The sequence below is a fragment of the Aythya ferina genome (genome assembly GCF_964211825.1).
Source record: "Aythya ferina genome assembly, chromosome: 3".
Taxonomy (NCBI): domain Eukaryota; kingdom Metazoa; phylum Chordata; class Aves; order Anseriformes; family Anatidae; genus Aythya; species Aythya ferina.
In genome coordinates this window covers 61914689-63068121 of record NC_140298.1, presented here as the reverse complement: position 1 = coordinate 63068121, position 1153433 = coordinate 61914689, and the positions used below count along the sequence as shown (strand labels likewise).

General features: G+C 40.9%; 13 protein-coding genes and 8 long non-coding RNA genes across 50 annotated transcripts; 10 read left to right on the top strand and 11 right to left on the bottom strand.

Moving 5' to 3' along the window:
- Nucleotides 1–235832: 235832 nt before the first annotated feature.
- Nucleotides 235833–253678, bottom strand: LOC311435060. Its single transcript, XR_014691893.1, has 5 exons — nucleotides 253605–253678; nucleotides 249904–250189; nucleotides 239939–240082; nucleotides 239078–239126; nucleotides 235833–236315 (listed from the first exon to the last, which is right to left on the bottom strand). It is a non-coding gene; the product is annotated as an uncharacterized lncRNA (long non-coding RNA).
- A 21222-nt stretch (nucleotides 253679–274900) lies between these two features.
- On the bottom strand, nucleotides 274901–276046 carry LOC311434281. Its single transcript, XR_014691356.1, has 3 exons — nucleotides 275910–276046; nucleotides 275722–275801; nucleotides 274901–275058 (listed from the first exon to the last, which is right to left on the bottom strand). It is a non-coding gene; the product is annotated as an uncharacterized lncRNA (long non-coding RNA).
- Nucleotides 276047–429926: 153880 nt separating this feature from the next.
- MAP3K7 (mitogen-activated protein kinase kinase kinase 7) lies at nucleotides 429927–478714 on the top strand. Of its 4 annotated transcripts, none has more exons than XM_084513320.1 (17): nucleotides 429927–430524; nucleotides 441824–441934; nucleotides 443546–443611; nucleotides 444568–444613; nucleotides 445468–445606; nucleotides 446724–446848; nucleotides 450609–450737; nucleotides 452896–453026; nucleotides 453440–453521; nucleotides 454702–454853; nucleotides 455473–455632; nucleotides 458211–458291; nucleotides 465431–465495; nucleotides 471796–471904; nucleotides 474695–474756; nucleotides 475286–475401; nucleotides 477875–478714. In XM_084513320.1, exons 1-17 carry the CDS (start codon nucleotides 430432–430434, stop codon nucleotides 478053–478055), a joined length of 1848 nt encoding a protein of 615 aa, XP_084369446.1. In that variant the 5' UTR covers nucleotides 429927–430431; the 3' UTR covers nucleotides 478056–478714. The 4 variants fall into 4 exon arrangements, with proteins under 4 accessions (XP_084369446.1, XP_084369445.1, XP_084369447.1 ...); XM_084513319.1 differs by having other exon boundaries at nucleotides 465428–465495; XM_084513321.1 differs by lacking the exon at nucleotides 458211–458291 and having other exon boundaries at nucleotides 465428–465495.
- A 355-nt stretch (nucleotides 478715–479069) lies between these two features.
- On the bottom strand, nucleotides 479070–491408 carry LOC311433771. Its single transcript, XR_014690947.1, has 2 exons — nucleotides 490899–491408; nucleotides 479070–484798 (listed from the first exon to the last, which is right to left on the bottom strand). It is a non-coding gene; the product is annotated as an uncharacterized lncRNA (long non-coding RNA).
- A 27-nt stretch (nucleotides 491409–491435) lies between these two features.
- LOC311433770 (uncharacterized protein) lies at nucleotides 491436–497977 on the bottom strand. Of its 2 annotated transcripts, XM_084513323.1 has the most exons (4): nucleotides 497448–497977; nucleotides 496023–496109; nucleotides 494247–494388; nucleotides 491436–492120 (listed from the first exon to the last, which is right to left on the bottom strand). In XM_084513323.1, exons 1-3 carry the CDS (start codon nucleotides 497679–497681, stop codon nucleotides 494248–494250), a joined length of 462 nt encoding a protein of 153 aa, XP_084369449.1. In that variant the 5' UTR covers nucleotides 497682–497977; the 3' UTR covers nucleotides 491436–492120; nucleotide 494247. The 2 variants fall into 2 exon arrangements, 1 of the variants encoding a protein (XP_084369449.1); XR_014690946.1 differs by lacking the exons at nucleotides 496023–496109; nucleotides 497448–497977 and adding an exon at nucleotides 494988–495151.
- A 3523-nt stretch (nucleotides 497978–501500) lies between these two features.
- LOC311435261 lies at nucleotides 501501–504231 on the bottom strand. The gene is made up of 5 exons (XR_014692007.1): nucleotides 504132–504231; nucleotides 503774–504027; nucleotides 502938–503120; nucleotides 502757–502825; nucleotides 501501–502003 (listed from the first exon to the last, which is right to left on the bottom strand). It is a non-coding gene; the product is annotated as an uncharacterized lncRNA (long non-coding RNA).
- A 42590-nt stretch (nucleotides 504232–546821) lies between these two features.
- LOC311434507 lies at nucleotides 546822–552720 on the top strand. 2 transcript variants are annotated; one of them, XR_014691543.1, is made up of 3 exons: nucleotides 546822–547237; nucleotides 548106–548378; nucleotides 551229–552720. It is a non-coding gene; the product is annotated as an uncharacterized lncRNA (long non-coding RNA). The 2 variants fall into 2 exon arrangements; XR_014691544.1 differs by having other exon boundaries at nucleotides 546826–547237; nucleotides 552103–552720.
- A 17935-nt stretch (nucleotides 552721–570655) lies between these two features.
- Nucleotides 570656–760694, top strand: BACH2 (BTB domain and CNC homolog 2). Of its 4 annotated transcripts, none has more exons than XM_084514370.1 (8): nucleotides 570656–570925; nucleotides 611754–611840; nucleotides 655516–655620; nucleotides 674267–674418; nucleotides 711012–711266; nucleotides 739061–740605; nucleotides 748340–748546; nucleotides 753772–760694. In XM_084514370.1, exons 5-8 carry the CDS (start codon nucleotides 711024–711026, stop codon nucleotides 754252–754254), a joined length of 2478 nt encoding a protein of 825 aa, XP_084370496.1. In that variant the 5' UTR covers nucleotides 570656–570925; nucleotides 611754–611840; nucleotides 655516–655620; nucleotides 674267–674418; nucleotides 711012–711023; the 3' UTR covers nucleotides 754255–760694. The 4 variants fall into 4 exon arrangements, with proteins under 4 accessions (XP_084370496.1, XP_084370494.1, XP_084370495.1 ...); XM_084514368.1 differs by having other exon boundaries at nucleotides 655516–655624; XM_084514369.1 differs by lacking the exons at nucleotides 570656–570925; nucleotides 611754–611840 and adding an exon at nucleotides 653389–653489 and having other exon boundaries at nucleotides 655516–655624.
- Nucleotides 664711–671098, bottom strand: LOC311434280. Its single transcript, XR_014691355.1, has 3 exons — nucleotides 670504–671098; nucleotides 666047–666174; nucleotides 664711–665553 (listed from the first exon to the last, which is right to left on the bottom strand). It is a non-coding gene; the product is annotated as an uncharacterized lncRNA (long non-coding RNA).
- A 2007-nt stretch (nucleotides 760695–762701) lies between the features above and the next one.
- Nucleotides 762702–768495, bottom strand: GJA10 (gap junction protein alpha 10; the record flags this gene model as incomplete). Its single annotated transcript, XM_084512163.1, has 2 exons — nucleotides 762702–762926; nucleotides 767226–768495. The coding sequence occupies 2 exons, from the start codon at nucleotides 768493–768495 to the stop codon at nucleotides 762877–762879; spliced, it is 1320 nt and encodes a 439-aa protein (XP_084368289.1). The 3' UTR covers nucleotides 762702–762876.
- A 7122-nt stretch (nucleotides 768496–775617) lies between these two features.
- CASP8AP2 (caspase 8 associated protein 2) lies at nucleotides 775618–796672 on the bottom strand. Its single transcript, XM_084514366.1, has 9 exons — nucleotides 796465–796672; nucleotides 796125–796205; nucleotides 794189–794289; nucleotides 792947–793021; nucleotides 791655–791770; nucleotides 786724–789233; nucleotides 781316–784277; nucleotides 779609–779708; nucleotides 775618–778623 (listed from the first exon to the last, which is right to left on the bottom strand). Exons 1-9 carry the CDS (start codon nucleotides 796502–796504, stop codon nucleotides 778567–778569), a joined length of 6042 nt encoding a protein of 2013 aa, XP_084370492.1. The 5' UTR covers nucleotides 796505–796672; the 3' UTR covers nucleotides 775618–778566.
- Nucleotides 796673–797097: 425 nt separating this feature from the next.
- Nucleotides 797098–891070, top strand: MDN1 (midasin AAA ATPase 1). Of its 4 annotated transcripts, none has more exons than XM_084514365.1 (102): nucleotides 797098–797255; nucleotides 800855–801081; nucleotides 801704–801928; nucleotides 803033–803140; nucleotides 803226–803421; nucleotides 805105–805314; nucleotides 806601–806732; nucleotides 808232–808335; nucleotides 808922–809036; nucleotides 809753–809946; nucleotides 811064–811145; nucleotides 813025–813120; nucleotides 813869–813981; nucleotides 814537–814685; nucleotides 814800–814860; nucleotides 815384–815592; nucleotides 817035–817138; nucleotides 818129–818273; nucleotides 819009–819105; nucleotides 819996–820109; nucleotides 820760–820907; nucleotides 821092–821202; nucleotides 822044–822195; nucleotides 822858–823036; nucleotides 823387–823595; nucleotides 823914–824060; nucleotides 824878–825019; nucleotides 825160–825294; nucleotides 825378–825516; nucleotides 826461–826599; nucleotides 826693–826823; nucleotides 828344–828488; nucleotides 829520–829649; nucleotides 830219–830449; nucleotides 831168–831365; nucleotides 832750–832958; nucleotides 833472–833594; nucleotides 834107–834304; nucleotides 834396–834503; nucleotides 835692–835880; nucleotides 836696–836785; nucleotides 836895–837155; nucleotides 837301–837571; nucleotides 837930–838089; nucleotides 838357–838473; nucleotides 839590–839798; nucleotides 840428–840573; nucleotides 842325–842527; nucleotides 843591–843811; nucleotides 844816–844929; nucleotides 847049–847181; nucleotides 848169–848278; nucleotides 848826–848959; nucleotides 849676–849836; nucleotides 850204–850324; nucleotides 851430–851640; nucleotides 851782–852013; nucleotides 852691–852817; nucleotides 853783–853953; nucleotides 854086–854300; nucleotides 854399–854780; nucleotides 854921–855030; nucleotides 855241–855937; nucleotides 856430–856591; nucleotides 857433–857706; nucleotides 858689–858924; nucleotides 859326–859421; nucleotides 859666–859760; nucleotides 860381–860505; nucleotides 861608–861754; nucleotides 862044–862153; nucleotides 862579–862652; nucleotides 862885–863080; nucleotides 864356–864512; nucleotides 864677–864823; nucleotides 866734–866860; nucleotides 867799–867904; nucleotides 869020–869135; nucleotides 870399–870884; nucleotides 871337–871563; nucleotides 871931–872077; nucleotides 872295–872467; nucleotides 872843–873004; nucleotides 873145–873282; nucleotides 874246–874387; nucleotides 875259–875434; nucleotides 875665–875808; nucleotides 876500–876632; nucleotides 877200–877525; nucleotides 877756–877917; nucleotides 878252–878353; nucleotides 878576–878777; nucleotides 879395–879565; nucleotides 880796–880953; nucleotides 882766–882855; nucleotides 883831–883946; nucleotides 884547–884721; nucleotides 885388–885461; nucleotides 885554–885668; nucleotides 886619–886682; nucleotides 888470–888612; nucleotides 890060–891070. In XM_084514365.1, exons 1-102 carry the CDS (start codon nucleotides 797157–797159, stop codon nucleotides 890246–890248), a joined length of 16722 nt encoding a protein of 5573 aa, XP_084370491.1. In that variant the 5' UTR covers nucleotides 797098–797156; the 3' UTR covers nucleotides 890249–891070. The 4 variants fall into 4 exon arrangements, with proteins under 4 accessions (XP_084370491.1, XP_084370489.1, XP_084370490.1 ...); XM_084514363.1 differs by having other exon boundaries at nucleotides 876500–876638; XM_084514364.1 differs by having other exon boundaries at nucleotides 864353–864512.
- A 1147-nt stretch (nucleotides 891071–892217) lies between these two features.
- LYRM2 (LYR motif containing 2) lies at nucleotides 892218–894200 on the top strand. Its single transcript, XM_084514361.1, has 3 exons — nucleotides 892218–892293; nucleotides 892496–892636; nucleotides 893587–894200. The coding sequence occupies exons 1-3, from the start codon at nucleotides 892249–892251 to the stop codon at nucleotides 893665–893667; spliced, it is 267 nt and encodes an 88-aa protein (XP_084370487.1). The 5' UTR covers nucleotides 892218–892248; the 3' UTR covers nucleotides 893668–894200.
- Nucleotides 894201–895812: 1612 nt separating this feature from the next.
- Nucleotides 895813–996206, bottom strand: ANKRD6 (ankyrin repeat domain 6). 7 transcript variants are annotated; one of them, XM_084514354.1, is made up of 17 exons: nucleotides 996122–996206; nucleotides 937868–938023; nucleotides 926803–927075; nucleotides 919347–919445; nucleotides 911362–911460; nucleotides 910754–910852; nucleotides 908301–908399; nucleotides 907266–907364; nucleotides 905013–905111; nucleotides 904723–904827; nucleotides 904320–904424; nucleotides 903921–904058; nucleotides 903374–903550; nucleotides 901687–901839; nucleotides 900993–901106; nucleotides 898959–899298; nucleotides 895813–898107 (listed from the first exon to the last, which is right to left on the bottom strand). In XM_084514354.1, exons 3-17 carry the CDS (start codon nucleotides 926920–926922, stop codon nucleotides 897548–897550), a joined length of 2406 nt encoding a protein of 801 aa, XP_084370480.1. In that variant the 5' UTR covers nucleotides 926923–927075; nucleotides 937868–938023; nucleotides 996122–996206; the 3' UTR covers nucleotides 895813–897547. The 7 variants fall into 7 exon arrangements, with proteins under 7 accessions (XP_084370480.1, XP_084370482.1, XP_084370483.1 ...); XM_084514356.1 differs by having other exon boundaries at nucleotides 898974–899298; XM_084514357.1 differs by having other exon boundaries at nucleotides 904723–904800.
- Nucleotides 996207–998720: 2514 nt separating this feature from the next.
- On the top strand, nucleotides 998721–1015546 carry RRAGD (Ras related GTP binding D). Its single transcript, XM_084514353.1, has 7 exons — nucleotides 998721–998948; nucleotides 1003886–1004181; nucleotides 1004603–1004802; nucleotides 1005810–1005924; nucleotides 1010861–1011003; nucleotides 1012641–1012789; nucleotides 1014638–1015546. The coding sequence occupies exons 1-7, from the start codon at nucleotides 998771–998773 to the stop codon at nucleotides 1014787–1014789; spliced, it is 1233 nt and encodes a 410-aa protein (XP_084370479.1). The 5' UTR covers nucleotides 998721–998770; the 3' UTR covers nucleotides 1014790–1015546.
- Nucleotides 1015547–1016731: 1185 nt separating this feature from the next.
- UBE2J1 (ubiquitin conjugating enzyme E2 J1) lies at nucleotides 1016732–1052320 on the top strand. 7 transcript variants are annotated; one of them, XM_084514348.1, is made up of 9 exons: nucleotides 1016732–1016814; nucleotides 1020106–1020371; nucleotides 1035663–1035736; nucleotides 1036848–1036979; nucleotides 1037676–1037760; nucleotides 1038580–1038685; nucleotides 1040968–1041097; nucleotides 1045113–1045244; nucleotides 1050324–1051699. In XM_084514348.1, the coding sequence occupies exons 3-9, from the start codon at nucleotides 1035677–1035679 to the stop codon at nucleotides 1050591–1050593; spliced, it is 915 nt and encodes a 304-aa protein (XP_084370474.1). In that variant the 5' UTR covers nucleotides 1016732–1016814; nucleotides 1020106–1020371; nucleotides 1035663–1035676; the 3' UTR covers nucleotides 1050594–1051699. The 7 variants fall into 7 exon arrangements, 6 of the variants coding, with proteins under 6 accessions (XP_084370474.1, XP_084370476.1, XP_084370475.1 ...); XM_084514349.1 differs by having other exon boundaries at nucleotides 1016734–1016814; nucleotides 1020208–1020371; XM_084514350.1 differs by lacking the exon at nucleotides 1020106–1020371.
- Nucleotides 1017498–1019430, bottom strand: LOC311434274. The gene is made up of 2 exons (XR_014691354.1): nucleotides 1018951–1019430; nucleotides 1017498–1018871 (listed from the first exon to the last, which is right to left on the bottom strand). It is a non-coding gene; the product is annotated as an uncharacterized lncRNA (long non-coding RNA).
- On the top strand, nucleotides 1027727–1029671 carry LOC311434273. The gene is made up of 2 exons (XR_014691353.1): nucleotides 1027727–1029372; nucleotides 1029478–1029671. It is a non-coding gene; the product is annotated as an uncharacterized lncRNA (long non-coding RNA).
- A 1065-nt stretch (nucleotides 1052321–1053385) lies between the features above and the next one.
- On the top strand, nucleotides 1053386–1080963 carry LOC311433566 (gamma-aminobutyric acid receptor subunit rho-2). The gene is made up of 9 exons (XM_084512810.1): nucleotides 1053386–1053549; nucleotides 1057530–1057636; nucleotides 1066329–1066396; nucleotides 1069223–1069446; nucleotides 1071582–1071664; nucleotides 1073175–1073315; nucleotides 1073597–1073749; nucleotides 1075279–1075475; nucleotides 1077286–1080963. Exons 1-9 carry the CDS (start codon nucleotides 1053437–1053439, stop codon nucleotides 1077592–1077594), a joined length of 1395 nt encoding a protein of 464 aa, XP_084368936.1. The 5' UTR covers nucleotides 1053386–1053436; the 3' UTR covers nucleotides 1077595–1080963.
- An 18235-nt stretch (nucleotides 1080964–1099198) lies between these two features.
- GABRR1 (gamma-aminobutyric acid type A receptor subunit rho1) lies at nucleotides 1099199–1138506 on the top strand. 5 transcript variants are annotated; one of them, XM_084514342.1, is made up of 11 exons: nucleotides 1099199–1099644; nucleotides 1111082–1111135; nucleotides 1114605–1114711; nucleotides 1123326–1123393; nucleotides 1124751–1124974; nucleotides 1127714–1127796; nucleotides 1128484–1128624; nucleotides 1129090–1129242; nucleotides 1130180–1130376; nucleotides 1131232–1136435; nucleotides 1136468–1138506. In XM_084514342.1, exons 1-10 carry the CDS (start codon nucleotides 1099523–1099525, stop codon nucleotides 1131517–1131519), a joined length of 1437 nt encoding a protein of 478 aa, XP_084370468.1. In that variant the 5' UTR covers nucleotides 1099199–1099522; the 3' UTR covers nucleotides 1131520–1136435; nucleotides 1136468–1138506. The 5 variants fall into 5 exon arrangements, with proteins under 5 accessions (XP_084370468.1, XP_084370467.1, XP_084370470.1 ...); XM_084514341.1 differs by having other exon boundaries at nucleotides 1114602–1114711; XM_084514344.1 differs by lacking the exons at nucleotides 1099199–1099644; nucleotides 1111082–1111135 and adding an exon at nucleotides 1113405–1114332 and having other exon boundaries at nucleotides 1114602–1114711.
- PM20D2 (peptidase M20 domain containing 2) lies at nucleotides 1137651–1153187 on the bottom strand. 3 transcript variants are annotated; one of them, XR_014691350.1, is made up of 8 exons: nucleotides 1152680–1153187; nucleotides 1152446–1152594; nucleotides 1148770–1148912; nucleotides 1145632–1145786; nucleotides 1144276–1144411; nucleotides 1142467–1142602; nucleotides 1140342–1140449; nucleotides 1137651–1139568 (listed from the first exon to the last, which is right to left on the bottom strand). XR_014691350.1 is itself a non-coding variant. In XM_084514346.1 (7 exons), the coding sequence occupies exons 1-7, from the start codon at nucleotides 1153103–1153105 to the stop codon at nucleotides 1139366–1139368; spliced, it is 1320 nt and encodes a 439-aa protein (XP_084370472.1). In that variant the 5' UTR covers nucleotides 1153106–1153184; the 3' UTR covers nucleotides 1137651–1139365. The 3 variants fall into 3 exon arrangements, 1 of the variants encoding a protein (XP_084370472.1); XM_084514346.1 differs by lacking the exon at nucleotides 1142467–1142602 and having other exon boundaries at nucleotides 1152680–1153184; XR_014691351.1 differs by having other exon boundaries at nucleotides 1139528–1139568; nucleotides 1140342–1142602.
- Nucleotides 1153188–1153433: the final 246 nt, after the last annotated feature.

Sequence of the window (1153433 nt, the reverse complement as noted above, 5' to 3'; positions counted from 1 at the left end):
CAGTGATAGGAAATAAACAAATGTTAATTAAAGTTGCTGATTCAAAAATATTTCATTAATGTTGAAGGGTTTACTTTTGCAAACTTAGTAGTACTGTAGCCATAAGGTTTTAAAAACCTATTCTAGGATGATAAGGTGATATATTATTACTGAACTGTTTTTCATACAAAGCTTGAATTTGCAATTTGTGTAAAAAACATCTCAGCATTGGTTCACAAATACTTTTTTTTTTCTCTCTCAGCTAAAAAGAGCCCCCATTTGATTGATTAGTATTCTGGTCTTATATTCTCATTGAGGTTTTATAATAAAGCAAAATCAAATTGGATGTTCCATGAGTTTGAGAGCTCTTATCCATGTGCATACTAGGTCTGTTTATCTCAACTAGGGGAGTAGAGGAAAACGAAGAAGGGTAAATGTAGAAAGTTATGGACTTGATATATGTCAAGTTATTTGACTTTCCTCCCATCTTCAGTGTGCTCCAGGGATTCTCAAAGAAATAATACATGGTACCCACTTACTTTTCATCTCTCTTTGCAGAGTGGCTTCTAATGATAGTGATAAGAGGAAGGAATTATAATCAGAAAGCTGCAGGTTTAAGAAACAACCTTCAGGAAAAGCTTGCCTCTTCAGCTTTAGCACTATTCAAATAAACTCTAAGTAACCCAGGTTAGTTTCTAGTCTTCATACTAAATTCCCTTAAAACAGGGAAGAGGGAGGTAGAGGGAATTAGAAGAATATAAAAGAAAGCACTCTATACACGAAGGCTTCTTTAGACAGATGCAGATATTTGGTATGGCCTCCCTCTCAGTAGTGTTTCTGAGGGATGACTAAAGAACCAGTTTCTATAGAACAGTCTTGTGCAGCCTTTTGCATTCAAAAGTTTGACCATTCTAAAATCTCTTCATTTATATAGTTCAAAAAGCTTATTCACTAAACAGTACCATGACTAACATACACCTAATTAAGTATATACATAATTAAATTATTTAATAACTGCTATTTCAGATAAGATCACAGAATCACAGAATTTTCTAGGTTGGAAGACACTTCAAGATCGTCGAGTCCAACCTCTGACCTAACACTAACAGTCCCCACTAAACCATATCCCTAAGCTCTACATCTAAACGTCTTTTAAAGACTTCCAGGGATGGTGACTCCACCACTTCCCCTGGGCAGCCCGTTCCAATGTCTAACAACCCTTTCGGTAAAAAAGTTCTTCCTAAGATCAAACCTAAAACACCCCTGGCGCAACTTAAGCCCATTCCCCCTCGTCCTGTCACCAGGCACGTGGGAGAACAGACCAACCCCCACCTCGCTGCAGCCTCCCTTGAGGTACCTGTAGAGAGTGATAAGGTCGCCCCTGAGCCTCCTTTTCTCCAGGCTGACAAGCCCAGCTCCCTCAGCCACTCCTCGTAGGACTTGTTCTCCAGGCCCCTCACCAGCTTCGTCGCCCTTCTCTGCACCTGCTCAAGCACCTCGATGTCCTTCTTGTAGTGAGGGGCCCAAAACTGAACACAGTACTCGAGGTGCGGCCTCACCAGAGCTGAGTACAGGGGGACGATCACCTCCCTAGCCCTGCTGGCCACACTGTTTCTTATGCAAGCCAGGATGCCGTTGGCCTTCTTGGCCACCTGAGCACACTGCTGGCTCATATTCAGCCGACTATCCACCATCACTCCCAGGTCCTTCTCTGCCTGGCAGCTCTCCAACCACTCATCTCTCCACCTGTAGCTCTGCTTGGGGTTATTGCGCCCCAGGTGCAGGACCCAGCACTTGGCCTTGCTGAACTTCATGCAGTTGACCTCAGCCCATCGGTGCAGCCTATCCAGATCCTCCTGCAGAGCTTTCCTACCCTCAAGCAGATTGATACACGCACCTAACTTGGTGTCATCTGCAAACTTACTGAGGGTGCACTCAATGCCCTCGTCCAGATCATCGATTAAGATATTAAAGAGGACCGGCCCCAGTACCGAGCCCTGGGGGACGCCACTAGTGACTGGCCTCCAACTGGACTTGACTCCATTTACCACGACTCTTTGGGCCCGGCTATCCAGCCAGATTCTAACCCAGTGAAGCGTGCGCCAGTCCAAGCCAAGAGCAGCCAGTTTCTTGAGGAGAATGCTGTGGGAGACGGTGCCAAAAGCCTTGCTGAAGTCAAGGTAGACCACATCCACAGCCTTTCCCTCATCCACCCAGCGCATCACTTTGTCATAGAAGGAGATCAGGTTCATCAAGCAGGACCTGCCTTTCATAAACCCATGCTGACTGGGCCTGATCGCCTGCTTGCCCTGCAAGTGCTGCGTGATGACTCTCAAGAGGTTCTGCTCCATGAGCTTCCCTGGCACTGAGGTCAAACTGACAGGCCTGTAGTTTCCCGGGTCAGTCCTCCGGCCCTTCTTGTAGATGGGTGTCACATTTGCTAGCCACCAGTCAACTGGGACCTCCCCTGATAGCCAGGACTGTTGATAAAGGATGGTAAGCGGCTTGGCCAGCTCCTCTGCCAGTTCTCTCAGTACCCTTGGGTGGATCCTATCCAGCCCCATCGACTTGTGCACATCCAAGTGCCATAGCAGGTCACCAACCATTTCTTCGTGGATAGTGAGGGCCACATCCTGCTCCCCATCCCCTTCCACCAGCTCAGGGTACTGGGTATCCAGAGAACAACCGGTATTGCCGCTAAAGACTGAGGCGAAGAAGGCATTAAGCACCTCCACCTTTTCCTCATCTCTTGTAACTAAAGGTTTCTTGTTTCCTTACAGAAAGCACCAATTTCCCTAGTTTTCCTTCTATGATTGACATACCTATAGCAGCCTTTCTAGTTCCCCTTGACCTTGATTCCTCACCAATTTTAATTTTAATAGGTCTTTAGCTTTCCTAAGCTGATCCCCATCTGCACAGACAATTTCTCTTTATTCTTCCTGGGTTATCTGCTATTGTTGCCATTCCCTGTAAGCCTCCTTTTTCTGCTTAAGTTTGGCCAGGAGCTCCTTGTTCATCCAAGCAGGCCTCCTGGTGTTTTTGCCCAACTTACTCTTCCTTGGGATATCTTGCGCCTGAGCTTGGAGTAGGTGCTCCTTGAATATTAACCAGGTTTCTCAGACCTCTCTTCCCTCCAGGGCTTTGTCCCATGTTATTCTACCAAGCAGATCTCTGAAGAAGCCAAAGTCTGCTCTCACAAATCCAGGGTAGCATACATCCTGTGCTCCTTCTTCACTCCCGTCAGGATCCAAAACTGCACCATTTCATGGTCACTACAGCCAAGGCTGCTCTTTAGTTTCACATTCCTCACCAGCCCTTCCTTGTTGGTGAGAATGCAGCATAGAGCCTCTCCTCATAGGCTCCTCTATCATTTGAAAAAGGAAGTTACCATCAGTGCATTCCAGGAACCTTCTGGATTGCCTATGCCCTGCTATGTCCCTCCAACAGATGCCAGAGTGGTTGAAGTCTCCACATGAAGGCCAGTGCTTTGGAAGGTGACTTTGGAAGGACTGCTTTTATCTGTCTGTAGAAGGCCTTATCTGCTTGATATTTATGGTCAGGTTACCTGTATTGCTTAGTTTTTAATATGCCAACACCTCTCAGATCTGGTCAAAGAAATGTTTAAGAAGTTAATAAAAATTTACATTAAATTTCTTAAAGCTTTAAGAATTAAAGAAACTATTTCTTCCAGAGGTATGTTATTGTGTCTGTTTTTGATGATTGATATGAAAGGACTTAAAAAAAAAACACAACAAACAAAGTATAATGTCCTCAAAATAATTAACTTATCATCCCTGTACCTCCCATGACTATTTCCTATTCTAGCATTATTCTTTGGCTTATGTTATTTTAAATTGAATACAAATAATATACTTTCAACTTGAGTTTAGATTTCCTTGCCTTGCATTAATTTAAGTAATTATATATATATATTATTTAAACATAATTTCTGGTATTATTTATTGGTATAAGATGAGGAATATATTATTATTTATTACTGAAAGGTTAAATAATCAATATTTCAATAAAGTGTTACTTAAAACAATTCTGTTTTCTTAATATGGATGGAAGGAAATGTTAATTACTTAAACTGGAGCTTTTGGCAGAAAGACTGTCAGATTGCAGATCCGCACATTGTTTACAAATCAGAAAGAACTTGAATCCTTCTGTTTCTTTTTTACACAACTTAGATGCTTCTTTTTTCAGATATGTCAAAATATAATTACACTAAGCACGTAGATGAACAAATTAATTTAATTTTGCAGTTTAAACTCTGATTTGCTAGATTAATTGAAATCAAAAAGACATTTCTGAGGAAAACATATTTCTTATAGCCATATCATAGGAGAGGAGCTCTTCATAAGAGAGGAACTGATGAGAAATTTTGAAAAAAAAAAATGTGCAAAAATTCACCTGTTTTTCAGCAACAGAGAAAATTCAGGGATGCAATGAAGAGTTAGGCCCTTTCTAACAGCATGATTCTCTGCTGAAAGGGAATTGCCTCAAGATGTGATCATATCTGCAAAAAGAACAGAAGCCTGTATACGGATGAAGAGTTCCAAGGAGTGGGAAGGAAAGTAGTTGTTGTGAGTAGTATTTTTGCTACTGTTTTCTCCTGAACTACACAAAAGCAGTGAGTTATCATTACAAAGCAGTGTTTTCTATGATAAAAAGGTGCAGAGATGCCTGACAGGGTGCTACGACATTCCCCACTGAGTTCTTCTTTCAAGGTTGAAACTATTACACTATACAAGAAAGACTTCTTAAAGTGACTAGCAATAACACCTCAGTGAAATACTGATGGGTCATGAATCTTTTCAGAAAATATCTCAAAAATTTCATTTCAGTAGAGAGAAATAAGGAACAAGTAGTGTTGAATTTTAATCTGATATCTTCCCATACTCCCCAGTGTCAGTGTTCAGCAGCAGAAAGAGGAAATTATTTATAATTGCAACCAAACTGTAAGAGTTTGGGATTTACCAGCCATCTGAAAACTCTGTCAGAGGGCAGAACTATTAGCCTTCATAACTAATCCAAGCTCATTCCAGTAACTGCTAGCACCTATAGTCTCTGTGTATGGTGCCAAAAGGTCAGCCTAATGCTATTAATTGTAGCATTACAATAACCTTACAGCCTGGCACCCCTTTGATTTAATTCCATGTCTATTGCCCACGGAAAACATGACTCCATGATATGCCTGTTTGTGAGTGTGTACGTTGATAAAAATTATAAATACTGTGCATTTACTCTTGTGCAGATTTAAAGATGCCAAATGGAGTTGACAGGCTTTAAAGTAAGATAACAGAGTGCAACTGGAAGTAAATGACTTGTACAGAGTCTTCACATATAAGATTTCACCACATGACAATTACTTCAGGTTGTATAAAAGGAGATATAAGCATTGTTATAAGAATAATCATGCACTATTATTCTCTGACATATAGATGCTGTTCTTTGAAAATAAAAAATAAAAAAAGGAAAAAAAAGAAAGATAAGATGACAGAGCTATAATGAGGAGACACCAAAAGCTGAAGTGCAATTTAGAAAATCAATCAAAAGCAAAGAGACTGAAGGGAAAACAAGGAGAAGGAATGGAAAAACAAACAAACAAACAAACAAACAAACAAACAAAAAACACTTTAGTGCAAAACAAAAAAGGGAGCAAAATAATAGGAAGAGTGTGGTCATTTGAAGGCCAGCAAAAATTGGACTTCAGCTTTTGGTGTCTCCTCATTATAACTCTCAGAATATATAAATGCTATGTATAGAAACAGGAAAAAAATCAGGACCTTCAGGCAAATAAATTTGTTTATCTATTTGTTTATCATTTATCTAAATGATTTTGTATATCAAAACCATTGGTAGATGTGGAGGGTTTACCAGCTAGGATTCCATTTTATAATCTTGACACAAATGATGTCTCTAGTTAATACAGTATGTTGATAATCACTCTGGATTATGAAGTAATAAAAGGATAAAAAATAGACCAATGTTTCAAGAAATTTTGAAGATGCTTCTAGCTAGATTAATTGGGAGGTAGAGCTGTTCATATTTCATCTTACGTTTTAATTTTTTTTTTTTTTTTTGCTTTTCTCCAGTAAGTATTTTGCACATGGTCATCTATCTTGTTCATATTGTTTCTTATGCCTGATGGAATGGCCAAACTTTTTAAACACGTTAAGTAAACTGTATAAACATATAAAATAATACTAGCACCAACATATAAAAGAGAAACTAAGCAATTTCATAATTAGGACAACATTATCTGTATCATGACAAAGTGGTTCCTGTATGAATGTACTGTATGTATGTACTTAGACCTGTTTTAGAGAAACCACATTGTCAGAAAAACAGAACAAATGTAAAGGAAATGATATAGCTGTGTAATGGAGTATTTCTTTACTGCTGTGTTTTTAACCAACCAATATAACAAAGTAACCAATGTAACAAAGGAGAGTACTTTGATCTGCTCAGATTATTGTTCCTCTTGTAAGGAACAGTTTCTATCATGACCAACATCTTTAGAGGATTCTGATGTGATTTTAACCTCCACATAGTTTTCTTTTTCCCATCTGTTAAAAAATAAATAAATAAATAAATAATAAAAATAAAATAAAACACATCAGTTCTGAAGCTGCACACTAAATAACAGACTAAATGAATTTAATTTAGGTAAAAAATTGGTATAAAAATGTATTGTCACCCTCAGAGACTGCCTCAATGAACAACTGACCCTTTGGAAAAGAGAAGTTATAATCACTTTTTCTCTTTTGAAATCTCTCAAAACTTACATTGAACTTTATTCCTTTTTCTTCTTTGTTTTTAACATCTAAGTAGAATGACAATGAGCTCAATATTATATTTCTATCTACTAAGAGAGCTTTAACAATTATTGGAAAAAAGGCTTAATCTGTGAATCTGTGGATTTTTCTGAACTTCAAATGTTGTGTAACATGGAGATTGCAGTCAGAGGCAAATGGTTTCAGGTGTCCCCCATTCCAACAACTGGATTTACCTCTGATACATGTTTTGATCTCAACACTACTTTTTTTTTTTCTTTTTTTCTTTTCTTTTTTTTTTTTTTTTGTAATCAGTGAATGAGATGTACGTGAAATAAAAAATGATGCAATGCCTGACCACAGATGAACCTGCCTTAAGCCTGAACACTTTTCCAAGGTGACTGATTCAACCACCTCTTCTGTGGCATCTTCAATAAACTGTTCTTATTCCTGGCTGAAGTGGGCAAGGATGAAGAATATCCTGTAAAAAATGGAATCAAGATCCTAAATGAATTGCAAGCTACTATGTCAAATACTAATATTAGGGGCTACTACTTTTCTTTTAGAGAAGTGAAATTTAGGCATTAGCGCTGAATAAAGGCATTCATATTACTATCTGAATTGGGTATGATTTAATTACATTCTATCCCATTTTCAGTTCTCTATCTAGGTTTAGGTAAAAGGCTTTGAATTTCTGTTCTTACACAGCAGCTCCCTGCCACCTAAATGGTCATGGTTTCAAGTATGGATGAACAGAAAAAGGGGAAAAAGTAAAAATAATTTACCTATCACCTCAGTACCCTCTGACATACCTATGAAGAATTTATCTTCAGCTGAACACTGATGATGTCAGTATTCATTTTAAAAGGAATTCTGGCACATAGTTGATGCATCTCAATGCTTTGTCATATCATGTCTTTATAGACAATGTTTTTGTGATGGTGTTGTGGAAGCTGTGGGCCCAGGAGGGAGAAGTTTTACCACCAGAGTCGACAGAGCAATCAAGAAACCCTGAGCCCCATTGCAGATGCCTCTGTCAGTCCCAACAATCCACAGGGGCTCTTAGATGCCTTATGTTCCCCTGCTTGTTTAGAAATTGTTCTTAGGCAGGGAATTTTCAGAGATCTGCTTCATTCAGAATCTATATCTCTAGCAAAGAGCTACATGCCATACTCTTCTGATTAACTCTGGGCATCACATTGCTGTTTTTTTGCACAGCATTATGTGATCTGGCCCATGAAATTTAACAGAGGCTGCAAGAATAAATACCTTCCTCTGTTATAAAATCTTCCCAAACCAGTAGAAGCAAGTCCTCCATGTTTTTATTTTCCCACTGACTATTTTAATCAAAAGTTCTTTCCAGAAATGTAAAGGAGAAATTACATTGCCACAAAGTCTCAACAAGTTTTGCAAAAAGCAAAAACAAGCACAAAAAGGAAAAGTTTTGCAAAAAGCAAAAACAAGCACAAAAAGGAAAAGTTTTGCAAAAAGCAAAAACAAGCACAAACACAAAGTGTGCTAGAGTATTTTTTTGTTTTGTTTTGGTTTTCATTTTCACTTACGACTTAGAACTAAAAAAGAAAAATCTCCCAAACAAAAGATAACAAAAAAAAATGCATAAGGCAACTTGTTTTTTTGACATAAATATATATATGTATATATATATATTTTTTTTTTCCTTACATCTTTGTTAGGTGTCCTCCTTCTGAATAGTGTAGAAGTCTGCTTTCATAATGTATTGTCTTTACTTTGTCTAAATCTCTGGTTTTCAAGAAAAAAAAAATAGTTTACCTTTAATGTCGGCACTGGGAAAAGAAATTAAGTGGTGGGTAGAGATTACTGTATTTAATATGTTTTCCCTTTGGTGTCAATTATTTCAAATCCAGGTTTTGGTTATTTCTATAAAAGTGTGGTAATCATTTAGACCATGAATACCCTTAAAGAGATCAAAGCCTACCTGAAGATTGATACATGTTGCAAAAAGATATTCTTTTGCTTTCATTTTTCATTTATTTTTCACAGACTCTTAGAGCAAATGTCAGCAGAGCTCACTTCTGGGGAAAAAATTTTAAAAAAATAAAATAAATAAATAAATAAATAAAAAGAAAGCTTTCACCTCGTTAACACCTTTGACCTTAGACTGGAGCAAAAGCACTGTTACATGAGATAGATTACCTACATGTAGGTAACCTAAGAACATAGATATCAGTGCTGTTTCTAGACAAGAAATGTAAACCTAGTAGTATGCTGAAGCAATATTTGGATCACCAATTTGGATAATAGAGGTTGTCTAAGTTCTGGGTTCTGCTGAGGTCTCAAAAGGAGTTATGAGTCTTTCAAGAAGTCCAAGTTATTGTAAATACATCACCTCATGTCTCAGAGAAGAAAAAGCAGAGCAGTGGTCAGAACTCCAGCTAGTTACTGTCATCAGCATTACCTACACCAGTAATTTTAAGGCTGATACTATTTAATGATGATGCTCAGCATCTCCTGATTTGCATGTCCATTAATTGTGTATTAAATTGGATGCTTAAAAATTAACAGTTTTTTTTAAAGACCTAATTTCATTGTGTATACATCAGCTGGGTGCTGGGTGCTGGACAAACCAGTAAGTAAACACTGTCTCTGAATCAAGGACTTTACAAATCAATACAATAATAAAATAAATAATAAAACAATGTAGGTACATAATATACCAAATGTTAATACGTCTATAGGGCACAGATATCTGTGTGAGAGAGAAGCAAAAGAGAAAGCTACCGTGGAATAAATTTGCTTATACAGGACTAAACATCCAAGAAGACCGTTCTTGACAGAGGTGAAAAGAGAGCAAATCTAGTAAGTATCAATACATACTGCAAAGGAAAATGACACTAAATGCTGCAAAAGTAATAATGTGCAGATCTTAGGAGACCTTTGCATCCTTCTTAGTCCTGTTTTCTGAGAAATATTAAATAGGTGTTATAAATGGCAAAAAAAATGCAAAAAATGTTTCATTTGTAGCTGAAATATATATTTTATAGATCAGTGATGGGCTTAAGGTTTTCTTTTTGTTTGAATCTATCACTACTTTTGTCAAATGGAAAAGATGACATTTAATATTATCCTGGTCTGGCATATTGCTTCAAAGGATATAATGTAATATATCTAATTTATTTCTTTCCCAAGCATCTTTAATATATGTAATTTTTATTGCAGTTACTGTAGTTCCAAGAATCTCTGTACTAGACCAGCTGCTGTGTATTGCTGCACCCAGTCTTGCAAAATCCTCTTAACACAGAATTTCTAGGAGCCTGCTCATCTACAGAATTGCTGTTCCACAAGAAATCCTAGCATTTAAAAAACATTATTATCTGATTTAGGAGAGGAAATTGACCTGTGAAATTTTCCAGGATCTTCAGTTATCAAAGAAAAGAGGAGAAATAAGTTTCTTATACTCCTTAGTCACTAGTGTGATAATTCAGGCAGGCTCCAAGGTGATCTTCCTAAAGAACCATCTTTAACATGATGGTTCTGTTGTGGAATAAACTTTTTTTTTTTTTTTTTTTTTCCTTCAAGGTAAAAATAGATGTGTCAGCAAATTTGTTGTCAGACAGACACAATTTTCTTTCTAGATTCAGAAAAACAAGGGTGTTTCTGCACACAGCTGGCTGGATGGGGAACTTTGCTAAGCTAACAGAAGATTAGTTTCAAACCCTTATTTAATCAGTCTAGACCAGCACAGCAACAAGCAGAACCTTAATAATCTATATCCCCAAATAGAGCTCAGCCTGCAGGGCGTCTTACTCTGCCAAATGATACATCTTTATGTGCTGCTCTGGCTCTGAAATAATTTGCATTTGCCTTTTGACCATCTTTGTCTAATCTTACTAGGATTTTTTATAAATATATATATATATATATGCACATACAAACAAACAAACAAACAAAAAACCCATTTAGAAGGTTTAGTTGTTTATGAAGAAAAAAAATTGGGGGGGAGGGGGAAAGCAGCTTTTTCTTGCACACAGCCTTCAAATTCAGCGTATAGGCATATTATAAGAGCACATGAGAAACTCTTGCCCTTTGAACATACCCATATTCAAAAGCAAGGGCTTTCTACAAAATCTGCCATCCAGAGAGCAAAAAGATTAAGACAGTATAAGAAAGATCTCAGTCAAACTATACCAGAAGACATTAGAGATTGGATTCATGTTGTCTACTGTAATAAATGGCTAAGTCCCAAATGGTATTACAATCAAAGTTTACAATTTATTAAATGAATAGAGGTAAGCAAACAGCGCTGGGTGCACCAGCAATCTCTGCTCCACCAAGACGCACACAAGTTACATCAGGCGGATGATTTTTATGCTCCTAGGCTAATACATATTCATTACTACTTCTAGAAAAGGCAGGGTTATTATAATTAGTTCCCGGAATCTGAACCCTCCCACTGGCACATGTGTATCAGTCTCTGGGGGTCTCTCGTGCTGAAGGCTCGTAGTCTTCCTCCCAGGCTTTTTCCTTGTCCTTCTTCTTTGTCCATCTTGGCAGAGACTTGCGCAGCATCCCATGCAAGCTTTGTCTTTTAGTCGTCCTTCAGCTTTTTCCCTTCTCCTTAATCTCTTGGCCATATATCAGAGACTTGCATAGTGTCCCATGCAATAGTCATAATAGTTAGCAGTTATTCTGAAACCCCTTTGTTCTCTTATCCCCTAATGACACGAATTGTTGGACCATTCCTTTGCAAGATACAAGAACTATATATATTAACCACTCTGTTTTTCTTAGACTTTTGGTTATACAAGGATATGTAAGACAGAAGGTCACATTTCATCGTATCATGCAGCCCTAGCATTGTTCCATAGTGACACAAGTCAGATGAAGACATTTCACATCTATCTTTGTTCATCTGGGAAAATAAACATCTAAACAAAGGCACTCTCTGGGCTCCCTCTGTAATCAAGAGAGAAAACTTCAACAAAGCAATTCATCCTATGTTTCAAAGACACCTTGATTTGAAAATATTTAAGTTTTGGTGAGATGTATGCAGTCTTGTAGTAAGAACATGCTTTCTGCATGAAACAAAAAAACTTTGGGGAGACTGACTGCTAAGGCATAATTGTCTCTTCACCTTCCCAAAGTAACAAAGCTCAGCACCACTCCTGAAATGACTATCACATAATGCTATTAGTTTATTTTTATATACTATCCGAACTCTAAGATATGATTCTCCAGTGACACACAGACATTGTAAGGGACATACATTTGTAGATGCATTTGACATTTCTTTTAAAATTGCTTCCCAGGTTGTCCATGTTCATGATCAAGCATAAAGGTGCATCCTGCAGAAAATAAATTAGTAAGAACATCAACTCAACATAAACATATTTCCACAGTATAGTGGCGCACATTGCTGACTCTAACGGACACCTAGAAATCTTATGACAGCTCAGGAGAACTCTACTTTTTCTCTCCTGAACCGCAATATACATGCGGGAGAGAAAATTCAGATATTCAGATTACTGGGGGAAGTGACTTTTAGAAAGACCACATCACTCTGTTTGTTTTTTTTTTTTTTTTTTTTTTTTTTTTTTTTTTTTTGCAATTCAATGTGTCATTGAGTGCAATTCATTTCATAATCATGCTGAATATCTTCTTTAAGTTACAAGCATTAAGACCCATTCCTTTCCTCCAGGGAACTGTGGCAAGTACTTCCACATTGCTTTCACCACGCTTTTGAAAATCTCATTAAATTAGAGAAGAGGACATTCAATACCCATGAGGAGACAGTGTGCCTTGAAGCACTCATTAAGTAATCTTTATGTGTAAATGTCATTAGTTTTCATCTCTTCCAGATGCTCCACTTAGCCAACAGAATAGTACAGTTATCAATTTCCTTACATCATTCAGAAACATTAATTCATCCTCTTTCCCCACTATGCACATATAATTATAACACACATATAGTTATATGAGGGTTGAATTCAAACACTTAGGGTTGTGGTAAAAGCTCTAAATAGGTGTTTTCAGCAATTGCACAGTTTATGGAGAAGTAAATAATATGTGACAAATTGACCTAATATTACCTCCACCTTCAGCATTTCCCATCAGTGGCTTTCAATAAGCATACCAGTGTCCAGTAAACTCCATTTGAACTATTATTTAAAAATAAAACTCAATGAAATATGGAAACCTTGGAGTATGCTTATAATTTGGCTACTTATTTTCAAAGACTTCAGTAAGAAAGATGGGTTTACTTTCTTTTGTTGTGTGCTTTTAAGATCCAAATTAATTGGGTTGCACACCATAAATAAATGGTGCTACAATAAATAAATAGTCCAGACAAAATTACTAATTTTGCTGTTTTTAGCACATGTCTACCTGTCAGTCTCAATCCTTACTGCTGCATTATCTATCCTGTTTTGAATGGTTCATTGTCTTTGTCATTGTCAGTGCCTGTGGTGCCTCTGCTAGGGAAGAAAATGTACTGGGTCTTCCCAGGATGGAGTTAAGTTTCTTCATGGATACCCATATGGTTCTGTGTTTTGGATTTGTGGCTAAAACAGTGCTGATAATATGTCAGTGTTTTAACTACTGCTGAACAGTACTTTCACAGCATCAATGCTTTTTTCCCCCCAAAGAGTAGTCAGGGGTGAGGCAATAACCTGTGAGAGGACCCTACCAAGACAGCTGACCTGAATTGTTCAAGTGATATTCCATGCTATATAGCATCATGTTCAGCAATAAAAACTCAGGGACAGGCAGGGCAGTAGTACTAAGAGGAGATTATCTTGCAAGGTATTGGTTTCTTGGAGACCGGCTGGGCATCAGTCTGCCTGTGGTAGCCTTTCCACCACATCACCACATGGTTGGTTGGTGGCTTTTTGTTTGTTTTCCTTCACTTACTACTCTCACCTGTCACACTGCAGAGAGGAGGAGTAAGAGAGGGATTGTGTGGTGTTTAGCTGCTGACCAGGGTCAACCCACTACAGTAAATCAATCAAAGTAAACATGATACAGCTGTTCATAGAACTAGTAAATTTTTTTTGTTATGATCAAGAACAAAACAAAACAAAACAAATTGTATGTATCTTGCTATGTGAGAAACAAACAAACAAACAAACAAAAAATGTACCCATATCTGCAAGGCACCCACTATTCAATCTGAAGCAATTATGGTGCCTTTCTGGCTGTGTGAAAATCCTTCTGTACTGAATGCTGACATCAATCAAGTATTAAAAACAAACAAACAAACAAAATTTCTAGTGTCCCAGTGTCTGAGATTTAAGTATAGGTATGCCCCAAAGTAATTTTTATATTGCCACTTGGTTCTTTATGAAACTACAAAGAGGCGCTAAGTGCCTTCTTCATCAAAATCAATGGGAAACATCTCAAAGTTTGCTTCTGTAGCACTGCAGTCATTCAGCACCTGATTTATTTCTCATCTGAAAGCTTTTTGCTGTCAGCTTGTGAAAAGATTTTCACTAAAAGGTGAGAGTCTGTAAGCTTTTCAGAGACTACAATGGCAACAGGATTTAGCTCATGCTTAACTTCTGTAAAATATGGTTTGGTTCTTGGATAAAGACTAAGAAATGGATCTGTGTTTTATTCTGTACATTTAGTATACAACATTTAAGATTTCTTATTGTCATGGACAGACTACTGATTCATATGTTTAGTCCCAGTCTGTTAAAAAACATCTGAATTACCTGTGAGTGTGAGCACTGAAATAGATTAAAATAGATAAGAAAACTACAGGTGCAAGCAGCTACATTATCATGTACCTATCGTATACTTAGCACTTTGGGATATTTCATTAGTTACATATTTTAATATTTTGTCCTTGTACTAGACTTTCAAGGGTATTTATATAAATCTGCACTTGAAAAATTAGTTTAAAATTATCATTTGGAAAATTTACCACCATAGCTTTTTATGTCTTATCCAAATGTACAGACTTAGGTAAATGCCTCCTTTGATCTGTTACTGTGTGTGCTAGCCTTGTCATACATCCAGTTATGAGTACACATTGATTTTAATGTTGAATAAACTATATAAATGCTAAGATAAGCATGGAAAACTTATTGTCTCAACATTTTTCCTTGTAGTAGATTGAGTATACACATCATAAAAATGAACAGAAGTTACTTACTGCAGCTTAAATTCTAATGACTAGGTTAATAATGAAAAACAGCCTAGGCATCATGTCTTTGTTCTGAGTACTGGCAAATATGAGATCTGGTAAAGCAGCATGTAATGGAAGGCAGAGGAAGTGTTTGTATGAATCTTTGCTGTTAGAGGTCAGGTAGTCTTCACCTTTTCCTAAAATGAACATGTCAATTTCTTAACAGATACTGAGAATGTAGCTGTCAAATACACTGTCCAGCATGGTTTCTAGGGATAGCTTCTTGCCACTACAACAGAATATACGTTAAAAAAAAATAAAAAATGCACCATCTAGATGCATTAGATCATGACTTTATTTTCTTCCCTTAAAATTTCTGAATTTTACATACATTTTTGATGTAATAGAATAAATTAAAGATAAGAAAATTTACATTTTCTTGAGTCTGCAAATGTTCTTCAGAACTGTCATGTCACTCTTGTTATTATTCTCCAAAATGCTTGAGCAGAGGTTATCAGTTATGAGAGAGCTTGATCAAACTGAATATAATGAGCTTCCATCTGGCTCTCAGATACTCATGAAATCTCACTTGAGGCACTGGTTTTATAACATGCAACATAGCAAAAAAAAAAAAAAAAATCTAAAACCATCAAATTAATCTTTACTGTTGACCTTTGCCTTGAATAACTGATTTAAAAACTGTATTTAATACTAGTAACAGATTAGTAGTCTGGAAGACTGTGATCTTATATAGAACTATATAAGTGTTTGCCATTTAAGACAGCTATGTCAACCACATTGCTGGTCTGGCAGCTTGTGGTAGTGCATACCATTGCAGTAGACAGGCATAATGATATTATACATTATTCATTCTTTCCAGGGATGAAGACCATGAACCTCATCTCTCATTTTCCAAAACACAGGGGACTTTAAAAAGAGCTTGCTTAGCAAATCATACAATATTAGCATTTTCTGTCTTCCAGTCTTTTGAAATGAATATTGCCCAGTCACTTGTCCCACAAACCAAATACTAAAAAAACATTAAGCAATCACTTCAGATAACATACTCAGTCGGTCTTTGATGTTTATAATAAGACTGTCAACGAAGGTGTCGTGGTGGTATTGTTTATTTTTGTCATTGTTGTTTGGTTTTGTTTTTTGTTTTCCCTTTGAACAAGCTGAAATCCAAGATTTTATTTCATGTACTCACCAAGCCACTGTGAGGTAGCAATAGCATCTGCCTTCTGAGCAGACAGTACACCATCCTTGTCAGAGTTTCCTATTGTACTTCTTCCAAACACACCTATTGCTTTAGTTAGATCTAGAAAAAATAAATAAATAAATAATAATTTCAGATTTACTCTTGTTGCAACTGAAAATAATATGGACTACACTGGGAGAATGACCTTATACATCTTCAGTATCTAACTGTAATCTTTCTTCCTCTAGATGTAGCAGTAGTAAACTTTGCTTCTGAATCAGAAACCTATAAAGAAACAGCAGTCATGAAAATTCTTTCTTGCGTCCCCAGGCTATACTATCTGATACGTAAAGCTGCTTGAAATTGTTTGCCAGAGATGAGAGCCATGGTGGTGTTGATGATCCCCGCCTTCGAAAGCTTTTCAAGATAACAGTCAAGTTCAACTTTTGCTAAGTCTGCCTGTGAACTTTGGATATAATCTCTTTAAAGCTCCTGCTAAGCTCACCAGGCTTTGCTAGGTTTTCCTTCCCACAACATTTTTTTACATTTGAAAAGCTTCTACAGCCTATCAAGGAGGATGTGAAGAGACCTTTTTCTTCAAATTCTCCTCTGACAGCGGAGAGAACCAGAGAGCTCCACAAACCTTAAAAAAAAAAAAAAAAAAAAAAAAAAAAAAAAAAGTTTTGAATGTTTCCCACTGCAAGTTTCAGTCATGCCACCTTGGCAGATTGTGCTCAGCTTTGCCAGGCACAGGTTCTCATAAAGATCTCTGAGTTGGCCCATGTCATACAGGCATTACTCCACTTAAACAGGTATATTCAAACATAGATCAGTGTTTTGAATTCTCTCTGACATCTAAGTCCACCAATGCAGATTTATATCACCTTCATGTCATAGAATCACAAAATCATGGAATATCCCGACTTGGAAGGGGTCAACACTTCCTCAACAAGTCCAGCTCCTGTCTCTACACAGGACTACCCCAAAATCAGACCATGTGTCTGAGAGCACGGTCCTAATGCTTCTTGAACTCTGGCAGCCTTGGTGCCATGACCACTTCCCTAGCAAGCCTGTTCCATTTGGTGAAGAAACTTTTCCTGATATACAGCCTGAACCTCCCCTCTCACAGCTCCATGCCATTTCCTAAGGTCCTGTTGCTGTCACCAAAGAGAAAAGATCAACACCTCCCCCTCCACTCCTATCATGAGGAAGCTGTAGGGTGCCATGAGGTCTCCCGTCAGTTTTCTCTTCTCTAGGCTGAACACACCAAGTGGCCATTTCAACCACTCCTCGTATATCCTGCCCTCAACATCTTTCTTGCCCTCCTTTGGATGCTCTCTAGTAGTTTTATGTCCTCATGTTGTGGCACCCAAAACTGTACACAGTACTAGAGCTGAATCCATGCCATCACAGGTGCGGTCTCACCTCAAGTCCACAGGACAATCACAGGACAAATGAGCAGAACATTCACTTCCCTTGACTGGCTATCAATGCTGTGCCTGATGCACAATAGAATACTGTTGACCCTTTTGGCTACCAGGGCACACTGTTGACTCATACTCAACCTGCTGTTAACCAGAACCCCTAGATCTCTTTCTGTGGGACTGCTCTGCAGCCTGTCATCTCCCAGTCTGTATATATGCCCATGATTACCCCATTCCAGGTATAGAATCCAGCACTTGCTCTCATTAAATATCCAGTAGTTGGTGTTTGCTTAATCCTCTAATTTGTTGAGATTCTTTACCCATTAGGGAGTCAACAGCTTCCCTTAATTTAGTGTAGTCAGCAAACTTATTTAATATGTATTTGAGTACTGCATCCAGATCATTTAAGAAAATATTAAAAACAATTGGCCCTAAAATATATTCAGAAAGCTGAGATGAACAAAAGATTCATCAGAGAACAAAATGTCTTCTCTGTACCAGTGTTTTTTTAATGTATGTTTCTAGCCAGATAAAAACTCTTATGGTGCTAAACAGTGACAGATAAGCTAGTCCCATTTAGGACATTAGTCCAAAATTCCAGCTGGTCCTGAAGACTGCACTTCATACCTAGCACAGATGCCCCAAGAGAGACAAATCTGTGAAGTCCAATTTGAATGCATTCCAATGCCATCAATATTATTTCTCTTATATGAACAAGGACAAAGGCATTAATTAAATTTAAAAAGTGGCAAGGGTCTTAGTGACAACAGAGGTTTGGGAGAAAGGTCCTGCAACTCTTATTAACTGCCATGTAAGTAACTGGCCATGCAAATTTGAAAATTTGCCCTTTCTGTTCTTCTGTCCAAGCCATAATGACAATAAAAGTCTGATTTGGCCCTAAGGTGAATTAATGTTTGAAAACAGAAAGACGGGTGGTGTGTGACACAGGTGAATTCAGAATATGGCATTCTGTGTAACTGGAATAAAACAAACAGGTCTACTGGGAAAAGTGGTTAGGTGTAGAATATCCCATGTTATAGAATAAACAATTTTTGTATGTGTTTGCAATAAGGGGAATGTAGTGGGCTTTTAAAAGCATTTTTCTTTTATATTTTTCAGTGTTCCTGACCTATTGATAGAAAACATATGAATGCAATTGGGCTTTCTCTGCTGAAGTCCAATTTTTGCTCAGTACAATAGAACTTTCCAGGACCATGTCACAAGTTCCATTTGAAAAACAGATTATGAAATATCTTCCATATTTGCTGTGGATAAACATTGCTTCTGCTTTTTTAGAATTCACTAGGAGAAAGTCTGAATCCTCTTTCCATCCAATTTCCATCCTGTTAATTTCCCCTAATTTTATATCTGGTGTCATGTTGATGAAACAGACACAATAATGCCAAAGAAAATAAGAAGAAACATGTCTTTGTAATCATAAACAATTCTTGACCAAGGTATGAGATATGAACATATTGCTTGTAGTGGCCAATGATGCAATAAACCATTCTTAATACATCCAAACCTAACCGATTCAAAACTATTTAATAGAACTATTCCATGGTGAATAATATTCATTTCATTGGGCCCAAGTGATCTATGGAGGAATGGCACTTGTCTTATTCATGACACTTTATTATTTCTGTAGGTGCTACTAATTGCTTACAAATCTTATAAATATATCCTCAGAGAGCATTCAAACATTTACAGCCTTTTTAATTCATAAAGAAATCATGCTTTAAATATATATATATTTCAGAGTCTATCACTAGCATGGCTTAAATTCACTCATTCCCAGGAGGTGCAAAACAAACAAACAAACAAACAAAAAACTATTGTGTTGGGTCTGTCTGGGATGGAGTCACCTTTCCCTGCAGCAGCCCATTCCTAGAAAATGTAGAAAATGTATAGAATATTGTAATCCATGCTTAAATCTCAAGGCCTAAGAAAAAATGAACAAACATTAAAGCTTTTCTAAACTTGAACATACGTAAGAGAATGCTAATAGCACTCAGATTTTTTCTTAGACAACATGACTCATATCAATGCACAGGCCTTACAGACGTTGTGTTTTTTTTTTCATACTGACCTTATACATTTTTCAAAAGAGAATGAAAGTTTACCGTATCCACCAGTGTTTCAGAGGAAAAACATAAAAGAAATTTTATATGACTTCAGAAAAGATGACAAAATAAAAAATAAAAATAGCCCTACTTTCCTAAGAACCTTAGAAAGATCAGAGCTGAGCCATGTAAATAGATACATTTATTTTTCCTAAGTGGTATTTTTACATGGTAGTGTCAAGAAAATGGTTCATACTCAACAAGGACTTCAAGGGCTGTAATCAAGAAGAACAGAGAAGGGGAAAATATTTCTGAGGATTTTAGTCTACAGTAGACTAACATTTTGGCTTTTCTTCTATTTTTCTTTTCAGCTATCAACTGTTCATTACAACTTGAAATCATTTGAGGTAAAATGCTAGTTAATTGCTAGTTCAAGTTGAGAGGTTGTTCACTGGTTTATTGATATAAGCTATGAAATTTGAATGTGAGAGGAAGACAACAGATACCAATTTTCTTCTGAGCTCCTATGTATAATCAAAAGGAATTGTAGAAGTAGTCATACCAATAGAACTATAGCAACAAACCAGTATGTTTAGATACATCTTGGAAACAGTTCTTTTGTGGATTTAGCTAACATCAAATAGTCAAAAATTAATAAATAAGATAGATTCATGCTCAAGAATAAAGTTTGCTAATACAATATCTATTCAAGTGCTTTTGCCAATATGACTTTACCAGCAAACAGAAAAATGAAAAAAACACTCAAGTGACATAGGCTGCAAAAACTCAATGGACAAAGCTTGATATCACATGATACAGGTAGTCAAAAAAAACTCACACAGCAGTGCAACAGACATCTCACACTTTGTCATGGTTTTGCTGGGGTAAAATTAATTTTCTTTGTAGAGGCTTGTATGATGGATTTTTGATAAAAGTAGTGGTGATAACAGGATTTTCTATAAAACAATGTTTATAGTTGTTGCAGAGCGAGGCTTACATTGAGCCAAGGAGTTTTCAGCTTCTCATGCTGCCCTGCCAGCTAGGATGTTGGGGGTCACAAGAAGCTGGGAGGGGACACAGCCAGGACAGCTGGCTGAACTGATCAAAGGGATGTCCCATACCATCATGCTGGGATAAAGAAAGAAGTGAGGGGACATTTGGAATAATGGTATTTGTCTTCCCAAGAAATGTGTGATGAACCCTGCTTTCCTGGAAGTGGCTGAACCTCATCTGTCTGCTGATGGGAAGTAGCAAATGTTTTTGTTCTGTTTGCTTGTGCATGCAGCTTTTGCTTTACCTAATAAACTGTCTTTATCTCAACCCATGAGTTCTTGCACTTTTACCTTTCTCTACCTCATTCCACCTGGGGAGAGTGAATGAACAGCTGTGTGGTACTTGGCAGGGCTAAAGTACAACACACCTACAGAAACATGGATTCATATCAGTTTCCTAATTGTTTACAGGTCTACTGGCAAAAAGTTTTATTCTACTTTTATTTTGTTTGCTTACTTTAATCTACCTTAAGATATTGCTTTAGTTATAAGAAAGGAAAGCATGATAAATGTTTCTAGAACAAAATAAGACCTTAATTTTTTTTTCATTTAGTATTTGAGTAGATCCTCTAGAAATATTAGTAAGTACTGTTTACAGCTACATTTTTCTTTCTTTTCCTCATAAGGTAATATATTTTTTTCTTTATTGATGTGTTTTTTTGTTTGCTGTTTTTTCAAAATAAGACTGGTGTTTATGCTAGAAATAAACACAGAAACAGTGAAGGGAAAGTATCTGCATTATGTTTTATAGTTAATATCTTACAAAATAAGTGGTTTAATTAAAACAAACAAACAAACAAAAAAAATAAACAGAAGTTACAATTGAGATTATAAATATATTATGTGATTTGAGCTGAGGGAGATTTTACTGTCGCCCAAAAAAAACAGTATGTCAGACTCATTTGTTCATGCTGGAAGCCTGAAACACAATAAATCTGACTGAAACATATGTACATGCATATGAAAATATTGCTTTCCCTTGCTGAAATGTTATTTCACAGATACTTACAGGTATGAGATTTTCTATGAAAGTTAAAGAGGAACAAAATTTAATTGTGGAAACTTAAATCTGATTAGCAGAATTATCTTCTTGTATGACACATTTATATTTGGAAACAACTTCCTACAAAACCAGTAATCTAGCAAAATTCAGGAAGAATTGTAATCTCATATAATCTCATATCTTCCCTTTAAAACATGCTAACAGAAAATTCAAAAGAGACAAGCCTGAATCAGATGGATAATTCAATTTGTCTTCGATCTTTAACCTTAAAATGGAATGAAATCTTCATACTGTAAGGAATCTTCCATATTTAACAGCATACAAAATTTAATTAGCAAGAGTAAAACATTTTGAAGAGAAAACATTAAAGAGAACAAGTTTCTACTGTATAAGTTTTAGCTGCAGTACATCTCTGAAACATCACAAAATTCAGCCAGAGACCGTGGTTAAGAGCTGATAAGTGCTAGGTAACTGAGGTGATGATGTGAATATTCATAAAAGGGATTTTAATGTGAGAATAACCCTAGAAATAATGTTGCATAAGTGTTCAAATTCTCATGTCTACCCCATTCTCCTTTGAAAAATCATTTCCGAGCTCACAATACTGTTTGAACAGTCTCCATTCCAGGCTTTAAATTCTTATATAGGGGTAAATGCTACATTCTCAATACTGAGACAGATCTAGATTTATTTATTTTTTTCACTTTGTGGTATATCCAGAAGCATCTGATATTATATTTCTGGTGGAAAACACTTCAATGAAAGAAAAATGAACTACACGTCAAAATAGATTACTGTATATTGGAAACCAAAGAAAAGCTACAGGTTTTGACTGGGCTATATCTAGTGGTGCCTAACCACAGAATCAACAGAGAAGAATCAGAACCAAATACACGCGAAAAAATAAATATCTGACCTTGTTCCAAGATGCATGACAAACGCAAGGGTAAGCTAAATCCAATAACAACCAATTGAATGATCAAAAAATATAAAATAAAATAAAATAAAATAAAATAAAATAAAATAAAATAAAATAAAATAAAATAAAATAAAATAAAATAAAATAGCAATGTTGGACTTCTCTCTGGCCTATTTTATAAAGCTGCCTAAACACATTCATTTCCAATGCTGCAGGAAGGGCTAATCTGTAATTAAAGCTTTGCAAAAATTATCCTTGCCTGTGCAGAAGGCTGTGGAGCCTGAGAGCCTTGACAAAATAATACAAGGTCAGAGTAAGAGAGACTAGTTGTTCTATTAACACAACAAAAGAGCGAATATCGAAACAATCTCCAAAACAATTACAGCAACTAAGGTGCTACATGTCAAAAATGAACAGCCAGGCAAAGCAGAGAAAAAGAGATGAGGTTTATGCAGAAGAGAAATCCTAAAATTTCCCTACCACACTGCTGATCAGCAGTATAGCTGATGCATGTTCAGCAACTAAATGAAATTCATTCCTAAACAGAAATCTTGTATTACTGCCGAATACATGAAGTATAGAGGAATAAATAATAATAATAATAATAATTATTATTATTATTATTAAAAAAAAAAAAAAAAAGACTTCAAAAGCAAATAGTACTCCATGGACAGAATCCATATCTGCCTGTGTATGATACCAATGAATGCTAAATGGAAATGGGGTGATTTGATATGCCACTGCCGGGATTAATTTTGCTGGCAACACTGTGCTGTCCAGTAACATTAACTGTACTGCAGCATGATCCAGTTTCTATGTAATCAGCAGAGCTCTCTCCCCTCACTAAAATGAGAAATGCATCTCCCTTTTAATAAGAAAGGAAGGGTGGGTGCAAGTGACAAACTTGCATTCATTACAACTGCTACAGCTGCTGGAGGGCATTCATTACAACTGCTTCCAGGTTAGCCCAGTGTATGGAGCAGTGGTGTTGCCCCAACAACCCAAGATGGTAACTTAGGGGGTCACTCTTAGCCTCTCTCTAAGTCTCCCAGCTTCCCAAAAGAGAATAATGACCTCAATCTACATCCAAAATATTATATTCTTTCTGCTACATTTTATGTCAGAAAGTACACTATAGGTGGAGAAAAACTTAGGACTTTAGGGAGACCTGCTCCTGGTCTTCCTGGTCACCAGCATGACGGAATACATCTCTGAAAATGCTCCTGTCCACTAAACACTGTTGGCTGTGGCATACCATGCCAAAAGAGGATCAATACACTTCCCTGTGGGCTGAATAAACCATTGTCTAGCCCTGAGGCTTTTACTTTTTTTCTCTGTATGCATATGATTTTCAGCAATAGCTCTAAGAAATATATGATGGCAGGAAGTCTATAGTAATAAAGACAACAGATACCTTGTTAACCAACATTTGGCCCAAGTTCATTTAAGCAAGTAATGTCTCACAGTAGCTATACTTTTAACTCTTTTTATGTAATTTTCTTGTTGGCTTACCCAAAAAACTACATTAGCTTAGCAAACAATGCCTACTGACATTTCCATTTCGAAAGACTTTTGAGAGGGGTTCATCTCACCAAAGCTTGGTCCCATACAGATTAGATCTCTAGCTCAACATAAATAATGTAGGTGCCCTTCTCAGAGAACATTGGACACATTTCCACATGTGCTAAATCACCTTCCTTGGCATAAATTCCCCTCACTAAGATTTTTTGTGCCCTTCATGAGAATCCAACTTAGAAGATGCTGTGTTGATTTTTTTTTTTCCTTAGGCTTAGCATCTTTTGATTATGATGAAATCCATGTTAATCGACTATTCAATGACGGGGTCTATACTTCAGTCACAAACTTACACAGCTAAGCTATTTTTAAAATAACTGGTCTAGTATGATAGCAGTTTAATCGAAGCAGTATGGACTTAATGCAGGCTAAGCATTTCTCCACTGTACAGACAGTACTGTTGTCATTCTCACAGCAAACTGGCATTTAGAAACAGTCCATTAAGGTATGTTATTGGTATTGGGGCTAGGACCTTTGTGACAACTTACTAAGAAGGATACAAATCTAAAATTGTAACAAACAAATAAACAAAAACCTTTTAACATGAGGCATAAGCTTAAGCTTATAATGTCACTAAACCTCAGAAGAGAAAAATGACTAGACACCTTGCTTGGAAAGCTGCTAGGGATTCCCATTTATATTTTGTACTGGCAACCTTAATGGTTGCAGGAATAATGTACACAGTTGTAGAGCATAGGAAGAAAAAGAACATCTAGAGGTTTTCTAGTCCCTTTCTGAGAGTTTTAGCACCTCTCAGAATTTTAGAATGGCAATGTTAAAGGGCTCAGGGACTTTCCTAGTGGTTCTCTCCTTCCTTTGTAGACAATGATGTTCAGCACAAGATTTGATTCCTTAGTCTATAAGAAAAGGAAAAATAATATTTATTAGAGTCCATAAAAGCCGTGTTTTTTAAAACATCTGTTCAGTGAAAACATAACTGAAATTACATTTAAATGCTTTTAAAATACTTGAGACACAAACGTGTCAACACATTGAAGTTTTATAAAATACCAAAAATACTAATTCATATGCAAAACAGTTTTAAGCATCCTGAAGGTCAAGCTTTACCTAGCTTTGCTTAGCCAAGCCATTGAATTATCTTTCTAATTATTAAATAAAAAAAAAAATATTCACATTCATTGTGTTTTAGTGGATTCTCATATTCGTTTACTCAGAATAAAACTATTTCCATGGCTGTGCAAAGTGAAGAGCCCACAAGTATATATTAATTAGTACTGAAATTGAAAGCATTTTAACAAACTTTCTAAAGACAGGTATTACTATCTGGGGCTGATCTAAAGATTTAATGCAGGCAACATGCTTTTGCTTTGAAGAGGCTTCTGATGTCCTTCTGGAGCAAATGGTCATTTCTTGAGTAGTCTTCAAAGTCTTCTTCATAGTTTTCACAACTTACTTCTCTATAATTATGTTTTCCCTATAATTTAAAAAAAAATAAGTTTATTGGAAAAAAATGGATTGGTATGAATGATCACACATTTGATGGCCATTCATTTGCCTTCAGCACCACTTTTTAGAGAATTCATAATGCAGAAAATGCAATTAAAATAATTTACTGTTCTTCATGAATAATAAATTTTGGAATAGCTTCTTATTCACCTATCTCTTACAGCAGAAGCTTGTCTGGATATATTGCTTGTTATGAAGCTACTGTTAATTGCATGGGTTAAAATTGATGATTACCTAGGTTTGTTTCAATATGTTTTGTCATATTTAGTACACGTTTAGTCTAGCATGTAGTTTAATGCGTATATAGTTTAGTACCTGCTTAGTTTGTTTGGATCCTGCTGGATTCTAGCTCCCTTGTCTTCTTGAAGAATCTGATATATATCTTATCTGAAGTCATATAGTTGTCTTTATTAATTTTCTTCATTTACAAATATTTAGTCCTGTGTAAAATCCCTTATAATAAAGGGATATTTTCTTCCCTTCTGACACTTTACCTTATGTCCAAGTTGAAGCACTCAGGTTACTAAAGTCCACTAAGAATTCATGTGCTGTCAAAGTTACCTCTTCTTTCAGAAAAATCATTCTGTAATGGTCATGAGTGAACATACCTTGTGAAATTATTTTTCATTCTACTCCAGCAGGGGGGTACGTTCATTCTGTCTCCTTATACTTTTTTGTTCCTTTCCTGCAGCCAGATGTATACTGTGTCCAGCTCCCTTTAAAAGTCTTATTATTGGCACAACAATTTCTGAAATAAAATGAGATTCCTGTAGTGTGAAAGTATAAGAATTGATACCGAACAAGAATCATCACTCCTTGTCATCTCTCTCACGATTTCTTAGAGGAAGACTTATAGTCTTCAATCTATTTTTCTACCTATTCAGAGTAGGACAATGGACATGTTAAATATTTTTATCTGCAAAAAATCCCATGTGTTTTATTATGTTGAGTGGTTCCCAAGTTCTTTCTATGATACTCTATTCAATGTATAGTTATCTCTTTATTGATGTTGTTTGGCAGCGGGCAAAAGGATAGAAGGATTCCATGAAAAGGAGCATAAAAAGAGTATAAGTGTAAGTAATGTTTACGTTAATGATCAGTGCAATACAACCCAGTGAATCTCTAGAGCTAATGAGTTGGTGCTGAAGATCCATAATTTTTGTTATCATTCTATTTAGTTTGAAGAGAACAAGACTTTTTGTGTTTAGTAACTCCTGAGTGATTGTGGTCAGCATCAAGGGGGTACAACATAATGGATATCTGCAAGAGCACAATGGATATCTGCAAGGACTCTGTGAGTAAATCTGTACTGTCCTTAGGTTCTGTGCTCTGCCATCAATTGAAGTAAATAGTTGAGCCAGGTGAGTTGACAGGCCTGCAGTAAGAAGGCTCTATCAAAAAATATTCATTGTTATCTAAACTGTGTCTATTTTAGAGCAAAGCATATCATGCTTTTGTGTTGATTACGCATTAATAATCATCTGCTTTTATGTCTTTGCTGGCAGAAAGTAAAATCTCCAGAAATTGCTTAAGGAAGAATGAGATTTCTTGCTAGTTCGTTTTTTTTTTCTAATGGCCTTTCTTTAGCCTTGGCATCTCACCATGCCTTATGTCATGTGATACATTATTCTTGCAGGTTTTTTTGTTTGTTTGTTTGATTGTTTGTTTGTTTTGTATGCAAGCTTCAGATAGAACATAATTTGAGCGATGCAAATAATTTATCTGAGCAGGACAATTGAGTCAACCAATCATCTTTATAACAAGAAAAGTTATACAAAGCATGTTTCCCTTTTCGCTTTCACCATCTGCTGGCCAGAGTCATTACAGTCATTCTTTTGGGCTGGAAATATCCAATTAATACGAAAAAAAATCTCTCTCACATCAGTTCAGAAACAATTATATTGTAATTCCCTAATACTTTTTTGTACTGACTCACTTGGCCATCTTGTAGAATCCTCCATTGCCAAATGTGTACTCTGTTGAAAAATAGCTATATAAGTCTTTGAAAAGTGATTCTTCTAGACTGGAAGGAAGAAAAAGAATGAAGGAAGAAATATGTCCTGGACAAAGTGAGAGAGTGAAAAGAATCAGATGATCAACATGATCGACAGGCTGAGGGGGTGGTGTCTGGACCAGGGATTTGGGTATTTTGATCTTGGGCCGTCCTTTGAGAGGCCGGGTATGTGGGCTACGGACAGACACCAACTAAGCAAGTAAGGTGCAAGTGTGTTGGGGAGCAAGCTCTCTGGGCTGATTACCAGGGCTTTAAACTAGGTTTGATGGGGGAAGGGAGGGGAGCTAAAGGTGACAGAGAAGGTCTGGGGGAAGTTGTCACTGCTGTCACTGTTGAAGACAGGGAAAAACTGAGCTCTACCATAGGATTGTCTGAGGGCTCCTCAAAGAAGGTAGTGTTCCTGATCCACCAGCCAGAATCTTCTTGCATCCCCCTAGGGGTAACTGCACCTGCTACTTCCCTAAAGTGCCTGTACACCAATGCATGGAGCATGGGAAACAAACAGGATGAGCTTGAGATCTGTGTTCAGTCGCAGGGCCACGATCTCGTTGCAATCACTGAGACGTGGTGGGACAGCTCCCATGACTGGAACGCAGTCATGGAGGGCTATGTCCTCTTTAGGAAAGACAGGCTAGGGAAGCAAGGAGGTGGGGTGCCATTTATGTGAGGGAGCAATTAGAGTGTACCCAGCTCCAGCTGGGGGAGGATGAAGGACAAGTGGAGAGCTTGTGGGTAAGAATTAAGGGTGGGCTGGTATGGGAGACATGGTGGTGGGGGTCTACTACAGGTCTCCAGATCAGGAGGAGGAAGTCGATGAGGCCTTCTTCGAGCAGCTGCTAGTAGCCTCACAATCACGAGCACTGGTCTTCATGGGGGACTTCAATTACCCAGACATCTGCTGGGTAGGCAACTCGGCCAGGCACAAGCAGTCCAAACAGTTCCTACAATGCGTTGAGGACAATTTTCTGACACAGGTGGTGGAGGAGCCAACGAGGCGGGGGGTGCTCCTGGACCTCATTCTTACCAACAGGGATGGCCTTGTTAGGGATGTGAAGGTTGGGGCAGCTTGGGATGCAGTGACCATGAGATGGTGGAGTTCCAGATGGAACTAGGCAAAGGAAGTAAGGCTAAAAGCAGGATTGCTACCCTGGACTTCCGAAGAGCCAACTTCAACCTCTTACGGGACCTGCTTGGGAATATCTCATGGGATAGGTTACTAGAAAGCAAGGGTGCTTGTGAGAGCTGGCTACATTTAAGCAGCACTTCTTCCATGCTCAGGATTGGTGCATCCCGAGGAATAGGAAATCGGGGAAGGAGGGCAGAAAAACCGCATGGATGAGCAAGGAGCTCATCAAGAAGATCAAAAGAAAGAGGATGGTCTATGAAATGTGGAAAAAGGGCCTGTCCTCTTGGGAGGAGTATAGATGTGTTGTCAGGGCCTGCAGGGACGTGACAAGGAAGGCTAAAGCCCACCTAGAAATGAGGCTTGCAAAAGAGGTAAAGGATAATAAGAAGGGTTTTTTCAAGTATGTAAACAGCAAGAGGAAGACTAGGGATAATGTGGGTCCCTTGCTGAATGAGGAGGGTGTCCTGGTCACGGGAGACGCTGAGAAGGCAGAGATACTGAATGCTTTCTTTGCTTCAGTCTTTGCTTCAAGGACACTCTCCCGGGACTCCTCACCCTTGGCAATAGGACAAAGGGTCTGGGAAATGGAGGGCTCCTCCCTGGTGGACGTGGGAGTGGTTTGGGAGCGTCTGAGTTGGCTCAACACACACAAATCCATGGGTCCCAATGGGATGTATCCGTGTGTGCTAAGGGAGCTGGCAGATGTGATCACTGAACCGCTATCATCTTTGAAAGGTCCTGGAGAATAGGTGAGGTGCCTGAAGACTGGAGGATAGCCAATGTCACTCCAGTCTTCAAGAAGGGCAGGAAGGAGGATCCGGGAAACTATAGGCCAGTCAGTGTCACCTCTGTCCCTGGAAAGGTATTGGAGCAGCTTGTTCTGGATGCCATCTCCAAGCAATTGGAAGAGAAGAAGGTTATGAGGAGTAGTTAGCATGGATTCACCAAGGAGAAGTTGTGCTCAACCAACCTCGTTGCCTTCTATGATGGCATCACCAACTGGGTAGATGGGGGAAGAGAGGTGGATGTCATCTACCTTGACTTTAGCAAGGCTTTCGATACTGTCTCCTATGACATCCTACTAGCAAAGCTGAGAAAGTGTGGGATAGATGAGTGGATGGCAAGGTGGGTTGAGAACTGGCTGACTGGCTGAGCTCAGAGGGTGGTGATCGGCGGAGCAGAGTCTGGCTGGAGGCCTGTGACTAGCGGTGCTCCCCAGGGGTCGGTGCTGGGTCCAGTCTTGTTCAACATCTTCATCGACGACCTTGATGAGGGAATAGTGTCTGCCCTCAGCAACTACGCCGATGACACAAAGCTGGGAGGAGGAGTGGCTGACACGCCAGAAGGCTGTGCTGCCATTCAGCGAGACCTGGACTGGCTGGAGAGATCGGCAGGAAGAAATCAAATGAGATTTAATAAGAGCAAGTGTAGAGTCCTGCACCTGGGAAGGAACAACCTGAAGTATCAGTACAGGCTGGGGGACGACCTGCTGGAGACGAGCTCTGAGGATAAGGACCTGTGGGGTCCTGGTGGATGACAGGTTGACCATGAGCCAGCATTGTGCCCTCGTGGCCAAGAGGGCTAATGGGATCCTGGCATGCATTAAAAGGAGCAAGGCCAGAAGGTCAAGGGAGGTGATCCTCCCCCTCTACTCTGCCCTGGTCAGGCCTCACCTGGAGTACTGTGTCCAGTTCTGGGCTCCCCGGTACAAGAAAGACAGGGATCTCCTGGAAAGAGTCCAGCGGAGGGCCACAAAGATGATACGGGGCCTGGAGCATCTTCCTTATGAGGAAGGGCTGAGAGACCTGGGTCTGTTCAGCCTGGAGAAGAGAAGACTGAGAGGGGATCTCCTCAGTGTATATAAATATCTGAGGGGTGGGGGACAGAAGGATGTAGACAACCTCTTCTCAGTGGTTTGTGGGGATAGGGCAAGGGGCAATGGCTGCAAGTTAGAGCACAGGAAGTTCCGCACTGACATGCGAAAGAACTTCTTCACAGTGAGGGTGATGGAGCATTGGAACAGGCTGCCTAGGGAGGTTGTGCAGTCTCCTTCTCTGGAGATATTCAAGGCCTGTCTGGATGCCTACCTGGGCAGCCTGCTCTGAGGAACCTGCTTTGGCAGGGGGGTTGGACCCAACCTGATCTTTCGAGGTGCCTTCCAACCCCTACAGTTCAGTGATTCTGTGATTCTATGAAAAGATCAGAACATCATGTTCCATCAGACAATTTCAAAATGTTTATATCTCCACACGAGTGTTAAGATTATTAAATATAAATACAGAGTTTTCTTTGACAGGGCAAGCTGTTAGGAAATCACTCAACATTAGATGTAAAGTCTTTGGCCATGTACCTCTGTTAGTATGAAAGAGTTGTGTGACTATATCCCTCTACATTAAACTAGGAAATCTGCATAGTATACCATATGGATGAAATAATTATAATACTTATCACAGATGCAGGTATAGACACAGATATAGTAGGAACTATATAGACAACAGAACAGAAGTATTCATGACAAACAGTACATTCAGATATAATCAAGTCTTTGCAGTGATAAAGTGAGCTTTTTGAATTACCTCCCCTAAAACACATTCTTCTTTTGCATAAGTCTGGTTACAACATGATGAAGCCTTTGCCACACTAAAACTCACCTAAAATTCTTGCAACACCATAAAATACGGTTCCCAGTGCATCTGTTTTGTGGCATCACATATGACTCTCGGGAACACTTAGCCATCACAGCTGTAGCTGCTTGCAGAGCTTGTCTTACATGTCAGGCAGAATATCTTCACAAATCCATGCAGCAGCACTGAGCACTCTGCCATCACATTTTGGAGCTCACCTGCTCTGTGACAGACAGCTCTGTGTGGTTCAGGAAGGACACTGTATCTCTAGCAAGCAAACCCTGGGAAGATTAACCCTCCCTGATAGAAAATTCTCTAACTAACTAACTACATATAAATTTCCAATGCCTATATTATACATTGGTTGATCTCAAGAGCAGAACTCCATGACAGAATAAAAAAGCAGTTCATGAGTCTAACAGGCAGACCATGGGCAGATTTGACATTAACAGTTCAGTATACTCATCCAGGGTGAAACAGAGAATATACTTATCAATAATGATTTGTTCCTCCCCTGTTTTCTTTGTTCATTTGGAAGCTAATCACTGAAATGTTTAACAAGGATTTAAGTTTGTAAGAATATTTGAGATTAAATGATCACAAGCAGAATACCAATATAGTTGAATTCTGTGGCATAAGCATACACGTCTTGTACACTCCTTGTTTGAATTTCTTCTGCCTTTTATCTTCAGAGACAAATGAGCTTAATTTCTCCTGGAAACAGAAGACTTTCCCTATGTTCACCACATTTTCAATTCAGTTTTTCTTCTCGCTGTTGCTGCTCACTAACAGAGAGCAGGTCATTGGCCCCTCAATGCAAAACCTACATGATGTGCTTTGATTAAGGAGCTTGGACTGAAGATTAGATTGACGAAAACCCAACTAGAGAATGGGTAATCTGGTGATATACCTTTAGTATCTCTCAGAGGATATTTTCAAATTAATTTAAATTTTTAAAGTAAAAATGACATATAAGTCAAAAATATAATTTATTCTAATAACAGTTTTAAATATAATAATACTTTTTCATACATTTCAAATGTTGTACTTATCAGTTTTATTTTATTTTTTTCCTTCCTTCCTTTCTTCCTTCCTTCCTTTCTTTTTTAATCTCTTTATTGGATTTGCATGATCAGCTATATTTATTTTTAGTGTGCAGTCTTGATGACATTCAAAATTCTACTTTCAATCTCTTTCCACAAATGTTGCAAACCATCTGGCTCCAGCCATGTCTTATTCAGTTAGAATCAGGGTTGACATTTCCACATCTCCATGACTTGATCACACAGCTGATAGAAAGACACAGAGAGAATGGGGAAGGAGGGAAATGAATGGTTGCCCACTTTACAGTAATTCTGACTGCACAGCACTTTGACTTGCTTTTATTTTAGTCACTAGGAGTTCTGACCCTCATCCACCCAGGAGTGATGAGGAAGTTAGATGTGATTGTGGATCTGCTTTCCATCATCTATCAGCATTTGTGGTCATCCGGAGAGGTCACAGATGACTGGAGACTTGCTAATGTGACACCCATCTATAAGAATGGTCATAAATAGGACCTGGGAAACTACAGGCCTGTCAGCCTGACCTCAGTGCCTGGAAAGGTGATGGAATCTTGAATGCAAGCATGCAGCAGATGTGGGACAGGGGATCAGGCCCGGTCAGCATGGGTTCATGAAAGGCAAGTCCTGCCTGACCAGTCTCCTCCTTCTATGACTGGGTGAGCTGCTAGTGAATGAAGGAAAGGCTGTTGATGTAGTCTACCTAGACTTCAGCAAAGCCTTTTGCATGGTCTCCCATAGTATTCTTCTGGAGAAGCTGGAAGCCCACAGCTTGGATAGGTATGCTCTTTGCTGGATTAAAAATGGGCTAGACAGCCAGGCCCAGAGAGCAATGGTGAATGGAGTGAAATCCAGCTGTGACCACCAGCCAGGAGTGGTGCTCCCCAGGGGTCAGTGTTGGGGCTCATCCTCTTTAATATCTTTATTGATGATTTGGATGAGGGAATTGAGTGCAGCCTCAGCAAGTTTGCAGATGACACCAAGTTGGGGGGAAGTGTCAATCTGCTGGAGTGTAGGAAGGCATTGCAGAGGGGCCTGGAAAGGATGGGTCAATGGGCAGACCCCAATGAGATGAGGTTGTACATGACTAAGTGCTGAGTCCTGCACTTTAGCCACAACAACCCATGAAACGTTTAGGGCAGAGTGGCTGGAAAGCTGTGCAGAGGAAAAGGATCTGGGGGTGTTGGTTGAACTTGGTGCTTAGGGACATGTTTTAGTGGCTGATAATGGTGGTATGGAGATGATTAGACCAGATGATCTTGGAGGTCTTTTCCAACCTTAATGATTCTACGATTCTATGATATTAATTTCAGTGCCTATTGATCTAAACTTTATTAAAGAGGTTTTTGTTTGTTTGTTTGTTTTTTGAAACTCCACATTTTATTATTTATATAGGAAATCAATCTAACAAGAGCAGTCACTTTTAGTAAATACAGTAGTGAGATGTGGAAATGCTCAAATTTCAAATGATTTCATCTTTGAAATCTCTTTGAAAAATATTATGCTATTCTTCTCAGTACGACCATTAAAGACTTCACTGTAATATCAGTGCTCTCCATTCACTTTGGTTTCAGTGGGAAATGGAGAAATTACTGCCAATAAAAGGAGGCTTGAGTTTCCGTACTGAAGGAACTATTGGACTTCTGACAGGTTGATAAGGGGTTAAATACAAAATGTACACAAGCCTCAGATCAGCAGTAGACAATCATTTCCACATGCAATGTGGGAATCTTTTGAGTACTTTTATCCAGTCTTTTAGATGCATTTTGTGATGAGTTCACATAAGAAAATTTGTTTCTCACTGTATTCATCAATACTGAAATCAAAGGCACTCTGTCATTAACGTCACTGCTTAAAAAAATAAACATTTACTAAGTATATAACATAACAGCATATGTGACTAAACTGTATATGATCTGATTATTGTCTCCACTAGACATTAAACTACAAATATACAGCATGTGTAAAATACATATGTGAACATGTTTATGCATGCATATACATGTGCAATTTGTTTATGCTATAGTGGTATCCACAGCTGCTTGCACTTAGAGATTCACCACCCAGTCCTCAGAAAGGATGAAGCACAACTGAAATATCTAGTGTAAGCCCAAGAGCCCCAGAAACATCCTGCACTGCTCAGTGGAGCAGGTGTGAAGTCTCACCTTCTGACAGGAAATATGGCAATTATCCTCCCTGGAAGGATTTTTCATTTTTTCCTCAAATACTGATACACTTCAGGGTTTTTGCAAATGATTAGTCAATTTTGAAGTGTAACCAAAATGAAATTTCTACACCAATAAGACTGCACAGTTGCTGTGAAACAACCTAATCTCTTGCTACTGTGTAGACCATTTAACTCTGCAATTATCTCAAGGGAGGATATAGGAAAGGTACAGCCAAACTCTTTCCAGCTGTGCACAGTAAAAGGACAAGAAGCAATGGACATGGGAAATGCCAATTCAATTTAAGGAATATACATCACAACAAGGGTGGTTACAGTGAGGGAGCAGGCTGCAGAGAGAAGTCTAGGATTTGCAACATATTCATAAGAAACAATAGGAACGTTGTTTGATAGAAATCTGATGTAATTGATAAAGCAGTTCTGAACATCCTTACCATGATGTATAAGAACTGCTACAAAATATGATCTGGGACTTCCCTGCAGATCCTTCATATCTTCTAAAATATTTATGTCATTAAATTCCCCAGGTATTAAATTCTATCTTCACTTTATTTCCAGGAGTAGCTTTTATTTTCAAGATTGGTCTAGCAAATTCAGGATTATGTGGCAAGATTAAAGTACATAGCAAACAGTTTGGATTGCACAAGCATTGCCTCCATTGCTCTCCAAGGCTCTCACAAGAGCACATCTCAAGGAAATGAGCCATTTAAACTGAAAGACATTTAAACTGAAAGACACTACATGTATGCTGAACTGCACAGTAAATCTTCTAGTACGTGTGTAATACATTCAAATGAATTAACCACACACATCTAGATAGACCTAGATTTAGGGCTCAGTTCTGTAAAGTACTGAGTAACCTCACCTACCTCTAACTTCAAAGGGATTCAAGGGCACTCAATGCCTCTCAGAATAGAGCTTTAGCTTGTCAACATGTTTAAGCTCCAGACATTTATTTATAATGAATAAAATAACACTCCCTTCTATGCTTTCCCCTTTCAATAGTGTATTTCTCCTTTCAGGCCTGATTTAAAGAAGGGTTAAGTACAGTGAACACTTACTACTTTCTTTTTTCTGCACCAATTAATGCTGACAGGTTCAGGAACAAATGGTTCAGAGGATTTCTTTATTACTTGGGTGGTCTTTGGAATAGAGTGATAAAACTTAGTACTAAACTTATTACTAAATCTGGAACTGTGGAACACCAGGCATAGAAGCTTTTTATTTTATTTTATTTTATTTTATTTTATTTTATTTTATTTTATTTTATTTTATTTTATTTTATTTTATTTTATTTTATTTTATTTTATTTTATTTTATTTTATTTTATTTTTATCTTTGCATATTGTTCTAAAAGTTCTAGAAGTATGTTGCTGCCCTGGAACCCAAGCAGGATAGTGCTTTATACTGGTCACTGAACTCTAACTTAACCTTTAGTATGGTATGATTAAAGTGATACCAAAACTGACTCACTCAAACTCCCTCCCCAGCCATCCAATATTGCCATTCAGCAATACTGAATCCAAGAAAAAAAGAAGTTGGTGAAATTTCAAACACAAGTCTCCTGACCAAGGAATAGCTTCCTATCCATGGAACAGTATAGAGACTCATCCAGACAGTATAAAGACTGTCTTCATGTTCCACTCTATTTTGTTTGAAACATTATTGTAGGACAAAACAGAACAAAAATCACACATTGCTACTTCCATGAAACACAGCACACTACATGTCACTTTGCTATTAATGTGCAAAGTTGGATGCGTGAGCCAAAAGGAAGCACCTAAATGGGGGCACTGAAAGTGTACTTCATCTCAGCTCAGGTGAACTGTTTGAAGCTAGCTCTATTAATTCCCTGTACAGTCATGGGACAAAATAGGAACTTTTATGAGGTGTTTTCCACTGTACTATATTATGAAGGTTTTTTTAGGACGTAAGTATTACATTTCCATTGACTGTAAAAGTAACTTCAATAAATAACTTCATTTTTTTGGAAGTAATCACGGAATCAAAGAATTGTAGGGGTTGGAAGGGACCTCAAGAGATCATCGGGTCCAACCCCCCTGCCGAAGCAGGTTCCTTAGAGCAGGTTCTCTTAGAATAAGCTTCTATATGTAAGATATCTGATGCTGGGTAAAAGGAATTTCATCCATGCTTAACAGGACTAACGTGCAGGGAATTATTTTATTTGTCTTAAACAAGTCAGTCAAAAGTTGTGGTGTCTTTTACTGAATTTGCAGCTAACTTGTGGTGAAATCATTTTGACTTTGACTAACCAAGAAGAAAGAATTCTAATTTTGAGCTTCCGAAAAAATCTGAGAACTGTGGTCAAGCCTAGGTCTCTCATGTCTTGCAATTATACATTAAGCACCTCGTCACAAAGTCATACCCTATCTCCAGATATCTTCAAGAGATCGAAAGGAATGGCAAACATAATGTTCTTTCAAGCACAACAACAGATTTTTCCAACTGTGATGACAGATAGATCAGGTCTACTACTGAATAGACCAAGTCACTTGCCCTCCTGAGATTTTGCTCCTTCTGGAAGAAACCTTTATCCAGTTTGTATTATTGTGCCTTGTTTGGAGTGAATTTTCTATTTCTATGAGTCTCTTGTATTACTGTCATATTATAGCCCTGTGTTTTTTGTATTTTGTTTTGTTTTGTTTTGTTTTTATTATTATTATTGTTTTTGGACATTGTGGTCATTCAAATGCTTGCACTGTCAAAAGGAAAGAGAAAAAGAGCAAATAGAAGGTAGCATTTTCAACAGCAGAACGCCTTATGCTGATTTAAGTCATATACAAAATTATGGCCTTAGATGGGTTATGAGATTTTACTTTGAACAGAAGGTGGATAAAACACCAACTAAAGAGAAACGCATACACAATTATTAAGCACGCCGTAGGTTAAATACTTGATCTTGGATTAGTCATTAGAGTTATATTCTATAAAAGACTTCAGTACTTTAAGTATTTAATTTCCTTTGACTGTTCTACTGGCTAGTGACAAATGCACTCCAGCTCAAAGATGATGTGGTAATGTGATCAGCACCAGGAGGAGCAGAAGTAGAAAACAGAGACACAAGTGAGGTCCTTGCAGTTCAACAATGCTACACAAAAATTTGGCATGAGCCACTTCTGCTGCCTTCTCTGAGGAGATAACTTTGAGCTTATCTAAAGCTGTGAGCCAAGTCATGACAGGCAACATGCAGTCGTGTGTGTTGTATACACTTGTGCTTAGTGTTTTGTGTTGACTAGCACTAGTTCTGTTCAGCAAGCACTGGTGTCATGTTTTTGCTTTTTTTTTTTGGTTTTGGTTTTGTTTGTTTGTTTTTGTTTATTTGTTTGTTGTTTTGGTGGGATTTGGAGGTTTGTTACCTTGAAGAGTTTAATTCTTCATGTGATACGTACAGTATAAAGAAATTCTACAGTATTTTCACTACAAGGTGACAGGAAAATGTAGATACAGGAAAAATAATTTATAGGTCCAGAAGTCCTTTGTTTGTTGCAGCTCCATGACTTCTGTACCTCTGCACACTGTATGGTGGAAATAATAGTATTCTCAATTATCTCTGCTCCTGTTAGCTAGAGAGCTTTTTCTGGGGACAGGAATTGGCTTCTATTGTGAGTCTGTGCAGAAAGAATCACAGTGAAGCACATATGAGAATTTTATATGTAACAAAAAAAAAAGAAAAATATAAATGCTGAGTATCTAGGAAAGAGTAGGGGGGAGGGAGAAGAAAAAAGGAAAAATGACAAAAACAAACAAACAAACAAACAAAATCTAAATAAAACAGATTTCAGTTTCTGAAATGTTCTTTATTTAAGGAAGAAAAGATTTATTGCAATAAAAATGTCATATACTTTTATGGCATTACTTTGTATTAACAAAATGTCACAGCATATGGTATTGTATTAAAAAAGCCCTAATCGTATAAGAATTAGGTAATTGCATGGGCTGAGAGGATGGAGAAGTGAGTGTTCTTTTACTGAAAAAGTTCCCCACCACATCACTTGTGCATTAGCAGCAGGGGTGGGGTGGGAGCAGCTCTTTTTTTGCAAATGGCTGGGAACAACTACAACATTCACACTGCCAGAATACTTTATTAGTATTCCTTGTCTTACAGCCTGGCAAGTGGAAAACTAGAGATCTGTCATCAATTATAATGGTGATGATGAACCAGCCTAAAATAGGCCAGTGAACAGGGTAAGTGCCCCTGTGGTTTGCCAATTACCTAAATTATTTGCAGTAGTTTTAGTGTACATCTGCAATGAATACAAATAGAAAGCACATGATGTCTGGAATGCAGTATGTTTAAGATCAGCTTTGGTGTTAACAGAGGAGGGGAAACAACTGACATGGTTTAACTGAAATATTTCAGAAGAGGAGCTCTCACTCACATCTCTCTCCCCAGCTTCTCACATGTGAAATAGACTCCATTCTGTTTGGCAGCCCTGTGTTTTCTGTCTAGGGTGAACCTGACAGGGAAGCATGGAACTGCCAAGTCTGCAGCAAGTATCACTGGCCAATTTCACCAGTCCTTGGCAATGACTCATCCAGAATGACCACGGAAATGGACTGGTAGGACCAACAGTGGAGGAACTCAGCTCACCAAGGTATTTATCTTCCAGCAGAATTCTGTTGTAGACAGGAGGTGACAATGAGCAGAAGAAAAGGAGACATTTAGGCAGGCCACTCTTAAATACACCCAAATTATAAAGAATACTCAAAAAAGCAAACAAACAAACAAATAAAAAAAAAAGAAAAACAAACAAACAAAAAAAAAACACCTTTTATTGTATGTGTATGTTCCTTCAAAACTTTTTTAGACGGCTTTGTGGTATGATTCAGAGAGAAATCTTTTACAGTGACTCAGAAAAGCTTACACTTTTATTCTTTATAGGGAAAATTTTATTCTTTATAGGGAAAACAGCTGGACTGCCACTGGTTTGGTGAATGTGTAGATTGATTGCTCTTTCTTCTTGGTCTTCTTTTTTTCACTTCTTTTCTTTATATGATTCCTTCCCACTTCTCCTTTAAGTGCTTCAGAAATCTTTGGGTAATTGCAGTGACTTGTTCACAATTCTTGTATCCAACCCCAGTGACTCTTTGTTATTTAAAATACTGCATGAATAACTATTGGAATCTCTTAGAGGTGTCTGCTATTCATAGAAGATTTTGAAACATATTTTGTGGCCTGATAAGCCTCTGCATTTTAAGTAAAAAGCACAGAATGCAATAGAAGATTTGGTATACTACAATTGGACTACTTACAACTTTACAACCTCTTGGTTTTCATATAAACTTGGAGTCTAAATCCACTACAAACATCATTTGGTTAAGAAATCAAAAAGTAGATGCTTAGAATCTTGACACTTACTATGGCTGATCTCAGCATTGTCTAAGCAGACAGACCACAACAGAAGAAATAGGTTGCTTTCTAATTTTCCTCCTTGTTCTCAGGGCATGCATAATAAGCACCAGTAGAATTGGCATCCCTTCCAAAACCAGATAATTTAGGAGAATAAACACAAAAGCTTAACTCAACTACAGGAAAAGCACAAAGGTTATTACTCTCTCCAGGGTATCAGAAAGGAATAAGCTATTAAGTATTGCCCACTAAAATAAAGCAAATACTATGACCCAATGTTAGTTCAGAGATCATTATTTTAAAAGGTGCTCTCTAAGTTAGTGCTACAATATCAACTGACTTTATTCAGCCTGCTATTAACAGTGACTACACCTTCTAACAGTAAGAAAATATATAAAGAATTAAGATCTACTTAATTTTTTACAACTTCTGAGTGGATAAAACTTTCAAAAGAAGACCATTGACAATAAATAAATAAATAAATAAATAAATAAATAAATAAATCCTTTAATTCATCTACAGAAATATTGTGGAAACAGTGAGTAAGATTTTAGATGCTTTCTTGCCTATTGGACATACTGTTGTCATACTACTAACATAAAATGTGTTGATTCACTTCACAGAATATCCAGGATTGTTACTAAATTCCACAGTGACCAGTTTCATATGCTAATTGATAATCTGGTGTCTTCCAAAGATTAAAGAAAAATTAAATTAAAGCTATAAAATCAAACGATAACAACTTTATAATGTCTCTTTAATTTAGTAAAATACAATTAAAGTCGCACAGAGATAGAACTGACTATGAATATTAAGATGAAAGTAATTGACAGAGTAAATGTTACAGAGCATGGCTGCATAAGAGCAAAAAGAAATGTCAATAAATTTCAGTGTTGCTGAGCTATCTAAGCAGGCACATTGAGTGGCAGAAGACTTGAGGACAGCCAACAATAAAGAAAACTATGATGAATGTTTATGAAATTACTAGTAGATAGTATTGAAAGGCTCTGATTTTATAGGCATGCAAAAAACACTAGAAATGCAATGTGGACTGTAATTACAGTAGAAGCCTGACAGTGTACAAGAAAAATGCTTCATTGATTGGAATAATTTGAGCTGAATATGCTGCAATTTGTAAAACCCTCAGTTTCTGGTAACGTGTTTTAAAAATGGTTTCTTATAGGTTGCAATCTGTGGAGAAATTGCCTTGGTATTAACATTAAGCTTTTTGAAGCTGGTAGAGACATTGTAGTATAACCTATATGGTGATAAATGAGTCAGTCATGGTCTATGTCCGATGTGATATTCATATTTATCACAAAACTTATTAGCATAACTGTAAATGTTGACCATTTAATGTAAGAAACTTTGTAGAAACTATACTTTTAAATTTCTGTTTTGTTATCCCTACAAATAGAATGTTTGGGTCCAGGAAAAAATCCTTTTGAGGGTACCTTCACTAAATGTATTCTGTGAAGACGAAGTAGAAATCCAGTTCATATAGCTTTCAATATAGCATATTCATAACCTGAATATTTTAAAATTGCGTTGTAAAAACAGGATAAACCTGTGCTGGTTGGTGTGGTTCTGCTTGATTGGGCAGCCGAGCTCCACCACAACCGCCCTCTTACTCCCCCTCCTCAAAGAGGAACGGGGAGAAAATACAATGAAAAGGGCTCAAAGGTTGAGATAAGGACAAGGAGATCATGCAATAATCATTGTAAAGGGCAAAACAGACTCAGCATAGGGAGACATTTATTGCTTATTACTAACAAGCTAGAAAAGTGAGAAACAAAGGAAAGAAACCAAAAGCGCCTTCCCCCCCATCCACCCTCTTCTACCTCTTCTCCCCGAGTGGTGCAGGAGAATGGGGGAATGGGGGTTATGATGAGTCTATAGCGCTTCTTCTCTGCCGCTCCTTCTCGGTCACTCTCGTCCCCTGTGCTGTGGGGTCCCTCCCAAGTGATGCAGTCCTTGATGAACTGATCCAGCGTGGGCTTCCCACAGGCAGCAGCTCTTCCAGAACTGCTCCAGATATGGGTCTGTACCATGGGGTCCATCCCTCAGGAGCAAACTGCTCCAACCTGGCTCCCCCACGGGCAGCAGCTCCTGCCAGGTCACCTGCTTCTGCGTGGTCTCCTCTCCACAGGCTACAGGTCTGGCCTGGAATCTGCTCCGGCAGGGGTCTTCCACAGGCCTCAGCCTCCGTCGGTGCAGGTCCACCTGCTCCACTGTGGTCTCCTCCATGGGCTACAGCATGGAACCCTGCTCCACCATGGTACTCCATGGGCTGCAGGGGGACAGCCTGCTTCACCATGGTCCTCACCACAGGCCGCAGGGGACTTCTGCTCCGATGCCTGGGGATGAATCAGCGTTTTGGCTGACAAAAAAAAAAAAAACAACAACATTTTTTTGAGGAGGGGCACCTCTCCCCCTCCTTCTTCACTGACCTTGGCGCCTGCAAGGCTGTTCCTCACTCCTCTCACTCTCCCAGCTGCTGTATGGCGCAGCGTTTTTTTTTCCCCCTCTCTTAAATATGCTCTCACAGGGGTGCAAAACAATATCACTTATTGGCTCAGCTCTGGCCAGCAGTGGAGCCCTTACCAAACATGGGGCAGCTTCTAGATCCTTCTCACAGAAGCCACCCCAATGGCCCCCTACTCCCAAAACGTTGCCACGTAAACCCACTACACTGGTAGATTCCTCCTACTTGTTCTAGACACCTAGAACTTCTGACCTGTGAAAATCTTGCCAAAAAAATCCAGATTATTGGGGAAAAGAATGTTTATCTAGTTCATGAAAATCAAACATCTCTTCCAACCCGAGCCAGCCATTCTGTGATTCTGTGATTCTGTGATTCTATAATTTTTTGATTCTATGATCTAGCTAGGATTAAAAGAAGTGTCTTAATTATTTATTTATCTATCTATCTATCTATCTATCTATCTATTTATTTAATTATTTATTTATTTTTAATTCCTGGTACTCTTCCTTCTGAGTTGTTTATAAAATATATTACCTTGTTTTCACCTTCGTAAAAGTGTTAAACTAAACATGTCTTTTATATATATGGGTTACATTTTAACAGAATATTTTCTAGATTAAGTCTCCCATATCTACAATTTCCTTTATGGTAATTTTTAACAGAAGTACAAGTATTGGTTTACCTGTCCATAAAAAGAGAACATTTATTCAGAGCATCTAGATTTTAGCTATATTCAAAGAAAAAAAAAAAAAGAAATTGATCAAAACAGCATTGGTTCATCTGGACCATCCCCCTGACTGTGTTACTGCAGTTCATGTAGCACCATTTAATTGAAAACTAAGCAGCCAAATGAATATTGTTGTGCAGCATCCAGAATTCCTCCCAAAAGAACAATGATAAAAAATATGGTAAAAACTAGTACCCAGATGATAATAGATGTTTGCGAGGTGGTTTTACGCGGCAGGGCAGCTGAACTCCACCACAGCTGCTTTCTCACTCCCCTCCTCAAAGGGGAAGAAGGAGAAAATACGATGAAAAGGGCTCAATGGTTGAGATAAGGACAGAGAGATCACTCAACAATTGTTGTCACAAGCAAAAAAGACTCAGCATAGGAAGATTAATATTTATTGCCTATCATTAGCATACTGGAGCAGTGAGAAGTGAAAAGACAATTAAAAACACCTTCCCCACATCTACTTCCTTCTATCTCCCTCCTCCTCCTCAGCAGCGCAAGGGAACAGGGACTGGGGGCTGTAGTCAGTCCTTAAACACTTGTTTCTGCAGCTCCCTCATGGTTACTCTCTGCCCCTGCTCCACATGGGGTCCCTCCCAAACTGATCCTGCAGGGGCTTCAAGAACTGCTCCCACGTGGTTCCATACCACCAGGTTCAGCCCCCAGGAGCAAACTGCTCCAGCACAGGTCCCCCACAGCCAGCAGCTCCCCCCAGCCCCCCTGCTCCTGCATGGGCTCCTCTCCACGGGCTGCAGCTCCAGCCCAGGGCCTGCTCCCGTGGGGGCTCTCCATGGGCCTCAGCCTCCTCCAGGCCACATCCACCTGCTCCACCAGGGGCTCCTCCACGGGCTGCAGCATGGAGATCTGTTCCATGTGGTATCCATGGGCTGCAGGGGAACAGCCTGCTCCACCAGGGGCCTCTTCACAGGCTGCAGGGGAACTGCTGATGTGTTCCTGGAGCACCTCCTGCCCTCCTTCTGCACTGACCGGGGGGGGTCTGCAGGGCTGGTTCTCTCCCATTTTCTCACTCCTCTCTCCCAGATGCTGTCACACAGCAGTTTTTTTTTTTTTTTTTTTTCCCCCTTCATTCAATCTGCTCTGCCAGAGGCCCACCCAGCATTTTCTCACTGGATTGACTATGGCCAGCAGCAGGTCCCTTTTGGAGCCATCTGGAGCTGGCTCTTATCTGGTATGGGGCAGCTTCTGGGATTTTCTCACAGAGGCCACCCCTGCAGCCTCCCTGTTACCAAAACCTTCCCCCATAAACCCAATAGGGTTGACAAATCACATTTCAAAGAAGATAAAAGGAAAAAAAATGTGGTGGGTGAGGGGTGGGGTGGGGATTCTACAGGTTTGAAAAGTACAGAACTCATGTTTGCTGCATATTCTGAGGCTGAGTTGTCTTTCTTTCCCTTCATCTCTTTTTATCTCTTCCTGTGTCACACAGCATCTATTTCTTCACAGTTTTAACATCAGTCAATTTTAGTACTTTATGTTCCAGGGGAGATAACTTCATTGGTAGAACTTGTAGTATAGACATCATTACATTCGCATCTTAGTGTTTTTACAAGCCCAATTTTCATGTTGGTGTATTCCCTCCTTTTTTTTTTTTTTTTTTTTTTTTTTTTTTTTAATTGGTGTAGTTAACATAAAAAGAATTCAAATATATAAATACTATCTCATATATTTCTATAAATGTATTTTCTGATTTGTTGTTCATTCAGACATATCATAATCTGGGCATAGCATGATGGATGCTTCATAATGTTTTAAATATAAGAAAAGATGTAAAATAGTAAAGAAAACAAACTATTGCTTGTCTTTATTACAATCATTTGTTTTTTTGCAAACTATCTTTGGAGCCTACTGCACATTCCTCTCTCCAGCAAGACAAACAGTTTAATTTTCAGTTCATGATTAGGAGTTAAAAACTAATGCAGATAGTTTAATTATTTATACATTTTCTCTTTCCATTTAAATATTTCACATCAAAGAGTATCTGTCTGCATCCTTGCATACCACTGACCTAAACTTTAAAGCACAGTAAAGCAAGGCTATATAATACTTTCAAGTAGCAGTGGTACCCTTTTTCCAACTGTGATCACATCTCAGGCAAATCAGAAACTGGCAGACCCAAAGTCTGGGTTATAATGGATTATAATTCTATTCCTCGCTATAGTTTCCTCTAAACAACAGGTCAATTCCCAAAATAAAAAAATAAATAAAAAAAAATAAAAAATAAAAAAATGCAGTGAGCTCTGTAATGAATCACTTGATACAAAAGAAAAGGAAAAATGGTTTCTAATGAAAGTGGCTTTAAATTCATCCAGTCCATTTTTAAGTCAGAAAATAGTGCATTCAAGTGTCACCTTTTGTCCCCCACCTTGGGCTGAGCATCACAATTCTGGTGCAACTAAAAGTATTAATGTAGAAGAGGAAACTAATGTGATCTTCAACAAATCGTTAAACTGTAAAATTCCTACTTTTCTCAAAGATGTGAGCAAATAGCTTGATCCTAGAGTAATCATTTAATAATTTCAGATCAGAAAGAGAAGATATGCTGTTAATATACATATATATGAATCTAAGAATATAAACTGAGGAAAATGTGGGTATTTGAAAGGAAGTATCTCAATGGAACATAATCTCATGGCCAAACAAATGTGCTAATTATTCAAGTACAATAGGAATTGGCAATATCCATTAGAGGTGGTTCCTCATTACAGGCAAGTTATGAATAGTGAAATGAAAACTTTGGAAAGAGTCACAGTAAAACTGAATACATCAAGGATCCATATTTTCAAATGAAGTTTCACGACATGGTAATTGAATTAGGAAGGCTGAAGCCACAATACCATAGTGACTCCAAGTCCATGCCTGTTGCTGTTAATGGCTGTTTTCAACTCCCTATCATTTCAGAAGGGCTATCTTTGAGTTACTGTTCTAGACTGTGGAAGAACTGGAATGAAACTACTGCACATAACGTTTATTAACTACTCTACCTATTAAAATATTCATTAAGAACATAGCTGGTAAAATGTTAGAGGAATCTGCAACAATACAGTGGAAAAACAAAACAAAACAAAACAAAACAAAACATTGAATTAAACAGGAAATATGTTGATGAAACATGGTTTATAATAAAAACCCTATTATTTTTATTGTCTCATGCTTATGAGAAAAAGACTTTGTTCATTCTTGATAGAACTTGGAGCATTTGGAGATTTATAATGTCTCATATCAGATCTGATTAATGTTACTCAGTTTTCTTAAATGATCCTTCCCTCATTTATGCTTTAAAAAATAAAAGTCCCATTGACGTCTATTCAAACAAGATAGACAGTTCAGAGTCTGAGACCAAAAGCCCTACAAGGCAATGGGAAACAAAAATCCTAAGCTTTAGGTCTAGAAAAAAGTATTTCATTTAGGAATGGAATTCATTAATGCCTTCAATTTGATTATACACAGCTTTTTACTGACTGTGCATGTTTTGTTTAAGTAGAAAAGAAAAATTTCAGTCATAAATATGCACACTGCCAACTTTACAAATATCATGTCTACCAGCAAATTCACCACAGAACAAATGGACATGTTTAATATATACCAAGAATGTTAAATTATTTTTGAACTATTTATTGTTCTATAGATAGATAAGCACCCACATAAACTCTCACAGTGTTTACACACATACACAAAAAAAAAAGTACCAAGTTGCTACTACTGTATTTTGAGTTCACATAATCACTGGTTTCTTCCTACAGAAATATTAAGAAACATTTGAAAGCATTTTCCTCTGAGTTCTGTGATGACAGTTGTTATTTATCATTGTGTGCTAAAATGGTCACTTGTAAAAACAGGTAAAGTATAACTTGAAGCTTACATTTGCAGTTCTGGACCTTTGGTGAATATGATGGATATGAAACAACATGAGGTAAATAATCTGCACATGCAGCTTTGGGAAACAAAATTCATGATCTCAATAACTGCCCAAGACAGGGCTTAGAAAAAATATTTTGTGCTGTAAAACTAACCACATTCTGAAACTGTAAAGAGGAATGTTTGTTCTTGTATTTATTCAGATAGAACTATAAACAATGCATATTTCTACAGAACTTTAAGTGATAGCATATATTTTAGCGGACATGAAGCTCATTGCATACTTCACAGTCAGTATCACAGCAAATGTTGCCACCATATGTCTTCAGTGGGAAGGAATGTTGAAGATCACCTTCAGTTACCCAAACCTCAGGGACAAACTCATCACTTTATTGTCTTCCTTTATAATGCTTCTGTCTCATCCATCCTCTCTAATTCAGTTAACTTGGTCTTTGAACATTGTTCTCTCTGTATTGTATTATGCCTCATTTTTCAAACTGCACTGTATATTAAAAGAAAAAAGAAGAAGAAGAAGAAGAAGAAGGAGGAGGAGGAGAAGGAGAAGGAGAAGGAGAAGGAGAAGGAGAAGGAGAAGGAGAAGGAGAAGGAGAAGGAGAAGGAGAAGGAGAAGGAGAAGGAGAAGGAGAAGGAGAAGGAGAAGGAGAAGGAGAAGGAGAAGGAGAAGGAGAAGGAGAAGGAGAAGGAGAAGGAGAAGGCAAGCAAGCAGATGACTGATACTCTTCCCAAGCCACTGGATAATGAGTAGGTCTCTGCTGTTTTTTCTTATTACTGGAGTTGAAACTGGCTTCATTTTCTGTTCCCAGTTTACTCACCTCTCCACCCTTTCTGTTTTCTTTCAGGACCCCATTAATTCTGTCAACTCTAGGTACAGATACCTGCATGTTGAAAACTTTAGGTTAGAAAACTAAAGCCTCATCTCTACACACACAAAAGAGCTCAAAGGCACAACAGAAAGTGGTAGAACCACAATAACACAATGAGAGGAATGAGCCCCTGATGCATCCTCTAACTGAGCATTCCAGGAGAGTGTCAGCCCCATGGCCCAGGAACAAGGCCCATCACCATCTGACAGTGGGGTAGGCTCCCCAGGCCAGAGAGGTTGTGGATGCCCCGTCTCTGGAAGGGCTTAAGGCCAGGTTGGATGGGGCTTTGTGCAACCTGATCTAGTGGGAGGTGTTGCTGCTCATGTCAGGGGTGTTTGGAACTAGATAATTCTTAAGGTCCCTTCCAACACAAGCCATGATTCTAAGATTCTATGATTCTAAGATACTTCCCAATAAAAGGCATGGCTTACTGCCTGCTCAGAGGGTCATAACCCTTAAAACTGCAGGTAGAAAATCACTAAATAGTGAATGGTACCAAATAAATACAATTTCATATAGGGTAGCAGAAAAGATTATATTTTCTCCCCGTAGAAATACACCATCCTCTACCTTCCACAGGAAGTTTCCTTACTGGAGGATTTAAGTTGAATGATCATTCTTTCTGAAAATCTGGGGCAATTCTTGAAAATAGAAGCCTGAAGTCAGACTCCTAAATCCATATTTAATTCACTGCCCAATTAAAATCTGAGCTCCTATTAGTTTCTTTGAGATTGTTTAAGAATCAAGGAATGCATCAGCAGAAGAGCCAGAGAACACTCCATGCTACTGAAAACCAAGTAGGTCTTTGAATAAGACCTTATTTTTATCTACTCCTGAACTCTCATTTTTTGAAGGGTTTGGCCCAGTATTCATGTCATTTCTTTGTGAGGGAAAAAGTAGGGGGATATAACAAGATCTGTATTATCTCTAACAAAAACAAACAGAAGAATGTCTCTTCAGCTCTAAAAGACTCTAACTATACTTTCTGATGAGTATTTCAGAAAGCTGCCTGGGAAGGGAACGAACTTGCATAATGAATAATAAGCTCTGTTGAAGCTCAGAGCTATAATGCAAATAAACATATTAAGTGAATGCATTTTCCATGCAGCATAGCTTCTGCCAGGAAATTTGTTGAAAACATTGTTTTGCCATTGACAAAGGCAATGTGCCAAATTCAAACCTGGTGTGAGTGGGCGCAGCTTGTCCGGTTTCGGTGGCATTGTGCCCATTCACACCAGGTCTGTAATTGGCCTATTGTGTTTAAAGGCTTTCATTATCCAAGATGTGTCAAAGTGGAGATAAACAAATTCTACAACTACAGAGGAGCTTTTTTTCAGGGTCAATACTAACTTTCAGTTCACTTAGCAGGCATAAACTCCCTCTGGCTGAGTTTGGTCTGTGACTCTACCAACTTTTTAACCTACAGAATGAAAATCTTTGGTGCTCTGTCAGCTCCCTCTCATCTGCTAACTGCTAAAATGACCCAGCCTAGAAGGCAGCAGCTTCAGAAATTGTATCTCAGTAAAGGGTGGAAAGCTGGACTGATTCAATAAAAATTGACCTGACCTTCCCGTTCTGACTTCATCCCAGGCAAAATCTCTTTCAAGTTTCAGAAATGTTTTATTTACTCTTTCTCCCACATGTTATGTCAAAAGTCAAACCAGAAGGGTAAGCATAGGAAAAAAAAAAAAAAAAAAGTATAAGATGTATTTTTTTATGTGAGATCTTTAATCATGTTTTATGGCTCCAAATTATGCAAATAAATATCTGAAATGTGTGTGTTGTGCACACAAATTAAATCATACCCCAGAACCCTTTGAAGTATACCCATCCAATGTCAGAGAGAAGATGTAATGTTTCTGAACTCAGCATTTTCTCCATTTTTGATACAATAAACACTGAGGACCCTCTCCTCTCCTCTCCTCTCCTCTCCTCTCCTCTCCTCTCCTCTCCTCTCCTCTCCTCTCCTCTCCTCTCCTCTCCTCTCCTCTCCTCTCCTCTCCTCTCCTCTCCTCTCCTCTCCTCTCCTCTCCTCTCCTCTCCTCTCCTCTCCTCTCCTCTCCTCTCCTCTCCTCTCCTCTCCTCTCCTCTCCTCTCCTCTCCTCTCCTCTCCTCTCCTCTCCTCTCCTCTCCTCTCCTCTCCTCTCCTCTCCTCTCCACCTCCCCTCCCTTTCCCTCCCATCCCCTGCCCTCTCCTCTCCTTCCTTCTCCTCTCCACCTCCCCTCCCCTCCCCCCCCCCCATTCCCCTCCCTTATATGCGCTCCCCTCCCCTTCCTTGTATGCAGTATAAGAATTGTAAATCTGATGTGATACAATTTCTTATGCAAGCTGATTTCTTTTACCTTTTTCTGGAATGTAAACATGGAGCTGGCTGCATAAGATCAGGTCACCTATTGCCTGGGGAAAACTGACTGAATTATATAGTCCCTGACTGGATGCACCCATAAGTGCTGAGGGAGATAGCAGATGTGATTCTGAGGTCACGCTCTGTAATCTTCACTTAATTGTGACGACTGGAAGAAGTGCCTAAAGACTAGAAGAAAGCAAATGTCACTCCTATCTTCAATCAGGGCAAGAAGGAGGACCCAGGGAACTTCAGAGTGGTTAGATTCACCCTGATACCTGGGAAGGTTATGGAACAGCTATTTTGGAAACTATTTCCAGGCACATGAAGGAGAAAGAAATCACTGAGTAGTCAGCATGGATTCACCAAGGTAAAGTCATAATAGACCAACCTGATGAAATGACCAGCCTGATGGATGAGGTCAGAGCAGTGGATATTGTCTTTACTGAATTCTGTAAGGCCTTCGACACTGTTTGCCATAAGATCCTGATAGAGAAGCTTTTGAAGTATGGGCTGGATGAGCAGACAGTGAGATGGATCAAAAACTGGCTGAAGAGCTGGGCCCAGAGGACAAGGGTCAGTAGTGCAAAGTCTAGTTGGAAGCCAGTAATGAGCAGAGTACCCCAGGGGTCAATACTGTGTCCAGTCCTGTTTAACATATTCAATAGCAATCTGTATGTAATAATATAATATGTAATCTGTATGTAATAATGGGGTTAAATGTACCCTCAGTAAATTCACAGGTGACACAAAAGTGGGTAGAGTAGCAAACTCACCAGAGGACTGCACAGCCATGCAGAGAGACCTTGACAGGCTGGAGAGGTGGGCTGACAAGAATCCCAGTATGTGCTGGGGCCACCCAGCTGGAACGCAGCTCTGCAGAAAAGGACCTGTGAGTCCATTGGACACCAAGTTGAACATGAGGGAGCAATATGGCTTTGCTGCTAAGAAAGCTAATAGAATTCTTTGATGCATTAGGCAAAGTATCACCAGCAGGTGGTCCTTCACATCTACTCAGAACTGGTGAGGCCACATCTCTGTGGATGTACTGTGGTCATTTCTGGGGCACCCAGTACAAGAGAGACATGGTCATGTTGGAAAGAGTCCAACAAAAGGCCACAGAGTTTGTGAAGGGACTGAAGAACCTCTCCTGTGAAGAAAGGCTGAGAGAGCTGGGACTGTTCAACCTAAAGAAGAGGAGGTTCAGGGGGAATCTTATCAATGCATATACATACCTGAAAGGAAGATGTAAAGAGGACAGAGCCAAGCTCTTTTCAGTGGTACCCAGTGCCAGCACAAGAAGCAATGGGCACAACCTTGGAGCATTTCTTTGTTGTGTGGATAATGGAACACTGGCACAGGTTGCCCAGAAAAGTTGTGGGGTCTCCCTAATTGAAGATCTTCAAAAGCCACCCAGATATGGACCTGGGCAACCTTCTTTAGGTAACCCTGCTTGAGCAAGTGGGTTGGACCAGATAACCTCCAGAGATCCCTTCCAGCCTCAACCATTCTGTGATTCTGTGATACTGTCTTGTTGAACTAAGGAGCTTTGCATTCCATTAGGAGCATTAGGAGCTTTTGTCTTCCTCTAGAGGCGAGAAATTCTGGTGCAATTTGTCTCACATAAATTAGTGATTTTCATCATATTTACATCATAATTTGAGTTTGTCTTTCTATCTCACCTACCCTTTTTACACTGGAAGTGTACCTCTTATTAAATCAGCTTCTGTGGCACAATGTTTAAAAAAAAAAAAAAAAAAAAAAAAAAGACATAACAGGAAATAGTGCAATTAAATCAAAGCTGAGATAATCTGCAGTTCCACTGACAGATATCTGCATATAACTTCAATGTGACTTACGTGCAAAGATAATGAATTCTCTAACGCAAATTTACACATGGGGGTCAAATAAGGAAGTTCTTTGTATTTGACAGTACATTGGGTATTAGGTATTTGTCACAAAATAAATAATTCATCACACATATCCACTTGCTATGTAAATGATAGTCTATGTATATTAAAGCATTTAGCACTTTGAATAAAATGGACAGCTGAGGCCAAATGAATATCTCTCAGAACACATTACCATTACAGTTCTCTGTGAGTTTTTAACTCTTTGACTTCTAAGGACTGTCATGAGGACATTAATTGAATAAGGCACAGAATTCATTGTAATGCAGACAGAGCCACAAAAAAAAAAAAAAAAAAAAAAAAAAAAAAAGGAAAAATAATTTGAAACAGTACATTAATTTTAGATTCTACTTTCCCCATTTTTAATGTTTCTCATATCCCTGGCTTAATTTGGATCCAATTCAATTTAGGGAAAAAAAAAAAAAAAAAAAAAAAAAAAGTTGAATATTTTCAAAATATCGAGTAGATGACAATCAAAACATAATTAAAAAAATTAACATAAACCTGGATTTGGGCAGAATTTGAGTCTCAGTTCTAGCACTAAATTCCATATAAATTTAGGACTATCATTGAACATATTTTTCTCATTTCAGCTGTCTAATAGATTCCTCTTGTATTCACTCAGACCAGTGGTGAACTTTAAAAAAGAATGAACATTCACACAGCAAACAGTAGCCAAACAAGTTGATGAGTTAAAGGACTAAAGGATGTCTCCAGCCAATATAGAGAGGGTGAATTGGAGACCATTCTCTTAGTCTTTCCTACTGAGCCCTGCAGAAATTTCATGTAAAGATATAACAGACAGAAGCTGTTTTAACTGTCTGTGTACATCTTCTGCAGTTAGAAATCCTATTAGAATCAAACCTCATATTTGTAGCTGTGAATCCAAGGAAACTCCACCAAACTCAGCAGAGTTGCCTGAGACCTATGGCCAGGTTTAAACTCAGTGCCTTCTTTCCAGTAGAACTGCATTGATATAGATGCAACTTATTATAGTATGGCTATTCAATGGCTATTACTGAGCATGGAATAAATGATACTGGACCTGATTTACTGATCTAGCTGCTCCATATATTGCAATTATATTTTACTCAGTGGTTTCAAGATATGATACCCCTGCCAACAACCTAGGCTTCTCTAGGGCTAATTTAACAACCATAGATCAGATTATACAGAAATGTGATATAATATACAGAGAAGTCATTTAAAAATAAAGTCTTAGCATCTTTGGTCATCACTGTTGTATCAGCACAAAATCTGAGTTAGAGTAAAATAGATTATACAGCTGAATAGCAAAGAAAGATGGATAAAAGTCTAACATTTTAATAATTTGCAAAATGTGTCTGTTCCCATGTTAACCTCCTAAATCCCAAGCCAGCATGAAATGTTATTTTTAGTACTACATACCAACATTTATTCTGACTTCAATTTATGTTATAATGATACTAGTTATCATAAAATGAGATCCCTGCTGAATTCAGCTTTGACTTAAGGCAATGGAATTGTAAGAGATATACCTATTTGTGTCCTGGATTTCCAATATCTTAGTTCAGCAGAAAAATTGTTAGCATAACCAGCATTTGACCTCAACACATTTTCATCCAATTCTGCAAAACAAAGAAAGTGGAGGATAGTTAGTGTTAGATTAGCAAAAATATCTAAATCTTTTTTCTTTGTTTGTTTATCAAAATTAGAAGTTTAGTGGTTGAGAAACTAGACGTTCATTTATAAATAAAAAGGAAGACCTTTGTCCTTCTAACTCCTCGTCATTTGAGCTTTCTAGCATATATCACAGACACCTGAGGAAGCTTTACTGTGGATGGCAAATCTGTCTAGCACAGTGCGAACTCCTAGAAACTGAAGTTTGAACCTCAGGTAACAACACTGGGATACAGTGTTGTATGGTTGTACAATAATGTACTACAACACCAGTCTCTAACCAGGAATCTGGGCTTTGCTATTCAGGTCAGGCAGAAACCAAGTGAAAAGTTGCTTTATTCTGAAGCTAATGCAGATAGATGTGGTGTTCCATTTCACTGTCAATATATCCTTAGCTACCTGGCTTATTTGCCTTATTCAGAGCTGTAAGCAGTTTGCCACATTTGAAGTCAGAAAGGAAACCTGTCAGAGGCTGTAAGGGTGGAGAGGAAGAAGAAAGGCGGTTCTCTTTGGGTCCAGTTAGGGTCATTTAAACATAATTCACTTGATCATTACAATATTATTTTCTTCCTCACTGACTCAAAAATGTCTGTCTGCAATCCAATAAGGTCTGCACAGTCAACAGTATAGGAAGAGGACCTTAGACCTCTTTCACAATAATTCTAGTCCTAGTGGATTCTAGTTCTCATCTGTTTTACTCTGAAACTCACATTTGTAATATAGTGACAGCTGGCTCAGTGCTTTTTTATGTCATTAAAATCCAATGTTTTAAAATAGTAAGTTGTGAGAAGACAAGACAGTGTTTTAAACAAGGAAGATAGAAAGTGTACCAAAATCTCAGTTGGAAAGCTTTTCTCCATGAGATAATCTGTCCTTCAAAGCAATAAGTAAAGGACACTAATAGGAGGCATACTGTTTCCATGTGCAAGATGGTTTGGAGAGCTATCAAAATAAGGAAGGCCAGTAGTTTTTCAGTGTCGCCAGTCCCACCTGAAAATGATGGTTTGCTGAAATCAGTGTCTGCAGCATACAAACACATGAATCACATGATGCCTCTACCTGTAGAAAAGAGCTGTTTCTAGCTCTCATGGTGACATGGGAAGGCACAAGAAACAGATCAAAATTATGAATTAAGGAAGGGACAGTTCAGTCAAGAGTGACCTTACCACTGGGTTAGTGGGAGACTGGTCAAATATTGATTTTTTTTTTCTCTCTCACTCCCTGTCTCTCTCTTTTCTGTACTCCTGTAGAATGTGCAGCTTCTCTGCAGATGGAGAGCTCATCACCTTGCTCATGATCTGCTCTCTCCCCTGCCTTTCTTCCACTGAGATTGCCCATTTCTCTATATGTTGTTGTCAAGGTCAAAAAGAACATGAGAGAAACATAATGTTTTTCCAAGTGTTTTTCCTAAAATGTTTATTCACTGAAGGTGCTATTGTTAAAGATTGTACAGCTGTAGAAGTAGGTACATGAAGAGAATGAATAGTACAGGCAGTATACTGAGTTTTCAAATCTATCTTTATTTCAGCTCGAATGGGATGTTGCTCAATGAAAGAAAATTCTGAAATGAATAACTGGAAATTGATTTTGATCAGTCAAAACATTCAATTTTGATTAAATTAGTCTTGCAATATGATTTTGACTTATTTCAAAATAGAGTAGAGTAATATGTGTAATAGAATAAAGTTTAGTCATTTCAAATAAGAAATTAAACCATCTTGTCTTAAGAATATTAAAAAGCAGCATTCATTTTTGAAAAAAATAAAGAGTTAACTGCATGTACATACCTTTTCAAAGCATTTCATTTTCGGTGAAAATGTATGTGCAAGTTCTGATCAATGCTAAACAGATAATGCTGTTATAGAAGAAAATAAATAAATAAATAAAAAGTGAAGGAAATGAACATGCATTAAAAGCAAATACATGGTTTCCATTCTTTCACTCATGTCTTCATTTTATTTTTTGTCTGATCCAAAGACCTTGGAAATTAATGGAGAGATTCCTCAAAACACTTACCAGGACAGCAAATGTTGGGCCAAGCACAAGGCAGCTTACGTGCTTCCCCATATGACAGTCCTTCCATGAACCTACATGTTAATTCATATGTTAGCAATTGTGAGGTCTGTGTTGACAAACAATCAGTGCTGCAAACTGTGAGGTGTTTATTGTGATGTGCAAAACTTCGACAAAAATATTCCCTAACCTATTTTACTTATGAAAGGTATTGGAGTTCTTGATCCCAAGAGCCTGCAGCACTAATCATCTTCTCCTATAATAATCATCATATAATCTCCTATAATCATCTTCTCTCCACTCTTTCCCTTTCTTTCTCCCTTTGATTACCTCTGAAGTCTGGTTTGCTGTTGTTCATTATTCATTATTATTTTATTATTTGTTATTCATTTTTTAGTTTGCTCTTTCTATTTGTTTTCCTTCTTTCCTAATTCTTTATTTGTTTTCATTCTCTTTCAACAATATTTTTCCTTTTGCTATTGTTTTTCTTCATTAGTAGCAGTGAAATTTTATCTCTGCATATCATGTAGTTTATTTTTTTTCATTATTTCTTGTGTTTGTGTTACATAGTCACCACTGCTAAGCCTCAAAAAGTCTCCTAATGGCAACTCTTATCAATACAGCACCACTGAATTCCACAGATAATGCTTTATTAAATGTTACACTGAAGCTGAAATCTTACACAGTAGGCAGCATAAAATCATTTCCAGCTTGAATATTTTTGAGAATTGTTGTGATTTAACCCTGGCAGGCAGCAAAGTACCACACAGACATTTGCTCAGTCTTCCCAAGTGAGAAGCAAAATTGTGAGAGCTCATGGGCTGAGATAAAAACAGTTTACTCGGTAAAGGAAAGCTGCATGCTCAAGGAAAGCAAAACAAAACAAGGAATTCATTTACTACTTCCCATCAGCAGGTACATATTCAGCCATTTCCAGGAAAGCAGAGCTCATCACACAGCAGTTTCTTGTGAAGACAAATACAATCAGTCTGAATGTACCCCCTTCCTCCTTCTTTACCCCGCTTTTATTTTTCAGCTTTACACTATATGATATGGGACATCCCTTTGGCCAAATTGGGTCAGCTGTCATAGCTGTGTCTCCTCCCAGCTTCTGGTGCATCCCCAACCTCCTTGCTGGAAGGGCAGCACAAGAAGCTGAAAAGTTCTTGACTCTGTGTAAGCCCTGTTCTGCAACAACTGAAAACATCCATGTGTTACCACCATTGTTTTAATCACAGGTCCAAAACACAATGTCCTGTGATCCTCTATGAAGAAAGTTAACACTTTCCAAGACAAAACCATGACAGGAATCAAGATGATAAGTGGAATGTTCCAACAGAGTACTCACCATTTAGGATTTAATCCACAAGCAACCGACAGGTGTGCTTTGCTGTCATTGAATGTTTGCCCAAGGGTTATATGAAAGCCTGAAGCTAAGACACATAAATGGGTCAGAAAGAACATAACACATAAAGGTCTTATAACACAGCCTAAACTGTCTGTTTTGTAGGGACTTTATGTTATTAATAGAAGTTAAAGGGAAGTAAAAATAATGTATGGAAAATGTGTACATAAAAGCCTTACTTCCTTTGTGGGTCTCTCCTATAAATCCATTCAGGAAATATTACTACATGCTGTCTTTTCTTTTTAAAAAGTATATGTGAGTGATCTCTCATCTCTTCTTTTATCTGTGTAATATTTGGATATGTAATATAAAAAGGATTTGTAAAACAAATAATGGCTCCCTGCACTCTGGATTTCTCCAATCAGAACAAACACAATGTTATTCATTTCATAATCTGGTCTATATTTCAGATATGAAAGTCCAAAGTGAGTTAATATTTCCTTGAGCAAAGCTATAAAGCAGACAAACGCTATAAAAATGTTATATGGTCTTTCCTTCATATTGTAGTAGAGTAGATCTTTGATCCTCATATCCACAATTTCAGAAACTTAAAGGATAGAAAAGACCTATCATTTCTTTAATTGCAATGGGCAGTTTTGTGAACTGTATAATGTTCTTCACATGAATAGTCAAGATTTTCAAACCAAAATAATAATAATATTTATGCCTCTCTTTTGTGTTACTAATAATTTTTTGGAAGGTCTGTGCTCCACAGAAAGTCTGCTTTTCACTCTAAACCTCTTAAAAAATCTGTTCAGGAATTATCTCCTGGAACAGTTTCCATTTTCTCCCTTCCTCCATTCCCCTTTGGAGCCTTGCATAAGCAGGTCAAGCCCAACACTCTCAAGTTGGATCAGTGTTGTTACAGGAGTGTGGACTTAGCATGTTATATTTGACATTCAGGGTATGAATCCCCATGGTACATCTAACTTGTATTATAAATAAATAAATAAATAAATAAATAAATAAATAAATAAATAAATAAAACAAGGTTCTTCATTATCTGTCACTGTTAACATTGGCATGCAAAAGACAAAGCCCTCAAGTCCAGAATATTCTATGCCACATACAGAAGCAGTGGTTGAATCCTATCCCTAACTGAATTCCCCTAGATCACAATGGGACTATGTTTTTAGCCAACACTGTGGAGAAGGTGTTATGTACCAAGGCCTGAAATTGCTCACAAGATGTACTTTTGCACCAGATGCATGCATTGTACCATTCTGTAAACCTTATTTAACATAAAGGCCTCATTTCATATATTTTGGACACTTCTAAACTTCTACAACTTGTTTTTATTGGTCCCACAGCAAAAATACATCAAATACATGTTATGAAAGAACAACTCTTAATAGACTTTACTGAGATTGAAGCCTAGAGAACTATATTGATGCCTAACCGATTCTTACAGTGAGAGCCCGCCAGTTTCAGATTACATGTCTGTGACTACTATTCTATGAAATTGCTTTTGTTTTTCATTCTCTTTAATGTTAAATTCTGCAGTTATTCCACGTGGCCAGATCTTACCTATTCACTTGGTGTAACACAAATGCAAAAAAGGATTCTATTACTTTCAACTAAATAATTTTCCTTTAAAATAATAATAAAAAAAATCACATACACTGGAGAGGGGGAGTAGTATATATATAAACCCTTCTATTTTCTTCCAGTAGCATGAGGTAAATTGCACAATAAATCAATTTTTATGGATGCTGTTGACTTGCAACATTTGCCGCTTTTAAAAATTAATAGCTGAAATAATGAACATTCTCAAAAACACTCTGAACAACCAGCTTGCTTAATTCCTTGAAATGAAAAGCAGATGACAGGTGCAATATTCTTAGCTGAAATTTTCTGCATCCTGATCAAACTAAAATCTAAACTTATTCCAGCAACAAAAGTTTGCTTGCTTTGGTTTTAATTTGTGGGAAAATAAACAAACTGATATTGTGCTTTGCCTAGACATGCATACACACACGTCTGTAAAACATTCCCTCCTGTGAAATTAAATAAAGTTGAATTTTTCTGTAAATATTATTTTAAAGGGATAATATCACTGCACAACACAAGTGTCATCATTTCATATTAATATTGCATTATTGTCAAACTGATAAGACATTCCTGAGCATAAGTAATGTGCACTGCATTTTCAGCATTTTCTAAATTGTGGTCCACATCCCAAAGTGATGTAACCAAAAGTAGCTGTTCTTTATGAAAAGCAGTTACACAGCTTCGCATCAGGATTTCTATTCACCCCTTCCTCTGGCTCCCATTATTTATTGTCTCTTAATTAATTAATTCATGGGCAGGAATTAAAGAAGAAAAACTGTTAACTGTTTCTCATTCTGATTTTTTTTTTTCCTAGAGCTGGAATTAAATGTCAGATGTCTACAGTCAGAAATATTTGTGACATATTTCAATTTACATTTTAAAATATATATATATATTTTGTCAGGTAAACATTAACATTTTTTTTTATATTTTTTTTTTAGATTTACATAAAATTTAAAATATCTGAAATGTAATGCCATTCTATATTCCTTATGTCCCTACTTTTTGTTGCTGAGATATGGGTCTGAATTGAGACAGATGCCTGAAATCATGGTTAATGAGGCTTCATGAGATATCTAGATAATCCAGGTGACCTAAACCTGGATGAACAAATGTCATCAGTCACTCAGCTGTATGCATTGTCTGTTACCCACATCTGTGAAAAAAAAAAAAAAAAAAAAAAAAAAAAAAAAAAAAGCTTGAAAAATAAATAATTGTGTTTTCAGTCTGAATGTAATGTCAATACTCTTCTTTAACGAGTTTAGGTTCAACTGTTTCTCTTTTTTGCATATGGAAGGTTTTCCTTCATCATTCACAAGTCTTCTCAGCTGACCAACAATTTTAAATGTTACTGTGTGAGGGAAGTGTGGAAACAATTGTTGTTCTATGTCCTGGTCAGACATTAAAGTAAATAATGCTATAAAAAAATATGTGAGTTAGACTGTCTAAAGGAAACATTGGTGAAAATTTCAGCAGGAGGATGGGAACATTGCTTATGTTGTCATTGAAGTCTTCCAAGATAATAAATATTACTGTCTTGATAATCATATTAGATAACTTCTCTATCAGCAGCTCTCGGAACTTTTAGGTGTCTGGGGGGTTTATAGCTTAACAAGATGTGAAGGCTGGTCTTTCCTGTAGTCTTACTAAATAAAAGGAAACACTCGAGGGACTGCTTCAACAGAATTCATTACATTTCTTAAATATGCAGTGGATTTACAGAGAGTTAGCTAATAAAACCATGCAATCTGTTTGTCAGATATGTCAAAGAGAAATTAATCTAAAAAAGATAAGTATTTCTACTGCAACATGTAGATAAATTTTCAGATAAGACTTTTAAATGTATACACAATCTATGAAAACAAGGTTTCAAAGGACAGAGGAACATGTAGCAGAACACAATGGGCTTAGAAATATGACTCTGGAGACAAATCCTAAGCTTATCAGGCATAAAGAAGCAAGAAAACAAACATCTATATAACAGTTAGACAAAGTGAGAAATATGGTTTGCTCTTAGCTCAGCTCTAATCAAGACATGCCTTTTTGTTCAACTAAAATTACATTATGTCCCTGGAGGACTAGCTCATCTTTCTGAAAACAAAGGAGCATCAAGGTCTTTAGCATCTGTCAATATATTCTTGCTAAGGGCTAAATTATGGCTCTGTTTAGGCAAAGATGAAGACTGAGGGATTATCAAGTTCTTAGAGCCATCTTACAAGCAGCATCAGGCTTAATGGAGTAAGATGCTTTTCAATGCTTCTTGGTTTCACTGGAGAAAGTAATAGGGCAAAAATGCAATAATGCAATACTATGTATGGTATCTTCCTCTCAGATGCAGACTAATTAAGTAGACACAAAACTAGTCCAGAAATCTGGCCTCATCCACATCTCTGGAACATCTGCAGTCATGATTGTTCACTTTTACATCACTATTGCGCATGAGTAGCACAGATGAATTTTAGCTTGATGCTGTATATACACATATAAAGCCTGTGTTTTCACTTCATCTTAAATTCACAGAAACTGTACTAATTATATGAATTTACTACCCAAAGTTAACCTGTATTTCTTAGGTTATGACATTCGTTTTCATGGTTGTAGGACGAAACAAACAGATCACAAAATCAGACCACAAGGCAAATCCCTGAAAGTAGTACATATAAATTAAAGCAAATTGGCAGCAGTGCTAGTAAAATGTCTCTGAACACAATAATAGTGTATTAAAAGTTCAATAGCAATGTCAGTAGGAAGATAGGATGCTGAAGTCTAATTAAATTACGTAAATAATAATTAAAAAAAATACTTATTCATAATTCAATCTTTACATTCTGCTCCTTGATTTAGAATAAGCCCATTTGCATCTATAAAATGTTGTCTCCAGATTTATTAAAAACTCAAGATGGATAGTATTTCTTCATTTCATGATTAATTATGGATAGATCTGAGCACCAGGAATCTATTCTTAATAAGTCGCTTGGGCCATGAGAAAAGAGAACCTACCCCAGAATAACCAGCTGTCAACTTCACTGGAATCATTTACTTCACAGAACCAACTTAAGGCAAAACACCATGAGGATGGAAGAAACATTAAGGAGACTACAACACTGTCTGTTTTACATCTTAATTGCTTGAGCTATTAAACAAACACATCTGGTGTTGATATCTCTTGAATACTGTACTTGCTATGTACCACATATGCCTCCATATTAATGCTTTTATGAGCTGCTCATTTGGGGCTTGCTGTTGGATTTTTTTTTCTGTTTTTGTTGTTGTTTAATCTATTAATGTAAAACTTATTTATCTGTTTGGTAATGTTCATTTTATTTTGTTTTTACCCTCAGCCTTCTGGGCTTTACATTGTCTCTCCATTCCACTTCCACCATATCTCCTTACTTCATTTGTCCAAGAGAAATTAGCAAAATAAAATAAAGAAAATTCCACTTCTGGCAGGCATGAATTTGTTAGAGTGAGTTAAAGAAGACAAGTTTGCAAAATTTCATTACAGAACCAAGTAATTATTAAAAAAAAAGATGCTGCTTCCTATTTGTTCAATAATGCTTTTATATATTTCAAGCTTTATGAAAGATTGATTTGATAAAAATATCCTTTGAGGACTGTGACCTTGAATTGCCTTTTGTGGAGGAATTTGATGGGTCTAACCTAAAAAGAAATCGAAACAGAGACTATGGAGGATTTGTATTTGAAAGGGGATAAAATTGTGCAGACATGCAGAATAAGCACTATTGATAAATTTGTTTCTCAGTGTTACAGGCTGCAAAAGGCACTTCCACTTGGTTTCTTGAAAATATCCAAACTCCCTCTTCTTTAAAACATGTAAAATAGGTAGGAAAACTACAAGTACCATACAAGGGCTGAGACTTAGAGGTCAAGGATATCATAAATGCACGGTCCTATGTTGTTATCTGAAAACATAAATGTGCCAAATTGCAAAAGATACTTTGGATAACAGAGCTAAATATTCTTCTTTATCACTCTGTGTGAAAGAAGTCATGAGGAATTGCAGTTCCCTTAAGAATGGGATGGCCATTTATTCCATATGAATGGGGAAAGTTTCTTATTTTCCCATAAAAATATGGTACATTATCATCACTCCATTCAAAGTACATAGGATAAAATGAGCAGGCAGTAGTCTGTATTTCCTTCTTCCTCATACACACCAACGATCTTCTGTTAACAATATAGTCTGTCATGTTTGCTCTGAAATACAGAATATTCACCTATGTAACTGTATTCATAGATGGGGCAGAAGGCTGGCTTGTCTGTCCAGGGATCTTCTTCTGGACCTTAGGCGCAAAAAGAAAGTGTATGGCTGATGGAAGCAGGGTCAGGCAGCATGGAAAGGTTACAAGGATGCTGTTATATAATATATACAAATCTGTTAAACAATGAATTAGTTACTTGAGATTTTTGAAAATCAATGTTATTTCTTCCTTCAATCCAAATATACTTCTTGTAAATATTTTAGTATGTTTATTTATTTTTCCTTCTGTAAAGTAGCTATAAAAGCAAGATACATATGAAGGCTATTGTAACTTTAAGTTTTATTTTGTTTTCTAAAACACGCTTTCTAATATAGTTGAACTATGGATTATTCATTATGAGATTAATCATTGTATTCAGCCTATTAATCTAAACTTCAATGTAATGAGTTTTCAGGTTGAAATTATTTACTTCAACTACCATATGACCTTTCCCGTCCTTTATTATACACTGACAATGTTTGCATCATTCAAGGTTTGATTGTATCTGTATCAAAGTACATTTTACAATAGTACATTTAGTTCAGGAGTGTAACTTACATTGCTATGTTCATTCTACTATATTTGTTTATTCAGTGGTATTTGCTAACCTTTGTGTCATTCAGAATGGGATTATATTGGTGCCAACTAAAAGCAATATAAAATATTTAGTCCTTTATTAGTTCAAAAGCTAACAAGCATCTTATAAATCTAAATCTAAATTTCCTGAATTAATCTATAGTAATGTATTTTTTCAGTTACCCCTGAAACCAAGGCTTCAAAAGAGAGGCCTAAGTATGACTGTACTTCCTGGTTACAGAAAGAAGCTAGAAAACAAACAAGATGTAATAGTTTTCATAGTAATAATGAATGGTTATTGCATCACTACAGTTTTACCTGTACAAAGTCTAACAGAGTCTGTAATGTTAGTTACCTGTATAAACTCTTTTCAATATCTAGAGATATGAAAATGCATAGGATTGGCAGTTACTCTTTATTTCTCCTATAAGCATCTGCTTTCATGAACTGTTTATCTGTTACCTAGTTGTGAGAATTATCTAAAAGAAGTACACTAATTGAATTTGAGCACTCACTCCTTCATCTTTGTATCATTTTCTAAGACATTTGTTCAACAAGACTTGCTGTAAACTCTATTTGTCTTCTCCAAATCAGTGGACTTTGTTATGGTTTTCCTCCTAAAATCTATATGGCTGATGAAAACAAAATCCTCAGTGTTTCTAAAATGAATGTCGTCCAACCATTTATAAATTTCTTTGCAACAGGTATTCTGAAGGTTAACAAAAAATACTTGTACATTGTGCTAATTATCATTTATTGAAAGAATTAAGAAAATGTTGGAGAGGAAGTCAGGAAAGAAATTAGCAATAAAAATAACGCTGGCCATTATCCTGCCTAATTAAGGACTGATAGGTAAGACTGCTCCGGAAAGGGGATTGGACTAGATGATCTTTCAAGGTCTCCTCCAATCCCTAATATTATATGATTCTGTGATTCTGTGACTCATCCAGTTAATTCCATTAGCATCAAGGGTAGACTTTCTGAATGAAAAACTATTTAGTTCAGATTAATTATATACCATACACAACAAAATTCATGGAAAGTATTGTTGATAGTATTTTGAGATAATTAGGTATATATTTGTGAGGAGTCTAAAATTTATGTGATATAGCGTGATGAGTGTAAATACTAACAATAAGTGAATCAAAAGAGAAATGGTGTAAGAATAATATATTCCAAGAACATGTTGTATCAGTTCACTGCAGTACATATAGTACATATAAAACACAAAGAAACCACAATAGATGGACAAACTCAGGAAGCCAAGTAGTTCATCAACCTAGACTGTGGTAGGATCAAAATCAAGTCTAGACTGTTTTTAGAAAACACCTGTGAGAAGGATTTCTACTTTCTGCACAAACCACAGTACTTTGGAGATTAAACACTTACAGCAAAAAGACCATTGTTGTGTTTATAATCACTTTCAGTATATTTGAAGACATTCTTCTCCTCTTCTCATCTCTATAGATGACATTACCTTCCTTCAACAGTTTCTCAGAGGCAATATTTTCTAAGTCTCTACGTATTTCTGATACCTTTTTTTTCAAGATCATCTCCTAAATCATGGTGGCAAAAATGAAACACAAAATAGAATACACTGAATAAACACAGAGGTAAATTTAAAAATTACTTCCCATGTATTATATACTACACAATGGTTAACAAAAGACAACATGATACTTACTTATCTTTACAATAAGATCATAATATCAATTATAATGTACTGCATATTTGAAGCAGAATAATTTTGTAATTTTACAATAGAGGTATGTCTCCCAACTACTCTACATCAAACTGGTCTTCAATTAATTTATTTTCAAATGTTTTGGATAGTTGTCTTTTCATTACTACCCTCTCCAATTCCAATTCCAATTCCAATTCCAATTCCACCTTCAATAGTCCCTAGTTTTGATAATGTTCATCGAACTGCTGTTATTTGTAATCCACAAAGAAAGTATAGTCAGTTCTGCTAGCCTAGCTGTTAAACTAAAATACTGAATAACATCACTTTCAAATATAAACCTATAAACAAGATTCTGTCCTACTTTTTTTTTTTTTTTTTTTTTTCTTTTTAAGTGCTGTTTTTGTCCTTCTCCAGTCTTACAGGTCTCTGCTTGTCCTCCTAGAGTTCTTGAACATAATTACTAATGGTTCAAAGACAGTTCTGGCTTAGTCAATTTCATCAGATCCTGACAACTTGGCTACATCTAAGTTATTTAATATTCTTTGACCTGTCCTTTCCGTGTTCTGACCTCTCTCCCTACCTTTTGTTAAAATTAATTGTGTTAAAAATTAGCTGTTAAAATGTAATATGCAAAAACCATCTCTGTGTTCATACATATACTGCATGAAGAAAAGCAAGACTTTGAAACAGGGGTTTTAAGCTAATTTAATTCAAAAAAAGGTCATACTGACAGCTGCAGCAACCAAAAACCAGTCCCAGTAGGGATACAGATAATGTAAGCTTCCTCACACTTCCCAATCCACCTATTAGTTCAATATACAGTAAGAGGATGAGGTTAAAAGGGCCACTCAGTCTTATGGGCTTGTTTTCTTGATTTCTCTAGAACATTGTCAATGTGTACTAGAAGATTAATTGCTTTTTGAATCACGGACATTCAGTCCTGAAAAATTGGTTTTAAACCATCAATTAATTTCCTATATGCTTCCCAAAGAAGTGACTAATACTAAACTGCCACCAAGGGCTGTGTTTAAAATGGTATTTTGTATATAAGCATTTTAGAACAATGAGGAACTTGACAAGAATATATCAATCATTTTTATCATATTCATAAAGAAAAACTTCAATATAAAATTAGTCAGGTTAATTCTTTGCCTGTCTTCTTTCTGTTGATTGTGTAGCCTCTGGTTTATGGCTGTATGGTGTCATCCAGCTGGGGAGAACCAAAATGATTCTCCCTTTTAGTACTGTACTCTATATAGAAGTTATTATCTTTTAGAGCAGGACCATCATTGGTCTAATGGTCCTAGCTGTACACTGCAACTTCACCCCAAACCTATGTCAGTATAAATATTCAGAAGATTTTCCTTGATTTCTGATGTTAAAAGTTAATCTTCACTGTTAGAGACTTATTCACTATATAATAGATACCTAATTTTTTGTCCTTGCAGCTTACCCTGATGGGCAACTAACTAACTGCATCAGAAGTGGATACCACTGGATAGTACACAAAATATTGTTATTTTGTGGCTAAGAAAGCAGCTAATACACTACATAGAACCTCTGATCTAGTTCTTCTACAGGGGTGGCAACTCTGTTAAAGTTAATGGGATCTGTACTTATCTTTGCAGGTCATCTTCAATTTATCACTACCAAAGCAAATCTTTTAGGAGCACCATCATTAACCTCCGCTAGGTTAAGTACATCCATCAAGTCCTCAATCCATTTATCATTATTATCAGGGAAGTCATCACTCTTCAGACCACTGTGAGTATTAATTTCCTACACATTAGGACATAAAACCTATATTATCCATAAAACTCAGAAGTGCTGCAACATTGACGGGTCTACATGCAGTAAATAAATGAACCGCATGTGACTATGCGTTGTTTTGAAAAATCATTTCTGGTAAGGTACTTAGTACAGTCAGATAGGGAGTCTGTGCTAGATGCCAAAATTCCCTTGAATAAAAATGATATCTTCTCTTTTGTGGTCTTAATTCTTCCCTTTAAAGAATCTTTTAATGAAACTTCATGCATTTGAAAGACATGAGTAGCTTATTCAGAAATGGTATCATCTATTCTCAACTGAGTGCCAGTAACTCCTATTAAAGTCAGTAAAAGTTATGTGCATGCATTTATAATACAATATACGCCCACAATGCAGGTTAAAAGATTTCATAGAAACTGCAGGTTGATATACTCATTTTCAGTAATTAATATTACTTGAGATAGGAAAAAGGAACTTAAACAGTCTGGTTGTCAACAAATACTGGTAACAAAATAGACTCAGCCAAACAAACAAACAAACAAAAAAAAAAAAAAAAAAAAAAAAAAAACAGAAAAGGAAAAAGACTATACTCTTTCAATTAAGTTGTTTAATCTAATTTCTTTTTATAAATTTCAATGTTCATATTCATTTATTTTCAAACAATGAACTCTTAAGGTGGTTACCATTTAAAGTTCAATGCTATGTCATACAATCTGTTGCTCTACTGTGATTTGCTAGCTTAAACATTGCAGCTATAATGGGGTGGTAGTTTAGTATTAGATGTAAACAATTACTATAAAATATAGATGAGAACAAAGCACTCAAAAACTAAATAAAGCAGAGTCTAGGAGTCTATTCATAATTAGAACCACATGAATTCAGTCAATTAATTTCTTTCCCTGTGATGAATTGAGCCTATCCCTATGCTCCTTTCCTTGGGGATACTCTATACTCTCTGCCCCCATTCCAAAGTTTGAGGATAGCTTAGGAAAGCTTCATACACAGGAAGGGAAGGAGGATGGTTCCTCCTGTGCAATATTTATTGGAAGACAAGGCTACTGTGACCCACATCAAGACAGCTGAGAGTAGGGACGTGAGAAAATATCCCAGGCAGACATATAGGAAGACTAAAAGGTCAAAGATGGGCAGCACCATATCCAAGGTGAGAGTGTCAATAAACCGAGGGATTTATTCTCAGAAGACCAGTAAGAGTTCCTCCTGTAGAGAGGATGTTGTGATCGATCTGTGCACCTAACTAGGCTACCGTTGTCTTCATTATAGCTGTCAGTGTGAGGTGTGTAAAAAGAAAGTGATAAAAACCTTTTGTAGTGGAAGAGTAGGTATGCTCTCAACTCTTTCTATTACACTGGATTTGTGGTGGGAGAGGGAGGCGATTATATATATGTAAATATTAATAATAATAAAAAAATTACCATATTCATTCAAGGGTTCATTCAGGGCTTCAGTCAGCTAGCACCAAGTGGTCTTGAGAGAAGACAAGTGTCTAACCTGACTGGCACCATCTTTTTGTGACTCATCCATGCACTTATTTGACAGGAAACAAACAACTAGGTGTACTTCTGCAGAGATATTAAACAGAGATTGAAAAGCAAACACATCCTGTATCCCTCAGGCAAACACTAAGTGCTAAGAGAAGCCAACTTCAGTAGGTTTGAAGACCTTGAGGATTTCTCCTTCCCAGACTGCTGCTCTTCCACATTCCCAAAACTGATCAGAAGTAGAGCTGAGTGCATATTCCAGCCATGCAAAGACACATGCACAAAATAAAAAATGTGGCTGGCCAGACAATAACACAAATAGGAGATCAGGGCCTTTGCTGGCACCCACATTAACACCAACAGCACTCACATCATGGAGAACACAGACAGCCCCTCCTTTCCAGCTGATGTACATTAAACAATTATAGTGATGATTAGGGCAATACCTTTACTTTTTCAATTCACTAGCTTGCTGTCATATGTGGATGCCTCAAATAATAGCATGGACTTTACATCTATCCAGCATCCATTCCAGGATCACAGAACAGTTTGGGTTGGAAGGTTTCCACTCTCAGGTTAGTCCAGCTTTTTGAAGTTTACTAGGAAATATATCCGGACACTCTTCTACAGGTACAAGGTTGCATATCATATACTTAGGAATAGATAAATGAGAATGCTGTGAGGAAGTGCAGGGTTCAGCCAGACAAACAAAATGAACAGACAACTGCTTTCAAGCAACAGGTCCATTCTATCCCTTCTCTCTCTTTCCCATACTTGCATTTCCCCATTCCACCTCAATTCCCTTTTTCATCATTATGTCCTTCATGCTATAACATGCATGCTATATGCTATATATATATAACATATATATATAACATGCTATAACAAATTTTGCATGCCCTCACAGTCCCATTTTAATATCCCATAACAAATTTCACACTGTTCTTCAAATGTCATGTTTGCACTTTTCAGTAAAATTCTGCAATATCTTGCTTTCTTGTTTCCTTATCAAAGTACTCACTAAGTATCTGCAGGTCATATTGGAGTGACTCTTTCAACAGCTTACCAACACATGATCTTAAAGCCTTGTTATTGTTTCCACTCTCTGCCTTTATTTTTGTTTGTTTTGGAGTGTTTATTTTACATGTTTTCCCCTCTCTTCAGTCTCTGAAAGCCAAATATCCATTAACCAGATGTCTTTAACAGACTTGATATTGTTGAATTCCAGTTACTAAGGTCTTCAATCTGTAGAGCAGGCCAGGGTATGGTCTGTAGAAGATTGTAGTAATACTTGGCTATCCAGGTGGCTCTAGTTCATTAGAGCAATCCGTAGAGAAAGACTCATTTATTTCCATGCAAGAGACTTCATACTTGGACAGACTGAATATGATTCTAGGCTAAGAATAGAAAAGGAGATTTCCCTTGTCCTGGTAAGGTTTAAGGATATTTTAATTTTATTGAAATTAATTAACAGTAAATTAAAAATAAAGAAAACTACTATGTTCAGGAAAATTTATCAGAAAAAAAATCTCTCTTGTGTCCTTTTCCATTGCCTTAACGTGTACTTTTCAGTAGTCATAAACTTCAATTGAAATATTTTTTATTTCTTAAAAAAATCCATAATTGTTTACTTGCAATTTATTTTAAATTGAAAAACATTTTAAAATAACTGTCTCCTCTCTTTAAAAAACAAAACAACACACACACACAAAAAAAAAAAAAAAAAAAAAAAACCACAAAACAACAATTAAACAAACAAAAAAAAAATCGCCCATCTATGGCAAGAAAAGTACTGTTTTCATTGTTATATTTAATGTAGGTATTCTTTTAAAAAGCCCATTAGTTTTAAGAAATTGGAATAACTCAAACTTGAAGGTAGATCTTGAAGTTATTTCCTAATAGGAAATTCTTGGAAAACACAAATTGTAGTATGGCTGTCACCATGTAATATTTTCTAAGAAACCATTCCTAACTCATCTTTTAAAAAATTCAACCCTTTACAATACTAGATAAGTCAATATCTTTTTTCCTGGTAAGTGACTGAACTGAGATGTTTTTGATTACTGAAACCTGCTGGATAATTGAGAACCAAACCATAATACTGAATAAAATCTTTGTCTATTTTTTCAGTTCTGCCATGATATACTTTTAGTTGATTTACACAAGGCCCAATAATTTGTCGTTAATTCCTTGTTTTCACTTATATTTCTGTTAATGAATTATGCGATTAAATTCTGTTTATATGAAAAGGAGCTGCTCTAATATTAAATGTATCATAATTCTTACAATGATGTAAAAATTGAAGTAGCATTTAACCAATGAAGTGACTCTACATTTGAAGAAAAAAAAAATCTGAGAACAAAAACAAAACAAACAAAAAAAAAAAAGGATTGCAATTACAAAATTGAACAACCTATTTTTAAGACACAGAAAACATCAGCAGAACCTTCAACTTCTGTAGAAAAAATGACTATTTTGTAGGTCTGTACATCAGTTTGTCCATTTATTCAAAAATGATAAAATACGTCTTATAATTCTGTCGTGTTTTTTGTTTGTTTGTTTTGTTTTGTTTTCATATGGATAAGGAAAAGTAATAGAATCACAGAATCACAGAATTTCTAGGTTGGAAGAGACCTCAAGATCATCGAGTCCAACCTCTGACCTAACGCTAACAGACCCCACTAAACCATTTCCCTAAGCTCTACATCTAAACGTCTTTTGAAGACTTTCAAGGAATGGTGACTCCACCACTTCCCTGGGCAGCCTGTTCCAATGCCTCACAACCCTTTCAGTGAAGAAGTTCTTCCTAACATCTAACCTAAAACTCCCCTGGCTCAACTTAAGCCCATTCCCCCTCGTCCTGTCACCAGGCACGTGGGAGAACAGACCAACCCCCACCTCGCTACAGCCTCCCTTGAGGTACCTATAGAGAGCGATAAGGTCGCCCCTGAGCCTCCTCTTCTCCAGGCTGAACAAGCCCAGCTCCCTCAGCCGCTCCTCGTAGGACTTGTTCTCCAGGCCCCTCACCAGCTTCGTTGCCCTTCTCTGAACCTGCTCAAGCACCTCGATGTCCTTCTTGTAGCGAGGGGCCCAAAACTGAACACAGTACTCGAGGTGCGGCCTCACCAGAGCTGAGTACAGAGGGACGATCACCTCCCTAGCCCTGCTGGCCACACTGTTTCTGATACAAGCCAGGATGCCGTTGGCCTTCTTGGCCACCTGAGCACACTGCTGGCTCATATTCATCCGACTATCCACCATCACTCCCAGGTCCTTCTCTGCCTGGCAGCTCTCCAACCATTCCTCTCCCAGCCTGAAGCTCTGCTTGGGGTTATTGCACCCCAGGTGGAGGAAAATAACTAATATTTGTTTTCTAGTACACAAGAAAAAAAAACTACAAATTAGATACAACTATCTTTGTGACGAAGTGCCACCTAAAGTATGCATTAATATATTATGAGATATCTATCAAAATTCACATTACTTGATAGTGTTGGGCACATTTTTTTCAGACATTGGTAATGTTCAAAACAAGAATTGATAACATTCATTGGTAATAATCAAAACAAGAATGTCAAAGGCTCAATGTTCAGATGGAGACCAGTGATGAGGGGACTGTATTGAAACTGGTATTGTTTAACATCTTTGTCAGTGACATAGTGGGATTGAATGTATCCTCAACCAGTTTGTGAGTGATACCAATCTGAGTGATATCCTTGAACAATGGAGAGAAGGAATGCCATCAAGGCTTGGCAACCTTGATAGGTTTGAGAGGTGGGCTCATGAAGTTTAACAAGGACAAGTGTAAGGTCCTGCACCTGGGTTGGGACAATCTGAAACAAGAACACAGACTGGGGCACTGAGATTGAGTGGATTGAGAGCAGTCCTTTTCCTGAGGAATGCTCAGGTCTTGGTTGGTGGATGAAAAGCTGAACATGAGCCAAAAGTGTACACCTGCAGCCCAGCAAGCCAGAAACCCAGCTGTATCCTTGGCTTCATCGAAAGAAGTGTCACTAGCACATCAAGAGAAGCGATTCTCCCCTTCTGCTCTGCACTTGTGAGACACCTCCTGGAATACTGTGTTCAGCTCTGGGGACCCCAGCACAAGGAAGTCATGGACCTGTTCAAGTATGTGTAGAGGAAGTCCATGAAGGGCCTCTCCATTCATTCCTCTCAACAAGCTGAGGGAATTGAGGTTGTTCAGCCTAGAGAAACGAGGGAGACCTCCAGGGAGATCGTACAGTGGCTTTCCAGTACTTAAAGGAGGCCTGTAGGAAATCTGGGGAGGGACACTTTGCCAGGGAGTTTAGGGGTAGGACAAAGGATTATGTTTTTAAACTAAATGAGAGTAGATCTTGATTTGGTATTAGGAGGAAATTCTTTGCTATGAAGATGAGGTACTGGCATAGGTTGCCCAGAGAGATTGTGGATTCCCCATCCCTGGAAGCGTGTAAGGCCAGGTCGGATGGGGTTTGAGCTACCTGATCTAGTGGAAAATGTCCCTGGCCATAGAATAGGGTTTGCAAGTGGATGATCTTTAAGATACCATTCAACTCATCCAATCGTTCTATGATTATGTGATTCTAATCTACAATTATTTCAATGGTATAGCAATGAAAAACAAGCAGACATCCCTGCATTTCTATTTTTGTAGCACCATTGGACACAGAGAAAAATATATCTTTCAATCAGTAAGGAAACACTCAGCTCTAGCAGCTTTATAACTGATTAGTAATTGCCACACTAATTTTTTTTTTTCTTTTTTTCTGTCATCAGCTCTCTTTCTGGTATTAATTTACCCTTTGCTTCTCACCTTCCCCTGGCCTTATCTCATCTTCCTTACTACAGCAGACCAAGGAATGCAGGAAAATGTGTACTGCTAGAGGGGAGGAGACTTTCTTCTACTGTGGGAACAGAAATAGATATTTCTCGTAGATGAGGTAAGACTTTGTAGAGGGTGGACCAGAAACTAGAGAAATCACAACTCAGAGAATAGGGGCTATGAAGAAAGGAAAGATTGTATGAGAGAGCCCTGGAGAACCCTGTACAAAATTTTGGTGCCCTGATTCAGCTAACATCTCTTGCTTCTCCTGAAATGAGCTGCTCCCCTCTGTTTTCTCTTTCCTTGGTCTAGGAAACAGAATCTATTCTGCCACTGAGGAAAAATTAAATATTGTCATCCTTACCACATAGCAATGAAGGCTTGAGACAGCTCTGATTCCTTTAACAGACACCTAGACAGCCTTTTATTAACTTAGATTACCAGTAAAAAAAAAAAAATAAAATAAGAATGTTTGTTCTTGTAGCTATTGATTATGATGAATGCCTCTTGTATGATGTTTTTCACTGAATAGTCCACCATCAATCAAAGTATTTTCTGCATTGATTGTGGAATGGCTTATGACAATTATGGCTGATTACTAGTCCTTAAACCAAATCTTTATTCATTAGCTTAACCTAATAATTATAGTAAGTGTCTACAATGACCTACTGTCTATTTTGTCTTTTCTGGAAAATGCTGAGGCATACTATTATCTTAGGGAGGCTTATCTAGACTTGCTGATGAGATGTTACCACCCTAATAACTATCACAACCTACTCAAAGATCAAGTAATTCACCAAGTAAAGCTACATAAATACCATTTTCACTCAAGTCTGTGATCAAACTGTTTGCTTATGGCTTAATCAATGAATTCTGTATGGTCAGTGTATCCATGTGCACCGTACAGTGTGTTTGTTGTTGTTGCTGTTTTTGTTTCATTATAAATACATGACAAGAAACAATACCAAGATTCTAAAAGACTGAGTATATTAGAATGACTATAGTTCTTTATGGTGGGCTGCAAACAAATATGGAACTTATTTTTTATTTTTCCCATAGTGTGTCAGTCTTTCCTCCCCTTCTAGTATTATAGGTAAAAGCCATAAATGCAACAAGGTTTTATTAGTAAACAGAGGGATGTAAAAACTTTAGAGAAAAGCATATGAGGGAAAACAAGAGTCTCTGTCCAGATCAGACTGTTATCATTACTTCAATCAAAGTAGCATTAAAATGTTTTATTTTAGCCAAACTTAAACCTTAACAGTTCATCCAGTTATTTTCAGAATACTGGAAGTGAGCTGGTTTAGCGTCAAGGACTGCAGCAAAATATACATCATTGCTGAAAAAGCCAATTCATGAATCAGCCAGTGCTTCGAATTTGTGTAAAAGACATTGAAACTATGGTCCAATTGTTCAGATGCAAAGGTAGAAAAATATATTTTTTTTAATGTCATATAAAAGAAAAGAATACCCTGCCAGTAGTTCATATAATGCTTGATAGGGTCCATCCAAATGAAAATGAATGGTGGAATGGGCATAAAGCCACAAGAATTTGATTTATTGCCTTAGAAATGTTTTTGTATATCTATTAAGACTAACCAGTTGAAATAACCCAATTGACAAGATGAGGTTAAAGAACTGGCCTTTTTCTCAAAGGCTTTTTTAAAAATGATCAGATTGCAAGGTCAACACTTAGACATCATAATAATGGATATTGCAGAAAAACTGAAACCAGAAAAGTTTCTGAAATGATAAAAGGAATATAGGGAGAGATGGGGAAGAGAGAAGAGTGAGCCAGAAGTGACCCAAAGCTGTTCTTATCACACTAATGTTGATGGAAAAAACACATGCAGGTAGTGTTTTCAATTTCCTTAGCATGCAATGTTATGCTGTATTAAGTGACATGGTATTATTTTATTTTATTTTATTTTATTTTATTTTATTTTATTTTATTTTATTTTATTTTATTTTATTCTGTTAAATAAAGATTTATGCTTTCAAATTTGGTCTGTGATCCTAAGAACTCAGAGGACATTTTACTGGTGTAAGTTTCCAAAGTCACAAATGTAAATTTCTAGCGTCAAACAGCAACTTTCATGACATTTTGTATTGAAATGGAAACTTGTATTGAAAGTTGAAATTCAATTGAAATTGAATTTGTATTGAAACCTTTCCCTCTACCTAAAATAAATTCTTTATAAAAAATTGAAAACATAGTACTTTCATTCTTAAATTTCCACACATAGGTACAAAATTGCTAAACTAAACCTGTAAACATGAAAACAATACAAATGAAAAGGTTTATTCATTGATTGTTGACATTATTGATGTTGTTTGCTGTACAAGGAAAAGATTCTCTGTTGCATTGAGTTTTCCAGGTAAAGTTAATCAGAATAATAGTATTCTATTTACAGATATGTTTTTTTCTGGATGCCAGCCAAATTCCAACACCATGGTAGATATTTTTGAGTTGAACAATTTACTTGTAGATTCCAAGACCTCTAAGGCCTCCAGCCAAACTGCTACTCATCAGAACCAAAATCTGCAGTTTATGTGAGACTTTCCATTGCTGAAGAACCCTAGCTAACACAGTCCAGCTGGTTTTCATCCCTTTTGTCTCACAAAAAAAAAAAAAAAAAAAAAAAAAAAAAAAAAAAAAAGAAAGGATACTAGAACACTTGGAAATGTGATTTCGCATGTCAAATCTTGGTTCAGTTGCTGCTGAAAATCTTGGTTTCCCTATTACATTCTGACAATATAGTCTATTAGCTGCATATTATGAACCTATGTGTTTCAATTCTCTTGTTCTTTCTGAAGTTTGGGTTCTGTTGACTTCTTCGGGTTATTTGTGAGTTTTATGTTAAAATAAACAAACAAATAAATAAATAGACCACACCTTCCCTCCTTCCAAAATACAGACAACAAAACAACCAAAAAAAAGCAACTGCAACATTAACAACAAAAACACTGTCCCTCCCCTCTTCTCAAACTGTGTACTTTCATTTTGTGCCTGCAGGTCTTTTGCTTCAGGTCTCAGTTTGCAGTAAGGTTTTGGCAATTGTTTCACAGTATGTTGCTGGAGAGTGGCATGTAGTATACATGTCCCATCAACACCTATAAATTTATTATTCTGGTGCTTAAGAAAAATGAAACACACTTGAAGAGTTATTTGTATTTTCAGTATTCAGTCTTTCTGAGCTGAGCAAAAAGAAGAGAGCTTCTAAGTCAGATAACATAGCTAAATGTCCTTCTTCCACTGAAATTATACAAATAATTTATTTGATTATTGGGAATCTACCAAAGTAAATGCTACCAAAGGGAATGGGTATTACTGTCTTTTGATCACAACTGATGCAGAGTGGATTCAGACCTGCAAGTCACTGTCAACAAATTCTCCATCATAACATTGTCACTGACGTAAGTATTCAAGTCTCCCATAACATGTTTGAACACCTCAGCTTAATAATAATAAAAAAAAGTTTTCAATAAAACCTGATATAATGTCGTGCAGCAGATTCCACAGTCCTTAAGCAGTCCTGTTGATGAAGTCCAATATGAAGTTTACACATGACTGCATACTCATAATCAAAAAACAGGCTTGCCTGGTAAAGACTGGGGGATGGCATTTTGATTGTATGAGGGCTCTAATTTTTCATAAACTTGACAGATAGGAGAAGGGAGATATGAGAAATGCAACTTAGGCTGATATGGCAACATCTGGAATACAGAGAGAGTCAGCAGCCTTTGGATGAGATTTACACCTCAAATAAAAGTAAAAGGGCTGAATAAATCAAATATGCAGTGTTTAGAACTGGCAGGGGCATTGTAATCTTTTCCTTCCATAGCTTACTTGTCCTTTATGGATGTGAATTAAACAACCTAAGGCGATATGAAGAAGCTGTGTGAGATAACCCTCCAAAAATCCCCTAACCTTTTCAGATTTAGTAAAGTAAGTTTTGATAAAGGCTCTCCAGCTAGATATATACAAACAAGAAGCAAATATTGCCTCCAGTGCTACATAATTTTTCTGACTAGCAGTACACTTACTTATTCCTCACAACTGCAGGGCTTTCTTTTATATGTGAAATTTAATACAATAAACATTAGTGCTGTTCAGCACTTCAGAAGTCAAGGAGCAAACTTTTCTAATCAAGGAATATGCTTCCAAACTGAAGACAAGAGTCTATGGTAGGAATACAAATGAACAAAATCTTACTGATGCCATAGAGAATGTGAACTTATCTGGTTGTGCCTGGGCATGGAAGCAAGAAATCAAGGATCAGTTTTTTACATGAACCCCACCCTCACTCTGATCCCACATCACAGCAGAATATAGTTAAGATAAAATACCTCATAATAACATTAGTCTCAAAACCATTTCACCATATCTGTATAGTTCTCTCAGTCATGTATTTTTTATCTTTTTTTTTTTTTTTTTCCTTTAAAATGCCTGAATCGAGTATTACTCTTTCAGGCATTTTCTCAAAGGAAAATTCCCATTCTCCCTAACCTTTTCACATTCAGTATTAGCTACATCCCACACTAATTATAGATGGGAGAAGAGGTTCAGGATATATTTTCTTAGATGTTTATCTATACCATAGTCCCGAATAAGGTGTTGAGATCTAAGTGACAGAGAGCAAACATACAGTCTGCACTGTATGGACTGGCTGGCTTGTACATACAGCACTATAGCTGCCTCTTTGCAACACATACTCACTCAAGTACAACACCACTATCATTTTTAGTTGCTGTGTGTGGCACTCCTGAATATTTCTGTTAGCACAGTGAAAATAGTTCACATCTGTTTGCAGCTGAAAGTTGTATCTAAATGTAAATGTGGACTTAACCTAGCTGGGATCCATAGACATTAAATGCATAAGGAAATGTTTAGTCAGCTAGTCTCATAAACCCTTATATTTCATCCAGTTACTTTTTGTTTATCCGAGGGATAGTAGCTAACACACTGTCAGGAAAGTCAGTACAACTGATCTGATTATATGTATATGTGCCTGCATTCATACATATACTGTACAGTGGAATCAGATAGGAACAGAAGGATTACAAATTCTTTTCTCCTGAACACTCACATGGGTTCAAATAAAATTTCCATATCACAGAATCACAGAATCACAGAATTTCTAGGTTGGAAGAGACCTCAAGATCATCGAGTCCAACCTCTGACCTAACACTAGCAGTCCCCACTAAACCATATCCCTAAGCTCTACATCTAAACGTCTATGAACCTATCACTTCTCAAATACTGGAAATGTGGTGGATCATACTTTCTCATGGTTACAATCAACAACAAAAAGGCTGGTACATTTTGTTCTAACCCACAAAAAATTGCCCAATGTCTGAAGGAAGGAGAATAGAGCAGGACATGCTAATGTACCTTTAGACATGTTCTTTGCTGTATTCCTTTCCTGCAAAGGAGGAAAGCCACATTTTAAACTAGTATGAACATTTGAATTAGCAGTGGGGTTAACTGCTAACTTTTCATATTAACAATATAGTATTATTTTAATGGTACTATCCTGTATCTTATCATGAGTATTGTTTTGCACTTTCTCTTTAGATTCATATAATTCTGGAACTGTTCTTTTCACTTGGCAGAAAAACTCCAGATACACTCTCATCTGTCAATAAGAGCTTAAAAATCTGGAGGGCTAAAAATATCTTTCTTATTTCTAATTTACAGAGCAGGAGAGCGGGAATCAATCAAAATAAAGGCCAGGTGCTTCTTGTGTTCCTGATTAATAATAATAATAATAATAATAATAATAATAATAATAATAATAATATCTTTTTTTCTCTGTGTGTGGGATTAAGGATCTAGGGGAGAGCCTAACTGAAATGCTTCACATCATTAGTCAATAATGTGCACTTTTGCCTTTAGGCTTTTGAGGAAAAAATTAAATCAACAGAATTATTTCATTTAGAAAAACACCCACTGTGGAAAAATAATTTTCATCAAAAAATTAATAATGCAGTACCTAAGCATTGCAGTCCTATTGGCATGATACATTATCATGGCTATCATAGCTCCAGAGACTCATGCACTGGCTACAGCTTATCATGTCAGAATTGTTCATGCTAGGAAACACCTATAGAGACCTCAAGATGAAAGCGAGGGGATTAACAGGAGGTAGTTAATGGACCATAATACTTGTGACATCCACACTGTGATTATAAACCAACTCAAGGTGATAGCCATGGAAAGGTGTTGCCACCTACTGTCTGCTCAATGGGATGCATGAGTTTGGTCTTCCCAGAGAAGTACCAGCTTTGTCAGTGCCTCTGTAGCAACAAGGAACTAAGGCATCCATTGTTGCCATCAGCCACGTTGGAAAGGTCAAGTTCTGCATGTCACTCTGTATTCACCTCAGAATTGGCACTTGCAGAAGAAGGCTATTAGGAAGGTCGTACTAATACCGTTGCTTGGACTGACCACTCCACTGAGTCCTAGTCCAAAATTTCCCAACCTATCTTTCTAACTGTTGATTAGCACCCACATCATGAAAGAAGGAAAGAAAGACATAGTAAATGACTATCTGTGTAACAGAAATAAAGATGTCATATATCTGAAGTTTGTCTAGAACAACAAATCAAGAAATGCCAGGATACATTCCCAGACACTGTAACTTAAGTTTCCCTACAGTTAAATTGCTAGAACAGAGCCTGGTATACTTTTGGCCTGTCCTAAGGAGCTTTCTTTCATCAGGCACTGGTCTAGAGTTAGCATATTCCAGAACCTATGGTAGTTTGGCTATGGACACCTGATTTTAGATTCTGAAAAAGTATTGTTGGTATAGCTGAACAGTTCCTTCTAGTGTAAGAGCATGAATATGCCACAGTAGTATCTATCCTTATAGAACACATATCCTTAACCCTCCTCTCCCCCCTCAAAAAAAAAAAAAAATTAAAAAAAAAAAAATGCAAAGATATAATCTTAATAAATAAAAATCTTAATAATAAACTTACAACAAATCAGCATAAACCTCTGTACATTCTGTTATGCCCATCATACATAATGTTGTACAGACTAAAGGTTTCAAATGAGTTTACATGATAACAAGAACTCTGAAAGAGTCTGGGTAGTCTTCTGGATGAGAAGTAAGTGCTGCAAAACCTTTCAAAATACCACTTCAAGCTAAGCTTTGTTTAAAATAAATAAATAAATCCCAGAAAGTGTTGCTCACATTTTGCGTGCTGTTATACAGCTTTTTCTCAATTATTATTTGATAGGCATGCGCAAATAAAATACATTTCAGAAACATATTTATTATGAAACTGAAAGGTTAATTATTCATGAATTTCCACAGTAGTATGCCTTCATATTTATTCCACAAAAGAAAGCTGGAAGGACCCAATTATTAAGTGATATGGTGAGTTAAAACAGAATGGAAAACCAAAACCAAATCAAACCAAACCAATCAATGAAACAACTCAGAAAACAACTATATGTTTATTGATGTTCAAAGTGTTACAATGTGAGCAAAAAAATAAAAATAAAATAAAACCATGGATATCCAAACTGAGTTGAACTTTAATATTATTTGCATATGCACTAGGCTAGCTAAAATAGTGAGAGCATGGTGAAATTACTAGGCATGCCCTTGTGGTCACTTCAGGAGCTTAATCAGTGTGACTAATTAAGACCTCAGTGCTTTGCATATACTGCATAATGGAATTTTCCTTCCAACTGCAATTTGAAAATAAACATTACCTCTGTGATAGTGATCTCACCTGTACTTTGGAAAGAAGCATAGGAGCACTGGCTTGTAGTGTTAGACATTGTAGTCTGGAGAAGTAGACATAACCAAAGAAAAATTTGCCTTAAGATCTTATGAACCTTAATTCATGTTGCACTGTCTTCTGGAGGTACACATCTGCCCCTATTCTATCACAGAAACAAAGACATCTAGGACTATATTCACTTACATGAATGTAATTATCTACAGCCCCAATCAACTGTTCACTGTCAGCTGGTATCTAGTACAATTGCACTAAAAGTGACCTGTTTGCTCCAGTCTCTCACTGTTTCTCAAAAAGGACACATGTGCTGTGCATCTTATGGCTGGTTTCTTTCAGATGAGCTGGAGAGCTTTCTGCATCTACTGACTCAGTTGAGTTTGGCCTTGATTCAGTATCCTACCATAGATGTATATCTCTTCAAGTTGAGAAAGGATTTGAACTCTTTCTTCCTTTGTGTTCATTCCAACCCCTTGCATAAAGCAACCACCCCTCCTTCCACTGCCTCTGTATCCCATGTTTATACAAAAACACTGAGTGCTTTGGAAGAGCAGCTATAAGTGCCTGTGCTCTTGAAAGGACTCCAGCTCCTCGGCACTGCTTGAGCTGAAGGACATCTTAAGTTTTGTTATAGTCAGGGAATCAGTGGTTTCCAGTTGGAACCATCTCAATACTTAAGGTCTCTTGGGCCAGCTCCCCTAACCTGTATGCATATCTGTGAACCACCATTCTGAAACACCTAATTCTTCTCCCAAACTGCACAGCAAACCTCAAAGCCCAGCTCTATGCTTTGGATTCTTTTTAAGAACACTGACAAATGGAATACTTTGTAGGTATCTGACTTCCAGATTAAAACAAGAAGTGGCTTCTTGAATTATTTATTTTTAACTGAAGAAGAATGTAGAAAATAAGTATTATCTCTTCTTGCTAAACTGATTCAACCACCGTTGCAAGACTAGTTTTTTTTTATTTGTTTGTTTAACAATTTACAGTCAGTAGAATGAAGAATCAATTTCTGAAAAGAAAAAAAAAAAAAGTTAAAAAAAAAGTAAAAAAAAAAAAAAGTGGGCAAACTCTGATTTCTAAATAAGAAACATTTCTAAGTGCATGACAGATTATGTCTGTCAGTAGCCACAATATTTTTGCCATGCCTTCACCAATGTGGAATGCTTTTTATCTCAAGTGCTGAGAAGACATTTAAGAAATTGTGTGAAAAAGTCAGGTTTCCAGAACAAGACATTTTGCAATGGATGACAATAATTTTGTGTTCTTTTGTTTTGAAAGTGGCTGCAAGTGTATTGCTTGCCTCATTATGCACAGAGAACAGTTTTGTTTTGTTTTGTTTTGTTTTTTAAATTAGCATTATATTTCCCAATTACTCCCTCATTTAGTGAATAAATGGAAAAGTGAACAAAAGTTACTAGAACCAGAATATTAGTGAAGTATCCCATGATTTTCTATATTTCATCACAAAGTAATTATTGTTTTTTCCACTACTCTTTTTTTTTTTTTTTTTTTTTTAATAATTCAAGCTCTGATAACTTTTTATAATTTTGTTTGTTAAATACATGTCGGAACATAGGCAAATGTGAATACTCTCTGATATGTATATTGTTGGATCCATTCTGATATATATGCAGCAGCTCAATCATGTTCCTCCTGATATGATTAGACGCTTTTGTAATATAGTCTGTGTATCTGTGTCTATGATAGCACACAAAAAGGGGGGAGAGTAGAGGGAGACTGATCCAGCTGACATGGCAAAGGTCACATCTATACATCTGAATGTTTCCAAATTCGCAAGAGAAGCTGGCAAATTTGCTTGCCTGTTGATAGTCTGCTTACTGACAACAGCCCTGGAACATGGTTATCACCTCTGTATGTAGAAGAGAGAGCTATCTGGTCCCAGTCCAAGAGTAACAATATGGATATTTTAGTTGCAGGACCCAGGTACCACTGGTACCTTTTAATTTACTAGAATAGCCATACCCAGAGGACCAGTGGCAGCTGGCATCTTGTTGCATCAAACTGTGATTCATGAGCCCAGTATTCTTTCTCCACCAGTGACAGCAGGAGATGTTACTGCAGCAACGCACAAAACCTTGTCTACTTTCTATATCTTGAACTCCCAATGTCCACTGTTGTTTTATTAGCTTTTATTAATATTTTTGAACATCTTCTAAACTATATGTAGGCATCTTCCTTTTCAGAACACTGCCTTCATTTATTACATTTTTTTGTTTTTTACTATTAACACCACTTGAATAGTTCCCTGTCTTGAATATTCATGAATAATGAAAATATTTGTATGCAAGATTTATTTGGCCCAATCTCTCCTATGACAACTTTTGCTTTGTGACTGCTGCTATAGAGTAGCAATCTTTTTTCTTTTTTTGATTGTTATTTTTTGAAACAGGTCCTGTGCCTCGAGGTACTGCACAAAGGATTGCTTCCAGGAAGCAATAACTTATTGCATCTAGTAACTTAATCTCTGCATTTTGTCCTGATGAGGCATTGATACAGTTAATATGCATATAGTTTAAATCTTTATCACCAGCTATATTACAGCTGTGACTTCCCTAATCTGATTTATCATCCTGATTGCTATCACTCAACACTACAAGAATAGTGCTACATTTTTATTGTTGGAGCATGGGATTTCCACCCACAAATATTTTTCTATTTTCCTACAATATTTCATGCTATAATACTCTGTTATCCTTCATATATGATTCTTCTGCAGTTCACTCTGTCATCCCTGGACAGTAGGTAAAATAATCTCCTACAAATTTCCACAGGGTTTCTGAGATGTTTAAATCAGTATTGACATTTGAAGACAAAATTTTGGCTACTGATCTCTAATAAGTGATGTGATGGAAGCTGAAACTGGACACATTCAAAGACCTGAGAGAATTAACATGAAAGGACATTAACTCCTGTGCTCACACATATAGTTACTATTTTGTTGTTTTCACTTTTTTTTTTTTTTCCATATGGATAGAAAGTTTGCCCTTGGGGTCCACTGTTGTGTGCAGAATGACCAGTTAGTCTTTGTCTCCATTACTAAGAAAATAACAGAGTGACACCATGCAGAAAAGCAAGGCAACATCAAAGTAGATATTCAGAACAAATCCTGTTTCAAAGGCCTATGCCGCTCAGATGGTAAAGGCAGTATGCGTGCCTGCAAATGCATGTTTAATTGCAATATGAGGTAAAAGGCATTTTGAGTGCTCCCTGAATGACAACAGAGTATTGGAAAGCAATGACATTCTAATCATTGCTGCAAATGTCAGCACAAGGAGCCTGTGGGTTGTGGATCCCCAGTGAACAAGTTAACAGCTTTACAGGAAAATCACCGGGGAGCAATTAAAGGGAAACTGTTACTAACCTTCATGAATCCTATTGCTGAAATGTCTAGAGAAAAAGGACTAATTATAGTCCTAGCCTTTCCCAATGGGCCATGAATGAGCTTCCAAATATGGCATGAAAAAAAAAAAAAAAAAAAAAAAAAAAAAGATATGTTATTTTCACATTTAGGCTCTCTTCTACAAAGCACTCAGTAACACTGCATGTGTTGATGTATACCAAGCTTTCCTCTGAAAATCAATACACTAGTGCTAACTACTGAATTAGGAAGAGCTTCAAAAGAAAATTAAAATGAAAAATGTAGTCAGATAGGAATTCGAGTTTCTTAATAGGCAGAGACAGAAACTAAAGTCAGTCTAAAAAGTAAGAACAGGGATCAGATGTAAAAGTGTGAATATTGGGAACTTTCTGCATATGAAATTTACTCGGTTTCCAGAATTTTCCAGCAAGTGAGAATATTACCAGATTTGTACAAAATGAACTGTTTGAAGAAGCAGGAAAAAAAATAAAAATAAAATAAAATAAAAAGATTGCCTTAATTTCCTTTCAGTTGCTCGAAAACTCAGAAAACTTCACAGTCATGAGAGGTCACAGAAAAGAAAGGACATAGTGAATACTCTCTTTTTATATTTGGCCATATGTAGCATTATCTTGACACTACTCTTTCTGTAGCTTAAGCTTTTCCCATTCCAGAGGGATGCACGTGGCTGGATCTATCAACCTTACAACACCAAGTGCAAACAGAGTAATGTAAAGCAGATACAGTAATGAAACACAAAATGACAATAAACCATTACATGTTGGTAACTTATACAATGTAATTTAACTGTCCTTCATATATGCCTCTTCCTCTGCCTTGGGCAGCCTCTGGGGTGTCTTCGTTCCAGCTGGTCAGCAAGTAGAGCTAATGCAGGGTTACAAGAGGAACAACTTACTAATTCAAGGAAGGTTGAGAGTTGAGAAGAGCAACTTCCATATGTGGGGAAAATTTCACAGCAAGGTTTAAACTCCAGTCCTTCTCTATTATCATCATGAGACAATGTGCAGTTATGAGAGGGGAGGGAAAAAATATGACTAAATCCTCTTGAGATCTCAAAGACTTTTACTGCAGGTGCTGGCACACTGGCTTTTGTGTGTGTGTGTGTGTGTGTGTGTGTGTGTGTGTGTGTGTGTGTGTGTGTGTGTGTGCGTGCGTGAAGCTATGAGCTTGTTCTTAAACAATATCGACAGGAAACGGCAGATGGCCAAATTGCTTGCAAATGCTTTTATATTACAGTTTATATTCACCAAGACACTTCCACACTGACATGAGCAATGTCATTTTCTAGTAATGTTTGGAATTAGTCCCTTGGGTCAGCAATTCCCAGGCATTATCAGATGATAACTCTGAAACTGTGATTACTTAAATATTTTTCAAATTGTGAAGTACACTTAAAAGGATACAATTTGCAGCCATGGGAGACTTGTTACAGTGTTGCTATCCATAAAAATACAACTGTCATTGTGTTTGGAGTCTCCATCATACACCCCTTGGTAAAAAGAGTTGTTGGCTGGAGAGTAAAAATTTCCTTTAGACTGAAGCCCATTTTATAACATCATCATCAAATGTGGTTTATTTTCCTTTACAATAAAATAAAATAAAATAAAATAAAATAAAATAAAATAAAATAAAATAAAATAAAATAAAATAAAGTTATATTTAAACTCAAATAGAACAAAATGTGAATTTCTTATTTATTATTGCAGAATATTTTTGTCTTTGTTAAATAAAAGAATACATAATTTGACAGTACATAAGTATTGAAATAGACATAAGGTAATTATATTTTCAAAACTTTTTAACATTCAATTATCTCCAGCTCCTTCATAAAACTTACTTGTAGTTAATTCCAGATTGTATGGATTCATGTTGTGCATTTTATTTACAAATCATGAACACTTTTCACTCATCTTCCCACATAACTCTTAAATAAATCTAAATATTTTCCTATTCATTCTTGTCTGAAAATGAATAACTTCAGTAAGGCCTAACTATGTAAGGCAACGTTCAAGTAAGGCAACACAAGCTAATAACTATTTGTAAGGTCTTGACTTAAACATTTTAATTAATGATAGTATTCTCCCATATTAATTCTCCAGCTTTACTGCACTAAGTAGTTCAGATTATTTTTATATTATTGTAGCATGAAATTCCAGAACTATTAAAAGAAAATAAATATTAGATAGAAAATGTTTGATCCTTTTTAAAATATGAATATTTTATTTAAAAGGCAAACAAACATACAAAAAATCAAACCAGAGGCATTTTCAAAGGGTTTTATATTTACTGGTGATCTTAAAAAAATATTCAGCAAAATTCTAATGGTTTGAATGCTTTATACACATATGTACAGAGTGAAAAATTTGCTGAATCAAGGCCCAGATCATAATTTTTTTGAGTAAGGCAGAAGAAAGAAGTATATAATGACCAAAAAAAAAAAAAAGTGATATATTAAATAAGATGTCTGTAACAGTAAAAAATATGAATAGTGATAGTAGAATATGCATAAGGCACAAAAGGGGTTGATCATGGACTATATCTATAAACAAACAAAAAAATAAAAACATTAAGAAACTTTACAATGCACATTTATTAAATAAATAAATAAATAAATAAATAAAAGAAAAAAGAAAAGTGAGAGAGAATGGTATCACTGAAAAGGGTATTTAAAATTGTTCTTAAATTCCTGCTATAAAAATATGACGTATTGCCAACAGCTATATCAAGTAAACTGGTTGTGATAAATTAAGTAATATTTGGATATTAACTTGGAGCAGCTATCCATATCCATTACATCTGTAAAAAGACCACTGCTGATACATGTGAAAGGGTTCTAGATTTCAAACTTTTATAATGTTCCTATGAAAATTTATAGATCAATTACAGCTAAATGAAATTTTGTCATAACTAATTTTACCAAAGCCAAACACTGTAGAAACATAACCTTTTTAACAATCATTTCATTAATAGATTTTATTTAGGTTTTGGGCATGTTTTATTTGGTTTGGTAGTATTTTTTGTTGTTGTTGTTTGTTTGTTTTTATGCCTAGATCTGTCTTGTCATTTCTTTCCAATTCCAGAAAACAGCAGAAATACAGACTTATCATCTCCTAGACAGATCTGGTTCCCATTTTCAACCTTTTTTTCTCTCTCTCTCTGTCTCTCTCGGGTTATCCACATTGAGAACACATACACATTTGGGAGATTGACTTCAGCAGGCTTTTTCTCAAGCTCTACCTGAATTTTAAAATTAAAGGCATTTAGATTTCACACAATTAAAGTTGTTTCTATGAACTACAAGCACGAACTACTTCAACCTTACATTTCGGACTTTGATGTGCTCTCCTTTGACTGATGACCACATAAGGCAAGGTGCTCTGCTGTATATCTCTCTTCAGCCCCGTCAGGGAACTGAAGCCCTTTGTATACACTTTTATTGATTATGCATCATCTATGCTTAATACCAAGTCTTCAAGTACCAAACTCTGGTTTTGTACAACAGAAACAGACCACAATCTATGGGGAAGAATCCAACTAAATATTATTAAACTTACAAAAAAAAAATCAGCAAAACTTGCTCCTCCAGGATGTCCTTGACTGCATTTATCTGTTCTGGAAATGAGCAGTACAGAATATAATTCATTAAAAAGTGATAAACTGCATTACCCTTCAGCAGTTGATAAATGTCATGACTCCCAGCTGATTGTAGCATATCTATAATGGAGTGTGGGGGCGTGGGCTGTGAATATCCTTGTTATTCATTCTGAGGTTTATAAAATGCCTACAGACACAATAGTGAGGCTTTATATACAAAAATTACAGGCATAAATTTCATACACAAGCCGCAGTGGGATGTGCTACGTAAAATGACTTCTGCTGCTGCTGTTGCTAGAAATTCATTGACAATCCAAGCAGGGGTGTAATGTAAACTGGGAAGCTTGGAAAGAGACCAATCAACTGAAAAATAGAATCAAGTGTCTAAATTTCCTCTCAAAGGGAATTACCTACAGTACCATAGCGTTGATTCTGAACTAGGCTCAGTGACTGGATGAACTGAAGCCCTTGTTTATGATGACAGTAGTAGACTGGGGTGACAAATGGGGCTCCAGCTCCTTCTTTACATAGCATCATTTTCACAGCACCCTTTTGAAACTAGCTGATTAATGGTTGTATCACCTGAAACACAACCCCATTTATTCCAGTTTCTACTGTCTGAGAACAGAGAACACATGTGGAGGCTTCAGACAGTGGTGAGTTGGGAGGAAAATGGGGCAGCAGGAATACAAACTGTTGCAGGCTACAAAGAAGAACATCCATAAAAAGAGAATTGTGTAAAGTGTGTTGGGAGAAGTGAGTCAGGAAATGATGAGAAACTGAGCATCAGATAAAATACAGAAGAGATAAATGGGAAATGGTAGATAGTTACAGTCAATTGATTCTTTAAGGTCTTTCTTCAAACAACATGGAGGCACAAATTATTGCTCTTACCCATGCCCTGTAAGCTACTCCTTTGGTTTGGGTTTTCCCCAGAATATCCTCAGCACACTCAAGAAGCCTGTGTTGAATTGTGTCTTCCCTGGCAGCTGGCATCATGGCATCTACTGCTAATGAGAGAGTTGTCAGTATACAGACCAGCTAAGCTGGAGTCCAAACTGAGAGTAGGAGATTACTTATTTTATACTTTTTCTTATGTCCCATGCTCAGTCCTTTCAAACCAGTTAAATGTGAATGTGGTGTTTGTGATGAGCTCACTCATCTCATGCTTCAGCTCATGTCTAGCATCTCATTGTCCTTAGGTTTACTCAGCACTTGCATTCCTTTGTTCCTTTATCTCATTATCTCCTGTAATGAAGGAGATCACCAGACCTCAGGCTGTCAAGGTGGGACTTTAGTCAGCCTTCATAGTGCAGTGACTCAAGAGGCCTAACATCCCATATATTCCTTATGAACAGCATTTGGGGCATTTATTTGCGTGTATTCTATTTTTGTCTGTTTTACTGATATTTTAAAAACTCTGCTATCTAATAACTTCATCCATGTAAGAACTTCACTTGATAAACTAGAGTCTGCTTATGGACAACGGACAAGTACAAAGACACCAACCAAATCCAGTGAAGTGCTGTAACTAACTAATTTTGACTTAGAAAAAAAATTGTAAGTTTTTATTAAAGTATAATGACTCTTAAAAGCTATTTATCTGGGAGATTCACGTTATAGGAAGCCTTTACAAGATAACATCTATCCAAAGCCTCCTGGATTTAAACTAAGCTATGTGGTCTTAAAGCTAATAAGTAAAAGGAGACAGAAGATGTTGACTTGGACATGAACTCAAAACACAAGCTCATCACTTGATAGGAGTAATGTATCTAGTATATTTCTACTTATCTATTATTCAAGTCACTGACTGAGAAAATACTGGTAATACCAATATAAAACAAAGCAACACGTAAAATGAAAGAAATCATGTTCTTCTGTATAGAAAATAAACCACTTAGCAACTATGCAAATTTAAATATGCTATAAAATGTATTGTCTATGAACAAAGGAACCAGTGAAAGTATATTTCCATGACTAGCCATACATTTCATGTTTCACTTATTCCACATTGCAATACCATACTGTATGTAATGTCATGATTGTGCTATTTCTAGATCCTTCTCATATTACCAGACAATATTCTCTGTTGTCTCCCTTGTCCCCCAGAGCTCCTTTTCATGTTTCCTCCCATCTTCAATGATGAGGTTTTTATTTTGTATCTAGACAAGAGATAACATGGACCACAGCTCATCAGAAGCTACAGAAGTCCTGTGTGATCACTTAATATATTTGTGATAATTGGAAAGGGATTGCTGATGTATAACTGATAGATGTTGAGGTTACTCTGCCTTTCCCACAAAAAAGTATATTAAGAGAACATAGGTTTTTATTTTCAGGTATTTGACACAGAATTCAATTTCACACAGATACCTAAATTTATTTAGGTATTTAAGGTTCTCATTTTAGGTCCAATTTTAGTCAATAAAGATCTTGTCAATTCAGTCAGCTGAGCCTAGAGAATGATTCAGGTGATCAAGTTACATCAGATGACACTAACCCACTCCCTAGGTTTCATCAGCTGAACAGTCTTCGAGTATGATTCTGTGGTCAGGTGTCCACAATTACTTGAGATGTATTTGGTCACCTTCACTATTTGAAACATACTCATTGTGTGGGTTAGGTGATTTGTACATAGGATACTTCTCACTCTCCTGCAGTAGCAGCAGAAAACCAGACAGGATATATAAATTTATTTAAAATAGCACTGAACATTTGTGAAGGCAACTGAATTAAGTCTAAGTCTTTACTGACTGTAACAGTTTAGTCACCCACTCTCTGCAGGTACCTACTATCTGAAGACACCTACCTTTACAAACTTAATCTCAAACTGAAGGGACCCTTACGGCCCTTGAAAAATTGCTGAATTTTTCTGAAATTGGTGAAAGATAAGAGTTCCTGTGGAGAATATATGACCATATAAGGCAACCTAAAGTTTTAGTTTCCATGGTTCGCAAAATAATCTGTTTTGTAAGCCCTCAAAATTAGAAAATGTCAGAATTCAGATTGTTCTAATCTGGCTCCCTCATGTGAATACATAATGATATATTTTTTAATTACATAGTCATATACATTTTTTTCCCTGTTTCATTCAGTGCACAGAAGAGACAGTACTCATTTAATGAGTAGCAATTCAGTATTTTGTTTTCTCCTTGTCCTTCACTGTGTAGCTCTGGGTCTTATTTATAGAATACAATTACAACATTGCTTGGAAGATAGAATTATTAATTTCCTCATGGGCTTTTCTGTGTAACTCATCTCTATCACGCATTCATTTTTACAGCACCCTTTTGAAACATTTTCTCTATTCTCAGCTGAGATACTAAGGTTTAGAAAAATAGAAGTCCACAGTATCAATAAATTTGAAGTGACCAATTTGAATCTGAAGAAATTATTTTTGTAAAGATTTAACTATAAAAGTCTTGAACTATATAAACTCTGCACATAACCCCTTTGGTATCATTCTTGCATGGACTGCTCAACATTTGTGCAAATCAGATGTTAGCTACATGCTTACAAAAAATAATTAGCAAACCATCATCAAAGATTTGGCTTTTGTGCTTTGATTAGCATTATAGACTTCTTGACAAACCTCTCTCAATTTTCCATTGATTTTCCACTTATTTATTCTCTATCCCAGCTCCCTTATTGAGTTCATCCCAGTTTCACTCCTGACTTCAAATTCGAATTGTCTTCTATTTGGTATTTAGTCTCTTAAAGGAAACACACAGCATCAGAAGCGGATAAAGACTTCTCAAATTTTACTGTGCTTAATGCCTAGAAAAGGCTGAATGAGTTGTTCTTGCCCTGATAATTGGCAGAACTGGGACACAGAGCCAGGAAAAAACCTTGGAAAGACAGGATTGCTAGTACTATTTCTGGGATGTTGAAGGAGGTGTGGGGGGTGGAAGAATGTACAGAGCTGAAAGACTGCTAATTCTCCCAACTCTTCAGCACTTCACATCAGCTCAAGTAGCTGCCATATGAATTTGGCAAATCAAAGAAAGCAGCAACGAATCCTCTGCTGTCTCCTGCTGCCTGTTTCCCTAAACAAATATGTATTTTGACTATGTACATGTCAGATGGCCTTGAGTAGCCTTATCCAACCTTTTTTTGCTTCAGGTCTCCCACTTCTTTTTGTCTTTACCACTCTCTTTGCCTGCAGACAGATAGCTCTATTGCTGTCACCATGGTAACCAAACACAAGCTCTGCCTCTGTGCACTATAGTCTGTATCTATCATGTGCCTCCCATGGCATTTCAGCTCAGTGATATTTAAACGATGCTAAGAAATCAAGCACCACTTGGTGTCATTCCCAAGAAGCTGGTGTAAGAGGATATTGATTTTGCAATTTGATACTGATAACCCTCAGCACTTACCATCTATACTAGCCATGGTTATCTGCCCCGCATCTTGAGCAGCTGTCTCTCATTTCAAACTCTTCCACAAAGAATTGTCCATTTCCCTTGGTACCATTCTTTCTACAGATTTGACAACATTCTTTAAATATGGACTTTAGTAATATAAACATAGAGATGATTTGTATCAATAGTAATTCACTTAGAGTCCTTCGAAAGACTAAAAATATCCTCAAAACATACAAATCCTACCAGTCATCTATAGAGTTTCTCTCTCTGTGACACCTGCAGTTGGTTGAGCAAGAGTCAAACTTTCTTCATGCAAAAAAAAAATATTTTTTTTTCTTTTGAAGAGACATTGCTAACAGGATTACAAACATAGCACTTTAGCATAATAGGCAGTGCCGAAGTGTAGAAAATGTTGTAAATGTATAATATGAAATGAGATTACATGACAAGTGAAAGTGAGTAAAAGTTTCCATGCCTCTATGCTATCTAAAGCCTGGTAGATAAAGTCTCAAAAATAGGAAGTCTCATATCAAGAAGATGTCTTGTTGAAACAAAACTATAAACAGCACCTTCACCCCAAGTATAAATAAAAAATGCTAGTTAATAAGCATACTAAAGAGAGAGAGAGGAAAAAAAAAAAAAAAAAAAAGTAAAAGAATACATCAATTGTTTCAAAGAGCATGAGAAACATTTAATTTAGATATTAAAAGTCTTATGTATTCAATACAAAAGGATGAGCTCAAGCAGGAAAAGATCAAGCATGAGAGTTAAACAAAAGCTCTGGAAGAATAAGTATGTATTGACACAGGTGTTATTGAGTTAATTTCATTCCACTAGTGATGAACTATGTTTATTCCTTCTGAGAACAGATTTCTTTAAAACTTTTGCTGGAAAATTGAGAAAAGCCTGACTGAGTTAATAACTGGAAGATGATGTCTATGGTTTTAAAATAAAGGGGGAAGTGGAGGGAGGGGAGAGGGGGGGAGAGGAGAAAGGCAATGACAAACAAAGGAAAACAAAAATGAAAGAAAAAAAAAAAAAAAAAAAGGAAAAAAAATAAAACCTCAAAATGTATATTACAAATTAAAAAACACTAGCAAGATTTAAAAATAGTAATAAAAAAAAAAAAAAAAAAAAAAAAAAAAAAAAAAGAATCCAGTTCAATAGTTATTCAAATAAGTGGAAAGACTTCCATTGATTGCCACGGGCTTTGGATATGAGGCCTGAGGAGAACAGTTTAAAGAGTTACAACACTCCAAATGTGAAGTTTCCATGGAATGTAACTGGAAGGTGACTGAATTGTGCTTATTGAAGAAAAGAACCTCTAAAAGGAGTTCACAGACGAGTGTCTATTACCTGCCTAAAGGACAGAGATTCCAAAAAGAAAATACTTGGAAAATAAGAATTAAATCCCCAGGGCTCTGTTACCAAAGCAACTGTCTCACAAATCTGAACCACAAAAGTTTTCTCAATCTGCTGTGGAAAGATACAGACTTCCAGTTTTGATTACATTACCTCAGCTTTTGTTGCAATGCAGGAATTAGTTTCTGATTGTTTTACAACAACTTTTTAGAAAGACCAGCAGCTAATGATTCACACATTACAATTGAATAAATGAAGCCTAATGCCTTTAAAAACTTGCTGTATACATTCTGAAAAACACCAACACTGAAATTGAATTGTTTGTCTGTCTATCAAGTATCCTCACCATTGATAAAAAGATGCAGTCGTCTTCCCTATGCTTTTTTTTTCCTGCTTTTTTAAAATATTTTGCCTTCATTTGTTCTTCCCCTGCTATTGGAAAAATATACTGTAGTTTCATCATGAATTTCATAATATAAGTTGTCAAGCAGCACTGAAGTTATTTAGTAATTTGCATGTTTTTACTGTTCTGCTGAAAGATAACTTAAGGGGGTATGTCTGAATATGCCACCCCTCCACCCAGCTGCCCAGAATGCATTAGCTTAGCACTGAAAGGAGGGAGCAATTGGTCTTTCTGCTTGTTATTGAACCTAATTATTTAGTTCACCACTGATAACACGGTAATACAAAATTATTCAGGAGAGTCAGAGGCATAAGTTGAAAGCTTTTCTGCTACTTGCGCCTTTAAATTTTTCAGGTGTCAAATCAAATTTTATTTCACTATAAATACTGTGTTTGGTGCAAAGTCCAGAGGAACACAGAATGGATTTAATGATGTATAATAATAATGATATCCCATACCTCATATTACTTCTGTAGTGACTGAAGGTGTTCAACACCTCTAGGGTTTTCACACTCCTTAATGTGTCTGGACCAAAATATCATAATCTCATATCTCTCCTTAAAACATTGGTCATTTATCAGTATGTTTCATGCCCTCTAATAATACAAAGAAGGATCTCAAGCAGTTCTACAGTGCAGGAATTAGAAAATCTCTACTTCGCCTAGAGTGGCTTGAGCTATGGCCTTGGTGGTGAAGATGTCCTGAGTTCTGACCCTGACTCTAACACTGATTCTTGGTGTGGCATTGGATATTTCATTTTCTTTTACTTCCTCAAGTTCACAGTTTATGATGTAAGGAAAAGGGAGCTAGGTTTGTTCAGCCTAGAGAAAAGGAGGCTCAGGGGTGACCTTATCACTCTTTATAAGTACATTAAAGGAGGCTGTAGAGAGGTGGGGGTTGGTCCCACATGCCTGGTGACAGGATGAGGGGAAAAAGCTAAAGTTGCACCAGGGGTGTTTTAGGTTGCATATTAGGAAGAACTTCTTTACTGAGAGGGTTGTGAGGCATTGGAATGGGCTACCCAGGGAAGTGGTGGAGTCACCATCCCTAGAGGTCTTTAAAAGACATTTAGATGTTGAACTTAGTGATATGGTTTAGTGGAGGACTTGTTAGTGTTAGGTCAGAGGTTGGACTCGATGATCTTGAGGTCTCGTCCAACCTAGACAATTCTGTGATTCTGTGATTCTGTGAAAATAACATATAATCAACTATCTTTCCATGTTACGTTAATGCTTAACCTATCTACTATGAAGCATGATATTTTTCAGGGTTCTTGCAAGAACTCTATTCTGCAGCTGGAGACTTTGTTGTCATGATACCATAACCCTGCCTTTTACAGAACTGATTTTAAAAGAAAAAAACATAGGACTCTAGGAGATTTAGTCATATAATCTGAATGTACCTGATCCTGTTTTGAAGTTAAGTACTCCAGGGCCTGCTTAGCACTTGGATGAGAGACCATGTGGAAATCCCATAGGCACAAGTCAATGAGGCATGTTAAATTACAGAAACTGAATTAATTCAAAGACTCGATTAGATTTTGCTGTTACGACAGAGCTGTTGAAAAAGAAAAGGAGGAGGGCAGTTGCATAGCTAACTATCCTTTATGCCTCTGAGAAAATTGTAATAATTTAACTCCCTCTCTGCCCCTTTCTCTTTTCCTTTCCTTTTCTTTCCTCTCCACCCTTCTTTTGCCAATTCCTTCCAAAGAGTGAGAATCCTGTCCTTGCTCTAAGAAGGAGCAGGAGGGAATCAAAAAACAGCAATCTCTCTGTTCCATAGGTCAGGGAAGAGTGTGGAAAGGAGCTCCTACTAACCTATTCTTCAGCTGAGTGAAATGGTTACAAGTCTGCAATTTTATCAAGCAAGTTGGAAATTTTAAAAGTCAAGCAGGCTAATGAAAGGAGCCCCTGTGGGCAAAAAGAAGATAAATGATGCCTCCATGTCTACATTTCCTTGCTTCACAGCAACTAACAAAGTAAGCACTGGTTTTCTTTAGGGGCATTGCTCCAAACCTCATTTCAATATCATGCTTAAAAGTTCCACTATTTTTTTTTCCTTAGTCTTTCAGCATTTCCCTCTCATGGTACCATATGCCTTCTCAATGCCTTCTTTGCCTCAGTCTTTAGCGGCAATACCAGTTGTTCTCTGGATACCCAGTACCCTGAGCTGGTGGAAGGGGATGGGGAGCAGGATGTGGCCCTCACTATCCACGAAGAAATGGTTGGTGACCTGCTACGGCACTTGGATGTGCACAAGTCGATGGGGCCGGATGGGATCCACCCAAGGGTACTGAGAGAACTGGCAGAGGAGCTGGCCAAGCCACTGTCCATCATTTATCAGCAGTCCTGGCGATCGGGGGAGGTCCCAGTTGACTGGCGGCTAGCAAATGTGACGCCCATCTACAAGAAGGGCTGGAGGGCAGACCCGGGAAACTACAGGCCTGTCAGTTTGACCTCAGTGCCAGGGAAGCTCATGGAGCAGATCCTCCTGAGAGTCATCACACAGCACTTGCAGGGCAAGCAGGCGATCAGGCCCAGTCAGCATGGGTTTATGAAAGGCAGGTCCTGCTTGACGAACCTGATCTCCTTCTATGACAAAGTGACGCGCTGGGTGGACGAGGGAAAGGCTGTGGATGTGGTCTACCTTGACTTCAGCAAGGCTTTTGGCACCATCTCCCACAGCATTCTCCTCAAGAAACTGGCTGCTCTTGGCTTGGACTGGCGCACGCTTCGTTGGGTTAGAAACTGGCTGGATAGCCGGGCCCAAAGAGTCGTGGTGAATGGAGTCAAGTCCAGTTGGAGGCCAGTCACTAGTGGCGTCCCCCAGGGCTCGGTGCTGGGGCCGGTCCTCTTTAATATCTTCATCGATGATCTGGACGAGGACATCAAGTGCACCCTCAGTAAGTTTGCAGATGACACCAAGCTATGCGCATGTGTCAATCTGCTTGAGGGTAGGAAAGCTCTGCAGGAGGATCTGGATAGGCTGCACCAATGGGCTGAGGTCAACTGCATGAAGTTCAACAAGGCCAAGTGCCGGGTCCTGCACCTGGGGCGCAATAACCCCAAGCAGAGCTTCAGGCTGGGAGAGGAATGGTTGGAGAGCTGCCAGGCAGAGAAGGACCTGGGAGTGATGGTGGATAGTCAGCTGAATATGAGCCAGCAGTGTGCTCAGGTGGCCAAGAAGGCCAACGGCATCCTGGCTTGTATCAGAAACAGTGTGGCCAGCAGGGCTAGGGAGGTGATCGTCCCTCTGTACTCAGCTCTGGTGAGGCCGCACCTCGAGTACTGTGTTCAGTTTTGGGCCCCTCGCTACAAGAAGAACATCGAGGTGCTTGAGCGGGTTCAGAGAAGGGCAACGAAGCTGGTGAGGGGCCTGGAGAACAAGTCCTACGAGGAGCGGCTGAGGGAGCTGGGCTTGTTCAGCCTGGAGAAGAGGAGGCTCAGGGGCGACCTTATCGCTCTCTATAGGTACCTCAAGGGAGACTGTAGCTAGGTGGGGGTTGGTTTGTTCTCCCACGTGCCTGGTGACAGGATGAGGGGGAATGGGCTTAAATTGAGCCAGGGGAGTTTTAGGTTAGATGTTAGGAAGAACTTCTTTACTGAAAGGGTTGTGAGGCATTGGAACAGGCTGCCCAGGGAAGTGGTGGAGTCACCATCCCTGGAAGTCTTCAAAAGACGTTTAGATGTAGAGCTTAGGGATATGGTTTAGTGGGGACTGTTAGCGTTAGGTCAAAGGTTGGACTCGATGATCTTGAGGTCTCTTCCAACCTAGAAATTCTGTGATTCTGTGATTCATATTACTGATGAATTTTGGCAGTGACAAATGACAAAGGAAGGCTTCCTCTGAAGCCATCCTCATTTGAATACTTTCCAGGTCCTTGCCATTGGAAAAAATAATAATAATAAAAAAAATAAAATAAAATAAAATAAAGTAAAATAAAATAAAATAAAATAAAATAAAATAAAATAAAATAAAATAAAATAAAATAAAATATAATAAAATAAAATATAATAAAATATAATAAAATAAAAGATAACATTTCTGAGAAAAATACTTAAGTAACATAAACTCTAACAGTGTTAACATGGCATGAAGTGCAGTACAACGTTTCTTCTAATTCCTCTGGATAGGCAGGTATCTGGCTCAGGTATGGCTGAAAGTGTTGTTAATTAAAACTGTGCATATTTCTCTGAAGAAAAATATTTTTGTGGCAAATATTGTTACCTAGAAAACAAGAACAAACAATGCTTTCCTTTCGTTTTTGGTTTTGTTTGACTTTTAGTGTTTTGAGAAAAGTTAAATATATATGTATATTTTATCAAAACAAGCTCTTAAGCATCTTTAATTCAAACTCTTTTCACCTGAGCATATGAAAGTTCTGAATGGTTAGATTGATTTACTAAGTTGCAGCCTACTTTTGTTTTTGATATACCTGTAAAGCAGATGGGAATCATCCATTTTATGGCTTTAAACTATAATCAGGTGTCAAAAGACCATCATTTTTCTATTGTAAACATAAGTACATGCAAAATGAAGCATTTCGTTTTTTCACTTCCTGAAAACATCCTATTAAATTCAGAAGACTTTTCTGAATAGTTTCCACTACTTGTTTTCCTCAATAAATTCTCTTCAGCTTCTTCTATTCACTTTTTGTTGTGTTGGTGCCCTACTAATGCATGTATAAACACTTCAGTGCCTGTGTACATTAAATGCATCAAGTTGTAAGTATGAAACTGTGCAATGCAAGCAAACCTACAGAGAAAAAATAAGTAAAAACCTGTTTAAGCAAGGAGAACTAGATGTTTTAAAATTATTTTCTTTTTTCCATGTGTGCACAGTGACAAAGAAAGAAAGTGAAAGAGTAAGAGTATTGGAAGAGACTCTTCCAGTAAGGGAATTCAAATAAAATCTGGAAGAACATTATGGGCTTTGGGCAGGATTTCATTGACCAGGTCTGGAAGCAGCACAACAAGTAGTTTAAATTAGTACATGTCAATAAGAATACCAGAAAAGGGTAAAAACATTCTCAAACTTACAGGTTGTCAAAAGAAACATAAGCAGTGACTTTGGACAGATTGGGGACACTGCAACCAATAAGTGGCTAGAAAAATAGACAAAGAAATAATTGGATATAGTGAGCTTCTTTTCTCTAGGAAAGATCATTTTACCCATAAATATTATACTTAGATGTGGATTCAAGATTCCATGCTTTTTTATTATTATTATTTTTTCCAAAGGGTTGTTTAAGTAGGAAATTGTTTTTAAGGAATTTTTCATATTTTATCAATAGGTACATGTTTGAAAGAACAAAAGAACAGAAAAAGACTGAATGCTTTATGTGTTCCATAGTGGACATCTATTATTTATGCTGAACATCAAACCCCATATAATGTTCATCAAGGAAAAATATTTGATTTCAAATATTTTCAAAAGTATGTAACTTAAGGGTCATGGAAATGCATTATGCAGAAGAATATGTAGATGAAAAAGAAAACAATAAATCATCCTATTGACAGTAAGCTATATTAAACTGTTGAAAAATTTGCTAGAGAAAGTGCAGAAACCCTATCCCTTAAGGCTTTTAAAATCAGACTGAACAAAACAGTAGAAAACTACAGTGTGGGATATAATCTTGCAATACTAGCAGGATAACCTAATTGATCTCTTCCAGCTATAATTTTTACAATTCAAAATCCATGGCTTAGGTGTTTTGCTTTGGGAATACAATGATCTCACAGTGGGAATACAATGATTGTGGGTTTTAAAGAGTGGTCAACAGGAAAACAGAAAAAGAGTTAATGAAAGCAAAAAAAAGTGACTCCCACCAGAGAGGTAACTGGCAGTGCTAAGAAATATCTCAGCAAGTCTGATTTCCCATGAGGCTACGTCTGATAGCTAGACCCAGGCAGCCAAACCTAAAAGGATGGCAATAATAATTAGATTCTGATGAGTGAAGGGCTCACAGGAGGACCAACTTTTCAGAAGGAGTTAATGAAAGGAGAAGGAAATACCCAAATTTTCCAAAAGATTTCGGAGATTTTTACTATGGAACAGTCTTTTAAGTAGTTAGACCTTCCTTATTAAGGGATGGATATCCTTATCCATCCTTATTAGGGATGGATATTCATATAAGGAAAGAGGGAAAAAGAGACAGAAAGTGCCTTGCACCTTAACAAAACTGATCGCAGCTGGGGAGTGTTAATATGTGTGCAGTAAGATGCACATATCTTACTAGCGCAGTAAGATTCAGGGTGATCTATAGCCATTATTCAAAGTCAGTATCAGACCGTTTAATTTTCTGCTTCAGTTCTTTTCCTGTTCCCCTCTCCAGCCTGAGTGTTTAGGCCATTCACTATCTTCTCTTCTGCTGTTCTTCGTCTTCCTTTGCTGGTCCTCCTGTGTTCAATGCTCTTTTATTAGACCGAAGTCCCCCAGTTCACTACCATCTTGAACCAATATGAGCTTGGAGCAAGTCCTAATAGCTCAATAAGCATATTGTGATCTATCTCCACAAACAAAATTTGCACAACTGATGTGAACATATTCACTCTCAGAATCACTAAACATTTAACTGGATTAATCGTTCTGCTGTCAGTGTGATTCTGGTTTGCTTTGGGACTGAGTCTGCAAAAGAAACTAGAGAAACGGCCAACACCTATTTCAGGAGAGGAAAAATATCTAGTCACTAACAAGTTATCTTCCAAAGATTGTATTTGTGCTAACAAGATGACCATCCACTAAAACATAAGATTTCTTATTTAGAAATACACATTTTCAGCCTGTGTAGCTTCTTCCTCTTCTTTGTATCGCTAAGTTTAACAATCACAAAGGGGGCTATTTATTCATATGTAACTTGCAAACTACTCTCTCCCATATTCCAGTTATTCCAGTTACTGAATGTGAACTTGCCTCCAGGCTCTGCATCCATAGGTATGGGTGTCATGCTTATCAGTATAATGGCAGTAACACACTACTTGAAAAGAAAAGAAAAGAAAAGAAAAGAAAAGAAAAGAAAAGAAAAGAAAAGAAAAGAAAAGAAAAGAAAAGAAAAGAAAAGAAAAGAAAAGAAAAGAAAAGAAAAGAAAAGAAAAGAAAAGAAAAGAAAAGAAAAGAAAAAGAAAAGAAAAGAAAAGAAAAGAAAAGAAAAGAAAAGAAAAGAAAAGAAAAGAAAAGAAAAGAAAAGAAAAGAAAAGAAAAGAAAAGAAAAGAAAAGAAAAGAAAAGAAAAGAAAAGAAAAGAAAAGAAAAGAAAAGAAAAGAAAAGAAAAGAAAAGAAAAGAAAAGAAAAGAAAAGAAAAGAAAAGAAAAGAAAAGAAAAGAAAAGAAAAGAAAAGAAAAGAAAAGAAAAGAAAAGAAAAGAAAAGAAAAGAAAAGAAAAGAAAAGAAAAGAAAAGAAAAGAAAAAAGAAAAGAAAAGAAAAGAAAAGAAAAAAAGAAAAGAAAAGAAAAGAAAAGAAAAGAAAAGAAAAGAAAAGAAAAGAAAAGAAAAGAAAAGAAAAGAAAAGAAAAGAAAAGAAAAGAAAAGAAAAGAAAAGAAAAGAAAAGAAAAGAAAAGAAAAGAAAAGAAAAGAAAAGAAAAGAAAAGAAAAGAAAAGAAAGGAAAAGAAAGGAAAAGAAAGAAAAGAAAGAAAAGAAAAGAAAAGAAAAGAAAAGAAAAGAAAAGAAAAGAAAAGAAAAGAAAAGAAAAGAAAAGAAAAGAAAAGAAAAGAAAAGAAAAGAAAAGAAAAGAAAAGAAAAGAAAAGAAAAGAAAAGAAAAGAAAAGAAAAGAAAAGAAAAGAAAAGAAAAGAAGAGAAGAGAAGAGAAGAGAAGAGAAGAGAAGAGAAGAGAAGAGAAGAGAAGAGAAGAGAAGAGAAGAGAAGAGAAGAGAAGAGAAGAGAAGAGAAGAGAAGAGAAGAGAAGAGAAGAGAAGAGAAGAGAAGAGAAGAGAAGAGAAGAGAAGAGAAGAGAAGAGAAGAGAAGAGAAGAGAAGAGAAGAGAAGAGGGAAAACTCACAAAACTGTAATGTGATGAAGGAATGAAAATATTGCCTTTATCAACTGAATACCCATGAATTTATAAGAAAAACTTAAATATATAGATTCTTAGCACTGTACTATAAGAAGTCACTGTACCAAGCCTCTTGGAGTTTAAGAAGCATTTGGACTGTGCACTTAGTCACATGGTCTGAATTTTTGGGTAGATCTGTGTGGTGCCAGAAGGTGGACTTGATGATCCTTATGGGTCCCTTCCAACTTGGGATATTCTATGATTCTATGATTCTGTCAGTACCTAGCCAGTTGATAAATTAGTTGCATGCATAGTAGTTACAGTAACACCTTTTGTAATTTGAGGGGGATGGGAGGATGAAGGATCTACACAAATATTTAACGTGGCCTTTCTGTTTGTTGATGATGGAATATTGTTCATATAACAGAAGCTAAGTGTTGCAGTGCGTCAGCACTAAAACTGTGATATTTGTCATAAGTTCGCACAATCAGGACTTGAATAATCTTTTCTGGCCACTGAAAACTCTTTCTTTCTTCACTTTTTCTTATATTGTTCCCTTCTTCCACAATTTCCTTTGGCAGAGGTACTAACTACTATTCAAGTCCAGAGAATCACATAATCATACAATGGCTTGGGTTGGAAGAGACTGTAAAGACCATCTCATTCCAAACCCCCCGCCATGGGCAGGGATGCCACCCACTAGGTCAGGTTGCCCAGGGCCTTATCCAACCTGGTCTTGAACACCTCCAGGGATGGTGCATTCACAGTCTCTCTGGGCAACCTGTTCCAATGCCTCACCACCCTCTGAGTGTAGAATTTCCTCCTAACATCTAATTTAAATCTCTCCTGTTTTAGTTTAAAACCATTCCCCTTTTTCCTATCACTATCTGTCCAAGCAAAAAGTTGTTCCCCATTTTTATAAGCCTCTTTTAAGTACTGAAAGGTTGGAATGAGGTCTCCCTTGTGCCTTCCCTCCTTTATGCTTAACAGCCCCAGGTCTCTTAGTCTTCTTTCTTCATAGGAGAGGTGCTCCAGCCCTCTGTTCATCTTTGTGGCCTTCTTCTGGACCTACTCTAAGAGGACGACATCCTCCTGGAGCTGAGGGCTCCAGAACTGGATGCAGTTTATCCCCTGAAAACTGAATTAATCTGAGACCATGAATATTTTCCTGGATTGATTCTGAACTCTCTTCTTCAGTTCCCCAAAATAGCTCTTCTTATGTTTCAAAGCTAGAAGTTTCTCCCCCTTCCTTCCATGAACTGTAAGACCTCTCTTATCCAAATGTGTGATTTGATGCACCCTTCCAACTCATATGTTAACTCATACACTAATTAAATCCCTGCACTGATCAGGCCATGAATAAGATGGGTTGGTTTGTGCATGTTTCTTTATTTTTAAATTGAATTCATTGCAAGTGCTCTTGTGCTGTTTAGAATCCAGCAACACAGATTGAAAATCTGATTTTGCAAATAACTTTTTTTATTTACACACAGATAGTGAAGTAACAAAATGCCAGGCATCACTCATACCTGTAGGATAAAGTACTGTTTATAGCCTTATACAACTTCTTACTAAAAGCCATATAATTTATGGTGCATTTACTACTCTGTAAAGGCCATATTTGTTCTTCATATGTCATAATTCTCATTTCTTGGCTCCCAGGGCTGAGAGAAGATTTATTGTGTCATCTCAAGTGTAGTTTCATAAGAAGAATGATCAGTTCAGGCACCTAGATTTACCATTCAACGCATCTGTCCTGCACGGGGCTGCTATATAAACAATAATATTACATTAGGATCTATTGGACAATAAAATTGGATGCTATTTCCATATTTTCATATGCTAGAAGTGGCACCAGTGCCTTTTACTACAGCTTTACACTTAGAAATGTAAAACTTGAGAAAGATCATGGAATGGCTACACCTAGACAAACAGAGGGGAAAAAAAAAAATAATAATAATAAAAAGAAAGCACAGGAAAGCCACATTAATTTTAATTAAGTCCTTTTTCCTGGTAGTGCAGAACAATTCAAAAGGCTATATTTTGACCCAGACTGTTCAGAATCATAGAATGGCTTGGGTTAGAAGGGACCTTAAAGATCATTTAGTTCTAATCCCCCTGCCATAAACAGGGATGCCACCCATTAGATCAGGTTGGCTAAGTCCCCATCCATCCTGGCACTGAACATCTCCAGGGATGGTGCATTCACATTACTCTGGGCAACCTGTTCTTGTGTCTCACCACCCTCTGAGTGAAGAAAGGCCATTTTCATATGGTTAGGTATTCATATTCATGTTATCCCATTCAGACTTAAGAATTTTATCCCTTGAAGATCTTTGTGTTCATTTTTAATACCAAGCTTTTTTTTTTTTTTTTTTTTTTTTTTTTTTTTTTTTTTTAATGGAATAGCACTATTTCAAAGTCTTAACAAGGTTGCTCATGAATAAACACAGGACTTGGGAAATATTCTTGAGCTGAATTAGTCATTGAAGCAATTCTTGAAGTAGGACATAAACAAAGGTTTGCAATGAGAGAACTGTTTAAAAGTTCTTCTAGTGATAATATATATATATATCATACAGTTTATATTATGACAGGGCAGGATTCATGCCATCACAGTGTAGGTGTCTAAAATTTAAAGTGGTAAAGAATGGACAGCTAAATGTCTTAGAAAATCCTGTGTGATCTCCAGCTGCGCATGTCGTATATCCTAGTGCTTCTGAAGTGTCCAGAATTACCTATTCTTAGGTAGCTGAATTCCACCTCTAAGTCTGTAACTTAAGAAAGTTTTCTAGATTCTCTCTCTCTTCAGTGACAACAGAGAAAAGTGTCTAAGCAATTATTAATTCCATTGAAGTTAACACCTGTAACATTTACTGTTCTCTGCAGGTACTTATTTGTTCAAGTGTCAGAGAGATTCATATTTAAAAAAAAAAAAAAAAAAAAAAAAGGACAGAGAGAGAGAGACTAGATAGCAAAACAATCTTGGACGAGACTCAGAGATTTAGGCATTTGGTACTCATTTATGTGTGACTATACAAAACAGAGAAAGATGAAGGAATCATTTTTACCTGGATTGTCCTGGTTAAAAATAAATAAATAAATAAATAAATAAATAAAATAATTAAAAAAAAAAAAAGATAAAGATAAAGATAAAGATAAAGATAAATAAAAATAAAAATAAAAATAAAAATAAAAATAAAAATAAAAATAAAAATAAAAATAAAAATAAAAATAAAAATAAAAATAAAATAAAAATAAAAATAATAAAAATAAAAATAAAATAAAAATAAAAAATAAAATTAAAATAAATCCTTTGCAGCCATGTTACATTCACAATTGTACAAAAGGAACTGGTAGAATAAGACAGTACTTTTCCAAAGAGGAATCCTTCCAAATCACGTAGGAATGATTTAAAACTACAGCTTAATTCCCTGTTCCTCATTCATAGATAACAATGAGTACATTTTTCTGTTTAAAATAAATAAATAAATTATACATTTCTTCTCAGAATTTTGTCTCTCTTGTTTAGGCACTTTTCAAACAGTTGCCTATCCCATAAGGAAATAACTTTGAATGCTTGCCAAAATAATGGTTGTGGCTACCTGTAAACCTCAGCCATTTTTTTCAGTGAGTTTCATAATTCAGTAGCCCTTATCTCACAGCTGTAATGTCAAAACCAGGCAATATTAAGAGTGATTTGGTTCTTGGATATTTTATCCCCATTTATAAGAGGCTAACTGGAAGGAAGGCACAAATCAAATGGCAGTAACTTTACTCTTCACATGTCTGCAGAGTGTTACATGACAAGACCAGAGCATTAAAACTACTGGAATTTTCTCTTTAATGATACATAAAATGTTCCAGTTTTGCCTGTACAAGGCAACTGGGAGAAGAGTTTACAGCTGGTGACGATCTTATAATGCATGGTGTGTTAGAAATATCACAATTAATTCAATAAATGTTTTTAATGAAGTGCTTTCTGAGGCAACTGCTAAATTAAATGGGCCCCAGAAGTGCAGTAGAGTTAGCAATGTCATTTATAACAGAAAGGAAAAATGTAAATGTAGCAGTTTACAGATGTTTTTATTTAATATCTCTAATCCAAAAGATCTGACAAGATGAGACCACCCCAGTGTTCTTGGATGACAGCGCCCCTAGGGCTTCAACACTTTGCAACAAGTAGCAAATCCCTATTAATCCCTTGAGCACTTGTTGTAATGACATTAATCATGATGAACTCTTCCAGTATTAATACGGATGTCATCTATAATTCCAAAAGAATCCCACTGAAATTTGAATTGAGCAAACCTCATATAACTGGAGTAGGGATCATAAAATAACTCAGTGTTTCAATTTTACTGAAAAAAAAAATCAAAGATCCTACTTTTTAAAGCCTAGCCAATTTAAATGAATTTCTTAGCCCTTGGAAAAGCATTGATTATATTCAGTTTATTTGTAAAAGTCACATTTATGTTGGCCATATTTTGCCATGCAGTTCAGCATCTGTTAACAGATTTAAAGAAATAAAGTGTCTGAGCAGTTTATAACAGACTTGAACTTGTTATTTTACATACAAGACTTTATGTCATTATACATTATGTTTACTGCACATGTAAAGTGCCAAATGAATTCTTGAAAACACTGCCATAAAGCCTGTTTAAACTATTGCATCCCTGCATGAGAGTATTTTAAGTCTGGTTTTGAGAACTCTGAAAACCTCCAAGTTCCCATTTCTGCAGTGCCTTTTCTGTAAAACATGCTAAAGAATTTTTTTCATGTATTCCTTATACACAAATACTGCATATCTCTAGCATACTCATAGCAAAGAGTCCAAAAATTCAGTTCAGATGCTTTAAATTAAATAAACAGCAGATCCAAACCCTAGTACAGTACAGTACAGTACAGTAATGAGTGATCACACGATACATGCTCCCATCAGAGCACCACCTATTAGTAAGAGTTTCAGTCAATACCTGAGTGGGTAGCATCTGACCTATCAATGGCCAAGAGGTAGGAAAAATAAGTAGTTCATCCCTCTGTTTCTGCTTTATAAACAACCATCAGCTTTGCTGAGGAAAGAGCACCATGGCAGCCAATCAAGAGGAATGATTCTTCATAGAATCACAGAATCATAGAATATCCTGAGTTGGAAGGAAACCACAAGGGTCCAATTCCTAGCTCCACACAGGGCCATTCAAAAATCAAACCACATGTCTGAGAGCATTGTCCAAATGCTTCTTGAACTCCAGAAGGCTTAGTGCCATGACCACTGCCCTGGGAAGCCTATTCCAGTGCCAAACCGCCCTCTCAGTGAAGAACCTTTCCCTAACACCCAGCCTGACCCTTCCCTGTCCCAGCTCCATACTGTTCCTTCGGGTCCTGTCACTATCCCCAGAGACAGAGCTCAGCACCTGCCCCTCCATGCCTCTTGTGAAGAAGCTGCAGGCTGCCATGAAGCCTCCCCTCAAGTCTCCTTTTCTCTGGGCTGAACTCTTCACCAATTTTGTAGTCATCCTTTGGACATTCTCATAGTTTAATGTTCCTCTTATATTGTGGCACCCAAAACTGCACACAGCACTTGAGGTGAGGCACACCAACACAGAGCAGAGCAGGACAATCCCTTCCCTCAACTGGCTAGCAATGCTGTGCCTGATGCACCTCAGGGTACAGTTGGCCCTTTTGGCTGCCAGGGCACACTTCTGACTCATATTCAACTTGCCATCGACCAAAACCCCCATGATCCTTTTATGCAGGGCTGCTCTCCAGACTCTCATCCCCCAGTCTGTATTTATAGCTAAGGTTGTCCTTTCCCAGGTCCAGAATCTGATGCGTGTTCTTGTTCAGTTTCACATGGTTGGTGATTGCCTAGCCCTCTAATTTGTCAAGATCTCTCTGCAAGGCCTCTCTACCCTAAATGGAGTCAGTTGCTTCTCCCAATTTAACACCATCCACAATCTTGCTCAGTATACCTTCAACTCCCAAACTAAAAGAAGGGAGATTTAGATTAGATATTAGGAAGAAATTCTTCACTCAGAAGGTGGTAAGGCATTGGAACAGGTTGCCCAGAGAAGCTGTGGATGCCCCATCCTTGGAGGTGTTCAAGACCAGGTTGGACGAGGCCCTGGGCGACCTCATCTAGTGAAAGACATCCATGCCCATGGCAGGGGGATTGGAACTAGATGCCCTTTAATGTCTCTTCCAACACAAGCCATTCTATGATTCTATGAAGTTTTGCATCCAAGTTATTTATGAAAGCATTAAAGAGAACTGGCCCTAAAATGAAGCCCTGGGGAACCCCAATAGTCACTGGCTGCCAACCTAATGTAACCCCATTTACTAGAATACTCTGAGCAAAACCCGTCAGACAATCGTTCACCTATTGTATTATTTCTTTAGGTAGCTGTGTGCTGGACATTCTGTTGAAAAAGATTCTGTGAGAAACAGTATTGAAAGTTTTACTGATATCCAAAATGTTTACATCAACTGTCTTCCTTTGGTCAACTAGATGGGTGACCTTGTCATAAAAGTAAATTTTGTTAAGCAGGATCTTCCTCTCATGAGCCTGTGTTGGCTATGACCAATGACCATATTGTCCTTCAGGTGTTTTTCAATAACTCCCAGAATAATTTTCTCCATAATTTTACCAGTCACTGAAGTGAGACTGACAGGCCTGTAATTACCAGGGTCTTCTTGTTTGCCCTTCTTGAAAATTGGAACAACATTTGCTAGCTTCCAGTCAACTGGGACCTCTCTAGATTCTGAAGACTGTTGAAAAGTAATTGAGAGAAGTCTTGTGATGACATCAGCCTGCTGAGTACCCTGGGGTGAATTATCAGGCCCACAGACTTACACACATAGAGTCTTGCTCTGGAGAAATGGATTTCTTCAGTGAGGAAGAAACAAAGGGAGATTTGTTATTCCTCAGCCTAACACTCAAGGCAGAATATAGCTTTTGTGGAACAGTCTTGAACTGCTGACCTCAAATCAAAGCATTGTCATTTGTTCCGGTAGATGCAGATCAGGTTACTGATTGGGAACAGACTGGAACAGACAGAACTCTTTCTTGCAAGAAAAAATTACTGATATGTATTTGCTTTCTGTAACAAAAGAGTATGTATTTTGCTACTTGAAAATAAAATGTAATGTGTACTGAATATTTTAGAAAGGAGTCTAACAATAAAATTATTTTAATGATGTAACAAGAAAAGAATATTAAGCTAATGATTAGGTTTAAAGGGGTTTCCACACTACTGTAAACTTTGTAATCTTGAACCAGCAGTTTATGACTATATGCTTTGAGGTGTTTCATGCATTACAGTGCAAAGCATAACAAGGGCTTATCAGTGGGGGATGTGGCTGTTGCAGACAAGAGGGTCCCCACACATAACCACTATGAAATGGCTCTTTAGAAGATTCTCTAAATGCTGTTGCGAAGGAAACCAGGAAAGAAATGCATGAAAAAGAAGTTGGAAGTATGTACATAAATAATGACCTGATCATGTATGGGTTCTCTGGCAAGACAGTATTCTCTGAACTTTAGTAACTGTTTCAGTCCTTATACTGACATTAGATGAATAAGCCTTCTCTTCATTTCTTAAAAAGAAAAGTAAAAAGGAGAGATAAACATACACCATAATACTCTGGAAAATGAAATGTTCTCACTTAAGAGAAGAGAATTAGAGAACAGAGAGCTTGTATTTATATTGCTGCTCTGCTTGGTTCAGCACAAGAAAGGGCTGGTCTTCCTCAGGCAAGGAAAGTGGACTACACACCAACGTAGTACACTATTTCAGGCGGGCAGTGACGACATTGAAGAGAGAAGCCTGAAGGCTATCAAATGAGACTTTAGGGGGCTGGGTCAGTTAGTGGATGGAGCGGGAGTGCAGGTGGTGTTTTCATCCATCCCTACGGTGGCAAGGAGGGGTACAGAGAGGACACGGAAAGGCCACCTGTTAAACACATTGCTCCGGGGCTGGTGCCATTGCAGAAATCTTGGGTTTTTCGATCATGGGGCACTTTACTCAGCACCTGGCCTGATGACCACAGACGGGTCCCTATCTTTTAGGGGAAAAAGGATCCTGGGCCAGGAGCTGGCAGGGCTCATTGAGAGGGCTTTAAACTAGGTAGGAAGGGGGATGGGGCTGAAGCTAGGATTGTTGGGGCTGTGCCAGGGGAAACAATGGAAAGGCCGGAGGATGAGGCAATGGCCCAGCTGAAGTGCATCTACACCAATGCACACAGCATGGGTAACAAACAGGAGGAGCTGGAAGCCATCGTGCGGCAGGCAGGCTATGACTTGGTTGCCATCACGGAGACGTGGTGGGACCAGTCTCATGACTGGAGTGCTGCAATGCCTGGCTATAAGCTCTTTAGAAGGGACAGGCAGCACAGAAGGGGTGGTGGTGTGGCTCTCTATATTAGAGAGTCTTTCGAGGTTGTAGAACTCGAGGCTGGGAACGACAAGGTCAAGTCCCTTTGGGTTAGGATCGGCAGGGACAACAAGGCTAGTGTCCTGGTCGGGGTCTGCTATAGACCGCCGAACCAGGATGAGGAGACGGATGAGGAATTCTACAGGCAGCTGACAGAAGTTGCAAAATCTTCAGCGCTTGTTCTCGTGGGGGACTTCAGCTTCCCTGACATATCCTGGAAGCACAACACAGCCCATAGAAAGCAGTCTAGGAGGTTTCTGGAGAGCGTGGAAGATAGCCTCCTGACGCAGCTGGTTAGTGAACGTACCAGGGGTGGTGCTCCGCTAGACCTTCTCTTCACAAACAGAGAAGGACTGGTGGAGGATGTGATTGTCGGGAGCTGTCTTGGGCAGAGTGACCACGAAATGGTAGAGTTCACTATTCTTGGCGAGGCCAGGAAGGGGACGAGTAAAACCGCTGTATTGGACTTCCAGAGGGCTGACTTTGAGCTGCTCAGGACACTAGTTGGTGGAGTCCCTTGGGAGGCGGTTCTGAAGGGCAGAGGGGTCCAGGAAGGCTGGGCACTCTTCAAGAGGGAAATCTTAATGGCGCAGGAACGGTCGGTCTGTCCCCACATGCCCAAAGACAAGCTGGTGGGGAAGAAGATCAGCCTGGCTCAACAGAGAATTGTGGCTTGATCTTAGGAGAAAAAAGAGGGTTTATAATCTTTGGAAAAGTGGGCAGGCCACTAGGGAGGACTTTAAGGATGTAGCGAGGCTGTGCAGGGACAAAATTAGGAAGGCCAAAGCTCATCTGGAGCTCAATCCGGCTACTGCCATTAAAGATAACAAAAAACGTTTTTATAAATACATCAACACAAAAAGGAGGACTAAGGAGAATCTCCATCCTTTACTGGATGCGGGGGGAAACTTAGTTACAAGAGATGAGGAAAAGGCGGAGGTGCTCAATGCCTTCTTTGCCTCAGTCTTTAGCGGCAATACCAGTTGTTCTCTGGATACCCAGTACCCTGAGCTGGTGGAAGGGGATGGGGAGCAGGATGTGGCCCTCACTATCCACGAAGAAATGGTTGGTGACCTGCTACGGCACTTGGATGTGCACAAGTCGATGGGGCCGGATAGGATCCACCCAAGGGTACTGAGAGAACTGGCAGAGGAGCTGGCCAAGCCACTGTCCATCATTTATCAGCAGTCCTGGCCATCGGGGGAGGTCCCAGTTGACTGGCGGCTAGCAAATGTGACGCCCATCTACAAGAAGGGCTGGAGGGCAGACCCGGGAAACTACAGGCCTATCAGTTTGACCTCAGTGCCAGGGAAGCTCATGGAGCAGATCCTCCTGAGAGTCATCACGCAGCACTTGCAGGGCAAGCAGGCGATCAGGCCCAGTCAGCATGGGTTTATGAAAGGCAGGTCCTGCTTGACGAACCTGATCTCCTTCTATGACAAAGTGACGCGCTGGGTGGACGAGGGAAAGGCTGTGGATGTGGTCTACCTTGACTTCAGCAAGGCTTTTGACACCATCTCCCACAGCATTCTCCTCAAGAAACTGGCTGCTCTTGGCTTGGACTGGCGCACACTTCGTTGGGTTAGAAACTGGCTGGATAGCCGGGCCCAAAGAGTTGTGGTGAATGGAGTCAAGTCCAGTTGGAGGCCAGTCACTAGTGGCGTCCCCCAGGGCTCGGTGCTGGGGCCGGTCCTCTTTAATATCTTCATCGATGATCTGGACGAGGGCATCGAGTGCACCCTCAGTAAGTTCGCAGATGACACCAGGTTAGGTGCGTGTGTCGATCTGCTTGAGGATACGAAGGCTCTGCAGGAGGATCTGGATAGGCTGGACCGATGGGCTGAGGTCAACTGCATGAAGTTCAACAAGGCCAAGTGCCGGGTCCTGGACCTCACAGAATCACAGAATCACAGAATTTTCTAGGTTGGAAGAGACCTCAAGATCATCGAGTCCAACCTCTGACCTAACGCTAACAGTCCCCACTAAACCATTTCCCTAAGCTCTACATCTAAATGTCTTTTGAAGACTTCCAGGGATGGTGACTCCACCACTTCCCTGGGCAGCCTGTTCCAGTGCCTCACAACCCTTTCAGTGAAGAAGTTCTTCCTAACATCTAACCTAAAACTCCCCTGGCACAACTTAAGCCCATTCCCCCTCGTCCTGTCACCAGGCACGTGGGAGAACAGGCCAACCCCCACCTCGCTACAGCCTCCCTTGAGGTACCTATAGAGAGCGATAAGGTCGCCCCTGAGCCTCCTCTTCTCCAGGCTGAACAAGCCCAGCTCCCTCAGCCGCTCCTCGTAGGACTTGTTCTCCAGGCCCCTCACCAGCTTCGTCGCCCTTCTCTGAACCCGCTCGAGCATCTCCATGTCCTTCTTGTAGCGAGGGGCCCAAATAACCCCAAGCAGAGCTACAGGCTGGGAGATGAGTGGTTGGAGAGCTGCCAGGCAGAGAAGGACCTGGGAGTGATGGTGGATAGTCGGCTGAATATGAGCCAGCAGTGTGCTCAGGTGGCCAAGAAGGCCAACGGCATCCTGGCTTGTATCAGAAACAGTGTGGCCAGCAGGGCTAGGGAGGTGATTGTCCCCCTGTACTCAGCTCTGGTGAGGCCGCACCTCAAGTACTGTGTTCAGTTTTGGGCCCCTCGCTACAAGAAGAACATCGAGGTGCTTGAGCGGGTTCAGAGAAGGGCGACGAAGCTGGTGAGGGGCCTGGAGAACAAGTCCTACGAGGAGCGGCTGAGGGAGCTGGGCTTGTTCAGCCTGGAGAAGAGGAGGCTCAGGGGCGACCTTATCGCTCTCTATAGGTACCTCAAGGGAGGCTGTAGCGAGGTGGGGGTTGGCCTGTTCTCCCACGTGCCTGGTGACAGGACGAGGGGGAATGGGCTTAAGTTGTGCCAGGGGAGTTTTAGGTTAGATGTTAGGAAGAACTTCTTTACTGAAAGGGTTGTGAGGCATTGGAACAGGCTGCCCAGGGAAGTGGTGGAGTCACCATCCCTGGAAGTCTTCAAAAGACATTTAGATGTAGAGCTTAGGGATAGGGTTTAGTGGGGACTGTTAGCGTTAGGTCAGAGGTTGGACTCGATGATCTTGAGGTTTCTTCCAACCTAGAAATTCTGTGATTCTGTGATTCTGTGATTTTCCATGAATTACTTCCAAGCTTCCCAGCTGGGAAGGATTTTTCCTTCAAAATTAAGTATCCATTATGTCAGTGGAAAAGAGTGATTGTATAGGCCTCTGGTTAACATACCACATGGGATGAGGGAAACTGAAGTCCATGTCTTTGCTGCTTGGTTATCCATACAATGTATACCACCTTCTACAGAAGAAGGGAGAGAGAAAAAGAAACACAAGTGCATTCCTGATTTACCCAATGTTTGTTTTCTGAGAGACTCACTTTCTTCTTTTAAACCAAGATAAGAAAATCAGCCCAGTTCCTTAATGTCATGTGAGTAGTAACCTCACATTTGGATAAGGTGTGCAGATATACATTTAAGTTCACTAGTTTTGGATTTGATGAATTTTCTAATCTGAAAGTGCATAAAGTCATACTTTTGATAAGCCACAGAATACTTCTGCCTCTGCTTTACTAAAGATATGTGATTGTCAAATTTCCTTGGCTTTTTAAATTTTTAACAAATTACGGAATAATTATGTATGACTTCCAATAACTCCATCTCTCTCCTAACTGCTTTGCTGGAGGTAGAGTTCTGTGTTCAAATTCATGAAATGTACAATTTCTAGAAAGCCTGGAGGAAAAAAACAAAACAAAACAAAACAAAAAAAAAGCAAACAAACAAACAAACAAACCATATATCCCCAGATCATGATAATTTAACTGCAGGATGGCTACTGTAATTATAACAACATGAGAGAAAATTGATGCATCTCTCTTACTCCACCTTCCAACCCCTAAAACTTCCACCTTCCAACCTTTCCCCACTGTCATTTATGCCTCATTTTACCCTTACTATTTAAGCCAATTAAAATTATTTTTGAAGATTTTTATATGTGAAAGTTGCCTCTTATTGCTTGGCACCCTCCAGTGCTTACTTATTTGTGTTCACACACAAATACCCAAAGATATCCCTCAACCACATGAATTTTTCACGATTAACTTGCTCTAGGGAACCTGCTTTGACAGGGGGGTTAGACCCAATGATCTCTTGAGGTCCCTTGCAACCCCTACAATTTTGTGATTCCTTCCCTCCTCTCAGCCACAGAGCCCACCTCATCCACTTCTTCCATTGTTCCTAAGGAGTCCATATAACTGTAATCTTTATTTTGAAGAGCCCTGTAGCCTTCTCAGAAGAGAAGAAGAAAAGGAAAAAAATAAATAAAAAAAAAAAAAAAAGAGAAAGTGAACAAAGAAAAAATGTGTTCAGTAAGGCTGCCTTCCCTCTTTTGCATCACAAAATAGGTTGGTAAAATTAATAATCTTTTATTGTTGGTACAATAAACAATAACACAGTATTTCAGCCCTAAGAGAACTCCATTTCTTCAGGGCTAGGTATGTCATGCAACTATGTTTGAAATTAACTTCAGTTTGAATTACCAGTCCTACTTTGCACTTGTACACCTAATAGTATGGTTTCTCAAGCAAACTTGTGCATTTTAGAACATCAGGAAAAAATATAAGTGTAAGCGCATAGGTTATAGGACATGTACAAGTTGAATTTGCAGTTCTCCCTATACAGGCACTCAGTTCTAGATCAGACAGCTAATGGTAGAGGAGTGAAAAGCATGCTGCGAACAACTTACTTAGCGTCACCCAAAGAGTATAATGGCACACTTTCCAGGCTCTGGGCACTCTGTTGAAATCCCTTCTATACCTCCATGAAAACTTCTTGCCTAGATGGGCTTTGCCTTATGCCTTTGTCTTTATCTCATTCTCTTTCCTTACCTAGCCCACATTTTACCTCTCTTTTCTCCTTTTGCCTAACACCAAGGTTTCCTCTTCAGGTTCACTATCAAAACACATAATTCTGAATATCACATTTCCTCCTAAGTAATACCTTACAATACCTTATTAGGAGAAAAATGATATGTTTTACCCATATCATGGGAAATGTTAGACAGTTTCAATCTAAATATTTAAAAATAATAATAAAAAATACATGTATGATGAAGCAAATACCTGGTATGGAATGTTCCATATCAAATACTTAGAACACAAGCTTTAGGTAACTAAACATAGTCATAGAAAATATCGGGCATAGAAATACTGGACAGTGATGTTTCAAATCCCATGTATAAAATGTAACTTGTCAAGTATTTAAACATTTTAAGAAAAAATACAGAAAGGCAGGAAAACATTTACAGTCTGTTTGTGATATATTAGCAAGGAATTTTCCAGTGCCATTTTCCACTAGTTGGGTACTGTGGTACAAAGGTGATCAGGAGTTCTTTGTCCTTTGTATAACTGCATGATTCCTATTTAGTAACCTGTCTCAGTTTATTTCTTGCTCTTGGAAAGAGCATGTGATAATCATGGATTAATGACACCTTCAGTGGAATTATGAAAAAGGCCAAATTCCTCAGGATGATTTTCTTCTTTCCTCTCTCACCATGAAACAGAATGTTGTGCCTTGTGAATGAGAAGAAGCTTCCATATGCCACTTTTGGATTCTTGCTGATAATATGTCTCACCTACTTGTATGCTTTTCTAAATGGGAGTAGAAAGGTGATCTGACAAAGAAATAGAAGGAAAGGATACATCTAACTTTTTGCATAAATGTTTATGTTTTATAAAAGAGGGGAAAATCATGATAACCAATTCTGTTTCTTCCATGCAAAGGGAAGGATTCTAAGCTGTTCCTGTCAAGATACAAATAGAAGGGATTTTAGTATTCCAAAACACAGTGGAAATGAGCAATATATAGGATGGATTCAGAACTGAATCCTCACTGATGTACTTCTAGCTTTGCTAAAGATACTAATGGATCTGGTCTGTGAATACGATGAGCCAGTCCCCAAAGATTTATACAGAAGTAAAGTCTGCAGTCCTCTGAAGTTATGCTAGTTCTCTATAGCAGATGCAGTATATCATCCCTACTAAGACAAACCAATAAAGGTTTGTTAAAAAAGCAGAAAGGTAAGGTTAAAACTGGCGTGGATATTGTAGCCACTTAGAGTACAAAAGGGATTCTTCTTGCTATAAGCCTGCCTTGCATCAGAATGGACTGTTCTGCCATGCACACTCATGCACTTCACTGGTGTGTCCAGAATAATTTTCTCCCTGATGCAACAAACATTGAAGTCATGCCATCTGAAGATCAATCCATCACTTGCAATGAGGACACATGGGTCTCCAGAAGATAGCTCTGTACTGCATGAATGGTGTGCATTTGGGATCAGACTGGTGTGAATTTCACTGCCGACAAAAATACAGCTTGTGCACAGTAACAGATTGCTATAAACTGACTACTAGTCCTTTCCACTTTGTACTATAGCAATTGGTAACATGTACTCAAAGGGGAAAAAAAATATGTTACTTGCTTTGAATAGAGGTGATTTTGAACAGAGGTAACTTTGGTTATAGGTTGTGTTTAAAGTTAAGTAGATGATAATTGAGATTAGCAAGGAATATAAAAGACTTTAATATGAGACTAAAGAGATAGTCACTTACTTCTTAACAAGCTAATGATATTCATAGACTTTACCTTCTGGTATAGCTATTTTAACCACACAAGATGTAACAAGAAAAAGAGGCCTTTGTTCCATACCTAAAGTAATAGCCCTATTGTTTCCAAGGTCTAGAAGGACTCCTATCACAGTACTTGTCAGCCAACACACTCACACAGGAAGTATAGCTGCTGATCAGACTTCCACTGGAAGTGCTGATCAGACTTCCAACCGCTAAATCATAAAACTGATTTTTATAATGAAAAATAGATTATTTGCTTTCATGAGTATAGCTACCTTATTTAAACTCAAAGGGTAGGAGTTATTTCTACTTAGTTTTTGCAATTGGAAAACTAAGAAAATGGGTTAGCCTTTCTTTCCTCCTTACAAGAGCACAGAAAGGACAGGGGTACTTCTAGAAGGTGATTCATCTGACTGTGATGGGATAGTTGTGATAAACTGCTTCCTAGAAATTTCCAGAGTAGAAAACTAGGTAAAACAGTTTGTATGTATGTAATTGATCTGCAATTCATACAGTATGGACAAAAATGTATGATTGGAGGCAGACACTAAAAAAGTTCTTTTCTATACATGTGCAGATTTAATTAACTAACTTCAGAATATTTGGGCTTGTTTTTTCTTTTAAAAATAAATAAATAAATAAATAATCATAAATACTCTTCTTTGCTTTATACATAAACTTAGCCATTTCCAGATCCAGCTAGAGTTCAATATCAGTAACTGACAGGAAAGACAAGCAACTGTGAGCAAAATTAATTGTAACATTTACCAAAAAAATGCTTCAGTTTGAACACTGTGAGACTGCAAGTTTACAAATCCTTTGATCAGAAGTAAAGAAATGAGAATAAAAGAATTACCTGCCTCCTCAATCTATGAAAGAGAAGAGATGGAAAAGATTAAAACTGACATGTATAAAATCTTTAAATGCAACAGAATTCTACCAGAGAATTTTCTTACATATATTACAGAATGACAGATATAAATGGAAATTGAAGAACAACTGATCAGAACAAACCATTTTTCATGCAGGAAATATATGAAGGAAGATTGCTGCTGCAAGCATACTGACGACTGAAGAAATAGATTCCATTCTAACTCAGCAACAGTGATATGTTTGTATAATTTTCATATGCTGCATACTTAGAGAACAGGCTGAGAATCTAAATGAAAAGGTATTCTCACAGAAAGGTTAGTATCTGGCAAACAAATCTAGGAATTTCATCATCCTCCAGGAGTCTAGAACATTTTTTGAAGCAATGCTGTTTGCAAGTTCTTATACTTTATAAAAGCCTACACATTCTTTTCCTGAATCAAAGCTTTCAGAGAGTTATTTTCTACTCTGTTGGTTACAGAGAGTTCAACAGGCAAAGATAGAAAAATATATATATAAATACATCAAAAAGAACTTTTATAAAACAGCAGCTGCTCATAAATGCTTTGCCAGTGTTATTCATTATAAATATGGCTGCACTCTATTTTGTTATTTCATATATAACGGTGCCACAAAAGCAATCACAGGAACTTAGAAATGTAATGCATCAGAGCTAGAGCTCCTAGGCAGTTGGAATTCCTTGCAATAAGAGTTTCTAAGATTCTGCTAGGACTTGAGAAAATCTGTTTACAATCATTTCTATCATTTCCTGCAAAGCAAGATTGAAGAACAGACATTGCATTTCTCACTGACTCAGTATATTATTCGTTACTCTGCTGATAAGCAACAGCCTAAATCAAAATAGTTTCAAAGTACCGGACCATGTCCTACATGGACATGCAATGCTGTAGTACCCGAAGTCTGTCACCTTACTAATTTCAACATGAAGGAACAGAATCAGTAACTAATATTTATGAAATACACTAGATGGATGCAATAGTATATTGGAAAGTGTATGTATTTTCTATTCCCCACAGTAGTTACACATCTTACAGGGTAAATCTTTTAAAATGAGATTCTGTATATTCTGTCCTGTGCAATATACACTTCTAACCTAAATGATTCTATGATTCTATGAAAATAGAAGTGTATAATAGTATATGTTACAATCACAAAGCAATTTATTTTTCATACCAAATCGCCATGTTTAATGATCCAAAGTTTGTGCTCCTAATTAATTCATCTTTTAACACAGTGATAGAAAAATCAGGTGAAGAGTAAAGGAAGGAGAAGATATTCACATTGTCAATTTTAGACAATTAGAACCACAGGAATTTAGGAGCCTGCATTCTGCAAACAGGCAGTGGGGAGTCAGGCATTGTTTTACAATTAGACTGACTATTCACACCCCGTAGAATCATAATGTCCTTTGCAATCCTTTGAAGAACTGCTATTCACAAATTTATGAAATATTAAATGGAAGTTCTTACACATCCTCGTGTTGAATATGCACTTTGGTGAAACCTAAAGAGTATGTTTCAACTGTGCAGTGCTTCAACAAACAATGGAAACAACACACAGACAAAAAAAAAAAAAAAAAAAAAAAAAAACAGGTAAATTAGTAATTTTATTTTAGAATCTCGAGACCTTTCTGATCGAGATAAACAGCATAATGGCTAAGTGGGCTTTAATTTGTACTCTACTAGCACCCAAAGTGCTTGAGTCACACTGTCATATAGAATTATTTGATATTCTGCATGAAACATAATTTCATGCTTCTGTTGCTTGTTTTGCTTTGATTTTGATTTTTTGTTTTTGTTTGTTGTTTTTTTTGTTTGTTTTTTTTTTACATACAGTCAGACAGTGGGAAATGATTATGAGTCTTAAAATAATTTCTTAATGACTGCTTGTTAGGAAAATAAAATCTTTTTCTTGGTCTGTACGTTATCTCTCTCTTTTGGAGATGGATACATCTTATAACATCAACTGTGCATATAATAATATGGTGAACCTATATTGTATAGAGGAATTTCTTCTTAGGAATAGTAGTGACATTATCTAGTAGGGAGTGGAAGAGTTTATTTCAGGAATGGTATGGGGTAGAATAAGAGCTTCATAAGTAAAATAGGCCCTTGGGGAAACAAGTGTATGACAACAAGTGGAAGAAAGATGTGGCTACATGAATGAGCAGTGGAGAAGGGATTTAAGTAAAATGAAGTGAATAGAAAGAGAAAAGAGAAAAAGGGGAATAGAAATAAAGCAAAATCAGTACAGAAAATGAAGACCACAAAGATTGTTGAGGAAAAGAACTTCAGGAAATAATTTTATGAAAACACCAAGGTTTGATTTCCCACACTATTAATTTATTTATTTACTCTAGTATCAAGAGACACAAATTCTCCTATTTAATGATTGTTTCCAACATTCCCCCTTCACTGGGGATGAGATAGAAGCAAGATACTACATTCAAACATAAGCTCAGGTTGCAAAAATATTCAGTGTTATTCAGCTTATTTACCCAGACAGATCAGTAGACTGGATACTGTACTTTCATAACCTAATGGGATTTTCAGATTTGCATCAGAAATCCTTTCAAGCTTTCATTATAACTTTAAGAACTTTAAGTCACTTCTGTTCCTTTTGGCAGCTATACACTACCAATTTTCTTCTATTGTGTAAGTGCTGACCAATCAATACTCCTTTTCAAACAAATGTGAGACTACCAGTGATCCTCACAGACAACAAGCCACTTTACAGCCTCTTGAGAGTATCCTGTTCCCTTTACCACTGATTGACACAATAGCTTAACAAATAAGGCAGTTCCATTAAATTCCATAAGTTCCATTATGATATTCCATTTTTCAAGACATAAACAATTGTCTTAATTCTACATCCCTTACACCAGAACTTTGGCTGACAGAATCAGGCTGGGGACTCCAGTAGAGGGACACTGGTTTCCACTATCTGAGAACCTCACACAGACAGTTTTTGGATGTTTAAATCCATGCAATTCCATTACTGTAATAGAACCTTACTTTTACTTGTCAGTAAAGTTCAGTGAATTGTTTTATGCAAAAATGGCTCAATTTCAGAAGCTATTAAAGCATATATGGAAAATCAATTTATAATAAACTAATATATCTGATTTATCTATATTCCAATACAAGTGCATGCTAGACAAGCATGCACACACACACACACACACACATAAAAGTCACAAAAATCTTTTCTGAAAATTATACTCATATAGTTAACATTTAATCCTTGTTTGAATAAATTATTATTTAGAATGCTAATCTGTTGCACAAAATTGCTCTCATTCCTGATGACGTGGTCTGAAACTGCTTCTAGATGATCAAAAAAGAGACTTCTTGAAAAGAAGTGCTTGTGATCCATTTCTCTTACTCAGGAGTTGCCAGATTCACACCAGGAAAAGAGTATTTTAAATAGTTTGCCTTAAGCACTGGCATATAAGATAGCACAAAAGATTACTGTCCAAAAGGCCATTCATTTATAACTAGCTCTGGTAATATTTGTCAGTTTATTCACCTGGGTAGCAAATATGTCACCCAGATTTTCTTAGGGAATTAAGCCATTGTGCAAACTGAAAATAACATGAATATTTTTAGCAACTCTGACGGGTATTGGGTATTTCTGTATCTATTCAGCCTTAGTCACAGTTCCCTTAACAGGTATTTTAGAAATCCCTCGGTAACACTTCTATCAGATCTTGTTTTTTGATGGACAGAGTTCTATACAGTAAGAGTTATGCACTTCTCTACTGTCCCTGTTATGTGACAATAACATTACAGCAAATTGTTACAGAGAGTTGTTATAATAATTTGCCATAAACCAGAGCACTCTACAGTAATGTACTTGTAGTGGCAAATTCACATGTAGTTCATTCCATATCTTAAGAAAATGTTGCAACCTCTCAGTCAAATCAAGTGATGGGAAAGGGTTCTCTGTCATCATGATGACAGAGGAGCTATAGATTCAATAACTGCCTAAATTTCAGATTCAAGTGGTAGAAGAGAAGAAAAGATTGGCAAATGATATTCTTTACAGTGTGTCTTTTTTTCCCACTGTAAAGCTTTGATTTTCTCGGGGTTAATAGTGCAAATAAATGAATCTTTATATTTTTTGAAATAACAATAACATAAAATCTCCTAATATTTTAAAAATTGAACTCAGGAAAGCTGAAACCATTATTAAAGTTTAATATATATATATTATTAATAGTAATATTTTGATTTATTTTTTTCATGGAAAATATTTGAAAAATTAATATACACTTAAAACTTTTACAGACTTACTTTTCAGCAGGGAAAATTCTCATCTGATTGTTTTTTGTTTGTTTGCTTTTTTAAAATATATATCTGGTGAGATTTCCATAATTCATCACTTCCTTTCAGTATTGATTTTACTGGTTGTTGCATAAACCATTACCTTCAGGCAAGAAGAGATGAATTTTTTCTTTTGCTTTTCCTTTCCACCTGCTGGATTATCATCAACTTCCAAACAGGTATCTTATAAAAAATACCCTTAGTTCACTTTGTGCTTTGGAACACATGTGCATACCACAGGGACGGCACATATAGCAACCTCCACCTATTTCTTTGGCAATGTCACCTGAAAAGTGTTGAGCAGGCAGAACATCCCAAGTTACTTCTTAAAACTGTTTCTACATGTAATAAATTTAGGGTAAAAAGACTGGAGTTCAATGTGCCTACAAAGCAAGTGTAGTTCTGGATCTTGAGAGAACTGAGTGTTTCAGGACACTCTTGGGATTCCAGAATCACAATAAGCAATTTATTTTATAGCTAAGAAGCCTGAAACAATCCCAAGTAAATGTGTAACTATTAGTGAAGACCCAAAATAAGAGAGGCAAAAAAGCATGCACTGATCACAAAATGCATTCAGAGTTGCCGTTGTAGAGAATAAGGCAGCAAAGATCATAGGAACCTCCCAGCAGACAGTTATTGAGTGAGAACCTTAGTGTCTTCAGGAGAAAAAAAGAACTGCGCTAGTGTTAAAGGACTCTAATTTTATCGTAAGGCTAGATGTCAGCTAGGTGTCAGCTAATGATCCAGGTACATTGACATTAGTATTTCAGTATTAACTTTCACAGAGGATCAGAGCAATTAGTACAGCACCCACATGAAATTCACAATGGTAGAAAATCAAAGATGCCTCTGGTGGACCTCAGGAAACTTCAAAACTGCATTAAAGACCTCTTCTCTGTGAGCTACTATCAGAAGGAATACTACAGTGCTTGGGACTGTAGGTGTCAATTAAGGCACAGATTCTTATTTCCTCCTACAAAGCTAACACTTAGGTGGAAAATAAATAAATAAATAAATAGATAGATAAATAAAATTGGTTCTCTTCCCATGTATGTTCTATAGCACTTTACATAAGCTGATAAAAAATATTACTAAGCTCATACAAAATAGGGACTCATTATCTCTTGTCCATCTTCACAGGATTAGAAAGTTTGTTGTTCTTGGAAGCATGTCATAGAATCATTAAATATCCTGAGTTGGAAGAGACCTATAAGGATCATCAAGTCCAACTCCTGGCACCGCACAGGTCTACCCAAAATTTTAGACCATGTGACTAAGTGCACAGTCCAATCACTTCTTAAATTCAGACAGGCTTGGTGCAGTGAGAATCATAGAATCATAGAATATTTTGGGTTGGAAAGGACCTTAAAGATAATCTAGTTCCAATCCACCTGCCATGGGCAGGACACCTCTCACTAGACCAGATTGCTCAGCGCCCCATCCAACCTGGCGTTAAACACTCCCAGGGATGAGACATCCACAGCTTCTTTGGGCAACCTGTGCCAGTGCCTCACCACCCACATAGGAAAGAATTTCTTCCTTATATCTAATCTAAACCTCACCTCTTTTAGCTTAAAGCCATTTCTCCTTGTCTTATCCCCACAGTCCCTGACACAGTCCCTTCCAAGCTTTCCAGTAGGCCTACTTTAGGTACTAGAAGGCTGCTATAAAGTCTCCTCAGAGCCTTCTCTTCTCCAGGCCGGACAACCCCAACTCCTTCAGTCTGTCTTCATAGGAGAGGTGCTCCAGTCCCTTTGCGTCACCCTCCTCTGAACTCACTCTAATACTTCCATGTCCTTCTTGTGCTGGGGGCCCCTGTACTGAATGTAGTGCTCCAGGTGGCATCTCACAAGAACAGAGAGGAAAAATCACCTCCCTTGAACTGCTGGTAATGCTGCTTTTGATGCAGCCCAGAATACAGTTGGCTTTCTGTGTTTCAAGTGCCCATTGAAGGCTCATGCCAAGCTTCTCATCAATTAACACCCCCAGATGTCTCCTCTGGGCTGCTCTCAGTCCATTCCCCAGTCAGCCTGTATTTGTGCTTGGGATTGCTCCGGCCTAGATGTAGGACCTTGCATTCGGCCTTATTGAATCTCATGAGGTTCGCACAGGCCCACCTCTACAGACTGTCCAGGTCCCATTGGACAGCATCCCTTCCCTCCAGTGTGTTGACCACACCATACAGGTTGGTGTCATCAGTAAACTTGCTGAGGGTGCACAAAACATCACTGTCCATGTCACCAACAAAGATGTTAAATGGTGCTTGTCCCAATACTGACCACTGAGGAACAGCACTCATTACTAATCTCCAGCTGGACACTGAGCCACCAACTCTTTGAGTGCATTGAGCCAACCCTTTGAGTGCAACCATTCAGGCAATTCCTTACCTACCAAGTGGTCCATCCATCATATTTATGTCTCCCCAGTTTAGAGACAAGGATATCATGTGGAAAGGGCATTGCTGTCTATTTGTTTCCTTGAAATAAGAAGCAGTGCTAAAGCAGTACAGAGTTCAGGGCAGGCTATCATCTAATATTTACTTCAGCTTTGTAGCAGGATTTTTCACCCCACACTAAGTTCCAGGCTGCTGCCAACACACTGCTTCTGTGACATGAAAGTTATGCTTACATGAGCCGTACCTGAACCTTTGTCTGTGCTGCAGACATATGGTTGGGCTCTTAGACTGAAATCCTGTCCTCAGTAATGTCAATAGGCTTTTTCCCCTCAGACTTCAATTTTGATTTGGATTGAGATTTCATCATCAGAATCCAAATCCCATTGACTTCAAGGAGTCTTATGCTCCTACAGGTGTTTCTTAGCTTTTGATGTATATAAGAAGCTCATCATCTGAAGTTCAGCCAGTCACTTCACAGTCATTATAGAGAAATAGGAATCTCCAGAGAGGTGCTTGTCCTATCTCTCTTGTAGAATGAGATGAATTGCCCTCTGGATATGCCCGTTTATAGGCCAAAAAAGGTACCCTGCAGTTAACAGTTTAAACTTACACTATTAACTATTTAAACACAAAAGATAAGGTTGTGTAAAATGAATTTCCACCTTACAAGTATAGGTGCAAAAGAAAGATTTAAGGCATGTATGTCTGCCACAGACACGAGTGGATTGCTTAAAACCACTGCTGGACCAGTACCAAGCATACCAAGTGACTTACATGTTCATGACATTGTTTTTGTTCATGACATTGTTTCTGTCCTCAAGCATACTTCTGTTATTGGCAATGTCTGCAGCTCTGCTCATCTCACATATGAGCATATTTAGGAAAATAATGAGACATCTGAACAGAAAGCAATACCTGGGGGAAGCCACACTATTCAACCTGCACTAATAAAGAGGCAAAGTGTTGATGGTGTCACATTACCTGGAAGCCCCTCCTTAACCTCAGCAGGTTTGATAGACTCTTCTGGTCAGGGCAATTGTCTCTGGTAGCTGTCTTTTCAGTGCACAGAAAGTTGTGAAGACAAGCTTTAGGCACTTTGCTCTTTCTGCACTGTGGTTTGAATGGAACTGCTCTCTCCCCCCCCTCCCCCCCCCCCCCCCTCCCCCCCCCCCCCCCAATAAATAAACAAATAAATAAAAATATAATAAAATAATCATATTTTCAGTTTATTCCATTTCTGTTGTATGTTTAGCTTCTGGCACCTAAAACACTTTTGAACATAGGCATTAACTCATGACTAATATTGTTGCTTTGGAAATCCAGATATTTTTAAAGGACTGTACTTAGTACAAGAAGGAAAGTGGTGAAGAAACTGGTTGAAGGCCTGTAGTGGTGAAGAGACTGTAGAAGGCCAGTGTCCCCCAGGGGTCAGTACTGGGTTCAGTCTTGTTTAACTTAAATCACCAAGGACCTGGATGATGGAACAGAGTGCACCCTCAGCAAGTTTGTTGATGTCACAAAGCTGGGAGGAGTGGCTGATACCTCAGAGGGCTGTGTTGCCATTCAGAGGGACCTCGACAGGCTGGAGAGATGGGCCGAGAGGAACCTTATGAAGTTCAACAACAGCAAGTGTAGGGTCCTGCACCTTGGGAGGAATAACCCCCCCAAGCACCACTACAGGCTGGGGACTAACCTGCTCTGCAGAGAGGGACCTGGGGATCCTGGTGGACAGCAGGCTGACCATGAGTCAGCAATGTGCCCTTGTGGCCAAGAAGGCCAATGGTATCCTGTACTGCATTTGGAAGAGTGTTGCCAACAGGTCAAGGGAGGTGATCCTACCCCTCTGCTCAGCCCTGGTGAGGCCATACCTGGAGTGCTGTGACCAGTTCTGGGCTCCCCAGTACCAGAGGGACACAGAGCTACTGGAGCGAGTCCAGAGGAGGGCTATGACGATGAGCAGAGGACTGGAACACCTGTCCTACAAGGACAGGCTGAGAGAACTGGTTCTGTTTAGCCTGGGAAAGAGAAGAGTGAGGGGACACCTCATTAATGTGTATAAATATTTGAGGGGAGAGTATTGAGAGGATAGAGCTGGTCTCTTTTTTGTTGTGCCCAGCAAAAGGACAAGAGACAATGGGTACAAACTGAAGCACAGGACGTTCTGGCTGAATATGTAGGGACACTTCTTTACTGTGAGGGTGACAGAGCACTGGAACAGGTTGCTCAGAGAGGCTGTGGAGTCTCCTTCTCTGGAAACAGTCAAAACCTGCCTGGATGCCATCCTGAGCAACATGCTCTAGGTGATCCTGCTTGGCAAAGGTGTTGGACTAGATGATCTTCAGAGGTCCCGTCCAATCTCAGCCATTCTGTGAATCTGTGAAATGCAAATACTGTAGCCACAAATACTGTGAGGCCTTCTTATTTTCTGTACTAATGAGTATCATAAACTATCCTATCCAATATGAGCTCATGAAGCATATCCAGAAGGTGTAACTGTGCTTGCAATAGGAAGATAACTGCTGATGAGCTTCTATTTATTTATTTTTTAACATTTTATAAACTAATCTATTGTAATAAACTATTGCTTCCAGAATTTATAAAATGACTTAGAAATTGAGAAAGTGGGCTTATCCTCTCAAGGCACTGGCCTTATTAAAAGATACAGTAGGTTTATGCACTGAGCTTGTGATTCCACCGTGGTACGCAGGTGTAATGCTGTAGGAAAACCAGATTTTGATTGTTTTCTGTGATGGATTCATAGCTAAAAGCTCTGTACATTGCTGAACTGTGCCCAGCTTGGGCTTTCATTTTGAGTGAGGCCATGAATAAGTTTTATTAATTCCCTCCTGACATGTATAGTATCCCACTGGTCTTTGGACAAAAAGTTTTTCTGACAAAGCCTGCCCAACAATCAAGTCACTTTTTCGTGTATGCCCATATTTCTGCATTTTGTCTTACTTCTATTTGGTAGAGGTCAGAGGTGACCACATTAAAATGCTGTTCTATCTACAACCATTGTTAAACTGTAAGCACAAACTTGATTTAATTTGCTGCTAGTGGTGCATGGTAGCTCCTTAAATGTTGAAATCTTACTGTGTTTTCCATTGTAAATACAGGTAGTGTATTGAAAGACAAATACACAGCTTTGAATGAACAGTTCACAATTATTTTTTGCCTTTTAAAACTCTTAAGATATATTATTGTGTTGGGAAATATCAGAAGATTAACAGTATTGGACATAGCATAGAAAGAAAACCAAACAAGTAACAACCACAAAATAGAATTGGAAAACAACTAATTTCTAATGAATTTTAACTATTCAAGAGTATTTAGATTATTTCTTAAAAAAAAAAAAAAAAAAAAAAAAAAAAAAGAGAGCCAACTGCAGAATGGCTACACAAATCAACTACCCTTTGGGCAATGAAGTTAAGGATATCATTATCTGAGGACACCAGGACACTATTAAAGTACTGAATAGCATTTGCTTTTCTAAAATTTGGATCTTGTCATTGTTTGGTGATATTTACTCATTCTTGAAGTGTCCACATAAATACCCATTGTGCCTCTGAATTTCAAAAATGTACACACACATGTGGGCTACTCTAAGAATCATATCCTCAGAGCAATATACATATACATGCTCACGCATAATTTACTTTAGTCATACCACTAATTTTTTCAGTGGACCAAGCTTTTATTTCCACAAATTACACACCAAGCAATCAGTCAATAAAAGCCTACATATCTAAAAGTGTTTAGTATGGTATTTGGAAAGTACAGGAGACATCTTAAAGTAATATGCCCTGTAATGAAATTATCAACCTTAAAATTTGATTTTGTTTTCATGCTTGTGAATATCATGCCCAAATATCCAACAGATCTTTCTGGAACTGATAAAAATATTCCAAGTCATTCGTCATTCTCACCATTTACAGAGACAACTTTCCTTGTGATTTGACAGGGAACAGAAATGTAGCATAAGGGGGTGGGAGGGAGAAGGGATAAATAAATTAATATTAATATTAATATTAATATTAATATTAATATTAATATTAATATTAATATTAATATTAATATTAATATTAATATTAATAAATAATAATAATAATAATAATAATAATAATAATAATAATAATAATAATAATAATAATAATAATAAACCTCTAACGACAAAATTCAGAGTATTTTACTGAGAAAGCATTGCCAAAAAGCAATGGTATCCCTTTCCATGGTTTCTCTGTACGTAATCACATGGCATACACTGACAATTGTAGCAGTAAATGAAAGATTCTCTCACCGGTAAAGAAGACAGAGCTGCAATACAAAAACATAAAAACACAGTGTTCACTAACATCATGCAAAGAACAGACAAAGAAATTGAAGAAGGAAACAGTGACACAAGCAGCAGCAGCCAAATAAACTACTAATGACAGCTCTATCACGTACAGTCCAGTGCAATGATTTCACTTTGCAAGCGTTAAAAAAACACAATCTACATTTTTCCCTAAGTGATTCAAGAGAAGCAAAACACATTTTTTCCTTTCACTCATCATCCTTTGAAATGTTGAACCTTGACCTAAAACACAGAAAAAATGTTTTTAGACCAAATCACTATTTCAACTAAGCATGTTTCATGACTCCTTAACTTGCTAATACATTTCTGGAATGATTTAGAACATCCTTTCTTATATCAATCTCCTTAAACTAGTCCTTAGGGCTTAAAATTGGCACCTAGGGCCAGCTACAATGTGTTCAAGCAAGATTTGTTTAAAAGTGTATTCAGAAAGTAAAAGGAAGCAGCAACTGAATTGAAACGTACAGAATAGTTGGCAGATTGCCAAATACCAGGTTATACTGACGTCCTCCCCTCTTTCCCAACTAAGCAGAGACAAACTGAGTTGGAAGGGCCATTGTGATTGATAAAAAAAGAGACAAAAACATATTAGTGTGCTGTTTTTACCACTGGCAATATGTCTGCCCAAAAGGAGGGACAAGGAAGAAAGGGGTTGTTTTGTTCCAAGGCTGAACAGTTTAATTCAACCCTAGCTGAGAGAGAAGGCAATTTTCACCTCTCAAAGAAAGTCAATTGCATTCACCAAGGCACAACAGACCACAGAGAGGACTTTAATTATCATGCAGTATGACCCTCCCCTGGAACACAAGAAAATTATGCAGTTTAAGGAAATCTGCAAAGACCAGAGACCAAAAATGTCAGCTTTCAAACAGTCTTCTTTGGCTGACAAAACAGCATTTGCAAGATTAATATTGTGCTAAATTATGTAACATTGAATCACACTAGAAACTAGTCTAAAAAATCCTAGTCTTGTGCAGCCTAGGGACTGTGGGAGATACCTAGCACATCTTGTAGTCCAAAGCAGCATCTCCCAGGGGTTTTTAGTTCCACAGACTTTTTCTATACTCCAGATAGCAAAAAAGGGGAATAAATCAGATAGAAATTACCTAGGAGAATCACCTCTGCTTGAAAAGAAAAAAAAAAAAAATCCACACAGTTGCTGGATCAGATATACATTACCCTTCATAGTGTGAAGAAAATAAATTTGCTGGAGGAAAAAAAAAAAAAAAAAAAAAAAAAAAAAAAAAAAAAAAGTTTGCCCATAAGCCTCTGAACTATTCAGAGGCTCTAGCTATTCTTAGCTGTGTAATGGACCCCCAGCAGGGCTGCTGCAACTGACTTAAAAGAAAGAAATTGATGGATGGTAGACTTATCAGAGTTGAAAATGTGCAAAGTGAAGAAATAACTTTAAGGGATACTCTTTTTTTTTTTTTTTTCCCCTATAAATATTCCCATTTTCTATACTAAAAGAATGCATTTAACATGGAAAGTTGTCCTACATTTAAACACATTTTAATTGCTTGCACACAATTTTATCAGTGTATTTCTACTCATTTATCTGAAATCCCATAATCAAGAAGATTTCTTTTTCCTGAAGAAACACAGCTTATAAATTAAATAGTTAATAAAACTTTCTCTTCTTCTTTGATAAAACTGGCTTGCTGTAGAAGTGCACATTCCCCACTGTACACAAGGAAAGATATAGCTGACTTAATACATTGAGCTCAGTATTTCCTTAGTGCTATTCGTATAACTATGTCATCATTACATATCAAATTCTTCATTAAATGGAGCCACCACTTTATTATTAATCATATTTAAAAGTGAGTTTGGGCTTCTATGATGTTTTCCCTGAATTGTTGAAAACTCCTAGGTTTGTGATATTAATCCAATATCTATTCGCTTCAATCTAATGTTTTGTTCAATAGAAACAGATTGAAATGTTAGAGATGGGGATACTTCAGCTCAGAAATTGCAAAGCTGTGACCTCAAAAATCTTCAGCACTGAGGGATAGCCTAGAGAATCAACGGTAAACTTACTTGTATATTGATAGCTGGGAACTGAAGGTCACTTAAGGACAGAGAAAACTAACTAAAAATTTAAACCCTCAGTACAATGTATTCACCAAAGTGCATACCAAATGTATGCACTGATTCTGGAAATAGAATCAGTAATTTGTTACTGCATTACTAATATACTAATCAACTATACTATACTAATTTACTACTATACTAATATACTGCTATACCAATATACTAATCAACTATACTATACTAATCAACTATTAAAAGAGTAGATTGTATCAAAAAACTTGATATGTTTTAAACTTTTTTCCCTCCAGTACTGCTCAGCATTTGGCACAGCTCTTACATAACTGAGAGGCTAGGCAATGCACAATATAGGAGAAACTTCATCAGAACAAGGAGATACAGTGGAGTGAGTAAATAAAAAAAAATGAACAAAAATAAAACTGCAGATGACTGTGGAAAACTGTTGATTGTACTGTTGAGTAGGAAGCAGTAAAGGACAAGATAGTGGGTGGTGAAAAGTGGGGAGAGAAAATCTAGGAACACAATAGGGAGGTTTCCTGGCTTAAACACTGAGAAATGTTTTAGAGTTAGAAATTGGATGCTTTGTCTCAAAGCAGGAATATCACTCACAAATGTGGAGTATGAAATATAAACTATGCCTTGCATGGTAATCATAATTAATGAACTGCTCTTGTTTGTTAGGTCAATAAGCATCATGAAAATGTGCTGCAGCAAAAGTTTTAATGGGACCTTTTAACATTAAACTTTATCCACATACCACAGTTATATTTGCATGGCTAGACATTACATTTCTCCTCTTCTGGGCCGCCTCCCAGCTGCATTTTTTCTTACACACAACTCACAATCCATTTATGCAATAAGGCTTGTGGAGCCTGATATTTATATTAAGACATTAGTACGGTCATATAAAATGGAGTTCAGCAGTTTCTTCAACTTATGCCTATTCCTCATCTTGTTCCTTCTGTTGCACCTCTGCCACCTTCTATGTCAATCACTCAGTCAGTTCTTCAAAACAAGTAATTCACCTACAGGGGCAAAAAAGTGCAAAAGTTTTATATGGAAAAGGAGAGTTTCAACCCAAGAGCCATTACAGACAAACAAGAAACAGTACAGAAGAGGTAGTTTAAGTCAAAAAAGTGCCTTTGGCCTTCAAGCTCTTTGCGCTAGAGTACTTACTGGAAGTCAGATATTGCTACAGAGGAAAGTGGTCGGCTGTAGCTGCTGTTCATGGACAGAAAGGTACAGGGTCAGCAGATGGCATACAGAAACTATAGGTGATATCCATTTACTTGGTCTGCAAGCCAAAGAGTAACAGCTTAAGGAACTCACTCATGCTGATTTAAGTTTTTGGATTTGTTCTAGTTTAATGACAATCTACAGCACTAGTTTTGCATGGAATTATCTATATTATGGATTTAACTATGTGTCTGTGGCAGTTGTGGTGTCATTTTTCTCCCTATCAGATTACAACTTCCATTTCTCCAAGCTCACCCAAACCTACAATTAAGTCAGCATATTGAATTTTACTTGTATCTATAGCACACCTGAACTCAAAAAGAGGATACATGGGTCAGTTTAGCTTTAGAATTAAATATATGCTGATTGATACAAATTTAAGAATGATGACACTTTTCTCAAAATTTACTTTTGGCCTTCTTTTCAATTTGGAGCCACAGCCCAAGAGACACCCTTTAAACCAGGAGTGAATATTATGTAACATGCAACACAGTCATTGTGATGTTCATGCAATTAGTAACAGTATGAGGTGACAGAAGGAGGTATGAGGAGACATGAAGAGAGAGGAAAAAAACAACAGCTCACTTTGTTTGCACTTATCATCACTCTATATACCAGAAATCTTTGGTTTTCTGCTGTTGAGATTTCTCCCAAGGTAAATATATACTATTGAACAAGAAAGCTATTAATACTATTAAATATTAATACACAATAGCAGATTATGAAAAGTAGTGATGCTTTAGTTCTCTAGAACCTCAAGAAATACAAACAGGGTATGTCCATCACTTGTTTCCAGGCTGGCTGCTTTCCAGCCATCATGTCCATGACTAAAACTTATCTTATTTAGTGCACCATAATGTTAGTGTAATGCTTTGCCAGAGAGGCAGAAAACTATATCTATGTTTGATTTATTGAATTAATGTCTATTGTCTAAATGGCTATAGTCAGTGCACCTCTCCCTCTATTGACAATTTCCTCTGTCTAGAATAGAAACCTTTGTTTTATTATCTTCTATTATTGTTACGATAAGCATCAGAAAGTCTACTGACTAAAACTAACCAAGTGTAGTCTCACTCCCTCTCTATCCCAATTAATTTTGCAGCCTTTAAATGTACTTGAATCCTTCTATTTCCCCATCCAGTAGTTCCTCATTTTTTCTTTACATCTACTGCTGTTACTTCTCTAGTTCTTCTTTCATGGGTAGCAAATAAAAAATCATTGATTTTTGAAGGAAAGAACACCATAACTTTTGTACATGTAATCAGACACATATAACTCCTCCTGTTGTAATACCAAGTCACCTCTTTTTAAAAACTTGAGTAGCAGAAAAATGCATGAGATGTTATTTTTATTTCTAAATATTTAGGAGGCACTCATGCACAACAGTGCTGAGAACTACTTAAATACTTAGGTGTAGAGATAATCCCATCAGCCTCTTCAATAATTCAAGCCTCTCCCACAACAGCAAATAATACTACCAGTTAAGTACAGTAGATGAAAATGAGATTTATTCCTTCCTCTATGTTCATGATTAAAGTAGTAGGATTATTTTTTTTTTCCTAAGACCATTGGTTGTATCTTTTTGCCTGCAAGTTACATCTCTATGGCAATTACATATTGACTAAGCCTAAATCCTAAATTTATCTTCTATTCATAGCCTCTCTGACTGTCCACATAACACTCACACTGCTGCTGTGTATTAAGAAACTTAAATTCTAAACAGAGGAAATAAGTTCTCTAGCCTCTGTTCCCTGTACAGCTCTGTTTTTCCTTCTGTTTAAATGCCTCTGGCACATTGCAAAGCTGCAGGCCTCAACTATCTTAACAGGATTCCTTTGTATGAATATTATTTCATACAAAGGTATGATTAAATATGTAGTCATCTTCAACAAAACAAAACAAAACAAAAATCATGTACAGGTTGTGTTTGTTTGTTTGCTTGTTTCCTGGGGAAAAAAAAAAAAAAAAAAAAGCATATACATAAAAGGTTTCAATAAAGTGGCCGAACATCCCATTTAACTGAAAAAGGTCCTAAAGGAACTGCTGATGTTCTCACAAGATAAAAATGAGGATGTTTAAGGAAGAAGAAAAGTTCCAAAATGCTGCATAAAGTATTCATCTTCTCTAGAACATGTCTTGATCTGGTGTACAATAACTGCTGATATTTTCTTACAGTCTGGGACAAGATCCAAAGGCTGGCATTCATTTGAGAAAGAGATTGTATAGCAAAACGTCTACAGAAATGCTGGAATTATTGGCTTTAAAAATGCTAACACCCACGTGAGCTTCTTAAAAAAAAAAAAATGCTCCCAATAGCATTTTAGACAAAATATTCAGAAGAAAAATGAATATGCACAACATTTTGGAGGAAAAGGCTGAGCTAGCAAACACTAGTGTACAGCGCTTCACAATAAATGGATTCCAGAGACTGCCGTGCTTTTTGCATTCATTCAGTGACAGATCAGCCTAGGAGAATGGTAGCATCTGGATGAGGGCAGATGGCTGAACTGTCAAATAATGACATTTTACAAAGTTTCAGCAGTCTAAGCGCAATATGGTTCCAATCCCAAAGGCAGACAGGTAAAAAATGGCACAGAAGTTATATCACTAGCATATAAGATTATTGATTATAATTATTCTAGGGAAAAGGATTCTTCTCAGAAGATTAGGCTGACAGGAAGATTGAGAGCTCTCTTAAAAGAGAACCAGGTAACTATCCCCTGGTTTTGTTCAGGAATCTACATTTTCACTACAGATGAACCTGTTGAGATGAGCTAAGATGAAAAGAAACTTCTCAGAGTGAAGATATTCAAATCCACCATTTCTCTGCAATTTATCTTTCATTCCAAAAACTTGCATTGGGTTTCAGAGATTCACCACCAAGTCAGAGATGGCTGCTGAAAGAAACCTTTGTCCTTAGAACATGAACACACTTTAGTCCAAATAAATCTTATCATCTGTCTAGTTCAGAGAAGGAAATACATTTGTGAAGATACCAGAAATTGGTAGCTGATTCTATGGAGAGAAATTAAAACATTGTTCCACTTAGGTGATCTCATTCAGAGACAAAATTTACAGCACTGCATAGTCACTCATAAATCGTAGAATCATAGAATATCCTGAGTTAGAAGGGACCCACAAGGATCATGAAGTCCAAAACCTGGCTCCACATAGGCCCACCCAAAAATCAGACCATATGTCTGAGAGCATTTTCCAAACACTTCTTGAACTCTAGAAGGCTCAGTGCCATGACCACTGCCCTGGGTGAAGAACCTTTTCCTAATACTCAATGCCTGTCCCAATGCCCGAGTGCCCTCTGGGTGAAGAACCTTTTCCTAATATTCACCCTGACCCTCCCCTGCCACAGGTCCATGCTATTCCCTCAGGTCTTGTCCTTGTCCCCAGAGAGAAGAGCTCAGTGCCTGCCCCTCCACTCCCCTCGTTAGGGAGCTGCAGGCCACCATGAGGCCTCCCCTCAGCCTCCTCTGCTCTAGGCTGAACAAAACAAGTAACTCAGCCACTTCTCGTACATCTTGCCCTCTAGACCCTTCACCATCTTCGTAGCCCTCCTTTGGACACTCTAATACTTTTATGTAAAATCAAGATTCTGTAAAGTACAAAGAGACGGCTTTTTTGTTGTTGTTGTAGTAAATGACATGCATTTTGGAAGAATAATTCACAAACTGACAAGTTAAGAAAGAATACCTCGTTTCCCTGAGAAGTTCTATTGCTTATGTACAGCAGGCACAGTAAGGTACCATAGCAATGAAAAGTAAACCATAAGCTAAAGTTCATAGTGTCATTCTTGAAGAGGAAGTGAGGAGTCCTAGTTGAAGTCTTTACATCTGTCAGAAACCACTGCTATCATCAACTATGCAGTAACTTGAGTTACCATGGAATCTTACAGAAGTGACGGAGAAATTCTGTGTCCTTGGCCTCTGCTTCTGGTCTTAATATGCAGTTGTTCTCCAGACCTGTATATACTTGTACACGGAGTTTTGCAGGTTGCCAGTTTGTCACCTATGCTGTTAAATTTATCACTTTCATGGTCATACATGCACTTTCCCAGAGAATGGGTAGATAGACCTCTAAAAAACAGATAGACATACGCACAGATCAATCAAAATACAAAGAAGACTAAAAAAAGAAGAGAGTTATTCTGCTGGAAATATTAATGACATCAAAATATCACAAAGATTCCATCTGCTTTTCGTTAAACTCTTTTTTTTTTTTTTTTTTTGTGTCAGTGTTTGACAGACGTGATAAAATTATGTGGAGGGTGTGAATTTGCTGAAGTTCACTACATACAACCAAAATAATGATTAGCTAGGGACAAACTAAAAAAATGGGGAAAGAAAAACAAATTAAAAAAAAAGGAAAGTAAAAGAGTAAAAGAAGAAAATCATCTTTTTGTGTGTATGTTTGTGTTTTGTTTTTGCTGTACTTGTCATTCATTTATTTTTTTGGTGTTTTTTTTTAAGTTATGTTATTGCTGATAACTTGCATTTCATATTACATTTGCATTTTTTTCTTTTCTGCATTTTTTTCTTACTACATACTTGGCAACAGTCACTTAGAATTTCTAACCAACCCTCTCAGATACTCCTTTCACCATTTCAATTAACACAGTGATTATACTGAGCATATCTTTAAAATAAATCATTCTGCTTTGATATATCACAGAAACACCAGTAACTTTACCAACTGCAGAACAGAACAACCTAACCTTGGTAATTTTGACATTATATATAAGTAATATCAATGCATATATCAACACATACATTATTAGTTACATCACAATTTAGAACCAGAATGCTATTTGTGAGTTAAATGACATGAAACAGCACAGAATCTTGATTCTTCCCAAAATTACATTCTCACTCTTGATACATAGAATAAAACTTTCACTGTTAGAGCCAGAATGTTTTCAAGACAAACTTACTTCTTCAGAATTATGCTTTCCCAGTTGGATCATTATTATATAAAATGGGACTTGAACTTTCAGGTTTGCTATGATAGGAGTGATTAATGGAGATCAGACTCTAAAGTGGTATAACTCTACCTCAGCCTAGTATAATGGACTGAATTCACAGATTCTTTCTTTCTTGCAAAGGAGAACTACTGCTAACTTTCCAGTACACAAATTCAGATCTACCTATCTTTAAATGATTGTTTTAATAAGAGTTAACTGTTCATCAAAAGAACCAAAGTCCTAAAGGATATATCCAGCTGGTTTTGCTCATATTAACAAGTCATTTGGCCTGCATAGTATTTTTGGCATATAGCACATATGGTGCTTAACAGCAGAATCTGCCTTACACAGTATCACAGGTTTTCAGAATTACATGAGATACCCATGGCAAAGCCATTGGAACACTATTGTCAGACATGTTCGTAGTGTGCTTGTTCTCATAAAGAATTTTATTATTGATCACAGTCTAGTCTGCTCTCCTGTGGTCAGTGATAAAATTTTAAAACCATCATCCCAAGCCTATGGTGAGAAATAACACTGATCTTTGTATAAATTCTCCATATTTTCAGATAACCACCAAAAGCAATTCATTTAATTCATTAAACAAAATAAAAACTTGCTTACGGATATGCTTATTTTTCTCCAATAGCAATAAAGTGAATGAAATTTGTCTCATTTAGACTATGGAAAATTAATTTTTAGACACAAATTATAACCTGAAGAGGCTTCACTAAAAACCATGTTCTCAGTTCCATTTTTCAGTGGGATTCAGTTACTTTTGTGTGGGATCCCAGATTCATGTTAGAGAACATAGTGTATCATACCTGGTTTCCAGGACACAAGTCTCCTGTCTCACAAACCTCCCATAATGTTTCAGGTATTGCCCGAAATAGAATCATAGAATCATGTAATCATTATGGTTGGAAAAGACCTCCAAGATCATCTGGTCCAACCATCACCCTACTACCAATGTCACCCACTGAAACCTAAACACCATGTCCAACATTTCCTTACACTCCCCCAGGGACGGTGACTCTACCACCTGCCTGGGGAACCAGTTCCAATGCCTGACCACTCAATTTTTGAGAATAAATGTCTCCTAATTTCTAACCTAAACCTCAATAGCACAAGACACCCATGTTTAGCACCCAGATTCAGCTTTGTGGGTTTATGGATTTAGATGTGAAGGGAGAGAGGGATGTGTGAATAGAGGTGGCAATAATTTGTCTTGTTGCTTTGGGCACCAAGAGGTTCTAATTGTCATGACCAATCTCTAACCATTTTTCTCTTTAAGTATGCTCTGGTCCAGATTTGTCGTACTTCAGCTTGCTGATACACATCTGCTGAAAGGTGGCCAAGGAAGCCAGGGTAGCTCCTGCAGTCCCAATAGAGTGTTGGTATTCATGTCAGTGATGATCCTGATTTTTGTTGCGCTTGGTGCCAGGAACATGATCTCCTCCTGCACCCTGTCAGCAGTGCTCTGGTTCTTTGTGGTGCCAACAGACTGCACCATGTTGGTGTGCAGGTCCTTACAGATATCTACATTATGCTTCAGAATAGAGATGAATGTACTGTTGTGAATAAAACATGGAGAAGGAGAAGGGAAGAGGTTGTAAAGAAAGATTACAAGAAAGATGTTTATAAGATGGTCAGGGCAATTAGAATCTGGCTGTGTATTCAGGGCCTTTTGACAGTCAGCATACTTTAGCCTATTAAGGACCATTAAAGAGAGAGAGCTAAGCAAGATATGCAGGAAGATTATAGGTACAGTTCATCCTTACCTATTTTGTTACCCTGCAGCATATCAAGAAAAGGCTGTCAATCAATTAAACTAATGCCCAGTAAATGTGGAAGCTGTCAAAAAATATAGAAAAAAAAAAAAAATCCTGTTACATCTTTTTCAGTATCAGCCACTGAAATTTACTGACAAAAAGTCATCACCTAATACTGTGGCTAGAGTCTCAAAAGGAATGGGTAACAATATGAGCAGTTCTACCATTTGTCATTATAAAAAGCTATACCAAAAGCGTATCTGGATCTTAGTGGATCATCCTCCCATCAGGATGGGTTTTTCCCACAATGTATATTACTGTGAGGTCAGCAGAGTGGTAAATTTTACTTTCTCCTTGTGCATCACTTGATGGAGATTTACCAGAGGTATGAGGCAGGTTTGGAAGGAACAACAGTCCATTTCAAAACAACATGAATGAATATACCAGGGAAAAATGTCCATTAAAAAATCAAGTAAAGAATGATTTGTTTATCAATTATATTGTATAAAATTAAACTAATAGAAATAATGTTCATGAGTACACACACATACACAAAAAAACTAACTGTAAGTATAATTATTTCATTAACCTATTAAATGAGTAGTGCAAAAGCAGGCAGTGCTTAAAGCCACTAGATTTGATGCTTCGTAAGTGTAAGTGTATATTGCTTATAAAACATATACGTATATATTTAAAAGAGGATAAAAAATATGACATAAAAAAAATGCAAAGGAAACAGTAGAAAAAAATGGAGCAACAAATTTGGCAAGTTAAATATAAAACCATCACACAACAGTCAAGAAAAAAATCATGGGAAACTTCTGCTAGAGGCATAAAACTAGAAATAAATATTTTCTTTAAATACATTTAAAACAGAAAGCCTGTCAGCAAAACAACAAGGTGCAAAAAAAAGTCCCCAGGGAATATAAAGCCATAGCAGAAATACTAAATAAATTCTTAGTACTAATCTTCATACTGGGCAAGTAACCTATATTTTGGGGGGATACTATATTAAACTGAAATGTCAATGGAAGTAGATTTTAGAAATAAGTAAGTAACAAATATTTAGTCAAGTTCTGAACGAATACTGTATTGGGGAACTGTAAACTGCTTGCAATTTCAAATTAAAACTGACTTGCTGCCAAAGGAATAAAAAGTACTCTAAGGGTGAATATGGGAATCTTCCAACCAGGCTGATTTGTTTAAATAGCAGATTTTTTGAAATTAATTTTCACAGTAAAATGAGTAGACAAGTAGATTAATGTGATATCATGGGGAAGTGGGAACACAGTTCCACTAGCAGGAAGCTATCTCTCACAAATGCACTGGAGTTGTTTGACAATGTGATCTATTGCATAGAGAAGGATGTCCTGGTAGCTCAGAGCAGCATTGCCAAAGATATCCAACCCTAAATTAGCTAAACTGGAGTAAATGGATCAACTCAGCAGGGGGCAGAGATAGTAAGTTGCCTTTCAGAAGTATTACTTAGCCCATGAACATGTATATGGAAAGTGTCATAAGCTGGTATAGCTGAGTGGCTATTCAGCAAAAGCATGAGATGCTCAGCACCATAATATATTGCCCATTGTAAATAAAACATCTATGAAATGGAGACAACTATGAAAAAATATAGCAAAACACAAGGAATACCTCTTGTTCAGGGACCTATGCACAGACAAACTGGTTCCCATACTTACTGTGGTGGTTTTACTGTGCTACGCAACTAAACACCACAACCACTCTCTCACTCCCCGTCCTTAGATGAGGAGGGGAAGAAGTAAAGAACAACTGACGGGTTGAGATAAGGATAATTTAATTAAAGGGAAATAATAATAATAATAATAATAATAATAATAATAATAATAATAATAATAAAGGAAATATTATTAATAACTAAACAGTATAACTAAAGGGAAAAAAAAAAAAGGAAAGGGGAAAAGGGAGGGGGAAAGGGAAAAAAGGGAAAACAAACAAACAAACAAGAAAATAAAGGCTATCTGGAAGTGCAGAGGAAAGAAATTACTCTCTACTTCCCACAAATGAGTGATGATTGACCATGTCCTTGAAGCAGGGCCTCAAGGCACATAGCCAATGTTCAAAAGGAGGACCGATGTTTTCACAACGAGAGCCCAGCCCTCCCCTCTTCTTCCTGTTTCCATCTTTGATTGCTGAGTATGACATCACATGGTATGGAATATCCCCTTGGTTGGTTTAGGTCAGCTGCCCTGGTGATGTTTCTCTTCTCACTTTTTTGCCCACCCCCTAGGAGGGTTAGAGAGAGTCCTGATGCTGTGCCAGCACTGCTCAGCAGTAGACACAACACTGGTGTGATAACACTGCTGTTCCAGCTACAGGTGCAGAGCACAGCACTGTATGGGCTGCTGCAGGGGAAGTTAACATCCCAGCCAGACCCAGTACACTTACAAGTACCAAGCTGTGTATAGTTCATGTAAATCACATGAGCAACCTTAACCACTTCACTAAATCACAGTGGCAGAACACGGCCTCCAGGCAAACTTTTCAGCAGATTCTTCAAGAAGCACGCTAGCATTATACATAAGTGTGTTACAAGCTGCATCTGTCCTACCTGACTGAACTGATATAAGAAAGTAGGAGGTCAGAAGATTATCATAATGTGATGGTTTTAGAATAACAGCAGACAGCACGGAGAAGGCCAGTCACTCAGTTCCCACCAGTAATAAAGCATACAATTTTTCCAGCAGTTCAACTAATTTTCTGACTCTGTCATGAATAAAGGCAGGGAATGCAAAGACCCAGCACACAGCCCCATGATCTCCATGGATCACACTCTCATCAGGTTTAAAAAGATTTCATAAACTTGATTTGTTTGGTAAATAAACAGCTCAGAGCAAATAGAAAGGTATCTGCTTTATCCAAAGAGAGCTACTAGGTTTCAGTTATGTTTGTTTGCTGTCTTTCTTCCATCCTTCTCCCCTGCAGTGTTTGGTAAACTTGTCTGTTAAATTGGCATAGCAGAGAAAAATTGTGATAATACACCAGTGGTCAACAAGACAGTCTTTAAAGAAAAACACTGCTGATAAGATAAACAGCTTGTGATGTACTTAATTACAATATTTCATACTCATTTAGCCATCTCCACATCACAGCACTAACAAAGTGGATTTCAAACAGGAAATAAGACTCCTTCCCACAAGCCCAGAGGGCTAATTATAAAATAGCAACCTACAATTTTTTTTGGTAGCAAGCGTATTTTTTTTTCCATCAGAATTTATTGAGCTCATTACCAAGCTGCTTATGAAGTGATTTGAAATGAGGCAACATTAAAGCATTCTGAAAATCCCTTGTACTTAGTCATCTTGACACTTTGAACTTGAAGCATTAATATGAAATAACTGCAGCAGCCCCATATTGCTGATTCTATTGTTTGACAGCACATTTAAAAGCTAAAAGATGATATGATCAAGGATTTTTAATCAGCACAGTAATTTGTAGGAGTGTCTCAAGTATTCATAACTTGAAAAGACCAAAGGGACATGCCTGTAAGAAACAAGACAGGTACAGTGCATGTCAGCTTAGAATAACATGGCAATGTGAACAGGGAGTACGAGCACCGCTGGAACAGAGCAGGGTTTTATTGCTTTTTACAGGCAAGACAGAAAATTGAAAGATACACATCAAAGCTACTAAAGAACTCCACACACTGTACCTTATTAGCCTGGTTTTACCTTCTATAATCACATTATATAATATGCATCACCAGATTAACCTGCTTGGGGTCAGCAGAGGGGCCACCATAAATATATTTGAAGTGAAGCCTGTGAAGGCTTTCAAGGTGGAAAAAAAAAAATCTATACAGAGAAGTAGTAAAATCCATGGAAATCTATAGCATATTAAGGTGAAATCTGTGAATAGGTTTGCTTTTCATCCTGTCGTGTCCCCCCTCACGTCCCCTGTGTTAGTGTTTGAATTAATAATTAGAGCCAATGGAAATGCTTCTGTTGAAAGAAAGGGTTTGACATAATTCTTCACTCTAACTACATTCTAATGTTCTGCCTACCTTATTACAAAGCCTTTAGAGGAATGGCGAAATCATTCGTAAGAGAACAAATGGGCACTGGTAGTACAAACACTGAATATATCATGGTGTGATCTCTCCCACAAAAAGGGCAAGCATCCCCAAACGTGATTTATAACAAACAGGGGGCAGATCCCAACCAACGTGCACATGAGGTGTACAAGAATATCCCTCCTCCTTCCAGCATTTCTTGTGTTGTGGAAAGAGAGATTCAAACCCTCTGTGGGGTGAGCACAGTACCTACTCCAAAAAGACCTCTGACAGTACTGCTAGGGACCTGCAGTCCTCTGTAGTGCTCTTAGTATGCTTGAAAGCCTCTTATGCACAACCCTAAACTAATAAGGAAATGAGGAGATAGATCTGTTGGACTGTAATCTGGAAAGAATGCATGAGCAAAGCAGTATCTAGCCAAGTCATTACTTAAATAAGAGACACCCAAGGAATTCCCATATAGTCTAGAGAAAGGGTACTAGGCCCCAGTTTTCCAAACCTGCACAGTTGTTAAGAAAAGCTGTTGGCAGGCCTAAGAAAGCACACTCTCTATAAAGCCAATATATTGCAACAGAACAAGATGAACAAAGCAAAGGGGAAAGGAATAGGAAGCAAATAAATCCAATGAATGGCTAGCAATAGCCATTGCAGCTCTTCCCCTGTTTAGCTGCTACATGGCTAGAGAATTAAGCATTTAGAACCACAGAATCCTAGAACTACAGAATATCCTGAGTTGGAAGGGAAACACAAGGATCATTACGTCCAACTCCTGGCTCCACACATGTGGTGGTTTTACTCAGGTAGGCAGCTGAACACCACAACCACTTTCTCACTACACCTCCTCAAAGGGAAAGGGGGAGAAAATATGATGAAAAGAGCTCAAGGGTTCAGATAAGGACAGGGAGATCACCCAACGATTATCATCACAGGCAAAACAGACTCAGCATAGGGAGACTAATAAAGTTTATTGCCTATTGCTAACAAGACAGAGAAGTGGGAAACAAAGAAAACAAACTAAAAACACCTTCCCTTCATCCACTTCTTTCTACCTCCTCCCCCTGAGTGGTGCAGGGGAGCAGGGAATGGGGGCTGCAGTCAGTCTCTAATGCTTCATCTCCACCGCTCCTCCATGGTGACTCTCTTCCCCTGCTCCATGTGGGGTCCCTCCTACGGGATGCCGTCCTTCCTGAACTGATATTGCATGTACTTCCCACAGGCAGCAGCTCTTCAAGAACAGCTCCCACATGGCTCTGTACCACAGGGTCCATCCCCCAGGAGCAAACTGCTCCATCACGGGTCCCCCATGGGTGGGCGGCAGCTCCCCCCCGCCCCCGTGCTCCTGCGTGGGCTCCTCTCCACGGGCTGCAGCTCTGGCCCGGGGTCTGCTCCTGTGGGTGCTCTCCATGGGCCGCAGCCTCCTCCAGGCCACATCCACCTGCTCCACTGGTGGCTCCTTCACGGGCTGCAGCATGGAGATCTGCTCCATGTGGGACCCATGGGCTGCAGGGGGACAGCCTGCTCCACCAGGGGCCTCTCCACAGGCTGCAAGGGAACTGCTGCTGCTTGCCTGGAGCACCTCTGGCTTTCCTTCTGCACTGATCTTGGGGTCTGCAGGCATGGGTCTCACTGCTCACTCTCGAGCTACTGTTGTGCAGCAGTTTTGTTGTTTGTTTGTTTGTTTGTTTTCCCCTTTCTCTAAACCTGCTCTTCCAGAGGCACAACCAGCATTGCTTGTTGGCTCACCTCTGGGCAGCAGTGGGTCCCTTTGGAGACAGCTGAAACTGGTTCCTATATAACGTGGATAACATAGCTGCTAGATTCTTCTAACAGAGGCTACCCACCCCTTCAGCCCCCCACTATCAAAATGTTGCCACGTAAACCCCCCCTACAACACACTGTGACTATTGTCCAAATGCTTCTCAAACTCCAAAAGGCTCGGTGCCATAACCACTGCCCTGGGAAGCCTGTCCCACTGCTTGACCACCCTCTCAATGAAGAACCTTTTCTTAATACCCTGTCTGACCCTCCCCTGTCCCAGCTCCATGCCATTCCCTCAAGTCCTGTCACTATCCCCAGGGAGCAGAGCTCAGTGCCTGTCCCTCCGCCCCCCTCGTGAGAAAGCTGGAGGCCACCATGAGGCCTCCCCTCAGCCTCCTCTGCTCTGGGATGAACAAAACAAGTAACTTTAGCCAATTCTCATACCTCTTGCATTCTAGACCCTTCACCAACTTTGTAGCCCTCCTTTGGACACTCTCTAATAGTTTTATGTCCTTCTTATACTGTGGTGCCAAAAACTGCACACAGGCGATGTTGTACCAGCGCAGAACAGAGCAGGACAATCTCCTCCTTCGACAGGCTAGCAGTGCTGTGCTTAATGCACCCAGGATATGGTTGGCCCTTTTGGCTGCCAGGGCACACTGTTGACTAGTATGCAACCTGCTGTTAGCCAAATACCTGTGATTCCTTTCTGCAGGGCTGCTCTCTAGACTCTGATCCCCCAGTCTGTATGAATATATCTAGGGTTGCCCCTTACGAAGTGCAGAATCTGGCACTTGCTCTTGTTCAACTTCATATTGTTGGTGATTGCTCTAATTTGTCAAGTTCTGGCTGCAAGGCCTCTCTACCTTCAACAGAGTCAACAGCTCCTCCCAAATTAGTGTCATACTTGATCTGGATCTGGAAGGTGACTTGAGAAAGGATTTCAAAAATGGGTGTTACCTTTTCCTGCATAATTCAGAGTTTTGAAGATATTTCAGACCCACCAACTAGAAGAGGAGTTTTCCTCTCAAAGTTACTTACAGTAATGGCAAACTGTCGTGTAGATCAATTTACAATGACGTGCTGTCTTAATTGGGAATTCAATGAAAATCCAAAATATTGAAGAGACGTCAGAGCACGGTCTGCATTTTCAAAGTTGTATCCTGCTTCTTTAAGTGAAAAGATCTTTGTGCTGCATTAAAGAAACAGACATGGAGAAAACAAACAACCCTAGAAATTTCATGAAAATTAATTAAAAAAAAAAAATCATAGAAATTTTATATTGCACATAACTCATTATGAGAGTGGATATTCATGAAAAATCACTATCTTTTCACTCTCTCTCCTTTAATTTGTATCCAAGTGAACTGATCATGATTAAATATGTGACCAGTTTCAGTTCAGTGACTGTAATATGAAGACATTTGCCAGGCTGCTTTTCATTTCCACAAAATGATGGGGCTATATCAGAAGACCTACACTGCTACCAAATATACCTTCCCCTATCATGGAGAAAAATAAATAAAATAAATAAAATAAATAAATAAATTGTTCAGAAATCTTGTTGGCAGTTCAACTTCATGCTTTCTTCTAAATAGATATAGATTTTTATTTCATCACTGAGGACTAGTAGTTCATTTTACTCATTTTTATATTTGCTTTCTGCCTTTAAATGGCAGAAAATATAAAAATGAATAAAATGAACTTTTATACTCAAGTGCATGACAAAAGCAATACAATGTCAATCAAAATAAAAACAGTTCAAGCTCAGTTGTGTCATACTCACCAAGTTGACCAGGCCCTCATTCTATGGCTTAATACTGTCTCTTTTAATTAAGAAAAATGAAAAAAATTTTACTGTACACATTGATGTGAAGAGGAAGATGGTACTTTATTTGAGTCCAAAATGGAAAAGACTGGAGAAAACACCTAACATTGAAGAAAAATTATCTTCAAAAATTTTGTCTAGCATGGAAATCCTCAAAAAGAAAATCTACACATATAAGTAGAGGAAAAATTAAATTGGACCAGACCACTGTGGCTTATTTATTCCAAAACTCTCCTCAAAGAAGGGTTAATTTTAAACCTGACTTAAGCTGATTACACCATTGTTTACCTAAATGAAAATAATCAGGACTGAATTCACACTGATGCAGCATTCTGCAAATTCTTGTAGAGAAAGGAAATTTGGGTGTTGAAAGTATACCCATTAAGACAAATAAGTCATTTAGAATGTGTTTCTCCATTCTCTTGTCACTGTGAGGACAGTGAAGGCTAGAGAACAAAACACCACAAAATAAGAAGCGTCTCCCCAGATCCTAGTAAATAGGGCAATGTTATCCATCATAGTAAGGACAATATGTGCTAAAATGAACATGATTGTTTTGCACTGCTCAGAAAGTCACAAAAAGAAACACAAAATAAATGTTCAAGAAAATTTTAGGTCAGGATTTAAGTATGGAAATATCTCAATTTCTTTGACAAACTATTGATTGGCAGCCATGCAACTGGATGTGACACTTACTTTGATCCCCAGATTTGAATAATCTCATCCACTTTGTCACAAAAGCTACAATCACTCTAAAGATTTAATTTAATTTTTCTGTCTGCTGTGTAATGACTCAGAACTTCTCAATTTTTTAGTCACTGTAATGAGTATGGCTATACTTGTAGGTCACATAACACCTGTCCATTATAAAGGGAAATATACCAAAGGATTGAGTCTTAACTACCCAGCTTTTCACAGATACTTTGCAACTCACCTATTAAATTTTCCATCTCCATTTTTGAACTAGCTTCACTTTCAAAAGCATTTCTCCAACTGTTTAATTAGCAACCAGGTAGAGCTAATTAATTAGATAGTTTGATAGTTAAATAGGAACCTGCAGCGAATGCTGGAATTTAAAAAAAAAAAAAAAAAAAAAAAAAAAAAAAAAAAAAAAAAATTACTATTATTCTATTACTTCACTTTCAAAAGAACAAAACCTGCTTCCCAAAAAATCTTTCAAATGCTATTCTCCTTCCTTTAGAAGTATCTATGTATTTGCACTGCTGAATTTAAGGACCTGCTAACGTTTCCATTATAATACCATTTGGGGGTTCCTTTACCTTCTGAGCGTCTGAACCAATTCACCTTCAAGTTGAAACAGCCTACAAGGTTTCAGCTCAAAGGAATTTTATTTCCCCAGAGAACATAGAGAAGGTTAAAAAAAATTACTTTTGTAGATGTGGTATTTTTCTTCTTTGTTTTTCTTTCTATTCTATAATTCAAAACCACTCTTACATTGTTTCTTGTCAAAGAAACATCTTACTACCCCATAACATAAAGGGACTTAATGTTTTATTCCCTATTTGCAAAAAGAAAAGGGGCTGTGCAGCTAGAGATACACCTTGAAATTCAATAGTTTCTTATGAGCAGTGACTATTCCTTTGTACATTTGATTGTACTGAAGGGCAATGGGGAACTATGGACAGTACGCTGCATGTAGCACAGGAATGGGTGACACTGAAGCAGTTATCGTGAGGTAATGTTTCTCAAGCAGAGACGAAGATGAATAGGTACTGTAGGTGCATTAACTGTCCATCATGTAGTAGCTTCTACAACAAATGCTGGTTGTTGGGTTGTTTTTTTGTTCTGTTTGTTTGTTTTTCAAAACTAGTAAAAAACAAGAAAATATTTTGGGGAGAAAACAGATCTATAGTGAAACAGTGATCCACAGAGTGTGATTCTGCTTGTCAGTCTGAATTTCTTTCTACCAATTTACTGTTCCAGTTCAGACAATTTTGGAATCCAAAGTATGTTTGTTTTTCTTTAGAGTTTCTTACACTATAAATACTGTTTTATATCCCAGTGAGTCTACTTCTGGTTCAACAAAATTCTGTTGATTTCCAGTCTTCACCACTTTTGATTTTCCTCTCTGTATTCATGACCTTCTTCATATCTGGCTAGTACCATTTAATTCACCAACAGAGGAAGAACAGGTCCCACAGAGTCCTGACTCCTGAAATGGCTATGTTGGGTTTTCTAAGACTGTTCCCTCTTGTGTCAATGCAAAATTTAGGCTTAAAAAAAATAAATAAATTACAGTTTTCTCTTATGAAGATACATCTTATGCCTTCTTTCCTCCTTCTTCTGCAAAGCAATCACAAATTTTATTTACATCTCAGAAGAGAAGGAAGAGCAGGTTTCATCAGCATATTCCAAGAAGCAGTTTTTAATAGTATTTTTGTATTACTATTTTCTCTCATGTGCTCCAGGGCACATGATCTTCTGTTCACTCAACATTATGGGTTGTTCTCTGTAGCAAAAGGCTTGTATTCTCAGGCTGATAAATGACTCCAAGAGCTCTAAGGCGAGATGCTAACCTGCTTCACTACAACTAGCAATATCAAGGTTTTTCCAACCCTATCTGCTACAAGCTGTTTTGGATATGGTAAGGTGGCAGATAGTAGAGTATCCTTATTTTAGAACAGTTTGAAATAGCTGAAACGGACATACATGCCATTCTTCATTCTTCACTGTTTCTACAATGTAACCTCAAGCAGAAGGAAAATGTGGATAAATAGAATGTATGTTATGGACTGACGACATTACAGCCTTTCTAGGCCACACAAAACAAAACAAAACAAAAAACTTATGTTTAAGCACAAGCTCATTTACACCATGTTCTAAGAAAGGAAGAAACAGAAAGACAACAAGACAACATCATCATGGCCACTTATTTGCCCACTCATAATGATTCGTAGAGCAAGAATGGAGGATAATGGAAAACTTTGTGAGAGATTAATTGAATTGAGAATATTTTTAAGAGAATTGTTCTAAACAAGGAGACCACAATAATTATCAAGTAGTTTAGCCCGAAGTGGATGATTCTCAGATACATCCTTTATTGTAAATCAAAGTCCTTTATTGTTATCTGTCAAGCACAAGTACTTTGTATTACAATACAAATCCATAGTTTAACCTCACTGAAGACTCACTGGCCCAGAGCCTTTATTATTATGTGCATGCTGTGATACAGTTGTGTGGCTGTTCATCCTTCATTTGAATCATAGCTCTGTCTTTGTCAGGTAATACTAAAGAAAAGTATTAAAAAATAAATGCTATTCAATGTTATTTTTTTTTCTTCTGGAAAAGGCTACTTTTTTTCCTCTGGAAATTGCAGTTTTCCTATGAGTCTTTTAGATTACATACAGTTCAGAATTTTAGTGGGTCTTTAAGGAGGGAATAATCTTGAAGGTTACTCTAGCTAGGTTTCTACACTAGTTCTTAAAGTCATTTGGGAGCACACAATACTTTAATGAGCTGACATTCCTAGCTTTTGAGGACTGTGGGGAATGAAAGATTTACATGTTACCTGCAGCTTAATAAATCATATCAAAGCAATTTAATACTGGTAAATGCATACACTTGCAGCCTGCTGCAAATGTGAGATACTTTGGCTCACTCTAAACAACCATGAAAGGCACAGTAGTTTGATTGCAGCCTCTGTCCAATGTACAAAAAGACATGACCCACTCAAGGAACAGATTGAATCTTCTGGTTTTTGTGCTTCAATCTTTTTTCCCCAAGAACATGCTTTGGAAAAAAAAAAAAAAAATGATTCTTTCCTTCTTTCTTCCCACCAAGCTATCTGCAAGGAAAAATACTTTCAGACAAAACCATATTTATTCTATAATTCTGTGTTCAAAGTAACACAGGCAGAGAAGAAGAGGTTCTCAGCTCTTTACCCCAGGTGCCAATGAGACCACTCCTAGACTAAAGTGATGTATGGTACCCTTCCTACAAACATGAGTCCTGGGAACTTTCTGTTCATTGAAAAACAGAACAGAACTGAAAATAGATATAACTGATTGAATTTGTGCCATTGGAAGTGAAGAGCTGATGCTGGGTGCAAAAGAGGGTTGGAATTGGAAACTCATGACAGATAAAAAAGTAAGATATGGTAATTTCCATAGTTTGTCTCTTGAGAGCTTGTCAAAATAAATATATTCAGAGACCGCATGCAGATGTTCTCATCATTTAAGGCACTGTACACAACCGTATGAAATAGGGATTAGCATAACAGAAATAAACTGGCCTTTTCTTAGTTCTTTCAAAGACTAAGTGGAAGGAAAGAGAAGAATCTCTCTCCTAATTAGAAGAAAAAAACAAATTGAAAAAAAAATACTGGATTGAAAAAAAAAAAAAAGGAGTAAAAAGTAGAGAACAAAGACCTTCTATTGGTCTCTCGAATCAGAAAGAAGAGATGTACATAATAGATATTCTCATATGAGAAGAACCCCATTTTTCTTCACTCAAGGGAGAAAACTTTTTTTTTTCTGTCTAGGAGTGACATTTATGCCAACATCAATGTTAAGATACATGTTGCATGTTTAAAAAGTCATTTATTCTTTTTTAGATTAAAAAAAAAAAAAAAAAACAAAAAAAAAAAACAAAAAACACTTTCTTCTATGTTTGACTGATGCTTGTGTGTTATTTTAATGAAAGATTACCATTTCTGAGTATATATGGATCTCCTCCATAGTACAACCTGTTCTGAACACAACAGCCAAGTTTCTGTTGTTTCTATTATCTTAATACTTTCTGATACATATCTATACTGCGTCCCAGATTAGCTTTCACTACTAAAAAACATGTTTATACTTCCAGAAACAATTCCATGTGTTCTTTGTTCCTTTGCTTGGCTGAGAGAATTTGGGACCAATTAAAACCAAGGTAGACAAATACTGCTTCCTGACTTTCATGTTATTTGTAAGCAGAGAATATCCGACTGTGAAAGAATGGGTGCCAGCACAGTGTAACTTCATCATCTCTGTGTTATTTTGGATATAGCTGTACATCCAGAGCCATCCTGCCTCTCCTCCAAAAGTATGAGAGTATTCCATGAATTGCTGGATCTCCTGCTTACAAGCTATGGTGGACCTGCTGAACTCCTTGCAGTTCTAAGTTATGCTGCACACATATATTTTTTACAGTGGTATGAGGCTCTTGGCCTTGGCTCATGGCCTAAGAAGAAGGTACTCCACCACAAGATTGCTGATATGCATTCCTTTAAAGTAGTCTATACAGGATAATAGTTCTGTAATGTAATATTTTTCCAAGAAGCATAGGTGCTTTCCTTCCCTGGTCTACTTTCACAGAGCTTTTGGAAGCTTGCACATTTCTGAGAGTAGCAGAAGGAGGATTACCTAACACCTTTGAAAACTCAGGCCCTACCTCACATCAAATTTTAATTAACTGTAGGATCCTGCCATTCCTAATGACTTTTAAAAGTCCTTGCTTTTTTTTTTTTTTTTTCATAGTAAAAATGAAAATCATAAATCAATGACCTGTTATTACAGTATAAAGCTTTTTTGACTAACCTTCATTAAGGCCATTGAAATCAGTGGAGTATCTCTGAAATCATGCTTCAATATTTTTTATAGATTTGTGTATACATAAAAGTTTTAAAACAACTGGATATCTTGTAGAACCTCAGTCATTAAATTTCACCCAGTTACATTTGGTTTTGCCTTTACTGAGTTCCTCTTGTCTGAAGCACTCTTTCTGTAAAGACTTCCATCTTTGAGACAAGGCAATGGAAAATCAAATATTTCCTGCAGTAGTGTGTTCCACTGTTTAATTGATACCAAAGTTATAAATATTTTTAGGGATTTTTTTTCTTGTGTTTGGCTTCAGCTTTTAGATACTGATTATGATTTTTCCCAGATTTTTTTTTTTCCCAGATACTGCTTTTGTCTCAGGTTTTGTTGGTTTTCTGTTTTTGTTTTTGTTGGTGGTTATTTTTTTTGTGTGTTTGTTTTTGGTTTTTTTTTTTTCATATGTCTCTAAAAGTCATTAAACATTTTAAACAAGTTTACTTTTCGACATACCTTATTAAATCAAACTGATTGAATTCTTCAGATTTTTCCTTGCAAACCATTTCTCATTTCTTTCCATTGACCATTCTTGTGTTGTCTAACTTCCCTTCCTTCCCCCCCCCCACCCCCCGAAAAAAAAAATAAAATACAACACCACACTCTTCATTTTCTAACTTCACCTGGAAGATTTGGGACCAGAGCACTTTGAAATACACAGACATTAATCCATGCACAGGAATGTAGCCAATTGTTTTAATTCTACTTATTGATTAACCTGTTTTCAGATGCACGATCTGTTAAGGTCTTTTCTGTCCCCCCCAAGAAAAGATCTTTCAGAAATGTATTCCTCAAAATAGATACTTAAATCCATACCTACTGGTTTATTCTGGTTTTAACTGAGACCATTTCAGTGTGATATGTGTTCAGGAATTCTGTATTTTATATATACTTATGAATATCTTGGCTTACATGATTGCTTGTTTTTCAGTCTCCTCTTCGACAGATAAACTACTGCATGGTGTAACAGTTTCCTTCAGAGTAGTAATTTCAGAGAAGCTGTCACTTCATGTAAAATGAAATTTAAGTACTCCAAAACATTACTGAACATATGTTAATGATGCTTGGTTTATTATTAATGCAGACTCCAATGAGATAAAGCAGAATTCAATGCATTACTCCTATTCTATTGACTAAAATGGGGCAGAGTTAGACAATCTCACTGCAGCAGTGTGGCCCTTTAAGCTTCCTAGGGCCTGGGATAAGAGGCAAACTCAGGGTTAAGCAGAGATATATGTAGGGAGATAGCAAGTAGTCCTAGCATCTGCATAGTCCTTATTTTTCATGTCTCTACAGAACTTTCCAGATTTTGCAGAGTTAGAAAGTATCCGTTTCTTAAGGAAACCTAAATAAACTCTGAGCAAGTTCTCTTCCTTCATCGCAAGGAAACACCAGTTGACCCCAGATGCAGAAAACCAGCTCACAAAAGCTGGTTAAAGCATCAGTCTCCCTGGCTTTCAGGACAGAGAGCTGAGGCTGCTTTTGTTGAGACGCAGACATGCAAAATCAGTGTATAGGCTCAAAAGGGAAGCTGTGCCATGCAAGTCATAGCTGAATGCCCTATCTCCCCCCCAAAAAAGGACCACAAAACCAAATCCCCACAGACACAGGAGCTTGTTGAACTACCATGTCATCCAAGTAACTCATTGTAAAATTACAGCACAAAACTGGTGGTACTGTTATCCAGGGATAACACCTTCAGGGGTTGAGGTCATAAAGCATCACTCCCCAGTGAGAACAGAGACAATTTTTAACAAGCAGTGGGGATGGAGGGGAGAAAATATGCTGAAAATCCCCTGCTATTCACCTCTTACATGCACAAAAAGTTTAGTGGCTGAACTTTGTCAGAACTAAGCCACTCTTTTGGAAGGCTATTTTATGGACATAGTCTGACTATTCAGTCTTCATAAAACTGAGCAGCAATGCCATGAAACACTGCCCATTTGCACTTCTGCTCCCTCAGCCTGTGTTTTTCCAGTTTCCAGGGTCAGCATGTCATGAAATCCCTTGCCATACCAGGGGCCACAGAGGGGTCAAAATGCTCCCTCACATAGAGTTAAACATTCTAGCTTTAAGAGTATTCATCTTTTGGTTTGACCAGACCTTGCTAGATCAATAAGACTGAGCTTTTCCTCACAGGGAAGTATGTATGCCTTTATCTATAGCTGAACTTTCTTTCCATATTTCTAGGCCTATTTAGCTCTTCAGCTGGACACAAAGTACCATGTCAAAAAGATGACAAACATTTGAAAGCAAACTTTTTACTTTCATCACAGACTTTCTGCTCTAAGCTTCAATTTTGGTGAGAGACTTGTGGCTCTGTAGCTGTATACACATAAGGAAAAACTTTTGACCTCTGTCATTCCTCATAACTATATTAAAAGGCAAAAAACTTTCACTTTTTTCCCATGAGGAAGATTTCCTTCCCTTTGAAGGTACTCCATCAAGATAAAATTGCCTTACATCAATGGTTGAAATAGTCAGAAGATTATTTTAATAAAATAATAATATTGATTTTATCTTGTTTAAGCCTACCTGCGCTACTTGGTATAGAATAACCACAGGCTAAGAGAGTCCTCAATGAAACCCTTCAAAAAGGAACATGGATTTGAATTTTACAATGACAAACTTTATTTTTATACCATAGCAGATAAAAGAGATGCTAGCTGGAATGTGAAACCTTTACAAAAAGAGCCTAAAGTAAACAGAGAGCAGTACAGGTAAGTATATAACAGCTACACTGGAATTTGTACCAAAATCAGCAATCAAAGAAAAATTCTTTCAGATTTATTGAGGACTGCAGCCTTGGTCATTCCATCCAAGCTTAAGAATTGTTTTGGCCCTGAAATCCCAGTTACTGTCGTAGTGAATTTCTCCTATGTGAAAACTAAGCACAGACATTTTTAATTTTTTTTTCAAGTAAGATAAGAATACATTTGATATATTAAATTCTACTTTCTTCCATTATCTATCTGCTTCTGTGCAGAAAATAGTCTAAGATGAGAACATGAGGGGAAAAAAAATCTTGTTGGACCTAAAGACTGGCACAATGATTAATACATGAGAAGTTTCCTTATGATGAAAAATTAGAATGGATAAAAAAAAAAAAAAAATAGAATGGATATCTCAAAATGTATAATGAAAGGGTAGTATTTGATGAGACTCAAGAGATAGAAAGGAAATCTTTCCATAAGACTCAATGGTGGCAACGCTACACCAAAATGACAGATGTTCAGGACCTAACCCACAGCCTGGCCAAGGTTTCTAGCACTACTGAGGTTGTATCGCAGTCTCTGTCTCCTTGAGTCCTTCTTCAGACACTCTCTTTCCTAAAAAGAGACGATCTCAGAGCTCTTAGAAGGTCAGATCTATGTGGATGTTTGTCTCAATAGCAATATCTCCATCTGTACTACATTCACTAGCTTCACTTTGACCCTTTTAAGTGACATTAATTTTGAAATTAGAACAAAGTAATAACCAAGAGGGTTTTTTACCTCTTGACCACTATAACAGGGATAACTTGTTTATTGTGTTCTATGGGTGTTTTCAGCAGTAATCAGAGTTATTTCACTCAAAATAGACAGTTGAGTTGGAAACCATTTTCTGTAGCTATGAGGAAAAAGATTAAAAAAAAAAAAAAAAAAGGTAAAATTAAAACCTCACAAGGACAGATCACTCAAGGAAGTCTTTGACTACTCAACAGTGACACCTTTTGATATTCAGCAGAATAATGCTGATAACCTTCAAAAATAATCTAATGCAGTGTTAGAACAGTGTCTCCCAAAGGAAATGGTTTTTTTTTTTTTGTTCTTGGTTTGTTCAGGAAAGGCAGCTCAGCATTAAACGTATTGTGCCAATATGAGAGACTCAGGAAATGAAAAAGTTTATAGGAGAACAGCTCTGAACATTGAATCTATATCTTCAGAAAATGCTAGTATTTTGATAAAGGCTTTTGTCACGAAATTGGAAAGTTTTAAAATTGTCACAAAAGAAAAAGTACTAAAAAAGACATTTTATCATCTTTGAACTTTTCTTCTGAAATGTTAATATTTTGAACATAAATGTTGAAATTGATATCTCCCCTGAAAATTTTGTATTCATTGAAACCTTAGTGTTGTCAGAATTTTTTATTGTCAAACTTTTCATATGCATAGCTTCTACAAAGAACTATACCTAAATGTCAGCAAAGTGTCTGACTACTTGCATATTCAGTTAAACAGAATTTGTAGCAGACGCAGTTCCATTTATTAACTCTTCAAAGTGCTACTATACTGCAAATGAGAATTCAGGTTTATAAAAGGCAAAAGAACAGAAAGAACTAAAAGGAAAAAAGGCCTTTCATGAGTATCCTTCTTCTTCTAGCAGGATATGGAATATGGCCTAGCTTTCTGGTAGCTGGGTTAGCTAGCTATGAAACTGTCTTTGGAACCCAGCCATGAAGAGTTTAAATAATCATGCTTTCTGGGCCAAATACTGAGTGTTAGAACAAGAATTTTTGGCTCACATCTATCTCTATAACAGATGTTGATTGGCCAGCCGAAATTTGTTCATGCATTTTATGAGTAAGTACACCCTTTTGCCAATTCAACAGAAGCATTTGTGAGAAATCCAAATACATACATTTCTGCTGGAGCTGTAGCTATATTCTGCTTATGGTACAAGTTCATTAGTGAAATAGCTGTAGATCAACTGAAAATAGCTTGGCATTTAAGTACCATCCACTGGCAGCAATTAGCATTATAGAATACTGCGTTCAATGAAGAAAATCTCTGGAGACTGTAGAGTAAATAGCAGATAAGTGAACGAAGAGTTAAATCCTAGCTAATTCATTCTCAAGACACTGAAATGACTTGATTGTGAAGGGGTTTAATAAATGAATGCCAATAATAGATTGTAAATTGGGAGGTTTATTTCAAAAACAGCACAGAGAGAGCGTAACACAGTAGGAAAAAAAAAAAAAAAAAAAAAAAAAAAAAAAAAAAGCTAAACGACAGGGAAGAAAATGTGGAAGCCTGTAGGGAAGATTTAGGATCAACAGTTTCGTTAAGGGCACAATTCTGTGTGTGCCATTGTGTTTTAAGTGGAGCCTTAAACAATGTCTACCTGTAAAATGTTGATGCTCTATTGTTTGTAAGAAATTGGCTGTTGCTTTTGTTTAGTAGTAATGCTTGATGCTAAAAGTCTGGGATGCATACTATGCCTGCAAACCATAATGAAACCCTGCTGACCAGGCTTTGCAATATGTCTTAGAAGTAAGAAAATGTGGGGGAAAAAGCATGGAGACATGGAGAAAACAAAACCCCAGAGCTGAGACACGTAAGTGAAAATGCTTCTTGTTTCTGGGCAGTGAAACTCAGCAGTTTAATGGTGATGGGGTTATTCACTGAAATATTTAGAGAAAAACATTTTTGAAAAATCTTTTGGCCTCAGCCTCTGAGTATATACACATGGGGACATCTGAGTAGAGCCAGGAATATTTTAATGCTGATTTCTGGAAAGAGATCTTTGCACCCTATCAGTTTTCAGAGGTCTTTATAAAGAATTAAGAGTGTAACAGTTTTTAATTTTGTGAGTTAGGTGCCTTATCTGAAAGTGGATAAATTCTATTCCTCTGCAGCTGAAATGGGAATTCTTTCATATAGCAGGCAGTTTGTGAGTAAAAACACAGAGATGGTCTTTTTGTTGTCTTTTAAGAAGAGAGATATTAAATTTGTTCTTATCTGTTTTCTGCCCGTGTAGATAGATTTAGTTTTTTGAGCAGTTTTCATGAAGTGAACATACACATGTGAAAACTCACATGCACAGAGGAGAGACTCAGAGGGGTGAAAGATAAATTTATGTAGCAAATAGAACACAACATGATACCTGGAATCAAATAGACTCAAAAGCAGAGCCTAAATAATTCAATACTACTGGAAAGCCAAGGCTGTGTCCTCAGTAATAAGTATTATCCTTCCTTCTTTGCCATCTGTTGACCTACATGTCTGAAAACAAGAGATTAGGGAAATGCTTTTTGAGGAGAAAAAAAAAAAAAAAAAAAGAAAGAAAGAAAAAAGTCTTAAAACACAGATTCATGTCTATAAAAAAATTTACCAAGACCTCAAAATATCTCTTTATACTTGTATGCAAATGCAGTGGTATATCAGCCTAGTCTTCCACAGTGGATTTTGTCCTCCCTAACTTTAGACAACTAAAAATTAAGCATCTAATCTAAGCTAGCCATCTGGGTTACATTTATAATTGTCAGAGAGACAAGCAGCCAGGCAGAGAAAAGGACACTTCTAGAGAGTCTTTCCTTGACATCTTTTTTTTTTTTTTGACTACTAGTCCTTTTCTGACTCACAGAAACCTAAATAACTAAAACGCATCTCTCCTTTAGATGGTTACATCTAGATAAGAGGAATTCCCAGACTAAAGAATATATTTCCCCCATTACTTGTTGTCACTTTGTATAATCAAATGCCCATCCTTCATTAAAGGCACAATAGTTAGTGTTTATTTAAATTGCATAGATGGAGAAGACAAATTTGTGCCATATCACAATGCTTTTTTAACCCAGGAAGCACATCTCTCTCTCTTGCTCCTTCTAAATGAAATCTGTGCAAAGGGGCAAGATAAAATGAAACATGGTATTTCCTGCTTTTTGTGGTTTCCATTTCTCTGGATTTACAAAAATAAAATAAAATAAAATAAAATAAAATAAAATAAAATAAAATAAAATAAAATAAAATAAAATAAAATAAAATAAAATAAAATAAAATAAATCAATGATATACTTTTAAATAAAATACAGTAAAGTCAACCCATCATTTTCAAACTTGAAACGTGCATTTCTATCTTAGAAATCTATAATTATCAAAAGAGCAGTTTAAAAAAAAAAAAAAAAAAAAAAAGGAAATTCAGCTTTTTCTTGATTCTAGAGAGGTCTTGGAGTTATGGAAGAACAATCACCCTGTTACTGATGAACAAGAGATAAAATAATAATATTAATACATTTTCTTGAATCCTTTAAAGTTTTATAAATTGCCCATGGAGATTTGTGAACCAAGGTCACTGTGTTTCTTTTCATTCTTTTAATTATCTAGTTCCAGCCTGATACACTAGCCTTACTAATTGGACACAGAGAAATCCCTTATCAGAGAAGTTAGAAAAGGACCTATGTAAAGGGTGTGGAAGACTGCTGTAAATCAAAGAAGAGGAACTGAACAGAAGGAAAGCCAATCAACTGTACCCCTCTGAGCTGTGAGCATAGAGGAAAAGCAGAGTCTCGTTGGATGGAGGTATAAGTGGCCAGCAGGTAGTTACACATGTCATTGACCTCTCCCTGATAGATACTGCTGTGAGGGGAGCCAAATACAGACTCACACCTGCCCTTAATTTCTCAGGGAAGGGAAGATTTTAAGCACTAACTTGAACTTTGGGGACTGTGGGTGTTAAGTATAGTGCTATTCACTTCCATTCCCATATTCCCAAGAAGCTCGTATATACTTTCTGAAATCCCACTAAGGGAATTAATTGTCCTGTCTGAGGCTTGGCATTTTCATGCACATTTGACAGGTGTAATGCACAGAGTGAATTCTAAATCTCTGTCAATCTCTATTTAGTATCATAAGAAATGTGCATGTTTGTACTAACTTTGACTTTGATTTTTCACCCTTCTCCTTTCTCCACACCTTTGAATGTTCTCCACGGTTGTCGGTGATGCTTCTCCTCTAAATTATGTCTTGTCATTCAAATAATCTTCATTCTTCAACCTCAAACCTTCCATTTTAACTTTGGATGGTCAAGTTAAGCCACTCATCTTCTCCTCTCCTTATCTATTTTCTATAAGAAACCTGTTTGTTCATCACTTCTTCCATTTCCCTGTGTTTTGATAAGTCTCTACAATTTATATGGCAATATATATTTCCTGTTCTTCTGCCCCCAAATTATTTTTCCCAGTGCTCAAATGCCATGCATCCACAGAGATATCCAGAAATAAGCTCTGTTTTTCCTATGCTATGGTGGTAAGAAGATGTTTCCACCTAAAAATATCAGCAACCTAATATTGTCCTTAAAGTAGTAGGAACTTAAACAAAAACTATTACAGAAATTACTTGACTTTTGTTCACAAAGATATTACAAAAGTGAAGAAAATCCATAACAACATCATCCAGAATTCAAAAAATACATGGGGAAAGAAATCATTCAGGCTTCCAGAGAAAACGTAGGGGTGTTATAGGAGAAAAGTTATATATTGCAGCCCTCCTTCTATAATAAAATAAAATAAAAAATGAATAAAATAAAATAAAATAAAATAAAATAAAATAAAATAAAATAAAATAAAATAAAATAAAATAAAATAAAATAAAAACAGAAATTGTGCATATTTGGGACAATGAGGACAATGTGTATATTATCCATATAAGTATTTGGTTGTCCAAAACTATTACAATTACTGTGTATACAGGTAGGAAAGAGTTAATACTATTGCTGTTCACAAGATCTTCAACTCCAGATACACGTGTGGAATCTTTATCATGGTAGTATAATATATTTGAAAAGTGTTAGGTAAAAAGTAATGAGCTCCATGATGGATACTGGTACCCAAATGCTAAATGACTATACCATTTAAATACGTTCTCTAACATAGTGTTGGCTCAAGTCAACAAGCACTGTACAAACAGCTAAACGCACAAGTTGGCACTTCAGTTAGTCATTTTTCATGCAGCCATTTGATTTGGAGATTAAGAGAGTTTAAAGATGTGAACATGATGCCATACCAAGGAACTGGTCTCAGTGTTAGAGAGTCCCAGCACATTTAACATCTTATAGTAATAGTGAATACCTACTGGAAAAGATCAGAGCTGTCATTACACCTTCTGAAGGATTTGGTGGGTTTCTAAATTTAAAAACTTTTAAATCCTGCCACCCAGAAATTCAATCCTATTATAATGAAATTTTAGTAGCATTTAAAAACATGTCTAACTCAGTATTAGGAGAGAAAATCAGAAAGCTCTCTGATTTTATTTTTTTTTCTAGAAGCATAGGGCTGTTTTGCTTTTTTTCTTGAGTCTTACCTGCTTTCTTTCAAGAGGTAGTTAATAAATTGAATATTTTTCTACAAAAGTCTTCTAGAAGTACACTGCTCCCTGAGTGACTACTTCATTCATGCTGCTTCCTAGGCCTGTCAGTGTCTCCTTTTGTTTTATCTTCTTGCCACGAAGAAGTAAACATCATTAAACAAAATACTTTAAGATGGTCAAATCCAGGACAAAATAATCATAACAAACCACATTTTGGAGAAAGCATTATCATCTCTCTTTTAGTGCTTGTCTCCATTAGAAGGGGCTTCTCAATGAAATGGAAATTCCTATTAGTAGAGGTGTGTCCTATACTAGAAAAAGTGATATTATGTAAATGCATTTTATCCTGACTATGCACGTAAAAGTTGAAGTTGTGAATATAATTACTTACATTGCCAGTTTTATCAGTATAAAAATGTCACTAAAAATCTTACCCCCTAACTGCTATAATATTAACACAGATGTGGCTTTAGTCTCTACTATGCTGACAATAAAATGGCTTCCTTTTCAGCTGCTGACAGAACACAGAGAGATTTGGAGTTTGTGTACATCATGTCAATTGCAAATAGGTATCATTACAAAGATTCATTTCATCAAACATATATGTTTATAATGGGTTCTATGTCTCAGCTAGCCATTGTAAGTTCATTTTCTCGTATAAAGCCTTGTTTACAGTTTAAAACAAATAACTAATATACTAGTAATCTACTATATAGTAGACTACCTTATATGCACCAGATGAAGAGTGCCAGCCTCAAATTCAACTATCCACATCGTACGTGCAAGGTAAGAAAATGGAGTCCTGTCCTCTGTGGCTAAATCAGATTAAAGATTTCAATTTAAGTTTTATTCAAAAGAAAACAAGAAAATGTTGTCTCCATTTATCAGATAGTGTAGTGGTTATGTAGATAATTTACTGTTTTTTGTTTGTTTGTTTGTTTTTTCAAATTCCTTTACCATCACCTTCAATAAAAAAGTTTTTAAAGCTGAAATATAATATTTTATGCCTCTATTCACCCGGTTTTGTCTTGTGAAAAAATTTCGGTGAAACCATGAGAATGAAAGAAAAATGTATCAAATATTATTAGACCACGATTGAGATGACTCGTAAGTTGTTTGATGTGATTAGTAATGAGTGAATCTTAAAAAGCATGTTCTGTTTAAAATGAAAAAAAAAAAAAAAAAAAAGATATGTGGCTGCTTATCTGAATGACTCCACTCTTTTGGTGGTGGTGGTTGTTGTTCCAAAAATGAAGTTTAGACACTGCTTGATCTCCCTTAACACCATTTGGCCCGAACATCAGAATGTTGAAGACTTCCTCTTTTACAATATTTTGGTGCTTCTAATCCCTGCAAAGGGAGGTAAGAGAGTTAGCAGGTTTAATTTTAGTTTTGGACAAAGGTTGAGAACACTTTTCCCGTTCTTTCTTAAAAACAGAAAACCAGACTTAATAGCAGAACAGCGACAATATCTTCCAAGTTGAGCCTCTCAGTCTCCAAGATCCCCCCTCTATTACAGTGGCCAGGAAGAATGAACAAAGGTTCCAGTAGTAAATATAGATACGGAGACATCTGGTTCTTTTTCTGCCTCAAAAGCTATCAGGAAATTTTAATCAGGCTTTTCTTTTCCAGTCAATCCACAGATTATTTTAATACTTTCACATTCTGTATTGAAATTCTGTCATCCCCATCAGTTTTGTTTGTTTGTTTGTTTGTTTTGTTTTTTGTTTGTTTGTTGGTTTTATTTTGTTTTGTTTTGTTTTTTTTCTTGATGGCTGCATGCAGACATTGATAAACAATTTGTTAAAGATTTTTAAAAACAATTTGTAATATTTTTAGAGAGGTCTGTTCACTTACCATCTAATAGTAATGCTGTTTTGCAGGGGTCACAAGGAAAGAACTTATTCATGATGAGAAAAAAAATCAAACAAATGGTGAGATATAATCACATTTCTATTTCATCCCCTCTGCTTCCCCTATCCTTGTCTAGGCAGAGAAAAAATAACATACACCAACAAGAATTTTACCATATGTAGAGCTAGTCTGGTGTTTTCTTCCCTACACTAAATTATGTAGTGCTTCTGCAGAAAGTGTGTACAAGAGCTGAATGTAAATCAGGAAAAAATACAAAGATTGTGGAACTAAAAGGCAACCACTCCTCTCTAAAACCATGCTTGCACTGGGCATGCTGGTGTGCCCACCTCATAAGTTCATGGGACTACTGTCTCAGATATGTGCCTTATAATAAGGAATTTAAAATGGCTCCTAACTTTATATGAAATAGCTGACACATATCTGAGTGAATGTGGCAAAAAAAAAAAAAAAGGGTAACTTTGTCCTGTTAGGGAGAGAAAAATGATTTCTGTATTAAAATTAAAGAAATAAATATATTGTAAAAGTCAACCCTCTAGTTTTCTGTGTAGCTTTTAAATACAGAGCAATATAGCAATCTGTATTGTCAGGTGTAGCCTGGGAGGGAGAGAAAGATAATTCTTTCTGAATTGCAAAATAAATAGATGCAGCAACAGAGAAGCATGCTGCATAAAGTTTTGACAGATTTAACTGATCCTCAATTTCAGCTCATATCTTCTATGCCATGAACCTTTTTCACTGCTCCAGTGTTTATTACATGGTCATTAAAACACAACAAAAATACCCTGTTTAACTAATTGCCAGTTTTAACATACAGTAATGGCTTTTATTTCCAGTCATTACTATCATTTGGATGATACACAATGCTTATGTTACAATGTTTTATACAAAACAAAACAAACTACAAATCAAAACTCAGAAAATCCTCTAGAATCATAGGATGGTTTGAGTTGGAAGAGACCTTAAAGCTCACCTATTTCTACCTCTGCCCATGCCATGGGCAGGGATGCCACCCTCTAGGTTGCCCAGGGCCTCATCCAATCAGGCCTTGAACACTTCCAGGAATGGGACATCCACAGCCTCTCTGAACACCCTTTTCCAGTGTCTCACCACCCTCTAAAAGAAGAATTTTCTCCTAACATCTAATCTAAACCTACCCTCTCTTAGTTTAAAACCATTCCTGCTTGACCTCTCATTATCTGCCTGTCACTCTGTCTTTTTTATAAGCCCTATTTAAATACTGAAAGGCAAGTGACATCTACCTGAAGCCTTCTCTTCTTCAGGCTCAACATCCCCAGCTCTCTCAGCCTGTCTTCATAAGTGAAGTGCTCATAGCCCTCTTCTGGACCTCTAACAGGACCACATCCTTCCTGAGCTGTGGTCCCTATACCTGGATGCTGTACTCCAAGTGGGGCCTCACAAGAGGGGGACAATTACCTCCCTCATCCTGCTGACTACACCTCTGTTGATGCAGCCCAGGATACAGTTGGCCTTCTGGGCTGCAAGCATGCACAGCTGGCTCATGTCAAGCTTTTGTCCACCAGAATCCCCAAGTCCTTCCCTGCAGGGCTGCTCCCTGTAAGTTTTTCACCCAGTCTGTACTCATGTCTGGGATTGTCCCAACCCAGGTTCAGCACCTTGCATTTGGCCTTGCTGAACCTCATTTTGTTCACGTGTCCATTTCTCAAACTTGTCCTGCAGGTCTTTGCTTAATTATGCCAGTTTCCTGCCTTCCCTGCTTGATTTCTTGCACATGGGAATGGAGAGCTCTTGTGCTCTAAGGAAAGTGTCTGTAAAGAGTTTCCAGCTCTGATCAGTTCCTCTGTCCCTAAGGACAGCTTCCCAATGGATCTCATTTATTAATTATTTAAACAGATGGAAGTTTGCTCTTCTAAAGTTTAGACTTTGCTCTTTGTCATGCCCATAGTCTTTTAGGCTTCTCTTTACCTTTCATGACAAGCCTATTACTACTATTTTTAAAACTACGCTAAAATAACTAGTGGATATGTAATTTACATTCTGAACAACCCTTCCATGACCTTTTGAATCTGTAGTTCTTTAATGAGCTTGGAAGTAACAGAGTTAAAATTAAATTGTGTTCGGCTGATTGATCTTCTTTATATTACACAATCACTACAGTGGGGTTCCTTCTGGGACATAGATAAAGAAAAACTAAATAACAGTGTAAACACAGCCCTGGCTAATATGTGTAAGGCTGTTTTACACTTTTGGTAAATAAACTATAGCACAAGCTCACACAAGTGCTATATAACTTGCTGATGAATCAATCACTGATCTTTCAATAAATCGTAAGTCTCAATGCTTTTACTGCCTTCTGCTACTTTGATTAAATGGCTATTGTAAAAAAGCACTCGGCCTACTTTCTCACATTACCTATAAACAAAAACTGTTTCTTCCAGTTCATGGGAGAGTTGTGAAATAGAGTGCACACTTTTCTGACTTTTAGTGAAAACTGACCCTTCTGCTTCTTCTGAGATATTTTCTACTTGTAGGCATGTGGAACCATCTTTTTAACTCTAGTTTCTAACAGACCCAATGTTTGTAAGAGCAAATTTTATGGTTAAGCATTATCAATGCAAATCTTGTAACCGTTTAAAACCAAAGAGATCGCCATCAGCTTTGTAAGGTACAAGGTAATGGTCCTGGTAAGTGTAGGCATATAAGTCTATACCATGCACTGGAAATGAACACCACTTAAAAGTGTCCTTCTCAGCTCATTTTCTGTACAAGGTAGAGCAGCATATTCACACATACAAATTCAAACACATTCTACCCTCAGTTGGGATGTCAGCTTATATTTACAACATTTACATTTAGCATCTCAGTTAAGGCCAAGTCCAGACTTACCCATATAACCTCAGTACTTAACCTGGCACCTGGAATGCCTAAATCAGGAGGTTACTGGCAGCAATGAAATTAAAAGAAAAAGTGGATACATCTCCAAGGTCAGTCCCAATCACTTAAAATGTTTTTCACCCTCTTTGCATTTTTTAGTACCCACTGTAACTATGGCCTCCCTTGCTAAAGTTAACAGAATTAAAGACATTTGATACAGTAACAGAGGTAGCTGAATGCAGTCTAAAATAATTTTTTTTAATCCAGGTGTTTTTAAGACGACATTATTTATGAAACTGCCAGTGGATGGAGACAAAAGTTCTCAGGGTTTTGCAGAAAAGCAATTGTTCTCCTAGTCACGCTCACTCCAGGGATATGTGTGCATGAGATTGATCCAGTGATTTCTGATACATCACAGCAGGAGCAGTGATCCATATAACCAATTATTCCCGTACTTTTACTGACATGGTGAATCATGTAAGCTTTTTTCTTCAGGTGATAATTTCATTGCTTCTTTAGTTTGTGCATTTATTTCTTTATTGTTTCCCTTAGCTGAACCTTGTGTGGCGTGAATTCATTAATGTTAGGTAATGAGGTGGAGATTCAGGCTTATAAAGAGGAATTAACACAGACAAAATTGCAACTGTATTATAGTACTTCCATCTGTTTTACTCTAACAGAAAATTTGCACATTCTCATTTCAATTAAGTGTGATGGTCAAAATAATTGTAAAATCTTTCATTCTCACACAGACATTGCAATAAATAAAGATACCATTACTTCTTTCAGACTCAATAACACTTAGTGTAAAACATTTACTTCTGTTCAACTTTTATAACCTTGCCTTTATCACCTTATTTGATGAATATTACAGTCTAAATAAAACAAATGGAACAGTTTCATTTTGTCCGCTAGGATTAAAGTAATATATATATTAGCAAACAAACAGCCCACATAGTGTTGATTTAAACAGGGCTGAAAATATTGTTTCCACTGCTGAGACTCTGCAAGGTACACAATTTTTTTAGTAAAACGGTCTAAAAACTCAAAAAAAAATCTATGGTTATCAGTCAAAAATGGGTTTGGGGAGCCAACATGAGTTTTCAGTAATTTCAAAATGGTACACTTTGAGTTCCTGTTCAATCACATCTTGAATGATAAACAAGTTAGGAAGATCAATGACTTGTAAAACTGCATAAAGGAAATGTGGGGATATTTTGATTTTTTAATTGCATTTCTATTGTTATAACTTTTGAATATGATAGTTCCCATCTTTAAAAAATAAACATTTAACAAAATATCATCTTTCTTTAAAACAGTTTCAGAAAGCAATTCATTTCCAGACCTACTTTACAGATCAAAACTGCAACATACAGTCTGAATGGCTGTTTCCCACCTTACTTTTAGAAATAAAAACAATGAGTTTTCACCATTCCTAGCTTCAATCTTAATATGTTATATTTTATGTTTCTTGCTTGTTTCTTGCTCAGAAGCATTTATGAACTTTTTCTTATTTGAGTTTATATTTTATTTAGGAAGATCTTTCTAATGAAAAGCATGTTGCCAGTAAGCCCATTGTTTTCTGCAGCCACTGGATTAGGCCCATGCATTAGCAGTGTGTCTGATTTAGGACAAGAGGGAATGTTCTCAAGTTGCACCAGGGGCAGTTCAAGTTGGAAATGAGGAGACATTTCTTCTCAGAAAGAGTGGTCGGGCATTGGAATGGATTGCCCAGGGAGGTGGTGGTATCACCATCCCCAGGGGTGTTTAAGGACATGGTGATTAGGGACATGGTTTACTGGGTAATATTGGTGGTTGGGTGGATGGTTAGACTACATGATCTTGGAGGTCTTTTCCAACCTTAATCCAAACTGTGATTCTATGATTTTCTCTGACAATTCTAAAAGACTATCAATATTTAAAACATGTAAAACATTTAATTATGATGAGCTATTCCTGTACCATATAGTCCTTTCATTTTACTTGACATGAGGGCGAATATCAGTAACTTTAAGCTATTTTTTCTGTTTTAATCTTTTAAACATGATTGTATTTGTAAAAGCGTGCACTTTGGATTCCATGAAAAAGGAAGAAGGTAATCCACATCACAAAAGCCTTGGTGTTTTAATTAAGCCATAATTGGGAATGAGAGCAACCTTTTCTTTCTGACTGCTTATGTGCAGATGCAGTGATATCAGTGTCTCAAACTGAATCCTACACAGTCATACCCCCAAACATGAGTGGCTTCCCTGAGGAACTGCCCTGAGGAATACCTTTTTCCTGCCTCACAAAAACATCACAGCATCACTAACACTGAGAATTCTAAGACTTCTAAATGGAAAAGCTAAACAACTGATAACCATGACAGTCTTGCAAACCCTTATCAACTACATTTTGGACATATGAGGCAAAAATAAAACTTAATTCTACCTCAAATTAATACAGATTTTAAGCACCTCCATGCTTCCCTCTAGCTATCAGGAAAACATTAACTGTAACAGGATTGAAATCACGTGATTCTCCCTATAATGTTATATTTAGGGTTAGTGCAGCCTCACCTTGAACATTGGTGCAGATCTGGGCTCCACAATATAGAAAAGATGCTTGAATGCATTCAGAGGAGGACAACAAAGCTGATAAAAGGGCTTGAAGGCATGTCATGTGAGAAGAGGCTGAAGATACTTTGTTTACCTAATCTGGAGATAACGAGGCTGAGAGATGACTTCATTGCTGCCTACAACTTCCTGAGGGGGAGAAATTGTGAGAAAGCCACCAATCTCTTCTCCCTGATAACCAATGATAGGATGCAAGGGAATGGCACAAAGCTGCACCTGAGGAGGTTCAGACTGGATGTTAGGAAAAGATACTAGAATTGTCAAGCACTGGAACAGGCTTCCTAGAGAGGTGATTGATATTCCATGGCAGTGTTCCATGTCAGTGTTCAAGAGGCATTTCAATAATGCCCTCAATATTATGCTTTAAATTTCAGTTAATGGTGAAGTGGTCAAGCAGTCGGACTCAATGATCATTGTAGTTCCCTTCCTACGGGACCATACTGTTCTATTCTATTCTAGAATATATTCGATGAGTTTGAGTTTAGATGAATGGTAGACAGTATACAACTGTCATGGTTTTATCTGGGATAGAGTTAATTTTCTTTGTAGAGGCTCGTATGATTTTTGTGTTTTTGATTTTTGATGAAAATAGTGGTGGTAACACACTGATGCTTTTCATTGTTGCAGAGCGGTGCTTACACAGAGCCAAGGACTTTTCTGCTTCTTCTGCTGCTCTGCCAGCAAGGAGGCTGGGGAAGCACCAGGAGCTGGGAGGGGACACAGGCCAGGGCAGTTGATCCAAAATGACCAAAGAGATAGTCCATACTATATGGCCTCATGCTGAGCAATACACTTGCTCCAGAGTACTTTTCCAAAGCACTTCCAACTCTTGTGATGAGACATAATACACAGAGCACTTTCACTTTTCCAGATTATTCTGCATTTCTTCATGAAATATAAAATCAATAATCAATTAATAAGGCCAGCAATGAAAACATTAGCTGACTGCAACTTTGCTGATTCTTGCACTCTAGCAGATGATCCCTCTAGAGCTAATGGGCAAATTTAGTTTCTGTTGAATAAAAGATGCAATGAGGCTGCAACTTTAGAAGACTTCAACTAGAAATTCAGGATCTATGTAATAAGAGATCCATCTCCCCCTCTTGAAGACACTGTTTATAAATAAATAAATGAACAAACAACTCTTAATCTTACTTTGAAGACTTTACATCAGGCTCTAGAGAGAAACCAGGCAGCTTTCCAAAAGATTTTTTACAGTCAGCACATAGAAAGCAGCCTATGGGGGAAAAGCAAATTCAGCTAAATCTAAATTAAAATAACCCTAAGGGGAAAAAAAAAAAAAAAAAAAAAAAAAAAAAAAACCACGATGATGATTAAGAAGAAAAGTGAGCATATGGTCACTTTATTCTATTCCTAAAAAGCATTAATCAAACACAAGGAATTAACCTGGTTAAAAACAAAAGGAAACATTATTGTAAATAAATATTTTAAACTATCTGCACCTAGGATGTTGAGAGCACGGTCAATGAGTTATTTTTTTCCTCGCGGTCCATGTTTTGTCACATCAGCACCTTTTCAAATAAGGCATTGCTGCAGACTGTAAAAGAGAAAGAAACAGCAGGGGATAGTCAATATAAAAAAAACCTGTCATTTTCAAAATGTCTAAGGCTACCAAGTTTTCCAGGGGGAAAACTGACTTACCTGGGATCAGTGAAAGCTTTAAGAGGCACAAGGAAGGTACGGATGTGTCCTGTTAGATGATGCTACTCTAAAATGCTAGAGGATGCCTTTTTAGAGAACAATCCCCGTTCAAAAGCTATACCTTTTTTCTTTCTTTTTTTTTTTTTTTTTTTTTTTTGATAAACCACAGATCACTTAGATGAAGTTTCTCAAGAGTTGTCCTCATGATGAGAAAAGGCTACAGGCTTCGTATCATAAATGTAAGAAACCAGAATTTCTACAAGTACATAATTTTTTAACAAGGAAGACTGCATCTGAATCTTCATTCTTCTGGTTATACATTCTTACTCTTTTCTCTTCAGCCCCAGTGCTGTCACATGCAATCACATGTAAATTAAGGCTAGCAGATGAAACAATAAAGGAAATCAAATGCAGAATCTGGTTTCCAGAAGGACAGTTTCTATTCTTATTGAATCCAGGTAGAAATTCATCTTATTTAACTAAAAATAACTCAGAAACATCCTAAAAAGCTCTACACATTTATATGCCCAGTATTTCTGCCATCTCTGTCATCCAGATAGGGGAATATGTTGGCAATCAACACTGCTCTCCTTTAGCTTGTCAGTTGGGTTTGGAAACCAAGCAATGATGTATATCTTATCTGTTCTTAGATACCATTGAGTAAACATGGCCAAAGATGACTTTGCATCTGTAGTGAAATAGACTAAATAATCTAACCAGATATTTCGCATGCAGCTTCTGTGCCTGAGTTCATGGTAGAAATCTCTCCTACCTAAACACAAATGTTCCCCATTCCTCAGGAAACGCTCAATGAACATTTAACAGGACTCTGTGGAAGGAAGGATGATCTCATACTTCAACCACCACATGTGAAAAAAGTCTGTGAGAAATTGTGCTGCTGATCTTTGAGAACCTAGTCACTAATATCTGTTTTCCCTTTGTTTGGGGATTTTGATCTTAATTTAATTGATTTTATATAAATTAGTTAATAAGTTAAATTTTATTTTCTGGTCCTTTGTTTTTTTTTGAGGATGCAGGAAATGTAGAAGAAGTATCCATACATTTAATTCATACATTTGCTACACACAGAAAAGGTATGGAATGAGAATATCTAAAACACTCAGCATTCACCTAACTTTGGTTTTAGTTGACAACATCAATAATTATCATTGTTTTCAGTGAGACTGGGGCAGTGCTGAGTGCTTTGAAAGTCTTGTTTTCCTTTTTAACAAATGCAAAAAATTAAGCATTTCTAAAACCTACTGTTAATGTGAGCTGTGTGGATAACTTTACATTTCAAAGTAGTAAGACTTGATCTTCAGCTGCTATAACCCAATATAGCTTTGTTGAGTGCACCTAAGCTGGGTTAATATACAACTATACATGATTGCTTAACCATGGGAAATAGTTGAATGCATTTTTCACAGTATTTGATGAAGACAGTCTTAAGTACCTAGCTTATAGGTAAGTGATGCAGAAAGAATACAAACAGGTCCTATTTTCACTGTAAGCATGTTAATTTAAATGTTATATTGGAAACATGATGATCTTTATCTTTCACAGAGGAGAGATACTAGTCTTTATCATTTCTTTATATGTTACATGGAAATATTTTTAAGAAGTCTAGCACAGTTTCTGCTAGAAATCTGTATTAGCAGACAGAGGCAATTTTCATTTTTACATCTATATATTCTAAAAAGCAAAAATAAAAGCAAATATTCAGCCACACATAACCACATGGCTTTAACCATCTACACACATCACAAATTCAGTGTCATAGAAATCTCTAATAGGAAAATAGTCCTATTATACATGGATGTTAATCTGCTTCTTTGTTGTTTCTGATATCATGGAAATGCAAAGAAGAATGCTATGTTCTGTACTTTAAATAAATGAAGCAATGGGAATGTACAGTAATTTAATATTGTCCTGCCTTATGTTACCTGAAAAATTATTGTCTGCTGTTTTTCTTTATTCAAACATCTCTGATCTAAACTAACATATATGTAAGAGGATCATATTGTTTCTGAATCTAAAGTTTACATGACTTCATGTTAAGTCTAATCTTAGTTAACAGCTCTATTAAGGTCATTAAGATGGCAACTACAGAGTACAATTCAGAGCTGATATTATTTTGGAAGGGCTGGCAGATTTCAAATAAGACACATAATATCCACATTTATTTGAAGTAGTTTTCAAAGAAAAATAATAATAATAATAATAAAGCCCCTAACACTACTGGGGAAAAAAAAAAAAAAAAAGAAAAAAAAAAAAAAAGTTTATAAAAACAGTAAAAGGACTGACCTATGCCTGACAGAGAAAAATAACATTTGCTGATGCTTGCTAGAATAGATGTCTGTGTTCTACTGAGTGCCTGTGAAAGTGGAAAGAATCTTATGTGGGTTCTTACAATAGGTTCTTGTTTGGTGGACCCCAAACAAGGGCGGAGGGAGGACCAAACTGCCTGTGTACCCTATAATCCTTTCTTTTTTATGTGTCAAAGGAACATATGATGGAAACAGAGGCTTTTTTTTTTTTTTTTCCAAAATGTTTAAAGAATATCGTTAATGGTATAAAACAACTTTGAAGCGATCAGACTCTTATGGATGCATTATTTTGTTACAGAGAATAGAAGAGGATCCCCTCAGGTCATTTTTAATGTATTTGCCTCAAAGGGCACAACGAAAACTTGCTATAATGTGGGGATTTAATTGGCAGAACTACCTTGGATTATACAAAAGCATGTCCCCTTTAACTCCATCCCAGCCACTATTACAGCACCTTTCTCTAAAACAGAGAATTTTTCTCTTTATCAATCTGCTTTATTCATCTCCCAGGTAAAAATAAATAAATAAACAAACAAATAATTATGTGTTTCTATCTTGTCCCATATGATTAAGCTAAAATGGCATCCTGAATCAGCCAGTGATCCATCTGATGTTTTGCCTCATTGCAGTTCCCTTCCTCAGCACCCACCACGAAGCAGTCCTCACTCTCTCAGTGTCTTTCACAGGCAGAAGCAGGAAATAAATGCTTATACATCTCTGTACTTTCCAGAAATGTCTTATGCCAGACTTTCATTAAGAATCCTAGCTGCATTACTGCAAGCTACTTAAACTTTAGGCAGCTTGTATGTCCATGTGCATACAAGTGTGTATGTGTGTCAAAATATAACCTGCTTCCTGAGCCACTGTTACAGAGACAAAATAAAATGTTAGATTTAGGAGAATCAGGAACTGACCCAGAGAGCCAGCATGCTAAGGCCCATTCACTACATGATCAGCCTGAAACAAAGCACATAGTCTTCCACTCCAGACCTCAAACTTTCAGGAGAAAATTTCTGAGATTCATGATGTGAACTCTTTCCCAAAGGGAGTTGCCCATATTCCTTTTTTTTTTTTTTTTTTTTTAGTGTCCTTTTTGAAAGAGAAATCAATGCAAATGGTGGCAGGAGATGGCCCTGCTTTCTGAAACAGCCTGGACCAATCCAAGACCTGGGCAGTCAGCTCTTTTCTTGTTTTCAGAGGGGTCCAGCTACCACATCTAGCACGGTGTATAATTTATCCAAGAATTTTACAGATAGTGCTTATTACAAGAAACAAATTCCAGGTCTTGCTTATTCTAGGTGAGTGCCCTAACGCATACTCTTCCTCTAAATTGAGCCTTCAACTCTTTTCTGCCTCATTTCAACAGGAGAGATACTGAGTGCCAACACAATTACTTTGTTCAGGCTTTTTGTACTGACAGATATTTTGAGATGTGGGCTTGTATGTTTAAGTAACAGAAGGGAATAAAATCTGAACTCACATTTCTAGCAACAGTCATTTAGCTATCTGTTCATTACAAAAAGAGACACAATTCCATTACTCTTTCAAAATATAGTCATGTTATCTGCTTTTTTTGGAGCTTCTTGTCCTGTAAACATCATCTTAAGATGCTGAAGAATCTCTTGTAAGCAGAGTCTCCCTGGATGTGAACACTAATATGGACGTGGAATGACTTAGATCAGTAAAGGCAAGGCTTCTTCTGGATATCTTCAGAGGCACATGTCTATTCTTATTTCAGGATAAATGTATCTATATAGAAAAAGTCTGAATGGATAGTTGCTACATAGACATGTACATTCCACCTAAGGTTTTTTTCATCTTAAATGTTTTTCATCTTAAGGTTTTTGTCTTCGTCATCTGTTATGTTTGCCTGCCAGAGTCTTTAAGGTCACACTGAATATTTTCTAAGGATGTGATATCCATGTGAGAAGAGAGGCAGAGTGCTTAAACCTCCACATGATAAAATGGAGAATTTTGTAGGACTGGTGAAGACTTATGGATTGTATGAAATTAGACAAAAAGTATATTAAGCCAAGTAAATGTGCTGTGCTGCTGTTGTGACATCTACAGTGTTATTACACAAGAAATGGCTTGCATACAGAGCACAGACTCTGCTTCATTCACCTCAGCAGAGACCTGAGTGTGTCCCACAAATCAGAATTTTAAAAGGTAAATATCCAGTGTGCTCAGTAATACACAGAGGTTCCCCATCACTATATCCTCATGAATCATGTATGTATGTTACCTATCCAGGTCTTGTAGGGCACCAGGAGCCCTAGAATTCTGATGTGGGCAATTTTCAACTAAACTTGTCAAAAAACAAATGACTATTTTCCTTGTCAACATACCAAGAGTATTTTAAGGCCTATCCCTATTACCTTAGCAAGAGGATCAGATGACTGGATATAATTTTTATAGGAAGCCATGAATAATTGACTGCACAGTGCAGTGCAGGACTTGGCCTTAAGCATCTTTGGATCATTTTGGTGGTTTTAGCTACTCTGCATTACTTCACTTCATAAGCACTACCAATAAAAGGAAAAAGAATTTCTCAAATAGCAGAACATACTTGCATATTAAAACAGAAAACGGGTGACAGAGTCTGGACTGCATTCCTGCAGAAAAAAAAAAAAAAACAAAAAAAACAAACCACAGTTTCTTTGTCCACTTTCTGCTGTATACATTTATAGATCTTTCACATCTCTGTTTGTATACAAGCAGTGTGGTCTTTCTCACTTGGTACTGCATAATCAAAAGCAAGGAAAGAATGAACATTTCAGTAATACTGAGGTCTGTGTCCACAAGGTGCCTCTTTAACTTTTCTGCTACTAGCACTGACTTTAAAACAACAAAAGGAAGGAAAAAAAAAAAAAAAAAAAAAAAAAAAGGAAAGCAGGAATTCAAAAATTTTTTTAAAATAAAGTTAATTAATCAATACCATCTATAAAGAGGGAATAAATTAACCAATTGAAAACAATACTTTTCCTCTAAAGGAATTGTGCAACTAAGTAATGGAGAATAACTTGGACTAATGTATATTGAATTGCAAGTCAGTATCGTAGCAGCAAATATATATCAGGGTTGGGAAAAAATTCAATTCCATTAACTTTCTACCAGAAACACCCAAAGGAAATTTCTTTGCAAAAATACCTCAAAACAGTGTTTCCAGTTTTCAATCAACAGCAAATATATGATCAGCAGCAAATGTGGGAAAAAAAAAAAAAAAAAAAAAAAAAAAAAAAAAAAAACATGAAAAACAACCATATGGAATTTTTCTAAAAGTAAAATTTACCTTATAAATACCCATGCTTCTCAGTATTTATATTTAAGTAGTCTCCCAAGGCTTTTTGTATTAATTTTAATGGCATAAACAGGCTTAAAAACAGAAATGGGTTTGTGTGATCTTGTCATAGTTCTAAGCAATTGAAGAAGGTCAGGGATTTCTAGCACATCTAGCAGGGATTTCTAAACAGTTAAGTCATGTGTCTGTCATCACCATGAAAAATCTTTTGACTTCAAAATAAAAACATTAAAGAGAATAAAAGAAAAGAAATTCTGCTTAAAATTATGGAAGGAGAAAGTGTTATTAGCAAGCCATATCACTCATTGCAGAGGCAGCATACTATGTACAGGAAACACATTTCCTGCCACAGAGCCAGGAGCAATGGACATGAGCAGAGGCATCACCTGCATATGTGTGATAGCTCTGGCACTTCCCTGGAGCAGTGAGCTCATTTCATCTGTGCCAGCCAGGAGATATTCACAGGCACATTGCTTTCTCCTGCATGGGAAAGAGTGGTTGCATCTGCAATTAAAACTGGTCACATCCACTACTGTAGTCATAAGAATGACTGGCATGGTACAGCTCATATTCATTGCCCTCAGAAACGTTCTGGGCTCATTCTAACCACACACTGGGAATGCCAGTATGTAGCTGGTGTGTTCCATGTGCTGACTAAGAACAGCAACCGTGCAGTTTCTGGGACAGGGCTAGTTGGCCCAGAATTAAACTGTGCCAAGAACATGCAATAATTTAATAGTAAGGAAAACTGCATCATGTTCCTGTTTATTTTTTCCCAGATGCCACTCAGGAGTTACCAGCATGTATGGGTTGATAAGAATTAGCTGAGCTGGTGCTGAGCACCACTGTTGTCATTCCTTGGTGGGACAGGGAATTACATGACTTTCTTGACTAAACTGTGCATGAACCACAAACCTTAGTGCATGGCAAAGGGACAGGAGAGTCTCCCGGGAAACCTGGTAGCTGTGGGAGGTCTGTCTGTCCCAAATGTGGCTGGCACCACAGTCACAAGTATCCCACAGGAAAGAGATCAACAATAAATTATAATAAACCAGTTTTGCCATTTTGCTTCTTCTGCCACATGTTCCTGCCCAGTTCCTTGAAAGCCTTCTCAGACTTTCACTGTCACACCCTGAGCCCTAAACACACGGGCCCTAAACACATGAAAGCTTACCCACCAAGACTGCGAACACTTCTATGCCCATTTTAATGTTTCTATCTACACTAGTATACTAGAAATACAGAGGAAAACCTTCAGAAGGGGTTAACATTGTCACTGAAAGTACACCTACAATACAAACCTGGATAAATTAGTGAGGACAATAGATTCCTCTGAGTTTGATAAACTGATAACAGGAGACATCTGAGCTCTCATGTTTCAGGGGATGCTCAATCCCTAGCTGAATTACTGTTATTTTTCCAGAGCACCCAGGGATCTGTAAGTTTGACTTCATGTGACAGCACAAGCACATGCTCTTAACAAAGGACAGCCTGATGTTTGAGGTAGAAACAACAAAAAAAGACACAGTCTTGAAAATACTCTAACAAATGTTTTCTGGGTTTTGTTGTTTAAGAAACAGAAAAATAATTACTGTATAATTTCAATTCTAAAAACAGTTACAGTCCCATAGGTGCAAATCAAACATAGCCTAGGAGGTCAAGCCCTATATTTGTGACAATACAGTAATTTCATCTGTGAACACAAGCCAAAAAGACCAGGTTCAGGATATTTAGGATCATTTAAGAGTAACAAAAGTAGCTCAAGTTTTCACCTAGAAACATCTGAAAACTGAATGAAAACTGAAGAGAAAACTGTCTTACTCTTAGGCACCCTAAGATTATGATCACACAAGGAAATCATATGCAGAAAGGCAGAGTAGTAATAAACATGGACAAACATAACAGCAAAGTGATCACATATCACTCAGAGTCAGGAAGTTGGGCAACAGTATTCTTCATTGATGCCATACCATTAGCTGCATGTAGGTAAATATTTGAGTTTAATTTGGGAATACTTTCACTTAATACTTTACAGATGACTTTTTTCACTACCGTGTTTTACATATAACTGAAAAGTGGTTATGTAAATGCATATTAAACTGTTATTCATTGTCAGACATTAAAATGTTAAGTTCAAAAATATTCTTATTTTTAATATATTTGCCCTTTGGGATAATTCTGTCTTCTAGCAAAAGTGTCTTAAAGAAGTAAGAATGAGTATCCAGGATAATACTTTTCTTAATGGATCTTTTTCTCTTAGTAGTGCAGCAGATGAAGCAACAAGGAATCTCCCTGGCAGGTGAATTTCTAGGTTTTGTGTGTCTTAGCATTGGCTCATGGCATTGATATTCTTCCACAGAATGCTTTCTGTCAAGAAATAAACATTTTTTTCTAATGATGAGTAATTAAAATCAAAATTCCTGACAAGGAATAAAATGACTACACAGGGAAGGTGCAGCTTGGCTGGTTTCAGATGTGTGCCAGAGTGGATGTTTATTGCTGTCTGTAGAAAAATCTGTAGCACCCATGAAAGATGGTGGCTCATAGGAGAAAGCAAAAAGTTATTGTCTTTACAGCCTCCTGATTTAATTCTCCCATTGCAACTCCAACATGGAGGGGAACATTTTCTGCACATTCCAGAATCGCTCTTCTGAAATGAGAACCTCATGGCTTTTCCAAAGCTAAACAGCTACAGCCCTCCAATGCCCAGTTTACCAAGCCATTATTCAGCTCACTATCAGAACTGCCCTGTAAAAGCACAGTTGCATCAAACCACAGATTCACACCTGTGGACACATCCAATATGCAAACATGAAGAATGCCTTTGTTTCCTATCTACCCCAGCTTGCTCTTATATTCTGCAGTGCTTAGTAAATAAAGCCCCATGCAACCCAGAATACACTGTAGGCTGATGCTCAACACATTGCCCTCTGTGGTGAAAAGACTTCTCAGAATGTCAAATAAATTCTTCTTAGGACACCATCCTAAGTTTCCATTAAACTACAGGAAATAAAATATTTTATAATGTATTTCCAAACATATAGTCATTTGTCCTCTGAGTGCCCCAGGAATGTTTACAAACTGGATTTGATGAGAATGCTGTACAGGCTGGATAGTAAAGCAACTCCGGTTAAAAGGACAGTTTAAGGATTTAGGGCAATAATGGTCCAGTTTATAGAACTGAGGAAGCAGAGGCCACAGAAAGGTAAGGGCTGAAAATGAAGTGTAATAAAAACTATGATTTCACTCATTTTTTTCTACAGAAATGAACCTTCCCTCATCCACTAGAAGGCCTTTGTTATAGCTGCAGTTTATAATGTGGGTCACTTGAAGGTAGAAAATTTTCCTGGGAAATGGGCAAGTATTCAAACTACCAGGGTAAATTGGGACCATAAATAAACTGTCCCAAATGCTTCAGGAAAATAAAATAAAATAAAATAAAATAAAATAAAATAAAATAAAATAAAATAAAATAAAATAAAATAAAATAAAATAAATAAATAAAAAAAAAAAAAAGTGTTGGAATGGGAGGAGCTTCAGTTCATAAAGGGAAGAAAGATGGATTTTTTTATTATGGTAATAACAGAAGTCAGAGAGTTTCTGTTCCAGCTCTGTCACAGGCCTTTTTGTGACCCTGACCTGTGGTCTGAATCTGTTTCTCATGAAGTTAATAGGAGTTTTGTCACTGTCTTTCCAGGAATCAGTATGATTTAAGAATTTTAACCAGTGCTTGACCTCATATTCATCATGCAACAGCATCTTGCAGAGCCCCCTGATGCAGTGTTCAAGGCATTCAGCTGGCTCTGCTTCTCAGCTCTCCCATGCAGAGATCCTAGCTGGGGCTGAACTCAGTCATAACCCAGTGCAGTGCTGTGTCCTTGCTAGTAAATTCTCCCTCCCAGCATATCTCCACAAAAGGCAATTTGACAGTAAAACAAAGAGCCCAAATGAAAGACGGACACTTGTCTGCCAAACATGGGAACCAGTCCCTTCACAAGGTTCATCAAGCTGAGCAAACTGCAGTGTTAGCTCCCACATAATCTAAGACATCATTGCAGAACTTTGTTTCAGTTTTCTTTTCTTCTGCAGAAATTGCTAACCATTTACTACTTTTCTTTTTTACCGATATTTATTACCAACATTTATTACCAATATTCTATTGCACCTACTGAATCTATATCCTTAAACACTTGACCTGGTTCATCTTATTGCTGAACAGCTCTGCTGCCTCAGCACTACCTCTCTTTACCTTAGAAAGGATATTTTCCAAGCTGAAAAATTCTCTTTGTTGAATGAAAACATTTCAGATTTAGGTCTGGTACAATCTAGTGCACAAGTTTGACTCCTCCCTCCATCATTTTCACAATTCACCTTCCCATCAGAATTTACCAAGTAAGATGAGGGAAACTGGAAACCTACAGCACATGTGGCATGGAAGAAATGTGAATTAGTATAATAAGCAGATAAATCTGAGTAAAATCTCCATTCTCATGCAATGAGTCATCCAGCTGAGTTAATATATATAATCCTTCTTAATTTCAATCAATCATTCTTGTATCTTAAGAAAACCACACAGTAGAAAAACATTCTCATCTCAGTAGCCAAGTGCTAAATCATATCACTTTTCTGGTCAACTAGTATCTCAGGCAGTGTTAACACAAGGGGAAGAATAAAACTAAGGGGCTTGTGGTATTATTCAGGTTGCTGTCCCCAACTTTCCAAATTATCTAGCACAAGTTTCTTCTTCAGCTTGTGTCAGTTTCCCCAACTGCAGAATGGGCACAATGACATTTTTTCTGTTTTCAGAAATGCTTTGACTTTTGCAGACAGAAAGTTCATGGTTGCAGCTAGGAACTTTGCAGTAACTTTGCCCCAGCAGGCATGATGTGCAGCATAGTGACCTCTGGTTTTGAGTGAGATGTACAGCAAGTCTGAAGAATATATTGCACATTATATGAAATACAGTTGATGATTCATTGGGGAGTATTAAAGGTGATTTATCTGCTCTACCTGTTTTATTCTTTTCAAATGATACTTCTGGCTTCAACAGCATTTACACTGTCATATAATGACAGAGACTTGAGTCAAGAAAGATTTACTGGAAAATCAAAACTTTAATAAAAATGTGTCGTGCTTATGAGTGTATTCTAGGATTTTACACTTCCTCCTGCTCCAGCAATAATGTTATTTTCTGTTCTGTAGGCCAAATGCTAAATGCTTTTTCACAGATTGCTTTTTTTTCTGCAGAAGTCATGCCAGGTTCATGACCCTTTGGGCTCCTAAAGTGGGACCAGACTGAGCAATCCTTCACCCACCCCTCTGCAAGACAGAGTGTGGTTTGCACTGTTCCTGCCTGGGAACCAGAGCATAGAGCACTAGCCACCCCTTTTGACTTGGCAGGGAGATACTAATTCTCTTTCTGCTCCTGCCCCTGCCCCTCCTTCTCAAGACACTGCCAGAGACACTGCCCTGCATTTCAGCAGAGAGGCAGGGAAGCATGGATCTTCAGCACAAAATAAAGATCCATGATAATTACGTGAGAGAGGTCAGGGCTTTCTCCTTGCCTGCATTCTCGTGGTGGAAATCTCCTTTCTTCACCCCTTCTGCAAACTCACTCAGAAACACTACCAGAGCAGTGATGCTTGGATCCTGGGAATTATTAAGTTCCACCCCAAGAAAGACTGCCAGAAAATATAATGAGAAATGCCTTTTTGAATTTGGAGTCCTTCCCATTCTCCCCTATATAGCAGCAAGTGCCATGGTTAGGGAGTCATTTGAAGTTTTCACAGTGAACCCCAGAATTATTGCAGCTTTAAGCTTGAATTACAGTGTTGGTAAATTTTAGAAAGCAGGAAGATAATCTTAGACAGTCATACATTTACCTTCTTCCCATGACTTTAGGTAAACTGTGAAATATAGCATATGAGGTAGTGCATCACCCTAACAGAATGTTTAGGTAGGGAAGTGTAAATTTCTCCCCTTTTAACACAAGAAACAAGAGCTTTCTCATCCTGCTGAACAACAGTTTTTGTTGTTCCACAACTGCTATCCTGAAGTTCTTTGTGCCAAGTAGAAAAGATACTTGGAGATCTATGGTAAATTTTCAAAAGCTTTTTAGAAGAACTCTCAGCACTTCAGAGTTTTAGAAGGGATATCAATAAAAACAGCAAGAGTATCTGCAAAATGAAGACTTGAGATAAATCTGCAGCCATTAAGGAAGTTTAATAGGAAAAAAAATATATATCTATATATATATATACATGTATTTCCCAGAGAAAACAGTCTTCTTTTTTTTTTTTTTTTTCCTAGTTTTCTCATGATTCTCCTTTGGGAAATCTGGTAATCTTGTTTTCAGCAAAAAATCATTTTACCTTCAAGCCTTAATACTGCAATTTAGGGCATCTTATATTTCATTACAATACTGAACTTTCATAAGAAGGATATATTTTTTTTTATTATTAAAAACCACTAAGCAATCGATTAAAAAATAATTTTAAGGATAAATTTGGATCTGACTCTTTCAATGTTTAAATTCAATTCTGTAATTCTGGCTGCTATTTGAGTTTCTGACTACCGTACTGAGTTTCTGTACTTAGAACTTATATACCCATATGCTTACATAGAGATACAAACATTTCTAATAGAATAATTCAGTAAAAAATGACTCTGCAGATGGAAAACCTATCACAATTTATATTAAGTGTTTATGGTCCAACTCAGCAATTTATACATTCTTTACTAGAGAAACTCACAGATACCTAATCCATCATTCATAGAATTAAAGTGATTTGGTTAGTGCATCAATGATAACAGATAATTGATCTGGTTAAACAACACATAATAGATAATGTAAATGACTATCTTCAAAAATCTGCAACAAAATATAACAATAAGGATTTAATGATGGGTACTTAACACAAAGATCAAAGCTAATCAAATTAATTTTCACAAATTACTTATCTGAAAAATTTAGCAGTAAATTTTCTGTAGATATGCTGGGATGTTTTTTTGTATTGTTTAATGAATGTAAGACTATGTTTTGGCCTGAGGTCTATTCACAAACTAGTAAATGAGCACTCAGTTTTATTACTTGTAATGTAAATCATACAGGACTTCTGTTCCAGAACTAGGTGACCTGCACTCCATTAACAAGGAGAATCCCTTTCTCCTGCTCTAAAATGGTTTACAAAAATTCAACCCATCTTCAGTGAACATTTTACCAACAAAACAGAAAAAGCTTTTAAAAGATTATCCTAAGAGAACAAACATTTCCATAACAAGTTGCTTGGTTTTCCTGATACTTCCGCTTTCAGATATACTCATGAATAAAATCTCACTCCCCAAAGTTGTGCAGACGCATAATAAAATGCCAAAGGGCAGTAAGCTTTATTGACAGGAATATTTATAAACATTATTTGGCTACAGTTACCCACAGCTGAGCCATGCACACACTGCAACTGCAGTGCACACAACATGGAAGTGCATCAGAAACTTTTTAGAGGTAGTTGTGGCAGGGATGACAAGGGAGGAGAAAGGTGCATATTATATTACACATAGAGATTAAAAAAAATAAATAAAAATAAAAATAAAAATAAAAATAAAAATAAAAATAAAAATAAAAATAAACATAAAAATAAAAATAAAAATAAAAACACCTTCAAGATGACTTTCATATTTTCTGGAAAGAAACTTCTCTCTACAGACTGCAAGTTCAGCATTTTGATGTTCCAAGGCAGTGGAAAGTTAGGCCTGCAGGGAAATTCCTGCCGTATGCTTCCAGTGGAGGAGAATTGTTTTTCTGACAAGAAGAAAGAAGTGATGAAGGATGTTCTTAGGCCATGAATTAGTTTCAGTTTCATTACTACTATCAGATGCTTAAATTAAAATAAAATACTCTCAAGATTTAAAAAAATGGAAGAGGCAAAGATTTCTTATAATAAAACTAGATATAAGAATTGTGTTTGCATTTAACACTTTCCTTTCATATGATTTCATCAGCTTAAACCAGCATGTACTCATGTAAGCCTGTAGCCTCACATCAACCTAGTACTAACATGAAAGACAATTTCTCCACACAGACGAAGAGAAGTGCTGCTCTGTGTCTCAAGGACTTCTTTGCAGAAGCTGCAGCTCCATTTCCAAAAATCCTCAGTCAAATCCTTTCTCTAAACTATTCAAATTCCATCTGAACCTCCAGGAAGAGATAATAAGAGATTAAGTAGATTTCCACAGTATATGGACAACTCCAGTCACCTTTACCCACATCACCTTTGCATCACCTTTACCCACATCACCTTTGCATCACCTTTACCCACAGCATGACCTGCACTCCCCAAGCCTGCACAAAGCAAACAACTCTCTGAGCCCTGGAAAAGAAGGAAAAGGATGGAAGACCTCAAAGGATTTTCTTCCTTTATGACCCTAGGATCACTGTATCATCACTGGGTTATAGGAAAACTCAGGCTGGAAGAGACGTCAGAAGGTCTCTAGTCAGCTCAAGGCTGGGTACACTGATCTCCATAGACCATAAACCAGCTCCCAGCTGGGCCTAATTTTGGACCATTCAATAATGCCCCTTAAATCATAGCCTAGCAGACTGTATTACATCCTATCAGGCTTAGATATGACCATGGTAATCCACAGATTTTTGGACAACAGAATAAGTAAAACCCAATCAGGTGGATCTGAGGATTTCAGTGAGTACTGGAGGCAACACGTCCTACAAAACCCACCACAGGTATACCACTCCATTGTTCTTGCCTCTGTTTCTTCTCTTTGTTTAATGTGAAGTACAGGTAATAACTACCTGAGAGTCTTCCTTCTCCTCTCTATCTATGACTTTGTACAAAGGCAGTTCTGAACTGCAATGCTGAGACTATTTACAATTATATGGTGATAGCACAATTAGTTGTCAATAGATTGTAAGAATCATTCTCTTCTGAGAATAAACTATCCCTTGGCAAAATTTTCATGCAAACAGATAATTTGCAGTTGTGTATACTCAGTCATAAGATAGGATAGAGAAAGCAAATGTAAACCACAGAACTGTATACTGATCATTCTGTGTCACCTGCAGACAGTAGAATAAATAAGAAAATGGAAGATGTTAATTCAACTAACAAAACTACAGAGGAATTCATATAAATAAAGGACATGGGAACATACATAATATCACACAATTGTTGTTACAGATATTTTCAAGAACAAAATCATACCTGAAGATTCATACATGGCCTATTGCGATTCTTTTCCTGCATTGTCAATATCTTCTGAATTATGAGCTGTGTTTCTCACTATAAAATTGTATTTACCTTTCTTCCTTTGAAATTCTGTCACTGTTTTTAGGCTGAAGACTAGTAAAAAATATTAGCACCCTCATGTATAGAAGGCTGCTGTCTCAGGAAGAAGTACCAAATTAGGCATTCATGGAGTTCAAACAACATAAGCAAATATGATCTTATTTTCTAGTAATGTACATGTATAGTTATAGATTCTGCTGGTTCCTCTGCTTCCTGAAAGAGACTGTAATGTTTTACACTAGTCAACCAAATAATGTCTGGCTGTCTCTTTTTCTCTTTCATTTTTAACCTTTTTAAAGAGACTTTCCCACATGCTAAAAGCTTCACAGGAAATTGAAGTGGGAGTTTACAGACAGCATCTGCAGCATATGAGTCCAAAATATACAGGGTGAAAGTAGGGAGCAGGAAGATCGAAACATAAGGATAAAAGATTTTCTTTATAACTTTTTCTGTAAATAAGCATAAACTCTTTCTGGGCAGCCCAGCAACTAATAGAATACCCAGTAGAGCTCCCCTACAAATGGTCTCTCTACTACAATTCTTGCATATAGGACAAAAGGACTGTCAGATTATGCCTACCTAAAGCATTGGACAGAGGAGATCAGGGTCATACCAGAGAATAATAGCATTAGGTACTCCAACTTGTGACACCAGCTTATGATTTTGGACAAGGGGAATGATCTTTTTTCTCCATTGCAAACTTGACTGTACGATCTTCAGTAAGTTGCCTCACCTTCCTGTACTTCCATTTCTCATCTGTAAAGTAGGGACAATAGCTTTTTCCAGGTATACTGTGAGGAAAAATACATTAAAGACTGGGAGATTGCCCAGGTAGTACAGTGGTAGGAACATAAAGGAGCGAAAATAGAGTTTTGCTATTGAAGATTGTCATTAAAATACTTAGTAGTGCTCCTTATTAGAGCTGGCTGGAGCACTTCCCATCAAATGCACACCGATTTCATCATTCAGCTTTCATCAGAGCCAAAAGCTTTTAAAAAAATCTCAGTTTTGACAATGTTTTTGAAGGAAAGGATTCTTTGATCCAGGCTGGACACTTCAGTTATATCCAGAGACAGAGGTCAGACTTTTCAAAGCATCTAAGAGGTTTATCTTTGACCCAATGAAGAAGAAAAGGTTGAAACCTAAAAGGCTACTATGCTACACAATCACCATTGTCCAGCCAGTCCTGCCACTCCTGACTCAGAACACACTAGGTAGAAGAACTCTTGTGCTAAGTAAAGAAAGTGCCTCTTCCAGAAAGGCCATGGAAATGAAACTGTTGGGCAGGGTTTTCAGCAACTGCCAGCTAATCCATTCAGAGTCAGCCAAAGTGCTTGGTCTGACCTACCAACTTCAGAATAAGAGTGAGAAGCAGCCTTATTTTTTTAAACCTGCAGTCCCATGCAATTGCCTTTTATCTTTTTTTTTTTTTTTTTCAATCCCACATCAAGGAAATACAATAGCACTTATGCAACATAGGGGTGGCTTAACCAAAGGATCTGCAATGTTTTGTTTCAGTTCCTGTGTGCACACTTTGAATCAGTTTCCTTCATTCCCTTGTCTATTGCCATTACTTCTGCATTTTCTAGTTTTTTGTTGTTGGCTTTTTTTAGGAGCAAGCAGTAATTTAAGCATAAACTGGTTATAAAAAAGCAATATACTGGTATCAGCTTCATTAGGGAGCATGCTGATGGATGTGATGGTCTCATCGTCTAGTTTAATGCATAATAAACAAGGATCAATGTAAAACGAACAACAAAAAAAATAAAAATAAGCATCTCATGACACATCTCGTGACCTTCCTACACCACATATTTCAAACGCTTTCAAATGCTGCCTAACTGACTTTTGCTTGGACTAAAAAAAAAAAAAATAAAAAAAAATAAAAAGACACTTTAATACACACAGGAATCGAGTGCAAGAGCGGGACTGAAGAATTGAGGCTCCCCCTAGTGGAAAAAATATTCCCATTACTTTTGAAAACCAGTTCCTAGGGTAAAAGGCTGCATTTCCATCAGCTGCCGAGACCTCACAACCGCCCTGAAAAAGGACAAAGGACAGCTAGAAGCACGCGTCTGTTTTTGGAAGCCTGCTTGCCGTATTCCTCGTAGGCAGACATAATCGCACACCCTGAGCACGCTGCTATTCGCGATTTCCCTAGATCCCACCACTTAAAAGACTATTTTACACACCACTACCTTGCAATCTCAGGTCCGTGAGTTTAAGGGACACGATTTGATGTGTGAGTGTTTGCTGGGATCTGCACACCCCCAGGAAGACTGAGATTACTCTCTGCTTCCAGAGTATTTCAGGGCAGAGTGATGTCTTGCAAGCAAATGTGGACTTTCCGTCTGGTGTTTAATCTCTGCCTCCTATCTCCCTGAGGCAGCAACTCAAAGAAAATGACCCTCAAAGGGTATGATTTTCTGCTTCACACAAAGCTTGTTATCCTGGGGCTGCTTTTTCTGTTTCCTCTTTTCTATTCTCTCTATACCCTCCCCTCTCCAGCACACACACATACACACACACACACAAAAGATCATAGATCTCATCAGGATCTGTCTTCATGGGAGATTCTTTTCTTTTCTTTTTTTTTTTTTTTTTTTTTTTTTTGGCAACTTTCTTTTCATAAGGAGAAAAAGTATTTTTCCTTTTCAATATTATTGTATTCTGCATAGAGTACTTTGATGTAGTAATGACTGCCATGAAGTAGATATGCTGCTTGCTGTTTTATGAAAAAGACATTTAATGTGAAGCACCAATCATTTAGTCTTGTGATTTTTTCCATCTGTTACAAGCTTCCTATTTTTGGTGGGAGGGGGGTTAATTCTGGACATTTATTTTGGGGGGAATTTTACAGATTAATTATCTCAAGTGGAAAAAATCCATGCCCAGTATGTTAAAAATAGCCTTTTCTGAAATCATTTTTCTTTTTTAAGGCAATTTGAAGTCCTTCATTTCCCCTCTGTGGAAAGTAATTTTTTGTAATTATGATCTAAGGATAGAAGAGAGTCAAAGATTTGAGGAGATGTAAAGTTTTTATTAGACTGAGATAGAAAAAAAGAGCCAAGCTTTCAGGCACACACACTTAACACCTGAAGGAAGTCTTGCAGGTCCTAAAGCAAGTCTTTATTATTTTTTACTAGTATTTCTCCCTGAAAATGATATAGATATTTTTTAATTCCTTTTGCAACCTCTGCAAACAACTGCTGACATTGTAAGGAGTGCCACCATACATCTTATGTATTTCCAGTTAAACAGGAAAAAGAAATCCAAATCTGAACATTGCAGATCTACTTTTCACACATGAAGAGATTAGAAACCATTTTACAAATTTAAGTTCTTCAGTGAAATTAATATAAAGTGGGTTTCATATCCACATCCTGAAAAAAAAAAAAAAAAAAAAAAAAAAAAAAAAGGAAGTGTCTGACATTGCAAAGGTTTTATACTTGAGCTGAGTTCGTCAATGGCGTCTCTGTTGTCTCCCTGCAGTGGCCACACTGATTGTCTATGGGAATGCATTTGAGTGCAGCTCTGGCTCTCTTGCAACCGGGAATAAATGTCCTCAGAACTCCGCTGAATCTAGGTTTATGCACAAGTCCAGCAAAAGGGATCTGAAAAGTCAGGCCACTCTGGGAGGTGTTAGGGCCAGGGCACAAGGCTCTGATATTGCTGCTGTACAGCTACTATTGTGCGCCATCTCAGCTGGTTCCTGCTGGAGAGAGGCATATTCTCCATGATAAGTAGTGGGTCTATGATAAGCAGTGGGAAAATAATACTGCTGATAAAAGATGTATGTCTTCAGGGTGAAAATGGCTAGAAAAAGGGACTTTGCAAGAGAGAGAAAACCAGCACAAAACCAGCACTGTGCCCACAAAAGGGAAACTTTCCTTGAGGGGTTCGTAGTTTTTCTAACACATAGCTTACCCAGGACTTGGAAATTAAAGCTTTTCTTCTGTGCTAGATCACAGATTTTGCAGACGGCAAAGAGAAAGTGGGGACAGCCACGAGAGGATAGATCACTACCCTAAAGAGAGAAAATGAGTCAGTTTCATGGATAAAATCTATGCTTGCTGCACTCATGGAAGGCAAAATTGTTTGTGGCCATGAAGCAGAGACACTAGCACAGAGAGTGTGTGTTCATCTGACATCCCAAGTTTTTTTCACTCAGAAACCAGAGCTTCCTAGTTCTGAAAAATAGACCAGACCTGTCAGTTCCACATAGTTGTATAAGATTTTTTTAGGCTTCACAAAGGCTGGAGAGGGTAGAGAAGTCCATAATGCTGTGTGCACCCAGACTGTTTGGGTTTGCTGTCTGCAGTCAAATGTACCCTCAGTCACTGCAGAGGGGGCTTTAGCACCCAATGAAAAGTCACTTGATTCCAGCAGGAATGCATTGTGAAAGCACCAGCTGTCTGGTGGCATCAGATAGGAGTCTCCCAAGGTTACCATATTTCTTGGTCCCTAGCTCCAATCATATCCTGGTGTGATTAGTGATGGTGCTTACCAACATCTTCAGTCCCTGCCAGCTTGCACAGTCAGGACTTCTCACTGCTCATATCATCCTCCAGCTTTTGGAAGAAGCATTACACAGAGGCATGAATACTATTCAGGTTTCCTGTGTATCTGGGGAAGTCAAATCATGATCACCCTCTGAGTACATCAGGAAATTGCTGATGCTTTGGGAAGCCTCCAACCCTGTTGTCACAGTCACCCTAAGATGGCCCAATCTTGTAGATGTGTTTGGAGACTCTGAGACAACAGGGTTGTTGCAAATGGGGCAACAGATTGCTCATGCAAAGCTCAATGTCCCTTCTTATCCTGAACCTGAACTCCAGGTCAATTATGCTAGGGTGAAGGGTGCCACTGTCCCACTATGGTATTTCAACATCTCTCCTCTAAAACCACCGGTCAGTGAAGAGTAAAACCACAGCTCTTACCTGGTCTGGAATAGTAAAATGAGAGGTGAAAAGAAAGCAGAAAAAAAAAAAAAAAAGGTGGAAGTAAATATAATAATGTTCTTTTTCAGTCATGTATTTATTTAGATTTTTAAACCACTGCAGATTTCTGTGCTCAATTTATTTATTTTTTAAAGGGCATTTCTCATTAAAGAATAGGTGGGAAAAATGTCAACAACTCTTTCAAATATATAAAGTTCAACACCTGTATAAATGTCTGGAAGACCTGTGGGTGGCTTTATTCTATGTGTTGGGTTTGAATCTCCTAATAAAATACATTTACAATATATATAAAGGTAGATGCAGAACATTATTACTGAACCTGTGCATACAAAAGTTAAAGCTGAGGTACATTAATAGGCAATACCACCTGATGAATGACTTGTGCATGTACAGGCAGGAATCAGGTGAGTTAATGAAAAACTGCTATAATTAGGTGACCTTTTTCATGATGCATTACATACTGATATTTTTTTTTAATAAGTGAAGTCAAAAAAGGCATTTCCATCAATTTCTAAAATATAAATTCTCTTAATATATGGCACTCCATATTGAAAGAAACATAAAATAGTTCACCAAATATTGTCAGTGGGCACTGCTGAATTTCAAGACCTCTGCCACTTCTAAAATAAAATGTAAACATTTTTATTATGACTAAGTGAGAACCTTAAGATGTTAGCATTTGCCATATGTATCCAATAGCCAGTGGTCTTCATGCAGATAATAAACAAGTCAACAGCATGTGGGAAGTGCAGGAGAACTGCTCTCACTCACGCTGCCTGCTTCCAGTCCCCCAAGCTGTTGTCCCACTCCTCCTTACACTAACTCTTTTTCTGATTTTCTGTTAACACACACCAAATTATCTGAAGACTTATTCCCAAGGCACTAATCTTTTAAACGGTATGGGCTCATGAACTGTCTGTGCGAGCATATAGGCAGTTTCCCTTAATTTTCCAGTACCGCATGCTGCAGGCTTTCCTTTGTAACATTCTGCAACATAACAGACGTTTCCATTACATCATGCACAGAGTGACTTTAATATTGATCTAACATTTTATACAAGGAAATAATGTAATGCTGCCTTATGAAAATGACTTTCAAATGCTAAATGTCAGCATTTTTAAGGAATGTGAGAACAGCTGTACCTGGTCAGAGACAAGGTCAGGCTAACTTAGCATTCTGTCTACAAGAGTACCCAGCTACCTAAGTGTTTAGTAAAAAGTGTAAGATGAGGGCAAGCACATAGAGATGAATGCCTAGATTATTCTCCCAGCTTCCAGCAATCTGCAACTCAGGATTTTTTGGCAACCAGCTTAATGAAAAATACCAGGAAAGCAATAATATACCAAAGTAAGGAATGCACAAACCCAGTTGTACGGATTCACATATATAAATTAAAGGAATATGTCTCTCAAAGTCTGAGCCTAAGAGCCTTTAAGTACAACTGTCTTTCAAACTTTTTAAATTATTACCCTTATTAACAGGCAAGTATCTTATTAGCCAGCCCAAAGACAATCCCCTTCTTCATTTTCATCCTCCTCATCAATCCTTATAACAAACAACATGAAACTTTGGGCTGACTAGCATAAATGGTTACATAGTAGAAACAATATAAAATGAGGCTTTGATGGTAGTATTCTGGGAATTTAGACCTAAAGTACCTGTGTATCAGAAAGGACCAGTACATCCTTCAGATCTTGAGCCAAAACTGTCAAAAATTACTACTTAACATTAGGCACCTAGGGCAAGATGCATGAAAGAACTGGTGTATTACAACAGTCATTGGTACTTTACCATCAGAAGCCACAGCCCCAAGGCTGTGCAGTTTTATACAATTCAGGGAAGGGGAGACAAGTGGTCAGGAGTCAGGTTTATAAGACAAAGAAGTAATTTAGTCCTTTATGTTCCAAACTGTCATCTTTAAAACCCTCACTAAGCTACCACCTAAATCTGGATATACCTGAAATCTATTACTGACTCCATTTTTTTACCTTAATGGACTCCAGGTCTCTGGAATATTTCTATTTTCATGTATTGTACATTGCCAAGCATGCCTGGTTTTGATACTGGTAGTTATCTGGGGACTTATGACTAAGTCCCTATAAAATGTAGAATAAAGGCATGCCCCTGTGAGAGTTCTTATAAAGGCGAGCTGGGATGTGATCTTACTGTACCTCTGGAAACCACAGCTTCCTACTGATCAGGATCCCTGAATACAACATTCATTTGGGCAGGACCTCTCTCCCATACACCACCCAAAACACAAATTACATGTTTTTAGGCATTTCATACAAATCTCATATGGAGAATATTATTTCTTTTCATCCAAAATCCGGACAGTATTTCCTTGAGGAAAGGTGGTATAGTTCAGTTTTTTGTCACACAGGGAGATTTGAATTGGTATATAGCATTCCCACTATAGTGACCCAGGTGCAGAGTACAAAAGATATTTTATGAAAGAATGTCCCTCCTTTGAAGTGTTCAGCTTTCTGTAAAGCACTGCAATGTTCATTGAAGCCCAGTTTTTGACCTCCCTTGGCACAACAGTTATTTATCATAGAATCATTTAATGACTTGGGTTGGGAGGGACCTTAAAGATCATCCAATTCCACCACACCCCTGTCACGGGCAGGGACATCTCCCACTAGACCAGGTTGCTCAAAGCCATGTTCCACTTGTACACCTCCAGGGATGGGGCATCTACAACCACTCTGGGCAACCTGTGCCTGTGCCTCACCACCCTCAGAGTAAAGAATTTCTTCCTTATATCAAATCTGCAATATTCCAAATATCAAATCTAAACCTCTTTTAGTTTAGAGCCATTAAAATCTGATAAAAAGTCCCTCCTCAGCTTTCCTGTATGTCCCCTTTTGGTATCTGAAAGTTGTTTCAAGGTCTCCCCAGATCCTTCTCTTTATCAGGCTTAACAACCCTAACTGTCTCAGACTGTCTTTGTAAGAGAGGAGAATTTCATGATTTCAGAGATGTCCTTTGGTAACAATGGTAGACTTTGCAGGCAGAAGTCTGTTTTTACTGGTGACCATTTACAGGTAAATAAGTCCATCTTCCTTCTATGTGTGTTTTCCATTTATTCATATGTTTTTGTTAGTATACCTATCCCCAAAAGTATGCTGGGAAAAGCATGAATAAGGTCTAAGAGACTGGATTGTTTCTTCTATTCTGCAATCATAGCTTTGATAAAAAAAAATATTTTCACCATAAGATTTGCAGTGAACAATACCAACAACAGCCGAGAAGATATAGCTCTTGAATACAACTCTAGCTTGTTCTTTTACTAATTTGTTTCTTGACACACAGAAATCCCTGAAAGGGATTTTTTATTTTTTTCATTCAATGGCTTATGATTTATAAGAGATTGAGCAATGCATCTGCTTCATAGTTTGTAAGGTCTTTTGAAATCCATAGATAGGTATTGCTCTAGGAGCATGACATATTATTAATATGCCACAGTTCAGGGTGAAGTGTATTAACATACTTTTAATGTAAAATGCGGAGCTGGAGGAAAATTAGACAATAAGCTTGAACTGGGATGGCAACATTAGTATTAAGTACTATTATAAATAACATTATTTGCATATAAATGTAAACAAAAGCACTAGCTGCATTGTCATGAACCACAGGTATTTATTGCCTATAGGGGAAATATAAATAGTTCTTGAGATTGTAAAATAATTCTCTATTACCTTTGAAAACACATTTTCCTCGAAGAGTGAGTTTTACAGATGTTAACCCCAAAGCCAGACTATGTTGGTATTATTATTCTAATGTGCCTTTTTCTCTTTCTTTCTTTCTTTTTTTTTTTTTTTTTTTTTTAACAATTCCCCTCTTGGCACTCTTCTTCCTTCTTATTTCTCTCCATGAACCCTTGTATCTCTTGTGCTCTGTCATCATAGTCTTTTCTTCTCCCTCTACTTCTCCATAAGATTTCCTTGTCCCCTTGCACCTTCTTCAGTTTCATCTTTTTTGTTGTTCCATAGTGTCACTTTCAGACATGGAAGATTCAGCTCTTCAATATCTCCTCAGACATTACAGTAGAGGGAACTTAAAAACATTTTCTCTAAGCTAACACCAACTTTGTTCTGCCATGTGATAAAATGCAGGGCTGATTTGGAGGTAAGGTTGGGGTGCCAGGGATTTTCTTTGGACCTACTGATTCAGGTATGACACAAGGAGTGGGACAGATCACTCCCCACTGGGAACACTTGCTCCCACAATTTCCATGTGCACACACACTCAGAGAGACACACACACAAGTTTTATCATCATTATCTGGAGCTTCACAGATTTCATTCTCTTAACCTACCAATAGTGCAGTGCCACACACCACAATGCTCATAAATCCCTTTACGGGTCCACTCTTACTCTCTAGATCTGTACTTTACATGGAAAGCAAAGACTCCAGATGAAATCTTTCTTCCATTTTACGTCTCTGTCTCCAGTTTAATACTCCTTAAATTGGCTTTGTTTCCTTCTGCTTACTAATTAAGGGGAAATGTTATAATTACTTGGTCATGAGACCTGATATTAACTAGTCACATTTGTTATGACAATACAAGAGACAGTTTTACCATATTATATAAGAGACTTGCCCAAAAGTGGAGTTGATATTTATGTGGTAAAGTGCTGATCCATGTGATAAATTACATTTATCATGCACCTTTGACTGCCTCACCTGCATTTTGCCTACTAATCTATCTCTGTCAGAATTCATTCTAGCATTCTTAACCTCTGAGCAGCTCTCAAGCATCTGCTATCTTTTAACATTCTTTATTAAATAAATAAATAAATTTATTGCTCACCACAACATGTGCAATTCCCTCCCCCCAACACACACATACAAATTACACTGTGTGAAGAAAGAATACAGGCAATACTCATTTCTGAAACAGGGAGATGTTTGATGTTCTCCTTATTCATAGGAAAGCAGAAGCATGTTTTCCTTCAGGAAAAAAGAGCTGATAAGCAGCTCTTTCCAGCAGAACCAGTACATGCTTCTAGCTTGGGTATGTTGGCATACATTAGACCTCAAGAGTGGGACACAGAGATTTATAGACAAGTTGCTTAAGATCATTTAGAGGTTCAGAACAGTATCAGTAATCATTCTGAGGCCTATGTAGTTGTCTCATAATAGCAAGTTAATTTGGCTTTAATGGAGAAGGAAGTGCAATAACAATATCAATATAAAATCATAAAAGTTCCTGAACCATTTCTAAAACACTTTTTATGTTAAATTTGTTACACTGCATATGTGATATAAAGGTTTTATTGGTACTCATTGGGGATGATCTGTGTAATAAACTCTGGGATTCACCACAGCTAATATATTCTGTACTCAAATCTAGACTTATGCTGCTTGGTTAAAACACCTTACTTTCACTTAGAGATTAGGGAACTGTAACTATTTTCTATAGATAAGAATTTGTTTCCAAAATATTTATACTTATCTATTTTTTTACTTCATTAATTTAATTTAATTTAATTTAATTCAATATAAATATTTTTATAGATGCATTTGCTTGCAAAAGAGATGTATGGGACAAGTGTTAATGAAAGCATTGAGAGTCTGTACATCTATCCAGCTAAGTGCACACCTCTAAAAGGGACTCTGATAAATGGGCTGCCAACCATTTTTATTCTTATAACTTTTAGTAAAATTCCAGTTTGACAGCGTTTATATACCCTATTAAATTATACTGATAAAGAATCTCTGATTTCATGATCATTTACAAATGTTCATATATTCGCTTACTTATTCAGAGACAGACACACACACTTCTTCATATCACTCAAATATAGGCATTCAGTATACAAAATTTCATATTTAATGGCTTAATTTTGGCACTGTTGCAAGGAATTGTACATAGTTTTGCAATTGGGACAATTTCAACTATAAATCTCTGACACCTGTGTTATCTCTATTACAGAAAATATCTTTCAGAGAGTTAAATTATCTAGTTCTGTAGAGCAGAGTTTAAATTGAAGGGAAAATTAATTAATATTAAAGCATTTTTTTTAAAAGAAAACTTTCAGGTGGACGATTTTAGCAAGGGTAATCGTACAACAAAATTATTCCTTAGAAATATTTCACTTCACTGAATGCTCAGTTCACTATGAATGTTCAGATGTTATTGTGTTGGCTGTTGAAGTGTATCAAGTAATATGTTGGGTTTTGTATGATTTTTTTTTAGCAGAGTACTTAAAGGAACTCCAAAATGTAGAATCGAGCACAAAATCTAATAACCAGCTTCAAGAAGATATTTGAGTATTTAACAGTAAATTTGTTTACCTCAAGTTTTTCACACTAGTTCTACTCATTGATGAATATCCGTAGAAAGCAAACTCAAGCATTATATCAACACACCTGAAGTAAATCTGTTTAAAAATCAAAATGAAGATATGTAGTGTTTGCCTAGATCTTGAAGTAATACGGTTATGAACACATCATAAATACTGTGTACGCTTTGAATTCCATTGCCAACACCCATTATCAAAGGTCATATTATCAAGCAAGGCATAAATCTCAACTGTAGGATCATCTCTTACCGAAAAGTTCAGAACACTGCAATAACTGTTAGAAATTACAAATTCTGAAGTGATTCCAAGACAAGTATAACTGTGCTTTGGAGATTGATTGTTATCAAATGCAATACTGTAGAAAAAATATTTTTATATTTCTTATATACTTGCAAAGTTCACACACTTCTGATAAAAGTCATGTATCAAAATATGTAATGTGAATTTACACATATATTTCTAAAGATGGGTATATACATTTATACATATGCGGGTGTGTTTTCTTCAAACCATTCTCAGTTAAGTATTTTGTTGCACACAGACTGTACACACATAAAACAGTATACTTATGGCCTCATGAAAAAAGCAAATATTTATTTGTTTTCTTTTTAAGGAGCTTTCACATTTTGCTCTTTTATGGACCCTGATAGCCCAAAGAAATAAAAGTAAACAGGAAAATACTGTGGAAATCAATAATCATCTGCTTAAGCTTTTTTAAGGATCAACCAGAATATAACAATAAAGAGCAAAGGGAAAAATAGCAAGTCTCTTGCAAATTTTGTCTAAATATGTGATCGTTGTGGAACTTAAGATTCTGCCATATATGTTGCAAGTGCCAGTAAAATATATCTTAGTAAAAATTCTCAAGATTAGAGTGACAAGACTAGCGTCTATCAGGGTGTTTTGTGTCAAGAAACACAAAAAGATGGTCTTTTTTTTTTTTTTTGAAAAAGAAGCTTTCAACCTTAGCAAGTGGCAGACCTGCAAGAACGGAAACCGCTAGATTGTTCTCTAACTGAAGTGAAGGTTCAATTTAACTGTTTTCTTATTGCCATGAGAGAGACCAAAGCTTATCAGCTTTCATGTTTTGTAGGAAATGAAAAAGAATAGAACTGGATTACTTTCTTTTTTGTGGGTCTAAGGTCAACCACAAACAGCTTTTGGGTCAATCTCCCTGCCTTACACTCTCAGAGCATCCAGAGTATTCTGGTTAGCTGTGTAAGGCTGGCTGCTGATGGAGCTGCTTTGCACTGCCTTCTTGAAGGCTGACAAGGCGATGTATCAAATTGGCAGGCTTTTGTAGTGCTGGCAAACGGCAGCCTTAAGATAGGCAAAAAATCTCCACTCCAACTGTGCATCATGCGCAGTGTTAACACTAGGAGTAACTTGTTTTCAGCATTTTTGCATTGATAAGAGCCAAGAGAGAAAGAGGTATGTTTAGTTGAGTGGAAGATAACAAACACGTAGTGCCACATTCCCTCTGTGTGCTCTTTGTTATCAGCAGGGCTAGCAGCATTATGTACTGTACAATGAAAGATAACCATAGAGTGAGAGATAGCTGGCTTTGTAGCTCTATTGATTAAACAGGACAGCAGGCTAATCAGAAAAAATGAAATAGGCATGGGAGTCAAGCTGCATGGAAAATGGCAGTACTTGAAATGTTAATTTTTGAATAAGGTTGTAGGACAGAAAATTGTTTCCTTGTAAAAAATAATAAAAACTAAATAAATCAATGTACAGAGAGGTATCACTTCCTTACCAGTTTATAAAGATAATAGCACTACTTTTATCTGAGACAGTTATAAGACAAAACATTGTAATACAGGTTTGAAGCCTTCCAAAATAAAATTCACAGATCTAGAATTCTGCTGTGGACCATTGTTGATATGAGGACAATAATGAAAGTGAATAGGTATATAAATTATCTCAAGAATTTGAAATTTGTTTTTCTGGTTTTTTGTTTGTTTGTTTGGGTTTTGTTTTGTTTTATTGTGTTTTATTACATATATTAATAGTTAATAATGAAGTTATATATATGTATATATATATACATAAAAATCACATTAAGATATCATAAAGGCTTTTGTGAATCCTGTTTTTAGACTCTTCAGATGTTTATTGCTTTGCCAAACTATAAACATTTAGACTAAGGTTTTTCATGGCATATGTCTGTGTCAAGATGAATTTGCTTGCAGATAACACATTTGTGTAATCTGTCTTCCAAGCTCTGGCTCAATCTGGAGCAAGGAAGGGACAGAGCCAGGCTGGAATAGAATAGATGTGTTGGATGCATGGCCGCAACACATAACAGCAGAATTTCAGGCCAGCTGTGCAGGAGCAGCCCAGAATTATGAGGATACAGAGGAAATGTAAAGTCATTATTTTCCCTCTTGACTCTTGGCTTAGAGGTCTGTGCTGTATCTCCTAGAGGCACAACATAGACTTTCACCTGACGTGTTTAGCATTGGAGCAGAGGATTTCAAAGAAAAAGCCTGTCTGTGCTACTAAAATCTCTGTCCAAGTTTTATCAAATTGTTCATATTCCTTTGGGGTTTCATTGGTAATCCTTTCCAGTGGGGTGTAAGCTACTGAATCTCTGATCCATCTCTACCTGCTAGGAGCTTCCTCTGCTACCTGCTGTCTTGCAACATAGCAATTTAATATTGACAGTGTTACTCCCAGTAGTTTGATATGATGACTTGGTATAGCAATTTCAGCTCTTTCTTGCCCATATATGTTGCCAAGGATTCATAGTCTGGCTAGACTTCATATTTTCCCTGGAAATGTGGGGAGAGGGAGGAAAAGCAACAAGGTCACAGTGCTTGCTTTTCTTTTTCAGTGAATGTGTCACTCCCAGCTTTCTAGGATGACATATTTTAGATGTTTATTGAAAGTTAAATACATTGCTTTACCCTTTCTTTACCCTTTCTGATACTGAATGATGTCATTTACAAAGAACTGATAGAGCAATTTATACTACACCTTTGACAAATTGAATTTAATAAACAGTAACAGCTTAGTACAGCTTTAACAAATCTGCTCATTCCTCCACAAGTTCACTCCTCCACTCCTGTCTTTGCCAGGCTCCTGAAGCCTACAGGAACCCCCTGGCAATATTCAGCATTTAGGCTGCAAGTTGTCCTTTGTCTTAGAGGAATAAAAATACTTTCAGATAGATCCTGGGTTTGCCCTGCACTGAGAAGTGAGTTGTGACAAAGTGAAGGTCACACAGATGATTAACAGCTTGATCCTGTACCTGTTTAAGTCAGCTGCATAACCCTTGTTCTTTCAGGTTGCAGCAGTCTTGATCCCACAGCTTTATTTTGTAGCTGTGAGTATAGTGTTGTGTGTCTTTTCTGTTTCTTTTCATCTCCAAGATCTTTGTCCAAAACTCCTCTAATTTGTGAGAGTCAGTGATTCAGAAAAAAAAAAATTGAGTGGAATCCTGGATCCTTCTCTAATTTATTTTGTTGCAGGTTAATAGTACCGTATCATTCGACATTCAATTTCCATATGTTTTAAAGTGAAAATATCACAATTTTTAATCCCAAGTTTTAGTTTCCTATCAATTCAGTATGACTTACGGTTAGTAGGTTAGCCACTTCATTTGATTTATGGGAACTCACTGACTCAAAAGTAATTTTTCATTAATGTATTTATTTATTAAATAAGCCAATTACATGGGTTGATTCATTAAGATATGAGCAACACTTTATTTTTTTTATTGGGTGTTCAGATAGAACCGGTTCCTTGAGAAGCAAATATATGACATAACATGCCATACTCGGTTCACTTAGCCTATCAGTGCCCACTGAATTTTTTCCCAATAAATGTAGTGGATGTGATGAAATAGACCACATTTGTTTAAGTATTCAAAAGTTCTAATCATTTTATTGTAATGGAGTACATACAGCACAAAGCATCTCAAGAATCTGAGGTTATCTCTACCACGCACCAGTCTGTATTTTGCTTTTCTCATCATTCATAACATACCAATATACCAGCAATGACAGACAGTATCATGGAATTTTCTTTCTCACTTGACCAATATTACTACCTCAAAGTTTGCTATATATATGCATTTTTATAGCTATTCAAAGCCATGGATACATGAGTACAAAATGAATAAAAACAACCTTACAAAAGGTTGGAGAAGGACCTGGGAGTATTGGTTGATAGTCGGATGAATATGAGCCAGCAGTGTGCTCAGGTGGCCAAGAAGGCCAACAGCATCCTGGCTTGTATAAGAAGCAGTGTGGCCAGCAGGGCTAGGGAGGTGATCGTCCCCCTGTACACAGCTCTGGTGAGGCCGCACCTCGAGTACTGTGTTCAGTTTTGGGCCCCTCACTATAAGAAGGACACCGAGGTGCTTGAGCGAGTCCAGAGAAGGGCAACGAAGCTGGTGAGGGGCCTGGAGAACAAGTCCTACGAGGAGCGGCTGAGGGAGCTGGGCTTGTTCAACCTGGAGAAAAGGAGGCTCAGGGGAGACCTTATTGCTCTCTACAGGTACCTTAAAGGAGGCTGTAGTGAGGTGGGGGTTGGTCTGTTCTCCCACGTGCCTGGTGACAGGACGAGGGGGAATGGGCTAAAGTTGCACCAGGGGAGTTTTAGGTTGGATGTTAGGAGGAACTTCTTTACCGAAAGGGTTGTTAGACATTGGAACGGGCTGCCCAGGGTGGAGTCACCATCCTTGGAAGTCTTTAAAAGATGTTTAGATGTAGAGCATAGAGATATGGTTTAGTGGAGGACTATTAGTGTTAGGTCAGAGGTTGGACTCGATGATCTTGAGGTCTCTTCCAACCTAGAAATTCTGTGATTCTGTGAAAAAAAAAAAAAGTCTTCTGCACTATTAATCTCAAAATACTTCTGTTGCGTCTCTGTTCTTAAGCCCCAGAGACTTGCTTCAGCCATGGGTATTTTCACTCTTGGATTTACATTATTTTGCATCTGTTTTTGAAACCTAAGGTCCCACTGTCAGCCAGAAAGCAAGTGACCAACCTGAAATCAATTGAAATCATACCCAAATTTAATTAAACTTCTCTCTGAATGTCTGGAGGAAACTGATTTCCCTCATTATTGCTTATGTGGATAATATGTGGAATTAATTCTCCTTCACTAAGTTATCACCGCATTGAGCAGACAAACAGTTATAATGTTATTAAAAGTAATGAAATAGGTTCATCAGCAGTTAACGTTAATGTTTTGTGTCATTGCGATCTTGTGTGCAATTTAGGACAAAATTATTCAGCTTTGCAAGACTCTGCAAGATGAAGAAGGTCAATAGCTCAAGGGTTTTGCAAAGGTTTCATGCAAGGTACTATTTGTGCATAGTTCATATATAGGTGAAAAAGGGAGGGAAAGATTAATTCACCTTTCTTTCTTCCTCATCTACCCTGCATCGATGGAGAGAGGGATAGAAGCAGAGAAGGAAGTGCAGACTGCATTCCTGAGGAAAGAAATCCTCCTACGATAGCCTTGCAGGTTAGTAATACAGTGCTGACATTGACATAGCTAGTAATGAGCTACAGGTTTTCATTGAGTTTGTAAGGACTCAGGACTGAGGTTTGTCAGGAGTGATTTGTCTGAACTTCTCTTGAGCTACCTAGAGCTCTATTTTTACAAAACATGTGTTAATTGTAAAAATATTTCTTCTCATGACCATTACTAACAAGTAATATCAAGTAGGTATGCTGTGTTAAATTAGGTATTTATGTCTTTAACGTAACTGTGCACTTCAGAGGAGTAGGACAGCAGATGCCTTGAGAACTGGGCATACATGATGCAGCACAGAGACACACAAGCAAAATATAGGAGATACTTAAGTCTAAGTAGCTGTTAAGATACTGAGACCAAAGATAAGGGGTACTGCTAAGCACTGGAGACCTCAAGACTGTAAACAGCTCATCACAGAACAGTCAAAGAAATGCAGAACCTGGAGCTGGACAAAACCAGTTTTAGGAACATCAGAGAAAGAATAAGGAATTACAGACATAAAACGCAATATGAATTCAGATGAAATGTCAAGCTGTAGACCAAGAAAAAAAAAAATGTTAAAATATATAGAAACAGCTCCAAGTGAATATAAATAAATAAACAAAAGAGAAAGAAGAAACCAACAATATCAACATCATGGTCAACCCAGTAAAGGATTCATGGTGCTGGTCATTTGTCATACCCTGACATGCACATTCTAGGCAGACGGAAGAGAGGTGGTGAAAGGGTAAGAAATAGTACTGGGAAATAGGGAAGCATTTGCTGTCCTAGGACAGACTGCCTGAAAGCTCTTGATAAAATGTCTGAATGCTATCTGCATAGATCTATCTCATTCAGCCGAAGAACAGAGAAGCACAGATAACTGTCACAACAGTCAAATTTAGGAGTTTGGAAAATGAGCACAGAAGCATATATTTAGTTCCTCAGACTTCTTCTTTTGATATGTTAACCTGAATAGTGAAGAGCCATATAACAATCTAGCTTCAGTCAACAAGGCTTGGAGTTGTGAATCCACTTTGATCACCCTGAGAAAGAAAGAAAAGAGCTCAATAAACCGATCAGCTGAAAATAAAAGAAGGAATCTCTCCTTGGCAGGATCAAGTACCTTTTTTGATATCTGATGGTCTTCTTTCTAGAAGAAGACCTTTAATCCCTTCTTCTGCAGGATGTCTTGGACAACCAAGAACAGATGCTCCCAATCACAGCAAAAACATTCACAACATGCTTCCAGAGTATAGCCCCGCACACAATTCAAAGCATTTAAATAATCATGGTGTTTCCTGCTGATTTGCAAAGCTGTATCCCAGTCCTGAAATGTAAAATCTTTGTCTACATATTAGCGGCAGTCTGCAAATATAGTTTTTAGTTCTGGAACATGAAACATGGCAGCTACCTCCTAAATGATTAAACTGAGAAAATTAAAGTAAATGTTAAACCCATGACAAAATAGATATGTTTATGGCTGGACTGAGTCAGAAAGAGCTGTAGAATTACTCAGGAAAGTTAATCTGGCCAAACTCCAGCAGGTATTTATGTTCTACCTGCCTAAATTTCTGCTGTTGTTTCAATTTATCTTAATTTCATCTTGTTAAAACACTACTGTGTAATATCGCTGTCCCAGAAAGGGTTGCTGTTATCCCAAGGGAAACTGCTTTTCAACAGCAAGCCCAGAAATCTCTGTAGTGTCACTGGAAAGTTCTCTAGTATCCTTCTGGGTATGTGTTTCTATAAAAATGTGAAGTATAACAGTATGTAACACTGCCACTCTGCTATTCATAAAAAGAAAAGTAGGCTAGTATGTGAAGGACACAGGTTGTTGGGAAGGCTCCCAAATGCAGCTGGCATTTAACCCACATGAGGCCATGCTGAGTGTGCCTCATATGCTCCTTGAAGTGCTCCTTCTTGCCTTTCTAGATGGCAGACAGTAGCAACTGGGAAGTGCAGTGAACAAAAAACTTTGATTTTGATTCATGTGCTGAGTTGAAAGGGAAGTAGATTTCTCAATAATCTTACTGGCTAGAAAACATTGCAGTTGCTCTGGAGAAAATCCATGTATATATGAATGCATAAATCTCTCCCTAAAATATATATACACACTACATGCATCTACATACCATAATACAGCTAATTGTATCCTGGGTTGCATCAAACAAGAAGTAGCCAGCAGGGAAGGGAGGTGATTGTCCCCCTCTGCTCTGCCTTTGTGAGACCCCACTTGGAGTGTTGCATCCAGGTCTGGGGCCCCCAGCACAAGCAGGATGTGGAGCGGTTACAGAGGACGGCCACAAAGGTGACTGGAGGGCTGGAGTGCCTCTTCTATGAAGACAGGCTGAGAGAGCTGGCGATGTTCAGCCTCAAGGAGAGAAGACAAAGGCAAGACCTCAATGTAACCTTTCAGTACTTAAAGAGGTCTTATAAAAAAGATGGAGAACTCTATATAAAAGACTATTTACTCAGGTGGATAATGAAAGGACAAGGGGAAATGGTTTTCAACTAAAAGACAGTAGATTTGGATTAGATTTTAGGAGGAAATTATGACATAAAGTGCCCAGAGAGACTGTGCATGCCCCATCCCTGGAGGTGTTCAAGGCCAGGCTGGATGGGGCTTTGGACAACCTGATCTAGTGGGAGGTGTCCCTGCCCATGGTTGGAACCAGATGTTCTTTAAGGGCCCTTCCAACCCAATATAGTCTATGATAATACATATAGAGCTGCTGAGGAATTCTTTGTTACGTTTGGCTGTTTGTTGTGTGTGTTATTTTTTCCTTTTTTCCTTTTTTTTTTTTTTTTTTACCTGCTTCAAGCAGTAATAATGACTTCGGTGCTGGGCATTTTCTGGGGACGAATGACCAGCTGGGGTTAATGACCTGAAGTGTAGCTACAGGCCATCAAGTCATACCAACCAGCCATTAATTATATGGAACTACCCAGTGTCTCTACTGTTATTACATAATTCTGTCTCTCTAATTTTAGTGTAACTTTAAAAACCTTGTTGCAGCCATTGAGCAGCTCTGTATTTTATTAGCCTTGCATTCTACTGCTGAGTATGGGCTGTTTTCCTAGCTGCTGATCAACTCTAAACACTGAATAGACTTTATTAAAGGTTGGTTATCAAGCTGCTGAACATCTCCAGACATTTAAATATTTTATATCTGTTTGCTTTGAGTGGCCCTGAGCAATTAATACATTGTTTCATTAGGAGGGCTTTTTTACTAACCACTAAGTCACTCTAAACACCTAATATATTTCACATGAAGTTTCTATCCCAGCCATTGAGCAGCTTTAAACACTAAACTGGCATCATACATTTAAAAGAGAAATCACTCAGTGTTACATGTTTCTCACAAGTAACTTCCTGTCCCTACCCTTTAAACATTGTTCTTTTATTTTAAGGTGCGTTTTTTGTTTGTTTGTTTGTTTGTTTGTTTTGTTTTGTTTTGTTTTGGTGGGGGGTTGCTTTGTGGTTTTTGTTGTTGTTGTTGTTTGTTTTGCGGTAGTGGTTGTGGGTTTTTTTATTATTTTTTTTTCTTCAGCTTATGCCTTCCTATTTACATTGCCGGACTTCCAGAACTTTTCATTCAAGAGCTCAGAGCTTCACTGGAATTGTCTTTGTTTCATTTCCCTCACGTAATTCAAAGAAAAGAATAGCCACAGGGGGCAACATGAACCCCGGTCTCCTTCCAGAACCAAATTAAAGGATTAGAAAATCATCATGTTGTTCTGACCAAGATAATAATTCAGGCTTTAGACTTAAAAATAATCCATGGTGTACTTACAACCACCAATAGCATAACAATCAAAATGACAGTGATTCAGTAGGCATTCTTAATCATCATTACAGATCTCTAGCCCAGTGCTGTCAATAGGAAATTCACACTACTGCAGCAAATGTTTGAGATTAGCTAACATCTGCTCACTCAGACTGTGGACATGATCTGCTAGCATTTCAGCAAACAGGCTTTCACCCTGCCATTTGCTTACTTCTCCAAGGTTCCTGTGTGGCATCTCAGGCAGCAAGAGTTGTTACTGCTTCTCTGAAGTCAGGGAAGCTATGAGCCCCTGGGACATTACTCCTAGATCTCACTGCTCAAGCTCCATGACTTCATTGCAGCAAGCAGGGAGAGGACTTCCCCAGTTCCCATACCAGGCAAAGTTCCTACTGAATCAGAACTGAGCCTTTTAGAGAGCAATAAAATCCCTGTGACAGGTTAGGCTTGCATAGCAAGGGCCAGCATGGTCTGGTACCCTAGCCATCTCATAACCTTTATGGGAATTCACATAAATGGCATCTTACTGTACATAGACCTATATATGACACCAAGCCCAGCTCTCCCAGCCTGTATCTACCAGCTCTTGGGGTGGGTGGCTTACTCATCTGCTGCCTCCACAGATCAGGCAGCTTTTGCATCTGTGTTCCTCTCCTGGCTTGAATAATATACAAGGGGAAAGGACTTTGTCGCAGCTTGTATCACCTGAAGCTTTTACTGGACATGTGGGACCAAGCATTTTCACCCTATTTAGAAATCTGTTATGGATGTCAACCTTTTAAGTAGCATTGGTGAGGAGAGCATTACTGATTGTTATTAAAGTGATTATACTTGCGAAAGAAGGAAATGTAGCAAAAGAAGGAAATGTAGCAAGTCCTGTTTTAAATCAACTAATTGAGTAAATTATACTAGTGTCAGCAAGTTAAAGTTTTTTTGCCAGGAAAAACAAAGGAAAATTTTAGGAAATATATGAAAAAGGGATAGATTATATTACGAAAAGCACATTGTCTTGTTCCTGAGATGATATGAAAAAACTTTGCCCAGAAAACATAATCTTGTCAGAACACTTGAATATAGAGCAGTGAAATAATAATGTAAACATCTTTTTTCTTAATTATTATTTCATAGGTAGTGTTGTTTTTTTTCAACTCAGTTTGATTGCATATACCATCTGTCTTCTAAAACAATATAGTAATCTTTTCTCTAACTGTATCAGTTGGATCAACTGAAGCCAAGAAAACAAAGGTTAAGTTTAAAAAGAAAAAATTGAACCAGAAAAGATTGGTTCAAGTTAATTGTCATGGTATAGAAGCGTACCAATAACAATTTATATATCCTTTACCAGGATGGAACCTACCTTGCAGGACAGTTTTGATTTAAGTATTCTCAGGCATTGCTGATATTCAGTAATTTTGTATTAGCTCTACAGTGACAGTAGCAAGGCAATTCTTATATTCAGATGACACCCAGTGTGCTATATTTCAAATCTAAGCAATAATATTGTGCCTTATAATATTGGGATTGCTAGTTATGTACCAGCTTCAACTGCAACATCCATCTTGGTACTTATACACCTGGGCTTCAGTTAAGGAATGAGGTGGTATGCGGGGAATGAAAGAAGATTATGGTGAATAAGTGGTCTTTTTTTTTATGATTATTTTTTATTATTATTTTTATTTTTATTTTACTCAGACAACTCCAGTGCTTTCAATGTTGTGTGCAAAAAACTCTGGCTGCTCTGGCTTTGGCATAATAGTAACCTAGACTGATATCATCTGTGTATCTGAATTTGTGGGTGTGTCATGCATACAAGCATAGACATTTATATTTTACTTTTATAACCCCAGTCACTATTACCTTCCTAAAGTTCTGACAAAATTACCTGTTTCCCTGGAATCTGTGAACCACAGACTGTTGTCTTTGGACAAAGTCTATTTTGGCCTGTTTCTCATGGGAGGAGGTTTTGGCTTTAGAGGCACTGGAAAACCGTATATTTTAAAGTTGTATAAAGATTTTTCTTTGGCATACATATTTTATTTTGCATACACATGCGGTTTTCATCCAGTTAATATATTTAGTATAGAAAGCTTAAAATAAACACAATGAAAAGCAAAATCCAAGTTAAGACCTTTAAAAATAAAGGATATAACGGAAATATCAACTGACCCTCAACTCTGTAAATACAGAAGCATAACTGTGTTGACTTTGGGTTAGGTTCAGTTCAGAGAGGATGAATGTAATATTTATTTCAGCATGAATTGCAAGCATTGGAGTCACCGCCACTTATGAGAGAAGTCAGTTCTGTGATAATCAAAATGATAATGAAAGAATATACTGTCATGAGAGTAATACATTATTTTTGTATTAAAAAGGAAGTCTGCCTCTTTTCTGTTACTGTGATTAATGCTCCTTATTTTCATGCATTTACTTCTTCCACTATTGTAATTCTTGGACTTTCACAACAAAGACATGAATGCTATAACAAAACAAACAAACAAACAAAAAAAAAAAGTTACATTTGAGCTATTTTAAGACATGTTTTTATCAGTTTCTATATATACAGTTTTGAAGTAAGTTAAAATTCCCTTTGGATGTGTGCATCCTAACAAATAAACAACAAAAAAGCCCACTGTTGCAAATTTCTGGTGAAAGCTATATATTTCATAAGTTCTTTGTGCATGATGGCATTAAGTGAATTTAGTACAACAGTTATACAGGTTGAATATATAAATAGCTCAATTTTGCCTGTCTGCTCTAGTAACTAAATTTCACAAGACTGAACCAAACGAAGAACATAAACCTCACCTGGTGCAATCAAAGACTGGCTTCTCATCAAAACTATTTGTTCTAAGAGCAGTTGTGTGAGCTACACAAACGGAAAACCATTTGCCATTAGTATATCTGCACATCTCTATTTGGTATCTTAGACCACTTTTTTTCCTTTGTAAAATCTTAAGGAAAAGTTCAAAATTAGAAAGTTCAGTTGTGAGCTCTATTTGCCATCTTAGCAAAAAACAATGATTTTCCCATTGATCTTCAGCAAGTCTTTCTAGTGCAAACAGTTCTGTTACATCTAATTTACACAGACTTAAAAGATATGAAATGAACTGTTCACTAAGAGCACCTGAGATTAAAGATTTCAAACAAACTTTTTTTTTCCTATAATATTGGCCTTTCTACAAAGAGATACAGGACAGACAAGATCTTAGTCTATTCACATTATCCACTCATCGGTATATTTCTCAAAGTTTTTGTCAGAGAAGTATCTTCCATTCCTCTCTTTTCCATTATAATTTCTAGTTCTCATTTACTTCAGTTCTTTTCTCATACTATCTTAAAAATTTCAATCTAAAAATTGAATTACAAACCTTTGGTTTCTTAAGACTCTGAGATAACAGAGATCTGTAATCACCCAGTCATTCACTTCTTAAAATCCTAGATATACCTTTTGTAAAGCTATTACCTCAGGAACATACCTTCCCACTGGGTTCTGTGAAGGCTGTTCTTTGTTTGAACTGTACACATGTAAATCTAATCTGAGGTCACAAATGGAAATTATTCTTTATGATTTCTCAATACTAAATATCACAGTATCAATCCACAGTTTAACATAATTGTTGACATTTCTGCTGGAAATGCTACAAACTAGAAGAGAATTGGAAAGAACACAAGCTTGAAACCAGGCAAGGAAGTTATTCTGTTTCACAGCTCTCAGTTTTTCCTGTCTGGTTTGCACTAGTCAAGGGTATGAATCAGCACAAGATCAATTAGATATAGCCATTCTCTTAGGACTATTCCTCCTAGGCATATTGGATGTTTTTGCAACACCCCTCTGCCAGATTCACCCCATAGTACTCTCAAGGCAACAAGGTATCCCCTGTGCGCTAGTTAGCCATGTACCTTTTCACTTCCTTCTCTGGAAAATTTTCTGGTGCCCAAAAATACCAGTTTGCCATGCTGTGATCAGTGTATAAGCTAAAATGCTCAGTTCTGTAAAGGAGGGTCTTACAGGTGGTAATGAGTACCTAGAACATGGAAGCAGTAAAAAGCAACCTGTACTGAGCCAGACTGTTCCTTTGAAAACTGTTTAAGCAGCATTATTAATTCCTGAGCCCAGGAAACTCTCATAAATGTGCAAGAAATTGGAGTACATCTTGGAAAACCGTTAGGTGTTAGCAACTGTGCTGGTATTTGTAACTTAATCATTGTTTGAAATCCACTCTGCCACAGTAAAATTTACTGATCCAAACATAAAAGCAAGGAAGACACTGAGTTTGCTTCCTGTATGGAAAAAGTGAGTGAAAATTGCATTCCTTTTAATTCAGTGAACCTAAGGTCATCTGTTCATGTACAAACAAGAAACACTGTCTGATGGCCTAATTTAAGTTTACCTATGAGACCATTGGTCTCTTAAATAGCTGGACATCATATTTAAGTCACCTTTCTTTTACCACTCCCAAGGCTTTCGAATACATTGCAAACTGATCTTGGTACATTTGTAAACAGTTCTTTACTTATTTTTTATCATGCAATTTTTAATTGGTTTGTTAAATCTCAAAGCACTGAACAACTAGCTATCATCAAATATTTTTAAATTGATGAATAAATATTTTTGCCTTACTGAAATATTGGGATAATAAAAAAGCTTGAGAGTAGAATCCATGGATTTTTCCCTATAAATATACTGTGATGAGCCCTGTGATTTCCAGTACTCTGCAGTTTCTGCACAACCTGTTCTCTCCCACATCCTCATTTAACAAGTCCTCTATCTGTACAGACATTTAGATGTATCCCTTGTAACCAAGTCCATAAAACTTCATGTGAGGAAGATGAACTAGAGAAGGAATTTGGAGAAAGTGTCAGGAATACAGTCAGCATGCAGAGGATTGGAATTTTTATATCTGTTCTTTAAAATAGTTCTTATAATTTACAACTTAGTTTTCCAGTCATGATGCTTACTTGGTAACTAGGCAGCATTACAGTCCATGAAAGACAAAGTAACAAGGTCTGGAGTAATACAATGCCATCAACATGTGCAAGACATTCAGTATGTTTTAATGAATTCCATTTCATAATTAACATCCCAAACTACCGGAATGACCACTATAGAGTAGCACTTTGACATCAGGAGTTAACAGATGGTAATTTCTGAGCGACGTTTATAAGCTGTTTTTTTTTTGTTGTTTTTTTGTTTGTTTGTTTGTTTGTTTTTTTCTATGAATGAGGTTTCATTCTCCTCTGTTGTTTTCTCTGGGAAACAGAGGAGAAAACTATTTTTAATATGGCAAAGGCCAGGCTGAAACTGATTTAATGAAAAAAAAAAAAAAAAGTAAATGAGTGGCCAATGACCACAGGATTTTCTTTTCTTTATTCCTCTCTCTGTTGAAGCAGTTCCTTGTGGTCCCTTGCCATTAACCAATATTCAGAGGGCACTATGTCTAGCAGACACCCCAAATTTCTGCACTCAGCCTTTACCTGATACTAATTTTTAGCAGAAAGGAGAACTGCCTTAATTTTGAACTGAGCTCTAAGTAGCACACATAGTTTGATTTGCAGCTTGAAGGAAAAACAGTTCAGCAACAGAAGTTAAAGCTGTAGTGATATAATTAAATCTAACATATCTGTGAGAGGAGATGTATCAAGTAATAGGAAAGTGGTGATAGTATTTTTCTAGGGGAACTTCTAGGAAACAAAGAAGCTAGTCAAGGGGGCCTCAAAATCCAAAGAATAAACATTGCATAACTGGGACAAAAAGAGCATAACAATTATGTAACAAGATCTTGTGTTTATCCAGTATGTAGTGTTTTTGTGTAAGAACTTACATTAGCTTTTTTGCAATGTAAACGAGCAGTAGTCAGTATTAAAGTGTCTATCATGTCTTTTCTATCTTCACCCTAAATCCTTTTACTAGTTAATAAATTTAGGTTCCGCTATAAAGTAAGATTCTCACAAACAGAGGTGCCAAAATTCTGTTATGATGCCAACATCTTTTATGATGATAGGATATGGATAAAGGGAAGCATATTAAAATGCACTAACAGAAATCACTCCCCTTATAGCTGAAAACTGAATGTTCAGAAACTGAAGATGGAAGTAATTAAAGGCAAACTTCCTATGAAGAGGTACTGAAAAGGTTATGGTCTTTATATCATCACAAACATGTTCTGGCACAGATCCTTTCAAAATATGTCTAATGCATAACAGTGAGAGAGCATCTGAAAAAAAAAAAGATGAAAAAAACTAGAGTGAGCAAACCTGCAAAGGGTTTTTATCATTTTAATGCCCTGATATTAAGTATGTTAAAGTTCCTTCAACACAGTTTGCAGAACTGTATGTTTGTTCTTTCTGTCCCAGTCTAACAAAAGGAAACTTATTCTTTCTGAAGATTCTAACATTTAGACCTATGCAAACAATTCAATATAATTGACTGAACCATGCTTCTTACAATGTCTTGTAATTATGCTTTATGCACAACTCTTTGGTAGAATCTCATGTAACTTTGTTTTGTTCTAATAGCATGATCTTGGATTAAGTACATCAACATGGTGATAGAATGATCCAAAAGAGAGTATCCAGGAAAGTCTTCAAAGTCACAGTTGCAGGGCTGTAACCAGATTATGTTTATGTTAGTAGCTTCTACTTTGTCTCTTATTGGAATCACATTTGGCTCTCACTACACTCTTTCTCGTGAGAATTTAGACATCACAATTTGATTTGTTCACTATCAGAGCAAAGAAAGGCAAAGTACGGCTGGAAATGATACTGCTGCATCACTGACTAGGATTTCTCAAACCTTTAATGTGATGCCCAGAAGAACTTGCTTCTGGGAATGTCAGGCAAAGAAACAAAAAACATGAGTGATTAAAGCACGTTTCCTCTTTGGAAAGTTATTATATAAACATGGAAGTGCTTTATTCAACAGATGTGTAAACTTTGTGTCTTTTGAGTCACCATATCTGCTTATCTGAAGAATATGATTTATTATCTTTTATTCCCATGAAACTTCAATCTGGGGTATATATACAAAGTTAGAAAGAAGTTGCATATGATTAAAATAGTTGTTAACTGAGGGACAAATCTGAAATACGCAATGCATATGCATATCTTATCCTAAGCATGTAAGCAGTCCTGGAGAAATCATTGCATTAGTATATACTAAGCAGAGACCTTCAAATATCATAAAAGATGTTACTTGTCTCAGTAGCAGTAGATAAAGCTATAACTTCTGAATATACTTTTATTCTTTATAATATCAGTAGTTAAAATAATTGTAGCATGATAAATGCTTATGCTGTAATTAGAAGGGAAAAAAATAAAAAGACAACTTCTTAACAAAATAAATTAATAAATTTTATTAGAAAGAAACAGAAAGACAATAAATGTAAAGTCACAATGCCACTTCTCAAATTACAAGCCCACTTGGAGGTGACCAAGTGTCAAGCTGAGGCAAGGGAGGTTTAGACTAGACATCAGGAAGAGGTTCTTCACTGAGAGGGTGGTTGCACACTGGAACAGGTTCCCCAGGGACATAGTCATTGCACCAAGCCTGTCTGAATTTAAGTGTTTGGACTGTACACTTAGGCACATGGTCTAAAATTTTGGGTAGACCTGTGAGGTGCGAGGAGTTGGATGGGTCCCTTCCAACTTGGGACATTCTTTGATTCTATGATTCTAGGTTTCCAACAAGGTTCACTATCATCCGGTTTCCTGTTCACTAGTATCAGCATTTCTTACCTTTCATTATTTACCTTTCATTATTACATGTGTTGATGGAATAACTGTTTCACACCTTTCTCACAAACTACCAAGATTACAAATGGAGAAGACTGGAAATGGTTAACAAAACAAATTGAAAACATCGAATAGGTCAAAACCATAGACTTTACTACAGTCTCCTCTGGAATATATGCAGAGGTAGTGTAATCCATGTTTCTTAATTTTTGTGCTAATCATTTTAAAAATTCTATGAAATGACATTCTGTGAACACATTTCCATGTCCCATGGTAAAATCATTTTGTGGGGAAAAAAAAAAAAAAAGTAAAAATGCAATCCATACTTACAGAATTTATGGTACACTTAAAATTCAGTAACTTTTAGCCTGTCTATACACAAAATGACAGGAAAGAGCTATTAGAAAAAAAAAAAAAAAAAAAGTAGACTGAAATCAGTAATTTTCTTGTGTGATGCCTTCCAATGAGCCTTCAGTTCCTTCGGACAGGAGCCTCCACTTATTGGGAATACTGAACCCTTGGCTACTCATCCTAATTAAAGTGTAATTAGGTAAGTGTAATTAGATGATAATAATACTCAAAACACTTAGCCTGTATTCTACAAATGAATCCACAGTTCAGCTCACTATGGCATAAAATTCTGAACTCAGATCTCATGGCACTAATTGCCTCTTCACCCCAATTTAATCTGACATGTAGGCAAAAGCCAAAGAGCTTTGAGGGATATTTATGGCATGAACTATGGAATAGATCTGGGAAATATCACCCAGATATGTGACAAAGACAATGAAAATATTCGTAGCATCTACGTCGTGGAAATGAATCTACTAATATCAAGGAGATGGGTAATAATAGGCTTAATCCTGGAGGTAGGCATCATGTCACATAATTTTTACTATATGAAAGAAATAAATGTTTTAAGGAAGTCTTTTTCGCTGTCTCTGTTTTCAGTGGAAAGAGGGAGGGAACCAAAGGATGATTCATCTCACACCAGAGTAGAGGCAGGTGTGAACAGCTTCTTGCTCCTCCCTCAATCTGGAGCTACCAAAAGTATTTGCACAGAGGAGATGTTGGAGCCCCATCATCATGGCATATTGTCTTTTTTGGAACCCCCCTGCCTTTCTTAATTTCTTAGTCTGTACAACCATCAGTGTTTTAAATGCCTGAAGGAGAGCAATACATTAGTGAAAAACAGCCTTTAAAAGTTTAAAACATAAAATTGGGGTGCCAGTGTCATTCAGACAAACTATTGGGTCATTGAACTCATTTAGCTAGAACAAATGCAATCTCTTTAGTTTTGTGTCATCAGGCTTCTGTGAATCCTTCAGAGCCTGCTGAATTTATTAGTAATTGCCAGTTGCTAACCCATGGCTGGCAATGTAGAATCAAACCTCCCTTTTCCTGACTGCAAGCATTTCTTGCTCTCCCTTTGTCGTTTCACACACTCAGCTTGCTTCCAGGGACCACTCAGACATTTTGGTCTTATTACCAACATTTAAAAGGGATCAGCACCTCATACCAAAACTACATCATGATTTTCAATGATGAATTGGATCCCAGCAGGAAAAAAAAAATCAAGACAATGCATGCTTGTCTTGGAAAAAACATCTTTCTCAGGATGTGGTAAAATCTCAGTGAATTACATAATGGACTATAAGAACAGGAGATAAAAATAAAATCTGTTGTTGCTTGTGTTCAGCCTGATTTCATATGAAAAATGCATAACAGTCAAGAGCTAGAACTGAAAATGGTTGCATACAAAGATCTGGGTTCATGATAGTTTTTGAGGAATGAAGTGATAAGTGCACATATTTATGTGCTTTACCTCTCCCAAGAAGTTAAACAGTATATGCAGTGACAATTTTCTGATTGCATGCCAATACACATCTTAGCTGGCCTTTATTTTTATTGTCCTTTGTGAAAGTGATCATATTCAGAAATATGTTAACAAGAATGGTGCTCACTAATTAAATTTAGAAATGATTAGCAGTGCTTGACATTAAAAGATTTAAATTCATTTTTTGAATCCTAATGAGTGCATTTTTTTAATCCAGTATTGTGTGTACTTCTCTTGAAGTACCACTGAGAACAGAATGCATTAAAAATATAATTACCTTTAAACCCTGGTAGATTAATGTTTTGTCATGATTTATGTTGTCTGTTTTGTATACAGTTCTTGAAGTTGCTTTCCCCACTCAGAATCATATATTGTTGATTTAAAAGTAAGATTCTGTTATAATTATGAGAACAATACAAGCAAATCATTAGATGTTAATGGTTTCTTTTACTTAAAAAAAAAAAAAAAAAAAAAAAAAAAGAGGAATACCAGTTTAGCTAAAGTGACATTTTCAAGAATGACAGTATCTTAAAATATGTCTTGGAAGAACAGACAGACATATTCTTCTACAGCCAATGGAAAAGTAGATAAAATTGTAAAAATTTATTATACCTTGTAGTATGTGTTTTCATAACACTTCTTCTGAATCCCTATCTGTTCCCTACAGAACAAATTTTAAGTTGCTATCAGTTTACCTTTCATTTAAGGTAAAAATAAATCATGATAAGTAATATTAATAATCTTTTATTAGTTAAAAAAAAAAAAAAAAAAAGACATGCCAATTTTCTATCAGTCATACCTAAGAGCCTCTTAGGCCTCCCTCTTCGAAGAAGCACATTAAAAGGGGTCAGAGGTTTCTCAAATAAATTGGTTGGCAAGCAATATCAATAGTGCCCTAGACTGACCTAGTATATAACTGTTTGCATATCATTGCAGTAAAAGCAACAACATGTTTAATCTCTGTGTGTTTATTTTGATCTATATATGAACCTTAAGGGTCAATGTGATTTACTCACATTTACTGTTGATTATTAAAAATGCTGAATAAAGTGATGGGAAGGTGTTAGAAGGCATTTGCAATTAGGAAAGAAAATGACAGTCCACATGGAACTGCTTACTCAGAATTGTATCACAAGAGTGTTGTTTTTTTTCCTGCTCTATTTTCATAAAGCTTTATAACTCACAGCTTGAGAGAAATATATCAAAGCATTATTTGTCTTCAGTAGTTGGATGCCAGAACTAATCTCTCCTCCCTGGATCTTACACGATCATGGTTATTGCAAAATTATGGGTTTAGAAAACACAAGGGATGTGGTATTTTGCACTGTCCTGTTTTGTGTGTGTGTGTTTTGTTTTCTTCTTCCCCCCAGGCAGACAAATAGCATTGTTAAGATTGCTAGACTCTTACCAAAACTGAGAAGGAATATCAGAGTACTCTCTACACAAGAGCCCCCTGAATTTGGTCAAAAGTTTTCCATTGAGTTCAAGGGATTTTGGTTTACTCAGCAAAGGAAATAAAAATCCAAAACTCATGAAACTTAATATTCAATCAGGATCTGAGACAAATCACTCAGCCTTCAATTTTAAAGTTGATTTTACTGTACTATTTTATCTTACTCGGTTATCTTATTCCATTAGGAATCTCTAAACAAAATTAAAGAGGAGAAATGAGGAAGTGAAGAGACCTGCTGGAACAAAACAAAGCAAGAACAAAACAAGAACAAAAAGATTGAAAAAAAAAATGAAAAATAGAAAAGAAGCAAAGGTAAAAATTGAAAAGAGCAAATGAATGTAGGAGGAAGAAAACATCTTCAATTTAATAATATGTAAGAGAGTCTGAAGCTTTGAACAAGAGTGATGCAACTGAAATCAAAGGTGCATTTTAATGTTAGTTACACCCCAGCTGATGCACCTTGCTGAATCAGTTCCTCTGAGAGCAAAGGACAGAGGTGGGGATCAGTATGGGAAAACATTTCCACAGCTCATTAGCCTGAATGGAGTCCAACTGCAGCACCCTTTTTGGAGACAAAAATGTCAAATTGAATATTTGTGGCTTTTAAAAATAGATTAATGCCTGCTTAAAGCAACTCTATGCTTAAAGAAACTGGCCAACATTTATTGTTCTGTACTCACTTCAGCTGATGTTACTTTTGTCCTTCATATATATAAACCCAGAATTTTCTGAAGAGCAGTGGCAATAGCCACTATTGATAGAGACAAGGCTGGTTCAGCCATATTTTACATTTATAAATAACACAGAAGTAGTCATAAATTTTCCAACAAATTGTGACTGAACTGAGGTTTCTATAAAAATTCACTATTTCACTTGAGGCTGAGCTATTTCTGCATAAATATCAGTTGATTTACTGAATCCAGTCAAAAGGCTTCCTGACAGAGAAACTAGACATGAAGTCTACACTTCACAGCTGCTCCATAAAAAAACATTTAGCACACAGAGGCTTGGGTGTTGCACCCAGAAGACTAGCAGAGAGACCTGGAGCAGTACCCTCATCCCCAGGCATGCGTATACTCATAACTAAGTATAATCAAGGTAGGAGATATTCTTTATCATTTCCTTGCTATATTCCTGTTTATAAGTGCAGGTGATCTCAGAAAGTTCTTGCTGCCTAGTTATTCAGCATAGCTTCAGGATAATTTATATACATTTAAGCTCTCCTTAAGGTTAACTTTAAGCAGTACTAAGAGGATACTGTTCTCCATCCACTTTGTTGAATGCTCAGCACTGAGCTAAGTAGTTTCAGCATATACTCAAGTAGTAAGTAATTTTTCTGTTTGTTACCTTACAGGGTCTTGTCTAGTAGGGGACTTGTACTCGATCATCTCTCTTGATATATCTCTCATTTTGCTAAATACCATGAACTACAAGGCAACCATGCTGAGAAGTTGTATCTCCACAGGGTATAACAGCATCATAAAATCCTAGTTACCAATTCTTTTTTGCTACTCTAAGGGACAAGCCCCTTTGGCCACAGGTAAAGCTTTTGAAGTTTCTTGTTTTTAAACAGCCCATTTAAATTACACATGCTGCAGTTGGATGCTGACTTCCCATCTGGGTCACAGTCTCACAGACAGCTGAACATTTCCTTGCTACCATCAAAGCAAGCAAATCCCACCCATTATTGTCATTTCCCCATGGGGAGAAACAGCCCAGAAAATCTAGTGGATGATTGGGTACCTCAGGTCTACTACCCAAGAGCATGCAGAGGAGTTGTTTAGCCACAGACCAGGCCCTGGAGACCATTGGAGGAATGGAGCAAAAGCACTGCCCTTTGCAGTTCACATTTCTTTACTCTGATGATTCATTCAGGCCACATTATCAAATATGCTTAAATGCTTGCAAGTGGATCTTTATATACAAGAGAGAAGATTGTTGATTTTTATATGAGCCACTTGAACAGTTTTACATACTAGCAGGGTAATTACACACCTGGACACCGATTATTCAAGAAAATGCATATTTGATTTTGACTGAAAAATGTGTTAGTTACATCTGGTTTATTTTCTTATTTATCATGTCATCCAGCAAATCAATGGAATCAATTAATAAAACAGAACTTCAAGTTACACCAAGACAACTTCAACCAATTAACATTCATCTTTTTCTCCATGCCCTTTCTAACAGTTTGAACCCACATTTTTCTCCTGATTTTGAAAACAAGGAGGAAAATATTTAAAAGCAAGCAATTTTCTTTTACTAAGACATTCCTCATGCTAAGAAAATATACTTAATATGCTTTTAAAAATATACTTTATTTGCTTTAAGGAAAACATTTAATCCAATTTATGTTCTCTTTAACAGAGTTTAATTTGATTGCTCAGACATATGTCTGTGTAACTAAGTTTGCTTTACTTTGATTTCAGAGTTCTCTCTTTCTGAGACTTTAAGTGTATAATCACTAATTGAACTTTCCTGTTTATGGAAAAAGTTCTGCTAAACTTCCAGTGTCCATCTATAAGCTTTTGGCAAGGGTTGATATAACCATGGTATAAGGTGATTAATGGAAGTCAAATAAAGGAGTAATTAATCAAACCATATAAAAAAGTAATCATAAAAAAAAAAAAAAAAAAAAAAAAAGATGCTGAAACTGACAAGAAAATTCTAAGACAATTCTAATTCCTCATGTTTTAACACCAATGAAAGCAGACCACAGAAAAAGCTGAAAAGTTCATAAATGTGCTCCAATTAATCTGTATGCGCACTGCAATGTTCTTTAGTTTGGTTCATTTAAATCTGAAACTCCCTTCCCCATTGATGTCAGCTAGTTAGCCAAGATGGCGCATTACTGTTATGATCACTGCAGCGCGTATAATTTAGATTTATCTCTTTAGGGACTCAGCTCCACCCCCTGCTAGCTAATATGCTCACCATGTTTAATGATGCAAAAAATTTCCCTGAGTACAGGTTATTTATCTTTATCAGGGGCTGCTTTTGGCTGGCTGTCAGTTATCAGACAGAATATTTGTTCCTAAATGGTTTGTACTCATCCATATTCCAGGGCAATTCAAAGGCCCATATTATCACTGATGTTTGCAATAAAAGTGTTTCAGTTCTTCAGATACACCTTAGTAATACTGATTTATGAGTCTGGATTGGCTATATTTCTGATGCAGTGATATGAACCCTGAAATATCTGTCATGGAAGTGAAATATCTATCCAAAATCTTAGAAACAAAACCCACTTGTATGGGTCTTGAAGAAATATGAGGAATGAAGATATTTCTTTGAATACATTTTGAGAGGAATGAGTCAGAGTTGACTTTTTTTAAACAGAAAATTCATAGAAAATAAAACAAAATTAGGAACAGACCAGTGGAAAGAAGACAGATGAAAGTCTGAAGAGAAGGAACGGTAAGGAGACAAGTCTGGACAGAGAGGTCGGGAGACAAAAAAGAAATGAGAACCTTTGCTGCACAAGATGAGTGAACACTTTCAGCCCATAAGATTGCAAAAGACTGTTGGAAAAGCAGAAAACTAAAGTTTATGACATGAAAGTACTTTCCTGCTCAGCAACATGAACACAGCCTAAAAGCAAAAGGCAGATACTCTGTGTGGAGAAAAAGTTCAAAATGTTGAATGCATTTTTGCAGCACAGACATGAGAGTTATGCTACAGGTCAAAGAGGAGACTAGAAAGTCTGGCAAGTGAGAAAGCCTGAAGATATGAAATAAGTAAGCAAATTTCAATTTTTTTTTATAGTTTTGACTAGGATGGTAATAGGAGCAGAAACTGTGTATCGGAGTCAATGTATGCAGTATAATGGTTCTGGATTTGCTTTTCAGGGCATGTGAACATCTGTGGCACAGAGATTCCCAAGCTAACAGCAACCAAGCCTTTTCCAAAACTGGAAGCAACAAAGCCAGACATGCTCTCCCCAGGGTGGCGTGCTGAGATAACATGGCTTTGCTGCTTCCCAGACCTGAGCTAATGCCTGAGCTATGCTGGAGAGCTGCACCAGTTTGTTCAGAGAAAGTTCAGGTATCTTTAACAAAAGATACACTTCAGAGAGTAAGAAAAACTAAATCTCCAGTTTTAGATCCCTCATCTCCTTCTATCAGAATACAATAACATTCAACATTTTTATTCTCTCCTTACATATACGCACCCGCTTGGTAGCTAGAGTGACATAATTAGAGGAAGACAGTAACCTACCTCACTATAACCCAAAGAAAATCTGTCACACATAACAGCTACCTTCAATCCAGGACATGAACAAGATGCACCTGAACCATTTTTATTCTGAAGTGTCCATTTAGCACTCCGGTCTTTTCTATACCTATTTTTCTATACCAACATATACCTACTACATCCTGCACTCAGCAGAGTTTGTAACTACCCAATTTGTAGGGTCATCCTTTGATATTAAGGATATCCTATATGTGGGCTTAGGCACATGCTGTACACTTCAGGATGCAGTTTCACCAGCAAAGAAAGCTACTGCTTAGGAACCCATTAATACAACCCTACCAGAGGTTACAGCTGCTTCACAACTGCTGCTCACATTGCGTGTTCTCTTGTCTCTATTCCCCCTTGTCCTTCACATGTCTGCAATCTAGTGGCTCAGGCCTTTTATGTACAGGTAAAAATATGTGTTTCAAAACTTTTCTTTAACAAGTGTGGTAGGAGGTGTCTGCTTTTTGGGGAAGGCTATTAACAATATCTCATCCTCATTAAATATCACACAGAGTGAAATGGGAGGAAGAATGGGAGACTGGAAATACAGTGGGTAACCAGAGAGGTGCAACAGAAAAGTAAACCCCTTTATTATTTCTGAAGAGGTAAAGCATCTGGCCTATTTTTAAGAATATATCAGATTTGGATAAAATTCCCAAATCTTACAGTGAAAAGGTGAATGCACTTTGTATTTGTGAAAAAGCATTGCAACTGACATTCTCTTTTTTAACCTACTTGCAACACTGAAACCGTTATGGGTCCAGATTACTAGTATAAGGTTTTTAACCTCAAGAAAAAAATGTACCCAAAAACTGCAAAATATGATAAATTTTCTTCAAAAGCAAATTAAATATTTCCATCCTGCATCACATACAAATGTTAGTATCACAACCAGCACACAGAGTGTAGACAGGAAATACAGCATACACATTTGAAATCCAATTTTTTTTGGTTTTAGATGATATATTTGTTTGATTTCCACCATGACATGAGCTTCCTGTTCTGAAGTTTTCCAGAAGCCTAGATTAATGACAAAATGATCTCCAGTATAAACTTCCACAATGATAATAGCATTACTACTGTAAATATGTAGGAACTTAACTGACCATTTGATATTAATAACATAATATTCATTATTACAATCTTCATGTGCTATGATAAGTATTTGAAATACTCATTCTGTGTTGTTAGATAAATTCTTTATTACACTTAACTTTGATAATGTGCATATTGTTTCTGAAAGCAATTTTTGAATCATTTAAAAAAAAATAAAAATTCCACTGAGACATAAAATGAAAATGAACTGCAGATTTTCTGCAAGTTCTTATTACCATTTGATCTAGACCACATTATGACCAAATTATGGTGAAAATCCTTGAATAAAGTAATTTCACAGGAAGCTGTTAACCTGCTAAAGCACCAAGAAATACAGATCAGACTGAAATGAGCTTTAGTTGTATGCTCCTTGATTCAACTATTTAGATAATGTACTTTCATTTAGATCAGCAGCTAAACGTGTGAAGGATAATAGCCTTTCTTGTACAGGTATAATGGGACATCAGTGCACTGGTACAGAATAGCAGTGAAGAAGGCAAAAAAAAAATGGTTCTGATGCCTGAAGTTCTCTTGTGACAGACACTTTTAAAAAAAGAATATGCCTGTGGAAGCAACAACTGTTTTTGCAAGACACTTTCATACAACTGGAGAACATGAATCTGTCACCTGATGAAAACTGATTAAATGCCATCAAGCCCAGAAGTTCTATTTAGAGAAAAAAATGCACAACATAAAGAGGGGGATATATTTATACACATTCCATCTCTTTTTAAAGCAGAAAATAAGCAACTTTCAGTCAAGTTTCTTTCCTCCTACTCTACATAAAATTAGTTCAGAAAGTTTAGGATGATGAGAAAATGTAAGTTTACTCTTCACTCCAAGATTCTTCTAACATACCTCCAATACAGTCATGAGCAATTGGTTCCAAAAAAAAAAAAAAAAAAAGTTCAAACTGGTGATCTTATTTTCAGGTGACAAATTATTTTCTTTAAATATATCAAAGAAAAAAACGGTACTGATAATCTGGTTTTACTTTATTTGTGTATTTGCTTTACAACTTAAACATATATTTTTCTACTCCCTTAACCACTGTACTTAAGTTGCAGTTGACCTCAAAGCAAAATATAAAGACTTCTGGATTGCTTGAGGTTTATATTGTTATTGGTATTTGTGCACATGGCATACGACTCCAAAATATAACAAAATCTAGGCCTGAGGTCTTAGAAAAAAATAATTACAGGAAATTTAAGCCTGTACCTAAAATAATTCCATACAGAGGACTTAGTTGAATGGAGGTCTTTTTCCTGTGATGATGATATCAACATTGGTACTATATGACTCTAATAATTTAGTAGAGCCAGTAAAAATGCACTTTAATGCATTTAAAAATGCATTTTAAAAGCTACCTTCATTGAAAGTGAAATTAAAATGGCTATTTTTACAATTAAATACCAAGTGGACCTCAAATATTTCTTTCAATTTATTTACGTTCACAGGATTTATTATTTTGTTTGGTTACTCAGGTTTTTTTCACCCTATACCAGTAGCAGTAAATCATTTTATATCATACAAGACAGACACAGTGTTGTGACACACACTATTTTACACTGCATATCCCTCCTGATTTGCCAAGTTACATGAGATATGTGTGTAAATTAATACTACACCAGTATCCACGTGCACTATTTCACTTATATATTCACTTAGATAATCTCATTTCTGTGAAGAGATATAGCAGCTAAGATGCACAATTCATTTGACCTAATTTAGATGTTTACAATGTCATAAAGCAAACCCTAAGAATGACTGTTTCTCTCCATTACTCAGCATGTGCAATTTTACACTGTTCTTGTGTGTGTGTACACTGGACACTTCAAATAATCTCCCACTTGGCATCTCTTTTTGTTCTGTATTATTGCTGCATTTGTAAGATCATTATAAGAACAGTTATGTTGTTATTTCAGACATTTTATCTTTTATTTAGTTATTTTCTGCATCCCATTTGTGTTTTAATAGAAGAGTCTCATATTTATCATCTTGAGAAAAAAAAAAAAAAAGACTAACTTCTGGATTCTAATTAAATGTATTCTATTCCCAGTAGCCAGATAAAATTATTCTGGGGTACTGAAAACACTAATCTTTTCCCCATTATTATTATTTGTTGCTGTTGTCATCATTATGACAGGAAACTAAGGTGAGAACCGAACTCTGCTTGGGCCCAGCACCACAGAATGAGAGACCAAAAGGCAGAAGGCAGAGATGGTAGAATAGAGCTGAATAGAGCATGTGGGAAAAGGGAAAAAGAAAAACAGAAAAATGAAAAGAAAAAAAAAAAAAAAAAAAAGAGGATAAAAAATAAAGATTAAAAAAAAAAAAAAAAAAGAGGAAGCCACAGTAAATCTCTGAAAATTGGAAGGATATATTGCAAGCTACTATTAGCAGTATGCCTTTTCTTTTAGGAAGAAAATATTAGGTGGAAATGTTTATGAGTTATTCAGCAAAATACTCTTACTATGAGAGATAAAATATATTAAAGGGGACTACATGATACAAGAGATTGTCTTCACAGCTTACATAAAATTGAAAGGCTTCTAGTCTTAGGGTAGAAAACTGATGGAAGAATTACTGCTGTGTTGTAATAAATAGAAATGTAAGTAAGTCTATCTGGCTGACTATTCAAGGCTGAGAACAGGAAATAAAGTTGGACTTTCACTTACTACACCTGCAACTCTGAAACCACAGAGACCAACTATATGTAATGTTGCATTGAAGTGCATCTAAGGCGGCAAAACAGGGTTTTTGAAGGTGGGGTTTTTCTTTTGTTTTGCCATGACTGTTGGTATTAAGGCAATGTACTAACATTTGCAAAACTATTACATACAAACATAAAACATTTTATTTCACAAAATATACTATTTCAGGGATAGAAAAGTATGCATTTTTATAAATGGCCCAGGAGAATACAATACTTGTTTCTAGGACTGATTGTGTGTATTTTCATATGTGAAATACCTACTTTATCTTACGTACTTTACTTTGTTGGTCTGATTATTTTACAGGAATCTTTTGTGTTAATTTGTTGTTTTGTTTTGTTTTGTTTTGTTTTGTTTTGCCTATTCTTACAAAATGTTTATCATTTATAGTTTCCACTAACTCGAAAAACACCAAGAAATTCCCTGTCTCATAAGGGAATTGTTTTATTTTCTGTCTTCTATTTTGAAAGAACAACATGATTTCAATGCTTTGCAGGACCAGGGATCAAAGCGCAACATATCCCAGTTTCCTCACCCACTCTATACAAGGACTTATCCATCAAAAAGTGGGCTTCATATCCCACGGAAAATTTCTTTCTTTTTTTTTTTTTTAATTTTTAAATTAAATCAGGAGTGAAAATTTGTTCACATCTCAAGAGCATGCTAGGAAGCAATGAGGGGTCTCAAGCCTCAGCTTACATCCAAAGCCAGTGTCTGATACACCTGAACTTCAAATTCCCTAGAGACACTATAGCAGCTCTGCTAAGGAAAAAAAAAAAAGACCTTTTAATTTTCTTTAGGGAAGAATTACTGTGTTAAAAGTTTTGAAGATATTATATTCTTCTATGATTTTTTAGAAGAAAATTCTACTTTCAAATATCATTGATGTTTTAAGAATGGAGTATTCAAGAGTTTCTCCATAAAAGTAATAATCCCCACTGCACAGATTACAATAATGAAACTGGAAATAGAAAAACATATGAAGGAAATAATTGCTTCAGAGTTTTCAATATATAACATGATCCTATTCAAAGTCTGTCAAGGTAAATTAGAATCTGTCCCATACTTTCAGTGAGCTTTGGTTCAGACTATATTGAAGTTCACTGTATCATAGTAATCTCTTTTGTTTCCTATTCATTTAGAAGACTTTGTACTGCATTAATCCTTCACATAGTGAAGCTTCTGGGATCTTCTCTAACTCTAAAATACAGCTTAAAGTATGAGATTGGATGGTAATAAGGCACAGAAGAAGTATGTCTTCTGGATATAAGTAGGAATCTAAACTCTGCTTTAGATTTTGTCAATCGTAACACTAGCCCTGATAACCCTTACACTATTAAAATACTTCTACATACACATACATAAAAGCTGTACCAACAAATGCAAGTTTCAGAGACTTATTCACATTTTTTTGCATCTCCAAAATAATATAGACTACACAAACACTTACCTAAATGAATTATGGGTCCTGGCTACAAGCAAAATAGGAATCTGCCAGCAGAGAAGGACAGCAATGACTGATTTCAGGTAAGTGTTTCTCTGAAATGAAACAAGAACTATTTGATGCAAATCTTTCTGTTTTCACATTGTGCTACTTTCTCTAGCTGAACTACATGGTCATTTGAAAGAAAAACAGATGAGAAAATTTGCTTTTCCTCCTGAGGCTCTGGTACGATAGTGTCACTCAGACATAAACACAGGACCTGCACGTAACCCATGAACTGCATTCTGCGCATAACCCATGGCCCACTTGTCCATGAAAGTCAGCATTTCATCCCTGCATGGATACCAGCAATACCCACACATGAGGAAGAGAGCAATCCAGTGCATCCCACCATCACATCCAGTACCCCTGGTTACAGTCATAGTTTTCAGATGGCAGGAAAACGGTACTGCTGCTTATTTTGACCATATCAGAGTTCCAGGAAGGGAAGGGTTATAGGGTGTCAGCAGCAGCCAACCCTGCCCTCTGAGAATTGCTTTTGGGATACTGCCATGGAAACCTAGATCTGTTCCTGCTTTCTAAAAGGCAAAGAGCTTAGGTGTATTATCCCAGGTCTCCAAGCTAACAACACCCTTCTTCTCTTCCTCTACTTCCCACAGTGGGAAAATTGCCACTCCAACAAGGACTAGTCTGCAGTGGTAAAATTTAGCTTTTATTTGCACCACTAGGAAGCTTTGACAGAGCTCTGCTGAAGCATGTGTTTTGATCTTCCCTCTTTATTTGTAAGCATTGCCTGGAAATATCCCTCTAGTTGCATGTTAAATTCCTCGTTCTGGGGATCTCTTGGGACTATGAGGTTCCCAGTTATATAACACTGTTTGAAGCATTTAATATATTTTAAAGATGCTTCTTCACTAAATTTAACTCTCATTGTTCACACAAGTTAATTCTGATCAGTCAAGTGTTTTGAGCAACAGGAAGCAACAGCCATTTTTTTTAACTGTACATGTCTTTTTCATATATCACAGAAAACTGACATTAACTGTAACATGAAGCTTACTCCTGCTTAGCCATTACTCCTAGTGAAACCAGTTGGGAATTTTGACTGTTTAAGAAGAAAGGAAGAAATTATGTTCAGAAGGAAATGTATGCGTAATATGCGTAATTGGGCCCACTTTCTGAAATAATGTTTCCCAGTGCCTATTACTTTCCCTCAAGGGTGTCTCACTAAGTGGTACTGTAACTTACTTCGGTGTTTCTTTCAGTAGAATTTTAAAACATTCATCATGCTGAAATACTTAGAGCAGTGCACACTGTTTGGTATCATTAGATCTCATTAGCAATCAGCATTCAAAATATATTTTCTCAGGGTTTTTTCTTTAACACATACACATAGTTTTCCCATAATTAAGCAGATCCATTAGTTTCACATGGTGGGTGGGATGAAATTTTAAATAACATTCATCCCTTTCATAGAGAAATAAGAGTCTGAAATGAAGAAGTGCTCGATTAGCATGCCGTTGTTACAAGGGTGGGGAAAAGGATGGGATGACAACAATGTGGTCTAAATACACAGTGCTGTGGGACTGAGAAAGGGATGGAAGGTCTTCAATCATTTCAAACCTCAAGAAAAGACTAATCACTTTTGTGACAAGCTGTGAAGCTGTGAAGCCCTGGCTCTGCCTAACACAGGTCTCAAGGAAGTTTTGCAGAAGGTTAATCTCAGTTAAATGCTGAACTCAAAGCTGGAAGTGCCCTGTTGAAACTGGAACATGAAGATGTTTGAGATGCTTGTGAGTGCTAGATTGTGCCTGAAGAGGGGGGAAATGGGAGATGAGGTATTTTGCTTAGCACAGGTGGTGTCACTTCTCAGCACACGTGACGTTCAGTGCAAAGGGAAACATGAAGGTTTTCAAAATAAAATATCATGGTCCTGTTAGATCACGTGGTTGTGTTGGTGGAGATGGGCAGTGTTGTGATTTTCCCAAATTTTTCCACTTGGTAGAAGAATCGGTAGCACAAATCAGCCCTGCTCCTGGATTTGTTCTGTGCACTTACAGAGAGGAAACAAGCTTAGCTCAAAAAAAGCCATTAGCAGCAGACATTTCCCTTCTTCAGGAATTCCCAGTTGCACAGGCCCAGAAACCTCTGTGTTCAGGAAGTCCTGCTCTCACTGTCTCAGTCATATTTCACCTCTTTCTGTAACTTTTTAACAGAGAGAGACGGGCTTGAAGCCAATAAACAAACCCCACCTTTTGTAAACAGGGAAACCCATCAGTTTACAGTATCTAAGTCCTTAGACAATAAATTGCACAAAGTAATAAGAAGAACAATAACAGCAATTATAATGGCAAAAAGAAAAGTTCCCATATGATTATCTAATGATACCATGAAGCTTGAGGAGACTGTAGATATTATAATTTTTAACACACAAGAAAATTAAAACATAAACACATACTTGGGCTCAGTGCATAAAACACTCAAAATCTGTAAGTCATTTAAGTTCTTTGATTGAGTACAGTCTGATTTATACCAGATTTAAGCTTTACTCACCCCTGGGAACATCCTACGAAGAAATAGAGAGAGGTTACCCTTCTGTCACTTCAGCATTCCCCTTTTGATAAGCCCTCTTATCTGCCATCAGCATCAGATCTGCATTCATCACTGTCTCTGTGCTGAATTGTGGAAAGGGAACATCTGAATGCAGATGAATCAAAGCAGCAAGTTTTTTCTATAGTGTAAATAGCAACAGTAAGAAAGTAGTTTCTAGAAATACAGAGCTGTGTGATGTGCCTGGATGGAAGGAACATGGAGATATGCTGATCACATTAGAGAATAAAAACACTTGTTCAAGCGCTGTCTAAAATGTTGCTTTTCAAGTTAGAATGGCAGTATTTACTTCCTTCCTTAACAGGCCCCTCTTCCCAGTCAGCACCTGCCACAGAATGACTGGACCATGCTATTATCTCTTTATTTTTAACTGTTGCCATCAACCAATCAGCTTCCATTTCTCTCCTGAATCTCACCGTCTTTTCCTGGCATTTTCTCTCCCTTATTGGCACCTTGAACCTGATACTACTGCAAATCTCCCTGAAAACATCTAGTCACAGGAGCACCCATGCTGGCACTGCATGGGAAAGTGGAATATCTGATGGGAGCATCAGAACAACCAAGTATCTTTCAGATACTTGGAGTGTAAGGCTTCCCTCTATTGGTGCCTCTTCTACTGGCCTCCCTTAAGTTACGGAGAGCTTTGGTCTTGCTCCAGGCAGCAAAGATAATATGTGACAGGGGAGCCAGATGGGAGGCAGGCATTTTCATTTCTAGCCAGTCTACCGTGAGAATCCTGGCTTTACTCTTCTGAAAAGTCTTGTCATCTCTCAAAATACAGCTGGAATTCCTCATATCAAAAACAAGCCTGGGCTGCTGATAGATGAAAACTGTGAAGCAGTGGAATGATTTTGTGTATGGTATGCCTACAGGTTCACTCTGCCAACTGCCCCTCTGCCCAGCATTAACTCCAGGTCCGATAAGACATGTAAAGGAGTGTTGTGCATCAGTCAACCTGCATCAAGCTCAGCATGTGCTAAAGAAGGGGCTGCAATGGGAACTCTGACAAGTTTAATCAATCTGCTGCTTCTCCAGACTTGCTCCTACACATGCCTCCAGCCCTCCTGCTTCCTCTGTGGCTGTGCCAAGCCTCAGATTTTATAGCGCCAGTCTGTAGAGACCATGCTGTTCATCATCTATCATGAACTCATGAACATGGTGCCCCTAACTTCTTTACTGCAAAACTTTGAAACGGATCCTGTAACAAATGACGACACCATCTATTTCTGATCTGATCTAAAACATATTTCCTCCTTTGCTGTACTTCTACTTTCTATCTCTGCTTTTCTTCTTATTTTTAAGCTTTTCCACGGAGATCCATATGGTGTATTAGATTAAAGCCATTACATAAAGAAGGCGATACATTTTGTTATACTGTTCCCATCCCACCACATGAACTGCTCTGAGAAAAGGGGAGAGTATTCAAGAAAAGGAAAAGCAAGGCAAAATCTTCTGCCAACCACAACTCCCATTCTCTGCAAATCTGGAAGGCAGGAAGTCAGAGTCAACAGCCATATTTTTTAAAAAGACTTGTAGAACAGAAGTTCTCCAAACCAATTTAAGTTGCATACTGTATATGAAGTTAGTCCATACTGTAGCTTCTCATATTTCAGTTCAAAAAAAAAAAAAATTGATTCAATGTTAGTTAAACTTAAGGATGTTTCTACAAGGATGAATTACAACTCTGTGGCATTTATTATGGAGCTCCAGAGAGAGACTAAGAACAAAGGATGCTCTCAATTTTCCAAATATAGATCACAGAAGCAATTGTATCACCAGCAATACAGGTAGGAGGAATAAGGTTACAAAATTAAATAAATAGGAAATCTTTCAACTTAAGACTAAAGTTTAAGAGAGCAATGTCCTAAACAATTGTCAAGAACTGGAATAGTTTTAAGATGATCATGATCAATTTTTGCGGTACAATAATAATAGGTATAATAGAAATATCACACAAAACAGAAAGGTATGAGGACAAAAAGTCACAAATTGCAATAGAAACCCCTAGGGAATCTGAAAATGTATAAGGGTTGGGGGTTTTAAAAATTGTCTAGCTATTGAAGAAAAATATTGTATTAACAAATGAACAAATGAGAGTAGAGCTATCCCTCAGAGTCGCTTCATCAACCACAATCATATGAAGAATCCAATGTATCTTTTTGAAAAGTAGTTGAAATACTGAATCTCCTAAAGCAGAGAACAAGCCTTTGTTAGGTACTTTTGAAGGTCATCAGTAGCTTTTAGTGTATAGGACGTTTTTACAACAATTAGATCAAAACTCAGATTGAAAATGTTGGTGGATTTCATAAGTTAGAATGAGATCAATAGTTGACTCCCCCAGGGCACTGCCTGGGAATAGGGGTTTTATTCTAAAAAAATCTCTCTTCCACTTGGAGCACCACTGGAGCCATACATTAATTTTATATGATAACAAATTTGTTCATCTTAATTTTAAAAGATAGTTGAAGAAAGGTAACCTTAGATGTTGAATCTCTGAAACCCCCATTGCTTGTGTAACTCCTGAACACTCATGCGGATCCCAATAATCAAAACAGACACACATACGGTGTCTCTGGCATGACTATATTTATACCATCTGTTAAGCTATACTTGAACACTAAGGAGATACAAACCCAGCATTAAGAGGTCATAACTGCAAAACTGAGATGGACTTTGACAAGAAAGCCTTCAAATCAATGCTAGCACATCCCATGTCTGAAAAATCTTTCAGCTCATAAGGATCTCAAGCTATATAAAATAGCATGTCAAATATAAATTTTGTGGGTATCAAAAACGTCATCTCTTTCTGCAGACCATGGCAGTATGCAGAAGGTAAACATTAAAGATTTTAGGAACAAGAAAAATTCAAATTGCCCAACAGGCCTGCCAAATTTTATTCTTCTTAATATCATGTGAGCAGGGAGGAATGTAATTATTATTTTTCCCCATGACACTAATTCCTTTTGTAACTGACAAGCTGAACAAAGGGTGCACATGCTCCATTTAGCCCAAAGGCTACTTTTTGTTTAAGAATATAATGGATGATTCATTAATTTAAAAAACAAGCCTGCAACAAAGCAAAGAAAAATATCATATTGGAGGGATGCTAATGGAAATATTGTATCATGCACAAACAGTACCTCAGACATTGTTTTTTGTCATGTTAGCAGGCAAGATTTTTAATAAGACTATTCCAGGTGAGGAAATGTCCTACATTTACTTGTGATTATATATCCCCACTGAAAATATTCATGTTACCATCTTGATATTTCCTGCATCCCCTATCAAAACATGCATAAATTTTAATCAGTTAGAAAATAAAGCACATGCTACAGATACTGGATAACAAGGTAAAAACAGATAAAGCAGGCTGCTCACAGCCAATAGTCTGGTTTTGTTTAAAGTCAGGTAGATCAAAACAAATTTCAGATGCAAAAATTATAAAAATTGGAAGCTGAGTGTGCCTCTGAAGAAATAAAAAAGGGCAGAATTTGCATCACTGAGAACCTATGAGTCTATGAGGCCTTTCTCTGTTTTCTAACAATGCTTCAGAAACAGGATTCAATCTGAACCATTATCATCACATTAAAATGAACAAGAGAAAGGTACTTGGGAAGGGAATTTGATGATAGAAGATTTGAATGGAGGAGGAAAAATGAAAGCTGTGATAAAAAAAAAAAAAAGTAATGATAACCTATAGGCAGGAGTAAAAACCTTAAGTGGAGAAACAAATTGCTTAGTTATTTAAGGGATTAAAGCAAGGAGAAATGGGGCAAGATTAAGAAAATAAATATACACAACAGGCTTCCAATGGGGTGACAGCAAAAGATGAATTCAACTGCAAAATTATTTTCCAAATGAAGTGATAAAAGGTCCATTACTTCCAACGTTTAACCATGGCACAGGAAAAGCACTAGCAAATGCACAAAGGAGAATTACTCTTCATTGTTAAAGAGAAGGGTGTGATTCCCTAACTGGGGTGTTAGGGAACATTTGTATATTTCTTTATATTTCTACTTTTAAATATTTAGTTACTCCATTTCATAAGGATGAATTCAGCATTCTTAACCTTGCTGAAAAACATTTGTATTGCACAGTCTTAGCATAATTTTTATTAGTCATTGTTTTATTTTTAACCAAAAGTGTTGCACACATGCAGTGATATTGCATTTATTATTACATGCTGTAATATAAGGTAAAAAGAAATTATTTTTGTGATGCATTGGTCTTTTCCTATATACATAGTATTGCCCTGGAGATAGTAGAAAGGTTTTTCTACTTCTTGTTATATCTCATTAACAGTGAAAACACAGTCAAGCATATTTGAGTAAATTCCCATACACTTGTCAGGCAAATTTTCTGAATTGCTTTTGTCATTGTGTTTTGATAACAAAGATAGTTTTCCTATTCTTAGTTCTGCCCTTAAGAACCAAAGTCTCTTTCTGCCTGAGGACATATCCGACAGTTTCTTTGGATTATAGTATCTTTTACCTGACGAATGCAATTACTCATGGTGATAAGCAACACAGGCTACACTCTAATTTTACCATCTGCCTTGCATTTGGCAGTGCGATTCAGAAGAAAATAGAACATCTCACTTTCAGTGCTGTTCTTCTTTCTTATATTTTTTTCTAGGATTGTTACTGATACTGACAAACCCAGAACACACTTTCAGAAAATCTTGCATCTAACCTTAGCAAATGCGTAAGCATGTACTTGTGATGAAATATGCTCGGATTTGTATCTTATATTGTCCACCTGATTAAGGCATTTTTGTTATTGACTTGAGGACCCTGTTCTGGTCTTTATTCTAGTTGGCAACATTCTTTCAATTTTATTCTGCCTAAAATTCATTGCAAATTTTTCAGGAAAAAAAAAAAATAGAAATCATAAGCAAAAATAGCCCCAGCCTGTCCTGACATAATTCCTCAGAAAGAACCCTCAGAAAGAACCCATTTTTAAAAGGTTTGAAATTTTCACTAAATTATACTGTGACATTTTCCAAATTATGAAGATCTTTTTGGGGGGATCAAAACGTCTTTTGAAAACTGATTAAATTTACAGCTAAACATGTCTCCAAATGATAAGAATTACATAAAAGGTCTTGAATTTAACTAAATGAAACATTTTGACAGACCCAATATGATATTTCTATCCTCTGGATTTTCAGATCACTTTTACAAAAATAACAGTTATTCATATCTAAATGAGACAGTGGCAATATTCAAAATCCTGACAATTCCTAGCTCTCCTCTAACTCAAGCTGTCAAAATGGTATTTTTGAATAAACCACTAGGTCTCTTGGAATTTATTTCAAGAATATTGCCTGAAATATTCTTTTAACAGCCATGAAATTCTTTTGCATTGACAAGTTGAGAACAGTTCAGGAACTTGTTGCATCAGTCATATCTCCAAGAGTAAGCACCAATGGTCCAGAAACACTAAGACCAAGCTAGCACAGTGCTACATCTGAGAAGGTAATCCCTGACTCTCTGCTGTGTTTATTCAGTGAAACACAGTGCCACATATACCTTGCTTCTTATTTCAGAGCAGATATGGCCAGAGATGATGTGATTCTGTCTGCATGTTCTCACACCATAGCTACCCTTCAGTTGCTCCACAAAATACTAGCTGACCAACTCATATCCTGCTTGTTGCTTCCTTCCACAAGCCTGCTCTAATCAAGCCTCTTGCCTCAGGTGTGGTTCTGAAAAAAGTCCTTTTTCCCTACAAAGCTGCTCAGTTGCCCTGATATACAGCTGGGGCCTTTTGAGCTAACAACACCCTTCCCATCATGAGGAATTGAATAGCAAGACAAAAATTGTGGTACAATGATGTGCAAATTACAATCTGTTTTAATAGTGCATTTCTTCTCATGGTTTTCCCCAAAAAATGTATAGTCACTTTGATTCCTATCCAGGGTATTTTAAAACAGTGGAAATAAGATCTTTAGAAAATCCAGTCTCTTTCTTCTTTACCCCCTAAAAAGGGTACTTGCAGTTCCAACCTCATCAGGTCACACTTTGTCTGTTACCTAAGAAGGCTTTCAAACAACCATGGCTTAGGCTGAAACTTCTTTTGAAGGGAAAATCAATGGGTTGTTTTATTTTTTTAAAAGTGTTCTAATTCTGCTATTCATAGTTTAAAGAGTGGTTGTAGGTAAAGAAAAAACCCTTCCTCTCTTCCTTACCTCCCCCGACCTGCTACTTTCTCCGTTTTGAATGACTTCAGCCTGAGCTGCGGAGACTTCAAAAGACTTCAAAGACAGCAGATACTGCTGTTGGGGCTGGTGCAGAAAATGCTGGATTCAGCAAAGAATGCAAATATTATGGATTGTGGAGTGTCTTCATTTATTTCAAATGAATAGTGGCTTCCTTTATTTCAAATGAAATAAAATGAATATCCAAAACAAGCAAGAGAGAAAGAGAGAGAGAAAGAGAGAAAGAGAGAAAGAGAGAAAGAGAGAAAGAGAGAAAGAGAGAAAGAGAGAAAGAGAGAAGAGAGGAAGGAAGGAAGGAAGGAAGGAAGGAAGGAAGGAAGGAAGGAAGGAAGGAAGGAAGGAAGGAAGGAAGGAAGGAAGGGAGGGAGGGAGGGAGGGAGGGAGGGAGGGAGGAAAACATGCAAGCAGAGGAAGTGAATATCACATAAGAAAGGAGTAATTAGTGTGCAGCAACCAAGTCAAATTTTCTACTGTATTCAGCATGTGCTGAGGAGACAGGACAATAGTTACAGCTCTCTCTATGTCCACCTCTGCCAAAGTGCATTATATTCCAGTCAGTTCCTTGTTGCCTTGCTCTTCCAGCCTTGCTCTTGTTGCTGCCATAAGCTGTGGAGTGAAGACAGAAAAGCCAGCACAGTATCCTAGAGGTGACCAGAGGGTTCCCAACAAGGGGAAATCAGAAGCAAAGCCATCACGTGCACAAGGAGCTCTTCTGTGCCATTGGTGAGGGGCTAGAAGTGCTTGGGAGTTGAGTCACTGGTAAGGAAACTGTAGGTTCACTAAAAGATTTTCACTCAAAAATGGGGAGGGAACACATTTTATTTCTCAGCTGAATTCATGCCAGACCTTAGGAAAAATATCATGTGAAAGAAGCTAGTAAGCTCTTTGCTTCTTGTTTACCAGTTTAACTGTCCCTTTCTGACTTGCTTCTTATTGTCTGCATTGATCTCAACATCAAGCCCACTACTGTCTGATCATACATCTGCTGTAAAGGTCAGGAACCTGGTTAACAAAACACGTGATTTCTATTATTCATTAGGATTTAATTATGGGATTATAAAAATAATCCTAAAATACTAATGTTTTATTTACATGGATATCTGAAAGTCTAGCAGAACCTCTTGAAAAATTCATCAGGGTTGGATACCATGTGAATTTGATTTCAGACATTATGGTTTTATGCAGAGTATCATAGCTTTTTAACTAGTGCATATCAGCTGTAATGGACAGGAAACACAATTAGTGCATAGGGGCTCCACATCTTTTATTACAGAGGATTCTGGGTTTTCAATTTTGGAATAAAATAATTTTTTAAAAAACACCTTGAAAGGGTTTGAGTAAGAGCCCTCTGAAATGAAAAATGATTTTCTTAGCTAGTTCTGGATGAACTGCTCTGGTAAAAAGAATATTGTTTAATTTTCATTTGAATTAAAGACTTGGAAAGCTGAGTAATACACAGGCTAATGCTGAGCTGAGCTGTGCTTCTGCTCCTCTGAGGACCATAAAATGTATTAAAACAGGAATTATTTTGTACACTGTGCTGTACTTCAACGTTTAATTCTCAGCAGGCTATAAAATCATTTCCAAGCTAATGAAATTACAAAAGAATTTTAATTTCATTTTCAATCCCTTATCATTGTAAATTACTAAAAGAAGATGTTTGGAAGATGACTAGCAATGTTTCTACTCTCTGTCTTCTGACTGGCCAGGGCTTTTTGACTGAATTACCTGAAAAACACTTTTACAGGTAATTCATATGAGACATAGTGCAGAGATCCTGAAATATGCAGCTGACTACATCAGTTTATGCATTAAAAAAAAACAGCATTGTTAGGATTCCAACTAGAAAAAAACATTAATAGGTAAAATAATAATAAAAAATATACAAAATAATAATAAATACTGATACAATAAAAGTTTAAGGTAAAACCTTGTTGTAACAAAAAGACAAAACAAATCATATACTTTGAGTGTCAGAAATAAAATAAAATAAAATAAAATAAAATAAAATAAAATAAAATAAAATAAAATAAAATAAAATAAAATAAAACAAAATAAATAAAAATGTAAAAAAGAATGTCTCTGTCAGTGATATATCAATGCTATTTCAAAGAAAAGCCAGGAAAAATAAATGTTTCCAACAACAAAGCTTTTCCTTGATTTATGATTTGCAAAATATTCAAGGATGTTACTTTTCTCCTGGGACAAAGTCCAGAGCTGTTGTTCAAGCCAAACACTTATTAGAACTGTCAGAGACATTTCTTCCTGAAAGTTATGCTCTGACAAAAGCAGGACTTGTAGAGCTGCAGCAAAAATCACTGTCCCATTGAAAAGTAGATCTAAATATATTTCTTCTTTCATGAAGAAAAGTTGAAGGACTTGATCTGAAAAACATTTTGAATTCCCACACTTTTAAAATGCTTGTTTGTGTGAAAGTTAAAGGCTAAAATATCTGACCTCATGTGAAGCTCCAGTAAATGAAGGGAATCTCCTGAAAGGTGAGGGAATGGAAATTCCAAGAAATATTCTCTACAAAAGTCAATTTCTGTTGGAGAATCAATGAGAGGGCATAATTCGTGTTCCAGTAATATTTTTTAGGAAAAAAAAAAAAAATCTCAAAGTTTCCTGGACAACTGCCTAAACAAAGTGTCCATTATATGATTAAGCACACACTGTTGAAGCTCACCTACTGCACCCAGCATTGAAATCAATACAAAGCACAACAAAACTGTCAGTTCAACTCACAGGGAGCAAAGAAGCAGTAGAAGAAATCAGGCTACATGCAAGGTGGGGTAAAAACCATACATTCACTGAGGGCACAGGGACCCTGAATTTTAGACTAGTTCTGCCTATGTGGGCTAATGCTTCTGTTTCCCCCAAGTTCAGGCAAGCAAGAGACAGGAACAGACCTCTCTCTTGGGAGGGTGGGTTCTTTCACAGCCAGCAAAGTGCACGATAAAGCAGGTGGGAGCAGAACAGCTTGCTCTCCCTCCTCCAGCAAACCTCAGTCAATGGTTGACCTTCTGTGAATAAGCTTCTGAGCCCACCACAGATGGATGGCCACCATAGTGAGCTAAGTTTTTCACGTCCCTTTCACTGTGATCATGTCTGTGATTTAAAGCAATTCATGAGATGCTTCATAAACTGTGGCATAACAACTGAGAAGGAGCACAGTCAGAGGTCAACCACTTCTCTTCACTTGACCAGGCCAGCATAAATTAGACATATTCAACTCTCACAGGTCTCCCATAGCCCAGTAATGATGGTGTGAGATTCCTAAGTTTTAATCCCTACTCCAAATGCAGTTTGTGCGTCTTACCCAATGGGACGTAGGAAGAAAATGTATAGAGATGAGGGCTACGTGAGAACAGAAGCAAAGAGAAACAAAACAATGTGCTCGAGTCTGTAGAGCTGGACACTGTCTGAGCTTGCAGCTGAACTTTCCCACAACCTTGGTCAATGCTTCAAGCCCTGCCTTCTTTAGAAAATGAAGAAACGAAAACAGAGACACAGAAAGGAGGAAGACAAGGGGAAATATAATGGGAATGTGTCTTGTTTGTTCACTTTGGAAATACAGCTGCATTACTCAGTTTTACAGTGATTTATACCTGTTTAGCAGATGCTTCTTCTAAGTTCTCATGGGCTATGTGTGCCAACCTGTTCACCAAAAAAAATTAAAAAAATGAGATAAGCCACGAGTGCTCCTCCAGCTGGGGACATGAGCTGTATTTCATTTCTAGTGTACTACTACAGTAGCCTGTGTTTAACAGATTTCTTTTCTTATTTTATTTAGTTTAGTGCAACTTGTTAGCCTAACATAGTTAAATTTATGAGTCACATTTATTTATGCCTCTGAAACAGCTCCATTGTATATCCGCAATGAACACTAAAAGAGAAGTGATTCCAGAAGGCATCCGTGTCTTTGTGCCAAGTTCCACGTTATATTTATCTCTCAGCTATCACCCAAACACAGGCTCAGTTCATACTAAACACCCTTCCTGCTTCCACAATATTTTCTTTTAATTTCAACCATAAAATACAAATTATAAATTTCCTTTACCTTTCTGTCACCTCCTTACCAATACCTCTTTTCTGCCATTTTCTTCCTTCCTTTATTCATGCCAATACTTATGAAGTTTAAACTGAAGTATCATACCTTCAGGAGTAACTCCCTTTCTTCCCCACCTCTTGCTGAGATCAAATAAGCCAAGTAAGCATAGCACTGACTAAATTAAATGTTAAGTGATACCACTATCTATCATGCAAGAGAGTCCTACTAGTAGCTGTAGGAGGCAACGTCAAGGTGGAAGTGATTCTCAATAACAAAATATATCAATGATGAATAAAATCTTGTTAACATTTACAATTAACTTGCGCGGTTTGACTCTTCCACTTCTATTTAAAGCTCTAACCACTAGGAATATCTCTGATTGGCTCTTCAAGCTATACCAACAGTGTAGTTTTCTTACCCCAAAAAAAGTCTGGTCCTCCACAGAGACATTCAGTGGCTAGTTTGGTTTCATTTGAAATCCACCAGACACCTCAAGGCTCTTTAAAATACAGAGAAATGTATGTTCCCTCAGGAAGATCAATCACATGGGGGGATCTAAAACCTGCCAAAGAAAAATGAAGGGTCTTCACAGGTTCACAATTAATTTGCATTAGCCCAGAAAAGTTGGGGTCTATGCAGCTTTTTGAATGTGTTGCAACTCAGGCATGGGATGCATATGATGACTAAATAGGTAAAGCTTTGTTATTGATCCTTTGGTGATGTGAAAGCTTTGGTGCACACTTTATCCTCTTATCAGTTCCAACGTAAATGAGCATTTGACCTGATTGTCAAAGGTACAGGGCTGCAATAAGAAATACATTAAGAGTGAGAGTCCATGTGTCTGGAAAAGCAGGTGCGATCTAAGTATTAGAATTAGGATTTCAGAAAATGTTTTCTGTACATGCCAAAAGCTAAGTGTCCAGCAATGTGCTGTAGTACAAGTATTTTTATCATCATTTGCATAGGGGTGGCACATATAATCTTATGGTGTTACTTTCTGCAAACCATTCAAAATTCACAAAAATTAAAAAATAAAATAAATAAAATAAAATAAAATAAAATAAAATAAAATAAAATAAAATAAAATAAAATAAAATAAAATAAAATAAATGAAATGAAATGAAAATAAGAAAAATCATCATCATATATATATATCAGAAGTTGAACAAAGAAGGCAGTGACAAACCTCCAAACTATTGCTAACAAACCCTGCCCCACCAGAGTTAGCAGAAATAGTTTTCAGCAAATCACCCTTATAGACAGCATGAGACCTGAATATAAAGTAACCTTTGTGGGGTTTTATAGCCACATGGCTACACCTTCCTTCCATAACTCGGGGTTCATGGAAAACCATACTGTTGTGGGACTGAAGGAAGGAAGCAAGGATGTCTCTTTCCCCTCAATAAATCCATGCCTAGTCACCCTGTAGACACACCTGTTTTATGGGGATATATCCAGGTCCTCAAGCACAACCCTCCCTGAGTTTTGTTTGTCTCCAGATATTCATCTGGGCTCTCACAGCTGGATCTTCTATCTGAAGGCAACAACCACTGAATTTTCCAGTCTACATTTACACATGACTTTAATGACCCTCTGCTCAGGACAGAATTTAGAGATTTATAATATGAATTTTCTTATTTTTTCTTGCTTTCATAGGGAGAGAAAGAGCTGACATTTCTACAGTTATAAACATGAGAATCATCACTCTTTTTAAAATATGCTGTTTGCATCTCAGATCTGAAGTTTCAAGTTTTCTGTGCTCTCAGGTAGACATTAGGAATGGTTAATATTCAGTTCATATTTTTACGCTCTTGGTAAAACTCATAAATTTTAAGTTGGAAAGAAGCCATCAAGATTATCTTCTTTCTCTTTCAACAGAACATAGCCACATAAACCTCTCAGTTATTTCTGTGGAAAAAAAAAAAAAAAAAAGTTTCTGTTTGAACTATGTCATATGTTTCAGAGGGACAGTTAATCCTAAAACAGAGTCCACATAATGGAGGACAACCACGTTCTTAGATAAGCTATTCCAATGTTTAAATACCTTCCATGTTAAAAATGTGTTCTGTGCTTCAAATCTAAATTTGTCTTGCCTCAGCTTCCAACTGCTGAATCTCATTATGCTTTTTTTTTTTTTTTTTTTTTTTTTGCTTTTTTTTTTTTTTCCTGTTAGATTAAAGAGCTGGCTACGAGAAATCTGTTTCTCACATAGGTACACACAGGCTATGATCAAACTATCCCTTAGCGTTCTCTTCAACAAACTAAGTAGATGAAGCTTCTTAAGTTTCGCAGTATGAAATATGTTTTCCAAACCACAGACCTTTCATTTATCTTTTTTTGAACATTGCTCACTTTTACAGAATGCTTTTTGAACTGCAACACCAGAAATAGTCATGTGTTTTTTTTTTTTTTTCAGTTATGGTCTCATTAGCAGTATACAAAAGAAAAAAGAACCTTCATATTCTTAACTGATACTCCTGTGCTTGTAGAGCCAAGGCACAAGCACACTGAGAGCAAAGGTGCAAAAGCTTATATTCATGGTCTCAAGACACTTGCCAGTGTCTCTGTATTCCTGGATACAGTCTCATTTTGGAATACCGACCTAAATTGTTTTTAAGTGTATGACCATGAACAATTAGAGTTATAGTTCATTAAGAGTTTTCATTTCAGGTGACTATTAGCCAAAAATACATCTTCCATAAAATCTACTTTTTTTTTTTCCTATAATATATACATACATATATTGTTGTTGTTGTTAGGAAATTTAAATGAGTACTTGCTTCAGTATAATTTACAAGGTTTTATTTCATGTCAAAATCATGAAGTCATATCATCTTTAGAATGCACTCCCCTCTAGGAATGCCCCAATTCTATGCCCCAATTGTATGAGGCAGGCTTATGAGGGATTGCACCCTGCCATAATGAAGTATCTACCATACTGTCCAATTGCAGCTGAATGCCTCATTACTAGAATTCCTTGTTTTCTGATGGGGTTTTTGGTGTTTTATTTTGGTTTGGTTTGGTGTTTTTTTTGGGGGGGGCAGGGGGAGGTCAACTCTCAGCTAACATCTTTTTAATCCTCATTATTTTTATTGTGGATTGGGACTAGCTGGTCTTGTTCATGGAAACGTTGTACTAAGGTACCTTTCAGAAGTCAAATATTACACGTTTGTTTGACAGGATCTGTTTTCTACAAAACTTATCCTGATTGGCACTTATTATATGACTATTCTTTAACTCATGACAGAACACATGCCATACTTGCTTTACAAAGAATTTGTCAGTATTACAGATGAAAAATTTACAAATTACAGAGGAACAATACACTATTTCTCTGTTCATCCTATCAAAATCTCTACACACCTTCTAAGACTTCCACAGTATTACAGGATATGCTAAGAAACAAAATCAGTGGTTATGGAAGCTCCATGACCAATTTTGTCACAGAAGAGAGGTTCTCCTATTTGAAATTATTGGTCATGTTGATTAAAATTATTTTAAATTTAGTAATTATTTGGTCCTTACAACCTTTCACTTAAGCATCTCGTTTAGCAAGAGCTGAAATTCAGAAGAAAAAGACAGAGGCTAGAATGCTTAGATGCTAGTATGAACCTAAACACAGACTATTAATCTCAGCAAGAGGCCTATCCTTTTATGAAACATTTCTAAAGTTGCTTGTGGATAGCTGAGTAAATGGGACAGAACTGTATCAGAAGGTGGTGAATAATTGTGCTGTTAGATGATCTTCCTAGTGCTGAACTGCTTCTGATGATCCACATTTAGGCATAGACAACTCTTCTGAATATGTACGAGAAGTAGGGACAGGAGACCACCTGCTTTGTGTATAAAATACAAAGATGAGCTGCTAGAATAGTGTACCATCCCAAAAGATAATGTTTGTGTTTTATCCATGCAGCCTTCTCCTCTTATTGCTTCTGCTCCTGCTGAGGAAAGGGTCAGCTACTACAGTGAGGCAGAAAGAGCTTTTAGCCTCTCTCTCTTCACCCACCTAATAGTCTACTCCCAGTGGACTAATTTTACAATATATATCCAGTCCTCACAGTCCTCCTTTTGCTCTCTTGTCTGGGAAGCTTTGAACATCTAATGAAACAAAATTTCTGATAAATCTGCTAAACATCTTTACTTTTTTGCTTATTTTTTATTTTCTCCAAAAGAGTTTGCAAAGAAAGATTAAAAAAAAATAATAAAAAAAAATCACTCATTCTTCAAATTAAAATTAAAAAAGAGGTTTAGACATGTTTTTTTCTTTGGCTCCTTTAACATTTCAGACAGAAATTCTGTTCTATCTTTACAATGGCAAAAGGAAAATGTAGGTCATACTAACTAGGTCCTTATCTAAAAAGAAGGGACAAAGTCTCTTTGCAAGCCAAAGATGAAAGAAAAAAAAAAAAAAAAAAAGGCAAAAAGTACCATCTCCCCAAGCAAAACTGCAACTGTCGGGATGTTAAGACCACACACAAGCTTGAGAGTTGACTGCTGGCATGGTAATGATCTTTCCAAAAGTTTATGTTTTTGCCAATTATACCCTTCACTGATAAACTTAGTTTTACCCTCTTGAATTTGCTCAGCCGCACCTTCATTTGCACTTGTCAATGAGGGAAACAGCAGCAAGCAGAAGGGAAACATTTGTGTCACCCACTTCAGAGTTGAGCTCAGGCTCATTTTTATTCTCTCTTACATACTTACACGCACTTGACTTGGAGAGGTCCCACAATAAACTCAGTGAGAATCCTCATGTGAGAGTCTTCTAGAGGTACCCTCTTTCCAAATCACAGATCATCTGCTTGTTTGTGGGTGTATCTGAAGCAGCATTAAAAAATAAAATTAAATTAAATTAAAAAAAAAAAAAGCTCAAAGACTATTACTGAAGTCATGGAATACCAAGAGAGGCATTTCAATTTTGTCAGAATATACAACAACAAATACCCATCAATATGAGAAGGATTTTTAGTGACCCATATCCAGTTCTGATAGCCAGATCAGTACTCTCATTTCAGAAAAGCTAGAAAATATCTTAAACAGAAAGCAAAGGGCAAGGTACTTAGTAAATGTTCAGCACAGTGCGTGGTAATTGACTCAGTCATGCAGTTCCCATTACTGTTAATAGGAATCAGATGGCTAAATCCCTGGGCTAAAAATGTACTTTTAAATAGATATCTGCATGAGTGCCAAGCACAAAGCATCAAGGTAGTGTAAACTACCAGTGAGGAAGATATGAACACTGAAGACATTTAGTGAAGACGTCAAGAGAATTTATGGAAGGACTTACAAAACTGGGGCAAAATTGTACTGTGAGATCATTTATTTGAAGCAGTTTTCATACAAATTGGACAAGATTTTAAAGGACAATGTATGTACTGGCTGAGAACACAAGTCCTCAAAGGCATGGGAACAGCTATGTGTCTCCTGAAGACATGAAGAGAACAGGAACAAGCTATAACATGGCCACACAGAAGTACATGACCTTGAATTCATGCCTCCACAAACTCCACAAACACGATAGCAGGACTAAAAATTGCATGGCTCTAGCAAGAGTTTATAACTGATTTTCTTGCCTGGCTTACTGGATAAAACTCCTTTAGAAGACAGGTATCAGTATGAGAACTACTCCCTGCCCAGGCATATTGCAAATATACATGTATATTGCAACATAAGCATTTTTCAATTCTTCAGAATGAAAAAATGACATTCAAAGCAAACAGCTGAAATCAGTAGAATTTTTGAAACTCAAGCTAATATTTTAATAACATTATTTCTTTTAGATAAAGATAGATAAAGAAAAATAAAGATAAAAATTATAAAGATAGAAACAGGGAGAGACAGACAGAGATGGAGGAAAGAGAGATGGAGACAGAGGTATAGATCAAGACAGAGATGATACAGATGAGAGAGAGAGAAAGAATGAGAGAGAGATGACAGAGGGAGATGATAGAGATAGCATTCATGAACTGGGAGTAAGCCCTGTTGGAACTAGTGACAGTAAATCTACAGCCTGGAGTTGTATTAATGTAGCTGATTAGTTGTTACAAACAATTGTTGATAAGACTATGTTGTATTAATATTGATAGAATAATTAAGCTCAGGATGACAAAGGTATTTACATTACCGAACAACATCAAACAGTGAAACGAGGCTCAGGGTTTGAAGAATAAGGACCTCAGTCTATTCAGTTGCAACAATGAAGTGAGAAATCAGTGCCAGTCTGGACATTTATTGACCACGATACACAAAGGGCAAAGAATCAAAACAAAATAAAGAGTCCTCTGAACCTAAAATAGAATTTCTACACGAAGCAAAAAAAAAAAAAAAAAAAAAATCAAACTGTATCAAAGCCCTTCTTTCAGAGACAGGATTTTGGATACACTCTCTGATTCTCTCAAGTAATCTTTCTTCGTCAGGATGAAAGAGTTAGTTCTGTTGTTCAGGTATGATCTATAAATGATGGTTTCTTTCCATGCTTTGACAAAACAGGCAGAAACAGCTACAAAGGAAATATATATATATATATATATATATATATAAGGTGGGGGAAATACAGCTTTTATTGATGTTCTAAGGTTCCATGGCAGTTGTCTAGTTACAAACAGACCATTCTGGTCTGATGAAAGATTATCATGATACTCTCACCCTGAACTTTGTCTTGTTGATATCATCCAAGTAGGCTGATCAGGTGTCATGGTTTTGGCTGAGATAGAGTTAATCTTATTTTTAGAGGCTCACACAATGCCACGTTTTGGATTTTTGATTGAAATAGTGGCAATAACACAGGGATGTTTTAGTTGTTGCAGAACAGTGCTTAAATAGAGACAAGGACATTTCTGCTTCTCGTGCTGCTCTGCCAGCAAGGAGGCTGGGGGTGCACCAAGAGTTGGGAGGGGACACAGGCCAGGGCTGCTGACCCACACTGACCAAAGAGATAGTCATCTATCTCATCACCATCTGGTGTCATACTCAGCAATAAACCTGGGGTAAAAGAAGGAGGGAGGGGGGAACATTTGGAGTGATGGTATTTGTCTTCCAAAGGAACACCTGCCCACCAGTGGGAAGTAGCAGATGAATTCTTTGTTTTGCTTTGCTTTTGCATGGGGCTTTTGGTTTATCTAGAAAACTGTCTTTATCTCAACCCATGAGCTCTCACACTTTCACCTCTTCAATTCTCACCCCCATCCCATCTGGGGAGAGTGAGCAAGCTGCCTGCTGGGGTTAAACCACAACAGTCCTTTTGAAATGGGGTCCATGGGGCCCAAAAGGTTTGGGATGATGACAGATATGATTGCAGTGTGGAGTGTGCTAGACCAAGTTTATAAATGTTATAGCTGTTTAGCTGCTAATTGGCAGGTTCATGGGCTTGCCATGGGGCATGCTTGCCTTACTGTATGATAGAGTCCAGTTCTTGTTATCAGCTCTTTTTACTTCTGCTGTTTGCTCTACTGTTTATCATCTTGCTTTGCTGTGTCTGGGGACACTTTGATAACAGCTATGGCCATCTGCCTGGGCTGGCCGATGACAAGGGCATTGCTGCTTTTCCTGTGCTGTTCTAGAGGGCAGGCTGGAACCCCAGACTGAACTCAAATCTTAGGATGTCCTGTGGATGAGTCCAGCTGGGAGCATGTAACACCCCAATGTGCTTCTGGCCACTGAGAAGTCCACTTCAGAACAAGTGTATTTCAAAGTATCTGTGGCCATGGAGAATTCCATGCCACTGCAGGTGTCTGAAGGGACCTCTAACAGTGCTGTGGCCAATGGAAAAGGCCACTCCACATCAGCTACACCTCAAAGCGACTGTGGTCAATGGAACAGCCCATAATGGAGCAGAGGTGAGGGGAATTCATTGCAATGTTAAACCCTATGGCCTGGTCCAAAAGGACCAGGTGTGGTGATTGTTCTGGACATATCTTTAAACTGTTGTTTCTCCTTATTTGGTTGCATGTTAGAGGAAATAGTACGACAGGAACCCCTCACTGCTAGCCAGGCCAGGGACAAGGGGAGGAATTTATTTCAGTGTTAAACCTTGTAACCTGGTCTGAAGGGACAAAGGGTGGAGATTGTGATGGATATACCTTTACATTGTTGTAACCCATGATATGAGTTTCTTGTTACAGGAATTTCTCTTTTTTTCACTTTTACCTTTCTGGTTCTCTTTCCCATCCCACCTGGGGAGAGTGAGCGAATGGTTGTATGGGGCTGAGCTACCTACTAGGGCTAAATCACAACAGGTTACTCACTTCATTTAGCCAAACTCATCCAGGCCATTTTGTCTTCCTTTGGGTTGCCATGAAAATGCATGGAGGAAGGGATATTTGTCCTACTTAGGCCAATCAGTGTTAGCATTGGACAGAGCCTGTTCTGGTGCTGTAGCACTTTCAGCTCCCACTCTGAACCTCCTCTTCAAATCCCCCTATGCGCGTGGGCTCATGCTCAGTCAGAAAAGGATGCCACAGCTCTGGTGACGAGAACAAACACTTATGCATGTGTGAACACTAATGCTGCTTTCACAGTAGTAAATGGGCTGACGATAAATGGTGTGACATGATGCAAGCCTCTATTTCTTTCCCCTCAAATAAGGTGACCCCCTCTGTACTGCCTGTTAGGGACAGTCCCAGGCCTGTTTTATCCCTCCAACTATGTCCAGAAATTATCTGGGAGAGCGCTAACCAACTCTGGCCAGAAACACTAGCAATAAAACTGTTGACGATGTGCAAACAACACCTGATGCTGTCCTTGCCCTCATTCAGTTTATTAGCATAGGCAAAACTAAAGATATCAATTCAGGGATCTGATCTGGGGAGCTGTAGACTAGGTGCCATGTGTTGGCTGCAAACCAGAGACTGAGAGCTGTGAGACTGTGAGGCAGTCCTCCAGACACTTTCTGTTACCTGCCCTTAAGATACTTTCATCACCCCTGACAGAGACTGTAAACAAAGGTTTTGAAATTACATTGAACTCACTACTACTGCACTAAGCTGTCTGTATAGTTCAGCTGTACCTACCTCTGAGATCAGATATTCGAATATCTGCATGATCAATATCCATAAAGAACTTCAATGTGGTGAAACTAAGCAATTCTTTTCAGTGCAGATGTTTGGCTTATCCTTTTCAAGGTGACATCAGCTCAGCACTGAGTGAGAGAGAATATTTCTACATTTACTCCCTTTTCTGGCTCTACTAACCTTGCATTAATTTCAGCATTGTGGTCCAGAATCTAGTTGAATCAGCCCAATACACCAGCCCAGACCCTACTCTGGAGGTCAGAGCACTCTAAAGTGTAGGATGTGCAGTTTTAAAGCCCCAGGCCCTCAAACCCTGTTGTTGCAGTTGCTAGACAGGTGCTATAACCACTGGGCACTGTACAGGAGGCAAACAGCTCTAGTTGCTTTTCCAAGGACAGAAAAGGAGCTAGAAAACCAACTACACAAGAATGTGTTAGTACCACAACACAGGAGGATGCTTTTGTCTGCTAATCCCAGTTTTACAGAAATGCCTAATTCTGGGCTATGAGTACATTTATGAGAAAGGTAGGATTTAAGACACATTCCTAAATATTTGCTTATGGGTAGCTTTGGTTTTCTCCCAGTCACTCTTTCTCCCTTCTTTGCAAAGGGCCATGGATGCTTACTTGGGCTTCATGTACTCCACTCCTAAAATTGCAAGATTTACTAACCCTGCAAGGCCCATGCCCATCTGTGCATCTGGGTCTGAGTGTCCTTGCTTCCAGTTCCCTCTCTACTGAACAGCAAAAGCCATTTAACAGGCCAGTGAGCTTGGTCCTTTCAAGTCAGTCGGAAATGAGTTGCCCTCAGAAACCGTTCTTCCCTTTTGTCCTCTCATCAGGATTTTGCAGTTATCCTTTTTCATTCCTAACTGTGGCTATTTAGAACTTGAGTCTTTTGTACTGATATGTCACTGCCACAGAAGTGGGCAGATTTGATTATCTTTCTGATCCTTGTGAGTAATCTCATTTCAAACTTTGACCTCCCACAGGCACCTGCTCCTTTTGACATCAAAGCCAGCTCTTTATCATGGAAGTAGCTTAGCCTTATGGCAAAATTATCGATTGCAGATGACTTATATGCTTTTCCTGCTGTGCTCTATCAAAAGCTGATCCTCTCTTTTGTTGCTTCTTTTGAAAATTAGGTTGAATTTGTTACTGTCTCAAGTAGCTGACTCTATGCTGGCTCATAACTTCTCAGGAATTGTCTCCATCTCTCTTTCTGCATCCATACTTCCCTTCTTTACCCTCTGCACCTTTATTATTTCACAGTGCCTCAAAGGCAGGCTGACATATCACCCAGAGTCCCTGGTTTTTCAAGCAAACTTGGTGGTAGAATGTAATTTCTCCCAGTTGTAAATCTCTGTGCTTACCTTGCAGGTTCCTGGGCTCAGCAGAACTGCTTTCCACAGTGAGTTCTAGAAAACAACCCTCCTGTTGGAGAAGAGGCAAGCTCTCCCTCTAAACATGGACATGCCAGTGACTTTACATTCTTCCTCAGTCTTTTCTATTTCCATCGTAGGCATTTCAGAGCAGGGAGTGTCCCACAGCCGGTGTGAGCAGTTATCCAGTTCTGGCAATACTTGCAGTGGGCAGTTTATGTTTGATTATATTTGGATTGCCCTATATGTAAATATCTTCTAAGAGTTTCACGAATATCTGAAATGAGAATTTATCATGATTGACATATTACCATTTTTTTTTAATAATAGGTCTAATTCATCTGGCTGTGATCAGTTCTCTTTCCCAGTAGAATTTTCTTCTACTTTGGCAAGAATCCAATTTTTTCTGGGACTAATGATGCATTGAATGAATGTATCTGTTTACCAGCACCAACCTCTTCTATCAAATAAAATTACTTTTGCTACTTTCGTGTACTCAACAATTTTCTTAGACCTTTCCTAAAAGAGTAATGACAAGTTTGATACTGTAAGCCAAAAAAATTAAATAACTACCTTATGTTCTAGCTTCAAGATCATATTTTAAGTAGTCTATCCTTCTAGTTTTAAGCAATTGCTCTTGACAGCCTTTCGCCTTCGGTGCTTTATTCCATTCAATTTCACTTACAGCGTTCTGCTTTCTCCCAAGGTATTAGGGAGTAAGTGACCATTGAGCATAAGACTCTTCAAAACAACGTTGAATGGTTGAATTGCAGAAAGAAAAGGAAAAAAAAAGGAAAAAAAAAAAAAAAAAAAAAAAAAAAAAAAACAGAGAAAAGAAGCTTGGGAACATTTTCTACCCCCATTAAATAAAAGGGCACAAAAGTGGGGTTTCCCCAGAATAGGGGAAATAGTTACTCAAACCTATGTCTAGATTAGAATTTGCCTATAGCTGAAAGATTGGCATGGCTTTGTAGTGCCTGGCTGATGGCATCACACAGTGCCTGGCAATGATGTCACTGACATGAGATATTGGCACATGATATTTCAGTCTATACATCTGGAAACTCAGATGTATAAGTACTGCCTGTTGAGCAGATGTCACCTGTTGAGAGCGATACTGCACACCATGGCACTAGACCCTATCTATGTCCAGGAATGGATGCTTAATTTAGTGTCTCTACATTCATCTGCATTATCAGAATGTGGAATTTTCTATTACTGCTTTGACTCATATTTTGGTAAAAACACTGATGATGTAACATCAATACAGTTCTGAAGCCAGATGTTCTATGGCTAAACAAGAATAGATCCTAGCTGAAAATTTGTCCTAAAGGGCTTTACTGTAGTAACACAGAAAATCTTATTCTTAAAGCCTATACCCAAAATAAAATAGCATTATAACTGTGAATGGAATCCTTCTTACAATTTCAAATACTATAAACTGCAAGTAGATATCCCTTCAGAAAGTTAATAAGAATCTCATTCTTTGGAGAAATAATAGATATATTGAAGGATCTTTTGGCTAACAGTGGTATCTATGAGAAATAAAGACATATAAAATTAAAAATTATGTGTATTTATAGAAGGAAGATGAAAAGGACAAACACACATGAGCACATTACAGTGAATCTTTCCTCCCTGCTCTTAATGTGTCAGCTGTCTTCACTGTACAAAAGTTCCTTCAGAGCAGAGGCTGTATCTACATACATTATCTACATACATTATAGCACTTTGCACAATCTGTCCCCAATTTGATGAATAGGTCTTTAGGTCTTTACTACACTACAAATGTATTAAGCTGAATAGTACTGATAAAAAACAGTGCTTTCTTATTAGTTACACCAATCCCAAAACATGGAAATTTTGCGAGACTTCTGATTTCAAGCTGGATATTGAGACTAGATTCGGCGTGTAGATTATATATTAAATTTCGTGATTCAATTTTAATCTTGTTTTTTCAGCTCAGGTTGTTTGATTTTTCTTCTCTATTATTACTAGCATAAATAATCCAGGCACTATACACAACCATCCCATTTGTATCAGTTTGCAAGGGTTTTACTATAACCAAGTTCAGATATTTAACATGACATACCTAATTTGAGACCATTAAAATTCTGGGTTAAATCCAAAAATGATTTGTTGGAGGTAAAAATTAGGCTCTTTATACATAATTGCACCCTCAGGAATAAAACAAAGTATAATAAGGTGATAATGTGTAAGTTAGACTACAATACGTACTCACCTTTCAGCTTCAAATCAAAGCTCACTGAAATTAAAGGAAATTTTCTTAAATCCACTGGCATTTGTATTCAGCATCAACATAAAATAGTTTCTACATTATTTTGATGAAATTAATTGTATCTCTGGAAAATAAATGTTCATAAATCATTAAAAATTGGCCTACAAAGGGACACATTGTTAAACCTGACAGCTGATGTGACATGCTTTTTCACTTACTCCCTCCAAATTAGGAGTTTGGTGTAACAATGAGATTGCTAAAGCTGCTGTTTTATGATGGGGATCAGTCAGGTGCTTGATGATTTTGGGTGCAGATATCAGAGAATCACAGAATGGTTGAGGTTGGAAGGGACCTCCAGAGACCATCTAGTCCAGATAAATCCATTTAATATGTGTCCCATCTTCCTCCAGAATTCTTTCCTCTGGCCAATTGTACCTTAAGATATCAGCTCACACTCCAGTCCTCCCCATGACATAAAAATCCAGGCATAAACTGATGAAGTCTAAAATTCCCATCTTTGAAAGTACCTGTTGACAGATCCCTAGCACTCTCGATATTAGCATGCATTATTAGCAGTCATTAGCAGCACCATCATGTCACCACTTCCAGAAGAGTGGCCTGTTCAGTATATGCTGAGATCACACCAGTATCTGTACTTTGTTGGTAACCATGCTTTTTCACAAAATCCACAAGATACGGATAGTTTTAGCAAAAAGCTGAATGTTTCCAGGCTAAAAGACACTTTTAATGGAACCTGAGCTGTGGAGTCTGGTCTCCCTTCTCCAGAACTGTGATTTGGAGAAAGGAAAATTGAAGTGTCCTGACTATACTGTCCCACTTACCTCCCAGGTTCACAGAATAATCTCAAACTGCCAAGATCTGCCAAGAGCACCAGTGGCAGCAGCAGGAGGAAATTATTTTGCAATTCTCTGAATGCAAAGAGGTTGAATGGCAATGTAGAGTAAGACCTCTGATACAAAATGTGCTCTCGTGACATACACCTCTCATGAGGCAGATCAAGCTGTTTGCTATAGGCACAGAGGATTATCAGAGAGCTCTGATGTGACGCTATGTTTCTATCATTAAAGCCCTCACCACTTGATCCAAGAACTACTAGGTGCTCTGTGGTACAACTGAAAGAGAAACAGTAGGTACAAAAGAAATTCCTGTGTCTGAGTGCAAAACCAAGTGGGAGCCAAGAGCCAGATTATGTTCACAGATGTTTCCCTCAAGACAAAGCAGTTCTCAGTTCCCAGTCTTGCAGAATGCCATTTGACATCTCCTCTCACCAAGCCCTTTGTCCCTGAGCAACAGATTGCTGATCCCGGCCTTTGTATTTTCTTCACTGCACAGTGGGTCACAATTCATGCTGCAGGGACATTAAAGCTAAGAGTGATCAGAAAGCCAGAAGTAGGACAGTCCATGTCATATGGATCTCAGTGATTTGGCCTACCTGGTTGCTGGAGCCAGTATCTCTGTTGTGGGCTGTATGGCCAATGCTGACTCTATTGCATAAGGGTAGCCATGTTGTACTCATTTGCTCTTTTCCAACAATGTGTGAACACAGCTGACAATAAAGCAAAAAAAAATACTTTCTTAGATTTTATATAGTTCAGTCAAATAGCAACTAATCAAATCCATTCTGCTCAATAGAAAAAAAGGTTTCAAAGTAATGTTACAGAAGAATTAAGGAATTTAAGTAATGTATGTTTGTATCTGTTCTCTATGTTTGTCATGTAGATATTAAAAATAAATAAATAAATAAAAATGAATTAAACCAGGTCTAATTCTTTTATCCTATTCCTTCTGGCTTGATTTTTCTCATGAGAGCTTCCCCTTTTGGAAATGTAACAATGACTGTCCCTAGGAAATCCACTCTTTTTTGAACTTAAGTTCAAAAACTCTGTGGTTTAAACATTCTCTTGAAGACAAATAGCTGTATCATTATGGCATTTCCTACATATCTTTGAAAACTCTAATGAATGTTTAAATAAAATAAAAGAGTTATTTTAGCATTTATTTCATCTAAGTGCCTTGGGAGTGGAAATTTGTGACTTCCATTTTATCATTCAACCTTCTCCTTAATTCTGTTCACATGTTTGTCAGAAGCATTGAGCCTCCTGTTATTTGCATAAAAAGCTGTCTTTTTACAAAATTATGCCCTAATAGAATAGAATTGCCAATCCTTTTGTGCCCATATAAAATTAAATCTGACCCTTTCTCTCACTCCTCACACTGAAAACACATGTTTATCCCAATCTAACCACTTTGTCTGAAGGACAGTATAGCCCTCTGAGATTCAGTCTCCTACAGATGTTTTCCTTCTTTCCAAGTCAGTGTATCACAGGCTGCAGAACTTGCACTTCTACCAGAGAATGACCAGGAAGATTATGTTGAAAAACATGATTTTAATTTCTGCTTTCATAATACTAGATATACTTTGGACAATTATTTTTGGAAGAGTGCATGCGTGTGTATATACAAGTGTAAGGGTTTTTGTTTGTTTGTTTGTTTGTATCCTTTGACATATTTATTTTATAAGACAAATGATTTTAAACTAGTCATTAGACCCCCTGCCTGATTTTCAGGCTGAATTCTTTGTAGATGAAACCAAAACAGATCTTTCATGGACACCAAATGCCCACAGATTTGACAAAGACACATTTAAGAATGCTTTTTAGGGGCGTTACCAGCTAGCCTTCCTTAGCTGGCCTCCTTAGGAACCCTCGGGCCCATGATGGGGAACTGCAGCCTACATGAATTGATGGAAGTAAAACTCTCTAATTATCCAGGGTTTCCAGGATCACTGGAATTCCAGATTTTCCTTTTTCCTTTATTTTGACCTTTTTTTTTTATTTATTTATTTTTTTTTTTTAAGGAACTTTAACTTTCAAAGCACAATCAGCAATCAGACCAGACTGTTCTTTTAGCTATTGGTTGGGAAATTGCATGTGTTTTCTTTCAAACATACACACATAAGCACATCTGTTACAACACTTGAAATGTGTGGCTTTTTTTTCTTTTTTCCAGTTTTACCTCATAATTTTCAGTCTACAGTGATTAGGATAAGAGTTGAAGAGAAGCATCAGTGTGATATACATGGTAATCTGTTTCCACATTCCTAATAAAATCAGTCTTTTTAGGAAAAAGCTTACTGAGTTTCTTTTTCCAGCAATATTTTTGCTTAGTATTCTTATTAAATGGTGAGTTTCCTAAAGGAGCTTAAAAGACACAGGTGCCCAAATCTCAATGAAATTAAGTAAAATGTGTTCACCTAATGTTTGTGCATTATTAACTATTGCTGCCTAACATTGTTAATGCTTGTGTTCCTCAAGAAGCATGATGACAGAGATAAGCATAATCTTAGGGTGACTTTCACAAAGTCACCCAAAGATGAGGTTAGTGACCTTACCTGAATGTCTAACTTTGGATACTTAACAGGCAAGGTAGATAAAAGTTTGTTAAATGAAAAATAGATAGTCTTCTTACTCTCAAACTGGAGTGCATTCCCCTTGATGGGAAAGGAGATTGTGACGGAAATCTGGGGCATCCTGAAATCTTAATGCAGGAATAGGTTTTCTAAAGAGTATCTCATACCAGTCCATATGTGACTAGCCCCCCGCTGTTTATCACAGCATTAACTGCTGAATTACAGAGACAGAACTGCCTTATCTTTTAGACATAATTTATTTCTTTTGGGGCAGCCACTGACCATGAATTTCCACTTGTATGTATTTTGGATTTGCCCACTGTGTGGGATAGCACTGAAGTCTTCTATTTGCTTAATTTGTAGATTTTTGTTCAGTGGTTTCAATTGTGTGTCACTTTGCTTATTTGCTTAGATTTGCTTCAAAGCATGATTCCCTTGGGGGTCTCTTGACTCCTTTCAACTGAACAAACTGTAGTTACAGCCTCCTGCTACAAACTAAGTACAAATACAGTGGAACCTGCCAAAGCAAGCACTCCTACCACATTTATTTCTTCCAAATACCCATTACCCAGAGTGACATTGCAAAACAGTAAAAATTATACTTGATTTACATTTCAGGATATTCATTCTTACAGAGTAATGCCGTTTTGATTTCAGAGCTGTTTTGTTTGTTTGTTTGTTTTGCATTGTTTTATCCCTTCTGTTCTTTAGCTATTCAGAAATGGGGAATTTGGGGGCAGTTCTGCTTTTCTTTGCAGCCTCTGCTATGGAAGCATCACCTCCTCATTGTCTCCATTTCAATAACCTATTTTTACAGGTATGTAATCTTTTAAAAGTTTCTGTACATAGAAAGACTCGTTAGTTAACTGAATAAAAAAATAAATAATAATAATAATTAAAAAAAAAAAAAAAAGAGGAAAATTAAAGTAGGTTTCCATCAACCAAGCACATTTTGACAGTTAAAGAGGATATTCAAATGATTTCATCTTAACTCTGGTAATAAAATCAATATAAAAAAATTGTATTTGCTGATTTAATTTAGAAAAGACAAATCTGGAGATCTGTGGAGTAAATAAATAGAAAATAGAATCCAGCATCTGCATTCTACACATCTGTTGACCTGTCTCCAGCTGCAGCTACTTCTGATGTTTCTGAATGAGGTGAAAAAGAAAAAAAGACAAATTAAGACATCAGACCTGAGAATACATCTGCCCAGTGTACAATGGAAATCTTTTCACTGATACCCAGAAGCCTTGATAAGCTTTGGTTACAGTGGAGGTCTTAGCACAGAGCTCCAGGTGTTACGGGCACTCTAAAGGTAATGCATGACTTATTATACTTTCCCTGGTCCATGAAAGGATGACATAAATAATTAATTCATACATTTGCAAGCATTAAGGTCAGGAAGCACCTCCACAACTACGCCACCCGAGTCCCCAGACCTATGAGCCACAGAATTTCCCTCTGAGGGGGGATTAAATTATATCTCCTAGAAGGACTTTAAGATTTATTTTAAAGACCTAAACCCATGCTGAGTCTCAACCCCACACCCACACTCATTTTAGAAGACTGTTAATTAGTTCAATTATCCTCTCTGCTAAAAAGCTATAACTTCTTTCAAGGCTGAATTCTCTGCCATGGACCTTGTTCAGTCTTTGTCAACAAGCTGAGAAAGTCCCTGAAACTGAATGTCTTTTCCATATGTAAGTACCTAGACATACATAACATGCAAGCCACCTCCCATTCTTCTCTAGAGAAGACAGATAGATCTAAGTCTGCAAACCTCACACAGTACAACTTGTTTTCCAGCTGCCAGATTAAACCTTTCATCTCTGGCACTGTTATTAGGCTGCACCACTCCCCTGGAATGTGGGAAGGGTCTTCAAAGGATTTTAAAGTGACCACCTGATATCCACACTGAAGTACGGTCTGAGGGGATTTTGATATTTCTTTTGATTCGGATCTTGGCTTTAAGAACCTGATGGCTATGGCTGTTTTAGGGCTCAGTAATGGCTTTGCCACAAGTGAACAGGAGAGCAATTCATTGTTACGTAAGGCAGATGTTCCTCCAGGTTTTTCTCTTCTATGCAGAACTTACGTCTGGCATCTTTATTTTATTTTATTTTATTTTATTTTGTTTTGTTTTATTTTATTTTAATTTTATTTTTTCCTCTCTGATCTAGCAAATGAATTTGTGGACACATGTATGTAAGGAAAATCATCAAAGTTCTGATTATACCTCACACAGTCCATAGGTATGAAGAAGGTACGAAGAAGGAAATGCTACTGGCCCAGAGAAGTTGCTGTCTTCTATAGGTTACAAACTCTAATCTAAAAACTACCACAAGGGACAAGAACACAAATGCATACACACATATACACACTTCTTTGCTCATCATTTAACTTTTCTAATTATTATAAATGTATTCTAATTTTCTAAGCAATTCTATACTAAATGAGGGTCTAATGCATTTTCAGTGAGATTTCAAATCACCCCCCTTTGGAGGTGAAGTGGCCCCAAAGTCCACAGGTGTTCATGTATGTCCGTTGAGTTCAATGAGCTCTAACCAGCTCTCTATACTATGAGGATTTAACCTTTTAAATTTTTATGATTAAAATGACTAATTTTCTTATCCTATCCTCTGCTGTCACTTCTATATTAGATGGGTCGTTTATTAGTCATATTTTACAGGACTTGCTAATCAACTATATCTTTCTTACAAATAAGTAATGCTCTAATTTAGGAAAGAGTTGACCATTCTGCCCTCAAGCTTTTATGTACTTTTTAAACAAGTAAACTTGAGGCAAAACAAAACGTGCTTGGAAACAATGACATTCATTATATATGCATTTCCATATATTTATAAGTTTGTTAATTAATAACATTATAAATATAAAAATAATTAATAAAAAATAAAGTCCTGTATCTTATCCATGCTTTCTAATTATAGACATCAAATATTGCCACATGAATTGGAGTTTCTCAGGAAAGGGCTACATATATAAACATTTTTGGTAAGGAAACAAAAAGGAGCATCTTTACACAGACTGTATACTTTCCTTGGCAGGGTTTTAATGTACTTCTCACACAAACAGACACACAGTAGCAGCTCAGTGCCATGTTTATTTCCTAACCTCATAGATGGAATATGTTTTGTTCATCTTTTCACATGATGCAGCACATCCCAAGAGAGATTTAAACCTCTTTTCCCTTGCTCCCATGTTCAGTTATCTGCACTTGGCTCCTTTGCTGTCTAAAGTCACCCCTGAGAAGGCAGACTGAAAATCAATTGGCAATAAGCAGCAAGAATTTGTTACTGTCAAGGTGTCACAATGCAAAATAAGTAGCTGGTTTTCCCAGATACCTCTGCAGTTTAAGTAACCTACCCAAATATTCTCAGACACAAAGAAAGAATAGTATATCACCAGCTCTGCTGTCTGTGTTTGGTACTTCTCCCTTCAGCTGTCTCAATACAATCCTTTGAAGGTGCTTATTCTGCTTTGTGAAGCACATTGCTGAATCTGTAGTATCCAAACAGTATAATGAGACTGTCAAAACGAAGTACTGATAAGATAAACACTTCTTCTAAATGAAGTGCTGCTGACACCAAAGTCCATTTTGGCACAGAAGAATATGTAAACAGAGCAAAGGAAATCAGCTGTCCATTAGAGTCCAACAAGAACTCACAATGCGCAAAGTTCTGTTCACTGCAGTCTTGTGAGTAAAGGTCAATTCACCTTCCCCACACCTGAGCAGTATGGGGATGGGGAAGGGCAAGGCTGGGCATGCATGAGGGCTTGTTCCAGGGCTGGGCACAAGATGAGCATATGCCACCAAACCAAGCTGAGAGCTGGAGAATTCACACACACTGGATCTTGCAGTATTTGGCCACGAATCTTGGACTTCCTTCATCACTGACCATAGCTTTTAGAAATGGAGTAGCTGTGCAGCTTGCAGTAAATGGCTGTAGATCTGTCTTCCTACTCTCACCTTCTGAGGAACAAAGGCAAATTTGGATCCCAAATCCACAGCTGATCTCTGTAATCTCTAGTGTAGGAGTTCAGATTCATCATCTTCCAAAGTTTCCACATGCAGTCCTACCTATAGCTCCAAGTACCTTATCTTAATTCGTGTTCCGTCAATTCTTAATACTATAGATATATATATATCTATATATATATATCTATAGTATTAGATTATATTAGATTAGTATTAGATTATATTAGATTAGATTATATCTATTATATAGATATATATATATCTATATATAGATATAGATATATCTATATATAGATATATCTATATCTATATCTATATCTATATATATTCTTAATACTATTGGGTGAGCAATTGGCTAACGGGCAGGGCCCAAAGGGTTATGGTAAATGGAGCTGCGTCAGGCTGGCGGGCGGTCACCAGTGGGGTCCCTCAAGGCTCCATTTTAGGGCCGGTACTTTTCAATATTTTTATAAATGATCTGGATGTAGGAATAGAGGGTATTTTGAGCAAGTTTGCTGATGACACCAAACTTGGAGGAGTTGTGGACTCAAATGAGGGCGTAAAGGCCTTGCAGAGGGATCTGGATAGGTTGGAGAGCTGGGCGATCACCAACCGCATGAAGTTCAATAAGAGCAAGTGCCGGGTCCTGCACCTGGGACGGGGAAACCCTGGCTGCATGTACAGACTGGGCGATGAGACGCTGGAGAGCAGCCTAGAAGAGAGGGATCTGGGGGTCGTGGTAGACAGCAAGTTGAATATGAGCCAGCAGTGTGCCCTGGCAGCCAGGAGGGCCAATCGTATCCTGGGGTGCATCAAGCACGGCATCGCTAGTAGGTCAAGGGAGGTGATTGTCCCGCTCTACTCTGCGCTGGTGCGGCCTCACCTCGAGTACTGTGTGCAGTTCTGGGCACCACAGTATAAAAAGGACATGAAACTGTTGGAAAGTGTCCAGAGGAGGGCTACGAAGATGGTGAAAGGCCTGGAGGGGAAGACGTACGAGGAACGGCTGAGGTCACTGGGCCTGTTCAGCCTGGAGAAGAGGAGGCTGAGGGGAGACCTCATCGCAGTCTACAACTTCCTCGTAAGGGGGTGTCAAGAGGCAGGAGACCTTTTCTCCATTAACACTAGTGACAGGACCCGCGGGAACGGGGTTAAGCTCAGGCAGGGGAAATTTAGGCTGGACGTCAGGAGGGGGTTCTTCACAGAGAGGGTGGTTGCACACTGGAACAGGCTCCCCAGGGAAGTGGTCACTGCACCGAGCCTGTCTGAATTTAAGAAGAGATTGGACTGTGAACTTAGGCACATGGTCTGAACTTTTGGGTAGACCTGTGCGGTGTCGAGAGTTGGACTTGATGATCCTTAAGGGTCCCTTCCAACTCAGGATATTCTATGATTCTATGATTCTATGATTCTATAAATACAGCAATAATATGACTTGGGTACATTAGTTGGCTCTATAAAGATTGCACAGTTACCTGGCAAACATAATAATAAAGTTTGCCTATTACAGCAGCAGCTACTAACAGCCGCATAACAATTTGCATTCTAGATCCCTGTTCTCATTTCTTATAACCTTCAGGTGTTCAAAAGAGGTGCCTCATACTGAGCTATTAATTCCATATTTAGGCACCTTGACTTTAAATGTACTGAGTGCCTCTTGGCTTTGATGAATGTCAAACAGCTTTCAGATTCAGAAGATTGCATGAATTTCTAATTTTTTTCAAGTCTCTGGTTCTGTCCTTGAAAGTAAGGCAACCTCTGTAAATGTTTTTATTCCGTTCAACAAAAATAACACTAATCTTTCCTATATAATAATAACAATAACAACATTAAAAAGAGCAGAGAGAGAAAGAAAGAAAAAGAAGGAGAGAAGGAGAGAAAGAAAGAGAGAAAGAGAGGGAGAGGAAGAAAAAGAAAGAAAGAAAGAAAGAAAGAAAGAAAGAAAGAAAGAAAGAAAGAAAGAAAGAAAGAAAGAAAGAAAGAAAGAAAGAAAGAAAGAAAGAAAGAAAGAAAGAAAGAAAGAAAGAAAGAAAGAAAGAAAAGAAAGAAAAAGAAAGAAAGAAAGAAAGAAAGAAAGAAAGAAAGAAAGAAAGAAAGAAAGAAAGAAAGAAAGAAAGAAAGAAAGAAAGAAAGAAAGGAAGGAAGGAAGGAAGGAAGGAAGGAAGGAAGGAAGGAAGGAAGGAAGGAAGGAAGGAAGGAAGGAAGGAAGGAAGGAAGGAAGGAAGGAAGGAAGGAAGGAAGGAAGGAAGGAAGGAAGAAAGAAAGAAAGAAAGAAAGAAAGGTTCAATTAACTAAATTAACTATTAAAAAGGTATCAGGAGAAAAATAAATACATACATACATACATTACAACAACTGAGCTGAAATGTGAAAATGCAGGCAGACAGAAGTATATTTATGTACCTTAACTTTTACATTTAGAGATTTGTCAGAGATTAATCACACTAACATTTACATATTTCACAGTTGCTTCACTCTTAATGCTTTCAGATTGCCCTGAAATTTCAGACCACAATTTATATATTCTGTAATGTTCTTATGTCTTCATTACACACAAGAAAACTGAGTCTTCTCAATAAACTATGGAGTAAAGATTTAGTGGCTTTACTATAACCACTGAAGAAGAACAGTAGCACTTCCAGGTACTGGACACAGAATTGGAATCATACCATGTGGCTGATGAGTGCTTGGATAGAAGGTTAAAAAAAAATAATAAAATAAAAAAAAAAAAAAATCAAGAACATCTGGAGTTAACGAAACTCTTATTTAGCTAGTAAGAGAAAATTTCCAACAGAAAATTCCAAATTTCCAACACTGGGAAAGAAAACAAACTGCTTACAGCCACATAGAGAGTTTTTCGTAGGAACAACAGATGAAAAGCAAATGTTGAGTAGGTAACAGACAAGTTCTAACAAGAAAATATTTTTCACTGGAAATGAGTTTTAATTACTCTGTTACTTGAACTCTGAGAAAGTTTGGAATTAAGACATTCAGGAGAAAGAAAAGAGAGAACAGGAAGCACAGAAGAAGTTTCAGTAGCACAAATCTCCCAGAGTTCAGTGTGTTCCAGATGGAAAATACACCAAGAGATCTGAGCGTTGGTCTCTAAGCATTGTTTTTCCTTTTAAGTTTTCAGAAAACATTCATGTATTGCTCACTTTTCTTTTATGATAAGGGATTTATGGGCTGACAAGAATTTCATGAAGTTCGTCAAGCAGAAGTGCAAAGTCCTGCACCTAAGGAGGAACAATCCCAGGCACCAGTACGTGCTGGATGCCACCCAACTGGAAAGCAACTCTGCAGGAAAAGACCTGGGACTCCTGGTGGACATCAAGTTGAGTAAACAATGTGCCTTTGCTGCTAAGAAGGCTACTGGCATTCTTGGTGGCATTAGGCAACGTATCATCAGCAGGTCAAGAGAAGTGTTCCTTCTCCTCCACTGAGCACTGGTGATGCGGTACCTGGAGTACTGTGTCCAGTTCAGGGCACCCAGTACAAGAGAGATGTGGATATACTGGAGAGAGACCAAGGTAGGGCCACAGAGACAATTAAGGGACTGAAGCACCTCTCCGTTGAGAAGAGGATAAGAGAGACTATTCAGCCTAGAGAAGAGGAGGTTTAGGGGTGAAATCTCATCAATGTCTATAAATATCTGAAGGGAGGGTGCAAAGGGGACAGAGACAGGTTCTTTTCAGTGGTGCTCAGTGCTGGGACAAGAGGCAATGGGTACAAACTGAAATACAGGAGGCTCCAACTGAACATCAGGAAGCACTTTTTTACCACGTGGTTGATAGAGCACTGGCACATATTGCCCAGAGAGGTTGTGGAGTTTCCCACCTTGGAGAACTTCAAAAGCCACCTGGACATAGTCCTGGGCAGCCTGCTCTGGGTGGCCATGCTTGAGCACCGGGTTGGACCGGATGACCTCCAGAGGGCCCTGACAACCTTGGCCATTCAGGGATTCTATGACTGTAGATTTTTTACCCTATGGTTTTTGTCTTCTTTAAAATAAATGCCACTAGGATAAAATAACAGACTTCATTTTAGGTCCTACTAGTTTAAAAGCCACAGTCTTTATTGAGTGAAGAACAAAAGCCAACATGTCCAATTAATATCAGGCTCAAATTCTGATTAAGTGACCTGCAATTCACCTTTCTACCCTCATATTCATTTTCCATGGATAATTATTAAATAAACATCACATTTAAGCTGATCATCTTTTGACCCAAATATAATGCAGGGCTTTGGTAACTTTATACTTAAAAGGAAATAAAAAGGAAAACAAAATAAGGAACAGTTATTTTAATAACATACATTATAGCAACAATATTTGATAGAATTAAAAAATGTAATTTTTGGAAAAGGGTTAGTTTGAAATATATATCTTAAGTAACTCAGAGGCCTCAGTCTTTCAGAAGTAGTCCACTAGGAACTCAGTGCAAAATGGGACTCTGCTGAACATAAGTATATGGCCAAGTCCCAGATATTTAGGATTAGCTCTTCAGCTGTGTCACAGTAAGTTCAAAATCTTCACAGAGCATGAAGACCCACTCGGAGCAATGATAAACTTAAATTCAATAGAATAGAAAACCAAGACTAAAAAGACATTGCTCAGATGGGAAACTCATTTCTTGTATCATGTATGCTTTTTTTTTTATATCAAAAAGAAAAGCCGAAGGCTTTCTGCACAACAGAAAATGTGCAATTTCTTTCACAAACACACATCTATGCTTTGTTTTCTTATTGTTGTTGTCAGAGCCCTTCATTATGCCCTTAAAGAATCATTTTATGTTTATTTGTACTGTCTATACAGATTTGGGGACTTGTTTTATGAATTGCCAGAGGGCAATGTCTTTTTTTTAATAAAAGTTTATTACATTTTGATTGATTTCCCCGATATTCATTGTGCGTGCCTGTGTTACAGTTACTCATTTTTGTTCTAAAGCCTAAATTACTCTAACTAAAATACCAGAGGAGCACTGTAACTGTTAGCAATTGACAATGCAAAATATCTCTCAGCTTTATTTTTCAATGCAGATGTTTCCATGGAAAATCATTGAGGGCTAGTTTGCCAGGGCTCTTATTTATTAATTCATGGAAGTTTGCAAGAGTAAGTCATGAGTGAGAAGCACAAATGTGAGATAGAGCTTAGCCACCTGATCACATTACCACAAATTAACAAATTACTATGTCATCTGAACTGTGGTGGGGATGTTACATGTATCCATATGCAAGAAATTAACAGCAACAAATATATATATATATTAAAAAATAAAAATAAAAAATGATGGCTTATCTTAGCACATAGTGAAAGAAGCTTACACTAAACCCAATATATTTGTATAAGCTAAAATCATACATAGATACAGTCCCTATGACTTAACTGATGCTTGGTAACTTGCTGAACACCAATAATTTTAATATGATTCTGAAATACTTGCCAGAATGTCTTTTTTGCTCTTTCTCACTAGATAACTACATTATTTGCCATTATTCACAATTGTTCAGGGTAAGATTAAAATTGTATCAACACTTGGTGAGTCAATTTTTATCTCCCAACAGAGTTTCTGTCTTTAACTCATGTAACACTCTTAAAAAGTGGTAATGGCTTTTTAGAGGTTCAGAAAGGAATGAAATGAAACCTGAGGTGTGTGTTATTCCCTCGGTGCTAGACTGCTTCACATATTGCCTACGGGGCAGTTAGATCAGATAGACACACTGAATATAGTCTATAGATGAGTCTAGGGGAGAATCATTAAAACAGCATAGGCTTGCCTTCCATCACCACTACACTATTTGCAACCTGTTGTGTCTCAATGAACTCTACAACAACTGATTATTTTAGAGCTAGAGGTTGATGCTTGCTGAAGGACATAACTGAGCTGGCAGACTTCATCTTGAAGGGAAAGAAATTGGCAACACTTGCTCAGCAACCTTTGGTGAGCAGCAGTTAGGCGGTTTGACTTGAGCTGCTGAAGGGACAAAGCTGCCTGGCCCTGCTAACAAGAGATAGGAATTAAGCCATGAAACTAATGAACAGTAGAGGAGCCGGATAGCAAGGTTATGTTGTCCTTTGACAATTGAGATAGTCCTGGATTTTAATTCTCTGTCCTGCCTCCTGCACAGACAATAATGTCCATCAGAAAAGATTAAAACAGATTTCTCTATAGATGTACTGTCCTGAAAAAGCCCCAGTGCACACACATACCCCATGCCTTCCAATAATGAGTATTCAGTGTCTTGGGCAACCTAGATTTGACTTGAAGAATACTTTGCTTTGAGCAGAGATCAGAGAAGGTGACTTCCAGAAGTCTTTTCCAACATAAACTACTCCATGATTCTATGAATCTGTCCCTGTCAGCCTCCTCCAGCACTTGGCACCATGAAATAGAAGTGGCACCCCTGGGCCTTGTGCTGGACATGTTACCATACAAGTATTCTGGCAGCAGAGGTGTGGATTGAGAAGTGGGAGTCCTTTGGCCTTCCTAAAAGTGAAGAAATCAGGAAGAAGTGCTCCATTAGCAGGGAGAAGACTCCTGAAATCACCATGCTACAGAAAACAGCCAGTTCAACGTGTTTTTGAGTAGCTTGTTTCTCACTCTTTCTTTTGTGAAGGGATTTATATACATTGCTCTTATACCTCATTCCCCCTTCATAAGGGAGATAATATTCAATTATATAACATGCTGTAGGTAACAAATGCTTATGCTATCAGGTGCAGGCACTCTTGTACTCTTTTGCTTTGCTTTCTGCATTTTCCAGAGCTTTTCTGCCTTTTTTTTTTTTTTTTTTTTTTTTTTTTTTTTTTTTTTTAAATCGACAGGCCTGTGTTTGATACAGAATCTGGAAATTATTTTGCTGCCAAAAGTGTACAAGTGAGGTAGGAGACAATCTGTGGGCTTCTGCTAGAGCAAACACAAAGAACCATTCTCTCATCTAGTAAAACAATAAGATTAGTCCTTTTATCATTAATTTTTTTGCTCTCCTTCACTGCTTTGTAAACACTGCTTGTATGACTTTGCCTCTTATCATCTACAAACTGAATCTGCTTTTGTTGAAGCAGTGTCAATCACAAGGGTTTTTCTACTCATATACTTAGTGATATGACTGATTGAAAAAGAAGACAGGCTTTCATTTGGGTCTGCAATATGTGACATACTCACTGCTGGAAACATAAGGGAGGAAGAAAACAAAGGGAACAATTCGGTAAAGCATAACCCAAAGTTCACTTGCTCTGTCAAGGAGATTAAGATTAAACTGAAGGAGGTCAAAGCTATTAACATTTAGACTACAGGGTATATAACAAGTTAGCATCTAGTTAGATATTGGCTTTCTAATTGGAGGGAAGCTTTCTTCTAACTTTTTTATGTAAACACCAGCATTAGCAAAAGCCTGGGTGGTCTCAGCACTGTAACCCAGTGGATGTATTTGATCCACATCTGCCTGCAAAAAAATGTCCTCTATGACCAAGCTTACATTTAAATTGTAAATAAGTCTCTTGATTCCCTTCTACCAACTGTGACAGCATTTGCAAAGGGAAAACTTCACAGGGATATTTCTGGGCTTGCTTTAAATTTGTTTTCCCAAATACCAAATTCTCCTTCACACCATACACTTTGTGACAATCTTATTTATGTTCAGCTCTTTCGACCAAGCAAGAAGATTACTGCAACCACCAGTAAGGAGCACAGTTATGACTTGTTTGTTAATTAACTCCCATAGCAAAATCATTAGCAAAACCATCTTATATACAAGTCAGATACTTACTTTTGGAGTATGGTTCCTATTTTTAAGTCACGCTATTCTCTGGTTTTACGGTGCTCTCTTTATAGTTTCTTGTTTTAAAACCAATGACAAGTGAAGCAGGATGGGTTACCAAGGAAAAATAAATTAAAGAACCATTAGAGACCTACCAGCAGGAAGGCTTTGGAAAGTGGTCTGGTTAAGCCTTTAACAGCACTGACCCAAACAAGCAGAACAATGACCATGTTTTAGCAGACTGAAGCCAGACCAGGTTAATTTCTCCTTAAACTACACCACCATATTTTCTGCGGATTAATATGCGTTTGCTTGGAATGTGACCAGCATAACAGCCATATTCTACAGGGGGGAAGAGTGCAGGCAGAATGAGTTTATGGCCTCCCCTCAGTATACTTTTGTTATTTCTAGTGTAGTCCACCTTCAATCTAGAGCTTCACTTCTGCAATCCTCCTGTCTTCCACAGGTTGCATTGGTACAGGAGATAGGCAAACATTCACAGGAAAAGGATTATGCAAATTTTGAGTGGGCAATAATCCTCAGAAATTCGTTTCAGCTTCTCTGTTAAAATTTGTACCATAAGTTTCTCTCCCGCAAGACTCTGAAAGCTGCAGAGGGCTGTGTTCAGTGAGCTGTCCCATGAAAACACTGATACTATGAACTTCCCTGATCCTCTGGCAGTCTCTGTCATTTCTACTTAAAATGGTGGCATTTTGCAGCATTGGAGGAAGTCCTACCATTAAAATGTTGGTTTATACAAGTATCATTTTGCAACGAATAAACACAGTTCCTTAGTGAAGCAGTTACAGCTTAGGACTTTCTACAGACCTCTTAAGCCCAGAGGGGGAGCCTCACAAAGTGAAGAATTCAATATCATCTTAGCTTTTAAAACCTATTGCAGTCCTTTGATATCAGGAATCCACTATGTGTTAAACTCAGTGACAGCACCACTGAGCACAGAGAGGGTCATCAAAGCTTTTCATGATGAATTGTTTAGAAGTTACATGTGACTGTTTCACACAAACCAAGCTTGGACTCTCCCAGTCTAATCTTTCTATCACCTGTCCATCACTCCATTCCTACTAACACCGCAACATTTCCACCATGAGAAGCATAAGCAGTCTGCCCAGTTCTCATTTTGCTAATGTTTTTGAAATGAGAATTTTTTAATGCACCACATTAACACCTCATTAGTTAATCAAGTTTGCATTGCTAAGCACACCAGTCTTTTGAGAGAAGAGATGATACAAAAGAAAATCAGAGAGAGAGTTTGCTTAAATAAAAACCTGTTTTTTTGGGGGAGGATCAGAACAGTTTCTATTCAGCTTTTTGCAAGCAGCAAAAATAAAATGTGGCAAAGACTGACATGTATTCATGAAACATTTAGCACTAGTGATTTTACATTTTTCATCAAAAAAGTAATTTTACAAATCTCTGTATTCTAAGAGATGCATTTGTTTGAACATTTATAGGCCACAGAAAAATAAATATTTTATTATTATTAATTATAGTGATAGTCCTAAGTAAAAAAGGTTATTTTATGAAAAGCAGAAGATTTCGATGAGAAATGTAATTTTTGACAATAAAAAATAACTAATTCTGTTGAACATTGATCTAATTTGAAAGATGGAATCATAGCTGCACAGAAAAATAGGGTTTCAAATTAAAAAATACACAAGTGTATTGTAAGTGTCTATCATCAACACACCAACAATGAACAGAATCGTAAATGAAGTAGCTGCAAAGTGCTCTAAAAAATTCCTAGCAGGAAACAAACATAAAGAAGAACATGCTCAAAATGAGATCATCTTCTTTAACTCAGGGCATGGAGTTGTCTGTCATTTCTAACTTTGTCTCTTCACAACTACAATACAGAGCCAGATCCCAGATCCACTGAAATTAGCAGTAACTCCCACTCAAGAGCCAGTTTCCTGCTTCTGGGGTACATGATGTACTGAAGCCTGACACTCTGATCCACTTTACCATCTGGCAATCTATTGAGGAAGGCATCAAGTATAAAAAGCTGAGACAAGCACCATGTCCCTCTTAAAATGTCAGTTGGAGAGGAGCTGTTAAACATATTCCTCTTCTAATCAATCCGTCTTACTTGGGAAGCATTCTGTGGGAAGCCAGCTCTGAACTTTGAAAATTCTGTTATGCCATCAAAATTAGGTAAAAGAAGTACTAGATAACTAGGAAATAGGTTCAAAGACATAAGTAATTGTTACCATGGATATTGCTGTATTACAAAAGAGGTACAAGAAGGTATATGTTTGTGGTGGTGGTTTGTTTGGTTGGTTGGTTGTTTTGTTTTTTAGTTAGTGTTGCTTTCTGTAAGTATTTACCAAACAAACAAGAAAACTATCTCATTAGGAAAGCATCCGTAAAATAAGAAGAAAAATAAACCATGCAGCATCAGCACTTCAGTCTAAATAGCATGGCTTGGAGTTTTCTTGCCACTAAATTAACATATCCTTGGAATGTGCCATAAATGATGAACTTCTTAAAAAGTGCTGCCTCCAGCACTTCTGGAATGCTATATTGTATTATTTTACCCTATAGAAAATATCATAGAAGTAGACTAAAAAAAAAACATTGGTAGCAACTTAGATAAAAGTGATTGTGATTTGTCTCTGTTTGTTATATATAATCAGAATTAAGTCCAGACCAGTAATATGTATTCTTGATGGATTGGAGGAGCTAATTTTGCAAAGCTGAAAACAATTACGAGCTAAATCAGTTGAGAGAAAGAAGCTAAACAGGAAATGTGGAAAATAACTGGAAAGTGTTTAAAAACATTTTACCAGTTTGGGATAAAATACATAAAAATAAATTTAAAAAAAAAAAAAATGAAGAAGGAAAAGAAGGAAAAGAAGAAAAGATGTAGCTGGACTAACCTAAATGCTGACTTGGATAGAAATGAAAACAGCTATGCAAGTCATAATAACTGTAAAAAAGGCATTTATTCAGTCATGAGTATTAGACCAAAGATAATAACTACAGAAAAATTGATGAGGATGGAATCAAGAAATTATTTTTGTTCATCAGAGTTAAGGATAACAAGAAAGATTTGGGGTTTTGACAACATGGAAGTGTAGCCATATCAAGAACACATGCAAAAATCTGTATGTTCTGTAAACAAATCCGACGTCTGGAAAAAAAAAAAAAAAAAAAAAGGCAGATAAAATCTGTTCATAAGAAGTCAATGCACTGTTGTACATTCTAGAAGTAAATAAGGAGAATGTTAAATAGCAAATCAAGTCCACAGATCTAGATAATTTGCAACAAAAAGCTGTAAAAAAGTTGGCTGAAGAAATTACAAAACCATGAATAGTACTTTTTGCTAATTATGGGGACACTGGAGAAATTCCAACAGACTGGGGAAAAAAAAAAAAAAAAAAAAAAAAAGCCAACTTTGCTCCAATATGTTTTTTAAAGTTTATTTGCAACCCAGGCAATTACAGCCCTTTCAGCCTGAGCTGAAAGGATAAAATAATATAAAATAATATAAAAGGAGGATTCATTTAACAAAGAACTAGAGGCATGTAATGTAATTAATGCCAAGCAAAATGGTTTAACTGAAAATGAAATTTCCTGTGAGTATGCCTTTAAATAATAATAATAATAATAATAATAATAATAATAATAATAATTTTTTAAAAAGTGTTTTGTCCTTAGGAGGTAAAGAAAGGCAAACATAGCCAGGAATGTATAAGACAAGATAGGACAGCAAAATACTTTCCTCCTGAGTCTCCAGAGAGAGAGAGTTTTTTTTATAAGAGACCATACAGATGTGAATAATCCTCCACGCAGAATAAAGCACTTTTGAAAAGTGGATCCTACATCTTTTGCAGCAGCACTTCAACCCCTGAAGTTGTCAGAGTGTCTTTTTTTATCCCTGGTTCTTAATTTCAACTCTCTCTTTTCCACACCGCTATTCAAGCAAGGTTTACCTGGCACTGAAGCAGGGAACAGAGGCTTTACTGAGCTTAGTATTCAGTTCACTGAGGAACTGTCAGCACAGAAAGGTCTTCTGTATTAATACACCTTTGAAAGGGTAAAATCCTAACCAGGTTACACAGCTAATAATTGGGACAACTTGCTAACTGGTTAGGGTTAACTATGTGTAACATTGGCATTGATTTATGACTGTCAGGTTCATAGGTTATTTAGATTGTTCAATTTAGAACTTTTACCCAGCTTTCAATTGAACATTTTGAATCAGGTGTTCAATGGATTGATCGATACAAAGTATCGGTCTCTGTACTGCTCCATAAACAAAGTTGATTTTTATAGCTTTTGTGTGATTTAAACCTTTAACACTTTAAACCATTCTGCAGCACTCTTGCCATGTAACCATATGCTTCTCTTCACTTTCCTTAATTCACATCAGATTGTGATTTAGCAACATGTAGGCCAACAAAATCCTCTGTGTGCCTTGAGGGCCTGAGCCTGCAAATGTGTATGCATGACTGCATGCAGGTAGATAACTCTTTTGATCCCAGTGAGACAACTCATATATAAATCCCTGTTAAAGTGAATTAGTAGTAAGGGAAGGACTGACATTTGAATATTGAGCTTTGTGGTTAATAAGAGCCTTCGTAGGAGCCAGAGGCCAAAGGGAAAGTCAGGTCTCATATGTTAAATGTGGCTTGTTTGATTTGCACATTTTTTTTCCCCAAATCAAATTCCATCCCCCAGAAATCAAGCTCACATCTCCACCTCTGAAGCCTGCCCCCCACTTCATGACTGTACATATCAGTACTGTACAGTTGGTAGAGGACAGCTGATGCCCACCTTCCAGCTGAATGTGATGCCTTGTTCAGGGAAGAGAAAACAAATCTTATGAGAGTGAAATTTGGATGCAGTCCTGAGGGATACACAGCCTGTAGAGAACTGCTGAATAGCAAACTATTGTTCTGTGTCACAGTGCTTGAATGAACCCACTAAACACTTCATCCTCTATTGCATAAACTAGTCTACTGTTTCCTTACAAATATGCAAAGATAATGCTTTAAAGGTCTGGAGAAGGAAAATTTCAATTCATGTTTTGGGAAGGACCTCATTTTTGCTGCTGCTTGGAGTACAGATGGCAGAGCAAGCAAATCCCAGTTCTTCTGTTTTGAAACTAGGGCTGCTCTCACGCAGGAGCTGAAAAGGAAAGATATACCCTCACTTTCTTTCCTCAGCACCATGTCACTGACCTCCCATTCACACATGCACACCCATCACCCTGTTCTTGAGTAAGTGTTGCTGGTCTGGCTGACCTTCACTGGAGATTTCTCTTGAATGAAGAGAATCCATCTGACTAAATACCCCTCAGGCATGTGAAAAGCTTGTAGGGATAACTGATGCAGTCAACACATGGAAGATTTTACTGTGTTACCCTTAAGGTAAGAAGCAGATCTTCCTTAAGCACTTAAATAGCTACAAATGCTTTCAACTCAGGACTGGTATAAGATAATAATAAAAATAACCAGTCCTTCTTCAAAAATAGCAGGAGGAAAGGGAAGGGGTAGCCCTCTGAGCTGTCACCACAATCCTCCTTTTATCTCACATACTAAAAAGGAATAGAAAATGTGAAGCAGTTGCAAATGTCTTAAAGAGCAAGTTAAATGATTACCACAGGCTGGGATCTTTTAGTATCTGTTGAGCTGAGTGTCACAGACTACACACATTTATGCATTTAACACAGCTTTAAATAGTATACATAAATGCATGTCACTGATCGGTGACATTAGAATGAGGCAAGTACTCTTACTTATAAAAATATCCTCCTTCTGTGTTGTTGTTCCACCATGAAAAAAAAAAAAAAAAAAAGCCACATTCTACATCCTAGGCCCTAGGACCCAAGCACCTTCCTTTAGCATCAGCCCCTGAGCATCAGCCTCTCTGAGAGGAAGAGCAGATTCTGGAACAAATTCATTTGTCTCTGGCCTCAGAAGCTGCATTTTGAATGAGCAGCTTTCTTATTTTCTTACACCATCAAAACCTGCAAAAAGGAAATGAATCATGTTTTGATTTCTGCAAGAAGCTGGGGATTGTGCAGATTATTTCCTGCTACATTACAAGGAGAAATGCTTACTTTCATAAATAATGCAGTTATCTAGAACTGTAGACAAATAAAAGACTTCTATCTACTAACTATCAAATGCAGAAACTGATATTTTTCGGTATTTTGATATGTTGGTATTTTGATATTTTTGATATTTTGATAATTTTTGGTCTGTTCTCCCATGTGCCTGGTGACAGGACGAGGGGGAATGGGCTTAAGTTGCGCCAGGGGAGTTTTAGGTTGGATCTTAGGAAGAACTTCTTTACCAAAAGGGTTGTTAGACATTGGAATGGGCTGCCCAGGGAAGTGGTGGAGTCACCATCCCTGGAAGTCTTTAAAAGACGTTTAGATGTAGAGCTTAGGGATACATTTAGATGTAGAGCTTAGGGATATGGTTTAGTGGGGACTGTTAGTGTTAGGTCAGAGGTTGGACTCGATGATCTTGAGGTCTCTTCCAACCTAGAAATTCTGCGATTCTGTGATTCTGTGATATAATTTAACCAACTGAAAACCAAAAAAAAAAATAAAATAAAATAAAAAATCTTCTGTTATGAAGCTACCTTCATAAAATAATAACTTGTTATGAGAAGTTGCTTTAACACAGCAGTGACATTAACAGAAGAACTGTATGTGTCTGGAATGAGATTTTACCTGAAATAATATTCAGCAAATGAAAAGAATCATTAAAATATATTTCAAGCTATTACTAGAACAATCCTTCCAAATAATTTTTATCTTGCCATATTCTTTCAAAAATTCGGTGCAAATTTTGAGGGAAAGAGGACAGACAATCAAGAAACAGGTTAGCATCAAAAGAAAATAGTCTTGCTGCTGACTTGAAGATCCATAACAGGTTGTGGTGAATCTTCTCACGGTAACTGACAGTCACATCATTCTGTCAGAAAATGACATTAGCTGATGACAGCAGAGCTATTATATCATTTCAAATGTCCCTATCCTAGCTTGACTGCAGCATGTCAGGATGCTCCTTCTAGAGCTACACTTACATGCTACATTTGTATAGTGTTTAGCACAGTGGGCTCCTCTTCAACTCTTAGGGATCAAAAACACTACAATTCTGATGATGATGATCGTGCATATGTTGCTTTTCATTCTGGAAAAGGTTGCTAGATTGTCACTAAAAAACAAAGAGAAGTAACAGATGGAAAGAAGAAACAGAAATTTCCACAATCATTTGTTTCAAAACCCCTACAGAAAGTTCTCTCTAAGCTTCCCAGCCATGCTTCTGCCAACAAGCTCATAGACACAAGTGATGCGTTATAAGCATCACTGCCATTTTAGTTAAATTTTAGCTGAAAACAGGATTTAGCTGAAAACAGGATTTAGCTGAAAACAATCTTACCTATTTTTCTTTGCTTAGAATACTGCAATGTTTGATTTGAACTTTTAAAATCAAAACTGCTATAAGAAAATATATTAGACAATTTTTTTAATATATATTGATTTACAGACATGCAGATGAAAACTATAATCAATTTGTCCCATTTGGAAATCCTGTTCTTGATCAAAGTTAGAATAAATAATAACATTTACTAATTTAAAAATTCACACACTGATTCCTTCAAAAGTCTTTGTACAAAACAACTTCAAATGCTCATATCCCAAAGATCTTGAAGTTCACTTTTCATAGCTCCGTCATGTCCCTAAAAAAAAAAAAAAAAAGTTAATTAAGCAAACATGAGGCCAGCCAGTGTCCAGACATTGATTCTGAAATTCTGGCACAGTGCTCTTTTAGAAACTCTTCATTATTAAGACACCATTGATTAAAAGTAACTGTCCTGCAATATTTCAAATCTACTGACGTCTGTTATAAATTTCCCCTTTCTGCACTGGAACGAAAGATGCAGCCCTACACTTAAAGGAACTGAATTTTGTAGCCAGGCAGTGTAACTTGCCAATTCACTTGATCCGTAAAACATAATCTGCACACATGGACCATATTACAGACATTTCAAAGGTGAATGAAAAAGAGTAGTCTAGTGAATAAGGAACGTAGGATACAGACATATCTTGCAAATCTTTTCCTAAACAAGTATCAAATCTTAAAATTAACCCATCATTGTACCAAATGGTCTCAGCCAGCTACAAAATGATCCTACAATGACTTAAGCAAGGCCAACTCTCTTGAAATTCAGTCTCACAGAAGGATCTCTGCTATAGCAAAAATGATAGCCTATGAAGTGAAATGAAACATTAGCATGTAGACATAGACAAAACTGCCTGGGATGAAAACCTACATTAAGTTCATGGCAGCTTCAAACAGAAAACATAGAGAAAACTGAAAAGTCTCACTTCTAGTTACTCACCAGTAAGATGAAAGATCAGAGAAACTCATTTTCAAATGGCATTTTCTGGATAACAAAGAATATTCCAATGAGAAAAACAGCTGAGGGGAAAAAAAAAAAAAAAAAAAAAAAAAAAAAAAAAAAAAAGGAAAATTTCAGTGAGAAAATAACAGCTCGGAACTAAGATTAAGAAATATAAAAATATGTACCATTGCTTTATAAACAGCACTGAAATAGTTCAAGAAAGGAAGGTATTGCTGAGAAGAATGCATCTGCTGGATAAAATTCTGGATCATCTGACGATACACAAGAGCCACAAATTCGCTGAACCCAGGTCAGTCCTTTATTACGAGAGAGACTGTTCTGAGAACTGTAAAGCTGAATTGGTTTAGTATCTGGTAAGAATATCTCAATCCTTTTTTCCCACATGGTTTGCCCTTCACAGTGGAAGTGTTACCTTTTCACATACAGTGCAGAGAGCTTGAGAATGGCAATGAGCATCAAGCTGACATTTCTGTCAGTGGCTGGGTTTCCAAATGTGGACATGCAACCATATGTACATACACTAATCAAGGCTCCCTCTTTCCACAGAAGCCTGCTTAGAGAAATAAATGATAGTAGGTTTCATGCTATGTTGCTTAGGGAATAGAGAACAGATGGAGACAATTGAATTCCCAGGGCCTATGGCTGCTAGGGGATTTCCCCATGCCACTTAAGTCTTTGAAATAAGACAAGAAAGTTTTCTAAACCACAGAAAGAAAACTTTTACTCCCTAGTAGCTTTTTCATTTATTTAGAAGACTCTTCCAGCAGAGAAAATACTTCTCTGCAGCAGAGATAATAACTGCCCCAGATCTGTGGAGAGATCCCATGGTGTACTCCGTGGTTGTCCTGCCAGTTTCCTTTTTAGCTAAACCACAAAAGATACCAGCCATGAGAAAGCATATTATTCTGATGTTTGGAACATATGTGTGGAGAATATTAACTTGTCCCTTTATTGACTAATTACACCTTTTAATGCCAGTAAGAAAATAGCTAGGTTATGCATTTCTTCTGAATGGGATGGACTAGTAGAACACAGGACTTGTAAATCATCCAGTTTGGAGGAGCTTCAGCAGCTGTATGACTGCACAGATCTGCATCACAGTAGAAGTTAATTGCATTGTGGTTAGTCGTGTGAACAGAAACACATAGACAGTGCTTCTTTAGAGAAAACACGTGTATTTTGACCATAGTAAATCTATTATTGATGACAGTTGACCACTGGATTGAAATATCTCACTTGATGAATCCCTGAAAGCCAACAGGACATGGCAAGGTAGCTTAGTGATTAGCACACAGACCTCAGAGAGGCGTGGCTGTCCTGAGGCCGATGAGGTGATGTCTAGGGACACGGCCATCCACACTGACTAGCTTCCTGCCAGGCAGGACTGCTGCACATTTCACTGTGAACAACTGCAAATCAAAGGGTGTAACGAGGAGGGGAATGAACACAAGTCAACAGGTACCAAAGCCTTATGTTTAGAGCCATGGGTCTTGCTTTCCTGCTCTGTTCTGCCTTATAAGAATGCACTAAGAGAACAAAGGAAGACAATGTTTAAATGATTATTTAAGCCATGGCAGAAGAAAAAGCAACAAAAGTAGTGCTGGGGGCCTTTTGGCTAACAAAGCAGTTAGCTGCTCTTTTGTTGACTCAGCTTAAAAGAGTGAGAAATGTTTGTATTTATTTTAGGAAAACATCAAAGCAGCATCCTTCCAATTCTGATCGTAGCCTTTGGGTACGACAGTGATTACTGCAAAAACAGATCTCTTTTGATCCAGCTGAGCCAATAATGTTGAATTTACTTCCTGAAATACTCCCAGTTTCTCTGGTCTTTCTTATTCTACTCTGTCCAGTCAAAGGGCAGAAGGCAGTTGCAGCCCTGAAACTAAAGTTTGCAGTTTAAAAGTATTGGCAGATTTTTATTTTTACATTTATTTTTATTTAATTTCTTTTCATTTTTTCTAGGGACCAGGTTTCTGGTCCCAGTGCAGATCTGAAAGGGGGTGGGATTTAATTGTATTATAAACACCTCTGCAGGAGGAGGAGTGTGAAGAATATTCCAACATTAAAATACAATGTCTTCTCTATCTTTTCACTAGCACCTTCTCATTTTGCTTGCTCTGGCTCCTCAGAATTTCTCTGGTCCTGCTGAATATGAGTGGATGCAGGCTGTGTCAAACCAAAGCTTTGAAATGGAGTCACAGCCCCTTCCTGAGAAGGCTCATCCAAGTGCTGTCTTCCATACCAGCCAGCAAAATCTCACTTTATACTTTGAGATTGTCTCAACTCCAGCCAGGAGCCCCAAGAAGAAGACAGGTCCCTAACACAAGTGATTGTTTTCACCAAAATCAGTGCAAATCCCAGCTTATGGCACAAAGTCCTCTTTTTTTGCAGGTGAGGATAAAGATAGCACATATTCCAGGGGCACAAGATAGTGCACACATACCTACCACCCACTACTGTGTCCATAGCCCTCCCTCCCAGGACCAAGCAGCAGTAGTCAGGGTCTGAACACTGGCTCTCTTGGTGTGAAATTAAGCCAACACAGACAGGCAAACTTTTTGTGAAAGAAGACACAGAGCATTTAGTCTCATGGCTTTCTCCACTCACAGGTAGTATTTATAGGATCGTCCCTCCTCCAGCACAGCCTGCCACACAGGTGTCCCCAGGGGCTGCCCAGCAGGATGGGAGAGGAGGCCTGCAAGGACTAGGGAGATGGCAAGAGGTGGGAGCTGTTCATCTCCTTCTTTTACACTCTGGCCCACTGCACAGGAAAATTAAGCTGCACCAGAAGGCAGCGCATGAAAATGGAGAAGTATAAATTACCTCTTCCTTGCACAAATGAGGAGGGAGAGGCAAGACAAACTATGCTGCTCACACGTCCAATTCCTTCCTTGTGTACTTCCTGGAGCAATGCAGTTATGTGCCTGCCTAATAGCTCAGCCTAGCTCCAGGTAAGCTGTCATTAGTTTTCTTAGAAAATGTTCTAGCAGTAAGATACAAAAAGTGGGTAAAATTATTCAGTCATTAGTAGTGAAGAATGTATTAGTACCAAAGGGAGAGAAGTAGAGAGAGAGGTGTGTATATATATGTATATATACACACATACACATATAAATATATGTACGGGGTATGCACATTCACACATACACACAGATTCATAAAAATTCATAAATGTCATTTTCTGTAGGGGTTGGAACAGAAAGAAAAAAGAAGGGGGGGAGTGTACAAATTTAATAAGTGCAGACATAATTGCCATGAGTAAATGTTAATGCATAGGGATGAACTTTTTTTTTTTTTACCTTATACATATTAATAGGCTTTCTCTTTCAGAAAGAATGACATCAGACATTGATAAATTTGACAGAAGTGAAAGGAAAAAATGGTCCCACTATTAGGAACACTCCTGCGGTGATGTTGAACGGTGTCTTTGATACATCAGCCTTCAGTCTCCGAGCACATTCGTATTAACTCACGTGTACACCCAGAATTCAAATGAGATGCTTCTTTAGATGCTGACTTTTAGCAGCAGTCCCACCAGACATGTTGGAATCAAACTCACAGTTTCAGAGTGTGGTATAGTATAATTTTCTCAGTACAGTTTGTGCCTACTGACTCTCTCAGAAGATTAGAGAAAGAGGCAGTGTATAGCAGATCGTTAAAGAGCCACACAAGGCTGAAGGGTGAAAAAAATCTTCAATGAAAAACCTGCTCAGTGCAGACATTCTCCTACACTAAGAGATCAGTGCAGAGCTGTATATTTAATATTGCTGGAAACAGGATGGCAAATTGCCTGAAATGGATTCACTTAAAGGCAAACAAGGGCTAACCATTGATGTCTGAATGCTGGTACATTGCCACAACATGGATGCTCTTTATAACCCTTCAAGAAGCCACTGTAAAAACAGGGTTACACACCTGCAATGTATGTGTATGTTTGGAAACATCATACCACTACTAAAACTGTCCATTGTGAATCTCCCAGTACAGCCAGCATAGCCAGAAGTGTCACATGACCTAAGATTCACAGCAAGCCTGGAAACAAATAAAAAGCTGAAGTCATGCATCTTTTTCTCATTAGCCCATTACTTTTTAAGAAGTAGACATTGGGAGGCTGAGTTTCTAAGATGCAAGTTAATACTACTGACACACATTTCTGAGCAGCTTCAAACCAAAATAAATAAATAAATAAATAAATAAAAAGAGAAGGAGGAAAAAAAAAAAAAAAAAAAAAAAAAAAGGAAAGTGGAAAAGGAAAGTGGAAAATTGCATACAGAGAAGAAGCAGAGATGAGTAAATATATGTGAGAGAATATGGATGCATAAGGGAAGTAAAGAAAATACAGAATGGTAAAATGGAAGACAATAAAAAAATTGTAAATAATTAGAGGCCACAGAGGAATATATCCTGGAAAATTTGGTCTATTACAAAAAAAAAAAAAAAATCTTTTGAGATCTTGTTTTTACAGAAATTTTAATTACTCCAATTTTTATAAAATATTTTCCCTTCTACAGACAATAGGAAAAGCAAGATAATTTAACAAATCAAATTAAATCAAATTTTCAATAACCTTCTTCCCCTCTTTTTATCTACCAGCTTGCAAGCTCTGCAGACACACAGACACAGAAACAGGATATAAATGTCTACCTTTCCATTCATCACAGAAAAAAATAAAAGAAAAACTGGTCTCTTTTTTATTTTATTGTTTTGTTTCCTAGCAAAAGTTAAAAATATTTGTAGGTTCCTTTCTTTTTATTTAAAAGAAATAAACAAAAAAAAGTCAAAATCTCGTCTGGTAAGCAAATGCTGGAAGGATAGGATTTATATTTTTATGTATTCTTTTTTCAGATGTTTATCATAAGACAGCTGGCAAATTAATTTTCATGTGTAGCCAAGGTGATGACTGCTAGTAAGAAACATCAGATCTTATGTGCAAAAACAAGCATTTCAGCCCACTAAAGACAAACAGTTTTTATCAAATCTATCATATATATAAATCTCTCAATGCCTGCTATTGCAGCATGCCCTGTAGTTAGACAATCAATGTGATAATATTCCTGTTAGCTGTGGGGACATTGCACCTACCAACATCCTACTTAGAATAATTAAAAAAAAAAACTGGCTGAAGGGTTGAGCAGGCTACTTCCTTCTCCTAGTTAAGTCTCACAACCTTATACTAACATAAGTGAAACAAAGCAAGAGTTCTGTTTCTTAGCAGAGGCCACAGAAGAATAGAGCAACATTTTAAGAGCTCCTGTTTCTACACAACAGTTTGCTTCCTGTAATGGACAGAGGTGCTATATTTAACTGGTAACAACCACTTTTACTCTGAGCGAGAAATAATCTGCAACAACTAATGCGTACAACTGTTTTACTCATCCATGGATACTCATTCTGCTTTTCCTGTAGATATCCATTTACTCTATGTTTTCAGTGGCTAAATGCCAAGAAACTCATTTTATGCTCAATAATTTGTTGCTAATCAGTTCTAATCTGTTTGGGAAAGTGCCTATAGTTCCAGCACAAAGACAGTTGAGCCAGTTCAGATTCGCTGGTAGTGACCACCCATCGCTGCATGCAGCTCAGAGGCCTGCTAGTGAAAATGAGTTCCTCCATGGGACCCACCCAGGGGTTCCCTCATTGGCTTTGTTGCCAACAACTGATACAGCATGGGTGCTTTTTGAGATTTGGGCATTTAAAATAAGAGTAATAAATTAATTATGGTGATACTTGTATCTTTCTCACTACTCGTATCTGTCAGAACACCAGTCATTACAGGCTTACCACTTCAAAGTTTGCAGTATGCCTCTTTTGGGCCTCCTGTGGCCTACTGAACTGAAAAAAAAAAAAAAAAAAAAAATGTGAAAGCGTTATAAGGGAGGCACACATCATGCCAGGTTTGCTTCATATTTATGGCAGTTGAATTTCCATTGGGCAGGTATCTCTCACTGCAGTTTTATACAGGCAATGATTAGGAGCAAAATTCAGATACTGTAGTCTACAAACATGACAACACTTGGAAAATTGATGGGATTGAGTACATCCTTAGCAAGTTTGCAGATGACACCAAGCTTAGTGATGTGGTTGATACAACAGAAGGAAGAGCTGACATTCAAAGGGACCAGGATAGGCTGGATAAGTGGGCCCATGTGAACCTAATGAGGTTCAACAAGTCCAAGTGCAAAGTGCTACACCTGGGTCAGGGAAATCCCAGACATGAGGACAGACTGGGAGAAGAACTCATTGAGACCAAATCTGCAGAGAAGGACTTGGCAGTTCTGGTGGACAAAAAGCTTGACATGAGCCAGCTGTGCATGCTTGTAGCCCAGAAGGCCAACTGCATCCTGGGCTGCATCAACAGAGGAGTGACCAGCAGATCAAGGGAGGTGATTATCTCCCTCTGCTCCGCCCTTGTGAGGCCCCACTTGGAGTGCTGCATGCAGTTTGGGGACCCCAGCACAAGAAAGATGTAGAGCTGCTAGAGCAAGTCTAGAGGAGGGCTACAAAGATGATCAGAGGGCTGGAGCACCTCTCCTAAAGGCTTAGAGGGCTGGAGAAGAGAAGGCTCCAGGGAGAGCTCATTGTGGCCTTGCAATGAGGTTGGTCTTATAGAAAAGATGGAGAAGGACTCTTTACTCATGTAAATAATGATGGGACAAGGGGGAATGGTCTTAAACTAACAGAAGATAGATTTAGACTAGACATTAAGAGGAAATTCTTCACGGTAAGGGTAGAGAGATACTGGAAGAGGCTGACAAGAAATTTTGGATGCCCCATCCCTGGTGGTGCTCAAAGCCAGGCTTGATGGGGCATTGGCCAGCCTGATCTAGTGGGTGATATCCCTGCCTATTGCAGGGGGATTGGAACTAGATGATCTTTAAGGTCCCTTACAACCTGAGCCATTCTATGATTCCATAATTGCATTAAAATGCAGTTTCTTTCTAAAGAACAACTGTGTACCAGTGAGGGAATGGAGGCAAAGACCCCGAACTTGGTGAAATCAAACAATATATGGTTTCCAGAGCCTGGAAAGTTGCTTTAAGAATGAATATTGATTTTACTTCATGCAGAATAAGGTTTATGTTATCGCTGCAAAATCCCTCCTCCACTATTTTCCTGTAGGCTTCCAGCCATATGTTTCTGTGTAATACAGTGAATTAAATTCCTCTGCAAGGCTGCACTCAGCTCTCTCCCGAGCAGCCGCATTTCAGCAAGCGGATCCAAAGCACGCGCGGGCTGCAGGCACTCCTTCGTCCCGTTCCTCATCCGAGGGCTTGATTTTGAGCCTGCTGGAGGTTGCTGAGGCATGTCTCCAGCTCAGCGTGACAGATCCGTAGGGTGGTTATTCAAATGAGCTCTTGTTCCATTCTCGTCTGGAACGGCTGTGTGTCAGTATTTTCCTCCCTTTTATTTTTTAGCCATTAAAAATAAGACAGCATGAGCCTTGAGAAACCTGCCTGTAAAATAAGGGTCTGCATTAAAGGCAGGCAGGAAAAAAAATATCTTCCTGACAAGCAGTCATTATTTGGAGGTGTATCTCTCGGGGAACCGGTTATATGCCAGAAAACAAGGAACAATCCCATACAAACAGCAGCATTAGGAGAAACTTAAGGTTGAAATTTAAGCACTAAAAAGACAGAGTGCACCTCAGGAATGCTAGATTAGCTACCTTATCTCTGCCTGCAAGCATACATGCAATATTACAGCCTTTAATTAAACAGACCTGTTTTGTCTCTGACAGAATGTATCAGATGGTCTTTTAGATTTTGTGTGTTTAGCATATATTAACAATTTGTCTCTTTGCTGTATGTCCGTCAATTAATTGGCATAAAAGCCCCCTAGACCTCTGTTCATTTGGTCTTCTTTATAGTTCATCCTCTTATCTCAAAGGTACTTATTTTAATAATTTCATCAGTACAGATGCATGATGCATTCAGCAAGACATTTTTCCCTTTAGAGACAGATGTACTTCTTAACAATAATTCATTATTTATTACCTCACAATCTGTTTTTCAGACAAATAAACTCACACTTCCATTACCCGTATCTTTTAATGATGTTTCTGTTTCAGATTGCTTTATCATCAGAGTCTAATCCAAATTTCACTGAACTTTCCCATTAATTTCAGAGATCTGAAGGCTCTGTTAATTTTCCAAGCAGCTTACCTCAAAACACATCTCAGAAAAATGTGTATACTATTTATCCAATAAGACATTTTAAAATAAAAAGGAAACTATTTCTTTAACATCAAAATGCCTCTCTAATGAGCAAAACATCCTGCAGAGGTTTTCACTAGTTAGCTGAGAGCATGTCCCAGAACACAGCAAGTGAAAGAAACCTGCATGCCAAATAATAAATGGGGGCAGGGCATTTTCTGAAATTATCTTAGAGCACAGCACGAGTGAGTGTCATATGCAGACTTCAAAAATCATCATACTGGGCAAATTTGAAATCTCTTTCAAAATGATAATGTTAAGACTGAAAAGAGGGCATTAGAAGAAAGTGTTAGAAAAATAATCTGGACTCTCTGGGCTGTGCACCACCTATTCCACTCTTCTAAATGTGGATCTTTGAGGATTTCTAGCTGTCTGGAAAGAAGAGACAGCACTGAAAAGTGGACGCTGTGTGGAGTAACCATTCTTCTGGGAGTCAGAACATTTCTCTGTGAGGGTACCCAGGACTTCACACAGCAAACAACTTAAGTCCTTGAGGATCATCTGAACATCCTATCCTATTTTATTAAAACCTTGATCTTGTAAATTTTTTTCAACAACAAATCTTTCCAATCACATCTAGCTCTGTTTAATTGATCACTGAGCATGTGTAAAGGTTAGTCATATGAAAGTGGGATGTAACTGTGGTAAAAATGAAGTTCAGATAACACCAAAGTGGAGTATACAAATTTAGGTGTGAAGCAGGAACCCCAAAATCCCTGTGCTCCCCACTCGTCCTTAATTGTCACAACATGAACTGGAAAATTTCAATAACAAAACAAAAAATTAAATAAATCTAAAAATAAAAAAGGATACCTCAGAGTGTTGCTCTTTTAAAAATGAACCTGCATGTCACCTATTGATTTTCTCTTGTCATTTTTCTCCAAACTTCTAATTTCTATTGTTCTGACGTTGAGTAAGGACATTGCCTGATTTCAGTGATACGTAGGAAAGAGTAAAAGGGAGATTAAAAAATTAAGTACCTTAAACATTCATTTGAGTTAGTATGCTGTATTAAGTTAGGAATACTAAGTACCAGGCCCTCGTTTTACCAAAATTCATACTAGGAGAGAAAAAGAGTTATCCTGAGGGCACAAGACGAGAAGAGATGTCCATGCTTATTAAAGTATTAAAAATAGAAAAATATTAATTTTCTATAAACATCTTTTTTTTTTTTTTTTTTTTTTTTTTTTTTACAGGAGGGACTGATAATTGACCCTGTAGAAATTAGAAATAAAAAAAAAAAAAAAAAAAAAAAAACTTATTACACAACAGATTTTATTTCCTTGTCGCTACTAACTTGTTCCCTATAGCTTCTTCTCTAATGATTTATCCAGCAGTGTATTTTTAAAAACTGACTTGTCATTCTTTCCTACCCATTCACAAAAGAATGAAGAGATTTAAGCAAGATAAAATAAAATTGAGATACTGTATTTCTGTCTTATCAATATCAGAAACTTGTCCTAATAAGGATTACTTCTATTCTGACTCCACAGTTCTTCCTGTTTCCAAGAAACTATTCTCAAGTTGTGTATATTTCCATATTTGATCCTCATTAATATTAAAATCTTCCTGAAGTTTCTGGAAAGATTTACATGTTTTATCACCAGATAAATCTTTTATCATCTTTTACTGAAAGTTCATTCTTCTTTAAAAAGAAAAAAAAAATATTTAATTTGAACAAACAAAGCACAAGCAATGAAAAAAAAAAAAAAAAAAAAGAGGTGCCCCATGAAAAGAGAAATACAGAGACTGAATTTACAACTGTATTTGCTATCAACGTACAAAAATTCAGTGCCAATACCAAATAGAAAAAAGTAGCAAATACCGAATCTCACATATAGAAGTCAATAAAAGGATACACGTGCACACCTATGTTGTATGGATGAGTAGCAGAAGAGATAGGATATTGCTGTGGCTGCTTAAGACAGAATAGAAGAGGCAAGTGGACAGCAAGATTCACTGGTAGCACTGACAGTAACAAGTGGTTAGTGAATTTTGGAATGTTTTAGATTTTTTTTTTTCCCAGGAGCTGTAAGATGTTGAAAGGTTTTGTTTACTTATATTAAACCCTTTGGAGTTTTAAATCTCATAAGATATTGCTCGACAGATCAGAGATTCTTCAAGAACATCTTATCTCATAGTGCTTCAGCACTTCTCATCACATCTGCTTCCCAAGAAGTGTGCGTGGGTGGGTGCTCCATGGAGGGAGGTGTTAATAAGAGAAAAAGGGGGAAATAGAGAAATAAGAAGCTTTTCTCCCAGATATTGTGCAAACATACTACAAGAAAAGCGTGGAAAATAAATTTCAAGTGATTTAAATGGAGGTAAATTTAAAAGTGGTTGGTTTGTGTCAGAGGCAAATTTCACTGTGTTTAAATGTAGCCTAGATTTAAACTAGTATATCACCCAGCACATATACTGCAAATGCTGCTGGTCTCATTCCTGATTCTCCCTAGCAGTTTACTCAAACCATAAAAAAAAGAAATTTCATCTTTATGTTATTTGGCTATCTCCCTTTTCATCTCTGCTGTATCTTGTGATCCCCATCTCTGTACCATCCATCAGTGAGACAAGTCAGGGAAATACAGAACCACTGGTACTTACAACATTTGAAACTCCCAGATAAATCATTAGAGAACATGCTATAGGGAACAACCTTCCAATGACAAGGAAATAAAATCAATTTTATAATGGGTCTTCTCCAGTTCTAATTTCCATAGGGTAAATCCTCAGTCATTCCCTTAGAAAACTTTACCCAAGAGGGAGGAAAAGAGAAAAATTGGCTAAGCTCCCCCTTGGAGAGCATTTGACTTCTTCCTCTGAGGTAAGGAAATTTGCTCCCTGTACTCCACAGAGCATTGGTAGGGGGATTAGTCTCCAACTCCATTAAATTTTCCCAGAGCCACAGGGGACTGCGCAATCTCTAGCTCTTCTCGAAGTGATAGTTTGCTCAAAAGGCCTCCTGCTACACTTGAAATATAGGACAGGTGTTGCAACATTAGCTACAGACCCACGCAGAGAACCTAGAGACAGAACTGACGGTTCTCTAGTGCCACAGAGCCCACAAATTTTCTTACCTCATAACCAATGCAGAAAAAGGTTTTTTCTCAGACCAAGATAATATGACAAAAATTATATTTCTAACTATTAGCATTAAAATTTTAGATGAGTGCTGAAACCATCCTGTTTGTCAAGATTAAAAGCTTGCACTCTGAAAAAATCCATGCAGTACACAGTAAAACACCAAAGTAGTATGTATCTTTTTCTCATATAACACCCCAGCAAACAACTGTGTCTTTAGGGATGCTAGCTACAGAACAAATAATCTTTATCCTGTCACAAGTCTTGCCTGTTCCGGGAGTTTGCTTCATGTGATATCCTCCTACTGCTATTTCTATTTCAGAGTAAGCCCTTTTACCTTCTCCCACTCAATTGAAGTGTGTGTGTTGATGCAGCTAAAAGTAAGGGGTAGTAGCTGCTGTTGTCATATTTATAGAAACACTGAGCAGATGACTCACCATGCCAACAACCTGAAAATTCTCTTTTGCCACAGGCTGTTTTTCAGATTTGATACTTGCATTTCCTCCTCCTTTTGCCACTTCCCTATAGCCAAACTGGACATGCCTGCATGTCATTTCATTTGTGTGACTATCACAAATTCCATAGTGGCCATCAGATTTTTTTCCTGCACAAACATTTGCATGTACTGCCTTTAGTGTTGTAGTCCCCAGGATGAATTTGCTCCTTTTTAAGGAAATGTTCCATATCAGTATCATTCTTCTAAGTAGTGATTTCACATCATGGATAAAATGGGGAGCCTGTGGGCCATTACCACAGTGTCTCCTTTAAGCCTCTGTGGCAAAATAAAAGGGCATTAAACCATGTATGAATAATCACCATGGTCATTCATGTCCCTCTGTTCTGCTCTTATAAATGAAGCATCAGCAAAAATGACTATCAGGTCAGATAGCTCTAAGGGTCAAATCCTCAGCAGATGTGGATTGGTATCACCCTACCAAAAAGAAAAAATAAATAAATAAAAAATAAATCACTACATCACTACTTATGCCCACTGTGAGGTCTGGCTTTAGGCAGCATTTATCTTACCATTCTCACCTGAATTTATGAGGAATTTGCACTTTAAAAAAATTAAATGAATCTCAGAGTCAGGTACAAGGATTGGTTTTGCATTAAGAGTTAGATACAACAAAATGATACGAAACAAAATTCCAGGCCTAGGAATTCCCAAGTAGTTTGTCTTAAAGAACAAGTAAAAATTCATACCACTGGAGTAGGAAGTAGGAGATAATATCAATGCTACCACAATATAAGTGCTGTTAAAAAAAAAAAAAAAAAAAAAAAAAAAAAAAAAAGCTGTCCGAAAAAGAATGGTAATTCACAATCTAAAATGTAATAGTTTGCAGTCTCAAGTTAAATTAAATAAGTAGCAGTACAATCTGTGAGAAAATAGAGCATTCATTTCATGCCTATTATATAGTCATCTATTGGTGTTTGTTATGATTAAAAAATCACATTTCAGATGCTCAAATCTCTCCAGTTTTTGACTTGGAAAAGAGTGGCTTTGATATCCCTCTACAGTACAAAACCACAGCACAGCTTCTTGCAATTTCCTGAGATACTGCACCTGCACTATATTCATGCTAATTGCTCCAAACTCACACATACAGATGACAAAGGAAGCTAAATGGTAATTTGCCTTTTCATGCCAAGGAAATGTAATTGTTTTATAATATACTGTAAGTTCTAAACCTAAAAGTTAAGTATTTATTTAATTATTTAGGGCGAGGCTGCAGTTCCATTTTTCTGTACTGTAAGAGATGTAGTCTGTCACAAAGCCTTGCCAGGAGAAGTGTGAGGGAAGATCTCAGACTTGGGAATTCTCCTTCCCCTCTTCACAGCTCTCCCTTTCCCCTTATTACAAATGCAATATTGCTTATAATGCCTCCACTCCCCCACATACCAAAGAGATATTTTCAGAAATGGATTATTTGAACCAAATATATTGCAGAGCAAATACAGGAAGAGGAAGGGAAATAATGATTCCCGTGTTTGCTCCACAGGCAATTGAATTCTACACAACTATTACAAACCTTGTAAATCAGATCTCTTTCTAGTTAAGAAATTTTATTTCAGATCCTCTCAGCAGAATGGCAGGAAAAGGAATGATTCTGCAATAAAATCAAAGTTATTTTGAGTTTCTGATGAGAGAAATGCCTGTCTCTGCAACAGTAAGATGCACCAGTTCTACCTACTGAAAATCTCCCTTAGCTCAAGACATTGATGACTGTGTGTCTTCAATAAAATTGAAGAAATAAAACAAACAAACAAATAAATAAATAGAAAAAGTCTTTGCTCTGGAAGTGTGTGGATGCTTGATCCAGTAGTTGTAATTTTTGTCTACAGCACACAGATTCATTGAAGTTGTCTAAAGGAGCTACTTATTAAAAAAATCATCAAATGTTATGAATCATGCCTAAAATTTTCAAAAGACATCAAGTAATTCAAGGGTACAATTTCCTTTTGCATTTCCTAGAGAGCAACGAGGCTTTACAGAATGTGTCCAGGGAGGCCCAGTACTCATCCTCTCAGAGCCATTAAGCACTTAAATAAAATCACTCACTTGCATGATGCAGGAGATCCATTTTTAAAGAGTAACAGTGGTAGGCCAGGAGAAGCGAGAGCCTTGGAGTTATCCCTGATAGCATGGGAGATGGGGTCAAACTGCTCCTTCTGCCTGACCCACAGCTGGACCCTGAGCTCAAACCAGTCCCTGTGTGAGCATCCCAGCTCCCAACTCCTTGTGCAGTGGGAAAAGTCTCTCACTCACCAACATGAGAGCTGCTTCCCTTTGTAGAAATAATTTGATATGCAGAGGACTGAGGCCAGAGAGACTGGCTTTAATCATAGCTATTAGGAAATGTATCTAAATAAGGGCTCATGTTCATGTCTGATAGGTATCGATGCTCCAGAGCAAGGATCCGAACCTGCACCTACTACCTTTCTCCCAGCTACCAAGCACTTTAAGCATGTTTTGACCATGTGAGTAACTTCAGACCCATAGCAAAGAGGGTTTCATTTTGAAGCCTTCAAGGCTTTAGAAATAGGTTACGGCAGTCCTTGAGGTGGATCTCAACATTTAGGTGAGTTTGGACAGCAAAATCTTGAGCATATGCAGAACTTAACATGCTAAACTAATAGTCAGGAGGTAAGTGACAGCTGAGGAGTAATTATGCCAATGGTACCTGAATGCTGGGACAAGGTGATAGCTGCATTGTGCAGTGGATTATGGTGAAAAAAGCTCCAAGCTGACTTTCAGAGTACATCCACAGAGTTCAGCACAGCACCATGCAGAGACACTCACATGGGTCTCAAAGGCAGTCTAGCCTTTTTGGTATGGCAGAACATGCATTATTAAATTCAATCCCTGTTTCTCAGCAGAGCTAATTAGTTCAGGTGCAGCTCGACACTGCTATAATTATACTCCATCTGCTTCCAGAGCTAGCTAGTTTGGGTGCTGAGAGCTTGGAAATTTCTCTACAGTACCCTCTCTTGGGGAGGGGCATGATACTATTATGTCCTTAGGCGTGAAAAGAGATGGATTGACACTTTGGTCCCTTTGATGATGTGAGCCTTCACAGCCTAAATCCTGCTGAGTTAAATCATCTCAAGGGACAGATTTTTAAAGACGTTTAAATAGCTAAAGCCACAGGTATAGCCCCAGTGTGGCTTTTTGACAAATGCCTCACAAGCACTAAATGTTTGTTGGGAGCTAAATGGCTCCATGAGGCAACACCGTAGTTAACACCCTGTGTCAGACACCCGACCGAGGTGGTCTGTGGCAGACAGCAGCCAACAGAGCCCCAGCTCCAGCTGAAACTTTGATGTGCTCGTGTTGGCTTTGCTGGCCTGCAATCCAACATGTGAGTGCTGCAACTCATGTGGCTATGCACAAAATAAAATCAAGCCTGTCTGTTTCTCAAGAAACAGATAGTGAAGGCTCAGATGAACACTAATTTAGCATGCTGTGTTTATTCCCTTTCAAATGAAGCCTTGATCCGTAGACTATCACAGCAAATGGAGTATCTTTCCTTGGTGTCAATTCATATTGGATCAGGCCCTGAATTTGTGGCATGGAGCAATTAGTATGAAATTGATTAGGCAACAACTTCCTTTATTCACTAGTACAAGTTATTTCAAGATGAACTGATTAGCCACATTTGTTTTGTACAGGCAGCTAAACCATCAATATCAGCAACACTGGCATTAATCAGCACAGACTGATTTCCTTGCTCTCTCAGGTATTTTGCTTCATATCACTTTACAAAGGCTGTCAGGGTCCGTCTGTGGCTCAGGAATCACCTCCAGCACAATACAGCAGTTTCACAGCACATTTTTCCAGGCAGCAGGGTCATCCATATGCAGTTGCCCTATGAGCTTTCCAGCAGCAGCACTCTGAAACGAGAGCATTTGCAGTAACCACATAAAGCCCATGTGCTCTTATTCTGTCCACTGTGTGTACCCACACTTCAGTAGCACATACATATATCTGTGGGGGCATATGTGCACATAGAGGCAGCACGTGTGTGAGCCCAAATATCCACCCTCTGTTTCCCCACGAGGTTGCAGCAATCTGACTGGACACAGCAGGTTTCTGTGTACAGTATGTGGCAAAAGGTCTGTAGTTTCAATAGCCACAGCTTACTTCAGCACTCTGTGAATATGAGGACCTCCACGTCTTAGAGACTGTGTTTTCTACTCACACATGTTGTGCAAGTATGAGTCACACCTGCATCCAACAGCACGGTTTCTATTTGAGCATCCATGTCACAGCCATTAATATTTTGACTCACCACACTGCTTCTAGTGCTAGCTCTCTCACTGCTGCTATGCCTCTGCTTGCTTTCTGCTTTTCAGGGAAACTGGCCAAAATTTCTGAGACAGATTTTGACTGAAACCCAGTCAGCTGTTACTTATTTAACCAACACGTGGACATCAGTTTGTACAATGACTCCGGAAAGTGACAAAAGGAGCTGCCCTGAGTCACCCGCTCTTTGAAGAGCTCTGCAGTTCTGCTCATGCTGTCACACTGCCAAGGTACTCTCTCAGACAGTCCCTAATGCCTCCTTGAACACGAAATAATTACTTACTGTATAACGGCTGCTGCCTAGTACTTGTGTAAGTTTGGTATGCCCAAGTTTTGTCCCAGATGTATCTCTCACACTGCACTGCAGATCTGCCTGGGCTATGTGAATTAAGTGATTCACATCAGTTTTGGTACAGCATGACAGAAAGTACCTAAAATGTCCTTTAAGTCCAGTTTGAGCCCAGATTTGTGACCCAGCTCACCAGCCATCCCTACTGCTACTCTTCAACCCTGGCTTCACTGCCCTGCAGCCCCCAGCTGGCATCTCCCAGGGAGCCCACTCTTTGCTATGTATGCAGCATGAGCAGCAGCAGCCTGCCGTGAGGAAAATCAGACTGAGAGGCAGTAATTAACGATTCAGAGGTGGTAAGGAGCAGGTATAAGTGAGGATTTTTTGCCCGTTTCAGTGTAAGGCTAGCAGTTTAACTCAAAGCATCTCCTGCAGTGGTTTAGGCTGTTAGTGCTTGACTTTGTACTGAAAAGAAGAGGGAGGACTCGCAGGCAGTCACAGCAGAGAGGCATTTTGAGGAGCTGTCTCCACTCAGTTGCCTGATCTAGGCTGAGAAGTATGTGCGAGTGACTCAAGCCTGTGCAGCGTACATTCGAGCAGGTAAGTTAAAACCACTGGCAATTAAAAATAACCCCCTGGCTTTGCAGTGGGATGGCAAAAGAGACATCACACAAGTGCTGCGGCTGAGCTGAGAGGCAGCAGCTAGCAGCTGAAAGACAAGGCGTGACTGTGGATTAATCTGGACACAATAACAGAGTCAGGGAGCTCTCAGGGCTTGAAGCCCAAAGCTCAGGTGTGGACTAAAAAAGTCTCTTAGGTATGACCATAGACCATTCAGGAAGTCTTGTTGAGTCTCACAGACTGGTCCCATAAGTGACAGAAGGGCCAAAGACAAATGCAGCCAGTACATAAAGAAAATTTCCAGAACTCTTTTTTTTGTTTGTTTGTTCCTCTCTTGGTTCTTTTTTTCTTCATCATTTTGTAACCTCCTGTCTGTGCAAAGAGACAGATTGAAATTCCGGGGTTTGTTATAGCTCTAAATTTCTATTTTTCACTTAATTCCTGTTTTCCAGTTCTTATTAATAGATTACAGATGACATTTTCAATATTAATTGTCATCTGTTTTACTTCCTAGTTTATTTTTTCTGGGAAATAAATACTTTCCTGACCTGTTCCAGTCTTGTTTTAATGCTTAGCCAAATATCTTAAGGCAATGAGGAAAAACAAACAGCTGAACATCTGCTGAAAAGGTTGCAAGGGTGAATAAGCTCTAATAGCTTCTAATGAGCTTCTAGAAATATATTGCATAAGGAGCAATGAATAGATCCCAGTTCTTAAGTCTTACTTATAAGACTAACCTGGCTGGTCACTTAATTTAGTTACAGATAGAAATAAATTCAGATGGAGAATACATTATCAGCTACTTTTAAAATGCTTCCTATGGTGGTATATAGGAAGCATTCCTATATACCTCCTCTCTCTTCAACGAACCATTAATTGAGCTGAACACAAAGATTGCTTTTATGCGTTATTGGTGCAATTCACATTGAGCATACGACTGGAAAAAAATCCTAAACCATAGCTGAAATTCCACGTTGTTTTGGTACACTGCATGGCTGTTATGTAGCTCCAAAGGGGTGAACTGAGCAGGCATGAGTAGGACCTCCTTTGCAACCTGCAACCAAAGGCTCCTGAGGACACAGCTCAGCCCTGCCCCTGGAACTGCCTATTACAAGAAAAGTCTCAGAAGTGAGTCAAGGAGAGCATCTGGTAAATGTGCAAGAAGAAGTGTCACTACTATTCTTCAGGTCATTGGCCAAAGCAGTAGCACAGAAATTGCTGCAGAAAAATCCTTTCTCTTTGCCTTGGATTTCAGTTTCTCCTTCTTGGGTTGCCTTCAGTTCAGCCACATATAACTACCTGCCATGCTCAGGCCTGCTATAAGTAAATAACAACACCAGCAAAGTCAACAGAGTTTCATTCACTCACAATAGAAGTAAATTTAGCCATAAATCGATAAGGAAAAGAGAATTGTTCCCTACGTGCCTGTTCTTGTAGCTGTCCTTCATCTGAAGAGTTCAACCCCACTTAGAGAATCAATGTATTGATAGAAAGTAAACTGTTTTCAATAAAACTGAAGATGTGAGCAGATTCAGCATTGTATGATTATTAATTTTCAAAGTTAGCCACAAGCTTTTAACAGTCTCCATTAAATCTCCAAAGGAAATTGAAGAACTTGGATAATTATCAAAAATGCTGTTTTAAAAAAATTCCCCTCCATCCCTCTACATGTGCAGAAGCATCTTGGCATATTCGTAGGGCAAGGAAGGATATGCCATTGACTGAAAATGATGATGCTTCACTGCTTCTTACTTCTCAGAGAGCCCTAAGCTCATTCTGCCACCTTGTGTGATCAACATATATTACAGCAGAATCTCATTTTCAGGTCCTTATTTCATATTCTACTCCAATATGTCTCACCTCTTATGTAGTACTACTCAAAGAATAGAGTCAGTTAAACTATGAGGAGGCAACAACCCATCTCTGATATTCTAGTATAGACTGTCAGGAGATACCGAATTTAGTATTTCATTCCTACCCTCTGAAAAAGCCAGATCATTTTAATAATTAGAGCAGTGAATAAATCTTATCAATTATGTGAAAGAATGCACATTTCTATTAGCTTATTTTTATACTGTGATTCTCTTGAGCATATAATTTATTTGAAATGACTTGCTAAATAAACCTGGGAACAGTTTTTGCCCATATCATCCACTTAAAGCAATTTGTTGGGGGAAAAAATCTAAACTCGAGCTGTGTAACTACTCATTCTTTGCCTATTTCTGCTTTATATAAATAGTTTCTTCATGCTTACCCTGACTGGAAAACTGTGACTGCTACAAGAGTAGTTAGGTTTTAATGTAAAATGCCTGCAGAAAGCAAATGCAAAGGAAATTTTTCAGAAAATTTCTCCACTGCTTTTTCAATATTACTCATTTCTGCTGCTATGTTCAGTCATGACAATATGAAAAAAAAAAAAAAAAAAAAAAAAAAAAAAAAGTGAAAATGAAGCAAAAGCTTTTAACAAAAACCCCAGTTAAATCCTGCTGGATAAAACTGTCTGATGTTTTGATTAGCTGAATGAACTTGACCATGTTGTTCTGGAAACAGGGTAAGCACTCCTGAAGTTCATCTACTAAAATCTTCTGAAGCTTTAGGTCAGACTATCATCAGAGGCTCAGCAAGGGATTCACATACCCAGAAATCAGTGCTGGTACAATGCAAAAATCAATAACGCTACATGAAGTTGTTACCTCCGGATGTCATGTCCATTCGGAGTACCAGCAAATGCCCCCACACCCTGTAGGTATTCAAAACACATAAATGAGACACCAGCTGTGTACAGAAAGGCTCCCAATATAGAGGCACATCTCCCTCTGTTCACAGAGAGGAGCTCAGCACATCCAGCTTTTAAACGCCTGTAAGCTTGTGTGCACTGATCCGCTGGTAAGTGAAGGTGACAGAATGCAGGATGAAGAGAAAACAATTATCAAAAGCTCCTTCTAAATCCTGCAAACACAGACACTGACATCTATTACTGCCTTATGTTCTACAGATACAGAACTACATTTCTTATCTAAGAAGTGAACTATGGCTCAGACTTAATTAACCAGAACTGCAGTGCCCATAAGATCTATGCTAAAAACATACTATAAGCAGTCAAAGCAAAACCGATTCCTGTAGTCTAGTTTTAATGTCTTTCACACAGGGAAATAATTATAACTAAAAGCCGAGGTTTTCTCTTTATCGTTATGGAACACAATTCATCTTGCAATATCTCATCACCACCTTAAATTGTGGTTGTGGCCAGAAAACTGTTTATGTTATCACTGCACCATTTGACTCAACATAGCACTGCAAGTAATCAAATCACAGGGTTGATCCCCAGTCCTTCCATAAGGAGAAACGACTGAGGCAGAAAGATTCACATTGATTTTAATAAGGACAAGGAAAAGTATATCTACTAGATAGTAATTCAAAAAATAAAATAAAATAAAATAAAAATACATGCAGTTTGCATGTCAGAGAAAGCATTAATAAACTTGGAATTTGGTAAATAATTTCATCAAAACCCTCCACCCCCTGCATCCCTGAATTAATAGCAAAATAAATTTGGGGAAAATCTCTTTTGTTTTCTGACTTACTCTATACAAAATTTTGGCTTTTCTTTTATAAGTTGGTCTGTATACTAAGGTAAAGAAATAAATATTTTAAAACAAAATTGAACTTTTTGTTTCAGGCTGACCCAGAGAGGAAAGTCATATTAAAGTATTTTTTCCAATCACATACTGATTGAAAAAGAAAACCTTTAAAACACTACACACACAGTTTTAATTTCAAAGGACTTGAGCTCAACTTCCAAAAGCACAAAGCAGCCCTAAAGTGTGCATAATTAGCCTGGTATAGCGAAGCAAATGGTAAAGGGACCTGGAAAGTTTGAATCCCTCTACAGCCTCTTGCAGAGCCTTTGGCAAGTCATTTCATTTCCTTATATCTCAATTTCCCTATCTATTAAGCCAGGGCAATAATACCTACCTTCCCTGAAGAGGTGACAGTAATTAAGTCAATGTTTTGCATAGCACTTTCAAGATGCAAATCTCTACATTAATGTTCTAAGTACTATTATTATTATCATCATTATCACTGATTACCATTAAGCTAAAGCTACTGTTTAATTCTGTATGTTCTTTTCTTGTTCTGAGAAATATATTCAACTGCCATTGTAAGCTAATTATACCATCTACTCTTAAGTATAGGAGTACAAAAGCATACCTTCTGCTGCCTTTGCAGTCTGTTCCCTCTTTCAAATACTCTTTGTGTAAAGGAAAGTATATTCTTAACTAATGCCTTAAGGAAGTTTTGCATGGTATTGCCAAATTAGCTCATTGCAATTAGTATCTCAAGTTTCTTTGCAATCCCAGGAAAACAGCAGTAGCCATGAACGCAGTTAATAATGATGACTTTGTAAAGTAAAACTGCAGGCTAATATTGAAAGGGCTGTCAAAGAGCAAAAGGCTGCTTTTCAAATGACCTTTAAATCCTCTGTGACTCCTCTGGAGGAAAAGAGGTAACATGAGTGACAAAAAGGCTTTCCCAGCTCACCACATTTTGCCAGGTCAAAGAAATATTTGTAATGAATAAATAAATAGATAATTCATCCCACAGCTGTTTCAGCATCTTTTCTGATAGGAACACAGGTACGAAGCAGTGAAACTGGATAAATTTCAGGGACCTGTAAAACAGAAGGAGAAGTGAACTCTGAGAGCTGGAGTTGATCATTATGCAGAGCAGAAAGGATCAGGAACTTGCCCACGGGGCTTCAGATGTAGTGTGTGTCCATGAGCATTAAAGTGACAATGTCAAAACTAGTGTTTCCTAATACATACTAGCCTGACTTTGCTTCTTCTGGTTTTGCTTGCAAGAACATGCATCCAAGTGATCCTGCTCTGCCATCCTGTCTGCCCACTGATGCAGTCAGCTGCAAAGCCTGATATGTCTGAACTTCCAGCTGTCTGGGCAAAAAATGACCAGCACTCAGTGTACTTCAAAGCCTACTTGCAATAAAACATAGACATGCACACATAGAGGCAGAGGGAAAAGCTGGTGTGTCCATCTTGGCATGCAGCCATGAGGAAAGACAGTGCTTTGCTTGTGATTGTTTGTTTGTTATGGCAATGCATTAGCCTAAACAAAAATGTAATTTTTAATGGACATTGAAATTCGACAGCTGCCAGCCTTGAAAGAAACTCTTCAAGATTAAACATTTTGTCACATGGTATTTTACATTTATATAATCTTTCTCTCTAACGATATAAATACAAAAAAAAAAAAAAAAAAAAAAATTAATAATTAAAAGTACATGGAAATCCTGAAAGGGAAAACAAAAAACAACTGTTACTTTTTATGGAGAATTAAACTGAAACCCAGAGGGTAAAATCTGATCTCATCTGGTAGATTAGGACACATAACGGCCCGTGGTCTTGGTTGTGACATAGTATTGGGGAATTTCTGTGCATGCTGCACAAAAGGCTTTTTGTTGTGACCCTGTTACCATCCATAACTGAGGGCAGTCATGCTGCCGCAATGCTCCTCAGGATCCAGGAACCCAGGCAGGCACTTCCAAGACGGCAATCACAACACAACCTGAGTGACAGTCACCCATAACACAGGGACTGGAGGGAAGGATTCATCTCCCAAAAAACAGCTTTCTTTCAATTAATGACCCTCTGCTTCTCCCAGTGGGAGGACATTCAACTGATATTTGCTCAATCATCACGAGCAAAAGAGGTTAATGATGCTTTTCCAAAGGAGAAGCAGGAGTAAATTACTTCCCCAGTGTAAAGAAGCAGTTGAAAAATGAGTGAACAGGATTAAATTACATTAATACCTGAGATAATGGAAGTCATAAAATATATACATACATACTCATTTGTCCATCATCTCTTTGGCTTTCTTTAGGTCTTGTAGGAGAAAGTTTGCTATCCTTAGTTAGGTTGAAACAGACTGTTGGCATAAACAACTTGATATAATAGAAAAAAAGAAAAAGCCAGAAAAAGAAAACAATCATGGTATCATAGATTCATAGATTCATAAAATGGAGGATCTTGGACTTCTTCTCTGATTTTTCTAAAATAATAGACTGCAAGAGAGGTATACTTCATAGAGATTACACTATACAGGCCGTCCACTGCTATCAGTCACTATGCCTCAAATGGACAAGGTTTATTTTAAGTCAGGGTGGCCTTGTATTGAACTTCTATGCAAGGCATTTATTTTTCTTACTATACCATAGCTTTCCATGAGCAGCCTAATTCTCCTTACATAAGAATTCCAAGGAACTAATTAAAAATGTTATTTTTGTCAGGTGACTTTGTGCTGTCTATGCTCCTTTGCCCGGTATTTTTAAAGTATGTTTAAGCATATTACACAATTTTAAAAGATAATAAAATGGGTATGGCTTAGTCTGTTCAATAACATCTCAGATGATAACCTTTCTTAAAACTGAGAACAGTGGATTTTGCCATCTAGAAAATTATGTATTTGTGGGCAGCAATTCAATCAACCTACTTACAAGCTGAAAAATATAATTTATTGCACAATCTCACATAACTTATCATATAATAATATGAAAAAATATATATTTATCAATGTACTTAAAATGATGTAGTTCCAATTTCAGCTTTCAGATTAAACATGATTGCTATTTCTTACCTTATTCCTTCATTGTTTTTCTTTTAAGTAACATTTGAATAAACTAAAAAATGGCTGGAATATCAAGTTTAACCTCTGCCAAATTTGCAAAACCCCTGGACATTCATATCTCATTCATTCTGCTCCTTACAGCTTCAGACTGATAGTTCTGGAAATTAAATTGATCCATTTATTCATTGCTGTAGTAGGGCTTAAACCTCAGCAGCATGATTGCCATCATGTCAGTGCTGCCATTGACCTAAGTCTTGAGTTTCAGAGATTGCCCCTGCAACACTCGATAATAAGTGGCAAAACATTATTGCTTCCTTTGGTACTCATTATAAAAACATTAATTGGGGTGAAAGGTAATCCACTTCATATGCTAAGTCATGGTTCTTCTCTAAGGATGGACAAGGGGGATTGCAAGAATAAGTATGTCATAGTGATTTGTTGCCACAAAATTTCCTGAAAGTTTGAATGAAAGGACTACTAGGGGGTGACACAACAAGGAAAAGCATTCATTTGATTTAAGCTATCCAGATTTGGTCTAGAAGGTCATCATCAAAATGAGAACACAGCACAGAAAAAGGATGAGCTCTGGAAGAATAATCTATGCAAATCACTTTCCTATTGTCTTGTTTCTGCTGGTTTTATTGTGTTTATTTTAATATTATTTTTATTTTATTTTAATCACTCCATGCATCCCACACAAAGATAGTTACAACTCACAGTTCTTTTCCACTGTGCCACTCTATTTCTATGATTCCTCTCTTTCAAGAACTGTTTTCATTATATATATATAATATTATCTATATGTGTGTGTATATATGTATATATTATTATATATTATTATATCTTTCAGTTTCACTCCAGTGGCAGGAAAGCATTAAACTCACAGCCAGACAATTCAACCTCTCCCCCCAAGTGTTGTCACCCTGCCTCTTTAAGCTCTGTTTTATCAGTTGAATAGAAATGTTTTTCTCCAATTCAAAGAACACATTAAACTCTCATTAACAATAAAGGGGATTAGGCATGCACAGTAAGGAGAGAAATAAAAAGAGATCCTGCACTATCTAAGTAAAGAAACAGGATTCCCCTGACAAATGTGTATTCACAAAGAAATATCACAGCAGGTAACAAATAAGTTCCCTTGGCTAAGTCAGATACCATTTCCAAACCATTTCCAAAGTTTTCTCAAAGCGGGTGCTGCCTTGGAGACCTTTCAGTAATAAAAAAGGATTCTGCCCAGGCTGGGTTTATCCTGAAATTTTGGACTTTCATGTTTATGGAACAATAGTGTTTGAAAAAGAAAAAATAAATAAATAAATTAATTAAATCCCAAACCTCACATGGAGGCATCTTGGGGGCCAGCTACTGGCAGGGCTGGAGAGAGTTCTACTGCCAAATGTAAAATGTGAGCTGGCAAGTGGACCTGAAATCTTAGATTTTGAACTTGGCAGATCTGAAAAGTCTTGGCATTTGGTTACAGAACTTGGAATGCAAAGCTTGCAAACAAGTTTTTCCCCATAAGAGTATAAAAAGCACCTTTAATATGTATAAAGCAAGCTTTCGTCTGCCCTTCTTCTAAACAGGCTGGTGTGCTATGCACAGGATGAAGTAGCCTTTAGAAATGTGTTGAATTTGCTAAGAAACCCTATCTTCATTTGTCTTGTTTTATGTGGGCCCCTGTGACTTTCTGACCCCCCAGTAAATTATAGGATCATTCAAGAAGGTCAAACAGCCAAGGAAACCAAAAATGGATTAAAAAAATAAATAAATAAATAAATAAAAGAGCAAGGGCAGAGGGAGAATTATCATCTAAAACTTTATTAGATATTTCAAATGCTACAGACTTTAATGGCAGCAAACTTGTAAAAGTTCAGCCTCTGCTTTTACTGGTGTAAGGGGATACTGTTAATTTTCCATCTGATCTTTAATATCAGTAATCAGAGCTGTTACCAAAGTCTTTTTGCAAAGGTTCATGAACTAATTAAATTAAATTATATATTCTAAAAATATAATAATAATAACAATAATAACAACTCCTTAGTGTTTCCCTATACCCCTGACAGCACGAAGACATGCAACATTGCTTCCATCCTTTTTGTTGTTGTTGTTTTTCTGTTGGGAAAGAGAAAAGAAGGGGATACAGTACTGGCAAATCACAGCTTTGAAAGTAAATAAAGGAGTGGTTGTTTAATAGTAATGCATTCTCCTTATTAATATTGTTATTGTCATCGTCTCAGTTATTGAGGAGTTGGAGTCTGAAACCACCGAAAAGAAGCCTGAGACATAAGGTGCAAAGGAATGTGAAAAATTGTTCAGCAGCCAAGCCAATCCCCCTTGGACCCCACATGTGAGTTGCAGGCTGACCGCTATACGCAGAAAGTCTCTAGCCCATGAATCATCTACATGCTATGTTGTGGTCCAGTGTGTGAGCTGTAGAGAAACACATGCCAAACACTCAACCCCAAAGCCTCAGACAGCTTAGTTGGTATAAATTATCTTTTAGGATGAATTAGTCTGTCTTGATTTGAGAATTTGACACTCTACACATTTGTAACTTGTTTCCTTCATCTTTTGCATGCATTAGCACAGAACTGGGATATATTTAAAATCACAAGAGATCCATTTCCATTAGTTTGGAAGGTTATTTCATGCAACCCTTTCTTTGTTTCTTAACGTTCCTTTATACTGACTTTTTTTTTTCTCATATAGTTTTGTTTTGTTTTTGTTTTTTTTTCCCCTGAAAAGGAAAAGAAAATGGTATAAGCACCATATAGTGTTTCAGCTCTTCTTTTTCTGCCTTACCTGTATAAGACAATAAAACTAGCACGCATTCTTCTCATTCATTTTAAGCTATTTTTAAAAAATACTTTTTTGGGTTTCCTACATAAAACATATGTGCCTTCCAGTCCTAACTGCTTATCATTGGTTCAGTTTTGATGTGAACCTGAGATATATTTTTTTATATATTAAAAATATATTTTTTTTAATTAAAAAAAAAAATAAATTACATTGAAATTAAATTTGATGTCACACCCTCAGTTCAGCAAATCAGAGAAGCCCTGTTCTGACTTCTGGTCAACATTTGCTGCCGAAACCAAACAGAGTGCTGGCTCTGCTTGCTCCTGTGAGGCTGCCTCAGTGGTGCAGAGCAGGACACAGCAAGCCTTCTCACTGGGGTCTCCCAAGGATTCACGGGTGATTTAGGATTCAAAACCACCTCTCCATCTCTCTCCTGAGGATTTGCTTTCATGAGAGATGTCTCCTGCTGGCGCAGAACTACTGTACTGGAACTCAGCCCGTCTGCCTCTGGCACCTGGGCAGAGGGGGTGCTCTCCAAGATGATAAACGGGTGTCTCCAAGGAGACTCTTTCACTCACTGGCTCACAGGCACTAATTTAAAGAATTGCCCAGCTACAGCATGATTTATCAGCAAAGACTACCAAGATAATAATGGGCTTTTAAAAGATGATGCACTCTAGAAATTATCTGTATAGCAACCTGCTCTGAAGTCCTGTTGGATTTGGCAGACATTCAGCCAGGCTGCCAATAATGGCAGACTCCACCAGAGCCATTAGTCTTTCTGGTCTGTTAAAGTTCAGAGTGCACTTCCAAAATCAATTAATTAATTAATTAAACCCTCCACTGTTTCATTTCCATTTATTTATCAAGTAATTCTTTGTCACCACAAAACCAAGAGGAAGGACACTTTCCCAACTGTCAAATGTCAGAGATAAATGGTGTCTCTCTTTAAAATGATAGTCTCTGGTGCTCTTTGGCTAACCAAGTCCCCTATTAATAAAAGCTACACCCACCTGAGCTTCCCTGAAAGACAATCATGGTAAAAGGGACAGCAAAACAAGAATAAAAAATAACTGCAAAGGTCAGTGCTAAGTTACACAGTTAGTCAGAAAAGTTGGAGACAATCTAACTCATTGAAGAAAAAAGTATATTTATATGCCATAAAACAACTACTGATTAAAAAAAATAATAATAATGTTTGCAGGATGATAATCCTTAAACCACCATTTACAGGTGGAAGATCTTGACAATTTAGCCACTCTCTGCTTCAAAATATACAGGGTCTTGTACATGGCCAACATGAAAGTCAATGGCTACAGCAGTCATTTTATGCAGTGTTCCCTCCAGAACAGACACATCTGTAATCAAAGGCGGTTGTACTTAACAGACAGTCCTTTTCTGGACTTGCATGCATAAGTTCAGATGCAGAAGCCATAAAACATTGTAAACCACACTTTACAAATTCACACAGCAGAAGCTATTTGGTGGGTTTGGACATCATTTAAGGCTCTCTGAAAACAGATGGAAACATGATGTCTTCTCACAAGTTTCATTCCCACATAACTGCCACAGATGGTGCTCTCACCTCTTTGAAGAATAGATCTTTTTTCTTCCAGAAGCAATAACAGGATACAAAATATTTCACATTATTGCTGACATAACTGATCTCAAGCAATTACAGCTAAGACATTGCAACAGTCTACCATTTTTTGCTGTCCTCTCCTCCCAGAACAAACTGTGCTTCTCCATCTAAACCTCCTCCATTGAAAAACATCAACTACAGGCAGGGACCAAAACATGGACAGATTAAATTTTGTCCCTTAAGTGCACAGAACACGTTGAAATACCAGATCAGCTATTTACCTATATATTCTTCCTAAAATATTCCACGTTCCCCTAATGCAGTGACATTTGCAGAATCACTCAGTAATGTAGCTCATTTGAAAGGAAGGAGAAAACTTTTTTTCAGATGGTTTCGTAACACATTGCAGTGTTGCATGTGGGAGTATTTTGTCCTCTGTTGTTTTTTTTTCTTTTTTCCCAACTAAAAATAAATAACTGAATAATTATATTTCAACCTCCTGAGGGCTCATTTCCCAAATGGATGTGAATAATAAATCAAGCACCAACAGGAGACAACTTGCTTCTCAAAACAGGCATTTCAGCATCTATAATGTTATATAGTGTTTGTGCTGTTGTTATTGTACCTTTTCACCTCTTAAACAATGACTTCACTGTTATTTTCAGCTCATAAATATTATAAGAAAAATCAGCTCCTGTTTACAGAAACAATGAATTTGAAAAACATCAAGAAGAAAAAAAAATGCTTCCTACTCAACATTCACACCCACCATCTATTAATTTACTAATGAAACATATGCTTACACAAGCTCTAAAAAAAATAAATAAATAAATAAAAAATAAACTGCCTTATTTTTACAATACATAAGAAAAGAATAAAAACTTGTGCAATCACACAGTTATTGATCACCATCCAGAAAGCCTGAAGTCCAGACCAGGGAAAGATCTCTGGCCCCTAAGTGAAGTGTAGCCTATTAGCTATCACCCATGCTTTCCACACCCAATTGCTTCTGGAGCAGATTGACTGCCTTTTTAGCAGGTAAAACTTTTCCTTCATCTATACAGAGCCCTCCTATGAACGCTGGGTAGTGCTCACATTGCACTAGTATGTCATTGTTTTGGTGATTACTACTTAATATCAAAATATCTGAAATGACAGGAAGGTTGCATTATGGTTTGGCAAAAGAGAGGTTTGGGAGTGTGTTGTATATGCTATGTGTGCCAAAGCATGTCATAGGGGTGATCAGAGAAGTCCTGTTGGAATAGTGCTGGAAGTCTATGCAGAGTTCAGGAAGCTCATGATTTTTCAGTCTTACACGATGCTCACAGGGCTAAATATTCTTAAACCCACATCTGAATATCTCCATAAACACAAGTAATTGATTTACTACAGAAAATGAGTTGGGTGCAAATGCCTGTGCATGATGAAGTAACCTGGGCCCTGGAACAACTTGGAGAATTAAGTTACTTTTTAGGTTTCTGGTAGCTTAGGTATTAAATGGGAAAGAAGAAATTTCAAAAGATTCTACTTATTCTGGCCTTGTAACACATGAATTTTTCATTACTGGCAACACTGATGTTATATCCACAATAAATGTGCTATTCACTTGGAATTACATGACTGTTTCACCTTTTCTAAATTCTATTCACAGTTGGACTTGATGACCTTAGAGGTCTTTTCCAACCTAAATGATTCTATGATTCTATTGTTCAGAGAATAAATTAGAGATAATCTGGAATTTTACAAACTCCTATTGCATGAGATGTTAGATATTCAACTACATAATTTTAGCTGTTTTCTTGAAAGTCTTTCTACGGTACCGTTTCTAATTCTTGAAGGGGGATATTTTGATTTAATTTCTCTGTAGAAATGGTCCTTTGTTGGTTTTTGTAGCTGATGCCAACTTTCATTAGGGCCTGATCAAACCCCTACTGAAGTTGGACTTTCAGTAACATCAGTAGGATGTATTGAAAGCATGTAAGTGTTGAGGATAAAATTTAACTCTTGACTTAAAAAGTAACTCCACTGTGAATATACCTGTGAAGACGGAAGTTTCTCCAAATTTCTGAAAACCAAAGATGTATGTCAGATACTAGAATAATATAATTAAAATGATACAGTAAGTGAATATATATTTCTAAAAATTGACTCTACTGTTGCTAGATAGACAGAAAATTCAATAGATACATTGAATTCCCGTGGCTTAAGGGACATTTTGTACTTCAGATCAAAGATCAATAGAAAAATCTGATTGTATTGTAGTCAAGATTAAAAGAAGCATATCCATTTCAACAGGTCCCCCTTCTACCCACATCTGCACAGAAATCTTGATGGGTTTTGTGTAGGAAGTTTGTCTGGAAAGTCTGAAAATATCTTCAATTCCAACCTGTGCTAGTGTGGGGGTCTGAGGTGACAGGATGAACAGATAGATCTTTTGGAGAAAAAAAAAAAAAAACAAGAAGACAAGGACTGTCTCAATCTAAAGGGCAGTCTTGAGAAAGACTCGTTACAGAATGATGTCTTTCACACTGACAGAGACTAGAGATAAGTTCATGGAGCTGGAAAAGAATGGATTTCTAGTCAAATTAAAGATGCTACTCCATGTTTTAACTGTTTGACCATTAAAAAAAAAAAAAAAAAAAAAAAAAAAAAAAAAAACAGGACTTGTCTAGATCTTGGCAATCTTTACACATGGAATGGAATCAGAGAAAGAATTCTTCATTCCTAGAACTTCAGACATTTGTTGGTAACTAATTGCCAAAAGTATATTTACCCTTCTGGATGGAAAAGAAGACAGATTTTAGAAAATTGTGTTAGACAGTGAGCCATTTGTATTGTTCACTTTTAATATACCTTGATACAGATAGAATTTTCTTCTGTTACATTCTCATAAATAGGTCACTTAGTAAAATGTAAAATGATGTGAAACCAAAGGAAAAAAAAAAAAAAAAAGTGCTACAAAGTCACCAGAGAAACTATTCACGTAAAGCAAGACAAGGAGACCTCTTCTCCCATGACAAGGAATGAAGTCAAAGGATGCCAGAGGTATATTTGAGAACTTCCCAAATGAGGGCTCTTTACTTATTCTACTGCTACAGGAGACCATAATTTGGCTGGCATCAGGAGAACGTTACAGGGCATTGAAGTAATTGAAAACAGTATTGTGTAATAATCTCTTCATATTTAGCACATATATTCCCATCAACTCAGTCATCATACTAGCATATGCAGTATATCATGATGCAGAATTTCATCTAGAATAAGACAGAGGCCCTTTCTTCAAATGCATTATCACCTCTTAGAGAAATGCAGCAAATTCATGCTTAAATGAAGGTGGCACCTGCAAGTTTATATTGCTTGTCAGAAGAATTTTATCAGTGCATACATCAACACACTAGCACATATTTGAGAATGTTCTGCCTTTTTGCTTATCTTACTTGAGAAGAGCTTACCACTTGAGAAGACAAGCAGGAGAGAAAGAACCCCAGGACTGATGAAAAGCAGTATGTTATAACCAAGGGAGGGGAAGCTTCAGCAGCACTACTAAGTACTGGGCAGAATATCAGTGTGGGCAGAGAAACTCATCCAAATGAATACTTGTTTTGTATCTCATTACAAAAATAATAGGTGTCTAGCACCTTTCATTACTGTAAATTTAGATGATATCAGTCTTTATTTGGGAAAGGTTTTTAAGTGTGCTTAACAGTAGAGAAAAGTGTAAGCACTATCCTGAATCAGGGTGGAAAATATATCCTCTTTTCTGAATATTTAATTAAGTTATTCACTACTCTTTACTGTGATTTTCATTATCATTATTATGGTGCAAGACTCTATTACCTAGTCAATGACAGCTGGCTCCAAATTTTCCAGTAACACAAAATTTATTTTGAACATGCCATATGTCTGCCTTCTTCCAAACATTTCAGGCACAAAACATATTCTGACAAACTGAAAGCAGAGGTTCAGCTCTTTCTGGTACACTGGTGGGCTGAATTCACAGAAGACAAAAATAACCTAGCCACATTCCAGGTCTCCAGAGGCCTTGGTGCTGGAGCTAAACTGTTTGGATTAGAGAAACAAACAGCAGGGATGGGTTGAGGGTGATGGGAGGGGGAGAGAAAACAAGAAAGCAAGAAAGAGAGGGAGGGAGAGTAAGAGAACGCAAGAAAAAGAGAGGGGGAGAAGGCAAGCAATAAAACAAGAAAGCAAGAAAGAGAGGGAGGGAGAGGAAGAGCTCACGAGAAAAAGGGGATGGGGGAAGAAAGCAAGTAATAAAACAAGAAAGCAATCGAGCAAGAAAGCAAGCAAGCAAGAAAAAAAAAAAAAAAAGTGAGAAACCAAGGAGGAAAAAAAGCAAGAGAGCTGAGGAAGCAAGCTAGAGAGAATACAAGCAAGAGAGAATACAGGCTAGACAGAAAGAGAGTGTGAGAGAGAGAGAAAGGAAAGAAAGAAAGGCAGAAAGGCAGGAAAGAAAGAAAGAAAGAAAGAAAGAAAGAAAGAAAGAAAGAAAGAAAGAAAGAAAGAAAGAAAGAAAGAAAGAAAGGAAGGAAGGAAGGAAGGAAGGAAGGAAGGAAGGAAGGAAGGAAGGAAGGAAGGAAGGAAGGAAGGAAGGAAGGAAGGAAGGAAGGAAGGAAGGAAGGAAGGAAGGAAGGAAGGAAGGAAGGAAGGAAGGAAGGAAGGAAGGAAGGAAGGACGGAAGGAAGGAAGGAAGGAAGGAAGGAAGGAAGGAAGGAAGGAAGGAAGGAAGGAAAGGAGAGAAAGAAAACTCTCAGTCAGACAAATTTTGCAGTTTTCTACCCACTTCTAGGAAGAGATATTTGCTGTATTAAAGAGGTTACAATCCCTTTATCACATCTTTCTGCATGTTATCTCCACAGTGCTTGAAGTAAGGAAGTTCTGTTATCCCCATTTTATAAGTCAAAAAAGAAGCACAGGAACCAAATGACCTCAAGTTACACTGAAAATCTGGGCAGTATCTAGGAATTGACTCTCTCCAGTCCCAGATGAATGCTTTAGCCACAAGATGCTCTTTCTGCTGCTGATAGCAAGATTATCAAATATATCTAACACCCATTGACTTCATCTACATTAGCAAATGAAATGAGAGATAGACTGCTCTTTGGCCTCAAGGCCAGCTGACACAGCATGGTTTCAATCTGCACAGCCAAATTCTCTTACCCAAAATAGGGATTTCATGTTCAAGCTGTTTGCCGAGAGCGTTAACTCCCAATCTACGTATACTCCAGCACTGCTTGGGAGCGTGTTACTTAGCACCAGCCAAAATTCTGACAAAACCTGTGCTAACAATGTAACAGCATGTGTGATTGCAAACCAGACTCTGAGGCTATTCCCCAGTCCTCTCCAGCTCTGCTAGTACAGATGTAGCCTTGTTTTCCAAACATGAATTGTTTGAAACCTTTGTCTTCTGAGAACACACAGTATTTGAAAAGGCCCTGCCAAAAATGCTTGAATTGCAAGCACTTTTTCTGTTCTCCAAATATTCACATAACTGTGACTTCTCAGCATTACCTTCGTCTGCACCAAGCCTTTATCCAGCAGCAATGCTGGAAAAGGGGAGCTGTTTGGAAGTTTCATGCCCAAGTGCAACTTCAGGAGTAAGATAATGCACTACAGCTCTATTCTGGTCTTTTCCGCCTGCAGCTGGAAAGTTTGGAGCCACAAAAATCAATGTCCTATTGTTCAGTGATTTCTTTTTGCATGTCTCTTTGTGCGCTGGAGGGAGAATATTCATTTGCTCTCTTGTTTGAAATGCATTATTTAGTTATTATTCACTTACTAGCCCAAGACAAAGATATTGTATGACATTAGTGTTCTGACGTGCTATCGATTACTAGTACAAAATGAAAATATATAATTGATGAAAACATCAGGATTCTATGGGGATTTACAGTTCAAAAGGTTAAAAAGGAAATGTTGATCTCTTGAAACAAATTGATCTACATGCAGCCAAGCTGAGCTGAGTCTCTAAGCAAGCTGGGAGAGACAAGACAGAGCAGCTTGTTTGTTTTTCATCTGTAGTAAAAATACAACTGCTGTAATTTGAAAAGAGCAAGTGTCACATTTGTGTAAAGTCTTCTGTTTGTTCTTCAGTTCATTGCTGGTGATACAGCTTTCTGTTTTGCAAATAAACTGTCTCATCTCGGTTCCTCACTCTCAGGGCTGCTGGGGCTACGGCAAGCCTGGAAGCTGTATTCCAGTCCTGCTGGGAGGAAAGTGCTGTGTTTTGCTGCTGGGTATGCCCTATTACCACATGGTAACAATGTTAATAAAACTCACAGAGAGAGCTGCATGCCTTTTGGTTCACCTAGAAGAATGCCTTATGACAAATAGGATATCTTCAGGGAAGATTTCTGGGAGAAAATCAGAAGATACCTTCCTCTCTTTTAAGGAGATTTTTAAGGACAATTGGTATCTAATAGGTGGCATTGCTCATTGCCACGGTGAGATTCACAACCAAACTGTGACCAACCTTTTCCCAAAAGTCTCCAGTTTGGCTCAGGAGCAAAAAACTCAAAACACCCAAGGCTAGACTGAACCATCCACACTTTTTCTACTGTCTCCAAAAGGAGTAACTTCACCCTTTATTCTGCTGAGGCTGTGATGCCAACTAGCTTGTGTAGGAAAAATAGGGATAATTTTCTGACCTCTCAGGCTTTTACCCACAACAGAGAACCACAGATGAACATGCTCTACTTTCTTTCATTAACCAGAAGTAACTGGGCAATGGTAGGGGAAGGATGAAGTCTGTCTTGTGAAAAGAATAGTTTTCTCCTCATCCAGAGCAAAGATAGCATGTGGCAGAAGGCTGTCACAGCCAATTCCCAAGTCCACTGCTAGTATAGTTGTCCTTGTGTTTAACATTCACTAATCCCGAAGTCCAAAGGTACAGCTAGGACAAATCCACCCATCGACAGAGAACAAGCTCTTAAAGGGGAATCCCTTCTCTCTCATTCAGGAGAAAAGAGGATAAAACATGAATGCAAAAACATCATTTAATTTTCCCCTCAGCTTTTTTAGCAAAGGCCACACCTATCACCTGACATTAAATTGATGAAATACGATATTTTGCACAGAATTGTTTGTATTTTTCTGTATGTGTTTCCCTTTACAAATGAAGAACATAAGAAATGCTGTGTCAGGTGAGGCAAAATATCTGTCTGTCTTAGAATGTTCTCTGATATGGCCAATAGCAAACATGTATAAAATATATAAGGATAAACAGGAGGCAGCAGTTTCCCACAGCCTCTTGTAGTTTGAGGCTGCAGGACATCCTGAACTCAAGGTCATTTCTTTGTGTTCCATAATCCAGAATGGATTTTTCATCCAGAAATTTTTCTGCTATATATTTTAAACCCATCTAACACCCTCGGTCCCCTTGGAAAAGAGTCCTGCAGTTTAATTGTATGTTGGGTAAAAAAAGTAATTCCTCTGTTAGATTTAAGTCTACTGCCAATAATTTGAGATGATGGTCTCCAGCACTTATATGGTGAGAAACTGTCAGTAATTGTTCCCTATTCACAACTGCATTGATTGCTATCATATCCCCATTCAGTCATCTCTCATTCAGGCTGAAGAATGCCAGCCTATTCAACCTCTCTGTGCACAGAAACTATTAAATATCTTTGATCATTTCCATTGCCCTTCTTTGGTTTTGGTTTTGCTATAGGTTTTTTCAGATGTCTTGATCTGAACTGAACACGGTATCAGAAAGGGGCTCAACGTGAATTCTTACAGGGGCATAATCATATGAGATATACTGATGCTTCCTGCAGAGGGACTACCAGCATCCCAAGAGCTCCATAAGCCATTTATGCTCCCAGAAGTTCAAAGCTAATGGAGCAACATCATCCCCATTTGGCAGAGCAAAAGTGGACACCTAGGAACCAAATGCACCAATCAATAACTCACCGTTAGTTTCACTGGCAATGCTTTTGCTTAAACAGCAGCAGTTATGTGTCTAAACACATTTGTAAATTTAAGCCTGAGAGACAAATTTGCTCCAGGTCAGAGAGGCAGCCTGTGGTGGATGAGGGAATTGAAAGCAGTCTCACAAATCCCACATTAGCTCCATAATCATGCTTTTTCTCTCATTCTTTGTTTCACTACTGGAGTTTAACATGCTTCATCCACTTTAGTTATCCATCAGGTCTGGAATCTTAATGTGTTTCTAGGTGGAATATAACAAAATCTTCACTTTTGAAAAGGGATGGTTATGTGATGAAGAGTACTTCAACATTCCTAAACTGAGATTTGGTTTTAGGTAATATAAAAACTATGAGCTGCCTGCATATTCTTTTCAATGCATTCCTCACTCATATGGAAAAAGGGAGTAAAAAAAGACATCATGTTTATTAGCTTTAACAGGGGCTACTCTTGCCAACCAAAAGCACTTAAATTCCCCCTTCTTACAGCTGCCTCTGCTGCAGAATTCTGAAACAAAACTGAAATAAGATAAAAGAGCAAAGAGCACAAGGGCTACTGAGTTGCTGCTTTAAAGTTTAACTCTGTATTTAAAAGTTGTGAGGTTTGAAAACGTGCTATTAAATTATACCACTGGCATCTACTTGAGCAAAGTTCAGCTTGCACAAAGTCTTCTTTCTATTGACAACAACGATCCAGAGTCAGGTTTTTTCAATCAGGTTAGGAATTCACTGTTCAATTTATCAGGTTTGCTTTTGGACTGAAAGATGGCATATAAATTAAAAGCATACCCCAATAAGACACAGACTTTGATGTCTAATAGGGGTTCTGTGGATTCATTATTTTAATATTTTAGATTTATAATCAGAAGGCTAGCCACTTTACTCCAGTTTATGTAATACTTTTTTCATGGTCCCTTTCCCAGCTCTCTCTGACAAATGTTTTCCTCAGATTACATTCATTAATATTGGGGATCCAATGCAAGCCCCAGGGCACTGAGATCAGGGATGATTTGAAACGTTAACTTTCCTAGATATTAAAAATATAGTTCAAAAGAAGTTGAGGAACCTCTGTATCACTTGAAATATTTATCTTTAATAATGTATCAACATAAATCAGCTTAAAAATTACTTTGATGGGTGGTACAGTATATACCAATGCACATATGAACTGGGGGGAGGAGGGGGAGTGGAGGAGTGGAGGACAGAACTAGTTTAGAAGAAACTGCACAACATGAGCCTTTACACAAGACACTCAATTGTTCACTTCTGAAGGAAGTTGATGTCACCATTTACAAATAGTTCATCTTCAATTATCTACTAGTACACCAGAGCACTGAAACATCACACCTTGTTGTCCTGGAAAAAATAATGAAGAAAAAAAAAAAAAAAAAAAAGAGTTGCTCTAATCTTAAAATGCTTGTCCTTCTTCTGATTAGCCAGCCTACAAAGGAGTGCATATAAACCAGGAAGGTCTGTCTGCTTTTTTCAGTCCCTTGATGTAAAGCAGTCAGAAAGCTAGTTTAGTTGGGTAGTTAAGCTGAGTTTATGCTTGCTTTGCATTGCTAGAGCAATCCAAATAAGTGGACAGTTCCTGCAATTCAAAGTAAGTCATCAGATACCAGAGACTCCAACAGTCATCAGTAAAGTATCAAAATTCCACGTTAGCATTTTGATGTTAAATCCATCACACTCTCAACTGTACCTAGGCCAGCAGATGTAGGACGGTGGTCTTTTCAGTTGCTGTGTAGCATTTAGGAAGGATGTTATTCCTTAGAGGCAGAGTCATAGAATCAATCCTCAGTTCTGTATTTGTTTCATGAATAATTTTTTACTTTACTTTTTCTTTTAGAGAACATCTAAGATGCATAATTTTTGCTTCTGGTATTTACACTTCATGGTTGCTGTTCAGCAAAAAAAAGTATATCTAATTGTAGAACATGATAACTACCCTTTGCATATATTACTATGGACAGAGGTAACTCCCTTCTCTTCAAAACATGGAGATATTTAGATTTGCACTGTACCATTTAGAATCAACTTCATTAGATAAGTGGAGTTTTTAGAGAGGAAGTTATTACTATTTAATTTTCTCTTGCAGCATCTGTAATATAAAGGAACAGAAATGTTAGATCAGGTCATCATTCACTGATGAATTTAGGAAGTTGAGCTCTTCCATCAAGATCATTGGCTGAAGGACCCATTATATTATACATGTAGAGCCAGTTTCCAAGGGACCCTGTGTCTTTGTGATACTCTGATCCAGAGATCAGAACACCTTGCATTCAATTGATCTTTAGAATTGTGTGTGCCCCAGTTCTCCCAGGTTCTGCCTTATGTACTCATATTTGGTCATTTTGTGTATTTTACACTTTCATGTGGACAATGCTTATCAGGTGAAAGAATCCATACTGAATTCATTTTTTATTTTTAATAAAATTACTTGTTTTCAGAGGGACTGTAATTCCTTCTCTCTCTTCCTGGAGTTATTGAAAGCAGTAATAGTAAAAGTGTTCCTATGACTAAGAGCCTTACCAGTTACCTAGGTCCCTATTGTGGTGCAGTACTATACAGAAAAATGCTGTTCCAAGAAGTGCTAGTACACTACCTGGTTCTCATTAACTAATGCCAATTGATTTTGAATTTTTAGCAAAGAATATAGTTACGGAGAACATAGTTAATACTATAGGTACTTAGAGGAGGCAAAGCCATTAAAAACATCCATATTCTCTTCTCTAGGCTGCTTATTTGTACTTTGGGGAAATTACTACCTGAAAACTGGCAGCACAGGCTGATCAGGAAAGATATACTTAAACTTTTCATATACTTATATACTTATACTTTTCATATACTTAAAATATATGAAATTAATTATTTTCATAATTATTAAATTATTTTCATCAACAGAAGTTGAAACCCGAGTGGTATTTTGGATCCGCCCCCCTTTCCCCCCATTTTTTTAAATGGAGAACTTGATTAAGGTCAAGATTAAGTAGAAATGGAAGTTTTAAAGCATATAAAAAAAATGTACAATACAGCACCAGGGTCAGGACATACTCACAGAGTTCTAAAGAAACTCATTGTGAAACCAGTGAATAACCAACAGCAGCAGTTATGCTACTACTGCTTGTCCTTCTGCTTGTTGCAAGCTTTATTATTTTCCAGCAGAATTAGAAAAGACAAATATCAAACCAAGTTTTTTAAGGGTTACAGAGATAATTCTATAGCCCCTTGCCTGCTAATTAGCATAAAATATAATAGAAACTAGAACAGGTGGGCACATGAAAAACTGTAACATACTGGGGCAGAAACAATTTTTATAATTTCATGAAGCAGATATTTAAAGGATGCAATGAGGAAAGTGTTGCAGTAAGTATGACGCTGCATGTGTTCCAAAATAAAACCTTTATATAAGATCCTTCAGAAACAGTTCTGAAGAGCTGGCACAATTAAGGTGACACAAGATAAGAGGGAAGACTTCAGGAATTAAATAATGGTTTAGAAGACAGGAAACAATAGGTTATAACAAACAGTACATTCACAAAAGGCAGGGAATTTGTCAGGAGAAGAGCCTCAAAATCACTGGTACCAATGTCGTTCAATACCCTAGTGAATGATCTGGAAATGTAAAAGAACACTTGGGGTTGGACCAAGTATGGCATTGGCTTCTCTTTTAGCTTTCCATGGTAAATTAGAGAAATGAAAATTTGGGACAGGAAGTATAAGGCCTTGAAGTGGATGACAAGCATCTCATAAGTGATGAAAATAGATGAGCTAGAGGAAAGAGATGCACAAGATGAAACAGTGAACAAAGCCGGAAATGTTCTTACGAGGTCATCCAGCCCATCCCCTCTCTCAAAGCTAGGTGAGCTGTAGGATCTTACATTATCTTTGACAGCCCACCCCATCCTTTTTCAGTCATCTCATTTTTATGGAAAGCTTTTTTACCCCTCTCAACCTTAGTGTCAATTTGTTTCTTTGGAAGAGCCTCTTCTATCATTTACCTTTATCGTGAAATGAGATATTCTAGGCCAGTCATAACTCTCCAGTATGTCCTTACCGAGGCTGAGCAGAGCAAAAAGATTGTCACATGATTTGCAAACTTCCTTTTGCTTATACATCCTACTACTAAGTTTGTCCTTGTGTAAGAGCAAGACATTGTTGACTCATGTTCAGGTTGTTATCACTATACTCACAGACACTTTCCTGAAGGACTGTGGCTTAATCAGTTACTCCCAATCTCATATTTCTGCAGGTGATTATCACAAACTAACTGAATATTACTATTGATTTTCATTTTTTTTAATTAGAAAACATCTAATTAAGATCATTTTGAATTCCAACTTTGTCCTCCAGAGGATTTGCACTGCCTCCCAGCTTCATGTCAACACCAAGTTGAAAATATTAGTAAAAGCTTGAATAAAATCTGACCTGAAAGACCCCATCAAACCTAGCTAGGTCTATGTTTCTATTTAGACAATAACCACAGAGAGTTACTCCCTGAATTTTTCTATCAACCAATTTCACCTCCTCCCTTCTGAGTTTTCATGAAGACCAGGTTTATCTAAAGGAGAGATGTGTTTCCTGCTTCACTCCTACCCATGCAGTTTGTTATCATACAAAGACATGGGATTTCTTTGATTTATTTATTTATTTTTAACTGCTAAGCCCATTTGGTTGTTAAACATCTCCTTTTTATCTTCAAGGTGAATGTAGCACAGCTTGTTTCATAAGCTGTTCCAGAATTTTACTGAAATTTAAATAAAGTCCCATTTTCTCCTTTTATAAATATAAATCCTATATAAGCCCTTTTATAGTTTTTCATTGCTTCCTTGCTGTGATAACCAGTGCTATGCTTATCCTCCATATCTCAAGCATAACTACTAGCATTTTCAAACTCTTTAAAATGCCAGGATGATGTTTCTCACCTCCATCCCATCTGAATACACCTAACCTTTCTAAAACTGTCTAATCTTTTCTTTTCCATTTTAGTCTTGAATCTCACCTCCTTTTACACTTGGCATTAATTATGCTATAAGTTCCCTCAAAGAGGCCTTTTCGACAAAGATTGATATGAAAAGGACATCACATTCTGCTTTCTCACCCTTGTCTCGTAGTTTTACTGCACGGAAGAGAAAGAAACATATTTCTTTGGTATTACTCTTACCAATTGCATATATTTAGAATGATTTCTTATTACTCTTGATGTCTTTTGTCAGGTGACTCCCATCTCAGACTTGGTCTTTTTGAATTTGTCCCTACATTTCCATTGTGCTCTGTTACAGTTATCCTTCAAAATCTGATCTAATTCACAGATTTGGTATATGAACATGTTTAAGGTCAACAGTGACCTTACCACTTAACAAAGATAGATTTTGATACACTTGCTACTGTTCTTTGTCATTGCTGTTTTGTTTTGTTTTGTTTTGTTTTTTTCCTGTGTCATTATTACCACCTATTTGAATATACTTCCCTGTATTTAAATTAATTTTTCAAAAATATGTCTTCTTGCTATTCTCCTTTCTTCCCTTCATAAGTAGATGTTACTGCTTTTGTGCTGGCGCTCATTCAAGTCAAAGTCCACCTTCACATGTTCAAATAAAATAGCTCCAATAGCTGTTCATGACTTCCACAGTTGTTTTCCCCATTTTCTGAACTGAAAATTTGTCATGAGCGAAAGAACTGATGGGACAAAAAGCATCTAAATTTAGATGTAATTAATTGAAATTACAGTATAGTCAAATCTGCTGATACATGGGCAAAGCTAACAGAGTATCCAGCATGGCTTCTATGGAAATCACCCCATACAAAGTGGATTTCTCTTAAAGATTCTATGTGTATATATATAATTTATATAAATATATTTTATTATATTACATAGAATCTTTTATATATATATAAATGTGTAATCCAAAGGATAGTGAGTTTTTCTTTGTATTTTGTTGTTGTTGTTGTTTTTGAGGGTGTGTGTACATTTTAATTATTTTATTTTTTATTATTTATAATGTTCACCACCTTAAACTCTTAAACAAAGCTGTTGTGGAATAAAAAAGGCTCTCTCAAGGATCTTAAGACTTAATTACTAGTTAAAGGATAAGTTAAAGGATATAAAATTAACAAGAATAAATGTTTAGCTTTCAGATTTCAGGAAGGTTATCAATGAAGCTCTTCTACGTTAAAGCTTAAATGAGATAAGTTTCCTGATCATTGAAAATTACTTCACTTGCAAACTGACTGTGAGGAGATATCATGCTACTAAGTGAACAGGTAATGACATGCCAAATGAAATCTACTGTCAATAAATATAAAGAAAAGAACAGGAGAGGAAAACAATCACGTCATGTAGACACATTAATGTGTTCTAAATTAGCTATTACCCCTTTAAAAGATCTTGCAGTCATCACCCAAGAAAACATCATCTTCATGCTCAGCAGCAGATTAAAAAAAACGAATGGAACACTGGGGACTAATAGGAAAGGAAAAATGAACAAAACAAAAAGTATCATTGCACAATTCTGTTATATGGTATACAGTTCACTTTATTTCATCTCAAAATAAAATAAAATTAAAAAAAAAAAAAAAATTCTCATAACCCAGTAGCTAGGGATACCATATTTAATTATCAGGAATCAAATTTAAATCATCTGAAAAGTAAGACCTGCTTATTTATTACATTATTACATTTTAGAACAAACTCCACAATTTGTAAAAGAAATCTCTATCAAACAGGAACTACAATACTTAAAAAACTTTAGGTTTAAGAGGTCTTTAAAATGTTGAGGGCCACCTGAAGGGAATTTATAAGTCATTTTTTCTAATATTCCTTCCCTTAGCATCCATCATTGGCCACTCTTAGAGACAAAGCAGAAGAATAGGTGAATGTGAGTCTGACGTAGTGAAGTTAAATTTAAGTAACTGAAAATATATGCTATTAGACTATTCCTAATTTCAGTAGCATAGGTTGGCAGTACAGAACATTTTACTTCACAGGCAAAATAGAAGAGTTTACTCATGATTTTCTCCATTATCAGTGCACCATGACTGAGCTTTCCATAAAAATTAAATTCTTGCTCCAGAAAAAGAAAAAGACTCAGAAAGGGGATGAGTATAAAATCATTAATTTGGGCATGAAGGAACAGGTGGAAACATACAGGGGTATGAAAGATTTGGGCTAGTGTCACAAAATGGGTGAAGAAGACAGAAGTAAAGGCTGTTGCATACACAGTTGGCCTAATCTGATGCTGGCAAAACATTAAGCTAGCAGAATAAAAGTGGCAAGAACAAGAGACGAAGCCTGTGAGATGGGGACAGAAGGAAGACAAAGGAGAGTAGATGTGTGTGATGGAGTAAGAGTCCCAGCTGAGTGGCAAGGAAGACATTAAAGCTAGTACTGTATACACATAATAAGATAAATCTATTGATAGCTTACCAGGTTAATAGAAATTTTACAGAAACGAGGCTCCCAGTGGATGAAAAAGTGTTACATTGCCATCTAGAGCAGAAAAGAGGAAAATATAGGAACATGTCAGGTGAAAAAAAGCTGCTTTGGAAGTAATAAATAAATAAATAAATAAAACATTAAATAAAATTAAAAGAGAGAAGCATTCAGAACCTCATAAACCAGGAAATCCTCAGGAGCAGTAAGGATGTTTTTTTCAGTCTCACATAGAGGGAGTGCAATGTAGGACCAGAGCTTTGGCACCATGTGGTCTTTGGATGAGACTCAAACTTGTAGGCTAGAGAGAAAAATAACTATAGGAAGAAAGCACTTGATCTGACAAGGCAAGCCTGACCATTGGCTTTGCCTGGTATCCAATTTCTAAAAAGACCGGATTCTTCAAAGAAGGGCCCAAGAAATTCTGCATAGAAAATCTGTCCATTGAAGGGGTTTTGTGTTTGTCTGTTTTGTTTTTTAAACTAGAGCACATAAATCAATGTTTTATTCTTATACAATAGGATAAAATTTTATTTTATTTCGAAATTTGTTTTCATGCTCTGACATAATCACATCTTTTCCCTGCAGTAATATAAGTCCGTAAGTGTTCGTTATGAATAAAAGCAAAGAAAAGTACACTTTCTCTCTGAAACAGTTTTATGACAAGATCTTAAAGAAATGGATAAAGAAAACATTTCAAGGTATACTTCACAGATATGACAGTTTTACAAATTAAATGAATTCCCAACTCATAAAAGTATGTATAAAACCAATCTAGAACAGTGTGCTGAAGACTCAAAGAGCCAAATTTTCCCCCAAATTGCACTGCTACTGGCCAATACCTTAATACTGTGGAAGAAATGCAACTGTTTTAATAAAGATTTTTCCTCAACTTACCTACTGAATAGATCTCAAATAAGCACAGCACATGTTTACCATTAATCTCAAAAGCAGTGCAGTGGTAGGGAAGTGCTGCTGCTCCTTTAGATACAGAATCAGAATTACAGAATCATCTAGGTTGGAAGAGACCTCTGAGATCACTTAGTCCAACCTCTGACCTAACACTAACAAGTCCTATGCTAAATCATATCTTTACCAAATCACTACCTTTTCCTTGCATCCACCCCACCATGCACAGCAGGAGGAGGAGTGCCAGCACATCCACCTCTGCCCCCACTTCCAGAATCAAAAACACCCTGCCACCACTGCAAATATTGACACTACCCAGCCCCATGGATGGGGATCACCATCTCCCACAGCAGAAACCAGGGCTCCTTGGGTCCCAGGCATGCTTACAGCACACTTATAAATGAAAGCACATTGTGTCAGGGACTGTTTTCCTCCATGCCATGCAACAAAAAATACCTTCAGGTTTTCAAAATGATTATATCCATAAGATTTCAAGCACTAGTCAATTTACAGTCTAACAGAGCACCCAGTAGCATCTAACTGTTACGCTATCTTCCCTGCACAGCTTCCACAAATGTGGTAAGTCACAACAGCCAGAACTGTTTGCTTAGGACTGAGCAAGAGCAAAATTGAATTACCTCTTGTTATTAGAGAAATTTGTCCCAGAGGAAGGTGTTGAAACCGCTGAAGCAAGAAAGTGAGAGAGCATTTTATGGCTCACTGCATTATGAATGGTCTATGAATGCACAGACAAAGTAGTCTCCAAAGCTACCAGACTCCAGCTATGGGCTCCATGTTTGATTAAAAGATTATAAATGGTCAGACACATACTCCTGTTCTGTTCTCCAGCAGTTTATGACTCCTTTCCATTTTACAGTACTCAGTGGCAAAACTTGCCTAGTCCAGGCATGCATTGAGACTCCAATTGTTTACCTTAGTTGATTCAAGCTGACATGTTTGAAAATGATTATATCCATTTGTTCTGCTAGATATTTTGTCTCTCTTGCTTATATTTCTTAATTTCTCTCTTCTCCTATTATTGGTCTTATGACTAAAGGTTTTATTCACCATACAATGCTTTTACACGCGCTTTCTGTCATTCATTACACATTGTCTCCATTGTCTCCCACTATCTCTAGGGTGTAGTAAGAAGAATTGAGAATATAAAAAGTTACACTATATATTACCTCATATGTCTGCCTTAGACTTTAGCTATAGACTTCTATACACTTTAGTGGAGCAGACTTTTCCCTACTGAAATTATTTAATCATGAAAGTTTAATAGTAGGTGTGCGCCCACATAGTATCAAAGTGCAAAATCAGGAATGTTGGCAGACACAGGAAAATTCAATCAAGACACATCTTAGTATCTCAATAAATTTGAGGAGAAAATGATCAGTGGTGCAAGAATAAGTGAGATAATCCCTGCTTTATTTTTATATCCTTCTGTCTTCATGTTCTATCCTTCATCTTCCTGCTTCAAGTTTGATTTTTGCTCACACTTTCTTATGTGGATTTTTCTTAGCTCTTCCCTCACACAGGTATACCTCAATTTTGAGAGAGAAATCATGCTCAAATCAATACATCACTTAATAATTAAAAGTTCATGCTGACGCTTCCTTACTTGTGGACATGCAGGAAAAAGAACACCTATTACACATATGAAAAAAGACAGTGAAACCCTTTCTGACTGAAAAGTTTCAGGTTTCTTGTCAGGATCCCAGGGGATTTTTACCCCTTTTTAATCCATTTCAATTACTCCTAAGCAACATTCCCTGCAGTTGCTTAAGCTACTAAATATTCAGGTGCCTTTTTAACTCTCTCTGGTGGATTTTGCTACCAGGCTTAGCAGATAAAAAGCATGGCCTTCCCCACCAAAGCCAATGCCTCTGCATACTTGCCTTTGAAAAGAAAGCCCAGAGGGAGATTCTGCTATCCCAATTTTATATCTCCAGATTACCCTACAGCAGTAGAGGGATAGCCAGCAGGTATCCTCTATAGACATCTCCTAATAGAACGCCTTAAAGGAAACTCACCTTGTTGAGATTCAATATTTAATGATCTGAAATACAAAGAACACAAAAATCTTACAAAACCTAAAGGAATTGCTATGCTGCTACAGGCGCAACAGGTAAAAGCTGACTGAGGCACACTCCGAAAGTGGACTCCACAATTTTTCTGCAACAAGTGCTGATAAAAATACTTCTTCAGATCAATTTTACATTAATAGACATCTCCTGGTCTGTGAGGAACACCTGCAGCTCTTCTTCCTCAGCCACCTCTTACAATTTGACAATAATATCAGAGACCAAATGATTTGAGAAGGATTTGGAAAGCAGTGGAAGGTTAATTAAACCAACTAACTCTCTGAAGCTCTGATTAAAATACAAGCTTTCAAGCGTTCATTACATTTAAGGACAAGTTAGGAACAAGGGCATCAAGGAAGAATTTACACAGACACATATTACAGACAGAAAACATTGCAAGCAGTATATTAAAAAAAAAAAAAAAAAAAAACAACAGGGGTCTGCTGATGCTGGGAAAATGCACACAACAGACTTACTGCCTTGCTGACCCTTTCCCAGGTAACACTGTTATGAGCTACCAAGACTTTTTGGGAGCAGCTGAAAATCTGACATCTGAGATTAGATCCTTATGATTTCCTACCCAGGCTCTGGTACTGGAGAGAGAACTACATTATAAAATAAGTTTACCTCCTCCAAAATGTAAATGTGTTTTTCTGCCTAAGAAATTGCCTAGCTATTGTGATGATTACTTCTTGCTTACCTGCAAGTTTTAAGCTTCTGAAGGCTAATTAGAAAGCATTCTGTAACCACAACTGTCATGAAGTGGCACACCCACTACCATTGTCTTATTATCTCAGCCAGAGCTCAGCTTCAGAAATCATGCTTTCAGGAAAAAAAAATAATAATAATAATAATAACTCAGTCTATAACCATATCACTAAATCTATATGAATGCACTCTAAAACCTTAGTAGTGCTCATTACAATCATTTTATCAGCCTGAGCATTTATTATGTAGAGCTCTGAATCATATCTTCTCTCTGCAATAGTTCTTCTGCACATTCTGTCACTGTCTTCTGCAGAATTTGTTTAGACCCTCTCTTATTTTTCAAACATGGAAGGGAATATGGCTCACTGGAAACTCAAATTGCCAACTTAAGCACCACCTTGCATTTTTATGGTTTGTATTCATGAAATGGGAATGAGATTTATGTTCCTGACCTTGAAATATTCTGAACCAATTATTTACTTAATATTTATGTTAAATTATCTATGATTGCAGCACTGACTATGAAAGCAACCAGAAAAAAAATTCTGCAGGTGGCCTGTAAAGCTAATTTTGAAGTTAGCTGTACTAAGCTCATGCAGTGGTCTTACAGAATATTAATATAGTGTTATAAACTACAGTACCCTCAGGGTGTTCACCTGCCATGGAATTTAATTTACTTCACATCTCATCTAATAGACTGAATCTCATCTATTAGGTAAATATAATGTGAATACGTTTCCTTGTTTCTCTAAGGAGTTTATTGGTAAAACCTGGTGAGGCATTCCCACAGAATCTTCTACTGCTATAATTAGCTTGAAATTGAGCTAATGTGCCCTTTTCTGTATAAAGCAATACAGAATATATGGTCTAGGTACAAAATAGCACTGTGCTCAGAGTCAATGCAGCAGCTGCACTGCTCACACAACATATTTGTGTTTATTCTTTGTATCAAAAGGAGGAAAACATTCCTAAGCAGGCGGGAAGACAGCACCGAGCAAAGGCATTCTCCATGGAAAGAGGCAGAGGATACATGCAGGTGGGAGAAACACTCTTTCCAATTAGCTCTACTCATACTAAAAAGTTTCCTGGTAAAAGGGAGGCCATACCAACTTTTGCTTTCTGATTTTTTTTTTACCTGGACTGTTCAGCATGTGCCCTACTACTTCTTAGGATTGTACATGTTTGGTTTATTCTTCTTAGTCTGTGTTCACTGAGTTAAGCAGTTATGTCTGCTTATCATTAAAGCCACTCCTACAATCTAGCTCTTTTGTGCTGCTCTGTCAATTGGGATGGACAGATTCATATACATACATACTTTTTCAAAACTCACAGTAGAATAAAGCTTTACAGACATGCCAGAACAAGCCCTTTTATCCGTAGCCTACACTTCTGTACATGAAGTGTAATCAACATAATTCCCAAGGGTAGGTCCTCCAGAAAAGTTACTAAGAACAGGGAATTTAGACACCTGATGTGGTAAGTGTTCTCATTCCGTGTATACCATTTGTGATTCAACTTAGTCATTATGTCAGACAAAGGAAAAAGACATGCAGGATGCATAAAAACAGGAAAATGCATCACAGAAATGGCTTTAGAAAGAGAATGAGAAAAAGACAGAACCCATGGGCAACTTAAAAAATAAAAAGTAGATGTTATAGTTCACTGAATCAAATATGACATTATAGTGCAGAGGAAATTGAATTCATCTGTACTCGATAAGGGTGGCTTCATTACTCACTTGTGTCTTTGCTTAGTTGTGACACTCATGACTGATGAGACCATCCCCATCTCATGAAGATAAATTCAATATCCGTAGTATCATTCTAATATATTCTCTATAAATAGAGAATGCATTTAATGGATGGTGTTGGGATAGTATTTTTATCTTCACTGGCTCATGAAAGGAAGGAGTACAATTTACCAGTGCTGACATTCTGAGTGAGTTTATGTAGACCCCTTTTCACAACTGATATGGTGAGGTTGAAAGTGTCAGTATGGGGACATGGGTGAGGGCAGCACAGAGGTTGAATCACTGACTTATCACCCAAGATATGAAACCTGAATAGGATAAGAAAGGAAAAGAGATTTGGTCATTGTACCTAATCATGATTAGATATTTGTTGAGAAAGGGCAAAGCACCAACATAATATAGTCAATAAGAGGAAGTGCAAATGAAATGTGCTGATATTAATCTAGCCGTGCTCCCAGCTGTAACTTTCCTCCTCTTCTTCCATTCTCTTTCAGTTTTCCAAATCAGTGAAACATTTCTCCTTGATGAGGTCTCAGACTCACCTTTCTTCCCTCTTTCAGTATGCATAACATATTCATGCACACATCTAGCAGACTGGTTTAAAAATATTGGAAAACTTGGAAGCTGTTCAACAGAAGTGATCCCAGTAGAGATGAGATTAATAAGTAAAGCATATAGGAGGAGGTCAAAGGTAACTATCATAAATTTAATTTACTATGCACCTGTAATTTATCACAACTCCATACAGAGTACTCACATGCCTCTTCAAGAGAAATGTTTTTCCTGATATTTCTGAGGGGGAGAGGGATAGCACAGTCCAGCACAGCTTCCTAAACTGCCATCTGTTTGTGCGCTACGGTTGAACACAGCTACACATCCACAGCTACATACATACCAGGTTAAAGCATTGGTACAGCTGACCATATTGAATTTCCACTGGGAAACTTCCATCCAGATCAGGACAGTGGTCCATTTATTCAATATTCACACTGTCACTACAAGAAAATTAAGGGATTTTACAGACAGATAAAAGAAACATTGGAGAAGAAAACTCTGGAATAAGCTGCTCGCATAGTATTTTCTCTTTAATCCCATAATTTGGCACCTGATATAAGTTCACTGTGTAATGATCTATATAACTTCCTGAGTATAACTTTCAGTGTCACTGGGCAACACCAATATTGCTTGTTTTGTCAGTGTCTTCACTACAGCCACTTTGAGAGTTTCATAACGCAACCATTAAAAGTTGCTTCAGGCTGAAGCATGGCACAAAATGCATGAGGAAGCCAAAGTGAGAATAGTTACTTTAATTTCTAGAAAATTATTACATCCTGTCTCTGTTCTGGAGTAGTGAATATGATAACTTGCTTTGATTATCATATGTATAAATTATTAATGGAATTTTTTTCTTGTTTTGTCTAAAACTTTAATTATATAAAGCAGACATTTTCTGTTACATCTACATAATAGAGGATTATTTTATTAAGTGTAAACCAACACCCCTCCATGAGATGATCAGTAACAAATAGGTTCTGTGCAGATAAATACCAGATGTATATCCAAATGAAACGCAAATTTTAAACTATGTCTAAGGTGCTCAAAAGACAACAAGGAAACTGAATGGGGAAAAAGTCACAAAACAAAACAAAAACAAATCCAAACTAATTCCTTGCTTTTTTGTTTGTGTGTGTATGTGTGTGTGTGTTTCAGTTTTGATAGAAATGTACTCAGAGCCTAGTCAGTTGTTTTTAAGTACAAAGAGCACTTTATATGATCTTCCCAACTACCTGCCATTGCTGTATGTCCAAATTCACTGACATAAGTATGTATAATATTCTTAGTTTCCTGGAGGAATGTAGAAAAGCCATTTTTATAACTAATCCTTGAATAGCGTACAAGAAAATTTATATGTACATATATGTATTTATGAGTCACACTTAGATTCACTGGAAGGCTGAACTTAAAGACCTAGGTCCTTTCTTAATTCTGTGGATTCAGGCCAACTTACATTAGTTAAAGAACTGCCCCAGTAATTCACTGTGGCATTTCTTCTTGGCTTTAATAGGATCTTACATATATATTTTTTCCTCCTATTTTCAATATAGAATTTAATTGATATGAGGTATGAAATATTATAAGGCAAACTCATTTTGAATGGAAGTATCACTTTCCAAGTGAACAAACTACCCATCTAGTTCTTTCCCCATAAAGCCTCTATTCAGACACTTAATATACTTTTTATTAAAGATTTTCAAGATACCATGGAATTCTGAAACCTTAGACACCCAAAAAAAAATTGTTTAACAGTATATTATAACAAATAGTAAGAAGTAAAATGAAGGGGTTTTTCTTTCTACACGTTCACTGAGTTAGAGACTTTTCCTACCTCATAGAATGGACTTGAGATACAATAAATGCTTGAATTAAAACCCAAGTAAATTCTGATTATAAAAGAGATGGTTATGGTTAATATGGATGTGTATGATTAACACACAGTTAAATCAAGAAAAAAATGTTGTCTCACTATTGGCATTTTGATCAGATTCTTTTGTATCTTCTCATAAAAAAAAAAAAAAAAGTCCACTCAATAGCACAAGAAACATTACCCTCGCCTCCCCATAGACTGCGATTGAACCTCAGTAGCACTCCACACACGTTCATTCCCTGAGTGCTCCACTGGTAACACAATTGCGATAATTATGGCATGGGCATGTTCTATGAAATGGATACTAGTTCATTAATTAGAAGATGAACGTAATTGATTATTTCAACAGCAAGGCTAAACACAAGGGTAATCCCACAGAGAGCTCTATAGGGGGAGATCTGTGCAAGATGTGCCCTTGACTTAGTTGCTTCTCCCAGGGGGTCTCTTTAAAGGAGCATGGCCTAACAAGATAATAATTACAGGCTACTGTTAGTGATAGTTAAGTCATTCGTGACCTGTTCCCCTTCACAAATTGTTCCAGAACTGGTGTGTGTTTCAGGGAATATATTTGCCATTTACAATTGTCAGCCAGACACTTAGATGGACAATTGTGAAGGCCTGTGGCCATCTCTTCTGATGATGTTCTGTTCAGATAACATTCAGATTCAATCTCATCTTTGTTTTTGATATGTCACAGAGGCTCAATAAGCATGCGGTATCATTTCTGCCCTGCTTTGACAACAGAAATATTTTGAACAAGGGTAGACTGAGCAGCAAGAGTGAAATATTGTTGTTTGTGTCACCCTCATTAGTTTTCTGACTAAGCACGTAGCATACCAAGAAAACATTTTGTAGATGTAAATCTCCTCACAGAGCCTGTTAAAGTAGAAACACAAATCAAGACCTCACATTTTGGCATTCGGACCCTAAGAACACGTTCTCAAACACCATTCTGTGTCAGCTGACGAACCCCTAATTATTATCACCAAAGGCCTAATTACAGCAATGACTTAAATCAGTCCATTCATGTTTTTAAAAAATGCAGTACTTTTAGTGGAACTATCAAGCCAATGCTGCCAAACCTGAATAACCATGTTCTTCTTTCTCTCTCACCTTGTCATAGGCTGATTTAAGGGTTATTGCATCTGGCTTGATTCAAACATTGTATTCAGTCCAGCTCGTGGTTGACCACATATGGGTGTACTAGAGGAGGGGGAAAACCAAGAAGCTTTTCCTTACCTCATTGCATTCCTAGTAATCATTTACCCTTGGCAGTCATCAGCACTTGGCAGCCCTCTCTGTTCCCTGAGCACAGAAACAGGTCCAGTCTTGTGCTGACTGTATAGTTGCCACCACCATCACAGAGGGCAAGGGCAGTGACAGTCTCTTGCCACCTCTCACCTGGTAAAATGCAGCCAGCTTTCACATGGGAAATAGTATATACCACATCTTTTAAAGCAACGATTCTCCCTTTCATGCTTCTTGAATAGTGAAACAGTCAGAGGTCATCCAGAAACTCCCTGAAACTCCTGGGGTCTGAAGTTACCTGGTAAGCCCTGGACTGATGTAAATCAGTATGAGGGCACTGATCTTCATAAAGATATACTGATGGATGCATACCGAGTATACTCTCTGTAACCTTGCCTGAAATGATTAAATCAATCCAGATTGTCTGATATGGACACTGCAGACAATAACAATATTAGTCTCAATAAAATGATACCGGGGGTAGAAGTCCTTTTCAGTTTCTTTATTCGATTAAAGCAATTCTGGCTCAATGTCTCCTGCATATTATCTCATGATGTAACTGAATAAGGAGATTGAAAGAGAAAGCTGCTTCTAAGTAAGGGAATACTTCACTAGGGCTTTTGTTCTTATTTAGCACGGTTTAACAATTCATTCCATTCACAGATCATGAATGCCTGAGAAACCTGAACGCACCCGCCTCGCCTGGATGTGGCTGTACTCCATAGACCATCATATTTGGAAGCACTCACATTTGTAATGGATAATAAACCAAAATGGTAGAAGTAACCATTTAGGTCAAATTCTTCTCTTCCTCAGACACATACATTAACTCCAAGATATTTTTAAGTGCCAGTGAAAAAATATTTAAGTTTCTTTTTTCTGTTACATCAAGAAGTCAAAAAAGTGTTTGACAGCTCTTTACTAATCTCTGAATGCCACTTTTGTGTTTTTTTCTAATTCATCTGTTTTTTTCGTATAAATTTATGATAGCAGTAGGAAAAAAAAAAAAAGAACTTTAAAAAGAACTTTACTCATACTAAATATCATCTTGTTGAATTAGATTAATATTAAATGTTTATTAAATAAGTTGACAGCACAGATGAGTATTAAGAATAGAAAAGTAAACAGTATAAATCCCTCCTGCATGTGAAGCCAGTGAGAAGAGGGTCAGATCACATACACCTAAGGGAAGCAGTGATTTGGTCTGCTGATCAAATGGATGCAGATGTTTAAAGATATGGTCTTCATTAAGTTGCTCTTTTAGTCTACTGTGAAATCTAACTTAAACAGTAAACGAAGCTGAAGATATAAAGCTTTTTTAAAAGGAAAATAATTTAGTTATATATATTACAAAGATAAAGAACAACTTGTAATTATTATTTCTTTCTTTAACTAGTACTTCTAAATTTCTAGTTTTCCAAACAGTCTTGCAAATCCACTCAGCAAAGCTGGCTCTAACATTTATCATATGCTATGGGTGATAGATATAATCCTATAATTTCCAATGCAATAATGAGAGGTTTAATTTTCCATTTCTTCCCTCTGTGAGATGGTGCCTGGCTTTGAATTCTCATTTGTGTCTGCATGAGTACACAAACCTAATCTGCATCATTGTGAAGTCAATACCTGCTCCTACATCTCTTTCATTGTTAAAAAGCAAAGCCTGACCTGTAATTCAAAGACATCTTTTAAAAAAGTTTATCCCATCAGGAGTCTCTCTGTTCTTTAAATCTGCTCTGATATGAGAACTCATGGAAGGAGCTGTTAAGATCTTTATGGGTTTGTAAAGTTACCTTCATTTCTCCTTCAGGACTTCCCATGAAAGGTTAACAATCATTTCAAACTCTGTAAGCCAGCGCATTTGCAAACTCGCTCCAATACCATGCATTTTTTCTGAGGAACAGAGAATCCCTATCGAATCTGAGACTAATTCCCAAGAGACTTAACACAGAAAGAAGTCAGAGTGTTTTCTCCCCACAACCAGGGACTGCTGTGAGCTGGATGATTTCCACCACCCAGGGAGAAAAGGGGGGAGACACGGCAAAAGGCCAGGAAAACAGTCTTTGTTCTCCTTACACAGAGAAGATAGTATAGAGGGTTACTATTCTCTTGTCTCACTATGAAGCCTTTGCGTCTTCAAGTTACCCAGAAGGAAGAGCTTTCTTTTTTCCTTCACTTCTTTCTCAGTGAGAGTGTGGAGGTAGGTTTGGGAAACAGTGAGAACACACAGCAACAGCTTATTGTTCTCTATTTCCTGTCCAGAACAAGCTGGAAACCTCAAATATTAAATACAAACCACATTTACTCATCTCTCTTTTTATTGTGCTGAGAAATGTTTGTCAGTGTTTTATAGCAGAGTAAAATGCAACAGCTTATCTTTAATGCTTGGAGCCTCCTTGAGCATATCAGCGAACTAGGGCTCTTCATATCTGTATATGCTTGTGCATTAACACAGCTGCAAAATTGTGTATTAGGCTGATGGAAAGAACAGACCAAAATTTTTCTTCTCCCCCATCAAAAATGGTGGTACATGTGGGAATGAGGGTTATCTCCAGTTTTTCTTATTTCCAATTTTGATGTCTTTGGAGGGGAAAAAAAGTAAATAAAAATAAAGATATCAATCACATAAAAGCAAATCAGAAAAAGAAAATGTTTAGTTAAAGACTGAATGTTGAACTGAAGTAAAACACTTGCTTCTAGGACTGCTGAGATATTTTCCCTGAAAAAAAGCTTCAATCAGATCCTTGTAAGTTGTCACAGCACTTCATAAGAGCTGTATTTTAAAAAGCCAAACACCCCCATTTTCCCAAAGCTTCTTCTGAACTGCTTTCCAGTAATAGTTTCCCTTTTTGTGCCATGACAAGTCCCTGAAGTGAACCGTGCTTCAGTACAGGCAGCATTGAGGACGTTGAGAAGAACAAGGTGTGAATTATTTGAGCTTCAACTGATGAGAAACCTACAGTAGCACTAGCATAAAAATAGTAAAAAATAAATAAATAGTAAATTAAATAAATAAATAAATGCAATATACACTTTTTAAAATATAAAAATACACTTTTAAAATTTTAAAAATACACTTTTTAACATTAAGTTCTCCCAGGTTGAAATCTCTTGATTTGGTTAGATAAACTGAGACATTGTGAGTCACATCGGAGTAACCTGAAATAAGTATTAACATGTTTTTAAAGGAAAAAAACAGAATTTTCCAAGAAAAGTACACATATATTGTTTATACCATGATCTTCAATCTGTACCCGTTTACTTCAGTACAAATCAGGATCAATCCCAACATACAATTGGGAAATCAAGCTCTGGGCTGTTCAAGTTACACTTTAAATTCAGGCTATAAAATGTCCATCCCCTGAGCTCTTTAATATGGCCTAAAATGTTATTCCTGGATGCCATAGGATGGCACTTCACAGAAGGTCCCTGCGTCTACTGGCTTCAGATGCTCAGTCCTCCTCCAGCACAATGCAGGACAATGTAGAAGAGACCTTTCACTTCAATTTCTTTACTACGCCATTGTTCCTACAAAATCTCCAATGTCTGCAATAACTGGCTTACCCAAGAGGATTTTCAAGGAAAATTTTGATCTGTAGTTGAAAATAAAATAAAATAAAAACTAAAACATAAAACGTCCTTGATGTATGCATGTATGCCATTTGCAATAATAATACATACATATATATATTCTACTTCTCAATTTTGTAGATGTATAAGCTTTGAGTAGATTTCAGTGTCCATTACTCCAAGGTAGAATAGCAAATATATTTATGCCATTTTCTATATGAAATTTATTTTGATTTGTTAGAACCACAGAAGCCACAATGCATATTTTTGAATTCTTGTTTTCCTTTTCATAAAAGATCAAATGGCTCTTCCAATCCTGTAGCTCTCCTTGAGGTAGTTTTGATATGCTTGGGTAAAACCAAGCATGAATAAAATAAAATACAGTTTTCCTGAGCAGTAATAGATACTTATTTATTCTGGAACAACCCCATGCATTATTAAAACTGTGCTACTACCATAAATAGGTTTAAAAAAAAAAAAGGCGCAGACCCATGATTGTAATTATGTTTATCTTTATGTAATATCTTGTTATCAGTATAACCTGCTGCCCTGCCATAAAGTTACAATTGTGCCTGGCCCCTGAAAATTTAACAAGCACTAGTGAGGATGATATGTACTGACAAAGTTTTCATTCACACTCCAGTCCCCACCCCCCTTGGAGTTTTTCATTATTTCTGTAACACTTTGTTTGCTATTAGGATTACTGAATTTATTTGTTCAGATTGGGAAGTCTCTTCTTGATGGGCTGCTGTGCTCGGTAAACAGCTTCCAACAACAAGCAAGGATTTAGATAATCACTGTGTAATCAGTAGGCACCAGCACGTTGGTTCTCATCTCCTCGAATCCAGGTGGCTGTCTGACAAATCACAACATTTATCACACTAAAAGTTGTGTGATCGGCTGTACCAGAACCATCTTTCAAGGAGTACTTTGTAAGGAGTTTTGGCAAACTCACCAGAAAATAACATAGGACTTGCTGGTTTTTTCACAGGTTCTGCTTTAACGTGTCAGCTGTGTCTTGAACATATGAAAGTACTAAAACAGCTCTAGGAGTAACTAGGTCAGAGTACAGAGCAGCACTGGCTGGCTGTCCCCCTGCCTGCTTTGTGCCTTGAAGGGAATGCTAGACTAAACAAGCAATAACCCAGCGACATTCAGCCCTAGTTAAACACCTTTCTGACAGCTGCAGTTAGTATCATTTGGATTTGGCAGGTACATGCTTTTGTGATACAAATACTTTTGTGTGTAAAATAGCTGGTCCTAATTAAATTTTAACAAGAGGCAATAACTGCTTCAAAACTAGGCAAAATAGTCATATTAGGAAGATAATACAGAAATCTAAAATAATCTCATTTTATAGTATTAAACCAGCTTCCAATTTTTTTATGAGTTCACTTATTTTCCACCACTTAATATATGATCTTAAACATTTGTATTTTGAACCTCTAGAGTACAACTAAGATTTTGCTTTTGAGTTTAGACAAATACTGATTGACTTAATTAAATGACAAGAGTATTAACATGGGTCTAGACTTTAAATTATAACTCTGCTGCCACTGCGTCTACTGGCTTCAGATGCTCAGAGGTTCTCAAGGAGCTCAAATGATAACAAAATTGACCTCTCAGAGAATTTGAGTGAAACACCCATTTACTGAACTACAAGGTTTGCATGCACATGTCAGCAAGCAAATCCAAACAGTAGTGGTGATGCAGACCCCTTACATGCTATTTGCCAGATTCTGTAATGTGAAAAGATTCTTGGTATTAAATCAATAAAGGGGAGGTGAAGAGTAGGTAGAAGGAAAACATGTTACATGAGATAAAGAAAAACTGGATTATCAATAAAGAAAAAAATGGGTACTTAGAGTGAACACTGGAGTATAGAAAGTGATTTTTAAATTACTTATCTGATTAGTGGTAGCTAATCTGTCAAGCACAAACAAATTCACATAAATATTCTCTAAATTAAATATCCTTTTGTCACTGAAGCTGCTTTCAATTGTTGGTGTTTTCGTGTTTTGTTTTTATCCCTGGGAAGGAGATAGCATATTACATTGATCTCAGTTTCCAGAATGCATTCAGTAATTATGTAGTTTTAATTGCCTGGCATTTTTATTTTCATGAATTTCAAAGCCAGCTATTGACATGAGTTAGAAAGAAAAACTGACCTTAAATCTGGAAAAGAATCAGATATCAAATACAGTCCTGTTCAGCAAGGTACTCAAGCACAAGCTTAAGCATGTGCTTAAGTCCATCCACACGCAGAAAGGCCTGTAACCTATGTTTAATCTCACGTCCAGTGGAACTTAAACAAGCACACTGCAACATGAGGACCTACACCTTAATTCCTGTAGTTTTTGAAGGTGTGCATTGTGCCTTACAGACACAGGCAAGAAGAAAGAGCCAGGGATCTGGCTTATTAACATTTCAAGAATTTATTGCTCAGCTGCTGTTTGTTTTCTCTGACAACCAAATGTTATGCAGGGCACTTTTGCCAGCTGCAATCTGATTAGGTATCACCTTTTCCATAACACTGCCAGGCCAGTCGAACTGTGGCATACAGAGAGTTTAACCTTTTGTAGATCTCATAATAAACAAATCCAAGTTTCAGGAGAAAATCCGCGATAGAGAAAGCCTGACTACAGCTTGTAAATCAAAGCACTCAGATAAAATGTGAGAGCCAAAGCTCTCAGAGTTGATCATGCTGACAGTTGAGCTTTAAATTCATGCTTTATAAATCACTTCCTTACCAACCAGCTGCAAAATCAGGATTTGAAAGCCAAAGGAGAAAAAGAAAAAAAAAAAAAGAAAGAAAAAAGTGAGGTTTTATTTTGGATTTATTGGTATGATTTGTAAATCTGTTGTAGGACTTATAGATCTGATTTAAGATTTGCTAATCCCATGTAGGATATGGAAATTTTTTCCCTGACTTACCACGTACTGAAATACTTTAATAAAAAAACAAACTAAAAATCACTGTTTAAAAGGACGGTGCATAAATCAAGAGTTTGCCATTAAGATTCGCTGGCAGGCTCTATAAATTGCATGGCATGTTTATAACTCAGCCTCTTACAAGGGCAGATTTATAAATCCAACTTGCAAATTGTCAGACCACTATTCAACTATTAGGGGCTCAATTCTAATCTGAGAAACAACAGATGTGCTGTGCTCTGCTCTTCAAAACCCCATCCTGGTTCTTGCAACACCCACAGACCTTGCAGCCTCCCCGTTACCCAAGGGGAGCAGAGCTTCAGTGCTGAGGAATTAGGGGGGAAAACCCCCAGCTTGTTTGTGCACCACCTTGCAAACAAACAGCTGAGTGGGGCCGAAAGGCTTTGGGGAAGGAAAAACACGAGTGGAAGTGTGGGTTACAGTCAGCATTGGAAAGCAGCCTGAGTTAAAGGCTCCCTCAGCAATTTCAGCTGGTGCCTGGAGGGGATGAAGAGTAAATCCTAATTTCCAGGTTGCCAAGCTTTGGGCACAGTAAAAAATAAAACCCCATATTCAAAACAACGGAAAACTGGGCCCAGCAGGAACAAACTGGTGCAAGTTGAGGGATTTTTTTCCACATTCCCAGTGATGCCTGCCTGCCCATCTCAGATTACAATGAAGAACTGCTGGGAGTAAACCCTGGCCCCGTCAGTGTCGATGGCAAATATCCCATTGATTTCATAAGGATAGGATTTCACCCTATAAAAAGGGTGTTGTCCAGATTCACAGGAATGCCCGTGCCGCCCTGTCTGCAGCAAGCAGCTGTAAAACCCCATCTCTCCAAGGCGCTGTGGCAGCCACATTGCCCTGATGAGGAGAGTGGGGAGCCAGTGTCAAGGGCTATGGCAGCATCCCGTGGCTCCCAGATGATGCCTGGAGCTGCGGCTGCTCCCCCCAGCCCTTTTTGTGAAGCAAGCGCAGAAAGCAGCATCCTCAGCAATTATAAGAAAATTCATACATGCACTAGGAGATAATAATATACTTCCTCGTAGGCAGTTTTACAGTAACCATCAAGGCTTATCCAGAAGCTGAGGGTCATAACAGTGAAATAGTACTATTTAAGAGTACTATTTTTCTACTAGAATTATTGGGTTTTGTACAAAGTGAAAACTGTGTATGATAAGAAATGTCTACTCCTAGATCCTATACAGGAAATAGTTGCATGCATTAGTGCCTTTTGAATTTTTCTGAGTGTCAGGCGTCTGACTTTATAGTGTTTGAAGGAATAGGAAAAAGTGATTTAAAATGTTTTATTTTCTACCATTTGAAATTTGGTTCTAAACTTTGATCAGTGACTTCTTGTTCTCTATTACTGCAATGGTCTTTTCCCTTGAACTGTTTGTTGCCTTGGATTTCTTATGAAATAAAATAATTACAAAGATTCTAGCAAACCTAAATTATATAATTATTTCTTTTATCCCTGCTGACATTTTAGAGTCAAGAATCTGATCATTGTAAAACCCAGCAAATATATGTATATATATATGAGCTAAATTTTCAGGGCATTTATGTTAAACATGCAGGATAAACTGCATGTTCAGCTGAATCAAAATACTATTACAAGAGCAACTGAAGCAAACAGTGCAATTAGAAATAGGAAAATTTGCTTCCATAGCTTTGCACCCAGCTGAATACTCAGTTCTACATGCAAAATATAATCATAACTGGAGGATAAGGTTGATGGAAAATGGTTAATATTCTATAACATGGTAAATCAGCCCTTTATAGACTGTACATTTAAATGCATGAAAATCAATTATCCTGAAAACAGAAGATTTTGTTGTTGTTGTTTTTCATTACTTTTTCCAGAGGATATAGCCTCACTGTCCTCTTGTGAACATGTGTCTGACAAAGACAGAGACCTGCAATTGTTTGGCCTTTTTCCTTGTATGTACCTAAACTGAAGAGGGATAAGAAGCATATGCTCGCAAGGAGAAAGAGTCTCTTGGAGGACACTGAAAGTCAGTCCTCACAACAGTAATGAGGAATTGTAGATGTAATATGCTATAAATAATTGCTTTAACAAAGAGACACTACAATATAGTAGGAATAGTGTCTTTTCACATCATTATCTGCCTGTGATGACTGAAAAAGACCTCCCCTGAGGCAGCCCAACTGATCTGTTGCAATGCTGGAACTCACTGCTACTTCCCCCATTCCTTCTCCAGTCTTTTTGGGGGAACACGAGAACATTTCAACTATTTCAACAACATGCAAATTTGTTTTAAAGCCAACAAGACTGTTGCTACTTTGGAACAAAAGTAACTCACGATGTACCCAGCAGTCCCTATCTTCTGATCATCCACACCAGGAAACTTTATATTTACCTTCTTGGGTTTTCTTTGAATGGAGAGGCACAGAATGAATGGGGATGTTCCATGGAGCAGAAAGAGCATGTGGGACACAACTGGACCTGGGAACTAAACTATGAAACCATCTGGGACTCCAGGCAATCTAATGATAAGACTATCAGACAAACCGCTGAAACTTTTTTTTTTTTTTTTGAGGGGGGGAAATAATGATTGAGAAAGAATTGATTGTAAAGATGTTTTCACAAAATCAAGGTAATAAAAGGTGTTTTCTACAGCTGCAGTACAAATTGTGGATTGCAAAATCATAAAATCTGTACCATGAAGAGAGGAGTAAGAAGCACCTTATGGTGGCCGCAATTGTACAGATTTATGGAGCAATGAATTTCAGCTGTCCAGAGAACCAAAATGTAAGAGTGAAGATCTTTTATTTAAAATGTAAGAGAAAAGATTTAATTTTAAACTTAAATTGAACATCTTATAAAAAATGTACGTTATCAAGATCACTGTCAGATCCAGTTGGCAACAGCAGAGGAAAAGGTCAAGGGAGTAGAAAGGACAGAGAAGGAAAGAAAAGGCAAAACCAAGAAACTTCCTAACTTGCCTATAGAGAAAGGACATATACCTACCAGACAACAGCAGAGAAACAGACTACAAGACTATTGCTTTCCTTTTTTTCTGCTCTAACAATACTAAACATAGCAAGGAATACAACTGTGTAATGAGTTGAGCAATTTCTACAAGTGTCCTCCCTAAGCTTTTACATCTTATCAGCCCATTCATTTGTCATTTCAGAACAATGAAACTACAAATTTTGACAAAAATCTCCAGTCATTCAGAAAGAGTAGCTACAAAAAATAATAACATCCTTTTGGTTTGGACTTGTCTGTACATTCATCCTTGTTTGAATTCAATAAAATTCAAAATAAAAAGGAGAAATACTGAGAAAAACACTGTAAAACTCTTTTTTATATGCCTTCATCAGCAGTGGCAGCAGTAAACATTTTTATTGAAGATTTCAAAGGCTATGAAAAGAGGTATAAAGTGTTCTAGTGAAATTTTGATCAGAAATTTTCCTTTTACTGCAAAATTTCAAGCTGGCAGGCAGTTTGTCATTTACCCTGTTACATTTTTCCAAAGGTCAGTTCAATAGAAATGATCGGATGCTACAGCTCCACAGAAGAAAAGGAAAGTACTAGAACTGGCTTCATTATTTGTCTCTGGTAAAGTTCTGAATCTCCTAGTGGGGTTGCAAGAAGCACATTTCATGTGTCACATTTGCCATTTTGAGAGCAAACACTTCATGCTAATCATCTGATCTACTTGCTTACAATCTTCTTCCTCTGTAACTGCCTGGATAAACAAAAATCATCTGTTGAAAGAGTTTCAGCCTTAGCTTGCAGGTGTCTGGGGACAAAAGCAGTCTGATGTTTGCCTGTACTTTGGGGCCAAACAGCACCATTCAGACAAGGTGCAAACCAGACAAGAAATGAGGCATCTTATAGTAAGAAAGTATAGGGATCGTCTGTGTATTCTCAACCCTGGGGCCCAGTCTTGCTGCTCAAGACACAGTTTTTCAGGGTTCATTGTACTGGATTTGTTCATCTATTTGTTTTCCTTAGGATGTCCTGTTGCAGTTCTCTCCAGTGGAATTTTACTAGCCAAGAAAGACCACAGACTTTTTTTTTTTTGCTTCAGACATTTTGAATGTTCTGTGCAATCCGTTCCCCCTCAGCTGCATGAGGCCTGTCACAGCATTGCAAAGCAGAACTCAAGAGCCAAGTTTATCGTCATCCAAGTATGGGAAAGTTGTGTCTGAAGCAAAAATGATAGTAGCATGAGACAGTCGGCCCAAGAAAATAAAAATTGGAATTTGACATGGCTATCAAAGGTCTTACTATCTATTCCGTATCCTATTTTAAAAAGAAATGTCCTGTCTTGAACAAAAGTGAGAGTGTATTATCTAATTCAACTGCTACCCACATGATAATGCTATTGCTATCCTATGGCTGATGCCTAAAATGAAATTCAAAGCAAGAAGAGGAATGCAGATTTATCTCCACATTTAAACCATTGGGCATGGGACATCCTTTGAGTTAAATGCAATTTTCCCCTGCTCTTCGCAGGATACCAGAGAAGAATGATGAAACTCCAGCATTTGATGAAGCATGACCAAATTTCAGTGGCTTCATGAGTTACTCTGTCAACTGAGCCAATCTAGTCAATGAAGTGAATGCTTTCACTGTTTTAAAGTCATAACTGTTGGCTTACTTCTCAGTGAAGAAGATTGAATTTTGATGTGTTTAAGGTTTAGCATTAAACTTTTAGCATGTTACTTTGCACTGACACAAGTTAAAAGCACTAAGGTAGTTGTGGCAGAATTACTTCTCAGGTCATCACAGTTTGAGACTTCTTGAGCCCCAATAAGTGATGTGGCCTTTATCTTAAACTTAAAATATTGAAAAGATCTTAAGAGTTCCACTTTGTTAAAAACTGGGGGGTTGGGGGGGAAGCTTTTACCATTACAGAAAGTGAAATGATAAATGGATCGATCTTTACTAGCAAACAGTAGTAATTAGTTCATACTTCATTTCTCTGTTAGAGAAAGGCTTTGGTGTTTAATCATCATTACATAATCATTTAGTCTTCTTGAATTTCTGTTTTTATAGATAATGAAGAACTGGATAGTATACCCTCAAATGATTCTATACAGGAGGAATGATCAGTTATCTGAATCAATGAAAGGATTCTGGCTTTATACCATATTTCATGGTTCAGACTGCGTTCATATAACATAGAGAAATGCAGGTAAAACTTTCTGAGCAATGCTAAGGTGAAAGTTTGAAAAATAAACATCTCTAAATGAAGACATTGCTATAAAAATGAGAGTCTGAAATCTCTACTAAGATACAATTCAAATCATAGTATGTGGTATAATACCATTTTGGAGAATGCCCTGTTGCCCAATTTGTGTGAGGAGAGATGTACGATCCACCAGATGTACAGTGTGCATGCTTTAGCACAGCTCAGCATTCAAATGTCTTGTTTGTTTAGTTGGTTTTTGTTTGTTTGTTTGTTTTTAAATAAGCCTCTGAAATCCAAAAAGAATGGGAAAGACAATGAATAAATTCTAAGAGGAATAAACAACAGCAGGTTCTCTGAGCCTACTATTTCACTTCATGACAGACATTTCCTTATACCCCTTTTGCTCTTAAAGGAACTAGAAATGTTCCTATTGGCTGGTAAAAAATAAAACAGCAGCCACATATAAAGCCAGCAATGATAAAATCAGTAACACTTACCCTAACATATTTTTTTCTTTCTCAAATCCTCAAAAATCATTCTGTGTCCTAATGACCACTACAGGGAGATGGTGACTCTGTCAAAGTTTCCTTAGTGAGGCAAGATGAGTTCACACTTCACCACACAACAGCTAAGAGATCGCTATCAACCACAGGTTCACCTCCTCTTCAGGGGTGCTGGACCCTGCTACTTTTCTTAATGGAAAAGAAAAGCAAGTAAAAAGTGTTAAATGCTTCCAGAAATCTAAAGACATTTTACTGAGAAAAAAAGTAGCTTCATTGTGGGGAAGTGGAACAACTTCTTAGGCATTTTAGTGCACGTAAAACACTTTTTCTTACTAAACACAGGGAGTAATAGCTAAGGGTAACTCAAAGGCCTAGTGCCAGTACAAAGCTATATTTTAGAAGTGAAAATGCTTTACCTGGGCTTTTTCCTAACCTCTGAGGGTCCCCACTGAGAAATCAGAAAAATAGCCGAAGGAAACTCAGTGGAATTGGTTTCATCAGAATGTGAATGCAAACTCCAAAACACCTCTGCACTTCTTTCTTTCACACATTTACCTTATGTTATAAACCTGATGCAAAACATTAAGTTCAGCCTTTAGGCCTCCTCCTGTTCACACAGCTAAAACTGCAAAGTGCCTTAGCTGCCTTGCCTCAACTCCTGTAAGTCCCCAGTGTCCCCAGCATCAGCATCGTGGGACAAGTCCTACCTCAGGACTCTGTGCAATGAAACTCACCTCCTTGGGCTAGATTCTGAGTAAACTTTATCATTCCTAGCTCACTGCAGCTTTTTTTGCATTTCTTCAGATGCCTGGGTATATTCATCACATAAGAGAAGACCTCATCACCCTCAGGTAAGACAGAAAGCAGTATATGGCTGACAAAGGGAACTGTTCACCCTCCTCCTTCCTGCACACAGAGTCCTGACTCCTCAATTTCAGTAGCCTTGGTGCTCTATGACTTCTTTTTTTCTTCTTCTACTTTTTTTTTTTTCCTTTGTGTGTTTGTGCTTTTGCTAAGTCAGATTTGGCTATATAATATTCAGAATGAAGTGACAAGATGGGATGGAGTGTGGGAATGCTAGGTAAGAATTGGCCCTTTTGGCAGCTGCAAGCTGCTGGAGCAGCACAGTTGTCTTGTCAAAAAGCACCTTTGGATGACACACTCTTTCAACTTCATTAGTACTCAGGTCCCATTTCACAAGGTGTCAGATGACTATTCAGTAGTTAAAAAAAATAAAATAAAAAGAAGGTCCCACAAATTATGTAGAAAAGAAACACTAGAAAAGATTGGAAATACTAAATAGGATGTTGTCAGCAGTCACTGAAAAGAATAACATAATATAATGGTATGAAACTTCAAAAATCCGCATTCTGCAGGATGATTTTTCACAAAGTTCCTGGGTTTCTGTTCCCTTCACCACTAGCTACATAAACACAAGCCTTTTGAACTCATTCTGCTGGCTGAACAATCAAGAGAAGGGAGAAGGCAAACAGCCTTCACAAAAGAGCACTGACAGCATTTATCATACACAACCATATCATTAGCCATGGAAGGATTGCTCTATGCCTACACTATTTGGATAAGGAGGATGTGCCTTGTAATATGTTTTCTGACAGAAAATGTCCATACTAGCAGAATCTATTTCTCATATATTAATGAAAATAAAAACTAAACCAAAAATACACAGAACTCAATGGAGAGAAGCAGGTACTTGCATGGCCTAATACATCTCATCCTAAAGTAAACATTAGAAACCAGTCTTGTTTTAAAACTGCCTATTTCTCTCCATTAGGATAAAGTGAGATTAGACTGACTAACTCAGTTCTAGTGGTTTACATCACAGACATCCAAAGTAAAAGAAACTTCACCACACAGGTCAGGTAAGGTGCAATGATTGTCCAGACTTGTGACATTACCCTGTGGCAAACGTGATTTAGTCAAGGTTGGATGCCCATGAGCATTCCCACACACCTTCCCTCTCCATTTCTTATCTCCAGATTTCCCAGTATTTCTCACCTGAATCCCTCAAATATTTCCTTCATCACAGCCCATTTCAGTTCATACACTCTTTTTTCTCATTTTTCTTTTAGGGATACCTCCTTTAGTACCTTCCTCCACCACCCTTTTACTATTGCCTTTCAGTGTATTAAGGGATATTGGGAAAATTTTTGTGGGTCAGAGTGCAAAGATGGATATGAGACAGATGTGCTGCACAGCCTTCTGAACTACAAATCAGTAACCTATGATTTCAGGAGACTGGACCCAATGACAAAGGCAGAGCCTTCTGTATAAAATTTTTCATTTCAGGCAAATACTAGATTTTTTTGCATGCTAGTTTACACCTTTCCTTAGTGAAGGGCAGATATATACTATTAGAGCATTGCAGTGATATTAAAATCAACAAAAACATATTTATAGCTAATGTCTTCTGACATTCTGACTCGAAAGTAACACATGGCATTTAACTGAATACAATGGCTGCATTTTGAAGACCAAAGACAGAGATGTAAATAGAGTTTTCTTCTGGCAACTTATTCATCTGTTGCTGTCTTTGTCTCAGTGCTATTACCCCAATAATAATATTCCCTATCATAAATTAAGTAGACCTTCTTCATATAGGCATTAGCCTGTAGTCTTTAAATGCAGTATATATAAAACTAGTCAAAGAAAGAGGGAAAAAAATAAGTTTGTTTTTTTTATTTAATAGAGTAATTTTCTCTGTAACTGCTCTCTGGAGCCCATTCATTTTATCTTTGCTTTAATTTATGGCAGGAGATGGTCAGAAACCATGCTGTTCCTGAAGGAGACCTACGCTAGAGCCTTCCACCTTAGCAACGTAATGACATCCAATCTGTCTTAAAGGGCATCACGGGAGCGCGGACACACTTCTCTGCTTCCATGGGAGCATGTTCTAATGACCAAACTTCAGAAACATTTGACATATAACTCTGTGCCTAAGAGTACGTGAATATATTAAATGTTGTTTATAAAAAACAAAGCTGTGCTAAAATGCCTATTTGCCCCCTGCTGCTTAGCAATATTAAAGATTAGAGCCAATTGTTTTGTATACTGAAGAGCCTATAATGGCTTCTAGAGAAGAACATGTCAGCAAACTAGATAAGGTTCCTATTAAATTTTTGTTGCTGTGGATTGCTGACTTGGGTCATTATACACTTAAATTGAGTTATTGTCATTGTTATATAATGAAATATAGAGCTTTTTGCCTCCAGTAATGTAGCATACCTTTTAAAAAATGGGCTCTCCCGACTGATTTATAAAATAGTTCTGTTTGCACTACAGTACCAGGCTGTTGGGTGTTTTGAAGTGATTTAGATGAACTGTCCTAAGAGTTCGTGTGCATTTCGAAAGACAAATAACAGTCTTCTGTGAACCTGCTTCCAATAATCTTTGAAATTTATTGAGTGACAATGAAAGATATAGCAACATTACAGCCCTCTTCTTTCCCATAGTCTAAGAATGTTTCATTCCATAGGAAGTGTGTTTAAGAACCTGTGCTTTTCTAATTCCTGTTAATTATTTGTTCAGATCGAGGAAGAAAAAAAAAAAGAAAGAAAACTTGGCCTGATTTCCTCACTCCAACAATATTAGTCTTTTATAATCTCAGCTTTCTTCTTTAAAAACCAGTTATGTTAACACTTCTAAATTTGAACAAAGCATGTGAACAATGGAGAGATCAGATGACAGTAAAAATGAACTGCTTCTCCCCAAGCTACTTTTTTCAAACAAGGTATACTGCTGGGGGAAAGCCATAACCATTCAATTTCACCATTGTCTTCACTGGAGCCAGAATATCACCCCACACACTTTCCACAGCTTTTCCCCCTTAAATGCATCTAATGGCAGTTCAAGACAGGATGAAAGTGTCTAGGCATATGCTATTTTACTTAAATTCTTTTAATTCCCCATGCCTAGTCTCTGAATAGCTGCTGCAATTTCAGATAAATTCCATGGTGAGTAGTAAAGAAACTGAAATCAGCAGCTGTAGGAATATCTGACAGGAAGAATCGCATTCCCAGCAGTCTCAAACAACTATGTATAAGCTGTACAGGACTATTCTAAAAATATTTCCTCAGCCTTCAGTTTGCTGGGCTTACAGAGGTAAACTTTTTTGTTTACCCTCAGCCATCTTCTTAACCTTTCTCTGCACCTTTTCTGGTTTCAGTTTTCTTCCTCAAACACAGGTTGCCAGAGCTGATGTGAAGATGTTCCTCATACAGTCACCTTCCCTCTTCCTTCTCTCTGCTAGCAGTTCCTCAGCTGACACCTAGATTTGAATTTTCTTTCTTTAGAGCTGCATCATTTTGGTTACCGGTATCATTCTTTGATCAAGCAAAGAGCTCTTTTCTTTTGTCTGTTATAGAGTTGAGATCTGATATCATGGTAGAAAATCTTTAGGAAACCCTTGTACTTCATACTTTAAACTCCATCCAATTTCTGTTATCACAGTTCTCAAAGTCATCCAGTTTGGCCAGTGTCATATTATGATCCTCTTCTGTGTTAATGATGCTTACCCAATTCATACCATCATCAAAATTCATTTATGTTCTAACCATTGAACACATAGATCATTAACAAAAGGACAGCATTCAACTACCTTCTCCAGAGGAAGTCTGACAATAACATCCCTCTGTTATATGTCACAAATACAGCTATCTCACTTTTTTAACCAGTTCCTTTCCTGACATTTTTTTTTATTATTTTTACTATCCCCATTCTTAAATTTAACTAATAGGAACGTCATATAGTGTTTTACTGTAATTCGTAGGTGTCCTAAATCTCCTTTGTCTAGGAAATAATTCACAATACTAAAGAAGAAGGTGTTAGGGTAGGCTTACAAATTTCTATTTTGATAAAATGTTGTCACTTTTTATCTAGTTTTTATGACCTTTGATGTCCTTAATTATTGCTTCTTTTAAAACATGCTCTTCACTTTATATAGTGTTCATCTAACAGACATGTTGCTCAAGTTACTTTTCCCCATAAACAGACACTACACCCACTATAGAATGACTTTAAAATGAAGAAAAACATTCAAAATTTGATATTGGCTCTGTGATTCCATGGGCAGGTCTTTTCACAATTCAGCAATAACAATGATCTGTTGCCTTGACAGTATCCATTTCTTTCACTTTGGAAAGAAGTGGAAAGCTCAGTTCTATATCCAACTCCTCTTAGTTATCCAGCTCTATAGTCATACTAGGTTATCATTAAAAAATGGGGGAGGGGGAGGGAGAAGGGACATTGAATTAGATTTTTGTCATCTTAATGCCCTCATTATGTCTGGTGAGTCTTGATCCTATTTTTCTTGCTCATCCTCATACATAGTTTAATTAATAGCTTCCAACTATTTTTTCTAATATACTTTGAAAGGCTCACTCCAGCTGGGCTTTTGGAAAATGCTGAGCTCCACGTATACTGGGTCTGGCTGGGATGGAGTTTACCTTCCCTGCAGCAGTCCATACAGTGCTGTGCCCTGCACTTGTAGCTAGAACAGCATTGGTACCACACCAGTGTTTTGTCTACTGCTGAGTAATATTGGCACAACACCAGGACTCACTCCCTCTAACCCCCCAAGAGCCAGCAAGCTAGGGGTAGGCCAGAGGTGGGGAGGGGGCATCACCAGAGCAGCTGACCTAAACCGACCAAAGGGATATTCCATGCCATATGATGTCATACTCAGCAATGACAGGTGGAAAAAAGGAAGAAGAGGGGAGGCATGGGCTCTCATTGTGAAAACATCTGTCCTCCCAAACAATGGATACATGTATTGAGGCCCTGCTTCAAGGATGTGGTCAAGCATCACTTGTTGGTAGGAAGTAGAGAGTAACCGCTTTTCTCTGTGCTTCCATATGGCCTTTGCTTTTGTATGTGTGTGTGTGTTTTTTTCCCTTTTCTCCTTTTCCTTTTCCGTTTAATTAAATTATTTGATTAACAATCATTTTCCCTTAAATATTATTTTTTCTTTTATTAAATTATCCTTATCTCAACCAAATATTATTTTTTCTTTTATTAAATTATCCTTATCTCAACCTGAGTTGTTTGTTTTTTTTTTTCTTTTCTTTTCTTCTTCCCTGTCTCTTCTGAGAAAGGGGAGTGAGAGAGCGGTTGTGGTGGAGTTCAGCTACCTAGCGAGGTTAAACCACCACACCAAGTTCTCTTTCTTTGCACATTATTTCTTTTTGGTCATCTGGAGCAGATGTTTTATGAGAAGAGACAGAGAACTGTTTTTGTTTAGTCTTAAGAACAGAGGCCAAAGGGAAGGAAACTTATTGCTGTCTTCAACTACTTAGTGGGAGAGACGCCCAGTGAGGGATCTCCTTGTGCTGTGGGATCTCCTTCCTTGGAGGCACAAAAAAACTTGATTGCACAAGGTCCTGAGCAACCTTTTCCAGATGATCACGATTTGAGCACAGGATTGGACGTGCTGACCTCTAGAGATTCCTTTCAATTTACACGGTACTATAAATCCATTTTTCCTTATGAGCCATTTGACATTCCTAGGGTACCCATTACCTTGAGCATTAACACAGCTGTGTTTCCAACATTCCCCCCTACTCCCTCCTTTTCTTGGGATTGAAATTCTAAACTCAGTTTCCTTGTTTGACTTAATTCTGAATTTCCTCCACAGACAAGTCTCATTCTGCTGTTCTCCCCAGCCAACTCTCCTGCAGGCTTTCCTTTGTCTGTCCTTTCATTCAGTCCATTCAGATTGAAAGGCAGCAGGACCCCTCAATTCAAAGTCATTTTGTATTATACTCTTTTCTTGACATCTTCCCTTCATGCAAAATCAAGCTTAAAACAGTATCAGCATTCATTGGTTCAGTGGCTATTCAGGACAAAATTATGCAGGCCACTCTTATCAAAAGTAAGTTGGTGCTGGACTTCAGTTTTTGTTCTCTAGTTTATTCTGGAGAAGTTAAGATGTAGTTAAATAAATATATATCCAGTGGTACTTATCTTTCTAAAATCACTACTGAATCCATAGCTATCACCAGATCCACCATTCCTGGTGGTGGTCCATATTGCCAAAATTATGCTTTATATCATCTTTCTCCAAAACAATTTTAAGAGATTCCTTTATCCACTGTCTTCAGAGTTTCATTTTCATTTGTTCTGTTTTTTTTTGTTTTTTTTTTTGTTTTTTTTTGTCATTGTTGTTTGTTTGTTTGCTTGCTTTTTTTCCATTTAGAGTTTTTCACATGGATAAATACCAAATGGAAGTAATTAATTTCGTTTTTGTCCAACCATTTAGACCTTTCATATCTTCCACTGTTCTAGCCTTGGCCACTGTGATATGCAATTTCATTCTGTGCAGATCTAATACCTCAATTTGGGGGCATTTTTGGCATTTTTTCCACATTCCTTGTGCAATTTTTTCAGTTATTCCCTTGTGATTATTCCCTTGTGGCCAAGCTCAATGCCTAAAATACTAACACCTCCTTTTCCTTTTATTTTCCTACTTCCTAATATTTATTTATCCATATAATAAAATTGTAATAAATTTTTGCAGTAACAATAATCTTGTGTAAAGCTATGCAAGTTTCTCAGAGTCAAGTTCTTCTACCATTGTATAATTTCAAAAATGTTTCTATAATTTTTGCAAATCAGAAGATAAGTACCCCAGTTGCTCAGGTGAAATCCATCTACAAAGAAAAGTATTTTCCTGTGAATGTCTTCTGGGGACCGAACATAAAAAAAAAAAAACTTAGAACACCTGTCTTTGATCCATGATTTAATCTTTATTACTTTGTCATTCTTTGAGCTCCTTCCTGGGAAATGAAACATCTCACTAAATGTCACCTGAGCCTCCTCCTTTTTTATTGTTTTGATCCATTCCAACCTGAATCTGGATATAACATCTGATCAAAAATAGTAAGAAGGCAGTTGATTCTGTCCTGGTGCTGCATGAAGCCTGTTGAGCATGGTATGGAGACCTTAAGCCAAATTTTCTGAAGAACTTGAAGAACTTGAAATGAGCGTTGACCACATTTGAAAATTACCCAGAAGGAGCTTAAGTGAGGATACTGAATATAGCTTGAAAAATTTGTCTTTTATTGTACTGTCTAAACAGGAGCTGCTTTTTTACTGTGACTGTTGAACACTTTAAAACTTGAAAATCCTGACTCAATCACTAGTATTCGCCTATAGTGACAGAAATAAACCTCTCCAATATGCTCACTTCTCTATGGCTTTATATCTTTCCAGCAAGCATATTCTTCAGCAAGTCTTGCATTATTTAGCAGTGCGGATTCAGAGGCATTCCTCTTCTGTTCATGTGACTAACAGATACAGTAAGTAGATACATATGTAACTTTAGCAAAAACTTCTGGACTTCCATGAATGTTTTTGAAGTGGAAATGGCAAAATCATTTGCAAGAGTCAGCAAATCACAGCCAGTTTCACATTTATAAAAACACATATAAGAACTAAAAGGTTATGCTCTCAGACTTATTAATTAGCTCCAATCCATCCATATTCATTGCCAATGACATCTCCACCAAGGGACCCACTTAAATCAAACAATCTTTATTCTGGCAAACACTTCTGCAGAACCAATATATTGGCTTCTACAGCCAATATATTGAGGTTTCATGAGACCAGAGGCAGAGTGAATATGACATGGGAGTTCTTCACCAAGAATGAGTTTCAAAAGAGTGCTGAGCTGGTCTAACTTCCTACCACTAAAAATATGGATCGGTTTTCTCCTTTTTCCCTTTCCCAGCTGTGTGTATTTGCCACTTCCTTTGTGCTTGCTCCAACAGTTTGATGAGTCATTTCAGCTCATTCAGCAAGCAAAAAAGGGAGTTAATTTTCTGCCCACTGAATAAGCCGTAATGTTTCAGACCAACTTCAGAGACAGCGAAAGAAAATAGGCAAGATCACAGTGCAATAGGAAACAGAAGCACAGGATCTACTTGTACTGACAAATAAGCACAACTATCTTCTGAAACCCACACTTATTGTCACCCACATTCCAATATTAAAAATGTGAATAAAAATACAGGCATCTTCAGAAATGGTTCACTTTACTCTCAAGACACCACCTTGCTGAGCTCAGACAAACTCCACAAGAGTTTGATTATCTGACCTCAACCAAAACTCTTTTGTCTAATGAGTAACTGAGGTACTCATAATACTCGCTTTCAGACAGGATAGTCAGATATAATTACTAACTTAATAATTTTCTATGAGCTGAAAGTTCATATTGTCTGATGGTCTGTGAAGAATTTGACAAATTCCAGCACAGAAAACAGGAAAGCTGATCCCTATTTTATCTGTTTTTATTTTTTATTTTATCTGTTTGTCCAAAGCTTAGTAGTTGCTGCCTTTTATGTCTAGTTCATTTGGAAGCTAGAGGGGAAGGCTGTCTGTTGGATTTGTGTGAGGTGGTGCTCACTGGGTCAAACAAAACTCTTATGGGAGCGGGGGACTGCCCCGAACTCATTAAGCTGGGAAAACCCAGATCCAAGGGTGGCAAAAATGGAGATCCTGAGGAGCAGAGGGCAGGCACACAACTGAGGGACAGACCAAAGGCCAGACTTTTCATGTAGTGCTTGCAATAACAAGGGAAGTCACAAGTGAGAGCACATTTGGAGAAAAGAACCTGTCCTTCGAGGAGAAATGGTTAAGAGGAAAAATTATTTTCAAGGCTTTTCATTTTTGTTCTTCTGTAACAAATAAAATCATTTTTATTTAAAAACTGTTGCATTTGAAGCTGTATTCCAGTAAAATGAAATACTGAGATCAGTAGACCATGCCCACTACTAACCACACATATTATCCCCAAGCTAAATCATGATATCCTGTCCTTCTCTGTGCATATTAGCTTTTCCTGCATCTTATCATCACTGCGTGTGGCCAGCTTTCTCCAGAACAGGACCAACCAGGAAAAGCCTTGCCCTCATTCCCTGGAAGCAGCTCTAGCCTCCCCCTGCTTTCTGCAGGTAAAATGCCAGCCCCTCTGCACCAGATAATCAGATATTTCACTCCAATCTGAGAGCTAGATATAATGTTTATCTCTGCATTAAACATGATGCCTTTGCTTTTAATAAAGAATGCTAAAATATTGATATGCCTCAAACAAGACTGAAACAGGCAGATTCTTAAGCTAATTAAAAATGTTATTAGAAGAGTAAAAACTTTTTCAAGAATAAGTTTTCTGTGCACTTGAGAACAAAATATGACATACTGAAGAAGAAAGTAGTATTAATCTTTGAGAAAGACAAATTTCCTAGTCGGCAAAAATCTGCTGTGGTTGTATGCTTTTTACAAAGAAAATAATTCATTGAGCTACTCTGGAATCCTTTATAGCTAATAATTAAAAATCTAAAATCTTATTTTCATTCTGTAATAAATACAACCAACAATCAAGATAGATGAGACAAAACTATACAGGTTTGTTAGATGACTTAAGTTGGAGAAGTTGCTACATCAATATATTGCACTCTAAAAAGGGCATGCATCATTAAAAAGAAGGCTCTGTAATTAATATGTTTTCATACAACCTACCTTATTTCCCCTGAGATCACTAACCAAACCCCTTTAAAAATCGATTAGTTCAAGCACTTAGCCTAGTATAACTTTAGACAGAAGCAATGCAGATATTAGCTGTATTTAAAATTACAGCAACTTTATTTTTAATTTCTGCCCAAAATGCCAGATTTACATATTATTAAATACATCTCAGTGGCAGAACTGACCACTAAGCATTTTTGGACAGGGCCAGAAAAATTAATTATGTTCTTTATAAAAAAAATCACTCAGCACTCAAAGCATCTGTATTGTTGTCAGGGATAATAAATGTGATTAAGTTTGTATAAATTTCACTGAATTAACCAGTACAATAACTCAATAGGTTTGCAGAACTGAGCTGACGCTACACATTGCAACACAGAAATACCTAAGTACAATGTAGGATATTTCTAGAAAAAATGTATGAAGTCTGGAGGCAGGAACTGTGTCTTCTCAAGGACAAACTCACCTTCTTAAAGTGTTAGTACGAAGGAGAATTCTGGAACTGAGGAATTTTAACAGAAAAGGTTTAATCACAGGTCATGCACTGTTAAGGATTAGCAATAGTATTATCCCACTAATGTTACAATGCAGTTCCTGAGCTTGAGCTGTGTTTATTAAGGAGACCACAATTACTTGTCACAGAATATGGGTCATGTCTTGAGTCATTATGGTTGACTGAACTTAAGGGAATTGTGTTTTATCCCTGTGCCATCCTGCAGGAGGCTGATGAAATAAAAATGGTACTTGACCTATGACCTAGTACTCAACCCCTGCATCCTGAACACAGAACAAAACACAAGTAGCAGTATTTCCAGGTAAAAAGATATTTTCCTAATAAAAAGGTAAAGCTCAAGTCTCCAGAGCACCATCTAGTTCTGGCAGTGGACACCACCATAACACAGTTTTAGGTGACAATAAATCACCTTAAACTTCTCTCAGAAACCAGATACTTGTAGGCAAACACCAGCAAAACAAGAAGAACTAGACCCAGAGTAGAGATCTCAGTCTTGCTCCTCCATTACACTTAGTAATGATTTCCTTAGTGTAGAAAAGGGGGATAGTGAAGGCATAGGCCTGACACATCTTCAAAATTAGGTTGTGCAAACTACATATTGCAGGCCCCCTAGATGCAAGAGAAGGTTGATGGGCACCTGCAGAGGACAATTTCTCCTACTTATCTTAGGTTCCCCTTCTAGGACAGAATAAGGCACTTACTTTGATTACTGTTTTTCTCTCTATTGACTACACATGAAGCTTAAATGACAATAAAATTTTACTTGTCTGTATTTTAGATAACATTAAAGGAGGCCCATCATGTTATTAGTGTTGCATCGTTCCAAAAGACTTCACAAAAACAGCAAGAGTTTCACAGAACCACATTCAAACTCTCCAGATTAGAAATATAGCCCTAAAAAATTACAGGAGGCTACCTGAGAACCTCACTGCCCAAATGCAATGTAGATGATGTACAAACAGTTGGTAATAATGGGAATACATGGTCATGGTGGTTGGCCCAGTCAACAAGTATGGACAATATGCAACCAGCACTCAACCAATAGTGAGAAAAGGAGTCAAAACTGAGGAGAAAAAATAATAATAATAATGACCAACAGATGTACATAATAGAAAAGTAAATATCTTGTTAAACTCAGCATCTCACATTAGTTACTAGTAGACAACATATATTTGAAAATCACCAGCATTACGAAGGTATGAAAGTGTCCAGGGACCCGCAGTCAGCTGGTACAGAGGGATAAATCATTGAAGAAAGATTGTAAGTAGAAAAGCATATGCAGTGATGCAACACAATTCAGAGGACGAGGCAAAGGCTGAGGTATGAGAGAACATTTATAGGGATCTAAAAGAATACTTTGAAAGCTTCTTATCCTTTTAGAAAAAAAAAAAAAAATCCATCTCAATTAGCACAATACCACTTTGAAGAGTCAGAGCAAAGAACATTTGTGGTGAGCAGCTCTCTTCTGCTCTGTGGGGGTAGTGCTGGACAATGTCTTTGCCTTTACCGTGACCATGAGGATGAAAATCAAAACTGTTTCCATCCACAGGCAGCAGCTCCAACATGAAGTTGTAACGCAGCTTTTTCTAAGGCAAAGCTTTCAAATTGTCTTGCAAGATATGGCAGTGCTCAATGGTAATTCACTAATTGAAATTCCAGGGATAACATCAGTTAAGCTATAGCAAAATACAAGAAAAGCAGAGCTTAACTCTTATACCAGTCTATCCAAGCGCAGGATCCTCCATTCTGATTTGTCTGAAAGACTCAGACACATATTGCATCCACCGGTACAGAAGATGAGAATCTTTTTACATCCAGAACTTGAATACAATTTTGACTGAAAGAAAACATTGCATCATAAATACTGTTTCATGCAGAACATGGGCTCAAACCATTATCACCAGACCTTAGCTTTGTCGTGTAGCCAAGACAAGAAAGGGACTGGCTTAATTAATCTCCAGTCAAATCCAGACTGCAGTCCTAGTTCAGAACTTGTTGCACTTACTTTCCTACCTCTGGGAGAAGGAAAGCAAAGGCAATAAACTTCTCACCTGAGTGGCAAAAAGAAGAAAAAGGAGACCGAAAGTTCAAGATACTGTGCTTTCTCTTCCTCTCATGTGTTAACACTCCCTCTGTTCCTTTTTCTCTTCTCTTTCCCTTGCAGGCCTTGGAAGAAGAATACAAAACACTGCAGTTTGTCCCCTTCTCAAGAAGATAATAACATGAGTTACTACAGGAGTATCAGAGAAGTATGAATTCTTGCAGGGACTTAAATGTAAGGGGGTAGATAGTAATAAGAATAGGGGCCAGCACTAGTTTATGCTAAACATGCAGGGAAGAGGTGGCATTATTGGTAGAATGACAGCAGTGTTCATATGTGCACACACACACACACACATACACACACAAATTGTGTGTGGTGCTTTTACTCAGGTGGGCAGCCAAACTACACCACAGCCACTCTCTCACTCTCCCTCCACAAAGGGGAAAGGGGAGAAAATACAATGCAAAGGGCTCAAGGGCTGAGATAAGGATAGGAAGATCACTCAACAATTATCATGATAGGCAAAACAGACTCAGAGCAGGGAGACAGTAAGATTTATTGCTTATCACTAACAAGCTAGAGAAGTGAGAAACAAATGAAAGAAACCAAAAACGCCTTCTCCCCATCTACTCTCTTCCACCTCCTCCACCCAAGCAGCACAGGGGAACGGGGAATGGGTGCTGCAGTCAGTCCCTAAAGTTTCGTCTCCACCACTCCCTCACAGTCCCTCTCTGCCCCTGCTCCACATGGGGTCCCTCCCATGGGATGCCATCCTTCCCGAACTGAGCCTGTGGGGGCTTCCCACTGGCAGCAGCTCTTCAAGAACTGCTCCAGATCTGGGTCCATACCACGGGGTCCATCCGCCAGGAACAAACTGCTCCAGCATGGTTCCCCCACGAGTGGCAGCTCCCCCCATACCCTGTGGGCTCCTCTCCACAGGCTGCAGCTCCAGCGTGGGGCCTGCTCCTGCATGGGCTCTCCATGGGCTGCAGCGTGAAGATCTGCTCCATGTGGGACACATGGGCTGCAGGGGGACAGCCTGCTCCACCAGGGGCCTCTCCACAGGCCAAAGGGGAGTGTCTGCTCTGGTGCCTGGAGCACCTCTCCCCCTCTTTCTTCACTGGCTTTGGCATCTGCAAGGCTGTTTCTCACTCCTCTCTCTCTCCCAGCTGCTGTTCCACAGCAGTTTTTTTTTCCCCTTTATTAAATATGCTCTCACAGAGGTGCAAACAACATCGCTTATTGGCTCAGTGCTGGCCAGCAGTGGGGCGCTTATCTAACATGGGGCAGCTTCTGGGTTCTTCTTGCAGAAGCCACCCCTATGCCCCACCTGCTACCAAAACCTTGCCATGTAAATCCACTACACTGTGGAAAGGGGAAAAAAATAAAAACAAGCCTACAACATAATCACAGAATGGCTTGGGTTGCAAGGGACCTTAAAGATCATGTAATTCCAACTCCCCTGCCATAGGCAGGGATGCCACCCACTAGATCAGGTTACTCAGGGCTTTGTCCAGCCTGGCCTTGAACACCTGCAGGGATGGGGCACCCACAACTTCACTGGGCAACCTGGTCCACTGCTTCACCACCTAATGAGAATTTCCTCCTAGCATCTAATCTAAATCTCCCCTCTTTTAGTTTAAAACTATGCCCCCTTGTCCTATCATTTGCCTGAGCAAAAAGATGTTCTTCATCTTTTTAATATGCCCCCTTTAAGTATTTAAAAGATGCAATGAGATCTCACCAGAGTCTTTTCTTCTCCACTCTGAACATCCCCAGCTCTCGCAGCCTTTCTTCATATGAGAGGTGCTCCAGCCCTCTGATCAACTTCATGGCCCTCTTCTGGACTCTCTAACAGATCCACATCCTTCTTGTGCTGAGGGCCCCAGACCAGGACGCAGTACTCCAAGTGAGGCCTCACATGGGCAGAGTAGAGGGGCACAATCACCTCCCTCTACTTGCTGGCCACCCCTCTGTTGCTGCAGCCCAGGATTCAGTTGGCCTTCTGGGCTGCAAGCACGCACTGCTGGCTCATGTCAATATTTTTGTCCACCAGAATCCCCAAGTCCTTCTCTGCAGTGTTGCTCTCAATGAATTCTCTTCCCAGTCTGTCCTCATGTCTGGGATTGTCTCAACCCAGGTGCAGCACCTTGCACTTGGACTTGTGTGTTGGGTCTGTCTGGGATGGAGTCATCTTTCCCTGCAGCAGCCCACTCAGTGCTGTGCTCTGCACTTGTAGCTGGAACAGCACTGGTATGGTGTTGTGTTTACTGCTGCATAGTGCTGGCACAGCATCAGGACTCCTTCCAAGCCCCCGAGAGCCAGCAGGCTGGGGGTGGACAAGTGATGGGGAGGGGACATCACCAGGGCAGCTGACCTAAACCAACCAAAGGGATACTCCATAACACCTGATGTCACATTCGGCAATAAACAGAGGGGCTCTCGTGGGGGAGGGGGCTGTTCCTCCTGAGCAACCACTACACGTTTTGAGGCCCTGCTTCCCAGGACATGGCCGAACATCGCTCATTGATGGGAAGTAGAGAATAATTATTTTTCCTTCTCTCTGTGCTTCCACTCAGACTTACTGTTTCTTTTGTTTCTTTTTCTCCCCATTCCCTTTCCCTTTAATTAAATCTTTCTCATCTCAAACCTTGAGTTCTCTGTGTTGTATTTTCTCCCCCTTCCTCTTTGAGGAGAGGGGGAATGAGAGAGTGGTTGTGGTGGAGCTTGGCTGCCCACCTGAGTAAAACCACCACAACCTGATGAACATCATTAGGCTCATGTGGGCCCGCTTATCTAGCTTGTCCAGGTCCCTTTGGATGGCATACCTTCCTTCTGTTGTATTGACTGCACCACTCAGCTTGGTGTCATCTGCAAACTTGCTGAGGGTGCACTTGATCCCATTGTCTATGTTAAATCATAATCAATGTTATCATTGCCTATTGATAAAGATATTAAACAGTACCCATCCCAAGACAGACAGACTCCTGAGGGACACCACTCATCACCAGCCTTAATATATGTAAGTATATATTATATACTTTTAAAAGTATAATATATATACTTTTTAAAACAAATGTTTACATTTGGTCTAGTCTCAAATTATGGGGGCCTGACTCATGATTTTTGAACCTTTAGTTCTGGCAACACAGCTCCTTTTGCTGTGATTGTAGCACTCTTAATTAGATTGGGAGATTGCTCCAAGATTCTTGAGAAACGGTCGGTAACAAATATAGACACCCTCAGGGCAGTCATAGACATTTATGGAAACAGCAATTTAAATAACAGCTAGAAAGAGTTCAAGAGGGTCTCATGACACCACCGACACAAAAAATGATTTTTGACAGCACCAGACAAAAGAAAATATTTTAAAAGGGAATCATTCTCTCTCTCTCTTTCTTTCTTTTTTTTTTTTAACTACATCAGAATACACTGATGCAATTTAAAATTGCAATTGAGAAAAAAAATAATTTTCTCTCACTCATGAGTTATGGCATACTTTCTGAATAAAAGGTTATAATGATGTTGTTTTACACTAGGAATAGTTCTGCAGACCTTTCTTGCACCAGTAGGAAGTTTTTTATTGCAAGCCCTATATTGCAGTTTTTCCTGCATGCATCAAGTTATCAGTTCTTATGGGGACATTTTAAGCAGATTCCTGTTTGCTGTTGATGTATCCCACTTCTTTGCTAGTGTTTTCTTTGCTAGCCAAATTTGATTTGGTTTTAACTGGTATGAGACAAAGATTGCCTTGCTTTGCCAAATTCCCTCCTACCAAATTACAAAATTACAGAAGGCAATCCCTATTTCAGTAGACCTTGGTTGTTTTGCTTGACCTCCAGCAGGTGTCCAATTAAGTCTGAACAATTTATACGATATTCCTTTTCCATTGATAGTTCTAGAATTAAACTGATGAGATCTCTAGAGTAGGATCATCAGTGTTGCACCTTTCGTCTTTAATTACACTGGTTGAAGATGAATGAATGCACCAGGAGGATCCCAGCTGGGAAGTAGCACACTTATTAGATAGTTGATAATTTAATATACACTCTGAATTCTGATTATTTCCTTTAAACATCTGAAGAGCTTTCAACGTATCTTATGAAAAAATCTTAGTAATTATTCATCTGGACACTGACTGTATTATTTTCCTTTAAAAAAAAATCTGCACAGATGCAGCCAAAGAACTGTGACAGACATTAGAGAACAAAGACTTTTCAACTACATGAGTAAAGAGGTTCTGGTTAATGCATTCAATCTGTTGTTTCTAAGAAATACACATAAATCATCTAAGAAAATACGTACAGGAGCAGAGAAGAAGACCCACAGCAGAACCCACAGAAACCCACCATAGAAGACCCTTATTCCCTCTGCTCCAGCACTGTAGGTGCAGCTATTCCTCATCTATTTTACTTCTAAGAATGTTTTGTTGGAAACTAAACTCTGAAGGAGTTCAAATTCAGAATAAGTCATAGCAAAATCGAGTTGCTAGGTAGAGCCTGAATTGACACCTAGCATTAGGTCTTTGTAACTAGAGGTTTCCATCAGAGCTACTTGTCTGGACTCTTTATAGTCAGTTAATAGAAACAGTCATGGGTGTAGCTCCTTGAATCTTCCAAATGAGGCTTAAAATAGTAGATAACACTGCAGAAGAACTATCCTTCTGATTCAGCACAGATGCTGCTGCATTATTTCAGTTTCACACACAAAATATGGAGGCCTTGCCCAAAGCCAATGGACATTACGTAACAGAACTAGATTTTCTTCAGATATTTTAAGCTAGATAGGAATATACTGACCTGTTTTATTCAAGTAAACTCACTGATATATGAAGGTTGCCTTTTTTCAGTCTTCCAGGGCTTTCCCTAGAAGAGAGAACCTACTTAGCATAGCTTAGTGCCTGTGCTCCTTCCTTCTAGACTCCAGTAAAAATCAGATTGAACCACTGAAGGAATTATATCCTCTGTGCAAGCAATTAAAACTCAATGATGACACCAAACTTGGAGGAGTTGTGGACTTGGATGAGGGTGGAAAGGCCTTGCAGAGAGACCTGGACAGACTGGAGAGCTGGGCAGTCACCAACTGCATGAAGTTTAACAAGAGCAAGTGCCAGGTCCTGCACCTGGGACAGGGCAACCCTGGCAATATGTACAGACTGGGTGATGAGACACTGGAGAGCAGCCCCGCAGAGAGGGATCTGGGGATTGTGGTTGACAGCAAGTTGAATATGAGCCAGCAGTGTGCCCTGGCAGCCAGGAGGTACAACCGTATCCTGGGGTGCATCAAGCACGGCATCGCTAGTCAGTCAAGGGAGGTGATTATCCCGCTCTACTCTGCACTGGTGAGGCCTCACCTCGAGTGCTGTGTGCAGTTCTGGGCACCACAGTACAAAAAGGACATAAAACTGTTAGAGCATCCAGAGGAGGGTGACAAAGATGGTGAAGGGTGTAGAGGGGAAGATGTGTGAGGAGTGGCTGAGGGCACTGGGCCTGTTCAGCCTGGAAAAGAGGAGGCTAAGGGGGGACCTCGTCATGGTCTACAACTTCCTCACAAGGGGGAGTGGAGAGACAGGTGACCTATTCTCTGTAAACACCAGTGATGGGACCCGCGGGAATGGTGTTAAGTTGAGGCAGGAGAAGTTTATGCTTGAGATCAGGAAGAGGTTCTTCACCAAGAGGGTAGCTGCACACTGGAACAGGCTCCCCAGGGACGTAGTCACTGCACCAAGCCTGTCTGAATTTAAAAAGCAATTGGACTGTGCACTTAGTCACATGGTCTGAATTTTTGGTTAGAGCTGTGCGGTGCCAGGAGTTGGACTTGATGATCCATATGGGACCCTTCCAACTCGGGATATTCTATGATTCTATGATTCTATGATTCTAAACTTTTCTGTTCACACACTTATTTCATAAGTAGATGCAGCTCTGAGCAGAGATCCTTTGGTACGCTTGTGAGGGATGCTTGACTAATCCTTCAACTGGCCATATTTTTATTCTTTAATTTCATGTTCTTACTGATTTGCTGTTTCTCAGTTGTCTAAAAATGAGCTCAGAGACTCATACAAACAAAGACTGCTCAAAGATCACATACATTGAATTGTCATGGCAGAAGAGAAGGACTCAAAGACACCCATTGAAAACTGAACAGAGCGTAATGGGCAACATTACTACAGTCTTACAAGTTTTTCATTGGTTGTGTAGTCCTATAAGCACCAAATCCATCCACAATATTCTTTTATTTCTGTTGTACAGAGTTGATCGTCTTTTGTACCAAATGGGAGCATTGTCTAGTAGTAAAAAAATGGACTCTGTTCAAAAAACAATTCTTCTTTCTGCACCTGGACATCAGAGAGTGTTACAACATTTCAGAGAAATGTTGTGATGCTCAACTCATTTAAGTTGTAAAGAACCTATAGAGCCTCTGCTTCAAACCAGATATTGTCCATTGTCATGTCCAATGTAATCAGGGATAACACTGATAGTTACTTTAAGAAGCATGAAATAAGACCCTGTACAGATGCACAGCAAGTCTTATAGAAGCATGCACACATAGGCACAATTGCCTTACATCCTTTTTTGATTTTTCTATACAGAAAAGAACCCATTCTGCTATTTCAGCTTCACTCTGTTATCAATTATAAATGTTTTACAGCTCAAGCACAAGATCAGTCAACCAAGGGAGTTGGTAAATATGTTATTTATACAGTTATTTGTTAAAATGAGCTTCATTGCATTACAGAATGTTAAGACAAATTGTTGTGCCCTTTAGATTCATTATAGATGACAAAATACTAAATAAATCTTAAATAGGTATTCACCTTTCATCATACAGGAACATAAATGGTTAGATCTTATCAACAGGGGAGTCTTTTTAATCTTCTTCCTTTATTAACCATGGGGAAAAGAAAAAGAAGAAAAAAAAAAAAAGGAAAGAAAAATAAGAAAAAAAAAAAGAGAGAAAGAAAAAAAAAAAAAAAAAAGGTTGTATTTTATTTCCTGCCTTCTCTTCAAAAAGTCTTACAATCATGGGGGGGGTTAGGGCGGGTATGTTATTATTAAAGCAGATCCCCTTTCAAATAAGGAAGAAATCAATCTCTGGTGAAGGAAAGCCTAACTAGCTTTTCTGACTCTAGCCTGCCAGGTACTATCTTACAATAAGACATTAGTTAAGTGTCAAAGGCAAGCCAACATTTTATAAGAGTACTTTATTGTACAAAAGCAAGAAACACATTAGCTTATCATCTGGTATCGTAACTTCCTGTTTCGCTGTGCCACTGCAGACAAAAAAAAAAAAAAGACTGAGGACATAAATGTCACCTCCTGTGTCATTAACCCAAAATCTATTAGAATTGTATTAGAAAATAATACTAAGACAGTACAGACACATTTCCTCTCTTACGCTGTGCTAAATTGCTTGTGAAAGTGATATATTATGATTCTTATACTGCAGCCATTGCAAAATATGGAAGACAAGCCCACATACTGTGTACATTAAATGATAATGTTAAATTAGGAAAGAAGCAATGAACATCTCCTTAAATCTCCAAGCAGGTTCCTCAGATTTCCCTTTTGTAAGATACTGGTAAATAAACAGTTTCCATCTAGGACTAAACAAATGGTTCTAGTGAGCTTCCTTGTTGATATACCCAGGTCACAAGCTCTTAAACTTTCTTTTTAGACACCATTTTTTAATGAAAAAAAAAAAAAAAACACCATAAAAGAAAGTGCTGTTGTATTTCTCTGCTTGGGGCAGGCAGTTCTTTCATTATTAAAAGTCAGAAAAATCTTCAGAAAGAAAATACATTCGTGAGCCAAGAATTTAGAGGCTATGAAATATTATTAAGGTTTCTGCAAAAGAGGAAAGGTCTCCGTTCATTTGGGTTTTTAAGACTCATACTGGAAAGGAGAAGTCAGGAGGGATTCAATTTATCCCTATGTAACTGGTCGGCACAACGTTAAATAAAGGGGTAAGTTAAGCATGGACTTTCAGACTACCTCCTTAGGGTCAGTTTTACCCTAACTGCAGCACATGCAAAATCTGCAAAAGTTAGACCCAAAAAAGTGCATTGGCAAGTAGGAGGCTGAAGGCTCTCTAGGGAGTTCTTTGCTCACAGGTAAATATGGCAATGTTGAATTTTATGAATTAAAGAGAACGCCTCTAATTCTTGTAAAATGAGATCAAAACACAGTCCTGCCCTTCAGGATGACTTCCGCAAACCTCAGGCTTCATTTCTGCAGATACCTTGAGTGGATGTGCAAGGACAAGGATGGGAGCAGTTCACAGGCACAGCTAGCAGGACTCTCTCCTTCTCCTTGAAATTATTCTGTCCTCCCAGCAGGACCCAGGTAGCCTCTGTAAAGAGCCCGCTTCTAATTCCCCCTCTCCCATGGCTGCTGGTGGTGATGATAGTCCATGAAGCTTTCAATCTGCACAAAAGAGCACCGGGAGAAATTAAAGCTCTTCAGGCTGGAACTGCTGCTGCAGAATGTAATCGAACAATCCAATGCTGGCAGCTGCTTTCCAGCCTTCAGAGAGTTGAGTGTGTGTAGCGGGACACAGGTTTCAGAAATGAAAATAGCCTGCGGGTGGGAGCTGAAACAGCACATTTTCATTCCAGTCTTGGTTCGGTTTAAGCTGGGACTAAAGTCCTTCTAGCTTGGGTCCCAGTTCAGGCCAATAACAGATCATGATCAGGTCCAGCAATCCTGTGAAACATTTAACACTAAAAAATAGTGCATTTAAAAATAGGAATGGGCATGTGACAAAGGCAAAACTGCGGAGTGCAGTTCAGCTGGAGGGACAGTTTCTGCTCCCCCAGCAACACAGGCATCCTTCCTATTTGCAGCACAGTACCACAAGAACAGTCCTCATATTCCTCACATCTGGCTCGAGAAGATGGGAAGAAACTGCAGTAGTGGGCAGATATTGCTATGTTGTGGAAGCTGAGCAGAAGAGAGAGGAGAATAATAACCCCCTTACTGTTTGCTCACATCCCAACTGGACAGAAACTCAAACACATTTATAAAATGATCTACCTCACAGGCTGCAAGGGCCCAGGGTCAGGGAGGGTCAGAGAAAGGGGAGGGTCAGGAAACGCTCTGTGACATGTAGCCTTGTATTTATGCCCTAAGAGACAGACAGTCCCCATGCTCGATAGCTCCTTAGCAGAGATGACACTTTATGGTCCACTCAGTATTCTGAAGCAGTAAATATTTTCTGGTTCGGTCCCAAAATGGATATGCCATTGATTTCAAAGTGATGGCTTGGTGTCTGTTCCAATTCCAGAAAAAAAAAAAAAAAAAAAAAAAAAAAAAAAAAAAAAAAGCAAGGCTTTGAACTAGTTATCTGCTCAATTAGTGCCAGGTTGAGCGGTTGAGCTATCCAATTTTGAAGAAATGAGGGGATAAAATGCATGGAAAATGCTCCATACTTATAAACCATTACTGATTTTCTTTCTCCAGAGCCAAAAAAATAATAATAACTGGAGCTGTAAAAGTTCTTGTGTTCCTGTCATTGTCAGAAAGGCTGTTTGTGAGCACCCTTCATTGGAGAGTAGCTCTTCAAAGGACATTTCATCTCTGCATACACACTGTTCATATTCTGCTGCCAAAGCAATGTCAGGTTGGGTCATATGCCTTCAAGGCAACTTTAACTTGGGCAGCTTTCTTCAAAAGACGTTAAAAATGATTTACATTTTTCCTCCCTAAATCAGCATTTTTGGTATCATTTGTGTAAGTGCCAAGTTCCCCTCATTCTTCACCTTTATCCCATCCTGCCTTTCCCCTTCCCTGTGCACTGCTGAATATTACTTGTGTGCCAAGAAGCCTGTATTGATGAATGCAAAGTTTGTTCAGTTCAGGAGAGGAAACTATATTGTACAGCCTTCTATGTAACCTACACTAAAAATCTATCTAGCAGCGGCTTAAATCTTTCATGAATGGGAGTCATTTTTCTGAATAAGGTACTTTCTTTACCAATGGCACATACCCCAAGCTTGGACTTCAGCCACTTTTCTCTCATTACATTTCTTAACTCATATTGTGCAGTTTATGCCAGGATGACACAAAACGGCACTCTGTGACCTCTACCCTGCCAAGAGGCAGCTAGGACTCAATACAAACTTTCAGATTTCAAACAAACACTCAGGTACCATGCTACCATTATTTCAGGTACCATTATTTCATATTGATTATTCCTCTTTATTTCTGATAATATTTTCCCTTTTTAATTAAGGTAAAATATTAAACAATTAAGTCACCTTAATTGCAAGCTGTTTGTTTTGTTTTGGATTGTTTTCTTTTTTTTCAGAAATATATTTAATTTCCCATGCATGAAAGTGTGCAGCAGAAAAAAAAAAAAAAAAAAAAAAAAAAAAGTACAATTTCAGAAGAAATTATGCAGGGAACAGGCAAGAACTGCACATTATTCATATCTCACAGAATGTGATAGTATGTTATTATTCCATACCCTCAGAGGGGCCAACTGAGCCATGAGAAGTGATTGCTGAGATATTCCAATGCATCTGCAGGCACAATGGTGTGAGTGTTTCCAGTATGGCTCAGCAAACTATCTTCACTTAATTTAATGCCAGTGTCAGCACACGACATGAGGGCACTAAAGTCCTTTCAGATGTTAATGACTCACACTCTCTAAATATGTCACATGCCTGGGCAAATCCGCCTTCCCATAGAAGGCACCAAATGCCAATAGATGAGGCAGATGTTCCTAGTCAACCTAACCACGACTGCAAAGTGACCCTCATCTATTTTGGATTTATCAAATCATCAAAGGCTCCTGCTCCTGCCAATGAGACTTGGGGTAGGTGATTCAAAGAGGTAGTTGCATAATGGCCAGCTGCCTGAGCCAACTGAGGCAGAAAATACTGCCTCTGGGGCAGCAGCAGGATCTGGGGTGATCCTGAGGTAAGATGAGCCCGTGGGAGCTGAGGGAACAACAGCATGGGCCCTCTCCCACCAGGGCACTGCCCCACCACACATGAGTGGAGAGGGTCTGGTGACAGCCATCAACCAGCTGCAGCTGGCCAGTAGACAAGGGAAATGAGGGTACCAAGGGTACCTCCAGGAAGGACTTTTAGGAGCAATTGGAAACAGGGATGGGGACCAGACTTGAGCATGGGTCTGGGGTTCCTCCATCAGTCACAGAAAGAGACAGAGCTACCCCCAAGACGTCACAGATAGGACTGGGGTCTGTAATAGGGCTCCTCATCCATGAGCGGGAGAGGTGCGTGAGTGGTAACAGAAGAGAGGACTTTTGGTGCACTTGTACCCTTTTCCCCTTTCAAAGGGCAGTAAATACCAAGGTTAGTTGTTCAGCCTCACTGATATTTTCTCACTGTATATAGACCAGAACACAGGTAGTCACAAATATCTAGAACACTTTCAGTCAGTCAATACCTATCAGCCAGACAATCAAGAACAGAAAGAGATTAAAGCAAAGAATAAGTTCACTTGTTCGCAATTTTATGGCAACAGAATCTTAGAATCTCAAAGCTCAGCAGCACAATATTTTACTAAAGACAACTCATAGTTCACTTACGAAGAAACGATGCCAGTGCCTCAATCCCCTAAATGCTAATAATGTCAAAGTGACAATGCAGAATATAGAGGAGGTTGTAATCCCAGATATTTACTCGGTAACATATCAGTAACTTTACATATGAATTATGTTGTGAAAAAAGATTAGTAATGAATAAAACTAGCTGATCAAAAGTTTCAGTATATTAGAAATGTGGAATGTGTCAAGCTCCTTACTGTAATCACAGATGAAGTAACTTCTGTAGCAATAGGACCAGATCACTGCACAGAAAAGACCCTCTTTATGGAATGCTTAAGCACAAAGAACCACTCAGTCAACAGCCCCCTTTCTGCTTGGGTGCCATCTCTGAGTGTTTTATATCATCATAAAAATAAGGTGACGGTGTCTGTTCCACAGCTGGAAAGTGCCTAAATGTAGCTTTCAATCCCTATATTTAGATACATTGTTTTTCAAAATTAATTCCTCATTTAGCTTACCAAATATTCGTCACAAACAGGCCTGTGTTTGTGGAGGGAAGGAAATGCTTCGAAACGTCACATTTCCTGTTGTCTTTGAAAGCTTTATAGTACTGTGGTACCTCATTAATTGTGATGAAAATGGAGACAACTTCAGCAAAATGAGCAATTGCTTTGTGCAACAGACCTTAGAAAAGTGCACATTTCTTATGAGTTCCCTGCTGACTTTGCCTACACAAGGGCTGATGCTCTTGCCAAGACGGGGTGGCCTGGGCTAGGCAACTCCATAGCAGCAATTGTTATCCCATCCCTGTCTCAGGTCTGCATCTCCACCTGCTTCCTCACCCTGCCATCCCCTTCCTCTCTGCAGAAGCAGCCCTTCCTCCCAGGGGGCAACGCTGCCCAGAAGACCTGAGCTTGCTCTTGGAGCAACAGGAAAGAACCACTGCACTGAACTTGGTAGAAATTTGCTGATGTGAAAATGCTCTTCAGCAATACCATGTTGTATGCGGCTGTGACCCCAGCAATAACTGACTTGGCAAATTTCTTTTCCAGACGGTCTAGCTCAAAAATGGCAAACATGCTTTCTTTCTGCATTGTTTACCTGTTAGAGAGTGGGGAATAAATGAAGCATGCACATGCATGTGCACAACTTTTGTATATTGGGAAAGTTACCTGTCCTTCACTTTCTCATTTATAAAACTCTTATTTTGACAGGTTCTTGCACACATGCTTGGACAATTTTTAGAAGTGTCATCAATCTAACTGCAGCTGAGCTGCTCTCTCACCCCCCTGTTCAGACTGTGACTGAACAGTTTCTTTTAATAAATGAGTGATATGGTTGGGTGTTATCAACCTACTGTAACATTTAATAGATATTCATATCATATATTAATCATGAGAAAGTTTACAAAGGATTTAATCCAGCAAGGTGTGGAGAACACGTAGCTCTCCTTGAAGTCAGTGAATGCAAAAAGTTTGAGAATTTTGTCCTCCTGGGTACTGTGTTACAAATGCCAGATCTTCCTTCTGGACATTAAAAAATTGAGCACGGTTTTCCAAAGAAATACATGTGCTGTATTGTCGGTTTTTTTTACCAGTTCCCTGTTCCTAGTGGACTGCAAGATTTACTTTAGTTTTAAAAGCTGAACTACAAAACAAAGCCTTCCATCAAATTTATCTCAGGTACCAAAATCAGCCTTTAAACAGAACTTTCTGTATTCTCTCTGGCTGCTTTGAATAAGAGTGATGCTGCTTGGCATATAAACATCCAGATGGAAAATAAAAATGTTGGCATTCCTTTCCAGGTGCAGAGTCAGAACAACTTTGTGAGTTAAAAATTAAACAAGTTTATAAGAACAATAGAACAGCTTCCTAAAATTTACTAGCCTATTAAAGTGAAATATGGAATTACAATTAAGATTAATGGGAACCAACTAGAATGAATTTCAATCAGTTTTATTTTGAAAGTATGTGGGCTCCTTTTCATCATTTATGTGAAATAATCAAATCTAATCTCATTATTATTGTTTCTTCCATATCACATCAAATATAAAGCATGCACAAAGAAAAGAACATTGTGTTCACAAGCACAGCAAACCCTTTTTGACTTCTCACAAAAGCAAACACTGGCGAAAATACTTCACTATGCAAATATTTGACTACAGAGTACCACAGAACATATCACACAAATTAGTCTCTATTATGTTATTAAAATTATTAGGCTATTTCTTTAATATGGGCTTTTAAGAATAATGTTCAGATTCCTAACGTATAACAAAAGGGAATACAAAAAAAAAAGAATGTAAGAAAGTATTGTATTAATTTCTGTTTACACAACAGGAATGTGACATAGCTGAAACACACATAATTGTGTTCACTAAATATACCCCAATTTGTCAGGTTTGTTTATATACATAGGAACCTAGGTCAGGGCAATCCCAAACATTAATACAGGTTGGACAATGGATGGATAGAGAGCCGCCCTGCCGAGAAGGACTTGGGGGTACTGGTGGATAAAAAGATCGACATGAGCCAGCAATGTCCACTTTGCGGCACAGGAGGCCAACCAAATCCTGGGCTGCATCAAAAGCAGCGTGGGCAGCAGGTCAAGGGAGGTGATCCTCCCCCCTCTGCTCTGGGGTCCCCAGCACAAGAAGGACATAGACCTATTAGAGCAGGTCCAGAGGAGGGCCACAAAGATGATCAAGGTGCTGGAAGACCTCTCTTCCTAGGAAGAGAGGCTGAGAGCTGGGGATGTTCAGCTTGGAGGAGAGAAGGCTCCAGGGAGACCTTATAGTAGCTTTCCATTAACTAATGGGGACCCACAGAAAAGCTGGGGAGGGACTCTTTGTCAGGGGGTGTTAGGATAGGACAAGAAGTAATGACTTTAAACTAAAAGAGGGTAGATTGAGATTAGATGTTCGGCAGAAAAATACTCAGAGGGTGATTGGGCACTGGACCAGATTGCCCAGAGAAGCAGGGATGCCCCATCCCTGGAGGTGTTCAAGGCCAGGCTGGATGGAGCTTTGGGCAACTTGGTCTAGTGGATGGTGCCCCTGCCCAAGGCAGGGGGTTGGAACTAGATAATCTGTAAGGTCCCTTCCAACTCAAACTATTCTGTGATTCTGTATTCATGCTCTGCGTGGCGTTTGGTCACTTGATATCTGGTAGTATTGTTAGATATTTCATGAAAGATTATGAAAAATGCCACCTAAATTCTATACACCACAAGAGTTAGTGTTCCATTTACCCCATAAGTGTCTTGGTTCTGTAGTTAATTTCCATCTTAAGAAAATGATTTCCAGTGCAACCTGGAGCCTTGCAGCTTGGGTCGGGTAATCTTCAGGAAGTCACATCTTCACTTTCAAACTAAAAGATGTTACAGGTAAGGTCTTCTCTCTCTGTAGATCATATTGAACAACAAGCCTTTTATTTACCTTTTTCCTGAGAGGGAAGTCTTGACTAGTGAGAAGCTTCTTTATAAATAGTGCCGAAATTAATGAGGCTGAAATGTCAGAAAATCTAAGAGTTTTCCCAATCACCTCATTCTCCTGAACATTTCTGCAGGAATTTAAACAAAATAGAAAGTACATATTTCTTCTCTCATCACTGGAGTTAAGAAAAATCTCTGGTAAACCGTGCGTTTTTTTTTCCCCAGAAGGCAGAAAACTGAACCTGAAATTATGTCCAGGTCTAGAAATAGGATACTGGGGTAGCTGAAGGTGGTTCACTATGGTCTCTGACCAGTGTGAATAATAATATTTGAAACTGTCTTCTGTTTTGCTTCTTCTCATTTATACTTTGAGCTCATTTATTTGTAATGTCCTATGCGATAATTGTTTTGCCTTTGTAGCCTGTGATGAAATGTCATATTAGATGATACTGTAAACTTAAGGAATATTTAACAGCTTGAAAAAGCTATTCTTCACGCTCTTGTGGCTTCTATGTTAATGTCTCCTTGTCTCCTTCAACATAATCTAGGTTATTTTAGGGGTTCTTTACCTCTGGACATGCTTTCAAATCTCATTATGCAAATCCAGGATATGACACATAGGCAAAAAGAATATATTTAAGTTATTAAATGAGAAATCTGAATTCTTTTCAAAGAGTTAGATACACAGTCATAGAAATTAGAACTGTTAACTGAGAATCAATTTTCCAGCTGTCAGTTCAACAAACAATAATAAAAGTTTTTAATCAATTCAGTTGGCTACTTGATGTTTCCTTCAACAAGAAGCATTCTTCACATGACAGGTTCTTGGGAGAAGAGATGACAAAGCCCCTACATGGGAAAAAAATGTCCGTAATAGGAGACACTGTCCTAACAGCAGCCCTGCCCTTGACCCTGCCAGGGGGTCCAGCAGCAAATGGAAGGTGGCCAGTGCTGAGTGAGAAGATGAAATAGGGGAGATATAGCTGCAGTGAGCAGGGGAAAAAAAGAAAAACAGATGGAGCCAGTAGGCTGTAGGATTGTTGATTTTGGTTTGTAATTATAACTGGCAATTATTTTGAACCACTGCTGTTTTTTTTTAATTATTCAGTTTTGATTGCAACAACAAGCCAAAATCAACAATCCTAATAGAGGAGCTCAGAGTCTTCTGATGAAACAGAAAAACTCCCAAGTGTTTGGAACCTGACCTTACAACCCTGAAATTTAACAAGAAAACTTATTAACGAGAAAACCTTTGGGATCATAGATTGGGTGTCAATGTATTCATAGCCTACAACTTTAAGAATAAGAAGGTTACAGTGAGGACAGCTGAGGTTTTGTTGTGGAAACTGTGCTACAGTGAGCAAAGCCAGCAGTTACCAAAGTGGCGAGCAATTCCATGCACCATTCTGCTCTAGAGCCCAGCTTAAGACAACTGGGTGTCTCAAGATGAGACAAACCCTGAGGCTTTCTAAAATGGTGAACAAAATGTAAGGCTAACTTCTAACTCACTGAGAACTGTCTTACATATACAGTAATATTCGTCACTTATTATGCATTTACAAGTACACCAGGAGTATTTTGAAATCTACCTCCTAGGTTTGTCCAGTATCACAGCTCACACAGAGTGCAAAAAGCCCATTTTAAGCTTGCAAGTGGTCACAAACACATATATGAGCACTCAGGTGGATACCAAGTCAATTTAGGTGTTAGGCTTTTTTTTTTTTTTTTTTCCTGCTGAATAATGTGTTTCATTTCAAAGTCACTCTTGAGGACGTACTTCATCTTGAAAAGAAAATAAAAATATACTCACCAAAAATTATAGAAAATAGGACTGAAAGTGACTTCCATAGTATATCTAATCCTTCTCCCCACTGAACTGTTCCCAAGTTATGCCAGACAGAGGATTTCCTTAGGTAGAGATCCCACAACTGTTTGTGTTTTGTCTCTCACAATTTGTGCTATGGTTTTCCTGTCCTTGCTCTCATAACATTATTTCCAATTTCCAACATGAGTCTTCTTTGTTCCAGTTTAAGCCTCTTGTCTCTTGTTCTATCAACAGAACATAAAGGGAACAGTTCCCTCCTTACTTTAAGTTGTGCAAAACTTATGTTTCCCTTCAATATTCTCCTTTACTTAACAGTTCTAATTTCTTAAGCCTTTCTTCCTAAGTAATGTTTTCTACTGCCACAAGTTCTGTTTGCAGAAATGCCTCCAGCTGAGCCACATCTTTCTCAAAATTAGTACTCAAACCTGGACATAATTTCCCTAGTGAGACTTTAACAAAACTGAAAAGAGGAGGAAATTATTACGTATATCCTACAAGTAATACACCTGTGCAACTATCCTATCAATTCACAACAAAATTTTATTTTTAATGTTGTCCTATTTGTGATTCACAGTTACCCAAGATCCAGCCTAGCCTCTTACTCCCCAGTCTGTGTTGATGTAATATTATTTCTGTCTGAGCCTGAGAATATCTTATTGTTGAACTACATTGTGCTGTCTTGGACTCCATCTTTAATTGTTCAAACTCCCTCTAAAATCCATTCAGTATGCTCCTTACATATTGCCATCATCCAAAAAATCATGAAAATATTGAAAAGTGTAACACCTGACAGACTGATACTGAGGTTTTGATATCTATTTTCTAAATATGTGTTTCCAGTTTCACTCTATTCTTATGTTAATTAAATCTATAGAGTGCTTCCTTAGCTAGTTCATAAAGTGTCATGAGAGATAATATCAGCTGTTATCAGGAGAAAACAGCATGTCATTGACAGTTTCTTCCCTATCCATAAGGGCAGGTATTATTTAGTTACAGAAGGAAATTAGATGATTGACTTAATTTGTTCTTGGCAAATCTATGATGATTGCTAACTTCTTTCCTCATTACCTTTCATGTGTTTACAAATACTTTGAATATTTGTTGCAACTTTATTCCAGAAATCAAAGCTAAAAAAAAAACACTCTAGGACTTTTAATTCCTCCTGTCACCCCCTTTTCAAAAGTAGACACAATGCTTTCTCCCTTCCAATCTTCTGGAAGCCTATCCGTTCTCCTAGAATTATCAAAGATGACGACAAATAGCTCTAAGATTACATTTTCCAGGTTTCATATTACAGTGAATTTACTGAGACATGAAACCTGTTTTCTTCCTGAAAACATCCAAGATCTAAATACTCCCTGTTTGTCCTATCTCCTTCCTTATTACTTGCTTTTGAGATTAACTTTGTTAAATTTATGAGCACAGGTGACCATTTTAGTGAAGACTGAGACACAAAAAAGTCACTAAACATGTCAACCGTCTCAACCTCATCTTTTGGTAGCTTATTTATTATTTGTTTAATAGTGAATCCATTTTTCTCCTTGGTCTTTCTCTTCTACCATACTTATGGGATGTTTTCTTGCTAGCCTTTATGTCCCTTGTTACTTTAACATGGTGATTATTGAGAATGTGATTACTAAAAGCATTAGGTCTAATAGATGGTATAAAATATACAAGGTATATTGTGGCATCTTCAAGTAATATTCTGGTCAGCTGGAGTGATTAGATGCATGGCAGTGCCTTGCAACAACCACTGACACTTAATGGTGCATCATGGATGGCAGTAAGCTGGTGGCAATAAATGTTCACAAGATGAATGAGAGCTGGCATCATGTCATATGCCAAGAGGCATTGTTAGACAGATCAGAAGAACAGATAACATTAACATATGCTGCAACATTGTCTCTTAGCCCTTTTGTCAGACATTCAAGAGGTCAAATGTAAAGCTGAAAAGCATGATAATTATGCATTCAGTGAGCTAACCGCACCTTGTGAGATGTGCCACCCTGATGTACCTACCTACAGCTGCCCTTGCTGTGTCTGGTGGCGGAATGCAGGCACTGTTAGCCTGCTTCTGCCCTAGGCCCCAGGCAGACTGAGATGAGCCAACTGGCTCCATTTCTCTCAGTTTTCTTGTCAATTCCTCTGTCTGTAAGTAATGGAAAATCTCTCTCCACCAGGCTTCCCTCTTTCTCCAAGCAATGCAATTGGAGCTGTGTCAGAGCAGCTAGCTCTTTCTTTGCTCTGATTGCATAATAATGAAAGGATGGGAAACAAAGACTAGCAACTTTTGAGATTAATCCCCCTTCTGTTCTCAGCTGTCAGACTTGCTTATTCTTTCCCTTTTTCAGCTAAATCAGGTCATTATACTACAAATCTTTACTCTGAATGAAAGATTAAACTCAGGTATTTTATTTTCATCAGGGCATAATATTCAGCACAGAATAATTGGCTATAGTTTCATGTGGATATTTGTATGGGGCCTCCTATCAAATTCCACTAAACCCTTACTGACCCCTTCCTTTTTGTTGAATTCCTTAGGATCTTACTGTAGTAGAGTCCTGGCAAACAGACTTTTGCACTCAATTATACCTATCTCCACATCTGAGATGTCGTGTTTTCACGAAGCCTCTTTAAACAATCAAGAGAATTAAAAGGTCTTTAGGGCTGCTTGTAATAAAAAATAGTAATAGAAAAGAAAAAGATCCATAACCTAAGTGTCCGCCCTTGACATAGTCGGTATTTTTTCTACAATGAGAAAAGAAAAGAAAAAAAAAAAAAAAAAGAAGAAGAAACAGGAAATAAGAAAAGGCTTTCAGGCTACATTTAATTGCTTTAAAGCCAGCAATAAAAGTAACACAGTTAAACCAGAAGACCAAAAAGGCATAAGGTCATCAAAACCAAGGTTCATTGAGCCAGTGTATTTGGATAAATGTCATTTCCACTTTGTCTGTACAAAGAGACAAAAAATACATTGTCTGTATTGTATATGGGGAGCAGAGGGACCAGAGATCACACTGCTATAAAATTAAAACAAAAATTATTCACAGTATATTGTAGTGTTGTTATGAGAACCAGCCTTGTTTCTTAAACATGCATAGGCTCTCTGATGTGACAATTGAATCTACCATCATATTTCTTACTTTACAAATATAGATCACTGTTTAATAAAAATAAAAATAAATAAGAATAAAAATAAGAATAAAAATAAGAAGAAAGAAAAAGAGAAGAAGAAAAAGAATGAGAAAGAGAAGAATAAAAATAAGAAGAAAGAGAAAAAGAAAGAGAAAGAGAAGAAAAAGAAAAAGAAAGAGAAAGAGAAGAAAAAGAACGAGAAAGAGAAGAAGAAGAAGAAGAAGAAGAAGAAGAAGAAGAAGAAGAAGAAAAAGAAAAAGAAAAAGAAGAAGAAGAAGAAGAAGAAGAAGAAAAAGAAAAAGAAAAAGAAGAAAGAAGAAGAAGAAGAAAAAGAAAAAGAAAAAGAAAAAGAAAAAGAAAAAGAAAAAGAAAAAGAAAAAAAAGAAAAAGAAAAAGAAAAAGAAAAAGAAAAAGAAAAGAAAAAGAAAAAGAAAAAGAAAAAGAAAGAGAAAGAGAAAAAGAAAGAAAAAGAAAAAGAGAAAAAGAAAAAGAAAGGAAAAAAGAAAAAGAAAAAGAAAAAGGAAAAAGAAAAAGAAAAAGAAAAAGAAAAAGAAAAAGAAAAAGAAAAAGAAAGAAAAAGAGAAAAAGAAAAAGAAAAAGAAAAGAAAAGAAAAAGAAAAAAGAAAAAGAAAAAGAAAAAGCGCCATTGCAGAGGGAACATATTTTATCAACCAAGAAAAATTAGCTTTATACCACTGTTGATCTACCAGAAATCAATCCAATAGTAGTTTGGGGATTTAATTTAAACAGAGTGAGAAAAAGTGTGACAAAAGCATGGAGCACATTAGCTCCAAAAGCATGGGCCTTTGCTAAAGCATATGAGATCCTTGCTGTTGCAACAAATCAGAATATTTCCAGGCCCAGTGTTGCTTTCTTGTTATGTTTTGATTTCTTTTGAAAAATATTATCTAGTCATATGTAAAAGCCTACCACAAAATTCTCTTTAAGAGGTAATAAAAGTCAATGAGACTGGCTGATGTTTAGAACCACTGAAAAGCTATGCCTCATACTAATTATTAAAAATGTTTATGAAATGTTTTGGATTGTTCCTCTCACAAGTACCAGATTTTCATAACGAAAAGGTCATGGAAGGAGTTCATTATCAGGCTGTGTCCTCCACAGGCTATTTTGCTGATCAAGCTATTTAGAGCTCTCTAATAGCAGTTTACACTGCAGTCTATTTTCTCGTTGCTTCTTTCCAGAAGAGGCAGGAACTTGTCAAAGTACCTGGTTGCAATACTGCTTCCTAAAGGGGATATTTACACCATCTCATACAACCAGTCATCCATCATAATATGTCATATGCCCTTCCATTTTCCAGAAAGAACGTTTCTAGGGAAACCTTGCAGGCAGGCCAGCAATAAGTATGAGCCCAAAGGAGTAGGATTAGCTATCATTGATTTTTCTATTAGAAACGGACTATCTTCACCTCCTTCCCACCATTGCCTACAAAATGACATTCCCTTCTTATGGATATTTCCCACTCAACTCCTTTAAGGATTTTGTATCTTGTATCGTCTTCTACTGTTTAGCTTTTTCATCATCCAATTACAATTACATCCTATGAATATTGATAATATCAAGTCCCAACACCAAGCTTACTTTTCACTCTCTTTTTCTCTTTAGATTAACCCTCGGAATGTTGTAAGATTAAGATCTGAGCTGAGTCTTTGCTTGCCACACTGCATTTGATTCCAGCCCTCACACTCACAAATCCCTTTTTGTCCCTGCTCACCCTGAGGGCCTCAGCACCTTTTTCTGTTAGAGGGAACTCAGCAGCTCTGAGTTACCAACAGCTCAACCCAGTGATTATGCACTATGTCTGGATACATGATGATAGCTGATAGTTCAACTGTCTCTGTAATAAGGAATGCAAAATGCATGTAAAAATGTAACTGAAAATATACACAGTTCTCAATGTTTTTTCAGTAACTTATTTCAACAGACATGTAAATGAAAATAGAGGTGATTTCCAGGGACACGCCAGTCTGGTTTGAAAATTGGAATAGTTTCATTATGTTATACTGAAAGGGGAAAATCATCTCAAAAAGAGGGAGAAAAAAAAAAATTTTTTTTTGCTTATCTTTTCAGGTGTAATTTGTACAAACGCAAGCATCTAGTATCCTGAAACCAGCATCAAACTTTCCACAGTGCAGGATTTCAGATTGTGATGACCATCCCAGTACATACTGTTTAATATTGTATAGAGAAGAAACAGTGCAAATGATAATGATAATAATAGTAAAAATAGCAAGTGTATAAGAGGTATAAAAGTAGCCAATTCTCTATCAAACCCATGACCAAGTAGATGTAAGGACCTGGGTGGACAGTGTGGTTTGCTCCATGATATAGGCAGGTCATTGACTTTGGGCAGGGGAGCCCTAATGAGAATTGCCAGAAATACTGCTTGGATCAGCAACTGCACTAACAAGTTTGAAAGGTACAAGGCAAGAAATGTCCTCTGAAAGTGGAAATCTACAGCTTCTCTCTTCTTCAGGCAACTCATGTCTTCTCTGATTGATATCAGTTAGTGTTTTTTCAATTTTCTCCTTTGGTTGGGCTTTGAGCATTTCTTCCTTGTGCCTCAGATGAGAAACAAAATACTCCATAACAAGGAACATAAAAAGAAAAAGGAAACAAAGTACGTACTGTGCCCCAGTGACAGGAATGGCATAGCATGGCTCAAAGCATTCTGCCTGGCCCAAGTAAGAGATCCAACCATGGCACCTCAAAGTCACTGGGCAGGTTAGGACTACAGAATGCCTTTTATATAAACCACCAGTAGGAATGATCCTAAAAAGCCAAACTGCAATTTAAGATAACTGTAATAACTTGCTTCCTCACAAATCACTAAGTGAGCCACAGGAATATTTATTCTTAACAATCACTACCTCAGCCACATCTGGAGTTGGGACTTAGAGAAACTTCACAACCCATTTTCCTGGAGAAATCAGCATTTTCATTACTTTCCAAAGCTAAATTGTGTTTACTCAGAAATCTGACAGAAACAAATCCCTTGGTAAGGAAATCAGGACAGGTGAAAAATATTTGCAACTATGACTCGGAAATTACTCAATCTTCTAGAAACTTTGAATTTCAGCCCTTTGCATTTACTCACTAAGGAGGCATAAAAGGCACACCTTTTGTCATCTGTAGCACCAGGGATAAGGAATACTCTCTTTTCCTGGGTGGGGAGGAAAGAAAAGGAAAAAGTGTGGGGAGCTCTTGTTGACTGGGTGCAGCTCAGCTAGAGTGCCCAAAACAAAATGTACCTTTGGTCCAAATTAACCTGATTTGGTCACATTATGTGCTGCACATAAACTGGTGATCCCAAAACCTCTTTAGCTCATGCCAAACTAATTTCATAGATTTGGTCAACTCTGACTAGACTTTTGTCCTGATAGCATGAATCTCTGCACCATGCACCTCTTGGTGGGTGGATCAAGCACTAAGCACTTCTTATCCTCCTGTACACTCTTAGTTGTCAAATTTTGACATTTTTCAGAAATACACGAGGCTTAGACTCAGAAGGATCGATCGCCAAAGTAACTGGAAGGTGGTTTAGAGTCAGTGGTGCTATTCACAGAGGTAGATTATAACCTTTATTGCTATGGATGTTATGTTCATTGCCGGGATTGCTGCTGAAAAGCTCCTGTGGATTGTCAAAACAAATGACTAATTTTAGCTCATTTATGTATGTGTCTGGAAGCTAAGGCAGGTTTGAGTTGATTAGCATGCAATTGACCTATCAGTGTCACAGAAGTGGTAAACTCAAAAAGGCCTGAAAAAAGCAACAAGTGGCCCATTGCATTTGATATCTGTACCCCAAGTCTCATTTCCAAAGTGAATTAGGCACCTGGAAGGCCCATGTGATGTCAGCCCAGAGTTCCTGATTCATTCCTGAAAATTGCTTTCATATCCCATACCACCACAATGCTGAAGTCCAAAGTTGTTCACAGAAGGCAATCGGTTCTCAGCTCTTTCACTGGTAAGTCTGCAAATAAAATAAAAAGGTAAGCTGAGAAGAATAGTAACAGATTTATAATTAATATTTATTTTTTTACTAAAGTAGTTTCTCTCCCTTCTTTCCACTTGATTTAATCTGAAAGCAAAAAAAAATAATGGATAATAAATTTGATCTCAGATACCTAGTAAGGAGGGATCAATCCCTGACATTGCTGAATAGGCCCCTTCAAGTGAAATTAAGTACACCTTTTAGCATAAGAGTTCCATTAGTATTGAGAGACCCCTCTTCTATGGAAGTCAAAACACTATAAAGGTGTCTTTAACAATCTTGCCACTAAGCCTCAGTTTCTCACCTGTAAAATTAGGATGACAGCAGTTTTTTACCTCATGGGGACCTTGCAGTGAACAACAGCTTAACATTTGGAGTTGCACATATAACACATTGATGAGAGCTTGTATATTTGTCTAGAGACACTGGGTGTCTAAGTAGGTCAGAGTAACCAGATGCAAATTTATGCTGCCTAATACCCTGAGCTTGGCTATAAGACATACAAGCTGCCCTGAACATGAAGTAACAAACTTTGGTTGGAGTAAGAGCAGGTTTGCCTTTTCTCATCCTATAGGCATACCTAGGGACAGTCCTGACACAGGTTTCAACACAAGTCAAGTTTCACATGCACCCTGGTGAGCAGTGGATTGAAGTGAGATTTCCCAGCAAGATCCTGAAGTCCTTCAGCGACTTGAGGGATTTATGAACCTAACAATCTTGCTTGCCTTTGAACATTTCAAGCAGGCAAACACTAAGCTGCTATCAAAAATGCTGAATCAAATCAAAACACTACTGAAAACTTCATAAATGTCATTGGGGAAATCCTTCTTCTGCTTGTTGTTGATGGCTGCAAGATAACCTTTATTTATAGTTCCCTGGGGATTTATTCAATAGGATATAGTGACACTGATGAGGAGGATTATTTATTGTTTATACAGTTGCTTAAAGATGTAAGACACTGCATAAATACTCTGGAAAATATCATTCCATGAAAAAAAAGCTCTCAATTATGCATCAAAATCCATCCTGCATCAAAGTTCTTCTGGACTTATTCTTCTTATTACTATCTTTGCAATGCTCAGAATGTCTGACAGTATCCTTTATTTCAGAGTAGCTGATATGTGGTGAACGTAAGAACATTATAGTTTCTACATGGTGTTCATGTAGTTCCAATAATCTTCAAGGCATATTGATAATGGTCTTCACACTTCTGGAAGATAAAAACACTAAGGAAGGCATGGGCTTATTTAAGGGGATCTCAAACAAAAAATATGTTATGGTTCATGGAACTTGAATTCAGATAAACTGGTGATAAAATGGCACGGGCATTTTGTGTACGCACATTAAAACACAGCATACAATTACTAGGCTGTTTATAGACTCAGAAATTTCTTAAGTATTAAAAGACACAGTTGTGTCCATAATCTCAGAAACAAATGAAAAGAAACTTTTTGTACCCTAGAGGCAGGACAGAGAGCAGAAAACTGAGTGCAAAACATCTAGTTACCATCATCAGCTCTTTTGCTTCACCATTATTGTCACTGGCACACCAAGTAAGCGTATTGATTATGGGATAGTTTGTGCCACTTCCTGCTCTTGGAAGGTAGCTCTACATTAGGATCAGCAACCATATTGATTTAGTGATAAGTTAAGGATATTAATTAATTGTATGGCATATAACAGAACAATTCACAGCAGTAACCATTCACACCAGAAGGACCTGCAGTCTACCCCACTAGTCCTTTTCACCCATGTTCTCTACATTATGCTCCTATGAAACATATTTTTTCCATTATTTATGTCTACTGTATATTAATTTGTATATATTTGAAGCCTGTTATATCAAATACAACTGTAATCATACTCTGTCATGCTGCTTTTTCTCAAAGTGTAATTACCACCTCCATCTTCCAGGCCTTAACTTTTCCCAAAGGAAGTGTATAGTCTGAGCCAGACCACAATGAGTCAATAGCCTCTAATCAATAAAGAGTAACATCTCTAGAGGGTGATCTTAAAAACCATTGACAAATAAGTCTTTCTCAGGAGGCATCCATACCTCTGCGTCAACTGCAGAGTTGGCCACTCAGAACAGGCACTTAACTTCTTGCAGCTAACATTAGGGAAACCAAAAGACCACCACCACTGGGCTTAAACTAAGTTACAGCAGAGTTGTAGCTAGCCTATAATCTATTAATAGGACCCTGTTTTAAGGGGGGGGGGTGGGGGGGGGAGGAATAAAGAAAGAAAGGAAGGAAGGAAGGAAGGAAGGAAGGAAGGAAGGAAGGAAAGGAAGGAAGGAGAAGGAAGGAAGGAGAGGAAGAAAAAGAAAAAGAAAAAGGAAATAAGAAAAAGAAAAAGAAAAAGAAAAAGAAAAAGAAAAAGAAAAAGAAAAAGAAAAAGAAAAAGGAAAAAGAAAAAAGAAAAAGAAAAAAGAAAAAGAAAAAGAAAAAGAAAAAGAAGAAAAGAAAAAGAAAAAAGAAAAAAGAAAAAGAGAAAAGAAAAAAGAAAAAGAAAAAGAAAAAAGAAAAGAAAGAAAAAGAAAAAGAGAAAAAGAAAAAGAAAAAAGAACAAGAACAAGAACAAGAAAAAGAACAAAGAAAAAGAAAAGAAAAAAGAAAAAGAAAAAGAAAAAGAAAAAGAGAAAAAGAAAAAGAAAAAGAAAAAGAAAAAGAAAAAGAAAAAGAAAAAGAAAAAGAAAAAGAAAAAGAAAAAGAAAAAGAAAAAGAAAAAGAAAAAGAAAAAGAAAAAGAAAAAGAAAAAGAAAAAGAAAAAGAAAAAGAAAAAGAAAAAGAAAAAGAAAAAAAATGTTTATGAGGCTGAAGTGTTGTCTTTCTGAAGCCATAATCTGATTTTCTGATTTTCTTTTTAAATTGGGGGGCAGGGGGGAGGAGGAGGAGGGAGGAAACAAAATAATATCTTTTTCTTGTGGGACACATGGGAGAATAAAAGAAAAAAAGACCTGTTTTTTTTTTTTTTTTACTTCAGTTGAAGAAAACAATCCTTTGTGATTTAACTCCTCAAAAAAGATTTTCTGTGCCCAAGAAGATTTTCCATGAATCTCTTTTGGGCAATTTCATCTGGGGTGTATTAAGACAAATCCAGTTATGTTGATCTATTACTTCTGTCTGAATGCTTAGTTTTCTTCAATTTAATAACAACATAAGGGAGTAGGAAAATGTCTAAGCAATGAGACATGACATACTATAGCATACTGTAGTGTTGATTAATGTGTATCCAGGGTGGATGGGGAGTAAGACAAGTGCCTACACCATATGTGGTGAGTGCATTAATCAATATTACCGTGTATTAACAGGTACAGAGAGAAGGTACTGAAGAAGATCTTTTTTGAAGCCCAATGCTGCTGTGATGGCAATGGGGGAATGAATCCTGTTGACATGAGGAGTCAGCCTGACCTCTGAGTCTCTGAGTATATGGCCTTAGAAAAGCACATACTGATGAACTGCACGCTACAGGATGCTGCAGAAGCTAAAAGCTTACATGGATTCAAGGAGAGGCTGGGCAACATCACAGACCAGAAATACTTTCAGAGTATACATTCAAAGGAAATATCTCCAGGTCAGGAAGTCTCTAATCTGCAAATGTTTGGAAGCAGGGAGAGCATCCAGAGAAGTATCATGTGTTATGCACTCTGTTCTTATACTCTTTCCTAGACATCCCCTTTTGACAATCATCAAGGACAGGAAAAGGCACTAGAGAGCCATGTGGTACAAGTATTTTCATTGCTCTTATTGTTTGTGTTTTTATATACTAACTTTACAACGTATGACTTGTCTCCATTAAATCCAGGCAAGATGTTCACAATTGATTCGACACTGCATAAGTTAGCAGTCCTAATACTGCAGTGAGCAGTGTCTTATAAGAGTGGAATAGCATATGCTGACACATGCATACCTCCTTTGGTAAACTGTACGGTACTAATATTTAATTATAGGTAACTGTCCCATTGTGAATACCAGCAGGCATCTGCTCCTGGTGACGCAGCAGCTCTCATTTCAAAGCTCTGGTGAGGCAAAGGTGGCTTGAGAGCTACTGTCTGCCTGAAGGCAAGAAGCCAGCCTGGAGAGGTAAATCAATGCAGTGCAAGGCACTTCAGGTTCCTGGGTGTGAAGGCAGCTGCTGCTCTCTGCTTAGTTCAGAAACATCCATTTTCTACTCTGCAGGGCAGAGAACTTATAAAGAAACTGCCATGTTAAGGAAACCAAAGAAACAACAATCACACATTGCCTATTGGAGCATAGTAACATGCCCCACAGCAGTCTCATTATGCCTGTTAAACATTTACCCAAGATACAGAAATAAATGTATTTTTCATTCATGGCCTCCCCTCCAGGCTCTCTGTTACTTCCAGTTCCAGCACAGGAACCAGAGCAGTTCAATAGTCCAACATCCAAACAATACTTTCAGCTGCCTACTTTCAAATCATGTCAAGCTTCCCTAATTCTTCTAATTTAATGTATTAATATGAACAACAAAATCAAGGCTTTTGTTTTTCTAATTCATGTGATCCTGCACTTCAAAATATTTTTTGAGGGTCTGAAGTGTCTTTTAAATTATCACGTCAACTGATAAGAAAATATACAGGTTTGAATACTGATTATTTGTCAGTATCTCTTTTTTCTCTTTTGCATTTAAAGAAGTGACTATTTTAAAGGTGACTGGCTAGAGGAGAAAAACTCTAAAAACTGGACATGTCAGTTAAGCATCTCACATATATCGCATCCTTTGTCTCCATTTTAGGCAAGTGAACATCTATCTGCAACTTACATACTCTATTAGCACCCAGCCCTGTGCAAATCAATAAAGCCCCCATGACTTTACTCCACACTCCAGTCCAAAGCCTTAACTACTCACAAGACAGCCTGTAATTTGAGCAAGGAATGAGAGCGCCTGCAGGTGTTGAATTAATGCACCATAAAAGCATAACTCTGCTGTGTTGTGATGGAGCTAAAATCAGGTTTCTCTAGTATTGTTGACAGTATTCTGCTCCTAGTGTATTTCTGACTTCGGGTACATAAGCTACCTAGTAATTTTGTCACATCTTGAAAATAGAGCAGCGGAAAAATCCATTTAGACTCTTACAGCCATAGGTCATATTTACCATTCTCTAACAGACTGTCATGTCATGAGTGGAGCCTGCTTCTTCAGTTCCACAACACAGAAAGTTTCCTTCGCATCACTAAAACTATCAGAAAGGAACTGAAAAACAGAATGAAGGCACTGATTTCTAAGAAAAAAATAATCTAAAGTGTGATGTTAACCAAAAATATCATCAATAAAAGTCAAACTGGAAAGAAAAGCTGTATTTTGAAAGAAAAGTAATTTTAAAATCAGAGCTGAAATGATGTACTCAGTAATTTCAATGCCACTGATCCCATTGACTTTGGATGAGAAAATTGACATAGACAATGAAGAGAAGCCATCACACAGGCAGCTGCTTTTTAAGCAGACACCTGCTCAGATATGCCTCTGTGGGTAACATCCAGTTGCCATTCCATACGTGTGACATTTCTGAGGCCAGCCTGTGTTTTATCTCCCTCTATCTCAGTAAAGTTATGAAAATTGAGATTTCTGACTAAGGCTATGCTGACACCTGGCTCTGCTCCCAACCTGTTCCTCTGAGCCACCCCATGGGGAGGAACAGGCAAGCCTCAGTACTGAGGTGGACGTGAAGATATCTGCTCGATATTTTGAGTACAGCTGCTCTGTTCCCTGGAGCAAATTTGTAAGATCTGATCAGAGCTAAGCATCAAGGCAAGGTGATGTAGGCAGCTGCCTCAGGCAGCAGGTTGCTGGGGTGGAAATCAGCCATTGCTCTCACTGCAGCTGAAAACGTGCAGAGCAGCTGTTACTTCTGGGTGGGAGAATGAAGGCCCTCATACATGAAGCAGCTGCTGTTCCTCTCCCTCCCCCTCTCCATCTGAGCAATAGTAAGTCATGCTCTTCAGTGCTCTACAAAGCTCTTCCTCTATTTTCTCTGTCTTGTTTTTACATCTCCTTAGTACAAAATCTTAGAAGAAAACAGATATACTCTTCCCAGTTAACCACTAGTGACTGTTGGTGTCCCAGTGAGTGGTATAGCTTAAGCTATCTATGATTATCTGCAAAGCCAGACCAGGCCAAGTATTCTCATTAACAAAACTACTCATCTTGTTGTTCCCCTAATATTCAGTCAAGATTGGATCAGAGACATGCACTGTCATGAGTGTTGGTTGAAAGGGACCTCTAGACATCCCACTTAAAACAGGTCCACCACAAGCACTAGATCAGCTGTGCCCAGCCATGTCTTTAAAATATCCAATATTAGATGCTAGGAACTTTCCTAATGACCAACATGAACACAGTTTCTGACCATTGCCCTTGTTGTATCACCTGCCACTAGTGTGGAGATCCACAGTTTTGTCATCTGTGTGACAGACCTTCAAGCTATTCTAGGTACAACCTCACCAAAACAGACTGGGGAAGAGTAACTTCCCTCAGTCCACTGGACATGCTCTTCCTTATACACATGTACCTCACTTGCAATAAGAGTAAGTACACTGTTGGCTCATGGTCAGTTTGGTATCCACCTCGTCCTTTTTTCAGCAGAGTTGCTTCTCAGGCCATCAGTTTCCAGGATTAGTGTTGTGTGAGTTTATTTGAAGCACTGGGCTAGAGCAAGGTGGAAAAAACAAAGCACTGTGCATCCACAGGAATTTGGAAATAACCCGTTCAGTTCCTGTTGTCCCTTTAGCTTCCCTTTCTGTCCTCACACTGCTCGCACTAGGCTTTGCTCCATGTTATTATTAAATTTGGCTGTTGGAATTGCCAACAAAAGAGGATCCACAGATGCTTTTAAGAACAAGCTTAAAATTATGACTTTTCTAAATGTAATTAGGAAAATTGCTCTTGGATTGGTCAAAATTTATACATATAATTATAGTGTGTTTGTGTGAAAGCATATGTTTTGGGCAGGGGAAGGAGTCCCCAGTATATTTCAGTTATTATGGCCACACAAGCGAGCAGATCAGCCCAATAGAAGTGGATTTATTGAGTGAAATAGTCAGTATGGATGTTTTAACCTACACCTTAGATGAATTTCAGGGCATTTTATTTCTGACTTGCCCTAGTCTGTTTCTGTGGACTTGAGTGGTCCTTTGGAGATCCAGGATTTGGAATCAATGACCCTTGTGGGTCCCTTCCAACTCGGATATTCTATGATTCTATGAAATAGAGCAAATTAGGTGAAAGCTCAGATCACATCTTTCAGTTTACTTTCATGCATTCCAAGACTTTAACAGTGTGAGCTGAAGTACTGTAAACTGGGAAGATTAGTATTTGAATGAAAATGCTAATGCATAGTTTCTTTGCTCACTTCCTAATGCTATTTCTTGCCTCTCTTTAACATGTAACCTGTTGTGAGACCCTGAGAACCCACATATTTCTATGATTACAGGTGATTTTCAGGTGTTTGGTACCATTTTTCTTTATCACATAACTTCAGTTCAAGAATTGTTATTGTTTCTTTGTGTTCCTCCTTTCTCTTGTTGTGACATTTTTATGGCATGTACAAGTGCAAGCCTACATCCTTCCTGAACCATTTGAAGGTTGCTCAGTTTATTTACATCTAGTAGCACATTAATACTTTCCATTATGGCACATTAATACTTTCCACTATGCAAAATGAGCTCTTAGCTATTCCTTGGACATTAATTTAGTTGAATTTGATAGCCAGAACTCTCTGACATTGTTAAAGTTAATGATCTGATACTTTACAAGACAAGAGATATTTCAAATCAAATTGATCGTATTAATAGTTTTATTGAGCAATGTTAACAGAAGTGTGTTGTTCCACAATGTCCTCAAGCAAAGCCTTTATTAGCACATTAATGGTGACAGAATGTCCAAATCCATTCAGTAAGAGACACTTTTTATTTCTACAATTTACAGTTACAGATAGCCTAAAATTCTAGATTGGAAACCGATAACCATATGGCTCTGCTTGAAAGCCCTATCCTCTGTTGAAATGAATGGATAACTGCTGCACACAAATCACCCCACTTTATTGACAGACTCTTTGTTTCCAGCTGCCTGTGCCAGGGAAGAGGAATACCTGGTGGAAATGGGATATATTTGCTCCTGAAGTATGGAAGTACCTGGGAGTTCATTTGCTGTTAGGAAGGGGAGATGGTACTCCACATCTTGATAAATGAAACTTCTTCTAAGCAAGAAGATATTACAGCACTTCAGATCCATATGACAAATGCTAAAGAGAACCTGGTGAGGAAGGCAAAAGCTGGGAAGAGTGCAGCAGGCTTTTCTCATATATATTATATATCAGATTATTGTTATATATATGGTATATAATATAATATGTATTGTATATATCAAAATATTATATTATATATATATTGATGCAATACAATATATATCAAAATAGGTATATTATGCCTCAAGAGTCAAATTACACCAGATTCAGGGATTTAAAGCTGCTGAGAAGCCATTCACACTGTACTGACTATCCCAGCCTACAGGCCTTAAGGACTTATTCAAACCAAGGTTTCTCTCGGCCATAGGAATGCCATCCTGACCCTCACACGTATACTCAAAGAAGCAGTTTCCTACACAGATCACAGACCCAATTCAACAAACCTTTTTTCAAGCAATGGCCATGTCATTTAGGTCAAGCTAAATGCCAAGCATCATTAAAGTAATGTGGAAATTTCACTTTTTTACCCTTCCTCTCTGTCAAATTGCCAAGGGATCTTTCTAACACATAAATACAGTTGCTCTCTCTAAGGCAGCATTTCTATATGAACAAACATGGTCAATCAAATAGTGCCACATACCTTCAGGCAGTGGTGATAAGATTGTCTGACAAAGTTTAAGGTGCTATGATGAAAAGAAAGTATCTTCTGCCACATTACTTTGAGCATCCAAAGAACTACAACCAGGAAAAAGCACAGTTCAGTAAAATCTTCCATCTCCATCTTTCCTCCCCATCTGCCTAACATTTCACATTCAGAGAAGAAAGAGGTTACCCTAAATAACAGGGGCATATATGATGTAATGTATCACTGATTTGGGCCTGCAAAGCACAGCGTTCAGGTCACCACTGAGAGGGACCTACCTTGGGTGCTCTGGCTGTTTCTCTCTACTGATAGCACGAGGCAGTAAGCAACCTAATTGTATATCACTCCTTCAGTGTTAGACATCAGAGCAATCACAAGGCATACATTAGGCAAATACACAAAGTAGTCAGAGTAACATGCCAAAGGGATATTTTGGATAAGTTTTGAACCTTGCAGCATTGGTGAAAACTGTGGCTTGCAAGGGTTTGCTGTTGGCAGCCTGCCTTCTTTCACGGTGTTTCAACTAAAAGCGTAAGGCAGCCTGTGAGAAGTGAAGCATCACCATAATCCCTGAAGAAAAAGGCTTGGGAACCATCGCCTTAGAAGAGTAAGATCCTGTCAAATTGTCTATTCAGTCCTTAGTCTCATGAAGTTTTGGCACCCTGCTAGATCAACAAATAGAAAAGACAATAAATAGCTATCCCAACAAATAGGGTACAGAAGTCTATATGGTAAACTCCTCTGCCACTTCTTCTATCCTTTGCTGCCTTCTCCCCAGGTACAAATTATTTTCTTTACCTACAATTTTCAAGAGATAGCCTTTGAAACTTTATATGATGCAACAAAGTTCAACAACAATACAGCAAGGTCTGCAGCTGAAAAAAGAGGCAGTGGCAATCAGGGGAGAACTGCAGACAATTGTTCCAAAGCCTCAGTTGCTGAATTGTAAGCCTGTGCTTGTGAACTAAAAATCTATCTCAGATAATTGACATTTATTTGATTGAAACAGCAGGGTGCCCTCCATCAGAATGGGAGGAGACCATATGGAATAACAGTATGAGTGGAGATAATGTTTGTCTGCTGAGTGTGTCAATGTGTTTAGAGATTATTCATAGGGCTCTAGGGATTCCAGTATAGTAATGTTTCAGCTAAATTAGAATCAGATTAATTGCTCTAATCTAATGGAAAGACAATGTTTATCAAATTATTGTTCCTTCACCACATGATATTGCAGTGTCATTACTCTTTGAGTTTAAAAAAATCAAAAGGCTCTCTTGTATCACATCTGCTCAAGAGCTTGGTAACAGTGCTGATTTCTGCACAGGAGAGTTAATGCAGTTTATAATTCTATGAAGTAACTAATGAATTGGAGTGAAAGCTTTGTAGAAGATAAACCCTCCATGTTGTGGGTAGGACTTAAACTATATTAATTAAAATGACTTTCCCATGGCTTGGATTTGTGGTTTGGCTTTGGTTTTTGGTGTCCTTTTGCTTATTTGTGTGTTTGTTTTGTTTTTGGAGGAAACACTTCACTTTTGTTCAAATTTTCATACTCTTATTTGTTTTAGATCTCATGGAATTAAGGTGTTTTTTTTTTTTTTCATGGTCACGTTAAAACTGAATAATATAGTAACTAATGTTTCCCTCATGTGCTTTCATCTTCTTTACTTCTCTTTCCATCTGAAAATTGCAACAAAATTATCAGAAGCTGAACACACATACAAGGAAGGAAGGAAGGAAGGAATGAAGGAAGGAATGAAGGAAGGAAGAAGAGAAAGAAGAGAAAGAAAGAAGAGAAAGAAGAGAAAGAAGAGAAAGAAGAGAAAGAAGAGAAGAGAAGAGAAGAGAAGAGAAGAGAAGAGAAGAGAAGAGAAGAGAAGAGAAGAGAAGAGAAGAGAAGAGAAGAGAAGAGAAGAGAAGAGAAGAGAAGAGAAGAGAAGAGAAGAGAAGAGAAGAGAAGAGAAGAGAAGAGAAGAGAAGAGAAGAGAAGAGAAAGAAGAGAAGAGAAAAAAAGAAAAAAGTCCTCCTAAAACCCTTCAAATATTCTTTGCATTATTTAAATATTAGGGTCATTTTAGATCACCTGTCAAATGACAATGCTGAGACACTGAGCTATTAAGCTCCTTTAAAATTCAGTGGACACTGCAGCTCCTCTAGCACTGCACCACAAGTGTTGAGACCTCACAGAATGAGACACTCTTTGAATACTTCTGGGGCATGAATGGTGCAGAATGGGCTCCAAGGATCTCTGACCCAAGGTTTTATCCCCTCATATTTTAGAGTATTGTCTCTCTATGCTGTATATACTAAGGCAAAACAATAAAATTTTAGCAGTGCGTAGTAAGCACAATCTTCATAAGGATGACCTTTCCTCAAAAGTGCTAAGAAACTAACCAGAAATACTCCTTCAGTCTGATATGCCACTGAGTTACACTGACGTGATACTACTGACGAGTCCTGGACTTCTCAGGACTTTGTGTATCAAACTGGAACAACAGAAGACAGTCAGGCTCTTTGTCTCTGCTTTTGTGAGGCATTCAGGCTGCATGCTTAAGAGAGCACTGAACAAATATTTTCTGGGCTTCTATAGTAACTAATAGTTGCTCCTGCCTTAAAAGGGTCATATATTCTTCCAAGACATATTTCAGTGAAATTCTATTTAAGTAAAGCAAATACCTTTGTTAGTGGAATGTCCATAATGCATATTAAAACATGTAGTTTACAAAAGCGGGCCAAACATAACCATGAGAGGGATTCAAAGCTTTGTAGAAAGCAGTGATTACACTGTCTGTTCCCGGTTAGCTTTCTCTTCCAGGTACAGACAGGCACAAAGATGTCAGTTTTTAAGGCACAGCCCTGCAGTGGCAGGAAAATTGTTGTACCAGTATTTTAAGATTGGCTGTTTCTTTGACCCACTCTCCATGCTTTTTCCTTATCCTCATAAAATTGGGCTTTCTGGCACTTACAGAGAGACCCTCACTCAAGCTGTTTTACTTGTGAGATGTTAAAAGTCCGTGGTGATTCTTCCACCTAAGGTTTTTAGTTATAAGCTTTATTTTATAAAACATAAATCAAACTTAGAATGCAATAAGCAATTCAAATTGAGTTCTATGTTTATGCACTCTGAAGCCATGATGACAAAGCCCTAGCCACTTTATCTTTTCTGAGTTTCGTCACAAAGCTGCTGTTAAACCCTTTTGGCACCCAGCTTTTTATATATCTGTTTGAAACTAACGGGAAGATCTGCCCTCTTTCCTGGAGTTTTCCCACTACTTTTGAAGTGAGTAAGCCTCCAGCAACAGCCACGGTCGATGGTGGAGAGACACTTACTCTGTCATCAGTCAGTGCTTGGATCTAACTTCATACCTTTTGTTCTGAGAGCTTCAGCAATAGCTTCCCCGTTGTTTTCTGTGCTGTAGGAGCTGTGAACCACCAGCCCAGTCACTCCCTGCTGGGCTCCTGAGGTCTACATAGCACAAAGATCCACATCCACATCATGTCAGGGATAGGAAGAAATGTCTCACAGATATATAACTAAAAGATGATGCAACTTTTTGAGACTTATTGAATAACCCATATAAAGAAAACACTCTTCAGGAAAAATATACTGGTTTATAGCTGATCCATAAGATTTTAAATATAGATAGATAGTCTAAATGCTTAATTTAAATAAATGACTTATTCATGATCTTTAAACTATCCACTCCCATCATTTGGAAATGATTTAAAGTAGCTGCAGTCCCACATGGGAGAGATGGTAACATGCTGCTGGGAACCTTTGTTGATAGAATTTACAGTTTTATCTGTTTTGAAGTTAAAAAAAAAAAAAATGTTGCACATATAGGACACTCCATGTGGCAATAAATTAGAAGATTTGCAAACTAGCAGCAGGGGACAGTGTTTCTGAAGGAAAGTCCTTTACTAGAATCTGCAGGATACTCCAAAATTGCTATTATTACTATCTATTAAAAATCACAGTGTTAAAAATGCATGGAACGCTCTACAGAAAGATTAATGTTATGGTTTATTCCTTGCTCCAAAGAATTTAAAACACATCTCTGCCTCCAGAGACGTTGTTGCCATGCTCATGTAAGCCTGAAGGACCCAACAAAGTCAACAAAAGTTGCACAATATGATAAAGAGCACAGCTGGGCACTGATTAGGCAGAGCAAGCAAAGAAATGCAAGAAAAACAAGATAGCCAGGTCTGAGAATTTTGACCCTGGTTCCTCTCACAGTTTGGTTTCACTGCACTGCATGAAACACTGTTTTCATTGGGAGTCAATATAAGTTGTATTGTCTATTTAAATGCAACTTCAACCGACTTGAAAGAAGTGTCCCTAGTTCAGTTGTAAATGAGACTGGAACATAGTTATGCTTCAAATCATCATAACCTGGGATTCTACCTGGGTAGCACTGCAAAATATATCTCAGCTGTTCTTCAGACTGTTTACCAGGGAAGTATAGCTTTCTTTACTTATGTGTGTGCAAACGAGTGTAGATATGTACGTGTGTGTTTATACATTTATTTGAAAGAAAGTACATGAGTAAATTTTGGAGAATAAAGTTCTTTGTTTCTTTTAATTTTGGCAGAACACCTTTCTGGCACCAAATCATTATCCAAACTGGTATGAACAAATAAATGAAATAAAAGTCCTTCTAACTCTTTGGTTTATATACCCAAGTAATGGGATAAAAGGAAGATTCCCAGATAATTAATTTTGATTACAGTTTTGTTCCAAGTTCTTATTCATGCATATATACAAAATTCATAAAGATATGTGGTCTCCTTTATGGCAAAAGCTTATTTTATCTTAAAGAGTAACTACCTTTACTTCAGGCTGTTCAGTGTCCCTCTATGGCTTTTGCTGCGCTAGTAATAATACACTGCCAGGACCATTCTTGGTCAATTGAGTCAGTTGTTTAAAGGCACTATGGAGAAGAGACAAACTTGGTTAAATCATGTCGTTGGTGATAAAAGATGTAAAAGATGAACAGGAACAAAATATTATTACTTGTAGATGGCATACATGGGAGTCCATATCTCATGCCATGAGACGGACATCTGTCCAGTATGAGTCTGCATAATACATTTTTGAGTTCCAAGGGACACACCAAACCAGGTTCCCACTGTGAGCTGCCCTTTCTCTAGCCATAGTGAAACCATACTTTGAAGGACTCTCTCAGGCAAGGAATGGAAGTGCCCGCAGCAGCTTTAAACCCAGGAACAGCATAAGTGGAAGGAAAACAAGGAGTGGAAGTGACTATGCCCCACAGCATCCTTTTGCCTTATCCCTCCAAAGTCTCCTGGTTTCACATATTTCTGCCTGCTGGAGAGGGAAAAAGGCAAAAAGTGTCTGATAACTGACTGCTGCACTGTGATATTTCCCTCTGCAAGGAAAAGGTTCTCTCTCAGCACCCTGCCAGAGCCACAACTGGACCAGGGAACTATTACACTCCTTATTTACAGTCATAGGTATTATGTCACTTGTCATGTAGCTTGTTTTACTGTAGTATTATTTTGTACTATTAATTTATTATGACTATTTCAGAGCTATACCAGCAGAGCACAAGTCTGTGCTGGTATGACTTGGTAAATATATCACAGCTTCAGTGCTCAGTCATGACATCTTCAGGGCCATCACAAACTGTTGCATCAACAGGTACGTATACAGTTTAGTTATATTTTTAACTGCAAATAACCTTTCCAATCTCCAACATAAATGCACTGCATGTATAAATGACACAAGTTATATCCATGATACAGGTAGCAGAGTAATGTTGCTGCACAATGGCAACTTTCCACTGTTCAATAACTCAATTTTTATCTAATTATCACAAATTATAACATAATTTCTGAGCCAACAACATTGTTGTAACTGATTTTCTGCTTGAGCTGTACAAACACTAAAAACCACCTGAAACTGGCAAGCTTGTGTGTGTAATTGAAAAAAACAGTTTGTGGTAAACAAAATGTGCCAAGGTTCTTCACCTGGAGCAAATTATTACAGCTGTTAATAAACCCATTTAAATAGATTTCATAACATGAGCTCAAATAGCTCTGGATTTGGGTCTTTAGCTTTATCTCATGGGAGTAATCTAGTGATTGCAGTAGAACTAAACTGATCACATAATTATTTCAGGAATGGCTACTGTAAGGGGATAAACATATTTCTGTTTTCACTGTTGCAGGCTTTGAAAGACACACAGGTACTTTGCATGTATGTCAAAAAAAAAAAAAAAAAAAAAAAAAAAAAGAGTCCAGAACACTTCTTCAATTGATTTGCTCTTTGTCACTGTCACAGATATGTTTTCCCTATTTTGACAGGTAGTTGTAATTCTATTAGCAACCCATCGACTTCCCTGTGAAATCAATCTCTGTTGGGCTAGCTGGGTCTTCTTAAACTAGCTGATTTATTGCTTCTGCCTAGTTTAAAAAAAAAAAAAAAAAAAAAAAAAGAGAGAGAGAGAAAGTGAGAGAGAAGAAGAAAAAGAAGATCTTCTGCTTCCACAGTGAACAAAGTACCTAAACAATGTCTGAAAATGAATAATTTTTAGCCTCGCTGCTGGTTGTCTCAGTGGCAGATGAGCTGTGACCTCTCGCCAGCAGTTTTGCTGAGATGCCTGCTGATTCTGGCATGTATAAATGATTGTCAATTTCCTGTATTAATTTACCTGGCGGTCTCATGTATAAACTAGAAGATCTCATTCACCCTAAATGTCTTCAGCATCAATCTATCATGTTTACCTAATTTTGTGATTTCGCACTGGGCTGCACAACCGCCTGAAACTGGAGAAATGCTTGAAGCACATTCAACACCTATTCGCCCACGCAGACAGAAAATGGGGGCACACAGGTGAATTTGCAGTTGTTTACATCCTAGTTTAGGTCAGAGGAAAAGGTTATCACCATACTCTTCTTATTCAGTGGCATCCAAAGAAGTTTAATGATTTGACAGGCTTTAAAATTATGTCCTGGAATTTTAACTGGTATCTGCCTTGGTTGCATTAATTCTTTCTTCTTTACTTTGGGTCATGAAAACAGATTACTTTTCTACTGGCCAGAAAGCAAGTTTATGTTTTTGCAGGTGGTTATACGAAGCTTTCTTATTATCTTTAAATATGTATTTGTGACTGTGGGTACAAAGAGATAAGGAATATTTTTGTACACTCTGTTATCTTGTTCAAAAGTCAGTTACCAACTACCTTTTCTAATAGGTTGTAGAGTCAAAGTAGACATTTAAAACTACTCTTTGAAAAATGTAGTTATCTCTCCTCCTTTTTATATAAGGGTGGAGGTCTTTTTTTTTTTTTTTTAAGTGGATGCAATCAGCTAGCCAATCTTGCTGTTCTAGAAAATCTTATGAGATTAAGGACAGAGAGGCTGTATTGTAGATGGTCTTCATGAGGGAAACTCACCTACTCAAAATGTTGCAGTAGCGAGTATTTCCCTTCCAGTCTCCCTTCCTTCTTACTTAATTCAAATATAGAACTTAAAAGAGTACCTCAATGCTGAGTCAAAAGATCCAAGGAGGAAAAGAAAAATAACCCAGCAATTATGTGACTTTCAAAATGGAATGAGACGCTCAGAAGAAAGAATGTAAGTATGTGGAAAAGTGGAAAGGGGGGGGGGGGAGGTTGAAATCAATAATATCCACTTCAAAATAGAATTAAATAGTACTAACGAAGGTAAATATTAAGGTTGATACATTCTCCTAGGTGAAGACATAATATCAAACCAAAGCGAGACTGAGACTGCTGGGTAAAGAATATCTTGCAATAGCTCCAACAGAAAACGTATCCAGAAAATCAAAGCTCCACTTAGTCCTTTCAATATGAAAGCATAAAGAAAAATACATCAGGCCACAGCAAAAGTCAACACCTTTTAGGAAGAGACATGTAGCACGAGTCAGGATAAAACTGGAAGAAATTCCTCAGATCAGACACATCACATCAGACCACAGTGATAGAGGTACATGTAAATAAAAGAAAGCAAGACCAATTGCCTACATTATCAGTGAAAATGTATAGCCTGAAAAAGTGTGTTAGGCAAAAAAAAAGGGGGGGGGGGGTTACTTCAGTGCAGCTTTTTGACAGGACCACACCACCAGCCACAGCTCCACAAACAGCCTGTCCTTTGTGTTCCCCCAAAGACCTTGAACCAGCCAACAAAACAATATCCTACACAGACACAATAGGATGTAGACCAAATGGTCTCCCTCTTTTCTATCTACTATTTTCTATCTATCCACAAGTTTTTCCCTGTGGCAGTGAAACTGGCTAAAATTTTGTCAAAACACAAAAAGATGTTTACAGAGGCAGCAGTTCCTGCAAACAAGAAACCACTTCTCCTTCAGCATATGTAGTGAAGTAGCGTTTTGGGGCCCAATATGGAGAAATGGAGGAAGATCTTGGATCATTCAATGTCACAGCACATGAACAACTTCTAGCCCCACAGTAATGATAATTGAGGTCTACTAAATTGTAATCACAGATATCTCCAAACTGAGGAAGCATTTTAGAGCCTTTGTGTTAAGCAGTGAAAAGGATGAATGTTTTCCAGGACTCTGGGGAGGAAAGAAAGAAAAAAAAAAAAGCTTCAAACCCCTACTTATTTTAAAACTAACTGTTCATCTCCTTTGATTTTGTGTTTGTTTTTGTTAGATGTAAGGGCAGTTTTGTTACACAACATGATGGATGTCAGAGAACAGCCAGTTAGATATTCTTGATAAAAAACAAATTGGATTACTCATTACTATATGAGAAGCCACCATTTTAAGAATTTAAGAAATCCAACGCTACTTGCAGAAGAAGCTCTTTGTCATTCTGATAAATGACAACCATACATGGGACTCTCCACAGAAAAGAAGGACTTGCCAACCCTGGCAGTTGCCCAGATACAGCATTTGACACCGACTTCAGCTGAGTATAAATATAGAATAGTGCCTAATGGACATTGGCTTCTAGCAGCATGGAGACCTTGAGTTGAATTCAATTATAGAAAAAACAGGTTCTAGGGGAGATTGTGTTACTGCTGGAAGGCCTCCATTAGGTACAGTGGAGCTCTCTGCAAAAGGAAATGACTAAATATGGCAGAATCCTGTCTCTGAAGAAACACTATGAGCAGTGCTTCAGCAGCCTCATACCATAAGGGGTCTGGTTCTGTATGTTTAGGGCCAGGACAACAGCAGAGCAGAAAATACAGCTATACCATGGGTCACAAAAAACTCTTCTCCTTTACCTCTCTTTTCCCAAAGGCAGGGACCATAGAGCAAACCTTGGTATTTCTTGTCTTGGAGATGCATATCAGGATATGTGACTGGAGAAATATAATGAAGAAAACATGAATGTCATGATAGCATCAGGGCTTGTCAGTCTTAGGGATGGAAAGAAACCATAATGCATCAACTTTACAGAATTTTTAAAGGGTTCAAAATGAGTAGAAGAGCATGTGACAACACCAGAAAACTCCCCCAATACCTGAGATGCTTCTCTGTCACATGAGGTATTCACAATATATATTCCTGAACAACAGGCTACCTCTTATAATGCTAAAGTGAAAAGATCAAGTTTACCTAACTTGGGTATCTGCCTTCCACCTACATTTAAGGCAATAGGAGTGGCATTTACCTCATATTTAGCCTCTACAGCATAGATGTGCACGTCTAAATTTACCAGTGGAGTCCAGAAAGCAACTTGTTTGGTCATATAAATAAAATCCATTGACAGTAAAGGCTAGATCTGCAGTGGCCACAGCAGAAAGCTAGACATCTACCCAGTGGTGAACATCCCCATCTAAAGTCAGCCAAAACGAGTGAAACAGTTCTCTTGAAAAAAGTAGAAAGTGCCCTAGTTAGCTGTGTAGTGGAGACATGTCCTCTTGAGGGATTTTAGGTTTTATAAGTCCTAGAGAAAAAAAAAGCCCATTAAGACTGGTAAGGAAACAATGTGGAAAGTGATTAATGGGGAGCTATAATCACAATGTGCTTGATTTGTTTTGCAACACAGAACAAATCCTTAAACTACAGCTGCAGTAAACCTCATCCATTGAAGGGAATACAGTCTGTTTGTCTTCACTGAACTGAATCTTCAACATGCAATAGCTAATTAAGGACTCCAAAAGTCTGTAAATATTTTGATGAATATTGATATATCAGCCTGGGATCCTCACTTGGCTAGTTGGCTAAGTCTTGTTTCATTTATTTCAGTGACGCTAAGAATGACTGGTGACTTCATCATCTTCAGCTCCTAATAAAACAGCTAGTCCAGGAGAAGAGATGTATAAAGAAGATCTTTCCATTATATAAGCCAAAGAAATTACTTCTGATAAAAGCAGGAAAATGAAATCTCTTGTACATGTCTACAGTATTAAGATATCTGGGAAGAATATTTCCCAAAGTGCTTTTCATTAGAATGAACAATAAAACAAAGGATGAAATTCAGAGCTGACTTACAGCAGAGAAATAATATGAAGAATTTGACCCTTCTAGAGTCAAACCACTTACTCTACTTCTGCACAGTTAAAAATAGACTAGTCTGGCCAAAAACACTTAAAAAATGGGCAGTTGTATACTTAGGGGCTGATTCCTCATACATCAGATTTACATGCTGAGGAATATTTTTTCTACCTGGTTTCCTAATTCACAGTGCCATGGGCAGCAAATATATAGATACCAATTATTTTTGAAATTACAACTCAGGTCTGACAATGGTATCAGCTTTTATTATTTTCATATCTGCCTAATGCTAAATCAACTCAAAGGTTATAAACATAAGGTAGCAAGCAAAGGCACATAATTAAGATGCATACAAAATACCCTGTGCAGCAAGTAAATATTTTCTTTTTAATTATATTATTACCTGGCTTTATGTTACTAAATTGCTACTCAATTTCATATATAATTGATTTTCCAAGAAAAATATTACCAAAGTGATTCTGCAGTTCAAAACAGCGTGAATTTAATAACATACAAACAATTTTTATCTCATAACCTATAGTGCTGCATGGGATTTAGTATGCTGAAAAAAAAAGATTCCTTCATATTCACAGTAATTTTGAATGTAACACAAAAACTCAATGACTTTTTTTTCTCTATACTTGTTAAGAAGAATGCTAACAGTCCCTCCTGTGAGGATATATTTTGTAGGTGCTTTTGCAGATTATGAAAATAGTTGTGAGGAAATATTTGGATAAAGGAAGACAAAGCTCCAGGTAGCAATAGGTTTCATACTGAGTTGATAAATGCAATTAGGGATCAGAAGGATGAACAATTACTTCAGGGGAGTTTTGATACCAGAATGCAATATCAGATGATTAGAAAACTGGAAAAATATAATCTTTTTCCTATTGCAGAAGCACCCAGCAGCCTCAGCACAGGTGAGAAAACTATTGTGCTAGGGCAATGGATATTGCATGCCCTGAAGTGTTCACAGGCTCAGTAATCAAATTTGAGATATACCTTTGTGATCATGATAAACTACAAAGCTACATTACCACAGCACAACGGGAGGAGGTACTGTGAAGAGTTAAAATGAAGGAGAACTCAGAGTGATCTTTCTTGGCCCGGAGGGCATGAGATAGGTGGAAAACTTTCCCCCTCAGGAGAAGAGTGGACCAACACAGAGCCTATGCTAGAGTTCTGATCAAGAGGTGGAAGCATTTCACAGCCACTCTTAAGGGACTTTGAGTTTACCAATGTTAATATCTCGCCAAACCAATTATGACATTAACACAGGGTCTGTGTTACTAACTGCCAGGATTTCTCATGTAATTGATTCTGAAAGAACAATACTGCCAGGAGAGGTCCACTGCTGTTAGGCACTGAGCACCTCAGTGAGCTGCTGACCACATTGAGCTCCTATTGATTACAGGGAATGTGCAGCCCTGCCCAGACTGAAAGGCATAGAATGGTTCTCAATCCTTCAGAGATGAAGCTTTTGTTGAGGAAAAATTAAACTGAACTTGGTAACTTAACCTCTGATTTGGTCTCTTTGAACTTGGAGGAAAAAGTAATGGGATAATAAAACATGTGCTGATTAGCTGAGCAATTCTAACTCAGTTATTGTTTCCATTATGCGGCTAATAGCCTCTCCTGAACAGACTTGATTTTTTTATCTGTTTGCATTAGAGTCAATTTGTGGTATGAGATTGGTATTATTTATTGAATGCTACACCCAGCCACAAAGTTAAAAGTATGACAAGCCTCTTTGAATTTAATCACAATACTGTGAGACACAGGCTTGTATAGATGTTATAAATTAAGTTTAGCAAATATCACTGGTGTGGGGAATGGTCAAATGGAGGTTACCAGCTCCGTGAAGTTGCTTTAGTCATTTCAAAAGGTTTAGACTGCTGTTTTGACCTGAGTTGACCAGGCATTTAGGACTCACTTATTTTGTACAGATAAACATTCACAATAAAGTCAACTTTACCTAAATATGTAAGGCTAACCTGAGAATGAATATGTCCAAACTCAGAGGCAAGCTAGGATTCAGCATCACTGACCAATTTGACTGTGCACTGATGATTCTTTAGTACATTCAAAGCTGCAGATTTTTTTTAATTACTACAAATACTTAGTATTCTGACAGGCAGAATAAATTTGATATAAATAAACAATAGCTTTTTTTTTTCTATTTTGTCTAAAACCTTCTGCTTTAAGCACTACAGACAGTTTCTCGCTTTTCTTGTTCCAATATGCAATTGACCGCTCTGCCCAATGTCCTTTTTCTACCTTTTGATTTTTCCCCTAGCTGCTAATAGCATACACCATTTTATACAGCTTCAGTCTATTAACCAAGTGCCTGACCTTGTGGGATGCTGAACACCTGCTGGAATACATTCAGTGCCCATAATTCTCATTGATTTCATTACAGGAGAAAGAACTTGCTCTCTCCCAGGTCATTTGGGCTGACGAACAAAACCTCACTAGAAAAAACACGGCCCCTGGTGGACCCTTGCGGTTCCAGAAAGTCAGACCAACACCAGAAATGGCTGCTTCCAGAGCACCTAGCCTTGAACTGATGCCAGACAATATTACCTGCATACACCAAATTAAATGAGGAGCACAGCTACTCTTTATTTCTTACACAGCCAGTGGAGGGGTATGTTAGACATTCACCTCTGGGTCTCACCAGTGATCCATCTATCCCAATACCATATTTCTGACTTGCACAATAAGAGAGACACTACTAAGGGAGAACACACAAGCCAAGCTGCCTTCTACAATTTATTCTTCTCATATGACCCAGCACCCATAGCTGTTGCTCTAGGCATGTTAGAAGATGCATTCCTGCCTCTAACACTGTGCTCTACTTCCAGCAGTGCAGGATTTGGTGAGCAGCAGTTCTGCCATTACCTTATCCAGCAGCTTAGTGACTATGGAAGCCTCAGTCATGTCCTGCCTCACCCTTCTCTTCTCCAGCTGAAGTGTTATACATCTGTTAATGCCTCCTCATCAGGCTGCCCCACACTATTAAATATATTACTGACCCTTCCCTGCGCCTCCTCTAGCTCCCCTATATCCTTCTTGAAACACAAGGCCAGAACCGTCTAGTGGTCAAAAATGAGGCACACCAAATTATAATGGTAAAGCAGTGCCTTCTGCCTTGCTCTGGATAAGGGAGGATCTGAGCCACAGTGCTTTGTATTTACACACCAGCGGCCCTGTGCCTTGTCACTCCTACAGCAGCTGTGTGCATACAAGCCAGTCACCCCAGCCTCCCTTCAGGGAGCAACACCCTTCAGACATGAGCCATCTGGTTTATTTTTTCATGTTCTAATATGAAATGAATATTAACTTCTATGTGCCTGCTTCTTCCCATTGACTAGAAAGCTAAGCTACACAGCTAATGCAGACATAGACACCTGAGCTGCAGCTATGTAGAGCTGCCCAGAAGCCCACCTACTGCATGTCTTCTATTTCCAGACAGGTCCCTGCCTCCTTTCAGTGGGATTTTCGGGAGAATTGACCTAAGGAAGGAAAGTTGCATCATCCTGTGAATCAAAACTTGCTTTGACCAAGGGAGTGGTTAGAGAAGAAAAGGAAGTGCTCTCAGCACAGGTTCACCTGGGCTGCATGTTTTCTGTGCAGGTGTGACCTGTGTTGGGCTTGGTCAAGATGGAGTTCTTTGGCAGAAAGGCATATTTGGAGCATTAGATTTGCACAGCAATGTGAACGAGAACATAATGATAAACTATAATGATAAGGGAGTATCAGGATATGATCTACTGATGACTGCAACTAAGAAAGAAAAATGAAAGGATGATTGGCAGATAAATACTGCTTTCTTTTGCTTTGCCCTTTCCTGGAAAGTACGTTTTTCATTTCAGGAATATGACTTGTTTATAACGAAGTGTGAGAAGTGACAAATAGGGAAAAGAAAAAATTGAGTGCTAACTGCTCTCCCACCAATTGTTCATGGCCCAGTCACTACCGCAAGAGTGACTCATTCAGCTTCAGTTTATGTGCATAAATTTAGCACTACTCAAGACAAACATTTTAAGGGTTCAATTAAAAAAAAAAAAAAAAAAAAAAAAAAAAAAAATGGAGAGATGAAATACTACTGCTGGACTCCAGTTAAGCATTGTTTTGAGTATCCTCAAAGCTTTCCTAGTGAGTTGACCTCCAAGAAAACATTTCATGTCTGATTTACTAGGCGTCTTGCTTTGGCTTTAGTGAACTTTCCTGTGAGGGAACACATTATAATCAACTTTGAAACACAGAGCTAGTCACAACCTCTAACTATGGAGAGACAAACATCTCACCATAATATTTACTTACTGGTTTATTTATTTGCAATTCTTAGGGTAGCAAACCAATAATAAGCCTCCTCTAATTCACTGAAAGTGATAATATACTTTCACTGACATCACTAAAATATATAATCATGAACTATAAAAGTTTAAAAACCTGGAAACTGCAAAGATCAAAGGTGAAAGCTAAGAAGTTTATATTAGAAATAACAACAGATGGCCCCAGAATGAAAACAAATGAACTAATTCCTAGAACTTTGCTGCCATTCGTGAACCACTTGCACTGGGAGTTTGGAGTTTATGACTTAAGTGGGCCTTTCCAAAGAAATAAAATTTCATTTTCACTACAGAGCCACCATTTGTCCTTTACATAGATTGTATTAAACTCTAAGTGTAATAAACAATTGCAAATTTATTTATTACAATTTAAGATGTATTTACCAGCAACCACTTACTTTCATGGAGTTTAACTACAAATCTGCAGAACAGCATTCACTTCATAATATGATAGTGTATGTATTAACATCAAATCACAAACTGCTGAAAATTAGCACAGGCTTCTTTGCTGTATAGTACTCCTACTTATCAGAACCCATCAAGCCTGCTGCATCCTTCCCAGGAGATAGGAAATATGCAATGGAGAATGGAGAACAGTATGCTTTATGCCAACTGCCGTCCCTTATGTTCTTTTCTCTTTCTCTGTTTGTAACTAAATAAGTAAAACCAAAGGACAACATAAGCAGTACAGCTGTCCACATGCACTGCTTACTTTGCTGTTTCGTTTTTTTTATATTTTCTTTTGCCTTAACTCTAGAGAGGGTTAATTTGGACCATTATAAGACTTGAGAGTTGAAATGTAAAGAATTGTATGAAAACATATGCCAGTGTAAAAGCCTATAGTATTCAAAATGGACATTTTCCATTTCCTTTCAATTCCCTATATTCTCTTTCAAACTGTATAGCAAGAGCTGTGGTCCTTCACATTTTGTCCACCTTCTCACCAGAAGAACCCCAGTCTCCAAGTGAATGAGAACCAGCAGCATAAATAATCCTCAATGTAAAACTCAGACCTGAAATATTTCAACTGCTGAAGCATATTAGCTGGGTCCTACCAGTCCGGAGCTGTTGTTAGGTATGATGTTTCCTAATTTCCACTCCTATTACTATCATTCTAGCTGGAGCATCACTCCCTTTGTGGCTCCTTAGGCCAAGCCCCCAGTACACATACCCTCTCCTTTTCCTACCTTCATAAGGAGGTCCTGTATTCTCACTTCCCAGCTGTCTTTATTCAATGCCTTTCTGAAAACTCCTGCCATGCCACCATCACTAGTTTTTCCTGTCTTTTTGATTGAAGAATAAATATTTCAGGGAGTCAGCTCTTCAAACTGTTTTGGAATGGTAAGCAAAGCTGACATAGAGAGTATAATTATTTTGGAAGAAGTAAGTGATTGCTATCAACCTGTCCTTTGGTCTATAAAGAGAAAAGTGACTGAAGGTGCTGAATCTGCTAATCCTATACCAGGTATTCACATTTTCTCTTCTCTTTTTTTCTTTCTTTTTTGTCCCTCTAATTTTTACCTAGAAACAACGGGGTTTTTCCACTGATAATCGAGCATATTCCCTGAAATGCTCTGAGCTGCTACGCAGAAGTTTCTTGTTACAGAGAAAGGAAAGAAATGTCAAGCTGAGTAAAGAAGCTTATTTTGTTCAGACAAGAAAAAAAAGTGTACCTTTACCTCCCCTAACCAAAGCATTTTTAGGAGCAGGATAGAGGATGTTTAAATCAATAACCATTAAGAAGCACAAAGCTGCTAAAAGCATATGTCTTCAGAGAAAGAAATTACCAGGCTTGATGTAGAAATTACTGGGTGAAATTCTGTTTATGCAGAAGGGGTCCAGATTAGATGATCCTAATAGACCTTCTTGACATTGCAGTTTGAGAAACTATGAAACATGAGAACAAATAAAACAAATATTGCTCATCCTTGCAACAGCTTTTAAAGAATGCTTCCCCAGTGACATAAGTTTTCACTCATTCATTTACTGCACTGAATTTATTTTTGTTCTATATATAGTTTATCAGCTGAAGGTTTTCACATTGTCAAAACCACATTTTTGAGGACTTAAATTCCAAGCCCTTCCCTTCTTTCCAACGGGAGGTATAGAAGACAGTAAACACAACAGCTGCAGTAAGCGACAGCATTGTCAAGAGCTTGCAACAAGGGGAACATAAGGCAGGAAGGGTAAGCGGTGCTCCTGGGGTAGGGGAGGCTCAATAGCCATTTGAGCAGCCATCAGAGCCTGAAAGCTGCCTCACAGGCAAATAAAAGCCATGTACAGCTTAGAAAACCTGAAGAATAGAAGGCAATAACCTGATCCTACAGACACTCGTGAGAGTTTGGCCATTCACTGAGGTGAGCTTTATACACTCAAATACCGAATTACTACTTTAATTCCCACAAGAGAAGTTACAAATATGAGACTGGGTCCTGCCTTAGGTTAAAGCTAAAGGATATTTATATAGACCAGGAAATACATTATCTCAAACAACTGGAAATCTCACTCTCCATTCACTAATGACTGGATTCCCATGATCCTTGGAAAAATCATATTTCTCCACAAAAGGTGGATGAACTAATCACTGTTATCCCTTTGTGATTATGTAATGATCCCTTTCCTGCTTGGCTGATGTGCTCCAAAGCTGCTCCAAGAAAAACAGCTATGACATCCTACAGCTTGGCCTATAGGAGAAGGTAACACATAAATGGCCAGCATGATGGCTGTACCATTCCTTCCATCTCCTTTCCGCCCTGAGAGCTTACTGTGCACCTGATCCCAGAGCTAGGCAAATACTTGCAATGTAGCACTAGAAAGGCCATTTTCCTTCCTGAAGACAATCCTCAAAGGTTTTACAAACATTCTGCTGCTACTGTAACATTTCAGTTGATTAATGTTTTCCAGGAAACTCACTCTGTGCTGTGCTTTTGCATAGCCGACCAAATATCAGAAGGCTTACATAAATGTACACAGCCACAGGTCTGGCTTTTGTAGGTGCCTCCACATCTTAGGGTTAAGATCAGTATGACATATGCCTTGCTTTTCTTCTTAAATTCCATAAATGATATCTAAATACATGTAATCCCTCTGTAACATGATGACACAGGAGATATCACTGTGCTCAGGGTGTAACACTATATTGCTTCTCTTCACTGGTAATATTACAAAGCCCTTAGAATTAGAAATACTCCCACTTCTTTTCAGATTTTCCTTTTTATTTTAAGCAACAGGTTATTTGCAAGTCCAAAATCATGTATCAGCTATTTGGAAAGGCGGGGTGCGAAGTTCTGCACTGTAACATTTTCATGCCACAAATTGCAGCCCACAGCAAAATTAAGTTAAGATTTCCTCACAAATAAGAGCGTTCTGATATGAATGCATTCATCACAGATGGGGGCTGTTTCAAGATCTTACAGACATAATTTTTTAGTGTAAAATTGACTATTGGAATTTCATTAAGCTTAAAATTAACACAACTTATTTCCAAACAGTATTAATCATAATTACTAGAGTTCAGCTTTTGATTACTCTGTGAATATACATTCATTCCACTTTTGCAGCCTAAATAGAAACTTATCATACTCATCACAGCTTGTTGTCAAATGACAAAGATATTACTGAAATAAAATAAAAATTAAGTTGCAGCCTGCTGTGATAAAAACAATATTATAGTCAATATTTCACCCATGGTTGAAAACCTGACTGATTATATAAGTGTATCTTATCAGAGTAGAAAGTAGAGGCATCAGGAGACAAACGGCATCTAATCCCTCTGTGGAGTAACTTCAATAAACTTCTCTAGAGTTATACCACTGCCAGGATTAGCCAACAAACTTTGAATTAAAGTATGAACCATGCTCTGACAACATGATTGTAATTTTTTTCATTATTTTAATCCTTGATGAGAGAAAGAAATTGTTCAGACTCCAAGAGCAGAATAATAGTTGTTACATTTATGTTTCTCCAATTATGGCTTATGAGGACTGCTTCTCAGCCATCTCTTCACTCTCATGAAGGTTTTATAACAAGGCTTTTGAATGAAACAAGTGTTTTCAATAGTGTAAGCAATGTAATGACATACTTGTGCAAAGGACTTGCTTTCATTTTGCTTTTATTCATGTCTGAAGTTACAGAGTATCAGCCTTCTGTTTGTTCAGACTCTTTTATCCTCCTCACTTACATTCTTGGTTTAAGTGGATCTGAAGAAAACACTTCTTAAGATTGGTCTTTTCTATTTCCACTTATAATATTGTTTGAAGGGGGACATAATTTTTAAAAAAATGTAGTGTTAAATAGAGAAGAAAAGCAAATGCTCTTATATATTCTGCTCAGGCTCATAGGGATCAAGGTTGAGCTAAAATGTCTTCTTTGCACCACTACGTAGGTTGCGACAGTGGATCCTAATCCCAGATATCACATGCCAGCTGACCACTTGGTCAGGCCACTAGGAAGGGTTTCAAAGTATATTTGCTTTACAGTTGATGATTTTTGATATGGAAATGCAGAAATATTAGCAGTTAAATTTTCTCAAGAAATGTTGCTGTTACTCCCCTGATTTTACAAACCATTGTACATGAAACTTCTATACCCAAACATAGGTCAGCTAAAATTGGGAATCAAAACATACAGCTGGCCAAGGTGACATAACTGATTCAAAAACTGCAAGGTATGATATGATATGATATGATGACATTATGATATGATATGATCTTTTAGCTTGACCTTTACTTTCCCCACAGACCTTTAAGTGACTCCTGCATCAAGACTATAACATCTAAATGAGCTTGAGCCCATCTCTGAAAAAAATATCCACTATTGATTTGAAGACATCAGGTAATTGGAAAGCCATCATATTCCAAGGTAAATTGTTTTGTGGATTAATCACCCTCAATACTAAAAACACATCTTATTTGTCCAGCTTATTTTCTGACTGTTGGATCACATTATGGCTTTTCCACTACATTAAAGACCTGTCTCCACAAATATCTTCTTTATTTAATTCATAATCAGTTCACTTCTTAATCTCTGCTTGGAGAATCAAAAATGCATCAAGCTTCTTACACCTCTAAATTTATGGTATATTTATAGACTTGAAACTAGCTCTGATAAATCTTTGTGAAAGATTTGTGACAGTGATAGTAACATTTCCCTGCTTTTCAGTGCCCTTGAAGGTGTTCATGCTTGATATATTATTATTCCAGTAAATATCTCCCTGCCACAGAACAATGTGGAATACTGGTTTCCTGTTCATAGTTGATATTCATTGCAAACACCTGAAAGTGGTGTTCGTCCTCTGTCCTTAGCACTTCCTAGTGGGTTCTTCCTTTACTGGTTAGCATATCATGAACCCTAGCTTTTTTCAGTCACAATATATTTTAGGATACAATACATGATTTTTCTTACCACAGTTGTCCCTGTTTTGCTAACTTTACTCCCAGAAAGCTGTGCAGAGCTACACAAGTTCCTCTGATTAAATCAATTAAAGTCTGTTACCTAAAGAGGCTCACCTCAAAAAGTCAGGTCCTACCTGGCATCAGAGAACACAGTTCCCCTTGCCAACCTTGCATTACATGAGCTGACGCTGGCTCACAATTTGGTCATAAGCACAGCAAGGTATTTTAATGCCACTCATATAGCCATTCCTTGCTGAACTTACCATATCCTCTTCCACCAGATAGGGAAGAACAGGAGCAAGGGTTCAAAAGTTTCCTGCAAATGCATCTGGAAAGTAGGCAGATGACCTGCTTGTCACCACCTACAAGACTTGACCTGCCAACTTGAAGGCAAGTAAGCAAGATAAAGGAGATGCCCTTTAGTGGAGTAAAATGAAAATGCTTCTGCCTAATGCTTCATCCCACCATAGCAGAAAAAAATGCTAACAAAAAATTAGCTAACTTATGGCATACTTATCTTTAATTTTATTTAGCCCAGTACAATACAATAGGCTTTTCTTTCTTTATCCCAATGGTTACTTTAAGTTCTGACAAAACCCCATTTTTGTAACATGCACCTTTCTAACCTGATAAGCTTTTCAGCTCTAGAAATCCTTCTGGTTAATAAGGGTCATCAGCGGGGACTACGGAGGGACAAAGAGGGATTTTAATGTGAAATCAGAAACACCAGTGAGAAGCAAGACACTTGAGAAGTCTGCCAATGTTCAGGCCATAGAAAATAATGGACCCACATTTAAAAATTATAGCCCTGTTAAAGCATGGAGATATTGCACTAAAGGTGTTAAAATAACCAATTAAACATGCAGTTTTACTCCTGCAAAAATACAGAGCATTTCTGTGGAAAAAAAATACCACTGACAAGAACGCACCACAACTGCTAGAAATCAAAATAAATAAATAGCTTTAATTGGAAAAGGAATACTTCAGACCACAGTGCACAGTTTTGTGGGCAAAGTGAATCTGTTAGCCAGTCTTTTAATAAGCCCACGTTGTTCTGGATTCAATTTAGCTTTCTGTGAACATGGACACAACCTGTTAATAATTTAACACACCTCTTGGCAAAGTAGGAATGCTGTAAATAAAATGTAAACAAACAAAATAAAAACAGTGCTTTGTATTTGCAACTAGACTGTTGTTACAGCACAAAGTCTGAAAATGCTAAACACACACAAAAAAAAAAAAAAAAAAAAAAAAAAAAAACAGACCCAGAAAAATAATATATTTCCTATATTCCATGTTCCATAAAACATATATCATCTTTGGGTTTGGGTGGGTGATTGTTTTTTCATTTGTTTGTTTTAGGGTGTTGTTTTTTTAATGTTTATATATATATATATATATTAAATATGTGTTTTAAGTCCTGCTCAGCAACACTGCTGTAGGAATTTCACTTTATGAAATTCTTCATTGCATTTCAGTACAGTCCTCTATCTACATTTTTTTTTCTATAAACAGACAGAGGTGATTCACATCATCCAAGAACAAGAATGCATTTTCAAATTAGAGCATTTATACATGTATTTGTTTGTACAGTGTGTTTATGGAAAAAAAAATGTATTTATTTAAATGAACAACTAGAAATGGCTCATAATCGCTATGTGAGGTGGAAAAGCACTTTGCATTAGTTAATCTATTGCAGGGTTTTACAAGTTTTACTTGCTTATTATTCAAGCTTTCAATAAGTGAAGGTAAGGGAGGCCACAGTACATCAGTCCACACAAGCAGAGCAGCCAGCAGCCTCAACCACTTGCCGTTCTCCTAAATTTCACCTTCTGAGCTCCTGAACCACAACACAGACAAACTCAGTGTGGCTCAAAGCAGCTAAGAGGTCTGAGCTTTGGAAATTAAGGGCTTGAGTAACTCCAGATAACTCAGCTAACCCTCCCCTTGAAGTTTCCACCCAGGCTGGCTGTGGGCAGGTCCGTTCACCTCCTTTATAGTGGCTGCTGGGGCTTCACCTGGACACTCTGAGCTGGCCTCTCCCGACAGTGTGAGGGGAGCCAGCCCTCATGCAAGACCTGACCTGGCCCACCAAGCCTGGCTGCAGGATGAGGCCTAGCCTTGCAGCTTGATGGCCGCCCCAGGCTCTTCCTCAACACCAAGCCAGCAGTCAGCACACAGCCAGCTCAGACACCTTCACCTGGAGTTCCCCTAAAATTGCCCTTCCATCCCACTCAGCTGATAGACCCAGGGAAACCTCAGCTGCACATCCAGTGCCAGTTGTCCCATTTCTGCAGCTCTGTGCATTTGCAGGTCCCCTTTGGACAGCCTCAGATGCAAGTGCAGGTCCAGCCCTGATGAAGGCTCTCTGACAAACACAGAGATTCTCTATGGGGCAATTCCCCTGTTTGTCAAGCTCTCATTACTTTCCTTCCATAAATCCTTTTGGTTTCCTTTCTACACAGATCTGGCAAATGCCTAATGCTAGATGTGAGGAGCACTGCCCTCTGCCTTAGCCATTAAAACTCCAGGGAAAGCAAAACTTCAAGTTTACTTATATTCTTCCCTGTTACATTTGGAGAGAAACAAAAGCTTTGATTACTATATGGAGCCCCACAATCTGCAACCATGTAATTGCATGTTATGCCAGTGACTTCTGCAAGAACTGAACTCTTTGTGTCTGCTCGCACAGCAGATAAACCCTAAGTTAAAGAACCAGTGTTGATGCAGAAAGAAGCCAGAGAGATGCTGCATCCTCACTTGCCCAGTCCTGGAGAACTACACAGAGCTGTGAGCAGTTCATTTATGTCAGGATGGACGTGCCATGGGAAGATGGATGGGACAGATCTGAAGACCATGCAGGAATGGCAGGATTTGCCCTTGGTGTTGTGAGCTTTGCCACAAATTTGGGCTGAGGTTTGTTAAGGGGTTGAAGATTTGGTGCTCCCTGCATAGTGATAAGCTCACACAAGCTGCAGTGAAGGCACTGGAATATGTCTGTTCTTGTTATGTCCTTTACATTATACATCCCTTCCCATTAGACATGAGAGGATGCCATTTCCAGCTTAGGATGCATGAGTGAGAACAAGGACGGAAAGATAAGAGTTGTGCAAAACAACATCCCTCTGTTTTTTAATACCCTTGTCATCTATCAAGAGACTGACTGCTTCTCTTGCCTTTTTTTTTTTTTTTTTTCTTCCTCCAGCATATTTGTAAATGTTATTTACTTATTGTCACCAGTTCCTTTGGGCTGTCTACTTTAATTTTATACCACAAATTGTGACCGGCAGCATTTTGTTGCTGCTGCTTTCTTTATTAATTTGTATCTTACTGCTTCAGCAACAATAAACAGTCTTCAGCCCTCCCATAATTTGTGCTCCATTTTGGATCAAAATTTCATGGGAACATATACAGCATTTCAACTGCAGCAGAGGTGGAAAGGAACTGTGGACATTGCTAAGGCATGTCTGCACTTCTGACAGTCCCTTCTACACAGAGGGAAAAAATATATATATGCCTGAATATCATATCAGTACTTCCACGTTCCTCTTGTATCACTAAGCATCGCCACTAGCACGTTACTAAAAATACTTAGTTTTACTAGTATTTAGAGTCTCCATAGTTCAGCATGTTATATGCACCTAAAAATAATGTTTCACCCTTAAAGCACTTCAGACCCATTTTTTTTCTGTCTTGAGCAGTTCAGAAGCACTTTCATGAGCCAATTTTGCATACAGAATTTTTGCCATCAAAATTAATATTCTAGTCATGCAAACGGCCTCGACAAGTTCCTCCAGAGTCAACATGTCAATGTTTTATGTGCCATTGAATTTGCTATTTTCTATCTGTGAATATTGCAATGGCATTAGAGGCTTGACTCTTTCCCTATTTAACACTCCCTTTCTGACAGTCATCATTCTCAATTCTCTTAATTTGGACCATTACACTATCTCCAACCAGACTGCAAACCTGAATTTGATTGTCTGATTATTAAAAATTATTGAAATCATCTTCTCTTTCCACACTTCATCTTCTTTAAATACCCATGTCTTGCCATAAATAAGATTTATAAAAACAATTCTTACTGCAGTCCTCATACAATAATGCTAATAAAAGCAATAAAAAGTATTTTTCTTCCATGCCAAACATGTTTGTATATGCAGAGTAGTTACTTAACTGCATTAAGGGACATTTAATCATGTCTCTTACTAGGGATGATGCAGAAACTACATCCTATGAAGGGAAGTTCTCCAGACACATTTGGCTATGGGTATCCCCAGAAGGCACATGGCTTTGCAGCACTTTTTGGTTTCTATTCTTTTTCACTACCATGAATTTAAACTACTGTCTCTACAGTACAATATATTACATTAAAATGTAAAACAGATATAACTGAGGGGAATAGGAGGAAGGAAGAAAGGCCAGAAATCTGTGATATTAACCAGAATGAATTAACTTGTTTTCAAGTGTGTTTAATTCCTGTAGGCTTAAGTTACTATGTTTTAAAGCACCACTCATTTTCTTAAAGGTATTAGTTGAGGTACAGGAGCTGAGAGATAGAAATAAGATTGGATAAATATGTCTGTGATTCAGATCAACACCCCTTAAGTAAGAGTCTGCCTGTCATTGTGTCTGCTTTGTATGCCATCACTGCTGATCCCTGAGTGCAAGGATTCATGGCATTATCACAGCTTCCTTCTCTAGACCTAAATGCTAGCTTCAACACCATTTGTTTTTTTATTATTATATAGTAGGAAAATTGAATGACTCACACTGCCCACACACACTGGCTTATGCATTTGCACACAGCGGTCAGAGCCAAGGGTTTTCTAAATGATACATATAGTGGTACTTTGAAAATCCATGTTCCAATGAAATCCCCCTCTCATTTCTAAATTACTGCTCTTGCTACTTACAAATGCATATGAGGCATCCACACTAGGAAATAAGCTTTCTTGTTATACCAGGGCTGATTGTTCAAGTGAGGATTTTTTTCCCCCATCACATCATCAATTTAAAGAGAAATATATCCCTCTCTGTAGGATTTGTTGCTTCAGAAATATATAGTGAAAACATCATAAAAAGGCTATTAATGGCTATTGTTTAATTCTTAGGGGGTTTAGAGTAATTTCTGGAAAATGCTATTACATTTTTATTGAACTTGTTCAGGTTTTTTAATAGATTTTGAGGCTAGTAGGGACTACTGAATCATCTGATATGACCTCCTATATTGCTCATAAGAAAACATGCAGTTAGTTCTGTATTAAGTCCATTGTATTGTTTAAGTAACAATATCTCTCTGTTTCAGCTCATTCACTGTAATGGATCCCTGCATAGAGTTGCCTTTTAAAAGATATGGATGGAAGACACACTTGAATTGGAAAGAAGGGAATCCTGTCTCACCTCTCCCAAAAAGAAAAAAGAAAAAAAGACAGATGATGACAAATAAAATTCCCATTAAGTACTTCAGAAAACTGGAATACTGATTACAGAGATTCCTCTTCATAATAAAAAATAAATATGCAAATAGTCATCTGTTGTCCCCTAAGCTGCAGCCTGTCCCCTGGCCTGAACAGATCACTATTTTTGAGACTCTCAGGACACAATACCTCTTGTATGTTTGAGGTATTAATTTTGGTATAAGACAAACTGCACTCTAGAATTGCTTAGTTTTCTTCCCTGATTTATAAGGGAAGGTGATCAGGTCAGCTACAGAGAGAAGTATTTGAGCAGATGAGTCTCATTCACATTGACTTGACATACTGCTGTCAAAAGAAACAAAAACTAGAAGATGCTACATAGCATTTGTCTGCCTCACAGAAAGTTTATAGGATCTTCAGTACAGTGAGCATATGATCTCCATCATGCCCAGAGATAAACTGCAAATGTAATCTGTGAATGGGTCTGACAGGTTATGCTGTCCCGTTTGGAGTCATCATGAAGAACAGGCTAAAATACATGTAGTTGTCTCTCTTATGGTTAGAAGCACCTAACACATAGTAATGAGAAAAACACTTGTCCATCAACAGACTCCTTAAAAACAGAGTCCTGCAAGGAACAGTTCTCTCCTACAGCCTTGCCAGCATCTACATGCAGCCATGAAATGGAGAGCTAATATACGGACTCAGATGCCAACCATCCAGAGACAGCATGCAGCGCTGCACAGCCTTCATTACTGTAAAGCCCACATTACTGTAAAGTATAAAAGATGCAGTCAGTGGCCACACCTTTACTACTGTTTAGGGAAAAGCTGTGGAGAGAGTGAGGGCAAATATACCAGCATCACCAAATGAGCCAAGAGTGGTTCATATTTGAAAAATCGCTGGACAATCTAGAACTTGAGAAACACAGAGGTTATGTTGGAGGCTGCGGAGCACGCTTCAGAAAGTTTAGAGCCACTCTGTAATAACCTTTTTTTGACACTGCAAGCCCACAGTATTTAATTAAGGTTTGGATTTCTCATTCAAACTGAGCTCTCAAGGAGCTGTAGCCATCAATAAATGCTTTCTTTTATCTCTGATTGGTTATAAGACACCATCCTAAGCAAGTCCATCTTAGTTATATATGCTTTCATTAACTCCCATCTGGATTGTAACAGTGCATTTTATTTGAACGCGAAACAATCAGACCTTCAGAGACACCTACTAGCTGATTACAGAGAACAAATCATATTACTTTCTCCACTGATTCTGCAAAGTATTGAATCAGCTCAAGATTGCAGTGTTTATACTCAAAATACTCCATGGACCCCAGAAAGCTCTGTCACAATGAATCTTCACACGTAAGAGGAGAAGTTAGCTGCCTGAGAAAGAACTGCCTTGTGATCCACTCTGTCATGCCCGGATCCCACAGGTCATCCCACCTCCTCCTCCAAGGGACATTTTATGCCTATGTAAAATTAAAAGGATTCTACAAACACTAAAGCACGTGACCACTCACTCCTGTTCCCCAGGAGTGAAATGGGAGAATAAACCCCAAATGACAAACACTACTCATGGCAGTAGCCATTTGGCCACAACACCCCAATATTCTGGTTTTGATGGCAGTATATGGAATAAAACAGCTACCATAGTGGACACATTATAAATGTTGCCATCTCTGATAAAAATTGTTATGTTCAGATGGATGAATAATCATGTAAACCACAATAACTCTTCTGATTTTGCTGCTTGTTATTCAGCTCTTCATTTCCTGACTTTGATTGCAGTTCCAGCTATTGGAGGGACCACAGAGAGTATATGTAGAGTAATCCCTTCCTCCCTTAATGAAATACAAAGGCAAACTACTCTGTGACTAACTTGCCTCTATCAGAAGTCATAATTCTTCAGGCAGACATATGAAGGACAGCTTTTGCCCGGTTTACCTCTGCTCGGGAAGGACTCAGTTCTCCATTTTCTAAGCAAGACCACTCCTGAGATTTTATTACTAACTGAAAGATTATATCTGTAATAATATTATTTTTCTACAAGGTAGTGCCCACCAGGAATAACAGATTAAATAGTGTTCTAGCTTAGACAACTGATAACACACACTGCATGAATTCTTTCCTGCCAGCTTCAACGATTCTGCCTGAGCGTCTACATAGCCTGTTTCAAGAAAGCGCTTACTTTCTTTGCAAGCCTTTTAAATACAGAGAACTGAAGCAAAAAGAGAAAACAAGTAATTAAAAAAAAAATAGGTTGTCCCACATGACACAGAAGGATGTGATTGAATAAAGATGTAAAAATCTAATTGCCTGTAAGGGACTAGTACTAGTTGTGAATAGCGATTCAGGGGAGATGTCAGAGATTTGCAGGATCCTGTCCCCCAGAACAGACTGTATGCCCTCCTCTTGTTTTTTGGCCACCTTGAAGAGTGTGCTAGCTCAGAGGGTTGGATTTCAAACTGTTCAGGGACAAGAGGCAAGGCAGAGGTGGTGGAACAGCCTTATGACGGGGAGGACTGCAAGAGGGGGCCTGACACTACTCAGAGTGCAGCAGCCATTAACTCAAGGAGCTGTGGCAGGGGAACAGCAAGCGCTGCTGCTGAAATGGAGTACATCAATGTCAGCGCTGTCCTTGCTAGCTCAGATGCATTGCTTTCAGCTGGAGTATTTATTATTAATTATTATTAAATTTATTTATTTAAGTGTGCTTTGCATAGATAGACACATTGTCAGTCACCAAGGACTTAATATCTAAATTAGCTAGGACAAACAAACACAAGATGAAACAACACTGTAGCAAAGAGAGTGTGAGGGGATTATTAATGAAGACAGAAAGAGAGAAGTAATTGTTTGAAGTGTTGGGTTATTTAAATGAGCCTCTAAAGATGAATCCAAGGATTTTAAAACTAGCCAATATGATCATTACAACAGTATAGACTATCAATTTTAGACGATGCAAAAAAACAGGCTGTAACATCAAAATGGACATTCACTCATATCTCAGTGTAGATATTGAACCCTTCTTGCAGTCAGGAGTAAGTTCTAAATCTAACCTCCTATTTCCCTGATTTTTTGCAAAACATCCATAAAATGAGAACAGACATTTTCCAGATGCAGGAAAAGAAGTGATGAAGACAGTAGAACACAACAAGGAGAAGGTAGAAGACAAGGGAACAAACAGAACAAGAAGATGGCCCAAATGGGCCATTCAGAGAGAATCAGAGTATGTGTACTCAGATAAGAAACATGTAGGTTGTTCCTGGGGTGTATAGCCTTACAGGATTTTAGTGAGTTTACTACTAAAAGGGCTAGAGGTAGAAAGCCAGCTGCAGAATTAATAATATGTTTAGAGTAGCTGAAAAGGATAATAACTGTACTAGCAAAGCACCACTAGATAAAGAGAGGAGGAATGAGTAGGGCATGGAGGCCAAATGAGATCTAAAATGTCTTTGGCTCTTTAATAAAGAAAGGCCTTTATCTGAGGTCTTTTTCATTTCTTTTGTCCAGATATAAATTGCTGGTCTGTTCTATCATTTATTAGATAAACCAGCATCCATTCTTCAGTTGGTGACTAGAATGTATGTTTGAATTCTTCCAAAAAAAAAAAAAAATAAATAAAGCAATAGAAGTTGAAAGTATATGGACTCCCAAGCTCTGAGGGTCAGCTATTTCACCCACAAGCATCTTGTAGACATACCTGGCAAAAACAGCTGACAAAGAAATTACAGAATAAGACTTTCAAAAGGTCATTTTCTCAGCTCTATTAGCTCTTAAGCGCATTCCTAAAAGATTTCTTGTAATCTTGATCCTGCGGTCCCCTTTGGTGGTCATCTCAAATAGGCGACCTTTAATTTTCTTTTCATAATACTAAAGCTGTGCTTTAGCAAAGGTTCCCTAAAGCCCAAAATGGCTCATAAAACAACGGGGTTTCTGGTTGCTTTACGTCAGAGTCTGCAGATGTTTCAGAGTGCATGTGAGCTCTGGGCCATGAAGGGGTGAGTCCAGCTTAATACTTTTCTTAGGCTTCAGAGAAGGAGCATTTAGGAACAGGAACCAAAGCTGGAAGCCACAGGGAAAATATTTTCAGTATCTGTTGCTCTTCTTTGTGTGATATTCCCCTGCTTTCAGAAGTAAGATCCTGAAAGTTGTCTTGCATGGCTTCAGTTCAATCTCTGAAGTGCATTCTTATAACAAAGCAATATTGTTACCAGGATCCAGTGTCATGGGAAACAAGATTCCCACTTTATAGGGCATACATGCACCTCCTTTTCCTGCTTGTAGCTATATAGCTCACTTTTCCCCCTGCAAAGATAACTTGTGGCACCTACAGCAAATTCTGACATGGAAAAAAATGATGTTAGAAAAGTATTTAATCACTTTTCACCTTCTTTTTATGAGCTCTAAGTCCTGGAAACAAGAACTATACCCATGTTACTAAACATCCCTACGAGCAATGCTATCTATGTACCACTGGCAAACCACTTCAGTGTGATTCCTTCCAGCCTGCTTCTAATATCCAGGAGTCTCAAGAGCCTGCCTAAGACACATGCTTTTTTTTTTTTTTTTTTTTTTTTTTGTAGGTAGACCTAATTCAAACACATTTGAGATACTGCTTCATGGTCCAGAACACCTTTCAAGGGCATTGCATATGCTTTTTTCCCCCCACATAGAATTAATACTCTGAATCAAGGAAAAAAAAAAAATCTAAAAGAACCCACAGAAAGTGTTATTTTAAGCATCTACATTTGCAGGAAAGCCCCAAGATTCAGAAGACTTCTTTGGAATGAAGAAAAGTAGTAGGAAGAAAGAAGAGTAATAGATGGAGATTTGCCAATAGCTGAGTCAAAAGCTGAAGATGCATGGTTCTGTTAGGTTGTTAGCCAGATAGGGTGTACAGGCATTTAATAGACCTTAGCTTTATGCTTTGAGAAGGCATAACCATAGGGAAATCCTCTGCCTGGGATCTGATGCACAAAAAAGCGACCCCTTTTGTAGAGCATGCAGAATGTTTGAGTAGAAATACCTCCTATCCCACTCCCATGTTAGCATAATAATACAAGCACAATATTGACAAAAGACACCCCACTGATATCAGAGACTTGCATCCCACAGCTGTATATCTGCTTTGCAATCATGAACTTGCCAGGGGACTTTAGATCTTTAGCTCTTCCTTTAGCTCTTATTTTAGCATCTATCTGCTGTTCCCATGCCTCCCACTTACTCACCTCAGTTTTGCAGAGTCACATATTCTGCAAACAAGGAGCATCTGGTGTCCCATTTTCACCTCAGCAGGACCAGCTCTATCCTCTGACCTAGAGGCCACAAAGGGGATGCTGTGCACCTTGGCAAACAATGCCTGCTAGATTGCTTGTGGACTTGAAACATTCCCTCTGCCTTGATAAAGGATTATGTGGTGCCACATGGATGCACCTTCTTAATTCATGACTTGCCTGGGGTCTCAACCACTTGCCTGAAGTATGTCATAGTCCCTGGCCTGCCATGAAGCACAAGAATCTGAAGTGGGACACTACTTGCACGGATGGTCTGAAAGATAATAGCCATATACAGCTCTCAAATGTGTTTCTTCAATTCAGGAGGAATATACCAAAACTCTACAGAAAAATAGGTAAGTTTTCTAAAACTTGGTTAAATATCACTAAACAAGGCATCACTAAACAAGATCACTGTTTTCTAATATATATTTAAAAAAAAAAAAAAGTTAAATGTGAGCCTGCAAATGCCCCCCCCCCACCCCCAGATATAGATATATAACTAGAGCTCATATGTTTCATATCTGGTAAGGCCAGAATATGCGGAGTATTTGCTTTTTCAGGCTATCTATAGCATACCCATGTACATGGGGTGAAAAAAACAGACCACACAGAAAAATGATGGATGTAAAAGCTATATCACTGAAAATAAGTTTGCTTTTCTAAAACTGAGCAGTCCCAAACCTACCCAAGTGCATACTTAGCTTGGAGCAACAGCATTACTCAGGTGGTCCTCATGGCTGCATTGATCCTGGTTAATAAAAGGGACCAGGGCCCATTCTCTGATCTCGGGACCAAGAGGCACTGCATGGCCCATGTCAATATAAAGCTCATCTCTCCTCACAGTAAAGCACAAACTACAGCCAAACCCAAGCAATTTCTGTCTGGGGGAGTATTTGGTGTGCAGGCCTTGGCCTTGGTCAAGGGCTGTGATGACCATTTAACAGCATGCATGCCTGCACACTAGTGCTCGGGCCTCTACCCTAGTCTTACGTGATTTTCTAATATAAACTGTGGTGGTGTACCTATATAGACACAACCACGGAAATTATGCAGCTTATCAAATGTGATGGTGGGTGTGCTAATGTTCATGACAGAAGCTACAGGCCTCCGCAAGCAGCTGGAAGAACCCCATACTGACGCAGAGTTCAATTTAAACAATTAATTATGTTTCGTTTCTCTGTTTGATAGTGGTTAGGTCTGTTTCCAGGGGGGAGAAATGCATTCTCCTGAATATTTAATGTTTTTAATTTATTCTTTCGTTTCTGTAATTAATTGTAGGTGCCTGTTTTTACTTACATGTAACTGAAGAAGGAAAAAAAAAAAAAAAAAAAAAAAAAAGATGAATTTCTGAATAACCATACAGGAGCTGTTTTAGTTTGAAAAATAAGGGAGTCTGAAATGGCCTGATTAGATTTAAAAAATGTAATAAAAGGTGAAAAAGTCCAAACAGCTATAATGGAGTTTTTCTGGTAATCTTAACTTGCAAAAAAATCTATTTTTAATGAGACCAAAAAAAAAAAAAAAAAAAAAAAAGTTAGGAAAAGAAAGCACACCAAAAAAAGAGCCTTAAGACCATTCTGCTAATAAATTTGATTGTAACACCAGAACTGTCTCCTTCACAGACAAAAATCTGCCTTTAACACATTTGCAGAAGGGTTGCAGAAATAAATCAACTGTAGCCAGAACAAGACTTCTATAGTCAGTACCACAGTACCACCTTGTGGGGAAATAAAAACAGCCTCAGCATTGATGTCTTCCACTGAGCAGTCAGTTTCAGGAAATACCTATAATATAAACATAAAATTCTAAGATGAATGAAATAGATCCAGGCACCAGCAACATATGTGATGCATGATTTCTCCCAGCGTCAAATTACTTGTTTTGAAGAAGTCATGTTCCAGTCAAAATCTTTCATAAGTCAAATGTGAAAACTTCCTTGGAAGAAAAATGCCTCCTTTTACATTTGCTCAGATTCTTTTCTTGACTTCCATTTGCTGCAAATTTATTTCTCTGGTTACGCTGAATGAAGAGAACAATTGTCTCAGGTATGTCGAATTCTGCCCCTGCAAACACTTCATAAAATTAAAGGCTATGACATAAACAAACTAATGTCAGGACCTTTGAGATGACTTTTCTTATTGCTTTTCAGTAAATGATGCAGAGATTAGGGACAGTAAGATTCCTGAGTACATTTGAAGAAACAAGGTTATCAAATCCTTAGATGCCCAAAGGGAACTATCACCTGCTTTTCTCCATTTCTTTTATACAGTGAAAGAAATCTGTATGATTAAGTAATTGCTGGCTGTCAGAAGAAACAGTCACCCAGTCGTCATATTTTAAGAGCTCTATTAAATGTAATTTTCGCACTTTTAAATATAACTTCTTATAGGCATCTCTGAATTTAATGCCCCTAATAAAGAAGAGTAACTAGTTTTTTTCTTTCCTAAGTGGCTTGTGTCTTGGCCAAACCAAAAGGCAGGCTTCCCTCATGCATTTTACCAACAGGCAGCACTTTTTTACCATTAGCTCTTACTGACATTTAATTATGGGGCACTCTTTACTGGATTCTGCCAGTTGAGCCAGACTTAGATACAGTGCCAAAGCACGTAGAATAGTCTTTAATTTTACGCTGTCTTGGGGGTGGAGGGAATTTTTGTTTTAATTTTTTGCTGTATAAAAAGAAAGCTTAAATCTATTTGCATTTGTGCTGTGGAATCACAGAATTGTAGGGGTTGGAAGGGATCTCAGGAGATCATTGGGTCCAACCCTCCTGCCAAAGCAGGTTCCCGAGAACAGGCTGCCCAGGTAGGCATCCAGACTGGCCTTGAATATCTCCAGAGAAGGAGACTCCACAACCTCCCTGGGCAGCCTGTCCCAGTGCTCCGTCACCCTCACCGTAAAGAACTTCTTTCACATGTTGGTGCAGAACTTCTGGGCTCCATTTTGTGGCCCCTTGTCCTGTCTCCACAAACCACTGAAAGGAGGTTGGCCATATCCCTCTATCTCCCACACTTAAGGTATTTATAAACATTAATAAGATCCCCTCTCAGTCTTTTCTTCTCAAGGCTAAACAGACCCAAGTCTCTCAGCCTTTCCTCATAGGGAAGATGCTCCAGGCCCCGTATCATCTTTGTGGCCCTCTGCTGGACTCTTACCAGGAGATCTCTGTCTTTTTTGCACCACGGAGACGAGAACTGGACACAGTATATTACTGGATACAGGTCAAAAGACTTTCTCAGAGAAATATGTAAGTCTCATCGTCAACATTTCAGGTCATCTGTGAATTTAGATATCAGTTATATTTGGTGGTTTTGTCCACAGTCATGAGATACACATATTTAAATCCTCTTCACAAGTAGGGTCCAAGTGATACAGATTTAGATTCCCTAGAGGGTGTTGGCCTACGGTTCTCATCAATGTAAATGAATAGGTAATGAAATGGCTTTGAGAATTTGAACTACCCGACCCCAGAAGGAAGTGATTCAGGCAATGGTATTTCTTTGCTTTTCAGTGCATCTACTTCCTAGATGCAAGAGGAGAGCTGTAGCATGCCATGTTGCCACCGTACTGGTGAATCATAGAATCATGGAATGGCTTGGTTTGGAAGAGACCTTAAAGATCATAGATTTCCATGCTTCCACCATGGGCAGGGACACCTCCCACCAGACCAGGTCGCCCAAAGCCCCATCCAGCCTGGCCCTGAGCACCTCCAGGGATGGGGCATCCACAGCTTCTCTGGGCAGCCTGTGCCAGGGCCTCACCACCCTCATAGGAAAGAATTTCTTCCTTTTATCTAACCTAAACCTACCCTCTTTTAGTTTAAAGCCATTACCCTTTGTCCTGTCACTACACTCCTTGACAAAGAGTCCTCCAGCTTTCCTATAGACCCCCTTTAGGTATTGGAAGGCCCCTATGAGGTCTCCCCAGAGCCTTCTTTTCTCCAGGCTGAACAACCTCAACTTGCCTTTGTAGGAGAAGTGCTCCAGACCTTTGATCATCCTTGTGGCCCTCCTCTGGACTCACTCCAGCAGGTCCATGTCCTTCCTGTGCTGGGGGCCCCAGAGCTGAACGCAGTGCTCCAGGTGGGGTCTCATGAGAGCAGAGCAGAGGGGGAGAATCACCTCCCTTGACCTGCTGGCCACTTCACCTGCTAGTGCAGGTGCTTTGCAGCTGCAAGTCCACTCCTCAATCACACAACATGAAATAGTTTCTCAACCATTCAGCCACTAAATGGAAACATCTGCATGCTGTGCTATTTTCAGCTCTTTCATTGCTCATCTTTAATGTTTTGGTTTAAGGTTTTTGCAAGAAAAAAAAAATCTGTGCTAGACTGGCCAACAGGAGATTAAAAAAAAAAAAAGTATCACTGTATGAGCCCTTCTTGTTGAATTGTTCAGTATGTGCAACGGACCACCGTCCAAAACCTCTTTGCCCAAGAGGATTCAAACACTCCTAAAACATTCATCTCCCAAAGATGTCATTAAATACAATTTTGGGGTAATTTGCACTGAGTGTTCTTCAGCTTCTTGTTCCACTTCATGTAAAATACTTAAAAATTAATTGAGCTAGGGAGTAACAACACATAGCTTGGATCCCTTCCCTTGCACCAATAAACTGGATCACATAGGGTGGAAGAGCAATGACTAACAGCACCACCCATGTAAAACACTCAGTGTCTCTAGGGCTGGATTCTCCACTAGAATGTGACACCTGTATTTCACAATTCTTTCAAATTTTAAAGAAACTAAACCTTTTTACAAGGAGCAAATTTATGACTAGTAAAACTAGTAGGTGTAGCAGCCTCTGAAGTGTCATTAACATCTAACCTACTGGTCTGATATGAAGAGAAAGATGGATTTGTGCTCACTGAAGATTTACATGCTTAGATACTAGAAAATGTTGAGGAGATGCCAAAAATTAGGCCTTCATAAGTTAATTGGCTCAGCACTTTATTCCATTGATTTGGCTGTTGAAGTAAAGGCTACAGTACTGCAAACTCCATAAGAATCAGGCTGCCCTTCCCTAGCCTTCTGTGGAGGTGTTTCTAACCTGCTGGCTTACTTGACCGAATTACCTACAGCTCTCCATGTTCTTGCTGCTGTCAGTTCTAGCTGGCATGAAAACAGAAACTAGGTACACAGAGCACCTATCCCTGTTTCTCATTTAAATAGCAGAATAGATCTTCTAGGAAAATGGAAACATTTTGAAGATGAGTTCTTGACTTTCAAAAGCCTTTCTGGAAAAGTGCTCAGGTGACATTAGTCTTTATTCTTATTACAGGATTAAAACCATGAGTGGTTTCCCCTCTTACTTCCAGTCCACTATTATAGCACTTCGTGGCATTCCACACTCGTGTGTCCTGCCTAAAACACAGAAGGCTGTCATCTCCCTTTTCTTGTATGACTTAAAAATCCTACATGCAAGAATTCCCTCCTCTTCTTTTGACTCATAAGTCTGAAGTTTATAGAGATGGTAAAGAAAAAAAAAAAAATCAATAATCCTTTTCCAGGATTGAAAAAAATATTAAAATTGTCCCTCCACACTTCGTCTTGTATTTCAAAACAAAGCCTTACTCACATAAATCTATCAAAAATATTTTTTTTCAAGTAATAAACATATGAGTTCATTTCAATGTATACTCAGCCAAAAAAAAAGACTATGATTAGAATTCATTATAGTATTTACACTTTTAATAGCACTCATTTGGCCAACATAAGATCAGAAAAGATCTCCCTAGACAATGAATACAGTACTCTGCTCTCACAGGTAGTTATGTCAAATAAATGATTTCACTGATCAGGCACCACACAGCTAAGCAACTTCGGCCCTGGTGGCTAGAAAGCTTTTTCAGGTTTCCAATTTGCATGTATTAACAGCATTGTTGTGCCAAAAGAAGTTTCTTTTTGCCTGAACATCACTTTTTCATCAGCACTGCTTACCTTTCCAATATCTTTATCTTTCCAATCTCTGTAAAACAAGGCAACACATATCCTCTCTGTTTTGCAGGGTTAAGCATGCCAAGTTGTTTTATTTTCCCTTCTGTGGTAAGCCCTCTCTTATCTTGGCCATCTTAGTAGGTTTTCTCTGCATCTAGGTTGGCCTCAATTTATTTTTCTTGGAACACCGATAACCAGCACTGTAGGGGCTTTTAGATGAGGTCTCGCATAACCCTGTATAGCTTTATCACGTATATCATACAGGATATATACAAGCTTGGACTTTTTTCTAGGCACGTTACCTACAAGACTCATAGTCCTCCTGAAACAAGTTAAAACATGCAAGCTGTATTCTTCATCTGTTCCCAATAAGTCTCTTAAAGGACAAGAAGATGCCAGGAGTCCTCAAGTTAATTCACAAACTTGCACTTTAATATTTTAAATATTAGCCACTTCTATTTCTCTTGTCCCTAGAGTCATCTAATTTTTCCCATTTGATATTCTTATCCTCCTCTCCATTAACGATGCTGTCTAAACTTGTGTCACCAGAAAGTATCAGCCACTCTCCTGATTCTTTTGTCAACACCATTAATGGAATTATTAAGATTAACAAAGCTGATCTCAAAACTCAATCTCAAAAAAAAATCTATTAGTAACTTCTTTCCATTCCAGTACTTCCCTTTTGATGGTCCCCACTGTCTTCTGACTGCTCTCATGCTCTCCTTACCCACTTTCAGTTCTTTTAATGATTCTTATCATATCCAGCTTAATTAATAATTTCCCACAAGGCAATAAATCAAATACAATCAAGATAGAATAGTTCTATTCCATTCCTTGTGCCTAAAAATATCACAGAATTTATCAAAAATGATCCTTTGTTAATCTGAGATAATTTACCCTTGATTAAAAAAGAGATGTGACATTTTATTCTACTTACCTCCATGCTCTCTATTATTCCTTAAAAAAAAAAAAAAAAAAAGCTTTAAAGCTTTCTGAGAGCAGACTGTATTTAGATGCCTAGATCACTTTTGTTATTTCACAGTTGCCTGAAAACACTTCTGCCTTTCCCTAAGATATCCTCTATCGGAACCTTCACATACCATATCTTTTAGACCCCTCAACTGAAGATCAGCTAGTCTATTACCATGGGTTTCTTCTTCTCCCTGTGCTAATTCTTTAGTATCTTTTCCCATTAGCCACTTAGCCAGTCCCAGTTGCTGCCAGCTGCAACAGGGGTGAAGTGTTAATTTAGTTTTGGGACTGCATCTAGATCATCTCTCACCTTTACTTTGCCCTTTGTGCACAGTGGCTGCACTACATCTATTTCCTTGCTCTCTGGGTAGCTTGGGCTGCTGGAAACATTTGAGATCTCATATGCCGCAGATTAAGAGGCAGAGCACTCTTCAGGAACAATTCTGACCACCTGAGTTACTGCAAGATTCATATGAGAGAACTTCCTTTTCCTTTATCAAAGTGAACACAGTTCCTTGCATATAGCTGTGTTTGGTATTTCACAAAGCAACTCACGTACTTGTTTTGCAAGGCTTGTATTTTTTTAAAAATGTATGCTTTTCATTGCAAGTAATAAGGCATACCTCAACTGAAGGTATTTGAGTGAATTCACAGCCCTTCAGAAGTTTTTTACATAGTGTGGAGAAGTCTGTGCAGAAAGGAAAATAAGGAAAAAAAAAAAAAAAAAAAAAAAAAAAAACATGAAGCACGTTGGGGCTGCTATCACAAAGTATTCTGCAGAAAAAAAAAGAAAAAGAAAAAAAAAAAACTTTATGCTGCTTTGCAAGAGTTTTTAAAACGCAAAAAGAACTGTAGTTTTTTTCCAGTGGTGTCTAGTGACAGGACAAGAGGCAATGGGCACAAACTGAAACATGGGAGGAGTCGGGAGTCGGGTTCAGGTCCCATCTGAACATCAAGAAACACTTTTTCACAGTGAGGGTGACCAAGCAATGTAATAGGTTGCCCAGAGATGTTGAGATGTTGTGGAGACTTCTTGGAGGAGCAAGAATCAACAGGAATTCAGTGTGTTCAGGACACAAATCTGCTCCCAAGGCATACAGAGAACACTTGCACAACGTAACCACACTGATCCAATACTCCCTGGAGATACTCAAAAAAGCCTGGACAGGTCCTGGGCAGCCTCCTCTGGGTGGCCCAGCTTGAGCAGGGAGTCAGACCAGATGGCCTCCAGAGGGCCCTGCCGGCCTCAACCATTCTGTGATTGCAACTGAGATTCACAGTCAAATTAGACATACCTAAATGCTGCAACCCATGCAGGAAATCTTACTACAAGAGCCGAAGAAGCTACATGAGAAGAGCGGATTAGGCAAGAACTGCACCATACTGAACAAGACACCATTCAACACCTTCCACCACTGCTCTCTAGCATCATTCTTCCCTTGCTTAAACTTAGGTATTTTAACCAGCTGAAACGAAAATGCATATACTGAAAGTATTACACAAGGTGAAGTCTTCTTAAAGAAATTACTTAGTTGTTGTTTTTTTTTCCTCCTTTACCTTAAAATAATGATGGTTTGTTCTTCTTAAAAAAACTCCTACAGCTGTTACATGGGATAATTTTAAGGGAGCTGGAACCTGAAATTTGACATGTTATCTTGAGATTTCAAACAATCTTTAAGTGCTGACCTTCCCTGAAATGTAATTTCTCTCCAACGTGAGAGATAAACTATTGAGGGAAAGAACACTGCCTTCCCAAGTTCTAGGCTTTTCTTCTAAACAAAGCTTTTCTCCCAGATAAACAAAGCCCATGATGGATGCAGCTGGAGTGCTTTTCTTTTCCTTCACCTTTCAAATGTGTTTGTTGAATAAATATTTAAAGTGTTCTATTTTGGGAGCGTACAAGTTATCCTCAGTCCTCAAACCCAACACATAGCTAATTAAGACTGTCAGTCAGAAAACAAAAAGAAGTAACAGCAAAATTACCACTTCCTTAAAACCCTATCTGATCTTCACAACAGTGACATTTTGATAATGATGATGACTCCACTTTCACAAAAGAGAGAACTCATTATTTTTGAGATACATATTTCTACATCAATTTCAGAAAGGAAATGAACCTTACAAACAACTATAATTGGAATGCTGTCCTCTGTGCTCTTAATTCTCATCAACAAAAAAATAAAGGTAACGGAGGAATCACACTGCTAAAATATAAAAGACAGCAACTGTCACTTGCCTGATGTGTATCCTCAAGAGAGTTCTGTGAAACATAACAGAAAGCCAAACATTCAATTATATTTACCAGAGATCACCAACTGCCATCTAAAGTACAACCACCCAAGCAGCCATCTTTCCAAAACAACCCCAACTCCCTCAGCCTGTCTTTGTAGGAGAGGTACTCCAGCCCTTTGATCATCCTTATGACCCTCCTCTGGACTAATAGGTCCATGTCCATCTTGTGCTGGGGGTCCCAGAGCTGAACACAGTACTCCATGTGGGGCCACACGAGAGCAGAGCAGAGGGACAGAATCACCTCCCTCGACCTGCTGGCCACGCTTCCTTTGATTCAGCCCAGGATATGGTTGGCTGTCTGGGCTGCAAGCACACATTGACGGCTCATATCAATCTTCTCATCAATCAACACCCCCAGGTCCTGCTCCTCAGGGCTGCTTTTAATCCGTTCTCCACCCAGTCTGTATTTGTGTTTGGGATTGCTCCAGCTCAGGTGCAGGACCTTATGCTTGGCCTTGTTGAACCTGATAAGGTTCGCACAGGCCCACCTCTCAAGCCCGTCCAGGTCCCTCTGGATGGCAACCCTTCCCTCCTGCGAGTTGACCACACCACACAGCTTGGTGTCATCGACAAACTTGCTGAGGGCGCACTCAGTTTCACTGTCCATGTCACTAACAAAGATGTTAAGTAGTGCCAGTCCCAATACCAATCCCTGAGGAACACCACTCCCTACTGATCTCCACCTGGACATCAAGCCATCAACCACAACTCTTCGAGTGTGACCATCCATCCAATTCCTTACTCACCAAGCGGTCCATCCATCGAACTCATGTCTCTCCAATTCAGAGAAAAGGATATCATGGGGGATAGCAACAAATGCTTTGCACAAGTCCAGGCAGATGATGTCAGTTGTTCTTCCCCTATCCAGCAATGCTGTCACCTCATCTAGAAGGCCACCAGGTTTGTCAGGCATGATCTGCCCTTAGTGAAACCATGCTGGCTGTCACCAATCTCCTCCTTACTTTCCATGTGCAAAATCTTAAAAGTGTTTACAGGACTGAAGCAATCCATTCATCACTACAAATTTATCTGAGAAGTGTCTAAATGTTAGCAGTCTGTTTTTTATCTAACCTAATTTCTCAATACCTCAGAAATCTATATTCTTCATCTTCCAAGAGCCAACATATTGCACACTCAGCACCTGACATAGTAGCAGCAGCTGCTACTCGTACACCAGTGATAAGTTTTTCCTTAAGTCATCAGGTCCAGGTACAAAAGTGCCTATTTTGTGACTCCATGTCACACTATGATAAAGGTGTGCACTAATGGCAGCTTTCATGAAGGCAAAACTGCAACGTACACCTGAGTATATCGGGTGCTAGATCTGCATCATCCAGAGACTATGCATCTTGAGAGCACCAGAGTCAGTATCTAAATCTAAATACAACCTTTCAGAAACTAGGGGCTCCTAATTATTCCACTTCAGGATCAAGCAGATATTAACCAGATTTTGTGGTAAGGGAAGCCTTGCCATTTCTAACACCAGCCTCTTTAGATCTTTCTAGACCAAAATGTATTGTAAAATCAGTAAGCAACAGGAATTTGAGGTATTCAGGACATGAGCCTGCTCCCCATGCACACAAAGGTCACTTGCACAATGTAACCACACTGATCCAACCTGTTCTGGAAATGAGTTTAATCTTGCTTGCAATGCAGTCAATTGGTACCTGCACCACCTGCACCACAACAGTTTGCCTGGGGGTTTCTGGACATTTGGAATTCCCAGCAGGACTGACAGGAAAAGGCAAAAAGGGAGCAAACAACCCAAAATGACAATCTATTGCAAAAAGCCATAGCTGTGACAGGACTGGTTTTACTTCGCTTTTTCTAGCAACATTTGGAGCCATCATGTTGGTAGGTTACTGCCCATATTCCTCCTTATCTTGATCTTCTCTTTCCCAGTTAATTGCTTAAGCAGCTTTTTCAGGCTAGCTGTGTAAATCAGCTCTCTTTCCCATTTACTAGACTTCACTGTGAGGTACAAACATTTGCTAGCACTTTAGTGAGGAAGATCTATGAAAGCTCACTGGAGCTGCTGAAATTACGTGCCATTAATAGTATTTTACAATAACATAACTTTTTATATATAGCACTGAGGCTAAACATATGGAAATGAAGCACAGCTGTTTCAGTGAGAGACAGCAACTACATCCACTCCATCTCAGCACCGTGGGTAGCCCTACATACTAAACCTAGGAGATCTAGCACCAAAACAGGGATCACAGATTCACAGAATGGCTGAGATTGGACAGGACCTCTGAAGATCATCTAGTCCAATCCCCTTGCCTAGCAGGATCACCTAGATCATGTTGTGCCAGATGGCATCCACGTAGGTTTTGAATATCTCCAGAGAAGGAGACCCCACAACCTCTCTGGGCAACCTGTCCCAGTGCCCTGTCATCCTCACAGCACAGAAGTGCCCCCTCATATTCAGCCAGAACCTCCTGTGCTTCAGTTTGTGCCCGTTGCCTCTCGTCCTGTCACTGGGCACTACTAAAAAGAGACCAGCTCAATCCTCTTGACATCTTCCCCTCAGATATGTATACACATTAATGAGGTGTCCCCTCACTCTTCTCTTTCCCAGGCTAAACAGAACCAGTTCTCTCAGCCTGTCCTTGTATGACAGGTGCTCCGGTCCCCTAATTGTCTTCGTAGCCCTCCTGACTCACTCCCCTAGTTCTATGTCCCTCTGGTACTGGGGAGCCCAGCACTGGACACAGTACTCTAAGGTGTGGCCTCACCAGGGCTGAGCAGAGGGGCAGGATCACCTCCCTTGACCTGCTGGCAACACTCTTCCGACTGCAGCCCGGGATAGCATTGGGCACCTCGGCCACAGGGGCACATTGCTGTCTTGTGGTCACCCCGCTGCCCACCAGGACCCCCAGGCCCCTCTTTGCAGAGCTGCTCTCCAGCAGGTCACCCCCAAACGCGCTGCTCAAGCACAAGCAGACACGCCAGCTGTTAAGAGCGGGCTGTTGCCATAACTCGTGGACAGGAAAGGGCGTGGTGAAGGTGTGCTGGCTCACGAGTCCTACCCCTTTTAGTGCTGCGTGTGTGCATCACTCCCTTAATTACCCCCTGCCCAGCCACCCTCCCACACACACTTCCTCTTGAGAAACCACCGCTGCGTCTCTGAAGGCAGAACTGAGACAACATGCACACACTTGTGCACGCGTGTACAAACACACACGCGTGTGTCAGCCACATTCAACACCCAGCCCTCTGCCCCTCGCCTCACGGAGGCGAGCAGTAAGGCTCGGCTGTGTGTGGGGAACGAGCCCGGGGCACGTCCCCGCTACCACGAGATGGCGGCGGCGCCACCACAGCCGCGGGGCTCGGAGCGGGCAGGAAGAGGAAGCGGGGCCGGGGCCGGGGCTGGGGCCGGGGCCGGGGCTCCCCCTGCCGGCAGCGTGCGGCGGGGCCGGGGGGCGGAGCGGCGCGGCGGGGGCGGGGGCGGGGGCGCCGCCGCCAGGCCGTGGCCCCGCCGCGGCCGGCCGAGGAGCAGCGGCCGCTGCCGGCGCCGTTCCCCATCCCGCCCCCTTCCCCTGCGCTCCCTCCCCCGCGGCGCGGCCCGGCCCGGCCCGGGGCGGCAGGAAGCGGCTCCCATGTCCGCGGTGGCGGCGGCGCGGCGGCTCTGAGCGCCCCCCCCTTCCCTCCCCCCACCGCCACCGCCGGCAGCACCCCGGGGGCGTCCCCTTCCCTCCGCCGCGGACGCGCGGCCGTAGGCGGCTGCCGGGCTCCGGGGAGGCCGCGGCCTAAGGGGGGGGTGCGGGAGGGCGCGGGATGCGCCGCGGCGCCGCCGCCGCCGCCGCCGGGGCCTGCGGGGCCTCCGCCCGCCGCCACTGAGGCCCGCGGCCGCCGCGGATGCGGCCTCGTCCCGGCCAGGCCCTCGGCGCCCGGCGCCCCCGCGGAGGGCAGGAGCCGGCGGCGGCCAGGAGCCCCGCGTAGCCCCGGGCCCTGCGCCCCCCTCGGCCTGCCCTGGGCTCTCGTCCCCCCAGGTGCCAGAGGAGGGATGTCCGCTGCCGCCTCCTCCGCTGAGATGATTGAAACCCCCCCGGTGCTCAACTTCGAGGAGATCGACTACAAGGAGATCGAGGTGGAAGAGGTGAGCGAGTGGCGGGCAGCGCGGCCTCGCCCCCCGCCGCGGCCTCGGGCAGGGTCCGGCCCCGAGCGGAGCCGGGCGCTCACGGCCGCCCTCCCGCCGCCCTCCCTGCCCCGCTGGGAATCGGGGGGCTCCCCCGGGCCCCCAGCGGAGAACAAAGCGGGCGGGGAGCCGCCTGCCGCCAGCCCCCACGCGGGAGCGGGGACGGGAGCGTCTCCCAAGCGCCGTCTGCTCCCCGAAAGTTTCGCCTCCCGTCGTGGGATGGGTGGTGAGAGCAGTTGTCAAAGGCTTGCACGGGAGGGAACTGCGAGCTCTGGTGTGCCCCGGGAATCCCTGTTTCAGTGCGTCTCTGCTTTCGCCTCCTCCTGCCACCGGCCTGAATCGTTGTGTATTTAGTCATCGTACCAGTGTTAACTATCGCACAAGTTTACAGCTCTGATGGCAGTCAGGACACACATCTGTCCTTCTTTATTATTATTATTTTATTTTTTTTTGACACACGCTAATGATGTTGCACTTGTGGATCTGTAACACTTCATCTGTGACTGGTGCCTGTTACCCAGGAAGTGGCATTCAGTGTAACATAGTTGGAAGCGAGCATTTCTTCCTCACCGGTAGGGAGTTTCACAGTGAGATTACTGCCTTGAATTCTTTAGGTAAAGTACAGAATTTCTTACGGTCTTTTTTGTCTTCCTGGATTTCCCATGAAGCTTGCATACTTTACTGAAAAGTTTAGTATGCGTTTACCGCAGCAGTGTTTAAATCACAGACACACACACAAAATATTTCTGCTGGATTTTTCTCCTCTGATGAGGTCTCTACTGGCATGAAGTTGCTTCATGCAGATCCATACTGAATTTGATCGCACAAGTTCATAGAGGCTGGTCCCAAACAGACACTGAAGACTGCTTTGTGTGTTTATTTGCCAATTACCGTCTATCTCTTTCAGTAATAATTCCCCTTTTGTTCTCAAAGTCCTTATGTGGGAGTAAATTTAGCTTCTTGTAGTAGCTTTTATGGGTATAACAACCATTAAAGTGCTTTGGTCATAATTATCGGACTGGGCTTGCATAGCTTGGGAGGGTTCATAGAACATAAAATCTGTGGTATTTAATAGTACATCAGAATGCTTTTTGCTGTATTCAGGTAGCATCATGGTGCCTTCAGCTTCCACCAAAGCAGGCACTGGAAGCTTTCAGAAGATATTTTCTTCCAAAATGTTGCCGTTTCTTCTTTGTACGATATGGTAACGTTGGTGATTTTTTGACTCCGTCTAATCTTTCCTCTTCCCTTTATGCATTTAACTGTTGTAAAATGAGAGAATTTTATGGTGTTTGGGAATTTAAAATATTTTTGCGTTTGATAATGTACTGACATTTTTGCAACACTTGCTAATGGACAGGGATCAAATCGCATTCTTCAGGAGAAGTGGCTTTCCTCACCCACAGAAGAAAATAAAGTTCGTAGGAATTTAATCATCATAAAAAGGTGCCCAGTGATGGCTCATAAAAGTGAGTAGCACATACACTCCGCACACAGCACTTTGAACGAAAAAAACACTATACAAATTTTTTATCCTCACAGCACCCTTGGGAAGACTGTCAGCAAGGACCGTATTGCCTTTTTGCACGTAGAAAATGTGGACTTGCAAAGCAAGTAATTGGTGTACCTAGAATTTGTCATTCTAAAGCTTAATGTCCAGAGCATGGCTGTGTCGTACATGCCTGCCTAGCACCTGCAGATACGGGAATGTATGCACAAAAATGTATGTAGAGATAATGCCTAAGCACTAATTTGGGCCTTATTTAGTGTGATGGCTGTGTTGTCCCCAAAGTAGTATCTGTGTTGGAGATGACAAATCTCATGTAATATGAGCAAGGAAGCTTTGATGAATTGTCCTCTTCATGAGGAAAGCTGATGACAGCTGTTGTAGCATTTTGAGTTATGCTTTATGTACCTGTTCTACCCGATATTATTATTAGGCAATGGGGCTACCATAGTGCTGAACAGTCTAAATGTCATTGTGCAGTAAGAGAATTAAGATCTACCTTACGATAAAACAGGTGAATTAGGAACCATGCTTAGACCTAGCTTTCCTCAACTGTGGTTGTTAACCTCTTATTCGTGGTACAGTTTCAGAGCAGATAGACAACTTTGCAATCATAAAACATACCCTATTGCTGAAAGTTGTCTGTGCTCACTGCAGATCCAGAAGTTTTCAAGCATTTTGAATTGGCTGTAAGGTTTCAAAATGGTCAAGTTTTAATGGTAAACTTCAGATGTTTCAAAATGGAGTGTCAACAGATCTGCAGTGGAAACTCAAATGAATGCTTGTATAATCATAGCTTTGCTGTTGTATTATCAAGGCTGTCTTGTCAGCAGATAGCAGTTCCACGCTGCCACTGGTTTATTAATAGATATTGAAGTTCTGGAATACTTGCAGGCACTGAGTCCTTGCTAATAAATGTGAGATCTATAAGTGCACTTTCATTTAGGTTTAGCCGAACTCTGCTGGAGGATATCAAGAATATACCATATTTTGTTTTAGTTACTGTGTATGTGGCTGTATTGTGCAGCTATCCGGCACTGTTACTTCCTGTAAGTCAAGCATATCTCCAACTTCAGGCTGCCTTTTCATTTTTTAAAGTGCGTGGACTGAAGTAAAATGTGGAGATAATTATGAATGAGTTGGAGTCAAGTCAAGATTGATGTGACAAGGGGAGTGTGTTCAAAACTAGGAAGGGGAAAAACAACTTAAAATTTGGGTTCAACAGAAACGTTCTCTACTTTACCATGCCTAATTTTGACCGTGTGACTGCCTTTTCAAGTTTTCATGTACTGGACCAACAAATCACTAGAAACCAGATAAGTAAAACTAAGAAACCAGATAAGTAATACTTAAGAATTTATCTGAAAACTTAATGTAATTGAAATCAGCCCTTCTCCATCATGTAACTTGAGAACAGTCCCATACATGACCAAAGCGCAGACCTCTTCATCACATGATGTGTGTGTGCGCCTTAGATTGCACAGCCAAGAGATGCACGTCTGGTCTTGTATGCTGGGGCCCTGCCCAGTCGCTGCTTGATGTAGGCAGGTTGAAAACCACTGCCTCATTTGCCAAGTTGCAAGTTCCAAGTGTCAGAGTGTGTAATTTACTTGAAAACTTGTTTAACACTCTCCTTATGTACTGTGATACACGTTGAAGTTTGTATTCAGCAATCTGTTTGAACAGCAGTGAATTCTAAGGGGATTTCGGGGAATGTTTTCTTTAAGATGAATAAGTAAGCTTTCTAAATATTTATTTCAGGAAACCTACTTAAGGTGCCAGCAACTAAGGAGATGCAATTTTTAGTCGGTTCACCTACGTTAGATGTTTTTGAAGCAGTTGAATAATTTCATCAACTGTGTGAGAAGTGTGCTGAAATTTATGTATGTGTTCCTTGAAGTTATGGAGCAGAGAAGTTCAGAGGCAAATATATGAGGAATTCAGTGAGATAAATGTGTTTTGCTCTTTGCTTTTCTTTAGAGTAAACTTTAAATGAAATGCGGTGACCACTTATGTCCCTTGCACTACAAGACAACACTGGATTGTGTAAACATCTGCTGAACATGGAATTGTTGCTACCTCTGTGTAAGACTTCATCTTTTTTAGATGCAGTCCTCCATGGATTGTGTCTATAATTGTAGAATACCTGTTCTGAAAATCTGTGCAGGTAGAAGGAGTGTTGACAAGAACTGCACTGAGATCTGAATTATACATTTGGTGTATATCTGAATAATATTCTGACCTGGGTACAAAAGGCTTGGTTCTAAGGAGCTAGGGGTGGTAATTGGGAATCCATCTGAAGTTAGGCACATCTGCAACTTCTCAGCTTTTTTCAGAAAGCAAGCCTCTAAGGTACAGTCCTGGGCATCCAGAAGCAAAGACAAAAACTGAGTAGATGGTGAAAGCATAAGTATGAATTTCTATGATTTAGTCTAGGTACATTTATGATTTAATTGAAATCATCGTTTAAATTTTGTTTAGTTATAGTGGTGGAAGATTCTCTTAATTCATCTACATGAAAAACTAGCTGAAGTGTAGAGTGTGAATTTATAGCAGTAGTTACACAACATCAATTTCATGTGGATGAAATTTAGCTTGCAGTAAAACGTTTGCAAATCAGTAACAGTCTAGTTAAACCATTAATGTAAGACTTTACATCTATTTCAACATGTAGAAATATGTTCGATCAATCAATTTGCGTCCCCTAAAATATACTGATATTTCCCTCTCATAAGAACGCCTGGGAAAGAAACCTCGCAGGCTCTTGGATGCCAGTGGTGAAAACAAGACACGTATTTATGAGATAATAACCAAGTTCCATGTCTGATGTGGCAGCTAAGGTCACAAGTGATTGACAGTGTAACTGCTACCAGAAATAGGGGAGGGGGAAGGCCTTTCCCAGCAGAATAAAAACTGAAATAATAAAACAAACTTAGTGTGACCTTTATGTATCCCAGCTGGTGGATTCCAGTAGTGCTTTACCAACTGTAGGATGATTATTTGTTTTTCAAAGATCAATAGTTTTAGACTGTGCCAGGCCAGCAAGCCAAACTCATATTGGAGCCCCTTACCTTGAGTGCCTCGTTATCCAGCAATTTGTGTCTAAACCTAGAAAGAACCTCCTGTCTGGGTTGCTGTAATGGAACAAACTGATACATACAAGAACATCAGACAAATCTTTTGTTAATATGGTTAAATTACTGTTAATTAAAATGAGTTCAGTTCTTGAGACAGCCTTGTAAAAGGCTATCAGTATGTAAAAAGTTGGAATGAAAATATAACCTGAGAAACTGTTATCTCTGCTTGAGATGCACACATTTCTTAGAATGAGTGAGCTATCTGCACGCAGAGAGTTTCATGTTTGGAGAGAAAAAAAAAAAAAAAGTCTGGAAACACCCTGATCTAGTGGGTGGCATCCCTGCTATGGCAGGGGGCTTGGAGTTAGATCATCTTTAAGGTCCCTTCTAACCCAAGCCATTCTGTGATTTTGTGATAATATTCAGAACAGGTGTGACAGTACTTTGGTACTCCATAAGCATGTTCTGCACAAGTTGAAAAGAAATTGAAAGATTTCTTTTAACAGAACTAAGTAATAGTGCAGTGTTGTCCAACTCAAGAAGGTAATGCCTGGAACAAGGACTGCCTGTATCACTTTGTAGCAAAGAGAAGTTAGGTGTGTTTATTAAGAATAAAATTATTTTTTAATCAATGATTTTTCATTAATAAATCTTTTATTTTTCTTACAACATTTCGTATAAATTAAAGTGAAGTTAAAACTAGATAAGAAATCTAGGTGCTAGTGGGATTGCTTATGTTCTTTTTAGGGTTTGGATGGAGTTTTTTTCACTGCAGTATAAATCCTGGAAAGGGCAAGCAACATTTAGAATTGGGTTGAGCACTAGTACAGATAAACTTAACCAGTCAAAGACTTCTACTGTAAGAATTGGCAGATCTGAACTCCTTCCTAAAAGTTCTGCCAGCACATTGGCCACAGTCATTTGTGGCATGGGGCCGATTTGCTTCAACCTACTTAATAAAGCATAGCAAATGCAGGGGAACTAAAGCTGGAATTTGAGGCTGGAATGATAGAAAATTTAGGGATATATTTAAGGGGCTCTAAACTGTTGTTCATGGCTTCTGTTGGCACTTTTTTTTTTAATGCGTGTCTTTCCCATATGTTTTATGGGCAGATGGGTGAAAAACTAAAAATATTAGTGTGCTTTATTGGTACGGCTGCAACTCTGGTAGATAAAGAGAAGTTAACATATTAAAAATGTTTCTGTTTTCACAAAACACTGTCAAACTTGGTTTTGCCCTCCATCGTGCATTGTGTCTGAAGCTAAAAAGATCCATAAGTTTCACTGGACCTTTCATTTCTGGATACGCCAGCAACAAAAGGGACAAACGTACTAAAGATAATTTAGAGACTGCTGTCTGTTTGGAAGCACAGGTTTGGTTTTGTTAATTTTGAAGTGCTTGTCTTTCTTCCTATAATCATAAACAAAAATGTCATGTAGATACTGCAAATTGTGAAGACAATTCTCATACTACATATGCTACCCAGGGAGCTATTGTGTTTTATTGCTGCCTTGAATATCCAGCAAAGCCTTTTTAGAAAGAAAAGCACTACGTTTACAACATGCAGAGCTAAATGGCATGAAGTTTTCATGGATAGGGATAAAAACTATTTCTGTATCTTTATATTTTTGAGTAAACAGAGGACCTCTGCAGCTGATACAAAATCGAAACTTTGGAAGGATTAATTTCAACATTTGATAGGGGAATAGTATGCCCCTATAGTATAAAGGATATATATATAGGATGCTTTTTTCCTGTTTTACTGGGAAGGGGTAGGGGGACCACTGTTCACGTCCCTTAGGACAAAATACATCCTTAACAGCTTAACATATCTGCAGTCTCTTATTTCCTGCATGATTTCTAGTCTACATACTTATCAGTCAGTATAGTCTACATACTTACCAGTCAGTGTCATGTATCTTTGTTTATGTACAGCATTTGATACTATTTGTACACAGGGGCAGAGGTAATGTTTGTTCCACGGATCTTGTATGGTTCATATTCTTTAAATAAGATTCTAAATACATTATCTGGAAAACATGCAAGTGGCGCTCTCTTTCGCAATGTTGTTTTATCACACAGTAAAATGTAACTTTACTGGTATGGCTTTTGTAGGGAGAGGAATACATTCATACATAGTTTTAACCTATAAAGCTCTTCAAGCATTTCTGCCAGTTTAAAACATGTTAGTGTCACGTTTTGTCAAGAATCACATACTCAGTGATTCTTGACAAATTCTTTCTATTATGTGGGATAGCAGAAGCAGCAGCGTTCTACACTTCTAAACCTCTCATCTGCCCTGTATTTCCCTTTTCTTCTTACAAGATATTTAAAGGGCCAAGGCCTTTTACCAAAAGAATGTGTTTATTTTTAGATCATTTTCCAAACATACACAGTGCTACAGATCAACTGCTGTTTATTGATTTGTTGTGTCAATAATTCCATTAACTGTGCTTCATATAATTCAGAATATGCACTACTGCCCAAACATATGGTGTGGCACCAATAGCAGGGGACAAGAAGGAATGAGCATGAAGAAACTAAAGTTCAGGCAGCGCTTCCCTTCCGTGCTATTAAGTTACTTAGTTCCAGTACACGGTGTTGAAGGAAACTTTACTTAGTGCATTTGTTACGCTGTTCTGACAAATTCCAAGACTTGCTCCTAGAATGAATAAGTTTGGCAAAAACTGAGAAGGAAGAAAATGAAATGGAAGTGGGTTCCACCACTAGGTCTGTTGTGTTGATTATAAAGAATGTTTTTTGCAATGAACAGGATACTTCTTCCAGATTAAGTAGGAAATACATAGGGGGATACCATATGCACTTGGTATACGACTTTAAGGTTGTATCCAATCCATCACTGCTCCTGACGGTTGCTCCTTCATATGTTGTCCTGGAGGCTGAGCTGCTTTAATGTAGAATTGAATCTTCTCTGTTTTCCCTGTCTCCCAGGTAAATATTTGTTTTGTTCATGTTCTCCCCTCGAGTTCAAGCCTCTGCACAAGTAAGCAGAAAGCCACTGATAAATTGTTATGGAACCTTGGCTGCATAGTCATTTATCAAACTCTTTTCACCAGCCATAAAATGTATGTATCTGATGATCTCTCACAGCCTTCGATTATGTAATTAAGATTTAGATTGCTTGGTAAATTTTTTATTTTTTTTTTTTTTAACAGTCTTTGGCAATACTTCCTGAAGTGCATCTAATTCTTAGTATTTACTAATGGATTCTTGGTGTTAAACCAAAAAGTCATGGATTTATCTTCGGGGCACAGCATGGAGTTGTATTGGCTTACGTGCTGATTTTGACTGAAATCAAATGCAAGGGACACTTGTGCTTTTTTTCTTTGTTACATATATAATTTTATCTTTATATGCTTAATGAAAAAATGTTTTTAAAACACATATAGTTTATATTACACAAATGCAGTAGCAAAATTGAAACTGTAATATATACATAATATATTTGTACCTGATTTATGAGAAACTGTTTGTTTTGTCTCACATTACTGGATTAACTGGAACGGAGCCATAGTCAAAAAGCATGAAGGGTATGAGTACATTTAGCAAAGGAGCCTCACTCTGCCTTCTACCATAAGGTCAATTGTCTCCTGCTAGGACAAATCATTCTATGCACAATTCCCTTCCCCTAGGCCAGGAGGAGAGTTCTTCCCAGTTACTTGATCAATTTAGGTTTATTTGTGTTGTAGAGGAGCAGCAGACCTGGAACTGAATCACTGCAGCCAGTGCAGCTCATCCTGCATGAGTTGCTCTGTGGCATCCTTCTCTATTTAATGGTGTCTCCTTAGCATTTCTGGGATGTAAGGAGGCTGCTAAGTTGAACATGCTTAATAGTGTGTGCACGGTAGATCCTTTCTACGTGCATAGTAAGTAAATCAGCACTTCTGCAAAGTGCAGGCTTACAGTGCACCCACAGATTGAGACTTTCTGTAAGCTGTAAGTCTGGTTGTGCAGTGTGAGGGGTGGGTAGAGGCATGGCAATGGACAGCTCTCTTGTGCTGGTAGAAGGTGGGGGCCTGCCGACATCAAGAATTTGGGCATTGCTATTCAAAATGTGGTCGAAGTGAGAAGAGGAGATACCAGGAAAGACTTTGGACCTCTAGGTCTTCAGGTGGCTCAGTTTCCCGTTTGTACATTTGTAGCTCGATTATCATTCATATGGCTCTGAGTTTTCAAATTTGCCTGTGGACTGCAAGAAAAGAGTCGATGTCTGTTAGATCAAGAGAAGAGCCGTGGCCCTACACTAGCTGGAGAAAGGGGGTACAAGCAACAGGTCCCCTTTGTGTGGAGCAGAACGTGGCACCTTGTGGAGCTGCTGTGGCAGTCTTGTGGTAGGCTCGGTCTATGAGCCACCATTGTGGCGGGTGAGGGTGAGAAGCCAGGGCATCCTGGAAGGCAAAGTGTGTGCTGTAAAGTGGAACAGAAAATATTTCTTAGTGTGTATTAAGGAAAGCAGAAAGTGAAAATGTCATTGATCACCATTCCTGGGCAGCTGGCTCTTATAGATGTACATGACCTTTCAAAAAGATCTTGGGTACTTCCCCTTTCCTCATCTTTCTTAATGCGGAAATCTTGCTTGGTTTTTGTTGTTGTTTTTTTTGTTTGTTTTGTTTTTTTGTTGTTGTTGTTTTTTTCTTCCTCAGGTTGGGCCTTTGCTTGCAGACTTTCTGATTTAAGCATGAAAATGTAGCAGGTCTTGATCTACGTACCTGCAGCTTTATCCACCCCTGCTCTCAGGGGAAATCAGCCTCTGTTTATTTGTGTTATGAAAGCGTGTAGCGCACACCTCACCAGAGCATGGTTTATGTGCATGACAGTCAGGTCGCTGTGACACAGAGCCTGGCAGGTACCATCTTTGCATTGTTTCAGCACTGGGGATGTGCAGTTACTCACTGAACTCCTTCAAACTCCTTTTTTTTTTTTTTTTTTTTTTTTTTTGTAAGAAACCATCTAGTTAAGGAGTGAATTCACTACCAAGCCTATAAGAATCAGTGTGATGTTAATAACGTGAATGCAATACCATGTTTGAACATTTTTTGGGTCCTTTAATTATGTGGCATCTCTATATTTTAATTTTGAATATTCCTTTAGTTGTTGTTTCCAAAGGCTCTCTTCCCTCTTTGGTTGGGTAATGTCATAAATAAAAAAAGAATCTCTAGCGAAGAGTGAAGGTAATTTTGGGAAGTGTGTTTTTTTCGATCCAAAAGAGTAACTGTGTGTATGCGTTACCCATTTCAGGAAGACTAAAATTAAACTGCAATAATAAACTGTTGTTACAAGCTCATTTGTAAATGCTTCCACTCCACCCTCTGGTTCCTCTGCCCACTCCCGTTCACTTCTGTTCTCCTTCACCCCTCAAAAAATCATTCATTGGATTAGAAGCGTCTGCCTTGTTTCTCTAGATGCGTACAGAACTTGCGAATTAAGGGCTAGTAACGTGAGCAGAGAATACTGTTAAAACCATCAGCAAAGGAAGGCTGCTACAGCCAAATACAAAATTAGAGACCGACATACTAAGCCCACTGTCCCTTTCTTCTTTCCTTATGCTTCCCATCTGCTCCACCTTGCCTTCTTTTGGATTTGGAGGAGCTCCTGTCCCTTAGCTTCTTTTATGCTGTTCTGTGCCTTCCGTTTTCTCCTCTTGTCTGAAAGAGAAAGGAAGGGAAGCGAAATGTAACTCTTAGCTTGTCCGTGCTTTACTGTAGCAGCTTGAGTTACTGTTGGTGGTGGTCTGGTTACAACTTCAAATTTGCATGTGAATGTTTTGTTGTTTCTGTATATTTCTGGTTTGCTGGAAGTGAAATTTCAATTTACAGTACTTTAGATCTTGCCCATAACTGAAAGTAACCTCACAGAAAAAAAAGACATTTCTCTGCACCCTGCTTACGTTCTCATGCTGAGTTTCAAATAACTATTCTAAATGATAACCTTCTTTACAACAGATGTTTCTGGTTTTAAAGGATTCTTGAATAATATAGTACAGAGAAGCTGCTACTACTGCTCTGTGAAGTTACAGTGAAGACTTAGGGATCCTGTCTTGCTTTGTATATCTTTAGGTTATGCAAGCTCCAAACACAGTAGAAAGCAGGCATCAACAAAAATGGAGAAAGCATAGTTACTCAGATACTGTGCTTGCTTTCAAGACTCTCAGGAAAAAGTTCCTGTTCTCACACTATTCAGGCACCTGTGCGAAAGTGGGAAGGTAACTGTGAACACCTCACCCAGGCTTCAGCACAGTTCATACAGTTGTCTGGCAATGCACTTCCATTTTGGAAGTTTGAGTTCTGATATTACTCACAAGCATAAAAATAATTCAGCAGGTAAAAATACAATTTCACTGGTCATATCTGTAAAAACAAATTTGCCATAATTCCCCTAATTTTCTTCTGAGCGGATCTTGTTTGAAATAATTATTAAGATCATGTTTTTTTCCAGAATACTGTTATTGAATTTCTTCTGTAAAAGATCTCTGGAGGAAGCTTAGGTATGCACGAGTTATGTTTTAACTGCATAATATTAAATTGCATCTGTAAAACTCAATTTTGCCTGTCTTTAGTTTTCTAAGGTAAATGTATTTTCTATTCTTGACGTCATGGTCAGAAAATTAAACTATACTGAGTTTTAACTGAAGTATTTCATATTATGTTATTTCAGGTTGTTGGAAGAGGAGCCTTTGGTGTGGTCTGCAAGGCAAAATGGCGAGCTAAAGATGTAGCCATTAAACAAATAGAAAGTGAATCTGAAAGAAAGGCCTTCATTGTAGAGGTACAGTAAGTTTGGTAAACACGGGTTTTTGCAAAGCTTTTTTTCTTTTCATGTTAAATTTCTAGGGATATTTAGAGTATTTAAAACAATGTCTGTATTACATAGCAGATGTGGTCAGTGGTACCCAGTACAGTCCTGGACTCCAGGTCATACAGAACAGGACTCCTATCACAGCACGCTGCTGCTCCTTTAGTTCACTCCCACAAAAACTGGAAGGAAAGGGGGAAAGGGAGTGGGTGAAACAGCAGTTTCTGGTTTCTGTCCCGCTGTGGAGTCAGGACACAGACAAAATACCCACCAGAGTCATGGAGCTGATTAATGCTTCCAGGTGCTAAAGCTTTTAGGTTCTTCACACAGTCAGGTCCATGCTCTAAAAATGTTTAATTCAGTGGTTTAAATAATTCTGTTATATTTATGTGTAAGGTTATTAATGAGTGTCACTCATTAATAGGGCAAATTAATAAGGGCAAATCACTCTTCTATTCAATGTCTGCTTCTTTAGAAAGATCTTGAGCACTTCAGATCCACTGACAAAATTCCACACATAGTATGTTCTAGAATTAAATGCTATCTAATTTAAATGAGGTGTATTGTGTTATGCTGCTTAGTAAGAATCTAGGATGTTCAAGATATACAAAATGCATTAAAAAATGTAACTTTTAAGGGGTAAAGGAAGCATATTTGTAATAGGCCTCTCTATGTAAAAATGTTCTTCGTTGCCATTGTAGATTATTAATGTTACTAATCTGACTGATTTAATAGTGAGTAGATCAGATCCCTTTCTTAGCATTTTTGTGTTGGGAAGAGATCTGAGAATCACGGAAATATTTTAATAATTATTAGGATTTAGGAAGCCCTACATAGTGCAAGCATAAGATGTAATGCTCCATTCGGTTTTTTTAGAACTTCTGAAGTGCACAGAAAAAGTAACATTAGCTCCCTAGAGTGGACTACAAACAACATAAGCTGCCTCAGAGGTCTGTGTAAAGGGAAAAAAATTCCTTCTGATTCTTCTTCTATCTAGGGGCAAAGAAGAATTCAGTGCAAAATAGTCTTGTCTCTCTGTAGCAGGCATGCTTTTTAATACCATCAATTAGTACAAGCCGCAGTAGGCTCTTGGAAACTGTCACATTAATATTAAACCCAATGGCATGTTTTATAGGCTTGTGTCTTTTTTCACTTTTTTTTTTTTTTTTCCAGAACAGTAGCTTTCTTTATAATGAATAAAGCCATTATGGTTCAGATTGTTTATGAGGTCAGACAGTCTGGATTCCAACACTGGGGGCTCCAGGAAAAGCACAAAACCTTAAAAAGCCAGAGTTACAAAGTGCTTATGATTTGAGTGATCTTAGTACGCCATGGAAAAAAAAAATCATTAAATTTAATTTCTCTAACATTTCTTTTGAATTCAGTTCCAGTTAGACACAAATCTAATTATATAAATTAAAATGCAAACAGAAACATTAGTCTTGTAATTTCTCAAATTGCTATCAAGGGTTATGCAGACAAATAAAACTATAATTGCTGTTGCTGTGTATGAATTATAGATGTGAATATAATATTAGCATTTTTTCTCCCATGGTTTGAAATGACGTGTGATTTGTATTGCAGCTTCGACAACTATCACGAGTAAACCATCCCAATATTGTCAAGTTATATGGAGCCTGTCTAAACCCAGTAAGTTACAGCTTTGTCAGTAAGACAAAAGGTGACTAGCTTACCATATGCAAGCAGCAATGCAGAAAATGTGAAATTTATATACAAAGAGGGTGTTTTATATACATCTGATACGTTTAAGCCATGATAATGCTTATTGATACAGATACAGATCTGTAGGTTGGTTGATATTTTCAGGTTCATGTCCCCTCCCCGTCCTCTTAGGAGAAATAAATTATGTCAAGAAAACCCCAGAAACTTTCTAAACAGTGGTTATATTTCAATTTGTAAAAATGGCATCTGGTATCTCACATACATAGTGTCATTCAGAACTACAGTTCTGTTAATTGCAAATCAGCAATGCAAAACTAAAATTTATTAGCAACACATGAATCATAGCATGTAAATCAGTTCCTGCTCTCATATATGCAGTTTTCAGGATTTGCTCTCTTTATGCCACAGCTGCAAACAGTTCCTCAAATTACGAAAGCAGAAGAGCAAGTACTGTGACAGGACAGATACATGCATAATTAATTCTAGTGCAGAATATATAATTGACTAAAATAATGATAGATTAATTTTTTTCTTAGAACTAGATAAATTATTTTGACATGATATTTAAAATTTTTGAAAGCCACTCTAAAACATATAGTAAAGGCAAATGAATTACACTTTGAAGACAGCATTTGATTTTCAGGATGGGATCAGGAGGGAGAAAGTGCATTCTCTTGTTTCCTAACTTACAGTGGGAACTAAGTATAAAGGTAATTTCTTTTTCTTTTACGTAAATGTCTACCATTAACCCTGACTCTATGTCATAGATAAATTTTCCATTACCTTAGGTGTGGACACATTGCATTTTTTTTTTTATTTTTTATTTTTTTTTTCAAAAAAAAAACCCTTTCCTTTCAGTTTACAAAATCTGTTCTCTGCCTCTACATTTAAACATCCCTATTTTTTGTTCCCTCTCCACAAAGGTGTGTCTTGTTATGGAGTATGCTGAAGGAGGTTCTCTGTACAATGGTGAGTACCATTTCAATATGATGTCTTACTGGAGCTGAAGTACTGGTACTAGTGAAAATATTACCTAGAATATAAAGTTGTTTCATACATATGTCTTAAAAGATTTTTAAAGAGAAAGGAGTGTACTTCTAAAAACCACTTTTCAGACTGTTAGTGTGTTTTTTGATATCAGTTTGTTATTGTTTGTACAAGTCATTGAAGGTTTTCCAGTGGAAGACTTCATCTGAAAAGGACTCTCCCTTGTAAATTCCCTATGTAGTTGTTCAACATGGATTTTAGCAGGGATAGCCCAGAACAAGCAACATCTTTCATGTTCATAGAATCATTGAATGGCTTGGGTTGGAAGCGACCTTGAAGATACTAATCTAGTTCCTACCCCCCTGCTGTGGGCCGTGTCACCTCCCACCAGATCAGGTTGTCCATGGCCAGGTTGGATGGGGCATTGAACACCTCCAGAGCTGGGGCATCCACAGCTTCTCTGGGCAACCTGTGTCAGTGCCTTACCACCTTCTGAGTGAAGAATTTCCTCCCAACATCTAACCTAAATCTCCCCTCTCTTAGTTTAAAACCACTCCCCTTGTGCTAGCATTAACTGCCGGAGTAAAAAGTAAAATATTGTTACTGGGTGTTAGAATTCTAGCATAAAATATTATGAAAGACATACTAAAACTTAGACATTATTTTGATGTTTTCATTAATTAAAATATCCTTTTGCAAGCTGTTAAAGCTTTGCTGATGAAATATTGTTAATTACTTAGATGCCATACAGCTTTCTGCTTGGTATGTTGTTAACCCTATTGTATCTGTTGTAATATGCAATAAAGTTCTTTTTAGTTTGTGCCTTTGTTTTGCAGTGCTACATGGTGCTGAGCCTCTGCCTCATTATACTGCTGCACATGCAATGAGTTGGTGTTTACAGTGTTCCCAGGGAGTGGCGTATCTCCACAGTATGAAACCAAAGGCTCTAATTCATAGAGACCTGAAACCACCAAAGTAGGTTTATGGCTTATATTTCTTTTTTTTCTTAAAATTTGACTAGAAGATCATTTCTGATAATCTCATTGTATTTGACACAAATGCCTTTAATTGATACTAAATGTATTGGATGTACTGTATTCTAAATGAAAGCTGTGCCTTTGAAACTACAGTCACAGAGGGATGGTGCATGGTTCAGGAAACAAACTAATCACTTTAAACCGAAAGTGGAAAAATGTCCTGCTCCTGCCTTCCCTCAAAGAAGAGGATTTTGATAGGGACAGGTCTCCTAATCAAAGTCATTTAAATTGTCCCAGTTTTATGTGGGGTTGTGCTGTTCATTAAGAGAACATTAGGTGGGGGATGGCTTGGTTGGTTTTAATATTGTATTTAATCTGATATCATTGTATATAATCTGTCATGCTTCTCTATTGCCTTCCTCCAGCTCATTTCACTGCCCCTAGCCAGAATCTCTCAACACTTTTCACCAAAACAAAAACAAATATATTTCTATCCAGTCAGTCTGTTGATTGGATTCATCTGACAGCTTCAGATCTGGTACTACAGGTTCAGTGTAGACAGAGATTTGCAGAATCACTTTTGGTAGTAGCCAGCAGCTTTACCAGATAAAACTAATGTGAAGTGACACTTTGAATCTTGAATTCTGCCTTGTATCCCCACTTTTGATTTAGAGAGCTGTTAAAATGTAGCTTCAAGTTCTTTCATTTAAATAGCTACATTGACTGATATTAATGGGAGTCTTGGTCATCATTCTTATGCCAAAATTGTTAAAGTACTTGTTTTTCACTCTGTGGCATCTGAAAGACTAATTTTGTCAATATATGCTTAATGGATTGCTATGCCTAAAGATATATATTTAAAATCTTTTAAAATCTGACATACAGAAATAAGAATACATTACAATATGTATTAGATTTTTTTTAACTATTTTGTACACTTAGATTAGGCATAAGTGACCTTACCTATTTCTCAAATTATAAAACAAAAGCATTGAGAAGCACAGCCTTTTAGATATTCAACTAGATTAGAATGATAGTTGTTGGGATAAAAATTCAGTGTTTTATTACCAGACTATTTCATCCTGCAATTACTTTTTTTTTTTTTCCCTTGACAGTTTGCTCTTGGTAGCTGGGGGGACAGTTCTAAAAATCTGTGATTTTGGTACAGCCTGTGATATTCAAACACACATGACCAACAATAAGGGAAGTGCTGCATGGATGGCACCTGAAGTTTTTGAAGGTAACAATAATTATGGTGTTGTTATGCATTCTTTCTAGGGACGCAATTTTGAATTTATTTGTGTAGGAAATAAGAACACCATTTAGTTTATACTTCTATTTCAATCAGCATATTAAAGTTTGAAACAGCTGAAAAACTCTTGGTAGAAGTCTAACTTTTATTTTAAAATCTGTATACTGCCAAATAATTATGCAGAGTTTCAAAGAGCAGCACCAAACAGACTATCATGGTACCATTAAATAGTTAATTATGTGAATACATGGGGCTTTTATTTGTGTCATTTCCAAGGCTTATATAAGGGATACCTTCAGATAGCTGCTGTTTCTTATTTTATAACTACATAAAACATACCCAGAGGGCTGTTTCGCTGGGATTGTGCTGTTTCTGAGATTTGTAAGTAATTTCAAACTCTTCTGACATTTAAATATGCTGTCATTACTTTCATTCCCTATTCTGATCAGCTTTTATCTTTAGAATTTGCCTGTTAGTGTCTCTAAATTGAACATAATTGCCTTCATTTTCAACCCTCCACTTTATTGTAACTCCATCTTTGTCTGGTTTTCTTCATGTTTCTTTCCTAGTTTTGCTCGTCTCTAGAGGTTTGATGTACTTCCTCTTGCCTGCATACTTGTTATTAACAGTTAATTTAGTTAAGTAAGAAAGTAAGCTATTTCTTAAGCTGGAGAAGACAGATGACAGATGATAATTAGATAGGTATAATTGTTTTATGATTATTAGAGAAATAATACAATCATTGTTAGATTGCAAATTAAACACATTTTACCCAGACAATACCTTAAATTATTGTGATTAGCGCAGAGGGGTCTGGAGGCATCATCTTCCTATTTTAGGAAGCAGGTGTCCTGCTTTGCTAGATTTTGCAAGTGCCTCTGGTGCAGTGGTTTCCAAATTTGTGGATCCAAGTGGCTGTTTTTCTTTTACTGTCCTTATACTAGAGAGAAGCGGCAAATTATATATATAATACATAGTTAACAATTCTTGAAGGTGCTTCCTTCTGAGCACCACCTTTGAAGCTTTTGTTTTGAAGGTACCTTATATTTCTTAATGTTACTCAGAGGACCCACCTAAAGATGATTTCACTTTGGTGCCTAAAAATTTTCCACTATATCACTTTATATCAGGGAACCTACAGTATTTCTTTAGCTAGGAATGTTTCATTTCTTAACACTTGTTTATTATTAAATAAAATTGTATACATTACAGATGTTTTATTCTTTTATAAGTAATCAACTACATAATCAGTGTTTAAGCTAGATTTTTTTTTGAGTGAAAAAAAATAATCTAAAACAGATTTTGAAATAAACGCATTGTAGTAGGGATTTACAGTGCTTATCCTAATTCCTGTTATATGAATGCAACAAGGCAGAACAAAGAAATCTTATATTGCAGATTTATTGCTGGATGGCAGCAAAAGCCTTCGGTTTACATTTGGCTTTATGTACTTTTTTTTTTTTTTCTGAAAGCTTTTACTGATAATGCCACAACCCTTCATACAAGAATATGTAAAAAGGGAAGACAAAGGAATCTAGTAACTTTTGTGTTGCAGCATATCAAATTACTCTTGAGGCAGCGATTAAGAACTACTAAAATTATGTCCAAATCATTAAACTTGTTTGCTTATACTACTGCATCAGAAATCAACAAAATAAACACTGATATTATTTTAGTGTTTTTTAGAACTGTGTTTTAGATGAGAACTGTAAAGGCACAAGACGTATCTCTTGTAGATGTCAGTGATCATTGAAGTAATGCTCTAATATTATGAGTTTTCCCCAGTTTTAAATATTAGGCCACCTAGACCTTGTAACAGATCAAACAGTCTAAATGAAAATAATGTCATTTAGATCAGGATAACGTGAAAGAGAGCAAGTACTCTAATCTCTGCACTCCCTTCACTCCCTTTACAAGAAACTGTTTTAAAATGCTTTGGGATAATTGGATACATTGAAGACTGATAGTATATATCTGTTATCCCGCCTCTGTTACATAATGAAACACTATAAAATGATCTCTCTGTAAGATACTGGTTTTAGACTATCGCTTCAGAATTACTTCTCAGCCACAGAATAAAATTTCTGTGCTTAAACAGGAGAATAGCATTACTTCCCTGTCATGGGCTGTCTGTCTCCCACTGCATACCACATGGGATCTTTGCTTGGTCTTAATGAAGGAGCAACTTTTTTCTGCTTTAGAAAGCTGTCTCCACTGAAATGTGACTTCATCTGATCTTCAGATCTGGCAGAGACAAGGAGCCTGAAAGTTGTCCCTTTCTTCTTGCCACGCAGAGGTTTTGACATAGGAGAGGGGAGCTAAGCTCCTTACTGCATTGCTCCACACAGCAGTATTAAGGCTCCTCTTTCTGGGATCCAATCTTGCGATGGCTAGGGAGAATGACCAGCAAAAGTGGAGTGGCTAAGACAGGGTTGATTGTGTAGATGAAAGTGCTGTGGCTGCACAGGTACAAAGACTGCCATTGTTAACAGCTACCCAGCTACCTTTTGGGGAAAAAAAAAAAAAAAAAAAAAAAAAAAGCTGACTGATGAAGCTAATGTTGTTATTATTGCTACTGTCCCCTTCGGTAACTTTTAAATTCATTTGCCACATTTGAAGATGTCAAGTTCTTGTGAGTTTTGTAAAATCAGTAACCATGAGAAGTTCAAATTAGTTGTGCTGCTTAGAGAGGACTTCTGGTTGCATGGCTGCAGCCTGTTTGTTCTGTTTGGCTCCCAGATCAGTTCTTACACACCGACCAGTCTGAGAGCATGCTGCTTTCCTTGCACAGTTTGTCAGAAGTCTGCAGACCAGAAGAGGATGGCTCATAGGTAGTGTAGAGCCTGTTGCAACTGGGTGTTATAAAATAGGTATCCACAGGAGACTGGAATTCATCAATTCTACTGTTTATGAAATGATTTGTTTCAATGATGCTCTCTGATTATGTATTAGCAACAAAACCAAAAATCTTGGCCATTCAATGCCAGTTTTGATCCTTGCTCAAAGACATGTGAGAAAATCCCTATCACTTATATTTATTCACATACTATTACATCCTTCACGTTTCTTTTGTTATTTGTATGAGGTAGGGTTACAGAGCATACAGCCTTCCTTTGTAGCCTATGAACATTCTTATTTGTTATTCTATATCAACTATATGTCTTCTGCACCTGTAACAGGAAGCTTAGAAATATTCAAGTTGTGATCAAAACTTAATTTAAATAACGACATGACAAAAAGAGTAAAAATGATAAACAGGGAAAATAAGATGGTGAAAAATTGGGGAATCCGCTGATTTGTTCATATGGTAACATTGGTTCTGCCAAAGACCTTTAATTAAGAGCAATGGATATGGCAGAGATTTTTATTGGCTGACATGTGACTAATGTGGAAGAAGCAAGTTCAACAGCCATATTTACATGAAGCAAAAATAATCAGTTAAGTTCTAAATTCAAGAGATCTTTGAAACTTAACAAATAGCGTATGATATTATATAACAAAACTGACATTTTATAATTTCGGGGTGAAAAGGACTGATTTCAAGAGAGGCGTTCTTAATGATCAGTCATGATATCAGTCTTAAGTTAGCAGCTAAAGCAGTTCTAAACAGCTTTAGATTTATTTTTATTTTCTTCGGGAAAAATATGAGGTAAAAAAAAGCATATAGAGCTGTTTTTCATCTCAAATTTTACTTACTTTTAGTGTGTTATATATAAAACAGACAGATTATATTGCTGATTTCTTTCAGGTAGCAATTACAGTGAAAAATGTGACGTTTTCAGTTGGGGTATTATTCTCTGGGAGGTAATCACCCGTAGGAAACCTTTTGATGAGATTGGTGGTCCAGCTTTCCGCATAATGTGGGCAGTTCACAATGGTGAGTTGAAAACGTTTAACTGCGTTTCAAGTTGTATATTTGACCTATAAATTTGCTAAACATTCTTCAGTGTGCAGCTTTAAATTATTAGTTTTTCAGTTTTATGTTTCATTAAGTAAGCACTTTTTGTCATAAAGATTTAATATTAAGACACTGGCACTTTTGTATCAGTTCTGGTTTTTGTGTTATTTGGCTGCTGCAAAGTTTGCATTAAAGAGTGGTGTCCCTCAGGGGTTTGTCTTGGGACAGGTACTGTTAATATCTTTATATATAGACAATGGGATCAAGTGCACCTTCAGCAAGTTTGCAGATGACACCAAGCTGAGTGTTGCAGTCAATACAACAGAAGGAAGGGATGCCATCCAAAGGGACCTGGACAAGCTAGACAAGTGGGCCCACATGAACCTAATGAGGTTCAACAAGTCCAAGTGCAAGTTGCTGTACCTGGGTCGAGACAATCCCAGACATGAGGACAGACGGGGAAGAGAACTCACTGAGAACAACACTGCAGAGAAGGACTTGGTGTTTCTGGTGGACAAGAAGCTTGACATGAGCCAGCAGTGCGTGCTTGAAGCCCAGAAGGCCAACTTCATCCTGGGCTGCAGCAACAGAGGGGTGGCCAGCAGGTGGAGGGAGGTGATTGTGCCCCTCTGCTCTGCCCTTGTGAGGACCCAATTGGAGTGCTGCATCCAGGTCTGGGGCCCCCAGCACAAGAAGGATGTGGATCTGTTAGGGAGGGTCCAGAAGAAGGTCATGAAGATGATCAGAGGGCTGGGGTACCTCTCGTATGAAGAAAGGCTGAGAGAGCTGGGAATGTTCGTAGAATATCCTGAGTTAGAAGGGATCCACAAAGATCATTGGATCTAACTGGCTCTGCACAGGACCACCCAAAAATCAGACCATGTGTCTGAGAGCATTGTCCAAATGTTCCTTGAACTCCAACAGGCAGAGTGCCGTGACCTGGGCAGCCTGTTCTAGTGCCTATCCACCCTCTCAGTGAAGAACCTTTTCCTAATGTTGAGACAATAATGTTCCTAATAATGTTCAGCCTGAAGAAGAGAAGGCTCCTCAATATAGCCTTTCACTACTAAAAAGGGACTTACAATAAAGATAGTGATAGTACAAAAAAGATAGTGATAGTACAAGGGAGAACAGTTTTAAACTAAAAGAGGGGAGATTTAGATTAGGTGTTGGGAGGAAGTTCTTTGCTCACAGGGTGGTGAGGCACTGGCAGAGGTTGCCCAGAGAAGCTGTGGATGCCCCATCCCTGAAAGTGTTCACGGCCAGGTTGGATGGGGCCTTGGTCAACCTGATCTAGTGGGTGGCATCCCTGGCTATGGCAGGGGGTTGGAACTAGGTGATCTTCAAGGTCCCTTCCAAACGAAGCTATTCTATGATTTCCTGCTACATATAATTACAAATGAAATAATGAACAAACAAGGGAGAAAAGCTATGGCTAATACATCTTTAAATACTGACTGCTTTCTTTGCAAAATGTCGCTACATCTCATGTGTTAAACACAACTGGATGTCTATTAATTGTACTTGCTGAAATAATAAAAAGGGTAGAAATTGGAACCAAAACCAGATGAATAGATTATATTTTACTTCAAGTGTAGTATATAATTGAAAATGTGCAGAGTCTGTGGAAAAAGTCATCCAAAATTAATGCTTCTGTCAAACTTACTAATGCTTACTAATTTTTCAGGAAATTCTTATGAGCAAAAGCAGCCTCAAAAGTCTTTTTTTTTTTTTTTTGGTGAGTTCAGCATTAAGAATCAAAGGCTTTCTAGCTTGGACTAGAGCTTTACTCTTCAGAAAGCTGTAATATATTAATTTGTCACTTTAATTACCACTGCAATACATTGTATTTGGTCAGTCAGTGAATTTATTCAAACCGCTATTGAAGGAAAAGTTTTCTGTTTTATTTCTTGTTTGTATGTACCTGTAACTTGTATGTGGTGCAAGCAAGTGAACTTTTGTTGTCAGTTCTTTGTTTGAAAGTCAGAAAATCCAGTACGAGCCAGTTCCATCAGACTACAACTAACTATATGTTTTCTTCTATTTATTTAGCAAAGTATCAGACAGAGGTTATTCATTGTCAGTCTTCTTACAGTCTCTGCTTAACGAATCGTTGTTTTTCTAATTTCAATTATAGGTACTCGGCCACCACTGATCAAAAACTTACCTAAACCAATTGAGAGTTTAATGACCCGTTGTTGGTCCAAGGATCCCTCACAACGACCTTCCATGGAGGAAATTGTTAAAATAATGACACACTTGATGCGGGTATAACACTTTTCTAGTATCTTAATCATTTCTTAGCCTGTTTGGAAGTTGAATTACAACAGGTATGCCTTTTAACTCACTTTAAAGGCAGGCTCGTGTGTTCTCTCTCCTTCTTTTTTTGATTATAAAGAAAAATTATTATGGTAAAAGAGAAAGAGAGTTATTTCTTTCCTTATTGGAGGTGTATAGTATTTCATTTATAACAAATATGTGGAAATTAATAATAGGAGTCATAGATGCATTTTAATGCAATACTTAAAATAATTGGATTTACTTCTATATAAATTCTTATAATCATGTATAACATATGATTTATTATGTTTATGAATTATTTCACGAAGTACTGTTTGAATTATTTTAAAGCAATTCTAATTGCTTTTTACTATTATTAACATACTGCTTTTTTTCCACAGTACTTTCCAGGAGCTGATGAACCTCTGCAGTATCCTTGCCAGTATTCAGATGAAGGCCAAAGCAACTCTGCCACTAGTACAGGTACAGTTGTATAAATAAAAGAAAAGAACACCATAAAGCAATGCAGGTGGATTATAGAGCACACTTTTATGTTGATTTGGTATGTTGATTTTAATTTGATTTCGAAAGGTAACCTTTCAAAAATCCTAAGCATTGGCAGAAATCTATTTTTTAAGACTTTGTACCACATCATATTTATATTGTTCTCAGATAAATAGTTTTGCTGAAGCATACAGGTCATTTTAATGGAAAATAAGCATGTAATAAAAGCTAGCTCAGAATGTCCAAGTTTAAGGTCTCCTTTTTGTTTCCCTGAAGATTGCTAGCAATTGATACTTCCAGTCATGTGTAATGTGTAGGAGCTGACATAAATTTTTGACTGTTCTGGAAAGCTGTGCCTGCTTTCAGTTATGATCCCTACAGTTTAAACTTGTAGTTGTTTAGGCAGCTGCAGTAAGTACATAAGTTTAAAGAAACACAAGGAAATCACCAGAAAGGGGAGTAGAACAAAATGTAAGCTAGGCTTTCAAGTAGTTCTGGCCCCAGAGAAATCCTTTTACTAATAGAAAATAAAGATTGTTCAGTGTTCAGTCCTCTGATTTTATAGAATACAGTTTTTCCACGTCAGTAGTTATTAATATAAAGTGTCTTCACCTTTCGCTGCTTGATTTGTTTGTTTCCTATCTCCAAAATACTGTTATTTTGAATGAAGTTTCACTGGCTACTTTGCAACTCAGCGACCTGCAAATTACATTATAAAATCTTTTCAGCCATAGCATTTTACTGACTTTATCTTGTGTTCTCCACCCTTCAGCATATGATTTTAAGATATGATTTATTACCCTACGTTACAAATAAATATTGCCTGTTACTTTTCAGGTATTTGTGCTCCTCTGTAGTAAACGATGGACCTTGCCACGAGTTGTGAATGATGTTGCTGGTTGTGTTGTTAATTTACCATCTACTCTAATTTCAGAGCAAGCTAAAGACTGACCTCAAATGTCATTGTAGTACTTAGTTGTATGTTCTTTCTTCCACCTACTCCATTTTACTTCTTTTATTTGTGGATCTGTTGCAGTCTTGCTTTTTGTTAAAAGCTTTCAAAAGAGTTGCTCTACAGCACAATTTAGCTGCTGAGAATGTTTGAAGAAATGCACATTAGCATTTTTAATGTAAATTTGACCTTATTGCTGATTTCTAGGTTCGTTCATGGACATCACTTCTACAAACACAAGTAACAAGAGTGATGCTAACATGGAACCAGGTGACTTCCAAGGAGCTTCTACCAATGACACTATTAAACGTTTGGAATCAAAATTGGCACAGCAAATGAAAAATACAGCCAAGCAGCCGGTAAGCAAACGTCTCCAGTTTTGAGCCATAATAGAAATGGACAAAGATGGACAAAAGTGTTGCAATGCTATAAAGCATCAGTGGCTATTCTTTCAAATATAATACAAAATTGGAGTCAGTTACTTACAGGAAAGAGCATGAAAAGGGATGGAAGACTACTGAATGATTCCAAAAATATAAACTGGAAGGCACTAATAAGGTATCTCCAATGAAATCAAAAAACAGTTCATTTAAGGGGATTCATTAGGTTAAAAAATATGTATATTTGCATGTCATTGCCTGAAGTTAGAACCAGAAGTTTAGTGTGACATTTATGCTAATTTTGAAAACACTATTTTATTTCAAATGGGATGGAAAAATACCAATATTATCTTGTGACAACATTGTGCTAATTCTCCTCAGTTTGAATGCAACTAAAGTTAATTATTTTGAAAGAGCCAAGATGCAAGATATTTGATTCTTAAATGACAGTATTTTTTTTTTTAATATTTTCTAAAATTTTGACTTGTTTTTAAAATCTATGTTATAGAAATTATTTTAACCTACATAATGATTATATCATGGAAGGGCTTCTGCAGAATTTTTTTCTTTCTCTTTAAAAATATAACTATTGAAACAGGGTGAACCTGGCCGTTTGAGTTTACCCCCATCTCGTGGGAGCAGTGTGGAGAGCTTGTCAGATGTTCGTGGGCGACCACAGTCAGCCCTTGTTTCAGGAGAAGCAAAAAGGATGAGTGCTGACATGTCTGAAATAGAAGCAAGAATACCTTCTACCACAGGTAAAATTATGTTTGGGAGACAGAGTAAGGAATTGGTAAGAAGAAAATAAGTAGGATTTTTTTAGGACAGTCTTAGAGAAGGTTAATAAAATTAGCCATATGAACATATTCAACTTTTCACATAGTCTTTACTGTCCTTATTGTCCTTTATTAGTTGTGGGGGAAAGTTACTTCATTCACTGTTGTACGTTCAACTGCCAGACAGGCTGAGTACTTTAATTACGTATTTTTAATGTCAGGGAAGAGATTACTGTTGTCGAATTAGACTTTCACCTTTCTAAAATCATTGAGACTTGTAAATATCAGTCTAGTTCCAAATGCACAAGCTTTATCCTTTGCATCTGAAATAATGTTTTTCCATCTCATTCCATCACAATTATTTCTAAAATAACATTTTCTTAAAGGTTATTCCTCTAGTACTTAAAAATGAAGAGGTAGGTTTGAAATTCAGCATTTTCCCAAATAACTTAAAATTCACTTTAACATATCTCAAAAAGATAAACATTTTATTCATCAGATGAACAAAGCATTGATATCTTTTGTTTCAGAAATAGTAATAAATAGCTTCAGATGCTTTATTTCAGGTAGCTATAAACTGTTGTATCTAAATCCTTGAATCCTTGAGTGAATTAGATTTTATGTGCAAGTATAAACACTTAATTTTATGGTGAAAGTAATCTTAGTTCTTCCCAAAAGACTGAGTTAATAAAAATGTGTGAAGCCATAGCATTTTATTGACTTTATCTTGTGTTCTCCACCCTTCACTTTCTTGTCTGTTTTCTTCATCAAGGATATTGTTTGTTAATCTATGCAAGTTTTAAGTTTCATATCTGGAATTTTTTTATTTAAATCTGTGGTTATATACCATAATCAGACAAAATTACTTTGGTTAGTCCAGAGTTATGTAGTTGATCTTGTATTTCTCTACCAATCTGATAATTAATCAAAGAACTGTAAGTAGTAAGGAAATATGCATTATATCCTGATTCTTCTGCACCACAATGATTTTACTATTGTTCTTTGTTATATTATGATTATTCCAGGATCTTGTTTTACTAAATACTGAAGATACTCATAGGTTAATATTATCTTGCCCTATATACTTCTTACTTCTATGTTCTTATTTTAAAGACTTATTCCAAGATTTGTCTTTTGTATTGTTAGCCTTTGACTGAATGATTGTGCAACACTTCTCACCCTGAGTATCTCTAAAGGTCCCCTAACACAGGCGGCAGCTGTGTACTTACCTGATAATAATAATATGCGTTTTTATTTTAAAATGTCAGGACTCACTTTAGTCACTGACACTCTAAAGTCAATGTAAAGTTTTGACATTAGTGAAGATAACTCTGGCCTTCCTTTTGTGTGAGTTTTTAATTTTCCTGGTTTGTCTTCCTTAAGTACATTGTTTTGAATAGTAATCATTATTTCAAAACATTTTAAGTTTTTTGTTGTTGCTGTCATTGTGACTGTAAGGTTTCTTCTTCTTGAAACAAAAGAATACATTGAATATAGTAGAGTTTGGGGTGGGTTATTTATTTATTTTTTTAATTACTTCATGCAGTACTAGAAATCAGGTCAAGCCCGTCTGACCATACCTTTTTAAAAAAGAGCTGAAATGGCATTGTATGATTTTTTGCTTTGTTTTTTAACCTTGTTATCTCTATGACAGAAATAATGTTGTGACTTGGGGAAAAAAAATGTGACTGGGTGAGAATTGGGCTGTTGTTGAGAGTAAATAGTCAAGATTTTTTTAATTTTCTTGTTCCATTTATTGCTAGATTAAGTGTTTAGAGTAAATCACATCATACACGACAGTATTCTATGTTAAGTTTTAGATAAACATGCTGCAACATTCTACCTTTGGGAGCTGTATTTAGACTTTTCACTAAATGGAAACTTTATCTGTAGGTACTGAAGCAGCAGAATAATAATTAAGAAAACAAATTTTACCCCAAAGCATAGTATGTTTCTTGAACATCATTCAGAAATGAAAAGGTTGGTAGTGGTATCCAGTTTTCAAAACAAAAAATCTTCACTCAAAGGGCAGGAATGTTTGTGCAATGTAGTAACAATAAGCATATTTTTCAGAGACAGGTTAGGTTTGCTCTAACAGGAGGTGGTTCAAAGAAACAGAAGTATCCGACTTTTAATCTTGTTTATAAAATAGCTTATGCCCAGCACTAAAGAGGAAGTGCTACATAAGTTCAGGCAATCAAGAATTTGTTCTGAATATACAGGTGATCTGAAATAATTTACTTTGTTCTCTGTTTGGATAATCACATTTGGTTTTCCCTTCTTGTTGCCATGCTGCTTTCTGTGTTTGACTTTTGTGTTGCTAACTATAACTAATTACACGGTGTTGTATTGATGGCTAGTTCTGCGTTTTTGCTTTTTAACAGTTGCTTTACTATGTGTAAGCATGAGTGAAAGGCAATGCAGTTTATTCTGCATGAAATATTTTTGCATGAACTACAGTTTAACAAAGTTTATGAAAAATGCAATATTACAAATTTAATAATTTTGCTATTGCCATTTTAGTGTTTTGCATGTGTATTGTGTATGTGTATTTTTTCAGCCTATTCCAAGCCTAAACGAGGCCATCGTAAAACTGCTTCATTTGGCAACATTCTGGATGTCCCTGAGATCATCATACCAGGTATCGCAGACCAGGTGATCGGGTCAATTGGTTAAGATGCTGGAATAATGATCAGACTGCTTAGAAAATACTTCTTGCTCCAGCTGCTCTAGGACAGACCTAGAAATAGCCCAATGTGGGTGTTTTTTTTAATGTCTCTCTAAAGAGGAGCATGATCTTTTTAGTACTAACTTCTATCAGTAAAGGTTTTGATCTTCTAGTCTAACTTATTTTTGCTAGTAGAGGACTTTTTACTTTTATGATCCTGATGTTAGATTCTCATTAAGTTCTGCCTAGTTCTGTTCTATAACTACAGTACATCATTTGGCAAAGACAGGCATCAGTTGAAAAATTCCTGTCTGGATAATTTATGTTGCCCTGATCTTTGTAGTGTTTGCGCAACCACTTTAATCTAATCAAATATTAGTAGAGCAAAAGACTTAAATACACTATGTAGAGAACTCCAAATCTGTATAACTCATGTGATTAAACAAGATTAAAGCTTGATCTGTGGAATTTTTATATTTGACTACAGTTTTCCAGAGCTAAAATGTGTTTGCATGAGGTATTTCTGTTGTGTTGAAGATAAACTAAAATTATTAAGACAAGCTTCTGACAGGAAGAGGATCAGGATAATCCTCACCGTAGCTGGTAATTTCTGTTGGTACCTTAATGAATAATTCTCATCTATCTCAACTTTATATTTAGTTAGAAATATATCTTTTTCATTCCCATCTTTTATTTTTTCCCAGTCCAAGTGGTTCATTTTATACTTCTTAAAGCCTAAAAATAATTACAATCAATCCCAAACTGTGATAGGTATACCCTTAGTGGTACACAAGCTGTTTTAAAGTGATCTGTCAGGAGATGCAAATAAAGAGAGTCACTAAAAACTGTGAACCCCTACTCTAAATTTTTGTCATCTGAGGAGGTTTCCTTATAAATGTTGAGGGGTTTTGGTATTTTAAAGTTGAGTGCAAAAGATAGAGTTCTATACAAAAGTTTCAAATAACTTAATGGAAGCTTACGTGAAAAATACAGAATGTTAAAATGTAGCTTCCAAGGAAAAATAGAACAGTCAGTGAAAATAAAAGCTATTCAGCACTGAGACTAACAAATGATCCAGAAAGCTTATTAGGTTTCCACTGTAATTTTCAGACAATCCTGGCCTTCTGTGGTATAAAAGAAATCTTTAGAGCACGGAAAAAGGAGGTGAAGCAATATTCTGAAAGGATCTGTCAAGTTTCGCAGTGTCAATAAGTGATGGGAGTTCAGCAAACATGCTCTAAAAGTTTATTGGGCACCTGTCGTCTGCATGTACTGTCTGTCTGCAGCAGCACATAAGGCTTCAAAAAAAAACTTTGAAACTTTTAGAGAAGAATAATTAAAAGGTCAGTGAAAACATATCATATGGCTTTCCCAAAATAGATTGTGCCAAACATATCAGATACCTTTTTGAGGTTTTACTTATTTAGGAAAAGGAAGTCATTTAGATGCCCTTCACCTGGACTATTTTAGTTGAACTTGTCAAGATGGGCATTCTAACAGGAGTTTGAAACAGATACAAGAGAAATAACCTTTTGGAGCAAGCGTAGGAATGAATTTTCTCAAAATTCACTCATAAGGCATTTAATAAGTCTTAAATGAACAATAAAGTGTTAACAGTAAATTTTGTTATCAAGAGTGATTATTAATAAAGAGGAATATTTGAGTATCACATAGGATGAATTGTGTTGTGATTGGGGGGGCAGATGGGGACACAGAAACAGGATAAAATTCAGGGTGATACACTGTGTGTGAAGTATTCGTAAAGGAAAAAAAAAAAAAAAAAAAAACAATGCTTACAGTTCCTTTTGAGTGTTATATTTCCAAGAGAGACTAAAAAGCACTAATGCTATTTTACAGGCCCTTGTTAAGGTCTGATCTCTGAGGAATTCGATGTAGTATACTGAGCAGCCAGAATAGTGTATTGAGCTGTAAAAGAAACATGTGAACTCTGAAATAATAGCAAGAAAAGCTACTTGGATCGTTTGAAAAGTATGAAGAAGAAAGTGGAAGAGCATGGCTGTTCTAGCCCACAGAACGAAAGCTGAGAAATGAGTAGTTTATTTCCTGTAGACAGATCTGCAGCTAAAGACTGGGAAGAGAAGTGTTTAAGCTAAAAGACACAGTACTGGCACTAAGAAAAAAGGTGTAAATATGCAAATAAGTCTGGGCTGTGTAATAAAAGATGTCTCTTAGTCAGTACAGCTTCCCAGGAAGAACTGCAGGGCCAGGAAAAGAAGAACATGTCCCTACTATTAAAGCAGAGCTTAATTGTTATGTGATGTGAAAATGACCAGCTTCCTAATAAACTAACTATATTTGTCTGTATCCTCAAGGCAGTGTCTCAAAAGCATGTTGCTCTATTTTTCTTCTTAAGACAATGTATGGTGGCCTATTTCTCACCTCATTCCTTTCCTTACTCTTTCATGGCTATCATGTCTTAGCACACTTTTCCCCTTCCAGTCATACTTCCAAGCTCTCCAAACTGGCACCTCTGTCTGGATCCCACCCCATTATGTTCCTTAGCACTTCTGCCACGTACCCGGCACGTCCGTCCGTGGGAAGAGCGAGTGCTGACACTGTCCGTGCTGCTGCCTGAGCTTCTGCTGAGCAGCTGCTTCCCGCAGAGGGGAGGGCACCAGGCAGGCAGGCATGTTACCGTGAGTCAGCTGCTTTGGGGCTGGGCTATTTTAGAAGCATGAGTACTACATCTGCTGTCGCTGGGGTTTTTTTGTAATGGGCTTTGCCATGGCCAATTTTCATCCATGAACTAATTATGCTACCAAGGTTATAAAATACAGATTTTTATCAGTTGATGGCAAGCTGTTTGCAGAAGTGGAAATTTTTAATATGCATTTGCTCTTGTTTCTAAATACTTCCAAGTAAGTATAAACAGAAATTATTTTGATTCAAGATCCTATTTTTGTTCCTAGTTTACAAAACTTAAAAACTGAAAAATGGATCAGCGAGTTCCATTTTAGTGCGACAGCTTGGCAAATGAATTTTCAGTGGTGGTAGACTGTAGCCAAATAGCCAGGTGAAGTATCCGTTTCCTTCCCTTTAGTGTATACATAATATGTAGTATAGTACAGATAATATGCACCTATATTTTTATTATTTTTTCATACGCATATATGAGAAATAAAAATCCTAGTAAGTACAAAAGGCTTAAATAGCTATGTGTGTAAAAGAAAAAAAATTTATATAGTTTTTAATATGATGGAGAAAAATAATCAGAACACCTTTTGGATACAAACCAGTCAAGCAGCATCTAGCAAAAATTCTTTAAAGTTTGCCTTTTCTTCACTGGCAAACAGCTCATGCATATCGCATGAATGCGTTTGGCTTTTTAATTTTGTCATCTAAAACTGTACCACAGCATTGAAGTATTTTTATAGCATTGGCACTGCATAAGTGACTACTCAGGATAGACACATTTTGTTGAATATCTTTAGAATAGGAATCATAGAAATCAGATACTTTAATCTGTAATTTCTACATCTACCTCAAAGCCAGTATAAGCCAGAAATCCTCCCCAGATCACTTAATTCTTCTGGAATCCCAATCAAAGTTTTAACTTTAAATTGTCTTCTAAATCTATTACATTTCTAATCATCCTGTACTGTAAGGGAGGTTTGGTTCTTGTAGGGAAAGCTCTTGAGAGTATGGTGTATGAATAAGTTTGGGAGAACATGATCAGGGAGGAACTAAGAGAAGGATCCTCAAGCACTAAATTGAAAAGGAAAGGAGCAGGAGAGGGAGTCTGAATGAGAAAACAGGCGAGATGAAAGAAGAGGGAGAGTGTTTGTACTTTGGCTGCAGATCTACAAACAAAATACTGTTGCCTTAAAGAGAAGAGAACAAGCAGCATGTGTTTGTGAAAGTGTAAAAGGAGAAAGCAAGTATCTGCTATAGGGCAGGGAGAAGCGTGTGTAGCTGCTTTGGATATTTGAGGGATGATCAAAAGCCTTAGCAGGAAGCTGTAATTGGTTTCGCTAGAGTATGTGGAGCAGCTCGTGCTAGAAATTTTTTGTATGTTTTGAATTATATTTCAGAAACAAACAACAGTGTGTGAAACTTTTTTGAGGCCAAGGAAATATGTTGGTAAGGAGAGATTAATGAGAATCGTGAGGCGGGTAGGAGGGAGTAAGCTGATGGAAGAGAAGATGGAGTGAAGTGAAAATGAGGAAGATGACATAAAGGAAAGGAGGGAGGAGCTGGAGGAAGAAACGGGAAAATGCAGATAGAACAAAGGAAGTGAGAAGAGAATGTATACTTAACCAGTGCAAATCTTTTGTTGTGAGCAACTTTTATATGAAATGCTTTGTGGCATGAAACTAATTTGAGAATGATTGCTTTATTTTCTTTTGATTTTGTTGACTACTTGGTAATTCAGCAATTAATGCTACTTTCCTCTGAGCATTGTTTTGCTCTTTCTTCTTCCCTGTTCTTACTCCCCTCAGTTTTTTCACTTTCATTTTGCCCTTTTAGCTGATATATCCATAAGTTATTAAACTTGGATATTCCAATAATTGTAGCTCTCATCTGCAAGCTATGCATATTAAGAAAACCTGAAAGCATAAATCCCCAGGTACTGTTTGGAACTTCTAGAACTATGTTACTGTAATCGCTTGAACCATGAATGCCATATCGTTGTTTGGATCAATTTCTCTTTTAGTATAAATAATTAAATTAAGGTCTTTCAACGTTTCAGGTGGTGATGAGGCGTTTGGAGCTTTTTCACTAAAGCTTTCAAAACAGATGTGTAATTGAGCGCTCATTGATTTCTAATCTTAAAGTCCTGTAAACTGTTAAAATACTGAGGTGGTACATCATATTAGCTTCTGCACATTTACAAAATAGTTTTTATAATGAGGAAAAATTAGGAGTTTTAAATGAATGTAGAGGTAAAATATTAAAATTGAGAAAGGAACGCATAGAGAAGTGGAAGTGATAATTTTAAATAAAAGCTATATGTTATGTAGTGTACTCTTCAACTGAATTTATCTTGAATCTGGAGCAATAAGTATTTGTTGATTTGTAGTCTGTTTCTGCTTTGTCTAAGCTATTTGCCAGATGTCTGCAGTAGTTACACTAATTAAAATGGCATTGCCTAGTAGAGCTTGCTCTTCCCTCATGCTACTAACTTGGAGATATTTCATTTAAAGGTATTCATTTATTGCAACACAGTAGTTTTGGCCCCTCTCCCCCCATCCCAAAGCATTTTCTTTTCTTTCACCCCACCCTGATTATTTTAACTTTTTGGCAGCCATGATCTAATGTTTCAGCAACACATGTGCGGGGTTCTTTAAATTCACAAATGTTGCTAATCTGAAATGAGAATTTCAGATATTTTTGCAAGCTTATTTCAGCTGAGCTAATTTTAGAACAGTGTTGTTGAATGAAACGTGCACATAATTTTGTGTCAGTCATGGGTGGATCATCCGTATCTTGAGTATTGAGATCAGCTGTGCCAGACAGATGAACTATCTACAGTACCTAATTCTATAAAATTAATAAACATGTTTCTAAATGGTCAGCTAGTGGAAAAAGTTCACTACAAGTGAACAAGTTCAAAAATTTGACGTAGATTTGTCATTCACTTCATCCCTAGTATCTTCATGGTAAAGTATTAAGCATAATATAGTCATTGATGCTTAGGTAAGTATATACTGTCTTTGAATTTCAGAAGCAAAAGGTCAAGACCTCAAAAAAAGTTGCAATTAAAATTCATTTGTAGTCAGGGTAAAGAATATAGTCCTTTTCTGGAATTCTTGATTTTTCGAATAAGTTTGTTTCTCATAGTATTTCTTAGAAATTTTATATTCTAAAATATCATTACAAATTGGTGAAGTGACACTGAGAATTTGGTACAGCTGCTTTGTGGTAACGTGTTCCTATATGTGATAGTACCTATATTTAAGAATTATTAACAGTGATTTATGAATTATTAAATTGATACCTTAAATGTATTGATTCATATTGCATAGATAGTCTTACGTTTTTGTTGTAACTGTTGCGAATCAAAATACTTAAGATAGTCTGTGAAGTAATACTGAAATGATGTTGAATAAATATCTAAAAGGTTTAAAACAAATAGACCCCTGGTACAGGACTTTGAGTGAATTGGGTTGGCTGCAGAGTGCGTGGTTGATGGGTTAGGGGCTGCCGCTGCTGTAGTACATGTTTGAGATGCTACCCTCTAGTAGAAAAGTTACGTAATGCAGATCTAAGACCAAGAATTTTGAGCATTGTCAGCTGTTACTCAGGACGTTTTGGTGTTTCCTTTTGGACAGCTGACCTGCTCTCAAGAGACAATATAAACAATCACAGTAATAAAAATCAAAGTAGTTAGGGAGATTCCGTTGCATAATCTCTTTTATTTTTAAGGAGACTTTGTTTCCTGGAAATGCCTTTGATTGAGTGTCAGTGTTAAAATTTAAACTGTTTTATGTAGCTGTCACAAGTAGATAATTGCTAACAGGTGGAAGGAGAAGAGGAAAAGATTACAGCATTGTGCTCAGGAGGTTGATAGCAAGATGTGATTTAGCTGAACCAGTCCCCTTTTCACACTTTTCAGAGCATGAGAATAGGGCATAGTTTCCTTTCTCTGAAGGAGAGAAAGAGCTTTCACTTTGCCCAGAAGGAAGCACATTTGCTTCTTGGTTTTAGCGAGGGAACCAAAACACAGGCAGAAGTCCTTGCTATGTTACTTGAGCATACCAAAGAGCAACAGGTTAAAGCTGGCAGCGTGTTATCTTCGCAGTCTAGCTTTTAGAAATCCCCATAACGTAACGCACTCGAAATAGATGTCGTCATCAGCTCCTGCCCCGAGTCCTAAGCCTGTTCAAATACATGTGACAGAAGATGGTGGAGTGGAGTGCAGCAGCAATTCATGTGGTAGGAGTGGTTATTGTATTGGGGGGATACTTTTTGTTGACAGGCCAGCATGTTTTGAGTTAAAATTCTGCAGCTGTCTCTCTCTCCCCCTCTCTCCCTTTCTCTCTGTGGATTTGTACAAATTCCAAGCTCCTCTGCAACAGTCGCACCCTTCTTATTTTGTTCTGAATAGATTTCACTGTTTTGTTTTTGTTTTGTTGTTTTTTTCCCAGCAGGAAACGGACAGCAGAGGCGCAGATCCATTCAAGATCTTACTGTTGCTGGAACAGAGTCCAGTCAGGTAATGTCTCTCATCTCTTCTTTATCTTTCAGTGAAGTTGATGCTGTATCTGTACAGGGAAACTGGTCTGGAAATCTCTACCTTCGATACTTCTGTAGAAATCATGTGGAAGCTTGACAGAATGCAGTGCCATTTATTGCATTTAAATCCAATACCATGAGGATAATCTATGAATGAGCTCTAGATGACCAATGATTTTGATATAGCTCGTACAGTATTTATCATTTTTTATGTACAAATAGTTCATGTGTACTACTCAATTTGACTCAGGGCAGATGTTATACAGGAAAGCCTTTACCTCTTTTTATGTAGAAAACAACTGAAATAACTACTTACGGTTGCCTGAAGCAGTTATACATACATTAGACTCACTTCTTGCATTTTTTTTTTTTTTTTAAAGTTCATTAATATTATAAGCATATTTTTTAATGAATCTCCGAGCCCCAACCAGTAACTCGGAGTAGTATCTTTCCATTTCTTGTGAAAGTTCTATAGGAAGGTGTTATCACACCGTTTTTTGGTGTTTTTTTTTTTTTTTTTTTTTTAACATAACTATCTCAATAAGACATTTTATAATTTCATATCTGGTATTGTAAATGCCATGGTAACAGACAGTGTTATACTATATATAAGTGAAAATATACTAAGAACATCTTAAATGAGAAAAGTACAGCTGATGCTTCATTCAGATGTGTTCATTTTGTGTTTTAATTGCTACCGTGTCTGTTTCAGTAATTCAGAAAGGATACTTCATCACTAGTGTGAATTTGCAATTTTGATGTTCCTATTATTGTTTGTATGTTGGGAAAGTGGGAGCTTAGCATATTCATCAGGTTAATCAAGTTTCCGTATTAAACAACATACTGCAATAATCTAAAATAGGTGGTAACTTTAGGGGGTGATCAACTTTAAGGGCGATCAACATTTGATCCTTCTTTAATTCTGTAGAGTGTGAAAGCCACAGAAACCTCATAAATCACCCAGATATTATTAGTAGAGTTTACTACTAACTTACTAAGATAGAATTTGAATCTATTAGAAAATAATAGAATGAATCTTAAATACATGTTAATATCTTCAGAGAAAGCAGGTGTTCTATAAAGAAATGAATCTGCAAAATTTAGTAAAGAAATTGATTAGCCTATTTGGTTAACAGTAGAACAAAAATTATGGAAGGCTTGGGGGAAAAAAAAATGAAGTGATAGTGCAACATTTATACCAAATTGCACTGATTTGGTGTATGAATGTTTTTAATTATAATTTTTGTTTAAGGTTTTTTGTTTTGTTAATTTTAATGAATGGTTAATATTTGAAAACATAGAATTTCCAGTTTACTTCAAATACTAGTAGCTTTTTTAAAACGTTTCTTTGAAAGCTATTCTACTGCTTTTGTAGCTGTTCTAGCTAAATTGCCCTTGTGGCCAGGAGGGTACAAAAAAGTTTTGTTTGCCTCCCCAGTTTCTGATGAGGGTCTATAGAGGTACCAGAATCACATTTTGCTTTCTTCCTTCTGATAGCGTGTATATTGGAAATATAAATGGAAGAATTAAAATTACCTTCTTTTATTTTGCACTTCTTGGAAATGTTATGATAAGGCATGGAAAACATAAAATTTTAACAGGCAAGAAAAATGCACTTTGGAAGAAATTTATTTATATGGACAGTGCATAATACATTTTCACCTTTTTCTGGTGTGAGAAGAGAAAGCACTGGTTTCAGCAGCCTTTTCTAACTTCTAATATACATAGATACGCATATTAATATTCAATTGGGAAACAAGAAAACAAGCACAATGTAGTTTGAGCAGAAGACCTAAAAGTATTCTTTTTAGGTTTCTATAGCTTTAGACTTCACTGCCTTGAATTCTTAATAAAATCTTCAACTGCGATGTGTATAAGCAGTCTACAAGCCAAAGCAGAAAACACATCTGTAACTAGTGTAGCTCTGGTCAGTTTATAGCATCTCCCCATATGCACATACCATATATAGGTTATCCTTTCTAACATGAAAATCCCTTTCCCCCTCCCTCTCTTCATTGCAAACATCCTTCTTCCCTGCATTCCATTCTCTCTTACACCCACCCTTTGGCGTAGCCTTCATTGAGCTGCCACAGCACTGTGTGCTTCCACTCCCGCACCCAGGCCTTTTAAGTCCTTGTCCTGCTCAAAATTTTGCTGTAGCGCTGCTTTTTTATTATGACAAGGATTTAAAACCATTTGACTGAGAACACTGTAAGGCTGATCAGAAATCTTCTTACTAAACTTATCTTTTTTTCTGGAAATTGCCAACATGTCAATAGAAAATAATTGTGATGTTTTTTGCTTTGTTCATATCAGGAAGGTTTTTCCAACTTGGAGTGGATTTTTTTTAAGGTGGAGGAAAACAGTGTACTTAATAACAAATATACCAGAGTTTCTGGTGCTTGCCTGACAAGGGTAGACCAGGACTCCCTGCCTAGCTTCTGATCTGTTCTAATCTAACCTTGTGAGTTTCCTGATTGTTCTTTCTGTGTAGTGCCAGAAGAATTCTTTGTGTGGTTTATATGGTGATGAATACTTTTGTGTGTGTGTGTGTGTGTGTGTGTGTGTGTGTTCAGAGACTTAAGACATTTTCTAGTAATGGTCTTACTGATGCTACCAAAATCAGCAGACAGTAGCAATGCTTTGCAGTTGATTTTAGTACTCAGCTTATCCTTTTACATTGAGAGCTTAGGTAGGAAAATATACCACACCAAAGCTTTTCAGTCGTTGGACCAGCTACTGGAGGGGCTCGCTGTTGAGATCACATGTATTAAGCCCTGTTCTTCACAGGACTTGATGAAAGTCTTTTGCTCTAGTACTTGCTGACCTTAGACTCAACTCCAAGTGACACGAGCAGTGCTAGTGTAATCTTCTGACAGTCAGATGTCCATTCCCATTTGTTTCTGTACATGTATTGTGATGGTCCACTCATGTTTGCATGTAATCTTTTTTTTCCCCACTGACTTGATTCCTCTGCCTTTCCATTTGCCTGTACATGCACTTTAAAAACCCCTTAGGATTTATGCGGTGCCTGTCCATTACCAGTACTGCTCTTACCTAAACATCTTTGTAACACAGAAATAGATGTGCAGACTCTGAGCTGCAGCCATAAAAAGCTTTGGGAGGCTAGATTGAACACAACGAATCTGCTATTTATACACGATTGAGTCTTCATTGCAAAATTTGGCATTTTACACAGGTAGATTTAGGAATTTATTTGACATAATCATTAAAGATTATGCAATAAGATATCAGTAAGATATCCATGTCCTCGTCTACCTGTTTTTATTGGGTCATATTGGTATATATCATCCTTTATAATGCCATCATAATAGCAGAAATACTTCTTTTTAACGTTTTTTAACTGTCACTGGGCCTCTCTACTTTCAGTTTACTTTGAAGTGGAAAAAATGAATGTGTTAAAGAAAAGCGTGTACTGTATTAAACAGTTGAGAGGCAAGGTTTGAGTATGCATGCCCGCATGCAAGTTAAGTGTGAGAATTCATGGGATCTGAAACCATACAGATGAATCATTCTGCCCATGAGATTGTGCAATTGGTCACAGAGGCACTTTTCTTTCTCCCCTTTCACAGGGAGACAGAATCCGCAGATGATGAGGAGAAAGGGCTGGTGCCACTGATTTTTTTTTTAAATTTGTTTGCCTGTTTAATTTAAACACAGAAAAAATCATGCTGTTCTGGGAAGGGGGGTTATTCCTTAGAGCACGTCAGCTTTCCAAAATGCTAAGCCTTTGAGAAATGGAAACTAAGAAGCTAAGAACACAGTGCAGGTTTGGCCACCTGGCAAAGATGATTTGAGAGTAACCTTACAAAAAGTATGTTTTTCATACTGTGATACCTGGAGGAGGCAACAATGGCAAGATATCCATGAAGAGATGACAGAAACTGGTTGCTGAAAAGCGGTCACTGGCTTACCTGTCAGCAAGGCTGGTGTCAGGGAAGGTGGCTGTGGTCTAGTGCACCACCAGGAGAGCTGAAGTATCTCACTCAGCACACTCAACCACAGTAATCTAACAGCTATTCAGTTTGGGGAACTTCCCTTGGATTTTGTGATGCTTTTAAAATGTACCCCAGATAGGAATCCTTCACTTCTGTCTCTAGTAATTTCATCTAAACAGTGTTATCACAGAAGTGGTTTTACTGTGCTGATGGACCAAAGCAATCTGGTACAGCAAGCAACCCTGTATAGCATGGTTTGCTAGAGTTACCCTAAGTTACCCTAGCTAGAGCATTTCCTGGGACCCCCTTGCTGTCAACTACATACTCAACAGTTCTTTTTGCTTTAAGGACTTAAACCCCATTAAAAATGCTTGCTCTATCTTATGATGTTTATTTATCATTCATGTCTGAGCACACTGACGGTAAACAGTAAGCTAGGCCACTTAAACCTTCATAATGTCAACAGAGACTTCAACACAAAAGATATTTCAAAATATCTGATTTAGTAATCCTGGTAATATCATCCCGTTGGATTATTTCTACAATACTTCCTGGCTACTAACATAAAATGGTCAATAAAAAAATTAAGCTACTCCTCTTCATGTTGCTTGCAGTGGCTCTGTCAAAGAAGGAATACAAGGCTAATGGATAAATTTCAGTCCCAGTTTGGCAATTTCTTTGTTCTTACAGAGTTTCATGTCACTTTGTATTTATGAATGTATTTCCCTTGATAAGGCAGAAAGCACTCACATATGAGTTTCCTCAGCATGTGAAGACTGAAATCATTTGAGAAACATAGATAGCTTAAGCAAATATGTAAGGGAACTTCAAAAAAATCATTTTTAATAACTGTTGGTACTAAAGCTCTGTACTTTGTTTGGAAACATTTTTCCATTGCATAAGCAAGCAAGACTGAAGCGTTCAGTGTTGGCACAGGGACAGCGTTAACTGCTGCAAAATAAGGTTTGCATTTTAAACAATTTTTAAAGCTCTGAGAAGGTAATAATTGAGCCATGTTTCTGACTTCCCTGTTTTACCCAGTAGAGTTAAATTATTGCTGTTTTAAAGATGTTTCATTTTAGAAAGTATGGGCATTTGCTGTTATAGGTCTCGTGTGTGCAGTCTAATAGTGTGTTTTCCTAGCCTCTTAAACTGAAGCAATTACCGGAGAAACATATTGTAATGCAGTTGAAATAATGGGTATTTCAGTGTGTAGGATCTTACTACTCTTTGGATTGATGCTTGACTGAAATCCTGGCTTTTAAAATTAAATTAAGATACGATATTTGGAAATCAGGGTCATAAAGAAATACAGCTTCCAGGTAATGTATATTTGAGTAGTTCTTTTTTTAAAAAATAGGGACATTTAGCTAATAATTTCATAGAAAGCACCCCATATTGAAAATAATTGTCTTTTGAATAGCATCTTTTCTTTTGACTTTTTTTACTGTAAAACATGGTGGGGTCTATACTTTTAAGTCCTTTACTGTGTTACTTTTATGTCTGTGAGAAGATGTATGGCATACAATAATTTATATTGTAAATAAGTATTCTGAAACAGAAGCTGGATAGAATAATGAAGTCAGTATTAGATCTTCTGTGCTTTGATAAGGAAAAGAATTTAAGTAGTAAAGTACTCCTTCAGTGTAAAGGAGGTTCCTACAGAATTTTGTTTTAGTTTTCAATTTGCTTTGAGTGATAATTTCCACATTTTTTAATTTCTTCATTTTAATCAGTTAATTGAGTGTTCTAATTGATTGTTTTGTTAAAATACCTCTTCATATTTTCTGAGGATGGATTGTATAACCTCCGACTTAACGTAACCACAATAAATACTGTAGATTAATACAATGCAGTCTAGTGCAGTTAATAAGGTATATTCTTTTTGTTGAATGTAGTTCCATTCATTGGCTAAATATCAGAAATAAAACATTATTCCTTCCTTATTTTATGGAGCTGATAGATTACATTGAACGGTATTGTGAAAATTACTAGGTGTGTAGCAGTGTGCTTTTTATATAAAGATTTTGAATGCATTGTTCAACAGTGCTTTTTATTATGCTGAATAGCAGAATTATATCCATTTCTTTTTCTACAGCAAAGATGAAGTAAAGATGGGGGTGAAATTGCTGCAATGCATACAAGGTTTATAAAGCTATCTGGAAAGCTTTCAGGAAGAAAAGTTTGCAGGGAGTATTTGGGAGGAATATCGTTTTTTTCACATTGTTTTTTTCATTTTAATACTGTTTTGTAAAATGAACATTTTGAAAAAAAAAATATGTTAACTTTCCTTGTCATTCTGTTTTGCTGTATCTTTTCAGGAGAGTAGAAACAGCAGTAGATCATCTAGTCCTAGTGTGAGAATGATCACTACCTCGGGACCAACCTCTGAAAAGCCAACTCGTAATCCATGGACACCTGATGATGCAGGTAATCCTTTGTTCATTAGTTAACCTTTTACATTTAAAAATAAATAAATATTTGATAGGGTATGTACCTAGATATAGAGAAAATGAGGCAAAGTGTCATCCCATTTTAATGCTGCTTAGGTTAAATCATTACATCATTGCTTTGTTTCCAACAGTGGCTTTAAAAACATTTTATATTGGTAATGTTAAGTTACCTAAGCTTGTAAGAGTTTTGTTTGTCACAAAGTGTTGTATGTGTGCAGTGCTGCTACTATTTAAGAGAGCACCAGTTTTTGTCTGTAAAGTGTCGTTGGAGAGGGAAGGGAGTAGTCATCTTTGTGGCATTTTAGTGTTGTGCATTTGTATTATGAATGCACAGATAAAGCTTTCATTGCCCTGATTTCTGGAATGAAGTGCTACTTAGGTAAGTATCAGCTGGCATACATTAATTCTTTATCTGTGTGTTGTAATTTTGCTTATGCAGAATGTGTATGTGCACACAAAGTTACCGGTCTTAAACGTATAAACATGTGTCTACAGAAATGTAAATACTTCTACTAAAATACTTCTAAGATACTAAGATACTTCTAAAAGCATCACTGTTGTTCTGTTACAGATTATGATTGAGTAAACATAATTTAATAGCTGAATTCAGTCTTAAAAGTCATAATGCACACCATTATGAAATGGACCGATACTGGACTGCATATAAATAATGGATCCCCACAAATTCCTTTTTAGAACATAAGAATTACATTTTCATTACCAGAATGTATACGGTAAATCTTAGACTTAATCTCAAGTGGGTATTTCATAGTGCCTTAAATTCTGAAATCTTTTGCTTGTAATCCATTTCATCTTTAACTGATCAGATTCTGTCATTCTTTTCCTGTAACCAACTGCAAAATGGAAACTCACATATGGACTGATTTTGTGCCAGCATATATATATCCATATATATGTGTACTGGTATTTTACCAAATACAAGGTGATTCTGAAAGTAAGATGTGTACTTTTTTTTTGCCCTGCTTTAGCAGGAGGGGAGGGCAGCATACTCTTATTCCTTGCTTCTATGCTTTCTTCTTTCTGTCCATTGTCACTTCGCATAATCACACTCTATGCCTAGTAACACACAAATTCCCAAAGCCCTTGCCCTCTGCCACAGCCTTCCTTCTCGTGTGTAACTTGGATTTCAAGTTTCTTTAGGCAGTGAGCACTTAGGGGAATTGCTGCTTCACACAGAAGCAAGCTCTTGTCCATTAGTTAAATAGATAATTCATTGGGAACTGAAAGCTGCTGATCTTATGCCAGTGCAAAGGCAGTTTGTCCTAAATCTCTGGCCTTAGATGCAGCACACCACTAGAGCTAAAGTCAGGTCCATTACTATGGTGGCTTTCTTGTTCACATAAGTCCCTCACCTTATACTCAGGTAAATACAGAATATACCACACATATATTTTTTTCTTATTAGGTTTATGCAGTCCATTAACAAAGGGCTATTTGCATTTCTGAACACATAAATAATTTTAGTTTTATGTAAAAGAAAGTACATTATTAAGGTAATTGGGCAAAATGTTAAAATGAGGACACAGCCAAATCTGATCAATCACAGGAAAAATTACAGTTCTGTGACACAGCCAAAAGCTGAGGAATGCATGTATTGATGTATTTGAAACATTGCAATAATTCCTTTGCTGTAGCAGTATTCCATAAATGGCAGTAATCGAATGTAGGGAAGGCCTTCTGTATTGTTCTGATTTAAGACACTGTGGTGATTAAGTCTCTCTGGTTTTATTTTTTTGGTTATTTTCATTATTTTTACCACCTTCCAGTTTCCTTACAAGCATACACTTAACCACTTTTTCTCCATTCCCACCCTCTTATTTCTGTTTCCTTTTGAAGCTGCTCTTGGAGATAGCATAGTCTTTGAGGGCAACACCTTAGTTTCTCTACCACGACTACTCTGTGGCAGGTGCTTTTGGGGTATGGGTAAGCAGCCCCTTTTTTTTCCCACCTACCCTCCTCCATTTAATCCTCTAGTAGCAATAATGCAGCTATAAAATCAGTAGTTTCTCAATGTGTCTTTACTCCTTTGTCTCTTAAAGCTTAACAGTAACCTTGTGATCCCTAGATTCTGGGCTACCAAAAGATATAACCTTTAAGAATTCAGAAACATGTTAAATGTGGGTTAAAGCTTTAGAGAAATCCAGAGTAATTACAGTGTAAGAAGAGAGCAGCCAGGCCCAGAAGATGGATTGGGTATTGGGTCCCTTGCTACCCACAAAGTGTCTCTACAGAGCAAAGGAAATGCCCTAGAGCATGTTGTGAGGAAGATACTTAAAATCCTCACCAGGAGTAGGTTTTGAAACTGAGCAGGAGGTTGTGCTTATTTTATTTTGGCAGAGCTGGTTTGCACAGCTTCTAATTTTAAAATCATTAGATGCATGGCTGGCTGGCTGATCCTTCATAAACAAGAATGAAATGGCAATTTTTTTTATAAACAGAACATGATAGCAAACTGTACAAAAATAATATTTTAAAGAATGTGTATGCGGATACATGGCTTCTAGAAATGTAGGATAACAACCTTAATATTTGTTTCTTCTTGGTGTGATAGATCGTAATTTTGAAGTTCTTAACTTTATCAGAAAAGCAAAGAGTCATCTGCCTTGGGATTGGAACACTGCTATTTCCATTTGCCTTTTCACATTCAGATTGTGTATTGTGAAATGTAGTTTTCTCGGTTTTGTCCTGTAAAAATAGAGTTATCTGTGTTTTAAAATGCATTAAAATGTTCTTGGTGTTGTTACAGAGACCAATGGGTCAGATAACTCCATCCCAATGGCATATCTTACATTAGATCATCAGTTACAGGTAATAAATATGTGTCATTAGATGGTTTGTTTTGCATTACATTCTTATGTGTGAATTTGGGACTGCAAAATATAGTGCCACATACTTACCAGTGTTTATAGTCTAACTTTTGACCAAGGCTAAAAAAATATATTATGTAATCTGAGATTGGTTGACTCAGATTTGATCAAGCTATTAAAAACAAGCCATGGGAAACATGATCTCTAAAACCAAATGTAATTTGAGTTTGACTGTCAAAATAAGATTTTTTTTTGCTTGAGTATTACTGAATCAAATTGTTGCATTCACTTTATTTGGGGTGTGTGTGATTAAACATTAGTTTGATTTTTTGATCCTTGTGACAAAGAGACTGTCAGATTAATAACCGCAGATTGGAGGTTTGAGACAACTTTGGCATCAGTGCAGTAAAGTTTTCTAGGACATGGTTTAACACTTGTTTTTAAAAGCCTACTGTTTTTTAAAAGATGTTATAAATACACCACAGAGACTTCATTAGTTCATTAGTTTTTAACGTCTGATTTATTTTCAGCCTCTAGCACCATGTCCAAACTCCAAAGAATCTATGGCTGTGTTTGAACAGCACTGCAAAATGGCACAAGAGTACATGAAAGTTCAGACAGAAATTGCATTGCTGTTGCAGAGGAAGTAAGTGAAATGTCTTGAACCTCTTTCTGTTTTTCTTTATGCTGCTTTTACACTAAGTCAGTTATCTGTGACTGCTGTTTCAGGCTTTCTGAAGTAAAATTTCATAGGGCATGGTTCTTTTCAAGACCTAATCTTGTATAGATACTGAGATACGCACCATAGGTGAGGTATTCAGAGCCCGTAACTTAAGTTTTAAACAATATTAAGACTTTTCTTCTGGACAGGCCCTACAATAAAGTGTGTGGCACTTTTGCGTACATTCCACAGTAGTAATGTTTGTGTCATCTCAAGTGAAAGACCTGGAATGTTGAGGAACTTTGCAATTCTGTTTCACACACTGTCCAATAAAAGACTTCCAATTGTAAATTGTGGATAACCATTTGGATAATGCATTATAGAATTTTGAGTAATATCTCAATGTTATCTATTGGCAGTTAGATTTTATCTTATATCTGACTTGTGTTAATAATCACATTTGTAGCAGTATTATCAAGACACATGCTGTGGTTTTCTACCAGGGGTTTAGCGCCTAATACATAAAAGCTGTTACATACTTTCTTATCGTAAGAGGAAAGAGATTATTTCTAGTGCACATTGTGTACACGTATAAGTGAAGCAACTGCTTGCATGTTCTGTTGGATTGGGGCCAAAGTTATTGCTGATTCAGAACTTCAGTTTGCAATGTGTTCTGTTGTGTTCTGCTTCTCTTCATTTCTATTTCCTGATGCTGGGGAGCAGTTCTGAGAGGTCATTACATACTAGACCAAGGAAACAGCTTGTTACCCACCAGAGCCTGAGACACTGCAGGCCTCAGTGTTTGCGGAATAGCCAATGAGAAAAATGTGTGTGTAAACCTCTTCTACTTGAGAAACAACAGACAGAATGGGGAAAAAGCTACTTTAAGATTGACCTTACATCATCTATTCATTTTGTCGTAGCATCTTGAAAAGAATTTTTTCAAGTATGATTAGAATTTTAGACCTTGTTGAGGTGATGCTGAAACTAGGGTGAAGATATTAACTTTGTTTTTATTTCTATAGTCCCTCCAGATCAATAAATTATATAAAAATAATCTCCTGTTTCACAACTGTTAATTCGTACCTTTTAGATTCCTCCTTTTCTCTTTTTTTTTTTTTTTTCTGGAAGGTCTGCATAGATATTTCTCCCAAGTTGTTTTTTCTTAGTCAGAACATAATTGCCCTTAGGTTTGAAACAAAAAAATAGTACTGTGATTGATGTATTTAATGCTGTTTGAGGTAGTAATTACTCTATAAAGGTTGAACTAATGAAGTTTTCTTTAGCTGTAATTACAAACCATATGGCAACAATTAATTATCATGAGGAACTTTCTCCTCTACTATTTTGTTGCTAAAATATTGTTGGCAGCTTGCCTTCTTGTCACCTCATAAACAAATAGTAAAACAAACTGCATTCTATTTAGCTACATCAGTTTTGTAGGATAATTTTTAGCAAGTTTATCAGTGCATTTGTTCATCTAAAATTGTTGCTTAAAAACATATTGAATTCTTAATGCGTAAATTAAGTGAAATGACAGTTACAAAAATAATCTGCCTGAGTCTGTTTTGCACTGCTTTAAAATATACAGCTCAAACTACAAAACAGTGTTTCAGTGTAAAATTGCCAGAGTTACTGCAGTGTTTTTTCCAAGAGTCAAACAAACTCTGCTCTAGCAAGAAGTTGGGTTGTAAGGGTATGTAAAGCACAAATTAGTGTTCCTGCAGCTCTGAACTTTACATGATGAAACATTAACTGAATTGCTTGGGCAACTGCAGGTGTTTTGGGTTTTAGGTTTTTGTTTTTTAATGCTCTGTCTGTAAATAATTAGTATGCTGGAAAAAAAAAAAAAAAAACTGCAACCTCATGTTTTATGTAACACTAATATTCTTCATAGAAATTAAGAGATAAAATTGTAGAGAATTTGTTCCTCTAAAAGTAATTGCTAAAAGCTTCTTGAATTTATTGTAATTATTAGCTCAAATAAGAGTAGAAAAATAATCTGCCTGATCAAACAGCACTTCACTTAAAAAATTATCTAAATTATTGCTGTCTTGCCTTTTAAGTTGCCTACTGAATTTTTGAATATACAGTTAAGCAAAGTTAGAGCTAAAAAAATTTATAAATTTCTGTGTAGATTCTTAGATGCTCTACTGTGACCTGTAGAATTACATCTGAAATCTATTATAAAAAGGAAAATTGTAGAGATTGAGCCTATGGTTTACAGCTGTTCTAACGTTTAAATGTGGATTTGATTTGGAAGAGAATTTCTCCTCAGAATACAGTAAAGAATAGAATTTTTTTTGTTAACTTATTTTTTCGCACAAGATATCACCAGCCATGAATTCAGACTGATAATCAAATTAAAATTTGAAGCATATTAAGTCATCTACACACAAATAGAAGTAGACTATAAATGACGATTACTTTTTTTTTTTTTTTTTTTTTTAAACTGTAGACAAGAACTAATAGCAGAACTGGACCAGGATGAAAAAGACCAGCAAAACACATCTCGTCTGGTACAAGAACATAAAAAGCTCTTAGATGAAAATAAGAGTCTCTCAACTTACTATCAGCAATGCAAAAAACAATTAGAGGTCATCAGAAATCAGCAACAGAAACGGCCAGGCACATCATGATTTCCTGGGACCTTTCAAATGAAAAATATGCACAGAAAAGACTGATTTTTTTTATTGTTATTATTATCCCTTATTATGACAACTCATGAGTGTAAGCTTCTTGGTGTGGTCTGTATTTGTCTGCTACACTTAACATCATTTAATTTTTTCATTTTCCTACGGTGGACATCCAGTTCAACAGGTTAACCAGATAAGGTGAGAAAACAGTGACTTGAATTAACCAACAGCCCTCAGCGTAAAGCAAGAACCGTGGCTGTATGCATGCTCCTTGTGTGAAGGCTAGCCTAACAAGTGTTAGAGGCTGCGAAATTGTAAGATCTTGGTTTTAGTTTTTGGTGTTACCTCGATAAACCTCGTTAAGAGCAAAACAAAAACTTTCCTGTTTAAGAATGGTTTTGTTCCAGTGTCTCATCTCAAATTTATAATGATGATTATTTTCAGGACATAAACATGCACCAAGCTGCAGAGGTGATGTTGGCTGACCGGAGTAATTCATGATGCGTTAGTGATGCCTTTTACCTGTAGACGTAGTATATTTTTTCCACATGCAAAATAATAGTCAAACTGATGCCAGCATCCTCGGTTCAGTGCTTGATAGCCCTGCATTTTGACTAATATATTTGTTGTAACCTTGCATTCATAAAATATTTGAAGTAAAAGACTGTATTTTCTTTACTTTCTTGGGGGGAATGTCATGCAGTTCCATCTAGTTACTGGGCAGAAGTTACAAACGTGATTCACTGCGCAAAATTTATCCCCGGTATAAAAGAGGGAAACAAAAATGTGATAGTGTTTTAAACCTTCAAAGCTTTTGTCACTGAAGCATTCTTAAAAGGAAACTCAGAAAGCAAATTAAAACAAGATTGTATGTATTCCCTTCATACCACTTACGGGAGTATTTTTTTCTTTACAACTTAATTCCTCAAAAGTATTTGCCATAAATGCAAGTAACTTTGTTTTGGATAGGAAGAAAGACACTCGGGGAAATTAATTTTAAATATCCAATGATGCAATGGAGTTAAGTATGGAAATGGCAGAAGCTATTAAGAAAATGAGGGAAATGGCTTCAATCTTCATCAGGAATCTCAGTTACTCCACTCATCTGAACATACTTCCTTTGAAGTCCGTCTCAGAATGCCTGCTGCCTTTGTGACTGAAGAATTGCATTTAATGAATTCAAGCAGAATATGTAATTATCAGTTTCATTATTTACCATTTCTACATGGGAGAAAATAACTACTCGTTTACGTTGCAGATTGATTATTTGGTTTATGAGTTAACTCCTAACTGGTAAAGAAATGAGGCATTTCTAAATATAATAGGAAATTATTCCTTACATAAGCTCCTGGTGTACTCAGTTATGGGCAGGGTTCTAACATTCTTTTGCAAAGGAAAAATAGAAAATTGAAATCTAGCTGCTGAGCCCTCAAAGTAGGAGAGGTAACCCGACCTTTGATTTCTGCGTACTTGAAATGAATAATTATTTGTAGGAGCCCATTAGCAGAACTTGGAGAAAACATTCATGGTAAAAATATCACAGTATTTTTCTCTTCCCCTTATAATAAACATCTTGTGAACGTATCTGTGAACAACGAAAGTGGCTGACAGTTTACTGAATGGTGTCATTCTGTCTTGAAAATAAATCTACTGTTGGCAAACTTTTGGGAGTAAGAAGTGCTTCCCTCTTTTACTTAAATAAAGGAAGGGTTATCATTCCTCAAACCTTAGCAGATAATTTGATTAGTTAGCTGAAACTGATATTGGGATCAACTTAAGGGCACACATATTTATAGCAAAATGTAATTGGTGGAGAAAATAACTGTAGTATTAGGAATAGCACAAGTTATCCAAAGCATTGCTGTTCGCATACATCTGTCCATCTACCAAAATGGACACACTCCGTGGTCAGCAGCTTGCTTAACATATGCTTAAGCATCCAGTAGGGCAGCATAAATGCCAACGCTCGACTTGAGATGCTTGGTTGATAATTACATACACAAAATCATTTCCCAGGACAGTTTTTATGCTTTGCCTCATCATAAAACAGATTTGTTTAAAATAAATCAGCATTGCATATGAAAAGTCACTTTATGGCAAAGTCTGAATAATGGAAGTGAACGCAGTGCTAGCTTTATGGTACCTAATACAAGCGTCACTTCTAACAGTTGTTTATGAGTTTTCAGAGTTTAGATTAAAAAGGGTCTCAGATTGTAAAATAAGTGCTGTGCTACCGGTGCGCTGTTGAACTTGACTCTGTTCACTATTTAGGTTATATTGCTGTTCTTACTATTCACAAAGGAAATTTGGAGTTTGACCTTTGGCTTTCAAGTTGTCTCTTTCTTAATTGCACCTTTTTTTTTAATTATTTGCCTATAATTTTCAGTGAAGTGTTCTGTGTGGCAAAACTTGTGTATCAAAAAAGTGTAGAACATAGCAGTTTGGGCAACTAAGACTTTAACAGCTTAATTTTCTAGTGACTTTTATTATTTTCTTAAGGCTCTTGTTTGAAAGTTGTTTACAAATGTACTTTTATTTTTCTGTTAAGCTATCTGGAGTGTTCAGGAAGTTTTTCATGTACTCTTTTGTCCAGTTAAAGCCGTTCCTCTAGTAATGGAGGTGAAACATATTTTGTCTGGGCAGTGCCTTCTCAGAAAACGTAACAGGTTCTGCTTTTTGTTAAAGTATATGTTCTGTAAGATATTGTATAATTGAAAGTATGCTTCTGTACACTGTGCAGTTCTACCAAAAATGCTTTTTTAGGCTTATTTGTGTTTTTTTTTTTCTGATGAGAAGTTGAAGATTGTAATTCAAAACTTGTATATAAAATGGTGAATGATTTCATATGATTCAGGAATGAGCAGTGTGGCTTTCTGCTGGAGGGTTTTATTACATTTTCAGGAATCTAGTTAATAAAAGCTGAGAGACTTCCACAAACATGTAATAGTGCCCCAACACTTGCCAGGACATCCTTGATCTCTGATGAAATCCCACACTGGCTGGGGGATAATCATCATGCAGTTGTTCCCACCACCAAAAGAAAATTCTTCTGTTATTAGCTCTTCCCTTCCTGTGTGCTGAAGTAGGATGTTGGATGAATAGTCTTGGTCATGACCGAATATCAAGATATTTTAAGAATGCCACATCTTTCATACTGGTGCTCTGTAAAAAGATGAGCATGATCTTCTCTTGTTCAGTGTGGATGAATTCCTTCCCCTGGAACTTCTGTATTCTAGTCATAATGGCTTTTATTGTTTAAGAGTTTCCTTTGACATACCATAGATGGATGCAACCTGTTAACTGTCTCCTTGCCTGTGAAGAAGACAAAATCTTGCTTCAGATCTGTGTCAAGCTGCTTTGAACAACTTGGGCAATATAGGTACCCACTTGACCCCTCAGAATGTTTTTCCGTGTGCTGAACTGGTTGAGGAGGAGAATCATTAAAAAGCAACTCTGTGTATATGTTTATGTGCATTTATGCATACTGCTAATGTGTTTAGGTATGGAGAACTGCAAGTATCAAATCCACATGGATAGATTTATTTTTATTTCCAAAATCTGCTGAGCTGATACAGGTAAGCCTTCTGTAGTTACCTTTTATTTACTTTCAGAATGTCACTAGATGAGCAGTGCTTTCTGCCTGTGAGGATAAAGTTCTATAAAGACATATACATACAGATGTGTGTATGTAGGAGCGCCGCGATTATCTTCTGTGTTTGTGTGACCCTTTTCTGCTTGCAGGGACGATTCAGATTTCCCACTGCACTTTGACAGATTTGCTACAAACATTTTGACTTCACACCTGCACTCTGACTAGTCATGGGGGCATACTTAATGAAAGAGCAAAACTGAATTTAAACCAAATAATTTATCATTAGTAATAAAAAGCTGTCTTAAAATACTTTAAAATCACCGCTAATCCCAGGACTTTAACCTAAACAAGTATTAATGGAAAAAAATCATAGCTGTGTGCTTTACATCAAGTAGCTAAAAACTTGTGATAGTTTAAAGGGATAAAATAGGCTTGTGTTCACAGCATCAGGCATGCTTTGCCATTACCCCCTTTCCAACTCAGAGAGTGGGGGTAGTCAAAGGCAGCTATGGGAACTGCTGCCTTTAACGGGTGGAAAGAGGAACAGAATGATGCATGAAGGCTGGATAGGTTTCTAACTTCTTATCAAGCAAAAGGCACTGGCATAGGCAGAGCTGGATGGGGGGATGGAGCCCCTGCCTCCTTGGGGGGAAAATGCAGCTCCTTGCTGGGGCCAGGAGAAGATGGGGCATGATGCCGTGTGCCCCAGCTGTGCCATGCCCCTGCCAGACTCAGAGCTGTTTTCCCTCAGACCAACAGTTGGTGTTCCCAGTGTAAATACAAATCTCTTAACACTGGCATGTAAACCAGGGGAAATGCAAGGATTTTGCCATTTCCCAAACTCTTTTCCCTCCCAGCAGCGTTGAAAGGGAGAGGCAGTGGAGCAGCTGCTTGTGTAGGCTGTTCTCCTGAGGTATTTAGGCAGAGGACCAAGGAGTGACTTGCATTCATTCATATAGCACATTGGCTCAGCACACAGGATGGGTCACAATTCGAGCTTACAGCAGAAAATCAGTGGAAAAAAAAAAATAAATATCCTAACAAGTATAGTTTGCTCTGAGCCCTTTTTGCAGCATAACTGGTGCCAACCCCATGTGCCTTTAGGACTACTGGGATTCCCTTCAGAAAACTGGCAGTGTTACAAACATCAGCCCAAGAGAGGGACTATGTCGTCCCGTGACATGAGGATGTCTGTGCTCACCCAGTCACCACTGCAGAAGGGATGCTGTGGGTGTCTTTGTTATCACAAGGTCCCAGAGGCCAGTCTGCCTTTGCCAGTTGCCAGAGGGCTCCTCAGACAGCTGCCTCCCAAAAGTTAAACCTGGTACGTGCAAATCAGGCTCTTATTAAAGTTTCTTACATCACCAGCAGCAGCAGGGCTAGAGCATAGCTGAGAATTGTTTGGGAGGTAGGAGGTGAAGCTAATTTAGCTTGTCCTCTGAGCTCAGCCTGGGCCCTGCGGGGCTGCCAGGCACAAAATATTTCTGTCACTCCACTGCGTAGATAGGACCCAAGACAGAGGCAGCGCAAGGAGCCATTTTGATTGCTGCAGCTGTGCTTTAAATGAGTGAAGCACAATAGCTGCATGTTGTCAGCCTTGGTGGGGAGAGGAGGGCTCGTAAATTCGTTAGGGGGAGCCTAACAACTGCTCCAGGTGTCTGTGAATGCTGGGAGATGCTGGAGCTGCAGCAAAATATGAGGATTGGGACAGTCTTATGCTCATCAAAAGCACTGTGTGTCAAAAAAATGGCTGAGGAGGGAGTTGGAAATTTTGTTTAAACAATAAAATAAAAAGGCCAAGATCACCAGCATCTTGCCTCTCAATCAGGAAAATACACCTGTAGCCCTGGCATGAGTCCTGCTCCAAAAGCACTGACAAACGAACAGCATGAAGTGGCATAAGGGAAGCCCTGGTTTTACTTCATGGTTGCTTTTTGACTTCCCAGTGCTGAAAGGAAAGGGTAAAAAGCCTTACAAACACTGCTGGGGAGCTGAGTTGAACCCCCAGAAAAATGTTATAGGTCAAGCTGAGTTTTCAATCTCTGCTGTTGCAATTCTGATGTTTTAGGGCCTGCTCTACCTGGGCAAATCCTCAGCCTTCGCCGGCTCTGCTCAGACGCAGAATGAAGAGGCCATTCCTTGCCAGCGGTGGATGGAGCCAGTAGTGTGTACTCCTGTGAGCACTACCAGCAGCAACAGCTTCTTTTTATCAGCTCAGTGACCTGAACAAGGAGGGGCAGAAAAACTCTCTGGCCTAGCTAGATAAACATCTAGCTACTTCACGAGCAGAGCCTCAGGCTAAGAACTTTATCTCTTCTCAGAATAATCCTGCTGTGACAAATCATGAAAGGTGCAAATTAGGATGAACATTGAGAATCAGATTTGTTTTTTAATTGTCTAAGAGCTCATATTTGGGAGATTTTCTTCTTCCCTGACACCTGGTCTCTGAGGTAGCAGAGTAGCTAGCTGATATAACCGTTTACACCTGTCTGCGTTCTTTTCAGCTCCCACAAATTTAGCCCCTGCCAGTGAGACCCACATACAGAGACTAGACAGTTACTAAAGAACATGGTAAAATCTAATTGCAAAAGAAATTGAGTCTAGAAAACCTTAGTCTGTACTTGATTTATTTGGAAACTAGTTTTGTAACAGTGAAGTGAGTCATTTTCAGACTACCATCAGTAAGAGAGAGTCTAACAGCAGGCATTTACATATTTATAAGGTTTGAAGTATCACTGTGTCTTCATTTGCCCAAGTGATTAATTCTGGTCTGGTCATTGAAGTTGCTGGGGGAAAAGTAGAATGTCAGGTTCGCAAGAAGTGAGCCTGCAAAGTCTCAGTCAAACAAAATGCCAAAATCTCAAAAACTTGCAAGAAAGGGAAAGAATGCCAATGAGAAAAATGAACTTGTAGCCAATCGGGCATGTTAACCCAGATGTCTGAAACTGTCTGAGCAGGGAAGCAAACAAGATACTGTTAGATAGCGTCACGTCTGCCTGCTGTTTGCAAGGCTCTTCAGCAAAAAGTAGACCCCCAAGACAAGAGTCTTTCATTGGTAGCAGCGCATGCAGGAGAAGGGAGAGTGTGTGATCTTCCATATTTCCCATTTCTCTGTGTTTGCAGGAAAGTCTCACTAACCTCACAGCAGCTGTATCTGAAACGGGAAGAGCTTCTTATGAATAGTTTATAGTGATAATTATAGTGATAAGGAACTTGCTGCTTAAGATTCCTTGCTTTGAATTAGCTTCTTGCACCAAGAAGAAGGGTTGTTTTTTTTGCAATTGGTTATCCCCCTTACCCTCCACAGAAATACACATTATATATAAATATATATATATAAATATATATATTTATATATATATATAAGAAATCTGAGGTGTAGATCACTTGTTAAACAAAACAGCAGAGTTCTCTATGCTGGCAGTGTAGTATAAAATTAGCCACCATAGCCTTCCCTCAGCCAGTGTTGCCAACTCCTGAGAGCCTTTTACTTTGCAGGATGACTGAATGAGCTGAATGTTTTAAGAGGTGCTTAGAAGTGCTGAGTGATTATGCTGTGCTCCCTCCTGCTGCGTAATGGACAAGTGTGTAGTCGCTCTGAAATCTGCCTGAAGTGCAGAGGTGCTCAGGCGAGGCATGTATTCATCTGTGCTCAGCACTTTACATGGTGAATATTTTTGCAAGATCATCACAACTGATCTCTCAAATCTCATTGCTGCCAGCTCCATGGTCTGACCTGCTGCCCAGCCGAGCGACCTCGGAGAAGTGGCTGCATCTCAAGGCACGTCAGAAGCTGAATGCAGCATCAGCGTCGCTGTGGTTAGTTGCATAAAAATACTGCTGTACAGTATGGCAGTGCATCACAGGCCATGCTGTTCACTTCTGAACTTGGCATCGGTACAAATCCCTTAAGAATCAGATGATGAACACTAAGCACTTTGAGCTCTCCTGAACCTTTGTGATCCTATGTCTGGCGTTTACTTGGACTAATGTTCCCCCCTGGTATCTGCTCAGGCCTAATCGTTGCAGTGTGAGTGATGATAATGCACTAATGCTGGCCCTGCTTGCTTTCAGGCACAGCAAAATTCAAAATCGTACAACATGATTAAAAATAAACCATGATTCTGGGGATCTTCTTTGTTTTGTTCTGAAGAGGCAAGGAAAAGAAAACTACAAGTTTCTCTTTAATTTCAAGAGTTTTATGTACTTGACAGGGTTGAGAAGCCTGCTGCAGTGTATCTAGGACAGCAGCGCCTGTAAGAAGCTTGAAGATACGCAGCGTTCTCCACAAGGATCAGGGTTACAGAGGCTTGATGTTGTCTCTGCTCGCTGTATGACCATTCTTCCCATGTTGACCTCTTTCTGAAGAGATGAGCCTTGAGTGGAGGGGTGCTCAGTGTATTCACCAAGACGTAAGCTCCACTTGCATTCCTGGCAAGGCAGTAATTCAAATTGTGAGCCTGATGTAGGCTCCTGAAGTGGATGATGCAGAACAAAGAGTGCTCTGCCTTGCACCTCAGCCTCACTGTAGGCTGTACAGATGGATCTGGGAGAGATTACTCTCAGATGTCTGCACTTAGCATTTGGGAATACCCCAAAATTCCCCATCTGCCAATGAATAAAACCAGAGATGATACATACACCTGCTTTTTTCCCAACTGTTGTGTTTGTAATGCTGAATGTGTTCTGGGCCTCGAAATAGCCAAACATAAAATTGACCTGCAGTTTTCACTTTAAGAGTGCACAGTATAACTTGCCCTGTAATTTTGAACATGGTTTATGGTTTGAGATACAGTAGGCAGTGTTTTCTAATCGTCGCTGGCAGTAGGAGTACCACGAGCAGGAAAAGCCACGTGTGCCCTCAGCGCATCTCCAGGCAGGTTGCAGGAGGAACTGCGGTACAAGACATCTTGCAGCCACCACAACTCCACCTCAAAGAGCAGCGGGGATGCGAAGCTGTGGCAGTGGTTTTGCAAGGTGAACGTCTTTAATCTAGGCTAATGTCGTCGATTTGCTCGGTGTTTGCCACCCAGCAGACAAATTAATGGCATGAGTCATCACCAACCCCTACTAAATAACCAGTGACCTAGAGATGAAAGGCTCTGTATCCAAATTGTTTTCATTAATTGCACTGTGGGGCAAGGATAGATTTAATTTCAGAGACAGGAATATTAACCTCAATTCCCTTCCTTAATTGAGTGTGGAGAAACAAGAGGCATAAACGAGGGAAGCAGAGAACAAGGACATGGGTCATTAGCACTGTCAGCTGGTCTCGCAGGCAGCAGCGTCTCATCAAAACACCACTGTGGCAACCAGAAGGCAAAAGCTTATTTGGCAATGTATAGGGCATCAGTAATAACAAAATTTACAGTAATGAATGGATTTCCATTGGTTATTTAGGTGCAGAAGTCCCAGCAAAAGTCTGTAACAACAACCCAGTGACTGGAGTCCATCTCGCAACACTTCATAAGGTTAAAACAGCAGCAAGAGGCTGCAGAGCAGTCTCTGTGGGGGACAATGGTCCTATGGGAACCCTTTAGGGGAAAAAAATATGAGTGTGGTCATCAGGCCTACTTTTATCAATGATATGTAATGCTTGCAGAGTGGTTCTCGCCTGAATAGCTTTACGTAAAGCTGGCAAGCATGGTTACAGGGCAACAGAGGCAGGAGGGAGTGCAGCTGGGCTTCTGAAAGATTGGTACCCAACTGGGGGGCAAGGCTTAAGCCTCCTGCCTGTTCATTCAAGAGTTTCACTAGTGGGCTCCAGCGATTCTGTTCCTAGTGAAAGAGCAGGCAAGCAGCACAATTCGGGGCAGGTTTCCCACATCTAGCTTTGCTTGAGAGCAGATCCTTTAAGCCACTAAGGACTGAGGGCATTTTTTTTTTCACTGCTCTTTTCTGAGTTGATTAGACAGATATGAATGGAAGTTAATCAGCTACTTGCAAACCAAGTCACCTGTTGTTGCCAAAATGGGATAGCAATGAATGAATGAATAAATAATCTTTTGGAGACATAGCAGGGTGATGAATTTACATATTAACATGAGATATGGCTCCTACATAAAAAGGTCTTAATAAAAGACCATGGTTTGGGGGCTTGCTACAAACTAGCTGACTCTGCTTAATCTTGCTCAGAATCATAACTATTGATGAAATAAAACAATCTTAAGAGACAACTTTCTGGAAATGCCTGAAGGAGCTTTATAATTTAAGAACAAAATATTCTAAACCAAACAAATTGTTACTTGCTAAAAAATATCTGTAAAACCATTGAAAATTATGATATCAATTTTTGTTGAAATAAGAGGTTGTCAGAGGTGTATTTATGTTATTTACGTCAGGATCCTCCTTACAAGTAATTGCACTTTGTTACATTAAAATCCTGTGCAATTATTGAAGAATGTGCGTAAAGCTGTGTCTGCACATGTAATGCACGTATGAAGAAAGAATTTCTCAACAAGTTCTTTTTTTTTCTGTTATTTAGAACACAGGAAATGCAAGTTCATCTTCCTTTTATGAAATCCAGCACTGACTGCAAATCTATAAATAAAATACATTACTTTCTTGTGACACCACTGAAAGAGCAAAGAAAAAATAAATGCTTGTTTCACATGATATCTAGAGAAAACCTCTAAAGCTCTACAGAAGAGTAAATTCTGCTAGTCTCCTGACTTAGCTCAGTTGCTCTCAGCTCCCTGGGGTCCCGTCATTTTGAGAGCTCTGGAGCCTATTTGGTTTGAGAAACCAGCCAAACTCTCTTTAACTTTTTAAAAAAAGGCAGAGTTTCTTGCAACAATCCAGAAAATACAGCTAAGAGCAAAACCAAAAGCCAGCACAGCATAGAAAGGCATCTTGTTGTGTGTTTGCTCCCCATGTACCACTGCTGTTTTACTGAAGATCTGATTTGTCATCTTTTCAGAGAGAGACACCTCCTTGCACCATGCAGAAACTTGTGAACCTGCCTAGCTTGGGGAGGCCGTACCCTGCTGGGGCTCTCACTCAGCCCCAGCCAAGGAGCCCACCAACACCAGTGCCCAGCTGGAGAGACATGCAGGACACCTGGGTCACCACTACCCTAAATTATGCCCATTGAAATGATCGGTCATTTTTTTTTAATCAATAGCTTCTTCATGCCTGGCCCAGATTTTTTTTCCCATATCCCTCATTATTGAAGTTTAGGCAAGTACAGAGCTCTTGTGTAGTCATCCTCTCCTTGTCCTCTCCATAGTAAGACTGGGCATGCACATGGATGTGTTTTAAACTAATTATTGAGATTATTACTTGATTTTGCTAAATATGTTATTTTTATAGATACTGATATAGAAATAAATACATTATATGCACAGATTCTCCTCTAAATTAAAGTGAGATGAAATAGAAAAATGTGTTGTTCTGCTCTTTATTTTACATACTAATGGAGAAAAGCAGTATGTTTTCATCATAAGAGTGGTAATGAATACATGCTGTTTTTCTGCAATTTTTCTGTGTTATTTTCAATGGTTATGCTAGAATGCTCCTCCTATTCAGCAGAGGGAGAGCAAGAGCTAAGCTAATGCTAAGGCCTGAGAGTTAAAAGTTTTAAGCAAGCAACTAGAAGACTTTTGCAACACATGGAGAAGAACATTCACTAAGAAGGCTAAAAGAAGAGATGGACTATCAAGTTCCCAAGTGGCTAGGCACACACAGAGCTGACATTTTTATACCCAGACTATCATTTTGATCCTATCAGAGTGCTTCAATGGTTTATGGCATGTGCATTTCTTTTTTCTTCATTATATCTGTGTTGTGAACTTAAAGCAGGCAAGCAAGAATAAGCACATTGTCAAAAACATTGAGGTTATCTCAACAAGTGTGAGATTGTCAAACCTTTGACCAAAGTAGATCAAAACCTATTTGGTTTGTCTACCTGCTGTCAGCACTCAGGTTCTCAAGGTTTTCGCAAGCCTGTATATTTGTATATTGGTTGGGTAGAAGGAGCTTTGCAGCAGTTTTATTCAGGTTTGCAAGAACCTGAATAAAGGCCAGGGAAGAGAAAAACGGTGCCAAACAGCCTGGACTTTTTTGGGCAAGGTAATTTTTTTCTCTCATATTCACACATGAGTGCAGTGAGGACTTCATTCTAAGGCTTTTTGTTTTGTAATTTCTCACAGAGCTGTGAATTTTGTTCTACTGAAAGCTGTGATTATGCAAAAAAGATGTTTTTTTTTTTTTTTCCTAGCCTCCAGAGGAACGTCACTGCTTTTGAAGAAGCAGCTCTGCTCTGCAGAGAAAACTCCCCAGGCCTGGCAAGTTAGAAATTTTGATTGTCAATGAGCGAGCCATAAGTTGTGCACACATTTCTTTTCAACACAGTGGCCTGGAAATGCTCTGAAGCTAATTAAACTGTGTTAAGTCATCAGCTGCTGGTGCTGAAAACTGTTTTATGGCTTGGAACTGGGAATTGCAGTGGTTTCCTCATTTTCATATGGATTTCTGAGGAGCATCATGCGTAGCCTTATCCAATGTACAGAGCTGCTCTAATGGGTGCAAAGTGGTTTCGTGTCTGAAATGAGACAAAGTTAATAATTTAAGAGCAAAGAAGATATCACCTTGGGCAGAGGCTGAGGTTTCCAGGAACTGCAAAGAGCCTATGTAAAACCACAGCTGACCTGGATGAGAGCTGGACAGGCTCAGCTGCAGAGAGGTTGGATTATGGCATTTAGCAACCAGTAATACTACAAGTATAGAAATCAGTCTTTAAATTAGCCTTTTTGTTTGTTTGTTTGTTTGTTTGTTTGTTTGTTTTTTAAGAAACACCTTGGATGCTACTTTTTCTTTAGGATTTTACACATCAAAAACCAGTATCAGTACCTAAGTCTCCCAGATGAGTTACCAAACCCACATTTGAAATCAGTCAAGCGGCCACAGGATGCTCGCAGCATTTGCAGCTGCTGGCAGAAAAAAGGAGGACGAGCTCAGTGCTCTCCTGCTCCGATAGTGACTGCCCTGGGTAATTCCCAGCGTACTTCAGGGACTCTCATTACCACCATGGCCTCAAACCATACTGGCTTCTTACCTTCAACTCTGAAATGACTCAGAAACAGAGCCCAGCTTCTGCTCCAGCAGCAGGCAATGCTCATCTGGAGACAGAAGAGGTGCATTTGTACTGTTCTCATCCTCCTACCTGGCATAAAAGATGCAGACAGCCCTAGGACAAGGCAGTTTTGGGTGCTCCCTTTGCCTGTTCTGCAGCTGTGCAAGCTCTCTGAATTTACCTGAGCGTGACGGAAAGGAAGACAAGGTGCGTTCGTGCGTTTCCTTCTGCCACATGGGCATGTGATCCCACAGATCCCACCTACAGGCACCAGAGCGGTGTAGAAGTGAATTTTCCTCTTCTCGATGCAGATTAAAGGAAGTGCATGGAGACTTCTTGTGGTGGATCTGCAGTCTGTATCTTATTTAAATTTAAAATTGTCCATTGAGTAGATTTCCACTTACTCTAGCAGAGCTCTGGTGATTTACATCAGTCAAGAATCAGCTCATCATTTCCTTTAAAGCTACTTATATCGTTCTGTGGTTATGAGCACTCCACACAGCATTTCAGCTGCATTTTTAAAGAGAAGAAACCCTCAACAAGCTTTCTGATGCAAATACAAGTTTGAAGTGATATTTCAGAGTGATAACATGGTTAATTTTTGTCTTCCAGATTTTTCAGTGAGGTTCGGTGCGATTTTAGATGTAATAACCTGTTTAATAAAAAAGGAATGTTTCATCCTCTGGTCTCTGTGTCAATATTTGTACTTCATATTATGTTTTACAGAAATCATTATCACAAGCCATTTTATTCGAACTCAGCATGTAAAACATGGCTTTCATGAAGCTCTGATGTACTATCAATTATTTAATAAGCACTAGGCTTACAACTTAGCTAAAGGTTATCATCTATAACATATACATCTGCTTATGTTTTCCCAAAAGCAATGCATTTTGACCTTTTTGCTATACAAAGGAGTAAGCTGTTTCTGTGTCTGTACCAAGTACTATGAGACTGTGGTTTTCCTCTTTATTTTTGCACTGCTTGCTTTGACTTTGAATTTAAAAATAAATAAATAAATAAGTTGTAGGGGGTTGTGCTGAAAACAAATACAAACACTACTGTACTGTCTTGAACACTGCCATTACAATACAATGTCAAGCTTTATATTAAAAACTGTTTGGGGCCCTGTCGTGCTGTAACATAGACTACATTTCTGAAGACAATGATCCTTTTGGGAGCAATTCAGCTTTTCTTAAAAATGAGGTCATTTCCACTGAAGTAACATTTTTTTCAACAGAGCCAAATGAATAAGGTGTCTGAGTTGTAGGTTCAGGGGGTTCTTGGCTCCTTGAAATCTAGGGTTCCACTGAAGTGAATGGGACTTGGTTTCCTAAAAGTCCAAAAGTACTTCGGAGAATAGGAGCTAGTCAGCCACATCATTTTGATCTGGCATCACAGTCCTGTAAAAAAAAGAATAAATAAAAAATCATTGGGTATGTATAAAATTTTCAACCTGACCCTACCAAAACTTTGATTTAAAAAACACCTGGGGGATATTTGTGTTCATAATGAAACCCCAAAGCTGCTGGACTGTAGGATTTGGGCCTACATTCCCACATTCATCAGATGAGAAACCCCTCCATTGGGAAAGAAATTTTCTGAACTGCTTCTCAGTGCTCAGCATTGGGCTTTGGACGTGGTCATTTGAGATGTCATTTCTCCAGCTTATTCCTAAAGGTTGCTGACTTTTAGAAAGAACCCTCCTTGTTCCTTCCACGAATCCGTACTGAAGCAGGTAGGAAACATTAAGCAATCCATTATTGTAAAAGAAAGATTGTTTAAACCAGAATGCCTGGAAGCACCTTAACTCTAGACAACTGGAAGTCATTTTCTAAAACCTCTTATTCAGGAAGAATCATTTAATTCTTTGAAATGTAGGCCATTTTCAAGTCATTTTCTACAACAAATGGGACCAGCTCAATCTGTTCTTCACATTTTAGTAATTTAAAAGGACATAACTGAATTTTATTTTAATGGTAATTGCAAACTCATGCAGAAAATGTAAATGCACACTTTCCGATTAGCTTGCAGCATAAACCATGGGTTCTATTAATGTATTCCAATTTGTAATTCTTTGCACAGTATGAGATTTGAAAGCTGTGATTAAAATTAATTAGGTTAAGTAAAGTTTATCCCCCCTGAGCACTGCTATTTGAAGAAAGAAATAGTAAAACACTAGCTACATCTGGCACCGCAGGAGGCTAAAGCATCACAAGGAGCAGCAGCATTGCTTTGTCAGAGGAGTCACATACTGCCTTTTTGGCGTACCTTAAGCACTGTGCAGTCTTTTCTAGAAGCTAATTGAAGCTGTTAAGTCACTCTTTGCCTCTTGTAAATGCTCTGGAGCTACAGCATCTGTATGAGCATCTGCGTAGCCCATCTCTGTAACTGAGCAGATGACATAGATGAAGAGGGGACATCATTGCGACGCAGTGAGGCGTTAGGAGCTGTCCCTCTGCATGAGAGCCGAGTCTCCTAAGTGCAAGAGCCAACAGAAACGCTGTCCTGAAGGAGCTCCTGGAGTTTCCACCCCTTCTCTTCTGCTGCAGTTCATGATACTTCCACTTGTTACCTGAGAGACCCAGGACTCTGGCTGGAAACTTCATGTAACACACTGTGTGCTGTGCTGCCTTTTAGACTCTGATTTGTCACTCCGGAGGAGGCAAGCTATGCCCCACACCTGGTCTTCCGCCATCCTCTGTTACTTCAAAACAGCTAGTGAACTAACTGAGCAATTCTTCATCAGGTGAAGCCTTTTGCAATCAGCAGCTCTCACAGCCAAACTCTGTTGCTAGTACTGGGTATCGAGAATGCTTGGCACACTACCTAGGTTTGGGCTAGAAGCAGGAAGGTATTTGGGAGACGGATGCTATCTGCTGACTCAAGACAGCCTTCATGCTTCTCTGATGGAGACAGGCTGTGCCTATCAGGGGAAGGTGAAGGCAGCATACCAGATAGCTCTTGGAAAAAGTTTTGCCTTGCTGGTGAGTGCTTCCTTTGCTTTTTCATCCAGCTGGAGTTCACCATGAGCTGCTCCCGCAAGCCAGGTTCCCACACTGGAGCACCTCTGTGATTACATGGCCACCAGGATGCGCCTTAGAAATTCAGTCAGATGCAAGAAATGATAAGGCGTAGTCTGGGCAGGGAGAAAAAAACATCCTTGCAGAGAGCAAAGGATAATGAACTTAGCCCACAGCACTCACCAGACAGCCCAGCAGAGAGCAGAGGGGCTCATTATTATAGGAATGGACCCAAATGGAGCCAATTCAAAAGTGGATGAACCTTGCAGAGTAGAGGAATTAAAAAATCTAAAATCTAACTCTAAAGCTAACTCCAGGCCAATAGTGAAGTCTGAAAGGAAGTTTTTATGTAGTTGTATCCCTGCCACTGCCATGGCACCTGATTAGGAAAGCAACGAAAATGAATTTTTGTGTTGCTACCCATGTTCTAGCCCAATATTAACAGGCACAGCAAAGCATCAGTTTTTGTGCCTTTCTCACCCAAACAAACAGCTTTACTCTCTCACCTCATATTTCATTGCCCGAAGTCAGGAGCTGTACAAAAAACACAGTCCCAGTGGAAGCACAAGGCTGAGCTGCCACGCGTGGCAGAGGAAACAACCACAGGTCATCACCCGAGGCAAAATTGCTTGTTTCTATTTCTTCAGCCTAAGAATTGGAAAAGAAGAAACAGGAAATCCCATTAAAAATGAAAATGCTTTACACTTTCTCACTGACAGGAATTCCTGGAAAAGAATTTCTTACTGCCTGTGGTATTTCTGGATTAGAAGGAAAGACCAGAAAATATATAGTCATATGATCCTTTAGCTATGCAACTGCCAGAGCCAGTAAAAACACTGCCATTGGGGTGGTAAACAAAAGGGACTGAAAAAAAAAGAAGCCTTTGTAGTACTCTGCGAAGCCGCAGGCTTCACAAGCCAATTCATAGTTTCTCAGGCTCAGGAGGAGGCTCCGCAGTCCTGGGGTCTGTCAGCCTTTCAACGCAGGCCAGGCGGTTACACCCAGTCATTCCTGCTGCAGGCCTGTAATTTACCTGAGCTGCAGCCATGTGCTTCAGCAAAACAGCAGGAAGGACCAAGAGTGTCATTAGCCCTGAAATGAAGTAAATCCTTACTGAGAGAACAGCATGAGGCCACAGGGCCCAGTGGACACCGTGCCTCCAAGCCATGGCTGGATGGGGTCTTGCATTCAGTTAATAGCAAGGAAGGAATGGACACTGCATAAAACAGACCACAGAAGCCATTTACCTTGCTAGGTACAAAGATCTCCAAGTGTTTTTAAATATCACAAACAATCCTATTCCTTCCAGCTGTCCCTTTTCCTGCCTCATCTCTGCCCCACACAGCACTGCTCTCTTCTTCCCACCCTTCTGTGCTTCTCACCCCTATGCTGCAGTGTGTATGAGTAGAGCAGGACGGGTCTGATTGTTTGCTGAAGGAGTCTGAGAGCAGTGGGAGGGAAAGATGTGATAGTTGCAGAAAAAGTAGACAGATAGGACACTGGCTGGCAGTGCGTATAGGCAATGGAGAGTGGGAGCAGTGGTGTGATGATGGATAACACTGGGACAAGGAGAGGCCGTATATCAATGTGAGGCTTTAGCAGCTGTGAAACATCCACAGGAGTGAAAAAAAGTGAAGGCCAGCATGGGACTTCGGTAAGAGGGGTGGCCTCTGTTCACCCATTCACACCCTATTTGGGGGAGCCTGAGAATGGGCAGTCTGAGCTATTACACGGGCCCTCCAGCCCTTCTATCCAATCTTTGATAGATGCTCAGAGAGGCAGGGCATAGATACAGAGATCTTTCTGCTCACAAGGTTTCAGGGGCTTGGGTGAGCAGCAGTGTAGGTTTTCTTTGAGGTAGAAGTTGCAGTGTAAGTCACTGTATTTCATGAACCTTCCTTGCTGCTGAAATACAAAATGAAACCAGCTGCAAAGCACCTTGAAAACAGAGGTCTTACTACATAATACTTACCCTAGAGGGCTCCCTTTTGCCATCTACGTAAGGAATATGGTATGTCATGAAGAACGATTAGGGGGAAAGGACTGTGAGATTAATTTTCCTATTCCTGCATGGTTTTATATTGTTTCTACAAGTGTATCTCTTCAGAGATTTGCCCAGCCTACTTCAATTAAATTCATCTCTTTCCCTAAAAAGGTGATAACAATCTAGTGGAGCACTCTGTAACTAGTATTTATTAAGCTAGGAGTTATTAGGAGAAATCTGGTCACACGCTCTCTGAGTTTGGGAGAAACAGCCCGTTTGCCCTGTAGCGCATACAAACCAGAATGAACTGACCGGGCTCCTGGAAATACATTTTGCAGAGTACTGGAGTGGAAAACATGAAGTGATAGAACTTGTGTGGAAGTACCTGCAAAAGTTAAATAAAATAAATGAAATAAAATGAAATAAATGAGGTTAAAATAAAATAAAATAAAATAAAATAAAATAAAATAAAATAAAATAAAATAAAATAAAATAAAATAAAATAAAATAAAATAATGAAATAGTGAAAGGAGTTCTACTTCACAGTTTCTGGTAAGAGACTGTTGTAAGAGATGGGTTTCCAACTAGGAGAGCACATTCATGCACTCCCAGTGTAGTCCCAGCATTACAGAACTAGTTCACAAGTCACCAAGATGACTGCTAACCTGATGCCTTGTCCATTGCTCTTACATTGGCTATTGTTGCAAGAGCTATAAAAATAAGGTTTTTGTTTTTGTTTTTATTTATGCCTAAGTGCACTATTTTGGGGAAGAGACAACCCTTCAAATAACAGATCTGAAGAAAGGATGTGATCAACTGCCATATGGTAGCAGGGTAAGTTTTTGCTTAACCTACATGGTGGCATGGTCCCAAAAGAGTTGGATTAATGAGGTTACTCTGCACGTGGGACTTTGCATAAGGAGAGGCTAATACATTTCTGCTGGCCTGGCAAAAATTCATAACAAATCTGCAATGCTGCTTCAAAGATCACCATAAACAATTCAGTGCTCTCGTTAGTGTCTACACCCTGCAAATGTTTAAACCACAAGAAACCACAAACCACAAGAAACCTGCGAACTGAATAAACAGCTGCTGCTCCCAACTCAAAATCAAATTTACAAGATTCTGCTAATAGACAGGCATTTGCATTGCAAAAGCAGATTTCATATTACCAATATCTATGTCACAATTAGACTATAGCTAAGCTTTTAGGTGTTTAAATGAATTCACGATAATATACTCAAGAAAATTGCCACTTGCAAAAAAAAAAAAAAAAAAAAAAGTTCTAAAATGTCAAAAGATAAAAGTGGTACAGGATGTGGATGTATTAACATCTCAGGTAAATGGGACTCATTAGCTACAATATTTCATACATTACAATATAAGGTATGCACATAAGAAGAGGCTCCCCTGGGTTTTTGTAGAGCATGAGCTCTCTAGGTCTTCCCCCATACTGTTGCCTGAATTGTTTTAACACAGCAATTCAGTACATAAATCTGGCTGCCCTCACACTAAAGAAGCACCACCCTTTGGCCCTTGAGCTCACTTTTGTCTCTGTTTACAGGTCAAGCTGAGAGGAACGGACACCTTGGCTCGCACCAAGGGCAGGTTCAGCCCGTCCCCAAGAGCAGTGTGTGTGGGGATGCTCAGGGAACCACACACGAAGCAAAGCAGGCATGAGGTGATCCTCCTCCTGCCACAGCTCCTCTCTCTTTGCAGTTACCTGGGGCTTGCGGATTCTCTGAAGAAACCATGAAGGGTCTGAAGGCCCTCGGTGGGTTTTCTGCCACAACTTTATCTCAGTGCTTCCCGAATCCATTGCACCTTTCCAACAGACGCAATAAGGAAGAGCAGGTCTCACGGGAGGTGCACAGTGGTGCCGGGACAGCTGCTGGGGCTCAGCCCTTGCTTGAAGAGAGGGAAGGGCCAGGTGCTCTTCAGTGAGGACTGGTGTCATCTTCTGGCCGATGAGTCACTCATCACAACAGTTTAGATCACGCTGATTGCGCCTACCTTAGTACATGGGCCTGAGACTGCTTTTCAGGTCTGACACAAACCTGCAGGCTATTGCTCACACCATACAGGTAACCCCTTTCTGCAGCCTGTCAGGAGTAGTCCCAGGCTAGGTCTCAACATTAATGAGAGCACCAATGTGCCCGTACCTTGCTAATTAATTTCATCAACAACAACATGCCACTGCTCAGGCCCTTTCCCTTGACCTGTTGATTCTTGTAGCAGTAGCATAGCTGTTGTGTTTGAAATTCACAGAAGCCGTAGTCCCCAGAACAACATTATTAGTCAAAGCTGTGCTTGTGACTAAAGGAAAGAGTGGGTCAAACGGAAGAGATAGGTCACGGCGGAGCGCGCTGTTTTTCTTAGCAAAGCCTGCCGGGTTCTGCAGAAAGGGGCAGCAGGGAATGGGGTGGATAATGAGCTGGGCACAGGCCAGATCAGGTGAAAAGGAGCTGAAATTCCTGGTGTAGGAGTCAACAAAGGTGGAGAGACCAACTAACACAACAGCAGATGAGAAGGAGGAGGCACCTGCACTGGAAAAACACAGCATCATGACAAGATTTCCATCAGTGTTGCCCACAACATGGGAAGGAGCTAATGGGTCATCTTAACAGCAATCTGACTGTCAGTATTTAGGATACCCAATAGCAGGAGAACTCATGGCCCATCTTTCAGCAATTACCCTGACTTTGTCCCACTAGGTGAGCACACTGCACCAACCAGCACGAACAGAGACATGCCCAGAGCCCAGCTCTCTTGCCCTTTGGTAAACCTGGAAGCGTGCATTTCCCTTTTGCTAAACTTGAAAAACCAACACTTCACATGCAACGGGACTTGGGTCTGGGCTACTTCTAGGTGTTGTCAATCTGAAGCACCCTTAATTTTAGGCTTTTCTACAATTCAGGAACCAAACGAAGCCATGAACCCAGAACTTTGCCTATTTATAAGGTGCTCTAACCAATATTCATCCTAATATCTGGGACTCCTCTGACTTTGGTATTGACCTTTGCGCTGCTCCAATAGAAGCACGAGAAAAATGCTGCTGGAGTCTTAGACCGAAAGGCAAAAAGCTCGCGTCAGCTCCTGTGCCCTGAGTTGACAGCGGTGTCGGGGAAGAGACCTCCGTAAGCACAGCAGCCACTAGATGCCACTATAAGCACGGCCTTATGTTTCGAAATAAGATCTAAAATAAAGCAAAGCGACGGTCACATTTTGCTAATTTTAAAACAGTCCTTTCAGTGAGAGTGCACTATCTTTGTACACACCAGCCCCGCTTTACAAGAATTACACTTTTACCGGGGAAACTTTCGGTTGCCTGTTTCCACGTATGATCGCTATCTTTACACAAGAATGTGAGTGCTTGTGTGTAAATATGAGTATCCCCTTCTATTTTGCCTTTCTGGGCCCTTTGTCCTCATGAACGGCTAAAGCAGAAATTATCTTTGAAGATCTCTCACACGTCTTTCAAAAGCATTTCTCTCACCTCCATCGGGGGATGTTCCTGTGTCACCTCGAGCAGAGAAGCGTACTGCACTATCAGCAATGTACCCTGCTGCGTAACATCTTCAGCCACACGCGCCTCTGCATACTAACCCCATTTCCTATGCTGCAAGAACAGATTGTGGCTCAGTCTACTTTCACCCTACAGCCAAAGCAGCTCTGCCATTGCAAAACTGGGAACGGCCTGGGCTCCTTTAGATGAAGGAGCCTTTGTGCCACGCAGAGCAGCTCAGCTGTGCAGAGGGCAGGAGGAGAGGTGGCACCAGCAGCGCACAGACACTGCACTGAGCCCCTAAACCGTCCCCACCACAGAGGGGTGGACACCTGCCCTCAACCCCAAAACGCTGAGCAGCCGTGTTTGATGCTGCCACAAGCAGGACACATACGCTGTTTCATTAACCTCCTTCCTCCCTCATCTAGCCCAGGCTGTCAGTGAAAACAACACTGCCTGGGAAGGAGAAAGCCTTACCCCCACCCACACATGACTCAATCCAAAACCCTCGAAGCTTGCAGCAGTGGTCAGTGTGCTAATCTTCAGCATCACCCAAACAGTTTGGTATATATATGGGTCATGACTGTAGCAGGCCAAGGAGGCTTTTCTTGCTAGCTGCCAATGTTGCAAACTGGGGTCTGAAAACTAAGAAATGATTTCTCAGCCACTGCCTTCTCCCCATTCATAGTTATGCTCAAGCCAAAAAACAAGGTTGTTTGCAAGAGGAAGAGACCTCTATCTGTACTCTTGCACTGCAGCTGTAGTGGCTCCATTGTGTCCATTACCTGTTGTTCAGTCAGTGGAGAAATCAGCAATGCGAGGTAGGACTCATCTCACCTCTGTAGAGGTGTCAGAATTGTGGATGCGCACATCTGAGATCACCAGCTAAAACTTCTCTGGGCAATGGAAAAAGAAACACACACTTTTTTCCCTTCTTTTAAAAAGACATCTATTTTAAGATGAGATGAGTCTCATCACAGATATGGAGGCCTCCACTGTTATTACCTGCAAGAGGATAAATGAATATAGGTCTTGGGCAAAATGCTTCAATTTTGAAATTCCAGCAATTTCAGATGTTGACTATTTACAGTGGAAAAGATGAATGAAATCTGCTGATACTCACTTACAACCCACATCGAGTTTTAAAGCTAGTTTTGAAAAATAAAGAGGGTATCTGCACTACTTGGTCAAGACATGGTTGTAAATATTGAAGATTTAGGTGCTTTTCACATTCAATAACAATTTTGGATGAATGCTGTGGTCTGTGGAATCTGAGTGGCAATTTTAACGAGACTAATAAAACATACCATCTTTACTGGTGTTGTACCTCCAGTTTGTTACCATATCAGAGCTAACATGAAAAGTATGTTTTTCTGCTTATCATCTTGCACTCATTCTTAAAATGGAAAGCAAACTCTAGAAAATAAGACACTAAAGAGTTTTCTCTGCAACTTTTACCTGCACAGTTGAATATTCTAAATCCAGTGCTCTTTCCCAAATGGTGGTAATAAAAACTGGTATGTTCACAAATGGATGTGGAGAACATTGGATTTGAGCACTTGCTAGGCTGCCATTTAGGAAAAATTAACATGAAAAGATTAATTCTCAGATGGGTCCTCTCCCTTGGGGTGGTACAAGCACAGACAATCCTCATCTCATTTCCAACAGGGTTGGTTGCCTGCCTCACCCCCTAGAGATGTGCTAGCAAGAAGTCCCAAACCTTTCCAAACCATTTGTGAAATATTTTGAAGTGGAGCAGCTATCTTTATTAAAGTAATGAAATCTAAGACTCTTTCCCAAACACTCCTGGGATACTTTCTGTTTTGGCCCATATTCAGGAAGGCAATTAAATATGTGCTAACTGTATGCTCATGAATAGTCACATTGAAATTTAAGGAATTACACATGCCTAAGTGCTTTCTTGAATGAAGCCCAAAGTTTGTATTCCAAAGAGAGCTAGAAACACCGTGGCTGAAAGCCTCACACTGCTCAGAGGGACATGTCAAGGGAGCTACAATGCAGCATAAGCTCCCAGGAGGGAAGGAAGTCCAGATTTATGCACGTTGCAAAAGGAAACCCACTATTTTCCATTGGTAAGCACTGCCCTACCTCTCTGGGGAAAAAGATACTGTGTTTTCTTTCATTCTCCATTTCCCCTCTTCAACACTGATAGCACTAAGATAATGCCTGATGCTCACTGTTTTGCAAAGTTCATCTACAGGATGCCGTGGAGTCTGTGTGGGGAACATACAAAGAAACCCAGGGGATCTCTGTGAACAAGAACGGGAATTTATTCAGTGCTACATTCGTGTCCTTAGCAGAGCCAGGCAACTCTCTGCCTCATTTTCCCCACCTGATGATAACAACTGCCCAAGAGCAGTTATGCTTACAAGTATTCTGTGTATCTTAAAACTTATTTAGGTCTATTTACTTGTTGTGGTCTTTGCTTACACCAAGATTCATAGCATCCTCTCCTGATAGAAAAGTTGCTGTCAATGCAGAAAATCCTTCCTATGCAGCTACCACAAGATACAGTAATTTACAGCATCTTCTGCCAAACGATTACCACCATAAAGGCTAAGTTGTCTACCAGATTAAACATCAGTCTTTCAAATTCTGATCCAGTCTGGCAGCTTGTATGTGTCTGTTTTGGGCTGAATTGGTCAATAATTGGAGAGGAATGGTTATGGCTAGGTCTCAAACATGGCTTGATGTGACTAGGTGACAAGGTGACTTTCAGTTGCTCCAGTTTTTGCTAGAAGTTCTGGTACCTCCTGCATTGTGTAAAATACAACAGAATATCAGTTAGCATAAAAGACCATTTTTTCCTTGCTGATACTCTCAGTTGGGTAAGCTTTTTCATGCAGAGAGAGGGGAACATGGACTGAGCTGTAGTAAACAGCTCTCCTTTGCACCCAGAATTCAGCAGAGCCCAAGCTACCTCTGCTGGCCCCAAGGAACCTCTCACTCCTCCATCCCAGGGCCAGATATGGTGCAACGTATACCCACAAAAGCAGGGGGAGGATTTATGTCTCCTCACTGAGAAGGTGGCTAAATAAGTCCAAGCTGGTCTTACCCAGGGCTCTCTATATTGAGAGGAAAGCAGCAGGCAGCTCCACAAAATAGGGCAGTTCATGCCATCTGCCCTATTTATCTCAGGAACTGATGAATGGCAATATTACTGTGAAGTAACACTCGGGTGACAGCTGATAATCCACATATTGTTTCCTTAGCAGCTTCTCGGGGAAGAGGCACTTAACTCACCACATACCCTTCCTGATGCCAGCAGCTGGTTCACCTGCTTGCCATGAATTTCTTGTGTGGTCCTGGACAAGGCACCTAACCTCCCAGCACCTCACAAATCCTTCTTTTTCTCCATTCCCTCTCCTTTTGTCCTTTCCATCTGCACTCCCTGTTACTTGGTGTATGTACAGAGAGGACCTACTGCTTTCTGGTGGAGACCAGCCGACCTGCCCAGCAGAAGAGGTCACACAGTGAAGTCAGAGATTTCTCACTTTGAGATATACCTTTCTCTTCAGCTCCAGCAATTGCTGCCCTTGGTTTGCCAGTCTGATAACGGTGATTTTCAATGCAAGCTGCAAAGTCACAGGTAAAAAGAGGAAACCATCTTAACTCTTAAGACTGGTTTGAAATATCATGCAGTTTTCAGTATATATACATATATGTATATTTCTGCTAGGTATTTACCCTCTTTAAATGCAAAGAGTTTTGGTTTCTGTTATGCAGAAAAGTGTTTCAAGTACTGACTTTTGGTTTCAGTTTAGCTAATGGGTGTGAAGAGCGCACTTTCTTCATTTGGACTAAGTTCATTCACAGTTAAAAAATCAGTCGGGAGTGGAAGAAGCATCAAAGCTCATTTCCTCTTCCAGCCTGTGAATAGAAACAGGTGGGCAAGGTCAAGATACACTCATTTTAGAAATGTGAAGGAAGTGGGGTGAGATTTTCCAAACCGCTCAAGCAGGTACCGTTCCCACTTCGCACGACTGTCACCGATTTCCATAGCAAGTAGCAGGGCGATGCTATGGGAAACACCACAGAGCACTTTTCTCTATCTTTATGAGCTTTTATATCTTTGAGTATAGAGTTCACAGTGACCAGAAGCATCCTGTTCCCTCATCAACTACATTTGCTACTTCCCTTATTTAATATGTCCGTTAGATGTAAGTACAAAACCTGTTTTGATGTATTTTCTATCCAAACTTCCCCACAAAAATCTGAACACATTTGAAACAGGTGGTTTTTATCATTATTATTATTGTTGTTATTATTATTAGAAAATTGTGATAAAAGATACAATTTGTGTACTTTTAATTGACTTTCCACATTCACTTAACAGTTGCTTGACACAAATCATGGAAAAATGAGCTTTCACATGATAAGTAACAAAAATTGTAATATACCATTTGCTGACACAGGATATGTGTTTGTCTATACATACAGTCTTGTTTGTGATGGAGAAGTCAGATGTTTTCCCTGCTCAATCAACCAGTCCTTTGCCCGAACATCAGAAAGCTCTTGGTTACCTGCTATCCACTGCAGCAAGCTGTCCTTCCTTCACCCCCTCCATGACCTGCCTCTCCAGCACGAGTCACTCATCTTCCAAAGTTGTTTTGCCCAGGCATCAGCAAGAATAAAACTCATTTCCTGGACCCCTCTGGAAAAACAGACACCAAGTGGGGTTTCACTACCATATCAAAAGCATCACCACAGAGGTCCTCTGCAAGCTTTGCTGAGCTGCTGTTTGTCCTTTGCTGAAGTTCCCAAGTTATTACCTGACCTGTAAACCAAAACCGGTTTCCGTGAGAAATATTTTCAGTTTGTTTGCTCATCGAGGTCAGAAGACAGTGGTCTGGAACAAACGTCCTGTACATTTTTACCAACCTCAATTTTTATATATAGTAAGCAGTCCTGTGAAATTGATTGATTACAGTTGGCTGATGAGCGTTATTTCTACCAGACAGTGAGATCACCTTGCTAGTGTGGAGACTGTTTTGGAGCAGGCTTCTGTTTTAAGCTTGCTTGAGGTGTGCCCACAAGTCTGTTTATTCTCATGTATCTTATGTGGTCAGGGTGGTGGTGCTGGAGTTTTTCATTGCTGAGCAATTTCTTCTAGTTTATTAAATGAATTTAGTTTCAAATGGAGTACTGGGTTTTCGTTTGTGGTGCTGCTTTTCCTGTTACTGTTGTTGTGGTTTACCGTCCACACTGGGGTGTTCAAAAACTGATCTTCAAAATTCACCGAGCTTGTTTGTGATTTGTGTTTTTACAGTTCTGTACATTTCTTAATCTCAGAGTGCTGAGCGTGGGCTGGGACTCCCTCCAAGAGGAGTTTTGGTATATACAGCGCTGGAGCAGTGCTTGTGACTTCAGCCAGACATTCATTTCAAGTCCCCACCAGGCCAGGAACTGTGAGAGAGGATGTAGGGATCCATCCAGGCAGGACTTACGATATCAGTAAGGCCATCTAAAATGTACAGAGATTGTTTAGGAACTGTATTTCCAGATTGGCTTCTTCCCTATACCTAGCAGTGTGTTTTAATGGTTAGAGCAACATGTTGGGGGGGGGGGGGGGGGGGGGAGGGGGCGAGGAAATAACACACTTTTTTCCAGACTCAAGCAATAACATAGAGAATAACACTGAGCATGTCATGAAGGTTAACTTCAGCTGGAAAGTATTCTGAACTAATCGAAGAAAAGGGGCTGCCCACACATACATAGTGGGAGGCCTGGCAATTCTCTACCCAGCTAATGAGACAACATTAGAGATCGTGACTCTAGCTCCCAAACATGAGAAATGAGGGATTCCAGACAGGGCGGTATGAGTGACACAGCCTAAGGGCATATCCTTAGGCTCCTGGGAAATGAATACCTGAGGGCACCATCCACACAACCCCTCGATGGTCAGCAGAGCAGGGCCTTCCTGATTTCATGAGCAAATCTACTTCAGTGTACATTTCCTTAGGCTTCAGACAGTTTAAGCAACACAATAAACAGAAAACAGAAAGATGCTCCCCCCTCCCCTTTTTTTTTTTTTTTTTTTTTTTGTCAGCAGCTCTGCATCACTTTTTGGCTGGCAAGTGCAATATATCTGACAAAGATTGCTCAGTAGCTATTTGCATTCATAAAGAGATCTCCTTGATTACCATCACCCTGAGGCTGGGTCAGCCATGTCCCAGTTTGTGCCCTCTGCCTTATTCTTATGTTTCTCACCTTGGCCCTCTCTGCTCGCAGTCCTGTGGCCTGCCAGTAACCCCATGGGCACCCCCCGAGTCCTCAGTTTCCCTTCATTTCCACTCATCCCCAAACCCAGTTATGTCTTGCTTACTTTAAGACTGATTCATTGCAGCTGTCTGCAATGACTCCTCTTGCACAGCCCCACAGTCTCTACCACCACGTCTGCTCTGTGCACCCCAGCCAGCTTTCGAGTATTTTCCTGCTCTTAAAGGCCATTCTGAAACGTGGCTACCTCCCAAGCTAACTTTCCATTTGTTTTTAATCAAGCTGGTGAATTCCCCATGCAATGTCTTTTGTGTGTGTCATCATCATCATCACTATTATTTCCAGTACTCAAAAGCCTTTAAGGCTCTTTGTTTTAAGACAAAACAATTTTACCACTTAACAATGGGAGGGAGAATGCTGCCGGTTTTCTGAGTTGAGATTAGGTACAAAAGAAAGATTGGAAACCACTGGCCCAAACAGCTCTTAATCCTATGGTAACCTGCAATATGTTCCAGTGCTCAGTTGTCTGTCACTAGAAAATGTTCCTGACGGATAGCATAAATCTTCCTTGGTGCAATTTAAGCTCGTTACTTCTTGTGTTATCATCAGAAGGTATGGACAAGACTTTGTTACAGTCTCTGTTGCTACTACCTTTTATGTGTTTGAAAGTTGTTGTCTTGTCTTTTTCAGACTAGACACATTCTCATGGCTCAGTTTTTCCCCCCAACTTGACATTTTCTAAACTTCTGATCAGTCTTATTGCTTTCATCTGAGCTTTCTCCAGCACTTGAGTAGGGCAGCTAAATATATCACTGCTCTTCTTTGAGATCCAAATCGGCCTTTATGCTATGAACTATCCTGAGAGTGCCTATAGGATTGATTACTAGCCACTTCACCTAAATCCTTCACTAAACCACCACTTTCTAAAACAGAGTCCCCATTCCTGTAGGAAAGCTGATTTTATTTGTCCCTAGCTTTACACATTTTCATTTGGCTGTCAAAATGGATACCATTAAACTGACCTTCCTTTAACAAGTAATCCAGATCAATTTTTCTAGCTAACCTATCATTCACAATTCTTCAACATTTTTTTCTGTTTTTCTGCAGACTTTCCACAAAGACCAGAAAGGAATCCTGTAGGACCCTGCAAGGAACATCCCCCAGGGTGATAATTAATCTGATCATTATGAGCTCTTTTGACTTTGCACTTCTCATTTATTTTCACAGTGTCATGCGCAGTGAAGTCACGTGTATTACAAAACCCTAAATGCACAGTGTCATCACATTTACCCTTACCAAACCTGAGATCTGCTCAGGAAGCAATAGCAGGTTTGTTATCTGTAAGGGACCTCCAGCTTTCTTAGGGAGGGACAAAGAGTTCAAGTAACACAAGGTGGTATGTTGCTTGGAAAAGACAAAAAAAAAAAAAAAATAGAGGCAGGAAATCTGTTAGACATAAGAGGAGTGTATCTGTACTCATTTCATAAAGATATGAATTAAAGACTGGAACTGACTATTACTCTAAATTGATTGCATCTGGTAAGCATTAACTGAGTACACATTTCTGAACTGTTTGCTGTTTTTTTTTGATCCCACTGGGTAGTCAGCTTCTGATATTTCCACTGAACCATGTTTAATCATGTTTAGCAATATTTTAGTGATAAGAGGTGGTGGCATTATAACTCCACTTTCAGTCTTTGATGCATATGATTATATTACCTTCTTCAGTGAATGCAAAAATCCTCCAGTAACTTGCACTATTGACGTCTGAGGAAGTCAGGGCTGTTATTGTTTGAGTGTTCAGCATGCTGCCACTTCATTGCTTTGATCCATGGCCTTACGTGGCTTTTTAAAGTGGAGGAGGGTGGAGGGAGAAGGGTCACTGAGCTTGTAAACATTTCTATTACATCAGATTAGTTTCTCTGCCACGTACAATCTGCTGGTGTGACTCAGATTTTCACATTTTATAGTCAGCTATGTCTACAGGGACTACAACCATTCTGAGAAATTCTAGATAAATGTGAATTAGTTTTATTCTTATCTTATTACACAATGTACAATTGTACAAAAAAATGCCCTTTTGTTGTCTTTTAGTGCAGATGTGCAACCACTGGCAGATAATGAGAACAACGTGTTCCCCCTCACCAGCTCCTTTATTCTTTGGCTGTTAGCCTTAACACAGGTTTAGGACTAACCATTCTCATTCATAGTGCTCTCAGTTGCTTTCCACCCACCTCTCAAATTTTTACTGAGGCTGCACAACAGTGATCTGAGATGGCTGCCACTAAATACTTGGAGTCATGTTTCTTAGAGTAGATCATTCAACCGCTTTTGCTTCGGGGAATAGGGCGTGCTTTTTCACAGTTACAAGGTCTGGGCAAGACAATTTATTTTTGCCCTTGTATCGGTTCAGGGCACTGTCAGTAGCATGGGAAAAGTGATAGTCATAACCAGCAAAAATGTTAATGTCTCATATAAAATAATCTGGGGCACCACACGTAACATTTTCCCCTCAGAACTTTCTGGGCAGGATTTTCAAACAATCCGCTTTGTGGCAGCCAAAGATTGCAATTGCTTTGTTATCTCTCACATGTTTTCTTGCCAAATGTTTCCACAGTTGTCTGCTATTCAAATAATGTCTTGCTAACACAGTGGTCATTTTGAATATGCTAAGGAACATGCAGGGCTCACAGCCTGCTTGCAGAGATCCTGAGCAGTAGCTGTAGTTTCCTCAGTGGTAGGACACACCAAGCGTTTTTCTTCTTGGACACACTATCTCACAAAGGCACATCATCTTTTCTTGCATTTCTGGAAAGAGTAAACAGGACCCACTCGTTAGCCCCAGTCGGAGGAAACAACTGCGCCAGATCCTTGAAGTAAACAAAACACGATGATGATCCTGCAGGAGGCCCCAACTGCTTCCACAGGGCTCTGCAATGCATCAGTCATGCTCTGCAGCATGAACTCAGAAGCAAAAACAAATGTTTTCCGAAAGTTCAGGGTATGACTCCCAGCTGCATAAAGGCTGTGAGTAAAAAAAATAAAAAAAATCAGGAGAACCTGAATGATCCTTACCAGTCCCTCATGTGGTGGACTGGGCATCACGCTGCAATTGTTAGTCAAACTACTGAAAACTATGTGCAGAGAAGAAACTAGTTAAGATGTTCACTGGATTGTGGCAAGCTGGAACCTGGTGATTTCTGAGAGGGTCACACATGAAAAGCCGTTGCCAAACACGTGGGGGCTGGGATAGGGGACTTCAGGCTGACTCAAACAAGACACTGCATGGCTCAAGACCCATGAGAATGTGTTCTTCTTTCCTTGCCTAACCTTCCTGACTGACTTTAGGTCTGCCTTTCTGCACCTGAATGTAGCCACATGCTTGGGGCCGGTTGTGAAGGTGAAAACAGGGCTTTTCTTCAGGCAAATGAGGACCACGGCTGCAGGTGTGGAACAGCCAGGCCCTGCTGACCCTCCAGCCAGCGCAGCCCTTTAATTGGGGTGTAGCGAGCTCACAGCTTGTGGGAGAGGTCAGGAAGCTTTTATCAGGTGGAAGAATGAGTCAGTGCAGGATGTGAGCCCAAATATGCTCTATTTGTGGAAAAGCATTTTCTTATTAACCAACCTGTATTTGACAGGGTTTTACTGAAACAACAGACTCCCCGAGGGCAGGTAAATGTGACTGTGGCAGCAGTTAGTGTTCCCTGGGGCCTTCGTGCATCTAGGATACAATTAGGTACATTTGTCTGCAAATGCTTTAAATATTTCAGCTGGTATGCCATTAAGGAATAAGAAAGGATTTTATGTTAAGAGAGACTCAAAGCACTGCAAGGCAGCCAATATCACAGACAAGGCATAAGAATGATTTGGGATAGATAATGGTTGTGAGTAATGTTATAAATGATCTCATAGACTCTTTTTTTCCTGTGAAGTAAATGACCTTCCTTCTTCCACTTAGGGAGCTGTGTGGCCATTACAGTGTGAAAAATGTCTCTCTCAGCCAGGACAGCTCAGTACATTTTTACTGAGGTCCACTGGATAATTTTAATGATGTTTGCTCACTTTCACTGAGCTCTTTCTTGTGGTCTTGTCAGGTTCCCCTCCCCTCCAGGACACGGGGAGGATGGGAAGGGACAAGGGCTTTCTCACAGGGATGCAGGAAGCTTCATTTCTCTAGATCTTTTCCGATGTCTGAGATGTTGTTTAAGTGGCCCGCATCTAGCCTTTAGCTTTTTGACCCCAGATTCAGTGCTGGAGCTTTTATGTTACAGCAGCAGGAAGATTTACTCATACTGCAATTGGATTTGTAAGGAGTAGTGAGAACCGCAGCATAACATGATGAGACACTACACCCGCGTAACAGAGAAAAAAACAACCCTCTTTCAAAGATCATAAGCATCTAGTGGGAAATAGGAGATGAATACAACACATGCATGAGGTTGTGACGATCTCTGTGAGCAGCACAAGAAGCAGGAGTCACAGAGCACAGAAGTGATGCTGCAGAGTGGGCCAACTATGGGCATTGGATTGAGCTTTCTCCTCATCTTTCCAGGCTGAGCCTTTGCAGGTGCCACGTCCTCCACCCCTGCCACTGCACACATAGCCACAAAGATGAAATGTGGCAGTTCTCACTGGAGATGTGCCCAGAGGCTGCCCTGTGATCCCACCTTTGCTTTCTCTTTCTGTGTTAATGCACTGACAAATAAGCTCCGTTTGGAAAAGAAGCCCACTTGAGACCTACTTAAAAGCTCTCCTTTTCCTCCTTATTTGGTAAATTTTCATCCCTTCTGTCTCTGTAGCATATGCAAACGGTGTGAAGAGAAAATAATAGTACCTTCATTATGCCTTTATTTTCATAAGATATTTGCACAGGAGAACTTATGAAAGGAGGCCTTTGTGCCCTGATCAGCTTTTATTATTCTGGATGCCTAGTAATGGGTGAAGAGCATGAAAAAATATTACATGCTTGTTTTAAGTTTATGCACATACAGTCATGTGCTCAAAATTGTAAGACACCACAGCTAAAAGTCCAGCTGAGACATCTGTAGGAACTGCAGAAACGCCACAAAAGTATTTCAATTGTATACATTACTCAAATCATTACTAATCCCACCAACTCTACTATTCAAGGTCTAGCTGAAGGCTTCCATCAGGGGATAGGATCCAGCACACGTGGCAACAATTCTACAATTTCGTCTGAATCTCAAATTGAAATGCTTACCACAAAAACTTTTGTTCAGTCATAGCCCTGTTGCAAATGTGCTTCAACTTAAAATGTCAGGAAAAACACACTGTCAAAACCTGAAGCCCTTCCTCCTGTTTCATTCAGGATCTATTCTGGCAAAGCTCCCCCCAAATCAAGTGGAGACACTACTCTGAACAAAAGCTTCACAGTTTGACTCAATAAACTTTTCATCTTTGTGTAAAGAAACTGATAAAAATGCAAACAAGCATTGTCCTGACATGTCACATAGCTTATGGCAAAGACACTTCTTTCAGAACATAACTGGGCCATTGGGCCAAAGCTGGCAGTGATCAGTGCAGTCCAAATAACTAGTCCAAGCTGAAGCCTTTAGTCATGATCAGCCCTAAGTGACTCCCACATCACTCTGCACTAGCCATGGTGCTCACACAGGGGAAGCTGACAATCCAATTCAAGCTTGCAAGTCTCAGTGAAGTTCTGATTCTCACACCAGTGACCTGGTTGCTCACCCTGCCCCAACCTGTGGCATGTTTGGAGCTTAACTAGGCACGTTCACCTTGAGCCTGAATGCCTGCCAGCAACAATCCCACAAGTCCCCATCGCTGCTTTCTGGCATTTTTTTGCCAGAACATAACATGTGCTTTCCACCACTTCCTCTCCTTTCTATAGATAAGGTCTGCCAACACTAGAAAATGGGTTGCTTACTGACGCACGCTGAGGGTGGCCTTGGTGCCAGACTATAAGATGTAATTAAGATACGGCAGGTGACTCCCATATGGTGCAGACTGACCGGTTATATGAAGAGATCTTATGCTAGACTAGTTAATTGCCATGTTGTATTTCCAGTGAGAGTAGATGGTATGTTTATGTCATGTCAGTGTGTACTCCCTGCTGTATATGACAAAATATTTCTTTCAAGCTTATCTGTGTTTTTCAGAACCAGTACACCAAAATATCTAGGGTAACTCGTTTATGCTCTTTACTACATCATCAAAAATTGGCCCCTAAAATTCATGGACATTCAGGGTGAATGATTGCCTGGATCTGAGATAGATGTCACTGTGCAATAAAATGTTCATGTTTGGAGTTGAAAAAGACAATGATTTAGTGGAGTATTGATTTTTTAAGGAGAAGGGGAATTGCGACTGGAGATTGGAGTCAGTCCAGCCAGAGATGAGGCAAAGCAAATGAGAAAATTCATCTACTTATTTCAGGTACTTAGTTTCCCTTACTTAGATAATTACTTATCTGCCATTGTAGAAAACCTTACAAACACAAAAGCATTGTTCCATTGTGCTCAGAATACTGGGCCCCAGGAGATAAAGGCAGTGTGCACAGTTTGGTGAGGTCACTCCTGAAGGTCACCACCATGGTGAAAGCCCCTCGGATATGCCAGCTGCCATCAGCCCAGGGGTATGGTTGACCGAAAAACCCACCTCAAAGGGTGCCTCCCACACTTGCCCCATGTCTGGCTTGTCTGCACTGCTTACACCCTCTGGTCCCAAGCCCTTTATTGAGGGAGACTGGTGGATGTAAGCAATGCAGACAAGTTAGGAGTCCAACCCCTGCAGCCTTCAACTTCCCCCTCATCTTGGTTCTGTGGTAGGCTGAAAAGTGTAAGCAGAAAGGGATCTTTTAGGAAAAAAAAAAAAAAAAAAAAAAAAAAAAAAAAAAAAAAGGTGATAACACCACCTGTGTTGTGATCAGACACACCTGGTTCTGCTATGGTTAGTGCTATGGTTAACTTACAGCCATAGGCAGACTGCTCTCCCCTCTACCTACAGCTCTGAAAATCTCCAGAGGCTGCTTCCATCAAGCTCAGACCTGTTAAGTTCAGGGCACCTATCATGAACTTCACTTGCTTTTTTGCACATATGAGATAGAAGACAGACAGTGAACTAAGAATTTGCCCAAGGCCCTAAACCAAAATAACAAACAGATGTTGTAAAGTGCAAAAATATTTTGCAATTGCCAAATGCAAGGACTTTTTCTGGTCTCCTACACAAGAAAATTGTAATGGTTTCCTGCAGAAAGGCTACTGGCAAAGGGTAAACCTGAAAGCCAGACCACATTTAATAGCTCTGTGACATTAATGACTAAAAATAAAGCAAAACATTTACAAAAGTTCCAGACTTCCTCACTGGAGAATCCACAGATATAGAGGTATTTTCATATTGCTTCCTTTTTTAGGCCAGCTCACAGTGGCCCAAATTAAGCACAGACCACACACTGAAAGGCTGGTCACTCTATTGCTAGAGCCATCTGGAATCCCCTTAGATTAAATGTGCCCTGACCATTGCTGGTTTATGGCTGGAATACGTTACTACAGAAAAACAGAAAGCATAAAAACACAATGTGGCCAAAACCTTAAAGATAAGCAAGAAGTACAGCCTGTCCTGTTAGTAGTTGCTTGGGGTCTGCAAAAGTGCAACAAATAAAAAATTAGAGCCACCAGGCCTTTCTGACTTACAGTGTCAGGCCTCAAATCCAGATTGTGAGCTATCCATCCATTTTCTTCATAAAGGGGCGACCAGCCTGTATAACCCCTCCCTGACGTGCTGAGGAGGTAGGGGACCAGCTATGGCTATGCACACATGGTCTTCCACAGGGAAGTGCAGAGCTAAGGTCTGGCAGTCAGGATCTGTCTTCTGAGAGTCCTCAGAAGTGCCAAGACTGCTGTTCCTCAGGGTGCTCCTGAGCACGTTAATGGTCCAGATGCAGCCCATTGCTAAAGTGTTTGACTTTCAGGAGATCTTTTCCAAAGGAAACTCCTTTCAGCAACAGCCAGGATGTTTTTTATTTTGCGCAGAGTACCTGACCTTTGAAAAACAGTCAGAAGGCATCTTGTTCTTGACAAACAAGGAACCTCGACAAGGTAGAGGCTTGGCTCTGGCTGGTGGAGGTCACTGCCTGGGGTGGTGGTGTGGCTGTGTCAGAAGAAGGGCCACAACCCTGCAGAAGAGCAAGCTGTGCCACTCACCCCTCCCAGGCCTTGCTGCTGTCAGGAGCACCTCAAGCCTGAGGCTGAATTACCTCCCCACATCGTTACCTCATTCCCATGGCTGTTTCCATCTACAGCCTGGGAGTAAAATGTCCTCAGCTTTTCCCTTGTCCTGTGGCACTGGTGGTGGCATGCATTTACCCTTAACCCCATTTCCCATTCAGCAGCAATCTCCCTACATCAGTGGCTGTTGCAGGTGGCTTTTCCAAAGCAGTGACCTTATACTTCTTCTTTCAGTATGGAAAGGAGAACACAGGACTCCAGCCAGGTCATATGGATATACCTTCTGTCCATGCCTCAGTGCTTTTGTGGAGGCAAACTACAAGATGGTGTATGAGGCTGTGATCAATCTTGTCACATAGTTTCCTCATGGCTTCATGACCGTGCGTGCGAGCAAAACTCAGAGCAAACTCAGAACAAGGTATTGCAGAGCACTATCCATCTTTCCAAGAGTAGATGCTGTGGAGGCTAACGTAAGGACAGGTTGCTTATAAGTCTCAGCCAGCCCCAGAGATACCAGCTGAAGTGCTTGCTGGATCTTGCTTTGACAGCTGGGCTCCTGGGCAATGAAGAAAAGTGGCCTTGAACTTGCGAGCAGTGTGCTATTAGTCCGCTGGTGTTTATATAAAGACTACACTGAAGTGAAAGAGCAGGGCATTGGAATTCAGGCCTCTAAATGCCATGGTTTTAAACTCCTCACCAGGCCAACCTCAGCACTGTTGCATTCCCTTACACAGACGCCTATGCACAAAACAACCCCTATTTAAAACAAAGGAAGCAACCTTTTTTCTTTCCTTATCAGCTACCAAGCTTTGTAACACATCGTATTATTTTCCTTCCAAGTGTAACAAGACTCTGTGGCAGGATTTATCGGAGCACTGATAACAACAGCCTTTACTCAGTGCAGGTGAGAGAACAAAGCGGTGCGTCCCGGCTTGCCCTCCAGGACCTCATGCAGTGCCTGCACAAATACCAGCAATATGTGTAGCTGCTGCACTGTGCACTTACAGGGTGGAAGTGTCAATCTGATCTCCTGAAAGGGTATTTTTCCTGATGCCTCGTGACATAATAGTCTTGTAGCATCTTTAATTTAAAACAAAAGCTACTGCGGAGGATTGCTCCTACAGACTTACCGACCTGAGGAAATCAAGCGGGGAGACAGCATGCAGACAGCAATACCTTAGAGGATGCTGCTTAGAGCTCTTTCATTGTTTGTTTGACGGTAATGCAAAAAAGGTGCAATCGAGATCAACGTCAGTTGTGCTGTGTGTCGCCCAAATACACAGAGAGATGCAGGTCTGAAAATCTGCAGGCATTTTAACGAGCTGCTTTTGATTTGTGTAGCATCCTGAGGTAACAGCGGCTTTCACGTGACAGTCAGAGCAGAGGCTGAAGAAGCCAGAGGCCAGGTCTGCCTGGTGTTATACTCAGGCATGTGCACTACTGACACTAGTAAAACAAGGGGTTGTTAAAGAAAAACTTGATCTGATTCACCAAATCATAGACTTGTGCACATGTCATGTCCATTCTGGAGTACTTCCAGCTGAAGTGTGGCTGGTGTCCGAGCTGATTCTCAAAATCCTCAGTCCACTCTTTGCATGTACATACTCGTAACATGTCCTGTGGTCACTGTGACTGTTTCATCTGAGCCATAACCCAGCTACTGAGGAGTATGAAGGAAAGTTGCACCTCTTGAAGCCTTCTTCCTCCCAGAGCTCGGTTGCTTTGCACCTTTCATGATGGGGTGGACTCAGGCTACGATGCCACAGTGCAGAGGCTTCCATAGCTAACAGTGAAGCTAACAGTGAAGAATAACAATGATTTTGTTCCCACATTCAAGCCATGCATGCCCTCTCCTCACATCTATCAGCACAAATGTTTGTGGATCAAGTCCTCTTATAGACCTAGGAAACCCCCAAATATACTTCTGCTTCTTTTTTTTTCAAACAGAACTGGTGCCTGATCTAATCTGCTGTGTGGAGCCACCATCAGTGCTCTCAGGGAAGGAGTCCTACCTGGAGGAAAGACCGTCAGAGAACCCTGAAGCTGGCACTGACACCAGCATTGGGATGTCAGCAAGGCTCAGCCTCAGGAGCATCACTGTGGGCCTCTCTGTTGCTGCCAGGTAACTCACACCCATTCACAGCTGTGCCTGCAAGAGAGCCAGGGTGGAGAGAAAAAAGAATTAGAGCACACAAAATGAGGAAAAATACCATTAGATGTGCAGGAACACCATTTTTAGGTACTGACTGCCATTCTTTTTCCTCTCTATTCTACTTCTGTGACATGAATAATTTAGAAAATTAATAGATTAAAAATTAATGTGTGTCATCACAGAATGTGCATGAAGACACATTCCCAGAGATTACCTTTCCTCATTCCTACTACAGGCCCAAAGCTGATCCTACCCGACTAGACTCAAATATTTTTATTTTTCCATTGTGAATTTTGGATCCAAGCACTCAGGGTGAACTGAACAAAACTGGGAAATGAAATTACCAGCACGCAAATAAGACAGATCATTTCTGTGGCATGTTTGAACAAAAATAAAGAAATAAATGAAAGCAGGCAAAAAAAGAAGGACTTGCTGAAAGTTACATAAAGAATTCCCCCTTGAGCCCCTCTCTTTGTGTCATTTGGGAGTAATTTAGTCAAGAAGGTCACTGAATAATGCCTTCTGTTTCAACTGAAGGCTATTCTAAGCATAGTAAGATCTTAAAAATGCTCAAGGGAGATGGACATGAAGTAATAAGCGTGATGCCCAACATCCTGTTTTGGTAGAAAAGTTTCTGTTCAGCTCTATTAATGACAGTTTTAAAAACATACTTCTATCAGAAAAGGTGAAATAAAATATCTCATGGCAAGCCATGGGTTAATGACCATTTGCAAGGAAGATCTGTGCACTTGCCAGGGATGCAGGTTTGTGATCCAGTCTTCAGGTCTGAGACCAGTTCAAATCTTAGTAGAATCTGCGTAACACTTAATTTTTCCAAGGTAAATCTAGTGAATACCAGCCACTGCTCTATCTTTTTTTTTTTTTTATATATATATACTTTTAGGATTCCCAGCACTGTATTTTCCAAGCTGCTACTGTGCGTGAACTTTTATCGGAACTTTTGTTATTATCTGCCTGATATGGATGTGGAACTTTTTTGTCAGAGAGAGGCTAAAGTCTGATATGGTGCACTCAAATTTTTCCACAGTACAGGCTGCATTTTCTCTGCCCTGGGTTGATCAGCTTTGTTTCAAATCTATGTAAATCATTTGTGATCTCTTCACCTTGGTTTCACTCTGTGCTTTTTCCTCGCCTCTTCCTCCCCTATTCTCATTCCTTACCTCATTCTCCTGCTCATCTTTTATTTCTACTTAATTCGTGTCTTCCTAACTGGAGATACAACCCTACAAAAGACACCCTCACTCCCCCCAAAAAACACGCAAATCAAAACATAAATCACACAAGAAGCATACATGTCTTGTCTTTGCTGCCATCCCATTTTCTTTTGTACTTGAACATTGCATCCCATTTGTGCCCAAGTCCAGAGCTAGGTGAAGACATTTTGGGAACAGGAACCACCTCACTATCCTCTTTTCTTAAACATTTCTTTGTGTATGTCTGTCTCTTTGTCCAGCAGGACCCAGCTGCTGGTTTTGCAGGGTCTGGCACACTCAGCTTCCAGTTCTCGTGGCCCCTTAATCACTATCCTAACAAATCATTTTGTTATTATTAATTATTTTGGTTGACTTGCATTGTCCCGCTCCACAGTGTACGAGTTGGCCTTGCAGAGCAGTTGCTTGCAAGCTTCGTCCCCAGACACAGCTGCATTTTCAGTGGTGTGCCTGATCTGCGTGTGATTCATGGCTCCGCTGGGATTTCTGTGGAATAAATAGCATTACACCATTATGAAATGACAAAAGATGCCAGAGCTGTTATCCATCGAAGTGGAGCCCAAGAGTGCCACTTCTACCAGACCAGCAACAATTAGGTTTGCAAGTGTTACCATCTCTTATTGGTAATCCCAGCTCTGTTTGGGCATCTGTAACCACTGGTTATGTTGTAAGACCACTACAGCTTCCAAGTAAGAAATCTCTGTGTTCTCATTATGTGCTGAGTGTTCATCACATCAGATCCATTTCTCAGCATTTAATGTTAATTACTAGCTTGGTTTTGGATTAGCTGAGAGCTAAATGATGTAGTACTGCAGAAAACTATTAAGATCTGCGTCACATAGGCAAACATAACCATCCACTTCCAGAATGTGAAATGGATAATGAGTGGGTATAAAGGAGTTCTCAGAAACCCCAGCTGAATGTATTCAAGAGCAATGCTTCCTCTTTAATGGGCTCTCTGCCAGAATGACACATCACTCTGCCTCACTGAAGTCATTTATAAGCTGTCCTTTACAGCACTCTTTTCTCTCCTGCGTGTGACGCTTCTCCTCCTATGGATAATCACATAAAGGAGGGAGAACGCATCTGACAGCAAAACATGGCACTGTTTGGAATAGTAAAGCTCGTGGAGAAGGCAAGAACCTAACTTTCCCTACAACTCAGCCTAGAGGAAAAGAGACGGCAGGACAATGTGAAAAGCAGAGCTGCACAGAAGGAGCTGGATATCAACCAAATTCCCAATTCTTTGAGGCTGACTTGGGTTTTCCACTCAGAAGCACTCCCTCGGTTTCAGACTGTAATACAATATCTGAAAGCATCCTGTGTAGTTCCCTGCATTCCTGGAGAAAGCCAGGCTTGGAGCACACCCCTTGAAATGGCAGGCGGAGGTTGAGGCAAAGGTCCGGGAGGTTTACACTGCGTTCCCCTGGAGGGACGGTGCTGAGGTGTATCAAAGAAAGTGTTTAAAGGGAGGGAAAGGAGCTTCTTAAAAACTCTATGTACCTTCCCCTCCCTTCCTCTCCTTCTGCCCAAGCACGCTCCAATACAATGAGTCACGGGTGGTTGTCACAGGCTTGGGATCCCCATTGTATTGCTCAGTGCATGAAAACACAGTCCTTGCTTTCCACACAAATGTGAAAAACTAGACCCAGAAATGGTGTGCATGAGAGAGCACAGGGCAATTTTAGCCATCCTGGTGGGCAGCAGGTCAAGCAAAACAATGGCAAGATTTGGGCCTGCCCTGCACAAAAGAAAGTCTTTGTTAAAACAAGGGCTGGAAGAAAGGGAGAGAGCGCTGCAATTTTTTATAATGAGGAGTTCCTCCCAAGCCTGGGGAGAAAATAGCAGAGGTGCTTGCTTATGGCTGATGAAGGTGGAAGTCAACCTCCTGACAGTGAATGAAGGTTTATGGGCAGGGTGGGGATAGGCTCTAATAGAGCTTGCAAGTGAAGAGGAATTATTTCTGCCTGATATCACAGAGGCGAGAGCCAGCACAGGGATGTGATCAACAAAGAGAGAAAGGAGCTGGCAGCGAAAAAAGTGATGACGGAGTAATCCAAGCGATGGGAGAAGGAAATGACCATTGCAGCAAATCTCCTGCTGCAATAAAAACGTTAAGCTGCTGGGCGCTAAGAAGCTATGCAGGCAGCCTGGAAAGGTTGCATGTCAGAGCAGTACAACCAAGAGATCTGCAAGGCATAAAGTGGGCATGTTTAGTTAAAGAGAAAATTCTAACTACTTTGGTCATCAGAAAAAATCCTTGCATTAACATCTGAAAATCCTTATGCCATGACGACTGCTTTACTTTTGTCGAGAGAGAGAGGTCGGCTTTTCTTTGGGGTGACTTCCCAGCAGTTACCTGATTCACCAAAGCAATTGCTTTGCCCACTGCCAGCTTCACTGCTTACACACGCCCTACAGATGTTCTGTATGGGAAACTGCAGACACGCTGAAAGCACAGACAGGACTGTAGCATGCAAAAATGCTCCTAAGCAGACAATTTCTGGGGGGAAAAAACACTTCAGCAGAATTTTAAAATGCTTAACCAATTCCTTGTTCTGGGATGCAGCACCGAATATTGAATTCAGGGTGCAGCAGATCTCACAGCAGAGTTTTTACAAGGGAAAGCACAGCCACTCAGTAGCTGGTGTTATAAAGAGAAATGTGCGTTTCCCCTTCCCCCGCCTTGCTCCAGTTTCTTGGGCTTCAGGGGGCCTTCCCTTTTGTCCTTTGAACATCCAGTACAGCTGCCTGGATGTGTTGAAGCCCCCGTTACTTCAAAACCATTGCTGGCAATATCCACAATCACAGCCTTCTGCGGCAGTTGGAGGAAAGGATGGCTTCTGACAATGAACTTCACATACGTGCAGACAAAAATGCATTGTGTGGCTTGCTGCTCGCCTTTGTTTCCCTCTTTCGCAGAATTTGCTTCTCTCGTCAACCTGCTGAGGGCTGCCAGGGGCTAGTGTTGCCCTCATGGTGTTGAATTTGTCAGTCAAATGCTGAGCCTAGGACAGAGAACATCTTCTTTTACAATTAAAATGAGTTGCTAACTGGAGAAAGGTAAGGCTGTCAGCTCTAAGGGAATTTAACTTGTCCAGTAATCTCCTCCCTGTTTCAAGACTTTGTGGTTTCAGTGAAAAGACACTACAAAGATTATTCCTGTAGCCCTTTCAGCAATTCAGATAAATCCTATTGAATTACTTGAGTTCCTCCCTTTTCATCTTTAACAGCAGACTTAGAACTGAACACTCCTGTAAACTGAAAACAAATGTAGGTTAAATACCCAGCAGGGATTCCCCTACCATCCCCAAAAGCTACATAACACTCACTCTCCTCCTGGAAGCACCAACAGACTCCTCCCTGTTAGGAAAAAAAATACATATACTAGGACCACAGATGAGATTGTGGTGATTGCTATGGGGTAAAACAAAAATGCAACAGCAATGGAATATAAAGGGGAAGGCAAAGCTAAGTATGTACATGGCTGTGGGGTTTTATGAAGCCTGAACTCAGTCTGCTGATGCCCGTGAGCATTTGTTTAGGACTAGAGAGTAAAGTTGCAAAGTGATCTGTGGTTATTAGGTAAATGTTTTAGAAGAGATACCTGCAAGTTGTATTTATATTCCTGTTGGTTTTTCTTCCCACCAACCTGTGTGGCCACATTTTAACAATTTTAACAATTATTGTCCAAGCATAAAGAAAGAAAACTTAGGTCACCACTTCACAAGGAAATCTCCATTTCAGGAGCATTATTTTTTTCCCAAGCTTGTGCTCTTAAATGAACATCCAGTTGTGGCACCCCATCGGACCAAACACATTAGCTAACAGCAAAAGCAAAATTGCCTGTAACAACTGCCACACTTTGAGGTGAAGGAGGCAGCCAGGGCAGACCTGGTGTTGCTTGCAGGTCCCACCAAGCCTGAAGGATGCAAATAATCGGCAAATTACAGGTTAAGAGTCAATTTTACACAAGCACTGAAGTGACTGGGCTGAAAGGAAGAAAATAATTTTCTTTTTATTTGTTTTAATCATATCCACCTTGCGAGTATGCATTCATTATGCATGTGGGTCACCACTGGGGCCAGGCGTGCTCTCACAGGATGCAGCAGCCGAGGGGAGCCCGCTGCAGCTTACCTGCTCTCTCCTCCTGGCTGAACTCTGGAAACTCCATTTTCTTGGAGATTTCGCTCCTTCCATCCATCTTTAGGATGGGATAAATTCATTCTGCCAGAGGACTGGGAGTAATCAGCTGAGGGAGAGCTGCAGAGATGGGCTGTGCTGGTGCTGCAATGCTTGCAAGAGCTTTGGAAAAAGCCCAGTAGGAGCTCCTGTGTGGCATACAAGGCTCTTGGGACACAGAGGTCCCATGTGGACCACTGCAGTGCCCCTGTGTTCCTCATGGTGCAGGCTGACAGGGCTGTGGGGAGCTCAGTGTCTGGGGCAACGTGTGGGAACCCCCTGGCCAAGGTGCCAGTCCCTGATGCCGGGCTGTTACGTGCATGCCCCATTTCTCACATGGGCTGTTGCTTGTTAAGAAGAAAAAATATTACAGCAAGAGGCAACCCAAGGAAACTGAGTTTTCTCCTGGGTTACCTCAGTTTAGGTGCACCTGAATCCCTTGCAGGCTCCACACAGGCATAATGGGGAGAGCCAGTGGCTGCAGCCAGCTCCTCATAAAACCATGGGAACGTGCAGGAGCCGTGACTGTGCCGTGTGCTCAGCGTGGTGCAGGGCTATCATGGAAAGACATTACCCGTCCTTTATTTGCGCAGGACCATTATTTTCATTATTGCTGTATCACCTACCAGTGTTGTTGCAGTTAAATGTCTATTAGCGACATTCTCTGTTATTAACTTCTGGTCTTAGAAGTTTATAGCTGCGCAATTGTGGCAGTGTTTGCAAGGGTTTTAAGGTTGACTTGCAGATATCTCAGCCTGGAAGACTATCAGTTTCCTAAATCCAGTGGTTTAGTATCATCATTATCATATTTTGAAAAATAACTTCACAAAATGGCTTATTTTAAGCAAAGAGGGATTTGTTTTGTTTTGTTTTTATCTTTTAGGATTTTTGTTCTGTTCCTTTTTTCACTCTCAGTGGCTTCAAGGTTTCAAGATACCTGGATGAGAACAAAGGAAAGAACAAGGGACAGAGGTATTCACAAACAACATTTTTACCATCTCCCAGGTCTGACTTTGGAGACAAGTTTCCCTAGGGCCCACCTGAAGTCCAAGGAGAAAGAGGCACCTCCAGAAGGTGAGACCTTAACAGGCTTCAGCTCTGAAGAGCCTCCTGGAGCCCTTGCTGTCCAGCACAACAGGAGCCAAGGGGTGCCAGCTTTCTAATTGAGGAACCTTTAATGGTATCACCCTCCGTCTTGTTAATAGCATGGGAGAGAAGCAGTGGGAGAAAATGCTCTCCTCCTGGTATTAAGGGAAAGAGTAGCTCTGCCCACCAGGCTGGGTGGCCTGTTTCCACAGGCTGTACCCATCATGATGCCTCCTGTGGCACCACAACCAAACACAGAAATGAACCTGGATAAAACAGGCTGCCAAGGAACAGCATCTGTCCCGTAAAAAGGGGAAGTTTTGTCCCATAAGTGAGGTCCTCAGGTTTCCTGGTACAGGGCAACACCATTACAAGAGTGGCTCATGAGTCTCCTGGGGAGCTGGTGGGAGACAAGCAGTGGCTGCAAGAGGGCTGAGCCTTGGGACTGACATCCTTCAAGGCTGTCCAGCCCCTGGGGGGCAGCTCGGCTTTCCCACCTTGTTGGTGTGCACATGAAAAGGAGCAGAAGCTGAGCATGCAGCTCCCCAGCTGCAGGGATGGTGCAGCAGCCCCTCATCACAGGAGTTAATGCACTTGGCAGAGTGCATGCTTGGCTGCAGCCTGTGTTATGCACAGGTTAGCTCTGGAAAATGAAGGAGAAAGAGAGAGAAAGGAAAAGCCACTCCAGCAGGGAGAAGGTTGATAATGGAGTTCGTAATTAGGAGAAAGGATATCAAATGTTTCAAGGCTCTTTTACCTTGACTGTAAGTCACCAACCTGGAACACCTTAAAGAAGAGCAAGTGTGGGTGTTCAGCAGAGACAGATGCCCCCAATTACTGATTATCCATGCTTAAAAGAAAACTGCTTAAAGTTTGCTGCCTTACAGATTTCACTGGTAGGGTTACTTGTCAAAGGAAGTACATATGCATAGCACTAATGTTAGCAATGAGTGGGATTTACAAATGACATTTATCTCCGACATTCACGGAATAATAGCTGAGGGAGGGAAGGGCGAAGGAGTGCTTGTTTGGCTATTTCGTTGCTCTGGTTTGCCAAAAACTGGAGCACCTTATCTATGGTGCTTGCATTGTAAACTGTGAGAAATTAGCGAGGAGACAAATAGAGATAGATGGATAAATAGAAAGACAGACAGGTAGATAGATATGTGTGTATGCCTGTGTTTTAGTATAAACTGAAAGTGTTTTTCCCGGTTCCCCCTGAATCATTACAGCAATCCCTTTTAGCCCGGCTAAAAATATGAGCATGGTGTCATCAAACATGACCAAGAGGCAGCAGTATCAAAGATGCCACATTCCCACAAGCAGCCGTGAAAAACAGGATTATAAGAGCATTTGCACTGAAATAAACACGGGCTGGTGAGCTGAGGTGTTAGCAGACTGCCAAGAATATACCTGGGCACATCCAGCCCCCAGAGGGGCTTCGTTTGGGGTTCACCCCTTATCAGGGAGCACACCCCCAGCCTCTGGTCCCAGCGCACAGGCAAGCAGCCTCCCTCCATTCTGCCCCTCTAACCTACTTAGCTGGGCTTGGGCTGCTCTTTTCATGGCAAGCATTTGCAGTCAGCCTCAGCGCTGCAGCAAAGAGCATTCTCTCGTGCTGTTTTCCAGCTAGCCCCAGGAATAACTCTGATGTCAGCGGGGAGCTCTCTCTCTGGCAGCCGTCCCCTCCCTGCCAGCTCGGCAGATAAAAGGTCAGCTGGCTCCACCAGCTCCTTAGACGGACCTGGCGTGTGTGGTGCCCTGCTTACACCCAGCCACCCCAAGCAAAGGGTGTATTTTGTCCTGCAGCTGCAGCCCAGGCTAGGTTTCCTTGCACTAAATCACTCCCCTGTCAAGGATATAAGAAATTGCAGCTTTATCCAGCCTAGCCCCTAGGAATCCAGCCCTGAACAAACAGGGTCAGCAAACCTCATTCATATCGCTAACAACAATGGCCGTCTTGCCTGAGTAAAGGCAGAGCTAGGACTTCAGAGTTTGGCCCAAATCCTAGACTATATAAATAGATTTCTATGAATCAAAGCTCCATTATGTAAGACATAAAAATAAGAGAACAAACGAGAGGAAAAATAAGCTGAACTTCACAGTCTGCAGTGAAGCATCAGCTGAAGGTTTTGGGAACTGAGTCAAGACACAGATCTTTCTCTCTCTCTCTTTTTTTTTTTTTTTCTCTCAGTTTGCCTGCTTTGCTTTAAAAGTGACTCATCTGCTCACCCCCCTCTCACCAGCACTTTCCATGTTGTTTCAGACATGCCTGTACATTTTAGAGCTCAGCAGGACCGTCAGAACTGCCTGTTTGTTGACTGCTCAGCTGCATTTGCACTTCTGAATTGGAGAGAGGGGAGCGGGGTGTGCACAAGCAAATAAATAAATAAATAAATAAAAGCCTCAAAACACACAGGCAAGGCTGAGGGAGCCGTGGTGCGATGCATGCTGCAGTTTACAATGAATCGCAATGTGACTAAACGCAGCATGTGACAGCCTGCTATATTTAGCGGTGGCTTTTGCTTTTACACTCCTTGAGATACACTGTCAAAAAAAAAAAAAAAAAATGCATCTATGTTTGTGCATCTCAGCAGAAGAATGAGCCCCTGAAGGTGTAGGAAATCTCAGACAATGGCTGTGTGTACATTCCCGCTGTCGCTGGGGCATTTGTTTGTACATGCCGCAGGCTCGCCTCCATTCCTACCTCTGGCACACTCTCATCCGCTCTGTGCTTCGACCACAGCAGTATTTTTAGCTGGCATAACGCAGCCCTTTCGCCGCTGGATCTCCTTGTCACACCTTTCTCCCAAGCCATTAAAACAGAAGGCTTGGGAGCAGATCACACTGCCCCTCGTAAAAGTGGTGGGGCTGCCGTGCCTGTAAAAGATGAGACATGCACCAGTGTGTGTGTTTTTTCTTTACTTATTTCATGCCAGTCCACATTCTCAAATGGATGATGAGTGTGTGTTTGTATGAGGTCGTAAGGTAAATTCGTGTTGAACATAAATTGTCCTGAAGTGTTTTCTCTGGTTAAAAGAGATTCTGTTAGTCATGTGCGTATCCTGGAAGGAACAAAAAAGGAAAAAATATATATATAAATGAATTTTTTTTTTCATTTGTGTTGTTTTTAAATCACCCTGAAATGTTGTTATTTTGGGGGCGAGTTTCTTTTTTTCTCCTCTATTGTAACTCTTCTCTAGTGCTTGGTAAATAAAAACATTTCTTACATTCACTCATGCTGCATGCATCCTTTAGGATTATAAATAGTTACAGAAATGATACTTTCTTTTACAATCCCCTTTCTAGTCTCTTTAAAGGCTTGCCTGACTGCTTTTAAAGAGGGCTTAGAGACATTCAGATAACATGGTGATGCATGCATATAAGAACTTGAACAACACTAATAGTCTAGCCGGAATAAGCATTAGAGCATTCCCAGTATTCCAGATTTCCATAAATCACATAAATTAACCTCCCAGCTATTTATATGCAATACTGGCTACAATGGCCTTTTATTTCTTTCCCTTTCTCCCCCCACCCCATTCACAAAATCAATATTCAGCCGACATTCGGGGGGTGGCATCCATTTTTTTGCAACAGGCTGCACAAGCACAATGGATGCTGCACGAGTTCACTGGGGAACAGCCGCCCAACGTCTCCGTGCAGCTCCGTGCGGGCCTCTCCACTGGGAGATTTGTAAGACAAAGGTAAGGCTTGTTCTGCAAGAAGCTCCGCACGTTGTCACACCCAAACAGGAGGTCCGTCTGCCATTGAAGCCGTGTCAGCCCTGAGTCATTACAACAGGAATTGTAGAAAGATTTCTTTGCATGGGCCAGGAAGGGGATAAAACTCTCATCCTCCAGTCCTTGCCGAGATTCTTGGTCCATAGCCCAGCTCCAGACCTATACTCCGTGTTTCCAGGGTTTGGACAAAGTACTCTGTGTGCTGCCATAGCAACTGATGCTCACATATCTGCTAGCAGATGGCAATTCCAGGAAGGAGGCCTGAAAATGTCTGTGCAGCAGTCGTTGCATCCCTTGGACATTTCAGAAATGCTCTGCCTTGCAGGCATCTCTTCCTGCAGGTTGGACATTGCCGGTTGGCATGGGGCTTCATGAAGTCAGGACAGGGCAAACAGGCAGCTGCCCTACCAGTAAGGCTGACAGCCGTACTGGACAAACCAATAGAAACTTTTTTTTTAAAGCATAGGACAAGTAAACACATGGGGAAAAAAATAATTTAATGAATACGACTCATAATAGCTGTTGGACAGGGAGGCTGTATCACGCATTGACTACTTTTCTAGAGGAAGCAATGAGCATGCAGATGTAGTTCATTTGGGTGATAAAGTAGGAGTGGATATTCAACAGGCTTTCACAATATCCCTTACCAAGGGCTCTTAAAAATGCTAAACTAGGGGAGAAGTTCTCTCATGGATTAAAGTTAAAGGAAACAAAGAGGAGAAATAAATCTTAAGGTCCCGTGGAGGTCTGTTCTGCTTCTCTGTTGTTAAGCGTATTCATTAACTACCTAGAAAAGGCAATGGAGACTAAGCTGATGAGGTTTATTGATGATATTAAGCTATTGAAGTTGTAAAAATGAATGATGTCTGTGCAGAATCACAATGCAGTGCTATAGTACAAAGAAAGAGAGCAAAAAGATGTCAGACAAAATTCAGTCTGACACAATATTTGTGCATGCAGGGGAAGGCTAACCTCAGAGACACAGCGGTGGGTTTTTGAGATATCTCTTACCTCTCAGAAAATTAATAATACTTGTTGTCCCCATACCCTGAATCCTCTGTGGAGCTCCAGTACTCCCATCTTTAAAATAAATAGATAGATAGATAGATAGATAGATAGATAGATAAGGCACTACAATTACAGAAAAGGACACAAACATGAAAAATATGTCCTTACAAGTCTGAAAAGAAAAGACTCAAGAAGCACATAAACAACCTAGGAGTCTTTCTCCTAGAGAGAGATGACTGAAGAGTGAGTTGACAGGCATCTAGGAAACCTTGAAGACCATGGAGGAGTTGGAGAAGGAATGATTATTCACTCTTCCTACACTCCAGGAAGTACACAGCATCAAATTCTGAACCTACCAGAAGGTAGCTTCAAAACAATGGTGTCATTTTTTTTTTGCAAAGCAAAGATTATACTGAGCAGTTGCCACAGGATGCTGTAAGCCCCAAAAGTTTACGTGGGTTCCAAAACATGATAAGACAAAGTTATAGGAAAATATCGTCATGAGCTGTTATGCACAAAGATACCACCTCTGGCTCAGGAAGTTTCCAGATAAGAGATTGCCAGGATCTGTGAATATACCTGCAGCACCGTCATCCTGCTACTGTTTTCCTATCTGCTGTTGGTCACTGTTAGAGACAGTGTACTGAGATAGCTGGGCCGTTGGTCTGGGTGGTCAGCATCCTCTCATTACACATTCTTTGAGCCACAAGAACTGATCTCAGGCTGTGCTACATGTGAGGTACAATGTTTTTTCACTGAAAGCTAATCTACATCAGCTGCTTCAGATCTCCCATAAATTTATAATAGCCCCCACGCAGTTATGGTGCCACTCCATCCCTCCATGCTCTTTTGCTTTGAAATAGAAGAGACGAATCACTGAATGCATGAAGAGAAGCAGAATACTTGGTCTGAGGCTTTTGCAAACCCTCTGGACCTTATCGTTTTTCTTTATTTTCCCTGAAATGTCAGCACTGGTACTTCCTTTACTGGGAAAAATGAAGATATGCTGATTTTATAACCTTCCTCATCCATCAGCTGTTCTTCAGTAGGAAAGGACTGCCATTTGGTTGGAGCTTTTCTACTGGAATAGGGAAGGGTCATGCTCTGACAACTGGATTCACCCTACATTGTACCTCGCTCAAACACTAGTCACAGTGTAATCACTGCAGCTGCCTCGAGGATTAAAAATTATAAGGCTAATGAGAGCAAGAATCTGCCCCTAATGTACCAAGTCTCTCTTAGAGAGTTCTGTTTGGTTCATCTTGCTCCAGCTGCTGCCCCATTAAAGCCTTAAAGAGAACTCATAAATATAAAAATACCCAGGAGCATGGCAGAAAATCCTGCCCTGAATAATTGTACTGAAATATTCTAAGAGGAACTTAATTTCCTTCTCGATAGCCTCAGTAATACTTTGAAGAGAGAAGAATGAAGGTGAGGACATGCATTACATTCTGTAGAGGTACAGAAAGAAACCTTTTTTGCAGCGAATACATCAGGGGAATATGTCTAAAAGGGCTTATATCTGTGAAAATATGACCTCTGATTTTGCCAAGGTCAGTAAAACCTACTGTGATTCGCTTTGTAAGTGTCGGTCACACAAGTTAAAGCTGCCTCAAGGCAACTTTAATTTCTGTACCCAAATGCAACAAGACGTGATGTTTCTGAACAGTTTGCAAAATCCTCTATGTGGAGGAGCAAGATTATCTGGTCCAACATTTCTTTATAATTATTTATGGATACAAAACAAGTCAGTTTCTTTACTATGAATTCATACAGAATGACAGATCAAAAAGCCATTAGGGTCTGTTAATCTAACATGAAACAGGCTTCTTAATTTCAATTTTGTGGCTCACGCTGTTCACGGGTAGGTGCTGTTCTTCTCTTATCCTCCATGGCAATACACTCCAGAAGATCCTCTCTTCACACAGGCCTGTGGTGCTTTGCTGAGACAATCTGTTACAGTTCTGGGTTACACGATTTGCTCAATATTTCTTGGGTCAAAGCTGAGAAAAGGAAGGCATGGGTCTTGCACTCTGCCCTGGACGCCTTTATATGGCTGTTCAGTGGCTGCTGCTGCACCCTGCAATAGCCATTTTTGGAGGCAGAGATGGGCACACGGGGTCACATCATTACCCATTCCTTCAAACATTCCTGATTCTCAGTGTCAGAAAAAATGAGCTCCCGACATCCACTGCACTTGTGTTCACATGGGATTTCTTTATTGTGCTAGGCATAAGAGGATTTCCATAGAAGGGTAAAGCATTTTGTGTCCTGCCTGAGGCTGGCCAACTCTAGATGTTTCTGAAAAAGGTGCCAAGATCTTGTTAAGTAATTGTGGAGGAGTGTGATCTCCAAAACAGTTTCCACTTTACCTGCACCAGAAAAAGAAACCAGCTTACCACCTGTGATGTAAGTATTTACCCCTTGGATTTTCTGGTTATCCCACATAGGATAACAACAATATTCTTTTATTCATTTAAATGTCTAAATGCCTATCATTGCCTTGACTTTTTATCATATCTTGTGGAAATGAACATGTTGTTGAAAAAGTATTTACCATTTACTGGAAATAGTTACCTTTCAGTTTCACTTCCTTTTTCACCCAAATAGTGCTATATTCGTTGTTTGTGTGCCATAGGATGCTCTTCTGTGTCCCCTTTTATTCGCCTCCTGTCTAAACGAGCAAGCCCAGCTTTTTTCCTGACTTCCCACTGAGAAACCCCCCAACACTTTATCTGTTTTTACCATCAGGTTTCTGTATCCTCTTTAGAGTGGCCTACTACTGAAGTTAACGTGACGTATTATCTTACAATGCCTCTGCAGATGTAAATACCATCCTCCTGCTCATTATTTCTTTGTCCAAAACATCTTGCTCATTTTCTAATAGCTATGGTGCATTGTGTAGTACATTGATGCTTGCCATTTGCAAAGACACAAATCAAACTGGAAAATCCCAGTTTGAGCTAGAGTTGTACAGCACTTGGCAACCTGAACCTCATTCCCAGCCTGCTGCTGGAAGCCAGCCCTCTGCCCCTCTGGCCATGTGGCTGTGATGATTCTCATTCTCCAGCACCAGTGCTTCATAGGTATCTCACCGAGCTTATGCAGCTCATGAAACCAGTGGAAAATGGACCTCAGGAGCACAGTACATTTTCTGACAGATCAGGCAGCTGGATTAACCCCACCATTGGCCACACCAGCAGTGTAGTGGGGGCCAGAGAGAGGGTGAGGGTCCTGGTCAGTAACAAGAGAAAGAATAGGAGGAAGGAGAGGGGAGAAGGGGAATGTGATGGTATCTATCAGAAGCACCAACCCAACAGAGGACTTCTGGGGAAAAGAAAGGAAAAGTTTTGTGATGGGGCATCTGTTTTGAAATGTAGTTACCTAAACATTGGCGAGAGTGAATGCCTGTACCTCCAAAGCCAGAAATACTGTTTAACCATCTGACCCCTAAAAGCTAAGGGCACACAGAAGGTTCACCTCCCTGTGTAGATGTCAAACAAACACATCACAAGGGCAGCAGACCCAAGCCTCCAAGTGTTGCACCACCCTTGACAACAGCAGTTTCCCTCCTGCCAGCTCACTCCATCTTGTTAGGTCTCTTTGTTGCTCTTCACAGCCCTCTCTTGACTCATGAACCAATTACGGGTTGTGTACGGCTTTGTGGCCACAGTGGTTTCCCCTCCTTTCCAGCCTGACATATTTCAAACACTTGCTCTAGATAAGGTGCTTGGAGTTGCTCCTTGTTAGCACTTAACGATGCTGAGAACTGCCAGCCTGCTGCTGCCCTTGTTTCTCAGCCCTCAGATGCGTCTCCCTCCTCTTCCTGTGGCTATTTGCTCTATTAGCTTTTTGTCGGGGATTTTTGTCAGGTATTTGTCAAAGGCTTCCTGAAAGTCCAGGTGCTCAGAATTGCCTGGGTCACTGCAGAACAACCTTGGCCATGCCTCTAAGACCTCTGGGGAATGGCAATGTTTGTTTTTTTCTCCTTTGTTTGTTTATTTGTTTTCACTTTAAGCTCCTGCTTTCTCCTGTGAGTTTCGTTCATATTCAGATGAAGAAGAGATGCAAAATTTCACAGAAGGGAAAAGGTGCAGAGCAGAGGGAGATGAGATACGGAGTACGATTATGCAGGAATCCTGTGCAACTTGAATTGTAGGAAAGTCATCTCATCTCCTGCGTTGGAATGTCTCATGCTGATGGGTGCAACCCTTTCCCAGTGACTGTGAAAATCTTGATAAGGAAAGTGATGAGACACTCAGTGCAGCTAGAGCTCTAAGACTTGGGTTTGCCCTCCCACGCATTTTGGGTGGGCAGGCAAACCACAGACAGTCATCTGTGAAGTCAGAAAGCACTGGGTACATTTAATTACTACATTAGCTCTTGCTAACACTTTCAATGCCAAGAACTGGTTGTGGAGGGCTTGGGGTTGTTGTTGTTAGTGCTTTGTTTTTACCATGACATAGCTATCGGGGTAGGAGCTCACATATCCGAGAGCTCAAGTCAACCCATTAATAGGCACTTACTGCAATAAACAGGTCAGGAAATAGTTGTGGCAAAGCAAGGAGCTGAGTGGCTTTGGTTTATTATCATACTTCTCTTCCAGTTGTTTCTTATTCTATATTTTCATACTCATAACGTTTTTTCTTTGTAAGTTTTCCACTTCCAACAACCTTATTCATGCTGAAGAAGAAAACAATGTAAATAAAGGATCTTCGCAGTTATAAAAGGTCTCCCAACCTTAGGCACCACAAAAATCCCCTCTGAGGATCTGTGCCTGAGAATTCACTTTAACCAGACCTGTGGGTTGGTCACTGCCCAGTCCACCTGGCAGCAGGTGACAGGCCACAGCCTCATCATGCATCACATAGCCTAGCCACTCTCTTTCCAGAAACCCAAAGGGGTGGTCCAAATCCAGCAGCAACAACAGCAGCCAGCTCCTGATATCCACTTTTCCCATGGGCCCAACCCCCCTGGAGACAAGACAGGCATTTGCCCCTAGAAATCATCCAGCTTGCCCCACTGCCTGGGTGCTCCACTGGGGAAGGTGCAGGTCCAGCTACACGAGATGCTGCTCCCCAGGCCACCAGGAGCCTCCAGGAGCTCTCCCGGGCTGCATTCATCCAGAGGCATCATATGGCACAGCTTTGCTTGCTCCTATGGTGAGTCACATAGCCCATCGACCTAAAAAGTTTGGGCACAGGTGTTTTACACAAGAAAGAGAAATCATAATCTCATCTGGCAGTTTTCCTCACAACACAAGCTGAGGCATCGAAAAGGGGTATGTGGCTGTTCTGATGTGATCTAGTTAAACATTCGGGTAGGCAAATAAATAACCGAATGAAAACAAGCTTTTGTGACAGGTTTGGGATCTTTCAGTTATTTTTCCGTAGTTCGGGTATCTGAAATGAGTCAATGCAAAGTCACTGTTGCTTAATGCTAGGGGATTGATGGCAAAAAAAAAAAAAAAAATCTACAACAACAAAAAACAGTTGAGAGCTCTTCTGTTAGTCAGCATTTCCTTCCTGATCCCACGACAGGAACTGAGGTGTGTGTGACAGCGCTGGGCTCAGCCCTCCCTGTGCACACTTACCTCCTGCCCACCAGGGAAGGAGAGGAGGAGGAAGCCTTCTTCACACCACCTGTACCTATGAGTGCTGCCCCCCAGCCATGGAAATGTCCTGACACTGTTCGTCTCCTCGCAACATGCTCGGGCTCGCAGGATCCACCTCGCCTTTTCTTACCTTAGCTCTAAACCTGGTGTTGAATCAGAGGCTCAAGTATGGCAGTGTTTGTTGTTCAAAGCAAGATGAAAACACTACACAGGAAAAAAAAAAAAAAAAAAAAAAAAGATCACTTCCATTTCCTCTTTTTTTTTTTTTTTTTTTCCCCATGCTGATCCCCTTTTACCAAACTAATAACTTTGTTTGAGGGCATTCTTTGTTCTCTTTTATTTCACCTTCAACTTCAGACATCTGTATCCTTGTCAAGCACAAACATGACTGAACTCATGCATCACAGCACCACAGCTTTGCTCCATAGGGAACTATTAAGCCTGATGTAAGCTGCGCTGTTGTTTTCATTTAGCTTATAGGTGAGATATCGAGCAGATTGTGATCAGGGTGAATACATTTGGTCACTGAACCTGGGGTAGATTTTTTGTACATGGGTATTCTTTAGAGGACTTAAGCTCCTACAGGTACAGCAAGGTCAGTGTGTGTAGATAGCCACATCCTAAATCAGCCCAGAGATCTGCCCTGATACAATTAAACTAGTGGAGGTGTGGGTGTGGACAAACTCCCTCACTTCTAGCACAGTGCAGCTGACCTCTAGCAACAGCTTTTCCACAGAGTTAAGATCTGCATTGATACGAACTATTTTCTAGAAAGAAGGAGCGTGGCTGCCCCAGCGAGCACTTCACAGACACTTTTGGGTTACACTTCACTGGGTTCAGCTGGATGGCTGGGTCTCCTGAGCTCTCGGCCACAAGCACGTAGCAACAGTGACTGACAGGACCGAGGACCATGTGGTGACCAAGGCGAGCAGGCCTCGTGGCAGGGAAACCAAGGGTGAAGCTGCAGAGTGCTTCACCCACCATGTGGTGCTGTCATCTGGGCTACCTCTGTCACCTCTGCACCCTTGTCGTGCCTGACCCACCCACCCCTCTTTGGGACGTTACCCTCCTCAGTTAGGAGTCGTATATCATGACAGTGATTTTCTGATATCACAGAAGGCAGAAAAGTCTCATAAGGGGAAAGATGTCCAAGGGCAAGGTACACAACCCTTGCTGTTACATGCAGTCTGAGCCTCTCTTAAACAGATGTAAATTATTCCAAGTTCTAGATTAATTGCATGGCATAGGAGAACTGTCTGTGCTTATGATGAATTCACTTCTTTCATCCTCTTTCTCTTTGTTTCCTTCTGCCTTCCTGTACCTGTGACCTACTTCAGTAGGGAATGCAGCTCCTGTGAAATACAGCCCCTCACAATTCCTTTATCTGCCAGAGGGAGATAAACTAGAGCCACCTCCATCCTGCCATGGCCTCTGCATCCAACATCCAAGTGCTGGGCTTTAGCATCCCCAGAGACTCCTCGCTTTTTTCTCTGATGGGAGATATGGTGACTACCTGGGGCTAGCCAGTGGAGCAGGAGGAGTTCTTCTCCTGGGACGCTGTCTGCAAAAGCCAGAGGGCCATCTGCAGTAGCTCACAGAGGACCAAACGCACTAACTTTTGGAGTAAGCAGGTCTAAAACCTGCAGGAAGAGACCTAATGTCACCAGCAAGGCATGCTCATGCCTACTGATGAGGTGAAGTTACCTGGGGCTCCACATGCCAGGCACATCAGCTGAGTTTGCTGAGGGAAAAAGGCAAACAATAAAAACAAAAGCTGCAAACCACACACAGCAGATATTTTTATTTGCAAAAGACACTGGAGTGTTCAGGAAGGTGGATGAGTGTCTGCTTATCATCTAATATTTATACTTATTTTATTTGTATTTGTATTTATTTCATTCTTACAGGGTATCAACTTATCAGAAGGATTTTGTTTAAATCATTCTATGGATGGGAATAATCAGACTTGTTCTTTTCTTGTGCTGAAGCAATTGTGTTTTTTTCTTAGCTTATTGTAAACTAGTTCCAGGGCTGTACTGCTCTCCTTTTGTATTTAACCTTCCAGTCACTCTGGTTTTACCTTGGTGGGGCTGAAAATCACCCACTTACAAGCCAACTGCAGAATGTCTGTTGTGCAATGTCCCTTGATTTTATTATTTAATCTTCTTCTCATCTTCCTCATGTACAATATCTATGGCTACATAAATTCAGTGCTGTTATGAAATATCATATCCCTCACTCTGCTTCCTGGGAAGAGGAGGAGAAAGGGAAGGGGAGATTTCATCTCTATCCCTTGGTATCATGCTCTGAATGTTATTCACTGTGCTAATAACTGTATCAGCATGTTTATAAGCTGATGTGCTTTTAATTGTTTCACTCACTCTCTCATACACATGAAGTAAGCACTCTAATGGGTTCTGTACCTTTCATCCTTTATTTTATTGCTAATGGTATCTCCAGTAATATAAAATGACAGATGAGTGCCGTCTGAGAAAAAACGAAAAATCAATGCATGTCCAGACTCTGTATTAGAGTGGGTGAGGAGCTGAGGCTGCCAGGCACTGCGATTCCTCCTGGGCCACACTGCAAGCACAGGACAGGAGCGAGGAGGAGGGCAAGGAAGGGCACACAGGAGAAATGGTTCCTCCCATGCCCACGGGCAATGGTGGAAGACAGCAGTGCCGCAGGCATTGCGCACCCTCTGCCCTGCGAGCCCACCTCCCATCAGAGCTGAGCCCCCATTGCAAGGAGCCCCAGTTTCAAAGGTGGCTTTACCACGTGTCACCTACAGAAACACGCGCAGAGCAGCTGCCAAATGTGTGGGCGTAGGATGTTTCCACCCTGCTCATGAGCACGGCACCCAAGCCACAGCTGGGGTCATGCACAATTTGGGCAGCGCGTGGGTGGAGCCGTCCAAGCGCAAAGCCACCCGGCAAGCTGGGTCATCTTCTTCCCAGGCTCTGCTCGTTGGGATCCAAAAGAGCCTTAAGCCATGATAGGAGCAATGGCAAGCTCCTTCCTTGACCCCAGAAACACCGGCGTCCACGTGCACACGGGTGGTGCCCAGCAGCAGGTGTGGGCAGAGCCACGTGTGTGTGAGCAGCGCCACGTGTGTGTGAGCAGCTGTGTCTGGAGACATGTGATGGGGTCAGATGGCATCAAGCACAGTAGCAGAGCAGCCCTCCCTGCCTTGTGAGGAACACCTGAGAGACCTCTTCGTGGCTAGAGGAGTGTGTTACACACATTCCCCAGGAGCACAACACCCCTGTGGCTAAAATCACATACAGCCACTGGCCAACAATACTGTTAATAACACACAGGTGCAGCTACTTGCCATTTCCAGTTCTCTAGATATCTTTGTTTTTCCTACAGCAAAATATAGCTTCATCTTTAGCCATGGGAAAAAAAAAAAAAAAAAAAAAAAAAAAAAAAAGTTTGAAAAACTCATGACAATTAATACCTTCTTTTTAAAGCAACAGGAACTCAAAAAAAAAAGTATTAAGTGCCTGCATTTTTTTAATGCTTTTAGGGGAAGGAACCCAAAAGCAAGGAGAAGTATTGTTTGTTTTAAAACAAACCCCCTCCTTCACATCAGGGTCTAGCCTGATATCACAGTGCCAAGTTGCAGGAGCCTGTAATGGAAATGCTGACAGGCCTTCAGCACCACTGCAGTCACAGTTGCTCTATAAATAGCCTTTGCAAAATGCCTGGCATGCGAGATGGGTTCAAGTAGCCACTTGACAGAACCTGGCAATTTAACCAATGATCATTTCAGAGAATAATCACCGATGAGATCTGTTTGTCTGTGTACTCACTCCTGCAGGTGGTTCGGGTGCATATCTACCTTTTTTCCAGTGCCATATACCACGCGTTAGGGATGCTGTTCTGGCAGGTACAATGCTGCTTCCCAAACAAAGCTGTAATATGACCTACTTTGCTCAGTCTAGTACTATTCAATAATAAGTGGCCTCTATTGGGTTTCTACATGTAGACAACATCAAACACATTTCACTGAAGCGTTTAGATATTGATTTTACTCAGCCTGGAAACTTCAAAGTGGGCTCTTTCCATGTCATCTTGAAAATACATCCTCTTGCTCCCGAGGTATAGGCTCTCTGTTACAGCACATGCACGTATGACTCCCGCAGCTGCTAGGCATCCCTCTGCTATTTGTTTCTAAATTAAGGGCAATTGTTGTGTCCCTTTATCCCCTAATGGCAATAACTATTGTGTATAGCAATGTAGGAGCTGCCTCCATTGCTTGGCTTCTGTAATGTCACCCAGCCATGCCTAGAAACACAGCTTTTAACCAGAGTGTGAAATAAATCACCGATCTCAGGTAGAAGCACTGAGGACGCTGGAGGATTGTTTAAAATTTGCGAGCCTGCTGCTGCAGATCCAGGGTGTGCATCGAGTTTTTGGCATCACATCGTGTGTTCTGGGGATCCATCTCTAGCTAACAGCTTCATGGAGACTTTTTGCTCTTCCTCCACCTGTTTGGGATGGTTTTATTTTGCTGATTTGTTTTGCTTTCTGTTTTCCTGTTTTGGGGAGCAGAGGGGATGTTCAGTTAGAGATCCAAATGGAACAGGCATTTTGTTAAGAGTTAACGAAGAACTAAAGAATGGCACCAGACAACCTTACAGTAGGTGGTTTAAATGCAGTCAGATTTCCAAGCACAAAGTAAGACTTTTTCCTTGAGTTCCCTCAGTTCAGGTGGGGGCAGGTGTCCCTTCCCTGTCTCAGTTTGTTACATGACCTTTCCACACATCCTGACATTGCTCCTACAGTTCAGTCCAAAGCCAGCTGCATCCACGGGGAGCCTCACACTAGAAGTGGCTTAGGACTCTTGGTCTTGAAATATGGGTGTTTAAAGGGGCTGTCTGCATCCTACATAACTCTATAGCAGGAAGGGCAACAAGTATCAGAGGCAATCCCTGACACCAAGCCCTATCCATGTTCTTACTGTGCAAGTGGGGCAAAAAAAAAAAAAAGTCATTGCCTACCCAGTGACAAGGAGCTGGTGTCCTCTGCACCCTGCCAGAGAGGCACAGAGCCAGGCCCTTCAGGTGGACCAACATCCGTCCTTCATGCATGTGGACCAACGCATAAGCCCCTGCCTCACACTTGCATTCAGAGAACCCCACTTAGAAGTTGAGTAGTTGAGTGGATGGTACATCATCAGGGAAAAAAAAAAAAAAAAAAAAAAAAAGAGAGAGAGAAAGTTTAATGTGATTTTTAGGGTCTCTTCTGATAGTCTTTATGCAATGCATTATTCCGCTGTGATGGATTTTTTGTCGTTATTATGTCTAGACCAGCACTACTATGTTGAATGGCAGCTATTTCCTTGTAGAAAATAATGAGTTAAGAGCTCCACGGCAGATGAAAACCAACAAGCACCTGAAGCAAATGAGCAGTAACACCATGTTGCAGAAGGTCAGCTCTCTTTCAAGCATGGCACTTCTGCTGCTTTGTTTGCACAAATGAGTGCTCTTGACCAAGTAGCCCTTCCTGATTGTTCACTCGTCTCTCTTCCTAAAAATTTAAGGCAGATAGCCCATCATTTTTATTCATAGCAATTATTTTCTGCAAATGTTTTTTTTTTATTTGAAAGGCAGAATACAGAAGCCGATGTAATATCCTTGTAATACTTGAGGAGATTTAAACGAAAGCAAGACTAATCACATAGGGCACCCCACAGTGAGGAAAATGTTTCATCTGCAAAGCCCGGCTGAGGCTGATAGTGGTGGTGATGCTCATGAGAGCTCATTTGCAGCATGTATAGTTCAGGTGCTTCTGCTCAGCCTGTGGTACACAGCGTGGGATGCTGATCTTTCCAGGGATGTTGTTTTTGGTATTTCCATGCTTTGGTATAGCCAGACACTGCCTGCTCAGTGACCCCTGTGGCCACACGCTCATTTCTTCACCAGGACTTTGCTGGCAGGAGATGGTTAATCAGCAAATAATGACAAAGGCAGAAAGGATAAGATCATTGTTTTAAGTAGGAATCTTTATGGGGGCTGTTAGAGCACTTTCAGCATGTATTACTAAAATAATAAAAATAGAGACGATAGGTAAATCAGCAAAATTTGATACTGCCAAAGTGAAAAGCTCCAGCTATTACATTACTGTATGCACAGTGTACACCAAATAACAATTGCATCTTTTTTTCTAAGGGGCACACTTGATCCACTGTGGTTTAAAGAACATGGAGAAAACTCTGATAGAGAATAATGATGAGATACAAAACATATAGTAAAAGAAATGCCTTAGTAGAGATTGCTCTTCCGCATCCTTCCTGCTTTCCCTGGAGATAAGAACAGTGCTGCACTTCACTCAGACACAGACCCTGCTCATTTTTTTTCAAGGTCCATCATCTTCAGTTTGATTCTTTGTATATTGCAATTGGGATTCTGTCCTGTGTGCTAAAATGTGGATATCAGCAAGCAGAATGATTCCCTTCCTGAGCATTGAGATAAAGTGATGGAGTCGGTCTACTTGATGAACGCTAAAAGGGAATGTGCAATGTACGGAAAACACTCAACTGACCTGCAAGGTTTGAAACTTGCCTATAAAGCTCCCATTTAGATGAGATGCTTTCAGAGTGGGTAGGCCAAACTATACTCTTCCTAAGTATCTGCTAATTACCTTAATGGAATGCAAAAGCAGGGAGAGGCACCAAAAGGGATTTGAAATTTGGGAGAGTGGGATGGGCAGGAATGCTGTTCTGTGTACAAGATCACACACACCGAATCCCACAGTCACTGAGGTAGGGACCTGTGGAGATAGATAGTCTCGTCCATATCTCAAAATGAAACACTTGAATCTGCACATTCCCATATACTCAAAATGGCACTAACAGGCACTAACAACCTAACAACATCCTTATCATTTGACCAAACCTCCTGAAGGAGCATTGTCAGGAAAAGAAGAGGTTGCAGTCATAGGGTGAGATGTGCAAACATGCCTAAGGGCGTTGGAGCACCCAGGGCTAAATCTCGATGGTGACTCAGTTGCTCCATGACTTAGGGGTTCAGACCAGTAGGAAACATAGCCCCAGGGAAGAAACCCACATTCTCCACACGCTGCCTGCAGAGGATCGGAAGCTAAACAGTGGCATCTTGGAAATCTGGCAGTGAGAGGCGAGCGAGCTCCCGGCCATGTGAAAGGGGGTTACCATTAGAACTGAGAGCAGACTAAGCAAAGCCCCTCCAAAACAGCTAAGTCCTTTGGGCTTCTTGCCTGGAGCTGGCTGCCAAAACTTGCCCAGGCATTTCTTACATGAGGCAAAGAGTTTTCCTGCTCCATCCCAGCTTTGTACACCCATTAGCATGTAAACAGTGCACCAGCTGGGGAGAGCAGCTGTGCTCACAGCCCCGCAGATCTGATGGGAGCAGCTTATGCATCCAGGACTCCCACTATGTACAGATGCTGTCCTCATTGCCAAACTATGACCACCTTGGATGAGCCTCTCTTAATCTCTTCCATTAGGGATATTCCAGTTGTTGTGGCCCACAGGGAGGGGACTCTGGGGGATGCAAGCATTCAAAGTGATTTCTCCAAGTGAAGCAGCAATAGTAAAGCTTGGGCTGTGTGTGCTGTGGGGAAATGCTCTGAACTTGGTGGAATACGAACTTACAGTGCTGCTGCAAGAGTTTTGTCTGCACTGTTTACAGAGATATTAAGGTAGCAGTTTCTTTTGCCAGGGCTGGTGGGAATTTGGCACTGCAGCTCCCTTAGGGGGCTTGAGAAACCCCACCCAGAAAAAAAAAAAAAAGAGTACACTCAAAGGTCACAGTGAAGCCAAATAATGAATACAGAGGGTGAGACATGACCAAGGATATCCCAGAGGATTTGGAGCATGACAATTGCTGCCAGCATCTTCTGAGGGAGCAGGACTCTTCTGGTGTCTCAATAGTACTTGGGTGGAGGGAGAAGCAAAAAAAAAAAAAAATTGCATTTGGCTACAAAAACACCTTTGCTTGAGCACAGCCAAGCTTTGCAAAGGCAGAGAACAAAAGGCTGACTGGCAAGAAGGGGAAGAAAGTGCTGGAAAGGAATTTATTTCTACAGGAAGATCAATGGCTTGCCGTAAAACAGACTACATTCTGTTAAATTCTGTTGTTTCCACGTTAAATCCTAAAAAGGGGCTGCTCCAGCAAGCAGCAGATCTTCTGGTGCAGAAACAGTGGTTTGAAAAGGACGAAAGGCAACTTGAGCTTCCCAGCTGGACTGGTAGTAAAAAATAAATAAATAAAAAATAACCGAGAGCAATCTTTTTCCTTTTCTTCTCCTCCTTCCAGAAATTCTCTGGTTTCATCTTTTTGAGTCTTAGACATTCATATAATCCCAGGCTTGCTTTTAAGAAAGAAGAAAATGTGTATAAGGCCTTCTACGCCCCAAATCTATAGCAACAGTTCCAATTTTCATTACCAGAAATAGCAAGAGGAAATGAAAAGCAGGTGTGGGAAGGCTTTTCTGAATGATGCCAGGGCTGTGCTTTAACCTTTACTGGAGGGAAATACACATCTGTGCATGCCAGGCTATTGCCTTACTGCATAGCTCCCTTCCAGCCACAGAAACCTGACAAAGGTAACTAAATATTCTCAAGATCTTCTAAGCATTTTTGCTGGCAGCCTGTGCCACTGGAATATTTCACTGACCTTCAACAAAGTCAGTAAGAGTGGCTTGCTAGGAAACAAAACAAACAAACAAACAAACAAACAAAAAAAAAGAAAACAAAAAAAAAGAAAACAAAAATGGGGCATTGAAGATCTCAGAATTAAGCAAGTAAAAGTAAAGTAAAGTAAACAATCATGTAAAAACAACTTGGAAAGCCAGTGGGAACAAAACCAAGCATCTTGTTTGTCTAACAATGACACTGTGTCCTTCCTGCTTTTTGCATACATTAGTAGCATTTTCTCTGAGCTATTCAAGATGACTGTGGTGAAGAAACTAGAAAGCAAGACTTATGTGGAGTGACTGAAGGAGCTGGGGTTGCTTAGTCTGGAGGAGAGGAAGCTGAGGGGGAGACCTTATTGCTCTCTACCACTAGCTGGGTGTTGTTTTCTCAAGTGGCAAGTGATAGAATACACAAGGAAATGTTCTCAAGTTGTGCCAGGCTGGATATTAGGAGGAATTTCCTACAGAGAGAGTGGTCAAGCATTGTAATGGGCTGCTCAGGACAGTGGTGGAGTCACCATCCCTGGAGGTATTTAAGAGATGTGCGGACATGGCACTAAGGGGCATGGTTTAGTGATGGGACTCTGTAGGTCAGGCTGACAGTTGGACTTGGTGATCCTGAAGGTCTTTTCCAGCCTAGATGATTTTGTGGTCCTGTGATCCTGCCAGCTGCTGAGCAACAGCCGCTGCCAGACCCAGCAGTGCAGGAGCCTACGTCCAGCCCAACGCAAACCCACACAAGCCAAGTTACTCTGTTTGTTTGCTTCATTTCTGGAGCCAAACTGCCAGATCCTGGAATTCACTCTTTCTCCTCCTATCCACCCTTCAACCAAGCAGGAATGAGTGCCCCAGAGCTAGCTACACACTGCCAGCCTGAGCCTTTAAAATAGCACAAAGTCACAGCCCGGCCTCGGCAGGGAAATGTAGGCCTGGGCCTGGCCCCGTGGAGAGCAGCTGCTGAAAGGGTCCCGGGGCTGCTCCAGACCAGCACTAACCCACGCACACAGGGACGGTGTATTTTCTTTATTGTCACTTCAGTGGAAAAGGGTGGAAAAATAATTCATTTGCGTATACAGCCGTTTAGGCCCAGTCATGATTCCTTTAAAACCCGTGCCAATGGATTTTAGTCATTCTCTGGCAAAGGTTTCTCTTTTAACCGCAAACGCTGAATAGTTATTGGGTGAGTCACTGCCTTAAGTAATCTAATTCCTTGACCAGTACATGCTTGCTTCCTGCACTTCAGAGTGGCTTTCTGCAGTCAGATGTCTCACTGTACGCCTCCCCTGCTGCGTTTTTCTGTCCTGCAGTGTCCAGTGCAGCAGAGCTGCAGTCTCCATATCTCAAGGTGATTCCCAATGCAAAACCCTGGTTGTTATGGGACTGGGAAAGGTCCACTGCCCTCCCTCAGCTCAAAGCCAGTGTGTGCTGTCCTTGAGGAAGCAGCAAGCTCAGGGTTAGAAGGTAATTTTTCAGACAGCAAGCCTTTACTCAGCAAGTCCAGTCATATCTAGAGGCAAAGTGCGGATGTGCCACTTTACCAGCAAGTTGTAAAACAGCCAGACCTGCAATATTTGCCATGCAACAGCAGCTGAAGGGAAAGAAGTCTCCCAGCCAGCCCTTCGGAGAGGAGCAGCTGGTGCCCAAGAGCTGTGTTGGCCGCCTCCAGAAAGGCAGCACTAGCAGCCACCACCCGCCAGCAGCACGGGACAGCGGCAAACCGCACCAAAACCCAGCCGTACCTGCTTTAGCAAAGCAATAGGACTAATCTCCCTTGTTCATATACTTGCTGTACAAGACAATGTACTGCTGAAAAATGATGGGGCTTAGAAACACTAGAGAAGAATGATATTTTTTTCCCTTTAGAATATGTATGTTTCAGGAACACTTAATCGTTTGAGGATTAAATGGTGGTGAACACTCACAAGACACCTTTTGAAGAATGTTATTAAAGTCTTTCATAGCCCCTTCTTTCATGATTGCAGCTTTCTGTTTCATTTCCTATTTATGGGGAACTGTGTTTTCCTTGAGGCATCTTCTGCCCACCACCTACTGCAAGCTCCTTTTCTTCAGGGGAAGAACAGAAAAAAAGAGGTAGCAAGTGGGGAGGGTTAAATTATACTCTGATATTTTCAAGCCAAGAAAAACAGACTATAATAAAAGTACTCTAATATAAATTTATGATCCTGATAGAAAAAATGTCTTTGTGCATTTACGTATATAGGTACTGCTGACAAACAAAGTAGATCCAACTGTGGATATGTCTAATAGCCTATATGGCTGATAGCAATTTTAGGTCCTCTCTTGACCTCATCTATATGCGCACCTATGATCAAAACACACACACACTTTGAACAGAGGAAAAAAATGTTTTATATGAATTGTTCAAAGAGGTGACCAATTCTGAAGTTGGTTACTGAGCAAAAAGAGTGTTATTGTTAATTTTAATGCCTATTTTAATGCTTTTTGAATGATTATGCCATGATGAAGTGTCTAGAAAATAAGTCTTACAAGGAGCGGCTGAAGGAATTGGGGTTGTTTAGCCTGGAGAAAGGGAGGCTCAGGGGAGACATTATCCCACTCTACAATTACCTTAAAGGAGGTTGTAGTGGGGTGGGGATTCGGCTCTTCTCCTAAGCACCCAGTGATAAGACAAGGGGAAATGGCCTCAAGTTGCATCAGGGGAGGTTTAGGTTGGATATTAGGAGAAATTTCCTTACTGAAAGGGCTGTGTGGCCTTGGAATAGGTTGTCCAGGAAAGTGGTTGAGTCACCATTCCTGGAGGTATTCAAGAAATGTGTAGATTTGGAACTTTAGTAGCATGGTTTAGTGATGGATCTTAGTACTAAGTTAAAGGTTGGACTAGATGATCTTAGAGGTCCTTTCCAACCTGAATAATTCTATGATTCTATGATGCTTGTATGCAGTAATTCAAGTTTCTAATACTTGCCTTTTCTTTTCTAAAATTTGGTGTCAATAATTTAGCTATCTCAGGGACCTGCAAACATGTAAGCGCCTTAGGGCAAGGTGGGCAGTTCTGCATTTCTGCCACTGGTCCATGAAGGGCTTTGTGAAAGGTGGGCCTCAGGATCCTCATTCCCAAAGCCAGAAGTGGTCATATCTCCATTGGCTTTCTGACAGTAGTAGGATAAAGGCATATCACTCAGAAAGGCAACTGATTTCATCCTAAAGACATGAAGCAATGTCAAGCCCACCAGAACAAAGTAAACTATTTGAATACTCATTTACCAGCACTGCTAGGAAGCTGGTTTTCTTTCAAAGTTGAATTCACTTAACTTGAGCTAATAGATATAAGATCTTGTTACTTTCTTATACATGACATTAAATCATTGCCCCAGATACCCTTCTTCTGGGTGAATATCTATAAACACAGATCAAGTCACCTCTCAGCCTGTGTAAACCTTCTCTTTGGGTCTTGCTTTGCAGCCCTTGGGTCATTTTTGTAGCTCTCCTTTGAGTTCTCTGCAGTATTTCACATCTTTCTTGAAGCATGAAAGCGAGAAGTGGACAAAGTATCATAATAGCAGTCATTAATTCAAAATCACTTTCCTTCTTTTACTTCATATTCCCTTATTATTCTTCTATGTGTTGCATTGGCCAGTTTTTCCCACAGCATTGCATTAAGTGCTTGTGGTTGGGTAATTATTTGCAGTGACCCCTGTGTCCTTCTGTTCAGTACCACTTTCGAAGAGTGTTCCTCATTCTGTGCAAATTTTTCAATCAAAAGGTAATGTGTTATTAAGTCAAATGGCTTTGAGAAGCATAAGTGCATATATTGCTGCAGACCTGCAAGCAAGTAATCCTGTCAAAAAAAGGCAACAGGGTTGTGCGATGGGATGTACCATCCCTGAAACCATGCTGACTGACATTTCTTATAATTTTAGCTGTAGCTAGAGCTTAGTTTAGTCTTCATTGAGTCCTGAATTCAATGTTCTACCATTGACCAAGATCTCCACCAGGGTCTTATACTTCCCTGAATTACACCATTCACTCTTTGACTAAGTATCCAAGATTGTTAAAGATCTGAGCACCCTGACTCTCTCCTTTCAGCCTCTTGGCTATGAGTAATCTGAATAGGTTCATTTGAAATTTCTGATCTTTTGCAGATGCTGCATTGTGCACATTTTTCTGTACATGAGAGGTTTCTGCTTCTGGTTATAACTTCATCTAAGCTAGCTGTATCCTCCTGCTCCACTCCACCAACAGCACAGAAATCCCTGAAAATGGCTGCCTTTTCCAGATCCTATTTACACATTTACCTTCTGAAAGCAGCAGTGGGCCCTTACCTGACCAAGGACTTTTTGATTTCTGCTATGACAAAAATACCTTCTTACTGCCTTTAGCTCTTAAATCCAAAGCTGTGTGAATGATTTCTCTTTAGCTCTCCACATCCCTGTACATTATTTACAGTTGTTAGCTTCACTATCCTTCCATTCTTTTAGCCTGGAAATTTTTCCAGCAGCTCAACTTTTCCATGTGACTGCAGAAGCCAGGCTGAGGCACACCGGTAGGATAGCATTGAACAGTTCTCAGTTTGATGTAATGCTTCCCACATTACAAATCAGTTATGTCAGCAAAAAGATTGAGGTTTTGGAAAATTCTCCCTTTTGAAGTTCCAAATGCACACGATAGATGTTGGTACTTTCTTCACAAGGTCAATGAAACTAGGCTGATTTCCCTGGTGTAGGGGCAGCTGCCAATTTTTAGGTCAGTGATGATCTCATCTTTGACAAGCAGAATGCGAACCAGTATGCGGAGTTGTCATATGTTCTACTGATCCCCACACAGCTACTGCAGCATGGAGGTCAATACTAATTTAATCTGCTTTTGTGACTGCAGTAAAGCCACAGCACTTCTGCATTAAGAAATCATCCGTCATTTCTGGAAACTCGGGAAATGTTGCCATTGGCCAGAGAAGTCTAGCCAGTGCATCCCAAGAGAAAGGTGTACATGATAATACAGTTTTACAGCACATTGTATAGGAAGATTAAGGGCAAGTAAGATAAGATGCACTTTAACAAATGCTCGCCAACACCAACACCTCTTTAAGGCACCACTTGAAAGTGTAACCTATAACCTTTCAGAGAGCCTGGTAATGATCTATAACTGCCTAGAAAGTAGCAATGCTCTTAATGTACAGTGCCTCGGGTGAAACTGATGTCGTCAGCATAGATCTCCACCAAATACACCAGTCTGGGCTCCTGCACATGAGCATCCTTTTTTTCGATGCCCTTCAGCCCTGCTTCTGGAAAGCAGAGAACTGCCACAGGATCCACCTGTGCCTCCAACAGCCAGATGCATTGCAGGCCCCTCCTGGTTGGCATTGCAGAGAGGACCATCTGCTTCATCTGTCTTGATTTGGACCAGCTGGGAGGCCCTTATGGGCTTTTCTGAGGTTTGCCTGGTTTGAGACAAGCTGCATTTCTCAGTTTCCTACTCCGCCACCTGTGCGTCTTCTCTTCCAGTTGGTTCTTGCAGGTTCCTTACTTCAGATGTCTGATTCAGCACCTGGTGGTGATTTGATACCTCCAGATGTGAAGATAACACTCCGGTTCTTCTACTTCTGGTCATGACAAATTGCCAGCCTCTTTCTTTGTTTCTCATGTTCCCTCAGCAACTTAACTCCACTGCCAAAGCTCAAAAGATCGGCCATAATGCTGGCAAATTAAGGAAATCTTTCAGAAGAACTTTCTTATTTGTGGCCTTTTAGAAGACAGTCAGCTTTCGCTTAAGACGTTTGACTATCTTTGGTAAGAATTCTGGTGCTCCCGCCTCATGGAGACTCTCTGCACTTTCCTTCAGCTAAGAAGCAAATACGGCGTGTGGTACAGGTCAAGGTAACTGGTAAGGCTCTTCCCATCCCAACTGCTGCATTTCTTGATGAGAGCTCTCAAACTTCCAGAAAAAAAAAAAAATCTCCTGTATGAGATGTCTATGTGCAAACGTTATCCTTTTTCAAGAGTTATCAATTCAAATAATAAAACTAACTAAAGAGCTCTACTTTTCTAGGACAAGTGCTTCCACTTCTAAAAGATACACAAAATGTCTTAACAGTGTTTGACAATGATATGGATACAGTGAGAAATTGATACTGTTAAGGTCCTAGTCCAACAAAGTTTTAAAAAGGATTAAATTATAATCAGCAGATAATTATAATAAGGATTAAGGGAAAAAATACTGGAATATTTTTTCTATGTTTTTATTCAGTGCTTAACTGTCCAGGAAAGAAGAAGAAGAAGAAAAAAAAAAGAGACAGAAAAAGAAAGAAAGAAATCTGACAAAAGATATTTATACTGCATATAAGCTTAGCTACGAAAAATATGCCTACCTTATTTTCATGGTATTTCATCTTTTGTTCTGTGGCTTTCAGTTTATTTTTTTAACTACAAAGACAAGCTTTCTATTGTTGTTTAGATGATTGTGGATGAATGCTAGGACTTAAAATATACTCTAATTTATGTTGTTACAATCCACAAACTCAGATATTATTAGAGAATTGACAAAGCTGGGTCTTTGTCAGAAGCGTCACACTGTACAGTAATTAGAAACTGTTGTGAGCATTGTTCTACCATTATGGTTTCATCAGTGGAGTAATAAGACCCAGCTCTGCTCCCATTCAATTCAACAGGATTTTTGTTATTGACTTTTATGAGAGTAGGGCCATATTATATATTGCGTGGAATTAAATACCTGACAGATTTTTTTCTTAAAGGGCTAACTTCACACAGACTTGCTGGGAGCTGCAGTGAACCAGGGGATGAGCTTCTCCAACCCTTCCTGGCAGTGCAACCTCTTTGATTTGGATTACCAAGCACCACTGAACAAGAATGGACCTTGTAGCTTGAAAACTAGCCCTGGAGTGGCCATGAGCATTTCTTGCCCCACATCCCACCCACTTTCAGTCCATACAGCTGCCTGGCAAATAGCTTGCCCTTTGTCTGTTTGCATGCACCTGGGAGCATCCTAACCTACGAAGCAAGCTCAGGCAAGTGTGGTCCCCGCAGCTGCTGTTGCAGAGAGGCAGGGGCTGCATTTACTTGCAGTATGGAAAGCAGTCAAGTCTGCTCTTGAGGGTGATGTTGGCATAGTTGATATTTATTCTCTCTAGAGATTTCTGGGGATCTCTGAACGCTCTCTGTGACCTGAATTTGTCTCTGTTGCACCATTGTTTGCCCCTAGCATTACCCTGATGTGGGTGGAAAGAAAAACATGTTGTCTGCCAGGTACAGCTGTGGGAAAGGGCTAGGTCCTCCTTGCGCTGAGCAGAGCATGCCCACATGCTCACAGGAGAAGCCATAAGGGAGGAGAGCAGAGCTGGGGTGTGCAGAAATGAAGGGCAGAATCCACAGCTAGTGCAGATCAACAACACTAAGAGATGCTAGCAACACTATCCTTGCTTGTGTCTGCTGAGGATCTGACTGATAGCATCCTTCTTGGCCATCAGAAAAGCACAAAATGCAAGGTAGCCACAAGCAAAAGAAGAATAACAAAGCACTTTGCTAGCAGCAAGGGTTAGAGAGCTGTATCAGTTTCTTCAATCGCTGCCGGAGTCCCTGCTGCTGGCCTCATCACCTGCCTGTTTCAGGCAATCTCTTCTCTAGGCTGCCTCAGCCATCTGGTAGGATTACAGACAGAACAAAGCAGCAGAAAAGGAGAAGCAGGAGTTAGGGGAGGAAAGCTTGTTCATCCTGCCCCCCCCTGTGCCTCCCTTTCATCCTCAGCATGTGTAAATCCTGGCTGTGGCCTGGCTCTGAACAAGCGTGTGTGCAGAGGTAGCCAAGGCCATTTGATTCAGCGCCATTGGAAATCTGATTTCTTGTTGGTCTTACACAAAGGTCTATTAATTAGGGCTGATAGAGCTTAGTAAAAAATCTGCTTGGCTAGCAAGGGCAGTCTCGCTTGCTCACTCTTTTCTTAGATCTTGCCAAGATCTCAAAAAATAGAAGGAGCTTAATTACACTCAGTGGATTAATCTCCAAGGGAAAGAAATTGTAATTAGCTCTTTGTAATGTGCCACTTTTTTCTCTGCGCTTTCAGAGTTTGTCAGTGTGTCTGTCTGTCCTTCTGTGTGACTAGAACAAATGTAATTCTGCACAGCTTTTATGCTTGCTTTTCATCCCAAGCCAGAGACGCAAATGGCAGCTTGACTTCATAAACATTTCCAGTTGATCTTGGAGGGACTGTTTTTTTCCTCAGTTTCTCTCTCAAATCCTGCTTGCTCACCACTTACTGTAGGGATATTCTTTTTAGCTTCAGTCACCCGTGATCCCACAGCCAAGTCTGCTCAGGCCTTCTGGTACCTCCCCAAACTCTTTTAGTCCTCCCATTCATGGGACTAGCAAGTAAAACTTGGGGTCTGACAGTACCATTTTGAGCTCTTCACATAATGGCATGAGCTGAAACAGCCCATCAGTGGTCAACAAGAATGGTATGGAACTCAGTTTACTGCATATAGCATTTAGGTTTATGGTCAAATAAGTTTGAAGGTGAGCAGGAGTGTTAGGAAGAAAATCTAAAGCCAGAATGAGCCATTGCAAGAGATTTCAGTGAATTCCCATTTCTCACAAATGGGAGTTAGGCACAGGTTTAAAAATCACCTTGATAAATGAGAGTGTGTCCAGCAAAGACACACCGAGTGCTCTGATTTATAGCAGTCATTGGATGAAGTCATGTCCCTGATACATAGCACCTTTGCAGCTGAGTTTGCATATGCACTAGCTAATTTTGCAGGGATGTACACTGGGGTGCACCGCAGAGGGGCAGGCAAGATCAAGCCCTTCACGTGTACATCACGGCAGTGTATCAAGGAGAAGAATAAAAAAGAGGAAATGAAATACTCTCCTGTGGGGGAGTGAGCATGGAGGGAGCCTTCAAGATGTATATCCCTTAATCCTTCTGTCTAGTATATCATCATTCCTCAACAGTGCAGTAAAGCTATCGCTTCATTAAGACTCTCAGTCCTAGGAAAGGTGACCCAAACTCCCCTTCCATCCATTTGAATCTTGCTCTGACAGCCAGTGACTTGTTAATTATTAATATGAAATATTTGATGGTACATAGAGCAGCTGAACCCAGTTTAATGTATGCTCAGGGCAACTCTCTGAAGATGAAATCAGCCATTCCGATGCTTTGGATTTTTCTACTGAAGTTTTCCCTTTTGCTCCCTCTTTTACTTCCCTGCCTTTCTTTCTTGTGGCTTTGTGCCTTCATGCTGAGTGTCTTCTTTCATCTCGGCAATGAACTTACAGGTCTGCATTTCGATTCTCTTCCTTTACTGACTGTTCAGGCTTAATGGGAAAATAAGAAACAGGATACAACCCAACCCCTGGTTTCACCAGCCCTGGAAGCCCTATTTCATTCTCCCTTTGGAAAGGGTTAGTTTGTCCAGTGCCACACACTTTTAAACACGGCTCATCTCTGCATACCCCTGAAGTTTGAGCTGTGGCATTAGCTTCAACTGTAAGAGGAATCACATCACCCAGAGTTAAACATGTGCTACATGTGGTAAATACAGGCTTTGGAAGACTTATCTTCTGGCTTAGGGCACGCTTTTAAGATGCAAATCTCCTCTTGAGAATGATTTGCTTGCTATGAGATTATCATTTGCTACCTGCATGCTTTATCGACGCACACATACATTACCGAGGCTTTAACCACCCCTTCACCCTGGGCGCAGCCACTATTACTTACGGAATCTGCTGCTTTACATTTGAAACAAAGAAAAATCATTTGTTTCACTCCCAAGCAAGTCCTTTAGCACTGGTATTCAAAAGTACTTTTCCTGTCTCTGGGCAGGATGCGTTTGGTGACAGCACCTTCTCCCTTTTATTCGCAGAGCATCTCCTGCACTGATCAAGAGAATCCACTGTAATTAGCCCCCATTTGCAGCTTCCTATTTTTGTTCACCTTGTTACGTCTCACCCTTTGGAGAGCCATGTGCCATGGTAATACCCAGGGGCTGTGCCAACATGGTCCCAGAATCCCAGCTTAGTCGCAGAGAAAATCTCCCAGCTGATTGGCAGGAGAGAGCCCCAAAGCACCCGTGCTGTCAACTCCCAGGGGACACGAGAGCCAGCTCAGTTAAAGCCTCTTTGAAAACCTGGTCATCGGGCCATTCAGCAAAATCTGAAACAGCACGGCTATTTCTGCATGGGGCTAATATGAAGCACGGCAAAGATGCCAGGCTTTGGAAATTCCTGATTGTCTACTCTTGCTTGCTCACTGCCTTTACTCATTTTATGATCACCAGAACATGCATGGTAGCGACGTGCTACTTATATATGTCCACCCCTCTCTAGGGAAATATGTGAGCACATATTTGACCAATTTTCTGTGGTGCTCTGTAACGCTTACACGTGAGGGACCTATCAAGCAATGCACAGCAGAAGCAACAAGCCCCATTCCTTGTTTCTCCCTGCTCATGTAACAGCTGCACTGACTTTCACATGTTATGTTTTTCCTGAAGAATCTCTCTAAGCAGCTTCCATAAAACAGCAGTATTTGCAATGCGGAGGCAACCTTTGTTCTACTTAGCAGAAAGTAATACTCAGTATCTGTGTGTAAATGCAGAGGGGGAGGTGATTGGGAAAGCACTTTGGAGGAGTTTAGAAAGCAGGATTGAGATTTTATTATTATTATTATTGGAAATTTGAACATTTTCTATCACATTAACTGACTTTACAGCAATTTATTTTGCTGCTATCATAAAGGGAGGTAATGAACCATGAAGTTTCTTCAGGAAATTGTCAGCATCTGCCTGCAAATAATTTTCAACCACATGTGAGCCATGAAGGAAGAACACTGATTCAAAGGAAACTGCTTGTCCTTATCCTAAAGGAAGAGTGTCACTGGTGTTTGACACATTCTGGAGAAGGGCCTGTGTTAAAGACCTGTCACTAATATGCGACAATGGAAAATTTTGATGCATGCTACTCATCTCATGGATAAGATTAACTTTTTTTTTGAAAGCATATGTTCCTGCAGATGGATAATCATAATGAAAGGATAATCAATAAAATGAGATGAAATTCAACAACCTGCTTTTTATTCTCTAAGGGATTTCACTTTTTAAAACAATTATCTCCCTGCTCTCTGTGACACCTTCTTTGTTCCTCACAGTAGGTGCCTAACACTAAATCAAAATCAAAACCCATATCTAATCAAAGATAATAGAAAATTTAAAAGATTTCCTTATCAGTTCCAAACACATACAGCATCTCATAGGAGTTATCTGGGATTAGGAAGCTTTCTGGGTGTGATTCACTGATAGCATTTACATCATATCTCCGTAGCTTTGGTGACGAACATTGTACCAAAGAATAGAGCAACATCCTCAGGTTGGGATATGCTGGAAATGTATGGAAAAAGGAATCTCCATGCCTGCTGCCTTGTGTGGCTGTTTATACAGGTGCAAGGGGACTGTAAAGTGCAACCAGCAAAATGTGAATCATTTTATTCTCACTGTTCATGGGTGCAATTTACTGTGCAAGGTACATGGCAGTAAAAAGTCAAGCTCATACATGTTTTAATCTTTAAAAGTTTCCCAGTGATAGAAAAGCTGTACATTTCCTCTATCCAGGCTTTCATTTTCTGCAGTTAGGACATCTATCATTCCCTCTCTTGGGTCTTTTCTTCCTTGATGTAATAAGAAAAAAGGCTTTCTCATCTTTTTTTTTTTCTTCTTTTTTCTTTTTCCTTTTTTTTTTTTTTTTTTTTTTTTAATGGATATATTATCATTAAAAGAGTCTCAGACCTCATTACAGCTCCCCACAAAACACTGGTCACCGATGTTTCTCTGGGTAGGGGAAAGCCAGTGTTTGTCTTCATACCAGGTTCACTGGCCAGAGAAATGACTCGCTAAACTCATCGCAGGCAGAGAGTTAGAATTCATTGATTTACTCATTTTCCCCTGTGCTCATCACTCTAACAGCTGAGCATTTCATAACTTCTGAATGGATTTATCTCTGAAGTAGATCAGTGAAGTAAAGAAATTTTATTTACTTCCATTTTACTGGTGAAGAACTGAGGCAATGAGAGATTAAGTGACTTGTCACAGGTTGCAAAGGAATCCAATAATGCACCCAGGAATAAAGGCCAGATCTCTTTAGTATCAGACCAGTGCCTTAGCCACAAGAACATCTTTTTTCTCCTTCTGCCTTAATAACCTCTAACTCATTTCTTCCCTGGATTCTGTGTCTTGCAGCAGTCTCTGTCTCTGCTCACAGCTTGTTTGCTTTTACCGTAATCCCATCAAACTCTCCATCCTTATGGTGCCTTCAGAAACATTTTAGATTTGTTTCTGATATCAATACAAACAAATGATCGCAGTATTCTCAAAGTAGCATTACAGCAAACCCCACATGAAACAGATGGAAGAAATAAAATGAGGAGATGATGTGCCACTATAACAATAGCGAGAAGACAATATATTGCTAACAACACTCCCAGTCTGCTGCTTCTCCACTGTGTGTGCAAAAGGTTTTGTTAACAGAAATCATAGCTTGTTATTTACAAGTATTATGGTTAAGGTTTTCTTCTACTTGGTTTTCAACTGGGACAAGGACATAGCAATTATTCCCTGAGTACGTACCTGTAGCATAAAAATAGCAGAAATACCTGGTTTCAGTTTTGCATTCTGGCAGTATTTCCTTGGCTGGGAAGAAGAAAAGAGTGAGAGCTTGTGGTGCTTAGACAAGGAGGAGGAACACCGTGTTTTGGATACAGCTTTATAGACACCTATCCCATTTTTTACTCTCCCTACAAAAAGTAATAAAGCATAGTAGCCAGTGGGGTAAAAGGGGGGTGTCAGCCTGTCTGGGGTCAGTAAGTCTCAGGTGCAGTCACAACTCCCAAGTGAAATGGATGTAGCAGGGTCTCCAGTGGGCTGCTCCAAGTCGAGGCATTTCCTTGGTACATGGCTGGGACAAATCATTCGCATTTCAAAAATGACTTACACCCAATTTGCACTGGTATCTGTGAGTAAACCATGTAAAAAGCTATAAAGAATTCACCCCAAGAAAGTTATTCTTATCCAACTGAAGGCAGTATTTCTCCCTAACTGAACTGAGATATTTTCAACCTGGTAGCATAGTCATAGGTCAGGAAAATGATCTGTCCTCTATCTAAGCTGGCCAGTTCTGGCTACCTCCCTAGAATCCTTACCGTGCTTATATTCAATTTGAATGTAGGTTGCTGAAGCTTACAAGTTCTGCATACCCTTCTAATAGCAGCCCTGGGGCCTTCCTAAGACACACTGTGCATCTTCTAATGCACCCAGCTCTGAGACTCAGCTTTGCTGCAGGGGCTCCTGGTACAGGGCGAGGTTGCTGCACCGTGCACAAAGATCAAGGACGTTCTCCTTACCAGGGCCAGTGCAGCCCTGAGCAGGCCCAGAAGAGGACCTTCACTTTGTGAAGTTCACAAGTGCACCCCTTCACTTTGAGTGGTTTCTATCTCACCATGACTTTCAGGGCGAATATCATGGTTCTTCAGCAAAATTTGCCCTCAACAGTAGCCTCCAGGACCCCGTTGAAATAAGGTACGGACTCATCTGAGCTATTTAGGATGAAATGGTTCTCACTTACCTTGCCTAGATTTACTGCACATGCCACGTTTCATTAAGTTTCAAATCAACCCGAGGTAAATTTTCGTTGTTGGTGTTCTAGCCTACACCTGTAACTTGTGTCTTAGCAGAGAATATTTCAGTGCCTGCCCCCAAAAAGTTGCTGAAGGCAGTTTCATTCAGCTCCTTCAGCCCTACCCACGTAATTCCAGCAGGGCAAGGAGTGGAGTAAGAAAATCTCCAGGATTTACAGAAGTGATTACTTGCTAGCTCTGTCGACCATTTTCATCCACACCTGGCATCCAGCAGGAATCAGCACAGGGAATGGGAAAGACAGACAAACTGCTGGAAGTACTGAAATTTCAGCCTTTTGTACCTGGCAGAAGGAATCTCAAGGACCTCCAAATGACAGACAATCCTAGAGCAAACACATTTTCTCCAGCCTTTTTCAAGGTCTGGCATGACAGAAAAGTGGGTCCAGGACCAACAGTGGTAGCCACAGCAAGGATGAGCACCCCTGCAGCTCTGCAGCCACAACCACATCACAGGGCATGGGAGGGTGCTCACACAGTGCCTCTGGAGGAGCAGCCAGGCTGGCAAGCCACCTCTCTTGGATGCTCTGTCAAAACCTCCAGGAGAAAACACGGTCTTTGACTTTGGAGAACGTATTTCCAGAGAATATTAGTTTCCTTGTTTCCAGAGAAAATGAATTTGCTCATTTGTCAGTCTGAGTTAGGAAACACTGGACAGTTACCCAAATACTCTGGTAAAGTCTGCTTTCAGTAAGTGCCTTAGGATTTTACAAGAAAAGTCTAGAAACAATAACCAAAATAAAATAAAATAAAAAATCCCACATAATTAGAAACCCTAGCATTGGGAGTGATTGTTCTTCCTCGTTATGCTATAAAACAGAGATACTCGCCTTTACATGAATTTCCAGTAACCTCTGCTTTTCTGTTTTATACATGCTGTCCTCATAATATTTTTATAGAATGCGACAAAGAAACTATTTCAATAAAGCTTTTCTTTCTTCATGTACTGAGGAACTATAACTTTTCATTTAGCCTTGTAAGATATGACACATCTTTTGACACTTTCTGACTCCCAGTACAAGGCAGAGGCAACTTCTGAGCTTGTTGTTTTGGTTTTCTTTTTCTTTTTGATCTGTTTAGCTGAGCTCTTGTCAGCTGGGAGAGAATTTTTAACTCATACATCTCTGGATGCTGAAAAAATTACTTCTGCGTGCCACCAGATCATGAGGCATGCTCTTGCTTTTTTTTTTTTTTTTTTTTTTTTTTTTTTTAATTCAGTGCCTTTGCAAGATCCAGCTTTCCTTTCTACATGGCTGATCCATGGAGGTGAAGAGCTCTGCTGCTGGGACTGTACTGCTTCATGGCCCTGAGAAAGCTGAGGTTGCTTTCTCTTTGCTAGAAAACCCCCTTTTCATTAGGAGAAGTCTGTAACCACACAAACCTTCTCTTGAGCAGGGCAGTCCCTGCCCTGCCCCTGCCCACAAGGAGGGATAAGAGTGCAACTGGCCCTGCTGGAGACAGGGAAGGGAGGTGGTGGGTGTGATGGGACACCCTGAGGCTGTGGACACCTTCTTGGCGGCCTGGAGGACACTACATTAAGAGAGACAATTGGCATGGGACACAGGATGGCAAGCTAAACCCACATGGTTTCCATCCAGTGGGATGGTCTAGAAGAGGAAATCCCCAATACAAAGTCTCAATGATGTCTCACAACAGAGCCTACCTTCCCAGACAGATTTTTTTGGAGACAGAGAAAGGCAGGGAGACACTTTGCCCAGGACAACCCATTTTTGTAGTCATTTTGGACAGCAATTCAGGCAAACAGAGCAGAGATGGCTAGGGCAGAGCTCTCTTCCACTACACAGGACTGTATTTTCTTTATCCTTTAGTCTTTCCTAGATATGTCTATAATGACCCACTTATCGAAGTTTTCCTATGATAAGCTCCCTTTAATAACTTTGTTATTTATCACTTTTTATGACCCCAGCTACTGGCATTAATCAATAATATAATCTTTTCTGCACCAAAGATATCACTACCTGCATAGTTAAATATAAATTTACTATTCATTCCTTCCCTTGGCCCTTTGTTACTCGCCTATCTACTTTAGAGCAAAACCCACAAACACCCATCATTATTTTTTTTTCTCTGCTAACATTTCCATTGGCTATTTTGGATCTTGAAAACTGAAATACTGAAATTAAATTGTCGTCATTTTTCATATGAATATGCTCCAGTAAAGGCTAGTAAGGAGTAGGCTAATTTGCATACTCAGCTAAGCAAATGAAGAATGAAATATCCTCACATGGATTTACAATAACACACACAACACTTTCTGCAATTAAGTCTGATTTCGATAGGTTCGTTTTTCCTTCTGGTTAACATCGAGACAACATTTTGCCCAGTCACGCCCACATTCATTTACAGAATTTAGCCCTAAGCCAATTCAGATATAATTATTATTATTTCCTCCTACTTCCCTTTAAAGTACTGTAGGCATAGTTTGCTTTGAAATGAGGTGGCTAATATTTTCCCATGAAGTACGTAAAATAATCCAGTACTTACAGCACTTACTTCTTTTTCTCTCTATTTTACACAGCACATGTGGTTCTTACGATGAGAGAAAAGATTACTTTTCTCTCCTTTTTAATTAATCCATTTTGTACCAAGGCAATAAAAAGAAGACAAAGATAACCTCGTCAAAAGGTTTTTTCTCTCATGACTTCCTCTATGACAAGTTAAAATTAAAATTGCTTGGAATCAGAGGCTTGGTAAGATAGTGAACCAGTCCTGAACCTTTATGAGTTTGGCTCAGTTATAGTTCACATCACACATATAAATTGATCTTCTGGTCTTGTTCTGATCCTCATTATTTGTACAAATCACAAGCTGCATGAGGGCATGCTACAAGTCCCCGAAATGGGCAACTGAGAGAGGCTGCTGGGTGTGGGTGCCTCGTTTGGGCTCTAGTCCTTGGGTCGGCAGGCCCTGGGTTGCCTGCAAACTCTCCACTGATGAAAGCTCTCACCTCCTCCTCACCTCCCAGCCAATATCCTAAATCCTCCACTGCCCTTCTTAAAAAAAAAAAAAAGTAAAACAAAAACAATTTTAATAGATGAGCTTGACACAGTTCGTAAAAGAAACCATGTGCAATGGCTAAAACTGGGCATGGTATCTGACAACCCTAAGTTGCTCTCCTGGCTAATATCTTTGTTAATATTTAAAAAACACATGCCTCTGTGAATTGGAAGGTGTATTATTACATTGGACCGAAGCAAGGGGAGCCTTTGTATGAAATTCCAGAGCCTTAAAGGATCTTGCAAGGCAGGAGTTTCTGTACTGACAGAAGAGCGCGGCGCTGTGAACTTCAGAGACATTGCCTCCAGGACAACACCAGAGGAGCTTTCACACAGACATGTTAGAAATTCTGCCCAAACCAGCTCCGCACAGGACGTGAGTAAACCGTAAATATATAGTAATTCAGAGGGAGGAGAGAGAACAAATAGCCAAAGATATTAAGATAAACAATCCATAATTATTCAAATAGACTAAACATAAATAAAGCTGCGTGTGTGTCTCTGTAGGCCCTCCAGGTCACTAAGGAATTAAGGAGGCAATTAACAAGGATTAAGACATTTTCAAGAAGCTGAATTTATTATTTGCATTTGTCTTCACTGTAGTGGGGGATTTGGAAGTTTATGGAAATTATGAGTGTAATATTATAAAGATAAACATTTCTGAAGAAGAGGTATTGGAGAAAGTTGAGAAAACTGAGTTCATGAAGTTGAAAGAATCCCAGGGGTGTTCAGAAAAAGCTGAACTTCAGAACAGACCTACTGGCAAGAGCATGCAACACAACTGTAAAAAACAAGGGTGTTTCCCAAGACAAGAGAACTTCCCTGTTCCAAAATAGGAGTCAGAAACGAACGCAGGTAATGCAGACCTCAGGGCTGAGGATACACACTGTGTGCAACCAAGGACAAGTTAATCTTGGTGTGCAGAATCAAGCCAACGGGGCTCTGCAGCTGTGCTGCAGCTCTTTCCCCATAAACCTGCAAAAAGTCCCAGCAAATTAAGGAAGTGGTAAGTGTCAGTGGGTTTTCAAAGTGCTTTTGAGAAAGCTCCTGGTAGCAGAGCAATAGGTCAAATTACAAGTTGTGGATTAGTATCCTGTGTTATAAGTGGATTAAGCAATAGGAAACAAATAATCTCAGTACAGGGCTACATGACAAGGGTAAATGCTAAACCCCTGGCGAATTAAAGGTTAACCCTCATGCCTCCCCATTGCCATTATATCTGTTTGCTCACAGTGTGGCTTTGAAAAAAAAAAAAAAAAAAAAAAAAGCTGCCTGAACAAAAGGGGGAACATTTGCCTCCAGGAAAGCTGGGTTCTCCTTGATGCCACAACCTCCAGGACGCTACCACTGGGTTGAAAAGCTGTGCCAACTGCCAGCATTTTTCCTATTCTAATTTCTTGCTGGGAAGGATGGTACTTCACACCTTGCTGACCGTGATTTCTCTTCTGCCATGTCATCCTGCCACCTGAGAGCCTGCTCTCTCAGCAGCAGAGCAGGTGAAACGCAGAACGCCCCAGGTCCAGAACTGCTCTTTGGGTGATCTTTCACAGTGATTTAGAGAGGAGTGACAATGCGCTGCTGAAGTTTATGCACGCTGCTAAGACTGAAGGGCAGCATAAATTATGGAAGATGGCAAGTGATTTGAGTAGATCATACGCATACACCCCAGGCATGTAAAATGTAGTCTGAGTACAACATACCATGTGTGTGTAGGCAAAATCAGTGCTTCTTCATATGAAATTATGGCATTCTCTTCACGTAGTTGTTCCAAGAAAATTCATCGTTTTCATTGAAATAAAATTGAAGACATCCCTCTCACTATCCCAGTGGATGACACTTAGGCAAATAAAATAACATGAGCCACTCTAGATAATCAGATGGACACACTACTCTGTCTCAGAGCTTTGTATTTGGCAGGCTCTGTCCTCTGTGCAGAGGTCACTGCGAAACAATGCCTCTCATTTGGGTTTTTGCTCTGTTGCTTGACATAGCTAGGGCTACAGCTGAGGAGATCCTGAGAAAGCTGATGGAAATAGAGGGATGGGTGACATTAGGTATGGTGAAAGCATGAAAGGAAGCAGGCTGGTTCCAGCAAAACCTGCGTATATGCCCATCCTCATTTCTTGCACAGGCTGCTTGCTCCCAGCCCTCGCTGTGCTCACAGGTCACTTGGTGCCCCTGCCTTGCACAGAAGGGGCTCGCAGATCTCAAGATCTTCCCGTGGTGAACCACCAGACTCATCATTTCTTCTTCCAAGTCTGAGTGTGGCACACAGACCCCTTTCCCTGCATCCTCCCTTCTCCACTCCACCCACCTGCTGCTCTTCCTCTTGCTAAAACACCCTGATGCTTCAGGCTCTCTGCCCCTCGCCTGATGCTGGTGAGCCTCTGCTCTGAGGAACATCTAGCGTGGAGAGCACCTTGTTGTGGGGTATCAGGCCAAGGAGTGCCTCCTGGCTGGACTCTTGAGGCTGTGGGTCCCTGCAAGTCCCAGTTGCCCTGCCCCGTCCCCAGCCTTTTGTTCCCACTCCTTCCTCAGTACTAACCCTCGTCTCCTCTGATCTCCAGGGTCAGCTGGTTCAGGAAGTTAAGCTGGCAGAAAACAAATCCTACAAAGAAACGTGCAGCCTCTTTAGCTCCTGAACCAGCTTACTGCAAGGTCAAACAAACACCAGTGCCTGCCCAAGGGGGGAGAGGCAGGAAAACACAACCAGAGGTGAGGACGGGATTGCAGCAGGGCTGTTTTGAGCTGTCTTGGAAGCACACCCTTAGGCACCAGTCTGCTCAGCGCCGCCAAAACTGAGGCTGGTCTACACATGCACGCCAATGACAACATCTGGCCGCAAAGGAGAAGCTTGGAGATGAAAATCTCTCAGTCCTGTTGAGTTTGGGCACCTCTTTATTTAGGAGGCAACTGTGTTTAGGAGCCCAGGGTCACATCTTTAGGCCTAAGCACTTAAGCCCATGGGGAGTATTTATACCATTTTTTTGGGTCTGCCCATCTAGTACTGCTGGTGAGGCCCTGTGCTGGACCTAAATAACCGTTTTGAGATGTACACAGGAGAAACCCATGCGCAGTGGGGAGAGCACAGAGAGGATTACCGATCCACTGCTATGGTGCCAGGATCAGCTGGCAGTGCCAAGCTCAAGGTCATTCAAGGTCTTCAAAGGGCAGATTTGGAAACACTGCCTGCATTCTGGCCTGGGACATTAGAAAATGCAGAGCAGGCTGTGAAGGAGAGGGAGTTTTATGGGCATTGCATGTCTCCACACAGTGACCCAAATGGACCTGTGGCTACTTCGTGAGGTAAAGGCGGAGGAGCAGAAGCAAGGGGCTGGCATTGCGGCTGCCTCCCCTGAGCTTCAAGGCCTGGCTCCTTGGCCTGTCCCAGCCGGGGGAGGCAGCAGGGCCAGGCCACAGCCTCTGCCCCCAGGCAGACCTCTCCTGCACTGAGGGGGGATGCACAACCTGCCCAAAGCCCCTGGGACAGAAAGTGGGAGCCGCTTCCCCGTGCCGGTGAAGGAAACCCACCCAAAGGCTTAGCTTTGCAGGTGGGGGCCGGGGAAGAATGAACTGATTCAGTTATGGAGGACTCAAGGGGAAGGGAGTGGTAGCTCAGGTATTTTCATCGAGACAATTAGGGCTGATCCTCGGGGCTCTGGGTGTTAGGCCAAGGCTGGAAAACTTTCCTTAAAGTAGCAAAGCAAAAGGCTTCCATGCTTGGTGCGCTCAGCCCGAAGAACTTCCTGGTAACTCAGGTTATGGCGGCAGATTGTTGATTAGGATCCAAGAGAGGATTAGAAACTCTTTTAAGCATAAATCGTATTTGCAACTGTGTGAGTTAAGCAAACGGATACAAGGGAAATCAAACCTCATGCTTCGGGGCATAAACTGCTCTCTTGTGAGTCAGGATCAACCTTTTTTCCTCTACGCATAGCATCTCATAATTAGCTAGGTGCTTGCTGTGGTTTTGATTTGCTCTGAAGCATCAGTTACTGGACGCTGCCAGAGGCGGGATGCTGGACTAGATAGAGCCGTGATGTGTTCCTGTAGGGCAGCCCTTTTGTTCCCATATTGGCAAAGCTTTGTGGGAAAGCTTTAGTGATTCATGCCTTCTGCAGCTCCTGGTCTTGCTGAACATTTGCCTCTCATTTCCATAAGCACCAAAGTCACTCTGAATCGCTACAGAAATAAAAAGGGAAAGTTGCACGAAGTGTTATTTATTATCTACATGGTGCAGACGGCATTTATTTACTAAATGTAAAGATGCTCTTAGCATCTGCATGGGTCATTTTTGCGAGTAAGAAACAAATTATTCTCCGTATTCCACTTCAGTTGCGGAGAAATCATACAACTTCCAGAGGGTTTTGTATTTTGAAAAATATATATTACTACGTGCATGTGTGTGTGTACACATCTATATGAATGTATATATATAAATATAAGTTGTTCCAATAAAAGGTTTTGAATTACTAGCATTTCCTTACAAATTAAAGGCAGGCAAGGACCAGTAATGCAGGTGACAGAGCATGCACTAACAAAGTCTGCCTCTCCACGCTGCTTCTTTGATGTACCTCATCTTTGCCCTGAAGGAATTTCATTATCCTATGGTGAGCCAGTAATGAAATCTGTACTCAGAATCAAGCCTTCACAGAAAACGATATCTTGACTCTTTGTTCTGCACAGACTAGCTGTGTGTGGTAGGAATATGTTTCTATTTGTGTGTGATCTGAGTGTACTTTGAATACTGATCTCAAGATAAAAAGGATAGAGATCTAATTTGACAAAATATTAAATTCCTCTATCTTGCTTTATCTAACAAAATTCTGATGCTTATTATTGTGCTGAACGTTTTGGGTGATACTTGTAGTGTTAAGAACGTGTGAGAAAAATCTCTCCATGGAGAATCGAATGGAGTGTCAGAGACCCTGATTTATAAAGAGTGCAGAGGGCTCTTGACTACTATTTTTAGAATAATGCCGCAACAGATTTACACACAGAGAAAAAAACCTACTCTACAGTCACTTAGGAGCAAAGTAGCATTTCGCTGCATAATAATGAGGAATTAATTGCTCTTTGTCATCACTTTTTATGCAAATTGCCATAGAACATTTGCCCAATGTGCATTTTACCTTTTAACAAAGAAAGTAGTCATGACAAACTAGACCAAATTTCATAAGCTAAAGACAAAAGTAGGCTGTACCACACATAAATTTCAGCTAGCAAGTCTATTCCTTTGAGAAGCTCCGTCAACTTCCCATGAAAGTCCATAAAAAAAGAAAAAATGTTTCTTGGCCTGTGCATGTAGTTAAATTAAATTGAGTTCAACTATTAGACAATTGAAATTTCTTCTCCTGGAATTTGCTTGTCACTCTTTGCAACTTTTGTTTGCTTTTGGTGTTTTTGTTTTTTTTTTTTTTTTTTCTTTCCTCTTGAGATAATCACCAAATATCACAATTTTGTTTGTTTGTTTGTTTCTGTGCAGACTGCCTTCAAGCTTCTACTCAAATCATTATCTGAATTTCAGATGTTGCAGGTTGCCATCTCTTATTTTTTTTAGGTAAAAAAGTATATATTATCAACCTTTGATGTATTTTCACAAGATTTAAATTTAGACTAAGCTGATAATTCTTCAAAGAACAGAACACCAGAACTTCAACAGCTGTGGACTATAATATTTCCTTGCAGTGTATGAATGAGAAATATATAATAAATCATCTTTGTTCTCCATGGGGCTTTAATGTTTTAGTCATTCTGCAACTGACACTGAAAATTTGATGCAGAAATTACCTTGATGGAAGACTGGGTCAAAATGTAGACATCCTAATGGACTGCATTGTGTCAAAGCATTTTCTCCAGAAACATCTCAACATTTTTTTTTTCTTTTTTTCTTTTTTTTTTTTTTTTTTGAGACATGTAGGAAGGGTATCAGTGTGCAAGTAGTTTCAGACTTGTCTGTGCAGTGAATTCAGTGAACTTGTGGGTCTTTTCAATCTCTGGTTTCTAGAAACTTAAACATAATAGAGAGTTCCAGCAGAGTCCCTTTTCTATTCACAGGCTATTCACAGCAGACCTTTGGAGTTCACAACTTCAAGTTAATACAGCAAAGAGCAGTTTTAAATCACTCACATAATCAGGGGTTGCAATTATTTTCCTCAGCTACAAAAAAAAATCACAGATACACTGCAAGCCGACGCACTCTGCATTCACCTCCAAGACAGAAAAATAACCAGGACTTGACCCCTGCCTTAAGTGCTAACACTTCAGCAACACTGTCCATTAATCAAAAAACATATGAATACAGCTTATAAATCCTTCTGCATGTAAAAAGCCATCTCCACCCTTTCAGAAATATATTTTCTGCCTCAGTCCTGTGCTTAAAGTGCAAGGATATCCCACAGCCTTTTTTTGAAAACAGGCAAAAGCGTTTGATGTGCCCCTGCTTCCCTTGTCCACCACAGCCCATCTTGAGCACTCCCAACCCCTCCGTCAGTCCCACTTGCATTTCAGCATCATCATGGCTTGGCATTTTCTGCCATCTGCTCCATCCTGCGTGACTCATCACCAGGGCACAAGAGGGACCCCTCCTCGTGCCAAGGCGATGGCTTGCTCGGCAGAAAACATCTCCTTCAACAGTGCAGGGAGCACACGGCTGCCCCAAAGGTACCAAGGACCACTGGAGGAATCACAAGGGGCAGCAGGGCACCTAGTCAGGTGTTTCAATGCCCTTTCCAGTTCCGAAGAAACTCCTTGTGACATCCTTACGAGGATGGCAACATGTCCTGCATTGTGGCTGCACAGTCCAGCCTGAAAGGAAAGGAATTTATTTATACGGAGCCTCTGTTACAGTTATCCAGTGAAAGCAGAACTACACATGCTAAGGATTCAGAGCTGTTACTACTCCAATGTTTTTGTTTGTGAGCAACAATTACCTCAAGGCTTTTACTCTAATTAATGGATTCAGGTCTTCTCAGCCGCTGGTGCATGTGCATAAACTCTCATTGATGTTCAAAACTATGTAAAGTAAAAAACTCCTTAAAAATCACAATTTCTCACCAGGGATTTTTTTTTTCTTACCCATTTTCTGTTCCTTCACAAAATCGTGACTTTGAATTAAGTCTTGCCAGACTCCTGGTGTCTTGTGACATGTCAGAGTTGGCACGGAGATTGATCAGAAATATCTCTGTGCTCTTGAATGAGGATCTGAACAAAAAAAGTCTCCTGCTTCATATTTGGTGTCAAGAGCACAAATGCAATTCCATCACATCTGGATAACCTTTGCATATCCTCCTTGTTCTCCAGTCCTAGAAGTTTTCCCTCTCTGAGTAGTGCTCAACAGAGAGGACCTTCTTCCCAGCCCTCTTGTGCATCCATTCCTTCATTTGCAGCATGATGGACTTGCCCCAGTCTGTGCTCTCAAGGTTTTCCTGCAGATCTTTTCATTTACTTTTCTGGATAATTATTAAGAAAGAGGAAATGTTGTTGGGAAGAAAAATAAATAAATAAATACATAAATAAATAAATAAAATGTTTTTTAAGCCTTTTGAGCAAGTTCAGCTAAAACAAGATAGAGCTTTGTCCACAATTGCTCTCAAATGGCTTTTGGAGCTGATTCACTGGTGTCAGTTCTTAGGTTTAAATGAACTGAGGTTTAAATATGTCATTACAGATGCCCCTGTTCTTGGAAGTAGACTCTGGGATCATCCAAACCTGCAGAATCAGGGCATTTAAAAGGTTGGACCTCTGGAATGCTAAAATACAATGTGGTTTTATATTTGAAGATATAATCATAAAGGTAGATTATGAAATATCACAAATAAACTAGGTAAAAAAAAAAAAAAAAAAAAAAAAAAAAAAAAAAAAGCAGTGTTAGATCTAATAAAAATCTCAGAAGGCAGCACTGATTCAAAGATAAAATGGAAAAGGTTAAGCCTTAACCCCCCTGGCTATCTCCAGGACTCACTGTGGGCTGTATTTGGACAGCTGATCACAGCATTTCAACCCAAGACAACAGAAGGCTGTTAGCATTGTGCTGCTCTGCAGCCGACAAATTCTGATCTCCTTTTGAAACAATAAAAGGAAGAATCTTTAAGCCAGTTATCCCATTTGTCTAACATAGATGTTGCAATTACTTTTCCCAAAAATCTGGCAACTGTAGCAAGGAGGTGATCTGAGGTGTTTACTGCTCTTTTTTGATTAAGGAAAACATGAGAGAAGACCCTAACATTTGACTTAGTGGCCATACAAAGGGTTTTGGACATAACGCATCAACCCAAATGATTCTTGACCCTTGATTTCTTGACATGCAAAGTCACCAGCTCCTTAAAAGTCCCTTTATATTATGTTATCCACATCTATTTTTTAAAGGTCAGCGCCTGTCTTTTTTTCCTGCCTTGCCTCCTGACACTGAAATTTTAGTCTTGGCAACAATGCTTTGTTAATACTTCAATATATTTCAAATATGATATCTCACTGGCTCCTCCAAATATCAGACCAGAGATCTGATGCTCTGTGCATGGCAAATGTTCTTTTGTGGCGCTTTTGATGTTATGTCAAGCCATGCTGTGGAGACATTACATTGTGAATCTTTGATATCATGCACCACGACAATGTCTCCTTCTTAGCTGTCACAGCCACTGACTCAGTGTGTGCTGTTCGTACTGTCAGTGCTCCTGGAAATGCAATCTACCTGGGGTGTGTTAGAATCTGGTTGCGAAAAGACATATGGTGCCTGTAGCATAATCAGTAATCAACTGTGAATTTCTTAATCACCGCAAAGAGAATGATGCAATTTCATGAATTCTACCTGCATAACCCAGGAGAATATGTGCATAATTATGAATAATGACTTAGATCTGTGTGCAGGACCAGGGCTTATCCAGGAAAGCTCATCTTTTTCACCCAACTGCTGCAGGGTGATACATACTGTGGAAGGAAATGACAATTTCCTCAATTAAAAACCACAAAATCCGTCCTTATTTTCCTTTCTCACTCTTTCATTACCACTATAAAGATGGAGTTGCATAAGATTTTGAGCCTACTAATGTGTTGCTCATTCATAGAGTCTTTGGGTCACTGTGGTTGAAGATGAGACTGCAACAAAAGTTGTTCTGCGCATTTTCATCTCTTCCTGTAGCACTTTAAATTAAGAATTACTTGTTACCAGGAAAAAGCAATTTCTTTTAAAAAATGTGATTGAAATATCTTGCAATACACAGAGCTCTCCAACAAGTGGCACTATTAAGACTACTCAAGTTACAAGACTGATATGCAAATGAGATCTCAGAAAGGGATGTTGGGACATGTTTTACAATATTGTATTCATTTAAAATCTTTTAAATAGACATATGAAACATGACTGAAATAGGCATCCATAATTTAAATATTCTGGAAAGTTTCATGTTATCCACAAAGAAAATACTGGAAAGTAGGTCAAGTGCCACAAGCTCAGCCAGGCAGTCCTCTCTAAAGGGATGAGGTCATGGAGCTGTGGGGAAACCGCCTAATTAAGACATTGGTAAAGGTAATACATAGTAAGGAACTACATCCATAAAGTTGAGCTGAAGCCGGCTGTAAAATGTATCAAGGCAGCCTTTTCTTGAGGACGGCATTACGGCATTCTGGGTGAATTTTCCCTGAAGTCTTCCTGGGATAACTTCTACGTTGCACTTCTCCACATTTACTCTCACCTCATTTTGTCATCATTGCTCAACAAATTGGTGATCATTTTGAGAGATCATATAAGACATCTCTCCAAAAAGTCGTATTTGTCTGGAATATGTTTGGCTGTACTTCAAGAAAAATGGTCCAGAAATAGTTACATATACAAAAGTTGAGGTGTGAAGATAGTTGATTGCAACTGAAACACGATCAGACTGGATGTGCTACTGGAATATAAGCAGTTTGGGGGTGTATTAAGAAGCAAATGCATGAAAACGTAACATGCAGGATATAAGAATAGCATTTTAAAATGGTAGGTCTTGTTCAGTTAGTGTAAAGTTCCTTTTATCTTTGAAAATCAACTCTGTCAGTACTTCCTCAGTTCTCTCATGTAAAACCTACAGACCCAACAGACTGTATAATAAAATCATGATCTGAATGATGTACAGGAATCTGAACGGTGTCTTCCATTAAGAAATGGTCACAAAATTATTAACAGTATTTATGTACCAAAAGCTAGATACAGGTGCTTGGTGAGATTTCAAAATGCTGATCTGCCCAATTCCTATTTGGCTCTGGTTTTGATTCCTCTGTGCCGATTTCCATCCTGTAGCAGCCTGATCTGGTTCGCACTGAAAACACTGGAAATTGTATCACAGAGTAAAAAGAACTGTACGATCTAAAAGGGACAAGTTTCCACTTTAAGCTCATTTTAAGTCAAACAGTAACATTCATTTCAAAATGACAGACGGGAAGATAAATGGCAATTACCGTGCTTTTCAGGAATGTATGCTATGGGCAGAGGTTTATGCTTTTTTTTTTTTTTTTTGCTGAGTTTTCTGTTTGACCAGCTTTGACATACCTGGGGCTGGATCCCGTGTAGCGTGTTGTAAATACCAGAGCGTGTGCACTTTGAGTGCGGTGACATAATGGGCATGTAAAGCACTAGCTAAAGCATTACAAATGCTGCATGACTTATTTTTATCTGAGCCTTTCTGAATATAGTATTTTTATCTCTCATGCCAATACAAAGCTATTTTCGTGTCTCTAGGAAAAACAAGGCAACAAGGAGACTCAGCCTTGCTAGTGCTCAAACACACGACAAGTACACTGTGGGGCTTTTCACGTGTCTCAACACTACATATGTCTGCAGAACCAGAACCGAAGTGGCTCTTGCGAGCAACGCTTTATACGAACGTCACTTGGAAAAGGACATTTATGGTTATGTGTCAAAGTCTGCAGCGGGGTGCTGTTCTCCAGCCATGGGTAGCTATGAAAAGTGGGGGTAAAATGCTACCAAACGAGAAGGCTTTTCACTTTACACAAGCGGGCAGCCACATAAAATGCAAGCTGGCACATAAAACGCAAGCCGGGGGAGACCTGTGCTTTTGAAAAGTGGCGATGTGTTTGACGGGACATATGAAGAGTTGATTTTGTGTTGACGCAGTCTTTGCATACTTTTGTGTAATTAGGCAGACTTTGAAGAACGCAGGTAGTCTCAGGCAGGTAGCTGCAATTTCAGGAGGCATTGGCACAACAAATGCCACAGGAACTGCTCCTCCCTCGGAGAGGATACAGAAAACATTACGTGTCACCTGCCTGTGTATGAAAGGGGGGAACGGGATGCAAATACACGGCGAGAGCTGACATAAACATGGGAAAAAATAAGGCGTGCGGGTGTCAGTTCCTGAGCAGCTCTCCATCACCCTTCACTGGCTGCAACTGCTGCTGCTTCTTCAAGACCCAGGCTACCCTAACCATTCCGTTGCCCGACACCCTTGAAGGACAGATGTCTCCAGAGATGTTTTTGCTGTGCACCACTTGTTTTTTTTTTTTTTTTTTTTTTTTTTTAACCTCGCTGTTTAGCAGCAGCCCCCAGGGCTCCCTGCCCACCTCAGGGTCAGGGTGTCCTCGCTCATTTTGCACTGGGGGTCCTGCCCTGAGGGGACCTGCGGGCCCTGCTGGTGGGCAGGGGCTGCAGGGGGCACCTCCGGCTGAACCGGGGTGGGTTTCGTGCCTTTTGGGGTTCGTTTCCCACCCCGGGATTGCCCCTCGGGCTGAGAGGGGAGGGGGCCACGCCAGACATGGCGGCGGACTACAACTCCCAGAGCCCCCCGCGGCAGCCCCCCGCGCGGGGTCCGGCGGCACACACACACACACACACACACACACGCTGACAGGCAATGGGGGGGGGGCAGAGCGCACCGCGCATGCGCCGCCGTCCGGAGGAGGGGAGGGGGGGCTGTTGAGGCGGGGCGTCCCCGCCGGCCGCTATTCGCGGAGCGCCCGCGCGCAGCCCGCGGTGCGTAGCGGCGGGGCAAGGAGCGGAGCGGGGCGGGGCGGGGCGGGCGCTGCGCCGCTGGCGTAAGCCCCTTGTTGTGAATGGGAGAGCCGGGGCGGGGCGGCGGTGACGTCAGCCCGCGAATGTCAACAATGCGGCGATTGAGAGGGGCCGGGGCCGGGGCGGGGGCGGCGCCGGGACGGGGCGCGCGCGGCGGCGGCGGCGGCGGCGGCGGGGCGCGGGCAGAGCGGGGCGGCAGCGGCAGCGGCCGCGGCAGCAGCAGCAGCAGCAGCAGCGCCGCCTTCCTCCACCTCCTCCTCCTCCTCCTCTTCATCCTCCTCCTCCTCCTCCTCACCGACAGCCTCCGCGCTGCCGCCGGTGCCGCTCCGGCAGCCGCTGCTGCTGCCGCCGCCGCCGCCGCTGCTGCTCCCCCCCTCCCCTCCCGCCCCGTTCCCTGCTGCCTCCCTCCCTCCCTCCCCTCCCTCTCCTTCCCCTTCCCTCCCTCCCCCCCCCCCCCTTTTTATTTTTCTCCGCACGGCTCCGCGAGCAGCTGGTTCAAAGCAATCGCCATGTGATGAGCGCCTGGCTCGGGGATTTTTTTTTTTTTTTTTTTGCTCCCCCCTCCTTTATTTTATTTTATATATATATATATTTTTTTTTTTGGGGGGGGTGGGAGGGAGGGAGGGGGGGGGTTAGGCTGTAGCTCGGTGAGCGCACGGCAATATTAACCACAATCCCCGAAACGACAACAACAACAGCTGCAACAAACCCCCCCCTCCTTCCCCAACCCGCCCCCCCAGCCACGACAGCCCCCTCTTTTCCTAAAATCCCCCTCCCCCTTTTCCTAAAATCCTCCTCCCCCCAAAATCACAAACCCGGCTGCAGCGAGCGGGGACCCCCCGAAAGTTGCGCGGAGGCGAGGTGAGTGCGCCCGTCCCCGCCTGAAGGGAAAGGGGGGGGGGAGGAAAGGGAGGAGGGGGTAAATTTGGGGGCAGGCTGCAAAAAAGGGGAGCAGGGGGGGCTGTGCGTGTGCCCCCCCCTTGGCTCTTCCTCCCCCCTTGCTCCTGGGGGGCTGCGGGGTGGGGAGCGCTGGGGTGGGGGAGAGGGGAAGGCGCGTTGCGTAACGGGCGGTACATGAGCGTGTGTGTGTGTGATCTGTGGGTATAGAAGTGCCTGGGTATGTACAGATGTGTGTGGGTACGTATATACACCTGTGGGTACCCGTGGGTGTCTATATGTGCGGGACACCCAGCCCCGTGGCTCCCTCCACCTGCAGCATGGGGCACACGCGGAGCTGGGAGCGTGCCCCCCTCCCCCTTTTCCCCTTTTATTTTTTATTTTTTTTATAGGTTCAGGGAGAGAGATGTGAACTCCGCTAGCAGTTTCTTGGATCATTAAAGGCGTAGCGTGTAGGCAAGGCGGCGAGCTGCGAAGACGCTGGCTGTCGTGAGCGAGGCTAAGTGTGAAATCATGCCTTGCCTTTTGTGGAGCAGGCTATTTTTGTAAGGCGGCGGGTGCCGGGCTTCAGGCGCCGCCGGATCGCTCTGCCCTTGCTGCCGGAGCTCCGGAGTAAAGCCGCGTCTCTCCTCCTCCCAGGTGGCGATAAGAAACGTGGGGCAGGAGCCACATCGTATTAGAATTGCACTTCGGGATGTCGGGAAGGGTTGCGAAACTGCAGTGCTGCTGCCGTTGGCTCTAGTTGAAGATGTGTCGGTGTTTTCACGGCGAAATCCCGTTTTGCTGAGACTTTGGGACTGCCGCTGCACTCGTGCGTGTTTTCATCCGGCGTTCGAAGCCTGGAGTGAGGGATTTTTTATGGGCTGAGGTTCTGCCATCGCGGTGGCATGCTCGGCAGCTGGGAGAGGGTGGTGGTGCTCAGGGATGGGGACTGCTCCAGGTACGCGAGTGCTGGAGTTTGAGGTGATTGTGATGGACGTGGTGGCTAGAGTGAAATGATAAGGTTGTGTGTTCAGCTGCTGTCCGCGGGGCTGTCGTGGCAACAGCCTTAAAGCAGTGCAGTATGAGCTTTGACATCTGACAGACAGAAATAAAATTCCCCCTCTGACACCCTCATGTACCCGCCTGGGGTCCGGGTGCTGGAGTGGGGAAGGGGACCGGTGCTGAGCCCCCTCATTTTTGGCTGTCCGGCTTTGGAGGCTGTTGGGAAGGCGCTCTGAGGTGAGCGGTGGAAGGAAAGCTGCGGGAGGACCAGCTGGAAGGACTGAAAATCGGGATCGCGGGTCTGGTTTTCCCGCAAGCGGGCGTTCTCAAAGAGAGGGCAGCCGTCGGGGTGGATGGTTGGAGCTGCCAGGCAGAAAGGCTGCACGGCGGGCGATGCTGGGCAGCGATGCTGTGCAGCTGGTGCTCAGACAGCCGCCTTTCGTGGAAACTTTCACGGTGGGGAGGGTCAGGTGGGAGAGGTGCAGGCAGCAGATGCACGAGTGATGCACGCGTGCTGACGGATCCCAACGGGTCCATCAGCAGGTACCTCACGTCAGGATGGGAGTGTTGGGACAGGTATTGGCAGTCCTTTCTGGCCCGGAGGCACATCTGGAACATCTGTTGGCTTTAATGCCATGCAGGCTTGCAGGATGATGCGCTGGCGATGTGGGTGGGACGCCCTCCTCTCCTCCCTGCTTTGCTTTTGGGAGGTCGTTTTGCAGGATGAGGATCGGCAGCTCTCCCTCCTGAGCTGGGCACGAAGCGGGGCTAGAGGTAGCACATGGGTGGCCAGCTCGGAGTGACAGCCCCAGCCCCAAGCAATAGGTGCTGACTGCAGGCTCCCTGCGTGAGGAAGTTCTGGTAAGTCTTCGGCATCAAAGAAGGCATTGGAGACTCATCGGAATTGATGAATTTAACAAAATCCCCATGCCATCTAGGAATCTGGTGTATTGCTTTCTGTGTGCGTGCAATTAGCGACAAGGAGAGCTGAAAATAAAACTCCACGTGGATGGTGTGTATTGCAGAGTATGTGACGGAGGTTGCTCGCTCTGGTGTATTCTAAAACTTTCATTGTGTGATTTTTTTTCTGTTGTGAAGTGCAGAAGCTGTCTTACTTAGCAAGGCTGCAGTCTGATTGCCTGTTATTTTCCTGAAGGTATTCTCTAAAAATAATTGCCAGCCGTGGGGGGAAAAATAAAAATCAACAATCGCGTCTTTTTCATGGGAATTCTTGAAAGGTGTTTCCTCATCGTGCACCTCGATGTCCTTTTTGGACAGGACTTTACACACACTTAAATTAAATAAAAGAGACTTCTTAGAGTGTAGCTAATGAATGTCTGTGGCACGAAGCTGAAAAAAGATGTGTAACCAGCATATGCAAAGGAATAATGTGGGTGCTAATGGCATTTCTGTGTAACAGGCAATATATTGGTGTAAGCTGAGTAGCATTTATTGCGTGACTTGTGAACAGCCCCTTGCAATCTCAGTTTTGTTCGCATGAGCACAGGATCTATACTCAAATGAAACCCGATGTGCTTTTTTACTCCAAAGCTGAATGGCTTCTTAGTTTACAAGTGGCATAAACATACCTGCAGTGTTCAGCAAACCTGACTTAGGTTTGAAGGCATGCACACTGCCCATCTTTCACCTCTAGGTCTGAATTTCCATCTCTGCTTGTTTTGGGGTGTGATGGCTCTTTATTAGTGGTTTCTGGGAGGAAGCATGTTGGGAGAAATACACCAGTCGTTCCATTAATGTGTTGAAGGAGATCTGAATTCAAGCTGAAATCTCAGCTGTCAGTCCAGGTTACTCCTGCTGCTTTCAGGGCTCCTCCTGACTACAAACACTTTAAGGGAACGTGGAGCAGAGCCTTTGTAGTGTCTGTCATTGTCCTTCTTTACTGACATTTGAAGAGGCTCCTAAATGGTTTTGTTGTAGTGACTGAATGGACAGTAGATTTCCACCCCCAATAATTTCCAAAGGTTTTCCAGAATAGCACTCAAAATGCTTACTCGGCTCTTTACAAAAAAAAATGGTCATCGTTTCTTTAAATTCAGCCAAAAGACATTAACCTTGGCAGCTGCCTGAATATTACGCATTCATTTGAAGCTCGCATCAAGAAGATGTAAAATGTATGAATACAGCCAGCTGAGTTGCAATGTGTTCATTTTGCTTTATAGTTAGGCAGAAACATCTTTGTAGTGTATTGAAAAGAGTGCTACTTACTGTGCCTCTGCTGGGCTATGAATTATAATTTTAAAGCAGGCAGGCAGTGGAATGCATACAAATTTCTTTGTGGCCGCTGATGGACTCGAAGCTCCCGAGTTACCAAAAGTAATAATATTGATCAAAGAACAACCGCGTGTCCAGAACAGGTAAATAAAAAGGATCAAGGTAATAAGTTCTGGAAAACCTTTGTGCTGTGAGTTTACATGCATGGCAGAACTTCCACTCGGCAAAAATCGGGCTTGGAAGCTGCTCACATTGATTGTCGTGTGAGGAGAGACAGAGGCAGCCTGAAGAAGACCCGCTGTGCTGTCCTGGGGTCTCAGCTGATGATGTTAAGGGGATGGGGAGGGAGATGGTGGCAAGAGTCACCAGGACCCGAGGAGCGCTTTTCTTGGTCACCTTTCACAGGGAAAGGGTCAGCTCCGAGGTTTGCTTCCAGAATTAGCCTAAAGCTTGAATGATAACCTTCCCTGCTGTTACGTCAACAGAAAAGATGCTCGAGGAGCTGGCGGGGACAGAAGAACTTGGGAATTTGCCCGTTTGCCCCTCGTGGGAGTTAAAACAGGAGCTGGAAGCTTGCTTTTTGGTCCCGAGGTTTGGAAACATGCAGACAGGCTGGGATGGGCGGGTGGGTTTTTGTGCATGGGTTCAGGAGTCTCCCCTCTCAGAAGAACAGGAGCTGTTTGCTGCCTGTCACCGTGCACTTCTTCCAGGCTGTAGGGCAGCAATTTTCCTTTCTGAAAAGAGACGAAGCAGTTATGTCTATTTAAATAAAAGCAGCTAAAGCAAAATGACCCCTGAGACTTCATCACTGCTACTTATTATAGCTGATACCATTGCGTGTTGTTGTTTTTTTTCCCCTCCTTCATTAGTGATCGCTTCAAAATTTAAGCCTGGACTAGGAAAACAGGAACTGTAAGTGTGGAGGTGTTCCTTTGCCCCGATTTGCATGCAGCCTGTTTTTTATTTAGTGGGTAGGTGTGCTCAGTGTATGTGAGAGCAATTCAACATGTCAGCAGTTTCCTACGAGCTGCTCTTGCTGACTCACGTGTCTGGTGCAGCTTGGCGCTCCCCTCGCTGTAAACTATCCACAATAGGAGGCGCGGGCATGCAGGATGTCAGCGCCGATCCGTTGTTCAGAGGTTATTTTCAGTTCTCTGGTCACTGCTTTTGCTGTGGTTTCTTCCCCATAACACCAAAGCACACCGGCAGTCAGGCAGACTGCTGGTTTGCTGGGTGCACGCCGTGGGGTGGAAACACGTTGCGCCTCTGCGGAGGTTGCTCTTGAAGCCTGTCTGGGTGCTATGTGCGGTCAGCAGGACCGAACCTCTGGGTTTTGTTTCTTTCTTGGGGGAATGGGACATCTGATCTACCAAAAATAAAAAAAAAAAAAAAATCCCCTGCAACATTGTTCCCAGTTTGGATACATTGGATACAGCAAGTCCTGTACGCAAGTAGTATTCTCCCTTGGGATTTACTAGCCATGCAGTCTCCTGCCCTCCACCCCTTTTTGCAGCAGAAATCTTCTTTAAATCCAGCAAAGAATTCTGATTAGACTTTAGAAACCTGATGTTAGCTGTCTGTAATTTGCAGAATTTTGCCGTGTCTTATAGTCTAGCGCGTACCCCGTGCAGCAGTAACCCTGGCCCCTAGCATGAAAGGATTCCTTCATTTGCATGGAGATGAAAACTTGCACTCTTGTACAACTGTTTCTTTATTTACAGACTCTGTTCCGATTACTCATAAGGATCCGAAAACGATAGCTTCTGCTGACTGAGGATTTTTAACTGATCTTCTTGTTGTGCTTTTTTTTTTTTTTCCTTCCCTCCTTTCTTTTCCTTTCTCAGTCTTATCACAAAAGCCCTTACAGAAGCGGAGCGAATTATCCTCCTGCAGTTCTGGATTTACTGAGTTTAAATCCTCAGTCATCGTTTGTGTTTTTCTTTTTTTTTTTTTTTTTTAAGCAGGGCAAAATATAAGTGACTCTAAAAGTGTGATAAACAAAATCAGCTGGTACTAAGCAGCCTTTAATAGCAAAAAGGTGAGTTCTTGTCACTTGTTTTGTTTTTAGTCAACTGCTTTGACCAGTAATGAATAGAAAACCGCATTGAGAGCTTTTGTATCACATGAAGAAAATGGGTGTTCTTGGTTTCCGCCAATACAAATGACTCATCAGAATCAGTAGGGTTTCTACTTCTAATAATAAAAGTGTGGAAGACCTTTAAAACGTGTGGTTTTGGCCCCTGCTCTTAGTGAAAGGTTGGAAAATATTACCTCAAGCTTTTTTTAAAATAAAAAAAAATTATGGAAGCTTTAATGATTTGCTGCACCACAGAAAGTGATCTCGTCCCCTCCAAAAAAACAAAACCCAAAAAACTAGCCGTACCACTGATTACGATGCAAAAATCTTCCCCTCTCCTGTCTCAGTGCTCTGCCTTCCACTGCGGTCGGTACTGCTGACATTTAGCCTCAATGTCAGAGATGTGCATCTGGATAATATGATCTGTTCTTGTTGAGAGTGGCGCAGGCTTGGCACGGTACCTCGTCCTGCCGAGCTGTTGGTCTCCAACTCTGTCCCACCCTGAAGAAGAGAGGATGGTAATACTGCTGGGTGACCCACGTTGCTGGTTAAACTGGGGTCACAGCATCTGGAGGGGAAGGTAAATAGAAAATAAGAGTTGGAGGATCAACAGTAACCTGCAGGATGCGTGTGTGTCATTATCAAGGAGGAAATGCACATCTTCCAGTACTGAAACTGATACTGAAAAAAAGGCGAATCAGAAAGTGATCTATTAAATTCTTTTTTTTTTTTTCCCCCCAAGTGATAGTTTTCATATGTGCTGGCATCCTTTTAGCTGTTTACCTGGAAGGCTGAAATCTTTTATGCTGCCTGTCCAGTGCAACAAAGCAACCCCCTGCTGCACGTTGCAGTTTGTTTGAAACTGGAGCTCGTAGAATGGCAGGTCAGTTTGTTCTCATACAAGGAGAGCGTGCCCTCCCTGCTGCTACGCTATATTAAATTTTAATTCTTTTATGCAAGGTATTCTACTTCTAGTTGTAGTCCGGTCACTGTGTTCTGACCTGCTGCATTAATTTATAGTGATGCTGCCTGCTTTCAAGTCATCTGCGTTGTTGCAAGATTTACAGATTGTGAGGGAGAGCTCACCTCTTCTTCCATATTAGTGAGAATTCCTGCATTTGTGAAACCTCTGTGTTTACTTTGTCTTCTGGTGCAATATTTATACTAGTAAGTTATTCCTTAAAAGGATGGGATGGTTCTTCATTTCTCACTCTATTTGAAAAGCAGGGCAAGCTTTTTAAAAAAAAATCCATGCTGGGGCAGATCCTCAGGAAATCTAGAGCTACCCCAGCTCTCACAGCATTGGCGGGCAGCTTTTACTACTTAATGTTTAAATACATTTATATACTTAACCTGGTTTTTGCTGAAATGCCTTGGGTATGGTTGTTAGTTTCTTGTATAACCGGGGCTGAGATGGAGAATCTTTGGCTGCTTCTTACTGGGAAAAGCACACTAAAAATAGAGGTGCAGAAGCCTGTGGAAATATAACTTTGAAACATGTGAAAATCCAGTTGTTTGTTACATGGCAACAATAAGAGAGAGATTTTACTATTTTCAGATCAGTATAGAAGAAAAGGCCAACTTCCAACTTAAGGAGTTTATTTATGGACAGCTCTTACTGAAGTTCCCAGAATAATATTCTGTTAGGAGTGCAAAATACAGTGTCGGTGGTTATTCAGAGTTCAAAAGGACATTGATTTGGTGAACTGCTTTCAGAATATCTTCAGAAAACCTTGCCATCAGACGTGTTATGAGGGTAGGGTTGTGGTGAATGAATAGCCCGTTTAAATCACATCCATGTTCTCTACTTGGCTGACTTGGAAATGGGAACTGCATCTGAAATCAGTGATGGCTGGACCTGCAAAGGGGGGCAGACGCTGCCACTACCTGTATTTTGCAGCTGTGATTGTGCTCTGCATCATCTCCTCTCCTTGTGCTCAGCCTGCCTCCTACCTCGTCCTACAGTGGGTCAGCTAAATTAAGAGCTAAATTGGCAGAAGATTATTCATTTTGTGCATAGAATTAGTTTTCTGCTGGTTGAATTTACTGCAGGGTCTGGCAGGGACATGGGGAAGGGAGGGAGTGGGACAGTTCCAAAAGAAACCCAAATCTGTTCAGCGGTCCTAGGGCTGCAGCAGAGTGCGACAAGCATCACAGTGTCATGTCCTGTCTCCTGAAGGTCACTGCTGTCGTGTTTTCGCAGTGTGGTGGTACTGCAGGAAACTGTGAGCCGCCTGTTCCCCATCTACCCTGCAGCTTGGTGGCAAGGGCTTGCTGCCAGGGCATGAGAGGCTTGGGTTCAGGCTCGGGCTGTTTAATTTTGGCTTTGCAACAGACAATTGCAAAGAATGTTAGATGAAAACAAAACTCAAGCAAGCCTTCCTCTCCCTTCTACGTTAACAAAATGCAAAAGTGTATCACCTTTCACAAATACACACCTGACTTGTAACTGCTCCCTGATTCTGGTCCCTCCTGGCCTGATGTGGCCTGGTCGTGTCACCTGTCTGTGACAAGCTCTTGGGAATTCAGATTTTAAACTCAGGAGGTGAGAGGGGGCCTGATGGCCGTGGAGATAGTTTGTTGGACCAAGTGGTTGCAACCCGTCCCGAGCCCAGCTCCCTCAGGTCTCCCTAAAACCTTTCTACCACTGTGGGCACGATGGCAAGCGTGTGCCCTTGGAGGCATTGAGGAAGGGGTCCAAGAGATGATCAAAGCATCCCTGGTTGGTTTCTGGTCACTCAGGTGAAGGAGGGAGTCAAACCCCATCCTTCATGGTGAGAGGGTGCAGTCAGCAGCTGGGTAAGGCCTGGGGAGCAGGGCAGCGGCCTTTGGAGAGCAACGATCAGCCTGGCTCTGCTCAAACCACTATATGTGGCCTTGGCCGTCGGTCGGCTGCCATCCCTGTGTCCTTGAACAAAAGCAATGGTGGTTGTTTGAAAATCTGGGTGCTGCCTGTGAGCATTAGGTTAATGTACTCTTGAGAGCTCCACGAGCAAAACTGCAAGTGCGTGCAGACCTTGGGGCAGGTCCTGCTCTCGAACTGCAAAACATAAATTGTGTTTCAGCTCAGCTGCAGGCATCTGAGGTACACATTGAGCCTGTAACCCAACAAGTGCTTCTGGCTCCACCTGGGGGTTCAACTTCACTCCCAAGCCCCTCTGATTCCCACAGGTGTTCCTACACGTGGTGCTCCGTGCCTCGTGCGGAAACCCCGGTGAGCTGACAGCACGAAGCAGTGGTGGGAGATGTCAGTGAGCTCACCTGAGTGTAAAACTGGTGATAAATGATAAAATTGTTACGCAGTTTGTCATAGCTGGAAGTTCACAGGCGGTGCAAATATAAGCACTCGGCAAGGAAATTTTTTGTTTGTCTTTTTCCCCTTCTTGTTCCTCTTCATTTGTCTTATTATTAGGCTAAAAGTAGAGTCGGTGATTCATTCAGTAATCTGTTTCTTGGACAGTTAGTCATCTGCCAATTTGTGTTAACTTTCCACTTTGTTCATAAAGTGAGTAATGCTTAATGCACTAACCACCAAATTCCAAGCTTAAAAAGCTGTGAACATCATTCAAATCATCTCCAAACTTTCTCTTTAACATTTTTTTTCTTTTTACTATTCTGTAAGATCAAAGCAAGGAAGACCTGGCGTGCTGTGTGGTGTAGCTACAGCCTAATTTTTGTGTCTAGCCCTGCTTGTTAAAGTAAAACTGAAGCTTGCAAATGTACTGGGCCAGTTTTCTGTTGTACACCAGCCTGTGTATGACATGTGTTTCTTAATCAGTGTTTTTCTTCTTGTTTTCCTTTGCAGCTCCTACTTTCAGCAGATAAATAATGCCTCTGTATTTCCCTCCTCCACTGACTGCCCCGACTCTCTTAATTTATGTTGTTCACTACCTCAACAAACTGTGATGCTATCAAGGCTAATTTAGTGACAGTAGCTTGGTCTTGCAAGGAAGACTGGGACTGGTATTAGCTGGCTGCTGCAAATATTTCTGTTGCTTTTCATCTTCCTTTTTTGTGTGGAGAAAAATGATGGTGCTGTTGAAATGTTAACTATACAGAACTCGAAGCTATAAAGCCTTCCTATAGAGATCGGGTAGATATTTTGATCTCAAGGTGATGTCAGTCATTTCTGAAGATGAACACAGTACTTGTTTGAATCACTTGCAGAATTTAACTATTTTTTTTTCTCTTTCTCATGGAAACTGGAGTAGTGTAAAGAGTAACAAGGTCAGTAACGTCACAGGAGAACTTTATAGGAACAAAGTCTTTACAGTCTGCTCTAAAATAACATGAAAGGTCCTGCTGCAGCGCTTAGCAGCAGAAGGATTCAAAGCGAAGGAGACTTTCATCCCGCGGGGGAGCGGCGTGAGCTGGGGGTGGTAAACACTGATACCAGAGGTGCTTTGCCTGGCCAGACACTTCCTTTGTTTCTTTTGCAGACACCTATTTATTCCCCACCCAACTTCACTCCATTTCTGGCAGTGATGTCATCCCTCTGTGTGACATCTTCATACCCCTCAATAATCACTGGGTGGTGCAGCCCTTTGGTGTGATGTCCCCGCTTTTTGACGATGCAGTCCTGTAAGGAGAGGATGCAGAAGCAGGCAGGTGGTAAGGAGAGGATGCAGAAGCAGGTGGTAAGGAGCAGCCTTTCTTTGCAGGCTCTGGTGAGCCCTTGCCACCTTCTGTCTTGGGATGGTGGTGTCACAGCAGAAATACGTTGTGCTCTGTTGCTGCTGCCGCAGTAAGCAGAAAACAGATTTGGTCTCGAGGGAAAGGTAGGGAAAGATGCATTTCTTCGCTTCTAGACTCAAATTCCAGCTTGTGTAAACACCTGAAACATCCGGATACCCACCTTCACTTGCAGCATGAAGGATCACAGCTTTTGGAAAATTTCCTTTCCGTCTGACATTGCGCACCAGCGAGTTTGAGTAGCTTGGTTAAGCTTTGGGCAAACAGCCATTTTGGGGGTGCTTATTTGAACACCAGCCGTGGAGACCCTGCCCGTCCTGATTACCTGCAGATTTTCCAGCAGTGGTGGTGGTGGTTAATGCACTTGTCTCTCTAGACTGATTGCAAGTATCATGTTTCAAAAGTAACTCGTTTCTGGTTCAGGCTTGTTTTCAGCTTTGGAGCTTTACTTTTCAGGGCTGATGCTGGGCTAGAATTTGGATCTTTCTTGACTGTTCCTGCTTCCCTATGACCTGTGTTTGTTGGAAAGGCATACAGGAGCCAACCTGCATGAGTGCCTTATTTCAGACAAAAAATGGGATGGGATTGCATATGGAGGGACCCAAAAGCTGTACCAGAACTGCCCAAGAATCCCTGTAGGATGAGAAATTAATGAAATTGCTGGCAGCTGTGCTTCAGCCCATGCAGAGGGCGGAGCAGGGAGGGAAGGGAGCTGCAGTGGGTGCTCTGTTGCTAAATCCCACACCAGCCTTGCTTTTAGGTTTCTGATTTGAACCTTCAGGGCATTACTCAGAAACTCGTCTTTGCTATTTTGGGGTGGGGGACATGAACAAAGGCTGATGTCTGTGCTGCATCTATCAGTTTGATTCAGCATGGTCTGTGTGTGACTCAGGTGATGGTTGATTCACCACCATCATTAGCTTTTTTTTTTTTTTTTTCCTCATTAAGGCGGTAATTTGTAATTTTGAGAAGTTTGTGTCATTTCATTGGATTATGAACCAGAGCACAATAAAACGGCGCCTTTGTTTCCAGTCCTTTCCTTGTGAGCCTCAGTGGTTCTTGCTGGGTTAGGGAATAGAAATGGGGGTGTGAGACACTTTTTGCGGGAGCATACAGTGCTTTGAGGATTGCTTTATTTCCATCTCCAGCACTGCTGCTCTCAGGTCACCCAGAGGTGGCAGGGTGGCTGTGTGGCTTACAGCACGGGTATGTGCTTGGTCAAGAGGCTGTGGGGTAAGCTGGTGGTGACCAAGCACCTAAGATCTTGCATTTGTTGAAACTCAAAATACCAAGGTAAGGGCAGTGACTGAGCGGCGGCTGTTGTAAGGCTGAAATCATACTCAACGCGTTCTCCTGGAGGAAGAAAAATACATTCTCTCCACCCCCTACCTTCCATTTGCTCCCACACCCTGAAATTTGGGACATTCATTCCTGTGAGGATGAGTACATCAGCATCCTCCTCCCGAGGCGATTGAGCAGGGGCAGCCTTGCGAGGGCTCTCCCCTGTATTTATAGAGCAGGTGTCTCCCTCGCTGGCTTGCTCTGCAGGTGCACTCCCTGTTCAGTTGAAGAAACCACGAGTTGAAGCGAGGCAGTTTACAAATAGCTTTTCAGTGTTTGTTTTTATTTTTAACTCTTTCCCCACCCACAGGCCCCTCCCCCTTGAAGCAGCTCAGGGAGGGGAAAATCGTTGTTGCAGAAGATGCAAATCAGGCAAATAGTTTCCAGAGGACCCTCAGAAAGTTGCCTGCAGTGTGACAGTGGTGATCCCTTGCCTGAGCTCCAGCAAATAAATGTTCCCTGCAACTTTTTTTTTTTTTTTTTTTTTAATAATTTGGGATTTATCGCAATTATGTTGTCCATGGCTGCTGTTTTTGGAGGGTTTATCTGTTTATTAAGGGCTGATGCAGACAGTGACGTACCCAAAGGCTGTAGAGGCGAGGTGTCCTCCTGATGTCCGAGGAGAGCACCTGTACCAGGTCCAGCTGCTGGCAACCCCCCTGGTGGGCACCTCTAACCCTCGATGTATGCTCTTTTCCCCAGGGCTTAGTTTATTGCAGAGAAGTTATCTCAGCCGTACTGTGCCATCTGAGCACGAGAGGAAACACAGACATTTCTCTTTTTATTTATTCCCCGCCCCCCAACTCATGTTCAATCACTAATGGAAAATTCTGGTCCAAAGGGCAAAACTTCTTTTGCTACGTGTTCAATCTCAAAACCACAGCTCCCGGCGCCCAGGACGCCGCCGCGGCGATGCCCTGCTTACGGGCTTTTTCCAGCGCCGCGTGGGTGCAGTAGGGGCGCACGCGTGGGGGAGAAAGGGAAAGGGCAGGGGAAAGGACGGGACAGAGGTGTGTGTTCTCTCTTTAAATTAAAAAGGAGAGAAAAAGAAAGCCCAGCCAGCTTCAAAGTAGGTTAATCGTTGCCAAAAGTCTCGACGCCGGTACTCCGCACGCACGGATGTATTTTTACACATGCAGCAAGCCCAGGGTAGCTGGAAAGTATGTGGGAGCCCGTCGGCTTCCTCTGAGACACCTACAGGTGGTCAGACATGGGAGGGGGATGGAGGAGGAGAGGCGGGGGGCGAGGTGGGACGCCCACTTCCTCGGGCGGATATATCGCGCGGTGCCGGGACCCGCTGCTGGCGGCGGTGGCGTGCGCGCGGCCACAGGCCTCGCTGGCGGCGGCTCGCCCCGGCCCTCGCTGATTTGCTGCTGCGAGGTTTATGACTAAGGTTGTGGTTTAATATGCCCTTTTTAGGCGTTGCAAAGTGTTTTAAAATTATCTAGTGTTGCATTTCTTCCTTTTTTTTTTTTTTTTTTTTTTTTTCTTTTCTCCTGCCATTGCCTGTTCTACCTTTTAGAAATTTCTGCGGCTTTTAGAAGGCTAGAAGTATAATGTTATTTAAAAAGAAAGAAGATGTTTTCCCTGGTCTTTACTGGTCAGCTACAATTAGGGATTGTTTATCTCTGAGAGAGTTTGAGATTAAAAAACAACCCTTAAGGTTTAAATATCCAATGCAAAGTGTTGGTGAACCTTGAAGCTAAATAAAAAAGAAGCTTAAATACCCAAGCGTTGTGCAGAGCCTGTCTTTTTTTCCAGATGAGATGCCTTTCTTCTGCAGCTGTACCCCAAGAAGCTTCGTGTTAGTGTTTGCAAGTACAGATTTGTTTCCTTGCAATTTTTCAGCCTTTACTTGAGGGCCTGTAATTTGTCTTAACTCTTCCCGTGCTGTTTAATGCCTCAGATATTTGTTGGGTGTACTGCACGTGTGCTCATGTTCAAGTACACTTCAGATGAAGTGTTACAGCCTCATGGGCCATGCTGCTGTCGTGTTAATGATGAAGAAAAACTTGCACATGCCAGCTTGAGGAGGAGGTGGGAGGGAAGGGAATGGACGTATGGCTACACATAGATCTGATTGTTGTAATACCCGTCCTTTGTAGCAGGTTGTACAGCTTTGGTTCCTATTGGTGATGTTTTCTTTGGTTCATGTCTTCTTCTGCTTAAGAACAGTCTAGAATTGGCCTGCTCCTCTTCCTAGGAAAGAAGAGGGTGTTTCCACCACGATGAAGGAGCCTTGAATACTTGGCGTCAGCTCATGGTGGACATCAGTTCCAAATGCTCTGCTTCAGGGGATCCCATGCAAGTTGAGCTGTCAAACGTAGTTATTGAGCACCAAGCAGAGGTGTAGAGTTGTTCCTTCTGATACTTTTGCCACCTTTGTCTTGGAATTAATTGGGACTTCAAGAAAAGAGCCCACCAGTCCTGCTGGATAGTGTGTTTGACACTTGAAAACACTGACGTGCAACTATTGTGGAATTGTTAAAGCATGATACACACTTCAAAAAGGAATAACTGCAGGGAAGTCTAATGCCCCACAAAGATGTAGCAAGATATGCTAATCATTAGCAGAGTAATATGGAATTAAAGTAATTTAATTGGGGAAATGGTGTTGAAAGTCTTGCAGCTCTTTGCCTCAAGTTCATCTGCAGAAGGACTGCCTTGCTTTTCTTTCTCATGCATCATTTGCTCTTGACCTGAGGTGGCCAGTCCTCAACCTGCAAGCCCTGCAGCTTGCTCTCCAAAATCCTCCTCTAGGTTTGATCTTCCAGGTGCTCCTCCTTGAGTGCCACAGCTCGAGCCTCTCCCCTGAGGCTATCTATGGGAACTGCTGTGAATTGCTCAGGAAACAAAGCCTGGCCACCCTCTGGTTTAATGACTGTTTGGAGGCAAAAAAAATAAAAAAAATAAAAAAGAAAAAGATGGGGTGCAGCTGAAATAACCGTAAATGTTTCGTGCAGCTGCCAAATTTGAGTCGTTGGATGGGAAAACAAGGGAGAAGGTGGTGCAAAGCCAAGAAGTAGCAGGGAAAAAAATCAGAAATTGCACAAAGAGAAAAAAATGGGAAGAAAATCAAAGCCCTGTCCTCTGTGACATTGGAAAGGGGGAACATGTAATTAAAACTCCTGTGTCGAAGTAGGTGATGTAAGAATTAAAACACATACCTGCTCCAAGTTGCTGCTTTCTCTGCAGCCTCATTTCAAAATTAACTCTACCCAAAAAAAAGAGCTGCTTGCATACAGGAAACTATGTTTTTGACAAGAACATACAGTAGAAAGACAGGGTGGGGCATACATGTCCTTTACTGTATGAAAGCAAAAAGAGAGGGGATGCTGCAGGGGATCGTAAGTGAATACGTGTTACTTCTCTCTTTTTTTTGAAATGGGTTCAGAAGGTATCGTGCTCTCCAGGTACGACAGTGAGGCTTGGGTAGTTGGTATGACAGCTACGGCGTGCCATTTAAACTCTGCCATTTTGCCATCCATTTGTTTAAAAGAAAGCAAAAAAAGGACCTAATGGTGGTAGGAAGTTGTAAAACATGTAAACCCCCAAAGCACCACACGTATTTAGTCCAGCACACAGAACTTGCATTTGGATCAGAGGCACATGGCAAATACACTTCTAATTTGTTTTGTGTTTTAGAGACCCTACTTGTAGACATAAATTAAGCAGATCGAGATCTCACCGTGGTTGCAAGCTGTGGCAGAAAAATTAGCACCACACTTTCCAGTGGAAGCAGAACAAAAATGTAAAGTCTGCCAATTAAATTGGAAACAGCTTTTAATTTCCCCTCTCCTCCTCCCCCGAAGGATGAATGGCTTACTCTTCTGGATGGAACTTTGTGTAATGACTCATAGTTTTATATGGATTAGTGTGAATATGTAGGTGAGGGAGACACTGGTATCTGAGAAACTATATATAGTGTCTAGGAGAAGTGTCCTGGAACACAGAATATATGAATGTTTGATCTATTTCTCTTGACGAATTAATGGAAACATAAATGCAGAATATCTTCCTCCCTTTACTTCCTCCCCGCCCAGTTGGGCTGGGCAAATACAGAGGTCTGTGATATATGTAGATCATGTATGTATCAATAACCAAGGTAGTCACTGAAATAATAGTTAACCCCTTTGCCCTGCATGACACAGGGTGCCTCAAGCCAGAAGCATAACAGCTCTGACATGTGCAGTGAGCAAGCAGTTTCCATGTTACCATTCACTGGGTCGTTATTGGGTGGTGATGATGCTTGCTGGATTGCGGGGTCAGCTCTCCTGGCAGTTTAGGATCTTTGCCTCTGGTCAGGCAAAGCTGGTCCCAGCCTTACTGTGGGCAGCAGCCAGGGGTACAAGCATCATATGCCCTGCTCTTCTAATGACACCTTTATATGCCTTGTGTTGGTGGGTCCTTGTTGTACTTGCTACTGCCATGGGAAGGGCAGTCATGTTTGTGCTGGATAAACCAAAATCTAATGGCTCTGCAGTTACCTGTATCTGGTAACTTAAGCTGAGAGTGTGGGTTGGTGTGGGACTTCTGCAGTAGGCTGAGATGTTTTCCACTTACAGGCTCTTGCTTCATCCTCTCCTCTCTGCAACCATTTATTATGCATTGACTTGCACCAGCATAGCTGTTAATGAAACCCCTATCAAGGAAACTGGTTTAAAAAACCTTTTTTTAAACTTGTTTCAGACTTAGTCATTTCACTGTATTGCTCCTAAGAAAGTCCACAGAGATTTCAAGTGGAAAAACTAAGGGGGCAATAAATTGTGGTGGAGGATAAATGGGATCAAGCAAGGGAAAATGGAGATGTGCTGAAGTGGTATTGCTGTAGGTAGATCCAGTAGGGCCTGTACCCGTAGGTGTTGTTTTCTCTTTCTAGACCACAGCAACTGATGAAAATAGTCTTCTACATGGAGTCTCCATTAAGAACAAAAGCAAGAGGGAAAATGTTTATATGTCCTTTTTTGATGGTTGTACCTTAAAGTTAGGCTTTAGGTAAGGATCTGCCCGCCTTGAGCAGTCAGCCAAAAACCTTAGATGGTTAGGGCCTCCTTTTTAGATTTTTATCACAGCTTTAGCTTTTAATTGTATGGACCTTATTTTTTGTATCTCAGGCTTGCAGATCTTTATTGTACTTGCACAGAAGTTGTTATTAGGTAGGAGGGCTGAAAATCCTGAGGTCGGTCTTGAGCTGCTAGGGTCCATGCTCCCCTGGGAGCATGTTGCTGATCTTCCCTGGGACCCTGGTAGTAGATTCTCCTCCTCCTCAGTTCCCTTTAGGAACTTTTTTTTTTTTTTTTTTCCGTTCAAGCAAGGCTTACTCTCAGGGTGTCGCGATACCCTGGGAACGTTTTGTGGAGAAGGGGAAATGCATTTACATTAAAAACACAACCAACAACAACAACAAGAAGCAGCCGCTTCTCATATAAGCTGGGGGGGGGGGGGTGGAATCCCACAGCGTCTTCAGAGAAATAGACTTATTTGGAAATGTGCATGTCTCTCAGACCTCCCACCATCTGATGTTGAGGAGGTCTGACTTCCATTTTAAAACCAGTACCTGGCATAGGATAGAGTTATAATAAAGTCTTATTGCCTGGAAACCCAAACATGGAGAAATCAAGAATTCATGTCGTTTGGTTTAATTTCTTGAAAATAGATTAAAACTCCGGTGTTTATCTTGGATCCCCAATGCAAGGAGCTGGAGGGAGCAGTGAGGGTATTTTATGATTAATGAGCCTTTCTGCATATGTTTTTCATGCCTCTTGGCATTTAGTAGTCTCAGTGACCTAGCTTTGTATTTCATTTTTCTCTCATTGGCATTCTCGTTAGTTGTCTCCTGAGATGCAAGAACTCATCCTCAACCAGGAGATCTCGGCCGTGAGGGTGTGAGCTGGTTTCTGTCCCTTTGACCCCGCCAGCCAAGTAGGGTTTCTGTCCTGTTTCCACCACCAGATCTTTTTGTCCTCTGCTTTGGCGCAGAACAGTTCCTACAACACATAAAACCGTCATCCTCACCTTGAAAATAGGACCAGCTGAAGATGGGGAGCAGTATTACCCTGAAATGGCCAGCCTGACTGAAAACAGGTTACTTTGGGTACAGTAGGAGTGGAGTCACGGTGCCTGTAGGTTGGTGCAAATCAGGTTTGCAACCTCTGCTGGCCCCTGTGCTGGGTTCTCTGGTGGTCCTGGCTACCGAGGCTGCCCTGACAGCAGTGTAGACATAGCCAAAGGAAAAATAAGGGCCATAGGAAGTGCTCCTCAGCCTTCTTTCTTCATTCTCAAAAAAAAAAATATATAAATAAAAAAAAGAAACCCAAGATTAGAACAAATGGTTCCTGGCACGCACCACATGTATGTGGAAGGCAGCAAGTGGGGGAAGAGTGCTGTAGGGAACCCAGGGGATCCCAGCATTGCAATCAGAGGGTTTTCTTCTCCTTTTGAACTGGTTTTATGGATCTGAGTGATTTTTATGGATAGGGCGGGGTTTGCCTTAGCACATGGGACCGATCCTTCATCCAGAACAAGGAGTGGAACATCTGATACTGAAGATAAGCGTTTTATCCCCTCAGATGGGAGCTGTCTCAACTGGTGGCAGGCCCTGTATGGCACATCAATAGATCTGCCTCCCTTGGGCTTTCTCCCCGCAGCTGCAGGCCATGTGCTCCTGTGTGCACACTCACCGAGCGGGCAGAGGGGAGCAGTTAACCAGCTGCGAATCAGTGAATTGGTGTGGGGGAAAATATTTCCCTTGGGCAGAGAGATGCCGCGCTAGAGCAGAGGCTTAGCTTGGCAGGCCCTCTGGCATGTCAGGGACGGTAGGGACTTGTGCCACGACTCTGCGGTCACCCACCTGAGCTGAAAGAGGGATGGACTCCCAGTTGGCAAGTCCTAATGTAGAAGTTTTACGTGCTTTATGACTTTATTCACATCACTACACAACCAGCTGTGCTGTGTCCTCTGCCACTTCGAACAGGCTGTGAAACGGTTGGGGAAGAAACATGGGGACAGAGAGTTGGAGCATGACCCAGTGTCTTTGCAGACCAACAGGGGGATTGGGAACGACTGGAAAACAGTGGTGTGCTGCAGATGGGCACAGCTAGCCGGGAGCTGGAGCGTGAGTAGGGCATGCTTTTGGCAGTAGGGCTTATGCCTCCTTGCCTGCCTCTCCCCTTACTTGGAGAATAGTCAAAACAGAGAGAAAAACAGAAGTCATCTGATCCACCTGCTGGAGGCCCTTCTTTGTACTTTCGCCTTGCTGAAAAGGCAACCGTAAAAGTTTTCCCATTCATTCCTAACTTGTCCTTTTTGTCTTTTGATGCCCGAGCAAGTTCAGTCTATACCAGTTTGTTTTCCTCATGTGCAGGCAGCCTATCTCTGCAGTAAATATTTTTTGTCTTTCTCTAACCCCTGGTTACAACACACCTGTTTTCTACAGTGATGCATGTCATTTAACTAATTGTGCTTCAATGGAGGAAGTCAGTGAGTAGATGGAGGGTTTTAATTTCACTGAAGACGTTCAGGAAAAGCAGCTGCATCTCTGTTCTGCATACGTCCTTATTCCACCCCACGCTTGACTCGTTTGTGGAGCTCTGTGATGAGCACCTGACGTGGTGAGTTTGTCACGTGTGTGAGTGGCTAGGTGCTCATCACAGGGTCTGCAGAATGAAGCATGCCCAAACGTGGGGCATAGAAAGTGGCTCTGCTTAATTTTTGTGGAAAAAGCCTCAAAGGTTTGCATGAGCCTTGGCTAGTAACCCAAAGGAATGGGGCCTGCTAGAACCGAAGTTACTGGAGAAGGTCAATGACAGCCCTGTTGGCCGTAAGCAACCTCCTAAAAAGTTGGTTTCCCGTAGTGAGGGGAGCAGAAAAGACAGCATGGGGTAAGTTTTCCTCCGTTAGAACAGTATTAGATATTTTGCGCCCTGCCCTGAAGCCTCTGTATAGCTCTGCTGCCTGAAGCTGATGATGGGGTGAACCGCAAGTGTGATCTGGAAAGGCATTTTCTTGTGTACAGAAAAAACCACCATCATGCAGTTGCAATTAAAAGTTGCCAGTGTTTCCTCTGGGTGATATATTTGGAAGTGATATAGAAAAGCATGTAAATCAAAGTGCCACTTTGTGGGGAGCGCTTATCTTCTATAGAAATCAAAATTAGCAAAACTAAAGGCGGGATATTACAACCAGCAGGCCACTAGGCTGCATGAAGTGAAATCAGAAAGGGGCTTGCCATCAAGGTGGTCGTGGATATACTGCATTGACCTATGCAGATTTGAAGACCCATCTTCTCCAAACGGATTAGGAGAGCTACAGTAAACGTTAGCACAAAAGCTAACATATGGGAAAGCTAGGACCATGCTCTCAAACTCTGAAACAACTCATGAAACAATTTTCAATGCATTTTTTCATAATTATTTTCCTTGCATGGGAACGGCGCTGTTTAAAAAACAGTTGCTCATAAGTATGTAGTGAGGTCTTGGTGCTCTGAACAACATCGTACTGCTCTGAAAAACTTAAGGCAAAGTTGTTCCAGGACTGGATCCTGAATATGAGAAATAACAGGTAGAATGACATATTGGATGTAATGCTGTTAGTGAAAAGAAAGAGATAATTGGCCTAGCAATGTCAATGTAGAAAAATCAGCCATTCGGTGTAATGCTTTTTATAGGTCAAGGGGAAGGCAGAGAGATGGGGGCAGATCATAAGATGGAAGTAAAGTGTGAAAGTGGCCATTAGCTGTTGAATACAGCAAGGATTATACCATATGTTGTTTAGATGTGTGTTGTTTATATACATACTCTACTTTTCATTTCTCCCAGAAAAGATGTACTATTTTTAATGTACTGGACCTTTGTTTAGTACCTTTGCTTAGGACCCTCTTATCTTTAGGGGAAAACCTGTACCTAATAGGATTATTTTAGTGGGCACAAATCCCTGCTTGGGTTACAAGCACGTGTTTTGGACAGGACATGTGTTGGGCACTGTGCATGGAATTTTACATTGCAATTGTCTTCTTTGCTTTTGTGGGTAAATTTTCTAGCGCTAAAATATGGAGCTGCAAACACTGTGCTTCATTGTTAGACTCGCTGACCTTTGCCTTTAGTTGGAAAGGGGGCAGGAAATCTGTGTTTCCTAAAAGCTGCCTGAAGTCACAGAAGAAAGCCCTATCCCTTATACATGCAGAGTATGAAATGACCTCTCAGTGCAACCAGAAATAACTGTGGCCACATGAAAGCCGTACGGAGGCTCGGCTGTTGGAAGTCAGCGGTGATGAGAAGCAAATAAACAACAGGGAACAAGATGTTAATGTTGGTCGTGTCAGATACGTAAACTCGTGTGGATTGTAGTAGTTCTGCTGATCGGGATCCACGACTCATTCCTTACCAGAGTAAGCATGAGCCCATGGAGCAGATGGGTACGCATTGTTTCAGAGGCCAGATCCAACGTGGACAAAAGAGAGTCTGGGACAGAATACATAGAAGGGAAATTGAAGCCGTTGCCTTTTTTCTGACTCTTGGACTCTGTTAGAAAACAAAAAGCAATCCAGAGTGGTGAACGTGAAACATCTCAGCCTGTCTTGCCAGTTGGAGAACTGCTAATAATGTTTATAGTCTTGGAACAAAAGGCAACAAAACAAGTTACTTAAGAAAAGAATCCATCATTCTGACAAAAATAGAGCTTTCAGCTATTTTTTTGTAGGAGCCTCTGTTTCTCCAGCCAATCAATCCTGTTACTGAATAAAACTCTGGAAATCAACTTAACAAGATTAATGTCTGTAAATATTTGTAAAACCTATGTGTTACACAGTCTCTTTAAATGAGATTATCTCATGTTTATAATACTTACTCATATTTTGTGCCCAGTCTGGTCTAAAATTGAATAGTTTTGATTAATTTTTCTTGCTTGTTTAATTTCATGCTTAAACCAATAACTTACAAATCCGCATGACTGCCCACTTATTGTTACACTCAGAATAATTGCGTTGAGTCACTGTTCATGGACTCGGATTGCCATAGGGTGTTAATACTTGATATTTAAGCAGGCATGTTTATCTGAAAGCTGGCTCGTCAGCCTGCAGAATGCAGTGTGTACTATGGGAAGTTCAGCCTCAGATGACTATAGATAGGAAATACATTATGTGATCATTAATAATGTCTAGAATTCTTGTCTTTTCAAGGATGTTATGGAAATTATCTGCTAAATGTGAGAAAATGAATGCAGGCAAATGGATTTGCAAGTATGTTAGCAACTTTCGAGCTATCTGTAAAAAATACATTGTAGGGCATTTTCTAGGAAATATCATACCATAGTAGTCAGGCTTTGAGAAAGGAGTTTATATGTGCATTTAATACAGTCTCTTTAAAAGCTTCCTTTTTCTTTCTTTTGCTTCTTTGTCCCAGTATGTGTCTGTTTTTTGTCTATGTTCTGTCTTGAATGTCTTGTTTAACCAGAGGAGAATTTGGGAGTACACAAGCCAATAATCAATTCCCTTCATACACTGGAAGATTCGCTTTTTCCTGTCCAAGTTTATTTCCACTGTTTAGTCCAAGTGTTTAGTTCCAAACACTGAAGTGGAGTATTATTTTTTACATAGTGAAGTTTTCTCTGTGGCAAAAGTAACCCCAGGGAAACTGACATTTTGAAATGGCATTTCACCTCCACTTATTATGCTGGTGTGTTTCCAGGTTGTTAAAATGCTGAGAAATTTAGCGGCAGCATCACCTGCTAGAGTATGTTTTACAGAAGGAAAGCAAATAATGAAGGAGGGTGGTAGCTGTTAGTTTGTTTGCACCTTCTGCTGAAGGGTCCTTCATCACTACTAATGGAAGCAACTGATGCACTGCAAATCTGCAGCACAGGTGAGAGCAGATTCCCTTTCTCAGCAGGTGGGAGGCTGCTCTGGTGTGTCTGCTGGGTAGAGCCTGCAGAGCTTTCTTTCTGAAGAAAAGGTGTGTGTTTTCACGTAGGGCTTTGTCAGAACTGATATTCAGGTTATAGCAGGAAAGCATAATTTTCTAAACTGCAGAGGGTCTGCAGTTCTCGCTTTTGGGATTACTAGCTACCTGTCAACAGCGAGCTGGATTTCATTTTTCATGGGAGACGCATCTGCACAGTTCTGCAGACCATGGTAAAGCAAACTTCAGATTGGAAATCAGATTAGTTTGTCAGACAGAATAAGTGTATTTTGGAGCTACAGCGAAGGAGTCAGATGGCACTTCGTTCTTTGCCAAAAACAAGAGAGAAAATTTCTATAAAGTGCCACTCTTTCATTGTCATATTATTTATTGCCTTTGAGCACAGTTGCTACTGAACAAGGTGATTTTGTTTGGTTAGCTTCCTGTTACTGCAGTTACTGGGAATACCCAGAGGAATCACTGTTACTCGGAGTCCAGATATAGCAGCTTAATAGTTTGTGTTTCAGGTGGTATTTGTGTGTCCATGTATCATATTTATAAGCAATGTTTGTTTCCTTTTTCAGCATATGTATTGCAATAAGAATACAGGGAAAAGAACTGGAGGACATCATAGTTATAAATATGCTTTCATTTATATATTCTCATTTGATGATCTCTTGTTGATCTTTTGCTATATATCCAAAGAATGTTTTATTAAACAATACCAATTTTATAAAGAATGTAGAGGAATGAGTATGTGTCCAACAGAGGCTTACAGCTTTTTTTCCAAATGCATTAGACTTTTTTTTTTTTTTTTTTTTTTTAAGATTTTAAGTACTTCGCATTATTCTGAACAGGGATAATTTATTGTGCATACTGAGATATATTATACACATATCGTTTGTTCTTGGGCACCAGGATAACATACGTGGGTGTCTACTGCATATCGCTGTGGTTTTTAACCAATTTATGATAGTTTTGTTCTGATGCGAAGCTTAAGTGTGCTAGAACCAGGATTGCCACCCACTTTCAATGTTGTTGTTAGCAGATAGCATTTATTTCAGTCACTTTAGAATCTTAGCATTCTGAAGTAGTTTTAAAAGGTTTGTGTCTTTTTAAAGTAACTTTTATATTCCATCTGGATAATATCTACTAGTGTTGGTACTGGAGATTATTCTCCTGCAACAGCAATGCGGGTGTAGTCAGCAATGTGTTAATTAATCGATTCCACTGAGCTCTCAGACCTCCTAGAAGTGCAGGGTCATCCCTGTTAAGCACCCAAACAGGATATGGCCAAATGAGCAGCAGCGTTCAGTCAAAGCTCTCGCTGATCCTCTGGGTTAAGTCCAGGGAGCCCATCATTTCTAGGAATCCACGTGTTGGATCATACAAGCTTACATAATGACCACGCGTGTTAAAAGCCCCAAGGGCGAGTAATCCATGGGATGTCCAGTGGTGACGCTGGCGATGGACTAGGGAGCTCGTGCCCAGGAGATGTCTGGGCAAGGCAGTAGGGCTCTGCAGCCAGCTGCCTTTTGGCCGCAAATGGTGTTCTCAAGCTCCTCTTCTCCTACGTTTTTTGTGTAGCAGTAAGGCTGAGAGACTGAAGTGTGGCCCCATACGGTCCATGCAAACATTTCTAAAGGAAGCTAACAAGGCTGCATGTATTGCTTCTCTTGCCTCCAGTCAGTTCTTTGAAATGAATGTGGAGATTAGAGAATACAGCCACAAGCATGCACACGCAAGCATGCAGAGCAATGAACATACCAAGAGATATTGCCCAGAGTACATTTTTTGTGTGTCACATAAACAAATACATCATAAACATTCAGTGCCTGCTTGTTAGGTTTATTTGGTAGGTTACCCTGTATTGCCCAAGAGCATATGCAGAGTGCTCACCAACGCTGGGCACAATCTTTTGGGATCTCCTGAAAGAAACGGGCTGAACTTCTTTACCCCTTCTGTACGTGTGAATTGAGGATACAGGCCTTCCCGGGGCTTCGAAAGGCGTAGTTAGTTACTCCTGCAGATAGCCTCAGAGAGGAGAGGCAGTGTACAGGGCGGAGTGATGCACGACTGCTATGGTGAAGGTGGGAAGGGAGGAGGCACTGCAGTGCTTCTGGAGAGAGAGAGCCTCACACCCAGCGAGGGAAGGGCCAGGAGGGCCTGCGTGGGGCTGTGGAGGTGGAGGGAAGCCCAGCAGCAGCCACAGGGGCACAGGAGACAGAGGGGTCTGTCTGGCTCTTCTGAGGCAGCTGCAGCCTGCTCATAAAGGCAAACAGAGCAAAACAGGCGGAGGTGAGGTACCCAGGGCATCTCAGTAAATACAGTCAGTAACCTGTGGGCTTTAATCAGCTTACAAGAAATGAACTGCATCTGCGATCTGCACGTGTCAGGCTTGCAGGGCGAGCACTGGTGTGGGTGTACACACAGCTTCGTGTCCTCCCTTCAGTGCCCTGGTGGCACGGGCATCTTCTGAAAAGCCTGCCAGGAAGGGAAAGCCTCTCTGCTTAGTGTGATCAGCCCAAATTTTGTTAGTGCCTGCTTCTGGGTGAGTTCAAAACCTTGTTCGGGACAGATTATCATCACTTTGCAGAATTAGTAACGTAAATGCTCCCCTGCCTCTTTCCACTTTGCTGAGCACGTTTCTTTCCTCAAGGGCTTAGTTACCTTCCTGTTAGTCCTGGTCGCCTGCTTATTTTTTTTATTTTTTTGACATTCTTTATCCCTCCAAAGAAGATGAAAGGCTGTAATATTAAAATATAATTTTGTAAGTCCAGGGAGAATACACTTTTTCTTTGTGCAAATTAAAATAATGTTATGTAATAACTAGCATGTGGGAATTGATTTTCTACAAGTAACAACTTTGTGGGCTAGATATAATAAAATAATAGAGCTGTGCATGTTGTGTATAACCCGTGCGGTATTTCAGGGCTGCAATAGAAAAAGCCTTTATCATGCAGGAACAGCAATCACATTCCAACATTTGCAGGTCTCAAAGTGTGAACATCAAACACACGAACAACGAAAGAAAAATGTGAAATTCATCAGCCATTTTCACTGGAGTTTTCCAGGTCCCCACACTAAGTGTGGAAGTACTTCAAAGCCCATGACAATTCATTAAAAAAATAAATAAATATAATTCTCTTGAAATATTAACATAGGAGAAAAACAAAGGAATAGGCTCTCAGCATCTACATCTGTGATGGTGCGGATGATGTCTTTGTCCCCTTGAAGCTGCACCTAAAGTTGAGACACAAAATCCTGGCATGTCATTATCATCAGGCTTCTTACTGTCTCCTTTGAAAGTGCTTGGCAAACTCCCTACTTTTTCCCCTTTTAGCACAAACAGGGAATTTTCTCTCACTATCTGTGAGAAGAGGCAGGGTTCTGGCCAGGGCACAGCTCTACTGGAAGAAGGTTGATGCCTTACAGCTAGGTAGACAACTGGGAGTTACCATGAGGCTGCTAGGTCCAAGGGTGTCATAGCAGGGTCCTTGCTGATGGAAAGGACCCTTTCAACTGGAAGCCCTTTTGGGGAAAGAGCATTGGAAGCCAGGGTGGCTGTATGTGTCTATAGGGAGTAATGCTGTTTCCTTCAGATGAATCAGAGCTGATGCTGCACCTTTTAAGCTACCAATTTGGAGATAGTCTGGGAGAATGTGTCAGCAATTGGGTCAATCCAGAGAGGGACTGTGGGTGTGCTTCTATAGCAAACAGGCTCCTTCAGGCCCAGGGCCTTGTTGCGGTGAGAAGTAGGGTGTGAAGGTCAGGCAGCAATCCCTAGTGTAGAAGATAACCTCAGTTTTTCTGGACTGCTGGTGTCCAAGAGTTCCTACCATATCCTGCTCTGCATCAACAGAAAGGACAGAGCGTGTAGGCAACTGCTGTTTTGTCTGGCTACGCTTGTGTCTGGTACTTCCCCAAGTAAAGTTTGGTTTCTAGAGCCCACATAAAACCTATCTATCCATCTGATTTGTTCCTGCATGCCGTGGTAGAAGTAAACTGGTGGACCTGGAATTAGGACTGAATTCTGGCTGTGCGTGTGCCTTCTGGGATCCTGAGAGGATGGTGCCAGTCTGGGGACAGAGGGGAACTGGACCACGATGCCCCATTTTGAAGTGTGCCAGCAGGGAGGGTGACCTCGGGGTGCCAGGAGAGAGGCCGGCATTGGTGTCCACTTGGGACAAACCAAGCCTGAAGTGGTGAAGTTAGCTCCTCAGTACAACCAGGGTTTCCTGGTGAGGCACTGGGTTTCTGCTGGTTGTGCAGATTGTGGCCCTCCTGGTTTTACCAAGAGGTGTTTCTTTAGGGGTGTTCCTTTAGGTGTCTGAAATAAGCCTGTTAGTACCAAGGCCCTAAGTACCCATCAGGCTGGCAGCACATAGATGTTCTTGCCTCATGGGCAAAGTTCAAGGCCTGTGTGTAGCTGTTACCTCCTCCCCTGGTGGTGCAGGTGATGCACAGGCACCTGTGCCCTGTCCCCCCTATCTATACCACCAGTGCTGCTGTTCTGCAAGCAGCTCCTCACAATACGGCATTTCCAGCCTCCAGTGCTTGGATGTCTGAGTTTGAAATATCTTGTTGCTGATCACGCAAAATACCAGCTTTTCATCACCACATCCTTTTGTGTGAACGCTGTGTTGAATTTTCAGTATGGATTTAATTATTATTTTTTGAATATTATATGTTAAGTGATTCCAATTTTCTCTTGGCCACTTTAGCTTAATTACTGTTATAGCTGCCCTTTTCTGAAATGTGTTGGGCCTGGTCTTATTTGTCTTCTCAGTTTCATTTAAATGCCTGGTAGCTGAAGTAAACCTTCTAGCCTTATATATTTTGCTTAGAACAACAGATTCCCATAAAATCAAATACAGGAGTTCGTTTAGCTTATAGGAAGACTGTACAGCACTACTCAGTGGAAAACATACTATATTATAGCCCACAGCATTGCACTGAGAATGCTTTATTTCTTGTTGTTTATTATATATATCAGGTTATCAAAAATATTTATTATTGCTCTTCATGTAGCATTTTCTCACAGCAGATGACCTGCCCATTCCCCTAGATCTTAGCCTTTGCAGAGGGGAAAAAAATCCTCTGTTTACTCAAGACGAATTAGGAGGTGCCCTTCAAAAGGCTAGTGAGTAAACCTGGAGCTCAGCAAGAAAAATGCATCGAGGCGATGAATTGCTTAAACCCAGACTCTGAAGTTTTTGCAGACCTTCCTTCAGTGGAGCTGCTGGAGTCCTTCTGAAACACAGTGCTGGGTGTCCTTGTGTTCAAAAGAAAGCTCCTTCTGGAGGACAGAAGGGGAGTGACCCGTGAAAATTTAGAAGTTGTGATGTCCTGGGAGGTTGGAGTGACAGGCACAAGGAGGCTGTGTGGATGGTGGTGCGATGGCTCTAAGCCTTCACAAAGAGCTTAAAGCCCCCTGGGCTGTGTGAGTGACACCGTGATGTTTCTTCTGGTCTTATCCTTCAGGAAGCAGAGGGTTGGAAAATTCTGCCTAGGAGGCATGGGAGCCAGAGCAGGTGAAAGAAAAGGTGGGAAGTGTCCCTGCTGAATTGTTGGCTTGTTGTTTTGGTTTTGAATAAGAAGTTTGTGCTCAAATAGAAGCGTACAGATGCTTCCGCACAGCCTCAGACTACTTGTTCCCCGATTTGCTTTCTGTGAGAATCCAGATCCTGCTCTTTACCCTCCACAGTCAGTACTTAGCCATCATGGGGATGATCCTACATAAAGCCTCATGTGAGGAAATGTCAGATCTGTCAAAGATAACATAAAGTTGTTTTAAAGGAGTCTTCGGTGCAGTATTTCATAATAGACCTTTGGAAAAGTATGGAAAGTATTTGCCTGGGTATCTTAACCACCCTCTTTGGGGAGGGAGCAGGCTCCTGCCCTGTGTCACGTTGGGGACTTGGGCTCCACCAGAAGTCGGCTCCTCCAGCAACTTCCAGCCAACTGTACCCCTGGGTACGCATCTTGTGCGTGGCCCTGGAGGTTTTGTGTTTACCACTGGGGATGGGATGGTGTCTCTTGTAAATCATTGTTTTGAAAGGAAATGAACGGGCTTCGCTGGATACCCATGAATTGATCCAGGTGCTTGTTTCTAATGCAGACAATAGCTCATTCATGAGCGTAACCCAAAGAGGATGTAGTCGGTTGTATCTCTTTTTTTTTTTTTTAACTGAAAAAAGTATTTTTGTAAGTGATTTAAAAATGGCATCAAGTAAAAAAAAAAAAAAAAAAAAATCAAGCAGGTGTTATGCTAAAACGTGAAGTGCTTTTACAGCTTCACAGCATATCTTTTTTTTTTCCTTATGTATTATCATTCTCCACAATAGCAAACGGCTGATCATAATAGAGTTTCGGGTGCTGCATTATTGCTTGGGTTTGTGCTGCTTTGAGGTGGCTGTTGGTTGTGTGTCAACAGCAAAAGACTTTGATTATCTTAGTGACTGCCGAACAAAGACACGTAGGACTAGAAGCATGGGACACTGTTGAAATACCGTGTCCTAAAAACTGAATATAAATATCCAAAAACAGTCTGAAATTTCCCTTCCTGTTTATCACTTCTTAAAATAAATGAAAGCAGCCAACATTTTTAGAAATTTCTGAAAAACTCTGCAGTACCAGGATATGAGCATGACACTACCAGCCTACTGAGAGACTACATAGAAGTGTTCCACTGAGCGAAGAGACCAGTTTCTTTTGTTTTAGATTATAGGATATTATTTACAACTGGTTGCAGCTTGTTGTTTTAAAGCCAGTGATTTCCAGCCTCTGCACACACAGGGGCCACGAGGAGGGGAAGCGGAGAGCTGAGCTTTGGGGTGCGCATGCTGCGCTGCCGTGCCTCCTGCACTCCAGATGGTCCAGCCCTGCAGCTCGGGCACTGCTTATTCTCTCCCGTTTCCTAAATCTTGCTAATTTTCTCTTCCATAAACCAGCAGTTCCATTTCCTAGCAATTAATCATTTTGCTTATTTTTTCCTTCTATATTTAGTTCTTCCCATTCATCAACTCTCTTGCATTTTAATCTTCCAATAATAGAAAAGTTGTATGTATTGCTATGCCGTTCAGATTCCTGCCCACATACCACAATTTCGTGTCTTTATTTTGGTGACCAGCAATGAGATGCTCCAGAGGAAAAAGCAGTATTCCTGCCCCACCTTGAAGGGCAAATACAACATCCTTACAGTCTGTGATGGTCTCAGCTCTCTCCCTTAATCAGTGGGTGAAGCATGAAATGTTTTATGTTCTCTTCCAAAATTTTGCTGAGGTAGGAAACTCTCATCCAGGCCCTTTTTGAAGCCAACCGAACTCTTGGCCTCCGTGATAGAAAGTGGAATGTGTTACTAGTGGGTAATTTGCATGTTGTGTAGAAAGTGTTTTCTTTTATGCACACTGAATTTTTATTTGGTTTAGATTAATCTTCTGCCTGTGTCACGAGACAGAGAAGCAGAATGTTTTTATCCTCCCCATGTATTTCCTAAAGCATACATTTCAAGGAGACCAACTAGAGCCCTGAGAATTCAAGAGGCACACGCATGCTCAGGTGTTAACCAAAACTGGAGTGCACCATCCTCATGCTCAGGACCACCGATGCAAGGGGTTTGCTGCCTGCCCCTCATTTTTGGGATCCGGAGTTGGAGCTGGTTAGGAACAAGCCTGTCATCACAGGAGGGCAACCAAAGCCATCTGCACCAGTGGTGCAAGCTGTCACTCAAGTCAGCGAGGCTCTTGTCAAATGATTTAAAAGCCATCACTCTGTGCATGCGTTTCTTGTTTTTTGACAAAGCACCGGAGAGGTATCTATCAGATGAGCGATCTGATTGAATGATAGCTCCTTTGTTCCAAGATATACCTACAATGCATATGTATAATCGTTGCTGCTTTATTTTACTTTTATATATTAATTCTACAGAAAACTTTATAAAAGCTGCATTGTGTTTCTTAAGTGATTCTTCAGACCAAACCCTGAGTTAAAAACACTCTGTGAGAATGCTGAGGGGGGATGTGTATTGTTGATACCTGCGATAGGAATGGAAAATGAGTCTTGTGGTACCATTCACTAAGTGACAAAGCTGGCCCAGAGAGCCTATAAGAGGGGTCCAGCATCCAGGGGGGTCCGCAGGTCTGCATTTGCATGGATGTATTACATGCCATCTCTTTGACAGCATCTGCTGCATGCATCTCCTGTCATTCCATGACTTGCTCAGACATCTGAAGAACTTCCCACCTCTCAACTGCACGTTGATAGTGGTGCCCTTTGTGGACCCGTGTTGGTAAATTCGCTATAGTACATAACGCTGCTCTGCATTTAACATGTGTACGTAACTGCTCAGATAAAATAAATTCATTGTACCTCGCTGCAGCTGTCAGGGAAAGGAAATTGAGCGTTTTTCCCTTGAGTGTTGGGATAGTTTTTTTCCAGTCTTTCTTTCTTTGAAAGCTCCAGTCGTCTGCTTCTTTTTAGATCTCTCTCTTTCTTCACAGAAGAAAAATCTCTTTCTGCTTTTCTTGTATTCAGAATTATGCAAAACAGTTGCAGAACATAAACATGCAACAGTAAATACCATAGAAATGTATTCTAAAAAGATTCCACCGTTAACCACACCAAAGAAAACAAAAATGCAAGGTTCTTCAAATCAATGTAACATGCAGGAAGTGACATTTAAATTCTTACTCATTTGAAATTAAGATGTTTTACCATTTTCCTCTAAGTGTTGAAGATTTTCCATTAGTTAAAGGGGTTGTCTTGCAACCCTTCAAGAATAAGTTTTTCCATTTTTTTAAGAGGCTTAAGCTATTGGGCTTTTTTAAGATGATGGTGTGCACTTGAGTAGAAAAGCTTAATGAGCACTGCATACATTTAATTGGCTATTTGAGAACCTGTGCGAGAGGGCTGACCTCAGAAGCATTAGGAAATGGTAGTCCCACTGCTTATCTTTACACTTCATAAAAACCATTGTTTAATTCTTGGAAGAAGAGGGTGTTTCAGTCTCGCTCAGCTTTCTTCTTTGTTCTGGTTTGCTTTGCTTCTGTTGGTGTTTTTCCTGGTTCCCTTCAGTGCAGGAATATAGTATTGAAACAACTGTGTGGTTTATGGCTTTTACTCGCATGTTTTTCATTTTTTTTCCTCATGTGGAAGCCTCGTGTCGAGCCTCCAGTAAACAGATTTTCTTGAATCCAAACCGAAAGTGAGAGCTGCTACATGGAACCGCTTCTGGCTGCAAAATCAGGGTCAGTGTCACCCATGCACATCCAGTCCCAGCGGCTCTGAGCTCGGGCTTGCACGAGTGTTGGTCTTCTGAGCTCACGGCCAAACTCGTGGCAGTCAGGAGTCATCGGGGCAGCAGGCTGAGCTGTCAGTCCGCAGCACCACCTGAACTGTCTGAACACAGGTTTTCTCCTTCCCCTTTGAAGGAGCATGCTCGAGCAAACATCTGTCCCCCGTTTTGGTGTGAATTTGCTGATCTTTCGCGTGCCGGGGACTCTGAAATGAATAAAACTGTTGATACTCTTTTGAAGCATGAAAGGACAATGCATGTGTTTCATTTCTCAGGCATCTGCCAGAAGTGCTTGATATCACTGAAGTGTCAAGATGTTATCTCGATCACTTAAATTCCGCATGTTAGCATTTCTCTATTGGTTGGGCTTAAAAATAAATGAAAAAAACTTGAAGTATGAACTGTTTTTCAAATGGAATATAACATTTAATGTATTTTTAGCTAGTAAAATTATCGGAGTTGCTGATTGGTATAATTTTTATCATTATTCTTGAATCTTCTTTATTAGAATACAATTCTGTTACTTTTATCTACAACTTCTCCACAGCATCATAGTAAAATAAGTCCTTATTCCCTGTGCATCTTCTGTATATTATTCTGTCAACCAGAAGTGTCTCTGGTATTCTGGAAGTACTGGAAGATTTTAAAATACAGTCTATTAAGGAAAAAAAAAAAAAGATATTCAAAAAAAAAAAAGATATTCTTAAAAAAAAAACAAAACCACACACACTAAAACCCTGTTAAATAATTAAGATGCTTTGGGTTTTATCAGGATTGACAGTGTTCTTGCCATAATATACATATGCAAAAACTGTAAGAAGTTTAATATTTTATAGCAAGGATAACTCCAAAACCTAAATCTTCTGGCTTGTTTCTATGGTAACAAATATTGAAATATGTCTAGCCAACACTGTGGGTCCCCCCCACCCCCATTTAATTCCCGTCTATGGGTTCTAGGAATTCATTAAAACTATAGAATCCTTTTTAAATTGGTATGTTCTGTTGTAAAATTCCTTAAGATTAATGTTGAACATAACTTTAAATTTTAACATAAACATTTCTTTGAGAGATTCCTTCACAAGTGACAGATTAGAGTTATATTTCTAGGACTGTGTGCACATTGATCTGGTATTTTTGTTCTTCATTGGTGAGTTGTTTCTTTTTCCTTGCATGACTATACTTAAAAAATGGAGTTTCAGTCTATGGATTCTGCTGGAAATATTAAAGACGTCTTAGCTGGAATGGGCTGTCTGGAAGATAACAATGGCATGAAGTCAGTGCCTGCATGATTAAATTCAGTGGCCAGGACTTCTTGGTCAGAGCTATTTCTTAGAGAGCTTGCTCTTAAGATTAAAAAGGTAATTTTTTTTTTTTTTTTTTTTGGGGGGGGGGCAGCCTTTATTTCAATTAATTTCACTTAATTCTTTGCTTAGTACAGAGTATTTTCTTGGTGTCTGATTTAAGCCATTTCTTGTCTATGTCTTCTTCTGGTTGTTTTTCTTTTGAGGGCAGCCCAGCAGAGTTGGGAAGCAATCTCAGGTGTTGGCTGTGAGTTTCTATTTCCCCAGTGGTAATCCAAACCACAAGCACCTAGTCCTAGAAGTAAGAGAAAATTGTTGAGACTTTGAAGTGAAACGTCAGGTCGGTGCAACATCTTGCATCTGGTTGACTAGCCAGCGTTAGATGCAGCTGGAAGCATGAAGACTACACCTGTGGGGACTCCGGTTTCTACTGGGATGTAGTGAAGATCATGAGGCAACAAAAGGAAAATTTCAGAAACTGAGATTTGTGCCTAACAGCTGTGTTTCAGGAGCCCTTGCGTATGGACTAAATGCATGTTTTCTCATAGGGCTAATAGCATCCAAACATTTGTCCTTGAAGACACTGATAGCCAGGGACGTGGAGATCAGACCCAGCAGTCTTAACTGATGGCTCAAAGGGAAGGGAGGTGCAGCTGGACCAGTGACTGAAGGACTCGTAGGAGGCAGGAGGTGGTACTTGGAAGACATGAGGTCCATGGGTTGGTGTTCTCCCAGAGCAGTAAGGAAGAAAGCGTGTGCTTAATGGCAAAGGATTATTTTTCACGGTCCCATGCAGGAATGCCTAATGTCGGTGCAGATCTTGAGACTGGCTGAAAGAAGGGTGTGCACAAGTAAATGCTTAAAATAAAAAGATATAAATACTAGTCAACTGGATTGTGAGCTACATGTCCTGTCACCTTTCGTGCCCCAGTTAAATCTCCAAATTTTCCTTTTATGATTGAAAATGCTATGTAGAAAAAGAAGTGAGTCAACGCTCAGTGAAGAACTTGCTTCAGGATGGATGTGGGAGACGTGCGAGACACGAGCTCTCGGCTTGCTCCTCCGGAGTGTGGATGTACTTGTCCCTGGCCCAGGATGCTCCTTTTCCTTTCACGCGCATCCCGTGGTGTTCTTTGAACCAGCATGGCTTATGGAAATAGGAGCTAAAGTGTCATGAGCAGGATCGTTACCAAAGTCTTGCTCCTCTTTATACAGTTCCTATTGCTGCAGGGTCTGAAAGCTCCCGTGGGTGTATGCTATCAGACGGGGCTGTGTGGCTAATGCAGGCGTCCTCCCTTCATGCACCCACATGCCCTGATGTCAGGGACATCAGTGTCCACCTTTTGCAATATTTTGAACTCTCTAGAGTTCATCCAGAGGCCATGGAAAGACTTCAGCTCTCTGCGTTGAGCTTCACCCAAGGGACCACAGTAACAGATACATGCATATTCCTGTTCCTGAGAAACAGCACTGTTCTTAATTTTTTTTTTCTTTATGATAACTTTGGCCTTTTTTTATTTTAAGAAAAGCAAACAATCTCCAATCTCCAGTATTGTAATGACAAGATGAAAATTGGCTTTTCAAGACAGAGAGTTGACGTCTTCGTATGTTCTTGTACTGCAGGGAAGGCAGTGACTGAGGGCTCTGTGAGCTGAGGTGAAAGCTGCTTTTTTCTTAATCCAAACACAAATTCTGAAAAAAAAAAAATAAAACCTGAATGAAACTGACTCAAGACATGCTACAAAAACAAGTGAAAAAATGCTTTCATTTCCTTGGTTCAGTGTGGAACTTGGTAAAACCACAGATGAGCTCCAGCCCAAACTTGCTTCTTTAAAATAATCCATTTGTCTTAAATAGTCCCAAGAATATAGTTAATGAAATGGGCTCTGTTTTGAGGATTTCTCGCATCATACAGACAGAGCTGTCAAATTTATTTTCGGGAAAACCGAGCAGGATTGAGAGCAGGATTATATGTCTGCATAAAAGCCGTGACTATTCCCGTTCCATTAGGCTTTTAATCTTTCATAGGCAAAGCTAGGCTGTGCGCTAAGGCACAGCCAGTTGGTAGCTGTCAGGAAGCTTTCACCATGGACAAATGTGTCCGCACCAGTTTTTCCACCTTACTTTAAAACATCTGGTATATATCAGGGTCCTGCACACCCTCTTTGACTCTAGGAGCTGTGAAACGAAAAAGCAACTTGTATGCTTGTCTGATCAGCTCTCACATTCTCATATGGTGTCTGTATAATCAGATGCATCAAATAATACTTTGATTTACTCCTACGGCTCGAAAAATATGTACAGTCGGTTTTAGATTAATTGCTTAAATCCTGCAGAGAGTGAGAGCAAGTTTAGGGGACAGCTGTGAGGGCTGGGAAAGGCAGCAGTTACACTGTCTGCTCCATGCAAGGCAAAGGTTCAAGCCACAGTCGCTGCTATTACCCTGTCGTGGTGTTTTTGCAGAATACGAGTCGGTGTTTTCCTTAACGTGAGCGATCCCATAGGAAGATGCATGCCAGATGATTAAAATATAATGGGTGGTGTGAGTGCATGCATAGAAAATGGGCTGCGATATGGGAGCGACCGCTTCCTTTTCAGAGGAGAAACCAGGATTTGTAGAGCTGGATTTGTTTTAAATCTCAGGGAGCACTGCTTCTGGCAGTGGGGGAAGTTTTGTTGTGGTAGCTTTTTTGGGACCTGCGGCGTGGAGTACAGGCTGGATGGTGCGGCTCCACGGTGACTTGTGAGGGATGTTCCCAACCATAGCTACTGACAGCCAGCTGCCGTGCCCCAGTTCCCTGCTGCTTCACTTTCTTATATTTGAGTCTTCTGGAGGTGAAATTTGGAGGGGTCAGGAGTGGCACCACTGCAGCTTCTTGTCGGTCCTCAATTCCCCACCCTTATGGCAGGGAGTTTTCCTTTCCTCTCTGTAGGCTCTCCTGCCCTGGTGTTTAAAGACAGAGAACATACTGTCATGTTCCTTAGCCCCACGGCAGCTCAAAACTTGTGCTGGATTAATTAAAAAGCAGAGCTGTGCCCTCTGCAGCGGCAGAGCAGCGCAGGGTGGGAGTGACGGGAGGCGAGCCGTGTGCTTGGGGCAGGAGGACTCATCCTGCCTCTCATCCTGCCTGCAAAAAGGGCTGAAAACTCCTGACGTCAGTGGGAGATGTGAGGGGAGCGGGTATCAACAGCGAGATCTGTGCAGCTCTGCAAGCTGAGTGCTGCCTGAAGCGCTCCTGTTACAAGGGAGCCATCCCACCTCTGGAGTTTGTTATTTTCTAAAGGGCTGTCAGGCCCCTTTTCCATCCTGAACGTTTTGCAAAAATTAAAAAAACAAAAAGGCCTTTTGGAGGAGAGGATAGGTGGCAAAGCTGAATTTCTCCTCCATGTCATGTGCTTCGTACAATTTAAAAGCCTCGTTATGCCTTTCATCTTGTGAACTGTTTTCTGCAGATATTTCCTAACTTTTCCCATGACGTTTCAGCCTGTTTCTTTAGAAGATTGTATGGACTGAAAGAGACTATTGTTTCTGCAAGAGTGCAAGCATGTGCACATTTGCTGATCTGGTTGGTACAGGATTTCAAGAGTGGGTGTTTGACTGAGGAGCAGGATTTGGACGTGTGTGTGTGTACGAATTCTTGCTAGCGGCGGGCTCTCTGATTTCGTAAATAATATCACATTTCACTTTCTAGGTTCTTCAGTTGTGTTGCTCCAAAAGCTGAACTCCGGTATCATGAGACATAAACAAGGAAATGGCATAAAGATTACAGATCACAGAAACTTCAGTTAGCAGAGATTTGAAGGCTGTTTTGGTTTTCAGTTCTGTTCCTGGATAGGTATCAACTACCAGATTGCGTAGAGGCTCAGCACAGCTATTGTTCACAAATATCATAGGCTTAAAAACTAATAACTCATTGTCATTCATGCTTGCTTTCTTGTTCCGTGTCTGGGTTTTCATTGTTGAAGCAGGGGATAGGCCAACAAGTACTTCCAGCCTGGCATTCAGGAGGTAGACTTTGGCAGCTGAGCTGCACTTCCCAGCTCTTCAGAGGCTGCAACTCGAGTATTTACAACAAACTCTTCTTGCAAAGTGGTTTACATCGTGCAGTGTGTTTTTCAGTCGGATGATATCGCCAGGGAGCAAAGAAACCGCCAGGGGTTGTTTTCGTTTCACACCCAGGATCTCATCGGAGGCAACCTCACCGCAGATTTGCTTCCCCTTTTGGGAACGCTACCTCGAAGATCGTGCTGGGATAACTCCAGCTTCCTCATCTACGGCGGGGTGACCCAGATCTCTGCTGGCGCCGAGATCGCATCTCCTTTGGGTACAGAGTGAGAACAGAAGCAGCCCCGATGGCTGCTCTGCGGGGAGGTTGCCCTGCCGCGCTCCTGTCTTGGCAGCGAGGTGGCCCGCAGGGGTCTTGCTCCATGTTTTGTTTCATGCCTTTCTCGTCAGAGGGTGTGAGGGAACTGTAGGGTCTTATTTACGTGCTGTTTTCTGCACATGTGAAAAAAAAAAATCCCCAAAAGTTGCTGTAGCAACAATGGTTATTGCATAACTGACAATTTGCCATTTCCCCATTTTAATAGGGTTTCTCTCAGGAATAGTTGCTGTTGGTGAATGAGTCCTTGGTAGTAGTGGATGAAGGCTGGGACTTGCTGGTGATTTAAGAGTTGGTGAGGACTGGTCCCATAGATTGTTGATGGAGTTTGCCCACCTGAAATGCTTTTTTGCTGTATGAATGCACAGAAATTCCCGGGTGTTGACAAAAGCAGTTGGCGACAGCCAATTTTGTATGAGGACGGGGAAGAGAAGCTGTGGAGTGAGGAGGAGTTGGGGGTTTGTCTGGTATCTTTAACCTAATGAATATCATATATAGCAGTGAGCTTACAGCCTCACCCATAGTCACCTGTGTTTTTAGTACCTCTAGACCAAACTGCTATGTTGGCTATCCTTGAAGGGCTTTTTTGACGCTTCAGTACGATAGTAGCATGGGCCAATTACATGGCTTCGCAGGCCACCTCACTGTTTGCCCGAGTGATGGTTCTTAAATCGCACCTCCTTTTCTCCAGCTCGCAGACACACTACAGAGCACGGGAACCGATCTGCATAGCCGCCTTTTCCCAGCCGAGATTCCTTTTGTTTGAGAGCGAGCGAGCCCTTGTTGCTACAGCCAGGAATATTTGAGGCATGTGTTTGCTGACGGTGTCTGCTCTGCACTCCCGAGGATTGCATGTAGGGCAGTTCGGAGGGCTCCGAGCAGTGCAGCTCCCTGTTTGCAGTCGGCAAGTTCATTAGAGCCCTAAATTATTTACCTTAAAGAATTCGAGCCCTGAATTATTTACCTTTAAGAACCGTCCTCCTGCATTGTGCATTGGGTTGACTGTAGAGCTACAGGCTGTGAATGCCTAACCCAGCATAATATCTAGGGCCACTTCAGCTATCTGCTGTGCATTTTATTTTCATACACAAACACATGGAAATATTACAAGTAAGGTCACGGTGTGAATCACCCAGATATAAAAATGATTTGCGCAGCCCTGGTGTGTGCCTCGGGAACGCACGGTCAGCCTGTGACTTTGTGATCACGTCCCTCTCTCTTTGCTGAACGCGGAGCTCTCGGCGCATAGTGAGCGAGCTCTTCAGCGTCGTGGCTTCTTCCTGCTGTTCCGCCTTTGGCCCCTGGCTTTATTTATTGCACACCACTCCAGTCCTACTGAAGGAGTTAGTAATTTCCTCACCAACTTTCCCGTTTATCGCTGTCACGCTCGAGGGTTTGACAAATGGCTTGGGAAGCGTTGCTGCTATTTTTTTTTTTACGGGAAGAGCTAAAATAGAGGACAAAGGATCTTGAGGATCTCACAGCCTGGCCACGGAGAAGTCTGAGTGCCACATAATATTTCACATACTGGAAATACACTTCACTTTTGCTTTTGCTGTGAGAGTTCTTTAGTTTTACTTGAGAGAAGCCAGGGTTTCAGGTTGGTTAGGAGCTCGCCATTAGCGGCCACTTGGCAGATGCTGGGTTGAGATGACTCGAGTGCCCTGCACTGCGGCCACGTGGCAGCTCTCTGGGGCTCAGCTCATCTGCCCAAGCAGGCAGAGGGACAGCAGGGAGCTGAGGGGTGGCTGCCACATTCAGCCCCAGCAAATGCCAGCATTTTCCTGTGCTTTTATACCATGGCACTGATGCACGGCTCAGGTACGTCCAGTGCACCGAGCACAGCAGGGGATGCACGAAGGGGGATGCTGCAAGCAGCAGCAACCCATAACACTTCTTTTCAATGCTTCCACCCATCAGTGTTTCTTCTCACAACCTAGCTTTGCTACACCAAAGAAAAACCACAAGAAGCAAACACCAGTGGCAAATGGCATCAGTTGGCATTGTATCGATGCAAACAGGATTCATAGCCACTGCATGACATCCTGCAGCCCTCTGCACCTAACCAGCTCATCACTCTCTCCCCATCCAATCTCCAATTTCCCATCCCTGTCTAGTGAAGTTTCTTGCTCTGGTGTATTTTTCTCCTCCTTCCCGTGGCCCAGCTTTTGGCTGCTCTGCCTTTAGCTTCAGTGGCTCCAGGCTGCCGGGGCTGTGGCAGGGAGGTCGCCTGGAGCAAGCACAGGGGTCAGCCCTGACCTCGCTCGGGAAGTTGCAAATCTTTTCACACTTGTGGTTGTTTCTTTTTTTGTTTGTTTGCTTTGTTTTTTGCTTTCTTTTGTTTTTTGGAAAGCTTGCAAATTGGCCAGATTCAGTCAGATTTTTGTTGTGGACACTAAAGTTCACTTTCCATGGAAAAGCCCAGTTCCTCTCAGTGCTAGTCCCAGGGTTAAAATCTCTGTTGCAGCGGTTGCCAGAAAGTGTTGAGTTTTTCCAGACACCGTGTTTTGTTTTTTTTTGAAATGGCTCAATCGGACCGCTGTGACCAAAACCTTGCAACAAAGCTCTCTCTGGCAGATATCCATGTCGCCCATGGACAGAATATGCCAAACACTTGAGCCCCCCGATATGGCAGGAGGGGTATCACAACTGTATCCTGCCTGTGCTGTGTGGCTGCATCTACTTCATTTGTCCTTGTGGAGGTAGGCAAGGGATCAAGTGCAGATGGTTGAGTTGCATTTCCTGAAGTGAAGGCATTTGTTTTGTTTGCTTTCAGAGAAAGCGATGAAATATTGACGTTAATGGCATTTCCAGCACCGAAAATCCAGTCGCATTTTTTCTTCACGTATGATGTGTCTTCAGGCGACTCAGAGAGGCCGGTAGTTTTTTTATGAGGCTGTATCTTGATTTGGGTTTCTACCATATGGCCTTTTTTCTCCCTTGTTTAAGCATGGAAATTTCTTAAGTGTCCATTACGGTTCATCGGTGTATTGGTGGGAGGGTTTGACGCTGAAACATAAAGCTAGTAATCTGTGAAGCAGGGAGCAAGCACAGGCACAAAAAGACCCTTTTGAGAATTTTAAGCCAAGTCACTACCTAGATAATGTTGTAGGTGCACAGTTCAGGGAAACGGTACAGTTAAGTAATTTACTGTTGATGTAATTTTGCAAGTAGTATTTTTACTTTGCTGCTGTGGTTATTAGTGGCATGTATTTACTGCTGAAACTGAAAGAAATGTAGAAGCAGCTCCCTCTTCCCCCATATGTCTGCTTTTGGTGGTACTGAGTATCTGCTGGGCTTTCATCCTGGGGTGCAGGATTTGGGCTCAGGGAGCTGAGTTCCCTTGCACAGCTCTGCAGGCAATCTGCTATCCTTTCTAGGCTGCCCCCTCCAAGCTGCTCTCTGCTGCTGGTCGGTCAATGAGGAATTTTGGAGAAAGGACTTTTTCTTGTTTAATATCTTCATGACACTCAGCAGGAAAAAAAAAAAAAAAAAAAGACCTAAATGTCTGCTGGGAAGTCTAACTGCTTTAATACAAATAATAGATGATCTTCTGCAGTTAATCAATTTTCTCTTTTGTGTTGGTTTTCACACAGAGCGATGAGGCAAGAGAGAAGTTTTTAAAAACAGGAAAATGTGATTGCAGAAACATCATTGTTGGCTGGAGGACTCGGTGGATTCAGGTAATAATGTGACACCACTTTTTATTATGCTTTAAAAACTGGCTAGATTTCAGGTTGACAGTGGCCCTTTGTCAGAGACTGAACGGCACAGGAAGGTGACAAGGTATAGTGAGACCCGATGGCCCGCTCCTAAATTAATTCCGACCACGCAAGCGGGCGCGAGTGTTCTGGCGGCAAGGGTGATTGGTGAATAGGACAATGTTGCTGGGGCATATTCCTTCATTATGTCAGGCTGTTAAAACTGAGCTTGTTCTTTTTAGTTTTCTGTGTTAGTGTTTTGCTTTGTTTTGTTTTGGTTTGTTTTTTTTTTTTTTTTTACCCTGAGAGAGAGGCTCTTATTCAGCCACTCACAACTGCGTGGAAGTAGAAGGGAAGCTCCAGGCCTGTTTCTATGGAAGAAGGTCAAATGATTATCTGTCCCTTCAGACTGTAAAATGTTGAATCTATGACTATCTCCTTTGAATTCCCCATTTTAAAAGATTTCGGGATCAGAGCAGATCATTACCTGCTGAAGGACCCATGCCTAGATCATTGCTGTAGAGGACTACCACTATTTATTTTGTGTGAATGAAGACAATTTCTTGTTGAAGAATTGTAGGAATCCCAATGTGTGATGTTTAAATAATGCTACTGATATGTTCAGACCTGGTTTTATCAAAAATGTAAGTTGCTGGCTAAAATGCATCTTCTGTTTTTAATCATGTAATTATTTTCCTGAGGGACAGGGGAAGCTGGAGAGGGGGGCATTTACAGTGCTAATTGCAATGGCGTTCATGAGTGGTGCCAGATCAGAAAATCACAGAAATCATAGAGGTTGGAAGGAACCTCTGGAGATCGAGTCCAAACCCCTGCTAAAAGCAGGTTCCCTACAGTAGGCTCAGCAGGAAAGCATCCAAGCGGATCCTACTCTCACACTTCTTAGGCAGTCCTGGTGAAGTCATCAGGCTTTTCACAAGCAGAAGGGTTTTCCCCATGTGTATTTGATTCCAGGATAAGGGTTTACAGTGGCTCTTTCATGCACTGATTTCTCACAGGTATGAGGAGATGGAAAACCATGCATCTGTGTCGATGTAGGCTTTTAGTTTTCAGCACAAACTGAAGAAGTGCTGCACTATTTTATCAAGGAGCAGGTCAGCAGAGCTGGTTGCCTTATACTGAACTATTTTTAACTGATGATTCCTTTTTCTTCGTTAGGTGCTAGGTGGGAAAGAAATGCAATTGCAGCTTTGCGTTGCCGTATTTGTGACCAAGACATTTAAATAGTATGTGAATGGGTGTGGATTTGATATTTCCTCGAGCCAGCTTCTTTTTAATATTAAATTGCATACTCCAGGAAGATAGTTGCTGTATCAACATCAGTATAATGACACATTATTGAAAAATCAATATCCAGTCATAGAAATGAGTCCTGGCGTAAGCAGTTGTGTGCTTACAGCTGCGATGTGTATGTGTTCGCAAATGTAATGGACTTTTTTTCTCTTGTAGCACTGGTTACTTGGATAAACACTGTATGTGTGACTCATTGCAGAGTATAAACTTATTTTAAAGGAGCAAGTGTGGGATTTGCTGAATATCCTATTGCTTGCATCCCTGAATGCTTGCATTAGGTCATGATTAATCTTAAATTGGCCAACCTGGGAGGAAAATTACTGCTGATCTCCCATAGGTGACTTCAGAAATAAACAGAAGGATGGAAGTGCTTTAAAAACATAAATAGTAGTTAGAATTCATAGAATCATAAAGCAAACATATGGTACAAGGTCCTCTAAAACACAACACTTGAAAGCTTTTTTATAGTTAGAGAAAAAGCTTGTTTAGTTACCAGAGGGAAAGTAAATATTTTCATTCCTTTTTCTTCAGTTCTTTCTCATTCCATTCCTCTTTCTTTTTTTTTTTCATTTTTTCTTTTTTTTTTTTCTGGATTTGGTGGGCTGGGGGACTGAAACCAGACGGGCCTAGAAAGCCCCATTTCAGGGCAAGAGACAGGTTGCTAATGTCCTCCACTCAATGGGCTCATTCTTGATGTCCACCTGCAGTGTTGGGTTGGTGTCGATGTCGCCCAAACTGAGCGGTGTGTGCATGCGAGATGCGATGAGCGCCATGGCAGCTCTGGGGTGCGCCATTTTGTAACATGCGCATCAGGCGTCAACGCTGGGCGATGCCATCCCAGCATATGTGCTTGGGACACACGTAGGGCCATACGCTGTGCTGTCTCCACTCTTCGGATGCATTTTTGATGGGGCCATGTGTGGTTTCGAGCACCAGGGCCAGGGTGGCATGGCGGGAGGTGAGGCTGACATTGAGATGGGCGAAGGAGAAAGATGGGGAGCGGGGGGCCTGGTGGAGAGGGAGGAGGGAGAGGGGCAGCCGGGAGGAACATGCGGCTCCGGGGGGAAATGCTGTGTGCTTTGCAGTTGCCTGTGTGGATAGAAACCAGATGGTGCGCTGGAACACCCGCTCGCTCGGGTGGCGGCGGAGCCAAACATATGGTTAATGGTTAGGAGGAATAGCTCGAAGAGCCAGGGCTTTGCTGACTGCCTCGCATTACAGATTGTTACAGTGTGTCATTACATTGCCAAACTAAGTGCTTAATACCCACTGCGGGCGCTGGGCACACATCCGCGCAGATGACTTTCCGCGCGGCGCTGGCGCGGCCGGCAGGCTGACATCATACGTGGCTCCGCCACGTCCCCCCGCCACAGCCCCCAGACCCTGCTCACCGTGGAAACGCCGTAAATCTGGCATTTTACAAGCCTAAAACCTACAGCAGGCAGCTTTCCTGTTCTGCGTGCGTGCCTTTAATCCAGTTATTTCCAGCGGCGTACGGTTGGGTTTTGCTTTTCTCCCCGCAGCGGCCAAGTTCACCTCGGCTGCGGCCCTGCGCTTACATGCCCGGCATTTGAAGTTCCTGCGCCGGGAGCTTTGGGCAACACCGGGCCCATGTTATCTAAGGAACTGCTGAGCTCATTCATCTCCTTTTCACGGCCCGCTTCCTTTTATTTTTAGCCAAATCCGTCAGGCCTGACAGGCGGGTAATTTGAGCCAGAGAAAGGGCAAAGCTCCAGGTCCTTTCCACAAAGCAATTCTTCTCCTCCCTCCTGGGAAGGCTCCAAACTCGGCCTGCTCCAGGCAGATGGATTTGTTGAGTCATGTGAGATCATTTACACAAAAACACAGTGAGGCGGTGAAGAAAAAAAAAAAAAAAAAAAAAAAAAAAAAAAAAAAAAGGGAAAGAAAAAGAAAACGACAGAGGGGGAAGGGGTGGGGGAGCGTGTGCTGCTGTTGGTTGGGCTGCGAGGGTAGGAAATGTGCTGCACGGCAGCGAGACGGAGGAATGCAGCGGATTCATTCTTGTATAAGGTAATGTCTAGTTTACAGTGCAGGGTGGAGCCAGCGTGGAGAAATCACTCGAAAACAGATTACTCATTTAAAACTCGAATTCTCCTTGAAATAAAACAACCAAGACCCAAAACAACCAGCAAGCCGTGCGCGCACACAACAAAGGGCACGCTGTTGACAGCGCTGGGCTGCAGGATCGGGGGGCTCCCAGCGGGGGGGTTGCTGGAAAAACAGTTTGCCCCCTGCTACCACAGGCGCTGGCCCTGCCAGGGGACCTGGTGACAGCACCAGTGCGTGTCCCCTGGCCTGCCCAGGGACATTTTGTGGTGCTGGGGGGGGGGGACACAGCGGGCAGGCTGCCTCCTGGCATGGTGCATGGCCGCAGCAGGGGGCTGTGGCACGATCTGCGCTGCACTGGGGAGTAAACTGCTTTTAGGCCCAGGGACTGAATGCGGATCTTGTTGCCGTTTGCAACCTAAACTAACCCCAGCATGTTTTGGTTTGTTTTGTTTATTCAAGTGGGTGGTAAAAGAGAACATCAGGCTTAGGGTTGTTTAGATCTTCATGCATCCCAGGGAATTAGGTTGGGTTAATTTATGCCGTTTTCTAATGATATGTATTCAAACTTTAAATAGGCATGTACTGCATTTAAATATTATTAATATGACTTCCAGTTACTCTAGATTTCTTAACAAGGCAGTATCTAAGTGCCAGTGTATTGTTCTGATGATGACTTCTACTGGGAGCAGAAACTGCAATGGGAAATTGGTAGAGCAAACATGCAGTAATATGCAATAACTTGCAAAAAACAACTTTAACACAAAGCTTCTTCTTAAATTCTTAGCTGCAGTGAAGAAATTCGTAGGACTGTGCAAGTGTGTGGTTTTGTATTTTAACTTGACCCTCTCTCCCACAGAGCAGCATCTTCTGCAGGCTGCAGAGTGGCGTCCGTCAAGGTGCTTTCCTTTTGGGAGGGGATTGTTTGCTTGCAGCCTGCCCTGGTCTGCTTGACCTTTTCTTCCCTTTTTCTCCTCCCACTTCTTTTTTTCTTCTTTTTTTTTTCCTCACTTTTGTCTGAAAGAACACTGGATTTGACAGCCTGCTCCCTGTGCTGCGATGTGCCATTGAGCACGTTTGGCGTGGGGAGAGCCTTCTCGGCTAGACTGGCTTTCTGCTTAAAGTTTTCTCGCTTGGAGGAAACCCTTTGTCTTCTGTCTCTTTATCAGCCTCCCTCGTTAATTATGGAGAAGGAGCACTTGGCAGCACCCTGAGTCCTGTCTGGGTCCCACACTGGCTGCCACACAAACCCACAACAGGGTCCTTGCCCCTCAGCTGAGGTCTGGGATGAAAAGCAGCAAGGGGATAAGAGTGTAAGGCATAGATGTGCGGTCAGATTGCAGACCTGGGCTGTGTGATAAGCCAAGGCCACATAATGAGGAATGGCTGTATATTGAGCTGAGATCCTCCAGAAGGTCCCAGAGAAGGACAACATTGTTAGTTACTCTGTTTACGTAGTTTCTGTAATGTTCTTTTCCCCCCTTCCCAAAATACTTCATTATCCTACATCTTCTCTTGCTGTGAGCAACATTTCCCATAGCTTACACAGAGCTGCAATTCCTGTTAAATTCCCACTTTATAAAGTCAAACTTGTACCAGTGACAGTAAGACATCCAACAGAAACGAAGGTTGTGAAAAACCAAAAGGGTTTTTTTGTTTTGTTTTTAAGATTTTGTCTGAGTTAACAGACAAAATTATGGAGAGATTGTTGACTTTTCAGATTCATTGTTCGTTGAAAGGTCTATAACTTCATCTCTATTTATTGCACTTAGAAGACTTGTAGGTTGTTTTTTTAGTACCCTGTTCCTCAATATCTTCTCCTGTCAATGCTCTGAGGTTGCCACATGTTTTTTTGCTTCTGATATCGGACATCCAGCCAGACTAGACAGGTTCTGGGAACTGTTCATGACCTGACTATCAGGAAAATCAGCCTTACTCTTCCTTCCCTCTCTTTCACAGCTGTTCAACTTCCCCTCTTTCTTCTAAAAATTGTGTTGTCTGTAAGATGCTATCAGCTCCATGATTCTTTTATCTCGCTTCTCATATCGCTTCCATTCTTCTGGTCATACTGTTGCTTCCTCTATCTCACGATTAGACCAGGAATTTCTCTGCTGCTGGTATCTTCCCTTGTTGCACGTACCGTGGCGCTGCCTCCTTTGGGATCCAAGGAAGGATTCATTTGGAGTGCTTACATGTTATATCATGTCCCACACTTGGCTTCAGTTTGCGCAGTGTGCATCAGGTAGAGGGCATCTCGAGTAATTTTTCTTTCATTGCAACCAGTTCTCTTCTCAGAGTTGAGCTGCCAGTGCTAGCACTTCAGAAGGTAAATTCTTTGGCAGGTGTGTGTTGGGTCTTAAAGAATCGGCTGTTGCGACAGTCTCTCTCCAAGTTATTTTCTGCCCGCACTGTTCGCCTCCCACCTACAGCCACTTGCGTTAGATTGTCTCTTCTGTTTCTCATGTTATTTCCACCCAGGGATTCTATGTTATTTTCTTTATTGCTGTCTTTTCCGACAGCAGCTGAATACAGAAAGCCTCCAAAGCTGAGAGCTGTAACTGCTCTCTTACCTATAAGAGACAGACTTGTTTCCTATCTCCAAAGCTAGGTCCTAACTGGGATTAGGAAGGGCTGCCACCACATCCATCCAGGTCAGAGGATGAGCAGGATCCTTGGTGCCTCACTACCCAGAGCAGCAAGGGATGTGGGTCCTGCTCTGAGGTTTGACCTAATTGCTCTTTGCAAAGTGGCGCAACTCGTAGCTGGTTCCTGGAATTCACCCTGCCAAGGCACACCAAAGTACTTGTTATTTCAGAAGAGAGGCAGTTTTTCTTTCTTTCCTTCAGGCTTGAGAGAACTTCATTTCCTTCCAAAGACCTTATTCTGTGCCGTAATTGTATAACCTTCCTCAATCTGAAGTTGTGCCAAGGAGAGCTGCTCTCCCTGTGAGCAAGGTAACCCTGTACTTTGAGCTCCAATTATACCCCTAGAAAGGATCAAATAGCAATTCCCTCCCACAGAAAACTTGAGCAAACTTTCTAATCCTCTGTGGAGGGATCAGCGGGCTGATGAGAGGTGATTTCTAAGATGAGTGGGGCAGTGACCTCCTCATATCTCAATGTTCATTTATGGCATTTACAAGCATGCATCTACCTTAAATAAATCTCTGGACTGACAGGTTCTCCCTACAGAAAATCACGGAAACTGGTGTAGTGCTGGCAAGTTCACCTTGGAAATGAGGAGACATTTCTCCTCAGAAAGAGCAGTCAGGTGTTGGAACCAGTTGCCCAGGGAGGTGGTGGTGTCACCGTCCCTTGGGGTGTTTAAGGAAAGGTTGGACGTGGTGCTTAGGGACATGGTTCAGTGGGTGACATCGGTGGTAGGGGGGTGGTTGGACCAGATGGTTTTGGAGGTCTCTTCCAGCCTTAATGATTCTATGATGTTCCTCTATTTAATGTGTGCATCTCCAGGGCAAACCAGAGATGAGGCAAGATTTTTCTAATCATGCATTAATCTAAATTTCCGTGGAGCTTTTTAAGACATTAAATATACACAGATTTTTCTCATCCAGCAATGAACTGGTGCGATGGGGAAGTGCAAGAGTGTTCATAATGTATTCTGAAACGTAGCTGTTTCTGGTTGTGGCCAAATCCCATTAACTGTGATTTCCCTGCTTCCTCTTCCTCCTGTTGAGCCTTCTGGATACTGGCTTTTCTGAACAGCTTGCTTGGAGAATCTGCTCTGAAAATCTCCCAACCACTTCACTCCTCTCAGAGCAAGCAAAACTCTGGGAGCAGCTTATCACCCACTCATCAGCAAACTTCAACCAACTCCTGCTAGAAAGCCTCAGTCCGCTGTAGACCAAACAAGCTTAAATTTCTTTCCCTTCCATTTGGTTGAGCACAGCAGAGGTAGAAGTCCTTCCAGAGATTTAACATTGCCTGTTGGTTTAGTGAGACATCAGTCCCAACAGGCAGCACAGGATGTATAAAATTGGCTTATTTATTCCCTTGTAGCATCCTTGGAGATATTTTAGAATTTATTAGGAGTTTCTAGTGAGGGTAGAATCACCCCCTGATACTGCCAGTGTAGCGATAAGCTTTTATTTTTATTTTTTTGCCTTAATCCCATTATAAATTAAATTGGTGTCAGCAAATGCTATTTCTGATCATGCACTATAAAGAGATCCCTTTTTACCTACGTTGCAGGCCTCTCACTTGTTTGCAGCCTTTGTGTAATTAACGGGAATGTGCTATTACTCCCTGATACATTTATTCATGTATAATAGATATTTGTGGGCCATATTTGGCATTAAGTGGATGTATCACTGCTCTTGAGGCATTTAGGTGGCTAAATAGCTGGTATTATACCCTCTGGTTACTCATTTTGATAGTTTTCCTGTGTCCATACGCAAGTGTGTGTGCTACACAGATACTTTTAGTTGTAGCCTTGTCAGATTTGTTTTAGGAACTGAAATGGCCTCATTTTTCAAAGATGCTTATCTGTGAGTGAGTGGAATTATATTAATTTTTTTTTTTCTCAGTTGATCAAATTCTAAGTGCTGAGATGAAAGGCCCACTATTACGTTAGTACTCCTCTTGCAAAAGCAAGACTGTTTGCAGGAGCAGACCAATTTATCTTCTGTATCCGCTTCTCTCGTTGCAGCCTGAAAAGACCCTAAAGCATCCTGCTAGTAAAAGATCTCCTTTTGCAGACCAGTGTAAAATCAGGTTTAAAATGCATTTTAACTGGTGCTCAGTTCCACATTAACGACTTCTTGATTACTGTGGTCACAGCATAAATAAATGAATTTGATAGCTTACTTGATCATGCTAATGTTGAATGTCTTTCTCCTTCATCAAAATATTCCTTTCATCAAAGATAGCTGCTGTCACATAGCTCCAAAGACGTTGCTTGTTGATTAAGTAAAAGGGAGCATCATATACGGAAAATAAACCAGCACTTGCAAGTTTTCTTCTTACTGAAAAATAATGAGAATATTTTATGAATTGCAGCTTGTTATTTTCTTTTTGAATACTTCCCCGAAATAAATAATGAAGTGCTAGAAAGTGAAATTGTCATGCCATCGCCTTCTGGGAGGATGGCATAAATAATTAACAAGGGCTATCTGTTTAGTCATTTTGGGGTTGATTACTTATTGGTTTCCACATCATACTGTGAATGGGTTTGAAGCTCCTGCAGAGTGCTTGGACTGTGCTGGACCAGCTCAAACTTGTTGCTGCCCTTCTCTACGTTGCCTACTTTGATTACTTGCTTCAAAGTTTGGATTGATGTCAGAACCCAGATGGTAATGATCAAGTAGCCTTTTTTCCCTTGGATGTACCACTTGGGTGCAAGCAGCGGTGTGATTTTGAAGCCCCTTCTGTAGTCCATAGAATCAGAGCCAGAGGGACCGTGTAGAGGACATCTCACACGGGTAGCATGGTGCTGCAGTAGGCTGGCAAGGCACAGCCGAGTTTGCTCAGATGAGCATTTAGAAAGAGAAAAGGTAAAAGGCCAGCATAAACCATGGTCTGAAGCAGACTCTTGCACCTTATGGGTCTGTTCATGGCTGACACTGATTTGGTTCTGCAGCTCAAGTGCGTAACCATGAGTTTCAACCCTAACCACGGGCTACCAGTCACACACCCAATGGGAAGTTGTTTTTCTGCTGGGTTTTGCACCTTGTTAGTGTTGTCATTGGAAATAACTGCAAGTAAAGGGCCAGAAGTTTACGGGGTATTGTTCAATGTCACTGTTTAAAATAAATCTGTGATTAATACTTTGTGGGTTAAAGAGGAAAATAGTTCATAACCTAAACTGTGGTGAAATTGTAGTTACTAACAGTAATTTTGACCATGAAGCATCAATGAGTTAGGTATCATTCAAAACACTTCACTTGGCCTTCATCAAGAAGTACTGGATAGCATTACTGCAGCAGTTGCTTCAGCAGGGGCTTCCCACATGCAAGCAGTGGTACTTCTAGAAGAACTAAGGTTGGTATTTCCAAACAGAAGTGGAGACACAACGCGAGTTGGTGACACATATTTTGATTTTCAGTACAGTAGGTGGCAGGAGAGACAAAGTGACAGCTTGGCTGAGGTAGCCATAATGAATGCCGCAATAATTAACGAAGGCCGCACCATGTCTATACCCAGTATGCTGAAAATAAAGAGTGAAGTTGCATGGCCAGGTGATGTCTGTCACCTGGTGTGATAGACACAGAGACATAAGATGGGAACAGTAGACACGTGTATTGCGATGCCCATGTTAAATACAGCGCTGCACACAGTGTCTTGTATTTCTGTAATGTCTTCTGGTAGGCATCAGGGACTAAAGGGCAGCCTAAGGCAGTCCCAGGTACAGCCGTGGCCACTTGTACTCTTTGTCTCTTCACTGTGTCCTTTGCCCAGACTTCCTCCCCTCCTTCTTGCACAAGTATTGACTCTTACGAGGCCATTCCATGAACTGCCCCATGGGATGAATCCAGCCAACAGGTGACTGAACTAAAGACGTGGATGGTTTTGGGGCAGCTCAGTAGGACCATCTTGTGAAACTAGTGTTGAGGCAAAGGAGCAAGAGATAAGAGCAAGGCCTTGGTGGCTTCAGGTTGTAGTAGAGCTGACTCCTTGGCTTACCACCTCGTCAAACAGGATAGAAGAGGTACTTCTCTAATGGATAGTAAAATGAGTGCTGGATACTCCTCTATTCCAACATCTGATACGCTTGGACTTTTGATCTGCACTGGGATAAAATAACCTTTAAAGCCTGAAAAACATGTCCTTTCTATAAGCATACAGGAGTCTTTCCTAACATAGAGGCAACCTGAAGAAGTGAAATTAATAGTGTTCTTCCTTTTATCTCCTTTTTAAAGGTGAAAGGGTTGCTCTTCCTCTCATTTCACTTAGGGTGAACAGATTGTTTCCTTTCTTGTTTATGGGAGATTTGGCCTCATTGCAAACAAGGACAAAATGTGGTGCATGTGTAACTCTAGCAAAGTCAATGAGGTTGTTTCATTTGTAAAACAGCAAAGGTAATTTGACCCAGGCTTTGTAACTGGAGAAAGGAAACACTTTTGTCCATCAATTAATAAGGAATTAGCATGTGGCTAAAATAGGTCCACCTTTTTGCTCTGTTTGTTGTGGTTTTTGTTTTTTTTTTTCCCAAGGATTGTTCTCTGGAGGACTTTTGCTTATGATGGAAGCTGTTTTATTGTGTAGGCCTGCCGGAGGGCACTGAATTTACCTTAGAGCCAAAAAATGGGCCGTATTTGTTTCATACTTGTCAGACGATCTCATACTGTGTGAACTGGCTAACAGTGATGATGTTTGTCCTCCATTTATCTGTATTTTCACATAAACTTTGAATTCTGGCAAAGCAAAACAAGTCAGTCATATGATGGCCTAAATTCTACATATTCATTTGATGAGTAGTGCTGTTGAGCAATGGCTCTTTATTACTTATTTTCTGTTTTTGAGCCCATTGGTTTCATAAAATTGTCTGCATTTTTCAGATATATTAGTGTTGTTTTTGCAGTTGAAGTTAACTGAGAATTGAATTGGTGTTGGAGTTATAAAACTGTCGGTATGATGTAGTGGCAAGGACAAGACATCTGTTTAGGTGCTTGCTCAGTTGTCTTTGCTGAAGAGCCTGACTGCCCCATAGATAGATCCTGAGTGCTTCTGGGCATTTAAAAGAGGATGAAATATCACCTTCATACTGGTGAGAAATGGAGGCAGGGACATGGTGATTTATTGAAGGTCACGAAGGAAATCTGAAAGGTTGGGATTGAGGTCTCCACCATCCCGCCCCAGGAACTTAATCCTGTAACTTCTAGTACGATGAAGTTTGCTTCCTCTCCCCTGAGAAACATGAGACTCTTCCAATTGGAACAATGTCTGTTCCCATCACAGGAGAAGCAGGAACAGTTCTAAAATTTTGGAATCAAGTTTAAGGCTCCTTGCCGTGAAAACTGGCACATTTAGAGAGTAGCTGTAGCTTGTGGTATTTCAAGGGGAAGTGGTCTGAGGGGCTCAAAACAAAAGTTAGTAGCTGTTCTGTTGTTGCTTTACATACAATTCAGAGTCTAGTAGCTGGAACAGAGTAGAGACCCAGGTGTACGTTGAGTTTGAGCAGCTTTGAGGTCACTCCATCCATGAAGCCATATTGTCTCACCCAAGGACAGGTCTTTCTTCATAGGAAAGCTATTTATAAAGAATGGGACCTAATCTGCCTTAAAAAGCCTGTTATCTTTCAGATATTAACACAGTGAAATAAATTGTATGGCTGCAAATAGTTAATTGTTTTTGTAACTAGGTTTACCTGTGGAGTGCTGTGCTTGGTGAAGAAGATTGGGAAGAGCTCCCAGCATGTAAAAGCAGAACCTGTCTGATGCTAATTATGAAAAACAGGTCGAAATAGTCATTTTGTAGTGAATTTCCATAAGGAGCTTGTAGAAAGGCTTATGATGTCGGGAAGAACAGTGTCTGACTGCACTTTAAAGTAGATACCTGGTCTGGTGATTAGGAAAAGATTGTTAAACAACTGGAATTTAAATACCGGTACAGCTTCATTGTAATAATTTCCCAAAAGGCACGCTGGTAATTCTGCTAAATAGAGAGTTTAATAGACTTTAGTACTGTGTACTTTGGAGACCCTATACACAAAGGAATTATGCATAAAACATTCATTATGGTAAACTGCTACCTTTTCCTGTAAGTAGGAATCTGTTGAAACAAAACCAGCGCGTTCTGTGAGGCAACATGTTGTTGGGTGTTAACAGCATTATCACCACCTTGCCTGTCGCTTCACCCGCTTTGATTAAAGTTCAACCCTTGTTATTTTACCCAGCAATAAACGCACTTGCGGACACAGATACCGGTTCGTTTTTGAGGAATTCTTTGTCCGCGGGAGCGTTGTTAACACGGAGCGCAGCTGTTGCTCGATCACGCTTCCCTAACTAGAACCAGCGCTTGGCTTTGTTTGCCTTTGATGTGTCCGTTCAGTGTGGTAAGAAGAAATAAATACCTGGTACGAAACAAGGAGCAACCCGGTTCTTTTTTAAAGCGATAATAAATAAAGAAAGCAATAACAAAACAAACAAAAAAAGCAATGCTAGCAAGCCGCTCTAAGCAAATTTTGCATCGGATTTGGATTTGATTTCAATATGCTTCTGCAGAGGGCCCTGCTGGAGAACAGGCGAGAAAGAGGAAGGAGCAGATGCTTTTGGTAGAACAGTAGGGCATTTATCTCTTTTAATGAGGTAACATCATTAGTGCTGACAAAGTGCTGCAAATCAATACATGTAATGGACTGCTGCTGTCTTTCAATAGCGCGCAGATTGCTGTTACCTCTGAGCATTCGAATCTGCTGAATCACAGGTTAGGCGTTATCTCGTGTGCGATGCTTTCTTTAAAAAAATCGTTTTTTTTTTTTTTTTTTTTTCCCCTTTCCTAATCTTTGCCTTTGATCTGAGAGAACTGGAGCACACCACAAGGATATGTGTCAGGGCAGGAGAGGTGCCCTGATTTTATGAGCAGGGCAGCGCATCTAAACACCGCGTACGCCTGTTGTGGAGCGAGGACCTTCTTTTTAACTGGGAAACGTGAGGTTGCAAATGTCTCTTTGAGCCCGATTCCTTCTGCCTAAAATGGCTGCAGGTTCAGTTGTTGTTGTTTTTTGTTCCCTGCCCTCTGCCTGCTTCCTTCAGAGCAGTGGTGCGATGTCGGCGGCACTAATCATGTCAGCCGTTGACACCGCTGACCCCGACGTGCAGCAACAAAGAGCTGCAGGGGAGAGGCAAGCGTGGGGTGGCCGGGGCGATGGACGAGGAAGAGCAGTGGGCAGGGGGAAAGATGCATTCCTCCATGCAAAATCATAGGTGGAGGTGTAAAAATCATAGACACCGGTGTGTGCAAGGTGACCAAGGGAAAAAAAAGGAGTTAGATTTCAATGGAGATCTTCCCTTTATTCCTCACTTTTCAGATCGTAAACAGCAGCGTGTGACTTTAATAGTATCAAAATAATAATCATAAAACACAAAATGAACCTAAATTTGAAAAACGCACAGAGATTTTAATTATATCTCCGTTAAAAATGACTTGGTTCCCCCAGAACTGCCACCAAAATCATGTCATCCGTCACCAAAACCAGGTAATGTAACCCAAACGCGTGAGGTGTGCGGCCGGCTGATCGGAGGGCTGGCGGGTGACACCAGGACATCAGCGCTGATTCCAGGAAAAGGGGCTGTCGGTAAGAAAGATTCATCTGAACAGATCACACATGTAAAAAAAAAAAAAAAAGTGGTTCCTCTTTCTTTTTTTATCTGCATGCCCCTCCCAGCCTGGGCTTCCCAACACCTGCTTGTGGTGAAAGAATATAAACAGAATCACAAGATTCCTCAACGTTAACTGTTGCCTGGCAGCTCAGGCGAAGCAGTGCAAGGCCATCCAGTTTTGCTTTTTTAATTGGTCTTTCTTGCTCCCTGCCACACGTCTGGCAAGCCTGCGACCCCTCCCAAGGTGGTGCCATTGCCATCACTGGCAGAAAACCTTGCCACATCTTTGCCCTGCCGTGATTGGGAGGGTGGAAATGGAGCAGAGAGTCTGGGGGCCACTTCAGGGACACCCCGTACAGACAGCATTCCTCGCTGCTGCGATCAGAGTCCTTCTTACTGAGCAAAAACCTCGCTAGCACTTTGTTACCTCCTCGTGCTCTCGGTCGTCTTGAGCGGGCAGAAAGTAAAGGCCAACAGACGTAGAAAACGTATTGTCTTGGGAAGGCTGTGAAGGCATTTTTTCTCCTTTTCCGCCGTCACACTCCCCAGAACATCCCTTTTATAAATCATTGTTTCCACATCACGTACTACACACTTCATGCGCTGAGCCCATCTATTAAAACAAAGTTTGCTTCCACTTACCTCTCTCCCAAGGTTGGGATTACAGTAACCTTACGCACATCTGCCCCTCCTCTCACTGCAGGCAGTCCAGTCCAATAAATAAATACTTGGCTGAGTTTTCTTGCCCTTTACCCAGTTAACTAGAAACAAATGCCTTCTACTTACTTTGTTAAAGACAAGTCATGCCTACTTCTGTTGCTCCAGCCAGCAACATTTCTCAACCAGCTTGGCCTCCGAGGGACCAATTCCCTTTTACTGATTCCAAAACAGTTACCAAAACTTTCTGTGATCAACCTATGAAAAAAAATAACATGGAAGTGGGCTCTAAGGGGAGGAAATAGCAGGTCATAGCCTTTCCCAAGACTAAGGCTTACCCAACTTTGCTCTCCTCCAGTAAAGCGGAGGCAAAAGTATTGTGATGGAGGGCAAAGGGACAGGAGATGAAAGGGTCTGAGAAGTGAAGAGCTGCTCATATTGCAGAATATTCCTGTGTTAAGCTTGCCCACTTTCTTTTTTTTTCTCATGGAGGGGTTATTCACTCTATTTTAGCACCGTACCCGTGCTTGGGATCACTTTGTCGAGAAGAAAACGTGGTGCTGCTTGTTCACATTGTTTCAGAGCCCGTGCAGCCCACTGGCAGGTTTGGAGGTGATCGGGCTGCAGCCTGGGCCAGCCGTAGGGTTACGTCTCATAGCAAATGTAATGTAAAGTGTTGATGGAGAAGGGCTGCTAGCAGGAGATTGCAACACTGGTGGGCCAAGGCGTGTTTGCCTTACTTTCCTGGGTGGTCGCCTGGCTTTTACGCAGCACATGGAAATAGATCTGCTGGAATGCGAAACCGTGCCTTGTACGTTTCTCCCACAAGTATTTTATAGTTTTGACTGGCATGCGCTAAGGAAATAGAGAATAATAGAAGAAAGAAAAAAAAAAAAAAAAAGTATAACCCTTCAGCTGTGCTTCCTTTCCATACCAAGGTCTTGCATTTAAAGTAAAAAGACCGGTCCGTGTCACTGCGCTAGTCATTCTTTAAAGTTTAGCAATGAGGTTTTTGGCACATGAGTGACGGAGTATTTTTTTAAACTCCTCTTCAGTTTAAGTAGTGGATTTCTTTACTCAGGGAAACAGAATTGATGTGGGTTTAGTGACTGGGTGAACTGATTCATCAAAATTCAAAAGATCTCTTAGTCCAAGATAGATTTATTTGATTCCTGGTTCTACAGAAACATCTGTTGAAGGGAGTTTGAGTGTTTGGGATTTTTTTTTGTTGTTCTTTTCAAAATGACGATGTCATAAGCCATTAAGAATTCAGGTTTTTGTAAGTCTCATATGTGAGTGCTGTATGTGAGACAGAGAGAAGAAGGTATAACCAGCATATCTTTCCTTGTTTTCTTGATGGGGGTGCCATGTACTCATTAGCTCTGCGATCGCGGTCCTTACGTTTGGTGTCAGATAGAAGCAGTGCATCTTTTCAGTCCCTTCCCAGACAGAAAAGACCCTTTTTTTGCCAGCAGAACACCTTTCTTCTCCAGGTTCAGCTGCACAGCATGGAAAAGGCAGCCCACATGTGTAAGGAGTTGTCCTTCAGAGCATCTGGAGGGGACCCAGCTTTGGTCCATTTGTGAATCAGCCACTTGAGGCTCAGTATCCCTGGCACCAGCAGAAAAGCTGCCACCCCACGGCAGTAGGATCTTCGCCTGGAAGGAGAGAACTTGAAAAAAGACACATTTAGAAGGTGCATTGCAGCTGTGATGGTACATGGATTTACAGCAATACAGAAGTATAGGAGAGTAGGGGGGTGATGGGCAGTTTGAATGGGTGTGTGCCAGTGAGAAAGAAAATGCGTGCTTTTCCCCCAGCTCTGTCCTTGGAGGTAGCCTCATTTCCCAGGGACATGGTCCTGGTTTTGCGAGGGATTCCTGAGTGCTCAAGTCACTTAGTTTCTGTGCTTTGCAGATTTGGAGATAATTGTTTCACTGTTTGCAGGGTGCCTAGCGGACCTCTACTGGGAACATGTAAAAAGCATCCTTGTAAAAAGTACCACTGACTTTGCAGCGGCTTTCAAACTAAATGTATTTTGTTTCGTTAATACGAAGGCTCCCTAGCCTGCTTTGTCAGCAGCTCGCTGAGATGCTTCCCAGTGGTTTACAGCTCTTGGTTTCATCTGGTGAGAGCAATCTGTAATCCAGAAGTGTACAGGTAAGGGAGCTCTTCAAAGGCTTACAGAAGAGTAATGATGCATTCGTCTTGATACTTACAGAAGGTGAATATTCTGACAGTTTCCCACTGTGTCGCGCTATTCAGTTTCGAAAATTGCGGATTGCATTTATCCTTTCAGTAGCAAGAGGCACTCCTCTCAGGCTGCTGGAGGAGACCAAGAAGTGTACACTTAATTGCTTTGTGAGTGATGTGAAGTCTTGGAATGCAATCTAGCCATTGCTCATTAACTAGCTGAACCTATTAAACCTGGACAGCAAGCAGGACTGAGTCAGCCGCCCTTGATTGCAGGCAGCTAATGGAGCTCTGGGAGCAAGCTGTGACTGCAGAGTGGAATTGGCAGTAGACTCCCATCAACCTTCTCTGTTTTGAACTCACTGTACACTCCATTTAGACTTCTGGCTTGAAGACAGATGATTTCAGAGCAGCGAGAAGGGGGGAAGGCGGAGGGAAGAAAGCATTGTCTTCCCAGCTCTGTTAGCTTTGATCTGAAGTTAAAAGCAAACCAGGATTCTAATGGCACTGGTAATTTGACATTTAAACCTACAGAAGCAGAGAGATTTGTCATCTGGCTGGGGCTCGTTTTGAGTATCGATTGGGTTTTGTGCAGATGGTTCCGCTACACAGTGCTAAAACAAAAAGAAATGCCCAAATAATATGCCTTGGCATCTCCTTGGTGTTTTTTTGTCTCTGAGGGAATCGGCTGCTCTTACGAAGCACACACATATAGGTGTTTTGCTACCGATAAAGGGTGTTCTGTCTTGCAAAAGAGCATGGAAGCACTCTTTTACGTCTTCATGCCTCACTAGCAGCATGGATGAAAACAGAAGTCTCTAAATGTTAACTGAATAATTGAGGTTAATTTTTTTTTCAGTGGCTTGAGGGAAAAACAGCAGAATTGGAATTTGCCCAGGAAACTGGAAGTGTTTAACCTTTTTAACATGAGGGCCTCAACTGGAGGTAGATACAGCTCTGGCTACGTAGCATTTACCTCCGGAGTACTCTTGGCATCATGCTGGAGCATTGTTTGAGAGCAGTGTGTGCTGCCTGCTGAATTGCCAACATCTCATCCTTCAGCGTTCTCATGCCTCCCATCCAGTTGCGCTTTGTGCCCAACCTTATTTACCTTATGGGCTTTGCCAGGATCACAGCTTGGTTGTGTGGCTTCGGGCCCAATCTGACAGTCTGTCAAGGAGAAGGGGAGAAACAGTGCTTTTGACATGCTGCCTAAAGAAGGGGATGCCCAAATATGCTTTGAAATCTTTGTTCCACTTTCTTATTCAAGAGTTTTAAGCTGCTGCACATCATTATTTTTTTTTTTCCTGTTGTTTTGCTTTAATTTCACTATTGTGGAGAGATCGTTTCACTTCTAGTCTGGATTCCTACATTTTGTTTGTGCTGCTGGCAGATCCTATCAACACCCACTTTTCTGTGATATTTAAACTTTAAAAGATAAAATAAAAATCTTTGGTGTCACAGAACACTGACTTGCTTGTAAAATAGTTTCATATACCAGAGATGCTATTTAAAAATATTGTAGGAGTCTAGTAATACATTAGCATTTTATGCATTTCTCTCTGAGCAGTCTCAAAGTACTAAAAGTGCAGTGCATGTGTGCAGTACCACTGAGGTACAGTCCCTTGGACGGAGGCTGTAAAATCAGTGTAGCATTTACTGAGGGTGTGGGGAACGATGGATGCAAGCAGCCTGAAACAAAGAGGCCAGAGCAAATTGCCTTCTGGAGGAAAAATGCTGTGAACATCCTCAGCCTTAATGTCCAGCAGCCAGGGCTCTGCTGACATCCCATGGAAACATGGGCATCCTCAAGAAATCCGTAACAGGGCTCTCCTTTCAGCATGATGGCAAACAGTGACACATTTTGCATTACCATGAGCTCAGGCTGGGGTTCATCTCACGATGCATTAGGAGTTGCCCACCTTGGTATCATTAAGCCATGTGTGGATGCTCATGGTGCGCCCCCAGCCCAAGCTGCCCAGGGCTTTGCTGCAGCTGGGATCCCTACGGTCCCTACCTGCACTTGTCTGTGGGGAGGTGGCCATTGAATGAGTGTCTTTGGGCTCTGTGATAGTAGCTCGTTGTCCTCAGTAGCATGCGTTAGAAGCGAGTGGCCCTGCTTTAGCTGCAGGCTAGGCTGAGCTGAGCTGGCTCGCAGTAGCTGTGCACCCAGGGCAGTGTGTTACAGGACTGCAGTGGGGCTGTGTGCTGACACATGCAAAGCGTCTGTCTCTGCATCGTCCTAGGGATCCTTCAGCTCACTTTGTATTTGTGTCCCTTAAAACCAAACCCACGTGGGAGTTGCTCTCAGATCAGCCATTTCGTAAGTGTCTCAGTGTGGAGAGATGCAGAGCTTTAGCACGAGGATAACAGAACTGCTTTTATTCACATTACTTCATTCTGGGAAATTCAGCATTACAGCACCTAAAACTAAAATTCAAGTTTTTATAATGTTTAGCAGAACTAATACCACAGTGTGTTTTTTCATTATCATTTCAAAACCTCAGTGACATTTTATCTGAGTGTTCCCATACAGCATTAAAAATACAGACGCTGTTGTTCATGTGTGAGAATCTCTGGAGCAGTTAGGTGGAAGAAAAACCCAGCAACCTCACTGGTTATAATGGGACTTCATCTCCTAGGAATTATGTCATGGTCAGCCGCAGTGGCATAGCTCAGTGCTCAGTGAGCCGGGAGATCTCTCCTATTCCTGTTTTTCTATACAAGCAGCATGGTGGCCTCTGCTCCTTTTTCACTCTTTTAAAGAAAATGAGGTGCTTAATTCTTTCAGTTTTAAAATATATCATGACTTCAAGAGAAGGAAATAAAAAGAGAACTATTTTATTTTCATTTGACGTGACTCTGTTAGGCAGAAAGAGTCTTCCGATACATTGAGTTAGGAAGTAATTAGTGTTGGGAGTGTGAGATGGGTCATAATCTTAATGTCATTTTACCATTACTAAAATAGGCTAATTTTGTCGTTAGTTAATCCATGCAAATCCCATTGATTTAACAGTTTTATATGGATGGAAATAAGAAATGCAGCTGGCCTATATTTTGGTGTCTCCATGTCTATCGTAAAAGCTTACAGAACACGTTGTTTAGTGAAGTAGTCCTCCCTCCCGTGTGTTGGAGCACTGCTATCAAAATGCTAGCACAAGCTAGTGGATTATGTGTTGTGTGCAACTGTTGATGTTATAGAGCTAACAGGTGAAGCACAAAACCTTTCTTTTCTCTATATGCTAAGAGCAGAAAGCATTTCTAGAGGTTCTGAAATCTGTTTTAAATGAAATGCAAGGCTTTAAAAGCTTACACAGATCTTCGAAACACAAAACATTGGCCTGAATGTTGCCCTTTCAGTCAAATTTAGAACCTTCACCTACTTAAACAGGATCACATTTAGGTCAATGCTTTGTGCTTTGCAAAATTGTCTCTCCCTAATCTCCTTCAGAGCGTTTATGACTATGATTTCAGTGAAGGGGGAGGGAGATATTTCCAGCCTGAGACTTGTTACTAGGTTGGCATATGGAGTTAATTTGCTGAAAGACTTAAGTTTTGTACATAGATGTGCATCAGATTCTGAAACCTGCTCTTTATCGGCAAATGTACTTGCATGTACGTGCTAATTATTTGAAAGCATTTTACCATGGTATCCAGAAAGTTTTGGTTTTAAACCATTTCCCTAAAATGTGGAAGCAAATCATAGTTACCTGGGTTGATCTTGTTTTGCTTGTGCGTTTCAGCAAGATTGAGAGGGGTTGTGTCAGATAATCTTTTATATGTGCAGTTTCTCGCATTCATCAAATAAGTGGAGCAGAAATAAACTTTCCTCCTTTCTCCACCCACTTTTTTATTTAATGAAATGGGAAACGCTGAAGCTACTGGAAACCTTGATGTGACATTTCTTGATGCATTGATGCTGTCTCTTAGACTAGGGTCCTGAAAGCAACTTGCAGACATCAAAAGCTCCTGTATCTCTGGTGTTCTTAGTGCTGTTGTTTTATGAAGTTGGTAAGAAAAAAGTAATCAGGCTAAAATATCAGACTAATACATATTTTAAAAGATGTAATGAAAGTACTTCCTTAGCAGATGATAGTAGTGGTAAAACAGTTGGTAGAGCTCTCCATTAGCATGATGGATCCTGAGTTTGATTTTGTAGTCAGAGGACTTGAGGTGCAGTTGGGATTTAGGATATATTTAACCAGCATCCTGCCAGCACAGGCTCCAACAAGATTGTTTCTGGTGCAGTTGTGATTGCAGAGTGAATGTGGGTGTCACACAAGTGAGACTGAGCCTCCTGGGAATGAACATTGGTGCTCTGTCTTCCACAAAACCTGCATGTGCTCACCCACATCAGTATATATGGCTGTCGCCCACCCAGTAATGAAGAATGAAATAAAAACGTTCTGCAAGCAAAGCTTCACTTGGCATTCATCCCCCAAGTGTTTCTTGTTCTGTCTGCACAGTTCCACAGCTCTTCTCCTCAGGACTGGGTCTCTGCCTCTCTTTAACAGAGTATGAGGCACTTCGTGAACAGCTGGTAGTTCTGTACATCCTGATGCAAGCTTTTGTGCCTGTGTGGTGGTGATGCACGTGCTGTAATGGCAGGTGACAAAGCTGCAAAAGTGGACCAGTTAAAGTATCTCAAGTGATTGCTTTTGTGAGCAGGGATTGGGGCCAAGTCCTATTTGGGCAGATGCTTCTCGCCCTTCAGTGTCTGCATGCTTTTTCTCAAGAAATAAAATCAAAAGCTGTGACAACAAATCTGATCTTTATGGAGCATTTCAGTGATATCCCAACTTATGTGGACATAGATAATATTAAATATTTCTCTGTCAAAGAGGGCTAGTTGTCAAGATGTAAAAACGAAACTGCTGCAGAGTTATGTACAGATTTGTTGTCTAGCCATTATGAGGCCAAGCAAAGAAAGGTAGGTATCACAAAATTAAAATTCATAATCAAAGCAAATGAAGCAGTATTGTAATTACTTTGAGTAAGAGAAGCTAAATGTTCTCTTGTGAATCCGAAATAGTCATTTCAGTCTTCCTTAAACTTCCTCTTTTCTTAATTTGAGACTTAATAGCTACAGATTTTTTTGACACCTGTATTTACTCAGACACCTGCTCTTTGCCAGAAAAAAAAAAAGTACATCGAAAGCTCTCTCACTGAGTCTTCATAGGGAGTTAGCACAGACAGGTATCAACTGTAGTGTGTATCCTCTTGCTAATCTCTCTTTCTCAATGGCAAGGAACTCCATAAAGCAATGATCCATGCTTCAGAAAATCTAAGAGGTTGCTTATGGCATTTTAAAGTCTTGATATGAATCAGTAGATTCGCCGGTGTGTTTCAGTTTCAGAAACAGAGGGTGCATTTTATGCTCTTTGTACATAGCTGTATTTTCTAGGGAGGAATGGTAGATCCAAAAACCACAAATGGCAAAATTACATAAGTCTTCTCAGAGTTTTACCTGTACAATACTTTGACCACCAAATTTTAGTTAGGCTTGTCTTACAGACACCTGTTTCAACATGCACAATTTCTGCATGTGTGTAAACTAAGACACAAAGAAGTTGTGCAGGATTATACAAGAAGTGGGTATTGAGGATTTTAACACAACACAGGTCCCGTGTTGTTTTTTTTTTAGCCTTTACATGAATATTCGTGTGTTAACAAGATGAGTTGAAATTAGGATGGTTTGGCTTTTTTAAGGCAAGCTATACATTGGCTACACCTGCTCAGTCTGTAGTTGTGCTGCTAAAGAGCTGGCTACCCATGAATATCATTCAGTCATCTCAATTTTTGTGTTCTCCTGAACGTCTCCTCTTTGCCTTCCATGTTTGTATCTTCTGTATTGATTTGATGAGATTAAAAGGGTGACAATTATTTCAGAATATCTCAGGTAATAGCACTTTGTATCTAATTTTTTTAACTAGAAGACCCTTTTTTAACTCTGAACTCTAATTTTTCCTTCTTCCCTCTTCCCACCTTGTCTCCTACCCCATTCACTGATTTGACTGGTGGCAAGGATCACAACCCCAGTGTAGATAATGCCGCAGCTTTTGTTTTCAAATCCTTGTTCCTATTAGCATTCATTTTGGCTATAGAAGTGGAATCACAGAATCATAGAGTATCCTGAGTTGGAAGAGACCCCCAAGGACTAGTAAGTCTAACCCCTGGCTCCACACAGGGCCACCCAAAAAGCAGACCACATGGTTGAGAGTATTGTCCAGATGCTTCTTGAACTCCGGCAGGCTCAGTGCTGCGCCCACTGCCCTGGGCAGCCTGTCCCAGTGCCCGACCATGCTCTGGGTGCAGACCCTTTCCCTAACCCCCAGCTTGACCCTCCCCTGTCCCAGCTCCATGCCATTCCCTTGGGTCCTGTTGCTGTCCCCAGAGAGCAGAGCTCAGCGCCTGCCCCTCCGCTCCCCTCATGAGGGAGTTGCAGGCCGCCATGAGGCCTCCCTTCAGCCTGCTCTGCTTGGGGCTGAACAAACCAAGAGACCTCAGCTGCTCCTCATACGTCTTCCCTCCATACCCTTCACCGTCTTTGTAGCCCTCCTTTGGACACTCTCTGATAGTTGTATGTCCTTATACTGTGGTGCCCAAATCTGCACACAGTGCTCAAGGTGAGGTGCAGCTGTGTAGAGCAGAGCGGGACAGTCCTTCCCCCGACCTGCTAGCAATGCCATGCTGGATGCACCCAGGGTACGGTTGCCCCTTTTGGCTGCCAGGGCACACTGATGGCTCATATTCCACTTGATTTCAGCCAGATCCCCCAAGTCCCTTTCTGCAGGGCTGCTCGCCAACCTCTTATCCCACAGTTCATATATACATGTATAGCCAGGGTTGCCCTTTCCCAGGTGCAGAATCTGGCACTTGCTCTTGTTAAATTTCATGCAGGTGTAGATTGCCCAGCTCTCTAATTTGTCAAGATCTCTCTGCAAGGCCTCTCTGCCCTCAAGGGAGTCAACAGCTCCTCCCAGATTAGGTATCTTCTGCAGATTTACTTAGAGTGCATTCAAGTCCTGCATACAGGTAATTTATGAAAACATTAAAGAGAACTGGCCCTAGAAGGGAGCCCTGCAGAACCCCACTAGTTACTGGTCGCCAGCCTGATGTTAACCCCATTTGCTGTAACCCTTTGAGCCTGATCTGCCAGCCAACTGTTCACCCATTGTACCGTGTACTTCTCTAGCTGTATGTTGGACGTTTTGTCCAGAAGGACACTGTGACAGACAGTGGAGCCTGTGCCAGTTCAGTTCCTCTGACTAATACAGTAGAAGGAGTGAGCTGCAGGAGTTCTTTGCTCTGTAAAAATGTTTTGAATAGAAGCCAGAAGGATGGCTTGTTTGTACCCCCAAATTTTCACTTGTCACATGGACTGGATTTTTCAAGCACTGACCTAGTCTGTTGGCTATCCTGCAGATTTACATAGCAGTTCATTACCATCCTAATTTGGTCTAGCTCCTAAATCTCATTTGGTCAATCTGTACCCTCCACCATTTTATTCCAAAAAAACAAGTTAAAAAGTTCCAAGTACTGGTAGTCTGGGTTAAATTTCTCCCCTCTATGGAGTCTCTCTCCCTAAAGGACTGGTCTTTTTGCACTGAGGAACTACTATGCTTTTCACCACTGCTAGCCCATTTGAGCTCCTTCTTGAACACTGATATTTGAATGTTAATACTTCAGGTCTCTGTTTTGACCATCCAGTGCAAAGTCTGCTCTTCTCTTACATTTTATCCACCGTCAAGTTCAGAACAACTTTGTCACATGGGACCTAAGCATAGATAACATCTTTCACGTGAGGTAGTATAAATTTTTGGCAAAAGGGACCTTCCTTTTCATTCTCCATCTGCTGAACCAAATAACACCATAAGTATAGAAGAATATGAGCTAGTTCAGTAGCCAAAAAAAATGTCTTAATTTTTTCTCCCAGCTCTGGCAGGTGTTAAGTTTCTGTGTTTCGTTTTATTTAGGGAGTCCTAATGTGAACCTGCATAAGATTTGAGTGATAATAACTACTAACTTGTTAGTGTGGAAGGAACAAGGGAGGGACATATACAAAATGTCGTGCTGAAGAATACACAAAAAATACACAGCAGCTCTGGAAACAGCACGCAGCTGTTTTGAGATATAAGATGTGGTTTCTTTTTTAAGCTAGGTACTGAAATGGCTGCTGTTACTACTGTAAAATGTGAGTACTCTGCAGTCTTCTAATCTTGCAGCATTCTTATCAACTAGTATGTAGGTGACAGGAAAACTGTTGTGTTTCCTTAGCAGTTGGCAGTGCATGGGTATTACCTAAACCAAGGTTGCAGCCTAACCCAGTAGGGTGAGGTTGCGTAGCCTCATGACCCAAACCAAACTGGCCGAATGACATGGTTGAGATGAAAAGCAATAATAGACATTCTGTGTTTGGGGTTCAGCTACAGGCAAAAATCTGTCGTTGGAAAACAGGCAAATTATAGGAAGATGGCAAGATAGCTGTTCCAGCAAAGCATGTGCCAGGGAAGTAACAGATTCTGTCTCGGGTGAAATGAAACGACCTGCTTTGGTGAAAACTGTGAGCCAGGCAAGCATCTGAGAGGTTCTTCAGGGAAAGTTTTAAAAAAGAAAAAAAAAAAAAAAAAAAAAAAAGGAAAGAAAGTAGGTTTCTGGAACACTAGAACAAAAGCTGCAGCAACAAACGAGGTGCAGGTGAAAGAGATGGCCGAATACATTAAGTAAAATCCTTTGAGTAAGCAAAATGTCTGTGACCAGGAATTGATAAAGAGCAATCTAAGAATGAAAACAAAGCTATAATATATTCATGAAGCAAGATGATTATAACTCAGAGGGAGTAGCATTAATTATGACTTCCAAGGCAGAAAAATAGCTTATAGACTGGGAACCAATTAGCAGTCGATTGCTCTGAACTAGATTTCAAACACAGTACATGAAATGACAATTATACAGTGTTACCAACAGACAACTACTATGATGAGATAAGAGCTGTCAGCAGATTTGGACCAAATTCCTCAGCCTGACATCTGCTTACTAATGGGGAGACTTCCTCGTCGGGGTTGGGGATGATGATGGAACGGAGGAATTGATGGCCAAGCATCATCTTCTGTCTCTAAAGCAATAAAATGGGATCTGGCAGAACTCTGCCTGCTATCAAGGCTCTTCTTGGTGCGTGGGCATTGCTATGTACAGATGTCCCTAAAGCAATCGGTGGAATTGTTGTGGTTTGAATGTATTAGAGGAAAACTTGGCGCATATCTTCAGCAGATCTGAGCATGCAGTAGAAATGATTGTTATTTTTTTGACAGGACCAAAAAGAAAAAAAAAAATCATTTTCTTTTGTTGTTACTACCAAGTGAACAAAGCTTAGATTGCTAAAAATGTAACTGGTTTTCCACTAAGCAAACCCAAATAGTGAATAAGCAAGTGTATTTCAAAGGGTGGGAATGTCAAAGCCAACAGCAGGCGTTTGAATACAGCCAGCAAAAGCAGCAGGAAAGTCAATTTCAGAACAAGAATAGAGGGCCACAAGAGAAATAAAACGGATAGCCTTGCCCAAGAAGCTGACCTAGTTGCTGAAAAAGCTATCGCCTTCATTGTTGTCTGCATGAGCTCAACAGGTAAGTTGCCACCACCCAATGGGCCTGTCTGAGGTTAACAAGGAGAAACTCTTTAGCGACAGCAAAAAAGGGACAACGACAGAAGGAGTGCCTGTGACTGCTAAAGGAACTGAAAATGCAGAATTAGAGATGCACACAGCGTACCGACAGACAGGAGAAACAGAAAATTTGGAGGAGCTGCAGGTAGAGACGAAAAATGATTGAAGGAGTGGCTGCTGAATTCTTCAAGAAAGGTGGGAATATGGAAAAAAGAAAAGATGGTAAAATTGTATTCCGGTTAAAAAAATAAGGGTGACATAAGCAATTTAAACAGTTGAAGAGAAGTTGCGTTGCGTTCAGTGGTACCGTCGTGGAAAAAAAAAATCTAATTGTTTCTCTTTTAGCTTCAGCTCAGCCATTTCAATTCAGGAGATAAAAGAATGGCCGGATTTCTCCAGTTATTTAGCTTGTGGCAGATTATCTGCCAGTATGATGCAGTTCTTTGTGTTGTTTTTTTTTTTTTTAGGGGTAGTGGTGCCCGTATTTTTATCACCTTTTTCAGGAGATTAATCTACTCTTTACAAGTATGCATTTATAATAATTGCTAAGTCTTGACAAACTCAACCATTGAAATAAGTGGAGAGCCAGTGAATCATTCGTTTTGGAAAACACAATGTAAAAAAGATAAAACGTAAAAAAGATACACATTCTGTCACCTCTTTATGATTGTTGTTGACTTGGTGTTGACATGACCAAGTCACCATGAAAAAACACACAGCTAGATGTAATGTAGTGAAATTGGTTAGATACAGTAACCTGAGCATGTCATGCCTAAGTGGCAATTCAGAAGACATGTAAATAAAGACCAAAAGACTGTCTAGCATTGCAGGACTAGTAGTTACTTACAAAAACAAATCTCAGGAGAACTTCTGCAAATCCCAACTGAAGCATATATAAAAAGGCAAAAGAATACAAGGAATGAGTCGATTTACATGACTTGGCAGAAGCACGCGAACCAGTGGGGAAGTCCAAAAGGAAATGTCACCAACTGGCAAGGCAACAGCTGCGTTTACCAACTTAAACAAAATTAGTCATTGAAAATATAAATTTAAAGACCAAACTATGAGTCTTCCACTCAGATGTTATTTCCATTTTAACATGTGGATGTGAGCGTTGGAAACTCACCAAAGGAAGGCAGACACCTCGTGTCTCCAGGAGTAAATACCTGGGCAAAATCCTGGGTATCAGACAGAGTGGATTTGTCACAGATCTGTCATTTCAGCAGCACTGTGCTCCCTGAGCTCCCCAGGGTAAGCGATGGAAACACTTGGGTCATGTGCTGAGCACGAAGCCAGGAAGCCTGTCCGAGCAGATGGGCTCTTGAGCAGCTGGAGGAACACACAAATGGTCAGACCAGATATTCCTTGGAGTGTGAAAACTTACTGGCAGCCAGTGATACAGAAAAACTACGGACTGGCTAAAGATAGGCACAGGCGGAGGAGCCGTCTTTGGTTCCAGAGCAACATCTGCAGCTGCAAGGAGGATTTGGAAAAAAGTTACTCCTGGTTCACTTGAGCGGACAGGACTTATGTGGTGTTTTCTGCTTTGCAAATGTAGAGTGTTTAATGTTACTGGAGCTTCCCAGTGACTGCTTTCCTGGCCACAGTGGCAGAGTGCTGCATCGCACACACCAGCCAGAAGATCCGTCATCTCTGGTCTCTTGTGCTTTTCGTCTGCCCTTGAGCAAATTACATGACCCCACTGATTCTCTGGACCTCTCTGACCACAAGACTGTGGGATTTTAATTAGGAACAGTGGACAGCACACTACTTCTTTTGGTTTCACAGCTGTCTGCAGGGACTAGGAGGTGAAGCAAGTTGCTGTGGAAATAGGAAAAAAGCCCGTGCTCCACGGGCTGCTGTGGGAGCAAAGCAGTTGCTTGTAGCTTTATTTAAAAGTGACCTTAGATGATGTGGCTGTAGCTACAGACCGTCTTCGGACGTGAAAGCTAAACCTTATCTTCCTCAGTTATGGGGCGCTTGCGTGTTCGACAAGGCAGTTTTGTGTTTTTTAGCTTGGTGTTTCAAGTGCTGGCAGTTACTACAGTAACAAAACACGGTCTAGGTTAGCAAGTTTTAGATTGCTTTGTAGAACGTGGGGATGAAAATAAAACACTCTTATTTAGACTTTCTTCATTTGTACAAATAGCACTTCAGCTGTTCAACCTTTTTAACTGTTTCTTTTATGTAAGCTCTGCTTTCATAGAAATGCTACCAGCCCCTGTTTGCTCTCTGTGCTTCTGTCAGTGCAGCTCTGCACCTTGTGGTGTATCACAACCAAAGTGGTTTGCACTCCTCTTTCCGGGCCAATTGTGCAAGCTCACCCCTGCTGCTCTTCCTTTGCCCCCTCGCTAGTGTACAAGCAGCCATAATTTCCATTCCTACTGGCAGTGTCGCTGGCCTGCTGGATGACGAGCAGATTTTTCCGGGTCAGAAATTGAAGATAGAGGAGGTTTATTTAATTTTCTGCTTGTGCTCTGCCCACCAGCCTTTTCACCCAGCCTGGTTTTACAGGGTTGAGGTGAGGCAATCCCAGCCCCAGCCCAGTGCCTAAACCCGACTGCCCTGGCGTGGAGTTGTTCCCAGTAAGAATCCCAACATCTTCCTGCTGAATTTCGTCCTCCTGGCCTAGTTGCACATGCCTCATGGGCATTTACGACCACTCACACCTGGTCTGTGGCGTACCCCTCCTTGTTCTTCCTCCAGGGGTCTTTCTCTGTAGCCCTGTGACTCCTGGTCTGTGCAGAGCAGCCCCACGCACCTAACCTGTAGCCATCCTTCATGCCTAGAGCTGCCGGGTGGCAAAGTAAGCTCTTTTCTTTGTCAGCCAAGATCTGAGTTCAAGGTTATGCGTTTTCCCTGCAAGAAGCGATAAGCATCGCGAGCAGCTAAATAAAAGCACAGCATTTTCCTGCGTCGTCATAGGTGTGAGTTACGCTGCCTTCCCTCGCAAGGGGAGTTCAGAAACCAGAGTACGAGCTTGGGAGTGTGATAAGGGAGTCCCTTTCCAACCACAGTGAAGAGCAGTCTTATCTAAAACGATTCTGCGCTCTCTTTAAACTCGCGTGCTGAACGGGGCTTCAGATAGTCAGGGCAGCCGCTGCACACATTACCCATGCCAAGGAGCTCATCTGGATTGCATTTAGGAGGGAGTTTGGGATGAGAAGAGGAACACAGGAGCTGACATCAGATCAGGGGTTGGTGCTGAGCCCTGCAGGTAGGGAGGGATACAGCACAGGCCTGCTGCAAGACCCCAGGGCTTGCTCGGGGGCTGCTCCAGATGCCTGGGGGCTTCCCCAGCTCCACAGAGGCACAGCAGCATCTGGCGAGGCGGCTTCTGCAGGGAGCTTGCAGGATCCCAACTGGAAGCCCTGTTAACTGGTAGCCAGCCGCCTCGAGACCGCTGCTGTCCCCTGTGACCCGGCACAGAGGCAAGCAGCTCTGCCGGCACCGCTCGGCTCAGTCACGTCACTCGGGCCCTTCGCATAAGCGGTTGCAGATACGGCCCTGCAACGAAGCCGTAATGTAAATTGATGGTGGCAGCAGGGATGGAGTTCAGCAGGAGTTAGCCTTTGGGGTGTTTTGTCAAATTTCTGAAGCATGAACTATTGGTAAACCAGAGCTAGCAGGGCAGATTCGTAATGTGCGCCGAGAAGCAGTGTGGAGCAGCGTTAGATTTCTGCTGGCCTTCCCCTGCAGGCTGGCTGCTGCCGCCACCATCCTGCACTGGGGCTCAGGGTGCACCAAGGAGCCTGCTCCAGCTGGAGCTGGCCAAACTGCTGTACCACTGTTGTGGGCAACCAGGATTCAGGAGACCGAACCCAACTCTCCTCTCTCCTTCCCTGGCTTCACCCCACACTGCTGTAGCACTAGAGCGGGATTTATCCAGGTACACACAGCCACAGCACAGCAGTTCAGCCTTTCTGTAGGCAGGGAAGGGGTTCGTTCCCCTTCTCTAAGATGGGCACCTGAAATGGCTGTGAAGTGTGCCCTGGAAGGGACTGTCACTTTGCATCGCCTGTGAAGGAGATCTGGAGAGATGGTTGTCTTGGCCGTAAGTCACTGCATCACTGCATCTGAATCACATGAGATTAATCCTGTTGGAAACTGCTGGAGCGACAGGGTCACCGAATTAGCTAGATAAGTAGTGAATGGCTAATTATCTAATATTTTAGGTTACTCTGCAAAATGCACTGTCTATGTGAGTATACTGATGAGCTGAAGTAGAGAGATGGGGTGAAAGGCACAGTAATTCTGAGAGTCTTTTCTCTTTAAGTTGTGGTGCTTGATAATATTTTTTATTAACTAGCAGCAGATTTAAGTATTCTGTGGTAGTCTTGCACATTTTGACAGGAAAAAAGTTTTAAAAATAAACATTTATGTTTTCTAAAAATACATTAATTTCTGCAGGAGCACCTTCGGTAGCTTTCTGTTTGTACCAAGCTGTTTTCAGGATTGGATCAACAATAACTGGTATCCTCCATTTGGCCCAAAGTCCAGACTTTTTTAATTCAAAGACAACTTTTATAAACCTAAAACAAAGGGTTTTATCTCATTTTTCTTCTCTTAAATCATGCGGGAAATGTTTTTAAACAAAAATAATACAAGTAGCCTTTGCAGCATTTCAGAGCACCAGTGTGATTTTCATACATTGGTTTGCTTATTTCTTGTGTTTTTCTTGGTCAGGACAGGAGAAAGAGCTTAAAGATATTTTCATTCATATTAAGTGGTATCTCTGTTACGGATAAGATTGTAAGCATTTCTCGGTTTCATTTGACTTCCACGTTCTTCAAAATCCTCCAGCTCCGCGTGTCTTTTTGGATTGTCTCAAAGTGATTAGATGCAAAATTAAAAGTTTAGTTTGCAATTACGAGAAGTACTGAAAACTGTCAAATTCTTTGACTGCGTTGCTTTCAGGAGGCAGTGGGTGGGAAAGAATAAAAGCATACCTTAATTATACAGTCTATCTGTTTATTTTCACAGCTGTAGCACTGCTGAAATGTGCAGCAGACATCATAATTCCACAGAACATGGTCCCTGGGTGCTGCACCTGCCAGTCCCGCCATCTCAGTGCCAGTTGGGGATGTATGTGTGTCGGAACAAAGCGGGAAGACTACAAGAGGTTTATCCCATTAGAAATAAATTACAGTGTAGTGTAGCATGAAAATGATGTGTCAGTGAATACAGAACACAGGATTACCTTCTGTCTCTTTTCTTTATCATAGATAACAGGAGCAGTATGGGAAAGAGATTTATATTGCACTCATTTGAAGCTGACCAAGCAATTTAGATGAGATGAAATACGGATTTTATTTCTGGAGAGAAGAATGTGTTCCTGCTAAAATGCCATTAATTGCTTTATTATTTAAGGCATAAATTATATCCAGCAATTTGTTGGTCTCCTATTTTTTCCAGTGGAAATAATTCACCATGGAAAGATTATTCTGTCAGAAAATGATGATGAACCTGCTAACAAATTTATTTGAAGGAAGCTGAACTTTCATTTCATGTTCTTTTTTACCCCCTCTCTCCAAGCACCGTGTGTGTGTGTGTGAATTTCATTAAAACCAGTAGTGGCTTTGCTAGGTGTGAAAATCTTAACAAGGATCATGGCAAATACCCCTACAACAGCAGAAATATGGGCATCCTTTTAGGGGTTGGCTGTCACGCTGTGGTCGTGGTGGCTCCATGCACCTGCTGCAAGCAGAGCGATGTTTTCCTGGGTGCAAATAGAGAAGCTCCTGGGCTCTCCTGGAGGCTAACAGAGGCGCTCACTGGGGGTAGACTTTGCTTTAAAATGTCCAAATACTCTGTAGTATGAGCAAGCTTCCTCTGCGAGCACTCTCCATCTGCCACACTTCCCCCCTTTTGCTTTTGCTTTTTCTTTTTAATCAGTCTCTGCTAACTGTCTTTGTTCTTGTTGGTGCATTTTTGCTTTCCTTTCTGAGGTTGCCCATCACCCTGCCGCTAGTACAATGCTTTTCTACTAAAAGCAGGGCCCGGTCATAAGCAAATATGGAAGCATCTGTCCTTATCTTTAATGTCCTACTTAGAGAACTTTTTTTCAAGGGATGTGTAAATTGTACTTTGTTAGTTGCTACCCTCTTCTTTCTACTACTACTAGCTGAGCAGTGGTCATGGTATATTAGATCTGCCCTCTCTTAATGGACTCCAAGTTTTTTTTTTCTGGAGAGAGGTGATAATTATGTTTTGCTTTAGGAAATAATAGTTTTTCCATGGGGCAAGAGCTTTGAGGTTACCTCTCGTATTTTTCAATTCTTCAGAAATAGAAATGATTCCAAGAATAACAGCTTTATATTAAGAAAAAAAAAAAAAAAGGAAAGAAAGAAAAAGCGAAAAGTTCCATTATTGCTGTTTTCCTTGTGAGACAGAGCATTACTCTCTGTCTTGGTCGGTGTTTAAAGCTGCAGCAAGACCCCCGAATTGCTGGTGACTCTATATCATTTGTGTCACCATTGATAGGGAAGAAGAATAGCTTTTAGAAAAACTATTTTTGTTACAGATGTGTAGATGTGAATTTATAGCTTCAATCACGCATCCAGGAGAGGATCTGCAAAAGTGAGATAGTCAGAAAGCTGCATGAAAAAGCTGGCAGAAGGAGTAAAACGTAGGGAGGGTCGACAGAAGGGAATAATACCTGCAAAAAATCCATCAGAAGCAGAGAAGCTGAGGGAAGCGTTCAGCCATTAAACCTGACCAGTCCATGACCAACTGCTGGCTTCTTGCCTGCTCTTTTAGGTTTTGATTCAGCATTGCCTGGTGTATTTATTCCCACCCTTATTTACAGCAAGCATTTTTATGAGCCTTGGAAGTCGGCGCTTTTTCCAATTCTCTGCTTTTCATGCGTGCTGGAACATCTGTACGCACATACTTCTCATTTCCCTGTCTAAAGATAGCTTTAGTTATTGTGCCCAAAATACAGCATCAGGGTTCAGTTTGTTGTTGTCTTAGTAAGCACAGAAATATTTTCGAACATTATGTCACTCTGGTTATGTATCTCAGCTGCTGCAGTCTGTCTGTGTCCGGTTTGCGTGGAGCAGCCTCGCTTCCTGGGATTTGTTGTTTTCCATAAGCTCAGCCCTGGGTCGCGTAGGCTGACCAAGCGAGTGCGTTGCTCTTTCTCTGTAGGACAGCCACTCTTGCCCTGGGTGATAGTGCAGGCAGAAGTTTTCTTAGGAAGGACATGACCTCCACCTCATCTTCTGCCAGCAAAGCTATGTGAGCAGTGTTCCTGCCCGTCCCCCTCGCTCCCCTGCACGTGGCTGTCCCCAGAGGCCTTGCTGTGGTTGTGCAAAACAAAACCTCTTCCCCTCCTCCTGCAGTGCCATCTCCACATAAAATTCTCCTGCTTTTTGTTTCCAAGTTGTGTTACTTGACCTCCTTCCCTCCCTCCCTCCAACGCAGATGCACTACACCACTCCTTTCTCATGATGCACATGTTCCTGTGGTGCGCATTGGAAAAGTGGCATTTAGTTCTTGTAGACCTCTCCGTAAATACTAAGTTTAATGCATTCTAGCCTATACTGTGTGGTATGAGGCTTCACCTTGTCCTCTGACCACACATCCTCAGGTAGGAAGCTGAGATGGGAGCTTTGTGTTGCCTCAGGGCCTTCTCAATGACAAGTTGTGCTCCCACAAAATTCGGGGTGTGCTGGCATTTGTGGAAGCTGCCTCGAGCTCACGTGTCTCTGGGGGCTGGTGCAGAAGTGGCCAGGATCAGAAATGGTAGCAAATGGATATCACAGTCCACATGTCTGGGTTGGGATGTTCGTTTCTGTTGAAAAATGGAAAAATACGCAAGATGTTTTTATACTTCAGAAGTGTCATGATCACGTGCAGTTGCAAAAGCTGTTTTACCGTCTTAAGTTTGGAAAGGTGAAGTGACAAAGTGGATATGAGTTACGGGGGGTCACCTCAAGCGAGCGCCTATAAAAAAAAAGGACTTTGCAGCTCATTACTAGGTATTCTCTAACACTCATTTTAAGGAAGGGGAACTTCTTGAACTTGGAAGAGTCTAGGTTTTATCGATGATACTCTTCCTCTGTCCAAGGAGCTGTGTGGACGGGCTCTGGGCCGCAGGAACCCCGTGCACGTTGTCTGGGTGGCAGAGGAGGTGTCGGCACCTCCCTTACGGAGCCAGCGGCTGTCCCGACATGCTGCTGGCCAGCAGTTGCTTTCAGAAAAACGCTGGAAGGCATCCTGGTTACAGCTCCTGGTAGCTGCCAAAATTAGTTTAAAATAGCTTTTACTCATAGAGCGATGTTACAGGTCCTTGTTTGAGCTGCTTGGACTTCACCAGGGGCTGGAAAATGAGATTCTAAGCAGCGCAGCTTGCTGGGTTTCTTTTTGCTACAGACTTTCATGTCATGCAGTTTTTGTCACACAAATTTCTATTTCGAGCTGTGGGCCACCAGGTGTTCAGCCTAAAGCATGCTGTTGTTCCAGGACTGAGTATTTGCCCTTCTTTAGCATTTGGGTTATCGCCCTTTCCATTGCAGCGTTGCCCAGAGGCCGAGTGGGCCGTGCTGCCTCAACGTAGGGCTACGGTCCCTACCCACAGAGCCTGTGGCCTCCTTCGCTGCTGGGAGTCAAAGCAGCAGGAGTGTCGGCCACCAGGCCACAGCTTTCTGGGGATGGGTGAAGCAGGAAGAAGTCCCATCCCCATCCCTGAAGGTGCTCAAGGCCAAGCTGGATGGGGCTCTGAGCAACCTGTTCTGGTGGGAGGTGTCCCTGCCCATGGCGGGGGAGTTGGATTTAGATAGCCTGTAAGGTCCCTTCCAACCCAAACCATTTTGGGATTCTATGAGGTCAGGGGAAGCAGCCAAATGTGCATTGTAAATGGAGTTTATAGTGAGGACATCAGCACCACCTTCACCTGAGTCAGCAGATTCCTATCGTTATGTATTGGAAAGCCTTATAATAAATGCTCCTCAAGCGTACTGGACTGCTTCACTTACCCTTGCCCTACTGCAACACCAATTGCAGTAGGACCAGTGTGAAAGCAAGGTGTTAAAACACCAAATAGAGAGATGTGCCCAGTTTGGCACCCCTCAGGCGTGTCTTTCCTGGGCTTGGTGCACAGCAGCCCTGGGTGCGGGACAGGGAATGGGGACCCTGGTTCAGCAAGGAAGTTGAGCCGTAATGGGGAAGTGCTGGAAAATTTTTCCATATTTATAGTATGTCTTTGAGGTGTGTGCAGATGGACTTCTTTGTGGTTGCAAGGTTGGAAAGAAAATGCAAGAAAATGACTGAAAATTCTCAAATATGTTTCAAAGCAGACTGGGTGTTAGTGGTAACATAATAAATGACACTCTGGTATGGTTCCTATGGCATGTGGTCCCAATGACCTAGATGAAACAGTTGTGCCCTTGCCACTTCTGACAAGTTGCAGTCTTTGTGAGCTCATGTAGGTAAAGCCCGATATCCCACCTCACCAGGTAGTTCTCCGAAGTCGTGTGTGTGCTGTGTGCAGCACCAGTGTGGGTACAAGCTGAAGGAAAACTTCATTATGTTTGACAGTGCCTTTTTAGCTAAAGTACTGCCATGATTTGCATGACAGCAGTGAATCCCAAAATTGGTTGATTGCCAAGAGAGACTTTAAACTGTGGAGGCAGACATGAGAGATAAAAAAGAATTAAATGCTTAATTAATGAATTTATACTTCCTATTTCTTGGAGCATGACTATTTTTCCCTTTCTCCCCTTTTGTTTATTTTATGGTGCCATGCATTCAACTGGAATCTGTATAGAAGTTTAGTAAAGAAACCCGCACACGAAGGTGAAGAGGGTTCTGAATCAAATGACGTCCTAGTAGAATATTGGACCTTTTTAATAGGAAAATGTTTTGAGGTACCAACCTATAGAAGTTATTTGGCCAATGTTCTGAATCCCAGTGATGGTGTCTATACAGTCATGCAATTGCTCTTTCACCTAGGGACTAAAATGAATCTGTTGCCTTAGCTTTAACGTTTCGTGGGAGAGTCTCCTCCACTTTCATGGATTTCTTACAACATTTTTCCTTAGAATGATAGTTGTGAACTTCGACATTTCTTTGGTATCTCCTTCTGTTAGTTCCTTGCTTCCCACTTGCTGTTTTATGTGAAGAGCTTAGTGAGTTGCTTCAGAGGAGTAAAACTCTTCATGGTAATGGAGATGCTAACGTGTGACAGTTCTTATCCACCCAAAATGGCAGCAATTGACTTGTAGTTTTTCATATAAACTGATCTTTCACTCAGAAAAGTTTTCACTTAAAGAAGGTAGCTATTAATTACTTATCTCTCCATGTTTCAATATGCCACCATCTCGTTAAATAGCTCCCTTGTCTATTTCTTTCTGAAACTATAAAGTACTCTTTTCCGCAGAACAAGCTCGATGACATCTTGACACTTCCCTAATGTTTTCAAATCCTGGTGGGTTTGAGTGAATTATTGGATTTATTTGAACTTCAGATTTGGGGCTTGTAAATATGCAGAGATGAAAGCTAAAAAGGTTGACAGAAATGCACTTGAAGTTGGAGGTGCTAGTTTTAGCATAGTTATCTTTGGCAACATCAGCCTCATCAAGTCCAAGAACTCAAGTGATCATAAATCTGTTTTGATACTAGCAATTGTCTGGTAGTCAGTAGTACCTCCCTTATTGTTATATTGGACCCTGGGGAATGTAAAGTGCAAGTCTCTACCCCAGTGTCTCAGCACTAACCAAGCCAAGCATTTGGAGGAGATCCTTATCTTCACATTGCAGGTGGAAGATGGAGAAGTATGAGAACAGGTTGCCTGAGAGGCCTGATGCAGGTGTTAGTTGTAATGCCATTAGATCTCTGTCCATGTAGCCATTAAGCAAATCATGCAGGCAGATGCCACCTCTTTTGCTCCTACTTCTGCCACTTCACTTTCTGAGTATAATGCTGTAGTGTAAGAGCTCCTGACGGACCACTGTCTCCCAGTGAGTGCAGATGTTTGCTGTGTGGCTCTGTGCAGGGGATGATCGGATCAACAGGTATTTAGTTTATAAGTTTCGCCTACTCATTTTGTTTCCTATTAATAACCATGTGTTTTAATCCTATAAATATGCCATGTCATGCATCTGTCTATTTGGGGAGCTAATCCTGTTGCAGTAGGCATCTATTTCAGGAGCAGCCTGGACAAAGAACAGCATTATTTGAGTGCCGTCCTCCGTTATTGTCTGTAATAGGTTATATCGCAAGCATTTGAGTGTTAGTGTAATGTAAGAGTTCAAAAAGGACAGACATTATTTGTTGTGTCAACTCATTAAAAATATTCTGTATGGATTTTTCCAAAAGGATAAGCAGACCGAGCATAGTGGGCCCTATGCCAGGGAGCATAATGTCCTTGCACACCATTAGGTGAAGCTCCAAGCTGGTTTAAAAAGCAACTTCTAAAGAATTTGTTGAGTATCCCTTTAAAAAAAAAAAAAAAAAAAAAAAAGGTTTGTGTACAGAAGTAGCAAATTAATTCAGTTCTATCAGAAAGTAGGTCAGTGACTGACCTCCCGATAGCATGAGGCAGCAGTTTCTAGCAGAAGTGACAGCTCAGCAGCATGAACCCTCACTGTCTCCAGGAAACTTGTTTTGACAAATGTAAACACATTATATCCTGTATTCCTCTTACTTATTTATTTTCTTGCTGCTGCATTAGAAACCACAGACTGTCACTCTCCATCCCCTTTCTTCACCCTTTCTGGTCCCCAAAGGGAAATGCCTTGTAACATAGCTAATAATTTTTGCAAGGCTGCGTAATGAGTAAGGCGTTCCAGCAGGGTTTTTTTTTTTAACAGCTGAATTTGAGAACTGTAAACCAGACTTGACTAAAATCCAAACCAAAGCATTTCTGATGGTGAGGGAAGCCATTGGGAAGACAGGAACTGGACTGATTTAGGATTGAGTGAAACCTTCACTCGCCTCTTCAACATTTGTTGTTGAACATGAGCGGTCTGACAGTGTGTTGAACATGTCCTCACTGCACGCCAGCAACTCCTGAAATTGGGATTCTTTTGTATTTTGGGGGTAAGTGCCAGAGGTTTTCCCTGCAGTGTCCCACCACTTTGCTCCTTGAGCACACCTGAGAGGACATGGGGCATATGTTCTTCTTTCCATTGAGTTGTCTTTATCAGCAGGGGTAGAAGATGAATCATATGCTACCAGTTAACTTCTTTGGTACCTTTCCTGCAATGTTTTCTCCTGTGGGAGTCGCTGGGGATGGAAAGGTCAGGAAAAGCTGTATATAAATAAAAATACAGCTGCAGTGCTGTATTTTGGCAGGTGAGACCAATCTCTGATCTCTGGAGTTGGTTCCTTCTGTTGGCTCATAATCAGGTTGCATATGCAAGGCGGCACCACATGACGTAGATCTGAGGATTTCAGTATGTACTAACTAAAATGGTCTGATTTAAACACTTTTGCTAAAGGTCTCACAAAACCCTATATCTCTAGGTTTTCTTTGTTATCTAGTTATTTTTCTGGCATGAGGTGGCTCAAAAACATCCGGAGAATCCTACCATCAGTTCTAAAAAAGCAATACAAAGAGTGATTTTTGCTCCTGTGATAGCTAAGCCTCCAGAGTCCCTCAGCTGAGTGTTGTCATTTAACTGAATTTTAAAGTTCATTTGTTTGTAAGCATTGCGTTACAATAAAAGTTGTATGACATTGTCTAAGCCAGAAGCAGAGTCTTGACTTGGGAGCAGCCATGGGAATATATTCGTTAGAAACAAAATGCTTCTAGCTTTGGTAAAGGTTTGATCACAGTAGATTCAAGTCAAGCAGGAAAGCAGATGGATTTATTTAACATAGCCAAAAATGGCTATGAGGAGTTGGGGAAGAAGAGAGTCCTATTTCAATGAATTACATGTTTTGCTTCTTTGCTAATGCTATAGATAATGCTGGCATTGATTGTTACGCAGCATACAACAGATGTAATGCTAAGAAAGTTGTGAAAAAATACAGTAATGTATGCAGTTAGAAAAAGGCTTAAAGTGAGAGGGAGAGGAGAGGGAGGCCCATGTGCATGTGTCTGGGTACATTTCTGTGCAGGGGGCAGACAATTCCCACTCTGCCTCCCGAGGGGTGCTTGCCTTTTTGATGGAGCCCACAAAAGGGGAAACGTGGATGCTGGTTTTCCCGTGATTAAACTCTTCACAGAGCCACCAGGTTCCTTCTGCTTGAGAGGTCTGGAAGCTTAAGGTGTGCTCCAGAGAGGCACGAAGGAAGATCTGATCCTGTTCCCCACCACTTCATGCTTACAGAGCTGTCGCTTCCCAGCGCTCCCTCTCCCACACTGGAGAGGGAGAGTCAGAAAGGGAGTGATGTCTCTGGGCTTTGCAGAGCAGAGCTGGTGTAGGTTGAGATCCTTTCAGTTCAAGGTAATTTGAGCATCTCAGTCCCTTCTTAAGAACTGGAGCTATTTTTGAAGCCCCCACACTGTAGAAAGCTGCAAGGTTTTTTCCCCTTCACCCAATTGCTCGCAAGAGGTCCTGCCAGGCTGCCCAGATAAGCTGCTTCCCTGCCTGCTGGTGGGCGGCAGGCCTCAGTGTAACAGATATGACGCGGTGACCTTTGCAGCAATGTACAGACGGGTGCAGAGCAGAGACAGGAAAATTACCCACGTCGTAGCCACTGACATCTCTTGCTTTGGGAGAGGAGGGGCCGGCTTAAACCCCAGCATTGCCCTCACTGGCTGGAACAGTGGTGCCCAGGGAACAAGACAGCTGCACCTCTCCTTTTTTTCCTTTCTAGGCAGAGATGTGGTGTCACTCAATCTGCATCACGTGCAGGCAGTGTCAATACAACTCATTTCTCAGTTTATTTATTGCACTTTTTTTTTATTGCACCCCTTCGGCAACATTTGTGCATCATCGAGTCATAGAGTCATTTAGGTTGGAAAAGACCTCTAAGATCATCAAGTCCAACTATTACTCATCAAGAGAGCAGGACAGATTCATATGTTCCCTTCTACTTTTGAAATCTTGGTGAGGGCTTGCTGGGCTGAGCGTCATCTTTGTGGCTATCTTCTAACGCCATGCAAATAGCAGTGGGATGTAGACTGGCCAAGACACTGCCATCCATCCTCCCTGTGCCAAAACCTGAAGGGCAGCACAGAGGTGTGGATTAGGGAGGCCACAGGAGTGTCCCTGTCTGCATTGCCCAGTTGCTGAACCCTTCTAGATTTTCTTGCACTGGCCCTGCCTTGGTTAAAGCAGGCGTGTGCTCCTACATGAGATTTTGCAAGATTTTATCGATGGGGGACAGGAGGTGCCTCTTGATTGCTTTTCTAAATGTACATCAATCTAAGCTAATTAATCATGGATGATATCATTCCAATCAGCAGCACGAGATAATGTCCATCCTGAGTGCAATGACGTAAATGTCTCTGCTTCCATTAGATGTACCAGAGAGTAATCTGTGTCGTTTTTCAGAGTAACATCTCAGGTCATAAAGAAACTCTGTACTGGGACATGTGCTGCTTTTCTGCTAGCCCAAGTAGGTCCATGGGGAGCTACCAGTTTTCTACATGTGTGTTGTGCAAAAATCGCTGTGTTAGTCCACCGCTAATGTGAAGTCAAGGTCTCAAAAGCAAGTTCACACAGTATTGGTTTCACTGGCAATAAAGCCAGTCGAATAGTGCGGTGTGAGATTTCTGCATTTTAACAGAAAAAAAAAAAAGTTCAGAGAAGGTGTGTGAGGTGTGAGCAAGCGAGGAGTCTGTATGAAATTTCATCCACTTAATGTATTGCAGGAGCTCCTTATGGTTGAGATTACGCACCTCAGGTTTTGTAGGGAAATTACAGGCATCACTGCTTGCACTGCTGCAGGCACAGGGTAGGGTGAGTGGATCACCTTCACGAAGGTACAGAGTTGCCTTTCTTCAGGGGTAAGGAACCACTCAAAGCATCTCCCCTTTGTATGAATGTTGAGGGGAGGGGGGTGAGGGAAATAAATTCCTTGTATTGCAAAGTTAATTTCCTGAATGAATTTCCTTCGCATTCTTGCTCAGTGTGTGCTGCAGAAGGTGGTGGAGTTGAATGAGAGCTGTCAGTGTTGGAAGGATAGATTGCTGGTGGAAAACGTGGCACTTCAGTGCTCCCCATGAAGCCCACTTGACTGACAGTCTTTTTCTGTGCTGTGTCATGCTGCCCTAAATATTTCTAGTGTTCCAACTCCTGCCTGATGTAGGGCCCAGCTTATCTTCCTTTCTTCTTTCTTCCACTGGCAGTCTTCACGTCCTGCTTGTTACTGACATCGGAGTACGTCAGCTTGGCTTCACATGGATGGCTCTCAGAAGCGCCGGGCAGCTTAAAGATAAACTTTAGGAGAAAAGAAAGATGAAGATAACTTCAGGTCATTTTACCTTGACCAAGTGGATGCCTGGCTTATCTCCCATTGCTTTGGTTCTCCCCAGCCGTAGCCTTGTTTCTGAGCCGTGATTTAGTCCAGGGTGCGGCTAACATTTTACATTAGCACAGTACTATTGAAACACTTCTCCTTTCAGCCAAAACTGCCTTTGTGTCCATTACCAATTCTGCTGTGTAAACAAGACAGGTTATTTATCCTGCCCTGACCAAGAAAAGGAGGAGTTAAAATTTAAGAGCCACCGCGGGCACAAGTGCTGACTAATGGTTACTATCTTGAGTACACGGAAATCGAATTGGACCTTGTCTGATGAACACCACTGCTCTTTTTTTTTTTTTTTCTTATAGAGCAATACAGAAGAATTGAGAAATAAATGCGTTCACTTAAGATAACATTGTGTGACAGCTGAGAACAATTAAAACTCTTACTTGCAGCTATATATTTTTTTTCCTTTCTACAGTAGGTGGGTGGTGTCTGCAGCTCTGAGTAGCTGGGTATTTGTCACGGGTCTGATCTTATCGTTCACATGGGAAGAACAACTATCGTGCAGGGTTATTTATTTTACAGCCTTTTCTCCTGGTTTTGCACAACACACAGATCTTGGTAGATGAGAAAGGATATTTTTTTTTTCTTACTAGAGTCTTTTTAGCAACAAACACACGCCTAACTGTAAGAGAAAAAAGTTTCACAACCTAGCTTGTTTTGTGAAGCCCAAACATTTGTGAAGCTTACAAACCCTCAAACTTTGCATAATGTGCCCATCCCTGATCTCAAACATGAGGTGGCAGAAGAGGGAAGTGTTACTTTTTTTAACCAACAACTTATGACTGTGTCAACACATGACAATTTGTCAAAGCTTTCTGTAGTGGTGCTGTAAATTAATTTTTAGCATCAGTTGTGAGTGGTAAACACTTTGTGCGGTGTGAACAGCTCTTAGTACAGTGTGAGTTGTCAGCAGCTTGCTATCTACCCTGAAAGAAAAAAAAAAAATGAAGGAGGAAAGGATGAAAACTCATTTACTAGTACAAAATGGATCTGAGTCTGCAAAAATTAGACATGTAGTGGTATTTTTTTCTTCTTCCATACCAGTCAGCTCAACCTTGAAATTTGGTGCTTGCTTTTTCCACTGATAAGATCCTGCCTTCCAGTCTGTGGTTTGGGAAATCACAACTTTCCATCCTGTGCATGGAAATAGTGCCTGATAGTGAACAGGTTCCTCTGTTCACTAGGTAGCTGGATGAAGTCAAGCCCTCTCTTTGCTTTTGGGTTGTGCTTTTGTTTGCTTGCTTTAAAAGTAGAACATGGCCTGCAAATGTGAGTGTGCTCCTTTGTCGAGAAGTCTCGTATAAGCGACATAAAATGCTTGGAGAAAAGAAGATGGCAGCCCAAAGAGAAGGAGCAGGGGCTGAGCTCCATCTCTTCCTCGTCTGTCCCCGTGGTGTTTCTCCTTGCCCATCCCAGCCGTTGTGGCGGAGTTCACAGTGATGGGTCACACAATAGGGGTTGACGTGATGGAAGAAAATGATTTGGTACGAAAAGTCAGGGAATATGTATTGTGGAAAACAACTTTTCAGATACAAACCTATTTTAATCTGTCACTGTAACAGAACAAGCAGTAATAACCTCCCAGCCTAACAATGACTGTTAGGTTGAACATTAATTCGTTCAGTCATTGAATTGCTAACATGTCTAAAACTTACAAGTGAACACCCACTCAAGAGAGAAAAAGAAGTTGGTGCCTGGAGTTCTTGGCCCTGCTGAAATTACCTAGGTTTCTGACACTAACGCCAGTATTTCATTTTGCGTTTCCTGAGAATGCTTCAAGTAGAACTAGATGAGAAAAACAGCTGCGCCAGGTTGTTCGCTGCTTTGATACGTTCAGCATGTTTTTGTTCTCAAAGCACGGTTGCTCTCAGCTCCAGCCTCCTAGGTCGGCTTTGACTGTGCTTCAGTGCTTGTTCCTGTAAATGGACAACACACTTGAAGCTTGGCATGAGAATTTCATATAGTCCTGCTAAAGCTGGTTTTAACCTGATTATGGTTTTAGAAAGAAAAATGACTTTATTTGCGTATTTGCTCACAAAGAATTTTGGTTTTATTTCCTTTTCCAGATATAACTGTAGGTGCTTCTTGTATGAAAGAGCTGAGCCACACCATCCAGTAAACTGTCTAAAGCAGCAGTTGGCTTGCTTGGAAATCACTTCCAGAACTGTGTTGTAAGTAAGTATTTTTTCAAAAGCAGCATAAAATGGTTTCATTATTTTGGGGGCATTTTCTGGATGTTTTGACTGTTCCTTATAATTTCATAGTTTTACTAATATCTACTAGACAGTAGCAGTGCCCATGAGAACATGAGCTTCAGACTGCCATGTCTGAAGCATTTATCGAAAATCCTTTAAAGGCTTTTTGGTGACTTGCTTAAAAACTGCACAGCACAGTACCTAAACACTTCCAAGAATAGACAGCTACTTATAAGTCTAGAAACAAATCTGGCAAAGTACATATTGATCTATTTTGTCATTTGCCGGTGCAGTATTTCACTCTGTGGCATACATGGGTTTTTTAGTGTTCATCCCTGCCTGCCTTTGTGTGCTTCAGCATTTTAGCTTTGGGTCATAAACTGTGATCTGCCTATCTGAATTCAAAATACATCATGGATAGGTGCCCTAACCGATCTGAAAAGAGCACTGGTTTGTGTCTACCAACATGCTGTCGGTATGGGTAGGGAACCTCAGTGTACTGGGAACGGCAGCAAATTTGGTCAGCTGTCTGTCTCCATAATGAGCATATGTCAATGAACAAGACCCAGTTTCAGATTAAGAGCCACTTGCATTGAGTGCATCGACATGGCATTGGGAATATGGTTACTCTTAAAGTTAGTAACATCGTACTAGAAAACTTCAAGAAGTACACCAAGAAAACCTCATCATGCCATTTTATACAGTTACTTTTGAAAGTATAATCCATTTAGGTGTGTTTGTGACATGAAATTTTACACCATTTTATTTCTTTTTATATTGCCTTTGTTTTTCTGCCGCTGATGAGGCAGGTTATCCTGATACGAGAGGTATTTATGACTTAAGTGTATTTCCCTTGAAATGGCCCCTGATAATACAGGCACTTCAGAGAAAAAGGGCAGGAGCATGAATGATTCAGGGCTCAAGTCACTTACAGTTAGGGACATTATACAGGTTGCTCAAACTGCTTAGCACCTTGCAAAATATTCCCTACAGATTACATTTGCTTTACATAAACCCATTTAAAAAGAAAGAAAAAAAAGTGCTAATTCCAACATTGAGTCCTTGAACCCAAGTGGTAAAGCAATTGAGAGCTTTATTTGGAATAGGTTTTATTTCTGGATTTCTGTTCAGTGTAGTCAACTGGCACACCTGGATCCTTCCCAGGTGAGGTTGTGCATGACAAAAATCCTTGACTCAGTTCTGCCAGGTGCCCTGACTGCCATTTCATCATCGCTCAATGCCTACCAGGCAACTGCTCAGCTTGATTCAAGATGGGTGGACGTGAACAAGAGTTAGAAAGGGCATGGTTGCTGCCAGGGTGCGATGCCTCTGATGTGGCTAGTGGACAGTTAGTCAGGGAGTTGCTTGGGGAAAATTCTGCAGAAATTTGGTTTTGGCTGGCATTCTGCCTGGACACGGTCTGTCTGCTTCTGCAGTGTAAGCCCCAACCCAAGCCAGTGGTGTTTCCAGCAGGGGAGGCAGGTGCCTGGCACCTCTGGGTGTCACAAGAGCTTCTGGTCTCCTCCGACATGGCGGCACGGCACTTCCCAGCAGGAAGCCCCACTGTGACCAGGCCCCGTTGTTGGCGTTGTGGACATTTTGAGGGGAGCCTCATTTTATTGCTGTTACCACTGTATTTTCTTTCATCGTGTGTCACGGTGTTTGAATCCCTGTGGCACCAGGAGCTGGAGCTCTGCATTTATTTAATTTACCCTGAGGTAGTCGTAGGCTGGGTTCAGACCTGGTGTCCCAGGGTGCATGCTACTGAGGTAGTTGTGCAGTCTCAGTTATACCAAGTCCCTGAAGGATTCCCTACTCCACCATGGCTTTCTGCCTCACGTCCCTCAAATTCAACTGCTTTAGTGTGTTTAATGGTGCCAGAAAGCCACATATTGTCTCTCTGTGAAGCCTCAAACAGCAGATGCATGCTTTTAAATGGTTAAAAAAAACATTAATTATGATTCAGGAATAGTTTTTCCCCATCTATTAAGTAATATCAAGCACTGAATTTTTCAATCAGTAATTGTTTTTCCAGCTGCTGAGTGGGACTAAGTATTAAATATTTTTAGAGGGTTATTTTTGCAGCTGCTCAGCTGCTTGAAGTATAAAAGTCTTAGGTTGTTTTGTAGGGTTTGACAGAGTTGGGTGAATAATGGGCAAAAGGTAATGACGCTGTGGTGGAAGTGGAATGATGACATTCTTCTGATGCACCTTGGTTAGTTGTAGATAGTTTGGGCTGCATCCACATGAGCTGAAAATAGCATTCTGGGCACTTTTGAAAGTTCGTGGTTTTGCAGCATTTTCTCACAAATGTCTGTCGTCTTTTTTTCTTTCTTACTATGTTAGTTATTACACACAAGTGGAAATCTGATATTTTTTTCTTCTCCATGTCTTGAAACTTCTTGTGTTTCACCCAGTGTGAATTATTTCATGAAATAATGGTTTGACTTGTTGCAAATACTGTAATACCACAGAATTTTGTCTTCGAAATGTATGTTACCTGCCTTTCACTGGAAGATCTTTAGAGGTTTTCAAATATCAATTAAACCACAGGTCGCGATGACAATGGAAGAGACACTGTTCTCACCCATCAGAGAGACTAGTTAGCTGCAGTACCCTGACTGTAAGAACATTGCTCACATGTACACAGTGATTCATTAGCCTAACTGTTAAAACATTCTAGGCAGTCTCATGCGTTGGCTTACTGGTAGCTTTTCTTCAGCTGATTGCTCATTTTGATGTAACTCCTAGCAGCACTGGAGCATTTACTTTGGAACTTACCTTTTTTGTGCATCTCCTTGCTCTGGTTTTCCCACCAGGTCTGGTCTGTTGCCTCACAACACTGCTGTTTGCAGTAAGCATTTGCTGTAATTCTTTGAAACTGTGAATAAGAAATCTCCTTTTGAAAATCAGTGATACGTTTTGATCAAGCCATAATTATGAGCGCAGGGTACACAAACAAAGGACACTGAACACTGAGACCTAGAGAGAGGCCGATGCTGGTAGGGGAGAAAACCAAATAGTGAAGTTTAAATTCTGTTTAATGTTCACTTGTGGGTTTTTTAAAGGCAAAATAAAAAAGAAGCAGAATAAAAAGCTTCCACAAAGCAGAAGTGTGAGTGAAACGAAACGTAGTGGCTAGACAAATGACACATTAATTAAAAAACACACCAAACTTAAATTTCAAAGCCCCGGTAGAAAAGGTGGTCTGTTGGCCACCCAGCTTGGACGGGGCACCCAGCTGGAACTCATGGTCTGGGTTCAGTTCCCCGCCTCAGTCACAGGTTTCCTGTGTGTTCTCAGGCAACCTCCTTCATCTGCCCCATGACCAACTTCCTCATTTTTATAACAGAGATCATCCTCCTCCCTTCCAGAGGTGTGTCAGGAAGGTGAAGCCTACTGGTGCATCTGAAAGACGTGGATGTTGCAATGGGGAGGGCCAGCCTGGGAGGGACTTGCATGAGTGGGATGAGCTTCCTGACAGAGAAGAATTACCCATGCTTTTTGCATTTTGTTTGTTTAGGAGTAGAGAAAGTGATTTCCAAATCTAGGAAGGTGTTGTTTGCTTTTTTTTCCCCTTTTTTGGGTCTTTCAGACATGTTTCTCATGGATTTTGGCTCTCCCTGTGCAGCGGCAGGCAGTTGGAATATTCCCTGTCTCTCACCTTTCTCCTCACGGTCTGCCTCTTCATAGTTTGAGTCATTCCTATCTACTTGACACACACGACCCACACAAACCCAACTGGATCATAAACGCAGCTTCTGTCATCTCCTGAATTACACAGAGATCTCTTGACATTTAAATATGGTTGTGTGTAAGAAAGAAACTGGAGAACACTTGAGCCTGTTCAGGAGGTTACCAGAGGTGACCCTGCGCAGTTGAGGAAGGCAGTGCAAGGGAGCTGGCCATCACCTTCTTGGCCACCTTGCAAGGTTTATGTTGTATCTGCTGAGGGTGTCCCATGAGCCCAGCACTACAGCTGGCCTTCAGTCTCTCTGTTCCTCCACTCAGCCCGATAGGCAATATTCATTTAAGAGATTTTGATATGAATCTCACATGGTGCTGATACTAATTCTGAGTAAGGAATCAGAAATGACAAGTCACATGCCTTTTGATGTGTCCTTTTTATCTCTTGTGGGTTGATAGTTAAACTTTTCTCAGCATTTACAGGAATTATTTTTCTCTGGGAAGAGGGCGTGGAGCCCTGTACACTGTTTTTCTTCTCCTCTTACTAATGCTCTTCTCCAGCCGTTGATGAGATCTTGAAAGTACACATTCAGACCATATTCACTTTTTGTTTTCTCTTTACAGCTCTTTATGTTTCCTGTGCTCCCATCTTCTTACTGCCTTCCCATTTTTTTTGTCCCTGTTTTCTTAAAGCCTCCTTTGACTTGATCCTTGCCTTTATCTGTGTTGCCAGGGTTAATAAGAGATCCTCCTCATTGGGACCTGCGTTGTCCTCCCATCCCTGCCACATTTCAGTCCTTCTGTGGCCACAGAAACATCTCCCCAGCCTTCCTCTCAGACCCCTACTCACCCAGACGTCTTTCTGCTACCGGTTCTCTCTATCCTGGTCCTTTCGTGAGATGTCATGACTCTGTCATGACTCGCATCTGGTAGGCTGCAGAAGTGGCCCAAGGTGCACTCTTCCCTCCTCCGTCTCCCAGGTCCACCCTTCTCCACTTGTTCCTTACTCCGGAACGGCAGTCAATCTTTTTTTGGGCAGGTGGCCTTTTCTTCAGCTGTCATCACCTTGCTTTCCTGTTATTTTCTCCACCATTTCACAGCACCTAGTTTTCCCCGTCTTGTGGAATGATCCATGAGCAACCCTGTTGATTTTGGTCGAGGTACTCCCATTTTAGATGAATAAAGAACCAGCTCAGGGTTGGTTGCTGCATCTAACCTTAGCCTCTGAGTGTGAGGATCTTCAATTACAGGAAAAGTGATGTCTCGTCCCTTCTCAGACTGGTCAGCTCAGAGTCCCCAGCCCCAAGAGAACACGGCCGTGTTTGAGACGTGGTGGTGCTGTCAGTGGATGTCCCCTCTCTGCTTGTCATGCTTATCCCTTCTCCAGCTGGTAAGCCCAGGAATTTGGTCTGCTCACAGCTCGGGATGCCTGAAAGCGTGGCAAACTGCTTAGTTGTCCACTGCTGTTTCAACACCATGCCCAAGCGGCATGTAACTAGTTGCTGAACTAATATGATCTTATACCGAAGAAGCGATTTCCTGAAGAAGCAAATCAGGAAGCCTGCCATTTAGCACGCTGTAATTGACTTCAGCTGTAAGATTCAATATACTTATCTAGGATTACGGTTCAATAAAATCTGATTGTGCCTAGAGCAAAAGGACTTGTAGAAACACCTAGGGACTGTCATCTGCCTTTCCTGCAGACAAGCTAAATCTCACATCTTCTGATCTTTCTGGTTTGGGTTACGCTGCTGCTTGACCCGCTCAGCCCGGTGGCGCGTTGGCAGGAGCCGCTTCCAGTGGCACCGTTTCAGGCAGGGATGGAGCCAAGTGGCTGACATGTTGCATAGCGTTCTTAGCTCAGTTTTACATGACTAACTCTCTCATTTCAGCATGCTGTCCCGGTGTCGGGGTGGGGGAACGGGAAGTAAACTCTGTCTGGTTTCATTATGATGGTGGTGATCATACAATCCACAATGTATGTGAGATTAAAAGCCCTGTAACCTTACAGACCAAACTGTGCACAAAGAGCAACATCTGAAATGAGTTCAGCATATAAACATCCTTTTGTCTTGTCTCGCCCAGTGTAGAAATAAATACGGGAAAACAAATATTTATTCAGAACTTCCTCTCACTACCAAGTAGGAAGCTTTGTTGGGCCAGCTTCTGCAGAGAAATATTCACCAGCCATCATACATTGGCTTTTATGACTGTGTGCTATAATTGCAGAGAGAGCCTTTTTGCCCAAGTATTCATTAATGAATTTTTCATTAGCCACTCTGAACAAATGGGAAAGCATTTGATTTAATTTTTCTCTCGCAGATCTTCAGGGAAAAGCAGACTTTTTCAGTGTGACAAGGACACTGGCACAGGTAATTAGTAATTTGGGATGATGGCCGAACAGATAGTATGCCAAGTACCCTTGTCACACACTGAGAACATGAGCATTGTTATTCTCTCTTCCCGGAGATGTGTCCCACAGCACAGCACTTGATCCAAACATGATCTTACGTTATTAGGAGTTCTTGCCTACCGCCATGCTCCTTTTCTCAGTTATTTCTGCCAAGATTACACTGTTGCAAGCAGGAGAGGAAAAATATGCTTTCAGACCCAAATAATTGATTTTGTTGGTTCTGGCATACCAACTTTGTATGCAATAAAATATATAATATTGCTCAGTGCAGCATTTGCTGTACTAGTCATTCTTTATGCAACTGCCTATTTTTAACAAAATTTCAAACAAATGCCAGGGCTACAGATAGTAATAAAATAAGATAATCAAGGCAGAATGGGCAGGCTTTGTGATATGAGTCAAAAAAAAAATATCTCCCAAAGCCATGAGAATTGGAAAGAGAGGCTCTTTTACATGGCAAAGTTAAGTTATAGTTGCTGGGAGCAGAGAACATTTTCATTACAGGAATGAGCTGTGAGTGTGGCTCATGCCCAAGATCCCTGGAGCAGATATAGCTGGAGTTGAAGAGCAGAGAAGGGAGCTTGGAGCTTGCAAAAAGAATTATTCTGTGTAGTGGTTATGGAATTGGCTTTGATTCTGGATTAGCGCATGTTGGTTCGTACTGCTTCTTGGAGTGATAAGACTTAACTGGGATGGTGAATATACTGATATATACTAAGCTTTCATTTTCAGAGGGCATGAAACTGGAGAAAAAAATAAAATAAATGTAGTGTCCAAGTTTTCTGTTTGAGTTAAGCTGATAGAGAGAACTAGACAGATACTTAACATACGGTATTTACAAATTTAGTTACCTTTCTTTTCGAAGCTCTGACTTCTGTTTTGCCTTGTCTCCCCCTGCCTTTTTTTTTTTTATCCTGACATTCAGGAGATGGTGCAAAATGAACTGAAAAGCTACCATGGCAGATACAAGTGGCGCTTCAAACTTTGCCCATTTAGCTTGTGTCAAAACATTCGTGCAGGTTTGTACGCTACCTACTGGCATGTAGTGCCAGACGACAAATGTTTTGTTAGTATTGGCAGTGCTCTCCTGAAGCTAAATAGGATTCTTTCCCTGGCTTGCTTGAGAGTGCAAAGTGCTTTTAATTCCCATTCAGTCTTTCACTGCTTCCTCCGAGTATTGCCACCCTTGTACCATGGAATGATAAAACTTCAAAGAGTTGATAAAAGTTGTGGTTGAAAGCATGTGTAATTCTAGGTCAGACAGATAAAAAACAGTGCTAGCTAAGTGCAGTCTTCTCAAATCTTGCCAAAATAATATGTCTCCTCACGTTTTGGGAGTGTGTGTTTCTATTTCTTTCTGAAGTAGCTGACGCAGGTGAAAGTGTTGTTCAGAAAGATACGAGATTCTCCAAATATGTTGCAAGGTTGATGATACTCCTTGGTCTCTGTACTGAATACAGCTAAAACTATATGCTTATCAACATCATTTCTAAATCACAGTTGATACTGTGTCTTGTTTAGCATTCTCATAGTTTTGTTTCATAAATGTAGCTATGTATTAATTTCTTAGCTCAGAAGAGCTGTGCAAATTGCTTGCATTAAGATTATTTTGTCACTGAAAAGCAAGACTTTTATTTATATCCACTTCTGCCCCATCCTCATTCAAAGGAGAGAGAGTTTTTACAAATTTTGTTAGTTTCAAGTCCAACTATATCCCACAGTTAGGGAAATAAAATCTAACGTCATCTCCAGCCAGTAAATCACTTTCCCTTTTTATCAATTTGTTTCATCATTTTCCTCCAGCACAACTTTGGATTTTTCCATCTTCTTGTTTTAAAATCTGCCATTGTATTATTCTCAATACTCTTTGTTTAGATGGATCCTCCGTCTTCCCCAAAGTATATTGAGGTTCTCCCATCTCCATGCCTTGTTTTTCAGAATTAGTAGCATGCTCTGTAATCCATGAGATACTGGGGTGGCCCATATCAGCTTTTATAGCTAATAAAAGCTGAAAGTCATGCTCTAGCAGTGCTGTTGATGTGATCCAGCTGCTGTTGGGCACTCAGTCTACTGCACCAGGCTGGAGTTACTGCAGGGCAGAGCACAAAAATTGGGCATCACATCAGCTCCATAGTACTGGTGGTTTCAGTCTACAAAGGCTAATATAGACATGGCCATCCATTTATCACCTATTCAAGGATATATTTCTAATAAGATCATGCATCTGCTGTTAAATTTTTCAAATAAAGCAGTCCCCATAATCTAAAATTACTGGCCCATTTAACAGGGGTCTGTATTTAGTCCCATCTATAACACCTGAATGGTAGCCAGTGAACCTCGTGCTCCAGCCCTACTTGTTTCTTTTCCATTTTCATGCTGATGGTATAGCCTAATCCTGTGTTTTGGTTTTTTTTGTTTGTTTGTTTGTTTGTTGGAAGTCTCACTCCTGTTTCTCCATTTGGTTTCTTTGTTATTTTTTATTGTTGTTGTTTCTAATGATTTTGCTGTTCCAGGGCAGATTAAATGGCAGTGACACACAGTATGGCTGTCTGGCATCATCCACATCCAGGTAGAAGCACCCACCTTGTTTTATGTCACCTTTTCTTTAGAAAACACCACTAGAGGCAGTTGCGCTCTCATTTGATCTTTGCCCGTTTAGAAGGTGCAAAAATAATAATTAATGGACTATTTGGGGGAGGTGTGATCTGAGGAATGCAGACACACGACAGCGTTTGTTGGAAGCATCAAAAGGGGAATCACCCTGTTATCCAGGTACCCGTGTCAGAAGGTGGGAAATCAGCGTGCTCTGAAACTTCATTGCACTTTGATTCTTTTCATATCTGTCTCTTCCTATAAGATACTGCCTTTCAGAAAAGTGCAGGGAGAAGGGAAAAGAGAAGCTCTTAAATTCCCAGGACTTTCTTTTGGGGGAGAAATCCCACAGGGAAAGGAAGGAACTATTCTAATCATCTTCGCAGCATTTAATGCCAAAAAAATGCAGTAAAATAGGTGCTTCCACTGAGAGTTGGCAGCATATTCTTTCCGTAACAAGACCTGTTTTTGGTTTCTTTGTAGTACAGTCTGTTTCAGACTGTACCGAGTTGACTGGAGAGAGTGAAATCTGTTTTTGACAGATGTTTCCCGTGATCTGGCACGCGTAAACACTTCTGCAAAATGACAGGCAGCTTGTTTACATAGGAAATCTATTAAAAAAAAAAAAAGAAAACAAAAACAACAACAAAAAAAAACACAACACACAAACACAGAGCAACATTCGGATCAGTCATTCTGATCAAGGCAGTGTCAATTATTAGGCTATAAAGGGAACTGATGACTCAACTTAGGCACAGCACTGCAGCGGTCTCCGATTTTCGGTTTCATAACAGATTCTTTTCAGGAATGATTTTCATTCATACCTGATCTTCAGGCATGTTTCTGGAAGCATGTGTCATTCTGCGATCGCAATCCCGGGGACCAGCGTCAACGTGTGCCGAGTGCTCGTGCGGAGCGGGGGACGCGTCCCCGTGCCCCGCTGGGATGTCGGGCGCCCGCTGGGAGAGGGCTTCCCCGAGCGATCGCGGCGTGTGCCCAGACCGTAGCCACACGCCACCAGGTTGTCACTCACCATGTTACGTTCGTAGATCCGCGCGCATCAGTAGAATTGAAAAGAACTTTGATTCAGAAAGCAAAATATTTTGATCAGATCCCGTGCTTAGTAATTCCAGCAAGCGCACTTGTTAAAGCGGGTGACTCAGAAATTGAAATGCAAAGCGTTTCTCTGAACGGTGGCCGGAAATTAGCTCTGAAAACTGAAACAAAGCCCAGACCGCAGTTTTATCTATTTACTTATTAATTTTAGATATGCGAAAATCCCTTTGTCTTTGGGAGACATTTTGATTCCTTTCTTGTAGTGTCTGCCAGCGGGTTCCTTAGGCTGTATGATCAACCATGTCAGGACTGCCTGACATGTCTAATTTTTGGTTTAAAACAATGAGTTCCCCGTGAACGGTTTCATTGCCTGTAGTGCTGTCTGATTCTGTCACGGCATTCAATAGAAGTTGGTAGGAGTATTAGGTAGGACAGGATGTTGGAATATTTGAGGCCATGTATTATTGAGGAAGAAATCCACACTAGTGGAATTGGATGGAGCAACTCAGCTTCTTATTGCCTAATGCATAAGTTATATATAAAGAATTCGGGCATATCTCCCCTCTCCAACATGAATAAAGCAAAATGTTTCCATCAGTCAAATGCTGCCCTGTCTTCTGCACAGCTGGTTGCATTTTGGTGCTGGATACTCACCCTATTAGCATGGAAAGGCTGCAGTGCTGCCAGCCCCTCAGTTTTCCAGGACATATCCCTCTGTACCTCTCCACAGACAGTGCGGAGGGGTCACTGTCAGCATTTTGGTGTTAATAGAGGTTGCCTTGCTGGAAAAAAAAAAAAAAAAAAAAAAAAAAAAAAAAAAAACATTAAAAATCAGTGTATTGGGTTATGGATATCCCAAGAGCATGAGAGTGTGAAGAAGGGAGAGCTGTGGTTATACCGTAGGAAGGATGGAGCCTATATCTGCATTCTGGTTCTCATTCTGCACCTCAAATGCTGCTGCTTTCTTCTCTGCCAGCATCTGGGCACCTACTGCTCGTCCTTGAGAGTGAGTCTGGATGCTCTGGACGCACTGCGTGGCCTTAGATAACGTAGGGGCTGTTTCCCTGGCTGCTGTTACATGTTCTGAGGCTCTCAAATGAAAATCACAGCGGAGGAGGACAAAGTGATATATGTGTTTAAGGGACTTGCAATTCCCATGGCAAGGCTGGGGAAGCAGTGTTCATTTCTAAGAGAAGACAGTCTGGGTGATTTTTCTTAATTACTGTTTACCTAAATAAATAAATAATGCATATTCATGGCTTCAGCTAAAGTAACTTGTGTTGAATTGTTTACCTCTCCAGAGGATAATTATTAGGGTGGGGCGGGGGGTGTAGCAATTAATAATAAAACATTTAGACGAGATTACAGAATGTTCTGATTAGAATAGTAAACATTATGCTAGAAATAAAAGCAAATACATGCAACTGTCTTGAATTGAGGAAAAAAAAAAAAACACACCACACTGTTAACCAAAGAAACCTGCTGAGCAGCAGCAGTTCAATTGAAGGGGCTGTTGTCTTGGAGCTATTCTACATCACAAGGAGGTTGTTTCAATGTAAAGTTAGATTCATTGGGAGATTTTCCCTCAATTCCCATCTGGAAAAAAAATGACACGAATACTGGCATTCACACAGATTTGTGTGGCAGCTGTAATACCCATCAGCAGTGCTTTGAGTGCGCTGCGCGTTGATCCTTAAACCCAGTGACAGAGAGTGTTTCAGCTGTTTATATCAGTAGTAAACAAAACCTTTGTTTGTGTTGTGAGCCTCCGCCTTCCCCCTTTGTACAGTTCTTTGAATGAAATTCTTTGCTTAGCTGAGAGTTTTAAATTTGGACCCATCTTTTCATGGCTTTTGGCTATGGTTCCTTATCTAAATAATCAGCTCAAAGAGAGCCAGTGATATGTTGAAAGAAAACCGTGGCAGCTGCATACCATTAGGCTGAGGGATTAAAAGAAAAAAAAAAAAAAAAAAAAAGATAATTGTAGTTTAACACAGTAAATACAGACCGGTCTGCTGGTTTAACATACGGTAGCAAGAGAACCAAGCCTTGTACAGGAGAGCTGTTCATCAGTCCCATGCAGATGAAGCTTGTGGGGATGGTGGAGCTGGTCTGCCCCATAGCCCTACTGGTCTCCAGCTCTTTTGAACCAGCAAAGAAGCGTGACCAAGCAGTGTGCTGTATCTGCAAAGGGCTTGGTGGAAAAAATGAGTGAAGAAGATAGGCAGGAAAATCTGATCATGATGCAGGAGGGGTGGGTTGTCCCTGCTCTGCTGTGTCTCTCACAGCCAGTCTTAGAGGAGCAAGTCGCTGTCCTCTCCATTCCCTTCTCTAATGTGGGCCCCACAGGGATGTCTCTTGGGGATGGATGCTCCCAGACCTCCTCTAGACCAAGCTGGTTCCTTCAGAGGTAGTGTCAGGAGTGCCTGGGGTGCTCACCGGCAAGTAGCTGCTGGCACATCTTCTCATCTAGAAACCAAAAAGAGGCTCCTCTTCAACTGGAAGTAGGGTCTGACTGTGAGAAGCGGTGGAGTTTTCCCTCGTGTCTGCCATTAGTGGAAGTGCCTGGCTACACTCTGAAGCAGAACAAGATATCGAGGAACGAAAGCTGGTGGAGGGGTGTGACGGGCTGCCTCATCCCCACCAGAGGTGGCGCGAAGGCCCTGGTGACTTCAGTCCTTGTGAGACCCCTCCACGCCTTCTTCTGGCTCACGAATTTCCTCATGCATGCCTGATTTTTCTGCTGCGGTGGGTTGACCTTTATCCTGACCAACCTGCCTGCTCCGCGGTGTCCATGACCGTGCCCACCCCAGAGACCAGGATGTTAATGGTGGGGTGAGGTCCTCTTAATCCACATCCCACATGGCAGAGGGGCCAGCATCGTAAGTGTAGGTGATTTTCCCTGCTGAAAACCCATTTCTGTGTCCCCCACAAAACAATTTTTGTGGAGCAGAAATACCCACCTTCACTGAACCTTGTTTTTTTTAACGTGGCTGGGAGTTTCGGGCGTGTGTCTCCTGGCAAAGCCAGCAGCAGCCCAAACCTCATGCGGTGCTTTGGGCACTGAGGAGGTGTCGCGCCGCTGGTGCTACGTGTGCCATGTGCGTGGCACAGTAAACCTGATATCAACTTGCAACCAATTATCTGGGTATAAAAATTCCCCTGCTCATCGTTTTGCCGTTAGAGACTCGCTGGTAAGATTTATGACTCTGGCGAACATGAAATACCATTTCCTTTTTCTCAGCATTACTGTGCGTGGCCTTGCTGGCTTTTCTTGTTAAACAGACTTGAGTTCACACGAGAGGGAATGTATTTTTGAACCTCTTTCCCATATGATTCTGCCTTTCTCCTTTCTGTTTGTAACGGCAAGTGAAAATAACCCACAGAACATCTTAATTCCTCTCGACTTTCCCCTGCTTGATGTGAACATGAAGATGGGGAAGCTAAGAGGCAGGCTCTTGACATGAGGCACCACATTGTCCTGTGCTTCATCTAACGTCTTCCACAGGCTCATGGAGACTTGCCTTCATCAGCACAGGGGTGTGTGAAGTGCTTGTGGCCCACTCAGCATGCTCCAGTCCCTTTTGCTTATGGTTGCCTCTACAGGAGAGAGAAAAGCAGTATTTGCCCTCTGCTTGGTGGGGTTGGTGACCAGAAAGGGAGTCTTTTGGCTTTTTGTAGCACCTGTCTGCTCACATGAAGTGGTCACTGCTGGAGCTTGAAAACTGGGCACCTTCTACCTGACAGTTTGATGTGCAGTTGTTTTGTTCAGCATTTCCATGAGCTAAAATATAATCCCTTCACTCCATACGAGACTGTGGGGGACCACATGTACATCTTGGAGAAAGGCTCTCCTTATTTCTCCTGACCTCACATTAAGTATATCTGTCTTCATTTCACTCCCTAATGGGTTCAGACCACTGCCTGAACTTTCTGAGTTGACATACACTCCTCCGCCTTCACCTGAAAATCAGTTTGCCTGAAGTTGTGAGATGGTGTTTTTTTTTCCTGAGTACAAAGTGGAAAGGAAGCAATGTTGAGCTGCTGCCACGTTTCCCAGTCACAGTCAGACATGGTTATTTTTGTATTAGAGCTCAGAGGAAAACCGGTGGAGATGCCAGATAAACCTTCCCAAAAAAAACATTTGTGTTAATACTTAAATATTGTTCATCTTTCACAGCGTTTACTTATCTGTTTCCCACATGGTGAACCTTATGGGGAGTTTTTGTGGTTGACTGTGGCCCGTTCTTTCATTCTGCATGTTAACTGTTTTCTCAATTTGCATTTTTAAAAAGAAATTAGCAGTAAAAGTCTGACTGTGAAAATTGTTCAGAGCACAGAGCAGGAGCATCCTTTCAGCAGGGCAGGCATAAATTCTTGTGGTTCACGTGCTTTGGGGCATAAATTCAGTGAACTGCGTCATTTACTGCTGCCACAGGAAGCATCCTTACCCGAGAGACTCAGCACTGGCACATCCAGTATCATTTTCAGAGATTCCAGCCTCCGTGACAGCAATTTTATCCTCACTGCTGAACTCTCCCATTTTATCATCCAGTTTGTGTGTTTGTTAACCAAAATCTTTAAGGAGAAATATGCCAGATACCTGCATTTTCATCAGATTTGATCAAAAGCTGACTTTTATTATGTGTTGGTTTACTTCATGTTTGTTTGGTTTTTTAGTACTTTGCTGTGTGAGGCATAAATAATCAGCTTGTGCCATTTGGTAACGTGTTTATTGTTTGTGGGAGGCCTCACAGAATATATTAACCTCCTTTTACATCTAGCTGGGTCATACTCCCCAGGTGACATGTTTTCAATCGTGGCTTTATTTTAAGTCAAGTATATTCCAGTGATGAAGTCAGACAGATTTTACATAAAAAGGCTTAAAAGTTCGTGCTTTGCCACCCGTGAACCGCCGTCTCCCACCTCTCCTAGCGCAGCCTGGCTGATGTGTCACAGAGATAACAGCAACCAGAAGACAGGAGGGGGTGGAAAATTTCCCCCCCACACACAGCCCCCAGGCCCTCTGAGGGTTTTCCATTTAAGCCCAGTTGGTGCTGCTAAGTGCAGCTGGGGAAAACCAGCCTGCAGAGTGTGGAAGGATTCCTTACCGTGGGGGGTAGCAGAAGCTGCCTTCACCTTCATCCAGTCAGCAGTTGTCGTGCTGCATCTTCTGACGAGTTCGGTCGTGGTTTCTTGCCAGCCTGACTTCTGCAGTTTTGCTGTTGTCTGAACAAACAACTCGATCCTGTCTCCACTGACTGGTGACACAGGCAGCCCAGGTATGGGGACGGCACGCTCGGTGGGTGCCTGCCCGCTCCCACCACTTCGGTCCACGTTGTGCATGTGAAGCGATGGATGAGCATGCTGCTTCTCTCTGGAAGAACCACCTGGGCTGTCAGGAGGAAATCAAATGCACTGATAGGTGAAGCAGGTTGTGCGTCTTCCCTGACATAGGTATTAAGATCATCGTGGGTTTAATTTACAGATTACAGGGGAGATCCTGCGCTCGATGTCAGGAGAACTGCGAGTGCCTTCTTGGCCTCAGGCAATCCTTCAAGCAGTTGCAAACTACAAACGTTACAATGAAGCTGTCTCAACCAGAAAGAAATATCCTTCAGCTTCACTTGAAAACACACAAAATGTGAAGAAAGCATGTTTGCTAATCTCTCGTAGCATTGTGTCTAACAGACCAGGCTCCTTGCTTGACGTTACTGGAACTGATTTCCACACGCTTTTGTGCAGCAAACATTGCGCCCCATCAAGTGCAGCATAACTTTAGAAAACACGGGTTCTGTTTACACATTTGTGCTTTCTTCTTCCTGTTCTCTGGTGTGCAGCCTTCCTTAAATACTTTTTTCTCCTGCCTGTAAGAAGCACACCAGCACATCTTGTCACGTGGGTTCACTTCGCTTAGCCCTAATTTTATCCTGCGTTCGTGTGTGTGCTAACCCAGCTGTGTGTTTGGTGCTCCCCTCCCTCGTTGTCTTCCCAACTTCGCTGGCTTTCATGAGAGTGATTGCACTATTTTCTGGGTTTGAAAAAACTTTCCTGCTAACCAGAGTAATAACCCAGGTACATTCATCTCATTCTTCTCAAATCATCTTTCTTGGTTTGCTTATTGCAAACCAAAGAACTTATCAGTTTTCTTCCTCCTAAGCATCAAAGCTCTTGTTATTTTACGTTAACAACAACCTCTGTTTGAAACACACCCCCTGTATAAGACAAATCCAGGCTGGACAGTGTTTTCTTGCAGTAAAGAGTCCTTCAGCCTCCTGCATCCTTCTGCCAGCCGTGGTTGTCTGGTGCACCTTGCTTTATGTTTGCATTCTTCGGTGCTAACTTGAGTCCTCAGGCCCTCAAAAAAGAAAGGGGGAAAAAAGGTAACATGGTTCAAAAATATGCAAGAGGTTGTTATAAAAAAAAAAAAAAAAAAAAAAGAAAAAAAAAACACGTCTGGTTTGAGTGTAGAGTGCACCTTTGTCCCTGCGCAGCATCTAGCTCTTCCTGTGCTGCGTGCCTGGCCAGCCAGCAACTGAAAATGCTGAAACCTCCCTTCGCTGGATGCACTGCTGGCTCTTCATTCCATATAAGCTCGGTTTTCATGTATTCTTTTTATGTTTTTAGTAATTGGCTTGTTTCAGAAAGGAAATGCTTTTATGAAATGGAAAGCATGAAGCAGCCTTCATGTCGAGCGTAGGCAGGGGCTTAGGTTTCATTCTACCCTAAGCTGACCCCTCGGCCGAGAGATTCCTGCTTTCATGTTTTAGATCATGTGTAAAACCTGATGCTGTCTGGATCATCCTGTGCAGGGCAAGGATATCTGGGGAGCATGGGGAGAGATACGGAGCGAGACATTTGCAGAAGGGAATGAAATGTTTGGGATGCAGCCTCATGCTTTCTTACAGCAGTGGACATCAATCACACCTTCTCAGAAAAGCGTGGCACTGAGTCCTCCTCCCCTCCTTTTATTTTGTTTCCCTCTTCCCCACTTCTGTTTATTCTCCTGCTCTTCTGATACGCCACAGCAAGTGCAATTTTAGCTCAGAAAATAACTTGTCCTTGAAAAAGCAGACACTTGCCTGGTTTTATTCCTTTGGCTATTGAGTAAACAGCAGTTATTTTTGTTCTAGGAGTGATTTATGACTGAACAGATTTGCAGTTTATATTTTTAGTTTTATAGGCAATTTAGATAATGTATATTTGTGACAGTAAATATTTTGTCCTCTTACAGTCTGTCAATGAATGTTATGCCCAGTTATATATAAACGGAAGAGATGCAAGCATTGTTTTCGTAGAGTAGCCTTATGATTCTTTTCAAGTGCCCTTACAGGTGATGCTTAAATGTAGCACAATTTTGAGCATCTGCTGTAAATCACCTAGAGGGGTGCCATCCAGAAGAAATAACCTGCTTTTCCTAAGAGATCCAGTCCTCCACAAGGCTTGGAGTAGAATGCTGTCACATCAGCATTCAGAAAGTATTGAAGTTTTTTATCAAGAACTGTACACTTATAAAAACCAAACCCTTTCATTTTGCACTTTGTGTTATTTTTTGATTTGATTATGGAGTCAGTAAACATTTCTCAAGAAACCAGAAGTCTTTACTGAAAAGTTCATTTTGCAAATTGCAGAAAAAATGGTAGTAGTTTAATAAAAAGTCTAAGCCGTATTTTTATTTTTCTCCTCACCTCCTCCCCCTTTTATCTAGCCGGAGTTGGTGGTAATTCTGCAGATACAGCCCTTAGGGTGATCCTGGGAAGATGCATACATGCCACTGATTGTTCTGCTACTGTCCCCTTCTGTTCAAAAGCAAATTGTCTTCCTTTTCACTCCCAGTCAGCACCTTCAGTCAAATAAATACTATTCAAGCATTCCAGCATTTTTTTCCAAGAAAGCAGCAAAGCGTTGGGCACCGTCGCTGGTGCAACTTCAGCTTGAAAATCCCTGTAACTTAAAACCAATTACTTCTCCTTCCACAAGTATTTCCTTCCCAGCCTCCTCCCTGACCACTTCAGAGCATGACCGCTTCCTTGGTAAACAAGGGAAGCCTTTTCTGGGGCGTTTGGGATCGGGCGGTGCGTGGGACTTGGGCTGGGTGCCGATGCTGAGGCTCGGGCGCTGGGTGCTTGCACCTCTTCCAGCCCCAGCGCTGCTCCCTGCGGCCCTCCCCAAACATGAGGGCCTCCTCCCCGGGGTCTGAGCCCTTGTGCATCAGCAGCAGCACGCTGAATTGCCTGCAGGAACGTGAACCTTGTTCTCCCTCTCCGGTTGTTTTGATGCTGCCTTGCAGTAGCGTTCCCACAGGGTGGCTGGAGGAACACGGCACGCGTTGCATTAACCCGGGGGTGCCAAACTGCACCGGTGGCGTTTCTTTTCTGAAGATACCCACTATAAAATAAAAACCGAGAGACAATTGTGATGTTAATGACTTAAATTCCTTGATAAAACCAAAGCTTTGACAAAAGTCAGTATTAATCTGAAGTCTGTTAGATCATCTTGCTCGTTTTGTTGGAACTCCATCCTGGTGTGATGTGCAGAGCTTTCGTAGTTCGTGTGCACAAGCATGTGCATGCCTACGGTAAGACCTGCTAGACTAATCTCAGAAGTATCTATTTTATAATTCTCGGGGGGCTCATTTGGCTTGGTGCTACACCAACGCAAGAAAAACATAGTCTTTGATATAAGGCATCTGCAGTCTAAAGGTAAGATGTACGTTATTGGCGTAATGTAATTGTCATCTTTGACATAGAGACCTTCTATGTTAAAAAAAATGCTCCCACACTAACTGTGTTTAGAACTGGAAGGAAAAAAGAGAGGAGTTTTGTGAGGAGTCAGTGCTTGAATTTTTTAATGGGTGCCTTTATTTTATTTTAGGTTGATACCGACTGAGTTTCCAGAACATTGCCCTGCAAAGCTTTGGAGGGCCACTTCTTAATGGATTGCTGTAGCCTCTTAATTTCTCCATTGATCCTGTTCCCTGCATCGTGAGAACATTTTAGCCAGCGCCGAACCTAGAAAAGTTACATGTAAGTCATGACTCAAATTCCTTGCTATTTAAAGAAGAAGAAAAAGAGTTTTGGGAGGCAAGGTGGAGGCAGTAAACATCATACTTCAGAAAAATACTGTAAAAGCTGTAATTCAACAGCAAACATTAGCTGGCGAATAAATTGTTATTGAAGTAGTTTCTTGCTTTTTTAACTTAAATGGTGATTGTCATTTTGAAGGCTTTTCTAAGTGTTCTGCTGCCATAGTAAGCCTTAGCAAAAAGTACTCAAAATAGCTTCTCTTCACCCCATCCCCCTAATTACGTGTAGGTTTTCTCCACAACTGGATACGTTTGTGTGCATTTACTTTGCTGCGTTGGGCTGAAGGCACACGTGCTCCGTGTGAGTTTGGATGCCATCAGCGGGACTGTAGGCATGCCTGTATTTTTCCCATCATAAAAACCGTATCATCCTCTCTGCTGGGGTTTCCAGAACGGTTCCTTCGGGGGAGCCCTGGCTCTGAGCTGCTTCTCCTTTCAGACTGCTGCCCTGAAAGGCTCTGTACACATCAGTAGTGTCTGCACTGCCAACTCCAGCTCCTTGCAGAGAGCTGCTTGTGTGGGGCACAGAGCTGGCTGCCCCGCCAAAAGCCAGGGCTGACACACAGCAGCAACAGACATGAAAAATGCTGCCCTCACGGGGTGGTCATCCCGCCCAGGAGTGTTGTTCGGGAACCTGCAGGTTTGTTAGCAATTGTTGGTGAAATCCCACTGCCTGCCTGCATGCTCGTCACTCAGGAGGGGCAGGGCATGGACATGGCGTGTTTGTACCTGCTTCTGAATGCAGACAGAAAATGTGACTGATGCAGGAAGAACTGTGCTTGGCTGCACAGGCTGTGGTGGGGTGGAGGAAGCTGTGCACGGATTTACTAGGGACAAAAGGGGGCTGAAGACCCCTTCCAACCTGCCCTGTGTGGGTATTTCCTGGTGTGTGTTATGTACGTGGATGTTTCCTCCCAGGATGAGGAGCGGCTGTGGTGCCATGCACACATTTACCCTCAGCGTGGTTAAATCTTCCTCTGAGGCTGCATGTAGTGTCCTTCTGGGAAGGGGTCAGTGGGCTGCTCTAGAGGGGAGCAATTGGCTTCACCCTTTTTTAAGCAGTCCTGGAGAGGGATCCATGGGATGGAAGGAGCCTCTGGAGCATTGCGAGGATGGCATGGATGTGGTGGGCTGTGCAGTCCAGAGGATGGGACACCCCAGAGCCACCGAACTGGGAAAAAGGCTTAAGTACAACTTCAATTTTATATATTTATATATAAATAAAAAGCAAATCCCATTGTGGCTGGGAGTTTTTTGTTTTCTGGCTGGTGGCATAGAGCAGCTTGGCAAAACATCATCTGAACCAGAGATGATTCAGAATTGTGGTTCGCAGTGTTGTGCTGGCTAGCAGTTGCCAGCATCAGTTGTGCCGTAATCCAGGACTCTAAACAGAAGAGAAAACATGGAAGGGAAGAGAAATCGGACACAAAACCCATCGCCCAGCTTCAGAGCCGGGGCTGCTCAGCTCACACCACACTGCCTTTCAGCAGCAGCGATGCTCCTTAATCTCGATGCATCTGAATCCTGCGTCGCCCGAGCTCTGCACTCCCGCCTGCCCGGGCAGAGGTGACAGCCGGCAGCTGGTCGGATAACGCCACCAGAAAAACCACAGGGGAATCCGGGGAATGAGCGGTCACGCTGGTGCGAGGCGCAGGACTCACCCCAGCCTCTATAAGGACATCTGCTGTCCAGTGACCGCGCAGATCTTAAATCTTGTCACGCTGCCTGTGGGGTCTGGATGTTTCCGAGCCACAGCTACGGAGCGGCAAAAGGACAGAAGTGGGAATTTCTTTAAAAACACTGGAAGATGGGGGAGGATACGGGGGATTGCAACTGGAAGTAAAAGAAGGAATGTTTTCTTCTTTTCATTTTTCTCCTGAAATAAGCACTGACATGCTGGTCAGCAAGGCTGGCATTCTGCCCTTGTTTTTTCACCGCAGTAATAAATTCATGCTCTGCAGCTTAATGACTAATCGGGGCAGGAGAGTGAAGTCAACCACTCATTCTGGCCAGTTTTGCTTGAGTGCTTGCTGACACCATTCTTAATCTTAGGAACTAATTTGTAATATTGCTTCTCAAAAAAAGTTGTATTTTAGAAGCAAAGAATTTATGTTAGAAGTCTACCTCATGTGAGGTACTTTGTTTGCTTTTGTGACACTACAAGCAGCACTCAAAACTAAAACGAAATTCTATTGCAAAAGGAGTGCTGGATTTTTTAATGCTTATGGGAAGTCGATTTTTAAAGAGAAGAGACAACATTTTCTGGTGTTATCAGCAGAAATAACAATGAAACTCTAGGCAGTGGAGAAAGGGAATTTGCTGTCAAAGAGACCTTAGAAGGTGTTGTGTTGATTTTGTTTGCTGGAAAAGGGGGAGTCTTGCCATTTCATTATGGGCTTGTCAATAAATGGTGCAGCTATTAGACAAACCCCCAGTAGCACGCATTGTATGACTGTGTGAGAATTTTGGATCGCACTTGAAACATGTTTCTAGTGCCTGTCTTAAGGGAAGGAAACTTAAAAATATGAGTTGTAGCAGCTATGCAGGCAGAAACAACCCTTTGTTCATTAGCCCTACTTAGCAGCATTGTCATGGGACTTGGAAGCCTTATTCACAATTTCGCAGGCTTTTCTCATGGTTTCTGAAAAGCCTGTAATGAGGCATCTTGCAAATACACTAATAAAAACCCTTTCAGAGGAACTAACCAAAAAAATGGCATCCTTCTTAGCAGATGTGAAGAAGCAGACAGAAACTGGATGGACATAAATGGAGAAAAACACCCGTTCCCTGTCCACAGCCAAAGCAAGCTGGTAGAAGTGCATAGGAAGTTTTGTCCTGCTGTTTCTCGTGCCGTGAATAATCAGAAATCTCTGTTTCCAAGAGTAAAGCCATGGCCGAGGACCAAATAAAGTTGAAAAGCAGAAGGATTTAGAAGCTGTCATAAGCTTTGTGCCTTCCTTATTTATTTTTACTGTGTCTATGCTCGAGATACACCAAACCTTTGGAACATGCCACGTGCTCTGACTCCTGGAGGTGCAGGTGTCACCTCGTAGGTCATCGGCTGGGGTTGCAGTGGTTCCACGAGCAGACCTGTGCTGGGGGAGCTGGGCACAGGGCAAGCCATCAGGTGCTCCCTTGGTTTCTCAGTGTTATTCACAAGCCTTCCATCTGGCTTTTTGATAACAAATGCTGCTTGTAGCAATTACCTTGTTACAGCAATTCCAACAGAAAAAAAAACCACTGAATTTTCCCTTGTTAATTAGCCCTGTTGGAGAGAGCTTGACCTAGCTGTAACAGTCATATTGTTCTTGCTTTTCCCAGGGTGCGGTGTATTTAGTAAGCACGTACACCTTTCCCCTCTTCCATTGATTATTCCATTTTTATAATGCTAGTAGGATTCTGTTTGATGTGATCTCTGTAAAAATAATATCTCTTGATGTTTTAATTTAAAGCAGAAGTCTTCTCCCTTGTTCTGACAGAGCAGATTGCTAAACGCCGTTACAGTACATGTGCGAAGATAAGAAAAAAAAACACATTTCTCTTGGTCCTCTGGGAGTTAATCACGGCGAGGTTAGACCGTGCACATAATGAGGGAGTGCAGGATTTAAGAAGAAGCTGTGCTCTTGGCTGAGACACGGCTCCTGGGTCGTGGACGTGAACTATCGCCAGCGGCACCGCACGTGCAGGGCCCTGCTCGGATGGTCGGGCACTCGCGGTGCCTTCCTGCAGATGTGCAGAGCTGCTCACAGTGATTTCAACGCTACCCTCGCACTTCTCGCTTTGTTTTACCCAGCTTTCTTTTCCTTTACAAGCAGCAAAAATAACATACCAATCAATGGCATTCTGAGCGTAATAAATTGTCCTAATTGGGACTACTTACGCCGTGCTGAGAATTCAGTGAGGGCCTTTAAGTGCTTTGTTCAAAAAAAAATCACAAACCCTAAACTCAAACTCAGAAAAACTCTACGTGAAATTCACATTTGCTAGGTATGAGCTCTTCAGAATATTTCAATTTTTTAAAAAAAGATTTCTTGAAATTTGTCCTGCGACCATCTGTAGGCAGATGTAAATAATGTGAAGTTTGAAGATGCAGATTTTGGTGTCATCCGCCTACCACCAGGGACTGGGAAAAAATGTTATCTTTTTTTAAATCCGCGCTAAAAGGTCAGGTAACTTTATTGAATTAAAAAGGAAATCAAATTTCTGAAGATGATGTCACATACTTGTGAAAGCCTACTCACCAAACAGTCGTAACTCTGGTTACCAAATCCCACCCAGCTGTTCCCAGGCAGAATGCCTGTGGCCAAGGACAGAGGTTTTCTTATCTTACTGAGCAGTCATCACCGGCCTTTGGTGTGAGATGTGGTCATATTGGCCACAAAATGTCGTTTTTAAAATAAAGGTCCCCTCTCCGCTGGTGTTTGTGTTTTTGCGTGGTAGCACGGAGCTTGGGCTTTCATGGTCACTTTGGGAGTGCCTATATCTGACTTGGAGCATAATGGAGATGGGGATGAGAGACACTCACTCTGTGCTGAACCTGGACACTGCTGGTGTTTCCACACCACATCCAAGATTATTTTGGAAATGGGGCCTTTGTCCTGGCAGGGGCTGCCACACGTCCACGGGTTCATCTGTACGGATGGGCAACTCCTCTTTGTGCTGAGCTCTGCTGCCAATGTCTTGAGGGTTTTCCTGTTGGTATGTGTCACTGTCACATCAGGGTGCTTTCTGTGCCACACTGGTGGCAGCAGTGATGTTACTACATGGGCATTGTGATTTTTATAGTCTGTTTTCTTGTTGGGGATTGGAATCTGCCTGTGGGTTTTCTGAGGGCTGGCTATGAAGTCCAAGGGTTGACACCAGTCAGCAAGCAATGCCATTTTTATGGCGGAGAAGGAGCTTTCTTACCTGTTTGATGGTGCTGGCATGGCAGATGGTGGGTGGTGGGCTGTGCCTGCCAGCCCTGAGGCAGGGCTGGGTGCTGCCAGCACCGTCACTGGTGCAGGCACTGGGCACATCCCACCACAGGGGCCTCCACAGCCTCCCCAGCAACACCCTTGGTCTCTGTGCTCACAGCCAACAAAAAGTGTTTCCACAGAAGCACACAGAGTAGTGTGGGTTGGAAGGGACCTCAAAGATACCTAATTCCAACTCCCCTGCCATGGGCAGGGACACCTCCCCCCAGCCCAGCTTGCCCAAAGCCCCATCCAGCCTGGCCTTGAGCACCTCCAGGGATGGGGCATCCACAGCTTCTCTGGGTAACCTGTGCCAGGGCCTCACCGCCCTCAGTGAAGAATTTCTTCCTAATATCTAATCTATATCTACCCTCTTTTAGCTTAAAACCATCATCCCTTGTCCTATCCTGACACCCCCTGACAAAGAGTCCCTCCCCAGCTTTCCTGTAGGCCCCCATTAGGTACTGGAGGGCCCCTATGAGGTCTCCCCAGAACCTTCTCTTCTCCTGGCTGAAAAACCCCAACTCCCTCAGCCTCTCTTCATAGGAGAGGTGCTCCAGCCCTCTGGACATACTTGTAGCCCTCCTCTGGACTCGCTCCAACAGCCCATATCCTTCTTGTGCTGGGGGCTCCAGAGCTGAACGCAGTGCTCCAGGGGGGTCACACGAATGCAGAGGAGAGGGGGAGAATCGCCTCCCTCGCCCTGCTGACCACCTGCTTTTGATTCAGCCCAAGGTACAGTTGGCTTTCTGGGCTGCAGGTGCACACTGACGGCTCATGTTCAGTTTTTCATCCTCCAACACCCCCAGGTCCTTTTCTGTGAGCCTGCTCTCCATCCATTCATCACTCACCCAGTGCTGCCATCCAGGAGAAAACTTCTTCTCAACTAATTAATCTGATTAATTAACCAGATTCTCCCGCTGTCTGCCTTTGACAATGTGTAAAGCTGGTGACTGCTGCCATCACTGCGGCTGTCCTTTGGTGCAGCCAGATGCTCCTTGGCACTGCCAGCATCACTGGACCTGAGGCAGCCTGGACGTCCCACCTGGCCGACCAGAGGCTGCTTTTGATAAGCATTTGCTGCTAATATATCAGTTAATTTTCTATATATATAAAAAATATATCTCCATATGCCATCAGAAGATGAATTATTTTGGTGCTCGTCCCCATTTGGCCCTCGATCACTTGCTGGTTGGTGGCTCCGGAGGTGGATGCTCCGTGTGGGCGTGCGGTGCCCTCCGCCTGTTGACTCGGCGTTGCGGCGCTGTGGGGCTGGCTTTGTGCCACCGCAGGTGACAGGCTGCGTGTGCGTGTACATTTGTGTGTACGTCTGTAGGTTTGTGTGTGTGTGTGTCAGCCCGAGGCACTGAGTCACAGCCCGCTGGCCCGGCACTTCCTCCTGCCGCAGGGGACACGACCCGCGGCCCCGGGGGCGGGCGGCAGCACCCTGCCTGCTCTTCTGCCTCCCGCAGGACACCTCACCTGCCGCCGCTGAGCTTTTTTAATATAAAACACTGCGAGAGGGTGACGGTGAGCTCAACTTTCTCTCTAACCCAAACCGGTGAAAAGTAAAATCCATCTCACCGCATCAGTTTTGTTTTCACTGCTGTTTAAATCTCTCCTTTCCCTCTGGCAGAGCTCTGCACAGTCATTACGCGCCCAGCTTGGGGGTGGTGTGGTTGTTAGCTCAGTGGTGTATGACCCATTTATTTTCATAATACTTAGATACCTGCGCTTCTACGGCGCCCATCTCGCGTTCCTGCACCCCGCGTCATCGCCAGAAAGGCATTCACCTGATTTCGGCAGCGCCGCAGAAAGTGCCGGGTGCCCAGAGCCGCCGGCTGCCTGCGTGGCTCGGTGCCGGCCGCTGGAGGATGGTGGGCTGGAAGACATCCCTAGCTGGCCATTGGTGAGCAGGTGAAGGGCAGGTGAAGGTGCGTTTCCCTGCAGCTGACACGTTGCCTTAAAATACGAGGTTAAACGCGTATTGCGAGCTCATGGGACGGGTTTCCTGTTGTCATTTGCAAAGAGCTCCGAAGCGCGAGTGTGGCAGCGTGGCTTTCCCGGCCACATCGCCATGCATTTCCAGGGGCAGCGAGGTAATTAATGACAGCAGACTGTCAGCTCGCCCCATCTCCAGACGTGGCCTCACCAATACTTGTATTTAGTCTGGTCTTAAGACAGACCTTTTCTCTTTATTTCTTTTTTACTCAGCTAATTGGGTTGGCTTTCTGCAGGTTTTCAGACGATAATTAGGTTCATACTTGTGTTGCCTTGCGGAGCCGGGTAAATGGAAGGAGTCAGGCATAGGAGAGGAGGGTAAACCAGCATTGTAGTGGATACAGGAGTTTCATGGATAAAATTAAAAAGTAATATGCAAAGCAACTTGAAGTAAAGTGGATTTAAACATAATGAAATCATCCTTGACAGCAATTTGTTTGAAGTTCTTCTACTATTATGAGTGTAAAGGGATTTTTTTTTTAATTGCCGGTTTCTGGGTAGAGTATTGAGCATAATTTCTCACAGGTAAGCGAAGCATTAACTCCTTGTGCATCATTAATTTGGGGCTGGGGTGTGGGGAGAAACTGAGAGTTCGAGAGAGGCATCTTCTCTATTTCCTCATTTGAAAATTGATTAGTGGTTAGCTAACTTCGAGAGGAACTCCATCGGATCACTGAGAGAAAGCAATTAATTACAAGCATGAAAATCCCATAGGATCCCTGACGTAGGAGATACGCTGTGTGTGAATATCTGCCGGTGATGGTTAACAGAATATCGTGACACTCTACATACAAATTGGAAAAAAAGTAACAGCAATTAGCTAGTTTGCATCCCTTGTTCAGATGAGCCGTGAGTTCTGGGTTTTTTGCTTTTATATACTTTTGCTGTAGGTGTTGGAAGTGTGGGTGGCCAAGAAGAAGCAGTGGTTACAATAAGATTTTCCATTTATTGCCCTTTGTGTACAACTAAAAATAAGATTCAAATGCTTCAGAACTTGTAGAGCAAGCATAATCGTTCTGTTAGCTCTGATGACTGGCTTGCATGCAGCTTCATCTCTGTCTGGTGAGTCCTGTGCTTGAATACTTGTAAATGTGTCTGTTGGAATGAGAGAGGGAGTTTATTTGCAGTGTTGTCTAGCTGTGTTAATTCATCAGCTTCTTGTTTTTTTATTTAAAAAAAAAAAAAAAGAAAGAGGAGTTGGGCTTAGTGCATAAGTAAGAGGTGGTGATGAAAGAATTTTGGAAGCGGAATTGTGCTGTGATCTGGAAAAAACAGCTTTAGAGAGGACTGAAAGATCTTTAAAATCAGCCCTCCAACACTTCTCTGGCGTAACTTGAACTGCTGATCCAGAACTTCATCTTCTGGGAAAAAAATAGAAAATAAAAAGGAAATCTGTACAAATCTGCTGAGCACCAAGAAACAAATTCTCAGTGTTAGCTTTTGACACGTAAAATCCTTTTGGTTTGGTTTTAGGGTGATGGTACTGAAATCTGCTGTCTCGGTGGCTTTTCCAGGTAGTTGCACCGGTTAGGAATTCGCTAAATTAGTTGAAATATATTGAGCTACTAAATCTGTTATGACCACATTAATTGATATGTCAGCTTGTGGCCAAGAGAAACATTAAAGAGAGACGTTGTCAGCATCTGCAGGGAAATTCATAACTTGGCGGTGTAAGGTTGGGTGCTGTCCCTGCCTCACTCGTTAAGCAGTTGTGGCATTTCCAGAGAATGAGTGTGCCTGTGCATCTCGGGCTTCTCGGTTTGATGTAATTCGTGTAATGGACGAGTAGAGAGAGCATCTACTCAAGAGCTACGGAACCGAAGGTAACGGAGGGAGGCTCAAAACTCGTTTTCAGTTGTGTGTCAGCCCGAGCATCGCAGCTTTCGTGGCGCTTCATGACGGTTCCAGGTTTTTCGGGCTTCACGGCGTGGCAGAAGTGTTCCTGTTTGACTTGAGAACTGGGCTAAATAAGACAATAGGTTTTCGCTCTGAGTAACGCCGCCTTGCACAGAGGATGTGGTGCGCTGGAGGCACTTAGAGGCACACGCGCTTGTTCCATGGAATATTGATGCTGTCGCTGGTGAGTCTTTTATTATGCAATACGAAATCCCTCTGAATTACCTTAACGCGAGCCTCCCCCCTCTCCTGAGCAGAGAAGGAGAGCGCCGCGCATGTGGCGCGGCTGCTGCCTGCTCTGAAATGCGCCTTGCTCCTCTCGCGGCGGCGCGCGCCCGCCCGCCGGACCGGCTCCTGCCTTGATGCCAAGCACAAAAGGCACGAGAGCTCATGCGGTAATCAAGGTTTTAAATATTTAATTCGGGGGGGAGAGGGGGGAGTGGGGAAAAACTTGAGAAATAATGAGTTTCCGTGGTGGTGCTTTCTGCAGGGAATCACGTTACATCTGGTACCATTATCTGCACATCTCAATCCCGTAGGTGACCAGCTGACGCCGAGCGGCGTAAGCGTTTGTTGTCATTTTTTCTGTGGAATTTTCCCTTTTTGACACAGATGTAGGGGTGGTTCCTTCCCCCCCCCCTACACACACATACACACACAGACAGACGCTGCTGCGATGAGCTCAGCTGTGATCGCTTGCGAAGATAAGGCCAGGAGAGTGTGTGTCATGCGGCCACGGCGCTCGTGCTCCGCTCCTTTGCCGCTTCGGCACTTTCCAGCGGGATGAGGCAGGCAGGGCTCGCCTCGGGGAGGCAGGGGGGGGATCGCCACGAGGCCTATTTTTAGCGGTGGCACCCGGGACGCCTCATGCAACCATCAGCAGGCACCGCGGGGCTGGTAATTTTTTCCCTTGTATGGCGCTGAGATGTTTTAAGGTGTTTACCTTTCTGCGAAGGACACGGAGCGCGCCCTTTCTGACCGAGTCGCGTCCAACCCAGCTGCATGTTCGTGCTCTCCCTGTGGGCACGGGGTAGGGTTGGTGGCTGGTGGAGATCTCCAGCCAGGGAGCTCTCGCAACCTGTTGGCTCGCACAGCAGAGTGTCCTCCTCCTACCTCGGGAACCCCCGAGCTTGTTTTGCTCTTAACTTTCCCACAGCAGCCAGCCTGCCCTCAGCCTCCCCTGCCGCCGTCGCAAGCCCTTTGTAGGGCTGTGGCACGGCGTGCCCCGCTCTCCCAGCACACAAAGGCTGCCTCGAAGCAGCCGCCCCGGCTCCGCTTCACCCCACGACGTGCGGGCACGGGCAACCGTCTGGGTAATAAGACAGAAAAAAAAAAAACCACGCTGGCGAGGGAGATTTACCATAATGGCGCTTTTTAAGAGCATCTCTGCTCCGCCGGTTTCACTTTTAATGTGCTCGGTTGAAGGAATGCCGGGGAGGTTGCTGCTAATGGATGGATCCTCCGGAAAAAGTGGGATTTTCAAAAAAAAAAAAAAAAAAAGATTGACGTTTGGAGAGAGGAATACAAATCTAATGAGAGCGCTTCAGCAGAGGTTTGTAATTAGGAATGAATGGAGTAAATTTGTGCGCGCAGTCTGCGAAAGGGCACAATGGAAGGTGAAATTGCACGCTCCGCACTGAATGAGGGATGAAAGCCAATGTGTCAGTGTCATGGCATGACAGTGTAGAGTATAAATGATACTGTCACTGAGTGCTGCAGAAGGTACCGAGGGAATTCCACTCCAGTAAATTACATTACTTAGACAGACCTGAAGGCATTGTGTCTGAATGATTGGAGGGAAAAAAGGTTGTCAGCACAAAGCAGGAGATATTACAGAACAACTGGCTGCAGGGTTGGAAGGCAGTGTTTTTCTGATGTTTACCATGCAAAGCTCTTCAGCTGCTTTTTAAATTTTGTGGTTGAATTACAAATGTATTGATGAAGCAATAGTATTTGTCTAGCTGTTGTTCAGAGCAGATGCCAGCCTGCAGCAAGGAGTCAGCACACGCGGCTCCTGCTGTTGGGGCAGGAATTGGGACTCTTCCAGACCTGGGAAAAAGCTAGTCATGTATTCCTAGCTCAGGCAGTGATCTCCCTGCATTTCTTCATTTGGCAGAGGACTTGCTTTCTGAGCTGCAGTTTGGTTATGAGGTAACTTTGGCACAGGTTTGTGGAGGGAGGAAGGTTGTTCCCATCCTCACCAGCAGTGCCAGGGGCTCTGCAGCTCCAGCTGGATTGTGGTGGGCAGCAACAGCTCAGGGGATGCAAGCTTTATGGTCTCATTTAGAGGCACTCGGACAGCACGGCAAGGTCAGTGATGCCAACAGCTAGGAACACATCATGGTGACAGCAGCAATCCAGAGACATCATCCATGTCGGCCTGCATGCCCATGCGCTGGTGGTCATACACGTGTGTTCCTCACTCTGTTTTGTTCGTCACGCACCCTTTCCCACGTGAAACCCACCGTGAACACCACCTTGCTTCCCCCAGATGTTGGGTGGAATTGTTATTGCTCACTTTTTTATTTTGCAGTGACCTCGCAAGGGCAGTAGCCCGGAGATCGGGCTTACCTGCTCCTTATGCTGCTGACCTTACAGGCAAACATTACCTAAAAGTTCCTGTCATTTTGTAGGTTTATCATGGATGAGACAGTGCAGCTCCCATGGTCTCTAAAAATGCCACTTCTTTTGGGGACTCTATGATAAAACAGCTTCTATCTAAAGAGGCTGCATTTCATTCCTGCAGCACAAAATAATCCCTGCCTGCCTCGGGGCTTCTTGTAAAGTGCAGCAGACTTTGTACTGCTTGAAAGCTTCCTTTTCCACTTAGCTATTCATGAAAACTACCACTGAATGTGCATGATTATGGAGCATGCTTCCTTTCTCCTCTCCAAAACTCTTAGGAGCAGAGAGCTTCTGATTCACAGCAAACCCTGCAGATGGCAGGATGAAGGACAAGCAGTCCAGCTCAACTTGCAGGCAACAGTATAGGCTTTTTCACCTGTAAATATTGTTTCAAGTTGTGTTGACCAAGAAATATGGTCAAACTGAAGTGTACCTCCCCTGGGAAGGCTGCAGTTCACACAGGAACCTTGGGAAAAGGTAATAGGTGTTCAAGTTTAATTGTGTCATTTCTTTGAGTGGTACAGAAATGGCTGTAGAGTAGTTTATAACTGGTCCAAATGAGAATTCATGATTGGGAAAGAAAAGAAAAAAAAAAAAAACAAAAAACAACCAGAGATTCCACAGTTTGTCTGTTCTGGCATTATTTAACCATTTGATGTATAAACAGCCTAAGGAGCAAGTCCACCATCCGTATTCCCGTAGCCTGCATTAGCATCCATGGAAGTGGCCCATCTTCCTCAGGGCATGGGATTCAGTCTTTGCAGCCTATATCTAGAAACCATGGCATCGAATGTATGGGCAGTGTGAAAAAGCAGTCAGGCATCCATGGAAAAGAAGGTGCCCTATGTGGGATGGGATTCAGCTGCAGAGCAATTCATCGGTGGGCCCTGATCATAGCAAAAGATGAGTGGGAGGAAGCAAAGTGTAATTCGTGCCTGGAGTGAGTACTTCCCGCATTAGAACTGGGCTGGGGTGGCGTAGGGTGCAACACTACGTCTGTCTGTCTGTCTGGACAGAAAGTATTGAGATTGAAGAGGTATAATTTGTCATGCCTGTGTCCCCAGACCATCATTGCCATGGGATGTTCTGCGCCTGGTGAAGCACCCATCCGTAGTGCTTGTAGCCGGTCAGGCTGTTTCTTTCTGCATTGGTCCATGTGTATGTTTTTTAAAAAAATTGCCATTGCTCACTTCTGCTGTGGCATCTTAACTCCAAAAAGCTGCCATTGGTGACATATGTACTTGTTTGCATGTTGGGAAAGCACAGGCTTTTTCTCATACTCAGCACCACTCCTGCGGTGGTGATCTCACCACGTTGCCAGAGCGTGGCTCTGCATGCTCAGCCTTCAACCCTTCGACGAGCCGCCTGCTCTCGCTGCCTTAGCTGTGTGTACGGTGCTGTTGGCCTTTTCCCTCGCTGGTCCTGCAGCAAAACCCCTGTGAACAGCACCCCTGAAGTCTCTGAGGTCACTCGTGAGCAGCGGGTGCAGGACTGGACTTCAAACGCTGCTGTTGCAAGGGTGGGGTGGAAGAAAGAAAGCCCAACCTCTGCACCTTGGGGAAAACTTGAGAAAGCAGCTAGCCAGTGTTGCTCTAACAGAGGGAGATATTGAGCATGTTCAGACAGATCTGTATCCCCTGGCAAATTTATTTTGCTCTGTAAATGGCTCCCTGCTGTCCCAGAAGGCTATCGCTATCTCCTCCTATCTTGCACAATGGATTTCTAAATAATCAATCTTTGTGCTAGGAAGTTGTGGTTCAGTAACCCCAGCTTGGTAAGAAGTCAATAGTTTAGTCTTAATGCTCGTTGCTAACACTTGATAACACAAGTCTGTAAAGTTTGGCATAGCAGAGACTCCTCTGCAAACTCTGATTTGCGTGCCAAAAAGCCAGCCCATTACCGTTAATTCCCCTCTTATCATTAGTGTTATTAAACTGACGATTGATGTGTAAAAACTGCCATTTGCATGAAGTTCCCAAAACTGCAGTAAAAGAGACTTTTGTTCTGACTTGGGGGGGGGGGGGAGAACGCAAAATAACACTACTTCTAACAGCAGAGATGTTCATATAAAGACATGTTCTGAACAATAAGGTCATTTATCCACGTATGACATAAATACATAGGAATTTAAATAATGAGAGATCTTGTGAAATGCAGCAAAATGCACGCCACTGGCATTGTGGAGTTTTTTCCCTTCTCTAAAGCCCTATTCTCGAGGAAAAGCAGCTTTACTTCTGCTTTGAAAATCCATTATCATAAGCCATTTTTTAAAACACTTGTCTGCAATATTAAAGCAATTTTATACCCTAAGAGCAGCTCTTTCGTAAGGTAAAGTGCAGTCTCGTGTGTGTGTGTGTAATTGCGGTTTATAATACTTCTCACAATCATAATTTCCCCAAAATTAAGAAAACCACTCACTCTTTCAGGCTTCCCTTTTCCTAATTATTTTTTTCCTCTCTATGTTTTTCTTCCCCCCAAAAAAAACCTCCTATAAAAGTCCTTTTTTAGCCAAAAAAAAAAAAAGAAAGAAAAAATAAAAAAAAAAAAAAGCACAGAACACTTTCTGGATTCATTGCAAAACACTGTTTGAAGGAAACATTTTAAGAGTTTAGGTTAAAAAGTTTCTGCCTTCTTCAATGCATGGGTGACATTACTATTTTGGGAGGCAGTGCCATCTGCTTGTGCAACCAAAAAGCGGGGAAGATATTCCTAGTTCTAGCAGAGCTTTTTGGGCTGTTTCCACGTAAAACTCCCGACTGATCTCGGCTTGTGCTTGCCTCCTACCTCGGCGCTCCCAGGGGACAGCGTCCCCGTCATGGGACGCGATGCAAGAGTAGCCGAGGTTGTTGGCCACGGGCACGGGCTGCTGTGGGGTGTGACGGACGCAACTCCTCCCCAGGGGTGTTCACGGTCGTAAGAGGAGAAAAACAGAGCGTGGTAGTGCCCAACGCCTGACCTGCTGCAGGGGGAGAAGGAGAAGGGTTGTGAGGGAGTGGTTGGTGGGGGCTTTGGTTGTTGAGTTTTGGTGGAGGAGTGAGGGGTTTAGGGGTTTGTTTGCTTTTGAACGAGGGAGGACGAGGTCTGTGGGGTTTTGCTTGCTTCTATTTTTTCATTTTAAAATCAAGGTTTCCTGGGGCACAGACCAACTGAGTACCAGCTCGATCAGGTGGAAGGACCAAGGGACAATAAGAATAAGTGAGGAGGGCTTGTAGGGACTGCAGGGGCACTGGGGGAGGAGGTCAGGCTGCTGAAAATGGGGGCAGCAAGGTGTGTGGTGGGTGCTGTGAGCCCCTGGAAGTAGTGCAGGGGAGCCTGGCCATGCGAGGGGAGGTGCCTGCAGCCCACTGTAAGGGGTGAAGACGTTTCTCCGAGGTACCAGAGATGTTCGCCTGTGTTATCGTGCTGTAAGTATTTGCAAATACATATGTATCATCGTTACAGTATCTTCATGACTGAAGAAATGCTTCACCCCATCTCTGTTGACAGAAAAGATTGCCTACTGATAATTGCTTTGCTTAAATGTCTGATAATATGCCAGGAATGAGAGCATTCCATGTTAGGTCAGCTTTAATTATGCATGTACCACCTGTCAGCTTTAAATCTGGCAAAGAAGAGCTTTCTCATTGGATTCGGAGTAGGGAAAAGAAGAGATCTTTCAACGGGAATAGGCTGTTGCAAACAGAGTGCCTATGGGGGAGTTTCAGAAGCATTCTCCTCATCTTCCCTAGTCATGAATAACGCTATTGGCACACGCGGAAATAGTTGAAATATTGCCTAATCTAGCTGCAGCCGCGATGGTTTTTGGAGGAAGAGGATGTCAGGCCATCTGTTGCGTTTCCTAGTTTTCCTTTTTGCCATCTCAAAGGCAGAGGGAGCGTTGTGGTGGGGGAGGACACGTGGAAAGTGGCTGCCTTGGCAGAGCTGGAGAAATCCACCCCGAAACCCTCGCGGCCAGGCTCTTTGCTGACCACCAGTTACAGCACGCAACAAAACCAGCCAGTCGGATGAAGGCACGCCTATCTGAAAGGAAATCAAGGGCTCGAAAGTCTGAAAAATGATGTGGGTGCTTTGTGGAAAACCTCAACAGGGAGAGATGGTAAAGGTCTCTGGGGATATAAAATTAACGGGGTTGCCATTACGAGACCAACTTACGATTTGTAAAATTACCTTGGAGAGGAAATTTATCTTTGTACGGGGAGGGGAGACTAATTCTTTGGGAACAGTGGAAGAGCTTTTCAGTTCATGGGAGAACATTAGCTGTTTATTTGGTACAGAAATAGATTTTAGGGATCTCCTGGGCTTTATGGTCGTGTTTGCTCTGAGGCCAGTCTGGAGAGCAGGGAAAGGATGGCTGAAACGCACCACTTGTACTTGAAAACAGAAATGGTCTTTGTTACGAGCGGCCAAACTTCTCATCTGCTTTTGGAAGAAGTGAACATCGCTTTCGCTGTCAAATATTCGTCCTGCTGCTTGTTGCCTCTGTATCTGAGTGGGCTTTCACACTGGAGATGGGGCTTTCCAGCACGTGCTGCTGTCAGTGGCCTGCATGCAGCTTTCACAGTCAAATCCAGGCTTCCCCCTCCCTGGGATTTTGCTTTTCCAGCTTCTGTGATCACGCCATTAGACTCCTGGAAATAATTCCTCAGTGACACCGAGTAGCTGGCGCTGATCGTTGTTCCTGGTACTACCTTCAGCCTTTGGAAATCTGTGATTTGGAACAGTAGGTCAGTTTGGGAAACAACATGAATGAGCAAACACGGACAGATGGCCTCGGATGTGAGAGCATCTTTCTGTGCATCTCACACTTGGCTTTTTCTGATGCTTCATCATTCCACAAGCATTTGAGGCTGCCATTTGACATAGGGTAGGTGCCCATTGCTCCTTTGCTGCACATTTTGGCTGATGCCGGTGTGTGTCCTGCCTCCATACCCACAGGCTACTAGGCAGCTCCCTCCCCAGAAGCTGGTGGTGTTTGCCCCCCGAGGGGACAGGAAGGTTTTGTGAGACCAGTGGGAAACTAAGATTTTGTCGTGTTATGGCTAATAAATCTGGCTGTGTTTTTCCTGACCTTTCCTCCCAGTGACTGGGCTGGATCGTTCCTCTGCTCAGAAGAAGGCTGCCAGCCTCACCTTTCTTTGTTATTCCTGCGGTAAATGTGGTGACTTCTCCTTTATGTGTTGTGCCGTGGGACTTTGCTCGATTCGTGGACAGGAGCTGGTTCATTCCTACTTGACTGGTTCTCTGTCTGACTGGGGCTTCCAGTAGCATCACCTGGATGTGGCTGACCTTTACTCATCTCAGATGGAAAAGTGTGGGGGCGTTCCGCAGCTTTTCTGCTCCCTCATGATTCATTCAGCTGTTCTTTCCACCATCCTATCTCATGCTGAAGGATTTTCCAGCCCAACAGTGGTCACTGGAAGACATTTCTTTCCTACAGACTGCATTGTGAAATACAAGAGCACATGCATCTCAGTGGCCCTGTGTTGCTGCTGAGCTCTCCAGCAACCCTGGGCACTGCTGGAGACGTCCCGGTCTCCAGTTGGAAGGGCAAATACACTTAAGCAAACGGAGTACTGTTGTCTCTGAAAAACTGGACACACAGATGAGCTTTAAGGATACATTTAAGGATTAAAGAAATATTTACTTAAAAACAGTCTTGAAATAATGAAGCAAAAGAAAAAAACAAGTCTTTCATGCCCTCTATGTTACACATAGTTGCTGAAGAAGTGGAGCAGTTGTAGAAAGCCCCTCTGTTCTCTAACCCAAGGTGGCATCAACTTCCTTGTTCTCTCTTACAGTCACCAGTCCCTTTTCTCTCTGTGTCCCTTCATTGGAGATTGCCCACTGTCTAGATCATAGGAGGAGATTAAGCTATTTTCTCCATTTCCGTGTGGAGACACTAGTTTGACGTTTTTACTGGTGTGTTTCTGTTTTTAGGCTTTATGCTCTTTCTCTCCCGTTTCACTCTCTTGAAAACACTGCAACAAAACTGTGCACATGTCAGATTTAGTGTCTGTCGTAGCAGAGGATCCTTACAGGAGTCCAACTTCTTCCATAGCGAGGCAAAGGGCTAAGCGAAGCCAGGAGTGAAGCCGGTGAAATTCAGAGCAATGTGTTTACAGTGAGTTATCCTACTGTTTACATTGCTAATTTTAAGAGGAAGGGGAACCCTTCTTGGGATAATTAGTTTTGCCATATTTATAGATACGACCTCTTGCTAAAGCATGTTTTTCCTGACTCCGAGCCGGCTGCTGACAGCCGGTATTACAAGAGTTCATTATGAGTTTCATGGTCCATGTGTGCTTATGTATACATAGCACAGGCAAGATGAAGCCAGGGAGAGATAACGAAGGCAGCGATGATAAACCCTGTGTGAGGGGCCAGTAGAGTGAGGCATTTGAACAATCAGCCTGGGCCAAATTCCAGCTCCTGTCTAGGCCATAACCATAATGAAAATTGCCGTGTCCTTTAACTGATTGCACCAGTTCTCTACTCCACACATTATTTGTCACTCGAGAGAATCTTCAGAAATGGTAAAACTACGTATTTACATTTTTATGCTAGTAGTTTCAAGTGATTTTATGCTTATGGAAACTGACACTTTAAAAATAAATAGCTGGGTTTATCCTTCCCCTCCGTTTCTCATAATTTTTCAGAGTGGGGATTGCCTCATTGGAAATCTTGACTTGTAGCCAGGAGCATATTGCAGGCCAAGGTAGCCCACTCCCTATTACCGTCAGCTCTGGCAGTGTCGGCACAAGCCCCTAAATCAGGTATTTTGGGTACAGCCCCCAGGCTTGTCTGCAAAGTGGGGGTAACGCCGTGCCTCCCGATGTGCCCTGCTGGGGCTGAGCCGCTTGTCATCTCCTCGCAGCAAGTCAGCTGTCGCCACGGTGCTGCAGATCGATGGTAAATAAATGCAACCTTCTCGAAAAGTTCAAGTGGGCAATCAGAGCTGGAAAAGTGGCTTCTTTTACACTTGGGTTGCAGGGCGTTTGTGGAGGGATTTCAAGGAAACCTCTCAGGAGCAGGAAGCTGCTAATGGGCAGGCGGCGCGGTTGTGCTCAGTGCCTGGAGCCCCCAAAACCCCAGCTGATCACCAGGTACCTGAGTGTGGCCCTTGCCAGCCCTCCTCAGCTTCTGTCACCTGCACTGAGGTGCTGCTATTTCACCTTGCACCTCCTGAGAAGGGAAAGCTGGATATGACTTTTTTGTCTTCCCTTAAGTAGGCCTGAGATGGCCTTAAGTAGGCCTGAAGATGGCCAACAGCACTCCAAAGCAGCGACAGCAGACATTTGATTGAAGGTGGCCGGAGCCTCCCCTGAGATGTCACGTCAGGGTGTTCACACCAAAAATAACTTGCCTTTGCCTACCCGTTTGCAGAACAGACATCGCTACCCCAAACCCTGCTTTAGCAAGCTGCAGTTACACGTGCACACATGTGGAGAAAGACTTCTTTGACTCACAGGATCACAGAGCGGCTTGGGTTGGAAAGGGCCTTAAAGATCACCAAGTCAGCCCCTTACATAGCCCCAGGGGCCACACAGCTCGAGGGTGTCCCTCTGACCACCCCAGCTTTGGGCCAGGTCAACCATGAGGTATCTGCTGCGCTGCACAGGAGCACCAGAGGGCTTTGTGCACTCCGGGAGCTTCAGTCCCTCTGGGCTGCTGCGATGAATATTACAGAAACCTCGCAGAGCAGTGGGAGGTGTCGTGCCTGCACGTGCAAGCAGTTGCCAGTCTGAATCACGTCTGCTGCGCTGCAGAGGTGACTGCTGCTCCGCTTGCAGCGGGGTAGTGGAGTGCTAGCAAGACGCATTTGTAAAGGTCCCGGGCTTCAGTCTCATCCGATCTGTCACCAGGAGAAGGAATCGACTCTGACAAATTCTGCAAGTGCTGTTTTCACTCTGTTGTTGTCATTGTTCCACAGCCATGCCCTTTGTTTCTGAAATGCTGTTTGTGTACCACAGATTCTTATTTTTTTATTTCTCGTGCAAATCGATTAGCTTTAATTTCTTTCTCAACTACCTGATTTTTACCACATTGCTTCAATGGCATCCTGTTGTTAATTCGCATGATCTATGATAATGTGATGTGATATCCCTCCCTAGTTAGCAAAATGTTAGAAAAGCTGTTGGCAGCTTCTGGAAGAATAATTAGCAAGTGGAATGACTCAAAGATGTGCACGCTAGCCTAAGTAGGCATTTTCCAGCTGTCTGCAAGTTCAAAAACTGGTAGGGACTTTTCAGACTCACACAAGATTAATTACTTGCTACTAGAAAATAACATCTACAAAAACACTCACCGTGCAGTCAGGGTGCTGTGTTTTGTTTCTTAATCTGGAAATCAGCTTCTTTGTTACAAATAACGTAATTTTTGTGTTATTCAGTAGGTATTTTCCTAAGGAGGTGAGCTTTTTTGTTACAAGGGGATGTCAAGCTTAAACTCACTGAAGAAAGCTCTTAGGGCTTCGTTTGCATCTGTCCTCACAGTGCTGGGTGTAGCAGTGCCTTGTGTGGGGATAGTACAGTGCAGATACCTCTGTGCTTGCTGATGGAGCGAGCACCCTGAGCTCCTTGCCAAGCCCAGGACATTGCCATTTCCCTCCAGCGATGTGCAGGAGCTGCTGTCCACGCTGCTTTCTCTAGAAAGCCATTTGCAGCGCTGTGCCGCTGCTCTGCCTGGAGAAGCCGCCATCCATCACACACAGCCACACAGCTGTGCTAAAAGCTTATCTTTTTGTCTGCGGACAGCTATTGTCGGCTAGCTCTTCTCTCCCCTCTTCCCTGGGCTGCTGCATCTCTTCGTGCCCTGTGTAACACCGCCCGTCCCCGCTAGCACAGCAGAGAGGGAGCAGGCAGAGGGGACGCGAGCTGCCTGCACGCTTAGGCTGCTCGGCTGTCAGCTCTATTTTACACTTAGGCTCTTACTGCCACCTCCGTAGCCTCTTCTGCTCTCTGCCTTTCGCTTGACATCTCTTGTGCTTAATTCTCTAATCAGCTGGATTATCATCTCTTGGCACGGTGTCCTCACCCACTCTTCAGCCTCTCACCGGCAAATTACCTCTCCCCTCTCATCATTTCCCTGACAAGTTCCCTGTTCGCCTCTCTCAGCGCCTGAGGTTTCCCTTCCCCTCCCCTCCCTTGTCCCATATCCCTCTGGAGGAGAGGAAATTTCCAGCAATGTTCTTCTCCGTCTCATTCCCATCCCCACCTCTCTTTCAACCCCCTTGGCAGCCGTTCCCCCTGTTCTGGGCAGCACGGCCTCTCTCCGGCCTGCCCTTTTCTGCTTCCTCCCAGCATCCGTACGTACTCACTGTAGCATGCATTATCTTTATCTCCGGCCTCTTGAGTTTCTTTCTGCTCAGTGAAAACACTGAAAATAGCTGCCCTTTCCCACGGTCTGCTCCGCTCCTCCGTCCTCACCTCTGCCCCTCCGGCCTCCCGGCGGCAGCGGGGCAGGACTGGGCTCCTGCCATCCTCAGCCCCTGCTGCCCTCCCTTCTCCCTTGAAACGTCTCCAGCCAGCCCTTCTCCACGTTTCCTTCGGTGAAAGCCCCCAGCCTCCCCTCCCTCTGAAGCAGACTTGCTTCTTTTCCTTTCTTCTCTCTCGGACCCTTCCACTCATCCATAATAACACAGTTTTTAGCATCCTGGTGGATGGTGCTCCTGGCTCTTCCCCATCCCTTCAGCTTCTAATTGCCTCTGGACTAGTCCTAATCAGAAGCTTTTTTCTCACACCTCTTCTCCTTTATTATTACTGAAAACATTCACACAAGTATCTCTTTCAAGATTTTAATTTCTCCTCTGGCTTATGCTCCTTTTGGAAAAATTCTTGCCACATGCAGAGGAGAGGAGCGTGTGTGTGCATATGTACTTCAGGCAACAAATGCTGTAACAGCTACAAAAAATAATGAGCCACCTAATTTGCACAGAATCTAAGGAGTATTTCGTAGTGATATAAATCTGCATAGCTGGCCCAAGGACCCTTTTAGTAGAGCTAATTTCGTTTGTTAATGCTTGGAAAGTTCATACCAGACAAAATGTTCATACCAGACAAAATGAACTTTACTAGAAACACTCAGTGACAATAATACACATTATCTGAGAGATATTAGTTAAATACAGTGCTTAGGTGTGCATGTGGATGCACACATGTGCCTGTATAAACACACATAAGTATATGCACATGTACATACACGTCTGTTTTTATGACACTGTACTGGAGCTCAGTATGCAGTGATGAAAAAGCATCATATCATTCATAACAAAGTAGTGGTTATCCCAAATTTCATCAAGCAGCAAGTATTTTATTCAAAAAAGTGCTATTCCTTTGGGTATATAACTGAGGTGTGTCTTTCTGGGACTTAAATTCTTCCAAGTAATGGCATGAATCTATAGATACACCTACCCGATCTTGACTTCTGATACTTATAAATGAACTGACCCAGTTTCTACAAAACTTGAATTGTGCTAATGGCAAAATTTTAATTTAGTCTGACCGTGGAAAATTATCTCATTCTTTCATGAAGTTACATCACCCATGTGGTCAAGTTCATCTATAAATATTGGATTTGGTCCCGCCTAACAGTGTTTTCATTCTTCTGACAGCCCAAGAAACACAGTACATGGATGTAGTTGGGGGATTTGTGGGGTGATTTTTTCATCATTTATTTATTACTACAGCCTGCAATATAGGTTAGGTACAATTAGGGTAAAGTTGCAGGGGGAGAAGCAAGAAAAAAAATATGCTTGATGTTAGGTTGCAGGTTTTTCCCGTGTAGATATAGATGGGGAGACAAACACACTGTCAGGCACACGAGTTTGCAATCCAGCTTATTCCCATGTCTAGCATGAAAATTGCTGTAGGGGGTTGCAAACACTGAGAAGTATTGATTGTTTCCTAGCTTGCTATTTGTATTATATATTTTACCTAATAATAAGTAATGCTTTTAGATTAGCTTCATTTGAAATACAAATCAATGGGCTTTATAGATTCCCCACTTTATACATAAACATGTCAGTCTCCAGTGGAGTGAAATAGTTTTATCCCAGATTGTTTATACCGTATAATTATTAATCTGTAGTTTAATCTCCTTGTCTTCATGCGTTTACGGATTGATCCTGCTTGTTGAGGAGCTCCCTCAAATCTCATTAAAGGTACTCGACACCTTGCCAAATAACAGCTGGAATGTGCCAGCTGAGTCCTGTTGCCTGTGGACCTCCCAGTGCATCGTACTCTATGTGTGCAGTGCAAGTAGCAGTGCCTGCCTTCTATCTTGCCACTGTTGTTAGAAGCTTCCCTCTACAGAGCCATGTTTTGAACCACAATAAATTTGCCAGACTTTGGGTGCACAGGGTTACAGTTTTCTCGCTCTGATGTTCTCTCAGACTGTCACTGGAAAATCCCAACCAAAGTGTTTCGGGCAAGTGAATAGGGAAATAAAGCTGAAAAGTAGGTGTTGCTTTTGCCAGTGTTTTAAATTTTTTGATCTCTCCTAAAGCTCTGGTGCCCCCATGCTGTAGAGCAAAGACATGAAATCGCAGCTGGAGGGTGGGTTCGGAGCCCCAGGTACAGCTCTGGTTGTATCCATGGATGGATGGATTCCCATGGAAATCCATCCAACCAGCCACGTTACAAACTGCTGAAAAGAAAGCCCAGTGCCACTGGTGGCTTCTGCCTATCGCTGCCTCTGAGGTCTGGTTTCTGACAAACCAGGGGAACCTACAGAGCCATGCTCTGCTCTCTCTATCTGTATTTAGTGGGATGTTGCAGACTGCTTGGCTGTTGATGTAACAGGACAGTGATGGTCAGCCAGCTGCCAATTGGGAAGCAGAAATCTCATGGTTCCCATCCTTCTCCTGATCTGCGTCAGGGTCAGGTTACACAATGGCATGTTTGGTTTGTTTAAGGTAAGAAAATTATGCACAGGAGCTGTTAAAAGAATATTTAGATTGTCAAGTTAAGAGAGAAATGTTGAAACATAGCCTGCTCAGCCTTCACTTGGATCCTATGCGCATGCAGATTTGACAGGCTTTAATTGCATGTCTCCAAGATCTATAGAGAATATATGGCTTCTCAGTTCACATCAGAAAAAGGCACACAGGCTTTTTCCTCTCAGAAAAAAAACCCTGTTTGTATTTCAAATACTGTTATCTCTTACAGATTGTCCAGACTGTAGGTATGAGGTAGATTTCATCAGCCAGGCAAAGCTTCCGTAGGTCACAGCTGCTGGAAGCTTGGCCCTGAGCAAGGCTGCCCTGGTCCTGCACGTGATGTGGCAGTGGTGGTTGCCACCACGGGGTCAAAGTCATCCCTGATTTGTTTTAGGTTACTCTCAGATATGAGACAGTTAGGTGTCCCGGAGCGTCTGTGCCCTTGTGAAAGGAGAGAGAAGATGGAAGGTAGGAGCAGGTTGCTGTCACCCTATTGCTAAATGTGGAGAATGAATGGCTTGGGATTTTGTGGGTCTGCAGAGTATGTGTGGGATGTCTGCTTTTGGGGACCTGTCTTTCTCTGCCCATAGTACGTTCTACCTGAAGATAAATGAGCAAAGGTAAGCAGGCTGTAAACTTACTATAAAGTAACCGTATAAACCAGCCTTACGGTGCTTTTGGTATATATATCTAAACCACGAGGGCTGTACAAGAATCAGTTTGACTTTTTATTACACGGGGTCTTAGCATTATGTGAGAGGCATCAGAGAGGGTGACATATGAGCAGAAATGCAAACGAATTTTAATGCTCATGTAAGAGCAGACTGGAAATTAAATATTTACCACTTGTTGCATGAGAGAGAACAGGGAAAATGAAGAGAGTAGGAAAGCAGCTTGTCAGACACTATTATTTGTTAACAGGCTTCAATAATTTGGATCACATGGCTTAAAAACCCTTAGACTGACCTTGCACAACCAGAGGACAGCATCTACCAGTAGATTATAAATGTATGTATTTACTGTACTCAGAACCACAAAAAAAAAAGATGTTTTCCAAAGTTAGGAACTGTTGTGTTGGCATAACATTACATTTAAAGTAAAAAGTGTTGAACGCACTGGGAATTGTTGAAGAATTTTCTGCCAGCTGCTTGAAAATTATGATTTTATACTGTCATCAATAACAAAAAACGTTACTCTAATGAGAAGCCATTCTGGTTTAAATGAAGAAATAGAAGAAGTGATAAAACCTTAATTAATCCAATATCAAAAAAAGAGAAAATAGAAAAGGCAGGAATGTTCCCTGGATTGTTTTTGTATTTGAAACAATGGAAGAGGATGTATTCATCCTGTATGGTGAGGTGGACAGAAGTTTGCTGTTTACAGCAAAGGAGGATCTGACACAGGCAGGAATGTCTGAAATTAAACATTTTGACATCAGCATGCCCTAGTAACTTTTATATCCAGGAATCTTAAAGGAGGTAGCTGAAAAGCTCTCCTACGTGGCTGTTAATCTGTAATAAATCTTAGGAAACAAAGGCAATTCCACAAAATCGGAGAGCTGCCAACTGTATTTCCGATATTTCAAAAAGATAAAAGGGATGTCCCAGGGAACCGTAGGCTGGATTCGCTTGACGTTGGCCCAGGGTAACAATGGCAGAACTGCTATTTCAGGATCTCTCTCAAGAGAATTTGGTTGCTAAAACTGTGGATACTGCCCTTAGGAGGCTAGAAGAGGTGGGCACTTCTGCCTTTTAGATTTGTGAACCAGAGAAGGAATGCCCTGAGATTAAAACTCCCATGATAGAGTGTGCTAATTCAAATAGAAATAATCAAGCCACTCTGCTTCTCTGGGATACGGGGTGGCTTGGTTTGGGGTTTTGTATGTTTGTATGGTTTGATGTGATGGCTTTTGCAGCGTTCAGTATGTTGAGTTCATTGTAGTTCTGTGGGGGCAGAGAAACCAAATAACCTTCAAAAAGTTGCATTGAAAAGCTCAGTAAATAATCTAAGTATTCTCAAATGAAAAAAAAAAAAAATCCAAGTTCCCCTTATAGCACTGTTTGCAGCTTTAGTCACCCAGTTTCTACAACGGCAGATAAGTTTTGTAAGCTCATCATCTTACAGAAGTAAAACTTGTCTTCACCTTCTGCTGTCTTCCCAGTCGTCGACCAGACCACAGGTGCAGGTACTGCGTTAGCTGTTTATATGCTCAGAACCAGCACTCCAATGCATCAAATCTTTCCTTTCTGCACAGGCTTCTTCAGGCTGCAGTTACATTTAGTCAAAATGCCCATTTCCATCTCACATCCTCTCCACTTACCCCGGCTGTAGCCTGTTAGGTGTTGGCAGCATAAGTGATTGTTTCCGTGTGCCTTTCTCTGTCTGATGATTTGTTGTCTGCAACAGGAAAGGCAGTTCAGTTCCAGAATAAGGGCTGGAGCATGGATAAATGGAATTTAAACAGGAATCTAGGCTTATGCCAGACTGTGAAGATGCTGGGAATACTTGCAACTCCTGCTTAAAACCTTCTGATAATAAAACGGCAATTCTCAGATTCTTGCAGGATCAAAAACGTTCTAGGAATCTCTTGGTGTAGTCCTGCTATCCTCTTGGCACGTGCTCTGAAAGTTTGTAAATGGTCATTTCACTGAACTTCTGATCATTTGATGGCTATAAAGGACATCTGAAAATTGTTATTTGCATATGTTGATAGGCCTTCCAGGGTTCAGAAGGATGCTGTAAATCTGAGGATCCTACTGCAGTAGTCAGTAGATTTTTTATTATTATGTTTAGATTAGTAAAAATCTATGATTTATGGATAAGGAAACTCTTCCCCTTCAGTGCATATGCCACCAAAGGGAACATAATTGCTGGTATCCGTTCGGTTATGGAAAATACTGCATGAGCAGATAGTGGCCCAGACTCCAAGGAGAACACACCACCTGTATTCTTCCCAGGAGCAGAAGCTGTGAAGTTATACCCAGAGAAATTCTGTCCCACGTTTAACCCAGTGACCTACTGCATGTGTTTCTGCTCCTCACACATTAATCACAACAGGCATGTTCCAAAGGACATGCTGGTTTGTGTCCCAAGGAAATATGAAGGGTATTTTAAACACCTGCTAAGTTGCAGCAAAGATGAAGAGCTTGCATTTTAGGGGGGAAAAAAAAACAAGATCAGATTTTTCCTATAACAAGTATGTAATACAACAGGAGAAAATAGGCTTTTGTAATTTGTGCAACCATTGCAGTTTTATTAGTTGAAGATTTTAGCAGTGGGTTTGACCATAGTTTCCCATGCAGATGAAACCTCTTCAGCCAGTTCTGCAGATAGACTGGAAAAACAGTAATTAGTACACTTTCAGAAGTAAGGAAAAAAATTAACTGGGAAATGTAATTCTAAGAGAGAAATTTTCTGTTCTCCTCTGGAGAAATTTCACAACAAATGCTCGCTTTAGGCACTCTTCAACTGTAAATATTGATAGCAACCAAAAGTTTCAAGTACAAAGTTTCAGCAATGAACTGTACTAGAGTTTGAAAGGATGTGCTTCCTTGAGATTAAAACATAAGGAAAATGGCTAGCTTTTGCCCAGATAACTTGTTGTCATATCCCATGAAGAGGCTGCAAAAAGGAGCAGAACAGCACTGTTGTTTGTAATTTCTAGCTTCCAAACAATGGGAGTATTGGTTCAATATCAGCGTGACCTTCATTTTCATAGTCATGTTAGCAAAAGAGACTTCAAAGGAGAAGCATTTGCTTTACTACCTTAAAGTATTATATCATACAGGCAAGTGGCCCTGACACTTGACCAACCATTTATGCATCAGCAATTTGGAATATTGTGTGTGCTTATGGTCTCCACAATCTAAAAAGGATGTTAAGGTACTTGAATGCATCCAGGGGAGGGCAACAAAGCAGGTAGAAGTGCTGGAAGGCATGTCCTGTTAGGAGAGGCTGCGGACACCGTGTTTGTCAAATTTGGCAAAAAGGAAATTGAGGGATGACCTCGTTGCTCTCTACAAGGTACTGAGCAGGATAATGCTCTTAATGATATGTTTTCACTTAGGATCAGCTATAAAGAAGTCTTATAGTTGGACTCGATGGTCTTCATAGGTCCCTTCCAACTGAAATTCTTCTGTTGTGTTTGTGTAGATGCAGCACTAAGGGACATGGTTTTAGTGATGGGACTTGGTAGGTCAGGTTGAGGATTGGACCTGGTGATCTTGAAGGTCTTTTCCAACACAGGTGATTCTGTGATTCTGTTCTACTTCATCGTCTCAGTCAGCTTCGTGGTAAAAATGCCACATACACACGTGTGCACATATGGCCATAGGTGTACGTGTAAATAATTTAAACGATTAAGAAAAGGAGTAAAAACACTGCTTAACATTCCTTAACAAAAACTCCAAAGTACTCATTTAAAGCAAATGAGGCAGGACATAAATCTGATGGGCTCTTGCCAGAATCTCTAGCCTCCCTTTGTGCGAGGAAACTTTCAGTCCTTTCAGCCTTTTCAGAGAGTTCACCAAGCTGGAGGGAAAGATAAAAATAAATAACTATTTCATTTTTTCCCCTCTGATTCTTTAATCTGGCAAGCCAGATTAACCAAGAGTAACCCAAAAGGTTGTGTCCTTTCCCCAAGGTCTTGAAGCCTTTGACCACTTCAGAAAAACATAATATGGTGTTTGTTTTTTGTAGTGGTTTCCTGGCACTGTTTCAGCGTTGGGCATTCCCCATTCTGCTTTGAATAAGCTATTTTGAGTAGCAGACTTGGTTCCAGTCCCCTTCCACCATAGCCAGCTACTGTAAAGAGCCATGTGGAAGCTGTGAGAAGAGCCTGTATCAGGGAAGAGTTATTCTGTGTTTCTCACTTTCCACGTACATATATGTTTGTTGAGTGCCTTCTGAAAAATAACGATAGAAGACGATTCTTCTGTTGTTCCTTCTGTTTTCTTAGCCACTATATATCTGGGAAGATATACACCATATACGACCCCATTTACTATGCTCCTCTTATGACAACATCATCATTTATATTTCAAGAACGCTGAAAATGTGTGTTAAACTAAGCCTGACCTATTGAGCCTAGGACAATTATTGGCATGATTTTATTATTTTTTCTGAGTTGTAAAAAGCTGCATATGGATACTTTGCTTAGTAAGCCTGTATAGAACAGAACACACACACACACATATATATATGCATGTACCATGTGTAAACATTATTTGAATGTTAGCTAAAGTCCCTAAAGACCACAAGCTATCCTTACTTTATTCAGCTGGGTTACTCTCTCAAAAAACAATAACAACACAACTCTCTGAAGTCAAGAAACAGGTTTTATCTCTATGTGGAACATAAATCTATTTGGACTCTTCAAAGTAGCCTCCACTGGGAATCCCTGCTTCTTTATGGTACCAATCTCTGAACAACCCAAAGCACAATTTCCTTAGAGTAGGCACACGGGGTTTAAATAAACATTAATCACAGAGTCTATGGGCATCCTGACACTTATTTAAAAAAAAAAAAAAAGGCAAACAAGCAAAAAACAAGAAAGTTGTTTTGTGGCACAACTGAAGCCGTAGTACATTTCTGCTTGTGTGCAATCTTCCGATAGTGAAATCATTTTAAGTAACCAAAATGCTACATGCAGAAGTTATGCTCAGCACTTCTTTGTAGAAGTGTAGCATCAGCACTCCTCCTTTTTTCCTAGTCACTGTCCAGTTGTGCTGTAGGATATAGGGGCAGCAAAACAAAGCCAGAAACTGACTTCCACATTGGGTCGTGCTTCCTATATCAGAGCCTCTGTGCTGTGGCGACATATGGCCGTGCAAAGCAGCTGTTGCACAGCCTTGAGGAGGCATCCCTGCTCCTGTGGGTGTAAGCTCAGGAATGAATTCTCAATATTCTTGTCACAGCTTCGAAAATTCATGAAGCTTGCCATAAAGAGGCAAGAGCTCATGCCAGAGCTCTGCAGTCAGCCCAGGCGCTGCCCTGGTGTAGCTCACAAGGTGGGGCTCAGTTTGTGGCCTTGAGCTATACTCAGCTCCCCAGGCCATGAACACTTGTTGTGACTCGTGTTGGAGCCACACGGCCTCCTCAGCAATGTGAATTCTTGCCTTTGGGAGGCCAGAGTAACCAAATGCTTGCAGAGCCCTGCGGTGTGCCCAGCCAAACCTGCATCCATAGAAGTCCCAAGGTGAAATCCCCTCTCGCATTTCCCTTAGCTGCCTCCCTCCCCACTCCTGGTCAAATGAAGATTTTGCTTTGAGGGGGTAGGCTCGGAAGCACCAGCCATCGCCAGCAGCATCAGCTGCCCAGCCAAGAGTGCTTTATAATGCCTTTTCCTCTTGGCTTTATATCTTCCTCTTTAGAGCAGACGTTTCTTGAACAATGCAAAAATCTCATTTTGGAAGATGTTCGTGCTAATGGGCCTGGCACCCACAGTATGCTTGGCAGTAGGCAAGCCCGTGTAGCCTTGCGGTCCGCTAGTCTATTTTCAATTATCTGGGGTGCCGAGAGAAGGAGGCATTAATATTGCTGAGGATGACATAGCAAATTACTACTGCTCCCTAACCTTTTTAAATTGCTAACACTGTTGTAATCTGTAATTACAGAAATCAGTGTGAGAATTGTGGCACAGTATAATTATCTTTCCTGATACTTTATTGCTGTATGAATTATTAATCAAAATCAGTCTTGTATAGTATTTGCAGCAACTAAGAAGAATAATGTATAATTAAATTTCATTATTTCTATTTTTGTGCTGGTGTTTTATGATGTTGTAATTGATAATTAATTGGTTAAAAATTCACACAATTCTTGGGAGTTTCATATGACTATGACTGCTTGGTATTCAGCATTTATTAATTGAATAATGGGCTCACTGAAGAGACCTTTGTATATAGTCTTCTGTCATTACAGTGAGCTCTCAAAAATGGTGAATTAATCATTAGGCCTTTCAATAGTTTCTTTTTAAAGGAAAGCAGTGACAATATAATCATATCCTTTGTTGTTATATCTATAATTGAGAGATCGTAATAACCAATTATAAAGATGGTCATTTTAGGAGCTCTGAAGTGTCACTTATTGATAAATTTCTTTAAAACCAAGGTGTTGATTGCAAAAAATGAGTCTTTTCAGAGAAAAAAAATATTAGATGAGGAAGGAAGCCCTGGAAAATTATTTTCCTCCCACTTGCCACTTAAAAACAGTGCGTGTTTATCACTAAAAGCTGTCAAATCTGATGTGCTTTTGCTGCCGTTTGTCAGAAGTACGAGTTCCACTCAACTTTTTCATTATTTTGTCAGCATTTTCCCCATTTTTTTCCTAGTGCCTTTTGCTCAGTTATTGGAAAAGAGTAATTGAAAACCTCAGAACAAAAGGGTATTTTTTCACACTCTGTGCATCCTATTGAAAAGGAATACCTACAGACATTTACAAGCAAATCAGCTTTGCAGACTGTCCAGCCACCTCTGACCAAGAGCCTTAGATGTGGTCAAGCTGACCACTGCTAGATAGCCCTAAGTGTCCTTTTTTTTTTTTTTTTTTTTTACTGTTATTGAAGTGAAACTAAAAATAGCCACAGTTCAGTATTGATCCTCTCTTAACATGATCAGGAGGAAGCTGCAAGTCACCTTGTATAACAGGATACAGCACGAGCTCCAGCCTGTGCTTCCAAGCAAAACCCGAGCTGGGCACATAACAAAATCTGTTGGTTTCTCATGTCCTAAACCCACCAGGAGCAGGAGGCCGTGGTGTCAGGGGCACCTACCACATGTAGCCTTTGGATGGGTGCTCTCTGCTACTTGGCCTCACCAGCTTGGTCCCGTGCCTGTCCAAGGGAGGAGAGCATGACACCATCAGCTGGGGTTGGGGCCAGAGAGGGTGAGTGGCTTAGGAGACACGTATGGAGGTGCCAGCTTTGGGTTTACATCTGTGTTGCCATCCGACAAATAATTTCTGTCTGTGACAGTGCTTGGTAGGTTGGGAAGCAGGGATAATACAGGCACAGTCCTCTCTCCCCAGGCAGTTTGTTGTTGGCCAGTGCCCTGCAATGTGAACTTTCATCCTATGTAAGCTTGAATGCAGAATGTGGCCCCAGATATTTTTATTGGGTCTAACTAATCCTTTTTCGTATCCAGTGAGTTCACGGTCCAGTAACATGCAGCAGTGGCCAATTGCAAAGGAGGTTTATTGCAGTTGTAGTGGAATTCGGAAAAACACAACAAGCATCCTCCTAAAGAGTGTGAGGTGCAATTTCAGTTCATATCTGTGATCAGTAATCAGAGCTTTCCTTTTTGCAAATTTTGCATTTCCCTTGCTTCTTTTACTTGGGTGTCCTTTTGTATTTGCAACATCAGAAGCAATAAAGAGCAGTAATGCCTTGACCTTTTATCTTTTTTGTTGTTGTTTTATTTGTATAGTGTTTATCAAATGGATCGTATGTTTTCATTTGAGGAGGGCTACTTCTTCTTTTCCCATAATATTTTCCATTGTCCTCCAGAGGATTTCTTTTCTCCCTCTTTCAACATCAGCAACGAGATGCAGACATCACAGTACATCACAACAGCAGTGACTAGAAAATGTGTCATTTCCTTATTAAAATGTTTCTTTCCTAACACTACCTTTCCATCTAGCTTTCTTGGGTAACCTTAAAGGTACCTCTAGGTGATGACAGTCTGTATGTCTCCAGTCTGTCTTTTCCCTGAGAAACTCCAAATTGGAATAGATATTGCAGATCAAATTGTGTTTGATTTACAGTGATGGTGATTAAACTCTGCAACAGGTTGGCCAGCAAGGTTGTGGGGTGTCCCACCTTGTTGATGCTCACAACCCAACTGGACGTAGTTCTGAGCATGGTCCTAGTCTTGCTCTAGGTCACCCTGCTTTGAGCAGGGGCATTGGACTAGGCAATCTCCAGAGGCCCCTTCCAACCTCTACCATTCTACGAAAATACATTTTTCCCTCTAATTTCCACTTGTGTGTGAGTGCCCTGGATTTAGTGCATCACCTTCCTTGTGTCTGTTTCTTTTTTATATTGTCTTTCTGCAATTCCCAATATTATTGGTATTACCTTTGACACTTGAACTAATTTTACGCACTTCAGTTTCCCTGTCATGATCTGTGGGCTTCTAGGTCACTCATCAATGTAGGATCATCAGGTAGATAATTCATGTTGGAGAGGAGCTCAGGACGTTTCCAGCACAAGGTCTTGCTCAGTGAAGGTCAGCTCTGAGACCAGACCAAGCTATACCCAGTCTGGTCTTGAAAATCTCCAAGGATGGAAACGACGAGCTTTGGAGATCAGATGAGCTCAGGCATGTTGCAAGTGGCGTGGCCATAGGCAGATGTGAGCTGGTGCCAATGCTGTATCATTTCTGGAGATAGTGCACTGATAACCTGATGAAAATTGCCTGTGTATCCGTTCTCTGTTTAATACAGTTTAACCTAAGTCATTTCCAGTCTGATGCAACTTCTCACCTTATGACAATTGAGCTTCTCCAGCAGCCTTTTGTAAAGATTTTATCAAAGGATTTCTGAAAGTCAACACTAATTACACATACCAGTGTTCCTCACTGCTAATTTGACACACTTCAGGAATACTAATAGAGCAGATCAGAGACATGACTTCCCCGCGCAGAAGCCATGCTGCTTTGTCACGATGGTAATTTGCTTAGTTAAGTGTTCTGTACCTTTGCCATAATCTAGATGTACATTTTCATCTCATTAGCCCAGTTCTGATGCAGAACTTTCTGGTCTGTCAAGATCTTCTCTCCCCTAACATTCCCCTTTAAAAACAGGCACGGCGTTGCCTGCCCTCTACTCTTGTGTGACTGGAGCTGGTTTTCATGCTAGACAATGTATTTTTGGGAACGGCTCAGGCAGCTCGTTCATACGTTCCTGGAGAGTTTGGGGCGAGTGCCAGCCAGAACAGACACCATGCTGCAAACCAGAGGGATTTGGATGTTCTACGAGCAACTTCTTTGCACTCCAGAGGTCTCCATTGCCCCCTCTTTGCTGCCCCTGCAGCAGGGCTGGGTGCCATCTCCCACCAGGCACTACATAAGTGCTGTGTAGGCAAAGTTCCAGTTTTCTTCACTGAGGTTGCAACTCTTTTTTTTTTTTTTTTGTCTTTCTGGTGAGGTTTCAATGGTGCTTTCCTTGCCCACAATAGTTCTTGCTGCTTTCTGGAAACTTTTGTTTCAAAGAGGCTTTTTCTGGCAGCAGGGTGACCTATATGCAAACAAATGCGTAGCGTGTTCTTTTGAGCCGGAGAGAGGCTTGCTAAGTCATTCTCTCTTTAGAATGAAGGAATACCAAGTGCGTGACAATGATTTCCATGAAGAAGGCTCTGCAAACTCAGCACAATACTGAATTCAGCTAAAAATTACGCATTTTGAATTAACAGTGTATGAACGGGTTCCAGCCCTGCTTGCTGCAGGCTTCAGAGCCTGAGTCCCTCTTTTCTCTTCCAAGGAGAGGAAGAAAAAAAAATAGGTGAACTCTGCTAATTTCCTTGCTACTACATGCCAAGACCCTAAGGTGACCTTCTCCCTTTGCACTCTTAAGCCTTTCTCTGTGAAAATAAGCAACACACTTCCCAGGATAGGGGGCCTTCCTGCAAGCATAGCTGGGGACCCCGTGGAGCAGAGGCTGTGGTGTGCAGCCCCAGCATCGCAGTAGCACATCGGTCGAGTTTCCTAGCACAGGAGGCAGGCTCCCTCGCCGGTGGGGAAATACACCACGGTATTTTCAGCACTTCACAGGGCATGCAACTAATTTAAGAAAAAAAAAAAAAAAAGAAAAAAAAAAAAAAGCACTTGATGAGAGCTGTAGTTAAAAAGTAGGAAATTACTAATTAGTAACTAAGTAATTCAGGGTTTGATTCACACAAATTGCACTGTTACCGTAAAAAAAGGATTGTGATTTCAGGCAAACTGTTTTTTATTTAAAAAAAAAAAAAAAAAAAAGGCACTGAAAGTGTAATTGGTGTTCTGTTCATTACCTGCCAGGTTTCAAGTTTCGTGTACATTTCGTCACCATCTGAGACTTACAGGCAGAGGACGTGCCTGGAAAAAAAAATTTAAAGCTTTCCCCGTCGCATTGTCATTTGCAACTCTCAGGTTTTCCCACTAGATTGTTCTTGTAAACTCTTGCATTTCATAGCACGCAAGAGTGACCACTTAGAACATCGTTATAACGCTATCGTTAGCATCAGAGCTCAGTTACACAGAACACTATGAGTGGGATGAGCCAAGTATCATTTTCTCTGTACCTTAACGTAGTACTAATAAAACGATTGCTGTCAATTCTTCTCGGTAGTGCCACTGTATGGGAAAAAATAAAAAAGTCAAAAAGGATTTTCTTTTGGTTGAGAAATCCAACCTGTAGCATAGAAAAACAAAAAATGTCTCCCTCCCCTACCTGTACGCAGACAAGTAAGTGGATTTGTGTCTTTCCTCTAGATATGAAGTCAGTGAAAGGATGCTGGGTACCGAGTTGTTTGTTTGTTTTTCTGTTAGTGTAGGCATTTCGGCTGCATACTCAGAAACGTAGCGTGAGTCAGCGGTAAACGTTGCAAATACCAGCTACAGAGAAGCTGCAGGCTTCTAAGAATTCCAGTATTCGAGTTCGGTAATGTTGGCAAAAATACCTGTTTTGTAGAAAGCGCCATCAGGGCAGCTGACTTACAAATCCTGTAAACTTGGGATGATGGAGTTTTTATTGAGAAATCTAGTATATATTTACAGGCAGCACACGTGTCTTCTTGAGTCCGTTCTTGCCTAGATTATTGGTATCTTTTGAGCAACGCCTTAGGAAAACGATGTCCTGGTTTGAGTGCATGGCAAGAGAAACAGTTTGAAGTCATTTTGTGCCTACTTGTATACCTGTATATTGTACTAGCAAAGAAAAACGCTGCAAAGATCCACTTTAAAAAAGTTACAGGGGAGGAATTTTTCTTCCACTTTCTCCAGGAGTTGGATATTTGCAGTGCAGCAGAATTATACCAAAACACCCTGCTCTGTCACCTCGACACTGTGTGCCTCCCAGGAGGCAGTTGTTTGCAATAAGGAGAATAAGTAATTCCTTAAAATACTTGAAGTTTGCATGTTTGCACTAATTTACCTTTGGCAGCAGCTAAACTAATAATCATAATAAATAATCATATAAACAAATAATCCCTTTTCCTTCGTAAGCCTTGAAACAAGTGTTCAGTTTGTTTTGGGGTACCGAGGGTGTTCAGATACAGCACAGGGTTTTCGCTTTCTTAGTCAGAAGAACTGAAACAGGAAAACACTGCAAAGAGCATCCAGTCTGGTGCTCAGCAGAAAATTTTGCGTAAGAGAAAAATGACTTCAGCGTGTCCGAGTGCTAACGGGGCTTGCGTGGTGTCGGGCGGTGGGGAACCCGAACCCCTCAGCACCACCACAAGCCTGATCCCCGTGTTCAGAGGCGTTGAGAGCCTGACGTGAGTCAGAAATCACAGAACGGCAGACAGGGAACTTCCTAATTCACATGCTAGTACTGCGTGTCGTGCGTCCTACCAGCGTCTGCTCTGTTGTCAGCACGGGGAGAGGTGTCAGCGGGCAGGAGCAGCCCCGGCGCCCACGTGCTGCCCGGCTGCCCATAGCTGGAGCTCCGCAGAGGCCAGGGGATTTTCCTGTGCCTGTGGGTCTGGAATTCAGAAACTGCTCTTTTCTGTAAATGACATTAAGCCACAAGTGAATGTGTGAAAACCTGGAGATGGATTTCTTCTAAAGCCACTAAATCTCTCCCTCTCCCTTCAGGCTTAAAATCTGCCTGAGAAACGAGGTCACCACAGGCAGCAGCTTGTCCCCATCAGATACAGCCTCACCTTGCCTTTCACTTGAGTGGAGGTCTTTGGTGTAACCATGCGGCGCTCTCTGTCCGCCTGAGAGCAGGCTGGGGTTTTGCGGGTTTTTTCCCTCATTATAAAAATAACAGAAGCAAGGACAAAACCCCTTTTTTTCACTATTAGGAGACACAACAGTCATTCTCGCCATTTTTGCTAAAATCTTCTGAAATCCCCCATGCAATGTTGTTGCGTTGACTAAATTGAGCGCGGCTCCTCACTGCCTCGTTGTGTTTTCTCCGCTCCAGGGTGTGAACGGCATGTCTGTGGATGAGAAGACTGACTCCCCCATGTATGTGTATGAGTCAACGGTGCACTGTACCAATATTCTCCTCTGCTTAAATGACCAGCGCAAGCAGGATATTCTCTGCGACGTGACGCTCATCGTGGAGGGGAAGGAGTTCCGCGCCCACCGGGCTGTGCTGGCCGCCTGCAGCGAGTACTTCTTGCAGGCCTTGGTAGGGCAGACGGAAAATGACCTGGTTGTCAGCCTGCCAGATGAGGTACAGTACTGCTGCCGTCCCTCAGCCCGAACAGAGCACGTACCTGCTCTTCACCACCCAGGGACGGGGCGGGCGGGTGCGGGTTTTGGGGCTGCGGCTGTCGTTTTGGGGTTGGGGTGGGCTGAGGATGAACGTGTTCACACAACCTTCCTCGCTTGAGAGGGCAAACCTCACCCACATTCCTCACACTTCCAGCAGCAGAGCTTTAAAACGCTTCATCTGAAAGAGCCCTGCCCAACCAGAGGGCGCTTAATTACTATCGGTTCATTCAGCGCGTTATCAGTACCTGACTATTCTTCTGCTCTTCCAGACAGGAAATTTGAAAGGGGTCACTTAGCCACTGTTAGACAGCAGGTTATTGTTGAAAAATGACGTGAACTGTCACATTGTTTGGAGTCTCATCGCTCATCGTGGAACCGCCTCTCCGGCGGTTCATATCCCTGTTCTCCTCTTCCCCCTTCCCTGTGTCCCGTTCAGCCTTGTTCCCTGTCTGCTCCAGTCACAAGCAGTGTGGGATTTAACTGCTTCGGGCCTTGTGTTTTCCACGAAGAGAGCACCAACACATTCTGCCACAGAGCAGGGTTTTTCTCATGCACCATGGCTTACACATCAGGAAGCCAAGGGACGTAGAAAATATGTACCTCACTGGAAAGTTCACTTTATTTTACCACAAAATCTCACTGGCTGGCTTCCACCCCCACTGTAATTTCCTCACAGCCCCACGGCTGTGATGTCGCAGCTACCATAGGGCACGCCGGTGGCTTTGCTGTGACAAGCAGGGAGATGCTTTCCTGACAGCAAAGGGTTGCCATCCCCCACCACCGTGGCACTGCCTGCCCCGTGACCCCCTGGTGCAGGTGGCACAGGGGGTGGCGATGTCCCCTGGGGATGGGAAGGCAGTCACTCGGTGAGGAGGTATGGTGGTGTTCAGCATGAGGCAGAGGGTTTTCTGGCATCATTTGCTTAACGCCCATGAAGAAGTACGGGACCTTTTAAAGTGATGACAGGTCCTGAAGTGTCACACACCATTTTTCCCCCCTCTGGTTTAGCTCTCTGGAGACCTCAGTGGCATCGTGATGTCGTCACAACGCAAGGTGGAGAGCATTAGAAGAAGTAGGTCACCGGGCATGACTTCATGAGTCCTGACACTGAATATTACTCACGAAGAAATTTCAGCACAGACACTTTGCATAGGAGTTCAGATATATCACAGAGGACACGCTAGGATGCACACTATCATTCGGCGCTGTCCACTAATAATTTCCAGTGGAAGAATCGTGTCTCAGGCAGTGTTGCATAGCTTTCACACTGCAAAGCAAGGGTGGTACAGAGGTATGAAGGGACAGGAGAGCATCAGAGCTCTTCTACAAAGCCTTGGCGGGACCTCTTGGATACCATGTGTGATTTCTTAGACTGAGATGTTCAGAAGAAGGAGACGGGCTTAAAGGAGGAGAAAAGACCATGGCAGGTTCACCCTGCTGGAGTGATGGCTGCAGGGAGGTACAGGTCCTTGCATTGCTCTGTACCAGCTGGCTTTTAGTAAAACTAGATTTGAAATTAGCAGATTTTTAATCACAGCAGCAGTGAGGTGCTGAACCACTAGCCAGCGGGAGGAGTAGGGCAATACAGAGGGATTGTGCTGCATCCGCCTTTGAGACCAGAGGACAGGACTTCATAACACAGTCCTGTGTTCTTGTGGTGCTAAGGATTTAAAACACAAAGATTTGTCTTTATGTGTGTTTTATGTGGCATGCTATATAAAAAACATTCTTCCAGTCCAACCACAAATGATTTCTGTTTAAGTGAATCCCATTTGGATAAATGAAGTATCGGGGTTTTACATTTTAGAATGTATCTCAATGAAAGATTGAAAAGCCTTAGTGAGTTAGGGTTACAGATCAGTTGCTGTTACAGCCTCAGCGAAGACCGTGGATTCGCAGAACCAATGAATCCAGGTCCTAAGGTTTTTTCATTACTTTGAAATCGTCATGCTCCACCTGAGAACAATAGGGATTTTTTTGCCACATGCATCAATCAGTTGCAGAGCACCAAGGCTTTACCTTTTTCATGCTGGAAGAGAATGCTCCTGGCCTATCAAAAAGGATATGTACAGTTACGAATGCCTAATTGTACAGATATTTTCCATGTGAAAATTAATTGCTGATAACCCCGCAGAGTCTCCTTTGCTCAGTGACTAATTTATTAGAATAGCTATGTGTGAGGTGGCCAGTTAAATAATTTCCTCACAGATGTTAGTTGCTGAGGGTGAGGAGAGCTGCCAAATGCAGATTGTTTCTTCTCAACGATTCCTTGGGTAAGGAGCATGCCTCTGCCTCCGGTGTTGCTCTGCTTCAGAGCGTGCAGTTGGGTAGATGCCTGTGCTTGGATATGTGAAGTGCCTCCGACAAAGAACAGTGTCAGAGCTGCTCACAAAAGGAACTGAAACACTCATGTTTTTAAGAGCTGATAGAGCAGAGGGAAGAACCACCTTATTTATATTACATTAAAAGAAGTTAGCAGGGTCTTTTTCAGTTCACAAGCTAATGGCTTTTCCTAGGGCTGTTGTTTTTTAGTCCATGGTCTGCAGAGCTGTGGGAGCCCATGAATTATTTCTAAAGGTATCTGTGAAAAGTGACTTAATTTGTCACGTAGGGGCTTATACCGCCAGTGGAAAAATTTCAGACAAAAGTTAAACTTTGTGTCCTGGGCCAATGCATTGTTCGTGCTTAGAGACAACTTACGTTGGCATGCAGTTCTTTTAGAAAAACAGAGATTGCAAATCATTTTTTAAATACAGTCTTTGCCGTTCAAATCCTTCCAAAAGGTGACAATCACTCCTCAATGAACAAAGATGTATTAAAGTCAAACATACAAGCATTGCATTGTACTCTCTGGTGTGGTTTGAAAACTGCTAAAGTACGCAATTTTGGGGAATGAGCATTTATTATTATTTATCCAAGGTTTCATGTTGGCGCTGGACAAAGCTTCATATGTAAAGCTTTTGCACTCGTGTAGTGTTGGCATGAGGGAGCTAAACATGAAAACAAAAGAACTTCTTTTTGATTATTCAAGGCAGTAAATCTGCCTCTGAAGACTGGATTGCAGACCTTTTTTTCACTTCATAGCACATTGGGGTCTTTTTGTTAATCTGGCATCCAGACATTGTTAACTGTTGTCTAGCAAAGCAGTGAACAGATGTTTTTTTACATTATTTCTTGTTTATATCCAATTATCAGTCTTTATGATATGCCCGTCATTTCAGTGGTGGGACCTCGCACACATAGGAATTGTAACTACTTGAACTTACCGTGTTTCAAACCAATGTAAAACCTTGTGTCAGACATTTCATGTCAGTTCAAGCGTGACTGAACATGCCTCAGTTCAAACCTTTTCCCGATCAGCTTATTTAAACTAAGTCAGTATAGAGCTAATTTTGCACTGATTGAAGAGTTTCCATAAACCCTTTCATGCCGACATCAGTAATTTGATTTCATACTACACCTCTTTTTAAAGCAACATATTTTAGTGTGTAGATAAGCACTTGGAAAAACAGCCACGTAATAACAAGCGCTCAGATGTGGCTGTGGCGTGTGAAGTGTCAGGACTCAGAGCAGAGTCAGGGATGGAGTATGTCAGCTGCAGCTGTGTACAGCTAATAAAAAAGGACCCTGTTAGCTCTTAACTTCTACTCTTTCCTCTTCATCTGCAGTTTTGGTAAACAACTAGAACCTCGTGTGCTTTTCAACCTTGGTATTTTTCAGCAATCGTGCAGTTTTCATGCAGCAGCTGCTGTTAAATGCAACCTAAAATTAATATTTTCCAAGACCCGAGTTTGAAGCTGTAAAGTTACTCATTCAATCCATACCCCTAACTGTTGTTTTGTTTTATTTAATCACAAAAACTGGTCTTCCTTCCTTTAACAAGGCACTTAATTAAGCTTTTAATTCATGATAAGAAGTTAAATGGCACTTATGAGGCTTTTTTAATGGTTTCCACTTCCCATCCAGATTACAAAAAAAGGTGTGATAGAGAAGCATACACGGCTGTCAGCCAAGGGTATTGTAGGTCATGCCAATATTAGCTGGCAGCAGGCCATTATCCAATTAACATTGCTTCATCGCTGCAAGTAATAGCTCTTGAGTAGATGATTGAGTCATTCATGCTGTAGTGGTACTCTGCTTTACTTGAGCAAGAGCCAGTGCTCCGCAGAATAGGCTTTTTATTCGCTATTATTACCTGCCTCGCTTCGCTAATAGGAGCGTGGGGGGAACAAGGCTGGCTGGCCGAGCTGAGAGCCGGAGGCTGGACAGAGGAGCACCGTGTCCACAAGCACCATCCTTTCCGAAAGCTGAGGCTGCCATGAAATGATGACAGCACAGGGGTGGAAACATCAAATAAAGCCCCGTGGTTGTGTGGGATTCCTGCAGCTTGCAGATGAGATTGCTGACCTTGCTTGGATTTTCGTGACTTTGGGGTGCACGTTTAGAAACAACCTTCACCCAGTTATTCCAGCACCAAACGCCTTTCTCTCCGGTGACGTTAAACACGGGTCTTCTGAAGGAGCAGATCAAGCTTTCAGTGGCACTGGTCCGATGCTGTGATGTGCATTATAAAAGCAGCTTGCTTCTCGAGTGGCTTGGTTAGTTTTACGTGTAACCCTCTGATTTCTTCAGTCTGTTTCAACGAGTGGCTACCGGTGGCTTTTTTCAGTGTAATGAAGTGTCTGCTAGGAATGATGCCTTCCTTAGTATTAAATTGAGTTGTCTGTGGCTTAGCAGCCTTCCAAGGGGCAAAGGGAAGCAGCATCTCTTTAGGAAGGGGGTGTGTGATGTGCTTGTGGAGCCTTTTCATTTACTTGCACAGCTCTTCCCTGTGATTAGCAGAATGATGTTCATGGTAGAGGTACGCTGGCATGCACCACATGCCAAGCTGCTCCGCATCCTTTCTGTCCTGCCACTCACCAAAGGCTGCTGTGAAGCCTGCCGTTTCCTCACAAGGTCCGGCCCTGTGAAATCTGTCATCTCTTTCTTCGTTTGAGAGAGGCCAACTCCCTCAAACGGTTAATCTTTGTGCGAGAGAGGCAGGAGGGGAGATAGATTCAGGTTCAAGGCTGGCAAAAGCTGCGGGCGTTGGACGGCGAAGGCACGCAGCACCCTGGGTGGGACGGAGCCAGGCATCTAACATTAGCATCGCTCGCCGCTGACAGGGAGGAGGAATACTGGCAGCTGTTAACCATCCATGCCAACCCGCCAGCCTGAGGAAAAAAAAAAAAAAAAAAAGCTGGGAATTAGCCAACAGAAGATGATTGGGTTCAGGGGAAAATCAAAGGCAGGATGCAGGAGGTCAGCTATTACATACCCCGCTGGCTAACGGCAATTACTATTCCTTTTTATCTCTCTAAGAAATAAACAATATTCTCTTACTTTGTCTCTTTCCTCTCTCAGTGCATGAGTACAAGCGTAGTATCAGCAAGGAACGCGGCGACTGAGCTGGGAGTGCTCTGCACAGGAGCGCGGAGTGAAGGAGGTGATAAATGTGGGAAAGGGGAGCAAGGGGGCAAGGAGCAACTGGCTGCCTGCAGCTCCGTTTCCCAGCTGGAGGGATGGTGTTAGCAGCAGGGAACAAGGAAAGACCCTTTTTCTGTGGGACCCTGTTAGTATTAGCAATAGCTAAGGCTCGTTCCCAGCAAAGGGCTTTCTCTTTACATGCCTGCATCAGCCAGTGATGTTGCTCACAGATGGCAGCAGTGGCCAGGATTGCTTCTGCTTTGGCTCAGGAGGCGGCAATGACCCAAAAGCCTTCTGCTGCCTCCCCTACCTCTATCTGCAGGGCTTTTTGTAGATCAGAGACAAGAAATTGTGTCCGTCAGGCCTCAAACTCGTTCACGCTTCAGCCTCACCCCAGCTATGCCACTTCAGTGAGTCCATATGGATGGAAGTTGGGTCTTTGGTTGCCTAAATTCCTCCTAGGGGACGCGTTATGTTTCCTGTCTATTCACAGTGCTGACACCACACAGAGTGACTGGAGGCTGTGGGTCTGTATTAAGGGTAAAGCCGAGCACTCTGGTTCTTTTTGAGGTCGTAAGTGACGTGATACTAATGCACAGGAAACCATGAGACAGAAACGTGTGTTGTTTTGGTTGTGCTGCATATACAGCACGGTACGAAACACAAATGGCGTATTTTGTTTCTAGCAGTTGAGCAGTAAAGCAGAAATGAGACCGTCACGATGTAATGCGAAATTCCATCCGTGTCATGCTGCAAGGGCTCCCAGTGCTGCCTGATTTTTCATGCCTCAAGTACGATGAGGAAACCAGCCTCATTCTGCATGGTGTAACTCCTGTTATTTTCTGATGAGACACGTCTCGCTGTTGATAATTCCCTGATCCTTTTCAGTGGAGGAGAGTAAAATGCATCTCTGTTGTGTTGCGGGGCTTAAAAAACAAAAGAAAAAAAAAAGTCACATATATGCCTGTTAAGCAATAGCTCTTTTCCCTCCACTTGCTTGGAGTTGTACTATTCATTTATTTATCAAAGTAAGCACATAAAAATGTACTGTAAAGGGGGATATTGAGATTAATGCACAGAATGAAAGCCATGAATTCACCACAGTGCTAAGTGGGCTCCGTTTTGTTGCCTTTGTTAGACCTGTGCCTGTTGCTGGTGTAAGCCTGTCTGGATGACTGGCTGTGGATCAAAAAAAGTCCCAAAAAGTGGATCGTAGAGGCAGACTACACTACAGGCAGAAGCAGCAGCAATAAGCACACATTGTGGCATATTAACATGTGTTAATATGAGGTGTGTTCTGATGTATTGAAGTATGTATTTAGGCAGGAATGAAACTGAGGTGGCTTAACCACGGCTGTGAGTTATTCCTCAGCGCTGGCAGTGCTCTGGACCTGTGGTCTGAAAGATTTCCTCCCATCCTCCCTGCTCCACCTTTGGTTCTCTTACCTTTTCTCCCTCCAAAAAAAGACTTGGATTTCCTTAAAGGTTGGAAAACCAAGTGTCTGCTCTTTTAAGAGTCCAGAAATACTGAGTGTTTGCCATTTGAAAAACAGGCAGATAAGCCCGGATAAGACACCCCTCAGCATCACCACTTCTGAGACCACATGTAAGGTACTTTCTGATCCCAGTACCAAGTTCTGCTTCATTAGTGTTCCCAAGACCCGCAGACGATAAGGTTTTATCTCCGTACAGCACTTTCTGACAAGGATTCCCCGGTGAGTAATGTTACACGGGCTGTTTTTCTCAGCTACCAGTGAAATTGAGCACGCTACGAGGCGGAATATGGCATCTATTCAAATGATGCATTGCAGCAGTCAACAAAGACGAAGACCAGGAAGTATGGTTCAATTTGGAAGTGAAATACAGACTTTAGGTGAGCAGAAGGCAATTGAACCTTACTAGGATTTGGGAATGACATGGCTCTTTGTGAATTTTATAGGCAGGCTGTTGGTGTTTTTTACAGGAATAGGTAGACACTTGCTGTTATGTGTATGATGCAAGCTTTGAATAGAGAAAAGGCTGATTTATTCCAGTTCAGGTCTTTTGTGCAGCACTGAATTTTCATCTGTACCACTTTATGGGAGCCCGCCAGCAAGCAGCTCCAAGTCCCAGCTCAGTCTAACACTACTCAAAGCGATGTCCTTGGGCACTTTATTTACCTTACAGAAGTTAAAAAATGAAAAAAAGAAAAAAGGGGGAGGGGGTGGGGAGCAGCTGTACTTGGTCAAGCTACAGATCCTTCTAGCCCAGTCTTGGACAGTTTTAAAAATGAGATTTAAATTGTCTTATAGCTTGAGAGGAGGCTTGAGTGGTTGTTTAAAGACTTGAATAAAAAGAAGGCATCACACATATCTCAAGGAAGAATGCTTTAATCTACTGGAGAAGGCTATCATGAGAGCCACTGGCAGCTGTTCTGAGGCCAGATGAAATTCAACTGAAAATCCAGCATGTTTTTTTAGCAACAAACTGCTCGGTGATGTGTGAGACTCCACATCTTTTCCTCACAGTAGGGTCAATTGCCTTTGCTAGGGATGTGCTTTATGCACTTGAAGATGAAGTTTGGTGCTCAGTGCTGATGTAGCTGAGTGGAATTTAAGGTCCTAAGATAACACAGATCACAGTCGGTAATAAACCTCTCTGTCCTTCACTTTGTCTAATCTGACTTCAACAGTGCTTACGGGTAGTTGTCTGTTCCCTGCACACAGGAGTAGCTGAAATCTTTTCTTCTTTAATTTTTGTTTTGATTTTTTTTCCCTTAAAGTTGTCATGGTGCATCTTTTGGATGACTGGAGAGGTGGTGACGGAGGCTTTAGTGTCACAAATATGAAGTAACCTCTGTGGAGGTTAATTAACCTCTATGGAGGTTAATTCATAATTGAAATGGCAGCGGGATTTTCCTGCTGTGACCCAGGGACTGCCACTAGCCTGGGGCCCACAGCTGAAATAGCCATAGCTGGTCTGAGGAAGGCAGAGAATCGCAGTACGAGCACTTTCAGTCAAACCATTAAATAAACAAGGTGTCACCGAACAGCTGGAATTGAGAGCTATCGGCTCTGAAGTTAAATAGTGGTAAGATAAAACCTTCAGCAGTAGGTTTTTGCGGTCTCTTGTGAACGAGTAAAATACTGTCATCACCTCTCCGTGAATGCTGTGGTGGAGGCTGATGCATCAGACAGGAATTACAGCACAGGTCTGTGCATCAGGTCAGTGATGATCACATCACCTTGTGTGAACCGCTCAGATGTGTTTACCTCTCTCTAAGCTCTCTGTTCACATTCCCTCACATGGAGGTGAACGGGCTGACCCACAGCTGGCAGAGCTGCTGAACCCAGACCTTCCAGGTTATCGCTCCTCAGACAGGATTTCTGCCTTATTTTCTTCCCTCTGTATCTTTTAAGCGTGCGGATAGCATTGAGGAGATTTTCTGACTAGAAGACGAGTTGCAGCATTTCTCTGTAAGGATGGGGTAAGGTGGAGCTGCTGCTTATCTGTCTGATTGGTCCTGGGGGATGGACGGGCTCAGTCCTAGTAGATGGGAGCTGTGGCTTTTTGAGACCCCCAAAACACCAGGCATCTTTCTTTTGGTGCTGAAGCAACCATATTTGAGCAACCTGATTTAGCGCAAGGTATTCCTGCCCTTGGCCAAGGCGGCTGGAACTAGATAGATGGTTTTTAAGGTCCCTTCCATCCCAAGCCATTCTGTGATTCTGTATTTAGTTGAGTATGCATTTGGGTTTGGTAAGACATCTCGTCCACATCATTCCCTGCAGCAGCTCCTCATTGTTTGAGAAGACCTCAGGTTGGTCCCTTCGGTTTGAGAGCTCTCCATTTCCTTGCACCTTACAAACTTCAGCTTTAGGTAGAAGCTTCTTGAAGCTGTTGTTCTGTGTAAGAACAGGTCCTTGGAAATTTTTCTTCCCCTCGACAGCATTTGGGAGGCGCAGTTAGCTGGAGCCAGAGAGTAAGTCAGGGAAATCAAAGCGTACGGATTTACTGGAAGGAGTACAGAGCGGTTTGGCAGGTGTGACCCAGGATCGATTCAACAGCGGTTTTGTAGTCTTGGTGCTTCCTTCTGCTCCCACGGTGTCAGATATACTTGCTGAAGGCAGTGGGCTCACTGGGGTAGTAAAATAAAAAGGAGACCGTCCAAATAAATGGATCGAGCCAGCAGCGGGGCTGAGCAGTGCTGGTGGGTGAAAGGGGTGAAGGCATGCAGTGTGTTGTGCATCAAACACCTTGCAACACTCCACTTGCACGTCTGCTTGCTTTTGAATCGTGATAGGGCCAAATTCCCTGCTTTATGCTTATACCCCCAGAGTGGGTGGGGGTATATGCATAAAGCATTAGCGTTTCAAGGTAAAAAGACTACATTTAAAGAAAAAAATGTCCACACAAACGTTGTTGCCAGGACGGTTCTCAGTTTCAGCGAAAAATGCTTTTGATGAAGCAGCCTGGGATTTTTGTCAGGCTGTCAGCTAGCAGGCTGAGGCCACACTTTTGTCTGTATAAAGCTTTTGCCCATGCTTGTGGTAAGTGTGTTTTTCTTCCTTTAAAAGTGAAACGTGTGGTCCTCTGTTTCAAGGACCTGCAGCTAATAAGAAACAAGTCTTAAACAACTCTAAAAGCAAAATATCTTTCCATCTCTGACCACACAGCTGTAGTACACCGTGCCTAGGCACCTCTCTCTCCGTATGCACAGGCAGCCTTTAGAGAAAATTTCCCTGTCAGGGGATTCTTGTTCAAGTAAAACAGAATAAGCTCAAGTTATTTCCTGTTTCTTTCAAAGGACAGGGTTGGAGCCAGTAACCTTTCAAGACAGGAAAAAGCTGGGTAAAGACAAATTCTGACAACTTCCCTTCTGCTTTCCACAGAGGACTAGTGCTCATTTCTACTTCCACTAGGGGAAGCTGGTCTTAAGGTGGATGCATCTCTCCTGTCATTCCATCTGCACGTTGAATTGAGCAATGTTTTTCAGCTTGTTTTCAGATGACCGCAAATTTCCATGTTCCACACTGTATGCAATATGGCATTTTTTTCTGGACATGAAGCAGTTTTTGTCTATTCCTTGAACTTCTTAGCTTTCAGGAGACTGGACACGTCAAGCCAAGGCTCTCTTTTAAATGCCTGAAATCCACATCACAGGTTCTGCTTCCTTTTCAAAGATGAGCCTCGTCCTCCTCTTACAAGATTTATTTCACCTTTATGCATGAACTTCCCAATTGCAAACCTCCTTTGAGAGGGCACAGGTAAGCAAATTGTTGAAGACAAGCATTTGGTCACATTCTGACCTCCTCCTTTGGCTGCTGCAGAGCTGAGGTGACCCCAGCAGGAACCACTGCCATGACTGCTCTTCTGGACCTCCTCCAAGCAGGTCTGTAGACCAGACCGATGCTGTATGCCATGAGCTGCTCTTCATAGCACACTCAAAGAGTTTTGAGTCGTTTCCAGCCTTGGGGACCCAGACTGTTTGCATCATCTGCCCTCAGACCCGTAGCGTTGTTCTCACATACAGTTTTACTCTGAGTTTTTTGGTGAGCTTACGCTCTGGTTCTGAAACTTTCTGAAGAGAAATCGCCATAGCTAAAGGAGTGGGAGAGTTCAGTCATTTCTTGTAATTGTGCTGTCTACCTCTTGTTTGCCTCATTTATGCAGTACTAAAGACCTCTAAATACTCACTTAGGGGAATGGGTGTTTTCCTCTGACTAGGCTTTCCCTTTCCCAAAGAGCTCTGATTGCAGGTAGAGGAAGGGAAAGGGTCAGGTGTCACACATGTTCTTGAGAGACTTTAAAGGTGCCTTTGGTATTTTAAAGAGTGGAAATAATCAACATTGTTATAACTGTTTGACCAAATTGTTTCCCTCCTGATATTAAAATTCCTTACAGCAGAGGTTTTCATGAGACCTTTTTGTAGCTAATTGTCTGTGCTGTTTTTTTTTTTATATTTTATTTTTTTATTTAAGGGAAGGATGAAAGTTGATCCGTTCTCAGGTTGCAACCCTTGCTTGCCTGTCATCTGGATATGTATTTACAGGAGTCAGTTACTGTCTGTTTCTACCTTCTCCCCTTAGACAAAGTGTGCACCATCGTTGCCTTCAGAACATTTTTGGACCAGCTTGCTTTTGTGTCTGTGCCATTTTCTGGTACCAGTCTCATCTTGTTGTGACTTTAGTAGTGCTTGAAAGAACTGAAAGTTGTTTTGAGGTCTGGAGACAGACAGACCTTATTCACATGGCTAAAACCGTCCAAAGTCTCCAGGGGGGTCTTTGAGTGGGATTTGGGCTCTGTATTGTGCAGGGAGCCAGCTGCCCCCCGTGCTGGGACTCCTGTCCTGCTGCCTTTGAACACGGGGTCCCTGCAGCACCAAATGTGGGGAGGGCTTGAAGTCTCCTCGCTCTTCAGGAAAGCAGCAACCCCACGGCAGGCTGGCATTTCCCCACCTCTGTATGCACGTAGCATTGGCACTTGGATACCCTTGCTCAATGCCATCAGCTGCATATCGTTCTATTCTGGGGAGGATGAGAGCAGTGCTGGGAATTACGCGACTCCTAAAGGTATCAGCTTCACTCCTTTTACCCCCAAGAGTTAGTCCTCACCTTAAGAAGCTATCAGTAAGGGTATCAAGGGAGAAGAGTCACTTTTTAACAAATCCAGACAGCAACAAGAAGTGCTGTGGCTGTGCATCGAGTGCCTGTACTTGTCATTTGGTGTTCCCGTGGCTGACCAGGTCTCCGCACTTCCCCAGTGGTCGGATGTGCCAGGTTCTTTTAAAGGTCGCTGGGAAGCCTTTATGGCAAGTGGAGCAACCCTGGCAAGGTCCTGCATTGCGCTGTGCCCTGCCCAGCATTCCTGTCGTTCTTGCCATTTCCTGCCTCTGACAACACGGCTGTGGCTTGGGGCAGCAAGTGCACGTTGTACTTCCCAAATGAGCGATGTTAAAGACGTCCTTACTTGTAAGGGGTTTTACTGGATGCTGTGGATTTGCACTGGGGCGAGGGGATTTTTGCTTTGTGTGACTAGGGGCTGTTTGGTGGGTCTGTTTTATTTCTGCTTTCATCCTCCTGCCGCCCCTCTTTTACAGAAACACAGCGTGGCTGAGGTAGGAAGGGACCTCTGGAGGCCATCTGGTGCCACCCCCTGCTCAAGCAGGGCCACCCAGGACCCTGTCTCTTCTACCTGCAACGTTGAATTAAATATAACACAGCAATACGTTTAGACAGAGACAGCACTTGGCTGTGCCAGTTCCCCAGTGGCTTTACACTGCTGGCTGCAACACTGCAAACAAATTCAGAACTGGCTTGGCCAGCAGTTCCCTCCAGCTATCTGCATGTTAGCTCTCCAGGCTTTATTTTAACTATGCTATTGGAGACTGTGGAGTCACAGTCTCTGTCTAATTGTTATGCATGAATGGGAAATATTCCTGTACTTATTTGCATTCATTAGCTGTTGGTAGTTCCTCTGTTGAGGTCTCTAGCCTTGTTTTTACAGTGCTTTTGGCAGTGTTTCTGCACTTGGTGTGTGAATTTTTATGATCTGTTGCATGTTATTCATGCAATTTCCTGCCCTGTAATGGTATCAGTTTTCCAGACACAGAGGAATACAAACTAAAACCCAGGAGCCTGCATTAGCATAAAATGTCCCAGTTCTGTCAGTTTGATTAATTTGTCTCTTTGTCTCCACTCTATATGATAAGTGCTATTAATGGTTGCAACACTTCATATGTCAAAGTCTTTCTTCCTAATGACTTGAAAATGTGGTTTATTTCCCTCTTTTTTGTATTATTTTTCTCATTTAGCATTCCACTCAAGTATAGATTTATGCCATGCTCTTTCATTATCTTACTGGTTGCAGCACTGGAGTGATTACATATGGTGTAGGGTATGAGCAAAGATGCAATCCCAGGGGCAGCAGCTGCTGATGCAAGCTGAAAATAGATCCAGCGTATGCTCAGCACTTTTCCCAGAGGTCTTTTATTTATTAGTAACAGTCTTGGTACAGGACAGCTTGGACCCTCATTTAGCAAGATGACTTTTTGCCTTTCAAGAACAGTGCAATGACTTTGCTCTATTTACTGACTGCTGTGTAATTTTTTTTTTCGCTGCCTCCTATCGAAGTAGTGACTTAGCCTAACATAAATTGTAATATAATCCTGATTTATAATGGAGTCAAGAAACAACAGGCTCCATTTGAAGGAATGGAACTTGACAGATCTAAGGTTTAAATTAAATAATCCTATTTGTAAGACAGTAGTTGTACATGGTACACTGATTTAAAATGAACTTCAGTTCTTCTTCAGCAATCCCTTTACCATTCCCACTGTTTTCGCTTCCACAGGGGCTTCTTGGGGAGCAGAATTCATTTCTGTTTGCCTTTGTAAACACGTGTGGAACCGTGCATCGTTTTCTCTTTCCCTTGACAAAGAAGCTCTCATGAATTGTTTCACAGAAGTACTCCTTAATTAAAGAGGAAAAATTAATGTAGGTGACTTATTCAGGGCAAGCCACGTCTAACCTGCTTAGGCGGCCAGAAGAGGCCAACTGCTGCGAAGGAGGAGAGGGAGGACGCTGCGGGGGAAATGCGGAGCAATGCTGCAGCTCGGCTCTTCCCCGCTGAGGAGCGGAGGTTCATCCGAGCCCTGATTTTCACGGAGGGGGCAGATCGCCTCCTCCGAGGTTTCCTTCTCCTGCAGCTGACAGATGGGGGCAGGCGAGGCTGTGTGTGAGCTTCCTCCTGCCTCCGGTGTACGGATGGGGATGGCGAGAGCGCCTGCATCCCTGTAAGAGGGTGAAACGTGGCTCTTTGGGGCCAGGGGGAAGGTGACGTGCTGAAGGTGGAGTTAGGTGAATAAAAGGTTTATAAACAGGTAGCAGAGACCAGACGGGAACATGAGATGCTGGTGAGATGGGAATACAGAAAAAGGGCTGTGGAATAAAAACACTGAAGGCACGGTGCAGTGTGTTTCTGGCACAGATTAAGGGAAGCTGTTGTAGAAAATCCCCTTTCAGTGATCTCTCAGCATTGTTTTTGTACCTTCCTAGTTAGATTTTGTTGCTGCTGTCCCTGTCTTTATTTTATCTTCATCTTCTTCTTACCCGGCTGGTGGCCCTTTCCCAGGAGCCTGACCCACACCCTCACCCAGGACCAAGCCTGCATGCTCAGAAACAGCAGAGCTTGATAACGTGGCTCCTGCTCACCATATTTCCCTGATGTCACCCCAAATCATCAGCTTCCCTGCCAGCCCTGATGGGGAAAATGTCCATTTTACATCCGTTGTGTTCAGGCATCGCTGGTTTTCCTCAAAGCGAAGGGATCAGTCCTGTACCCCGGCAGGAGCCTGCCTGGAGGGTGTCAGTGCCAGTCATCACTGTTGTCCCTCCCTGCTGGTGGTCAGAAATGGTTGTGGCAGCCCAGTACGCAAGAGCTGAACAAAACAGGGTCCTTGACTGGTGCTTTCATGGGAAGACATCTTTTACTGGGACTGGAAAGTGACGGATCCACAGGGCTAGGCCCGGGGAGGGAAACCCCTCCTGAACGAGGGCAGCATCCCTGTGAGAAAGGGATTCCCAAAATGGAGCTTCAACGTGACTGCCCCATAGCGAGCAGCTTCAGGCCCTTATTTCTCTTCAGTTTAATGAGCTCCGCTAATGAACAGATGATGACACTCTAAATCAACCCCCACAAGAAGCAAAGGGGTGAAGACTGCCCCTGACCGCTGAGGAAGGTGCTGCTGAGGGAACAAGCCAGGGGCTTCCCTCCCCACCCTGCAGGCACCTTCCTGCTCTCCAAGTCATTAAGAACTCTTTCCCTCCTTCCTTGCAGGGAAATAACAACTTCTGTTAATTAAAAAATGAGCCCAAGTTCCCCACTGATGGCACTGAAGAGCAGACCTTGGGAGTATCACTGGGTACTTGAGGAGAAATGAGCACAGAAAGCTAAAGCACAGCAGGTCGGAGGAGGTTTCCTTCAGCAAATGGCATGGACTTCAGCTGGGATGTTCCCTGCGTAAATAAAAAAGCAATGAGGCTCGAGACTAAAGGTCTACAGGAAGGTTTTAGAGTTTCTGCCCGCGTACAAAGGCAGGTTTGACTTCTGTGACTCCACTGCTGGTGGCTTCCACCTGCCTCAGGCAGAAGCATGTGGTGGTCAGGGATGGGTTTCTGCTCTCGGAGTAAGTGGAACTGCATGCAACAGGGCAAGGTGGCAGAGTACATCCGATTCTGCAAACCTAGGGCTTCAGCCTGTGCTGCCTGGAAGACACTAATTCAAAGCATCTTTATAAAAATAAATAAACAAAACAGAAAGAACCAATTCCAGGGTGATTCAGTATGCAAATAAACTGTTTTTCATTACTCACAGCACACATAAATGCGCACTGGTGACTGAGACAGCAGAATAACACTTTACTGTTCATTATTTTATCAGACAGTGATAATTGTAGTTAATATTTTCTTAGTAGTGTCTCTGAGAGTTTATTTATGCTGTTAATAATCTGAGCAGCTGTAATGATGTTGGCTGCCAGAACTGTAGCCTTTTAGAGGCACTCTAGTGTGGCAATAACACAACGGTAATAGAAATCCAAGGAGAAAATGATCTTTTCAGAGCAGATGGGACTAATTCACTCCCTTTCATACACGTTCACCTTCTCTTGCCTCTTTCTCGCAGTATCCTGCGTGGGTGCATGTGGGCATATATCAACACACACAAGCACAAATAGCGTTGAAGTCCTGACTCCTACCCTCCCAGGACAGGAAAGCTGCAAGTCAGGCTGGAAATGACATCTCTGTTCCATTTGGAGAACGTTTCTAAGGGTCTTAGGGCAGGTGACATTTTCTGTGCCTCACTTTCTGTGTAGGTCTTCGAAACCTATGTATGAAGCGGGGAGGAGGGAGCCAGGTTCTGGGGACAGTACAAGGTTGTGGCACTGTGGGGATGCCATGGCCACATCAATACACTGGCTTTGAGCAGGTGTGAGTGCCTCTAGGAGGTGCAAGGTGGCCGAGGTGGCCCTCTTCCCTCCAAACACCCTGAGCCAGCAGCGGATGCTGAAGGCCCAACCTGCTGCGCTCCTCGCAGAGATAAATCTCAGCAAAAAAGGCAAGCACCTCCAATTTTTTTTTCTGGTGAGATTTATGGAGCCCAGCTAGCCTTTCAGGCCGCCGCAGGAGGAATTAGCTGCTCCGTGCGGAGGAGAAGAGGGGACCAACATTGCCAGCTCAGCAGCAGCTGTTCTCCTTACAAACCCGCTGAGCCGAGCTGAGCGGGCGTCGCTGATGAAACGGGAACACCAGGCAAGGGAACAAAAGCCATCGTAATCCTCAGCTCTGTCAGCAGCAGTGCAAGAACAAAAACGAGGTGAACACGGAAAAATCGCCTGTCCGAATACCGGAAATTAAAAGGCTTGGGGGGAGGAGGGGAAGGAAAACTGGAGCAAACGCAGCATTTGGCAGTTTTTGTTTTAGAAATGCAGTGCCTGCAGGAAGCCGGGATATTTACCCAGGGTTTCAGCCTGCCAGCTAATAACTGTAATTGCGTAGCTACGTCGGAATAGCAAAGCCCTTGACGTTACGTTCCTCCCACAGCCCAGCAAAAGCCTCTCTGGCTTTGGAGCATTACGGGACGTGCTGGGCTCTGCTCCCTGCACGAGGAAGCCCAGGGTTTTGTGTGCTGTGCCATGCTGGCATGCACTCGTGGGAAGTGCTGGAAGCGCTGCCTTCCTCAGCAGCAGCTCCCAGCTCTCGCCAGCCCTGGGGGAAGCACGGCACAGCATACATGAACTGCAGCGGGTGTTACCCAGCCCCATATCCTCAGCCTGCTGCTGCCCCAGCTCCTTTGTCTGCTGTCTCAGATGCCTTCCTTTGAGTGCAACCTGGTGCTTTTCCAAATGACACACCGGGCTGCCTGTGTCTTCCTCCCCTACGCTGTGCAAAGTGTAGCAGTAGGGCTTGTGGGGAGATTCCTTGCTGTGAAAATAATTGCTGTGTATTTAGTACGCTGTACTGTGTAGCTTATTCACATAAATAAAATCTGCCAGGCTTGGGAAAGAGGAGTATTTGTGTCATTTGCAGGTCTTTGTAATTTCTCTGTATTGTTGTGTCTGTGCGTGTATTAATTGCAGCTTCAGAAACTCTGAACCACTCCTCCAAGCACCCCCTGAATTAACAAATTTCTGCATTTGACTTCATTTCCTTCCTATTTTGATATTTGCTGATGCAACTTGCAGGCTTCTAGAATTTCTCTTTTCATTCTAGAAGTTCTCAAACTGCCTTTTGTTTTCCCTTTTCCTCCCCAGTTTGGCTCATGAGATGAACCTAAACAGATCTTTCACAGACTTTTCTGTCACAATTTATATTCTGTGAAAGCTTTCCCACTCCTTCCTTCGCCCTCCTCACTGCTCAACACTTTCTCTTTTTTTTTTTTTCTTTTTTAATCTGGGGGTCAGTTTAGTTTTCCCTTTGCAAAAATATGGCACTGATTTAAATTTTAAATCGCAGCTTCACTTTATTTCTGATGATGCTCTCGGGTTAAAATCTGTTCTGTTTCTTCCCCGCTGGTTTCAGCGTGGATGGCGTCTGCATCTAGGGAGTGTTTCTGCCAAGCAGTTCACCTGTGCCTTCCTTTGTTACTGCATCCACGTCTCTCAAGGTGCAAGTTGTGTTGGAAAAACAAATGTACAGCAAACCACCAGGCATCAGAGCCGTATCTTCCTTTGCTTTGTCTTCCACTTCATGCCTGAGTGTTTTAACTGCTCGTTAGTGCCACTGGTTTTAATGTGTTCTTTGTTGATTCAGGCATGTCAGAGCTGAGCTGGTCCTTCGGAGAAAGTTATCTGAAACATCCCTGTCTCTGGTTTTCTTCCTAACGCGCAGCCTAGAAGTTCACCTCCAGGCTTTCTCGCCTCTTCCTGCCTGCAGGTGCTCTCCTGGCTGTACTTGCCACATTTTCTGTGTTCTCCAGTTACGCCCTGGGCAGCCTCTAGCATCAGCAACATGCACCAAACTACGTAATTAGTTAGGAAAATCTCGCCTCCTTCCACTGGTGTTCATTAAGGTGAAAACAGGCCGTTTTCTCCAAGCACCAGCACTTCAGCTGTCATTCCTCCAGCTTGTCTTACAGGCACTATTCTCTTCATCGTTCAACGCATCAGTGTGTGACTGTAATATGAGTTACAGAGCGAGGTTTTTACAATAAAATCTGCTGGGATGTGACTCGGAGGAGCACCCATGTCGGCAAACATCCCCTGTGCCACACATGCCATGGGGCCAGCAGTGCTCAGCTGTGACCAGTCAAACCCAGAGCCCTTGGGCTGGGTGTGCCAGGGGCCATCTGCCAGGGACTGATGGATGCTTTGAGCAGGTGTGATGCTGGCAGTGCTCCCCTGCTGTGGAAAAGCACCTCATCTTCCAGTCCTATAGCATTTCGGTTTTGCAAGTGTGTTCTTCTGTGTGCTCTGTAGAGATGCTTCCTGTTACCTGAGCAGAAGCGTGTCAGCAGCGATGTGTTCATGCTTCTGCGTGGTGATTTCTACCTTTCCTCTCAATAAGCCACGTGTTTTCTGGAAAGCGGGATTTGGGAAGACAAATTCAAACGTGGCAAATTCAACAAATGAATTTTTCCCGGAAAATTTTGGGGGATGGAGAGGGTGCTGACCATCCCCGAGGATACGGGCAGGATTTCCAAAAGCTCTTGCACGCCCTCCCTGAGTCGCACATCGGCGAGCTCTGACCTAACCACTAACGCGAGCATCGATCCCCTTGCTGCTAACGCCATCCTTGCCCTTGGCAATCAATTCTGCACCGCTTGCCCCGCTGCCAGCGCTGACGCACTTCTCGCAGCGCCGTCGACGCAGTTTGCAATCGGTTGTTTCTGCCCCCGGGGCACGTCTGCAGCGGGCGACCTCTCCTTCCTCCCCGGCTCACGTTGCTGTGTCGCCACCGAGGATCACCGTGATGCTCTGCAGGCACAGGGGTGGAAGTGCAGCTCCTGCATCTTCCAAATGACAAACCGTGGCCGGGTGGTGAAGTCAGTGAAGTCTTTTTGGAGCCAACACTGGGACTGATATCTCCAGGCTGGTCATCCATCGTGCCACAGGAGGCTGTTGGGCCGGGCAGCCATCTCTAATCAACCTCCCCACTCACACCTTCATCTCCCCTGCTCTTTTGGGAGGTGGGGATGGGACTCACAGGTAGCTACCCTCCCAAACTTGTGCTCCGACACCCAGTGAGCACCTAGTGATGGCACAAATGGTCACAGGGGGTTGGCCTTGTGTGTGTTCATCATGCCAGAGAGAGGAAGACAAGAAGTCATCTGCTTTCCTCCTGTTTTTGTGTGCTCTCACTGAGGCAAACATCTGGTGTAAGCTCCTCGTCTGGCCAAAATAATAAAGCTGGGCTTTATTTTTTTTCAAAAGCACAAAACTGGAAGTTGGATGAGTGCTTCCAGTTTGGCATCTTCCATAAAAGTGCCATTAAAGGGAGTTAAGTAATGCCTTGAAGCTCTCCGGCCTCTCCACAGCTTCCCAGGTGGCTACTTCTTCATCGAGACGTTTTGCTAAAAAAAAAAAAAAAAAAAGAAGAAAGGTAAAGCAGCCTCTCAAAGCAAGGAGCTGTGTCTGTGATCTCCCTTCCCCTGGCGTACGTCCATGCCCAGAGGTGTCCGCTGTGGTGGAGGTGCCCCAGCCTCCCACCCCAGTGATGGGATGTGATGGGGGAGATGCCAGACTTCACACCCCTGTCCCAGAATCACACCCCTCCCCAAATCTGTACATACTACCTGAGGTGGCAGCCTGTCAGACTTGGGCCAGCAGGATATCTGCTCAATTTTAGAAGTATTTTTAAAGTGGAAACAAAGACCTCTCTTTGTCAGTCTTCTCCATCAGCAACTTTTAAATTCCTCTCTTATTTATGAGCCCGGATGCTACAAATGCCTGCATCCGATGCTTCTTGCCCAAGTTGATGTTTTAAGAGTGATTACTCATTTTAGGAGCTTCCCAGTTTTATGAGTGGATAGGGAAAAAGCATCTGGACACTGCTGGTGAGAGCATGTTTGAGCGCTGTTAAGCTGAAGAGGGGAGAAACGCAGAAAAATCCTTCCGTGGCACTGCTGTAGGAAAGTTTCTGTGTTCCTACAGTGTGTAAAGGATCACGGTTTCCAAACAATTTCTTACTGTGTGCATGCAGAGAGACAAATAGGGATGTCTAGCACCGTGTATTTTGCACATGCGACTGACCTGGCCACGTATTTACATCTTTCAAGCAGTTCTCCGAAACCAAGTAACCTTAAGCTAGGAAAAACAGGCCCTGCCAGGTTCCACCATCCCAAGTAAAAATAACCAAGTAAATAACCAGGAAGTCTCTTAACTCTTAATGGAATAACAGCTTGGTGACTGATTCTGGTTATCAGATTACACGCTGAAAATAACTTATGTGCTATACTTGCAATTGGCCGCAAAAGAAAAAAAAAAAAGAATATAGCGTGCGCTAATTTTAGCAAATAAGATTAGAGTTAATGTTTAATCCCTGAGACCTTCTTCAGGCTGTGGAACGAAAAATAGCAGCAGTGAACTGTCACTAATCTTATCTCCTATTTCTAGCATGTGTTTGGTTATATAAGTTGTAGTGTTAGGAACACGCTGGCCGAGTGAGACAGCTCGTAGTTTGTTTTCTGCGTCCTCGGGCTTACGAGTTAAACTTGAGGGCTGAGGTGGGTTTAAGCGGTTCACACAGATGCCTTCAGACGGCACTAGTGATGGTAAATCGTCAACAAAATGGGCACCACAACAAGCCTGCTACAAAGCACTGTGCGACTGACAGATTGCTTTCTGCTTCCATGAGAAATGGTCACGTTTCTCGTGTTTCCATCCAATTGTTTTAAATTAATATTCAGTTTGGGATTTGATATTCAGCATGTGAGGTTTGATTCAATTTTCGTTTCTTCCTTCCCCACGAAATGGCTTAATAATTAAATCGATGTCTGGAGATTCAAGATGAGAGCTTTCTAACTGTTTTTAGGTGCCTGATGATAAATTTAACCTGAAAATCAAAATACTGAAAATGTAATCCATAATCCTACAAGCAGCTCGCGTGCTTCGCAGAAAGCCCATCAGCACTCCTATTGATTGCAACAAGACGACTGAAATGCACAGAGATGATAATCTGTGCGCGTGCTGCTGTCAGGGCTCGTGCGTTCTCAGTGCAGCTGAAGCTCTGACCATCCAATTCACCCCAATTTGGTGGGATTGAGCAACTCATTTTCTGCAGATCTCATCATATCCCGGAGGGGTGAGGAGAACTCTGCCCTCCCGCCCCACCACCAATGGGCCTGTTCTTTGAAAGCGAGACTTCTTTGAAAGCGCCCCAAATATTCTTTACTTTAAAAGGAGCAATTTTAAGTGCATTTGCTGTTCAACTTTGATGCTGTTTTCTAGAAGATCACTGGCAATATGCCCTCGCAAACACAGAAACTAGTGCTGGGAAAGGCATACCAAATTGTGAAAGCCCACCTCACAAGAACAAGGCTGTGCTTTGTTAGCTTTGCTTTGCTTTTACTCAGTCATAAAGAATCCATCCTCTTTCCTGGAAAGCATTCCAAGATCCCACTGAATTCACTGGAAGGTTTCGAGTCAGGGAAAGATCTCGACATTTCCACTTCTTCATTTTCTTCTCACTGCAGTCAGCAATGCCATCCCAGAGCAAACCAGACAGCTCTCTGTTCTCGATGTTAGTGTGCATCAGATTACTGTAAACATTATCGTGCTCCATTTCAGATATTGTCTTGCCAAGTTGTACATTCCTACGTGTTTACAGTGATCTTTCCTTGCCCTTAATCACTTTTCCCCTCTTTAAATTGAACTCAGATTTGCTGGCATTTTGCTGGGGTTGACCTTCCCCGATCCAGATGTAGCATTTCATACAAATGCCCTTCAGAGCAGAGTTACCAGACATCCATGTTTCTCTTGGAAACAACCTTTTTTTTCTCCCCCCTCCCCATCAGAAATGTTGTCTGTGCAGAATTGGAGGGTTTTGTCTGTTTGTCTGGGATTTTGAGACATCTGGCAGTCTGGGCAGTCGGCTAATGAGCATGCACTAATGAACTCTGCAGCACACAGCAAGTCCAGCCCATCCACAGAAATGTCAGAGCCCTGCATGCGCTTTGAGGCCGTGTCCCATGTGTTCAAAACAAGGCGGAGGCTTTCACGGCGTGCTCCATCGGCCGTCATCTAGGAGACTTGGGTGCAAGGGGGAGCCTGAGAGGGTTCATGTGCAGTGCGGCTCTCACGTGGCGAGCGTGGGTGTGCATGCATACAACCGCACTTAAAAAAAGAATTCCTGTCCTAGAAATCCCTTGCAAAAAAATATGACATTCCTAACGTAGAAGTGAGCTAACTGTCCTCCTAATTTTAGAACAGTGCATGCCCAGTACTAGGAAAATGCTGTGCAAAAAGTGCTCTATATTTGTATCTGCAATGCCGACATCCTTACTAGTGTTTCTTATTGCTGACTGCCATCCAAGCATCCTATTCTCCTGTGTGACAGTGATCAGTATTATTTTCCTTTAATTAGGCAGTTTTTCTTAAACTATTTAATACGAACCAAAGAAGAAGGGAAGGCAAAAAGTGTAACAGCTCTGCAACTTTTTCCCCAGAAGGAAGAAGCATTACCCGGAATGCATAAAGGACATATAATGAGAAGTGATGGAGGAAAATAAGGGAAGGAAGATTTCCTCACAAGGAGGTTTTAAGTAGAGTCTGGCAATAATCTCCCAAAGGAAGTAGTGGAAGTCTGGTCGCGTAAATCGATTAGAACTAAACAGAGCATCACACTCCACAGGACTCTGTAAGGAGAAAGCAGTGTCAGACTGAACTAAACCAGGTTTTGTATGCTTGTTTTCTACGAGGCTGCTGTCTGGATTTTGCCGGTAAATTCAATATGGCTAATGCTGATTAACCACTCTCTTGATGGTGATTATATCACTGCATTATTTCCATCCCGTTTCTCAGTATCATGAGCTCATGAGGGTATGGACATAGGAAACACATCCCCTGGCTCTTCTAGCTCAGTCTGCAAGACAACTGGCAGATAAAGGGCTGGAGAGCTTGGCATGGTCTTGTCCTTCACCTCACCCAGGTGAAGCACTAATCTGAGCAATTGTGTCCCCCGGGCACTAGGTGTACAGGGCCAGTGCATACAAGACCAGCTAGTGGCAAGTGCAAAACAAAATAAAATGATGCCTGCTTAGGCTTAACTTTTTTGGGGAGGGGGCATGCTTCAAGTGCACAGGAGAAGTCCTCTCCTGGCTCAACTTGAAAGATAAGGGAAGCAAGCCTCTGAAGAGCTGAGATGTTTTCTGATCTCTTCTTGTCTGTGGGGCATTGCTTTGTGTGTACATGTTATCTTTTCTTTAGCTGGTTTTCCTGTAGCCAGGCAGTTTCATATAAGTGCTGCCATAGAAATGGGTTGAGATAGGAATAATGAAAATGGTCAGGGGCAGGGAAGGGGGGACTCCACATACAAGCTTGGACAAGGTGCGCAGCAGAGGCTCCCATGAATTGACCTGTCTACTTAAGCATTAATATACATGGAAAAGAAGGCTCAAAATCAAATAAACACTGGACATTTGTCATTTTATTTATGGTAGGGGAAAAAAAACAAAACAAAACAAAACAAAACAAACAAATTATTGCAGGCACGTGTTTTACCCATCCAGCAAAGGCCTCTTTCATATGTAAATGGAGACATATATCAGAGAAGTAATCTGTTTCCTTTTTAAAACGCAGATCAACTTGGTTTCGCTGACTGTTTTCACTGGGATGCATCAGTCGGGTCAAATCATCTTAAAAGCCCGCTCTTACCTCATCCTTCGGAGATGGGTGTGCGGCTGTAAGGCACCCAGCTCTGAAGCCTCCTTGCTTAAAGTGTGAGGTGGCCATGGCCATATGGCTGCACCACCACCGCCACTTTCCTGTCAGGAGGGATGGGGTGTGGGCAGCCCACCACACCGGCCAAATCACTACTTAGTCAGCTTCAGGCTACAGAGGGTTGCTCTGGCTTTAGCACTTGCCAGTAACCTGTGCCATCAAAGCTGTCCTTTGGGTAGTTTCAAGCATTGGCACTTCTCCCTAAGGGCAAGGACGAGTGCTGGTGCTTGCAGAGAAGCTTTCCTCCCCTGGATCTGCCTGTTGTGAGAGGGAGGAGAACTGTGTCGCCGCATTTGATCTCATCAGCCATAATAAAACCAAGGTGCACCTTGGACTGGTGTTTTCATCCTCCTCCTCTTCAGGCATCTGCCGGGCATCGCGGGGAAGCCCCTGCACGGTCCCGTGCTCCATCACCACCAGACCCAGCGCAGAGCAGCTGTGAGAGAGGTCTCGCTGCTCTTTGTTGCCATTTTGGCTTACTGGGAGCGAAAACCCGCGTCAGCGTGGGAGCCAGCCCTGCTGTGAGTCACCCTCTGCAGCATGGGGCCTGGGGAGGCAGGTGAAAGAAACCCTGGCCCAGCGCAGAAAACGCTTTTAATGCGCTTCGCAGTCCTTCCACCTAGTGGCTAAGGGACACCACTGCCAGGAGAGCTGGGTTTGTGCTCGAGCCCCTGCCAGGGACCCAAAAAACCCCAGCCGGTATCTGTGGCTGCTCCTAGGGATCCGTGCTGCTGCTGAGCTCCCGAGATGTGTAGTAACATGTGAGCCCCCACACTGAAGATCTTATCAAAGAAAAACATCGGCCTGTGCGTAGCTCATTAAGTTTCCGAGCAATTTTGTTAATCATGCTGCATAGATGAAATGCAGATAGGCTTTAGTGAGCTGATAATCTAACAAATAGGCAAAAAGTGTAACACTGATAAAGCAGAGATCGGTTTAATAACCGGCTGTAAATCCAGGCAGTTCTGTACCAGATGCATATTGTAAAACAGGAGCGGGCGAGTGTGTGTGTGCATGAAAAGGCACTGTTCCTTAAAATAGCAGATCGAGCGATATTATGGATGGAAAAGCTATTGGGAGCGATTCTAGAGGTGTTCTAAAATATTTTTCTCCCCATCAAAGTCTACACCACTTGTGGTATCTTCATAATTCAGCATCACAAGTACAGATGTATGAATAACAAAGGCACGTTTCTGGAAGTCGGGATTTTCTGTAAAGATCTATGATCTCTACCACTGGTCCTGAGGCAGTGTAAGGAATTTATAGGCTTTTCACTGGGACGAAGCAAATTATTCACTCAGATTTATGCTGCTTATGAATAAGACCATCACAAATGCATGCCCTGATGTCTCACTGAGCTCTCGAGCAGGCTGTATGTACCAAGGCCTGTCACACATCTCTTGTGGGAAGGAGGTGGACCTCGGTGAGAGATGGTGGTTCAGCTCGGGCTGGCCACGAGCTCTGGCACAACTGGGCTCAAGGCTCTCCTCTGCTGCTCCTCCTGAAGTCCTTTTGCAGGAGGAAATACAGATCTTTGGGTGGCAGAGCAGTCCTGGAGCATACTGATTATTATTTTCAAGTGAGGGGGAATATGATATTCTAGTCTGTGTGTGTTTTGCATTAAATAGCATTTAGGAGCAGTGAGTAGAAGCTCAAGTGTCTCCTTTCAAGTGGCTTTAGCAGTGACTGAACAGCACCTTTCTCTCTCTCTACATTGCTCCTTGCTCAGTGATGTCAATTCATCTGGAAGTACAAGGAAAAGTAGCTCACTTTCGGGCTATCCCATACCTGCTGGATAGGATATCCTTCCAGGGAGCTGGGAAATGTGACTTTGAACCCCCACAGCCTGAGGAAGAGGCCTGGTGTCCTACCTTCTGGGTCCACATTCTGATCTTTTACAAAAAGGGAGCAGCAGTGTGTGTCATCTTGTTTGTTTTAAAAGAATAAATGGAGCTGGGATCACTTCCCAGAGACACTTGCAACCAGAAGTAGGTTGCAGCCTGGGCCACCCAACCTCAGGTGGGCGTGCAGGTACACACATTGGTGCCAGACATGGATGCTGCTGCCTGGTTTAGTTGTCTGGCTGCTCCAAACCCCATCTCAATGCCTTTCCTTACTGTGCATGCCACAGGAAACCCAGGGTTGTGAATTCCACTTTCAAGCAAGGCAAGAAAGTGCCTTGGTGAACTGAAGTGACTTGCCTGGATCATGCGGAAGGTGTTTGGTGCAGTAGGAAATTGAGTTGTGTCCCAGATCTCAGCTTAGTGGCCAAACCACTGCATCTCCTCCTCCTTGTGGAGAAACCTTAATCCTTGACTGTGAGCCCTGTTTTCTAGGTAGCCTCTCACTGCTTCATGAGGAATAAGAGTTTTTCTAGTACCTTTGTCTCCTGCCTATTGGGGAAAAAATGCAACAGAAGTCAGTACCAATGCATAGTTGGTAAAAATTGACAGTATGTATAGTTTCCTACGTGGCTTAGCACATTATTTGGTAATTATGTGTGAAGATACCATTGTAAAAAATCTGGAGGGAGAAAGTGCACGTTTCTTTATATATGGTATTGCGTGAATGTAAATGTAGTGTAGATGGTATGATTAAAAAAAAAGGACAAGTAAAGGTGCATGACTCAGACCCATACACTCCTGGAAACAGTTGTTACTCTTTCTACAAAGAAATGATGGAAAATTATGTACTGAAGTGGGACGCAGAGTGATTGCATTACTTGAATTATGACTATGGGTTTCTTTTCTGTCAGCTGTACCTTAGACTCACTAAAAAATCAGAAACAATATGAGAAGCAAAAAATCTCCATGGGATAGAGAAAGGAGACATGCAGTCAGTATTTAGCTGTTATTTATTAAGTCGTGGCTTGCAAAAATGTGAACGAAAAGAAAGGCATTTTTCTGTAATATTAAATGCTTCCTTCACAAAACACCTTTGGGACTTGAATGGTATCGTAAGTTTGAAACTGTTGTTCACCAGGGCTTCATCAAAGCAGAAGAATCAAATCTGAATTGCTACTTTGATGGTAACATGCTGCATCACAGTGAAAGTAAGGTCCTTCCAAGAGTTAGCAGCTTACACGCTAGCCTGCTTTCTCAGTCTTTTATTACAGCAGAGGCTTAGTTCATAGGTCTTCAAGTTATTTGGGCAAAACAATGATTAACCTTCACAATGATGTACAGAAGCAAAATAAAGGGGATTGTGTTTGTTACTGCATGTAGCATCATTGCTGACCTGACAGAGAATAGGTGGTACCGTGAGGTATTTATTTCCAGATGCATTAGGTTATCTAACTACGCAGCGGAGGACTTGGGCTGAGAGCAAGAGCTGATAGTAATGCTGGCAATTTCCCTCTTTTTTTTTTTTTTTTGCAGGTCACTGTCAGGGGATTTGGTCCATTGCTACAGTTTGCCTACACTGCTAAGCTGTTACTCAGCAGAGAAAACATCCAGGAGGTCATCCACTGCGCTGAGTTCCTGCGCATGCACAACCTGGAGGACTCCTGCTTCAGCTTCCTTCAGACACAGCTGCTGAACAACGAAGATGGCCTGTTCCTGTGCAAGAAAGATACCACCTGTCAGCGCATGCACGATGAAGAGAACTCAGATGGAGACGAGGAGGAGACAATGGAATCGGAGACGTCAAAAATATCTTGCCCAAGAGAGAGAATGCACCAGGAGTCCTTCAATTTTGAAGCCACTGTTGCTGGAGCAGACAAAGGAGAAGGGATGCTGCCTGACCCTGACATGCTGAGAGATAGCAAGGACAATTTGGACAAAGATGCAGTAACACGGTACCCCAGATACAAGAAATACCAGCTTGCTTGTACCAAGAATGTCTACAACACATCACACATCAGTACCTCAGGTTTTGCAAGCACATTCAGTGAAGAGAGCTCTGGAAATGGCCTCAAATCAGGACTTGCTATGGGGCAGATAAAAAGCGAGCCTCAGAATGAAGAGAATGATGAAGAAAGCATCACACTTTGCCTGTCTGGAGATGAACCTGACATCAGGGATAAAGAAGGGGATGTTGAAATGGACAGGAAACAGCCAAGCCCCACTTGTGTCGACAGGCCGAAAAGTGGGTCCTCTCCTTCTTGCTTGCGGTCTTTCTTCAACAGAACAAAAAGCATAGATTTGGTTGGCTTCCCCAGCACTTCCCAGCAGCACTTTGGCAGGAGTCCAGCGTGCCCTTTTGAAAAAGGGACAACTCAGGGTGACCACAAAACTGATTACGTCCCTTTCACGGGGAACTATGGGCAGTCCCATGCCATGCAGAAGGATGCTTCCAACTTCACAGTGGGATCGCCGCTCAGGGGGCCCGGCTTTGAAACTCTCTGTAAGCAAGAAGGGGAACTGGACAGGAGGAGCGTTATATTCTCTTCAAACGCTTGTGACCAAGTAAACACTTCGGTGCATTCATATTCTGGTGTGAGCAGCTTGGACAAAGACCTCACTGAGACTGTGCCAAAGGGTCTGTGGGCTGGTGGCAGCCAGTCTCTGCCCAGCTCTCAGACCTACTCCCACAGCGGACTGACAGCTGATCACTTGTCGGGAAGGATGCGGCCGAACACCAGCTGTCCAGTGCCAATTAAAGTTTGCCCTCGCTCGCCTCCTTTGGAAACCAGAACCAGGACCTCCAGCTCGTGCTCTTCCTACTCGTACGCAGAGGACGGCAGTGGCGGCTCTCCCTGCAGCCTGCGTCTCTGTGAGCTCTCCTCTTCCCCCTGCTCCCAAGGCCCCCGATTCCTGGCGCCCGAGCACCAGGAGCCCGGCGTGGTGGGAGATGGATTGTACAACCCGGTCCGAGCCCAGATTAAATGTGAGCCATCCTATGGAACAAACTCCAGCGATGAGTCTGGGTCATTCTCAGAAGCAGACAGTGAATCATGTCCTGTGCAAGACAGAGGGCATGAGGTAGGGATTTAAGATAAGTACATTTATGACAGTCGTTGTGACCCAATTAATTGCTCTTTCATTCCCTCAAATGTCTTGGCGTTTTCCCAGCACTTTCTTTGTTTATAGAGGCAAAGAGTAACTTCTATTTATTCCCTCATCAGCTGAGCCCACGTGGTTAACTTCCCGTAAATACGCCTGTTTGACCTCCGAGATGTTCAGTGCTTATCAGCATCGCAGCATTAGGCAATCCCAAACTGCTGAATGATGAGAGTGAGTTTGTGTGCAGGGAAGCTCTGGCAATGTCCTGTTCTCCCTCCCTTAGCCACGTGCGTGACACAGAGCACTGTTCTTCATCCTCGGCGTTTGCCAAGGTGGTTCCAGCTCTGCTTGTCACGGGGGTTGTGTTTTAGCAACCTAAAGCTGTGCCCTCGTTGCTGCTGAGGGCTGGGCAGCCCGCCATGACCACGCTTTGGTTGCAAGCTCCACCAACTGTTGCATCAGTGGTTCCTAAGGGAGGTTATCCTTGACATTACAGGGCTGTTAGAATAGGAGGGAGACAGTCGAGGACACTTCTTTGTCCCTATATGCTGAGCTGGGGATATGCAGAAGAGAGAGGAGTCTCCTTGGAAGACTGTCCGGGATATTCTGCGTAGGACCTCACTCAGGAGGCCCTGCAGCAGCCATGCAGAACTGTTCTGCTCGGAAATACCAAGGTTATTTGCAGTCTGGCACTCCCTGAAGTGCTGCGTTTATGAGGGGTGAAAAAGAGCAGGGGGTGGGATTGAGGAAGGCGTTGGATTTCCACCCATGTGTGCTGCTTGCTCAGCAGGGGCTAATGCACAGCAGGGTACAGTAAGGAGGGCGGGAGGTTAGCCTTTTGGGGTTTGATGACTAATTAGCTGTCATAATTGGCTAATTGTGTGGAGATACTGCAGCAGCAGTGACCCCAGAAGAGTCAAATGAGAAGGATATAGGGGACTGTGGATGGTTCCCCAAAGTGGTGTGCATACGTGTGCAGGAGAGCATGGAAAAAAAGAGGAACAATCACAAACGGAGCAAATGAGTGGGCTGCAGGAGTCAGACTCAGTGTGCCATGGCAGGCAGATGTGTTGGGCTAGGAGGGGGTTGCTCCACTTTTTTTGCCTTTTTTTTTCTTGCTTTTGCATTTTGATTGAGATTGCTATGAGTTAAAATATGGTGAGGAAAATAATACTCTCTGCGTTACCCAGAGCAAGCCAAAAGTAAACGTACCACACTAATGCTTCCGTTCAGATTTTGTCCGAATCTGTCTGAACTTCTGAAGGTTGATATGGGAAAGGATATCACAGCCTCATTAAACACTGTTGTGGTATAGAGCAACTCAGGGTGTGTATCCTGTGATCCTGCCACATCCACTGCTGTGGGATCCTCAGCAAAGGAAAAGTTAAACCATATAGTACAAAATACAGAAGTAGAAAATATAACTTGTGGAAGTTGTTGGATATGTCACTCTACCTAGCTTTACCAGCTTGGTTGCCATTAAACACGCAGTGTGCTCTGAAACATGCTGCTTTCTGTGCTTCACCTCCCTTTAAAAGCTGCATGTGAATCTCCACTCACAAAGTCGTTGGTTTGACCTTGCTGTTCTGACTGCTCCCCAGACTGCTCCCTTCTCCTTTGCTGTATGCAAGTGCAGTGTTTGCTGGGTTTTTCTTCAAAAAGCACCTGATAAGATAGGTGGGAGCGACGTGCGGGCTTACTGCTACAGGTGGGCTTTCGTTTTGGTGGGACAGCTTGGTGGGAGCAGCCCTGCTGGACTCTGACCCCGGGTTATCTCACCAAGCTGCTAAGTTCCCCTGGAGTTTGGACCTTGTTGGTCTTGATTTGGGTCCCAAAGTGCTGCCAGTGCCTGAATTAATGTCACAAAACATCGTCTGCTGGTATATCGACTGTATGAGAAGTAAGTGAAAGGTCTCTGCTGTTTAGGGCAATCTGCTTTCCTGCAGACCAGTGCCATGGAGGAGCACGTGCCCAAGGCATTCGGTGCCAAAATGGGCTTTGGAGAGGGATGCTAGGGCTCGGTGTGACTTCAGCATGGGTGAAGGTGACCCAGCTGTGCAGATGGACGCATATGGGGCTGCAGACCACGGTCACAAGTATCAAAGGGGGTGGCAGCCCCTGTAACACCTCTGGTAAATCCTCTCCTGGATGGCTTTGCCTTTTATTTTTCTTCCCATTAAAGGAGGCACCCAGAGGGTTCTGATATTTCTCTTCCTGAGCACTTTGTGATAGAAGAAGCAAGTGCAACTCAGAGTGTCCCAATCCCAAAGTTACAGAGGTGCAGGACCAGAGCTGTTACTTGAGCTGCTGGGACCTTACAGAAATGCTTTAAGAGCTTGTGTTGCTCTTTTCACCCAGCTTTATCAGACCTCCAGTGGCTGTTAAAAAAACAAGTACTGGGATGTAACACTAAAAAGAAGACTTAGGCTCTGTGCTTTGCAAACAGGTTCTGACAACCCTGCTGAAAATAGCAACAAGAAAACAATAAGTCCTGAAATAATGAATTGTTGAGAAGGAAGTAGTCTGTCAATCTGTTAACCTAGTTAGGGACAGAAATTTCAGCACTACCTATTTTTCTTGGTATTCATTTTCCTCAAGTATCTCTGTTTGTTTGTTTCTTTTTTTTCCTGTTGGAAAACTTGTAAAAAATAGCATACTACTAAAACAGTCAAAAAAAAAAAATCCCAGCTCAGTCTAATTTGATGAGTGAGTTTTCTTAGGGAAAGAATAAACAAGGGTAGGACAGGGTAAGAGACTTGAGTTTTCTAAAAAGTATTGCTGCCTAGAGGATTGCATTCAATGTGTCTTTCATTTATATTTCAAAAGAATTTCCCGCCTGGGTTCGTGACTCACTTTTCAAAGGAAATTTTCATGAAGGCAGAGCTAATGCAGTTGAACCTCTGAGGATACGGTAGGCAAATACCCTTCAGTGAGAGTCCAAAGCCGTCCATGTTAAGTGACTGGCAGCTGCCCTTTCTCTGTCTGGTGATGGTTAGCAGAGCTTTGTAAGCCAGGACCACAGAGAAGGAGGGGTAAACTAAGTGTAAACCAACGTTGCTGTACCAGAAACCTACCCGAGCAGTGCTGAGCTGCCTGTGCTGTGTCTGGTGGATGCTCTCCTGCCCAGGACCCCCAGCAGCAACAGCAGAGCCCTGGGACTGTGTTTGGCAACATCTGGCTCAGTGCAGTCTTGTCAAACATCAGTCTTGCAAGGTAAACTTGATGGCAGTTTTGTTTCTTTCCCTCTTTTCAGCAGGAGTGGTATCCATGCAGGCAGCGGAGAATTACTGCGCTACGACAGCGAGAGTTTTTGATTACTCACCCGAAATTGCAGGAAGGTCCTTTTCAACACTGTCAGCTCCCCGTATTGTTTCATCACAGCCTAAAATCAATTCTGTTATGACCTGAGCTGAAGCCCTTGCTGGAGCTCTTGAAGTGCTCTTTGCATTGATTTTTTTTCCTGCAAAAACAGATTTTTCAGAGAAGTACTACACTTTTCCTCCCTTCATTTCACTGCTCTGCCCTTCTCAGGTGTACCGGTGCCTTCTGTCAGGGGTCTGTACTACTGCCCCTGATCCCAGAAGGGCAGGAGGCTGTGTTGTCCTACCCTTTGTAGGGACAAGGCTGAGGACACTGTGAGCAGGGACCGGGAAGGGGCCAGCACAGCACTTTAAGCACCAGCAGTTTGGGATCTGAATGGAAGCCCAAGTGGCCACCAACCGTGCCGTGCCAAGCAGGGCAGGCTGTTGGTGCAGGGACCCCAAGGACCTGCCAACTGAGGCATTTTCAGGCCTGGTTTGTCAACACAATGCTAGCTCCTCGCTGCCTGGGCTCACCATTTTCCTCTTGCAGTCCTCTGCCATCCCGGTGTGCCTGACACCTGAGGAGATGGGCTTTGAAGGCTTTACCTATGTCCATCAGCAGCAGGGTGAGGAAGCTGGTGGGAGTACATCCTGGCCCCACACAAAGTGGGGCCCACTGCCTTGTGCTGCCTGGGTAGCCTCCACCCAAGTTTTATCAGCTACGGGCCCTTTCCTCTGGGCCCACAAATGGTGCCTCAAGCAGTGTGCAGGCAGCCAAGCCCCTCAGACACAGGAGGACACACCTCAGATCCTGTCTTGGGCTGAAATTCTTCCTGGGGTTTGTGGAAGCACGACTTGCATGCTAAGGAAGGAACAAGGGAAAACAGCAGTACGTGTTGGGCTCTTCTCTGTGGAGCAGATTGCCCCTTTTATGTCAAAAAAGCATTGCTATGATTCAGCCCCCGTGTCCGATTGCTTGGGTGGGCCCTGAGAGCTTTCCAAGGGCTGGGCAAGTTTTAGTGCCAGAGCTCTGACTCTCAATGCACAAGCATTAAGGCAAAGCTTTGTTTCCTACAGCTCTAGAGCAAATGGGCAAGATTTTGAACCATTCATAAAGGTCTCATTGGTCTCCCTCAGTTCTGCCCTCAGGTCTGCCGTGTCCAATACATGATGATTATCTTTTCTCATGCATGTTGTGTGAATCCTTTTATTTACTGTGATGACAAGCCAGGCTTGGGAAGTTCAGTCTCTCCCCTAGCACTTGGCAGCTGACGGAAGACGATGTTGAAATTTAGATATAAAGAAATAGTGAAAAAAGCTAATGTAACTCGTGAGATAAGGAAATTCCTGACACTTGACATTTGTATCTTAATGAGAGTGAATCCGGGGCCTTGGTCCTTTATTCCAAACTAAAAGAGAGGGGGAAGGACAGCAGCAGGGACTGGTACACTGAGGGAAAATGCTGCAAAATCATAAGCAAGTTACAAGGTACTGGTGTAAAAAATCAGAGAAAGTGCAACTGTGTCGATAGTGGAGATTTAAGAGCTCCGTTCTCCGTGTGGTTAGCTCTGGCTGGAGAAACTGATGAAAGGAGTGGGGATCCTGATTACTTTTCTCATTCTGAAATAGTCCAAACCCGAGTACACAGATATTTCCTGGAAATAATTCAGTTATTAAAAAAGAACAGTTTACAGGGAAACATTGCTGAGTTTTTCTTCCACAGCTTAGAATAGCCTGAGTATCCTTTTCAGTACAGCCCAGGTAAGCCTTCTCTCATCTCCCTCAGACACCTGAAGTGGGAGCATCTTTTCTAAGCCTCACCTTCCCTCCCTCTGTGGCCAGGGAGAAGGAGAAGCCAGGCAGGGACCCGTTGCTCTCCAAGGGGCTCTCTCTGCCCGTGATGCCAGCAGCAGGGGCTGGGACACGAGCAGGTCTGAACCCATCATTTTAGCCAGCTCTCAGCTGAATCCCACCCGTGGCTCAGCCATCATCTCTTATAAACTGACTTGTGGCTCTGCTGCAATAGATGCCGGCTGAGCAGCCTGCCCTGCATCGGCGTTAAAGCCGATAGCCTCTCACCGCAGCAATACCACCGTGTAGTTTGTCATTGTGTCCATGCCAAAGAGTGGCTTTCTTTTTTTTTTTTTTTTTTTTTTTCCAGTTGACAGCTAATTGAGGAGAGGGAGACAGGCAATAAAAATTATGTGGATGGTGAAGGAAATGAGTCTGACTCACTTCCACTCTCCCTTTCACTTTTTTAATCCTGTGCAGTGCTGCATATGACAGGAGTGGGATTATGCTGGCTGTACTGATAGCAGCCTCTGCCCTGCTCTGTAGATATTTTTATTTTCAGTCTACTTTTTCTTTTTTTGAACGTGTTTCTCTCTGTTTTCCCATTTCCCTTCAGCAACTTCTACCCAGCAGATTTAAGCCGATCCCATTTCATTCCCGTTCAGACTGCAGGCACGTTTCCTGCTTGCAGATAAATATGTTTGGAAAGGGAGAGAGAGGGAAGAATAAAGTTTAACATCACTTTCAGCTTGGGACTTGAGCAAATGAGGGAAACCTCTGAACGTGAAAGGAGTGTTTTTGCAGGGAGACTGTGGTGCCTTTCAGTGGCTGTTTTTATTTTCAGACCCCGGGTGAAGCTTGAGAGAAAAGCAGCTGACGCCGAGCTTGTGTTTACCATCCAAAGGGTAGGAAGGGGAAATCGAAGAGGTTTCATGCCGGTAGGCAGCAGTCTGTAAACAAGGCATCCACATCACCATGTCTAAGGTCAACTTCTGTGTACAAGCAGGCGTGGGGGGGATGTTGGCAGGGCCGCAAGCTGACCTGCAAAGTAACGCGCTGTGAAGCGGTGACTGAGCCCCAGTTTCACAGGTGGGGACAGAGGGGCAATGTTCAGGGCATGAAACCGTGTGAAAGGATACTGCGGGTGTTTGCTCCGGGTTTCACGTGGCCCAGGCTTGGAGAAACACAGAGCAACAACAGGGGAGCCCTGGAAAGTGCAAGCTGATAAACAAGGCAGGGAGCTGGCTGCTGCCAGAGGTGCTGGGGTGGGTGTGTGGGTGGGTGGACGTCCTTTGCAAACTGCAGAGACTTCTAAGCTGTGCTGCTATTTATCTCCACATGACCGAAGTGCACCATTTGAGGACGATAACCATGTTTTAAATATCAAAGGAAGCTTTTCAACCAGAGTCTTTTGCTTGGCTGGAGAAACTTCAATCTATTTTCTTTGGTGGCGTGTCTAAAGAATGGTCCCCTTGTTTGAAAGAGGTTGGAGCGTACCAAACCAGGACAGAAATGTAAATATTTACTGCCATCTTTTGGTCAGTGTGGGTATGACTTTAAAAGAAAAGGTCAATCCGGTTACTCAAGTTGTCATCTCCTTCAGCTTTGTCAACTCAGTCTTATTTGATCACCAAATACAGCAGCGCACCTCGAAACATTGGGTTTTGCATAGTTTTATTATCAATCTCAAACAACGAGTCTGTCTTTAATTTGCTGTCCTTAATTTGAGCAAGCTGATAGGTTTGTGAAGAAAATCTATCAGAAGTCGTTGAGCACATCTGCCTTTCTCCATGTTCACTGAGAGTTTGAGAGAGGGTTGGAATAGCTGAAGTCACCACCTGTAGCTCCTGCTGCTGGTCTGTGGTTCAAACAGAAGGTTGATTGTGGACAGAAGGAAAAAAAATTAATGCAAATAACTGAGGTTTTGGACTGTTGGATTTTTTTTTTTTCCCCAAGAAATGCAGTTTGAGTACTCTTCGCTCTATTAGAATTTTCAAAAATAATGATTTTTTTAAAAATACATATGTTTTAGGAAGGTAGGATACGTTTCATTGTACTTCTCTGGTCCTTTCTTCTTCTGTGCTGTACTGCTCGTTTGAAATGCTGCTTATACAACCTGTCCGAATTGTGGTATGGCTTTTGTCATCCACTTGAGGTGTCCAGTTGCATTTTTAACCTCACACCTAATCAAAGTTTCAGTCCTGCAGACCATGCAGGGACAGGTTTCCTGCTGCAGTAACAGCCTGTTCCCTGAAACTGGTTTGAAATTAATAATGGTGAGGCACTCCACTGTTTCCAAAAGGCCACATCTCATAGTGAAAGGAGACTTTTTTTAATGCAAGGAGTTTGGTTATTAGGGCTTTCTTAAAGGGTAAAATTTTTATGTGGGATTCATCAATACTGCTGATTTCAGTAACATCATAGCCTGATCCTTACCAGCTGGACCTCTCCAGTGTGCCACAAGGGAGTGTTAAAAACTTGCTCGTTGTAACACTTTCTGTGTTGTTTATTTAAGGGGTGGGAGCATTGCTAATAGTCCTTCTGCTTCAGTGTTCAGCTTGCACTCAGCAAGCAAAATATGACTCTTTGTCCGCTTTTGTCTCACATTTGTTCATTTTAGGTGAAACTTCCTTTTCCTGTTGATCAAATCACAGATCTTCCAAGGAATGATTTCCAGATGATGATAAAGATGCACAAGCTAACCTCAGAGCAGCTCGAGTTCATCCACGATGTTCGCCGGCGCAGCAAGAACCGAATTGCAGCTCAGCGCTGCCGCAAGAGAAAACTGGACTGTATTCAGAACCTCGAATGTGAAATCCGCAAGTTGGTGAGTGGCACGTGCTCACCGCAGCACCCTGCACCCTCACCCTGAACCGTGCAGGGTACCGACAGCTGTTCCTACCCAGAGTTTAGTTGGTTCAGTCAGTGTGTGAGGTTGTGTGCAAGTAAGCAAAGCCACTAGCACGACAATTTAATATAGAAAATTTTATTAGGATGTATGTATATTATAGTACATATGGAAAACACGAAACACTGGTGAAATTAGACCTAAATATATACATATATTTTATATATCTCAAAAGTAGGTTGTTGATTGAGTTGGAAGGGGAGAGAAGTCTGTATCACAGCTCCCTTCTAGCAGTTTCACTTACCCTCAGTACTTACAGTGCATCCACAGAGGCATTTCCTCATCCGAGCCCCACATCCATGCTTCACTGTCTTAGCAAGCATATTGGACATGGATTCATAGTGTACTCGAAAGGGTTAGGGTGTGGAGGGACCACAGCGCTGTACACGCATGTAGAGTGTACAGCGCTGACATGTTTTAGTGTAAGAAGGCGAGGTGACTGGGACAACACTAAATGGCTGCTCAGGAAATTCCTCTCTCTCTCAGTCATGGCGTGGATGCCTCGGGTGTGGTTTAGGAGGCTAAACACAGGTGCCTGCACTACAGACACCCACACTGGAGTTAGTTGTCCTGTTTTCCTTTATCATCGGTGAAGGGAAATAGATACCTGTCAAGTCTGTTTTGTCTCATCCTGCATCAGAGGAGGTGAGGTGCAGCCCAGAAGTGACTTTTTCTATCCATGACTCAACAAGATCACCTGGAGAGCTATGTCAGATACAGACATTTCAGCTGTAGGAGCCTTAACGAAAAAAACTCCCATCCATTTTGACAGTGCCCCTGTGGGCTGCTTTTCTTCCCTTGCCCTTCTGCCCATTGAGAAAGCAAGCAGATACAGGACAAAAATAAAAAGCTTAAGACAAGATCAGGGAGGAAGACGTGTCTACAGGGTATCACTCAGTGGGAGGAATGCAACATTAACTTCAAAATGGGTTAGCACTTCCTGATCGGCTTAAAAGTCCTAAAAGCTCTCTGAGATGTCAAAAGCAGGGTAAGAGTCTCAGCTGAGCCGTTATGAGAAGCAGCGTGTGTAGCATGAAGGACCAGACAGCAGATCCTCCTGAGAGTCATCATGCAGCACTTGCAGGGGAAGCAGGCGATCAGGCCCAGTCAGCATGGCTTTATGAAAGGCAGGTCATGCCTGACGAACCTGATCTCCTTCTATGACAGAGTGACGCGCTGGGTGGATGAGGGAAAGGCTGTGGATGTGGTCTACCTTGACTTCAGCAAGGCTTTTGACACCGTCTCCCACAGCATTCTCCTCAAGAAACTGGCTGCTCTTGGCTTGGACTGGCGCACGCTTCGTTGGGTTAGAAACTGGCTGGATAGCCGGGCCCAAAGAGTCGTGGTGAATGGAGCCAAGTCCAGTTGGAGGCCAGTCACTAGTGGCGTCCCCCAGGGCTCGGTGCTGGGGCCGGTCCTCTTTAATATCTTCATCGATGATCTGGACGAGGGCATCGAGTGCACCCTCAGTAAGTTCGCAGATGACACCAAGTTAGGTGCGTGTGTCGATCTGCTTGAGGGTAGGAAAGCTCTGCAGGAGGATCTGGATAGGCTGGACCGATGGGCTGAGGTCAACTGCATGAAGTTTAACAAGGCCAAGTGCCGGGTCCTGCACCTGGGGCGCAATAACCCCAAGCAGAGCTACAGGCTGGGAGAGGAATGGTTGGAAAGCTGCCAGGCAGAGAAGGACCTGGGAGTGATGGTGGACAGTCGGCTGAATATGAGCCAGCAGTGTGCTCAGGTGGCCAAGAAGGCCAACGGCATCCTGGCTTGTATTAGGAACAGCGTGACCAGCAGGGCTAGGGAGGTGATCGTCCCCCTGTACTCAGCTCTGGTGAGGCCGCACCTCGAGTACTGTGTTCAGTTTTGGGCCCCTCGCTACAAGAAGGACATCGAGGTGCTTGAGCGGGTGCAGAGAAGGGCGACGAAGCTGGTGAGGGGCCTGGAGAACAAGTCCTACGAGGAGCGGCTGAGGGAGCTGGGCTTGTTCAGCCTGGAGAAGAGGAGGCTCAGGGGTGACCTTATTGCTCTTTACAGATACCTTAAAGGAGGCTGTAGAGAGGTGGGGGTTGGCCTGTTCTCCCACGTGCGTGGTGACAGGACGAGGGGGAATGGGCTTAAGTTGAGCCAGGGGAGTTTTAGGTTAGATGTTAGGAAGAACTTCTTTACAGAAAGGGTTGTGAGGCATTGGAACAGGCTGCCCAGGGAAGTGGTGGAGTCACCATCCCTGGAAGTCTTCAAAAGACGCTTAGATGTACAGCTTAGGGATATGGTTTAGTGGAGGGCTGTTAGCGTTAGGTTGGAGGTTGGACTCGATGACCTTGAGGTCTCTTCCAACCTAGAAAATTCTGTGATTCTGTGATTCTGTGATTTAGAAGTCCGACATTAAACTTTGAATATCCAAGGCTTTGAGTGCTAAATTAATTCATTCACATAAATAAAACAAAAGGAGCTGAAGCTGATTTCCCTTCAGAGTTCCCTGTGTAGCCAGTTTCCATTAAAATTAAAGGTTATTTAGTGTTTTTGGTTTAAATGCCTGGGCACACATTCGAAATATGCTCAGCTGTAGGTTGAACTCAGGGGGTCTGGGAAATCGGGTGCTTCTTGTTCTGATGGTAACAGGTTGCGTGCTGAAGGTGGCCTTTAGCGTACTCCATTCTCTGCACAAGCTGTAGCAAGTGTGGTGTGAAAGAGGCAGGGATCTGTTGGAGGAAGCTGAGTTATCGCCACCCTACAAATGGCACAAAGCCGCAGTGCTTTGGGTTAGTCACTTACTGCCTGAGCGTGCCTGCTTCCCATCTGTAAGACGGAGGTGCCACTGACCCTACAAGCTGGTGGGGAGGCTTAAATCATCAAGGCTGGTGAAGCCTTCAAATGCCACCCTGCTGAAGCCCTGGTGGGGGAAAAAAAAAAAAAAAAAAAAAAACAACATAAAAATGTTTTTAAGAGTAGAGCTTGACTGGTACAAAACAAACAAAACATCAAAGATAAACAAAATACTGAGCAACCGCTTCCTTCACCGAGCGTAATCCACGGTGCACGCGGATGAGTCAGAGGTTCTGCAGGGCGAGAAGGAGGTGAGCAATCTAGGTTGTCAGGAGAGGCAGGCTCCCTCTCCGCTGCACACACTCGTCCCTCTACGCCGAGCTGGTGGTGGAGCTGGTCCACGTCTCTAGCAGTGAGCACCTGGGGCGGTGCTGTAAGGGCTGGACTAGCACCAAGGGCGGCTTGGGTTTGATACCTGTAGCCTTCACTTGGAAATTAATTCGGGTTCATTGGGGTTTATGCAAACTTTGAAATATTTATTTAGCAAACTGTACATAGTCCAGGTAGCAGATGGGCTCGGGTGCATCATTTTCAAAAAGATGATTCACAACGAAGACAATCATGAGGTGTGCAAGAGTACAAAGTGACAAAAGTAAACAAACCCATGCAACCTTATTATTGCCTCTCCAGCACTCCCGTCCTCTCCGTGCAGTCCAAGCAAATTGTCTGCTTTGAGACCATACTTTTACTCTTAGGAAAACCAGCAATGAAACTTCAATTGACTTGACACAATACATGGTCACTGGAAATTCTTTTGTCATCTTCTGTCCGCTTTGTGACTGGTAATTTCCAGCCTCCTTAATTAGGTAGTGATACTAGGGTTTAAGGGGTTTTCACTTGGCTGCTGTTTTTTTTGTTTTGTTTTGCTTTTTGTTTTTAAATGAAAGACCCTTTCTCCCCACTGCATTTACTTCCTGTAAGTCACCCATCTCCTTGACACAGATGGTTTCACAGCAGACAGTGAGTGACATGGTTGCATCTTCTGAGTTTGATAGGTAGGGATTTTTTTCCTGCTTTCCTTCTCTCATCCATTTACCAACTCACTTTTTTGTTTTCCCCTGCAAACTCACAGCATATTCTCTTCCATAATTCATTATCTCAAGATGTACTTGAGCATCTGTTTATTTTTTTATTATTTTTATGTTTTCTTGATAGATTTATCAATATTTTAGCAGTTGGTTCTTTTCATGTACACTGCTCTCATTCTCATTCTCACAGCTGCACACTTCCAGTGTGGGCTTTGGACCCAGTGTAATATTACCAGCTGTAGCAAGCACCCGTAGCTGGATTATCAGAGAGAGGGGGTTTCACACCTCAGATGCCGAGGCAGCTTGGGTTTAGCAGTGTTAGTAGGTGGGGTACACGGCGGGCTGCTGTCAGGGCCAGCTGAGCTCTGGAAATAGCTCTTGTACTCCTCAAAATCTGGTCTACTCCCTCGAGCTGTGTGCCTGCCTTCCTGGGTGGTGGGACTGCACTGCAGCTGGACCATCCCTGTTGTTCTGCACTGGGTCAACACCAGTTTTTAGTGGTGTATCCCCAGGTTGTAGAGCCTGACCCCTCCTCATTTGCCTCCCAAGTATGTGAATTAGAAAGAATCATGGAATCATTAGGGTTGGAAAAGACCTCCAAGACCACTTGGTCCAACCATCACCCTACCACCAATGTCACCCACTAAACGATGTCCCTAAGCACCAGGCCCAACCTTTCCTTAAGCCTACTTTTAGGGTTTTCACACAGGTCTTTGTAAAAATATCTTGATTAGGTCCAACCCAAACCAGTAAGCACCAGGACGTATGAAAACAAGCCATGGTACAGGCCGTAGAGCCCTCCCTGGCCCCGATCATCTCCTCTGAATACTGTACCATGCAGTGGGAACAGGTGCTCAGCTGGGACGTGAGCCCGACCTGTCTGACTGCCCCAGCATCTAGGGGTGGTCTGCAACACATCTTCATCAACCAGACCCTGATTTCTTCTTGGTTGGATGGATAATGGCTTTTCTCCGTCAGAGCGTTTCTGTCAGAGTTTTTTATACCATACATCCAGCAGCCGTAGTCTATTAAGGTAACTCATTATTAAGGGAATAATTTACGACTCTATCCTCTTCCAACTCAAATGTTTTTCTCGAGCTATTTCCCAAACTGCAGTCCACACAGGCCTCACGGTGGTCAAATATCTGATGGCTTTGTGGCTTTTCCTCTACCCCGTGAAAATAACCGTGCCGTGTTCGAGTTCTCCTTGGGTGCTGCGGGATGCGTGCCTGAGCTGGGCTGCCAGCGGATGGCCCGTCACCAAACTAAAGTGCCTTCTTTCTTTTCCAGGTGTGTGAGAAAGAGAAATTGCTCTCCGAAAGGAACCAGCTGAAAGCAAGCATGGGAGAATTGCTAGACAACTTCTCGTGTCTTTCCCAGGAGGTGTGCAGAGACATGCAGAGCCCGGAACAGATCCAAGCCCTCCACCGATACTGCCCCGTTCTCAGGCCCATGGATCTGCAGACAGCCACCACCATCAGCCCCTCCCCGGCCGGCGTGGAGCAGAGCCTGGTGCCGTCGCAGTGCGTCGGGGAGAGCATGCAGTGCTGCTCGGAGCAAGGCTCGGTGCAGCTGGGAGCTCCCTGGCTGCCCAACAACGTCTCGGAGAATTGCTCGGCCGGCGGCGGGGGGTTGGATGGAGCTGAGCCAGGTACTTACCCCGAGAGAGAGCTTCCGCGAGAGCAGAGTAGCCAAACGGTCACGGTAGACTTCTGTCAGGAAATGACTGATAAATGTACAACAGATGAACAGCCTAGGAAAGATTACACCTAGTGACTTGTAACCTTAACGTTACACCTGGTCAGGTGTTCTTCAGTCAGCCGGTGGCAGTGTTCATTTGTTGTCTAGAAGAACGTATTTGGTGCACACTACAGTGGTCTTAGCAGCAATACTGTTTTTAAGTATTCCCTCCTCTCTACAAGCAGGAGTTATCTTCACAATGGTGCTATCCCTTGCTCAGGCAGGGAACTAAACAGTGGCAACACTGTCTGTTTTTGTATGTTGATTTCAATCTTAACAGGGATGGACATAACACCTCTGAGGACCCAACCGCAGCTTTTTTCTCAGTGGCCCATGTCACAAAACCCTAACTCAGGAATTTCCTCTGAATGTTCAATTTTTCATTGAAGACAGCTTCTTTACACATCAAAGTTTTATAGCTAAACTGTACATATTATATATAATATATATAAAATATATATATCCATATGCAAAAGTCCCTGCATGCCTCAATTTTTCTCATCCTACAAACTGGAAGCTTTCATTTACATTGTATAAACAAGTTCCAACATTCCTTTTTGTCTTCGATGCTAGAACTAGTTTGGTAACTTGTTACACGATTTTTTTTTTCTCGGTTCTCAGTTCAGCAATATCATTCAATTTGTACTTATTTATAAAATTTTAATGTTGGAAGCTTATTTGAGATTTTATTATAGACAATTTTTTTGGCACAGCCATTTCGTGCCACTTGAGCAATGTGGATTTATTTTATTTTCTTGCAGATACTGTACAGTAATGGTCAACTTTGCCACTTGCACTGAGTTTCTGGTCAAACCTCTTTTCATAAATGAAGTCGTGACTTCAGTATAACTTGAGTATATGGTTTTCTTTGCTTTATGGCTTAAAGAAAATAGAAAAGTTTTAGCTAATAGACAAACACTCAGGAGCTCATTACGTAGTAAAAAACGGTCTTGCCAAATACTGAATTCACTATACAATTTGTAAAGAGAATCTGCTTGAATTATTTTTATATTCAGACTTCTTTCTGTTTCACAAACCAAGCTTAAGTGCTGTTAATGATGCTTTTGGATTCTTATAGGGTAAAGTATATTTCACTCTTTAGAGAAAAACGTATTTGACAACTGGATCTGTTCATCATACGTTCCACGAAGTAAAGTAAACGGAGATCACATCAATACACTTCGGGGGGCTTCTTTTCCAGCCCCGGTCTGCATCCTTTACTCATGGAAGCAACTGCTGCTCCGAGTAGTCCCTGTAGCCTCACCTCAGCTTTCCTCAGACATTGCCTGTTTTTTCCTTCGCCAGACCCGAGCTGCAGAGGTGGGTCTGGCGAAGTCAGAGATCCTGCCTGGGTAGGAAGAGATGCAGGATCAGACCCCTAACCGTTGACTTTGGTTTCCCTACAGAAGTCGAGTTAGCACTGTATCCTCTAAGAGCAAATCACACGTCTGTCGACACCTGCTCGGGTCGCTTGCCCTTCCAGTTCTTGTGTTCCAGGATCCTCTCGTCCCGCAGCGTTGCCCTCAGCACAAACCGCAGCTAAAAGAGCCCGGTCTCAAAGGAGACTGCTCAGTGAATTGGCTTAGTTGTAACTGTATTGGATTTGTATCTGAAGCGATGTTGACTCGTGTTATGACTGTGTGAGACAGCAGCTTTCCGAGCATAACAGCTGTATGTACAGTGTAGACAGAAGAACGTCCTCCTAATGCTTTTTTAATAATTATTATTACTCTAAGTGTACTGAGTTTTTCTTTTGTGGTTCTTTGCCCTGCGTGTGCCAGGTTGCGTGGCTTTCTCCTGGGCGACGACTGTCATGTGCTTTACTGGCTGATATTGTTTGTTCTTGCTGAAAAAATCGACCAGCTGTTCACACCTGTTCAAAAAAAAAAAAAAAAAGACAAAAAGAGTGGGGGGATAGCAGCTTCTCAGAAGCACTGGGCGATAATGTGGTCTTCTGCACTAACGTTTACACTCGAGGTGTGCGCTGGTGCTTTTTTTGAGGCACCCAGTAGATCAGCATCCTTACCTTGGAGGAGGAATCAGCTCCCTCCCTCCCCTTCTTCCATCTTCAGACTGTGCTCGTGGACCGTCGCGCGCTTGCCACAAGGTCTTGCTTTTACCCTCTGCACCCACACTATTGTAGCCAAGCTACCAAGGAGGAAATGCATATAGCATGTGCCATGTTTGTTGAAAATACTTCTTTTCCCCGCATGTACAAAGAAAATCTAGTATATAATGTAGGAGAATATTTATGTTTAAGTATTAATCATTACTGTACAAAATCCTTACCTTTAGATGTTCAAAAGTATACGAATGCCATAAACTCCTAGTTCACACGGTTGAAAAAGGGGGAGGAGTCGTCCTTTCTTTTTACAAGAGCTTAAGCTAAAAAGATTTGAACCCGCCCCCCCTCCCGGCCACCTTTTGCAGGTAACTGAGTGAGAAGCTCTTGCGGGGGGATTGGGTTTTCCTTTGGATTCATTGACGTTGCAAAGCAGTTCTGTGCTTCGCAGAGAAGTTTTGTTTCTATGAGACCATGGTGAAAGCTAGAATTTTAAAACTAAATGTGAATCACATTATAGACTCATAGCTACTTGGGGGGGCTGGGGCGGAGGGAGGGGAGGGTCGACTGACACAGTATTTTAAAGATGTTTTTCTGTTGCCTTTTTTTTTTTTTTTTAATTTTTAAGTGACCTCCTATATATATCAATAGGTAGAATGTTTTATGAGCGTAAAACCAAGTTTTAACTTGCTTCCTGACATGAAGATTTACTCTACTAACAACTCATGTGCAACTGGTACTCTTGACCTCATTCCAACGGTTTATAAACCCACCCACACAACCCATTGCGCTGCAGCTCTTAGGTTTGACCTGGCTTCATACTGGTGCTGGGTCTCTTGATTTCCTCTACCTTGGGAACTGGTATTTAAAACCACTGCTCAAATAAGTGTCTCTTCCTCAACCTTTTCTCTCCTCTCGCTCTCTTTCCCTCCCCCGTGAGCTTTTCTGGATGTTTGATTTCATTCTCGCCCATTAGAAGTGGCTGATTTTGTGTCCTTGCTTCCTATATTTACATGTATCATGGTTTTTCAGTGTTTTTTTTTTTTTTTTTGGTGGTGGTGGTGGTTGTTTTTTGTTTCTATTTTGAGGTTTTTTTTTGCTACTCTGAACCACGTGGCTCTCAAAACTGTTACCGGGCTAACTTTAAAGGAAGGCATTGGGAGAATTAGCTTCAGACCTGGACATCAGGTAGCATCCCCAGCTGCTCTTGTCATGACGTCAAAACAGCTGACCACAAGGACACTGTTAGAAAGAATTAAAAGAAAAAAAAAAAAAAGCTGACTGCAGTATTGATGAGTGTGAAGAGTTTGGCCAATGGTCACCATGATCTTAAGTGGGAATCTCTTTGCATTTGTCAAAGAGGACACGTGCAGCATGTCCTGCCAGGCAGTGCTTGGGAAAGGTATCACGAGCCCCCATCTCCCCGCTGGGTGCTGCACCGCTCTCGTGGGCATGCGAGTCCCCTAAGCTTTGTCCAGGCTGTACCTAGTCCTCCTCTTCCTTTGCCATTGCTATCCTTGTATCGCCAGGAAACCTCATTTCATTTAGGCTCGTTATGCTTTGTCAGGTGAGTACTACACTATATAATGTGTTTGTTTCTCTGCGTTCTCTGGGGGTGCCTTGAACACAATTAAAGCTCGTTGCAAGCTGATTCTGGAACAAAAAGGTAGTGCAAAAAAAAATAAATAAAAAAAGAAAAAAATAGAAACAGAGAGAGAGAAAACAAAACAGAAAACATGCAAAATGCAAAAGCAAAATGTTGGCTGTGTTATCAGGAGATCCCAGTATTTATATCACAAACTTCCTAACATATGATGACTCAGGCGTCAGAGTTTGATGCTGCAGTATAAAACTATTATTTTATATATTGTACAAGTAATTTATTAAATGTCTTTCTAAGGGTATATGCTGCTTTTAAGATGCACTATATTTTTGGATCTAATCCTTGTATTATTTTTTCCCAAGGAAGTAAAATGTGCTGCAAAGGCAAGCCACGGTGATTAGTATGCTAACTGCTACTTCTCTTTAAAAAGGAGAGTGGGAACTAGATAAGTAACTTTGCTAAATGGATTAACTGCTGCCAGAGAAATGATTAATGCTGATAGTGTGGTTGTTAATCTGGAGTTCAACACTTCGTCAAGTCTGTATTCTAAAGAGCGCTTAAATAGAAGTTAAAACGCCTAGATAGATAGTTAGGTTTTTTAATATGTATGTTTATGATTGCCTAAGGAAAGAAAAACAAATCTGCATGCTGGAATCACTATAATCTTGTAATAAAATAAAATCTGATCCACTAGGAGAAAGCATGATGAAGCACTGTACTGCCAGGCTCACTTGTGTCATGTAATCCACTACTGTGGTTGTTAAAGAGGAGAGGGATGGGTTTCCAGAGTAGACCTGTAGTGAATTTTGCAGTGAGACAAAGTGAACGTTTGCCAGGTTTACTCGAGCTCACGTGTTGTCCTCTGCCGTTGCAACGAGGAGCACTGCTTTCACCTTTTTTTCTGATCCGAAATGCATTTGGAGGTGTCTTCGGGTGAACGTTGTAGCCCAAGTTTGCAGCATTTTTAAAAGTCTACATTTTAGGTCTGTGTAGAGAAGGTTTAGCTTCGGTGTAAGCAGCGGAGCTGATGGCCTTGCATACGGAGGGATCTGCTAAGTATGGGGTGGCTCATTTTTGTTGGAAGTGAGGTGAAACTAAAACCATTTCTGCAAAGAACTTGTGCTCTCTTTCCTGCTAGAAATTTCCTCAACAGAGTTTTTACTTCATTTCAGTTTTGTCTCTGCCAACACAGTCCAAGTTAATTTTATATACCTATCTATAATACGTGTATGTATGTATACATACATATATAATTCTAGTCAGTGTGTGTTTGTGTATTTTCCTGTTTATAATACCTATGTGTATATTTATAATACTCCTTGGAGTATTTCATGACTCAGGCATCAGATCTGATGCTGCAGAATCCAATATATGTGTATATGCATATGTTCAAATACTGTGTGTATATTTAAAAGATCTATTGTTGGTGGTCTGTAGAATAATTATTCTCCTTACTCTCAAAATTTTAATGGCATTACTTGCAAGGACTAAGTGTATAGTATTTTCCTACACTCCACCAGGATAGGTGTTATTTATATCAAAGTCAAATACTGATATGCATTTTAAGGTATTACACATACAACGTTGCCATTTTTGCAAATAAAACCACTTTTTGGCAGGAAGGAATCCTAAGAATACCTTTTTGTAAGGGAATTACCCCAGACAAATGACTGCTGAAAACCCAGTTAGATGACTCCTGTTCTCATACGAATTTTACTTGCTGTGGGACGAGCCCTTTATGGAGGCGAAACGACGTGTGCGGTGCCGCCCTTGTCCCGTTCGGCTCATTGAGGGCCCGCGGAGAGAACCTAGCATCCCAAAACAGAAATGGCAGCTGGCAGCGTTTGCTCTCACTGACTGCTTAGAAGCAGAGGTGGTCCCAGGCTACGGACCCGAACAGCCCCTGGGACTGGGGTGGCTGTCAGGGCTCGGCCCCGTAGCCAGAGGAACCGCAGCCTCCGGGGCGCGATCGCACGGGACGGAGCTGCCTCGTGTTTGCGTATGGCTGAGAGAAACGTGCATGCTATAGATCCTGTTCCCACTACTACTTGTGCTCTGACCCAAGCTATCTGGATCCCGCAGGCTGGCAGGAATTATACTAAACACTTTGGTGATATTTGATGCGTGTTTGTTTACCATTGATTTCAAGCATCGCCTTTGATTTCAAGGGTGGGGATGCCCTAAGAGTTTGTTCCAGAACCAGTTGGTTACAAGTGCACCTCTTATATATGCCTTACAAACTTCAGAGGCCATATTCAAAACAGGGTTTTATCAGTGTATGCAAGGGGGTGCAACCCCTCTTCTCTTCCTCCCCAGGTCAAACAGTATGGACAGTTTTCACACATATCTACCTGTATAACCCTCTGTACCTCTCATAACTGGTCAATGACTGTAACAGGTTACATCAGGTGTTTTTTCTACATACTTTTTACACAAATTCTATGCGATTAATGTAACTTAATTCAATGCATCATTTTATTGTACTAGTTCTTAAGCTTGTCTTTATTTTTTTTCTAGGTGACTGTGGTTTCTTGTGATTTTTATTGTATAAATAAATGAGGTGGCTGTTGATGCTTACTCTCTGTTACTAAGAATTTTTACCTTTTTGGAAGAAAGCATTGCTATGAACTAATGAATTTAAAATGTCATTTACTCATTGTAAATACAGTATTGTGCAAAAAACAAAAATGAAAAAAAAAAAAAACACCCGACTCTCTTCATTCATTTGAATTGCTAGTGTTAACTGAATTTTGTCTAGACACCATTTCTGTTGATGAAATAAAGACATATCATTATGTATTGTAAATCAACTTCTCTCGACTCCGAACTTGATGTCGCAGTCCGTGGCAGGCGCGGGGCCGTAGCTGGGGCGCGGGACGGGAGGGAGATGGGCAGGGCAGGGCAGATGCTGCCTGGTGAAGCTCTGGCCTTATGACGAACCCTCTGCTCGCGTGGTCCCATTCCTAATTCATTAGTCGGCTTTGATCCAGGGATCTGGTTATCTTTGATCTGCTGCAGGAGCAGCCGAGGGTATTTCATTGCAGAGATGAAATAAGTTGGTTTGGAAGATCAAATGCGCTGTATCTGTACCCATTCCCCCAGTGCTTGACTTTAGGCAGTTCTGCTAAGTCTTTGTTTTGGTCTTGTAAAGCATCAGCGTACCGAGATGTAGGGAGGCAAGGGGAGAGGTTGGGGTTTGTTTCCCTTCTACAGAAAACCCGAGAGACATTGAAAGATACTTCTGTATAAACAACAACCAAAAAGCTGATTTTTTTTTTTGCATGTAACCCAAATGTCTGTTTCTGAAGCAGGAACTTGTGCCATCAACCACTAACCTCCCTCAAACCGCAAAAAAAAAAAGGGGGGTGGGCAGGCTGCCAGAGGGAGCCGAGTGTCCGGCCACCCGATGGGGAACATGGGCGTGAGATCGGGTGCCCTGTGCCACCGCCCTCAGGGATGTCAGCTGTGTCCTCCTCCGCCAGCAGCAGTCAGTGTTGCCCCTGGATTTTCAACCTGAAAATCCTCGCGGAGGAAGAGCAGAAACACCACTTCCCAGCATTTCCCAGATCTTCCTGTTGAGCTCACACGAAGGAAGCTTCCCACCCGTTCAGATTTGTCACGATGCAGAGCCCACTGCCTCTCCTCATGGCCCGGCAGTAGAGCATGTTCTCTAGCAGGAGCACTTCTCCACCCCTGACCAGTCATTCCTGACACTTAATGGCTACCATCCTAGGCATTTCCCTTTTTTTTTTTGCTTTAACACAATAAATAAATGCAGAGGCAAAGTGTCAGTGAGGCTGTAGTGACTTAAATGCAAGTCATGCACACTGGAACAAAAACACTGTAATCTCAAGCAATCTTTATGCTTCACTCCTTTTTTTTTTCATTTTTTCATATTTTTTTCTCCTACTGTTCCGCTTCTCTAAGTGTTGTCAAGTCAAAGAGAACTTTTATGATTAAGGAAGCTGGCAGAGCAAACAAGCTTGTTCTTGCTGTCAAAGTGACTTGAGGGAAACACAAGCTGTGAGAAACCTGACAAATTAAAGTGGCCAAGAGCAAGCAGCCAGAAACAGGCTCGTGGCTAGCCAGAGCGCTCTGCTTGCTGGATACACAGCTGGAAGGGCTGCTGCCCTGGGCTGCTTACAACCCAGAAATCCAACTTCCAGAGCGCATCTATCTCGGCAAACTCAAGGTGAGATTTTTTGGGTGTTGCTTGTCCTTCAGTTAATCTGCATGAACTGATGAGACAGTAAGATCTTTGTGATCCTGAGCTGATGCCTTGCAGTTCTTCTTGAAGAGCAAATTGAAGAAAAGCACAGATGTTTTGCACTGAAAATTAATTGCCTGGCTTTACTTAGTTTCCATTTTGAAGCCAGAAGTACAAAGAGGCGACATGAGCACAGAAAGTCTCTAGCAGAGCTTGAGGATTACATTAGCACGGACTGACAAGCAGCAGAATATTCTTCAGCTGGGCTTTTCTCTGTTAAATTCTCTGCCCCTTCAGACTCCTTGTGTGCTTGATCCATCTTTTATTCATTGGCTGCTGAAGCCTGGGGAGATAAAGGCCACGTAGCCTTCCAGGTTGCTTTAAAATCAAAATAAACCTTCCCTGCAGGTGTCTTGGGCTTTCCACTACCTCTCCGGTCTGTGTATCAGGCTGGTTGCTGATATGAACACTACTCACATGCACAACAAGTTGTACATCCCGAAATGCCCTCCCAAAGACACTGGGCTATTTCTGCCCTGACCAGCTCCAGCTCAGTGTATTTGAGTTGTGGTGCAAGCTGCTCACCAACGCCTGCAGTCAGCGTGCGGTGCTGCTGGAAGTGCCATAACATTGAGGAATAAAACAAGCGTTTGCTTTCTTACACTGTATTACGAATTTAGCATGATCAGGGGAGGAGGGAGAGGGAGACACCAGCAGCTAATCAGCTTTTTATCTTTCTGCTGAAGGTGGTTTGTGCTCAGTCCCCCGGTTTATCTCTTGTCCTCAGAACGCCATTACTTTTTCATGATAGATGATAGTTCTAGGAGCATGCTCTGAAAGATAACGAGAGAGAGAAAGCATGAAGCTGAACTGGCTTCAAGGGGAGAAAGAAATGTTATCATAGCGATTAACCCAGGCTCCACCACACGCACAGCTGCAAAGGTGGGAAGCTGACAGCACACTTACCTTGGCTTTGTTCAGTGCTAAGGGGAGGCTGAGGGGAGGGGAAGCACCTTGCTTTTAAACCAAATAAATTAATCCCTGAAGTAATTTGCTTCAAATCGGTGACTGCCATGCTACAGCCCTTGCTTTACATGTTAAGGGTCTTGTACATCTTTCAATTGCCTTAAAACCATACAAAGATGGGCTCAGGCAAGCTCCCCTTTCAGAAACCCAGCCTGCTTGGTGCTGCACACATCCTCAGAGAGGTTCCTTATTTGCCCACCACTGATGATCCCCAAGGTTTGTCATTTTCCTAATTTCTGTGTTGGTGAACAGGTACTTGTAGGTGATTTAGTAGGGTTTGCAGGATTATTGGCAGTCATCTTCATGATTTTTTCCTGAGTGCACCAGGACAAAATGTAACATGTAGAACTACTGTGGAGTATTTTTTAAGAGATATTTGAGTAGGAAAGCTGTACAAAGGCAGCATCAGGTGCTAGCAGGCGAACACCTGCAAGGCATCTCAAGCATCCTAGTGGGACGACGCAGGGCTTTACCCGTGCCTTGTTCCACCTGTAGGTTTTCTGGTGGAGCTCAGCTGTCAGAATAACTTCTGTGGCTATCAGACTTGTTATTTCGATGCACACTGACTCTTACCAAACTGTTCCCAGCCCCAGGAGCGAGAGCAGAGCGGGTGGGCAGCTAGTTAAACGAGTGGGTATTTATTCCTCAAGTGTTGTTGAAAGGCTGAGTAAACATGCCTGGTTCTGGAGAAGACGGCAGGCATTCAGGCTGAATAGCAGCTCTCTCTTTCATAGCCTTCTCGCTGCTGACAGTTTTCCCACTGGGTAAAAGGCTCAAAGCTGAACGGAGAATTGAGAAGCAGCAAAAAATCTGAACAGCACAGAGGGATGAAAAAGCAGCGTAGTGAAGGAAACCAGACCCAGTGAATAGCAAAATTTCCCCAGCTTCAGCAGAACCAGGATTTCAGCCCCAGAGACTTTTCTGCGAATGAATAAAATCAGCAGCCCTATCTGAATCTGCTTCTGTGAGCTGAGAGTATCAGCTTTATCAGCTGCTTGCTTAATTATCAGCTTTATCCCCCTCGTTCACCATGAGGAGGGGGCCCTACTTTTAAAGTCACGTTGATTTCTTTGGAGCCAAGGACAGAGACGGGAAGAAATGACACTGAAAGCACAGGACTCTCTGGAGGAAAGGGTCTTAGCTCAAGAACAGAACAGGACTGGTAGATATGTCATGCGTCCACATCTCCTTGGGATATCCTTGGGTGCTCTAGCAAGTGGACTGTTACTCTTTCCCAATAGTTCCCTCAATGCAGATTTAGCTTGGGGTGCAAATATGATGATTCAGATCCAAGTCTTCTGGAAGACTGTGCCCTTGTGGCAAGAGTTAATAGTTTAAGGTCATTGTGTCCAATCTCAGTCAACCAAATTAAAACTCATGAGTTTCAGAGCACACCTTAGAATTTGTTAGAAAACTATTATATGCAGGCCAAAGAAAAGGTGATGCTGGACAGACATTGCTGGGCAGGCAATAATTTTTAGTGAAGTGCTCCAACAACAAAAACCCTAAATGCTCTGTAATTCCTGCCCTCATTTCGGGGGAGCAAGGATTCTATCTCTAGCAGCTCTACATTGACCTTTGTCTGCCTCAGCCTGTGCTTTTTATTAGACTCTAGCTGTATCATGCAGGGGCCTGATCTTGCAAAGTTTCTGTTTTTTCTTTCCTCATGATGCAAAATCCTATGAATACCAACATAGATCCCACGTGTCCTTGTGCACCTCACTCCCAGCTGTCACTTGTGAGGGTATTTGCACCAAATTCAGCGTGGCCCTTTTCCCTGAGCTGGGTGTGCCGAGACACTTGAGGCCCCCTTGCCCAAGGGAGACAAGGCTCAGGCCATGCAGAAGGTGCCCCTTGGCTGTATCTTCCCTTGAATAAAAAAGTTAAAACAGATCTGGAGATGCAAAACCGAGGGCAGAGCTACATGTTTACCTGCTGCATATCTTGTTCTGGTAGTCTGTCCTCCGAACATTTTGGATCTGAAGTCTAACCAGAAATGTTTAAAGGAAAAATACTTTTTTTCCAATGGATCAAACTCTTGAGAATCCATCAGCCTAATGACATTTTCAAGACTTGTGCTTCTCTCATTTTTTGCTTCCCAATTTGAATAATGGACAACCTTTGACAGTGCAATGAGCGAGAATCTGAATAGAGCATGATGAGTGATCGCTCTGACTGTAAAACTAATCAGCTGTAAAGGAAATATTTTCCAACTTTTATGCCATAGTTGGGCGTGAAGCACAGAAATGGCTCTTTGCCTCCGCCAGTTCTGGAGAGGGGAATTTTGAATAGCCTTGAGTGTCTGCGTTGTGGCCAAACAGTGGTTGGTCTGAATCCTACCGAGCGAAAGGCATCTCTTCTATTATACGTATATAGACGGTTTGATTTCAATTCAAGTTTGAAAAGTTGAGGACTCTTCATGCCAAACATACATTTTGTGTTCAATTTCCTATCCAGCCATACATCTTGCTGGTTTTCAGTGGAGGACTGAATGCATTTTCACTTAAAGTAACCTTTCCTCTGAAGAGGAAGTCCCAAGTGGAATTTCCTTGTTCTCTTTGTACAGGTTTTATTGCCCAGGCACAATGTCTCTATGCTGCACTAGCATACAAGTGTATTGAAAGTGGTGTCATTAAATACCTCAGAAATACTGGTAGCAGAGTGCACTAGCCACAGCAGTGACTGAATGATATGTAGAAGTGCCTTTACTTCCAAATATCTTGAGTCACTTTTAAAAATGCTAGTACCAGTCCCATGTGTAATGATCCACAAAGGCAGCATGCCAGAAAAGTGTTCCTTTCAGGAATAACGGCACTGCTTTGCAAACTGAGTATATTTCTCAGCAAGCTCTCACCTGCAAGATAGCTTCATTGTCGTTAAACATTAAAAGCTGCCAAGTATCTTTCAGGACTTCTCAACAGGTGCCTTGCTCAGTACCTCCTGCACTCAGCCTTTTTAAATAGCCTTCTCATCTGGGTATCAAAACACAGCAGATGGGCAACAGATTGGGCTCTCAGCCATCTCCCCAAATTTGAAAAAGCAAAGTGGAAAGTAATTAAATAGCACGAAAGTGGCAATTTAACATGGTTTATGCCCACTATTTATATACTGTAGAAATTATAGCTCCATGAAAAATGGAGCTCACAGGCAGTTTGGTGGGGAACAATGTGTGAGAGCATTTTCTGCTTCTCATCGCAGAAGATTTTGGGATTTTGTATGTTTGTTATGCTTCAAATTTAATAAAAGCATGTATTTTTAGGAAGAGTGAGGAAAAATTAAGCAGAACTGATAACTTTGAGTATTGTGTGAAGTAATCTTCTGTTTCTTACATGCTCTGTCAAAAGATATTTAAGGGCTTGCTCCTGCAAGAATTTGTAAAGAAGTTGGGGGTTTTTGTTCTCAGGGGATAAATCCCGTGATCCAGGCAGTCAGAAGTCAAATTCATTAAAAAAAAAAAAATAAAATAAAATAAAAATCTACTTGGTGCTTGAAGGCAAGCACAAGACCTTATTAACACTGAGTATAAGCAAGTTTGGACCAGCCAAAGAACAGGAACAGCTTCTGAAAATGCCTTTCTGTAGCTGTTGGTGGTGTGATTGTGATAATTTGGTGTTTTATATGCAGAGGCTTTGGTTTCCCCACTGGGAAGCTACCCAGCCCGCTGGCCAGCCTGGGGAGCCACCCCTGGAGCCAAAAGAAGCCAACCCATCGGATGGTGGTGGCCTTCTGGCTGTTAGGGCATCAAGAAGGCCAGAGCTGACCGAGGGATGGATGGCAGCCCTTGGGTGATGCGATGAGTGAAAAGGAGACACCTTCGGTGACTTGGAGATCCTCGGGGATGCCCTGGTGATGCTTTGGGAGTCTTTGAATCCCTTAGGGATGCTTTGGCTCTCACCACACTGTGGGACCGATGTGCTGGGGGCAGCCTTCACCCAGCACAACCCACCACGCCAGGGCCATGCCAGGAAGCCTGGAGAAGCCTCCCAGACCCCCGCCTCACCCTCTTCTCCCCAGGACTGATCCCCAAGAGCCTCCCGCTCACCCCGATCCCCCCGTTTTTCCCAGTCGCCCACCAGCCATCTGCCCCTTGGGCAGCGGGGCGCTACTTGCCATGGACACCCGTCGTCCCGTGGCGGCGGCGGGCAGCGGGGGGCTGCCTGCCGGGCTGCCCTCCTGGCTCCGCTGCCCCTCGCAGCCCGACGGGGAGCCGGCCCCGGAGCTGGTGTCGGAGCCCCCCGGGGAGGCAGAGCTCCGGTTGCCACTGCCCTCGGGGCTGGCGGGCAGCACCCTGGAGAGGAAGCTGGACTTGCGGGTGCCGGGGCAGTGCCCGCTGTCGGGGGACTCGCCACGCTCCTCCTCCACGTCCCTGCAGGCGCTCACCCGGCTGTGCTTGCGGGGCAGCCGGCGGGACATCCCTGTCCCCGTCCCCATCCCCGCTGTCCCCACTGTGCCCAGCGGAGCCTCCTCGCTGCTGGAGGATGCCGGCAGCCTCTGTCTGTGGTGCTGCCCTGAGCCCCCGATGGCCGAGGAGGAGGAGGGAGGCGGTGGCGGGGAGGCCGAAGGGCGAGGAGGCATCGCCAAGCTGCTGGTGGGGTGGCAGGGGATGGCTTGGTCGTCAGCTCGGCCCGCCGGCCTCTGTGGCCGGCCCACCAGGGTCTTGTGGATCCTGTTGAGGCCCAGGTGGGCGATCTCGAGGATGTTGAGGAAGAGGGAGACGGCGGCGATGCTGTGCATGAAAAGCATGAAGATGGTCTTCTCCGTGGGCCGGGACACGAAGCAATCCACCGTGTTCGGGCAGGGGGCGCGGGTGCACTTGTAAAGGGGGGGCATGTGGAAGCCGTAGAGCAGATACTGACCCACCATAAAGCCCACCTCGACCACCGAGCGGGTCAGGATATGTAGCACATAGGTGCGCAGCAGGGACCCCCTCAGGGGTGCCTTGTTCACCTTCTTCTGTTCCTCCAGCTTCCGCAGCTCCCTCTCTACCCTCTTGTGTTCCTCGGGCAGGGGCTCCAGGTCCTCCAGCTGAGCCCGCAGGTGGGCTTTCCTCTTCTGCCTCTCCTTCTCTAGAGCCCTTAACCTGTAGAGTGCATGGCCCATGTAGACTAGAGAAGGAGATGAGACAAATATGACCTGCAACACCCAGTATCTGATCAAAGAGATGGGGAAGGCTTTGTCGTAGCAGATGTTGCTGCAGCCAGGCTGCTCCGTGTTGCAGATGAACTCCGACTGCTCATCGTCCCAGACGTCTTCAGCAGCCACTCCCAGCACCAGCATCCGGAATATGAACAGGATCGTGAGCCAGATCTTGCCAACGATGGTGGAGTGGATGTGGACTTCCTCAAGGATGCTGCCCAACAAGTTCCAGTCCCCCATGGTCAGAAGTTCATGTCTGAAATGCAAAAAGTGATGTTATTTTAATGCACAGCTGGATTTATTTTCAAAATGGTCCTTTTTAAAATATCTTTTAAAAAATAATGATGTTTCATGTATAGTCTTCTGATAGCAGGAGAGCTTAGAAATTCATCCTTATTTTCCATGTAATGGGCTGTTAAATTGATGCCGACATGATTAGTAGTGAAAGATTCGGATGTGAGATTATTTTAAGCTTAAGAGAGACTGCGTTCACCTATAAGCCACAATACTTCTTAACTGCCTGCAGTTTTACAGCATTTTCTTCCCACTGGGAAAGAAGATTTTTTTTCCCCTACTTTGCAAATCCACTGCCAACAATAGATTAATTCTACACCTACTCTATGTCTGTCTGTGTCTTTGCCACAACTTTGGGTGAAAAACAACTGGAATAATATATCAGGCTCATTACTTTCATTTCATTGACAAAGTTTTGAGATGTATCCTAAAATTGTGACCAAAAAGAATTTAATTTGGTACTCCAAGGTAGTAGCATTATTAATGCCATCCATCCAATATTATCCTATCTACCAGTGTACCGGTCCACAAGTTTCTGCCTTGGAGTCCAAAACTACAAGTACATAGCTAATTTACACATAACTGTACATGTATAAATAGTCTCAGTTCTAGGATATCATTCATAAAATTAGAGTGTTTCTAGGATTTGTATCTTTGTAGTCCTTTGTCTTGGTAATAAATTTAAACATATGAAATGAATAAAGCAGGAAATATGTAATGGAGTGTTGGGAAGGTTTTTAGCTGTGAGTGTGAGATGATCTTTTTAACTACCTCTTTCCCAGAAGCAATCTGATTCATCAGCAAACTGATCTATGTTCTGCTGCAGGATGCTTGATTCCAAGCCACTTCTCTAGAAGCTGTTCAGGAGCTCCAGGTAATGTGGGGAATTGAAATGTAAGGTATTTGTGTATTTATGAATACATCACACATTCTATGTAGTATTCCTGGAATTCTTCCTGCTACCATGGCAATAAAATATTGAAAGCAACTAGGGTCATATCCACATAAGGGTTCTCACTTAAATTTTGTATGCTACCGCACTTTCAGAGCTTCCCAAATTCCACTAAACTACAACCTTTTGTAAGGTGCCATTTATAAGCTTCTGAAGAGTGGCTGGCTGCAGTACCTAAAATCTTCTATGATCTTGATTGATTGCAAAGCTGAGTGATATCACTGTTATCAATATATCTTGGAGGTGATTTATGATATGATCCTGCAGAGCAATAATCTGCTTGGAGGTTATATTCATCCACACTGCAAGTAAAGATTTTCGGTTGTAACCAACAGCACAGCTTGAAAGTGCATGTACAGAAGAGTCTGCATTACATAATTCACCTTCAGTATGGTGAGAAGTAGAGGTTTATGCAGAGCAAGATCCCAACCCAGACACTCAAGAGGACAAGTACTAGTGGGTAATCCTTGCTGACTGTTAGGTACAGCTTTCCCTGAAAGGTGGCTGACTGACAGCAGGACACAGCGGCTGAACAAAAGAGCATTGAGCAAGATGCTAAAATGTAAGTGCAGGAAATGAGACATGTTTTAGTCCTAGAGATGAATCATTCTTCCAGCACTAGGAATTGTCAATGTCCATTTTGGAACAGAAAGTTAATGTCTTTCAGGGTGAGGACAAGAAGAGGAGTATAAACTGTGTCTCTATGCAAGCGTTTGTTTCTTTGTTGTTGCTATCAGTATCTAAACAACACTGTCCTTGACTTTCCTTTACAACAGCTGACAGGGCAGGATAATTATAAGAATGGTCTAATTAATTCTCTAAGTAAGCTTACTATACCAAGACACTTTCCCATAAAATCTGCACTGATAAAGCCACAGTATGAATATTTACATGGTATATGTTCTGTAATAACATAATAATAAAACTAAAAAGGTAACCTATATCCACGAAAGCCATAGTTTCAAAGATGTCAGTCAAAACTACTTCATAGCCTTCTGTTTCCAATTTATCCATCTTTCCTTTCCCCCCCCCGGTCTTATTTGAGCCCAGCGTAACGGAGTAATTTCAGTTTACTGCAAGAGAGTAATCTAAAATATCAGAGAGATCATTATTCCTAGTCTGACAAAATACACAGTTCTAGATTGTACAGATGGGGGACATTTCTCCTTATACAATCTAACTAATCTTCATGTCTGTCCAAATATTTTTATATGACAATTTTAAGCATTAACCATTCATGCATGTAATAGTTAGAATCAGATGGAAGTTCCCCCTTTCTAATGGAGGACTTTTCTTAATTTCTTGTTTTTGTTACTTCTTTACTTCTTCTAAAGTTTGTTTAATAATTTTCCACAATTCAAATCACTTTTGCATTAAATATGTGCCAATGTTTCATCAGAAGTGATTTGCAGAGTTAAACCTTCTTAAATTTTATCACATGTAAACTAAAATAGAACTGGAACGGATGGTCAAAATGAAGTACGGCACTGTCTGAATTCTTCTTTTGTCCTGCAGCCATTACACTTCAAAAGTAGCAATATATACATTTGGCATCCTGAGAACGGCCAGTCCGATAACACCTGTGAACAGGCTCAATTGATCCACTGGTTATAGCTCATATTAGGAATTGAGTAATAACCCACAACTAAACTGCAAAAAGACCATTTTTCATCAATTTCTAGCTTCACTGAAAAACTTCTTTTCTAAAAAGATTAAATATTAAGATATAAATACTCCTAGTTTTTAATTTGAATTGCTATCAGTCTGATGGGTATCTACTTGCTCAGAACTTCCCTAGGAAGATTTTTTTTTCTTCTGCTTACCTTAGGAGAAAGCCCTTGGTTATTCTTTGTTAGGGCATTGCAGAAGGAGCACGTAGCACTGCTGAATGCTGTAGAGCAGAAAATTTCTTCCAAAGTACTAGAACATCTGTTTTTTTTTGTTGTTGTTGTTGTTGGTTTTTTTTTTCTTTTTTTTCTTTTTTTTCAAGAGCCAAAGCATAAACGTGGTACTTGGAGCAGACTTCTCAGTTATTTGTATTTGGATGTTTAAATCATTCAATCTAAACTCTATGTGCATAGTTTAAAACCATCAGATGATGGGATGGTGCCGCTAGCCAAAATTATCATGCAATTATTTTAGTCAGTGGCATCTATCAAAGCCATTCCCTCGAGGCTCAGTCTGCACAGCAATCATTTCTAATGTCCCTATGCATTGTTATATTCAGTTCTTCAAACATTGTGTCTCCACCCAGATCCTAAGTTAATTTTTATTTTGTAAGAGGGATAAATGACCACCCTTTGCAGCCCTACAGGTTTTTACATTTTCTTTACATTCCATTAGTTTCACTTTGAATCAAAGCGAAGGGATCGATCGGTCATGTCCGATTTCATACTCTGCTGCCTGCTGAGTTAATTTGGTCTGTGGAAGACTGGTGCTCTTGAAATGGAGGCCACACCAGCCCAGACTCCAGGCCTCGGTTAGAAACACAGGCCTTCAACACAGGAACCCTGCCTCAGCTGGGTCACAGCCACCCCCAAAGACAGATCAGAATTTGTATCTGTGAGAAATAAGATCAAAAATAAAAATAAAATAAAATAAAATAAAATAAAATAAAATAAAATAAAATAAAATAAAATAAAATAAAATAAAATAAAATAAAATAAAATAAAAAAGTGAGTTCCTAAAATAGGAATTTATGAGAAATCAGGGCCACTAGAGCTGAGGCTCCGATGCTAGAAATGTCTCCCCCACCTGCATGAGGCATTTGTCCTTTGCCCATGCCTGAAACTTAAGAGTAAACTACAGCACATACGCTTCAATCCTATAAGAAGCACGAGTGATTCCCACTTCAGTCTCTTCCCCCTAAAGGTTTCCCACTAACCAGTGGCCAGCTCTCAAAAGACACCAGCCCCGTTTCTTGGGGATTAGCTCAGATTTCCGTAGCGGTGCATCCTTCCCTCCAGCACAGGCCGTACTCCCTGAAAGACACGTTTGAGTCCAGAGGCTTTCCCTGCAGCAAAAGGGGTGGCTACAGCATCTTTTCTTCAGCCTCAGTATAATGCAGATGCACAGTTTGTGTATGTTTCAGATGCTTTAAGGGAGCACTTTCTACACTTTTTCCTCCTGAGAGACGTGTTAACAGCCATCCAAACCAGCCAGACCCCCCTGGGCCTTTCTCACCCATATGTTTCTGCTCTCACTGTCTTTCGAGGCAATGTACTCTCACACACCTGTCACTGGTGTTTTATTTTCATGTCTCTTCTTTCCACACTTGCTCACAAAGTCTCCAAGGCTTTATTTGGTTGCTTCAGTGGTCGCATAGCTTTGACTCACACCTGGGTGTCCTCTTCTCCAGCTGCTTCCTCACCTGCTGGGTGCTTCTCAGGAGCACCCTCCTTAGCTCGGTTCAGTGAAGAAACTTGAAAACTGAGCAAGCATTGCATCGGCTGTGACTTACCCATCCTGTTGGGGAACTTGCTTTGCTGATCACAGCAGAAGCAGCTTGTTTGTGGGCTGGCACGTTTCTGTGCCACCTCTTCTCCCTCTCACCGGGTGACAGCAGCAGGCCAGCCTCCATCCCTCAGCCCCCCGGTAGGTATTTGCTTTTCCAGGGGGTAGGGAGGTGACAGCAGGCTCCTTTGGGACAATTTACCATGTTTCTGCACAGTAAGTGGTGTTGTTAAAGGACTGTGCATATGCAAGCTCGTTAATGGACTGTAGAATTAATTGTACTTGAAAGGGAAGTAGGGCCATGACATGGGGAAACGTGGCAAAGAACAGAAGTGCAGGTAGCCCTTTGCCTTTGGATGTGAGCAAGAATTTGTGGTGGCTGAAGAAACTTCCTTGCTATAAGCATCTGTTTTAGGTGAAAACAGCTTACAGCGTGAATGCTAACACGCAGCAGATCTTATATGTGTGCACACGCACGAATCACTGAAGCTGAACTGTTGAACTCTCAGGCACAAACACGCCACTTGCCTGCTGCCACTTGTCAAGCTGGCAAAGCAGAAGCAGGAGGTCTGAAACTTCCAGGAGATGCAAGACAGAAGCACCACCAAGGAGACTGGTCCCCCATCGTGCTTCTGCACCTGACTATTAGTATTAGGAAAGGTAAGGGTTTGGGTGTCAGAAAGTGTGCCGAAAAGATAGGTTCCTAAAAAGTAGTTTTGGAAAGACAGGAGCCTCGAAAGAAGTTAGGAGAGTGTGGTTGGAGGAAAGATCATGGAGGTGAGAGACATGCGTGGTGACAAATGCTGAGGGATGCCTCAGGATCTTGGCCAGTGACGCCTGAGATGGGAAACTGCAAACAGTGGCACAGCAGGAGCCAGGGCCTCCCTGCCAGGAAGTGGGAACCCAGTGAGCATAAATGCAGGAACGTGAGGTAGCCAAATAGGGTGAAAGCTGTGATCTTGGTTCTGCCACAAAGCCCAGTATTCAAATCCAGAATGGAGAGTTTGCTTCGTCTTACCCATGACAGCACCTAAATCATTGGTGGCAGCTATTAAAAATAAATAAATCAACAAACCTCAAAATATACCTCAAAATATCAGGTCCAAATACACTTCTTACAGCGTTGCAGCTTTTGATATGTGTGTAGGAACTGACTTTAATCTTCTTATAACACAGACTGTGTTTTCTTGTACTAATATACTGCTGTGAAATTGAGCCTGAGAAGAAGGAGGGCATGGAGGGAAGGTGGGTTTAATTTTGTTTTCATATCTTACTACCCAATTGTCATTAATGAGCAATAAATTAATCTTCTCCAAGACGAGCCTGTTTTGCCCATCACAGAAATTCACCAGCAATGTCCATGTTTTTATCTCAACCTTTCTTCATCGTCTTTCCCCTGTCCAGCTGGGGAGGGCAGTAAGAGAGTGTGGGAGGCACCTGGTGGCCAGCAGTGGTCAACCCACCACAACACTACAAGCAAAGCATAACCCCGAGTTAGAAAACTTTGAGTTCACATAACAGTCACCTCACTTAAACTTGAATATTTTTTCCATTTTACTACAGACAAGCATTTACCAGCACTAGATTTGTTCCTTTTGGGGCAAGTTACCTGTTACCATGCAAAATAAAGCAGGCCATTGGTATCTTTCCAGCCCTCAGAACTGGCAGATCTAAACTCAGCCTCCACGCCAGACAATTTTAAGGACAATTATGTTCCAGTTCTTAGATTCAAACCACGGACCTCTTTATTTTAACAAGAACTATGTATCGCCCTTTCTGTTAAGGTATTTACCCATTTTGTTTTGGGTATTATCTCTTGTGACTCAGATGGGTTTGCTTTCGGTGGCACGCCACAGTATGGTTAAAATTCTGATGGCAGATGAAGTGTCAGCCACCCCAGAAAATTCATCCATCTTTCACATAAAGCCAACTTTGGTCTTGACACACCTCTTGATTGATTCCATAGATTCCTCTAGGAAAGCTCAGAATTCCTTAAACCTGTTTCTTGATGTGCTTTAGCATTGCAGCCATACTTTATGAAGACAAATCGGTAAGGATTATTCTCCAGGTGCCTTTAGAATGAAGATAATGAGTGCAAAAGCAACGTAAGCAGCTATCAATTGCTGGATTGGCAACTAAATGACTTCTCTGGAGCCCAAAGAAATGACTTTTCTCCAGTCTACAATTAACCTGTATGGATGGTTAATGGGCAACAGACTACGCCTTAGAAAGAACCCCTCAAAATTCAATACCTGATCCCCATGATTTCACTGATGATGTAGATCTGTGACTCCTCCATAAACCCTGCTTTCTGAACTTCCATGTTGGAAAATTTTCCAATACCTGTGCCAATTAGGATTTTTTAAACCAAGTCCTGTAAAAATTTGCATGTGGGCTAAAAGCAAACATATGCCTCAATAGCGAAGTGCAGAGGGACTCTCAAAGGGCTGCCAGCTACCCTGCCATTAAAAAACCTTGGAAACAAAAATGTCTTTGCCTTTGTGATGGTTCACTCAACAAATAAATAATGTTTTGGGGAAAAGAGAATCGGTGAAGATTGTAATTCATAAATACAGGATGGTTTCATATAGTTGGTTAAATTGTTCAGTTTCTGATCCAGTCACATTTCCTAAAAAACAAGCAGTCTGCAATAGGAGCAGTAATTGTATCAGAGCAGCAGCTGATTGCTTCCATGTTTATTGGCCAGGACATCAACAGAGCTACTAATTCATACAATCTAACAGAAGTCAATTTTAATGCTGCTTCACAGCATTTGTAGTTGTCAAGCCATTAGAAAACAGTTCTGGAAAATGTTTTCATTTACCTGAGGTTTCACAAATAAGACTGTAGATTTACATACAGTACTTTTTGCATATATGTACCAAAACTCTTACTGAAGAAATAAATTACAAACAATGGTACAAAAGCACTCCAAGCCAACTTTTGTTCAACAAGAACATAACTGTGGGGATTTTACAGATTTATTTTTTGCATTACTCTTACAGTAAGCAAACTATTCAGTTTATACAAAATAAACCTGGAGTTTTATATAGTTAAAAAAATCATCTTTGGCTAAACAAAGCTCTATATTTATACATATATTTTTATATATACATATACACACATCAGATATTTTACATGACCATGTAGGAACCTGTACAAATACTTACAGTAGACAGAACATTAAAAAAAAAGTTTCATAATTTACAAAATAGGAATCCAGGTCAGAACCAGAACAGTCCCATCCCCCCCAACCTGTACAGATAAGAAAGTAAATAAACACAGACAAGGAATAAACAATTTCATAATAAAATACTGTCTGCTTTTCTGAGACAGAGAGGAAGCACTTAAGTAGTGAGGCTACTTCCCTCAGTGCCTTCGATATTGTGCACTTTTTGATCTATAAGGATATGATTAAAAAAATACTCTTCGTAGAGTCTGATTTTTCCACAAACATAAAGGCTGCTCTGCCAGCTGACCATTCTGAGAACAAATTTGGTTAGATCTAAATCTCAAGTAAGTAAACAATTGTCACAAACGTTTGTTAAGAACAACCACGGATAGGTACAGAAATCCCCAACGATATCACTAGGCCTTGCCTACGTAGCTCATCCGATCATCAAAAGCAAATGTTATAGAAGTATATGTGATGGAAGACTGCCAGAACAGGCATCATAACTTACTCAAGTAATTCCTTTTAACAGTTTCCAAAGTGCTGCCTAAAATGAGACTATACACTGTCTGGCAGCATGACAGTCGGTTCCACCGGTCATGTTTACAGTATTCCAGAGGTGTCAGTGGCAACATCACTGATGAATTATCTGATGGTTTATTAGAGTGAAAAGTCGGTCCCGTTAGTTACTACATCTCAGGAAGGGAGCCAAAAATCATTACGCTGAAACTGAAGAAGTGTTCATTGGGTTCTGGAAAATATAATTTAATCCAAGTTCAGAGGCAGTGTGTTTAAATGAGCTAATCTCAGCAGCTGCCCTGACTGAATAAAGACTACAGCAGTTCTGATCCTCAGCACTGACTAAAACCTCAAACATCAATGAATCCATAATGAAAGCATGACCTGTGCAACCCTAGAGGGGTGGAAAAAGAAAGCTTTTTAGAAATTTGGGAAAACCAGCAACATGTATATGACGTGTGTGTTTGTGCATATAGATACATAAACACACTTTCAGTATGTACTGGTGAAACTGGAAGCATTTATAAGAGTCCTTTAGAATCAAAAAAATACCACAAATTTCCAAACAACTTGTAATGATAGATACAACTGCTGTCAAAACATGTCTAATTGTCAAGCGTTTGAAATTGCCTGTTTTGACAAAAAAAAATTTTCTCCCAATTAATTACTATAAAATAACATTTTGTAAGACTGTAAAAGTCTGTTTCTAAATTAGTAATAATATATATATATTTAAACAGAACAGAATGTTCATTATGCAGAAAACCTATGCACTTAAATTAATTTAACTTAAGCTAACTTAAGCACCTTTCCCAGATGTAGTTTGGAGAAGATAAATCAGCCTTTTCCAGATCAAAAAAAAAAAAAAAAGAAAAAATATCCTTTTTTTTTCTGAAAGAAAAAAATAATCCGCTATACAAAATTCAATGCTAAGTCTTTTTGAGTATCAGCAGAACTGCAAAGTCTTTTAAGTCTTCAAGATGGTTCTTGATAAATGAACACTCATCAGTCTATTTCACAGTTTAAAAGAAACTGAAGAACCGGTCACTGCATTAACAACTGGCTTCATCGTCTCCCAGCAGCTGGGACTCATTTTACTTGACTTCAAAAACCCAAATGTTAGGAGTCTAATCTAAGCCAACTGTCTAGACTTTCTCCATTGTCAATGGAGACCGATGGGCACCCTGAAGGAGAAATTAATTCATCTCTTTCTGTTGAACAGGAGACAGTAAGAAGCGGCTTACAGAGCATGCTTGAAGTTGAAGGCAAACCCTACACTCTGCTAGGTGCTCCCCTTGAAACCCACTAATGAACAACTGACAAACAGTAAAGAACCACCTAACCTTACCATCAGAATCTGATTACTGAATAAGCAGCTTCTGGAATTACTGAATTGTTGGAATCAGTGCCTTGACTTGTTTTAAAAGAAAAAGGCCTAACCTCTTAAAGTACCACTTCTTGTGCTCCAACATAACCGTAGCCTATCAGTCCCCAGGATTACCTACCAACTGGATTCCAAAGAACTCTTAGCTTTTTAAAATCATGTTTTGATATCACCATATGCAGTACTTCTGCCAAGATAAGCAAGAGCCACCATTTCTATTTGACTGCATTTGCCTACGGAACACATTGAACCAACAGATGTCACGCCCTTGAAGTGATATTGCTCCACTTGTACGTGCACATTCTTTCTCAGCAGTTTGTTCCTGACGTTTCCTCTGCATTACTCTGTTGCTCTGACAAAACATTTCAGAGGAAACACGGACAGGGAGGTAATAATTAACAGTGCATCAGATTTACCAAACTTCGTACTCTGACTTGGATACCTCCCGCTAATCCCACCACACGAACGCAGTGGCTATGGTCCATCGCTGCTGGTAACAGCTAAACCCTGCAACCACAAAGCAGTTGGATGGTACATTTACTTGCACTTGGATTTCTTGAACAGCTTCATTAACTGCTTGAATCTTTCTGAAACCTAGTGGAGGACAAAAAAGGCACATTATTAAGGCCCTGGAATTTCATACCAAGACAGACTGATCTCACAGTGTAAGGTTAAAAAAAACAAACAAGAAAACAAAAAAGAAAACTTATTTTGTGTTTCTTGTTAGCTTCTATTATGTTTTAAGGGGAGAATTTTCAGAGCACCACACCCACATTAACTGGATTTGTACTCCAAAGGATTTAGGAAGTCTTCCTGCATGCACCTTTGACATCTGAAATAGCCTCCAGGTTCATCCCAGAGGCCACTACTGGTTTAACACACATTTCTTTCCTACCAGTGAGAGGGTTTGAAAGGCAAAAGACAAAGGCTTCAAATCAATTAGACCTGAATTTTGCTTACTCACTTAACTATAGGATTCAAATGAAAAAAAAAAAAAAAAAACAAAAAAAAAACATTTTGTGCTACACAAAAAGCACACCTTATTGGCTATTTTCTACCCTCTTGTAGAACTGTTGTTTCAGGTATTTACAGCCCATGGTGGTGCAATTTGCCTCCCAAAAATTTTACAAAACTGGTCTGCAGGTGAGAATCCAACATTTCTGAAGAATGCCATAAACACACAGACATCACTGTTTTACATATGCCAACCATCCACCTCAACAATTTCTAAATCCCTCAAAGCCATGTCAAGGCTATTGGTTTCTCCAAATTACTTTTCTTTATCTTATTGCTGCTTCAACACCAGTGATAGGCCCCTAGCCTATCACTGAACGCAGCAGTATCAAGGTGCCAATCAAACAGATACTGATGAATCCCAGGACCATAATACTCTGTTAATGTGTATTTTTAAAAAGCGACATCTGGGAGAATCAGAGATTGATTTTTCAAGAATTCCCCAACAAAAGACATGAGGAAAAAACAACTCCAAATTAACAAAGATCTCCAGAGGTCTTTGTTCAACCGCAATCATAAAAATATCAACGTAGTTGTTATCAAGGAGAAGAATGGTAATACCTACCTGATTGGGGCTTTTGTTCAGCCTGGTGGCTAAGGAAACAAAGGTTTTACTTGATGGTCCTTTTCTCTGACATTCCAGTAAAATTTCTCGGTCGTCATTTCTACAGCAAAAATGGATTTTTAAAGTTTTAAGACAGATTTGCACATGTGCACAAACAACAAAAAAAAACACACCTACATGAATATATAAAATTCTGAATACTTCCAAACTACAGGACATGAATTCAAATAGCAGCAATGAACTGATGGAGGACTCCCCCCTCTACTGGCACAGAACAAGAGTCAGTGCAAACAAGAAAGTGGCGGTGAGATTACGTTATCCTGTCAGGAAGGGCAGGATTATTAAAGGAGTTAGCCCCAAACCAACATGATTTAAAAGACTTTTATGCTTCTCAAGCAGAAACTTAAAGTTCAGTTGTAAGGAGCTCCTGAATTCCACAGGGGCCAGTAGTTTGAGGCAAACTTGTCTCAGTTTGCATGGCGAGGCAGCACCTTTCACCAAAGGCCCACAGAAGTTCAGAGACTAAACAGAGATGTCTGCTCCCCATATTTGGCCTCATACAACAAACACACAGAGTGCATCTCCAGTTCAGATGAGAAAAACAGGACCAGGAGTCTATTCAGAAATGTGCCACTGATTTGCTGTTTGCCTTGTTTATCAGTTCAGGTATTTGTAAAATGTGTACAGACACTATCATTATACAGTAGCTACCACAGATCTTTTGGTGAAACATGCCACATTCAATAAAATGTATTTAATTTCCTTTATTTCACAGAAAAACATAATGGTTAGCCTAAAAAAAAAAAAAAAAAAAAAAAAAAAAAAAAAAAGTCTATTTAAATAGCATAGCTCAAAGATGGACAAAGACTGAGACAGAGAAACCATGGTCATATCCACAAGGGAAATTTTAACCGTATCATCCTCCCTCACTGGTTTGCATGTTTGCATGTTAAAAATCTGAATCTTTTCAGAGCCTCTATATACGCTGTATGTACAGCACGTGTTCCCACAGAGCATCTGGGCTGAATACTCCACGAACGGAGCACACTGCTGCAGATGGAGCAGCAGAGACCCCAAAGCAGCAAACTGTTGGCTCTCGTGCCTTTTATCAGTGGGGGAAATCTGCAGCCACTGTCCTTTGTCCAGTCACCAGCACCCCCAGGACTTGCAGGAACATCAAAGGCTTCCAGCCCTGCAGAGGCTGAGTGCAATTTTGGGGCAGGAGACCCAAAAATTACAGACAGTACAATATAGTAAAGGTCTTGTTACTTGAGCATATCAGCCTTAAAAACAAAAGCAGAAAATACCCATGCTTTGGTAGATCTGGGTAAGTGAAGGAATTAGTTATGACGTATGGAAGTCTGACTCTTTTTATGGCAAATCCGATTTAACCTACCCAAGAAATAATGAAAGATCATCCTCTTCCAAAGGCTGCTACATGAAGTAAATTTGTTTCTTAAATTTGTTTTCCACAGGACAACAAGAGTGAAACAGACCGTGGTACCTTTCAATGGTACTCTAAGGGAAGAAATCATTTCCACAAAGCCATCCTGCACAGGCAGAAACTCCTACACCGCTATTTGGAGGATATAGAGCCGAATAACTTCAGCTGTCAGCTAAATATCCTCTTTTTCCCACTTTCCAGTGTATTACATAGCTTAAAAAACAAAAGGGAAGAAGAAACAGATCAAAATAGGGAATTATTACCTTGTCCAGGAAACTACTACTTCTCCCTTTTTTTTAATGATGTTTTTGGCATACAGACTAGGCGATGTCGCACACGAAGCCAAAGGAGAACACTCTTTGTTTTGCTGCAGCTCATTGTTCTTAGCATAACATTGTTTGTGTCCCAAATTTATCTCTTCAGATTTTGTGTCACTTCCCTCGCTCTCTTCGCCCACTTCTTCTGTCTCTTTTCGTTGCCTTTTTGAGTTGGAATTCTCTCTGACAGCCTCCTTTTTACGTTTTTTATTACTTTTGTCATCTATACTTATCTGGGAACCCACATCAGAATTCAGAGTGGGTTTTTCTTCAAGATTACATTCGCCTGTGACAGTCTCGTTGGAAAGCTCTTCTGTTAAGTCTATGAATCCATCAGAGCACTCTTCCAGTTCTTCTTTCCTATCACAGATTTCTGAGTTTCCTGTAGGAGCTTGCTGACTCGTGTTCTCTGCAGCAGATCCCGCTACAAAGCATGAAGTTTCTTTAACAGCATCGTCTGTTAAGTCTATGCATGACCCTGCACCGCATCCAACAGGAAACAAAGCTTGGGATTCAACACCTGCTTCACTTAAGTTTTCAGATACTTCCAATTTGTGTGTCTGAGACTGCTCAGAGCCTTCATTTGAGCTTTCAACGTTGCACTTATCTGCGTTTGAAGGTTTTCTACAGGGCCCAAGCAAGCCAGGAGTTGCTTCCCTTCCAGTGCTACTGTGAGACTCCTTTGGAAGCTGAGGCAAGGCAGAGTTTTGCTCTTGTCCAGTGCTGCCATAAGGCACCTGATCTGCCTTAATCAGATTGGGTTTGACAGTTTCCAGCACGGTGGCAGCTACGGCACCCTGCCTGCCCCTTTCTTTTTCACCACTTCTCACCTCTTTTTCACTCTTGGCTGAGGATGCCCGTGCCTCCTTCACTGAAGCCACCTGCTCAGAGGCTGCTGCGACGGAGGGCACCGCGCGCCTGATCTTCACGATGAAGTGATCGTTGGATTTCTCCATGATCACCGCTTGCATTGGCAGGCTGGGGCGGCACTGAAAGCCAGGAACAATTGGACGGCTGGTCCACGACGAAGAACAACTCGACCTACTGCTCGAGTTATCAGATTCTAAGGCCAAGTGAATGTCTTGTTCCGTGGCATCCTCCTCTTCAAGAAGCGCATCCTCGCTGTAATGTGCGCTGAGGACACCCTCGGGAGTTGAGCCAGAATTACTCTCAGGCTTCAGGAAGCTCAGGTGAGCATCTGATTTCAAAGGTGACGGGATAGTCAGGGAAACAGCCAGGTCCTCGAGGAGGATGGAGGAAACAAACGATTTGCTCTTTTGTAAACTGCATTCATCTTCTTTGCACGAAGTGGCGCCTGTAGGAACCTCAAACATGCAGCTTTCATCCAGCACGTCTGGATCGACAGACATCTGAAGCCTCGTGGTTAAAGAAGGAGCTCTCATGGGTGAAACAACAGGCCAGCTGATATCCTCTACCGATCGAGACTCCACAGCAGCCTCCTTCGGAGCAGCCTCTTGCACTAGCTCAGCAGCATTGCTTCGGCACTTCTGACTATCTGGAAACTGTTTTTCTGGTGTCCTGAACTCCCACTCGTGTCTGTCAATGTTGCTACCAACGTTTTTTTCCAAGAGATCAGAACCTTGCAACAAGCTTTTGAAAATCTCGCCCATCTGAGCATCACTTACAAGATTAAACGTAAGACTGGATGCTTGCTGTTCCGTGAGCAGCTCGTAACTCAGATCAGACTTGTTAGCATCTCTGGATAGCTGGAATCCTTCTTTGTCATGTTTTACACCCTTCAAGGGAGTGACAGCGCCTTGCAAATTATTCTCTTTAGAGGGCTGCACTTTGGTTAGGGAATTCCTTGTGTTATCAATGGAGTTGAGACATTTTGTAAAGGCGGTTTTTGCTGCATCTGTTTTATTCTTCTCGTGGTGACCCTTAGCTCGGTGATAATCCACAATGTGCTTTGAAAGGATAAATTCTTCAGGTTTTTGAGATCTGGCTTTCAGAGACTTTTTTCTAGATCTTTGTACATCATTTTTATGGCCGATTTTGTGCTTTTGTTTTCCTGTTCTTTCATGCTTCCCTTCCTCACTCTCATTCCCCACCTTTACCATGTCACACTGTTTTACAATGATTCTCTTTATCTTGTCAAATAAGTAGTCGAGCTGTTCGTCTACAAATTTCCATAACTGTTTTTTCATATCTGATACCTGTTGTTCAAAGAGACGGTCCACTATGGCATTCTTTTTAACTTGCTTAAGTTTTGCCTCTATAATATCACATATGTTCAATTTTAACGCCTCGCCCGATGTAGACATTTTGGAAAAGTTCAGGTATTTTATTAACGACGTAAAATTTATGATAGCAGATTCGATAATTCTGTGAAAATGCTGAACTGGGAAGTGTACCTTGAACTTCATGTAATTTTTCCTCATCTGCTTTCGTATAGCTCTTAGCATCTGCATGACTTCTTGCACGCTCGAAGGTTCAACTATAACTTGAACTATTTTTTCAAGACAAGTGATGCTCACTGTTTTAGTTTTCTTCATATCCTTTGAGGATCTGAAAGCCTGGTTTTTATGCCTCTCTCCGTTCTTCTTTGTACTTACTTTCACAGAAACAAATTTTCCGTTATCTTCGCTGCAGCACACAGCTTTGTTCTTTTGATTCTGCGGACTGCTGGTCAAATTTCGTGTTTCAGGAGAAGTTTTTGGTCTTGAAATTTTGGGATTTTCAGAGCTTCTTTCTGGTTTAGATTTTCCTTCATCTTCATCACTACTTATGATTTCTCCTTCTTCTATTTCATCTGAAGAGATACTCAGCTGGGACTCCATCTCTAGATGCTCATCAGACATGCTAACTGGCTTTTGATTTTCTTTATTTACCTCCTTTGACAAATTCTTTGAGGGGCAAACAGCAACTGTGCCTTCAGGAATTAAATCTAGAAAAAGAAAACAGTTTGCTAATCACCAGCAAGAACACAATTATAAATAGATATTTTGAGGAAAACAGGATCCTATTCTGTAAAGTGACTCTGTCAGAGTTGTTAGATTGAAATCGCCACTGACAACTCAGGAAGTTTCAAAGGGCAAATAAGGACTTGCCATTTCACCAGAGACGCACGATCTACCTTACAAACATATCCATTGAGAAGAGAACAATCTGTAAGTTTCCATCAGTTTTGAACTTCTTTCCACTCCCTTTAACAAGTTTTATGAGCACTGCACAAGCTGAATTAACGTTGACATCATTAGGGATCAACATTTGCATACAATACTTGGTTTTCTCTGAACAGTCTCACAATGAAAACAAAATGAGCAGTATGAATACCCTATTAGAGTCAGCATTCAGCTAACTTCTCCCCCACTGACAAAAAGATCTACTTAACCCTGCAAGTCTTCCAATGCACTAACCTACTAAACAAAAAGAGAGGACCATTATATAGTAGGTGCCGTACACACGATAAACTCCTTTCGCAGTTTTTGATGCATTTAAGATTGCCAGCACCACAAAGAAGCAAAGTTTTTGTTTGTTTGTTTAAATTAGGAGAAAGCCTCAAGTTCAGGTTCCTGAATGACAGAAATAGGGAATGAGATACGTGAAAGGAAAAGCTGATATTTCTGCCAAAGGTAGAAATCCTTCCTGTAAGTTTATGTCCTACCTATAAGTTTATTGTTTTATATTTTTGAGATCATTAAATATGCATTTAATAATTATTTAAAATTCAAAACGCTTTTGTTAAGAAAACTAAGCAATTGCAGTTAGCTACAAAGCAGCATATTGCCAAAGAAGAAAAGGCAAGCTAATTGCCAGTGTACAAAAAATCCCCTGAAATGCCTATGTATTGGTTAATGAGTTTTGCAGCTAATTACAGGCTTGTCGGACACTCTAGTTAATAAAACTCCTGTGTTCAATCTCACATAGATTAGACTGCTTAACGACTTCTAACAAACATTTCATCTTTTTATGATCCTATCTGAATTTCTTCCCATAGAAAAACAAACTTGTGATTAACGCTTTTGAGCAGTATTTGAAAATGTTCACACGGATTCTGCGGGAGCAAAAACGTATTTCTTTCCTGCCTCCATTCCAGTCTCACGAGGATCGACACCTTCCCAAACTCATCAATGTGATGCTTTGACAAACTAAAGCACAAAACCGAAGTGGTCAAAAGGCACTATGAAATGTCCCCCTTCCTGCTCAACAGTAGAGATGGGAGTGCTGAATAGCAAGGCCAAGAGAAGCCAGAACCTCCCATCAATTCAGCAGATGCAGAACATTTGACAGGCATATTGCTAGTTAGATCACAAAGGAAACGAGGCATCTGACTTCACAGATGGAATCGCTGCTCTGTGATACGGTAACAGGTTGTGGACAGGACTGGCTCCTCTAATAAGCGACCCAGGGAAACGGCACAATATGAGAAAAATACTTTGATGTGATGTTCAACTACTCTGCTCCCACATTGCCCCAGCCAGTTCAGAGAATACAAACCACTGCATGAATGAAACCAACCACTACAGCAGCTCACACTTGAGAGTGTAGCTTTCTGAAGTACAAGGGAGAGAATTTGAGACTACCCCACACTAAGATTCACAAAACAAAGCAAAGCAAAACAAAGGTTATGACCTGAAACATAAGAAAAAGGCTATCAGTGTAGCTCTCCCATTCCTCTTCTACTAGGAAGTCAAAACTTCCAAGAAAACTTTTTAGTGGTTGCAGAGCATTACAGGAAGCTTTAAGAATCACACAAGGAAAAGATTTAAATGTTGAGTTCAGCATTTTCTCTTCCTTTTTGTGCTGCCACCATATTTTATCTCTTTGACATCATGTTTAGGAGTCAGCTCTTAATGGTCTATCCTAGTGTTCTCTGATTTGTTCTACTTTTTTGCCCCTGACTGTCTCACAGTTATAAAATATACCTTAAAATTCAGAGTGAAATTCACCCAAATGGAGAGTTCTCTTAGCTGACACTCTCAGGTACTCTTTCCAGTTTTCACACAAATAAATACTTGAAAGAATAGGATCCTAATTAACTTTTGCCTCTAACATTTCAGAGAAATACCTGATGAGATATAGCCAGAAGTGACCACAATTAAGAAACATACATATATGATTTTTGAGAAGTTTGTAAATCAACTTATTTCAACCATTCAGTGTTAAGCAGTAACTCCAGTTTTGCTTGCCCTACAGTTCCATTGGCTACAACCTTGACTGTAGCATTACATGGTTCCATATAAACAAAAGGATCGTTATGACTTACACAGCTAAAGAAGCAACCTGTACTTCTGAGAAAGCAGTCAAAAAAAAAGCCATTTCTGCTTTCCGTGAATGCCTCTTTTAAGGCTTTATGGCCAAAACAAATTAGAGCACATATGTGTGAATACCTTTGTTATAACTCTTCCCGAGACCTTTGCAGGGACTCTCCATCCTAAGTGCTTTTGCCAGAGGGCGCATCGGGCTGTTGAGCGGGCTGATAGCTTTCGGAATGTACCTCAAGTGATTGAGATCGATGCTCAGTATTGAACTGTCATCATCAACGGGTACCGGGTTGGTTTCTCTCTCTTTAGCTCTAGAGTGCACCTCACTGCTAAGAGATGTTGTTGGACTGATTTCAGTGAAGCCTGGCCCCAGAGCACAGGGATTCTGGTCGAGCAATGGTGCATCTGGGTCAGTTGCTGCAGTTCTGTCAGGTGACTGAGACGTGCTCATGCTCATTTCACAGACAGTCTTCTCCTCAACAGGAGGCTCCAGATTTTCTGCAGCCAAGTGATCGCCATCCTTCACTACTTCCATTAAAGAGTCTGGTTTTGTTTCACTGATGTCACCTGCAGACTCCTCACAGGACTCCAAGTCACCAGAACTTTGGGCTTCCAAGTCCCCTAAGCCAAGGTTTTGAGAGCCATGGTGGTCTGCTGAGTTTTCCATGTCAGCGGCTAGCCATGTTTTATCTTCCTCTTCTTTCTCTGTTGCTGACTCAGGAAGGGCTCCCGGACTTTCACTGCCCGGTTCGGACTGCGCCACTTCTGCTGCTGGCACGTTATCGTCCTGCATCACCCCCACTGCCACGGGCAAGTTCTCACATGGTGCCACGCTCCCTGCCACCTCCAGGGAGGGAGCTTCAGGGTGATCCAGATCCATCACGGCCACTGCTGAGGCTTCTGATTCAACCGGACCACAAGCCTCTGCTGCTGCTGACAAGGTTTCAGCCAGCATCTCCTCAGGAACCAGGACCTCTGCTGCTCCTGGCAAGGCCGGGGACTCTATCTGGCTCGCTACCAGTTCTGGTGAGGTTTCTGAGCTCACTTCATCAGTTGTCACTGCTGGCGGTGCTTCAGGCTGTGCTGGATCTGCTGCTGCTCCTTTCAAGGCTTCATTTTCAGACCTGACAGAAGCAGGCACTGCTGGTTTCACGCTGGTTTCAGCTGTGCTGTCCTGAACTTGTAGTGTTGAATTAGCCTGCTCTGCAGGAGCACAGTTAACAGGGTGGGCAGTGTCTACCATTTCTGCCTGCAGAGTGAGCTCTGCAGTTCCCTCATCGGTGGCCTTTTGGGAAGATGTTTTAAGTCCATCAGGTGGAGAAAGGCATTGTTTTTTTGCAGGCGACAGAGTTAAATTCAGCTTTTCCATAAAGCTAAGTTTTAAGTCCTTGCTTTTTGTCACAGTGTGATCTTTAGTTTTGGAAAATTTATGGTCTTTTAAACCATCTGCTACTCTTGATGTTTCTTCTGACTTAGAGGACTTGTTTCGTTCACTTTTTGCAATGTCTGTACCCTTCTTGAATTCCTTTGTGTACTGGTGAGAAATCTCTTTTGTAACTTTTCTTTCATTCCTAGAATGTCGATTTTCATCCTGATTGTCCCTCTCTCTTTTCCTTTTTTCTTCGGTTCTGTGCTTCTCCGATTTGGAATGTGCTGTTTCCCATTCATACCTGCTACTGTTTTCCTTGAAGCGTGCATGTTTATGCTCTCTGCTACTGGAATTAGAAGGTGAGGACCTCCCTTCTCGAAAGCTGTGATCATTTGCTCCTCTGTCTCTCTTGCAGTCAGTGTCTCTTCCTTTTCTAGACTCCTCCACGCGACATTTACGTGATTCATGAAGAGTCTTTGAATGTGGACTGCTCCCTCTACCAGACCTTCTTGGCTGCTCCTGCAGCTTCTCATTTAGTTTAAGTTTTTGGCCAGAGGTTTTTTCGTCTTTATCATGTGTTTTAATGTCCTTTTTAATCGCATTTGGTGATCTCTCATCTGCATACAATTCTCTTGTTAGACATCTGTCTTTACCAGTAGCTTGTTTCTCCCAAGAAGAAACGCCCCTTTCTATTCTTCTGTCTACAGCTGGGCTGCTTTTGAGTTTTATGCTCTGACTTTTTTGTTGCAACTCATTTTTACTAACCTTCTCCGGAAGGGTCTTCAGCTTTTGATGAGGATCTGAATTCCCCTCTTCACTTTCAACACCGTTAGAGTTACCACTGTTACCAGTGCTCTGATGTACTTCTCTTTTGTACTTGGTGACAGTTCCCCTACTGTATTGTTCATCACTTTTCATTTCTTTTTTCTCCTTTCTGTTATCCTTGTTGCAACTATGGTCATGGTTCGGTAGACATAAATGAGCACCATCGCCGCAGAGCTCTTCAGGAGGGTATCTCAGTACGTACGGAGTGTTTCTTTTTTCGGAGCTAAACTTCCCATTGTCCCCATTGTGAGATGAGTAACCGTGGTGCATATCCTTTGAGCAGTCATTTTTCACTCTATGTTCTGTCTTTACGTTGTCACCTAAGTCAGAAGGTCTGAATTTGGATTCTTTAGCTTTACACATCTCCGAACACCGTCCGTTGGTTGATCCAGGAAGATACGCTCTGGTGAAGCTACTTCGATGATTGGGAAATTCCGATAGCCTGTTTATACAAAGAAAAAGCACACCTCGTGTTAGTTTTGAAATGTATTTAAAAATAACTAAACCCAAATTACAGCGGCCAAAAGCCAAATTACAATATCTCTCTACAAGCTTGTCATCCTTTCTTCCACCTCCAAGCTGAAGCAAACATGGGATAAAAGGGAAGTTAAATAATTTCTACTAATACACAGTAAAATCATATAATTTGTACACATATACCCCAAATGAAATTTGTGTAAGGAAAAAGCAAGATCTGTGGAAAAATACTGTATTAGGTCTAATTAACGCTTTTAATAATTTAAATTAATATTTCACTATCCAGCAAGAAAAAGAGTCTTTTGTTAGGAAAAAGTTGTTCTTTACATACCCATGGTTTGCAGTATCAGTGATTAAAAACAAAAAAAGAGCAATTCAATAGTTTACTACCCTGCAGACTGGCAGCCACAATAGGCACACAACCGTGCTTACTCTACCCACCGTGAAAACAAACTACTGAGGTTGAAACTTGCTGCAAGCTACGGGAAGCAAGTAGTAAACTACAATAATCAAGCCTCATCAAGGCCACGTGCTACTGCTGCAAGGTCATCATAAGAAAAAAATACAAAATTAAAAAGGCACACGTAATCTGTATAGCCTGAACTCTTACTCACTACTGCAAGTACTCATTAAAGTTACCTCACCAGAACAAAAAACAAGACATTCCTGCCAGGTTCAACAAATTGCTTCGTAACAAGGACATGATTAAAGGCAGTGGTGACTTTCTTAAACACCTTCTACTATTCTCAAAAGAATCACAGATTGTGTCTAATCCATGCAGAAGAAAACAGAAATAGAAGTGATACCAATAAATGATGGCAGCAAACCACCTTTTAATTTAGTCAAGCATAAAGTAGCAGTGTCCAATTGTAAGAAAGCAGTTCTTTACCTCCACTACATAACAGAATTGGTTTTGCTTTTTAAAACAGCACACTCCTTTTGGAATGAAGCAGTAAATTTAAATGTGTAACAATCAGCTTATACTACCGGCTATATTCCAAAATTGTGCAATTGCGTGATGAGAATGGAGCTTCACATTGAATAACGCTGCTCCTGTTGTAATCCAAAGCCCTTTCCTATATTTTTGTTTAATTTTGAACTGTACTGTCAAGATTTTGCCATTAAATCTGTATTCATGAGTGGTGAATGTAATTGTGTAGAACAATTTTTTTTTTGAGATAAACACTAACAATTTTCCTGAAAGATATAATCTTTGAAGCAGCCTTCACAGACAGGCTGCTGAAGGTGAGCTCATTTATTACAGACCATGCAACAGGCAAGGCGTATGTCTAAGACCTCCACGTGCCACTGTCCTCATGATTTTCCACAACAGATGCCTCCAAAACAGCTAGGTTAAGTATCTCATTCAAGAGTTTTCACCACCATCAGAGGGTACTGCAACAGAGTCTGAAAAATCTTTAGTGACAGTGAGTATTCAAAACAAGAATATACTTTAAAAAATGTAATTTGGAACACTAAATACTATGCTCAAGGTGTGAAAGTGACGGTTATTGTTTCACAACCAATCAACTGAAAGAATTACACAAGGTAAAACCCCTTGGCTTCAATCCGATAACTTCTCATTTTCTTGATTTGGAAAAAAATGGCACAGTTAATACACATACAGCCTCTAGCAGTATAATAGTAAATAAACCTTTTTTATGACACTTTTGGTGCAAGAAAGCGTCAAACTGAAACACAGACAAACTGATGATGTGGCTGACGTCACACAAGTGACAAGCAGGTGACCTTGCAATAAGCTAGGGGTCCTAAATTGTGGACTATTACTGTGGTTTCAAGCAGTCTAAAAACCTTACACTCAATTACTGCATACTTAAATATTTCCAAACCTTCCTTACAGTAAGATTAGTAATACACAGAAATAACCAAAAACCCAAAAATCCTCTAGCTGCTGTCCTCCATCACTGGGAAAGAGGATTTTCACATCTTGCTTTAAAAACATTATATAGTTTCCTTATGTCTGTTCATTGACTATTTGAGAAATTTCATGGAATTCATCTGTCTGCGACTATAAAATAGAGCAGTTCCAAAGCTGAACCATGCAAAATATCCACTTTGAAACATGCAAGGTTGTTAGACAACCCAACACGAATGGGTGATTAAACAAATCAAACTAACAAAAAAAAAGAAGCGACTAACAAAGCAGTCACCCTTTGCATTCCTCCTTGTTTTTTCAATCAGAAACCAAAGATCTCACCAAGCAAAAAAAAAATAAATACCTGCTTTCTCAGACACACTATTGCAAAACTACTGTTATTTACTAGCTAATGATTTTACTTAGAATACACACAAAGTTTGTAAGAAGTATATCAAGGTGATCACACAAAAAGCATGTTTGAAGTTACACTGAAGTTTCTAGCTGTACCTTTGATGGAGATTACTGATTTCTTCATCCTTACGGTTAATTTCCACTCTTGCTGTTTTGATAAGTGCTGAAATATTCTTTTTAAGAGCTTGGTTCTCATTCTGTAGAATGATGTTCTGTTTTTTAAATAAATACAAAAAGAAAGTGAGAAGGGTAGGGAGAGTAGGAAAGAGAGAGAAAATGAGAATTAGTTTAGGAATCCAAATACATAACAAAACAGTACAAGACAATTGTTAGAAAAAGACTTATCATATGTACACTGACAAGTGAACATTAAAAAAAAATGTTTAGAGAAGTCAGAATTACTGAGATTCAAAGGATTTTTATTTTTTTTAATTATTATTACTTTTTAAACATCATTCATATTTCTGCTCCCATTTATGTTCCAGGTAGTTACTTAGAAAACAAAACAAAACAACTGAGCTAAAAACCTACAATCCTCCCTTTTGCTTCATTCTTTTACTCAATTTGTTGCTTTCATGGTCACTGCATCAAATAACAGATGTAGTTTTTAACAGCTTTCAAGAGATTGAGGGAAGGTATCAAACACAACTTTGGGTGCTCTATCGTTCTCACATTTCTAGACACTTTGTTCCAGAAGCCTGTCTGTCAATTCCAGAGACAGCCCTTCTTTTAATAAATGTCTTAAGCAAAGCCAGAATAGAGCACGTATGCTGTCCTCAGAGCAGCATACAGATTTTTCAGGAAACAATACAGAGGTGCCATAGAGCAGAAACTGCTTACTATTTCAAAGCATAGAATATTGGGGACTTATCTGTAACACACAGTAGAGCACGTAGCAGAATTGCCCAAGGTAACCGAATTATATGGGATGGCACAGCACAGGGACACCAGCTCAAGCTGAAGATAAGTTCAGCCTTATCAAAACGGCACTCTGCTGAACGCAGCCATCCTCTTCCAGCTCTAATGACAGCTTGGGTTCCTTGCAACCTGCTTCCTACTGCATTACAGACAGATTTTTATCAACCAGAAAACCATGGATTTTTCTGATAAACAGTTATTTAACATGCTTATTTTTTAATTAAGGAGACAGAAGGTAACTTTTTAAGCAATTCAAGTCTTACTGCATGCAACTCTGTAAAACAAGTCAAGTTACCTGATTTTGTCACACGATATCCTAACAACTCTCCTGACACCTACAGAGGTGTTTTACAATCCATCCGTGTAATGAATTAATTCTAAAGAGAATATGAAATGAACTCTCTCTTTCTAAGCAATATTCGGTTTGCTTCACATAAATCTTAACAATGTTGCCCTTTGAACTACTGTACCTGTGCCTGTATTTCCTTAAATTTCTTCATCAGCTCTTTAATTTGCTGTTGACATTTTCCATACTCTGCCTGCAACTGTCAAAGAGAGAAGAATTCACAATACAGAAGTGGACTTAATCACATAAAAAAGCGACTCCTCTACACTTACAATGTGCTAACACAGCAATTTATGTTACAAAGCTCTGTTTTTCCAAAAATACATTTCCAAATCCATATTAAAACAAAAAGCTTCAATACACTCCAACAGGCATAAAACTCACTAAAACGTCACAGACATTCAGATAAGAGGGAACCTGTATGTGCTTGCCCAACAGTCAGGCTAGAGAGTAACAGGAAGTCAAAGAATTGTGAAATTAAAGACAAGATTATTGGGAAGCAGGAACTCTCTTAGCCCTACAGATGGGAACGTGTTTGTCAGATTATCTATAATACAAAATAGGTAAGGAAAAATATGACACAGAGTTGACTAAAAAACAGACTGCCAAGGACACGCTCTTGTCGAGATCACAACATTAAGTAAAAAGCATTTAGTGTGAGCCCTTCTTTAAAATTAGATAGCAATAAAACTTTCACACAAGAAGTGACGACTTCCTTATTTGCTGTTTTTGACAGTCAATTGTTTTCAAACTTTTGAAGTGGCATTTTCATCATTTAGCAGCTTACTGGATGTTTTGCTCCTGCTTCTCCTCTAGTGTGTATCTGTGGACGCTTTTCCCTTTCACTCTGAATCTTGAGTTTATAGTTAAAATGTGTCTTATTGACCAGGATGCGTGATGCTGCACGAGCAAGCGTTCTGCTCATTTGCTAGAAGCAGTTATCTACTGCATAGTTGTCTCCAGTCTTGAGTACATGAGTTCAATTCATGCCCTATTTGCATTAGACTGCTAAAATTTCTTGGGTGAAACATCAAGACCAACCTTGTATCAGAAGGCTGAACAAACATTTACTTAGAAAGAAACCCTGGTAAATTTCTCTGTCACATAACTGATACAACTTGCATGCAAAAGGATGCTAAATGAGGACAGACCATGCCACAGAGACAGCGAAAGATTTACCGATTCTGATAAACTTGCTGACAACAGCTTTATGAACAAACTCTTGGTTTTATTCCTTTACTTAAAAGCAGTTTCCCTGTTTTCCCAATAATGTGAGCATACTGACATACATTTTTGCAAGTTAAAAATGAAAATTGGGAAAAAAAAACAGAAACAGTAAAATTATTTTTGTCATATTAATACCCACCTCATTGTAAGATGCTTCCTTTGCAGTTCCTTCTTCAATCAAGATCTCATCAAACAAGTTTAAACTGTTTCCAGCTGGTGTAGAATTTGGAGCAGAGTTGTCTGTAGAAAGAAAAATAAATTACACAAAGGAATTTTCCCAGCTAGACTGCACTGTGTCACCAAGGAGAAGACATGACATTATCTGAAGAAATTCCCATCCTGAATTTCAGCATTTCTGTTAGTTTTATTGGAATTATGTGATCCAATTTACATCAACATAAAAAGTAATGATGAAAATTAAAGTTCAACTGAAAGCACCACGTTAGAACAATTACAGAATACCCAACAACAAAGATGGGTGCATTTTGTGACTCACTGATAAGTTGTTTTGAGTCAAAGGAGAGCTTCCTCGCAGTAAAACTACCTCATTTACACAGCATGAAGGGCTACACCTAAGCAGTGATGCAAGGTTCCACAATTCTAGAGCTACCACGTAGCAGAAAGCTAGAATAAATATGCACATCCTACAAGTTGTTCAGCTTTTGGCCAGACTTGTCTTTGAAGTATTTGCAGTTGAAAAGCATTTTTGAGAAAAAGAAAACTCAGCTGCCAACGACCTACACATTCACAAACATAAATTAGTTGTTCAGAATAAAATGGGAGGAAGAAAGAAGGGAAAGAACTACTGTGGAGTTGGTGTGGGGTTGAATACCATGCTGCTTCTGCTGAATAAATGTTCTGTGCTGCTTTATGGTCCCTCACAATGTAAATTCCCTTGTTTTAGTTCCAAAGACATTAAAAGAAAAACAAAAGTTACACCCAAATTATTTAGATGACAGTGCTCTTTCCTCAGTGAGCCTGTGCGCTCTGTTCACCTAGCACACATTACCTGATTTACAACACCTCTGAAACACGGATGAATTTACAGCCAAATAAACGAAGTAAACTATCAAACCTACGCTTCGATCTTTGGATGATACTGTAATGCAAGAAGTATTAACGCAGTGCAAGAAGATGTGCAAACATGACGTGCTGTCATGTAGCAAAAATCTCACCCATCTTCTTTTTAAATAAAAAAAAAAAATCCCTCAGAACTAGACTGTATCAAATAATTTGTACCGTGGGAAATGTCTGCATTTTGTTACCTCAATGCTCCCTGCACCTTTTATTTTTACACAACAATGTATTTCAGTACCTGAAATATGGACTTATATATCTTAAACATGGTAACATATAAAATGGAAACTGATGTACAGATGCCTTATGGCTACAGGACGCAGTATAGTCCTTCCATAAGAATTAAGGGAACTCACAGAATAAGGTCATCACAGAATAAGGTCATCACTTGTTCAAATACTAGAAACTGCATTTAATGAAACTGGACTTTACGACTCCTAAAAAAGAACACATTATGGGTCCATTTCTTTCTTACCTTAAATGAAATTATGGTGACACATAAAAGAGGAAAATTACCTACATTAGCACGTGAAATTACCAAGAATGTAGCAAAAGATCAAAAGGACCTACTGAATGTACTCTATCGCACAGAAAAAGTATGTTTTGGAGCTCTCACTGCTGATTTAGTGATCAGTGACTGTTGGCTCTGGTCCTGAAGCTATTTAGAAAACACAAAAGGAAGGTGCATTTTCCACAGTAATGTGTCTTGTAGCGAGGCACAGAGTTGAGGTTTCTCTGCACCCTTCTATATGCCCCAGGTCTCTTTAAATAACCAGCATCACGTGAAAACTGCCCCATAATTTAGCTAAAACATTTAAGAATTCTCAGCTGTATTTGCACAGAGCATAACGTGGATGTCTTCAATTTAAACAAGTAGAACACTGAACTATATGCCAGCCCAGCTAAACCTAAACCTGATGCTAACTGCTGCCTCACTTCAAACCAGCCTGGAAAGCACAGTGGCTACGATTCTTGGAGCGAGATGCGCCCGTACCCACCAGGAACCGTCAAGCCGTTGTCCAACCCATCGTAAATATCCACTGAGCTCTCATCGCCTTCCTTGAAGGGGGAAGCTTCAGCTAAAGAGAAAAAGAGGTAAGAAAATAAAGCAGACAGCGTAGCAGCGTAAATATTTTAACAAATTCAGACTTCTAACTTTGTTGTAGTTACAGCTCTGACCCTGTAAGAGCGCCAGCAGCAGTTGCTATGGAGAAAAAGGCGAAACCTCAGCCCCCTGCGCCCGGCCGGCCGTTGGCGACCCCCCCCCACAAACCCCTCACAGGCAGCACCCCCCCTCCCTCCCCTCCCACCCCCCCCTCCCCTCCCCGCTGCCCTCACCGTCGCAGCGGCTGCCCGGCCCGCCCTGCCCCGCCGCCATGGCCCGGCCCGGCCCGGCCTCCCTACGGCCTCGCCATGGGCACGGAGCCGCCTCAGCAGCCCCCGCGGCTCCGACCGGGGGCGACACCGGCGCCCGGGACCCGGCAGGGACCTGAGGGGACCGGGGAGGGGAGGGAGGGGAGGAAGGGGTTGGGGGGGGGGCGCTGCCCGCCCGCTCCCAGCGCTCCGCCGCCGCCGCCGCCGCTCCGCAGGCCGGGCGCTGAGGGGCGGGGAGGGAGGGGTGGGTGGGGGGGCAGCCAACGGCGGCGGCCGACGTCACGCGGCCCGCCCCCAGCCCCGAGCGCTTGGCGCCAAAGCGGGGCCTAGCGGAGTGGGTGGGCGGGTGGTGGTGGGGGGAGCGCCTACGTTTCCCAGCGTGCAACGCGCTGCCGGGATGGCTGATTACAGGCGGCGGCGCGGCGCGGGGCGTGCTGGGAGGTGTAGTTCGGAGCGCGGCGGTGGGCGGGGCTGCCCCCGCTCCCTCCCTCCCTCCGTTTCCCGGCACGTGACGGCGCGGCCGGGTGACGCCAGCGGGCAGCGGAAGCGCGCGCGGCTCCGCGCCGCACGTGGCTGCCGCCGGGTGCCGGCGGTTGGGCGCGAGCCCCCCCCGTGCCGTTACCGTTAGTTACCGTTACCCCCCCCACAACAAGAAGATGGCGGCGCTGCGGCTCCCCCTGGCCCAGCCCCTGCAGCTGCTGGCGGCCAGGAGCGACCGGAGCGGCGCCGAGCTCGGCGGGTTCCTGGCCAAGCCGGTGAGCGCCGCCGTGACCCCGCTTCCCTCCTTATTGCCCCCGTTTTCCCCCTCGCGACCCCTTTCTCACCCCCTTTTTTCCCCCATCCCGTCCCCGCCGCCATTTCGCGGCAGCGGCTCTCCCAGCCCGGCAGCCTCAGGAGGAGGAATTTGGGGAGGGGGTGGGGGCTTCGTGGGTGGAAGCGGGGAGCTGCTGAGGGTTTGGACCTTTCTGGCTATTGCGTTTGAAGGCTGAAAAGCGAAGTTACCGTATTTTTCCGGAATATTGACGTTTTCACCCCAAACCGCCGTCTCCCGGTCGGTACCAGCTGGGGAAAACTTTTCATGCTGCTAATCCATCAGCAGACAGGTGGCTTTTCCCTTTTTCCCCGAAATCACGGGATCGGAGTAGCATTGACTCAGACATTTCTTCATGCCTGTATTTGAGAGCTTGTGCTGGGTGTGAACGGGGCCGTGCCCTCCGGCAGCAGCTGGCAGGGAGGCGCTTGGGGTTTAAATGTGTCCACAGCTGGAAACTGGTGCAGGCTGATTACCTGCAGAGCTTCCAGAACAGCAACGTATTCATTTGGAAACCAACATGCTCTTTCCAAGCTTTGAAGCTACATGTTTAGTTGTACGACAGTCTTGTTTTGCTGCTAAACAGCTAGAGGTTCCGGTTATTTTTACTTCATTTTCCCACCAGTTGCTTTGTACGTAACTTAGCTCCAGATTTCCAGCATGTGTGTTTTCTGTTAACTGTGTTTTCCTGTCTTTTTTACTCAATATTCTACAACTTGCTCCTAATAGAACTTGCCCACAACCAAATTAAGGAATAATCCTCTGAGATTTGTGCTAAGATGTTCTTTGTGTGATGGAAGATTATCCTATAGTATGTAGCAGAAATAGAGCCTTTTACTTAGGATATTAATATGCCACTAACTCTGCAAAGGTGCAGCAAATTTCTGTGTTCTTAATGAGGAAAATGGGACAAAAAGTTATATAGAACAGCCTTCGTTTGCTGGCTTTCTGTCTTGGGATAATTTAAGCAAACTGTCTAAGCAGAAGGATTTGTATGCTGCAGTTTTTCAGAAATAGAACTGCAATTTCTGTAAATACCAGTGGTTTATTCACACATATTGAAACCGCTCAAGTAACTACGTATTGTGCTGCATCTCTTCAAAAGCTTGTAAGTAAACTTCCAAAAAAAAAAAAAAAAAAAGTCATACTATTAATTTTTTTTTACATGCGATCTGTTCCATCAGCACAGCTGCAGTAATGGTTCAGTATTTTACTGTGGCAGATATCCATATGCCAATATAAATTTCTGTACCACCTAGAAAAACTGTTGGACTGTGCTTTTGGCTCTGTGTGGTACCAGAGATCTAACAGATTTTTTTTTTTTTATTTTTTTTTTTTTAAAAAAAAAAAAGAGGTGATGTAGCTGTCCTACATTTGCCCAGTTACTCACTGGTCGTCAGAAAAATGTCCTGGTGTCCTGACAGCTAAGGCAGCCTGGTTCTGTTTTTTCCTAAAATGTGGCTTCAGCTTTTTGTTTGAAAGTTTAAATAAGCTTTAAAATGTAACTCTTTTAAGATGTAGCTTTATAAGTAAGGCAAGGTACATTGCATTTGTCACAGAGTGTATTCTCATGTCCTGTTTCTAGTTTTTGAAGAGCTCTTTTTTTTTTTTTTTTTTTTTTTTTCCTGAGGCAATCTGCTAATAAGCACACTGATGCAAAAGCCTCGGAACATTTTTGCTGTCCTTGGCAATCTGTGCAACTGTGCTGACTGCGCAGTGCTGGAGGAGGTGTAGGAAGTTCTCTTTTGCTTTGCAGATGGCTGAAGTTATCACCACTTTCTCCTTGTGAGGCTGTATTCCACCTGCCTTTTCTCCCTCCTTCCCTTCCTCCCTTCTCTTGAGGCTTGTGGATTCAAGAGGAGTGCAGGTTCCAGTTTTCCTTTATCTTGCTGACCTGGAGAGCTGCCAAAATAAGTGGTCCAGCTCTGTTTTCTCTCTGTTGCTGCTCTTATCCTGGATCTAGAGAGCGTGCTAATGCGGAAAATCCCTTCAATTTTCCCTCCCAGTGGAAGACTTTGGGAGGGGGATTAGGTTGGATCCTCTTGCCAAATGGACTGCTAGACCTGATCTAGGGGAACGTGGCTTCTCTGTATTGCCTCTTTGGGTAATAAGACATGGCACGTGCATTTGTTGGGCATTTGGAGGGTCAGGCCTTTGCGATGCTTTCGTAAATCAGCTGCTTGGAACTGTGGGCACAGATCCTGGACTTGAACACTGACATTAAACACTTTCTAATCAGCTGTCCTTTCTTGCTCACTAAAAGTTGTGTATTTCAGGAAATCACTGGTAGTTAAAATTCCTCTCTGACAGTATTACTCTCTTCCAAAAAGTTTTGATTTAAATTCTGACAGGCTGTGAAATCCAGCAGACCGTCTCTTTATAGAATGAGAATTTTGCCACTGTGATCAGTTTTTTTTATCAGTTTTACTTGTCCTAAGGGTGCTGTACAGAATGATTAAAAATTGCTTGCTCTCCCAAAATTCCTAGTGGATTCTGTGCCCGGTAGTCATGTAACTACAGAATGTTTCTGAATCAGACTGGCTCATTTACGTTTATTTACTGTTTTACTGTGATTTGTTCCTTTTATTTCGATGTGGGAAGCTCTGGTTAATAAATTAAGCACCCTGTTGTGTGCTGAATGAAGGATTGTTTCTTATCAAATTCAGGAGTAGATGCAAAAGAACTTGAACAAGTGCATACATGCTCTGAAAGATGTCAGTGGTGGTATAACCTTAGGAGGGCACCTTTGAAAAATGGTGTGAAGGACCTCTGGTAACAAGGAAAACATCCTTGCATAGCTGCAGGTTTCACACAGATAGCGAAAGTCTGGGTAAGGCAGAAATTGACAGCACATCTAGCTAAAATGTCACCTGAATTATAGAATGTTTCTGTAGGAGTTCAGTAAGTGACTATTTTGTTTGGAAAGCTACCTTGCCTGGTTGTATTTACTGCTGTTTGCCAGGAAACACAAAAACATCTTGATGGGATGAGCACTTGCTTGGTCAGTGAGGAAGGGGAGAGTGGAGGGTCAAATTTAGGAGCAAAACATATAGTTCAGATCTTTAATCCTTATTTTTCACAAATCAGAATTACTTGCACTAAATGTCATGGGAGTGGAACGGTGCTTACATAATAACATGAGGTCAAAGACAAGAGCATAAAGGTACAAAAAATACAGAAAAGTAAGAAGAATGGGAAAAAAAAATCTCACCTTCAAAACTGTAAATACATGCATCTTGTCTTTATTCACCATAATTGCATCTGATATGGAAGTAACAGCTCCCCTTTTTTGACAACTTGAATTTATAATTCTTTGTAATTCCTATGTATTGACATTCTTCATATCATATGTTCTGTTTCCCTTGTTTCTTAAACTATGGAGAGCTGTATCAAGTAAGTACTTGCACTGTGAATTTTGCCCCTTCTCTTTTTTTTGTTTTTCTGTAAGATTTGTTCCTGTAAAATTCACCGTGAATCCTGTATGAATAGTTAAAAGTCTAAATCATTACATGTTTAACCTGTTCCTACCTTCCTTTCCTCTAGACTTGGACTCAGCATGACCGGCAATGCATCCTGGATACTTTATCACAGTTATTACTGGATAAAGAATGTACTCTATTAATTGGCCGTCAGCTCCGACCAATCTTGTTGGATTTGCTGGAACGAAATGCAGAAGCCATTAAAGCTGGCGGCCAAATCAACCACGATCGGCATGAAAGGCTGTGTGTAGCCATGAGCAAGCTGGTGGCTGACCACCCGGATGTTTTGCCGTAAGTAGCGCAGAGCTGCCTTGCACGGTGTTTGAATGTACGGGGTGTGTGAACGTCAGTGTTTGCTGGTGAGGAGGTGGTGTGACAGGGCTTTGGGTTGTCTCCACCAGTAGCAAAGGTCTTTTCAATTGAAAGAATTACCTAGAAAGCACAAGTCTTAAACACAGCTTATTTAAACTGTTTGGTAATACCTAATGTTATTTTCATCATTATTCAATCAGAATGAGAGCAAAACAGAACAGCTGACTTGAAAACTGCCAACAATCAGAATGTCTGTATCTTATATTAGACCTGTAGGCCAGTAGAATGCAAAGTTGCCTGAGTGGAAATCAGTATTACTTTCTCAGTAAACAAGAGAAATCAAAAAGATTTCACCAAAAAAATGGTTCTTGCTAATCAAATAATGATCTCTAATAAGGTAAAGTATCTGTTGACAGCTGATTGCTAAACTGGTCATCTTTCCTAGGCATGGACAAAGTTAAATACAAACCTCAGTTCAAGCTATACCATCAATCAGTGTTTCAGGACCTCTGAAATAAAACATCAGTGACTATTTTCTTTTGCTCTGGCTTAAATGTCCATATTCCATCTCTCTCTCTCTCTCTTTCTCTTTCATATGAAGATTTGCTTTAAGATATTTTAAGGACACATCACCAGTTTTCCAGAGGCTTTTCCTGGAGAGCTCAGATGCAAACACAGTCCGATACGGGCGCAGACGAATGAAGTTACGCGACCTCATGGAAGCAGCATATAGGTTTTTACAAAAGGAACAGTCAGTTTTCCGAGAATTATGGGACTGGAGCGTGTGTATCCCACTCCTAAGGAGTCATGACACTTTAGTCCGTTGGTAAGTTTAAAAAACCCAGATCATTTACAAGGAAAAGACATAACGGTATCTTGAATTGTACTGAAGTGTTTATGTGCAAAGAGAAAAGATCCAGACAAAACCAGAAAAATCTGTGACAATGGTATCTTTTTACAATTTGAATTATCCTTTAAAATAACTGCAGTTTACGAAAGTTGGATTCATGAGAGGTGGTGAATTTGGTGAAACATCACTTCAGTGCTGCTGGAAGAACAAAACATTGCATTAGTAACTCATTATTTTAAACTAAGATACTTAATTTAGGAAGGATAGAATGAAGATTGTCAAATATATTAGCCAGGATAATGTGAATTTAGATACTCTTAGAAAAAGAAATAGAATGACTAATATGGCTGGAAAGGATTTCCCTGGTATTCAGGTAATAATCTGAAGTGAATGAGCAGACTTGTAAATTTTGTCCTGAACCAATCTTCTGGGAACGCTCTACCACCCTGCCTCTCTTCCCTCTAACCCTCCCAAGCTCATTGAAAGCTTTGTTCTTGGAAGGTAAAAGCAGTGGTATAATAAATGAAAAGTGTATTTATGATCTCTTAAATTTTCTCGTATTGCGAGACAGCTAGGCTCTATGAAGCCAAGACTTGGGATTTCTTTGCTTCTTTTGGCACCGAGTCTTGAGATCTCTGTATTAAGGTTATTTTAGAAATATCATGAAATAGCAAATAAGAAGAGAAAATGGCAGGAGAAAAATCATGCAAAGAAAAATTGGTTTTCACTGTCTTACACATTTACTTCCATTTGTTTGGGAAAGTGCTGTTTTTTTTTTTTTTTTACTGTATTTCTGTTGAATGTTCAGTCATTCAAAGGAAAGCTAGCTAGTTGGTGTGTTAATAACAAGACAGTATGCCATGTTATAATTGCTTTTATCTGGAAAAATATATCAGAAAAATCTTTAAAAAAAAAAAAATAAATAAAAATTAATACCACTAACTTTAAGCATACCAATTTCTGCAGAGAAAGTTTTCTGTGTGTTTTTCCCAAACTGGTGTTTTGATTTGCAAGTGACAGTTGTCAAACTAAAATTCTTAAGATTGTTTTGACATGTTTTGTTCCAAATAAAATTTTTAGGTATACTTCGAACTGTCTTGCTCTGGTTACATGCATGAATGATGAACATAAATTGTCTTTCCTGAAGAAGATCTTCAATCCTGAGGAGCTGACGCATTTCAGGCTGAAGTAAGAACTCTTTAAATATTGAACACTACTTGTTTTTGTGGATGGTTTTCAGCTGAATTAATAAACATGGATATGGATTTGACAGGCTACTAGAAGAGTCTCAAACGCAGAATGTGGAACAAGCCCTTGTTTTGGCCAATCCAGACTCCTCATTTTGGCAAAAGGAGAAAGAAGTGCAATATAAACAAGGACATGTTGTATCAGATGACCTGTCTGCAAATGTAGTAGCTGTATGTGGTATTGTGCTGCCTAGACTACAGCTTGTTTCTGAAGAGCAGCAGGTATGTAACCCAGAGTTAAGCCTGTACCTTTTTTTTTTTTTTTTTTTTTTTTCAGGATTCCTAAATGCTATGAGCTGACTTTATCTTTATTCCTGCTTAAATGATACTGAGATGGGTGATTTGTATCTACTTTAGTGTGTGTTGTAGTCTAGTGATGTATAATATAATATTGGCACTACGTACAAGTTGGAGTGGCAGCGGAATGAAGCAGTAAATATATAGTCCTGGTCATTTAATTTTGATCGTAACCGTTCTTGAAAACATGCTATAAGAGAATAGTCAGTCTTGTATAGTGTCTCCATTCCAAGTTAGGGTGTTACTTCCACAACTGAGTAAAGCAAGGGTCTGACACGGTTTTTACACGTGTGAGGTAGTGTTTTGTGCTACAAGGGGATCTTATCAATAGAAATTATCAGTAAGTAGCTTTTTTTAACCTCTTTTCTCTTGAGATGCTATTCATCTCAAACTGTTCGGGTTCTTCTTTGTAGCTGCAGTCAGTGTTCTTCACTGGTTCCCTCGCTTAGACAAACTTCTAGCTCTTAATTAGCCAGTGTATTGCTATCCATTTTTGCAACACATCTACAAATGAATGACAAAGATGGATGAAAACTACCTGATATTGATGGATGAAAACTACTAATATTGAGAATTTCTTGAGTAACAGAAGAATGAGAGCAGTTTCCTCCCAATTTTTCCATTTCCCGCCCCAGCTTTGGTAATTTAATTTTTTTTTAACCTATAGCATTGACAATATGGTTTGGAATTCACTGCAGCAAGGGAAACTGAGCTGTTTAGCGAGGTTTTTATTTGCATGGTAGTGTCACTGCTGCTGCAATTGCGCTGTCAAGAAAGATAGGTACTCTTTAAAAACTAGCATTGTTACAGGAGAAATATAGTTTCATGTATTTGAAATGAAGATCAAATTTAAAATACAAGAGATTGAATTTGGTTTCAGTACAGGATATATTTGGATTTCTTCTTTGTGCCTTTTGGCAAGAAAGCACAAGTTTTTGTGCCATATGCTGGTATTTTTCTCTCCTACAGTCACTAATATATTTGAGGCATGTCTGTCATATTGATAAATTACCGTTCAATGAAGTGTATTCATTGCAACGTGAATAAAGCAAAAATTCTACCAAACTTGTCTCCCCTGCCCTCTATATATTGAGTTTAATGATCTCAGTCTTTGGCCTGTGCAGAAAGAAGAAAATACAACATTAGAGTATTCATAAGTGCATCATTTCAGTCTAATTGCTGTTTGAATATTTTTCTCTGTGATTGAGATTCATTCTGACTTAATTTCATTTATATTGTGAATTGTATTTGACTGATGTGAATGCAATGATTGAGTAGTTACTATGTCTGTACTGTCAATGTAGCGTGAACTCCCTTTGGGAACAAATTGTGCGTATACTATATTAAGTGTTTCACCTATAATAGGTTGTTGATAAAAATCTATTTTAATATCAGTCGTTAAATACGTTCTTTATAGTCCATAGCTCTAGTATTCTTTATTTTATTTGATGTGTGTTGACAGATCTGCAGGCCAAAATTTTCAAGTCATCTTACTCACTTTCCTAATTGTTCTGTGTTGTAAAACTGATATATATATATATAAATAAATAAATAAATAAAGGAATTCAGTGTAGTAACTCAAATTTTATGGATTTTATGTTTCAACAGGAAAGCACCAGCCATTTTGTTCTGGTTGAATCTGCCTGCACAAATCTTCAAAACCTTGCTATTGCTGTAGCATTTCAAAGTCCTGTTTTATTAGAAGGACCAATAGGATGTGGCAAAACTTCTTTAATTGAATATTTAGCAGCTGCTACAGGAAGAACAAAGCCTCCCCATATTTTAAAAGTCCAACTTGGGGATCAAACAGATAGTAAGGTAAGTGATGAAATTGTTTTATGGTCCAATGATCAGACATGCTTACTTGAAATATGGACTTGCTTTTCTAATAATATGAAATTTAACCCTTCCCTGAAGGAGCTCACAACCCTCAATTCTTTGTAGTACTGCTCTGGCTATTGATAAGAATAATGAAGCTTAACTGGTTTTTCTTCAAGTGAATGATGTAAATTCTGCACATAATTGTGCTGTATCTGATCCATTTTAAGATATATTTCCTCAGGGTTTCTCCTGTGTGGAAGAGCTCTGCTGATTTTGTATTTAAAAAAAAAAAAAAAAAGCTTTACAAAAATTGATTTGAAAATGATGGAAGCTGCTGCCAAAGACTGTATGGACACTTTCATTTCCATGTTTAAATGGGTCATTGTCAGTTTAATCTGATCCCAGTTACTTTTTGGTGAAGATAAAATGAAGAAAGACCCTTTGAGGATGCTTGCAGTTACAGAATAGGGATCTAGATTTACCTGTAGAAATATCTTCACTTCTGGTGTTAGATTCACAGTCTTCTGGATTTGCATACTGAGCTTGTGAGTTTGAGTTTATTAATACTGTTTGTCTCAATTTATACTTAGTTTTCTGAGGTGGTTAACAGAAGTGCTCTCTGAAGGTTTTTATTAGCTATACAAAATCACCTCCTTTACCTGCATAGAGCAGCTTACTTCGCTATTCAACAGCTATTCTCCACAAGAGTATCTTTTCATATACATGTACATGAGTGAGACAGTCATTTTAAGAAAAAGTGATAAAAGTTCAAGGTACAAAATGTGAAATAGTGAAACCATAAACTTAATTATTTACGGAATGCTGAAATGTGAAAGTTACCACTTCACAAAATGTAAAACTTGATTGGTTTTGTGTCTTTTGAAAAACTTCCTTGAGAACTCCTCTTATGTTAGCAGCTCAGTCAGAGATGGTTAAAATGCAAGATACAGTGCAGTGCAACTCCAGGCAGTTTAGCGTGTTGTGCTGTTGATTTTTGTTCATTAGTTATGGCAGTACAGCTCTGTAAATACTATTCCAATGATATAGTTCGTTTCAGTTACTGTGCTTTGGTTAGGTTATATATTTGGAGGGGTGAAACTTAAAAATAAATAAACAAAATGCTGGGCACATATTACTGGGATTATCAGATAAACTGTTTAGTAATGTGCAGGCTATGTAAGTGTTTATGTGCCAACTTTGGTCATTTTCATGAGGTTTTTACTCTTGAGTTACGAAAGCATGCAATGAACAAGTCTCTCATTTGCTGATTGTTTCTGTCACAGACGCTGCTTGGAATGTATCGTTGTACAGATGTCCCAGGGGAGTTTGTATGGCAGCCTGGAACCTTGACGCAAGCTGTTACCAAAGGGCATTGGATACTTCTGGAGGATATTGATTATGCTCCTCTGGATGTGGTATGTAGGTTATTATTTGCTATAGAGTATTTGTCTTAAGAGCCATACTATACTAGCAATTTTTGGAGTCCAAGCACCGCGAGTTTTGCAGCAATGTGCTGAAAATACTACCCCTGTAACAGTGAGTTAAAAAGATTTAACCTGTCTTTGTTCAGAGACTGTTACACTGCATTTGTTGTTGTCATTGTTTTAGAGCAGTCATGACACTGGCTCTGATGCCAGACTTCAGTATGAGGATTTGAAGTGACTCTGGTAATGAGCTATATGTCTTTTAAATCGTGTTTCAATATTTGAAAACAAATGTGGCCACAGACACTGCAGAATACTAAGTTACTGTATTACAGCAGTGTTGATGATAAGATCTTCTAATGATTTTTTTTTTTGTCATTTAGAAAAAAAAAATTTCTTCTGTATTGGATATCAAAAATGTGTTGTTGTATTAAGTCGTTATATAGGTTATAGCTGATTTCCTGTATTGAGCTCCAGAACTAGTACTTGTTAGATTTATTCCCCTTTGAAGTGATGGCTGCTGAAAGAACATCTCCACCAAGAATGATGTCATAAAGATGTCTTGCTGTATAAGCCTGCTGGACATTCTGCAAAGAGTTTTCTTTCATATCTGTTTTGTAAAGCATCCTTTTCTGAGACCGACAAACCTTGACAGTTTGTTTATGGGATTCTACACTTCCAAAGTATAGGGAGTTTACAAGAAAGCCAAGAAACATTGCCTGTGTGTACTGGACAGTTTTTCATTGCCAGAGCGTTATGCAGTTGTTCGCTTCTGTGGACTCTGTTCGTTGCACTCATCATAAGCATGCCCCTAGTAGTATCCTGCATTCATCTCACCTTTCCTTCAGGTCTCCCCTGCAGGCATCCCATATTCTTTCTTCATATCCAAGTCTCCATGCTTGCCTTCCTCTGTGCCAAGGGAGTGTTGTGGACCTCCCTCCCTGTTCTCATTCCACCATTTTCACCATCCTTCTGCATGGAAGGATAGATTCTGTAAATCCATACCTAATTCTGCTAGGGTGTAGCAGGCTATATAATGAACAATGATAATGTTTTCAAATGAAGTCTTCTAGGTGGGTATTATCTTTGTTAAGGTAGAGGGAAAACAAACCTTCCATCTCTGCTGAGAACAACGTGGTAATTTGTTTGACAGCTCAAACACAATAGTGTTAGATTGGACTTACAATGTAAAGCCTCATTTCCATTTTCTTATTAAATCTGAATGTAGGAGAAAGTAGGGAAATGTTATACCTGCAACTTCCATTGCTGAGTAAAATTAACTGTGAGTCTACAATTCCTGTTAGTTTCACTTGAAAATATAGTCTGCAGGAACAGTAGTTGATGAAAATGTAGTGGTTCTCAGTGGGTGTGCTCTAGCATCATGAGCGTGGATGGGTAAGATGTTGGTTTCACACACGCAAGAAGAGTTTTACGTTTTTCTTTTTTTTTCCATTATTAATCTTTATTAATTTTTCATTATTAATCTCCAGATCTCTGTGCTGATTCCTCTTTTGGAAAAAAGGGAGTTGCTAATTCCTGGCCGTGGTGATTGCTTGAAAGTAGCACCAGGATTCCAGTTTTTTGCAACCAGGAGGTAGGCATATAAAATTAAATGAGCTTAATAGCACAGATTGTTTGATTTTATTTTATTTTTTTTTTTTTTTTTTAAGTCAAAGACAGGAAGGGCAAAGTACTTGGTCATGAGTATTCTAGCAATTTCCAACTGACAAGTAGTAGAAGCTATGGAAGTTATGAAAGGAACTTTTTACATTTTAAAGCAATTTTATATTAATTACTACAGGGTGGATCTAGTCTTCGAACAGAAAAGTTACTTCACTGAGCTTAAAAGCTTGAGGTATGAAGCTTGGGGCAGGGGGCATACCTACTAAACCAGCCCTCCACCAAAACAAAATACCACTTCTAGCAGTTGTTGTGAGAAGGTTTATGATCAATATTCACAAGGTGTCTTGATTTCTGCATGGTGTTTCTGATAGGCTTAACTGATTGTCCGTCATCTTTCTGCAAGTGTCTCTGAGGAGAATTTGCATTAGAGGGGGGAAAACACTGATAAAAGAACAAATAATTTGGAAAGCAGAGAAAAGCAAGATAGGGTATCTGACAGTACTGAATTCTTCAGTAAGATAACAATATATATGTTTATTTGTGTTATTTAAATTTAGAGTATTCAGTTGTGGTGGAGGTTGGTACAGACAGCAAAGCAGCCATGCCTCTCTTTTGGACAAGTATTGGACCAAAATACATCTGGATAACATGAGCAAAGCAGAACTCAAGGAGGTATGGTGTTGATTGCTCTATTGTGGTATGTGAATAATTATTTTAATTACGGGTAATAGATGGTTTTCAGAAATAAATTTGATCCTTATTTTTCTTCTCAAGTTTCTTCTCAGCAGTATACCCTTACCACTTCAGATCTTGAAAATAAATGTTCTGGCTAATCATAAAAGTCAGTTTAGCAGGATAGCATCAGTACTGGTTCCTGGCCTGTATCTGTGAAAAGCTGATTTTGGTCAGCAAGCTTTAGCAGAAGGTTGAGCTGTAAGGAAAGGAAATCATAGAAGAAAAATTAGCATTGTATGTGTCTTAGCATGGTATATAGGCAGACTGAGTGCTCTAAAAAGCCCTTACAAAGAGGGATAGGAAGCAAGAACTTTTGTAGTTAGTTACATTATCATGATTTGCGTTCAGATTGATTTTAGTTTTGAGTTTAGTTTAGGGTTGAATTTGCTTTTTGTTCTTCCTGTTTGTATTTGTGCAAAGGTATTAAATTGGAGTAAAGTTGAGTTGGGAAAACTCTCCTTCGGCATCGTATCAACATCATACAAGTCTCAATCACTTTTATTTGCTTCAGAAGAGAAATGACAAGAGGCTGGTTTTGTGCGGCTTGCTAGCTTGAGTGTCTGTTTCTGTTGAAGTGTATCCTGTTGAAATTTGGGAGGCCAATGCTTTCATTTCAGTGATTAATTTTTTTTTTTTTCCTTCCCCATTTTCAGGTTCTTCAGAGCAAATACCCCAACCTTGCTCGTGTAACTGATCACTTGCTAGACATTTTCATTCACCTTACGGGTGACAAGTATCAGGCATCAGAAAACAGTGCTTCTGGCTCCAGCAGTGTGTCAGAAGATGCATCAGAATCAAGATCAGAAAATAAGAAACCAAATCTGGAAGGACGAGAACTATCTCTAAGGTTGTCTTTTCTTATATGTTTATTAGAAAGAAATTTTGTTAGTTAGCTGTAGAGAGCAGGAGATGTTACCTTTTTCATTTTCCTCTTTCCTGTTTTTTAAATATTGTCAAAACTTTGAATATTTATGCTGGAATTTAATAAAAATTGGAGGTTTCCATTTTTAATTTTCAAATAATGTTTAATGCATCTTAAAACTCAATGTGAATTATTTGGGGCATATATGCTGTACTTCTGCACTTAATTTTTCTTTGAGAAAAAAAGTATGTGTTTCAGATGCAGTGCTGAGAAATACGTTGCTATGAAGATGTGGATTACTTTTCAATTTATTTTAACACAAAATATCTGTTCTAGTTAAAAAAAAAAAATGACAGAAATGTATTGTGAAAACATACAGTATTAGCATAGAATAACTTTTCAGCGATTGTATATATTTGCTCATCTAGATAATTTCATATTAGACATTCACTTGTAGCATTCTAACTTACAGATGCCTCTGAATACTCAGGCCCTGTAAAGTACTATTGATTTCAGAATTTTTGTGATGAAATGCAGCTTGGTATTGAATTACTTCTTCCGCACTTCTCATACTGCATGTCAGTTCTGCTCACATGGACTTATTATAACCAGTAGTGCTTTTTGAGTGTCAGCAAACACTAGCTATGGCTAGTAGCTCATATTTTTGTGAAACATAGGAAAGTCACTTATTTCAAAACTGTTGCTATTTTCCGAATATCAGCTGTTTCTCTTTTCTCACATTTCCAAAGATCTTGTTGAGGAAGAACTGGTATCCTGTAAAATAGTTCTTTGTACATTTCTGGATTAAAAGCATGCTGGTTTTCATGTTTTCAATTTCATAATTACTTATCCGTAATGGTTTAATGGAATATGTATTGCAAATTTCCAAGCAACCTATCAGAAAGCAACCCTGTGGGTCTGTGTGTATTCATCCAGTCTTTTAAATATAGCATCCTTCTTATATGTGGCTTTCCATGTACAATGTAAATAACAACTAGGTGTATAATTGCCAAAAGATGACATAATGAACTAAGCTGAACATGAGAGAAGATGCTGTACGACTTGGCTTCATTGTACCAAATCTTTTTGTTTTTCTTTTTAGAGATTTATTGAATTGGTGCAGCAGGATTGCGTACAACTTTGACAGTTCTTCGTCAACCACAGCAGTGAATATTTTTCAGGAGGTGCAGTAAGACTTAATTTGGAAATTGCTTACCTGAAATCTGTTACTGTGTCACGTATCTTAAAATACACTATTTGGGAGTGTGAGATAGGATTTTATATTTAGTTTTATCTGAAGCAGCTGAACTGTAGTTGGAATGTTTGTTATGTATGTATTAGTCTCTTTCCTTAGTAGAAGGAAAGCTATTTGCAATAATGTGCTGAAAGCCAATCTAGACTTACTACTGGCATACAAAAAGTATGCTGCAGCACAGTTTTGACTGATGTGAGCTGGGATTGTGTGTGATTGGGGAAGAGTAAAAATTTATGAAATGAATACAGTTTGACAAACGTGCTTATCATTTAAGCATTCATTTCATTCACTTGCATTGCACATTTTATATGCAGGGCCCTATGTTTAGTTGAGTCTTTTAAATACTAGATGTACTTGGTGTTTGCTGCTTGTTACTCAGGAGCTGTATTTACTATCAAACCTTACAGTGGATATCTCAAAAAGAGGGAAAAGTAAAGTATTTATCAGAAGTGTTTCCAGAATTAGAAGGGTCAGCTGTCCTGGCTGTTCCCTCACAGCTTCTTTCTTGTCCATGCCCAGCCTCCTTGCTGGCGTGAAGTTCTTGGCTCTGTGTGAGCACTGCTCTGCAACAACTAAAAATACTGGTCTATTATCACCAATACTTCCATCAAAAATTCCAAACACAGCATTGTATGAGCCCCTGCAAAGAAAATTAGCTCTGTCTCAGGGTGGTGGTTTTTACTCAGGTGGGCAGCTAAACCCTACCACAACCGTGCTCTCACTCTACCTCCTGAAAGGGCAAGGGGGAGAAAATATGATGACAGGGGCTCAAGGGTTCAGATAAGGACAGGGAGATCACTCATGGGCAAAACAGACTCAGCATAGGGAGAGTACGGTAATTTATTACTTATCACTAACAAGCTAGAGTAGTAAGAAACTAAAAAAAACCAACAACAACAAACTAAAAACACCTTCACTGTTTAGTAATGAGGCACTAGTACGCTGCTGCTGAATATCTCTTAGGTAATGGGGATAGTGGGGAGCACATCACTTAGTGATGTCCAAAGGCATAGAATTGGTATCTGAGTCTATTCACAGCATTGGAGCCACGTTTATTTGATGATACAGCTAATGCTGAATCCATGGTACGTGCTTCATAATGCATGCATCCATACAGTGCGTGTGTGTTAGGTGTTTTATATGTTAAGTGTCTGAATTCAGTGAATACTAAGAGGTATTCACTTCTTCCCTCTGAGGTTAGTAGTGGCTGGTGTGCTGTTTTGTGATATTCACACAGCTCAGTGGTAGAGCTTCTTGGCTGTTCATGTTTCAGTCAAAGCTACATCCTAGTGATAGCTCTGTTCTCCTTAGTCTTGTGTCCTTTGCGAAACAGTATCTGAATCCCTCAGCAGAATTAGATATTTAAATTTGCAAGATAATGTTAAGGTACTCCCTTTTTGTTGAAATAAGGGACATCTTTCCTACTTCTTTGCTATACAGGAACGTATGCTCTAAGTTTGGATTTTTTTTTTTAGGTGTGCATCAATCAGGTCATTTTTAAGGTTGTGAGATCTTGGAACATCACTTCCTTCATTTTGCTCCAGTCATCTGAAAATAGCTTCTGTGACTGACTGTGAAAAACTTTTACTTTTTATAGGGTTCAGTATAAACCCACTACATTACAGAGTTCAGAACTTCCTATTTCATCTCTTTTGAACTTCATTGCTTGACTTGATCCAACAACGATGAAATAATTGTATTTACCTTTGTTGGATTGGGTTCAGCCTCATAAAAATAAAGATAGTGCTTCTCAAATAATATCATATTCAGTACAAATCTTATAAGTTGTTTTGTTTTCCCCTTGACAGGCATTGGACTGTTTCACAGGTATGCTGTCAAACCAAGGAAGCAGACAGAAAATGGCAAAAGTTATTGGAAGCAAACTAAATATTTCCAAGAACAAGGTATGTTAAGACATAATTAACATGACGTTTATTGGTAATATTACATAAGTTGATTTTTTTTTCTTGTGGTTCATTTATATGTACTATGTTCTAATATTTTTCTTAAAAAATATGCCTCTCTCTGTACCCTTTGCATACTTCTTTTGTTCTTTCTCTGCAGTCGTGGAGTCTGCTTTTCGTTCTGTTTTATTTTCAGGTGTGTTTTATTTTCCCTGAAAGTTGCAGTGAGCATATTTCAAATGGCTTCATGCAAAAGAAGCATGCCACAGCTGAAACTTTGTGGTTTCTGAAGCACATGACTGCTAGATTCACAGAGTAGTAAAAATGTAAAAAGTGTTGTCTTCCCCTTCCACCCTGTGTGGTCTCCCCTGCCCCAGTTGTTATTTAATCACTTAAATGAGGAGTCCAAAAACAAATGTGTCTATGACTTTTTTGGTAATAATCAATTCCAAAGCTGTAGAGCTCATCTATATACTAATATTGTGTGATATAAACAGCTGAGTTAAACTGAATGGTTATGTCAGTTATTTCTGACCATAAAAGTTTGATTATGAAGAAATGTCTTCCTTTGGTACTTCAGGACGGAAAAACTTCCCATCTCAAGGGACAGATGGATCCCTGAAACTCCTGTTCGTCCTTCTTCTTTCCCTTATTTCATTACAGAAATGTATTCTCTTCTGCCAAGGGTGTTCTCAGTGTGATGTTGCAGGCAACATTGGTATTGGTAACGTTGATGCTTTCTTCGCAGGTGGAGTTCTTTTGTGAACTGTACAAACCAGAGATTTTATTAAGGGACCAAGAAGTTTCTGTGGGAAGAGTGTGCCTTGAAAAGAAACAAACACTGGCTCTTACTGTAAAAAGGTAGACTATCTTGTGGTTTTCATTTGAATTGAAACATTTTGTGTTGGAATAGAACAAACTGGAAGTAACACAATTAAAAAATGCAGATCAAATAATCTCAACTCAAATGCGATGAGTTCTTTCTCTTGTTGTCTGAGTTTTACATTGTGCATCTTTAAGGCTGTCTGCATCATAGTTCTTCTGGCAGCCAAAGCATAGGGATTTGCAGGTTCTTTTGTCCTAGAGATTTTCAAAACAGTTTGGATCCGCAGGTGTTGTAATAAGATTTTGACTCTTTGTAGTATGTGGGAGTAATTCCACTGGCCAGGAACTTCTTTGAGAATCCTGAATTCCTAGGTTGTATGTTGAAGAAAGTAAGTGTCGTATATAATGCTTACAAGGGTGTTTCAGACGTATTTTTCAAAGCTTTATTTTTAATAAAAATGGTAATAATAAAAACAAATCCTCAATTCAACTACTTCTCTAAAAAAAAAAAAAAAAAAAAAAAACAAGGGTGAAATTGAAACGAGCTCTTGGATAAATCTTGGCTTTTAATAGATTCCTTTATTTTGTCAGAGCAAAGCAGACCTTTGCTGCCACACGGCCGTCAGCAGTATTGATTGAGCAGCTTGCAGTTTGTGTTGTCAAAGGAGAGCCTGTGCTCTTGGTTGGTGAAACAGGAACTGGCAAAACTTCAACTGTTCAGTACCTCGCTCATATTACAGGTAAATGAAATGTGAAGACTTCTTTGTACAAAGATGATAAAAAGCAAAAAAAAAGCAATGACAGCAGCACAAAACACATAAACAAGTTGATGTGCTTTTTATTTCTTTTTCAAGGACACCATCTGAGGGTTATCAACATGAACCAACAAAGTGACACTGCTGATCTGCTAGGAGGGTAAGTCAGTGACTGCTGTTTGGTCTGTTTTGTGTAACAAATTGGCAGTATAAGAACAAGCTACTATTTAAAAGCATTGTTGTGTTGTCAAATAATTGGTTTTAGATGCAGGCCTGTTTCATAGTAGTGTAAATGTCTTAGCTTCGTACCTTTACGTGCAGAAATCTTGCTCTCCTTGCTGAAGAACACATGCAGATTCACTGAAATGTATAAATGTATTGAGTGTAAGTGGTGAAGAGATTTAAAAGCAGAACCTGGTGCCGCTTTAAAAATGGCTAAGCGGTTCAGTATAATTCCAATGTAATACTCACTAGGCATATTAGTGAGTAGAAGCAAAGCTACTTCACTTATTGAGGCAGTCTGGACGTAGTAGTTTAAATATGTGCAAAAAACCTTTGGAAACTTGTTCCATAATGCACGATACTGTTTCCATTTCAAAATCCTTTTGTTTATACACAAATGTTAGTTCCTGTTCCTCTGTGACAATGACAAACAAATAATTACTCTTTTTGCTTCTCTTCAGTTACAAGCCTGTGGATAACAAACTGATCTGGTTACCTCTGCGAGAGTCTTTTGAAGAACTCTTCTATCAAACGTTTTCTAGAAAGAAAAATCAAACATTTCTGGGACACATTCAGACCTGCTACAGACAGAAACGTTGGCACGATCTGCTAAAACTAATGCAACATATTCATAAATCTGCCATTAATAAGGAAACAAAAAATGCATCTGGTGAGAATTCAGATGAACACAGACGAACCATTGCAGAGAGTAGACAAATAGTGGTGAATTATTGTTCATTGGTTGTCTTTTCTGTTTTTACATTCACCCCCCTTTATTACATATCGTTTCTTCTTGTTTTAAAAAATGCAGCCTTGGTCAACAGCCAGGCATTCAAAATAGTATTAGAATGGTCTTTTTTTTTTCTAACTGATCACTGCTGTTTGTTTGCTTTGTCTGACAGAATTAAGTTTGGCTTGTCTGACCTATGATGCCCTTGACATCCCGTTTCCACTCACTGTGTTGCTTGTTTGCAGTGTTGCTGAACAGTCTTAGTTGCTTGTGTCAATATTGCATGTGAATCATTTATACTATCTTTCAGACCTGGAACCTCATTAGGTCTCAGCAAATATCACCTATTTTAAAAGCTAAGCAAAACAAAACAGGAGGAAAAAAAAAGTAATAATTTGCTTAGGGTAGTAATGACTTTAAAAACTTGATAAGAGCTTTCTGCTGACTTGGTTTCAGTGTTGGTGATGCTGACTTGACCAGTGCCTTGTTGTGATTTGCAGTCTTTTGTTTCCGAGTAACAGTTTTTCTTGTTTTATACTTCACTACCTACTTAGGACAGATGAAATACTGATACTGTGCCTTACATGGAGTGGTTTCTGGTCCTAGACCTGCTAAACAAATGAAGTTGTAGCTTTCATGCAGTATGGGCCAAGTAAACTTAAGAACCTCTTCTTCCCCTTTCTTTTGACTGATTCCTCTGAATATGCAGATATAAAAACAAATACACACAAATGTCAAAAAAAGATGAAGCATTAAAGAGCACTTACTGCAATTATCGACAATGCTAAAATAAATAGAGGAAAGCTGAAATCTACTGTAATTTGCAAAGCTGGCAGTTTAAGTCATGATGCTGCAGATGCATCAAGCTGTGACTTTAAGCAAGTAACTGAAATAAGTACAACAGTAAATAACTCTATAACTGATAAGCAACAGAATTTTTACTGACACTGAACTGTTCATTGTTAATTTGTTCTGTTGTAAGGCTTGTAAATTTGCTTTTATTTTCTGAAATGACTCTCTATGTCCTTGGGAATTAGAGTGATGTTGATTCAAGTGAATTGCCAGCATAAATGTTCTAAGCTAGGATACTTTACAATGAATAGCAAATTACCTATATGTCAATAATGTTGTCTTCTGTAGAACTTGAATGTTTCTGGTGCTCAGCCAAGTTTAGCCTTGTCTATCAAGCTGTTTCAAGCACCAATACATGTGGATAATGATATGGTTTAGTGACGGGACTTGGTAGGTCAGGTTGGCAGTTGGACTTGATCTTGAAGGCCTTTTCCAACTTAAACAATGTTATGATTCTATAAAATACTGTTTCTAAGTATTTGTGTGCTATTGTTGTGTTGGTGCAAACTCAAATTTTGTTTTGATTACAGGTTCACCACTGAAGGAGAAGTGGGAGGCATTTGGTCTTAAACTGAATCATGCTCATCAACAGATGAGAATGACAGAAAATGCTCTTCTCTTTGCATTTGTGGAGGTATTTAGAGTTTTGCATTTTGATGCTGGGAAGAATGAGGAAGAACATTTATAAGATGTTGAAAGCAGTATTATATAAATAAAATCCTGGCAAAAATCTCTTGCTGCAAAGTAGAAATTGTTTCATGATAACTATGTGAAACAACTTGAAGGGGAGGAAAGGAGAAAAAGAATGTTGGTGGTAACATGTTAAATGAATGCTGTATAGTAAAGGTTAAGGCTGGTATGATAAAAGAATATCAGCAGTATAGCACATAATCTTTTTAAATGGATGAGATTACAAATACATTTTGACCAATCTGCAGTAGGACATACTCATGCCTAGGGGTTCATGTGAAGTATTTAATAATAAGAATCTGTACTATGTTTCTGGAAGTAAATTGCTTTTGAAACAGTTCAAACCCATGGTATAATGGTCTAGTGGCATTGTATGCAATGGGGAAACTAATGTTTTGCGCATGGCTATTCCTTGTCATCCTGGTGGTCTGAACACATGCTCTTAAATTTTATATAAATGACCAGCCCTCTTCCTGAAAATGACTATATAAATTGTTGGGGAACCTTTGAGCTGAGTATAGTTTTAATTTATAAAGTAGCTCACTGAGAAATGCAATACTCTGTTAGACATTCATTGATTTTTCTTTAGATAAACCATCTTATTCTTAGTGTTGTCAGTGAAGCTTGTGCACCACAGTGATAGATATCAGTGACAGGCAACATTGTACAAACCAGAAAGGTTAATTCTGTTATAAATGTGCAAATCTAAATGGTAGTTAAGTGTGATAACTGTCTGGCTTTTATGACTTACAAAGTAATTGCTGTCATTGAGGGAGAGCAGAAAAACTGCTATTGCTGTAAAAAAAAATAAAATAAATCTAAGACTCACATTCATCTAATCAACCCATAGACTGCAGTACAAGTATTTCCAATATGCTGATGCTTTAGATGAGATACTACTGCTAGTGATACGATTAACAAATCTTCTTTTTAGGGTACTCTGGCGCAAGCAGTAAAAAAAGGAGAGTGGATTTTGTTGGACGAGATTAACTTGGCTGCAGCAGAGACTTTAGAGTGTCTGAGTGGTTTATTGGAAGGATCATCTGGGTCACTGGTCTTATTAGACAGAGGAGACACAGGTACTATTTCTATATTCAAAAATCCCCATCCCTTCTTCCTCTGTTCCAGTTCATATTGCTGAACACGATGTTTTTTATGCCTTTGGCCCATATGGGACAGCTGCCCTAGCTGCGTCACTTCTCAGCTTTGCTCATCCCCCCGGCCACTTGATGAGATGTGGGGGGGAATAACATAAGGCTGTGCAAGCACAATTCAGCAGCAGGCAAAACCTCAGTGTGTTATTAACAGTGTTTGAGACCCAAATACAAAATGCAGCACCATGGGGACTGCTATGAAGAAAGATAACTCCATCACAGCCAGACCCAGTACAGATGCAAAGGTGAAAAATGCAACTGCTAAATAGTATATTCTAGTGCTGCAACTAGAGACAAATGTTCTGTGAGCTCCTGAGGCTGTCCTTTCTTTCTGACTGACAGAAGTGCTGCCCATTGTTCTGAAAGACACAAAAGGAGTTTCTCATTTTAGGGTTTGTATAACTTGAGAAATATCCAGTGTTGTAAAAACATGCTGCTATGCACAAGTCATAGTAAAGGTTCCACTTCCTATGGCTGTTGTAAAGATGCAGTAATACTTCTAAGAAATTCTATGGTGTTACTCTCTAAAGACTTACCATCTTGGCATTTCAAGAAAACATTGTAATGCAGTAATAGAAAACCGGTTTAGAAGAAATTTACTTAATGTAATAAGTATCCTGTGTCTAACTAATCCTTTGTTGCATGCCTATTTTCCTTTAGAGCCTCTTGTACGTCACCCTGATTTTCGCTTGTTTGCATGCATGAATCCAGCTACAGATGTTGGAAAGAGAAATCTCCCTCCAGGAATAAGAAACAGGTGGGAAAAAAAAATAAAATACTTAAACTCTGAAAAAGACCATGACTTTAACTAGCTTTATGAATTGACCCAGCAAAGAATGCCTTATTTGAAGCCTCAGGATAAGTCTGAAATCTAGCTTCCTGTGGTAGGTGAATTCCACATCAATGGTGAAGTTTTTTTATGGAATAGTATCAGGAAAATACGTATGTAAAGCTACTGAACATGAACAAAGGGTCTAGCAGTAGTGTAGAGTGTTGTGACTGGGGACAGGTTGAATGATCTTTTTTTTACAATTAAAATGTCAGTGCCTGGGAGTGCTTCTGCAGCAGTTCATATGCCTACTGGAGATAATAAAGGCAAATGTTTCATGTATCTTCAGCAGCCTTACACGTGCCAACTTGTAAGTGCTGATGATCCTTGCAAAAATCTATGTATTAAAATTTGTTCTCTCGGAACAAATGTGGATTACATGGTAGAACAGATGCACAATATTTAGAATACTGGAATTTAAGCTGTGGCTGGGAAAACTGGAGTTGTGGCAAATTCATTCCTCACTACTGTTCACAAATGCAGAGATCTTCCACTTGTATTTGATACAGTTTTTCCAGAAGTTGCACATGTAGTCTTTCATCAGTTTCACAAACACTGTGTAAAAGTATAAATATGCACTTACTACATGCAACCAATCATTTGCAGTTATTAGTGAGAAAGTAAGTTTTAATTGTTACTACCTCCCTGGGGTTAATAATGAAAAAAAAAATGTGATGCAGAACAATGAAGCTGAAATATTCTGTGTGGCTTGTTAAGTTCAAATGAATTTATATTTGCATTTGTCAAAAAGAATTTTCAGAATTTTTTTCTTATGTTGTCAGATGTCTAAATGTTATGGATTGATTTGACTCTTACAGGTTTACTGAACTTTACGTAGAAGAATTGAGAAATGAAGGAGACTTGCAAGTTCTTATTATGGATTACCTTAGAGGCTTGAATGTGAGCAAAAACACAGTGCAAGGAATTGTGAAGTAAGTTGGTTGTAATATCCTGAAATCCTTGATGCAGTAAAGCACAAAAAGGAAGTACACAACTAATCTGTGGTTAGACTGTTTAAGGAAACACAATAGTGCTCCATACATAGCAATTCTCACAGCCTTAGAAAGTAGGCATCCTCTTCATTCTGAATGTTTCTGTACTCATGGGGAGGAAATTCGCTTTCTCTATTTCAGAAATGCTTTCTTGGTGACACCAGTTAAAAAACACTGTTGTTGCAACTTTATTTTCCGTCTTAGGGATGTAGAACAAAAACGTTTTTTTTTTCTCTAGGTTTCATCAATTAAAATGTTGTGTGTTTAACAAGTAACCTTTGTTTCCCATAGAATAAGGCATATAATCTCACTGAAGAACTGTTAAGTGCTTAGGATACTTCTAGTTTATAGTTATTCTCTGTGTATCAAGCTCTCTCAAAAATAAGGTCCTGAAATGTTCTATTGCTTTGTTTCACTGACTATACTGATAGCAGAGCGTGGCATGGTTTTCCCAGTCTAGAGCTTCTAAAGAAAGCAGCAGTTGGAGATAAGTTTGTGTTCCTCAATCTTTGGGACTACTTCCTTAGAGCAATGCTCTAATGAGTAAAAACACTATGTAACTGAAACTGGTTTCACTCTTATTTTTGCAGCTTTTACTTAGCTGTGAGAAAGGAAGCAGAAACAAAGCTGGTGGATGGAACTGGCCACAGACCTCACTACAGTCTCCGTACGCTTTGCAGGGCATTGAGATTTGCAGCATCTAATCCGTGTAGCAGCATACCACGCTCACTGTATGAGGTGATTACCTATGTTGGGCTTTATTTCTGTTTGTATTCACTACGGACTCTGTTTGGGTAAAGGAAAACACTGTACTTCTGAGTACAGTGTTGAAGTCAAATGATTCTTTTAATTGTTTGTTTTTTTGTTTGTTTTTCCTCCTAATAATTTTTCATTTATTCACTGACAATCACTTTTTTCTTAGGGCTTCTGTTTGAGCTTTCTGACTCAGCTTGACAGAACTTCTCATCCAATAGTTCAAAAGCTCATTTGCCAGCATATAGTCTCTGGCAATATCAAAAGTCTTCTTAAGCAGGTATGTAACAAAGCCTACTTTGAGCAGATTGGTATTCAGAGTAGAATTTATTTTGAGTAGCATTCTGTGCCTTTTCTCCCACACTTCCTTCACACAACCACAGTCATGTTTTTTTCTGTATGAAAGAACTTAACTTTATTTTTCTTCTAAGTGCATTTCCTTAGTAATTCTGTTTCTATATTAAATGCTTATATGTTAGCTGGTTTATTAGTTTTTTTAAAAAAAAAAAAAAAAGGGACAGGTGATTTTGTCAAGTGTAGGCAGCTTACTATAATAGTGACTCCAATTGTAAAGCTTACAGGTTTTTGAGGAGCTTTCACAGGCTTTTCATTTTTAGATTCCAAATGCTGAACATATGGATATGAAGCAAACATCTTTGGTTTGTCTCTAGTGGGAAAGGAAGAACCTTACTAGTTCTGAGAGCCCAGAATGCGTTTGCATGGCTGAGTGGGCAGCTGGGGTAGGGAAGCCAGTTGTAAGAGATGCGTATTTGTTTCAGAATAAAAACCTTCATGGCAGCAACTATTATGAATACGAAAAGTTACACTTCCAAATGGCAAACTGTTTTTTATTTCAAAATGTGTTGGGAGAATGTCTTGGGAAACATAGTTTTTCATGGTGCTGGCAAAGACTCCTGCTTCGTGACCTTGAAATAATATGCTCAGGCTTTTCATGTAATTTGCATTCTGTGACAAGGGGACAGTGCTTACTGCAGGAGTGCTCAGGGAGTAATTTAAAATGACTTCTTAGAGAATGTTACGGTGGTATAACAGTAGTTGTCTTCATTAGCAAATTGAAACTCATTTGTATAATCTTTACTTTTGCTGTCATCTCTCCTCAGCAAATACCAAAACCCCAAGGAGAAAAATTTATAAATATAGAAGGATACTGGATTTCAGCTGGGGATAAAGAACCTACGATAGATGAGACTTACGTGCTAACCCCTTCAGTTAAGCTTAATCTGAAAGACATTGTCAGAGTTGTGTCTGCAGGGTATGTCTGTGTTGTTTGTTTTTTTCTGTTAGTATAAAGTTAAATATTATTGTGTCACCTAGTCTTTGTTTAGCCTTAGTAATGTCCATTTTCCTTTTATAGTTAACTTTTCATTATACACTGATTTGAATTTATATAGCTATTTTCTTCTTAAACTATTTTATTGCTATAATGAATTTTATTTAAGTGATAATCTAGAAATTAGCAGTTAGAATGACCTGCTTATTTCACACTGTCATTAAAAAACTTACAGAATCACAGAATGGTTTGGATTGGAAGGGACCTTAAAGATCATCCAATTCCACCCCACCCTGCCATGGGCAGGGACACCTCTCACCAGATCGGGTTGCCCAAAGCCCCATCCAGCCTGGCCTTGAGCACCTCCAGGGATGGGGCATCCACAGCTCCTCTGGGCAGCCTGTGCCAGGGCCTCAATACCCTCACAATAAACTTTGTGGGTAGCAGTTAGCACTTGGGGGTTAAGTTACTTATGTTACCGTTTTAGTATATGATCTTAGAAATTCAAAATGAGTTAAATCATGGTATTTTGGTAATGCTGTTACAAAAGGATCTATGGAAATTTTGAATTCCAAATAATGCTGTTACCTTGTATGTGAGGAAGATATATGCTTTTAAATTGCTGATTTGATTGTACCTTTTAGGACTCATCCAGTACTGATTCAAGGAGAGACTTCTGTTGGTAAAACCAGTTTAATTCGCTGGTTGGCTGCTGCTACTGGGAACCATTGTGTCAGGATTAACAATCACGAGCATACTGACATCCAGGAATATATTGGCTGTTACACATCAGATGCCTCTGGGAAGTTGGTGTTTAAGGAAGGTGAGTGGGGATATTACATTCATTTCAAATTCATGTCTTATTTCAGTGCTTGCTTTCTTTTCTGCCCAATGTGCCTGTTTTATCACAATGGAGAGAGGACCTTCTATAAAGTTACTAGTATTTGCCTATGATAGTCATGTGAATTTCAGTGAATTTTTGAGTTCACATTTATCTCATTGCTACTTGTCCTACTGCATATAACAAAGAAAGTAATCAAATGACTTAATACTGTTGCTTTCCTCTCTGAATTAATATTTATACCGAGTCAAAACTCATTGCTAAAACTGTCTCAATGCTTGCTCTGGTTTAGTTTGTTAGACTTTAACTAGAATACTTTGTTCCCTCTTAAGGCATTCTCATAGATGCAATGAGAAAGGGTTACTGGATTGTACTAGATGAACTGAATTTGGCACCCACTGATGTTCTGGAAGCTCTCAACCGATTGTTGGATGATAACAGGGAGCTGTTCATTACCGAGACTCAGGAAGTTGTCAAAGCTGCCCCTCGCTTCATGCTGTTTGCTACGCAGAATCCTCCAGGTCTCTATGGTGGCAGGAAGGTCTGTGTAATCGTTTCCTTTGGGTAACTCCAACTCTAGGCCTTTGAGTAACTCCAGCTCTAGAGAAATGAGTCCTTTCTTGTTGAGTCACATTTCTTGTTCAAGAGTGCTGGAGAAGAGACTTGACTTAAATTATTGCCTGGTTTTAAGGTCTTGTCCTTACCTAGACTGTCTCTTATGCTTTCTTCCTACATTTATGTGTGTATGCTAATTTGCATACTATGGGGCTAACCATATTCCTTAGGATATAAAGGAAAAGGTATGTAACATAAGCAATATTGAAGGAAAAGTTCAAGCAGTAACATTTTCTCATTTTAGGTTTTGTCTAGAGCCTTTAGAAATCGTTTTGTGGAACTGCATTTTGATGAACTGCCAAGTGCTGAACTGGAAACCATCCTGCACAAGCGATGCAGTTTGCCACCTTCTTACTGCAGCAAGCTTGTCAAAGTCATGTTAGACCTGCAAGTATGAGTCTTTCTTCTTCTTGTAGAAAGCGTTTCTCAGGCCTTTTGTAGAAGGTGTATTTTGGCACTAAGTACAGATCCCTTTTGGAGGGCAGTCTTGTGAACTGGCAGATGTAAAACCACAACTGAGTGAAGATAATCCACAACTAAAGTAATTAATTCAGTGGTTAGGATAAAGAAGCAAGGAAGGTGATACTGGATTTGGGAGAAGGCTAGCAGCAACAACAGTGACAAGAAAATTTATAACTGAAGGCCTTGTGATTTAAAGTATAAAATCATTCTTTGGCCTGAGTGGAAAATGTAATAATAGATTTGTAGCAGTTGTTCGGCCACACTAAATTTGGTACTATTTTTAAGTGACAATTTGGGCTGTGTTCTGATACTCCTACAAACACTTAAAACTTAGTAACTAGCTAAAACTATCTCATATTTTAAAGCAATTGCAGCAGCACAAATCAGAGCACGCTTTTCCTGTAGCTTTCTAGACTGGGCGTTCTTAGTTTATTTTTCTATATTGAAGTAAAGTAAAACTTAGAAGTGCTAACATCCATTTTGGTATAGAACCTAATCTTTTGCCTGGATCTTGTTTTAATCCATGTACCTATTTTCTTATTTTTACTTACTACTTAATTATATTATTTTGTTCCTGAGTACCTAGCAAATTGCCTACATATAAGTAATTTGGGTCTGTGGGTTGGGTGTTTTTTTTTTTTTTTTTTTTTTGCATACAGCTCGTTTGAATGAATGTCGTATTAATCTTGCTTAAAGCGGTCAGACAAGTTCCTGAAAAAATGTCTCATGTTTTGCTATTATGACAGTCTTACCGCAGAGGTTCAACAGTTTTTGCTGGGAAGCATGGGTTCATTACCTTGCGGGATCTGTTCCGTTGGGGTGAAAGGTACAGATTGGCAGAACAGCTGGAAAAGGATTACGACTGGCTTCAGCACTTAGCAAATGATGGTGAGCTATGCTACTTTCTTCAGTTTTTTTTAAAGTGTCTCTGCAGAATTGCTTTCTAGCCCCAATTATTAAGTGTATGTATATATTTTGTTGCTTATTAACCTGGTAATAATTGATTTTTCTCTTCCCTTGTTTTATAGGTTTTATGCTTCTGGCAGGCAGAGTTAGGAAAGAAGAGGAGGTGGATGTTATAAAGAGAGTCCTTGAAAAGCATTTCAAGAAAAAAATATATCCTGAGTCTCTCTTCTCAGGGGAAAGCGTCAAAAAGCTACTGGGTGAGTTTCCTAGGGGGAAAAAAAAAAGTATTTGTAGTCCTCTAGATGTGCCTGAAGCTGACAGATTGCTTTGTGTTGTGCAGCTAAATTCTCCACACAGATGTCAGTGATGGGCAGAGATTTTAACCACGTTGTCTGGACTCAAGGGATGAGGAGACTTGCCATTTTGGTGGGAAGAGCCCTGGAGTTTGGTGAACCAGTACTGCTGGTGGGAGACACTGGGTAACTGTGCTTTTTTTGATGTATTTTTTTTATAGGGCAGCATCTCAGTCCAATGCAAAATGGTTAAGTAAGCTTCAGTGCTTCTTTGATCTGGGACATTTAAGCCTCTGACACGGCAGAATTGCAACTGCTGTTTTCCACAGTACCTTTTGAGGAGTGGCAATCACATCTGTCAGCCTAAGTCTTTAACAGGATTGTCTTCATTGTGTGTAACTACAAAGAAATTATATAGAAAGTAGTAAAATTGAAAGGGACTGTCTTTTGTTTCTGCTTTCTACAAGTTGCCCTATAGAATCTTACTGTGTGTCACTGGCAAAGCCATTTGGGGGAATTGTGGCAGTTTGCTGTTTGAGAGCACATGCATGTTGCATGTCTTAAGGTGGGGAGAGAACATAGGTGTGGTAGAGGTTTCTTTCTTTTCCACCACTCCTGTCTGCTCTCAAGGAGGTCATAAAAATAGGTGCTGTCTGCTACTGTGCTGGTTTTAAATTTAGGGACTAGATTTTTATGGGAGAGAAAGGAAGAAAGACACCAGAAAAGGGAAAAGTAGTATCTTATGCAAAATGGTAACTCTGGGTACTCAGCAGTTTATTTCTTCAGACTTAGGCATGATCCAGACAGATAGTATCTCCAGTTCACTTGAAATGTTCAGACTGCTTCGTAGGGGCAGGCTGGAATAATTTGCTTTTGAGCCTGTAGAAATCCATCAGTGCAGATATTGATTTAAATTTTAATTAAATGTATCTTGTGCAAGTCAGCAACAGTTGTGCCAATAATGGCCTCACCTTCCATTCGTTTATCTCAAGGAAAGGAATAGAAGGGAATTTGCATGCTGAGGGCCTTACCTCATAGATCTTCAAGGAAAGTATGAATCCTGGCCAAAAGGAGCTTTGTTTTTACTCTTGCCCTTTCAATTAACTTTCAATTAAATGACTCTTTTGCAGGTGTGGTAAAACTACCATTTGTCAGATCTTTGCAGCGTTAACAAATCAGAAGCTATACTCAGTGAACTGCCACTTGCACATGGAGACTTCAGACTTCCTGGGAGGACTGCGGCCAGTCAGACAGAGGTCAAACGACCAGGTTAGTCTCGCATCAGTAATAGTTGGTATTGTGACCATGGAAGCAAAAAGTAACAATTATAAATAACTTTTCACTTTCTTTTCCATTTCGTAGGAGGAATCTGATAATTCTAGACTGTTTGAGTGGTGTGATGGACCTCTTGTTTTAGCAATGAAACAAGAAGGTTTTTTTCTGCTTGATGAGATTTCTTTAGCTGATGATTCTGTTCTAGAGAGACTTAACAGGTATGTTGGTATGTTTTAAATGTGCTTAGTATTAAGTATCCTCAGTGAAGCATCATACAAGCTTGAGCAGGGTGAATCTAGCTTTTTAGGCATGCTTGTTTCTTGGCCCAGTCGAACTGCTCTCTTAATAATGTAATTCTTGCTGAAAGGAAGAATGACACAAGTGATTCTAGACTTGTTCATCTTTCAACTTCTGTGCCAGTTTGCTTTTTATTTATTTATTTATTCATCCATCTGTTAGAGGTGCTAGTTTTTATCATAGTAATTCTTAGACAATTTTTGCTGCTTGAAATTATAACTAAGGTAAGACAAGATGGAACGACCTTGTCTTGCAGAAGTCTTCAAAGTCGTATTCTACCTAGAAAAATAAAAGATAATTTGATTGAAAAGCAGATATGTATAGGTTTGCTTGATGTGTTGGTACTGGTAATGTTTGTTTTGAATGTTTTAGTTAGTGAAAGCTGTTGCTTTTTGTTTGGCTTTATGGTGCTTTTACAGACTGATCTGCACACTAATTGTTGTCTTTGTTATACGGACAAAGATAAGATGATGAGAGGCTATAGTTATTCTGTAGCTCATGTCCCTAAATAAAGAAATGAACAATATAAAATATAGTTCAACTAAAACAGTTTGAACAGTATCTAAAAACATTATACAACATGAGGCAAGCTGGAAAATAAAACTACAAGCAAAATCGCTAGTTTACAATATTAATTTTTGAGATTGTCAATGAGTTCTTGAAAATGATGCATCTTCTCAAATACTAGAATCTAGCTTTCTCTCTACTTTTTTGCTTAAAAAAAATAATCTTAAAATGCACATTTGAGTGTCTGCTTGCAGAAGTATTTCTCATTTTTAGTCTTTTTCAGTTATCCTTTATGTTGAGTTAATTAGCAGGTGTTTTCTCCACCATATCCAAACTCTGTTACTAGATTTATTCTTCTATTTTTTCTTTTTTCCATTGTATCGTTGCAGCTATCCTTTCTTCATAAAGTTCACTTATCTTCATATTGTGGTTTAACACAAGTAGGTAGCCAAGCACCACACACACACACTCACACTCTTACTCCACCTCCTCAGCCAAACAAGGAGAAGATATGATGAAAAAAAGGTTGTGGGTTGAGATAAGGACAAGGAGATGACTTGCTTGTTACTGTCACAGTCAAAACAGATTCAGCATAGGGAGATCTAGATCACTGCAGATTTCTTCATCTGATCCTGTGAACATGCATTTTGCCATTGTTTTTGGAAACTGGAGAGCTGTGAGTTAGATACATTAGATAAGTCTATTTGAGGAATCACTTCAGCTGAACCTTTTCAATGAAGTTGGGTAAAGTTTCCTTTTGACTGAAAAAAAAGTTTGCAATTAGGAAAAACAAACAGATTATATTGCTTTTTAAATACAATTTCTGGACCAATGAGTGTTTAATCTGGCCAATTCTTGTGACTTTCATTCTTAAACAATTTCAAATGAAGTATGAAAAAATTAAATTGATTTTTTTTTTAAACCTTCCCTTTAGTGTTCTTGAAGCTGAGAAGACGTTGGTACTTGCTGAAAAAGGTGGTCAAGATGATGAGGATAATGAAGTAGAGCTGTTGGTTGCAGGAAAGAAATTTCGTATCGTTGCGACCATGAACCCGGGAGGTGACTTTGGGAAAAAAGAGGTGAATGTCAAAGCGACTGGAAGTATAATATACATCTTCTGGTCATATTAACTGTTTAGTGATAGAGGTGCAATATAAAAATGCATTATCCCAGTTCTGTCATTCTGTGCTTTCTGGTTGGAGTCTGCCTCACAGCTCTAAAGGAGGATTAGGATACATCTGTTCTCTGTCACTACTGTGTACTATTATTTTTACAGTAGTGAGTCAATACTGAGCAGAATGTCGAAGAAAACTTAAGGCTTCTAAATACCCTAGGTAGGTTTGATATCAGAATATTGCAAGTTCGAGAAATGTGGCTCATAAAGCAAGCAAATCTAGCTCTAACATGAGTCTCGAGTAGTGTGAAGTTGCATAGCAGATTATTCTCTTTAATACTTCTCAGAGTCAGCTAGAAGTCATCTTTTCATTTTCAGTGAATATTAATATATTCATGAGGACCTTTCTCAATAAGTGGGAAAAATCAGTTTATGAAGTTCTGCTTTAAGTCATTTAGAAGCCAGGTTTAAAAACAACAAAACAACAAAAACACCTTTAAGGGATACTGTGACCTAGGACTAAGAAATGAGCTTTATTTTACTTAAAAGAAGATGGGCAGTCTATTAAGATGGTTTCTACAGTACAAAATTAATTCATTGTAAAACAATAAAAAGGATTTATTTCTGCATTGCATTTGTGCTAATGTATTTGCTTCGCTAATTCAGGCAAGAGTAAGAGGAATTACAGAAAGGAGTTGTAATTGAAGGTAAATTTCTATGTTAGTTTATTCCTTTAAGCAAAGGGACAAGAGAGCTTACATAGCCATTGTTTGATGCATCACATCCTGAAATGGAATGGAGCTTTGGTGCTTGCAAACCAGCTTGTTTTTGTTCCATATTCTTTCAAATTTTCTCATTTACCAGCTGATCCTGGATTGATGCCACTACTAGACATTTTAAAAATCCACACACACTCAAAATTTTTATCTAAAAAGTGGCACTGTAAAATGGGATGTAGTGTGAAATGAATTGCTATGTAGTTCTTCTTGTTTGCAGCTTTCTCCTGCATTGCGCAATAGATTTACGGAGATATGGTGTCCACAAAGCAATGGCCGTGATGATTTGATACAAATTGTAAAACACAATCTTCATCCAGGATTGTCTCTGACTGGAATGAAGTGTCAAGGTAGGTATTTCTTGTGTGTTGGACTTAAAACATTATTAAGGAAAAAAAAAAGATACAGATATACTGCTGTTAAACTTTTCTCAGAATTTACACAGATATGTACCTTTTATTGAAAGTACACTTCTCTCTGGGGACAGTTACAAAATATTATGGACTCTGTGCTTCCTTCATAGCGTATGTTCTGTGACTAGCCAGAAGTAAGAGCAAGACAGTATTTATTTAACTCACCAACTAGGTAGCTGAATTATCCCCAGCCCCTCAGTGCCAAATTTTAGTCTCAATGTAAGGTTATTGAAAGAGCTGGCGTTTTGTTTTCTGCCAGAAGCTTCACTGTTGATATTCACTTGACTCTGTCTTTGTACTTGAGTTTAAAAGGATCTGTAACATAGCACAGGCATAAATTTGCTCTTTGGTTATCATGCCTGTTAGGGAGTAGAGTACCTACCCACATTCATGGGTTACAATTGTGTGTACTCTATAAAAATTCTTATTATGGGACAATGTAGTAGATCTGACCAGTAAAATTCTTTTGATAATTGCATTAATTTTTAACTTTTTTTTTTTTTCAGGGGCAGACATAGCAGAGCTCATGATGGACTTCGTTGAATGGCTGACTAATCAAGAGTTTGGTCGCCAGTGTATTCTCAGCGTGCGAGACATCTTATCATGGGTTAATTTTATGAATGTCATGGTAAAAGGTGAAGGGATGGATTCTTCCAATGAACATAATCTTTATATTTCTCCAATGATGTCTTTTGTCCATGCTGCGTGTTTGGTGTACATTGATGGAATAGGATCAGGTAAGTCTTTCAGCACTGATTTGGTAACAAAAAATAAGTTATTTGTATTAATATGTTTGGAATGCAGACAATTCTTTTTGGGTAACACTTAGGGTAGACGTTTTCACTTTCATTTGACAATATCCTGTTATTTTTTGTTTTAATAGTGAGATTGTGTAATACAGCAAGCTTAAGTACATTGCAGGTAGTAGTACTATCTCAAAGGTTAGCACATAAGCAAAGCAAGCATGTGTTTTTTATCAAGTCTTCTGAAGTGATCTATGATGATACAGTATTTAACTGCATGACCATGCGTTATTCTCTCTCCCCCAGCCCGGAGGCCAGCATGGTCCTACTAGCCAGTATCATGGGCGTAGCTCAGAACTCATCTCTGTATGTTTTCCACTGGTCCAGCTGGTAAATAGGAGAGAGGGGAAGAGGAAGGAAAAGTGAAAAGCCACCAGAAATGCAGGGGAAGGTTTGGGAAACTATAACAAGGGATCAGGATGATAGTGATAGCAGAAAAAAGACTTTTTGAAATAAAATGTCCTTACTGCTGTTGCTCATGGAACAGTTTCCCTGTTATAGTGCTTTTGCTTGCTGGTGCTTTCAGTACTAGCACCAAATATGTACCTGAAACAACTCTGTGCAAAATGGGTATCTGTGAATGAATCTCATTAGTCATTAGATAAATGTGCCTAGTTGTGGTTCTGAAGAACACTTACTTTCCTAATTACAGGTACAACATCCTGCTCAGCTGATACAGCTTTATTAGCTCGAGAAAAATGCCTGGCATTCTTATGTGAGAAAATGAGTCAATTCCTTGAGCTGACTGGTTATCAGAAGAACGAACTAAAGATTTATGACAGAACAAAGGAGAAGGAGTTTGTGTGGATGGACGACTTCATGGGAATTGACCCATTTTTCATTCCAAGAGGCAAGAGACTGTGGGAGTGGGTGGACATTTCTTCTGTGCTTTTTTTTAAATCCCTATAGTTCTGTTAGTAACTATATCTAAGTAGGATGCTTAAACTGTTACAGAACAGTTCGTAGTTTGTTCTAAAGTTTAGGAAAATGGCTTTTCTGACTCTAAGTTTGATAATTGCAGTTAAGGTGTCTGTTAATTGCTTCTTTTGACTTCGTAAGATGACTAGTTAGTAGCCTAGTTTTAGTAAACTTGTTTTTTGGTGTAATGAAGCATCTTTAATTCTGAGCTATAGTTTTCTGTCACTTTGCATGGTCAGAACATCCACTAACTTCAGCCTAAAGCTACAGCTTATTCTGGACCTTGCGTTCCAAGGTACAATTCTAACCAGAACTCCAATGTTCTGCCTTGCTATATCCTCTCAAAGATTGGCTGTGATTTTTACAAAGTTACTTAACATCTGCATTTCAGTTTCTCACGTGTCAGCACAAGAAGAACTATCCAAATACTGTTTTCTGCTCCTAAAATACAGTGAGGGGACCAAAAAGTGCTAGAGATTCAGCTGTGAACTTTCGAAAGTTCACCTGTCTGATTTCTGGTAATACTGAGCTATGTAGTGTGTGTTCCTAGTGCTGTGTTTGTCATTCATCATTGAACATTTTGATACTATGGATTGTGTTAGTCATTTATAAAATTGTACAAGGTAATGCTCTTTGGAAATTTCTTAGTTTCCTCTGGGTCACTAGGGATCAGAGAAGGAAGGTTCTGTTTCATACCAAACAGGTTTAAAGATCTGTAAAATGAATAGGCGATTAATATCATTTATAACCTGAGCAATGCTGTATTACAGAATTTGGGGAGTGGTGTCCCTGTGCATTATACTGGTTGTAATTTGACAGACGAGAAGCTCAGTACTCTCTCATTATAAGTCCTAATGAAATGAAAGAAAAGATGTGCTTAGTAGCATACTTCAGTTAAAGTACTCTTTCGCAGAACTGACAGTATATTGAACAGATTAATATGTTGTTGTATAACATGTCTGAATTGTATCCTTCAGTGCCAAATTTTGAAAAGCTGCTTTTGATTTTTAGATTCGTGATGTCTGAAGTGCAAGAACAGAATTCTTCAGTACTAAATTTTCAGGTTTTTTTGTTTGAAAACTACTACATAAACAAGTGGATATGGGCACGTAGTCCCACAGTCACTGCTGTGGGTCAAATAGAAAGTATATGTGCCTCATCTTTGAGAATAATTTACAAGCTTGATCTCTCATTGCTTACTGTAATAAGATCAGCAGTTAACAGATAGAATGACCTCTTTCAGAAGCACATTGTCAGCAGCTCCAGTAAAAATATTCTGGCTTAATTGTTCCTGGTTTTCTTTTCCTTTGTTTTAGGCCCTGTTCTTCAAAGGAATAGCATTACGGATTATGCTCTAAATGCTGGGACTACAGCAGTGAATGCTCAGCGACTGTTGAGAGCACTACAGCTTAACAAACCTATTTTGTTGGAAGGGTCACCAGGTGTGGGCAAGACCAGTCTAGTAGCTGCCCTGGCAAAGGCCTCAGGAAACTGTCTTGTTCGAATCAACCTGTCTGAGCAGACGGTAGAATAAAATACTATCTTTGTAACTTAGTGTTTATGGTGGGGGAGGTTTTGTTTTACTTAAAAAGCACAGTTCTTTCAACTGTGGCACTGAATCTGAAATGGCAGTGTTTTCCTCTTGGTCAAAGGGTTAAAGGGGAAGGGGGAAATGAGGAAGAACAGCTTATGTGAGTGAATACTAATTCCCAAATTTTTGTGTTCTTTGCAAGTGAAAATGTGTATCTTTGCCTCCTATGTTTTGCTTGGATTCTGCAAAGTTACTTGAAAGCAACTTGAAGGTGCTTTTTTGCTCTTTGTAGGTTTTCTTGTTCCAGTTCAATTTTCTGTTGCTAAACATAGTAGCGTTTAGCATCTTGCAAATACTGCTTGTATTTATTAATTATTTATTCTTTTTTTTGTACTTCTGCAATATTTAAAGCAGAGGGATAAAATGTGAAGTAAAGATAACAATGCTTGGTTTTGAACTTGTTTGCAGTTTTGTAATTGTTTCTTTTGCCATTCTTTACTTCCAAAGGATGTGACAGACTTGTTTGGGACAGACTTGCCTGTTGAAGGTGGGAGGGGAGGAGAATTTGCCTGGAGAGATGGACCACTACTAGCAGCATTAAAGGCTGGACACTGGATTGTATTAGATGAGGTAAATTAAAGTGTTGTGCACAAATGAATAGTCCAAGAGAGCAAAAGTCTTGATTTTGGCATGTAGGGTATATTCTGGCATGTAGGACCCCAAATACCTGGGAGGGTTGGTGTCTGAAATTAATTTTGCTTGATTTTAGTTATTTGCATCTTGTGCCTGGTTGGAGGTGATCTTTAATCCAGACTGCAGAGGGAGAGAGATGTTTGTATGTCACAAACGTATGAACATAAGTTCAGAAGAAACATCTTGAAAATGCAGATTTTACAATGGAGAATTGTTTTGTCATTGTGGTGAAAACACAGAAATAACATATGCAAATAAGGAAAGCGTTAGATGCAGTTTAGGTGCTCCAGTGTAGTAACAACCTAGCTGGAAGGTAATAATAACATGTGGCAGCACTGGAACAGCAAGGAAATTTAACTTTATATTCAGTATATCTCAGCCTGTTGTCTAGAGATTGTGAGAAAGTGTTTTGTAGAGCATTAACGTTGTATCTTTATTTCTTTCCTCAGTTGAACCTGGCTTCTCAGTCTGTATTAGAGGGGCTAAATGCTTGCTTTGACCACAGAGCAGAGATTTATGTTCCCGAATTGGGAATGAATTTTCACGTACAGCACAAGAAGACTAAGATTTTTGGATGCCAGAATCCATACAGACAAGGAGGTGGAAGAAAGGGTCTGCCCAAGTCCTTTCTTAATAGATTTACTCAGGCAAGCTTATTTGTTTGATTCAAACTTTACCATGAGCTTGTCTTGTAGGTTTCCGGCTGTATCAACACACTGCATGTTCTTGATTCTATAGGTGTATGTTGATCCGCTGTCAGCAGCAGATATGGAGTTTATTGGGAATACACTGTTTCCTGCCATTGATAAGAGTATTATTGCTAAAATGGTTGCTTTCAATAACAAGGTAAATATACATTTTAATTTTATGTAGAAGTAAGCAGAATACAATAAGATTTAAAAAATAGCCTAACGTAATATTTCCCAGCACTTCTACAGAGAAGTGTGTGGGTGAAAGAGGAATGGAAATACATGTAGAAGAAAGTAAAGAACACTACTAAATACCATGTGAATTCTTCTACCACTGCAATCAGATATGATTACTTGGTTGGTAACTGAAGAGGCATTTATTTTTTCACAGAAGATGTATATTGTTAATATATACATACATATATAATATATATATATATATATATTAGATATATTTTTAAATACTTTGTTTTATGAAATTTTGGACATAGTTATGGTTCGGTATCTTTAAGTTGAGAAAAGTTTTGCATGCATAATGGTTATTCTTAAAGCAAACACAAAATGAGCTCTCCCTTTAATAAGAGCTAACATGTATATTTCTGTTTCTGGTCTGAATTTCTAATCTGCTTTTTATTACGGGCTGTTGTTAGAGTAATTAGGATCAAGTGAAAGCAGCATCTGACCTTCTCAGAAGCAGAAGCTTTGAAGGATATGTAGCGTTTTTCTCAAACACTGAGACTAATAAAGGCAAAATCTTTCCTGATAGGATTTGTCTATGGTAAAGGATTCAGAGATGCTTAGATCTAAAATTGTTCTAATTTTAAAAGGTTTTCAACAAGCATTAACTACAATAGATCAACTTACTAGCTAATTTTTGGCTTAGAGTTTGTGCAAAGTGCAGGATTTAAAATTCACAGCATGTTTTTTATGCTTATGCTTCTGAAATTGCATTTAATCGGAATTAATCTTCATGTCATGAAACAAAAAAAGTGTAGTAATGCTAAGAGAAAATAACATTCTCATATAAAATACTTTGTGGCAGCATCTTACCAGTCGTTTATAGTACTGGGGTGTGAAGGTGAATTCAGGAATTTAGCTTTGACTAGCATGATAGAGAAATAGTACATGGGAAACAAACTAAATCAAGATTTAGTTCATGACATCTTCAGGAAAGTGAATACAGCTTTTCTCTTACTGTCTTAAGTGGTGCCAAAGGCAGAAATTCAGTTGAATTTTTATTTATTTTTTAATATTTGGAGACCAGTACATGGATAGTATAAAATACATATATAAATTACATTTTATATGTATATACATATAATTTTTTATTACTATTTTTTTTCAGATTGACAAAGAAGTAATGGCTGAAAAAAAGTGGGGACAGAAAGGAGGACCTTGGGAGTTCAACTTACGTGATCTTTTCCGCTGGTGCCAGCTTATGCTTGTTGACCAGTCACCAGGTTGTTATGATCCAGGCCAGCATGTATTTCTGGTATATGGAGAAAGAATGAGAACCAGGGAGGACAAAGAAAAGGTAAGATGCGTTCTCTTTCCTGGCTGTTCAGGTTGCCAAGAAGTATTGCCAGAAACTGAAATGTAAATTTGAAAGTGCCTTGCAATTCATTTGTAGAGATTGCCTCATTCAGAAGAAAACTAGGTTTGTTTTGACTTTTTTGTTTTAATATCCATATCAGTTCCAATTGTCCTTTAAAATACCAATTTAATTATCTATTGGCATAAAATCAGAAAGCTGATGTAAATAAAGGCAAGTAGAATAACAAAGAACTTTAAACAAGAGCAAAACACTATATCATTCTGTGATTCAGTGTTAAATAATAACATTCTTACAGAAATGTTATGGTTTGCCTGCATTTTTGGGGGGGATAGAACAGAGGAGAAATAGCCCTTCGCCAACTACTTATCCCTCTGTTGCCTGTTTTTTAATTTCACACTTCAGTTGTATTTAACTAAATGTCCAACTGTGAGATTGAAAAACAATGTGACTGGATATTTTTCTTATGAGTTTACATTCCTTCTCCTGTGGTATTGTCTTTTTTTCATGTGTTATCAAAGGATTTACTTATGGAGTCATTTCTTCACTAGTATTTTGTTAGAGTAACATTACTTACAGTATTTCAAATTGCTGGAAGTATGGTAAATGAAGGAGTTGCTGTTGGTAGCTCACAGTCACTTTATTTTCTGCACGTTGAGTGGAATGACGCTTGTGACTAAGCTGTGTTAGTTAATATGACACTACTGTGAAGTCAAGAAGGGAAGGCTACTTGTGATGTAAGCCTTTAAAACAATGGATAAGTTTATTAGTCACATCTGCTCTTTCAACTGTTTTAGGTTATATCTGTATTTAAAGACATTTTTGGCCAAGACGCTGATGTATATACAGGAACGAGAGATTTTCACATCACTCCATATAACATTCAGGTAAGTTGTTGACAAGACAAATGAGTGGTGAGACAAGGAAGCAATTTGTGCACCTGAGAACACACTTTCTTTTCTTTGTACTCACCTATGTGGCTTTCATCCCTTTCAGATTGGTTATTCAGTTCTTTCTCGTGGCAACTATATTCCTCGTCCTGGCAGAAATTTGTCACTTCTGCATCATTCGCTGCAGTCCCTTGAGTCCATAATGAAATGTGTGCACATGAGCTGGATGGTGATCCTGGTGGGCCCTGCAGCTGTCGGCAAAACCAGTCTTGTTGAGCTGCTGGCCCATCTGACTGGCCATCGACTGAAAATCATGGCAATGAACAGTGCAATGGATACAACAGAACTACTGGGTGGATTTGAACAGGTAAGTACCTTCTTGTCAATAAGGCACTGTTTTTACTTCTTATCTAACAGTGGCCAGTCCACTGTAATCTTAGTGTTTAACCACCAAGTGAAGCCTTAGACACTGCAGTCTTCTAAATGAACTAACTCCATTGGCATGTTTACAGGTTGATATTAATAGGCCATGGCAGCGCCTGTTGGAAAAAGTGGAGAATGTTGTGAGCACACTAGTAAGGGACAGTCTTCTCCTGACAGAACTTTGTGCAGATGATGCTGAACTTGTGCTGCGTGCTTGGAGCAGTTTCATCCTGAATTACAAACCCAAATCTCTGGGTGAAGGAGGTAGAAGTGTTACAGCTGAATTAGTGAGCAAACTGGAGGGAATACTTGTACTTACCCAGCGACTGAACAACAAAATAAGTTCTTTCTCAAAGGCAGGTATGTATGATGATGTGATGTAAGACTATATGTTCCTCTGAAGAAAATGAAAGACCTATGAACCTGCATTGAAAGGTTGAGAAACCTGTTTATCGTAAGTTCTTTCTAACTGGAGAGAAGGGTTGGAGAAAGGTATCTGTCCAGTTTGTATTTCTGTGCTTGCAAAACCCTTGCAACCCTATGGGTTTTGCCCATGGGTGGCTACTTGCAGAGTCAGAGCCTTTGCTGTTATGTTCTTTCTCCTAAAAGGTAGGAAGTGTAGGTGTTTATTAGCAAGATAACTTCACGTTTTCTTGAAAGGAACAGGAAACTGTGTCAGTAATACATGTCTTGATGTAAGTTTTATGCTTTCTTGCAGAGTTTGCTCACTTGGTAGAAGAGTTCCGGCGTTTCAAGCTGCAGCAGGCCCAGGCAGCTGACTGTAAAAGCCATGGCACTTTTGAGTGGGTGGATGGGATGTTGGTTCAGGCCCTGCAGTGTGGAGATTGGCTGTTGATGGACAACGTTAACTTTTGCAAGTAAGAGATTTTTATGGACTTTTTTTCACTGCGTAAATTTCTTTACCTCCCTAATTTACTTAACCTCTTAGTGAATGTGTTTACGACTGAACATTTTTGCATTTCATTGCAATACATGGGGGAAGTAACTTTCATTCTCTGGAAGAGTATTTTCCTTCTTAAACTGTTTAGTAGTTGATAGTTTTCCTGTTACCTTAAAATTGTTTGGATCAGGAAGGGGTTGAACTGTTACCTCTTTCTAATGATAAATTTTTCTTTTGAATGTAGCCCCTCTGTGCTGGACCGCTTAAATGCCTTACTTGAACCAGGAGGTGTTCTTACCATGAGTGAGAGAGGTGTGATAGATGGCACAGTTCCTACAATAACTCCTCATCCAAACTTCAGGTGCTTCGCTTTTCTGCTTTTTTTAATTCTTTTTTTTTTTTTTCCAAATGAATGGTAGGTATAGGAAAAAGTGTCATCTGTGAGACAGTCTTCTGGTATTTTGAATGCTACTCATATTTCAGTGTACTGCACTGGCACTGTTTGCCTGGCGAGGAAGAACGTGAACAGGGTGATGAACATATGATACAGATCTTAAGAGGCTTGGCTTTTTATTGCTGTTCCACCACAGACTGTTACGCTGGAAAATTCGTAGCAGCCTAACTCTGTCTTGATTTTTCTAGGAATGAAATCCTCATTTCTAGTTGAGGATTTCAGCACTTCCCTATCTTACTGTAAATAGAGTTTAGGATGCAAATGTTAGAGATGGTGAGCTATTCATATGTGTTGATAATAAAAACTGGTCTGTCAACATAATACTTATTTTTCTATCTTTTTCCTGTTTTTCCGAATTCATGTTTCCTGCAGTGACAGAACTTAAAAAAAAAAAAAAAAAAAAAAAAAAAACACAACCACTTGGTCTGTCTTGATTCTCTCAGAATTGAAATAATCTTAATCTCTGTGGGAGATGGGAGGAGAACATACAGAGTATTCTGTATAATTTCTACCTTTTTGAAATTTATGGAAGGAATATAGGCACTGATATGCCCAGGTTCATCTGAATTGGAAATAAGATTTTCAGAAACTTGTTTTTGCTGTGTTTTATCTCATAAATCTTTTCCTTTCTTGTTTGTAAGAGTTTGCTGATAGTATTAAGCATGTGGAAGTTACTTTGGTTTTTAAATAGCACAGATTTATCTGAAGCAATTGCTGAGAATTGAAAGCCTTCTTGATAGCTCAGAGGCACAGCTTAACTTCTGTTTTTTTAAGCTGGCAAATAATAAAGTAGACATAGCTCAGATGTAGCTAAGGAAAAAATAATGCACTATCTCTTTAGCTATCTTCAAAATTCAATTATACACATCTCTCATTTAAATTCAGCAGGTGTCTCTGGCTTTCTAGGTATCAGTGTTGCCGTTTTTATAGAGATAAATTTACGTTATGGACAAGGAGATTCGGTGGTTCTAGAGTAATAGTTTAAAGTTCTAACTTCACAAATATCTTGTGAATATTTGACAGGCTTTTCCTTTCCATGGATCCTGTTCATGGAGAAATATCCAGAGCAATGCGGAATCGTGGGATTGAAATTTACATTCCTGGAGAAAATGATGGAAATGTATTGGACAATCTGGATTTAAAGTTACTGCTGCATGGCTTGGGGTTAGTGGGAGATAGCATCTGTGAAGCCCTTCTAGCTGTGCATTCAGAAACCAAGACAGCAATACCAGGTAAGAAAAGTCTGTTTGGTATTTTTACTAAAGCCAGCCTGGGCTCCTTACATGTATTTGTATTAATTATTTAATGTTAAAATTTGGTTATTACATTGTGCAACATCCAGATATATGTAAAGACAAACATATAATTAATTTCTTTTGAGGGTTGTGGGTGGTTGGTTTATTTTCTTTTTTGTTTGCTTTTTTGTGTTCTCTGGAAGTAGGCCCAAATCATTTAAAAAAAAAAAAAAAAGGGGGGGAAGGGGGACAGGGAGGAACTGATGTACTTTGTCAGGAGGCATCAGACACTGGCATGATATATGTATTGTCTGTCGCTGTAAGAAAGGCAATATATTCTAAGCAAAATGCAGCAATACAGAGGGTTTGAAAAAGGCCTGCTCAAGCTGTTCTCTTCAGCAAGATGATAGTTTCATTCATCACCTCAGCTGCTTGATGTTTTATTTTGAGCTGGTCACTTGTAATTTTACAGTCTTGTCAGATTTTCTTAACCTTGAGAAGAACCCATTCAAATCTAAAGACCTGTTGGGGTCTTCAGGGACTATAAGAGTAGTGATTGTCCTCAGAGGGTTAAAGGGCTGCCAATTACTTAATATTCATTTTACCCTAAATGCTGTGTCTTCCAGGTTCTGTGTCATCTCTGTCACCTTTGCTTCAAGCTGCTGTGTTAATTGTGCAGCAGATAAAAAGAGGATTTGGATTAGCAAAGTCATTTTACAGAGCTTGTTGGGAAGTCTATGGCCGCTCACAACAGTTGCAGATTAATCAAAAGGTAAAAGTCCTGTATTTGAAAAATCTAACATTGTCTAGATAAGCAAAAAAATATCATGAAGCATCAGATTTCATAAAGCTAGAGTTTGAGTCCCTGTTTCCAAAGAGCCCAAGCAAGGGGTTGATGAAGATGGTGCTCTTGGAGAGATGAAACAAGCCACTTCAAACACTCTTTCAAGGTGTCTGTCAGGTGGTGAAGAAGATGGATTAAAGGGCATTGGGTTATTTTCTGTACATCCTAGACTGAACCTTTTTTGTCTCCAGAGCAAGCACTACAGTTCTGCACGTATCTTACTCGAGCAGATCGGTTGCAGCTCCAGAAGTAGTTTACTGGTGTTGAATAGTAAAGAGCAGTGAATTTCAGCTGTTGCTTGCCCTTTCATGACTTATTTGATGACACCAAGCTGAGTTATGTGGTTGACAAGCAGGAGGGAAGGGATGTCATCCAGAGGGACCTGGACAGGCTTGAGAGGTGGGCCTGTGAGAACTTAATGAGGTTCAGCAAGGCCAAATGCAAGGTCCTGCACCTGGGTCAGGGCAATTCCAAGCACAAATATAGGCTGGACAATGAGTGCATAGAGAGCAGCCCTGTGGAATAGGACTTAAAGGTAGGTGTTGGTGGAAAATAAATTGAATATTAGCCAGCAATGCGTGTCTGTAGTCCAGAAGGCCAGTTGCATCCTGGGCTGCATCAAAAGCAGCGTGGCCAGCAGGGTGAGACCCCATTTGGAGCACTGTGTTCAGCTCTGGGGCCCTGAGCATAAGAGAGATCATGGTCCTGTTGAAGTGAGTCCAGAGGAGGGCCATGAAGATAACCAGAGGGATGGATCACTTCTCCTGTGAAGACATGCTGAGGGAATCGGTCCTTTAGCCTGGAAAGGCGAAGGCTCAGAGGAGATCTTATAACAGCATTCCAGTATCTAAAGGGGGCCTACAGGAAAGCTGTGGAGGGACTCTTTGTCAGGGAGTGGAGTGACAGGGTGAGAGGTGATGACTTTAAGCTAGAAGAGGGTAGGCTTAGATTAGAATTTGTAAAGAACTTTTTCCTTTAAGGATGGAGAGGCACTGGAACAGGTTGCCCAGAGATTTGTGGATGCCCCATCAAAAAGGCTTTGAGCAACCTGGTCTAGTGGAAGGTGTCCCTACCCATGTCAGGGAGAGTGGAGCTAGATAGCAATCACAGAATTGTCTAGGTTGGAAGAGACCTCCAAGATGATAGCTTCCAACTCAAACCATTCTACAATTTTCTCAGACTGGTGGTATGCTACTAGAAAAAAGAGGTGAGGTGAGAGTTGCATGAAAGCTCTCTATCTGGAATTTGCTTATTGAGATATTCCCCAGGGATAAATACGGTTTGTTCGCCACTTTGTAGACAGTGGCTTGCTCTCCCAACATAAGGGAGCCAGAGTATATCCTAATTGAATTCTGAGGCTTGCCCTTTTTTAATAGCTTCAGTTGAGAGTTTGGGCTATTGATACTGATTAAACTGTAGCCTGAAACAATGTACACACTGTCATCTGGAGACAGCAATATTCACTTTGTATTTTAGATGTACAGTATGTTATTCCAGTTATGGTTGAAATTTTATGTTGCTTCATTGTGTAGGTTATGTAGCGTTTGTAGATCCCTTGATTTATAATGATTTGTTAGTAAATATGTTTAGTTAGAGCTCCCTGAGATACTGTACTTGAATGCATGTTTGAGTATGATTTTATAATTGCTTTTTGTTTTTCTATTTTGTTGTTGTTGTAGCTTGTGTTAGAATTGGTTACAAAGCATGTTTCATCTCTGGCTTCCCCTGAAATATGTGGTGACTCCCTGCTAGCAATGGGACTGTGGCCAGACTCCCTACCTACGAGTCTCTTTACAGCTGAAGACTCACTTCTTTCAACTGTCCGGAGTGATGGACAGGTCCTAATGTATTGTCTGAATAGACTAAACCTTAAAAACCACAGGTAGGAAAGTCTTTTTTTCTTTTTTTTTTAATCTAATAAATTTATAAGAAACAAGATGTATGTGAGTAGTACTGCTGACATGTCATTGCTCCCTGCAAAACTTTGTCTTGAGCAAATTGTATGGGTAGAGACTGGTAGTTGTACTCTGGTACTGAAGCTTCTGTTGTTACTTTTCCACACAACTGCTACAAACACAGGTTTAATTATATCCTGTTTTATTCTTCAGTCCAAAATAGGTAACTGTGTTCCATCTTCAGTAGTACACGTGACCCGTTTTCAGTTGAGTTAGGAATAGGCATTTAGCAGGAAATGTGAAGTTGATTTACAAGCTGATAAAAGCCCCCCACATCTCTTTGTTTCCTTCTGAGATGAAAAAAAAAAAAAGTATTTAGTTGTAAATATATTAATGATCCTTTGTACTTCTTGCTCTCATCTAAACAATTAATCAGCAGGTATTTTAGGTCCAGTAGCTTCAAATGAAAGAACAATATTCCTCCTTCAAGCAGAGCTGTCTGCAAGAACTCTTATGTATAGGGACCATATGCAAGATCTCATTAAATGAGTTCTTGTACATCGTAACAGTTATTTTCACAACACTGGTGCAAACTCTCCCTGTCTGCTTGCTTTGTTTTGTGACACGCTGGGGGCAGGTACTATGGTTTGCTTCTACTGACAGAACAAGTTGTGGAAGTTACTACTAAATTATAACGTGGAAATAGTTGAACTCTAGCAACGTGCTGGTTTTTTATCCGTGACATTCCTCTCCATATCTTTATCTTTTCACATATCCTTCTAGCGCACAGACTGAGTGATAATTTCTTAGTGAAATGATATGCATATTCACTTCTGGCGTTGCATGAATTTTTGGTAATAATGAGTGCCTAGTAGTAGACACATCCAGATGACCTGAAGTTAGAAACTGCCTTTGGAGCTCAAGAAGGGAAAGGAGAAATTATTTATGTTATCTTCCTGCCTAAAGATGGTTGCATGGCAAACACTTTGCAAAGTCAAGGTGGTAGTTTGAGCCATTGGTTGCTGGTCTTCACTTCTTTTTGTATTTCAGGACACTACCACTGACTCTGCAAGATCTTCAGAAAATTATGCAGTCCACTAATCCTGAGAATCTCAGATTCAGTGCTGTTGAGATAAATGCAGACTGGATGGATAAACTGGAAGTCCTCCAGGCTTCAGTGAAATTTTTCATAGAAAAGGCAACCAATCAAGATTGGACATTGAGAGTTAAATGGCTTAACTACCTAACCAAAAATCTGCCACAAGGGCTAGGTAGGTAATTATTTAACTTTCTTTTTTTGTATCCAGGCTGATTCATTGTATATTCACAAATCATAAGTCTTAAATGAGAACATCCAGGCCTTTCAAATGATCTAGTGTGGAAGTTCTCAGCATACTAAATCAAAGGTTTGAGGCTCCAGGGAGAGACAGAAACTGGTTGTGCGTGTTAGGGACAGGAGAAGATTTTGGCTTAAACATTGTCTTCTGTTAGTTGAGCATGCATATAACTTGTACTACTTCTAAAATGCAGTTATTTCTGGATGCCTCTTGGTTTATATAAGAAAATGGCATTCTCTTCACTTTTTTTTTGGTAGTGATAGTAAAAACAGTAAAATGCCTTCTGTTTATTTGGTGTTAAAATGCAAATGGTTAGAAAGTCAGGGAACTGCTGAACTTAGGTTTCCTGAAAATGTGTTGCCTGAATATTCAGGATAGCAGCTGAGGTGAGTTCTTCATTGCTTATTACTAATTGTATTAAACTTGTGGAGAAGTTAGGCATTAATACAAGTAATTCAGACAGACAACTGTCTTATGTTCCATGAAATCTCAGGCTGTGTTGTCCCCACATGATCAAGAGAGAGCTGTCTTATACAGATGCATCTGTCAGGAAATAATAATAATAAAAAAAAAAAAAAGTAGAAAGTTACTTTAATGATAAGTATGCTCTTACAGGTTTTTAATTAAAAAAAAAATCAAAAATACACTGAGGAAGATTTGAAGGTAAAATCTTACGGTTTTCTGCAAACCATATTTTTAATAACATTATCACCATTTTAACTAGAACTCTTCACTGGATTTATCTGTTTGGCTGTGATATTTTGACTGCTTTTGAGGACTCTTGTAACTAATTGAAAATATTAGCTCAACTGGCATATGTCCAGAGTTCATGCACAGATGAGGTTCAGGCTGCTTGTGCAGGCTCAGTTGAAGTTCATTTTATTTATTTGAACTAAATGCTCTCTCTTAGATGTATGCACTCTGTTCTTCATCTGCAGATCTAGTGCGGACTCAGTTGGAAGCGGGTGCTGTAGCCCTTGGTAGTTTCTATGCCAGTTCCCTCTCATCCGGAATCAGTAACATGATCAAGTTGCTACAGCCAAGTATGACAGGTACTTCTGAAAAAAAAAAAATTATGATAAAAGACATCAGTGCTTCCTTTCTTTGTTTTCTGAACACACTGCATCCCTACGTAGGAAATGTGTGCAATAAAAACAGGCTCGATTCTAACTGCACATCGCTATTGTTGGGGAAAAATAATCCAAGAACAAAGCTATTCTTCCTGTCAAGAACTGTAAATATGTCATTTAAATGCATTCACAGAATCACAGAATTTCTAGGTTGGAAGAGACCTCAAGATCGTCGAGTCCAACCTCTGACCTAACGCTAGCAGTCCCCACTAAACCATATCCCTAAGCTCTACATCTAAACGTCTTTTAAAGACTTCCAGGGATGGTGACTCCACCACTTCCCTGGGCAGCCCGTTCCAATGCCTCACAACCCTTTCGGTAAAGAAGTTCTTCCTAACATCCAACCTAAAACTCCCCTGGTGCAACTTAAGCCCATTCCCCCTCGTCCTGTCACCAGGCACGTGGGAGAACAGACCAACCCCCACCTCGCTACAGCCTCCTTTAAGGTACCTATAGAGAGCGATAAGGTCTCTATAGGTACCTTAAAGGAGGGGCCCAAAACTGAACACAGTACTCGAGGTGCGGCCTCACCAGAGCCGAGTACAGGGGGACGATCACCTCCCTAGCCCTGCTGGCCACACTGTTTCTTATGCAAGCCAGGATGCCGTTGGCCTTCTTGGCCACCTGAGCACACTGCTGGCTCATATTCAGCTGACTATCCACCATCACTCCCAGGTCCTTCTCTGCCTGGCAGCTCTCCAACCGTTCCTGTCCCAGCCTGTAGCTCTGCTTGAGGTTATTGCACCCCAGGTGCAGGACCCGGCACTTGGCCTTGTTGAACTTAATGCAGTTGACCTCAGCCCATCGGTGCAGGCTATCCAGATCCTCCTGCAGAGCTTTCCTACCCTCAAGCAGATTGACACACGCACCTAACTTGGTGTCATCTGCAAACTTACTGAGGGTGCACTCAATGCCCTCGTCCAGATCATCGATGAAGATATTAAAGAGGACCGGCCCCAGCACTGAGCCCTGGGGGACGCCACTAGTGACTGGCCTCCAACTGGACTTGACTCCATTCACCACGACTCTTTGGGCCCGGCTATCCAGCCAGTTTCTAACCCAACGAAGCGTGCGCCAGTCCAAGCCAAGAGCAGCCAGTTTCTTGAGGAGAATGCTGTGGGAGATGGTGTCAAAAGCCTTGCTGAAGTCAAGGTAGACCACATCCACAGCCTTTCCCTCATCCACCCAGCGTGTCACTTTGTCATAGAAGGAGATCAGGTTCGTCAAGCAGGATCTGCCTTTCATAAACCCATTCTGACTGGGCCTGATCGCCTGCTTGCCCTGTAAGTGCTGCGTGATGACTCTCAGGAGGATCTGCTCCATGAGCTTCCCTGGCACTGAGGTCAAACTGACAGGCCTGTAGTTCCCCGGGTCTGCCCTCTGGCCCTTCTTGTAGATGGGCGTCACATTTGCTAGCCGCCAGTCAACTGGGACCTCCCCCGATAGCCAGGACTGCTGATAAATGATGGACAGTGGCTTGGCCAGCTCCTCTGCCAGTTCTCTCAGTACCCTTGGGCGGATCCCATACGGCCCCATCGACTTGTGCACATCTAAGTGCCGTAGCAGGTCACCAACCAGTTCTTCATGGATAGTGAGGGCCACATCCTGCTCCCCATCCCCTTTCACCAGCTCAGGGTACTGAGTATCCAGAGAACAACCAATGCAAATTAGGTGAGAGTGCTACGACAAGGAATCCTGACTGTGTATCTTGTGACTTCAGCATACTACAGTTCCAATTTAGGACGTGACGTTCTCAAGAGTGTTGCATGTATCTACTACTGTTCTGACTGAATAGTTGAGGCCTTCTGTTTTTTTTCCTAATACTTAGCATGCTGACCTATCTCAAACCTATACTGAGGCTTATAATTTTCCTTCTGTTATTTACAAGGAACTGACTCCCCTGGTTTCCTTTCCAAGCTTGTTAACTTTGTGAAATCTCTTGGGATTCCATCTTTGTCTTTCTAAAGTTCCTGTAGAGATGGGATTGAGGAAAGTCTTTCACCCAATAACGTTGTCAATATTGTCTTGTCTGCCTTTCCAGATGAGCATGTGATGCCTCTGGACCCAAGATGGAATATGCAATTTTTGGATATTATTAGGAATTCAGTGAACTTTGATACAGAAACAGAACACACAGATCAGCTTCTAATCCTTTTGAAGTCTGTAGCAAACCGGTGAGTTACCAAAAAAAAATAAAATAATAATAATCTTGTAAAGACTCTCTTGTCCTGGTTTCGGCTAGGATAAAGTTAATTTTCCTCCTAGTAGTTGGTATGGCCACTGACTGTACTCAATATTTTGTAAACAGTTGTGGTATCTGTCAAGTATGTTTTTAGGTTTCAACAGATGTTCTCTAAAATACCTGGCAGAGGTTTTATACAGATATTTAAATTCTTTGCTCCTGCTTTATGTAGCTGTGGACTAAAAACAATCACTTGATACAAGGAAGCAGAATTCCCAATATTCTTTGTAGGTTGGAGTATCATAGAATCATAGAAGAGCTTGGGCTTGAAGGGACCTTAAAGATGGTCTAGTTCGAGCCCTTCTGCCATGGGCAGGGACACCTCCCACCAGAGCAGGTTGTCCAGGGCCTCATCCAACCTGGCTTTGAACACCTCCAGGGTTGGGGCATCCACAGCTTCTCAAGGCAACCTGTTCCAGTGCCTCTGAGTGAAGAATTTCCTCATCTAATCTAAACCTCCTATTTAAAAATATGCTCCTTTGTCCTATCATTATCTGCCTGTGTAAAAAGTTGCTCTCCATTTCTAGGACAAACTAGAATTGAAGAGCAAAGCATGAAAACGGGGGAGCAGCAGTTTGAAATATCTGATATTTTGGACAAACTTTCCTAATAAGAAAAAGCACTGGCACACAAACTTTAGATTTACAGTATAAGGAAGCAGCTGCTCACTTATCCTACAAGTGTTAGCATTGCATCTGCTTAGTATCCCGCTGCTTTTTCCTTTGCTGAAGTAATGAGTCTGCTTTTTGTGAAGTGTGCTTCTGCTAAAGCCATATTCAGGCAATTAATTACACTGCTCTTGATAGTTGTTTCACGATATAGTGTAATACCTAATGTCACATTGTAGTTTATCACTCTAATAAGGCAAAGGCTTTGAGTTAATGATGCTGGATTTCTAATAACTTTATTTTTAATTCAGGGCAGTATTATTTCTTGACCGAGAAAGAAGGAGGTACACTGAGAAGACTTTGATTACTAGCAAGAAGCCAAGAACTAGTGCCTTAAGAATGTCTCTAGATTTCCGTAAAGGTGGATTGATTTCTTTTTTCACTGTTTCTTTTGGTTCTATAGCCAATTTGAAATACAGTTAATTTGCACTGTTATGAAATGGGCACTTTAAATACAGTGTATCCCGAAAGCGTGAAGGAAGATTGTGTGAATGTGAAGCTGTCAGATGAGGACTAAAATGATATATAACACATTATTCTTAAATTAGATACACCTTATGCTGCAGCATTCCTGTCCAGCCTCTACTACGAGATGAGTGCATGTCTTTCTCTTAATTATCTAAACTTTATGAAGATAGTAGAGAGAAATTGGATTTGTGTTCTGTCTTTGGCCAATCTAAATAGCAGAGTTATTTTTACTATATTAAATGCATAGAGGCAATAGATAATTGTGCAAATAGCAAAAGGAATATTTTGTTACTTTGAATCTTAGATCTATTTCATTTTTCTGTTTGTTTGTTTTTAACACCAAGAATACCTAGTGATTTTTAAAATCACCCATTAAGTTGACATTTCATATGGATGGGTTATTCAGTCTCTCCCTTCTTTCCCTATTCCCCAAACTTCAGATCCAGGAAGTTACAACTCCCTTCCTCATGCGATTGTGGTCAACCTTGCTGTTTTCTTTGAACTTTGGGATGTGTTTGCACTTCACTGGGTAACATCTACTCAGGTGGCCTTAAGTGATGATGACATGCAAGATGTGAGTAGAGTTTTCTTACTACATTAGTAGAAGTGTTCTGCAGACTGATTTCACACTACTTTATAGTTTTCAGGGACCATGAAATAAACTACGGTGCTTCTATTGGTATTCAGAATAAGCCTGAAATGAGGCATATAATTATGGGGTACTCAGTTTACTTCAGTAGCTGTATTTCTGCACTGTCTTCTCACTGCTTCTGTATGGAATGTAGGTTATCAGCCTGCAAATACTTTGTGTAGGAGCTTTCCTTCCTGGAGTGTAGATATCCATTGCTGAACTTTATTGTCTGGCCTTCTTTGCTTGCTTTAGGATAGTATGACTTGTGCCATAGAAGTGCATGTTTCTGTCCACTGATGATAAAGGGAGTATCCACACCCAGGTCGGATACAGCTGTCTTAACCTGGACAGCAGACATGCAGGTCACAGGGGTCGTTCACTTCTGCTCCCTTTTCACACCACAAGGATAATTTTTCTAAAATCTAACAGCAGCATTGTAAACTTGGTCCAGAGATTGTTTCAATTGTGTACTTCCTGCAGCAGAGTCACGCAGCTTTTTTTAGAGAACATAGTGTTGAGTTGTAGTTGTGTATAAAGCATTGCATGATTCTGAAATGTTAACAGAAATGGCAGTGATTTTTAATTTTCTCTTGCTTGAGGTGTGAAGCACTCTGTTACATGCAGGGCTCAGCACATTACTAACCTTTCTGTCCCATCAGATTTTGTATTGCTTGCTGTGGCGTGACCGGTTCTGGACAGTCTCTGACACTGTAACAGTGGATTCACCGGGGCTGTCTCTCCTGTCTTTGCACTGGCACTGGGTTATGAAGCATCTCATTGACAGAATTCCTCAGATGCTTATTGGATCAGACCAGCACAAGTGAGTGGCTTTGATCTCTAGTTGTGTTAAATGATAGTGTAAATTGCCCTTCCTCTCTCCCTCCCTCTTTTTTTCTTAAGTATTATAGTTAATTAGTGTTTGCTGTTGGTGTCCAAATTATGTTCTGTTAGTAATGAAAGTACAATGTATTAAATAGCTGTTCAGTATTAAAATTCAGATTTTTAAGCATTGGGATTCTCCTTGGCCATATGATCATCTAGAATTTCTACTCGTTTTCTGTGCTTGTAGTGGAAAGATTTAAAAAAAAAAAAAAAAAAAACCCTTCTCATATATGCATCCTTTTTTTTTTTTTTTCTCAAACTTTTACTCAAACTTCCGAGTTTTTTTTTTTTGTTTTTCCTCCAAGGGTTTCCAAGGAAATCCAGTCTGTTTCACAGCAGATTCAGAACTGCTTGGCTGATCCTGCTGGTATTTCTGCCAATATGAAGCTATTACAAAAGTCGCTGGGAAGACCTCTTCCTTTTAAGGTATTGATACTCTGCTTGCAAAAGATAAGAATTTCCAGTGATGTCCAAATACCTTTGAAATGATCCTTAGTTCTTAAGAAGGGAAAGCACTTCCTTTCCAGGTCAGCAAAAAGGCATTCCTTTTGGACTTGATAGAATGGTTAAAAAAGCAATTTCAGTGTATGTTAACATACATCTTTTTTGTGACATATATCAACTATCCAGGTAGCATTTCTACTGTTAACTATGCTTTTGTATAGATGGCAGTTATTTTCATACTTGTGCGTCACTACATTAAATATTACTGCTTGCTCAGATCTGGAGACTTGTGAATATCAGCATGCCACTTGCTTACTTAGTGAACATATGGGTGTATGGAATAGAACGTGTATTTCTTTTTACACGACATAAGATAGGACTGCCTTATGACTTAACAAGCCAAAGCCACTTAAATTTGAGAGTTTTTTTCTCTTACTTCAGTAATTGGCCTCATCAAAAAAAAACTTGCAGTAAATTTTTCCAAAGATTGTAAGTCCCTATTTAAAACAGGGCACAAGGAGACATGTAGATTACCCATTTTGGTGATTAGTATTAGATCTAGGTTTTTACAGCCTTATTGTTCAGAGATACTCAGCTGTTCAAAAATAGTTACTTCATGAGACTTCCAAGAACATTCAGTACTTACTGAGAGCTTTAGGAAATTTTTCTAGGTATCCAAATGTATTTAATTGCAGGTGTCAAGTGACAATTTATTTTCAGTGACAGTAGCTTCTGGCAATTTTGATTGATTTATATATTTATTGCTCTTAGTTTAGGTAAGTTGTCATGTTGAGGCATGGTTGGTCTGCATAACATATATGTAGTATTTTCATGAAGGAAAAAGAGAACAAGAAAAAATTGGTAAGGGGGAATAGCGGCCTCCCATTTCACTTTCTGTCTAGTGTATTGAGTAAGGCTGCAAAAGAATTGTTAAGCTGTATAAGTGGTTGCAATTTGGTTTATGTGTACTTCACTTGTATGCTTATGTATTTGAAATCTTCAAGTTCTGACTGTAGTCACAGATTTTATTTTGTTAGCATTGCTGGAACAAATCGCCTCTTGTTCAAACAACTTTTTCATATTTCAGGATACACTGGGCATGGATTGTTTTTCTCAGTTAAAAGTTATCAGCAAGCCACTTAACATCTTAGAGTCAAAATTGGCCTTTGGAGAAAGTAGATTGCAGGAAAAAGTGTGCTGTCTGAAAACTGCTGCCTCTGGATGGAAGGTGAAGAAAGCATTGCTGCAAGCTGATGGCCTGATACTTAGAGCTAATCATTTAGAAGATGTTAGTCTGGGTAGGTAACACTTCTGAAGAACCTAACAAGATGGTTCTGCTGTCAGCATCATATTTATATAGAAACAGAAAGGATGTGAAGTGTTCTCTGGCAAGAAGCATAGTATATGCATTTATGTGCCTTTTACACTCTGTCAAACAGGTCAACTAAAGATTTTTTTGAAAGCTGTACATTCACAACTGAGAGAAGAGGGACTTAAATACAGTCATTCAGAGGAAATGTTCACTGAAGATACCATCCCCAACCAGTTAGACCCTGCCGTGTTAGTCCAGCTCTGCAGTCGGGTTCAGCTGTGGCCTGCAATGGAGCACATGGGTGTGCTCTGGCAGTACAAACTGACAGCCGATTATGTGGCTAAGGCTTGTGCAAGAAGGTAAGGAGGAGAGTGGAAAAAGTTCTGTGCTCCTTTCATGAGACTCTGAATTCCTAGCTAAAGGCTGCAACTTCAGTGTTTTAGATTTGCATGTAAATTTGAGGTTTTGTACCTATAACTGCCTTTATGCATGTATGTATCTGAATGTGTGCATACACGCTTGTATTTGTGTATAAATACACATATGCTCCTTGTCTGCATGCAGCTGTAAGATATGACATTGAAAGAGTTGTTTAGTGTTCTACTGAGAAAGTATTTTTAACTGATTTTCATCATTGCAAATAGGGGAATGCTGATGTCCAAGCCCATTGGTGTAAAAACATTAAACTCCAGCACCTCCAGCAATAGCTTCATCAGTGGTAGAATGGATTATAAATGATCGAAAAATAAAAGCTTTTATGTAAGAGTCTGGTAGCAGTTTTGTATGTTTTGCTGAAGATTGTTGTAAAGATTAGTTGTAAATTTGGATTTTGCTAGCTTTTGCAAGGGGTGCAAGTGTTTTGGGTATTTACTAGAGGGCTTGTTCATCTCCAATACTTAAAATACTATAATTTTAACCTTCCAGGTAGTCTTTGTTATTCTTGTGGCCTTGTCTGCTGTTCTGAGTTTGTTTCATTATATAAGTGATTTGTGTGTCCTGCTTAGGCATTATGTCATATTTCTTTTATCTCCTACAGGAAGAACTTCAGTCAAGAATTAGGCACGTGTTCAGATCTAGTTCAGCTTATAGCTTTTGCTCTGAAATTGACACCAGCTGCCTCCCACCAGCTGTCTGGACTGTGGCACTTAGTACATCTTAGTGAAGTAAGAACAAGTTTTAGTTTAAATTAGTTTTGCAGAAGTTTTCAAAAGACTTTTCAAACTAAGTATCTCTAAGATTTTGACATGCAGTGGTTGGAGAGCTGCCAGGCAGAGAAGGACCTGGGAGTGATGGTGGATAGTCGGCTGAACATGAGCCAGCAGTGTGCTCAGGTGGCCAAGAAGGCCAACGGCATCCTGGCTTGTATCAGGAACAGTGTGACCAGCAGGGCTAGGGAGGTGATCGTCCCCCTGTACTCAGCTCTGGTGAGGCCGCACCTTGAGTACTGTGTTCAGTTTTGGGCCCCTCGCTACAAGAAGGACATCGAGGTGCTTGAGCGGGTCCAGAGAAGGGCGACGAAGCTGGTGAGGGGCCTGGAGAACAAGTCCTACGAGGAGCGGCTGAGGGAGCTGGGCTTGTTCAGCCTGGAGAAAAGGAGGCTCAGGGGCGACCTTATCGCTCTCTTTAGGTACCTCAAGGGAGGCTGTAGCGAGGTGGGGGTTGGCCTGTTCTCCCACGTGCCTGGTGACAGGACGAGGGGGAATGGGCTAAAGTTGCACCAGGGGAGTTTTAGGTTGGATGTTAGGAAGAACTTCTTTACTGAAAGGGTTGTTAGGCATTGGAACAGGCTGCCCAGGGAAGTGGTGGAGTCACCATCCCTGGAAGTCTTTAAAAGACGTTTAGATGTAGAGCTTAGGGATATGGTTTAGTGGGGACTGCTAGCGTTAGGTCAGAGGTTGGACTCGATGATCTTGAGGTCTTTTCCAACCTAGAAGTTCTGTGCTTCTGTGAAGTTTTTTCTTCTTGTTCAGAAGAGATGCGAGTGAACCTTTGCAAATTTTAAACAGACCTTAAGGAATATCTTGTACTATCTCTACTAGAGAAGTGTCATGCTCCTTTTTTCGTCCTGCTTGATTCTCTTTCACTACCTGTAAATTATCCTCAGCTCTGGGTTTTTCTTTCTCTTTAGGTGTCGCCTGAAGAAATGTCTATTCTGTCATCTCAACTGGTTCATGCTGCACTAGAATCCTTTTGGAACAGTACTTTCACCACAGATCCAGACTATTGGTTGACTTGGAGACCACTGCCTGCAACAGAGGAAAAGATCCCTTCTAAATCCTACCTGAATTGTTCTATGAAGGTTCGTTTCTTCTTTCCTATCAAGCAAGACCACTTTACTAATTTAACAGCTTTCTTAAACAATGTTACAAATTTTAGCATGCTCAGTGCAAGTTGCATCTGAACAATCTTAACTCTTCATCTCTTAATTTAGGGCCCAGGTATTTTGACCCGAGCAGTTTTCTCAAAGTGCTTCTTTGAAACTCTAACTAGTAGCAGTAAGACAAGCCAGTGGGATGTGAGTGGACATCCTGTTCTGTCTTCATCCCATGTGACACTGGGAGAATGGATGGAGAGAGCACAGCAACTTAACGAAGTCAGCACAGCACTGTGGACCAACCTGGCTGTTGCTTCAACAGCAGACTTTAGGTATTAACATATGTGTGGAAAGAAGGTCTTATTTCAACCAGGCATATTGCAGAAGCATGCTTGCTATGTGTGAACTTTTTCCATTCCTTTGTCTCCAGATACACAGATTCTAGACTACAAGGAATAATGCTGTGCAGACAACTCTCCAGCCTGGTAGATCTGGTTCCAGCAGATCTTCAAGAGGAATTTTTGGAGTACTGTGAGAAGCTCATCCTCAAGGATCTTGTTGCATATGAGTACCTTCTCAAGATACTTAGAAGCATCGCTGATCAGGAGCTACTTCCTAAAGAATTCATGTTTCTCCTGCTCACTTGCTTGCAGCAGTTCTTTAGGGAAGGGCTTAAGGAGCTACCAGAAACAGCTTGGCGAGGAAGCCTCTGGGTGAACATTGGTTTGGTGCAGATCCAGTTGTGGCTTCCACAGACCCGGTTTGATCCGGCTATTAAAAGAGAATACAAGCTCAAGTATGCCAAAGAAGAGGTAAGCATGGAGCTGGCCAATTCTTGGTCATGATTTTTGAACTCTGGGATTATAACTTCTTTTAATGTCCAAGATGATGCTGTACGTACTTGGTTACCAAAATCAGAACCTCAGAGAAAGCTTTATTCTTGTCTTTTTAGTTAGACCAGCTGGAGTGTGAATGGAAAACATACGATTTGTCATCCCAGCTGCATACAGGAAAAAGTATTGAAGACAAAGCAGTCAGCAACTATATTCATCCCCATCTCAGGTAACAGCTCAGGCACTTAACTCTTCTCTTTTAGGCTGGAAACTTTCTTTTGTTGCTTAGGTTCAGTTTTCCTCACAGCTTTACAATCTGTGTTCTTCTGTAGGAATGAGGCTTGTTGATTTGAAAGTAGCGATTTGTATATTGAGGTGGTAGAGAGAAATTTACATTTACATGTACATTGCTGAGCTGGTAACTGTTATTTCTTAACAGACTGTTGCAGGAAAGAATGCAAAGGCTGAATGAGCAAATAAGCAGTCTCTCCAGAAAAAAGGCCTTCAGGCCTCCAGCTCCACTCTACGACTGCTTGTACCAGGAGGCTCACCAGTACATCAACAGCATAGCAAGGGTTTCTGCAGTCCAAGATCTTCTAGCCCGCCTTCTGCAGTTCCTTGGTGGGGAAAGACCAAAATCACTCCAGGCAATAAAAAAACTGTTAAATGAAGAAACATCCTGGCAACAATCTCACCATCACTTCAGAAAACACTTGGCAGAGGAGTATGCTGCATTCCCTGATGCCATCATTCCACTGCAAGCTGCCATCTTGCAGTTACAACACGGCATGCGATTAGTGGCTTCTGAAGTTTATGCCACGCTCAACAGTTTTGTTCGTCCAGCTGATCTCAACAACCTCCTTACTTCTCTGTTGACGTTTCCATCTGTTGGTCATGCTTTTCCCACGTACTTGGCTCGTGCAGAAATTTTATGCTCAGTGAATTCAGTTGAGGTCCTTCATGGACTTAAGAAGTTTTCTCAGAAGCATTCTGAAGGAGAGTCTGAGGGAGTACAGAAGCCTTGCCCAACCCTGGAGCAGCTCCTGGTGAACGCGTTGTTGCATCTTCAGTGTCATGTACTGTCCAGAGGAGAGATGGACCAGAAATCTCTGCGACTTTTTAGACATCTGTGTCAGGTAACATATAGCGCTAGTGGCCAGGATTCTTGCACTGATACTCATCAATATCATGTTCTTAAACTTTTTTTCCATACAGAAAGTAATTCAACATTTTATGCTAGCTTATTTGGATTTAGTGAGGTGTGAACTCAAAGCCTGTAATGTTTATAGGCTTTAAATGTTACAGGCTTTGGTAATGGTTACAGGATTTTGATAAAAAGCAACAACAACAAAACAAATTAAAAAAAAATACACAAAACTTTGTGGAAAGGTTCTCTATGAAATGGTTAAGACAGGCTATAACTTGGCCAAGCACTCTCTTGCTGCACAGTTTTAGTCTGAGAGCAGTTTACAAATCTTCATTCAGATTAGATGGTGTTGCTTTATACTGATGCAGACTGCAGAGGGGGAAAGAGCCGAGCACGATAGATGCCGCCTTACCAAAATATGAGGCATTGAGGTGATTTAAAACATAATATTGTATAATAATATGTTACTTTGTTTTCCCAGTCAATTATAAATGAATGGGATGAACAGGAACGCCGTGCCCAAGAACAGGAAGCAATGGAAAACAGTCTGTACAGATACAGAAGTAAAAATCATGGGAAAGGAAAAAGTGAGGAAGAGGAGGAAGAAGAAGAATTTAGGAGGAGATTTCCTTTTCATGAAAAGGTAACAGAAACTATATAATGAAGAAACACAAAATTTATGTCCGAAGTAGCTCCTGAAAATGCATGTTACAAGTAAGATGAGATGAAGAATGAAACATCTTCTTAAGCCAAAACAGAAATGTGTGTTAGATTTTGGGATGGATAGATATTAAGTACTGTGTTTTTTCGTTTATTTTCTTTTCAGCTAAATTATCCTAAGTTACACAGCTGAGTCAGAATACGATTACTAATGGTAACATTCTGGAATGTGATTCAATTAACAAGTAGGGTCTGCTGAGGTTTTGTTGCCTGTGAAAAACTTAAATCTCCTTGATTAAATATTTGTGTTGAAGCTGTGAGGTTTTTTTGTTTGTTTGTTTGTTTGTTTTAAGTTTAACTGGTCTGAACAATTTTTGAAGTGACTTCACCAGGCAGTATTGTGCAGTGCACAAATCTGTGAGCCAGTTCTGTGCATCAACATGTAGCCAGGAGGTTGAGAAGTAATAGTTCAGATCTCCCAAGTGATCAAACAGCATTGAAGTGGTTTATCAGCAGGTATGACTGCTAAAGCTTGTTCTGGAAAAGGTTTTGTTTGGTTGTAGCTTGGAGCTCACTGTACTGCATTCTTCTGCCTGCTGTGGTTTATGCCCTTAATTGTTCTATTTGCCTGCGTTCTGTTTCAGACTGACATCTGGTTTGTGAGGCAGGCCGTGTACCTATATGAATGCCAATTCCAAATCATTAGTGTTAGCACATTGTTGTAGTGCCAGAGAGTACAAAAAAAAAAAGGGTACAGGGGAGGAGAGGAGGGGCATTAAAGGAAGAAACTATAATTGATCTCTAAATTATAATGCAATTTGTAGGATTTCGAAGATATCACAGCTGAGGCAAGTCTAGAAGAAAACATGGAAACTGAATATCCATTGGAAGACCAGCTGGAAGTAGACAGAGCCCTTTTGTCCAAGAGCTCGATGCAGACTGTAATGATGGTTCATCAGCAGTTGTGCTTAAACTTTGCTCAATCTCTGTGGTATCAAAAGAGTCTGCCTTCTCATCAAGCTAAAAATTATTTCACCGCATTTATTTCCTGCTATCAGACTGGCGCATTCCTGGTGTCACAGTACTATCCTTTAATTGGTAAGATTGCTAGCAACATTTCAGATGTACAAGTTCAGCTTTGTGATGATTTGTTACAAATAAATTGTATTGCAAATCATAAAATAGACCTATATTATAGGCTGTGTGCAAAAATAGTTTCCTTTTTCCAAATAATTTGTCCCATTTTCAGAACTGTCTTGCAAGGCTTTGTTTTGTTTTTTTGAATTTTTTTCATTTGTTAATGGAACACGGTTTAAGAGTAAAGTGAATCTACTTCATATTCAGAAATGTTGATTGCTTACATCTGCATAATTCTGTGGCAGATTATGCACTTGCAGAAATTTCCCAGAGGTAAAATTTAAAATGAAGTTCATAAAGAAATTGATTTCAGTGGAACTTCTATAATTGAAATCAAATGAATGAACAAAACAAAGTGATGCATTTGCTTTGAATTTTGGCACAATTGATGTGAAAATCATAACAATGTGTGTGCAAGACCTCAATATTTTTCATCATTCTCAAAGCAGAACTAATACAGTTCAGTTCTAATAAAGGTGTATGCATGCAGTTAAGAAGCAGATAGTGCAAGAGGACTGCTATTTCTACAGTAATATATTTTTGTGTTTATACCTGAGGTGTAATGTATGTGAGTGTGTGTTTTTTTTTGTTTGTGAAAAAAGTAATCTGACACAAAAATTAACTGAGTCTTGCTAATAATTTTGTAGTAAATATCCCCTCCATGTGAACTTAGGAGTGGAGGAACTGTGGTTTTCTGCCTGGACTGCAGCGTACCTTTAGATCTATCTTTTTTATTGATAAAATAGAGGATGCAAACTTCAAATTTGCCTCTTTTCCTCTAATCTCACCTTATTGCTTATGCATGTTAAAATCTTATCTTTTTAATACATAACATGCTAAGGTTTGGAATGCAGGAAACAAATTAACTTTTCCTGTTAAATTGGAAAAAAACAAACAAACAAACAAAAAAACCACACAATGTCTTTATTTCTTGACTTCCTAGGTGCTGAAATGAATGATAGTCTTTTGGGAAGCCAACTTCTACTTAGCACACTTCTTCAAAATACCTTTTTTGAGGAAATAACGTCAGATCTTGTGCTACAGCAAGATGGCCCCTATGATTTTTACCAACATCCTAATATTCAGCAAGTCCGGCTGTGCCAACCTGTACTTGATAATTTTGCTAAAGAAGTAAACAGGTTACTGCAGGAATGGCCAGAGCATCCAGTGCTTCTGCAGGTAAGGATAACTCAACAAAAGTTTAGGAAAAACAAAAATATTTTAGCATTGTTTGTGTGTGTAAATACATGGAAAGATATGCATAGGACCTGTGCATGCATATATCTTTGGCAGCACTAAGGGGGGGGCTGTGTGGATCTGATTTCCTGAAGACTAATGCAGAAACGTAGAATCAGTTGGAGCTCTTAGCATTATTAGGTCTGCTCATTTCCTTCAGAATGCTTTACTGAACTACTAGTGAGCTAATACTACATGTAAAATGAAGAAGCAGTTGAAAACAAAAAAAAATGTTCTTACCTCTTTTCAGGGTAGAGTTACGCTAATAAAATCAGCTTAGTTTCATGACTGCTTTTGTTGAAGATCAGCTGCTGTAGGTTGAACACTTGTTTTTCATTCTGCAGCTCTTGGTTGTGATGGACAGAATCCGGAGTTTTCCACTATCTAGTCCTCTCTCAAAGTTCTTGAATGGCTTAGAAATTCTTCTTGCAAAGGCACAGGTAAGAAGAGAGCTAAGGGAAATTATTTTCTCATTCATGCTGCTTTAGTTGTATTGGTACCATGATTTAAAAAAAATAATAAAATCTGAGTGCTTGCCAGGGTTTGGGAAAGTGAATTGCTCCATGCTGTGAGTTTAAGGAGTGAATAATAGTATTACAGTGCTATGCAGACACTGATTTCTGGCTTTGTATAAAGATAAACATTTTTTGTTGTGTTTTTTTTTTTGTTCTATTTTTCTGCCAGGACTGGGAGGAAAACGCTAGTCGAGCTTTGTCCTTGCGGAAGCATCTTGATTTGGTCACTCAGTTGATTATTCAGTGGCGGAGATTGGAGTTGAAGTAAGAACTGTCCTTCCCTATTGCTATTTCTTAGAATTAAGCTTCTGTCTCGATATGGAGGCATGTTGCAATGCATTATTGCTTTAATTGTGAAGTGTTTCCTTTCTTTGTATGTGTGTAGCTGCCCTTGTACAGGTATAAAACCAAACAAATACAAGGTAGTTGTACTGGCTCAGAATGAGCATGTCCAGCCCCATATTGTCTTTCATGGTGACCATATGTGTACGTGTGTGTGCCTCAGAAGGGAGAGAAGCAGGACACAACTGGAGTACTTCATTCTGTTTTCCCAGCCTACTACTGTTTTTAATCCTGGGATCAGGAATCCACGATCAGGAATTCCAAAAGTCTATCTCACATTTTGTGAAAGAAAACTCTTTTTGAAACCTGGTTCTGACTGGTTTTATTTGACGGTTATAGTTCCTTCATTTCTTATCTCATATTTATTACTGTCAAAGTAATGATCTTCAGTAGTTGAATGTGTGTATATTAAGGATATTTGCGGATTGTTTCATCCTCTAAAATCTTCCTTTAGTTTAGCAGAAACAGAATAAAGTTTGCATTGTTTTGGAGCCCAGATGACTCATGAGCTTTTTTTTTTTTTCTTTTCTCACTGTTTTCAGTTGCTGGTCAGTAAGTCTGGACAATGTTATGAAGCAGCATGTAGAGAAATCCACAAAGCGTTGGTTCTCAGTCTATCAGATGATTGAGAAGTATGTGCAAGAACACACCGAGGCAAACATGGAAGGCAAGTCCTATCCTTATATAAACATGTGGCAGAGTTGCAGCAATTACTAAGGATGCATAATTAAGTTCTCAAATGACCAAGTTTAACTGTGCACTTCAAGGTGGAGTTATTGTCCCCTTTGCTCTGCAATAAATTCCATGCCTCTATAAGGTCTTTCATATAGAGTGGTATTTTTTCTGAAAACGTGTGTGTAGTTCATAGGACTAACATTGTGGGGGTGTAAAAGAGATGCTTGTAAAAGGCATCCAAAAGAAAGTAGAGTGGTAGTGATCATGTCAGGGACATATAAACATTGTAAACTGAGGTTTGGAAGCCTTCAGCTGCAGCTGGAAAAGGCATCTCACTTTTTAACTGCACAAAGCACAATTCATATTCTAACTGAGCTGCTTGAGTATTGTGTATAAAGCATAAAAAATTCTTACAGTAAGTGTGCTTTAGGTATGCACTGTGCCTAGCAAATCTGTCCACAGGTGTTCAAATTATGTAAAATAAGAAAAAATACTGCTTTCAGTCCCTAGTCCTCACAGATTTTCTGAAATTGTGAAGATGAAAATAACATTCTTTGGAATGAGGCAAAGTTCTTCCAATCTCCTGACTAATTAATGTACTTGACAGATTAAGATCCTTGGGTTCTTTTTACATCTTCCAGTACCTTCTCCCATAGGCAGCGCTCTAAAGACACTACTCTCTACTAGATTTGTCCAAGATTTGTTTCTATCTTGATTTTGAGGTGTTAAGGAATTGGCAGCAACTAATTTGTAGCATGTAGTTTTTCATCATGGCTGAAAAAGTTTGTAAAGAATAGCAAGTTTTCTCCATATACTTAGTGTTCACTCAAACTGGGTGTGTAGCCGGCCTCCTCAGCGCTGTCTTACTACTGCCTATCTTGTCCTGTCTTCTCTTTTATGCGGTGTATTTTTTACTAGTTTTATTTACTAAATTAGAATTTTTCCCTCCTTTTTTTCCCTAGTTTGTCTTGAAACTTCCTAAATAGAAACCTGATACTTAATTGGAAGGTCACAAAGACCAGTCAACAATTTTCATGTAAAGTTTTTTTTTTTTTTTTTTCCTCACCTTTTTATATTTCTGGTGCAATGTTCAGAAACTGAGCAGATGAGTCTAAAAATGCTGGTCAGCACACTACAAGCTTTCATCGAAGGATCTACGCTGGGAGAATTTCATGCACGACTTCAAATGCTACTGGATTTCCACTGCCATGTCTTACTGATGCCTCAGGTAGCAGAAAAGGGTAAGTCATCAGTGTAATGTGTGTTAGAGTCATCTTAAAAACCACCTTGCCGTCATATATTCCAGGCTTTCTGGACAGACGACTAAGAGCTCAAACAGAATGCAAGCCTATGATGCATTTATTCATTTTCGTGAAGAATACTGTTGGTCTGTTAACCCCTTCCTTTGATATTGCTAAGTGTCACAATTACAAAACAAACAAACAAAAAAAACACTAGGCTGCATTTCTGCTGTTGGTACTGAAGAATATCCTGTTTTGAAAGAAGCTCCTCATTTTTTGTCCCTTACAGACATCCTGTGCAGCATCCTATGGAATTTATACAATTATTATAAGCAGTTTTCAGAGTGTGTTGAAACCAGAATCACTGAACTTCGTCAACCTATAGAAAAGGAACTTAAGGTAAAAGAAAATTTTGCTCAACCTGATTATACAACATCAGAACAGTAGAGCAGTTATTTGAATTTGTGTAATAGCTCTGTTGGCCATGGAAATCCCTGCTGTACTTCACATTTTCCTTGTCAAGAAGATATTGTTTAGGCAAGGAGTTGGTGAAAGTCTTAGTGTTTGGTTGGTCCCATTTAGCCATGGAGGTTTCTACCAAGCCCCTTTGTGAAGCCCCTTTGGATTTCACACTTGGCTATGCAGCAGTTTTAGCATAAACAAGTAATTATTAGAACAAGACAACTATGCAGTTATTGGTGCATGCTCTAAAATGTAATGCATTGTGTCATCATAGCTGATCAGCTTTAAAGACCATCTTTTGTATGCAAATACTTCATTATATTAGTATAAGTAATCCCACTGTTTATTTATTTTCTTAATAGGAATTTGTGAAAATTTCAAAGTGGAATGATGTCAGCTTCTGGGCCATTAAACAATCAGTTGAAAAAACACGCAGGTAACTCATACCTTTTGAATTAAGGAGCCAGTTATGGACTGATGATAATAAATAGCAGTATTTGTATGTATGACTGTATTTCAAACCTTCTTTCTAAATTTCTCTGGTTTTAAATTTGAATGCAGGAATGTTTCTTGTACCCATAAAACAGTGGAAATGCTTATTTCCAGCAGCTGAGAGATTTCCTGGATTAGAACACCCAGTAACTGTTTTGCTTCCCTTTTGTAATTAGGACTCTCTTCAAATTCATGAAGAAATTTGAAGTTGTTCTAAATGAGCCATGTCGGCCTGCCTTGGTGGAAATTGGTAAGGAAGAGCAGCTGGACTGTTTGCAAAAGCAGGAGGAATCTGAGAACAAAGAGACTAAAGTTCAGAGGCTAAGCAACGCATTAAGAAAAATTGTGTCTTCTAGAACAGATATTGCCAAGGTGACTGTATTCTTTGTTCTAAGTGTGGGAAGGATATTTTCAATATTTTCATCTGTATGTTTTTCACTGATTTATGCAGAAAAATCTTACATAAATGTCAAGTCTCTTGAATATATTTTCAACTTTTTGGTCTTTTTTGTGTTGAGTGTTATGAAACACCGCAGGTGGGTGGGAATACAGCCTGGAAAGACAAGTATGTTCAGCATTAGTTTGACACAGTATCTACAGTCTAACATAGAGGCTATAGCAGTTACACATTTCATCTCTAAGTTACTCGTATATTGTCTGCAGCAATGTGTTAACTTCCCTGCTGGTACAGTGACACTGACTAGGACTAACATTTAATATTGCCCTGCTTCATAGTGCCTTGTTCGGTGTGTCTGTAATGAAGCTGTCCAGCTCAGAAAACAAGTCAATTATTTTCCTGAAATAGATACCGAGGAACCAGCCAGAATTCATCAGGATTTTCATGTGGGGGGATATTCAGTTACTCTCATTTCCAAGGCTTTAAGTTTATTTGGAGCGGAAGGGTGACTGATTCTGCTTTTGTCATCTGACAGTCAGGAAGATGATGGATAAGGAAAAATAAATCTGAGGCAAAATCTAGTGTGGGTTTGGTTTTGGGACAGGGAGGTGCATTTTTTTTGCAAGCCTGTCACTGATCATTAACAGAGTTGCTGCTGGTTTCACATGTTTATGAAATTAAGACTTTATGAAACCGCAGGGACATGCATGCAAACTTAAGTATCCTAGCTATTTCCTAAAGAATAGCTTTTGACATGCTGGGGGATCACTTCTGTAATTTAATTATTTGTATTTGTGTACCATTTTCATTGTTTCCCTAGCAGTGCAGTTAAATTTGTGTTTAGTGGAAAGTAAGAGGTAGTGTTCTTACCTAATGTCTTAAGGGCATTAATTATATAGGATAAGATGACTGCCTACCTTTGAGCTTGGAAGGCTGAGGAAGTTGACCTAAATGCAGTAGTCTCTATGAAAAAGAGGCCGTGACAAACAGCTAAAAAAGTAGGGCCACAACATCTTTGATTTCTTTGGCTTTTTTCAGAGTTAATACATGCTTGACATACAGATATTGCAATTTTTCTCAAATGTTTGGGCTGAACTGTTCAGAGGACTGCATGAGCAAGTTGTTGGGTTTGAGGTGAATGCAGAACTTACTCCTTGTTTTTGCAGCAGTTTACTCTGACTTAGTGGACAGATAATACATGCATAATTTAGGCTGTCTAATTGGACTGTTTCTTTCATTTTTCTCAGCAGACACTAACGGAAGAATGTCAGGATGACATTACATTTCCTACAGAATCTCTTCAGTACCGCCTGCCCAAGCTTACTAAAAGAATGAAGAAAATGTGTGCAACAGTTACAGAAAAGAATCCATTCTTAAGTCTTCTGGAAAATCTTGACCAGTTCACGGGTTAGTTATTCTTGTGATTTTTATGTCTTAATTGACCTTGATAACATGAATGGAATCAGGAAAAAAATGCAGATGCATGGTTCCTTTCCCAGACTATATTCCCATGGCTGGTTTGTGTTCATGGACATTTCATATTTTAACTTTCCCTGCTGTTTTCCTTGCAGGTGATATCATTGGCTCTGTAGTGGAACTGCAGAGTTTAACGTTTGATCAGACAGCAGATAAGGAGAAGCAGAAGTCAGAGGCCAAGCATATTCAGATGCAGAAACAACGGGCTTTGTCAGATCTCTTTAAAACCCTTGCTAAAACAGGTGAGCTTTGAATTGAAATGTGCTTGTTTTAAAAGTTCTTAAGCATCTTACATTTTTGCCAGTACATGTAAATACATGATATAATATTATGTCTTTGAAGTCATTGAGCCATTAATACATAGAGGCATTTAAGTCTTTTTCCCTTCTTCTAACTAAGAGGTCTGTGCTAGCCCGTTCATATACCTTCTCTTCTTCGTACATTCCACTGTATGTAAAATAGTTGCTCTTCTGAAGCTGAAATCTATGTTATCTCCAGTCAGAAGTCACTGGTCAGCTTTCAGGAGCAAGAGAGAAGCTCATAGTCTTGTACCCAGTCCCTTATCCAGAACTGGAGTTAAATTGGCTTCTTTGAATGAGAGCCCATCTCTGTTGACAGACTGGCAGTGGTATTGCTGAGCTGTAGAGATTGAATAGTCTGTTGATGGGGATCATCAGAGAGACCCTGCTCAGCAGCCTAATCTCCGTTGCAGCCATTGCTAGTTGTAAGGTTAAGGACCTACCCAAGCTATTAACTATTGCCTTTTCCTTTGATTGTACAAAATATCATCAACTGTTCTTAGCCACTGAACACCTTAGAAACCAGCAAAAGCAAGCAATCTCGTTCCATAACAGTTGTCTGACAGCATTCTGCCAAGTCGTAGCCACAGGTAGAAAACTAACCAGAACTATGCCTTTTTTTTTTTTTTTTTTTTTTTGGGTTTAAGAGTTTAGCATTCTAGTGCTTCTCACTGAAGCCACAGTTTCTGGCCTGCAGTGATTCTAAGAACTGAAAAAAAAAAAAGTCAAATTTACCTCCCTCTTGGTTGCAGAGAGAAGCTTGGAAATGGGAAGTTTAGGGTTCCAAGAAGGAGGCATGCTTTTGATAACAAACTTACACAAATGGGTTGTGTCATGGCACTTGGGCGGAGGGGATTAAATTATTTATATTTATTTATATTTATTTTATGTTTTTAGATATATATATATATATAAAATATATGCTTTTGGAGGGGTAGATTTTATTTCTGAGTATTTGTGCTACTTAAACCAGTTGCTGTGTTTGCTAAGTAGATCCTGGAGCTTTAAGGTCCCTTTGTATGTACATGACTGTTAACACAGGTGTACTCAAGTGGGAGGTTTCTGGTGCGTACACTTTTCATGTATTTGATATTTTTTGTACCCGCTGGTGTCAAAGTAATACCTGACATTGCAGCTCTGAGGCTTTATGCTGGAGAGAGGATGTACTGTGATGACTTATTACACTGGACTTGAATTCTTTACTGGGATCCGTCTTTGATTTCAAATGACTCCTTTGACTTCCCTATTCATCATCCTTTTCGTATCTAAACATGAGGCGATGGTCCCTAACTCAGTATTCTGATGGGATCAAGAGAAGTTAAAAATCTTACTGTTTAAGACTTGTTTTCCATTCCATTTGGAAAAATGGCATAACTTTGATGGCTAATAAACTTTTCTTACAGACTTTGTTTGCTTTTAGGTTACTTTGAAAGGAGTGTTTTAATTTGTTCAAGGGAAATGAACATGCTTGATCCAATTCTAAAAATAACTGAAGTACAAGTGTGAAGACTGAATTTAAAAAGTATTTACCTGTAACTTTTTCCTCATGGGTTTTATTTCACACTATAGCATGCCTTTGAGTTTCAAGGCTTTTTTGTTTTTTCTCTTGGCTGTCACTACCAACTTTTTATACAAGCAGGTCTATGTCTTATTTCAGCTGTGTTCTTCAGATGAAGATAGCTTAGCTCTGGTGTGTTATGTTAGAAAATTTGGAAAATGTTCAAAAGCTTGTCAAGATTAGAAAGCGTGAGGAAAAAATCCTATGCTGGAGGCTTTGTATCTTAATAAGTCACACTTCTTTCCATATAAAAGAATGAGGGCATAAAAAGATAAGTGTTCAAATGTCATTCCAGGTCTGTCATACCGAAAAGGTCTGTCTTGGTCCCGCTCAGAAGGCTATAATGAAGTAGTCCGCCTACATCCGCTGGACTTGCGTACTGCATTAACTGTAGTGAGTTGTACGAATGAACTGGATGCCACGTATGTATACAGCATTTTTAACCCTTAGATTGTATGAGTTGCTGCTCAAGTTCTTAAAATTTATTGCAGGTGGATTCAGATGGGAATTTCTGGACTTGAATGCATTTTGGGTTTTAGATTCACTCCTATCTGTTTTCTCTGTTTGAAAATCCTATACATACTGTACTGGTACATAAAACAGAAGTTTTTTAAACTTTTTATTTTTAAATTTGCACTTCTGATAACTTTGCCACTGGTTTCATTGGTTCTCTGAATTCATTTAACCCTTTGCTGTTCAGCTGTGTTTGGGACACTTTGTGAATATCCTTAGAAGGTAGACTGGTAATGATTTATTAAAGATTAGTTGCAATTTACAGGGATTACTTAGTCAATTGTTTTGTCTTCATCAATGACTATTTAAATATGAATGAATGAATATGAATGAATGAATGACTATAATGCATATTTAGACCTCAAAGTGGGCATTTCTGGAAAAAAAAAATTGCCTCTGTGGAAGATGTTCTTTCAAATGTATCTCTGCAACAATTGATTTTGTCATTGGAAGGTGCTGGTTACTGTCCCCCTCAGATGTATGGGCTTAATGTATAATATCTTCCATGAAGACCAAAATAAATAGCTTCCCTATCAAGATTGATTCAGCAGCATTAAAAAAAAAAAAAAAAATCAAAAATCACTGCTTTAGCATAAACTGATTTTCAGAGATGGAGATTTTATTGTTGCTCTAAGTTTTCCTAGGACTTATTTAAAAATAAAAAATAACTCATTTCTTATGACTTATATATTTGTGAGGAAAAATGAAGAATTGAAAGTGCAATGCATTTGCAAAATATCAGTGTGTAATCAGAATTTTTAGGTTGAAGAGCTGACCTGGTGGTTCTAGTGTTCTGAAATTCTGGAATTATTTACCTTTCTAATATCAAACTTCTGTGCTTTGTCAGGTTACTCACAGAGGTTTCTTCTGCCTGGGATGGATGCCAGAAGTACTTCTATCGTTCACTTGCACGCCACTCTAGACTTCAGACAGCATTGTTAGCACCTGCCAAGGTAAAAACACAAAACCCAACCAGGAATCCTACTTCTGCTAATTTTAGATTACCAACTTGAACTGGAATTTTCTAGTAGTAAAAGAGTAAAGTGAAAATACTGTGTTCTGTAGTACGATAAAAAATATATATTTGGGGGATGAATATTAAATATAGCATTTCAAAACCTGTCATTCTATGAATGAACTAGAACAAGCAAATTACTTGGTGAAGTTAGTAATCTGTGTGTTGTACAGTATCCTTCATCCCAGCTAATCCCGAATTGCTACTTTTTGTGCCTGAAGGAATCTTCTGAAATGCTGGATTAAAGCTTGATAGGAGAACAGAATCAGGTTTAGTAGTGTTTATGAAAAATCTGTTCAGATTTATAAGTGGCCATAACTGGAGCCTGTGTTTCATACAGAAGGATGCAAAACATTTTCTTGCTTAGAAATTGGCCTAAAAGCATTAGGAGGAACAAATGAGTTCTGACAAATCACCACCACCTTTTCAATATTCCAGGAAACAGGGATCTCTTCCAGATGTTCTTCTCACTGTACTTGACCCCTAGTTTTTTTACGATATAATCTTGTCAAATGGCACAGCTGGTAATGGAATAAAAAGTGGAACCTAACTGTGATAAGTTTTGCTTTTTATTGTGAACATTCATTCTGCACTTTAATTCAGGATCTGTTCATCTGTTAAAAAGAGAGAAAGTAGTTGTCAGTAAATCTGGTAAAATGAATTGTGGAAGCGGTTTTAGCAGTGGTCATGGATTTAAAACTTTAAGCTGGTATCTTCTCTTTGGATTTTACTTATTTATGCCAAGTGACTTTACTTCTGGAACTAAATTCCTGTTAGGAACTGCTGCACTGGAAGTGCAGTTTAATATGTCTGTGTTTGCAGAAACTATTTTTAAATTGTATAGTGGATATATGAAAGATGCAGACAAATGAAGAGAGCTGAAACTAGTAACTATACTTTGTGTGCATTTTAATACTTGTTCACTTAAACCATAACCTTTCAGTCTTCTGAGTGAAGTGGAATGGAGACACAGTCAATGTTGTTGCTTATTCTGCTTATTCATCTAACTGTTCTCTCCTTTCCCTCCCACTTCTCCGTACTTATTTTCTTCAGGATCTTGGATTAGGTAGTATTGAGCGATGCAAAGGATTCACGGCACACCTCCTGCAGTTGCTTGTCAGACAAAGACAGTCTCTTACTGCATTGACAGAACAGTGGATTACGCTGAGGTATTTTGCTTTACACCATGAGTTTTATTTAAATGTTCAGCACAGAATTATTGACAGTAAGCAATTCAGTTTAAGAAAGATGGAAAATGATAAGGTAGAATACAGTCAAATTCTCTCTACTTCCCTATCTCTCCCATCCCCTCAGTTATGCCTAGATAGAAAAGTTTTTTTTTTGTTTGTTTGTTTTTTTTTTAAAAAAAAAAAAAAAAAGGTGGTGAGCAGAAAATAAATATTGCTTATCCTGTCTTTTCAGCCAGCGTTTTGGAATCAAAATAATTGGGGAAAACCAAGTTAGGCATGCACAAAGCCTATGAAATACTGTAATTAATTACACTGTTGAATTTACAGATTGTTAAACCTCTCTCATTTAAACCTTTCCTTTTTTGGTATAGTCCTAAATTAATTTTGGCTGCATTCAAGTTTTTTTGATTTGGAGAAAATAAGTAATCTGAATGGCCACTTGGGACAAAATGAAGAAACCTCAACAACCTAAGATGAAAAATTCTAGAAAGAATTAATACTGTGTTAAACACAACATAGCTGATGTTGTGTTGAAATGCTGAAAGGGAAAGGTGTATAGGAAATCTTTCTTACTTGATGGGATTTATCCCTTACAAGTTTTGCTGCAAATTCCACTGTTCTGTAGGTTTGTGATCATCACTGATGTAATCTATAAAACCCTTTGAATTTGTGTCAAAGATTATTTCCTTTGTAAAAATAAATAAATAATAAAATAAAAATAAAAATCATCACCCCAGCTTTGTGTTTGCAGGAATAGTAAAACTTCTAAAAAGCTAATCTTTAAGATTCTCATTGCAGAACAGATTAACCATTTGTTAGGAACTGTGCCTCTTATACCCTGAGAGAATAAAGGTGTGCTAGAATCCAGTTTGCTTGTATACTGGAGGAAAAATAACAACATGTCAGATCAGGAATAATAAAAAATAACAGTGTCAGATCAGGAATCTAAGGGTTACTGAAATGGGTGATACAATTCTGAGAAATCTCACAAAGCCCGGTTTCCAGGAAGACTCAAACATTCAATGGAGAGAAAAAATTGGTAGCTAAACTTTTTTTTTTTTTTTTTTTTTTTTTTAAGATTATCATTTTAGTTTTTCCAGGAAGTTTGAGTTCTCTGGGTTCATATTATCTGGAGCTTTTATGAACTTAGTTGGAAGGTTGAACCTTTAAAAGGGGAAGCATACCATAAAACTCAGTTGTGGGGTTAAAGTAATTTTCTTTCCTTTTTTTCTTCCTAACCAGGAGCCTCCTGAGCAGCATCCAAGAGATGGACTCTAGGCTGAGTGCTGACAGAGAATATAATGTAGCATTTCCTCCTCAAGGCAGAGTTCAAGACTGGACTGACAAACTGCAGCACCTTTCCATGCAGTGTGTGATGGTTCTTGAGGAGATGCATTGGTTTATACAATGCTGTCCAAAAGAAGAGCTGATGAAGTGCAGTGACAGTGAAAGGACAGATGTCAAAGCAAACATTTCCCAGAGTTCAGGACCTGAACAGATGTTTGGAAATGTTCTTACGGGAATACCTGACCGAATTCCCTCAGAGCTAAAATACCTGTCTCCAGTAACAGTTGAGCAACTGCCTCCTGGATGCAGGATGAGACATAAGGATCAGGTATGGTTGCAGCTCCAGGCACAGTTAACAACAATGCTGACCCATGTAAAGGAAATGAAAACAGAAGTGGACAAAATAAGACGACAATCACATGAAAACTTGTTTTATTCCTGGTGAGTTCTACGTCTGCATAAACTGAATCTCTCTGTGTTGTGTATTCATATGAGATGTGTAGTGTCATCTGAAAAGTGTTTGCCTTTACATAGTTTAAAAAGTATGTTTCAGATGCTCTTGAAGCTTGTTTTTATACGCTTCTTTTTTTAACTGTGGTGTCTGACTTTTTAAACAAGTTTATGTGTCTTGTCTCACTCCCCTGACCAAAAATGGGTTCATCTTAGCTTCTAAGCTTGTCTTTGGTCTCTTGGGATTTCAACTGATCTGTAGTTAGCTAATGATGTGAATTTCAAAATAAATTTATAGAAGAAAATATTATTAAAAAGAGGCCCGTAGGCTGCCTATTTAAAAAAAAAAAAAAAAGGCATAGACATAAAACCAAAGAAAAAAGGTTTAATCTTAATCTGAGATGTTCTTTCTTCTATCAGTATTATGGTGTATCTTGTTGCAGGAGAGATTTTGAAGTTTGCACTTCAGCTATGAGCTGTCTACAGGAAGTCTCATCTCAGTTACAAGACATAGAGTCCCTCTTTCATCCAAATGGGGAGGGCAGACAAGCTGCAAATCAGATGGCCCTAATCAAGAGCCTAAAGTATATACAAGAGGAAGTTAATAATGCATCTGCAGACTTCACAACTTGGAGGACACAGCTTCTTGCTTCCATGTCAGACCACAATGGTAAGGACGATCCCCAGCTGATTTTGTAATTTAGGTGAAGATGAAAGAATTCGTTGGTTTGGTTATTGTAGAAGATTGCTTATTTGTTGCTCCTTGCCACGTTCATCTGGATATCTAGAAACACTTAATGAAAGTCAAATTCAGAAAATACAGTCTAAATTTACATGGTGCAATGATGTTTTTCCCCTTTAGTCACTGTTGCTGTGACAGATCTTACATCATAGTAAGTCAAGATTAGTAAGGACATATTATTAAAACTATGTAGCAAAAACTGCATAGTGCTTGTTGTTTTCTTGCATAAAGGAAATATATGAACCAGTAATGAAATGTATTTCTATGTAAAACTGTCTGTGTTATGGTTCAAAAGGAAATAAAGAGTCCAATGAAGAGTTTGTGGAGCACTTCTCAGCACAAGTGGAAACTGTTATCCATGTTGTTCTGTATGCCATCCAGTGTTTGGTAGAGAGAAAACCAAAAGATGGAGAAGAGGAAGAAAAATCTCCAGAGGAAAACGGTAAGTTTGTTAACTTAGTCAAGGGAAGGTAAGAAGGTTTACACTCCACAAACCTAAAAATTCTGGAGCTATATGTCTACCAGAGGTGTCAAGGAAATCATCATTTTAATAGTTAACCATATTAACAGATAGGATGGATATTTCTAGATTGTTTAGTATGACACTCCAGAATGTCAGATTTTATTTCCATCTTTTTTCTTTTATTTTTCAATCAAAGAGGATGCAGCTTCATTTGACGTGATTAAAAAAGGACATTTAACTAAGCTTTTGGATGAAGATATCTCTGCTGATGTGGATTCCTTGCATGTGCAGAAAGTAATTTTAACAGTTTCAGAACTCATGAAGAGTCTGAAATCTTACGGGGAAGATTACACCTCAGATAAACATAAGGTAAATGGTTTTTCTCAGGAGCTCTTGGCTTAAGGGTCTCAGTAATTGGGAGTTGTCAACTTTGCTGATCAAACGTGCATTGCTTCTTATTGCCCAATACCTTAGAGCTAGAAGCATGAGAGAGATCGTAGCCAAATGTAGTTTTCTTTTGTAGTGCAAAAGCCAGATGTTCCTTTAGTAAGAAGGGAAAGTTTTCGTTTCTGAAATGTGAAAGCCGGAAAAGCTCTGGGAACTTTATAGCTCGTATTTAAATGTGCTTACTGATACTTCTGGTTTGAGCATCTGTTTTAAGAATCTATTGTCACCCTCTCTGAGGTGTATCTCAGTATGTATGTAACCATGTTTGACAGCTGGTCTTTGTTTTTTTAACTGCAGTTCTTCAACCAGTCCTGCTATTTGCTGGTGCGTCTGAAGCCCATGCTTTGCAAATACTCAGAGCTTATCCTGTTCTACCTCACTGTTTCACTGGCTTCTCACCGGAGTACTGGAAAATTGCTTTCTGTTCTAACTAGCATTTTTACAGAGCTTGCCCAAAAGGTAAGTTTTTAGAGATAACTGTATATATATTGTAAGCATATATTTAATTTATACACAAGTCTTGAAATATCAACTAAGTCTAACGATGTCTAAGTCTAAAACTACTACAGAATGACTTGAGTTTCTGTTTGCCTTTGTAGGGGTTTTGTCTGCCAAAAGAATTACTTGAAGATGAAGCTGGAGAGGGAGCAACACAGTTTCACGACTATGAGGAGGGTGGCATTGGAGATGGGGAAGGCAAGAAGGATGTGAGCGACAAAATAGAAAGTGAAGATCAGGCAAGTTTTTTGGTGGAGGGGGAAATAGGGAGGGGAGAGTAAGTAAAATTGAGACTAAATGAAATATATGCTAAGCTGTTTCCATTTACTTGCAAATATTTGTTTTGTTTCACTAGCATTTCTTTCTCGAGCAACATTCTTAACTGCTCCACGGTTAAGGAATAAACAGTAGTTTGTATTGGTTTTACATGTATGTCAATACTGGAGACTGGTTTGGGCATATTACTGAACATATTGTTGTAGGTCTGAGTGATTTTGGGGAGGAATGTGTAGAGTAATGGAAAAAAAATACAAAGCTTTAACTCATCTGTGACTTGATTGGAAACAATGACATGCTTGCTTGGAGAGACAGCAGACTTGCAGAAGCTGTACAGTGGGGTTAATATGAATTTACCTGGACCTTCAGGCTGAGAAGGTCTATTTAGAGTTACTGAAACATTCTGTGGTGGCTTTCTGTGAAGTCATGCTGAATTTAGAATGCTGATAAGGGGCACAAGATGGTTGACCTGTCTGGCTCCAAGCTGAACTTTAGAGGCTTAATTCACTTTGCACATATTATGCTTTACTTTTAAGACTAGTAATTTCATACAAGAAATGAAGAGCTGGCTCTAAAATGACCAGAATGTAGTTCAGATAACCTAACACGAGGTTATAGTTAGTCAGAACCCCTTAAAAATATCAACTGATAGCTTAATGATATAGCTCCTTCTCTTGAACAGATGGGTTGAAGTAAAAATTATCCTAGCTTTAATGAACACACAAAAAAAATAATACTTGAGATCCATGTTAAGAAACAATGGGATGCATTAGATGCTTTAAGTAAAGAAACATGAAATTGCTTTTAGTCTCCCATTTAGGTTGGCTTTTATGTTTGTATATCAACTTAAAAACATTGTTGTGGTGCTTTAAGATTTAATATATAGGCAAGGTCTGGTGTAACTTCTGGTTTTACCAACAATTCAGATAGAAGACTCTTTTCAAAAGGACAAGGAGAAGGAAAAAGAGGATCAAGATTCTAAGCCAGACATTGAAGGAGAAGACAATGCAATTGAAATGTCAGAGGACTTTGAAGGAAAAATGCATGATGGAGAACAGGAGAAAAAAGGTTTGGTTCTTACACAAAGGCAAACTTATAAGAAATGTAATAGATGAATCCAATAATGGTTGATACTTTCATATATTGAAGCATATGCTGAAAAAGTCAGTGTTCAACAAAAAAGAGTAGTGTCATTTGTATATGAATCCTAAGACGTTTACAAATTAAATATTTTCTCTCCTCTGTTACTCTGGTGGTTTTGGATCAAAGGGAGTTGGTTCCTTCTTCCTGTTGTAAGGTGACCCATAGATACATTTAAAAAAAAAAAAAAAATAGTTACTGACTTTGTGGAGCTGTTCACTTACAAAAGAATGTGGCTGTAGTTAACTTAAAAATGTGACTAAGAAAACTATTACTAACTTACAAGCAGTCGAAAAAAAAAAACACAACTTTGCCAAATGCTATTTTTCAACTTGCTATTCACGCAAGTTTTATCACTTTAGAAGGTAACACTTGGAATATCTGAAATTAATGTGACTTACAAACTACAGTAGCATCAACCTACTCAAAAAATTCTTGACCAAGTGCCAAGAATAAGGTCATTAGCAAAGAACAGACATTATAAAACTAATAGAATGGATCTTTCCTCTCCCAGTAATGCCAAACATTTGGAAAATGGAGGAGGGAGAAGATAAGGATTGCAGAGATGAAATCATTCATATTTAACACCTGACACTTGTTAGTTTAAGGGAGAGACTGGTGGTGTCTGTCTGTCCAAAAGAGCACCCCGAACTGTGTAACTAGGCCCCTGCTCTTCTGGGTGTTGGTGCATGTGTTTTTTTCTGCATGGCTTAATGTATAGGTTGATGAATTTAAGGTGTTAAGTGTGGCTGTTAGCTTTATCTTCTCTGAACTGAGACACATTCTGAACTGTGCACAGAAAATGATGAAAAATCTGATGAGGAGGAAGAGGAGGAGCTGGATAAGCAAATGGGAAATCTTGATAATGCTGAAGCTGATGAGAAGCTGGATGAGAGGCTCTGGGGAGATGAAGATGATGATGATGATGATGATGCCAGTAGTAAAACAGAAGAAACTGGACCAGGAATGGATGAGGTAAAGAGAAAAGGGAGAAGAATAACAACAAAGGAATTAAACTCTTGAGATGACAAACTAGGAACGTACTCCCTTACATACCTGACTCTTTGGTCTTGGAAGGGCATAATTTGAGGATATCCTAAATTATTTAGTGTTTAGTGTCTTTTTTCTTGTAGGAGTTGTCTTGTTATTCAGACTTTGAGAAGCAGGTAGCATAATGAGTTTCTTCTGGATTTGTTGGTTGACAGGAGGATTCTGAACTTGTTGCAAAAGATGACAATTTGGGTACAGGAACCAAAGATAATAAAAAACAGCCTCCCAAGGATGAAGAAAAAGAGGATCAAACAGAGGATAACGAAAATAAAGAGAAAATCCATGAACAAATTGATGAGGTAAAAATGACTACTTAGAATGTCTTGCTGATGAACTGTATTCTGTTGCTCATGTCATGCATTCCTGAGAATTCGAAATGTTTTTTATGTAACAGTGAAGACACTTAATACATTCAGAAAAGTTGGTTCATTTTGGAGTAAAAAAAAATAAAAAATTAATTATATATTTTCAGATGGATAACTCAAAAGAATTTTTGTTTGAACTAGTCAGAATGTGTAATGGCTTTTAAGAAAGGCTTTACACTGAACTGATATTTTGATGGACAAAGCTAGAAAGTCCTTGTTCTGTTGTGTGTAGCGACAGAAGCATGTGAAGTGAGTGGGACTCATCCCAAACATCTGACTGTAGTATGTCTGAAGATTCTCCATAGTGTGCAAGAGTGCATTTTCCATGTGCAAGAGTGTAGATTTTGTTCAGAGTCTTTCATCTAGGAAAATACTATGAACACATGATGCTGTTTTGAAGAAGAACCAGTATATGTAGATGCAGTTGCAAAAATTAGTCTTTTCTGCTATTTATACGTGTGGATGTGTATCATCGAAATTTCATTTTTAATTGATCAAAATGTAATACTGTATTTGGTATTTTTGTGTACTAAAGAATTCACTTGTGGCTTATTTCTCATCTTTGCCTTTCCTCTCACTTACCATGTACCTGTTGTTTTTTTTTTTCTCATCCTTTTGGTTACAGCGTGAGTATGACGAGAATGAAGTAGATCCTTATCATGGCCAGCAAGAAAAGCAGCCTGAAGTTGAACCTTTGGACCTTCCTGATGACTTGAACCTGGAGAATGATGAGAAGAGTGATGATGAGGAGAAAGAAGGTGAAGGTACAGCTGAAAATCTCTACAGATTCCCAGATGAAAGCCAAGTGGAAATAATGGAGGAAGAGTCAGATAATGAGCTTTTCTTCTCTATAAAGAGAAGTGATGGTGGTAGAATTCTATATAACAAGAAACTGCAATTTCAGCTCCACATATCAAAATATCAGGCTAGAAATCAACATTACAGCATTTTTCTTTACTTGTCTTCAGTGCACGCTGTGGAGCATATTTTCAGATGTTAGCCAAGTGATACATCCTAACTTATTCTAGAAGCTCCTTGTTTCTTCGGTTGTTTTTGGTTTTGTTTTTTTCCTGATACTTAGAAGAATTTGCACTTAAAATCAACTGACCATCAAATATGTTAGATTAAAATGTGTTGTCAGCTACAAACTAATTGCGACACTTAAATTACCTGCTATAGAAAACCATAGATTACAGAATTCTCAGTATTTTTTCTGTAAGATTTTTCTGTTAGGTTGCGTAGGTTTGTTCTGTTTATATCATTAGTATTCACTGTCTCTGTATTTCCCTGAAAGCTTTTTATATGTTTCTGACTTTTTAATGCAGAAGAAGAGAATACTTTTGAAATAGATGACAAACCTGCTGACTTAAATGAGGCAGAGAATACAGAAGATCAGAATGAAGAGGATGCCGGTGAAGCAGAAAAAGAAGGAGATCAAAATGCAGAACCTGCTGAAGAAGGCATTTCTGAAGATAAAGAGGAAAAGGAAGATGAAGAAGAGAAAGATGCTGATGATCAGGAAGGAAATACTGAGAACACTGAGGAAGCAGAAGAGGAAGAGTCGCAACCACCTGATGAGGAAAAAAATGAATCTGCTGAAGAGGAGAAAGAGAAGGGAATCCCTGCTGGTGACCAAGGCCTTCAACCTCAGGTACAGAGTAATAAATAAAAGCCTGTATTTTTTTTTCCCTGAGACTTCATTGTCCTCTGTTATTTGAGACAAACTTGATATTGCAGTGGGATGTTAGTAAGAATTTTTATGAAGGCGGCAGATCTGCTTACTATTTATCTGGTGTATTTCTACCTGTATTCCAGTTACTTCCTCGGCCTTCTGCTTCCCCATGCTTTTTAGAATGTTAAAATAAACTGATCTTATTTCAGGCAGAGGAGGACAAAGATAATCCAGAGACAGATGAGCAGATTCCCGAGTCTGAGGAAAGAATGGAGCACGAAACACAAGGGCAGACTGGGCAAGAAAACCTGCAGAGTGACAGTGCTGTAGAACTAGCTGGGGAGGCTTCAGAAAAAGACCAATCTAAAGAGGTAAGCTATGTGGAAGTGTCTGATTAGGAAATGCTCGACCTGTATGTTTTTAAGCTACAATCAAAGAACTGCTGCCATATTTTAAGAAGTGTCTAAGGTGCAATTTTAGAACAGCGTTTAGAAATTCACCTAAAAAATGAAGATATCTTCCTAGCAGTGAAGTGTGTAGTAGGTTTAGGCTAATTCTTGGTCTGCCAGTATTTGCAGTTCTTGAGCCATTCTTCACTAGCACGAGAAGGCTGCACAGCAATTCAATTTAATTTCTAAAATTTGACTACAATGGTTGCTAAATACCTTTTCAGTTACAGTTTCAATTTTTTTGTGTGTGCCTCAGGAATATGGAAGTGGAGCTGCAAGTGCAAATCAATCAGAAGGTCATGAATCCACACGTATGGCCCGGATGGCTTCTGAAAAGCAAAGCAGAAAGAATACACAGGTTCATCTTGTTCTTTTTTTAATAATTTTCGCATTTTTTCCTTTTTTTTTTTTTTTTTTTTTTTTTTTTTTTTTTTTTTTTTTAAGTTTTGTACCTAATTTGAATGACTTGATATTAACCAGCAAATACTCAGGTCTGTTTCTCTTTGTTAGAACTCATGTTCTAATCTGTGTTTGTCTGCACCTCACCTGAAGTTCATGGTGGTTGTTTGTTTTTTTTCAGAGTTTCAAGAGAAAACCTGGTCAGGCAGACAATGAGCGCTCCATGGGAGATCACAATGAACATATCCACAAGCGACTGAGAACCATAGAGTCCAGCAGTGAAGCAAAGCAGAATACAACTCAACCTAAACAAAACGTGGAAGAAGCTGATGCGTTTGAACATATTAAAGAAGGCTCTGAATGCTATGATGCACAGACCTATGGTACGGTGATATTTCTGAGTGTAAAGAGTTGTCATTCTAGAATCAAATCCCAAAGTTCCTATTTGCTGTAGTTTTTTGGGTGTTTTTTTTTTTTTGGTGGTCACATTTAACATTCTTGCTTTGCAAGGCATAACACTATTTCGTTACAATGAATGCTGTCGTTGGTAATCAGGTACAGGCTGATGATAACGTTTGAAAATAGTGCATTCACTCATAAAATGGGATTTTAGTGTGTTAAACCTATTTAAAATATTTTCTCTCGTTTTATTCATCTCATTTCATTTATTTTGAGGCCCACATTGTTACCACATGTTCAAAATACATAGATTAATGCAACAGGTTCTTTATTCTGTATCAAATGAAGTGGTGACTCTTCAAAAGTATTCCTCTAAACTGACCTTAAATTGTTTTTTATTAAAGTAATGTCTTATTCTTCAGATTTTCAGAGCAATAGCTCATTGACACAACATGGCACAGCACGGTGAAAGATAAATGTTTTGAGACAATAGCTCAGCTCTGTTGTGCAGTTCAGTAAAACTTAAATGCAGTGGCTTTTCTTTGTCACTCTCCTTTTTCCTTCCTCTCCCTCCTTAATGAGTCTTGTTGCCTTTGTATAGATGTGGCTAGCAAGGAGCAGGAGAAACCTATAATGCCTCTAAACGAAAACGAAGAGGGAGATTCTGAAGATGCAGCTATGGAAACAGAAATGCAGAACGATGAGGATCTCACAGCAGTAGACACAGAGGAGCTGAAGCCAGAAATGAAGTCTACTGCCTCTAAAAATCCTGGTATGTTAACTTAAAACCATTATAAACACAAGTGTTAATGTCTATACATGTATGTAGGTATTTACATTTGCATGTAGTGGATACATTCTATAAGATTAAAACATCAATTGGTTTTTCTGCAACAGTATTTTTACTCTGGTCTGGTAACCAGCATTAGCCTTTTTTCTAAATTGGTTGAGTGACAGAGTGGTTTGCTGCTTTCTTTCTAGTTAAAGGTCTCTAATCTTTATGAACTTCTTTGAAGAAGTGAAAACCAAGCATTTTTCCGCAGTCTTAAACACAATTAATGGGCATATAACAATAGATTGCAGTGACACCAGCATCAGCACCATGTAAATCAACTTTTTTTATTTGTAACTTTGGATAAAACATCAGAAAATTGAGGACTGAACAGTATCAGGTGACATAGCACTGTAGTGTCATTGTCTCACTACTTTCTTTCATAAATAGAAAATGAAATAAAAGTGACTGCCTCACACAAGTTTAATTTTGGTGCATTTAAGTAAATGATGCTGCAGCCTGGAAGTTCGGATTGTTTTCATACCAAACAACACAAAAGCTGGCTGGAGATAGAAAATGAGTTTTACCAGCCTGAATTTGCCTTTTCCTCTCCTACTCTCTTCAGGTTTAATCTCTTCACTTAAATGTAATAAGAAATTTATGGTACAGGCATACATGCAAGCAGTTTATTTTTCTTTTCCATGTAATTCTTGCTTTGTTCTTAGAATAATTCTTTAAAAATTAAAAAAAAAAAAATAGTTGTTGAATAGTATAGTATAAACAAGAATAAAAGAAAACCTTCAGTCTGGTCCTTTATTTGTAAATTGAATTCTGATTTAGAGGAAAATTTTCCATTACTGAAGTAGAGAGTAAAAAATGAGATAAGAAAAGATTGTTTTCTTTTAAATGATCACTTTGTGAATGTTCTCAATTTTTTTCTTCTTGTCACTTGCTCAGAGAGGCTGTGTAGGTTGAAAAATGTACGTCACTAATGGAATTTTCAAGCATTAAAGATGTGTTCACTAGCACTTGGTTTGTTTTGCAAAATGGTTTATGTTCTTTGAGTTGCAAGGTCTTGTATTCACTCTGTTCCTCTGTCTTAATATTTGTGCACTTCTCTTAAAAAAAAAATAATGCCTGAGCATTATGAAACATTGTGAGAGACTTTGAAAAGAGTCGAGATGCAATACCAATTGCTGTATTGTGTGATCCACAATTTTGTGATTGTAGGACCAGGTGAAGTGGAGCCAGAGATCCAGAATTTTGACTCTGAAGATGCCAGTGACTCTACAACAGAAAAGTTACCAAAAGCAGCTGAAGAAAAGCCAGAGAGAAGCAAGGACTCTACCATACATACAGCCCATCAGTTTTTGACGGATACTTCCCAGGTATGATACTTAATGCATCTTCTTACCAGTACAGGAACTGTCTGTTTTCATTGACCTGAGTTAATGACACTCTGTGAATGCCGAAGTTTAGAATTGCATTGATTCAGATAACTCAGCAGCGTGCTTTTCTTTAATAGCAAATGAAAAGTAACACAATACCAACTGTTGTATATGCAGCTGAATGATGCATTTAAAATGGAAATTCTTCCACATTCTTAGTAGCAAGATCCAATCCTCACTCCTAAAAAAGAAACCTTTTGTTTGTAACTGTCGAGAACTGTTTTGCCCAGCTGAATCTCCTGATAAAATGTTTGAGTGGAGCAGAAAGCAATAGGGGAGGGTGTGTGACCTTAAGATAAAAAAGGGTTCAGAATGATGAGACAGCTATGTGTCAGTGAAATTGACACATAAATACCTAAAACACCTAAAATACCACTTTGGAGAAAAAATTACCTTCAGTTTCATCATTGCAACACACTGCTTCCTTAAAGCTAATTGCAAACATTCTGGAACACTTGTGAGCCTTATATGAGCTTTGCAATTAAAAAATATACTGTTACAGCCTAGATCATCTTCCTAGATCTTTGTACAGCACAGTTTTCCAATTGATATTGGTAGCTGTAAAAAGTGCATTTTATCATAGGGTTATGGCATAGAAGCCATAGGTGGTGCATACCCAGTTGATGAAGAATTAATACTTCTAGTGTCTGTTTTTTAGAAGTACAGAACGTCCACTCGTAATAGTGTGCCCAGAGTATGTACTTTGAGGGAAGCATCTTACTGTTTCTACACACGCCATAGAAAGGTGTTCCTATATGCATTGTGTGTCGGCTAGACCTGATATTTCTACCTTAGTGCTAAATGTGAAATGATAGCCCTTTGGGAAGAGGCTGCTGAAGTGTGTTCTGCTTCTGTCAGAATAGATAGGTGCTGCAGTTGATATGCATAACCTCAAACAGGAGGGGGAGCTGTTGCAGCATCACTTCAAGAGTAAAGGAGAAACTTTGCTGGGGAGAAGTGCAAATCTCATCTTCCAGCAGGTGAGGGAGAGGGAAGAAGCCCCCCTGTACATACATTCTTCCTCCCTTCCTCAAACCTGCAGTAGGTGACAAGTGGGATTGTTGCTGCTTCTGAAGGATTTAAGTTATTGATATTGTTGAATTTGCATTCACAGGCTTATTTTTCTTAACCCAGTAAACCTGTGGGTTATGCAGACCATACATGTCTGCTTGTCTAAGTTATGGTTTTAAAAGTAAGGAACAGAAGTCGCTGAAATAACAAAAAAAGTTAAAGAAATGTAATACAGCTTAGGTACCATTCAACAGAGTGGTTTATCAAACAGTAAGTGCTGGCATGTGAAGAGGAAGGTGTCATTCAATCCTTTTGAAGTGGTTTGAATGATGATTTTTTTAAAAATGTAATTAACTGAAGAATATTTTATTTTGGAAGATAACAGCCATGTAATATTAGTTTGATCTCCATTATACTGACACTAGATCTGGTGTTTGGCAGGATAGTTCATTCAAATTGTCTTGTGGTTCTGTACTTGATTATTTTCATTGTCTGTATAGAAGTGCCTAGCTTTGTTTATAGGTAGGTATTTGGGGGGGGGGGGGTATTTGTACTTCATGTACATGGAAGCTAACAAAAAAAAGAGATTTAAAATGAAATCTTCAAATCTTTCAGGTGTTTTTGTGTCTAAAGGAATAAGAACAGTGCCCTTTTCCTGTTCTATAGTTTGCTGAGGTTTGGGGACTGGCAGATATATGAACTTATTTTACTGTCTCATAAATCTTGTAACTACACTTCTAGCACATCGTTAGAGATCCTGAAGAGCTGAGAAAGGAACTTGAAAGGCAGTTGGAAGCTTGGCAAACACAGCAGCCTGGAACTCCAGAGGAGGTTAGTGACCTCATTTTAGTGTCGACTCTGTCTTAAGAACCCTACAATTCATTATTTTATATTGTTTTACTGCTGAAGTGTTGAGGAAGTCAAGCAGGCTGGAATCTAAACATTCAAAATGGTGTGATTTAAATGCTGGGTTTTGTTATGTTTAACTTAGCTAATAAAACAAACAAAACAACAGTGTTCTTAAAGCAGGGTCATGTTTCAGATCTTTTTTTGAACGTGCTATCTGCAGAAAGTTACTCTGTTGATAACTTCTGAAACTTACATCATTAAAAACATTTTTCTTGGCCCTGCCAAGCTCCTTCCATTTTGAATTATCACCTGTAGTTAAGTGCTGGATGCAGCTTTCACAAAATTATGATTAACACGAGCTGCCTTCTTCAGTTGCAGTGGTGGAGTTTGAGTAAGAGAACCGGAATCTGGTGGTAGATACTTGCTCTGACTGTCCTAGTCATGAATAATAAGCCATGTTTGGGAGTCATTCCTGAATGAAATTGCCAGTGTAAAGACTTCATCATTTTGCTGAATTATAATTAATGTTATTTGTGAGGGCTGAGAGAGAACCTTTATTGTAGAATCACTTAGGTAGGAAAAGACCCATTCATCCCTCCAGCCATCATGTAACGGTACCAAGTCTACCACTAAAGCATGTCCCCAAGCACCCCATGCCCATGGCTTGCCTTCATGCACTGTGAACTACCAGATGGTAGCCACTGCAAGATTTTCCTGTATCAGCAGCAATGCCCAAGTTCCTAGAGGAACAGTCCTCGTGCATTGCGGTTTTGTAGCAGCAGGGAACGTTCTTATTCGAAAGCAAATTGTTGTCCTTACGTTTGTAGACCCCTGTATAGTTTCAGCTGATGCTACCTCCTCCTTGGTACACAGAGGTTTGTTTTTCTTTCAGGCGGTGCTTCCCAACTTTTTACATAATTCACTTTTTATTTTTTTCTGTGATGTACGATGTTGTAGGAGAAGGAGGCAGCCCAGTTGTGGCAGAGGTATTTAGTACTGACAGCTCCTCTGTCACAGCAGCTTTGTGAACAGCTACGGCTCATACTGGAACCCACACAGGCAGCCAAGCTGAAGTAAGTTGGGACTTTTGTGAAGTTTTTTTAAACGCCTTTTTGGGGGGTATTTTGTATCTCTACAGTTAAAGTTCTTATTTTAGCAATTATTCCTCTTTGCAAATGCCTTAATTTTACTTCTGTATCGGAACTTCAGGTTATTTTATGAAACACAAATGTGATGTAGTGGTAAGTACTTATCCTGAGGATACTGCCTCCTATATTTTTTTTTCTTCTGTGCAGCTGCTGATCAAACCAACTTCAACCTGTGAAATGCTGTTGAGTCACAGACATTGTTAAATGTCAGAATGTAAATTGTATTGTTGCAAAGTGGAGGGGTCTAAATGCAACGTCTTCCATTTTAGGTACCTAGGTTTAAGAACTTTTAAGAGCACAGAACATCAATCTTGTATTAGAAATACGGGCATTTTATTTTGTTTTGTTTTGTTTTTATTTATACCTAAATACAGATTCAGAAATAGTAATTCTTATTTGCTTATTTTACTTAATTTCCTAAAATATTGTAAGTATTTTGCTACATATGCTGCATATGTCAGGATCTCTGGAATGAGGTATTTATTGATAAGCTCTGTAACTATATTTTTCTTTCTTAACTTTCAGAGGAGACTACAGAACAGGGAAAAGATTGAACATGCGCAAAGTGATCCCCTATATTGCCAGCCAGTTCCGGAAGGATAAGATCTGGTTGCGAAGGACCAAGCCCAGTAAACGACAGTACCAGATTTGCTTGGCGATTGATGATTCCTCTAGTATGATAGACAATCACTCTAAACAGGTAAAAACAAACAGATAAACAACAAAAAACACTTTGGAAGGACTATAAAGAGACTATCCCTGGCTGATGCATATGTCAGCAGCTCACCTATTTCATGCAGAAGTGGTGGCTGTTGGAAAGCTGGCTGGTGGTTCTAGGGCAGTTATTTGTCTGATCCATGGGCTCGAATTCTTGTGACTTCATGCCTAAGAGACTTGTTGCTAAAAGGTCAGTGAAATTTAACTGAAAGGAGAAGATAATAAACTCATTAGACAGAGGTCTGCATATCCACTGGGAAATTATTTTTGTAGTTTTCTTAGTTGTCTTAGCTATATAGTTTGGGGGGGGGGGTTAAATATTAGTTCATTATAGCTCTCATGTAGGTCTTCATGAAAAATGCATGTTTCCTCCAAAATAGTTACTTCAGTCTTTATTTCCCTAGCCTGTCCAAAGTGGTCTAAATCTAATCTGCTGTCTAAATCAGTCAGCAGAAGTCTTCAAGTAGAACTAGTGTATTTTTATGTCAATGACTATCTCACATAAATATAACAGGAAAAAAGATAAGCAGCCCCTTCACTTGTTTTACTAGATACTGAAAAATAGTTTCAGTAACATTTTTTGTATTGAATACTGAACTGAGAAAAACTTGCAGTACCCTATTTTTCATTTAACTTCCTTCTTTCACAGCTTGCGTATGAATCCCTGGCAGTTATTGGGAATGCACTGACTCTTCTAGAAGTGGGACAAATTGCTGTGTATAGGTGAGTTTCTTTAAAATATAGACACTTCTCTTTAAGATTTTTTAGAGCAGAATGCAAGTACTGGTTTCACACTATAACTTTTTTCTCTAAAGCTTTGGAGAGACTGTTCAGCTGCTGCACCCCTTCCACGAACAGTTCAGTGACCAGTCGGGGACACGGATATTGCGCCTTTGCAAATTTCAGCAGAAGAAAACAAAAATAGCTCAGGTACGCAAGAATGCCTCCAGGACACCAGGTTTGCAAATTCTCTCCAGGCCAAGACATCAGCAGCTTGGTGGTTTCATGATTGCTTTAACCTGTACCGGTTGTTGATATTTAAGTGTGTAATAACTCATTAGGTAACGAGTTATCACATGATCTTGTGAAAGTAGATTTTTTTCTCACTCATATTTCTGATTTATGTCACCTTCATCTTTCTCTGTGCCAGGTCACAAACATTTCTGGGTATAAGCTCTCAGTCTTACTCTTGTCTGTGCCGCAGTGACAAACCACCTAAGTTTCTGGGAGCTTGAAGATTTATGTCTTGGATTCCAGGAAGAACAACAGCTTTGTTTGTCAGCCTGTATGTTTGTCAGACTTGGCTGCTTCCTGAAGAAAATAACTTTCTGTAGTATTACTTCCTGGATTTCTGCAAAGTTTTCTGCTTTTAGGAAGGTTTTTGTACTCTTACCTTTCCAAATTTGAAGATGATGTTCTGTTAATACTAAATGAAAAAGTAGAGACCAAAATAGCTCAAATGTAATCTTAGAAATAGCAAAATTGGGAGTATTTGACAGCTGATGTCTTATTAATGGAGAATATGTGGCTAGATAAGTTTGTTTCAAGTCAAAGTCAAAGAAGTCCAGCCTAGAAATAGGGTGTATTTTTTTTAATGATGTCATTAATCACTTAAGCAGTTTACTGAAGTTTTGATGGCCTTATTAGCAATGAAAATTTTTAAATCCAGATCGAAGGATTTTCTAAAGATTCTCTAATTCAAAAGCATGTACTGAATTCAAACAGGAGTTAATGCAAGAAAATGCCAAGGAATGCATCTGTGTAGGTGGTCAAGCTAAACTATCTCGGCATTTGAAATACAGCAATGTGTTATTTAAAATGTTATCATTCCTATGTTTAGTATTTTATAAGGTAACTTTTATCTTATGTTTCTTCTGCAGTTTCTAGAATCATCGTCGAATATGTTTGCTGCAGCACAGCAGCTGTCTCAAAATGTTAATCCAGGTGAGTGTTTTTATTAGTATGTTTGCTGCTGAGGCAGCACAATGTCCCAGAGTCACTACAGCCCTAGAGTAATACCTTGGCAGAAAGACTGGGATGACACAGAGATGTCACTTGCCTTAGGGCTGCTTTGGGTTTTGCTTTGTCAAAAGGAATGTTTGGTTAAAGTTTAGCTCAGACCCCAGAAGACGCCTACCTCATATCAGTCAGTAGTTCACTGAAATTTTGTTTAAAACTTTTTAAAAAGGTGTGCTTTGCCGTACCCTGTTGGGTCATGTTTCCAGATCATGTTTAAGCCCTAGACAGTGCTTGCTTTCTGGCATCATCCAGCCTCCTAGCAGCCTGAAATCCCTCGACATTTCGGGTCTTGACCTCAGCACTTTCTGTGAGCAAGAGCTTGACTCCCATAGGTACCCAGAAGCGTGCTTCTGAGGAGGGTACGGGTTTGCCTCCTTCACGTCTTTCAGTGTGATGCAGACTTTGGTCATGAGCTGCTTGAGTTTCCAGGAGAAGCTGGGAGGCTTCTTACCTCATGCCTGACCCACAGTTAGAGTAGTTACCACTTTATGGCTGACCCACAATTAGCCTAAGAGACTGCCTTGTGCTCGTTAGAAGCTTATCATGGTGACACCCATATTTTCAAAAGTTTTTTTGTTAAAGTACTCCAAGAAGTGGGCAGTCTAGGATTTATAATCCGTGGCTGCTGGGATATTCTGAGTGGGGGCAGCATCCTGTCCTGGGGAGTTAGGTCAGAGTGCAGCAGTAAGCCCCAGAATCAGGGAGCTAGCAGGAGAAAAGGCAGTGGAATATATCATCCCTCTTTGTAAAAAGAGCAAGCACTGTCTGCAGAAAAGGAGGAATGTTCTGCATCTCTCCCTAGATATTATGCTTAGGGGGATGAGAGGGAGGGGCTGTGACTAGTTACTGTAATTTCCATTGTCATTAAAAGATAGTAGGCATATAACTTAGGTAGAATACCTCTTTAGAGGGATATATCTCTGGCTCCAGAGGCAAAGTGAGCAAGTAAAATGTCTCTAGCAAAATGATTAGTGCTGAGGAACCCAGCATTTGTGCTGGGTATGTGTCAGGGGGGTTACTTCAGACTAGCTCATGTGGTCCCAAGTCCTGAATGCCTGGTAGTGGTTGCCTTGGCTGCGCCTCCGGAGCCTGTCTTTTGGTTTAGTTTCATCCGAAAGTAATTCCTTCTGTGTGCTCCAGTATTGCTTTGTGAGGTGAGCCAAGCCTGGTAAAGAGAAGACAATATGGAAACCTGTCTCAAAGGCATAGTCTCACTGTGCTGTGTTCCAAAATGAAACGCTAATATAGGTGGGTCCATAGGTTCCTGATATTGGAGGAGTAGATTTGGACTCTTCCCATTTCATTGCAGCAGCTGCAACTTCACCAAGGCTGGACTCTTAAAATCCAGCCAGTATTGAACTCCTAGGCACCTACCGGGCATGAAAGAGAAGCCTATGACTCAATTCCTTATGCATATTTCATGCATTTTTGTCTTTCCTTGTGATGGACAGTTATTTTTTTTGTTGTTTTTTTACCAGTTGATCTCAATGGTTTCATACAGTGGAAAAAAAACAAACAACAGATTTCTTTGACCCACCTGTATCTGCAACTTAATGTTAACTCATAGAATTCTACTTGATAAAGACTTAAGGAAGTTAAGAAAGCTCTGGGGATTTTTGCATTATAGCCACAAAACTAACAAAAAATAGTCTATTTGCCTTTTAAATGCCTTACTCTAATTTACTGGATTTTTATTTTTTTCTGTGCACAAGAAACAGCACAGCTGCTTTTGATTGTATCTGATGGAAGAGGACTCTTCTTGGAAGGCAAGGAACGAGTGACAGCAGCAGTCCAAGCAGCTCAGAATGCCAATATCTTTGTTATTTTCGTAGTGCTGGACAATCCTAATTCCCGGGTAAGTCAGTGAACAAGGGAAAAGTGTTCAAGTGCTGTGTGAAAACCAAAGCAAATCTTTTTCTTGTCTTTGTAGTGCTTTAGAGCTATTTCATCTTTTGCAGAGGTCAAAGGTATTTAGGCCAGCTTCAGTTTTTCATGTATGAAATATTGTAGGATTTCTTCCTATTTTTATGTTTATCCTCTTTAGTGTTTAAAAACACACAAAAAAAGCTTCCATGTCACAAAATCTAAATCGGAACTCTATCTTAAAGTATAGTGGCTGTAGATTTTCTTCTCCAGAGAAGTAGCTAGCAGGCTGGTAAATCCAAAGTTTCTGTAACCATGGAATCACAGAACGGTTTGGGTTGGAAGGGACCTTAAAGATCACCTAGTTCCAGCCCCCCTGTAGGCCTCCCTTAGGTACTGGCACGCTGCTGTAAGGTCATCCCAGTGGAGCCTTCTCTTTTCCAGGCTGAACAACCCCAGCCTGTCTTCACAGGAGGGGTGCTCCCAACACCTTTATCATCTTCGTGGCCCTCCTCTGGACTTGTTCTATATCAGTGACCTTCTTGTGCTGGGGACCCTAAGGGATGCGTTCTTCTGCCTCAATTTTGGTAGAACATGATCTTTTCTGACAGCAGTTTCCACTTGATATGACAGCAGGAGCCAGTATGAGATTAAACAAGGGACATAAAAGCGTGTGCGAGTAGTGCCTGAGTTGAGAAAACTGGATAGAATATTTAGTAGCTGGAAAAGAAGTGTTTCTGGGAGCTTTTCAGGGAGACTCTAATAAGTGAACGAAGTTGAGTTTCACTTTGAATTATGTGGTGAAGATTCTAATTTTGTAGTTCAAATTTGCTTTTTATACCTTTTTTTCATAGAAAACCTAACAACTATTTCTGATAAGCTGTTACAATACTCTGATTATACCTAATCTAGTTACTCTGGCAAGCTAAAATTCTGGGCAGTGAAATGTCCTTTTCCCAAGGGTTATTCATTTTCTGAGCTGCTACACTTGAGCAACTAAGTTCCTTTACAAGCAGAATTTGTGTTTTTTTTAGTGTTGAAATTAAAAACATTGCTAAAGAATCCTGTTGCATTCAGTCACTGCATAAATTCAACTTGCATTTTTAGCCTTAAAATACTTACAGATGACAGTGTTGGGAAGGCACCAAATGCACAAGGAAAGTGATAACAGTAAAATAAAGTTATAAAATACTAAGGAAGGCAGGATTTCTTTATGGAAATTGGTATTGCAGAAGCTTGATTAAAGCTCTTTTGTTTAAAAGGACAAAAATATTTAAGAGCTTTGTGTTCAGCTTTTGACTTGATTTACTGTTGAATATTTGTGCCTTTCAATATTAAAACTTATTAACCTTTAACAGATGAGAATTATAAAAAATTGAAAAACAGAATAACTGATGTGTGTAGTTGTGTAGTCACGTGAGTTTTTTTTTTTTTTACAGGATTCCATCTTGGACATTAAAGTTCCTATATTCAAAGGACCTGGAGAATTGCCTGAAATCAGATCTTACATGGAAGAATTTCCATTCCCATTCTACATGATCCTTAGGGATGTGAACGCGCTTCCAGAAACTCTCAGTGACGCACTCAGACAGTGGTTTGAACTGGTGACTGCCTCGGACACTTTGTAGACTTTGTAGACAAAACGAATACCTTATTGCTGCTAAACTGCTGAAATACATGAAACGACGTTTCATCGGAGGGTTCCTGAGGTCTCTTTTTAAGTAGGATTAACATACAAGAGCTGCCCTCTGGCAGCCAGACAGCCTGAGAACAAAATGGTTTAGGTGTATTCTCCCATGTGGAGATTATGCAATGGTGAGATGGTGTTTTTTCATTGCTTATTACGTAAATGATGTAAAACTTTCTTCAGTTTCTCTTGTATTACATTTTTTTTCCTTTTAAGTAATAAGTTATTTGTAATGTTCAAAGAGGTAAAGTTATTCCTACTCCTCTCTATTGCAATAAGAAAAATCAGTCTTGCTTCTTGGAAGGCATTTCTGTGTTAGAAGTACTTGAGCTGTCTTGCAAAAAAGTTCTCGTTAGCTTCACCCGGATGGTTAGCCACCTCTTTGGGAAGGGGTGAGGGAGGAAATGGGTGAAGGTTTTAAGCAACCAAATAAAAAAAAATAAAAATTAATGGTTCAGATGGTTTTAAGCAACCAAAAAAATTAAGTACTTGAATACTTGAAACTGTTCTGCAGTTAAACGCATTCAGTTGAATTGTTGCTGATTTTTGGCTGATAATATCATCAGGGAGTTTGATGAATAATGCCATATAGTAATCCCTGTGTTATCAGTTTACACTGTGAAGTTTGCCCCAGTGTCCAAGGCAGACATTGAGGACATGTTTCATTAAGGAGATGTCTTAAAGCATGGACATGATTTTTCATTGCAGAAGCTATGCATCTTATATAGTTGGCTCTAATAAAAAGAGGTACCACTGTTTGTAATCATGCTGTCTGTCTTTTTTGTTAATTTATTCAAGCTTTGATCAACTGGATTTTCCACATGGAAGTAGACAGCATTCTCTAGCAGTGCACAAATCTGAATTTTCATGTGAAAATGTATCCTGGTTTATGTAACTTCAACATCTTTTATGAGGATATGCCAGCATGGAGCTTTGATTGGTGGTGGTCTTGTCTTTTGACTCCTCCCTGGTCTGTTTAGACAGTGAAAATGTGCAGGAAACTTGTTTAAATACGTCTACTCTACATCCTTTATATACAGAAATTGAAGGTGTCCAATCCAAAGCGTGGTGCAGGAGTTGATCAGAAAATAGATGGAACATGGATGTGTTACCAAGGATGTGATTTGTTCTCTTTGCTGTACAGATAGAAAAATCTCAACCAAAGTATCACGGTTGCTGTTTTGAGATGCAGCTGTGCCAAGCCCCTGAGGTGTGAGATAGATCAGGAGAGTTTTCTCACCTTACCTTCGTGGCTGTACCGGAGCTTTGCCCCACTAATACACGATGAGCAAATTTCAGAACTGAAAACATATCAGGGCAGTGATGTCCCCTCAGGATTTAAATGTCAGGTACTATATAATATCCCTGCAAGGTTATGTAGGTCTCTTTTACACAAATGTGTTACGCATACAAATGTACAAACGGTTTGGGAAATTTAACTGTGGAAATAGATGTTTTTACATCATGAGAAAATTGTCTGGGCTGCATTGCCATTTCAAATGTATCCTGAGTACTTGTAGTAGGGAACTCAAGGAAAATATATTGGGAAGGGAAAATAAAAAATATATATATATAAAAACCACAACTATTACCTACTTTTCTTAAAGAGGGCAAGGACATTGACTGTAAGCTATAGTTTCTTAAGGGCTTATTTTTGGCACAGATGACTGCAGCCTGAGCCACGCTTTGATCAACAATGCTCAGAGCACAGTCAAACGCTTACACAAATCTCCTTTATTTCTCCGTACTTAGCGCAGGGTTCGCACTGTACTCGGCACAAGCGAGCACGAAGCCACCCCGGGGCAGCCGCCCCCTCAGTTCCCCCTCAGTTGTTTCGCTCTTTTCGCCCGCCCCCGGCCGGCGGCAGCAAATGGCGGCCGCGGGGCTCCTCCCGCCGGGGCGGGCCCGGCGCTGAGGGCGCTGGAGGCGGAGCCGCGCAAGATGGCGGCCGGGCGGCTGCCCCCCGGGGCGCTCACCCTCAGGCAGGTGCGGGCAAAATGGCAGCGCCTGAGGGGGAATTTCCCTCCTCGCCCGGGGCTGGGTGGCGGGGCACAACCGCTTGGCGTGTTATGGAGGGAGGTGCGGGGCGCGGTGGTTATTTCTCCGGGCAGGACGGAGCCGCTGGCAGCTCGGCTCCTGGTGGCGGGGCCGGGGCCGTGGCGGCGGGCTGACGGCTGTGTGTTGGCAGTTCCTGAGGCGGCAGCAGGTCCTACAGCTCTACAGGAGGATCCTCAGGGCCCTGCGGGACGTCCCCGCCGAGGCAGATCGCCGCTACCTGCAGGAGTGGGCCAGGGAGGAGTTCAGAAGAAATAAGGATGCTACGGAGGAGGTGAGGAGGGGAAATAAATGGGCGATCCCAAGCATGCTGCTGCCTGTGGAGCGCTGCGCGCTGCGTGCTGTGCTTGGCCCCCTGGTTTTGTTCTGGGGGTGGCACATCGAGGCTCGTAAGGAGTCTGCTGTGACTAATTTCTCTTACGAGGCATTTCTGTGGAGAAATACTTCAGCATCTCTGGATATCATCCTTACTTCATGGGGGTAGTAGTTCTCTGACTTCCAGATAACATCCTGGGATTAAGAAGCTAAAAACCCAACAAATCCTGCTTGCCTAAATCAAGAATCAGAAAAAAAAAAAATGCATTGAATAGCATGATAATAATCTAAACTTATCAATGCTCAGGCTTTTTTACAGCTTATTTTTTTAATCTTTAGTTTCATCTATATTTAAGCCAATAAAGATGCAATTGGATTTCCGTACATATGAGCCTGAATTGCAGAAACCTTCTTATTTCTCCTGTCTTTTGTCCTTTGCTTTCTAGTTTGTTTCTTTTCCTAACCAGTGCTCAGGGAATTGGTGGGTGAGTTATGCAGACAGAGCATAAGAATGCTTAGAAAATAACGTTGATGGAAATATCTCCTTTTTCTGTTAAACATCTGCCTTCATAATGCCAGGAAGTAGTTGTCACGATATACTTGCAAAGGTAGTAGACACAGGCATAAAAAAAAATACTACTAGGAGTTTGAATCGAGTCCAAATCTGAGTTTTAAAGCAAAGATGTAACCAACCCCCAAACACATTGTTAAAGAATTGGATAAAATTAATTACTTGTTTTTTTTTTTTTTTTTAACCATGTCAGCAACTATAGTGTTACTGTACATGCTAGAAATAGATCACAACAGTGCTGGTAAGAAGCTGTGTATACTTCAATGTGTTAAGGTATGTGCACTTGCGTAAAACCTGTGTGCATGTGTTTGTTCAGTAGCCTCAATTTTGTTTTACAGGATGCAATTAGGATGATGATCACTCAAGGCAATATGCAACTTCAGGAACTTCAAAGAACACTTAAGCTGGCAAAATCCTGAGTGTCATTTTTTTGACAGCTGGACTTTCATCTGCTGAAAACCAGAATTTGGTTACAATAGCAGGCCTTGATGACATCCTGGTAATGTTTGAAGATGGAATCTACCACAGTGGGATTTTGGTTTGTTTGTTTTTGTTTTTTTTTCATCCCTTTCTTCTCGGCTTGGTTATTCTTCCACATGGGAATCACTCAGACACAAAAGACCCCGAAGAACTGAATGGATGTTGTAGCAGGTGCTGCAGGAAAAGCAGAAAACCCCCCAGATTACAACAGCAGTGTGTTGCTGGGGAAATGGAAAACGAATATAAACCCGATTATTTTGTCTGGTTCCTACTGTGGTGCGTCTGAGTGGTAACACTTGGCATGGTAGAGGAACAGCTGTTACCACCACAAGTATTTTTTTTCCTGAATTTAGAAAGAAGAAGCATTTGAAATAAATAATTGTGTCTAAGAAAATAAAACGTTACATTAAAAAAAAAGTTTTTAATGTAGATGTTGATTTTCAGTTACAGCTGAATAAAACTTAAAAAGCCACGTCTGTATGTATGACAATGAATGAGAGATTTTTAGCCCCGGGAATGGTTATTCTCATGTTAATAGGAAGTATCTTGAAGGTAGTATCAAAAAACCAATTTAAGGCAGAATTACAAATAGGAAATAACTACTTTTAATTTGTGTAGTTTGAAAATGCCTTTACCTCCCTGAATTGCAGCGTATCTTTTATTTTCCTCATGTAATTTACTGATGAAAATGCCAAGGTGCATCTGGGATTTTCTCGACAGAAGTAGCTGGACAGCAGTAGATATTCCTCAGTAGCTGCACGCATTTCAGGTCGTGCTTTCAGAGTTTAGCCAGTGTTTTCTGGTAGAAAGGGCTGACCAAACTCCGTCAGTGAGGGGAGATTATTTTTCAGGTTTGCAGTGTTCTGATCATTCTGTTTTGTTTTCCTTGCTGTTAATGCTCCAAAAGTGAGCACCAAAAAGCCCTGGGCACGCTGCTTGCTCTGCAGCTTCAGTTCCTGAGCCTGGACAGTGCTGGACTGGAGTTGGTGCTGCACGAGCAGGGCTGGGGCTGCTGGCGCCATTCTGTGGTCATCTACAACAGCCACGGCCCTTTGCTTCTGCGGGACATCAAATTCAAACGAATGAAAATAAGGTAAGGTAATAGGAAAAATGAGTTGGCTTTGGTTTTCTGCAGCTGATATGTGTGGGAGAAAAAAGCTGTGGGTGGAAACGAGCATTTTGTTTGTGGAGGTGGTGTCTGGATCTGTGTTAGCCATAATCCTGCAATCCTTGTCTTTGCTGAGGTAGGTCTCTCTGAAACCTTAGCAGGACGATTTCAAATAATTCAGGTGCTAGAGGGTAAGAATCTGGAGTCACGCTTTGCACTGCTCTGAGGGGGGGAACGGCAGGAGTTCCCCTTTCCCTTTCCCCTCGGTGGTTTATTTCCATCCCCACCAGCCGCGGCTCTTTCCCAGGGGACGCGAGGCTCCGCGCTCCTCCCGCGGCCCTGGCTGCAGCCCCTGGCAGGCACGGCCCTGCAAGCGCCTCACCCGACCTGAGGCCTGCTGGCTGCAATTGCCAGCCTTGTGAGCCTCTGCAGCGTCAAAATTGCCTGCCAGAAACCTTCAGGAGCCCACGGGTACTCTGCTACAGCACCTGCGTTTACTGGAGAGCGTGCCTGAGAGAGAGGTAGGTAATACGGCTGGTTTTTTTTTTTGTTTTTATTTTAAAAAGTTCTTCAACTCCAGTAGTTTTGAATGAAGAAGGAGCTGCAGAGGAGTAGGAATGAATTTTAAGAAAATTCCCCCTTAGAGTAAGTACACTTGTTAGTGTCATAAAACCTCTAAAATCAGTAACTCTGCAGCCAAGTTACTGCCTGAAATCCCTGCTGCAAGGCTTGCGCAGGTGTGCACGTTCAGGAGGTTCACTAAAACCACAGCCTTTGTGTTTCCCTCGCATCTGGGCGAGGTCCAGAGCGTGTGGCAGCATTGTGCAGCCTCACTCCGTGATAGCTGGCAGACCTGACTTCTCTGATTTATAGCCAAAACACAAAATAACGAAAGCTTCGACTCTGCAGTCCAAATTTCTCCTTTCCCTTCTGATTTTGTCTGTTCTTCTCTGGATAGAAAATGGCAACGCAAGGATTCTGAGCAACACGTATTTTAATTACTTGGCAAAACAAGTCACTTTATCAGGGGGATATAAAACTTAAATAGCATGCTTCTGCATTCCTACAGTCGCTTAAACAAAATTGTAAACATACGAAAGTGTCTATATGCCTATGGAAGTCAGAGCAATAAAACTAGTGTTGCCATAGCTGCACGTACACGTCCTGCTTCGATAGTGCATTAATAGGAATTTTTAAAAATAGTTATATAGTACAATTCTTCTTTGCTTTGTACAGCTGCTAAGAGCACAAAAAGCTTAATTGCTAGTTCGTTAATGGTGTCTTCAATACTGGAAAGTGTTCTGTATTAATTTTAGGGCTCTGCGGTATAGAAAAAATAAATCTTTCTCCTTGGCATCTGCTGCCACCTTGTATTAGAATTGGTTTTGTACACGTGTTCTGTCAGGGTTCGTTCAGCACATTGACTCGGATCAAGGGAATCTCGTGGAGCCTTCCCAGAGGAGCATGGAGGGAACCCTACAGGGATGCAGGAACAAGTTACGGTGCCCCTCGTGCACGCAGCGCACCGGGACCCAAACGTAGCTGATGAATTTGGGCGTTACTGCTGGAACAAACAGAATTGGAAATGTGACCCTCTGTGAATTACGGTTTGGTGCCTGTCAGAAAGTCACTGCAAGCTGTGATTTTTATTGCAAACCAGCCATAACAATGTGAAAATGTTGCTGAGCTCTGTTTTGCGGGGCTGGAGATCGGTCCTGAGACCTGGAGATTCACCAGGGCCCAGTCCCTCTCTTTAGAGACACGTGGGGGAAAACAGAGAGCGGAATTGTTCAGGGGAATGAAGGAAGGCAGTCCAGACAAAGGCAGCTGGGAGGAAAGCCTGACCCCACAGAAAAATAAACGTCTGCATAGAGGGAACCAAGCTTTCACTTCCTTACAGGACTGCTTCCTAGCTTCTTCAGTGAATTCAGCTGTTTGCTGCTTGAAGGAGAAGAGCTTTCCATAAAAATTGCACTCAGCAAGTGGAGCGTGGTCATGGTAAAATGCTCGCCATCCGTGCCCTAAACAGAACTCCTCAGCCGGATCACTCGATACAGCCCCCACAACTCCGTAACCACAAGGAGCTTTGCCACCGGGACACCGTAAAAAAGCCTGATTTAGCATTTCTTTTAATAATGTAAACCCAAAGAAAAGCAACGTGGCAACAGAAGCCCCTGTACCTAACGGGGCAGCTCACCTCGGTGGGTGCTTGGCCTCCCCCGCCAGGAGCCCCACGCCTCTCCCTGCCTGAGCTGGGCAGAGCGAGGCTGCGGTGAGCAGCTGCAGCAGGAGCAGCAGCCGCAGGCTCTCCAACACCCAAACAGGGATTTATCTCAGTCTGGGCGTCAGGTTTACGTGCGGAACCCCCTCGCCACACCTGACTCAGGTGGAAATGAGAAAATTCCCTTCTTGGCGCGCGGTTTTGGTTCTTAACGCAATTTGTTTTCAAGCAGCACCTGAAAGTTGAGAGTGCAAAATGTCACGGGCTGTGGGAGGTAAGGAGGAAGGGGTCGATCTGCAGCATCTGGTGGTCGGGGCAGTCTGTGTATGAAGCTCCTGGGTTCTGGAGTTTCCCCAGTTATTTCTACTCCTGAAAAAAGAGCGCTTTGTTTGGACGGGCCAGGCACCACAAGGACGTGTCCACACCTAGCCCAAATTCCTGCCGCTTCCAGAGGGCGTCCTGCTGCTGGCCTCGCCCCGCGTGGTGCCCGCTAGCTTTCCTTCTGCACCTTGGTCCTTAGCTTACTGAGCTCCTCCTCCAAGCTCCGGATGTGCTCCTTGAGCGCAGCTTTGTCTTGCTGAGCCTTCTGGTTGGCCTGGCAGCGGGCTTCCTCAATCTTGCGTTCGTACCACTTCTCCATCTGGGTGGAAACGGCCTCGAAGAAATACTGGGTGAGCTCCAGGGCCTGCGAGGTGTCTCTGAGCGCCGGGGCTGGTGCCTGCCCCGCAGGCGGTTCCTGGCTCTGGTGGGCCCCGGTGTGGTGCGGCGCCTTGTGCCTCGGCTGCGCGCCCTTGCTGGATTTCTTCGTCTGAGTTCCTCTGTCGACGAAGCAGCCGCCCGGCGGCTCGGCCTTGGCAGGCTCGGCCAGGGGCTGCAGGGCCGCCTGAACCTTCACGTGGCGCAGTTTGGAGCCCACGAGCTCGGCAGAGGGCAGCTCCTGCTGGAACCGCTGGAAGGTGCTGGCGCCGCCGGCTTTGTCCTTCGGCCTCACGTCGGGAGCAGGGGCTGAAGCAGCAGCGGGTCCAGCAGCCATCAGCTGCTGCTCTGCACCTGCAGAATAAAAACACAGGGTTAGAAAAACCATGGGCATGCACGTCAGCCTTCAAAAATCCTTGCTATACGAAGTGTGCTGAATGATGGAGTGTCCCATGTGCCATGCAGCGTGTGTTGTAGGGGCGTCTGTTACTTCCCTGTAGGGATAGATACAGGGATAGATTTTACAGAAGCCCATGGCTTTGACAGTGCTCCTCTTGGATGTGGAGATCTGGGCTGGAATTGTGTTCTGACTGGTTCGTTTTACTCGGAAGCTTCCTTGGTCAAGCACAGAGAAGTGGCGTGAACCAAGGTCTTCTTTATCCTCAGGTGCCCATGATCCCTGAACAGGCTTCAGTGTTTTCAGCTGTGTTTTTTCCCATTCCATAATGAATTAATAATTAAAAAAAAAAAAAGTAGAAAAAGTAGATTTCTTTCTATATCCCTGTATTATAAATGTTAACAAGGGAAATTAGTATTTTAGGTTCACATCCTTGCCCCCTGCCATTACAGTATCCATGTATCTGAAAAGCTCTTAAGACAGGATCCTTTCTTCACTGGATTTTGGATAATCTATGCACTTTCCTGGCAGACAGGGCTGAAGTAACTCTGACTGGGAAGCTGGAGAAATTGCAGTCAATATTCAGAGCATCGCAAGTCTGGGCTTCAAAGACACAGCGGCAACGCTAGGAAGATCCAGAGCAATCCCACACAAGTAAAAATATAATTTACATACTCCCAGCGGCTGCCTTGACACAATACATACGGGTGGCGGAAAGCACATAGAGAGAGTCAGTGCCGGTGGTGTGAACACAAGCGTCCCCCCGTGAGGTAAAGAGCTTGCTTTTGGATGAGCGTGAGGTAAGTACCTGACAGGGGCATACCCGAGGCGCCGTCCTGCTGCATGCAGAACTGCCCGAAGCTCTGCTCTGGCCCGGGGCCTCTGCTCCTTCCCCCGTCTTCCGAGAGGCTGTTGGGCAGCGTGGCACAGGAGTGCTGGTGGGAGCCCTCCGACGGCAGCAGGGGCTGGGGGGCTTTGCCGTCCTTGGCGCTGTGCGGGTTGTTCTCCGTGTCCAGGGTCTCGGCCAGGGACTCGCAGGTGGACAGCGTTGATTTTGGCCTCGACGACCTGGAATCGCCAGAAAGCTTCAGCTCCAGGTTCTGAATCTTCAGCATGCACCAGGTCTTCAGCTCATCCACCAGGGACATCTGTGAGGAAGAGGATGCACGTTAGAGGATCCTGGCTTCACAGCCTGTGGTTGCTGGGCTGCTGAGGATGGGCAGCAAGGACAAAGCGAGCTAAGCCTGGTACCAGTGGGCTTAGCTGCCTGGACAGATACAGACACTGCAACAGGGAGTACTTAGAGTGCTGCAAATCAGAAAAGACGAGGAAATACACATTAGCTAAGGAAAGGCACCGCTTTAGTCCAAACTACCACCTGTTCTAGTTGAATCTCTGCTTTTTCTAATGCAACTCAAAGCCTTCTGCTCAGGGCCGACTTATTTAATCATAAAATAACAGGCACTTTCCAAGTGCAATGCTTCTACCGTGTGCCCAGTGCTGCCATTTTTTAAGAGTGAAATTCAGTTCAAGACACTTCTGGGACACAGCCTCGTACCAACCTCTGCTCTTCTGTTCATTCAGTGATAAAGATGAGCCCAACACATGATAAAGTACTAACAGCTTTTAAATTACAAAAGTGCTTAATAAGTGTCAACTCTGCAGTTGCCAGTGATCACTTTGAAAATGAGCAGCTCTTCTCCCTGTACGCACATGGCGTCATGAATTTAGGTCAGACCCTCTCATGAGCTTGAACACTTAGTCCATGCATTTAGAAAAGGCCAGCTTATTTTTTCAGTAGTTTCAGCTGGACTCAGCAGCACACGGACAGCTGATACCACTCAATGGCAATTTCGAGTCCTGTGGGAGCACAAGCCTAAGACATCATAGAAGCCAATATCGTTCTTGCCTCTTACTGTGAAAAAACCTAAAGCTTTTTGAGTTTAAGTACTTTTATTTGGAGAAAACTGTGTTGTGGGTGTGAGTAGTTTACACTGGGATTATCACAGCAGCCAGCCTTTTAACACAGATTTGGAACTGTCTTACAAAAAGTCATAACCTTTTACTAGAACAACGAGTATTCATTTCTTCATTCTCAGAAGAACCCCAGCAGTGAGAAAACAAATTGTGTTTTAAGCTTACTGTGAGTGGAGAAACACGGTTTTCTTATCATGTTTTAATGGTGAGTTTGTGCAGAAGCCAGAGGAGCAAGAGCTGGCTCTCAGTTGGAACAGTTCCTCTTGTAACGTTGGTTAACAAGCCTATAAAAGAACTTGCCTACTGGCAGCAGTACACAGCCTGGAGGTGGCGTGCTGTTGCCAAAGTCAGGGGGAAGAACTGCAGCCTTGAATTTGTGGGAGAAAAAAGATGAGACTGAGAAGGGGGAGATTTCCAGGGCACACAACCAAGTGAATGAGAAACGAAAGGACCAACAGGGATCTTGTGCTTTTGTGACTCTTTGCAGGTGCTACCACAGACAGCCTATAACTAAGGAAAAGCTAAAGCACAACTGTTGCAAATTCAGCTGTAGGAATTTGTACAAAGCACTACGTTAGGAAAAAAAAAAAAAAAAAAAAGATACCTTTGTTAGAGATCCCACCTTCGGGCCCACCAAATGAAATTGCAACAGTCGGACTGAATTTCACACCGCCTGTTTCTAATGCAACAGCTTTACACTTTTGGTCTAGAGATTCAGGTGGTGAGCAGGACTCATTTGTTCCCTGAAGTCCCTTTGCCTGTTCCAGCAGTTCAGGTAACTCCCCGCTATTCTCTCTGCTTGCTGGAACAAAACTGCTGTGCGGATCTACCTGAGCTGCGAGGGAGGAGCCGTTTCAAGCCCTACCTGCCGTTTCTCCCCCTCGTTTTTTTCCAGCTCAGCATGCTGCTGCAGGCGATGAAGGCACTCAGTTCTCTCTGCGGACAGCCGCTCTGCCATCAGCTTGTCTAAAACACGGAGCTGGGGAAAAAAAAAAAAAAAAACAAAAAAAAAAAACCACGATTTAGCCAAGGCGATCATGTTAAAAAAACAAAACTCCCATCTGCAGACCTTGCAAGTCAAAGTACGCTCTGTCTTTCAGTCTTCATTTCCAGAAATGGTGCCAACTACAATTTGGTGTAGCTTGCAAAAAGGTCCGATTGCAAAATTATTTAATGAAAAAAAAAACACATTAAAAATAATTTAAACAATCTCAAACATCAGTGTAAAGAGAATTCAGCAAAAGGGTTTTTTACAGTTACAAACTACCAGCTGCAGGACAGCATTCTCTCTCTAAGTTTCCCTCAAGCAGTTTAGCTTTATTGTCTAAAGAAGCACCTGAAGCCACTTGCACATTAGATGTGTTTTTCTCAAGCCCCCAGCTTGCAACATTAGCTCCCCGTGGAATGTCACAGTTCCCTGGTCTTGAGTATTAGCTTTCAGGTTCATTTTTACAAGGCAAGAAGCAACAAACGAACCATGACAATGAAAACACTCATTATGCTTAGGATATGCTTCTAATAATCTTGCGGGCGAACAGACCTCCAGGTCATATTCTTACTTGATGTTGAGTTTTGCTTTCCATCTGGCCCAGCTTAACATTCATCTTATCTTGTACTGTCCCAAACTCAGCTTTTATCTCCTCCACGGTTGCCTCCAGCTGATTCTCCAGTTTATTTATCAGGGGCTCACAGCGACATCCATTGATCGGCGCCTGAAAAGAGTCAAACATTTGCTTGCTGCATCCTGCTGGCCTCTTAGTGCCCTCGGAACATTATCACAGCTTCTTACAGTCACTATTGAGCTCTTCTGTACCACGTACCATAGCTCACCCTCCTAATATTACCTGACAGCTCAGCAAACAGTACATTAATTGGAAAAATGGCATAGAAATGGACTAATCTCATTTATATGGACAACTCCCAACGTCAGGGCTATGAGCAGCAGTGGGGTTAGCTCATACATGCTGGGGTACTGACTGTGTGCCATAGGAGAGGGCAGCGCCTGGCAGACCTGTACCCTCGTCTCGGTGCTGTAATTCTGAGTTGTACGGTCTGATTCTTGTGGCTGTGTGTATGCGTTTTTTTTTTTAACCTAATGCCAATCATGTACTCACTTTTCATACTGCAAGGCAAGGTCCCACTTCTCCTGCCTCCCGTCACCCTGCAGGCATCTGGCTGACCTTCCAGCTGCCTGCCTTTGAGCTGCGTGACACTGTCCTGTATTTTCAGGAAATGCTGGAAGGGAGTCTGTCTGCATTAAGCTCATCTTTGTTAATCAATCAGATTTGTGTACAGATCCTACCTGCTCCCTGCACCTCTCTTCCTGCTCCCTACATCTTCCCTACCTGCCCATCAGATAGGGACATACTCATTTTAACATCTGAGAAGTCCTTCTCCTTTCCTCCCTATCCTATTAGGATAATGCCGTAATGCCCCTGCCTGGAAATTTCCCCTGTGTCACACAGTGATGTTGGAGAACAAGGCGTATAAAGCCTCTGAAGTCTGACTTGAGTGATCTCCTGAATTTCTTTCCAGCAAGGGAACAAGGATAGCTGTGGGGGGATGTGAAAAGTTAATGAAATGAAAGGATCGATCTCCCAGAGGTGCAGGAAGGCAACACTAAGAAAACAACGGTGCAGATGTTTGCAGTGTCTACGGGGTAATTTGCTGGCTGATTTCATGCTGTTATAGAAATGTGAACTGGTAAATACTAGCAGAATAAAATAAACTGAGTGGAGTAAAATAACCATTTCTTAACTGAAATAAATGTACATGAGCTGCTACTCCCGGTCTGTAAACCAATTTCTCTACAGCTCCTGCCTCCAGTAATCCCAGAATCCCCAAAGACTTGCTGCAATAAACAAAGAATTGAGACAGACTGTACTGAGTGTACTGGAGGACGGGGTTTAAGGAGTAAGCGTCAGTGCTCACACAACTTTCATTTATTTTCATTGGAAAATTTCTTTTGCCTTCCTTATCAGAAATCTCAATATTTTAACATGTATCCTTTAAGTTCTAGTGCCATTCCCAGCCACTGGTCACACCTTGCCTCCAAAAAGTTACTACTTCCTAGAGCAAAACTCCTTACCTGTTCCTTAGCGTACATAACACCACCCAAGCAAGGAAAATAAATCCGCAGTGGTTACTTCGTACCCATGATGTGGAGTTGAGCGAGAGCATTTTCTGTCTGACCAGCCAGGGGTGCTGCTCAGCGAGCCTCCCCCCACGAGGCAGCAGCTCGCTCACCTGCATCACCTTCCCATCCTTCCCTCGGTAGAGGGTGTAGAGCTGGTAGGCCCGGACCTCGTGGGGAGGCGGCGGGGAGGAGCAGTGGTGTTTACTTCTGCGTTTTGGCAGGCTCTGCTGGGGCCGAGGGAGTGTCTGCTGGTCGGCTGGGGAAATAGGGTCGGAGAGTGCTGAAACCTGCAGAAAGCATGAGCCACATTTTACCTGCTGATGAGCCCCTCAGTAAACTATTCCCTGCGGGAAACCCTTTTATGAGAAATCTTTTTTGATAATTACTGCAAAAACCTGATTAAAACGCAAATCCAGCTGCATTTCTCACCTCAATCTTGTTTTTTGTCAGAAAAAAAAAAAAAAAAAGCAGATTTCTGCACAAACCCAGCCTATGTGACCCTCAACAGGAGAATTTCCCCACCAGAAACCAGTTTTGTCCAAAGGCTGCCTCTGCCCCATGAGCAGGGCAGAGCTGGTGCCCTGGCTCACTGCCATGGCCGAGGGACACCCGTACTCAACAACAATCCCTTCTCTGCTGTTTTAAACCCACTGATACCTTCTCCTTTGGCTTTTTCTTTTTGCTCTTCTTCCCTTTGGGATCTGGAGAGGTGGACCGGGGCTCATCCTTCAGATCTGTTTTCCTCTGCGGCGGCTGGTCGCTGCTCTGGGTGTCATCAGCAGCCGAGACGCTGCCCTGCGTGGAGCAGACACAGGGGGCTCAGAGCAGTCGGGGAGACAGTAGGGAAAAGGAGTTTTCTCCCATTTCCTAGTCCTGAGCTGCTCTGCACACCCGGGTGGGCACCCAGCAGCAGAACACAACTGGCCTGCCCTGGCTGGCCCATGCAGGGAGCTGCTGCTGTCACCCCCAGGTGTGATCCAGGCAGATTGAGCCCCAGTGGCTTTTGTTCAGGCTCCCTCTGTGGCAGCAGAGGGAGTTGGTAACGCCAGGCTGTACCTTGCTCTGTACCACCTCATCCCGTGGCACCGACTGAGCTCGCCTCTCCTCCTTCAGCCTCTCCCTCTTCTTCCTCAGGCTTCTGCCGCGATTGAAGCGTGAGACCTGGAGGCAGAGGGCACTGTTACTGAGGGATGCCATGCTCCTTCCCCATACAGAAGCCAAGAAATAAAGCAGACAAGTTTTCACCTCTCATAAAAGACAATACAGAAAGGAGAGAGCACCCTCAGATGCTGATGGGCCAAGCAGAGCAGGTATTTAAGCAACACCCAGCAGGAACGTAGGCACCTTTCATAGAAGAAGGCTAAGACTACGGCGTTGTGGCCCCTTGGGGATAACCAGTCTCAGCCCCACCTGTGTCAGGGCCAGAGTTTGCTGCCAACAGAAGACATTTGCGACATACCTGGGATGCTTTAGTGAGCAGAAGTGCAACCTCGGGGTTGTTGTGCTGTCTGGCAACCTCTAGAGGGGTCTGACCTGCCTGAGAGGAAAAAGACAACAGCATTTCCTTCAGAACACTGGCAATGGAGGATTTCTCCCCCGGAGGTTAGTACGTGTCCCGTGCAAAAGAGCAAAGTGACTGCTTCCATGTACCCAGATTTAATTCAACACCCAAATATTTTCTGCCCACACTGGAGCGTCGAAGAGCCTGCACGAACACAAACTCCAAGAGGAGCTCCACGTCCTACTTACGTTGTTGACAACTGCCGTATCGGCCCCGGCCTCCAGCAGCAGCTTCACCACCTTCCTATGATTCAGGGCAGCAGCCACGTGGAGCGCCGTGTCTCCCGCCTGCAAGGCACAAAGCAGAAAGCAGCCGTGTAAAACGCGGCCTCGGGTCTCGCCTGGCAGAAATCTCAGCTTCTAGTGGGGTGCTGAGAGGCCAGAAGACCTGTGCAACAACCCAGCTTCAGTGAGGCTCGCTCCACAAAAACGCAGAGCCGGGCAGAAGGGGACAGGAGGGGCAAAGAGCTACTCCGGCCTCGCTTTGAGGAATGCAAACAAGGTGCTGGTGAGGGGCTTTGATTAAGTGAAGTGACACACGGCACAGCTGGAGGCAGCCCAGCTCCCCTCCAGCCAGTGGATACAACTCCTGAGGGCAGAACGGGTTTGCCCGCTGCAAGCTTTTCTTTGCTGCACCTTTGACTCCTTGGTGTGCAGGTGGTCGTGTATCGCGTTACTCAGAAATTATCTGGTAATTAGCAGCAGCGAGACGGTCGGTTTTCTCTTCACGAGATTCCCCAGGAAAAAAAAAAAAAAAAAAAAAAGAAAAAAAAAAAAAAAAAACCAACAAAACAGCTTCTGGAATAGAGCCAGGAGGCGGTATGGGTCCGGCACTCAAACACTGCCTGGCCCTTGTTCCTGGGTACTGAGGTGAAGACTGCTGGGATCGGGTTCAGGGGCTGGTAACGGAGCCAGCAGCTCTCCGAGGGACACTGCACCCATATATAATGCCCCCCTGTCCCCTTTGCCCTGCAAAAAAAGGCACATTTCTTTTTGTCTACATAAAATGCTAGAGACACATCCAGAATCACAGAATCACAGAATTTTCTAGGTTGGAAGAGACCTCAAGGTCATCGAGTCCAACCTCCAACCTAACGCTAACAGCCCTCCACTAAACCATATCCCTAAGCTGTACATCTAAGCGTCTTTTGAAGACTTCCAGGGATGGTGACTCCACCACTTCCCTGGGCAGCCTGTTCCAATGCCTCACAACCCTTTCTGTAAAGAAGTTCTTCCTAACATCTAACCTAAAACTCCCCTGGCTCAACTTAAGCCCATTCCCCCTCGTCCTGTCACCAGGCACGTGGGAGAACAGGCCAACCCCCACCTCTCTACAGCCTCCTTTAAGGTATCTGTAAAGAGCGATAAGGTCACCCCTGAGCCTCCTCTTCTCCAGGCTGAACAAGCCCAGCTCCCTCAGCCGCTCCTCGTAGGACTTGTTCTCCAGGCCCCTCACCAGCTTCGTCGCCCTTCTCTGCACCCGCTCAAGCACCTCGATGTCCTTCTTGTAGCGAGGGGCCCAAAACTGAACACAGTACTCGAGGTGCGGCCTCACCAGAGCTGAGTACAGGGGGACGATCACCTCCCTAGCCCTGCTCGTCACGCTGTTCCTAATACAAGCCAGGATGCCGTTGGCCTTCTTGGCCACCTGAGCACACTGCTGGCTCATATTCAGCCGACTATCCACCATCACTCCCAGGTCCTTCTCTGCCTGGCAGCTCTCCAAGGCCAGTGGAAATCTTACTGCTTGCTACTTGGATGAGGCGTGTCCACTACTAAAACCATGAGATGTGCAAATATGGAGCACCTTTGGGTAGTACTGGGGAAAAAAAAAGATGGAAAGTGGTGCCCCCCTGTGCAAAAAGATGTTTTACTGCACTAAATCCATTCCACACAATTAGGCTGTGCTACAGGTACAGCGAGCAATCTCTTCCCTATATAACAACCATGGATGATTAATCCTAGGTTAAACTGATCATTGCTTTGAATTTAAAGCATATTTTTTTTCTTATTTTTTCTGTATTTTTATTCCCACTACTGCAAAATGCAGTATTCCAGAGAAATTTGCACTTCTGCAGCATCTGAGCATGAGTGAGCCCTGCATCACAGTGTCCCTGCAATAGCTGTGATATCGTTACCACCCAGTGATGGAGGAGAAAACGGGCCCCATAAAATGACCAAGCCTCTCCCCAGACCCCTTTGTGCACCAACACAGCTTTGCAGCGCCTCATAAATAGGAAATGTTTTAAAGAAAAGATGCAAATGTGATGGCAAAATAATAAACCACTGAGGTGCCATTGCTTTAAAGCTACCCTGGGAAGCCGAGGCACTTGGCAGCACAGTGAGACACGCAGGGAAGTGGGGTTGCTGGGTGGGAACCTCTCTTTCCAACGAGAAAATCGGGTGAGGGGCGCAGAGTCGCAATGAGGTTCATGCACTGACCTGGTTCTTTTCATGGACAGAACAGAAAGCACTGAGCAGCACCCTAACGATGGGCAAGTGATTATAACGAGCAGCCACATGCAGACAGGTATCTCCTGCCTGCAAACAGAAACAAAGCTCTGAGCATGTCATTGCAGTAAGAAAGCTTGCACTCGTCATGGTGTTCAAAGATGCAATAATCCTGTTAAACCAAAAAGAGCAGCAAACGTCACACCCCCCACCCCCACCAAACAGCAATGCTGTCTTCCCTTTGGTACAAAGCTGAGCGATAGCTGGGGTAGGGGAGGGAGGGGGCACCAATTCTTCAACCACTGATGGAAAACGATGTGATTAGAAAGCCCCGCGCTCACATTTTTGCATTATATCTGTCCTCCTGGCTCCCAAAAACCAGTGTGGTTTGGAAAATCACACACGCTGAAGAACAGATGAGGAGTGGGGCCTGAGCTGAGCTCCCAGGAGGGGCAGCACAGGGGCAGCTGGGGCTGAGCTGGGAGCTGAGCCCCCACGTTTCCATTTCAGTGTGCTTCTGCCCCGGGTTATTCAGCAGGACAAAGACATCTGGCTTCCACTTGTAGGTTTGGTTTGGTTTTGGTTTTTGCCTTTGTCATGCCAGATCCATTACAAAACAGGAGGAAAGCTGTGAAGTCACCTTGAATCTACCTCACGTGAGGAACCAGCACGCAGTATGCACGATGTGAGGGCAGGCCTGAAGGCTTTCACCGTGATGGCATAAAACCCCTGTAAGATTCCCACCTTCTTGAAAGAGGAGCCCCACTGCAGAATTACACGACACTACATGCTTCGGACCCCAAAAGGCTCCTTCCAGCCCCACTCAGGAGCCGGGTGCAAGCAACGCCTCACCCAGCCCCTACTGCAAGCATTCCTCTGTGCAACATTTATAAACATTTGTTAGTGGTTTGGTTTTGAATTTTTGACAAAAATCACAGTTTAAAACCTGAGTACTTCCACGAGTTAAAGCAGTATGGCCACAACAGAGGCACACGAAAATGAACATGTGTCCTTTTCCAAACTCACATTGTTTTTGAGGTCTGCTCGGGATCCTCCAAGTAACAAAACACGAGTGCTCTGGGAATGGCTGTTCTGGCAAGCCAGGTGCAGAGGGGTGTTACCTGCCTTAGAGAAACACAGGAAAACACAGAAGTCGTATTTAGAAGTTGGACAGGAGCTTTACAAAACCAAACCTCGCAGGTCTCCCCACATGAAGATCCACCCAGGGCTGGGAAACTTGCTTCTTCCAACATGCAGTTTTGTACTGGAAGAAATAAAATAAAATAGTAAAAAAAAACTTTGCCTGCGTATTGCTTTTTTAACCCTGTGAAGCATTTTGCTGGTCTGACAAGTTTTTCTCGTACATTTGGCTTTTGCTGGCCTGAAAATGTTTTGGGTTTTGAAAATAAACTGAGAATAAACTGTGTATTCAGAGTGATTGCTGGGCAGGAGGAATACGGGTACCCAGGTGCTTTCCCCATGTGTTGTCCCATTCCTCAAATGCCACCTGACTTGCCTTTAAAATCCCTGGTGTCCTGCGTGGGCTCTGCATTTCAGTTGTTACAGAAACTCTCTTCAGTTGCATTGCTCTTTTAAATCCTGTGCTCAGGATGTCGTGCTGCAAGAAGTGTGTATGCACAAGTGTCCCCCAGGCAGTCCCAGGAGAAATTAACCAGGAGGTACAGCAAAAACACACCGAAATCCTCCCGTCCTCTGCTGCTTGGCAGGATCTGACAAATTCCTGTCCCTCTCACAAGGCAGTGAGACCCGTTCAGCCAAAGCCTCAAGATGTCCAGGCATAAGCCACGGGACTGCAAGGTGCTCCTGCACACAGCTCTTAGTCCTGGCTGCCAGGAAAACTGTCATGATTATGCCTTGTCATCAATATCACTGAAAGTTGAGAGACCAGGAAACCATTTTGGGATTAAGCAGAATTAAGCTCTTCATTTTTCTGCGTGAAAGCAGAAAGGGTCAAAGTGCAAGCATGCACATTTCCCTTGTTTTTCAGCAGCTCCTGAGAAAAGGCCCCGTCCATTAAAAAGCATCAAATGATCAAATGCAAAGGGAGAGGATTGTACAGGTAAGACATCAAAGGATCAGCACAGAAGGAACTCAGGCAGTACGCCAGTCATGTCTCAGATGCTAACACTGCTAAGCTATTCTGTGCGTGTGCTTTTTAGGAGAGGTCGTCTCCAAACAGCTGACAGATGCTGTATTACAAGCTAAATTTTCTAACACCCTAAGGCGTCCGAGCATGCAGGATAACACGACTTGCCTCTTAAACACACACCTTTGTACATAAATACACATATAGAGAGACAAGCACATCCAGGGACAGGAGTTAAATGGTTCAGCAGCCTATAAAGTCAGGTACTATCGTCTGTTATGTGTAAGCATGAGAAGTGGTCTCAAGTACCTTTGGAGCAAATCGAGATGAACAACACAGGAAAAAAACTGGAAGTTGGAACAATATAAAAGAAGGAGTACACATAAAATAATATCAAAGATGATGTAACTACATACCACAAGTGACCACAATTGTACAAATATATGCATACACACACATGGAAAGACAGAGAACCGTGCCAAGGCAATGCTGAGGCTTTCTTATTCAAAATCTTAAGACTTTCACCACATCTCCCTTTTCGCCTTTCTTCCCTGGCACTTTTTGTTGTAATTTACCAAAATATCATGTCATTTGCTTGAAAAAATGCTCAGAGATCCCATAAAACCATCCCAAAACCCTCTTGCCTGTAATGAAGGACACGGTGCCACCCATGCAACCTGACCAATCCACTGGCACTGTGGGCCCTAACTCAGCTCATACCACGGGCTGCTACTGCTATTTCATTCACCTTTGAATTAGTGAACTGAAGACAAGTCTCCCCACAAGTATTACAGTTAGTGTGGAATTAAAATGCCTTGCTTTGTTATTCTTTCCTCTGACGTGCTCTCGAGGTATTATAAATACCAAAAGAAGGATAATCCATGTTCATTACAAGCTTTGGTAAGAGCCTACACTTATGTATCAGGAAGAACTTTCTCACAAAAGATACACAACTACTTTTTCCCTCTATGGCTTACATTCATTTGGCTGTTTTCCATTTTCTGAAAATTGATTCTGAATGCCACATTCCAATTAATACAACTCATATTCATTTTAAACCACACCAATCACAACAAATACACTCCATATAAATTAGAGCAATGTGGGGATTTCCACAGGACTTGCAGTGTTCCTCTGCTCTAACTGGTGTATCAAAGTGCAATTGAGTTCCTCCAGCATCAGCTAGCAAAATAAGAATTTCCTCATGCCTGTGGAGGGACCATCCAAGCATAACAGATGCAAAAGAAGAGGAAAAATGTCCCACGAGGAGCCGGTCTCCAACCTCCTGAGAAATGCCATGACCAAAAGTCTCCAGCGATGAGAATCAGCCACCTTACACCAGAAATGAAAGCTCCTTCTGTATGTGTCTCACCTTGTTCTTGGCAAGCACGTTAGCTCCTGCCTTAACGAGCACTTTGGCAGACTGACTGAATCCATGCCAACAAGCTTCATGAAGAGCGGTATTCCCGTCCTGAAGAGCACACACACAAGAGGAGAAGTTTAGTGCACTGGGTCCACACACAGAGTAATGTTACATTCAGACTGCAGCAGCTGCATGTGTCACCTGGTCACTTGAGAAATAAATCTTCTTTCCTTTCCTGCTAGCTAACTTTCTATTTATTTTTAGCAGATGCAGATATATCCCAGACTAAAACTTAAAGTAACTTCTACAAACACCTTAGGTACATCTTCCTTTCTATTCTTCCTATCTTCAACCTCCTGCTGTCTTCACCTTCCACTTCTTCCCCACTTATCCTTGCAAGCAGAGTATAGCCCAAAAGCTTTTGTTGGGAACATGGACTTATCTTTATTTACAAACTAAATTTACAGCCTGGGATTCTCAGCTTCTGGGATAATCGAGGGAAACTGTGCAGTGTCTTGGGTAGGGCATAGTATGGTTGTGATTTCTCCGTCAATGAGATCTTAATATTACTGGTTGGCAAAGCTGCCACCCCACAGGGCTTTGCTTTTGCCTGTTACCTTGTCTTGTCTGTCCAAAGCACAACCTTCTTGAATGAGAGTTGCAATGACATCGGTGTTCCCTACGACAGCAGCCCGGTGCAATGCTGTCTGATCACCCTGCAAAAAGAAGCACATCTTTAATCCGTATTATTGCCACCCGATTTTGACTTAATACAAACACAGTCAACACACACACACACACAGCACACACACAGGCTGCATCATCAACACGTGCTGTTTAGATCCAAGCTGCCTTTGAAAACAGTCCCCATAAACAACTATCATTAAAGTTTCCAAGATTAATGAAGTTAAAAAGCATCAGAGACCTATAAAACAATTATTTTCCGAAGTTTTCAACTCATCACAATTCCATACACAGCACTGAAGTCTTCTAAAAATATGGCAGTATTACAAGGCAGGGAAGCTAACACATTTGGCACTACGTACCTAATAACCAACAATATCTCTAAAGGCAATTACAGGCTGTCATAATTCATCACAATGATCCTCCACTACTTACACTAACAGGATGAGGCTCTCCCATTTGGGCTCTGACTGCTCCATCAGCCCTGCTTAGGATAAGGAGCATGAGATGAGATTGGTGTCTTCAGCACCTCTGATGGATTTACCAATTAGTGCTAAGAGTGGAGGCAATTTTATGATGAGGATCACAACTGCAAGACGATCAGCTTATTTCATTCAAACAACCGAGTGATCTTAAGGTCCAAATGACTTTCCCTTCTCATGGACCTGCCACATTGCAGCAACAAGCAAGTTTCTTATATCCATTTATTTCTTTTATGGCTAAGTTTCCAAAAGAAACGATGCTGATGCGGTCATCTCACCTGACCACCCATCCATCTCCCCTCTAACTGCTGAACTTATTTGCTGAGCTAGAGAGGCCAAGATCTCTCACCCTGCTCTGCCCATCTGGGCTATCGACATTATTTTTATGTGCATTTTTGTGAGATGGTGAGGAAAGGGGGGAAATAGGAGGATTTATGCAGCAGCATGTAGGGATGTAAGACACCGATCAATGGGAAAACAAGCTGCAGTGTCTCCAGTGCTCCCCCGACAACCTGTCGTGTTTCTTCTTTGAAGTTGCTTTGAACCTGCAGTGCTGAAGCACAGCCTGGGAGTGCAGGCACAAAGACTAGCTTCAAAGCAGCACACAGCCTTTTTTGGGGGATGAATAAACAACAGAGTGGGAGCCCAATCTGCTTCTGCTTATTTAGACAATGTCCACTAAAAATACACAAAGGAGAGAGAGATGCAGTGTACCCTGCAGAAGAAAAAAAAATAAAATAAAAATAAATAAAAAATAAAGAATAAAATAAAGCCTTGCAGGAAGCTAGTCCTAAAGAGATACAAAGATTTGTAGTAGAGAAATTTTATCATCCGGTATTACCTGATACTAAATACTAAAACTAAAGGGATTTCCATATTTTCTATCCCACAGCCTACAATTACTTAAATAACTGGATAATTTGAATAATCTGTTCTCAAAGGCAATTAGCAGCTGACTTAAAAATTGCTCTCAGTGGGGCTCTTTTATGCTAATGACAGCAAAACAGTTATCAATCCACAGGGGCAAAATGAGCATTGCCAACTCCAACCTCTCAGTAACCCCTGCAATGCTAACTCCCAACATCAGCAAATCATTAAATTGGCTTATTTTCATGAAGCTGATTTAAAAAACTGCACTGAGGTGTGTGTGTTTATTTTTTTTTCTTTTGCTATTTGTGTTTCATCTGTAGAAGTAACATATGCTTACATTTCTTCTTGCCCTACTAAGACTCCCACTGTATCTGAAGAGAGTTAAAACAAACACGAGAATAGTCCCAGGAACCTGGATTTTTAGAAAAACGCAAAGTATGACAAAACTGACAGCACTGCAAGGTCTCTGAAGTTGTGTATTTATTCTACATTGAAAGATAACCAAAATGTTATGGAAATCTTCCAAAATATACCATCTCACATGTGCAAGTGTCAGATAGCTTCCAGTAACTATTCCTGCACAGGAATCTGCTCTCTAACAAGCCAGAGCAGAACTTAACACCCTACTGCAGAGCAACGGGTAATGTGAACGGTGCAAAGGCCATCTCACCTCCCGACCGCAACCTGGAATGTAATCCATCAACCTACCCTGTCAACCTGTAATTGCTACCCCAGCAAAACTCCAGAGGACATTGCAACCAGGAGTAAAACAAGATGACATCTGCCGTGGGGACGGACGGAGCTTTGACAATGAGTAGCTGCTTACCACTTCTTTGCAGGCTGGAAAATTGATCATGGAGATAAGACTGGGGGCAGAAATGGATTGTATGGGATTTAGTTTGTAATTAAGGATCCCCTCACTGAGTACACTTTAAGTCAAGGCTGCTGTTGTCATTCACCCAGCCTCATGACAGTAATTGCAGTGAGGTCAAAGGACATTCAGCTTTGGGGGGTTTGCGGATATGGCAGCTACTTCTGACAGGATCTTAGTTAAATTCAGACCAAACACATCTGAAAGCACCCCCATGCTGCAGGAGCAGGTCTCCCTCAGGGCCTGCTGTGCCCAGAGCAGCCCAGCCCAGGCCTGGGCAGCTCCTCCTGAAGATGTGGGGTGGCACCGGGAGCCATGCCCAGGTTTGGTCCCGGGCAATATTCTGGTCCCCAGGTGGCCTCCTGAGCGGGTCAATGAATGGACGAGGTCCTGACCTCATTCACATACCAGGGAGTGTCCAAGAACATCTCCGGTCCTGCCTTACTGGGCTGAGGCACCTCCCAGGGAAGAGCAGGAAGATCCCAATTTTCTGGTGACGTTCCCTACAACCCCAGCCCCCAGGGCAGGGTTTGGTGGACCATTCCCTCACACCTCAGCACACATGTTGGCTGCACACCATAGAAACTGAGCCCAGAGCCCACGATTCCCTCTGTGCTGTGAGCTACTGAGCAGCCCAGGCACATCACATAACCCAGCTATAAGTAATACGGAGGGCATCACAATATTTTTAACCCATCTTCCCTGCCCACTAGTAGAGGAGCAAACCAGGAACTTGCCTTTATGGAGCCACGTATAACAGATGAGCTATATTTCTTTCAGAGTGTGCATATTCACGCAGTGCAATCACTGACTCATGTATCTTTTTATTAATTGCTAAAATAACTGCCTCTGAAAGCGTTCATCAGAGTTCTGCCTTCAGCAAAGCATTAAGGGACCAGTCTAGAGAGTCGGAGAAAAAATCCACCTGAAAGTGCACGTTAACTGCCCAGACTATTATGCTGGGCACAATTTATGATCCTATTTGTAAGTGATTTACGCCTTAGGAACAGACTGCAAAACAGGAACAATGAAGAGCGATAACTCCGGTGTCACACAAGTGTGACCTTGACAGAAACAACAGAAGCGAGCTTGCCTAAATGCAGACGTGGGCCCAAAGCCAAAAGGACGCTCAGGTGCTTAAGAGAGTCCTGGTAGAAGTAAGGCAGCTAAGCCTACAGCAGTGCCTCTCAAATCCCCTGTGTTACTTGCCTAGCCCTGAGAGTAGCTAAGACAGGGGCATTTCCACCCAAACACGGAGGACATCTCAGCACCACAAGGCACCAGCGCTGTGTTGGAACCCAAGATGGGACCCAAGGGGAACCCGAGGTGTCCCTCACACCGAGCTGTGCCACAGCCCACTGTGTAGGTGTCTGCCCTCCACCTCTCAGCATGCTTGCTGGAACCAGTGCCACACAGACCCCACAAGGCCCACCACCCCACAAGGCCCACCACGGTTAGCATCCCCTTGGGCAGAGTATAAGGGACTGGACATCCCAAGTGCTCTACATACAGCAGAGCTATTGCATAAAAAGGCCCAGGTAGGTTTCCAGAGCCTAAAACTGTGCTCCTGACAGAGCTTAAATGCCTGCTTTCAGCAGAGAGCTGCAGGCCATGAACCCTGAAGAAAGGCACATACCTAAATCCTGACCTTCTCCACAGATTTTAGCATTACTCTTTCTTTTATCATTTTTGTGCTGGCAAGGCAAGGTGGCGTTTGCTCAGCATCCTGGTGCTTGTGATTACTCTCTAGGCTCCTCAAGTTTCTTCATTTGCTGACTAACTTAAAGCAGTGAATGCAACCACTTGGACCAGACACCAGTCTATTTCGTATCTGAAGTTCACTCCAAGGACAAGAAAATAACACGATCAAGAGTTTCGGGTACCTCTTAGTACTTCTCACAGCCATCCTGCCGCTGTCACGGTATAGGACTATCACAGAGGTATCGGAGTCTCTAATCCCAAAGACTCTAACCCCCAAATTTATTGAGATCTAGTTTACACTGGCTTGTAATACATGTTACTTTTTCCTTTCTATGTTTTAAAAGATGTTATAACCACTGTAGTTTGTTTTCCTACACACTATTTTTTTCTCCAGAGCCTCCATCAGTTCCATGGTCTCCTTTAAAGCCCCTTCCAGTGTCATGCTTTGCCTCCTCACTGGCTTTTCACATTTGCAGAAATTGCCAAACTGTCTTGATACTGAACTGCACCAAAATCAACAGCAAAAATTCATGCCTTCAATCCCTGATACAAAGCGCTGGATGGCACTTGCGAAGTCTCATACTTTGAAATCAAATCACTGAATGCATAGTATAAAGTTCTCGAAAAACATTCAAAAGTGAAACTATAATCAAGTGTAAAATACTCCGAAGAGCATCTTAAGCATATTTGAATAGTCTGAAGCCTTTGAACACAAAGGCAACTGGATGTGCCCTAGTGTTTCTCAATGCCAGCGTCCTCCTCCTTTGCTGAAGAAAGTCATTCGTCACAAATACACAGCAAGCAGAATTTCACTCTGAACAATGAATGATGATGCATGGCCAGCAGAAGTGATCAAGGCATGAAAAATAAACGTGAATGAACGAAATTACAGCTTAAATGACACTAAACGAGACTTAAATGGGAGCATAAGAGTAAGCCACTTTGCATATTTACATTCAACTAGAAATGATTTTGACCTCTGGATTATTGTTCCATTTGAAATTAATTTTCTGCTTCTTAAGGTGGAACTTCCAGAAGAGAAATTTCAGGGCCTTTTCAGGGTTTTAAAGTTTATGGGTTTTTTTCCCCTGTTAGATTTTCAGAAAGCGCATACAGGGCAGGAAACTACACGGAGCACCCAGCACAAAGCTCGCCATGCAGTCATGCACCTCCAAGAGCTGTCATGCCAGGCTGCCAGTCCAAGATTTTGCAGCATGCAGCCATGGGAGAAGAGAAGCTCAAGGCAGGATCGACGCACAAGATTTCTAACCTCCTTCTCTCTCTCTGATCTTCTAGGTTCCTTCCTAGCCTTTCTCTTCTGGTTTTTCTTATCTTTCTCTTCCTTGATTTCCTTCACCGGGACAACTTTCTCCTTGACTATTTCTGAGGTGTGTGCTGTATGAATACTCATTGACCAGTCAGAGATTGCATTGGGATCCCAGTAAGAGTTTTCAGGATTGCCAGGGAGGAGGAAAGAATTAGCTCCCGGGGTTGCGTACTCTACAGAGCTGGACTCCACCGGTTGAAATTCATAATAATCCCACTCCAGGCCACTGGAGGTCATTCTTCAACTAATTCTCACGGCTCTTGCCGTGTTCTAAAGAATATATCTGTAGAACATGAAGTTAGTGTTTGAATCTCTCCAAAACATTTAGCAGTTTTTAAGTTTCTGCTTATCATGTAGCAGATGAAAAGTTAGTATTGCATTTATTGGCTACAGTCAACTCCAAAATAAAATGTTGAGTTCTCTTGTTATTTAAAAAAAATAAAATATGCATATTTTTTAGAACCTGAAGACTTCTTTCTGTTATCATAATTCTGCAGACAAAAATCAAGTAATTTAATTTTCAATAAAATACGATACTCCCCACTCTCATGAGCAATTTAATCTGTGAACCTAAATCAGTATTCCTGAAATGAAATGCAATGATGTTAATCAACACTTGATGCTAAAGTGCCTTCACTGCCAAATAAGCACAGGATAAGAGTGACTGAAGGCATAATCAATAGATTGCAATTAAAAAAGAATATGAACATTTCTGTATGGCATAAATAAAGTGTAAAAATGAATTATACAAGGAGAAAACATAAATAGAGAACCTTCTTGAAGACCTATGCAAAAGGAAAGCAGAAATATTTTAGTTAATACCTGTCACAAGCAAAAATCCTCATGTGGAGTTTAGCCTTCCACTTACTCCTTCAAGTCAAATCCAGACCCACCCCTCCTTAGGTTCTCCTTAGCCCAAACCAGATGACTAGTACTAAATACAGAGCCAAAATCAAACTGTGCTTTTAAGATGTGGTGACTGACCTGTTCTGTTCAGGTCAGTCACCACATCAAGAAGAGGTATCCAGTTGTTGTGAACAAAGCCCCGGAGAAGCTTGCCAGGCAAGTGAAATAAGGCCTTTTATGAGCTGGGTATTTCTGCAGTGCAAGACTCCTCGCTAAATCAAAATACTGCTAAACACCGACCTACTCTTCTTCCATTATGGCTAATGAATCACGTTTACACATAAGTAGTCTAGATTTTATGACTGGAGGATTAAAAAAAAAAAAAAAAAAAAAAGACACTTACTCAAAAAGCAGCTTTCACAGAAACCCAATTTGAGCAAATCAGTGGAAGCTCTTGCAGTCTTACTTGCAGTTCTCGGGAACACTGACTGTACTAGTAAAGTGCCTGCAATTTTGTCTTAAATATCTGATGAATCATTTCTGCTTTTAAGCATTTTTGCATTTTTGTCTAAAAACATATTCAGGATATACATGATTAAACTGATATCGCCATTACACTTGCAAATCTGCTCCTTTTTACAGAAGGGCAAAGCAAAAGCATAAAGAGTGCAAGAAGGAAATTTTCCTCCTAGAAAAACAAGTTCCCCAGTAGAAAGTCGACTGCACTAATACCACAGTTGTACAGGTGTGCACTTGCCTGACTGCTTGCACCTCATGGGGATGCAGCTGCTCATGTGGAGAAGGAAACCAGTTTTCCAGTTTCTACAGATATTTAAGATCCTTTGCATGCAAACAAATGCCTAAATGGCTTTTCAAAAGGCACCTAGACATCTTCTTTGTCCTTATAATAGTCATACGGGTGCCTCTACTAGCAACCTTTGGGCCTCCAGGTCCCATAAGAATCTTACTTACTAGAGAGGGAAACAAAGCAACCATTCCTCAAATTTGTGCCAGTGTGCCATCAGAAGTTAGCAACGAATTGAAGGGAAGTCATAACTATTCAACTGCTGTTGCACATTTCAGCTTACATTTTTGTTCATAAGTGAAGTAACTACATTTGTGTTCCCTGTTATTCCAACGTGCCTTAAAGCCTGATGCAAGATCAGAAATTTTTATGGAAAGCCAGGAAGTTAATGGAAAACGAGGAAGTTCCAACAACCTACATAGTTGACCGAATGAAAACAAGCCACCTTTTACTAACCTCGAAGCTGTTTGCATCGTGCTGATGCTTACCACCCAGCAGCCTGACAGATGCGACCTCCCCGCATCAACCACGGCAGCCAACAGGATCACTTCTTGGCAATTCCCCACTGCAGTTGCCCGATATGTTGTGCCATGCACCTACACAAAAGCATCTCCCACTTCAGGCAAAACGGATCACATCCTCCACCTGACGTCCTCCAGCGGTGTAACGAGCACAGGGTAACGAGCTCTAATTTACTTTCTGTACCCAAGGGCAGCCAACGGCTCTCATTGCTACTCACACCAGCCCTGCACAATCACAGCTCGCACAAAGCTCCGCAGCTGGAGCGTAAGGACTGAGCAACTCGTCGAGAAACACCACGTTTTACTTTGTCTCTCATGCAAATTTGGCATCTCCAAATTAGAGGCTGCATCTCCAAATTAGAAAAAAACAGAGACAGATTTTGCTTTCTTTTAATCCTGCATCAAAGAAGCGAAGACCTATGCTTATTTGCAAATTACTGATGGAACAACAGCCCTTTTCCCTCCACCCCAAACAGGGAAGCTGTATCTACTTACATCATCCTGAATATCCAGGTCACAACCTGCTTTCAACAAAATCTGGACAACATGGAGGTGACCCTTGTGGGCAGCAAGATGCAGGGGGGTCCGGCCATGCTATGAATGAGAAGAAAATAAAAAATAATTTAAGGTGAGTTTTTATGCGTAATAGTTTACCAGAATTTTATCATTTCCTCCTTCTTCTGTATATACCCCTCTCTTTGAAGTCCGCAGTAGCAGCAGTTGACATACTTTACTGTACAAAAGGCTTTCCCTTATTTTGTATATGCATAAAACTCCTCCTCCCCGTTCTGCAACATTTCAGTTTATCCTGATGGTAATCTACAAAGGGGATATTCTACCTATGTAAGGACCATCCTTACAAACTCGGAGCCAGCTTTGTGTCCATGCCTGGAGAGAATCCTTGACCTTTTTATTTCTGTCCCTCTGGAGCACAGATTTGTCAGCCACTTCCAACTCTGCTCCGTACAACAAAGTTGCTAAAACAGGCAAAATCAAATATTGTGTTGGGTAGCATTTTTGCAAAACACACAAGAACTTTTGGACTGTTTTGTACAACAGGTGCTGTCCCCTTAAAATGAATGGAAGATTTGTAAGTCCCTCCAGGTGACGATGTGTATGACAACCAACCTCATTTTGCCAACGATCTGTCAGGTGTTTTTAGACAACACTTACTTGTAAACGTTACCGAGCTCTAGCCCATACAAAAAGAGTATAAAATATTCACAAGAAAATCAATCTATAGTGTAACCAAGATCAGTTATTAATGAGCAGAAGGACAGAAATGCTTTAATTAGAGAGATGGATAAATGATGTATGGTTTTAGAAGAAAAAAAAAAGATTGAAATTTGACAGTAAAATCAAATTAATAGAAAAAGTAAATTGCCAGCAAATATCTTACAAAAATCTAAGTGAAATGACATGGGGAAAACAATATTTACATATAACCGCGCTCCATTTGATCATCCCGTGGCACAATTTACAGTGAAGCATTTCAGGAAAAGGGAAATAGGCTGCTTCTCCTATAAGGGGCACAAGAATCTACATTAAAAGAGGCTCAAAGAGTGTAGAGGTTGGACAACAGAGGAAAAGTAGAACAAGTGATTCCCTGAAAATCTAACCCATATAACCTCAAAAAGAAAACTCACAAGGGGAGGGCCAAGAATTAACTTCTGCTCTAAGAAGCATGTGTATATACATATATATGTATACATACACATGTCTCCCCAATATAGACCTCAAAGCATCGCCTTATGAACTGTTAAACAGGAACAAACCTAAAAACGTTGATTGAAAATTTTATTTAATCACAAAGAAGGAAGCAGGGTTCCTGTCTTTTTTAAGATGCCAAATTATCTTCACAGTGTCTCCCCCAGGCATTTTCTGAGATGAAGAAGTGTCACACTACTCTTCAGCTCTATGTCTATTTCTTCATCAGTGCTGCTCCCAGCAATTCCCATCCTTGCCTGGCTGGTAAAGTCTTGGGAATTCAGCCTCTTCAGAACAAAGAAGGTGTGGGAAGGGCTTGCTTCATGCTGTCCCCACCGGCCTCTCCGTGCCAGCTGAGTGGCTGCACTGGTCCATTGGTGGCAGCCCCTGGAGCAAAGGGCTGCCCCGGCCCCGCAGAGCACAGCCTCCTGGAGGACAGCCAGGGCTCAGTTTCAGGTAACTCAGTGGCAGGAGGCATAAAAGTCTCTAGGCAACGTGAGAAAGAGAAAACGAACCTGAGGGAAGGCTGACAAATCATTCCCGGCTCCAAACAATACGCGTGGATTATGGAAATGTGCTCCAGCACGTCCAGGCTTACGGGTTCTGAGCTTCTGCATTACCTAACTGCGATAAATAAATCACCTAATCAGCGTGTCTCACTTCCCAGCAGGTTGCTAGCATATCATAAAACCAACTTGTTGTTATCTGTACACGGAGCAGGAAAAAAAAAAAAACAAGAACAGAAACAAACCCAGGCTGAAGGCAGCTCGTGTGCTGTGAAACGAGAGCGCTGCCAACCTCGTGGATATATTCCAGCAGGGAAATTTTCTGATAAGATAACCATCTCTAACTCCTGGGGAAAAAAACAAAAAAAAACAAAAAAAAAACGAGGTGCAGCCAAAGGTCCTTTGTTAAAAATAAACGCTGGAAGAAGAGTATGTGTTTATTTCTAATACGAGGAATGTGTTTTCCTCACCCAGCACACCTCATGTAGACAGGCACCCCATAACAAGTGCATGGGAATGGGGAAATCCTGCCGGAGGCAGGCATCCAAGCCACGTGCTTCGCAAGGAAAAGATGCAAGCCACTCCAGATCCAGCTCTCACCGGGCACGCCACCCTCACCTGTCCATGCAGTGCCTCAGGGCACATAAAAACACTGGCCATCTCCCAATTAATCGTAACAGTGCGAGAACCGACGAGGCCAGGTTTTCTTTTCCTTCCCAGTAACATCAGAACAAGAGGAGAGGGAGGCAGTACTCATACAGGGCTCCTCCGGTGCAGGCAGTGCAAGCAGTGGAAGGATCACCGACTTAAAGGCTTGTGGGCATTTCCAAACATCGGCTGTAATGGTTTTGAGGTTATCACAGGCAGCAATAGAAATACAAATGAGAGGCTCCTACAACTCAGATTAATGAACCAATAAAGCAGTCATTCACATAAAAAGTATGCAATTTGGGCGTTCGTTCAAATGCGAATAATTGCTTCAGCAGGTCGCAAATCGCACAAATCCCCCCCGTGTCACTGGCTTATTAAAAATAAATGGGATCTCTTGTGCTAAAGCTGCCACCTCCAAGAGCCGTGACACAGAGCTCTGGCTGTGGGACGTCTCAGGTTGCAGCCCAGCACGGTAAACATCCAGATGAATTTCAGCAGGGATTTGTTTTTTATTATTATTTGTATTTAACTTGTATTCTAACTTCCAAACGCCGACAGGCAACTGTCAATACGTACGGTTTAAAAGCAGAATTTTTGTGGAGGAGCTACTCCAGGTGTGCACTCTGCCACCAAGTGCATACAGGCAGGCTTTGCACCACAACCTGCAGGATCTTCCCTCGTCTTCATTATATTTGTGGATGCTTTTCCACAAGCACATCCAGTTTTCCACCCCACCCCAGCGTCGTGCTGCACGAGCACTGCTGTTTATTCATCCGCTCTGCATTTGTGCAAAAACATGCCTGGCCACATTTTATGGAAAGCCTGAAAATGCAAGCAGCCTTGTCCCATTCTTCACACTGATGATTTGTTATGCTCTTCCCCATGAATAAGCTGAAAGTCAGCAGAAAGCTTCCCATTGGCCTCAGCAGGCACTGAGCAAGTCCCTAAATGTCTGCTATTTCCCTTTTGTTTGTTTTCATTTATTGCTTAAAACAGCCACTTAAGACAATAAGGAGTTCTTCGAGCTGAAGTAGCACAGAAATGTGAAAGCACCAAAACAGATTTCTTTTTTTTTTTTTTCACTTGGGAAGAAAATATTTGTTTTCAAGAACTCTGCATCCTCTCAAGTTGAAACCTCGATGACGAGTCGACAAGTACCCCGGCACTGCGACGTGTTACCAGATGGCAGGGGCACAGCACGACTAGTCCAAAGCCCAAATGGAAGAAACAAACAGAGAAACAAACAGAACTGCTGAATCAAAACAGCAGCACTCGCATTTTTCCCCAAACGCTCATCCTTTCCTTGCAGAATTCAATTTTAGAGCTATGTTCTTAACGCTGCGCTCTGCAGCAAAGCTGTGTTCTGCTTTCCTTTGAAAAAAAAATCCATAAAACCCAATGCAAACGGCATTTAAACTGCCTGTACCACGTTACTGCTTCCTATGGCAATCTTCTTCATGCTTAGCAGACCAGTGGCACACTCCCACCTGATACCAGCTTTTTTTGGCAGCATTAATTCTGTGCCCCAGTGAAACCCACCACCAAGTAACGCGCTGGTTTGGTGAGCTCTAACACAGGCTCAGAGCTGGAATTTCATCTCCAGGTGTGAAGCAAGCCCACAGCAAGGGCTGCAGTTCCTGGCATGCCACAGTTCAAGGCTGGGAGGTGAAATTAAGCTTTAACCCCCCTCCTCTGGCACCATGCTGGGGACAAGGTCGAGAGAACAGCTGGTCTTATCCGATGCATCACTACTTCCCTTTCTCCTCTGCCCCTTCTGGTGGTCCTCAGTACTCCCCCTAACCTATCTCAGCTCACAACATAAAAAGGAAAATAACCTGGGATAAGGAAAACGACATTCTGGGAGGACAGCAAGACAGAGCAGCTCAGCAGAAGTCCCAGCACTTACATTTCAAAGACAAAGCTGTCAACAAGTTTACTGAAAGAAAGCTCTCCTACAAAAGCACTGAAAGATGGGACAAGCTTTATAGATCGGAAGAATAAACTTAATCATAGCAGGATCTGTTCTTAATCTTCCAGTTTTGGCAGCACATCCACCAAAATACCTCCTAAAGGAACCTGCATGCTGGAATCCCACCTGTCTCTCGCTGATCCTGGTGTCAGGGAAGATGTTGAAACACACGCTTCAACGCTGACTTCATCTGGAAATGAGGGCTGGACTTGCTCTTTGTGCTGTCAGAGTGAACCAAATCCATCCTAGAGGAAACTTGGGCACCATTTTGCAGCTGGATTACTGTTTACTGAAGCAGCAATTAACCAAATCGCATGACTTTCCAAATTTAAGATAAAATTAGAACTGGACGAGCTTGCCAGCTATCCAGCATTTAATAGTCCTTGGTTTGTTATGGAAAACGGGCTTCATTTTCCTTAAGCCACGCTCAATTAACCTGGTTGGAATAAAGCACAGCGTATAGGTCTAGACCTCAGTCCCTTCAAGCTGGGGCTCAGCGTGGTGTTGTTCCACAAGGACTGGGCTGCGCTCACAGATGCATATCAGAAACTCATTTCAAGCCTAAAGTGGTGAGGGAACATTTTCTCCAAAAAAACTTTGCTTTGGCATGTCTTTTTGCAATAGAGCTCTGATAGAAGTCAGAGGGAATTTTGGCTGAGAGGTACAAAAGTCATTTCTTTCTTTGGACCAACCCCCTAGAATTTAAAATTAATTTGACAGAACAAACAGAAGATTGCAAATAAAAGCAGAAGATATATGAGTAAAAGAGAACTAAGGCATGTGAATAAATTTATAAATTTATGTTTAGGCTTCATTTTGCAATTAATTTTATCTTGGAGAGGGAAGAAGGCACTTCATCTGAGAGCTTAATCAATAATTCCTTGCTTTGACAAGCGTGCCATCTAATTTCCAACCTAACACTTGCAACCTGTACTTTAAAAGTAGTTATTCTGGGGGTCTGCTCCACTTACTGAAAGAGCACAGAAGAACCTGGCTGCTCTGATGGCTGAAAAATCCCTTAAAATGTCCAGTTTAAATATATTTGAGGTGAATTTACACATGCTTGCTCTTCTGCCAGCCTCGTCCTGGACTCTGAATGGCTCTTTCTCCTCCCAGCCCGTGTCACTGGATCAGCGAGCCAAGCTCTTCCAAGGTATGCATGTTCACAAAGCCTTTCACAGGCAAATACGCACGTTTTCTCCCTGTGCAGCTGGCTGGCTGGGTGAGAGCCAGCTGCAGAATAGATGCTCGGCAGACCGGCATGGGACATTTCTGAGCCTGAAGTGATGGGCTGGGACGAGGGCAGCACTTTGGTGTCAAGCCTTTTGATTTACGCTGAGCTCTCCTCTACCTGGCTCGCTACGTGGGCGGGATAAGTGCCTGAGTGCCACCCAAACACCCCCCAAATGTAAGTGCAAGAAACGAGAAGCCACCTATATTGTGCAGGAAATAATTTTTTTCCAACTCTTGCAAATCTGCATTGATCAAATGAACCTGATTTTCTGTTTGAAAGTTGCATTTACACAATTTGCCTTTACTCTTATTGTAATTAACAGGCATTGATAATTACATAATGAGCAATCTTACCAAAAAGAAAGCATCAGCTTTGTGCTAGTATTACTGATTATGGCAACCTAATTCTGTGAAACAGTTCAATCAGTGGCGGGATTATTCTGGTAACCACGCCAAGGGACACCACATTTTATGGTTCAGTGTGGAAGCTGGATTCAAAATTACTTTAATGCACAAATTTATACAAAGTATGCGGCACCCTTTCAGTACTTGGTGTATTTTCAGGTAGGTCCCTCAATAACCTCAAAGCTCAGTATCTTAAAAAACAACCAAACAAAAACCATCACACAAAACAAGAAAAAAAAAAAAAAAACAACACCTACCACTCAAATTTAATTATTTCTATTCCTGACCACCTCCAAGAGCTGTTGATCAACTACAGAGATGCGTGGACAACAGAGCCACACAGGTATCTTTATGGGACCATTCACATTTTTTTATCTGTATATATTATCTACCAGCAAAACACCGCTTAGTTTTGGCGTGCAAAACTCACTAAAATTGGCTGCCCTTGGATCACTCCACCTTTCAAAATAAATGCTGTCCACAGCCCAAACACCACAAAGGAATTGCAACCAACTGTCATGGACAGATAAGAACAGACAAAAACAGATTACTTATCTGATGGACTCACATTTGCTTTCTGTCTGTGAATATTAGCTCCCATACATACAGGGTTCAAAACCAATATGGAAATAGAAATAGGATGAGGTAGGATAGAAAACAGTAGCTTGTCAAAACAGGACATCCCAGATTTTATATTGCAGCTCTAAAGATCTAACTTACCTAATTCTGTTTAGGGCTTCTTGCTGAGTGAACTGTCTCTGCAACAGCCACTTCTACCTCATCTTTTATTTGCTAATATTATTTATATTGTTATTACTATTATATTACTATTTATAATATTATTGAGAGAGAGCAGTAGGTGAATATCAGTTTGGACATTTAGAATCTAAGCAGAAACCCTTTGATACTGACTCTGCCTCTAAGGTAGAGGACCACAGTTTGCAAACCCCAAGCCTGGAACTGAATGGGGGCTGCACAGCAGGAATCAGTGCAGATGGCAGATACAAGTGAGGCCGCTGTACCGACAGCCTTTGATGGCAAGAAATGCTTTCTGCATCCCTTTATCCTACCACAACAGGTGGCACTCCCCCAACCCCTCAGCCAGAAGGACCAGCGCTCTGGACCAGCTTCCCCCGCCAGTGATGAATTGCTCCATCCATCATTCTGCACATTGTCCCAAAGTCAATGCAGGTTTTGAAAAACGTCACAGCCCCTCCGTCAGCACAGCACGTTTTGAAAGACTCAGCGTGCACTACAGCTGTGCATGCGTGTGCTGGAGGCGTCTAACTACATGACATGCACTATTTTGTAAATTTACACGAGCTAGTAAGTCTAAACTCCAAGGAAATCCCAACACTGTAATCCACCGCTAACCTCAATTACATTCAGAATTGCCAAGCTGCAAGGGCATTTTCGCAGACAATGGTTTAGGAGTTATGTTAGTTCCCAGGGATTTTGTAAAGCGTTTTTCTCTTGTTACCTTGGTAACTGCTACCTTGGCACCCTTGTTGATAAGCTGCACCACATTATCCACTTGGCCTTTGTACGCAGCTATGAGAAGCCGTTCTGAAAGCACAGCGACCACATCCTGCTGGCTCATGAATTAGGAGAGAAAGGTTTTCAAGGCAAGCAGTGCGCAGGTTTCTTCAGTCCAAAAACAAAGGCTTCAGGTCCGTTCAAGCAGCACGCACGGAGGTGAGAAAGGACCCCAGCTCCCTGGAAGGCGACGCTGTTCCTATGCCATCTTCTGGACCTGTGGATCAGAAAACAACACTGCCATCAGCGACGTGTCACAGACTGGAGCACTGCAGCAGCTCCTCCCCGAGTGCTCATCTGCTCATTGGTTTGGGAGAGGGGTCACACACCAAAAGCAAAACAACCCTCTGAGCCTCCTGGAAAGGATCACTGCAAGGCAGAGGGAATGCACGCAGAAGCACATTCTCAGTGCCCCCTCGTTCCCCTAATGCAGGACAAAAATCCCTAAACTTTCTGAAAGCACGACTCCCTTTTGTATTTGTGTGGCCCCCTGTCATTCTGTCTTTCTCCCTCTCCCAGACTTTAGGTTAGCTGAGCACGAGTTACCTACCTCGCCTGCTCACAGCACCGTTTCGGCCAAGGGAACGAGGATACGGTGCGGTTATGGGCTGGGGATAGAAATACACAAATCTGCACCGGCAGGCCCGAGAGCAGCCAGCAATTAAAGGCAGCTGACTGCTCCTTCACTGGTACAAAACGCTTCACAGCCTCCTCTGAACCATCCCAAGGACACCTGTGGGAGGGACCTCAACCTGCGACGGGAAAACACTGATCTTTTTTGCTGTCATCGAGAAATTGCGTTCCCGTGGAGGTGCTGGCGTTGTGGCACGCCGGCCCCGGGAACAGTTCAGACTTAGCACTCCTCATGCAAACCAGGCGAGTGGCCGTGAGCGAGGCCTTCTTCCCTGGCTGCAACAACCTGTCCAGTGCACCAGCAGAGCTGAGAAGCGATGCTCCCTGAAAATTTAGCCACTTGGAGCTTTAGGATCTTCCCAGTCTGGGAGGATTTCAGCTTTACCTTTACTTCTGTAGCATTTCACACCTTGGTATTTGATTGTTTCAGTAGAGCAAAAACATTTTCCAGATAGCAGGTGTGCGTGCACAGATCTTTCTCTCGAAATATCACTGCACTGCTCTTTCTCAGCTAATTGCATTACAGACTTCACTTCATTTGAGGGTTAGAGGTACAGGGACTAGATGAGCGTGGAGATGTGCAGTACAGGGTCTTTCACACCTCTGCTCTCCTTTTGGATCCACCCCAAAGCAGCAACAACGACAAGCTAGCACTCCTGCCTGGCTTGGCTGGCCCCCTAACTGGGTTTGGTCGCCTCCCCCATAATCCCACCACTCACAGCACGGAGGTTTGGCTTCCAGTTTCAGCAGGGAGAGCCTCGCCAGGGCAGAAGGTTCAATTTCCATCCTCATACCAGGAAGACAAATTTTTGATCAACAGCTCACCCCTATTAAAACCACGTGGGTTAACTTGTAGATGATAGCAGCAGAATCAGCCCACACTCCTATAACAATCTGTATTACCGAATCTTTATGAGACCTTTATGAGCATTAATTCCTATAACACCCTTTGAGGTGAGTATTGTGCTCACAAACATTACACCCATTTTAGAAAAAGTGCTCTTCTTAGAAAAGTTGCTGTTTTCTCCAATGTTAATAGAAAAGTTACGTCAAAGCCAGGAAACAACTCCAGATAATTGCCCCTTGATGTGCAAGGACGAGCATGAGGTTATGCAGTCTCCAGGGAAAGGATTCGGGTCAGCTTTTCTTTAATGTGCTAGGTGCCAGCATGCCTGTAGCAACATGGAAATAGCCGCAGATTTATTCAGCAAATGGACGTGGTTTGGACACCCTCGCCACATGGGAAGGATGGAAGGGAAGAAGAAAGCCCTCGTGCCTGCCTGTGCCGTGGTGGCTTCTGAATGACCCGTGCTTGTCCCCACCCTCACACCCAGCCTGGCCGCTCAGACGCCAGGCACGAGGTTGCTCTCCCCACCCCTTGCATTAAAAACAACCAAACCAGTAACCTCACTGACACCGAGAGGTTCTTAGCATTCACTGCAGAAGGCTCAATGCTAACATTTTCCTGACCCGCTGACATTTCTGCTCAGATTTCTGATGCTCATTACCTCCTACCAGCAACCCCAAAGCTAGGCTAACACCCAGATGACTTGCGACCGTGCAAAGTTTAGTGCTGCCAGGAAAGGGTCACGTCCACAGGCACGCAAAGGCAGGTGCTGGAAACTGTACTCACTTCCCAGTTCGATTTTTCTCTCTCTTGCTCCTTCCCGATCGCTGCCGTGAATTCTCTCCCGGAGGCGATCAGCCTGTCGTGCCCTGCAGGTCCAGAGGGGCTGCCTGGGAGAGCCCTGCTCTGTGATGTATTCTGCCTTCTTGCCTCGTCCACCGATCAGACCACACATTAAAGCATATTAAAGAATCGATTCAGCTACCGGTCCAACACGGATTCCCATCATGTTGCTTGAGCCTCCTGCAGCCGTGGGTCTCCTTTACAGCAGGGCAGCCGCCTTGCAAGCCACGTCCCCGATCCTGGCTGGTTCACAGATGGATACTCACGCAGCAGCTCACGTTCCCGACTCCGGCTGCTTTGCATTTCCTCAGCTGCATGCACTTTTGATTCTTTGCAACTCAGGAAAGCGTGGCTGATCAGGACAGGAAGCCCAGACAACCCAGAGAGCAACTTTCCTTTTCTCCTGAGCTGCTGAGGAAAGGGGATGGGTGACGGTGGCAGCGGGAGGGGGACGACTTTCTCTCTCCTGACCCGTGACCCTCTCCCCGTGCAGGGTTTAACTCTCCACATGCCTCCGACACACAGAGCATCTCTTCTCGAATGCATCTGCCCAGGCAGCACCAGACAGAAGGTAACAGATGCCCGCGTATTGCCAACAAAAGCTTGGCTGCCCTTTCACACCCAGACAGTGCAAAATGAAGCGACAGCGCGCTTACAGGCGCCGCACCACGTCCCTGCTGCCAGCGCCTAATGCCCAGGATTAAATCCCTCATTATCACCCCAAATCACTGCTGCTTGTGCCGAGCAGCAGCCCACGGTCTTTGCCGTGCCAGAGATGCCAGCTGCCCTCCTGCCCCCCGGCCACTTGGGAAGCACAGAGCACGGGGACACTCAGACCTTCTGCCAAGGAACTGAGGAAGGGGGAAAAAAAAAAAAAAAGGAAAAAAAAGAAAAAAAGGATTTTGTTTTAAGGTGTTTTAAAATAAGAAGCTGCCCTCGCTGTGCTTCTTTGTTGAGGATCAGATGCTTACCTGGGGCAGGTAGGGGAAGCAGAGCCTGTCCCCTGCGGGGACGCCAGCCAGGTGCGATGCCCACGGCGGTGCCATCCGACAGCACCATGGTCCCTGCTCAGCGGGGCGCGACGGAGGACGCCAGGGCTGACATGGCAGATCAGTATTGCAGACCCACAGCGATGAGGCAACGTCTCCGGAGAGCGGGCTCCAGCCGTGTGTCCCCGGATCTCAGCGGCTCGATGAGTCAGGCGGCGCTACGGACGCTCCAGGAAACGTGTGGCTGTGAGCTGCACAACACCCGGTGGTGGGGGTGTAAAGCTCCAGCATCCCTCATCTGTGAGGCAGGAGGAGAACACGCAACCTGCGTGCACCGGCTGCTGAGCAGCTGCACGGGGCACCAAAAGTGCAGGAGCAGTGCTCCCAAAGGCTGCGGGGAGGTCCAGCACGCAGCGAGCATCGCAGGCACGGGCAGGCTGGAGGACAGCCTCTCCTGGAGTCATGGGAAGGGTGAAAAGGTTCCCCTCGCAGGAAGGAGGGGAAAAAAGAAAGCTGAAAACCTCTGAAAGGCTTCAGGCAGAAGCTGATCGAGTTCATAAATTCCCCTGGGCTAAATGGAAGTCGCACTGAGTGACCCGTGTGCTGGCACTGTAAGGTCACCGAGTTCAGTCAGTACCCGAATAAAGGAACACTGGGGCAGCTAACAAAAAGCTTCTGGTTGTATCCATTAGCACTGTACCAAGGCACCGGATGAAATAATAATAATGATAAAAAAAAAAGACTCCCTTTTTCTGCAAGGGATGCCAAATTCGCTCTTGCAGTTGATCACCAGAAATTATGCTGAATATTTCAACCCAAACTCCCATCGCCTTGCAGCTTCATTTCATGCAACACAAATAACATTCATTCTAAATTATTTCAGAATAGCCCAGTGTAAGTTGCAGAGTCTGACCATTTTTTAATGGGATGATAATAGCTACTGCCTTATAATAATCAGAAGTCTTGGGAAGAAAGCTAAGAAAACTTCCTGCATCAAATACTGCCCTTGTCTTCCTTGCGCTGCTCAAGAATAAAGCGTGTTTCTCTGCTTATTAGTACATAACAGTGTGTTACAATCTATAAAATGCTCTTTTTCTTGTCCACCTTTTTTGTGAAGGAGCTTGCTGTATTTAACATGACATAAGCATCAATCCTGTACTCAGGATGACAGTGTTAGCAGGGTGGATTACTGCCTTAAAAGAATGAGCTTCCAGGAATCCAGCTCACTTTTTCACTTACTGCGAGATGCAGATAAAGCTTCTGTTTCTCTCTATTGACTTTCAGAGGTCTTTTCCAAGACCTGCGGCACTGCTTTCCTTTAAGTGATTTTCCTCCAACTCTCCCATGAATCCTGTCTAAACGGATCAGGAAAAACATACTTATTTCGCTAAAGGAAAGACTCTGCCTCCGACCCCTTCCTGCCTCAAAAGAAAGTTAAAAACAAGTCCAAGGCGTCATTACAAAAACTACAACAGCAGCAGCTACATCTGCAATACAGGAAAAAGCTACCAACTTAGGAAAAAAAAATACTTTTGATTCATCCTTTTCAAGTACCTCCTCCATCCTCAGCATGACTGAGTGAGGTCCCTCAGCTGCTGGGAAGCTCTGGGGCGATGCCTTGATACTGCCCAAAGCAGCCAGCAAAGCTGCACCCACTGTGCAGAGCAAGCCCGGAGATGCAGACGCACGGGGACCGGCGATGAGGGTCACGGAGGCAGTTGCAAGTCAGCGGCTGTACATCACCGAACTCCTTGTGTGAAGGCAATTGTTCTCCTTCCCCCTCATTATCTCGCTTCCATGCAGCCCCGACCTTCGTTATCCGCCACGCAGGTCGCATACTCCGCACTTTCTGCGGCTCCTAACGTGACAGAATTTCATTTTGCTTATCCCACTCAAGCTTCACAACTTTGTCGTTCTCCCCACCCTCTCTTTCAACACACGCACACGCCAAAAACATTCATTAAAGGCCAGACCAACTCCCAGCAAGCATCCCCCGGTATTTACATGACAAAACAATACCTATTGTTTGCTGCCACGCAGTGTCTGCCCGCAAACACACATGGCAGAGGCGCCCGGGTGCCATTTGCATAAAAGCACTGAGGAGGTCTTTCCAGCTCACTGCTGCTTAACAGAAGTGCTGGGGCTGACCCTTGGGAACGGCGCAGGCCACAGCTGTGCCCGTGGGAGAGTGGGGTTTTATATTATGCTCATGCACAGTGGGACTTCTGGATGGGAGAACGGTTCCTCGCCACCTCCTGCAGCAGGGGAGCCACCTGGCAATCAATTAAAATGCCACACAAATCCCACCAAAGCCCACCGCAAACCAGAGAGATGGTTTTAGAGGCATCACGGCCCAAATCAGCTGCAGCAGAGGCAGCACGGGTCATTCAGTTTGGGGCCACCGCTGCCCTCAGGCTGGCGTGGCACTGCAGAGGTCTTCTCCTCCTCCGTGGGTTTGCTCTGGACGCTCCTCCTGGCACCATGAGTGACCCTGCACTCCCTCAGCCAGCATGTAAAGGAAACCCAGGTAAATTTTGCACAAAGACACGCTGGAAAATTTCAAGAAAAAAAGTGATTGCTACGTTTACAGGCTTTTCCAGGCCAGAAGGCACCATTATGTTAATTTAATGTGTGGGTAGAAGGGCTGTGTGTCTCCACTGTAGCTCACGGAGCAGTGTTTGCACCTGTTGTGGTGCACTCTGACCATGGAGAGAAGATGACTTGTCCAGCCGCATCCCACCACGGGGTACTGGGACAGCACGAGGAAGTTCAGGGAGCTGGCACACCCCGGAAAATGGGCGAGAGAAAAGGAACGCCAGCGGGGAAGTGCAAGCGGAGGTCACGCACTGCTGCACGGGGCAGGGCACAGCTCGGCAAGTCAGCACAGCTCTTGCTGCAGCTCCCGCTGCCAAAGCCACGAGCTGATTCTCCAGCACCTCTGCCAAGAAGCTGTCTGCAACACCTGAGGAAAAGCGCTGTGGATGGGTTAAAACCAGCTGCACACAACTCCAGGGAAGCTCTGCTTCGGGGTAGACAGCAGGCCTGCCTAACGTGCCAGAAGGGCTCTTTTCTCTAGCCTAAGAAGGGTTCGAAAGAGGCCTGGAAACAGTCACCAAATACTGGGAAGTGAATTAAAGCCACCTCTGATGAGATCCTGACAGGAGAGTGTCTTTAGTGACTGTAAAACCTACTGAAAAAGCGTGGGTTTTCGGGACTTTATCCTACCTTTTCAAACTTGTATGTTTGAGTCAAAGGTAGCAAATAGTCTCTCGTTTTGTGAATGAAGCTGGTGTGCTGTGCACTCATCATGGTGCTCAGTATTTTGGGTTACACTGCAGCACCAGAAGGGGACGAAGCTTTCCCCTTTGGCCCACAAGCTCATTCCCATGCCAGGTTTGCAGCTGCTGAGAGCCAGCTAGCCAGAACTGCTGCTTCATCACTGTGCAGGATGCTCGATGACGCCAACGGAAGGGTTCCGGTTCTGATTCCAGTGCAAAGACGTTCATAGATGACAGATAATTGCAATGTACATTAAATGAAACATTTGTCAGCAGACTCACGAGATAGATTGGACTGCCATATAATTTTTTATATGTGGAAATACACAATGGCACAGAAACAAGGGCAATAACGATGCACGGAAGATCACTGCTCATGGATGGGAGTCCCTAGTCCTCTCTCATTTTTCATTTCCTTCACTACTTTTTATTCTAGATTAAAACACAGCAAAGTTATTTCGTCCTTTCCTTCTAGATCACTTTTTCCAGCCCTCTGCTATGTTTGCTCTGAGGCTTTTTACTGAAATCCACACACAGGATTTGCAGAGGACTCTCTGGTTAATAACTCCCCTGGTGTTTTCCACAGCACCGTTTCCGCATCCCAGATTCCCAAAGCCAGGCTTGTCTCTTCTTGCAGCTGCATCACACAGATCAAATTCACTTCCCAGTCCACTCCAAACTCCCCGAGCTTCTTCTGCAGCCAAATCAGTCATTCCCTACCTTGTAGGAAGCAGAGATCACTTTTTACAGCCACACGAGCACCCAACCCTGCAGAAGTTCACCCCCTTGATACGGGAAGAAGTGAGGCCAAATCCCTGCAGATGTTCCTGCTCCTGAAGTACCTGCTCCACCCTCCCGCACAGCTGAAGGCTAACTTCTCTTCCACCACCCAACCTGTGAACGAACAGGTAAACACTGCTTCTATTTTTCAGAAAGAGGAGGCACCGAGAAAAACAAGTTTAATTAACTGTGAGGAGCTTGATGGCCCGATGTCAAGGCCCATTTCTGGGTAGTTGCGCAAGCAGGAGGGACAGGAGCAGTAATAACTTGCAAAGCCAAAACCCACAACAGATTATCTACTTGGAACACACACACCCTTTTTTATTTTTTGTATGTGTGTGCAAAAAACAAGACTGGTTGATAAAAAACAGGGTTTTAGAAAATAATGCAATTTGGAAAGGGTTACTTGCATCACAGCAGATTTTTTTGCTGCCTTCCTGTATGCTGCTATTAACTCTAAGATCTCTTAACGCTAATGGCATCGATGATCTTGTTTTGGTTTGCAAAGGTGGTGGGAGGCAGCGGTGCAGGGGTTGTCCTGCTGGAAAACCTCTGGCAAGGCCAGAAGTTGCACTGGCAGTCACAGGTTAGAGACGGAGGCTTTACTGGGAGAAAGACTCCTTCGACACTGAGAGTTTACCTTGAAGGTGCCATCCTCTCTCAAGTTAACGTCTGAAGGAAGCTCTGTAACTTACCACGGGGAAATCTTCCTCTGCTGGGGATGTACTTCACATTTTCAGACACCAACAAATGTGTTTGTGTTGTGGGTGAACAGAGAATATTTTATTCATGCAGACATCATCCTATCTCCACACACAGTACCCCTGATTTTAACGTTCATGTCAGCAAACTGAGTACTAAATATCCTCAGGGTTTGACCCTTTCATGTATAACATCCATCAAGGGCAGTATATACAGAACAAATGGTGAAGGATAGGCCAGTGTTATTTGCTTCATAAATCTCTTCACGAATTGTGAAAAATCAATCACTACGGGCTAAAAATATTTTCCTCCAAGAGGGTCATAAATCAATTCAGAAGTTTTCAGCAGATGTCTTGATTTCTCTTCCAGCTGCTACACCTGAAGGGGCTGCCGTGGAGAAGGTTAATGTTGCTGCTTTGAATGTTGGGTACTCTCTTGAACAGGTCCAGAAAATTGCATCATTGTCAGTATCTTTTAAACAAACCACAGCTACCACGCTATGAACCACCTCCAGAACGTCCACGTTAGCCTCAGCTAATCCTGCTTTGTAAAATCTGGTAACCAAAATCCCAAAATCCCAGTAGCACACACAGTAGGGGAAGGTCAGTATTACAAAGCTGAAGCCTCACCACCAAGAGGAAACACATTCTGCAACAACAGCTGAACTGCACTACTAATTTTTCGTATAAAACACCGATGCCAATGAGTACTGCATCATTCCTGTTGCAATCAATGTAATAGATCTTACAGACCTGCTCTGCTTCGCTGATAATTAGTGTAAGTAGGGCCATTACAAATTTTATGACTCAGGTGCCCTGACTGCTTATATGATCTATCAAAGGCAGTTTTAACTGCCTTCACAGCCTAACCCGATGTGGTAACGCAGAAATGTCACCAGGATAATACTGTTTCCTAATCACCTCGCCACGTTTTCACTGTTTTCTGGGGATTTGCTCTTGAGCAGATGTTTAGTACTAATTTACCCATAGCCACTTGAAGCCATCGAAGCAAATCACATGCTTAAAATTGTACACATGCTTATTGTGTTAAGGCTTACACCACAAGAAAAAGAAATTATTTCTTCATACGAGGAGGAAAATATATAAAATAGCAGGGCACACACCACACACAGAATAGTTTGCACAGCAAACAGACTAATTCATTAAGCTTGCACTTCAAATGGTTTCTCTTGGAACGAGATCAGGGAAGTTCGAGATTTTCACCAGAGAGGCTCAAACAGCAGGACAGCATCTCCAGTGCGAGCACACTCCTGCAGTACATCACCCTGGAGCACACTCAAGGTTTTTTCTCAACATTATTGGCATTCTTCTCTGCGGTTTCCTTGCTACCTTCTTTGTTGTCTTCTGCTTCTTTTCATACATACAGAGCTCCAAAATCAACATCCAGACCATGCCCACCACCCACCTAGGCAGTCTGGGTCACTCTCACACTTTCCTTCTTCCATCACCTCTTCTAAAAAAGAAGGTTTCTCCAAATAGATGTAAGAAACAATCAGGTCCGCTCCAGCTTCAGTGAAATTTGAAAAATTTTCACAAAAAGATTAAAAGCCAGAAACGTTCCGACTCCTCTGTCATCCATCCAAAAAACAGAGCCACATTTTTGTAAATTCTTATTTTATAGGTCGTATGGCATGGACTATACTTTTAAGACAGAAACTCACGTGCCAGTTTTGCCATAGAGCTAAAATTTGTGTTTCAAAAATTCAGAAAGTTCAAAACTTATCACTTCCATTATATTAAATAATCTTCCTCCAGAGACAGCCATAGATGACTGCAGCTGAATCTCAGATTCATGACAACAGAAGAAAATAAAAAGACTGAGGAGCTTTTTATCACCACCTCTGTCTGTTCTGATCACAGACAATTGAATACAAATTTTCAAGCCTCCCCAAAACTCAGAGGCACTCTAGACAGCACTACAACACCAAACTTAGAGAAAAGGGTTCACTGGGCAGACACCTACCACTGACTTTTCCAACTTCAGGCCAACAAGAGCCATAATTCATGCCATCCTAAAGTATGTTTCAACTGTCAGATGAATCACATTCTAAAATTACTTACCTCATTAAACATCATCTTGGATACAGCACTATAAACATCTCAAGCTAGATTAGATGAGCCCTCCCCACAATATCTGTGAGAAGCACTCAGCTTTCTGCAATTTGCTAGAGGACTGCACCTGCCCGACTGCACCATGACACCTCCTGTCAACAGTAAATCACTGTGATTTATTTAGAATTAAAGCACTCATATTGGAATAAAACGTAAAAAACAACTGATGCAGAAAGTCTCAGCAAATCTCTGTAATGACTTGTCTTCTGCATGGGCGTTAGCAGTCACACCACACTCTCAATATTTCATTTGCTGAACCCTAAGACACTTTCAGTCTTTCTGCCATTGGAAATTTTGGTTGTTTGCCTGTGTCCTGGAGAAGGCAGCTCAGTGTCTTCTAGCAGCACAGCTTCCCTACTGGAGCGGTGAACATGGCCCACTGAACATGACATCTCCTTTCCTGATACAGCTGCCCAGTTATTGTCCCATGGAGCCTTCCTATCAGCCCCAGAGCTGCTCCCTCCCAGCCGATCTTTTCCCTGACAAACCACTTTTTCTTAGGTGCCAGCCTCTTGCTTAGGGAAATCCCATTTTGGTACAACACTGGCCACTTTATTTCACTAACGTTGAGCCTCAGATACACAGTAGCAGGGATGTAAACAGACAGCAGAGGGGGCAGCAAGGACTGCATGCTTCAAAGAACAGAGCAATGTGATGTAAAAACAGTAACTTGGCTCCTCAAGTAAAACTCAGAGCTCTTCTCATTCTGTTATTTACCCAGGAATTTGAGTGCATTTCAAAGTATATTTCTGCATTTTAGCCAAAAAAAAAAAAAAAAAAAAGGAAAAAAGGCTTTTTTACTCACTCTTGGGGATCTGTCATTCAGTTTTTTCTGATGAACATTTTACAGCTGTGCCTTTCAGGGCAGCCTCTGGCTGGGGATGAGAGAGATGCCAACTTCAGTCTTTTCCTGCGCTGACAGCAACAGCAAGCCTCTGCACCACGGTATGGCACTCTGCTTCTGCATGAGGAGAAACACATAATAAATGGAGCATCAAAGCAGAAAACTTAAAGAAACTTAACCCCAGTGCTTTCTGCAACATACGGCTGCCTGAATACAGCTGGGCAAAAGCAGTCATTTCCTCCCAAAGCTTTCACAGGCACTTCCCACTACAAACAAGCCAAGTTCAAACCACGACATGCCAGGTTGGTTCCCACTGACTGATCTTTGAAAAGGCCAAGCAGTGAGAGCTGCGTGGTTACGCAAGCAAGGAAAATGAGACAGACACCTTCGTAACTTCCCAGAAAGCGCGTGACACATGAAATCGGGAAAAGGACTCGCTCTGCTTTCCTTCCTCTTGTCCATTCTCCATGACATGGTGCGGTCACCCCAGTTCAGATATCCCCTTTCAGCCAGGGCACCTAGATGGACGTGACTGAGCAGACTTTTTGGCGGCTAGAGGAACTCATCAGGGGCATCCGCTGAGGTTTCCATTTTCAGCCTGTGATCCTTCCCTTGTTCTCTTTACATAAATACTTTTACTAGCTCCCCTTTCTTGCTGCTTCTTCTGATTTCTTTGTTGCTATACCTGTCATTACATCCTTTCTCAAGTCTAACCTCCAGAGAGACTACCTTTTTAGCAGTATTTGTGAGCTGCTGGGAAAAAGAACAGATGAGAAAACTTCCAGGCCTAGACTGCCAAAGCAAACAGGTCTCGACTATGCCTAGGTTTATGTGCCAAGGGCTTGGTAGTGGGGGGCTGCAGGGGTGGCCTCGGTGAGCAGAGCCCAGCAGCTGCCCCATGTCAGAGTAGAGCCAGCTCCAGATGGCTCCAAAAAGGACCTGCTGCTGCCCAGGGAGCAACACCGGGTGGGCCTCTGGGAAAGCAGAAGGGAAAATATTGCTGTGTGGCAGCAGTTGGGAGAGGGGAGTAAGAAAATGTGAGAGAAGCAGCCCTGCAGCTCCCAAGGTCGGTGCAGCAGGAGGGCAGGAGATGCTCCAGGCAGGCAGCAGCAGTTCCCCTGCGGCCTGTGGAGAGGCCCCTGGTGGAGCAGGCTGTCCCCCTGCAGCCCATGGGTCCCACATGGAGCAGATCTCCATGCTGCAGCCCCCCCATGGGTGGAGGACCCCCGGTGGAGCAGGTGGATGTGGCCTGGAGGAGGCTGCGGCCCATGGAGAGGCCCCGCAGGAGCAGGCCCCGGGCCGGAGCTGCAGCCCCTGGAGAGGAGCCCACGCAGGAGCAGGGGATCTGGGGGGAGCTGCCGCCCACCCGTGGGGGACCCGCTTTCCCAAGAGCGAAAAATTGCATACATTCAGTCACAACCTAAATTTGTGCTTCATAAAAATTTTGTAAGAAGGAAAACAATCGATTACCATTTGCAAGACGTTGAGGCAGCCGAACTAAACCTAAGTAAACCACATCTTTATGCAGATACACTGAATACGAGGAATTATGTTATAGCACTGATCTCGCTAAGACTGAGAAGCATCGCCCGCTATTCCAAGTTATTGCAGCCTTATGCACAGAATGCTTTATTTATTATTATTATTTTTGCTATAGGGCTGTAATACTGGAGCTGAAACAAGGTGAGAAGGAACTGCTACTCTGAAATTCAAGGAGCAAGAGCTTCTTGCTGTCTCAGACACTACACCCTCGTCATAAGCTGGGGTAAGAAACAGTTACCCTGGAGTACGTGCAGCTCTCTCAGGAATACTGCTTATTTATCAGGCTAATTACAGGAGTGCATGCACTCGTGACATCTTCATTTTGAGAATCCACACATGCCCTGACAAGCATAAAGAGGGCTGCTCCCCTGACTCTTCTCACCACTTTGCTTTCTATACAGAAAGCTGAAGCTGGGCACTGAAATAGCAAGGATCGGTGATACATGTAACACATTTTTTGGGGGGAAAAAAGCCTCAAAAACCACCAAAAACACTAAATTACTTATCTGAGGGCTTGTTTTTCCTCACCCACTTGCTCTTGGCAACTCTGAAAGAGTAATTGCTTTTCAATAGCTGGGGATTAAGAGTCTTAGTAACAACTGCAGGAGAACTTTGCTAAAGCTGGCATCAAATCTGGACATGATTAGAGCAGTGCAGCGCAGCACAGCTTACCGGTGTGCCCTTTTACAGCAGGGTGAAGGATTGGGAAGCACTCCATCAACAGGAGGGTGAAGAGCAGAGGTTGCCGCTGGATGATGCCTCACTGAGATCACCAGAAGCCCCAAGTCCCCCATTTGCAGCAGACGGAGCAAATAGCTGGTATGTGATGGGTGGAAAGAGGCAAGCAGCCCTGACATCCAACATGCTTACTTGGGAGTGGTCAGGATGTACATTTGATGGTAGATGATACCTGTCTGTGGGATGTTAAAATGACCAGCTGCTACTGAACAGGATGCTCGTCTTCTCAGACTGCAGAGAACAACCAGTCTTGGACTACAGGGCCACCACATATTGCCTAGCATCTGACACAGTTTAGGCTTTTCTATCGCTGACAGAAGTAATCAGCTGCATCCCTTCTTTGGGTAAGTGAGTCTGAGAAGCAAGACCCAAAAGACCTGGCTGCCCAAGGTTTGCTGCCCATCAGGGGATATGAAGGACCAAGTCAGTGTTCACATGTCAAGTACCAAACAACAGCTTGAAATAGGGACACCGAGTCCCTATTTCTGTTGTACTCAGCAAAGGCACCTGTCTGTAACCATCAGGGTGAGTCATATGCCAAGAAGAATAGAAACCTTTGGTAGTATATTTCTGTAAGTGACAGTAGTCCATGAGCTATCCATATAAACAGGGCAAACATTAGGGAAAGCACTATTAAAAGTTTCTATATCAAAGGCTGCTACCTTTTGTGACAAAAAAACGTTGTGAGGCAGACTGTCTAGTGCAGGCAGCTCATCTTGAGCACCCCTCTGTCACTGAAGACCCAGGAGGTTTCAGTGTCTGAGACCTCAGCTTTGTCCTTTCTACCAAATGTCTCTCACTTTATTGGAGGTGGAAGGTCAAGATTTTACTACCAGAAAAACACCATGTTAAGTGAAAATATTTTTCAAGAAAATGTTCTTGGATTTATTTGTTGCAGATATTAGAAAACAGTAAAAAGGAAGAATGAGAAAAATACATTTTTCCATGCTTGACCAATTCTTGCACTCTTCACTGCATATCTACTTCAGGCCACTACTGGGAGCTGGTCTTTTGGACTAGCCAGGTCTCACTGTTGTCACATACAGGTGAAAGAAAGGCTGCAAAAGAGTGTATGACCTCAACACTAGACATATGTTTCAGAAAACTCACCTGCATATTATGAAAAAAGTCACTGTCTGTGTAACATGTTTTTGTTGTTGTTTTGAAAGAGTGATGTATTTTCAAATAAACCTTTTTGTTAAGCAAAACTGATGCAGTGGTCATCCCCTCCCCTTAGAGTTAGAAAGGAGACCAAATAGCCTGCATGGGAGTTGGTGGTTTCACAGGCTGGAAATGAACCCTTGGGGCTCTGTACACTTCCACTGCTTTTTCAGCAGTGTTTGCAAATGATCGAAGTCACTTGGCCTGCTTGAATTTCCGAGAGCTGCAGACAGAACGCTGCTAAGGATAAATAATCTCTCTTGATCTCTGAAGCAGAAATCATTGCTGAAATGCCAGTTCTGTGACTTCAATTAGAAAATGCTGTTGTAAGACCTCACTGTCCCTCTTTCCTACTAATTAACATCTCTACATAATTCAGCTGCTTTGCCTCTCCTTTTCTTCCCCAATATATTCAGATCAGATGGGATTATGTAGAAAAACACGGTAATACAGAAAGATGTCAGAAAACAAACCATTAGTTATGTCTGTGTCTTGACCTTTTTCTACTGTTTTGCTGACTATGTTATAATTGCTTTTTCATTTGTCTATCACGAGAAACTGGCTGGAAAATGGGAAGTGGCAACAGTAATTTCTGTAAGAATAACTTTAAGTTATTGTAAAGTTCAAAGAGAAGCAGAATTAATTTATGGCAAGTATAACTATTCTCCACTTACAAATGCTATTTATGTTTTTGGAAGGCTTTTTGACTCTCTTTTTTTTTTTTTTTTTTTTTTTAACAGATGGAGAGAAAACTCATAGACAAAAAGAAAAGCGTCTGAATGGCATAGAGGTTTAAATATTTCTATTTTAAATAATATGAAAACACATTCAAATATCAGCAGGAGAAAAATATTACACTTGCCAGCCAGTTAAGAGAAGTTCAAAGCTTTTTTTTACCCCAGCAATCCAAATCAAGATGCAATAAACTACCTAAAAGCAAAGTATATTACAAGGTAGGATCTCAGCTGAAGAAGCATAGTGCCTACCTCTCAGACTACAGAGACTACAGAGCTGACCTTCACCTCAGGCCAGTTTCAGTAGTTGTGTAGGTACCAACAGTATTTTTGATCATCTTATTCATGTTTCTTTTTATTTTTCTAATTTTATTTTCATGAACTCACTATTTGCTTCTCTATCCAGAGTTATAATGAATTCACTGTTCTACAAGTTAATTTACTCTGTGTTCTTCAGTTTCATATGGTTTCTATTTTTATATTTGTTATGAAAACATGGTATAGATTCAAATTACTAATCAAACACTTGCACTTAAGGAAAAGCCACCTCCCTTCAGAGGAACCCTTGGAGTTCAGACATTCCCCAAAGCAGCAGTGAGGGCTGGAGAGGCAGGCATAAAGCAGGCTGCAGACAACCAGTTGCACCACCACTGCTTACTCAAGAGTCCTCATTCCAAAGCAAGAACGTTGAGATATGCAAGTCATTTTATTCCAGTCTCAAAAAATTTTCATTACAATTAAAAATGTTGAGATTTAAAGAACTAAATTAATAAACTGTGTCTGAACTACAGCTACAATATCAATAGCCATCCGTGTTCATGATTATGTACAGAAAGATGTAGCCTAAAGTTAGGCTCAAAGAAACGGATATTTGGGAGAGACCTCCAGAGTTCATCTCATCCCTTTTGAGAGCTGTTGCCATAGTTGCACCTACCACAACTTATCTGTTTGTTTACTTGCTTGTTTTCTGGTCTCACACTGCATCAAAGGCAAAAGTTTAAACTTTCTTGTTTGGAAACCATTCTTCGTTCCTCAAAATCCTTATGATTCTCATGGGATATTAATACTGCTACCCCTACATTTGTTGAAATTAAGCTTCTTGTCTTTGTCCCACTGCTCCCACTCCTTCCTTTTCTAAAAATCAAATGCTCTTTTTCTCTTGTTAAAAGGAAAAAATAGGGGAAAAAAAGCATTATTGCTTGAAGTAGAATAAAACCGCTATACATCTCTCCTTCCGTTTTCCATATCCCCCTCTTGAACAAAAACCTTTTCCCAGTGCCCTTCAAGATGCATTTTGGGCAATTGTAAGGAAATGCAGAAGTCCTCTTTGAATATCAAGAAACTTCACCATCAAAGTCAGGTTATGGTTGTTATGATTGACTGACTTTTCTTTTCTTTCCTTTTTAAGGTAGAGTGAAGACCCAGCAGCTCCTTAAAATATCCACTGTGAGTTTAGATGTCATGCTTTAAAGTCCTTGTTCATGTTTCTTCAGCTCTTATTTCTGCAAGCAAGGCAGAGTATGGACTCTGACCCTCTAGCAGTCACTTAAATAAGTACAAAAACTACTAGGTGCTGATAATCAGGCAATAGCAGAAGAACCACAGTCATGGAACCATGTTCGTGTCCCAAAGGCCCAATGCAAACATGAAGGTCACTTCATTGACGTTCAGGACAGTCCTAACCCAAGTAAAGCAGCAACACATGGGGTTGCTGGGCCCAAAGGTGCTTGCAGCAAGCCCCAAGCTCTTCAGCTTCTGCTTCGACACATCCAGTCTTGACACCAGAAAGCTCTTGGTGTGAGAGGCTGCACAGCGGGAAGACCCCAACACCACCATAGCTGAAGAGGGAAACTCGAGTCCTGGGCCGTCTCTGGGCAGCCGGGCTCTCCAGCAGGACCCTGCCCCGCTGTGTTTCCCCACAGCCTGTCCAGGAATGAACTCAGAAAGGGAGCTAAGAGCTGTGAGCTTCGCGACCAGTTTACAAGGTCTGACAGGGCAAAACACAAACATTTTATCCTGCATGTTCTCCCTGTTACCACAGACACGCTGCTGGATGCGCAGACCTGCACTGCCTGAGGGGTCAGGGCTGACCCTCAGCATGTCTGAGGAAAAGCGAGTTCGGCTGAACAAAACAGAACAAAGTTTGGTTTTGGTTTTTAATCCAAACACCACACGGATCCTAATTCAAGCTACAATATAACAAAAATTGTTCAAACAGTCTTTTTTTCTCCTCACAGCATAAACCTGGATTTTCTTTTACGGTGTGTTCCACCCAAACATTAACCACTGACAATACAAAATGGAGAAATGGCGAACCTAAACTGTAACCCAGTTCACAGACCGCATAAGAAGATTAATTTAACAAGACCCGTGTTCGGTTCCTTTTATCCTTGATGTAAAAGTTAAGTCATCACTCATTAGTCACACTTTTAAGGAACTCTTGCAACTAACACAAACGCTGGCTGTTATGCTCCCATTCATACAAAGCTTCAAGATGGAAATCATGTCTTGGTTCCTTCACCAAACTGTACAAATGTGTGGATTAACTTACTGCCGTTGCAATAAGTGATGGAAACAAAATATGGGCTGTTTTCACAAATCATTTGTTGTTATTTATTTAATCCAGCTGCTTTATAGTATAGCCCATGTCTCTAGGGCTACATATGTTAGCTTAAAACGAACTGATGCTAGTACTTAGCAAGTTGAAAATATAAATCAAACCATTCAAGTCACAGAATTAAACTCTGGTATCTGATTTTTGGTGCCCAGTTTCAAAAATTGTAATTTCTATGCTGTGCAGGTCTGCTCATATGCTTTGCTGGACGGCTGCTCCTCTCCAAACTGCAGTACTGTATAGCAACAGCAAAAGGAAGAGCAGAGAACTCCTTAGTTTGTTCACGAGCGGAGAAGACAACCTATTGATAGATAGTTCATCCTACTGGCCAAATACTGACAGCCTGAGGTACTCAATATGTGTGTTTGTTTTTTTTTTTCCTTCAGTTTTCATAGAAGAAGCCTGCTGCCAGGCCCCTGCAAGTACCTGTGCATTTGGGAAGGACAGCAACAAAGAAAAGGGCAAAGGCCACTTAGAGAAGCTAGATGCATTCATATCCTTGGGGTTGGATGGGAATCACCTATGGGTCCTGAAAGAATTGGTTGATCACTTCTCTATTATCCGAGAAAATCGTGGTGATATGGAAGTCCCTTATAATTGGAAAAAGTCTAATGTCACACAACTTCAGATGGGACAGATGGGAAGAAGACCCAGGAAAGTACAGGCCAGTTAGGTCCCTGCAGTCCCTTGGGAGATCAAGGAGCACACCAGGAACATCAGGAACTCAGCTAGCATGATTTCACTTCAGTATCTTACTTATTATCTATAATTCCTGGAAACTCCATGTTGTCCTCTGACTAACAGAGGTAACTTTACATCTATACAAATATTCACCTGGTGATTAGTATCTAAAACGCAAACTGCAATTTATGAAAATGCCACAACATGCTGATAGCTTCCACATTATTTGTTACAGTACTTACAATATGAAACGGTCCGGAGAGCACAACAGGTCTCAATGAGTCTATTTTAGACTTGCTCAATTTAAAGTAAAATAAAATAATAATTTAAAAAATGGAATGCAAAGGGCAAAATTTTCTCCTTTATTCTACCACTATGACCTATGTTTTTTCAGTGCCTTTACTGAGAACAACGTTTGGCCTCACCGTGGCATCTCCACTGACAAATATGCTACGGATGCACACACCAGGACAGTTTTTAGAGTACCCCGTTGTAGCTGGGAGCTCCATTCATTCCTGTCAGCAAAGTATGACTTTAATGCCAGAAAGACGCCAGCTCTCCAGGATGAAAAGGATGGTACCTTCCCAATGTTTTCAGCGCACCGCTGCACATTAAAATAAGCTCAATTCTATTTTTAGAAGAAATATCTATATCTTTTCAGCTCTCCAGTGGTAACTGCTGAACAAAAGTATTGGGAAGAGGCACATTGATTAAAAGGGGATAACCAATGACACTAATAAGGTGCAAGCTCTTAACTGTATTAAATGAGCCCTCAGCGTTGTCAGCTCTGAATGGAGCTTACACAGGTACATAGAAAATTAAAACAAGTAATTGGCAATTAGTATCTTAATGTTCTCTGTGGGACAGTTTAACAAATGTAGAATAAAAGTTAATCTGCAGATCACCTTTGAGCCTGACTCCTACATGGACAGTTTTCTTCCTTTTTTTTCCCCTTAAGCAGTTCACCGGTTTTCTCAGAGAAGTTCTGGACTTAAGTCACTGCCACAAATTCAGATACGCAGACACATGACCTTTACTTATAGATAAATCTAACAGAGAAATATTGCCACCGGTCTTGCTGAGGCCTGTTAACGCGCTTCCCAAGGATGAGCAAAGCGTTAGCAACTCATTAGTAACCGGTATGCTCCTTGCTCAGTAAATCACTTCTTAATGCTGATCGTCTTGGCACCTCTCTCTGCCTCTAACCTCGGGCTGCAGGAAGGTTATTGTGGAGGTGAGGCTGGAGCAGGCCAGCAGCACCAGGCAGCCCCAGATTCGCTTCAACACATACATGATGCTGAGACACTGCAATGGAAATGAAAAGGCACAAATGCTCAGGTATCTTTGCCTGCTGTCTTTCCTGTTTTTAAAAAAATTATTGCTCATATTCCACAGAGAAGAAATCAGATTCAGCCTCCCTCTTCCACACTTAGGAATTTCAATTGGGAACGCATGAGCTGAATTGCTCTTTATTCACGCTTCATTTTCCACTGCGATGGAGTTTTGGGACAATGATGGTAAGACTAATTTTCTTACTGTGAAGTAATTCTTTTACATTTGAATAAATATAGTTTGATCTTTATAAGTGAGGCAGTCTTCATCGTTAAATTTATAAGACACATGAAGAGGCAACCATAGCATATCCTGTTTGTCTCTCAGGCTACAAACTGAGGTGTTAACACTTAGAATAAAAGCAAAGATTAAAAATTAATTAAAAACATGAAAAAATTAACAGAAAAGGATCTCACTTGCCATTTTTAAGTGACACTACTGTCTCTCTGGGATGTTCTTTTTCTTCCTTCTGTTCTGCTTTTATCTTTTCATGCCTCCAAAGCCCATATCCTGCCAGTGAGTGTACTTAGCCTGCCTGCTAATGCAACACTTCTTCCCTCCTTTGTGCTAGAGTGCCTAAGCTCCTCACAGTCCATTCACTGGGTTGATGCAGACCAGCACCTTTTATGGAGCCTCAGTTCAACTGAGTGGCTCATACAAACCATTTCCCTCTTTTATCACTTCATCTGCACATGCCTAAATGCTTCTCAAATGTACAATTAGTTTATAATGCACCTACAAGTGGTCACTGCAAACTGCTGGAGTAAACGCATTTACTTTGGATCCATCAGTGGAAACCTGGTGGAAAACTGCGTGCTGCCAGAAGGCAAAACACCAGTTCCCCACCTATTGCCCACAAAAGGCAGTTAGAAAACCAACTAAAGATGGATAAAAATGGCAGGAAAAAGTCATAAAGAGTATAAATTTAAAAAAATATATATTTTAGCTCAGGTTCAGTCTTAGCTGTGTGCTGAAACACCTGTTTCTAGTACAATCAGAGTAATCCCTTCTGTGTTTCATATGTATGATCAAAATGTGTATTTTCCTGCAAAAATTAGTCTGAATCAGGCTGTCAATCAGTTCTGGAAAATCACAACTGGTCTGATTCAGCCTCATCTGCTGCCTTCACCACAGCATACCCAGAATCTTCCCCTAAAATATTTTACTTTATTTATTTATTTATTCATTTTTAACTGTTTCACTGCTTTCCCCCTTGTTTTCTGTTCTGACACCATCTCCCAACCAACAGCAACTGAGCAGAACTTATGGTGTGTCTGAGAACAAATACAGATAGCTCCCCTGTGAAATGAAGCCAACAGACATAAAAGCTTATTTATGTTAGGGACAGAATTGCCACGTGATGCTTGATTGTCATCTGTAGAGCAGGTTTACTGACCACTGAAGACAATATTTTATAAATAAATTGCCAAAATCAGCAACAGCAAACTTCAAGAAGAAGAAGAAGAACAAAAAACGTTTAGTTATTGCTGCTCCTCCAGCCCAGCACACAGCTGTTGAGGTGGGTATCACTGCCACGACAGCTCAACCTCTCTTAAAACCACCACTGAGATGGGGTTTCATGGCATTATGCCACTGTCCAGACCCTCCGCAGTGACCACACAAACACAGAAGAGGATGGAAATCGAGCTCCGAGCACCAGATGGAAGAAGAACAGTCACGAGGGGTATTCCAGAGCAGCAGGAGGGTAAAATCCTAACATTACTGGCATCAGTGAAGCATGTCACAGTAACAGATGTGCAGAGTTTGATAAATAAGTTACAGATGCAGATTTGACAGTACAGAAACATACCAAAGAGATGCATGCAGAAGAATTTGGCAAGGTTTAGGTACGGTGTGGTCACAATTACGTGAAGGATCCCTGAACTAAAGATTTTCTTGTTGCAAATCTGAGTGGTAAGAAAGGATGATGGTGTTGAAATAATCAAAAATAAGGAATTGCTGATTATGGTTTGGAAAAGGGACAAGTCAGAGTTAATGGAATAGAAAAATACCAGCTGACATCTCCATGTCCCCTGGGAAGCAAGAGAGAGATTTCTGGCCCACGCAGAAGGGACCAGAAGTTGGCTGCAACATGGACAAGGCTTCAGAAAGAAGTTGAGTTACAGTTTATCTCAAGGTAATCTTGTCCCAAAGGTGCAGAAAACACAAACAAACAACCAAGGGCACAGCCACACAGAACAAATACCAAAAAGCTGGCTGGGGGAGGATTCTGCAAGCAAGTTGCTGTGGTGGCAGAAACGCTCCAAGAGGACAGGAGCACAAAAACATGGGCAGGATTTCAAAAACAACCCCAGGGAATACACTGAAGACAGCTGACAGTAAGAACATGTTATAAACCTCGATGAGGAAGAGGTCAGTAGAGACACTGCCCAGAATAGTGTGCAAAGCTGGCATGGAAAAGGCACAGGGCACATTAGGGAGAGGTATGCACCAAGAGCTCTTGACAGTAAGTTTAGCAATGAAAAGAGAGTTGTAGAAGGTACCTAGAGGTGCAAATGTGATGTCCTGGCCTTCTTCTTCCAGCTGGAAGGGAATCAAATGAGTTAATGATGCTAGTAAAACAGAAAGAGCAAGAGAGGTGAGGCTGGACAGTAAGAGAAGAGATGTAAAAGCAACAGAAAGAAATGACGGGTGGCTCATGACCAGCAGGGCAAGTGGAAGAGAAAGCAAAGATGAAAAACTTTTGCCTGTGCTGGAGACCACAAGAGCTGTAAGGAGGGAATCGAGTACAAGCAATGAAAAAACACCTTGTGCCAATTTTCTTTTCAGAGCAATTGCTGAGTTCCTAGACAGAAAGAGAACTGGGAGAGGAGAGGGAATCCCCCGGGGACAAGCCCAAGCTGGCAAAAAGCTACCTGGGGCCGTGGATGCTGACTGGCATTAAGCTGAAGGGCTGGCAGCACTACCCATCGACCAGAACCACGGGAAACCAGCCAGGCAGCACGAAGCCAGCCTAGCAGCACCTCGCAGGGATGTCAGAGCAGAGTCGTGTCTTAGGAGACAGAAGGCACATTAGAAAAAATAATCACATATCCTTAAACATCCTTAAAATACCAGAATGATGCTTGGAATAAGGTAAAGAAGCAAGCATAGCCCCAAAGAGCCAATGGTATAGATTATATAATGTTGATGTGTGCATTGCCTTGCTCACAAGCTGTTTGGGATTTCCAGTTTGTAAGTTACACCCTTCATGACTTGTTAAGGCCTCCTGGGAGACCCGAACATTTCACTTGACAAAGGTTTATCCAACAAAACGAGAGCTAAAAGGTGCAAGAATCATTTGGCAGAGTGCCATTATTAGGCTAACCATTCAGAAGCTTCCAATTTTTTCCCATTTTTGCCACTTTATACAAAAGCCTAGGGTACATATAAGAATTAGTAAGAGAAATATCATACCTCAGTGATTGCTGAGAGATTTCCAGATATGAAAATTGCATGGAGTAAGTTTAGTTCAGAGAAAAAATACCTAGCATGGTTACCATGTTCTTGCCTTGGAAAGAAAGAAAAAAATCCTGCTTTATAGAGTGACCAAATTTCTCATTTGCTTCAAAGTTCTGCTAATAATTGCTTTGTTTTTTCTTCCTTTGAAAGCTAGACAAGACAATAATCCAGCAGAGAAAACAAAAGATACAGTGAAATGCTTCCTGAAAGTCTGATGTGCAATCGTTGCAGTCTACTCATCTTTGCATTTGGCTTCTGAAAACAATCCAGGCCACACTTAAGTAAATACATAAATATGTAACAAATTACTACATCCTTATAAGCTGTCAGGTTTGCCTAGTGCATATGGTTTGAGAAACACGTGGGTGTTTCCTACATTGAAAAATGCATGCCAGTCCTTTCAGGGAGAGGTATTTCTGATTGTCTTGAGCAAGGAAAATGAGATTACATCCTGCTGGCTTTTGTCTTAGGCTTGCAAGTCTTCTTATAGAAGTTTAATAACACTCTTTTTCTTTTTGCATTTTACTTTTTAGTAGTAAAACAGGGAAACTCTTTAAGTCTGACAACATTTGTAGATTTCCACGGAATTCTTGTGTACTGCAATACTTGAAACGCTGTTTTCTGAAGCAGAACCTTACTCTTGATTTACTTTTTAAAAATACAATAATAGGAATAATTTCCTGCCTGTGTGGCTGCACCGGGAGCCATGCGGGGGGCCCTGTGCTCACAGCATCCCTCCCGCCGAGGGGCAGCAGCCCGTGCCGGTGCAGACCAGCACCAGCTCTGGCCCATTTAGCAGCAGATGGGGAAAGCCAGCTGCTCCTTCACCTGGGGAAAGGAGAGACTCCTCACAAATAGCAGGGACTTGTCTTGTCGATCCAGACTGGTTCACATCCTTGACTTCATCAGAGGTGCTGTAATTCCTGCCCAGGGCACACCGCTGCGGTCACGCCGTGCCTCCAGGGCTTTCAGAGCAAGCAAGGTGGCTGGTGCTGACTGCAGTCCAAACTGACGGAGCAAAAAGGAGTTTTCGGGCTACAAGTAACTTTCCACTGCAACGTTAAAAGCAGTCCTAGCTGCACGCTGATGTACCGATACCGCAGAGGAAAAAGCCTATCTGTTTCTGCTTCCACAGGAGCTCCGAATGACTCAAAAGTGATTAGTAATATTTTTGAGCTCACTGATTGCATAATTCAATTTCTGAATGCATTTCTGGGAATGTGTTATGAAGTCTCTCCTATTCATTTTTCCTGAAAGCAGACTTTTATGAAGAAACTGTCAGTGAATGAATTACGGACCTTTCAACATCAGAGCATCTTCATCTAAAAAACCTTCACGTTTTTGATGTATGCACTAATCAGTTAAAAACCAACAACTCCACAACTGTGATATATGCAAGGGAGCAAATTCTAATCGCTGGGGATCAACAACCAGATTTTCATACACCAAAGCAGGGCAAAAACTTAAATTTAAGAAAACATGACTCTAAACCACTACTAAAGCTATCCTCAACTTTGAGCTGCTGCTATCAGTGTCATATATTTGAGCTGAAGTTAAATATAGCATGCATCTGATATACGCAGAGCTCATTTGTACTCTGTGTGCACATAGAAAAGCATACAAACTAATCTGTACAAATGCATTTTCAGCCAAAACCAATACTTGTTATGCACCATATATATATTTCAGCAGCATAAATGTTAGCTATTACATTATATAAGAGCAGTATTGTTTCTCTGTAGAACTGCCAATTAAATACATTCATAAATCTACATTCAGCGAATAAAATGCAAAGCATCTATGTCACCACCTTTGTGATAGAGATAAGTGAAGCTCCACTGTTCACCTGGTGTATCTAGCAAGGTGAGCGACGTCAGAAAATACAGTGAATTATACAGCCAAGGCTGGTAAGGTTAGGCAACGGCGGTACTGCTGCCATAACTCTTATTTAGTGTTTACCTTCTAACCCCAGGGGATACGTGCTTCTTTTATGTTTAGCAACTGACTGTCAACACAAGAGTACCGTAGCAAATCAGCTATTCACAGAAAGGTGATGTGCTTATCCTCGATAAAACTGAGCAAGGTGGAGGGGATGCTTTTTCACAAACAATCACCATCTTTGATAAAAATCTCGAGTGGTAAAGCCCCATAACCCCTCCTGAGACACATCTCTTCTACTTGCTAATGGTGAAACTTCCGTCTGCCGTGCTACAGAATTGGAAAATGCACAACACCTCTGAAAAAAGAGCACAGAGAGGTGAGGTACAATGTCAGCATCGCGCACAGCAGCCACAAAAACCAGACAGGACATACACAGCACATGCAGCAGCGATGTATTTTTTAACTGAAAGTTGGATTGATGGCAAAATCCTCTCTCAAGCCAGGGCAGGGTGGCAAAGTGAGATCCCACACCACGGCCACAGCTCCCACCTGCTTTCATGCAGCAGCGCCCACAGGGGGAGGTGGCAATTTGGTCTCTGCCCTCATCCCCTTCTTAATCTCTTTGTTCAGACTGACCACGGGGGAGACCATTACTGTCAGCCCTGCTCGGACTTTCTGCTATTAAGGCTACTTAAGCTTTTCCAAGTAAATTGTATGTGTCAAACCTACATCGCATAGTGATGGCCAAAAGCCTTTACACGACTGCTCTCCCCTCCTATTGATCCACCCAGGGGCAAAGGGAAGGGAAGAGACACAGCCCAGGAGCCTTTGGCCAGCTCTTGGCAGGTCCTCGTTCCTCCCACTCATTAGATTGCTGTTTTACACCATTACGGGCAGTACATCAGTCATTCCCTCAAATTCATTCACTAAAGACTAATTGGAGGTTAATGACTGCGCGTTTGCATCTCTGCCAGAGCCTCATGATAGTCGCTCTGCTGGATATACCTCCTCTAACTTAGACTTTATACAGGATTTGATTCAAAGGACTTTAATTTCCTTCCACAGTCAATGGGGAAAGACAAGTGGATGTAACACAGCCACGGGAAGTGTGTCCCAGGTTCCTCCTGACCCCTGCTCTGACCACAGAGGGAGCTCACCTGCAGTTTTACAGATCTCTGCCTTGATGGTGTGAACCCCATGCATAACATTGAACTGGCCACCCATGAAAGAGGACTTCTCTATATCCATTGCTTTACAGAAAGAGCTAGAAATTGTCTATAGACTGTCTTCTGTGCTTTAACTACAGCCCTGAGCTCCTGTCAGTGGGCTGTGGGATTCCCAGCACCTTTTAACCTCTTACTTATCCCTCATTTGGCATCCTCAAGCAGCAAAAACACTCTTTGCACACTTTGAGTACATCTAATCTCAAAAAAAAAAACTTTGAGTAAATGGCTTTTATTCTTTATTAGATATTTTGGCTCTCTGAACAATTGTGAGTACTGTCCATCTCCAGCCATCTGTAGTACAACACACCTAACAATTTCTTCTGCTGGTCCTAATGTCTGCTGCTCAAACACTGCCCACATTCCTTCACATGACCAGGACCACCAGTGTGTGGCAAAACTGCAGAACGTGACTTTTTTTTTTTTTTTTTAAAACACCTTCTCAATTAAAAAACGCATTTAAGTGAATTACACCATTTCTCCACTGTGCCTTCCTTCCCCCCTATTTTGTCAGTGTCCATGCTCCTATTCAGAAGGAAAAAAAAATGAGGAAAGGCAAAATACCATATGAGAAGTTTAAGCACATAGAAGTTAAGCAATTCAAAGTTACGGCTGCCAAAGGAACATGATTTCAGCCAAGTGCACATGCACTGCAAGGCACACAGGTTAAAACCATATACTGCAACAGACTACAATGCACAGACACTAAAGAAGTGTTACAGCTTTTAAGGGAAAACATATCTTTACATCTGTCAACTTGCTGGCTTAGTTTATCCTTTGTTTAAGTTCTTTGTGCTGAATGTAACTAGCTGTGTCACCGTTTCATTAAGTACTCTGACATTTCAGCTGGACGTTTCCAGGAGATTTACGCTCCTCCATCCAAAAGGGGCAAAAAAGAGAGGCAAAGAGGAACAAAAGGCTACAGAGCAGTACGAGCGTGGGAATGAGGTGCCCTCCACATTAAAATAGCAAAGCTCTTTAGGTAACGACACAAAGGCTAACCCATCAAATGTCACTTATTCAGGCCCCTCTAAAATACGTTGCATTTTAGGAGCACCAGGTACAGGAATTCACTCAAATCAACAAGCTGTCAAATTCCCTTCCCCACCCCATCTATGTCCCACAGCTCAAGAATTTGATGTTCATGTTACCCCACTTCTCTCCCTCAGATCCACACTGAAACAAACAAAAAACCACCCATGGGATAGAGAAGGGAAGCCAATTCTTACCACCCAACCAGGGGTGTCTTCACTGACTGCAGAGCAAACTTACAGAGACAGACGCTGAGGTTCCTTCAGAAAGCAGCCCAGATCAGACACCAAGTTTGGGGATTTTGTATGGCCCTCCGAAGGAACTACACCTCCATCCTCTGGAAGGGTGACAGGTTGGCTGAGAGTGGTGTCCAAATTTGACTAGCCCGCTCTTACAGCAACGCCCCAAAAACCCAAAGAGAGATTGCTCAAAATGACCTTTCTCATGTGCATTCAAAATTGACGTGTTTAAAATATGTTCAAAAATACAGGAATTACTCTTCCTAATCTAAATATAATCTAAAATGAATACTCTCAGTATACTTAATGTCAGTGCATTAGAGTAGCCCCATTCCTGTTTTGGATATTGAGGCTCAAATCTGGGATTCAGCCTTACTGCTGGTTCACTCTGTACTGCCACTACTGAGTCGTCTCCAGCCTTCACACATGAGATGCAGCTCAGAGAGGATGCTCAGATGAGCCTGGACAGGCAGGCAGACCTCTCTGACAGCACACTCGCTATGCTTGTGGGTGCTGTGCACAGCACGTCTCCTGCTTCCCATCTGCAGTAGGAATAAAAAGGGAAAAAGGTTCAATATCAAGTAACATAACTTCATAGCTACTTTCCAGGAACACTTGAAAAACACCTCCAAAAAAAAACCAAACAAAAAAGAAACAACAAAGGTTTTCTGCTTCATTTGTTCTCTGAAGAGTAAGCAATAAAAAAAAAAAAAAAAAAAAAAAAAAGTTATTTCAAGGTTAGCCTGTCAGATCTTGGTAAAAAGAATATACGTGATGATGAAAATGGTGAGTGAAAAAGTCTTCTTTTTGAAACAATATTGTTGTCAGTGCCAATAAAAACACCAGGAAAAAAAAAAAAAAAAGAAAAAAGTCGAGTTGAAAACACTCGAAGTCTCTTAGTGGGTTTTTATGCATACAGATTATTTTACAGGCTCTTATAAATTATGTATGCTCTGAGCATATATTTCTGTAAATATAGCCGACAGTCTGTTTTTTTAAGTCATTCATGCACCCGAAAGAAAATTTGGAAACCCACGCAGCTGTTTGACATGGAGGTCTTCAACCACAGAAGTTGTCAAAGGTTTTACTCCTAAAAGTGTTTAAGCTTAACTGAGATGTTGACGGATACCTGTACTATGCTTATCTGCATGGCAGGGCAGTTTCCCCATCACGTGTGGACAAGGATGAAGTCTCTACTGATAGTCCCTTGGATATAGGTTTTTGCACAATGAAAGAGAATAAGAAAATTAAGCAACTCTGCAGTTACTTGTTCTGGTTCAAGTTAGTCTAATGATTTTAGATACATACAAAAATAGAGCAGAGAAAAAAATACGTGGATTAAAGAAGCCAGGTACTGATAAGGTCTCTCCTGCTTTTTCCCACCTACGCAGATCTTAAGGTTTTCTGATTTGCAGCTCTGAAGGGGGATGTAGTTCAGGCATGTAGTGGTTAATAACAACAATCTGATTCAGCTGTAACATAAAACTACAAATAGGTATCAAGTACTAACTAAACTAAAATTTCCTTGCCAAAGGTAACAGAAGGGGATTTCTGAAAAACAAAACCAATCATTCAGTAACACGCATAGACGTCACAAAAATAATTTAAATGGCCGTATCTTTTTCACAACTTGAGACACACAAAAAAAGATTGGTCATCTTGTTTGTACTGGGAACAGGAAAAAATATTTAATAGGAGTATTATGCAAGGTTAACCTCTATCACCTCAAAAGAAGGAACAAGAGGCAGCAGTCAGCAGCCTCTCAGGTACCGAGGCTGTCTACAGCTGTAGTGCATGGCAGCAAAACCCAAATGTGCTCAGGGTGAAGAAAGACGCTCATAAAGCCGACCCCAACCGTAAGGCAAATCATTCTGAACATCTAATCAATACCAGCCAGCCAACCAGCCGCATAACTGGATTACACTTCCTCTCTGCTCACCTAAAACATGGCAGACCCGTTTTAAAGAATAAAAGAAATCTTGTTTATCTGGAGTACTTCCACATGCAAGCAAGAAAAAGAAGGAAGGTTCAACGGATGTCAGGGAACAGATTTTTCCAAGTTGAAGTGCCAACAGAGAAGTGACCCACCATCAGTTCAAAAAAAGGAGCTGTGACATAAAACATTATCGGAATTAGATGTATCTCCTGAAGGAAAGCCAGATACGTTTACACTTTTGATCAGTATGCCCTGAAGTTATTTTTCAACAAGTTAATTCCATGGGAAGGACTTAAAATTAGGGTGTGCTAAGATCAGAGGCAACTTCGTCGTGCTTTATTAGTAAAAGGATGCCAAACCACCATGCTGGTTTGGAGAGAATGGTTTTTCACAGAAACAGGGCAGATTTTGTCCATCCTGACCTACACTGCAGCTACGCTGCAACCCACGGAAGGGCATCGCAGGTCATGGGCCTTCCACGGGTTTTTTGTTTGTTTTAAGGAGGAGAACCTCTGCAGGGCGTAAATATTTGACTGGTTTTATCTGTATTATACATGCCAAAGAGCAGCTGGCATAACTCAGCGGGGGGGGGGAGGACAGAGGAGGCTGTGGATCTGGAAGGCACCCACACAGAGGAGTTCCTCCTCCTCCATTTCGTGCACCCCCTTGACAGGCAGCTGCCCCAGCTGCAAGGGAAACAACTACAGCTCACTCTGCTTTAGACCTCACCAAGGAAACCCAGCCCACCTGGAGCTTTTAGGTCCAAAACCAGGATTCCTTAGAGATCTTTGAACAGCAGGCACAGAGGCACTGGGAGGAACCGATGTCATTTAGTGAACTCCTTTTGTCTGTGATTTAAGAAAGGTGAAATCGCAGCATCTGGTGACAATGAAGGCACAGCAATTTGCAACAAAATCTACACTTTAGGGTAAAGTTAGAAATATCTATTTTAGCATATTAGATTTTCATAAAAGTGTATTCAGTAGAAAGTATTAGGAAATAGTGAAATGTTGGGTATATTCGTTGACATAACACAATCACTACTACTCGTGATTGTGCACAGGTGCTTTTATAGGTACATGACATTTCAATTACAATGTTGAAATATGGTGGTTTAAAATAGTTTTATTCATTATTTCAACATCACTTTAAACATTGGTTGGCTCCTCCTTGAATTAGCTTCTCCATTCTGGATTACTTGGATATGAAACTGAACTAAGCTGAACAAACTTAAAACAGAGTCCATCCGTGTATCTGCAGGAAAGAATATAGTTCCCTGAAGCTTATTCCTTTTACAACGTCGACATCCATATCTATAGTCTCCAATTTTCACCACTCATGGCCTGTCTTTAAAATTTCAGCAGCAATTTGACATTGCTTCAACATTTATACTTGAATTGTCATTACCAAATTACAAGAAATTCAGGTTTTAAAATAGATTGCAAATCCACATTGACCTATATTTATTCTTCTGAAATTATAACCAAATTTTAGAAATACTGACTTTTAATAAACAAGTAAGATTCAGCTACCCTGTGATGGATAACTCCTCTTTTCCTAACTAATATACGTTTTCCTGAAGGAGTCCTTGTGGAGCTGGGCCTTTTTGCCACAGACACTGAGTGAACCTGGGGAAGATCATTGCTGCTGCTGTCAGAGTGCTCTGCACAGCACACCCCTTAAATAAGATCAGTTATCCTTCTTGTAAAAATGGTTAAGTCCAACATCAGCTGAATCCCCAAGTAACAGCTGTTTTGTGAAATGAATCAAAACCATACATACAAACTGACCAAAATCTTCCATACCCTGATTAATCAATTTTTTTTGTCTGCACTAGAAACATCAAAAGAACTAGTAGAAAAAGTAGTGAAAAACCTTGAGGCCTTTGAAGTGACTTTTTTTTTTTCATTTCTTTAAAGGTTATATTTTGCTTTGAGTTTTGGGTTTTGGTGTGTTTTAGGTGGACTGGTAGTTTACTTTTAACTGTGAGTACCCCCCTGCATATCAAAGTACCCTGTGAAGAAACGCGGTACCAGCTCCATTTTGCCACGCTGTCTTTGAAACGCAAGCCCAGCATATACGGTTTGAAGCCTTTTTTTCCCCACACAGTAGTTTCTGACACACTAAACAAAAAACATTCTTATTAAACAGAGCATACACATACTAACATCAGAGATGTTAACATCAGAGGTCAGAGGGCAGGTATCATGCCCTCTACTAATTACCTACGATGGAGCAAAACCACCTTCTCACCAGAAAAAAGGAAAAAAATATATAAATATATATATTTATGTATATAAATGCATACATATCTGTTCCACTAGATCAGGCTGCCCAAAGGCCCATCCTACCTGGCCCTGAACACTGCCAGGGAAGAGATATCCACAGCTTCTCTGGGCAGCTTCCTTTGGGGAACCTGGGAGCAGCTGCTCCATCAGTGGGAGCTCTGCTCTTCACTTCTGGTAGGTTTCATGCCTCTCTGTCTTCCATTTGATTTCCAAACAGGTCTGTAATGCCTCCGTATTTCTCCATCCTGCAACCCAGGCGAGGGCAGGAGAGGGAAGGAACCCTTTTTGTGGGATTGTAGAGGATTATATTTAGACACGAGAGCCCCAGTTTGATCCTATTGTTGGGAATTTGGGTTAAAAAAAAGCTTCAGCCCTGCTGGGGGCAGGGAAGAAGGGAGCATCTCCCAGTGTGTCCAATTCTGTTCTAAGTAAACCAAGTAATCCCCTTCTGTACTATTTTAGGCCCCCAGAGCAATTATTTTAGATGCTGGGCTAGGACATCAGCCAGTCTTTATTTTGACTCTGGGGGGAGGAAGGCAAAGGCGAACAAACACCTACCAACTGCTTACGCCTCTGTACGTGTGCTCTTGGTCATATTCAGCAGGCTCTTGGATAAACTCTCGTATTTCTTTCATGTCCTCACTGATACCACTAATGTGCAGGGTCACCTCTAAGTGAATCTCCACATGAATATAAAATTGGTAATGGTCCAGAAAGCCTAACCTTGTCATTTATGCCATGACACTGACAGGGAGAAGGAGAATTACAGGGGAACAACACAATATAAAGGGCATTAGGGGCTCCTGATAAACCTAAGGCAACTTAGGAGTCCAGAGGCAAGAGATGTACACTGATCAGCTTGTCAAAACCTACAGTACAGCCAGGATTGTCAAAAGGCAGATGAGAAATCAGGTTAGAGCAGGGAGTCCACCCACGGTGCATCGCCTACCCCTGCTCTTATTCCCAAAAGAGCAGAGAAAAGGTGACAAAAAAAGCCCTACTGGGTCACTCCATCTGGCCAAAGTACAGCGGAGTAAGCTAAAGACAAAGTTCAAAACCCAACTTACATTTTGTTTTCTAAATTCAGACTTTTCTCATAAAACAATTCAGCTGCCAAAAGCTTGCCTCATTAGCTGGAGTTTGTTTGCCTTACGTTTCTTTAATTCCTTTCTCTTTGCAAGACAATCAGCTATGAAATACCCCTTTCCTCAAGAAAAGCACTCAGGCAGAATAAGTAGAACAACTAATATAAACTGGCAGCTGTAAATTAATCTATATAGTAGGCAGTCCGGAAGGCTTTGTTCATCCTGACGGCTTTGTTGGCTACAAACCAGAGGAAACAAAAACAACCCGAAATATTCTCTCACATCCGCAAATGAAACATTCGTGCTGTTCATTAAACAGCAGCGCTAATGCTTAATCTCACCAGATGCTGGCATGGAACAGGCATTATGGTCTCAGTGCACCAAACGGCTCCAGTGCCAGCCCAGTGTCACTGCCACAGCCGTAGGACAAACACGCACACAAGCGGGCAAACAAGTAAAACAGTTCTTCAGTCACTGCTTCAGTCATTTCCTTCCAAGTCTCTCATGCTTCTTAAACTGGCATCACTTGAGTCTGCTACACACAGATTCCAGGCTACATTTATATTCTATTTCTCCAAATACACCTAATTCACGCTCTTGGGTTCTTAATGCAGAGTCCTTAAGTGTTTATACATATTTTTGTCAAATTTATGTTCATGTTCTTATAAACATAAGTAAAGTTGAACACACAAAAAAAAAGAACCGGGTTTGCACAGTACACCACCCTAATTTATAACCTCTCCACTATGTAAAGCAAAAATACAGCTGTTCTGTAATGGCTAGTATAGCACTCTGTTATTAAGTGCTTTGTATTCAAGCCTATCTCAAACACATTATTACACCTTAATTACTCAGAAACCTACAGGAAAAAATGTTTATCATTTATCAAAGCTCTGATGAAGAGTTTTATAACTACTACTTTAACACAGAGCTAGGAATGAGAATAAAAACAAAGAAGGCTTATTCTAAGAGTTTCCTATATTGAGGTGGCATAGATATATTACCCAACACAAAAATATATTGTTCTACTCAAAGATAATAATGCACTCATTTGGAGCATCCAGATCTAAGCTCCTCCTGGGTTCTTCAGAGAAGAAGGTGATGTTACTAAGAGAACTTTTTTTTTTTTTTTTAAACCTCCCTCTTGATTTATGGTGTCATATGAAGAAAACAACCCATTATAAATAGCTGCTCATCTTACATACTGCAGGATGCAAATATCATGGGGATAAACGAACAAAATAAATCACAGTCCTCTCCTTCACTGCAGTTTAAATGTATTTCATCCAGGAAACTAACCTCTAGCTGATTACTTGCAGTATCATTATGAGTAAGAGCATGCCACAGCTCATTTGGCAAAGCTGCAAGAATTTAGCTCATCCTATGCTGGAGGTCTATCTCCCTAAATAAAGGGAAGCAGCACTCATGCAAATACCCTCTCTCTGAGGTCTGACTTTTGTTTTCTTGATCCACAGCATCACTGCCAAAGAAAGATCCCAGTTTCAGATAGCCATAGAGTTTAAAGCATTACAAATAAATAAATCTTGAAATGGACTTGTAATTCCTAACCACACCAATTCATAAAGCAGTAGTGTAAGTTTTGCTGGGAGATGCTGGGATGATAAGAGCTCACATTACCATGCTTAAGCATTAAAAACAGAAGCAAGACCAACTGAAAGGTAAAGGTGGGCATTTATGGCCACTGCTACCTTGTGATTTGGGGTGAAACCTGTACATTTTGAAGGCAGTGCAATGCCAAGGCAGTGGACACACAGGTGCCTTTCATGAAGAAAGCAATCGCATGTAAGCTGTTCTTCAAGTACATGTCCTCTTACTCAGATTCTTCATGTCACCTGCGCTGATCTTCAGCCAGAGGATCTTTTTCTTTATCCTTGCTTCTGTCAGACACTTGATTCACAAAAGCAAAAGTCTGTCAAGGCTAAGCAAGAAGGAAATGCAGAACCACAGCCAGCGCAGCTACGCTCAGAACGGGCATTAGGCAGGAGCCAGCTCCAGCCACGCTGCACAGGACTGAGCATTCGAGTCCCTGATATCTGTGCAGGCTGATGAGGTACATGGCAGCTCAAAGTATTTCTGGATGTTTCTTAAGAAGATTCTGTTTTGTATTTTTAAGGAATGAACCAAAATCAGAAAAACCTATTTCCGCGGTACAGTTCAGAAAGTCCCTGATATAATCACTTGTCTAAACAGGTGTATTTTGCTGTCGCGGCTTTTATAAGGAAATGTTGGTGCTCATGCTGAATTGGTTAAGCCATGAAAAACACTCTGATATTTTAGCAAGTTTCAGACACAGAGTTTGGCAGGGATTCAGCATCAAGGTTTGTTTCTGTGCCAACACAGACCAAAGGCCTGCCGTAGCTGATGATCCACCAACTGTGTCAGGTGAAGAGCACAGGCTTCTGGTGCCAGCACAGCACACCGAAGGGAAGTGGTTACCACCTCACAGATGCCTGAAATCTGTGATCACACTTTCTGCCAGTGAGGAAGGTGACAAGAAAAAGCTGCCTCAGCTCTACAGGGAGATGGTTTGGGAGATGTGAAGGCACTACATAAAGCCAGGGTTTATTTTTTTTCCACAGAAGATGTGAAGAACATCAAGACATCTACTTACCTGCACCCTCAACCTCTCTACTTCAAGGGCCACAAGAGCTTTTCTTAAGAAAGCCCATCCCTAACCCCAACACCTTGCCCAGGTGCAAGATAAGCCCACCACCAGGGCACATAACCATCTCATCGTAGCAGAAAAAAAAAGGCTTCTGCTCCCCACCAGCTCACAGCCGGACCCAAGTTGTCTCTCCTCAGAGCAACTTCCACATCAGCTTATTTGCTTGGGCTTTCCACCACACTTCACATGATTGTCCTCCCACCCAGCGAGGTGCACCTCAACTGAAGGGAGCTGCAGAAAGAAAGCACCAAACGCCAGCTCTGGCATGGCCATCAGCAGGTCAGCAGGGAGGGGACATCGGGACTGTCCTCTACAAGCTCTAACCCTAGGACAACCACTGCAAATACCCTGTGTCTGGAAGGATTCAATCACAAAAAAGCAGAGAAAACTCTGGATAAACATTTCTGACACTTGACTAGAGACTCTGTTATCTAACAGCAGTGGCAAGCAGTTATCTCCTTAAAGACATCAGGAAAAATTGTCAAAAATTGCTTAGTGATGAAGTCAGCACAAAATGTTCCATTTTAGTACAGAACATTCATATCAAATTAGTTTGCATGACCAAACTGAAGTGAGAAACATTCATTTATCACCACCTTGCCTATGTGAAGTATGGCTGACTACCTGATACCCTTTTTTCTTTTCTAACCAGGCTTCTCTGATGGACTCTACCTCCTGGGAGAAGCACAGCTTCCCCCTTTTCTGACTTAGTGCCACCTAAATGTGTGATGAGAACTATGTTCTAACTAAGAATTTAGTCATGGTTGGAGATAGGAAATTATATTAAATGGGAAAATACATTTGGCATCATGAAGATGATGAACAAACCATCTAAAACAAAATTCCCAAAGACACGCTGGCAACTCAGAACTAGTTCAGTATCTGATCAAAAAATCAGGAGGATTTTGATTGCGTATGACAAATTAAAAGGCATCTTCCTGGTTGAGTCTTCTTTATATGAAATGGCCTCAAGTTGCACCAGGGGAGGTTTAGGCTGGGTATTAGGAAAAATTTCCTCACTGAAAGGGTTGTGAGGCACTGGAACAGGCTGCCCAGGGAAGCGGTTGAGTCACCATCCTGAGGTCTTCAAAATACGTGTAGATGGGGTGCTGAGGGACCTGGTTTAGTGGTGGACATGGCAGTGCTAGGTTAACAGCTTGACTTTATGACCACAGAGGTCTTTTCCAACCTAAATGATTCTGTGTTTTTATGGTTCTAATGGTTACAGCACACTACCAGCATACCCACGTCTAACTGAGTAAATTGTGCAATTTCCTACAGCAAGGATTGTGTCTCGAGGGCATCACGCCCTGGCCAAAAAACACCTATACACATTTCCTTGCACTGCTTCTTCCCTGGACAAACCACAGTGAATAAATACTGTCTTTGCTGACAGTGTGCTGTCGATGTGCTAGTGGAAACGCTCCATAGCTCTTCACAGCAAAACCACTCAAACCTTCAGAGGGAAAAAAAAATAATAATTGCAGACTGCCGTGTGACTTTACCAAAACACAGAAACAAAACAAAATCATACACAAACAGCAACCAAGACCAGTTATTCTGCGCTCATGTGTACATGCACACGTGCGTATATATTTCACTGCTGTCTGTCAAAGGCTTCCCATAGCAGCTGCAGAAGGCAAATACATAGCCTGCTTAATCCCCCCTCCACGTGGGAAAATAGCTCATTTTACCAGCTGAATGCATGCTCTACATTTTATTTATCTGCGTACACGTCTGCTGCAGCATTAGGCATTCTCTTCTCAGTGCCATGAATGAATCGGTGAAGAGTCACTGGTTTTTAATGGGGAGGAGCAGAAAGGCAGAATGACAATGAATTGGCCCTGTATTAAGCAGACGTCCAGCCCAGACAGCTCTGCTGTTGAAGCTCTGGTTGAAGCTTTCACTCAGAAGAGAGAGATTTCACGTAGCAGGTGTTCCACTTGCTGTTGAAGTGAAAGACTCTGTTATCTCAGGCACTGGGTGAGTGTTAGGAAAGAAAGAGCAAAAAGTAAAAAGTGAACAATACTCAATGAAAAAAAGGATCTCTCGCTACATTTTTGCATTTTTATGCATTTACAAATTTAAAAGAGACTAAATAACACGATGGGCCAAAACACCTGTTCCTTGCCTGTAAGCAAATCAGATGAGCCAGCTACAGAAATAGGTCTGACAGTCTTATCCTAGCCTCTGAGTGAAGCTTTGTCTGCCGTGTTGCATTTTGGCACTGCTTTCCAGAATCGTGTTGTCACTGCTGGCACAAAACTCTTCTTTTTGCAGCTCGTATCATCTGGATGAGCCTTCGTGCATCTCTCTACGTCGCTGAGTTTCCAAGTCATTTTAAACCCCAGGTGAAAATGTATCTTTCTTGCCTGAGCTTTTTAATTTCTCTGTTATTAATTATCTCTGTGACATTATTAGTAAAGTCACTGAAGCATTTTGGCACAATTATGTGAAAGACTCTCAAAAATGACCTGCTACAAAAAACCTATCCTGTGACTCTATCATATTAATATATATATTTAGGTAAGGAAAGGGAAAATTTCTGTTGATTATTTACATTAGAAATTCGGTCTTGTCTCTGTCACTCTTTTAGGATGTCCCATGAAAGACTGGCAATGCCGTATCAGAGTAATAAGCATCACTGAAAAAGTGGCAAAGGAAAGGAAAAATCCATCCTGCTATTTCCTTTGTTTTTGGATAATGTTCAGGAAGATGCATCACTATGGTGCAACTGCCCATTGCACTCCTTGCATTATTGCAGCTTGCAGTTTAGAACTGGGTAAACTCCCACCCTAACCATGCTGGTCCTCTCCACGGGGACCTCCAACGCAGGCAGAAAATACAAGCTTTGGCATTTGAAATACTGCTATGGCAGACAGCAAAGCAGCCAGGATAAACAGCAGAGCCTTTGGGGCTTATTGCATGCATCACTGCCACAAAATACATTTTTTTTTTCCCTTCACAGAGTAAGTAAAGCGGCACGATTCCTAGAGCTGCTGAGTACTTCGCAGAGCCTAACTTTCCCCGTCACCGGTTTCACCTCCTTTATAAAAGCACAGAAGCAACGCTGACATTTACATCTCGCAGCCTCATCTCTAAGACCTGTACAGACACACAGCTCTCTCCTCAGCACACAGCGCCGTGCCTTCAGTGCTGTCACACAGCTCTCCTGAGCGTGCACGCCGCGCCTTGCACTTCTTCCCTTCCACCCAAATCTGTCACCGCTCTGTCATCACTCTTCCCTAAAAGCTGACTATTAACCACGGCTCATTTGAAATATAAGCAGTGCTCCTTAACCATTTTAGATATGTTCATATCCCCCAAATAACGTTTCAGTCATTCAGTTCACATACAATATATAAGTGTTTGCATCAGCTCTCTAGGCCGGATACACTTCCAAAATAATGCCACAGTTTGTAAGAAAAAATATGACCCACGGCTACAGCACTGCGAGGGTCACAAAAGGAAGATCACAAGCAGGTTCTGCTGGAGACATAAACAATTGTGTGAATATAGCCTGACAAAATATTCAGCATCAACTACACTGCAGTAAAAAACTGGTTCACCTTAAGAAATTAACACAAACATCTGCTTGTGAAATTTAGGAAATAGAGACTAGGCCATTGCTGATTGTTCTTTTGGCCAGTTCCCATCACCATGTGCAGTCCAGTGCCCAGGGAAGACTCACGTACAGCTGAGGCTGTGCACGAGCAGAAGCTGTGGACGTGGAGGGAGGAAGGCAAGGGCAGGAGGGTGTCTCCCAGAGCTCTGTTTCGAGGACAGAAGGGTAATATCTAATGATTAAACACCTCTCTGGCCAGCAGTGGTCCTTGAGGTACAAATGTGTTCAGCCAGACAGCCATCAATTTTGACTGCCAAGTGCTGTTTCATTCTCCAGACCCTAAAAGCTGAAGAGAAGCATGCAAAAGGCACCAGGGGCAGGTTGCAGGCAGCCCACCCCTCAGGAGCTGGGGACGGCCCTCTCTGCCTGGGGCTGGGCTAAAGCCACGTTTTAAGATTTCCATCCAGCGAGTAGGGCACAAAGCTTTCAGGAAACCTGAAGTGAAAGAGAAGCCAGCTGGGTGAACGTGATAACAAAACAACAGGACTCGCCGTGCTAGGAAATCAGAGTGACAGCCAAACCCTGCAAGCACATACCTCAAATCCCGCATGCAGCCCCGGGCTCCCCACCCAAAGGAGAGACAGCAGCTCCCATACACCGAGTGTCTAAATGAGCCAGAGCTCCCCAGAAAGGGACGGAGGAAACTTTGCAGGGAGCTGACAGCTCAGTGCAAGTGGCACATGGATGAACTGTTCGCTATGCCCTTTCCGACATAAATAAAATAAATAAATAATGAGAGGAAGCAGGGAGAAGCCTGTTTTAAAAGCAAACAAGAAGGGGGTGAGACCTTTGCAACTCTTTGACTATGGACACTGAAAGATTATATGGGGACAAGGAAGAGAGGTCAAGTACGAGGAAAAGAAATCTACTGATGGATGACAAACACACAAAACCACGTGTGTCTCTGAAAGTCCCTGAACTGATAATATTCTGGAGAGAGTTAGGAGGAAATAACACTTCTGCTGTTCTTTCTTCTTTCTCTTTCTCTTCCCCAGCCATCCACTTCTGGTCACTGTCTGAGACAAGGTAAGAGAGAAGCTTTTGGTCCTGCTGAGCCTGCCCAGACCCTCATTTTCCTGCCTTGTCTTGCTGACCCTAGGGAACACACAAGAGAAAAGCTGGCAAAGGTCAGGAGCAAGGACAGAGGCAGGAACTGCCCAGATGATGTTTTGGGGAAGCACACAGAAAGCGCAGAGATCTGCAAACGGGGCAGGACCAGCTGCAGGGAAGCTGCTGGTAGACGGGCAGCTGGTGCTCATCCTGCAGGTCTGGCACAGCCCTCGCTGCCCTTCAGGAAAGGTACACAGCCTGCTCCTCGGAAATGGTGGGGCACCGCTGATTTTGGATGTAAAAGGGAGAATAAATGCAGTGGTTACTGAAAGCGGCCCTACTTATTAACGTAACGCCAAACCCATCCCGACAGGTACAGAAGGCACGGAGCAGAAATGAACTTTCAGGATCTCTGTAGATGGAAATCAGAAATGAATCATACGAAATACAAAGACAAGGACAAGTACAGTCACGCTGGGATAAAAATCAGACAGGGACCAAGCTCAGAAAGGGCTCAGAAACCAAGTATCTAATCACTGCTTTAGAACTAAGAGGAGGAAGTACAAGAGATGATGCAAGCAGGCCCATACAATCTCATGCTTTATTCACTAACATCTGTAGAGTATCAACTGCAACCAAAGACTTAACAATTAATTCAGGTAAGGATTACCCATAGGGAACACCAAAGATAAAGAACACGTCCAAGAATAATTAACTCTACTACACACTACCACATCGGCAGGGCTTAATGAAATCCACCTTAGTGTACCTACAGAACATCCCACTCAGAGGAACTCACTGACAAGAGGGGAGACAAAGTCTACAAGGGTAGGTTAGTGCTGTCACTGAGAATGTGGAGAAACTAAAAGAACTACAATTTGCCATCCTACCTTAACTGACCACAAAAAATTGCTGAGCAGCTGCAATGTGAATACAGAAGTGGCAATGAGGTAACAAAAACCAAACTGCACAGGAGTTGTCAAAAGATTAAGCCTGATCTAATGCTCTCCTTTGACAGCGTAATCTGACAGGAGGCAAGAATAAAAGCAGTGTCTGTATCCTGACGGTTAAACTTTTGACACTGACACATGAACTAAGGAAATAAAACGTATATACGCAAGATAGGTACACAAGTGGTTTAAATCTGTACTTGGTAGCTATCAGTGCTTCCTTATCAAGCTGTATGGCCATTTCTAACAGGGTCCCACATGCATCACATCTGTTCTGGGTTGAGTTTTCTTCAATAGTCCCATTTGTGACCAGAGGAACAGAAATCACACTTCTAAACTCTGTGGGTGACACTGGAATGGGCAAGGTTTCAACTCCTTTGGAGAGAGACAGGATCCACAATTCAGAGTGATTTCAAATTGCAGAACTGGTCTGAAATAGAGGATGCAGTCAATGAAGTGCAAAGTTCCGTATTTAGACGGGGATAATCAACGGTACAAATGCAAAAATAGGAATGAACTGACTAAGCGGCATGACCGGAGGCAACTACCAGTCGGGCACAGTGAATCACAAACAAAATGCAAATAAAGAATACAAAGCTGAATGATAAAATATACCTTTCAGTCAGGCTCGGACACGTTACCAGTGGATAGAGGACTGTGGATTTTAGTAGGCAAAGCAAAAAAATACAGAGGCTCGTTTTTGTGAACAAGATATGCCGGTATGACTTAGGCTGTGATTTAAAACCCCCTTAATTAAGCTGATGTACAAAGTAAAGCGCTGCTATTGTAAAGTAGGCCATGTTTAATTCATTTAGCATAGCTTGATAAAGAAACCTTAGGCTACTTATTCAAGTTACTCGTGTTCCTCCAGATCTCTCCACCTCAACAGGGGACAAAGTGACATATGAACACTGATATTTGTATTTTCAATTTAAATAACTTTGCATATGATCACGAGAATTAAATTACAGTAAACCTCAGCAGGGTATTTCTCCTCTAAGAGAAGTAACTACTACATCACCCCATTTCGGGTAACCAAATTACTTTACAAATAAGCATTAAAAACTGAGCATTTGCAGCTGCTTTTCAAATCCTTTAAGCTGTCTGTAGAGGACTAGTAGAGAAGTACGGCAATTTACATCAGAAAATGTTTGTTAACATAAATATAAAAATCTGTATCGATGATCCAGCACGATCAGTGTTTCTCCAGCACCTATCAGTGTTGGCTCCACCATAGACATAATCACAGAATTGTAGGGGTTGAAAGGGACCTCCAGAGATCATCGGGTCCAACCCCCCTGCCAAAGCCTTTTCCTCAGAGCAGGCTGCCCAGGTAGGCATCCAGACAGGCCTTGAGTATCTCCAGAGAAGGAGACTCCACAACCTCCCTGGGCAGCCTGTCCCAGTGCTCCGTCACCCTCACCATGAAGAACTTCTTTCACATGTTGGTGCAGAACTTCCTGGGCTCCATCTTGTGGCCATTGCCCCTTGTCCTGTCCCCACAGACCACTGAAAGGAGGTTGGCCAAATCTCTGGATACACCTGCTCCTTCTGCAGGCACGGGATTACAGCTCCCAAGATGTCAGCACCTTCTTGAAGAAAGACAAGAGCTGAATTTTACCACGGAGATAGGTGATGCCTGAATTCACTGTCAAACCCACCAGAACTGGAGTGAAGAGAAACAGCCTCAGGCAAGTACTGAACCTCTCCTTTATCTGCTCCAAAACAACACAGGTCTCACTGCTTTCAGAAGAGCTGAACAAACATTTTTATTTCTGGGAGAAATTGTGACCATCTTTACCAGAGAAAACTGGGTTTAGTGTGCTTTTTGTCTTATAATTAGAAGCATTCAGCATACACAATTATTATATTTATTACTGACCACAAAAACTTTAAGTTAATCCCTTTGGCAAAGGGATTATCAACATGAGGGAACTTGCAACAAAATGCCAAAAACGCTCTTTCAAGAAACATTAATTCTCTAAATATAATAGTGCACATAATTCTTCCTACAAATCGGAAAAAATCCCAAAACTCCTATTCTCCATGGTCAATAATAGATCTGTGTTCTATAATCTTCCTTAATAGGTATTTTGTCTAAAATCACACTATATTATTATCGAGCATATTTATGCTGTCAGAAAAAAAAAAAAAAAAAAAACACAAGACAGCATCCAGCCATGTTTTTACCACCATGGAAAGCATCACGGAGAGCCAAGTGAAGAGGCTCTTCTGTGCGTACCTCCAAGCAATTGCAGAGTGCCCAGGCCTGAAGCAACCTTTATCAAGCTCAAAGTAGGAAAAGAAAAAGGACAAAAAGCTGAAAAGGTCAGACAAAGAAGTAAAGCAGTAATTAGACACAGAGGTCGCAGGGTCCAGTGATGTGACCAGAATACCTGTATTCCATTCTTAGGCTCGATGGCGACTTTCTCTGTGCTGTTAAGAAATTAATTTAATTTCTTTATGCTTCTGTTTTACAAGCTATAAAGATTCCGGCTCCAGATTTACTGTGACATACAATGGCACTTTGAAAGGCAATTCGGTACTGTTTGCACCTAGCTATGGTTCTTAAAAGGAAATATAAAAGATGAAAGAGTCAGAGAAAGTAGCTTAAGGAACAAAAAAAAGGACAAAATGAAGAAGAGCAGAAGAAAAAATGGAAACAGGGACAGAAGTTTGAAATTGACTCTTTAACTCAAGCTTAAAATAATGAAAAAATATTAATGTTTCTGAAATACAGACTTATATTTGGTATGTGTAACATTATAGCCTAGGGCAAAAGCTCTGAAACCTAGGGCAAAGCAAGCTGCCCTCTTTGTACAGGCTATACAAACAAATATGTAAAAACACAGAGTGCGTTTAAGTTGTATTATACAGGATCCTTGTACTGACTGATCACAATGAGTCAGGACTCATGTTCTAGGAAAAGAGTGTATTGAAAAAAAAATAATCAAATAAACCAAAGGCAGTACAAAAATTGCTGATTTGCTTTTTGAAGATTTATTTAGGATACATTATCAAATTAGCCCTGTGGCAAAGACTTCTCCTTGTCATAAGACATCTCCACTCCCCCAAACTTCAGGCATATTTTCAGGAAGAAGGAACACTGTGTGAATGTCCTGAAAATGGGCCTCGCTGGCGCAGTCTTCTACCCTGAACGGAGCAAAGGCTCCTCCAGAAAATAATATCAGAAATGACTAATGCTACTCACAGTAGCATATGCCTCTATTTTTACACTGTCCTCTGTTGTTCTGCCAGATGCTTCTTTTTGTTCATCTCCTTAATGAAGCTCAGCTATTTAGCCCCGGTGCTTTGATTTTAGAAAATGACGTAAGAAAATACACTGTCATTTTTATTAAGACCGATGGCCTCAATGGAAAAAAAAATATAAATTAAAAAAAGGAAGAAGGAAAAAGAAAACAAACAAAAAACCAACCTAAGTAACATTGAATTTTTCTGTTCAGAGACTTGCCAATACCCCAGCCTCCAGAGGCTGAAACCAGCAGCAAATCTCCAGAATTAAAACCAGCACAAGGTACTTACTCGTTCCAGATATGATCATATGCATAGGAGCGTGCACGATGTTTTGTCTCCATTTGGGTGGGGGTCTTCTGCACTGGCAAAGAAGCTTCCTGAGGAAGCCAGAAAAGGTTGGAAGTTCTCATTTGGGTATTTCCTGGCATAGTGAGGAACGCTTTGATAAAAACAGAGCATGGCAGCCACCAGAAGCTGTCCTGCTTTGGGTACAGGAGCAGGAGGCACGGTGCAGATGCAGCCTGCATAAGGAATCCTCCCAGCCACCAGCTCTCTCTTCAAGAAGATACTACCAGCACTTCCACAAGGGAAGAGGCAGGGCTGGAAGTAACCCACATCTGTAGCTGCTCAGGATCCAGAGCCAGCAGCTGCTGTTACCCCTGTGGGGTTGGAAAAAACAGTCCGAAACTGGACCCAGTGCCCACCTCATGGCTGAAATCCCTAGGATCACACAACAGCTCAGGTCTGATAGCATCTTCTAATGCCCCAGGCAGCTCCTGGGTTGTACAGGGGATGTGCTCAGGAGAAGAGAAGAGCTATGGAAGTTGAAATAGCTACAGTTATTAGGGTTTCAGAGCTACCTACTCATTCCTGATAGGCAGACAGGTTGCACTTCTAATACTGTGCCATACTATTCTATATATAGGGTAAAATAATACATATATATATATATTATTAGGTGAGATAGGCTTTCATATTTCAGAGCCTGTCTGTTTTTAGTGACAACTGGGATCATAAAGACAAACTAAGTTTCCTGTATACAATAACACAGGTAAGAGAAACGAGGTCCCTGAGGGCAGCAGGGAGCAGAAATCGCACACCTCTCCAGACGCTGCTCAGCGTCGGTCTGTTTACTTTATGTTTAATAAACCATGGAGCAGCCAGCAACTCTGGCAACACTTAATACTTCCACCCAGCACATACCTGAAACAGAAATAGCACAGGGAACAGGTTTACTCCCAAGGTCAATCTAACAAGGGGAAAAAAAAAAAAAAAAAAGTTAGGCATGCGTTTGCATTGCTCTGGTCCGGGTGTAGCACAGAGCTGGGCCTGCACGAATGGTGCCTGTGCAGATGTGCCCAGAGGGGCAGCGAGCAGGTGCTACAAAGGCCAGAAAAAAAAAAATAAATTAATAAAGAGCCTGCTAACAGGAGGCTGTGGGAGAGGTTTCACAGCACGCAGTGACCTTCCTTCCTGCCGCTCCTTCCGCTGCCCAGCTGGATGTCGGGAACAGGCACGAACAGAAAAAGCGCCGTGCAGGACACCGAGCAAAAACTGCAGAAGGCAGTAATGCCTTTCTGGTCTGTTGGCTAAATATGGGAATTCAGCAATTTGTTTTCGAGAGGAATCTGTTTTGAATACCTCATAACGTCTGTACTGCAGATAAAGGGTATTGCAAGAAGTCCCCTTAGCACGTGGGAATTCGCCAGGGCTCTTCCCCTCTCACTCAAGGCTAATGCAAAGGTTCCCTAATCCCAATCCACAGACTGCGTCCAATTCATATCTAAAAGCAAATAATCTCAAGCACTTGCCTTGAGGGTCTGTAAAATACCTCAGACTATTACAGTTATTATTTCAGCTCTCACATGCCCATGGTGATGTTTACCATCAGACCATGCAGCTCTCTTCACTGGCCGCATGGATTCAAAGCATCTCTCCTCTGCTGGATCCAAATGAATTTACCATACCATAGGCAAAAAGATACACAGGACAGGCTGTAAAATCATTAATGAAGTAACAACAACCTAGATTAACACCCCTGATTACACATATGAGCACAGGTGTGCTGACGAGCCCATTTTTTGGGGACATCCTGCACCTCCTGCTAGTCCTGAGCAAGTCAAGTTTTGTGATTTACCACCCCGAGCTTTCTGGTCCTGGAGAAAGGAACACAGAGCAAGCTGTGGTTGCAAGACCGCACCAACCTTTTCCTTTAAAGGGCACGGAAGGAGAATGGGAATCCTAGATTTAACCCCCTTACAGCTTGAGGGAGTGGAAATGTACACCTTCTACACTAGCCTTCAGGATGCTGGCATTGAGAACTCATGAAATAAAACATGTAAGCACTGTCAGAATCTCTTGTGTGAAAAGTCTGGGTATGGCTGGCACCCCGCCTGTCACCCTACTCCTCTCACCAAATTTATGCTTCACTATCCCAATAATTCTTTTTTCCTTAAAAAAAATATTAGGAAAAGAATTTGCACCTCCTTGCCAATATACGAATGGAAAGTGAGAAATTTCAAGCTGGATAACTTGGATTTCAAGCCGGATAACTGTACTACTGATCTGCATTTGTGTCTGTGCCATGATTTAGAGATAAGCTGTTGGTCTGGTGTCTGATACACGCCCTGAGCCCGTAACTTGGCATGGTTGCCTTAAGCCCTCACAATCCTTCGAGGGCTTACTTCTTAACAGCATGACCATTAGTGATCTGACAGATAGCAAAGCAACTAACACGAGACAGGAGGGAAGCCCTACAGTGACCTGAGATTCACACACAGTTTCAAGCACAAATGGCTCATAGATTTGCTTCACCTGTGAAGCTGAATCCACAACATCAACCTTTTGGTGCAAGCATCCCTGCTGCCTCCTTCCGAACGGTTACATTTTCACTGCTGTCATCACCTTCACCAGATGCTCAGCGCTCCAAAGCTCGATCAAGGGTGACAGACAAAGAAAGGACAATGATGTGAGGGTAGCTCTGAAATGATGACTGGACACGAAATCAATAGTGGCGTATTACTATTTGGGGATCAGCAGCGCATTTGAAAGCTTCTGAACCAAAAGTGGTTTCCCCTTCAGTCAGCACAGCACAGCGTACGAGGATGTAGTTCCCTCCAGGTATTTAATGTGCTGTTCTAATATGCGGCGTGCAGCCTCCTCGGATCTCCAGAGGTCCCTCCCAAACTCAACTACTCTGTGAAAGAATGAGGTTAGAGAATATTAATAAGCGTGTATGTCAATAGATTATGAGAAAAGAGCCACTTTTTAAATAAATTAATTTGTACTACGAATGTAGCAAGAATTCACTTCTGAGACTTGAGTCGCGTATCATCTTCTTGACAGAAGAAACACAAGATACCAGTGAGCCAGAGGCTGGTTTCATATGGGAATACGATTACATCCAATGATGGTGGAATCCTTTTTCAGCAAGGGAATATTTGGAATAAATCTTTATAAATATACCTACATACCATTTGACAGAAGAAGAAAGCCACACAGATGTATTTCTCTGAGAGAACGGTATGCTGAGGCTGCTAACTCATTTTGAGAAAGCTTTCCAAATCCCAACTCCTTAAGTGGCTTAACTGTTCAAGGCAACCACTGGCAGCGCCTTATTTTAATCATATTTTTGGAGAGGAGCTCCAAGATGAAACCAATCTTTAAAGATGGGAGAATGAAGCTACTTTTCCCCGTGTTATGCATGTGTTTGTCAGACTTTCCCTGTGCATTAAAACACGCTTTACTTCCAAAGAACAACACGTGCTTCACAAGCCACACTTCCAAAAATGAAGACAACGTGTTCTGGTCATTGAATTTGCCCACAAAATGATGGATGTGTCTTCCATGAGGCAGCTATGAAGAAATAATTAGATCAGTCCTGCTTTATTTGTCCATCCACCACAAAAGACAAGGCTGTAATCAGTTCAGGCTCACTTTGTGTAAAACAGAGGCAAAATAAAACCAGCAGGAACACCCACATCAGATGACCTGACCAGCAAACTAAAAGCTCATGCTACAGTAAAACCTTACCTTCCACCTTCCTAAGGGGTCAAAGACAAAATGGCCCTGATTATTTTATACAGCAAGAGACCTGTCAACATCATTTTTCCTCATGAAAAAAAAAAAAAAAAAAAAGTGGTCAAAATTGGGTCTGGAGGTTCTTTATGAGATTTCTTACCTAGACAGTTGGCCAAATCAACTTGTTGTGAGACCCAGCTCCACATGCAGCTGTGTGTGAGCAGCAGGCATCACTCCTCCCCAGGAGGTTTGGAAGAACATTTCTCACAGCACCAGTCCCATCCACTTGTGGTCCCTGGGAAGGCACGTGGCTGCATGTCCAGACTTAAAAACATACAAAGCTTTAGCTTGGGCAGAGAATTCCTCCCCTCTGCACTGCAGAAACTGCAGCTTGGGGCTGTAACCTTTCCTGGGCAGCTGCACACTGTGATTTTCACATTTGGTATTTTTTGACTTGAAGGAATACTTTCCACAATTCCATAATAAACAAGGGCAAGGTCTGAAGGGAACTGAAGATGCCACCTCCTCCACCCTGTCTGGAGATCAGAGGGTCCGTTTTACAGTAATATTATCAATTTGATTCAGATTGAAGGAGTCTCCTCGCTGGGAGGAGAGCAAGTCACCTGCTGGCACAGGAGAAAAGGGTATCTCAGCACACCTGTGGGGAACCTCCTGTGTCCACAGCTCCTTTTTCTGCAACCCTCTGTGGTCTGCTTCTTCCCTAAAAGTCAGTGCTGTGCTCCCCAGCTAGAGGAGTGGGTGTTGCAGTGGATTCTCCAAGTGAGCAAAAGCAGCACTGCTGGTTCATGACACATCATTCATTCCCTTCAAAGTGCTTTATCCCTGCAGTATCAGCTTCAGTAGGGCAGAGGACAAACCAAGCCATGGAAAGTGTTCTGAGGAGAGGAGCCATCATCTCCTCTCAGCAGGAGAGGAGGATGCTTTGCCTCTGAATCCTTTAACATCCACTTCTGGTTTCTCTCCTTTCTTGCTTGGGAAGGAAGAAAAGAGGGAAGAAGGTCTCACCTAGCCAGCCCACAGACCTTGCTAAGCTCCCCAGCAAGCCCCCTGCCAGGGCAGGTTCCTCCAGGACTGAAAAATAATGAGAGATTTGCCTGTTAAGTGTGTTACTGGGTCTCCCCCTGAGATCTGAAGGGCTGTCAGCTGCTGCAGCCGGTCAGAAGAACAAACAGCACAGAGGGGCAAACTTCCCAGCCAAATCCCTCACACACAAAGTCAAATGCTGAACTTGGACGCAGGATGGAAAGAAGCAGCCTAATTGCCGAGTTAGACGTTTTGTCCAAAAAAAAAAATTTAATGGGAAATATGGGTTAGAGCCTTCTAAAAAGCTCTCCCAGGTGAGAGTGCCTGCCAAGCAAACACGCCAGCAGCCAACACAGAAAGCTGGCAGCAGCCTGTGCAGACAGGGCAGCCCCCTTGAAGCAAGGGACTGGCAGATGCTGCAGCGTTTGCTGTAATGGAGCTGCAGAATTTCACTTAAAAAGATGGAAACATCTCGCATCACACCATAGGAGCTCTTGTAGGGCCAGAAGCACTGAACTATTAAGAAAGGGAACTTCTTCCCTTATGTGTTTACCACCACAGGAATTCCTTTTGATGGATTAATATCCTTGTCAGCATTATTCCCCAAGAGATATTATGCATGACAACAGGTCATACCTAAGGAAAAACTGAAGTTTATAGACAACTTTATGAGGCTTATTCTGCTAACTGCAAGCTTTCACAAGCAAGGACTCCTACAACAAGCAAACCGCAGGCAGCTCCTTCACACAGTTCCTCCACTGCATCAAGTTCCCCGGTGTATTCTGGAAGTTACAACCCCCATGTCTGTGCTTGTGTGTTAATTATTACCTATTAGTAATCAGCTGTTATTATTTAAAGTGTGATGCATCATTTTCCCAAGGTGTATGTGTGGGACACAGCACAGCTCCCCAGCCTTGACCACGCACTCCTTATCGCCTTGTTCTCTGGGAACTGCCAGGGTTGTTCTCCAGCTGTAATTACCAGGAAGACTGTAAGAAATGTGCTGTCTTCAGCAGGGGGAGATTGTATATTTGGGGTTCTGACAGCCTAGATAAAAATACACACACAATCCAAATTCACCATGGAGGAAGCTCTAAGTTGATGTACTAACAAAACAAATCTTCAAACAACATTGTTGGGAAATAGCTTACTAGTGAAAAAAAAACAAAAACAAAAACAAAAACACACACACACAAAAACAAAAACAAACAAAAAAAAAAACACTCAGTTTCAAGAGATTTATTCCAAGGGACTGGGAGTCAGCAGGACCCGAATGTCTATTAAATAACGATTTTAAAACTGAAGGTTTTCTTTATCATCTCTTAGCCCAGATCAGTATAGATCAAAAGCAAACTTTCAATGTAAATTTAAATTTCCCAAACCAGGTAGTTTTAATAGTGAAGTAATACCACTGATGTATCTACAGATTTAAAACAAGCAAACAAAACCAGAGTGAATCAACCTCCTCTGCGTTTTCCCCCATTCCTCTCCCAGCCCCAGTCAAAACAACCCATCCCTCCGGCAGTTCAGGTAGGCTAGAGGCAAGTGTCACAGGACAACACTGAGCATCTCCTCCTCTCCCCTCTGGTTCAAAAGAAGGCAACAAAGGACTCAGTAATGGAGATTCACTCTCTGAATGAAAAGGTCCAATTTTACAAGATTCATTACAAAGCCTTTTATTCATCAGCAACCTTGGCATGCTTTTTCTTCTCCCTTGCACAGACATTTCTGGAATGTGTTTCAGGCTACTGAAAAAAATGGGTAGTTCAGCAGGAAGCAGCTAAGGCTATATAGAAATGCAGAACCTAAACCCAATCCTACCCAGTCTTAAGGAACAGAATTTCTGCCAGAACCATCCAGCAGACTGTACCCTTAATGAGCAGTTTTCTTTCTACTTTGATATACGCAGTAATATTGAAAAGCTACTTATAGAAGAGAAGGGTGTTTGTGGTTTTAAATCATCAGGCTTGTAGATCTTCTCTTAGGCATTTGTGATTTTACGTTAAACAGATTTGGGGACTGAGACCTACTAATCTGTATTTTCATCTCCTTAGGAAAAGTTCTGCTTGCAAAGCTTTCTCCTTGCCAGAACACATGTTGGTTTAATAACTGGTTTAATAACAGGCCCGATATGATGAGGACAAACAGAAATTCGCTTCAGAAGTTTCAGAAGGTTTTACTGTCATTATGATGAGAAGGATGTTGCTCTTGCTTGTGCTGATTCAAAGCTCACAAAAATCAATTAAGAGATTGAAACGAAGTCTGCAGAGCTAACAGAAGCAAGAAATTCCTTAATCAAGTATTGGACTTGGCATGTTGGCAACTCTTGTAGAAGAGCACCGGTCTCTTCTCTATTAATACCTTCTCTGCACTTCCAGAGGACAGTTCTGTTCAGTTTCAGATGAGGGACACTATCTGGTTATTATTCCATTCTCCTGATTTAAATTGATGTGAATTGACTATCATAAGTCTTGCCCCCCAAAATTTCCCCAGTCATCTAACCTCTCTGTTGTGGTAGTTATTAAAATGAGAAATTTTAAGAAAATTTTAAGAAAGTAAAAAAAAAAAAAAAAAAAAAATTCCAGATTTATGTGATGTAGATTCACACAATAGAATAAGAAAATGGCAGGCAGAAAATGATCCTGATCTTGGTGGATTTGTTGGCTTAGAACTGCAACAAGAAACCAGCGGAAATGCTTGCCCTGAAGGAGTTAATAGGACACCAAAGTTGAAAAGTAAATCATAGGCCAGGAACTACCCCAATTAGTCATCCATTGTTTCTAAGGGTGCCAGCTTGCTCTTGGGTTCCAGTTCATGGCTTCTGCACAAAAACACATTCCTACCTCTCCAGAGCTCTGCCCCATTCAGTTTATCCTGTACACACGCAAGGCAGGTCTCCCACTGAGCGACACGTAGATGATCATGTCTTGAAGATTTGCTCCACACCATTCTTTTCTTAGTTTTTCATGTTTAATTTCCTTTTTAAATAAAAGCCAAGTATCCAGCAGCACCCCATGCCTCCACATTCTCTCTTGCTGCTTGCCTATGCTAATAATCCACAAGATTTGTATTGGGAAATTTAAAACCACAGTACACACCTCCTCCACTACTTGAATTACAGGGGTAAGTGCTAGAAGAAATACGCATACAAGACAGGAGAAGTGGACCGGCCAGTGGTGAGGAACACAATAAGCTTCTTGCCAAGGTACACAGGTATTTGCAAGACATGAGAGGAATGTTGGGAGTCAAGGTTTTTTTTTGGAGGGAGGGAGGAGAAAGGGAGGTGCTATCAAACAGTGAGAAATGATGTCTGCTGGCTGGGTTGAGCGTAAATGAGAACAGGTTTGGCACTTTCTGGAAGGCAACGTAGATGCAGATAAGACTTAGGGCACCTGGCGTAATAGGTGTCCTCAGCACAGGCTGGAGTGGCTTTTGATATCAATAAACTGCAGAAAGATAGCACATGGAGTGGCATTCGATATCCAGAAAGATAGCACAGGCAGTGCTTCCGTGGCTGTAATATAAAGTCTAGCTCAAAAATGGAACCAAAAAAAGTGAAATTCATACATTAATACAGGGTTGAGGAATGGGGACTGAAAGTGAAGACCTGTTACCTTGTTCTTCTTGCTTTGTAAAAGTTACAGAAACGAAGGAGTGAAGCAAACTGCTCAAAACATTTTCAGTGTTACTTCTGACAGATAAGTTACAGGAAAAGTTTACAGAAGACATCCAATGCTGAAGTCCTGGCTGCTTATTTCTTCCAAAATTTAAAACAAAGACCTCTAATCCTATAGCTTTCCACTTCTTTCCCTCTGGAACTGTAAAGAAAGAGTCTACACTTGTAAGCAGAAAACAGGCAAGCATTTGGCTGTTCAATTTGCATCTGCAAAAGTTAAGCAGATATCACCATTAAGTAGAACGCAAACACTTTAACAGGTAAGAGGATACTGTCTCTGTGATACATATATTTTTCTCTTTCCTTCATCAATCAAGCCAGGAATTCTGAAGCTGTTCTCATTAAAAATGCCCCTCGGGTTCTCCGAAGACATGTGCTGACACGACAGGAGGATTTTTACAATTGCAGACTTCGGGGGGAGAAAGGAGGGGTTATGCTTGAGAAAGTTGTTGGCTGGGACAGAATGCACAACAACAGCAGCAGGTTTTTGGTACAAGATCTTGTCTTCATCAAAATGTACTGGGCTGAGTATATTAGCAAGAAACATTTGCTGACTCAGACATTACAAGCTGGGAGTCCAGGAATGACTTCAGTTTATGCATTACATGCTGATTTCTGAAGACAGTCCCAAGGCGTGGGTGAATAATCCTGTTGACAGAGGTCTTTAGACCCACCTGCAAAAGCCCTTAGGCTGCACTGACCTGCCTCACACCACGCTGCCCCTGCTACGCTTTCAGAATAGGATCAGCAAAGCTTTAAGTGTTTGCCAAGGTCCCAGTCCTTTCAAACTCCTTAACACTCACATACTTTAGATACCATGCATTAAGCAACATCCTAAACCCCCAAAACACACACAGTGTGTAGAGTCATTTCTTGAGACACTCCCCCCCATGCCCTCCAGCCCCATTCTTTTCAGCCATACTTATGAACCCACCTTTTAAATCAAACCATCCGCGTACCCATTAGCTGCAGTATTTACAGACTGTACAGTACCAAAATTGACATACGATCTTGCCTAATGGAGCACTGTTTATTGCAAAAACTTGCCATGATTTTGCATCCAAAAAGACGTTAAAATATACTTCTTAAGCACTATAAAACCTTGAGATATGGGTACCTGGATTCCTTTAAAGATGCAGAACATTGAAACATTTAGATATATAACCCCAGTGTAAAACACAGACAAGAAACTGAGGCTGCTGGGCAGCCTGCTCTGGGCGGCCCTGCTTGAGCAGGGCCCTGGACAAGATGGCCTCCAGCGGTCCCTTCCGACCTCGGCTGTTCTGTCCTCCATCCTCAATACATCCAGTGACTTTACACAGTACAGATTCAGGATTTTTAGTTAAGCATATCAAAACGAATAAGATGTGTAGCTATGTCAGAAATCAGAGATTTGTAAAAATGTATTCAAACCTTTATTCTCGTGACTAAACAAAGACAGTCACCAGGTAAATAAGGACCAGTCCAAAGAGTCCCACACAGGTAACCTGAACCATTTAACTGCCTCAATTCCTTCTGATTTAACTATTGACGGAGAAACGGTACAAAACTGGATGAAAATGTTCTGTTATTTTGGGTGAAGTTCTTTTGTTTGGCCACTGAAGAAGACCACAAGCCTTTAAATGACTGCTTAGTTAACTATCAGACAAGCAGGTCCACACACATTTATTGGCATGTTCCCATAAGCAGGTTGTTTTGGGTCAGTTTGCCTTTGACAAAAGAGAAATGTACACACTGAAAACATCTCCAAGTGTTTTTATCTGTTTCCACCTCCCTGCTGAAGGACACAACACAGTCAGGTGGCAGCAGCAATGATCTCTTCAAAGCACACACCCCACCTGTCCCAGAGCAAGGCAATCTCCTTGCAGCAAACACAACCAAATCAATAATTTGAGTAGGCATAAAGTTTATTTTCCTCATGAACCGTTCTTATGCCAGGATGCAACACCATGATGCTTAGATCTGTGTTACACAGGGTTTTTGGTGGTGCTTTACAAGACAAAAAAACACAGGGAGGTTAGAACAGCGGAACTGGTCTATGACTTTGCTCTGCTTATACATTCATTTTGTAAGTGAGGTTTCCAAAGAGTCAGCCTAAGGGACCTAGGAATGAATGACAGGACCACAGTAGGTATAAAAGGGTTACATTTGCCTTTGTAATTCCTAACGGATTTGCTACTGAAACAAAGAGGTGGCACAAGTGATGCAAAGAAGCAGAAGACTGAAACTGAAAGGGGATTTATCCCTTAAACTGCAAGAGCAGACTATCGCCATGGGCATTATCCTATGCTCAGAGATAAACTTTGCAATTACTACCTGAAATATCAGTTCTGATTTTCTAAGTTGGTGGATAATTTTCTTTGGTGTAGCAAATCACCTATCAGGTTGGTTGTAATGATACAGTAAAAACATACCCTTTCAGAAAGTCTGACAAAGCACGTGGATGAGACGTGCAAATTACAGAGAGGGAACGCATGCCTGCTCTTTATGTCCTGTATCAGTCTGAAGGTTTTCTGAAGCCTTTCTCACTGAATGCTTCAAACAGAAAAGAACAGCTTAACTTTACCCCTAGGTAATTACAGAGTATCGGGGAAGGCAGATGTCTGAAGTAATTAAAAAATGGGGAAGGATCAACCAGGTTGACAAGTCCGGGTACTTGACTGGAGACTTGATTCCTGAGAGAAGCAAGATTTTAGTGCTTGATGTGCTCACCATTATCAACAAACAGTCAGGGACAGGAAGAGTGAGATGCCACACAGACACTGACATGCTCCAAGGTCTTCCAGAAGGAAGACTACTATAAAGAAATATTACCTGCAAAAAGCACTTTTAATCCTCCTGTGAAGCTGTAATGCTATAAAACATCCGATGCTTATCAATAGAGCTCTTTTTTTTCATCTTTTCTGATGGATGGTCAAGCTGCCCTCCACAGCAGTATCTGCAGAGATGAGGTTTGTGAGTAATCTCTGTGGTGCTGGTCATGACATGCAATCCTTTGGAAATCCTGACCCTGCTGCTCGATCCCATGGCAGACACAGAGCTGAAAGAGCTCTCGGTGGGTCATGGGCATACTCTCCGCTTACTTTAATACTTGCTAAATTCTCTGGAAGCTATGCGGAAGACTTCTCCCCACACCACACTGGAGGCCAGTGGTAGGAATCTCAGTCAGGTAACTGAGCCCAACTTACGGCCACCAGCCCCAGGGCTCTTTTGTTCCAACCCACTAACTAGCTTAGTCCCCAAAACATCCTTCCTCATTTGTTTTGGCAGTCTAAGGCCACGCAGAGCAACAGCCTGCTGCCTGCCACTCAACATCTGAATCATTAGGAATGCCTCTGCACCATGCTTAAAATAAACTAAATCATATATGTGTCTGTTCTATTCTACTTATGTTGCAAACTAGGATCTCAATTAATTAATTTTAAAAAGCTGTGTGTTGATAACAGGCACTTTTAGGCAAAGTAACTGAAATCAGTATTACATAACCTCTCTCAATGCAGGCTACAGCTCAATTAAACACAACTCACCTTAAATACCACGTTGCTCTTACATGTACCTATCCACAGTCTTGCCAGCTGTACAAATAAACAAGTAACAGAAGAAGATAGCTATCCCAAAAGCTTGGATCTTGCATTAGGTGACTATAATGAGCATTGCACAAGGGTGTATTTCAGGTGATGCTACAAAAGACCACGGAAAATGCCGATGGTTCAGGGTGTACTCTCACTATGTTTACCCTTACACCAAAAGCCATTTGTCAGACCCATGCCATCTGCTGCATGGATATGTGATACCCAGTCAGGAGAAACAAAAATCCCCTGTAGCAGAGGCTCTTAGCACACACAAAAAGTAAAACCAAAAAAGTAACAGAAAAGCTGTTTCAGGTGACTGAAGAGACTTTGTGACAGAGATGGCTTCTTTTGGAAGCTGCTCCTCCTTGCAGGACAGAATCACAGCTCCTGCTGACGACTGTCCGAATGGCTACACACAAATGACAGGTTCCTCAAGCAGGCAGAAACTAGAAATGTTTGTGTCAAATAAGGGAAGCTGATAGGGCAGAGGGCAAAGCTTCACTGTGCAGGCCAGGCACTGCCCCTTTGTAAAGTCAGGACCTCCTACAGCAAACCAGTCAGCCACTGGCAGCAACTGTGGAGGTCGCGGCTGCTGCACGTGCTTCAATCTCCTTATGTTTCCAATTTGTCTACAGCCCAAACCAGATGTGCTGGCCTTACTTTGAGTACTGGAAGGGATCACGCAGCACAGCATACCTGCTTTATAGTTAATAATTATTTTGAAATTTCAGCATTTTTTCCTTTTGTACTACTACAAGGAACCAGGTTGTGCAATAGCGTTACCACATGGAGAATATCCAAACCATCTGTCCACAAAGACTGCCCACGTCCTGGATGGAAACATACAGGAAAAAAAGAAAAGGTGGAATTATGGAGAAGGGCAGGCCCATGTTACTGGGATTTCATGTGCCTGGACTTCGTTCCCAGAACCAGGCAGGATTTTCCTTTTGGCCTTCTGCTTCCCTGCCCTCATGAAGCTCAGCACACGTCTCTCATATTCCAAACGACACTTCCAAGACAGATCCCATTTTCATTCTTACCACATATGGGGGAGAAAATACTGAGGGAGGCAGCTCCTGTCTGATAGGATAGCAAGAGATACTCCTTTACCCGTGACTCCAATGAAGGAGCACAGCAGACCAGTGTTATCATTAAACCACTGCATTGCCAGAAGCCTAACAAAGCTGGATCAACCACCAGCAAAGCCTACGAGCCATTATGTTGCAAGAGGCAGAGTTAAAAATAGTCTGAGATGGAAAAGTGTGCCCCAAGACCTGAATATACTAAGGTTGAAATGAAAGCAGAAAAAAAAAAAAAAAAAAAAAACAGATTGTAAATTAAGGACGATAGCATAGAAGAGAGGGTGAGGAGGAAAATGCTGAACATGGAGGTAGCTGGCCTTTAACAAGTCTCAGAGCAAGTCATACAACAACCACTGTGCTGAAGAGCACCTGTAAGAGGATCTATGTCTCTCAAGCTTTCTTGTTTCCTCACAAATTCTCTTGTAAAGGTTTGTTAAACCACCTCATGTTCTCTTCGTGACTGTCTGGGTTCAAAGCTGTGACTCAGCACTCAGTAACCACTGTAAGGAACACGACTAGCAAAAAAAAAAAGGAGATTTGTATGGAAGCAGATCAAAGACGACCAGACAAGTCTTAGATCAAGGATGAGAGAGTACGTCTAGGACAAAAGAGGGGAGAAGAAAAAAAGGTGAAGAACAATACAGAGAAACTCTTGGAAGTGGCAAGAGATGAAGAGGAATTTGGTGTGGGAAAATGAGACAGCACCGCAACAGAGAAAACGTCGAGGGGCATCTTCATTACCTTGAAACCACGACCGAGGCCTAATATGGCTAAAACACACTTTGGCATTTCAGCACAGACAACTTCAAACTACATTCCCGAACTAGGCCAATCCATCTTTGGACTCGTGGCTGCTCAACGTGATTAAGGAGGAGTTGCGGCACAGTTTTGATCTCACGGCACTACAGGAACCATACCTTATCAAGGCTGGCGTGCTGCCACACAGCCATCAGCCTCTCGATGCATAACACAGAGAGGAAACCACAGGGAAGGAGGACTGACTTTGGTGCCTTTTTCTTTTTCACGCAGTTAGGCTGCCCATTTATCTTCAGCCCAATACAGGGAGGCAGAAAGCAGGAGAAAAAATAAGATGGATGTATTACATATTTGTATTCTCTTTCTTCCAGTCCCACCCTAAGGCCAGTTTTGTAAACAGAAAGCTTTTTTTTTTTTTTTTATCATGTTAACTACTCCTGTGATTGTGACATATCATACAGTCCACAAGCATTTATCTACTGCACATTTTCCACTGAGAAAGCGTATCAGCTTTTGCGACACGTGTCATTTTAGTCAGGCTATCTGCACCCTAAAACACTCAGTCTATTGTTTCAGCAGCAGCACAGACCTGCACGTTGAGATACAGAAATCGTCCAATATCATATCATCTTGGCCGCAGATTTAATGTCATGGAATGTGAGACTTCACTGAAAATCCTTATACTATGAGACAAGGAAACCCAAGCTGTGGCTTCCTTCTTTTTTTTTTTTTTTTTTTTTTGTATGTGTGTTTTGTGTTTTCTTTTTAATATTGAGTGCAATTACATCTCCTTCTGGAAAGATGTTTCTCAGACTAAGCCAAATTCCTTGAGTATTACTCACGTGGACATAATCACTGAATTAAATGAGATTGGTCACACCAGGGGGTAAATCAGGTTCTGATCTGATATGGCAAAAATAGAAAATACGGCATAACATTTCATTTTAAAGAAGCCCACGATAACACACATACATCTTTAAGCCATCTAATCATGCAAAGTCTAGCTGAAAGTTTTGTTTTTCAGGTCTGAGTTTTAATACAGTAAACTAATTATAACTCTACTACACACAAGTTGTTGATAATTACCTATCTATGGGCAATAATATTATTCATGCATAAACTCGTGCAATTTTTTTAGAGTAATTATTTTACTATCATTTTATTCTTAATTTTTAATTAAATTAAATGAAATTTAATTTAAAAAATGAAAACGAAAATTCAAGTTATAGAGCATAAGAAGTGTTGCTTTTTTTAACAGTACGTAGTGAAATCTGCTAACTTTTGCATTGCAAAAGCTTTTGTGCTATCCTGTTTTACTTGAAAGACCATGTATATTTGGAGAACTAGTAGGTTTCAGATACACAGACCAGAGAAACTGCTCTGTTGGCAAAGAGGAGGGAATATTCATGTACATTGCTTCAAAATCCAAAGCGTGAGAACTAATAAACCAAGGGTTCATTTGTTTCTTTGTTTTTTGTTGTTTTTTTTTTGTTTGTTTGTTTTTTTTTAAGTAAAAAACACCGACATGCCACAGATACCTGCCTGCACTATTAAAAATCAAAGTGCTAAGTTATCAAAACAATCAGACTGCGACACTACCTGTGCACTTTTCAAAATCTTACTATTTTGGGGAGGATGACAGCATACAACTCCAGAGAATTACAAGGCAATCCATTATCTTAACATTAAACACTCTAGCACATGTTTTAATCACGTGCCAAGAAATTCCTCTACAGTACCACTCTGCTCTGCTAACCTTTCCTGGCTTAGCTTACTTGAAAAGTATATTTTATTTATTTATTTATTTTTTTTCCAAAGTAGAGTAAACATATGTTTCACAAGCACTGCAGAGGTACAAAAGACACAAAGATTTCCATTTCACTGACGCTTTGCTCCATCTCTGGGAAACACAGAGGCCAGATCCCAGATTAAACTGGCTATTTACACGGCAACCTAAGACTTCACTATACACATGCTTCAGCTTAGTCAAGGGGAGAGGTTCTTCCTTTCAAATCATGAGGGGAATAAATAAACATTTAAGATGTTTTATTTGAAGTGCTGTGCTCAGTTCTATTGAATGCACCACTACCTGTTTTCCCGATGTGTCTGTGTGCTACCAAAATCAGCTTATCCCATGTAATTATACTCAGACATTTGCTGGATGTGCAAAAACCACGTACGATCTATAAGCAAATTCATTCTAATACAATATTTCAAAAAATAATTATTCTTAAAAGCTGGAAACGCATGCATCCAAATTCTAGATGCTAGGTTTTGAATAAAATATGCTTCTAGCTTCCATGCCAAGTACTCTACTTTGAGGATTAAAAACAAAAAGAAGAAAAACCCGACATAATTCTAATAACTGAAGCAGGAGCATCCTCATTTGTGTGTCTGCAGAGTTACTAGACATTAAAGGATAAATTCTATGAAAGAGTAATGGGGTGTGGAAGCTAGAAATTTCAGACTTCCCAAGCACATGTGTTAGTGGACTAGAATAAAGGGCAACTGAGAAGAGGAAAAAAAAAAAAAAAAAAAAAAAGTTGGGTTTTGTTTTTTTTTTTAACTTAATTTACACCTGTAGGCACACAATGAATCTGGGAATATATATATTTAATATTTTCTTTTCAGTTAAGAAACTCCCTCAAGGACTGTATAGCAGAGTTTCTAACTGCAAATTCAGTTTCAATTTGCTGGTATGGCATGCTATGTAGTGCAAATATTCGTTCTGATTTTTTAAATCCTGCCATTCACTTTTCCTGTTGTGTCTCATCTTGCTTCCAAATAAATGAAGTGCAAAATTCTCCTCGAGAACAGGATTTGATACATTCTGAGCAAGCAAGAGAGACCTACATTTAGAAATGGTAAACTCGGTCTGAAAAGTAGAAGGAACAAGGATTAGAAGTGATTTAAAGAATTATATTTGTCTATTTGTATTTTACATTTTTTAAACTTCATAAAATTTGTATTTGAGACATATTAAATAATTTCACCAAGGGAATTTGGAATAGAATTTGAGGAAATTCAGTTTTGACCAAAACTAAATCCCCGAATAGCTGGGATGTAGTTGCAAGGTTGGACTTGTTACAGTTGAATGCTGATTGTTTGGACACAAGAAAGATGTTTGAAGTAAGATAATTCACATTTACGGTGAGCGTGCTACCTTCAGTGGCGTCCAACCCCCAAATACACATGCTAAGAGCAGCCCCAAGGGGCATGGTCCGTTCCAGCATCAAGCAGCTCTCCCATGTGCTTAGAAAAAAATCACCTCTTCTCTGCTTTCACCTGTAGCTATGCCATTCTCCAAGAGGGTGAGGAAAAAAGCCAGGCACTACTGAAGGCTGGAAGCACCACTGCAGTCTCTGAAGCTGAGCAGATGAACAATGTCCATTTCACTTATTTCCCGTTTGGAAATTTGTTCCCTTAAAGGCTTTAGATCAAAGTTAAAAAAAAATAAAAAAAAATCAGTATTATAAAAACTAGGCAGCTATGGAATAATAGGAAAAGTCTTCATCTGTATAAAAAAACAACAACTAGAAGACACAAAATAAACAGTACAAAGAAAGAGCACTCACTCAGTCATCACAGTGGAGGGCTATTAACCACGCAGCCCCATAGCCATCTGCATCATGAACACTGTGTTCAATATCCTTGTGAATGAATCCCAACAGGGAGACAGAGAAACACTGGAGCAGTTAAGTGACAAAATTCACTGGTAACACTAGGTTATGCAAAATAAAGGCAAGCGCTGATTGCAAAGAGATACAGAAGGACTTAATGACACCAAATAACCCGCTGGTAAAAACACAGGCAAAAATCAGTACAATTTAAACATGGACTGATGTTCATAGCAGGAAAAAAACAACACCTCAACTTGCTACGCATAGTGATGGGCTCTAAATGATTCAGGGATGACATCTCAGATTTATTACAGATTATTCTACAAAAGCATCAGCAGAGTCGAAAAGCAGAGAGTGCACTAGAAATTATTACAGCAGAGATCAAAATCAAACCCACCTTTATTCAGTACTGTAAAATGTTCAACTGCATCCTGAAAGTTGTAATCAGCTCACACTCCCTCAGAAAAAAAAATAAGCAAAACTAGAAAAGTTTCAAGGAAGTAGAACAGAGACAACCAAAGGCCAGACACAATTTCCATTTGAGGAACAATTAAGTAGAGGAAAATCAGCTTGAAAAATACTAGAAAGCATCAGGCATTTGTCAGGCTCAAAGCAGGTGAGAAGAAATGGCTCTATTTCTCCTACTCTAATTCCCTCTAAAGGTTTGTTCTTGCTGATGTTGAGCATAGCAGTGACCAAGACATCTGACATCAAGGTCCTCTCTTGCCTGGGCTGTGCCCCAAACCCTGCCCTGCTTTCCCAGCCTGCTGGTAGCCCTCCCGTCAGCGTGCAGATGCATCCTCGCTTACCGTCAGGGCACCAGAGAAAGCAAAGTGGATTACAACCTCAGCCAGTGCTCGCCAGGTCGGCATTTCATAAAGCTGGGCTCCTCCGAGCTGGTGAAGTGGAGCAAAAAGACCCAACTTAGCAGCTGATTATTCACTCATAAAGCACGGTACTTAAAATTCACACCTCAGCTTACTCCAGGCTAGAGTCTCCTGGTTGTATCTACCAGTAGCCTTGAGCTGTAGCTGCACTGATGCCAGGCGTTCAAGCACACTGAGCAGCTGTCCCTGGAAGAAATGCACACACCTCGAGAAGAAATCATCACACGTTACAGCTGAGGTACCTCCTCCCACGCTGAAGCAAGTTTAAATCTGCTCCGAGGGCCGTGACACGATCCTCCATGACCGCTTTTCTGGGGGACGTCTGACATAACCCTGGTAAGTCCAGAGGCGAGATTTCAGACAGCCTAAGCCCATGGAAGAAGTGGAAATTGTAGGTAGTATGATGCCAGGGTGGGAAGAAAAAAGCCTTCTAGCTACTTCTTGCCTCAGAGCTTTTTCCATACCACCAAGTGTTTTGGGCTGACGCTCTCCCATGTGCCTGCAGGACACCACATGACAGCCCATAAAAATGATAACGTGATACACACCAAAGCAAAACGTTTATTATTATGTTTCCTAACTACCTCCAGATTCCAAAATGAAAAAAAACATAGCAGCTGCTACGATGCCCGCCTGCAACACTTCCTTGCAAGGATTCAGAAGCTGCTACGAGGTCTGGAAAAGACAAAATGATAAGAAAGCGCTGTACTTTCAAAATCTGGATTTAAACCAGGACAATAATGTCAATAGAAGGCTGCAGATGGCAGGTGGATAATACCACAGCCCCCGGCCCCCAGCCCTAATCCTCTTCAGCCAGACAGTCTTCTAGCAAAAGCGGTCAGAAAGAAAACGAAGGGAAATTACTCATATGGAGGATTCCAAGCAGGCTGCAATTTCTGCAGGTGGTGGCTTCATCTTAAACCAAACACAAAGCTGGCACCTTCCACAGTGACTGACCCATACGAGAAGATTGAAGGGGTTTTGACTAAGAAGAGGTCACCACAATATAAATGGACTAGCAACAGGTCTTGCTAAGATGTCACGCTGCAGGTGCTGATAAAACCAACAGAAAACACACTTGACTCTTGCTTAAACTAATTGGCAGCTCAACCTGGAAAAGAAAACAAGCCCACTGCAATGCGGACACAGCAATCTGCACCCTTATAGAATTAATTTCCATCAAATCCAAATGTATTTTCCATAATGCAGATGAAAGTGCTTTCATCCATCTCCTTGCCAGGTCACGCACCCAAAAATGCTACCTTCAGTGGCTCTGCTCTTTTCACAGGAGCAGATGGTGTTTAGGCGAGGAGGAAGGCAAGTCACGAGAGAGAAAGGGAAAGTAAGAAACAAACTCTCAGAAGAAGCTTGGTTTAAATCAGGGTTTAAACAAGATTTAATGATTTGAAGAGCACTTAAAAACACTTTTAATCACATGATAGTTTTAAAAAGCCTTACCTTTCATGCCTTTTTCCCCATGATTATGGCAGACCTACATTAAGCACATCGTGCTCCCGCCAGCCTCTGCCCTGAAGGCCACCAACCACTGCTCTGAACTTCCATCCATCACTTGCCCAAACCCTATCCCCAACCACAGCCCAATTCCCCCATGGGCAAGTTTCCCCTGCAGGGTCAGAGAGCTCAAGATTCAACCCTTTGGTAGCCTGAGAAGCACCTAGGGCTTGGAGAACAGGCAGAGGGCCCGAGGAATAAGGAGGGAGCCACAGAGGAGCAGCAGCAGGACAGGAGTGCTGGCAGTCGGACAGAGCCTCCCTGTTGCTTCCAAGGACCTTGCATTTCAAGCAACATGTGGCAGAAACGCTGACAAAGAGCTAGGAAAACATTTGGTTGTTCATCCAGGTTGTTCAGCCTGGAGAGGAGAAGGCCCCACAGAGACCTAACAGAGGCCTGCCAGCCCTGAAGGGGCCTACAGGAAAGCTGGGGAGGGACTCCGTGCCAGGGAGGGTAGGGATAGGACAAGGGGCAATGGCTTTAAGATAAAAAATGTTAGATTTAGATTAGCTATTAGGAAGAAGTTCTTCACTGTGAGGGTGGTGAGGCCCTGGCACAGGCTGCCCAGAGGAGCTGTGGATGCCCCATCCCTGGAGGTGCTCAAGGCCAGGCTGGATGGGGCTTTGGGCAACCTGGGCTGGTGGGAGGTGTCCCTGCCCATGGCAGGGGGTGGGACTGGGTGGGCTTTGGGGTCCCTTCCAACCCAAAGCATTGGGTTTGCAACCCACATCCTCCAGGGAAGCAGTGCTCCAAGAACATCCTGACATGCGTGCATTTGAAAGCTATGCAACAAATAAGGCAGGAATTCACACGTGTTTATTCTGGCTCTTCCTAACTTTTGAACACCTGCCTTCACAAGCCCAGTACTTTTTTGGATGACAGCATGAGATAAACCAAATACGGACAAGAGGAAAAAAGAAAAAAAAAGTTTAGAAAGAAGCCACAACATGCAGCTCAGCAAGACTTTCCACCCCCTCACGCTCTTGCTAGTTAGAAAATGATCTGGATTTGTAGGTTTAATATCAGTTAAAGAATCAAACTTTAAACTGAAACATTCACAAGCTGTATTCAGAACATAATCATGGTTGGGTAAGCACAGGTGACAAAATTTAAATAGCCCTTTTCATCATCCTATACCAAAGCATACAGACACAATTTAGGTTCAAGAATTGAGAGCCAGAAACAGAGGCTCCATGGCATCACCAGAGCTAGAAGCTCCCAGACTGAACTGAGTTTTAAAGAAATACTTTTATTACTGTAAGGCCTAATGGCAATTGGCCCACATATAATTATTTGTTTGAGCTCAAGTAGGCAGAAATTAAAGTATTTTTCTGATTGAAGCATTAGGACCAAAAGAGCCTTTGGTTGAAGTGCAACAAAATATCTAGATTAAATTTCTCAGCAAGATGCTAAGCTCACGTTTGCTTAAAAAATATTTATTTCTTACTAAATGGGTGGCTGATTTTTTTTCCAAAGCCATACACTTTTGGAGGGTAAACTGTGAATGCAGTCAGAACATTACGGTCTACAATATGCTGATGAGAGTTTTTCATTACTAATAATTTTTGTCTCTTTCATTCTTCAGACATATTATGCCTTTGAGCACCAAAGTAGTAAAAAAAAACAACCTCAGCAAACATCCCTTTAATCTACTACCACCAATATTTTAGAGTTTTCTCAGTCTCCTTCAGAGCATCTTAAGAATTAAACAAACTCTAGGAGCAAGTGCACCTGTCAGAGATACTGAAATTTCATCTCTACTTTGCCTCATGTAATTACTCATCCAGACGATAATCTGAGTTTTGATTAGAAGGTTGGTTTTGTTGTTTGTTTTTTTTTTCCCTGAGTAGCACAAAAAAATTAGAGACAAATTTAAATCCATAAAATCCTGGTACAAAATTTAAGCAACCTGTAATTGCATAACAAGTAAGGCTGCACTACATTTCTCCTTGGTACTAAAGGAATTTACACCTTCAACAGATTCAACTATGTACGACACAGATTTCTGCAAACCTGTCAATAATTTTATACAGCATGCACACCGTATTTTTCTAGGAGTATAACCACCTTACATGCAACTCTGCTGACAAAAGCCTTCAGAGTAATTTCTGAGTAAAATAATAGCAAATATTCTTGCATACCATTGCTAGATGGTGGACCATTTAGGAACAGCTCAGTTACTTCTTGACTATTCCACTCCCTGTTAGGTGTTACTGCTGAAGGACAGTTTGTTATAATAAGGTTATACCATCCATACATATATACTATACATACATATATACACATATATAAAATGCTGAAGAGAATGGAGGTGAGACCTGGGTGCTGGACACAAGGCAGGGAAGGTAATTACCCCCTTGCTACACACTATCAGTGCCTGAGGTCCCTCCAAAGTGCAGGTCTACACCTTCTATTTTTGGTTGGACCATTTTTAAAGTCACATGTTTAAATTCCTTAATAAACAATGAGATAAAACAACTTAGTTCCCCCACCCCAAGCAATTACAATTCATTATTGTCTTTTACAAATATCTCCCTAGGCCAATCTTGCAAGTGAAATATGGTACCTCATTTGTTGTTTTAAATAAAATACTGCCTTTAGTGACGTGCTGCACTGATGTATCGCTAAGAAAAGGTACGACTGTGAGCTCTCTGGAAGTTTATCTTAAGTCCTAACTGCTGAATGACAAATCCCAAACTAATGAGAGTAAATAAATAAAACACCGTTGTCAGATGGCGTAATTAATTTAAGAACCTAAAGTGCTTTACAAACATTCTTTGTTATGCCATCCATCCGAACAGATAAATACTGTTAGTCCTATGGCACGAATTTAGCAAGGAAGGGGCAGCAAGGTTCCGTCTTACATCACAACATGACTCACTGGCAAAGTGCAAAGGTGAAGCTGAAGAAATACAACTTGGGGCTTAATCACTACTACCATGCCCCACAGGTGCCTCATTCCTGAAGATATCATTCATCTAATCAAGTGCAAGAACATCATATGATTGACAACGTGAGCTCCAGCACGCGCCACCTGGGACAGGGCACGATCCTAAGCCAGGTGCTGCAACTGCTCCATATTGACTTACACCAACATCCCCACCGCTTCTGTTCCCCCAGAAAAGAAAAAAGAGCTCTGCAAAAAGCTTGCAGAAAAGATCCTGGATGAAGAGGAGGCTGCTCACTTTATTTTTACTGAGCCCTTACGGATTGTTTTATTTCTAGCGCTCAAAGTCAGTCTCCAACATGAGGTCGAAAGCGCAATGTGGGTAAATATCAAGAAGTAGGGGAAAGCAAAAACCTTTCCCAAGGGAATATCACCACAAAGTCACTTTTGAATTTGATTAAAGTTTCTTTTCAAACAAACAAGGAGGAGAGAAGCAGCGAGAGCACTTCTGTTCCAGAATTCCCATCCCCTCCTGCCAGGCTAACGGGGCCTCACCAGCACAAACCAGCACGCACCACCTCAACACCGGGCACCTAAACATGGGCTTCACAGACCTTCTGTCCCACCAAAATCTAAGGGCAGGTGCCCAATACGTTATGCAGGTAGTGAATGGTACTTTTGGTACATTCAGGGGACGTAACTTTTCTGCTCAAAACTTGTTGTTAAGCTCTGCATTAAGCCATTACGCTACGTCTTCCTGCCTGCGCTGCAGCTGACGATCGGAAACGTGATCGTGCATCTCCAGAAACAGCACGTTTTCCGAGTCTCCAGAGAACGGAGACTACCAAATACCTTGAACTTGAGCCTGCCAAAATAAGTTGTTACAAGAGTAGCTGCACACCTGGATGTATCACCTGGAGAGCAAGCAAGTTAAGTAAATAACACTCTCTTCCTCAAAACAAGCCATGCACTCAGACAGTGCTATCAGAGGGTCTGCACCATGCCCAGCTAACGCTGCGTGAGCGTTTAGTCCTTGATAGATTTTTACGTGTTTGATTTATAGACAGATTTGTAGATGTTCCTGGCAGATGCTGGCGTTAATGTTGGTCGATCATTTTAAGATAATGTGGACAGGCAGTGGGGGGAAGATCACCCACCCATCCTCCTGCCACTTTCTGTGCCTCCAGGTCTTCTCCTCCAGCACGAGGGCGCGGACAACCCGTCCTTTGGGACGGGTGCGCTCTCCAAACCCCGATCGCAACCCCAAAGAAACACAAACCCAAGAGCAGGCGGGTTTCAGAGCAGCAGCAGGGCAGCCTCGGGCTCCCGGTGCTGCACCCCAGCCCGGGGGCTCCTGGCACCTTGGCGATGCCGGGTCCAGGCCCCGCTCAGCGGGGAGCCCCCCGGCACGGCGGGGCCGCTTCCAGCGGAGTTTTGGGGTGCTGCCAACAGCGGGGACACCACCCTACAACTTGGCAGCAGGGCGCTGCGGCTCCCCAAACCCGACGAGGACCCGCACGGGCAGGCAGGCAGCGCCCTAACCCCCCGCGGGCTCCCCTTCCGCGGCGCCCCCGCCACCTTCCCGAGGCTGCAGCCCCCTCCCCGGCCCCGCTTCCCCTCCGAGCAGCCCCGGGACGAGCCCTACCGTCTCCTCCGGAGCCTCCGCCACCGGGCTGGGCTCCCCCGGGCCGCCGGCCCCGGAGGTGGTGGCGGTGGCGGCGCCGGGGCCGTGCCCGCTGCGAGGGCGACACCCAGCGGCAGCGCCCCCGCGGCCTCGGGGTTCGCAGCGGGGAAGGGGGGCAAGGGGATGATGGCCCCCAGGTGAGGGGCCGGGGGGACCCAGCCCTCTCCTTGCTGCAGGTGCAATGCGAGCAACCCGTGAGCTGTGTGTTAAAGAAGTAATTCAGACAGCCACTTTTGTATTTTATTTTTTTTTCCTGTTAAGAAGAGGAATTAATGAATTCCCTCAGTTGCCTGAGACAGAAAGTTTTTGTCTTGTCTGTGAAACAGGGCTCCTCTCTGACAGAGTCCAAGCACATGCAATGTTATGCACCGCGTATGTGCAAAGACTCAGCCCCGTGTCTACCTGCCCTACCTACCAGTCCCGTGACTGAAGGCATGGCGCAGTTTCATTATGTGCTACAGGCTGTGAAGTTAAATGATGAAAGATTTAAAAATAAAAAATAAAAAAAAAAATTAAAAAAAAAAGGAAGACAAGAAGGGAAAAGAAAAAAAAAAAGAGAGAGAGAAAAGGAGGAAAAAGAAAGAGAAAAAGCCAAGTGCAGCGGGGACGCAGAACAACTTGGTGGCAAAGAGACAGAGGAGGAGTAATTCCTGAAGTTGATGCAGAGCCCAGGTCAGATTACATTGCCGAGGGGTTGGCAGAAATGCTTCAGCCCTACTCAAAAAACCTATCTGGAGTTGAGCCTGGAGTTTGAGTGGCTCTGAACCTGCAGCCGTAGCCAAGCAGGCAGTCGCTGGCATTAGATTTGTGGGAAGAACTGCATCGTAATCAGCCCTGTCATTCCTGAGCTTCTACACCCTAATTTAGCATTTTAATATCTCCAAATTATTCTCAGCGACTGGTGATGTTTCATAGCTCTTTGTACAAAAGAAACCTAATACCGTCAGTCAGGTTTGTGGGCAAGGCTCACTTCCCCTCGCCAGCCTTGAAACATAACGGCCCTTTCGGTGCAGATGCGATCAGCCGGTACCGGAGTGAGACAGACGGCCCTTTATGACAGACCTGGAAACTTGTCTCCACTTTCAGTCAGGAGTTTTCAACAGACTCATGTCCCCCTGGGCCGTCCCACGACAGAATACTAGAAACTTCACTGGTAGAAGCTCTTGGTCCCAATTCCTGATAGCAGACTTAGCTTTGAAACACTTCACGTGGCCTTTTGGGACACTGTAAATCTGTTCAGGCAAAACTTCCAAGCTGGTGGATGAGCTGAGGAGAAAGAAAGGCATTTCAACACATTTGCATATGGGTAATTTGTCATAGCATGGCATAAAAAGAGATTTCTCCCCTCCTTCCCCTATGGAAAAAAATGCTCCTCCATTATCTCAAGTGGATTAGGGCAGCCTGGAAAGCCTCCTGATAACAGCGGCATGAAGGGGATAGAAACAGAAAAACATGGAGCTGGAGCATGGCGAGCTCAGCTCCCCGTGCTACCTTCTCCAGTCCTGTCACCATGGGGTGATGGCTCCAGTGCCCCAGGTGGAGCAAGACATCAGGAGCAGCACCAGGAGCTCCCAAAGCAGGAGCCTCACTGAGGGCAGCGGCTGTGATCTGCCTGTAGTGCTGGTCTGAGGGAGCCATGGCAGGCAGCTGGCTGCAGCTCAGCCTCCTGGGCGCTGAAAAATCCCATCCTCCCATGGAGTTTTTACTACTACAGCTTCTCTGAGTCGTCCTGCATAACATGCCTGACCGTGAGCCGGCAGTGTGGCCAGGTGGCCAAGAAGGCCAACAGCATCCTGGCTTGTGTCAGGAATGGTGCAGCCAGCAGGAGCAGGGGGGTGATCGTCCCCCTGTACTCGGCTGTGGTGAGGCTGCACCTCGAGAGCTGGGTTCAGCTTTGGGCCCCTCACTACAAGGACATTGAGGTGCTGGAGTGTGTCCAGAGCAGGGCTGTGAAGCTGGTGAGGGGTCTGGAGCACCAGTCCTGTGAGGAGCGGCTGAGGGAGCTGGGGGTGTTTGGTCTGGGGAAGAGGAGGCTCAGGGGAGACCTCATGGATCTCTATAGGTACTTGAAAAGGAGGTGTGGGGAGCTGGGGGTCAGCCTCTGCTCACAGATAACCAGTGATAGGACTAGAGGGAACAGCCAGGGGAGATTTAAGTTGGCAATGAGGAGACATTTCTCCTCAGGAAGAGCAGTCAGGCACTGGGACGGGTCTCCCAGGGAGGTGGCGGCGCCTCCACCCCTGGGGGTGTTGAAGGAGAGGCTGGACGTGGTGCTTGGGGACACGCTCAGTGGGTGACGGTGCCGGTAGGAGGTGGTTGGACCAGGGGGATCTCGGAGGTCTCCTCCGCCCCTAATGGCCGCGTTTCTGCCTCCCAGGACTGCCTTGGTGGGGGGGGGGGGAGGATTGGGAGGAGAATTGGGGCGCCCTCCACCACTCGGCGGCGGGGCCGCGCGTGCGTGCCCGCGCGCTGAGGCCGGGCTGGGCCGCGGCGCGCTCCGCCCAGCGGCGGGGCCGTGAGGGGCCGCCAGGGGCCGTGAGGGGAGCGGCGGCCGCGCCGCACCCGGGTCCCCCCCGCAGGCAGAGGGGGAGCGGCGGGAGCGCGGCCGGCATGAGCCAGGCGCCGAGGAAGCTGCCGGAGGAGGAGGAGGAGGAAGGGGACGAGGAGGAGGAGGAGGAGGAGGAAGAAGAGGAGGAGGAGGAGGAGGAGATCGCGGGCTTGGGCGGCTACGCCGACGGGGCCGGCTCGTTCTCGGACGGGGACGCGGGGAGCGGCGGCGATGAGGCGTGTGAGTGAGCGAGGGAGTGCGCGGGGCCGCGGCCTGCCGGGGACGGGCCCGCAGCTGCGGCTGTCACTCGGCGGGGCCGGCACTGCCCTGCCAGGCCCCGTCCCGGGGCAGCTCCCCGCTAACAGGAAAAAAAAAAAAAAAAAAAAAAAAAAAAAAAAAAAATGCTAAAAAAATCGGCGTCGTGACGCTGTGAATCGTGTGCCCCATAGGAGCAGCCCTGTGCGTCCCGGCTAGCAGCAGGCAGCCCGTGCAGGGAGCTTTCTCGGCCAGGATTAAGGCGAGGCTTTATTTTAACCCTCCGGATGCCCCGGCCTTCTGTTAGCTCCGGATCTGGGGAAATAGGGGTAAAAAAAGCAGCGTGAGATTTGGATCGTTTAATTTTTATTTTATTTTTTTGTACCTAACTGGGCTGCAGGGCTCTGGGGGCTTTCCTTTTCCCAGTTTCTGCCCTAGCCCTTCCCAGGTCTGTACGGTGAGCAGTCCCAAATCCAGCGACACAGCCTCGCAGTTCAGCGTTTCTCTTCCATTTCAGAGGAATAATGGAAAGGGCAGTGCGAGGAGGACAGCCCCCATGCGTGGCTGTTGAAAGTGAAGGGGGAAGCCAGACCTGAAAGTAAAAATGTAATCTGTGCTTGTGGGCATGCTGGAAAATTCAGAGCTTCGTGTTGGCCATCTCTCACCTTGTGCTGGTTTCTTGTCTCTGACCTGAGCTGAAATGACTGCTTCATCTTTTGACTTTACGCATGGGGTTGTATTCAAAGACCTTAAAGGCTTGGTTCACGTAAAGCCCAGTCATCTTTTTGATATGCTCCACTGAAACGTATTTGCAAGCAAGGAAACCTCAAAGGTTACTTCCTCAGACACTCCGCAAGTCATACCCTTGCTGAGTGCCACGCTTGTGGCAGGGGGGAGCCAGGTCTTCTGGTTCCGAGTTTTTCTTTGGCCACAAGAATTTCCTTCCACCAGGCATTTCGGCAATGTTCATAAACCCACAGGAGCTGTACAGCATGGGTGATTGCATATAAGCTTCTTCTGTTAACTTCTTAGGCTCAGGCCATCTTTAATGCTGAAGATGTCCAGTGTATGAGTGTCTGTGTTTTGTAAGTTTTGACAGCATGCTAAGGTGCTGCAAGCGTCCCAGCTGCAGACAGTAGCACTGGAAATGCCATGAGATGAATGGGCCTTGTAGGCACAGGAGTGGGAAGTATGGGACTGGTCGTTCTCCTCTGTGCAGAAAGGGTGAAAACTTCAGAATAACATAATTGAATTGCATTAGTGGGCAAAAAAACCAAACTACCATAAATCATTATTAGCTCTAAGAGTTGAAACTAGACTCAGGCTCGTTATCTTGTACATGATAAAATGAGCAAAAACTTTTCTTTTGGTCTGGCATAGCTTGAGCAGGTGAGCTGAGAACTGGAGCCTTGATACTGGTGAGATCTCAGGGTACACCTGCCACCACAGCATCCCCTTCGCATACAGCTGGGAAGCACTGATAGTCACAGGCTTCTGAAAAGTAACTGAAATTGATATGAAGTTTGGGACAGGTTTCCAAAAAATCAGTGAACATCTTGAATAATGTGAAGGAGATGTTGGATTATTGATACTGTGTGTGTCGTGGTGAAACAGGTCGGGACTGCTACATGCAGCTCTCGACTCTTCAGAGCTGGGCTCGCTCTTCTGCGTGTTGCAATACACACGAATTACGCTCCGTAAGCAAGGACATCACCCAATTCCTGACCAGATTTCTGTAACTGCAGTCCTTTTGTGTTGGGAAAGTGCTTTGGGGTTTGTTAAAATTAATTTGTGAATAGAGGCCAGAGCCTTTGAAGTAACCAGCAGTTAGAACTGAAGAGTTAGAACCAGCAGCAAGACTTCTGTTCTTAATGGCTGCTTAGAAAAGTTGAAATGTGAAGGGCTGCTGGTAAGTGTTAGCAACTGCCATTTTATGACATTTTTATTCTATGCAAAAGTGAATGAAGCAGGAAATGTGTTTCATCTAATGAGATGGAAAATTATCTTACCCATTATGGGATAGAGCACAGTTCAGTGTTTCTCTTACGCCCATTATAATCTCACTCAGTAACCTAGTCTGGGGAGTTGCAAGGCTACATCTACTGACATTTCTATGGCAAATTAAAGAAGGAGTTGTCATGCACTCGGGAAAGGAATGTGGGCAGGCAGTGCATCATCCAATTCCTTTACATATAAGGTAATCTCTTAACTCTCTCCAAGGAAAGTGCTACAGCAGCACTGCTATCTAGTCAGGTTTGGATAATATTAATTTATATTTCTCTGTCTTCAGCTGGCAGAATTACAAAGGCTAAGTAACAGGCTTACTAGCAGAGGAGATGGCATTCTGCTTGCTAGTAACTGTTTGCACTTGCAGCTCTGCTTCTTTACAATGGTTTTGGGATAAAGCAATTCCTTTCTAGTAAGGATTATGATCGATAAAAATGTATCTGCCTGGAAAAATGTAATACAGCAACAATATAAAGCCCCAAGTTATTTAAAATATTTTTTTTTTTTAGATACACTTGAGTTTTTAGCTTATCCCTTAAAGGAAAGGGAATGATTTATAGCTGGCTTCTCTCTTACTTGTCTCATGACCTGTCAGCACTTTGGGAACTGCTGACCACCTTCACCAGAATTTGAAGGCAAGAAGCCTCAAAGACGATAAAGTTCATGCAAGTGTGGTGAAAACTAGCTCTCAGAAGAGAGGAGAGACCCCAGTGAAAGCGTCCTCAGAGAGACAGGCAAGCAGATGCACACATTTGCTGCAGCAGCACTTGGCTGAGCGGAGCACACGCGCGTTGTGCCGAGCCAGTCAGCGCGTGTCTAGCTGCAGGTCGGCCACAGCACGCCGTATCTGTTACTCGGAGGATGTGTCATAAGACATGCAGGGGAAGTTGGTGGTGTGGTGGCGAGAGGGAAGGGAAACAGAGTACAAATCCATGGCAAACTGGGCTTCGTAAGTTCTGGTGTGGACAGAGCAAATGGGAGTTTCTTCATTCTTTGAAACGTGCAATGAAGCAATGACCCAAAGGCTGTTTTTCTTATATAAAGAATTACTTCTTTATAAAAGAAATATAAATGGCCTTTATAAAGAATTTTCTTCAAACCAGGTCTTGTAAAGCTTGAATAAATATTTTCCCTCCTGACAGTCAAGGTGCAAATTGCAGGATGTATGGATATATGAACGTTAATGAAATATTGGCTATAGTTTTGGCAGCTGTAGAGAATTTGTGGGGTGAAGAAGAGAGTGGGGTGAAAGAAACTGTTAAATCCCGTGACTGGTTTGCTTCCTTGACAAGCCTGTGCCCCGCGGAACATAAAACACTGTCAGATTGTCCTATTTTTATCCCTGTTATTATTCCTCTGCAAGCGTGAATTATTGTAGGCACATGCTTCTTGCAGTCAGAAAGATGATATTGGTGGTGATGATATTGCAGTGTGCTGTCTGGGGTTTATTACTTCCTAAATGCCGCTGCCTGTGGATCAGCAGGACCTGTCCCTTGCTGCGTTACCAACACCCTGCTGCTGTTTTGCTTGAAGGCTTTCATCTGTGCACTGCTGCATCCGTAGGTGGCAATTAACAGGAGCACAGTAAGTGATAAGACCTGGCAAGGCCTTGCAAATGTATTTAAAACACAGAGGATCTTACAGATAATTAGTTTTGTCCTAATTGCCTGTGCTCTCCGTCACTGGGGTGCCCTGGGCTCACGCTGAGTGGCGTGGCTGCTCGTGAGCCAGCAGGTGGTGCCAGGGGGATGGATGTTGTGCACACACTGCCAGTCGGTTGTGAACCCCAGTTCCTGGATAACAAACGCTCAGGAGGCACAAAGGGACACAAACAAGATTCCGGACATTCCTGGTGGGCACATCCTGCTTGGCTTTCACGTGAGAACAGATTTGATAACTGCGTGTGGGCGTAAACTGTTCTCCTGGGCAAAGGACCCTTCCAAGCTTTCTGCGTTCTTCAGTCCTCAGGGCTATGTGATAAATGGGCAGCCTCACACTGCTGCTTCTGTGCTGCTGCTTCTGGATTTCGGTACTCTTGGAGTAAAAATGATCCCTTGGAAGTATGTAGGGCATATAGAGGAAGGATGCTTGTTTGAACAAATGTGTTTCTCTTTTCTTGCAATTCAAAATTCACCTTAGCAGAAGAAGAGCAAGAAATACAATTACGCAGTGCCCTGAGTTACGTTGAATAGTCTGTTATGCGGTAGGTGGGAGAAGGCCTGCCCGACAGCTACTGTGTTCAGCCTGTCCCAGCACTCAGAAATGTTCTGCTTCAGTCACACCAGTTTCAAATTAGGGCAGGTAACACAGCTGAACCACTTCGTTCCCAAGCATTTGTTTTACACACAGGCGAGGGATATGCTGTAAACTTACAGTCTGTAAGATGCTGTTATCTAATAAGTAACACAAATTATTCAACTGCGGGTGAAATCTTTACCTTACAAATGAGCTCAGTGCTATTTTGAGTTCCCATAGAGGAAATGTCTGCCTGCTGAGTTGTCTTCTTCCAGTAGCTCCTGGGATGTGTGATTTCCTTTTTTTTAAAGGAAGGAAACCTTCATGTAGCTTTTTGAAGTCACACAAACATAACTAACACAAACACGCTTCTTGCTTTCATGACCTAGCTATCAGTTGACAAGGATAGCTAGAGAGGATATTCTTTTTTCAATAGAAACTGAGCTATCGTACCTTCTGCAGTCTCTGTTACAGGTGAGAAGTAGGTTTTATGATGGTGTGTACTGAGGGGCAAAGAATCCAAGTTAAAACGTCTGCAGGACCGCTCCCTAAGTTTAAAAATCAGCAATATTTGCATAAATCCAATAAAAATGGTCAAAAAAAATGTCGAATACATATTGTCTGGCAGTCACTAATAATGTTGTTATAATATATTACTCTTCTTGCATGATTTTATTCAGTTTTGGATTTCAACGATCCCTTCAGTACCGAAGTTAAGCCAAGGATCCTGCTCATGGGCTTGAGAAGAAGTGGGAAGTCTTCCATTCAGAAAGTTGTCTTTCACAAAATGTCACCGAATGAGACCCTCTTCCTGGAAAGCACAAACAAGATCTGCAGAGAGGACGTGTCCAACAGCTCCTTCGTCAACTTTCAGATATGGGATTTTCCTGGGCAAATTGACTTCTTTGACCCTACGTTTGACTATGAGATGATTTTCAGAGGCACTGGAGCACTGATATTTGTTATTGACTCTCAGGTAAGAAGAAAAAGGGGAGGGGGGTGCATTTAAACTACTTTTGTCTTTTCTTCCTTCAGCAACAGGCAGATAGATTGGAACGTGTAGATTTTTTCAAAGAAAATAAATAACTTACAGTTACAAACACACATTTAAAAAAAAAATCGTTAAAACTTGAAAAGGTGCTAGGTTATTTTTAAGTCTGTCTCTCTTTGCAAGATGTCTGAAACAGTTAACTAGGTTGCTTTAGCATTTGAAGGTTCTTGTTCAGACTCCCAAATGCTGACAGGGAGAAATTGGTGCAGTTGCTAGATATAGGCTGCTGTCTATCATAAGAAATAAGATATTCGTTGTTGAGCTGTAGCATTTTCTAAAAGTAATTATTGTAAAATTTCAGTTATTTTAAAGAACTTTCCTAGGTTTTCTATTTTTCCTTCATTAGGATGATTACATGGAAGCATTAGCTCGGCTGCATCTTACTGTGACCAGAGCCTATAAAGTGAATCCAGACATCAACTTTGAAATCTTTATCCATAAAGTGGATGGTTTATCTGATGATCACAAGATTGAAACGCAAAGAGATATTCACCAGAGGGCAAATGATGACCTTGCAGATGCTGGATTGGAGAAAATCCACCTCAGGTGAGAAAAGCTGCTGTACAAAGAGCCTTAAGTTGAAGAAAAGCAGTTTATTTAACAAGTTACTATTTTGCATTCTCTTGAAGTAGTAGGAAACGAGATTTTGACATACGGAGGAAAAAATTAGTCACAGATACTGTATTTGAGCTGAGCCAAACAAAGTATTTTATTTCTGAGTGTTGCCTTGGAAGGCAAGATAAGGAGGGGAAGTGCCTAAAAGCACAACAAATATGCCGAAGTCCTACCTGTATTTTTGCTGCAGCTGCCGTCTTGAAGTAAGAACCATGGGCAGTGGAACCAGCTGGTAGTGTAGATGCTTTCTACATCACTTTTGTCTCCTTCAAAACCCCTCCTCTGCCTCGCAGCCCCCTCCCAACCACTAGTCCTCACTGCTTTGGCCTTCTCAGAGCCACTTGGGAAAACAGGTGTTCTCTCTTTTCCTTGTGTCTGGTGTTAAAGCAGATTATTGGAGCAAGTAGTTAAAAACAAGGGACTGATGCAGACAGGGATACTAGGCAACATGAAGTTTTCATGTCATCCTTAGCCCTTAAAGCCAAGTAAAAATACTCATGTAAGCAGAGAGACCTGTTTTGCTGACATGCCACCTCATGCGCTCATAAAAAATGGTGTTGTTGCATTGTTAAATTGGACCACAGCTTTCAAAAAGTGAGTCACAACAGACTTATTCAGTAATGTTCCTCTCCTGCAATTTGAAAAATATTTTCCTAAGGTTACCAAGGTGGGAGTTGCATCATGAAGTTCTCCATCAGGTGCTAATTTGCAGTGTCTATTTTTTTTTGTCGTGTAGAGATGCCAAGCGTAATCCTGAGAATTTAGTTGCTGTATGAAGTCCTGTGCTTCAATCATAACACGTGACTTTATCACAAGGGGTAATTGTGTAATTGCAGGCACTTGCTGTTTGACAATATTTCATTTCACTCGTAGTATGAAAGGTACATCGTGTTCACAGTATGTGGCTAAAAGGAAAATGTGGTGACGTTTTTTTCCAGCTTTTATCTGACAAGCATATATGATCATTCTATATTTGAAGCATTTAGCAAAGTGGTACAGAAACTGATTCCACAGCTCCCAACACTGGAAAATCTGCTTAACATCTTTATTTCAGTAAGTACTTGTTACATACTTTGTCTGTAGACCTAGCTATGTCCAACATTGCATGTTCAGCTGTTCTGTTCACTGCCTGCTGAGAGATTGTGAACACTGTGAGCTTTCAGAGAAATGATCAAAGCTTAGATGGAAGGCGCCCACCTGCAGCTAGGCCTCACCTCCCTATTTGTCTAACAGTGCTGCTGAGACTTAGTATTTCCTGAGGGAAAACGACAGTGGGTTAGCAGCCATCACTTTTCTGCTCATGTATCCAGGTGAATGTTGCAAAGGTCTGTGCTGCATGCATTGCTTAAGTGCTACTTGGAATTTGTGCAGATAAATTCTTAAAGGAGCATCATCTAGTCTGACCTCTTATGTAGAGCTGGCTATGGTACTTCCTAGAATTAATTCTACTTTGAAGTTTACCTCTCAAGAAAATCTTCTCATCCTAATGTTTTTAGAGGTAGAGGCCATGACAGCTTTCACAGCTTCCACAGTTACTCCTGAGCTCAGTTAGGGAGCTTTGTGTAATGGCTTGTTACCACTGTGGAGGTAATTGCTTGTTCCACTGTTCCTGGCCGTGTGCTCCCTTTACCTCTTTGTGCTGGTTGTGACACATGCCTGTTCCCTTCTGGAGTCACTCTGACGCATGCTCACACAGCAGAAGGCTGTCCGGTTCTACTGATGGTTTAATTTAGTCAAAAGCTTTTAATGGAAGAGTCCAACACGCTCCTGTTTGGGCACAAGATAAGAGATGGGGACATGTGGCCATGAGGAAAGGCGAACGCAGTCAGTAGTTTGTGAAAAAGAGGAACTCCTTCTGGTGGTCATGGATCCAGCTCCAAAAATGGCACCTCTTCTTCTCACAGCACTATGATTTTGCACATTGCATCTGGCATTAATTTGTCAAACTTCAGTGTCCAAGCAAGGCGTTTTGTTTTGCCTTTTTGTGATTCTGAAGTAATGAAACTTACTTAATAGCATTCAACAGCCTGCAAGATAAAATTAGACTTCACAGTTTCTCAGTGTGGGGTGTGAAAATTGAGGGAGAGGGAGTTGGATGTGCTGCTGAAATGGGGGAGCTAGTCATGTCTTTCCAAAGCTTATTTTCTTACTATTAGGCAATCGATGATGACATTTCATAACGAAGGTTTTATTGCAAAGATATGGTTCCACCAAAATGGCTGGACTGTACGCCAGTTATCATCCAGCCACTTAGGATAGAAAAATAATGAAAGGAGGATGATTATAGCTCTGGAGCAATTTGATATTATTCTGAATATGCTGCACAGTATTAACGAGGAGGTTGTCTGAATGGTAATTGTCCTGGTGCCAGAGCCACCCCGGTCACTCATGCCAGGAGCCTGATCTCTTTATGGGGTCTCCTCGCCGTTTGGAGCTGAAGAGTTTGTACCAAACCACTACATGAATTGGGCAGGAGCAGTTTTCTGGATGATGGCAGTTGCTTGTGCGTCTGGGGCATGCATGAGGAGGGTCCCATAACGTGTAAAATATCAGATGTAATTGGTAAGGAGGAGCCACTCTTTCAAATGAACGGGAAGTTCAGAGAAGTGCTTCTGAGAGAGATATTTCCCCTACACGGTAAGGGCAGGAGTCTCAGACTGTGTTTGTATGCTCCGAATAGAGCATAATCCAGTTTGGTAGTGGCGTAGAGCAAGACATCGCCGCATCGCTGTGTCCTCAGTGCGCTTGCCTTCTGTTTTTAAGAGCATCTTGTGTCTGTAGACAGGAGACTTGGAATGACTCGATTTAATGAGAAGTTTAGGAAGACTAAACATCTTCCTCCAGCGTAGCATTAGTGGGCGCCTCTTTACTTTAGCAACTTACTGACAACAAGTCAGGTTAGGAATCCTGACACAGATTTTGGTCATGCCTTGCCTCGGGAAGCCAGTGTGTCGGGTGTCAGTGTGGGCGTGTTGGTGTTCCTGTGCAAGTTGTAGCAACATTCATGAGGATGTGCTTTCATTTATGCCACGAACACTTCCAACACAAAAGCTGGTGACTACAGAAATAGATCTACGATCACCCCTGAGTTCACCTCAGGTTTTTACACCACTTTTACAGTGGCACAGTGTGTTAGCTCGTACAGCTTGTATATTTGAGCATCCATCAGCATGCTAATACTGCTGCTACATGCTTTTTTGTCTTAACTGTCTGTAAAATGTGAAGCAATAGGTGGTTTGGCATTCAGAACCCACGTAAATCTTGGCTAACATTCTACCAGCTTCTTAGAGAGGAAAGTCTGTTTATTTATTTATTTATTTATTATTCCTATGGCCTTAGCAAGCCGTCAGGTTGTGTGACATGGGAATGTGGATTTTTCTTTTTAAGTGCTGTTAAAAACGGTAAGCTATCACAGTGAATATAAAGTTCAGTATAATTTTGTTTAACAATTTAATAATCTGTAAATTAAGCTATAGTACACGAAATCTTCTGTTTCCCACAAAACCTGTTTAACTGTCCAAAATTCATTTCTCTCTACAAATGACTAGTGATATCCTTAAGGTGCATTTCAAAACTACATATTAGGGCCAAAGAAGGAAAGGGATAGGCTTGTTTACCCAACCTAACAGTTGCTTTCATACTGTCATTTTCCCTAACTGATTGTTAATAATATAATGTCTCTTTGAATAGTGTTTTTTATTGTTTTTTTTTTTTTTTTTTTTTTATTCAGTGTTTCCTGACTTCTTATGACTTCATAATCACTGTTTGTACTGGTATTTTTTTTTCCTTGAGAAATTTCCTCATAAACATTCTGACAAATTCTTTGCTTTTGTAGTTAGAGGCATAATATAAACCCTGACAAACGAAATCAGTGAGGTCATGTGGGTACAGTTCAGTGGTCACTGATACTGCCAGCCCGTCCTACCCTTTCACAGAGGTTTCTGTCACCATACAGAGTTTGACAGAAGCAAATGCGTGCCAGTTTCCCAGCAAATCCCACCACAATGTATTAGTTTCAGCTAAAGACAATGATGGTTTAAGTTAGGATGCCGAGCTACCAGCACGTGTAACCGCTGGCATGGCAGACTTCTCCAGATGCAAACCTTTTAAACTGTCACTGCAAGTGCACACAGGCTGCAGCTGCTAGAGCTCTGAGATGGGTATGCCACCTCTCATTCTTAGATGCTACAATATTGTCACTTCAATACTATTGTACTTGGAGCAGGTTGGATATAGCTAGGTCCTGTTCAGCTTTTTTTTCTTCTGTATATCCAAGGATGGAACCTCCACAACCTCTCAGGTTGTCATGCTTCTAGTGCTTGATGATCACTCATGCCAAAAAACATTTTTTTTGTCTTGTATCAAGTCCGAATTCAGCTCTTTTGCCTCTTGTCCTTCGACACCGTAGCTTGGAGAAGAGATGTGTTGCCTTCCACACACCCTCCCATTAGGTATTTGTAGACAGCAGTGAGCCTTCTCTTCCTCAGGGTGAACAAACCCTGTTCTCTCAGAGTCTCCTTGTACATTGTGTGCTTCAGCTCCTGGACATAAGGTATCCAGAGGGTGTACTTTGTCTTGAAAAGTTATTTTTTTATTAATGAATTACAGAAATGGGCCATACATGAAGTTCCATAAAGAACTGCAAGAATGTAATCTGTTACTGCTATTGATTTATTGACGGGTGTTTCCAACCTTAGTTGTGTGTCCAGCAGTAGAAGAATTAAACTTTAAAATAAAAATATCCAAAGTAATGCTGATCAATGTACAATGGCATACCAGGGGCCAGAATCTTTCTGCTTATTTCAGAGGAACTGGAAAGTGTGAGGGTTATTTTTTAGTCTCTTAATTAGGTGTTAAATGGCTCACTTAGAAAAGAAAGAATAAGGAAAAGAAAATTTCTGTAACTACAAAGGAAACAGTAACTAATAAAACTTGTTATGGCTTTTCAGAGTGTTTTTGACAGTTACAAAACTGCTGTGGCAGCAGTCCCAAACCATACTGAAAGGGAAGCCCATATATGGGGAAAAAATATTGTTTGATGGGAGAAAGTGGATTCTTTTCCTGTGTATTTGGATTATGAAGCATGTTTGTCAGCTTGAGCTTTAGCAATACTGGGAAATTGTCCTTTGTGTTCATCCTGGGACAGCTGCCCAGGTGCAAACCCTTGATATCAGCAAGCAAAGCTGCGGCTTTCAGTTAAACAGTACACATTTTCCTTTTTTTTTCTCCCTCCAGGAAAGAGAGGTTTATGATAGTTTACCTTATCTGCGCAAAGGGTATGAGCTGAAACTGAACTAGCATTCCTGCCTAGCCTCTGAGAGCTGCAAATACGATACAGCTTCAGCATGGAGAATCTTGATCAACTTGGCAGGATGACAGGAGCGTAGATGTTGTAGTACTAGCAAGCCTTGACATCATAAAAATAACTTTAACCCCCAGTTCCACATGAAAAATGAAAGAGTGCTATCGAAACAGTGGTCTTTCTCCTATGATCCTAAAAGATCTAAGGAACAAGGCAGTAGAACAGCTACAGGCCCTGATGAGACTGCTTCTCATTTTCTTGGAGGAATTAGTTCCTGATTCCTACTGCCTCCTTTGTCCTCAACTTTTCCTTTTCATTGTTTCCATCAGCTTACGTGTTCAGTTTCCTTTTTATGTCCATTCTCATAATCAGAAACAAGAAGCCAAAATCTTGGTCTTGCATTTTTCACTGAAAATAAATGTAATTTATCCAGATGCTTTCCAGAGAGGAAGCTGGGGAGTCTGACTTGGCTCAGAGGCAGAGACATTGAAAGATCTTCAGCCATTACAGCTTGCTACAAATACTTCAGTGCTCTAAAGTTCTTTGAAAATGAGCTTGATTGCAAATTAACTCCCGCTTACTCAGCCTAACTTTTTGTATAGTAGGCAAGCAGGGGAACAAAAAAAAAAGCTTGGTAGTAATTTGTAGATGTGGCTTACATTTTCTTTTTCTTTTTTCTTTTAATAGAATTCTGGGATCGAAAAAGCATTTCTATTTGATGTAGTCAGTAAGATCTACATTGCAACGGATAGCACTCCAGTGGATATGCAAACTTACGAGCTCTGCTGTGATATGATAGATGTTGTGATTGACATTTCGTGTATATATGGGTAAGTAAATTGTTAACGTCTTTCATGGAATCTGATCTCAAAATTGGAATGCTGTGGGTGTAAACAATAACGAGGAGGAGTAATTTATCAGGGCAGGGGAGAAGGAGGAAATGGCAGGCCTCTGAGGTGCAGATCAACTGCCGGCAACAAACTGTTCCCTGTTCAGCGTCTCATGTGAGGACCTTCCTCTTTCTATGTATTTTTTTTTTTTTTTTTTTGTAGGAAGGAGTGGTGAGTAGTTTTGTAGTAGTTTTGTTTACTTTAATAGCTAGTGGCCTCTACTGCAGAGAGCTGCTTCACTCTTCCTTCAATTGTTTGCCCTCTCTTCCCTGTGTTATGTTGGTATTTTTCAGCTTCCCCTCTGTATCCTTTAGCAACTGGAGAACTCCTGGAGTAGCTTACTCCGCTCCTTGCAAGTTCTATTGGTGTTTATGGCTTGCTCCACTGCAATGTCAGCTGCTCCTGAGGCAGGCGGGGGCACACTAAGAATTAGTGCATTACTTGGGGGCTAATCCACAGTATGCTTATAAAAGCGTGGTAGTCCTTGTTAGTCTGGGATTCCTACCAGTTTTTTGTTGCAGTCTTAGAGAAAGTATGGTGCACAATAAACATCAGAACTTGAAAAGAACAACAAATTGTTCAATACCTCTGTAAAACTTTTAAAGTTGTGTATCTTTCAGATACTGGATTTGGTCACTTCAGTAACTGTACAAGAACTTGTGTTTTCGAGAGGTGTGCAGTCAAGGATTCTGACTCTGTAGCTTTTTTATTTTTATACAAAGATACAGCTGTGTAGTTCAAATGACTGTGTTTAATTATTATCTGCACAACATCACCTGGGGGGCATTGTAATCCCAAAATGTCTCTCTGCCGCTGACTTTGTGTGATCGTGTAGCATTTGCCACCAGAAATCTGTCACGTTTTTTAGGTATAGACTGAAGATATGACACGAGAATTAATTTCTTGTTTTTCATTCCTGGAGCATCTGTGGATTTTGCTATTTTAATATATTATTAACTCTAGTTATTCTGGGAGACTGATGATAACTTCCCATTTAACAAGATCTGTGTGTGCATTCAGGAATGAAGGTAAAATTACAAGGTCCAAAGCTAATACAGTGATCATCATGAGGCATCATCTGTGAAAGAGAAATCTCTTCATGATATGATGCTGCAAAAGCCAATGTGTCTCATGAGGAAGGTCTCATGATGGCTTAAATTATCAGTCAGCTGCCACTGCTTAAGCAAGGTTGTTGGATTTGGAATTATCAGTACAGATTTAGTGGTTCACGTGTTTTAGATGAAGTTGCAATGCAGTGCATTGAATAAAAGAAGGCAGACAGCCTTGTAGTAAATGGTTTGCAAAAAATAGAGCTCCAGTTCAGATACTTGGCAATCTGATTTCTAGCCCCAGATCTAAGATCTGTTGTGTGTTTGGATAAATTATTTAATCTCTGCGCCTATGTAGTTTACATAGTTTTTACATAGTGGGTGGCTTAGAAAAGAGTTTCCCTGAAAGATAAAAAAAAAAAAAGTCTTAAAATTTGAGATTATTGGGTGAAAGAACCAATATGGAAATACATTTGTTAATACACCTGGTGTTTTACCTTGTTTGTTTGTTTGAATATTGCCCTTTAGGCTTAAAGATGATGGCAGTGGAACTCCTTATGACAAAGAATCAATGGCAATCATAAAACTGAACAATACAACTGTCCTTTATTTAAAAGAGGTGACAAAATTCCTTGCTCTTGTTTGCTTCGTCAGAGAAGAAAGCTTTGAGAGAAAAGGTATTTTTCCTTTTTCTGATATTGAATTGCATTTACTTTATACTAATGAATTAATGCATAACTGTGATTGTCATTAGCTGATAAAGTCTCTAGCTGTACAGCAAATATTGAAGGTACGTACAACTTGATAGAGCTTACATAACGTGTTTGAAAGCACGAGGTATTTGTGCTGGCATTAAGATAAGATGAAATCATAAACGTATTTGACAGCTTTCTAGTATGAAAGCACACAGTTTACATCCAGTGCAATAAAGCTTCCATCTGCAACAGGAGAACGTGTCAATTTATCTTGGCTAACGTCGCTTTGTACCTATCGGTACCAGCATATGCATTTGGAACAGCTTGAGTGCCATAACCAAGGGAACTTTACTGAAACTGGCTGACAGAAATACGTGCTTGCTTTTTCTTTGAAAGAAGGCTTTTAAAAAGCAGCATATTTGGGAAGCATGTTTCATATTTTTCTATTTCATATTTTGCAGTTAAAAGTGTGTAACGGTTCTTGGTTGTATTGATCTGACCCTGGGCAAGGTCAATACTGAGCGCTTAGTTCATTATCACTCTGCTGACTGTCGTGGTCACTGAGTTGCTGGCCTCTGTCACATGTCCTGAGACTGAAACTGAACAGTGGAAGAATGAGCCATCATTTTGGCCTGTGACCTCCCCCTCCTTGTGAGATTAATTCACCAGTTGCTGTGTTTATGAATGCAATACTCCTCTCATCTCTGCACTAAGAAATGTTACTTTAGCATACACACTGACAAGGCTGCTCCAGAAAATACACCTTGATGAGCAAACGCTCATTAGGCTTTGTCCACAGTTGTCAGATTGTTTTATTTACATAGTTTGGGACTCTCCATGCAGTAGTCAGTACTCCTTAACAGTATAATTGTAGTATTGTAATGCAGATTAAATTTGGTGTCTGGAAACTTCCACATAATATTTTGTCTGAACTTAAGGGAGAGGGAAAACAAATCCTGGGGGGAAAAAAAAAAAAAAAAAAAAAGTAAATCAGCATGACATAGTGGATTTAAACCATTTCAAATATGGATCATCTCCTGTTAAGGAAATTTAGGTGGAAAACGCTATGGTATTTGATTTAAGAAAGCTTAATTAAGACGGCAATTACCTTGTACGAGGTCCTAAGCCCAGTACCAAAATTCTAAAAGTATATTGCTGTATTAGACATTTTGTAGCACCCAGCAAGTCTTCGGAGTGACTGCCAATATGGCTTTACAGCTTTTCTGTGGGATCATGTTCAACCCACTCACACGGTTAATATTAACTGCCTACTATGGATGTATGTATAACAACATAGCTATCGTGTTATTTTTCAATTACAGTGTAAAATGAAGTATAACTGGCTGCTATTTGGGAATATGGCTATCGAGTATCCATTTCAAAGCCTGTGCATTATCAAAATGAAAACTCTTTGACTACTAGGTGCTACTTATTTTTATCACAATTCCTATGTAATGCAAAGTCACAAAATGACACCGTAATTTGGGAAATAATTTTTATTGTAGCATGCTGAACACTTCTCCAATGCTCTTAAGTTAAAGCTTTGTAATCTGCCAAGGCACTTCTTCTGTGTATCTTCTCTTAAGACTAATATGTGTATTTAATACAGGATACAGCATGGAACTGTAATGCTCACTGAATTGTATTTATCAAATATACTTTTGCTTAGCATAGAAAAAATTGCTTAGAAAATTCACAGATTGTGACTTCGAGAAAGAGGAGTGTGGTATTTCAGTAAATGTAGAATATAAACAAATCTGTCATTACTTAATTTGTGTAAAATTTGTGCAAATGTCTTTATTAATATGGACAACATTTTTGTCTCTGTAGGATTAATAGACTACAATTTCCATTGTTTTCGGAAAGCCATACAAGAAGTATTTGAAGTGAGAATGAAAGTAGTAAGATCTCGAAAACATCAAAGCCACGTGCAAAAAACCAAGAGACCCACTCCCAATGGGACACCAAGAATGCCACTGTAACTGAGGTTTTGTAGACTGTGGCGAGCAAACCTTTCGTGAAGTTGATGTGACTTCTGCATCTCATTGCACTGCGTGGAGAGGAAAACCAGTGGGACTGATGTATTATATGAATTTCCCTGAATGTTCAGAAAGCACTGTTTAAATATTTTTATCCGATCAGTTTTTTTAATATAGTGAGCACTTTGAGCAAAATGTTGTATATATAAGCATTGAGGTGAACACTTGTAAGAATTTTCTTAATATATGCTGTAAACCTTTTTCATGCCATATTAAGAAAAAACAGCTGTGACAGAAATACTGGGTACATAATTTGCACTTTTTCATGTTTTCCTTGTGGAGTTGGACTTTGATAAACTTAGTTTTTATGGTGATTTTGATGCATGGTGTCAGGTAAAATGTATGCTGTAGTTTATTTACCTGCTACAATCGAATTGGTTAGTAAACAATTAAGAAAACTTGGTACAAGGCCTTTTAAAATTTGTGACAGTTAATACCTAACATTCATACAGATCTAACTTCATATATTTTTTGATTTATAATCTGAAGAATAATTTTGAAGTATTACAGCAATAAGTACCTTACCAGGGATCATAACTGGTAGGTAAATATTAGCTTTTATAAACCAGGTTTTTGGCCAAATTTCATCTAGAGTTCTCCATAACACTGGTAATGCCCTCTGGGTCTATTTATATTATTTACCTCAGCACATTTACCAGTTAAATACCTTTCTATAAAGACAACTGTTTTGTAAAATGGCTCTATGTTGCACTGGTATTTTTATAAGGCTTCGGAGGAGGGTGGTGTATCTGAAAGGTCGAATTTACATTACTAAATTTGTTTTGAGAGCCTGCACATCTGCAGCTGGTGCAGTGAAGAATCTGTGCGTGTTTCCTTTCCACCCTGCCATTCAGTTCCTAGTTGGAAGAAGAGCTCTTTTTTTTTCCCCAGTCCCACTGCAAACCAATTGCACATGTGTTCCAGTGGTGTTGCTCTTGGGAGTGGGAAGAGCCGGACTTGCATGGAAGGCAGCTTGCAGTACACCAAAAACGGGTAAGGGGAGCTATGCTTTACTCAGTCCTACAATAATCTGCCCCTAGCTGATCGTTTGGGAGACAGAATTTGAAAGTTGTGGCTTAGCTAAGGCAAGGCATAATGCTGCATGTCTAGCAAGCAAAGAGCTCCCCGTGTTTGCTGGCTTTTGTTGAGAAAGGAAGGGTTAAACCTGCGGTGAGCAAGGCTAAATTTAGTGGTGGTTTGAATGCAAATGCAAAGTTTCTGTATGCTATATATGACACATGGACAGACCTTGAGGCTCTAATACTGCACTGAATATAGGAACTAGGAGGGCTGCGTGGCACTGAATGCAATGGCTCTCTTCACAAACATCTGCCGAAAGAAAAAAACACAGTAGTTTCCAAGCCCTTTACTGCTGCCTGATACACGTGACTTGCTTATCTGTCTGGAACAAGTTGGCCATTTTGGCATGAGGCTATTGAGTATACGTGGAGTTCTTGGAAATAGCTGTTAGTCAATAGAGGGATCTAGGCTCCATAATGTAGGATTTGATCAGGAATGCAGTTCTGAGTGCTGAGGAAGGTGAGAAGCGTTGAGAGTAGTCAGAAGTATTGGTCCTGGTGGCAGTGTGAAGAGTAATGACTGTAGCTGTAATGAAAGCAGAACACTTCAAAAATACAGAGTTCGGTTTTGGTCCTGTCACCACCTGCTGTAGGTGAGTGTGGCTTCTCTGACCGTGCCCCTCAGTTAAAGTAAAGCTCTTTTCAGAGCTCACCCCAGAAATGGTGGGTAAGAGCTGCCTTTTCACAACTCTCCAGTCCCCAGGACTTCTATTGAAGGGCGGAATTTTCCACCACACATTTGTCTTTTGTTTTGTTGAGACCCACCGTTGTGATACAATCTCTGTTTTTCTCCCTTCCCTCCATTCAGGTTTATGTGAGATGAAGAACAGCTACCAGCGTGCATCATTTGTTGGACGAGACATTTAAAAAGTGTCTTATACTGGCTGTGGTATGAATGCTACCTAAAGAATGGAGTTTTCTCGTGTTTGCCCTGAGATCTATATAGTCATGCATACCCGTGTACTTAGAGAGACTATCAACTTAATTAAGCCTTTCATTTACCATTAAGTTCCCTTAAGAATTTGACATTGACTACGTTGTATAATTTAGTGGAGGTGGCTTTAGCTAATACAAATCTTCTAATTGGATATTATCAGAGTAAGAATGATTTTCTTCAGATTTGTGTTTCAAACACGTTCAATTATGAAGTTGAAAGAATGTGAAAAAACATTAATTTTACTCTAACTTTGGTGTTTTTCAGTTTAGGCAATGACTCGTGTGTTTCACTTTTGAGTAATTTTCTGTTTAGTGACTCAGATTTTCATGTACTAGTTGAAGTGATTGAGCACTGAGGCATGCAAGGGTTTGTTTTGTTTGTCTTTTAAAGAACTTTTTTCTCATTTTCTCATTCTCTTCCTCTTTCTTTCTAAATTTTATTGAGGTTTTAGTTTTAAAGGGATGAAATACCCCATGTGCTTTAAGAGCTAATTCTGACACATCAATGTAGAGAGACTTTTTTTTTTATTAGAATTCATGCAATAAGTAAAGAGTTCCTGAGTAGTGTGATACTTCCAAAATGTGTGAGCTTTGAGTCTCCATTTTTGAGTGTCATCTGAGTTGCCCAAACAGGGGGAGGCATTACTAACCTAGCCATGTTTCTTTGAAACACTTTTTTAGAATAAACCCAAACCAATTTAGTATCTCACAAGCACTTTGAAGTCAGGAGCTGGATAACTCTAAAACATTGATTCAAACAACTTGTAGTTGAGGATGTCTCTAAGTAACTATAGGCAGCAGCCCTGAGTAGTTAATGACATGGGTTCTCTGAAGAGTTAAAATGCATCCCAGAACGTGCAGTGGGAAGTGGTTATTTAAAATGCTGCAGTACTGAAGCGTCTTTTTAAAATTCTGTGGACACTAACATACTGTGCATTAGCATGGAAGTGTAATCAACAGGAGAAAACTACTCTGATAAAGCAGAATTCAAGTGCATCATTTGAGATCTCATGTTTTGTGGTGGAACTTTTTTTTCCTCATTAAAACTAAAATTCTGCGTTCTCTTGCGTGTGAAACTGCAGTACTGTGGTGAAGTCTCAGTTCATTCTGACTGCAGCGGTTTCTTTTCTTTGAAGAAATTGTTCAAATGCTATATTTCCAAAATTGCTGACCTATAGCCTCCCTCCAATTTCACACATCAGTTTAAATTGAAGAATTAAAGCAAATAAGCCCAAACAGGTCATGGCACACAGTAGCAAATGTTTGCTTTAATGACACATGTACTGTCCCTTTGATTTGCAGTAGTCATGGCAGATTATTTTTGTCTTAAATTGAATGTTGGGGTATTTTGTCTTAAATGGGATGTCAGCATTTGCCTACTGAATGATATGCATGACATTATTATAGTGATTTTTGATGCTGCTGCTTTATCTATGTCCTGTTCTTTAGGGAAATCAGATTGTTGACAGCAAAATCTTGTTTGGATTCTAAATGTTTATTGATAGAGACATCTGAATTTACCTCAATTACAGACAAACACATCAACCATTTCAGCTGTGTTGGAAATGAGAAATAACCCAGCTTTGTCTGGGGGATTCTTGCAGGCTCCTCTGATTCTTTATGGTGACATCTGTTTGACATCCCACTTGGTTTTCCACTGTATTAATATTTGCACATTAGGTCCTGTACTTATCCTCTAACGGCTGGTTTCAATACTTTTGTTTCTGGTTCTTTTTTGGAAATGGTAGGGGACAAAAAAAAAAAAAAGACAAACAGATTGCTTGTTTTCATTTGCTTTCTCCCTGATAGTTTCTGCAATTTCTTTTCTGATTTTGTTATCTCTGCGATGTATGTTGATGTTTCATTGTAGGCAGGTCAGACAACCAGTCTCCTTGGTCTATTTTCTTTGGTTTATAAGCATTAGGAGCTACGAGCTAGGTCTTGAGCAAAATCTACTGAAAAAATAGTGAGTACTAAAAATCTAAGTTGCATACAATCCATTAAATGCTACTAACATTCTTAAAACATACGCTTATGAAATCTGGGTGCGTTTGTACACCACACAAATACAGGTTCATACTTAAATTACAGTTTATCCTGGCAGTCACATTTTAAGCATTTCCTAATTGGCTCCGGAACATCTATAAAAAGAAAAGATTCTTATAGATAAAGATGTCTAAGGAAAAAAAAAATTCTAATGTTGTCTCTTGGACAAAACTAACATTTCTGATAACATAAAAGATTTTCTGGGGACTTGTCAGGGGAAATACTCTGCTGAATATTTTCCCTGACAGTGATACCAGGAGCTGCTACCAGAAGGATTATTTCTTTCAGAATTACTGAGTACCAGTAGGTAGTGAAAAAAAGACTGATGCCACACCTGCTCCCCCCTTTTTTTTTTTTTACCTCGAGACTAAAGATGCTCTAGCGTAAATTGTGAAGGGTTGGGATTACTGCTGTTGGGTACTTTATAGGTGGGTATAAACATGCCCAAACAAACCAACTACCACCACCAGAAAGACTGGCTTACCTGCAGTATGTAAGCCAAGACACTTCATGGTATATTCCAAGATGCTTACCACAGTAGGATGCACGTTAAACTATGTGGAGGTGGGCTGGGTGAGCTCAGTTGCACCATATGGTCCTCAAAGGTCCATGTAGCTTTATCCCAAAAGTAAGTTACAGAACAGTATCAGAGCTGCCTTCATTATTACAGCAGGATTTATTCTTTGTGTAGGTTTTACTGTCTACTTGGTGTGGACTAAAATCCTTTCTGGACTCTACTGAACTAAAATGTAGTGTAGGTACAAATACAAGAGAAAAAAATGGGTATGAGCACACTGAGAGTAGAAATCCATTCCCAAATCCAGAGAGCTGTGATGTTCTGGAGCCTCTGCTCAGCGCAGGGAGAGCAAACAGCCTGGCTACTTCCAAGAGGAGCCTCAGCTTGTTGATGAAAAAGCTTGTGAGTTGTGGGGACTGTATCAATTTCCTGAGAGCGCAGGCATTGGGGAGTGCTGTAGTCCCAACTCACTTCCTTAGTCCTTGATAAATACTGCTCTAGTCCTTCCTCAGCTTTCTGTTATTCCACATTACCCATACACCGTTGGGTGGTTGGTTATGCTTCCAGTAAGTATTGACTGGTTGGAGTTGTGGATGTCCTAGCAATAACATAAAAGTTCTTCACCTGTGCTACGTTCCCTGCTTGTGCAGGGGTTAGATCAGCTCTACTTTAATTTCCCAGTGTTGCTCATGCCCATCCACATCACTTTTGTGGACTACTTTGCTGATAACCAGATGCATCTGAGTGGAGGAAACATCTGTTCCAACTGCTTTTGCAAAACAGCATATGGAGAGAACAGGAATGGGCCTTCGGGGTGATCCAGCAGAGCCAAATCAGAAGGAGGTCACCCAGTCCCAGGGGCTAACATCATCTCTAAATCGTGCGCGGGGGTGCCACCGTACTCTGCTTCACTGCAGTGCCCTTTTCAAGGATTGAATCATCCTCTGGTGAGTCAAATCTGATCCACAAATTTTGTCTTTTCCAATTCTCCTTTCACAGCTGCTTGAACTTCTGCCAGCTGTCAGTATGCCATTCATCAAACTCCTCTCTCACAGCCTAAGTGCTGAACGCAAGCTCTCTGCAGCAGGGACACACGAGTCAGCTCAGCCCCTCCAGTCCTGTTCCTCTTGCTCAGCACTGTTTCCAGTCCCGTTCCTTCAGTAATTTCATATTTCAGTTCCACGTTTTTGTACCTGTAGACCAGCAGGCATTGTTCCAAGTTGTGCAGTTTGTCATAAAGCCCATAATGCAAAAACTTGGGCATTGGCTTTAAATTCAGTGTTCTCTTGACAGCTTATGAATGCCTTATCTGCTTTTCTCAGTGCACCCCCGCCCTTAAAAGCTTCCCGCTGCTATGAACTGAGGGCATCCTTAAAGGTTCCTCAGGGTGGGAGAAGTTCATTCCCCTTCCCTCCCTCCCCTTTATATTGCTACCAGTAGTAGTCCCCATAAAATCCAAGCTATAAATCTCAATTTTCAAAAGTTACAACAACAACAGACTGCGTAATTGTTTTCTGCTTTTGTTATTCTGCTTTCAGAGTAACAAAATCCCCCTGCTGTCTGCATCCTCTGCCAGTCTGCACTCCCCCAACTCACAGTGGTAGGCGTGCAAGAGAACACCACCTCTACAAGTGTGTATACACAATTTAAAAGTGTAATCATGTCATGGTTAATGCAGATAGCTAGAAGTTACTAGGCTAAGCGTTAACATGCTCACCTCCCCTTGCAAGAGACTGTACCAGACCTTGATACCCAGCGTCACCAGACTGACCTCTGGCTCTTTTTTTGGTCTAGTGGCTTGTAACTTTTCATTGGTGTTATCTTTCCGAACCTCATCAGAACCACCCAAACAGCGGGAACTGCAGCAGGAGGTGGCCTGTTAGTAGTAGGCAGTTGAGTAAATAGTCACGTTAATGCAGTGGGTTGGAGCCCTGAGAGAAGTTGAATTGGCCGGGTGGTAGAAATTGACATTTGGGCAGCAGAGCCTCTCTCTAGGCTCTCTTGACCTTTATGATCAGGGATTTAGTCCAGCTGCCCCTACAGGTCCCTCATGCCATTTCCAGTGCTTTATGGCCTTCAGCTACTGCCTCCTTCAGGGCAGCACCAGTATCCTCTAAGTTTCCCATATCGTACCTCTCTGCTTACATGGATGTCTTGCGTACCATAAGGTTCCTCATGTGACATCAGATGCTTGTGTGTGCATTGGAATCAAGCCCTGGGTTTCCACTGCCCACCTGAGAAACTCCTGGGTGTCCCAGATACCTGGATGGGGTTGGCAGACATCTGATAACTAAATATATCTCGGTTAATGACATAGTAAGCTTTAATCATCCTTAACACTGGTTGTAAAACACTTTTTGAGGAGCTTTTAATTAAGCGCCTGCTCATAAATCCTTTACTGGCATTGCTGAGTCAGTAGTGGCTGTATGCAAGTGCTTGTGTGCGGGCAGGTACGTGCAAGAAGTTCACGTCAGAGTCCCAAGGAGCATTTCTGGAATGGATGGGATAGAAGGACTGCTTGATGGCAGTCCACCAGAGGTAATCCTGACTGTTCTCTGGCTGCTTTGTAAAGATAGATGTTCCCTTCCCAGCAGGAGGCTTATGGGAGTCAGTTAAAGCGAAGAGGCATGGGGAGCAGTTCACATAATGAACACGTGGCGAAAAGGAAAAGTAACTCTCTGCTTGTGCTTGGGCCTGAAGAGGAGAGTTCACGAAAAACTGGCTGTGTGGAAGGAGTCAAGAGCTGTGCCTGGCATTTTCTCCCTTAGCAGTGGCATAGGAACAAAACAATTTCAGATTGGAGCAGTTCACATCTACTTGCCAACTATCCATCTCTCTCTGCAATTTTCAGGGTAAAGAATATGAACCAGAGAAAATTTCTGCCATTACCTGTACTTACTGAATCTAATAGGTAGATTGGTGAAGCCAGGAGTCGTGCACAGCTGTCGCTCGGCAGCTTTAGCTTTGACATACGCCTTTGCAGGTTTATTTTGAACCAGGAAACAATCTGAACTATTACAACTATGGTGCCAGTGGGGAGCGAGTGAAGTGACAGGTGTGATACATCTCGTTCTTCAGGGGAACAAAAAGGTGATAACGCAATCAGCATGCCTTTATTTTGATGTCTCATCTTCATTTTGATGTCTCTGGCTACTGTAAGATCCTCCACAAACTCGTCACTGATGATCCTCATCAGGCATTTGCTTGCCTGAGTGCTTACAGTGATCTGGTAAATTCTTCCCTCATTCTCTTTGTTCCATTTCTGAAATAACGCTAATTAAAAATCAGTTGGCAAAGCCACCAGTTTTGTGAGATAGTTGTTTTAGAACTAGGCTCGATGAAAAGGCAGTAATTGCTTTCCTGAGAAGTTCAGTGCATCTGTGTAATTATTACAGGGCACTTTGTTACACAACGCTACGCTCGTTTTATCAGCGAGGAGGAGGTGCGCTGGTATCCCGATTTACCAGGTCCGAATTCACGGAAAGGATTTAAAAGCTAAGGCTGTATTAGTCATCAAGGAGCACAATGATGATTTCTCCTCCAAGTGAGTCATAGCAGTTCCCACTGTTAAGGCAGACACAGGAATATTATATTCCTTAATTCCATTAGCGTTTGATTCTGCAGCCAACTGTCTGCATCGAAGGGGTAGCATTATAAATGAAGCAAACTCGTCTACGTTTTGAGAGTTTGTGAAAGAAGGGTATGAATGCTTCACACAAAGGACTATTATATTTTCCTCTGTGATCTGAGGCTTTCTTTAGAAGAAATGATTTGTAGCTGAATTTATGAGGTAGCATACAAAGCATATAAAAACCACTACGAACTGGCTTTAAGCATTCATTTAATGTACAGTATACGCCTTTGAAATATAGCTTACCTCACACAGTTACATGGCCTGCACAGATAAATAAATAATAGTTTAATGCCATATTAGCCAGTTAATTCCCTAAGATCTACAAGAATATACAAGAGAGAGAGACATCAGGAGTAACTCACACTTCTTGGAGTCCATCTTCCCCCAACTCCGCATGCAGAACTTCGTGATCCCCATCCCAAGTTGCTGAACTCCCTTCTTGGCCCTTTAACGTTAGTTCAGCAGGAGTCCTACAGGTAAAAATAAGTTAAATGTTTGTAATTCTTCTAAACTGAAGGGAAATGCATTTGTATCAGATATAGGGAGCTATATATATCATATACAGCTATGCATACATGTGAAGATACCTAACTATCTATAGCATTAGGCTGCCTAAGCCCCCTTTGTATAATGCGAAGAACCCCGGTTCCATTAACTTTTAACGTGTTACTCACTGGATCAACATCTAACATCTGTTTCTGGTCGGATTAACTGAGCTATAGATGTTCCTGGTTCTCTCCACTGTCCATACAACGAGCCTCTGGTAGTCTCAGAAATGTTTATCCATCATCTGCAGTTGTCCAGGGGAGTTCTGCCCACATTTACACTCTTTCTTTCAGAGTAAGAATGGCTGCATTTGAAGAACTCTGCCTTTTATCATGTGTTATGATTGTCGTTAATGCTGTAGCATCTTTTGCAACTGAAGGGTATGTTCCTCTGCTCTGAAGCTAGGTGGCCATCTCAGCATCTTTCATCCAAAAGAAAAATAGTTCAGTACTTCACAGCTGCAGAAAAGTACTTAGAAACATGAGCAAAAACATTTTTCTTAGAAACTAGAAATTAAATACATCTTAGAAATTAGTGGTGGCTCTTTTGTCAAACTGAGGGCGTGCCTCACTGTAAGGATTTACTGAAGCCAAGCAGTTTTTAATATATTGACTTGTCAAAGCTGATTATTCTAGCTGTTCTGTAACCAGTTTGGTGAGGGTTGTATAAAATCTGTCTGCAAGGATTTAGCGCAGTATTAAATATGGAAATATTTGTCGTAGCAGTGGTCAGGCAAACTTTCAGTTTCCATACGCTTCAGCTGAGCATGTTTAATTTTTCACCAAGTTAGATCATCTGACAGGATATACAAGCTGCCTTATGTGAAGTGCTGTTAGCGCGTGGGATTCGACTGCAGTTTTGCTACTATATTTGGCGTTTTGTTTTAAGAAAAAATGTTCCAGAACAAAATGGCCCCTCCGTGCAAAAGCCTAAACAAAAGGGAGGTGAAAACACAAACCCAAACGGAGACAGGGCATTGGTGGTCACATGAAGGAAGAGGAGGGAAGCTGACTCTTTGTGTTGGCAACACTGACTGTGCCAGAGCCCTGCACTGCTTGCTCCCAGTCTGTCACAAGCAGCTGGGGAGCTAAGCCCCAGATTTCTGTCCGTGCACTGAGTTACAACACCGCCTCGCAGGTATCAGGGATTTCAAAACCGTGGCACCTGGCAGCATTCATTGTCTGTCATTCCAGACTGCTAGCTGTGTAATACGTCTGGAAATAAAAGCAGTCTCCTGCTGCTGGCTCTGTGGGATTTCACGTGATTGCCCAGCGCCAGAACAGGCCGTGATGTCGCTTAATTAAATGGAAAAAACATACAACCCGTCAGTGAATTTCTGTTACTTCACGTTTATGTCTGTTCAGCTTATTTTCAATAGTGTTTAGCTGCTACGTAGTCATAGTGACCGTGTTTCTATTTTGAGCTAAAAAACCCTGTTTCATGTTAGCTACAGGTGCTTCCTCTTCGAAATATATAAAATTACATCGCTGCCAGGTTCAAAACCAGAGCCCAGGAGAGAAAGCTGAACTCTGTATTGCTCTAGTATATATCTCTATAATCTCTATATATTGCTCTAGGATGTATCACTCCTCAATTGATGCCATTATTCACATTATTGTGCCATTATTTGAAATACCTCCTATCAAAGTAGATCCCGAATTCTTTTTACAGAGAATTCCAGATTTCTGAGTGCAAAATAATACTGCTGTTTTGAGGCAGGGCAAGATTTTAGTCCCAGAGAGTCCCAGAGCCCTCCCACTGCACAGCAAGGTGGCTCGGGCAAGTGAGGAAAGACGGGACATAGCAGCTAGAAATGACCAAAATGGTCCCTAAACGTGACACCCAGGGCATTCAGCTCACTGTCTCAGGAAGCTGTGTCAGCCGTCGTTAATGAGAAAAGCTGAGATGTCACCGAGACTTGTTGGCTGCTAAATATCCCATGGGGTGCTTTTGGAGTACAAGGGAATCCCACAGCCATTCCTTCCCTTCTGCTACACGTCATTTACTCGTTATTTGTAGAGTTTCCCCCTGTAAAAAGGAAGTTCACATTTCCCTTTTGAAAATGCACTTACTCAGTAAGATGGAGTCAGGTTACTTTTTTTTTATTTTTTGCTCTTACCACAATGTCACTGCACAACAGAACAGGAAAGGGAGGTGTAACACCTTATTTTGCAATGCTGAGAGTGCGAGGAGGTATGCAACTGTGTGTTATTCTCTGCATTATCTGTATGCAACTTTATTTTGGTTTACAACTGTTTTTTGTTGCTGTTCAAGCAAAGAAGGAAATGGGAAAAGAGAACTATGACATCAAAACGCATCAAAAATTAGTTTCATGTGGAAGAAAGGGATATAAAAGTAGCCTATACAAAATTAAGGAGAATTTCTGAACTAGAAACAAGGGTGTCAAGCTCATGTTGTTGAAGACAAGCACGTAAAAGCTCAGACATGTTTCTTCATTCGAAGGGAATTAAAGTGAAACTGAGACTGCTGAGAACATGAACTCTTTAATTTGGTATGCATTTCCTTAGCTGTAAGTTGTTACAAGTGCTATCCCAAGTGGATTGTGGCTGTTACCAGGCAGCTGACAGACCAAAATTGTAGATGCAAACAAAAATTCCTCTGGCCCTGTGACATGGGAAGGGGGATCTGCCCATCAGGCCGAGCTTTGCTTTTGCTGGTAATTCTTGCCTAAACTAATTGGTGCGTGGCACTGTTTTAGACTTGCGTGGTAAGCAAGCAAACGTGGTGCTAGTAAATCTTACAGCTAAATCTTTCTGGATGAGGCGTTGGTGGGGCCTGTGAGGGCTGGAAGTGTTTTTTAAACCACTCTGCTCTTGTTATGAGGTCCTTGGGCTCCTTACAGCCATTAATTAGGGTCGGAGGAGACCTCCGAGATCCCCTGCTCCACCACCACTGTCACCCACTGACCGTGTCCCCAAGCACCACTTCCAGCCTCTCCTTGAACACCCCTGTGCCACCTCAGGGATGCCACCTCCCTCTCCCTTCCTTCCAGAGGAATAAAAACAAAAACAAAAACAAAAACAAAACAAAACAAAACAAAACAAAAAAAAAAAAACCACCAGGCGCTATGGCCGCAGCCCGGGGGCGGTGCTGCCGAGGCAGGTGCCTCCCTCCGCGGCCACGGCGGGGCCGCTGCCACGTCAGGGGAGTTTCCCGGGGCCGGGCTCTGCCTTCCTCCTCCTCCTCCCGTCCCTCCTTCTCCTCCTCCTCCTCCTCCTCCTCCTCCTCGTCGCTCGTCCCCCGCTGCCTCTGCGCTGCCCGCCGCCATGGAGGGCCGCTACAACCTCAAGAACCCCGGTAAGGCCGCGGGCAGCGCCGGGGCGGCGCAGCGGGGACCGCCCGAAGGGCTTGGGGGGGAGCCGGGGCCGTGCCGCAGCCGCCTCCTCGCCTTTATCTCCTCTCCTTTATCTCCTCTCCCGGCTCGGCTCGGCTCGGCTCGGCCCGGCCCAGCCCAGCAGCCCGGTGCTGTGGGGCCGGGCTCTGCCCGTGCTCCCCCTGCCCGCTGCAGGTGCTGGCGGCTCCGTCCCGCAGCCCTGCCGCCGCGCTGCGAGGAGGGGAGGGGCTCGGCCGGTGTCAATAGCAGGCTTGCTGCCACAGCAAGCTCCCCTCCCGGGTGGCCGACCTGTTGCTAAAGTGTGTCTTCTGCCCCCTCCCTCCTCCTCCTCCTCTTCCTCCTCCTCCTCTTCCTCACGCCCAGGTTGCATAACCGGGCGATGGGGAGCGCGGAGCAAGCGGTGCTCTCCTCGCGTTTATCCAGCACCGCGCTGTTCCCAGGGGAAGGCTCGGTGCCCCCTTCCCTGCCTCCCACATGCTGGGCATGGTGGCTGTGGGGGCTGCCAAGGCCACCCAAACTCCCTCACCACCCCTGGTGTGCCACGTCACTGGGGACGGTGGCGGTGACCTGCGTGGTGTGCCCGTGGCAGCTGGGCACAACCCACGCGTGGGTTCACTGGGGAGAGTTTTTCCCCTCCGCTGGTACCAGCTCCTCTGGTTTTCAAAGCAGAAATCCCTTTGCTGAAATCGATTTTCGCCACCTGTGCTGCTCCACGGCAAACAATCCTCGCCTGGGACAGGCAAATGATTCATACGGTGGGTCAATACCACTTCCCCGAGTCAGATGTGCTCTGTGGCATATGGACGGTGAAGGTCTATACAAAGTCTATACAAAGTTTGTTTTGTAAAACACTTCAATATTCACTTAACATGTTGGAGTCTTTCATTAAAAATACAGGAAAAAGGTATTCAATACCCAAAAGATTCAGAATAAATGTTGTTTCTTCAACTGTTATTGGCCTTTAAAAAGTTGACTGGGTTGTATACAGCTCTTGCCCTTAGCCTACCACTTCTTTTTGCTAACCAGGTAGATACGCGTATGCAGTTATTTAATGCTTCTATCTGTTTTACAGATCTGTTATTGTTAAATGTGCATTTTAATATCCATTTTTACACTTGCCCGTTCAACCGAAGGCTGAAGATAGAAATGTAGAATGCCGTAATCTTACAGTGGCTTTAATTAATGTAAACATACTGAAATACTTAATAACAAATCCACCCTGTCTACCATTTCAAACAGTGACAGAACCTAACTGCTCTGTACCTGCAGGAGAGGCTTTGCCTGTTGAAATCTCTTTCTGGACTTGAGCAAACTCTGATTCCAGATGGTGACTTCTGCCTGCTCAGTAGTTTTAAAGAGAGCAAATACCACCTACAGCGTTCAGCATTTAGTATGGTACTTTAACAATTATGGTAGTTTTAAAAAAAATTTGAGTACAATTAGAGAAAAACATTTTAAATAGGAAAACTTTGTTAGCAGAAACCTGTGCTTTTGTTGATCTTCTGAAGCCAGATTCTGCTGTAAAGCTGTGACACGAGCTGAAGTTCGTCAGTGATGATACGTGGCTGCGTGGGCACCTCTTCTGCGAGTAGGTGTGCTAGACTGGGTTTGTGAACAAATATGCTTCCAGATAGACTATGTAAAGAACACCATTGCTACACAGCTTTGTCCTGCTGTCTGGCTGCTGCTAGGCTATATATTCATCTCCTTCCTCATCAGGGTTTCTCCAGTAGATGTTAGCTCATCCCAGCGCATCTACAAGATGGTGTCTCTCCACGAGGCAAATCAAGTTATTCCCCACCTGCTGCCTCTCTGCCGAGCGCTGTGGGTGCTCTGGCACTTCTGCCTTATCCAGGGTTGTGTGGTGTGACCGCTGAGGGTCTGGGTTTGGGATGCTGACTTCTCTTGGTCACCCTTTTAGGGCAAAGGGGTACAGAGACATTCACCTGAAACTTTCTACTCCCACCATTAATTTTTGGAAGAGGAAGAATTGCACACGTTGTACTTCAGGGGTCTTTGTATTGCTTCAGCAAGGCAAAGCTTTGTAAGGTTTTGCTTCATATTTTTATATCTATTCTTGGCACTTCTAAAAGGGCAAGCTGTTTTCTGTCTTTAGGATTCCGCAATGGATTAGTCAATGTATACGGCCTGCTACCGTATGGCCGATAAACCTCTCCTAGCAGTATTAAAGCTCGGCTGACTACAGCACAGACTTCATCCTCGCCATGCTTCAGGAACAGCCCTGTTGCTGAAATTTGTAAGACACCTATTTGGAATAAGCGCTTGGCTTTTTCAAACGCTGTGACCCTCAGGCTGCTGCGGGGCAGACCCCAAATCTTGTAGTCGTGCTTTCGTAGCGACAGGATTCCTCGGCCTCCTCTTTCACGTGGGATGTTACCAGGCGTCTTAGCAGGTATTAGCACTGAGATGTGTGAGGAATTATGAATAGCTACTCACACAGAGCCTGCAAAGAACAGAGATATTTTGTTTTCAGTGTGTTTTTATTTGTTTTTAGCAGACTTCTTTATCTCAAGGCTGCCTGGTGGGGCTGCGGAGAGCAAATGGGGCATACGTACGTCCTGCATTTGCCCAGGGACAGTGCCTGTGCATCCCAGGCATGCAGGGAACACAGCGTGCCTAGATTGTGATCCTCTTAGCCATCATCTGTATTGTGCTTGCTGCAGGGTAAATAAATGCTTTTCCGATGAACTGTACTTTTCTCTCTAGTCTATATTTTTGACAAGTAAGGAGTATTCCCCGCCGCCAAGCGTGCATCAGTTCTTTGTGCATAACAACCAGTCAATAGGAAATAGCCGGTGGGTGCTGTGCTGCTAAGTTCTTCTGTGAATGAAATAAAGATTGATTTTTAGAAAAATAGAAGGTTTAATGGACATTAAAATTTGATTAAACTTGAAGATGTTGTTTGATCTTAGTGTTTTCAACCAGCACTTTAAATTTGATAGACTTTATCCTGTTCTGTGTTAAGTTGACCGAACAGTTTTGAAATGTAGCTGCAGAAAAAGTGCTGTACCAGGGAGACAAAGAAAAAAGGTCCGTCCTTCCTGAGGATGAGAGCAAGGAGAGAATAGTTTAGTTAAAAGTACTTTTTTTTTTTTTTTCTTTCCTTTTAAATACTTTGTATGAGTGCAGGAACCTTGTGGGCCTTGGGAAGGATGTATCCGAGGGCCTGAAGATGTACAGCAGCTGGCTGGCTTCTTGGCAAATGGTGTTTCTTGGCAAGTGGTGCTTCCGTTTGTTATTGTAGCAAAAGTTAAAGCAGCTGTCAAACTGGGTTTTAAAATAAAAGCAGTTTGGGAACCTGTGTCTCCTCCAGATAATTGTTATAGTTCTGCAATTGCACATTTCAGTTTTCTGGTACTTCTTTGTATTATCTCAAAAGATCAGCATGAAATGGGAACTTCTCTAACAGAGAACGTAGCAGAAGCAGCACGTGATGCAAGTAGACCTGATTGTCTCCGTTTGCTTTTATTTAGACAGAGGAACGTGACTTCTGTAATATAGAGTTAGAGAAATTGTTTTCCATAGATTCAGATGTTTAGAGTAATGTTGAAACTGTAGTAGGCTTCAGTTAGAGATGACTGTGAAACGGTGATGCAGTTTGCTTGAGACCAGCTTTTTAATTTCTTCTTCATTTTGCCAATTCCTTCATCGCTGGAGGATGAAGGTTTGATAAGGTGGTCACTGGTGCTATGGGATGAGTTGTTAGCTTTATGGGTTGCTTCTGTTGTTGGCTTTCTAATTTTAGAAGACTCAAAATCTGGAAATCCTTGTATGTAAATGAGCTTTGGGCTGATGCAAGGGCCTCCTGTTGTTGAGTTTTCAGAGTCCGCTGTCCCATCATAGACGGAGGCAGCAGGAAATTTTGGAGAATCGTTGGAGAAGAGCATTAAAGAAACAGAATACGTAGTATATTCTCCTCATCCGTGGTTTAAGGACTTGGCCAGCTGTTTTCCAGGAATTTGATTTTTGGATGATGTAAGAAAAGCTCAAGTGTCCCCGTCACAAAGAAGTTCCACATAGCTTACTGTTTAGGAAACTTTAAATGTGGTCTTGATTCAAGGCTAAATGACTATACAAACCGCTATGCAAATTTTACGTGTTAAGTGGCGTTTTTATGAAATGATATACAAAAATATAAATATATATTTATAAATATTTACAGGAGCTCAAAAACCTAGTTGAAGACAGATGTGAACTCAGAAGGGATAAGAAAAACGGGAGGGAAATGAATAGGGACAAAGAATGTAGAGGTGGAGGACAAAAGTGTAAGTAATGTGCAGTTTTATTTCTAGAGTAGATGCTGTTTGGCACTATTCTGCAAAAGGAGAATAATTTTTATTTCAGGGTACTCTGTCTTCTGTGCCTTTTTCCCCTTTTATTGTATTTTAATTCACTATGATCATTCGCATATTTTAAGCTGTAGAGGAAAATGACGTCTGTAAGGGAGCAAGTAGCATGCAGTTATCCGCTGGCACTGTGCAGGTAGCTGGTGGGAACCTGTTGCTGTCTCCTTACGTGTAGTTGTAATAAACCAGCTTCTAGAGAGTACAAACACTAAAAACTATGATTAAAAGTGTGATTGTCCATATTAAACAGCTGTCATAGAAGTATTTCATAGCTATCCAGCCTGGAAAGCCGGATATAAGAGTCAAATATGACTCTTTGCTTTAAATGCTTTCTCGGTGCTTGTTTAGTGACCACACCACTCAGTGATCTTTTATTTTTGTAGCTTAAAATGTGAAAGCTCATTGAGTGTTGTTGTCTTACAAGAAATCCTGTGTACTTAACAAACACACACAAATTTGGATTGTGCAGTAAAAAATGAGCCAGGATTAGTGTCTGTGCGGTGGAACCGCCAACTGACCTCACTGATATTTTTCCATTTAGCTGAGATTCAGCTTGCCTTTAGCAACTTGGCTTCTCTTTTCCCTACAAATACAGAATGGTCCCTGGCCATGGGACAGGGTGACGCAGGTGGGAAAAGCAGCTGGTTTTCAAAGGACTTTCCCAAAACGTCATCCATCTAAAGTTCATCGAGCAATTTTGTTGAAATACGATACGCTCTTTCGTTCTGCTAATGCTATTTTCTTTTATTATTTTCTAATGGTATTTTTCTCATTGTAGGTAGTGGTGGTGTTAATAGACACACAGGAATGAAAATGGCCTGCGTTTTGCTAACAGGTTAAGTGGGCTCTAGGTAGTAGTTCTAAAACCCTTAATCCCAGAGATATTTTATGGGACTTTTATTAATAAAATTAATGGGAAAACTTGGATTTGATAAGTAAATTACACCTTGCCTATCTTGGTCAGCAGAGCCGTTGAAAACCAAGGATTGCTTTTCCTGTATTTCTCCTGTGTAGACCTCTAAATCTCATTAAAAATGGAAAAAATATTTATAGCTGCCATCAGACAAAAACGAAACAGAAAAAGCAGGCAGCATTTCCTGAAGCAGTAAAAGCTATTAGATTGTTTTATTTCTCCTTTTCCAGATCAGGTAAGTCAACTTGAAAGACTGAGATCCCTAGCTTTATGCCAGCTATTTTTGGGTCCTCGCTTTATTTGTCTCTGTACATTTTTTTTCTTCCCCAAACAGAAGAACTGAAAATGGGTAGAATTAACTGGTTGCTATCCATTGGAGGAAGATATTGCCACATGTGAGCCTGATCACAAACACAGACTTGTTTCACTGACAATCCAAGTGTTAGAGGCAGTTGGAACTGAATTGCTTGGATCACATTTTCTGGACTTTCAGTGAGGAAAAGTGTGCCGACTTTGTTATGTGAAAATACAACTTTTTGCATTGTTATGTATTATTGCCATTAATATCACATGGTGATCTTGATCAACTCAATTTGATTGCCCTACGTAGCCTTCATTGATAAGGTAAAAATGAGCTAAAATTCCACCTCGTTAGATACAGAGCTTTGCTTTGTTAGTAGGCTGCTGTAAGGCTAGATGGAATTGCTTTATTTTATGGCTGTGTTTTCATAATAGCAGTAGAATATTACACCTTATTTTTACAAATCTAAGATGAACACCACAGATGTTCGAATCCCATCCTTTCTTTAAGCAGTAATATTTACATTTAGGAAGGCTGATCATTTTTTTTTTTTTTTTTTTTTTTTTTTTTTTTTTTTGTACAGAGTATTTTTTTGGACTACCGGGTGCAGACTATTCTGAATGGGCAAAATAGCATGTGAATGTGACTTCAGGGCAGGTTCAGGAGAAGCCATTGTATGTGGCGAAGTGAAGTTGTGGGATGGCTTAAACATCCCAGGAAGCAGGATTTGACCAGGACACATCTTTTTGACAGAAATAAAGCTGCAAGTCATCAAGTTGTATATGTGTACATCACACAAATTCTGCTTGTTGACTCTGTTATCCCCCCCAAAAAAACAAAAACAATGGATGCTTTTTGACTTGATGACAGTTTGCAATTTTTATTTTGAATGGAGCCAAAATGTTCTCATTTTTCAGAATTGCCACTGCCAAACTTTTCCTTGGATGACTCAGTGTGATTTCAAGTGGGCTGAAATGCCGCGCTTTGCATCACAATTCTTTTTAATGAAGCCTGGATGAGTGTCGGGTACTTGTTGCAGGCAGACTTTTGGAAATGATTTTCATTTTTTCCACTGTGGTTTCCATTAGCCAAAGGAGGGGCAGTGTTCGTGAATACAGCAACTTGTATTTAACAAATTTAGTGGGTTTGAAAAGCATTATGTTCCATGTTTTCAGGGTGAATCCTTGGTGATCAAGCCAGATCTGGGCAACTTGCATTGACATTTCTCAACCATGTGGAAATCCACGTGCTGCTTTTTCGGAAGACGTGTTCGGTTGTTTAATACTGAAAACTTCATATGAGCAAATTATCTCTATGGTGTACAAAAGCTAAATGATGTATTTTGGAGTATTTCATGTTCACAGGGTAGAGCAGTGTTTCAGGTTCTTTCCTATATATTCTACACAGGCTCATTAAAATAGAATAGCTGTAGCCTGGCTTCTGTTTTCAAAACAAACAAACCAAACCATGCTTTAAACTGCTTATGGTTTTGAATCCTGCCTACCAGCAGCCCAGCTGCTTGCAGTCCACACCTGGCAGCCGTCTTGGTCTTCTGATGGTTTTTCTTGATGGGATTTGCTCCGTCTCCCACTTTTCTTTCTTCGGCTTGTGAAGGGAAGTATCCAGACAGACCTTTTCTGGTCTAGGCTGACTTTTTTCCTTATTCCTCACTAATGAACTGGTAAACCTCATTGCAGATGAAGGAGCCAAGTTGTTCTTGGTGGATCCCAGCCACTGCTGCCTGCGGCGGGACCTGGTGGGTTCTGCAGGGCTTTATCAACACCTCCTGGAGGCCGTGGCAGGAGGAGGACGGCTGGCAGCAGCCAGTTCCCATGGAGTCTGTTTGCTTTTTGGGCTGTAAGAAGTGCAGTTTTCAAACTTTATGCTGTCGTTTATAGCTGTCAGGTAGTGCAAATAAATAAAAGGACTCTTCACAGTAAATTGAAATTCAGATTACTCTGTGGGAAGGTTAGAGTAGCTTCACTCATAGCACCAGGAAGGTGAGTAAATCCATGGAGTTGGCTTTGTAAATCAGAGTTATGGTTCATTCGCAGTGTTACCAAACACTGTTGTTAAAAGGGACTTTGGGCAGTCTTTCTCCCTCTTTGTATATAGGTAATTACACAAGTGAGAGGGACATCCATGGTTTGAATTGAACATGGGTGATGGAGTAAGGGTTCCTGCTCCCATTATAGCTTCTTAAAGAGGTGACAGAGCTATTTTCATTTCTTTTTTCAGTAATTTGGGGATAGTAAGGACATTCTACCTAACCTCATTCATGGGGTGACATCCTGCATTTTCTTGTCTGTGATTGCTGTGTTTAATTTGCTTTCTGATTTGGCTGAGTTTATTAGGAGTTAATGCACGATGCTCATGAGAGCGCCTGGCTGGACAAGTGATGGGACAAAACTTACTGAAGGTAAAGGAAGAAGGTGATGCAGAAAATACAGATCATGATGCTGGTTCTGAAATGGACGGTTGGAAAGGGTAGCTGAAGACTAGCCTAAATTTAGGACAGAAAAATACCTTTGTGTCCTACCTCAGTAGCAGGTTCAAATTACAAAGACCTGGGTCAGTTTTTTCTAGCTGGGCATGTGCGTTATCAAATGTGGTATAAAACCACATCTCCTTCTGCTACTGATGTGATGGTTTTTCTCAAGTCTTACTGTCACCTTTTTTGGATTAATTAAGGGACGAGCCATCTAACAGTCATGAGAGGTGTCAGGAAAAAGCTTGTTATGATAAAATATTAGGTTTGGTGGTCGTGTACATCTTCTATTTAAACACTGAAGCTCTGTCAATGACATTTGGTTTTCCTTCAGTCTTTGGTGCAATTAATAACACAATGCTGCTTTAGCCACAGTGTTAAGGGTTTCTTTTGAGAAACTTTGAGACCACACAGCATATTTTTCATAACTCTGTGCTACATGACTCATTTAAAAGATTTATTCAGTGTGAGTAATCGATATTGTGTCTCGGATTATTAACTCCAGTGAAGAAGCTGCGGTGAGTTGAAAAAAATTAGCTGAAGGGAGCTCTTCAGGAAATGTTTACGCATTTTTGTGTGCAGTATGCATTAATTTTCTTCTGTCTTTTCATGTTCTGTGCTTTCTCTTTTTCAGCCGTCAAACGTTTGATGAAGGAGGCTGCAGAACTGAAGGATCCTACAGATCATTATCATGCACAGCCCTTGGAGGTTTGTCTCTCCATGTGTTTACAGGCACTTGTAATGAGGCAGTGTGGTGTATACTATATGTTCTCCATATGCAAATGTATTTAAAATCTGACATTTGGATACATGCTTGAAGCTGGTAGCATGTTTCTAGGTGCTATAAAATATATGTTGTTATTGACTAGCTTTTGTTATTATTGACTAGTTTTGGTCTGTAACTTGTTTTCTACTTTCTGAGGTGAAACTTAAGGTCTAGTTCATGCTATTGTAATTTAAATGAAAGTCTTATTTTTGGGGGTTAGAACAGTGACTTACTGGGAAGAGAACAGTGACAGATGATGGGAAATGCTGGAAATGTCGACATTTCCCTTCCATCCTTGAAAAAGTTACAGCTAGATGGGCAGTCACAGCCATGTGATACCAATGTTCAACATTAGTTATGAGATCTCATTCACCAGCAGCAAGCTTCGTTGGACTCATGTGGTAACAGTAGGAGTTGTTCTGTTCATAAATATTCAGGGAGTTGTGAGCATCCCAAGGTCTGATGCACAAAACCAAACACAGAACCCCCAAGAAATAATACTTGAGGAGAAGTTATTTACGTGTCCAGCAAAAGTGTTCCAAACTCTGCCTGTTGCAGTAAGGCAAGGTAGATGTTACAAAAGTCTTTGTGGAGAAACAAACGAGGATGGAAGTTCTCTGGGACCTGAGTTGCCTTGGGCACAGAAGGGACCTTGACAGGGGAGGCTGTTAATGTTCTTACTTGGAGTGGGCCTCTTCTCAGTTCTGTAGAAACTACTATTCAATGGGGCAAAGACAAAGTTTTCTTTTATTTGTCTTGGAATATTCCATCTGTCAGGGAAAAACTCTTGTCATAACTGGTGCAAGTAGTATGAAAACCTTGAATAATGAATTTGAATTTACCAACAAAGCCCTTTTGTAAGAAAACTACCAGGAAGCTACACCATTTATCCTTTTAGGCAAAATCTTTGTATACTGTTGGTTGTCTTACTCTCCATTTGATTCTATTTTCCTAAAACTCCCTCTTTACTTCTTCTTTAGCCTGTCCTTGTTGCAAGAAAATGGTGATTAGATGTCTACTTCTTTGACATGTTTCTTTTTGTGGGCATTTTAGGATAATCTTTTTGAATGGCACTTTACTGTTAGAGGCCCTCCAGATTCAGATTTTGACGGAGGAATTTATCACGGGCGAATAGTATTACCACCTGAGTATCCCATGAAACCACCAAGCATTATTTTGCTGACGGTAAGAATGTTTACTAGTTTTTCTTTTTTATGTTATTCATTGGTTTTACCTTGGGTATCAGAGAGAGGTTCCTGTACTTAAGGAACTTACTTTTTTTTGTAAGAAAGAACTTATTTTTGTAAGAAGGGTGACATAGTACAGTTAATGCTGCCAATTTAATATTGGAAGTCTTTCAAGGTGTTCAAGAATTTAATACCAGAAGTCTTCCAAGACTTTGGTGTTCTGTCATTATATGAAAGTTGGCACCTAGTCTTCCCCAGTTGTAATCCCAATTGCTGATGTGGTTGTCGAAACTTTCTGTTGCCTGCATGGGCCCTCTTGGTGTCTCTTGGCATGTGTAAAGAAGACCTATGGTATCAGTGAAGGCCCATATTTCTGTCTAGTTTCACAGACCTATGGCTTTGCAGGCTCTCCAGATTTGTACGGATTAAAGGAGTAACAGGAAAGCCATTGTGTTGAATTGGCACATATGAGGGTCTATTGGGACATATGGGGGTAAGGGTCTCTTCATGCATGAATAGAGGCAAATGGCAAACTTCTGTGTTCAAAAATCCAAATGCCATTTTTGTGAGATTGGCAGTGATACAATTGTCAAGTATTGTTTGTATATAGACTTCTTTGATGATCATTGTTATAACTTGTACAAAAAAAAAAAAATCAAGCACATTTTATGATATCCTTATTCTTCCTTTAAAGGCCAATGGCAGGTTTGAAGTGGGGAAGAAAATTTGTTTAAGCATCTCAGGGCATCATCCTGAAACATGGCAGCCTTCATGGAGTAGTAAGTAATAAATTATTTGGAAAATGTTACCTGCACTGAGCAACTAGATTTTTAAACTGAAAAATTATACTGCAGTAGTACTTCACCAACAGTTCATCAAGAAAACTAATTCTTAGTGATGTAAAGCAGAACTCTTGTGTGCCTACCTGAATTCTAAGAAACCCTGGAATTACTGTACTTCTGGTCTTCACCGAGGAGTGAGCAGAAATAACACTTTGTGCTTTTGCATGCGTTAATTGATTTATTTGCATAGATTTATTTGACAAAGCCCAACTGAATTACAAGCTACTGATTCTATTGTCAGGATTTTTTTATTATTACGGTATTGGAAGAATAAATGGAAGTGACATCGACACTGCAAATCTTAAGGAGAACTGAAAGATTATCACCCTCACGTTGAGTAAGAATATAGGATAAGAATATAGGGTGCAATTTCTATTGCTGGTGCTCCACCACATGCACACTTATATTAATATCTGTCTACCCATTTTTATTTGGAGCCCATTTTTGAAGTTTTGGTCTCTAACCTTTATGCAGCATTGTTGTAACAACTTAGCTTTCCTTCTCTGTGTTGGCTGATGGGAGTATAAGACCTTAACTTTCATTTATAATTTGAAGCTCAAAAAAAGAGTTCTTGTTCCGTATAAAATAAAACAAACAAAAAAGCCAACAGTGCTGCTTGTACGAAATTCAGACTGCTTTTTTGGACAAAGTGAAATTTTATGGGCAGAACTGCAACTTTTTATTAGTGAGTGAAGAGTAAGATGAAGTAACCATTGTTACTGCAACCTTATTTATATCTCTGTTTCCCAATTTTAGTAAGAACAGCTTTACTAGCCATTATTGGATTTATGCCAACCAAAGGTGAAGGTGCAATAGGATCTCTAGATTATACACCAGAAGAAAGAAGAGCTCTTGCAAAGAAGTAAGCACTAATTTTGTTACTGTGGGTACATACATATGTATCTTTTACAGTAAGGCATTGAGTAAATAGGAAAAGTCACTTCAAGACTGTTCTCTCACTTTCATTTTAAATTAAAAGACAAAACAAAAGCTTTATGCCTTGTATCTGTATTCTTTCCTGAATATTGTGCAAGCTCAGAACTTACAGTCAAATGAAATACTTTGAGAGGGCTGTGTTCCTGCCAACATTGTGTGGTCAAATTAGAGGTTCATCTCTAATTCATTCTTTAGAGATATAATTAATATTATGATATGGTGGTAATTGTGCTGCGGAAGGAAAATAAATGTGATGGAGGTGATAGTTAGTGTGAGTGATGGAGAAAACAAACATAATAATGAGGCCTCGTTTCCCTCAAGTACATAATGAAACAGCAACAAAAAAAAATCTAAGTAACAGCTTCTGAATAATTTTAGGAAATTAATCACAAATCTAATTTTAAGTTACAATGGAGCGATTAGCTTGGTGGACAAAGGAAGAGCAGCAGATGTTGTCTGTCTTGACTACAGCAAGGCTTTTGGTGCTATCTTCCTTAATATCCTCATAGAGAAATATCACGAAGCACAGCCTGGGTCAGCGCACAGTGAGGTGGGTTGAGAACTGACTGATCCGCGTGGCTCAGAGGACTGTGATCAGGTGTGTAAAGTCCAACTGGAGGCCAGTGGCTGCTGGTGTACCCAGGGGTTGATACTGGGCCCCGTGCTATTCAGCATCGTTAATGACCTGTGTGATGGGTCAGAGTACACTCTCGGCAAGTCTGCAGACAGTACGAAACTGGGAGGAGTGTCTGATACTGCAGGGGGTTGTGCTGCCGTCCAGAGGGACCTGGGCAGGCTGGAGGAGTGAGCTGAGGGGAATCTCATGAAGTTCGACATACAGAAACATGAAGTCCTGCTCCTGGGGAGGAATAACCCCGTGTTCTAGTACGTGCTGTGGGCCAACTGATGGGAAAGCAGCTTGGCAGGAAAAGAATTGCAGGTCACGGTGGACATCAAGTTGACCACGAGATAGCCAAGTGCCCTTGCAGCAAAGAAGGCTGGCAGCCTTCGGGGTTGGATTAGGATGATCATTGCCAGCAGGGTGAGGGAGGTGATCCTTTCTCTCTACTCAGTGCTGGTGAGACTAACTTGGAGCACAGGGTCCAGGTTGGGGCTGTGTCCAGTTCAGGATCCAAGATAGGTACGGAATTACTGGATTGGGTTCAGTGGCAGGCTGTGAAGATGACTGAGGGGCCGGAATATGTTTCATATGAAGAGAAACTGAGAGAGCTGAAACTGTTCAGTCTGGAGAAGAAAAGGCTCAGTGGGCTGTTAGCAATGTGCACAAATGTCTGAAGAGTGTAAAGAAGGCATAGCCAGGCTCTATTCAGTGGTGCTCAGAAGAAGCAGTGGGCTGAAGCAGAGAACCACGAAATTCAGTTTGAATGCAAGAAAACACTCTTCTGTTGTAGGGGTGATCAGACACTGGCGCAGGTTGTCCAGAGAGGTTGTGGAATCCTTTTCAAACTTAAAAGTATTCAAAACCTGACTGGAAATGGACTTGGGCAAATAGTTTTACTTGACCTTGTTTCTAGCAAGGAAGCTGAACTAAATGATTGCCAAGGCTCTAATGCCTTATTTTGCAGTCAGATGCAAGCTTATTCTACTATGCTTTGAGCTAATCAGAAGCTGCAGCATAGCACTGTATCAAAGCTTATAAATCCTGTGTAGGGTTTATAAACTTGTTGGGTTTATTGGGTCGGTCCAGGTAGTATAATAAGTGTATTTCTGGTCAGCATGAAGAGCTGCCTTCAGTATGTCCTGTAGACAAATATGCGTGCAAGAATAAAGGTGATGCTCTAGCAGAAGCTGAAACTCCTGGACTTGAGGTGCAGACTCCTGAGTATCATTTAGTGTTTGTAATAATAGTTAACTTTTTATAATGTACACTTTTAATTTGCTTTATATCTAAAATAAGTTTTAACATAATTAAAATTTATTAATATAGTACTAGGTAGTCGTAGTATGTAGGTAAGCTAATATTTTCCTAAATGTTGGAGGGAATATGTATTTATGATATAGACTATTCTTAATACATTTCATTACCTTTTTCAGGGTAATGCATTTTTTTGGGAAGAAAGGTACTTTTAAGCTACTGGTCTTGAAACTACTTATCTTTCTGTGGATTGTTTTGCAAATAGTTTGCTTAAGCAAGCACACGAGAACATTGAGAACATCTCATTCTGAGCTATGTCATTCTGTGGCCAGGTCACAAGACTTCTGTTGTGAAATGTGTGGCACATCGATGAAGACAGCCCTCTTACCACTAACATCAGGAAGTGGGTCAAGCCAGGCGGACAAGGAGGCTAAAGAACTTGCCAGACAAATTAGCTTCAAGGTGTAGTAACTGTTTAAACTTTTTTCTTTGCTGTACAGAATATGAAAAAAAAAAAAAAAGTGGATGAAAAAATTGTAAATTGAGGGAAATACGTTATTTTATAAACCTTCACAAATCACTATGTGGAAACCTGTTTTTTTAGGAGAGACTGAAAGAGAAAAATGAGAGTAGATCTCTGTGAATGTGACAATAAATAAACTCTGCATCTCAAGCAGTGATTGACTAATTATAATTTCAGAGGTGAACACTACAATAAAAACAGTGTATGTTAGTTTTAGTTCCGTGTTTTTAATCACTAATAAGATGATTAAATTCTTCAGACTTAGTTTTATCATAAATATGTTAGGAAAGTTTGGGCAAAGCTAACCTAAATTTTTTTTCCTTTGTGATTTTTTTTTTTTTTTGGCTTATGAAAGGAATAAAACATATTCCTACTGAAAAATGGTTGCAAATTCTTTTGAGCTACTCTGCAGATGAAGATACTGAAAGTTGAACTCTGGTATGAAAGTGACTCTTACCCAAAAATGTGTTCTCTAGCTTGTGTTTCAGTACAAGTAAGGTTTGTTTAGCCAAATATGTGCCGTAGAAAATTGCATGTCTTGCATGTACAGGTTTTTTTTGGGGGGTTTCCACTAAACTCATCATTCTTCCACTAAGGAAGAGTGCTGTGCATGAAGGCAGGGATCTACAGTGAAATACGATATGGCAGTGTGGCATTGGTGCAGAATGCATCCTTGCTTGGGGTGGGAGTGCTAGTATGTCCCTTTCATTGCCAATGTTTTTCTAACACTGTTCCAAAAACTGTGTTTTTTGTGTTCCCTGAGAATGAAGATTGCCCGCTAGTGAGCATCACTGCCAATTTTGCAGGATCTGCGTGTTCCTTTTTGATCTCACATCTACACATGTTGATGTGGTTGAGTCTGTGTGTACTACTGCTTATGGTAAAAACACTTCTAAATATTTTTACAAGGATGAGGAACTACAGACACAGAGTTTTCAAGCTGAGCTACTCAGAGAAACAGTTGGGACTTAGCTGCTCTTGGCTCCTTTACAATATATAAGGGCTAAAAAGTATAGGATTAGTTTTTGAATAAGCACTGCTAATCTTCATCACAGAAATATTAGAAATATCTAAGCGTAATTTCTTTTTAAGAAAACTTTTCTTATGCTTCATACTTTTTTCATTTTTAACCTTAAAAACTTAAGGGCATCAGTCTCTAAAGAATATTGATGCATTCCATGTATCCACATGTTTAACTCCATCTCCTAAGAGAAGGCATTCGATGAGGAAAAAAACGAACAAAAATTCAGGTTTCAACAATCTTTTTGCAATATTTCATTCTGTTTTGCTTTAATACAAGGCAAATTAGTCCTCGTCGCTGGGTGCTCTTTCCCTCCTTATCTCAAGTCAATTTTTTTAAACTTCCTACATTCTCTGCTTTGCTTGGCTTTGTGATATTTTGTGATGTTTAACATTTATGTGATGTTAGACCGAGATATACAACTTATGAATTTGTAGCAAAATAATAGTATGAGTAAGTACCAAGGAATACAAACATTTTCAGTAATTTGGACATATTCCTTATCAATTTATGGGGTAAGTTTTTCACATCAAATTGCCAGTTGGATGTATAATTAGGTGAGCTTCCCTACTAGCAACGTATTGGCAATGTCTGCATTATCTTCACCTTTACAGAAGAGGTTCCCTAACTTTTCTAGATGATCCTGGGATTATAAGAAACCCTTTCATACCAGCCTTAAGCAAAATTACAACTTTTTTTTAAGTGCTTGTGATTCATATTGGGAAAGGAATGTGAAATTCAGGGGGCGGGGGGAAAAGGCATTTCCTAAATAGTTTTTCTGTTTCTTTGAGCTTCCGTGTTTGTTTCTCCGTTTTAATAGAGAATTACATTTTTTTTTATCAGAATTACATTGATTTGCAAAATGTTTTCTGCATTTTTTTGTGCATTTTAGATGCTATATACCATAAATTCCAGTCAGCTGAAAGAGAAAAAAAAGATATGACTAATAGCGTTTGTATTTCTATAAAACAGAAAAAATGGTATATCTACATGGTGCCATCACAAGGCATACTCTAGTACAATTTGTTCTCCACCCACCCTAATTATTATGTTTAAATATGTTGATCTTTCCTTGAGGTCTGTATTCTCTCTAGCTTTTCCAGAAGCAGAGGTAAGAGGATCCAGCAAAGGATGGAGAAAAGAGACTAGTTTGGAAAAAAAAAAAAACTCAATTTGGGAAACTTTGAAGTACATTTTTAAAATGTATTTATTTATATATATATATATATATATATGTTTTTAATTTTAGTATTACTATATTTAGCATACTAGAAATCCTTTCATAAATTAGTAAATCAAATGCACACTGCAGTGTACATGCTTCATAGAGATTAACAGAAAAGATTAAAGGAACTCTTCTTGGAAAAAGCAGAAGTATTAAAAAGAGCAGTCACAAGTTTGAGGAAGGGAAGTACCAGCTGGACATAGGAAAAGAATATTCACCATGTGGGTTGTCAAATGCTGGAGCACGTGGCCTGGAGTTGCTGTGTCTCCAGCTTTGGAGATGCTCCAAACTCAAGTGGACGTGACCCTACGTTGAGTAGGGAATTGGACCAGGTGACGTCCAGAGATCCCTTCCAGCCTAAATTATTCCATGATTCTGTGTTGATTTGGTTTGGCCCACATTTGAGTCATAATTTGCACTATCCTAATACTAGAGTTTAGAGTAGATCAGTGCAAAAGGAAGTATTTTTAAATCTTTAAACCATCTTCAGATCATTTCAGTGACATAGTATTTCAGGAAAATGAGAAATTATATATCAAGAAATTGGGAATTTAATCCACTCTCTCCTTCCCCCAGATAGTAAAGCGGAAGAATATTATCCTGTGATCTTATTAGCTTATCTACATAATTGGTTTGTTTCTAATATACTGTTTGTATTTCTTAGTAGCATTACTTACATCTGTATTTGAAGACAGGTACTAGTTCTTAGATTTGGAATTGTAATTTTTGCAGAAAAAAAAAAAAAAATCCAGATAACGTGATCAGAGAGGTGTAACACTACTCCTGAGGGAGAAAGACTAGCTTGCTGGTTAAAAACTGACCTGGTCCTGTGCCCCTCCTCCTCTTTTTTTAATTAAATTTGGATATGTATATGTTGTAAAGTGTTTTGGTTCAGGACTATGATGTGATGTCCTCCATTCCAAAGGGATTATTGCAAGCACGTGTATTGTTTTAGCAAGAGTCTTGTTAATGATCCTCAATGTGTCACTATAGATCTACCAACGTCTCAAATTTCCAAAAGCATGAGGCCTAACCTCTGGGAATTGGTGCTTATTAGACATTTTCTAAATCATATAATACAGTATTATTAAGACTGGTATTTTTACTTTTGCTCTTGTGCTGAAACTTAAATACTGAAAGCTGAGTTCTGGCTGCCTGACACAGAATCAGGCCATGCACGTGCACCCATTTTGACTCTGAGGCAATTTTGGGATTAGAACCACTACAGATTAACATTAACATAGCACGCACCTGAGGCTAATTATCCCTGCTGAGAAACAGGCTATATTTGTCCACATGTGACAGCATTAATCAGCCCTTACTTAAGGATCATGAGAAACAGAAGTTTTAATAAAGTTGTTATTTCTGGCATAATTTTGGCCTGGATCTTCTGAATATTTTTTGTAGCTCCATTCATTTGTGTTTTTTTAATGTTACACCCATTATTATGTACAAACAAATAGAACAACAAATGCAAAATAGAACTGGGATATTGTCTGAACTGATGTTTGTTCATCTATAGTCTTTTTTCTTAAGAGTTAGTTTTTCTTAAACCTGATGATGAGTTGAAATGCAGTTGACATACTTGATCACTTCAGTAAATCTTACATTCAGCATGCCCTAGAATGGGCATTCCAAGAAGAGCCAAGTCTGTTTGGAGTAATTTTGATCTCACCTCTGAAGCGTATTTATGTACTATTCCTTGTAGGCAGAAGTCAATTCATCGAGGAAGTCAGATGCTGAGCCTTCAAACTCATCAGGATCGAACCGCTCTGCCACTTCGCCTGAGCCCCAGCAGGATGGTGCAGCTCGAGCATTCCAGGATCCAGCCAGTGCGATGGTACGGCCCGTGTTTGAGCTTTATCTATGTGCATAGTCTGAACACGAAATCTGTGCTATTAGCTGATAGGAGGCTTCATCCCGAGCATGGAGTCTATATGTTTCTTGTAAAATTTCTGCATCCCTATAAAAACTTCAGCAAATAGGATGCTGCTTTTGGAAATAGCGATCTTTTGTTTTCACTTCCTTCTTTTAAAAAAAACTTCAAATAGCTTTCTTTTATCCATTCATATTCCCAGTAGATCCTTTAATGTATGAGGTAACACTTCATTAAAGTATCACGGTGTCTTAGGTACTACTTACCCTCCGCATAATAGATCACAGATGTTTTTCAATAGAATTCTTAGCTAGAGGCAAAAGCTGCTGCAGTGATAATTTGTAGCCTTTAAATACTAAGAATATCTTCCTGCTTTTATGGTCTAAGTAAATTTGACTAAAATATTCTTACTGTTTGAAGTAAATGATACGAGATTCAAGTCTTAATGCCGGTAGGTGTGGGGTTTACATAATAGATTCGGAAGTGACCGAGGCCTGGTAGTGGGCCAAGGCAGCTGCTGTTCCGACTGTGGCAAATGCAATCTAAATTCACTGATAAATTGCAGACAAATCCCAGCTAAGCTGTGTTTTTTAGAGAGGATGGGGCTGCAGATTGGTTAAAAAAACTAAAACACGTCAAATAACGTCAGACCATCTGTTGCATGTTTGCAACATATTTTCAAGCTATGTAGAAATATAAACATGCTAATAGCATACGTTTTTTTCCATGAGAAGGGTTTTTCCAGATTGTTCAGGATTTAATAAACCATTTTGTTTTATTCTTCTCAATACAAATCCTGGCTAATATAGTAGAACTGGCCAAAATACCGGAGCATCAGTAGCATTTTCTTGAGGGAGGGGGAAAAAAAGAGACTTCAGAAAAGGCTGATTTTGATTACTCCCATTTCTGAGAACAGTTTCATTCAATTATGCCGGTATAATGAGTGATGATGAACTTAACTTACAGCAGAGCAGTCCTATGTGAAATGAAAGCTTTAAACGTTGTAGAAATGTATATTAAATGTTTATATGTCATACATATAAACATGTAAACGATGAGGAAGTGGATTAATGTTTTAAGGGAGCTGTTTCATAAGCATTCCTTGAGCTTAAAGAAATACCTGTTTCTCTGAGTTGCCACCTTTTGGATGCTAGGAATTTTCTGGAGCCATTATTCATGCTAAAACATACAGAAATCTTCACACAGTACGCACAGGCCGGAGGCCTAGATGTGCTAATAGGCATGAAAGTGTCCGTGCAAATCTCAGGTTCTTTCTGCTCAGATGGGCTTCTTGAACATATAAATTTCTTTTAAGTTGGTGGTTCTTGTGGAAAGGCCTAATTATGCCTTGTTAAGTTGAAAGTCACAGATGGGACAACATCAAAACTATTTTTTTCTCTTTTTGGATAAAATGTTTACCCCTTATTTCACAAGTGCATGTTTAATTAAAAGCTATTGGAGAAAAGTTGCTGTTGTGAACTTGAAATTTATGCACTTAGATAATAAAAAGAGTGGAGGCAGACCCAGTGCTAAATCCTTGAATTAGCTTGGGTAATTTTTTGTAAAATAGTAGATGTAATATGTGTGACTCTGAAGTCATGGGACCTTATGTCCTGTTACACACTACGGAAGGGAAAAAGCAGCAGTAATCAAGCAGGAAGAATGGAGTATATTGCCTGTGTCGTGTTGTCTTTCTTCTGGTCTTGGGACACTTATAACAAATAGATGCTAAGGAAAGGGTCTAACTGTAGGTGAAGAGGTGAAAATCAGCAGGCTAGGTTTTACACTAGGAAAGCAATCGCCTACAGACTGCTTCATGGGTGAGTTTGTTCTTCTCTGCAGCAGTTGTCCTGTGATTTGTACCTTTAAGCTACTTGAATAGATGGGGGGGGGTTGCAATGAATTAATAGCAAGGCATTTGCGAGCACGGTGATGCTTCTTCTGGGGTAGGTTTAGCTGAATTCTTGCATGAAAGAGCACTCTGAAGTGGTGCAGGTCACTGGCATGGGCACTGCTTTGAGTCTGCTCCATCTCTTCTGTGTGGGGTTCTTATTGCTGAAGAATTTCTCATCCCATTAGAAGAAAAGATACTTTGAACTTACTTTCCCTTCTGTCAGCTATCACTGTCAGGAATACAGCTTACTAATGAGCCACCAAGACTTGAAATATTTCACAGTTAACCACGGTTTTTACGTCAAATTAAGTTTTAAAACCTAGTACTTTTGTTTTAGCAATGGCAATTATTTATATTAATGGCAACACTAGTACATCTCTCCTGTGTGTGTTATTTTGCCATACCAATAGCCAGTGTTTTGATGCCACACTTAAAATTACTACCCTGTCCTCTTTGTCCTGTTCTCAAGCTGTAAATGAAGTACATCCCCAGTGCAATATTGAGTGTATGTTTCCTGAGTTCCTGTCGTTTAAAAAGCAGATGGAGGGATAGAGATGGTCTCTCCAGTGCAACACGTGGTGATGAAGATGGCTTTTCACTTAGTACTGTGTACTTGTGAGGAGTGTGAAGCCAATGCAGAATGGTCTGATAAAGTGCCTCTGACTAGGCTACTCCAGAAAAAGTGCAGTTTTTTAATTTTATTTTTAATTTTCAGTAGTTATTGATATCTCCTCAGGGCAAAGTAATGGTAGATTACTCCCAGATTACTCCCATTTGCGTTTTCAGACTGCAAGCAAGGTCCTGCTGGAAGTTGATGTGTTGAAAGTACTTGCCCTTTTCATTAAGAAAATGGGATTCTACCACATCTGACAGAAGAATGATTTTGAGTTAAGGTATAGTAGATAGTCAGCTCGGACTCAGCTACAGATGGCCACCTGCCATCCCAGTGACCACCTCAGTGTCACAGACCAACGTCAGTGTCCATGCTCTCATTGCGGTCTGTGGGACTGCTCGGTGGAGGCTGGAGAGTGGTGCAGCTCTCTGAGCAGCAGAGGCTGAGACCTAGCCTGAGAGAGGGATATCCCAGACCCTGTGAGGTCATGCTAAGAAATAAAACCCGGGGAAGTGGACGGATGAAAAAGTTATGTCGTTATGAGAGGGTTGAGGTCCTGCTTCCCAAGATGCAATTGAACATTGCTTGCTGATAGGAAGCAGAGAATAACTGTCTTCTCCTTTTCCTTCTGTGTGGCCTTTGCTTTTTCTCTTTTCCTTTAATTAAACTGCTCCTTATCTCAACCCACAAGCTTTTCTCTTTTTTTTTTTGTTGTGTTTTCTCCCCTCTCCCTCTGAGGAATGAGAGGGGGAGAGCAGTGTGGTGGAGCCCGTCGGTTATTAAACCACCACAGCTGCTTGTGAAGTTCTTGGCTGTCTCTGCTGATAAAACCCCAGGTGGAAATGAATCCATTTAAAAATATTTTTCTTTGAAGCAACACAGGCTGCTTGCTTGCTTGAGAAACCTAAGTAAACAGGCAAGCTGTCAAATGTGGCAAGGAATTACATAGGTGCTGTATTGCTGATAAGACACGGGGGGAAATACTAGTGATGGGTAGGGAGGAAAGGAAGGTCTCTTCCCTGGACTTGTTAAATCACTCACCAGGTGACAGTTTGAAGATTTTTTTCCCCCCAAATACAGAATATGTGGCCAGAGTCATGGGACTTTGTGTGGCTTACTGTCTTGTGCATCACCAAACTTGATACTCAGCGGAGGACGTTCCCTCTCTGGCAGGTGTGGGAAGGATATCTTTTGTGGTTATAGCAGCTCACTTGCCAAAACAGTGCTTAGGGTTATGGATACAGTGTCATTAAAAAGCTTCTGTTTGGAAGCAAACAAACCCTCCTGAATTCCCTTTTTGCCTGCTGTAATGATAACCTCTTTTATTAGGGGGGGAAGCTAGCTTTGCAAGTAGTTGCAGGTTGTATTACAAGGAAGTACCCGCAATCTGCTCTGAGAAGTGAAAAGAAGATTTTATATATATATATAAGTCATGTCAGCTGCCTGATTCAAGAATTAAACATCTTGACAGAGTTCAATTTTAATTTCCAACAGCAGTGCCATGTCACTGTTTTAATACTATAATGTTGCAAATTTGAGCCTTTCAGCATCAGGAGCAGGATCAGGCCCGTGGAATACCAAAATCCGTGGCTTCGACCTTACAAACTGAAGGATGATTCTGCTTTAGGATGACACTCTCCTGAGCTGCGTAACAGTTGCTGTCGCTTATTTTGTCGCTGCCTGTGGTGTCGCAGCCCAACCTGTGACCAGCAGAGGGCAATGGGTGTGTGCGTGCATAGGTACAGAGCTCAGGGACTTGTGCAGGAATCTGTGTCCAGGGATTTTGATTTGTGTTTTGCTTCCCCAGTGGTGGTGATGAGAGCAGAACCCAGCTGTCCACAGGAAGCAGTGCTTAATTACAGGCCTCTGGACTTCTCTCCTTCTTATATTGTCCTCCCCAGCTTGCTTCCTCTTCAGTGTAGGTGACGTTACGAATCTTCAGAGACTCTACGGTCTGGAGGATTACTACAGATTTGTTGAATGGCAAGGAGTTAAGCAGGTTCTAGACAAAGACATTTGACATATCTTGATCTGAAACTAATCTAGAATTCAAATATTGTTTGACAGGCTTTCTTCAGACTTCTCGTGTCCATAGAACTGCTAATTAGGAGCTTGAAATAGACTTCTCAAGGTTGTTACATACATCAATTTTGTCCTTACGCTAACAGTAATAGTAGTTATCTTATAACTACTAGTGATGTTTTTATCAGACTTTCAAGTATTAAGAATTATCTGGAGAGTACATTTTAGTTCTGATGATTTTATTCATCACTAGTTTTATCACACAGAATCACAGAATTTCTAGGTTGGAAGAGACCTCAAGATCGTTGAGTCCAACCTCTGACCTAACGCTAACAGTCCCCACTAAACCATATCCCTAAGCTCTACATCTAAACGTCTTTTAAAGACCTCCAGGGATGGTGACTCCACCACTTCCCTGGGCAGCCCGTTCCAATGCCTAACAACGCTTTTGGTAAAGAAGTTCCTAAAGTTCTTATGTACTGTTTTGCCTCAACTCTTTCTGTTTCTTTTTCAGTCCGAAACTCAGAACAGCAGTGCAGCGTCCAGCCAGGAGCGTGCTCCATCGGTGTCCACTAATACATCTCTGAGCCCTCGGCAGCGCCGTGCCCAGCAGCAGAGTCAGAGACGGGCTCCGTCTTCGACCGACTTCAATCGGGTGCAGCAGCCAAGAGTCAACGCCAACCACACCGGGTCAACTGTTCTGATCGTCCTGCTGACTTTTGCGCTGGCAGCTCTTATATTTCGAAGAATATGTTTGGCTAACGAGTATATATTTGAGTTATAAGGCTGTTTCTCTCATAAAGACCTGTGACTTGAAGGCTTCGTTGAACATTCTGTATTGGGTTTGACATAAGAACTGTTTACAAAAATTACTTTTGTATTTACGCGTTAAGTCCTTACGAATGTTACTGTACCTACAGGTACATTACTTGTAAGAAAAGAAAAGTCTGTTTAACTACAGCAAGTGTTAATTTAGTGCCCACTATATCCTTGGAGAAACAGTGTGGTGGAATAGTAAGGTTAAGGCATGTGCGAGGGGAGTCAGTTTCAGTAATTTATTAACTAGAAAAAGACAGTTTTAAAAAGTGGTTGATTCACTTTTTTTTTTTGTTTTGTTTTTTTTTTTTGTTAATAGAACATAAATGCAGTTAATGACCCAATCTAAGTTAGTATAATATCTAACCTTGGAGACAGAATTAAGAAGTGAAACACTACGATGTGTTTGGGCCCCAGTGAGCTCTTAATTTAGAGGGGATACAGTTTTGTAACCACGTTTGTTTACCGTGACACATTTCTAGTTGGGTGGGAACACGTAAATTGGTTGAAATTCTGGTTTGCATGTGTGAAAGGGGGAAAGGAGTAGGGGAGGTGAGAAGGGGCCAGAAAACTATTTGCATTATTTTGATTTTTATTTTTTTGGGAAATAAGATTGGATAATCTTATTTGCAAGATTTGAATGTCCTCTTCTAATACTCTCAAATGTATATCTTGCTTTTTTTTTTAAATTTGAAGATTATATAAACATGTCTATTCTTGCAATAGTTATAAATATGTAATATAATTATTTACCCAGAGCTATTGTCTTTTAATTATACCAGAAATATACATAAGGCATTAAACTGAATGTTTCATATGTGGTTTTATTTCTTAGAGAAAATTTAAACATTATTATACTTAAACTCTCATATATGTGAACTTGCTTAAGAAGAAATATTTATTAAAACCTTGGTAGTAATAAACTGTTTCAAGCCAACCTTTGGTTATGTTTCAACTATCACAGGGGTTTTATTTGTTTTGTTTCAGTGGTTTGTAACCTGGAATCAGTATTGGACCCAGAGGCTTTTTCTGTATTATTGGTTTATTAAAAATAAATAACGGTTAAGATATTCATGGATGCTGTGAAATCATACATTTGGGCGGTAGACTGAAAACTGTTAAGGTTTTAAGAGGGTTTGTTTGTGGAATCTTAAGTATTGCAGTGAAGTAGAGGAAAGCAATCAGTGAAATAATTTTCCACCTGTGTTCTGATGTTAATGCACTCTAGAATGTTTATTTAAACAACAGTGGAATTCAGCTGATCTTTTGTTGTTGTAAATAACACTGAGTTAAGCTAGGTTTTCATCGTGGTTCTAAGCCAGTATTTATTAAGCTACCTACAGCTCTCTTAACTTTCATTAAATGTAGTGTGCATTAGTGTTTTGAAACATTAAAGTAGCTATAACAACTTCTAAAATAAGTAAAGCCCATTCTGTGTTTAAGAGGGGTTATTGAAATCTAAAATGAAAAACAACAACTTTTTTTTGACACTTGTGGATTGTTGATAGTCCTGTTTGTGGAACAAAGATTAAAAAAAGAAAGGTTTTATTAAACAGTTCACATTCCACTGCAGAACAGCTTGGTGTCCTCTATGTAAGTGATGTGTTTCCTATTTGTATATTTATTTTGTTAGAAATGTTTTTCTAAACAAAATTACAGGTCCCGTAGCCTCTTAAAATAAAAGTACTGTATTTCCCGGTTGGTTTCTTGTTCGAGTACCTGCTCCATTCAAAAATGGCAAACCTGGGCTCACAGGGAAGCGTTGTGAAAGGGGTTGGGCACACAGAACAGCAGAGATGGGTTTTGGCCTTCCTGCTCCTTGGGAAGCTTTGCTTTGAATGCACTTTTTTTTTTTTTTTTTTTTCCTAGAGCCACGCTGCTGTTCCAGTCAGACGTCTGCTCTTGTACCCATTCGTCACCCCTCTCATGACCAGGGCAGATAAGTCCTCTGCAGAGAGGCCATCTGTGGAGGTGCTGTTAGGAAAACAACTTATAATGGTTTCTGAAAACTGCTTCTCTGTTGTGACTAATAAAAGAGCTGCTTTGGAGCTTTTCAGGTTTATTTCAAGTTTTCATTTCAAACAAAACACCTCGCTGTACCACTATTTGTTTGGAAAAATAAATGGTAGCTGTTAATTTTTGTGAAGAATCTATTGCACGTGTAGGTACTTGGGGGCTTCTGTTTTTTCATCTTTCTCTAAAAGTTAACAATAAATAAAACCGTTTTGAGTGGAAATAGCTCATCTTTTATCTTCAACAGCATAAAGAGCCAGGCTGACTAAACTGGAAAATAAAAACCTCAGCTGGTGTAAAACCACGGCACTACGTATGCCACTGTGAAACATACTTAGCTGAAACACGATGGCACAGTCGCTTCCTGGTTGAAAAAGTCACCATGTGAAAGAACAGAAAAGCTGGAAAGCCTGATGAAAAGGGACAGCACGGTTTTACACAGTCTGGCAGAAGGATAGCACCGTCCTGAGATTAGGGGATTGAGCAAAAAGCCGGCGTGCCGAATTGCGGTTTTTATGTAATGGCTTTAGCAAATATCCTCTAGGACCCAGCGGGAATGTTTGGTGAGGCAAACTTTGGGAGCGGTGGCCAATCGTTAGGCGGTGGCGAGGGGAAAGCTCAGAGGGAGAAGCCCTTGAAAGCCTGTCTGAAGTATGAAATCGGGAGCGCAGCGCTCCTGCTGCCGATGGCTGGCAGCCAGGCGATGCTGGAATTAGCGGTGCCCCGATGCTCGCAGCCGGGGGGACTCGTGCCGCGGTGGGTTACAGCAGCACGGCGTGTCTAGCCGCTTCCAGCAGCATGCCTTATTTCACAAAGCTCCTTTTATTGATCTTCTGCTTGGTTCTTCTTGTGGAAAGCAGAAAGCACAGGAGGAGGAGGTGGACAAGCCAGCCGGAGGTGCAGAAAGCCAGGTACGGGTTATTGTAATACCTACGTTTCTCTTCCTGCGGTGTATAAGTACAGTATTGCACAGTCCTAAAACCTGCCCTGTCAGTGTGTCTGTGTCTATAGTGAGAACAGCTTCACAAATCACATTTTTGAATACTTTCTGATACCATATTCGCTTTTAACTGTGTAAGGATGCGGTTAATGAGGCGGGTTTTGTAGCCTCCTTGACAACTTCTGCATGCTCTGTGGTAAAGGTGTTCTTAGACGTGTGTGACTAGCCCAGCTGCAGAGAGAATTCGGGGATGTTGAACATGAACAATGAACAGAGATGTTCAAATCTACCTGCTCCTCAGTGTCAGACCAACGCAAGTGTTTCCAGAGGAGGCTGTTTGCTCTGTCGGACTGTCTGAGCTGCTTTTGTTCACTTTTGCTATCACCAAACAACCTGGGGTGTTGCTTTGCATGCACGGCATTAACAACACACAGAAAATTACCCAGGAATTGTGAAATTCTAGATGTATTTTGAAAAAAATATGTGGAAATTAAAAATTTGTATATATATTAAAGTCAAGCAAATGCACAAGAAAGAGTTAAAGGTCTTGGTAAACTTTATTAGATTTAATGCTGCTGAGATTTGACCAGAGGTTTACATTAGAAAAGATAATCTTCCAAACCTGCCAGACAGCCCAAAGGATGTTATCCTTTTTTGTGGTTATGTCATCCAGGGGCAATTATATCTTACAAGATTGTTCATTGTTCCAAGGGCTCAAAAATAAAATTGGGTTAATCCTTATTAAATGGCTTCTCTATGGCTGTAAAGCTTCATCTTTTTATTTATTTTGGTGTTTGTTTTTTTTTGTTTTTGTTTTTGTTTTCTATATTACACTGAACTTTTTTATTTTAGAGGGAGCGTTGTTACTTGCACACGTTGCAAAGAAATGTTGTGATACAACTGAAAGCAGAGTCCCCAATGTGTTCTTAGATTTATACAGCTTTTTTGAAAAATACAGTAGCCTATATGCTTTCAGTGACATAAATGTTATTAAGCTGAAACAGCCAGGGCCTGATCCTGAAATCTGAAAGCTGTCTGAAGTTTTGCCAATGATTTCAACAGAATCTCAATTATTGAATGAAATCTTTCGTTTAACTCTGAAAATTTTTCTATTTCTGGGGCATTTGAGATTAGCGTTTTCTTGCAAACCATTCACATATGGTAGAGATCATCTACTTTGCAGTAACAAAATAGTACATATCCTTTCAAATAGCAAGCAACGTACTTATTTAAAAGTATAAAATAATCAAATATTTGGAAGTGTCAAATATGAATGATATTTTAAATACAGAGAATTCTGCTATACTACCAAACTGAGTGTATGGAGCAGTGACATAGATAGCTTAAATTTCCAGTTACCTATAAAAAATAAAGTGTCTAAATCAGCTATGAACAGTGGCCTGCTCTAGTAAAAGCAAATTACAACCTGTTCCCATGCTGGTTTTCTAATCGTGTAAGAGAAATGAGAACAGCATCCTTATTTAGTAACTACATCACATCTTCTGCTTCGTATTTCTCTTGATGATTTACCATGAGGAATATAGCAGATTTATTTTACAGCAGTGACTTAGCCAAGAAGATTTATTCCCGTGTTTGGGAGCCTACGTTTGAGAAGTTTGATATTTTGTGCCTTTTAATGTGATACATCAACCTGATCTGAAGCTCTTTATGGTGTTTTGAGAATCTTGCTTGAGTTGCGTGAGTGCAGGCCTCCCCTTCGCTGCTTGAACACTTTGTAGAGGTTTTTGCCAGGGATTGCTGAGTGCTTGGCTTCCCTGTTCCTTCAGGCTCTGAGACAGGTCTCCACTAAGTGTGTATGGAGAAGCTGTTGATCCTGTGCCTCCACAGGACAAGAACACGCTGTGGCAGAGTTAGGGCTGTGAAGTTTGGAACCAAATTAAGAAATGCCAGCTGAACAGTTGCCTCTGCATCTTAATCTCTTCTTTTGCTTGGTGTTACATTCTGCAATGTGTTATTTTTCCCTGTGGGAAGGGAACCTCGTTCACCATGCTGAGTGGGTAACACTTGCTCAAGGAGAAGCTGCTCCCCTGACTTTCCCTTACTCCCGCACCCCCGCCTCACGTGTCAGCCAGCAGAAACGCTGTGTTTGAGCCAGAAGTTGCTTTCAACTTCTGTTAGCTAAAGACCTCCTACCAAGATTTTTGGAAGCAGGTAGCGATTTGGAGGATTTCAGTAAACTTTCTGGACATGCTATGCCACCGGCCTTGGGCTGGGTCCCAGAAGCAGAAGACAACCACCAGGGCACAGCAGCACAAAGCTCACTCCAAGCAAACTAAAAACATGAACAGCAATAGAACAGTTTTTTTTTATTATTACTTATTTATAGTTAAAAGACATTCTTCTAATCGCCAAGCAAAAATGGAGAGTCAAGTGCAAAGAAGGTGGGTGGCTTTAAATGAACAGTTGTACACTGCAGAAAGCATATGAAGAAAGCAGAAAGAAACCCTGCCAAACCTATAATCAGATATGTTAAAGACAGCGAGCACTGGATTTACTCTATGAAAAATCTTTGTAAAAGGTTTAAATGGATTCGTAATTAGATGACAGACCTCTGCATCTGTAAATTTTGAATCATCCGGGATGTGCAGGGCAGTGATGGGGAGGACCTGATGATTGTGTGGTGGCTGTTAAACACCGCCCCTTTCTCAGGAAGCTCCTGAATATCTCCACCTTCTCCCTAAACCATTGCCAGCGTCCCCAGCCCCTCTGTCCCCCGAGTTTTCTTTGCTACTCCTGTGTGCCCTTTGATGGTTTTAAATGAGTTGATGGGAGCTTGGTGTTGCCAGGAGGCTGTGCCATCGATTTACACGATGGCCTTATGATGCTGTCAGGGTTTTTCGTACAGCATGTGATCCAAAGTTTTATCGGAGTGTTTACTGCTTTATTACTGTTGTTGTTGGTTTTTCACCCTTTGGACAGAGAGGTTGCCCTGAGCAGTGTCTCACCACTATTGGGTCTTTCCGCAGGGGTTAAAGTTGAGCAGACGTGGTAAGATCGTTCTTCGATGACAGTTTGCAGGAGAGGCAGGGTGGGGTGCTTTGTCAGCAGCCCTGGGTTTTCCAAAAAACGCATCATGATTTGTATTTTAATGACTCCTGAGCACATGCACAGGCTTTCCACAGCCATGCTTATAAGAGTGGAGGTTGTTTTGTAAGCTCTGAATTTTTGATCAAGATTAGAATCCTAATTTACTCTTACTTTTTGTACCTACTAGAGTAATCCCTTTATTTTTGTCTCCAAGATGTTTGTTGTTTACCAGCCAGTAATATTCCTCCCACACAGGCGAATGCATCTTAACCCTTTTGTATGTAGTTCTTTTTATTTATTGTTTAAAATAAATAAAAGCCACTTTTACTAAGTGGCTGACACGTGGTATGTTATATATTGTGTCAACATTTACAGCTGTGTCAGAACTTACGCCTCGAGCAAAGGGGTTGAGGAATTTGATGGTTCAAGCCCTCCTTCCTGCACCACTGGGGCACGGCCAGGGCTGCTGAGTGGGGTTTTCTGAAAGTGCTTGCTTATCCACTTCTGCCACTCCAGTGGCTTTCACCAGGGGCTAGCTTTCATCCTTATTCTATTGTCCTCATATAATCCCCGATCTTCAAATAAAGAGTTGATTATTTTATACCTCCCCCTAAATATTCAGAAAAGTGAAGTGTATCTTGCTGACTTCTTTATTACAAAAACTCTTTTCCTGCTGCTGTGGATGGAAATGAGTGACTTTTTGTCACTGTTTAAAGCCAGAAGACAGAGCTCTGTGTCTGCACCAGCAGCTGATACTCATGGGGCAGATAGCCCCAGAATAACGTATGACATTGTGTGACCCCTACCAAAAAATCATCCTTCTCATGGTACCGTAGCACCGACAGCCTTAGCAGGGACCGTGAATCCTGGCAGGTGGCAATCAGCCGCTGCTCTCTCTTGCAGCCACATCTACAAGAAGAATCACGACGTGACCAAAACTCGGAAAGGGAAGACGGAGCAGCTTCTCAGAGTCGATGACCATGACTTCACCATGCGGCCAGCCTTTGGAGGTAAGAACAAAGTGGTTCTGTTAATTTCATGCTCATTTATTTTAAAAAATAATAACCATGCCTCTAGTTAGATGTCTCTCTCTTACACCAGTGTGAAGGGGGAGGATGTGTATGGTTTCAGGAGATACCTCAAGGTGCTTCAGAGAGGCCTCACCCCCTCCCCGTTGCCTTCTGCGCTCTGTGCAGCTGCACTCCTTCCTGCTGCTAACGCCAGCTCCTTTGTGCTAGTGTTCCCCAGAGTCTGACTGAGCTTCCTGGCAGGTATTTCCCTCTTTTGGGAAGACGACCAAGCTGCAGGTTTTAATGTCCACTTGTAGCTGTGAAGTCACAAAAAGCTTCTCAGTTGACTCGGTTGAGCTGCATAGTAACAAGCTCGTTAGGTGGGTCTCATTGCTAGGAAAAAATGAAGTATTTTTGTCCAGAGGAAATCTTGTCTCAGACTCCACAAGAGCAACCACAGGATCAATAGGGAGGCCTCCATCACCTTTGCTTCTGTCTCGTGTTGTATCCAGCTACTGGAACATGCTCACCTGATCTTTCTAGGGTCACTACTGCAGGTGTAGGGGAGTGCCAGAAAATGTGCCTGGATGAAAAATGTGGTAATACACCAGCAAGAAAATCCTTCTTGGCCTCCTTTTCTGATTCGTTCAATAACCAAGCCCCTCCAGAGCTAAAAACAGTTTTCTAAAGCTTTTGCTAAATGGCTGATACTGCATCCTTTGTCATCAGCCTTCTCAAAGGAAGCACAATGTTACCCTGTCCAGTTTCTAAAGTAGAAGAGTTTGCCTTAAATTGTCTTCAGGGTATAATAGAGGGAAATCTCCCCTGGGCGGGGTTGGTGACAAACCCAGACATGCAAATCCACCTCCAGGCTGAGGTTTGGGAGCTGGCTCAGGAGGCACTGGGCATCCCTGCTCCTTTAGAGGGGGCTGCACGTGCTGCTTAAGGTGGGTCTCTTCACCAGCTGGTTAGGGAAAGAGAGATCATGGCTCAGTGCTGGTACCTCCTCTCCAGCCAGGTTGTATGCAGTTGTAGGTGCTGGTAAACAAACACACAAAAGTATAGAGAGATAATATTTCTAGTGGCACAGGTAGTAGAGAAAAGCTTCAAAGCACGTGCCTCAAAAACATTAGAAACCCTAATCATTAAAGATTGGGATGCTGTGAGCATCCCAATGATGAAGGGACTGGAACACCTCCTTCAATGAGAAAATGCTGAGAGCTCAGACAGGTCAGCCTGGAGAAGAGGAGGGTCAGGGGGTTCTCATCTATGTACAGAAATACCTGAAGGGACGGTGCAAAGAAGATGGGGCCAGGCTCATCTCAGTGATGCCTAGTGGCAGAACAAGAGGCAACGGGCATGAACTAGAATACAGGAGCCTCCATTTAAACACGAGGAACCATTTGTTTACTGTGCAGGAGTCAGAGCACCAGCACAGGCTGCCCATAGAGGCATTGGAGCCTCCTCCTTGGAGATCTACAAAAGCCTCCTGGATGTGGTCCTGGGCAGCCTGCCCTGGATGTCCCTGCTGGAGCAGAGGCACGTTCAAGATGACTCCCAGAGGTCCCTTCCAACCTCAGCCATGCTGGGGTCCACCAGGGGAATACGAGGGGTTTTGTTCTGCTGTGCTGATGGTGTAGATTTTGATGTCCAGTGTCATCACTGCACAGTATTTCTGCAGACATCTCATTTTTACTGTTTTTCAGTGTCACGGAGCCCATGAGGATTATCTCTGTGCCTAGCTGACACCAAGCAGACATAAACAGTTACACGGGGTGTTTTGCTATGCACTGTGAGTTCCTTCAGCTTTTTACTGCAGTAATGCCAGTCAAACTGAAGTAGTCTGACCTGCATGTAGTAAGAAGGCCTTTTTACTGCTGAAGCAGTGTAGAAGAGCCACTGGAATGTGTGTGACTGCAACTGGTCACTGCCCTGAGATATTTTCTTCTCTCTGAGGGCAGCTCAGGGGCCATGGCCTAATGGAGAGTCTGTCCCTGTGACAGTGTGCTGGGACTGGGATGTTATGTTCCAACTGGGAAAAAGCAGCTCAACTGGAAAAAATAAACCAACCACATCATAAGGAAATTGTGAATATGTTAGTTTATTAAAAAAAAATAAAATCCAATACTGTAAATGTGATGGTTCTGAAGCTTAGTGAAATAATGTGCTCAGCAGTGAAATAATGTACTGTTTTGAAGGCTGCTAGCCTTCAAAAATTTTGGTGGACCAGCCTACAACTTCATGAATGCTATAAAAAGGGGATGGACCCTGTAGCTTCTTTATCATGCCTACGGTGATGCTTGCTGGTCTGCAGAGGGCAGCCAGCAAGCTGCCAGCCCAGCACAGCTGTGACCAGGCTGTGCAAGATGAAACAGAAGAAAAACATTAGAGGAAAGTGAAAGGATTTTCAAGAAGAAGTATATTTTGTGGAGAGCAAGCGAGCAGGCGAGCGTTGTGTAAGTTGTGCTGTTAACAGCCCAGTGAGCACCGCTGTCCCGCCTGCTCTCAGCCCATTAGAGACAGGCCATTGGGTACGGTGGTAAATGACAAAGATTTTTGCTTTGCTGGTGCCCAAAGTAGTGTCCACAGCCTAAAATAAACTGTGTTTGGTTTGACCCTTGGGGAGTTATCTCCATGTCAGTGACCTTGTACGAGCTAGCAGATGTTCAGGTATTATTTACTAATATTAATATTTAAAGATTATGTAAATGTTTGTTTTGCTGCCTTCCTTGAACATCCATTTTAAGCATTTCATCTATGACATCTCGTATTTTACAGGGAGCTTGTGAATAAGCAGCTTTAGATGATACTTAAAATAGCCGTATCTTTTTTGCCTAGGAACAGCCCCGTGCTGTACTTTTATCACATTTCTTCGTAGCCTGATAGCCTACCACCGCCCTGTCCTCGCTGCCCTCCGTGGGCAGTATTTCTGTCAGGGTGGATGAGTGGTGGGATGAATGAAGCATCAGCCATTCACTTGGGGTTTGTGTCACGAATACTGACACAATGGGGTTGGAATAAAACTCACCTCTCCCTCGATGACAGGCCATCAGTGAGTTTGTGGCAGCTGCTGAGTGCATGAAGGCCCCAGACATAATATACACACCTGTGTGTTATGTATACACAAACACGCAGGAACCCTGAAGGCTTTTACAGCCTGGGGATCTCTTAGGAACATTTACAAGACTTTAGGCATTTGCAAAATCCCTGGCAGCAGAAAAAAGTCTCAGACCTGCTTGTTTCACATGTAGATATTTGTATCTCGGGGCCTAAGTCTGCCTCAGTCCTTCAGAGATAGAGGAGGGGAGGGAGAAACTGACTCACAGAAACACACCAAGCCTTTGAAAACACTGCCAAAGAGATAAATGAGAGATGTCACGAAGCTTTAGTCTCAGGACAGGAATGGAAAACTGTCTAAAGGCATTTTCACGGTGCTTGGCACGTTTCCCCCAATCTTCCAAAACCTGCTGTAGTGTTAAAAAACAAAAACAAAAACAAAAACAAAACAACATCAAGTTTGTGGCCAGTGCCTGCTTCTGCTGTGTGAGGAACTGATTGGCCCTTTGCAGTGTTCTTGCTGCTCCTCAGTGGGTGGTTTTAGAGGCCAAGATGGTTGGGATGTGACAGGCTTTGACATTAGGCATCTTCTGAAGTTGTTCCTCAGCTGGACTTGTGGAAACTTTCTGTGCTCCCTTGAGAGGTTACCTAGCCCCAGACTGGATGTCCTGTGTACCCTGGGACAGAGTTTGGCATTCAAATGGAGTTTTTGCAAGGTGAATCAAGCCACAAAGTCACCTTGGTGTCAGGACCCACACAAAATGGTGGCTTGTTGTGTCTGAGCTTTGGGTTGGCTGTTCTCCCCATCTGACCACTGAGTGCAGGTGCAAAGTGAATCTTCTGTTAAAGGCCTTCTGTATTGGGTCTTTGCTATGGGCAGCACCTAAGCTGAATGTTTAGTGGCTTTTGTTGAAGAGTAGGTCACAAAACTCAGCACCTTTCTGCAAAGGGAAGAGAAATGAGGGAGTGCGCTCACCACTGGTCCTCAGGATATCAGGTCATGCGCTTGGCAAAGGAATAAAGGCCTATAGAGCCACAAATGCCTTGACAGGCTGGCTCCTCCGTGTCGTTCTAATACCCAAGTTTGGTATGAGGCAAAGACACTGTCACAAGGGAATTTAGAGAAATAAGATGTTACTGGAGCAGTTTTGGAAGGTGTACATCTACAGTGATGGGGTGTAATGGTGCTCTGTCATATCACAGAATCAAAGAATGGTTTGGATGGGAACAGACCTTACAGACCTTCTAATTCCAGCCCCTGCCATGGGCAGGGACACCTTCCACCAGCCCAGGTTGCCCAAAGTCCCATCCAGCCTGGCCTTGAGCACCTCCAGGGATGGGGCATCCACAGCTACTCTGGGCAGCCTGCACCAGGGCCTCACCACCCCTGAGTAAAGAATTTCTTCCTAATGTCTAATATAAACTTACTTTTTTTCTTTTTTTTTTTTTTCTTTTTTTCTTTTTTTTTTTAGTTTAAAGCCATTCTCCCTTGTCCTATCACTCCACTCCCTGACAGAGTCCCTCCCCATTACTCCTGTAGCCCCCTTCAGGCACTGGAAGGCCGCTGTAAGGTCTCCCTGGAGTCTTCTCTTCTCCAGGCTGAACAACCCCGGCTCCCTCAGCCTGTCTTCACAGAAGACATATCACAAGTAAATCCTAAGTGCTCTCATCAGCCTCAGATTGCGCTGCAGATTGCTTAAATCCCCTCTCAACAGGCAAATGTAAATATCTTCTTCAAAAAGATGATCTCCAGTTTTCAATTTTCGATGGTAATATTGTCAAATTTGCTAATGACTTGCACAAGTGTCTTGAGGTTGCTTAGAAGCTGCCATTGTGCCGTGTTTGAGATGCTAGGGGAATAGTTTATAGATGGATATAGATTAGTTCATTTCTGTATTGTAAGTAGGAGTCTGACTTTTTTTTTTTTTTTTTTTTTTTTTTTTTTTTTTTTTTCCCCTTTCTGGCTGTGTCAGTCCTGCTGAATTAGGATTTGTGTTATGCAAGATATTGCTGTGGACAGTGATGGAGATGACTGATGTTGATATGTTTGCTGTTTCTGGAAGAAATGTCAAGGTTATACAATTTATCTCTAGACCTTGATCTATAAATACTTGAGCTCATGTTTAATTTGAATAACTCCATGAATTTGGCTGACGCTTCTCAGAGACCCTTCAGCATGATCTGCAAACCTTGCTGGGCTACAGGCTTTGAGCAAAGCAGCCTTGCTTCCTCTCTTTGGCTAAATCCACCACTTTTGCAATCCATTTGGCTTCCTATCACTTGTGCTAGAGAGAAGCCTGATCTTTGAGATGCCTCCAATGTTACAGTGTCTAGGTCTTTTCCTGCTTGTGATCTCCAAGCTGACCCCTTTGTATTTCCCATCTCTGAAGGGGAAAAAAAAAAAAAAAAAAAAAGAGGAAAAAAAATATTGACAAAATATTGTGTATGAGAAGTAAACGCTAGGTGATGAAGACTTTTTTCCTTTTGGTGCCAGTTACTTGTTCCCTGTATACCTGCTCGGTGTGCCAGGTGCAATCTCAGCTTTTTTTCCCTTCCCATTCACACCTTCCTCATCCTCTGCTCCCTCTCAGTAAAGAGATTTTGTCAGTTTAGTCATCCCTGGTGGCATTTGGCGATGAATTTGGGGAAGAACTTGGAGCCCCAGTGGTTGAACAATTTAGTTAGCAGAAAGACAGGATTAAAAGTCTTCCCAGGATCTCACAAAGCATCTCATTTTCACACCTCGCTTTCTCAGTCTGTACAAGCATGGGTGATGTCTCTGTGCACATCCCTTGCATGCCACGTGTCCGTGCCTAAAGTTCTGTCTCTCACTCACCCCTCTCTGCCTACACAAGTTAGCTCGTGCTGCACACTGCTCTATTTGCACAGTGGTTTGTGCTGCCTGCTCTCTTTCACTCCCAAGCATCAGCATCTTCCTCCTGTCACCCTTGCAGTAACACTGACAGCAATTAGCATTAATCATCATTTGAATTAATCATCATTATTAGTTATAGCCATCACCTGGTGAAGGGACTTGCTGATTTGTCCTTCATCCTGCCCAGCCCAGCCTCTTGTTGTAGCTTCCTCCTTGGGGTCTCGGTGTCTCAGCATCCCTTTCTTACTGTTTACATGCTTTCTCATCACCTCGGCCCCACATGCTGAAAGAGGAGAAGGGAAAACCAATGGTTTCTCCTGCTGCCTGTAGTAGGAGTGCGCTAAAGAAAGGCAGAGTAAATATTTCCACTGATCAGTAAGTTCTACAGTGTCATCTTTGTACTGAGTTAAGGATTTCGTGTCTGAACACAGAGTTCAAAAAATTTTTCCATCTCTGTTCTACTCCTTGTTTTATCATCCATCAAATTAATAATTAATTGCAGGGAAGAAAAAACTACTTTCACTGATGTACAACACAGCCTCAAGTTTCTTCTTTCTAGGGCCTTCCAGACTGTCCAACTTCACACTGGATACACTTCATTTTAACAAACTGTAAATAATAAATTGTCACGGCAGCTTCAGGATGAACCTTGGGCTTTTCTCTTGCAATGAGGTAACTGCTGCTTATCTAGGAGCTGAGCTAAACGTTTGTTGCAGGAACATGAAAAAAGAGAATTGTCTCTTCTGAACATGGACATGGTCTTTTATCTGCAAGTGCAGATAGGGAAGAAACAGAAGAGAGGGACAAGCACCAACGTGGCAGGGTTCTTCTGTTGTTGGTGTTCTTTCTGTTTTTAAGTCTATGATTAGCGCTCAGTCAAGCGCGGAAATTGCAGCAGTAAATAGACTTTGGATGGCTGGCAATTTCCTGAAAGACGGCTAAATTAAGCATCCACACGCAGAAAGTGCCTCTTGTAGTCTGGAAGCTGTGGGGTGTAAGATAGGCAGGGTTTGTAGTGAGATGTAACATCACTTCTTAGGTGAACTGAAAGGACCAGAATTAACCAACAGACTCCTTAAAAACAGCACTCAAAGAACTCATTTGCTTGTTAAGGCTTATCTTCCTCCACAACTACTCGACTGAAGAGGACAAGGCTATTGGCATGGTATTTCCACTTAACAAAGCCACTGCTATCTCCAGTCACACCAGGAGATGACGAATTTGTGGTGTGGCAGAAGGGCCAGGTGCTGGTCATTGTCTGTGGGATGGCACGGTGGGAATGACACAGCTGCAGGGGACCTAAGCCATTTCTCCTCCCAAGGCAAGGAGCAAGTCAGGAGGACTCGTGACAAGGGTGCCAAGGAAAAGATCTCTCTGATTTAGCTGTGGATTTGCTTCTCTCTGATGAGTTATGATGTTGGTTTTGGATGGGTTAATTTTCTGTGGGCTTGGTGAGCTGAGCCATACTCTATGTGACTTCACCCTCCACTGAAAGCTGTCGCCAGTGTAATCTGGGGACCTGTTCCTACCTGTTAAATGAGCACTCCTGGACTGTGAAGCCTTGTATGCAAGAGGAATAACCATCAGCACTTCTCAGCCCTGCTGCTGGAAGCAGTTGTGACACCAGGTCTGCGTTTCAGCACCTGATGCAAGCAGGGGCTTTGTGGGTTTTCCCAGTTTCAGGGAGTATGTGGGAGAAAGAGAACTGAATACCAGCAGGGAGACAATTTCCTTGGCCTCCAGTGATTCCTTGGAGTGGATAAGCAGCTAAAATAGAGCCAGGGAAAGTGCACGGCAGTGTGTCTGACTGTGACATGCAGGCATTTGTAAGCATTTAGGAATCGTCTGAAGGTGCTGGGCTGGCTGTGTTTCAGCTTCACTGCTGGGGGCAGCAGTCACTTAAACTGGGACTGGTGGTGCTGAGGAGCAGGGGCCTGCTCCGCAGGGCCTGCTGCAGGCTGCCTGCACCCAGCCCAGCACCGATGGCCTGTGCGGATGCAACAGGTGCAAATATTGATCTAGATCCAGAAAAGGATTGTGGTCCCTCTTATTTGTCATGTAGCTTCTGGTCAGGTTCAACATTTAAGTCCTAAAAATCCTTGCAAACCTTCGTGAAGGCCACCATAGTTCTTAGATGCCTCGTTTCTGCTGGGCAAGTCCCACACATCTGCAGAGCTGCAGCAGTCTACAGTGAAATTTTGATGCAACATTTCTAGGAGCAGAGGATTTTTCCTGTATTATGGGATGCTTTCTGCTCATTTACTCTTTGTGAATTCCCTGGTTGCTAACTTTAGAACAGCTGTGAAAAACCCTTAACATCATCAGTGGGTCATATGAATGAAAATGGTGATGGGCTCTTGAGGGATTAATGTAGCACGTGTTGTTAAGAAATGAGAAACCCACAAGGAAGATCTCGTTGCTTGCACCTTTTCCCTCTCAGCTCCCTGTTCTTGGGGCTAAATTGGCTCGTATAAAGATGTAAAATGTACAATGAGCTGGCTCAGCTTTTAAGAACAAATGCAGATGTTTTATCCAAGCTGGACAGAGTGCATGCTAAGGGGAAGAGAATCGAGCATTTCACAAGGGCCTCGCACTGCTGTCATTCACTGACTCTGCTCCCTGCCCCCCTGTTCGAGGATCATGGGCAGGAAAGCATACCATAAGCTCAGAAATGTTCTGCACGCTACCTTGTAGTGCTAATTAAATGCAGCTGATATAAAAGAACAGTTATTTACATATATAAATCTCATTCTCCTACAGGCCCTGCAATTCCTGTTGGGGTGGATGTGCAAGTTGAAAGTTTGGACAGTATTTCTGAGGTTGACATGGTACGTAATCCTCTTTTAAGGCTCGATTATTCCTAGCCACAAAAAGTCCCTCCCACCTGAAATTCAACGGGTTTCAAATTATCGGTCACATGAAAGTGATGGCAGTGTTTGGCAAATACAAAGAGACTTGCTAAAACCAGGTGGTGATTAAAGGCTTATCTCTGTACCTTCAGATGAAGATTTAAACTACAAAGGAAAAAGGGACTGTAAATAGGAGAATAATCAGTGCTATGAAGACTCTATCACAGCTAAAAAATTAAACAGCTGCACATGAATATTTGAAAGTATATGGTCAGGTTCATGTAAGCCATGCTATTTCCAAGAGCTTTCTTCCTTAGGGAACCTTTGTGTTCATTTGCTTCAAATGCATGATTTGAGGAGGTGAGTTAGAAAAATAAATTGGTGTCATAGTTAAGAAAAAGCTGCTTCTGTGTCTTCATCACTAGGAGTAACCTTGCTGGGACACATGGCTGGGAACTGTCAGGAGGGAGCTGAACCATTTCTGCCAACTGGAATTTGGTGGTGGGGAATTACTCTTCAGTCACTGTCCCTGTTCAATAAATTTGCACTGAGTTCAGCTGTGATTCAGTATCTTTGTTTTTTATTACTTAAAAAAAGGAAATGATATAGGCAGTTTAACCCTCAACTGTTTTCAAGGTGTTTTTAGTGAAAGGAGCAAGCATTTTCCTTTTGTTTGGCTGGTTTTGGATATAGGAAGTGGAATAAAAAGACTGAAAGCAAAGTGGGAAGGGGAACATAGAGGAGAAGAGGAAGCTTCTTGGTTTCTTCCTCCTCCTGCTGTTTCCTCCTCGTTCTTGGGCACCATATCTGGAGGTGTCCAGGCAAAATATGAAGATTTCAGGGAAGAGCTTTAGGTTGCTATTGCAATGCAATTACATCTTCACAAGAATGGGGCTTGCCTGCCCGACTATTGAAAGAGAGGGTTTGGGGGATGCATGCAATGAAGCATGTGAGGGAGCTGTAAGCACAGGAAAAGGCTGTTGCAAGATTTGGAGCATTAATATACCAGGACAATGTCACAGCTGCACAGAGGCTGATGTAGCACAAGTAAATAGCTTTCAATATTTTCTCTGAGGAGTGTCTGATTTCAGCAGAAATCTTGCCCGTCAGAAAGTTGTGAGGCCAGCTCTCTTTCCCTTAGCTATCTACAATAACTCTGCATCCCCATTTCCCAGCGCAGGACAAGCACTTCCCACGGCAGCTGCTGACTTGCTTTTGGGGTGGAAGGATGCCCTGCAAGGTCAGCCTGGGTTACCTTAGTTTGTTTTTTCAAGCGGTCTGTCCCAGCAGGTGAGTGGGTGTTTGTGGAGAGGACAACAAGCTGTCCGCATGGGCAGGGAACCAGGCTGGCTGTGTGTGCACCAGGCTGCTCTCCCCATCTCCACGCTGCAGGCAGGGCTTCTCTGAAGCCCTCTGAAGGTTAGCGGTCCTAGAAATTGGCTGGCCTTGGTCAGGCAGCCTTTACCTACCCCAGCTTTGGTGCCAAGAAGCAACCAGACCGAAGTATCATCATCTACAACCTGCTGCACCTGCAAGACACTGCATGCCAAGGAAAGCAGCCACGGCTGGTTAAAGCACGTGGTCTTAAAAATGGTACTGGTCCATCCAGGACTGACGTGGGATAGTGGGGGATGCTCTCAAGGCTGCCCAGAGCATGGCACAAACACAAAATGTGCTGCCAGATGCAGGGCGTGTACTTCTGTATGCTTGCTGTGCCTCCAGCAGGTATTATTGTTCTCCTGGTTCTCTACAAAACTTGTTTCCTAAGGGACTTTCCTACTCATGGGCTGTGACATAACCCCCTTGTTTCAGTTTGTAGCAAGCATGTGTGCTGGTCAGAAGGGAACAAGCTGCCAGTGCACATGGACGAGCAGAAGTGACCCTCTGGTGGGTCTCCACTGTGGTCGGAGAGGAAGCTGGGGTGTCCTCCAGCTTTGCAAATGTGTACATATATTGATGTATTTGATATATTCCTGAAAAACCCACAGGCAGTGCGAGAGTGTTGCCAGAGGAGCCCTCTGAAATGGAAAGTCGGGTTAGATGATGGCTTGTCGTCAGTGAAAGGAGGAGGTGGTGGTGGTTTTAAAACGCATTTGCTGAGTGGTTAGGAAGAGATCTGAGCCTGGGCTGCTGCTTGCCCAGGACTGACAGCTACAGCTCCCGTAACCACTTGCTTAATTGGGAATATAAAGAAAAAAGTGTATTTGATCTCTCAGCATAACGGAGTAGATGCAGCTCTGAATGCAGCAGCTGCCAGGTTGGGATCAGCAAGCAGATGTTTTCCTCCATGTGTCTGCAGCTCCTGCCCCCTCAATGAGCTTAGTAGAGAGCTTTATTTATACGCTTGTTTGGTAGGGAAAACGCTTCCCCCGCTTGGCTGCTGCTTGCAACAGTTCAGTTCTTTTAGGGGTAAGTTACGTAGCGTTTAGCCTGACCATTAAGCTTATTTCGAAAGGTTTTCCTCTCCAACATACTCTCAGGGCCATAGTCCTTGAAGATAATTTTGCTGGGATTGAAGAATCCTCCCAGCAGGGCAGTGCTTCTCTCAGGGCATGTTCGTGTCTCCTTCAGGACCGCCTTCCTGGGCACAACAATCCACTGCTTGTGGATTTATGCCTTGTTTTGGCTGAAATTATTTTGTCAGAACTATCTATTCACAACGAGCATTGCTCCAGAAAATAAGCAGAAGCCCAGAGGGGATGGATTTCATCTGCCCGCTGGGAGTGAGTTTTCTTTCTGGTGTGTTTTAGATGTGAAAAGCAGCTCTGACAGCCTTCTCTCTGGCTCTCTCCCTTTTTCCTGAAGGACTTCACCATGACTCTGTACCTGAGGCACTACTGGAAGGACGAGCGCCTCTCATTCCCCAGCACCACCAACAAGAGCATGACCTTCGATGGCAGGCTGGTGAAGAAGATCTGGGTTCCAGATGTCTTCTTCGTGCACTCCAAAAGGTCCTTCATTCACGACACAACCACAGACAACATCATGCTGCGAGTCTTCCCCGACGGGCACGTCCTCTACAGCATGAGGTAAGGGCACAGCCCCGTGCTTCCTGGACGCTCCCTGGGGCTATGCTGTGAGTTTTGCTCCCAATGTGGCTACCATGACCACCAAAACTGCTGCTGCTGACTCTGCTGCTCCCACAGCTGATGCAGAGCCCCGTTTCCAGCATCTCCAGTACCAGATGCTTTGCAGGACACTGCGAAAGACCACGTTGTGGGCAGTAACAGGATAATCTCCCTGAGGGAAGCATTCCCCTAAGTCTGTGCAGTCAGAGGAAGGCTTAGTCAAGCAGGGATGTTCATCCTGGGGTCAGTGTGTGATTAAACTGGAAGCTGCAGATGTACCAGATGGTGACCTCTATAATTATCCTATTCTGCTTCCTGTTTGTCTGGAAAAAGGTTGTTTTTGTTTGTTTGTTTGTTTGTTTCATTTTTATGTTGATGTAAAGGTTTAAGTTTACTGAAGCTGAAACAGCAGTACTAAAGACACACTGGAGTCCCCAATTTTCTAGCAGATTTGTTGGCTGGAAGAATCTGGAGGCACAGCCCAGCTGATTGCATTTCCTTCAGATGAACGCAAAAAAGGACGCAAAGAAAAATACGCTGCCAGAGGAGAAAAAATAAAGAACCCAGACAAAAGGACATTCCCCGGGACAGGAAAATTGCCCTCAATGTACAGCGACCTTTTAATGTTTCATGGCACAAGGATTTCCTTTCTAGGACCTTTCTGGAACTTACTCACTTTAGTTATGGTAAAATATTTCTCAAAAGCTATGAAAGTGTTTTTATTTATTTATTACTTTATTTATTTATTCAATTCAGTCAGGGGGCTATTTCTTTTGAAAGAATAAGCATAGTGTATGATATCTTCCTAAGTAGGACAATATCCAACCAAACCAGGGTGCCCTAGAGTTCACTGGATCCATATTCCAAACACAGTTCTAATTTATTTGAAAAAGCCTCGACAAATTATTAAAACCACAAAGAAACATGTGTAAGAAAGAGTGATGTACTATAACGGCACTCCGTTTTGCCGAGTCCTACTGAGCTACAAAATCCCATCTTGTCCAAACATCTAGGAACACTTTCCCTCTTTTGAAGCCATTTATTGCATGAAAGGTCTGACTGCTCACAACTCAACTAAGCACCTAAAGATGTTAAAGATACTTTATTGGAACTGGAAAGGACAAAGGTACCACACAGAAGTTTTTAAGTTTGGCTCACATGGCAAAACTCTGCTCTAGTTTATAGTTAAAAGAAACAGCATGTGCTTTCCTGGGGTGATGAATACGTAGGTTTTGGATCACGGTCCCTTGAACAAAAGAACAGCTGTTTATAGACATCTGCAACGAATCTAGAAAATGGTCACAGCCAAAAGAAGTCAGCTTCTGTAATGATGACTCACAGCTGATTTGCCCCTACTAAAACTGGGAGCTCGTCTGCAAAACCATCCACGAGAGCAAGTTCACCGACCCACTGAAAAACCTGTTACAAAATCTTCTGCACAAGTGGACTCATTTAAAAACTGGAGCTGTGATTTTTGCAGCTCTTTAGCTAAGATGTGAACTTAACAGAGGCAAATCTCATGCCTTGAAATACAGCTGCACCCATCTTACACCCCCTGCCACAGAAATGCACTGCACAGATATAAAGAATTGGTCTGAGGACAGAAATAAACTATTTTTGCCTTAATAATATCTATACTGGAGGAATTTTTTGTCTTGCAGTAAGGCTGGTCATGCTCCTCAGGTTTGGGTTAGTTGGTTAGTTGGTGTGACTAGAGAGGAGAGTGATCAAAGGGAAAATGAGGAAACCTTAAGCAAACTGGACATTAGAAGACCTTGACACACAAATGGTGAAGTTATTCTTTTGTTTTTGCCTTCTAGGGAAATAGTTGGATATAAAACATGGTGGAAATATCTGTATTGACATTAGTATTACTGTAATGTCCAAGACAGTACTTTAGTTCCTTGACAGGTATTGAAATTAGAGTTTCCACTGGAGTTTCTGAGTATAATCCATCTCCCTACTACTTGAAGAATTGCTAGGCATTTTCTTGGGGATTTTTGCTGGCTTTAAAGATGTAAAATTGCCTGTGTGTCTTAATGTTCTCCCTTCATTGCTCCTCATGGAAAACAGCCTTTCTCGTTTTTGCCTCCTAGGATCACAGTGACAGCCATGTGCAACATGGACTTCAGCCGCTTCCCCCTGGACTCTCAGACGTGTTCTCTGGAGCTGGAAAGCTGTACGTGGTACCTGTGTTCCTAGCTAGGCCTGCTCCAGAGCTGCTGCACTCACATCAACTGGACATGTTTCAGAATACAGTCTATTTTAAAGCCTGAAAAAAAAGCTCACCAAAGTCACTGATAGTCTTTGTATTGACTCATTGGCTTGTACATCTGGGCCTTATGCTGCAAGACATGGGAATTGGCACAGAAAGCATTCTTGTATGAATTTTGGTAGATGGCACTTTCAAAACAAAACAAAACAAAACAAAAACCAACCAACCAACCAACCAAACAAACAAACAAAATCAATAGAAGTGTTCAATATATACTGTTTCTCAGCAGCTTGCTGATGAGAAATTTTGGGGGAGAAGTTGAGTTCTGTTCATTGCTGCTGACTGGCAGCTGGTGCCTTCAAGTGTCACAGCACAAAGTAGAGTATAATGATCATTGATTTTCTCTAAATTTCATCAGCCACGTGGCTAATGTATGATAATTGTGATCCTGCAAACTCTGTGGCTTGGGGTCAGCTTCTTTGGGAAGGAGTTGTTCTGTGGAGAAAATGAACAGTAAAATTTTCATGGCTGTTCTGTAAACTTTCTCCAGGTTGGGCTAAGACTTATGTCTAACTGTTTTGAAGTCCTCTCAGCCATTTAATTGAAATTTTCCTTTAGAACCAATAGAACCACAGAATTATGCAATAATTTATATTAGTTTTTAGGTTGATAATGAGACCAGCTGGTCAAACATGGTCAAAGCAGGGAGAACTTTAGAGTGGCTTTCTGAGGATTGTGTCTCAGTGGGTTTTAAACATCTGCAAGGTAATAGGGGCTCCACAACCTCTCTGTGCTACATATTCAAATGTTTGACTGCCCTCATCATGAAAAAGTTGCCTTTTACTTGCTTGGAAAGAATCCTTTGATGCAGCTTTGGATTTTGTGGAACCCCCCTACACCTTGTGCTCCAGCACCCAGCCACCTTGACAACCCCTTCATTCCCCATTCCTGCCACCAAATATATCAAATAACTCCTTAAGATTTTCACTTACAGTCTTCAAACATTTCTAGATTTTTGCTTCAAATCACACTTGTTATTTTTTGCCATTGTCATTCCAAGACAGCTTGAGGTATCTGCATTTCCCCATTCCTCTAAATTCAGCCATTTTACGCATAGCTATTTCCTGAATTATTTTCATGAGTTAGCAATACTTTGATCTTTGATAAGTGATGCTCAGAAAAGTATCATATTTTCCTGTAGTTTTACCAATATAGAGTAAAAAAGACAATGTGTTTCCCTGAATCAGGATGCCATGTTGTTTTGTTGTTGTTGCCCTGCTATATCATATGGTAAGATCATTTTCACTCACTGTTATTAGAAAACTTTTTTGTGGTATTGCTTCACATTAAAGACCACTTTCTGTTTGTTAATCTGTTGTCTGTTGTTCTCTAGATCTATTAATCCTTTTTCTTTTCTTTTTTTCCCCCCCTCCAAGCTAAAACCACACTACATTGTGTTTTTTCTTTCCCTAAGATGCTTACACTGATGAAGATCTGATGCTGTATTGGAAAAATGGGAATGAATCTCTGAAAACGGATGAGAAGATTTCTTTGTCTCAGTTTTTGATACAAAAATTCCACACCACATCAAGACTAGCTTTCTACAGTAGCACAGGTATTGGACTTTTCTGATTTGCTGCTGTTGCTAAAGCTACTGCTAATGCTATACTGGCTGCTAGTGAGAGGGCTCTTGTCCAACTCCTTCTCGCACTTGTCTCCTGTAGGATTGTGTGACACTGAAATGCAGCCTCCACTGTCCGGACAACTCACATTTTGAAGGATCAGTGTGCCTTTTCTCTACCCTCTAGAAACGAAAGATCAAAAGGAAGATCTTGCCTGGCTGCACCTGCCATTTGGGCTGTTCTCACTGATTCTGCCTTTCCTCCTTTCTCACAGGATGGTACAATCGCCTCTACATCAACTTCACATTACGCCGACACATCTTCTTCTTCTTGCTCCAGACCTACTTCCCTGCCACTCTGATGGTCATGTTGTCCTGGGTGTCCTTCTGGATTGACCGCCGAGCAGTACCTGCCAGAGTCTCTTTGGGTAAGAGCAATCCCGACTGTGTGAAAATCTTTGAATGTGAAAGTTTTGGCAGGAAAGGGAACTGTTAAAGTTTTTGGGGAAGCAACTGTCTCTTATCTGATGATTAATATCTTGCAAAACTTGCAGTTTGTCCGTCATTGCCAAGCAATCCTCTATATTTAGTTCAGGACAGAGAGAGCTGTGGTTTAAAAAAGAAAAGTGGGCAGAGAAGAGAGGTTTCATAATTCATGCGTCAGTGAACCAAGATTTTATCCCATTGCCCAGTCCTGTAGTGCTGAGACGCGTGCTGCTGTCAGTGAGGGTCATGTTTTACAGTTTAAGCACCTGAACAGAGGTTAAGGCTTCTGTTATAGCTTTCATCAGTGCCTAGAGTTGGATCCAGAGCAGAATCCTGCCCAGGTGTGTGTCTTCTCAACCAAGTGTGCCTTGTGTTGAGGATCCAGGGGTTCTGGAGTGGGGATGTCTCTCATTTGAAGGAGTGGGAAGGAGAAGGCTTGAAAATCCTGCATACACCACTTTGCATCTTTGGACATCTGAAGACCCATCAGGAGGAGCTTTGTCTTTGCCAGAGCTGGAGGAAATGCTTTCATCTGAGAATAGAAATAAATGATTTGTTTATTACTCCGTACAAAGATTAGAGAAAGAAAAATATCTGAATTTTGATATGTAAGGTTTCAAATACTAAAAACATAAAACAGTATTTTAGCCCCACACCTTGTCTCAATTAGAAAGCTGTGCACTGCAGCAAACATATGAGAAGAGGCAGCCAAGAATCTACTCCACTGAAAGAAGTCTGTTCAATGCATATAAAAAAAAAAAAAGGAAGAAATAAAAGAGAAAATGATGATAAAATGAACAACACTAACTGTATTTGCAGAGGTCACTACTTTGAAAAGATTGAAGTAGCTGTCAATGCTTTTTGGCTACATTTCTCTACCTAAGTGGCTTTGACAATTTGTAAATATTTTTGTCTCCATGACTACCCAAAGTAAGCATATACTATTTTGCAGGGTTTTATCTATATCTATTGAAATATATACACACAGACACACACACACACATATATTTACATACAAATAGCTACACATGCACGCATCTGTATAGGTAGCATGGGGGTGGTTTTCAAAACTTTTTAATTCCCACTGCTCAAACTGCAAAGTATTAGAGGTAAAAACATCATGCCATTCGTTTGCACTCTTTAATATAAAACCTTTCTACCACACAATTAAAAGTATTAATTTTATCTTCATTGCACACCTGTTATAGTGCCCGTGACTTAGATCAAATCCTCTTTTGCTGTGACCAGAGGTCAGATTGCTTTCTGAGTTTCCTTGAAACTCAGCCCTTCATATGCACAAAGTGCAGGTGGTAAAGCAGTTTTGCATCACCAGAAGAGATACTTATCAACAAATACTTCACATCTATTATCTGCCAGAACATTCTGTAGAGCATAATTCTATTTTTTCTTGAGGCAAAAGCCCTATGGACTGGATCAGCTAGTAACATTTATTTCTCTTGGTTCTTTCCAGGGATCACCACCGTGCTGACCATGTCCACGATCATCACGGGGGTGAACGCCTCCATGCCCCGTGTTTCCTACATCAAGGCAGTGGACATTTACCTGTGGGTCAGTTTTGTGTTTGTCTTCCTCTCGGTGCTGGAATATGCGGCCGTGAATTACCTGACCACTGTGCAAGAGCGGAAGGAGAGGAAGCTCCGGGAAAAGGTGAGGAAAACTGATCTTGCTTAGCCATTTATTTATTTATTCATTTATATTTAAAGCTGGCATGGTCTTTCTGTTGCATTCAGTAGGTGTATTAGCAGCATTGTTCTGTGAGACCAAGCATACTCTAACAGCCAAGTTTATGCTCACAATTTTTAAAGTGCCCAGCGAATTCACAAACCAAACACAGGATTGTTTTGGAGCTTGTTGGCCTGGATAAAATTGAGGCCAGAGACCTTTCTGACACTTCAGTAGTGTTGTCAGTTAAGCTCCCATGCCTAGGGACACTCTTTGGCAGTATTTTATTTATTGATGTAGACAGAGACTAAAATTGCTGCAGGGTGAAATTATGCAGCGTCCTTCTGTGTGTATGTGTTTGTGGAGACAGGTATGATTTAAGACTGTGTGGAGGTGGCCTTCTAGTACATTAGGCTCCCTTGTCCACTTGGGTGACTGTCAGCACACAGCACATTAAACCAAAGGAACTGCAACAAGGGAACTGGGGGCTAAAAGTACATCTGCAGAATGTACTTCTTTCTCTGTTAGGTCCTGCAACAATTAGCCTGCTGCCTTTAACTGCTTTCCCTTCCACCCACCATCTCCCAGATCTGTCATCAGTTGATGATAAAGTGTCTAACATAATTCTTTCCTTTTTTTTTTTTTTTGGTTTGGTTTGGTTGGTTGTTTTTTTTCTTTTTTTCTTCTTTTCTTTTTTTTTTTTTTCCTTTTTTTTTGTTGTTTTGTTTGAGAGAGGAGGATAAAAGAGATACGATTTATCTTTGAAGAGAGATAAAACTAAGCTTATCTCTTTATGGAACAAAAAAACCCTCAAGTTGCATGTACACCTGCTTTGCATAAAGTATGTCTTAAAACCCAGTTGTTCAACTGTACACATGAAGTGCTCCAAAAAGTTCCCAGAGTGATAGGACTAACGTGTTAGAGCAAACAGGCTACAAACTTGTCAGATTTTTTTTCTTAACACCATCTGCTGCTATCAAAGCATTTGGTTATGACTGTAACACAGAAAACAGTTCATAAATCATTTTCCAGGCTTTCAGTAAGCAATACAAGCTGTTGGTTAAATTGAGAAGCAAGTCTTCAGTGTGGAGTTTTCCAATAGTATCCTGAATATACTGTATTTGTGTGTATATATCCTTTACTACATTAGTTGAACTTATATAAACAATTCCTTGAATAATCCAACCATCAAAGCTGGCAGAAGAGGGAACTGGAGGCAAAGTGTTACTGGGTGAGGAAAGCAGACAGAACAATCTGTGGGGAATCAGAGGCAGCAGCCCCTCACAGAAAGGAGGTTTTGGAATCCATTTTTATTTCATATTTCATATTTCATATTTCATATAATCCATGTTGCTGAGAAAGAAAACATACAGATTTTAATTGTGCGAATATAGTATTTGCTATTCAAAATTCTACCTGTATTCACTGTGGGATGCACTTTGGCGCTGCTGAAATCAATATGAGTTTTGACATTGACTTAAACAGAGCTGGGATTTCACACTGGACTTCTAACTGAATCTTGCCTTCATTTAAAACCAGTTTTACACAGGAAATGCATTTATCTGTGAAACAGAACTTGGCTCTTTTTCCATAACATGTACTGAATAACCCATTGACACAGATAAAACTGTATCTTGCCTTTGAATGTTTGTAAGCACAAAGAATGCAAAACAAGGAATCTCAAGATAGCAAGGCTGAACAGAACTAGCTGAGAAAACTCTTAAAAGAAAGACACCATTTCTGTTGTTAATGTGCTCTTCCAGTGTTCAGCTGTGTTTCTTGTTTGTGTTCCTAGTTTCCATGTACATGTGGAATACCTCATTCAAAAACTATGATGCTGGATGGAAACTACAGTGAATCTGATGCCAACAGCCTGGCAGGATATACAAGAAGCCAGATGGTCCCAGAGGAAGAAAAACAAGAAAAGATGGTTGTGCACTTAGCCATGAGCAACGCATCTAATTCATCAAGGAAGAGAGGCCTGAAGGGCCATGTGGGCTTACGCATCATCCAGAACACTCATGCAATTGATAAATACTCCAGATTAATATTTCCAGGCACCTATATATTTTTTAATTTGATATATTGGTCTGTCTTTAGCTAGGCACGACTGCACAGCAATGACTGAAGCAAAAGACATTTACAAAACTCTCTTGGTTGGTTCTTTTTTAAGTTCAGTTTGGATGCAAAGCCAGAAATCTGAACATTTTACAGCTGTTTTGGCGGGTAAAGTGAAGGACACGTGCCAGTGGGCAACTCCATGCACATCATGGAGAAGCCTGCTGTGCCAGTTGCTTTCCAACCCACTCCCCAGCTCCCGTTTGCTTTGTGATACATGCTGTTTCTCATACTTGAAAATATGTGCTCATTGATTGCTCAAAAGGTGCTGTATGTATCTTTGGGGCTGGCAACACTGGAGCTGCCTGCTGTGCAATGGACAACCAGAGAGTGCGTTGACACAGGCTGTCTTGGGGGATTTGACGTATGCAACTTGCAAAGAGCGGCCTGGGCAGTGCATCTCCTGAAAGGGGTCTGAATGAGGTCTCTCCTTTCAAAAATCTCTCTTTGACCAACGACTTTTATTTGGCTTATGAATACCATGTTTCTTTCCATTGACTTATGAGTCAAACATCCATTTAGGGTCGAAATTGTGTTCTCTCTGGACAGGACCTACTACGATACCAGCAAGACTGTTGGCTGTTGAGGATCCATAGGGCTGGTTACAGAGTGCAGGTGGTATGTTTGAGTGAGTGGATAAAACAGAACAATGAATTCATAGCCCATGAATTCACAGCAGATGGCTCCCAGGGTATGTGCATAATGAAAACAGGGAGGTTTAGGCATGTGTTTCCATATAAGCTAAGTGCAGCACGTGATACGTAGCACCTCACCTCTAAAATGAGAAGGAAAACTTGTGAGGAGCATGAACAGTCGCTGCATGGGAATGAGCATCATCTCTGGGACCATCATTTTCTTCAGAAGTAGAAAACATTGTTGAGAGAAGCACAGGTAACTATCAAAGATTTTCCTCACCCCTGTGAGGAAAGCGCAGCCCACGGAGAAAAAGTATATCCCGACATGCCTCTCCAAATCAACACATTGCCCTTCTGATTAGGGATTTTGGATCAAGTGGGAGAGATGCCTGTCAGAACTTCTTTCCACAGAAATATAGACATGTCAGAGACTGAAGTGGCAAGGATAATACTGTGGGATTCAGTGAAACCCTATCTGGCCTCTGGCTACAAGGTCAATGTAAGTCCTTTGAAGCTATTGGAAAGCATTGTAACCAACTACAGAGCTTGGCATTTCATTTTCCATCCAGTGATATCTGCCCTTCCTTTGCTAACAGCACTGATAACAAAACCCAAATGTTTCTACACAATAGCAGCAAGACAATGATGGACTAATTTGCATGCCTTTTATTTTTAAAAAAACACCATGGCTTTTTGGCTGTGGAGGAGATTATATTCATCAAAGCATTTGGTTGCCAAGCTGAAATTCAGCAGGATGGGCAGAGCCTGAAGTATGAAGATCTGGGACTGAAGTTAGAAAGCAATTCAATGATAAGATTCAATTACACATCAGACTAGGGTTGGGCCAGGAAGATTCATCTAAATCACATTAATACAGGAGAAACAAACAAACAAATAATAAAACTGTAACTGTTCGTTGGTGTGTGAATTTTCCTGCTTACTGTCGCCGTAGATCTTACATCTTAAATCTGAAGAGATGTAGAAGTGGGCTGGGAATTGTCAACTCTAGGCTGTCAACAACACCCAGAATTTTCCTTGTGCCTCAAATATTGCTGCCTAAGTCACACCGATGGTCACACTGATTTACTGGAAACAAAATTGATCAGAGTAATTAAATTAAGAACGGTGTACCCTTTTCATCAGCCATGTTAATAACTGTCATTTACGGAGTCCTGTGTGGTCATGAAAGCAAGAAAACACAGCCCTGAAGTCACTACAGAGAAGGGAAGCAATGGAGAGGACAGTGTCTGAGAGGAAGCCTTGTCCTCTCCTCCAGCCTGACATTTCTCTCTTGGAGCCATCAGCATTTACCACACCCTGCTGGACAGTTCTGTCATCAACAAGTGGGGATAACCACATTGAAGAGGCAAAAACTATTAAAAGAGAGCCTAGGCAACTTTTGAGATGTTAAAGCAGGATGTGTCCCAGCACTGTGATGGGGCAGGGGAGCAGGGCAGGCAGGGGCCTTTGCTGGGGCCATGCGCTGCAGGAGACCGGCAGGCCTGCACCACCAGGCCCAGTGCTGCCATTCAACTTCCCGGTGCCTCGGCTTCTCCATCTGGAAGATGGGGGGCAATGACATTTACCTACCTCAGGAGGGGCTGAAAGGCTTAGCTAGCATGTGTGTGGAGCACAGTAATGGTTCCTGAACCTTCCCGTTATTGTACACGCCTGTGTACGTGACTGACAGATTGGTGTGTGGTGAAACATCCACATCTGTTTCTACCAGACACAATTATACAGCCTACAACATCATCAAGAGGAGTATTTTTCCATTAAAGGAAAAAAAAATCTCTATTGTGGGCACTGCTTATAATTATTACTCATTAAAACAACAGATTAAAAATACAGTTGTGAATAAAACCAAGACATTTGCTTCAGGCAGCTTATGAAATGTGTTTTTCTGCTTATTAGGAGGGATATGGCTAGGCACGAAGCTAGAGCAAATATTAAAGTATGATATTGAGAATGTATTTCACTTTTCATCTCTCCCGGTTTCCAAGAGACTTCACGGGCAGTAACGTACAATCACAAGATCCATCCAACCAATATTTTGAAAAATAGTGCCTGAAGCCAGGCTCTGACCACTGTTGGATGGATGCAACCCAGTTCTGTGATGCACTGAGCATCTGGACAATTAACCTACTGAAGGACAGGATTTTCAGAAGTGTACAAGGGATTTGGGCAAATAAAGCCCATGAGTACACCATCTCTGAGTAACCTGGTCCAACCACGAAGAGACAAAATGTTGGCTCCAATCATTCTGTGTCTGCCTGCATTATATTCTTACTACTGTCTAATCAGATAATGTCTTTGAATAAAAAACAACAACTATATATATACACACATATATAAGTACACATATGTATAATGTATATACGGGTAGCATATAACAAAGGAAGACACTGGGATGTGTACCTATGTCAAATAGTGTACATATGTGAAATTGTAACATATAGTATGTAAATTAACATTTATTATGCCCAAGAAAAGTTACAGATTATGCTGATTTGAAGAAAGTCTTTTATTGACAGCCAAGGGCCATGAAATGAGGCATTCGCAAGTTATTCCATAAATAAAAGTTATGGGTTCTCTCACATTTTCCTTCTGAAAAAGGACATGTTGAGAAAGCTTGTGAGGAATGCTGGTGCTAAACCTGTTGTACAAGGGGTACAAACCACTGTGCTGATCACTGTAATCAAACCTGTTAATAAAACAGAAAATGGAAAGGATGGAAATGAGTCCGTTTCATGGTGTGAACCTTAAAGTGTGATTTAAATTCTGTTTGGAGATCTGCTAGCTACAAGTTAATGCCCAGTGGTAGAGGATTTGAATAAACACCTCATTTGTAATTGATTTTAAATAAAAAGCATTTCAAAAGGTGGAAGAAATTCAGTGGAAGCATTCAAGTACTTTGAAATACGCAAAGCTCCTTGGAAAAACTGAGCCATTAATTACAGCTATAAGCTACAGAGACCTTTTGTGAAAACTGCAGCCCACAGCTGAAGAAATGTTAATAATTACTTTAAATTTCAGGGCACGTTTTTCAGGGCAGGTAGATTTCTCAATCTCCATTTGACTATAAATGAGAGCTTTACATATAATTCATCCTTTGTGTCTTGAAAAGATTCTCTCCACACTTAGTAATGGAAAATAAAACTGCCTGTAGTTCCCAGCTGCCCAATCTTTGCTATTATCCCTAACACAGACAATACAAATGAAAAGAAATGTGCACGGGCTAAACTGATACCAGGACCACTGAATAATGGCTATTGTCTGTCAAATTTCCACATTGAAAGGATTAGAGTAAAGCATGGTCTAACTAAGTGAGCTGCTGCCCTCCTGAAATTTAAAGAACTGCAAAATGCATTTACAAACAGCAAGACTTTAGCACTATAAAAATTAAAATGTAATCCAGTATCACAGTAAGCTGATTAATTCCTTTACAAAAAAAAAAAAAAAAGACATTTGAAATAACGCATTGGGGTCATTATTCTCCTGGTTAGAGGAATTACTGTTTCAGATGAAGTGAGAACAGTGGGGAGAGACACCAGACATGAGCAGGATGAGATGCTGCTCATTGTGTCCAGCTCTTGTGGCCATATGGGGTGGAGGAGGTGAGGAGGGGAGGACCCAGCTTTCCCAAGGGAGCTGGTGCCATCACATGTGGCATGCTTTGATTTGGGCTAGAAGAAGCCATCCTCTGCTGTGTGGGACAAGTCCTTCTTCTGGCTCCCTTTGCTCAGGCTCTACTCTACAAGCCAAGCAAGGCCCTAGACAGTAAATGCCCTCAATAACTTCCCACGGCCCTCAGCAGAAAAGCTCCCGTCTCTTGGTTCCCAGGAGATGCTCAGCCACAGCTGTCCATACAATGTTCTCCAAATGAACCATGCCTTATGCCACCAGCTTTTGATGCTAACCTTCATTGCCTCTATAGAAGAAGACTTCACCTGCTCATGTATATCAGCTGTGGGGTCACAAGTAGCGAGCAGCACAGCTGGAAGCCCTGCTGTGCTATGCTGGGATAGCTGCTGTGGACACGATGTGGTGGGGCCCAGCCAGTGACTGATTTCCAAGCAGATTTGATGGCCTACAATTGCCTGTGTACGGCTGGCAGCAGCAGGACCCAGCCCTGAAGTGGGGGGATCCCCACAAGCCATGGGGCAGTGGAGTGGGGTGGTGGCGTGTGGTGATGTAGCTGTTTTGGCAAAAGGTTTGGATTCGGTTCCAGCCACCTGTGTCATTAGCTGGTCCTTAGCCAGCCTTTCACGGAGCACTCATATGACATTGATGTGCCATGAAGGGTATTCCCCATGCCTGCCTTTGGAGACCCCCTAACCAGTGCAGCTACGTGTTGCCTGTTCCTCAGAGCAAATAGAAAGCCCTTAGAAGATGACTAGAAGATTGATTTCTGCCTTTTAGTAAACATACATGACTCGTCTTAGCCAGCTGTCCAAATGGGATTGCTCCCACAAGACTTTCGGGGTGCTCTGAATGTTGATATGTGCCCTTGCAACCAAAGAAATTAGCTTAGGAAATGTGCCTGGGAACCCAATCCGTGGAAAATGCATATAAATGATGTGGAAAAAAAAAATAAAGATTTTACTGCTCTACTTGTCACACAGATTTATAGAAGAAAATTGTGTGTTTAGCTTAGAGGGAATTCAGAGAGGGAAATGAAAGAACAAGTTAATTGTAACGACAGTTTGAATTACTTGAACAAATATATTTTGGGAAATGGGACAGAACTCTACCCTCCTGGCTCTTTCCATTTTATCTGGATTTTTATTACGGTCCAAATTCATTTCAACCATAAAATTTTAAACCTCTCTTATATAGGTGCATAATAAACACATATTAAAGGTAGAGCTGGGAGGAGACCTTCAATGCCTCAAGCTGACTGTAATCACAATGGCCTCCAAGTAAATATGTGCATTTTTGTCATCTACAGTTTCAGCTATGTTGTTCCACAAAATAGGAAAGGCAGAATTAATCAGCCCAGAGGTGGGGAGACAAGACACTTTCCAAGGAGCTGGACAAGAGAAAGACCACATCACTGCAGCAAGAAGTAGCCTTGGCATCTCGCGCACGTTGCTGGGTGCTCGATGTGGTGCTGAGGAAGACTTTGTAAGACTATGTGGGGAGGGAAGCTCTGCTCAGGCTGGGTCTGGAGACTGTAAGCAGCTCAGATGGTCACCCCCAGCTGTGAGCATGAAATGGCTGCAAACTGCCACCCCGGGGGTGGTAACAAAGAACATTTCCTCAACCCATGGTCCCACACGCTGTGCCCCTGCGGGCCCCCTTTCTTTGTGGGATTGGTGTTGCCGGATGGCTCCGATCTGCCCCAAGGATGGAGGGTGGGAAGAAAGGTTTCTCTTCCTCACAGGGCAGGGTGGGAGGCTCTGTCTTTGTGTTTTGTCCATGAAGGAGATCAGCGAGTGTCTGCAGATGTGATGGGTGTTTGCAGGATTTTGCTGCCAGATTCCTGGCACATCAGAGCTCCCTTTCCTCGTGCTGATGGCCCTGGGAGGAGGAGGAGGAGCCCTTTCTTCACAAGGCTGGCTGGTTTGGAGAGGGGCAGGTGTACGGCACAGAAAACAAGGACAGGATCGAAATGGGAGGCCCTGCTGATTAAGTGGGGATAAATGGTCTGCCCCAGGCTCTCAGGCACTCTGTGCCCTAAATGACCAAGGAAGTGAAAACTGTAACTCAATTAGGAACTGAGCTGTTAGTTGGAAATGGCACTTGCTGAGCCTCCCGGAGCCCACCCCAGCATTCATACAGCATGAGGCTGGGGCACAAGCTCAGTGTGTGTCATTCAGACACGCCTGGTGCCTGGCATGATGCTGCCCAGGGCTGATGCTGCCCCTGGCTTGCCCTTCCCCAAGCTCAGCCTCCCACAGAAGGGCTCTCCCACCTCCTGCCCACCCTCGTACAGGCACAGCCTTGCAGGGCTTAGCTGAACGTGGCTTTCTTATTAAAAAAAAAAAAAAAAAAAAAAAAAAAAATCATGGTGTAATGTTTCTGCTTTCTCTCCTTTAGTCCTCTGGGAGCTGACATAAACACTACAGCGTGTCAATATTCTTCCCACGTCACAGCTGGTGACGAAAGTCATCCATCAAAATGTGTGACTAACAGCTCCAGTGCTCTGCCAGAGGAAGAGATCACCGAGGCTGCTTTTCAAGTACAAACCCCACCCACAAGGCTACATGTACTTCCTTATCACATCCATCTATTCAACCAGTTGGTTTAAGCAGGCTAATTGGTAGGAGATAAAACGACTTTGTACAAACAAACAAACAAACAAAATATTATGTCTGAGGCACTTGAAGTCCAGAATTTCATGCCTGAGACTCTCAAGTGTGTGGATGCTGCAGTACAGCCCGGTGTTGACACAGCTTTATGTGCCACCCTCTCTCTACATGTTTCAGAGGGCCAATTCAGGCTTATAGATCTTGGTTGTCTAGTCATGCTCGGCACTGGGGTGTCTGAACTGCCTTTTGTGCCAGCTCCCATCTCCCTCCCTGAGCCTGGACGTGCCCAAACACCACAAGCACTTTGCCCATGCCCTCCCCTCTTCCTGCTTTCAGGTAACCAGCTCAGCGGGGAGGACTTCACACTTTGCTGCCAAGCAGCCTCCCCTCCAGCCATCTTCTGCTGTCTGCCATGCCCCTTGTTTCTGCCCAACACAAATTTGATTATTTATTTATTTATTTATTTATTTATTTATTTATTTTTTCAGTGTATGGGTTTTTAAACTATTTCATTAAGCGCTTCTTTATGCTGCATGGGAGGTGATCGCTCATCCATGAGCAGCATCCCTCGTCTCTCCCATAACACCTGGTAACCTCTCCTGGCAGCCCAGAAGTGACAAGTTACTGAACATTTACAAAATCACTACAGGGGAGACCAAATCCTTCTCCTGACTTGAATAAATTCTCACACAGAAGTGCCTTGTCCCGCAGCCAGGCAGCACAGTGGAGGGCAGAGGGCCGGGCCCTGCCCTCACCCCCTACAGCACTGCTTGTATGGGCAGGCAGGCTGCGAGCTGGGCCTCTGAACGCCGCCTGGGATATGTATAAGTGCATTTTCATATTACATCTAACGTAATAAGTCAGCTAAATGCCCCTAGTCCGGGGAGGGTGGCATGTTAATAAACCCTCGTTACCAACAGTTGACAGTTGGTTAGCACAGATTAATCCTTAATGAAGAAAAAACCTCTTTATGTAATGTAACGCTTCTGGCCGTGGATCAGGGGTTGCAATCATCCACCCACACCTGACCTCTAAATCCGGCTTTGTTCCACCACAGGAAAAATAGACCCCAAAAATATGTACTTGGAGCTCAGGCAGCATCGCTTGGACCCAAACTCCACAATATGCTACAGAACAGCACAGGGAGGCAGGAGGGGACCTAGACACACCGGGGTGACACCAGCTCCCTGACCATCGCCACACACATGTGAAACAGCCTGCAGAAAGCAGGAGGCCCATGGGGTTTGGCAGGGGACACCATGGGGCCACCCTGCGGGGTGAGGGTCCAAGGCATTCTCCCAGAGCTGTGGGATGAAAAACAAAACCAACTGGAGAGCCAAACCCACTGAAACATCATTAAATAATGCCTATAATAACTCTGGTTGTGAAGAAGTAAAGTTGCTATGGTTATCCCAAGGGTACCAATACAATAAAAGTGACTCACATACAAGAAAGGGAAAGAGTTACACCTGTGAGTTCTGGCTTTTACTGCTACTTCATCTTACTCATCACCTGGTAGGAGCCGGCCTACTGTTTTTCTGATGGTCTCACAGAAAATAAGTGGAAGGAAGGTTGTAACTGGAGTATAAAGCAAGAATTACTCTATTTTACTTCACTGTTTTGTATTTTGCAATGCTTTGACTTACACAAAATGAATGCTCCTAAGGTGGGAACCCCCCCAAGGTGTGCCATGTAGATAGGCGAGGACAGATGAGACTCATCTCTCCTGAGCAGGTGAAATGGGAAGAGACAGGAACGGCCAGGGTGTCTCAGATTATGTCTGGGTGTTTTTTTCTTCTTTCCCTTTCTCCTCGCATTCCTGCAGTGATGCCAGGCTGCAGAGAGCGGATTAAACCTGGAGGAGGTGTGAGAACAAAGCCAGCCCTGTGCAAGTGAGGACTTCAAACAGCCAGAAGGGCTGGCGCGGGGACGCTGTCACGGCAGAGACTTCCAGAGAGGCTCAGCGGCTGATTAACGCTGCTGCTAATTGCTGCTGCCACAGAGAGGCCGAGTGCTGCATGTCTCTGAGACACTGGGTCAAGCTCTTTCCATTTGCCTACATTTGTGGGAAGGGGCCCTGAATGGTGGCAGCACACAGCACAATCCAGCTCCTTTTTGCCTGCATGTGATGTAGTGGAGAATGCAGGCCTCACTAAAAACCATCAGCAAATGTTGTGATGCTGACACAAGGTGAGCAGTGAGATGGAAAACATCGGGTTATTGACATCAGGGATGGAGCAGCCGCACTAGATCGTCTTAATCATCTCTCAGAAATGCTGGATTTGTTCTAATTTGGGATCTATGAAAGATGTTGCTGTTAGCAGGCTGCCAGCCTGGGGACTGTGAAGGGCTTTTGTGGGCCTGGCACACTGGCCAGTGTCTGTAATGCTGCATGGAAAAGGGAGATCTTCTAAGGACCTGCAGAAGCCATGTGCAAAAAGCATGCACAAATTAATAAAAGACATTTTTAAAATGTTCTCTGGCACGAGAGGAAGACAAAAAAGCACAGACAACATTTGGCAGAAATGCCAATGTCTTCTTGGGCTTTGGGGTTTTAAAAGAATCAGGTCATCGGGAGCACATCCCAGGCATCTTGGTAACACTTGGAAAGTGCACTTTTGGAAAAAATGCACAGTTCCATTTTCTACGGAGACTGCAGGCATATAATACAGGAAAAAGAGCGTTCATATTTCCATTTTTGAACAACTTTTTTTTTTTTTTTCGTCTCAGAGAAAAAAAAAAACTCTCTCAGAGTTTTCCCACACTGCCCCCAGTTTTATGGGCCTTTAGCACGTTTCCTCTCCTCTGCCTTCCATGGAGGGCACCAGAAAGGTGTTGTTTCCTTCCAGACACAAGTACACATCTAACTATGGTCTCTTTTTCATGCTGAGGTGCACTCCCTTGATACACCAAAGCACCCATCACCTCCCAGACAGGAGGCTGGGGGTCTGGAGTTGCCCACCAGCTCTCTGCCCTGGGAAACCCTCCTGCTGGGCAGCCAGGGAGGGTTGTTGCAGAGCTGCCTGTGTCCAGCAGGTGGGAGCCTGCCTGCACTGCTGCCTGTCTTTATTTCTGCCTGCTCAACCCAAAAAACATTGGAAACCAGCGCTGCTCCGGCTGCAGGGAGCTGGCAACGCTGGCAGGGAAAAAAAGTACCAAGCTGGTGTTGTGGATGGAAAAGCACAGGAAAAATAGAGTGAACAATATTACAAATTCCCTCTTTTGTTTTGTTTTGTTTTGTTTTGTTTCCTTCTCTTTTATGCATTTGTACCCCAGTGGAAATGAAAATTGCAGATGATCCTGACTGTGATTACAGGAACAGCCAAAAGGTTTGGTGCTGGGTGTAAGAGCCATATCCCGTCCCCAGGACCAGTGCCACAGGGGAGCAAGCAGCCAGCACTGGTGGCAGAAGCAGGGTGGTCTCAATGTAGACACACATCCTAGGGCACAGGCAGTGACTCAGGGCTGTGTTGTCCTACTGCTGCTGCTGCTGCTGCTTGTCCCCTCTGCGTGCATGGGCACCACGGTGCAATGAAATGAGAGCAGGAGGTTGAATTGGAAAGGCAAAATGCTGGCAGTGAGATGGTAAAGAGAGGACAGACACAGGAAGAGGACAAATGATCAGAAAGCAACAATGTAAGAACCCACAAAACAAATATTCATTATTTTAGGACATTAGTTGAGGCTTTCCTCTTTTATGGGTGTGCCTAATAAGTCTTAGCTCCACCATTCTGCTAGCGTGCTTGAGAGGAAGGGAACATCCAGTTCTCTCCATTTTATGTGGCAATTGCGCAATGCGAGATAAACACTGCCTGACAGACCTTTTGTGCCCCAGTTCCCCCAGCACTGCTCTCTCATACACTCCAGTGGCTCTGCAGTGGCTTCAGCATGTGATCGCTTTAGTCGGATGTGTATAGATTTGTATGACTGGCATTGACCTGGTTTGGAAGGGAAAATAAGAAACAGTGGAGAAACCACGTGGGTCAGTAGAAAGAAAAAAAAAAAAAAAAAGTGTTTTTTTCTGCAACACAGCTCATCTACCACATTACAATCCCAACACCGCAGCTCCTTCCATTTCAACATCTGGCACTCTATTTTTCTGTGCAGCTTTTGCTTGTGGCAGGTCAAGGCCTCTCTGCCCTTGCTGAGCTGGCTGTCCCCTGCTGAATCACTGCTCCCCAGCCAGCATGGGAAGCGCTGCTTCGCCCAGTAATGGTGACAGAACATGGAGAAGGCTTCTGGAGAAGGCTTTTATGCTTTCCACGAGGGACAGACCCACTCTCAGTGATGCTCAGCAAGAGGCAACAGTCGTAAGATGCAGTGAGGGAAATTCCAGCAAAATACAAGGAAAAAGCTGCTCACAGAGGCTGTGGAAATGCCACCCTTGGAGGTGAAATTCAACTGTACAGGGCCCTGAGAATCCTGGTGTAAGTTTAAACTCTCAGGTGTAAGAGCAGAAAGCACCCTCAAGACTTTCTTTTAGTAGATCATTCAGGAAAGCCTGTTGCTTGTATACTGATCAGAGAAGAAATGCAAACATTAATACTTCACCTTAAGACTCAGTTCATACTTGTATGAAAACTCAAATGTTCTTGCAGACCAAATGGAGAAATTAAAACCACAGCATGGGATAAATACATCAGCTTTAGCCTGTGGTTACATCAATAAGTTGTCTGGCTCCCAAACAGTTTCTTGGAATAGCAAGAAACCAGCTTCCAAGGCCGATGGTCTCGGATCAAAGCCCCGCTGCTTTATGACATTGATGTCATATCAAAAAAAAAATCTCACTAAAACCACAATATTTTGTGCTGCAAAATGAATGTCAAAATTCTACTGATAAAAAATTGTAAATGAGATGAAGACCAAAATTAATAAAAGTTCTGTTCCAAGCACAACTCCGTGACACCACTGAGGCCTGAATAATAGGGTTGTGTGCTGCTCTCCCTTACTAACAGGACATTGAAAAATGAAAAAAAAAAAGAAGATTCTAAAGAGAATAAATGATATACCAGCAGGTACCAAGTGTCTTCCTTGGTAAAAGTAGGAAATATTATCACCTGGTCTAGAGCATTTGGTAAGACCTCATTTCCAACATTTTGTACAATTCTGGTTAGTTATGTTGAAGAAACATGTATGTGAACAGCTACAGGGGTAGGGAAGGACTCCTAGGATGGTTAGGGAAATGGAAAGGCTGTCTAACAAGGAGAGAATTAAAGAGCTTTTCTTGTTGAGCCTTGCAAAATCACAGCTGTGAAGGCATATGATTTCTGTCGGTGAACACTTCAGGAAGGATTATTGCCAGACAAGGAGAATGACTGGTGTCAAAGGGTAAGCTGGTACAGGTTTATATGAATCAAGCTCATCATGAATAATGCAAAACTGGAAACTAGAAAGCTTCTGACCATCAGTAATATTGAAGACCTGCATTACCCACCAAGGAGTGAGATCAGAGAAGCTAAAGTGTTCCAAGATGGGGCTCGATGAGTTTATGGAGAAGAGCTTGCAGGCTTTGGGCATCCATTCTCTTGGTTTCTGTACAAGGATACTGCAAGGAGGGCTGGTGCAAGGGAAGCTGATGGGTGTAAATTGTTTGGATCACATGGATTTAAGACACACACTTCAGTATTGAGCTTGTCACCTTCAAAGTCTGGGACACTGCCACACTTGCTCTTCTTCATAGGTGTCACTTGGGTGACAGAAGGGTCAGTGGGTCTTTGTCTTCTGATGGTAGTGGCCCCTGAGGAACCCCCTCATTCTGCAGAGGGACAAGCAGGATGCTCTAGTACTCCAGAAGCTCTACAGATATACTAAGCTTGCTCATTTGCCAATGGCACTGATCTCTGTGCTACATAATTGTCTGCTGATCCCTGCACTCTTGCAGTCTCTTGCTGCGAAACAAGACCTCTCATTAATATTTTATTTCAGTTAATTATTATGATCAGACTGATGTTTTACTAATTACAGTCCTCTGTCTTCCCGTATTACACCATATGCTATCTGCAGACAAGGAGATACAGGAGCAGAAGCTAAGCTGGAGGAAATACACAGTGTGTTTCACTGAAGATCCAGCCCACCAGTCATATAAAGACATTAACAAGAGCTGGAAGCCAAACTGGGCAAATGAATGCTACACTAAATTGAGGTTGTGGGAGACAATGAAACAGGCAATTTGTTCAGTTAAAATAAATAATAATAAATCTAAGCTCAAATCCAAGCTATATCTGGCATAAGCATTTTTGACAGGAAATATATTGGTTGAGAAAATGGTCTAAAATAACTCTAGGACAGAGCCATGGCACTGCAGTGGGGTTATGCTTCTTGGCAGCAGGCTAAAGGGAGACACAGCTGGGCATGTCTGCTGTGGCATTTCTGCTTTGTTACACATCTGAAGACCGAGGACTGTTGGTACCTTGAGTGCCAGAGGCAGGAACCAGCTGTGGTGATGAAACTATCAGACAACTTTATCTGTGCAATTTGGTAGAGTCTTTTCATCTGCAACAGCACATCCAGAAGCTTTTAGAAGGTGGCCATAGAAATCAGAATGGTGTGATATAGATTTGTGGTTCCTATTTGCTGTTCTCCTCCTATTTATGCCATGCTGGTATGTTTCCATGCAGTTTATAATACACTTCTTTTTTTTTTTTTAATTGCTGCTTTGAGACATCAATGTTACGGTGATGAAGATCGGTAGCAGAGGAGAAGGAGCCAACTGGTAATTTTCCAAATGACTGTATAATTCACAGAGCTTCAGTACATCCAAGTGTCAGACTAAAGCCGTTTCAGCACAGAAATTCAAGGAATATTGCTGTTAGAGCTGGCCAGATCTGCAGTCATACTCCAACGTCAGTCCAAAACCATGAAATACCTCAGAATTGACAGAGCTGGAAATGTTGCAGCACATTCACAGTGGAGAACAAAAGCTGCTGGATTTCTTTGTGCCAAGAGCAAAAGGTTGCAGTGACTCCAGAGAGGGAAAACACGTAGGAATCTGCTGGGACATATTATCCGTGGACATTCAACATCTGAGACTCCATGAGAACAAAGCAAGAATAGAAGTATGTGACTTGCTAATGTTAACCACACACGTCATAGACTCTGCCCGTTCAGAAAATAAAAATAAAATAAAATAAAATAATAAAAAGAGTAAATAAAATCTTTGCCTAGCTGTTAGAATATCCAAGCCTGTCTTAGGCTTGCAGGTTTTTGAGTTCAGGCTGGCTCTCACAAGTCCCCGAGGAGGAACCCATGGTGCAAATATTTGTGTGGCAGCCAGCTGCACCTGGCTGATGTCAGACAGCCACCTCCTGATATAACGTGCCGTTTCCTGGAAACTCTTCCCCCTCAGCCCTTGATGGTTGGCTTGGATGTAGCTATCAGCACTGCAGATAGGTAATTTGGACAGATGAGCCCCTCCATGGTACAGGCTGAGAGGTGCAGAGTGCTTTAGATGCAGTCCAGAGGCTGCCAGTAGACTCTGTCGCTCAGAAGTGTCTCTCTCGGTTGTCCCATTCATGTGCTCATGGCAGATGTTATGCAGATGGCTAGTGTTTGACTGAAAAAGTTAAAACTGATGCTGAAGCTGCAAGTGAAATGAGGGAATGTTAGGAGTGATGGCCAGGCAGATTTGTGGCTGGTTGGTGGGTCTGTCAGGTGGACGTCCATGAAGTGGGTGATTCCAAGGTGATGGTGACCCCAAGGGAAGTCCTCCTGAGACCAGATGTTTAGACAGAAACTTTACATTGACTAAGGAAAATGATTGCAAAGATTTTAGAAAAAGAAACCATACAGAAGCAGATGGGAATGTATGTGAAAAGCTGGTGGATTTTGGTAAAAACAGAGAGCTGAAAGTTAGCTTATGATGTCCAGGTTCCTGTGCACAGGCAGCACTGAATGAATTGCCTCAAAACCAAACAAGTTTCCTGTAAGCACACAGACCGTGTAGAGTGTGTCCTGCTAAGGCCATCTTCAGGTCATATAAGAGTATTTTTAACAGAGCAATTGTAGAAAAATTACCTAGTTATGTTCTGCATAAAGCAACAGAAAGCCACAGAACTGGCAAGGTGCTTAAAGCTTACTGGGGATCTCAGTAACAACACCGAGTTATCCAAGAGGTTTCACACTGGGCACATTTCAGGAGCACAGCTCTAGGTCACGAGATCCAGCAATGGAGAGAACTTCTGTGCAGGCTTTCAACAATTATCACTACCAAATTCAGCAAAGGTTGTCAGATCCGAACAAATTTGTCTTTGAAAAGCATTGCTATGATTTGCCACGTTAGCCGGTGCCAGTAAAGAATTGCTTGAGCATCCAACCTGCTCATTGCTGCATTGCCTGCTGGACTTCCCCAGATTTATCCTTGCCTGAGAAGCAGCCCATGTCCTTCAGAAAAGTATACCATCTTCAGTTAAAGAATGAACTGGAAAAAGGGGGGAGTTTTCCAATAAATTCTCCAGTGATTTTCAGAATTTCTCCTCCCTGTGCTGAAATGATAAGCACATTCTTGTCTTCTAGATGCATAGCTTTGCAATAGGCTGTAGCCAATGACACCAATAGTTTCTGGACTCCTTGCCAGTAATCCTTCAGTTTTTCTGGTCTGCTTTCTGGTACTGTAGGCTTAGTCAGGAAGCAATCCGCATTATATTCTTGCTCTTTGACAAGAACAGAACAGGATAAAGAGCCAAATATGAAGATATTTACTTTGCCTGATGAAGATTTGCCATTTACAATCACATTCAATATGTATTTTTATCCGGTTCTAAAGTATTTTCATTATTTTATGAATAACCTAATATTGATACTGTATTATTGTTGTTCTTTAATGAAAATGCCATATGGTGCAACATCAAATGCCTTACAGAAGCATGTTGCATAGATTCATTTCCTCCAGCAAATACATTTTAAATTAATTGAAAGAGAACTAGCTTGGAAAGATCTATTTTCTTTAAAGCCATGCTAATTGGCATTAATTAAATTGCCCTCTAACTCTTTATTTATTGAGTGTCATATCAGCCATTCCAATATTTTGGGATCAGTGTCAGGCTGAGAGCTGTAATTACTCTGGTTGTTCACTTAATCCCCTCCGAATATTGGCAGAACAACTCTTGTTAAGCACTTCTGCCTCCTCTGAACTGCTGCCGATGGTTCTGTTGCTGTTATTTACACCTGCATTAGCTTCTGCCTTGAGATGGCTCTGTCAGTGTCTGTGTTTGTGGTATAAGGATTTCTGACTCCTTTTTTCTTCCATTTCATTGCTGTCTATTTAAAGCACTTTGAGTTATTTCTTGATGGAAAAGCAGGTGCACTGAGCATAATGCTGAATAAATTCTGGATGGAGGTGATGCAGATGGGGTGCGAGTAGAGCAGAGGAAATTGATAAACCCTTTTAGCTAGAAATGTACCTACTGAAAAAAAAATAAAAATAAAAAATAAAAATAGAAATAAAAAGGAGGAATGGTGTGGCCTCCATAGAAGAGCTGAAGACCTGAATCTAGCAGTCAGAGCAAAATTAGTCCCTACCCAGCTTGTACAGAGCATAGCTTCAATTCAGTCTGAACACTTTCATCTCTTTTAGTTCTGGATCTTCCAAGGGAGCAAATCTGGCACCCTTTAAGGGTACAGACCCTCCCAGTAAATGAGTGTGTTGTACACTCTGGGGATGAGGATGTATGGGAAGTGCTGGAGGAATCCTTAACTCTCATAGCATCGCACCTCTGCCTCCTCCTAGCATATCAGAAAACAGCACTTTCCAATGGGCTGTGTTAGGCAATGAAGTGCCTATTTCACTATTTTAATTCAGCCCCTTAAAACTGCTCAGAGCAAAATATCTTTTTAAAAGTCTCTTTTATCTATCTTTTACCTTTTAAAGAGCCTTTCCCCAGTTTGAGCAGCAGAAGCTCTGTACGAAAGGCCTGGTGCCCACTGCTGAGCGCTCACGCAGCCGCCTAATCCAGCTCTGGGAAATCACAGGACGGGCTGAAACAAAAGGGCACGGCTCGGCACGCAACGCACATAATCTCTCCAACAGAGTGGAGGACCACAGAAAGACACTTGTGAACTCCAGTGGCTCTCCCCAGGCACAAAACCACACCGTGAGGGGAGAAAAGAAAAGCATTGGGTGGACAAAGACCTCCCCGAGCAAGGAGCTGCAGTGAAGCGGGAGCGGTATGAAGGGTTTGCCTCGCTGTGGTGCTGTAGCATCGTTATTTGTTGCAGCAGTGAGGAACAGCAGCCAGAGGCATTAGTCCCAGAGCACTGCAATTCACTCAAGCACATTGTTTGCTGTAGCCTTTCAGGTTTCTGCCCAGTGCAGGCTTGGCCTATTTCCCTTTCCTTTTATACAGTGCACAATCCATTTAGGGATTTATAGCGGCTTAGAGGCACATGTACAGTGCCTTGCCTCTATCTGATTTTTATTCTGTGATAAGAAGGCCTTGGGGTCATGGGTTCATTGGCACTTCTCCCCTCCCTGCCATTCACATCGTGTTGAAACCTAATTATTTATTAGCGTTATGATTTCTTTCGGTCCACCAATGTCCTCACCACTCCCTGCAGAAGTCCCAGCGTTGGCATGAGGAGCAAGTGAGCCTGCTCTGATGTGTTATAAGCAAGGTGCAAAAGAGACAGGAGCATAAAGACAAATACAATAATAAAGTGCAAAAGTTATTCATGGTGAAATCCTTGGCGTCTATACAACGTGTCATGATTCCAGCCTGGTGAACTCCTATGCTATCTCATTTACTGCTCTTTAACACTAAAAAGCAAAATCTTCCTCTTAGGACATTCCCAATGCACCACTCTGCCCAGCAGCTCCTGGTCTCTGTTCCCCACAACCACAGCCCATCCAGTTACAGATTGGAAAAGAGTGCATTTTCCTCCTGTACCTGCAAAGGAAATATTATTTTCTTTCCCTTTCTGCGCAGGCTCCTTTGGTTTTAGTCACCTCATTGTACACAGGTGTATTCATACTCCTCTCATCCTCTCAGCTGTCTGGAGAGTTTGATTTCAAGTCGTGCAAAGAGCACACTAATGCTGGGAGCACTGTGGATAACCAGCACCTCTGCTGACACCACCATAGTGAGATGCACTATGGATACACCACCTCATCCCCAGGTTGTCCAAATTTTGTTTGGTGTCTGTGCTTATATCCTCCTTGGAGCTGGTCCTGTATCCAACAAGTACGAAGTATCCAGCTGATGTATTTCAGCTTAGGCAGGGTGAGCGCATATCTCTTGTGAGGGACCCAAAGGATGGAATACACTTGTTAGGAAGAGGCAAGGGTAATGGCTGCAGAAACCCCACTAACCTCTTATTAAGCCTGATTTTGAGAGTCTCTGACAACAACCATGACTGAATCTGCTGAAGAAGTAACAAACAGTACTCTGGCAGTGTGCCCTGGAGACACAGAGTGCTGTCTCTGAAAGAAACAGAGCTGCACAGGGTAAATAGCTTCCCAGAAGTCAAACAGCATCCTATCAATCACTCTGGTACCCTCCTGCTCCTCCGGCTATTGCAAAAGTGAATCACAACAGAGATACCATGACACATCCACCCGTGTTTGCTTTAACAGCTCTTCGATAAAGGCAAGTGCCCATTAGGAAGAGGTTAGAAAATGTAAATGTGATGGAGTCTTTTACATGTGGCTGTTGCAGTCCGATTACAGCTCCAGGGATGTTGGACACTGTGTATACTGTGCATCAGGGTGCAATTTGAAACTTCGTGTAATTAAAGACGAGAAGGCTGGGTTCATGATTTGAGTAGAGCTGTCATTGTGTCAGACACTTACACCGCGTAGTTCCTTGACCTCTTGGGCACTGAAAGCATTTCTGGTTTCCAGTGGTGGCTGCTGGCTCACAAGACTGCTCTTCAGACTGGATTCCTACTCCTGGCAAGGTCAGGAGCTTGGTATGCAGCTGAGTCAAAGGAAAAAGAAAAAAAGAAAAAAAAAAAAAAAAAAAGGCTCATTTTTTTGTTCTGACTACACTCTTGTTTTGAAGATATGCTGGTTATAAATAGAATCAGGCAAAGAGTTGGCTTTTCTTTGACCAAATGGAAAAAGTGGGTAGTGCTAAGTATCTTTAGTTGGCCCAAAACTTGTTGATTTAACAAACCGGAATAATGTAGTTGGGTCAAACAGAATGAAATATTTACTTTTCTAACATTTCTTATCATTTGTTTGCGAAAACCCAGGAAACACAGGATTAGAGTCCCAAACAGCCTGGGAGGCCTGCACTTAGAGGCCTCAGTTACTAAGTAAAAGCCCAAGGTCCCACGGAAATCCTTTGAGGGATGAAGTTACTGAAGTGATAAAGCCCCCAAGCAGGGGCAGCGAGTGTCGAGCAGATCCCGGAGCTCCACAGGAGCTGGAGGCTGCATCCCCATGGAGGCCAAGCCTCCATCCATGGTACGGCTGCTGGGATCTGCCCTTCCCTTGGGTCGGGGATGGGCCTGCAGGGCTGCATGCTCTGGAGGCAATGAGAAAAATAGGAGCAATGCATTTTCTGCTGCTTCATCCCTCTGTCCTGGCTCAATGCTCAGCCCTGTGGGGAAAGGGAGGCAGAGCACAGCCACGTGAGGACATCAGCACCCAGCAGCACCCACCAACGTGGAGCTGGGCCTTGGGCAACCCAGGCCTAGGGTGGGAGCCAACACCGAGTTTTCAAACCATATTCATTTCTGCTTAGGCAAGAACTCTACATTTTTTTTAACCTCTCCTGTTCAGTTTCATCTCTTTCAGCTGCCTGAGATTTTTATTTTTTTTTCTAGTAGATTAGCATTTGCATTCAACTCCTACTCTAACCCAGATAAAGTACTGAAGTATCCAACTTCAAGCACAAAAGTATTCCAGGAAAAATGCCTTAAAAAGGGAATAAATGACCTTTCCTGTTGTCAACCTCAACTTTGCTCACTTTTCTTCATCTCTACAGTCCGCTCTCATTTCTTGATTTGCTCTTGGATCAGCTACTGACTGTCTACAAGGGATTTAGTGCAAACTTCTCACATTCTCCCTTACCTGAGGAACTGGTATTGTAGTAATCAAAGTCAAAGGCATTGCAGCTTTCATATGACATTTTAAAATTTGCTCTGAGATTTTCCAGTGAATGTTGTCAGACGTGGGTAGATGTTTAGTTCTTGTACTTACGCTACTACTAACTGGGAATCTGGAATGCAGAGGATGTGTTTAATTTTATATTTGTGAACAGTCATTTGATGGGTGAACTGGAAAATATGCATGGCATTATCAAACCAAGTAAAACTAAGCAGTGGTTCGTGTTTACAAGGTTTTGTTAGGAATCCCTAGGAACCACTCCCCTCCCCAAACACATCAGCTGATAAACCTAAATAATAAAGTCTTTTGAGGAAACTGCATTCAGCTCACAGATAATCTACATGTTGTAAAGACAGATTAATTTGCTGAAAATATCTGTTCATTGAAAATTATACATTCATTTCTGGTTCAGTATTCACGGGATTTCTAACTACTGAATGAAAATAGTGCTGTATCTTTCATTTTTTTTTCTTAGTCTCATAAAGAAAGCAGGCAACATTAACTCTTCATCTACTGAAGCTCAAGGCTGAGCAAAATTTAAGGATAATATTTAAAAATATATTTCATTTGAACATATTTTTTTGGCTTTCTCGATATCTTCTCATAGTAAATTCCCTCTGTTAATCAGAGGATGAAGGTTTCCCTTCTCTTACATGTAGCACCAAGTAACCTCAGTGAATTTCTGGTTCCTGAATCTTGGTTGATGGAAAGAAACTTTAGTGGCTTTCGATGTGTTGTTTTTGTGGATCCCATAGAAGTGCAAATGCTCACTGGAGTCAATAAAGCCACAGTGGCTTAGACCAGGTAGAGATCTCCCCAGGGTTTTTGGAGAAGGATTTTCATGAAAAGAGATGGGTGACTTGATAAACTGCTCTACAAGAGAAATCCTTGGTTAACAAGCAGAGGAAGAAGTGCCTTGTCAGCAAAGGGATGGATGGGACAAGGCTGGTGGTGTTTACAGAGTACAGGGCAACATCTGTGAAGAGCAACCAACACGAATATTGTGACAAGGCACAAGTGGGACTAGGGTTGTAAAGCCTTGCAGGGAGACACAGAGGAGAAGGAGAGAAAACACGAAGCTGTGGGCTATACAGCAAGGGGGTGAGCTCCAAAGGAATGGACAATGTGGCTGGCTCAACCTTGTGTTCCTGCCCATGCCGTTTGATTTTCGGTAGCAAGAATGAGAATTTTGTTAGCCACATGGGACCCAGCACATCAGCCCTGGAGCTCTCCTGTGGCTCTGGCATAAAGCAGCTCTGCTTTGACAGGATCCTCCCAAACAGCCCCGTGCTCAGGCTGTCCTTCTGTCCCTCTGTGTCCCCACCAGGATGCTCTCCAGAGACCCTGCTCAGCAGTGAGATACCTGGCACAAGCCTTGCGGGCACTGACCACTCCAGCCACGGTACCACTGTTTATTAAAGTAATTAGAAAACCACAGAGGATCAAAGCTCACTCTTGCAGAGCTAAATGGAAACGAAGACTTCTTGCTGCAAACCCATATGTCTATTAACACTTTATAAATCTGTGGAACGCCTGTAACAGATGTCACCACGATGCAGATAAGTTCAGGGATTATAAAATGACTTATGACACCTGTCTGATCAGCTGCACCACCGTGGTTAACCAGATAGAAATGCATATCTGCCACTTCTGGGAGGCACTAGAAGAGGGTTCAATTTAAACCAATTAATAAAATAGCCTGTTTGGGCAAAAAAAAAAAAAAAATAATTGTTCTCTGAGAATACATGCATTCAACACTGCTAGAAAATCCCTGCCATCTGACGTAGAGGGATTTATAGGTTTAGTGGAAATTGCTTTCCCCACTGTCCAGATTAAATACTGCAGGATGATTTTTTGTATGAGTAAACATCCTTCCAATAACGATCAGACCGATAATGTCTTAAAAAGAGAAACAGGATCTACGTTTTGCTTTTCTTCTTCTTGTATGGACTATTTCTGGATACAGAACATTCAGGTAACATGTTGACTGTCCATAAAATGCATTTTAGCATCTTCCTGCTGTTGTGGGGATGGGTTTTATCCACTGAATGCAGAGTCCACCGACAAGGAAAAGAAATACATGAAGCGTACAAAAAAGGCAGGTGAGTTTCATTTTTTTTTTTTACATTCAAATAGCTACAATGTGGAAAAATGTAATGCTACAGATCAAGATATAATGTCTGTCAGACAATTAGTTTGCATTTGCAGGGTGTGATCTCAGTCAAAAATATTTTCTTGTGCTCGTTTTGCCGATGAGTAATTCTTAATGCATTTTCTATAGTGAAAACCATTTTTCCCTCCCCCTCCAAAAAAGAAAAAAAAAATAGTGGGTTTGTGAGTTATCTCAAAGTTTGGAATGGTGCAGAAAAGAAGCATTTTATTATATTTATTGTGGTCGAAATATGCTGGAGTATTTACGTGAGAGTGGAGAGGAAAGTGAGGTCCTTGAGGACTGTTGTATGCTATGAGGATTAGATTGACTGGAGATGTGATTTGAAAAGATTCAGAATTTATTTTATTATTCCTTTGCTGGTTGTTTATAGAGCTTCTGAGAGTAAAAAAAAAAAAAAAAAAAAAAGAGTGTCTCTGCAAGCCTCAAGGCTATGGTCAGTTAACAGAGGAAACAGGGAGAGCGTGCAGGATATTGAATGGAGATATTCAAAGTGAATGGAAATATTCAGTCTGTTCTTCCCTTCCCTCTCTCCCTCTCTCAAGAAGGATACGTGATGTTTTTCTCCTTCTGTCTTGTAGACAGCCATTTTAGGAGGTTTTGATTGAGGAAGGTTTTTTTTTTTTGCTACAATTGGGCAATTGAGTTGTGATTACTTATATTCTGTTTGGAGACTATTTGGGATTTTGTAGGAGGATTTTTATATTTGGGCACATCACAAGGTACACCTGGAGGAAAAACCCTTTGTTTGTGTCTGTCTGTTTTTGCTCTGTTTTGAGGATATAGCTGACACATTTAGATCGCTGTTCAAATGTTGTGTACCTCTGCTTGTGACAGACCGAACCTATGCAATTTCTGCTTTGCTATAGTCACTGTTTCTGTTCTTTTAAGTGAGGAAAGCGTGGTCCTTTTTTTATTTTCCAGTGTTCCCTTCTGCCTACTGCTAGGGTAAGCAAGGCAGGGATACAATACAGAGTGATAGCACTGTCATGGTGGCACTTTTGGGTCCCTGAGACATCTAAAACATAGGAAATGTCTTTAGCAGAGACACCACCTTCCTGGAGGTATAAGTGGCAAAATGGATGCAGCCACTCTGCCCATGGTCAGCCCCCAGGGGATGCCAGAGCCAGTCCGTGGTGGGACAAGACACAAAACCCCTGTTTTCATAGAAGATTCATGGCAGTGGCAGCGGAGGTGACATGCTGACTGTGGCAAAAGAAAGGGGTGAGATGCAATTAAGTGCCAATGTAACAAACTACAGCAGAAGTGCTAAAATTATGTGAAAATGGGAAAGAAACACCTATTCAGTTCACACAGGAGCTGCCTCTTTACCTGCTCTTTGTACATGTGGTGTCACTGTGCCAGGACAAGCCCCTTGGGCAGCCCTCTGAGGGCCTGGGAGGTCCCTTCTGGCCTATTTCTAGCATGGTGCTGATGCTGAGGAGGACTGATGGGGAGAGAGGAGCAGAACTGGTGCGTGGCCAGAGGTTGTCCATTGGCAGTACACTGCTCACTTTCCCTGTGATGGGACAAGCCATGTCAGACCTATGGTGTAACAGCCTTAGCTGCTGTCAGATCAGAAAGGACGATTCTGGCCACCCATCTGATTTCCTTCTAAGCTTCAGCTTAGATATCTCCTCTTAGATATGTTCAGCTCAAGCTTCTTAAAGTTCTCAGTGTAGGATGTTTCCCACACCTTGACTCTGCCCCTTCACTGCTTTTGCAGGGTTGACAGCAGGACTGGGTGCTGTACACATTAAAATGCTGATCAAATGAGAGAGCTTTGAAGAAGGCATGGTTCCTTTGCATTTCAAAGTCAGTGCCTTTTCCCATTGCAGAATTAGAGCCTGGGAGAAAAACAGGGTGAGGGAGGTTCCTATATAACATCAGAAGAAAATTGTAGTGAAGATTGCTCCTGAGGAGCTCTGCTTCCCTTCCCTTCAGGACTCAGCCCTGAATATCCATTATGCAGAAGAAGTTACAGCAATGTATTTCCTTACTCCTTTTCAGGCACTGCTGCCTCTGGCTAATAAGGCTTGAGGCAAGTGCCAAGATGAAAATCCATCCCTTCACTGCAGCCTTTGTCTTCTGCAGAGGCTCACTGGAGGCTGATGGAGGAAATCTATCTAAAGGCAGGCTCCACATGACCACAGACTGCTCAGGCTGTCTTGGTTTGCACCCATGGCCTTTCAAGCCTCCAGAAGCCTTCTGGGGGCGTGAGACCATCCACTTGCCCTCCTGCCAGAGCTCAGCGCCAGCCACCAGTGCTGGCAGGCAGAGTGGGCATCTGCTGTAGGGACCTGTCACCCTGGGTGTGCTGCCAGCTTCCTGCTGTCCTTGAGGGAAGTGTCCAGCTTTGCTCCTAATTCTCGTAGTGCAGCTGATGGAGGAGATGCACTCTTTTGGCTTGTCTATTTGGATGGAAGTGTTAGGTTCTTCCAGCGAGACTCTCTGATTTCAAATAAAAGCTCACCATTTTCTCAGCAGTTGCAAGCCCCAGGGCTTCTCCTTTCATCTGCCCAAATCCAGTTGATCCCACAGTCCTTGTGCTCCTGCTGATAGGGTGAATGGGGTGGATGGGAGACACAGTGTCAGACACTGCCACAATTTTTGGCACTGCACATACCCCAGAGCAGCCATTCTAGCAAGAGACGGGACAGCCTTGAAGAAGGGTGGGGTCCAAAATAATTCTTTAAATATAGCTGATGAGGCTTTGGGACACAATTTGGAGTGTGACAAGAATATGGCAAATAAGCTCAGGTGAAAGTATGCATACACAGTGCAAGCAGCAATGTTGAGAGCTTTATTGCATGGGACTTATTACAGAGCCTTCCGGCCCTCTATTTCATTGTAAAAATGTCTGTGTGCCAGTCAAAGACTCGGCTACTGATTTTTGCTTATCTCCAGGACAAATCACCTCACAGGAATTTCACTTTAAAGAGCAGCAATACAAAAACAAAACCTTTTGCACCTTGCAGACCTGCTCGCAGTTTGCAGTCAGCCATGTGCAAATCCTGTAGGGTTCGCAAAGCCAAACTCAGGCCTGCAAGGTGCACAGTGCCAAAACTCCTACAGGCCCAGGCTGCAGCCCTGAGAGCCAGCACGAGGGCTGTCTGCTGCTTTCCCAACTGCTCTTGGAGAGCCACCAGGCTGCACGGGGATCATGGCAAGGACAGCATAAAGGCCACAAAATCATTATGTCAACAAAATGGCCAAAGCCTGCCTTGCTAATTAGACTTGCAGAATCTGCTAGAGAGGATGAGCAAAAGGAAAAGAACTGGCCTGGAGCAGAGCCCAGGTTGCTTTGACAGAGCTAACTGCTGGGAAAAAAAATCTCCTTTAACACTAAAATCTCCCTGGACAGCTTTATAACCACCTTTCAGACAAGTAACTCTCAGCAGAAGAGATTTCACTGTACAAGATTTACTGCTTGTGTTTGTTTAATCTTAGCTGAGAGACTGGCTTCATGTTTTTAGCCATGTCCCTGCCATTCCCTGCCTGCATTATAATCATTTTGCCTCCCTCTGGTCTCCAAATAGCAACTCGTTTCCCAGTCTTCCAGATCTATCTCTTTACATTTCTGCCAGTGAGAACTATCTTTTCCAGCAGTTGGTTGACATCCTCTACAACAAGCCCTCTGCTTGTTGTCACAGGGTCCATCTCACAGCCAAGGATCTTTATGACATTTTCAGATGCTATTACCATTAGTGGCACTCTTCCTAAGTGAGGGGAGCCACTCTGCATCGTTACAGCCATGGTTCCCTCCCAGTCCTTTCTCAAGGGCTCAGCATCAGTAAATCACACGTAGCTCTCCTGGTACCCTCACTACACCTAGGGCAGCTCCTACCTTCATGGCTTTCTCTGGCCTCATAAATTCATCCATGAGCCCTAACAGGATTCCTTTTCCTTAAGCTCTTCTCTTGTCCCAGAGCTTTGCCTTTGTATCTTATCTTCACAATTGATCCCGAAAGCATTTATTTGCATAAACAAAGCTTACTAACGCAAGCTGTCTTTAGATCAGATCTTGAGTGCATGATAAGCCTGTGAAATGCCCCATGAAAGCACTGACTATGCGAGCACTTTATCAGCAGCGAGCCAGGCCCAGCAGAGCTCCTGCAGCTCCCAAGGCACCGAGCTTTCAGGCCAGCAGGTTGGGCTGTGCCCTGACACCACAGGCACCGGCAGTGCCTTCAGAGCCCAGCGTGGGCTTCAGGCCAGTGTGACAGGAGTCTCTCCATCTCTGTTGGTAGCTTGCCTTTCCCTTTCCTCCTTTCACCTCCATCTCCTGTACTCCTTTTCCTTCCCCCATGCAAGCTTTCTCCTCTTCAACTTCTCTTTTATTTTGCCCCTGATTTCCTCTGCCCTCCTCTTCACCTGCCTCAGCTATTTGCCCCAAGGCACATCCAATTCCCATCTCCCAGCTCTGCCAGGTTTGCTCCTGCTGCTTTGATCCAGCATTATTCTCTAGCTTCCTCTTCTCCTTCAGCAGCCTGTCTTTCCTCTTCTTCCACTTGCCAGAAATCTTTTTTCTTCTGTCCAACAGCACTCATTTTCTTTATTTTAATATACATTATCTTTTTCTTCATTATTTCTTTGCTATTTCTCTCATTGTCCCTTTCCACACATTTCTCTTTCAAGCAACTGCAATCCTGCATGACAATTTTCTTGGAAGTCTTGCGTATTTTTCTCAAAACCCAGCCAAAAGTGTCTTCTCTCTGCTTATCATTGCAAACAGTGCTTCTACGCAAATGGTATTTTCTCCTTTCATCATTATCACCAGCCTCCTTTCATCCTTTCTGGTACTTATTTTGGGTCTGCACTTCACATAGCTTTCTATCTCTATTCAGGTGATTTGTGTCAGAAAACTTGTCTTTACCAGTGTTTCTGTAGCTACATTCACATACCCAGGTACTGTGTGCCTCTTTACTGAGTGATTAGTGATAAAATCTCCTGTCAATGTTGCCACCGTGTTACTTGCTCAGGTTCGGCAGCTTCATACTGACTTTTGGCCTACCATTACTCCAATGGGTTTTATGAGCTGGTGTGAGGAGACATAAGAGGCTCCAAAAGCATATCTGCAACCCAGCATTACAATGAAAACCAAACCAAACCAAACAAAAATATAACAGCAAACCAACCCAGAGATACTGCAAGGCAGTTTTATCCCTCCTGACTACACATAAAGTGTTTGATTTTCCGATTCAGGGGTTGGACTCACATTAGAAATGATCCTTCTGGTCTTTCTTCTGTGAACAGACACCTTTCCAACTCACTTCCATTTTTAGCATTCTCAGCCCTTGGTGAGAGTGAATTTCACAGTGACATGCTGTGCTTGTCTACTTCCTTTCAATTTTCTTCTTATTACGTGTTATGAAAAGCCGTCAGCAACAAATTCCTGTTCACCTTCACTGTTCCAATCCTCATTTTATATAATTATACCCTACTGCTTGTCAGTTGTCACCCTTCTGATCTGGAGAGCCCTGTTCAGGCTGTCTGGAAGCCCTTTCCACCTTCCAGCTGCCCAGTCTCCCTCCTCCTCCTCTGTCTCTTTTTTTTCCCTGCTATGGGCATTGGGTATGTGAGATGTGGGTGTGCTTGGTGTTGCTAACAGCACTGAAATGCTCAAATCATTTACAAACTTATTGAATGACACAGATCCTATCACAGATTCTCAGGAGACTATAATGACAACCTTTCATCATGGTGAAAACTCTCTATTATTCCTTTCGTTTCTTATTTTGTAGTCATTCACGTCAGTCATTCCCTTTTCCTGAATTGCCAGTGTCTCTACCAGCCTCTGGGATGGTCCTGTCAACAGCTTTTTGGAAACTCAGGTGTACTGTGTCATCTTGACTGCAAGTTCATTAACCTTTTGGAGAACTCTCTGAAAAGGACATAACATCCCTCAAGAAAAGTCAAACTGTCCCTAGCTCTTTTTCAATATATATTGTATTTCCCTGATGTCTACTATTGGTGGTTTTTACTACAATTGTAGGCAATCTGTCCAGTGGAGGAGCCTGTAGCTTCTCCAATTCTACTTGGAGCTCTTTTCCAAAGTGTAGAGTTGTCACTCTTGTGACACCAGGGTCAATTTAAATGCTAATTCAGCACTTTCTTACTTGGCTTTCTTCTGGGTGGAAGCCTGGTGCCCCCTTACTCTTCGGTCCATTTATTTTAAATCCTTCTCTGGTCCTGTGCCTGTATGAATATTTCTTAACACTGTCCGAACGATGGAATCATTACAGTCCTGTATTTTTTGTAGTGCAAACAAATCCCTTAACCATTGATGGTTTTGATTGCCCTTATGAAGATGGAGTGATTTCCCTGTATGGAGTTAAGACAAGTGTAGTACTGCTAATTAGCTGCTTATTCCCCAGTCTGCATTTGAACAATTAGCTTTCTGTATTCCACAGTTCTTTATATATATATATTTTTTTTCAAACTGAAATTCATCTTATTGATGCTGGACTATTCCTCCAGTGTGTTGGGGTGCTTTGGATTGCATTCATAGACCCTGAATTGTCTGTATCCCTTTCAAGCATGCTGTCGTGCACAAGATTTCTAGTTTTGTCATCTGCATTATGATTGCAAATGCTGACTAGTAGTTCCCAGGATGAAATCTATGAGGTGTCATCTAATACGTCTCCCCAGCCTGACAGCAAAGGAACATCAGTTGCTCTAACCATGGTCGTTCAACCACGCTCAAAGTCACAGTTTCATCTACACTGTACTTCTCAGGTTTAGTAATGAAATTTTAAAAACCTCCCTCAAATCTACTTTTCTTCTTACTCACGCTAAGGCGGCCAGTTACATTGTCAGAAGGACATTAGACTGCTTTGACGTCAATTATTGTAAAGATCTGCATTGAGTGATCTTTATAATCTCATTATCCCTGGGGGGGGCATACAAATGGATCATGAATTTGTCCCAGTTTCTTTCCAAACATCAGAACTCCAGCATCCTTATTTTCATCCCTGCTTAAAGCTATGTTTTGTGTTTGTATTCATCCTCCCTCAGGGATATCTCCCGGGTGTGAGGAGTCCTCAGAGGTACCTGCTAATGGCTTGGAGACTCCATCAGCTGGTACTCCTGGTGCTCCAGGGGAAGTGCCATTGGCATGAGTTGATTTAAATACCCCCCAGCTTACCTACACATTCCTTAACATGCCTTTCCCCAGTCTGCACTGTGCTCACAAGTCAAAGTCTTTTCTTCAAAGACTGGGGCAGACGTTGAACCTTTCAGCATTGCTCCCCTTCCCTTCATCCACTCCTCCTTTTCACTGAGCTGAGCCCTGGCGCTGTGCCTGCCATGAAACCCAACAATCGTACACCCACTGGATGCATGAGGGGAATTTCATTGCTGCAACCTCAGGCACAGTGCCAGGATCTCAGGTGACATGCGTTTCTTGTGAATAATCAATAGCTATAGGTTCCTTTATTTTTATTTCTTTTGCCATAGTTCATGACCAGGGAAAGAGCAAAGGAAGCACAAAATGTAATGAGTGCCTGAGGATATTTTGAATCTTACAATTGATCTATATTCAAGAAATATTGCACTAAAATGGCATTCTCATTGAATTTTCCGTGTCGTTCAAAAATAAGATGGTAGAACAGCTCTGAATCACACTATTTCTCAGACTTTGTGATGTGAATACAGAAAATAGCTCTCTCCCCCCATTTCTTTTCAAAGATTTAACCACCTGCAATAGCAAGAGGTGACCTTTCCACACCACCTTTAAACCTACTAATCAGAAGGACAAATGACCCAACATAATTACAGGCAAACAAGAGTTTGCCAAATGCCAAGCTGAAAATATTTGTTGTGATTAATTTTCCTCAGTTTTTAGTGGCTTGTCTACAGCTCACAACTTTGTAACTCTCCCAGTTTAAGTAAAAAATTAGTGTGCTTTCATGAACGTTTTATACTTTTGTCCACACCTCCATGAGCCCCTCCTGCCTCTCTACCATGTCCTTGCCCAGCACCCCTTACCTGGTTTCTGCCTTTAACATGATGTGGAGATGTTGGTATGAATGAACCCTGGACATCTCATATATTTCAGCAACTTACCTTCACAATTTTCTTGAGGAAAATACTCCAAATTTTTTTTTTTTTTTTTTTTTTTTTTTTTTTTTCCTGAAGAATTGGAACTGTATTTGGATTTAATTCCTCAAGGAAGAAATGTTCTCAGATCTTAATAAGATTATCATAATAAGAGTGTAAAATAGGTCACTGTGTATACGAGAGGTACAATATACAATACAATAGAGGTATATTGCCTCCTCTGGAGAAAACAGAGTATGATTTATAGGTGGGAAATGTGTCCTGTGTAAGCAATTACAGACCAAAATGCTAAGATGCGTAGGGGCTTCTATCACTTGTGTTCCCTTTCAAAAGCTCTTATTTCAAAGATGAAGAATATTGTGGGTCGTCTGGTGCACAGCGTGAACCTGACACTCCTCTGGCACATGTCCTGTGAAGCCAGGCATTTGGAAATGCTTGCTGTGTCCTTCATATGTTATGTTTGGACGTCTCTTCTGAAAATCAGACACAGTTACCCCTAACTCTGCAACTCTCTTGGCTGAGCGGAGGGACTATAAGTGCCATAGTAAATCTCAGACTTCTTACAAAAAGAAGTAACTGCCTTTTGCCTTGTGAATGTAGCACTTTTCCTGAATGTTTTTTTCCCTGGAAGTCCTAAGGTTTAGTCACGTAGTGGGGGCAGCTGGTGGGACTTTGGAAAGGCTGCATCACCCAGGTGCCACCAGAGGCCTGAGAGCTGCTCTAGCAACACACAGGGAGAAATGAATAAATGCCAGCCTGCTCCAGTGATGTTTTCTGCTTTTTCATAAAGCATCTCAGTGAGCTTCATGAGCCATGAAATGCCTCTTGGCACTATAACTGTTAGGAGTTAACTATTGACATTGGTAAAAAAAATAAAAAGTCGTTCTTTATTCTGTATTTTTTACCTCCTGAGTGACTGATTAGTTTTGAAGACTGCCTGTCATCCAGATGGAGGCAGGAGCATCGCCATCACACTTTGTGGCCACGTTGGCAGGCAGCTGGGCTGAGCAATCTGTGAGCAATGTCTGGACTGAAACTCCTGAGTACAGTTATCTGCTGCAAACACTCAGGGACAGCAGATGTGCTAGAGGAAGGTACAGCACCTTTCAATTGATTCACAGCCCGAGCAGGAAGGCTAATTGGGTCTCATAATGTGGCCGCCACTGATCACTAAGCCAGCAGATATTCCCCAGAAACCAGAACAGAAAATATATGCAATGAGTAGAAAGAGATGGGGCTTCACATCACAGCAACTGGGGAACGGCTGGCAACAGGTACGAATGTTTTGCTGCTACAGGAGGAGGCAGAAAAGCTGGGGAAGCTCGGCAACCTCAGAGCTATGGACAAGGGGAATGAGATCGGTGTTAAGAAGTGAAGGAGATGAACACAAATGAACCTGGTGTCCTGCAGTAACTGGAGTATGGGGGACATTTTATGCTGGTTTGTGATACAGAAATAAAGCTTAGTTTAGGGGCTGTGGAGAATCACCTGGAAGGAAAAGAAAAGAGGAACCACGCGGGTTTGCCAGTTGCGGAGGATGGGGAGGATTTGGCAACAAATCCTTGGTGGCCATGCCTTGAAGGCTCCCTTGGCAGCTGGGATAGGGTCAGGGCCAATGTGAAGCATTAGATAAACTCTATAATGAGGAATGAAAATTAGAAATAGCAAAAATATGGCTTGATTCATCCCTGTTTGAATACCTACCTTATTCCTAACCAGCCAGGAGTTTACTAGGGCACTTTAAAGTCATTTTAGTAGGTCAGCTCATCACCAGAATCTGCTTATGCCCAAAACATGTGAAATTACTTCCTGACAGCCAGCAAACAAGAAGCAGAGAGCAGCAAGACACGTCAGCAGCAGCATAAGGGCATATCAACAAGGCAGAAGACTCCATAAAGTGCATTTTGCTGCACTGTGTCTGGGTCCAAGCACCAAAGAAGCTGCTCCTTTCAATAGCAATGGTGCTGCATGGCCCAAAGCTTCCCAAAAGAGTGGTCTGCATGAGGATTTATTTCCAGTCCTCATCTACTAAACACAACAGATTCTGGCAAGATACCAATCTCACTTGGCAAATGTTTCACTTCAGGGTGAGCCAGTGGTGCAGCCCAGAGCCCACTGCTAGCCTGGGCAATATGGAGATTGTCTGCTTCTCTGTAACACCAGCAAGATGCATCTCCCTCCAACACCATCAGTGTTTAGAGAGTTCCCAGCCCAGGAAAAAAAAAAAAAAAAAAACGTGGGGTTTGGCCACCTCTCACTCAAGGGGCAATGGTACTCGGGTGGTGACAGGCATTGCAAACAGAGCTTTTCCTCTGTTAGTCTCAAGAGCAGGACTTTAAATATATGTGAATGGGTGAAAGGTCTCATTAGTAGAGTTGGTTAGAGCTAGTGTTTATTTCAGAGATAAGTTCATTTTTAAAAACTTTTAATTAAAGATGAGTTGCAAGTGTTGTGTGTTTATTTTTTTTATTTTTTATTTTTTTACTCAAGCTAGCATGCTTCTAAAAGTACTGTGTTCCTTTAATGATAAAATAAAACATTTCCCAAACACCTGAGAGGAGCAGGGACTCTCTTGACAGACAGCTGGGAGAAAATACAAAACAGCAACAAATATTTATTATAAATATTTATTCCACCACTGCCCCAGGCAATACTTTGCAAAGGTTTTCTTCTCGTGAAACTATTCAACTCTCTCAGCTGAGCAGATGTAATGCATTAAAAGCGCTGTTTACACACAGTTTCTCCTATTCCTTTGTGGCTTTGAGTACATTACATTTTATTTTTTTGCCGGCTTGTGTACATCTATCTATAAAAGTCTTTCGCTATGTGAGCAAGAAACCAAAGACTACCAAGCAAAGCTGTTAATGCGTTGCACTGTTTCCTTAGCTGTCAAGCCAGGATTTATGTGTGTAATGGGCTCGTTGCTTGTTTTGTCCCACCAAGACCAGTAAGGCAGAAGGTCCCCTTGCAGGGGACACTACTGGGTAACCCACACACGGTGTGACATGGTGGGGTGGGACTGGGCCCTCCAGGGCTCCCTGGATGAGGCAAAGCCCCTTTTGCTGGTAGAAATGCCCCAAAATGTTTTCTCTCACAACCCACCCATAGCTCTGCCCTCCTCTCCCAGCAAAATGGCAGCAGGCAGAGCAGCCATTTCTTCTGGCCTTTGGCGACAAGGTAAGAGCCTGTGCTACAACAGACAACACCACAGACCCAACCATGTTTTCCTCCTGATGTTGTTAAACTGTGTGTTGGTGTCCCAAAACCAGGCTGTTTCATCTCACCCTTTTCTTGTCGTTTCACTGCAGCCGGCCCCAGCGGCAGAGACGGGAAGCCCACGGCGAGGCGCACAAGCAGGGCAGGTAGGCGAAGGCAGAGGGAAGCAAAATCGTCTGAGGCTGTAAAGAGTCTAACACACAGGCCATAAGTAGGATTCATGCTGTTAACGGGGTCGAGCAAGGCCTGGGGGGACGCCAAACTCCCCTTGTGGAGCCAGAGCTGGATGCCATTTTGTGCAGCCCTTTGGCTTTGCAGTGCAGTGCTGCGTGATTTGTGTCAGGCGCGGGGCAGTATTTAGGTCACGTATAATCCCCTCTGCCCCCGGTCACTACTGCAGCCACCGGTGCCTGCCTGGCATGGTCAGACATCCAACAATTTGGGGCTGTCTGGCCTGGTCCAGACAGTGCAGGGAAGCAGCACAGCCCCCAAACTCGTCCTCCTTCAGAGCTGCAGAGTTCCAAACCTCCAGTGCAATCAGCCTGACTTCCACTGTCGCCTCTGGGGTATATTTCCCTTTTCAGAAGTGAAAAAACTGTAAATTGCATCACTTTGGGGAACAGCCCTCCCCCCAGCTTATATTTAAACTGACCTACCAGGCTCAAGACAAATCCAGTTGTTTTACTTGAAAGACGTTTTGATTTTTTTTCTGTACAGAAGCAAAATTTAAAATAATAATAATAATAATTTGAAGTGGAAAAAAACAACAACACATAGCTTTAATCTTCAGAAAGGAAAATACTTCAAATTTAAACATGATTTCTGGCAGGACAGAGCATTTTCTTTTTTTCTATTCTGATTGTATTTCTGGGTTCTTCACCAAGTTGAAAATGTGAAAGTTTCAAAGGGAGAAAAAAAAAAAGAAAACCAAACAACAGCAGTGTTTCTTAAAACAAAATAAAAACTATTGGTTTAACAACTTTATTTAAAACAGACATCGACATTATTTTTTTCTCACATTTTTACCAAAAATTAAAAAGTAAAATCACGAGTCAAGATTAAAGTATTTTCTCTTATCAGCTTTTTGCTCATATTGGAGTTTACAAATTTTCAGAATGAGCCACTGTAATAAAGGTATGGCCAAAAAATTAAGATGAACAAAAATGATTTCCATTATCACAGCCATAGAACCATAGAATCACTAAGGTCGGAGGAGACCTCCAAGATCATCTGGTCCAACCATCCCCCTACCACCAATGTCACCCACTGAACCATGTCCCTAAGCACCACGTCCAACCTTTCCTTGAACACTCCTAGGGATGGTGACTCCACCACCTCCCTGGGCATCACATTCATAGTTCAAAACTGAACAGCTGGGTTCAGTGACAGGAAAATATAAATAAATCAAAAACCACCACAGCCATTACACATAGGAATAAGGACTGGGAATGCAAAAAGCCCTCTTATATCCTCTCAGTAATGCCATTCTTACTCATATAAAAGGACACGTAAAAGGTTAAGTGAAATGTAGTCCTAAAAGATATTCCCCTTATATCTCCAATTAAACTATTTTTTAGGAAGGTTAATTATTTTTTTTCCAATTAAACTGTATTTAGGAAGGTTACAAATGTGGAAGACAAAGGCCAGAGTGCTGATACGGTGGCGTTAGGTGCCCATGAAGTATTTGATGAAGACTCAGGAGATATGGCTAAAACTTATCACTAGGTAGTATCATGCAAATGAATAACATATCCACTGTAAACAGATTAAATACAGGGGAGTTGGTGTCTCAGAATCTCGTTGCAGATGTAAGACTATTTCTGAGCAAGCAGTTTAAAATAGAAATGTGAAGAAATGCATTATCATCTGCTGTTATTCAGTATCTTTAGTAGTTGATAAAACCCATGAAATGATTGCTAGTCAAGGTTACGAAGAGCACAAAACAGTGGAGAGGCAAATAGTTGTAGGACTGGTCAGTCATCCCAAATTACCTAAGCTATAGACTATTTGGGCAATATGCCGAATGCATGTGCCTGGACATGAGGTGAGAAGGCATGAAGTGTGTAGGTCCCCCAGGATGAGGAGGTATGCACTGTGGAAGGAAGTAGCCCATGAAATGCATCATGTATGAGCACAAATAAAAGTAGGGAGCAGTGAAGTGTGCTTATCACCTCATGTGAAACAGAAGGAGAAATGTTCAGTCCCTAAAAGCCAGTGCCGTGCTCCTTCCCTCTGCATGGAGCCCTTCTGCATGGCTCTCCATCCCGCTGCTCGCCCTTCCCTCTGCTCATGTCAGGAAGAAAAGTGCCTTTCTGAGCACTGATGATCCTCTTGAATGTCTGAGGTCTTGCCAGTGACCTGGTAATAACACTCCCCTGTCTTTTTATTTAACAAAATAAGGGCAAAATAGGGGGAAAATGCCATGGGAAGAGGCTGAATTAAACAAATATAAAGTAGAAGCAGAGATCACCTTTTAAAATGCATTAGGGGTAAGTAATGACTTTAAGAACTCATCAGTGGATGTAGATGACTCGTAACTCATAGAAATTACTAAATTGAGACTGACCAGGTCTCAGAGAGCCCAGGGCTTCAGGGAGGAGTCACTGGTAACACCTCTGGTCCCTGCTATGAGATTGTTGTATTGGTTTCTTCGGGTCCAACTGCCTATGAGAAGTACAGCATGGTTAGGCAATCTCATTTAAGACGAGTTTTATCACAGGAAAATATTCCCTGCCAACTTTCTTTGTTTTTCTGGGTTTGTTTAATCTATTGCTGACGTGTCTTCTGCGTAGTCAGACAAGTGCCTCTTGGAACATAGCATCTTTTCTCAAGCTAAGGAACAGCCAAGCCTTCTCTCTGGAGCTCTCTGTGAGCTCTCTGCTGCTGTGTGGCTGCTAGGAGCGCAGGAAGGCTCCTCACACGACTGGGCAGCAGAAAAGGTGCTGCAGCTTCTGTCCCAGACAAAGGTCTGGGGAGCCAAATAGAGCTTTTCAACCCCAGAAGTGGATTTGGAAAAGGAGCAGAGCACCCTCTGCTCACTGTTGAATGCAGCTCTAGCAGCTTCCGTGAGGACCATCCTAGACTCTAGTCTTTAATGCTCCTTTTTATCTCTGTTAGAAATCTGGAGCAGGAGCTAATCATTTTATCCCCAGTTAGGGGATGGCCTGCCTCCTGGCCTGGTTCCCAGCCTATCTCCATTTTGTTCCTGGGCAACAGCCAGTAGCTTATTTTATATATTGTTTCCCTAATTCCTGGCCTGTCAAAAATCACTGTCAGAAAACTTCCTCCTTACTTCTCATTTCCCCACTTAACCACATGCGCACTACTTCTCCAGCCCATACATGTGAGTGATTGTATCCAAACTGCGTGATAAGCCCAGCCGATTTTACAGACACAAGCCAAATGTCCTCGCAGGGTGCCAGAGCTGCCACAGGTGCCCAAGCATTCTGTGTTGGTTTTGGGGGCGTTTTGTGATCACATGATGCCAACTACTGCAAGCACTCGCTTGGCTATAGCTTAAGGGGTAAATGAACCCAGGCAGGTTCTGGTTTTAGGACTGAAGTGGGTGTGTACTTCTCACAAGACTTACTACCTGAGTTTCTCTCTTCCCAGTAGCCCAATCCTGAAACGAAGCCCTGACATCACCAAATCTCCACTGACAAAGTCAGAACAGCTGCTGCGAATAGACGACCATGACTTCAGCATGAGACCAGGTTTTGGAGGTATGACACCTGCATGTTTGCCATTGTTCCTATTTTACACTATCACTTCTCTTTTAGCATGTAGTCAGGCCAACAAGCAGAGCCTTTTCCATCTCTAACTTTTATTTTTTTTTTGCGAATTCATGACATACTCGGAGGGATATAGGTACAGGAAAGTAGCTTCTTCCTTGGGAGAACAAATGGATTAGTCAAACTCATGGAAAAGTAGTTAGAGGCAATTTAATATTCCTGGTATTCAGTGGCACTTTCTTCTGACAAAATCTACAAATACACCTTCCATGTGTTCCTGGATGACAGGGAAATTCTACAAACCTGGCTTCATATGGCAATTTGTATGCACAATCAAATCAGGTGCCGTGCTTGCTGACCTGGCTATGTCATTTATAACACAAAATAAAACATTTTGACCGCTGTGTGTTAATGCTTGCTCACAGTTTTGTGGCTGTGCTGTACAGAAAGCTAAGCTTTCAGGGAAAAAGGAGGAGGGGGAACACGCTTTCTTTCAGCCTGTAGATTAGAGAATGTTGTAATTTATCTACCCTTTCTGGCTGACAGATGGTCATTCAAATCCAGGCTACCATTATATACTCTGATGGAAGAAGGTTTTATTGCTAAATGCTCAATATACCAAACACTAACACGCTCAATTAATTTAAAAAGGTTTCAGTTTCATAGCAGTCCACTAATGTGAGTATTATTTATCTTGACAGATCTCCTGTACTGTAATTGCCAGAGGTATGCGGGGGGCTAGTCCAAGCCTGGAGGAGGGAAACACGAGGTCACAGCCAGACCTCTCCCCCTGGGAGCCCCAGGTTCAGTGCACACACCTGTGTGCTGTAATGCAGCCCTGTCCATCACCCTGTCTTTTCCACATGTCCTGGTTTCAGTTAGCACAGAATTAATTTTCTTCCTAGTAGCTGGTGGAATGCTGTGTTTTGGCTTAGAATGAGAAGAGTGCTGATAACACCCCGATGCTTTAATTGTTGCAGAGCAGTGCTTATACTAAGCCAAGGACATCTCAGCCTTTGCTCTGTCCTGCCAACGGGCAGGCTGGGGGGGTGCAGTAAGAGCTGGGAGGGGACAGACCCAGGACAGGTGACCCAAACTAGCCAAAGGGGTATTCCATACCATCTGACGTCATGCTAAACAATATATAGGGGTGGCTAGCCGGGGGGAGGGGGCCGGACTGCTCGGGGTTAAGCTGGGCATCGGTCAGCGGGTGGTGAGCAATTGCATTGTGCATCACTTGTTTGTACATATTATTAGTAGTAGTACTATTATCATCATTGTATTATTATTATTATTATTATTATTATTATTTTCCTGTCTTATTAAACTGTCTTCATCTCAACTCACGAGCTTCACTTTCCATTTCTCTCCCCCGTCCCAGAGAGGGAGGGGGGAGGGTGAGCGAACGGCTGCGTGGTGTTTAGCTGCCAGCCGGGTTAAACCACGACAGTCTTTTTGGCGCCCAACGTGGGGCTCGAAAGGTTGAGATAACGGCAGATCTGACCAGAGTGTGTTAAACTAAAATTGGTATAAGTATTAGACCTGCTTAATAGTCACTTGTCATAATGCTGATTGCTTTAATCTCAACTGTGCTGCGCCTGTTTTCCAAATTGAGTATTATAGCACGTTATTTTCCGTATGTGCTCTCTGTCATGTTGTTTATCCTCTCCGGGCCCTGGTTTCAGACCGTTATGGTACTGTGTGTTGTATCAGTGGCTTATGAGATGATGAAATATCTGGCCATGACTCTAACCTGGTATTTGTACTCAGTAACATCTTCGATTCTATACTTTGGAAACTGTATTTTGGAAACTATTAGCAATTGTATCTGTTGCCTTTTTCCATTAGGGAGTCAATCTGTGGAGGGGAAAGGGGAAGATAATTTTTCTTACTTAATCACTCTCCCTTTCTCCTTCACCACCCCTGTACCCTCCTTGATCACTCTCCCTTCCTCCTTCACCACCCTCTTATCCTCCGAGTTTATTACAATAGCTCTCCAAGATATTGAATATCCTTGGGATACTCAGACCAGCATAGTCCTGTTGTTCTGCCTCCTGAATGCACTTCAAGTTCTGCTTAAAGTTAAACAACTACTTAGGAAGCTCATCCGGAGATCTGCCCGGAGGCAGTATAGTTGTGGGTGGCAGGGAGTATGGGTGGATATGGGCAGGCATCTAGAGCAGTTGGCACCCCCAGTGTGTTGGAAATTCACCCCTGAACAGTGGCAAAATCCTCAAAAACTGGCAGAATGCTTGAAAAAAAGGTGTAATGATTCTGGCAGTTCCAAAGTAACACAAATCATTGTAACGTGCTGGGGCCTGGCTCATGCCTATCGAGCTGCCATTGATACTGCTGTCAACTTAGTGACAGACCCTGCGGCCACTCCAAACCCTGTGACAGATCCAACGGCCACTGTGACCCCTACGGTGGATTCTGCAGCCGCTCCAGTCCCAGCTCCTGCAGCCGCTCCAGTCCCAGCTCCTGCAGCCGCTCCAGTCCCAGCTCCTGCAGCCGCTCCAGCTCCAGCTCCTGCAGCTGCTCCAGTCCCAGTTCCTGCAGCCGCTCCAGTCCCAGTTCCTGCAGCCGCTCCAGTCCCAGCTCCTGCAGCCGCTCCAGTCCCAGCTCCTGCAGCCGCTCCAGTCCCAGCTCCTGCAGCCGCTCCAGTCCCAGCTCCTGCAGCCGCTCCAGTCCCAGCTCCTGCAGCCGCTCCAGTCCCAGCTCCTGCAGCCGCTCCAGTCCCAGCTCCTGCAGCCGCTCCAGTCCCAGCTCCTGCAGCCGCTCCAGCTCCAGCTCCTGCAACTGCTCCAGTCCCAGCTCCTGAAGCCGCTCCAGCTCCAGCTCCTGAAGCCGCTCCAGCTCCAGCTCCTACTGCTGCTCCAGTCCCAGCTCCTGCAACTGCTCCAGCTCCAACTCCAGCTCCTGTAGCCGCTCCAGCTCCTGTGGCCGTGTCAGAGAAACGAGCTGTAGCAGTGCAAGTTGACCCTGCAGAGGGCATTCCAACCCCTGTGGCAGACCCTGTAACAAAGTCAGAGAAACGAGCAGTAGCAGTGCAAGCTGCCCCTGTAGAGAAGGTGAAAATATGGTATAGAAATTCAAGTCGTTTAGAACGCAGAGAGTCTTCTGCCAATCCAGGTAAGGCTTCTGCCAAAACTAAGTATAGAGATGACGAAGATGATGACGACGCTGGGCCGTCAAGGATTCAGGAGGAGGAAGATGAGGATGCCGAAAGAGCAACAGTAACTACCCGAAGCCTAAACGAGCGCGAGCTACGAGATGTGCGAAAAGATTTTGGTCGCTGTATAGGTGAGCAGCTTGTCACCTGGCTGCTCCGGTGCTGGGACTCTGGAGCCAATTGTGTGGAATTAGACGGCAGGGAAGCCAAGCGGCTGGGATCCCTTGCTCGAGACGCCGGCATTGACAAAGCAATTGCAGATGGAGCACGACCCACCAGCCTCTGGAGGCGTCTCCTCTCAGCTGTGAGGGAAAGGTATCCCTTCAAGGAAGATATTTTATGTCTACCAGGCAAGTGGACCACTATGGAGAAGGGAATCCAGTACCTGAGGGAATTAGCCGTACGGGAAGTGATTTATGAGGATCCAGACCTCAAACAAACATCCACAGATCCAGATGAAGTCAAGTGTACACGACCCATGTGGCGGAAGTTTGTACGGAGTGCACCATCATCATATGCCAGCTCATTGGCAATAATGGCCTGGAAAGAGGATGAGGAACCCACAGTGGGTGAAGCGGCTAAACAACTCCGGCAGTACGAAGAAAGTCTCTCCTCTTCCTTACAGGCCTGCGTCTCAGCTGTGGAGAAACTTTCTGAAAAGGTTCACCAACTTGAAGAGAATCTATTGTCCTCCCCACCTGAACCAACCAGTGCCCACCGACCAAAGGAGAACACTTGGGAGAAACTTTCTGAAAAGGTTCACCAACTTGAAGAGAGATTATTCTCCTTCGCACCTGTACAAAGCAGTGTCTCAGCTGTCAGGGGTAGGCGTTCACCCACACAAGGAAGACGATATGGTGGGTACTCACCCCGTGCCACCCTGTGGTTTTACTTACGAGACCATGGAGAGGACATGAGAAAGTGGGATGGAAAATCTACCGCGACCCTAGAGGCACGGGTACGTGAGTTGCAAAAGAAAACAATCAGGAAAAAGGGATTCTCCGAAAAGTTTGCTGCTCCAACTTCCAGCAGACAGTCCTTCAAACACAGAAACGAGGAAGATTCTGACCAGGATTAGGGGGGCCCTGCCTCCAGCCAGGGGGAGGAAAGGGACAATCGAGTTTATTGGACTGTGTGGATTCGATGGCCTGGCACATCACGCGCACAGAAGTATAAGGCTTTAGTAGACACCGGTGCACAATGTACTATAATGCCATCGAGCTATAAAGGACCAGAGCCCATCTATATTTGTGGAGTGACAGGGGGATCTCAGCAGTTGACTGTATTGGAGGCTGAAGTGAGTCTGACTGGGAATGAGTGGGAAAAGCACCGCATTGTGACTGGTCCGGATGCTCCATGTATCCTTGGCATAGACTATCTTAGAAGAGGATACTGCAAGGACCCAAAAGGGTTCCGGTGGGCTTTTGGTATTGCTGCCTTAGAGACAGAGGGCATTAAACAATTATCTACCTTGCCTGGTCTCTCAGAGGACCCCTCTGTTGTGGGGTTGCTGAGGGTCGAAGAACAGCAAGTGCCAATTGCTACCACAACTGTGCACCGGCGGCAATATCGCACCAACCGAGACTCCCTGATTCCCATCCATAAGCTAATTCGTCAATTGGAGAGCCAAGGAGTGATCAGCAAGACTCATTCACCTTTCAATAGTCCCATATGGCCAGTGCGAAAGTCTAATGGCGAGTGGAGACTAACAGTGGACTATCGCGGCCTGAACGAAGTCACGCCACCACTGAGTGCTGCAGTGCCGGACATGCTGGAACTTCAGTATGAACTTGAATCGAAGGCAGCCAAGTGGTACGCCACAATTGATATCGCTAATGCATTTTTCTCCATCCCTCTAGCAGCAGAGTGCAGGCCACAATTTGCCTTCACTTGGAGGGGAGTCCAATATACTTGGAATAGGCTGCCCCAGGGGTGGAAACACAGCCCTACCATTTGCCATGGGCTGATCCAGTCTGCACTAGAGCAGGGGGAAGCTCCTGAACACCTGCAGTACATCGATGACATTATTGTGTGGGGTGACACAGCAGAGGAAGTTTTCGAGAAAGGGAAGAAAATAGTCCAAATCCTTCTGAAAGCCGGTTTTGCCATAAAACAAAATAAAGTCAAAGGACCTGCACGGGAGATCCAGTTTTTAGGAATAAAATGGCAAGATGGACGTCGTCAAATCCCAATGGATGTGATCAACAAAATAACAGCTATGTCTCCACCAACTAACAAAAAAGAAACACAGACTTTCCTAGGTGTTGTGGGGTTTTGGAGAATGCACATCCCAAATTACAGTCTGATTGTAAACCCACTCTACCAAGTAACTCGTAAGAAGAATGAGTTTGAATGGGGCCCTGAACAACGACAAGCCTTTGAACAAATCAAGCAGGAAATAGTCCATGCAGTAGCCCTTGGGCCAGTTCGAACAGGACCAGATGTAAAGAATGTGCTCTACACTGCAGCCGGGGAGAACGGCCCCACCTGGAGCCTCTGGCAGAAAGAACCTGGGGAAACTCGAGGTCGGCCTCTGGGGTTTTGGAGTCGGGGATACAGAGGATCTGAGGCCCGCTATACTCCAACTGAAAAGGAGATATTGGCAGCATATGAAGGAGTTCGATCTGCTTCGGAGGTGGTCGGTACTGAAGCGCAGCTCCTCCTAGCACCCCGATTACCGGTACTAGGCTGGATGTTCAAGGGAAGGGTCCCCTCTACGCATCATGCAACTGATGCTACATGGAGCAAGTGGGTTGCACTGATTACTCAGCGGGCTCGAATAGGAAACCCCAGTCGCCCAGGAATATTGGAAGTGATCATGGACTGGCCAGAAGGCAAATACTTTGGGATATCATCAGAGGAGGAGGTGGGTCGTGCTGAAGAAGCCCCACTGTACAACCAGTTGCCAGAGAATGAAAAGAAATATGCCCTGTTCACTGATGGGTCCTGTCGTATTGTGGGGAAGCATCGGAGATGGAAGGCTGCTGTATGGAGTCCTACGCGACGAGTTGCAGAAGCTGCTGAGGGAGAAGGTGAATCGAGTCAGTTTGCAGAAGTGAAAGCCATTCAGCTGGCTTTAGACATTGCTGAACGAGAAAAATGGCCAGTTCTCTATCTCTACACCGATTCATGGATGGTAGCAAATGCCCTGTGGGGATGGTTACAGCAATGGAAGCAAAACAACTGGCAGCGTAGGGGCAAACCTATCTGGGCTGCTGCATTGTGGCAAGATATTGCTGCTCGGGTAGAGAACCTGGCTGTGAAAGTACGCCACGTAGATGCTCATGTGCCCAAGAATCGGGCTACTGAAGAACATCAAAACAACCAGCAGGTGGATCAGGCTGCTAAGATTGAAGTAGCTCAGGTGGACCTGGATTGGCAGCATAAAGGTGAATTATTTATAGCCCGATGGGCCCATGACACCTCAGGCCATCAAGGTAGAGATGCAACATACAGATGGGCTCGTGATCGAGGGGTGGACTTGACCATGGACGCTATAGCACAGGTTATTCATGACTGTGAAACATGTGCTGCAATCAAGCAAGCCAAACGGTCAAAGCCTCTTTGGTATGGAGGACGATGGCTGAAATATAAATATGGAGAGGCCTGGCAGATTGATTACATCACACTCCCTCAAACTCGCAATGGCAAGCGCCACGTACTTACAATGGTGGAAGCAACCACCGGATGGCTGGAAACATATCCTGTGCCTCATGCTACCGCCCGGAACACCATCCTGGGCCTTGAAAAGCAAGTCCTATGGCGACATGGCACCCCAGAAAGAATAGAATCAGACAATGGGACTCACTTCCGAAACAACCTTATAGACACTTGGGCCAAAGAACATGGTATTGAATGGGTGTATCACATCCCCTATCATGCACCAGCCTCTGGGAAAGTTGAACGATACAATGGCCTGTTAAAGACTACCTTGAAAGCAATGGGCGCTGGGACGTTCAAAAACTGGGATACGCATTTGGCAAAGGCCACCTGGTTAGTCAATACTAGGGGATCTACCAACCGAGCTGGACCTGCCCAATCAAACCTGTTACGTACTGTAGATGGGGATAAAGTTCCTGTAGTGCATGTGAAAAATATGCTGGGTAAAACAGTCTGGGCTACTCCTGCCTCAGGAAAAGGCAAACCTATTCGTGGAATTGTTTTCGCTCAGGGACCTGGATATACTTGGTGGGTGATGCAAAAGAACGGAGAGGTCCGGTGTGTACCTCAAGGAGATTTAATACTGGGTGAGAATAGCCCATGAACTGAATTGCACCATGTTAAATAGTATATTATACTGTATGTTATCACTACCATGATTACTATAGGTGACTAATTAGAATGTATGGAAAAGAGTGTAACCTGAGCATGACATAAATGGTATGGAATAAGGGGTGGATAGATGTCCTGGTTTCAGTTAGCACAGAATTAATTTTCTTCCTAGTAGCTGGTGGAATGCTGTGTTTTGGCTTAGAATGAGAAGAGTGCTGATAACACCCCGATGCTTTAATTGTTGCAGAGCAGTGCTTATACTAAGCCAAGGACATCTCAGCCTTTGCTCTGTCCTGCCAACGGGCAGGCTGGGGGGGTGCAGTAAGAGCTGGGAGGGGACAGACCCAGGACAGGTGACCCAAACTAGCCAAAGGGGTATTCCATACCATCTGACGTCATGCTAAACAATATATAGGGGTGGCTAGCCGGGGGGAGGGGGCCGGACTGCTCGGGGTTAAGCTGGGCATCGGTCAGCGGGTGGTGAGCAATTGCATTGTGCATCACTTGTTTGTACATATTATTAGTAGTAGTACTATTATCATCATTGTATTATTATTATTATTATTATTATTATTATTATTTTCCTGTCTTATTAAACTGTCTTCATCTCAACTCACGAGCTTCACTTTCCATTTCTCTCCCCCGTCCCAGAGAGGGAGGGGGGAGGGTGAGCGAACGGCTGCGTGGTGTTTAGCTGCCAGCCGGGTTAAACCACGACACCACAGCAGAGCACTGAGTGGTGTGAAAGCCAAGTACATGGAGCAGTTCTCAGGGGTGATATTAGCCTGAGAGGGGAGCAGAGGATGTGAGGGAAAAAACTGGAGTAACTCTCCCACATCCCCTTAGCTGTGCCATTGCTGCTCTCTGTGTGAATGGGAGCTCTGCAAGGCATCCCTCTGGTGAGCTCTAGCCTTTAGCACTAGAGACATTACTCTGAAATTTTGAAGGATGTAACAATAAAAGGAGTAGGTCAGTCTCATTACTGATTTTGATTGTTATTAGCAGGCTTTTGTTACGGATTACAATCGTTTCTACTTGTAATTAGTTTTCTATTGTTTCTATATCAGACTGGACATCTGATTTAATTTCTAAGATATGAGAGGCTGAGAACTACTTTTTATCACCAAGTTTATACTTTCTCAATTCTTGTTTTCTTTCCAGGCCCTGCAATTCCTGTTGGGGTGGATGTCCAAGTTGAAAGTCTGGACAGCATTTCTGAGGTGGATATGGTAAGCGTCACAGAAGGGCTGAAGCTGGATGGGACAGACGGAGAAAATTTAGCCCAAACTTCTGCTGAGAGCAGGGTCAGATAGAGCAGTCTTCTTGAGGCTCTGTCTTTTGGACTTGAATGCCTCCAAGGATGGAGACTTTGCAGCCTTCCGGTCACATTATTTGACTTGAATCTGCCAACAATTACTTCCACTGACTGAAGCTATCATTTCATCTCTCTAAATGTCTTGAAGCAGAAGGCATAAAAGCTAATCTGACATTTTCTTTTCTCTAAGACAAAATGATACAACACTGCCAGAATTGCCCCCAAAGGATTTGGATTTTTACATTTTCTTACAAAGTCAAAGCATATAAAAGCTCTGATGAGACTAATTAATGTGGTAAGTTTAGGGCACTTTGATACGCTGCAGACGAGGTTTCACATTGACCATGCTCTGAAGTGGTCAGGGCCCAGCTCGCTCCCAGCCAGAAGCCATGTAGCCATCCTAAAATCTGCACTGGTTCAGACTGGTAAGTTCTGCTTTCAGCAGAATGGGCAACAGCATAGGAAAATTCATTAGAGTGTCTCTCTCATGTGGCAGCACCACCATGAGAACAGAAATACCCATTTCAGTGTCCCCTCACATCAAAAGAACAGTTACTACTTTCAACAAGATACCCATCTCACTGGGAACTGTGTGCTCATAAGAGGGCAGGAGTTTTCAGAGGGCAGAAGTTTCTCCAGAATCTGCCTTAGGCTCATTAGCAGTTGTGTCACCCCTGCTGTGTGCTGGGGACCAGTGTAAGGCTTTGTCAGTCTGTCCTGGATCCTCATGCTGATGCTAAAGCAGTATTTCAGGGGCATGCAGGACTGATGCTGGCACTCTGCACAGGTTAAATCCACAACAACAACAAAAGTCACCTTTTTTTAAGAAAGCATTATGATTTTGAGGGACTTCCTCTGTTTGTTGAATAGTGGTCCTGCCCCTCGTGTACCATCAGGCTGCAACTCACAGCAACATGGGGAAAGCGCTGTGTATCACATGAGGTTTAAAAAAATCATTCAGGGTCAGCTTGGGCTATTGACAAAATAATGACGGAAAATACGTTTTATTGCCAGAATCAATTATTTTTAACTCGTGCAGCTTTATTTAAAAGACTATGGTAATATATTACATTACGCTCTAAGAAAGCATGCTTATAAACACTTGTGCTTGAGTTTATCATCAGGTACATGAGAGATTCCCTTGAAATAAGTAAAAAAGCAAACCCAAACCCTCAGGAACAGCACTTTGTACTGTGCAGTGTGTACCAGAGAAGAGAAATCATTGCGATGCTGATAGGGCATAAGCTGTGACACGAACCTGTTTGTTGCAGGACTTCACCATGACGCTCTACCTGAGACACTACTGGAAAGACGAGAGGCTGTCCTTCCCCAGCACCAACAACCAGAGCATGACATTTGACGGCCGGCTGGTGAAGAAGATCTGGGTCCCTGACATGTTCTTTGTGCACTCCAAGCGCTCCTTCATCCACGACACCACCACGGACAACGTCATGCTGCGGGTCCAGCCAGATGGGAAGGTACTTTATAGCCTCAGGTAAAACTGCACTCGGTCAGTGTGAGCTATTAGTGGTGTGGAATGGAAAGTGCTTTAATCGATTCCCGTGTTTCATTTTTGCATGACTTCACACTAAAAAAAATTACAAGTATGAATGCATTGGATAGCCACCAACAACAGGAAGAACAGGCCCCTTCCTTCGTCACAAGAAAAAATGCTCATGTGTACCACAGGGAGGACAACTGGCCCTCACATGAAGCCAATTTCTGTGCCAGCATTGCTGGTTCCTGCCCCCAGGATCCCTTCACCTTCACTCTGTAACAGTCTCTGGGCCTAGCAAAATGTGTAATTACTATTCTTACAGATAATTATGAAGAAGTATAAATCGTACTGAACACAGGTTTAGCTTTATGATAAACAGCAAAACACAGCATCCTTCAGCACATGCAGTGACAAGTTCCCTTCCCTTCCCTTCCCTTCCCTTCCCTTCCCTTCCCTTCCCTTCCCTTCCCTTCCCTTCCCTTCCCTTCCCTTCCCTTCCCTTCCCTTCCCTTCCCTTCCCTTCCCTTCCCTTCCCTTCCCTTCCCTTCCCTTCCCTTCCCTTCCCTTCCCTTCCCTTCCCTTCCCTTCCCTTCCCTTCCCTTCCCTTCCCTTTTTTCCACAGCACTGATCTCAAGTTTCAAACACAAAACAGATGTCTCAGTAAAGAGCTGAACATTGCTGACCAGAAGTCTGAAGAGTATTAAAACAGGATTTTTTTCTTTCTAACTGTTACTTTCACGCTTGGAGGTGCTAAGTGAGGAGCATCTGTCCATCTCCAGAAGAAACTAAAATCAGTGCTGCAGCTTTTCCTGTCTGCAGCTCCATTCAGTTAGAAAACAAGTACTGCCAAATGACCCATAAAAACCCACGAGAGAGAAAATTGCTGTACAACAGTCTGATGCAAGACTGTCAACATCAGCTCCATAGCAAAGAAAAAGCAAAATATGTGATAAATAAACCAAACAGCAGCTAGACAGCATATTCTGAAGGACGAAAAAGGAAGGAAAATCTGGCTGAGAGGGGGGTCAGGAGCACCAAGATGCATGGAGTTAACTTCAGCTAATGACAAGGCTGCAGAATGTGCTGCTTGGGATGGTTGTGGAGGCCCTTAAGGGCATGTTAGACAACATCCTTCGTGAGGGGCAGAGCTGAGCCTCCTCAGCTCCTCAGCCTACCAAGACATGTTTCCTTTTATGAAAGGAAACAGTACAAGAAATTGCCAGGCCTGGGGGTATCGTTGTGACAGGAATTTTCTTGTTCTATGATATTTTTTATCATACTGTTCACCGCGAGTCACAGCCTGGGCAGTGTCAGCCTTCTCATTATTAAAGCTTTTTTCTTCACCCAGCATGTTTGACTAGGTTCAGGTGCTCCTCAGGCCTTTGGAAAGTTTGCTCAGGTCCTTAGTATGATAACAAAATGATTTAATAAAGCAATGTAACATTCAGCTGTACCACACATGCCTATACACTCTCTCATTTAGCTGCATGATACAAGTCATTGGCACTGAAAGCATTTTATCTGTCTGACAAAGATGCAAAAAGAATATCGAACTACTCAGACACTGCCACACACAGACTTGTGCTTAAGCAGCTCACTTATAACTGCCCTGCACAAAACAACAGTGAACATCTTGAATAGCAAACAACAGCACTTTAATTTATTCGGTTGTGACTGCACGTTGGAGTGCTTTATGGATGCTGGGGAAGTACATGTATGAATACTTAGCAGCAAACAGGTCATTGCTAAATGACTGTATATTTTGTTTTTTCCCTTGGTGTCTGCCTTTTTAAGGTTCTTGCCAGACGTTGTCTTCTGTTTTCTTGGAAAACGCTGTAGACCTCGCTGGCACCTAAGCAACAAATCTGTGCCAAGCAGTTTGACTCTGAGACAAAACACAGATAGGAAAGCAACATCACTGTGAATCCACACACAGAGAAAGACTGCTAACATAAGGGGCTGCATCTTGTTTTTATCGTTATGTGGCAGATGTCTGTCTATCTTTAACCCTGTTATAACTCATTAAGTCTCTCCCCATTACAATTTACGTTTTTCTTTTCGTTTGCTTCCCCGAGTTCAAGCCAGTTGAGTCAAGATTTATGGTAGCTTCCAGTGCAAACACAAAATAATGCCATTAAAAATGACATAATCAGACTGTAGCAAGAGCAGAGCTTTTGATGTATGGAGCAGAGCATGTCAGCCATCTCGGTTGCTCGCCAGCCCCAGCCCGAAGCCGAGGCACTGCCTGTGCCCTCTGGTGGCTGGCACCCATGGGTGACCACCGGGCTTTCACTGAGCTGCTGGAAATCGTGGGGCATGGAGAAATCCACGTGCATCCTTCACACCACTAGGATGGCTTTGATAAACCTAAGTTAGTTTATAATACAAAGCATCTATTGAAAGTACAGATCTCTGCAGAGAGGTATTTGCTGACAGACAAAAGGGATAAAGTGCACTCTCTGTCCTTTCCCATTTTCATCTCCAATATTTATGCCCTCTAGTAGCAGTTCATTGTGGCCTAACTCTCTAGCCCCCTTTGCTAACACTGGTTTACTGAGAAGAAAAAAAAACGGCTTTAACTTCAGTGGCATGGTTTTAGCTGAATGGAAGATATTTATTTTCAGTGGACTGTTACTGGCCAGGTAGTTGCTTAAAAAACAAACCTGCAGCTTTACTACTTTTCAGTCACATGAGAAGTCAAGTTTTTAATGATTTTTCTTTTTTAATTATTCCTAGAGTTACAGTAACAGCAATGTGCAACATGGATTTCAGTCGCTTTCCCCTGGACACACAGACGTGTTCCCTGGAGATTGAAAGCTGTAAGTAAAGTGCAGGCACAGGGGAGTCAAGTGCTGCACCCCGTGGTGTATTTAATTATATCAACAAGCAGCTGCCACGTTTGTGAGAGCTCTAACCAAAGCCAGTGAGCTCCAACACTGACAAAAACTCCCTGCCCGAATTTTTCCACTAGAATTAGACAATTTTTGCAACAAAGCAGTGTTTGCAAGTGCCAGCTGAGTACCATTTTGCCAGTGTCCCTAAAAGCCAGCCAGGCTGCCCTGCTGCCAACCCATCCTCAGAGGGCATCAGGACACTTGCCTGTAGGTTGGTGGTGTCCAGCAGCACCCCCTTGCCCAGGTACCTTCTTGCACCACAGATCTTAAACACATAAATATAAGGCCCTATGCCCTCCCTGTGCACCTCCCTGTTCATCTGTGGTGTAGAAAACATGACGGGGCAGTGGTATTAATCACCTTCTCTTTACGTTCCTTGTATCTATGTGATAGAAACCCAATTTATCCCCACAGGTGGCTCCTTTGTCCTCTGTATTTTATACAGAGGCATTTTAAACTTCTAGCTTTTCAGGAGTTTTTTCTCCTTCTTAAATTTGCAATATGGAATTATAATCTTAATTCTGTTTTAATACAGTTTTTATTACACCTGGGCTGTAGGTGCAGTAGTGGCTGGTTCAGTGCACTGCACTGAGGTTTGCTCTGCTCCCTTAGATGCCTACACCGAAGATGACCTCATGCTCTACTGGAAGAATGGGAATGACTCCCTAAAAACAGATGAGAGGATATCTCTGTCCCAGTTCCTGATCCAGGAGTTTCACACCACAACAAAGCTCGCCTTTTACAGCAGCACAGGTGGGTACCTGAGGGCCTGGCAGAGAGCAGGCCGCGGGGCAGGGTTGAAGGCTCTTGGCCTTGGCTGCGGAGAACTGTCCATTGGGAGGTCCTCGTGGGTCCCACCAGACCCACCTCTTTTCTGTGCCAAGGTGTCCCCTGCAAGATGTCAGGTATCCCTGACAGAGACGTACATCTTTGTGGTGTGGTAGTCTTGAAAGGCAATACCTCCTCAAGATCATACAAGGCCTTAATTCAAGTCCCTGAGTGTACAGGCTATATTATATTCTCTGAAGGTCTGATCCTGTTGAGATACTTTGATAGTTGGTTCAGTGAGTCTGTTTCTGTTAACTGCAACAATCTGTGGTTATTAATTGTTTTCTTAAAAGCAAACGTGGCGCTGCTTCCCTGGTACATCACGTTATCTGAAAGTAGCTTGATGTTGGTGTGGTGCGACTTCTGTGTTTCCTTCTCCCTGTCCTACAGGATGGTACAATCGCCTCTACATCAACTTCACCTTGCGCCGACACATCTTCTTCTTCTTGCTCCAGACCTACTTCCCTGCCACTCTCATGGTCATGTTGTCCTGGGTATCCTTCTGGATCGATCGCCGAGCAGTTCCTGCCAGAGTCCCTTTAGGTAAAAACATTTTTGGACTCAGCACACCTAAGAGGCAGTTCCATGCAGTTGTGGCCTTGGCCATCAAGACAAAATCACCTGTGCTATGCATGCCCCTGCACTGCCTAGTGGCACAGCTGTGTCACACATTCCTCCCATGGAGGAGGAACTGGCCCGGGTACCTCTCTCCGTTTGCCCTGCAGTGCCAAGAGAATTGCTTTCCATGCTCTCACGAGTGTCAGCTGCACCTGGTGCAAATCAGGGAGCAAATGTCACGCTCTTGTCTTATTGCTGTTAGCAGATACGTGGGACACAGAGAGCCAAAGTGCTGGTATCCTTCAGAGACTTCAGTGAGCAAAGAGGTGAAAATCGCTGTTAGCAGCCCTGAAAAATTTCAGTTTATTGAGTTTTATTGAGGAGAGAGGGTGGAGGTAATATAGCAAGTCAAGCTGCATTCTTTAACTTGTTAAATAAGATTGCAGTGCAGCGTGAGGGGTACAGCATTCCCTTCTGAAGCACCCTTCAGACAGATGCCAGAGGAGTCACCACGGGAGCAGAACTATGTTATGGACTTAGCTCTTCTAAAGAGGAAGCTTTGCCTTTAGCAAAGTGCAATTAGTACATGTGCAGACTTTGAGTCCAAGCTGGCTTCCATTTGTTCCAAGCAACACCTCTCAGGGCTTTATTTATTGTTAAAGCTGTGTTCCTCAGTGGAGAGGGAACAGACATAACAGAGACAGCAGTGGGCCACAAGAAACAGCATCCATTGCCTTGAGACATCACTGAAAGGGAACTTGAAGGTTTGGGCCATGGCTTTTTGAGATGTGGGCACTGCCTTGAGCAGAACTTTTAGCACCAAGGTCAATTAAGATGTCGGGAAATTGTAATGGCAGCTGTATTTGTGATGAAAAGTCAAGTTTGATCACACCTTACGATCTCTCTGCTGCTGTGTTCCCAGGGATCACCACCGTGCTGACCATGTCCACGATCATCACGGGGGTGAACGCCTCCATGCCCCGTGTTTCCTACATCAAGGCAGTGGACATTTACCTGTGGGTCAGTTTTGTGTTCGTCTTCCTCTCAGTGCTGGAATACGCGGCCGTGAATTACCTGACCACTGTGCAAGAGCGGAAGGAGAGGAAACTCCGGGACAAGGTGAGTTTTTCTATTTCTGATGCAGCATTATGCTACTGAGAAAAAGTGTGGCAAATGTTTGGAAATGTAAAAAAAAAAAGGCTACTACAGTGCGTTGCTCTCAGCTGCCTTGGGAGAATGCAGTGCATGCAAGGAGACAGCAGCAGTGAAGCATTCTTGGTTACAGAGATTTACTACAGACACCTGACATCCAGGTTCAATCCTCCTTCTTCAGGACCTGAGGGCATTATGTGCCTCAACATGTAGCCCTCAACTGGCTGTATAAATGGGAGAAGTTTTAGGTTTGTCCCTTTACATATTTTTTTGTGCATTGAACATCCAAACCTGTGGGTAGCATCACACAGATACCATGTTTTGGGTTTCAGATAACACGGCAGATTTCCCACACCTACCTCCAAGCAGAGTCTAGACTTACACACAATGGTCCAATCTTCCTCCTTCTGCCTTAAACTACAACCACCCAAAATTCAGTCTAAGCTCTTCTCTTCAAATGGGCCAAGCCTGATACGTTCCTCGTTGAAGGTTCCCTCTGCCCTCTTCTCTGCTTCAAAATACAGATCCAACCTTTATTTACGCCCTGGTACATGTGCTTAGGACAAAGGAACTTTTTAACAGACAGCCCTACTTTCTCTGTGACTGCATTGTGTCCAGCAGGCACGAAATTACAAGAAAAAAAATTACAAGAAAAAAAAAAAAAAAGGAAAAAGCTGCTGCTCAGCTGCATTATCGCATTCTCCTTTTTGTCTTCCAGCAGCCTCGGTTCCCCAGGCATGTCTCCCTTTGTAAGGAGCAATGGGATGCCTGTGAATACCGGGACATAACTCAAAAGCATTCTGCTCTTACCTGTGTCCGCAGCTTCCCTGTGCGTGCAGCCTACCTCAGCCCCGGCCCATGATGATGGACGGCAGCTACAACGACGGCGACGTGGGCGAGCTGGGGCACTACGTGTCCGAGAACGGCGACAAGCAGGACAGGATGATGGTGCAGCTGGCGCTGGGGTCCGAGAGGGGCTCGGGCAGGAGGAAAAACCAGAGATACGTCAGCATGCGGATCGACACTCACGCCATCGACAAGTACTCCAGGATAATATTCCCTGGTGCATACATTCTATTTAATTTGATATACTGGTCGATTTTTTCATAAACATCTGTAACTTCCATAGTCACGGTGTACTGCGATGGTACATGAAGGTACTGTCTCATAGGTGAACAGAAAGAAAATAGAGATTGTTTTAAATTTGAAGGAAGGAATATCACAAATATTGATTTTTTTTCAGGATTACATTTTTTTTTTATTAGATGCAACTCATCTGTGGCATAAATAACTGTGTAAGTTTCACATTTCAAATAAATATAGGATATACAATCTAAAACCTTATACTTATTTGAAGCTGTGCTATGTTCCTTCTTGTGCCTCACAGGCCACTGTAAGCTATTTTAAGAAGTGACAGTAATTGCCAGCTGCTTATGTATGGTGCAGGTTCCATTGTGTGCCCCTGAAATCTTAATTCTTTTAGTACTTGAGCACATGCAAACATCTCTGGACTCAGCAGACTTACAACACTCAATGCCGATGAATACAAGGAATATGCAAATGGTTGCGTGTTTGCAGGATGAGGTCAGAAACAGCTATTGCAAACACGAAATACCCAGTACTGGGAAATGCTTTGGCAAGGTTATTGAGGGCCAAAGCTTGCTTTCAGTGCTTAATGCCTGCCATGCTAGCAGTACTGCACTGACAGAGCCAAGCAGTAGTAGACTTGTGCTATGTCTGGATTGTACATGTATTTAAAACAAAGAAGCATTTTGAAGCTGTTTTGATTAACCTTTTGAAACATAACTTGCAATGTACATTTCCTAAGGAATCTCGCAGTCCGAACAAAGGTTGGACTTTCTGTGATGCCAGCCAAATCCTCCACAGGACCTCTCCTTGGATCTGCTTATTCAGGTCAGTGGGAGTTTTGCTCTTGAGTTTCCTGGGAGAGGAAACAGATTTCTCTACAGTGATCCAGCGAAGACAACCGGGTGTCTACAAAAAGACTGAAACTACTGTAGGAGAAGCCACTTCTCTCTGAGATAGTCCAGGTGCTACAGGAGAGCTCCGTACAGCCCAAGTGCTGAGACACTGTTGAAGCCTGTGAAGTCTCATCCCTGCTAAAGCCACCGGTGAGTGCACTCACTTCCAGGAAAAGCCTACCGTGTCCAGTTTTAGTAAAAAAATAGTAGAAGGGTGCTCAGCAGGTCACAAAAGCAGCTGTAAGGACTTTATGTCAGTTACTAACATAGCCATGTTAGCAGTAGTAAAGTTACCACGCTGAAAGATTTGGAACGAAGTGAAAAGGAGCCTCCACCATGAGATGCCTGACCCAAGTCCATCTACCCAGCTCTGCTTTCACGCTGGATCCTTCTCCTGGCACCTTGCAGCCCTCCATGCCCTTGGAGGAGGCTCAGTACCTTCCAGGGCAGGAACAAGAAGACAAAGCTGGCGCTGGGGGCACTCCGCACTGACTTAAGTCCCTACTTGACATCCCGGTTCCTGCAGAACAGCCAGCTGTAATGTAGAAGCAGTAAAATATTTCAGGAAATTACTTCAGGAAAAATAAGGGTTGGTTGAATACAATCAGGGGCCTTTAAAATAATAGGAGTTTTGAAGGTATCTCACAGAAAAACTGGTCTTTCTGTTGGTGTGCTGCTAGGCGTTACCCCCCTACGTCTGCACAGCTGACTGCAGCTGCAGGGGTAACAGGACTTCAAACACCCGCAGGCTTTGCACAAGGCTATGAAATTCTGCAGGAACATGCTCTACAGCAACAACGTTATCCCTTACACAGCAGATAACTGTTGTCTTTCATGTGTGTAGCTGCTCTGAGAATAAAACCAAAGCAGTAGTGTCTCCAAAAGGAAAGTGAATCCTCTTACACAGAATCTGCGCTGGACTATCTGATCTGCTACTACAGGCATTATGCTTGTGACACTGACACTGCAGCTGTTTGAACACTGCTGATTGTTGCTTTAATTTAATATGTAAATAAATTTCATGTAAAAAAAAAAAAAAACAACAACAACAAAAAACAGCATTTCTTACAACTGCTAAAAATCAAGAAACGTGGAAAGTACCTTCGCTATACTTATAGCTTACACTCCAATGAAATCACAAAAATTACAGTAATTATAAGACAAAACCAACCACAAGATAGCTTTACTACTGATTTCTACACAGCTTTTTCTTCACATATAGATACCATCTTAGCTTCTTTCTACCGTTTCCTTCTTGTTATTCTCCGGTGAGATTTTTTTTCACGAGATAATTAAAAATACATATATTTTTTTAACCATAAACAATTTAATCAGATGAAAGTAGAAAGCTCACCATGGCAAAAGCCTCAGCAGTGGCCACCCTCCTTTATTCCGATGGCACCTTAGCCCACAAATAGCTCCAAGCTTTCTTGGGGACTGCTTGCACAGGAATGTATTTAGATCCTCAGTGTTGTAAGAACCCATTTGTCTCCACAGTTATAAGCATAGCATGAACAGGAGTGCCCGATTTTAGAGTAAGCCTGACATGTCTTCCTGAACAGATTCCCCAGCCCCCATGTCTGGATTTACGTTGTTAATTTACTTGTGTTTTATTTTGGAAACTCTAGTGCCTTTTCAGTCTTATATAAATGTGTACATAGATGTATTCTATACGGACAGGACATGCCATATACAGCCAGTGTTTGCTATTAATGACTGTAATCATTAAACATAACCACATATACAGTTTTTGGACTTTTAACCTCGCAGTGTATAGGTTTGTATCCAGTCATAAACACTCTGCTCCTTTTCATTTCCGCAATAAATCAGAGTGGTTTGGTTTTCAGTTTATTTCTAGAAATGCTCAAAATCACAATAAAACTTCACATTTGTACAGCATCGTGTGGTTTTTACCTTCAAAAGAATGATCTCTGTGAGTTTATACATGTATGTAAGACCCGTTTGCTCCGGATCTGATCCAGTCACATACCAAATGTCCTTAAATCCCACGACACTGGGATTTCACAGATAAGAAGCCTGCATGCAAAGTCAAAATCACAGAGGAGATGACACAAAGCTTTCCCCCACTAGACTGTTTGGATGCTACAGGCCTCACTCTTCTTACTTAGGGTGATATTTTGTAATATAATTAAGACAATTTCTCAGAGGTTAGCCCAACGCCCAGTCTGGGCTGCTGCTGCCTCTAGAAGTTGAGGTGTATTGGTTGGGCTGTGTGAATCCAGCTTAGACACCAGTTCTGCCTGGGAGCACGTCCAGATTAAAAGCTTTGGAGATGGAAGCCTTTAATAGTCTCTAAAGACGTTGATAAGTGCTGAGAGGGTGAAGCAACAAGAGGAAAATTCAGCCAGAAACAGGTAAAAGAATGAGAAGGCATGAAGAAAAATCAATTTTCTCTTTTCTTTCCCAGTAAATAGGATATTTTCATAATAATAATTAGATTTTGGTTTTCTACATCTCATGCTTGAGTGATTCTGTCAGTATAAACCAGAACCAAGCTCCCTGCAAGCCTTGAGGATCAAGTAGAAGCCCCTGGGACTCCCCTCTCCTGTGCTTGCTCTTATGGCAAGGTGGGATTTGATGGAGCTCTGAAGGAGCAGCAACGAGAAAGGAAAAGCATCGCTGTGCCCTCCCATACGGCTTGTTCCACACTGGGACATCGTATGCTCAGGGGAGAACAAGGCATGAGGGCTGTTCAGAGGCTGAAACAAATTCGTGAAAGTCAACAAAGTGTAGGTTGGGAAGCATATTTCATTCTCCGAGAACTGAAAGTAAATGCAAACCATATATACTAGTATGAAGCTTAGGTAAGAAGATGGAAGTGTGTTTTGTTCCTTCCATAAACCACCGATACCTTGCACAGCAGTTATGCCACAGTGGCACGCTGCAATCTTGCCAGGCTGGCAAGTGGAGGTGAGGAAACCCCACTAATAAAAACAACAAAATGCAGGCGCCAGCAGCAGAGAACCAGACAGGCTGGCAGACAAAGGCTTTGCAGAAGGCTGCTGCTTTCAGGACCAGGAAATATTAACCATTAGGAAAAGATGGGATATCATATAAATTTTCTTCTTTTTCTTCTTTTTAAAGATTATGTAGTCCTAGATTTGGTTTGAAGGATGCCTGGATGTCACAAATTCAGTGTTCCAAGTCTTACGAATTCTTCTGGGTAACAAGCAACTCACAAAAACCATTTCATGGTTTTTCTTTTTTTAAGCCATAATGATTACAAAGCTAGTATCTTCCACTGTGAACATTTCCTTAGCAAGCATTTGTTTATTATGTTTTACAGAAGCTATTTTATATACACCATCACACATCTACAAAAAAATGAGTTTTTGATATTTAAAGCCAGCTTAAGGAAATCTTTGCAAATACTTGGGAATTTAAGGCACACATACAAACCTCAGGATTAGTACGTATAACATTTCTAAGCAAATGCAGTCGACATTTCAATGTAGAGAAAGAACTGGTGGATTGCAAAAATATTTCCACCAAAAAAAAGAGCCTTAAACTCTGTAACTCTACATCTGCTGCTTTGTTATGAGTAAAAGAAAGGTGCAAGTGCCTTTATGGGCTTCAGAAGTTGCTTACAGTACTTCACCTGCATTGACCTGTTATTTCTGAGGCACATATTCCTCAGCAAAAGTAATTTTGAAGGGAACTTTGCCTCCCATCTTCTCTCTCAAATGTAAAACCTACAGCAGTTCCCAACCTTTCCCTTTTCAACCCACTTGCTGCGAACCCTCCTTAGGCATGAGCAAGGCCAATAGTGCACTGCAAAGGCCTCCAGATGTAAATTTTGAAGGCCTCAGGTGTTAAAGAGATTTAAAAAAACAATTACTGGCTATTTAGTTTTAAATTACCTAGAACTACCATTGATCCTTCTCGTTGGCATCTGCGCTAGGCCACAGTCACAGGACAAAAAAGTCTTTTCTGGTGTTCAGATTGAACTTCGTGGTTTTTAATTTGTGCTCATTGCCTCTTGTCCTGTCATAGGACACTGCTGAGAGAAGTTTGCCTCTTCAGGTATTTATACACATTGCTAACATCCTCTTCAGGTATGTATACACATTGCTAACATCCTCATGAACATTTTCCAGTCTCAGCTCTCAGCATTTCCTTATGGGAGAGGTGCTTCAGACCCTTAGCCATTTTCATGGCCCCTTTTTATGTTTTTTAACTTCATGCCTCCTCAATGCATTTATTGCACAAGGACTACATGGTTATGGAAACACAGCTCACAAGAACATAAAGGTTACTCCCCATTCAGCATTTGATGGAAGCCGACTGGACCCTTGTACACCAAGCAGCTTAACTCAGCCAACTACAAGCTCTCTCCCTCAAGTATTTTCATGAACAGAAGTCTATGGCTTTTGTTTTAAGTCAAGCATATCTTCCACTCACGTTCTAGGACAGACTAATGAGGGAACTCTGTAGCTTGGTAGGCAGACACAGGCTTGAAGTTCTTCACAAAATTTGGATGTAATCACTTCATCCTCAAACAGTTGTGATTTGCTATCAGGTAGTCTCTGAATCCTTTGACCAATGAGCTTTATCTACACATCTTGGTTCATTCCCCAAAATACTATTCTTGACAAATATTAAAATATTCTCAAATTACAAACACAGTTTGGGAAAAATTCTAGTTACTGCAACTTGAAGTTGCCAGCTATTTTCATATATATTGTGATTTATGAGCACAGATTACTGAAAATTAAGGTTTATTCCCATGGGACAAATTCTCTCTATTTCAACTCTTATCATTGTAATTGGGAATTAAGAATTTTACCAACTGAAGAGCAAATGTTTTCGAACAAAGCAGAATTAACATGACTGTGGAGGCTGAAAAGCCTCTCCCCCTGGAGGCTTTCAGGATTGAGCAGACGAAGCCAAGCTGACTTGATCGAGCACTGAGTTTAGCCTCGCACTTCAACCTGGAGGCTGGGCCAGGTACAGCCTGAGATCCTCTGGAGAGCCATCCCGAACAAGTTTCATATCAATCTAGGAATTTTATTAAGTTTAAATAGCGGAAACAGCCCAAAGATTATAATACCATCATATTTGAAGAGCAGCATTATACCCCTCAAAAAAAAAAAAGTTCACTGGCTAACAAAAATGGAAATGGAAAGCTAAAAAAAAAAAATCTCTTGCTCTTTCAGAATTATACCAAACAAGAAAAAAAATAAACCTGGTATTCAAATGAAGTAATGCAGCACACCAGTATTAATCACAGGACAAAAATCAGTTACAACTGCGATGTTTTATTGGTGTCAATTTATTTTTAACCAGTACATCAGACAATTTTAATTTCAGCAATGATCACAACAAAGTTAGAATGTGCTTTTATTACAGAGATGTCCAGTGATCTTGGACATGACCAACAGCTAGTCTGGACAGAGACGTGAGCAGGCAGTAATGCACATCAGTTTGCACACCAGTGCTGCACATTCCTGCCACTGGGATCCCACCATTACATCTCAGAAATAGAGAAGTAGCAAAGAAACAAATGCAGAGGGAGCAAACAGTTTAAGTACAGGATCTGTCTCTTGTGAAGTTAGAAACAGAATTTAGTAATTAATAAAATATAAGTTCTGATTAGACTTCTAGAGTTTACCATTTAGAGATCTGTGCTGTTACAAACAATGGTTCTGAAATTACTTTGGGTATATTGACTTCCTGGGGGTATAGTTTGCCTGACTTTTTTTCAGAAGCTTACTGTGACATCTATTGTTTAGGAAAATGTCAGCCACCAGTAAGCTGCTTTTCATTCAGCGTGTCCATTATTCTCAGTAATTTGTATCTGATAAAAAATTAGTTCCTATGTGTTCATATGATCCTTTAATGAGCCAACTAAACAAATTCTTACCAGGTTTTCACACATGGAACACCACCTGAATAAGACTTACCATTTTAATTTCTGTGGGAAGTTGGGTAACAAGGATTCAACAAGCTAACCACACACCACACAGAAAGGACAACTGGAAAGACTTAACAGATCTGATGCTTAGGATAGAGGAACAAACAATTTAGAGAAACCAGTTACTGCACAAGCAATCCTCAGTGCAAGCTTCTCAGAGCTTACTATAAGAGCCTGCACACAGCAAGTTAAGGTTACCTTCATTTACTGACTCATGGTACCACATTTGCACCTTTTTAAAAAAGCACTTCCACTAGTTTAGCTACATTTATACACTTTTTGATCAGTTAAGTTAGTGCAACACCTTGTGCCCTAGACTAGAACTTGAACACATTTAAGCTACTGTTAAACAAACATATTTAGTTGCTTACTGTTTTTTGTTTTTTTGGATGACCCCTCCACAATACCTCCAGAAATTTATCAGGAAGGTGGTCAATGCTTTTCAGGACAGTCAACCTTTCTGTATAAACACTTTCATCAGTAGAAGCCACCATCATCAAAAACAGGCATGCCTCCAATGCCTCCAAACATATATATACACCCTTCTCTCCACTGAAACCAGCTCAGGCTTTAAAAGTCTGTCTTGCCCCAAGAAAAAGCCAGACAAAAGTGCTTCATAGGTCAGAATCAGCCTGTGATCAGAGTGAATAATACTTATTTTAGAAGCTTCCACGTAAATGCCTTATTTATGTATAAGGAATATTACTATTGCAGAGAAAATCACTTACAGGGATCTAAAAACCCATTCAGGAACTCCAAATAGGGATCTAAAATCACTTACAGGGATCCATCACTTATTCAACACTGCAACTGAAAGACAACGTATTTGAGATCTCTGAAATTTATCACAATACTGAGTACAGCAAACATTACAGCTACATGGAGGTGCACATTTTTGAAAGCAGTGATACTATTTGATTCTCCTAAAGTCCCTAAAGCACAGGAGAAAATATTTCTTCAGCTACTCGCCTACCCAGCCCCTCCTGGGATTCAAACAGTGTCTCCATTAAGTCACCCTCGTTGAGATGTTTAATGAAGCTTAGCGTGATGCACATGCTCCTGTGTCAACACCAGATTCTTTGCCAGGTTCTGCTGGATTTAGTTGCCCCTCTTCTTTTAGCTTCACTTGTCTAAAGTCTTCCCTGACTTGTTCTAAAAGATCTGGCTTGAAAATGACATCGAGTGCTGTCATTGCCAAAGCTTTTGCTGTGCGCAAAGCATAGAACTGAGCATTCTGTGACCCTATGGAAAAAAAGCAAGAGAAATTTCAAGCCACATTACTAGTATTAGATGCAAACTACTAGAGCACCACATAAAGCATATTTTATAAAGTAAGATCCTGGAGTTTCAATTACAAGAAGAGATCCTCAAAAATTTTTTACATGCAGGTGCTTAACTTTCTATTGTCGAGGTAAATAAGATGGAAAATAGGAAAGCAAATGTTCACACTTCTCTTTTTAGAAAACAGATTTAAAATGTTATCTTTATTTGCAGAGCACTGTGTTTTACGAGTCAAAATTACTGCTATCTTTTGACTCATGTTTAGAAACTCCTCAAAAATACGCTGCCAGGGCTAACACTTCTAACTTCTTCAGAGTAGGCAGTATACTGAAGAGCAGTCTGGCTTTTAGTATAAGGAGGGGATCATATTTCCCATATGCATTTAATCTTAAATACAAAAATAGAAGTTAGAGAAATTGTCAGTTGCAGAGCTGCAGAGAAAAGCTAAGTCAATTGTTTCAGGGTCCACATTCAGCTCGGATCTCGTAACGCTCGAGGAAAGCTACTGCACTTCTGGATAGCTGTTTATATGCAGCCACTTTTGTATCTACTACTTACACTTTCACACATTTACTATAAAGTAGCTCTGAACACCACAGCAGCATGGGAAAGCTTTTATCTTGGGCAATTCAAAATATCTAGTTTCTAAATACACCACCATGAAGAGTCAGCAGCCAGACTCCACAACACCTACAGGTTCTAAACATGAACCTCTGTTTTCCACTTCCACTCACCTGCAGCTTCTGTGTACTGCTCAGTATGATTCAATGCATCAGAGCCAATATAAAAATAAGGATGAATCCCAGGGACTACAAAGGTAACGTTTCCAAAGTCTGTGGAACCTAGAAGCAGCATGAAAATTCTTAGTGAATATGTGCTGAAGAGTTTTAGATACTGTAGGAAAATGTATGATAGACATTATCTCCATCCCATAATTAGAATATCCTTTGTCCCAAATACTAAAATGTAAGCATTTCTAATTGTTCATTATCCATACAAAAATCCCCCATCACAGAGCCAAGCTTTTCCTAACTAGCCATCTTCAGATGCTTCTCTCCAGTGTGCTTCTGAACAATAATCTATTCCTGGACTGCAAGAAAATGCTATCAACATGTCCCTATTCCATTTACTGTTAAATTTTCATCAAGCATCTCCTGATAGCAAGGTGTAATTCAGAAAAGATAAAAGCTCCAAGCCTTGGAGTTTGGCGCAGGCCAGCTATTTCACACCCTGGTACAGCCTCTAGAAATCAGGCCCAACAGTTACCCTTCTCACCAGTATGCGAATGTTCCACATGAGGTAGGGACTCTGAAGAACAAAATCTATTTTTAAACAAAGAGACTGAGGACAACTGTTTTCTGGTATTTTTTTTTGATTGTTCAGTTATGGAAACATTAATAGCACAAGTGTTCTTGAAAAAACAAGATCAGAACTAAACTCCAAACAAGAGAAGTACTTTGTAGATGTCAAGAAATCTTGAGAGCAATGCTGATTTTAGTGACTCTTTCATACCTAACACTATCAGTAGGACAGTAACTGTCCCCAAGTACTACACTGTCCCTTTAAAGATGGTGATGATCCTATATAGTAAGTCATCCAAGAATCCGCAACTATGTCCTGAGTGCTTTGTGTTACTTTTTTAAAGCCAAACAGGCAATCCACTCAGTAAAGTCAAGTTCTCCCCTACTGTTAAAAAGCTGTTTAGAAGCTGGAGAAAGTGACACACCAGTTATTGTGAAACTCAGGTACCACAGAAAGCATAACACGACCTTGTTTCATATGGGGGTAAAAAGGGATAACTAACTAACAGATCCCAATTAACTTTTTTCAGGTCAATCAGAATGCTTTTTTCTTTGGGGATAGGATATGAAAGGAGTCTTCCAAAGATTTAAAAACTGCAACACATCAGACAGAATCCATATCATGACATCTTTGTAAGATGACAGAGAAGATATCAGTTATGCCTTAAGACTTCATATTTAATCGGTTGCAGAGTATAGATTTTATGTGGAAACATATGGTTATTAAAACTGAGTCCACAGAGACTAAATTCTCCAACCTATTACCATTTCCAGGTTATTTTTACTGAATGTAAGGTATTTAAACCAGGCGTTGATCATTTAAAAGATGAGTTTGCCAAGTCAAAAGTCAAACGGTTTTTAATAAAATTGTGAGAGTCAATTCTTCCTATCAAAAATGTTAGGCCCTTAGTAACAGCTTATCAGCATGTCCCAGTAGTTTCCATACAACCATCCAGAACTGCATACTTGCTAGAGATCTACAGATCAGATTTCCATCTGGAAGCATAAATAATAGCACAGTTATCAATAGGATATATAGATTCATGCACTATCTTCAATAGAAAGGTATTGGGGACTCCAACCTCTAAAAAAAAATATCCTGAAGCAGATGCTGAAACCTATTCAAGTCACTGAGCACATCATGGAAGCCAGTTATTACCACAAGCATGAGAACAGGAGAAAATGCATCTGATTCCAGGAAGCCTTTATATTCAACCCCAGACTGCAAAAGTGTATTTTCAAAACATACTGGCTCCTTATCAACTATGCCTCGGCTATCCACAGGACACCAGCAAAACCTCTGAACACTAAAAATGTCGAAATTATCACAAGCGGGGGTACCTCAACTAAAGCTGGGCCATCTGCTGTGGGAGGTCATCAATACCCTGAAGCAGAGCTATCTACCAGCAGGAGGAACAGCTCGTGGCACCTTCTCAAAGCTACCTCATTCTGTCACATCCTTCTGGTTGCGTGCAAAATGAGTGGAGCATGCCACGAGGCAGTGTGATTTGAGAGACTAAAGGAATTCTTCACAATGCTTAGCTGCCTAGAGCGATACCTGTAAGCAGACCGATACTAATACCCATGTAGAGGTGGCAGCGAGTATGCTCATCTGTTAACGACTTTTCTGCTGCACAGACATGGAGAAGCAACTGAGCTATCTTCCTTCCCTTTCAACAGAAGAACCTGATATCCTAAAAGAAAACATTGAAAACCATATGAAAACTAAACAGAAATAAAAGGTCTTGAAAAGTATGAGACAAAACACGCAGCCCTCCCCCAAACAGGGTTGCAGCACACAAAATTCCGCTTCTGTCTCTGGAGACTGCACTTTATTACTCCTGACCCCAACACAACCAGTATTCACGGGAGAAGCTGTGGAAAGAAGTCAGTAAAGGCCCACAGCAGCATGCAATAAAAATTTAATTTCTCAAGTATATTTTGACATTTGACAGGTAATTTAAGGACAAGACAGACATACAAGGAGTTTCAGTTTAAGCAAGTTAATGTTTAATATTTAATCTATCATGTAACTTACCTAGGAAAGCACTATTAAACGTAGGTGTTTATGCCAAGTTCACTGAAAGGATCCCCAGTATTCATATTCACAACCTCCTGAACCCTTAATACAATGTTTTGAGGGAAGGAACTAAAAGAGCTCCAGAAAATTTCACTACAGTAACCGTTCTAAAATAAGGACCCTCACGTAAGACCCATTCTTAGGTTAAATGAGCAAAGTCCTAAAACTTAAACGTACCATACTGAAGGAAGAAAAAACTGCTTTTCATTATAATCTGATTTTAAACACACACAATAAAAACAATTGGAGAAAACATCATCCAAATCTGGAAGGGAAGTAGCAAATAGAGGAAAACCAACCAAAATACCACTAGATATGTTGTGGCCCCCCTCCAAAAAGTTTGGAGAACTGTCTCCAAACACCAAGATCTCAACTGCCCATCTTTGGATGATGTGCATTTAATATCGGGGATATTAGTAACATGATCAAACTAATGAGAATAACAGTTTTTTACTGAGCACCACTGTTTCTTTCTGACCAAAGAGAAAGACCTTTAACACGAGTGGCCTACAAATGTTTATATATAAAGCTACAAACAGTAGTAAGTCTTCTAAGTGCTGCTGATACTTAAAAAGAGCTCCTGTAGAAGATTCAAGGAAGGAAAAAAACATAAAGGGTAATGAGAAACACACCTAGGCATTCAAGAACTCACCCTCCAATTACTATAGGCCTGAGAGACCAAAAAAATGAAGTAGTTTGAAACACGGTCAAGACCCAAAAGCGAGCACCTACTTGAACCACCACCTTTTGAATATCAATGTGCTCAATTTGTGAACTAAAATTAGAAGCATAGAATTATCTGTTAATGGAAAGAGGTTTTGATTAGTTCCTGAGATACTTAAAACTTCCACTTAAAAATCTCTTCAAAAAAAATCTAAAATTTTAGTTAAATGGTAGTAAACTTGTTTATATGTAAGCTTTGACAATATTATTAAACAAGGTTTCTAGAAGCTAGACCTCATCTCCACTCATAGCATAAAGCAGGATTCTGTATGACAAGCCTCAATTCATTCCAAGTCTTAAGTGTTTCTTACTTGAAATATTTTCAAAGATAACAGAAAACAGTTACAGCCTTTCATGTGCTGGGGCTACTTCTGAGCTTCCAAAGCACACACACACACAGGCCAGAGGCATGAACCTCTTACACTGCTTCCATTTTTTAATTTGACCTTTTCTTCTGACCCGTTTTAACTTAACTCTAACCCATCATTTCAGACACTTGGAAGCTGATCAATCTAACCTTAAGTCACAACAACAACCAAGAAAAAAAAAAGCAGATTGAGTTACCTGACAAACCATTCAAAATAGAGTCTTCTGATATAAATTCTATTCCAAGTTTCTTTCCATTCTCCTTGTAAGCCTTCTCCAGGCTCTTATTTGGAAGCACATTGTAGTAATCATTCTTTCCACCTTTTATTTCCACCTAGTCAAAAGAAACAAGTGATTAGACATTTTTCTCCAACCTAAGCCAGTTTAATGTAAACAATCACAAACAAGGACTGGAAAAGTTAAACACATGTCCCTGTTTCAGGCCCCTATCAAAATGGACTTAAGTGCTAAGTTTATTTTACCAATGTAACATTCAGCCAAACATTGGCCTTGATGAAAACAGCTTGTTTTCTGTCAAGCTTGCACTAGACAGCCAAGTTCCAGAAGCACAGACTTCATAGACTGCATCTCCACAAACAGCAAACAAAAACGGCCTGCAATTGTTTCTAATGATTTCCACTGCAGGTACTATTAAGTTAGGTCAAAAGCAATTTAGTCTTCCACCAATTTTTTTTTATTTTTTTTAATTGTTTTTATATTTAGATCAGTTCTAATAATCACAGCTTCTTTGTTTATGAAGCAGTTCATGGGACCAGGTGGGTGCATCCAAGGGTGCTCAGTGAGAAGGGGGCAGCACTGCAACCAAGGAGCTATAATTTTGTAAATGTCACCGAAGTAGAGGGATGTTCCAGATGACTGAAAGAGTTAAAAGTGACATTTATATTGAAGGGCCAGGAGGATCTTGGAAATTACTGACTTTACCATCATACTGACATTATCATCTTGTCCTCAAGCTCCTGGAGAGATTACAAAGCAAATCCTACATCCAACACCCAGGCACAAGAACCACAAGGCGGCTGAGAACATCCAGCATAGATTTACTAAAGAGCAGATGGTGCATAACCACACTTAGCTTCTCACGACGATGTCTGGCGTGGCAGACATGGAACACATTGAGGTTCAAAGGGTTATGATCAGTGGCACAAAAACCCAAGTTATCACGTTTCTTGCAGTAAATATTGGTGTCATTACTGGTTTAGTGTTTTTATTATCATTACAGACAACAGGTGAGAGTGCACTCAGCAAGTTTGCCAACTCTACCAAGCCAGTGGGGAGCAGGTGAAAAGCTGGAGGGTAGAGGCAACAGATAAGCTCAAGGGTTGACTATGTACTATTCAGAAGGATGTCAACAGGCCAAAGAAATAAAAACAGGCTGACAGAAACCTCAAGAAACCTCAACTGAATAGCAAACAGTATCACAGAAATTTACATTTTTTCCAGCCAAACACCATGCAGAAAAAAAATGCTGGTCCTAAACAGGGAGTATCTGATCTCCAGTGTAACGGAAACACAGGACCATGAATACATACTTACTCTACATCCTGTGGCCAGGGCTGCAGCTTTGAAGCAGTTCTCAACCTTCTCTGTCAGAACAGAAAGATCTCTCATTGATGGGGCACGCAAGTAGAACTCCAGCTCAGTGTAAGAAGGAATAATGTTAGGTTTCACACCACCATTTTTTATTACGCCTGTAGAAAGAGAAAAGTCACATTAATAGTGTTAAACCCAACCCCCTGATCTTCATCCCTGCCATGAAACTCTTCGCTTGAACTACATACAGACAAAACCAAAAACATCAGCTCAGCATGAAATACAAAATGCCAAAAATGTAGCGCATGGACAAAATTTCATCACCACATCAGATTAAGTGGGATGTGTACATGCTTTCCAGTGTGATTTCATCCTATTCCTTGGTTAGACATCTGTTATAAACCTAAAACCAAACCAAACTAGCATTTATAATTAATCCCCTGGAATCTGATGCATCACAATTGTAAAGCAATCTGTCTGCCATTGACAAAAGAGCTGTTATAAAGGCTACTGTGGATTCCTTCTTTTAAAGGTTTCCACATCTAGAATATTTCCAACTTCTTTTGCCAGCTTGGACAGAAATTTTATTAAGCTACATTTGTCTGCAATACTGGAGTAATGGGCCTATTCTAGGGGACAAATTTGTTAGACTCCTCATACCAATTCTTTGGAATATTGCAGTGTGTACAACATGGACAATTTTATTCAAGGGTGAAGTGCTCCCTCAAGGAAACAGCTACATAGCTTTCAGTTATGGCATCAGAGACATTATCATAAAACACTGTAGCATTCAGCTATTTTAACAATAAGAAGTTGTAGACTTCAGTATCACATTAGATTTTAATGCAGTAACAACTAGCTACTTCCAACAGGCTGCCTTTGTTCCTAGGTCTCCTAGCCTCAATCTATATATGTCAAAAATAACTGGTTTTCTCTAGAACTTGAGAAACTTATCTGCTTTAAATGGAAGTACTGCACAGAATTACTGATGGGTAATTTAGATGTGTGTCACTGAAGCCTGAAAAGACAGCGCTACCAGAATGCAAATGGGCAACAAATCTTCACCTCTGGTACAGAAAGTCTATAAAGACTAGGAACTCCCACCCCTTCACGTAGAGCTTTCTTGTCTTGAATACAAAGTGCTAAATCAAACACCAGTCAGTACTGGTCCGTAAAAGGAACAGCTCAGGTGAGACAGACATCACAAAAAAGGGAACCAAGAAGTCAGCAAATAAGTAATCACACAAATCTACGTGACAGGACACATTTGCTCAAAACAAGCTGCTTAACGAGCAAACAGCTTTCCCGTCTTCAGTGCACTTGTGTACAGAACGGGACAGGGTCTAGCAGCATGCAGTCTCTTCAATATGGATATGCAATACTGAATGGAGAGAAGATCTTAAGTAGGCTGTCTTACAGATCGTATCCTGCTCCTAGGTGGAACTTTTTTTTTGCAACCTGTTTAATACTGCTTGAAAGGAAAAAAATATATATAAATATATATTCCTGTTTTTCAAGGGGCAATGTTTAGTTGGAAGTGGAGAAAAGATAATCCTATCAAATATCAGACAAACAATAACATTGTTCATTTACATTAAACACTGCTCAGGGATTCTAGACATGAAATAATGGAAACTATTTCAGTGTTTGTTAGTGGGTTAAGACTAAGATTTTTAGGATCACTTAAGGCATCTAGTGATGTTACTGAAGGCTGCAACACAAGACCTCCAACACTGCTGTAAGTAAAGCGTTCCTAAAATTAAGCACCATTCTGGTTGCTTACACCTTCCCAGAAGCATTTTAAATACTTCCAGTTTGAAAATCAAGTTTATGGCAGCAGTTGTATCAACACAGCAATTTAAGTTTCACTGTAGTTCAGGACGTGCTAACCCTACTAGGTTTGTTTAGATAGTTTTTGCATATTTTACCCACGTGGCCTTTAGAAACTAAGAAGAAACTACCATTTTAGGCTCAAATCTGATAGACGACTTGGACGCCTTCAACTTTAATCTTAAACCTGCAACAACAGTTTCATACACCAAAGCCTGTAATTGTATGTCTTGTCTCCCACAGAGCTATAGGACAGAGAGCTAAGGCTGTGCCCTCTGCAGGAAGTTCATTTGGGCAAGCCATACAGCAGAACTGCAAACGTATCTTCATCTATAGTGAAAAGGATTTGGGCTTCCAGATTCCATTTTGATATCCTGGAGAGAAATACGCACAGGTATTACATAGCACAAGCAGCCAAAACACAATGATCAAAGGACTCCTGGAAGTTTTGTAGCTCACAGAATTTTCCAAATAGTTCTGCATTCTCAAGTCTTTTTAGAAATGGCCATATTTCTTAACTTAATAATTTCTTAATTTAACAACTTTGAAAAAGCTGTGTTGGGTGCAGTAAGGGAAATTGGTGTCTACAGCTAATGGGCAGCTTCCACCTAAACTTCTGTGACTTTCTCACCACACAAAAAGAAATGCAAGGTATTCGAGTTTAAGTTAAGCTTAACAGTTAACATATCTTACTGCAGAAGGAACACACATTTCTACCTGAAGCTCTACAAGGTATTAAACAATAGAATCCAGCACACATCTGACTGGCCCACTATTCAGAACTATAGATTCCTGCCATTGCTTGTTTTTAACAGTTCAGCAAATAAATTTCAGTCACAGGACCACTATACCTCTACATAAATGTCAACATAAATTACTTTTAATTCATGGAATGCCTACTACAAATATGGTGAGAAAGTAATCATTTTTCAGAAGCATTTAATCTTATGCCTGTGCAAAAAGGCATACGTTGGCTTTAAGGAATTCCAAGCCCTGTAACAAAGACTTAGCTGTTTCATTCTAAATGGCAACATCAGGTGCAAGGACTTAAGATTTGTCCAGTATCTACTTACATACAAGTGTCTGCTTCTGAATCTGACCCATAAGTCCATTTCCAGCAGTTAATTCTGACACCGTGATTGTAAAAATTACAGACAAACTACTTCAGTTAAATAGTGCAATTTCATATTTGAGGTGACACTAGTCATTTAATGCCATAATGCAGTATCTTAAGTTGTGGGATTTTGTAAGTTAGTATTTGAACAGCCTAAAGTCTTACGTGCTGGACGTCAGATTTAATGAAGGTCTCACCATGAACTCTCCAGGTTGGTTTCATTTGCTGTCTTAAAACAGACAGATTGTTGTATGCAAGAACAGCAGCATCTAATGCATTAACTCCTTCCCAAGGATAAGCGGCAGCATGAGAAGCTTTTCCATAGTATTTCACAGTCACGCTAGGAAATAAAAGGCATTGCTTACTTGCTGTTCATTTACTTAAAAAAAAACCCTCTAAAATACAAAGTTCCTTTTGTTCACACAATTATATTTAACTTATGTGCAGCAGAACACCAAACAATTTACCTAGCACTACACTGTTGAAAAGCTAAGCTGTATTTGAGTGCAGGACGGTCCTGAAAGAGTTCTAGAAAACTAATGGAATGAAACAACAAAGAACCAAGTGGGCAAAAGTTCCCATAATGTACAGCCTTTCCTGTGTATTGAAGGCTTCAGATACTAATTGAATGTCTCCACTTTTCTGCTTATTGCCTATTTATGTCTGCCTATTCTGAGACAAAGCTACTAATATTCTTCTCTGAAGATAATAAACTTTCTCCAATTCAAAATAAGTAGATTGTCCTAGTTTTTGCCAAACTTTTAGACGTGCTACATAAAAGACAGCAAAAGCACATTAGTAAGATCACATACAATCCATGTCTAAATAAAAACAAGTTTTAAGTGTAATAAAAATACAACCTAGTATATAAAATATACATACCATGCTACCTCAAAGATGTCCTTTCCCTTCACACCTCAAAAATGCTGGTAGAAATGTTTGCAAAGATAGAAATGTAGTGCAGAAGTTGTAAAACTCAAAATACTGGACCTAAACATGTCCAGCAAGATGAAGCCAAGCATGAATTCTTATGAGTGTCACTTCTTAGGCTTACAAAGTAATTTATTTGGTGTTTTGAATTACATGCAAACGCATTACACTGAATACTTACATCTATATGAAGTATTACCATTTCTCAAACACAAATACTGGTTTTTATCCATCCTAGGGTTTGATCTCAAAACCCAGTCCTGTACATATATCACTCCATCCTCGGCCCTCACTCTCCTCCAAGAGGCACACACCACTTGGCTCTCACCCAGCCAGACGCAGTCCCGCTGGGCTGTCCCCGCCTTGCACAGACACCAACTTAGCCACTTATCCCGAACTGACCCCTCATGTCCCGAGCCATGGCACAGCTGTAAGTCTGTAGCTGTACTGAAATACTGGAGAGCAAAGAGGGACACAGTGGAGTCCACACTTACAGTGGTAAAAGCCTTCCTCACAGATTAATGTCTGCAATCCAAATTCAGGTTTTGTAATGCCCCTTTCTTTCCCCCCTTGTCCTCCAAGGGAATCTTACACCCTACTCCGTTGAGTTTTAATTACAATTATCATACCTGTAATCAAGAAAACTTATCCATTAACATCCCAAGCATTAGACTGTGGTCCCTCAAATCAACTTGCAAAGAAGGCAGGACAGATCCCTAGCTATTCTCCAAAGAAAATGGAGAGAAGACAAAGCAGAAAGTCATGTTGCAATCATTTTTGTCCACAAGAAACATGGGCTGCTTAACAAAAACTGTTCTTTCAGCATTCATTTTCTTGTGGACTCTATTGCTACATGTCACATTCAGAATAAAAACACATTTTGGCGAATAAAACAACCCTGAACCAATTGAGTATCAGCAGAACAACATGGATCCTGTTTGACCAACAAAAAAGTAGGCTGATTAGGTGGAGAGTAACTAAGAACTGGCAAATTATGGCACGTATGCAAAACAGTTGTCCCAGTATGTTAATTTTAGTTCAGGCACAAGATAGCTGAATTCAGAGTTTGCAGATACAGTAAAACTAATAATGCAGTGATCGGTAATCCTTAAATTCCTTGGGAACAACCAAAAGGCCAAATGCAATGCATGAAAACAGTCTTTGTGCCTCTGGAATCTCATTATTACATAAATCATGGCATAAGCTGAGTATTTCAAGCTGTTTCACTCAGTGCTTCAGTTCCATGCCTCCTCCATATTCAAGGTTTAAAGGCCATGTAGGACTTGTATCCAGCAGTAGACTATCACCTCTGAAGGGAGATCCCTACATCTTACTGTATCAACCAAAAAAGGCCATTACAAGAGATGAAGTTAACAGAAAGACAAATACATCCGTGAAAATTGTATTTTGAAGATTATAGTCTTAAGGGACAGCAACCAAAAGCCAAGCAAAGCCTCAAAAGTACACTGCAATAAGAACAATGAAGGTAAATAAGAGAGGACTAACTATGGAAGGATGACTAGTTCTTGCCAACCCTGTCAATTTTTACCATTGAACTAAGCAGTAACTGAGGTAAATTATTCACCAAGAATATCACTGACAAAATTAAAAGGACCAATAAAATCAAGCACATAGGCGTCTGGAAAGTCACATGTTTGACTAGAGAACCCAATGCAATACTTGTAAAAAACACTCAACACAAAAACTCCTTTACACTGGAGGAAGTTACTAGTAGAGTCCCTGCAGGTTCAGTCCTTGGGATTGAGCATCACTAGTAACCGTGGAGTAAAGTGTACTAATAAAACCTGCTGGGACCCTATGGAAACAGAAGAGGTTTCAAATACCAAAAGAACAGCATGACCCTGCAGACCAACATATCAGGAATAGAATTAAACTCAAAAATACTTTAGAAATCACGCAGTTCCAGACAAAGCACGTCTTTGCAAGTTGCTTGCTTGAAAATGACTTAAGAGGAAAGTTCATTGGGTGTCTGTGAAATAGACTAGTGCCTACTAAGGTACTAATCTGTTGAAAGTCAAATCCCTCTAAGATGCATTTCTGCTGAAATTTCGGGGAAACAAGGCACTGTGGCTCCAGCATTAGCTCAGAAAGATCTAATATAATTCCCCTGGCAGAACTGTGAACAGTTCTAGTTAGGAACATCCAGCAAGGAGCACTTCAAGACGAGTCTCCCTGAATACAAATGAAGAACAACCACAGACAATAAGCACTAGAGCTAATGAAAAGATGGCAAGGCAACGTCCCCAAAGAGCTATCCGACAAAAAAAAAGTGGAACAAGGGTATGACTGCTGCCTACACACATATTGGGGGTACACATGAAGTAATGCCAGGAAATAATTTGGGCAAAGACAAAGCTGTTGTTAAGAGTTAATAGATACTGAATGGCCATAATTAAATTTAGGCTAAAAATTAATAAGGACCCAAAGAGCAGTCAGGCTTAGCTGGTTAGCTGTTTCCAGAAGTGGGAGAAAAAACAAGCAATTCCACAACTGACTAAAATAAAAGATACTGAGAACTACATGACTTGATAACCAGGAAAGCAAGAAGCTATAATCAATGAGATGTCCCCTCGTATACTTTTTTTTTTTTTAAGTGCTTTTAAAATGATTTTTTTTAGAGGCAAAGGATTATCACATGCACGTATAAGAAAAGTCCAGAAACATAAGAGAAAATGGTCTGGGGTAAACACGATTATCCCTGAGCAGCCAACTATGTGAATGCCATGCTGAACGCTGCACTTTGCACTGCTCAGAGTCCAGAGCAGGGATACGGCTCCTCAGCTGACTGCAAACACCTTGCCTGGAGGGCACCTGCGAGGTCCCCTGCCTAAGTTCAGCCTCTTCCAAGCAGCAACCCTGTTCGGGGAGGGGAACCAAAGCCAACAGCAAGACACCCCTTTCCATGTGAACCCGCTCACTCACTCGTGCTCGGCCACATCAGGCAGATAGGCCGCGTTTTCTTGCGACGGGTGCGCCATAAACACCACATCAAGGTCGTCAAACGCCCCGGCGTTTATCAGGTCAATTTTGCCACCTCCTTGCTCCTCCGCAGGCGTCCCCAGCACGGCGACCTGCAGCAGAAACACACCGATTCAGGGGCGAGCACCGACCGGGGGCACGAAGGAGGCACGAAGGGACCCTCAGGAGGGCTCCCACCTGCACGGCGCTGGGAGCGGGCTGCGGCAGGCTCTCCAGGGCGGCTTTAAGCCCCAGGGCGGCGGCTGCCCCCACCTCGGCGATGAGGTTGTGGCCGCAGGCGTGCCCGATGCCGGGCAGCGCGTCGTACTCGCAGAGGAAGGCGATGCGGAGCGGGGCGGGGGGTCCCTGCGGCCCGGCCGTGCCCCAGTCGGCGCGGAAGGCCGTGCCCAGCTTGTAGCGGGGCCGCACGGCCCAGGCGGCGCCCGGCAGCTCCCCGCTGGCGAAGAAGCGGGTGAGGGCGTCGTGAGCGTGGTGCTCCTCGTAGGCCAGCTCGGGCCGGCTCCAGATGCTGCGGCTCAGGGCGCCCAGCCGCGCCGCGTTCAGCTCCACGCCCTCGCACGCCCGCTGCTTCAGCTCCTCCAGCAACGCCTCCTGCGGCCTCATCGGCACCCGCGGCTCCCAACGGCTCCTAACAGCTCTTAACGGCTCCCAACGCTCACGCCGCGCGCACCTGCCGAGCCCACACTGCGCCGCCCGCCGCGACCGCGCCTTTTATAGGCTCTGCCCTGCCGCGGGGCGCGCTGGGAAATGTAGTTCTCGTCGGGGCTCAGGTGCCGCCGGCCATTTTGGGCGTCCGAGGCTTTGCTGCTCTCAGATTTTTTTATTTATTTTTATTTTTTTGTCTTTCAACATCATATTTGTCCCCCAGACATTTCCTTTATTCCACAGTCCCAGAATGGCTGAGGTTGGCCATCTGCCCCATCCCCTTCCC

Coding starts and splice junctions, on each gene's coding strand:
- LYRM2 (XM_084514361.1), top strand. CDS start 892,249: ATGGCGGCCGGGCGGCTGCCCCCCGGGGCGCTCACCCTCAGGCAG. Junction 892,294..892,495: donor GGGCGCTCACCCTCAGGCAG/GTGCGGGCAAAA, acceptor GTGTGTTGGCAG/TTCCTGAGGCGGCAGCAGGT. Junction 892,637..893,586: donor ATAAGGATGCTACGGAGGAG/GTGAGGAGGGGA, acceptor TTTGTTTTACAG/GATGCAATTAGGATGATGAT.
- ANKRD6 (XM_084514354.1), bottom strand. CDS start 926,922: ATGAGCCAGCAGGATGTGGTCGCTGTGCTTTCAGAACGGCTTCTCATA. Junction 910,853..911,361: donor CTTTGGACAGACAAGACAAG/GTAACAGGCAAA, acceptor TGTGCTCTTCAG/GACGGGAATACCGCTCTTCA. Junction 898,108..898,958: donor CTCGGGTATGCCCCTGTCAG/GTACTTACCTCA, acceptor TTTATTCTGCAG/GTGCAGAGCAGCAGCTGATG.
- LOC311433566 (XM_084512810.1), top strand. CDS start 1,053,437: ATGCCTTATTTCACAAAGCTCCTTTTATTGATCTTCTGCTTGGTTCTT. Junction 1,066,397..1,069,222: donor GTATTTCTGAGGTTGACATG/GTACGTAATCCT, acceptor TTTTTCCTGAAG/GACTTCACCATGACTCTGTA. Junction 1,073,750..1,075,278: donor ACCTGCCAGAGTCTCTTTGG/GTAAGAGCAATC, acceptor GGTTCTTTCCAG/GGATCACCACCGTGCTGACC.
- MAP3K7 (XM_084513319.1), top strand. CDS start 430,432: ATGTCCGCTGCCGCCTCCTCCGCTGAGATGATTGAAACCCCCCCGGTG. Junction 453,522..454,701: donor CAACTCTGCCACTAGTACAG/GTACAGTTGTAT, acceptor GCTGATTTCTAG/GTTCGTTCATGGACATCACT. Junction 471,905..474,694: donor ATGGACACCTGATGATGCAG/GTAATCCTTTGT, acceptor GTGTTGTTACAG/AGACCAATGGGTCAGATAAC.
- MDN1 (XM_084514362.1), top strand. CDS start 797,157: ATGGCGGCGCTGCGGCTCCCCCTGGCCCAGCCCCTGCAGCTGCTGGCG. Junction 808,336..808,921: donor CAGTTTTTTGCAACCAGGAG/GTAGGCATATAA, acceptor ATTTAAATTTAG/AGTATTCAGTTGTGGTGGAG. Junction 859,422..859,665: donor TTCTTCTTGCAAAGGCACAG/GTAAGAAGAGAG, acceptor TTTTTCTGCCAG/GACTGGGAGGAAAACGCTAG.
- UBE2J1 (XM_084514347.1), top strand. CDS start 1,027,339: ATGGGGAGCGCGGAGCAAGCGGTGCTCTCCTCGCGTTTATCCAGCACC. Junction 1,035,737..1,036,847: donor ATCATGCACAGCCCTTGGAG/GTTTGTCTCTCC, acceptor TGGGCATTTTAG/GATAATCTTTTTGAATGGCA. Junction 1,045,245..1,050,323: donor AGGATCCAGCCAGTGCGATG/GTACGGCCCGTG, acceptor TTTCTTTTTCAG/TCCGAAACTCAGAACAGCAG.
- BACH2 (XM_084514367.1), top strand. Junction 711,267..739,060: donor TTGTCAGCCTGCCAGATGAG/GTACAGTACTGC, acceptor TTTTTTTTGCAG/GTCACTGTCAGGGGATTTGG. Junction 748,547..753,771: donor AATGTGAAATCCGCAAGTTG/GTGAGTGGCACG, acceptor TTTCTTTTCCAG/GTGTGTGAGAAAGAGAAATT.
- PM20D2 (XM_084514346.1), bottom strand. CDS start 1,153,105: ATGAGGCCGCAGGAGGCGTTGCTGGAGGAGCTGAAGCAGCGGGCGTGC. Junction 1,144,412..1,145,631: donor CCCTGGCCACAGGATGTAGA/GTAAGTATGTAT, acceptor TCTTTTGACTAG/GTGGAAATAAAAGGTGGAAA. Junction 1,140,450..1,144,275: donor TATTTTGAATGGTTTGTCAG/GTAACTCAATCT, acceptor TGCTGCTTCTAG/GTTCCACAGACTTTGGAAAC.
- LOC311433770 (XM_084513323.1), bottom strand. CDS start 497,681: ATGACACCAGTCCTCACTGAAGAGCACCTGGCCCTTCCCTCTCTTCAA. Junction 496,110..497,447: donor AGAGAATCCGCAAGCCCCAG/GTAACTGCAAAG, acceptor TAACTTTTGCAG/GTACTTCCACACAAGTTCTA. Junction 494,389..496,022: donor AGCCCGGTCAGTTCATTCTG/GTTTGTATGCGC, acceptor TCCAATTCTTAG/GCTGAAGAAATAGAAACAAG.
- GABRR1 (XM_084514341.1), top strand. CDS start 1,099,523: ATGTTGACTGTCCATAAAATGCATTTTAGCATCTTCCTGCTGTTGTGG. Junction 1,123,394..1,124,750: donor GCATTTCTGAGGTGGATATG/GTAAGCGTCACA, acceptor TGTTTGTTGCAG/GACTTCACCATGACGCTCTA. Junction 1,130,377..1,131,231: donor AGAGGAAACTCCGGGACAAG/GTGAGTTTTTCT, acceptor CTGTGTCCGCAG/CTTCCCTGTGCGTGCAGCCT.
- RRAGD (XM_084514353.1), top strand. CDS start 998,771: ATGAGCCAGGCGCCGAGGAAGCTGCCGGAGGAGGAGGAGGAGGAAGGG. Junction 1,004,803..1,005,809: donor TTGGAGAAAATCCACCTCAG/GTGAGAAAAGCT, acceptor GTTTTTTTCCAG/CTTTTATCTGACAAGCATAT. Junction 1,012,790..1,014,637: donor AGAAAGCTTTGAGAGAAAAG/GTATTTTTCCTT, acceptor TTGTCTCTGTAG/GATTAATAGACTACAATTTC.
- CASP8AP2 (XM_084514366.1), bottom strand. CDS start 796,504: ATGGCGGCGGGGCAGGGCGGGCCGGGCAGCCGCTGCGACG. Junction 796,206..796,464: donor GCCGGGCAGCCGCTGCGACG/GTGAGGGCAGCG, acceptor TTTTCTCTTTAG/CTGAAGCTTCCCCCTTCAAG. Junction 784,278..786,723: donor CGGGAAGAGTTATAACAAAG/GTATTCACACAT, acceptor TTCTTTTTCTAG/ATTTAATTCCTGAAGGCACA.